This window comes from Lissotriton helveticus, chromosome 5_1 (assembly GCF_964261635.1).
Source record: "Lissotriton helveticus chromosome 5_1, aLisHel1.1, whole genome shotgun sequence".
Taxonomy (NCBI): domain Eukaryota; kingdom Metazoa; phylum Chordata; class Amphibia; order Caudata; family Salamandridae; genus Lissotriton; species Lissotriton helveticus.
Genome location: NC_136065.1, coordinates 1,079,169,531 through 1,080,322,963, shown reverse-complemented (window position 1 = coordinate 1,080,322,963; position 1,153,433 = coordinate 1,079,169,531). Strand labels below are relative to the sequence as shown.

Below are 1,153,433 nucleotides of genomic sequence, written 5' to 3'. Positions count from 1 at the left end.
GAAATGGTCCGAACAAGGAGGGGTCCAGACAGATCAAGGATGGTTGACGAAGGGAAAAGCCACATGGTTTCTCCCCGACTCTATGGTTCAAGTCATTATTAATACCGCACATAGTCCAGCACATTTAGGAGAAAAAGCCATGTTGGACAGTATCCAGAACATCTGGTTCAACAAGCATTTACGAGCAGCAGCCAAGCAGAAAGTGCGTACCTGCATGATCTGTTGTCAGTTCAATCCAGGTAAAGGTGTCCCGGTGGAACAAGGTGGATTCCATCCTCCTGACCACCCTTTTGAAGTCCTCCAGATGGATTATATTCAGATGGAGCGATGTCGAGGTTTCAAGTATGTCCTCGTAGTTGTATGCGCTTTGTCCAGGTGGACAGAAGCATATCCAGTTCCAGATTACACAGCTGCGACCACTGCCAGGCAGTTGGTTCGTGAGTTCTTTCCCCACTATGGATTACCTAGGGTTGTGTATTCAGATAACGGCCAGCCATTCTCATCCGAGCTCATGAAACAAGTATCCCTTTTGTTAGGGTACCAGTGGAAGTTCCATTGTGTACGCCATCCTGAAGCCGCCGGTCTTGTAGAGAGACATAACCAGACTCTGAAAATCCATATCGCTAAAGTTTGTGCCGAGAAAGGCGTAGATTGGATGGTAGCACTGCCAGTCGCCCTTTTTTATATGAGAATGGTCGCTCACTCCCGTTCAGGTCTGTCACCCTATGAGGTAGTGTTTGGTCGTCCCCCCAACATGTGGGGTACACCTAGACCCCGTATAATTACCGATGTTGACAGTAATATGCTGACAGATTACCTTGCCTCCTTGATGTCTGCACTACAATCTTGTCGTTCACAGGTTGCCGCTGCATTTCCAGACAACACCGACGTGAAACCGCACGAGGTCGTTCCGGGTGATTTTGTACTTATAAGGAATTTTGATCGTTCAAGTCCGCTGGAGCCCCGCTGGAAGGAGCCCCGCCTCGTTCTTCTCACCACCCGGACAGCAGTGAAGGTCGAGAACCGAAAAGGGTGGCTACACATGAGCCACGTAAAGAAGTTTCATGGACTCAAAGCAAAAACTTTTCTCAAGGACTGCCCCGTTCTCAAGGACTGTCCAGACACTGAATCTAAACTTCCCCTGTTAGAGAAAACTCCGCAGCAGGAGTATAAATCCAAGTTGAGGTCTAGTAAGTCAGCCAGTTTAATTGTCTAAGTCCCTCTCGGGTGAAACGGTTAGACAGGTTCCTGACATGTATGAGATAGACCCACACAGTGAGAGAGTTAGTCAAAACTCTAAAAGATGTATCATTACTCTGTTCTTTCTATTGTTTTTGAGTCTTATGGTTACATGCATAAGTTATGCGTTACATTTATGTTTTCCTATTTTACATGTACATATGTTTTCTAATGCTACAGTAGAGCACACATTTAGTGACCTGCCTCCTCACGAGTTATCCTATCGTCTTGCTATGCGTAATAATACTTTTATCCGAATGCTGCATTATTCACACCAGACCAGCAATGCCACTAATTGTTGGGTGTGTGGTCGACTCCCCCCTTTCCAGACACCGAAGGGAGTTCTGCCACTTTTTCCCTATCCGTTTTCACATAATGGTTCGTGTGGAGCATGGTCCACGTTAACGTCATCCTCAACTGATATGTCCCTTCTGAATCGAACATGTTTCCCAGACAAGGAAGGTCTTTCCCATAGAACAGGGTTAGATCTAGAAAAGGAAGTATATGATTTAGGTAATTATTCATCGAATTTCATGGTTCTGAATGTTCAGTCCGATACTACTCCAGATTTGCCTGCTATCTCAGTTCTACCAGTCAGAGGCGAATTATGTGTCAGAAAGAATGGTTCCGCACATGTAGGTCATAGTGATTGTACTACTATGGTCGAGTATAGTGACAGTGGGAAATCTATTTTTAAAGCCTCACGTCATTCTTATTTTGTGTGCGGTCAGACCGCATATGTTCGTCTGCCCCTAGATTGGGATGGAACATGTTATATTGCCTTCCTACTGCCACCAGTTTTTCTAGCCCCATCCGATTATCACAGAAACACACATCTAGTACACGTTAGACATAGAAGGGAGACTGAGTCCCCAATTGTCGATTAAACTGAAACTGCCCTAGAACAGTATCAAGATTTCAATAAAGGTTTCTTTTTCTTTATAGGTCCTGTCCAGAATAGTAAGTTAATACGTAGGCTAACCAGAACCCTTGAAGCAGTAGTGAATGAAACTACTCCCGCTCTAGGTAACTTAACCGAAGAGCAATCTGCTATTAGATTTGTCGTGCTCCAAAATCGTCTCGTTCTTGACGTCATACTGGCCGATAGAGGAGGAGCATGTAGAGTCATCGGATCTAGTTGCTGTATTTTCATTCCTAATAACGCGCTGTCTGTTTATTCAGCTATAACCAGACTTCATAAAATTGCCCATCAGTTACACCAGAATCCAGGCACCTGGACATGGTCCGGTTGGCTCTGGAGTATAATATCTGCCTGGGGATGGAAAGTATTGTCATTCCTAGGTATAGCAGTAATGATCATATTCAGTTGCTGCCTCTGTTTACAATGTGGCCCTGCGATTTGCGGCATGTGTGCTACCTCTTGTATTCCTAGTCCTAAGTCCCGTTCCAAGACAATTCGAGACGAGCAAATGATGCTATATGAACAGATAGATGGTATCATGAATATTGATGTTTCCTGATGGAAACGTAGGGCACAAGGAGGGAATGTGGAAAATTGAATTTTGCCTTGTTATATGTGCCTAAGTGTTCCCCATCCTATGTTATATGTGCATGATCGATATGCATATATCCCCCTATGATCGATTAAAGACGCAATTATAGTTGTGTCCAACTCTAGTATGTCAGTATCCAGTTCTCGTGAAAGCAACGAGTATTAGGCCTATGTTGCCACGTTTTACAGTGTGCACGTTAATTCACCGCATTGTCCCCGTTTCTAGGCCTCAAAAGGGCCCGGACATCAGATTCAAGCTCCAGTCTCCTGAACCCACTCCGAGGAGCGATGCAGCCCCCACCTGCATCCCTGACCCTTCACTTACTTCCTGCCACGCAGCGCGGTGCCCGGCCTGGCTCTGCCTGCCTGTCTGCCAAGAATATGTTATGCTTCCAGTTATCAGTCCAGCCTCTCGTCTTCGCATTCCTAAGTTACTGAACCGCATAAACAGTTTCAGCTATAGTCTAGTCTTTCTGTCTCCATGTCAGAGAAATACTGTATTAATATTCATAGAAGATTCATAGCACACGCAATACATGTAGAATATATGCATGCACCAGCCTTAGTGTCAAGTAGCCTTTGCCCTGATAACTTTTAGATTCTATCAACATGTACTCCAAACACGAGATACCAGATATGCTATAGGTACATGTCGTCCTGACACCGCAGACTTTAGTCTCCTCTTCTAGTGTAGAAGTCACAGCCCCCAGTTCTCCCTAGTAACACGTCATTGCCCGTTTGCGCGCACCACTAGGTTAAAGGTCCCAGCTGCTCAGGTAGCCCCCTCCATGTTTCCGCCCACTCATGACACTTCTATGACGTTTCACATCACATGTCTACGTGCACGCCCTGTGCACGCCTTCTTCTTCCACCCATGTGTTCTTATCTTACGCTTGTCACAAGTTACGCCTACTGTATGTAATGTAATGTAATGTTGTACTATATATATGCTGCACTGTCGATGAAATGGTGCAGCTGCCTTCCTTCCTTCCTACTTTATTTCAGGCTGTCCCGTTCCAGTCCCTTCCCTTTTGCCTGAATAAAGCCTGTTCAACTCGGACACATCGGATCCTGCCTCTTATTTATTGAGCTATCTGTTATTGTTAATATATTCAAAAATAGTACCGGTAATTAATTATTTATTTACCACAACATCAAGCGGCATTTTGCAATTTTTTGCACGCTTGCCAATAGGATGAAGGTAATGTCTTCAATAGAGTAAGAACATCTCAAAAGAACCAATGAAGATGCTTCTCGGCAATAGATTAGATTCCCCATGGTTAAGGAATTGTGCAATCATGAGACACAAATACTGATCTTTGGTAGGCTGCAGGCTCCAACCAAGGACCTTCAAACACTACAACTAGTACACACGGTAGAACAGGCTAGGATTAAAGTGTCCACCGTCAGAAGTAATTACTGGCCCTCACTGAGGGATATTTTTTTTCTAATGTTCACTTTAACTATACGATAAATGAGAAGTGCAGGAGTGACCAGTGCAGGTAAGGGGGGGGGGGTGTTGGGGAGAGATTTCGACGGACGACGACGAGGTGAAATTAATTAATTATTTAATTTTACCTCTTGGTCGTCTGTCGAAACTCCCCCTACCCGGCCCCACCACTCTTACCTGCATGGGCCGCTCCTAGAGAAGTGTCTGCAAGCAGGAGTTATGTGCTGGCCAGCCCTGTGCGCGTAGGCGGTGATGGAAGAGTGGAAGCCATTGGTTCTGAGCCTCCCACTGTGCACAAATGACTCCAAGGCTAATTGTTATAAACGCATCTAATGTCCTCCCCAGCTGGACGCAGCAACACCATAAACAACCAGTAATTCATGGTGGGCTGCTCGCGAACCATTTGCTGCAGAATTATTGAAGAGTATTTCACAACAGGACTTTGTTAGGGCAAAGCAGAATATTTGTTGTTGTAGTTTGGGTAGTTTTCAAATTGTTTTAACTGTAATACATGAAAATTGAACTTATTTTCAAGTACACAATACAGTTATCTTTTCAGATGAGGTGATTTTCTGACACCCAGATATGTGATTCTAGGTGTCAGATTCTCCTGCTCGGACCTGGCAGACGTTTGTGTACTCGACATTTCTGGCATGGAGTTCTTCCCCTTCCTCCTGTTCCACTGGTCTATCTTACGGTGGCGACTGCTGATCTTTGAAAGTGGTGGAGGTAATAACTTCAAGGACTCCACCCCATTTTCAGAACAAACTGCCACAAATTGCCACATTCATACTCACACAAATTTACTGTTTTCACCCTCACTTACTCTAACCCATATTCTTTCACGTACACATTCTGGCTCATACTCCCTGTTACTCACGCCCGAACATACTCATACTCACTGGTTCTCATGCTCACTTACAAACATACTTACACACACTCACTCTTTCCCGCTCACTGACTCTGGGCCCTGATGTAATTGCACCTGCGGCACCATTGATAGATACACTATTGACTCACTTCCACTCTCTCTCACAGTCTCCAATCACTCACTCGTTGTAACCCACTCACACTCCTACACTCACTCACTCATTCTCACTTTCACTTATTCTTACAATCTCTCAGATTCTCTCTCACTTTCACTCTCACTGATACTCGCAAACACATTCACACACATGCTTTCACTCAATCCTATTCACTTCCAATCACTCACAAACACACTCACGAATACGTACATACATGAACAGAGAAACATTTTTATACTTACCTTGTTTGCTTTTGTGGCAATTCGGAGGCTCTGTGGCAGCAATAGTGCTGGACATTGGAACCAGCAAGCCATGATTCCCAACGAAGAGCCAGACAGAGCAGAAAGGGCAGCTTTGAAAATGAGAAGACCCCCCTCAATCCCTATTCCACCTTCTTGATAGGGCTCGAAGCAAACACTATAGGAAGCTGGGGCAGTGCTGGGGCTCCTGCTGTTCTATGTGGCTTGTCATTGGCTTCAGGAATGCACTGATAAGCATTCTGAGAGCCGGTGTTTGTGGGCCGTAGTGGTGGTACTACACGCCTCAAACACATACAATTCAGACAACCACCTAAGTGTTGTCTTTCAACCCCTTGCATGCGTTGGGCGGCCCCATGCCATCCGACGTCACAGTGGGCATGTGTAGAGGACGGCCGGGGGGCATCCGAATCCCGCCCACTCATTATTTCCCCAGCACCGCAGCAGAATTTGCGCAGCCGACAAGAGGTTAAGAGCACTTTGTAGCTGGATTGTGCCTCAGCCTTCTCCTTCTTCTCATCCTGTCATCACAAGCCTGGAGATGAGGCCAAGAGAGTTGACCTGTGCAATGGCACTGTTCATAAAAACATGAAAGTTGTGTTTTCAAGATCACAGTTTAATTAAATGATGTGCAGTTTTGGGACTCACAGGAAGTGGGGGGGCTGTGCCCTGGAGGCCCCGACTATGAGCCAACACTGCTATCTTGCCTCTGGAATTATGCTGCAGGGGTGAATAAGGGGCATATGCACAAAACCTTTTTCACAGAATTGGCCCTTTGCCACCGCAGAAAAGCATTCTCTAATGTACATATATCAAATTGTGATTCGGTAACTTGTTTCCGAATCGAATTGCAATTTGGTTTAGTGATTCAGTATTTGGAATGGGGGTGTTTAGGGAGTCTCTCCCAAATACCCAATCACAGTGGTATGTATGAATGTTTTGCTACTGAATTACGGTCGCAAAACATTCTATGTTACTAACAACTCCAAGTAGGTGGTAAATATTCACAAATGGGAAGGGGTCCCCAAAGCATCCTTTCCCCAATGTGAATGTTGAAACAAATATTTTTTAAGATCAAGCTGACAAGTGGCTAATCTTGAAACTGAAACATTTCTTTTAATTCTTTTAAACACATCCTGTTCTCCTATAAGGAAAATGGGCTGCATTAAAAAAAACAAGCATTTACAATGCAATGGTTTCGCCTTTGGAAAAGTTTGAGCTATTGGCATTGTAAATGACAAAATTTGTATTTATGTGTTGGTTTTGAAAACAGATAAATAAATGGCATTGTCATTTACATTGCCATTAGCTTAATCTCTCGCAAATGTGAGACCTATTGTACCCTACGGACGAGCTCAGCAGACAGCAATTACTACCACACACACACACAGAGCCACACAAACACACCCAGAGCCAGCCACACACACACACCCAGAGCCAGCCACACACACACACACACACACACACAGAGACACACACACACACCCAGAGCCACACACACACCCAGAGCCACACACACACACCCAGAGCCACACACACCCAGACCCATTGGTGTATTTTCTGCACCACCTACCATGACCTTATGGGAAAGTAAAATACACCAATGGGGTGAAAGCAATTTTGACCGTACCATTTTAGAACCAGAGAACGCGCACAGTGGCACTGAACAACAGTGTCACAAAATGGACACAGTGATTAGATCAGCACCCATAGGAGCACGATAAAGGTGAAAAATCTGGGGTGACCGCACAAAAAAGGCAGACTCAACAGCAGATTTCCTACCATTGCCTGGCGGCCTGTTTACACTTATTGTACCCGAGTAGAAAAATCATCATAGCAATTGATTCACAGTGTTTCAGAGGAGTTTCCCCACACTGACGAACCCCTGCACATCCAGGGATATCAGAATATGTTGTGAAATCCTGCACAGGCCAGTCACCCCCCCCCCCCACTGCCTTCCAACCACATGGAAGTATATCCCATGAGGGAACAAACCGGAAATAAAAAACACGAAGGTAAATAAGCTTCCAGGCAGAGGGATTGGTGGTGGAATCTCTCACACACAGTGTGGCACTACTCCTGAGAACTGTTTCATCACATCAGGAGCACTGAGCAGGTTCAACATTGAAGCAGAGTGGGGACTCCTCTTAAAAAAAAAGCCAAATCATGCTTAAATAAGCAAATAAAAGCTGCACCATGTTTAAATAAACAAATAAAAGACAAACCATGCTTAAATAAGCAAATAAAAGCCAAACCATGCTTAAATAAGCATAAATCTATTGTTTGCGTGTTTTACTCAATTATTAGATGCTGAACACAGACAGGTTTGCTCCTGGGCGACCTGCAGGTAGCACAGGCCGCTCACATCTAATTATGCAGCAATGGATGGTACACAAAGGGGAAAATCCACCATCATATGGGGACCTATGTTATGGCACTTTTTTTTTACCTGCAAAACATTTTCCTTGCGTGGAAATCCCTTCACGTGGACCCTCTGAAAACACGGGTGGGTTCTGGCACTTTCCCACATTCATTAAAGAATTTACAACTACATGAAGTGGCAGCAATGAGTGTGACAAAGTCTTCGAGAGTTTGTAAACACACACACACACACCCAGCTATGGCTTTGTGAGGGTCCGCCACATTCTCAGAGGAGCAGCACACCCCTCGTAGTGCTCCCAGATGTGTGAGGCGCTGTGGATCTCAGGAGCCTGAGCACAGCTCTGGTGCATGGCGTGACTTCCAGCCCAGTGCATGGAGCATAAAAACACAAAAACCCACCAGCAATGAACAGAGTATAATGGAAAAAAAGTCCTGGTTCTCCGGGACAGAGCACTAAACCATGAAGTAAATAAATAAAGCGTGATCTCAACCTAACACTGTAGATAACAGTGAAACGTCGTTTGCTATTATCTGGCACTAACCACGAACGACCTTCACACAGTTATTACACCACATGGAGAAATAAGCCCATTTCGTTCTACAGTAAGATGTGGGGAAGTATACTACCCATAAAATGCCAGTAGTTCAGGAAATTGGAATGACAATTAGTAAAATATTAAAGGTCGGTGATCCGGTATTATGGGGGAAAATAAAATGGGTCCCAAGTTCGTATAGTGGTCTCAAAAAGTACCCACCAAGTGTTGTTCGACTTATTTTAAAGGGTCAACTAAAGGCCAGGAAAAAAAGCCTAAACAACGCTATATTTATGGTGAGACTTTATTGCGGTACGAAAGAAAACTTTTACCAATCAAGAGTGAATGATCGCTCCTACATTGCCGTAACTTAAGATGGAGAGCTGAGGTGAAGGAGTTAATAATTCAAGCTAAGCAATGCCTACTTATAATCACTTACACAATTTAGCCTTTAAAAATCAAATGACATGCCTGACTTGAATGATCGAATCCACTGTGTGTAGTAAACGTCACACGATAAACTACCATTGTGAGATGTTCAAATTGTATATTATAAACATGGCCACTGGAATTACGGGATTGTGCAGAGATTATGGCATAACTATATAAATCTGCCGCATTTGTCACATAATCATCTGCTGCATAAACTCTTTTTGTTAAAACCTGCAGTTTTGTTTCTAGGGCAAACGGTTCAAAAGTTACTAAAAAAACAGAAACAAGTTTTGCTGCAGGCTGGATGCTCTTTGCAAAACTAGACACATTTCAGTTGCTTACTGCTTGCTATGTGTGTGTGTTCAACTGGTTCTAATGAGGTGCAACCAGTGCCCAGACACTTACAAGTTTACAGTATGACAAAATGAGGTAATGCCATTAAAAAACGTGCCGCCTTATTTGCCTTTTCTTGCCGCATAGTTTACTCAAACCTGCATAATTCCAATGGTCCGATCATAAACAATGGTCTACCCTGCCCCACCTCTGACAGAACCGCCCCACCACTCCCCCTTCAAAAGCACGTTGCCGCTCACAAGTGGGGTGGCCTATGTATTTGGGCTGAGTTGTCACGGTCATGTTTCGCGTTGGACAGTGGTGTCCTATTCACACAGCCAAAAAAAAACAAAAAAAACACGACGGGAGTATACAGCTAAATAGTAAACAATGACATTGTAGGACGCTTCGCTGATGCACGATTATTAAAAACTTCCCCAAAGAATAGCAGTTTTAGAGTTCCCGACACCACTTTATGTAATTGCAACTCACTTCCACTAAATAAGAACTCGCGAACTAACTTTTGTCAGACAGAACAAAAACACCCCGAATCAGATAAGCTGCCACTGTGTGTGTGGGGGAGAGGGCGTGTGTTTAGGAGGCTACAGGTACACGTGTAACGCAACCGCCTCCCCCAGCGACAGTGGTATGCATGATAGCACAGCCTGAGGAGGCTGTGCAGGCCGCAGGTAAGGCGTGCTGTGGGGGCTGTGTAACTACAAGACCCCACAGCAACCTGCCTCCCTTTCACCAGTGACCCGGAAAACAATTTAATGTGCAGGATTAAATTCAATATTTCCAGTATGGTGTCCTGCAGTGTATTAATGTTCAGTATGTGTTTTCATACTCATTACAGTTGTTCCTTCTTTGACTACTAGATGGCTAGTCCACAACAAATAAATGTAACTTTTTGTCACCCCGAGCATGCTCCAAGAAACAACAAAACACGAAGAATGACACGTCGGCCGTTGTGTTGTGTATGAGGGAAAGAGTGCAGGGGCACGGTGGACTTGTCCGTCTCGAATTGTAGCCAGGATTCAGTGTATTGAGGGAAGAAGTGACTCTTGCATGGTAGTGCAGGTGTTGCTGTAGCTGATAACGGAAGGCAGAGGACAACAGTTAAAGGACTGTCAGAACTGACTCTGGAGCATCCCTGAGGGCCCTCCACTCAAACAGATGGGGCACGGCCATAATCTGCCGATCGTATCGCGAGAACACCGGCAGGGCTGACAGGCCTCCGAAGTGACTCTTGTTTGGTTCATTTTGATATCCACATATGAAAAGCAGAAGGAAGCCCTGAGGAAATAGGTCGAGTTTGCGAAACCAACGAACGCCGTGTCCGTTGTGCATTAGACAAAAACAGCCCTCAGCTGCCGGGCACACACTGCACGGAGCCGAGCTGTGCACTGCAGGAACACACCACTAAACACTCTCAAATATCGTCTGGAAACGACCACAGACAAAGAACAAGAAGCACGGGCACAGGGACAGCGGTGGGGGGGGGGCGGGAAGGCAAGAAAAACAAAGCACCCAACAAAGCACCCACCTGTACTTCTTCCGGCGGCCATGGTCGGCATGGAATGACGAAAACAAACACATTAAAAAACAAGTCAGGTCCCGGGCCGGCAGCCAATCACAGCGTGGCCCGGGGAATGACATCACGGGGGTGTCCCGGCCGGCAGATTCGGGGGCGTGTTTTTCGCGCTCTCCCCTTCCCATTGGCTGGAAGGTAAAATTCCAGCCAATGGGAAGAGGAGAGGGCGTGACTTAAAAAAAGACACAGAAACGCCCCCGAATCGCGTTTTCACGGGGAAAGCGTGATTGACAGCCAATCTCTTCCAATGGCTAGCCTCCATTTATGGAGCTAGCCAATGGAAGACAGAGGCGGAACCAAAGCCCCATATCTAGGACATAAGATTTTGCCCTGTGCGGAGCAACTGCTAAGCAGTTGCGAGGGCGAAACCTAAAAACACTGCTTTATAAAAAAGCTATCAAAGACATCATGGTCTGCTAACCCTAGCAGGCCGCGATCCCTGTAATGGCTGCAATTCCTAATGTGTCACAAACTGCAACCTACCTCATTCATATTTATGATGTAGATCAATTTGTGACCCACAAAGAATGCATATTTAAGAGGTGAACATTTTAGTACAGTAGGACTTGTGATTTGCTAATTGATTCAATAATTATCACAATGAGGAAATTGCAATCCATAAACTCTGTGCATTTGGCCCTAAATTATGTGGCAAGAAAAAAAACAATGAATGCAGCACATTTGTGATAGAATTACTTTATTATGTTGACATTTGTACATATGTTAATGCTGTCTGGTTAAATGTTTCACCTCATGAGTATCGGTTTAATACCCAAAATACAGAAATGAGCAACTGTAAAGTCACCAGTCAACCTTTCTGAAGGGTCTTCCACAGCACTGCAACAAGTGTTGCCGCATTTTCAGTAACTGTTGATGCATTTGAGCTGTAAACAATTTTTGTTAAAATCTGCAAATTCCACAACAGATGATGGATTGTGTGAAAAGTGTGGCAATTCTTTAATTATATGAAAAACCACTCAGCAGCAGAACTAAATAACTCCAGTGCCCTACTCATAGACATAGCTGTGCAGTTATAACCTCTGCACTGGTTTTTACACAACTTCAAACTTTTCTTGTCAACTACAATTCACTGATTGCAATAGTGTTGCTATGTATTCATTATTTTTCGAGCTTCCGATGGCAGCAACAACATGTGACTTCTCAGTTGAGAGTTGAAAACAACCTCCAATTGCAATATGTAAAAAAAAATTATTTAGCATTTTATATAACACTTAATTTCCTGTTTTATTCTGCCGGAAGAACTGTAAGTAGATGATGTCTCTAGCAACAAATGAAATGGTACTCAATTTATAAACCTCAGATAGCTGAAAGACTTGGGAGCGTTTCTACTTTTAAATAGCGGGGTGCTGCAAGCCATCTTGCAGCGCTGAGCTGTGTCATTAGGAAAGTGCAGGGATGCGTTGTATGTACAACAATACAACACATCCCAGTGCTTTTCTCTGCGCTGACACACAATTGGCTGCCTAGCACCAAATGCACCATGGTGCAAAAGTGCATGCGTTGCAGAGATGAGTGTTTTTGTGCAGGAAGGGACTCCTTCCTGCACAAAACAATCACTTATGGCATTTTCCTCAAGAAAGAGTAAAAAGCTCAGAGAAATAAAGGCTTGGGGCTAAGATACTCAACCTATTCAGAGTGTCACCTTTGTTAATAAAGGTTAAAGTTCAGGGAGGACACATGATGGACCAGATCAACCTCCCCTCTATGTTCTTTTGAACACTGGCCCTCTCTTGGCTCCTGCTAGGAGATGAAGTTTAGAATTCAGGATAAAGAAGTATGTATATTAAGGGAGCATCCAGCAGAGTTTGCAGCATTTCACGTTAAAACTGAATTTCACCTGCAGAGAATTTCTGCAATACAACTACTAACATAGAGCCCAAAATACCCTTTATTGACTTATTTGAGGTTGTTTATAAAGCACTACTAACCATATTGTGGTAACCTCAGATTGTTCGTTTAAGGATACATATATGAGCAGTCGGCTTCAAAATCATGCATTAGCAAGAACTCAGGAATGGAGAACCAGGTGAACTTCCAGCGGGATAGGAGACTGTCGGGAGAAGCCCAATGTTGAATATGTTCCAGACAAGAAGACAAAGGCTTGAAGAAGAGCGGAAGACCTGAAAGCCTTGACGAGGGAGGTGAAGCAGGTCCTAGCTTTCTGATTCAGCAAGGCTAGAGATCATCATGAGGAAGGTTCTCATGAGGAAGTGATTAATTAAAAATCACGATTAGAGGTCTTTCAGGGTCTTCTGAATTTGAGAAATTAATCTTCCAGTCTCAATTGTACTTGAAGGGAAGTTCACAAGAAGGGATATTGAAGATGGAAAGAATAACCCCTGTATCTCTAGTATCTAGAGGGAAAACCTGTCAAAGGTCCACTATTGTCAGACTTTAGACTTCAACCAGATGGTCAGGGACAAACAGTTTGCCAAGGAAGTTGGGAAACTGGCCACAAAGCAGCTTATTTACAAGGTATAGTATTTTGATGGGTACCCTTATTTCAGTTTGTAGCCAATAGAGGTATTTCTTTTAAAGAGATATGCTGGAGATACCAGAATACAGCTCAGTGGGCATTAGGGAGACTTTTCTCAAAATAGTGGCGCATCAGCAGGACCCTTTCGGCAGTCATATTTAAGGGAGTGCAGTTTTGGAGACGCACAGATTGCAGGAGCACTCCCATGATTTTGTCTCTAAGACAGAGGTAAACTAGTGAGAAAGAGGGTGGATTGCCCGGACCCAAGATTTCAAAATGTCAGTTTTAGTATTGCTTCTTTGCTTTTGAACATGGAGATTTGTAGACTCTTGTGTGGCAGGATGTGCGATCAGAGAGTAGTGTGGTTTTGTTCCAGCCTCTTTCCAGTGCTCTACCTTGATGCCTCAATTGGCAGGAGTGGCCTTGCTTCTGGAATTTCAGTAGTTCTTCTTTTGTGCTTAATAGTGTGGTCTCGAAATAGCAAAGGAGTCTAAAGCCTGAATGAAAGTCACAGAGGAGGTCGTTTTTATGTGAATACAGTTGGTCTTTTACCACTTCTTTATTATCTTTGCCTCTCAAGGAAATTCTAAGATGGGTTGATAGTTAGATTTCTTCAGATGTTAATTTAATAGTGGCGTTAAACTATGAACTTCTATTAAAGGAAACAGGTATATTATTCAAGAAATGGCATAAACTACCATTAAGTATTATAGGCCGAATTAATTTAGTAAAAATGAACATATTACCTAAGTATCTTTATCTTTTTCGCTCAATTCCTCTACGGATAAATAATTCTTATTTTAATAGATTGGACGGAATTATTAGCAGCTTCATCTGGGGGTATAAGAAAGCCCGCCGTGCTGTCTCACTCCTTAAACTTCCATTTATCCAAGGAGGACTAGGCCTACCGGATATAAAAGCTTACTATCTAGCTGCTTTCCTGACCCGTTTCCAAAGCCTAATAATTCCAGATAAAAGTATGTATTTCCATAAATTTGTGTTAGGGGAGGATGTAAAAATGTTCCTCTACAAAATAAACGACCCCAATTACTTTAAACTCGTTAAATTTAAGACTATACGCGATCTTGTTAACATTTGGCGTTCTATTTTGGTCAATTGCAAGACTTCTAACTTTCATCATAACACCCCACTGTGGTTTAACCCGGGTTTACCTGAAATATTCCATGATCTATGGGCCCTTAGGTGGTCAGAAGTGGGTATTAAAAGCTTGGGAGATCTGTTTGATCACAATGGATTTTGCTCTTTTGAACAGTTGAAAGCTGGTTATAACATATCGGAGGGAGCCCGTTTTAAATACTTTCAAATAAGAGACTATCTGGTACGGAAACTAGGACTATTGAAAATTCAGGATTCAGATTTGTGGGACTGTATTTATAAAGAAAATGATAAAGCATGGATTAGTTTAGGCTATAAAATCTTTATCAGCCATAGAAACGATGACTCTGTCAAACTTGCGGAAAAATGTACTAGGAAATTGGGAATCACTGTGGCTCCTAATCTAATTACTTCTTCACTAAACAGCCTCCACTGATCTATACACTCCTCCAATTTAAAACTACAACTATTTAAAACTATATGTCAATTATATTATACACCAGATAGGATTCTTAGATGGGCAAACAATAATAACTTTAACGAACGCACAAAATGCCCAAAGTGCAATATGAGCGCAGCGGACATAACTCACATGTTTTTCTCCTGCCCACAATTAGGCGAATATTGGAATGATGTGACTGAAGTTATGTCTACGAAATTAACTTGCTCTATTGATTTGACACCTGTAGACGTGCTTGTCGGTTATTCCGGGGGGGATAAAACTAACACTGACTTACTTAATATCGTACTCGCATGTGCGAGATTAATAATAGCAAGGGCTTGGATACAACACAACCCGCCGACAGTTATGGAATGGTGGAGCCTAGTTAAGGAAATTTATCATATGGAATCTGCTTTGGCTACAACACGGGGTACTCAGGCTAAGCTGAACGTGGAAAGGATTTGGGGATTGATAATGTCATGATATTTCCCTTTTTCTTTGTCTCTCTTTATGTCTTTTGTTATAGTTATGCCCTCTTCTTGAAGATACGTTTTACTTTGCGGAAAAATAGATTATGGTTGCTTTGCTTTCTCCTTTGATGGAATAAGTGAATTTATTATGTTGTTTCTGATTAAATTATTATGTACTTGTCCTATGAGATGCAAATAAAAATCTTTAAAAAAAAAAGTTAGATTTATTATTAGTGTCAGCAGTGGCTATTTTTAAGGTGATGTGGTGATTACATATTAGAGGCTTTAGGGATGACACCTCTGGCGAGAGAGGTATAGCTTAGGCTAGGAATGATCAGCGCCAGAGCCTCTTTATGACTTTGGCATTACTGGTGTCCAAAACAGAGAGGATGTTTTGAAGGAACCCAAGATATTACTCGTGTCATATTCAGAGGCAGGTGCATACTCACAGAAAATGCTTGAACAAGAAGGTGTGTGGTGGAGTGAGGAAAGGTTCAGTGTACTTAGGAGTGTTGCTGGCAATGTAAGCCCATACAGTGCAAATCTTATTAGTATAGAATGGCATAATATTGTCGAAGAGTACTGTTGAGTGAGTTGACATGCTGGGTGATGAGATGGCAGACACCATCTAGTAGATGTGGAACAGCATTTGGTTGTGTTTTACTACTCTCCTATGCAAGACAGGAATGTTCCTTCTTTGATCTTGCACAAGCAGATTTGTGGCTGATAGAGTGAGCATGACAGAATGTACATTCAGAAAGTAATGTGGTTTTGTTTGAGCATCCTTCCAGTGCTCCTACTTAATTATTCAATTGGCAGAAGCTGTCCATATACAATTTGTTGGACTTCATGTGGTCTTGTTTCATCAGGGAGATTGAAGCCAGTGTACCCAGTGTGAGTATCGAGATTTGCAGGATACGTTTGGAGGATTTCAGTGCGAATACCCAAGACTCTGCTATTGGAGAATTATGCAGTTCTGAGTGACAGAAGCTCAGAGAACATGCCCTCAATTGGGGGAAAATGTAGGTAGGGGTTAGAAAAAAACTAGAGGCATCTTCAGAGGTTCGATACCAGCCGTGCATGTATTGGTAATTCTTCAGATAAGGAACTACTTGCACATGTCCCTCCAGTACTGCCTAGGTAAAGAACATAGGAGCCAGTTAATACAAGGCGGAACATTCTCCAGCCTCAACTCCCACTACAATCCAGGACTTACCAGGTGTTCAGTAAGGAAGTGCCTGTAATAGGTGAAAAATACAGAAATGCCTTTGGCAAACCTAGAGAGCCTGATGCGTGGGAAGCGAATGAAATGTGGTGCGGCAGCTATGAAGTCAGCGGAATGTTACAGGAAGATACACCAGAAGAACATGCCATCCAGGTACATTTAATGTGTAACTGGTTCGGTTGGACAGTGGATGAAGGAGCGAATGTGCCAATCAAAGTATACAACTAAAGAGGGGAGAAAACAAGGAAGTGAGTGGGAAAACAACAACCGTGTGGACAAGGAGCAAACAGTGGGCAAGACTACGTGCCGGAGAGCTACACAACTAAGCATTTGTAAGTAAGCAATTGACTGCTGCTTCTGATAGTTTTTAAATTCCCCGGGAGGATCTGGCCTTCCCTCTGGGCTTCACTCCTGTTGGTCTCTTAGTGATCTTGACCTGAAAGGCCCGCTTCACATCTTTATGTCCAGCCACCACTGACCTCTCAATCCACCAATCTCACTTCCCCCTATTTATCTTTTGCGAAGTTTGTCTCCAGCTCTTGTGTCTCCTATTACCCTTGATTTTTATACCCGGTGTCTTTGTTAGTTTGATTTCAATGAGGTCTAGAATATTAGCATAAGTTTCAAGATGAGAGTCATGCATTTTAAGAAACCTTTGGGTGAAGGCCTCTTGTTAAAATTTGTTCATGTTTGTCCATGAGAAGAGTTCACCAATGTCATTAGAAATCTTTCACGCTCATTCAAGCTCACTATCAATGAAGAATTTGATTAGGTTGTTTTTAGTCCAGACAAGCTGATAGAGCCCTAAGAGCTGGAGGTCAAGTAACAATTATGTGGGTTAAGGCCAGGTATTCCATGATTGGAGTGAACTGTCTGAAGGATGATCAGAGTTGTCTAAAAGAAGTTCAGATAATCCGGATGATCAAATATGGCCACCTCTTAATCTCATGAGATTTCAGTCATGAGATGGAGTGCCTGCTTTACCTGCTAGAAGTCATCTAGCCTCAGAGTGCACCCTTGGCAAAGGAGATGGTCGCCCCGTGGGAAAGTAACAACATGATTTATGAGACCAGAGGAATCCGTAGCAGACTCTGTAGCATGCATCGGTCCGAGGATGCCAATGTGTTAAATGGACCTTCTTGGTAGAGCCAAACACACAACTCAACAAACTCCATGGTTCATGGGAGGAGGCAACTCTGAGTCCACTGATGATCTCTGAAGAAAGATGCCCCATTCCGTTCAGTGGGTCATATACTGAGGACTCACTGAGGTATGGAGAGTCTGGGTGAAAGGAAGACATTGCCATTTCAAGCTTACACTGTAAATCAGCCGTGCCACATAATTTCGCACAATTGCTGTTTTCAGTTGGTATTCTAATTTTATCTACATTTTTCTATCACCTCTTCTTTTTAGGTCTGGACTAAGACATCTTTTGCTGTATCTCCAGCATCATGTGTTCCAAACAATCATTATATGTATATAATAAAACAAACTATACAAACATTAGAAATTCTAAAGTTATGGTTATAGCTTAAATTTCTAATTTACGTTAATGTTATGTTATATGTTAATGTTATAAGGTATTTGTTGAGCATGCGGCTACTCCAAGGAGTCCACCTTCAATCTACTCACCACTCTATAACTCAATGTACTCTCAGAAATTGTCATTTCAGATGTCATAAGTGTTGTTATTAATGCTTTAATTTCATATGCTATATGCCATGCAATATGAAAGGGTCTATCAACTGCATGGAGAAGGGGGGTGAGTTATAGTTAATGTAGTGTGGCAAGTGAGTTGACAAAACTGTGTACAGAGGTGTGCAACTTGTAGTAAAGTGAAGGTGGTTCTATGCGAGGAGCCATCTTGCTCTTTGGATTACCAAATATTGTTAGTAATACTGGGAAATCCATCACCAGCTTAAAATACTTTCCATGCAGGTATACATGGAAGTGTTCAAATGCCCATACCACAGCTAAACCTTCTTTCTCAGGTTGTGAGTAAGCACATTCTGGTTGATACAAACTCCTACTTACATACGTCACAATATGCCTTCAAGCATTTGGGTGTCCACTGTGCTGCGCAAGGATAGGGTCAACTAGGCTTGTGTCAATAACAACCTTTGCATGAAGTTTCTGATTCAAAGAAGCCATTTCTAATGGGGTTATTACACCAGAGCCTGCTAAAATACAAGCACTGTGAAATGCTGATGCCACACAAGATGTTTCCATGGTGCATTTGTGTCGTGACATGGCCAGCTGCTATTCTAGATATATATGCGACTTTGTGAATGTAAGTGCTCCATTGAGAGAGTTATTTACAACAAGGGGTGGTGATGGACAGAGTCTCTGAATTAAGCAGAGTACTCTCACCCAGTCAAGAGATCAGGGCTAGATCCAACACCGTTTTTTAGCTCATTGCACCATCCCAGTTTCAGAACCTGGCTGTATGCAAATTAGTCTGTCCCTGGCCCAGTGCATCATGGGAACAGGGCAGACCAGACTACAAAAGCCAATTCTTACACTGGGAAGGAAACAAGCTTCCGGGGACCGGTGTCTGCCATTTCAGGCGTCTTCGGCCCGGCTTGCTTGAATCCTGATGGTGCAATGAGCAAGGGACTCACATCTGAGTATACCCTTCCACGCTTAGGGTGGACAAAATTATTTACAACAAGGGGTGGTGATGGACAGAGTCTCTGAATTAAGCAGAGTACTCTCACCCAGTCAAGAGATCAGGGCTAGATCCAACACCGTTTTTTAGCTCATTGCACCATCCCAGTTTCAGAACCTGGCTGTATGCAAATTAGTCTGTCCCTGGCCCAGTGCATCATGGGAACAGGGCAGACCAGACTACAAAAGCCAATTCTTACACTGGGAAGGAAACAAGCTTCCGGGGACCGGTTTCTGCCATTTCAGGCGTCTTCGGCCCGGCTTGCTTGAATCCTGATGGTGCAATGAGCAAGGGACTCACATCTGAGTATACCCTTCCACGCTTAGGGTGGACAAAATTATTTACAACAAGGGGTGGTGATGGACAGAGTCTCTGAATTAAGCAGAGTACTCTCACCCAGTCAAGAGATCAGGGCTAGATCCAACACCGTTTTTTAGCTCATTGCACCATCCCAGTTTCAGAACCTGGCTGTATGCAAATTAGTCTGTCCCTGGCCCAGTGCATCATGGGAACAGGGCAGACCAGACTACAAAAGCCAATTCTTACACTGGGAAGGAAACAAGCTTCCGGGGACCGGTTTCTGCTATTTCAGGCGTCTTCGGCCCGGCTTGCTTGAATCCTGATGGTGCAATGAGCAAGGGACTCACATCTGAGTATACCCTTCCACGCTTAGGGTGGACAAAATTATTTACAACAAGGGGTGGTGATGGACAGAGTCTCTGAATTAAGCAGAGTACTCTCACCCAGTCAAGAGATCAGGGCTAGATCCAACACCATTTTTTAGCTCATTGCACCATCCCAGTTTCAGAACCTGGCTGTATGCAAATTAGTCTGTCCCTGGCCCAGTGCATCATGGGAACAGGGCAGACCAGACTACAAAAGCCAATTCTTACACTGGGAAGGAAACAAGCTTCCGGGGACCGGTTTGTGCCATTTCAGGCGTCTTCGGCCCGGCTTGCTTGAATTCTGATGGTGCAATGCGCAAGGGACTCACATCTGAGTATACCCTTCCACGCTTAGGGTGGACAAAATTATTTACAACAAGGGGTGGTGATGGACAGTGTCTCTGAATTAAGCAGAGTACTCTCACCCAGTCAAGAGATCAGGGCTAGATCCAACACCGTTTTTTAGCTCATTGCACCATCCCAGTTTCAGAACCTGGCTGTATGCAAATTAGTCTGTCCCTGGCCCAGTGCATCATGGGAACAGGGCAGACCAGACTACAAAAGCCAATTCTTACACTGGGAAGGAAACAAGCTTCCGGGGACCGGTGTCTGCCATTTCAGGCGTCTTCCGCCCGGCTTGCTTGAATCCTGATGGTGCAATGAGCAAGGGATTCACATCTGAGTATACCCTTCCACGCTTAGGGTGGACAAAATTATTTACAACAAGGGGTGGTGATGGACAGAGTCTCTGAATTAAGCAGAGTACTCTCACCCAGTCAAGAGATCAGGGCTAGATCCAACACCGTTTTTTAGCTCATTGCACCATCCCAGTTTCAGAACCTGGCTGTATGCAAATTAGTCTGTCCCTGGCCCAGTGCATCATGGGAACAGGGCAGACCACACTACAAAAGCCAATTCTTACACTGGGAAGGAAACAAGCTTCCGGGGACCGGTGTCTGCCATTTCAGGCGTCTTCGGCCCGGCTTGCTTGAATCCTGATGGTGCAATGAGCAAGGGACTCACATCTGAGTATACCCTTCCACGCTTAGGGTGGACAAAATTATTTACAACAAGGGGTGGTGATGGACAGAGTCTCTGAATTAAGCAGAGTACTCTCACCCAGTCAAGAGATCAGAGCTAGATCCAACACCGTTTTTTAGCTCATTGCACCATCCCAGTTTCAGAACCTGGCTGTATGCAAATTAGTCTGTCCCTGGCCCAGTGCATCATGGGAACAGGGCAGACCAGACTACAAAAGCCAATTCTTACACTGGGAAGGAAACAAGCTTCCGGGGACCAGTTTCTGCCATTTCAGGCGTCTTCGGCCCGGCTTGCTTGAATCCTGATGGTGCAATGAGCAAGGGACTCACATCTGAGTATACCCTTCCACGCTTAGGGTGGACAAAATTATTTACAACAAGGGGTGGTGATGGACAGAGTCTCTGAATTAAGCAGAGTACTCTCACCCAGTCAAGAGATCAGGGCTAGATCCAACACCGTTTTTTAGCTCATTGCGCCATCCCAGTTTCAGAACCTGGCTGTATGCAAATTAGTCTGTCCCTGGCCCAGTGCATCATGGGAACAGGGCAGACCAGACTACAAAAGCCAATTCTTACACTGGGAAGGAAACAAGCTTCCGGGGACCGGTTTCTGCCATTTCAGGCGTCTTCGGCCCGGCTTGCTTGAATCCTGATGGTGCAATGAGCAAGGGACTCACATCTGAGTATACCCTTCCACGCTTAGGGTGGACAAAATTATTTACAACAAGGGGTGGTAATGGACAGAGTCTCTGAATTAAGCAGAGTACTCTCACCCAGTCAAGAGATCAGGGCTAGATCCAACACCGTTTTTTAGCTCATTGCACCATCCCAGTTTCAGAACCTGGCTGTATGCAAATTAGTCTGTCCCTGGCCCAGTGCATCATGGGAACAGGGCAGACCAGACTACAAAAGCCAATTCTTACACTGGGAAGGAAACAAGCTTCCGGGGACCGGTTTCTGCCATTTCAGGCGTCTTCGGCCCGGCTTGCTTGAATCCTGATGGTGCAATGAGCAAGGGACTCACATCTGAGTATACCCTTCCACGCTTAGGGTGGACAAAATTATTTACAACAAGGGGTGGTGATGGACAGAGTCTCTGAATTAAGCAGAGTACTCTCACCCAGTCAAGAGATCAGGGCTAGATCCAACACCGTTTTTTAGCTCATTGCACCATCCCAGTTTCAGAACCTGGCTGTATGCAAATTAGTCTGTCCCTGGCCCAGTGCATCATGGGAACAGGGCAGACCAGACTACAAAAGCCAATTCTTACACTGGGAAGGAAACAAGCTTACGGGGACCGGTTTCTGCCATTTCAGGCGTCTTCGGCCCGGCTTGCTTGAATCCTGATGGTGCAATGAGCAAGGGACTCACATCTGAGTATACCCTTCCACGCTTAGGGTGGACAAAATTATTTACAACAAGGGGTGGTGATGGACAGAGTCTCTGAATTAAGCAGAGTACTCTCACCCAGTCAAGAGATCGGGGCTAGATCCAACACCGTTTTTTAGCTCATTGCACCATCCCAGTTTTAGAACCTGGCTGTATGCAAATTAGTCTGTCCCTGGCCCAGTGCATCATGGGAACAGGGCAGACCAGACTACAAAAGCCAATTCTTACACTGGGAAGGAAACAAGCTTCCGGGGACCGGTTTCTGCCATTTCAGGCGTCTTCGGCCCGGCTTGCTTGAATCCTGATGGTGCAATGAGCAAGGGACTCACATCTGAGTATACCCTTCCACGCTTAGGGTGGACAAAATTATTTACAACAAGGGGTGGTGATGGACAGAGTTCATTGAGAGAGTTGGCAAAAAAGAATGTTTAATTTCAGTTGTCACATGAATGTGAAAATAGTTTTCAGAAAATCAAACAAGCCATTGAAGATGCTACAGAAATGGCTTATTTGAATCCGAAACTCCGACTAATTTCGTAGTCCCTCGGTTGCCAGTATTTTGCTTTTTGGCGGTATTGAATGATGCTGGTGGTTTCAAGAAAGAGGCATTGTTGTAGATCAATCTGGTTTTTAATGAGGTTGTACGTGGTGGTCTTCTGGCCACTGATTCTAGCTCAGTCTGAAACCCTGTGACATACTGGTCTCTGGATCATCCTTGATGATAACTAGAAATGGCATTTTTTTTCTTGGTTTCCTTCGGAACAACAACCTGCCACTATTCCGAACTCCTTACTGACTTTCACTCTTCAAAAACCTGTGGAGTTGTTCGGAGCCCCACTCAGAGGCCTTAGTGGCTTGCCTCTCCAGGTATGTATGGCTCCAAAGCACACCCCGGCAAGTTCTCCTTGGGCTGCTGTGTCCAGTGCTGCAGTATGAAGACACCCTTTAATTACTTCTAGTAAGCAGATAACTGTTTCTTGCATCTGTTTCCTCGCCCCCCTCCTCCCTCTCCTGGGGACTTGTTTCTTCTGTACTGGACTTTTGCAACTCTAACTATTGTAACCATGTGCCCTTTACCAAAGCACTCCTTCTCCCCTTGTTGGGGAGGGATCCAGCATCTATACCCTGGAATCTCAGAGACCCCTCTGAGAGAGTCCACAGCCTTAAGGGAGCCACACACAGCGGAGGTGTGGGAATGGCACCCCTTGCCAAAGCACTCCCTCTCCCCTTGTTGGAGAGGGATCCAGTATGTATGCCCCGTAGTTTCAGAGACCTCTCTAAGAGAGTTCACAGCGTAAAGGGAGCAATACACTGCAGAGGTGTGGGAATTACTCAATTTCCACTGGGATCACAACACACAGTTGGACCTTGGACCTTGGACGTTGGACCTTGTTTTTCCTCGTCTTCTGGTTGTGTTTCTTTCACCCTCCCCCACCTCTTTTGCTCTTTCATTCTTTGTCTACCTCCCCATATCCTATCCCCTCTCCCCCGAATCTCTCACCTTGCCTGCTTTTTCCCTTATGTATATGTTTTTAACGCATGTAACTATGCTCCAGCTATTTGTAACTATGCACTGATACTGTGTAACTTGTAACTAAGTAACTTGTAACTATGCTCTGAAACAATGCTCGTCCTCATGTAAAGCGCTCTGACACCTCCAGGTCTAGCCAGCGCTATATAAAACTTCTCAAATAAATAAATAGATACAATATATTATGGTTTGCTTCTGACGTCTCTATGTACTTGCTTAGACCTGGTTGATCTCTGCCTTACAGCATTTAGCTGTCGCTTTATACTTTTTGACACCAGGTTGATCTCTGCTTGGCAGCACTTGTAATTGCAGCGATATCACCCTGTACTATGTATAGCTCTAGGTTGAGTAGTAGTGCGGTACCTTTATGTATGGCCTGATCAACGGGTTATCGACCAGCGATGTGTAGATTCTCTGTAAATGCTTTACAGTAGCTGGAACGGCGCTTTGACTCTACAAGCATTGAACGTTGATTCCATACTTCGGTACACGTGTCATGCATGAGAAGTTTGCTTGGACAACAGCAACCTCTCTGAGGGAGCACTGTCAATCTTCAGGTTACTTATCCCCTATCTCGTCGGCATTTGTAGTGGCTTCCCAGCTGGGGTACACGTCAATGACTATGTCACAGACAGACATTAGTAATACGTGTTTTTATTTGCCAGCGTGTAACTCTGAATTTAACTTTCTAAAGGAAAAAGGGTTCAGTCATTTTTAACTCGCAAGAGACTACAATATCTACTTCAATAGACTGCTTTTACTCAGGCTATATTTGCCCAGTCAGAGGAAAAGCACTGAGTAATATCAACAGTTCAGCAAGATATTTATATTCACTGTCAACAAAGTGACAGAAAGGTTTTGTCAGTTTCAACAGTACACAAGCATGTGAAGTCTATCTTTAGCTGTTATGTAACATCAGGAGAAATCTTTTATAGAAAAGCTCATGTCTTTCTGCAAATGGATCATCTCTGTGGGAGGTCACACAGTCATAGTGTGCTATCTGTCAGATTTGATTCTCATCATATTTCTGGCGTCTCTGCATCACAGGTTTTTGGAAAGACTGAAAACGTTTAATTTTTCATGGCGTCCAGATTTCATCTTGCTTTCTAAAGTTATCAAAAAGATGTTTGTGGTGGCTGAGCATGAGGATGACTGGTACAGTAAAGTAATCTTTGGATCAACCTAAACATATAAGGTTAGGTAACTTACTTTTAGCATATGGGTAAAAAAATGCTCTTATTTCAGCAGTACATTACTTAAATCCCCCAACAAGTATAAAAGCAAAGAATCCAGCCAATGCTGTCATAAACTTCTGCTATTATTGTGCAGGCGGGAACATTTCAGGTGAACCCACTCTCAATACTGGTATTGTTACAAAATGATCTTTACTTCCAAAACAAAAACATACAGACCACACGCGACCTCTCGTCAAGAGGCCACTGCAGCTTGTACTGCCCATTGTCCCTGCCATGCTGCCAATGATAGTATCAACACAACTACTAACCATCACACTCTTACAAGTTTGACAAATCGGACTATTTCAGGCCCCCAAAGCTATAAGATTGGGCAGGAGGTAATGGTAACTTTAATATATATTGAATTAATAATTAACTGTTGTTGTGGTCACCTCTGAATTAGCCAGACAGCACCCTCTTGTGGCAGAACGTCACAAGTGCAGGTGCTGACAATTAAGTGCCGGTGCTGGGAACCAGAAACCACCGGCACAAATTAAGCATTGCAACATGACCTTTACAGGTATTAGTGGGCTATTACCACTTTCATACGCATTGCTTTCACTAACCCTAGGACACTACCAATTTTACTTTTGTTTCAAAAGTTCTTATGGTCTAGGAACTGCTGATCTAACGTTTGCATAATTCAATTATCTATCCAATGTGGACTTGGAGTAAAAGCATACTGTAAATATTGCTTAAAGTTATTCTTTTAATCATAATGAGAAACAGTCAATCAAGTATACTTTGACCAATGAACTACTCTCTTTAGCCATTTTAAATAAACTTCTGAGGCAGCCACACTTTCAGCGCTTTGATGATTTACATCTGAGGGCCAGCTGCACTAAGATACTGGTTGAAAAGAGTAGTCACAAATGTGTGACTCTTCTTTTTGCAACCAGTATCTGAATCATAGTAGGTCACAAACTGACCAGTCTGATGAATATTTTTTTTTTTGGTAACTTTTTATTACATAAAACACAAAAAGAAAAAGCACATCAACAAACAGTCAAGGCAATGTAGCAATAGTACATCCATTAGGCTCGTGCTCAAGGAGGATGGGAGACACAGGACAACAGGAGAGAAATTCTTCGAATGTAGATAAGGGGGGGGGGGGGTCAAAGGCAAAATTGCATATAAACAACACAATGTACCACCGCTAGAAGGAATACAGGTCAGGGCGATTGAGAAGGACTAGGAATTTCTGCGAGCGGGGGTGTACAGATATCTCCCCGGTATGAGTTCCACTGGTTCCAAATCTTTCCCCATTTCCTGGGCCTGCCTCTTGCTATATACACTGTCTTCTCTCTGAACATGCACCAGTCCACATTCTCTTTCCAAGCAGACACTGTAGGCGGCCTCGGGGACCCCCACAATTGTGCAATATCCCGTTTGGCAACCATATTAGCAAGAGTCACCCACCGAAGCTGCGACACGTCATAATCATTCGGACCCCATACATTCAACAAACATTGCCGGGCTTCTGGCATCATCACAACACCCGTTACTTCACTCATCACATCGTATATACCATGCCAAAAACGCACCACCTCAGGGCACTCCCATATTATATGGAGATAGGTGCCAAGGAGACCACAACCACGCCTACACAAGCCATCCGTGGAATAACCCATGTGGATCAGACGGGGGCCGGTGACATAGATTCTGTGGAGAATCTTAAGTTGGACCAAACGGAGTCGGGCCGGAATCGCAACCTCCCTGGCAGAGGAGATCGCGGATTGCCAGTCCTCATCATCTAGTTCAATACCATCAGCAATCCAGGTTTCACGAAGGCGATCCAGCAAACTCGATCGGTCATTAATCATCTTTTTATAAAACAATGAGATAGTATTATCCGGCACATGACCATCCAACATACGATCTTCGAGGGGGGAGGATTCCGGAACATCACTACCCACAGGAAACACTGAATTCAAGGCATGGCGTACTTGAACATAACGGAAAATTTCCCTGTCACTCAGCTTATATTCCGCTTGCAAATCCGAAAAGGTCTTCACCCCTCCTTTAACCCAGGGATCACTCACTTTACTAATACCAATCGTGTCCCATTTATCGAATCCCTTCGTCTTCCATAGACAGCCCAATTTAGCGGAAGCATAAAGCGGAGTAGCGCCTGTTAGTCTGTCGGTCCAGCCCATAGCCGCAGTCGCGCTATGCCATACCCGCACGGCTATAGCGGTAGGTCCCGAAAGTTGCGAACGGGAGGACCTCGAATAAAGCGCCCTATAATAGTCTCCACCCGGGAGCAGCAACCTATCCATTTCAAAGGCCGGATTCAGTGCCGGACCATACATCCCATGGTTGATGGCAGCAAGTTGGGAAGCCCAATAATACCTACGAATATCCGGAAGTGCTATGCCGCCATCATACCAGGGAAGTGTTAATTTTGGAAGAGCGATGCGCGAACGTCCGTCCCATATCAATTGCCTCTGCAACGATTCTACCTCCCGAAAATATTTCATCGGGATCACGTCAAAACTATTCTGAAGTGCATATAGAAATCGCGGTAAGGACATCATTTTAAAAAGGGCCGCTCGCCCCAAGGGAGACAACGGTAACCTACGCCAGCGCACTACATCCGAGCGCAACCTTTGGAGTGGGGGGAGTATATTACGTTCGTAGCGAACCTCAGGATCCAGCGAGATAAACACACCCAAGTATTTAAAACCAGACTGTGCCAACTGGATGAGGCAGCCCCGCGGTAAACGAGGGACATCTCCTGCGAGCACGTAGATATAGGATTTTGACCAGTTGATAACGAGGCCCGAGTTCCTCCCGAAGGAGTTAAGCACGTCAAACAACACGTTAAGCGATTTTTGGGGAGATGTGAGGTACAATAAAATATCATCTTCAAATTCCGGGGTCCAACGTATGCCCCTCAGTGAAGGTTCCCAACGTAGCCAGGCGGCGAGCGGTTCCAACGCAAGAGCAAAGAGAAGCGGGGATAACGGACAGCCCTGCCGCGTGCCCCTCCCGAGCGCAAAAGGCATGGAGACACGACCATTAACCACCACCTGTGCCAGTGGTGTTGCATACAGGAGTTTGACCCATCCAATAAAGCCATCGCCAAATCCAAACTTGGCGAGCGCGGCCCAAAGATACGACCATTCAATTGTGTCAAAGGCCATCGTGGCGTCCAGGGACGCCAAGATGGCCGGTTCACGCAACTTCGGGGCCCTCGCGAGAACACCATGTAAACGCCGTAAATTTAATGCCGTGTTACGATGAGGGATAAAACCCGACTGATCCGGATGGATCAGGTCACTGATCACCGTAATCAGACGATTAGCGAGTAGCTTGGCGAGAATCTTAGGCTCCGCATTTAAAAGCGAAATGGGTCTGTAAGACGAACAGCGATCCCGTGGCTTGCCCTCTTTGTGGATCACCACAATGGTCACAAGACGCTGATCCCTAGGGAGGGAGCCATTTTCTCGTGCAGCCAAAAACATATCACGGAGATAGGGAGCCAGGGAATGAGGGCGCAATTTATACAATTCTATAGGAAGACCATTGGGACCCAGAGCCTTGCCAGAATGAATGGAGTGAAGCGCGAGAGCCACCTCATCCACCGAGGGCGCGGCATCCAGGCAATCCCGATCTGAGTCTGATAAACACGGCAATGCTATGTCTTTAAGCAACAATTGAGAATCCTCTTCAGGCCTGTCGGACACCGAGGTATACACCTCTCGGAAATAATCAGCAAAGCATTCAACAATTTCAACAAGGTCCGTTACACGCACACCATCCAATTTCTCAATCACCGGAACCACACGACTCGCTCTCTCCTTTCTGTCTAGCCAGGCAATCAATTTTCCTGCTTTATCACCCACATCATACAATCGTCCCTGCTGTTCCCTACTCATCATCTTGGCCGCATCAGTAAGCATAGTTTTATATTCCAACTGTTTAAGGTGGAGAATATGCAATGTCTCTTGAGTCACATCTCGCTCCAATGCAGTCTCTAAGTCTGTAATTTCTGTCTCGAGATGAACAATTGCCTCATTCTTACATTTCTTGGCACACCCAATCAAAGACAATGCCTGTCCCCTGATAACAGTCTTGAAGGCTTCCCACAGCGAGACCGGTGAGGACACAGAACCCACGTTTTCAGCAAAATACAGATCAAATGATTTAATCAATTCAGTGCGGGTTTTGGGGTTAAGAAGATGCCAGGGGTTAATCGGGGCCATCCTTCCTTCAGCGCCTGTGGTAAAATTAAAATGAAACCAGATAGGGGAATGGTCTGATATACCCCGAGCCAGGTGTCTAATCTCCCCAATCGAAGGGGACAGGGCAGCCAGTATCAAAATATAGTCCAATCTGGAAAGACTACCATGTGCTCCCGAGTGGAAGGTAAATTGGTTCTGCACTGGATGCATTAGCCTCCAACAACCTACAAGCCCCAGTGTGTCCAGAAAGTCACCCAACTAGGATTGCGCAGCAGGAAGGTCTCTGGGCGGATAGCGATCCGCTCTGCCAGAGACGACGGAGTTAAGATCACCACCCAATATCAAAACACCCTCAGGGAGACCTAATACCATCCGCCCCAAGTCAGCAAATGTCGTGGATTGTAGGCCAGGAGGAAAATACACCGACACCAACGAGACCGTTTTCCCCTCCCACCGCCCAACAAGTGCAACATATCGACCCCTGGCATCAAGGACCACATCATCAACCTCGAAGGGGAGGGAAGTCCTAAGCAATATACCCACCCCTCTAAAACTAGATGTAAATCCAGAATGGGCAACAAGACGATAACTCCGTCTATTAAGAGCGTAGCAAGTATTCCCAATCAGGTGCGTCTCTTGTAGCAAAACAACATCAGGCGAGAGGCGCCGCAAAAGTTGCAAAACCACCCCTCTCTTTATCCGGTCACCCAACCCATTCACATTCCAGCACAGTACCTTCAACCCCCTACCCCCCATCCAGATCCACAAAGCACTCCCATCTCAAAACGAGCATCACACCAATGTCAAAAAAAGTGAAAGTTCTTTGCCTTGAAAAAGAAGAAACAAAAAAAAAAACAACACATTTCCCTCCCTCCCCCCCCATGTTCCCAACGAACGCAACTCCCCCCCCACCCTGCACCCCTGCACAGACTCAGAAGCCACCCCAATTTGCAGTGTTCCTGTCGCCCTAACAAATACAAACAAACAACTAATCTACACAAAGGAACCCCAGAGGAGGAAGGGTCTCGTCAACCCCGCGACCCCCCAGGATACAAAGGGAATGATCAAAGAAGTCAGTGAGCCGCAGCCGTTCACGGTGAAAAGTATTCCGGGCACAGACGCCATAGTCATTCTTGGTCCATTAGGCCCCCCTCAGCGCCACCAGTATGGTCCTGGCCAGCACGGCGAGCCGGTAAAGTGTCCAACCAATCACTCGCTTCCTCAGGCCGAACAAAGAAGAATGTTCGATTGTCATGTTCAACACGAAGTCGGGCCGGGAACAACATCGCATATTTTAACTCCATGTCTCTAAGCCGCCGTTTTACCCCTTGAAATCCCATTCGTTGCTTCTGGACCGATTGGGAGAAGTCCGGATAAAAGTTCACAGCAGCGTTCTCGAACTGCGTAGGACCGCTTGTCTGTGCCGCCTGCAAGATGGCGTCGCGATCTCTGAAATTGAAGATCCGTGCGATAATCGGACGGGGGGAAAACCGGGCTTCGCCTGTCCCCCCGGGTCCCTGTGTGCGCGTTCAACGGCAAAGAATTTGCTCAGGCCCTTGGGCGCAAGATGATTGAGGATAAGGTCCTCCACTCGAAGATCAGTGGAGAGCGAACTAGATTCTTGCGGGACCCCAATAATACGCACGTTGTTGCGCCTCGCACGGCCCTCAAAATCCTCCAAGCGACGAGCAAAGAAATCTTTGGCAGTTCTAAGGTTGCGCACTTCTGTTTGCAAGTCGGACACATCCGTTGTGAGGCTGGCTGCTTTTAGGTCAAGGGACTTCACCCTTTTGTTCGTCTTGGCCAAATCAGTTCGAATGAGGTTGATATCAATGGCCACCGTGTCCAGCTTCAAAGCCAGGGCTTCATACTGTTGGCTAATAGAGGACTTGATACCTGCAATGGCGCCCATCACGTCCTGTAGCGTTAAGTCCGCCGATACAGCAGGATCATCGACAGCCTCCTCCCGGGTCTTAGGTGTGCCACCGGGGGATCCTTTAGGAAGTGTGTAGCGGTCCATGACTTTCGTATGGGTTGAGCCTCCTCTGATGGGGGTCTTGACTTTCCGTTTTTCACCCTCGGGCTTTCCCGTCATGGCGAGCCGGGTGCCCCGAAGGGAGGCTTGGGATCTAGTCCAAATGGCTTCTTAGAATTCACCCACACTAATACCAGAGGCAGAGTTGAGTCGATTTGAGTCCACAGCCAAACTATCGCTATCTCCAAGCCCAATGAACTGGCATAGAAGTCAGCCCAATCAGCCGTCACCCCGCAGAGGGAAGACGGTGCGCAGGAGACACGAAACCGAAAGTGAAGTGAGGCTGTGAACTGATCCCTGCCAGCCGTTGTTGTTGAATTACGACCTGGGTAAAGCCACCACTCAAGGCCCAGGCGGTTCCATGGAGAAGGCCACAAACTGCAGGACGGTGTAGCTCGGGGACCCTGCGTCCGATTTCGACCCAGAAACCTGCTAGTACATCAGCCGAGCTGTGTCTTCAATGATTTTCCATCAAATCAAGATATTATCCAGGATTAATGCGGGAGGCGGCGAGGGTCTCCGGGAGCCCTGTGCTCACGCGGCCATCACGGATGCGCGCGAAGCTCCTCCTCCAGTCTGATGAATATTAAGTAGGTAGGTTGCAATTTGTGACCTAATATGATTGGCTACAATCTACGAGATGGTGACCTGCAAGGGTCAGGAGCAGCAGTAGCACATTTTATTTTTCAAGCAGCCCAATTTTCATAAATGAAACAGGGTTGCTTTGAAAAAAAAGTTTTCATTTTTAAAAAACTCTGGTGATAGTTGACAGTGCTGCTCTTGACCAATGCTTACTTTCCCTGTAGCTACTACCCTAATTCGCACACGAGAAAGGGTGCAGAGGAAACCCCTTATTTTCTGCGAATGAGTTGTGACCCCAATTTAGGAGTCTGTATCAATGATTTACAAATGGAAGTCCGGTCGCAAACCATTGATAACTGGGGATCTGAATAGCACTTTGAAAGGGATGCCCACAACATTCCCCTTCCAAATTTCAAGTTCTAAAAAGGGATTAGTACTTTCAAAATTGTTTTTTTCGTGATTGCAAACAATGCTATTTCGGGAATTGGAGTGTTTGCAACAGCTGAACACTTTTGAACATCTAGCCCTGAGTGCTTTTAGTTTCAGTAACATACCATTGAGGAAACATTGGCAGGAACTCCTTCAAGAAGTGGCCAGGTTACTGCAACTTTGAATCAAGGAGTGAAATCAGGGAGCATGGTAATGGGTAACGGAGCATTAATGGTGGGGGGGCGGCACAATCACAATGGAGCAATGGAGCAAAGGTGGCTAGATCTGAGCTGGGAGAGAGACCCATTGCATTTTATGTGCATTTTATGTGCCATGATCTGGACCTGTTTTACTGTCTGATACACTTTGAAATATTTGCCTTAATATCAGAGTTAACAGCTGGCAAACTACAGACTATCAGGGTCATTTTTCCACTATATCAATTAGTTCAAGACTAGGAATCACATATGTACAAAAAATACAGCAGTTTACTTAAGCAGTAGAGGATTTTAAAGAGAAGGTTGCAAGTTATCTCAACCATTTAACAATCCCTCAGAACATATGCAGTGCTATTGAATGTTTTGATGGAGGACCTACACAATCGATTTTGCTGACTGTGCCCCAGAAAAGAGTGTGATGCTGTGTGATTTATCCTCTCACACTGCTTCTCTGTCTGAAAAGCATTATGAGATGTAGGACCGTTGGGTCACATTTACAAAATGATGGCCCAACGCATCTCGGCAACAAAACTTGCTGCACTGTGTTGCTGAAGGGCAGTGGCTCATTTGTAAATAAATACGTGCCGGAGGAGGCAGCTTGCACCATCCTCCTGTCTCTTATTAGTGCTGCCTGAAACGGAACTAACTACTAACTATGAAACCCCATATTTTGGGGGGGGGGCATAATGGCCAGAGCTGCCGATTTTGGAGCTGGAGAACCAGGTTTGAGTCTCGGCGTCGGCTCAACATCCTGTGATTCTGAGCAAATCACCTAATCTCCCCGTGCCTACTAAAATGAGTGTGCCCTTAAGTGGTGCTATAAGCGCTGGTGTTGATGATTAAGTGCTGGCGTTGAGCACCGGATACCACCGGCTCGAATTAAGCAATGCTGAAGGGGGAGAAAGCAGTGCAGAGCCAATTTTAGTAAATTTGGCCTGCTGCTACTCTCTTCCCCTGTACTAGCACACAAATTGTCTCTGCCTAGTGCCACACACAAACCTTTACACCACACTGTAAAGGAGTGTGCCTTCTGGCTAGCATCGGTTTTGTACTGGCATAATTTTTTGATGCAAAGCCAGGTTTGACAATGTTTGTAGATTTGACTTTGCATCAACATCCATGGTAATAGCATTAGAACACCCAAGTGACACCCATGGAAATGTCCCTTGACAAAAAGTAACCAGAATTGCCATTGGCACAAATTTAACCCCTTGGTTGCTGATGTTCAGACAACCCCTTAGCTATTCTCCGCCACCATCACCATCTTCCCAGCATTCAGGAACTAGCAGACTTGTCCCCCAAAAAATTGTAACACTGTTTTGGGATTTATCTAAGTGGCAGCCCATTTTTCATATTTTTGTTGCGGTTCCTACCAACGCTAAGTTTGTGGTGAAAACTAGTGCGAAACCCATGAGTCTACCCACAAAGAATTTAGCAATGGACAATTTATAGAGATTTTTTTCAATGAAACTAATTCATTGAAATAAACAAAAAACATGAAAAGGACTAGGAAAAATAGAAATTATTGACAAGATTTTTATCTGTAATTTATTAGACCCGATTATTGGTTAACAAACGTAATATACATTTACATCTGTCTGACTTTTTTTTGTTTGCAAGAATATACAGTGTTTGTTGGTTGTCCAAAAACAGATGGTACCCAGAGCCCAAAACTGAGGTGCAGCTTATAATGATAATTCAGTTTGTATCAGCTATGCATTAATTGATAATTCAAATAGAATTAATGAAAAAATATATAAAGGAAGCCTAGGTATTCTGAAATGTGCCCTAGAAACTGAAGTTAAAATATTTATTTGTGAAATTTTTAATTTTGGGTTGCTCACACTATCATGCGGTTCAGAGGGCATTTTGCAAAATGTGCTCTTATTTGCATACTGGATTACATTTGGAAGCAAAAAGTGGAGAGAAATTCAGACGATTTTCTACCATTCTGTATTGCCACATTTCTCCCAATAAAACCAGTACTCCCCTTGTGTGGTTGAGCTTATCGGCTGTGATGGGAAGGGCCCCAAACTGCAACGTGAAGATATCAGGTTTTTGTCTTAAAATGGTGCCATTTTGGCTATAGTATTGGGGCCCAAGCCAGTAGCGGCCCGTCGAGGGAGTGCTGTGGGGCGGGGCGGCGGAGGATCAGGTGGGGGGTGGTAAACTCCGGCTCACGGCCGACCGAAGTAATGTAAAGAAAAAATTAATGAAACAAATTTCATTGCGCGCACTGAAACACCAAATGCGTTTCAGTGCTCGCAATGAAATTCGTTTTATTTATTTATTTACATTACTCCGGTCGGCCGTGAGCCAAAGTTTACGACCCCCCACCCTGCCCCTCCATGCCCTGCCCCGCCCCACCGCCCGTGGCACTCCCTCCACGGGCCGCTACTGGCCCAAGCCCAAGCTCAACTGCCTCCCAGAGAAACCTACTAAACCTAGACATTATGAACATTGGACACCCAGGTAAGTCCAGTGTGGTGTGACTTTTATGAATCTCACTACATTTTCTTACCTAGAATGCCCTTCAAATTCAAAACTTTGGCTAAAATCATTTTTTTCCTTCACATTTCTGTGAGCGAAAATTGCAGAATCTATTGGCATCCACAAAATTCCAACCATGCAGCATTGTCACACTTCCCCCGATAAAAGCTGTACCCCACTTGTATAGCTGGGTCTATCACCTGTGACACAACAGGACCAAAAACGCTACGGGAGACATCAAGATTTAACAATGAAAATTGAACTATTTTCTCAATGTGGGTAGCCGTGGTATCTGGTATTTGGCCCAGGCTCGGCAGCCATCTATACAAATACATTAAATCTAGAAATTTCTGGCAACTAGGCACCCAGGAGAGTCCAGAGTGGTATGTCTTTAGTGGATACTGCTATATGTTCTAACCTAGGATGCCCTGCAATCACCAAACATTATTAAAACAGGCATTGTCACCATTCCTGTGAGGGAGAGTTTCCAGAATCCGCTGTGATTGGCGCAATTCCTACCACCCAAAATTCCCTCATTTGTCCCGATAAAAACAGTATCCTATTTGTGTGGCTGGTCCTATCAACAAAGACTCAATAGACCCTAAAGCACAACATGCAGACCTCAAGTTTTCAACATGAAAAAAACCCAATTTGACAATATGAGTAGATGCAGTATTTAAGCTTGTGTGGGTCCCAGCGTGTTTTCTAATTAGGTATGCCCTGTAAACCTCACACTTAGTCTAAAAACACAAATTTTCTTCATGTTTCTATTATTGAAAGTTCCAAAATATGCAGGGCCTCACCACATTGTTATCACCAAGTTTTTCCACAATTCTCCCGATAAATACTGTACCCCATTTGTATAGCTGGGTTTATCGCCTGCAACACAAAAGGCCCGAAAACAAACTGTAGAGCCATCATAATTATCTCTTCAAAGTTGACCCATTCTGGCAATGTGGGTAGCTGTGGTATTTGGGCCCAGACTTTTCTGCACCCAGCAAAACCTACTAGACCCAGGAATTTCTGCAAACCTCAAAACTTTTTCCCACGTTTCTGTGAGAGAAAGTTCAGAAATCTGCGTGGATTCATAAAATTCCTATTACCCAACATTCACACAATTCACCTAAATTAAAATGTACTTCACTTTCGATGTTGGGCCAATTGCCCGCAACAGAAACAGATGAAAACTTGTGACCACATGAAATGAATGTACTATCACTGTAGTCTTAGCATGGTCCATCGGTTAGTTACTTATTTTCTAGGGTAATAGTCGCTTCCATCACCTCCTGACATTATTTTTTAAAACAAAAATACCCCCTCCCTGAGCCATACAACGGCATAGGCAACCCTATCCCCCGGGGCCTAAGAGATGCAGTGTCCCAAATACCCTATCTAACAGGACCCCATCCTGCAGGACACTGTCTTGTTTCCTGTCCAGGAGAGTGAGGGCAGGGAATATAAACCTAATTCTCTGTCTTGCACTCGCCCGGGATTAGCATTTCTTCCGCCCAGCGGGAGCAAAAACAAAACCTGCTCCTGCCAGGTGGGAGAAAACCAATGGAGCAGGTGTAGGAGCTGAACCACACTATTTTCCTGCACCCCGATATTTTGATCAAACCAAAATTTACAGCCACCAGCTGGCTCCTGCACCCTGTGATAAGAGTCACTACCCTCCTCGACATTTGGCCCAACAATATAGCAGAGTAATTAAAATAGTGACTGGGACCTCTTAATAACTGTGGGGCATATTATCAAGGGGGTGTATCTCCGCTTCTTTGGCTTTAAAAGCCAAGAAAGCGGAGATAAAATTATCTTCCTATTACCTAGCTGTCGCTAACACCAGTTAGCGACAGCTAGTAGGAGATAGCGACCATCTTGGGCCCCACTTTGCATGTCAGTGATATTTATCACTAATGACATGCAAAGTGGGCCTGCCAAGATGTTAGCGACTGGAAACAGTCGCTAACATCGCTATCTCCTATTACCAACTTATGGAGATATTCACGCTAAGCGCGAATATCTCCAAAAGCTAACACCTGCCCTGAGCAGTTCTTAGCCATGTTATCCAATGGGAGGTGGATAACATGGCTAAGAGCATTAGCTCGATAATGCATGAATATCGCTGACTTTTCAGCGATATTCATGCATTGCGGCCGATTTTTATCGCATTTGCGATGAACCTTGGTAATACCAAGGTTTATTTGCGATAAAAATCGCAGCAACTCAGTGGTCAATTTTTATCTCTAACCAAGCAATAGCGATAATTATCGCTATTGCTTGGTAATATGCCCCTGTGTTTTAGATTAATGAAAAGTTAATGGGGTTTTATTATTTAAAAAAAATCTAAATAGTCAATACAAAAAATTGCAATATTATGAAGGCTCAGATACAGAATACATAGTTAGAAATCAAAATAATTTTAAGTCCCAATAAGTAGCAAAAACCATAATTGGAACAGACAGAATCCCTAGAGGAAAAGAAAAGGCTTGCTCCCTCACCCCCCAAAATCAGGGGTTTTATACACATTTTATGAATAGGTAATAAGCAATAATTGCAATTCAGACTAATGACAACATTTTCAAACAAGGCTCATACACAAGTGTGCTAGAAAGGAAAATACCCAATTGCATCACAGTGCACTGTGCTCTGCGAAGACTGTGGGGAGAGAAGACACACAGGGGGACATTGATTGGTAGGGGTAATGAGCAGACACAAGATGAAGAGAACACTAATACAGCATCGATTTTGATGAAATGGTTTCTCTGCAGAAATGCGGCATGACTAAACTACATGTTTACGAAAGAAACAGGTTTTAGTGGGTAGGAAGTTGTGGCGCTCTAGCTATATTAGCGTATAATGAACCATAGGTACAATGTCTAGGGATGGTGCTGTCAGGGAGGGGAGACCCTTCAAACCCCTCAATCCGTGTGGAACAAGCCACACAAACACAAATTCACAAAAATCCTGCGCACTCAAATTATAACAACACACAATGTGTAAGTCAATGTTCTGTAGAAATCATCCAACGTTGTTGTAGAATTCCGGAGTATAAGTTCTCCCTTTTAATTGGTCATCTGATACAGGTTAAATACAGCCAGCCGACACGTGTTTCATTGTAGACAAACAGTATACTACAAGTCCTCAGGGCTTAATCGCTGTATCCAAAATTAGCAAGGCCCCATTCTGGTGATAATTCCAACCCGAAGGGTAACTGAAATTGTGGTGGGCAAAAATAGATAAAGAATATATGGAGGCCGGAATGCCTATTCAAATCAATTGGCGGGACGCCAGTAATGCATGAGTCCTGCGTTGAGTATTTGCAACGGACAATGTATATGCCTTAAATAAAGTCAAGCCAGGGCGAACATCGTGTAGTGCCGCCTCGTCTCGCAAAAAAACACGGATACGTGTTAGCAGTGGCTCATATTAAAGCCCCGCTCTCTGGTTCCGGTTTTTGATTTGAGACTCCAGAGGGGGAGAGCGGGCAATGAAACACGTGTCGGCTGGCTGTATTTAACCTATATCAGATGACCAATTAAAAGGGAGAACTTATTCTCCGGAATTCTACGACAACGTTGGACGATTTCTACAGAACATTGACTTACACATTGTGTGTTGTTATAATTTGAGTGCGCAGGACTTTTGTGAATGACTAAACTACATTAATAAAGACACTTCTATACCTCTAAATAAAATTGTTTCAAAAACAACATTAATAATTCATAGGTTCCCACTATATTTAGCATAACAATCATTAGTATTCATAAATAATTTGTCACCCAAATTTGCACATTTAAGAGAAGTTAACATCTGCTTCCTTCAGAGATGAGTGCTGGCCGGGGAGCTGGCAGGCTGCAAGGGCCATGGGCCATGGGCCACCGCAGCTCCCAACAATTTTATATTGTTGATGCCCTGGGTGGGACCGGGGCACCCTTTAAAAAATCTGAATGGTTTGCTCCCGCTCACTAGCGAGTTCGGTGCCTCTGGGGACTGGGGCCATGGCCATATGGATGTGTTCTTGGGTGCCATAGGTGGGACCAGAGCAACCACAAGAAATATGAAAACATTCAAAAACAAGCACAGGCAGGAATATGAAAAGGGTGGAACAACTGTACATCGTCATGGTGACCCTAGAAGGGGCAGAGGCACCACTAAGCATTTTTTTGTAAATGTTGTGGGGGGCTGCAGTGAGTGCAGCAGCCCACTAGGAGCATTTTTTTAAATGTTGCAGTAAGTCTCCTGGGTCATTAAATACATGACTCTAGGAGACATTACCATATGTTTTTAAAGCACTTCGAGCTGGAGCTTTACGCTTTTCAGCTGGAGTGTGGGGACCATTTGTGGTTAGTCTAATGGCTACATTTTGTGGCCTTGAGAGTGTAAAAAAACACAACACAGGTTTATGACTCTTTTGACTAAAAATACCTTATTGCAAATATTTTTTAGAGCAATTAATATTAATCATTGCTACATATGTACATGGAAGGACATTGACTTATAGTTATTGATACATTATTGTGGTGATTTCTTGACAAAGCCAACTGGTCTGCTTTATATAGATTGATGTGCTGAACCTTTGCTAAAGCAACAGGTCAGGATTTTATATTTTGTTCTTCTCACATTGCACTGCTTATACCCTAACATATTACATCACGCATGACATGTTCAAAAACTGCATTGATAACATCCCTAATGACATCAGAAACAGCATCGTTGATAACAAAACTGTGCATGGTGAGTGCATGAGTTAAACTCCGGGAGGTAGGATTGCTTTCTACGCGCTGCTGCCCTGCGGAGACTCCCGCTGATTCTTACAAATCGGCTTCACTCTGGCGGCGGCCCTACTTTGAGACATTCCATCGGGCGCTTGCCTGCCTCTAAGATGGCAGCCTCTGGCGACCGTCGGATGAAGATCAGTGCCTTACCTGTGATCGCCTGTGATCGCACCCTGCATTTCCAGTCTGCTACTTGGCCTAGACCATGGTCCGGGGATATCGACATTGCCAGATTACCTAGAAGCCCTACAGAGCAACCTTGATCTGCCTCCGGACCTGATCAGACCCTGACAACACCGATTCCGCGATAGTGATCGCGCCCTGGGGGTCCGTGGCCTCCACACACCACGTTGCCTGCGGCCACCAACGCCTGAAGGCTGAACCCAGCCCACACCAATGACTCTCGACGTGCTGCCTATGCACTCCGGCACGACCAGAAGGGCCACAGTCCATACTACCCCCCATCGGTCCTTACTTGCTGGTCGTCCTCCTATATGGCATTGCTGGCACCGACTAGCCACGATGCACTCCCCATGAGGCATTTCTAAATTTGAAGCCGCATATCCCTCGCAGAATTTACGCCTCGGGGTCTGACAGCCCTCACTTTGCCTTAATCCCCCCACTCAGTCACCTACAACTGGGAGTGCAGCAGCCTCATCATATATGGCAGAGATATGCTGGAGGGTCTTGACTGTTGGAACTGCTGCCTGCTTTACCATTAAAGGCTGAGTACAAACATCGCGTGGGTGTCTTATACGAGCAACTTTGTTTTGAATTTAAAGTGGCTTGCTCTGGCCATGGAGACACCTCACTGCTCCTGAGCGGGTCCTTGCGCTCTGGAATACGGAGTGCAGATAAGGAGCGAAGTTGCCGGTTCAGCGTGGCACGAATCAAGCGGTACATCAGCAATGTCCAGAACAGCAACCCCATGGATTTTTAAAAAATGGAGGGAGTAATGACAGCTGCACCACTATGGATATATTGTTTCTTACTACAAGAACCAGGATGCACTGTGCCCAGGTGGGCGGGACTATTTCAGAGACATCACGAGTGCGATTTAAAGCCTGCACAGCTGTCTTTCCACCAAAAGCCATTGCCAGTGAACAAGGGGACTATCCAGAAATGCGTATGGCATATATGGCAGAGATATGCTGGAGGGTCATGACTGTTGGAACTGCTGCCTGCTTTACCATTAAAGGCTGAGTACAAACATCGCGTGGGTGTCTTCACTATACGAGCAACTTTGTTTTGTATATATATATATATATATATATATATATATATATTGCCAAGCAAGAAAATAATTACGCCGCACTCTTCTCGGATCTGTTTTCAAGCGATTTATTCCAGCTCAAACAAAACTAATCAATGCAGATCTTGACAACATGAAAAACAGTAATAACAACAAAAAGGAAAATTTGTCCTGGGAAGAACGACAAGCATTAAAATCCCTAAAAGAAAACATCTCAATAGAAATAAAACCCGCCGACAAAGGCGGAAACATTGTGATTCTCAACAAGGTAGACTACATAGAGGAAGCTAACCGACAATTGAATGACGTGAACAATTATACCAAGCTGAAAGATAATCCGATGGCAGAAATGACAGCACTAATACATCATCAAATAAAACAATGGCAGGAAAAAGGACTACTCAACCAAGAGGAGAAGAACTTCCTTACAGTCCAAAATCCAATTACACCAACGATTTACTTTCTGCCGAAAGTTCACAAAACTCTGATCAAACCACCAGCTCGGCCGATCATATCCAGCTGTGGTTCTCTGTATGAAAACATTGCTTCATATGTAGACTACTTTTTAGCCCCTATTGTACCGACACTCAACTCCTTCAGTAAAGACACTGGAGATTTCCTCTGGAAACGGAATGGCAACCCACATACCTGCTAGCCACAATTGATGTGGTGTCGCTTTATACATCAATCGAACATCAACTTGGCCTACAAGCAGTCGCATATTTTCTCAAACAACGACCAATAGGGGAACTTAACCACACAACCATGCTCTTAGAAATGATAAAGACATGTTTAACAAACAATGTGTTCCTCTTTAACAACGGGGTCTACTCACAGAACCGCGGAACTGCCATGGGAGTTTCCTTCTCTCCAAGCTATGCTAATCTCACCATGGGTTGGTGGGAGAAACACATAGCTTGGAGAGAAGAAAACGATCCATATACCACGAATGTGGTCTTATGGTTAAGATTTATTGACAATCTTTTCCTACTTTGGAAGGGAACAAAACAAGAATTACTCCAATATATAGCGATTTTGAATAACAACGATGTGGGTTTACAGTTTACATTCAATATCCAGGAAAAAGAAATTGACTTTCTGGATACTAAAGTATACATCAAAGATAATAAAATACATACGACCCTGTTCCGGAAAAAGACCTCCACCAATAGCATCCTCCACGGAACTAGTTTCCACCCGGTGTCACTGAAGCAAAATGTACCGTACGGAGAATTCCTACGCATGAAACGCAATTGTTCTGAACCAATGGAAATGGAAAACAAATTTGCAGAAACCCGACAACGCTTCATACAGAGAGGATACAGCTCAAAAACCATCAAATTTGGAGAAGAAAGAGCTCGAAAAAAGACAAGGACAGAGACTTTAATTGACAAGAAAAAAGAAAAAGCAAAACAAACAGAGGAAGAACCACGTCTTATTTTGACCTACTCCAAAGAAAGTGTACAAATTAGAAAAATAGTGATGAAACACTGGAGTGTGCTGAAGAAGGATCTAGACATTGGCAATCTGATTGGTGATGCACCTCTAATCTCGTACAGAAAGGCACCATCTCTTGGAGATACCCTGGTAAACAGCCACTTCATTGACAAAAAAGAAGAATCTTGGCTGCAAAAAAGACAAAAAGGATTCACCAAATGCATGTCATGCAAAGCATGCAAAATCGGGAGAAACTTAAAATCTTTACTTGACCCGAAAGGACAACCTTTTGAAATCAAACATAAAATAACATGTGAATCCCATTATGTCATCTACTTGTTGGAATGTGACTGTGGCAAACGCTACATAGGGTCTCCCATTTGTGCTCTTAAAAAACGGATGTTGGAACACATCAGAGCGATACAAAACAAAGATCAAACCTATGCTATGGCGAAACATATAACTTCACACAAGAACAAAACTTGGAACAATGTAAAATACTCAGGGATTGCAATGGTGCCGGAAAACGAGAGGGGAGGTAATCGCTTACAAAAATTAAGACGCCTAGAGTCAAAGCTCATTATTAGATTTAAGACAAAGGTCCCAATCGGTCTGAACGGGGACGAGGAACTATATGTACATTTATGAAGAGACAATTAATTGTCCAACATCAGAAGTACGAACTGTAAATCTTATATTGCCTTCCACCTATGTTTCCATTCTAAAGGTCTTTGACGTTAAAGTTATTTGTCGATATATTCCATTATTTTGCCATGCAGATCGGTTAAAAAAGTACATCGAAAGAAACATATAAATTAATGTACTATGAAAGTCTTTACAAATAGGCAATTGGACAATTCTATCAATAAGCGAAATGATTATGAATTGTATATATGAAAAATGTTAAAAAATTTGAGAAGAAATCTCTTTGCTAGAACACTGTAGATTTGCCCGCAACTCTTATACAGTTTTGAACTGAATTCATGAATATTGTATTGTCAGAGATAAATTAGAATTGAAGGTCTATGTCGCCAAAGCTGCATAAAGATTGAATTAAGAATGTTAACATCGACTTCCCACATATACGTATAAGCCATATAACTGAGCATGTTTAATTAGCACTCAGCTAAGAAATTATAAGCACTGGAGATTTTACATCCCTGTTGCAGAATAATGAGAATAATAATAAAGGGCACTCAGCCCGTATAATGGCAAAGTCAAAACTAGGCTTCTAAAAACAAATGCCAGAAACACACAAAATTGGCTAAACGCATATAATGGGAATTCGATAATGGTTTTAATCAAGCCAAGAGGGAACTACCCCTCCCACAATGCCTCCTAATTGTCTGCGTGGTGATGAGGGTATAAATAACAGAAACTAAAAACGGACTTGTAACTACCGTGATCAGGAACATTTACTGTTCGAAACGCGTAGGTGAAGGAAGTTTTGTTTGAGCTGGAATAAATCGCTTGAAAACAGATCCGAGAAGAGTGTGGCGTAATTATTTTCTTGCTTGGCAATAAATCACGAGTCTAGTCCTTGACTCGTCGCCTGCACCAGCTGACTGGCCGCTCCTCCTGAACAAGGGACGTTTGCTGTACATATATATATATATATATATATATATATATATATATATCCTCAAAAAATCACGCGCAGCTCCGCAGCGTAACCCTGACCACACCAGCAGTACTTTAAAAATGTTTTATTAAAAAAGATTATAGGCATAACACGTTTCGAGTCTAATGACTCTTCCTCAAATGCCATCAGCTGCTTCAATGGGTTCGTTTGGCATTTAAAACAACGTAACTTTATAGACATTGAGAAGGGACCAAGTCCAATTACTTCCAATTTTAAAGGGACAGTTCAGTCTTTGTATTATTTCTTTTTGTCTCAATCGCCGTTTTCTCCTCTAAACTGCCAGGTTGAGTACCAACTCTTTAGTTAGGTTCCTATTGACCCCCCTCATTGGTTTTTAGTTCATGTTTCCTTGGCAGTAAAATAATATGGACTTCAACTTCCATTATACGGGACTACAAATCCCAGAATGCTTTTATGCTGCCCTCCGTTTTCTTTGCTGGATTCCCAATGTCGATCTTGGCAAAACCCTGCTTCATACTCTGTGTCTTGAGTGCAAATCATGCCCTTAGAAGGAAAGTTCCATATCTCAGTCACAGTGCATGGGCGCAGTCTCGCTACCATGGTGCAGCTTACTTCTTTTCCGCTGTTGAAAGTACGCCGTGCTTCGGACAATTCCTCCGCAAATCCTAGCTGCTGACAAAATCCATTCACTTCGCTGAGGCGGGCCTCACTAGGTGGCCCTTCCATCAAAACTCTGTTTCCATGACTTTCGCAGCCGGGGGACACTCTTTAGGTAAGCTCCATGCTTCCGTTACGAACTCCGACATGAGAGCGTCTCTCCCTCTCGGATTGGGGCCCGGTATGAAGTGTGTCAGGCACTTCTGTGAAATCCTCAAAAAATCACGCGCAGCTCCGCAGCGTAACCCAGACCACACCAGCAGTACTTTAAAAATGTTTTATTAAAAAAGATTATAGGCATAACGCGTTTCGAGTCTAATGACTCTTCCTCAAATGCCATCAGCTGCTTCAATGGGTTCGTTTAGCATTTAAAACAACGTAACTTTATAGACATTGAGAAGGGACCAAGTCTAATTACTTCCAATTTTAAAGGGACAGTTCAGTCTTTGTATTATTTCTTTTTGTCTCAATCGCCGTTTTCTCCTCCAAACTCCAGGTTGAGTACCAACTCTTTAGTTAGGTTCCTATTGACCCCCCTCATTGGTTTTTAGTTCATGTTTCCTTGGCAGTAAAATAATATGGACTTCAACTTCCATTATACGGGACTACAAATCCCAGAATGCTTTTATGCTGCCCTCCGTTTTCTTTGCTGGATTCCCAATGTCGATCTTGGCAAAACCCTGCTTCATACTCTGTGTCTTGAGTGCAAATCATGCCCTTAGAAGGAAAGGTCCATATCTCAGTCACAGTGCATGGGCGCAGTCTCGCTAACATGGTGCAGCTTACTTCTTTTCCGCTGTTGAAAGTACGCTGGGCTTCAGACAATTCCTCCGCAAATCCTAGCTGCTGACAAAATCCATTCACTTCGCTGAGGCGGGCCTCACCAGGTGGCCCTTCCATCAAAACTCTGTTTCCATATATATATCAAAAACGCACAATGTCCTGTGTTTGAGAGGAGCACCTTCCCAGTGGGTGCATGCGGCGAGACCATGACAGTGTCTCGCTGAAAATTCTCCCGCACAGAATAAGCAGCACTCCTTTTGACTTGACAAACATGATATTTATTTCAAATGCAAACTCCTACGCGTTTCGAACTCTGTTCTTGTTCATGGTAGTATAGACTGTAAGTCCTATCACAGTTTATAATATATACATTTTCATGCTGATTACCACAGTGGTGCATGATGGGTGATGTAGTTTTTAGCACTACATTTATACAAAGAAAGGAAACTTTATTGTTCATTTTAATTAGTGTTGTGATTAAATGTGTTTGTCGATGTATTTCCATCTGCCTGGTCCTGTTTACAACGCTCTAAGGACATCTTTACATGGATGAGCGTGTTTGTATAAAACTGAATGTTTTGTGTATTAAAGTTAAAACACAAACATTTAGATCGTCCACTTTTGGGCGATCATACACCTTGTAGTGGCGGACATAGTGTCCTGAGACATATATTGGGCTGAGTGCCCTAGTAAGAGCGTTGTAGGCATTTATCAGGCGGCAGGGTAAGGTGACCCACACAGATAAAATAAAATTAACAGAAGAGGGGCAATTATGTGATGGAAATACATAGACAAACACGTTTAATCACAACACTAATTAAAATGAACAATATATATATATATATATGTACATATATATATATATATATATATATATATCAAAACAAAACCCTTTCAGGCATAGAGTGACGCATAAATTATGCAAAAAAGAGAAGGAGAGAACTCTGGGTAGGTCTCAGTTTAGGTGGAAAGCAGCTCCTGTTAGAGCACTCTCAGAGCAGATCTAGAGTGTCGCTGGTGTTGAGAGTGCCCACAATCTTCATGATTCCCTATTGTAAGTGGCCTTGCCATTTTCTATCTGTGGACCCTTGTGTGCCCCCTCTAAAAATCACCTCTAGAGACGCTAGTGGAAGCAAGATATCATTTACAATGACCATACAGAGCAGTGGTAGCAAAGCACCAGGAAGTTTTAATGTTTTCTAAAACTTGACAGCCGAGTTTGAATATGATAGCACTTCATCACTACAGACTAATTTGCTTTTGGTAATCTGTGTCGACCACTTACTGCACTGTAAGAATGTCCTCTTATTTGTATTCCCTTCCTCTTGGGAGTAGCAGTTAATTGAAATGGATCTGCAAGCCCTCGAGCATGGAGCATTCTTTCACCCCATCATGGTAGGTCTGATGAGGTGGCGGCAACGGGTTTAGCTCTGGCTGTCAGCAAAGGAAATCCAAGTCAACCTTGCCAGGGTCTGTCAACTGGCAGCTAATTGCTTTTCAGACTACTCAAAGCCTGATGTTGTCTAAAACATGTGCACTTACTTCCAGGCTGAACATCTGCAGGGGCTTGGCATGTTTAACGCGAAATAAATCTGAGCATGTAGTGTGACATAGTAGGACGGCAAGTATTAGAACCAGGCCCAAAAAATTGCTTTTGAGACATCGAAAGAAACCCCCAAGCTCTCAAAGGAGTGTCGCTGCCAACAAGCCACCTTCTACTCCCCGGTGCGCAGATGGTAGATCTGTCATGAATTAGGTGTGATTTGAGAAGTCTCAAGAAACATGCTGAAAGCGGCCTTAAACATTGATGCAAGAGGCTTGGAAATTATGAGTAGTAACCGATCCAAATCGAACTGCAGCAAACTACTAAAATATATAATTACACTTCGCACCGTGGACTGCTGCATATTTTATCCCAACGATAGCATATCCGTTTTAAAAACACGCCTTATGTTTTGGAACCCATATTTAATAAAGGATATATATATATATTATATATATATATATATATATATATATATATATATATATATATATATATACATATATATATATATATATATATATATATCAAAGCTCCAAGGTTCCCACCTGTTGGAGACGCACTCTGACATCCACTGCAGCAACCTTCATGAGGTAAAACAGCGGCACATAACTGGGGCACACACTACAGGACCCACAAACCAGCGCAGACTCATTTGAGTCGCCCATTGGAGGGCTCATATTTTTAAGTGGGAGGTGTGGCCTCTATGCCAGGGTGGCTGTCGCGCCGCTGGGGAGTGCAAGTAGCGCGGGGCGCGTCCGGCGTGAGTCGACAGGCGTGCTGTGGGCTGGATCCGCTCGCCGATCCCGCTTTTACCTCATGAAGGTTGCTGCAGTGGATGTCAGAGTGCGTCTCCAACAGGTGGGAACCTTGGAGCTTTGATATATACATACATATATATATATGTATTTATATATATATATATATATATACATACATCAAAGCTCCAAGGTTCCCACCTGTTGGAGACGCACTCTGACATCCCCTGCAGCAACCTTCATGAGGTAAAACAGCGGCACATAACTGGGGCACACACTACAGGACCCACAAACCAGCGCAGACTCATATGAGTCGCCCATTGGAGGGCTCATATTTTTAAGTGGGCGGTGTGGCCTCTATGCCAGGGTGGCTGTCGTGCCGCTGGGGAGTGCAAGTAGCGCGGGGCGCGTCCGGCGTGAGTCGACAGGCGTGCTGTGGGCTGGATCCGCTCGCCGATCCCGCTTTTACCTCATGAAGGTTGCTGCAGTGGATGTCAGAGTGCGTCTCCAACAGGTGGGAACCTTGGAGCTTTGATATATAAATACATATATATATGTATATATATATATATATATATATATATCTATATATATACATACATCAAAGCTCCAAGGTTCCCACCTGTTGGAGACGCACTCTGACATCCCCTGCAGCAACCTTCATGAGGTAAAACAGCGGCACATAACTGGGGCACACACTACAGGACCCACAAACCAGCGCAGACTCATTTGAGTCGCCCATTGGAGGGCTCATATTTTTAAGTGGGCGGTGTGGCCTCTATGCCAGGGTGGCTGTCGCGCCGCTGGGGAGTGCAAGTAGCGCGGGGCGCGTCCGGCGTGAGTCGACAGGGGTGCTGTGGGCTGGATCCGCTCGCCAATCCGGCTTTTACCTCATGAAGGTTGCTGCAGTGGATGTCAGAGTGCGTCTCCAACAGGTGGGATCCTTGGAGCTTTGATATATACATACATATATATACATACATATATATATATATATGAGTCAGCAATGCGCCAAGCGCTTCAGGAGGGCTGCCCACGGCGCACCAAACCATCCAGCTTTCTTGTGCCCCAATCGATCTCACAGCCTCCCTCCAAACATTGAATCAGAAGTCCGACGCGTTTCGGGGCAGACACGCCCCTTCTTCATGGACGTGAAAAGATTGCACCAGACACTCACCACTTCGCTTCAAATGCATTTTATTTGAGGCGGGGCCGCCCTAAGTGGGCGTGGCTCATCACGCTGTGCTTCACAGGAAACCTGGTAGCTGTAGTCTTTAGTGGTGAGTGTAAAATTATCCCTTGGTAGGTTGTGCAAAATTGTCAATTAGTCATCTGGATTATTTTTCCTCATTTGTTCGAGGTGGGGGGTGGGCTCTGGGATGATATTTGTTCACTGATGCGTCGCGCTGTGTAAGCAAAGATAAGTATCTTCGCTCCAGTCCTCGTCATCTGTTTTGCTCCAGGCGACTGGCGAGGTGGAGCCCCTCCCACGGTCATGGCAGACCGGAGTTAATGTGAGTCAGCAATGCGCCAAGCGCTTCAGGAGGGCTGCCCACGGCGCACCAAACCATCCAGCTTTCTTGTGCCCCAATCGATCTCACAGCCTCCCTCCAAACATTGAATCAGAAGTCCGACGCGTTTCGGGGCAGACACGCCCCTTCTTCATGGACGTGAAAAGATTGCACCAGACACTCACCACTTCGCTTCAAATGCATTTTATTTGAGGCGGGGCCGCCCTAAGTGGGCGTGGCTCATCACGCTGTGCTTCACAGGAAACCTGGTAGCTGTAGTCTTTAGTGGTGAGTGTAAAATTATCCCTTGAGTAGGTTGTGCAAAATTGTCAATTAGTCATCTGGATTATTTTTCCTCATTTGTTCGAGGTGGGGGGTGGGCTCTGGGATGATATTTGTTCACTGATGCGTCGCGCTGTGTAAGCAAAGATAAGTATCTTCGCTCCAGTCCTCGTCATCTGTTTTGCTCCAGGCGACTGGCGAGGTGGAGCCCCTCCCACGGTCATGGCAGACCGGAGTTAATGTGAGTCAGCAATGCGCCAAGCGCTTCAGGAGGGCTGCCCACGGCGCACCAAACCATCCAGCTTTCTTGTGCCCCAATCGATCTCACAGCCTCCCTCCAAACATTGAATCAGAAGTCCGACGCGTTTCGGGGCAGACACGCCCCTTCTTCATGGACGTGAAAAGATTGCACCAGACACTCACCACTTCGCTTCAAATGCATTTTATTTGAGGCGGGGCCGCCCTAAGTGGGCGTGGCTCATCACGCTGTGCTTCACAGGAAACCTGGTAGCTGTAGTCTTTAGTGGTGAGTGTAAAATTATCACGTCCATGAAGAAGGGGCGTGTCTGCCCCGAAACGCGTCGGACTTCTGATTCAATGTTTGGAGGGAGGCTGTGAGATCGATTGGGGCACAAGAAAGCTGGATGGTTTGGTGCGCCGTGGGCAGCCCTCCTGAAGCGCTTGGCGCATTGCTGACTCATATATATATATATATATATATATATATATATATATATATATATATATTCACTGAAACAAACATAAGTTTAAGTTTAAAATATTTGTAGAGCGCAACATACACCGAACGGTTTCTTGGCGCTAAAATAGCAAACTGCCAGGGGAGCTGGAATCCACCACTGGGGCATAAACTGAAACAAGGGAAGAAATTTTAAGACAAAAAGGCCTGGGTAAACAAAAAAGTTTTCAGGGATTTGCGGAAAAGGGAATACTGGGTAAGGGGTCTAAGGTGGAAGGGAAGGGAGTTCCAAAACACAGGGGCAAGAGTAGAGAATTTGGAACCGCCCTGTTTTTTTTTCCTGAAACGTGGGGCTACTAATAGATGTTGAGCCGAGGAGCGGAGGTCTCTGCTGGGAACGTAAGTTTTGATGGCTGAGGATATGAAGATAGAGGCCAGACCAGACCTGGCCTGAAAAGCCATACAGCCTAATTTAAACAAGGCGCGTTCCCGAACAGGAAGCCAGTGAAGGGTCTTCAATAAAGGAGAGGTGTGGTGAAATCTAGGGAGACCGAATGCCAGGCGAGCCGCCTGGTTCTGAACCAGTTGGAGCTTGCGCATGCTGTACTGTGGGATGCCGTTGAACAGGGCATTCCCATAGTCCAGGCGGGATAGGACCAGTGCGGACATGATCAGTTTGAGTGCAGGAAAGGAGAAAAAACGAGAAATGGAACGAATAGTACGGAGAGTAAGGAAGCAGGAAGAAACCACCGAGCCTATCTGGGAGTGTATGGTGAGTTTATCGTTAAGCTTGATGCCTAAAGTCTTAACTGAGGAAACAGGGGTAGGGGGAGAACCAAAAGAGGGGGGCCAGAATAGAGAGTTCCAGGGACTGGAGCAACCACCCGTAAGCACAAGTTCCGTCTTATCAGGGTTGAGCTTCAGGTGGTTGAAGTTCATCCAGTCCCTGATAAAAGATAGAATAGATTGGAAGTTAGATATAGAATCAGGGGAAGAGGACAGATTAAAGATGAGCTGGAGGTCATCGGCATAGTTATATACCGTGACCTCCAGCTGCTGAAGAGCAAAGATAAGGGGAGAGATGTACAGATTAAATAATAAAGAGGACAGAGAAGAACCCTGAGGCACCCCGCACTGGACCTCACAGGGGGTGGCTGAAAACTCCACAAGACGCACCGCCTGGGTCCGGTCCCTCAGGAAGGATGAAAGCCAGATAAGGGCCGAGCCTCCGATGCCCACCACCCTGACACGGGAGAGTAAGATGGAATGATCCACCGTGTCAAAGGCGGCGGACAGATCAAGGAGGACCAGCGCCTGGGGTTGGCCAATATCCATGCCCTCCCTGAGGGTATCCAACACAGACACCACCACTGACTCAGTCGAGTGCCTTGGTCGAAACCCCGCCTGGCAAGGGGCCAACACCCCATTCTCCTCGACAAAGGAGCTGAGCACAGAGGTGACGTGACGCTCCAGCACCTTGCTTAAAATGGGTAGCAAGGAGATGGGGCGGTAGTTAGCCAAGGCAGAGGGATCAGCTCCTGTTTTTTTTAAAATGGGAACAATGGTGGCGGATTTCAGTGACGGGGTCACGACACCTTGGGCCAAGGAATTGTTAAGAAACCTAAGAGGGGGCAGGGTACAAACTGAATAGATCTGCTGTAAGATGTGTGCAGGGCAGATATCAGCTGGGGAGCCAGATTTAATTTTCGGGAGAAGAGAGAGGAAAATTTCCTCAGTAAAGGGAGGAAAAAAAGTGAGAAAAGCTTGGGCGGGGGGTGGCTGAGGATCAACAAAAAAGGGGGAAGGGAGGGGGATATTGACTTTAATAGTCGCAATTTTTTCCACAAAATAGGAATTCAAGGAATCGCAGAGTTTTTGAGAGGGGAGAGGCTTCAATGAGGACCTGTCGGAGAAGGCCAGGTCGTGAGTAATGGAGAAGATCTCCTTAGGTTGATTCTCTGCCGCTAGAATTTTGGCTGAGAAATAAGCTTTCTTGGTCTCTAGGATGCTTTTTTCATAAGTCCCTAGGAGAAGGACATAACAGGACTTGGAGATGGGACAGTAGTCCAGTCTCCATCTGCGTTCAGCCTGTCGAACCGTTAGTTTCTGCTCTTTTAATTCTTTGCTGAACCACCGGTTCGCGTCTTTAGGGCGCCTGATCGAGGTACGCCGAAGGGGGGCCAAACTGACGCTTCCATTCGTAAGCCAAGAGTCAATGGCCTTAGCTTGAGCAGCAGACGCCAAGCCCGACAAGGAAGGAGAAGAGGCCAGGAGTGAGGAGGTTAGGTCGGACAAGTTAGCCTTGCCCCAGTTGCGAGCCCACAAGTTTTTGGCGTGGACGGGCATCTTGGTCGGACAGAGGCGAAGAGAGAAAGAGATTAGGAAATGGTCTGACCAAGTGCAGGGGGAAACGGAAAGTGAGGAGAGAGGACAGTTGAGAGACCAGACTTGGTCTAAGATGTGACCGTGGATGTGAGTGGGAATATGAACTAGGGAAGAAAAATTAAGCGACAGTAAAATTTCAGAAAATTCCTTGGAAGAGGAGCATTCCTTGGGGTCGGAGGGCCAATAGTTAAAATCCCCAAGGACCAACACCGAAGCATAGTTAACAGCCAGAGTGCCAAGTAGATCTTGGAAGGCGGGGAGAAAAGACGGAGTGAATAGAGGTGGGCGATATGCCAGCACACAGGCTAGGTGAGGGGAGAAAGAAGTAGAGCGGACCACTAAGTAGTCAATTCCTCCCATAGAGGGTGAGGGGAGAGTCTGGAACTGAAAATCCGTACGGGCAATAAGGGCAACGCCTCCACCCATTTTCCCGGCTGGGCGGTCAGCGCGGATGGAATAGTATGTCGAAGGGAGGGCGGCCAGTAGAGACGGGAGAGAGGACTCACAAAACCACGTCTCAGTTAGGAATAAGAGATCGGGTTTATCCGTATCTAGGAGTATGAATAATTCCTGATGATGTCTGATGGCTGACCTGGTGTTTAATAAGATAATAGACAGTGGAGGAGAACGAATGTCAAGGGTGGGCATTGAATGGGGGGCTAACGGAGAAACAAGAGGAAGAGGGCAGCCCTGTGGGCAGGCTGAGCAAGGAGAATAACAGCCCAAATTGGTGATCCGGTGAATAATGCGGGGGTCGAGGGGCCAATGACCTTGTAAGAGAGTGAGATCAGCTGAGGAGTAGCGGGTGAGAAGGCCAGGGGAAATAGCCCCTAGCCCCTGCCGGCCGCGGACGGGCGCAGACGGGCCTAACTCAGGCGCAACTCCGGCACGCCTACGTCGCGCCCGCTGCGCTCGTCCACTGCGCTCCCGCATCTGGCCTGTTTAAATAGGGCGCAGCGTGGGGGGAGTGGCAAGGTGTAAATTGGGCTGAGCAGCCCAAGCCAAGATGGCGCCCGCGTCCGCGGGAGTCCGCCACACAACACTCGGCCCACGGCGATCCTCTGAGCCCCTAGAAGCAATCAAGGTTAGGCAACCTGTCAACTTTGATTCACAGTTGGGTTAAAAATAAACACAATAAATTGAAAAGGTAAAATGCGACTGCTCGCAATCAGCAGCACAATAAGTTTTAAAAAACGGAAACAGTGTCAGCAGCTCATCGGCAGGCACAGGTAAGACCCTCTGCCACCGGGTCGTTTGCTATCACCCGCCGAGAGCTGAAAATGCTTTTAAATAGGGCGCCGCGTGGGGGGAGTGGCAAGGTGTAAATTGGGCTGAGCAGCCCAAGCCAAGATGGCGCCCGCGTCCGCGGGAGTCCGCCACACAACACTCGGCCCACGGCGATCCTCTGAGCCCCTAGAAGCAATCAAGGTTAGGCAACCTTTCAACTTTGATTCACAGTTGGGTTAAAAATAAACACAATAAATTGAAAAGGTAAAAAAGTAAAACATAGGTTTCAGGCCTTATATAGTTAGGAATTAGCATTTAAAAAAACATTGAAATTGCTCCTATATAGTTAGTTGTACTAACTATATTTCGCGCACCCGCAATCCACTGCTGATGATGTCACATATTACATCATTCATGACATGGTCAGTGACATCACTGATGACATCTCAAATAACGTCACTGATGACATCATCCAGTGAATGTGGTTTGCTTCGTTATTTAAATATGCATTATATATATAGCAATTTGCATTGAAGCATGAGTGGATATATGAAAATAAATACTTGGGATGAGGATTTAGTAGCAATGTAATTGACTGTTTACTTTAACAATGTATAGTGTCTCACTAAATATAGTGGATATTGACTAAACTGTGTGAATATCTGTATCACTTTGTCAGTTGTTGTGTAAACTGGTTCTCCAGTTGGTTACTAGCTATGTGAAAGTCTATATTAGTTATTAATTAGTTAACTGAGTATTTGTATGGGAGAGTGAATGTGTGTATGGTTCGGTGGGGGGGGGGGGGTGACTGCCCAAAGATGTGTGAATAGTTGATTCAGTCGATATATGAAGTTAAAACTACATGTTCTAACCGTTGTTTGGGTAAGTGAATATCTTTATGGGTGTGGTGATGAGCAAATATATTTCTCAATGGTACATGTCCAACAAACTAGAAAAATAAAAGGCAGTGTATGTGTCAGTTGTATATAAAAAAGTATACATAAGACTCAATGATTGTGTAAGTGACTATATGGATAACTGTATACTTGTAATAATGATTTTATAATACACTAAGTATGACTTACTATCTAAATGAATAGATGAAGTGGTGTTTGTATAAGTGTGTAGCTAAGTAAGTATGTAAATATGATCCATTGTTTGCATAAGTGAGTAGGATAACTTCATATGTGAATAGGTTGTGTGCTGGTGTGTAATGTCGATATAGGTGTATAAGTATTTTTGATAGTGTTCTATTGTTCATTGACAGCAGGTATGAGTGAATCTACAGGTAAGTGATTAGATGTGTGTATACATCTAGGAATCACTGAGTGGGTTTTTAGATACTTGTATTGCTGTGTCAATGGATTCAAATATGATACTCTGTATTTTACAAAGAGTGATGAAAGATTTTACTAGTGTATGAAAAGGTGTATGTGATTGTCACGTGAATGATGTCATCAGTGATGTCATCAGTGATGTCATTTGAGATGTCATCAGTGATGTCACTGACCATGTCATGAATGATGTAATATGTGACATCATCAGGGTGCGCGAAATATAGTTAGTACAACTAACTATATAGGAGCAATTTCAATGGTTTTTTTAAAATGCTAATTCCTAACTATATAAGGCCTTAAACCTATGGTTTTTTCAGTGAATTTCAAAGGTTTTTTATATGCTAATTCCTAACTATATAAGCCCTGAAACCTATGGTTTTTTCAGTGAATTTGAAAGGTTTTTTAATGCTAATAACTAACTATATAAGGCCTGAAACCTATGTTTTTTTCAGTGAATTTGCAAGGTTTTTTAAATGCTAATTCTATTAGCGGATAATGTTTAAATATGTTAATTTCCTTGTGGGACCACCTGAGCAGCCTTAGGGGGTCAGGTTCTTTCTATCCTGCCCCCTTTTTGCATTCTACACGTTTGTTTTTCTGCTTCTTTTGTGCCTCGGTCTACCTAGCACAAGATGAATGCCAACACTTCCTGGTTAGAAGTGTTGACAGCCAATGAAAGGCATGCTGATTGGCTGCCACTGTCTGTCTACACTCCAAACCAGGAAGTGTTGGCAGCCCTTCATGTGCTTCGGTAGAACCACGGCACAAGAAAGCTGTGAAACAAAGGTGCAAAACACGCAAAGGGGGCAGGGTAGAAGCACCCTGACCCCCTCGGCCTGCTCAGGGGGTCCCACAAGGACCCCCCAGGCCCAATAATAAAAAAAAATTGTTTTTTCCCGTGGTACGCTCAGGGTACGCGTACCTGTAAGCGTACATGGCATCGCACCCAGCACGTACTCCGCGAAATTAAAAAAATATATATTCATTTTTTACCCTTCAGGTTCCTCCTAGACCCCCTGAGAAAACCTAGTGGGTCAGGGGGTCTCTACCCTGCCCACTTTTACAGTTTTCCCCTTTTGTTTTTCACCCCTTGTGTCTCGGTTCTACCGAGACACAAGATGGCTGACTCTCCGGACCGTTTGGAATGTTCACAGACACCCGAGAGCCAATCAGCTTTCCGCTCGCGCACTTCCGTGGCGCGCCGGGTGCGCTCCCCGGTACGCGTACAGGTAAGCACTCGAAGCACGCATATAGATATATAATTTTTTTTAAAGTTAATTTTCATAAAAACCACTGGAGTAATTTTCACCAAATATGGAAAAGGCACGTCTGCGTACCAGTCCCTACAACTTTGCTAAATTTGGTGTAATTCCATTCAGCGGTTCGGGCTGTAGCCGTGTCTGAACGTCCTATGGAAATTAACATGGGGAAAACAAGTTTTGGGACACCCCTTTTTTCTCGGCCCCCGCTTGACGAATCCCCCCGAAACTTTCAGGGAAGGAGCCAAACTGAGCTGGCCACAATTTTGGAAAATTTCACGCAATTTCCTCAATCAACGCCAAAGTTATTCCCAATAGAATGTAGTGGATTTCCTATGGAAACTAGGTCCTAACTATATATACCTACTGGCTATCGCCAGTAGGTAATATATATATATATGATATGAGCACGGATCTATATCGATTCTAATATAGACATCATATTTCAATATTATTTCTCTTAGAGAATAAGTAGAAGGGGTGATATTTTGTAGGAATAAGAGTGCATTAATTACCGAGTTTCTTATAGTTTACAATCACCAGTCTCTATAGCCTCTGCTTCAAGAGTGACACTCTCAGATAATTGATCGTGGGAACGAAATAGGATATAAAAGGATATAGGAGTAGCGGCTAGCTAATTGGCATGTAAGATGGGTTCATGATAGGTACTATATCTGACCTGTTTCGCTCTCCCTCCGTTTTCATTACTTTTTTACTCTCCCTAAAACTTTTTTTTGATCTACTGTTCACTTTTTATTGTCTGTCACTCATGAATTCTTTCCTCCCCAGTAATATTTGTACCTCCTGCGTGCATCTTAAGTTCTTTTGAACCCAGTATGAAATTGGGTACTACACCCATTAATTTCTTCAAATGAATGACATCGTATCAAATATCAGTTTGCTGCTCTACACCACAAACCTTGGAAATGTGCCTTACACACACAATGTTCCTTTTACTTTTATTTATTTATGTAATGGCACATTTGGGAACCCTGTGTGGCATTAAACACAGAGTCTCTCTTCCCTTGTTATTCTTTTGCTACCTATATTGCTTGCAAAATGTCCGTGGTGGTCATGTGACCAAGAGTCCGTGAGCTCGAAACGCGTCTGTTTTTGTGCCCAATAAAGAGAATTTAATCGTACCTGGCTGGTGTGGCTTGTCGTCCCTTCGTTGAGCGAGAGGATCGAGTGGATATATATATATATATATATATATATATATATATATAATAAAACACTCAGCCGTGTATTGAGGGCAGCGGCACGTTACTGAAACTGTACAAACCCCAATACAAGGAAAATGAATAGAGGCAAGCAGGCAAACACCGCAACGGTACAAACCGCGGGCAATACAGACAATCAGAATCGGAGGGTGGGGAGAGTGAATGAGGCGCGCTCCCTTTTCTGTGAAACGGAGGAGGAGGAGGTGGCGGCAAGACAAGGCAAAAGCGGGCCAGCCGAGGGAGGCAGCAAAACTTTAAAACAATTTCTATTCCAGTATGAAAAATTACATAAAAGAGAGATAAATCGCTGGTGGGAAGTCTCATCTCTCAATAACTACATTGAGGTGGGGAGTGTCCCGAGGGGTCTAAGAATCCTAATAACCCCCACCTACCAGAACCCGCATCCCAAACTACTTGAAGACTGGTCAGATTTGATGGCTGGGACATGCAAAATGTTGGGTCTACTATCACACTATGCTGCAAAAGAACTTGAAGATGTAATCAAAGAAATCGAGAAACTAAAAGAGGAACCGGACAAACGAGATCAAGTCAGCCCTAGCCCAGATGGGGGTTAGGCTGGACAAATATGAGGCAGAGATCAAACAGAAAAAGAAATGCAAGTTTCTGCGTGATAAACAGGATTATGCGAGTGGGCGTATCCTCACCTTTGGTAGACGCTATGATGGGGCAATCAAACAGTTTAAACAATTGGGTACAATGAGGAATCGTGAAGCAGCGACACCAGAATCCGGATCCGAAATATACTCTGACCTTGAGGAGACGGCAAGCGTGCAAGGAAGAGACCTCCTCACCTTCAAACCCCTAGAGGAATACCATTTTTTACAAGCAAAAATTACACTCAGGACAAGACCACCGGACCAGGGGAGGGAAAGAGGAAGGGAAAGAGGAAGCAACGCAAGAGGAAACCAACAAGGAGAGGAGGAAGAAAGCACAAAAGACACAATGCCTTATGGGAGAACAACGAGGCACACCAAACGGAGATGATGGGTGAGGAAAACCTTACTGTTGTTAACCTATCCTCACATGAACTAACTGAGGCGGAAAAAACTTTACTAGAACTTGGTCTCACGTTTTGTTCAACTGCTAATTTTGATTACAGCAAAACAAGAGTTGATATGTTTTTATATGTCCGCAAACTAAAACTTATGAAAATGTTTTTTAACAAAGAGAAATGGTCATCCGATAGGCCAGCCTTTGGCGGTAGTGGTAAGGACACAATCTCCACTCACATTTGCCTCAGGGACGTTGAAGCGCTAGCTTGCTTAGCGGAACTGGGAGGTGAAATAGATGAGTGGGAGAGTGAGAGGGACATCATAGAGCAGATGGGACTAGAAACCAGTGGTACTGTCCAAACCAAATTCAGACCCAGATCAACCTGCAACCATAACTTACCCCATGACAACCTGGCCACCTTTCATGAAATAGTCGTTAAAGACCTCATGAAGATCTGGAACCAAACTACTAACAAACATGCACGGTATCTCACAACGGAGCAAAAAATAGCTTTAGCAACACTAAACAGTGACCCCAACATCATTATTAAGCCTTCAGACAAAGGGGGGAATGTGGTACTATGGGATGTGAAACTCTACAAACAAGAAGCCATGAAACAACTCTCCCACTCAGGCAACTATATTAAATCCAACAGGAGCAAATATGATGAGGCAGCCACTTACTTTTATAGTAAGATTGACCAGTGGAAAAATAATGGGCTATTAAGTGATCATGAGTACAAATTCCTAACACACTAAACATCCGACGGTAGCATGTTTCTACATGCTACCCAGAATCCATAAGGATAGTACCAACCCCCTGGAAGGCCCATTGTTTCAGCAAATGGTAGTCTGTTGGAAAACACCTCTGTGTTCCTTGATTCTTTCCTCTTTCCATATGTCCTCAGCCTCCCTTCCTATTGTAGGGACAGTACTGACTTTATGAATAAGATTGAAGGTATCTCCTGGCATGAAGATCTGACACTAGTAACAATTGATGTGGTGTCCTTGTACACTTGTATAAAACATGAAGATGGGATCAATGCATGCAAACATTTCTTCAGAGATAGATCAGTCTTTATCTATGACCAAACTAACATGCTTATTGAAATGTTGACCCTGTGCCTGAATAACAATTTTTTCCTTTTTGATGACAAATGGTACAAGCAAGTTGTGGGGACTGCGATGGGAAGTTGCTTTGCACCAAGTTATGCATGCACGATGATGGGATGGTTGGAGGAACAGGTTGTTTGGAATGAACACAATGAACACCTGACACAACATGTGGTCTTTTGGACCCGTTACATAGATGACATTTTTATAATATGGGGTGGGAGTGACTCTGAACCAGATCAGTTCCTTACATACTTGAACACTAACCATGTCAACCTCCGTTTCACTTATAAGATTGACAAAGCTGAAATGGATTTTTTAGATGTACATGTGAAGGTTGAGGACAATAACATATCCACTTCCCTACATAGAAAAGCCACAGCAGGTAACAGCATCCTCCACGGGAATAGCCACCACCCACCCAAACTGAAATGGAGCATCCCATATGGGGAACTCATAAGGGCCAAACGCAATTGTAACACAGACAACAGTTATGAAAAAGAGAGAAAGATCATGACCCAGAGGTTTAGGAATCGTGGCTACCCTGATAAAGTTTTGAGTGCAGCAACCAAAAAAGTTGAAGCTAGGGACAGGGCATCCCTACTAGTTAAAAGACCTAGCTCGAAAGACAGTGGGAATGAGATTTGCCTTATCACTGAGTACAATGTTGAATCTAACAGAGTGCGGGAAACTCTGAAGAAGCATTGGCACATTGTCCAAAATGACCCAGTGATAGGAGCAGCAGTCAGCAAAACCCCCTTAGTCACATACAGAAAATCCAGATCCCTGAAAGACATGTTGGTCAACAGCTATATGGGTGGATCTAAACAACAAAGCTGGATACAACAACAGAAGGGTTTTTTCAAATGTGGCAGGTGCAAGGCATGCAGCACCAGTAAAAACAGGAAAACATAACCCCTTCCCACCGGCAAGCCAGGTGACATATCTAAATTCATCAATTGCAATTCAGACTATTGTGTATATGCCATTGTTTGTCCCTGTGGTAAAATGTATGTGGGCAGCACAATTTTTCCTGTAAAAAAGAGAATCTTAGAACATATCAGGGCAATCAGAAACTGTGACCTGAACTACTCCACTGCAAAACACTGGCTGAAACATCGTTACAAAAATGCTAACACTGTATCTTACTTTGGTGTTGACAGGGTGGCAGCAAGTCCCCGAGGGGGGGAACAGAGAAAAACAACTGCGAGTACTTGAGTCTAGGTACATCCTGCTGCTCGACACCAAAAACACCTTCGGCCTTAATGAGGACGAGGAACTCTCAGTCCACATTGGATGAGTACAACCTGGATTTTCTGGACTATTTCTTAGCCTTGCTAAAGAGATACTGAATTTCTCTGTATATACTATGTAGCGGGGAGGGCTCTCCACCGCAACAGAGTGTCAGCAGGTTGGAAAACTTTCACATTAAGCTTACTTCCCATCCCTCCCACCCCAGTTCTGCAGTTTGGGCAGTTTCCCAAAAAAGCTTCCCCTCTTCATCTCCCCTTCCCTACCTTAGTATAGGTTGCCTAATTCCGCCGGATGATGACACGCTGAATTTAGGCTAGCATGATAAACTTTCATGACCTGCATCCATTTGTAAATAATTTGCCTTTCCAACTCCCCCCCTTTTCACTTCCCCTTGTACAGAATCCCATTTTCACCCCCTACCACCACACACAATTGGCACTCGCCGTCAATTACCCTTCTGCCCCCTTTCACTAACACTGAGCACTGTCCGTTCTCATCGGGCACAAACAGATTGAACACCTCTCCATCTGTTTACACTCACGGTATCCCACGTCATTCCTTTCCCTTTCTCCCCCCTCTTGTACATAGCTAGCAACTAGCAGCTAGATTCATGAAAAATCGTCTTGCAAAGGGCCAGATTCTCAGAATCTGGCCCTTTGTGAGCGCAATTTTTGCATTTGGGATTCATCATCCCAAATGCAAAAATCGCTATTTGCGAAATCGCATATTTGCGAGGAATTGCATTTAAGGAATCTCTATTTGAGATTCCTTAAATGCAATTCATTAACCATTTTTAAATTGCGAAATCGCAATTTTTGGCTGCTATTTACCACGAAGTCTGACTTCGTGGTAAATAGCGAAAAAATAGAAAAAAGCACTTTAGTGCATTTTTCTCAGTTGCATGTTACACACACACATGTCCTTTGGACATGTGTGTGGCCAACACCTTTGTAAATTTGCATTTCAGGGGTGCTACAGGGTGTCCTCTGGACACCCCTGGCACCCTTGAAATCGCATCCTTATTTGCGATTAGCAAATTGCTAATCGCAAATAAGGAATAACTCCCCATTCATTCCTATGGGCCTGTAGGCCCATAGGAATGAATGGGAAGTTATTCTTTATTTGTGATTAGCAATTTGCTAATCGCAAATAAGGATGATGTAGGAATCGCAATATTTTGTGCCATTCCTACATGAATCCCGTTTTGCAAGTCCTTAATAGCAATTCCTTAATAATCGCTATTAAGGACTCGCAAAACGGGACTATGATGAATCTAGCTGTAGGTCCTCTCCACACCTTTAACCTGAATGAATATATAGCCAGTCGGTACGGCCACTTGTCCAGAATAGCTATAATTCTTAATGGTGTAAATCTGTCTGAGCCAGAACAGCAATGATGTTACAATTGCCTTTAATACGCAAATTAAGCTTTATGGTGATGTACATATGCAAAACAGATGTTTTATTTATGTTTAATGTATATTATTGCACCTTGTTAAACTCTGGTTTTTCTTTCCCCCTCTTTTAATTTTGTGGCAATGAGTCTGCCCTTTAATTTTGTGAACTGCGTAGTCTTTTTTCAATGGCGATAGTGGGAGACTGGTCCTACCTTTATGTCGTGTAAATACATTGTTTTAAATGGTGTCCACTGGTGGTGGAAAATTGGCTTGTGAGAAAGAGTTTTTCGCTCGAAACGCATCAGCCGAAATAAAGAAATCACCTGTTTGCAAACGGTAACGTGGAGTGCGAGTCCTGTTTTTCCAAGAAGTGAAAGATATCGGAAAAACCTTCGTTCATATATATATATACTAGCAGCCCCTCCCGACCTTTTCCGGGAGCAATCAGGCTTCCCCGCCCCCCGCCCGCCTGCCCCGACATTGTCCAGCAGCCCGGCCCCCGCCCGGCCCGTCCCCCGCCTGCCCCGACCCCCGCCTGCCCCTCCAACAGCCCGGCCCCTGCCCGGCCCGTCCTCCGCCTGCCCCGACCCCTGCCTGCCCCAACCCCCGCCTGCCCCGACATGGCTTACCTCAGCCGCCGCTCCTCCCCCGCGCTCCTCAGTTTACCGCTGCTCACTTCACCGCCGTTGGCCTGTCCGCTCCTCAGTTTACCGCTCACCTCACCGCCGCTGGCCTGTTCGCTCCTCAGTTTACCGCTCCTCGCCGCTGCTCGTCACCTCACCGCCGCTGGCCTGTCCGCTGCTCCTCACGTCACCGCTCCTCCCCCGCGCCATGTCCGCCACTCCTCGTCTGGCTCCTGGACGCCGCTCCTCCCCGCGCACCTGACGTTAGCACGCACGTCGCGGCCGGCGCTACCTCGGAGGGACTACTTTTTTTTTTACTGTAAATTTTGAAATAACGTTTTTTTATTTTTATTTATATAGCCTATAACCATCTACACACCCTGACGATTCCAACGGTGTATCGGGTGTGTGGATTGGCGCTGTGGTTCCCGAGTTTACCCGCCTCAAAGGTGCAAAGTTCTTCCTTTATAACAGTAGTATACATATATAAGAGTGTAATTGAAAAATACACACAATGTCTTTCTTTTGTTTTTATTATTTTGAAACATGACTACAATTCCCAGAATGCCTCCTAATTGGCCAAAATGGGATAGTACAAAAAATGACACTGTGGAAGGACTAACCGACCGTGAGCAAGGCCAGTTGTGGCTGAAACGCGTTGGTGGGGTGAAGCAGTAAATTAAATAAGGCTGAAAAGTACCCTGGCTGTGCCGCCTCTTTTGTATTGCAATATATATATATATATATATATATATATATATATATATATATATTACCTACTGGCAGTCGCCAGTAGGTATATATAGTTAGGATTTTTTTCCTATGGGATTTTTCAAAATTCTATGTTGAATAACTTTGGCGTTGATGGACGGAATTGACAGAAAATTTCCTGAAAATGGCACATTTACTCTCCGGTCCTTCCCTGAAAGTTTGGGGGGGATTCGTCAAGCGGGGGCCGAGATGAAAGGGGGGTCCCAAAACGTGTTTTCCCCATGTTAATTTCCATAGGGCGGTTGGACTCACTTTAAGCTCGAACGGCTGAATGGATTTCCACAAAACCTGGCAAAATTGTAGGGACTGGTAGCCCGATGTGCCTTTGCTATGTCTCAAGATATATGCTCCAGTGGTTTTTACGAAAATTAACTTTGAAAAATATATATTGGGCTACATTGGGCTATATATATGTTAGAGCCCAAATGTAGCCCAATGTAGCCCAATGTAGCCCAAAGATGGCCACCAGAGACACAAAAAAACAAATGTAGCCCAAATATCAGCCAGATGTAGCCCAACTATAGCCCAGTGACAGAATGTCCCTGAGTGTTCTAAAGAACAACTAGAGCGCTAACAGTCTTACTTAGGACAAAAGTATGGCACACCTGAAGTCATCTTGATTGGAATAAAGTGTTAACACTTAAAACATTTAATTTGCAAAGGAACAAAATGAGGGGTTTCATTTTGCCATAGAAATGTTATATATTACCTACTGGCGGTCGCCAGTAGGTATATATAGTTAGGATTTTTTTGAATAGGGATTTCTGAAAATTCTATGTTGAATAACTTTGGCGTTGATGGACGGAATTGGCTGAAATTTTCAGGAAAATGGCACATTTTGTTTCTGAGCGTCCGCTGAAAGTTTGGGGGGGGGGGGTTCGTCAAGCGGGGGCCGGGAAAAAAGGGGGGTCCCAAAACGTGTTTTTAACATTGAGTTTTCCATAGGGTGGTTGGACTCACTTTTAGCTCGAACGGCTGAATGGATTTCCACAAAACTTGGCAAAATTGTAGGGACTGGTAGCCCGATGTGCCTTTGCTATGTCTCAAGATATATGCTCCAGTGGTTTTTACGAAAATTAACTTTGAAAAATATATATTGGGCTACATTGGGATATATATATATTAGAGCCCAAATGTAGCCCAATGTAGCCCAATGTAGCCCAATGTAGCCCAAAGATGATCACCAGAGAAAAAAAAAACGAATTTAGCCCAAATATCAGCCAGATGTAGCCCAACTATAGCCCAGTGACAGAATGTCCCAGAGTTTAAAGAACAACTAGAGCGCTAACAGTCTTACTTATGACAAAAGTATGGCACACCTGAAGTCATCTTGATTGGAATAAAGTGTTAACACTTAAAACATTTAATTTGCAAAGGAACAAAATGAGGGGTTTCATTTTGCCATAGAAATGTTATATATATATATATATATATATATATATATATATATATATGAACAAAAAAATCCAGCTCCCACAGGAACTCCATGGAAGAATGGCACGGACTCGAGGTGTTTTAAGATTCAGCATTATTTTATTCTGCCAGGTCGCCCTCAATCCCAGAGGTCAGGAGAGACGCGTTTCGGCTTTCAAGAAGCCTTTGTCAATCTGGTTTGGCGCCAGAATACATGCAAAATAAATAGCCCTTCCCATAAGACCATTGAGTAAACATAGAAAGCATACTCTTGTGTATGCGAACAGCGTATGACCCAGAATGCTACCAAACATAGTTTTCTACAGCTAAAACCAGCCTGTTAAGTAAAATATAAACAGATTAAATGCATTGCATAATACAAATATAAGTTTAGCTGGAAATATCGTGTAGCTAACATTTTAGGGAACAAAATATACATGTGAATTATAAAAGCATCCATCACATTGGGAAACTGGATTTTAACATATGCACTGCCAAACTTCATCCTGTGTTGCCAATTTACAAAATTAAATAAAACGTACTTTTAAAATTAATGCTCCCAGTTGTCACTAATTATAGCGAACTTTGGAGACTGCCAAAATCCCGGTTTTAGCTCACCCGAGCTGATGACACATCCGCCACAGTGTGACCTTTTGAAAAATATATCACATTTCTTCCATGTTACTGATAACACCGTCATTATCTTCAAACATCCTGAGGCACCGGGAACGGAAAACTGGAAGTTTCACCGGGGGGCCAAGTACATGACTGAGAGTAATGTTGTAACACAAAGTCAAATTACAAGCGCGTGCTGTGAAACCCCTCGGGACTACCATACCCATAATGCCCCAAAATAGTCAATAGTGAAACAGGCAATTATCACCATGTCTCAAGATATATGCTCCAGTGGTTTTTACGAAAATTAACTTTGAAAAATTTATATTGGGCTACATTGGGCTATATATATGTTAGAGCCCAAATGTAGCCCAATGTAGCCCAATGTAGCCCAAAGATGGCCACCAGAGACAAAAAAAACAAATGTAGCCCACATATCAGCCAGATGTAGCCCAACTATAGCCCAGTGACAGAATGTCCCAGAGTCTAAAGAACAACTAGAGCGCTAACTGTCTTACTTATGACAAAAGTATGGCACACCTGAAGTCATCTTGATTGGAATAAAGTGTTAACACTTAAAACATTTAATTTGCAAAGGAACAAAATGAGAGGTTTCATTTTGCCATGGGAATGTTATATATATATATATATATATATATATATATATATATATATATATATATATATATATATATATATATATAAATATATAAATATATATATATTACCTACTGGCAGTCGCCAGTCTGTATATATAGTTAGGATTTTTTTAATAGGGATTTCTGAAAATTCTATGTTGAATAACTTTGGCGTTGATGGACGGAATTGGCTGAAATGTTCAGGAAAATGGCACATTTTGTTTCTGAGCGTCCGCTGAAAGTTTGGGGGGGTTTCGTCAAGCGGGGGCCGGGAAAAAAGGGGGGTCCCAAAACGTGTTTTTAACATTGAGTTTTCCATTGGACGGTTGGACTCACTTTTAGCTCGAACGGCTGAATGGATTTCCACAAAACTTGGCAAAATTGTAGGGACTGGTATCCCGATGTGCCTTTGCTATGTCTCAAGATATATGCTCCAGTGGTTTTTACGAAAATTAACTTTGAAAAATTTATATTGGGCTACATTGGGCTATATATATGTTAGAGCCCAAATGTAGCCCAATGTAGCCCAAAGATGGCCACCAGAGACAAAAAAAAACAAATGTAGCCCAAATATCAGCCAGATGTAGCCCAACTATAGCCCAGTGACAGAATGTCCCAGAGTCTAAAGAACAACTAGAGCGCTAACTGTCTTACTTAGGACAAAAGTATGGCACACCTGAAGTCATCTTGATTGGAATAAAGTGTTAACACTTAAAACATTTAATTTGCAAAGGAACAAAATGAGGGGTTTCATTTTGCCATGGAAATGTGATATATATATCTATATTCACTGAAAAAACCATAGGTTAGAGACCATATATAGTTAGCTGGACATTTTATTGACATAAAACCAATGAAATTCCATATATAGTTAGTTGCACTAACTATATATCGCGCACCCGCAATCCACTGCTGATGATGTCACATATTACACCATTCATGACATGGTCAGTGACATCACTGATGACATCACTGATGACATCTCAAATGACATCACTGATGACATCACTGATGACATCTCAAATGACATCACTGATGACATCATCTAGTGTCTGTGTGTTTTTGTAAAGTTTAAATATGTTTTACATATTGAAGAATGAGTGGATGTATGGAAGACTGAGTGTGTGTGTGGCTGGCTGGGAGGTGTGTGACTCTGTGCATATCAATGTGTACTTGTATCAGTGATTGTATAAGAGAGTAAGTATGTGTTAGTATATGTGTGAAAAGTATGGTGTTCTGTGTTTAACTGTATAGATGAGGAAATCGAAGTGTGATTGATTCTTCACAGGACTGACTAGGTGTATGAGTGCATATGATAGTGTTGTAATAATGAGTGACTGTATGTATGAGTGATTGTATGGGTGAATGAGTGAATGTGTGTGTAGACGTAGGAATCAGTGAGTGCGTATGTAGTAACTGGTATTGGTGTGTCATGATGTCATCAGTGATGTCATTTGAGATGTCATCAGTGATGTCATCAGTGATGTCATTTGAGATGTCATCAGTGATGTCATCAGTGATGTCACTGACCATGTCATGAATGATGTAATATGTGACATCATCAGCAGTGGATTGCGGGTGCGCGATATATAGTTAGTGCAACTAACTATATATGGAATTTCATTGGTTTTATGTCAATAAAATGTCCAGCTAACTATATATGGTCTCTAACCTATGGTTTTTTCAGTGAATTTTCAAGGTTTTGTAAATGCAAATTCCTAACTATATATGTTCTATAACCTATGGTTTTTTCAGTGAATTTCATTGGTTTTTTAAAAGCTAATATCTATAGCTGTAAAATATATTCTTTATTACGTGACGTATCACGTAGCCACGTGAGACGCCTCATGACGCGTCGCATAACCGTGACGTATCGGCTCTGCAGCGCAAACAAAACCCGTAACGTAAGCGTGCCGGAGCACGCTTACAGATATATATTTTTTTTTAACCTTAATTAGACAAAATCCACACGTGCACATATCTTGAGGCCTTGCAAAGGCACATCAAACAAACAGTCCCTACAATTTTGCCAAGTTTGCTGGAAATCTATTCCCTTAATTTTTTTTTTACTGTTTCTCTTGGTTTTCCCCTTGTTACGCTTACCGGGACGCTACCCGGTACGCGAACCGGACGCTCCAAAAACACAAGATGGCGGACTCCCGTTACGCTGCCGGTTAGCTGCCCGGTTCGCGTACCGGGAAGCGCCTCTACCGCGAGAAATCACGGGGGACTTTAATATCCCCCTCATCAATCCCAGGGGGTCAGGAGGGGTTTACCTTGCCCCCTTTCCTTCATTTCCCCCTTCTTTTTTCACCACATCTTGTCTCTCGAACCTACCGAGAGACAAGATGGCGGCCGCTCCGGACTGTTTACAATGTTGACAGCTACGCTGCCGGTTAGCTGCCCGGTTAGCTGCCCGGTGAGCTGCCCGGTGAGCTGCCCGGTTTGGGTACCGGGACGCGCCTCTACGGCGTAAAATCGCAAAAAAAAAAATTTTTTTTTATTTTTTGCCCCGCGGGGCACTTTAATATCCCCCTCATCAATCCTAGGGGGTCAGGAGTGGTCTACCTTGCCCCCTTTCCTTCATTTCCCCCTTCGTTTTTCACCACATCTTGTCTCTCGATCGTACCGAGAGACAAGATGGCGGCCGCTCCGGACTGTTTAGAATGTTGACAGACACCGGAGAGCCAATCAGCTTCGCTTCGCGAAGTTCCGTTACGCGTCAGGTACGCGGACCGGGGCGCTAACCGGAGCGCTGTCACAGATATATATATTTTTTTAAACGTTAATTTCTCAAAATCCACTGGAGCACATATATTGAGACATAGCAAAGGCACGTCGGGCAAACCATATCTACAATTTTGCCAAGTTTCATGTAAATCTATTCAGCCGTTCGAGCTAAAAGTGAGTCCAACCGCCCTATGGAAAAATGAATGGGAAAAACGCGTTTTGGGACCCCCCTTTTTTCTCGGCCCCCCCTTGGCGAAACCCCCCCAAATTTTTAGGGGCTGCTCAGAAACAAAATGTGCCATTTTCCTGAAACTTTCAGCCAATTCCGTCCACAAACGCCAAAGTTATTAGACATAGAATTTTCAGAAATCCCATAGAGAAAAAATCCTAACTATATATACCCACTGGCTATCGCCAGTAGGTAATATACATATATAAACATATATAATCTGCATATCTATATAAATATAAATGTATGCATACATATACATATATGCATACATATGCATGTTATTTACATGAAAGTTTTAAAAACACTAATAAAAGCAAAGCTAAAAAGCCACCTCATTACAAACAGAATGGCTTTAACTTAAACGAGGGCGAGATCTATTGCATTTTCAATGCTTGTTTACTTTGGTTCTATCAAGAAGGCATTCAGATGTGTCACACATTTTCCATAAATTCTGAATGTTAGCACTCTAGTTGCTCATTAGATCACTGTAGTAAAGCTAGTGCTCACCAGGGAAGTCTGCTGCTAATCATGGTTTGCAGCCATTTTCCCGCATTTTTTATCCCGCAGACTTTCAGTCCGCATACCATTATCCCGCAAGGTCATTGACCTCGCATACCATTATCCCGCATTTTTTCAAAACGCATGTGCATTTATCGCGCATGCCTTTACAAAGAATTACGTTTTAAAGGCATGTATGGTAAATGCATTTGCGTTGTGAAAACCACGATGACGAGAGAGGTAAGTGGGTTTGTGTTAATTTTTTCGTGGGTTAGTGATTGTGTAGTGTAGTGTAGTGTTGTGTAGTGTAGTGTTGTGTTAGTGTAGTGTAGAGTTGTGGTGGTTGTTTAGTGTAGGGTCATGCTGGGGGTAGTGTTTTAGGGTTTAGGGTTGTGTTGTAGTGTTTGCGTAGTGTAGGGTCATGCTGGGGGTAGTGTTTTAGGGTTTAGGGTAGTGTTGTAGTGTTTGCGTAGTGTAGGGTCATGCTGGGGGTAGTGTTTTAGGGTTGTGTTGTAGTGTTTGCGTAGTGTAGGGTCATGCTGGGGGTAGTGTTTTAGGGTTTAGGGTAGTGTTGTAGTGTTTGCGTAGTGTAGGGTCATGCTGGGCGTAGTGTTTTAGGGTTTAGGATAGTGTTGTAGTGTTTGCGTAGTGTAGGGTCATGCTGGGGGTAGTGTTTTAGGGTTTTGGGTAGTGTTGTAGTGTTTGCGTAGTGTAGGGTCATGCTGGGGGTAGTGTTTTAGGGTTTTGGGTAGTGTTGTAGTGTTTGTGTAGTGTAGGGTCATGCTGGGGTGTAGTATTTTAGGGTTTAGGGTAGTGTTGTAGTGTTTGCGTAGTGTAAGGTCATGCTGGGGGTAGTGTTTTAGGGTTTTGGGTAGTGTTGTAGTGTTTGCGTAGTGTAGGGTCATGCTGGGGGTAGTGTTTTAGGGTTTTGGGTAGTGTTGTAGTGTTTGCGTAGTGTAGGGTCATGCTGGGGTGTAGTGTTTTAGGGTTTTGGGTAGTGTTGTAGTGTTTGCGTAGTGTAGGGTCATGCTGGGGTGTAGTGTTTTAGGGTTTTGGGTAGTGTTGTAGTGTTTGCGTAGTGTAGGGTCATGCTGGGGGTAGTGTTTTAGGGTTTTGGGTAGTGTTGTAGTGTTTGCGTAGTGTAGGGTCATGCTGGGGTGTAGTATTTTAGGGTTTAGGGTAGTGTTGTAGTGTTTGCGTAGTGCAGGGTCATGCTGGGGTTAGTGTTTTAGGGTTTGGGGTAGTGTTGTAGTGTTTGCGTAGTGTAGGGTCATGCTGGGGGTAGTGTTTTAGGGTTTTGGGTAGTGTTGTAGTGTTTGCGTAGTGTAGGGTCATGCTGGGGTGTAGTGTTTTAGGGTTTTGGGTAGTGTTGTAGTGTTTGCGTAGTGTAGGGTCATGCTGGGGGTAGTGTTTTAGGGTTTTGGGTAGTGTTGTCGTGTTTGCGTAGTGTAGGGTCATGCTGGGGGTAGTGTTTTAGGGTTTTGGGTAGTGTTGTAGTGTTTGCGTAGTGTAGGGTCATGCTGGGGGTAGTGTTTTAGGGTTTAGGGTAGTGTTGTAGTGTTTGTGTAGTGTAGGGTCATGCTGGGGGTAGTGTTTTAGGGTTTAGGGTAGTGTTGTACTGTTTGTGTAGTGTAGGGTCATGCTGGGGGTAGTGTTTTAGGGTTTAGGGTAGTTTAGTTGTTTAGTGTATGCTAAAGGCATATTCGTTCTAAAAGTTTTCGTTATTTTAATTTGCGGCCTAATAGTACATGCGGGATTTTTTTTGCGGACTGATGGTATGCGGGATTTCGTCATATATTCGCTAATCATACTTTCTATGGCAAAATGAACCCCCTCATTTTGTTCCTTTTTAAATTAAATGTTTTAAGAGTTACCACTTTATTCCAATCAAGATGGCTTCAGGTGTGCCATACCTTTGTAATAAGTAGGACTGTTAGCACTCTAGTTGTTCTGTAGAACACTCTGGGACATTCTGTCATTGGGCTATAGTTGGGCTACATCTCGCTGATATTTGGGCTACATTTGTTTTTTTTTTGTCTCTGGTGGCCATCTTTGGGCTACATTGGGCTACATTGGGCTACATTGGGCTACATTTGGGCTCCAACATATATATAGCCCAATGTAGCCCAATATATATTTTTCAAAGTTAATTTTCGTAAAAACCACTGGAGCCTATATCTTGAGACATAGCAAAGGCACATCGGGCTACCAGTCCCTACAATTTTGCCAAGTTTGGTGTAAATCCATTCAGCCGTTCAGGCTAAAAGTGAGGCCAACCGCCCTATGGAAAATTGCATGGGAAAAACATGTTTTGGGACCCCCCTTTTTTCTCGGCCCCCCCTTGACGAAACCCCCCCAAATTTTCAGGGGCTGCTCAGAAACAAAATGTTCCATTTTCCTGAAAATTTCAGCCAATTCTGTCCTCAAACGCCAAAGTTATTCGACATAGAATTTTCAAAAATCCCATAGGAAAAACCCATAGGAAAAAAATCCTAACTATATATACCTACTGGCTATCGCCAGTAGGTAATATATATATATATATATATATGCCATAAAATCCTCCTTGTAGAACAAAGAGGTACACCAACACGGGCTGAGTTGCTGAATTTCCTTTATTCGTGAAATAAGCACGAAGGCAGAATGGCTTCCTATCCCAACGTTTCAGCTACTGCAAGCCTTGATCACGGGAGAAGTCTCTGGCTTTTTGAACTGCCCACGTGGTTCATTTAAATCACTTCAGGCCGTATTCTCATGCCGAGTGCGCAAGGGGAAAAAGACTACTGACTTTAAATGAAAGCGCTAAAATTTGCGTGTAATCTTTCATCGTACCTGTCACTTCCCCAGCGCAAAATGTTCAGTCTGCCAAAAAGCACAGTTCGTATTATCATATTTTTCACTGATTGTAGAAATGCAGCATCAGCTCCTCGCCTCAGGAATTTTGTCCATAAGCTCCCAACTTGCCACAGCCTGGAAACCGTTTTCTCAAGAGGCAAGCAGGTTCCGTTCTAACAAAATAGTTCCACACAAAATTGCCTCGCAACTGAAACGGAACCTTGAAGGGCGGTCAGTGTCACTGCTGCGGGGCTTACAGTGTAAAATGCCACAAAACCCTCCTTGTAGAACAAAGAGGTACACCAACACGGGCTGAGTTGCTGAATTTCCTTTATTCGTGAAATAAGCACGAAGGCAGAATGGCTTCCTATCCCAACGTTTCAGCTACTGCAAGCCTTGATCACGGGAGAAGTCTCTGGCTTTTTGAACTGCCCACGTGGTTCATTTAAATCACTTCAGGCCGTATTCTCATGCCGAGTGCGCAAGGGGAAAAAGACTACTGACTTTAAATGAAAGCGCTAAAATTTGCGTGTAATCGTTCATCGTACCTGTCACTTCCCCAGCGCAAAATGTTCAGTCTGCCAAAAAGCACAGTTCGTATTATCATATTTTTCACTGATTGTAGAAATGTAGCATCAGCTCCTCGCCTCAGGAATTTTGTCCATAAGCTCCCAACTTGCCACAGCCTGGAAACCGTTTTCTCAAGAGGCAAGCAGGTTCCGTTCTAACAAAATAGTTCCACACAAAATTGCCTCGCAACTGAAACGGAACCTTGAAGGGCGGTCAGTGTCACTGCTGCGGGGCTTACAGTGTAAAATGCCACAAAACCCTCCTTGTAGAACAAAGAGGTACACCAACACGGGCTGAGTTGCTGAATTTCCTTTATTCGTGAAATAAGCACGAAGGCAGAATGGCTTCCTATCCCAACGTTTCAGCTACTGCAAGCCTTGATCACGGGAGAAGTCTCTGGCTTTTTGAACTGCCCACGTGGTTCATTTAAATCACTTCAGGCCGTATTCTCATGCCGAGTGCGCAAGGGGAAAAAGACTACTGACTTTAAATGAAAGCGCTAAAATTTGCGTGTAATCTTTCATCGTACCTGTCACTTCCCCAGCGCAAAATGTTCAGTCTGCCAAAAAGCACAGTTCGTATTATCATATTTTTCACTGATTGTAGAAATGCAGCATCAGCTCCTCGCCTCAGGAATTTTGTCCATAAGCTCCCAACTTGCCACAGCCTGGAAACCGTTTTCTCAAGAGGCAAGCAGGTTCCGTTCTAACAAAATAGTTCCACACAAAATTGCCTCGCAACTGAATCGGAACCTTGAAGGGCGGTCAGTGTCACTGCTGCGGGGCTTACAGTGTAAAATGCCACAAAACCCTCCTTGTAGAACAAAGAGGTACACCAACACGGGCTGAGTTGCTGAATTTCCTTTATTCGTGAAATAAGCACGAAGGCAGAATGGCTTCCTATCCCAACGTTTCAGCTACTGCAAGCCTTGATCACGGGAGAAGTCTCTGGCTTTTTGAACTGCCCACGTGGTTCATTTAAATCACTTCAGGCCGTATTCTCATGCCGAGTGCGCAAGGGGAAAAAGACTACTGACTTTAAATGAAAGCGCTAAAATTTGCGTGTAATCTTTCATCGTACCTGTCACTTCCCCAGCGCAAAATGTTCAGTCTGCCAAAAAGCACCTCTTTGTTCTACAAGGAGGCAATTTTGTGTGGAACTATTTTGTTAGAACGGAACCTGCTTGCCTCTTGAGAAAACGGTTTCCAGGCTGTGGCAAGTTGGGAGCTTATGGACAAAATTCCTGAGGCGAGGAGCTGATGCTGCATTTCTACAATCAGTGAAAAATATGATAATACGAACTGTGCTTTTTGGCAGACTGAACATTTTGCGCTGGGGAAGTGACAGGTACGATGAAAGATTACACGCAAATGTTAGCGCTTTCATTTAAAGTCAGTAGTCTTTTTCCCCTTGCGCACTCGGCATGAGAATACGGCCTGAAGTGATTTAAATGAACCACGTGGGCAGTTCAAAAAGCCAGAGACTTCTCCCGTGATCAAGGCTTGCAGTAGCTGAAACGTTGGGATAGGAAGCCATTCTGCCTTCGTGCTTATTTCACGAATAAAGGAAATTCAGCAACTCAGCCCGTGTTGGTGTACCTCTTTGTTCTACAAGGAGGGTTTTGTGGCATTTTACACTGTAAGCCCCGCAGCAGTGACACTGACCGCCCTTCAAGGTTCCGTTTCAGTTGCGAGGCAATTTTGTTTGGAACTATTTTGTTAGAACGGAACCTGCTTGCCTCTTGAGAAAACGGTTTCCAGGCTGTGGCAAGTTGGGAGCTTATGGACAAAATTCCTGAGGCGAGGAGCTGATGCTGCATTTCTACAATCAGTGAAAAATATGATAATACGAACTGTGCTTTTTGGCAGACTGAACATTTTGCGCTGGGGAAGTGACAGGTACGATGAAAGATTACACGCAAATTTTAGCTATATATCGCGCACCCGCAATCCACTGCTGATGATGTCACATATTACACCATTCATGACATGGTCAGTGACATCACTGATGACATCACTGATGACATCTCAAATGACATCACTGATGACATCACTGATGACATCTCAAATGACATCACTGATGACATCATCTAGTGTCTGTGTGTTTTTGTAAAGTTTAAATATGTTTTACATATTGAAGAATGAGTGGATGTATGGAAGACTGAGTGTGTGTGTGGCTGGCTGGGAGGTGTGTGACTCTGTGCATATCAATGTGTACTTGTATCAGTGATTGTATAAGAGAGTAAGTATGTGTTAGTATATGTGTGAAAAGTATGGTGTTCTGTGTTTAACTGTATAGATGAGGAAATCGAAGTGTGATTGATTCTTCACAGGACTGACTAGGTGTATGAGTGCATATGATAGTGTTGTAATAATGAGTGACTGTATGTATGAGTGATTGTATGGGTGAATGAGTGAATGTGTGTGTAGACGTAGGAATCAGTGAGTGCGTATGTAGTAACTGGTATTGGTGTGTCATGATGTCATCAGTGATGTCATTTGAGATGTCATCAGTGATGTCATCAGTGATGTCATTTGAGATGTCATCAGTGATGTCATCAGTGATGTCACTGACCATGTCATGAATGATGTAATATGTGACATCATCAGCAGTGGATTGCGGGTGCGCGATATATAGTTAGTGCAACTAACTATATATGGAATTTCATTGGTTTTATGTCAATAAAATGTCCAGCTAACTATATATGGTCTCTAACCTATGGTTTTTTCAGTGAATTTTCAAGGTTTTGTAAATGCAAATTCCTAACTATATATGGTCTATAACCTATGGTTTTTTCAGTGAATTTCATTGGTTTTTTAAAAGCTAATATCTATAGCTGTAAAATATATTCTTTATTACGTGACGTATCACGTAGCCACGGGAGACGCCTCATGACGCGTCGCATAACCGTGACGTATCGGCTCTGCAGCGCAAACAAAACCCGTAACGTAAGCGTGCCGGAGCACGCTTACAGATATATATATTTTTTTAACCTTAATTAGACAAAATCCACACGTGCACATATCTTGAGGCCTTGCAAAGGCACATCAAACAAACAGTCCCTACAATTTTGCCAAGTTTGCTGGAAATCTATTCCCTTAATTTTTTTTTTACTGTTTCTCTTGGTTTTCCCCTTGTTACGCTTACCGGGACGCTACCCGGTACGCGAACCGGACGCTCCAAAAACACAAGATGGCGGACTCCCGTTACGCTGCCGGTTAGCTGCCCGGTTCGCGTACCGGGAAGCGCCTCTACCGCGAGAAATCACGGGGGACTTTAATATCCCCCTCATCAATCCTAGGGGGTCAGGAGGGGTTTACCTTGCCCCCTTTCCTTCATTTCCCCCTTCTTTTTTCACCACATCTTGTCTCTCGAACCTACCGAGAGACAAGATGGCGGCCGCTCCGGACTGTTTACAATGTTGACAGCTACGCTGCCGGTTAGCTGCCCGGTTAGCTGCCCGGTGAGCTGCCCGGTGAGCTGCCCGGTTTGGGTACCAGGACGCGCCTCTACGGCGTAAAATCGCAAAAAAAAAAAAAAATTTTTATTTTTTGCCCCGCGGGGCACTTTAATATCCCCCTCATCAATCCTAGGGGGTCAGGAGTGGTCTACCTTGCCCCCTTTCCTTCATTTCCCCCTTCGTTTTTCACCACATCTTGTCTCTCGATCGTACCGAGAGACAAGATGGCGGCCGCTCCGGACTGTTTAGAATGTTGACAGACACCGGAGAGCCAATCAGCTTCGCTTCGCGAAGTTCCGTTACGCGTCAGGTACGCGGACCGGGGCGCTAACCGGAGCGCTGTCACAGATATATATATTTTTTTTTAAACGTTAATTTCTCAAAATCCACTGGAGCACATATATTGAGACATAGCAAAGGCACGTCGGGCAAACCATATCTACAATTTTGCCAAGTTTCATGTAAATCTATTCAGCCGTTCGAGCTAAAAGTGAGTCCAACCGCCCTATGGAAAAATGAATGGGAAAAACGCGTTTTGGGACCCCCCTTTTTTCTCGGCCCCCCCTTGGCGAAACCCCCCCAAATTTTTAGGGGATGCTCAGAAACAAAATGTGCCATTTTCCTGAAACTTTCAGCCAATTCCGTCCACAAACGCCAAAGTTATTAGACATAGAATTTTCAGAAATCCCATAGAGAAAAAATCCTAACTATATATACCCACTGGCTATCGCCAGTAGGTAATATACATATATAAACATATATAATCTGCATATCTATATAAATATAAATGTATGCATACATATACATATATGCATACATATGCATGTTATTTACATGAAAGTTTTAAAAACACTAATAAAAGCAAAGCTAAAAAGCCACCTCATTACAAACAGAATGGCTTTAACTTAAACGAGGGCGAGATCTATTGCATTTTCAATGCTTGTTTACTTTGGTTCTATCAAGAAGGCATTCAGATGTGTCACACATTTTCCATAAATTCTGAATGTTAGCACTCTAGTTGCTCATTAGATCACTGTAGTAAAGCTAGTGCTCACCAGGGAAGTCTGCTGCTAATCATGGTTTGCAGCCATTTTCCCGCATTTTTTATCCCGCAGACTTTCAGTCCGCATACCATTATCCCGCAAGGTCATTGACCTCGCATACCATTATCCCGCATTTTTTCAAAACGCATGTGCATTTATCGCGCATGCCTTTACAAAGAATTACGTTTTAAAGGCATGTATGGTAAATGCATTTGCGTTGTGAAAACCACGATGACGAGAGAGGTAAGTGGGTTTGTGTTAATTTTTTCGTGGGTTAGTGATTGTGTAGTGTAGTGTAGTGTTGTGTAGTGTAGTGTTGTGTTAGTGTAGTGTAGAGTTGTGGTGGTTGTTTAGTGTAGGGTCATGCTGGGGGTAGTGTTTTAGGGTTTAGGGTTGTGTTGTAGTGTTTGCGTAGTGTAGGGTCATGCTGGGGGTAGTGTTTTAGGGTTTAGGGTAGTGTTGTAGTGTTTGCGTAGTGTAGGGTCATGCTGGGGGTAGTGTTTTAGGGTTTAGGGTTGTGTTGTAGTGTTTGCGTAGTGTAGGGTCATGCTGGGGGTAGTGTTTTAGGGTTTAGGGTAGTGTTGTAGTGTTTGCGTAGTGTAGGGTCATGCTGGGCGTAGTGTTTTAGGGTTTAGGATAGTGTTGTAGTGTTTGCGTAGTGTAGGGTCATGCTGGGGGTAGTGTTTTAGGGTTTTGGGTAGTGTTGTAGTATTTGCGTAGTGTAGGGTCATGCTGGGGTGTAGTATTTTAGGGTTTAGGGTAGTGTTGTAGTGTTTGCGTAGTGTAAGGTCATGCTGGGGGTAGTGTTTTAGGGTTTTGGGTAGTGTTGTAGTGTTTGCGTAGTGTAGGGTCATGCTGGGGGTAGTGTTTTAGGGTTTTGGGTAGTGTTGTAGTGTTTGCGTAGTGTAGGGTCATGCTGGGGTGTAGTGTTTTAGGGTTTTGGGTAGTGTTGTAGTGTTTGCGTAGTGTAGGGTCATGCTGGGGTGTAGTGTTTTAGGGTTTTGGGTAGTGTTGTAGTGTTTGCGTAGTGTAGGGTCATGCTGGGGGTAGTGTTTTAGGGTTTTGGGTAGTGTTGTAGTGTTTGCGTAGTGTAGGGTCATGCTGGGGTGTAGTATTTTAGGGTTTAGGGTAGTGTTGTAGTGTTTGCGTAGTGTAGGGTCATGCTGGGGTTAGTGTTTTAGGGTTTGGGGTAGTGTTGTAGTGTTTGCGTAGTGTAGGGTCATGCTGGGGGTAGTGTTTTAGGGTTTTGGGTAGTGTTGTAGTGTTTGCGTAGTGTAGGGTCATGCTGGGGTGTAGTGTTTTAGGGTTTTGGGTAGTGTTGTAGTGTTTGCGTAGTGTAGGGTCATGCTGGGGGTAGTGTTTTAGGGTTTTGGGTAGTGTTGTCGTGTTTGCGTAGTGTAGGGTCATGCTGGGGGTAGTGTTTTAGGGTTTTGGGTAGTGTTGTAGTGTTTGCGTAGTGTAGGGTCATGCTGGGGGTAGTGTTTTAGGGTTTAGGGTAGTGTTGTAGTGTTTGTGTAGTGTAGGGTCATGCTGGGGGTAGTGTTTTAGGGTTTAGGGTAGTGTTGTACTGTTTGTGTAGTGTAGGGTCATGCTGGGGGTAGTGTTTTAGGGTTTAGGGTAGTTTAGTTGTTTAGTGTATGCTAAAGGCATATTCGTTCTAAAAGTTTTCGTTATTTTAATTTGCGGCCTAATAGTACATGCGGGATTTTTTTTGCGGACTGATGGTATGCGGGATTTCGTCATATATTCGCTAATCATACTTTCTATGGCAAAATGAACCCCCTCATTTTGTTCCTTTTTAAATTAAATGTTTTAAGAGTTACCACTTTATTCCAATCAAGATGGCTTCAGGTGTGCCATACCTTTGTAATAAGTAGGACTGTTAGCACTCTAGTTGTTCTGTAGAACACTCTGGGACATTCTGTCATTGGGCTATAGTTGGGCTACATCTCGCTGATATTTGGGCTACATTTGTTTTTTTTTTGTCTCTGGTGGCCATCTTTGGGCTACATTGGGCTACATTGGGCTACATTGGGCTACATTTGGGCTCCAACATATATATAGCCCAATGTAGCCCAATATATATTTTTCAAAGTTAATTTTCGTAAAAACCACTGGAGCCTATATCTTGAGACATAGCAAAGGCACATCGGGCTACCAGTCCCTACAATTTTGCCAAGTTTGGTGTAAATCCATTCAGCCGTTCAGGCTAAAAGTGAGGCCAACCGCCCTATGGAAAATTGCATGGGAAAAACATGTTTTGGGACCCCCCTTTTTTCTCGGCCCCCCCTTGACGAAACCCACCCAAATTGTCAGGGGCTGCTCAGAAACAAAATGTTCCATTTTCCTGAAAATTTCAGCCAATTCTGTCCTCAAACGCCAAAGTTATTCGACATAGAATTTTCAAAAATCCCATAGGAAAAACCCATAGGAAAAAAATCCTAACTATATATACCTACTGGCTATCGCCAGTAGGTAATATATATATATATATATGCCACAAAACCCTCCTTGTAGAACAAAGAGGTACACCAACACGGGCTGAGTTGCTGAATTTCCTTTATTCGTGAAATAAGCACGAAGGCAGAATGGCTTCCTATCCCAACGTTTCAGCTACTGCAAGCCTTGATCACGGGAGAAGTCTCTGGCTTTTTGAACTGCCCACGTGGTTCATTTAAATCACTTCAGGCCGTATTCTCATGCCGAGTGCGCAAGGGGAAAAAGACTACTGACTTTAAATGAAAGCGCTAAAATTTGCGTGTAATCTTTCATCGTACCTGTCACTTCCCCAGCGCAAAATGTTCAGTCTGCCAAAAAGCACAGTTCGTATTATCATATTTTTCACTGATTGTAGAAATGCAGCATCAGCTCCTCGCCTCAGGAATTTTGTCCATAAGCTCCCAACTTGCCACAGCATGGAAACCGTTTTCTCAAGAGGCAAGCAGGTTCCGTTCTAACAAAATAGTTCCACACAAAATTGCCTCGCAACTGAAACGGAACCTTGAAGGGCGGTCAGTGTCACTGCTGCGGGGCTTACAGTGTAAAATGCCACAAAACCCTCCTTGTAGAACAAAGAGGTACACCAACACGGGCTGAGTTGCTGAATTTCCTTTATTCGTGAAATAAGCACGAAGGCAGAATGGCTTCCTATCCCAACGTTTCAGCTACTGCAAGCCTTGATCACGGGAGAAGTCTCTGGCTTTTTGAACTGCCCACGTGGTTCATTTAAATCACTTCAGGCCGTATTCTCATGCCGAGTGCGCAAGGGGAAAAAGACTACTGACTTTAAATGAAAGCGCTAAAATTTGCGTGTAATCTTTCATCGTACCTGTCACTTCCCCAGCGCAAAATGTTCAGTCTGCCAAAAAGCACAGTTCGTATTATCATATTTTTCACTGATTGTAGAAATGCAGCATCAGCTCCTCGCCTCAGGAATTTTGTCCATAAGCTCCCAACTTGCCACAGCCTGGAAACCGTTTTCTCAAGAGGCAAGCAGGTTCCGTTCTAACAAAATAGTTCCACACAAAATTGCCTCGCAACTGAAACGGAACCTTGAAGGGCGGTCAGTGTCACTGCTGCGGGGCTTACAGTGTAAAATGCCACAAAACCCTCCTTGTAGAACAAAGAGGTACACCAACACGGGCTGAGTTGCTGAATTTCCTTTATTCGTGAAATAAGCACGAAGGCAGAATGGCTTCCTATCCCAACGTTTCAGCTACTGCAAGCCTTGATCACGGGAGAAGTCTCTGGCTTTTTGAACTGCCCACGTGGTTCATTTAAATCACTTCAGGCCGTATTCTCATGCCGAGTGCGCAAGGGGAAAAAGACTACTGACTTTAAATGAAAGCGCTAAAATTTGCGTGTAATCTTTCATCGTACCTGTCACTTCCCCAGCGCAAAATGTTCAGTCTGCCAAAAAGCACAGTTTGTATTATCATATTTTTCACTGATTGTAGAAATGCAGCATCAGCTCCTCGCCTCAGGAATTTTGTCCATAAGCTCCCAACTTGCCACAGCCTGGAAACCGTTTTCTCAAGAGGCAAGCAGGTTCCATTCTAACAAAATAGTTCCACACAAAATTGCCTCGCAACTGAAACGGAACCTTGAAGGGCGGTCAGTGTCACTGCTGCGGGGCTTACAGTGTAAAATGCCACAAAACCCTCCTTGTAGAACAAAGAGGTACACCAACACGGGCTGAGTTGCTGAATTTCCTTTATTCGTGAAATAAGCACGAAGGCAGAATGGCTTCCTATTTCAACGTTTCAGCTACTGCAAGCCTTGATCACGGGAGAAGTCTCTGGCTTTTTGAACTGCCCACGTGGTTCATTTAAATCACTTCAGGCCGTATTCTCATGCCGAGTGCGCAAGGGGAAAAAGACTACTGACTTTAAATGAAAGCGCTAAAATTTGCGTGTAATCTTTCATCGTACCTGTCACTTCCCCAGCGCAAAATGTTCAGTCTGCCAAAAAGCACAGTTCGTATTATCATATTTTTCACTGATTGTAGAAATGCAGCATCAGCTCCTTGCCTCAGGAATTTTGTCCATAAGCTCCCAACTTGCCACAGCCTGGAAACCGTTTTCTCAAGAGGCAAGCAGGTTCCGTTCTAACAAAATAGTTCCACACAAAATTGCCTCGCAACTGAAACGGAACCTTGAAGGGCGGTCAGTGTCACTGCTGCGGGGCTTACAGTGTAAAATGCCACAAAACCCTCCTTGTAGAACAAAGAGGTACACCAACACGGGCTGAGTTGCTGAATTTCCTTTATTCGTGAAATAAGCACGAAGGCAGAATGGCTTCCTATCCCAACGTTTCAGCTACTGCAAGCCTTGATCACGGGAGAAGTCTCTGGCTTTTTGAACTGCCCACGTGGTTCATTTAAATCACTTCAGGCCGTATTCTCATGCCGAGTGCGCAAGGGGAAAAAGACTACTGACTTTAAATGAAAGCGCTAAAATTTGCGTGTAATCTTTCATCGTACCTGTCACTTCCCTAGCGCAAAATGTTCAGTCTGCCAAAAAGCACCTCTTTGTTCTACAAGGAGGCAATTTTGTGTGGAACTATTTTGTTAGAACGGAACCTGCTTGCCTCTTGAGAAAACGGTTTCCAGGCTGTGGCAAGTTGGGAGCTTATGGACAAAATTCCTGAGGCGAGGAGCTGATGCTGCATTTCTACAATCAGTGAAAAATATGATAATACGAACTGTGCTTTTTGGCAGACTGAACATTTTGCGCTGGGGAAGTGACAGGTACGATGAAAGATTACACGCAAATTTTAGCGCTTTCATTTAAAGTCAGTAGTCTTTTTCCCCTTGCGCACTCGGCATGAGAATACGGCCTGAAGTGATTTAAATGAACCACGTGGGCAGTTCAAAAAGCCAGAGACTTCTCCCGTGATCAAGGCTTGCAGTAGCTGAAACGTTGGGATAGGAAGCCATTCTGCCTTCGTGCTTATTTCACGAATAAAGGAAATTCAGCAACTCAGCCCGTGTTGGTGTACCTCTTTGTTCTACAAGGAGGGTTTTGTGGCATTTTACACTGTAAGCCCCGCAGCAGTGACACTGACCGCCCTTCAAGGTTCCGTTTCAGTTGCGAGGCAATTTTGTGTGGAACTATTTTGTTAGAACGGAACCTGCTTGCCTCTTGAGAAAACGGTTTCCAGGCTGTGGCAAGTTGGGAGCTTATGGACAAAATTCCTGAGGCGAGGAGCTGATGCTGCATTTCTACAATCAGTGAAAAATATGATAATACGAACTGTGCTTTTTGGCAGACTGAACATTTTGCGCTGGGGAAGTGACAGGTACGATGAAAGATTACACGCAAATTTTAGCGCTTTCATTTAAAGTCAGTAGTCTTTTTCCCCTTGCGCACTCGGCATGAGAATACGGCCTGAAGTGATTTAAATGAACCACGTGGGCAGTTCAAAAAGCCAGAGACTTCTCCCGTGATCAAGGCTTGCAGTAGCTGAAACGTTGGGATAGGAAGCCATTCTGCCTTCGTGCTTATTTCACGAATAAAGGAAATTCAGCAACTCAGCCCGTGTTGGTGTACCTCTTTGTTCTACAAGGAGGGTTTTGTGGCATTTTACACTGTAAGCCCCGCAGCAGTGACACTGACCGCCCTTCAAGGTTCCGTTTCAGTTGCGAGGCAATTTTGTGTGGAACTATTTTGTTAGAACGGAACCTGCTTGCCTCTTGAGAAAACGGTTTCCAGGCTGTGGCAAGTTGGGAGCTTATGGACAAAATTCCTGAGGCGAGGAGCTGATGCTGCATTTCTACAATCAGTGAAAAATATGATAATACGAACTGTGCTTTTTGGCAGACTGAACATTTTGCGCTGGGGAAGTGACAGGTACGATGAAAGATTACACGCAAATTTTAGCGCTTTCATTTAAAGTCAGTAGTCTTTTTCCCCTTGCGCACTCGGCATGAGAATACGGCCTGAAGTGATTTAAATGAACCACGTGGGCAGTTCAAAAAGCCAGAGACTTCTCCCGTGATCAAGGCTTGCAGTAGCTGAAACGTTGGGATAGGAAGCCATTCTGCCTTCGTGCTTATTTCACGAATAAAGGAAATTCAGCAACTCAGCCCGTGTTGGTTTACCTCTTTGTTCTACAAGGAGGGTTTTGTGGCATTTTACACTGTAAGCCCCGCAGCAGTGACACTGACCGCCCTTCAAGGTTCCGTTTCAGTTGCGAGGCAATTTTGTGTGGATATATATATATATATATATATATATATATATATATATATATATATATATATTACCTACTGGCGGTCGCCAGTCGGTATATATAGTTAGGATTTTTTTGAATAGGGATTTCTGAAAATTCTATGTTGAATAACTTTGCCGTTGATGGACGGAATTGGCTGAAATTTTCAGGAAAATGGCACATTCTGTTTCTGAGCATCCCCTGAAAGTTTGGGGGGGTTTCGTCAAGCGGGGGCCGAGAAAAAAAGGGGGGTCCCAAAACGTGTTTTTAACATTGAGTTTTCCATAGGGCGGTTGGACTAACTTTTAGCTCGAACGGCTGAATGGATTTCTATGAAACTTGGCAAAATTGTAGAGACTGTTTGCCCGATGTGCCTTTGCTAGGTCTCAAGATATGTGCTCCAGTGGATTTTGAAAAATTAACGTTCAAAAAAATATATATATCTGTGACAGCGTCCCGGTTAGCGCCCCGGTTCGCGTACCAGACGCGTAACGGAACTTCACGAGGAGAAGCGGATTGGCTCTCCGGTGACTCTCAACATTCTAAACAGTCCGGAGCGGCCGCCATCTTGTCTCTTGGTAGGATCGAGAGACAAGAGGTGGAAATAAACGAAGGGGGAAATGAATGAAAGGGGCAAGGTAGACCCCTCCTGACCCCCTAGGATTGATGTGGGGGCTATTAAAGGGCCCCGCGGGGCAAAAAAATAAAATAATTTTTTTTTCGATTTTTCGCGGTGGAAGCGCTACCCGGTACGCGAACCGGGTAGCTCACCAGTAGCGTAACGGGAGTCCGCCATCTTGTGTTTCGGACGAATTTAGTCACAAGATGGAGGATAAACAATGTTGGGAACGGGTATAAGGGGGCACGGGAGACATATCCTGACCCCCTAGGTTTTCCGAGGGTGGCTGAGGAGGCCCATATATGTATTTTTCGAATTTTCGCACGGTTAGCGCCCGGTCTGCGCACCGGGTAGCGTTCCGGAAAGCGTAACAAGGGGAAAACCAAGGGAAATAGTAAAATATTATTTTAGAGTGCTTTGAGGTAGGGTAGCTCTGAATAGAGCTGTTGTGTTGTGTGGGTGATGTAAGTACCAACATATAGGTACCAATGAAGAGTCTAAAATTCAATGTACACCGTTTCCTCTGTAGATATTTTGTATGTTCTAATATGGGTTATTTAAATGTAAATATGTGGAAAAGCACTTCATGCTTTAAAGCAATTGTATTTTTGAACTGATTGTTCTTTCCTCTTAGTCCTCCTCTTTGTTTTTTTTCCCCCACACTCTTCTTCAGCATGATAGTTGATAAATTCGTTCCCTCAAAAAATTTATATACATAAAAAAATTATATTAAATACATATAAAATATATTTTTCATTTAAAAGAAGAATACATTTTACAGCTTTTGATATTTGCTATTAAAAAACCATTGAAATTCACTGAAAAAACCATAGGTTATAGACCATATATAGTTAGGAATTAGCATTTACAAAACCTTGAAAATTCACTGAAAAAACCATAGGTTATAAACCATATATAGTTAGGAATTAGCATTTACAAAACCTTATTTTACTCACACAAAACCATTGAAATTCGCAAATATAGTTAGTTGCACTAACTATATATCGCGCACCCGCAATCCACTGCTGATCATGTCACATATTACATCATTCATGACATGGTCAGTGACATCACTGATGACATCACTGATGACATCTCAAATGACATCACTGATGACATCATCCAGTGACTGTGTGTTTCTGTAAAGTTAAAATATGTCTTACATATTGAAGAATGAGTGGATGTATAAGTGTCTGGATGAAGGATTTAGTAGGTGCATGACTGACTGTATGAGTGAGTGATTAAATGTGTCTCACTGAGTGCATGGGTTAGTGACTAAACTGTCTTAATTTGTGCATCATTATGTCTGTTGTTCTGTAAACTGCTGCATGTGTTGATCAGTAGCTATATGAGTAACTATATGGGTTATTGATTGGTTGCCCAAGTATTTGTATGGGAGACTGAGTGTGTGTGTGGGTGGCTGGGAGGTGTATGACTCTGTGCATAGATGTGTGAGCAGTTGATTCACTAGATGTATGGGTTCAAAAGTGCATGTGGAAACAGCTGTATGGGCGGTTGACTGTGTGCATAAGTGTACTGGTGAGTGAATGGATATCTCGGTGCTACATGTCAAAGTAAGTACATATGTAAAACACAGTACATTTGAGAGTTGACATATATAAATAACTGTGGATAAGAGCCAGTGAATGTGTGAGTGGCTGTATGGATCATTGTGAACTTGTATCAGGGATTGTATAAGAGAGTAAATATGTGTTAGTATATGTTTGAATAAGTAAGGTGAGTATAACTGGATAGTTGAGAAAATGGAGGTGTGATTGATTCTTTGCATGACTGACTAGGTGTGTGTGTAACTTCATGGATGAGTGACAGTCTGTGAGTCTCTGTTTACACTGAGTGTATCTAAGGTTATATTAGAGTCTGAAGAGGTACATCGTATTATCACATGAATGATGTCATCAGTGATGTAATCAGTAATGTCAAATGAGATGTCATCAGTGATGTCATCAGTGATGTCATTTGAGATGTCATCAGTGATGTAATATGTGACATGATCAGCAGTGGATTGCGGGTGCGCGATATATAGTTAGTGCAACTAACTATATATGCGAATTTCAATGGTTTTGTGTGAGCAAAATAAGGTTTTGTAAATGCTAATTCCTAACTATATATGGTGTATAACCTATGGTTTTTTCAGTGAATATATATATATATATATATATATATCCTGAACTCCGTTTCCTCACAAGCTCACGCAGCTTCCTCTGCCAGCAAGTAGACACCGGACACGGACCTCGAGGTACTTAACAGGTTTATTACGCAGAAAGAGTCACAGATGTTTCGGCTCAGCGGAGCCTTGATCACATGACAGCGATTACAATGCAAGGTACACCTTTTAAAGTGCTAGTGTGTGATTAACTGAAATCACCTGTGCAAATACGTGTATAGACATAAAAGACATACTAGGCAAGGCACCCAACAGTCTTGATACGATATTCTCAATAGATGTAAAATACAATTAAAGAAATAACATGTAAAATACATTGAATTACTGTTTTCAATGCTAATCAGAATCCGTAACTTCAATAAAATGTAAAATACATTTAAAGAATAACATGTAAAATGCAATAAATTATTGTTTTCAATGCTGATAAGAATCCAAAACCAGTTCATTTGACAATTATTGTAAAATACCATGAACAGTAAAAATGGACAAACAGTTTAAAAGAACCTTATTAATAAAAACATATGATTTGCCTACCACTTAACTATATATATCAGCGAAATTAACTGTGGACCTAAAAAAAGCAGAATAATATAAAGTGCTATGTGCCAACATTATAAAGTGCAAATTCGTGCTAAAGTGCATCATCCGAACAAATGTGCAAATCTAGCAATACTGTGCAAATATGCATACTTTACAATTCATAGGCCCATCTTGGATATATTTGAAAATTGGATTTTTAACTCCATCTGATGTAAAAAGTGGTAGGGAATTCAAAAATGTTCTCAACTGTATACTGTCTACAATATAGCCTTAAATATTGCCTTAAATATTGCATTGTCATATTATTTATAATGGATTCCTAAGTCACATTCCAATTCAAACCTTTTTGCATGTAATTGTAGCTTTCATCATTGTATGGGTGCCATTGTTGGTATGTCTGAAAATTTAGGTGTGAAAGAGTGAGTAAAAGTAAACCGGGTCTTGAAGACCCAAAAACCCTGCCCTAAATAAAAAACAAAACAATAAAGTATCCAATGTTAGGATCCCCGTAGTGTATTTCATCATATTGGTTCCTAACCTGGTTAAAGTAGTGCACAGTGATAAGAGTTTGTTGATCTAAATAAATAATTTTCCTATAGCAGCAAATCCTTCATTATTAGTTGGTGTGTGCTCGCAGCCCCCACGAGGTCTGTCACAACAATCACCCAGCCGGATGACCGCCCTGGACATTACCCACGTGGGGGAGAGCCCACCACCAAATTTTCTTATTCAGAGCAAGCAAGTGTGGAGATCCTCTGTCACATTAAGCCCAAAAGGCGCCTTTGTATTCAGCAGAAGAATATACTTTGTTTCAAGCTTCCTGAGCCTGGTTTCCCTGTCTCCACCCCGTCTATTGTTAATGACCGCATCGATAACCCAATATCTGAGACCCTTGTTGTTACTTTGATGCTGATCTCTAAAGTGGCGCGCCACTGGGTATGTGCTGTCCTCATTCGTTATTGCTCGCAAATGTTGTAATATGCGTTTATGGACAGCATTCCTCGTGCTGCCCACATATTGTAATCCACATGGGCAGCATAGGATATAAATGGCGTATTCTGTCTTACATGTTAAGACTTGGGTTATCACATGATTTTTTCCAGTGAATCCATCCTTGAATGTTTTCGTGTTTACACCATGTGTACATGCCTTACAAACCTTACAGTTATAGAAGCCTTTGTTTTTTTGCCACCACTCTGTTTTAGTAAAGGGATCAGGATTAGTTTTAACAATGTGATCCCTTAAAGAGGGGGCCCTGCTAAAGGTTAATGAAATTCGCTTAGGCAAACTACTGCCTATCACATTGTCTTTAAGCACTATAGGCCAGTGTTTGTTCACTATTCTTCTGATTTGATGATGTTGGTTAGTGAACCCCGTTATTAACCTAAAACCCTCAGGCTCTATCTTTTCAGGTATAGCTGTGCCTTGTACAATGTCTGGCTCCCTGTCTGCTTTCCTGATTAGGAGCTCCTCTCTACTTAGATTCATGGATTTCTGTATCGCTTGGTCAATCACTTTTCTGGAGTAGCCTCTCTCAAGGAATCTACTTCTGCTTTCGCTCTGCGCCTGCTCCAGATCTGTGGGGTTGCTGCATATGCGTCTTAAATGCAGCATCTCCCCATATGGGATACTGGAGATCAAATGTATAGGATGGGCACTCGCAGCATGAAGAATGCTGTTGCCAGCCGTCTTTTTTCTAAATACCTTAGATTCCAAACGACTCCCCTTGATGTAGAGTTCGGCATCAAGAAATGTGACTTTTTCTTGGCTCAGAGTCGCTGTGAATCTGAGGTTAAGGGGATTGTCATTGATTTCCTCCACAAATTTCTGGGCTTCTTCATAGCTTCCCCTCCATATGACGAACAAATCGTCTATGAAGCGGAACCAAGCCACTAGATTGTTCCTGATAATGTGTCGATACCCGTAGCCGAGGACCAGCTCCTCCCAAGCCCCCATGTGTAAACATGCGTAGCTTGGAGAAAAGCTGGCCCCCATTGCTACCCCCTGCTTCTGGCGGTACAATTGTTGATTAAACAAAAAAACATTGTTGGTAAGACAGAAACTTAACATATCTAGCTGCATCTTGGTATGTTTTTCATTGCCTGGTTCCCTTCTGGAGAGGTAGTATCGTATTGCCTCCAACCCATCGCTATGTGAGATGCTCGTGTAGAGTGCTGTTACATCCAGTGCTATCAGCCAATCACCTTCCTGAATTTGTACTTCTTTAATCTTAACCAGAAAGTCCCCTGTGTCACGTATATATGATCCCAATTGTTGAACATAACCTTGCAAAAAGTAGTCAATATAAATTGAGGTATGTTCCAAAAGGCCCCCCGTGCAGATATAATTGGCCTTCCAGGTGGATGGTTGGGGTCCTTATGTATTTTAGGTATAAAATACAAGATTGGGGTAACAGGGTGCTCAATCTTCAGATATTTAAATTCAGTGTCAGTGATGAGTTTGGCTGATTGCCATTTACAAAGTTTGCGATGATATTGATCTCTAATAGTCAATAATTCTCGATTATTGATTTTCTCATAGCATAGATGGTCATTCAGTTGGCTATATGCCTCTTTGTCATAATTAATTTTTGTCATGAGGACAACATTTCCCCCTTTGTCACTGTTTCTGATTACCAAATTCTTTTCATTATTCAACTTGTCAGTCAATGCCTTGTATTGTTGTATTTGGGCAGAATATCTGCGTTTTTTGCCTCCTATTTGGCTTTGCAACTTCTTTAACTCAGCTACAACATTTTCATGGAAAATATCAATATTGTCTCTTAGCAAGATGGGATAAAATGTAGATGGTGCTTTAAATTGGGTGGTAGTTGAAATTCTATTGCCACTCTCATCAATCCCCTTGCGGGTTTCGTTATTGCATGGGATTTCTCCATACCCTGCTCCTTCAGTTTCCCACAGTTCCCTCCAAATCCGAGTTCCTTGTGATGCTTCGGACTCCTCTATTTCAACTGTTGGATTCATATCAGGTATTGTTCCATCTTTATTTTTCATGGCATAAAACTTGCGTAACTTACGTTTTCTGACCGCTTTATATACATTGCATCGCGTATTGGCATAATCAAAATCACATGGGGATGCATAGGATAGGCCAAGTTTAAGAATATTCTCCTCTTTCTCTGTGAGTGACAACTCAGTTAAGTTCACCACAGTGCGGTTGGTGGTTCCATTTATTCCTGTTGGAGGGCATTGCTTCGCCCTATTCCACCTCCTCTCTTCTTCTGAGATCCTCTTTTTTGCCACCCGCGACCTCTGGCGGCGCCTGTAATTTGCCCTGTGTTTTCTTGATTGCCCCTTGCATGGGACCTTAGGGTGTTCCGTCTGTCCTGGCCTAAAAAAATCATTTCCTGGCCTGGTGTAAGCTTTGGTAGATTAGCCGCCTGTGCTAGCCTGCGGCGGTCTGCTTCAGAATCTGTGTCAGGATCAGAACTAATTGCGGCATTAGAAGAATCACTCTTTCTGTCGGTTCCCATTACTGTAGTGCTAGTATGGCTTTGGGGATTCCTTGCTTTGGGTTGTTGTTTGGGGCCACCCCTGCGCAAGGTTTCAAATTTGCGCGCAAAAGTAAAAATTTGGCCAAGCTCATAATCATTCCTGTCTCTTTGGAACTTGTATGATTTCCTTGCCACAATGTTTGCCTCCTCCTTCTTAAGTCGTTCCTGCATAATTTTGGAGAGTCTATTTTTTTCTTCATCTTCCCCCAAGCCATCAATTTCCTCTTGTAGATCCGCTATTTCTGTGAGGAGTTTGGCTCTATCTATGTCCGCGTATTTAATGAGCACCTGTACCTGGCGACGCGATGCCTCCAAATTGATCTCTGCCCACTCTTTCATCAGGTCGGGGTTTGGATTATCATAGGTGGGGGCTGTTAATATTCTTAAACCCCGTGGAATACGATTCACTTCGATGTAACGCTGCAGTGACTTTGATTCCCACCACTTAGCTTGCTCTTGAAATGACTTTTTTTCAAGTGTCTTAAATAGTTCTTTGATTTTAGTTGTGCTGCTGCCACTAGCTTCAGTGTTCTTCTTCCCATGTATGTTGGTTGGGATAGGGGTGTCATCGGAGAACGTTGTTGCAGCTAACGTCTCCCGTTCCCTTACGCTGTCACCCGACATCTTTCTGCAATGTTTAGATCTATACTGGTATCGTCTAGCAATCCGTATTAAATCGACGGCAGTCTAAACTATTTACCAGCTTAAACCTCTCTCCTTTCCCAGCCAATCAGTCTGTATGTAAGAGCTTACTTGATTTAGGCGCCTATATTCTTCGGATCCGCAAACCACAGTCACGGTTGCAACTCGAGCCCGAGTCGCTAGCAGCCGTAGGTGCCGATTAATCGTTCGCTCTATAATCCAATCAAATTCCGATAGCTGGGGGTCAGACGCCTTTCTCCTTCCGGAGCATGCACTTTCCTGAACGCCGTCCAGGGAAAAGATTCGTATAATGGCGCCGACCAATTATCAAGGAGGGTCCCGTGTGAAGCCAGGACGAATCCCACTGGCTATATTTCCTGAACTCCGTTTCCTCACAAGCACACGCAGCTTCCTCTGCCAGCAAGTAGACACCGGACACGGACCTCGAGGTACTTAACAGGTTTATTACGCAGAAAGAGTCACAGACGTTTCGGCTCAGCGGAGCCTTGATCACATGACAGCGATTACAATGCAAGGTACACCTTTTAAAGTGCTAGTGTGTGATTAACTGAAATCACCTGTGCAAATACGTGTATAGACATAAAAGACATACTAGGCAAGGCACTCAACAGTCTTGATACGATATTCTCAATAGATGTAAAATACAATTAAAGAAATAACATGTAAAATACATTGAATTACTGTTTTCAATGCTAATCAGAATCCGTAACTTCAATAAAATGTAAAATACATTTAAAGAATAACATGTAAAATGCAATAAATTATTGTTTTCAATGCTGATAAGAATCCAAAACCAGTTCATATATTTCTTCGAATCTTCACGTCCTCGTGTCCATCGACGGACGTCACGGCACCATAACAGTAAATTAATTTCGTTTTTGTTTATTTTAAATACACCATGTGCAAACAGTGCAAAATGGACTTACCTCTAATATAAGCCCAGTTTAAAAATATTTCTAATGTCTACAGGCCATGCTCTCCCAGGTACTTGCACCTTACATTGCTATCTGGAGATTGGATCCACACAACTTCTTCAATAAGTTCCTTATTAACACACCCCAGAAGGAACAAAATATTCTTCCGGCTCAGCCTATCTTTTGCTGAGCACTCTGACTGGCTCGTGGTGGTACCTTCTCTTTGTCAGAGCACTGTCACCTTGCACAGTACATCGCTCAACCAGGAAGCTAATTGGCACACAGCAGGCACAGTATTCACAGCAACTCCAGAGATTCAACTCCTTCCTTCACAGAGAATGGATACACACCCAAAGTTTCATCCCAGATCCCATACATCTCTTTTAACCCTGCCCAGACGGGCTAGCGCCCGCAAGCCCCCTAGCCATCAGCATACACTCAACCTTCACCAGTGGTAACACAAGTCCTTTTCTGGTGCAAAACGGCCGCAGTTTTTATTCACTTAATATGATCAAACAATGCATTTAAAATGTTTAACCCAGCATAAAACTTCATTCATGCTTAAATTGTATTTAGCTCCAATTCGGTCAGGTAAGTCCATAACATCACCCGGTTACAGCACCCTGACTGCCCCATTTCCGCAAGAGTCTAGCACATCCTGTGACCTCTAGGCTACACCTTGCTGCCAAGTATTGTGGGCAGCCCTTGTTCTAACTCGGGCTGCATGCACAGTGCTCGCCCTCTGCTGATCCCTTATTGACCAATAGCCTGCTCTACGTGTTGCCTGCTGTAAGGCATCCCAAGGGCACGTAGTAGAGCGGCTCCTCCATTAGCTATTACGCTCCCTATGCTGTCGATCTGTGCTGTCTATGCCACATTGCATGTGGTTTACTGACCTCCGACAGCTCCCCCACCTGCTCTACCCTTTCCGCTCTCCTAGTTAGAGTCTATAGATCACAATCCCCCCCCCCATTCTTCAGGAAGAACAGGCCACCCAAACTTCACACACATCCAACATTGTTACTCTAGTTTTGTTGTAGTCCTTTGCTAAGACAAGCATTTAGCGCGATAGCCTTACCCTCTTGTGGGAATCTAGCACCTATGTGGCCCCTAGGCTTCACCTTGACGCCAAGATTTGTTGGGGGCCTTTGTGCCTGGCCCGGGTTGCAAGTGTCCATCCGCCCTGTGCTGACCACCTTTATTGACCAATTGCCTGCTCCCCACGTCTGCTGCCATTAGGCATCCCAAGGACACGCACAGGAGCTGCTCCTCTTTACAGGCTATTGCGCTCATCCTAGCTGAGCTCCCACTATATTCAATAGAAACAGGTCTTTACCCACCCCAACATCACAAAATACCATAAAATGTTTGCTATGTTCGCCCTAAGTGGCCCTAAGTGGGCACGGGTATGCCTAGACCTGGGCCCTTGCTCAGTGTGCCACTGTATTCAAGCTAGCCTGGCTGATGAGGGGTGAAACCCCAAAACTGGTCCCAGGATGCTTGATTCTGGTCCTGAGAGGACCTGGTCTGGAAGGTCGGGCAGGACTGTTCCCATGAGGAACAGGCTCAAGACTGATTTGCATATGGCCAGGTTTGAACTGGGGTGGCATGGTGAGCAAAAGAACAACGGATGCAACCCAGATCTCTTGACTGGAGTGGTTGAAAAGTTTCAGCACTCTGTCCATCATCTTGTTGGGTTTTCTTTACCCACCCCAGTCAGGTGAACCCATCTGCCTCGTAATACCCCGGGGTTCTTGGATTAGTGAGCCACATGCCCTACACCTGAGAGGTGGGCCCTGTCTTCTGAGTCATAGCCCAGGCCCTGAGGTTGGGACCAGGTGGGTGCATGACAGCACCTAATTGCATTGTTAGACTCACAAGGTAAATGCTTTTCCAACTTTATATAACGAATTGAAAGATAAGTGCATCTGCCAAAATGAATACCCTTGTAGCAAAAGGAATTCCAAAAGGATCAAGGGTAACATATTACCTCCTTAGCTTTTACTGCAGTCAGCTGACCAGAGAAAGGACAACTTGTTATATGCTGCATTCTTTTGCCGCTGCTGCGAGCACTCAATAGTTATATTTTGACACAAGGGTAAATAAGGTTATCTCTAACTTTAGCCATATCAGAAAATGACTTAAAGGCAAAGGGCTGACACAAGGATGTCCGCTAGCACCATTACTATTTAAATTAAATGTGTCTGACTTAAGCCTGGTGCTTGACTTTACTTTCTCTTTCCCACTGAAGTTTCGGGGCCCAAAATCTAACTTCTTCCATACGAGGAAGACACAGTAATAATCAACAGTAAATTTGTTGGCTTAACAAGATTCTTGAATGCTTGAAACAATTACTGTTAGAAAAACAGTTTAAGAACTAATAAAGGTAAACTTAAGTTTGTTAGTTTTGATTGCAGGATAAATAAATAAGTTCCTGGAAGTTAGAGGGGACGACACTGCATGGCAGTAATAGACATCAGTCCTAGTGGTGTGGTTCGAAGAACACAACTTGCAGGTTTAAAGACCATGTCTCTGGTACTCAAGGAATCCTTTATGTGGTTTTGACAAGATGACAGTGCTGTATATGGGATCGATGAATCAAGTTGTCACCAGTATGTTAATGCCTCTATTTGCCTACCCACTGATGGCTTTTTGCTGAAAATTAACTAAATGGCTTGAAATAGCTCAATGCAGAACATATCGATTATCCAGATTATAAATCCACCTCCTTGATAGTGCAGACGCAAGTGACTAGAATTTACACGCTGTATTACAACGACTGTATTGGAAAACGTAAAGAACCTTGAAATGTTCTCATACTAATCATAAAAGGTTGAGGGAGGGAAACAGGGTGAGTATTTCGTGGATTATTTAATTGCACTTCCATCAGGAACTTTTGACTAAATTAATGGAATAAAAGTCATCTGCCTGGCATGAAATTCCTTCAATTTGATGATCTCCGAACGGCATTGCTCCGCCAAAGGGCGGTGAGTTTCGTATATCTGTATGTGGGAACGACCTGCACTAGTGCCCGTGAATCTCAGGTCATGGTTCATGCACGGTGGCACCGGAATCATGCTGCCAACAAGCTTCATCGCACTACAATGCTGTTAACATAGACTGGAGGGTGATCAGTTGACCCTTAGCAATGACCTGCCGATGTGAATCAATGCTTCGTGTTTGCAACCTGCCACCCTTTATAATACTACCAAGTAAATGACTCGCTCTTGGCAGGAGAGCCCAATAATCCTGGCTGCGTCACAGACCTGTCGTCCTGATGTGGCAGGACTCCCAGCCACATATCTGCTAAAGTTCTTGCCACCCTTTGTGGCCCAATACGCGATTAAATAGTGTCTATGTCCTGACATGTGACTGGCCTAATCCCCACAAGCCAGATGAAGGTACTACCCTTTGCCATGTGACGTGACACTTTGGCATGCTACTACCTGTGCTTCGTGCCATACATGTCAGCAGGAGCCTGAGCCTGCCTGAGCAGCAGCTAGTATTCTTGCAGTTCAGGCCATTCTAAATCCCCAACTAGACACTGTCTCTAAACGTAATACACTTGGCTGAGCAGTACCCAGATGGCATTACAATCCCAAGTGCCGGTCTGCGATGGGACTAAGTTTGCAGCGCTAACCACTCAAAACCATGTCCGACGTTTAGCCAAGAAAGCGAGCGTTGCGAGTTACACACATCCATGTATGCCAGCCAGAGGCGCAATTAGACCAGAATTTCTGGGGGGGGGGGGGGGACTAACACTCCCAGCCACGGAGTGGCTCCTAGCACAGGTCGCACACGGCGCATCAGTCTTTTTTTGGTGCCCCTCTCCCATTTCCTCCTTTTCCATAAATTCCCACACTACTACTCACCAACAATGCACCTCATCTCCCTGTAGCACCTTTCTGACAAACATTTCATTTTTTTATAATGCTACTCATAGTTTACTCACACTAAGTTCTGTGATCTGCATGGTACATTTTATTTGTAGCAGGCACATTAACCCTCTGTGCTGTGTGGGGGGCAGGAGTGCCCATGTGAGTGCACGGTGGGCGATGCAACAGTGTGAGAGTAGTGTAAGAAGAGTGACTGCCGGGTGAGTGAGGTGACCATATGAATTTGTGTGCAGATGTAGGCGCAGAGTGGGACGAATTAATGCATGGTTAGTGATGGGCTTGTTTGAGTGAGATTGCGGATTGAGCAGTGAGGGGGACATGTGAGTGAAGTGTTACATCAGCGCAGGGTGAGTAGTGTGCTTGTGTGACTTCAGGATGAGGTACAGGGTGAACAACGCAAGTGCAATGTGAGTGCAGAGTGATCACTGTGAGTGCAGAGTGAGCAAGTGAATGGTTTGAGTGCATGGTTAACAGTGTGAGTGCATTGTGATCGCTGTGAGTGCAGGGGGAGCATGAAAGTGAAGGGTGAGAATGAGGAGTGAGTTGTCTGAGTGCAGAGTGCATTCCCAGACACTTGAAGTACCTCAGCATGGTATTGACGGCGTCGTAGAATTTCAGATATAAGTTAAACTATTGCTGTTATGGCCTTAATCAGGGATCGAGGGTGGAGGAAATAAATAATGTGCTGATCCTGCAACAAACTTCCAGTCTTATGATTAGGGTTGCCACCTCATTAGTTTGATGTCCCATATGGTACAAAAATAAGCAGTCACCTAAAGCCATATTTTCAGCATTTATCTGTGTATACTTCGAACAGAAAATATAACTAAAATGCACTGTTAATTGTGTTCTAGGGCTTCCTGAATGATCCATGACAGATAATTAAAGGGAACATAGAGAGAAAAGTCACATTACAAATGAATACATACTTTTTTATTTATAACCCTATTTAGTGTCAAGACAAGGTCTTTGCAGGCTCTTTAAACAACAACACATGGCTAACATTTTTCTTTTGGCAACCCTACTTTATATTTCTTTTCATGAAATGCATTCCCACACTACGGCAGTAAATGTAAAATGCAAATGTAAGGAGTAGGCAGAGTGGGGGCCCAGAAGATAGTGGAACCAGAAAAAAAACTAGGCACCATAACCAGTTTACAAAGGTATGTAAATATGCAAATGGTCGGTGACTTCTCAAAAACTCGGGCGTGCCGGAGATGAGACACCAGACACTGCCCAGCTGAGCCCACAGCAGCTCAAGGTGCAGCAGCCCGGACTGAGACACACAACAGGAAGCAGGGGGGGTCGCTGCAGCCCTTTTAGCCCTATGAGCGTTGCGCGCCTGATGAAAGCTAACCCCCTCAAACAAATGGTTCTCGAATTTACATGACAGCACTTGTTACTGCCATACCGAAACACCCGGAAAAGTGGCAGGAGCCCCAGAAAAATCTGGTGAGAACCTAAATGCATTCGACTTGATTTGCTGACGGACCAGCGGCACAGATACTGTGGTTGACTTTTGGAGTACCAGCACACATTCCTCAACCTTCTCTCCTACAGCTATTGAGAAGCTGAATGAGTCCCCCATGGTCTGCCTGCCCTGACATGACAGATTTATGGAGCTCAAAGGAAGTCACATATATGGATTCTATGGTGGGGTCAGGGTAATCCAGACAATGGCATTTGCCACCAAGAAATGGAAAATGTAGTATACTTGATACCACGCTTCCTTGCTTCTAGCTAAGAACTTGCTGACCTTACCCTAAGAAACGTCATACGTAAACTTTGGCTGTAATGCATTATCAGCAATCAAGATGTGTCTCGAATCTTGGAGACAATTCCCGAGCCTAGTCCAAAAATGTTTGTGCTGTAACTCATACAACAAACATCATGTGACAATACTCTATACTAACCAAATGAGATCCTTACTTCCAGCGCGTATGGGCTTTTAAAACGTAACTTTGAACACAACGTGAACTTACACATGGTCAGCAACGGCTACCGCCCCCCTCCCTGTAGACCCACATCAACCCAGGACACACTGACATGAAACCTGATTGTCTTTGGAAGGCGGGGGATCGCGGGACCCCCCGGCCGTATTTATTAAGATATAAAATTATTAAACCAAAGGTACAGTTGTATGCAAAATATTCAGGGACACTCAATACAATCATATCAACAAGTATGATATGCTAACCTTAACAAGATTCTAATACAGCTTGTTTCCTAACCGAATCTAACATCCTCCTCTAAAATTTTGCATACTAAGATTACTGGCCATATGGCGAGGTCCTACCCGGTGTCAGGTCCTACAAGCTGCGCCTCACCACAAGATGTGTGTGTGCGCATGCGCAGCCGAGCCCGTTAATTACTCGGTCCACGCCGTGAACTCCATTTACCCACTGAAGGAGGGCCCTTACTCGCGCCATTCGCTGACGTCATGAGTACGCGCGGGGTGGCTACCAGCCATAAGGACAGCGTGACTCTCCTACCCGCGCCCCTTTGCAGCACCAGTTATACCTGCCCCTGAAGTTCTGGGAGGGGCCAGTGACCCCTCCCCCTGGGCGGACACCTCCAAAGGATGATGCCGCCCCCTCAGACCTTAAAATAGCTGCTCACCGGTCATGACCTTACCGCATGTCCATACCCTAATAAATACGACGACCTGTGGAAAAAAGATCTTAAGGACAACTACACTAACTAATTAAACACGACATGACGTACCATCGTCAGGCTACTAGGGAAAAAAAGGCCTAAACAAAATTGCAACCGACATTTTATGTTTCAACGCTGTTTCCTAAATGGGAAAGAAATAATTAATACACGTCAATACACACAATAAACAGGTATACAATAAACGCGATACACTAATGTAACCGTGGCGCGCACCCCCCGCGTCATCGCTGGACGCCGGGAGGTCACGCCCCCCACCACCGGAAGTCAAAGGGAAGCGGGGGGGTCGCCGTGCCGCTATGCGGGCATGGGGGCCGAGGGCCCCCCCTTTTCACATGGTCAGCAACGGCTACCGCCCCCCTCCCTGTAGACCCACATCAACCCAGGACACACTGACATGAAACCTGATTGTCTTTGGAAGGCGGGGGATCGCGGGACCCCCCGGCCGTATTTATTAAGATATAAAATTATTAAACCAAAGGTACAGTTGTATGCAAAATATTCAGGGACACTCGATACAATCATATCAACAAGTATGATATGCTAACCTTAACAAGATTCTAATACAGCTTGTTTTCTAACCGAATCTAACATCCTCCTCTGAAATTTTGCATACTAAGATTACTGGCCATATGGCGAGGTCCTACTGTGGAAAATTAGTACGGTTTGGTGAACATTATCTGCGCCATCTTGCCTTTTCCCTGATGCCACACTTTTTGTCGTGCGCGCCCGCCATTTTAGGTGCCTCGATCAGGACCATCCCTTTTTGCATGCCACTGGCCCCCGACATAGCCCTTCGCCCACACCAAGCCTGCACGCTGACCAACCCCCCCTGCTCGCACCTGCCTTAAATCATAAACCCCTCTTCAGCGCGGCTCTGCCTCAGAACCTCATCCTGTTCCCAGCGCGACACCTCCCTTCTTCCCTTTCCTGGTCCCCGGCCCTTTGATGCAAACCCCTTTTTCCCCATGTGCCCGTTTGTCTTCCTCGTTCCCAGGCCGACACCCAGCTCTGCCGATACTATTCCTTGCCCCTCCCCGTGCAATAGAAAGCTTCCCTCATCAAAGGACCCCCGAGTTGATCAAAGCCCCCACCCCATGAGATCCGATCGAACCCCGCATTCCATGAATTGGCGGAATATCCAGCTGCGCGATAGTCATCACCTGTTGTGACCAGGGTGGGGACTTTTACTGTAAATATGTGTGGGAACGGGCCCAAAGGGGGGATTCCGGGAATGTCTTTCCGTACATCAAAGCATTGCCATGAGTATGTAAACTGTAATAAAACCGCAAAAGGCTGAATATAAGGGGCCAGGCCTCAGAAATAAGTTAGAGCACCTCAGAACGATACCTGCTGTCTGTTTTGCTGTGTTCTCCTCCGGAGAAAATAAAACCTTGTTTCCTGCTTTCCAGTCTCCAGCGCCTGCCTCTTCATTGATTAATAATTCGTGGGTCACAGAGGCAATACCGCCGGGCAAATATCGATTGTCCCCGACCCCGGTTTTACAATTGGCGTCCCAAGCGTGGGGCCCATCAGCGACTCGTGGATCCAGTGGGAGAGGTCCCGACGACAGAGTGAACGACTGCAACGATCGGGAGAGCTCTTGCCCAATAGACCCTCGTCTGGCAGCCGATCATCCGAACTTCACTAGTTCCGAACAGACCTCTCTCGAGTGATCTACGGTCCTGACTGGGAACCATTAGGAGTGCCGTGAGAAATACGAGAAAAAGAGGACGAACGGGCGCTGGATTCGGAAGACAAGAAACTGTCCATACGGTCCGGGTAAGGTCGTGTAAACACGACGAATTGCGAAATAATTGCTTGATTGTTTAAAAAAATACTAGTATTACTCTTTGTTAACTTATTTGGAGATTCACTGTCTGCACGCGGAGAAACAGTAGGCTCTTTCCCTTTTGCAAACAGTGAAGGATAGGTAACGCAGCCGTCGTGCCTATTTTTCTCCCCCACTGACTCTATTATTTATTAACGGTTTTTTGGGAGATTCCCTCTCCCTCACTGATTAACTGGGTTCTTTGACCCCGAACTACTGTTTGCAGATTGTCTTCTGGAGATTCTCTGTCTACAAACCGGAAACAACAGATTCCTCTTTGCGGATAGTGAAAGGGTAGAGGACGCAGACTTTTGCGCCCTACTTACTCTCCCCATTGATTCTACTCTATCTTATTTATTATTGATTGTTCCTCGTTATTGGTTACTCTTTGTTATTTTGTTCATGAGGTATTCACTGCCTGCAAACAACGTAGAATAGAAATATTCTGTCTAGTCTTTGCGCACAGTGATAAGATAGGCAGTGCTGACTTTTTGTCCCTCGTTGCGAGCCGTCATGTCTGTCTTCTCCCCACTGATTGATAATTGGTTCAGCCCGGACCGTGTATTAGAGGTGGACCATATAGCTCCACTGGAAGGCACCCCTAATAAGGACATGTTCATAAACTATGGATTAGTTACCATAGCCTATAATAAATTGTGGCACAGGTATACCAAAGAAAGTCAAGACAAACAGTGGCCACTGGTAGGATCCTTTGACCTTGATAAAATAGAAACGTTGGAAATAGCCCTTCGCAATAATAAGACAACGCCTATTATGCTCGACAGTCTCGGTATGTGGCGCAGAGAGGCTATGCAACGACAGAGAAAAGACGAGGACAAATCAGGTAGAGAAATATATCGACAGGACAACCCCGGGGCACCACGACCCAAAAGTTATCCCCCGACACTACGCAAAAGACGGCCAGACTTAGGGCAAGACCAATGCGCTTTTTGTAGATATGTCGGACACTGGAAAGCCCAATGCCCGACTCTACTGAGCGTGAGTAGGGGCAGAGGGCCGACAGGAACGACAGGCCGGCAGAATGAGAAAAAGCGCGAGACAAAGAAGAATCTGACTCACATGGACAGACCAGATAGAACCACCACGTTTGATTATGCCCGATGGCACAGATTTCGCCAGAACGATTTCAGCGACATGTTCGAATTTTCCTAGGTCGGACAACGTTGAGACGGGAACCCAGCCTAGCTCTAAATTAACGGACGAAAAAGATAATTATGGCCAATAACTGTTTTTATGTTTGTCTCTGGATCTCGTGTGTCATGCTTTTACTGTCCCCCCGTCTGAGCTTGTGTGTACGTAATATATGAATCTGCGTCATCCCCCTGCACGTGCTTCCATGTTACATAAACTATGTTAATAGAAATTTTAGCATGAAACAACCTGGAAAGAAAGAAATGGGAAACGAAATCAGTAAGCCACTGATAAACACAAACTTTTATTTAACATAACAAGCAAAAACAATAACGCTAGAAAAACAAGAACGGTAAACGGTAGAACATGAAAGTCAACAGAACATTCGCCCCCCCCACATTCTGGAACCTTCCAAAGTAGGGCAGGGTTACGGCTACGCCCAACCGGCGGCAACCCATATAAGGCGGGCCCTGCTGCCAACACTTGGTCAGGAAATCTTAACGTATGGGGGAGCCGGAGGAGAGGCAGGGGCCAGCGGAGTCCAGCCGCAGCGGCCCTAGGTAGTTGCCGGTAGTCCCGCCACATGCCTCCTCGGCCCAGCCGCAACGGGCCTGGATAGTTTCAGGTAGTCCCGCCACATGTCCACCCGGTCCGGCCACCAATGGCCAGGGACCGGGGCCAACTGAGTCCGGCTGCAGCCGATAACCTAAGGAAGCCCGGTCCAGAGAAGAACGAGGCACCTCTTTCTTTTCCCCTCCGTAACAGCCGCAGCAGCTCTGGGCGGCGGGATGTCCTGCACGTACCTCCACAACAATTCGTCCAAGTTGGGCTGGGAGGGAGAGGCGACGCGGACGAGCCTCTCCCACCTCCACGGATAGGAGGTCTCCCAGCCCCCGGCCCAACACCGAGCAGCCCCAGCCAGGTGATGGTGCCCCAATACTTGCGCAGCACCGAACGTGCAATGGTGCCCATATTTTCGGAGCACCGAATATGCAATGACTGCACCGATACTTGCGCAGCACCGAATGTGCGCCACAAGTGGCCATACTTCCACAGCATCGAGCATGGGCCTTGTGGAGCACAGGGTGTGGAGAGACCATCGTGCATGCCCATGGAAGAGAGCGGCCTGGAGTGCACCAGGAGAAGGAGACGGCGCGAACGAGTCTCCCTCGCCCCCCCAGGTGGGGGCATCACAGCCGCACCCCAGCCGAATGTCCCGCTTCCACAACACGGAGTTCCACTCTCTATTTTTGTTCCCAGAAAGGTCTCTTCCACTCTTGCAGACTCGACGAGAGGGGACTGCTGCAGGGCCCCAAAATGGCGTCTGGGTCCGCTGGAAGGCGGGTCTCGGCCGCTAGAGTAACTTTGAACAGCAATATAACTCGGTCGCTCGCCCACCGGAGCACGAGCCCCCACCTCCGACAACATCTCCACAGCCTTGAAGATTCTACAAAGGTCCCCGGAGGAACCCTCGGCCACTGCAGGCCTCCGGTAAGGGACAACTGCCTTGATCGCCAACGAAATAAACATGACATTGCCACTCCTTCTGTTAGCATGAATTCTAGAACTGCCGAAAAGGACTCTGGTCCAACTGCCGGTTGTAGGAAACATTTTCCTTGATGCTACTTCCGGACTAACCCGGCCCCGCCCAAAATGGCGCCGGTATCGATAGGAACTTACGAACACCTCGTGGTGTTCCTTTTTTCCATACAACCTTAATGTTCTGAGACATATATGACCCTTTGTACACTTGACAAGGAGAAAGGGGAGCTCACTCGACGAACATGTAGAAAGGGATCGCGCTAAAAGTGTTGATTACAAATGTACAATGTATTATATTTTTTTATATATATAGCTGATGTATAACCTCGCTTATGACGCACGCACACGGTATGCATATAGGAAATCTGATTGCAACTAGTCTGACTATGCTTCTAAATTATGAAATACACGCCCCCGAACCCCCCGGCCAACTGATAGATGTTCTAGTTTGCTACAAATGAATTGATAAAACTTTCTAATGTTTTTATTGCTGCAAAATGACACCCCCCCACTGTACGCACTTTAGCCATTGCCGTGCCCGGCCAAATACGACTGCACCCTCATAAATCCACGTGCTATGATTTTGCAAAAATAAAGGTCTTCGAAATAATGAACGGGTATTGCATGCTTTATGTGAAATATGGGATGGGCGGGAGAGTTCTTTTCTGTGCACCCTACTCTGCTCTCTCTTTAAGGTTATTAGAAGATGGTTGCCCAGCCCTGGAGGACGGATCGGATCTACGACACGATACTCTGCCTTCAAGGTACGCGACTGACTCATGAACTCTCGCATGGAGGGAGACCTCGGCTTCCAAGGATGGGTAAAACGAACGGTATAAATGAGGGAATGTAAAAGAAGGGTAAAATAAAACGATGTAAGTGTTATAAAGTACGACGTTCAAAAGTATTAGGGAACAGAGCTGACCCGAGGACCGAAGAACCCTAGAATGTCACAGCGTTGAAGGAGATTTAAGGACCCCGATAGTTAGATACATCTATTAACTAGATACCTCGCACTAGGCACCTCTGGTTCCCTTTTTACGCTTCCCCGCACACGACCTATAAGGACACACTGCCCCCCCCCTACTCCAGAAACCATATCCCCGAGGACTCTACCCCGAGGAGGAAAAACGAGTATGAGGTAAGTAAAAGAACTCTCGAATCCATTTATTTGATATGCGCGAATGTTGTCCCCCTCCCTTCCCCTCTTTTCCCTCCCTCTGCAGGTTACATCAGAGATTACAGCCGAGGTGTGGCGAAGATCTGAAGCCTTGCCATGTCCGATACACGAAGCAGACTAGCGCTGCAAGGTGGCGCCTAAGCACGCCTACAAACTACTCACGTAGCAAACAAGCCCGTAAAATTAGTATGATCTGATGAAAGATGATCACCCTTAAACCAGGCTGCACGAATGAACCCATGTCGCGTATGATTCGAAACTATGAGAGAATGTGTGTGTGTGACTGAAGCGTTGACTCAACTGGTCGAAGGGCCAAGAATGCAAGAAAGTGCGACGCAATGGTACCTCCTTTTTTCCTTTTTCTCAAAGCATGTCCCCTCTACCCTGTCTAATGCTCGTCCGCCTCAAACTGCATGCTTTCAAGATTCTAACGCAGACCCGTAAATGTCCTTTGCTGTGTAATGCACTAAATAGCCTTTCTTAAATGCACTGCCACTCTCCCTGTCGCACGTGTACTATTTAGCCTGCCGTTGCACTCTCTCTCTCTCTCTCTCTCACTCTCTCTCTCTCTCTCTCTCTCTCTCTCTCTCTCTCTCTCTCTCTCTCTCTCTCCTTCACACTCCCACTCTTCCGAGCGATTAGCTCCGAAATTGGCAGACTGCCCCCCCCCTAGCACACCACCCAATTGGCTTCAAATACCGCCAGTATCTGCTCAAAACTTGTCTTTAATGCAATCACCCTAACGCTGTGTCACCACCTCTCCTTTCCGAAAAAAATTTTTTTTTGATGCAACCAAGAATTGGCCATAAGGGAAAGGACAGGTAAGACGACTGAGGTTCCCTAATCTGACCCGAAATGAGGGAACTACAGGTCAGCAGCTCCTATTATGAGATAAAATGCCTCAGATGACGCGACCTTCCCCGTCCCGAATTGTCGCGATACCCAAACCATAAAAGTAATCGAAACCCCCCCATCTTCCCAGGACGCACCCAGTATTGCGTTCAGTTGCCCCCCGATAAGGGTTTTTAACTATCCCCCACCCCCGATTGTAAAAGATGAGCCGACTTACAACTAACGCAGGCCAGCTGTGGTTCCTAGAAGCGATTTTTGATAAGCAAATTTCAGAGTTTGGGAAGTGTCACTGAACGCTCACCAACTGAACTGTGGCCTTTTGCCGATAATGCCGTTATAACCCAAAATAAGACGATGCCCTCCCCCACCACCGTTTTCTATGTCCCTAGTTGTTTTCCCATGAGACCCCTGTCTTTTCTAATTTTGTAATTAGGCCGTGAGAGGCTGCATAGGAACCAGAATGATGTTTTACAAAGTCAAAGATTAGACCGAAGCAAAGAGAACCATTACAATGAACATTGGCGAAAAGCGAAAATGTTTAGGTAAAAGGCAGGAGGCATTGATAATATGAAAGATGTTTAGCCTATGTTCGTCCCACAGCGAGATGCCTGTTAGTACCATGCTGATAGCTCACAACACCCTTTTTGTAAATATAGACCCCTAGAGAACGGTATAGCATTGTCAGGCTTGTATTACAAAGGTGGGTCCCCATCAGATGAACTGTCGTGATTATATTAAACAATCGTGAAGGAAAGTCATAGTAAATCCAGCAGGCGCACCATCGATCATTTATATGTCAGTTGTGAACCCTAACATAACGGACGTTTCTATTCTCATTTACCTGGGGCTGGGAGAGAAATAGACTTATGTGGTTACTTTCCTCTACCAATTCTCTAAAGACTGTCTTTTTCAAACTCCTTCAAGGGTACTGCTGCCGGAGGAAAGAAGGACCGGATGTGGGAGCACGTGGCCTGACTACGGACTATGGAACGTCTGCGACATGGGCCAAGGCGTGACCGCGACAGAACAGAGCTACAGGACGAGGCACTATCTCCAACAAGAGGAGAGGAAAGGGCTAACTTGATGCCCCTGCTCCATGTTCGAATGTGTGCCGAAAGGTCCCCGCTCTCTTGACTCGGTCATGAGCCCGCCTATCTGAAATCTCTCGTTCCCCTAGTTTGTTCCCGATCTGGCCTTGCTCCATCCCCCTTTTTCTCCGACCTACCCTATGGACTATTTGCACACTCTTCTTCCACCCGAACTTATTGACTATTGATCCCAAAGGACGCAGGGCGAAAAAGACCTTTTTTTGACCAGAAACGCGAGGAAAAGGTCGTGCCCTGCAACACGGAACTTAGAATAGAGCTGGACTCGTAGCTCCACCGCCGGTGCTCCACAGTGCCAACAGAAGACGGAAAATTGCTGAAACCTTACTAAACCTCGAACATTCCTTCACTATCATTTCTGCTACGTCTCGTTTCTCTCCCAGCCAACATTGTATTAATTATGTAACAATCCATCAGTTCACCTTATGAAATGTACTCACTGCTCGCACTTCGAATCATTTTTGTATTGCATTACTATGACTTTCCTGCTAAACAAGTTTATCAAAGTTTATCAATAGGTCCGCCTCCTAAAACTAGAGATCTTAAATGAAATGTTTACGACTCCTTCGCCTAGGGTTCCTACTGCTTCTTCTTATGCCCACCATAATAGAACTGAGTAGAAAATGAACCAGCAAGATGTCTTGAATATGTTAAAGGGAGGACTGTGGAAAATTAGTACGGTTTGGTGAACATTATCTGCGCCATCTTGCCTTTTCCCTGATGCCACACTTTTTGTCGTGCGCGCCCGCCATTTTAGGTGCCTCGATCAGGACCATCCCTTTTTGCATGCCACTGGCCCCCGACATAGCCCTTCGCCCACACCAAGCCTGCACGCTGACCAACCCCCCCTGCTCGCACCTGCCTTGAATCATAAACCCCTCTTCAGCGCGGCTCTGCCTCAGAACCTCATCCTGTTCCCAGCGCGACACCTCCCTTCTTCCCTTTCCTGGTCCCCGGCCCTTTGATGCAAACCCCTTTTTCCCCGTGTGCCCGTTTGTCTTCCTCGTTCCCAGGCCGACACCCAGCTCTGCCGATACTATTCCTTGCCCCTCCCCGTGCAATAGAAAGCTTCCCTCATCAAAGGACCCCCGAGTTGATCAAAGCCCCCACCCCATGAGATCCGATCGAACCCCGCATTCCATGAATTGGCGGAATATCCAGCTGCTCGATAGTCATCACCTGTTGTGACCAGGGTGGGGACTTTTACTGTAAATATGTGTGGGAACGGGCCCAAAGGGGGGATTCCGGGAATGTCTTTCCGTACATCAAAGCATTGCCATGAGTATGTAAACTGTAATAAAACCGCAAAAGGCTGAATATAAGGGGCCAGGCCTCAGAAATAAGTTAGAGCACCTCAGAACGATACCTGCTGTCTGTTTTGCTGTGTTCTCCTCCGGAGAAAATAAAACCTTGTTTCCTGCTTTCCAGTCTCCAGCGCCTGCCTCTTCATTGATTAATAATTCGTGGGTCACAGAGGCAATACCGCCGGGCAAATATCGATTGTCCCCGACCCCGGTTTTACAATGTCGGTGTCAGGTCCTACAAGCTACGCCTCACCACAAGATGTGTGTGTGCGCATGCGCAGCCGAGCCCGTTAATTACTCGGTCCACGCCGTGAACTCCATTTACCCACTGAAGGAGGGCCCTTACTCGCGCCATTCGCTGACGTCATGAGTACGCGCGGGGTGGCTACCAGCCATAAGGACAGCGTGACTCTCCTACCCGCGCCCCTTTGCAGCACCAGTTATACCTGCCCCTGAAGTTCTGGGAGGGGCCAGTGACCCCTCCCCCTGGGCGGACACCTCCAAAGGATGATGCTGCCCCCTCAGACCTTAAAATATCTGCTCACCGGTCATGACCTTACCGCCACAGGCCAGCATTGTTGACCGACGATCTGGCCTCCCCCTTCCTACTCCTAGAAAGGTCATGCTTGTGGCTTGGGCATAAGCCCCCCCCTCCCAAAGAGGGAAACAGAAACAACCCCTTTTGCTCCGCCCTTTGCCTATGTTCACCTGCAAGCAAAGTCTGTTTAGCACGCCTCACATAATAGCGGCCCCCAACCCAAGACACCAATTACTGCTGTTCCTTTTTCCGCTTGTGTTGGGCTGTTGAAGTTCCTTGCCGCCCTGCGACGAGTTTCTCCCCCGCGTGAATGGTTTGAGAAGCTAACGTCCGCGCCCTTCGGCTGTCCATCCGTTGCGGTTGTCGCGGCGTGGACACTCCCCAAATGCCCACCACGGACCCGGCCATACATAAATGGAAAAATGAAAGACACACACGACCATTAGTGTTATCTGGCTCCCTGCGATACCTGCAGCACACATGTCTATAGTACCTTGCCTTCACTTGCCCGTACACGTTGCACTCACAATACATGTTGCTCCTTAAGAGGTCACCCATCAGATAATATGTTTTCTTATCTTCAGTCTTTCTAAAAAACATATTCCCTGTGTGCTTTGTTCTGCAGGAATCTCTGTTCCAGACATTTGAGGGAACGTCCGTAGATCTATTGATATTATCTGATGGGTGACCTCTTAAGGAGCATCTTTTAGGCCGGAAAAAGGTCAGATTCACTGGAAAACGAGATTTCTTTATATTACAGTACATGTTGGGTAAAACATGACAAATTATCCTTATTATTGTTGTGTTTGCGCTTGTTTTAGATAATCTTGCTTTTGACTGAGATCCTTCTTGGTGTACAGAGTGGAAGCTATACTTACAGCTTATAAAAACTGAATAGATTTCTCTCCTTCGATAGGGGTGTTTCCCTGAGAAGGTGAGTTCCTTTGTCCTGTGTTTTTTTCTCTTTGCTTTCTCTCCCTATTTAAGATTTGGTGTAATGTTTTCCCCTTAAAACGATATTAGGGGTGAATATGTAGCCTTTCTAATTTGTTACTTACCAAAAGCTTAGGTTGGATTTGGATTAGGTTACTTTATAGTAACGGATTAATGTCCTGAGATGTAGGATTTTATCTTTTAGTGCAATCATCAAAATGTCTTGTCCTCTGTCTGATTGCTTTTCTGTATGGTGTTCTTTTGTTAGTTTTGTTCCCACTAGGCCTAGCATTATTCATGGTGGTATTGTCTTTACAATTCATGTTATGTCCATATGTAATAAGAAACTTAAATTATGGTCAAGTATATATATTGTTTTGTGGAAGTGTTGTGTTTTTTTTTCTTTGTGACAAATGTAATTTTGGTTTGTGCCATGTGATATTGTTTTGTGTCTAATCTTGATTTCTGTATTGTTTGGAGTATGCATTTGTATATATGTATATGTATGTATATTTATGTTTTCCCTCTGACTACTTATTTTCAGCCCTGGTGAAGTTCTCATTGAGAATGAAACACGTTGGCTGAACTGCATGTTATTTATGGAATATTTTCAATAAATAATTTTTGGGATTACTACAGAAGCAAATTCCTGGATGTTCTATTTCCCTGTGCACACCATCTAAGTATTGCTTTGGGATCTGGGACACAGTGACACCACAGGACGGTTGGTGTCTTGTATAGTTGCGCGGGACTGTTACATATAATGAAACGGGTTTAGAGGTGCAGGAGGAATAGTCTACCGTCTTTTGTGCTTTTTGTTGTGGATGGAATGCTTGAATTAATCTCAGCCACTGGTAATTACTCGGGCCGCATCCCAATCCATCATTGTTTTGCACACCATGCCACCTCAGTTTGGATTCAGCCATATGCAAATCAGTGTTGACCCTGCTCCCATAGGAGTAGACCAGCTCAAACTGCCAGGCCAGACCTGATAGTCTTAGGGGCTCCGGGCGCCGTTACAGGGCGTTTGTTAGAGAGAAGGTTCAGGAGCAAGCAGAAGGAGATTCAGTGGCAGAGTTAAGCTGAGCCTGAAATGTCAGCTATGCACACCTGTCGCGGTTACAAATAACTCCTTGGAGGGTGACAAAGACATTTTATGGAACAGTTGTTTATGGCCTAAAGAACCTTTCTAAAGGAGAGCAAATTTGAAGCGATAGTATTGGACAGAATGGACAGAACGGCTGAGCTGAGGCAGTGGGTCACCATACATCCTGAAAAGAGTCCACCAAGGCAACTGCTATGGATGTGGGGGACCTTCAATTTGAGACTTCAAAATTATACTCTATCAAGACTCTCAGACACCAAAGAAGCAGAAAACCTTTCAATCTTTCACAGGTTGTCCTTTTTTCATCATAGTCAACTGCAACATGCAGCGATATCACGCCAGAATCCTTCAAAGAAGCTGTAAAATACTATTCATTGAGGAAAATCCTAGAGAGGATACCTCAAGTCCAACCACACCGGATGCAGATTTGCATTACCTGCAACACGAAACATTAACCAAACCCTGATGAAAAATCATAGTAAGCCGTATAGCGGCTATATATTCATGGAACTATGAGACACAGTTCCTTCAAATTTGCCAACAGCAGGGGTGGATTTTATCTTTACAACGCACTCAAGAGATCTCTTTGAGGACCGGAAAGCAGATGGCTTCTTTCTTTCAAACAGCCCACTTGTGGTTAGGTAGGTTTCATTCACGTCTGTATATATTCTCAACATGTCAGGAACATTTCCTCAGATCAGCAATTGATATTGATTGGCAATGGTGATGACACAACTAGGGCTTCTGGGTAGTAGTTGACAATAATGATAGGACGGGACAGGAGCACAACAGTACTCTCAAGACCTGGGTTGCAATAGCTCTCTGAAATTGGCCTGATGGATGTGTTGCGGTCGAGTAATCTAAACCAGATAGAATACATTACTCAGAATGTATACTCAGAATAGGGCACAGGCAGCATTTTCACCACCTTAAATTAGGTGGGCTGAGGTCCTGACTTTTGCTCCTACTATAAAGCAGCTTAATTGTGGTACATGGACAACTATGGGAACTCCTAGGGATTGGGAAAAAGATAGAACTCAAGTGGTCATGGTGTTGGGAGTGACCTTGCGTGGTTGAGACAGCATTGACACTAAGAAAGTTTAAATAATTACCCACCTCCCTTCACTTCCTGTTTTGTGAATGCAGAATTCCGCCAAGGTAAGAGATGGAGACATTTTGACACTAGAAAATTAATGGGTGCAGAAAGATAAGTGATCTGTTCCATAAGGGATACATAAAATCGTTCAAGCAAATAAAACAGGACTTTCATATAGGGAAGAGTGAACAGTTTGCTACAAATAACTATGGACCACATGTATGATCGCCAGATTTTGCAATTTCCTAATTACGACTTTTTGCGATTAGCAATTATGAAATGGCAAAATAGTATGTACGGTCCCATGGGGGCCCAATGTAGCTACTCAGTAATGAGTCGCGTTGCAAAATAAGAAATTGCAATTGCAATTTGCAACCGCATTGTTAATAAATTGCCTTTCTGCTTCATGGGTCAGGAGAAGGACCGCAAACACAGAAAGTGCTGCCCAGAGTGGCAGCAGCACTCCAGCACCTCCTCATGGCACCAGCTCGCATACAGATCATGTTTCAAAGAAATGAGTGCTGGGTGAAAGTCAGGCATTGCTTTTTCGGTTCTTCCCTTTCAGTTGGCAGTGATGTAACCAACCAATATGTTCACTCAATGTATATATGCTTTTGTGTGACGGACGGGTTTTCTGTCAATGTTTGTTAACCCTGCCATTAAAGGGAGCTTAATTTTGAATGATCAATTGCTTGTTGTGGCTTTTTCTGACAACATTGTGTATGTGGATATGTCTTACCGGGCAAAGTAATGTCTGGCTATGTAGTGCCAGTACATACTCCCCTCTGCTGCTCTGCTTGCCTCGGTTGGCTGCTGGGCAGGTGGGCGAGGATCCTCATTCTTAGAGTCCAATCCGGTCACCTAAATAGGTAATCCTCTCCTGCATGCAATGTTATGGAGTACGGCACAAGTTGCCACAATCTTGCAAGCAGTCTCTGGCGCATACTGCAAGGCTCCCCACTCTTTTGCAGGCACCTACAGTGGGATTTGTGGAGCCCAAATGTCCGCTCAATCAACGACCTTGTGCGCCTATGTGCTGGGCTATACCACCTTTCATGTGTGTTGTTGGGAGACAGGTAGGGTGTGAGAATCCATGGCCTCAGAGCATACGCACTGTCACCTGACAAAGCAAATATATGTGTGCAACATTACTTTCCAGTACCTAGTAGGTAACCTTCATCAAATTCCCCTCTTTCCAATCATTGGTAAATCCCACTGTGCCCGAACATGTAGAAGTCATGGGTGGTTGCTGGATATATGCTGCAATATCTGTGATGATATTGTGTGCATTGCAGACAAATTGGGTGTTCAGGGAATGGGTGCTCTTCTTGTGGTTCCTGAATAGGTATTCTAGATGAGGTGGGGATATATGGGCAAATGGGTTCCGTCTATCGACCCTATGACCTGTGGGAATCTGTCTGTCCGGTAGAATTGCAATTTTGCTATTTGCATTTCAACATCATTTTTGGGCAAATAAATGTGTTGGTGTATGTAGATGAGCATGGTATCTAGGAAATTGCGAAAGAAACGTGAAAGTGCACTCTGCGACACCCTGCTGGCCACTGCAATCACATTTTGGTAACTGCCACTGGCTAGTAGGTGGATTGCATTGGTGCGCTGTGTATTTCTTTCAAGGTGTGGCTTTAAGGTTGCTATTAGCTCCAAGATAACATTGCTACTCAGCCTATATTGTTCATAGATCTCTTCCTCTGTTGTCTCAAACATGGTCAGCCTGACTTGGAATATCCGCTCCTGTCTCTGCCTCCTCTGCTGAGCAGCCAATATGCGCATCCTCCTCACTATCACATACAGAGAAGCCATTGTCGAAGCCCCCAATGCATTCTGGGGCTCCTTTATACTTTAAGCCCAGTTACCACCTGATTTGAATTGGTGGTAAATTGCATGTGTAAATGGGTAATTTCACGACTATTCACTATTTGCGACTCGCTTGTACATGCTGTTTGCGACTAACAATTATGAATTCCCTAATTGCGACTCGCAAATTCTGGTTGCAAAATATTCAGATTCGCAAATCGGTCCCATCGCTATTCTCGTTTTGCGAATCCTTGTCGTACCACGTGTATGGTCATTTTTGCATTCACAAAACGATTTGCGACCAATTTGCCAGTCGCAAATCATTCATACATCTGGCCCTATGTCACTGGGTTCTACATAGAGTCATCAGAGCTGGGACCATGAGGGATTTTGTTTTTGAGAAACTCCTACAAACAGCCAAAACAAACAAGCAACTGATCTCAAGACTATTTCAAATATAAAATACGGCAGAGACCATACCTAGTTAGGTTTTTCCAGAGCTCTTTGGTAAGGAAAATTCACTTATAAAAAATAGAAGTGCAAAGATGTGGAAATCCAGCGGATAGCGGAGGCAGGATTAGCCAGTGTGTGATGTGATGCTCACCAGTATCAGCCACAAAGTTGATCAGCTCAAGATGGGTTGTGAGAAGCTGCAAAGCTAATCAGTGCAATATGGGCCGTGAGGAGAGTAGCATGAGGGCATTGCAGAGCAATAAATTCCAATCAACACTGCTAGGCATATAATAATTAACCTGGAACGGGTAGAAACAGAAAATCAATGTATATGTTCCTTAATGAGTTACTTGGGGCCTCATTTATGAGCAGTGATTCAACACTTCTCAGCGCACCCTCCTCTCAATATGATGGATGCGTCATATTTACTGTATGACGCATCATGTCGCAAGGAATGACAGATACGTCAGTATTACTGACGTATCTGTCTGCGCAAAAGCGGCGGATTGCTCGAGTTGTGTGGAAAGCGTGACAACTCCAGTAATGTTCCTTTCACCTGGTGTGAAAGGGCCTGCATCAGAAGTGGTGCCGCGAAATTGTATAGATTGACGGCGCTACTCCTACTACCCGTTGCAGGGGAACGCCCACCCTGCATACATTATACCTGGCGCAAGTATAATGTAGTGCAGGAGTTTACAAAGTGACGCATCTGCCTAGATGCATCACTCCGTAAATATGGTGCAACATGGTGCTTTATTTACGCCGCCGCTGCGTCGCAATAAGTGAAGCAATGGCGGCACAAAAGGGACGCAGGGGCTCAAATAAAAGCTCCACAGTGTCAAGGAACTCTTTGTGAGGACATTAGCGCACAGGTGTAGTGCTCAGCATGGTAATTGCATTATTTTTTCAAGATCATTCTCCGATAACGTACATAGGTGAAGGTCGTACTCTGTGTCCCATTCCCTCTGCACAGGTATACTCCTTGACAAATTTCAGAGGATTGTGCAAAATGTGCACATTCACAAATTAGATATTCAATAACAAATCTCGTAAGGATGGTAAGTAATTGACCTTCACCTAGCAGCTCATAGTTTAGTTCTCCTTCTCACCTCCAAACCTTCTATTCCGACCTTTCACCCTGTATGATGTAGTTCACTATACATTGTTGACTTTTAGACTCTATGATCACCTGCTTTATGAGACCATACTTTCTCATCTACAGAGGGGTGACTACTGTCATAGCTGCGGCCTCCTCCTGATACTCTTTAGAAGCCTCTGATTTAAAGCAAATGTGGGAAAGGCTAACAGAAGGCCCGAAATCAAATGTCTGAAAGTGCATCCATACCTCCAAAAGGAAAGCCTCGCCCAAGAAAGCGAGAGCAAAAGAGAAGGAGCAACACGCTTTGTTGAACAATTATTTCTCAGACACAATCTGTAAAATATAACAACATAAACTCCTGGCCACTTAAGGTTCAATCAAAGACATAAATATCTATTGTTCTTGCAGGTTATCCTTGAAGAAATATAAACGATGTGCACTCAACTGCAGAGTTTTCATTCTGAGTTTCAGCATTGAATATTATGATTGTTAAACATATAAGATCTTAACTCCAGCTATTTGCTCTCAGGATTAGTTTTTAAAATGTTTAGTTTAGTTCCAACAATCTCCACATCAAATAGTAAATCACACACACGATATATGACTTTTATACGGGAAAAGATCCAACTTGAAACAGTCTCGTGCCATGGCACAGAGTTAACTTAAATTGGAATACTTTCCTCTGAATAGTCCATTGTGCTCTATGCCAGGTTTCTGGAAAAACCTGTACTTAAAATCTTTTAATTCATGATTTATGATTTAACAAGACTTGTTTTCTTTTATTTTCTCTCCACTGCTCACATTTCTCAAATTGATCAAAGATCAAGCACAGACAAATTACCTCAAAGAAAACCAGGAAGTGTATGAAGGCTCGCCAACTCTGACTCAAGAGAGCAGAGCTTCTTTTCTACACTGCTTCTCCGAACTAAAACGCTGTTGTAGTGTGCAGCGTACCTGTTTCTGCAGATCTATATTTTAGACCCTGCACGACACCGGTGACTACAAAAGCAAAGTGCAGAAGCTGGCTTCAAATGTAACTTACCCTTAAAACCACAAGCCTTGCTTACATTTCTTTGGCAACAGCCTCAAACTGCATTTGTGCCATTTGGATGATCTCCCGCAAAGAAGGCCTGTTCCAACGCAAATATATGAGGGTGCCTTATCTGTAATACCTAGGTGAGTGACGACTCTGACAGTACTCCTCTAAACGGCCGATCTATCGGCTTTAGGTTGCTGTTGATAGAATAATGAAATGAGTTGAAAGGCATGAACATCAGACTATACTTTCTAAGGCCTCCTCTCAGGGCCATATCCTTTCCAGTTAATCACATAATAAATGTGTCCTCGGATTTTCTTAGCATTCACAATACTCCTAATCAAATATTCTTCTTGATGGCCCTACATAACTGGCAGTGCTTCGACACAGCTGGGGCTAAGTTGTCTTGAGCAAGAAAACATGAAATACCAGATTAATTATTAAGATCTGTGGAATTTAAATCGTACAGAAACTGGATTCACCAATTGGTCAGTCATACATGGCCCTATAAAAGAAGGTTGTAGATTAAGAGGCCTTTTTATTTGAGATGTTGTTTCGATAGCCACACCAAATCCCCAATATTGTAGTTTTTCTGCTTTCCCATTTCCCCATGCGCTGTCTTGAAGATACATGTTGTATCTACTTTGTGGGCTGGAGCCCACTCATAGGCTTCCCATTTGCTGGCTCTATTGTCGCTTTCCTATTCTTTCTCCCCATTTGTTCACACCTTGCATAAGTCATACCTCTTCCTGTGTTTAGCCCTCCCATAGAGCAGGGACCAATTACTACTATCCACCCAGAGCTCCCAGTAAAGCATCTGGTTTTGGAACTACTTTATTAATTGATTTTGAGCACTTTACTCAAGCACTCGCTCCTGACGCTGTTTCTGTAAACAGCCTGGTAAATATTGTCCTTATCTCATCACATTTGCTGTTTTCCAAGGGCCTGTACTGTCTCCCAACCCCATCCAGCTTGTTCCTGCCCGCTCCATAGCCTCACACAAATGTAGTTCTTCGTTGTCCTTTATAGAACTGTTGCCATGTTTACTTGAGCTTTCTTAGACGCACACCAGTGATTCCCATCTTGTTGCTCACCACGTGGTTCGCTTGCTCTGCCGCCATGATTGTGATAACGGTTACAAAAAAATTGCTGTGCTTTCTGGGTGTGTCTCTAGAAAATATATATGTTTTAGAGAATAATTTCCTTTTCTGTGCATGATAAGCAGCCACCTTGGAATGGGTAAGGTCTGTTGTGCAGTTAAAAGGTTTGCACAATGCTTCTGGTGGTAAAAGTGTGCACATCAGCACAGGCAGGAAGAGAGCATCTTTTAAGCACCACTTGGTCGAAATCAGCCTCGTACATAATTTATCATGTGTGCAGAGGAGGTAGTGATGCTCTAATGGAACACGCTGCATTATGAATCATTGTGGTTTACAGTGCATGTTTGGACATAGAATATACTTCAGCTTTCTTAGACGCACACCAGCAATTACCATCTTGTTGCTCACCACCTGGGTCGCTTGCTGCTCACCACCTGGTTCGCTTGCGCTGCTCTACTCATTGTGATAACGGTTACAAAACAATCGTTGTGCCTTTTGGGTGTATCTCTAACAAATATATATATGACAGCATGTTTTAGAGAAGGATTTCCTTTCCTGTGCATGACTGGAGGCCATCTTGGAACGAGGAAGGTCCATTGTTTCTCTTTGTATTTTCTCTTTGTCCATGTCCTTTAAATGTAGGTAAAAAGTTCTCGCTGTAGCATGGCTCAAAATGTATTATGTGTTCAGCAGAGGTAGGTATGTTCTAATGGAACACGCTGCTTTACAAACCACTGTCATTTTACATTTGCCGTCCCTCAACCCCCTTCCTCTTCGCTTCATGATACGTCCCCCCGCCCCCTCGCTAATCGATGTTTGCCTCCTCCTTGTTCTTTCTGTATTGACTCTTTGACACTCTCCTCATCGTGTGTGTGCCTCTTCCTATTTTTCTATCTTATTGTATTTATTGATTTGGCCAAAAACATTCCAGGATCACTTGAGCTGAACGTGAAACGCTGCTTTGTTTTAGTTTGTATTAACAGGATGTGACTTTGACCGATGCACGTAGGGACATATAAACGTACGCCAATACAGTGATATTGCTCACCCAAGATCTTCTGATTCCAGCACAAGCACAGAAGCCTTCTCCTTGTTACTTGACACAATGGAACATGCAGCATTACAAACCACTATCATTTTAAATTAGGTTAATATTTTGTTTCTGTAACAATCGATTTGAAAAATGCACTTGTGTGAACCATTAAATATAATTGTTTAAAGCTGAAATTCTGCTCCTTTCAGTGTCTATTTCTCTTTTTAAGCTGCCATTGGTCAGGTCTGTCAAGGACTCTGGCAAAGACTGGTGCCAGGGAAGACAATGTAGGCAGAATATAAGGTAGTGAGCTGCCCAAGATAACACAGAGAGTCAGAGGAGAAAGGGAATCCAAAGGGGAAGCTCTGTACAAGGGAATAAGAGAGGGAAGGCTCAGAAAGGACAGGCACTTAAGAGGCAAGGTGGCATTCAGACTAACTAACACCAGGACACGGATGTACAAGATACATATATATATATCTGTGGATACTGCCTGCTGGAACCGCCGTTGAAAGTGAACCCCGTTTTCTGAAATTGCGACTAACGCAAGGTAGGACGGATGACTTACATCGTCTACCCAGACACGGGTTTCGAAAGCAGCGGCCGGCGGAAGGGGACACAGCGGACCAACAAGCTCCACAAACAACTTCTGGCAAAACCGTACCATCATATTGAACAGTGTGTTTCTTACCCAAAACAATGGAAGACTTAACCAGTGGAACATAGCCACGAACATTGAAGTTGCACATTTGACAAACGCAAAACACACTCCAAGATGGCAGCTAAAATCAGGTGAATTAGAAGGGGGAGGACTATGGAAAGAGTCCCTCTTCGCTTGTGCCAGAACAGGAGGAGCCAGGCTGACTTTTAAAAACTGTTGACAGCAAGAAGCTTTTTGAACTTTGCATTCAGCGTCTGAGGAAGTCGCAATGACGAAACGCGTCATGCTGGTTGCAATTAAAAGTTGTTCATACAATCCCCAGTGTGTCCAGAGTGTCTTTTGAAGTGGGACACCTTTGAGAGTTATATTTACACGTGCATTGCCGTTTGCACGAAGGATGCACCCGCCCCAAGCAGTTCAGCAGGCGAGCGGCGTTTGTGATGGAATCTGTGGATACTGCCTGCTGGAACCGCCGTTGAAAGTGAACCCCGTTTTCTGAAATTGCGACTAACGCAAGGTAGGACGGATGACTTACATCGTCTACCCAGACACGGGTTTCGAAAGCAGCGGCCGGCGGAAGGGGACACAGCGGACCAACAAGCTCCACAAACAACTTCTGGCAAAACCGTACCATCATATTGAACAGTGTGTTTCTTACCCAAAACAATGGAAGACTTAACCAGTGGAACATAGCCACGAACATTGAAGTTGCACATTTGACAAACGCAAAACACACTCCAAGATGGCAGCTAAAATCAGGTGAATTAGAAGGGGGAGGACTATGGAAAGAGTCCCTCTTCGCTTGTGCCAGAACAGGAGGAGCCAGGCTGACTTTTAAAAACTGTTGACAGCAAGAAGCTTTTTGAACTTTGCATTCAGCGTCTGAGGAAGTCGCAATGACGAAACGCGTCATGCTGGTTGCAATTAAAAGTTGTTCATACAATCCCCAGTGTGTCCAGAGTGTCTTTTGAAGTGGGACACCTTTGAGAGTTATATATATATATATATATATATATATATACATTCACTGAAAAAACCATAGGTTTGACACCAGTTATAGTTAGCTGGAAATTTTACTGACATAAAACCATTGAAATTCCCACGTTATAGTTAGTTGGACTCACTATAACTTGCGCGCCTGCAATGCACTGCTGATGACGTCACATATTACATCACTCATGACATGGTCAGTGACATCACTGATGACACCATCCAGTGAATGTGTGTCTTTCTGAAAAATAAATATGTTTTATATATGTATATGTAAAGGTCGATGGAAGAATAAATATTTAAATAAGTGTCTAAAAGGATGTTTTAAAAAAAAAAAATTATTGGTTAACTGGCTTATTAAGTGTATCTTAGTGAATACATATATTAGCGAGTAAGGTTTAAATATTTAGATATATGTATCAGTGTTTCACTTTGTGTATAAGTGGCTGCATGGGTTGGTGAGATGCTACATGTGTGTGTATATAGGTTATTAGATTTTTTTAGTATCAGTATGAGTGTCTGTATGGTTTGGTGGGGGTATTACTTAGCACATAGATGCATCAATGACTGACTCACTGTTTGTATGTGTTTTGAAGACAGCATATGTGCAGGACTGTATGGGTGGATGAGTGTGTATATGTGTGTGTTAGTGAGTGAATGACTGTCTCACTAGTGTCTTTATCAGTAACGACATATGTTTTAATCTAGTATATGTGAGTATTGATGTATATAAGTGAGTATATGTGAGAGTGAGAGATTGTAAGAGTTCCTGTTTAAATAAGTATGTGTTTCTATAAGTGATTGTTTAAGAGAGTAAGTATGTGTAAGTTTCCTTAGAAGTAAGGTGGTAGTGTGTGTATAGTTGTATATGCAAATAAATGGATGTTCAATAGTTTATTTGCATGTGTGAGTATGTGTGTGAGTAACTTTTGGATGACTGTCGGTGTGTAACAGGATGTATAGGTGTATTACTACATATGATGAGTGAGTATATGTATGAGTGACTATATAGAACTGTTGGTGAATGAGTGGATGTGTATATAGATGGTGGAATTACTGAATTGGTTGTTGTAACTGGTATGGGTATCTCCATTTTTTTGAAAATGTTAGTTTCTATTTTTGAATATGTGTTTCAAGGGTTACATTACACTGAAAGGAGGTCTGTCACAAGGATGGTGTCATCAGTGATGTCATGAGTGATGTCACTGACCATGTCATGAGTGATGTAATATGTGACGTCATCAGCAGTGCATTGCAGGCGCGCAAGTTATAGTGAGTCCAACTAACTATAACGTGGGAATTTCAATGGTTTTATGTCAGTAAAATTTCCAGCTAACTATAACTGGTGTCAAACCTCTGTTTTTTTCAGTGAATTTAATAGGTTTTTTAAATGCTGATTCCTAACTATAACTGGTGTGAAACCTATGGTTTTTTCAGTGAATTTCAAAGGTTTTTTAATAGAAAATTTCTATAGCTATGAAATGTAATATTTTTTATAATGAATCCTATATTGTATATTTATGTAATACTATTTTTTTTATGTATATTGTTCATGTTTTTTTTTGCCCTGGAGCGCTCCCGGTGCGCGTACCGGTGAGCGCACCGGTAAGCGCAGGCATGCGGCGCGCCCCGGTGCGCGTACCGGTGAGCGTCCGTTAGCGCTATTGCCGCGAACGAAAACATCATTGTGACGTATCGCGTAGCCGCGTCCGCGTGATACGCACGGCATAAGCACACCCGGAAGCACTCGAGCGCATACGATCGCGCTACGTAAGCGTCCCCGGGCGCGCCCCGGGGCGCGTAGCGTAAGCGCGTCGGGTCATGTGACCTGAAAATAACACTTTTCATTGGTTCAGGACAGTTTTGGTTTCCAAATGATAAAGCCAGTGTCATGTGACCTGAAAATAACACTTTTCATTGGTTCAGGACAGTTTTGTTTTCCAAAAGATGAAAGCCTCCACCTTTTTTCCTCATTCTCACTTTTTACTTTGACTGAGGAAGACCTGTTTGCAGACCTATGTGTACCTATTTGTACTGAGAAATGGCTACAGTAGCAGCAGCAGCAGAAGCATCTCAACCACCACCACCACCACCACCACCCCCACAAGGACCACCACAACACCACAGTGGTGGAGAAGAAGAAGAGGAGGAGGAGGAGGAGGAGGACTAGAGGCAGTACCTGCCTGAAGATACTACCACCTATAAGCCAAAGGAGCACATTGTCTGGGAGTTTTTTTTAAATCCCAAGGGGCCTCAAGAAAGTTAATGTGCCAAAGGTTACTTGTTTGATCTGTGGCACTGTATTTTCCAGGGGGAACCCTGCCAAAAAGTATTCTTTTGGCAACAACACCATGATACGCCACATGCAACGCCGGCACCCAAACAACTATGCTGCGGCAGAGGTCAGAGAACTGACCGGAAACCCTCCCCAATCTTCACCCAGCACCTCCCAAAGTCAGCAACCCACTCCATCGGGTCCAGAGACAAGTGAGATGGTCCCAAACATCCAAACCCAGTTTGGAGATTTCAAAATTGTTTGCAAATTTTGTGGAAGGACAATTTGCTATGGAGAGCAAAGTATTAAACTGATTAACCACTCCTCTTTTTACACCTCTCTGCAACGCAGCCCCCGTGCATGTTTGAAGAGGGGGAACTAATTCCCCTTGCATACTGGGGGCCCCTGGGGGCCAACTAGCCCACCAGGAGCCTCCAGTATGCGCCAGGGGGCTGCATTGCAGAGAGGTGTAATGAGGCCACACCCTTTTTTACACCTCTCTGCAACGCAGCCCCCGTGCATGTTTGAAGAGGGGGAACTAATTCCCCTTGCATACTAGGGGTCCCTGGGGGCCAACTAGCCCACCTGGAACCTCCAGTATGCGCCAGGGGGCTGCATTGCACAAAGGTATAATGAGGCTATGCCCCTTTTTACACCTCTCTGCAACGCAGGCCACTGGCGCGTTTGCAGAGGGGGACTAATTCCCCTTGCATACTGGGGGTCCCTGGGTCATATCTGCCCAAACACCGATATTCCGAACGATTGAAAATGACTTTTCTTGAGAAACATTCGGATTTGGATTATCAAGTCCTATACTTTGGAATTTTTGAAAGACTGACTTTGAGGATGCTATAAATTACTCAAGTCTGCCCGAATTGTGTGGGTAAAATTGATACCTAGTCACTTTGAATAAGAATGTACTTATGTCTCGTCTAACATTTGGAAGAAATATCTAGTTATATGACAACAGGATACCGACATAACTTGAAGGAAATAAGATCGCCCTGAAGAAGTTCTGTCGTACAGAACGAAACATTTCGGCTGGCTGTGGTACATAAACTTAAGGAAAATAAAAGCATTTGAATATACACTAAGATTCAGCGCTTCAATAAGGACTCTAAGTGATATGATTTGATTGGACTTATTGTGCAAGTGGTGCTGTGCCAAACTTTGGAATATTCTCCACTACTCTCTACTACTTACTCTCTCCTACTCCACTACTCTCAAATACTCACTCTCTACTACTCATTCTCTACTACTCTACTACTCTCTCTCTACTACTCACTCCCTACTACTCACTATCTACTACGCTCTACTACTCACTCTCTACTACTCTCTCTCTACTACTCACTCTCTACTACTCACTCTAATACTCACTCTACTACTCTCTACTACTCACTCTCTACTACTCTCTCTCTACTAGTCTCTACTACTCACTCACTACTACTCTCTACTATTCTCTCTCTCTGCTACTCACTCTCTAATACTCTCTACTACTCACTCTCTACTACTCACTCTCTACTACACTCTACTACTCACTCTTTACTACTCTCTACTACTCACCATCTACTGCTCTCTACTACTCACTCTACTACTTACTCTCTACTACTCTCTACTACTCACTCTCTACTACTCTCTACTACTCACTCTACTATTCACTCTACTACTCTCTACTACTCACTCTCTACTCTCTATTACTCACTCTCTACTCTCTACCTCTCTACCTCTCTCTACTTCTCTCTCTACTAGTCTCTACCTCTCTACCGCTACCTCTCTACCTCTACCTCTCTACCTCTACCTCTCTACCTCTCTCTACACACACACATATACACATATATATATGCATATATATTCATGTGCTTTTATATATATGTATGTGTATGTATATATATACATATATATACATACATATATAAACATATATAATCTGTATATCTATATAAATACAAATATAAATGCATGCATACATATACATATATGCATACAGATGCATGTTATTTACATGAAAGTTTAAAAAACACTAATAAAAGCAAAGCTAAAAAGCCACCTCATTACAAACAGAATGGCTTTAACTTAAACGAGGGCGAGATCTATTGCATTTTCAATGCTTGTTTACTTTGGTTCCATCAAGAAGGCATTCAGATGTGTCACACATTTGCCATAAATTCTGAATGTTAGCACTCTAGTTGCTCATTAGATCACTGTAGTAAAGCTACTGCTCACCAGGGAAGTCTGCTGCTGGTATTCAAAGTGCATGTTTCAGTCTGCATGTCAGAATTTTTTTTATGAAATTGAAGAGGATTTGAGAAGTCACTCAAAATGTGCCCTAATTTTTCTTTCTGCAGCACTAATCATACTTTCTATGGCAAAATATACCCCCTCGTTTTGTTCCTTTTTAAATTAAATGTTTTAAGAGTTACCACTTTATTCCCATCACGATGGCTTCAGGTGTGCTATACCTTTGTAATAAGTAGGACTGTTAGCGCTCTAGTTGTTCTGTAGAACACTCTAGGAGGCAGCAGTAGAACACAAAGGAATCAACTGACAGTCTCTGTCCTTCTTGGATGTACATGTTTTACTGAGAATGTCAGACTTCATTCTCACATGACTGAGAAAGATAATGTGAATTTACAGAAAATATGCTTTCAGTTTAGCTTATAGATCCCCTTCCAAACCAATGTGGGAAAATCATGAGATATTAGTTTTCTTTCAAACATGATTCATGATATCACAGCAGAAGGCTTTTTCACATGGTAAAATCACCTTAGAACACACCACAATTCCTAAAATGAGTATGGTACAATCAACAAATGATTTATAATGTAACTAAAGTCCTAAAACCCTCTATTAACTACAATGCTTTTTAATGAGGTGCTATCATGTATATTGGTCCCAAGATGGCTGCCAACACTTCTTGGATGAAGTGCTGACAGCCAATCAGATCAGATGTGTGGTTAGGCTCCGCCCAGATATATATATTTATTTGAACCTAAATTACTCAAAATCCACTGGAGCACATATCTTGAGACATAGCAAAGGCACATCGGGCTACCAGTCCCTACAATTTTGCCAAGTTTTGTGGAAATCCATTCAGCCGTTCGGGCTAAAAGTGAGTCCAACCGCCCTATGGAAATTAACATGGGGAAAACACGTTTTGGGACCCCCCTTTTATCTCGGCCCCCGCTTGACGAATCCCCCCAAACTTTCAGAGAAGGAGCGGAGCGCAGCGAGGCAAAGTTAAGGAAAATTACAGTCAGATTCCTCAACCGGCGCCAAAGTTATCCCCAATAGAATGTTGCAGATTTCCTATAGAAAACAATCCTAACTATACCACCTACTGGCGACCGCCAGTAGGTAATATATATATATATATATATATATATATATATATATATATATATCCACAGCGGTTCAAGTTCCCCAGACCTTCCAGCGCTCGTCGCGGGTGCGTTTCTCTACAGCGGAACCACGCCGTTACATATTCCACATTTCTCTCGTTTCCACTTAAGAACTTGGGCGCACACCTTCTTGATTCCCACAATCAATTTTATTCCAATCTTTTTAGCATGAAAGGAAGATGACCTACGTGTTTCGATGCTACAAGCATCTTGCTCACGATCAACTCTAAACATTTTTTTCAAAGTATTTAAAGCGTTCAAACATTAAAAAATCGGAGGAAGTTCGTGTTGCATCACTTCCTGTGTTTTAGGCGCATTGCATTGTGGATTTTGTAGTTTTTCTAAAAAAGTCAACAAGTTGGGTTGGTACCAATTCTTTTTCATTGGTGATGATTGTTTATTCACTTTAAGATCCCACTTTTTAGTATATGTATATCTTTAATTTTCAGTCTTTTGGTCACTGTTTCTGTTCCATCTCCTCCGGTGGGGTTATTTATCTCTTGCATTCTGCTAGTTCCTTCAGTGGGAACTAATTTATGTAGAGTCAAACCCCTGATGTTCTTCATGTTTTTTCCGTTTTTCATTTGTTTTCTTTTTTGCTTTTTGATATGTACATTAGTAATCGTCCTTCCCATACTTTCAATCAAGTTTCTTGTTTATGTCCTGAGTATGCAGTTTTTTAGAGATGGATGTATAACTCCTCCGATTGGTTAAGGCCGTGCGGACTCAAGGTTCTGAAATTAAGGATGTGACGTGATTCTTTCTGTCTTAAGATTTTCTCTCGGTCACCACCTCGGATGTTTTTCGGTATTGTCTCAACGCCAAAGAATTTTAATTTTAGCCAGTCTCCATTGTGTGTTTGCTCCATGTGTTTAGCAACAGCATTTGCTCTATCCTTGTGCGTTGTTGCTCTTGCATGCTCCAAAATCCGTTTTTTCAATTCGCCTTTCGTACTTCCGACATACATATATATATATATATATATATATATACCCGGGTCTAGGAGGTTGCTGCGGTTGGGGAGCTGAGGAGGCGGCGATGTATGGCGAGCACACTCAACTTGGGGGCCAAAGTCATCAGGCATAACATCCACCCCTCGCAACACTTACCCACACTCAAAGGCATTCTGGGACTTGTAGTAACCAGTCGACCGGTTACTAGCAGGAAGTGTATGCTGGGACTACTCACCTTGGGGGCGGACCTATGCATCATTTAACAGGATGGGGCAGGGCATTTATCCCCAGATGGACATCCTGTTTCATACCCCCGCGCTGAAGAAGGCGTGATGGACGCCGAAATGCATTCGCAATGGGTGTGTTGCTGCTGAATAAAGGTGCCTCCACTGTTCTCCCCTGCTGTGGCCTCTATTTCTTCATTCGCTTGGAGGAGTTCTATTCATTTATCAGCGCGAGTTCCAGAGTCGCGCTTTTGGAGGTCCCCGCAGCACAAAGTCGGCTTCAGCAACTACTGGTCTCTGCTTCGGTGGAATCGTGTTTAAATCCGTGGTAACGGAAGGACTGAAACCCACCTCTGTGCCTGGGAAAAGAAGAGGCGGTGTTGTTCTCATTGAGGGCACCCTGGGCTAGTTGGACTCCCGACCCGCCCCCGCCAAAGACTGACCCGGGTCTAGGAGGTTGCTGCGGTTGGGGAGCTGAGGAGGCGGCGATGTATGGCGAGCACACTCAACTTGGGGGCCAAAGTCATCAGGCATAACATCCACCCCTCGCAACACTTACCCACACTCAAAGGCATTCTGGGACTTGTAGTAACCAGACGACCGGTTACTAGCAGGAAGTGTATGCTGGGACTACTCACCTTGGGGGCGGACCTATGCATCATTTAACAGGATGGGGCAGGGCATTTATCCCCAGATGGACATCCTGTTTCATACCCCCGGCGCTGAAGGCGTGATGGACGCCGAAATGCATTCGCAATGGGTGTGTTGCTGCTGAATAAAGGTGCCTCCACTGTTCTCCCCTGCTGTGGCCTCTATTTCTTCATTCGCTTGGAGGAGTTCTATTCATATATATATATATATTCACTGAAAAAACCATAGGTTATAGACCATATATAGTTAGGAATTAGCATTTACAAAACCTTGAAAATTCACTGAAAAAACCATAGGTTATAGACCATATATAGTTAGGAATTAGCATTTAAAAAACCTTATTTTACTCACACAAAACCATTGAAATTCCATATATAGTTAGTTGTACTAACTATATATCGCGCACCCGCAATCCACTGCTGATGATGTCACATATTACATCATTCATGACATGGTCAGTGACATCACTGATGACATCACTGATGACATCTCAAATGACATCACTGATGACATCACTGATGACATCACTGATGATAACATCCAGTGACTGTATGTTTCTGTAAAGTTAAAATATGGATGTATAAGTGTCTGGATGATGTATTTAGTAGGTGCATGACTGACTGTATAAGTGAGTGATTAAATGTGTCTCACTGAGTGCATGGGTTAGTGACTAAACTGTTTTAAATTGTGCACCATTGTGTCTGTTGTTTTGTAATCTGATGCAATTGTTGATCATTAGCTATATGACTAACTATATGGGTTATTGATTAGTTGGCCAAGTATTTGTATGGGAGGTGTATGACTCTGTGCATAGATGTGTGAGCAGTTGATTCACTAGATGTATGGGTTCAAAAGTGCATGTGGAAACAGGTGTATGGGCGGTTTACTGTGTGCATGAGTGTATTGGTGAGTGAATGGATATCTCAGTGCTACATGTCAAAGTCAGTACATATGTAAAACACAGTACATGTGGTAGTTGACATATATAAATAACTGTGCATATGAGCCAGTGAATGTGTGAGTGGCTGTATGGATTATTGTGAACTTGTATCAGGGATTGTATAACAGAGTAAATATGTGTTATTATATGTTTCAATAAGTAAGGTGTGTTTAACTATATAGTTTTCGGAAATGGAGGTGTGATTGATTCTTTGCAAGACTGATTAGGTGTGTGAGTAACTCCATGGATGAGTGACAGTCTGTGAGTGTCTGTTTACACTGAGTGTATCTAAGGTTATATTAGAGTCTGAAGAGGTTCATCGTATCATCACATGAATGATGTCATGAGTAATGTCAAATGAGATGTCATCAGTGATGTCATCAGTGATGTCATTTGAGATGTCATCAGTGATGTCACTGACCATGTCATGAATGATGTAATATGTGACATCATCAGCAGTGGATTGCGGGTGCGCGATATATAGTTAGTACAACTAACTATATATGGAATTTCAATGGTTTTGTGTGAGTAAAATAAGGTTTTTTAAATGCTAATTCCTAACTATATATGGTCTATAACCTATGGTTTTTTCAGTGAATTTTCAAGGTTTTGTAAATGCTAATTCCTAACTATATATGGTCTATAACCTATGGTTTTTTCAGTGAATTTCATTGGTTTTTTAAAAGCTAATATCTGTAGCTGTAAAATGTATTCTTCTTTAAATCCAAACATATATTTTATATGTTTATTAATAATTTTTTTTTTAATACTTTTTTTTTGTAAGCTCCCGGGGCGCGGACAGGTGAACGCACGGGTAAGCGCAATCTTGCGGCGCGCCCTGGGGCGCGTACTAATACGCGTCCCGGAAGCGCTAATGCCGCGAATGAAAACAACATCGTGACGTATCGCGTAGCCGCCACGCCTTGCGTCATAAGACACGTATCGCGTAGCCGCGAGATGCGTCTTATGACGTCTTATGCGTAAGCGCACCCGGAAGCGCATACGATCGCGCAACGTAAGCGCCCCGATGCGCTTACGATACACGCCCGGGTCGCGCCTCGGGGCGCGTAGCGTAAGCGCGTCAAACCATGTGACTTTAAAATAACACTTTTCATTGGTTCAGAACTTTTTTTTTTTCAAATTGTGTGAAACCCACCCATTACTCTCACTATTGCTTTGTACTTGGATAGAGCAAGAGCTGTTCTGTCTACTCTATCTCCTACTTTTCTAATCTCCAGCAATGGCTGCAAGAGAGTCATCCAGCAGTGATTCAGATGGATTTTTAGATGAGGACCCTCCTCAGCAAAAGAAAAAAACCCATTTCATCTGGAAATTTAACGACATCCCTGAAGGACAGAAAAAAGTCAACGCTCCCAAAGTAACCTGCAAAATATGTGGGAGTAGTTTATCCAGAGGCAATCCTCTGAAAAAATATAGTTTTGGGAATGCTAATTTGATCAGGCATGTGAAAAGAAGACACCCTAACAACTTTGCCAGGGAGAGTGTCAGAGAGCTGGCACGGAATGTACCAAAAGATGGCGGCAGCACCTCCACTGGTGGAGCAACACCTTCGGGACCACCCCGTGGAAGAATGGTCCCTAACATTCAGCCGGTGTTTGCAGGCATCAAATTTTTGTGCACGGAGTGTGACGAACTGCTCTGCTATGGGGAGCAGAGTGTTGAACTCATTGCCCTAAAGAAACAGCAACACCGCTGCTCTGCCAGTCCCTAAATTTTCAAATTTTTTTGCTCCTGTTGAGCAGTTTTGGAATCCCTGTTTTTGTTTTTCCCTTGAAAAAAATCCAAAAAAAATATAAAATTGTTTTAAAAAGTCTAAAAAAAATATAAAACAACAAAAACAAAAAATATATATATAAAACAACAAAATCAAAAAAAAAGTTCTTTTCAGAACTACCTCCAATTTATAAAAAGAAGCTTTTTTTTTTTTTAAAAAGTCTGTCATTTTTAATCTCCATGGTACGCTCCCCCGTAAGCTCCCCGGTGCGCGTACCGGGCGCTCCCCCCCGCGAAAATCGATTTTTTTTTTAATTTATTTTTTCACCCGCGGGAGCCTTTTATGGCCCCCACATCAAAAAGGGGGGTGTACCCTGCCCCCTTTTGCTCATTTCCCCCATTTGATTCTTGCCACCTCTTGTGTCTCAATCCCACCGAGACACAAGATGGCGGCCGCTGCGGACTGTTTCGAATGTTTACAGACACCCGAGAACCAATCAGCTTGCCGTGCGCAAGTCGCGTGGCGCGCCTGAAGCGCTCCCCGGTACGCGTACCGGGGCGCGGCTCTAGATATATATCTTTTTTTAAACCTAATTTACTCAAAAGTCACAGGACCACATATCTTGAGACCTACAAAAGGCACATCGGGCTACCAGTCCCTACAATTTTGCCAAGTTTCGTGGAAATCCATTCAGCCGTTCGGGCTAAAAGTGAGGCCAACCGCCCATGGAAAACTCAATGTTAAAAACACGTTTTGGGACCCCCCTTTTTTCTCGGCCCCCCCTTGACGAAACCCCCCCAAATTTTCAGGGGCTGCTCAGAAACAAAATGTTCCATTTTCCTGAAAATTTCAGCCAATTCCGTCTACAAACGCCAAAGTTATTAGACATAGAATTTTCAAAAATCCCATAGAGAAAAAATCCTAACTATATATACCTACTGGCGACCGCCAGTAGGTAATATATATATATATATATATATATATATATATATATATATATATATATATATATTTATATATTAAGAAAAAGCAAATGTGGGGTAAAAGCACTCGAGAGCTCCACACAGTAGGACTGAAGTTCAGTAAGTTCTTCACCCACAATTACTGTTATAAATACTGACCACAAATATCCATATATTGGATGCACAGGCAGGGTCTGTAGAGCTGATACCTATGGTGATGTTGTAAAAGTAGCTAGGAGACAATACTCACAGTGGAAACAAAACACCACCTAGGTTGTCAGCTCAGTCCATGGATCCTGGCACTCAAACAGGAACATGCAAGGCGGTAACAGCAAGGGTGTAGAACTAAATACGCAACCATAATAGACGAGGAGCTAGCAAGGAGGAGTTCTTAGCAGGAAAGTAGGGGAAAAAAGGCACACTTGGCAGAAAGCAAAAAACACACATACAAGGAAACTAGAAGCAAGATTGCAGGAATAAGAAGACATCAAAATAGGAACTGGAATAAAGGTAATGGGAAGAAAAGCAGGGACATGGGAAAGAAATCAAGAAAATCAATCAATCAATCAATCAGGAATTGTAAGCACGCTACTCGCCCGTGAGGGTCTCAAAGCGCTGCAGGTAGTGCTAGTTCAGAAACAAGGCATAGCTAAAGCTCAGAAGTCAAGGTAGCACTGCCGGCGGTGCTAGTTCAGGAACAAGGAATTAGCTACGGCTAAGGAATTAAGGTAGCACCAGGAACAGAGAAGTAGCTAAAGATCAGAAACAGCAACAAGGAAAACTACAGCATGGGAACTCAGGAGAACAAGAACTCCAATTTGGTATAACTCTCTCATCCTCTTTCACAACAGACCCATTTGTTGGACATCTTGGAGATTAAAAGGTATTATGTGGGTCAATCATCTTTTTGACGGTATTTCGCCCCGTTCTTTCCCTCAATTTCAACTTTTGTTCTGCTGTCCTCACTCTTTCTTACATAAATTTACTATTCTCATGGAGATAATTCAAGATCATTATTACTCCCTTCCTTCTGTTGCTTCATTACCTCCTCAATCTCCTCTTCTTTTTATTCTTTCTACCCTTCCTAAAGCATCTTTAATTTATAAGTTCTTTTCCTCTCTCAACCCTGAACGTACTAAAACCAAAGTGGAACTTTCTTGGGAACATGATTTTGATTGTACTTGGTCTGTCACTCTTTGGGACAAACTTTGGTCTAGATCTTTGAAGATTTCTCACTCTGCTTCTCTCACTCAATCCTTATTTTTTCTATACCATAGACGTTATCGCTCTCCTCTCTCTCTATCTCATTTCTCTTCCTCTTCTAATTCTAAATGCTGAACCTGTGGTTCTTTAAATGCTGATCTCTTCCATCTATTTTTTTTCTTTCCTCATGTATCTTCCTTTTGGAATAAAATATGGTCTTATCTTTCTCGCATTTTCACACTCTTTCTTCCTTGTTCAAACATTCATCTCTTTCTGGGCAGTCTATCAGACTCTTTAGATCTTCCTCTACATTCACACGGACTTTGTGATCTAATGCTAGCACTCGCGTTCCAACACATTTCTTCCAACTGGAAATCCCTCTCAAACATTTCAATACAACACTGGTGGAACTCCTTATGTCATTTTCATAGACTTGATGTTGCCTCTGCTTCTTCTTGTAAACCACGACGTACTGTGGACCTTTATTGGTTACCTCTTACCACATATCTAGATCAATTAGCTCGTACATTATCCACCCATGCCACCTCTGAGAATTTCAAACCTCATTGAAGGACTTTTACTCTCTCCTTCTTGTTTACTTGTTGTTTCTTTGAAATTTTCCTATTTCATACCACCTTTTACATATGTATACTGTTTTTTGTTTTTTCTTTTTGATCGAATATTTCTTCTCATAGTTGGGATTGCCACTACTCTTTATAGTACTATTATTCTACTGTAGCATTCCTTTTCTTCCCCCCCCTTCCCTCCTCCTCCCTTATAACCTTAAAATCCCATAAAATGCTTTTATTTTTCTGTTATGACATTAGCAATGACATTGCTTCAGATTTTGTTCTTGCATTATTTACTTCTTGCTGATGTCTATTGTTGTTTACCATTTTATCCTCTTAATAAAGCTTTCAAACATAAAAAAAGAATTGCAAAAGCTCAGGAAACAAAGGTTGGTCTCACAGGAACACAGCTACAATGACCAACGCTGGATTGAAGGGAGCTGGGCTCTAAAGGAGCTCACAGTAATCACATGCATCAGGTGTGAGCAGGCTAGCAGCTGCCAGCCACGTGTGCTGAATCACTTCACCCATCCTTGGCCTGCAGGGGTGGAGACAAAGCAGTGAGCAGGGGAATATAGCTAATGGAGTTTCAAGCACAAGCACACTGGTTTCCACAAAACCTGGCATGGATTGGGAATGGATAGCAATTTCCAAATAACGTCCAAATGGCTTTAAATCAGTATATGCATGCAGGGGAGGGTCCAAAAGCTCATAAGAACACTACAGCATCCCACAATTCTGCCCTCTGGTGGTGGGCACGAAAGCGCAGGGAGCAAATCATGAGACCATTAGCGAGTCGCTGAAATTGTACATATTTAGCTACAGCAGACCCACTAAACCATTCTCCGCTGCTCTTTTATCAGATATGCGGGTTGGAGCTCCTTGGAGAAAGATTAATGGGTAAATCCAAACTCTAAGGGTTGGGGGTTTCCGGAGTGGGGAAGAACTGTATTTGGAGGCCTCCAGGTAATATGTTGCAATATATTGTAATTGAATTTATGTAGTAGTTGCTAAATCGAACATTTCACAGCAATTTGCCCAATATATGAAGTGAAAACAAGGAATGTAACATTGTATTCCAGGCTGCTATATAACATGGCTGAAAGACATTGACATTGACAAAGCCAGTAGCTCTTGCATTACCAAGTCAAACTGAATTTGCCAATGCTTTTCTATTTGCATGCTTTGCTTGTTTTTAATTGTAATTTCTCTGTCACAGCTTGCCAAACAGTATGCATTTCTTATAGAAAGTGTCATGCTGCTGGTTTCTGTATCTGTGGAGGTCCTAGGAATAATGATGACTGTCGACCATAGTTCAAGTAAAATGGAATATGACCTGTGGTTTCACTGGTAGAACTGTTATGCACAAATTCGGCCATCCGGAATTGGTATGTCTAGTGCTCTTGTTCTGACAGTTACAATCTCAGGTACTGGTCTAAGTCTTGGTTTGTACATTCAGTCTCCCCTTTTTTTCATAGTGATACTCTGTAGAGAACATAGTATCAGACTCTATTTTTGATGCAAACACTCATCAAAAGTGGAAAATAAATGGTGTCCTGCTAAGACTACTACCGCTGGAACTCCATGTTGTTTATTTATGTGTTGTAAGATTGTTTGAGCTAATTGAGGTGCTGTTGGTGATGCTTTAAGAGGTATGAAATGACAACACTTTGCTAGTGCCCACTTGTACTAGGATGGACATATAGCTGTAACTGTCTCATAAATCAACAACAAAGTGAATTGTTAACATGCGCCAATGGTGAGGCGGGATAGAAAGGGATGTCAAGATTTCCTGAGGTGCCTTCCTTTTAGTTTGTGCCCTGTCAAAAGTTTCACACATTTGAACATAAGTCACCACATGATGAACAGTAGTGCATCAGCATTATCTTTTCATTGAGTTAAGTGTGTTGATAATACCCAGATACGCAACTAAAGGGCCATCATGACAAAAGATTATAGCCTCTGACTGTAATGCTGGTGTTGGTAAATATCACAGTCCTTCTTGTTAAAGAATTCTTTTCACAATGACATTACATGGCTCTTCCTGAATCCATTTCAACAACTACATCTGTGCTGTATTTAGTGGAGTAGAGTATAAAATTAGGCTAACGATATTGCTTGCAACTATAATCGGCTGTTCAGAAATATTTTCATTTTCAAATTGATCTGTATGTATTTGAGATAAAGCATCAGCTTCAGAAATGTTTTTGCCGGGTCTGAATGTAATTACAAAATCAAGATCAGCGAAAAACAATGACCATCAAAGTTGACAGGATCTTAATGTTCATGCTGACTTTAAAAACTATAAGATGTTATGATCAGTGTAAATCGTTACTGCATGCTGGTTCCTCAATAAATAATGTCACCATTCTTGAAGTACTGATTTAACAGCTAATAGCTATCTGTCCATAGTGGAGAAATGTATGCAAGTAGAAGTAAGCTTCTTTGAATAGACTACTATTATTGTAGCTTTGCTCTCCTATAATTTTTTCCTCTTAGCTAACACCTCCCAAATCGGAAGCATTTGCTTCCACATAGAAAGGTTCACTTGGAACTGTATGCACGAGGATGGGTGCAGAAGACAAGGCATTTCTGAAAAATTGAAAAGCTTGTGCTGCTTCTTCAGACCAGTGTAACTTCACTCCTTTTTTTAGGGAATTTTGTGATTACAACTAGAATACACGAAAGCCCCCGAATAAACCTCTGTAATAATTTGCAAAACTCAAGTACCCTTGTTGTCTTTAACCGATGATGGTGTTAGCCATTCTGTCAAACCTTTATGTTTACCAAGATCCTTGAATATTTCAATTAGAGGCAAAATGTATCTTAAGAATTCTACTTAGGTGACATGAAAAATGCATTCCTTCCATTTCTCAAGTTTTGCAAAGAGTTTATGCTCTCTCAATTTGGTAGCTATAGCTATATGTCATGCACTCACCTGGTCCCAGCCGTGGAGATGACACTGGAGCTGATGCTGGACCTCCAATCCCTCCCAAGGACACTGCAGGTCATGGAACCAAAACATTAGATCCCACACTGTCACCATGAGGAAAGTATGGTTGGGATAAAATTAGAAAAGAGAGACTTGTGTTAATGAATCTGGTCAGTGGCTATGCAACATTGGTGTGACAGGACGTGTCACTTCTGAGATACTCTACGTTTGTGAGGTAGAAGTTACCATCAGTACACCAACAGGTCTCTTCTTTCAATGAACATGCATTAACTTCAGTGACGCAAACTTACAGGTTTCATCAGCAGTTCAGCATGAGAGCAGAATAATCAAAATCACAGATTGGAGTGTGGCACTTCTAGTAATAAACTTAAAATACAGATTGGAGTTATTGGCACTCCCAGGGATAAACAAGGAACATAGGTTGGAGTTACTTGCATTCCCAGGGATAAACTCGGACCAAAGGTCAGAGTTACTTACACTCCCAAGGATACACTCGGAACACAGGTTGGAGTCACTTGCACTCCCAAGGATACACTCGGAGCAAAGGTTGGAGTTACTTACACTCCCAATGATACACTCAGAGCAAAGGTTGGAGTTTCTTGCACTCCCAAGGATACACTCGAAACACAAGGTGGGTTACAAGGTTCATGCATATAGCAAGCACTTAGAAGTGCTTTCTCATGGCATTACTGTTCATCAGAGAAACACGAAACTCAAATCTTTAATCCTTGCATGATACAGTTCTAGTGCCAAATGTTGCAGGATGGGACCGGAGTATAAAGACACAAGAAGTTTGCCTCCTGCCTGCATTTTTACAGATTCGGACATCGTACCGAACATTTCGTTCTAAAAATAACAATCGGGGCTACACCACACGGCCCTGGGAGGACATTCCTTTTGTTTCTTGACAAACACAATTCAATCAATGACTTGAACATGTGATTTAAACTTTGGGCGTTCCTTGAAGCAGGATTCAATTAAAAATACGAATAAAAGACCACAAATAAGCCTTGAAGAAGTCTCGTGGAGACGAAACGCGCCGCGTCGGCTATGATTTTGTATTATGTTTTTAAATAATTGAATGAAACATCACCTATCAAAACAAAATAAAGGAAGAAGAAAAAAAAAATTCATAACAAAAGTCTCCAGCAAATTGATTTTTCTTTTGGGAGTTTATTCGTCGTGATTATGATTGATACTGTTTTATCATTTGAAAATTACGGATTTACTATATCAATTTTGACATTCTAAATATATGAGTATGTTGTGAGCTTTCTTGAATCTCACAAGAAGAGCTGGAGTAAATCACAGCGAGAACATGGAGGAAAAATCTATAGCCATTGAAGACAGGGATACTCGGTCCTGTTTACTACTATAGGAGGTTTAGTACACACCAACTTGATATCAAGTACTTAGCCTAGTTTTTCCACTTTACTGAAGTTTGAAGAAGATCTCGAGGCTCTGACTCAGGGAGTCGCGTGGTCCAGAGTAGCTGTGCAGGAGGGACCGAGAAGGAAGACGTTAAGGGAGCTGGTGCCACAGGAAATACAGGTTCAGATGCACTTGAAGGAGATTGGATTGCTTCTCGGGTCCGGCAGGATTCTTCAGGTGAGTGGGAAGGGTGAAGCTTGTTCCACAGGGAGCAAGGCCAAGCCACAATTCGGTACTGGGCAGAGTTTATATACCCTCCTGAAGGCTCAATGGGTGAAGCTAGATCATTTGTGGCACGTGGAGCACATGGCTGTTTGGAAGGTTCACGAACATTGGATGAAACACGTGTTAGTACAATCTCTCTGACCTTACAGAATGTGCAGGTGCAACTTGTTGATCGTAATCAAATACCAGGAAACAGATGTGTCATTTTCGCTTGAATGTGCATTATGGAAAAAGCACCAAGGCCTTAGTAACAGCAGAAGGAAGGCTTGCCATTGGCTCACTGGATTCTGGGGGAAGCTTGCAGGGATTCAAGCGCAATGGAATTACGGGTGTTGGGGAATAATCAGACATGAGTGTGCGGGGAGCATCAGTCAGGATGGTGCTAGGGGGACATCAGTTGTGAGGTTGCTGGGGGAACATCTGTCAGCAGGATGCTGGGGAAACATCAGTCATGAGGGTGTTGGGGCACCATCAGTCATGAGAGTGCTGGGGGAACATCGGTTATGATATCATAGTGTGCCATAATGTGCCATAGGAATAAAGCAACATAAACCCTGCACGCTAGACCACTAAGCAACGGCGCAGGGTGGGGTCATGACAGAGAGGGCGCAGAAGAGGATTGTTACACTGTGACATGTTGCATAAGGTCTTCAGTTGAGTCAGTGATGACCATTTATGTATAAATTCATGCAGTACATCATTAAAGAAGAATTGTAAATAATGTCCTGACATCCTATAGTACAGACAAAATTACTCAGTTTCCTCCTTTTTTATAATTCCTTAGTTATTGGACCATGGATTGTATCAATCGGCATGGTTTCAATACCAGTAGTTGCATTGCTTTTGCTATCCAACTTCTAGCTTTCACATTGAGAGTAAAATGGTCTAAATTCATGACAATGTTCAACTTTCTTTTCATTGATACAATGTTCTATTAATCCTGACAGGTCAGTTGGACGGTTATGATTTGTGATCATCATCTTTTATATCATCTCCTAGTCCTATGTAAAATAAAGTAGCACTTTTGTGTTCTGGCCAAGCCATTTCCTCTGTTTTTCTGTTAAACTGTGTTAAATATGCCAAAAGATACATATTCCCCTGAAGTAGACACTAACCCGATTGGGAAAGCAGATGCCTGCATGGCAGCACCTCCTGAAAAGTTGGGTCACGGGCTCTTCACTGAGCGATGTCTACGGCATACTCCAAACATAAATCCTTTCATAGCAGTCCCTCCGGGCATATGGGGTCACAGAGTCCTAACTACTCATGGGCTCTGGCCCAATTGGCACAGCGATAAGAGTGGTTTACTTTGCAGCGGACCCTCCTGGCATAATGAATTGTGATGCTTCACTGCACATGGGCTCCAGCCTGATCGGTTCAGTGCAATCCATAGTTCACTTCAGGAGTGCCCTCCCTTGGCATACAGGAGTCGTCAACTTTGTCCTGCAGCAGTGGTTTGTTAAACCTCACAAAAGGAGTCCTCTCAACAGGATACCTCACTTGACCTCACTCCCTCAATCGCTTCTCTCTTCCTCACAGGGCACACTGGTCTTGGCAGGGAGGCAGGCGTGGCTCCTCCTGGCTCCAGGGCAGATGGTCTTGCATTCCCTGGGTTATGTCTCCTCATCCAGCAGAGAGAGTAGCAGGACTTGGCCCCCAGTCCTAGAAAACAGGCCTGGTTATTTTCTAATAAGAGTCAAAGTAGGTGCAGAGTACACATTATGCACTCAATTGGCATATTTTCTGATACTCAAAATAACTGGACAGAGGTTTTTTTCCATTCTCTGAAGCTCTTTAATAAACACGGTGGCATGACAGCAAAATAGCATAGCAAATATCATGGCCTCAATATAGTCTGACTTAAATGTTATGGCCTAATTGTCATTTATAAAAATATCCCCCATTGGAGTTAATAATTGGGAATCTACACCCACTGAAATGATAATTTTATAAATGATATTTAGGCCACTATATTCATACCAGGTAACACTTTTGTTATTGATCTTCTGACAGACAAACACCACTGCTGCTGAAAGAGGCAATGGGGAGAAATTACATTGTAAACTCTGTCTTGAATAAAGAATAGAAGATACCATAGGCGTAGACTTCTGTGTACTTTCTATAATCTGAACAGAAGAATTTGTTCATTCTACTGTGTAGCAAAACAAGAGTCGAGCCTGAGCTGACTCATCGCACCATATAGCACTACATGCTACAAACTCTTATACAGCCGCGGTCCGTGCAGGAAACAGCGGCGGGCCCTGTAAAGGGGGACTCCGAGGGATGATGCAAAGGGAAAATTAAATAAATAATTAATTTTCCCTCAGAATCTCCCCTTACACAGCCCCACCGCTGTTACCTGCACGGACCGCGGCTGCCAATATAATATACCGGTGAACGAGGCCAGGTCACCCACGTGGACCCCGCTGCCGGAGGAATGCTGATATATGGAGTTCCAACATCAGGCCTGATGGAATGAAAATGGTGTGTGGGTGGCTTTACATGACTCTGCACAGATAGACTAATTTAACTATGCTGGTAGATAGCTAGTTATAACTTAGATAAGGATTAGACTAACTAATTAGGAATGTGTAATGATATATGATTGGGGTATACCTAACCATTTGATACATATTTTGCTGACCTACTTGTAATCTTAACAATCATTCTTAATCATGTCACATGAATAATAATGTATAACAATCATACAATATAAAATCTTAATAATTGCTTTTGAATGTACTGATTTCGTGGTATAGGCCAGAGCTTCTTAGTATCATCTGCAGCTAAGAGATGCCATGAGAGATTTTATCTGACTCTACCAATATGAGGATTGTTCTGAGGGGGGTGAGAGACACCTGCCACATCTCTCACAGTTTCTTTTGGAGCCTGGGAAATCGAATTGGTGTCACCCCAATGAATTCAAGGTAACATGACACCACAAGGTACCAATGCAGAATTGACCACAGTGTCTTCCCTGAACATGCGCTAAGAAGGCAGTGCTGTAAACATGCCAGAAATAAGGGGCATCTCACAATGGAACTGAAAGTGTCAAGCTTTGAGCACAGTATCAGAGTCTGATGACAATTCGCCCCCAACCCACCAGAACTTAGTCTGCAAATAAATATAAAAACTTTGTAGGCTGGATGAAATACTTGAGAGAAAGGTGGAATGAAATTAAGAGGGACAAATAGGATTCCAGAGTCTATCCACAGAGTGTTTTCTCTATTTGGTTTCTTGCTTCTGAGCAGCAATATCACAGACTGACATTTCAGACCTATAAGTCACTATACAAGAATTGCGTATAGATGTGTGTCTACTATTATTATCTTATTGTAACACGGGAACGTATGCCTTACAGGTTTCTAGGATGGTAGGCCACTGGGATCTGAGGCCATGGTCAGTGGGGTTTGGGATGTGACACCCCCAAATAAATGCTCTCTTAGTTTGAGAGTTGGGTATGAGGGCTTGAATCACGTTTGCTATGTCTGTTTTAGTTTTTCTTGTTGTCCTGCAGCCAGACTCTAAGCCTAACCCCCCCAAGGCTGCCAACCACCCCCCAGGCCGCCAAACCCACACTGCGCATAGGCTTCAGGGTTTTAGGTGTGCCTCCTTGGGCCCTGGGGACACCATTCCCCGGATCCAGACATGGGTGCTGTGGTGCCCACACCAGTAGTTGAGGGTGGTGGTGGAGCTCTAGAGGCCCGTGGCCCCAGCTGTCTACAACAAAGCTATGGCAGCCGGGATTGCGCACACCTGGAGGGAGCAGCTGTTTAAGCATGTTCCTGCGGAAGGAAGCAATATCTGTTTACCTGCCTGCAGGAGGGCGGGCAGGGACACAGAGGTCTGCTCCTACCTGGGGGAAGCATTTTGAAATCTCCTGCCGGCTGTGGGCTGACGTGCCTTCCCTGCCTGTGCTCCTGCAGGCAGGGGAGATATGTTTGTTCCCACCACGCTGGTGTGGGCAGGGTAACTAATGTGTCCAGGGGATGGGGCTCCCGAGGACACGTGCCAGGCCCAAAGGATCATGTCCCCGGGGCATATTAAGGCTCGGGAAAGAGGGCCACGTGCCCCCTTCCCTTTTTTACAGGTATCCGCCTGAAACAGCTGATGCATATGTGTGACAATGAATTTCAGTGCAGTAATGTGGAGTACCACACTGAAATGCGTTAGTCTAATACCTGTTGCTTGGTACGTTGCAGGACTGATGGGTTTATGTGCCTGCTGCAAAGATTGTGTACCATGCAGATCACAGAAGTGAGTGTGAGTGAACTAGGAGTAGCACTATAAGAAATGTAATGTACGTCAGAGAGAGGCTATGGAGAGATGAGGTGCACTGTTGGAGAGTGGTAGTGAGGGAATTCGTTGAGAACGAGGATATGAGGGATGAGAGCGCCACAAAAGACTTTTGTACTCGCCACCACCAACAGCTTTCGATCAGGCCTTGGCTGGGAGTCAACCCCCGGAATTCAGTTCTAGTTGTGCCCATGCTCCATGGGCACACCCAAGTATCTTCACAGTGGAGCTGTCCCCTGTTGTTCGCCACACTTGAGGAAGGAGGACAATCAACCTGTCTCCTACCATCCTTGGATGTTGCTCACCCGATGGGGCCTCTGCACCCCTCTCCATGTTCTTCTGTTGCCACAGGGCCAAGCCAGGTCACCGAGCCCCTGAGGCAAGAAAGACTCCTCTTACACAGCCGATGCCGCCTGTACTCACAGCACCCCTCCGCCAATTGCATCAGGGGTAGTTGTTGGGGGCGCCACCCAGTGACCTGGGCCTGCAGTATTTAGGCAGCAGGGCTATGAGGGCACAATCATCCTTGCCGGGCCCTCCCCTTTTCCCTCCCGCACCACATACACACCATCTTGACCGCCGTGAGGTTCAGTAAGTCAGATGGCCCTCTATCACAGCTGCAACTGTCAGCTCCAGCAGCCCCCCACCACCAAGCGCACTACCCACCCCTGCTGGCTGGAGACTGCCAGGCGTGTGTTTTCAGACAGCCATGGCTACACCCTTAGAGAGGGATTGGAGGCTAAGTCAGCAGGACTAGTAGAGTACAGCCATCTTGGTTCACAGCTAGCCAGCCACCCACCCTCCTTTTCTGTGTACTGTTAAGACCTTAGTGGCAATCAATATCATACATCATACATACTGTGTACAATGCTCTTTCACTCTGTAGCTTCAGTATCCTTTTCTAAAGCCATTTTGATGTGCATAACTGAAACTGGTAAACAGTAAATCATAAGAAACTCATAACTGTGTCAAGAACACATTTGTCCATCAGGCATCTTTGTTTCTTGGTCAGCCAGAGAAGCCAAAATGATCGGGAACAACAGGCATTCAGATTTGTCTTATCATAATTATGCTGCTTTAAAACGTTGGCCGGATCTTGTGACTGATAGTAAGCTGTAGCCAGAATGTGCAGATCATTTAATTCCACCAATAATTATTGTTTTCACTTGCCATGTATATACCACATAATTAGGGCTCCCGGTTTTATGGTATTTCATTTTTTAACATTTCCTTCTGTATTCATCCATATTTATTGAAAGACAACATGGAGAGTCTCTCACAAAAGCACCATTTTAAGGGTTTTCTGCCTTTAAAAATAAATACAGACAAGAAACACATTGTTTTCTGTCTGTATTTATTTGTAAAAATCTGTAAAAACGGAAAACTGGGAGCCTTACACATAATTCACCTTTGTTATAGAAACGTAGCATTTGTAGTAGCCAGATACGACTTCCAAACCATTTCTGAGATTTCCAATGCAAAGACAGGAGTCTGATTAAGGTATGGAGTTGCAAAGTCAGTGGATTCCGCTACCCTACATAAAGCTCTAATGTACATTTTGTCCCAACTTAAATTTGACAGCGATCTGCACCCACCACAAAATTTTACTTCAAAAGGTTGACTGTCCCCTTGCTCTTCCATGATGGAAGGGCAACACAAATGTCCCTTGCATGGTAAATATGCATGTACCCATCAGGGCCAAACTGGGAACCGAAACTGGCAAAAAGCTTGGCAACGCTGCAAAACCAGTCCCGGTAACAAAAAAGGCCCGCCAGGGGTCGAAAACCGTCCCCCACCCTGGCGGCCCATAGGGGAAACTCCAGGTGCCCGCTAAGGCCTTCACCCTGGTGGCCCACCGGGGAACGCCTGGTACACTCTATGGCCAGTCCGTACCTGGTACTCATCCCTAAGTGAGCCAAATGTGTGTAGCATCTAGTATTCTAGCTTTTTGTAGCCCACCTCACATATTAATTCAGCATGCGTGCTGAGGCCTCATCCTGTTCTTTGAGTCTGAGGTCCAGGGCTTGCTTCTGAACCCTGGAAGCTTGCCTTCTAGCTGACATGAATACTCTTAATGTCCTGGGTTGTCTACATCAAACATTAAGCTGCAGTGGCAGTGAACTGTTTTGGTAAACTAGCACTGAGCAAACCTTTTTCTTCTATTCAGGAGGAGTGTTGCTCTGGCCCTACTTGTGTAATGTTACCCCTGTAAAAGGCACCCAGACCCTTGCACTGACATCTCATGGCATGTTGAGTGCATGTGGTGTAAAGCACGCATGTCTGCAGGACTCCATGTTGAGATGAGTGTAAGATTGCTCAGCATGGTGAGATTTTGGAATGGCCCTAGTTTTACATGGCACTAGATGGATATTGTTGTACAGTCTCCCCAGACAGTGGAAGTTTATTGTTGGTATTCCTAGCTGGAGGTGGTAACCCTAGACACTGAAGTGTGGATAGATGGAGAACGGGCTCCCTTCAGAAATTCTATGATGACCTAATAACAGGGTATTGCTGATTAGTCCTTTCTGAGCACCTTCCTTTGGGTAAACAGGGGGAGGGGACCAGGGGGTGAGCAGATTCTGTTGTTAGAGGGAGGAAAGCTTCTAGGCAAGATCTACCCCTTTTGTCTCTCCCTGAGTCCTACTTCAGGAAGGCTGATGACAGCCAGGTCCAGGGGTTTGACACATAATCACTCAGGATGTGGGTACTCAGCATTGAGGCTGGGCTCACATCGGTCTCAAATGATATTCGTATGTCCTGAATGAGGGTCATTCGGCGGCTCTCATACCTCTTGATCTATTGCCTGCGTTCGACAGAGTTGCACACTGCATTTTGTTGAAAAAGCTTATTCCTATTGGCATTCAAGTCAATGTCCTGCAGTGGTGCGAACCAGGCCTGCAGAATAGAACACTGTACAGAGCCCCTCTTTTCATTCCAATTTTTAAATTCTTCATTGCGGGATCCCACAGGGTTCCCCACTTAGTCCCACTCTTCTCAATATTAACATTGCCCCATTGGCTAATTTGATTGGCTCTTTTTGTTTCCAGTTTTATGAGTATGCAGATGATACCAAATAATCAGAATAGAGGGCAATTGGAGCCACCTACTAGATCAATTTAATAACAGCCCTGTGTAAGTGGCTAGCTGGATGAACGCAAATTCTCTCCGACTAAATTTGGGGAAAAACTGAGATATTGGTGTTTGCCAATTCTTCTGGTTGGACCTAGTGGCCTCAATCACTAGAGGCCTGCCCTGACCAAGAAAACACCACTCACAACGTAGGCGTTGTATTTGATAATAATTACCTTGTGATTCTCACGTCAAAAAACGTACGACTACCTGTTTCTTAATCATGAAGAAACTTAAAAAGATTCTCCCTTTCATCCTGCAGCAGCCTAGACAACCTTTGATCCAAGCCTTGATTTTAAGCAGGCTGAACTATTGTAATGCACTGTATGTTGGTCTTCCAAGATATCTGATACAAAAATTCCATCTAATTCTGAATGCAGTGGCTAGACATATTTTTAGTCTGGGCCAATTCGATAACATTTCTATATATCTTAGGAAACTTCATGGGCTCTCACTGTTTATAAAAGGTGTGAATTTAAGGCCCTGTGCCTTTGTCAAAAAGCTATCTTTCAGACACATTGTGCTAACTACATTTCTTATTTGTTCAAAAACTATACTCCTAACCAATGTCTTTGCTCAGCCTCTCTCAGTCTGATAGTTGTGCCTAAGTTTTGGAAGGCAAGACTTGGAGGTTGTGCCTTCTCAGTGGTTACCACTCAGGCTTTGAATAAGCTTCCTATTTAGTTATGGATTGAGCCGAACCATCTAAAGTTTTGGAAACCTCTAAAAACATATTTTTTACATACTTTCTCTTTAGTGCCAGGGCACCTCCAGGTAATCCCATGCTTGATAAGCTAATAGAAAATACAAATTATCCTGCATAGGGCCAGCAAATTCTCTGCCTACTGTGTAATTCATCAACTTTTACCAAGAATGTGTCTGGGCTAGAGAAAGGACATGAAATATGTAAAGAAACCACCCAACCATTTTCTGGGCATGAGAGTGAGCTCAAAATCCCCTATCGGGAAATGTGTTTAAAAGTGGGACCCAACCTACCCACTTAGTTCCTGTGCCAGGTTCTTCAAGACCAAGGACAAGAGTGCTTCACAGAGTACTCAAAGAACCACTGAGATCCATGCCAGGTGTCAGCCAAACAGCCAGGCCCCGGAGTTGACGGGACATCACCTGAAGTTTGTGCATCTTGTTAGAATATTTGTGGGTCTGTCTGTGTCTGGGGAGCCTGTCTGACCTGCTGAGAAGTGGTAGCGGTGTGTCTGACCTTGCAGGAGCTGAAAGCAAGAGGAAGAAAAAATCCAGCAGTCAGCCTAGGAGAGGGGCATCCCAGAAGAACAGACTGTTTGCGGGAGAGTATCGGCACTTAATCTGACTCTGCCCCATGGTCTCTCAGCCTCCTTAAGTGTTACTATGATCAAGCAACATGAGCCAAACTAGCGTACTGCCCCCACCCACACCACTAAAAGGATGCCCACTCCAGTGACCACCATCAGAGGAGGACAACAGACTATTCCTTCTGTGCACTGAGACCAGAACCTGCTCCCCAAACCAGAGGATGGAGTAACAACCACTAGGAGTACGAGGACCTGCCTCGGAGTCGACTTCCCTAGAGTCACTGCCCCTACACCAGGCCCGGCACAAAGAGAAGGAGGCAGGGCAGCCTCGTCAAGTCACTGCACCCACTTACATGTCTACGCACCTTTAGTCTGCACACGTGTTCTCATATCTAACAAGGCCTCAACATCTCAGGTAAATCCTACAGATTTATGCAGAATCAAAACTTGAATAACAGCTTCAAAAGGAACTGTCTAGTAAAGGAAATACGGGCTGATCTATGCAGCTAAAAAACCAGGTACTGAGCCCCACCTGCACTTTAACTCAGTCCACCAATTTCTGTGTAGATAACGAACTCCTGAGGCATCCATAGTGCACAACCTTGTTATGATTAACATTTATTTTCTGAAGAGTTTGTAATTTCTTTAACAAACCCTTGAGCAGATCTAGATACAGGCTATTACAATAGTCAAATCTTGCTAACATAAGTGCAATGACTACTGTTTTTAGAAGATAGAAGGGTAAAAATGTTTACATTTTCTAAATCACTCTGATAGCATGGATGCTGGGTATGATGTCCACGAGCTGCTCTGCTAAAAGAGCCACAAATTGAATAAGGTGGCAGCTTTGAGACCGACCCCTGAGGGTTGGTTATTGTTTTATTTTATTTTATTTTGTATTTTATAGAGTGCGAACATGACTCGTGAGGGTATCAGAGCGCTTTACACTGTATACATTGTTGAACAAACAAAATGATTACGGTGCAGGGACAAACAGATCAACATGTATGGTTGCAATCATCGTCAGAGTCAGAAGCAGAAACAAGGTGCCAAGTGTTTTCGTCGTGGGCTGCTCGTGATATGTGAAGGCGGTAGTCTTAGATTAGTCCCGCTCAATGAGGTGGTTGTGGGCAGGCCTTACCCATGAGGAAGGTGTTGGTCTCATTTTTGAAGCGTTCTAGAAGAGGGATTTTCCTGATGTGGAAGAGAGTTCCAAATTCTTGGTGCTACTCCGGTGAACGCCCTGTTGTAGGTTCTTTTTTTTTTTTAACGGAGGCAGGTTGGAGCAGGAGGTTCCTGGCGGACCTGGAGTTCCTGCTTCCTCCGGATATCACTAATTTCTGTGCCAGATAAGCAGGAAAGTTTGTGTATAGAGACTTGTGTATAGTGCAAGCCAGTTTCAACTGGATTCTGGCCTCCAGGGGGAGCCAGTTCAGCGCTTTCATGTGTGGAGAGATGTGGTCAAACTTCCTGGTACCTGTGAATTTGTTAAAAATGTTTATGACTTTCTTTCTCTTGGAAAAAAAAACTGCTAAGAATCACTAAAATCTTGATTATTTACTGCTGTATTGCTTGTTTTGGGAAGAGTCTGTTTTTTATTATTTGAAAGAGAGTCTTGTTAGAATCACTTACTATTTATATTTGATTTGGGTAGTATCCAGACTTGGCCGCGAATAGAAGCATTTTGTAATTTGCTAGACAGAGTTGATATTTTTCTCCCTCTTCCTCTTTATATTCTCTACGCCATTTGCGCTCTTGTCTCCTACAACCCTGTTTGGCGGCCCGGAGTGTTTCATCAAACTAGGGTTGGGATACTTTTTTTTATTGTTAGCTCTAGATTTGGCAGGGGCAATGTCATTGAGGATAGAGCTGATGAAGTTGGAGTTGTCCTCTGCCACCTGATCTAAATCAGTCCCTAATTCAGGCAGTGAGTTTAAAAGTAAATGGATAAGTTCAGCTGCTTTTGTATGCACTGCTGGGGGAAGCCTTTCTTGTAGTCTTATCTGTCAATTCACCACATGGTGATCCGATCAGGTCAAGGGGAGAAAGTGGGAATATACAATGTTGTTTTTTTTAGTGAATATCCCGTCCAACAAGTGACCTGCCAGATGTGTGGGCCCATTTACTATCTGCGAGAGATGGTATCTAACAGTTGTTCTGTATCAGAGTCTGAGTTATTTTCTAGATGGAAGTTAAAGTCACCAATTACTGTAAAACCAGACTTCAACATAGGGGATCCCAGGAGCTGGCTGATCTTATCAACAAAAGTTGCTCTTGGCCCTGGAGGACAATAAGCAAGGATTCCATTGAATAATTAAGTATTATTTAGCTCAATGTTAAACAACACCGCTCTAGCCTCTCTGCAGAGGTAGAATTAAAAACAGCTGGCATGTGATCTCGATAGATTGCTGCCAGCCCTGACGTCGTTTCCTCCCTGGAGATCATAAAGCCCTACTTGTTCAGATTAAAGAGACTTCATTTACCTCTCTGGTCAGACTGTGAGTTACTGTTTCTAGTAAGGGTTTGAGGGCAAGTTAGGGCGTTCCCAGCACACAGACGAAAAGCAGGATTTCAACTGAGCTATATTACATGCATTGGTTAACACTAGTCCACCATGTCATCGATAGGACTTCAAGGTGCACCATTGAAATTGTAGCATGACTGTGAAGTGCTGGTGAAATATAGAGATAACTCTTTGCAGTTACAGCGCCCAAACAGATGCATTCAAGCTACAAAGGGAGAGTCGATGATTTTTTACACTTGGGGGTAATGTTCTTGTTTGGAGTCCCAAATTAAGAACCTCCTCAACTGTTGCAAAATCCATTTCCTAGTGCCCACTACTGTAGGGCTTTAGGTAGGCCGTGTCCCCCGGGTCTGAGACCTATTAGTTGTTAAAAATAGACATTGAAAAAGTTCCCTATTGGGCCTTATATGCATGTCCTTAACTTTACTGGTACAAAAATACTGATCAACGAATGTAACCTAAAACGTTATGGTCAGTGCTTTAAATGGGAAAAAATAAGTGCAGGTACTCATTAAAATGCGCTAGAGGTGTAGTGAGTGGGCGGGGCTAGGGGCGGGGCTAAGGGCAGGACATGATGATACTTACCGACTTCTATAATAGTTGCAGCACACACCAAAACACATGATAAATGTGGTTATATAAACAAAGCAGGTTAACTCATTACACAAAATGAAAGAGAAATGCAATAGTATGTTAACATTTCCTTTTTTTTGCAATAGTTGCACCTTCTTAATGCCATACTGTTAATTGCTGTTGTTTAGCACAATAATATATATTTTTGAGCAAGTTATTAGGAAGAAACTGAAAATACCCCCACTTCGAACCAAAGCTTTTATGGCACCAAGCAAATCATCATGACCCTCCCCAGAAGATATCTCTTGTCTCTTCCATCGATCTATCCATTCATCCTTTCATCCAACCATTTACCTGCTGATGTTCACCATTTGCCGTTTACATTCTGTTGTTTATTCAGTTTTTCATCCATCATTCAGTTGATTTTCACCATTCCGTCTGTCCACCCTTTATATCCAAACCTATCCATCCTTCCTTAAACCTATCCATTAATCTTTTCATTCATCCATCTCTTTATCCACCTTTTCACTCACCCATCAATCCTTTCGCTCATCTATCCATCAACTCTTTCACTCCTTAATACCATCCGCCCTTTCATTCCATCCATCCTTTCACTCAATCCCTCCTTTCACTCATCCATCATCTACCCTTTCATCCGTCTCTACCTTTCATTCATCCAGCCAATATTTAACTTATCCACCCATCATCGGCCCTTATATCCAATCATCCACCCTCTTTCACCCATCCATTCACTCATCCATCCATATATCTGCACATCCACCCTTGCTCACTCATTCACCCATCCACTCACTCACTCACCAACCCTCCCTACTACGTTATTTATGAACCTGTGTCGCCGAGCAGACATGTACACACAAAGTGGTACAAAAGGGGGTGGTGATGGACGGAGCATCTGAACCAATCAAACACTCACACCCAGTCTACAGATCTGGGTTTACTCCATCACCGTTCTTTAGCCCACTCAGCCACCCCAGTTCAGACATGGCCATATGCAAATCAGTCTGACAGCCGGAGTGAGCTAAAGAATGGTGATGGATTAAACCCAGATCAGTTGACTGGGGATGAGTGTTTGATTTGCTCAAACGCTCCGTCCATCATCTCCTTTTGTATCGCTATGTACACACAAAGGGCCACCCATTTTCTTTAAAATACCTCCTGAGAGTGTCTTGATTCTTTCTCTCTCACTTTTTTCTTACAAAAAACAGTCTTACAAATGCAGGCAAACAGACAAACATAAGCAGACACCCAAAAGATTTTGGTATGTTAAAAGCCATTTTATACTCTTCAGTATGGCTTTTTTAATTGCCACTGCCAGGATTCCTGTGTTTACGCAAATGCAGAGGATAGTGTGAATGTGTTGACAGCACAGGGCCAGAATGGACCCCACAGCTGCCAAGGTTTCAGATTGCTATGTGTGACATTTTCATATTTTCATTATAATTAAGAGTGACATTTCACGATGTGAGTGACACTTTCTCACTAGCAAAATTAGGGAATCATATAAATAAAATTACACATTTGAGTCGATCTGCTGTTTCAGATTGCGTATGTGTGACATTTTCATAGATTCAGTGGATTTACGAGAGTACGGCAACAACTAGATGTGTAACACTTAGAGGGGCACACTCTTGAGAGCATAACCATGGTATGAAGTCAATGGAAGTAGACAAATATCAGAAATCGCACTCATTTGAGCAACAAGGAAGTCAAACTCGGCAGCAGGTGCTTTTGAAGCTATTATTTAATTTCAATAAAAATCAGCCCCCTCCACCCTAACCTCAGCTTCAGGTGCGGCCAAACCACATACAACAAAGGGATCTCTGTGACAAAAACAGCAACTCACTGAGCTACCACATACAATACAGTACAATACATTATGCCTTTTTGAAGGCCCATTAACCATCTAAGCTACTTATTGGTCAGAGTGCAAACTGTCAGTGGAGAAAACACTTACTTCTCGACAGCGGCAACAATAATCCCATGAGTTTTCTCTGATTTAGCAAATCTAACTGTGCTGAGAAAATAAAGGGTGCTGCTTTGTAGTGTCACTGTCAAGCAGGGGTGTTAAACAAAATCAGCAAAACTGCCAGTTTAGACAAAACGTAGTGCATATTCAGTACACACAGACAACTCTAGTGTGCCCATTTGCAAGGACCTATGCCGTGCTGGAGCCCCTAATCATTTTTGTAACAAACAGTTTAAATGTCAGCAGCAGGAGAATATAAATTATCTCTTTACTGCTGTCTAAACGATCCACTGAGGAGCTGATGGCTGGCATATAAGAAGCAGACCGGCCAATGGAGGCCTTTGGCGTTAGGAAGGTAGGCACCTCAATGCAGAAAACAGATTAGCGCTTCAGGGGCCTCTTCGATCCCATTGTCTGGGCATTAACACTCACATCAAGAGAAAGGACGTGTGAGATTCCGCCACCCTTTTGTCTGATAACATTTATGTTCAAAGTGTTACCCTGCACTAACTTTTCACTTTTCACTTCCTGAAGTGCGGCGCTTTGAAAATCACACGCGCACACTAGCAGGTAAAATGAATCCTGACCCAGCTCTTTCAAGCACAGCATGACGGCGAGCACCGGACATTATCCAAAAGAGCTCTGCTGAATAGCTCAGCTGGAGCTCTGATGGGTGGGAGGGGGCTGCAGAAGCGGCGCCTCGGGCTGCCAGTGACATGTCCCACTCCGGCTCAACAGCACGGCCACGAGCCTACCTTTTTATGAGTACCGGTACTCTCCTTTTGAAGAAGAGAAGTGCCGGTACTCAAAGTGATAAATTTAGGAAGTGCCGGTACTCAGTAGCGGTGAGTACCGGCCCATTTAAAGCACTGGTTATGGTTATCCATGTCAGCAATTTAGTTCCTAAAGTGAGAAGGAAGTGGGACAGGGAACTGTCAAGGAAACACTCAAGCCCTGACCTCAGAGGGATTGTGTAGTTGCTTGTGAATGCTGTGCATTTACCTTTGTGTTGTTAGCAGTAGAAATAAAATACTTCTCTTTTTTCAGAAAAGTGCGTATTTGGCTGGACAATGATTTATTGCTGCTGCTGTGTGCATTTTGAGTTGTGAGCCTATGTTGACTCCCCTGTATCCACACTTCCCCCCAAGGGAGCCTTGGACGGCTCAGACCACGTAATCCATGAGAGTCAAGTGCTGAAGGAGCCCTTGGCACGATGACTCAGACTCCCTGGCAGGTCAGGCCCCAGACGTCAGGAGAAAAAGGCCTCAGTCCTCATGGTTGGGCCCAGTAACGCCTGCTTGGCCCTCTGAAAGGGATTCTGGCAGTAGGTATTAATTTAAAATATATGTTTTTGTTTGGGATGGAAGGTGCACTTGTAATTGGAATTAGTGAGATGCTTGTGTGTCATGTTGGTGACAATTCAAGGCTAGTGTTTAAGCACACACATGATGGAGACTACTTGTAGCCCAAGAGGTGAGTTCAAGCCCACCACCCATCCCGACATTAACATGACCAAAGAGGACCACATTTATGTTCCCCCACTCCCTGCTGTGGATGCAAGGACAACCCCACCTTAGGAGTACAGCTGAAGAAAGCTTGATTAGTGGCAGGGAACATGTAAGTTAGGATTGGTTCTTGCCTCCTTTGTCAGTGAGGGCATTTTATTCATATGAAGTCCTCCTTTATAGTTGCTGTGCTCATTGTCAATGGTCATGGGCTCCATTCAGGGTTTAAGTAATCTAGGACATACCCAATATGCTGGAGGGAGTTGCAAACACTAAGACGAGAGTAGAAAAATATCTCTGCTGCTGTTCACAATTTGGGTAATAAACACATACTGTGACTGGCCTCCTCCAATAACAGAAGTCAATGGGCTCCCCAAAACATTGTCTGGCATTTATTTGGCTCACACTTTATATATTACTGCATAGCCTTGTTTTGCCCCCCACACCCAAATTATTATATTACACCCTTGTCTTGCGATGGAAATATGTGAGAAAATACCCTGATGACAACTTCGAAAAGTTGTCATCGATGTGGGGTACATACACACACACACGCACACTTGCACGCAGGCGTGCATGCACACACATACAAAGCCACATACCACCTATTGTTGTTGGCGCTATCTTATCTGATAATCTAAGATAAAGCATCTACTCAGGATCGGAGATGATGTTAACCTCAAGTTGAATGAGGCAAAGTGTCCCTACAGATAGCAGATTACCAGTAAATAAATCAGCATAGTCAATATAAATATAGACGCAAAAAGAGACTTGAAGCCATCGTTAAGTTCAACATAATTATGGTTTATTAAATAATTAAAGTGAATTATAGAAGGCAAAAACAATTACATTGAGAATGCACAGCAACTCAATATGGGGAATTAGTATAAGGCCCAATGATCAATAAAATGCAGCAAAGACCAACAATAAGTCAAACATCAGAGTGGAATTTTTTTTGCACTTCTAATCAAGAGACAAAGCATGTACGCTCTCTAAATTAGTGCAAACTAATTTCAGGGTTACTCCAAAAACAGGTCTTAAGCACATAGTGAAAATCACAATGTCAGCGTTAGGCTATCATACATCATTTCACAAATTGACAAATCGAAATACAAAATGTAATACAGCATCATCTCGCACCATTCCAAAACCCACCCTTAAATGTAAATTAGAACAACCCATTTGACCTAAAGTCATCGGATGTGTCAATACAAATCTGGTTACACTCAAATCAATGACAGTCACATTTATAAATAAATGAAAGATCCTACAGAATATAGAGAGGAAATGCCTTGAAAGTAGCAAAATGCTTCCTCAGGAGTTCTTCAAGAACAGCACGTCAACAGAGAACATTATAAAAGTGCACATTGCGCCTCTTGTAATAAGATGAGGAATGAAAAGTCACGCTTGGCTGCTAAAGAAATCAATTCAGAGTCGAGGCCTAATTCGGGCCTAGTTGAATCAAGTACTGGAAAACACGGTTTTACAAGGTGCAGCAATTTTATTTTAGTGGAAACATATTTATACCAATACACACACAATAATAATAAGGGACCAATGTGTCACGTGATCCAGTAAGGGGATCACCCCTATAAGGGTAGCGCTGATTGGGTTTCCACAGTGCTTTGCTCATCAGGCGGGCAAGGTAGCATAGGTTAAGTACTGCTACCTGCCCTTCGATCGCCCGTAAGATAACCCACCATAATTTGCATACTGTTGTATGAAATAAACCTGCAGCGATAATTTCTCCAAACAAACAAGTTGTGTGGTGTATTTATTTATGCATGCCTTTTCTACTTTGGTGCGGTTGGGGGTCATCCTGCGCCGGTAAATGGAACTATGCTTCCACACTTACAATTTCCTTATTTTTAAAGAGCCAGTAGAACACCTGGTGGAGGTTGACTAGGTGCACTGTATCCTGAATGAGTTCCATGATGTGTGACTTAGAAATAAGAAAGTGACACATTACTAAGAACCAGGAGTATTATTCACACTAACATGCCATCAAAGTCACATATATATATATTGTATTAATCACACATCCGAATTTCTCACGATGACGAAAGAGGCCATGAGATTTGTCCTGCTTAAAAATGCTCATTAAATTAGCTATATTTGTTAGTAATAATCAGTTCTACTTCCATTTTTTATTTGCCTCAGGATTCTACGTGATGTCCAGTTGTCATGAGACAATAGTATTCAGATGTTAGTAGTATTAAAGAAAGAAAACATTCTATACACAGGTAATGGCATTAGCAGAACAGTGTTAAAAAAACAAAGAGCTCTGTCATACCATATCTATTTTGACATTAATACAGCCAGGGAGGCTAAGGCGTTAATTAAGATCCCTTCTCTTCCGGACTTGTAAACAAAGGCAAGGATTCCCAGAATTCCAGTAGAATGTACGCCAAGGGCCACCACAGCCAGAAATAGAATGGGTTCTTGCTTCAGCATGGAGTGATCAAAGATGGCCGCGGATATCACTCCCATTGTAATAACAGAGCATTGGAGTTAGACGGGGGCAGCTTCACATTCTTTTATGAAAGATTAATCCATTTTTAGAAAAGTTTAGATAAGGAGTGGAACAAAATGAACACTTGGCACATATCAAGGGAAAGTAAGTGACAGTTACAAGGACTTAATTTGCCTAAATTGCATGTCGGATAATTTGCAGTTTAATATAACAATTTGAGGAACTTCCTGTGTTTTGTTTGCTTTACCTGTATGCTGGCGTCGGAGGCACACAACTTCATATTTAATTGAGCAATAAAAGGTTTTGGTTCATTCATAGCGCACTATTGGAACGAGCGCCTTAATAGAGTCTGCACTAATGACGGTTGAACGTCATATCTAACCAGTGAGATTAAGGAACATCTACGTGTCGTTGTGTTCTTTAACGGACTTGAATGCAACTTTTCCAGTGAATCGAGATGAACAGGTAATCCGGAATTCAGTCATAGTATCCAGTCTGTCCCAATAAATCCGCATTCTGCTTTGTTTAAGCCATAAAAGCACAATAAATAGCACTGAGGTACGTTTGGAATCACAGACTAAAATGAGATAGATAATAGCATTTAAAAACAATCTCATAAATCAAATGCAGCTCTGGAAATTATTGCTACCAAACCATCTTCTAATTTTCAGCACTACACGTGTAAGACTGGTAACCATACTTCAGAGGCTTTCTCTAGGGGAGTTGATGAATAAGACACATTGCATATTTATAATTTATAATATTTAGATCTTTAATAAAGGGATCATAAATTGTTGCCATGGAAATGTATACTTTTTTTCAAAATAGCATAAGGTGCAAAGGACTTTTGTTTCGTGACATTATCACAAGGGAAAGCTGGGAGATTTTCAAACCAGATACCAGTTTTCGGAAAAGCAAATAAGTGTACCATATTCAACCTCAATCGTGTTATATAAAACATATATTATTTATTATGAACAAAAAGTAAGTATGGTTTAATGTCATCAGCAATAGCAGATATGCTTGCACTGAGGATTTTAAGCCATCTTTAACTTGTAGTTCTGTCAGTGAGAAATTTAACAATGTGTGCTTCCCTATCGTTTTAGTTGTACCATCAATGCTGTGTAAATATGTATAGAGGGGCCCTTCTGGTCGCCGATGGACTCTGTGTTAGGACGTAATTGTTTGGGTGTGTCTGGGTGTGTGTTAGACCTGGCCTCCTTGGCGTGGGCCTTCTTACATACAGGGCCCCATCCGTCACCCTGTGCGAGGCCACCACCGGTGTAACCCTGTCCTCTGTCCTCCCCAATCCCCCCGATCCCAGAAGAATAGTAGCCACCCCAGCACAGCACCCCCAATTCCCCCCAGTAGCAGGCAGCCTAGTGCCAAGGCCCAGCGATAGGAAACCGAGGTCCGCCAGCGCCCTTCCCCACAGGGCCCCAACCTCAGAGAAACGTAAACCCCCATCGCAACATGCCCAGCTGTGGGTAGCGAGCCTCTCCCCAGTAGAATGGGGCGGAGGAGTTTCGATCGCACCCCCTGCCAGGAATGGCCCCGCTCCCTGCCGGGCGGCTGAAAAGCCCCATCTCAAGAACTCGCTGAGCCCTGCTGACTGGATCGCGGCTCTCCTGACCCTAAGGGACGCTTCACTTTCCCCATTCTTGAGCCTGCTGACCTGGTCGCGGCTCCCTTACCCTGTGCGGACGCTTCGCTCACCCCGACTGGAGCCCTGCTGACTTAGTCGCGGCTCGAGCCTTGCACCGCTCCTGGAGAATACGCCCCGTACTTGGGAGTGCTCGAAGACCAGCCGCGCCCAAGAGTAAGCCTCGCACCTGGAAGGTACGCACCGTGTTTGGGAGCGCTCGAGGACTAGCCGCGCTGATGAGTACGCCTCGCACCTGGAGGGTACGCACCGTGCTTGGGAGCGCTTGAGGACCAGCCGAGCTGAAGAGTACGCCTCGCACCTGGAGGGTACGCACCGGGCTTGGGAGCGCTCGAGGACCAGCCATGCTCAAAGGTACACACCGCACCTGGGGCAGTACGCACCGTACTTGTGGGATGAGGGAGAGCCCGCCGCACTAGAAGTACGAACCGCACCGTGCGTCCGCCGTCCCTGTGGTGCACCCCAAACTAACGGTGCTCAAAAGTGTAAGCCGTGCCCAGAACTCGTTGTGAGTAAGACCTAAGGGGACAAATTGTGCTCGGAGGTACGAGCTGTCTGCGAGCGCACCTCGCCGGAATCCCTGTGTATCACGCGACTCGAGGATTGAGAGTCGTACGCCTGATACACCCACAGCGCAGCCCTTCAGTATCCCGCGGCTTGAGGATTGAGAGCCGTACGCTGGATACGCTGCAGCCAAGCCCCGTGCCAAGAGTGCTAACCCGCCACGGCTCCCCAGAGCCCGCCTGGACTAAAGACTATTCCCTCCGGGGTGGCTGTGAGTATCTCGACCATTCCCCCGAAGTCCCCGGATCGGCCCCCCTGTTTTATAGCTACCCCCGACCTTAGCGTATCATTGGTCCCTAACAGGATTGTGTATCGTAATATTGACCTGACGAGAATTGATTTATAAAGAACGTGTTCTGCAACTGATTAACTAGTGTGGTGTCAATTTTTAGTATGGCAGAGTCTCAAGGTACACGACCATAAATGCTTTATCCTCCCGCGGGGAGGGTCTGACTCCAGTGCTGTTGGACCGGGCCCTTCTGGCAGGTCCACCCCTGGAATTTGGCTTGTTATATGTGACCTGGGAATGGTGATTCCCACTCTGAGTGCGTGTACATGAGAGAAGCCTGCCCTCCCATAGGAATGCATGGGGAATGTGTGTGTCCCCGATAGATCCTGGTGCGTGGGGAGTACAGGCCCGAGTCTGGTATGTATGGATTTGTGTGATTGAATGCTTCAAGATGATGTATGCGGCTTGTGTGTGTCTAGAAGGGAAGTGCCACTTCTAGACATGGGTGTGTGTGTGCAGTGGGTGTGCTGACGCGTGATTGGCTGAAGCCAGCTGGGGGGAGCCTGGCTCCAGGAGTCTGTGTGGGTCTGCCCCAGTGGTGAATGGAGAGATTAGCATGCTGATGTGAGGGAGGAGCTGTGCCTGTATCCTGTATGGGGCTGGGCTTTTCCCCACAATGCTGGCTCCACCCCCCTGGGGTGCGTCTGATGACCGAGCCTGCCTGATGAATGAAAGGGGTGGTTGGGGAAAACAAGATACTCCCAGAACCAGCTGCGACTGGTTTCTCCCCCACCCAGCACCTTTAGACAAAGGATTTGCATGTATAAAAAGAGGCTGTGACCTCTTCTCAAGGGTTCTTGTTCCCACTTGAATCTGCCAGGAGCTGTTGCTGCTTGGGCCCAGGGTTGGCTTGCCTCCCTGGGCCCTGCCCTTCTCCTGGACTTCTGATGGCCTTTCCCCTCCTAGGAGCTGCTGTGCTCCTCCTGAGGTCCTGGACTCTCCCATGGACTTTGCTATCCTTCATCTAGCGCTTTGGAGCGCTTTCCTCCGACCCCTAGCGCTTGGGAGCGCTGTCTCTCCTCCCTGGCACAGTGGAAGCGCTGGTTCTTGCTTCCTAGCGCTTGGAGCGCGTCCCCCTTGTTACTGGCGCTGGGAGCGCCGCCTGCATCAAGCCGGTGCCCACCCGGCATTTGCCCTGTTCTACTGAAGGGCCTGAGCCTTAGCGAGAGCCTACCTCGCTTTATTGCCTGCCGTGATTTTATTCCTCAAGGGAGCCGACCCCTCGTCATTTTCCCCGAGCTCACCGCCGCCGCCCGGGACCCTCGTGACGTCATCCCCGGGCCGCGCTGGTATTGGTCGCCGGCCCGGGATTCCCCTGTCACGTGGTCCCCCAGGCCGCGCCGTGATTGGCTGCCGGCCCGAGGAGAGGAGAGAGGCCGGCCGATGGAGTGCGTCGAGGCAGGAGCCGCGGGAGCCTACTCCTCGCTCCTGCCCTACCCCGAGAAGCTGCCAACACCCCCCTGGGGCTCCCGAGAGTGAGGGAGAGTCCCGGAGAGCAACGAGAAGCCTGTGCAGCAGCGGAGACCGGCGCATCAAGTCCGGTGAGTGCTGCCATGCGAGAGAGAGAGGAGGGGCGTCGGGCACATTATCGGTGCTCGCCCCTCCCCCCGAGTGAGTCCCCCGTCGTGCCCTGAGGCCCGTGGGGCCCCCAGTGATGCCGGGTCCCCCGACGGGGACCCCGCCTGCCCTACCTTGCCTCCTGAGCCCCCGAGAGGCTCCGCCCTTGTCCTTTGAGCCCGAGAGGCTCCACCATGGCTCTTTGTTCTGCGAGCCCGGAGAGGCCCCACGTGCCCCTCATTTCCTCGAGCCCCGAGAGGCTCCACCTTGGGCCCTTGCCCTGCCGAGCCTGCTAGGCTCACGCCCGCATCTTTGTTCTTGAGCCCTAAAGGCTCCCTTCATGGCGCTCATTCCTCCTGAGCCTGCGAGGCTCCACCCCTGTCCCTGTGGTCCGAGCCTGTGAGGCTCCAACCTGTGCCCTCATCATTTCAGCTGCCCAGCACTTTGTGGGCAGCTGCTACGTTTAGGTGTGCTCTGGGCTACCTGCAGCCTGTCCTGACATTGAGACATTGGGGGGTCCTGGCCCCAACACGGCCAGTTGGCCTGATGGAAATTATTGGTGAATGTTTATGTGAACCCTGAGAGTAATCTCTGTTGCCCCTCTAAAAGTGATCTTGATGTGTTATGTGCCTTGCCATTCCTTCCCTCCTAAATATCCTAGGTCTCCTGTATGTGATACTGGTTAGAGTGAGTTCTATTGCTAGTCCTGTGAAACCCCGGGGCGTGACGTATTCTAATGCTAAGCTCCTGGTGATTATGTGTTCTAGTCCTAGTTCGAGGAAGCCCCCAGTTGTTATATGTTCTAATGCCAGTTCCATCATGTGCATATTCCTGGCAGTGGTCCCATGGCCCTGTCCTGTATATATTCCCTTGTAAATCCTGCCCGTGCCCCTGGCACCCTGTAAAGTATGTGTTCCTATGTGTCCTTTTTAATACAAAGACTATTTTCATATATACTTGGTGTGGAGTTCCTTTGTGGGGGGCCCGGCAGGTTGTTGCTGGGGGTGCGTGCGCGAATGCTTTACACATGACCTCCGAGATAGGCCTGGCTGCTCGCGCCACGTTACCTAGAGGGCGAGTAGGGGTTGTCTTGGTGGGTGACCCCCTGGCCCTGACGGGGGAGTGGTGGTCTCTGACTGACTCTGGCGCAAGCTCTGGTCGGCCGGGGGTGCCATTTCCTACATTGGCGGCTAGCGGTGGGATCCGGACTTGTGTTTGCGCAGTACCTCAGTGATAACCGGCCCCACTACAACACTCTGCTGTTTAGATGGTTGCAAAGAAAAGAAACTATTGGTGCACTTTGCTCAAAATGTCTGTTCTGGTGGAAAATGTAGTTCTGGTGCACGTTGCTAAAAATATCTGTTTTTGTGGAGAATGTGGTTCTGGTGCACTGTGAGTTAGGTGTCCCTAGCTCGGGAGGGTAGATCATCCCCCTAGTGCAATACGTTTTCTGGATTCACCAGAAGGGTGGGATCCAGTGGTGGCAGCGAAATTGTGTTCAATGTATGCGGTCCTTGTCCCTTCCCTAGAGTAATGGTACCTGTGCCACATGGGTCAGGTTGAGGAATCAGGGGCGGTGGAAACTGTCTTACCAGTCCAGGGGAGGGTGCGTGGATGAATGTTGAGGTGTGCTGAGTAATGGAGTGTAAGTTCTCTGAGAGGGGGCTTGCTGAATAATGGAGTGTAAGTTCTCTGGGATGGGGAGCTTGCTGAATCAACGATAATTGTGTCTTACCTACCCCACTGAATGTGTTTGATGCATCATGTTTTCCGTACACCGCTAAATGTGTTTTATGCATCAGGTGTTCCCCTTGTTGTTTGTATGTGTAGTTGTATCCCGGACAAGGAAGACCTGCTGGCGCTGCCGCGGCTTGCCTTGGGGAGAGCTGAACACTGAGACCTGCTGGCGCTGCCGCGGCTCATTTTTGTTGAACGTATGTGTAGTTGTATCCCGGACAAGGAAGACCTGCTGGCTCGGCCGCGGCTTGCCTTGGGGAGAGCTGAACACTGAGACCTGCTGGCGCTGCCGCGGCTCATTTTTGTTGAATGTATGTGTAGTTGTATCCCGGACAAGGAAGACCTGCTGGCGCTGCCGCGGCTTGCCTTGGGGAGAGCTGAACACTGAGACCTGCTGGCGCTGCCGCGGCTCATTTTTGTTGAATATATGTGAAGTTGTATCCCGGACAAGGAAGACCTGCTGGCGCTGCCGCGGCTTGCCTTGGGGAGAGCTGAACTGAGCCCTGCTGACGTGGTCGCGGCTCATCCTAGTACAAGAGGGAACTCCTGCCTGCGGAGGGAGGAGAGGAAGTGTTAGATTCCATTTTTTTCTTGTAAAAAGTCCTGGTGCGCCAGGCATCTGGCCGGTAGGGTACTGCCCGCGGTTGGGGAGCCAGTAGTCGGTGTTTCCGGATCTGGACGGCAGGGCGACTGTAGCCAGTGTCCTGGCCGGTTTGTCTTCTAGATGATCCGGTGAATTTAGTTCCCAGGTGGGAGACCAGTGGAGGGAGAGAGTTCTGAAACTGGTAGGAGAGCGTGTTCTGAGGGTGCTTCTCCTGGGAGAGCGCGGAACTTCAGAAGTAGAGGTAGGGTGGGGCATACTTGCCCGTGACCTCTGGCCAGCCTGAGGGTGCGGACCCTAGGTGGAAGAGAAAGTGGTAAAGTGATACTACACGAAGAAAGGGAGTGGAGAATGGCTGTCGTGGGCCAGGGGTTACCACCCCCCCACTCCGGGTTTGCATGGACCAGTGGTATCTGGGTGGCCTAGGGCCTGGTCCTAGCCGTGGTCCACTAAGGAGTACCAGTGGGATAGCCTAGTTGGGCCTATGTTTTTTATTTTTTTTTATTTTTTTTCTGTAATTTTTTATTTTTTTTATTTTGTAAAGTCTATGTGTATCAATAAGATCAACGTGGCGTAGAACTAGAGAGGGTCCCGGCAGTGCGGGCCCGCGTCCATGTTTTTTCGCCCAAAGCATGGAAGTCCATCAGTGTGGTGATTGGCCTACCCTGCGTTTGGGCTGGATGGGGCTGTGTTGGACCGGGCCCTTCTGGCAGGTCCACCCCTGGAATTTGGCTTGTTATATGTGACCTGGGAATGGTGATTCCCACTCTGAGTGCGTGTACATGAGAGAAGCCTGCCCTCCCATAGGAATGCATGGGGAATGTGTGTGTCCCCGATAGATCCTGGTGCGTGGGGAGTACAGGCCCGAGTCTGGTATGTATGGATTCGTGTGATTGAATGCTTCAAGATGATGTATGCGGCTTGTGTGTGTCTAGAAGGGAAGTGCCACTTCTAGACATGGGTGTGTGTGTGCAGTGGGTGTGCTGACGCGTGATTGGCTGAAGCCGGCTGGGGAGCCTGGCTCCAGGAGTCTGTGTGGGTCTGCCCCAGTGGTGAATGGAGAGATTAGCATGCTGATGTGAGGGAGGAGCTGTGCCTGTATCCTGTATGGGGCTGGGCTTTCCCCCACAATGCTGGCTCCACCCCCCTGGGGTGCGTCTGATGACCGAGCCTGCCTGATGAATGAAAGGGGTGGTTGGGGAAAACAAGATACTCCCAGAACCAGCTGCGACTGGTTTCTCCCCCACCCAGCACCTTTAGACAAAGGATTTGCATGTATAAAAAGAGGCTGTGACCTCTTCTCAAGGGTTCTTGTTCCCACTTGAATCTGCCAGGAGCTGTTGCTGCTTGGGCCCAGGGTTGGCTTGCCTCCCTGGGCCCTGCCCTTCTCCTGGACTTCTGATGGCCTTTCCCCTCCTAGGAGCTGCTGTGCTCCTCCTGAGGTCCTGGACTCTCCCATGGACTTTGCTATCCTTCATCTAGCGCTTTGGAGCGCTTTCCTCCGACCCCTAGCGCTTGGGAGCGCTGTCTCTCCTCCCTGGCACAGTGGAAGCGCTGGTTCTTGCTTCCTAGCGCTTGGAGCGCGTCCCCCTTGTTACTGGCGCTGGGAGCGCCGCCTGCATCAAGCCGGTGCCCACCCGGCATTTGCCCTGTTCTACTGAAGGGCCTGAGCCTTAGCGAGAGCCTACCTCGCTTTATTGCCTGCCGTGATTTTATTCCTCGAGGGAGCCGACCCCTCGTCATTTTCCCCGAGCTCACCGCCGCCGCCCGGGACCCTCGTGACGTCATCCCCGGGCCGCGCTGGTATTGGTCGCCGGCCCGGGATTCCCCTGTCACGTGGTCCCCCAGGCCGCGCCGTGAATGGCTGCCGGCCCGAGGAGAGGAGAGAGGCCGGCCGATGGAGTGCGTCGAGGCAGGAGCCGCGGGAGCCTACTCCGCGCTCCTGCCCTACCCCGAGAAGCTGCCAACACCCCCCTGGGGCTCCCGAGAGTGAGGGAGAGTCCCGGAGAGCAACGAGAAGCCTGTGCAGCAGCGGAGACCGGCGCATCAAGTCCGGTGAGTGCTGCCATGCGAGAGAGAGAGGAGGGGCGTCGGGCACATTATCGGTGCTCGCCCCTCCCCCCGAGTGAGTCCCCCGTCGTGCCCTGAGGCCCGTGGGGCCCCCAGTGATGCCGGGTCCCCCGACGGGGACCCCGCCTGCCCTACCTTGCCTCCTGAGCCCCCGAGAGGCTCCGCCCTTGTCCTTTGAGCCCGAGAGGCTCCACCATGGCTCTTTGTTCTGCGAGCCCGGAGAGGCCCCACGTGCCCCTCATTTCCTCGAGCCCCGAGAGGCTCCACCTTGGGCCCTTGCCCTGCCGAGCCTGCTAGGCTCACGCCCCGCATCTTTGTTCTTGAGCCCTAAAGGCTCCCTTCATGGCGCTCATTCCTCCTGAGCCTGCGAGGCTCCACCCCTGTCCCTGTGGTCCGAGCCTGTGAGGCTCCAACCTGTGCCCTCATCATTTCAGCTGCCCAGCACTTTGTGGGCAGCTGCTACGTTTAGGTGTGCTCTGGGCTACCTGCAGCCTGTCCTGACATTGAGACATTGGGGGGTCCTGGCCCCAGCACGGCCAGTTGGCCTGATGGAAATTATTGGTGAATGTTTATGTGAACCCTGAGAGTAATCTCTGTTGCCCCTCTAAAAGTGATCTTGATGTGTTATGTGCCTTGCCATTCCTTCCCTCCTAAATATCCTAGGTCTCCTGTATGTGATACTGGTTAGAGTGAGTTCTATTGCTAGTCCTGTGAAACCCCGGGGCGTGACGTATTCTAATGCTAAGCTCCTGGTGATTATGTGTTCTAGTCCTAGTTCGAGGAAGCCCCCAGTTGTTATATGTTCTAATGCCAGTTCCATCATGTGCATATTCCTGGCAGTGGTCCCATGGCCCTGTCCTGTATATATTCCCTTGTAAATCCTGCCCGTGCCCCTGGCACCCTGTAAAGTATGTGTTCCTATGTGTCCTTTTTAATACAAAGACTATTTTCATATATACTTGGTGTGGAGTTCCTTTGTGGGGGGCCCGGGAGGTTGTTGCTGGGGTGCGTGCGCAAATGCTTTACACATGACCTCCGAGATAGGCCTGGCTGCTCGCGCCACTTTACCTAGAGGGCGAGTAGGGGTTGTCTTGGTGGGTGACCCCCTGGCCCTGACGGGGGAGTGGTGGTCTCTGACTGACTCTGGCGCAAGCTCTGGTCGGCCGGGGGTGCCATTTCCTACAAGTGCTCGGTAACGCTCCTGGACGAGGTGGGTCCCGGGGTGGCCAGAAGTAACTACCTCTGTCCCCCTCGCGACCTTTCCCCCTCGAACAGTGTGGTTAAAAAAGTTCATGATGCAAGGCGTACAGCTAGTTAATGGTTGCACTCTGTAGAATAAATACGTGAACTACCGAGCTCTATGTGTGGCGTGGTCATTTGCATGCTACCGGGCTGGGGAGGATGCTACAACTGGTGATGACGGTGGGATCTGCAACCCGAAGAAATAAGAGTGCTCTCCATGAGAGTTTGCCGAGATCCAGCACACTGCTCTTGCATGTCACTCACATCTCTGCTGACAGTTGGAGCTTGTGGAGTAAAAGCGCCACTCCAGCCAGTGCAAGGCTTTCAAATAAGGCAGAGGCCCCATGGAAACTTCAGTCATGGTCGACCCAGAACCTACTGGTAACGCTGAAGAAGAGGTAATACACCACAACATACACAGAGCCAACATACATACAATATGATAGTGCTAAAGGCATCGACAACCAGGTACAGAGAGGCATAGAAGACCACGATAGCCAAGTCTAGAAAAGTGCTCCAAAAGCAGAATCATGCAGCCACCACGAAACGCTAAAGCAGTGAAAACCAGGTACAATGCTGAAGGTTGAGCAAGGAAGTGAGCCTATGCAAGATAAAATGCCATCACTCACCGATAAAGATCAACAAGCATTTGCAAGGCAATAGGTCTCGCATTAATTAAGTTTGAGCTATTGGCATTGCTAAATATTGCAACACCAATTGCAACAAAAGTCTATAAATTGTAGGCCAAAAAAAGTTGTATTTATTTTTATAGCAATGGTGGCATGCTGCGCTTTAGATGAATATGTTTAAAAGTAAAGTGCTATAGCTATTCTCTACGGGGATGTGCTAACGCACTGGCTGAAACGAGAATGAAATTGCAAACAGAGCAAGCTGGGGCTCTTGAACTGTGTTTTTAAATCCACATATATCACGATACCCCTGACAAAGGGAAATCTTTCCCGAAATGCATTGGGTGCATTTTAAATAAAGTCGTTATATGTGGAAAGACCTCCTGTCTGTGAAGTTCCTTTGAAATTGGTTAAGAATGGATAAAATAAATCGATAAATACATGAAAAATGCTGAAAAAGAATGGAGAAAAAGAGTGGAGAAAACGAAGAGTACACATACCAATTTGATTTATTGGATCTATTTAGTTACGGACCAGGCTGTGCTGCTTGACAGGGGATCAAAATGGGTCCCCGTGTGTTCGTGGTTAAAAGTAAAGTGCGCCATACTGCGGTTGCTAAAATAGTTAATTGTGGAGGCTTTAACAATTGATGTGTGGACTGATGGCTGGTGGTGTGTGTGCCTGTAGAAATTGTGCACTGATGGCTAATGGTGTGTGCACCTGGTGGAAGCGTGCACTGACAGCTGGTTATGCGTGTGCCTGGTGAAAGCGTGCACTGATGGCTGGTGGTGTGTGCCTGGGGAAAGCGTGCACTGACGGCTGGTGGTGTGTGTGTGCCTGGTGAAAGTGTGCACTGACGGCTGGTGGTGTGTGTGCCTGGTGAAAGTGTGCACTGACGGCTGGTGGTGTGAGTGTGCCTGGTGAAAGCCTGTACTGACGTTTGGTCGTGTGTGCCTGGTGGAAGCGTGCACTGATGGCTGGTGGTGTTTGTGCCCAGTGAAAGCGTGTGTGGTTGTGGTGTGTGGTTGAGTGTGTGGTTGTATGTTGGGTTGTATGTATGGTTGTGGTTGTGTGTGGTTGTATTTGTGTGTGTGGTTGTGTGTGTGGTTGTGTGTGGGGTTGTGTGTGTGTGTGGTTGTATGTGTGGTTGTGTGTGTGGTTGTGTGTGGGGTGTGTGTGGTTATGTGTGTGGTTATGTGTGTGGTTGTGTGTGGTAGTGTGTGTGTGTGGTTGTTTATGGGGTTGTGGTTGTATGTGTGGTTGTGTGTGTAGTTGTATGTGTGGTTGTATGTGTGGTTGTGTGTGTGGTTGTGTGTGTTTGGTTGTGTGTGTGGTTGTGTGTGCGTGTGGTTGCGTGTGTGTGGTTGTTTGTGTGGTTGTGTGTGTGGTTGTGTGTGTGGTTGTGTGTGTTGTGCTTGTGGTTGTGTGTGTGGTTGAGTGTGTGTGGTTGTGTGTGTTGTGTTTGTGTGCGTGGTTGCGTGGTTGTGTGTGTGTGTGGTTGTGTGTGCTTGTGTGTGTGCTTGTGGTTGTGTGTTTGTGGTTGTGTGATTGGGCGTGGTTGTGTGTATTTGTGGTTGTGGGTCTGGTTGGGGGGTTGGGAGTATGGTTGTGTGTGTGTGGCTGTGTGTGCTTGTGTGTGTGGTTGGGTGTGATTGTGTGTGGTTGTGGTTGGGTGTGTGTGGTTGTGTGTGTGGTTGAGGTTGGGTGGTTGTGTGTGTGTGTGTGTGTGGTTGTGTGTGGTTGTGCATGTGGTTGTGCGTGTGGTTGTGTGTGTGGATGTGTGTGTGGTTTTGCGTGTTGTGGTTGTGTGTGGTTGTATGTGGTTGCGTGTGTGGTTGTGGTTGTGTGATTGGGTGGTTGGGTGTGATTCTGTGTGTTTGTGTGTGGTTGTATGTGTGGTTGTGCATGTGGTTGTGTGGTTGTGTGTGTGGTTGTGGTTGTGTGTGTGTGGTTGTGTGTGTGACTGTGTGCATGTGGTATGTGTGGTTGTGTGTGTGGTTGTATCTGTGGTTGAATGTGTGGTTATGTGTGTGGTTGTGTGTGTGGTTGTGTGTGTGTAGTTGTATGTGTGGTTGTATGTGTAGTTGTGTGTGGTCGTGTGTGTGTGGTTGTGGTTGTGTATGTGTGTGATTGTGGTTGTGTGTGTGGTTGTGCGTGTGTGGTTGTGTGTGTGTGGTTGTCTGTGGTTGTGTGTGTGTTTGTGTAGTTGGGTGCGGTTGTGGTTGTGTGTGTGTGGTTGTGTGTGTGGTTGTTTGGGTGTGGTTGTTTGCGGTTGTGTGTGTGGCTGTGTGTGTGGCTGTGTGTGTGATTGTGTGATTGGGTGGTTGGGTGTGGTTCTGTGTGTGTGGTTGGGTGTGGTGGTTGTGTGTGTGGTTGTGCGTGTGGTTGTGTGTGTGTAGTTGTGTGTGGTTGTGTGTGTGGCTGTGTGTGGTTGTGTGTGTGGTTGTGGTTGTGTGTGCGTGTGGTTGTGGTTGTGTATGTGTGTGGTTGTGTGTGTGTGGTTGTGTGTGTGGTTGTAGTTGTGTGTGCGTGGTTGTATGTTGTGTGTGTGATTGTATGTGTGGTTGTGTGTGTGGTTGTGTCTGGTTGTGTGTATGGTTGTGCGCATGTGTGTGTGGTTGGGTGTGTGTGTGGTTGTATGTTTGGTTGTGTATGTGGTTGTGTGTGGTTGTGACTGTGTTTGTGTGTGCTTGTGTGTGTGTATGGTTGTGTGTGGTTGAGTGTGGTTGTGTGTGTGTGTGGTTGTGTGTTTGTGTGGTTGTGTGTGTATGTGGTTGTGTGTGTGGTTGTGAATGTGTGTGTGTGGTTGTGTATGTGTGTGGTTGTGTGTGTGCTTGTGGTTGTGTTTGGTTGGGTGCGGTTGTGTGTGTGGTTGCGTATGTGGTTGTGTGGTTGTATGTTTGTGTGGTTGGGTGTTGGTGTATGTATGTGTGTTTGGGTGTGGTTGTGTGAGTGTGGTTGTGTGTGTATGTGGTTGTGTGTGTGGTTTTGTATTTGGTTGGGTGTGTGTGTGGTTGTGAGTGTGTGGTTGTTTGTGTTTGGTTGTGTATGTTTGTGTGTGTGGTTGTTTGTGTGTGGTTGTGTGTGGTTGGGGTTGTGTGTGTGGTTGGGGTTGTGTGTGTGGTTGGGTGGTTGGGTGTGGTTGTGTGTGTGTGGTTGTGTGTGTGTGGTTGTATGTGTGGTTGTGTGTATGTGTGGTTGTGGGTCTGGTTGTGTGGTTGTGTGTATGGTTGTGTGTGTGTGAATGGTTGTGTGTGCTTCTATGTGTGGTTGTGTGTGTGGTTGTGTGTGGTTGTGTGTGTGGTTGTGTGTGGTTGTGTGTGTGGTTGTGTGTGTATGGGTGTGTGTGGTTGTGTGTGTGTGGTTGTGTGTGTGTGTGGTTGTGTGTGTGCTTCTGTGTATATGTGGTTGTGTGTGGTTGTGAATGTTTGTGTGTGTGTGGTTGTGGTTGTGTGTGTTTGGTTGGGTGTGGTTGTGTGTGTGTGTGGTTGTGTGTGTGTGGTTGTGTGTTGTGTATGTGGTTGTGTGTTGGTGTGTGTATGTGTGGTTGTGGGTGTGGTTGTGTGACTGTGGTTGTGTACGTATGTGGTTATGTGTGTGGTTGTGTGTGTGTGTGTGGTTGTGTGTGTGGTTGTGAGTGTGTGGTTGTTTGTGTTTGGTTGTGTATGTTTGTGTGTGTGGTTGTGTGTGTGGTTGTGTGTGTGTGGTTGTGGTTGGGGTTGTGTGTGTGGTTGGGGTTGTGTGTGTGGTTGGGTGCTTGGGTGTGGTTGTGTGTGTATGTGTGTGTACGGGTGTGGTTGTGTGTGTGTGTGTGTGGTTGTGTGTGTTGTTGTGGTTGTGTGTGGTTGTGTGTGTGGTTGTGTGTGGTTGTGTATGTGTGTGTGGTTGTGTGTGTGGTTGCGTGTATCTGGTTGTATGTGTGGTTGTGTGTGTGGTTGTGTGTGTGGTTGTGGTTGTGTGTGTGGTTGTGTGTGTGTGGTCGTGTGTGTGGTTGTGTTTGTGTGTGTGGATGTGTGTGTGTGTGGTCGTGTGTGTGGTTGTGGTTGTGTGTGTGGATGGGTGTGTGTGTGGGTGTGTGTGGTTGTGTGGGTGGATGTGTATGTGGGTGTGTGTGGTTGTGTGTGTGGTCATGGTTGTGTGTGGTTGCGTTAGACGGGGACCCTGAGGGTCGGCCGGATACTGAGGGAGAGATCCCCGAGGGGGACCGTCTCCGGTGATCGTACAGACAAGTTACCTCCCTCCCCACAAACAGGCACCACACCAAGTCGAGTTCAATGCTTTATATAAGGTTCTTAAGGCAAGGATATCAGCGATACAGGATATCTCGGACCCGGGGGTCCTCTCACTTCTAGTCTCTGTAGGGAAAGGGGGTAGCGGGACAGTCTTGGTACCGGATCGGTACAGGTAGTGGTAAGGGGCGAGCTCACAATCCTCGAGCTGGAGGGTCTGTGGATCGGGCCGCGGCAGCGCCAGCAGGCCAAGATGGTAGTCTCACAAGGCAGAGGGCCGCGGCAGCGCCAGCAGGCCAAGTCGATGGTTTCACGAGGCAGAGGGCCGCGGCAGCGCCAGCAGGCCAAGATGGTTTCACTAGGCAGAGGGCCGCGGCAGCGCCAGCAGGCCAAGACGATGGTTTCACGTGGCAGAGGGCCGCGGCAGCGCCAGCAGGCCAAGACGATGGTTTCACGTGGCAGAGGGCCGCGGCAGCGCCAGCAGGCCAAGATGGGTTCACGAGGCAGAGGGCCGCGGCAGCGCCAGCAGGCCAGTCACGGATGAGTTCTTCTCGGGTCTCTCGACTCCAGGATACAACTGCCTTCCTGGTCTGGCACTGCCCCAGTTATAGGTCTGGTCCCCTTTGATGTCCGGACCCTCGCGCCTGGGGGCCGGGAGGTCCGGGATGAGGGAGTCCAGACACCCAGCAGGGGGGTGGAGCCAGCGCCCAGGGCGGCCGGGGGTGATCGACACCTGGCGGAGGGGAGCCGTTGACGATTCCTTCTCCCATTGATTTGCCAAGTGGTCACTCTGCCTCCTGGGGGGGGTTGGTGCCCCGATGTCGGGGCCGGCCGGGCCCAGGGTTAGGGTCGAGTTGAGGCCACGCGGCCTCGTGCTGCAGTGCCCCAAGATGGCGGCCGGTTCGATGTCGTGGTGTGGATGGTGACCCGGGCCAGCTGGGTCCGGGGCTGGTGTCTTGTAGTGGAGGGATTGCAGGGTACTTCGGGTGGTCGTTTAGGGACTCTGGCTGGGGATGCAGGGAGAGCCAGGGTCCAGGTCCGACTGCGGGGAGGGGGGGCAGCCCGACCATGCGGCCTGTCCAACATGCGTCCCCCCCAGCTGAAGGCGGGGAGAGTCAGCCATCTTCCTGGGGACTCTCCTCGCTGAGGCGGAAAAAGCGTGACAGGCCGTCGGCGTTGGCGTGGTCCTGGCCTGGACGATGTTCCACCGTGAAGTCCATCCCCTGCAGGGAGATGGACCAGCGCAACAGCTTCGGGTTTTCCCCCCGCATTTGCATCAGCCATTGCAGGGGTCGGTGGTCTGTTTGCACCCGGAAGTGGGTGCCGAAGAGGTATGGCCGGAGCTTCTTGAGTGCCCAGACTACGGCGAAGGCCTCTCTCTCAATGGTGCTCCAGCGCTGTTCTCGGGGCAAGAGGCGTCTGCTGATGAAGACCACCGGATGGTCGACCCCTTCGGCGTTGAGTTGGGAGAGGACGGCCCCCACACCATGATCGGAGGCGTCCGTCTGCACAATGAATTCCCGGCTGTAGTCGGGAGCCTGGAGCACGGGGGCCGTGCACATGGCGGTCTTTAGTTTCTCGAAGGCCGATTGGCAGTCCAGGGTCCAGTTGACGGTTTTGGGGCCCTTTTTGGAGGTGAGCTCTGTGAGGGGCCCCACGATGCTGCCATAGTCCTTCACGAACCGCCGGTAGTATCCGGTGAGCCCCAGGAAGGCCCGGACCTCCGTTTGGGTCGTAGGGGGTTGCCAGGCCTGGATGGCAGCAATCTTGAGTTGGAGAGGAGCCACTAGCCCGCTTCCCACTTGGTGTCCCAGGTAGGTCACGGACCCTTGGCCAACCTGGCACTTGCTGGCCTTGATGGTGAGCCCGGCTTGCTGGAGGGCGTGTAGAACCTCCCGCAGGTGGCGGAGGTGGTCGGTCCACTGGTGGCTGTACACAGCAATGTCGTCCAGGTAGGCGGCGCTGAAGTCTTCCAGGCCCGCCAGTACCTGGTTTACCAGCCGTTGGAACGTGGCCGGGGCGTTTTTCATGCCGAAGGGCATGACTTTAAAGTGGTAGTGCCCGTCTGGGGTAGAGAAGGCGGATCGTTCTTGGGCCCGAGGGGTGAGGCCGATCTGCCAGTAGCCCGCTGTTAGGTCGAAGATGCTCAGGTAGCGGGCGGCCCCCATCCGGTCAATTAGCTCGTCGGCCCGGGGGATGGGATGAGCGTCGGTCCTGGTAACTGCATTCAGCCCCCGATAGTCCACGCAGAACCGGAGCTCAGGGGCAACGCCCGGGGCGGCCGCCTTGGGAACCAGGACGACTGGGCTTGCCCAGGGGCTGTCTGAGGGTTCGATCACTCCCAGGGTCAGCATTTTGGACACCTCGGTCTGGATGCAGGCTCGTACCCGGTCTGGTACGCGGTATGCCCGGTGTCGGATAGGAGGGCTGTCCCCGGTGTCCACATCGTGGAGGCACCAGGGGGTGACTCCGGGGGTGAGGGAGAACAGGGAGGCGAACCGCCTCAGGAGCGTTTGGCAGTCTTGGCGTTGCTCCGGGGACAGGGCCTCGGAGAGCTGGACCCCTTCCACTGAGCCATCCTGCTCGAAGGCCCTCAGTAAGTCCGGAAGGGGTTCGGAGTCTTCTTCTGTCCCATTATCGGTAGCCATCAGGAGGCTGAGCTCGGATCGCACAAAATGGGGTTTTAGCCTGTTGGCATGGAGGACCCGTAGGGGGTTCCGGGCAGTCTCCATGTCGATTAAATAGGTGACGGGCCCTTTGCGTTCGATTACCTTGAAGGGCCCGGACCATCGGTCTTGGAGTGCACAGGGTTCAACCGGGGACATCACCCAGACCTGTTGTCCCGGTTCGAACTCAATGGAGGACGCGTGCTGATCGTACCACCTCTTCATGTCCTCCTGACTGGCCTCGAGATTGGCTTTGGCGGTGTCTCGGAACTGCCGGGTCTGGTTGCGGAGAGCCAGGAGGTACCTGTAGATGTCCGGGGGAGTTTTCTGGGGAGGCTGCTCCCAACCTTCCTTGACTAGGCTGAGGGGGCCCCGGACGGGGTGCCCGTACAGGAGTTCAAATGGGCTGAAGCCGAGGGACTTCTGCGGGACCTCCCGATAGGCAAACAGGAGGCAGGGAAGTAGCACGTCCCACTGGCGTCGAAGGGGTTCTTCTAGGCCCATAATCATCCCCTTGAGGGTGCGGAAGAAACCTCTCGACCAGTCCGTTTCCTTGCGGGTGATAGGGGGTCGTGAATTTGTAGGTGACCCCGCATTGTTGCCAAAGAGACTTCATATATCTGGAGATAAAGTTCGTGCCCCTGTCACTGACGACCTCCCGGGGGAACCCCACCCGGGAGAAGATCCCCATCAGGGCCCGGCCCACCACGGGGGCCGTCACCGTCCGAAGAGGGATGGCCTCGGGATAGCGAGTGGCGTGGTCTACGAGGACCAGGATGAACCGGTGTCCTTGGGCTGTTCGAGGGTCGAGGGGCCCCACAATGTCTATTCCCACTCGTTCAAACGGGGTGGTGACGACAGGAAAGGGTTGCAATGGTGCTTTGATTTTTCGGCCACTTTTTCCGCTGGCCTGGCAGGTGGGGCAGGCCTTGCAGTGGTTGGTGACATCCTTTCGCATGTGGGGCCAGAAAAAATGGGTCACCAGGCGGTCGTAGGTTTTATCCTGCCCCAGGTGTCCGGCAAGGGGGACATCGTGGGCTAAGTTCAGGAGGAAGTCTCGGAAGCGAAGGGGCACCACCAGCACCCGACTGGCCCCTAGTTCCGCCACTTTCTGCTCGCTGTAGAGCAGGTCTTGGTCCCAGTAGATCCAGTGGGCCCCCGAGGTATCCCCGGTGCTTTGGGCCAGGGCTTGCTGCCGGAGTCCTTCGAGAGAGGGACAGGTTTTCTGTTCGGCCCGGAATTGTTCCTGTGTGGGGCCTCCCTCCTGCCGCCATTGTGCCAGGTCAGGGACGTCCCGAAGCTGGTCGGATCCTTCTTCGGTTTGGGTCAATGGACTGGCTCCTGGGGCGGCCTCCTCTGGGATGAGCGCGGGAGGAGGTTCTGGCCACTCGGGCTCTTCTGGGCTGGGGACCGCGCGGGCGGTCATGGACCGGGTCGTGACGCAGACCCATTCGGGGAGGCCAAGCATCCCCAGGTGCTCCCTCCGTTCGACAGCTGCCCATGGAGAGCTTTCAAGGTCGTTTCCTAGGAGGCAGTCCACGGGGGCATCATCGCGGACAGTTACTTTTAACATCCCTGTTACTCCTCCCCACTCGAAGGGGACGCAGGCCATGTGGCATAGGCTTTCGGAGTTGTCGGCTGATCGGACAGGGCAAAGAATGTTCGGCAAGATTTGGTCGGGAGTGACGAGGTGGCGTCGGACCGCCGTTACACTGGCCCCGGTGTCGCGGAGGGCTTCCGCCCGGCGGCCATTAATGTTGACCCATTGACCGTACTTCTGGGTGTTGGCGGGAAGGGGGGCCCGCGGAATCATGTCTCTCTCCCCTAAGCAGACCAGTGCCATGGCGGCGGGCGCCCATTCAGAGGGATCGGTCTCGTACTCTTCTTGGTCTTCCGGGATTAGTTCTTCCCCTAGGGCCGCCGCTGCAACTTGGCGGGGGGTAGTGTTCGGATTCTTTGGGCAGTTGGGATCACTGGCGTAGTGGCCGGGTCGCTGGCACCTGTGGCACGTAATGTTGGCCCGGAAACCGGCCCGGACGGCAGGGCTTCCTCGGCCAACCGGGGTCGAGGGGTTTCTGGGGGGTGACGAGGGGCCGGGGTCTCTCCCCCGACCCTGACTCCCTCCTCCCCCTCGGGGGCGATACGGTCTGGATAATTCGCTGGGTGCGTTCCGGCCAACTCGGGTGCTTTCCCACCGGTCGGCTTCGACGGCGAGTTGTCGAGGGTCGGTTAGCTTACTGTCCAGGAGGTGTTGCCGGAGCTCCACGAAGCAGTTGTTCGACAGGTGTTCCCATACGATAAGGTCAAAGAGTTGTTCGTAGGTGGTTACTTTGTTGCCCTTGATCCACCCCTCGAAGGCTCGGCTAAAAAAGTTCACGTACTCCACCCAAGTTGTACCCGGAATCCGTTTGCAGTCGCGGAACCGTTGGCGGTACATCTCAGGTGTGAGCCCGTATCGAGTGAGGAGGGCGGCCTTCATGTGGTCGTAGGAGGTCATCAGCTGGTCCGGGAGTTGCAGCAGGGCGTCCCGCCCTTCGTTGACAAACCTCCCCCATAATCCGGCTCCCCAATCGCTTCGGGGAATCCGGTGGGAGGTCATTGCCACCTCATAGGCTTTAAACCACTGCTGTATATCATCGTTCTTGTGGTATTCCCGGATGACATCTTTGGGGATGTGAACCTTGGGTTCGGTCGAGGCAGACGGGGTCGGTCGTTCGGGGAGCCCGAGGTCTTTATTCTGTTTCTGGATCTCCAGTGCTTTGAGATCGCGCTCATGTTCGTACTCTAGTTTCTTTTCCTCTAGCTCTCTCTGTCTTTGCTTGTCTTCTCGCTCTTCCTTGAGCCGTAAGTGTTCCAGGGTTATTTTTTGTTCGGCCAGCTTGAGTTCTCCATCCAAGCGAAGTCGGGCTAGTTCTAATTCGTGGAGTCTGGTTTTTTCTCTTTCTCGGATCTCTTCCAGGGAGAGACCCGCTCTTTCTTTAGTTGGTGCGGGGCTCGTTTCGGTCGTTTGTGTTCGGGGTACGGCCGTACCCGTTTCCGCCCAGGCTTCTAGGGCTCGTTTGAAGTCTTCCTTCGTACTCAGACCCGTGGTTGGGAGACCAAGTTCTATGCAATATTGCTTCAGTTCTCGGTGGTTGTAGTCTTCCAATTTTTCCATCTGGAATTTCTCCGTTGTTCCGCTCTCTGTTGTCATGGTGGTCGTGTGTCGTGGGTCGGGTGACTTTCTGTACGATTATGCGTAGGTTCGGATCCCACCGCTGCCACCAATGTTAGACGGGGACCCTGAGGGTCGGCCGGATACTGAGGGAGAGATCCCCGAGGGGGACCGTCTCCGGTGATCGTACAGACAAGTTACCTCCCTCCCCACAAACAGGCACCACACCAAGTCGAGTTCAATGCTTTATATAAGGTTCTTAAGGCAAGGATATCAGCGATACAGGATATCTCGGACCCGGGGGTCCTCTCACTTCTAGTCTCTGTAGGGAAAGGGGGTAGCGGGACAGTCTTGGTACCGGATCGGTACAGGTAGTGGTAAGGGGCGAGCTCACAATCCTCGAGCTGGAGGGTCTGTGGATCGGGCCGCGGCAGCGCCAGCAGGCCAAGATGGTAGTCTCACAAGGCAGAGGGCCGCGGCAGCGCCAGCAGGCCAAGTCGATGGTTTCACGAGGCAGAGGGCCGCGGCAGCGCCAGCAGGCCAAGATGGTTTCACTAGGCAGAGGGCCGCGGCAGCGCCAGCAGGCCAAGACGATGGTTTCACGTGGCAGAGGGCCGCGGCAGCGCCAGCAGGCCAAGACGATGGTTTCACGTGGCAGAGGGCCGCGGCAGCGCCAGCAGGCCAAGATGGGTTCACGAGGCAGAGGGCCGCGGCAGCGCCAGCAGGCCAGTCACGGATGAGTTCTTCTCGGGTCTCTCGACTCCAGGATACAACTGCCTTCCTGGTCTGGCACTGCCCCAGTTATAGGTCTGGTCCCCTTTGATGTCCGGACCCTCGCGCCTGGGGGCCGGGAGGTCCGGGATGAGGGAGTCCAGACACCCAGCAGGGGGGTGGAGCCAGCGCCTAGGGCGGCCGGGGGTGATCGACACCTGGCGGAGGGGAGCCGTTGACGATTCCTTCTCCCATTGATTTGCCAAGTGGTCACTCTGCCTCCTGGGGGGGGTTGGTGCCCCGATGTCGGGGCCGGCCGGGCCCAGGGTTAGGGTCGAGTTGAGGCCACGCGGCCTCGTGCTGCAGTGCCCCAAGATGGCGGCCGGTTCGATGTCGTGGTGTGGATGGTGACCCGGGCCAGCTGGGTCCGGGGCTGGTGTCTTGTAGTGGAGGGATTGCAGGGTACTTCGGGTGGTCGTTTAGGGACTCTGGCTGGGGATGCAGGGAGAGCCAGGGTCCAGGTCCGACTGCGGGGAGGGGGGGCAGCCCGACCATGCGGCCTGTCCAACAGGTTGTTTGTGTGTGGTTTTGTGTGTGGTTTTGTGTGTGGTTGTGTGTGTATGTGGTTGTGTGTGTGGTTGTGTATGTGGTTGTGTGTGTGGTTGTGTGTGTGTGGTTGTGTGTGAGGTTGTGTGTGTGGTTGTGTGTGTGGTTGTGTGTGGTTGTGTGTCATTGTGTGTTGTGGTTGTGGGTGTGGTTGTGTGTGTAGTTGTGTGTGGTTGTGTGTGCAGTTGTGGTTGTGTGTGTGTGTGGTTGTGTGTGAGTGTGTGTGGTTGTGTGTGTGTATTGTGTGTGTGGTTGTGTGAGTGGTTGTGTTTGTGGTTGTGTGTTTATGTGTGTGTGCTTGTGTGTGTGGTTGTGTGGTTGTGTGTGTGGTTATGTGTGTTGTGTGTGTGGTTGTGTGTGTGTGATTGTGTGTGTGGTTGTGTGTGCATGGTTGTGAGTGTGATTGTGGTTGTGTGTGTGGTTGTGTGTGGTTGTGATTGTGTGTGTATGTGGTTGTGTGGGTGTGGTTGTATGTGGGGTTATGTGTGTGGTTGTGTGGTTGTTGTGTGTGCATGTGGCTGGGGCTGTGTTTGTGTGGTTGTGTGTATGTGTGTGTGTGTGTTTTGTTGTGTGTGTGTGGTTGTATGTGTGGTTGTGTGTGTGTCTGGTTGTGGTGGTGTGTGTGTGTGTGCTTGTGTGTGTGGTTGTGTGTGTGGTTGTGTATGTGTGTGGTTGTATGTGTGGTGTGTGTGGTTGTGGTTGGGTGTGTGTGTGGTTGTGTGTGTGTGTGGTTGTGTGTGTGTTTGGGTGTGGTGGTTGTGTGTGTGGTTGTGCTTGTGGTTGTGTGTGTGGTTGTGGTTGTGTGTGTGGTTGTGGTTGTGTGTGGTCGTGTGCATGTGGTGTGTGTGGTTGTGTGTGTGGTGTTGTATGTGTGGTTGTATGTGTGGCTGTGTGTGGTTGTGTGTGTGGTTGTGTGTGTTGTTGTGATTGTGTGTGGTTGTATGTGGTTGTGTGTGTTTGTGTGTGTGGTTGTGTGTGTGTGTGGTTGTGTGTGTGGTTGTGTATGTTTGTGTGGTTGTGTGTGTGGTTGTGTGTGTGTGGTTGTGGTTGTGTGTGTGGTTGTGAGTGTGGTTGTGTGTGTGGTTGTGTGTGGTTGTGTTTGTGTGTGTGGTTGTGTGTGGATGGGTGTGTGTGGGTGTGTGTCGTTGTGTGGGTGTATGTGTATGTGGGTGTGTGTGGTTGTGTGTGTGGTCATGGTTGTGTGTGGTTGTGTGTGTGGTTGTGTGTGGTTTTGTGTGTGGTTGTGGTTGTGTGTGTGGTTGTGTGAGGTTGTGTGTGTGTGGTTGTGTATGTGGTTGTGTGTGGTTGTGTGTCATTGTGTGTTGTGTTTGTGGTTGTGTGTGTGGTGTGTGTGGTTGTGTGTGTAGTTGTGTGTGGTTGTGTGTGCAGTTGTGGTTGTGTGTGTGGTTGTGTGTGTGTGTGGTTGTGTGTGTGTTTATTGTGAGTGTGGTTGTGTGAGTGGTTGTGTGTGTGTGGTTGTGTGTTTATGTGTGTGTGCTTGTGTGTGTGGTTGTGTGTGTGGTTGTGTTTGTGTGTGTGTTTGTGTGTGTGGTTGTGTGTGTGGATTGGTGTGTGTGGGTGTGTGTGGGTGGATGTGGATGTGGGTGTGTGTGTGGTCATGGTTGTGTGTGGTTGTGTGTGTGGTTGTGTGTGTGTGTGGTTTTGTGTGTGCGGTTGTGGTTGTGTGTGTATGTGGTTGTGTATGTGGTTGTGTGTGTGGTTGTGGTTGTGTGCGGTTGTGTGTCATTGTGTGTTGTCTTTGTGTGTGTGGTGTGTGTGGTTGTGTGTGTGGTGTTGTGTGTGTGGTTGTGTGTGGTTGTGTGTGCAGTTGTGGTTGTCTGTGTGTGTGGTCGTGTGTGTGTGGTTGTGTGTGTATTGTGTGTGTGGTTGTGTGAGTGGTTGTGTGTGTGGTTGTGTGTGTGGTTGTGTGAGTGGTTGTGTTTGTGGTTGTGTGTTTATGTGTGTGTGCTTGTGTGTGTGGTTGTGTGGTTGTGTGTGTGGTTATGTGTGTTGTGTGTGTGGTTGTGTGTGTGTGATTGTGTGTGTGGTTGTGTGTGCATGGTTGTGAGTGTGATTGTGGTTGTGTGTGTGGTTGTGTGTGGTTGTGATTGTGTGTGTATGTGGTTGTGTGGGTGTGGTTGTATGTGGGGTTATGTGTGTGGTTGTGTGGTTGTTGTGTGTGCATGTGGCTGGGGCTGTGTTTGTGTGGTTGTGTGTATGTGTGTGTGTGTGTTTTGTTGTGTGTGTGTGGTTGTATGTGTGGTTGTGTGTGTGTCTGGTTGTGGTGGTGTGTGTGTGTGTGCTTGTGTGTGTGGTTGTGTGTGTGGTTGTGTGGTTGTGTGTGTGGTTGTGTGTGTGTGTGTGTGTGTGGTTGTGTGTGTGGTTGTGTGTGCGTGGTTGTGAGTGTGGTTGTGTGTGTGGCTGTGATTGTGTGTGTATGTGGTTGTGTGTGTGGTTGTATGTGGGGTTGTGTGTGTGGTTGTGTGGTTGTTGTGTGTGCGTGTGGCTGTGGCTGTTTGTGTGGCTGTGTGTATGTGTGTGGTTGTGTGTGTATGTGTGGTTGTATGTATGTGTGTGTGTGTTGTTGTCTGTGTGTGGTTGTGTGTTGGTGTCTGGTTGTGGTGGTGTGCTTGTGTGTGTGGTTGTGTGTGTGGTTGTGCATGTGTGGTTTTGTGTGTGTGGTTGTGTGTGTGCTTGGGTGTGGTTGTGTGTATGGTTGTAGTTGTGTGGTTGTGTGTGTGGTGTGTGGTTGTGTGTGTGGTTGTGTGTGGTTGTGTGTGTGGTTGTGTGTGGTTGTGTGTGTGGTTGTGTTTGTGTGTTTTGTGTGTGTGTGGTTGTCTGTGTGTTTGTGGTTGTGTGTGTGGTTGTGTATGTGTGGTTGTGTGTGTGGTTGTGTGTGTGTGGCTGTGTGTGTGTAGTTGTGTGTGTGTGGTTGTGGTTGTGTGTGTTGTGATTGTGGTTGTGAGTGTGGTCGTGTGGGTGTGGTTGTGGTTGTGTGTGTGTGGTTGTGTGTGTGTGGTTGTGTGTGGTTGTGTGGTTGTATGTGTGGCTGTATGTGTGGTTGTGTGTGTCTGGTTGTGGTTGTGTGTGTGTGGTTGTGTGTGTGGTTGTGTGTGTGTGTGTGTGTGTGGTTGTGTGTGTGTGGTTGTATGTGTGGTTGTGTGTGTGGTTGTGGTTGTGTGTGTGGTTGTGTGTGTGTGGTTGTGTGTGTGTGTGGTCGTGTGTGTGGGTGGGTGTGTGGTTGTGTGGGTGGGTGCATGTGTGGGTGTATGTGGTTGTGTGGGTGGTCATGGTTGTGTGTGGTTGGTTGTGTGTGTGTGTGTGGTTGTGTATGTGATTGTGTGTGGTTGTGTGTGTGTGTGTGTGGTTTTGTGTGTGGTTGTGTGTGTGTGTGGTTGTGTGTGTGGTTGTGTGTGAGGTTGTGTGTGTAGTTGTGTGTGTGGTTGTGTGTGTGGTTGTGGTTGTGTGTGGTTGTGGTTGTGTGTGCGGGTGTGTGTGGTGTGTATGGTTGTGTGTGTGTGTGGTTGTGTGTGTGGTTGTGTGTGTGTAGTTGGGTGTGGTTGTGTGTGTGGTTGTGGTTGTGGGTGTGTGTGTGTGTGTGTGGTTGTGTGTGTGGTTGTGTGTGTGTGGTTTTGTGTGTATGGTTGTGTGTGTGGTTGTGTGTGTGGTTGTGTGTTTGTGTGTGTGGTTGTGTGTCTGGTTGTAGTTGTGTGTTTGTGTGTGTGGTGTGTGGTGTGTGGTTGTGTGTGGTTGTGTGTGTGGTTGTATGTGGTTGTGTGTGGTTGTGTGTGTGGTTGTGGTTGTGTGTGTGGTTGTGTGTGTGTGTGGTTGTATGTGGGTGTGGTTGTGTGGTTGTGTGTTTGTTGTTGTGTGTGGGGTTGTGTGAGGGGTTGTGTGTGTGGTTTTGTGGTTGTTGTGTGTGTGTGTGTGGCTGTGGCTGTGTTTGTGTGGTTGTGAGTATGTGTGTGGTTGTGTGTGTGTGGTTGTATGTGTGGTTATATGTGTGGTTGTGCGTGTGGTTGTGTGTGTAGTTGTTGTGTGTGTGGTTATGGTTGTGTGTGTGACAGTAATTCTAAAAGCATCTCAAAATAAAGGAACACAAACATCGAGTTTGTGGAAAGAGAGAGCACATTGTAAGTCAAAAGGGCGCAGCAAAGCATTAACACAATAACATGTTCTTTGATGTTTGATGTTCTTTGAACGAGAACATCAAAGGGGCGCTGCTAAAGTGATCGCGGGCGAAAGTGACATTTGTGTGTGGATGGGTGTGTGTGGGTGTGTGTCGTTGTGTGGGTGTATGTGTATGTGGGTGTGTGTGGTTGTGTGTGTGGTCATGGTTGTGTGTGGTTGTGTGTGTGGTTGTGTGTGGTTTTGTGTGTGGTTGTGGTTGTGTGTGTGGTTGTGTGTGAGGTTGTGTGTGTGTGGTTGTGTGTGTGGTTGTGTGTGGTTGTGTGTCATTGTGTGTTGTGTTTGTGGTTGTGTGTGTGGTGTGTGTGGTTGTGTGTGTGTGGTTGTGTGTGTAGTTGTGTGTGGTTGTGTGTGCAGTTGTGGTTGTGTGTGTGGTTGTGTGTGTGTGTGGTTGTGTGTGTGTGTATTGTGTGTGTGTGGTTGTGTGAGTGGTTGTGTGTGTGTGGTTGTGTGTTTATGTGTTTGTGCTTGTGTGTGTGGTTGTGTGTGTGGTTGTGTTTGTGTGTGGGTTTGTGTGTGTGGTTGTGTGTGTGGATTGGTGTGTGTGGGTGTGTGTGGTTGTGTGGGTGGATGTGGATGTGGGTGTGTGTGTGGTCATGGTTGTGTGTGGTTGTGTGTGTGGTTGTGTGTGTGTGTGTGTGGTTTTGTGTGTGTGGTTGTGGTTGTGTGTGTATGTGGTTGTGTATGTGGTTGTGTGTGTGGTTGTGGTTGTGTGCGGTTGTGTGTCATTGTGTGTTGTCTTTGTGTGTGTGGTGTGTGTGGTTGTGTGTGTGGTGTTGTGTGTGTAGTTGTGTGTGGTTGTGTGTGCAGTTGTCGTTGTGTGTGTGTGTGGTTGTGTGTGTGTGGTTGTGTGTGTGTTGTGTGTGTGCTCGTGTGTGTGGTTGTGTGGTTGTGTGTGTGGTTGTGTGTGTGTGTGTGTGTGGTTGTGTGTGTGGTTGTGTGTGCATGGTTGTGAGTGTGAGTGTGGTTGTGGTTGTGTGTGTGGCTGTGATTGTGTGTGTATGTGGTTGTGTGTGTGGTTGTATGTGGGGTTGTGTGTGTGGTTGTGTGGTTGTTGTGTGTGCGTGTGGCTGTAGCTGTTTGTGTGGCTGTGTGTATGTGTGTGGTTGTGTGTGTATGTGTGGTTGTATGTATGTGTGTGTGTGTTGTTGTCTGTGTGTGGTTGTATGTGTGGTTGTGTGTTGGTGTCTGGTTGTGGTGGTGTGCTTGTGTGTGTGGTTGTGTGTGGGGTTGTATGTGGGGTTGTGTGTGTGGTTGTGTGGTTGTTGTGTGTGCGTGTGGCTGTGGCTGTTTGTGTGGCTGTGTGTATGTGTGTGGTTGTGTGTGTATGTGTGGTTGTATGTATGTGTGTGTGTGTTGTTGTCTATGTGTGGTTGTGTGTTGGTGTCTGGTTGTGGTGGTGTGCTTGTGTGTGTGGTTGTGTGTGTGGTTGTGCATGTGTGGTTTTGTGTGTGTGGTTGTGTGTGTGCTTGGGTGTGGTTGTGTGTATGGTTGTAGTTGTGTGGTTGTGTGTGTGGTGTGTGGTTGTGTGTGTGGTTGTGTGTGGTTGTGTGTGGTTGTGTGTGGTTGTGTGTGTGGTTGTGTTTGTGTGTTTTGTGTGTGTGTGGTTGTCTGTGTGTTTGTGGTTGTGTGTGTGGTTGTGTATGTGTGGTTGTGTGTGTGGTTGTGTGTGTGTGGCTGTGTGTGTGTAGTTGTGTGTGTGTGGTTGTGGTTGTGTGTGTTGTGTTTGTGGTTGTGAGTGTGGTTGTGTGGGTGTGGTTGTGGTTGTGTGTGTGTGGTTGTGTGTGGTTGTGTGTGGTTGTGTGGTTGTATGTGTGGCTGTATGTGTGGTTGTGTGTGTCTGGTTGTGGTTGTGTGTGTGTGGTTGTGTGTGTGGTTGTGTGTGTGTGTGTGTGGTTGTGTGTGTGTGGTTGTATGTGTGGTTGTGTGTGTGGTTGTGGTTGTGTGTGTGGTTGTGTGTGTGTGGTTGTGTGTGTGTGTGGTCGTGTGTGTGGGTGGGTGTGTGGTTGTGTGGGTGGGTGCATGTGTGGGTGTATGTGGTTGTGTGGGTGGTCATGGTTGTGTGTGGTTGGTTGTGTGTGTGTGTGTGGTTGTGTATGTGATTGTGTGTGGTTGTGTGTGTGTGTGTGTGGTTTTGTGTGTGGTTGTGTGTGGGTGGTCATGGTTGTGTGTGGTTGGTTGTGTGTGAGGTTGTGTGTGTAGTTGTGTGTGTGGTTGTGTGTGTGGTTGTGGTTGTGTGTGGTTGTGGTTGTGTGTGCGGGTGTGTGTGGTGTGTATGGTTGTGTGTGTGTGTGGTTGTGTGTGTGGTTGTGTGTGTAGTTGGGTGTGGTTGTGTGTGTGGTTGTGGTTGTGTGTGTGTGTGTGTGGTTGTGTGTGTGGTTGTGTGTGTGTGGTTGTGTGTGTATGGTTGTGTGTATGGTTGTGTGTGTGGTTGTGTGTGTGGTTGTGTGTTTGTGTGTGTGGTTGTGTGTCTGGTTGTAGTTGTGTGTTTGTGTGTGTGGTGTGTGGTTGTGTGTGGTTGTGTGTGGTTGTGTGTGTGGTTGTATGTGGTTGTGTGTGGTTGTGTGTGTGGTTGTGGTTGTGTGTGTGGTTGTGTGTGTGTGTGGTTGTATGTGGGTGTGGTTGTGTGGTTGTGTGTTTGTGGTTGTGTGTGGGGTTGTGTGAGGGGTTGTGTGTGTGGTCTTGTGGTTGTTGTGTGTGTGTGTGTGGCTGTGGCTGTGTTTGTGTGGTTGTGAGTATGTGTGTGGTTGTGTGTGTGTGGTTGTATGTGTGGTTATATGTGTGGTTGTGCGTGTGGTTGTGTGTGTAGTTGTTGTGTGTGTGGTTATGGTTGTGTGTGTGACAGTAATTCTAAAAGCATCTCAAAATAAAGGAACACAAACATCGAGTTTGTGGAAAGAGAGAGCACATTGTAAGTCAAAAGGGCGCAGCAAAGCATTAACACAATAACATGTTCTTTGATGTTTGATGTTCTTTGAACGAGAACATCAAAGGGGCGCTGCTAAAGTGATCGCGGGCGAAAGTGACATTTGTGTGTGGATGGGTGTGTGTGGGTCGTTGTGTGGGTGTATGTGTATGTGGGTGTGTGTGGTTGTGTGTGTGGTCATGGTTGTGTGTGGTTGTGTGTGTGGTTGTGTGTGGTTTTGTGTGTGGTTGTGGTTGTGTGTGTGAGGTTGTGTGTGTGTGGTTGTGTGTGTGGTTGTGTGTGGTTGTGTGTCATTGTGTGTTGTGTTTGTGGTTGTGTGTGTGGTGTGTGTGGTTGTGTGTGTGTGGTTGTGTGTGTAGTTGTGTGTGGTTGTGTGTGCAGTTGTGGTTGTGTGTGTGGTTGTGTGTGTGTGGTTGTGTGTGTGTGTATTGTGTGTGTGGTTGTGTGAGTGGTTGTGTGTGTGTGGTTGTGTGTTTATGTGTTTGTGCTTGTGTGTGTGGTTGTGTGTGTGGTTGTGTTTGTGTGTGGGTTTGTGTGTGTGGTTGTGTGTGTGGATTGGTGTGTGTGGGTGTGTGTGGTTGTGTGGGTGGATGTGGATGTGGGTGTGTGTGTGGTCATGGTTGTGTGTGGTTGTGTGTGTGGTTGTGTGTGTGTGTGGTTTTGTGTGTGTGGTTGTGGTTGTGTGTGTATGTGGTTGTGTATGTGGTTGTGTGTGTGGTTGTGGTTGTGTGCGGTTGTGTGTCATTGTGTGTTGTCTTTGTGTGTGTGGTGTGTGTGTAGTTGGGTGTGGTTGTGTGTGTGGTTGTGGTTGTGTGTGTGTGTGTGTGGTTGTGTGTGTGGTTGTGTGTGTGTGGTTGTGTGTGTATGGTTGTGTGTATGGTTGTGTGTGTGGTTGTGTGTGTGGTTGTGTGTTTGTGTGTGTGGTTGTGTGTCTGGTTGTAGTTGTGTGTTTGTGTGTGTGGTGTGTGGTTGTGTGTGGTTGTGTGTGGTTGTGTGTGTGGTTGTATGTGATTGTGTGTGGTTGTGTGTGTGGTTGTGGTTGTGTGTGTGGTTGTGTGTGTGTGTGGTTGTATGTGGGTGTGGTTGTGTGGTTGTGTGTTTGTGGTTGTGTGTGGGGTTGTGTGAGGGGTTGTGTGTGTGGTCTTGTGGTTGTTGTGTGTGTGTGTGTGGCTGTGGCTGTGTTTGTGTGGTTGTGAGTATGTGTGTGGTTGTGTGTGTGTGGTTGTATGTGTGGTTATATGTGTGGTTGTGCGTGTGGTTGTGTGTGTAGTTGTTGTGTGTGTGGTTATGGTTGTGTGTGTGACAGTAATTCTAAAAGCATCTCAAAATAAAGGAACACAAACATCGAGTTTGTGGAAAGAGAGAGCACATTGTAAGTCAAAAGGGCGCAGCAAAGCATTAACACAATAACATGTTCTTTGATGTTTGATGTTCTTTGAACGAGAACATCAAAGGGGCGCTGCTAAAGTGATCGCGGGCGAAAGTGACATTTGTGTGTGGATGGGTGTGTGTGGGTCGTTGTGTGGGTGTATGTGTATGTGGGTGTGTGTGGTTGTGTGTGTGGTCATGGTTGTGTGTGGTTGTGTGTGTGGTTGTGTGTGGTTTTGTGTGTGGTTTTGTGTGTGGTTGTGGTTGTGTGTGTGAGGTTGTGTGTGTGTGGTTGTGTGTGTGGTTGTGTGTGGTTGTGTGTCATTGTGTGTTGTGTTTGTGGTTGTGTGTGTGGTGTGTGTGGTTGTGTGTGTGTGGTTGTGTGTGTAGTTGTGTGTGGTTGTGTGTGCAGTTGTGGTTGTGTGTGTGGTTGTGTGTGTGTGGTTGTGTGTGGTTGTGTGTCATTGTGTGTTGTGTTTGTGGTTGTGTGTGTGGTGTGTGTGGTTGTGTGTGTGTGGTTGTGTGTGTAGTTGTGTGTGGTTGTGTGTGCAGTTGTGGTTGTGTGTGTGGTTGTGTGTGTGTGGTTGTGTGTGTGTGTATTGTGTGTGTGGTTGTGTGAGTGGTTGTGTGTGTGTGGTTGTGTGTTTATGTGTTTGTGCTTGTGTGTGTGGTTGTGTGTGTGGTTGTGTTTGTGTGTGGGTTTGTGTGTGTGGTTGTGTGTGTGGATTGGTGTGTGTGGGTGTGTGTGGTTGTGTGGGTGGATGTGGATGTGGGTGTGTGTGTGGTCATGGTTGTGTGTGGTTGTGTGTGTGGTTGTGTGTGTGTGTGTGTGTGGTTTTGTGTGTGTGGTTGTGGTTGTGTGTGTATGTGGTTGTGTATGTGGTTGTGTGTGTGGTTGTGGTTGTGTGCGGTTGTGTGTCATTGTGTGTTGTCTTTGTGTGTGTGGTGTGTGTGGTTGTGTGTGTGGTGTTGTGTGTGTAGTTGTGTGTGGTTGTGTGTGCAGTTGTCGTTGTGTGTGTGTGTGGTCGTGTGTGTGTGGTTGTGTGTGTATTGTGTGTGTAGTTGTTTGAGTGGTTGTGTGTGTGGTTGTGTGTTTATGTGTGTGCTTGTGTGTGTGGTTGTGTGGTTGTGTGTGTGGTTGTGTGTGTGTGTGTGTGTGGTTGTGTGTGTGGTTGTGTGTGCGTGGTTGTGAGTGTGAGTGTGGTTGTGGTTGTGTGTGTGGCTGTGATTGTGTGTGTATGTGGTTGTGTGTGTGGTTGTATGTGGGGTTGTGTGTGTGGTTGTGTGGTTGTTGTGTGTGCGTGTGGCTGTAGCTGTTTGTGTGGCTGTGTGTATGTGTGTGGTTGTGTGTGTATGTGTGGTTGTATGTATGTGTGTGTGTGTGTTGTTGTCTGTGTGTGGTTGTATGTGTGGTTGTGTGTTGGTGTCTGGTTGTGGTGGTGTGCTTGTGTGTGTGGTTGTGTGTGGGGTTGTGCATGTGTGGTTTTGTGTGTGTGGTTGTGTGTGTGCTTGGGTGTGGTTGTGTGTATGGTTGTAGTTGTGTGGTTGTGTGTGTGGTGTGTGGTTGTGTGTGTGGTTGTGTGTGGTTGTGTGTGTGGTTGTGTTTGTGTGTTTTGTGTGTGTGTGTGGTTGTCTGTGTGTTTGTGGTTGTGTGTGTGGTTGTGTATGTGTGGTTGTGTGTGTGGTTGTGTGTCTGGTTGTAGTTGTGTGGTTGTGTGTGTGGTGTGTGGTTGTGTGTGGTTGTTTGTGGTTGTGAGTGTGGTTGTGTGGGTGTGGTTGTGGTTGTGTGTGTGTGGTTGTGTGTGGTTGTGTGGTTGTATGTGTGGCTGTATGTGTGGTTGTGTGTGTCTGGTTGTGGTTGTGTGTGTGTGTGGTTGTGTGTGTGGTTGTGTGTGTGTGTGTGTGTGTGTGTGGTTGTGTGTGTGTGGTTGTATGTGTGGTTGTGTGTGTGGTTGTGGTTGTGTGTGTGGTTGTGTGTGTGTGGTTGTGTGTGTGTGTGGTCGTGTGTGTGGGCTGGTGTGTGGTTGTGTGGGTGGGTGCATGTGTGGGTGTATGTGGTTGTGTGGGTGGTCATGGTTGTGTGTGGTTGGTTGTGTGTGTGTGTGTGGTTGTGTATGTGATTGTGTGTGGTTGTGTGTGTGTGTGTGTGGTTTTGTGTGTGGTTGTGTGTGTGTGTGGTTGTGTGTGTGGTTGTGTGTGAGGTTGTGTGTGTGGTTGTGTGTGTGGTTGTGTGTGTGGTTGTGGTTGTGTGTGGTTGTGGTTGTGTGTGCGGGTGTGTGTGTGGTGTGTATGGTTGTGTGTGTGTGTGTGGTTGTGTGTGTGTAGTTGGGTGTGGTTGTGTGTGTGGTTGTGGTTGTGGTTGTGTGTGTGTGTGTGTGTGTGGTTGTGTGTGTGGTTGTGTGTGTGTGGTTGTGTGTGTTTGGTTGTGTGTATGGTATGGTTGTGTGTGTGGTTGTGTGTGTGGTTGTGTGTTTGTGTGTGTGGTTGTGTGTCTGGTTGTAGTTGTGTGGTTGTGTGTGTGGTGTGTGGTTGTGTGTGGTTGTGTGTGGTTGTGTGTGTGGTTGTATGTGGTTGTGTGTGGTTGTGTGTGTGGTTGTGGTTGTGTGTGTGGTTGTGTGTGTGTGTGGTTGTATGTGGGTGTGGTTGTGTGGTTGTGTGTTTGTGGTTGTGTGTGGGGTTGTGTGAGGGGTTGTGTGTGTGGTTTTGTGGTTGTTGTGTGTGTGTGTGTGGCTGTGGCTGTGTTTGTGTGGTTGTGAGTATGTGTGTGGTTGTGTGTGTGTGGTTGTATGTGTGGTTATATGTGTGGTTGTGCGTGTGGTTGTGTGTGTAGTTGTTGTGTGTGTGGTTATGGTTGTGTGTGTGACAGTAATTCTAAAAGCATCTCAAAATAAAGGAACACAAACATCGAGTTTGTGGAAAGAGAGAGCACATTGTAAGTCAAAAGGGCGCAGCAAAGCATTAAGACAATAACATGTTCTTTGATGTTTGATGTTCTTTGAACGAGAACATCAAAGGGGCGCTGCTAAAGTGATCGCGGGCGAAAGTGACATTTGTGTGTGGATGGGTGTGTGTGGGTGTGTGTCGTTGTGTGGGTGTATGTGTATGTGGGTGTGTGTGGTTGTGTGTGTGGTCATGGTTGTGTGTGGTTGTGTGTGTGGTTGTGTGTGGTTTTGTGTGTGGTTGTGGTTGTGTGTGTGGTTGTGTGTGAGGTTGTGTGTGTGTGGTTGTGTGTGTGGTTGTGTGTGGTTGTGTGTCATTGTGTGTTGTGTTTGTGGTTGTGTGTGTGGTGTGTGTGGTTGTGTGTGTGTGGTTGTGTGTGTAGTTGTGTGTGGTTGTGTGTGCAGTTGTGGTTGTGTGTGTGGTTGTGTGTGTGTGTGGTTGTGTGTGTGTGTATTGTGTGTGTGGTTGTGTGAGTGGTTGTGTGTGTGTGGTTGTGTGTTTATGTGTGTGTGCTTGTGTGTGTGGTTGTGTGTGTGGTTGTGTTTGTGTGTGGGTTTGTGTGTGTGGTTGTGTGGTTGTGTGTGTGGATTGGTGTGTGTGGGTGTGTGTGGTTGTGTGGGTGGATGTGGATGTGGGTGTGTGTGTGGTCATGGTTGTGTGTGGTTGTGTGTGTGGTTGTGTGTGTGTGTGTGTGGTTTTGTGTGTGTGTGGTTGTGGTTGTGTGTGTATGTGGTTGTGTATGTGGTTGTGTGTGTGGTTGTGGTTGTGTGCGGTTGTGTGTCATTGTGTGCTGTCTTTGTGTGTGTGGTGTGTGTGGTTGTGTGTGTGGTGTTGTGTGTGTAGTTGTGTGTGGTTGTGTGTGCAGTTGTCATTGTGTGTGTGTCTGGTCGTGTGTGTGTGGTTGTGTGTGTATTGTGTGTGTGGTTGTTTGAGTGGTTGTGTGTGTGGTTGTGTGTTTATGTGTGTGCTTGTGTGTGTGGTTGTGTGGTTGTGTGTGTGGTTGTGTGTGTGTGTGTGTGTGGTTGTGTGTGTGGTTGTGTGTGCGTAGTTGTGAGTGTGAGTGTGGTTGTGGTTGTGTGTGTGGCTGTGATTGTGTGTGTATGTGGTTGTGTGTGTGGTTGTATGTGGGGTTGTGTGTGTGGTTGTGTGGTTGTTGTGTGTGCGTGTGGCTGTAGCTGTTTGTGTGGCTGTGTGTATGTGTGTGGTTGTGTGTGTATGTGTGGTTGTATGTATGTGTGTGTGTGTGTTGTTGTCTGTGTGTGGTTGTATGTGTGGTTGTGTGTTGGTGTCTGGTTGTGGTGGTGTGCTTGTGTGTGTGGTTGTGTGTGGGGTTGTGCATGTGTGGTTTTGTGTGTGTGGTTGTGTGTGTGCTTGGGTGTGGTTGTGTGTATGGTTGTAGTTGTGTGGTTGTGTGTGTGGTGTGTGGTTGTGTGTGTGGTTGTGTGTGGTTGTGTGTGTGGTTGTGTTTGTGTGTTTTGTGTGTGTTTGTGGTTGTCTGTGTGTTTGTGGTTGTGTGTGTGGTTGTGTATGTGTGGTTGTGTGTGTGGTTGTGTGTCTGGTTGTAGTTGTGTGGTTGTGTGTGTGGTGTGTGGTTGTGTGTGGTTGTTTGTGGTTGTGAGTGTGGTTGTGTGGGTGTGGTTGTGGTTGTGTGTGTGTGGTTGTGTGGTTGTATGTGTGGCTGTATGTGTGGTTGTGTGTGTCTGGTTGTGGTTGTGTGTGTGTGGTTGTGTGTGTGGTTGTGTGTGTGTGTGTGTGTGTGGTTGTGTGTGTGTGGTTGTATGTGTGGTTGTGTGTGTGGTTGTGGTTGTGTGTGTGGTTGTGTGTGTGTGGTTGTGTGTGTGTGTGGTCGTGTGTGTGGGTGGGTGTGTGGTTGTGTGGGTGGGTGCATGTGTGGGTGTATGTGGTTGTGTGGGTGGTCATGGTTGTGTGTGGTTGGTTGTGTGTGTGTGTGTGGTTGTGTATGTGATTGTGTGTGGTTGTGTGTGTGTGTGTGTGGTTTTGTGTGTGGTTGTGTGTGTGTGTGGTTGTGTGTGTGGTTGTGTGTGAGGTTGTGTGTGTGGTTGTGTGTGTGGTTGTGTGTGTGGTTGTGGTTGTGTGTGGTTGTGGTTGTGTGTGCGGGTGTGTGTGTGGTGTGTATGGTTGTGTGTGTGTGTGTGGTTGTGTGTGTGGGTGTGTGTGTGTAGTTGGGTGTGGTTGTGTGTGTGGTTGTGGTTGTGGTTGTGTGTGTGTGTGTGTGGTTGTGTGTGTGGTTGTGTGTGTGTGGTTGTGTGTGTTTGGTTGTGTGTATGGTATGGTTGTGTGTGTGGTTGTGTGTGTGGTTGTGTGTTTGTGTGTGTGGTTGTGTGTCTGGTTGTAGTTGTGTGGTTGTGTGTGTGGTGTGTGGTTGTGTGTGGTTGTGTGTGGTTGTGTGTGTGGTTGTATGTGGTTGTGTGTGGTTGTGTGTGTGGTTGTGGTTGTGTGTGTGGTTGTGTGTGTGTGTGGTTGTATGTGGGTGTGGTTGTGTGGTTGTGTGTTTGTGGTTGTGTGTGGGGTTGTGTGAGGGGTTGTGTGTGTGGTTTTGTGGTTGTTGTGTGTGTGTGTGTGGCTGTGGCTGTGTTTGTGTGGTTGTGAGTATGTGTGTGGTTGTGTGTGTGTGGTTGTATGTGTGGTTATATGTGTGGTTGTGCGTGTGGTTGTGTGTGTAGTTGTTGTGTGTGTGGTTATGGTTGTGTGTGTGACAGTAATTCTAAAAGCATCTCAAAATAAAGGAACACAAACATCGAGTTTGTGGAAAGAGAGAGCACATTGTAAGTCAAAAGGGCGCAGCAAAGCATTAAGACAATAACATGTTCTTTGATGTTTGATGTTCTTTGAACGAGAACATCAAAGGGGCGCTGCTAAAGTGATCGCGGGCGAAAGTGACATTTGTGTGTGGATGGGTGTGTGTGGGTGTGTGTCGTTGTGTGGGTGTATGTGTATGTGGGTGTGTGTGGTTGTGTGTGTGGTCATGGTTGTGTGTGGTTGTGTGTGTGGTTGTGTGTGGTTTTGTGTGTGGTTGTGGTTGTGTGTGTGGTTGTGTGTGAGGTTGTGTGTGTGTGGTTGTGTGTGTGGTTGTGTGTGGTTGTGTGTCATTGTGTGTTGTGTTTGTGGTTGTGTGTGTGGTGTGTGTGGTTGTGTGTGTGTGGTTGTGTGTGTAGTTGTGTGTGGTTGTGTGTGCAGTTGTGGTTGTGTGTGTGGTTGTGTGTGTGTGTGGTTGTGTGTGTGTATTGTGTGTGTGGTTGTGTGAGTGGTTATGTGTGTGTGGTTGTGTGTTTATGTGTGTGTGCTTGTGTGTGTGGTTGTGTGTGTGGTTGTGTTTGTGTGTGGGTTTGTGTGTGTGGTTGTGTGGTTGTGTGTGTGGATTGGTGTGTGTGGGTGTGTGTGGTTGTGTGGGTGGATGTGGATGTGGGTGTGTGTGTGGTCATGGTTGTGTGTGGTTGTGTGTGTGGTTGTGTGTGTGTGTGTGTGGTTTTGTGTGTGTGTGGTTGTGGTTGTGTGTGTATGTGGTTGTGTATGTGGTTGTGTGTGTGGTTGTGGTTGTGTGCGGTTGTGTGTCATTGTGTGCTGTCTTTGTGTGTGTGGTGTGTGTGGTTGTGTGTGTGGTGTTGTGTGTGTAGTTGTGTGTGGTTGTGTGTGCAGTTGTCATTGTGTGTGTGTCTGGTCGTGTGTGTGTGGTTGTGTGTGTATTGTGTGTGTGGTTGTTTGAGTGGTTGTGTGTGTGGTTGTGTGTTTATGTGTGTGCGTGTGTGTGTGGTTGTGTGGTTGTGTGTGTGGTTGTGTGTGTGTGTGTGTGTGGTTGTGTGTGTGGTTGTGTGTGCGTAGTTGTGAGTGTGAGTGTGGTTGTGGTTGTGTGTGTGGCTGTGATTGTGTGTGTATGTGGTTGTGTGTGTGGTTGTATGTGGGGTTGTGTGTGTGGTTGTGTGGTTGTTGTGTGTGCGTGTGGCTGTAGCTGTTTGTGTGGCTGTGTGTATGTGTGTGGTTGTGTGTGTATGTGTGGTTGTATGTATGTGTGTGTGTGTGTTGTTGTCTGTGTGTGGTTGTATGTGTGGTTGTGTGTTGGTGTCTGGTTGTGGTGGTGTGCTTGTGTGTGTGGTTGTGTGTGGGGTTGTGCATGTGTGGTTTTGTGTGTGTGGTTGTGTGTGTGCTTGGGTGTGGTTGTGTGTATGGTTGTAGTTGTGTGGTTGTGTGTGTGGTGTGTCGTTGTGTGTGTGGTTGTGTGTGGTTGTGTGTGTGGTTGTGTTTGTGTGTTTTGTGTGTGTGTGTGGTTGTCTGTGTGTTTGTGGTTGTGTGTGTGGTTGTGTATGTGTGGTTGTGTGTGTGGTTGTGTGTCTGGTTGTAGTTGTGTGGTTGTGTGTGTGGTGTGTGGTTGTGTGTGGTTGTTTGTGGTTGTGAGTGTGGTTGTGTGGGTGTGGTTGTGGTTGTGTGTGTGTGGTTGTGTGTGGTTGTGTGGTTGTATGTGTGGCTGTATGTGTGGTTGTGTGTGTCTGGTTGTGGTTGTGTGTGTGTGGTTGTGTGTGTGGTTGTGTGTGTGTGTGTGGTTGTGTGTGTGTGTGGTTGTATGTGTGGTTGTGTGTGTGGTTGTGGTTGTGTGTGTGGTTGTGTATGTGTGGTTGTGTGTGTGTGTGGTCGTGTGTGTGGGTGGGTGTGTGGTTGTGTGGGTGGGTGCATGTGTGGATGTATGTGGTTGTGTGGGTGGTCATGGTTGTGTGTGGTTGGTTGTGTGTGTGTGTGTGGTTGTGTATGTGATTGTGTGTGGTTGTGTGTGTGTGTGGTTTTGTGTGTGGTTGTGTGTGTGTGTGGTTGTGTGTGAGGTTGTGTGTGTGGTTGTGTGTGTGGTTGTGTGTGTGGTTGTGGTTGTGTGTGGTTGTGGTTGTGTGTGCTGGTGTGTGTGTGGTGTGTATGGTTGTGTGTGTGTGTGGTTGTGTGTGTGGTTGTGTGTGTGTAGTTGGGTGTGGTTGTGTGTGTGGTTGTGGTTGTGTGTGTGTGTGTGTGGTTGTGTGTGTGGTTGTGTGTGTGTGGTTGTGTGTGTATGGTTGTGTGTATGGTTGTGTGTGTGGTTGTGTGTGTGGTTGTGTGTTTGTGTGTGTGGTTGTGTGTCTGGTTGTAGTTGTGTGGTTGTGTGTGTGGTGTGTGGTTGTGTGTGGTTGTGTGTGGTTGTGTGTGTGGTTGTATGTGGTTGTGTGTGGTTGTGTGTGTGGTTGTGGTTGTGTGTGTGGTTGTGTGTGTGTGTGGTTGTATGTGGGTGTGGTTGTGTGGTTGTGTGTTTGTGGTTGTGTGTGGGGTTGTGTGAGGGGTTGTGTGTGTGGTTTTGGGGTTGTGTGTGTGTGTGTGTGGCTGTGGCTGTGTTTGTGTGGTTGTGAGTATGTGTGTGGTTGTGTGTGTGTGGTTGTATGTGTGGTTATATGTGTGGTTGTGCGTGTGGTTGTGTGTGTAGTTGTTGTGTGTGTGGTTATGGTTGTGTGTGTGACAGTAATTCTAAAAGCATCTCAAAATAAAGGAACACAAACATCGAGTTTGTGGAAAGAGAGAGCACATTGTAAGTCAAAAGGGCGCAGCAAAGCATTAACACAATAACATGTTCTTTGATGTTTGATGTTCTTTGAACGAGAACATCAAAGGGGCGCTGCTAAAGTGATCGCGGGCGAAAGTGACATATGTTCTTTGATGTTTGATGTTCTTTGAACGAGAACATCAAAGGGGCGCTGCTAAAGTGATCGCGGTGGAAAGTGATTTCGGGTGTTTAATGAGTATGACGAGGTATGCCATTTGGGGCCTCTGCTCCTAAGTGCGCGCCCGTGCACATGCACTGTAGCTCTAGGCTGGCCAGGCTGGCCATGGTATCCTTTTTTGAGCCCTCACTAAATGTCTCGCCAGACCAGCGCATGCGCTGGGTCAGGCGAGACCTAGAAAGGGGCCACCATCATGGCGGGCGCATGACTGTTGCAAGCCGGTGGCTGGGGCACATTGATGGCATGAATACAGCAGGTCCAAGCGGGCAGTCAACAGCACCAGCACAATCCCTGCTCTCAACAGCAGGAAGTCCCACAGGTAGTTATGATGCCACCATGTTTTTGTAAACCCCTGCTTACATTTGATACCGCCCAAAAAAAAACTGAATGTTGGCGCTAGACGGACTGCCTGGATTAAGAAATTTGATGGTTTTATCAACACAGTAGAAGAAATAAATGGCAAAAAGATCATTAAATACTTAAAGAACATTGCAGGTGAAGGTGTGAAAAAGGAGATAAAGGAAATACCACAAGCTGATGAAATATCTTACTGTCAGATTAAAACGCCATTAGGAATCAAGTTCAATCCAATGCAGAACGTTGACTTTGAAAGATAAACCTTCAACCAAGCCAGACAGCAAGCTGGAGAAACAATGGATGAGTTTCCTGAAAGAGTTGATGCATTCATCAAACATTGCAAGCAGCAGTGGCTGCTACCAGACAGAAGTGGTGGGGTGGGGGAAGAGGAGAGAAATTAAATTTGAAAAAGGTCTTCCCCTTAACGGACCTCTGGACGCTGCCTCTCCTCCGTCCTCCGTCCTTGTTCTCTTCCTGTCCCGGCTGGCAGCAGGACGCACAAGGGCAGACAGGCTCTTCTGAGCCAATCACAGTGCTGCAATGCAGCGTTGTGATTGGTTTGAGCGCCGTGGATCAGCGCTAAGACTGCAACATTGTAATACAGCCTGGTAGGAACATGAAAAGTGAACATTAACTGTTTGGTCGACCCAAGAGGGACGGCCAAATGGTTCATGCGCACTTAGGGAGTGCACAGCACTCATCCCCTGCTCTGGCCAGCCCCGCCCCATTTTGCCACTGAGTGAAATTGCGATTAGCGGAGGAGCCGCCACTGAATGCAATATCAATTAATTCAATGATGAACCAGCCATTTGTCTCAGAGTTATCGATGTTGCCTTTCAGACTCGTTCAGACGAGGTATGCTGCGGGAGACACTCAGTCTGGAGAGATTGCTCATGGTTGTGAGAGCGAAGAACGTGCAGATGACAAGCTGCTGTTATAGAATATGGAGTAGCAATGAACATGAAAAATAAGCAGAAAAAGAAGTTGTGTTTTCAAAGTGGACTCTCCTTTATGCACGAAGGTAAATGCCCCGCCATTGGACAAACATGCAAGGGTTGTGGAAAAGAAAACCATTTTGTAACGGTTTGCAAAGAGAAAGCGACTATGTCACATTGAAAAGAGAAAATGGACACCAGAAAGTTCCAGAAATCCTCTTACCGGGCCCTCAAGACCAAGCGGCCACACCAATTTAGGCAAGGAAACTAAACGAAGTTGATCATCAAATTCCTCTACCCAAGGTTCTTTAACGTTATGTATGAGCGACAGTAAAGATGATGGCTGTTCAACAGTGGTGTTGACGGGTGTTCGTCCGTTTGGCTTTATGCAGAGAAGAGCCCTAGTCTAAGCGAGATCCCCGTTTGAAAAAAACACATTCCTTTGGAACTTCTCCCAAGATCACATTAAAGGTGAGTGGTTGTTCCATACCTTTTATCTGCGATAGTGGTACATCGATAAACATCTTTCCTTCAGAGAAGTACAATAAAGTGTCACAGGTGCCCTGTTCTCACACCTTCAAAAGCAAAGGTATACACGTGGGCTGTCTCCACCCCATTGCAAAAGCAAGGATCACATGCAGCAGTTTTGCGATACAAGGAGACGAAGGTGCAAGCACTGATTCATGTTCTGAAAGGTACTTCATCAACTGCTTGTTCTTAAAGGTACTTCATCAAGTGCATGGTTACTCAGTTTCAGTACTGCTGCAGACATGGCTCTCATTTTCGCCAACTACAAGATAAATGAACATGGAGACTTCGGAAGTCAGTTCCCATCATTGTTTCATGGACTAAGAAAGCGTAAGACCATGAAAGTGCAACTTCACATTAATGATAACATTCACCCTCTTCCTTAGTAGCATTGTCGAACTGCTTTTCACTTGCAGGAAGCTGCTGAGAAAGAACTGGAAACGCTGTTAAAACATGATATCATTGAACGCTATACAGGTCCGACACTATGGGTTTCACCCATAGTGATAGTGCCCAAATAGAACAATGGAGGTGTTATGCGCATCTGCGTTGATATGTTCCAAGCTAACAACGCAATCTAGATAGAACAGCATCCTGGTATGCACATTGCAGATCTGATTATATAACTGAATGGTGACAAAGTATTTTCTCTTCTTGATCCGAACAAGGGGTATCATCAACTCGAACTGGATTAAAACTGCAGGTATATTACCAACTTTTCAACCCATACTGGCTTGTTCAGATATAAAAGAGTACGTTTTGGGGTGTCGTCAGCTGCAGAAACCTATCAGAATGTTATTCACTGCATTTAACAGTCTGTCACGTATGCTTTTAATTATAGTAATGATATATTGGTATTTGGGGCAAATTACAAAGAACATGACAAACCCCTTACACAAGTATGTCGCTTGCTGGCTGATGCTGGTTTCACTTTGAATGCAGAAAAGAGTGAGTTTCACAAAAAACAACTCAAATTCTTTGTGCATATTTTTCTCGGAAAAGGGGAAGACACCAGATCCGGCTACAGTACAAGCCTTGTCGTCCACTACCCCACCACAAGATGTGACAATGTTGAAATCCTTACTTGGCATAGACAGTTACTGTTCCAGATATATCTGAGATTTTGCTACAGTCAGTGCCCAGTTTAAAGACAGACAACAAAGAACGCTGTGTTCCAGTGGTCACCCGAATATGATCGAAGCTTTAAGAAAATCAAACATGCAATTGAGAGCGCTACTGAAATGGCCTATTTTGATCCAAAACTTCACACTAACATTGTAGTAGATGCCAGCCCAGTGGTATTGGGTGCAATATTTACCCAGTACAGTTGGCACGACAATGCTCAAAGGCACATTGTGTCTTATGCAAGCCAGAGTCTGTAGCAGACCGAACAAGCTTATGCCCAACCTGAGAAAGAAAGTCTAGCTGTGGTGTGGACTAGTGAACACTTCCATGTTGTTGGACCTGGCCTCGTGGCGTGGTTCCCCCCAATCCTCAGCACCCTGCATGCACAGCCCTGCACCCCGAGAACCACTGGTCGGCCTGTCCCCGGTCCGCCCAGAGCCCTACCCCATACTCCCCGCATGCTCTGACCTGGTGCCGGGTGCCCCGTCCCTACATCCCTACCCGTGGCCACCGGTCACCATTATTGCCAAACAGGCCCACAGGCCGCCATTTTCCCTTCCCGCAGTCCCTGGCTCTGCAGCCCTTGGCCGACCCCGGCCCCAGAGAAGCTTAGGCGGCAGACACGCCATGACCCGGCTGGGGGGTAAAGGGCCCTCGAAGTACCCAGGATTAAAGAATTCCATAGCACCTCCGGCCTCCTCCCGAGGGACTGGTTTCTCTCGCACCTCTAGCCTGCCCCTGGGGGCTGGTTTCGATCACACCTCTGGCCTCCGGGAGAGTTGGCTCCAGACCTTGATGGGACCTTGATGGGAATCCCCGGACGCATCTCCTAAAACATCAAAGAGGCCAACTGACGGGAGACGCGGCAACCCGCCCCGGACCCCGAGGTCGCCTCCTGCGAGGGTCCGGACATCAAAGGACCACTGGACTTTATGAAGGCCCACCCCAGAACTAGCGGGCAGTTGTATCCTGGACAAGAAAGCCCTGCTGATCTGATCGCGGCTGACCTTGAGGAGAGACCGAACTTGGCACCCTACGAGCCCTGCTGACGCTGTCGCGGCTCACCCTCGAAAAGAAGGAACTAAGATCACGGAGCCCTGCTGACCTCGTCACGGCTCATCCTTGGAGCTCTAAAGGACTTCACTGAACATCCTGAGCCCTGCTGACGCTGTCGCCGCTCCCCACGAACTAACAGTACCTCTGTGCACTCCGGATCGAGCCCTGCTGACCCCGTTGCGGCGCGAGCAGTACTCTGGTCCGGCTGGACCATCGGCGCTACCAACACGACCTGACTCGACCCGAAGTGAGTAGAACAGTCAGTACCACCTCCAACTTCCGTATCCCCCCGGCCCGAGGATTGAGGGCTGTGCGCAGGGTACGTGACGTACTGGCCTACTACGGAGACTGTCCCGCTTCCCTATTCCTTCCAACCAAGACTTGATGATCCGTCGAGCATTGTAAATATTGATTCCTTTTAACTGTAATAAAGAACGTGCTTACTCAAGATCCACGGTGTGGTGTCCGTCCATAAATGTGGTGTGAGCTCAGTGTGTACGATCATAGAGTCCTCCCCGGCGGGGACCGCACGATAAGACTCTGCAGTATTTGTGGGAGTGGAGGATTCCGGGGTGGTCGGGAGAGTACATCCTGACCCCTGGGGTCGCCCCTTCTAACATTGGTGGCAGCGACGCGATGCGAACCTACGTCTAAGAGATCGTACCACTGACGCACTACCTGAACGAACACACAACAGCAACGAGAGAAATAAACAACCATGATCTCCACAGAGATGAGCGAGAGGACCACTTTCGATAAAGACCTTTTGGGAGATTACACCCACAAATAACTAAAACAGTTCTGCAAAGAACTCAGCATCGCTAGCACAGGTCTGAGCACCAAGGAAGACTTCCAGAAAGCCCTATCAGCCTGGGTAGAGTCCGGGGCCCCCCTTCCCCCACCAGAAGGAGACGGCGGAGAGAGGGAGCCACGGACCGAACCCAGCGCCCCGGGAGGTGAGAGAACCAACTCCCTGGCCCGAAGCCCCAGCACGGAGAGGGGTCCTTCATCAGAGGAGCTGACCGACCGAGAACAAAACCGAAGCCACGAACTAGAGCTAGCACGCCTCAAAATAGAAGGAGAGCTCAAGCTGGCCGATAAAAAATTGGCTGTCAAACAATTAAGGTTGCAAGGAGAGCTAGAGGAAAAGAAGCTCCAGAGGGAGCATGAAGGGAGGAAACTCCATATCGAGCACGAGCGCGGCCTGAAAGAAATAGAGCTGAAAGCCAGAACTGAAGAAACCCGACCCCCGGGAAACAGAGAAACGCTTCCCCCGGTGGAGGCCAAAGTACACATCCCCAAAGACGTCGTGAAAGAATACTACAAGGGAGATGACATCCAGCAATGGTTTAAAACACTTGACCTTGTCACTGACCACCAAGTTTTACTGACCATTTTTGGGAATATGAAAGCCAAGACGCTGCCTTGCATCGTGAGGTGGGGGTTAAAATTGCAAGAGTATGAATACACTATTGTGTATAGGCCAGGGAAAGATAAAAATCCCGCTGACTACTCTTGATGAGTGCCAATACAGTGTCACAGTACCCTGAGGGTTGTGACAAGCAAAGGACATATGGTTACCACTCAACATCCAGGAAAGCCCATAACAAGAGATCTGTCACACTTCAATGAAATGAAATGAAATGAAATGAAATGAAATGAAAAAGAAATTTCTAGAGCGCACTGCGGCCAAGCGGCTTCCTGGCGCTAAGGAACACAACAGAATCTGCCAAGGGGCCCAGGGGGATTAGCCAGGGAAAGCCTGAAGAAAAAGGAAAGTTTTGAGGGCTTTACAAAAGTGAGAAAAAATAGGGATAGAGCGAATGGAGAGAGGGAGATTGTTCCAGATCTGGGGGGCCCGAACCGAGAAGCGGGTGCCCCCGGTGCGGGATTTACGGAAGCGGGGGACGTGAAGAAGAGAGAGAGAGGAAGAACGGAGAGAGCGACTGGGGGCATGAGAAGAAATTAAAGAGTTAATGAAAAGCGGAGCAGAACGGGCATGCGCCCGAAAGGCCAAGCAGGCAAGTTTAAACTGGGACCTGAAATGAACGGGGAGCCAGTGAAGGGTTTTTAAAGCCGGAGTGATGTGGGAGGATTTGGGAAGGCGGAGGATGAGACGGGCCGCCTGGTTTTGGATGGCCTGGAGACGGCGAGTTTCGTAGGCGGGAATGCCTACGTACAAGCCGTTTCCATAATCCAGGCGGGATGTAATAAGGGCAGTGATAATGACTTTAAGAGCATCAACAGAAAAAAAACGGGAGATTTTGCGAATGAGGCGGAGGGAAAGGAAGCAGGAGGAGACAACGGAACTAATTTGGGCATGCATGGATAGATCATTACTGATCTTGATGCCCAAAGTCCGGACAGAGGGAACTGGGGAGGGGGGAGGGCCAAAGGAAAGGGGCCAGTGAGCTGGAGACCAAGGATTAGAAGGGCCACCGGTGAGAACGAGCTCTGTCTTGTCGGGATTGAGCTTCAAATGATTGAAGCTCATCCACTGGGAGATGAAGACAAGAGTAGAGCAAAACTTGGGGAGAGAGTCAGTTGGGGAAGAGAGATCGAAGACGAGCTGGAGGTCGTCTGCGTAGTTGTACACCGAGACCCCCAGCTCGAGAAGGGAAGAGATAAGGGGGCGGATATAAAGATTGAAGAGAAGGGGGGAGAGGGAAGAGCCTTGGGGTACCCCACAAGTGACCGGGAGGGGGGGAGCGGAAAAGTCAGAAAGGCGGTTCAAGCAGCTATCTCGATATTAATCGGCTCCAGATGTCAGAAGTGAGACCTGTGCACCTAAGAGTCCGGAGAGCTCACCTTCTTCGCCTACCCCTATGCCACCAGTGCCTGAGGCAGACCCTGCTCCTCCCCTTCTTCAACCTCACAGAATTGAATCTGGAAGACTGGTTCACGCAACTCAACGACTCATGGAGGGACTGTGATGTGTCTGTGTAATATTTTTATGTTTTATTTACCAGAGAGGCAGATGTTATGTCTTGTACATATGTATAGCGGGACCCTTCAGGTCCCTGATGGACTCGGTCGAATGATATAATCGTTTGGGTGTATCTAGGTGTGGTTAAGTTCATGACACAATGCGTACAGTTATTTAACAGTTGCACTCTGAAGAATAAAGACGTGCACTACATGGGCTCCCTGTATAGCATGGTCATTTGCATGCTACCGGGCTGGAGAGGATGCTACAAATGCGTTTAAGATCTGCAAATAATTCAGGGGCCCCCAACATATCAAGGGTTGGCTTAACATAAATGAGCCATGGAATAGCTTTCATTTTATCTGACGGCAGACAGTCCTTAATAATAGCTTTAGAAAAAGCAGTTTCTTTCTTGGCCCATATGGAAACCTACAGCAAAACTGGAGGGGAGGGTTAATAAAATCAGTATTACAGGACTGGCCCATTTCAGCATGGCAAATAGTATTCAAGATAGATTTAGGCACTTGCAAAAGGCGGCAGTTTCAGGGCTCTAGATTAATATATCCTCAATATTCAGACTCACATGACCCAACCGAGATACACTTGGCATGATATATCTGTAGAATGGTTTGCAATGGACTGTCCCCCATCTTTGCAGAATACGTGTGTACTGCCTCAACGGAATTTGTGAACTAATATGTTCTCAGCGTAGGCAGAAGTTTCCAATCTGCAGTTATAGAGAAGGAGACACCCAAATTGCTAAAACTGGTAACTCTCTCTAGCATAATGTTTCTTATGTATTGAGTTAGTCTTGGCTGCTTTCGGGCCACAGGTCATAACAAATTACAAAGTATGGTTAATATTTAAGTCTAGTTTGTTCGTGAAAAGAGCAGACCAGTCATAATATCATTCGCTCCTGTGCTCACTCATATCCTCACCCGCTATTTAAGACGTTTTGGATCATAACCAAAACGTCTATTTTTATCATGGTTTCCAGAGGGAATTTCATTTTTTGTATTGATTTAAGTTTTTACAGATTTTGTGCATTTAAATCAAAATGTGCACAAATAATAGTGTGCAAAGCAATTAATCTACACTTGAATTCACATATGCATGCTGACTTAGAGATATTACAATTGAAACAAATTTGCTACGACATGTAAAATGTGTTTTCCTGGCTTAAACTAACTAGGCCTCAGTTAGGCCTCAATGCCATCTTACATTATGTGTATTCTCCGTTTATATTTATACCTGACACTACGTGCAGCAAGAAGTGATTGTTTATTTCTGAATGACACTGTTCTCGAAGAGAGCATGCTAGAGCAAGCGTTTGTAACATTTTCCTAAGGCCTTCTGCTTTCTTGCGATATTACATCCATTCACAATGGGTTACTTTTGTTTATGTAGTGTTGTGACACCTCCAGTTGGCATTAGCTCAGAAGGGCCAAATCAATTTCATGTAGTGAACTACTGCTTAAATGATAGGATAATATGATGATTCATAACATTGTCACGTGATTTGTTGCAAATGTAATGCTTTGCTCTTACCATGCTGACTATGCAGTTTCAAAGGTTTCTAATGCAGAGGCGGCTCATCAGCTAAGGCGAGCGTCGCACCACTGCTTTTGAGCAATGAAACATGAAAAATAAATCGATAATAACAAAGGCTATTATCATTTTATTTTTCCTTGCTTAGTTCCTGCAGCTGTGCTGAGGGCAGGGCCGCCAATTCCCACACGTCAACAGAGTCTAAGGAAGGTGGAGGAGTGGTGGCACTGCTTCAAGTGCACATGACAGTTTAGCGGCAGTCTCAGGTCGGCCAAACCATCATGAGCACTTTGCTCTCGCCACCCAAGCTATGCTTTACAGTTCTGGTGGAGAAAAAGCAGAGCTTCGTAGGACCTTAGATAGCGCCTAACTATGGTGCTTACACCAATCATGTTGCTGCTCTCATTCTGGTTAGTACCAGCATGAGAGAAGCATCTAGATTGGCTTAGGGGACCCTGTGGCAGGCCGGAAGTCGAGGTTGAAGAGGAGCAGAGGACAGAAGATCACTGACGCTGCAGAATGCAGGTAATCATTATTTCTTCTAATTCTTTTCCCCTGTGCGTGCCAACCCGCGTTGCCCTCCCCCACTTACATGTCGCAGCATCCGCCACTGTTCTTACAGAGAAAATGGCTATAAAAATCCTCAAACTTGGCCTTTTACCTTCCACTAGGCAGGCTGCCCAATTCCTTACTGATTTTGAGGTACATTGGAGATATTGTCTATTTCTAATTTTGAATATTATTCTACATTGTTCCTATTCCTATGAGCCTTTATGGAAATTACTTTATGGATTTAGATGAGACTATTGCTGCATCTTCATTTGTATTGTAATTTTGAATTTTGTAATAAATCATCATGCATCCGCGGTCCAGGCAGGTAAGAGCGGTGAGGCGCTGGGGCCGGATGGAGAGTATTTCGAACGACGATGAGGGAAAATTAATTATTTAATTAATTTTCCCTTGTGGTGGTCTGTTGAATCCCCCCACAACCCGGCCACACCGCTCTTACCTGCACAGGCCACAGCTGTCTTCATGGTTTCCCTAAATTCCACTGTAGAACTCACTTTTTGAGTCAGTCTTTAGTTTATTTACTGTATATTTAAATGCTATTTTGAACCTTGCCTCTGGGACACCTTGCTACATGATTTGAGGTTAACTCCATCCCCGATCCACCCAACATATGGACGTGCTATTGAATGATAGCTTACCTAGGGGTACATCGCACCCACAACCTGAATGCCACCCCTTCCAAAACGATATGATGTTGTGATTGATCCTTGAGTGCCCGCTTAGAGACACTGTATCCCCTGATCTCTGTCAAGTCATCCGCTGTGCATTCTGGAATGTTGAGAGGAGATGACAGCTGATGACTGACCTGAACAGTCTCTAGAATGCCTTCCGTTACTGCCCCTCGTTTGGTCAGATCATAGAGCTGTTATGTTCTCTCTCTTCCTCTAAAACACGCAGATAACAAAATTGAAAAATAATAAGCCGAGATGGGTTTGGCCTTGGAACAAAATTGCCATTGATACTTTTGAAAGTTCTTTAGCTCAGAACCCACCCAATATTACAGAGGACTCTCATGGAATGTTAATGGACTTAGAACAGCTAATCGAAGGAGGGGGATCCTTGAATACCTTAAGGGAGTTGATAGTGAGATAATCATACTACAAGTGACGCACCTTCTAAGTTCAGAATGGGACCAAATAATGAAAAATCTAAGCTGGGTCGATGCCCATGTCTGCACTAACCAAGACTGCAACATTAAAGGCATAGCAATCATTTTTTTTAAATCCTCAAAGTTAAGATTGAACACACGGTAGTAGACAATAAAGGAAGATGACCCAACCCCCCTCCAAAAACTTTACACAGAACTCCTATCAACAACCTCCCCGATAATAATAGGGGGTGATTACAATATAATATTAGATCCTAAAATGGATAGATCCCCTCCAGGAAGACAAGCAAACCTACCAAAAATGAGGAAGTGATTAGGCAACTACAAAAAAGATCTGGACCTGTTGGATATGTGGAAAGAAAAGGACGACAAAAGACAGCCCTTTACCTTTCACAACAAAAAATTAGGACACAAATCCAGAATTGACTACTTCTTAATAAACAGGAGTCTACTAGGTAATGTTAGGAGCATAGTGCATGTGCCGGCTCATCTGTCCGACCACTCAGCAGTCCAACTAACATTGCAAATGACAAATAACAACACACAACCCAGATGGACTATCGATCGCACTATACTATTGGACCCACAGTTAATAGAAGAACTTAGGGTTGTGACAGTCAACTTCTTTGAGGACAACAAGGCTGGCACTTCGAAACAAACCACCTGGGATACATACAAGGCAGTAATCAGGGGGAAGCTGTTAAGTATGGGAGCTTATAGATCCAAAGTTATGAAGCAAGAAATAGGAGACTTGGAAAAAGGTATAAAACTACTTGATTTACAAATAGCAACAGAGAACACCTCGTGTACCAAAGAAGCATTAGAAAAGGAGAGGCAAGAACAAAAAGGGAAACTAATAGACCTTCTTGAGAGTAAAGTGAGGAGAAAATGGGAAGCCAGCAAACTATCGAACCATGAATATGGAGAAGGATGCGGTAAAATGCTGGCGTGGAAAATGAAGACGGACCAAACCAGAAACAAAATAACCAGCATCCAACAGCGTAACCAAACAGAACCAAGCTCTGAGGACACCGTAATAATGCAGGAGTTCACAAACTTCTTCTCAAACCTATACAACGAAGACATTAACCCTACTGAGGAACAGATTGAAAATGATCTAGACCTCCAGCCTCTCCCATCCTTATCGGAAGAGGAGAAAGAAGAACTGAATGAAGAAATTACAATTGAAGAAGTAGGAGACGTGATAAGAGGACTGAAAAGAGGAAAAGCAGCCGGCCCGGACGCCTTACCCAACGAGCTCTACATAAACCTGAGAGAGACCTTGGCTCCACCAATAACAGAGTTACTAAATAAAATCTACAAGGGTCAAGATAAAATCCCTGAATCCTGGAATGATGCAACTATTAGCATCCTTTTAAAACCGGGGAAAAACCCAATAAACTGTGAATCATACAGACCTATTTCATTGCTGAACTGCGACTACAAAATCTTTATGCAGATCATGGCAAAGAGGCTAGCAACAGTAATGACAAAACTGATTAACCCAGACCAAAAGGGCTTCGTGAAAGGAAGACAAATACAAGAGATAACCCACGAACTCTTTGCTGCAATAGATATAGCCACCTGTGAAAAAAAACCATTAACAATAATCACCTTTGATGCAGCCAAAGCATTTGACAGAGTCAATTGGACATTCTTAAACAAGGTCATCAGCAATTACAATCTAGGGGATAGCTTTAGTCGCATGGTGGAGGAAATTTATAAAAAAACGAGAGCTAAGATATTAATCAACGGGAACCTCACCGAAAACATTGAAATTCGAAGAGGAACAAGACAAGGGTGCCCATTGTCGCCGCTACTTTTCAACCTCTACATTGAGCCCTTAGCAAGCAGCCTCAGAAACCATAGCTCAATAACACCCTTTAAACACCACGAATGGTCCAAAAAGGTGGCTCTATACGCGGACGACATGATAGTATTTACAGACAATTTTCATAATTCTATTGCAGCAATAGAAGATACATTAACTAACTTTGGGAGAGTGTCAGGGTATCAGACTAATCAGGCAAAGACAGAGGCCATGAGCTGGAACACGCAATCCAACATCCCTTATTCTAAAGATAAAATAAAATACTTGGGGATCAATCTGGTTAAAGACCTGGAAAAAGTGCCTCAGATAAACCTCAACAGAATCGCTGGAGAAACTAGAAAACTTCTTAAAGTATGGAATGGGCTACCACTAAGCTTTCTGGGAAGATCCAACATAATAAAAATGTCCATCTTGCCTAAATTTACCTACCTTTTCAATACCATACCTTTGGAATTCAAGAGAGACGTATTGAAGAAAATTCAGGAGAAATAACGAGTTTCATCTGGTCATCCAAAGGAACGAGAATCGCATGGAGTAAAGTAAGGAGGAACAAAGAACAAGGGGGGATAGCCAGTCCTGATCTTATTGAATACTATAGGGCATTCCACCTTAAAAACATGAGACCTCTCTTGAAGAGCTGTCAATACTACCCCGAATTTTTACAAATTATGACAGGAAGAACAGATCACTTTCTATATAAATTCGGACACCCCAAATTCTTCAAAAAGATAAAACTGAAGATCCTAAACAGCGCAGTACAATTGTGGTATCAAATATGAAGCACGCTAAACATACCATACTACAGCGCCTTGGCCCCTATATGGGAATCTCCGGGTAACCTGGACTGCCTAAAAGATTGCATGGCCTCCCCGCTGAAAGCAGCAGGAATTAAAGAATGGGGCCAATTGATGATAGAAAACTCCATAATCACTTGGGATCAACTAAACATAATTTCCAACGCATCACTATCTAAATTCAAATACTACCAACTTACTAGCTGGGCCAAATCACTTACCGAGACAAAAAGAGGAAATGAAGAGCTAGAGAAAGAGTTGATGAACGATCCTCCCAAAATAAAAAAGAAATATCCAGGTGGTACTGGGCCCTCATAACAGCCGGGGAAGAAAACTTCCTGATCCCAGAAACAATCTGGAGGAAAGATCTACCAGAGCTGGACTTAAAAACACATATGGCGAAGATCTCTGGAAAAATGTTGGTCTACCATAAAACCGGCCACCTTAAAGAGAAACCACCTTTTCACTATACATAAGGCCTATTGGACCCCCAAAAGACTATCCAAGTTAAAGGGAGCCAATATAAAGACCTGCCCTAATTGTGGAATGGAGAAGGCAAACGACTTACACATGTTCCAGGAATGCCCCCTCCTCGACTCCTTCTGGCAGGAAGTCTGTAAGACGATAAGCATGGTATTGAAAAAACAACTGGACGTAAGTATAAACCTTATCATCTTTGGGATCGATACCACGAATGATCTGGGTAAGTTAACAAAAAAACAGGAAAACCTGCTGTTTGTACTGATATTATTGGCAAGGAGAGAGATATGCATAAACTGGGTTAAACCAGCACCACCATCACATGGGGACTGGCTGAACTCCATCGTAAAAATAAATAAACTTGATAGGAAAGGAAAACCCGGCAAAAAATATAGTTTTTGGGAAATTTGGGAAGACCACCACCAATCAGGCACTTAATGCACTATTCCGACCACGGAAAAACAAAATCCAATGATTAAGCGATGACAATAATTCAGACGGGAAACATTCCCGCCGAGTAGCCAGGAGGGCTAGCTCCCCCCCCCCCCCACGAGTAAACAAAATTATTGATTATGATAAAGGACCAAGGGGACCCCAAACTAAAACAACAGTCAAAGGGAAACTCCCCACCCAGGATGGCCACCATGGGGCAGTGAAGGTACAGATGTTGTAGCGACGGGCTCCCGTAAACTCCTTACACATAAAATCGCACAATGAGGATAAAAAAAAAAAAAATATTACAGAGGGCTCAAATGAGGCCGCTGCCGCCTTCGATACATGGCTTAAATGTTCAATTGACCAGGTGCTACCGATTAAATCTATGGCTAATCGTAGATTAAGACACATGGAACCCTGGGATTCCGAACGTCTTAGAATTTTAAAACAAAAATGTCGTTGCCTCAAAAGGAGGTGGAAATTCAGTTATGAAGTCAATGACAGAACGACTTATAAACAAGCTCTGTTAGATTATAAAAAATTGGTACAAGAGGAGAAAACTGTTTATTTTACTTTGTCGATAACCACTGCAAAAAACTCTAGCAAGGAACTTTTTTCCACCGTGAAAAAACTAGCCAAACGTCCGGAGGTAATAACCTCACCAATGAATTAGACTTTTTGTAACTCACTCGCTATGTTTTTTCAAGACAAAGTCAGTGCAGTCATCATCCCCTTTGGAGACCTTTATAAATCCTATTGAGGCAAGGGAAATGAAACCAGCTACCTCAGACACTGGTGACTCCCCAGTATTATCGATATTTCCTCCTTTGACTGTGGAAGAGGTCACTAGTCTTCTTTTATCAACTAAATCTGGCTCACCACTGGAACCATGCCCACCTACAATTTTACAATTATTACCAGAAGTCTTTGCGCCTCATTTAGCATCTATCTTTAATAAAATGTTTGTCTCTGGTGTCTTCCCTACTAACTGGAAATTAGCTTCAGTAGTTCTTTCCCTCTTGAAAAAGGCAAATCTCGATGAGGCAGATCCTGGAACTTACCGCCCTATCTCAAGACTCCCCTTACCTGCAAAGATGGTTAAAAAATCCATGAATGCTGTCCTAACGGACCGCATTGAGAAACATTCTTTTCTGGATACCACTCAGTTTGGTTTTAGAAAGCATCACAGCACTGAGTTGGCATTGATCACAGCGTCCGAATTGATCAGGAAGACAGTGGATGAGGGAGGTAGTGCAGCACTTGTGCTGCTTGACCTCTTGGACGCTTTTTGTACTGTGAATCATCAAAAGTTGCTGGAAGTTCTAGATGGGATTGGCGTTAAGGGAAAAGCTTTTGCCTTACTCAAGTCCTTCTTATCAGATCGGGAACAATGTGGCTCTATCAGATTTTAAGTCACACAATTTCACATTGCCCTGTGGAGTACCTCAGGGTTCTTCATTGAGCTCAACCCTTTTTAATATTGATGTTGCTCTATTGGCAAGGTTGATTCGTTCTCTGGGTTTCTCAGCTATTTCTTATGTCTATGATACTCAGATTGTGATTTCTATGACAGGCTCGCCATCTGATACGGCAGCACAGTTCCATGCATGTCTCTGCCAAGTCGGTGACTGGATGGCAGCTGTCTGAAATTAAACTCCGGTAAGACCGAAGTTCTTCCGTTTGGTAGCCATAAGAGTTTTTGGTCTCCTGCATTATGGCCTCCGTAGTTGAGCTCTCTACCAAACTCAGTGAATAAAGTAAAGAACTTAGGCGTCACGTTTAATTCCATGCTTTCATTTAAAGGTCATGTGAACCAGGTTACTTCGACATCCTTCTACACCTTAAAATTACTCAGAAGGATACTTCCTTTTATCCCGGTCAATTTACGGAAATTAGTGGTCTCTACTCTTGTTCTGTCTAAGACCGACTACTGCAATGGCCTTCTAATTAATCTTCGGAAGAGATGCATGACCAAGTTGCAGATTGTGCAGAACGCAGCAGCACGTTTGGTGCTGAATGTTCCTAAACACAAATCTGTCTCTACGTCGCTTAAAGAGCTACATTGGTTGCCGGATCGAATGTAAGGCCCTTTGCATAGCTTTTAAAGCTGTTCATAACATAGGACCTGCCTTTCTAAAACAAAATCTGCAGCCATATATTCCGACCCGTCATCTCCGCTCAGCCTATGCTCAAAACCTGGTAGCTCCCAGGTTCCAAAAAAATCTTCCTGAGGTGGAAGAAGTTTCCTGGTCGGCACTACCCGTCTCTGGAACTCACTTCCGTTAAGGCTAAAATAAGAGACACATCTGTTGGCTTTCAGAAGGGCATTAAAAACGTTGCTATTTAATCTCTGATGTGGTTTTTCTGTTTTCTACTTATTCGTCTGATGAGCTAGCGCCTTGACACCGCCTAGACACCCTTGGTAAATGTTTTCGCGCTTTATACATTTATTTTTCATTTCCTTTTTTCATTTCATTCATTTCATTTCACAGCCGCGGCGTGACTTCATCTTGGCTTGGCCTTCACATACGTGTGTTGATAGTTACCAATAAAGAAACTACAAACTTTGATGGTGTATGGAATCGTCTTTACACACAAACTTCTGTTTTTCAGTGAACATGTGTATAAGTAGAATATTGTGGCTCCTACTGAATGTCCCTCCCATCTTCTCATGAAGTCACAAAGGGCCATCTGTGACCTCAGCGAGCTCTAGTTCAGAAGCCGGATGTGGTTCTTCAGTGACTGGCTGGCCATCCCACATCAATTTCTACCCTCTGGTGCCCGTGCATTTCTCTCCTCTTGCCCTCCCGGAGGGTGTCGCCCTTCACTGTCTTGTGCTCAGTGCAGCATCATTTATGAATACTTCCTGAACCCGCCACCCATACCCAAGGGTTGGCATTGTACTGCACTGCCTAGCATCACACGGCTTCTTCCCCCCTCCAGCTGAGCTGTGAAGCCTCACCACGGAGGGAGCGGGCGAAGGCGAATCCCCTTCCCAGCGACACCAGATGGCGGTCATGAAGCTGGCGGCGCTGATGGAGAGGGTGCGCCTGGCGCTCGAGTGCGCCCAGGCAGGGGTGGTAGACCCCGAGGAGGTTTTCAGGGTGCGCATGCTCCAGCTGCTGCTGCTGCTGGGGCGCTACGAGGAGGCCCTGCTCCTGGACACCGCAGACACAGTCTACGACCTCCGGCGGGACGTCCGGAGGCGCCGGAAGCCCGCGGACAGGCAGCACCTGGCCCACCAGCTCTACCAGGCCATCGAGGCCATTGCCAAGGAGGAGGGCAAGCAGTGCTTGCCAGGAAGGCTCCAGTCAGAGAAACCAGGGGCGGGGCCGGATACCCCCGAGGCCATGGAGTGCTGACCAGGGCCGGACGGGCCGCGAGGGACACGGGGGCAGGCGGCTGTGGGGATCAGGTGAGACCGGGTGGCACTAGAGCCCTCCCTCGATACAGGATGAAGGATGCGTGACATCTCCGATTGAGACACGGAGTGCGCGTGGAATAGGATGCGTGCTGTTCACTGTGTATCCCACCGTTTTGTATTTGCTTTATCAGCAACTTTTAACGAGCTTTTAATGTAGTGTGCGCTATAATCGTTTTGTATTGGATTGCTATTTATGTAGCGCCTTCGATAACCTCTGTGGCAACTGAAGCACTTTCTGGGTTGTCAGAGTGCGTTATTTATAGAGTGCTTGATACCCCTGACCAGATTTGTATTGGGTCCTTTCTTGCTGCAATATACACATTTCTAACCCTTTGTGGGCCTGGATTAACAAGGATTTTTGCTACTCGTATGGATTTTCACACAAAAACTCTCCTGAATACGTTTGTAGTACCATTCCTAGGAATCCTCCCCGTTATGTGCAATACAATATATTTATTTAACTCACCCAAAAACAGCCATTTCGTACGTGCAGTTTGAGAACTTTGCATTTTCCTTTCTTCTAAGAAATATTTGTAAAAGTCAGATGTTTGTGTTTCCCAGAAAGCGTGTGACTGACTGCCTGTTAACATCTGCAGAATTATTCAATTTAAAATCATGTCTTTATTGCCCAGTAGAAGATGAGTTTTATAATTTATAGTTATAATCTTTGTTGCGCGTTTCCCTCGTGCCAGGGTCATTGTCGGATAACTGTAGGCCCTTATCTAGGGAGGGAGAGGAGGAGAGTGCATTTGATTCTCTGAAGTAAGGACAACGCTTTAGAAGGCGTCCTCAAACTGCTGAGTTCGTCTGTAGCAGGCCACTGTATACTTCCTCTCAGCCACAAAGGTACTTTTGACCCGACCCCAGCCTCACCATCACACGGTCTTTCACAGTGAAGTTCAAAGGTCACCATGGTGGCTACTGATTGCGTGTCTAGCAGGAGTTGGGTTAGCAGCAATTGGGAGCGTGCACGCATTGAAACACCTAACACCTTCAGCAACTTTTCTTTTTAGCCGTTAGTACCTTATACTTTTCTAATAGAGTTTATGGTTATGTAGGATGACCTAATGAATAAGCGAAATATACCACTTTTCCAATCTTCAGTTTTAGTTTTACAAATCATTGCCACAGTCGTTTGAGTTTTTTCTGGCATTCTGGTGGACGCATGTCTGTGCAATGGCTTTCAGAGCTCCCAGTGGCTGCATGTGCTTGAGATTTATACTGAGTGACAAACATTGGTAAAACCAACCTTTAAAGTACACACTTGACAAAACAAGGAATTACTTTGTGTTTGAGATGTCAGACGACCACGTGTGTTGGGAAGTAGCCAACCTGCTAGGTGGGAGGCAGCAGCAACGAATGAAAAGTGACCACACACAGTTTGAATGTGTGTATTGTAGAAGTGTGCTCCAGAAGGAAAGAGGGACATGTTGTTTTGAGGTTAGTGTATGCATGCTAAAAATGTTGCTGTAGACTCCATCTGTTGAGATTATTGTGCTATGTTTCATCGATGGTGTCTCAAACGTCTAGATTGAACTTGAGACCTCCGTTGGGCATAGTAATCGTCTATTCTGTGCACCATTTGTAATCTGTTTGGACAGAGTGTAATGTTTTTTATTAACTAGTAAAACGTTTAATATGGATCTGGGCTCCTCTTCAGCATCAGTCATCAGAGGACATGCAGGGAGATTGCAGTTGGATGAACTCTGGCTAGGGTGAGCTGATGCTTGCACAACCAATGGTCCTTCTCATCAGGACATGCCCAAGTCTGATGCTGACCCTCACAGAGGGATGGAATGTGTAGGCCTCATGGGTGTGAAGCGACATCTAGAGCAACCAACGTGGGTTATGGGGACCAGGCAGTTATCACAACAGAGTCTTAAATCACGTTTGGCTCACAGGCAGCATGGTGATCTTTGTAGTTAAAAATAGCACCTCACGCAAACTGCCTACAAAACCAGTTTCCTCACACCGTTTTGTTAGCTCTGCCCTCGAATCCCTGGTGACTGATGAGAGCTCGTATTCTTGCCAACATTCACCTCAGTTTCGGCTGGCTGGCCATATGGGTCTCCCATCATAGCACCACTCTAGGCTTTGGGCCGCAATCCTCATGCCAGTACAAAGGCCTAATTTGAGCCAGTGGTTGCCACTGGGGCCCACCGGTACTCCTGTTTGGGGACTGCACTTATTTTCCTCATCAGACATTTACAGAGGAAAACCATACTATTGATGAAGAAGGAAGTGAAGAAAGAGAAAAACCGTCACAAAGAGAGGAAGCAGGAACCTTCAAGAGTGAGAAAAGGAAATGGGAGTGTTTGGTACTGGATTAAAGGAGTAACGAATATGCAGCCATCGTATTTGGCACTGATATTTAATAGCACCGGCCTTGGGCTTCAGAGCAGACCTTTGGTTGCCAGAGTTCAATGTTTTATAAAGTTATCACTGACCAGTTCACCAGCACCTGGACCTAGGTTCTGTGAGCTACCAAGCTAGCTTCTCAGAACATTCACTGGAAGTAAAGGTGAACATATTTTCCTAGGTCACAGGAGCAGTGTACACCCTCAGACGGTGTCATTGGAAGGAGACCCACCAGTGACACAGGATCGGTGCAGCCCTTGCATTTATAGTAGGATCCAATCAGGTTCATGGTCATACTGCTCAAACTGTGATTTGGTTTCTTTTAAATGAACGTACCAATATGTTCACACAGACCTACAGTGTAGGCAGGCATCCAATCATTTTACCTTGGTTAGTGATTTAACCTGAGACAGCCCTTCAGCCAAACAGTAACTTACTGATAGGTGTTGGTCCTCTTCTCACTACTGATCAATGGGAGGGGAATTCAACCAATGTAATATGCTCAGGTATTGCCGTGGACGTGTGGTAGGTCACAGTCTGTGTAAAGATGATGCTTACTTTCAGACTATTGTCTGATTTGTCCCTGCTAGTCTAATAGGGTAAGCAAAATGGATATCTCCTTGTTCCGTTGAGAGATTTGTGAAACAAAACCAGACACATAAAAACCTGCTAGGGCATGGAGTTAAAGATGGGTGTTGGACAGGCCCCATGAAGGGTTCGCTCCCTCCCCGCATGACAGGGCCCTGGTACCGGCCTTCCAGGTACTACCCGCAGAAGCAACCCCCAACCCGTCCCCCATGGGACGTCTGCTCCTGGGAATCCCTGTGTCCCTGGCCTGGGCCACCGTCAGCACCCTTGCCCGGGCCAGCCGCCATCTTAGACACTGCGCCACGAGGCCGCGTGGCCTCAGCTCGACCCCAACCCCGGGCCTGGCCAGGCCCCGACATCCCGGCACCACCATCCACCCAGGAGGTGAACGGACCACTTGGTCGGTCAATGGGAGTAAGAAGTGTCGATGGCTCTCTCCCGCCAGGTGCCGATCACCCCAGCCTCCCCGGGCGCTGGCTCCACCCCCCTGCTGGGTGTCTGGACTCCCTCATCCCGGACCTCCCGACCTCCAAGAGCGAGGGTCCGGACATCAAAGAGTGCCAGACCTATAACTGAGGCAGCCCCAGAACAGGAAGGCAGTTGTATCCTGGAGTCGAGAGACACCGCGACGAACTCATCCTTGACGGACTGCTGGCGCTGCCGCAGCCCTGCCTTGTGAACTATTGTCCTGCCTGCTGGCGCTGCCGCGGCCTTCTGCAACCTTCATCCTCGTGGGACCTGCTGGCGCTGCCGCGGCCCGTTGTAACCTTCATCCTCGTGGGACCTGCTGGCGCTGCCGCGGCCCGTTGCAACCTTCACCCTCGTGGGACCTGCTGGCGCTGCCGCGGCCCGTTGTAACCTTCATCCTCGTTGGGACCTGCTGGCGCTGCCGCGGCCCGTTGCCACCTACGACCTCTTCGGGACCTGCTGGCGCTGCCGCGGTCTGACCCGTCCGAACACCGAGCTCGAGGATTGTGAGCTATCACCGTTCCACCGCCGTACCTACGGGTACCAAGACTGTCCCGCTACCCCCTTCCCTAATAGAGACTAGAATTGAGAGGATCATCGTGTCCTGATCTCATTGTATCGTGCTACCTTACTTCAAGAACTACCTATAAAAGGTGTTAATCTGATCTTCGTGTGGTGTCCATCTGTGGGGGGGAAGTTACTTGTCTGTACGATCGCTGGGGACGGCCCTCACCGGAGGCCTCTCCCCTTGTGCTCGGCCGACCCTCCAGGTCCCCGTCTAACATTGGTGGCCAGCGGCGCGATCCGAACCAACGCGTACCGTACAGATAGTAACTCACCCTACGACTAAACCACAATGACGACCAAAGAGAGCGGATCGGCAGAGAAGTTCCAGATGGAAAAGCTAGAGGAATACAGCCACCGAGAGCTAAAACAATTTTGCATGGACTTAGGCATTGCTACCACCGGGCTAAGCACAAAAGAAGACTTCAAAAACGCCCTAGAGGCCTGGACAGAGACGAATACCGCCACACCCCGGGACCTCGAAGCCCCGGAAGTCAACACCACCCTGACGGAAGAACGGAGAACAGGTCCCTCCCGAGAAGAGATCCAGGAGCGGGAAAAAAATAGACTACACGAGCTAGACTTGGCACGGCTCAAATTAGACGGAGAATTGAAGCTGGCGGAACAGAAAATAAACTTAGAACACTTACGGCTCAGAGAAGAGCGAGAGGAAAAACAGAGACAGAGGGATCTCGAAGAAAAAAGACTGGCATACGAACACGAGTGCAAACTAGCAGAGATAGAAATACGCAAACTGAACACAAACCTAGGGGTGCCCGAGCCACCGCGCTCCCCAGGTACTACCGAACAGAAGGTCCACATCCCCAAGGATGTGGTCCGAGAATACCACCGGAACGACGACATACAGCAGTGGTTCAAGGCCTACGAGATCGCCATGACGGCCCACCGGATCGCTCGAAGTGACTGGGGAGCTGGGCTATGGGGAAGATTCGTCAATGAGGGCCGTGATGCCCTGCTGCAGCTTCCGGACCATCAAATGACGTCCTATGACCACATGAAGGCCGCCCTCCTCAGCCGATATGGGCTTACGCCCGAAATGTACCGCCAGAAGGTTCCGCAACTGCACCCGGATCCCAGGTACAACTTGGTTGGAGTACGTAAACTACTTCAGCCGAGCCTTCGAGGGGTGGATCAAGGGTAACAACGTAACCACCTACGAACAACTCTTCAATCTCATTGTGTGGGAGCACCTCTCCAACAACTGTTTCGTCGAACTCAGGCAGCACCTCCTCGACAGTAAATTGACTGAACCACGGCAGCTCGCCACCGAGGCGGACCGGTGGGAGAGCACCCGAGTGGCCCGGAGTGGGCCGAATGAGCAGAACAGATCCAACCAAGGTCATCATCGTCCCCGAGGAGGAGGAGGAGGACCGGGCCGAGGCAGAGACGCTGTCCCGGTCACTCCCGCCAACACCACCCCGCCCCCAGCCGGCCGGGGAAACCCCCCGATGCGCCCGGGGTTCCGAGCCAACGTTACGTGTCACCGATGCCAGCGAGTCGGCCACTACGCCAGTGACCCGACCTGCCCGAAGAACCCGGCGCCCGGGCCCCGCCAGGTGGCGGCCGCCGTCCTAGGAGAAGAACAAGTCTCCGAAGACACTGAAGCATACGAGTCGGAGCAGTTCGAGTGGGAACCTGCCGCCATGACCCTGGCCTGCCTAGGGGGAAGAGACATGGTCCCGCGGACTCCCCTGCCAGCCAACACTCGGAAGTACAGCCAATGGGTGAGCATAAATGGGCGCAAGGCCGAAGCCCTGCGTGACACCGGGGCCAGTGTGACGGCCGTCCGCTGTCACCTGGTGACCCCAGAACAAATCCTGCCAAACGTTCTTTGCCCCGTCCGATCGGCAGACAATTCGGAGAGCCTGTGTCGGATGGCCTGCATCCCCTTCGAATGGGGAGGAGTGTCCGGCATGCTAAAAGTAACTGTCCGCGACGATGCCCCCGTGGACTGCCTCCTGGGGAACGATCTCGAGAGCTCCCCGTGGGCAGCTGTTGAAAGAAGAGAGCATCTGGGGATGTTGGGTCTCCCGGACTGGGCGTGCGTGACCACCCGGTCCATGGCCACCCGCACCATCCCTAGACCGGAAGAACCCGAATGGTCAGCACCTCCTCCCCCGATCGCTCCCGAAGAAGACTCCATCTATACCGACCACCCGGAACCAACCCCAGAGGGGTCCGCACAGCCCCCCGAACTTCCCGACCTGGCTCAGTGGCGTCAAGAAGGGGGGCCCACCCAAGAACAATTCCGGCAGGAGCAAAAGACCTGTCCCTCCCTCGAGGGACTGCGACAGCAAGCGCTCGCCCAGGGCCAAGGAGACACCACCGGGGCCCACTGGGTTTATTGGGACAATGATCTCTTGTACAGCGAGCAGAGAATCACAGAGCTGGGGGCCGGTCGAGTGCTGGTGGTGCCCCTCCACTTCAGAGACTTCCTGTTGAACTTGGCCCATGATGTCCCCCTGGCTGGGTACCTGGGGCAAGACAAAACCTACCACCGCCTGGTGACTCACTTTTTTTGGCCCAAAATGAGAAATGACGTCTCCAACCACTGCCGGTCCTGCCCGACCTGCCAGGCCAGCGGGAAGAGCGGCCGCAAACTCAAGGCACCCCTACAACCATTCCCCGTGGTGACCACCCCGTTCGAAAGGGTGGGAATAGACATTGTGGGGCCCCTGGACCCCCAAACAGCACAAGGGCATCGCTTCATCCTGGTCCTAGTGGACCACGCCACCCGCTATCCTGAAGCGGTCCCCCTTCGTACTATAACAGCCCCAGTAGTGGGTCGAGCCTTAATGGGGATCTTTTCTCGAGTGGGCTTCCCCCGGGAAGTCGTCAGCGACAGGGGTACGAACTTTATTTCAAAGTATATGAAATCCCTCTGGCAGCAGTGCGGGGTCACTTACCGATTCACAACCCCCTATCACCCCCAGGGAAACGGACTGGTCGAGCGGTTCAACCGCACTCTCAAGGGGATGATCATGGGGCTAGAAGAACCCCTACGCCGCCAGTGGGACGTGCTACTACCGTGCCTCCTCTTCGCCTACCGAGAAGTCCCCCAGAAGTCCCTCGGCTTCAGCCCCTTCGAACTCCTGTACGGACACCCCGTTCGCGGGCTTCTCAGCCTAGTGAAGGAGGAATGGGAAATGGCCCCCCTAAAAACCCCTCCAGACGTCTACAAGTACCTCCTGACCCTCCGCAATCAGACCCGGAAATTCCGGGAGATCGCCAAAGCCAATCTTGAGGCCAGTCAAGAGGACATGAAGAAGTGGTACGATCAACATGCCTCCTCCATCGAGTTTGAACCGGGTCAGCAGGTATGGGTGATGTCCCCCATCGAACCGTGTGCCTTGCAGGACAAATGGACAGGGCCCTTCAAGGTGATCGAGCGCAAGAGTCCCGTCACCTATCTCATCGACCTGGAGTCCCCCCGGAACCCCCTCCGGGTTCTCCACGCCAACAGACTCAAACCCCACTTCGTGCGCTCAGAACTCAGCCTGCTGATGGCTACCGACAGTGGCGCAGAAGGAGACTCCGAGCCCCTCCCTGACCTACTGAGGACCCGTGAAAGAGATGGTTCGGTGGACGGGGTCCGACTCTCCGAGGCCCTGACCCCAGAGCAGCGTCAAGATTGTCGGGCCCTCCTGCTGCCGTTCGCAAACCTGTTCTCCCTCGCACCCGGAGTCACCTCCTGGTGCCTGCACGACGTGGACACTGGGGACAGTCCTCCTGTCCGACACCGGGCGTACCGAGTACCGGATCGGGTACGTACATGCATCCAAGAAGAAGTCTCCAAGATGCTCGCCCTCGGGGTCATCGAACCTTCGGACAGTCCCTGGGCCAGCCCGGTCGTCCTGGTCCCCAAGGCCGCGGCCCCGGGCACCACACCTGAGCTCCGATTCTGCATCGACTATCGGGGTCTGAACGCGGTCACCCGAACCGACGCTCACCCTATCCCCCGAGCAGATGAACTAGTCGACCGCATGGGGGCAGCCCGCTACCTAAGCATCTTCGACCTGACAGCGGGCTACTGGCAGATCGGCCTCACCCCCAGGGCCCAAGAACGTTCCGCTTTCTCCACCCCGGATGGGCACTACCATTTCAGAGTGATGCCATTCGGCATGAAGAACGCTCCAGCCACTTTTCAAAGACTGGTGAACCAGGTATTGGCGGGCCTCGAAGAATTCAGCGCCGCCTACCTGGACGACATCGCGGTATACAGCCGCCACTGGACAGACCACCTCCATCACCTCCGAGAGGTCCTGCAGGCCCTCCAACAGGCCGGCCTCACCATAAAGGCCAGCAAGTGCCAAATCGGGCAGGGGTCCGTGACCTACCTCGGACACCAAGTGGGGAGCGGTCTGGTGGCCCCCCTCCAACTCAAGGTAGCTGCCATTCAGTCCTGGCAACCCCCCGAAACACAAACCGAGGTCCGAGCCTTCCTGGGGCTCACCGGATACTACCGGCGGTTCGTGAAGGACTATGGCAGCATTGTGGGGCCCCTCACGGAACTCACGTCTAAGAACCACCCAAAAAGAGTCAACTGGACTCCCGACTGTCAAGCGGCCTTCGAGAAGCTGAAGGCCGCCATGTGCACCGCTCCTGTGCTCCAGGCCCCCGACTACAGCCGCGAGTTCATCGTTCAGACCGATGCCTCAGACCATGGTATTGGGGCCGTCCTCTCCCAACTGAACCCCGAAGGAGTCGACCAACCAGTGGCCTTCATCAGCAGACGCCTACTGCCCCGAGAACAGCGCTGGAGCACCATTGAGCGAGAGGCCTTCGCAGTAGTATGGGCCCTCAAGAAGCTCCGGCCTTACCTCTTCGGAACCCACTTCCGGGTACAAACAGATCATCGGCCCCTGCAATGGCTCATGCAAATGCGGGGGGAGAACCCCAAACTATTGCGATGGTCCATCTCCCTGCAGGGGATGGACTTCACTGTAGAGCATCGCCCTGGTCAAGACCACGCCAACGCGGACGGCCTGTCCCGCTTTTTCCGCCTCGACGAGGAAAGTCCCCAAGAGGATGGGTGACTCTCCCCGCCTTCAGCTGGGGGGGACGCATGTTGGACAGGCCCCATGAAGGGTTCGCTCCCTCCCCGCATGACAGGGCCCTGGTACCGGCCTTCCAGGTACTACCCGCAGAAGCAACCCCCAACCCGTCCCCCATGGGACGTCTGCTCCTGGGAATCCCTGTGTCCCTGGCCTGGGCCACCGTCAGCACCCTTGCCCGGGCCAGCCGCCATCTTAGACACTGCGCCACGAGGCCGCGTGGCCTCAGCTCGACCCCAACCCCGGGCCTGGCCAGGCCCCGACATCCCGGCACCACCATCCACCCAGGAGGTGAACGGACCACTTGGTCGGTCAATGGGAGTAAGAAGTGTCGATGGCTCTCTCCCGCCAGGTGCCGATCACCCCAGCCTCCCCGGGCGCTGGCTCCACCCCCCTGCTGGGTGTCTGGACTCCCTCATCCCGGACCTCCCGACCTCCAAGAGCGAGGGTCCGGACATCAAAGAGTGCCAGACCTATAACTGAGGCAGCCCCAGAACAGGAAGGCAGTTGTATCCTGGAGTCGAGAGACACCGCGACGAACTCATCCTTGACGGACTGCTGGCGCTGCCGCAGCCCTGCCTTGTGAACTATTGTCCTGCCTGCTGGCGCTGCCGCGGCCTTCTGCAACCTTCATCCTCGTGGGACCTGCTGGCGCTGCCGCGGCCCGTTGTAACCTTCATCCTCGTGGGACCTGCTGGCGCTGCCGCGGCCCGTTGCAACCTTCATCCTCGTGGGACCTGCTGGCGCTGCCGCGGCCCGTTGTAACCTTCATCCTCGTTGGGACCTGCTGGCGCTGCCGCGGCCCGTTGCCACCTACGACCTCTTCGGGACCTGCTGGCGCTGCCGCGGTCTGACCCGTCCGAACACCGAGCTCGAGGATTGTGAGCTATCACCGTTCCACCGCCGTACCTACGGGTACCAAGACTGTCCCGCTACCCCCTTCCCTAATAGAGACTAGAATTGAGAGGATCATCATGTCCTGATCTCATTGTATCGTGCTACCTTACTTCAAGAACTGCCTATAAAAGGTGTTAATCTGATCTTCGTGTGGTGTCCATCTGTGGGGGGGAAGTTACTTGTCTGTACGATCGCTGGGGACGGCCCTCACCGGAGGCCTCTCCCCTTGTGCTCGGCCGACCCTCCAGGTCCCCGTCTAACAATGGGCAAGCAGAACATAGACATACAGGAAGCTAGTGCAGACTGCGACTTCTATACCTATGTTGTTAGATCATGCAATATGTCTTCTTGGGTCTCATATTTACTAAGAGGCCCACTGTCTAGGTTACCCAACCCCTCATGTACTCCTCATCCACACATATAGAACACTCTGATGGAAGAAAGGATATAAATAAATTATGGAACTAAAAAAAACAGGCTTGGCCCACTCATTCATGTTGATGCATCTAATGCAAATACTATCTTTTTCTTTCCCAGAGAGCATCTTTTTCTATTTGCAAGGTAAAAGCTGGAGTGAGGCTCTAAAAAAATGTTTTGACCCGGGCCACGCAATGCCCCAAATAGAAGGCGATTGATGATCAGGACTTTACAGTTAAGGGGTGAATGACCTGATGGTATCCATGTGGAGCACTGCACACCTGGACAGAATCTGCAGTGTTGTTTTTATCATTAGCAGGAGCCAACATTTGAAGGGGCACAACACTTATTATGGACAAACTGGTCACTGGCCCTTTCAGGTGATGATCCGCAAATATGCTTTCACTGGGTAGAGAATGCCACAAAGTATTTTAAGTCTTTAGCTCAGATTTCCTTCATGAGTTTACACACATGTTCTCCCTCGAAAGTCCTCTCAATGCATCAGATCAGTGACCCTGCTGAATTTGTTTATAACAGCATTATATTCCCTTAACTCCCGATTCATACTTTGCATTATTTAAAAAATCCAGCAGCAGACACCAGTCTCATTTCTTTGATAGCCAGTTTGGACAATGAAGTAAAGGCTATGATTTAGAGTTGGGTGTTAACGAAAATCCTCAGATTTTTAGAAAAAGTGGTAAATGTAGAGAAGTTTTTCCCACCATTCCATCCCTGTGGTGGAAGAGATTCCACCAGTGTACTCTACCCCAGATTTAGCATGGCCTCCAGAAATCAAAGGACTTTTGGACATCCCCCTAATGTAAATCCTTTTTTTGTAAACATATTTTATTGAGTTTTATTCCACAATCAAGACATGGATCATGAATATTTACACTCCCCCCCCCACTGTAAACATGCAGTTACACCTCCACATTGCCGTCCCATTAGTTAGAATTCCAATACAACAGTTCTTGGGATAACATGAATGTCCATCTAAACATTACCAACCCAACCCCATCATTGTCATGACCAACTATGTTCACATACTATAATAACAACTAAACTATCGAATACCCCCTCCCCTCCCCTTCCCATCGACCCCCTCCCCCCACCCCGTCACCGATGTGCGCTCAATTAAGACATATGTAGATGTGAGGTCTATGATAATAACAGAGCAGGATGCATTATATTGGGACTGCGACTACTCCTGCGCCCCCCCCCTTCTCCTTGTTCCCCTTCCTGACCGGTTACCCCTACTGTAAATCATGCCCTGATTTGGGTTATTCAAATTGTTATGGGCGCTTGAAGTCAGCACCTAAATTAGATACTCCCTGATACATCGATAAATAAATTGCCCACTTGCATACTGGCCTCCACAGCCATTTCATATCACTGTTCCGATTGGCTGTAAAAGGCAGAAAACACATAGCCTCACAGATGTACTTACTTACTTATGCCTACTACCCCTCATGGTTTATATGGTGAACACCCTAAATATCGAATCCAAAATATCGACTGCCCAGAATATCGAGAAAAAATATAGAATGGACAGAATATCGACTGACCAAAATACAGTTGGTCAGAATATCGAATTTAAGGTAAGGAATATCGATTTCTATAATATTGAATTTAAAATATAGTTTTCCATAATATCGGAAAAAAAATTAGTGTTATGTTTGCTAGTATATGTGTTAAATATATATAATATATTTGTAATGTATGTTTAATTTTTTAAAATAATGAATGTTTTGTTATTTAATTTTTACGTAATTTAATTCCGTAGCGGGTTGTGGGTTTATAGGGGAATAGGGTGGGAAGTAATTTAATTATCGTAAATTATATATGAGTTTTTAGGAGTTAATAATTATTTTTAATTTAATTTTGTGTTTTAGTTCTGTAGCGGGTTGTGGGTTTATAGGGGAATAGGGTGGGAAGTAATTTAATTGTAATTAAGTAAATATGTATGTTTTTGTATGTTTTGATAATTAATTAAATCTTAATTAATTATTAATTGGTAATTACGTTTTAATTAATTAATCAATTGATAAATATGTTAATTGTTTTAATTTATTATTTGGAGTGGGTTGTGGGTTATAGGGCAATAGGGTGAGAAGTAATTTAATTGTAACTAAGTAAATATGTATTTATATGTTTTGATAAATAATTATGTGTTAATTAATTATTAATTGGTAATCAATTTTTATTAATTGGTAATTTTTTTATCTTATTATATTTTTGGTATTGAAAAGTAATTCGTTAAAAAATTATTATTAGGCGATTAATTTTTAATAAATAAAATATATTGGTATTAATAATTAATTAATTGTTAAATATTTTTTAATTGGTAATTATTTTTTATTAATTTTAAATTGTATTGATAATTAATTTATTGTTATTTAAATATTAAATCATTACTTTCCCTACTGTTGCATTCTCTGGAGTGGGAATATTCATTTTTACCCCCCCCCGCTATCCAATGCTTTCCCTACTATTGCACTCTCTGGAGTGGGAATAGTACATTTTACCCCTACGCTATCCAATGCTTTCCCTATTGTTGCACTCTCTTGAGTTGGAATAGTAATTTTTACCCTCCCGCTATCCAATGCTTTCCCTACTGTTGCACTCACTGGAGTGGGAATAGTAATTTTTACCCCTATGCTATCCAACGCTTTCCCTACTGTTGCACTCTCTGGAGTGGGAATAGTAATTTTTACCCTCCCGCTATCCAACGCTTTCCCTACTGTTGCACTCACTGGAGTGGGAATAGTAATTTTTACCCTCCCGCTATCCAACGCTTTCCCTACTGTTGCACTCACTGGAGTGGGAATAGTAATTTTTACCCCTACGCTATCCAACGATTTCCCTAATGTTGTACTCACTCGAGTGGGAATAGTAATTTTGACCCCTACACTATCCAACGCTTTCCCTACTGTTGCACTCTCTGGAGTGGGAATAGTATTTTTTACCCTCCCGCTATCCAACGCTTTCCCTTCTGTTGCACTCTCTGAAGTGGGAATAGTAATTTTTACCTTCCTGCTATCCAACGTTTTCCCTATTGTTGCACTCTCTGGAGTGGGAATAGTAATTTTTATCCCTACGCTGTCCAATGCTTTCACTACTGTTGCACTCATTATTAATTTATTATTATTATTATTTTTTTTTGTCTTACTGACCTTCTTGTCTCAAAAATGTAAAGCGCTCTGATACCCCTGGGTCCAGCCAGCGCTATATAAAACCTCTAAAATAAAATAAATAAATAAATAAATAAATTAACATAAAAATTATTATTTTAATTATTTTAATTATTATATTTTATTTATTTATATATTTAAATAATATGTTTATTTATATAATTATGTCAATATATTTTTATTAATGTTCTAAATATGTTATCATTAAGATTAATAATTATTTTATCATATTATTAAGTAAATATATATTTTTTTTAAATGTACATTTCATTTATTATTTTTACATTTGAAACTTTTTACATTATTTTAATTATGTTTTATTTAATTATGTTCATTATTTAATTACATTTCTAGTAGTTTTATTACATTAGAAAAAATTCGATATTTTTGTTAAATATTTTAACATTCTATATTTTGGAATCAATATTTTAGTACTTACCTGTTTGTAGATAGGCATTCTATATTCTGTCCCTCGATATTTTGGCGTCGATATTTTGATAAGTCGATATTTTGTCCCTCGTTATTTCGATACTGAACCGGTTTATATGCATTCAGGACTCTCCGGCCACCTCTGTCTTGAGCTTTTCTTTCAATCTGACTCCAGGTGTAACCGATCTCCTTGCTGTCAGCCTCGCGGCCTTGGTGCTAGTTGTTTCTTGGCCTTCCTCTTTTCTTTTTCCCTCGAGGGTTCCAGGTCAGGGCTTGCCTGGAAATGTTTGATGCCGGCTTGCGGAGAGTGTGACCTCTGCAGCCCCAGGGTCTTTTCATAATTTCTTCATGAGCAGGGAGTTGCTGCCCTTGGTCGTTATTGCTGATGGTCTTTGGCCAGCGGATGTGGGGGATTTTCCTCAGGGGGTGTTGATAAAGAATTAGACTTTGTTGGTGGTGGTCACTGTTGTCATCCAAGTTTCTGCCCCATACAGTGGGACGGATTTTACGTTGGTGTTAAAACGCTTGATCTTGGTTTGCAGTGTAAGGTCCTTGGAGCACCTGATCTTCTTTAGCTGAATGAAGGCAGCCCTTGCTTTGATGTTTCTTGCCTTGATGTCAGTGTCTGCGCGGTCCTGCTGATCTGTGACAATGCCCAGGTAGGTGAAGGCTTCAACCTCTTCCAGTGCTTGAATGCAGCATCGATTGCAGTTGTGCTGCCCAGTTAGCCTACAGAATATTTGTTTTTCCTCTGTGAATTTTTCTATGTCAACTACATACATTTCTCTACCACCACTGCTGCTAGTACACCTCCCAGCTCTTGCAACCCTATTACTTGTCGGAAAGTTGGAAAACACTAATGGTACTTGCTAACCATCTTGGGAGCCAGCCTGTTGTCAACCAGAACTAAGGGGCCTATTAGGATGGCGCGGTGCCTGCCGCTTTGTGCATGTAAATGCTGGGGGGTACCATAGGTACCCCCCATGTGCACCCCCCACCCCCGACACCCTGGGGGCCCGCTACGGACCCCCAAACACCAAAGACCACATGCTTTTCCATGACGGAAAAGCCGCAGTGGAAAAGCATGTTGTGATGCACATCGTAATTTGGCGGACGGTGTCTTGCAGACACCGCCACCAAATAGCCCTCAACACCCCGCGGATCAGCGGCGGACGGGCCTGCCGTCCGCCGATGGTCCCACCGCAATCCCACCGCCATCCTAATCTGGCGGTGGGTGTTTTCTGTGGCCGCGGCGGTGAATCTGCATCCTCAAGGCCGGCGGTGGCCTCCGCCGGCCCGGAGGATGCGGATTCACCGCCATCCTAATCGGCCCCTAAGTCAGATCTACCATGTCCCACAATTCCAATGGGGAAGCAGTCAACTCCCAGCCTGCCTTAGGGGCTAGTTGTCAGAACTTGTCCAACTGCAATCGAGAGGGTACATCAGCAACAGCATTAATACAATCTGGCACATGCACCTTCATGCTTAGCTAGCATTTCACAAAGTGACGCAATAGATTGAGGTCACAAGGACAACTGGCTGTACCATTGTTTACTAGCTGCAAAACTGCTTGGTTGTCTGTGATTACCATAGGGTAGATTTGCAGCAATGTGATATTTCTTGTGATGCTCTTTCCCTTCCTATGCTCAGACCACTAAGTGGTGCCCAATACCACCCCACAATCTTTTGCTGCCTGCCTCATCAGTAAACAGCTTTAGCTGTCCAGTGTTACCCATTGCTCCCTACAGATCAAGGTACCATTGAAGGTTGATAGGAAAGCCATCCCCATTCTTGATCCCTGCTGTCAACTTGTCATGGTGATACTTTTTATTCATACATCCTGTGAGCTTCCCCAGCTGCTTCAGAAAGACCCTGCAATCTGGGATTACTTTCCCTGCAAAGATACGTTTTCCCAGGAGCTGCTGTTGCTCAATGGTGCTTTCGCCTTGGCTACCATGCTTTCTAATGCTTGTCTCAGATCGGTGACCTTGTCCTGAGGTAGCCGGGATGCACTTTGAGCAGAATCCAGTTTGATCTCTAAGAAGGTCAGTTTTGTTGTTGGACCCACTATCTTGTCCTGTGCTAGCGAAACCTCCAGCATATCTGCATGTTGCAAAAAGGATTCAAGCAGGGATTGGCCCGGTACTTCCGCAAGAAGTAAATTGTAGACATAATGCAGCCCCCCCCCCCTTTCAGGCCCATTCTAAGCACATACTAAAGGTCTCGAAGTTAGAGCATGAGATGGAGCAGCCCATGGCCGGGCATTTATCAAAAGAATACCCTTCTGAAATTGGAAGCCAAGGAGTTGAAAGCTGTCAGGATGGAAAGCGGAATCAACAATTGAAGGAGCATTTTAACAATTTAAGGTGCACTTAATTCCTCGCTGACCACATGAGCTGAATTCGAACCATGCGCTACAGGGGTTTGTGAGATCAGAGTCAGTGGCCCATGCCACTGAACTATAGCCCTTAAGCCCTGCTCCCTAGTCTTTTAGGGTGCTCCTGGTCGTCTCGCCATCAGCCCTCTTTGGCCAGTTTAAAAGGTGCAGGATGTAGCATATTAATGTTATGTGCAAGAGGACCCTTGTGGGTCTGGGAGGACTCTGAACAGGAAGTGTATAAAATGCGGTGATGCGTTAGGGTGTGGTTAATGGGAAGTATGATGTATTATGCAGTGTGTGATTGTATGTGGAGGAATAAAGTAATGTTTAACCGCAGTTCCAATGTGGCGTGATTCATCTGCATTCTTCAGGGCTGGGGAAGACGCTACAACAGGTGACAAGGATGGGATACGTGCCTGAAGAAAACAATATTGCAACGGTACAATAAACTGCTACTGCGTGCCATGCGTACCCGTAATCAATGCAAAGAACTCTGTGATTGGCGCATGTGGAGTCAAAGTCCTGCTCCAGCCCGTACACAGCCACAAAAGAGATCAAAGGCCCTGCAGAGGAGCACATTCAAAACGTTCACCAAAACCGCTGGTGAGGTGTTCGACAGAAACGCTGTGCTACACTCCAAATACAGAGCAAATAGTAAGACGATGCAAGAAATAACAGTAACATCAATAAGGTACGAGAAACAGAGAATTTACTCACCAACCAGGATGACTGAAGCATACTGCAACGCATGCATTTCTGTTGACTTCTGTGTGCAGAAGTTGTCAGACCCACCCTGAATGGCAGAAGCTATCTGAACAGCATGTGCTCTCAATGGTGGCAAAAAGGAGCGCAAAATACATTGCACCCGTGTTCCTGAAGCCACCACCACATTTTGACACTTCTAAGAAGCAGAACATTGGGGCAGGGTGGGCCGCGTGGATCAAACCATTTGATGACTTCATAAATGTGCTAGAAGAAGAAGATGACTAGAAGATCATCAAGTACTTCAAAGATCTTGCAGGTGATGGAGTGAGAGAAGTGCTAAAGAAAGTCTCACAGACTGAAGCCAAATCATACCAAAAGATAAAATAAGCATTGGAGGCCAAGTTCAATCCAATGCTGAATGTCAACTATAAAAGGTATAACTTCAACCAAGCACGACATCAAGTTGGTGAAACAATGGATGAGTTTGTTGTAAGACTTGATGAACTCATTAAACATTACAAGTTCTGCGACTTCACTGACGAAGAAGCCATGTGCTTCAGAGTCATTGATGGCTGCCTTTCAGATTCGTTCAGAAGGCGCATTCTGAGAGAAACACATAGTCTAGAGAAAATGCTCACGGGTGCGAGAGCAGAAGAAGAAGCAGACCAACCAGCTGCTGACATGGAAGCAGCAACAGCACACAATGAATCAGCGTTGACTGTGAAAAGCAAGCACAAGCATAAACAAGAAGCATATATATTGACGTCTTCAAAGAAAACAAAGTTATGCTTCCAATGTGGATTTTTGTTTCCCCACAAAGGTAAATGTCCAGCCATAATACAAGTCTACAAAGGTTGTGGGAAAGAAAACCATTTCATAACTATCTGCCGAACTAAGGAAAAATGAATTGTGTCTTGACAGCAAGGAAAATGGATGCAAGAATGTTCCAGATGCATTCTCGCCACACCCCTAAAACCAAAAAGCACATCAGCTACGGCAAGTAGAAAGCAGGCAAAATCAATTGTCATCAAGATCCTTGTGCAAAGGTGCTTTGGCGTAACTCTCAAGTACCAGATGATGGGTATGTGCTGATGATATCGACCACAGGATGATGTGCACATGTGGGGTTAGCTGCTTGTAAAGAAGATCACAGTTCAAAGAAAACTTACCAAATAAAGTGACCAACGTCATTTGGATACTGTCACAAAATCGTTTTGAATGTGAACAATCAGCAATAGCTTGCATCATAGACAGTGATGTGTCAATTAATATCATGCCAGTGGAAAAGTTTAACAGCCTACCCCATGTGCCTCTCCTCACTCCGTCAGGTATGAAGGTATATACCTGGGCCGCTTCTGAGCCATTGAAAGGCAAGAGTCATTCACAGTGACAATGCAGCACAAAAATACATTGGTGCAAGCCACCATTCATTTCCTAAAAGGGACTTCATCGAGTGCCTGTTTGCTCAGTTTTGCCACCGCTGCTGACATGGGGTTGATATCCCTCAACTGCGAGCTCTGTGCTCAGTCTGAAATCACAAGTCTATTCCAGTCATTGTTCCATGGCTTTTGAAAACTCAAGAAAATAAAAGCACAGCTCCTTATCAATGAAGACAGACATTCACCCTGTTGCTTAAAGGCACTCTAGAGTTGCTTTTCATTTAGAAAAGCTGTAGAGAAACAGTTGGAAGCACTCTTAAAACATGACATTGCTGAATGCTCCACATGCACCACATCATGGGTTTTGCTCATAGTAGTAGTACCAAAAAAGGATGGTAGCGGAGTCTTCCGTATTTGCGTTGATATGTACCAGGAAAACAAAGCCATTGAGAGGGAGGGACATCCTGGTCCTCACGTAGTGGACATATTCATGCAATTGAATGTAGCAAAATGTTTTACCGTTTTTTACCCGAATAAAGTAAACCATCAACTCAAATTGGTAGAGAACTGCAGGTACATTACTACCTTTTTGACTCAGGTTGGTTTTTTCAGATATAAAAGACTGTCTGGCAAATGCATCAAGGTAGGCTTTTGCGATTCTTTAATTGCGATTATTTAAGAATCGCAATTAAGGAATCGCAAAAGCCTATGCATGTAGGAATCGCTATAAAAATATTCTTTCCTAAACATTCCTTAATTGCGACTTACAAGTTGCGAGTCGCAATTAAGGAATGCCGTCCCATTTATTCCCATGGCCTACAGGCCCATAGGAATGAATTGGCGATTGCACGCGCAATTTCAGGGTTGCAAGGGTGTCAAAATGAAACCCTGTTGCACCCCTGAATTTGTGATGTGCACCCATGTTGCACACACACATGCCCCAGGGGCATGTGTGTGTGTAACCTAAAACTCAAAAAATGCATTTTAGTGCATTTTTCAACGTTTTTGCAAATTACAGACAAGTTTCATTTGTCTTTAATTTGCAGTCCCAAATAGCGAAATCGCTATTTGAAAGTGCTTCTAGCATTGTATTTAAGGAATCGCAAATTGCGATTCCTTAAATGCAATCGCAATTTAGGAATTTGCAAATAATTGCAAATTCTTAAATTGCGCATAGGAAACTCTTTCATGCATCTCCAAAGGCCAATCTGCGATCGCAAACAACAGATTTTTGCGAATCTCACCGTTTGCAATTGCAAAAACCTTTGATGCATGTTCCCCCTAGGCTTTGGAGTATCTTCTGCTGCTGAGATATTTCAGGATGCTATTCACCAAGTAATCCAACCTGTTACACGTGCTTTCAATTACAGTGCTGACATACTGTTTTTTAGGAAAACATAGAAAGATCACGATAAAGCCCTTACTCAGCCAGTTACTTGCTGATGCCACTCTGATTGCTGCAAAGTGTGAGTTTCACAAAACCAAGCTCAAGTATTTTAGGCACGTATTCTCTAATGGGAGAATGAATCCAGACCCAGACAAGGGGCAAGCACTGTCATCCACTTGCCCCCCGCCCCCTCAGGAAGTTACCATTCTGCGATCCTAAATAGGCTTGGGCAGTTATTGTTCAAGATACATTCGCAACTTTGCGTAGTGAGTGCCCCATTGAGAGACATGAAAAAACTAAATGTCCTGTGTTCAGTCATCCCCTGAATGCGACCACAATTTCAAAGAAATCTAAGATGTGATTGAGAATGCAACTGAAATGGCCTACTTCAACCCCAAGTTAAATACCGAGATAATGGTTGATGTGAACCCAGTAGGGCTAGGGACAATCCTTACTCAACACAATGGTCATCATAATGCTCAGAGACATGTTGTGGCCTATGCCAGTCTAAGCCTGTCCGAAATGGAATGTGCCTACTCTCAGCCCGAGAAGGAGAGTCTGGCTGTGGTGTGGGCCTGCGAACATTTTCATGTATTCCTCTATGAGAAACGATTCATTGTCAACACGGATCACCAGGCATTGCTCACAGTTTTTGGAAACCGAAGGCTAAGATGCCCCTTTGCATCGAGCGGTGGGTGTTAAGACTGCAAGAATTTCAGGGGCATTTCCGCACAAAGCCTTTTGCGTCCACTTACCTGCTGGCCCGGTGACTTTGTCTGCAGCGTCTGGGGGGCTAGCGCTGTGGGTCTCCCTACCGCCGCTTCCTTCCACCTCGTGGCCGGAGACTACAGCTCCCAGGCAGCTTAGCGGGCACTTCCGGATTCCCTCACCATCGCGCCCGGAGGCGCTACTTAAGAGGAGAGGCTTCCTCGGTGGAGCGGGGGGCATTTCCGCACGAAGCCTGGTGCGTCCACTTACCTGCTGGCCCGGTGACTTTGTCTGCAGCGTCTGGGGGGCTAACGCTGTGTGTCTCCCTACCGCCGCTTCCTTCCACCTCGCGGCCGGAGACTACAGCTCCCAGGCAGCTTAGCGGGCACTTCCGGATTCCCTCACCATCGCGCCCGGAGGCGCCACTTAAGAGGAGAGGCTCCCTCCGCGTCGCTGGACGCGCGCGGGATTAGCCGGGCTAAGCCCGGGCAAAGGGCGGGCCGTCTGTGGCCGTCCGCGGCAGGCCGAGGCAGGGCAGGACCACGGACTTTGGTTCTGGGACAAGCTCTGGTTCCCCCAAGGTAGCCCGCTTCAGCTTTGGTAATTGAGACTGTATTTGCATCTTCTCTGTTGCACTCTTGTTTTTTGCTCCCAGGACTGTGTTCCTTTGAATAGTATTTTAACTGTATAAGGGAATTGTACTTTGTTCCTTATTAAGGCTTTTCGGATTTTTAATAATTGTTGTGAGCATTTTGAGAGAGTTAATCATGTCTAAATGTAACAATGTAAACACCCGTCCCGCCCTAGCTACTCGACAATTATCTTGTTAAAGTAGTAGATAAAATCAACAAAGAACGTCGACTATCATTGGGTCGGGGGAGCCCTTCTGTACCATTACCCAGCCCACCCAAATCACCCATATCCTTGTCGACCTCTTCAGTCGATGCCAGTTGTAACCTGGAGTTCCCTGTACTTCCAACCACGGTTACCCCTATAGAATCAGAGCCTAATCTGGCCACGCTTGAGTCCCCTCATGATACAATAGTATCAGGCTCCCCGGCCCCAAGAGCCCAGAGGGTATTAAGATCTGGGAGGAGCATCAGTAGGATAAACATACCAAAACGGGGGGGGGGAAACATAATAAAAGAAGACCGGAGCCATTATCTAACAGTGCTGTAAGCGACCCTGCAGCTGTTATTAATAATCCCCAGGTTAAACTAGCTCCCGAACAGTTAGAGCTCTTGATTAGCATCATTGATGCAAAGTTTGATAAAATCATCAAACCTTTAATGGACAAACTTGACACCATTTCGGGGAAGGTAATGAGGAGTCTACATATAGGGTCTAATGTTAGCTTAGAAGCTAGTTCAAGGGTTAATGGTTCTATAACGGAGACACCAGAGATTTCCAAAGAGGGATCATGCCCAGTTACCGTAGCTGTATCCAACCCTGTGCCTACGGTGTGTTTAAACACCCCTATTGCCATAGTCCCAGTGGTGAAGCCAGGGCCAGTTAAAGAGAAGACTAGGCGACATGGTTATTCGCAGCCCGACTTACCCCCAGATTGTGCTCCATATGTGGCAGTTCTAACCAATGTTCCACCAGTCAGGGAGTCGGGGCCCTATGGCAATTTGGAAACACATGAATCCCTGAAGAATAAAACTGTGGGTTGGCTCAATCGAGAGTGTGGTTTCCCAGTAGCTTTGTCTGATCAGATTCTAACCACCACCAGAACTAATTGGATAGGGAAATCACATAAAAATATCAGTGGTGACTGTGTAATAGTTAATTTTAAAAATCCACATCTTGCCACCACCTCCTTGATCAGAGCTACCTCCCGCCCACCGAATGATCAGGGAATTTCACTCAGACCTCTGGGGTTTTTCTATAGACATTTTTTTGCTCAGCCTACAAACGACTCTGGGGGAGAAGAGGTAGTGCCTCTAGTATGTCCAGAGGTTATGAGCTGGTAACATCTAACCGTTACCAACCTCTGAGTAGTTTAGAATCCAACGATTGACTGAACTCTGACCAGGTCCCCTCCCTGCCTGAAGTAAAAATTGTACCCTGCGGAGGAGAGTCAGAAGGAAATAATCTAGGGCTCTCTGCCAATGTAAGTGAGCATTATGAAAGCTGCATGATATGCAGTGCAGTGGGTGATTCTGTAGGGTGTACTGAGGGTCTTTCTGTAGTAGATAGGTTAAGTGTAAACCACCCTAATTCTAAGGATACACTGGACAATCATTGTATCAGTCCAACTATCACTACCGCTGAAATTATGCAAACACCCACTGGGCCCCCGAGCTGTTTTATCGCCAGTTGGAATGTTGCGGGTTTAACGTCCAAAGAGGATTGCCTGGGGTGGACGGAATTTGTTGATCTTTTTGATATTATCTGCCTCCAGGAAACTTGGTGTAAAAATTTTACCGGTCACAACGGTTTTGTTTCCTACCAATTACCCGCTACGGCATCAACATCTGGTAGAGCTAAGGGAGGGCTTTTGGTTTTGATTTCTGTTAAAATCCCCATAATTGTAAAAAAATATGTTTTAGTGGGGGCTCACTCTCAAATTTTATGGTTGTCACAAGATGAGGGAAGAAACATTCTTTTAATCAATTTTTATAATAACATTTTTGATGGCACCAGGCATTTGGTGATTAATGCCTTAGAGAGTGCCCTGGTTGATATCATAGAGGGCTTGAATGTTATTTTTGAATTTATTTTGGCTGGGGATTTTAATATTGCAGTTTGTCCCCTCTCCCACCAAAGTACGTGTGGGGTCACCAATCGTTTTGGGGATGCCGATCTCCATTTCCCCCATAACATGTACGGGGAATCCTTGAACAACCTGTTAGCGGCACATGATATGGAAATATTGGTGAATGAGAAGAACGATTTAGGTGAGAGTATCCCCACTTTTTCAGGTAGGGGGGCAAATACTGTTATTGATTTTATATGTATGTCTTCTAATCTTAACCCCTGGAGTTTGGCCCCTAGGGTCGTGGACATCATGCTTAGCGACCACAACTGTATTACTATTGAGGCCATACTTTGGAAAGAAAAACCTGTACCTGATTCGGGTGTTATTGTTAATATTGAACCCCATAGACCTAACGGTACTAGGTTAAGATGGATAGGGGATAAAGCTGAAATGACGTCTGATTCAATCATAAATAGCTGCTTATTAGAAATCATTGCGATCCTTGAGCAAGCTAACTTCACTGTCAATCCTATTGGATATTTTATTAGAATTAATTCCACCATTGACAAAAAGTTCACTAAAATAGCTGGGCGTAAGTCCGACCAACGAAGGGGATGGTTCGACCACGCATGCACCATAGCGCTTGAAGAGCTTAAAGAGGCTCTGGCAGCCAAACCAAGAGATAGGAGCCAGATGTCCTAACTTAGAATAAACTATAAGATAATAGTAAAGCGAAGGAAGACGGAGTTACAGCTTGAGGCCTGGGATAAATTGACTCAGGCCGCAGAGTCAAAAAATTGTACACTATTTTGGGCTACCGTTAATTGCCCGTTTCTCAAAGATGAGAAGGTACCAGAACTAACATCTATGGTTAATATGGAAACATGGATTTCCCACTTCTCTAATATCTTTGATTCAGACAAAGCCCTGGGTAACCGCAAGGACGGTTGGCCCGTTGTCCCTTTGGACATTACCATTACTGAGGTTTTTGACAGTATTAGCGCTAGTAAAGGGGGAAAGGCACAGGGTCTGATGGGGTGCCCATCGACGTCTATAAGACAGTCCCCGAGATATGGGGTCCACTGCTAGTTAAAGTTTTTAACGCAGCGGTTTGTCATGGGATACCCCCAACCTGGGAAGAATCAATTATCATTCCCGTATTCAAGAAAGGCGACCGGGGGGATGTGAAAAACTACCGTCCAATTTCCTTGTTGGATTCCTTGGTGAAAATAATGAGCCGGGTACTTCTGGTTAGACTGGAAGAATGGGCAGAAACCAACGGGATCCTGGCTAACTGCCAGTTTGGGTTCATAAAAGGACGTGGGACAATTGAGCAATGCTTAAATCTCGAACTCTTGATCGGGAAATATACCCAGGCAAAGAAGGGCTCTATCTATCTCTGCTTCGCAGATTTGAGCAGCGCTTTCGATATGGTGGACCACGCAATTCTCTAGGCAAAATTGATTGAAATGGGGGCACCTGAGGGTATCGTCTTTTTCTTGGCCCGACTCTATGTTAAACTACGTACTAGCGTTCGATATGGCTCTAATGGAGAGTGTACCACCAAATTTAAGATCGGGAGGGGTATAAGGCAGGGGTGTGTTTTAGCCCCCTTGCTTTTTACACTTTTCATTAATGAAGTGGACTCGGTTCTACAGACAGTAGTGGCAGATGCCCCGAGAGTTAATGATTTTAATGTCCCGGTATTACTCTACGTGGAAGATGCCGTGCTGCTGTCTAGGACCCCGATAGGCCTTCAACGCTTGATGGACGGGTTTTCGCAGTTTATCAAGAGTAGAAAACTTGTGATTAACAAAACTAAAACCTCTGTTATGGAGTGTGGGCCAGGGCTGAGCAAGCCCCATTCTTATCATATAGAAGGTCAAAGGGTCCAAAAAGTCGACAATTTTTGCTACCTTGGCATTACCTTTTCTAAGAATTGCAGCTGGGCCAGTGAGCATAAGAATGTTAGGACTAAGATGATGAGGAGCGCCAACGGGGTGTTTACTTTTGCCACCAAATTAGGGGACAAACGGATAAAAGACATGCTTAAGATTTTTCAGTCTAGATGTCTCTCCGTTGCCCTCTATGGGACAGGGGTTTGAGGTCTGGGCCCGGCTGGGAGCCTCCAAGTGGAGGAAAATGTCTTTTTAAAAAGACTTTTGTGTCTGCCAAAATCTGCCTCTAACGATTTAGTCCATTGAGAACTCGGAATCCAATATTTAAATGATTTGATTCTCCTGAGACCTCTACTGTTGTGGCGTTCCATTTGGCTGAAAGAAGAGACATCTCTAACTAGAGCTATCATTAACGACTGTCTCACTGTTGATAACCATTTAAAGATCCCATGGATTAAATATATTATCAACAGCTTTCAGGAGTTCTATGGCCTTAATATAATTACTGATAGATATGGGGCTTCAGACTTACCTAAGTCTGAAATAAAGAACATCTTTTTGAATTGCAAATCAGAGAGGCAGACCTGTAACGAAGGCAAGTTATCCACCTGCGTGTTTTACAGCAGTATGAATGAAAAAGCGGGCTATCAACCATATTTGACCCATGTGACCAGAGTTTCACATCAGTTTGTTTTAACAAGGTTAAGGATGGGGATTGTACATAACCTGGTAGCTTTCCCTTCCCTGAATAAGCACCCTGCTGGTCCCTGTCCGTGTGACAATACCTCTGCACAAAGCACTATGCACTTTCTTCTGCTGTGTCAATTGTATGGGAATTTTCGTAAAACTTTTTTAAAACCTATTTTCGTCAAGTTTGGTGTCAGGACAGTTCATGATTCTATGAAATTGCTTTTTAACTTGCACCATCCTGATGTTTGTTTTTTTACTGCTACTTTCCTGCTCAAAGCAATTAGACTCAGGAAATGTATGAGTTTTTAAATATTTATTCTGTCCCCGCTCGTATATTATGTTTTCTTTTAAACATTGATTGTCTAATTGTAAATGTAATTGTATTGTAACTGTTATTTGATTTTTAATCGTCATTTGTGTGTTTTTATGGACATGTTTTTTTGCTCCGAATAAAGCCTTATGAAATGAAATGACTGCAAGAATATGCATGAGATTGTGCATAAACCTGGTGAGGATCAAAACCCAGCAGAGTACATTTCACAAGTGCTGCTACATGGTCACGGTTCAACACCTAAGACAGCTGAAGTGCATCTCAACTTTATCATGTGATCCAGCACACCAGCGACAACAATGCAGTTAAAGACATGACCATTAACAAAGAACTTATTATCACGCAATCATGGAGAAGAAGTACCCTGCCCCTTTCCGATGATCTTGAATTCCAGAAGTTCAAAAATATACAGGATGAGTTGACAGTCACCGACGAGGGTATAATACTGAGAGGCTCAAGAATCATTGTACCTAAAAGCCTGAGACAGGGGGTCATTGAGCAAGCCCCTGAAGGACACCATGGGATCGTAGCCACCAAAAGAGCCCTACGAGGTGAGGTTCCCTTGGCTAGATGAGCGACATGGGGTATCCCCAAAATCTTTAAATCTGATAATGGCCCACCCTTTTTACCGCAAAGACTTCAAAGAATTTCTTGTGCAACTCAATGCCAAACACCAAAAGAGTACACCTCTCTGGCCCAAGCCAATTGTGTAGTTGAATGATTTATGGGAACCCTCAAGATGGCCATGCACAGAGCATCCATGGAGGGTATCGATCTGAACCAAGCCATGTGCCAGGCCCCCCAGGCCTATCGTCGACTCCTCACTCCATAACTGATGAGAGACCAGCCACCTTGCTATTTGGCAGAGCCATCAGAATAAAAAAAGTCAATGGACCTCCGATCGATCAGTGAATGGTGACAAAGTTTGAGACACCAATGCAACTCAGAAAAGGAAAATGAAAACATATGCAGATCTGCGTTGCCAGCCCTAGGCAACAGTCTTTGACAAAGGAGACTGGGTACTTGTTAAACAGAGACGAAAATGGAAAACTGAATCTGATTTTTCTGCTGATCCTTTACAGGTTGTGGTGCACAAAGGACAGATGGTGATGGCACATCGTCCCGGACAATGCTTCACTCGCGATACATCACATTTCAAACACATACCATGACAAATGTTGAGTCACAAAACTACGCTTGAGGTGCCCTACCACCAGATCCGGCTCAAGCGCCTAAGCCTATGTGGCCCTTGCCTGACCAGTGTGGACCTCGATCATTTCGGCACACCCGAGCAGGCAGACAAGTGCATGCACCTTGCCGACTAATTGAGGAGATGTGATTTTAATGATATCTGCCACCTTTTTATTTACCAACAGGGGAGATACAGCATATTGATTTTATAAGCATTAGGACCTTTGTGATTCTGGTGGACTCTGAACAGGAAGTACGTAATATGCAGGGTGGTGTTAGGGTATAGTTAATGGAAAGTATGATGTAATGTGCACTGTGTGAGTGAATGCTGAGGAATAAAGTAATGCTTAACCGCAGCTCACGTGCGGCTTGATTCCTCTGGATGCTTCAGGGCTGGGAAAGACGTTACACAGTCCAATCGTGCCCTAACCTGGACAGCAGGATTCTCGCCAACAAACCACCCACCCCCTACCTGCTCTCCTGTCTACCTCCTGCCCACCAAGAGTTGTGGGATTGAAGTTTGGGAAGGGATACGAGGGGGCACCATCCTTTGCTCCCACCAATCTCCAGTGGGAGGCTCCAGGGCCTTCTGGCGTGTAATGCTCAGCTTCCGAAAGGCCGGCTGCACCAGCAAGGCCTGCGCTCCGTTCCAGCAAATAAATTCATAGCAGCCCTATGATGCTGCTTTCTGTTGGCATTGGAGAGAAAAAAGACTTGTTTGACTGAAAATGCCTACCAGCACTCCATGAGTTCCAGATGGGATATTTGGGGCTCTAATTGGGGCGAGTCGTTGAGCCTTATTAGGCCCTCCTGAGACAAATCGTATTGTGAGATGTTAAGGCCAGCACACAAAAACAACAAAGTACAACATAGAATCCGTGATTTTCACAAAGCCTGAGAAGAAAAATGCAAGAATATGAAAAAGAGCGATTTTGAAAGGGAAAATGTTCCCCTCTCAGCAGGAAGCCAGCTGTGTGAATGGCTCAGTTAATCAAGGCAGAACTGCCATTCTTTCAGCGTGTAGTTCAGCATGTGTGACCCCGTCCCATTACTAACAGCTGCCCAGCATCCATTGACAGAAACAAAGGGCGAGTCTGCGCTCTTTGTGAATGGGGGCTTTCGGGCTTGTCTGGAGCTCGGCTACATGCGGCACACACTCTCAAATCATTACCAGGCGACGAGCCCCTTGAAGTGCCCGGGCCTGCAGGCCAACGGATGCAAAATGGAGACGCCAGAGGGGCGAGGAAGTGCTCTAACGAGCAAGTTGTGGGCGAACAACCCAAAAGTCGCTTTGCGCTCTCTGCGTTTTAGGGTGTCCTGGTGAAAAGTTACAAATTTCTTCTGGCGCGAATTGAGCACAACTCTCTCAAATACTACGAATTAAAGCTATGTATGGTTTGCTAAGCTGTATGCGCGTGAGTATTCATAACTTTCTTGCTCCTTTTAAGTTATTTTCAAGATAAAAGATCGCCCATATCCATGCTTTCAAACTTGTGAGAAAAATGGCTTTAAAGTTAACATGCAGAAAACCATATATTCCTTTGCAGCACCACTGACGAGGAAGTATTGGCATACATGAGGAAATATATTGTCTATTTACGATTAGACACGCAGTTAGTAGCCATCAAGTTCTAGAGTAGTTTGAAGAACTGCTGCTCTCACCGAGTCGCACAAACGAGGACACTAATCAGGCAGAGAAAAGCTTACCAGGGCACTGTCATCAGCAGAGGCAGAGGTGCCCAGCTGCCCAAACAGTGCCTAATTTGTTAAAAACAAACGCAGGGACCCAAAGCTTTTGTTAAAAGTACGTCGCCAGTGCTGCCGAGCCCACCTACTGGTTCCACTTCATGCCTCTTTATTCCACACCCTTCTATTTATTGCAGGTTCCCTTTCATCACTGATTTCTCCTTTTTTCACATTTTCTGTCCTTCTCTTCGTCCTTGTTCATTTCTGTGACTTTTTCCCTTTTGCTCAAAATCCAATGGAGAAGAAAATACCTGGTCTCTGTCCCTTTCCAGTTATTGCTGCCTTGCTTCTTAATCCACTTGCTGTGGTATGTCACCAGAAGGCTTCTCGTAGCGTATGCAGCACAGGCCAAAAGGCAGTAACAAACAAGGCCCAGTCTCTCTGAGCCTTAAGCTAAAGGAGACATGCCCCTTCCCCACAGCAGTTATATTCTATTATTCCCAAAGCAAGATGGTGGCGGTGGTGTGCAAGACGATGCTGGCAATCCATGATTTCCAATTCCCCAGTATGAGTTCATAGCTGATGTTTCTGTCCTTGGTATATATTTTAGGAGTACTAGACTTCTCTTGATTATCTTTGCAATATAGCATCCTGCAGCACTGCCCTCCACTAGATATTACACTTTTGGGCTTATTTCTGTTCTTGTCTCATCTTTCCAGAATGCATCACTGGCTTGGTACATTAGGCAGCATCTGAGATTCCTGGGAGGGGCATGGAAGGTTGTCCCACCATCGAGGTATAGTCTAAATTGCCTTCCTTGATTCCTCAGTAATACATGATTTATCATCTCTATGTCCTGTTTGCCAAGAAAGGAGCGTGCCGGAGCATGGTCTGTCCACCTTGTATGGATCCTGCTTGATATTGGAACTTAGATCCTGTTAGGCCCTTGGCATGAGAAGCTCAAAACTGTTATCCAAGGGATTTACTTCTTCGAAGAACCTATCACAAGAACCTATCATTATCAGATGACAAGGATACTGGACCGGAATGGTCCCTGTACGTCTGATCCAGTCAGGGAACATTGAGTCACAAGAGGAATCACATGGCTGTGGAACCTCCACCAACCTATATGATTCTGGCATTTCGGCACTGTATTTTTCAATGGACTTGAGAACCTATGAGTCCATTAGAGATGCTTTTTGATTTTAATGAGGTATTTCATGGTACAGCTGGTAGTTACTGCTACCTAAATTTATTTTTTCTCCTATAAGTGTTCTGTCGCTCTTGTTGATGAAGAAACTACTGTCATTTTGCACCTGAATGTGTTTTACTCCCCCCTGGGATTTATGCTCCTAAAAGAGTTTTCACACTCCTGATAATGTTGCAGCAAGAATTATTTTGCACCTCAGGTCCTAAATTATTGGTCCTAAATGAGAAGCTACATTCCTGCTCACTTTTCACCATGAGCCATATTGCTCCTGTAAGCGATTTTGCACTTAAAATAATGTTTACAGCAATATTTAAATGTGCATATCAATGTGATTTATCAACTGAAGAATTTCTACACGAATATTGATAATGTTCCTGGGGTGATTTTGCACCTCAATGTACTGTCAACCAAATGTAAATACATACATATATATATATATCTATTATGAAATCTCACTACCACATTTTCTCTTTTTCTTGAGTAATGCACCATGGCTTCATATTGTGGCTCTCCCAGACTGATTCTAGTCGGTACATGTTTTGTGCTTATGTGATGTTATGCAGATTTGTAGAGAGCACTATCAACTAGGGAGGGATCCTGGCACTGAGCAGGTGTGAGTCTAGCCACACTTAAGGTCTAGTGTGACTACTCGAAAAGCCAGGCCCTCAACGTTTTGTGGAATTCAAGAAGTGAGGAGGAGGCTCTTATGTGTAGCAGCAGGTCGTTCCATGCTTTATGGGTGATGTAGGAGAAGGCTCGACTGCCAGTTCTGGTTGTCTATGTGCATGGGATTTGTACAAGTAGGAGTACAGATGAGCAAAGGTGTTTTGAAGATTCGTGAAAGCAGATGCAATTGTTGAGGTGTGCTGGGCCAGTGTTATGTAGTGCCTTGAAAGTGTGGGTGAGGAATTTGAATTGTGCTTGTTTGTGAATGGGAAGCCAGTGGAGCTCCTTCAAGTGTGGTGGGATGTGAATGCAGTGAATGCATTCACACGTGATGTGAATGCAGTGTGGAAGGTTGAGAGTGGCTCAGGCTACTGAGTTCTGAATAGTCCACAGCCTTCTGGAGTTTTTTGTTGTTTCTGGCATAGAGGGTGTTCCCATAGTCCTGCTTGCTTATGACCAGGGCATTCATGACGGATGCTGATTGGTAGCCATTTGAAATTCTTCCTCAGTATCTTCAGGGTATAGAAGCATGAGCAGTTGATAATGATCTAGAGGTTCTTAGCATGGGTCAGTCATAGTACTGTTGTCCACCATGGTGATATGCTGTTCTAGAAGATCATGATTTCAGCTTTAGACAGTTGTTCTTCATCCAGTGGGTGATTTTAGTCATGCAGGCATTGAACCGGGTCCAGGTACGGGGCTTTTTGTCCGTAAGGGAGAGAATGAGTTGTGTGTGATCCAAATATTGCCACCACTACAATAGAAAGCTTGGAGAATAATAATATGGCACAAAATAGGAGGCACAGAAAGAGCCATGTTGTACAGATATACTGCACAAACAGTCAGTGCACACTCATATGTTCCTGTGTTTGTATTAATTGGCACGTAAAAGCCAGAACTACTGGTGTTGCCAATGCTTGTTAGTTACTTGAAAACTCTTAAATTTGCCTTAAATCAGGGGAAAAACGCGGTATTGATTTTAATGGACCTTTCGACCGCATTTTATATGGTCTCCCATGACATCCTGGGGGACCGGCTTAAAACTTATGGCATTGCCCATTTGGCCCTAGCGTGCCTGAAATCCTTCCTTTCCAATCGTATACAAATAGTTACCCTCGGCCATTATCAACCAGCAGAGAAACCCATAACCTCTGGGGTCCCGCAGGGCTCTGCCTTAAGCCCAGTACCTTTTAACATCTACATGTCTCCTCTGATAAACCAGATATCATCTTTCAATATTGAAACCATCTCCTATGCAGATGATCTTCAGTTAATCTTAGTACTAGATAAAAACTCTACTATAGCAGAAGAAAGTCTCCAACACTGCCTCACAGCCGTATTCCACTGGTTGAAATCCAATCATCTGAAGTGTAACACCCAAAAAACCTAGATCATGCTGCTTGAAAAAACACACACCTTCTCGCCCAGGCTTTGGTGGTCTGAAGATATTCTCCCTCCTCTCAACACAGTAGACGTAGTGAGGAATCTGGGAGTACAATTTTACACCTGACTGTCCTTCTGTAAACAAGTGCTCTCGGTGGCCGGCACCTGTTTACACCTTATAAAGTCTCTCAAAATGTTTTTTTGACTTACTACCCTCTGTGGCGAGAAAGTCAGTAGCAGTGGCCGTGATTACATCCGGACTGGATTACTGTAACAGCTGATAGGCAGGGACCAATAAGTCTGTCCTGAAGAAATTGCAGATAGTCCTACATGCTGCTGCTCGCCTAGTTCTAAAACTGCCGCGAGGCTCCTCAGCAGCTTTTAAATCTTTACACTGGCTGCCCATTCATAAAGGAATCCTTTTCAAGATATTAATAATAACCTACAGAGGCTTTAGATCAGCAGGACCCAAGTATCTGAGGGCCAGAGTCAAACCATATGTGACGCAGCGCTCCCTAAGATCTTCATCAGACAACCTGCTTTCACCACCCCAGTTTCAACTACATCTCCAAAGGAGACAAATCTGTATCAGTACTTGGAAATAAAACCTGGAATTTTCTACCGATCCATCTCCGGTCCTCTCAAACTGAACCAATCTTCAGGAAATCCGTGAAAACCTGGATCTTCAAAGCCCCAGACGCCCTAGTTCTCTCACTCATCTGATCCCATAGAACTGCTGCTTTCTATGTCTCGGCCCATCATAGCTCCATGATGCTCCTCGGAGTGACTGTTGCGCTCTACAAAAACTATTATACATACATACATACATACATATGGTAACGCATGTCCCTGGATGTCCGCTGCGACCTAAGCTCAGTCATCTCACCTGCATAAACGACGATTCTTAATTGATGTGAGGAGAGTTTTGGACTTCATTTGTGTGGCGTTTCTGCTGGGGAGGTTAGTCGCTCGTTTATGAGGCACTTTCCGTGGTTTCTCCGTGCCGTTTTCGTGAGGTAGCGGTACAAAAGGGGGTGGTAATGGACGGAGCATCTGAACCAATCAAACACTCACACCCAGTCAAAAGATCTGGGTTTAATCCATCACCGTTCTTTAGCCCACTCTGCCACCCCAGTTCAGACATGGCTATATGCAAATCAGTCTGACCCTGTGCCTCATGGGAACAGTCCAGCCCGAACTGCCAAGCCATGCCTTCCCTGGACCGGAAACAAGCTTCCGAGGACCGGTTTCTGGCATTACAGCCGTCTTCAGCCCGGCTTGCTTGAATCCAGTGGCAAAGTGAGCAAGGGACTCGCGTCTGAGCATACCCTGCCACACTTATGGCGGCCAAAAGCGGTACAAAAGGGGGTGGTAATGGACAGAGCATCTGAACCAATCAAACACTCACACCCAGTCAAAAGATCTGGGTTTAATCCATCACCGTTCTTTAGCCCACTCTGCCACCCCAGTTCAGACATGGCTATATGCAAATCAGTCTGACCCTGTGCCTCATGGGAACAGTCCAGCCCGAACTGCCAAGCCATGCCTTCCCTGGACCGGAAACAATCTTCCGAGGACCGGTTTCTGGCATTACAGCCGTCTTCAGCCCGGCTTGCTTGAATCCAGTGGCAAAGTGAGCAAGGGACTCACGTCTGAGCATAGCCTGCCACACTTATGGCGGCCAAAAGCGGTACAAAAGGGGGTGGTCCATCGCCACCCCCTTTTGTACCGTTTTTGTGAGGTAGGACACATCCGCTCTCAGTAGCACCTCTAACAACAACATCACACAGAGACCCGCCCTGTGAGGGGGAGACCACTTTCTCAGCCCCACCTGCTCCTTTATTTCTTAGTGGAATTTCTCTCCCTAAACTGCTGGTTGCTGACTTTTTTTTAAGGGAATTTTACTCATTGCTGGATTTCTGGTTGTTTAAAACCTGAGAGCCCTTTTCTTCTGCATAATCTGTCTCATTGCTTTATTACCTCAAAAACAAAGCAACAAAAAAAACATAATACAGTGACTTATTTTTCTTCACCGGCATATTAATTTTGCACCTTGAGTCTTTCTTCACTGCTAAGTTCTTTATTTATTTTCTAAAATGGAAGCTAAGACATCTTCTAGTCACTCTAACAAACGGAAGCAAGTGCCTCTCCTCCACCTACAAAATCTAACGCAGTAGATTCAAGGAATTATCCTTCACTAAAATTTTAGAGGAGATACAAGCCATACATGTAAATACTTACCACAGGCCCTCATTCTTTTAGATCTGTCCGCCGCTTTTGACACGGTGGAGCATTCCACTCTTCTCACCCGTGTCAGGGCGGCGAGCATAGAGGGCCTTGCCCTCGCCTGGATCGAGTCCTTCCTGAGTGACAGGGCTCAGGCGGTCCATCTAGCTGGTTTCAGGGCCTCCCCTCGTAAGGTTGCTTGTGGGGTTCCCCAAGGTTCTTCACTTTCCCCTCTTTTGTTTAATTTATACATCTACCCCCTCATTTTTATGTTACAGCAGCTCGAGGTCACGGTGTTTAATTACGCCGATGACCTTCAGCTAATTTTTAACCTTTCTCACTCCCCTTCATCCTCCCAGAATGTCCAGTCTGTTATGTTGTTTATACAAGACTGGATGAACTGCAACCACCTCAAACTCAACCCGGACAAGACGGAGTTAGTCTTGACCGGAGGTGGTTGCAGCCCCTGGTCCCCTTCCCACTGGCCATCTTCACTCGGTGTCCCCCCGCTTCCTGTTTCTAAGGTTAAAACCCTTGGTATCTTTCTTAATTCCTCACTTTCTGTCCACTCACAGGTGAATTCGGTTGTCTCTTCTTGTTTTTTTTCTCTCAGAACTATTAGGAAGATCTCTCGTTTTTTCTCCCTTCCCGCCTTAAAGATCATAGTGATGGCCATGGTGCTCTCGCGCCTTGATTATGGTAACATCATCTATAACGGCGCTCCGGCCTATGCCATCCATCGGCTGCAGCTAGTGCAGAACCAGGCTGCCCGCCTGATTCACGGCCTGCCTAAATATCACCGTACCACCCCTTTATTGCAGGCATTGCACTGGCTGCCAGTGAGAGAGCGAGCCTTATTTAAGCTTGGTTGTCTTACCTTCCAGGCTAAAATGGGCACTGCCCCGGAGTTTATTTGCTCCGCTGTTAAACCCTATGTACCGGGCAGAGAGCTCCGCTCTACCCATCAAGCACTCCTCACCACTCACCGGTTTAGGAAGAAAAAGGCGGGTGGAACCAAATTTGCAGTCCTTGCCCCTATGTTTTGGAACTCCCTTCCCGCGGAGCTTCGCATGACATCCCTTTACACTGAGTTCCGTAAAGGCCTCAAAACCCTGCTCTTTTCTCGAGCTCACGTTCTTTAGATCCTTCTTGCTCCTGCTGCCTCTCGCAATCTAAAAGCGCCAAGAAACCGCGTGGTATATGTGCGCTATACAAATGTTTTTAAATTCAAATTCAAATTCAAATACTGAATCTATATGTACGGACATTATGCATATTCAAAGAGACATGTTTACCCTGTCAATAAAGGTCTCCGATAAGGAGATAAAATCAGAGATAATCATAAATTCATTACAACTTTGACACCATTAGTCCATCAAATATCCCCATGCAAAAAACTTGATTGGACCTAGAAACAGAAACCAACAATACAATTTGTGCATTTTTAATGTTCCTGAAAATATTGAAGGTCAAAACTGCTGTGTCTATCTAGAGTTTATGATACCAAAGTTTCTGAACATAAAATTCCCCAAAAAGTTTGAAATAGATAAGGCACATCGGATTCTTATATTATACAAAAAGGGAGGAGGAGGGCCTAAGGGGATGTTTAAAGACCTCTTGCTGCTACGACCCCTCAATAGACAATATAACAACAGAGAGTAGCAGTGGGTCAGTAATTATATACCTCTCTCATATGTATCTGGATCAGTCGTGGATAGATGCAAGGAGTAATAACTAAAGGAGAATATCTTTCCTGTGTGGAAAAATACCCATCAGTTGTCGATCCTGTGCACCCTGTTCATCATTTGGGTGCCTTCACACCAGGAATGTAAGTGTCAACCACTGTAGATGTTAGAAAATAAACAGTGGAGAGCATTAGATATTATGCCAGAATCAGGGTGTGGAAGGACAACAAAAGAGCAGTGCATGTGAAAAAGTGAAAAAGTGAACTGTAAATAATCAGGTAAAATTGGGAAGGAAAAGGATAAACAACTTTATTAGACACCTTGATTCTCCCAAGTCAATAAAAAGCGTGCGATAATAGTGGCTTCAACAAATGACCACTAATCCTTATGTACGGTCAACAATGTTTCTGCAGTCTAATACTGGACCCTGAATGGTATCCTGCTGCATTCTTCAGGACCATAATCGCGACTACTCAATAAAAAGGTGAAAAAAGGAAAAGGTATCACCTGGGTATTCAATAGTTCATCATTCTCCTCGCTATCATAAAGTCCACATGGTCACAAGGGAGCGATGGCATCCATTCAGAAAAACATACAAAGAGATAAGAACCAAAAAAGCACCAAGTCAATTTGGTTACACAATGTATTAATGACATGCACAAGTGACTAGTACAAACATCCTAGTCTAGTGTATTCCAAATTACACCCACACTTTTTTCATAAAAGTGGTTACTCTCACTTACCAATCTTGGAGGAGAGAAACACTCCACCCCACCTGGCCACAGCTCAGGTAAATGGAGCCCCGCACTGGTGGGCAAAAAGAAGAAAAGGGGAAGGGAAGAAGGGTTACTCGGACATGTCAGGTAACTGACTTCATCACACCGCCCAAGAAAACAACAAACAAACTTGTGTGAAGACTTTGCCTACCGGCACGACTGTTATTGGTGAAGTGCAGGCTTTGTTACACGATTATTAAAGTTATCACCTCAAAGCCTATACATCGCTAAAAAATTGAGGTCTCAAATCCTCTGTCACACCCCAAGCATCGAGTGGACACACTAGCCCTCTACATACCGCCACATGCCAGTGTCACAAAAAAGTCTAGACTTTTCGTTTGCAAACAAATGATGGGCTCGGGAAAGCTCCGCGCTAAAGTGTCGTGGCTTACCTTCCGGTCGGTACTCCAGACGTCCTTCTGAGCGTCTCGGGGAGGTGCCGACCGGAATTGAGAAACGCCTTAAGTAAGCTTCTTCCTCTCTCGAACAAACATGACACGACGTCATCAACGCATGCTCACTCGCGTGAACGCGTCATCGACGTGCGTCTGCCTAGGCATCATGGGAAATGTAGTTATACCCATCAGCGCTCGTAATTCGATGCCAAATATACACTTTTACGAACACTGTGCCTCTCCTGATTGCCAATTACAATTGGCCATGGCCTCATAATTACTTTAGGTCAAAAAATGAGTACAGAGCAGGCAAAGTATATGCAGATCGAGTCATGTGACATACACTAAATAGACATATCCTTTTAACAATTTTTATGTTATTTGCCCACAGCTGTCCCACCTCTAACTAGCAGTACCCATAACACGGAACAAGTATTGCTGTACACATTGTTCCCAAACAGAAACCACGATGTTATCAAATGTGGTTAACCGGATCAGCTTGGAAACAAAAACATTTTTTCTGTCCCCCGTGCTTTGTAATTACTTAATTGCTCCCATCTTTTATATCTTCTGAGCTGTTACATATCGGTTAGCTATACTACCCAGTTAGCGCTGTCTTTTATTAGGGAAATGCAAAAAAAGGGGGGGAGGGGGGGAAGGGGGGTGGGTTGGGGGGGGGGGGTATTACCCCCTGGCCATAATGAGATGTCTATCAAAGCGACATCCACGGGATATCCTCGTTCAATCCCGCCTTATCCAAGTTCAATTTATAGACCCATTTCTGCTCAAGCCTGAACAGAAATTGCTTTACATCTGATACATGGGTCGGAATCAGTGGCTGCTCAATCACAGTCCACTTCAAGTCAGTTGGGCAATGACCAACATCCAGAAAATGGTTCGTCATCTTTGTTGCCTGTCGCTGGCATCTAATAGAACTCTTATGTTCCGAGATGCGAACCTTTATTTTTCTGGTGGTCATCCCCACATACCTCAAATCGCAGGGACATGTAATAAGATATATCAAATTGGCACTGTTACAGTTCGTAAACCGTCGTTGTAACCATGGTCTGTCTGTGCCGATGTCTATGCTCGTTGTCTTAGAGGTTTGGGGACAGGCAGGACAATTCCCACAAGGATGATTGCCTTTGACCGCTGGCATATCCCATAAGGTGCCTACTGGTCGTGGTCCAGTCATTCTAGGTCTTGTATGGACCAATTGGTCCTTCAGATTCTGACCCCTTTTCCATGCAAAAAGAGGAGGAGGTAATCTATCGGTCCCTGTGTTCAGAATTGCCCAGTGTTTTCTCACAATTTGTTGGATCTTATTAGATTGTGTAGAAAAAGTGCTGACACAGGTCATCCGATCCTGTTTCTCTTTTGGCGGGCACATTTCCAACAGGCTCTCACGATGATTATTAGAGGCCCTCTTTTTTGATCTGCGAATCAAATTTTTCGGGTAATGTTTGGCCATCAAGTTTGACTCTAAGTGGCATGTGTCTCAAATGTAGTTTTGGCATGTGTCTCAAATGTAGTTTTAGTTGAGCAGTTTCGCTGAATCCTTAAAAACTGCCCAAACGGTAAATTATCCCATAGGGCTTTAGGGTGACAGCTTTGATAACTCAACAAAGAGTTCCTGGCCATTGGTTTTCGGTACAATTCCGTATGTAATCCAGCATCAGTGGGTGAAATGAGTAAATCCAAGAAAGCTAATTGCTGCTTACTACATTCCAACATGAAGCGTAAAAACAGGTTCCTACTATTCAACCAAAGATGAAAATCCTCGAGGTCAGTTATAGACCCTCGCCACACCACCAGAACGTCATCTATATAACGTTTCCACACCCGCAGATTACTGCGGTATGGGTTCTCCTCACTCAGGACATGTTCCTGTTCGAACCGGTGCACATACAGGTTAGCGAGACTAGGAGCAAAAACGCTGCCCATGCTAGTCCCGCTAACCTGCAGATAAAAGGTGTCTTCAAATTGAAAGAAATTTTCAGTCATGGCTATTGTAGCCAGAGTCATGATTAGGTTGACTGGTGTAATGGAATTGAGTTCCCTTGTAGCTAGTAACCTCTCTACCACTTCTAGCGTTTCTGTCTGTGGTATAGAGGTATAAAGGGATTCTACGTCGAACGAGACTAGCAAATCCAAATCTCTATCGTACTCAATCTCTGGTAGGATCCTGAGGACATCCTTCGTATCCTTCAAAAAAGTGGGCATCGGATTCCTTCTCATCATAAACCGCTTCACTCATAACCTAGGCAGATTATATTCAAAGTTCTGCATCATCACCTTCTTTTCCTCAGGAAAGCTCTTTTAAAATTGTATTTTCGGTCACTACTTCTCATGTTTTTTACACTATTATGTAAGTTAATATTGGTTTTCTTATGGCATAACCTAATTCCTGTCTATTCTTACAGCTATGGTACTGTTTTATGTATGTCTTTGCTGTTGATTCACTTTATTCAATTAATTATTTTGAACTAAAAAAATCTGCCACCAGTATCACAAGCATCCTTGCCTGCCTTGTGAAGCTATTTGACTCGCGCCCAGAATGCACACATGCTTCTTTAGTTTTCAAAGTCACATCATTATGCTAGTTATGAGTATCCCCTTTACTGTGCTAAGCGTTACTTTCATTGTATGGGTGACATGTTATGCTATATGCAGCTTGTTTCCATACAGTCTATTTTCCTGTGCTGCACTGTGAATGTTCACAAGGAGCATCTATTGACAATACACACACAGAGCTGGAATATTTCTGCTGGTGTCTCCCAATTCCAGTAAAGTCACATGCTGTCTTCGGAGTAAAAAAAGAACTGTCAGGGAGTTCGCCTCATTTTCTTCATTCTTCATCTCGTAGATCACTCCACCCACACACATTACACAGGTGCTTTTGCACAATTAGTGATTCGTGTTTTTCTGAGGTCATTATCATCCCTACACTTTATTGAAGTCCTGAATCACCAACTGAATACCACTGGCAAACACATGCCACTGAGCCTGCTTTGTGTTTGTGTCATTACAAGAACAGCTAATATTGGAAAAATGCATTTAAGAGGCTAATAATACAATTTAATTCAATGGAATATCTTCTTTTCAACAGAGACTACCACCAGGGCCAGCGAGGCCCTCGAAGGGGTGACACCTGCCATCTGGACGATAGAGGGAGGCATTTCAGAAATTTCCTGGTGGTCGCTGAAGTGTTGAAAATAATATGGCAAACAATATAAACATTGAAAATAAAATTGTTGCATAGGACTCATGAGCATCAAAGATGTGTGCCGGATTTCGTCATTGAACAAATGAATACATGATTGAACCAGTTATACAGCATAGAGCTGCCAGAAAGGCGTGTCGGCCCTAAAGGTTTGTACTGATATACAGTTTGTTGTATGGTGTTTCCTACGGTTTGCTACGTATTTCCAAATAATAAAAATTATGGCGGTAAGGTGGAATTTCGGCAGTTGCAAATTTAGGGAGTGGGGTCGATTTGTGGCCTTTCCTGGATGGTCATACCTGTACATTTTTGGTACAGGTTTGTTCACATGCATCTTATGTTTAGTTTTCCACTTGGAAACACTCACTTGTTTATTACTGACAAGGGCCGTAGCAAATACATTTTCATGGTGGTTCAGAACAGTGTGACACTAGATGGGGTGCGAGCAGAGTCGAGAGCGAGGCTCCATGCCGCTAGCACCCCACACAGCATCCCGCCAGCCTGCCCCTCCATGCCAGGTGACGTGAGTGCAGACATTGGCACTTGGCCGCCATCTTAATCCAGTCTACACTACAAGCAAGAGCCAGTCAGCGAAGGACGTCCCTTCACTGTCCTTCCCGTTGCCTCATATCCACCCTGATTATATGGCTTCTTTGTCTGGGAGACCAATGAAGTGCGCAGGACAAAGGGCCCGATTAAGTCTGAGAAGGGCCAGAGGGCCAGATACAATGTCCACTTCACCTCAGGACTGAACATTTAACATAAATGAGGCTAAGAACCTCATTACCCTCAAAAGTATTGCCACCAACACAGAGCAGAAAGCCAAGCAATGATGCACTGTCCAAGCCCACCTGTCAATACTACAAAAAATACACCACAAAAATAGCATGCTAGTCACACAGAAATGCATTATGTCCTGGTACCTGGAAATTTGTAAGTGCCGAATGCAACATTTCAGTTTGCTTATTCGCACACTTTTTTTTAAAAAGCTCAGAAAACCTTCTATTTTTCCCTTTGTTCGATGGTGCAATCCACTGTAATCCAACAACTGCTTGTTCATCAGACTATTAGGTAACTTGCCTACAAATTACTATCCTGTGTGCAATTTTAAATTCCAAAATTATCTTAACTTATTGTGCTCATTCTCCTAAACACATCGTGTACTCCTTAAACCCCAGGGCGTATTTGGGCATTCTAGCATCCACTGCTGCGTGTTGCTTCTCTGTCTCATCCCTTCTCTAATCTGCATTACTTTTTGTAAAATCGGCCCCTCCACTAATAGATTGCATGTCGGAATATTGTATACAAAAATATAGCCTAACCTAAAAATTGCCAAAAATATCGTTTACAAAAATGTCATCCCGTTGGGAGTAGATGTTTTATTATTAACTCCAATGGGTCATATTATTATAAGGGTATTTTGAACTAGATTTTTAAATCGAACGATATTCTGAATACAATATTCTGTTGTCATATCCACTGACCCTTACATTCATCACTTGATCTATCCACCTAGACTCCACATCAAACAGAGCTTTGAGTACACAGCCCCGACTTCAGGGAGCTGACGATGCCTTTCTGCTATAGAGTGCTCAGTTTGACTGCCACAAATGTTCATTCATTTGTGATTATTTCGAGGCGCATAGCCCCACAGTACACGTCACTGCTATTCCTGTGCCATGTATTGGCCTTAAAAACTCTGCTACGCCAGCAGACTTCCACACCAACTATGGCACCTTTACTCACATGTTACAAAGCAACCGCAAAAGTGATGGAGTTGACATTATGCTCCACAAAACACTTAAAAATATCTTTGCTTCTATAACAATTATGTGCTTATACTCTTTGAATTTCATTTCACCTCTGCCTTTGTGCAACCAGGCTCCATTCCTACTTTCTTTGAGGAACTGAATAATGCCACTGATTTATTTGAATGCACTACCACTCCAATATCTCTAGTTTCTGTGTAACTTAGTATACCCATCACACATACGCATCACGCACTCTTCGCTCTCAGCTAAGGACTTTGTATTCTACTTGGCATCCTACTTTTCCTTTAAGATCATCGCTATCAGGAACATCACCCCACTTTACTTACTGCCCAATACTTCCTACAAGCCCTCCGCACCCTCACTCCAGTGCCGTCTCAGGCCTCTCTAGTATTTTGCCGGTGTAGCGCATCACCATTCTCAAATCAGATTATCCATCATGCATAACAAATCACTCATTCAGCCAAACTATTAATTGAACCCTTATCTCTCTATTGTAAAGTACTTCTCTGCCTACCCTCCCTAGTGAATCACTTCCTCTTATCTGGAATTTGCTGAAACATCTAAAGCCTGCCGTTGTACTCCTCTTACTGTAAATAAACACTACTGTCCCTTCCTCTCTCTACAGCAATCATCCAGTATCCCAATGTTATTTCTTTTTCTAATGACTCATTAACATCTTTCTTTGACCAACTTTCTCTACACCTTCCACTCATGGTTCTATGTCCTTCATTCAACTGAAATAACACTCTCCCAAGTAGATTTCTGATACTCACCATGACTGCCTGTCCTTCACCCTCATCTTTGTTCTGTCCACATCATTCTACACTCTAGATCACCGCACATTTGTTTCTTACCTCCATACCATTGCAGTTGTTTTTCCAACGGTTCTATAATGGGTCTCTTTGTTTCCACTTGACACTCTTTTCCAGGGAATATGGCTCTCAGAGACTTTCTCTGAACTCTCTACTGGTTGGTGACCATCAGCAGTCAACCGTAGGTTCACTCCCATTCTCCCTCTACACTACCTTACTTGAGGACATCATCACCTCTTATGGCTGCTCCTATCATGTCTGTGCTGACAACAAACTGATCACCTAATTTCTCACCTTGTCTCCCTACCCCCGAACACACATCTCTATCTCCTTGCAATTCAGCATTAAGTAGCCTGGAGGTTCATAATAGTGAAACGGAGATCCTATACATTTTTACTTTTTTACACCAAATGCCTCCTCTAGTTCTGTTGAGTACCCCCTAATATTGTGACCATCCCCTAAGATACAAATATAAGAGTACTTTTCAACCCCCTCAATTTGTATGGAATAGTTAAACTAGTAACACACTGAATGCTGCAGATAACAAGTACTGATTAGAAGAGGAAAATGTATAGGCTTCCTATACCATACTGCGCAGGAACTCATTAATTCACTAGTACTTAGTAAATTGGATTATTGCAACAGCCTGCTTTAAATTCCTTTTCCTCACTAGACAAGGTTTTCAACTTTGCTGCCAGAAATGTATAATCTTGCCCAGACATACAACCTACATTAAAAAATGTCTTGAACCAGAGTGGCTCTCGTCTAAAAAAAAGATATTTCTGTAAGATGATTACTGTTGTATTCAACTTGATCCACGGCATTTTGGTCTGCTACACATGCACCTGGAATTCATGATCCACCAGTTAGAAGTTACTCCAATTTCAATCACTCCATCTTCTAGGTCCCCTAGCATTGAAATCCACTGCCACCTAAAAATGGAACCTGCCTTCATTGAACGAGTTTAAAAATATTTTAGAGGGGCGGACTAGCGGACCCACCTGCACTTTGTGGGGGCATGACCTGGGGACAGACCGTTACTATGTCTATTGTCGACTGGTTTATTTTAAGCATTTACTGTGTAAATACCACTGCATCTCTACTGCTACCTGATGTGTCTTTTGATGGAGCTGTTTTGTTTCAATAAAAAGTTTTTTTTTTAATATATATATTTTAGAGGGCCATCTCTTTCCATCAGGATAAAAGAAGAACTATGTCTAAACATTTGCCTCAAAATTCTAAATAGGTCTATTGTAAAACTCTAACATGCAACTGATCTAAAGGTTTTTTGTTTTGACCGTTACCTATCACAGAGCAGCATACTTGTACAATACCCCAATCACACTCTCTGGTTGGTGTTATTTGCCCTATCTACCAAGTGTGTTATTCACAATTAAGATAATTTCCTATCTTTCCGATAGCAATGTCATATCGCATTAGTCAAGTAAATAATTATAGTCACATAAACAAATAATTAATGATTGACACCACTGCTCCAAGGACCTGCTTGCATATGAATATGGTAAATAAGGAGAAGCATAGAAACAGAACAGGAAAAGAAAGGAAGAGAACAAGAAAAACAAAAGGCAATACATATGACAAATACAAGGGGCTGGAACAAACAAAAGAATGGCTTATAAATGATTGAAAAACAAATGAAGAGGAAAAATGAAAAAGAATAGGAAACGAAAATATACTCCACAGAGATATATTATCAACAAAAGCCTGTCTCTGAAGTGTTCAATCTGGAGCCTAGTGGTGGTTTTCAATCATCTGCGATTCGACTTGGTTTTACATAAGCACAAGAACATATTCTGTGCCACACAAACTACTGAACTACTTGGGGAGAGGAGTTGGCTTAACGGCTAGGGCGCTCGACCTCGGACCTGGGGTTCTGGGTTCGAGTCTCGGTAATGACGCCTAAAAAAAAAACCTCCTGTGATTCTGGGCAAATCACTTAATCTCCCCGTGCCTAAAAATGAATGCGTGTCCTCATGTAACGTAACTGGTGCTATGTAAAGCGCTCTGATACCTGATTCAGTTTGGGTCTAATTCGCACTATATAAAACTCTGCAAAAAAAAAAAACTGATGCCGATAGGACTGTTGATTACTTCGAATGGGGCTTCCTCAAGAAGGTCCTCTTAAAAACAGGATTAGAGTCTCGGTAACGATGCCTAAAAAAAACCTCCTGTGATCAATCACATTCAGCCACATGGTCCTGTTTTGCGAGTCCTTAATAGCGATTATTAAGGAATCGCTATTAAGGACTTGCAAAACGGGATTCATGTAGGAATTGCTAAATAAATAGCGATTCCTACACATTCCTTATTTGCGAGTAGCAAATTGCTAATCGCAAATTAGGATGCCATTTCAAGGGTGCCAGGGGTGTCCAAAGGACACCCTGTAGCACCCCTGAAATGTAATCTACATTGGTGTTGCGCACACACATGTCCAAAGGACATGTGTGTAACATGCAACTTAGAAAAATGCATTTAAATGCATTTTTCTAAGTTTTCGCTATTTACCACGAGGTTTGACCTCGCGGTAAATAGCGGCCCAAAATTGCGATTTCGCAATTTTAAAATGGTTCATGAATTGCATTTAAGGAATCTCAAATAGAGATTCCTTAAATGCAATTCCTCGCAAATGTGCGAATACTTTATTAGCGATTTTTGCATTTGGGATGATGAATCCCAAATGCAAAAATTGCACTCGCAAAGGGCCAGATTCTCAGAATCTGGCCCTTTGCGAGCGCAATTAAACTTGATGAATCTGGCAGTTAATCTCCCCGTGCCTAAAAATGAATGCGTGTCCTCATGTAACGTAACTGGTGCTATGTAAAGCGCTCTGATACCTGATTCAGTTCGGGTCTAGTTCGCGCTATATAAAACTCTGCAAAAAAAAAAAAAAACTGATGCCGATAGGACTGTTGATTACTTCGAATGGGGCTTCCTCAAGAAGGTCCTCTTAAAAACAGGATTTTTAAATCATTTTTTGCTAGTTATTTTTCACCCGAAGCCAAGGTTAAACAAACTGGAAGAAGTCTGAACTGCAGGACTGATGAAGGTATTAGACAAGAAAGTCTTACCCACAGAACCGTTGCCAAAACCCTTAGGGAGAGTAACAGCATTACAGTGACGTATTCAGCTCATCATGAAAACAAACTTGTCCTCCCTTCAGGAGTCCTAAGCATGGCCTTTCAACCAGATGTTTTTAGGTTTCGCCTATTATCATTCGCTTGCGAATGTAATAGGCGAAAATTCAAGTGCTCAATCGACTAGTGAAATCACTGCGGTTTCTTCACAGTGCATGTGAGTCACAGCGGGTCACGTGACCACACAAGCACGCGCATCTCCCTAATCCGCCTGCCGCCTGCCACACTTCTCCTCCCCTCGCTTGCATTCCCGCCCCCCCCCCCACCAGGCTCTCCCGCCCCCATCCGGCTTCCCTCCGGCCATTTGGCAGCATTGCGAGGCCAGCTGACATCTCCCTAATCCGCCTGCCGCCTGCCGCACTTCTCCCCTCGCTTGCATTCCCGCCCCCCCACCAGGCTCTGGACTTTCGCCTCTTGCCGCGTAATCCAATTGTATGCGTTTCCTGTATCTTTACTAATCTTTTCATCTACCCTCCTTCCATTCACTTTTAACATTTTCACTTTCCTTCTCCCGCCGACTTCGCCACCCTTTTGCTTTCACTCCCTCTTCGGTTCTCTCCTTTCACTTTCCTCCTGCACGTTTCCTCCCTCCCCCACTGAGGTCATGCTTTTGCACATCCCTTCTTGTCTCGTGCCAGGGGCAGGCCGTGTTGTTTCCTGTCCCTGGTCGTGCGTAAGCGGAGCTTTTGTAATTGTAAACCAGTCCTGTCCATAAAATGCGTGTCCTGACCGCGCTCTGGTGATAAGAGCGTGAGCTGGAGCAATCAAAAAAAGATGTGCGGCTCCTATTTCAAAACTCGGCAAACAAGCACTGGCGTTGCCAATAGGTTTCGCATTTGGAAAGTTGGAGCTATTGGTTTTGTAAATGACATTTTATATTTATATATTGTTATTGACAATGCCAATAACGATATATAAATATAAAATGTCATTTACAAAACCAATACCTCCAACTTTCCAAATGCGAAACCTATTGGCAACGCCAGTGCTTGTTTATCAGGCCTTGGGCTGCAATCCAGCCCACTTGGAAGGCGCTTGATGTTTCAGAGCCAGGAAAGGTGCTCCTGAGAGTGAAAAAGAACTTTCATTTCAGCTGTAAAGAACATACATCAAGTACTCAAACTAACCATTCAGAGGAACATGACTATCTGTATAAATACAACCAGCACATTGTTTTGGCAGCTATATACACATATCCATGCGCCCCTAAGTGCAATATACATATTCTCCGAATGGGAGGATGGCACATTTTAAAATGTATGCATTTCACTGTGCCACTTACTAAATGCCCTGTTGAGAGCCAGATGTAAAGTGGGACCAACTGTCCCTGATAGAAGATAGTGGCTCAACTTTTAAGTAGATGGAGAAGAGTGGAGACTAAGGAGCCGATTTAGAGTTTAAAGTCAGGACTGTTACCTTTCTGCCTGCGGTGCCCCCAGTCCTTGCCGATGGGCAGCTTACTTTGACTGCCTGATGGAGTTTGGAGTAAGGGCATCACTCCACCCTCCCTATTTAGGGCAGACAGTCTGGTGTAATTTGTTTTGGTCCAGCATCACCAGGGAAAACTTGACGGTGATGAGCATAAAAATAAAAATAATGACTTCCACACCAAGGGAAAAAAACTCCCTGGGCATGGGGGCATTGGTTATTTGTTTTTGTTTTTAAACCCCCACTTTAGGAGATCGTCAACGTTTAACCATTGATTTTATAAGCAGTTTAAATAATCTTCCATTACCCTGACTTAAACCGATGGAGAAACAAGCATTGAAAATGTAATAGGTCTTGCCTTTGATTAAGTTAAAGCCATTTGCTTTGCTAATGGTATTATTAAGCAAAGCAAATGGCTTTAACTTAATGAAAGGCGAGGCCTATTGCATTTTTAATGCTCGTTGCATGTTCCTTCCGCGCAGGCAATGCATATGTTCCGGCCACTGGGTGTTCATCACCATCTAAGGGCAGCAGTGGGTTGCAGGGAGATTGCTGAGTGGCCCTTATTAGTTTGGTGGGGGCTAAAGGGAGGGCAGGAAGGAAGCCTGCGTGGGGTGATTTTATGAAGGACATGAACGTCACATCTGCTAGGCCGAAGTAGTCGCCATTCGGAAAGGGTGCTGTCCCAAGCGGCTCATTAGATAGCACCGAAGCCGCGGCGGCCATGCCGTGAATAAATTATAAAAATGGCGTGAACTCCCGAAGCTTGCTTGAAGCGGGAGCATGGTGTCTGTGAAGTGGCACTGTGCTAATAAAGTGAAACAGGAAATTTGTGTGAAGAGCAATATGAAAGGAAGAATAAAGCACCCGCTCCGAACTGACAACAGCAGAAAAAAGCCACTGAATAAAAGTAAATAAATAAAATAACATGGGGAAGTAGCATGAAGGTTATTCAGTGTTTAACAATGGTGCGTGCGAGTAAGCCGCTGCACGTTTTTTTTGCTGAACACTGCGCACAGAGAGGAGAGTGAGTGTGGGAAGGCAATTAATGAAAATAAATATGTAAAATAACGTGGGCATGCAACATGAAGGGTATGGATGTGGAGGAGGGTGAACAATGGCGGGTGCGAATAACTGGCCGGACAGCTTTTTTTATGAACATGATCACACAGGGAGAAGAGCAGACCACGCTGAAACAGGAAAACGGAGAGCAGACCGCGCTGAAACATGAAAACCCGTGCAAAGAGTGCACAAACACCAAGGCAACAAGGACAACGGGAGAGGGCTGGAGCAAAGGCAGCACGGACAACAGATAGCCCTCGCGCTCGGAGCAGATGATAGATATTCATAAAGGGAACAAGAGCCGGAGCGGGCAAGCGAGAAATGGCGCGGTACCATTGAATGCCCCAAAAACAAGCTGTTGCCATAGCCAACCTGTAGGTGTTTTAAAAATGCGTACAAATCGTCAGAAGCACTATTACACATAGATGTTCTTAACTTCTATGCATACGTATCGGCACAAGCCTCAACCCGCAATAAACTTATAACTATAAATAATTATTATTACGTAAACGCCACAGAATAGTAATGCACAACACACAGCAGACACTTGTTTACATTGCGCTCTCTCCCAAAAAAAGTGTCTACACCGAGTAATAAAGAGGAGAGTGTGACGCCACCAGTAAAGCCTCCAGTCCAGGTGGGCGGGGCGAAAACTGAACAGGGTGGCAACCAGGTGGAACTAAAAACCCTCCGGTCCAATCAACAAACTCTGTTCGGCATAATGAATGATGACAAACATTCAATCGACAATCAAAACTACGGGCGGAGCAGAGACACAACTTCTGGAACCGTATTGATTCCAAGAAGCTTCTCGCATGGCAAGACAGTGCATGTGCGCTGCTAACGCTAGGCGAGACCTAAAAAATTACAAATCTGTCTTTGTGCATTGTTTTAAAACAGCAATCTGTCTACCTTCTAATCGATTAACATTTGGGTTTATAATTGTATTTTTGTATTGAATGTGTAGATATTGAAACTCTCTGACAACTATTTGAGACTTACTACCTAATTACTTAAGTCTTATATATTTGACCTTAAACATATCAATCATCGTATTCTTACTAGCTTTTCTTTCTGGTTTTCCTCTTTGGATAATCAAATGTATCTAGTCAACAAGCTTGCACTGTGTTGTTTATTTACAGTGTTAAAGGCCAGAATAATTAGAGTGCCCATTACTGTAGGCCTGACTGCATCAAGAGGAGGCTAATATGGTGCCTGCAACATGTTGGGGGTAATGCTGAAGCTCTGATGTCTAATGTGTTTAACGCAAAAATAGTCAGAACGCATTCAAAATAAACTAGGAAATGTCATAATTATCAGACCAGAGATTCGCCTCCGATCGGTTGGAGCAGGTAATGCTAAAATCCTTAGGTTTTGATGTTACATTCAGACACTATTTCTCAATACAAATGAATGGAATGGAGAACACATGGTACACAGAAACCTACAGCTAAGCACTAACGAGCAGGGACTAGGCTCTTTTCATGAGAAAAATTTGAGAACCCCTTGAGAAGATATTGCTCAGACAAAAAGCTAACACTAATGTTTTCTGAAATCCTTACTTCAATGTGCCAACGTCAGAACAAAGCTATAATCACTCGAACGGGTTATCTAAAATGTGCAGAGAACAACACAGATGACCAAAATGGAAACTTGTTTTAAATGCATGTAAGTGTGCAATAATTCTAAGGTTTCAGTGAACTTCAAGTAGGTACAAAATCAAAATTGCAATGGATTAGTAAAATATATCATCAAATGTTAAGGCACATATGTGGAATTGGAGCCTTATGATATATACATAATTATGAAAGCATTCTCAAGTCCCAAGGTGAAATCCCTACAACAAATCAGTAGCATTACATCAAATATTTTCAGTTTTAAATTCTTCATTATCATATTCCTCTTCATTCTCAAGAATATTAAACGGATACGCTGGGGCAATGCATGTTTTACTGCAAGCATGTTGGATGAGGCACATCCTCAATCAAATTGTATAATGTTATTATGACATTGACATGTTCATTCTGGCTTGTAAAGATGTTCCAGTTAGTGGTTTCTCCGTGCTCATGCAACAAACCAGTTTTCACAAAAGCCAAGATGAGTAAAATCAGGTTTATAGCAGCCAGTGAGATTGTTGTATTCTTTGAAGCCTTGGAAAGACTAAGGGGGAGGTGCAGGCATATTCAGACAGTCTATGCCCTTGATAGAATGGCTCAAGGCAAGATTTGTCTTTGCCTAGGGGCACACCGATCAAAAGTACACCCATCAGCGGCAAGTGCGTGCATATCCAATAGAAAGAAAGATTAATTGTTTTAAAACACTTCTCGATCAATAACAGGTAGGTTTTATTTTCATGTACAGAGCAGCGGCTCCACTCAAGGGCAGGAGCAATACAAAGAGGTTTGTGGATAACTCCCCAATCCGCAGCAAAGATGTATCCAACCAAGAGTCAAAGACTGAGGACAGGGGCAAAGATAAGAGGTCTGATCCACTGAGTGATCTAGAAATCAAGAGATGGCTGCTTATCTTGGGGGTGTGGGGGGATACAAATAAAGGATGATGGGTGCAACATTGCGTGGCTTTGATAGTCCAGATGAAGGGAGTGGCCACTGCATATCTGACCCAGTGGTAGGTGGTAGGGTAGTAACTGGAACAGCTCCAGTAGTGGGTCCCAGCCTCGGCTTGAGGCAAGTTCATAAGTAGACACTGGTGAGACGGCGCCTCAGGAATGTGTGGGACACTTTTTAAGAAATCAATGCACATCATCAAAGAAAGATATTTGATGGCCGTGTTGGTGATGAGCAGCACCAGGTGGGGCCATTGCAGCGAGGCAGCAGGGTGGAATTCCTCTGATGGACCTGAATGTAGATCCATTCCTTGGGCTGGAGTAAATGACAGACTTCTGCAGTGGCGTAACAGAGGCCCATGCAGCCCCTGTGGTGTGTGGGGGCCCAAGCATCAGGGGGCCCCCCTCAGCACAGTACCATGGCCTTACAGCTCCAGATTGAGGCCAGACGGGAGCCCCTCCATGTACCTTGCAGGGAGGCCCCTTAAGTAGTGTCAATAGAAGTAGGCTTTTGCTGCATGACTCATGACACCCCTAACAATGTCCAGCTCTATGATACAGCTGTGCAAGATGGTGAGAAGAAATGTCAGTGCAATCATGCCCGCTGAGCTGTTTTTCCACACTCCCTCGGGGTCCCTTGGTCATTTCTACTTGATCCAATACTGTTTCTCAGTCCCAGAAGCTTGCTTCTGCCACATAGACAAATCCTTTAGAGATGGTGCCGGAAAGAAATCAGTCTGTGCAACAAACATAGCAGCATCAGTGGTGTGCAACAAAGCTGCTTTTTCTGGCAGCTGGATCAGTAACATCATTCCCTCGAGACACTTTGTTATGTGGGTGTTGATGGGCACAACCTTTTGCGGCAACAATGAAGCGTTCAAAAGTTTTGTACATACAAGCCATTATTTATAGTGCTTCCAGTTGATATCAAAAATCCCCTATGCATCCAGAGAATCCTGAAATTATGGGTCACTCTAAGCATATCTCAAGCATAGTGACAGTCTTTTTCTCTGCCAGGATTTAGACTTGAGTGTGTGAAATGAATTCGGCAACCATTAGGCAGTCAGTGGCTTTCAACAATTTCAAACAGAGCGCATACAGCATAACTTGTAACCCGGACACCTTTGTGATTTATAAGACGTGAACCATCCGCAAAATATATTAAATCACAATTTGGTATTGGGTGTATTAGCTAACTCAATATGGGGCTTAGGTGCATGTGCAGTTATAACAAGATAATCATGAGGTTATTCCTTCACACAGTTAGGCTTCAAAGATGCTGGGTTTAAAGTGGGACGGAGGACACGGGTAATATGAGAAGCGGATATCAATATTTCATATCGAGACAATAGGGCACAGCAACAATCAGGGTGGTACTCAATACAATTTTGTCAGAGGGTTCCACAAGATGGGCAGTAGTAGCTACAGAGCTGAGACATGGATGGAGCCTATCTGTTACAGGGCCTGGAACCGAAGAATAGTATACTACAGACTTTTTATTGTCTACATGATCCTTTGCAATACCCCAAGGGCAAAACCTTTGCTTTCATGACAATTCCGAGTAAAGGGTTTAGCATATCAGGGAGCCCCAAAACGGGTGCAGAGGTCAGGATTTCTTTTGTTTGCACAAAAAACACTTTTGGCCTCTTTAGACCACTGCAAGTGTTCAGGGGGTCTTTTCTGACATAATATTGGTTTGGCCATAGTGGCATAGTCCAAGATCTATTGTCACCAATACTCAACTATGCTCAAGAAAGTTTGTACTTGCAAGATAGTCCCTGGACGGGGCAATTTATGAATGGCTTCAATTTGTTCATCGATAAGTAGCTCTCATCAGCTGAATCACACTTAGGAAAGGCAAAACTACAGTTGATCCTTTGCAGCCTTATGTCCCTTCTTAGTAAATTCAGTGATGAGATAGAGAGAGCAATCCTGCAGTGATCTAAAGTAACAAAAGCCAATAGAAAATCAAAAGAATATTGCACCAAAACAGAACTTTTGGAAACAACCAAAGTGTCCGAATCTTTCTTTAAAGCTTGGGACAAGATTGACAGGGATTCTGTAAATCCTTGAGAGAGTCTTCTCTATGAAAGTTGAGATTTGCTAACTGAGAATGAGAAGAGGAGCTGAGTCGCTTCATGTATAGGGATGCACAAGAAGGTAGAACAAAGTTCCATAACAATAAACTGTTGGGCATTTACAGGGACACTAGAAAGGATGTTAGTCAGGTTGGAGACCATATGAAGCTAATGATAACCACATCATTGATTGCACTGAGATCCAGGACAAATCTGTGCACAGTGGTCTTTTTCCGCCTTCTTTTTGGGAAGAATTGGGGTCGTATACCTGCTAACAATCTGTACCAAAACCCCTGACCTTTGAGTTCTGCAATGACAGGATGAACTTCAGCCTCAGGTTTACAGGGGTACTGAAGGATACCTTTCAGTTTCTTTTGTTTGTTGATCTTGATTTTTGCAGGCTTCATACAAGAAATGTATCCCACTTTGGTGGGCCCTGTGGAACACAACGTGGAATGCACCTGAAAAATAACTCATTTACGTCAGGCGTTAATTCAGTATTATTTAGACTAGGTTGATAATCTGTATTAGCACAAAGCAACACCAGCAATTTATTCTCATGATGCAAGGGTATGTTGAGGTAGACTCCACCATGTGCACAAAACACAGCGCAGTTAAATTTGCACAATGTGTCTTGACCCAACAGATTGACTGGTGAGGTAGGATCTAGTAAGAAAGGATTCTTATCAGTGATTGGGCCAAGGGTGAGGGAGAAGGTGCCAAAAATGTGGTAGTGTATTTGCAATACCAACTACGTATATGGACAAGCCTGAGAGAAGTAATTAAGAGGATTTAGAGGTATCCAAGCAGAGAGGCTTGCACCAGTATCAATAGGCAGGTAGTGTGTTTACTATTTATCTTACAATCAACATAGGGTCCTTTCTGATCTACAGAGATCATGGTATTCTGGGCACAGTTGGAACCTCTCAAGCTGTCCTAAAATTCAGGAAAAAAGTTCTTCATAATTTGGTTAAATTCGGTTAAGTTAGCAAGACCAAGTACATTTGAAACAGTGGTAGGGCAGCCTCTCTTCCAATGTTGCAATTTAACACATGCAAAACAAGATCTTCCTGCACCCAGGCTACTTTATGATGAGTCAGTTTCAGTTCAGTTTCAAGGTTATTCGGTTTGTAAGGCACAACCATATAAGCAATCATTAAAATACAATAGTATTGTTGTCATCCCACATTAAGTTCACAAATATTTCTAAACAACCTAAGTGGCTTTATATACAACATAGGTTAATAGCATTCATGCAAAAACGCAAATAAGTGCCATATGCTCTCTATATTCCATAATGTGCAAATGTCGCAGTACAGTACCTTGTATAGTTAATTTACATTTCATACAAATTTTCCAAAGTGACATGTGCTAATAATTGATACATTATATGCAAATTTCGCGATTAAGTGCCATATGCCAACAATATGCATTTCGTGCAAATTTTGCAAAAAGTGCCATGTGCTATGATACTAAATTCAGTAAAATAATGACATTATAACATATGATTACCGTATGAGTTATTAAGTGTAAGACACATAAACAAAGACTTTCACCAAAAGTTTATAAAGTGCTAACGTGCTATCTTAAATAGTTGAATCAAGGCAAGAAAATGCATAAACTCAGAGGACAATAGATTTCCTAGCAGCTATGCATTTTAAAATGTAGGATGCAACATTAAAATAAATATCTGGGCCTTCCAGAGAAAACATTAACTTCATAGCACTTTTAGTGGATCGAACATTATATTTTAAAAAGATAGGTTTCAAGTAAAACTTCCTTATAAAAGAATAAAATGTACAAAACATTACAAAATGACAGCAGCTTTGTCTGGATGTGTTATCACATGGACATACAGAATTAGTACTTTTTTTTCATAGTCGGAAAAGCCACAAGATGGTGAACAATTCCTAACCTAAGTCGTGTCAGTATGAAGCGATGGGAAGTTCTTGTCACTTCAGTTAAGTATGCCTGAAAGCCAATTCTAAGATTTAGTTAGTGGTAGAATACAAGGGTAGCTTGTTCCCCAATCAATCTCCCTCGAGTCTCCCTTTTATGAGCTAAGAAAGTTACTTTTAGCTCCTTTTTTGGTATTGAGGCTGCATACTCCACATAGATGTTACAATTAAACAAAAGACTATACCAATGATGGATGAAGCTTAGCCAGGGGATACGGGAACAATGGTCCAACTTTAGGCAATCTTTAATAATAGAGTGCGTAATAAGGGTTTCATTTTTGGACCAAATAGATCGCCATAATAGTAAGGGGCATAGGGCCGCTAAGTCTAAAATGTGGTTGATTCCCACTTCCTGGTGTATTAATTCAGTGGAAGCCGATGTTGGTACACTCAGCAAACGTTTAAGAAAAGTATTTTCATCATGCTGAAGTGTTTTTTCACAATGATGACCCCAAACTCCTGCCCCATATAGTGCAGAGGATACACACCTAGCATTATAAATGGCCACCATATCTTTTAGTCTTCGGTCACCCAATTTTATAGAAAATCTAAAAATACTGTTGGTATTCCTGCTCATTTTATAGCGCACATTTTCATGTTTGTGTGACCATTTCCCATTCCCTGCGAATGTTACACCCAAGTAGCAAAACATTTTGACCGATTAAACTTTAGTGTTATCTACATAAAAAGTCCTAGTTGTCTTGACTTTCTTCCCACATGTCATAACGAAGGTCTTCGATTGATTAATTAAAAGTTTGCTCTCATTATTAAACAATAAAAAATTATCGATAAGTCGCTGGAGGCCGATTGGGGTACGTGATAATAAAACAGCATCATCTGCATATAACAAAATGGGTACAACTTTTCCGTCTATCAATGGGGCATCCACAGGTATCTGTCTTAGTGTTGCGTCAACTTGGTTAATAAATAGTGAAAACAAAAGTGGGGCCAAAACGCAACCCTGGCGGATGCCTCTCCTTACATTAAAAAGACGGGTACATTCGCCAGCAGGCCCGTATCGCACTCTGCAAGATAACTTCTCATAAATTCTTGCTAAAAAGTAAACAATTTCCTTAGGGGCACCAGAGTCAAGTAATGTAGGCCACAAATTTGAGTGGTCCACGAGATCAAAAGCACTACTCAAATCTGCAAAGCATAAAAACATGTTGCCCTCTTTCACTGATGTGTACTTATTAATGAGGAGGTCAAGGTTGACGCACTGCTCCAGGATTCCTAGGCCCTTTCTAAACCCATATTGTGCTTGCGATAGGATATCGTTATCTGAAGCCCAGGTTTCCAACCTTTTTAACAGAATCCTGCTCATAACCTTAATAGACGAATCCAACAGTGATATTGGACGGTAGTTACATGCTTCTGATTTCAAACCTTTTTTAAAAAGAGGGATAATTAATGACTGGCCCCAGGACGACGGAAATTGACCTAGTGCTGCAGCATTAAAAATCCTAGCTAACATCGGGGCCCATAAATTCATTTCCCTTTTGTACACTTTGCCCCCCCTTACTATTCACTAGCCCTTCATACACTTCTTCTACATTAATTAGGAGGGGCAGTGTAGGCCATGTAGAATCATTAGTTAGTAATAAATCTAAAACCTCCCTATCTGGATTAAAAATATTTGTGAAATGTTCGATCCATGCATTACAGTTTACATACGAGGTTATTTTTGGTACGCAACCGTTCTTTAAAAGGGGGCTATTTATAGTCTCCCAAAACAATTTGCTGGTATTTGTGTCTCCTGCTAAGCTAAGTTTATTCCAAGCTTCCGCCTGTAGTTCTCTTTTTCGAGCCTTGATAGTTAATTTATAAGTATAACGTAAGTCTTGAATGTGTATTATATTTCGTGGTTTGGTGCCAAGGGCCTGTTTCAAACTGCGTATGGCTTGAGTACAATTATTGTCAAACCATCCAGCATGCACCTGTTTTGTTACACTATAGCTTTTAGTTAATAAACCTTCTATTGTTTTGTTTATCTTAGAAAAGCTAGAAATCAATGTGTTTGAATTAGCCTCATCGCTAAGACAGTGATCTATTTCTCTACTACATTTTATTACCACGTCCCTTTGTATCTTTTGGGGATCAACACCAGCCCATTTTATCTTCATGCCATTAGGTCTTGTAGGGGCAATATTGGAAATGCGAACACTATTATTGGGTTGTTTGTTTCCCCAACATAACAGTGATATAGGGATACTGTTAGGATCACTTACGGCCTGTTCTGTAATCCATAAGTTGGAATAATCACTGTTACAAGAAATCAGGATGTGGTCAATGTTGGTAGCGGCATTCCTACCAGTGAAGGTTGGGCATTTAATATTTCCCCTTCTCATGGTGCAGCTTAAGAGTTCAAGATCTAGTTCCGCAATTAGGGTGTTTAGAGCTGTGCCATATTTACAGTGGGGGAAATGTATGTGATCGGTGTTATCATCAACGTCAGAACCCTTCATAAATCCACATGTCTTGGTTTGTGCGAGCGGACATGCTTGGATATTGAAATCGCTGACCCAGAGGGTGATGGCTAGCTTACTTGACAGTGCCAATCCCTTTCGAGTTCTTTTCCCAATGCCTGCACACTAAACCCCCTACTGTTGTCAAAAATATTATTGTAGTAATTAACTAAAACCAAGTCTTTACCCCTATGAAAGTCAATCCGCATCACTGGGCTATGAGTATCCACTGTTGTGCAGCTTTTAATTTTGCATGCGGTTAGTTTATTGGATACAATAAGCTAGAGGCCACCCTTTGCTCTGCCTGCCACGGAGTTAACAGCATTTAACCAGTGCGAGGTATAACCTTCTACGAAAATCGATTCTCTGCACCAGGTTTCCTGCAGGCAGATGATATCATAGTCTGAGGTGATGAAATCCCTCCAGAATGGTATATCTAATTTCTTGCTGAGGCCTGCAATATTCCATGTTACAATGGTGTAACCTTCATTTGAGTTGACAATTACAGGCTTGCATAGGGGGGTAACTGAGCTCTCCTTATGGGAAATATCAAGCGTTTCCCCAGTTGTTATTATCGGGGTTTCAGTTGCCCCCCTTTGGAATTTACTATTTGTTTCACTAGTAATAGTAGTGGCTATTTCTATGTAGGGTTTCCTACAGTCTTGTGACGTTAGGGGGAAAGATGGCCAAACCTCTGGTTCTACCCCATCAGCATCCTTCTGCAAGATCCCTCATAGATTATATTTCTGAGCTGTACCATGGCCTAACATGAGTCAATCATTGTCCTCTAGGGAATTTAGTGCCTGAAATCTGTTATAAATTGGGACAGTGAAACAAGGTGGGGGTATTAACTGGCAATGACATTTTTGTTAGAGTTAAAATTAGATATGCAATTTAAACTGTCAGTTATTGGTCGCCATCAGGTGTCTGTAAAAATACCCTAGGGGCAAAAGGGTCGTATTGTGCTCCCATCGTGACGGGGAAGGGGCGCTTGCGAGAGTATTCCGTGCCCACCCCGGAGTTCTAAAGTTAATGATTATGCAGTCACCCTCAAAACTTTTCTTGAGGGGACCAATCCACCCCACCCTTTGAGTTAACAGTACCTGATTTGCCCCACCCATTGGAAAGCCACAGTTGTTAGACAGCCAATGTAGAGTTTTGTTCTTAAGTATTTCTTGGTTTTCCGTCTGGTCTTTCCGTAGTTTTGGCACATTCACAAGGACCGCTACATCGGCACCACATTCAGGCGGTAGGTTAATAAATGCTGGTATCTTATTTATAGTGAGGGGCATAGGGTCTAAATGGCCTGATTTAGTAGCTTCCATTGGGGTTAATTTATCCCTACGATTCAAGGCAGAGTTAAGCTCAGTGGTAGGCGTTATTCTATTTAACATAGAGTGTTCCTTAGGTATTATTCTGGGACCTAGATGTTCTATTGATGGCCTCTCTATATAAGTGTTACTCATTTTAGGTACTGATGGTGTGCTGCTACTATCCAGGGTAAATACCTCACTGTTTTTGTCACTGTTTGCGTCTGTCCTGGATCTACCTTGCTGAGTCCTCATGCTGTTATTTTCAAGATGACCACTTAGCTTATAGACTTCTCTAGCTAAATTATCAACCCTGTCATGGAGTGGCCTGAGCAACTCAGTTAATTTGTCAAATATAGCTTCTATATTTAGTGTACCATGGGCTGCATCTAGATATTGTTTAGATCTTGTGGTTACCATATTCCCCCGTGTAGAAGTTCTTTTATCTTTTTTTGCCTTTAAGTTTCCCTGACCTGTCGTTTTCTTTTTCTGTCCCTTAATGTTAGTTAGGGAGGCAGGTGAAGAGTGGAGGAAAGAGCCAGGATAGATAATCCAGGTGTATTAGAAATGCGGGAATGCTCCTCTTCGATGTTAATCACAACATCAGTTAAACCAGTTACTTCTGTAAGAGTGTCAACTAGCACAGAAGTGTTCGGTCTATCTTCGCTAGACAAAATAGGCACTTTGCTGACGCTGACCTGATCTCCTAGCACAAGGCTTGACCCCCTAGATAGGCGCCTCTCAGTACAATCGATTTCCTCAGTAAGGGCACTTATTTTCCATCAGTGGTTTTGTACGTCTCCATGCCATTATAGGGGATGAACAGCTCTCAATCCACAATATAAAAACTTGGCTAAAAAAAGAACCCTGAGTTGTATAGACCTGAAGCAGCAATAGTACAGTTCACAGTTAACAAGCCTTACCCCAGCAACACAACTTCAATGCTTTTCAGTGTCCGCTACCAGTCCGATTCAGTTTTTAGAGGGGTGGCCCAGCCCGGCGTCATACCCGGCCTAAGACGGTCCCCCCCCCCTTGTCCCGGGCTTCTCCCGGCCCTACCCGCGACGTGGGAGCCCTGTGCAGATTATATGCGCCTCCTGGTGCTGCCTCGATCGTGTGCAGTGCGTGCCTCCAGTGGGGATGCCGGGAATTGCAATCCCGTGATGATGGCCCTGGCGGTAAGGCTCCCTGACTCTTGGCAGTGGCGGCAAGTTGCGCTGATGGTGCCGCGAGCAAAAGCTATCCCCCAGGTGTGTCCAAGCAGGGCTCCCACTCCACCGGAGCCCTGTGCAGATTATATGCGCCTCCTGGCGCTCCCTGTGTCGTGTACAGTGCGCGCCGCAGCTGGGGCAGCCGGGAGTTGGAGTCCCAGGTGTGTCCAAGCAGGTCTTTATGATGAGTAAAAATTTCCACTAGACAAGACTCAGTCTCTCTCCAACAGGTCCATTAATCACCAGAGTTACCGTGATATTTTTGGCCAGGCAAATGGATATTACTCCGTATGCCAAAACATAAATCGTGCCCTAAGTCATAAGGTAATATCTTTGACCAGGATGAACCTTATTTGTGTATCAGACCTGCACTCCATTGCAGTCAGCCTCAAATTGCAGATAGGTCCAAATCTACTGCGACTATTGGCTATCATTGTTGTTTTGTGCCTTTTGGCGCTTTTTCTACTTACAATTTAAAATGTCATATCTCTGGGGCCCTTTATTGGATTTTTGTCATCTTTGTATCATTTTGTTTATTGAAATTTATTGTTCTATTTCAGTTTGGGATTTTTTAAATTTGAATTTTTACCTTATTACTGGTTTGGTCCTGCATAAATACATTGCCCTAAATGAATCCTGTCTGCTCTGTGTCGTAGCTGCTAGGGGTGTTGAGATCAGGTTACTATGGTGCCTTTGAGGGCTCACCCTGACAAAGGCTGTGATTCTTTCCTGATGTGGGTAGTTACCCCCTCTAAATAATAATCCAATGTTTTACAGAGAGCAACACAGAGCCTGAGGGGGAGGTAGAAGTACACTATGGAGGCAGATGGAAAAAAACATGCACTCTCATTGAGTGCTTAACCAAAAGGAAAAAAGTAGTGCCTGAAAACTAAGAACACATGTAATGAGGCACTGCTCCAGGGTAGGGACAAACACAAGAGGAGGAAGGAACGCATACACAAGCTAGCCAATAAAAAGCAAGTAAATGATAGTGACAATAAAGTCAACCAATTGTAAGCAAGAGGTGGGCTCTATACCCACTGTAAGCTGACAATAGATCTTTTTTGCAAATCTAGAGCTTGAGACCTAAAAAGGGCTATCCACAGTCATTATTATTTCTGGTTAGTATATGCACTGCAGACAGTGCATAAGAGCAAAACGAAGCAGTAAGTTACCTGCTATTGTGTGTGCCATGCACATGCCTCCCATAACCCTGGCATAGCCATGAAGACCCACCAGGAATTAATGGGGTCACAGAATGTACCCTGCATTGTGAGGTCTCTCAGGACCAGCCTACCAATCCAAAGTGCAGGGTTTACTTGAACAGGTAGCCACATGATTATGAGTCTGAAGGAGCATCCATGTTACACATTTTGATGGTGCATGGGGACCCCTCACAGTTGTGCTGGCTCCCTCTGACCATCCACGCCCACTTCCAAATATTACTTTTGGGATTGTAGTAACTGTGCTGTGCTTGCTGACTGGAATCTGGTTCCCCCTCTGATCTCTACCCCCCTTTGTTTTGGTATTGCCAGTGTAAGGTGTTCAAGCCTGCAAATAATAGTTTGTTTTTAATCTTTTGCTGTCTCTCTGCAAGGTGCCTGCTCTTTGAAAGCTTTCTAAAGTTGACTTCCTATTAAAAACACCTTGTGTTTAGATCCTAGGGGTTTCTTCAAGTTTAGGCCTATCTCACTACTTCAAGCACTCTCTAAGATGCTCAAAAAAATGGTCCATATGCAACTTTCTGAATTCTTGGAGCAGCGCAAAACTCTGCATCTCAGTCAATCTGGGTGTTGCCCTCAGCACAGTTCAGAGACAGTGTTACTAGAAGTATCAGATCATATTAAACTGTCTTTAAGTCAAAGGCAAGAATACCGCTTTGATTTTACTCGATCTTTCTCTGTATTCCATACTGTCCCATATGCCGTACTCCTGCCTCACTAGTATGGGGTTGGCAGCATATTGTGGGACTGAATTAAATTGTTCCTAGATTCAAGGGGGCTGTCAGCCTGGTTGGAACCTTCTCTTCCGCTCTCAAATCTCTCAAGCAGAGGGCGGCAAAGGGCGGCTCTTTTAGACCCACCTTATTCAATGTATATATGGCTCTTCTGGCCCCTTTGATGACATCTTTTCGGTGCAAATAAACTGTTGCTACTAACTTTTGAGAGCAATCTCACATCTGCAGAGAACTATTTTAAAGCCTGCATGCATGCTATTTCAGACTGGATGCACAGGAGTCCGCTTAAATGCAATTCAGCTAAAACAGAAATTCTTCTATTTGGGTACTTGGTGGGAGGTGGGCTGTGTAGCACGGTGCGGCCTAGGGCAGTACGGCCTCAAGCAGAGCTGAAATAACTACATGCCGCTCGTGTTACTGTGTGTGGCAGGAAGACCCCGAGTAGTCTTCCGGGGTTTATTTACCTCCTCGGAACGAGCCCGCCCCAAGGAGTGCATGCCAGTGCAACATTGTAGAGGTGAGCCTGGACGGCTCTCTACATACCTCCTTTACTTTAGTATCTCTCCATCACAGCCGGCATGCTCATGGGGACGTACACACAAAGTCCGTAAACTTCTGACTCGGCACAGGGTTCAGCCAGAGACCATACTTCTGGCTCCGGGAATTGGAACAAGTCTCTGTTTGAGCCGGAACGTCGGGTGATGATGCGTTGGTAACGTCTTGACTGGGTTTCTCAGGGACAGGGATCACCGCCCTGCTGCCCACTCTCTGCCGGTAGAGTAACTGGGAAATTTGGTGAGCCCACCTCTTCTTGGTCCTGGTCCCCACCGGGCTCATCGCACTCTGCAGCGTCTGCGGTATGCCCTAAAACTTTCTTGAAGCAAGCAACGTTCCGAGTAACCACCTGGTCGCCCTTTTGTGCTGATACCATTGTACCTTGAACTCGGACCATGGTCCACACCTCCGGCTCGTAGGTTGTCCGGAATTTCCACCCGGGCTATCTGTCTTTGACCACTATGCGGTCTCCCACGACCACGCCTTGGCTCCGCTGGGCACACTGGCCTTTTGATTTGTCTCTGCCCTTCTTGCTTGTATGGCCACATCGTCTCTATCTGGAGGTTTCCATTTTAGATCAGTCTGGATGCTGTCGCTCGGGGCCCTATTGAACATCAGATGCGATGGAGCACAGTGGGTTGTACTGTGTGGGGTTTGTCTGTAAGTGTCCAGAAACTGGTTCAGTGCTAAATCCGCATCTTCTCCTTGATCCACGGCAATCCGCAAGGCTTGGTTGAGGGTCCACATAAAACATTCTACTTCACCGTTCGCCTGTGGCCATATTGGTGTGGTCCTCCGATGCTGGATTGCCCTCTTCTCCAGGTACTCCTGAAATTCCTGACCTTGAAATGGGGGCCCATTGTCTGATCGGATCTCGTCCGGTAGGCCCATGAGTGCAAAGACCTTATCCAGGGCTCTTCTCACATGTGTGAACGCCGTTGATGTGACTCCTTCCACAATTTGGAATTTTGAGAAGGAATCCAACAGGGTGTTGCATCCATCCGGGAAGCTCCAAAAATCAATGCTACTCTTGGACCATGGAATCTCACTCAGCTCTTCGGTGAAGACGGGTGTCGGCACGGGATCATTGCCAGTGATTTACAGGAGTGGCATTGTCATACTTTGTCTTCCACCATGGTGTCCATTGCTGGGAACCATACTTTATTGGTTTTCACCATCCCTTGATGTCCAACATGTGCCAACATCACTATCCTCTCTTGCAGTGTTTTGGGGATGACAATGACTTGTCCTCGTAGCAGGACCCCATGTTCGCCTTCGCTCAGCTCACTGTGTACCCTCCGGAGTTGTTGTCGGGCATGACTTTCTTCAGTATTGAGCGACTGCGTCCCATCCAGAAAACGTGTCCAATCATTACCCATTAGGGCACTCTTGACCCTGATCAGTGTTTCATCGGTGGCCGTGGCCTGCCCGATCTCCTCCAGCGTCATTGCTTTGGGGCATGCCTTATAGGTGACCATCTTGACAAATGCTTTAGAGATTGCAACATCGGCGTGCTTGTGGTAGATGGCCGACGGCTCTGGGGGTCTGGAAAGATAGTTCGCAGGATTGTGTGCGCCTGGGCGGGAAACAGCCATTGCAACGCGGGCTTTACACCGCGCTACCATTACGAAGCAGCAATCACAACGCAAGTCATTACAATGACTTGTGCAGGATGGCGCTTTATACTAAGGAATAGCATGATTTACTATTCCAACACCTTCCCTACTGTTACGTGGGCTGGAGTTGGAATAGTAAATTATACTATTCCTAAATCCAGCGCCTCCAGCGCAAGTCGTTGTAACGACTTGCGTTGTGATTGCTGCGTCGTAATGGTAGCGTGGTGTAAAGCCCGCGTTGTAATGACATACATCTGCCTGGGCGGTAAATGACCTTGAAGTTGTACGCCTGCAACTGCACCTCCCACCTCTCTATCCGCAGGGGTGCCAGTCGTGACACCCCTGCAAACAATGGGACCATCGGCTTGTGATCCGTTACGAAATGGAACTCTTGTCCAAACGGGTACAAATGGAAATGTTGGAACACCCACTTGATTGCGAGAGCCTGCCGTTCTAGCTGGGCATACCTTGCTTCGGTGTCGGGTAAAGCCCGGCTGGCCTAGGCAACCAGCACCCAAATTACACCCTTGAGTTCTTGGAGAAGGACGGCCCCCAAACCGACAGGACTGGCATCCACGACCAGTTTTGTGTGTGGTCCTGGGTAAAAGTACACCATTACTGCTTTGTCCATCAGGGCTGCCTTGATGGTGTTGAAGGCCGTGTTGGCCGCTGTAGTCCACTCCCATGTTGATCGCTCCGAGTGAGGGCGCAAAGGGGCTCAGAGAGGAAGGTTCGGTATGAACCGGCCACAGCATGTGGCCATACCCAGAAAACTGCGGACCTCTGTGGGTGTCTTCAGTGTGCTGGCAGCCCGGATTGCCATTGCCTTCTTGGGGTCCACTCTCAGCCCGTTGCGGGTAAAGATGTATCCGAAAAGTCTATGGACTCCTGATAAAGGAACACTTTTCCTTGTGGAGGGTTAAACCACAGTCTTCTAGTCGCTGAAGGGTGGCTCGGAGGTGAGCATGGTGATCTCCCAAAGTGTTTGAGAACACGGGGATGTTGTCGCTCAGGTTAATTGCACCTTGCAGGCCGGATAGGGCTTCTCTGATGGCATTTTGGAAGACCTACACCAACGACGACACTCCAAAGCTCAGTCTCTTGTACCTCCAGAAGGCCCAAAGTGTGGGGAACGTGGTGATGTACCTACTCTCTGGCTCTAGCTCAAGCTGGTGGTATCCTGCGTTCAAGTCCAGCTTTGAAAACCACCGGGCACCATTCAGGTCCGCCACTATGTCATCCATAGTGGGTGTGAGGTGGCGCATCCTCTTGACCGCTTGGTTCGATAGTCTCATGTTCATGGATAGTCGAATGGCTCCTGGCTGTTTTGGTTTTGGGGCCATGACCAGCTGAGATACTCACGGGATGGGGCTGGACACTTTCTCTATGACGTTGAGATCTTCGAGTTTTTTCAGTTCCATCTCCACCTGTGGACGGAGATTGAACGGCACTCGGAGATGTCTCAGAGCGATTGGTATGACCATGGTGTCGATGTGGAGTTTGACTCGCTTCCCCTTCAGCTTGCCAAGACCTGTGAATATTTTGGGAAAGTCTCTCATGATGGCATCGGCATGAGAGTTGTGTATCTGATTGGCGAAGAAGACTAGGCCCAAATCCTCCGCCATGTGACAGCTGATGAGGGTATCCTTGTTTCCTTCCGTGATGTGGAAATGTGCTGTCGCCAAGTGATTCCCACTCTTGATGGTAGCTTCAATGACTCCTCTGAAGGGGAGCGGATGCGTCCTCCCATACGTGTATATCCTCGCTCTCTAGGGCCCGAGTGGGGGATGTGGAGACAAACACTTGTACTGGTTCAAGTCCATATTGTTCACGGACCCCCCTGTGTCGATCAGCGCCCTCATAGTGGATCCCTCTATTTCCACTGAGCACATCGGTGGAGGTCGCCTGTGCTTGTCTTGTCGGCTGACAAAATATATGACGAACATGTCCTCATCGTCCACCTTCAGGGTGAAACTGCGTCCTCGCTGCGAGCTATCCTCCTGGGTCTGTGGGTCGACGAGGGATAACTGCCGTAATTGCCGCGTTGCGCTCCTGGGTCTGGCATAGGCTTGCCTGGATCTGTCGCTCCTGCACACTTTGGCAAAGTGGTTGGGCTTACCGCATCGGGAGCAGGTCTTCCCTTTCGCTTTGCACACTCCTGACGGCAGGTGTTCCATGCCGCAATTGCTGCACGGACCCCTCGGTGGGGACCGTGGCGTGGGGCGGAAGGTGTTGGGGTGCCGCTGAATGGCCTTAACCTGCTCCTCTTTGATGGGTGTGAACCTGGGAGCGTGATATGCGGCAGAGCTTCTGTGCAGTGCAACCTCCAATTCTTCAGCCCGGGTGTTCGAGAGCTCGTGGGACCAGATCAGGATGAGTATCTTGTCTAGGGAGATACCTGGTTGTCGGAGGATCAGTTTCCGCAACAGCACCAAGCGCATCCCTGGATCACTTGACTGCGTATCTCCTCCCTCTGATCAGTGAAGGTGCATGTGCTTGCCAGTTTGCGTATCCGTGCGTGGAACCTATCCACCAATTCAGAGTCTGTCTGCTTCGCCTGCATGAATTTGAATCGCTCAAAATCGGGGTTGAGTTGGGGGTCAAAATGCCTGTTGAGCGCCTCTACCACCGCCTCGTAGTCTTTGTCGTCATCCCCTACGTCAGGCAACGTTTTGAAGAGGTCATAAATCTCTGCGCCGCCATAGTATATGAGCAGCGACCTTTTCACTGTTCCATCCGTTTCTCTTGTCCCTTTGAAATAGTGGTTCAGGCGCCCTATCCACGCCTACCAGCGCAGGGCAGCTGTGGTAGGGTCAGTGTTTTTTGTTGAAAGGAGGCAGTGGGGGGATGGCAGCGTGACTGTGTACCTGAGGTGGAGCATTGACCCCTCTCTGTGGTCCACCCGCATCCGCCTGGGGCCCGCCGCCTGCCTGGGGTGGCGCGCTCATTGTGCCAGACTCCGTGGGGGGGGGGTGCTATCCTTCTGGGGTTGAATGTGGTCCTCCCCACCTCAGTTCCAGAATATGTCCCTCAGTGGGTCTCTCAGACCGTACCAGCTGCGTAAGGGGAGGGTGAGCTTGACCAGTCCCCAGCACTTGGCAGTGGGGTGAGGCAGTTCACCCTGTTCTCTTTTTCCCTTTTTAGGTCTCGCCTGTCGATGCGCATGCGCATCGAGCAAGGCGAGAGTATTGCGAGTTATCCACTCTTTATCCACACTGCAAGGAATCGTGGCGATTCCTTGCAGTGCCCGTGACTTTTAAGGTCAATGCGCATGCGCATTAAGCTTATGCGCATGCGCATTGACCTTAAAAGTCACGGGCGCGTGCATGTCCGTCTTTGTTTACCCGCTCCGCCCCCTCCCCTTCCCGCCGTCTCGCATTTCCCCTGTCGCACTTCTCCTCCCCCCTCCCCTCTCTTCCCTCCGTCTTGTTTCCGGCGAGCTGCTCCCAGCCATGCCGCACCTGGGACCCCAGGCACCAATAAATCACTCCTCCCGGCCTCCTGCAGAATCCAGACGGCCTCCCTGATGTCCTTAAGCCCCGCCATGTGAAAGGAACTCCGAGCAGGGTGAGTGACGTCGTAAAATTATCCCGACGCCGAACATAAACTCCTCCGCTCCTCCCGCCTCCCGAGGGCACAGTAGTTTTCCCGCCCCGCCCGCCCTGCTAAATAAATTTAGCCGCCGCACGCCAGCTGCCCTAATTGACCCCTGCCCCCACCTGTGCGCTGCTCCCTCCGCGCAAAACAGCCTGGGGGAGACCGGCTTGTGCCCTGCTCCCCATGGGTCCCCCCTTTTTATTTCCATTGCAACCGTATTAGAACGTCACTCCTCCCGGCCTCCTGCAGAATCCAGACGGCCTCCCTGATGTCCTTAAGCCCCGCCATGTGAAAGGAACTCCGAGCAGGGTGAGTGACGTCGTAAAATTATCCCGACGCCGAACATAAACTCCTCCGCTCCTCCCGCCTCCCGAGGGCACAGTAGTTTTCCCGCCCCGCCCGCCCTGCTAAATAAATTTAGCCGCCGCACGCCAGCTGCCCTAATTGACCCCTGCCCCCACCTGTGCGCTGCTCCCTCCGCGCAAAACAGCCTGGGGGAGACCGGCTTGTGCCCTGCTCCCCATGGGTCCCCCCTTTTTATTTCCATTGCAACCGTATTAGAACGATGGAGTGTGGCCTTTAGTATTGGAGTTATGGTAAACATCAATGATGCCTATAAAGTTGAAAGGAACACTTTCTAATTTGTATCGTGACCGTCCCAAGCCTGTCTCTTTGCACCCCCGCATCTATGCACAAGCAGGGGCATTAGTTGCAATTGTGTGCACAGACTGAGGGACCTGCAACACAATATGAAATGTGAACAAAACACCCAGTGAGAAAATAAGAGTGTCAAAGTTAGATGGCCTGTGAGAATGTGAAACCCCCAAACCTAAACCATTACAACCATTTTGGTTGAGAGCTAACTAGTTCAACTAGCAAGGAAACACACACGTCTACACTGATGTCTACTCTGTGAGCACATTGTGCAGCTGTGGGCTTGTTGCTAATGATTATACTGATACAACTTGGGAGTTCCCAGAACAGATCTGCTTGCTCAAACTACCAACTATGCAGACCTTGGACGTCATTTAGGGGTGCTGTGGCTTACCTTTGCTGCTACCCTAGCACTGCCTTTGTGTCTCCTGGCATAAGAGGTGGCAAATTCAGTGCCAGAAACACAGGGTCAGCTGGTGCTCCACTCACTTGATTTTCTGTCAATTTTTTGTTACACTAATAGTGAATAAATAAAATATATTATTCACTAATAGTTAAATTAAATTAAAAGGCATTGTCATTTACAATGCCAATAGCCTTAGTGTTCTCACACGCCACTCATCCACGCAACGCCACTCATCCACGCAACGCCACTCATCCACGCAACGCCACTCATCCATTTGCAAAACGAAAAAAGTTAAACTCTTCTATTGCGAGACCTATTGCATTTTCAATGCTTGTTGTTTTTTTCCTTTTTGGTAGTGTGGCTCTTGCAGCAGCCCTTGCCCCAGTCACAGGGCTCAGCCAACACACGGGTGAGGCAGGGACAGCGAGGTCTTTCCCGGGCCGATGGATCCCTTTTTATGACCCACTCCAGCCACGCCGCAGTCTCAGCAGCAGACCGACTGTCTCAGCGCACTCCCACATGGCTTCAGGAAGCACATCTCCATGCAGTTCAGGGCGCAGGGAACGCACCAGGCATCGTGGTCGATTGGGGCGTGGCCGAGCAGCAACTCTTCTCATATGCGCCGGCTCCAGCACATGAGCGGCAGCGTTCTCACCACAGCAACAGCGGGGGTGCAGGTCAGAAGGCCCAGCATCAGGGCCGATGAAAGGCACACTCAGGGCCGTCGCGGTGGGCACCACAGCTCACCAGTCGGCCTAGGGCAGACGGCCACGCGCATCGCTGAAATAACTACACGCCACTCATGTAACTGTGTGTGGCAGGAAGACCCCGAGCGGTCTTCCGGTGTTTATTTATCTCCTCATGATGATCCTAGGCTGGCCTACATTTTTAATCCCCCCATCTCCATCTTTAGTGGCAAAGGATCTTGGAGTTAGATTTGACAAGAAACTCTCCTTTCAACCGCAGGTTTCGGCTGTTGTGGAAGCCTGTTTCGAGTTGCTTCCACCCTTAAGAAATTTCTGTTCCTGTCACCTCTTCTTTTTAGGAAGACAGTGATTCACGCTTTGATTACTTCCAGGTTTGACTATGCCAACGCCCTCTATTTAGGGTGTCGGAAGCCTTGCTTTGTCAAATCCAGGTAGTCCAGAATGGCCTCCACTCATCTCATTTTGTGGCTTCCGTGGCGTACCTCTATTATCTCCCATCTAAGATCTCTTCATTGGCTGCCTATTAAGAAGCAGATTCTTTTTATATATTTAGCATTGACCCAGCATGCACTTTTCCTTTCATATGCCCGGTATCTTGAGGACAGATTCTTGCCCTATTGTCCATCGAGAGCACTGTGCTTGGGGAAGGCCTCATTGGTGGTAGTGCCGTGGGTTAGGCGCATGAGGAAGGGAGGTCGCTCTTTTTCTTTCTTGGCGGCTAAGTTCTTCAAACAGCTTCTCCAAGAACTTTGGACCTTGAGCTCTGAATTTGTATTCTGCAGTCGACTGAAAACTTGGTGGTTCTCTTCTCATTATTCTGGTGCCTGGGTGCTTTTCTTTTCGATTGTACTTGCAGGTCTCACATCGGGATACTCCTAGGAATAGCTGTGTGCTCTATAGAACCCACACATTCATTCCTTCATTCATTCATCCAAACATTCCTTCCTTCATTCATTCCTTTCTTCCTTCATACATTCAAACATTCATTCCTTCCTTCATTCATTCCTTCCTTCATTCCTTCCTAACCTTCCTTCATTCCTTCCTTCATTCATTCCTTCCTTCCTTCATTCATTCAACCAGTTAAGGTATGCCCTCAGGGCTGTTTTCCCATGTGCCCGCTTCTGTAATAAGCAGTGGGGACAAGGATGTGCTTTATTTTTATGCCCTTTGATAATTATGCATTTCCCTCATTGTAGATTGTTGTAACTGAGGGCTCTCGTTTACCAAGGAGGTATGCTCCAGCATCCATTTTGGTTCAGTGACAGTATTTGGTGGCACTGACAAGCTGCCAGATTAAAGACGTTGTCTGGTAAGGCAACATCGACTGTCAGTGTGAGTGAACGTTTGAGTGACCCCGTTCCCTCAAAAAAATTGTTAAAAAGGAAATGCTTGGCTAAGAAGAACTAAAAGGATGACGAGAGGCTTATAAACACATGAGGACACCCTACAGCTACTGTAACCCTTATGCTGCCCGGTAGGTAATATTTCCTTGGAGGTTTCCAGCTCACGTGGTCATTAGCGTGTTTGTTATATTGGCTAATTGAGTAAGTTACTCTTATGAAAGTAGTTTGCAGCGAAGTCACCTAGTTACATCATAAAGCACAGTTACATCGTCATGGCCAGAGGTGAAATAATTACTGAACCTGACTCGTGCTGAGCTTTAAAGGTCAGAGGAAGAACACCTAATGTGCACAATTCCTCGCTGTACTCTACCTGCTCGCAGTATTCATGAAATTCACTCGACTGTCATTGGTACATCAGCAACCTGAAGTTAGGAAAATTTAAATAATTATAACGAAAAACATACTGTCTTTATTACTACAGGTGCCACAAGGTCAATTACAAGACTGAAAGATCTTTTTTATAGACTTGATAATGTTCCCTGTTTATACTTATGTATTGATAAAGCAATCAATATGGGTGCAATGGATACACCGTTGATTTGTAATGCAGTTTCTTACATTTATTGTATTTAATAAATATCTACATAACGTTTACAGTCAAGTGTACGGGGATTGGCTACTCTGTGCGCACGAGTGAGTGCAGGGAAACTTCACATCCATGCCAGTGGTGTAAAGAAACTTGAGGGGGCCCCCCTGCAAAGCACAGGAGGTGGCCCCCTCCCAACCTGGCGGCCCAGCCCACCACCTACCACTTTGACCTACCACCGAGAAATCTAGTATATTTTGGTTTGAAACCTCCAACATTTAAATGAAATGCCTCTATATTGTCTTTCTCTAAGTTCTAATGAGAAAATGGGAAATACTCTTAACATACAAGCTATGCCATTTGTAACAATACTGTCAAAAACAGATTATTTAACTGAGGCAGCATTCAGAACAATGCCAAGGAGCGAACCTATTGTCTCAGGAACTGCCTATGGCTGAAGAACAAAGAACAACTATGAAGGGTCTGAAATAGAATTGACATTAATGAACAATAACGTGAACCTTTGAAAGACAAACCCAAACCTGCAATTCCATAAAAACTCGACTGACAATATACAAGAGAAGTACACAAGATATAACTCAGTAGCCTGTGAAAGTCAAGAGAAATAGACTGGTGAATTATCTGCATGCCACACATTAGCGACTGTCAAGGGTTGTGCATGATAATAACGTGAACTGAAGGAGCAATTTCAATTTCTACCATCTTGTCTTTATTAGTAAGCATTGCAAAACAGGCAGGCAAACAAGGATAAGGAAGAAAACTGTTTGGATGCTTCAGAACATTGATGCAGATGTTTGAGGAGGTAATCACTCAAAAGTTGGATGAGGATGGTGAGAGCCAAGAATGCAGGAGTTGAAGGCAGATGCAAGATGGTATGAACTGAATAGACGGCTGCAAGGAGGCAGGAGCTAAAGGACAGAGCCAAGAAGACAGGGGATGGAGTGGTTTAAATTTATATTGTATTGTTATATTTATAGAGGGCCAACTACCCCTAGGTGGAGCACTGAAGCGCTTGCCTACATGAGTAACAAGCTACCATATGTGTAGGGTGTGGGATTGGAAGTGCATTGTATTTGTTTTGATGCTATGTTGGAAGTGTTCCCATTCCTGTTGGGCATGAGGACCACTGACTGGGCTGCATGCAGCGTATTGTGCAATAGGTGAACAACCTTTATAACGCAAATTTTAGCACGCAGTGCTATTACAACGCAGACTTTAAAACGAAAACCATTACAACGCATTACACTGGGGGGCGCTCTAGGATAGGGAATAGTTTTAATTTACTATCCAACACCTTCCCTAGTGTCCACGGGGATTGGTGTTGGAATAGTAAATTAAACTATTCACTATCCAGCACCCCCCAGTGTAATGCGTTGTCATGGAATGCGTTTTAAAACTTGCGTTGTTACAGCATGCGTGGTAAAAGCATGCGCTGTAACAACGTACATCCGTGCAATAGGATGCAGCGCTTAGCAATGGCTTAAGAGGTGAGAGATGTGCACACTATTTCATGGTATTTATTTTGTTCATAATCCCACCTTGGGTGTTACTGCACTGAGTCGGCAGTCATCCATTCTGGAAATATTGTGCCCACTGTTTAACCGCATGCGCGCTGCGGCGATTTTCGCGCTACGCGGCTTTTTTCAAAAAGCCGCGTTAGATGACGAGCTCAGCTCATCATCAGCGTGCGAGCGGCGCAACTGATGACGAGCTGAGCTCGTCATCAGCGCCGAAGGGGTTAAAAGTTAAAGGTCCTGAGTAGGCATAAATTAAAGAGGGTGCACAGTGAGTGATTCAACGTTGTGAGAGTATGGTAAGAGGAGTGACAGTAGGGTGAGTGAGGTGACCATATGTAAGTGCAGATTTGGACGAAAGAATGCATGGTTAGTGATGGGCTTATTTGAGTGAGATTGAAGATTGAGCAGTAAGGGGGACAGGTGAGTGAAGTGTGACATGAGTGTAGGGTGAGTAGTGTGCTCGTGTGACTGCAGGGTGAACAGCGCAAGTGCATTGCGAGTGCCGTGTGATGACTAAGTGCAGGGTGAGCAGGTGAATGGTGCAAGTGCATGGTTGTCAGTGTGAGTGCATTGTGATTGCTGTGAGTGCAGGGTGAGCGTAAAAGCGAAGGGCGAGAAAGAGGAGTGAGTGTCTGAATGCAGGCTGCATTCACGGACACTTGACGTAACTCAACATGTTATTTATGGCAGCGTAGGGTTTCAGGTATAAGTTAAACTAATGTTATTCTGGCATTTGACACCTATACACCCGGCTTCCCTGGGTTAGGTAACATGAGTACTCGGGTGCTCCCGTGGGTGTTGACATTAGAACCTTCTAAGTCTGAAAAGGTTTGTTCCTAGTCCACCGCTAAGTGTCCTTAAACTCTAATTTCTCAACTGTGACTTTCTCATAGCATTGTATGGGGCTCGCGCCTGTGTTCAGACACTGCACTCGTCCCCCATGGGTCTCCTTTGTCACTACCTTGGGTGGTTCCATGGGGTCCCAGCAATTCTACATGCTCTAGGCACTGTGTCTAGTTCTTATACCACTCATTTAGTATATGGTTCACCCCCCCCCCGGGGTCTGTTGTATATTGTGCTAATTTACTGTGTTTTATTGATTGCAACGTATGTGCTTTGACCTCTAATCTCATAAAGAGATTAGTGGGGAGTGTTTTAGAAATAAATACATATATTTTATATATATATATATACAGCTTGTGTGGATCTCGTTTCATTTGGTTACTCAAGAGATTATAGACTGGTAAAACAAGCTGCTTTGCATTCCTTCAGGACTTAGCCTGAAAGCTGCTCTCAACAGCTACCACTAGGATAGCTTTCAACAAAGGTTGTCTTTAATCTACCATCAATAAGGGTTGTTTGGACTGGTACAAGGTGCCCACTAGAACTAGTGGACAGCATATACCAGGCCAACTTCTCACATGAAGGAATAAACAGTGGGGGTCCTTTGAGAGGTTGTCATGGTGCCCTAAGGAATGTGAGTCCATGGCTAACCTTGTATGTGAAGGAAGAGACAGTGGGGGCCCATTGAGAGGGTGTCATGGTGCCCCAAAGGGTGAGAGTCCCTGGCTAACATTGTATGTGAAGGGCAGTGGGTGGGGGAGGCTTGGGAGGGTGTCATGGTCCCCCAAGGGATGTTAGTCCTTGACTGACCCTCTGACCTCACATGTGAAAGAAGAGACAGTTGAACCCCTTGAAAGGGTGTCATGGTGCCCCAAGGGATGTGCCTCCCTGGCTGACCTTGTATGTGAAGGAAGAGACAGTGGGGGCCTAGTGAGAGGTTGTCATGGTGCCCCAAGGGGTGAGTCATTGGTGGGGGTGGGGGAGTTCACATTCATTACTTGGTCTTTCTGCTGAGACTGCCAGGTGAAGTGCCAGTTGTGATTCTGTGGGAGACAGAAAACCGTGACCCTCATCATGGCTGTGAAGCCAAAGTAGTAAGTAGCCCTCGGCCCTGTCAAGCAACAAGACCACGGCCGCAAAACATTTGACTACCACCACAAAGTGACAAAGTGCTGTGTAAACACCAGAGGCAGGTGTAGCCTTTATTGTCCAATGCAAAGCGCCATCAGCCCTCACAGCCCCCACCCCCGACCAGAAAGCACCGGCACCCCAGGAGACACAGGTGTCTAAGTGACTAAGCGCTGCGAGGCCTCAGGGTAGTTACGCGCTATAAAGCGCTGCGAGGCCTCAGGGTAGTTACGCGTTATACAAATGCAATTTTTCATTTCATTTCATTTCATTTCATTTCACAGCACCTCTGCTGTGGCAGAGTGGGTCTTACAGATGTCCTGCCCCCCCCTTCCCTCCTCGACCCTGTGTGAGCACAGGCCCAAACCCTTCTGATCTTTGTGAGGCGCGGTCTGAAATGACTGACTCTGCCCCCAGCCTCCCTGATCTTTGACTCTGCCTACAACACCCCTGATCTTTGACTCAGCCCCAACTCTTCTGATCTTGGTGAGGCGCAGTTCGAAATGCCTGACTCTGCCCCCAACCTCCCTGATCTTTGACTCAGCCCCAACCCTTCTGATCTTGGTGAGGCGCGGTCTGAAATGACTGACTCTGGCCCAACTCCCCTGATCTTTGACTCTTCCTACAACACCCCTGATCTTTGACTCAGCCCCAACCCTTCTGATCTTGGTGAGGCGCGGTCTGAAATGACTGACTCTGCCCCCAACCCTTCTGATCTTTGACTCAGCCCCAACCCTTCTGATCTTGGTGAGGCGCGGTCTGAAATGATGGACTCTGCCCCCAACCCCCCTGATCTTTGACTCTGCCCCCAACCTCCCTGATCTTTGACTCAGACCCAACCCTTCTGATCTTTGACTCAGACCCAACCCTTCTGATCTTGGTGAGGCGCGGTCTGAAATGACTGACTCTACCCCCAACACCCGTGATCTTTGACTTCGCCTACAACACCCTTGATCTTTGACTCAGCCCCAACCCTTCTGATCTTGGTGAGGCGCGGTCTGAAATGACTGACTCTGCCCCCAACCTCCTTGATCTTTGACTCAGACCCAACCCTTCTGATCTTTGACTCAGACCCAACCCTTCTGATCTTGGTGAGGCGCGGTCTGAAATGACTGACTCTGCCCTCAACCTCCTTGATCTTTGACTCAGCCCCAACCCTTCTGATCTTTGACTCTGCCCCAACCCTTCTGATCTTTGACTCTGCCCCAACCCTTCTGATCTTTGACTCAGCCCCAACCCTTCTGATCTTGGTGAGGCGCGGTCTGAAATGACTGACTCTGCCCTCAACCTCCTTGATCTTTGACTCAGCCCCAACCCTTCTGATCTTTGACTCAGCCCCAACCCTTCTGATCTTTGACTCAGCCCCAACCCTTCTGATCTTTGACTCAGCCCCAACCCTTCTGATCTTTGACTCAGCCCCAACCCTTCTGATCTTTGACTCAGCCCCAACCCTTCTGATCTTGGTGAGGCGCGGTCTGAAATGACTGACTGTGCCCCCAACCTCCCTGATCTTTGACTCAGCCCCAACCCTTCTTATCTTGGTGAGGCGCAGTCTGAAATGATGGACTCTGCCCCCAACCCCCCTGATCTTTGACTCTGCACAGTTAGCGCCATGCTCGAGGTGCCCCCACACTGGAAAAACCTCCTGAGAGGCCTCTCCATTTCGGCAGTGCGTGTGTGGGCAAAATAAATTCTTCACAGAAATTGAAGTGCAGGAAGCACCTGCCAGTGAGAGGAGCGGGCACATCTAAAAAGAAGTGAGAGCTGTGCATAAAGCCAGACACACATCTGATCTGCAAGTTGTCCCCTACATGCTGGAGCACCCATCAGCAGACCAGCGTGCTCCTTCTGGTGCATGGCTGTTGCCTGCAGAGGTGGCTGCTGAACGCCACCTGTCTTCTCGTTACCCAAAGAAGCTGACCGGCAGTGAAAAAGGCGGCCCGAAGTAGCTGACCACCGTGGTGGCCCCAAAGAAGCTGACCGCTGAGGCGTAGTGTCAACGGACCTGCCGCCTGGGAGAAGACAGACTGGAGCCCCCCCTCCCATTAAGAGCAAGCAGCAGCAGAGGCTGTCGATGGAAGATGCTGACCAGTTAGGCTCAGCATCGAAGTGGACGCAGCACAGACTGTGACTCACCTGACCTGAGGGCTGGGGCTGGGCCATGCCTGCAGCTTCAGTTAGGTGCGAGCAGGACGACCAGGCAGCAGGTTAACTTTAGCCAGGCAGGGGCCGGGGGAGCTAATAAATTAATTTAAATTATGGCCACCGGTGACTGCTTTCGACAGTCCTGCGTAGGAGCGACTGCATGGCTGGGTCTTCTTCATAGGATGCCTCATGCGCACTTTTAATTGCGCGCTCTCAATGCGCATGGCAGGTGTCACACAAGTTTAAATCAGGGCATTGGTCACCAGCCCTGCCCCACCCCCACCCTGAAGAGCGCGCACACGCGTCGCAGAAGCAACTGCGCGCCACCTGCTCGCAACCACCCACCCACCATTTATTATAAAGAGCCTCAGACTGAGGCCCCGGCCAGGGCCGTGCACTATTTATTAAGAGCATCAGGGTCCCCGGCGGGGCAGGGGCTTCCTTGCGCACCATTTAATTTATTAACGCTGCCGTGCTCACTGTGCACAATTCCCATTATTCATGATTAAGTAAGTGAGGGGGCCCCTGGAGCGTGGGGGTCCCCCGCAACGCGGGGGCTGCGGGGGCCTGTGTGTCGCCCCTGATCCATGCCTAAAAACAGTTAAAAGAATAGGAGAGACAATGAGAGTTTTAGAAGAGAGAACTATGCATTTAAATAAGTTTTCACCAGGCCTCCTAATGTCAAGCAAGTATAAGAGAGTCTTAGGCCATTTCCTGTTTACATCACAATCATATATGCAATATGCGACTACAGTTAAATACTAAGGGCCAGATGTATCAAGAATTGCATTTGCGATTAATAAATAGTGAATTTTACCGATTTGCTATTTAAGAAAAGCAAAGTGCAATGTATGTAGGATTTGCTAAAAAAATTGCGAATCCTACATATTCCTTAATAGCGAATTGCAAATTGCGATTCGCTATTAACCTGATGCGTGCGGGCGGAATTCCGCTCGTACGCTGAGAATTTGTAAAGTGCATGTTACATGACGAGCTGGGCTCGTCATGAGCGTGCGAGGAGGCTACCTCATGACGAGCCCAGCTCGTCATCAGCGTCGAAGGGGTTAAGGAATACCTTCCCATTCATTACTATTGGCCTCTAGGCCCATGGGAATGAATGGGAAGACATTCGCATTTTGCGAGTACCAAATAAGTACTCGCAAATAGCGAATGCAATACCAAGGGTGATGGGGGGGGGCAAAAGGCCACCCTGTTGTACCACCTAAAAGGTAAGTGTGCACATGCGGTGCACATACATGCCCTAAGGGCATGTATGTATGACACATGGCACCTGAAAAAATGCTAAAAAGTTAAATTTTCAATGAAATCGCATAGTGCCACCAACTTGAGGTTGGTGGTAATTTTCGATTACTTAAAGGCAGGTCACAAATCTTTTTGGCTTCCTGCATTACATTTAAGGATTTGCAAATTGCACTTCCCTAAATGCATTCGCATAATATGGAATCGCAATGTTTGCGATTCCCTATTTTGCGAATGCCTTTTGGGATGATACATTCCAAAAGGCTCTTTCCCGATCGCAAACGAGTCGATTCTGAGAATCGGCCCATTTGCGAGCGGGAAAAATGCTTCATACATCTGGCCCTATGGATCTTACAAGCCCATTGCGCCGCTGGTGTGTCACTTTTATTGATGCACCGGCATGGCACTGGGCTTCCCCATATTTTGAAGGCCATGTAAAGTCACCCTGCGTGACTTTTCATGCCCTTGTAAATATGTTTCCCTTTCACACATAACTCTGCATGAAATGAGCATTCCATGGGTGTTGCTGTGGGTGTTCCCATGCAACAGCCATGGGTCGTGACACATTTCCAGATTTACAACATTTTGCAAACCTGGGAAAGGGTCAGAATCCTACGCCTCCCCAAGGGAGGCGTAAGAAGGTGCAACGAGGAGAAATACTTTTATTTCTCCTTGTTTTTTCCTCTTTTTATGCATCCTGCAGCACGGCTAGAAAGAGGAAAACGCCTTTAATGCTTATTTTGAGCAGGATGGTGTCACTTCCTGCACAAAAACATTCATGCCCTCAGCGCAGGCACCCTTGCAAAATTACGCAAGGGTGTCTGCGCTGGCTCACGGCTGCTGTTTGTGTGCCGGCGCAGGAGAGAAGGACAGGAATGCGCCGTATCTTGTAGATATGGCGCATTCCTGCCCTTTAATTTTGACACACAGCAGTGCTGAAGGAAGGCTTGCTGCGCTGCAGTGTGTCAAAATCTTGTAAATAAGGCCTTAAGTTGGCAGTAGTGTAACTTGCACTGTGTTCCTGAATACATGCAGTGCACGCTAGATGAAGAAGGCGGTCCTACAGTTATGAGAATATTTTGTTCATTCTTCTATCCTCTCACCTATTGTGATCTATTGCTTCCATAGCGAGCCTCTATTGTTTATTTCATTTTATTATACTCGTAATTACTTGCTATGACATCACAACAGTTGATGACAAAACAGGTTATCAACTGTTGTGACTTCGTAAAGTCCTTCCAGGCCAGGTGACAGGTCTCTCTGAGATCCTGTCAGTGCTGCTATGCTTGTCTGCTGTGACTGAAAGCAGGAAGCCCAGCTGCAGCAGTGGGAGGAAAGGCAGGGAAGGTAGTGGCTTTTGATTAAGGACATGAGGTAAGATATTTATGTTTCGGATTGTGACAGGGCATTTTATGTCTCCCATTATCCTCTGCCCCTGCGCAGTAGTTGAAGGCAGGGGCAGATGATTTGGGGGGCCACACATAACATAAAATTATAGCTGGGTAAAAAGTGAATTACGGGGATGTTTTTCACCTCTGGGTTCTGAGAGACATCATAGATAGCTTGAGCCTTGCTCTTGTTATCTATTTCACGTCACTCAGAACCCCTCTGTGAAAAACAACCCTGTAATTCACGGTCACCCATCTATAATTTTATATGTTGCTGGTGGGTTTAATGCCTCAGGGGCATATGCTGAATGCTGTTATCTAAAGTAAAAAAAAGTTCCAAATGGGTGGACTGGATTGGGGAGAATGGAATTGGGTGCCACCACCAGTGCCTCATTTGAACACTGTCCAAAGAGACTGCTTGCCCCAGGCAGCCAATCAGCTCTTCCGCAGAGCCTGTAGTCTTCAGAAAAAGTCCGCAACATGCAGGTGCACCTGTGATGTGGATCATGGCTCGTGCTACTTGGCAGACATCTTCCTCCTAACATACTTGGCAACTTAGACGTGGCAACCGTCCACTGGCATGGAGATGTTTCCATGAAGGGTAAACAAGGGTTAATACTCCTTGATTCTTTTCCCTTTGATCAACACCATGTAGTGTCTACACCCTTCGTCCATCTTGACAGGGAATTCTGGCTCGAGTACCCTGCTAAAATATGAAGCACCGTAGCATCTACTACATGGATAAATATCTCTAGCCACTGCTGACACTGGACAACTCAACTCCTAGAGCATCTGGACATGGCTGGGGAGGCAATGAGGGATGCAAGATGAAACCAAGCCACTGTAGGAGGAAAGAAAGCCATGGCAGGCTATGTTTCCAGGCACTCCTCGAAATGTTAAGAGGTGCAGCCCACATTTATTTAATATCAGTGTTCATCTGGGCCAGAAAATACAACCTGTCATCAAAAGAAAAGTGTCCCCCATTAGCGAATCAGATTGCTAAAAACAGAGTACACATTATGCAATTCAGGGCAGCTTTGAACCTGTAAAGACATGCTGTATAAGTGTTTTGCAAGGTATGGGAGTCTATGGATTTGAGCTTGTTGCGGGCAATGTTTATGGAAATATCAGAGAAATCAATAGTAAAAACTGGCCTACAGGACTGTAAAACAGGCCCACAAACCTCCAGAAAACCGGACATGCACTGACCCATCAAACCGACCCTTCTGGCACTTAGGAGCATAATTTTAGGGGGAGTATTTGGAGTGTGACACCCCTCAAATAAAAACATTCTTGGCTTGGTGGTTGGGTCAGAGGGCTCCGAGTTGGGTCTGCTATGTCTGTGCCGGTTTTTCTTGCCACCATGATTTCACTAAGACGTTTTAACTTGTTCTTTTTTTGGAGTAGGAACCTAAATATATTTAGGACCAGATTTACAAAGATTTTGTGTTGAGGTTGCGACACCAGTTTGACACATCCTGATGCAATGTCCTTTTTGATATATGCAAAGCCAAGAAAATCTTGATTTGACTGGCTCTGTCCATTGTGCTGCCTTGGGTAACTTTACATCGTGTAGGTATTCCATGGGTGGTGAATGGGTGTTCCCACACATTCACCCATAGATTTTGAAGCAAACCCATATTTACAAACCATTGTGTTCATGGGTTTGCTCTAAAATGGTCTGCCTGCCTGAGACTGGTGTAACAAGGAGAAATCTCTTTATTTCTCCTTAACCCCTTCAGTGCTGATGACAAAGCCAGCTCGTCATGGGCGTTACCTGCGCTACGCGGATGACGAGCTGGCTTTGTCATAAACAAGCCATTTTTTTTTTCAGCGCACAGCGGGAAAACGCGGTAGCGTGGTAGGGGTTAATAATTCCTTTTTGCTTTGATCTGCATTCTGCAGCAGACATGCAAAGAGGAAAGATTCTCCAAGGATAGTTTTTGTGCAGGAAGGGGTACACAAAACTTTTCTGACCATAACTCAGACACTCTTATTCTATGACACAAGGGTGCCAGCTTTGGCGCTAGGCAGCCTAAAGTGTGCAAGGACATGGAAAAAGTAGTCCTGCATCATTTCTTTGAAGATATGGCCCAGTTCTGCTTTTGTCAGGTGACAAAACGCTATGCAGCAACTTTGCTTGCTTTGCTGAGTTGTGCCAGTTCTTTGTAAATATGTCCCTTAGTGACCGGTTTACCAAAAAAGAAGCAAATCTGCACCCATAGATGAACTTGCCTTGAACGTATGCAAACGTACACATTTTTAGATTCCACAAACCTTGGCAGTAGTCAGCTTGGAACAGTAAACCAGTCTCAAGTTTCCAGGGACACTCCTAGCAATGAAACACACACAAGGGGAAGGGATGAATACTTTCAAGTAGTACAACCACAGGCAATCACTCAGGGTAGTACTCCAAACAATCATTTTTCGCCCTTTGTGCCACTCTAGACTCAAAGGGCCTAATTTAGGAATTACCAGACAGAGTAAAGGCAGACAGGTGGCAGAAGATTTTACTGCCTTATTTTTACCTGCCAAATTTAGAGGTTAGAGATGGCACCCTGCCTGGCAGACATCTCTACACATTGGCAGTAACTGCCATCATTGCAGTTTCTGTCAATGTAGAAAAAGTTTAACGGACGGCTCTGCCAAAAATGACAGCTGGTCACCAAACTTTTCCAAAGATTTTGTTTCTGAAAAATTTGAACAAATATTGACACCCAACACCAGTTATTCTTCCATGATGTGGGAGATAATTGTACTTTGTTTTACTGTCCCTCAATGCCAGGATATACCTGGTGGTGACGGACAGTAAATATAATCCATCTGACTGGCCACTCTAAATAGGGCCAATGGGTAGATGGCATACTTCTGATGGCAACTACTCCATTGGGCCTTAGAAAACAATTTACATTGACAAAATAAATGTTACTCCGTCGGCTTAAACCGTGTGGTCTGACTGACCCATTGCAACAGAATTCTTGTCCACCAACCTCTATATCCGCCCTAGAGGCACACTTAATACAAATCAGTACTGACCGTCCTCCTCATGGGAACCGTTAAGCCATAACATCAGTCTCCTCACACATTCACACAGATGCCCACTGCTTTTTAGTAGGGAATTTTGAGATTCCATCTCCCAAATCTCACTTACTAAACTACCCCCCTGCTGGCACTGCCGGCATGCCCTAGAATTGAACAAAAATGAGGATGACCCATAACCCACTGTGATTCAGAAAAGGGGGTGGTGATGAACAGAGTGTCTGAATTAAGCAGACCACTCTTACCCAGTCCAAAGATCAGGGCTTGATCCATCACCGTTATTTAGCTCACTGCCCCATCCCAGCTCAGAACCTGGCTGTGAGCATGGGTGTCAATCAAAGTAAAGGTAATCGGCCAACAAGGGAGTCATTTAAATAGGTGATTCCAGAATTTAAAGTAGATTATCTGTCCTAAAGATGACAGAACTAAACATAGGCATAAGTGTGTAATGAATTATCATATGGATTAGACCAAAGAAAATCAGTGAGCACAATAAGAGAGTTAACAATAATCTCTATATGCTAAACATATGATAAAGGGTGCAAAACAATCAAAACCCAGTATGCATTAACCATGGGCATCTGAATAAAATCAATATTACAAACCCTTACTCTTTCTCTGGTTGGTATCAGTCCATTATATAGGTTAGGTTATTTCTGGTGAAGATACAGAAATGTATATGAACAAACTGGACTCTGTGTTGATGCTTTGGTCTTGAATTTCAGCACTACCATGGATGGTCTCACTCCACATAATTCCAGTACACTCAATACCACGATTACTATCCACATAATTTCACTGCATACCGTGCCACATAATTCCACTAGACAAATTCACTCCACACCTCACAATTCCTCACCCCACAATTCCACAACTAACAATCCCAATCTAACCCACATAATGCCACTTGACACCACATACATTCACTCCACTTAATAAGACATTGGGGCAGATTACGAGTTTAGTGGTCCAAAGAACGGCCAAACCTGTGTTGGCGGTCCAACTGATGCCACACTGCGGGCCCGCCTGCAGTTGTTTCAGTGTGGTGGTCTGACCGCCACAAGACTGTTGCGACAGACAGGGATCCAGGATCCTGCGGCGGTCTCGCATCGGTCAAAGGCAACAATAGGCTGGTGGTGCCGCTGCGCCACTGCCGAGCATATTATGAGTTGCTTCAACACCATCCTTTTTCATGGCAGTGAGATTGACATGCAAAAGGTGGCGGTGAGGCAACTAAAGGGGCCCTAACAGGGAGGGCACACGCAGGAGGGGAAATGTTGTGCTCCCCTGTAAATATGCACCCTAAGTTCCTTTAAGGAAGGTGCAGTTGGTGCCCTGAGAGCAGCGGTCTGCCGGTTAGGCCCTTTTATGAGCATGACAGACCGCAGCTCTCACATTGCCGCAGGACCGCTCGCCAAACTAAGGAAAAAACTCCTGATGTGGTGTGTGGTTGCACCACGGGTTTGCACCATCCGCTGTGGGACCACCAAACTCATGATCATGTCCATTTTCTATTTACAAGGCAAATGGCTCTAAAGCTTGTAAAAGCAAAACCTATTGGCTTTGCCAATGCTTGCTCTTTGTACAGTGGTAATTGTGTAGCCCTAACTGTGGTGAACTATAAACATGATTACAAGTCCCAGAACGGAAAAACCTGACGACTTGAGCTTCTCAAGGCCGTACCTTGAAAACTTGAGAGCAATGGCAACAAGAGAAACCATTTGTAACATCAAATAGAATGTCCACCAACGACATGCGTTTATAAAAATGAAAATGTATTAATTCGTTCGCTCAGGAAGCGGAGCTGACCTAAGATAAACAGAAGCAGGAAAAGTTTTGTAGCTTTTGGGTGTGGGGGCGGGGCAGGTCGAGCTTGCTTTAATAGCGTACGTTAATGGTTAAATGTCTAATCGTTTTCCTAAAGGAATTTGGGGAGCTGAGATGATGTCCTGCCAGCCGGGCGCTGCTCCGGTGCCATGCGCGGCCGTCGCCCTCCCCCTGTCGGTCACCTGTGTAAACCCGGTGGGCGGCGCTCCTCTGAAGGTGGGCGGAGCGGGGAAGAGACTGGGGAAGAGCGGCTGTCAGTGGCACGGGAGCAGCGCGGTGAAGGGGTCTGAGGAGGGCGCCGCGGGCACTGCCAGGATTAAGTGCCCTGCAGCAGAGGGATGCTCACGGTAAGAGGCCTGCGGCGCTGCGTGCAGCCTCTCAGCGTGTGGTTTTGGGGTGCAGGGCACTCTCACTTTTCAGCAAAGCCTGCAGCTACTTCTTGGACTGCGTTTTTCTTGGCGAGTGAATTACACCAACTTTTCTAACAGGCGCCCATCTCCAAGCATGAAGTAGTAAAGCAACTACAGCGGGGTCGCGCTGTCCTGAGTGTAAATACTGGGGCCAACTTTATCTCATTAGTTGATATCCATAGTTTTCTTTTTTAAATCCCAGTTCCTGCTGTAAAAAAAAAGACTTTATTATTTCCATTGGCAAGCAGCCTAGCGTTTGTTTGCATGTATTTTTATTTTTGACAGAACGGTGCCTCTGCTCCATTGGGAAACCGCTGTCTGCGTCCAGCAGGTAAGTTTCTGGGAGTAGGGCGGCAGCGCCTGCTGCTGTGCGGTGGATGTAAAGCAAACAGTTCCCTCCCTGGCCCTCAGCGCGTCGGTGCCCTGGACTGGCAGCGGGAGCGCCGTGCAGGGCACCGGGTTTGCAGCGGTGGAGAACTCAGCCGTGGATTTCTGCAGGGCACAGGATGGGATTATTATTACTGGACTGCTGTGCACCGGAGACATGTCGTGTATTGGGCAGAAGCGGGCAAGGCTGCGTTTTCTAGCGGCGGGCAGCCACACAAAGTGGTACAGTGTCTGAGAGGAGAGCACTTGAAGATTTGTGGATCCGGAAATCTACGGGTTTCACTCGTCAAGTGCCTCCTCCAGTGGACGGTTTCCGATGCATGCTGGTATTTGTAGTTCTGCAATTGAGAGACTTGCCATTGAAGCAATGCATGAACCAGGAGTGGGCGAGCTGCTGGCACTCCAACAGTGGCAGAGCTCGCAGGCCGGTGTTTGGCTTTTGTGCCCTCCTAATGCCAGTTTTGTTGCATTCTGGTGCTTGTAGTTTTGCTGTTCCAATTGTAAATTCATAACTGTATAAACACCGCCGGAATGCACAGAAAGAAGAAAAAGACTGGCTGAGCAATGCTTGGCAGACAGGGGCCCATGTGAGCTCTGTGGTAATGCGTAGTTCAGGGGGGCACTCTGCGGGGCCCCTCATTCATCCTACGACCTGTGCATATCTGTGTAATATGGGTACATTGGGGCAAAGGGAGCATCCTTTTGCATTCCGCTGCTGCGATGGGGCAATTTGAGACCTCTCGGGATGTGATACTTTTCTCATTGGCTCACGTTTTCCCCCTTACGCTCTTTTTGCTTTACCCTGGCAGACAGACATTGCTTAGTGCTTGGTGATGGATTATCTTCCCGCTCCCAAAACCACTCGCCGTGTAACTGCGGAAGTATCTACTCTGTCAGGGCTTACTTCTGTGGGCATGGTCTGTGGTAACAGGTGAGCCAAGCAAAGGGTGTCTTATCAGGCATGACGTGTCAGCATGTGACACGTGTCAAGCAGGGGGCCTGTGAGGCAATCCCAGACACTTCCCTGCAGCCCTATTGACTTCCACATGCATGATGAGATATTAGGTTTGTGGCATCAAGATGGCATCTAACTCTAGAGGGGCTTTTCTCGCTGAACTCCCAGGCCTGCCCACACCTATCCCCTGTGGCATCCATAGTCTGGGAAAACACACAAGAGGATGGACGGAATGTTGCACATTGGCAAAACATTCACCCCAGTCACAGATCTGGGTTTAGTCCATCGTTATTTTGCTCACCAAGTCACCCCAGTTCAGATATGGCCATATGCAAATCATTCTTGACCCTGTGCCTCATGGGAACAGTCCAGCCCGAACTGCCAAGCCATGCCTTCCCTGGACCGGAATCAAGCACCCTAGGACCGGTTTCTGGCTATCAGCCGTCACCAGTCAGGATAGGGCTCAAACGCTCGCTAGGGGGGTGTTACCAGCCTGCAGTCAGGCAGCGAGGGAGCTCTCCTTCTGTGCTTCTACCCTAGATGTCTGACCAGAGGTGATCCAGGCTTGCAGCTCGCACCCGAAAAGAGATGCCACTACCCAGGACAAAGCGGGCCGACCCAGTGCCAGTCCCGCCCACAGTGGGTTTGGGGTACCATTGGCCCGTTCACACTTCTCTTTGCCCGGCTCCTTAGCGCAGTGTCCATGGTCAGGCCTGGTGTCATTCTGTCCAGCTGCGTGGGCTGGTGGAGCAGTCCGTCCCGAGGAATGACGTGCAAGAGGAGGGATACGTTTAGGGCCCACTACTCGCAATCCTGGGACCCTCCTCAGGCCTGTCTTGGTGGCCCTGCCCAGGCCGGGGCATTCAACAGGAGCGCAACTTGTAGGCCCCCGGGCACCTGCCTCCCTGGAGGTGACTGCACACTCTCGCAGCTGCCTCACACCTGACTCCCAGCAAGTTGGGGCCCACCACCAGCACACATTCACCCTCCTCATAGTGCCAGGCCTACCACTGGCCCTTCACTCACAGGGCGAGGCCCCTGCGTCTCCCTGCAGAGCGGAGCTAGGGTGCCATTCATGTGGCCTGCTCGCGACAATGGGAGGCATTTCTAAACACTATGCACAGGGTTGGTTTCCAAACTTTGGGGAACAAGCGAGGATTTAAGGGGTACATGTTACAAACAAGGTATGAAAGCAGTGGAGCGTGAGCTGAGCCGTCACTGCTGAGAGTGGAATGTACCGAGCAGGTCACTGGTTTAGAATCTACTGTCAGTGCACACTTGGGTCAAAGAAGGGGTCGCCATTTATCGTCATCTAGTGATGAGCAAACTCCTCCGTGAAGCTTTTGTTTTGTGCGTGTTTTCACAGTTGTATGTTTGACATCGTGTGCAGGTGATGCAACCTGCGTACATACATGGGACATCGACCCTGCCGGTAATGGAACGTGTGTTTTTGGCGGTGGGGACGTGTCACGCGATTTGTATTCATAAAGTGAAGTAAGTTTAGTACAGAAACTCCACCTGCGAGTCGCGCGTTATTTAATTACATTATACCATGGGCCTGAGGTGAAAATCCGCGCAGTTGTAACATTGTAATAAAATTCATATTGAAAGAAAAACAATTGGAAATAGAATGAAGCATTCAACAGCATTTCTGGCCATTTGCATGCCTATGGTAATATGCTCGTTTACGTGCCCCGAGTCAGCTTTGTATAAGATCGTTACACTTTCCCATGTGCATTGTAAGGGAAATGCACACGTGTCGCAGAAGTTTGAGAATCTGGAACACATTAGTAAAGCATAGTTGCGCCTAGCGATAAGTTCTGCATGACGTAGACACATGTGTTTGTGAAAGAATGAAAAGAATGCTTTAGTCGCGAACTTTGACTCTTATGCTAAAATTATGCCGTTGTGTTTGTTCCAGGCCTTTTGAATTGCATTCCAGTATGTTTCTCCATAGCCCACGCGTGTTTACCAATCTCGCTCCCTTGTATGAACTTCCTTTGTACTCCGTGCTTGTCCCACTGTTGTACGTCATGCTCGAAACACGTCTTCTCTGTTGTGCTCTTGTTGGGTTTTATGAGAGATTCACGTATTATTATCCTTTTAGTTCCAAACTCGTCTGAGTTAGGTTTTCAGCTGCACAGGCCCCGTCAGTGGCTTCATTTGGAGACTGGCGGGCTGTCCCTGGGTTTTTCCACTGCTGTTTCTTGTTATCGTGAATGAGTAAGGCTGCAAAACGTTGCAGCTGTCGAGGTCAAAAATTATGCACTACTTTGCAAGTTGAAAACATTCTGTATTTAAATGTTCTTTGCGTTCCATCAACGTCCTTGAAAAAGTCGGGCATGCAGTGAGAGCAAACAAGGGGACAATGCGGACAGACTGAGCGCTGCCATTGTTTTTAAATAAACACTGGTCGTGTGTACTTTAGCTGTGTTCTTTGCATCCGTATGCTTCCTCCAAGTTCAAAGTTAGCTGCCCCTCTTCACTGGCTGAATTGTAATTTATGATCCAGTGAGTGTGGCACTGGCACTAACTTCCCCTGAACCTATTTCGCACAGGTTCAAATAGTGGACATTGTTAAAGGTGCAAGGATTTTTAGCTGCGTTTTTTCCTGCCAAGTTTTTGTTGTCCCAAGCCGGCCAGCACACATGATGCCACCGTGTGTAACATCATCTGCTCACACGGTCTCCTGGCGAAGAGCCAACATCACTCAAGGAGAAGATGAGCTGGAACCCGTGCATGGAGAGGGTTCCAGCTCTTGCGGAGGCTCTGCGTAGCTGATGCCCACTAAGGTGTTTGCACCTTCCCTGGGGCCTGGGTGTTACTTTAGAATCTTTTCTTAGTGTTTTTGGGATTACGTCAGAAGGGACTGCTCCGGTGAGTGCAGGGCTCTAAGTCGCGCCCCTCCTCTTGGCACCGCCAGCTAGTAGGCTTTAAGTGGGATGAAAAAACGGGGGGGGGGGGGGCTCATAAAGGGGCGTGGCCATTGTAATTAAGGGCGTGGCTAAAAACACATAAGCTAAACATGTGTGTTTAGCCTAGTGTGCCGCCTGACTTGTATTTTGCTGCTTCTGTCATTGCATCCAGATATTATACAACAAGTATTATCATACTTACAACAAGCCAGGGCTATTGGCTTTGTTAAAGGTTGTTAGTTGCATAAGAAAAATAGGCAGCAACTATGACTTGCATATAATATTGAGAAAACTTCCACGCCCTGGTGACACCAGGACAATGTTGCTACTCCTGAGTTTAATAAAGAGAAGGGAAATCCAGAGAGAAAATGAGTCTCTTTAAAGGATTTCCCTTCCCCTACAACGCTTCCCCGGCATGACATCATGCCATAACTTCTCCACTAGTGAGAAGTGAGCAGTGTGAGCAGCGCACATCGATGTGGTGCAGTCACTGCAGTCCGGAAAAAAATGGGCCGCCTTTGCCAGGGCACAAAAAAACAGAGCCCGATAGAGACCCATTTTTGAGGCCCCTTTTAAAAAACTGCCGGTGCTCAGCAGGGGTGAGACCCAGCTCACTTACAGCCCTGGGCCCCTCCACGACTAGTAAGGCAGTGACTGACTCAATGCCCTGCCCGCTCCAAAGTCCCTCCTCCTCCCCAACCTTGGAAATATTAAAAAAGTTGGCAGATCTGGTTGACCTCAAACGAGATTCTGCGTTCTTAGTGCTGGTAGAAGAACCAATCTGTGGTGAGACGTGAAGAACGGGTAGTAGCCGTTGCTGCTTGTGCTTGACCGCTTGTTGCCCAGTGAGCCCCCCCACCGCCCAACCTTGTGTTCTTGGCAGCCTGTGGCCTGTCTCCTGAGCTCTGTCTGCAAGGCTCTGTTGCATTGGTTCCACTGCAGACAGCAGCAATATAGAGTCACCACAGATGGTCACAATAGGGCAACGCAGCCTCAAAAAACACTTTCTTGGAGCTGGATGCCCCAGGGCTAAGATGTTTTGTGCTGAGAAATCACAAACTGACTGACAGCAATGCCCGCATCACAGCTATGAAAGGAGGATAATGTGGCGGTTCAGTGGTACGGGATTCAAACGCAGCAGGGAAAGCTCAGCTTCCCACTCTAGCTGGACAGGAAGGCACTTTTTGGGGGGGCAGTTGGGATTTTGCATAGGGCTGATGGTTTTGGAAGAGGGGACGGAGAACTGCTGCTGTGTGTATTCACTCCCTTTGCATTAATTGGCCATGAAGATGTCCTTCTTTATTTTCATTTATTTCGTTTACATGTCGTACTTGCTGAGGGCACCCAGCTTTCTGATAGAGTAACAGTGGCCACAAGGCACCAGTTAGTTTGCTTTATAACACCTTACATCTACCTCGTAATTATATTTCTGGTTTAGTCCCTGTGCCAGATTGTATATGGCCTTCTGTGTGTGTGTGAGTGTGTGTGTTTTTTTGGTACTGTTTCTAATTTTAAATGCCCCACTTGTCTGCTTATGAACTAAAGATTTGTTGGTTGTTAAAGGTGCAGCTCTCACTAAAAATTGATACTGTAGATTGTTCTTACTTCAATCGCATAGTATCTGAGTTTCTAAATCCCGTACCACCACATTGAGTATTTTACGTCGGTTGGACTTCTTAACCTTGGAGAAGGGTTAATTTTGATTTCCAATTTGAGAGAAATACACGGTGAGCCCTTGGGACACCAATGGTAGATATTAGTACCTACTACGAATACTCCTGAGTAATGACTGTCTACTACAAGTCTCAAAGAAAATTCTATGAGTACTCCCTTTACCTAATCTCTACAGAAGGATTTGGGTGAGGAATCTCCACCTTGGGATATTTTAGAAAAGAATTGGGTGAAACGGTGATAATCGCAATTTAAAAAAAAAATAAAGTAGTTAAAAAGCAATAGGTTTTACAGGTTTTTTTAGGTGAGCCTGTGCAGCGCTTGTTCTGCTCTGTGAGGCATGCTGTGATGGAGTATGGACTTGAAGCCCCGCCCACTCTCCGCCCATATTTTTCCTTGGCTTGTGTCATTGTCCTTCGTAAATGCTGGCTTCTGATTTGTTAATAGGCTTGTTAGTCCCTCCTTAATACGGCCTTGCCTTTGTTTGTAACCACCCATAAAGACTTGCCCTTTTACTTCTGTTGTTACACAGTATGTCTTATTTAGTTTGTAAGCACTATTTTCTTTAGAGAGTTTCTCCTACTGCAGGCACAACATGATTTTCCGCAACATTCAACGCACCATACGCGCTTTCACTTTCCAAGCAGTGCGGGACAATGGTGGCTGCTTATTTGAAATGAAATAGGTCTCGCATTTACAAGAGTTGAGGTATTGGCATTGAAAATGACAATGCCTTTTATTAATGTGTTAATTATTAAAACAGATAAAAGGCATTGTCATTTACAATGCCAATAGCTTAAACTCTCCCAAATGCGAGACCTATTGCATTGCAAATGCTTGTTGAAGGTTGGTTGCACAGTGTTATAAACAAGCCTGACCCTCCTTTAGGATCTTTGAGAGCTTTGAAAGGATCACTCTAAAAAAACATTGAGAATAGTTGAGCTTGGAGGAGTTGGAGAAATCATTTGTTTTGATCACACCACAGAGCCAACAGTGTGTTTAGTCTGATAAATCCAAATAATCTGGGATTGCAACTGAACATGCATCCCCATTATTTTCTGAAAATGCACATCGCATCTTGTTTCACATCTCTGTTCCAGCAGCTTTTGTTTTCCATTCCTGCTCTTTTGAATCCGTGACTGACCATCCACTTGAAGGTGGTGGGATGGGGAACTGAAGAGTTACACAGATGTCCCAATCTCAGGCCTTAGACAGCTGAGGTAGCCATTGATCTTGTAGGCTAAGGCAGCAGAGCTGGAACTCAAGTTACAGTGATTTTACAAGTTCATACCACATCATACACTTGGGTCACAAACATCTTACAAGCCTAGGTCCCAGACAGTAGTCACCAGTGTCTCCATCTGAGTGATGAAACGACAACAGTAGAGGCAGAAGCCCTATATTAAGGAAATAACATAACGTCCAAAATTATATGTTCTTAAATGTTTGCGTGCTTACCCATGACTTTTATGTGTAATCTTCACAGCTATTCAAGTGTCCAGCAGCTTCCTGGACAATAATGATAACTGACCAGGACAAGCAGTGTGAATTTTCAGGTGGCAATAGGTGTAGGACATTATGCTTGTTTGGTGGTGTTTGACCATTTACTTTAGTTTACCTGTTCAGGTGTTTTTCTACAGTATTTGCCTGGCTTTTGGCATAAACGATCCAATACTTGTTTTTATTTATTTATTATTTATTTAAGAGTTTTATATAGCGCTAGCCAGACCCAAAGGTATCAGAGCGCTTTACAGCATTATCAAACATAAGATACATTAATATAGTCCTTACGTATCGTGTAATATATTTGCAACAAGCACAAAGTCACTTGTGAGATATGTTAAACCCGTTGTATGTGCAATTTCTCAAGATGTTTCGAGTGGTGTCGTCGTAGAAGGCACCATGTTTCTTGACAGGATTTGGTCAGGGATGTGGGGTATGATATCCTTGTAGCATTGAGTCGCTTGTAAGAGATGTTAACACAGTTGTGTGTACAGTGTCTCCGGTCGCTCCGAATGATCACGTTTTAGATAGCACCCTGTCTCCTGCCGGGGTTTGATCCGGGGTGTGGGGGATCACTGAGGTAGTCCTGGGGAGAGTATGGTAGAGGTCTTAAGGTCAAAGTGACAGTGTGCTGATGTAGGCAGGCTTCGGTGTTAGGCTTTTGCTAACCCTTCGGGAAAGATCTGCTGAGGAGGTCTTTGAGCTGCCTTTTGAATTTTAAGTAGGAGGGGTTAGTCCTGATGTGTACTGGGATGGAGTTCCAGATTTAGGGCGCACTTCCTGTGAAGGATCGAGATGCGTTTTTTTGTTTGCGAGTTTTAGGAGGGATAAGGAGTAGAGTGTTGCTGCTCCTTAGGTTTCTTGTCTGACCTGCCTTCTGGAGTTTGGAGGCCAGGTAGGCGGGTTTCCCTTTATGCTGCGCTTTGTGCGTGAGGCATGTGGTTCTGAGGTTGGCGCGCATTTCGACTGGGAGCCATTTTAGTTCTCTGAGTGCCGGCGAGATGTGTTCATATTTCTTTTCTCCTGTGACTATTCTGACCATTTTATTTGTGGGTATGAATAATCGAAGGGAGGTTCTTGTGTTTGTCCTATAATTTAACCCCTTTTTGTATAAAATAGGCATGTATGTAAAATGTAAGTCCTACGCCTATCCGTTTTCTAATGTGTTTTTTACATTTGCTGTGAGGTTAACTAAATTACACTCTTATGAAGACTGTAGCATCTAGCGCCTTGATTCGGTGGGGTAGATATGGATCCTATAGATCAGAGTAGACCTCTTACCTCGAAAAGACTATTGTTTGGTGTACTTTAAAGTATTTAGGGCCTTTCTCAAGCATGCTAAAGTAATGCACCAGATGCCAAGTCCTTGCAAGCCGAGGCTAAAATGTTTGTTGATTTAATGGAAACATAGTTGACATTTACCCATGATCCTGTGTCAGAACGCAGTCTGTGCTTTGGAGACCTTAAAAAAAGAAAAAAAGAACACTGAACTGTAGATTTTAGAAGCTGAAAAGGAGGCAACAAAAACATTTCGTGGAAAAACAATCCGTACAGCATGTTGTTTAAATTGCTGCTAATGAGCCAGTGAGAGTAGAGAAGAAAATAACATTCTTACCTTATATCGGCCAGTTTATTTTTATTTGTATGTATTGTTTCCAGATGTGAAACCATACTTCAGAATTCTCGCAACATTCAGAAATGAGAGACACTAAGAAATGAGGGAGTGTCCTTTGGATATGTGTGGAACTTAACTCCGCTTGTCACCTCTGACTCTTCTAAGCGCTGTAAACACTGCACAACCTCCCCCACGTCATGAAATTGTATAGGAAAGCTCATATGCCGTCTCCCGCACAAAAAGCTAACCTTGATTAAATTGCAGCTCGCTTCTGAAGATGACTGATGGGTATTCACAGTGTTATAGTGGCACCGATACCCTTATTGGTGTGTCTTAATGTATTGCAGGGCTCTCCAAAGTCGGTCCAGGAGGGACGGATCCATGCCAGATTTTAAGATAACTACATTTATCTAAACGGGGATATGCCAACAATCTGGCATGGATCCGACCCTCCAGGACCGACTTTGGAGAACCCTGATTTAATGTATGTATCAAGATGTGAAACCACACTTCAGAAGGTGCTCAAGGTATAGAGAATGAGAAACCATGGTGGTCATTTAGTTTCTGCTGAAGCTGACTTCAGCTTGCGCCCAATCACTCTTTACCAGTGCACAAAGCCACTCACAACTATCTTCATGTCATGAAATTGATTGCCCGCATATCCATCTTCTCTTTATGACTGTTCAGATATGCCCCCAAAAGAGATGATAATCATGATTGTGGGTGAGGGTGACTCATGGATATTCATAGTTTGATTGTGACATTAATGCACTTTAATAGAGTGAATGCCACTGTTTTTGGAGCTCATATATTTCTTTTTAGGTTTCGCCTGGCGTTCACTGCGCAGCAGTGTCGCGCAGGCGAATTTTTTTGTTTTCCAGTACTGTGGCTTTAACCTGCCTCTCTCTTCCATTGGCTAGCTCCATAAATGGAGGCTAGCCATTGGAAGAGAGATGTGTCAATAATTCTTGGAGCAGATTCGTGGGCGTTCCGGTGTTTTTTTAAGCTCCGCCCCTTTTTGTAAGCCATGCAGCGGTGGGCGGTTGTTTTTTTTTTTTTTGTTTGTTTTTTTACGGCATGTTTTGGTCATTTCCAACGTGTCTTTTGCAGGAGTGGGCTGAGCAATTTAAGTTGCCGGGATGTATTTCTCTATTTGCGAGCCGCGGCTGTTATCTTCGTGTCCTGTACCGTCGTGCGTGGCTGTTGTCTTTGTGTCCTGTACCGTCGTGCGTGGTGATCTCACGGGTTTTGGGTCCCGGCGCCAGCAGGGCATGTAATCATCTGCATCCGCTGGGATCCCGTTGTTGGTCTCCCAGCCAAGGCTGGCCAGCAGCTCGCGATTTTCATCTGCTGCTGGTTGTCGTGCTAACTCGTGGGAGAAGTGTAGCCGTCCCCCGACCTCGCGGCCCACGTGCGTGGGGATTCTGGTGGTGAAGTAGCTGCATCCTCCCAGACCCCTCACCTTCGTCGAATTGTGGAGTGGTATTGTAGTTACGGGTGGTGAATTTAGGGCTATTCACCCTCCCCCCCCCTCAAGCTCATTCCGTCTGTAGTGCTGGGAGGAGCAGTCCGTTTACGCAGCAAGGAGATACGATATGCAATTAGATGGCTGTCTGTCCCCCATCGCAGGGTGACCATGCTAGCCACAAATGCTCCTAGTGGATGGCGGAGAGCAGCTTGATTACTGTACCGGTCACCCAACATGGCAGCCATCTTGAGCGCCACCCTTCCCATTCCTCCCCTAGTAGCCAGAGGGGCTTTACGAGTGGCTGCGCTGAGTGAGCACATACCTGTTCTCGCCCTGTCAGCGGCACGCGCTTAAGGTGACCTTGGTATTAGGTTCTATCGGTAGATATGGGTAATTCTTCGCAGCCCTGAAGGGGCTTAACCCTGGCACTGTTAGGGCTTTTCCGGTCCTTGTACTTTGTGGATGCACAGAGAGTTACAACTAATCTGCTGTCTGTGTTAGGCGTACTGGGCCCGGTGCACCGGGATGACTCAGTCACGGTATGAGACGCTGTAGAGGGCAGTCACGAGGAGCGCCCTACTGCCCAATTCCTTCCCGATCCCTAAGACTTAGCATGGGGGAAATTACTCCTAGACAGGCTCATCAAGAGCTAGGGAGGCTTCAGGGACGGTGCGCAAGCGACTATCTCGGTGCGCCAGACATGCCGTGTCCATGGGTGCGCCTTTAGTGTGTTGTGCCATATCGCACTGTTTAGCCAGGGTGCAGTGCCAGTGATTTCTCGCGGTGAGTACGGAGCCCACGGGTACATTTCCTGTATCCTAAGCTGGCTCATTGATTTTACCGCGAGCATTGGGCAGCGCATTGGCACAGAATTGCATTATTTGAGTCGGCCTGCTTGTCAGTTACATGTTCACCTCGCAGCAGTTTGCTAACTGGTCATTATTCAATCGTGTGTACAGAAACGTTCTTGCGTACTTCCCACCCCCTTTAAGTGCCTCTTTTCAGCACTTTACTTCCATGCTGATGCCAGACGCTATTCGTGCACAGATGAATTGCATGTGCAACATGGCCATTCCAAGCCCCACCACAAGTTTTAAAAGGTGGAGACTTTTTCCCCACTTCCCTACCATCGCCCCTTTCCACGTTGAGAGAACGCCTTTGTGAATGCTTGTACTGTGTCATGGGGTTAAAGTGTGGGCATATCCAGACATGCTGTTTGCATTTTTTACTGTGCTCATAAAGAACGTCTGTCGAACGGTGTGTGGTGTGTAACTTTCCCCTCTCGCCATGCACTGAAAACGGGCACGTTTCGAGCCTGCCCTCCCCCCCTTGCAAGCGTTCACCCCTGCCCTCTCGGCATTCGAGCAGAGGAAATGGGTAAGGAGCTGCCATTTATTGCTAGTTTCATGTGCAGCAGGCATGTATTTCTGGACGAGGGACTGTGAGGAGGGCGTAAAACCAGTCTGGGAGATATTTTGGGAAATCCAGACAGGGAACAAGTTTAATCATACCTTACAGGGCACTGGAACCAAAAGACGAACGTTGAAATGTGTCATTTGTAGCGCTTTGCGCAGCGTTGTACCAGCCCCATCACTTGTAAGTGTCTAGGAGTGAACAGGGTGTTCAGCGAGAAAAAATGTGCGCTCGTATTTTTTAGGCGCTTTGACTCAGAAAGTGCCAGTAATTACTAAAGATGAAGCAATTTTTGGCCAGCTCTTGACAGCAGCCTGTAGCCAGCGATACGAAGAGCTGCTTATTCTGTGTCTGCTCCGTGTGTTACCCCCAGACTCCTTAGTGTGCGCTGCGAGTGACCTGCCTGTGTGGTTTACCCAGACTCCTGAGTGTGCACTGCGAGTGACCTGTGTCTGCCTGTGTGGTATCCCCAGACTCCTGCTGAGTGTGAGTTGAGTGACCTGTGTCTGCCTGTGCGGTATCCCCAGACTCCTGCTGAGTGACCTGTGTCTGCCTGTGTGGTATCCCCAGACTCCTGCTGAGTGACCTGCGTCTGCCTATGTGGTATCCCCAGACTCCTGCTGAGTGTGAGCTGGGTGACCTGCGTCTGCCGTGTGGTATCCCCAGACTCCTGCTGAGTGTGAGCTACTAATTACTCTAATACTCACTTTCTAATACTTTGTCACACTATACTAATCACTCTCTACTCTCTACAACTCTAATAACTCTATACTACTCACTCTACTACAATAATCACCACTACTCTCTACTACTGTACAACTCAGTCTCTAATAATCACTCTCTATTACTCTACCCTCAAATCACTATAATACTTGCTCTCTAATACCAACCCTAATACAACTCTTCACTACTCACAATTGTAACACATTAAGCTATTGTCATTAGAAATAACATGCCATTTACTCATCACATTTCTACAACAACATATACAGAAAAATGTGTCATTAACAATGACAAAAGCTCTAACTTTTACAAAGGCGAGACAGTTGCATTGTAAATGCTTGTTTACCATCCTCTCTAAATCGGTCTGAGTGAGCCCTCTGCAGCGTAAGGTATGATGATCTTTGTAAATCTAAATATGTTTGAGATGTTTTCGCACAGGAGTCTGCTTTTTGGGATGCTTATCGTTCTTTTCTGGGCCTTGCATAGTTATTTGTGTCTGTCTCTCTCTTTCGCTTGCCCTCTCTCTCTTCTTGTCGATGACTACTGGGACACAAGAAGGAATTCTGGTATCCTGGCAGTGGTAGTATTTTCAGCATAGCTTCTGCTTTTGTGTAACTTGTGTTCACAAATTGCCTGGATTTGTGTATCCCCTGAGTTAACAATTTTGCGATTTTGCATGTGAATGTACCCCTGCCAAATGGTCATGCTATTTCCTTTTCCCCTGACTTTTTTGTTTTTGCTGTTGCAGATGTCTGATTGGATTTCTTTATTAGATCTTATGTCAGCCTGGTGACCCTATGACTTTATGACAAAGTTTGCTTTAGCACTGGTGGCTCCCGGTGCGCTCTCACGCACCCCTCTCCCCCCCCCTGCCCTCCCAAAGGCACTCCTCCTATAATTTCTTCACTACGGTCCGGCTACAGTGTCCATCATCTCTCAATAGCAGTCTCTCAAATACATTTAATTTGTTTTAAAGCGCAAGTACAGGCTGGGTTTATCAGATATCCACATGAAATACAGATCTGTTCTTTGCAGCAGTCCTATTAACCCTCTGTGCTACTTTATGGCGAGTCAAACCTGCCACTAGACAAAACTCTGATCTCTCTTTCCATCAGGAACATTAATCAGAAGAGTTATCATGACATTTTATTGCTGCCTGAATGTTAGACGCACAAGGAACTCTACAGCAGGTGCTTTTAAATCCTAGTTGTTGCTAAACACAGCCCCCCCCCCCCACTGAGTTCAGCGCTTAATGCGGTAGTACCACCCTAAAGCCGGCCCTACTTTATGATGCAAGAGTCAAAATAGCTCCCACACCCGCTCCCGTTTTCTGAGTGAGTGAAGTTATAGGATAATAGAATAATGATACAACCCTGGCATGCTTACTCGTCGTCGCTGATTGCTTATCCAGCGGAGTTGTAGGGGCAACCATATATCCACCCTCAGCCCTAACTCTAGGTTCCAATCCTAAAGCTTTAGACAGACCAGGTAGAACTAATTTTTACAACTTGTACAGTGTAGCAAGGGGTGCCCGGTCTCACAAGAATAGATCTTGGCTTGCTGTGGTTCTGTATTTAATCTGGTCTCCTTTGAAAATAAATCAATTGCGTACTTCCTTGAAGTCTGGGAGTAGACATTTAGCTATTTTAATTTTAAGTAATTACTTTGTAATTGTGTATCTTGCAATTGAACATTTGCAGCTAACTTTACTTAATTATATTCCAGACAAGGTTTCTTTCAGCTGCCTATTTTACGATCCTGGATAATGTAATGATGCCTTAAGGACAAAGCCATTGGTTAGCAAGCCAGGCAAAGGCTAAAGCAACAAGGTGATGGATGGAATGTTCGAATAAATCTCAGCCTCTGGCAATCGAGCTGGGCCGCATCCCAGTCCATCGTTTTTTGCCTACCATGCCACCTGAGTTTGAACCCATCCATATACAAAACAGCCTCGACCCTGCTCCTCATGGGAACAGTCCAGCCCGAAATGCCGGGCCAAGTCCTTCCTGAACAGGAACACAAGCAGCCTAGGATTGGTTTTGCCCTTCAGCCAGGTATAGCTTGGTTCCTTTGGCACAGTGAGCCCGAGATCCACATCTAGGCATACCTTGCGCACTTAGGGTGGCAAATGCAAAAACAACAAGGTGATGGAAGGAATGCTTGAATTTTTCTCAGCCACTGGCAATCGCTCTGGGCCGCATCCCAATCCATCGTTTTTTGCCCACCATGCCACCTCAGTTTGGACCCATCCATGCATGTGCAAATCAGTCTTGACTCTGCTGTTCATGGGAACAGTCCAGCCCGAACTGCCAGGCTAGGTCCTCCCTGAACCGGTCGTCTTGCCACTGGATTCAGGCTAGCCTGGCTGATATGGGGTGATACCCCGAAACCGGTCCTAGGATGCTTGTTTCCGGTCCAGGGAGGTCCTGGCCTGTCAGTTCGGGCTGGACTGGCATGGTGAGCAAAAAGTGGATGGATTTAGGCCCATATCTCAAACTGGGGGTGAGTGTTTACCATTGTTTAGCACTTAGTCCATCAATTGTTCTTTTTGCATGGGTTAGCGAGCCAGCAGTTTGTTTACTTGCCATAGGTTTTGGTACTTACTACACTATTCCTTACATCTTATCACCACAAATCAATTCAAATCCATTGTAGAGTTGTGTAGATGGTGTAAATAGCATTCCCCAAATAATGGTCTACTTGAGATAAATATTTGTGGGGACCACTGTTGTTTATATTAATTCAGAGTGGGACTCTAAAAATTATAAAAAGAAACTGTTGATAAACATGAATAGTTGAATTCACTTCTGTGGTAGATATAATGGTAAATGAAAAAAGCAAGTATTCATGACCACCAAGCAAACATTGGGGCTGTGTAACGGTACAGAATCCTTGGCATTTAAGAAACGGGGCTTGCAGGTAATTCTAAAGAATTATTTTTAAACAGGTAGTACATTGTACACGCTGTCTGAACTGAAAAGAGTAACATGGAGAGGGAAAGTTAGGAAATCCCTAATTCTCACAAGTCTTGTCACCTTATAGTTGTCATTAGGCTCTTTAATATTCTTGCATCGAATTTGGTTTACCCTACCAGCTCAAGCCAGCAAGGAATTATTGCGTTACATTAGGTATTAAGAACTGTTAACACAGTTGGAATGCTTTAGTTAGATTATGGAAGAAGTAAACCTACGGCATTATTTTGTTGGGAAACCACAACTTTGTCAACTTTTTGGCCCTTGCCATGAACACTACTGCCAATTGCCTAGCCTATCCTTGCCATATATACTACTGCTAGTTAAATAGTGGCAGGCTCTCTTTAGCAGGCCACTGCGGCATGTACTACGCATTGCCCCTGCAAACGGTGCCAATGTCAAACCTCCAACCTTCGCACAGTTACACGTGTGACAGTGAATGCTATTCCTTGCTCTCAAAGCTCTAAAAGTGGTTTGGCTAGCAGGCATTAATCATTTTAATACATATTTTGTTAAGAATAAGCGTTTGTTGTGCTCATCTCCAACGTAGGCAGACCGCACCACCTTGTGGCCGACTGTAATAAGTGCTGGTGTTGACAATTAAGTGCCGGAGCAGAGCACCTGAAAACACCAGCACAAATTAAGCACTGGCAATACCTAAAATTGTCCCTGTATTCCCTATGGCCGAAATTACCATGTACAAACAAGCTAATCTATGTCACGCTGCCACACACCAAATGTCCAAAGCTGGGATCTTAAATGTTCATGCTGTGCCCCCTCATGGAACCCACGTTGTTGCGATCCCACAGGGGAGTGATTAGGAACTCCTTTTTTTGATTGAAACATTGTGAAATGGGTTCTGTGCTCCAGAGGTGGCTCTGCCTATTCCAGGTGGGTTTAAAACCCAGTAGTGAACCATAGTGGTGGCAGGGTTATTGCTCCTATCCACTGCGAGTACCATCTGTGCACCATTATTGACTCCCATTTGGATGATAATGTGGATTCAATAATTTCTATATGCACTTTTATCTGTGGAGATTGTACAATCAAAAGCCCTTCGGCTTATATCGCTGATAAGCTTGGCAGTGAATTGTACTATAAACTGTATTCTTGTATCTTAATGTGAAAAACTAGAAAATGAGTATGAGCTATGAAAAACGATTCAACAAATAATCTGCTAACAACACCCAATCAACCTCCAACGAACAATATATACGATTGAGCAATGGTGATCGGCACGAAAAAGTGGCAAGATTAATAAAGCACTTCGAGGCTCTACTAATGATAAAAAAAGTGCTGTACAAAAGGCAAAGCGTGGCACTAGAACACCGTAGCAAGAATATGGTCTGACACAAATAGTGTGCTATGCATGGTTTACAAATATTTCGCACCATAGAAGTTAATAATAGAAATTATGCGGCGAATGGTACAATATTTTTTAAGGCATGAACATTTTGTGCACAATATTATGACATAAAACGACTGATAATGAACTAACATAAAATGAACTCCATATTCCAGTCAGTATGTATACGTGCTAATAAGCATGTTTACTTTTTTGTTGGCTCCAGGAGGAACCAGAAACATTATATCTTCATTCTCCTGAGTTCCAGATTTCTGATCATGGAGGTTTAGAAGTCGGTGTGAGTGTAAATGAAAAGCACTGACCAAATCAACACAAATTCAGTTTCGACGACTTGTTTTCAGTGTAGAATAGCAGAGGCGCATTACAGAAGGCTGGTTTTCTACAACCTAAACCATCGGTTCAGAGCCAAAGCCACTTCTTGGCGCTCAAAATAGATTCTTACTCCCTTATTCATCTTAACTCGTTGTTTTAAGTATGCTGTTTCTAAACCAAAAATGCAATGTTTATAAAACAGAGTTTATGCACTTTAACAAGCAGCGAGGCTCTGTTTGGGGTAAGAGGACCTGATTGCAGTTCGCAGTACGTTTTTTGTATAGAAAATGTGAAAATTACGTGCTTTTTAGGTCTCGGCCTGCGTAGGCTGCGCTTGCGCAGTCTTGCCGGCGAGATCTTATGTCTTAGAGTAGGGAGCTTGAACCCGCCCCTCTTCTCCATTGGCTGGCTTCCTAAGCAGAGGCCAGCCATTGGAGGAGAGGGGCGTCTGTTCATTCCAGCCCTGTGTTTTTGGGATTGAGGGCGTGTTTTTCCAGGTTCTTTCTCTCCTCTTCCCATTGGCTGGAATTTTACATTCCAGCCAATGGGAAAAAGAGAGAAAGGAAAACACGCCCCCCCAGTCCGAAAATGTCGGGGCTTTTCGGAGAGCCATTTCTGCTGGACCGCCGCCGGAAGAAGTAGAGAAGCTGCCGAGTCCTCCGCCCCAGCCGGTGAGTGCTCGCTTTTCTTGCCTCTTCTTGCCTCTGTTCCCTCGTTGTGTTTGCTTTTCTGCCCCCTGTTCCCTCGTTGTATTTGCTTTTCTGCCCCCTGTTCCCTCGTTGTGTTTGCTTTTCTGCCCCCCCTGTTCCCTCGTTATGCTTGCTTTTCTGCTCCCCGTTCCCTCGTTGTGCTTGCTTTTCTGCCCCCCCTGTTCCCTCGTTGTGCTTGCTTTTCTGCCCCCGTTCCCTGGTTGTGCTTGCTTTTCTGCCCCCCTGTTCCCTCATTGTGCTTGCTTTTCTGCCCCCCTGTTCCCTCGTTGTGCTTGCTTTTCTGCCCCCGTTCCCTCGTTGTGTTTGCTTTTCTGCCCCCTGTTCCCTCATTGTGTTGGCTTTTCTGCCCCCTGTTCCCTCGTTGTGCTTGCTTTTCTGCCCCCCCTGTTCCCTCATTGGGCTTGCTTTTCTGCCCCCGTTCCCTCATTGTGCTTGCTTTTCTGCCCTCTTCCTTCGTTGTGCTTGCTTTTCTGCCCCCCTTCCCTCGTTGTGCTTGCTTTTCTGCCCCCCTGGATGTTTCCGAGGCGTCAGGCAATGGTATACTGGTCAGCCGTGTAGGAAACTTCACTGTCCGGATGTCCGCATTTACCTAAAAGCATTCACTGCCATTTCCCACTGACCGCATTAGAAAATGTTGGGCTGAATTATTGCGTGAGGATCCCCAGTCAATGCGCGCCTGTCTGTGCCGCTTGTAACGATGTCAAGTTGTATCGTCAGTGAGCCGACACCTACCCGCAGTGGTAGCTCAGACAGACAGAGCAGGGCCTCCGCGCTCACACCGCTCCCATCAGCGGCCTCGGATCCCCAAGCGCCGGCGCCAGGCTGCACACACCCGGGCAGTGGGGTCGTCTCAAACTCACTCGCCTCATCGGCGATATCCCGCAGCAGGGCTGCTTCACATTCCGCACCTCACAGCAGGTCTGAAATCTACTCCGAGTTCACCGCACCAGCCACGGCAATCCCCGCCGCATGAGCAGCGCCCGAAGCACAGCAACGATCCTCCTTATGCGGCCACATCATTCACAGGGTCCAGGCCACCATTTCCTGCAGGCAGCGTGAGCCAGCACCGGCAGGAGAGCGCATGTGTGTGTGGCTCTGTGTGTGGCTCTGTGTGTGTGGGGCTCTGTGTGTGTGGGGCTCTGTGTGTGTGGGGCTCTGTGTGTGTGTGGGGCTCTGTGTGTGTGGGGGGCTCTGTGTGTGTGGGTGTGTGGGGCTCTGTGTGTGTTTGTCTCTGTGTATGTGGCTGTGTGTGTGTGTGGCTCTGTGTGTGTGTGTCTCTGTGTGTGTGTGTGTGTCTCTGTGTGTGTTTGAGGCACTCTGTGTGTGTGGGGCACTATGTGTGTGTGGGGCTCTGTGTGTGTGGGGGGGCTCTGTGTGTGGGGGGCTCTCTGTGTGTGTGGGGGGCTCTCTGTGTGTGTGTGGGGCTATGTGTGTGTGGGGGGGGCTCTGTGTGTATGTCGGGCTCTGTGTGTGGCTCTGTGTGTGCGTGTGGCTCTGTGTGTGTGTGTGGGGGGGCTCTCTGTGTGTGTGGGGGGGGGCTCTGTGTATGTGTTTGTGTGGCTCTGTGTGTGGGGGGGGCTCTGTGTGTGTGGGGGGGGGCTCTGTGTGTGTAGGGGGCCCTGTGTGTGTGAGGGGGGCTCTGTGTGTTTGTGTGGGGCTCTGTGTGTGTGGGGGGGGCTCTGTGTGTGTGTGGGGGGCTCTGTGTGTGTGGGGGGCTCTGTGTGTGTGGGGGGCTCTGTGTGTGTGGGGGGCTGTGTGTGTGGGGGGCTCTGTGTGTGTGTGGGGCTCTGTGTGTGTGTGGGGCTCTGTGTGTGTGTGGGGCTCTGTGTGTGTGGGGGGCACTCTCTGTGTGTGTGGGGGGCACTCTGTGTGTGTGTGGGGGGGGGCTCTGTGTGTGTGTGGGGGCTCTCTGTGTGTGTGTGGGGCTCTGTGTATGCGGGGCTCTGTGTGTGTGTGGGGCTCTCTGTGTGTGGGGCTCTGTGTGTGTGTGTGGGGGGGGCTCTGCGTGTGTGGGGCTCTCTGCGTTTGTGTGTGGAGGGCTCTCTGCGTGTGTGTGTGGGGCTCTGTGTGTGTGTGTGGGGCTCTGTGTGTGTGGGGCTGTGTGTGTGTGTGGGGGGCTCTGTGTGTGTGTGTGTGGGGCTCTGTGTGTGGGGGGGGCTCTGTGTGTGGCTCTGTGTGTGTGTGGGGGGCTCTGTGTGTGTGTGTGTGGCTCTGTGTGTGTGTGTCTGTGTGTGCCAATGCAATAGGTCTCGCATTTGCGAGAGATTAAGCTATTGACATTGTAAATGACAATGCCATTTATTTATCTGTTTTCAAAACCAACACATAAATAAAAATGTTGTCATTTACAATGATAATAGCTCTAACTTTGGCAAAGGCGAGACCGTTGCATTGTAAATGCTTGTTGTTTAGAGCATGTGAAAATCACACACATATCACATTAACACTTTGATGAATAAAAGGGCATTTTAGGTCAACACAGGATGCGTTCTTGCCTTGGTAAAAGCAGCCTTGAACGAATTCACTGATCTAATCTAAGGGTGCAAAGTTGAGCGATGTGAAGATAAGACCATATTAAACACATGGCTGAGACACAATTCCAATCGTCACCTGTTTCTAGTTTGACATTACATTGTGGTCATTAAGAAATATTATGCAATGGGGTTGGCCCTCTGGGGTAGTTCTAGGCCGGGAGAGAAGAATGGGGACTCGATTTGAGGCTCGTGGCCTGCTGCCTCACTTGTCAATAACCATGCGGAAGTGATAATTCCCCTTGTTTCATATCGTAATTATGACGCAGTCCCTTGAACCCTCCTTGGGTGTGATTCACAATTATTTGTTGTAGGATACTGAATTTTTCAGAGCAAACATTACGTGAGCGATAACTGTGCTCTGTTGATTTAGCTGATTAGCCAGGTGCTTTCTTTCCTCGGTTTCCGGGTTAATCGTGTTTTATTCGTAACAGAATGGAAATAGGTATTTTACTGCTTTTCATGAGGAGCACTTTGTGGAGCAATGAAGCTTATCATACTGGGTGGGGTACCAGAGATACAATGGAAATGCTGATGCAAGGTGCATAGATAACGCATCATAAAAAAGAACAGGAACACGCTGCTCTTATGCTGTTTCTTTCTTTTTTTGTGTACATACATTTATTAACTATTTTACATTTCATGAGTGTTAGGCAGGAATACAAATAGAATGAATGAATGAATGAATGAATGAATTAAACAACTTATAAAGTGCACGAATACCCAGAGATTTCTTGGCGCTGTACCGATCAGAAGGAAGCAGACGAGAACTGAGTGGTATCCTTAAGAATCATTGATTAACTCTCCAGGTTTTGAGGCTCTTCCTAAAAAACAAGTGTGAAGGCGCCGTTTTCAGTTCAAGTGGCAAGCGGTTCCAATGGAGGGCTGTAATTCTGAAGAAACTTCTTCCCAAACCTCAGCAGACTAGCTGAACAAGAAAACAATGTTCTGCCCGGAATGTACCTCACGAGGTATGCTGGGGCCTTTTCATGGAGCGTTTTGTAGGCCAGACAAAGAGTCTTGAAGGTAACATGATGGCAAACCGGAAGCCAGTGCAGTGGTCTAATAAAGATCCTGACTGACTGATATTTGGGAATTTTTGGGAGAAATCGAACGGCTGCATTTTGAATGGTCTGCAGTTTCTTAAGTAAACCCTTCGGAAGGCTGACATAGAGATAGTTACAATAGTCCAGTTGCGATAGAAGACAACCACTGCTTTCAGTAGATCAGCAGGAAGGCATTTTTCGACTTTCTCTACAGTTCTAAGCCAGAAAAAGGAGAAAGTAATCAAGTTAACTTGTCCTTTATATTTTAGCTCACTATCCAGCAGAAATCCCAAGTTTTTAGGTCTCGTAGACCTAGCGCTGGAGCGCGCATGCACTCCTCCCTCTGCGAGGCTTATTTGTAATCGATAAGATTTCAGAAGGGGACATGAAGCCCCGCCTATCATTCCCATTGGCTGGCGTCATCTTTTATGCTAAACAATGGATTCCGATTGAAAATGAGGCTTTTTTGTTACCTCCCTGTCTCCTTTTGGTCCGGCCATCCCGACTGGATGTTTTACTTGTGGCGTTATACAGTCTCCTTCAATTACTCTGTGAGCACTCTTTTCCTCATTCGTGCAATTGTGACAGCTTGTTCTAAATAGCAGCGCTGAACCACTGGCCTGACTCGGTGTGCTCTGAAGGGTTAATAGAGCTGTTGTTATTTTGCAGGGCAGCTGCAGTGAAAAGAGCTCCCCCGGGGCAGCTACGTACCTTAGATGATATCGCCCGCTATAGGATGGTGGCTGCCCCAGCCTTTGCTCGTAAACACGGTTTACGTGCGCTGCAGGCACAAGGGGACACACAAGATAACATCGCAAGATTGTATTGTGTAGGGCATGTGTTTTCAATCGGCATGTTGGTGAAAGGGTAAACGCATACATATGTATTTTGGATGGGAAGAAAAGGGCAGGTTGGGGTATTCCTGAAGTAGCGGTGACTCCCAACTGCCTTGTTTTCTTCACTGTCAACTCGATTTAATTCCTGGATTCTTCGGTATTCCACAGGCCTTGTCATGTGTTTCGATTGGCTGTCTCTCCTGATAGGCATTCCCCGCCCGTATGAGTGAGTACTGAACAGCATGGCCGTGGAGGAGGGGGGAGTGTGTTGTGTTTCTCGTCTCTCTGATAGGCTAGTAGCTGGTTATTTGAGTTGGTCTGGGAGTCTCTTCGGGAGACAGAACCGTCTTCTGCTATACCCCTGAGCTCTGGGTATGGCTTGTGAAATCATGGCTCTGCAAAGGTACAAATAGAAATTAATTTAAATTTTTTATTTAAATCAATTACGTCTTTCGTAACATGGTTTTGCATTACTGTCTGACCGATTCTTTTTTTTCGTGCAGCTCGCAGCCCACAGTCCTATAATATTGTAACTGTACTCACGAAGATTTTAAAAGTCCTAATTGCAGGCATTCAAGTTATCATAGGTCAGTACTGGGAAGGAAATGTTACCGGCTCCCAAAGCAGAATTACTGAGTTATGCAATCTTACAAATGAAAATATTTACTTTATGTTTACATTAACACTTCAGTTCCTCTTTGTTAATAAAGTAGTTCCACCTATACCGAGCTTTAAATGCGTTTTGCACGTACCGCTGTTTTATATAACACATAGATTTTATACCGCTTCAGTGAAACCTCCCAATGTGACGTATAAGTCCGAGGTGTTCCTGTTCCCCCCTCCCCCACAATATAATATATGTTTTTATAATGCTTTAATGTTGTTTGACCTGTTCCACTGTATGCTTCCCTGATCAGAAACTGTGTACAGGCAGATTGTAACTTGAAACCAAAGTGCTATGGTTTTGGTATGCTGCACAGGAGAACATTAAATAACCTATATTTACATAAATAGAAGTACATGCATCAATGCATCTTCTCATAAGGCCAATACAAACAAGCATTTGCAATGCGATAGGTCTCGCATTTATGCAAGTTTAAGCTATTGGCATTATAAATGATAATGTCTTTTATTTATATTTTATAAACCAAAACATAAATAAAATGCATTGTCATTTACAATGCCAATAGCTCAAACTTGCGTAAATGCGAGATCTATTGCATTGCAAATGCTTGTTTTACTTTGGCGGTTGGCGTCAGTGCAGTGCCCAGGTCGGAAGGCCACCAGCTAGACGACCAAAAATCTGGATTATTGCCAAATTGAATAACCTCTGTTTAGCTTCAGACAGCTTTTGGCCATTCAACTACTCACTGCACTCATGCATTTGTTAAACGTGTTGCCAGAATAACTTTCATTTCTTGCCAATGAGACTATGATTTGTGTGCCATTGACGTAAGACGTCAGGACAGATCATAGGATGTAATCAAAGCAGCAAGCGGAGTAACTTAAAGATTAAACAGCGTGGGGGACAAAGAAGACCATTGAGGAACCACACAGGGCAAGCAGTAAGACCCTGAGTTAAATGTACCCAGTGACACCATTTATTGGCGTCATTAAATAAAAGATTTAAGCAGCACCAGTGCTGAATAACTTACCCCTAGATTCTGCAGAGGGTCATGAGTGACCGTATCAAAAGCTGCAGAGAGGTCCAGCAGGACTCAGGACTGCATTATCCCCACTGTCTAGAGATGATCTAATTTCCTCTGTAGCTGTGAGCAGAGCAGATTTCATGCTGTGATTTTCTCTAAACCTGAACTGTGTATCATCCAAAAGATGGTTAACCTACAAAAAGGAGGAGAGCTGGAGATTCATGCCCCGGTTGCTTACCGGTAATCTTCATTACTCCGAGTCCTGGTCTTCCTCGCCACAGTAAGGAAGGGAACCCACATGAGACACACCAGCCCCACACTCACCATTGACTTTCTATGGGGTCACGGGAGGCGACGGGTAGCGTTAACCACGCTGCTGAGACCGAAACCGGAAGGAGGACTGGCGGTCCCTAGCTTCGAACTCTACTATCTGGCGGCGCAGCTGCAGATCCTCACACAGAATGTCGCACGAGAATTTAGGGACCTGGACGGGGTACGAGGGAAGGGGATAGAGATGCATGTTCTCTCGTACATCGTCATGCAGCAGCGGCTTGAGGTGCGGGACCTGACCCTGGAGGAAAAGACCCTGAGGCTGTGCTGGAACAAAAGCCAGAGGAGGGCAGGAGTAGCGCACCCTTACGCCCCTGAAATCGAGTAGCGCACCCTTACGCCCCTGAAATCCCTCTGGGCATGCTGACAGCACTGCCACACGGGGAGACTGGTCCCCGCTCATGGAATGGGAAGAGATGGGGCTCCAGATGATTGGTGACCTCTATGCTGATGGCGAGTTGTTACCCTTTCGGGCGGTGCAAGACCGATTTGGCATCCCTGATGGGCATTTCCTCTTACACAGGGCGGTAATCACGGCGATACGGAAGCATTGGAGAAGTGGGCAATCTGAACCCGTAACTACGATGGCTTGCCAATATGTGGTGATGGCAGCAGGCACGGTTAAAGCAGTCACCTGCCTACATTCGCGAATGCTACATGAAGGTCTGGAACGGCTGACAGCCCTCAAGCAAAAATGAGAGACAAGTGTGGGGAAGCCCATCCCGGACACGGCGTGGGGTCATATTCTACGGAGGACATGGAAGGAGTGCAGAAATGCTGGATTTCAGCAAGTACACTTTTTTATAGTGCACAGAGCTTACCTTACACCGGGGAAGATCCGGGAATATTTTCAGGTGCAGGATGCGGCGTGTTCTCGATGCTTGTTGCCAGAAGTGGAACTATATCATATGTTATGGGACTGTCCGAAACTTGGGCCCTATTGGATTGAAGTGGGGGAGCTTCTACATGAAGTTACTGATCGGCAGATAGATTATGACATGGCGACCAGTCTGTTGCTCTGGTTTCCGCACCCGAAAAAACCCAAAATTACCAGTAAATTCATTGATTTAGGTCTCATACTAGCTCAGAGGGAGATAACCTGGCATTGGAAATAGAGAGAGGGGCAGTCTAGTAAGAGGTGGGCGAGCGAGCTACATAAATGGGCTCGTAGTGAAAGTGCTGTTAGACTTAGACAGGCAGCCCGCACAGCTAATGAGAAGTGCCTTGAGATGGCGCGATCATGGGAAGAACTAGTATGAATACTAAGTAATATTCAAGCACAGGAACAGGAAGAGGATTGAGGAGGAAGGGTTCTGAAAGCAGTTCCATGAGATACACGGATAGAAGAGTATAGATCCTACAGGTTCCTTTTTTCCCTTTAGTAGTCGCTTTCACAGTACCAAGCCCACGCCAGTAGCGGTTCGGAGGGAGGGTGTGGGTGGGATAGTTGGGGATCCTAATGTTGATGTAGTAGGGGACTGACTGTTGAGGGACGGGGGTGTTGATCTGTGTGTAATACGTTTGGTCAGTCATTTCCCCTATTACGGGGGTGGTACACAGTGCTTAGTTTTCATAAGTTGCTCAACTTGTCGGAGCTAGCTAGTTGGAGGTGGGCCGATAGCTTACATTAGCAGTGGCTACCAGTAACCCCCTTTCAAGCAATAAGACAGGTTATTTGTTGGGACTAGGGGAAGGGTTGGTTTCAAACTTAAAAAAGCAGATGCTAGATCATCCTGTTGAGCTGCTGTCTTTGTTTTATTGTTGAAGGTCCATGCTTAGCATTCTATAGATGTCGCCGCCCAGCCCCCGGGATGTGGGCTAAATGGCTGTGTGATGCTTACCCCATGGTGTTAGTAGGATATCAGTAAATGGCAGGACAACTGGAACAACTGATTGTATGTTTTCTAATTCTGCAATAAAAACACAGTTTAAAAAAAAAAAAATGAGACACACCAGCCCCCCCCCCCAGGCATGAAAACAGCGAAGATACGCTGAGTCCGCTAAAGCAGGGCCCGGTAGTACAAACAAAAGAGACCGGCACAGCAATTCCCAGTGTCCGCTAGAGCAGGACCGGGGAAAATGCCCTAAGCGCCAACCAAGGGGGGAGTGAAACAGGCAATACAAGCGTGAAAACCAACTCCCTCCCCATCAGAATGGGGCCCAAGAGTCTGCTAAAGCAGGACCGCCGCCCCCAACTCACCTGTAGAACAGGAACATGAACAGCACTCGGAGCAGTGCAGAAACAAAAAAACAGGTTGTGATGTGGATCTTGTATCCTTTCATGTGATTGGTGGTTGCCACTGGGGGCCATGTTGGAGGGATAGGGAGACTAGGGGCCAGATGTAGGTAAATCTCATTTACCGATTCTTAAATATCGAATTTTACCGATTCGGTATTCATGAATCGGTAAATGAGATGTAGATAAAAAATCGGCATTTTTTACCGATTCTGTAAAATTCGGAATCGGACTTTCGGAATTTACCGATTCTATATTTACCGAATCGGTACTTACCGAATCGGTATTTCCCATTCATTCCTATGGGCCAAAAGGGCCATAGGAATGAATGGGAAATACCGATTCGGTAAATACCGAATCGGTAAAATCCTAATCGGAAAGCAAGTAAAAGTGAAACTTAAGAAAACAGCCAATCAGGTGCTACCACCCTCCCCCTCCCTACCAGGAAGTGGCTACCCAGGCAGCTGCAACTAATTAGAAGGTTCTGGAGAGGCAGTCGGAGCTGAGCAGAGACACAGAGCAGCAGGGAGAGTTTTTTTGAAACTTTACAAACTGGAAATGGCAAGCAGCAGTGAAAGCCCGAAGGCAGACAGAAAGAGGAAAATAAAGTTCAGCAGCATGGAGCTGCAGGTACTTGTGGAGGAGGTAGTGAGAGTGCACATCAAACTTTTTGGCAGGCACTCCCTCACTGTTCCTGAGTCTGCCAAACGAAAAATCTGGCTGGCAATTGTTGAAAAGGTGAATGCTGTGGGAGTCACACCCAGGAATACTGAGGACCTCAAAAAAAGATTCTATGACCTCCGGAGCCTCACCAAGAAAAAAATGGCTGAAATCCACAAGCAGGCTGGCCTAACCAGTGGAGGCAGGAACCCAGCGACCCCCTGACTGACCTGGAGGAGTTGGTGGCCTCAACCATTGAGGCAGACAGCGTCTGTGGACTGGGAGATGTGGACAGTTCAGCCAGAGCTGCAACAAAAAAAGGTAAGACGCATGCGCTGCTTCACACCCCATACCAACCTGCTTCCCTTTACCCTTTGTGGACAAGCAAACCTCAGTCCAGTACTGCTATCACTACACAGGAGCAATGCATTATGGGAAATGTAGTCAGCAAATGTAAAACCATGTGTAACAGCGCAGTCATCAGCAAGTTAGTGAAAGTAATGCAGATAAATGAAAGTTAAATGTGTTAAGCATTTATTGTAGTGACTGTGACACAGTAGCACTCAGTTGATATACGCTTTTTCATACCTAGGGGCTAAATCAGGCAGTCGACACACTAACATAGAAGGGACTACACCAGCGAGGGAGGAGAGTGAGGAAGCAGGTCCAAGCCAAGTGCAAGCCTCGCAGGAGGAAGGTGACACGAATGGCATCTCCCATGAAGATGACAATGTTCATACCCCAGTGTTGCTGCACTCCCCACAGCTTTCCCAATCCCCTTCCTTGGTATTCTCACCAGAAACTTCACCAACACTGCTCCAGTCCACTCCTGCAACCCCACCAGCCAGGAGGCGTGTCGTGGCCCCACTACCAGTAATGGAGGCAGCAGAGGGTGAGGGTGAGGCTCAAGTCACCGTAGATGTGAGTTCAGCAGCACTGCAGTCCACAAATGAGACAGTCACAGCTCGCAGGAGACAACGCAGACCCAGCAGTGCAGGTGGACGTGGTGATGGCACTGTGTTCCGTGGGCTGGAGGGCAGCATGGTGCGCATTCAAAGGATGCAAGGCAAATCCATCCAAGCCTGCCAACGCCAATTCAGAGCCCTGAATGTGCAAATAGGAGACATGGGGAAAGGCATGAGAGACATTGTGGAGGCAAATAAAGAGGTTGCAAAAAAATCAACAGACATGGCAGCAGGGATGCAGCAGATGAGCAACTCAATTACGCAGCTATGCTCTAAACTTGACAGTCTGTCACACACAAGGCGCAGGGATGCCGGTGCCCACAATACGGCCATCAATCGCTTGGCCACTGCCACATCCCTGCTATGCAGGAGGGGCATACATATGCAGGAGGCTTTGACACAGAATACAGCTGAGGTCACCAGGGGCATGGCCAGAATGACAAGTGCACTAGAGGCAATGTTGATTTCACACACAGCACAGAATCCTGCCCTGGACGTGGCAGAGGCTGAAGACACTAGTAGCCGGAGCAGCCTATCAAGCACTATTGTGGAGACATGGAGGAGTACCAGGCGCCAAGCTGAGGCTGCAGGGCACGCTGAACAAAGCGAACAACATCCTAGTGGCTCAGGGAAGCGCGGGCGCAAGTGACATTACCGGTCATGGGTGAAGTTACCCGGGACATACAGTCCCCAAATGTATAATGTTTAGTTTGTTGCACTTAAGTGCTTGCACGTTGTGGCACCATTAAAATACGTTGGTCGCATACACAACCTGTCTGTGTCTCATTACTTACTCAGAAATAGTTGCGCGTAATCTCCTCACGTCTGTATCTGCCATCACTTGGTGTTGACACTCCAGCAGGTTGTGGTTCAGGCACAGCAATCTCGTCGTCATGATCATCAAAGTCTGACAACTCCACCTCAGTGCCCTTCTGCACAGCAAGGTTGTGCAACATAGCACAGGCAGCAATGATCTTACAGCAGGTGATGGGGGTATACTGCCGTGCACCTCCACTTTTGTGCAGGCACTGGAACCTGCTGTTCCAGATACCAAAGGTACGCTCTATCACATTCCTGGTGCTCTTGTGGGCCCTGTTATACCTCCTTTGGCTGGGTGTTGAGGGGTTGAGGTAGGGGGTGAGTATGAAGGAGCGGAGGGCATATGCACTGTCTCCTAAAAGGAAATGGGAATACATTACTCACATGCATACATGTACTTCTTACTGCAATAGGTGTTAAAGGGGACGCACACTGTGTCTTACCTAGGAGGTATCCTTCACCAAATTCCCCTGCTGTCAGCCGTGAATAGATTCCGCTGCTCTGGAATATAAAGGAGTCGTGGGTACTCCCAGGAAATTTTGCAACAAGGTCAGTGATGGCGCACTTGGCATTGCAGATCACCTGCACATTGATGGTGTGAGTGGACTTCCTATTTCTGTATATATACTCCGTGGCAGCAGGGGGGCAAATCGGAATGTGGGTGCCATCAATGCAGCCAATGATATGGGGAAAACGCGCCATCTGGTAAAAGTCATATTTTGTTTGGACCAGCTCTGCAGGGGTTGCAGGGAAAGATATATAATGGTCCATCCTCTGTAACATGGCGTCAAGGAACTTGTGGAAGAACCGTGACAGGCTGCTCTGGGTCACCCCACCTACCGCAGCAACCACACTCTGGTAGCTCCCGGACGCAAGCAGGTGTAGGCTGCACAGCACCTGCACGTGGGGTGGAATAGCGTGTGCCCTTGGGGTAGTGTGCTCCAACAGTGGTTGGAGGTCCCTGATGAGGTCCAAGATGATGTCTGGGGCCAACCTGTACCTCTGGAGTATCTCTGCCTCTGTGAGCATGAACAGGGTGATCCTCTGCCTGTAGACCTGCTCCTGTCTCTGCCATTCCCTCTCTCCTTCCTCCTGTAGCCGTAGCCGTCTTGCAATGACATAAAATGCCGCCATTGTGCAAGAAGAATTGCATTTTGGGTCCATTTTCATAGGTTGCACCTGGTTACCACCTGATTTCAATCCATGGTAAATGCCGACTCTTAAATACCGAATTTGAAGCAAATTCGGTATTTAAGAGCTTACCTACATCTCCATATTCAATTTTACCACTTCATAATTACCGATTCTGTATTTTACCGATTCGGTAAATTTACCGATTTTGTAAATATACCGATTCGGTAAATTTACCGATTCGCAAACCGTTGCGATTCGGTAAATTTACCGATTCGGTAAATTATCCGATTCGGAATGATTACCGATTCGGTAACTTTACCGATTCGGTAAATTTACCGTATCGGACGATTTTTGGTCTCCTACATTCCGAATGCTCAATACCGGTCGGTAACGGCCGAAAATACCGATTTTCGGCCATTACCGACCGGTATTGGGCTACCTACACCTGGCCCTAGTATGTTAACTTTTGCTTGGAGTTTCTGTGGGAGCTGGATGCTCATTAGTAATTACTGTGGCGAGGAAGACGGACGAGAAGGTAATAATTCTTCTGCTAATTTACCCGGAAAGGGAAGTCTTGCAATGGCTCGGTAGTTGTTGGGGTCTAGACAGTTAAGAGTGGATTTTCTTTAGCAGCGGAAGCACTGATGCTGCTTTCCAGGTGGTGGGGAAAAAGCAGTCTTGATCATGGTAGAAAAAGTGACAAAAAGGTGTTGTGCTATGACTTCAGTGACGATGTGAACAATCTTAGGGGGGCACGGGTCATCGGGGGATCCTGCTGTGATCTTTGGAATAAGTTAATCAATCTGTACCTCTGAGGGGGTACTAAAGTGTCTGAGATTAGCCAGCCTGGTGCTTGGGTTTGTAGAACTGTTTGACGAACAGCTATTAGTGAACTCGTTAAAAATATTCAAAACTTTTTCATATAAGGTATTGGCTAGGGAGTTGTAGAAATCTTGATTAATGATTGCCGCTTCAGCTCCCATCGGGATAGTCAGTTTTTTTATTGTTTGGAAAAGAGTTTTGGAGATGTTGTTGGCTGAATTTATTTGAGATGTAAAATATTAGGATTTAGTATCCAAGATTGATTGATTGTACCTGCTTAGACAGGATTTATACTTGTCTCTCTCCTCTCTGTTATAATTAGACCACCATTTGCGCTCTTGTCTTCGACATTCCTGTTTGATTGTTCTAAGGGAGTCAGTTACCCAGGGCTGAGATAACTTTCTATAGTTCGTATTCGAGCGTGCTGAGATAATCCAGTTATGGTACTCCACTGCCTTCTGATCTGTACTTGCCTCCTGGATGATAAGTCATCGAGAGAGTCGAGAGTCACGGTCAGGTGTATGGATTTTGTGCCAAGCCTGCTTCATCTGGTGAAGGTTCTGAGTCCTGAGGGAAGAGTAATTATGACATTTTAAATACCACATAACAGAAAAGTGATCTGTCCAGATTAAAGGCAAAGTATGAATGTAATTAATATTGGGGTTATAAGTGAAAATTCCATCCAGCAGATGGCCCGCAGTATGAGTGGGTCCATTCACTATCTGGGCTAAACCGAAGCCTGTATCTACAAGATGTTCTGTCAGTGTCTGACCGGTTTTCCAGATGGAAATTGAAATGGAAATTGAAATCCCCAAAAATCGCAAAATCAGATTTCAAAAGCAATATTTCCAATAGATGGCTGATTTTATCCACAAAAAGGGCTCTAGTCACTGGCAGGCGATATATAAGCAGGCCACTGAGGGATTGGATTTTTGAGACTTCGATGTTAAAAGTCACTGCCTCAGTGCCTTCAATGATGCCTGGAGTGAACACTGCTTGCAAATGTTCACTGTAGAATATTACAAGCCCGCCCCTTTTTAAAAGGTCTATCAAGACAGAATACAGAGTCACCAACAGGTGTAGCTGCAGTGATTTCAGGACCTGAGAGGTCATCTGCCCTTGTTTCTGTTACAAATAGCAGATCTAAATGCTGATTAGATATCAGATCCGAAACCTCAGCGTGGTACTTTACTACCGATCTCAAATTATTGAGTGCCCAAGACAATGCTGAGCCATCGGCTCGAGTGTCAGTGCTATTAACAGAGGTTTTGAAGGTAGTGCCCTCCCCAGGCGAGCACAACTTATGGAAGATTTTGTTGCAAGTGAAACAAACGATGGGTGCTGATTCTGACAGGTCTGAGAGACTCAATGGAGAACAGGTGGCTGATCCATTCACGGTATTAAGATTGAATAGAACTTCTCATGAATAATTCAGCTGTTGAGGAAAATCTGTGCCAAACCAACGAGGGGGATCGGCACTGGGCGCGGTCCAGGCGTGGATGGTCGCAGACGGGCTTGCCTTAGGCACGCCTTCGGTGCGCCCGCTGCGCATATCCGCTGCGCGTCGGTGCCATTGTCTGCTTATATCCAGAGAGGAAGTGGTGTGGCCGAGCAGCTATACCGCTGCCTTTCCAAGATGGCGTCTCTAAGTGGGAGGACGGAAGGGTGTAAAAACTATGAACCCTCCCTCCACTTAATCAGCATGTGAGTGCTACGGTGGACCGGGGAGGAGTGCCTACCAAAAATTAATGTGTCCTCATGTAAAGAAACTGGTGCTCATGTAAAGCGCTCTAATACCTGATGTCTTGGGTCTGGTTCGCGCCATATAAAACTATAAAAAATAAAATAAAAAAAAGAACAGCTGCCATCTACAGCATATCGCAATACCGGTAAGGGAAGAGTCCCCACACTATTGTTTAGTCCCCCTAATAGCCAAAGGAAAGCAAAATATTAAAGATTCATCAACAATTAATTGAAATGCATTTAAAATGGCGCGAAAAGGCTTGGATGTCCTTCTCACTTGTGTGCAGCTAATCTTTACAACTCGCTGTGCATATCGTAGGTGTAGACTGTTCGGCTCCACACTAACCTTGTGCTTCACAATATTATCTTAGTTAATCTAAACTGTAATAACATAATACCGTACTCAGACCGAATTTGGAAGAATATGTGTGTTAGTGTTGTGGGAATGGGGGGAGAGAAGGACAGGGTCAACTGCTCCGAGGGCTTTCGACCAGCCCCTGCGTGCCAGGTGGTGGACCTGTTGTGCCATGCGTGGTGGAAATCTGAGTCTCCAAGCGGGTGCCGTGTAGGGGTAGTGTGTTGGTTATATCTCACGGGGCACTGTTTCTTGGGAGCATTGGCATCCTCTGGACAGGTATCTAAGATTTATGAATGGTGCATATCCCCTAGGAGGGTCTTTTAGGCTGCACCACCGCCAAGAGAGCTTCTCGGCGGTCAAGATCGGTAGCTCCATGCTGACCCCCTATTGTATGTCGAGTGACTCACTCTCTGCTCTGGTCCATTTCTCTACGTCCTTCAGCCATTGTGTGGTGCCTGGAGGTTATCCCGACTTCCATGTCTTTGCTACGGCACATTTAGCCAGGACCAGTCTTAAGTTTATTCATTTGACAATGTGTTTGTGATTCTGTGAGCACAGCAGGACACTCAGTATGCAGGGATTGATGTCTGGAGTAAGTGGCCTGCCCGTAAGGAATAATACCGAATGTATGACGTTACAACGAATTCCGTTGCAACGCATGCCTTTACCACGCATGCGTTACAACGGAATTCGTTTACCACGCATAACCTTTCCCTCGACTACTTGCGTGGAGATGTCATACGTCGTTAGGAGGAAACTGATTTTTTTTCTGATTTCTCTTAAACGACGCTGATTATGTGCAGATCCCGATGGGACTTCTGGTGAGTTTTTTTATTTGGGGGGGAGACCCCCCCAAGCCCCCCCTTTTTTTACTTTTTACCTTTACCACATATGCCTTTACTACAAACCTCGTTGTAAAGGTATGCGTGGTAAAGGCTTTAGTGGTAACCACGCATGCGTTGTACTGCATGCGTGGTTAAAGATTTCGTGGAAACGGCTTCGTTGTAAAGGCCGTTTCCCGCCCGTAAGAGGTTGGAGCATGGTTGTGACGAGCCCAGTAGCGTGCAATTGCGTTGCATATCCACACCATATGTGTCAAGTTCTTGCAGAGCATTAGGCAGCATGCGCCAGGGAACATCCTGTGACACCCACTTCGTTGTTAGGTACATTTGATGTAAATAGTTTCACTGGGTCTATTTAAAGTGGGGGTGCCTTGCTATGCTTATAGTGTATCCTTGAATCTCATCCTATTCGCTGTTTGTGAGCTCAGTGTTTAAAGATTCTTCCCATTTCTGATTGAGTGAGCTTAGACTTTGGTGTAAGACAATAGAATTCGTCCCATATAGAACCGTTATTGCCTTCCCCTCGGTCCTGTTTGTGAGGCGGTGTGCAATGTTTGATCCATGGGCGGTTCAATCTCCCCTTCAACCCACATGTCTCTAATGGTGCATATCCCTTAATAGAGTCTTTCATCTCTTTTAGCCTGCACCGCCACCAAGGGAGCTTTCCAGGGGTCAAGCCCGGCAGCTTCATGGTGACACCCTATTGTTTGTCAAGTGACTCAATTTTGCTCTAGTCCCTTTCTCTATGTCCTTCAACCATTGTTTGGCGTCTGGAGGTTGTTGCGACTTCCATGCCTTTGCTATGGCACATTTTGCCGGGACCAGTCCTAAGTCTAAAAATGTGACAGTGTGTTTGAGTTTGGGACCCGGTAGGCAGGGCTTGATGTCTGGAGTAAGCGGCCTGTCCATGAGATGCTGGAGCATGGTCCTGACATGTGGCCAGTAGCGCGTGATCGCAATGCATGTCCACACTATATGTGTGAAGTTCTTACTATCAGAATGGTAGGCAGCGTGGTCAAGTGTTAAATGTGCCAGGAAACATCCTTGCCACCCGCTTCAGTGTTAGGTACATTTGATGTAAGTAATTGAATTGGATCTATTTGAAGCAGGGGTTCCTTGTTACGCTTTTAGTGTCTGCCCACGCGCGGTGATTGTGGTGCATGGTCAGTGCTTTGAAGCGTGGATTTAGCCAGAGTGGGCTGTTTGTATGGTTTGATTCATCCGCGATTCAATCTACCCTTTACCCCAAGGGTCTCAAATGGCACCAAAAAGGAGGTCGTTTGTCAGAAAAAGGCATGTTCCTCCCTCCCAAATGTCGACCAGGGTATCATAAGTGTGTAGGGTGTCATTGGAGAACAAGTCTTCCACTGTGAGCACTCCCTTATCTATCCATGTGCAGTGATTGTGGTACATGGTCAGTGCTTTGAATCGCGGGTGAGTCAGTGTGGGATTTCTGGAGTGTATGGTGCACATGGCTGTGTCTGTTGCATGCATCGTGATAGCATCATCTCACCATGTTCATCTTCCTCGTGGTCGTAGTGGGTCAGGGGGCAATGCTGCCACCTCTTCAGAGAGAGCTAAGTTCAATCATACATGCCAGTTCCCGCTGCACATCCCTGGACCCTGGCGCCAGCCAGCACATCGGCCAGCACATCGGCCATTGTAATTGGTTGGCTAAATAGTAGGCTTCATAGCCATAAAACCACATTGATCCATATGGACCAGCATGGGGAGATGCTGTTGAATGCATAGTGCCAATAGTTTCCCCATGATTTTACAGTCCGTATTTATCAGCGACAGTGGGCGGTACCACTGCATGTCAGTGGGGTCCCTGTTGCGCCTGGGCGGCACTATTCTTGCATATTGAGGGAGGGACCCAAAGTTGAACTTTTACGAGAACATGCTAAATTGTCTTAGGACTAGCTGCGTCTTGTATGCAGAGTATATAGTTCAGTCGGAAGCCCATTGGGCCAGATGCTTTCCCCTTAGGGAGTTGTTAAATCACTGTCACAAGTTCCTCCAGTGTCACTGGGTCCTCCATAGCCATCCTCTGGGTGCGGGTAGATGTATGTTCGCCAGGTATCGGTTTGCCTCTGACTCTGAATAATTCACAGAAGGAGCATATAGGGACTGTAGTATTACACAAAGGCATCCTTAATTTCAGCCTTGGTTTGTTTGAACCCCTTGTTGCATCTTGACCCATACAAATAAGGGGTTTAGCTTGTTTGGACTTGAGGCACCAGCCAAGTAAGCATTCTGCCCGAATACCCTCACCGTGCTGCTGTGATGTATTCTCAGTAATGTATTTTGTGAAATGGGATCAAGTTGGCATTATAGGTGCGTCTCACGGCTACCAGTCACTGGAGGTGCATCTGGTTCGTGGTGACTCAATGCCGTGCATCTTGAGATGCCTCTTCAAATGCGTTGAGCTCTTGTCGAAGCCCCTTTTTATTACCGTGAGTGGTATGTATGTCGTGGCCCCTTATCACTACCTTGTAGTGCTCAGTTGAGGAAATCGTGAATCTCGCCGCTTCAAGGACCCAGATTGTGGCACCAGGAAGTACGGTGGCGGGCACCCTTGGCCTGGGTGTGGGCCCACTTACAGCTGCAAACTCAAGGGCCGCCCAGTAGCTCCCACTCGCCGCAGCCCGCACTCAGTGCTGACCCACCATGGCAGTGGGACCTCCTTGGTGAGCAGATAGCTGTAGCAAGTCAGTGTGACTTGTGAAACTAAAATACAATGCATCATTTGTGCGCTCTTTGTAATTTCTAGTGGTCTGATAAAAGGTATTGAAATAATCACAGAATCTTTAGGGAGCAACACAGAATCCGACAAGATATCATTTAAAAGTATTTATTGAGTAGCCAAGGTTCACTAGATTTGAAATATAGGGCGAAACATGTAGATGCTGAGAGAAGAGTAGCCACTTACAGAAAGTAACGAATCCACCCACTTTTGCGCATGCGCTGGTTTTAGCAGGGCCAGGCTTGATTAACTTGCATCATGAACCTAGTCTGCAATTATTTACAATTGCTTCGTATTTACTTCTACTCTGGGAGTGTTTCCAAACTGTGACTTCAGGCAAGTTCCAGATACTAGAATTGCAAATTGTGTAGTTCAGAAGGAGAGGGAGAGAGAAGAAAACAAAAGGGGGGGGGGGGGGGTGTCAGCACGGACCTCATTTAGGGGCTCGCCAGGAGTCGCATTTGCGACCTCTGGCGTGTCTGCAGCAACCTCTGGCACTGTCTTTGCGACCCCTGGCCTTAAACTTAGTAAGGGCAGTGGCAGAAAAAGAAGCTAAACAAGGCTGTAGTGAACCTTGTTTACTTTCTGTCCCCCTCGGCTGTATATCGCATGCATGAGAAGGGATGAAAACTCTCAGCACCAGCCAGATATAGCAAAGTAACACACTTGCTGAAGAAATATTTATTTTGCATGTAGGGTGATCTCCTGTAAAAGGCATCTTTGCGCCTCCTACTTTTCCTGATCATGTGAAGGGGGCAAGAAATACAGGAACGAGAAAAGTTAGAGTGGAAAGAATCTGAGGGGGTGGGGAATAATGCAAGAAAGAGGGCACCACAGAGAGACAAGTGAGACACAAACAAAGAGGTGAGTATGTGAGAAAAAGGGAAAAAAGACATTAGAGAAGGGTAACAGGTGTGACACAGATATAGACATGTGAAAGAATGTGACACAGTTGAAAGGTATAGGTGGAGAGGTATAGGTGAGAGAAATATATGCATGAGACAAAAAGATGAGAGTTGGAGGGCAAGACAGATGAGAGGGGATGACAGTAGGAGAGAAGTGAAATAGATAGACATATGAGGAAGAGATAGCTAATGGATACAGAGTGGGGATAGAGGCAGGTGTGAGAAGTTATTTAGACATAGATGAGCAGTAAACAACTGAGAGGCTAACAGGGGTAGGTGAGACTTATTAGAGGGAAACCGCTCAGAGGTAGACAGCTGGGAGACAAATATGAGAGAGGGAGCTGAAACAAGGAGAGATGTGCGATCAGGGGTTTAACGTAGACCTCTACAGTCCATGCGGAGCAGGGGGACTCCAACCATTCAGGGACCTCTCAGCTCTTCAGGAGGCCCCATTTAGCCCAAGACCAATGAATAACTGTGAAATATGGGAGACTAACGGGCCCCTCTTCACACTCTACAAGGAGGCCCCATCATTTTGTCTTATGCCACTGCGTGGAGGGGTGGGAGACTGGTCAGAGATGCTGTTCTGATAGAAGGAGATGGAGAGGGTAGAGGGAAACAAGTGAGGCAGACCAGTGAGAGGGGTGATAGAGAAAATGATCAGCTACCACACAGAGAACAGGGGACAGGTGTGCGAGAGAGGCGAACTAAAGAAACGTGGTAAATAGGCAAGTGGGAGAGGTGGGGATATGGACAAATGAGAAAGTGGCAGCTAAAAGAAGGGAGACAGTTGCGAATGTGGCGATAAAGTGACAAAGCAAAATGGGAGACAGAGATGATCTAAAGGTAAGCGGGTGCGACAGAGAGTAATAAAGATGCAGGCTGATATCCAGTTGAACTGTATAAGATCACAAAATAGCCCCCTACCTAGTGAAAATGTTTCAGGAGAGTATGGAGGAGGGGAGGCTACTAGAGGACCAGAGACTGGCGAAAATCGTGGTAATACATAAAGCAGGGAAACTGCTGGAACTATGTACGTCTTATAGGCTGATCTCCCAACTAAACGCGAAGGTCAAAATCCCGGCCAAATTGCTGCCAACCCGATTGACGGAAGTGATTGCAAATTGATCCATCCCGATCAGTCAGGCTTTATGCCTGGTACAAATACTACAATTAATTTGTGATGCCTACATGGGGTACTGGGGCGGGTGAGCTGCGCCCAGGAGGATGCCGTGCTGATGTCGATGGATGCCCTAATGTCCTTTGATCTGATAGAATGGCCCTTCTTGTTCTCAGTCCTGTAAAAGCAGGGGCTCAGGCCCAAGTTCTTATCTTGGGTACACCTCTTATGGACCCCTTGGCACAAGTGTCTGTGAATAATAGAAAATCAACGATCTTCCAGTTGCAACGAAGCATGAGACAGATTTGCCCCCTTTCCCTGTTGATCTTTCTCTTGGTTTTGGAACCATTGACGCTATGGATACGGGGAGACCCACTGATCAGGGGGCTAAGGTGGACCGATGACTGGGATGATAGGATCTTCCTTTATGCTGAAGACATCCTTCCTTATGTGGCAAACCCTTATTCCACACTGCACAGAATACTAGAAATATTTGACCTATACTGGCAATTTTCGGGCTATACTAGAAATTGGGACAGCCAGGCTCCCTCCTCTAAGCCAGTCACAATGCTGCAATGCAGCGTTGGGTTTGGTCTGAGCGCTGTGGATCAGCGCTCAGCCAGGGAATGGGGGCCTGGACATGTTCTCCACGCAGGTTGTAATGCAGCCTGCATGGAGAACATGCAAAGTGCGCATGACTGTTTGATCGGCCCGAGAGGACTGGCCAAACAGTCAATGTGCACCTGGAGTGGGCAAACCACTCCTCTGTGCCCTGCTCCGAGAGCAGCCCAGGGCCGGACTGAGAACAGAAACCGGCCCTGGCAAACTTCTCAGCTGGCCCCCCCTGGGGTCAGGGGGAGTGCAGCTGAGCCGTTTGCGACGGCCGGTTTCAGACGATTTTGTTACGGGGGCCGACATTGCCGACCCCCGGTAACAAAAACGGCCCCCCCAGGGCCCAAAACCGGCCCCCACCCTAGCGGCCTACCGGGGAAACGCCCGGTGCCCGATATGGCCAGTCCGGCCCTGGAGCAGCACCACCCCGCAAAGCTGCACAGCAGGAACAATTTCAATGGTAATAACCTCGAGTTATTATCATTGTATTTGTTCTTTCATTCACTGCTTTGCAGCAGTGGGTCAACGCTCCTCCGCCTTACCGGAGGAGCTGTCATTGCTCAGCACCAACATTGAGAGACTGGAAGGCAGACATGGGTTGGTGTATGCAAGCATAAAGGGTGGCATATGAGGGCAGAGGGCGCCCACAGATATGGACATGGGTCTGGGGGAGTTGGAACGAACATAGGGGAATGCTTTGCGCACCGGTTACCAGCATAGACCCGCGGAGGAGGAGAAAATGCGAATGTTGGACAGTTCCTCCCAATGAGGAATGGTAGGACGGGATGAGTAGTCTGAACGGTAAGAGGGGTATGAATGACGTGATGTTTGTTAAGTTGTACCAAGCTATGCTATACGCGAAGTGTAATTGCCAAACTGTCATGTGTTTATTTACTGAATAAAAAGATTTGTTAAAAAAAAAAAAAAAAAGATACAGGTAGGTAGAAAAAGGCAGCTCGGGAAGAGGTGGTGAGGGGAAAAAAGGATATATAAAAAAGGTGATATTGCGACAGACAGGTGAGAAAGAGGCCAAGTAAGCGAGGTGGGAGACAAGTGAGAGAGAGATGTAAAAGAGACCGGTGAGAAAGCAAAGTGAGAGGGAAAGGCATGTGCAATTTAAGGAGATCAGTACGAAAGACTCAGTTGAGATCGAGGAGACTGGGTGAGAAAGAGACAGCAACAGGTGAGAAAGACAGATGAGACAGATAATACACAAATAAGAATGGTGAAAAACAGACGGTGGAAGGGAGAGTGACATTGGGCAAAGGTCATAAAAAATCACTTCTATCAAGGTCATTGTGGTAAAATGACATGAGATGTCACTTCCGCTGGCATTTTGGTGAATTGACATCCACGAGGGAGTGTTGTGTACCTTCTCATCAGAGCTTTGGCCCCATATAGCACTAGATCACCTTCGTGACATTACTGCATGCCCCTCCTGCGACTATTACTGCTGACCATGTATTCCAGGCACCTATGTGCTTTGACTTCACAGTGCGGTGTCTGTGCCTGAGTCGCCCATGACTACGTTGCGTCACACAAGCATCCGCTTGCCAGTAAAGCCCCCATACAGCCTGGTCCTTCCACCTCACTCTACTTGATATACAGTCTCTGGCACAAGTTCATTTGTGACAGTCAGTCTCTCCCCATGAGCTGCTGCTTCCTCCCTTCAGCAGCAAACTTGGCCCCAGTTGTCAAACCAGCCAACTGGCAGCCTGCAGCAGCAGACTTGGCCCCTTCAGAAGCAGACTTGGCCCCAGTTCTCAAACCAGCCAAGGGCAGCCTGCAGCATCCACCCTTTCTCAACGGTATACACCCGTTACAACGGATCTTTTACTCCGCAGACCCATTACAACGCGACCATTACTCCGCATACCATTACAACGCATTGCGCTGGGGGGCGCTCTAGGATAGGGGATAAGTATAATTTACTATCCAACACCTTCCCTAGGGTCCACGGGGACTGGAGTTAGAATAGTAAATTATACTTACCACTATCCAGCGCCCCAAGGCGCTATGCGTTGTAACGGTATGCGGAGTAAAAGTCGCGTTGTAATGGTCTGCGGAGTAAAAGTATGCGTTACAACGTCATACATCCTTTCTCAACATGGCCTTGCTTGTGTGGGTGGCACAGTATGGCGTGCACAGACGTGTAGGCCTCCCTGCGTGCTGTCCTGTCTGGTCTTGGTCTGCAGTGGAAGTATTTGTTTGGCTCAGGCTAGAAAGTTATCTGGAGCCACTGACCCCTCTGATGAGGGCCGCTTCATTCAGCAAAGTTTTAATCAGTCCGGGCAAGTGGAGGCTGTGGCCGATCTGGTCCATGGATGAATGACTGAATGCACTGCGGAGGGTGCAGCCTGAAGGCAGACTGTGGTGCACAAGACATTGTTTGTCTGCATCTTCATTCTGTCTGCTCCAGCCTGGTGATGAGATCTGTCTCTAAGCTGCAGCCTCCTGCTGCTGTGCCAGTGACAAGCCACAAAGTGCCAGCCTGTCCACATGCCACAGTTAAACGGGCTGCTTGCGGTGCCAGGACTAGAGGTGTGCGTAGGATGAAGAGTGCGGGGACCACCCTATCCTGTCCATTCCGCACATGGTCTGTGGGGAGGCCAGTGGCTTTGCCGGTTGGGGTAACGGCAGGGCCAGAGAGAGGAGTATTGAAAGCCACTGTCGCGATGACTGCATCGAATCAGTGAAACAGACATTTGATCTCCATAGACACAATTGTGTGTGTAATGCATCTTGCACTGCATTCTGCACTGTGCGGTCCCAGTAGCCCAAGTCTTCTCTTTTCCTTCCAGTTCAATGAAAAATAAAGACCCATCTCTGCATACCGCAAATACTGAATGCTAGCACTTTTGGATAAACGCCCATCCCTATATATAGATTGCTGAGCACCAGCAGTCTCCAGCACAAATGAAGCATAGCGTGTTTGGAATATTGACATAGAACCTCGAGAACTGATCTACAAAAACAGGTCCGGCGATAAGTTTTTGATCAATTTATGCTGCATGAATATTATTTACATATTAAAGTATAGGATTCTGAAACTCTGTGGATCTGACTCGTATAACATTTTGTACATGCATGTCCAGGATAGGTGCGTGGAAAAAAGCCACTTGCGAGGTAAATTCCCAATCCTAATTCTGTGAATCAGGATCGAAATTTTACCTCACAAGCGACGTCTTAGCTCAGAGTTAGAGACGGTAGAAGTGTACTCTTGCAAAAGACATTTGTGAATGGAAGAATTCTGCAGTATGCTGCCTTTACGTTCGCATTTCAGGAATGACAGTTGTGGGGTTAAAGGTGCATTTGCATCACAGATGTAGGGTTATAGGTGCATTGGTATCACTGATGTAGGGCTATAGGTGCTTTGGTATCGCAGATGTAGGGTTATATGTGCTTTGGTATCACATATGTAGGGTTATATGTGCTTTGGTATCAGTGATGTAGGGTTATATGTGCTTTGGGATCACATATGTAGGGTTATAGGTGCATTGGTATCACTGATGTAGGGTTATATGTGCTTTGGTATCAGTGATGTAGGGTTATATGTGCTTTGGTATCACAGATGTAGGGTTATAGGTGCTTTGGTATCATAGATGTAGGGTTATAGGTGCATTGGTATCACTGATGTAGGGTTATATGTGCATTGGTATCACTGATGTAGGGTTATATGTGCATTGGTATCACTGATGTAGGGTTATAGGTGCTTTGGTATCACTGATGTAGGGTTATATGTGCATTGGTATCACTGATGTAGGGTTATATGTGCATTGGTATCACTGATGTAGGGTTATATGTGCATTGGTATCACTGATGTAGGGTTATAGGTGCTTTGGTATCACTGATGTAGGGTTATATGTGCATTGGTATCACTGATGTAGGGTTATATGTGCATTGGTATCACTGATGTAGGGTTATATGTGCTTTGGAATCACATATGTAGGGTTATAGGTGCATTGGTATCACTGATGTAGGGTTATAGGTGCTTTGGTATCACATATGTAGGGTTATAGGTGCTTTGGTATCATAGATGTAGGGTTATATGTGCTTTGGTATCACATATGTAGGGTTATAGGTGCATTGGTATCGCAGATGTAGTGTTATATGTGCTTTGGGATCACATATGTAGGGTTATAGGTGCATTGGTATCACTGATGTAGGGTTATAGGTGCTTTGGTATCACAGATGTAGGGTTATATGTGCATTGGTATCACTGATGTAGGGTTATATGTGCTTTGGAATCACATATGTAGGGTTATAGGTGCATTGGTATCACTGATGTAGGGTTATAGGTGCTTTGGTATCACAGATGTAGGGTTATAGGTGCTTTGGTATCAGTGATGTAGGGTTATATGGGCTTTGGTATCATAGATGTAGGGTTATAGGTGCATTGGTATCACTGATGTAGGGTTATAGGTGCTTTGGTATCACAGATGTAGGGTTATAGGTGCTTTGGTATCATAGATGTAGGGTTATAGGTGCATTGGTATCACTGATGTAGGGTTATAGGTGCTTTGGTATCACAGATGTAGGGTTATATGTGCATTGGTATCACTGATGTAGGGTTATATGTGCATTGGTATCACTGATGTAGGGTTATATGTGCTTTGGAATCACATATGTAGGGTTATAGGTGCATTGGTATCACTGATGTAGGGTTATAGGTGCTTTGGTATCACATATGTAGGGTTATAGGTGCTTTGGTATCATAGATGTAGGGTTATATGTGCTTTGGTATCACATATGTAGGGTTATAGGTGCATTGGTATCACTGATGTAGGGTTATAGGTGCTTTGGTATCACAGATGTAGGGTTATATGTGCATTGGTATCACTGATGTAGGGTTATATGTGCTTTGGAATCACATATGTAGGGTTATAGGTGCATTGGTATCACTGATGTAGGGTTATAGGTGCTTTGGTATCACAGATGTAGGGTTATAGGTGCATTGGTATCACTGATGTAGGGTTATATGTGCTTTGGAATCACATATGTAGGATTATAGGTGCATTGGTATCACTGATGTAGGGTTATATGTGCTTTGGTATCACAGATGTAGGGTTATAGGTGCTTTTGGTATCGCAGATGTAGTGTTATCAGTGCTTTTGTATCACAGATGTAGGGTTATAGGTGCATTGGTATCACAGATGTAGGGTTATATGTGCTTTGGGATCACATATGTAGGGTTATAGGTGCATTGGTATCACTGATGTAGGGTTATATGTGGTTTGGTATCACATATGTAGGGTTATAGGTGCATTGGTACCACTGATGTAGGGTTATAGGTGCTTTGGTATCACAGATGTAGGATTATAGGTGCTTTGGTATCATAGATGTTGGGGTATATGTGCTTTGGTATCACATATGTAGGGTTATAGGTGCATTGGTATCACTGATGTAGGGTTATATGTGCTTTGGGATCACATATGTAGGGTTATAGGTGCATTGGTACCACTGAAGTAGGGTTATAGGTGCTTTGGTATCACAGATGTAGGATTATAGGTGCTTTGGTATCATAGATGTTGGGGTATATGTGCTTTGGTATCACATATGTAGGGTTATAGGTGCATTGGTATCACTGATGTAGGGTTATATGTGCTTTGGGATCATATATGTAGGGTTATAGGTGCATTGGTATCACTGATGCAGGGTTATATGTGCTTTGGTATCACATATGTAGGGTTATAGGTGCATTGGTATCACTGATGTAGGGTTATATGTGCTTTGGAATCACATATGTAGGGTTATAGGTGCATTGGTATCACTGATGTAGGGTTATAGGTGCTTTGGTATCACAGATGTAGGGCTATAGGTGCTTTGGTATCATGGATGTAGGGTTATATGTGCTTTGGTATCACATATGTAGGGTTATAGGTGCATTGGTATCACTGATGTAGGGTTATATGTGCTTTGGAATCACATATGTAGGGTTATAGGTGCATTGGTATCACTGATGTAGGGTTATATGTGCTTTGGTATCACAGATGTAGGGTTATAGGTGCTTTGGTATCAGTGATGTAGGGTTATATGGGCTTTGGTATCATAGATGTAGGTTATATGTGCTTTGGTATCACAGATGTAGGGTTACAGGTGCTTTGGTATCACAGATGTAGGGTTATATGTGCATTGGTATCACTGATGTAGGGTTATATGTGCTTTGGTATCACAGATGTAGGGTTATAGGTGCTTTGGTATCAGTGATGTAGGGTTATATGTGCTTTGGTATCACATATGTAGGGTTATATGTGCTTTGGTATCAGTGATGTAGGGTTATATGTGCTTTGGAATCACATATGTAGGGTTATAGGTGCATTGGTATCACTGATGTAGGGTTATATGTGCTTTGGTATCACAGATGTAGGGTTATAGGTGCATTGGTATCACTGATGTAGGGTTATATGTGCTTTGGAATCACATATGTAGGGTTATAGGTGCATTGGTATCACTGATGTAGGGTTATATGTGCTTTGGTATCACAGATGTAGGGTTATAGGTGCTTTTGGTATCGCAGATGTAGTGTTATCAGTGCTTTTGTATTACAGATGTAGGGTTATAGGCGCATTGGTATCACTGATGTAGGGTTATATGTGCTTTGGTATCACATATGTAGGGTTATAGGTGCATTGGTATCACTGATGTAGGGTTATATGTGCTTTGGAATCACAAATGTAGGGTTATAGGTGCATTGGTATCACTGATGGAGGGTTATATGTGCTTTGGTATCACAGATGTAGGGTTATAGGTGCTTTTGGTATCGCAGATGTAGTGTTATCAGTGCTTTTGTATTACAGATGTAGGGCTATAGGTGCATTGGTATCACTGATGTAGGGTTATATGTGCTTTGGGATCACATATGTAGGGTTATAGGTGCATTGGTATCACTGATGTAGGGTTATATTTGGTTTGGTATCACATATGTAGGGTTATAGGTGCATTGGTATCACTGATGTAGGGTTATAGGTGCTTTGGTATCACAGATGTAGGGTTATAGGTGCATTGGTATCACTGATGTAGGGTTATATGTGCTTTGGTATCACATATGTGGTTTTATAGGTGCATTGGTCCTAAATAGTTCCCTCTCTCAGGGAATTGTGACCCCGGCCCTTAAAGTGGCAACTATTGTGCCCATTCTGAAAAAACCAGGGGCCGACCCCGCTATTTCTTCTAACTACCGGCCCATCTCTTTGCTGCCATTCTTGGGCAAGGTGCTTGAGCGGCATGTTGCCTCGGTGCTTAGCACCCATGTTGAGGCCACGGGAGGCTTGGCGTCCTGCCAGGCTGGCTTCCGCCCCAAACACTCGACTGAGTCTGTGGTGGTGTCGGTCCTAAACACCCTCAGGGAGGGTCGGGACCAAAATAAACATCAAGCCCTGGTGCTCCTCGACCTCTCCGCCGCTTTCGATACGGTGGATCATTCCATCTTGCTTTCACGTATCGGAGCGGCGGGAATCGGGGGGTCAGCACTAGTGTGGCTCTCGTCCTTCCTGCGGGATCGCACACAGGCGGTCCGGCTGGGAGAGTTCATGGCAGACCCTTTGAAGACCACTTGTGGTGTTCCCCAAGGTTCCTCTCTTTCTCCTCTATTGTTCAATCTTTACATCTACCCTCTGATCTTTGCACTTCAACAGCTGGAGGTCGCTGTGTATAACTATGCGGATGACCTCCAGCTGGTCTTCGACCTGTCTTCTTCCCCTCACGCTATTTCCAATTTTCAGTCTATTATGATTTTTATCAGGGACTGGATGAGCCACAATCATCTGAAGCTCAATCCGGACAAAACCGAGTTGGTGCTTACTGGTGGCTCCTCCAGTCCCTGGAACTCTTCCTTTTGGCCCCTCACTCTTGGTACCCCTCCCCTTCCTTCTTCTACGGTAAAAACATTGGGTATAAAAATTAATCACCAGCTCACCCTTCACTCACAGGTTGCTGCTGTTGTCTCTTCTTGTTTTCTTATGCTCCGAACTATCCGTACTGTTTCCCGTTTCTTTTCCCCGTTGGCACTTAAACTCATTATGTCTGCCCTGGTCATCTCCCGGCTAGACTATGCCAATGCCCTTTACAACGGCATTCCGGCATACAGCCTCCGCAAACTCCAACTTGTGCAGAACCAAGCAGCCCGGCTGGTGTATGGCCTTCCCCGGTTCCATCATTCTACACCTCTTTTGAAGGAACTACACTGGCTGCCTGTCCGGCAACGCTCACTTTTTAAGATGGGGTGCATGGTCTTTCAGGCACGACAGGGAACGGCCCCGGTCTTCATTTCATCACTTCTAACCAACTACGTTCCCGTCAGACAACTTCGTTCGTCGGATCGGTCCCTACTTCAAGTCCCTCGTTTCACCAGGAAAAAATGGGGAGGCTCTAATTTCTCCTTCCTAGCTCCGGTATTCTGGAAATCCCTGCCGGACCACCTCCGAAGTTCTAAACAATATTCTGCCTTTCGTAAGGGCCTGAAAACCTTTCTGTTTGCTCAGGCCTTCCCACTCTAAATGGTCCATTTCTGTGTTATTGCAAGCCGTTAAGCGCCAAGAAACCGTAATGGTGTACGATGCGCTATATAAGCTTTTTAAATTCAAATTCAAATTCATTGGTATCACTGATGTAGGGTTATATGTGCTTTGGAATCACATATGTAGGGTTATAGGTGCATTGGTATCACTGATGTAGGATTATATGTGCTTTGGTATCAAAGATGTAGGGTTATAGGTGCTTTGGTATCAGTGATGTAGGGTTATATGGGCTTTGGTATCATAGATGTAGGGTTATATGTGCTTTGGTATCACAGATGTAGGGTTACAGGTGCTTTGGTATCACTGATGTAGGGTTATATGTGCTTTGGTATCACATATGTAGGGTTATAGGTGCATTGGTATCACTGATGTAGGGTTATATGTGCTTTGGAATCACATATGTAGGGTTATAGGTGCATTGGTATCACTGATGTAGGGTTATAGGTGCTTTGGTATCACAGATGTAGGGCTATAGGTGCTTTGGTATCATGGATGTAGGGTTATATGTGCTTTGGTATCACATATGTAGGGTTATAGGTGCATTGGTATCACTGATGTAGGGTTATATGTGCTTTGGAATCACATATGTAGGGTTATAGGTGCATTGGTATCACTGATGTAGGGTTATATGTGCTTTGGTATCACAGATGTAGGGTTATAGGTGCTTTGGTATCAGTGATGTAGGGTTATATGGGCTTTGGTATCATAGATGTAGGTTATATGTGCTTTGGTATCACAGATGTAGGGTTACAGGTGCTTTGGTATCACAGATGTAGGGTTATATGTGCATTGGTATCACTGATGTAGGGTTATATGTGCTTTGGTATCACAGATGTAGGGTTATAGGTGCTTTGGTATCAGTGATGTAGGGTTATATGTGCTTTGGTATCACATATGTAGGGTTATATGTGCTTTGGTATCAGTGATGTAGGGTTATATGTGCTTTGGAATCACATATGTAGGGTTATAGGTGCATTGGTATCACTGATGTAGGGTTATATGTGCTTTGGTATCACAGATGTAGGGTTATAGGTGCATTGGTATCACTGATGTAGGGTTATATGTGCTTTGGAATCACATATGTAGGGTTATAGGTGCATTGGTATCACTGATGTAGGGTTATATGTGCTTTGGTATCACAGATGTAGGGTTATAGGTGCTTTTGGTATCGCAGATGTAGTGTTATCAGTGCTTTTGTATTACAGATGTAGGGTTATAGGCGCATTGGTATCACTGATGTAGGGTTATATGTGCTTTGGTATCACATATGTAGGGTTATAGGTGCATTGGTATCACTGATGTAGGGTTATATGTGCTTTGGAATCACAAATGTAGGGTTATAGGTGCATTGGTATCACTGATGGAGGGTTATATGTGCTTTGGTATCACAGATGTAGGGTTATAGGTGCTTTTGGTATCGCAGATGTAGTGTTATCAGTGCTTTTGTATTACAGATGTAGGGCTATAGGTGCATTGGTATCACTGATGTAGGGTTATATGTGCTTTGGGATCACATATGTAGGGTTATAGGTGCATTGGTATCACTGATGTAGGGTTATATTTGGTTTGGTATCACATATGTAGGGTTATAGGTGCATTGGTATCACTGATGTAGGGTTATAGGTGCTTTGGTATCACAGATGTAGGGTTATAGGTGCATTGGTATCACTGATGTAGGGTTATATGTGCTTTGGTATCACATATGTGGTTTTATAGGTGCATTGGTCCTAAATAGTTCCCTCTCTCAGGGAATTGTGACCCCGGCCCTTAAAGTGGCAACTATTGTGCCCATTCTGAAAAAACCAGGGGCCGACCCCGCTATTTCTTCTAACTACCGGCCCATCTCTTTGCTGCCATTCTTGGGCAAGGTGCTTGAGCGGCATGTTGCCTCGGTGCTTAGCACCCATGTTGAGGCCACGGGAGGCTTGGCGTCCTGCCAGGCTGGCTTCCGCCCCAAACACTCGACTGAGTCTGTGGTGGTGTCGGTCCTAAACACCCTCAGGGAGGGTCGGGACCAAAATAAACATCAAGCCCTGGTGCTCCTCGACCTCTCCGCCGCTTTCGATACGGTGGATCATTCCATCTTGCTTTCACGTATCGGAGCGGCGGGAATCGGGGGGTCAGCACTAGTGTGGCTCTCGTCCTTCCTGCGGGATCGCACACAGGCGGTCCGGCTGGGAGAGTTCATGGCAGACCCTTTGAAGACCACTTGTGGTGTTCCCCAAGGTTCCTCTCTTTCTCCTCTATTGTTCAATCTTTACATCTACCCTCTGATCTTTGCACTTCAACAGCTGGAGGTCGCTGTGTATAACTATGCGGATGACCTCCAGCTGGTCTTCGACCTGTCTTCTTCCCCTCACGCTATTTCCAATTTTCAGTCTATTATGATTTTTATCAGGGACTGGATGAGCCACAATCATCTGAAGCTCAATCCGGACAAAACCGAGTTGGTGCTTACTGGTGGCTCCTCCAGTCCCTGGAACTCTTCCTTTTGGCCCCTCACTCTTGGTACCCCTCCCCTTCCTTCTTCTACGGTAAAAACATTGGGTATAAAAATTAATCACCAGCTCACCCTTCACTCACAGGTTGCTGCTGTTGTCTCTTCTTGTTTTCTTATGCTCCGAACTATCCGTACTGTTTCCCGTTTCTTTTCCCCGTTGGCACTTAAACTCATTATGTCTGCCCTGGTCATCTCCCGGCTAGACTATGCCAATGCCCTTTACAACGGCATTCCGGCATACAGCCTCCGCAAACTCCAACTTGTGCAGAACCAAGCAGCCCGGCTGGTGTATGGCCTTCCCCGGTTCCATCATTCTACACCTCTTTTGAAGGAACTACACTGGCTGCCTGTCCGGCAACGCTCACTTTTTAAGATGGGGTGCATGGTCTTTCAGGCACGACAGGGAACGGCCCCGGTCTTCATTTCATCACTTCTAACCAACTACGTTCCCGTCAGACAACTTCGTTCGTCGGATCGGTCCCTACTTCAAGTCCCTCGTTTCACCAGGAAAAAATGGGGAGGCTCTAATTTCTCCTTCCTAGCTCCGGTATTCTGGAAATCCCTGCCGGACCACCTCCGAAGTTCTAAACAATATTCTGCCTTTCGTAAGGGCCTGAAAACCTTTCTGTTTGCTCAGGCCTTCCCACTCTAAATGGTCCATTTCTGTGTTATTGCAAGCCGTTAAGCGCCAAGAAACCGTAATGGTGTACGATGCGCTATATAAGCTTTTTAAATTCAAATTCAAATTCATTGGTATCACTGATGTAGGGTTATATGTGCTTTGGAATCACATATGTAGGGTTATAGGTGCATTGGTATCACTGATGTAGGATTATATGTGCTTTGGTATCAAAGATGTAGGGTTATAGGTGCTTTGGTATCAGTGATGTAGGGTTATATGGGCTTTGGTATCATAGATGTAGGGTTATATGTGCTTTGGTATCACAGATGTAGGGTTACAGGTGCTTTGGTATCACTGATGTAGGGTTATATGTGCTTTGGTATCACAGATGTAGGGTTACAGGTGCTTTGGTATCACTGATGTAGGATTATATATGCTTTGGTATCACAGATGTAGGGTTATAGGTGCATTGGTATCACTGATGTAGGGTTATATGTGCTTTGGAATCACATATGTAGGGTTATAGGTGCATTGGTATCACTGATGGAGGGTTATATGTGCTTTGGTATCACAGATGTAGGGTTATAGGTGCTTTTGGTATCGCAGATGTAGTGTTATCAGTGGTTTTGTATTACAGATGTAGGGTTATAGGTGCATTGGTATCAGTGATGTAGGGTTATATGTGCTTTGGTATCACATATGTAGGGTTATAGGTGCATTGGTATCACTGATGTAGGGTTATATGTGCTTTGGAATCACAAATTTAGGGTTATAGGTGCATTGGTATCACTGATGGAGGGTTATATGTGCTTTGGTATCACAGATGTAGGGTTATAGGTGCTTTTGGTATCGCAGATGTAGTGTTATCAGTACTTTTGTATTACAGATGTAGGGCTATAGGTGCATTGGTATCACTGATGTAGGGTTATATGTGCTTTGGGATCACATATGTAGGGTTATAGGTGCATTGGTATCACTGATGTAGGGTTATATTTGGTTTGGTATCACATATGTAGGGTTATAGGTGCATTGGTATCACTGATGTAGGGTTATATGTGCTTTGGAATCACATATGTAGGGTTATAGGTGCATTGGTATCACTGATGTAGGGTTATAGGTGCTTTGGTATCACAGATGTAGGGTTATAGGTGCTTTGGTATCATAGATGTAGGGTTATATGTGCTTTGGTATCACATATGTAGGGTTATAGGTGCATTGGTATCACTGATGTAGGGTTATATGTGCATTGGTATCACTGATGTAGGGTTATATGTGCTTTGGTATCACATATGTGGGGTTATAGGTGCATTGGTATCACTGATGTAGGGTTATATGTGCTTTGGAATCACATATGTAGGGTTATAGGTGCATTGGTATCACTGATGTAGGGTTATATGTGCTTTGGTATCAAAGATGTAGGGTTATAGGTGCTTTGGTATCAGTGATGTAGGGTTATATGGGCTTTGGTATCATAGATGTAGGGTTATATGTGCTTTGGTATCACAGATGTAGGGTTATAGGTGCTTTGGTATCACTGATGTAGGGTTATATGTGCTTTGGTATCACAGATGTAGGGTTATAGGTGCTTTGGTATCAGTGATGTAGGGTTATATGTGCTTTGGTATCACATATGTAGGGTTATAGGTGCCTTGGTATCAGTGATGTAGGGTTATATGTGCTTTGGAATCACATATGTAGGGTTATATGTGCATTGGTATCACTGATGTAGGGTTATATGTGCTTTGGAATCACATATGTAGGGTTATAGGTGCATTGGTATCACTGATGTAGGGTTATATGTGCTTTGGTATCACAGATGTAGGGTCATAGGTGCATTGGTATCACTGATGTAGGGTTATATGTGCTTTGGAATCACATATGTAGGGTTATAGGTGCATTGGTATCACTGATGGAGGGTTATATGTGCTTTGGAATCACAAATGTAGGGTTATAGGTGCATTGGTGTCACTGATGGAGGGTTATATGTGCTTTGGTATCACAGATGTAGGGTTATAGGTGCTTTTGGTATCGCAGATGTAGTGTTATCAGTGCTTTTGTATTACAGATGTAGGGCTATAGGTGCATTGGTATCACTGATGTAGGGTTATATGTGCTTTGGGATCACATATGTAGGGTTATAGGTGCATTGGTATCATTGATGTAGGGTTATATGTGGTTTGGTATCACATATGTAGGGTTATAGGTGCATTGGTATCACTGATGTAGGGTTATATGTGCTTTGGTATCACATATGTAGGGTTATAGGTGCATTTGTATCACAGATGTAGGGTTATAGGTGCATTTGTATCACAGATGTAGGGTTATAGGTGCATTTGTATCACTGATGTAGGGTTATATGTGCTTTGGGATCACATATGTAGGGTTATAGGTGCATTGGTATCACTGATGTAGGGTTATATGTGCTTTGGTATCACAGATGTGGGGTTATAGGTGCTTTTGGTATCGCAGATGTAGTGTTATCAGTGCTTTTGTATTACAGATGTAGGGTTATAGGTGCATTGGTATCACTGATGTAGGGTTATATGTGCTTTGGGATCACATGTAGGGTTATAGGTGCATTGGTATCACTGATGTAGGGTTATATGTGCTTTGGGATCACATATGTAGGGTTATAGGTGCATTGGTATCACTGACGTAGGGTTATATGTGGTTTGGTATCACATATGTAGGGTTATAGGTGCATTGGTATCACTGATGTAGGGTTATATGTGCTTTGGGATCACATATGTAGGGTTATATGTGCATTGGTATCACTGATGTAGGGTTATATGTGCTTTGGTATCACAGATATAGGGTTATAGGTGCATTGGTATCACTGATGTAGGGTTATATGTGCTTTGGTATCACAGATGTAGGGTCATAGGTGCATTGGTATCACTGATGTAGGGTTATATGTGCTTTGGAATCACATATGTAGGGTTATAGGTGCATTGGTATCACTGATGGAGGGTTATATGTGCTTTGGTATCACAGATGTAGGGTTATAGGTGCTTTTGGTATCGCAGATGTAGTGTTATCAGTGCTTTTGTATTACAGATGTAGGGTTATAGGTGCTTTGGTATCACAGATGTAGGGTTATAGGTGCTTTGGTATCACTGATGTAGGGTTATATGTGCTTTGGTATCACATATGTAGGGTTATAGGTGCATTGGTATCACTGATGTAGGGTTATATGTGCTTTGGAATCACAAATGTAGGGTTATAGGTGCATTGGTATCACTGATGGAGGGTTATATGTGCTTTGGTATCACAGATGTAGGGTTATAGGTGCTTTTGGTATCGCAGATGTAGTGTTATCAGTGCTTTTGTATTACAGATGTAGGGCTATAGGTGCATTGGTATCACTGATGTAGGGTTATATGTGCTTTGGGATCACATATGTAGGGTTATAGGTGCATTGGTATCATTGATGTAGGGTTATATGTGGGTTGGTATCACATATGTAGGGTTATAGGTGCATTTGTATCACAGATGTAGGGTTATAGGTGCATTTGTATCACAGATGTAGGGTTATAGGTGCATTTGTATCACTGATGTAGGATTATATATGCTTTGGTATCACATATGTAGGGTTATAGGTGCATTGGTATCACTGATGTAGGGTTATATGTGCTTTGGTATCACATATGTAGGGTTATAGGTGCATTGGTATCACTGATGTAGGGTTATAGGTGCATTTGTATCACAGATGTAGGGTTATAGGTGCATTTGTATCACAGATGTAGGGTTATAGGTGCATTTGTATCACTGATGTAGGATTATATATGCTTTGGGATCACATATGTAGGGTTATAGGTGCATTGGTATCACTGATGTAGGGTTATATGTGCTTTGGTGTCACAGATGTGGGGTTATAGGTGCTTTTGGTATCGCAGATGTAGTGTTATCAGTGCTTTTGTATTACAGATGTAGGGTTATAGGTGCATTGGTATCACTGATGTAGGGTTATATGTGCTTTGGGATCACATATGTAGGGTTATAGGTGTATTGGTATCACTGACGTAGGGTTATATGTGGTTTGGTATCACATATGTAGGGTTATAGGTGCATTGGTATCACTGATGTAGGGTTATATGTGCTTTGGGATCACATATGTAGGGTTATATGTGCATTGGTATCACTGACGTAGGGTTATAGGTGCATTGGTATCACTGATGTAGGGTTATATGTGCTTTGGGATCACTGATGTAGGGTTATATGTGCTTTGGGATCACATATGTAGGGTTATATGTGCATTGGTATCACTGATGTAGGGTTATATGTGCTTTGGTATCACAGATATAGGGTTATAGGTGCTTTGGTATCAGTGATGTAGGGTTATATGAGCTTTGGTATCATAGATGTAGGGTTATAGGCGCATTGGTATCAGTGATGTAGGGTTATATGAGCTTTGGTATCATAGATGTAGGGTTATAGGTGCATTTGTATCACAGATGTAGGGTTATAGGTGCATTTGTATCACAGATGTAGGATTATAGGTTCTTTGGTATGATAAATGTAGGGTTACAGGTACATTTGTGGGGAACTGATATTTGTTTGTTTGCTCATCATGAGTGTATTGAAATTATGACAGATATGGCATGGTGAATCCTGCTTGTGGTGCACTTCTTCGCTGGAGTAGCACTCCCCTGCATGTCTCTTCGTAGTGAGGGGGAGGTGTGTTAATAATATGTGTTTTTTACATTTTTGTTTATAGCAACACAGATGCAGAAGAAGACAAAAAGGAAGCATTATAGTACACTAAGAGTACAGTATTGTTTGTACACCAGCGAAGTGTCAATATTATATTGATCCCTGTTTCGAGCATCGCTAGCTGAGATTTTCACCCTCTTGGGGAAACAAAACCTATGATGTTTACCGTCTTTCAGGGAAATACCGGTTGGAGGGAGGGGTAGAAGAGGTTATCATCCCGAAAAATATGGAGAACAATATGGGTGTGTTACAGGCCAGCAAGCAGGAACAGTAGATGGATGTCAAAATAATTTTGGTAGAAGTCCCTTTATGTTTCAGGAGAACAAGCCCTCCTGAATACTGAGTATATAAATTGTCTCCTGACAATAAAAAAATTAAAAAAAGTTCAGTCACCTTCCTGCTAGTGGTTGCCGTCCCTATAATCCTCTTTTGCCGCTCCTCAGTGCTGCTCAAGGAACTACAGTTCCCATGAGTACAGCATTCCAGACTTCCCTAGACTTTCCTACGGCCAATCCCAGCGCTTCTCCAGAAGGGCCATTACTTACTTGACTAGGTAGAGGCAGCAATGTGCCTTCAGACCTTAACAAACACTTCTAAACCACTACGAGTGTAGAAGTGAGTAGCGTTCCTGAGCCTTCGAACCTTACAAAAACAACTCAATAAACCTCTATCAGTGTAGAGATGAAAAGAGCTTGTAGCCTTCAGACCTTACAAACACAAGAAAAGAATAACCCACTATCAATGCAGCAGTGAAAAGAGCTCGGGGGCCTTCATTATCAAATCTGTCTAGTTGCAAAGCTCTTGATTAGGATGGCTGAGATATCCAAATGTAGGTTTTGTCAGACTAGGACGATGGCTAGAAAGGAACCCCTGCAATAATATGCTTAAAGTGACGGATAACTTTGTTTAATATATGGGATAACATACCCCCTACTGTATATTATAAGGATAGTGCAAGTCACTGAGGAGTTCTGTGACCACATAGCAGAATGAGACTGAAGGCAGAGTTCCTTTATAAGGTCATGAAATTCTGAGATGACTTGCAATATCTTTTTACCTTATGGCAGATGATATTTTATTTGGTATAAAACATGTCACACCATCACTCTTCTTAAAAACCTGTTGAGTTCTTAGTGTCATTCTTCTCCATATGAAAAGAGACAGTGCAGTTGCAGACATGACGAAGGAACGTGGAATCTGTAGTGCTCAATTAAACACACCACAAAACAGTTAGCAGCTTGATGCAAAAACATATTGGAGTCAGTTTTATGTAAATCGTATTAAAAGAGGGCTGAAGCTTATAATGAGTAGTATTATGCCAAGAGATTTTCTTTCCAGTAATGAAATGTGTGCAAAAACATAAACCATGATAAATCTCTCCTTTGTTCTGATCATTAAAAAAAATGTATATTTTATTGAAAACATTTCCTACATAACATATATTGTAGGAGCATCAAACAATGTTGAACACTTAGTATAAACCAATTTTACCCTTTCCCATCCCCTTGTACTCCTTTCTTCTGATCATTATTCATTTTTGAAAAAGAGATCATAACGAAAAGCTGTTTCTCTTTTTTCATTTTTTAAATTGTAGGTTTAGTAATTGTGTGGCAGATTTATCAGCAATCCTAGATGAATTTCGTTTTTTTTCTCTACTGATGAAGGATAATATCCAGAAACACATGTGTCTAGAGATTCACAGCACTAACCTGCACCAACTTTAGTGAACCACTTCATAAAAAATGCAAGTAAGCATTTAAAATGAACTGCAAGTACCATAATGCTAAGGGGTGAACTGTGCTGGGAGGTGAAGCAGTGTGCTCCCATCCCCCATCTGGTTGAAAAGGCTCCCTTGAGCCATTGAGCTGACGAGCTTTTGGAGATGCAACTGTGCGCCAGAGAGAGGTATTGAGACCTGAGAGGATTGAGGCAGCTTTCTCAGCAACCCTATATGAATTTCGTTTTTTTTCTCTACTGACGAAGGATAATATCCAGAAACCCATGTGTCTAGAGATTCACAGCCGTAACCTGCACCAACTTAGGTTTAATACTTCAGCAAAAAGTCAAGTAAGTGTTTAAAGTGACCTACATGTACCATAATGCTAAGGGGTGAACTGTGCTGGGAGGTGAAGCAGTGTGCTCCCATCCCCTTTTTTAGGTCTCGCACCTGGCGACGCAGCGTGAAGCGCTGTCGCCAGCGAGACTTATTGTCAGCGACTTGCCTCTCGTGTGGTACAGACCGGGGCACGCGCAGGCGATTGGGGTCTGTGGACGCACTTGCTTCTAAAGTGCGATTCAATTTCACTTTTGTTTTCCAATGCGCACGCGTGCTCAACTCGCTCAATACAAGAACGCCACAATGTACAAAACGCGCACGCCCGCTCAACTCGCTCAACACTAGAACGTCACAATGTACAAAACGGCTTTCACTCTGTGAAACCTGGCAAGCACTTTGAATTGCGTTAGCTGTGCAAGGGGAAGAAATGCGACAAGCAGTTTACGGTGTTTACCTTATACCGCACAACGTGAGGAGCGAGGGTGATGCACCATCCAGCATTTCACACAGCGCTTTCTCCTACTCTGCTTCACCCGTCAGCACGTGCCCGCCTCTTCCACACCTCAGAGGCTGCTCGCAGAATGCAAACCGTGCAGCTCCGAGGAAACGAGAGTCCTCCGACTGCCAGCCCACCCCCTCCCCCTTACACACTGGCACGCACTCCCCATCCATTCCCCCATTTATTCCTATGTCCTACCTCGGCACTGGGCACCGCGTGTGTGCGTGCGCTCCGCTCCTCCTGGCGTCCGGTTCCTTTCTGTGCGCGCGCTGCTGCTGTCCACGCAGTGGGGGCTGCCTCAGAGTGTGCGCGCCGCTGCTCTCTCGCTCAGTGTCTTGCGGTGGTGGCGGTGCGCGCTCAGAGGCACTAATAGCAGGCAGGCGCCCTTCTTCGCACCCCGACCTGCAGGAGGAAGGCAAAGAAGGAACCTCAGCAGGAGGCGCTACAGGAGCTTCTGCCCACAGCAGGGTCCCAAGCCCATGTAAAGCCAGTGAAAGAAGTCTGAGCTGCAGCACCTACAGGAGGGAACAGCACCGCCAGGTGAGCCTCTGGGCTAGACACATTGGAAGCCCCGCCGGAGTGCTGCTGTAGGGGTGCTGTGCTGGCAGCCTCCACAAAGTACATTTGTGTGACACTTGCCTGTGTTTTCTTTAGCTCCTGCTTTCATTACAATATTATTTTTTTTTATTTATTTAGTTGTATTGGTCTGCATAGGGTTCGAGTAACAGGCGATGAACTTCCCGTGAATTGCTCTTCCTGTGTACAGAGTTACAGTCTGGGTGTCTGTGTTGGCGCTCGGGGTGTGTGTTTGTGTGTCTGTGTTGCCGCTCGGTGTGTGTGTGTGTTGGGTGTGTGTGTGTGTGTTGGGTGTGTGTGTGTCTGTGTTGGGGGCGTGTGTGTGTGTGTGTTTAGGACTTCTGTTAGCAAATGTCTTTCTCTCCATAGTTCCCAGAGGAATGTGTCTGAAATTCTTTATCTCTTTGTAGCAAGGCCACTCTCTCTCCATGCCTCTTATGTTCAGCTTCCAATTTTTTCCGGTGTGTCTCAGTGGTGCAAGGTTCTTTTTGTTGGCAGGTTTTGTAAATTTCATTTGAATTGATGAAGCCGGTTTCATATATCAGTTCATCAATTGTCATCACAGTTCTATCATCTAGTCTGGATCTGCTTGACTGTTTGCTGCAGTTTACATTTCTACATTTACATGTTGGCCCGTACAATTCACAGTCCAGAGTGGAGAGAGGTATTTACAGTACTTTGCTTGTTTCACTGCAGAAGTTCGGTACAGGAAAACTGGGGTCTCTCTGGAATTCATCACACCCTTTAAATCACAATGCTGTCTTTAAAATCCAGTTACACAACATTTTTTGTCTTAGAATGTGTTTCCAACAAAGTACAAGCTGCATGTTGGCATGTTTATTTCCACACTACAGATCCCAGATTCAGTTTTCAAGTCAGTAACTGAAAGATCTCTACAGTCACAGGCAGCAAAACATAGAAGTGTCGAAAACGAGTGAGTGATGGGCTTTTTCCCAGCTGTGGACCCCCCAAGAAGAATCAAAGCCTCCCCCATTCCAACCCGAAGCGTGTTCTGCATGACCCGCAGCTTCCAGGCCTGGCCTTTTGTTAATATACTAATGCATTCTGGGTGTTGTAGTCTTGTTGTTGTGAGCTGCCTTCTCATGGCCACAAGACTCCACACTACAGTGGGCACCTCGGGTCTGTGTGCTCAAACACATCGGAAATGCTCGTCCTCCCAGCACAGTTGTCCCCTGAGCTCACGTGCCTTGCGCAGTACCCAGAGCTTTACAGGCTGCCACTTCCAAGGGGCCTGCGAGGAGGAATCCTCCTGAAACAAGCATTGCAATGCAATTGGTCTCGTATTTAAGCAAGTTTAAACTATTGGCATTGTAAATGACAATCCCTTTTATTTATGTTTTGGTTTGTACAACATAAATTAAAGGCATTGTTATTTACAATACCATTTACAATACCAATAGCTCCAAAACTCGCAGTTGCGAGACCTATTGCATTGCAAATGCTTGTTAACTTTTAAGCAGTTGTCATTTTGTCATTGCAGGTGACTAGAGACGTCACAACTAGACTGTAATAAGAAAATTAAAGACCGGTACGCGGGCTTGCAAGCTTCTATATTATAATGTATTAAAAGAAGCTTATTCCACTGAAAATATACACATACAGTGCAGAAATCAATTTAGATTCCACTTGCATATTAAAACAAGTAAAATGTGGATGCAAGACTTTTATTGTGGAAAACTATTGAGGCAGTTGTGGAATACAGCAGCAACATTCTCAGAGCTGAAAAAGACAATGAGGTAACTCTAAGCTATTGGATAAAGGGAAACCATAATGACATCAGCAAGTACATGAACCACAAGAGGAAAACGAAAGGAGCGAAATAAATCATAGGTATGAATTTGGAAGTGGAACCAAGTTCTTCTTTAGCGTTTTTACACGTGGCGATGAATGTGCCCAAGGCAGGGCCAATGAACATAGAACGAAGAAACAAAAGTTCAAGGGGGCAAGTGAAAGAAAAGGAATGCCTAGAAACGTCGAACACATGTAAGACAGCTGGGTCGGATAATCAACACTCTATACTTCCTAGGAACGTTGAGGAGATGTCATTGCAAAGCCGCTAATACATCTGTTTGGGTCATAGCTTGAGAGAGGCGAAGTGAAATGTTGATGTACAGAAGCAGTCTGGAGAATAAAGCGAGTGACTCTGCAAATACTGGTTAGAACACTTAATCCCGAAAAGCATACTGGGAGATCAGTAGAAGAATAATCAGTTGAACAGAACCAGGGGCATCAGCCAAATTCCTTCTTCAGGGACTGTTGAAAATGAAACACAACACGCAGGGGAGCCAAGCATTGTTTAATGCATATTAATGGCGGAGAGTCAGAAAATGGTCTGTTGGAGCAATGTGCGAAAACATGCACATTTTGTTCTAGTATATGTACATTATCGCCTAATAGAATTCAGTGTGAGAGGTCACGTGACAACAATTAATTCGTTGCAGCAGAAAGTTATCTAACGGAACTGTTCCTCTGAGGAAGGACTGAACATCCTGGAAGGGAAGACAGAATTCATATTCACAAATACTGACTATTTTTTCCACAAAACCCCATCTCCCTTGCCAGGTTTGGAAACGTGATTACACTTGCTAAAATGTGCAATGTACAACATAAAACGTCATTGCTCCTGGGCCTACTGTCGCCTAACTTCTTAGTTAACACATTATAGTGCAAGAACGAAACATTTGTCTTCTAACTTCAAAACAGTGTATACATGAATAGTGGTGTACTATATTTTCACGCATTTCTCTTTATGAATATCTTGAATATAATCATTCCTTTACTCGAATATATTGGGCGTAATATGGCGTAGTAACATATGTTTTTCATAGTTTATTATGGGTGTTGTGGACTAGTAAAACAAAAAACAGAAGGGGTGTAAAAACTAGCGTTGGTGTTGCTATTGTTGCATAAGTCACGATTTGGTAAAGTACTACCATTGGGTGGGTAATTAGAAACACACACTTTAGACTGGAAGAAGGTTTCAAGTTAAATACGGAACCGGTTGGTCTCTGGACCCAAAGTAATTTAACATAGTTCTAAATTATATAGTGCGGGTGACCAAAAGATTAGCTATGCAATGTAATAAAAGCTCAGTTTTCATGAACCTAGTTAATGCGATAAAAATGCAAAACATATCTGGAAAAATGGGTAGACGCTATGGTATAAGAAGTAACTTGGATACAGTAAAACACAAACAATTGAAGAAGGGTCTGAGGGAAATTTAAAGGCCTGCCCACTTCGTATCCCCCTAACTGTAATCCTAACAACAAAAAGAACCGGGGGTCTATAACGGAGTTTCAAGTACTCCGAGCTGCTGCAAAACTCCTACATAAGTGAGTTAGGCGCTAATAGAGCTACATAAGTCTCTATATCAGAATGTGTGCCAGGACAAACCTGTCGAAGGACCTACTGAGATTGTTGGTAAGACCCGTACAGAGATGTGTTGGATTCCCATCAAATAGGTATGTAGATCAAGTGTTCTCATTTGGTCATCCAAAAATGGGGTGGTATGTCTCTTGATCAATGAGACCCATCCATCGCCCTTACTCAATTGGGTCGCACCATCAATCGCTAAGGTACCCATGAACAAATGATAAAGATGGGATCGAGTGCAGTGCAAAAATCAAAAGATGTGTGAGTTAAAAACAAGAGCTAAAAGGATCAATAGGCGAAAAACTCTAATGTAATTTGTCCTTTCCCTCAAACAAACAAGAACAATGCAGAGGAAGCAGTCTAAACATATAACTGCATTTACAAGGCCAACATGTTTCAGCCGGTAGGGACAAGATCCCATGGCTTTCTTCAGGGCCAGAGTTCTAAGCATTAGCTACTGCATACATAAAGTGAACGTAACGACAATCTGTAAAGGATATACATAAATAGTCCAAAATCGTGTTCCTCTGTACCAAACGATGTCTCTTACATCTGAATAGTACAGGGAGTGTACCTCACCTCTCCTGGAACCCAGCTCAGGAAAAAGAAGGCCCCGCTCTGTCCGGCGTTGTCTCATCGCAGGACCCGAGCTTGGTGGAAGGCCGTTTGGTACAGAGGAACACGATTTTGGACTATTTATGTATATCCTTTACAGATTGTCGTTACGTTCACTTTATGTATGCAGTAGCTAATGCTTAGAACTCTGGCCCTGAAGAAAGCCATGGGATGTTGTCCCTACCGGCTGAAACATGTTGGCCTTGTAAATGCAGTTATATGTTTAGACTGCTTCCTCTGCATTGTTCTTGTTTGTTTGAGGGAAAGGACAAATTACATTAGAGTTTTTCGCCTATTGATCCTTTTACCCCTTGTTTTTAACTCACACATCTTTTGATTTTTGCACTGCACTCGACCCCATCTTTATCATTTGTTCATGGGTACCTTAGCGATTGATGGTGCGACCTAATTGAGTAAGGGCGATGGATGGGTCCCATTGATCAAGAGACATACCACCCCATTTTTGGATGACCAAATGAGAACACTTGATCTACATACCTATTTGATGGGAATCCAACACATCTCTGTACAGGTCTTACCAACAATCTCAGTAGGTCCTTCGACAGGTTTGTCCTGGCACACATTCTGATATAGAGACTTATGTAGCTCTATTAGCGCCTAACTCACTTATGTAGGAGTTTTGCAGCAGCTCGGAGTACTTGAAGCTCCGTTATAGACCCCCGGTTCTTTTTGTTGTTAAGTTTTTCTTTTTGTTGTTAGTAACTTGGATACATACATAGAGGCAAATGCAATTTAAAGTAAAATATTTAGAGCGGGTCGCAGCTGACTGATTTTGATCCATTTTGAGAAGTGACATGTCTATTAGTGGGGCTCTTGGTCATTGTGGGAAGCATGCTTTGTTAACACAGGCAACAGACTATCGTCTTGCATCTTCAATTTTATTTTATAAGTGAGCAGTAAAGGTTGCTGTTGAATGAAAGATTCGTTTATGATTTATTGGGTGGATTAATATTTTCGAGGTTTCCAGATGGAAAATGTGCAGGCTGTTAAATTACTTTTTACAAGGTGACACTGAGTTAATGGATGAAAATGTCGGCCTCTTTCATTCCTCGGCTTTCTGTGGCCAGCACAGCTAAATTTAGAAATTAAATGGCCTAGTCAGGTCATAAAATAAGTGCTTGCTTCTTTTGTATCATGAAGGGGGCCCTGCCACCTTTCACTCCATGTACAGACCTCATGCTTTCCTTCATGTGTTAAACATTTACCTGCCAAGTACTCTCTTGTTAGGTGGGATGCATAAGCTATACACATTATGCATTCTGGGACTTGCAGTTTAACTTTTCTTACTCTATGTATGTGCATTGTAAAGTAATGATGGATTTGGCCAGCTTTTAGGCTTGCAATGTAAGGCGATTTATAGTGGTCCTCCCTAAACCTGGATAAGATCCCTTAGATGTACGGTCGTACCGCCCACTGTCCTCCCTGAACCTTGGCGAGGTTGTGAGAAAGGTGCTCGCAAACAGGCTGCTCCTGTTGATCGGTACATTGGTTCATGACAATCAATCAGATCTATACCAGGATTATACATGACACACATCTGAAGGCATATGATAGGGTTGTGCTAGCTCTCGACATCAAGAAAGCCTTTCATACACTAAGTTGAGAATTCTTACTGGCAATGCTACAAATTATGGGATTTGGGGTGGGGTTTATGGGGTGGAGTTGTATCTTGTACTCAAAGCTGATGGCAAGAGTGCAAACAGGTTAATTGATATCGAACAGCTTCGCAATTCTGAGAGGCACTATGCAAGGATGCCCACTGTCACCATTGCTCTCTGCTATCTCCATAAAGCCACTTGCATGTCGACTGCGGGTGCAAGACTCGGGATTCAGGAACTCAATGTCCATCATATAATATCCCTCTACATGGTTGATGCACTAGTCTACCTGTGCGATGTTGGGGGTTTAGTGCCAGACCTGATGTGCTTACTAGACGACTTCAGGGCTCTGTCAGACCTCAGAGGGAATTGGCTCAAGCCTTGCTTGTTCCTTTTCACTGTGACCCCGGAACCCCTCACTGATGCTTCCCCTGAACACCGATTCAAATGATGGTATGATACGTTTAAATATCTATGGGTCCAAATATACCACATTCATTGGGCTCTCAAAGCAGGCAATGTGGATAGATCAGTACGTTCGGCACGTGAATCCTTCCCCTTCTGGTGCTCGCTACCCCTGTCTCTTCTGGGGCGGGTGGCATTAGCCAAGATGCTAGTGCTCCCTAGACTACGATAAGTTTTTGCTGCACTGCTCATAGTGCTCCCTAAATGTTTTTTTCCCAGTGTGAGAAGTTGGCCTGGCATATGTTGTCCACTAGTTCTAGTGAGCACCTTGCACCAGTCCAAACAACCCTTATTGATGATAGCTTTAAGACTACCTTTATTGAAAGCTATCCTAGTGGTAGCTATGGAGAGCTGCCTTCAAGCTAAGTCGTGAAGGGGTGTAAAGCAGCTTGGTTTACCAGATTATAACCTCTTGAATGACCAAATGAAAGGAGAACCACACAAGGTATATATAGAATATATGTATTTATTACTAAACACTCTCTATTAACCTCTTTATGAGACTAGAGAACAAGATACACAATATCAATACTTTAGAACTTCAGCAAATAGCACAATATACAATGGGCCCCAGGGGGAGACCAAACCATATATTAAGAACGTTGTATAGGAACCACAATTTGACTAGACACAGTGCCTTGAGCACCTAGAATTGCTGGGACCCCAAGGAACCACCCAAGGTAGTGACACAGGGGACCCACGGGGGACGTGTGCAGTGTGAGAACACAGCCGCAAACTCCATTAGATTCTATTGGGAAAGTCGCGGTTGGAATTTTAAAGTTTAAGGACACTTAGGAGAGGACTTTGAGAAAACCCCTTTAGACTTAAGGGGTTCTAGGGCCAACACCCACTGGAGCACTAGAGTACTCGAGTTACCTCACCCAGGGAAGCCGGGTACATAGGTGTCAAATGGTGTTGGGTCGTTTTGTCGGTTTCAATGGCGACCTGCTGCAAAGTGCTCCTGCCGGGAAGAAGGAAAGTGTCCGGAGAGATCCAAGCCTGGATCTAGGATGTGAAGAACCTGAAAGCAGAGGGGACAGAGTCTTGGTCACTTGCCAGTGACCAGGGGCACGATAAACGAATGCCCACCGATGTCGGGTGCTTCAGGTGCGAAGAGGTGAAGCTTGCCTCTGCAGACACGAGGACCACGTCGACGATGACCAGGAGCTGGATTTGAGATGTCCCACAAAGGATGTCAAGTCCTGCGGTGCCGGTACTCAGATTAAACCCAACAAGCCTTGACAACAGCAACCCACGCAGGAAGAAAAAAGATGCTTCGGTGAGGACCAGCAAGGTCTGGGCGACTCCCCAAGTGGTGGAGAGTCAGGGCACATCTGGAGCAACCAGGGAAGTCCATTGAAAGTGACAGTTGCTTTCACAGGGACCCACCAGTTGACGGACCAGGGATCGCAAATGGACTTCGAGAGGAATCACACAATATCAGCCCACGGGACACTCGGCGAGTGTGGGCCAGTAATCTTCAGTGGAAACACTGCTCGGGGCTTGCACTACAAGTAGCCCAATGCACAGCCTCAAGGATCACCAAGAAGCATATGCACTTGCAAATGTGCACGGTGTCCAGGGGTTCCGGTTCCACGGTCCCCACAAGGGCTACGGGTCTCAGCTTTGCTGGGAGCTCGGGTCGGCCTCTGGGAAGTCTGGGAACCCATCTCCTGTGTTGCAAATTCTTCAGAGTCTGGCGGGAGCTTCGCAGATGCAAACTGGTCAGATGCATCTTAGGTGCCTGCCAAGCAGGGGAGTAACTCCTTTACTCCAATGGGGATTCTTCAGTCATCTAGCTCCTTGTAGATCGTCGAAGTTCCGGGATTATGTATCAGAGTTTCATCCAGGTAAATCTAAAGTCCTGTAGTCAGGGGTTCCTACTTTATACCCAAGGAAGGGGTGGGACAAAGTCTGGGGACCCATCTATGGGAGGGTCAGGATAGAGGGGTGGTTACACCCATAACCTTTGTCCAGTTTCGCACCAGAGCAGGGGCTGGTAGCCCCTGCAACCGGTTTAAGCTGGACTATGCACAGGGACACCAAATGTGCCCCCAGTGCAGACTTCAAAGCACTTTTGGAGTGCACCCACCCAGCCCTAATACGCTAAAGCCTGTCTGGTAGGTGGTTACACCTCCCTGTGACTGGAAACCTATTGTCAAGCCTCCCCTGCCGGAGTTTCGTCCAGCAGCAGGAGGCCAGACTCGTGTCTGTGGCTGCAGCATCCATTTTGTGATGCCAGGGTTCTGTTAAGCTGGTACCGGGTGTACCAGTGTGGCCATGTTTCTCCCTCTAGCAGGGTGGAATCATACCTCCGTCGCCAGAACTGGCGGGGAGGTATGATTCCACGGTGTTTGACACCAAACACAACATGTTTCCTTGCAGCCATTCAATGCACTTAAGAGTATATGGTCTGGCTGCATCACAGAACAACCCCGGAGAATCGATTCTGAAGGCTGCAGATGGGCCCTGCTAATGCATGGGCACCCTCTCACACAAAACCCAGCACCCTGCCTTCAGAATTAATAAGGCCTGCCATAGGGGTGACTGATAGGTTTATATGTGTAGTGATATAAGGTAGATATAGAGAACCTATATCTAAGTAAGGGGTGCATACACCACCTTACACAGGCTTCTGTAGCAGACCTGTTGTGTCATTTCGGAAGGCTGCCCAGGGGTGGCATAATACATGCTGCATCTCCTGGTAGGCCTCTGGGGTACCTATGCCCTGGGTACATAGTGCACCATATACTAGGGACTCATAAGGGTACCTCCGTATCCAATCTGGAGTATACCTAAAGTACATGGAATCAATTTAAAAGAGAAAGCAGATAGGCTGGGGCTCTGAATAGCAGGATCCCAGCCAAACAAAGTCAGAAACCATCAAAACACCAGGAAAAAAGTGGGGGCAACCATGCAGTCAGATTCCACCTTCCTACACCCAGGACGTCAATGGCCTCCATATCTCTTTGATATGGAGACCGGGACGCAGACATGTGGCTCTAGCCATAGCACAGCACCCACTTCTCGCGGGGGGTATGAGTGCACCTAATTTTGGATTGTATTATGCAGTGGTACAACTGCAGTGGGTGCTGCGCTGGTTGGATGTGAATTCAGGTGCTGAGTGAGCAGCTGTCCGCTCTAGGCTTGGCGAAACAAGTGTCTGCACTTGGCTCACAGACTGTACTTGCCCACCTCAGCAGGGATTAAGCCTGATGATGACTGTGAGGACGTGCTGGCATTGGTTTGTGCATGGACAAGTCCCCATTATCCCCTACTCACCTTGGATCAGTTGCCGGGCATGCAGAGGCTGGCCTACAAACACGACCTGACACTGAAACACGGCAGGGACTGACAACTTGGTGGATCACTTACAAGAAGACTCCCTCATGTCCTTTACAGACATAATGGATACATACACCATGGCCACAGGGCACTTTCTAACTTATCATGCTATTCAGCACTTGGTGAGAACTACATGGGGAGCTGGAGAGGTGAAACTACCTCAGTTGCCGACTTGGTGGAATGAATTATTTTCCCAACCATTGACGGTTAAGGCTTAGACGTGAGTTCTTCAACACACCAAAGAGGTGTCTCAGAAACCTAGATTCAGATTTACGCAGTTTAATTACACACACCAGGCATACCTCTCCCCTCAACGTATCAGACGCATATACCCTGCATCCACACCTAATGCCCGAGATGCAAGCTTACAGAAGCCGGGTTCTATCACATGGTTTTGGAATGTCCCTAAGTACAGCTGAAGTGGGTGGAAATCACAACCACCACAGCGGAATTAGCAGATCACGCATTGACACCCACCCCTGAATCCTGCCACCTCGGCCTTCATCCCAAAGCCAAAGGGGACAAACCCCTACACCGATTTATTGACCTGGAATTTGTTCTCTTCAAACGGCAGATTGCAATGCAGTGGAAAGCACCCTTGGCCCCAGACACTACTAAATGGCTGGCTACGTTACTAGAATGGGCACGTGCGGAGTTGAGTGTGTTGCGTTCCCTGGGTGCCAAGGGAATAGCAAAGGTGGGGGGTGAGAATTGGAGCACTTGCATTGGGACCATCAAAGCCAAAAACGATACACGCCCACCATGAAGGGAATACCCTTCGACTACAAGACTACCACTGCCACAGGGCAACATAAGGTTCCCACTGGCCTCCCACACAGCTGCAGCTCAATGTGCGAGGGACTCTGGAAGTATATACCAGACCTCGCACCTCATGGTCGTTGACAACTGCTCCTGCACTCCGTATGTTTATGCTTGTTTCACCCTGAGCCCCCTCACACTGCCCATTGACAACTCCATCACCCCCTGCCTCCCTACAAGAACCACTGTAATGGAGATATAATGGGAAATGCTCCTATATAACTGTAAGTACTTTGAATGTGGTTATTGCCATGACTGTGAAAAGTATTTTTTTGTATATGTGATGCACGCTACCTAAATGGTGTCATGTGAAATAACAAAAAATGATTTAAAAAATAAAGATGATGTATTAAAAGCCGATGACCTGCTGAAGAGGTGACACTGGACCTTGGGTTTCTTCATACCGATGCTACCTTTTGCATTTTGAATACCAGCCACCTCTTATGTATTACATCACAATGAAGCCACTGCTTATAAGGAATCTACCGGGAAAGCACCTAAAGGGAGATCTTAGGCTCCTTGTGTTTTTCTACAATAAACTGTCTATCTTTTGTGAAACTAGCATCTTTTGGTGCATGGGCCACAAGGTGATGGAAGAAAATGCTTACACCAACTTCTCTTAAGACGGGTACTTCCTATGGGGAGCAGTGCATTCCATCATTATTTATTTTTATTTTATTTATAAAGTTTTATATAGCGCGAACATGATCCCGAAGGATATCAGAGCGCTTTACAATTTGAGGGAGAGGAAGGTAAAAGTTGCAGTACAATCTTCAAAGGGATAACAGCCCAAACAAATCAAATATGCACATCGAACATGAAGGTTACAATCGATAACAAGGGTAAGATAATGATTGGAACATAGCGAACTGGGAGGGGAGCAAGTGAATAGTAGAGCAGAATAATATCAAACGCAGGCCTTAGGGTGAAGGTCCAAAGCATTAGAGCAGACAATCTACAAACTTTTAAGGTAGGAACTTGTTCATGAGGAATCTTTTGGCTTCCAATGTGAAGGTAGTCTTGGAGGAGATTCTGCATATTTCCGGTGAGAGAGAGTTCAGATCTTCGACGCAGAGCCGGAGAAGTCTCGGTGACACGTTCTCCTTTTGCGAAAGATCTGTGGTTTCAGGATGAGAGAGTTAGCACTCCGAGAAGGTCTACCCCCTCTGGATAATTCCAGCTTTCGCGGTAGTAACTGGGGGGTTTGAAATAGAGGGCTTTGTAAGACAGACAGGCAATCTTTAGCTGAATTCTTGCTTCATAGGGCAGCCAAATTAGGGATTTTAAGACTGGGGATATGTGCTCTTTTCTTATGGTACCTGTACCCAATCTAGCCGCTGCATTCAGTGAGGCCCTTAGTGGGGCCAAGGTATATTTGGGGACGCCACAGAGTGTAGCACTGCCATAGTCTAGCCTCGGTAGAACAAGCGCTTGGACCACTTGCTTGAAGTCAGCTTGTGGGAGGAAAGGTTTGAGATTCCGGAGTATCATCATTAGGTGATTAGCTCCCTTACACACACTGCTGATATAATTTTTCATGTTCAGATGCTTGTCTAGGGTGATTCCGAAAGATTTGGCTGAGTCAACAATGAGGGGGAAGCAGTTGAAGGCAGTGAGGTGGTTCATCCAAAGGTCAAACTTGGGGATGTGATTTGGGGAGAAAAGAGCAGGAATTCTGTTTAGGAGGTGTTGATCAGGAGGTGGTTCTCAGTTAACCAGTTTTGCGTATTTATTAGGGTAGAGTTGAGTGAAATGAGGTTATTCGGAGAGGAGATTTTCAGATAGAGTTGCGTATCATCTGCATACTTATGAAAGAGAATATCAGTGGAATTTAGTTCACTAGCTAAAGGTTCCAAGAACAGATTGAAGAGTATGAAGGCTAGTGCGGACCCTTGGGGACCCCCATGGATACTGGTGAAGGTTGGTAGAGAGTAGTTCGCCTTAACTCTTTGGGATCTGTGGTGGAGGAACGACGAGAACCATTGCAGCACCGAGCTTCTTACAAAACAGCTACGGCTAGGTTATTCTGGAGAGAATCAATTTATACATGGTTCTCTTCAGATCCACCGATAGGGTGACGAGGGCTGGATTTTTGCTAGGCCATACCAAACTCCCAATTCTTTTGCTTTTCAGGATGGGTTTTGGATCCCTGCCCTCTTGCAGGATCCATTTCTGGCTAAGTCTGGACAGACTCTCTCCATTGTTTTCCTGGATGCAAGGCTTTAGAGAAGAAATTTATGGCAAATCAGTCTTATAGGTCACCTGTGATATTACAGAAGGTGGCCGATCATATTCAAGTTTGTCTTGGGTATTCCTCTTAAGGAGTACTCTAGCCCAGCTGTTACCAAATGTGCCTCTGCATGAAAACTTGCAGATGTATTTTCAACGATCACTTTCTGGTTGTCCTATTAATACTACAGACACTTGCCAAACATTACCTCTCTCCTTCGTTCAAGTGGTTACCTCGTGCACTTACCTATAAATAATCATTGTCTGCCCTTGGACTTCTTTAAATCTCCAGAATCTCCTCCACATGTATTATTATCCCGATAGGCCATCACTGAACAAAGAGCAATTTAGTTCTGTTGGCAGTATATACCATTTGTAGAGCTATACATATTTCGATTTTGGCTGGGCTTTCGCTGAACCAATCTCTAACCTCCAATCCCAAGTAGGCCTCCCCATACCAGTTCCATCTCAGTGGCCTCTGTCCAGTATCACTTTACCTGTCTCCATTGCCTCTGCCAAGAGGCTGTGATTGAGTGGCACCAAAGCTGAGTGCCTTCAGCAGGCCCCATCTAAGACATTGACCACCAGTGCTACTTTGTCCACAGCTCTCCTACCACCTTCTTATTTGAAAATAATGTCCATTGCTGTGGCAGTCTAAAGCCACAAAGATCCCCAAGTCATTCAAAGCAGTCATTCAAGCCCTTACTTTATCGTGACTGGATTACTTTAATTCACTGGTTCTGGGCTTGCACAGTTCCTAACTATATGCTTTGCCACTCATGCAGAATAGAGAGCTCAGACTGGGAGCTAGCCAAAGGGGCTGGTAGGTAGGAGACCACACTGGTAGTATCTCAACACCACTGATTTTCCTGGTACAACCAGAGATAATCTCAAAATGTCACACACAAGGTTCCTCACACTGAAAATACTTATTTAGAAGAAAATCAGTGCTCCCTGGACAAAAGCAAACTTCGTAAAGAGAACAGCGATGTGGCTGGCTGTTCCAAACTCTAGGCTCTGAGTGGTGTTTGAAAGTACCTTCTGGTTGCCCCTACGCTCGACCCTAACCTCTGGAGATCACTCCTTCTGTATCACACACACACACACAACTGTGTTTCTTCCTGCCTATAGATTGCTAAAACAGCAATGCAAACGGCCCTAGTCATCTTGTCCAGTTCCTTTAACCATCCACTCTATCTGCTACCCACAGTCACATGGCTCAATCCCTCCCATTCTATATTTGCACGCATACAGTACCCCACAGTTCCTTTACTGCAGACTCCCAGTGATATTTAGTATCTAGCAATAAGAAAATTGAGAAGCAGTGCTGGGCCACCCTCCTTACCTTCTCGTTTCATTCTTTTTTTTTTAAAACATCTTTTTATTAGGTTGGAATCTTCCATCAGATCAAGTTAATTACATTTTCAAGACAATCATGAACATATTGTTTGAGACCCATTTGCCGACTTCATCAGATCTGTAGCCCCGCTAGTTAACATCAGAGTCTGTGTCTAGCGCCACTCTCCACCCACCGGATTCAGTGCTCCGTATTGATGGAGAAGTACATATATGCCCCCTGTGAGCATTCCAACTGCCCCACATTCGATCCCTCTTCCGTGGGCATCCCCTGTTTACGAACACCATTTTTCAGCCAGCATGCACCAGTCCATGTCTTGTTTCCATTCCTCGACCGTTGGTGCCCCTTGTACACCCCATCCAAGGGCATGGTTTCGCTTGACAATTACCATCCCCAAAGTCGTCCATGATAGGGGTCATAGCCGTTGCTTTCCGTATATTGAGGAGGCATAGTTTTGGTTGGTGTAACAATTCCTTTCCATGTACCTGTCGTATTTGTAACATTACTCCCTGCCAATATTTCTGGATTATCGAACCTTCCCATAATATGTGATAGTATGTGCCGACTTGGATACCGAATCTGTTACATAGTGCAGTTTCTTTCTTGCCCATTTTTGCCAGTGTTTCGCAGGAGTAATACATTCTTTGAAGTACCTTGAACTGTATCAATCTAAGTCAAGATGTTATAGCTACTTCTCGCGGCGAGGACAGTGCTTGTTGCCATTCGTCTTCCTTAATGTTTCCTAAGTCAGTCTGCCAATGTGCGTAGTCGCTTGAGTGTATTGAGCAGGTTATTAATTATCCTCTCGTTTCATTCTTGCTGTTTTCAGAATGTCAAGCTCTACCACAAGAAAGTCTTTGTGTCCCACACCTTAATATAAGGAGCTGGAACAGCACTTTCTTTGCTGTACTTTTTCTCTGTCTTTTATTTTCAGGCACAATTCATTCCTATTTGTAAAATCCTTAACTGGTAACCATCTTCAGCTTTACCCATGATAGTTTCACCATATACGATGCATGTACCAAATTGCTGAGGTGTTTCTTTTTTTAAGTTTTAGAAAGACTTTATTGATCATCATTATAGTAAATATAAAATAATAAACATTCTGTAAGGAACAACAGAATTATGCGTTAACTGAGAAGATAGAGTAAAATAAAACATCATATCTAGAATAATTCATGTAAACCTATGTGTCATTCAAAACAGTAATTAAAGGAATTGATACAAAAATGTATGTATGATCAATAAGGTATTTAGAAAAAGAAAGTTTAAAACAAAGAAAAGAGAAGAGAGCGAAAAAGGACTGACTAGTGGGGAATTAAAAGTTAGAAATTTAAAAAAGTAAATGAGAAGTGAAGCAAATGTAATAATAATCATGGAGCATTATAGAAAACAACAATTGTTTAGAATCATCATGGTAGTCTATAGATAATTGTGGGAATTAATTATAAATTGTACATAACAGAATTAATAAAGATTTTCAAGGGAGTTTAGGCACCTTTTCAATCAAAGGTTGATGTAAAGCATACGAAATAGCAGTAGCATTTAGATGAATTGTAACAGGAGACCTTAGAGCTTCCCTTTTCATAGCAAGTGAGAGAGGTGCAATATAAGCCCTATCAATTCTATCTTCATAACATATTCTCCCCCACCAATCTTAAAACTAAATGTTTTTTTTTATTTTTCCAGTTTTTGGTCATTTATTGTATTGCAACTGCTGACATAAGGTCAGTAATTTTAACATTCTATCACTCCAGTGTTCTAATATGTTATGTTATGTTATGTTATAACAATTTGTTATGCGCGCAGCGACCCCAGCGAAGGAGCATCCCGGCGCAGAGACAACGGAGCAACATAACATAACAGGGAGACAGTACCACGGAGAGGAGGCTAAAACAAGAAAGTCTTGATGGCTCTACGGAAGGACAACAGGTCCTCGAGCAGCCGAATTTCGACTGGAAGGGTGTTCCAGACTAACGCTGCTTTCACCCTGAAAGAGCGACCTCCCATCCTGCTGAGCCTAAACCTAGGAACAACAGCAAGGGCCTGACCTTGAGACCGGAGGTTGCGGGTGGGGACATAGAAGGAGATAGATTTGGCCAGAATCTCAGGACCTATGCCTCTTAGAATTTTAAAGGTCAAACACAGGACCTTGAACAGAATACGCTTCCTGACCGGGAGCCAGTGCAGGGAGCGGAGGACATTGGTCACTGGGCAGAACCGAGGTAGGCCAACAATGGCTCTCGCCGCGGCGTTTTGCACCCGCTGCAGGCGGGTTAACTCAGCCTGGTTAGCCCCAACCAGCAAAGAGCTAGCGTAGTCCAGACGAGAGATGATAGTTGCCTGGACTACAAGCTGTCTGGTAGGGGCATCGAAGAACCTAAGCACTGGCCTTAAGCCTCTTAAGAGTCCAAAGCAGCAGGCTGCGATTTTTTTCGTGTGCCCTATGAATGTAAGACCGGCGTCTAACCAGACCCCTAGATTCTTCACCTCCGACACCGGGGTCGGAGTGGGGCCCAGCTCCGAAGGCCACCACTGATCGCCCCAAAGCTCCACTCCCTTCCCGACAACCATGACCTCTGTTTTTGTGGCATTGAGCTGGAGGCAGTTGCCTGTCAGCCAGCTAGCCACCGCCTTCAGTCCGGACTGGAACCTGGGGGCGTCCTGTTCCGCGTCCCCGCTGAGAGTAACCGCCAGCTGTGTGTCGTCGGCATATGAGACCAAAGTTAGGCCCCACTGCCTTGCGACATCAGCCAGCGGTCTCACGTAGAGGTTAAACAACGTGGGACTCAGCGAGGAACCCTGCGGAACCCCCAAGGCCAGCGGCTGGAACCTGGACTTGAAGGGAGGGATGGCAACACAGAAGGAGCGGTTGTCTAGGAAGGAGCGGAACCACTGCAGCGCCTGGCCACCGATACCAATCTCCTCGAGCCGCTGGAGGAGGATGCTGTGTGATACAGTATCGAAGGCGGCGCTGAGATCTAACAAAATCAGCGCCGCCGTCTGACCAGCATCCAACCTCGCACGGAGATGTTCCACCATCACCAGTAAGGCAGTCTCCGTGCTGTGGCCAGCACGGAAGCCATTCTGTGTGGTGTCGAGGACGTTGGATCGGGCTAGGTGTTCAGACAGGGCCAGGTTGACATGGGCCTCTGTCAACTTAGCTGGCCAGGGTAGCAGCGAGATGGGACGGTAGTTTTCCGGTTTAGACGGGTCAAGAGTAGATTTTTTAATGATCGGAGACACCACCGCCTGCTTCCAGCTAGTGGGGACTACCCCCGTCTCAAGGGAGAGATTGACCAGGGAACGTATAACCGTACGTCCCAGAAAAGTCTGGTCACGGAAGAGGGCCGGCCTCACTGGATCAGATGGGGACCCAGTTTTAACTTGCGCGGCAAGTTTGTCAAACCCTTCCTGAGTGAGGGGGGGGAATGAAAGCAGGGTAGTCTGGGGTAGTGTCTCCTTAGGGCTACCCAGCACATTACCCGTACTCGGGAATGTTCGATATATAGTCTGGACTTTTCCCACGAAATAAGAGGCGAGGGATTCACAGTGTGTGACAGAGCTCTCAGCCATAACAGTTGACCGCTTAGACATAAGATCTTTAACCGCCCTAAAGATGGCCCTCGACGGGTTCGTGCTGTTCCGGAATTCCTCAGCGTAAAAAGCCGCTCGGGCACGACAGATAGCCCGGTGGTAGAGCTTGACGGACATGGCATATGCAGCTTTTAGCTCAGCCCCATATGTCTTCCGCCAAGCCCTCTCCGCCCGTCTACAGGCTCCCTTCAGGGCGCGCAAAGCGTCATTATACCAGGGGCTCGACACACGAGGATTGATCTTCGTCGTTACAACTGGTATCAAGATGTCCAAAGCCCTAGTGAGCCAGGAGCAGAAGAGAGCGTACCCTTCTTCTACGTTGTTTAAAGGGCCCAAAGGTGCCAAAGACAAAAGATGGTAAAAGTCTTCCAGCTTAAGTTTGCCCCAGGGTCTCCTGGGTACCCGTTTGGCTGGAGCAGTAGAAGTCGTGGCTGACATAGGGCAATAAATAGATACCAGAGAATGGTCAGACCACTCTACAGGAGCAATCGACGTGACTATGGCCTCTGTCAGATTAGTAAAGACAGGGTCGAGAATATGTCCCCTGGAATGAGTAGGCTGGGAGATCAACTGAGATAATTGGAAGGCCTCTAAGTCCGTAAGAATACTACGTGCTGTCAGACAGGATGGGTCGTCAAAATGCAGATTTAAATCGCCCAGAATGGAGAAATTGGCGCAGTCAGTGACCAAAGTGGCGACAGTGTCCGGGAAAGCATTCCTGAACGCCACGTCACTGCCCGGCGGACGATACACCACCATCCCAGAGAGTGTAAATTCTGGGCTGACAGAGACATTAAAGGAGGCGCTTTCACAGCCCGCAGTCTTAAGGACAGTCCATACACAGGCAAAGCTAGATCTCACTATCAAGGCTATACCCCCCCCTCTGGATGGCCTATTCGCAACATACATCGAATAACCAGGAGGGCATACAAGATTTGGGATGGCAGTGTCGGCTGCCTGAAGCCATGTTTCGGTTAAGGCGAAAATATCCGGGGCTTCATTCTCAATCAGATCGTACACATTCTGCTGATGTTTCAGAAGCGACCTGACATTGAGATGCAAAATCCGCAATGATGATGGCAAGCCTCAACTGCGCAGAGCGGCAGAAGGACTACGCCGGAAGAGAGGCAGCGGGGGACCGAGCACCAAACCATTGCAAGGGCAACAGTAAGGACCACATAGGGGTAAAACAGGCTGTAGAGTGCAGTGACAACTCACCTTGCCGATGGAATACAGCCGTTCCCTCGAGTAAGTTATCATGGCGGTGGTGGAGGGCAAAGGTGAGCCAGAGCCCGCCACGTCCAGCGCGTCCTTAGCGCGGACGGGCGCAGACGGGCAGGACTCTGGCACGACTCCGGCCACGCGAGGACACGCCCGCTGCGCGATCCCGCTGCGCTGGGGGAGGAGCTTTAAATACGCGATCCCCGGCTGGCGCATGCGCAGTGAAGCGCTGTCCGATGTGATGGCCCACTCACCCCAAAGCAAGATGTCCGCCACCCCGGGAACCAACCCGCCAAGCGGCGGTGCGGGACACAGATTAAGGTGCAGGTAAGGGGTAGGAAGAGCGAGGGTCTAAGCGACCTAAAAGCATAAAAAACACAAATTTAAGCAGTTAAAAAGCAGAACAGCAAGCGCCGTCACGCTCCTGTCTGCATGCGCTCCGTGTCAGGGGAGAGAGAACGGGGACTCGCGTTAAATACGCGATCCCCGGCTGGCGCATGCGCAGTGAAGCGCTGTCCGATGTGATGGCCCACTCACCCCAAAGCAAGATGTCCGCCACCCCGGGAACCAACCCGCCAAGCGGCGGTGCGGGACACAGATTAAGGTGCAGGTAAGGGGTAGGAAGAGCGAGGGTCTAAGCGACCTAAAAGCATCAAAAACACAAATTTAAGCAGTTAAAAAGCAGAACAGCAAGCGCCGTCACGCTCCTGTCTGCATGCGCTCCGTGTCAGGGGAGAGAGAACGGGGACTCGCGTTAAATACGCGATCCCCGGCTGGCGCATGCGCAGTGAAGCGCTGTCCGATGTGATGGCCCACTCACCCCAAAGCAAGATGTCCGCCACCCCGGGAACCAACCCGCCAAGCGGCGGTGCGGGACACAGATTAAGGTGCAGGTAAGGGGTAGGAAGAGCGAGGGTCTAAGCGACCTAAAAGCATCAAAAACACAAATTTAAGCAGTTAAAAAGCAGAACAGCAAGCGCCGTCACGCTCCTGTCTGCATGCGCTCCGTGTAATAAGCTGTATGGGAACAGAATGGCCAGGGGAAAAAAAGTACATTTGATTGAAAAACAGACGTTTATTTGTTCCCAAACCTTAATCTATAACTGGTTAGTATAATGGCAACTATTAAGTGCTTGTAGCCTGCATTACATTCGTCACGTAACCAGCATGTGGTAGGTATGTTGGGACTTATCTTATACAAAATTTGTGGAGTTATAAGAAGTTTATAATATACCAAAAACAAGGATTGGTTAGTGTTTGCTGCTCTTGAAATTTTTTGGATCTTTAGCCAAATTTTATTCCACAAATTAACAGACTAGTTAACATTGAGATGTTTTTCTCACTTCAGCTTCACATAGGATTTTTGCCTGTCAGTATAAGAAGAGAAAATCATTTTATATAGTGTGGAGCTCACGGTCTTGAAACAAGAGTATCGAAAAGGTCATAATCCTTTCTTGTGATTACATTAGTCATAGGAATTTTAGCATATATATAGCAGATACAATTTGTGCTTGAGTGTTACATTTGTATTTAAATGAATTTGGAAACTGAAATGTATGCTGTGCATTAGAGAACAATTGTACTGTATTGTTCTGAAATAATTAATGAACTTATATTAACCCTTTCTCGCTCCGTGGTTGCAAATAAATTGTTCTATTTTTAATTTTAATAAGTTTATTGTGCCAGATAGATGAATTTAAGAAACTATCTCTATCCTTGAGACATGGAAGCATTGGGTACATTAATCTGTATGTGCTTTTAAGGATTGGTTGCAACATAAATGAGGGTAATTGGGAAAGAGATATATATCTTCTTTAAATGAAAAAGGAGAAATTAAAAAAAAATTCTACCTGTTTCCATAGAGGACAATCATCAATGTTATCTAAAAACCAATAAGTGGATTGTTTTAAACAATACGTATTGTGATAAGTTTGAAATTCGGGAAAGTTAACGCCACCATACTGCTTATCCTTTTTTAACTTGTTAGGACATATGTGGTTTCCCTTCATTCCACAAAAAGATGTGGGTAAGGAATACATGTTCTTGAAAAAGTAAGCTGGTATATTTGTAGGAATTGTAGATAGAGCAAATAAAACAACAGGAGCCAACATCATATTAACAGAATCAAAACGTCCCCACCAAGAAAGAAATAATGGGTTTCATTTCCATCTCATTATTAATAAGCATAGCTTATTAATAGTTTCTTGTATATTCATTTTGACAATACCTTTCATAGAATTAGAGAACCAGAGCCCCAAATATTTAATTTGATTTGGGCTCCAACAAAAAACAGACGATATGAAATCATGTTTTAAATAAAATGTCCTGAGAGGAAGTATCTCACATTTTCGATATTGAATGGGCCAGGGTGTTTCTAGAGGCAGGTAGAAATTAAGGTTCTCAGTCCATCTCTTTTTAACCATGGATGAACCAGCAGAAAGTGTGCTTCACTTCCACATACTCCACAGACCAAATTATGGACCCTGGGTGCGAAATTCACTGGCAAGTGAATGTCAAGCAGACTCTCTGAAGATCCTATTATTCCAAGAGACCGTAGTAGCAAAGAATTAAGCTATGTCCAATTAATCAAAGCCTACCAGTAAGTTACCCCAGATCAACTAGCCCATGACTTCTTTGCTAGCCACAAGTGCAATTTTTAAGCCCCCTAGACTAATTTGTGACTCACTCTGAACACACGTAGTCCTTATTTCTCTTTTTCAAGTAGATATTTTCCTTGTGCATCCTCTGTCAGGATTACCAATGTATCGAAATTTCGGCAAGGTGAGGAGGCTGGAAAAGCATATATCCGTGTATACCATATGAGTAGTTTACATTTGGGCGATCCCTATGTATTCGTGAGAACAGAGGGCTAGCCCAGGCGTAAAATTAGCCAGGCTGGATCCATGTTTGCTGTAAGGGCGAACCTGTGCAAACTGCCTACAGTAAAGTAAACTCACAAAGCAAACGTGTGCATTATCGCCAGGCGCTTGGCGACACCACCCCTCAACACATTCTGATAACAGGTGACATCTTCTTTAGGTCGAGGCACAGAGGGCTGCTCGTTGGTCACAGGGCTAACCATCAGCAGTCCTGTTTAGCCTGGTCCCACCTATGTGTTGGAAAATATAAAGAAGGTGTTTGTCCAATGGAAAATAGTTAAAGGGTGTTAGTTAAATGCCTATGCTCAATATGTGTATTTAATGTGTATAAACGAGGGGACGTGCATTGTAGTGTGATATAGCAATAGTTGAAACCATGTATTTAAAGTGCAGATGACTCATGGACCTTGAGCAGAGGCAGTAGGCAGACATTATTGATGAACATGAAAGCAGCAGGATTTACAAAAACACCAAAAGCAACTATTGGGTTTCCAAGAAATAGTGTAGAATTTATCGTAGAATAACTGCAGTTGAGTGTTCGAAATGTATGCCAATCTGTACTGAATACCATCTTTGCCAAGGGATTTGCGTATACGAATTTTTACGAATTTTTAAGGTAAACACTCCTCTCTGAATGCTTGCTGTGCAAAATTGTATGTTGGGTAATACTCTAGTAGTGTAACAAATTGGAGTCTTCATCGGGTCCTCACTTCCTGCACAAATGGCTGACACGTGAAATGCTATAGGAGTGGGTTTTATATGCACAGAAGCTACCCCATGATGTATATTATAAAGATGCAAATTATGGAGGAGGTTAGTGTCCTATAAACTATGTGATCACAAGTTGTATTCTTTATATAGACTATTTTCTCAAAGATGACCTGCATATGTTCCATGTGGTATTAATTTATTCTACTTATCACCAAAAATGTAAACTGCTGTTTTCTTTTTTTTTTTAATTCAGTACGTGCCTAGCATTTTAGGAAAAATGTTGTTAATTTAGTGAAAAGTGTTGCTAGGTGTAAGTATTGCAGCCCTGTATCACCTCGGGTTGCAGCCCCTCCCAGGAGCATAATTTCTGTCAATCGGTATTCACTAACCCTATTAGATAGTTGGAAAAATAACAGTATTCATTCCATGTGTGAGTGTTTATTTTCAGTGAAAACCGGTGGGTTTCTATTATTGTTGTTAACGATAGTGTTAATCAGTGTAGTAAAAAAAATGCCTGGAAAAACATTCGGTGTGTTAGTTGAAGTACGGAATTATGCTGACAGATCTGCCATAGAAAAAAAACACAGGAGTATGACCCATAAACCAAGAGATCAGGGTAAGTATACAGGTGCACCTTTCACTGTTTTGACTTTGTCACTTGCGTCGCCACTTATATGTGTCACGAGCACATTTGTGCACCAAGTCCAAATTGGGCTGCCTAAGCATTCTATGCCTACAGTGCTGTTACAACTGTATCGTTTTTATCTTTGTTATCTTTGCTAAATATATGATGCCATGAGCACTGTTGAAAAAATTGTCGGGAGTCTCCCTTCTTCCTTCCTCGTAATGTATTTTACTCCCTGATTGAACTAACTCCCCTAATGATACCAATTGCGATATTGTTAGTTTTTGTTGGACTGATCAGCCAGGCAGCCATTCCGTGCCCCAGAGCACAGCTCCTTGTATTACACATAAAAATGCTCGTGACCCCACGAATGTCACCTGCAGGCATGCCCAGCAGTCAAAGGCCGCAACTTGTGCTGACTCTGCCTCAAACGCACAAGGCTAAGGATGTGTGCTGTGTTAATTCACCCGGCCCCAGTCTGATGACCATGGCCGTCAGTCATGCCCATTGCCCACTGGGCCACCCCTCAGTCCGCAGGGTACAACACCCTATGCCCTTGGAGGTCTCCAGGCACTGTCCTCAGATCTGGAGCACTCTGCCCACTATTCCTGCCTCACATCCGGCAGGCTCTGCCATGGTTCTAGCAGAGACCACCCTTTTCATAGACCATGCTTGGCATGGCATTTAGGCACCCTCTGATCAGAAGGTATACCCTTTTACCTGGCCCTGTGCACTTTCCAGCAGCCTCCAGAGTGTATCCCTCTTGACCATACCCTCTCCCGAGTAGTCTTCCTTCCTCATAGTGCTTGCTGGTTTCAGGGCATAGTATTTAGCTATGACTTGTACCCTCAGCGCATGGAGTTCAACCAGTGGGTTTTGTACTCTTGCTTTCCAAGCACTGGAATTTCATTGAATGTGTGGGTACAGAGCTGAGTGCCAGTGAGGAAACCAACCGTGCTGGCAACTTGATCCTGAGGCTCTTGTAGAAGCCACTTGGGGAGTTTGTGAGGATGTTTGTGTTGGGAAAAAATTGAGAATCTATTTCCAGCTTGACCAGGCACTGCTGCTCGTATCGGAGTGGTGGGAACAAATAGCTGAAAAGTGCTGATCTGTTTCATTCTTTTACGAACGGGTATGCAGGATATAGGTTATAATTTTGCATACTTGAGACTTGGTAAATCGAATTATTTGCATTGCTTTTACACATCTCAATTTACTTGTGATGAAGATAACGAGAATTTCAAGTTGTCGCATGTTGAGCTTCAGTACCTTATTTGACCCCAACCTTTTCCTTGCTTTTTTTTTATATACTAGTCCGTGCTTGTCGTATAACTAGGTACAGCACTATAAATATTTAAAACAAGGCAGGGCTGGAGCAGCCACTCTTGAGTGACACCTCCACTGGCTTTTCAGACTGCATCACTTCGGTGACTGATCGCCTCAAGCTTCCAAAGACGCCATAGAAATGCAAGAACCCAAATGTAAGGTTATGTTGCTCAAAATGATAGAATTGGTTGAAAGTGCCACATGCAATAAGTGCTTCTTTTATTTAGACATTGAGCAGCGTGTAGAAGGGTGGTAGAACTAAAGTTCAATCTGCAGCATATGTATTTATAGTGTCACTTATTTTTTTATTGTCTGGCTTGACAGGGAAGCTGTCGCCAGACAATTATGTTATCATCACTAGAAAGGGGCTTAGGCGTTGCCTACGTTGTGAGCCTGGAGTACATCTTTTGATTGGGCAGAAGTTGTGTGCTTCCATAAAAATGTACTTTCCCTCCACAGAGCTGCGATCATTTTGCCTATTTATCCAGCTGGCTGAGCATCAACTTTGAGGGGCACTCACATGACATTGTAATGCTGTAAAAGTGTCTTAGGTAACTAAATAATTTATAGTGTTTGTCTTTCTCTGGCAGCAAGCACAGATGGCAGGAAGGCAGTCCCTAACCCCCATGGAATTTTAGTTCTGTCTTGAAAATGCAACTGCCACTAGGTCTTTTAACTTACACCTATATTTTTCTACAGTTCTTTGCCTTCAGACAAATTCATGTCCATTCCTGTGCTATTTACTTGGAGCGCTTCACATTACCATACAATGTTCCTTTGAAACTAGACCTACTGCAATTGCTGCTCTGTGTCTGCCGCTGACATACACCTCTGGTGGCCAGAGTAAGGGCCGTTGGAGGTTTTTTCTATTTGATAGATCACCCTATTTCGAGTAGGCAAATAAATGTACCAAGTTTTTACTTTCGCCTGCCGCCATCCAAAACATGAAGTTAAGTGAAACTAAAAACATTTCAGTGATCCCCATACCCCTAGTCATGGGCAAAAACTCCCATGGCAAAGGGGCGGTCATTGTCTTTTTAATTTCCCAAAAGAAAATCTTGCTTTGAGTTTTCTTTTTGAAAATAAAAAATATATTGAAAGTGTGCAGTAATGCTCCACCATGTTGACGGAGCCGCATTTTCAATCCATTGACAGGAACCGCAGTGATAGCAGTTCCTGATAATGTTAGACATGTCCACTGAGGAAGTGGCCATCTCTACATTTGGAGTGCGTTTACTCCATCAGGGTGACAGAGTAAAATACTCTGTTGTCCTGACGAAGTCACCACACTCTAAATCAGTTCCAAATAATAATTAACCTCCTTTTTAGGTCTCGCCTGTGTTGCAGCGCATGCGCTGCTTCGCCTTGGCGAGAACTATTGTCGTTGCTTTTGTGTCCGGCTTCTCTGGAAGCGGGCTGGTGTCCTCCTTTTCGACATTAGGCCCCGCCCACCCTGACTGCATATTTTGCTAGCCTTGCTCGGGCTTTTCATTAAGCATTCTCAGCGTTTGTTGGTGTCAGTCCTGTTCATTAGGCCCCTCCCAACTTGCTCACGCTTTTCAGGAAGCATTTTTGGCGTTCGTTATCTACATTTTATGCTTCATTTTAGTGATAACCATCCCTGTTCTGTACTTGCATTCTATATTATTACACCGTTAGTCTGCCTTATGTTATCCTGCAGAAACCCTTCCTTTGTCGGAAAAGGCATAACACCGGCTTCTCTGGAAGCGGGGTTGGTGTCCGCCCTGTCGGCATTAGGCCCCGCCCACCCTGACTGCATATTTTGCTATAAAAATGATCAACTAGAGAGTAAGGGTATGGACAGTCACTCCTGTACCCCTGTCATATCTTATTAAGCAACTGAAGAGTGACTTAGTGAAAAATGAAAAAAATATATATATATTTACGTTATTCTTTCCCCCTAAAAAGGCAAAGAAGAGTTAGTGAAACTCCCAAGAAGGGCAACCCTTGCCCATGGGCATACCCAAAAGGGAAAAAATCTTTCTCTTTTTAAAAAGGACCCTCACTCACCACTAGTTGGTGACATGCTTCATCATAGGGTCCCCGCTGGGGTGACCGAATATCTCCCCAGCGTGCTACAACGCCTGTGTTACAGCGGAGCAGGTAGGTGGTGTGTTCCACAGTGCTACAACTAATATGTGAGTCAAACTGTGAGTGATGTTAAAAAATACATGGTTGTAACCTATACATTTTTTTAAATAAAAGCCAACCAGTATTAGGTTAAAAACAGTGCAAGGCGGACAATCCAAGGTTCTAAGTTATGAGAAATCATCCAAGACCATGGTGAAGTTTGTAGAACAAGAGCAGGAAGACCAAGGGGAAGACAACTACGAAGAAGATGACACTGTGCTATGCATCTACGACCAGATACTCTGCGTCGACAATAAGAGATCAACCAAACCAGTGCTGGATATGACAATAGGAGGAGTACCAATCAGCATAGTAGCGGACACAGACTCTCCATACACAATAGTCCAGAGGGCGGTATGGAACGAGACATTTAAGCCGTCACTAGGCCCGGAACTGGAGCGTCTAGACATTCGTCCGGTCACGTACAACGGAGACCGCATACCCATGGCAGGGTTCAGGCCATTGAAGTTCGAATTCAGGGGGCGCACAGCCATCTGCAAACTGTACGTCTCGGAGAAGGGACCCTCAGTCTTGGGTTGGTTGGACCAAGGGGACCTGGGTATCAAACTAGACCCGGGGGGAAAGGTCCAGATACTGCTCACCGAACCAGACAGTTGGCCGGACTTAGACCAGTGGAAGAAGGAGTACCCCAAGGTGTTCGGAGGCAAGGTGGGGAGACTAGAGAAGTTTACGCACAAGATAGTACTCAAGGAAGGAGCGGTACCGGTATCGCACAAAGTGAGGAACATACCCCTGGCCGTAAGAGAGGCAGTCCAGGAAGAGCTACAAGAACTAGAGAACAAAGGCATAATCAAACCCATCACGTGTGCAGAATGGTTGGCACCACTGGTGGTGGTAATGAAACCCAGTGGTAAGGTCAGGCTGTGTGTTGACCTCCGCGAGCTCAACAAGAGCATCGTAGTGGAAAAGTTTCCTTTACCCTGCATCAAGGAGATGCTAGCAAAGACCCGGGGGATAAAGTGGTATTCCACGATAGACTTGACTTCTGCCTATCACCAGATCGCATTACATCCTGAGAGTGAGAGACTGACGTCCTTCATCACCCCCTTTGGGTGCGACCAGTTCAGCCCCATGCCGTTCGGACTGGCATCGGCTGCGGCGGTGTTCCAAAAATTGATGCACCAACTTTTCAAGAACATGGATGGCATCCAATATTTTCAGGATGACATCCTGGTGATGGGGCGAGACAGACTAGACCACGATGCCAAACTGACCAAGGTGCTGAGTGTACTGGAGGAAAAGGGCCTGACGGCGGAATTGAAAAAATGCCGCCTGGGCATGGAGTCAGTAACCTACCTGGGGCACGAGATAGGAGTACAAGGAATCAAACCAAAAACGGAAAATGTGAGAGCAATTTGTGACGCACTGCCCCCCGCCAACAGAGAGGACGTCAGATCCTTCTTAGGCATGGCGGAGTACTATAGTAAGTTCGTCCAACATTTTGCAACAAAGACCCACCACATGCGGCAACTGACAAGGGAGAAGATGCCGTTCAGCTGGACGGAAGAAACACAACAGGAGTTTGAGAGTGTAAAGAGAGACGTGGTGAACGCAGTGCCCCTACAAGGGTACGACCCCCAGGGCCTAACGGTACTCACGACAGACGCCAGCGACAAGGGTCTGGGTGCAGTGTTAATGCAGGACAGAGGCCAAGGAGTGGTGGATACGTTGAGCTTTGCATCACGCACACTGAGTGACACAGAAAAGAAATTCAGCGTCATAGAAAAGGAGATGCTGGCGGTAGTGTGGGCAATGGCAAGATTCCGATAATTTCTATTGGGCACACGCTTCCAGTTGAAAACGGATCACAAACCATTAGTAAAGGTACTAACCTCAAGTGGACATGCCAGCGCCACGCCCAGGATAGCCAAGATGACGTTGAAGCTGCTGGAGTACAGATATGATGTGGAGTATATCCCGGTCAGTCGGAACAAAGTAGCCGACTATCTGAGTAGAGCAGCAGCAATGGAGACGGAAGCAGAAGACGGAGAAGTCGGAGAAGAAATGGTGGCATTGATGGAGGACCAGGAAAGAGTCAACAGTAACCAAGAATGGCACGAAGCCTATAAAGAGGACGAAGGCTTACAGGAGGTGAAGGAATGCATAGTGAAGGGATGGCCAGAGAAAAGACATATGGATGAAAATCTAAGGAAGTATTACGAAATCAGGGAAGAACTATCAGTTGGCGACAAGGGAATGTTCGTATACAGAGGAGACAAGGTCACCCCCCGGCAGGAATTGTCCCGAGGTTACTAGCGATACTCCATGAGGGACATCTGGGGATTGGAAAGATGAAATTACGGACCAAGCAAGGGTACTGGGGGCCGGGCGTGGATGCCCAAGCTGAACGGTACGTCAGGGAGTGTACACAATTCCAAGAAGCGGACAAAACACTTAAGCCCTTGAGGCCAGCACTAGGGAAATTCGAGTCACCAAGGCACCCGTGGGAAGAACTGTCCATTGATGTCCTAGGCCCGATTTTGGATGGACAGGGGACCCAGAAGTACGTATGTGTTCTCATAGACAGGTACTCTAAGTGGCCAGAAATGAAGGTGGCAGAAGTGATGGACACGGAGACAGTGGTAAGGTTCCTGAGCGACACATTTGTAAGGGAAGGTATTCCCAAAACCATACTAAGCGACAATGGGCCTCAGTTCACGTCAGAGAAGTGGACCAACTTCATGAAGAGAAATGGAATCCTATCCAAACACACGTCTATTTACCACCCGGCTGGGAATGGCCTAGTAGAACGTTTCAATAGAGTGGTGATGGGGTCGGTGCAGGCGGCCATCATGAGTGAGAAAGATTGGGAGAAGGAAATATGGAAAATGATATGGGCCTACCGAATTACACCCACGGGGACAGGATATAGCCCCTTCCAGATATTGAGGGGTCGAGACCCATTCACGAGAGACAACAGAGTGTGGAAGGAAAAAACAGTGACCAGCCAATGGTCCCCTGCTGTAGTTCATGCCAATCTGGAGAGAGCGCAAGCAGTATATGCCAAACACTACAACGCACGAAGGAACGTGAGAGACACGGGACTGGAGAAAGGCGAATGGGTGAGAGTCAAGCTGGCGACGTTACAAAGGAAAGGGGACAGCAAGTACAGCAAACCACTCCAAGTCAAGGAGATATACGATAGAGCGGCCTTATTGAGTGACGGAAACGTATGGTCCCAAGATAGGATGGCGAGGTGCAACAGAATAGTGAGATGGGACGCCGATGAGCATGATCAGGAAGGAACAGTGGAGTGTGAACAGGAAATGGAACTTTCCAGGTCGGAGGTGGACACAGATGCAGGAGGTTTGAGTGAGGAGCAAGGCAGCAGTGTCAACCACCGAGTGGAAGTGGAGAGGAGCACAAGGCGATTAACGGGGAGCCCAGCGGACCCCAACCAAGGCGAAAGTAGTGGAGCTACCCAGGAGAGAGAGGACACTGCGACCCCGGTAAGACGCACCCGAGGGGGGAGAGCAGTGGTGAGACCGTCCAGGTTCCAGGACTATGACATGGGTTATGGACAATAGTTCAAGTTTTGTTATATGTGAAAAAAGGGGAGATATGTAGAGTTGGCGCTCTGGCTGGCGCGAGCTGCGTGATGACGCGGCACGCCCGCGGCCATGATGGGACGCGCGCGCAGCCCAGGGGAAAAGAGCGCGAGTGTCAGGGCCGGCAAGACTTGCGGTTCGGCGCTCTCTGATGCCGATATTAGAATAAAGTCACCTAAAGTTACCAACGGCTCATGTCATTATTAAGGGAGTAAAATACATCTTTACATGGTTTCCCGCTGTGAATTTATTTTGTACCTCACAGTCCACCAAGACATCCTCTCCTGATGGTAAAATTCACTTGTTTCCTTCCTCTTTGGCTAGTCTTAACCAAAGAGGGCAGCCAGCCAGCCACAGGCTCTTAGTGCCCTCTACTGCCTGCACATGGAGGCTTTATTAACTACCTAAGTACCCGAAAGGCTTTTAGCTCGAGGTCCTAAGCCGTAAGGGAGAGGCATCCTCATGCATCGGACTAAAAATGCAGAGCACTAGAAATAGGCCTCTTCCACATTCCCAAACCGTCCCAGTTCTCAATGACTGCAGTGGCTTAAAGTACAAGGTGTGTGTCTGAGGGGTAATGTTCCCGGGTTCCCCCTAGGAAATTTTCATGGGTGTGGTAGAGGAGTGGGTGGTGATGCAGTAGCGGCTGGCATGTAAGGAGAGTGCTGGGGCGTGCGGGGGAAAAAAAATAAGTTATTAACAAAAAATGCACACCTTGGATCCTGTTGCGATGTCCTCATCGCTCGGGTCCAGGTAGGCAAGAAAGCTCCAACGCGGTGGGACCAGGAAGCTGCAGTAACCAATCCTGGCGCTGCTTTCATGCAGCATGAAAGCAGCGCCAGGATTGGAGGGAGTGGCCTCTATCGCCACTCCCGAAGGCACTGGAGCCCTAGGCGGTCTCTAACCCAGCTGTGGTTAGAGAGGTATAAACTGCTCATGTTTGGCTGGCCATCGCAAGACGGCCGGCCAAAAAGACATGTGCAGTTTGAACCCTAAGTGCCCTGCCAATCACTGCTTTCTGCTGCTGTCTGACTGGCAGCAGCGGAAACCAGAAAGCCCAACCCCCCCCATCCTGACGTTTGGAAAACCATATTGGTAATAAATTAAGTTTATTACCATTTTATTTTTCCATATCTGGGGGCAATTTGGTAAATGGGGTGACACTCCTCCGCCTTAACGGAGGAGCTGCCCCTGTGGTTTTAAAGGTGGGGTCTTCTTGTGCCCAGTTATATGAGCAGCACTGTGGCACAAGGAACCCTTTGCATCAATGCCAAATCATGTATCACCCCTAAGTGCACTGAAAAGAAGGCTTGGAATGCCCCGCTCCCACTGCGCACCCTCTGTTAAAAGCAGCAGCATTATGGCACCTGGCACACTCCCATATAAACCTTTTGAAGTGGAACTGGCATGATGATTGACTAATACAACGCTGGCAGAATTGAACAAGCATTTGCAATGCAATCAGTCTTGCATTAGTTACATTTTGAGGTATTGGCGTTGCAAATAGCACTGTTTCTTTATGTATGAGTTTACAATTAACCAGTGGCGGGGACCCTTAGAAAAATTAAGCAAAGCAAATACATTGCAGAATAAGTTAACTGCGGCATTTTATTGGTTCTTAAGGGGGAAAGGGGAGGAGAGAGTGGAAGAAAAAGAGAGGAAGCGTGAAGGGGGTGGGTAGGGAGACAGAGAAGGCGCAGATAGACGAGAAAGAGAGATACCAAAGAGTGCTAAAAACTGTAGGCCGGCATATAAAAGTTAAGTATGCTACAGCGTTTTTTAAAAACATCATGGATGAGGCATAACCTGTGAGCATTAAGGTACAGGCAGATGGGCTAATGATTCAGTCCTGTGATGTTGAAATGCCCACTGACAGCACATGGTTGTAGATGGGGTTCTGGTACAGTGGGGGAGTTAGGGGAAGATTACTTTTTTACTACGGTAGGCGGTAGAGCACGGCCGTGGCAAAGACTTAGGCCAGGAACGACCTGGGCGGCCGAGTAGCAGCACTCACTGAGAACGGCATTAGCCCCTGTGAACACTTAAATGCTGTGTTTCTTTAGTCACAACCTGGACAAGTAAATGCCTGCCTGTTTTAGTCCTACATCGGCCCAGAAAATGGTGCTAAGTGAACACAGTGTATACTGCGTTACAACATAGAGGTGGCTAAATGAGGGGCAAAGCACGTGCGAGTGTGGCAGTACGGTTGGTTAAGGCCACATTTTGGCTTCTTTGGCCTAGGGACTGCCAATAGTAGAATTGCAACTTTAAGGGGGGGGGGGCTATCCAGGAGGCTTTGAGAAAAGTAGGATGCCTAGGCAACAATAAGCAAACTCGGCAAGCACATGCGCTGCCTATGCGCAGTTGCAATACGAGTAGACTCGGGGTAACCCAATAAACCCTTGTAGGCTTGGGCAAGGTAAATGTTTAAGGTAAAGAGAGAGCTACAAGGGATTTTATTTGTTCACTGAGTACACTTAATTTTGTTTATGTCAGTCATGCGGTCATCAATTAATTAGACTCTTTTGTATCCATAGGATGACTAGTACATTCAAAATGTAGTTCAAAACGTACATTCAATGAATCATAAAGCGAAGAGAATGGAAAAGAGCACACAGCAAATCAGTTATATCATGAAAAATTATATTTGAAAGAATCAAAAGGTCTGAATCATGGGGATAAACTTGAATTAATCATACAATAAAAAGTCATGAATAGCTGTACATATACATTGACACATCAATTCACAACATGTCATCAACTCCAATCATGGTTAAAGAAGACCCAATTCAGAAATGTAAAAAGGTTTCTTTCAATGCACAAATGCTGTGGAGATGATGTATTTGTCGATGTTTCGGTCTTCCTTGTTCACATCTATGAGACCATCATCAGGACTAGTATTTTTCACAAAGAAAGCCCCCTATGTAAAAACAATTATATACAATTACTGAATGTATCCATAGGTGGAATAACATCAGTAAGCTATTTACAAAAATAATAACAGACATAACAGATACTGTGTGCTACACATCCTATTGATGTGGTATAAAAAAAAAAAAAAGAAAAAAAAAAGAAATAGAGCAAAAATGCTCACACTTCTTACTTTATTAAACAATGTACTCCTCTTTTAAATGCCCAAAAGTGACATGTTGATCCTTAGGCTATACAGTGTTGTACTCCTTAGTTCTTTATCACTAAAGTAGACTGGTGAAAGCCAAAACTCACTTTTAAAGACTGAGCGCAGATGCGACTGGTCTTCAATTTTGAATATTTGTTCGTCAACAGGATCTAGAAGGATGTATAGCAATTTAATATACATCCTACAGTGGTTACTGGATAAATCAGATACAAAATGTAATCTAACTCGACATACCCGTAATGGCAATGATGTTCAATCAGTGTTGCGGCAGTTAATGAACCTTTTCAGGATTTTATAGTTGGCAGGCTGAAGTCGTGGTATCTAAAATAGAAGGATATATTGCAACTATCTATTTTATATTGTTCTTTGAACACATATCGTTGCAACAAATTTAACGTTAAAGCCAATTGTTATATGGGAGCCGAGTACACAATAGCGCCATTTAAACGGTGTACTCAGGTCACAGTAGTCCTTACCAAAAACGCGTAATCCTCAATGTTTTGAGAGGACTATAGTCAGCTATACTTCAGATTGGTACCCTGCATACACTCTCAGAAAAAGGACTATCATATGACAGTTACCTCGAAAATTCAAAGCGCAGTGTTAAAATATGGCTTCACGCCAATACAGGTAACATTTCCCGGTGTAGATTAATCTAGTCACATGGTCATTACAGGTTTGCTGCAGTAATTCTTTCAAGAGATCATGCCTCGAATTAGGCCTCTAGATTTACGCCCTTACCGAGCACAAAGTTGTTATGACATATTAGAAGTCATAAAATATAAGATGCTTATAATGCAGCATCCATTATTAGTATTTTTCCTAATATGACGATAATCTTGACAGGCAGGCAGCCACAGTTAGCGTAGATAAAGCTCACAAAAATCCTAAAACTATGCTCTCATTTAGTCTAAGATATCTGCACAAGAAACTTTTAGCGTTATTTGCAGTACTTACATATCACACGGAATACGATATCGACAATGCAATCCTTCAGCGTCTCGAGTTGACAAGCAATGAGACTGCTTTGAAATGTGTTGCTTTTTATATGTTATGACCCGGAAGTAGAACTAGGGTTGTTGACAAAGTTTGGTAACTGGAGCCACGCAAATGGGTCGGCCATTTTGTAGTGGTTAATAATAGTAACAAACGGGTCGGCCATTTTGTAGTGGTTAATAATAGTAACTAACGCGATCGATTTGTTCTAACCTGATGTTCATCAACGGTTATAAATAAACATTTACATGCGAGTCATCATACAATTTAATAATCTTGATCTTAATACAATGAATCAGAAACATTAGTCAAATGATATCAAATTGATATTTTTCTCATTATGACTAAGTTTATGTATATTTAAACCATCAAAGGATCGCTTTCAATTTTATTTATACTCTTTTCAGAAATATTACAATTACTTCAAGGAAGTATAAAGCTCAATACATATATCATCAAGTTTTACATGTAAACATGTTCATCATTACAGCACCCTGAACAAGAATTTTTACAAATCATACCATTATTATCTTTGTTCACATTCAATAAATAACAGTTCATCGTTACAATAGCCTGAACAGTACTTTCACAGATCATAGTCGTATTTATACTACAATAGCCTAATTGTGGCATATCGTGTGTCATAGCAAAGCCCTCCAAAGGGGTTTAGTCATTTACCCGTAACCCCAGTATTTGTTTCATAATGATTCAGTCCTGTGATGTTGAAATGCCCACTGACAGCACATGGTTGTAGATGGGGTTCTGGTACAGTGGGGGAGTTAGGGGAAGATTACTTTTTTACTACGGTAGACGGTAGAGCGCGGCCGTGGCAAAGACTTAGGCCAGGAACGACCTGGGTGGCCGAGTAGCAGCGCTCACTGAGAACGGCATTAGCCCCTGTGAACACTTAAATGCTGTGTTTCTTTAGTCACAACCTGGACAAGTAAATGCCTGCCTGTTTTAGTCCTGCACCGGCCCAGAAAATGGTGCTAAGTGAACACAGTTTATACTGCGTTACAAAATAGAGGTGGCTAAATGAGGGGCAAAGCACGTGCGAGTGTGGCTGGTTGGTTAAGGCCACATTTTGGCTTCTTTGGCCTAGGGACTGCAAATAGTAGAATTGCAACTTTAAGGGGGCGGGGGCTATCCAGGAGGCTTTGAGAAAAGTAGGATGCCTAGGCAACAATAAGCAAACTCGGCAAGCACATGCGCTGCCTATGCGCAGTTGCGGAATATTGGATGGAGGACTAGGTGAACTGAATCAACCAAGTCATTTATGTGCCATTTGCAGGCTTGAGCCAAGACTCGAGAATGGATGAATAGATAAATGAGTTAACACATGGATAGATTGAAAAATGAATCGACTGATTAAATGAATCAATAAATGAGTGCACCTGTGGATGAAAGAATGCAGGGATGGATAGCTGATGAATGGAATCAACGGATGAAGATGAATAAAATCAATAAAGGAATGCTAGGCTACCATGAATGTATGAACACGTGGTTTGATAAATGCATTTAACAAATGAGCGTGTTGCCTCATGAAAGGTGAGGCTATCACAAATCAATGATCGCAGAAATGAGTGCAATAATGAATGAATAATTAATTAATGGATTAATTGAATCCGTTACTATTCTTGCCTAATGAAAGCTGAGGCTAGTAGAATTGAATGAATCAATCAATCAATTAATGAACTGTTGTCTCACGGGAGCTGCATCCACGTAGATGAAGCTATGTAATTTTTGGTCCTGTTGGCGAGTTTGGTCATAACTTGATTGTAAAGCTGGCTTGATAAATCAAATGATTGCTGCTGGCACCTGCAGCCACCTAAATGTCATGGCTCCGGCTTCCGGCAATACCAACTGTGTGCTTCAGCCTTCTAAGGTCGACAAATCCAATACCATTAAATTTGGTTACAGTAGCTCATATAAACAGAGAAGGGGCATTCTAAATAAGGCTCCCTGTTTTCTGTTTTTACAGATTTTTACAGTTTTTTTTTATTTTTTTATTTTTTATTTTTTTTTTATTAACCCTTTATTTGTTGCGGTCAATAGAGATTTTTACAGTTAAATACAGACAGAAACCCATTTATTTTCTTGTCTGTATTCATTTTTAAATGTGGATAAAAACAGAAATTGTGTGCATTTTTGAGTGATTCTAAATACACTTTGCCATGACTGCCAGGCCAATAACTGTGTAGATTGATAGGTAAGGAGGTTATAAAAGAAAGGAATTTTAGTAAAAAGGCTTTAAGCAGTAGTAGCTATTCACAAGGCTGATACTGAAATGTGCATATTTGCATATAAGTGTATTGATTTATCTTCTGCGGGTGTTCATATCACTGAAACCTGGCTGGCACTCAAGTATGACTGCATATTTATTGGTTAAATAAATGTGGAAATATACCAGTTTCAGCTTTACGTTTTTCACAAAACCCATAATAAATATGGATAAATACAGATAAAGTTGACAAAAAATAAATATGGATAAATACAAACGTTAATGACAAAAAAAAGAAATACCATGAAACCGGGAGCCCTAGTTATAAAGTGCTATTAAACGTCTAATTATTATAACTACAGTGAATGATCTGCAGTATTTTAAGCAGGGGCGTAGCGCAGGAGAGGTACCAACCTTCCAGGGAGCCCTAACCCTTCAAGAGATGTCCATAAGAAATAGAGTTCGTGAAAGGAGGAGCAAAGGCACGCATGAGTGTGGCAGCGGAGGTTGGGGGGGATTTCGTGTGAGGCCTGCATTTCGGCAACTTTGGCCAAGGGACTGCCAAGAGTGTAATTCAATTACAACTTTAAGGGGGTAATGGAGCTTCCCAGGAGGCTTTGAGATAAGGAGGATGCCTGGGCAATAAAAAGCAAACTTGGCAAGTGCATGCGCTGCCTAGGCGCACTTAATTACTGATTTCTCAGCTGTTATTTACATGAGGAAACACAAAAAGTGCATAAAGGTTACGTGGTACATGGTGTGCTCCTTTGCATGCATGCGGTGCCCAAAAGGCTCCTGCATGGAGCCACTTTTATCTGAAGCTGTGTAAGGCGAGAGGCTGCCAGTAATTGTAGCAGAAGGGGGAGGTAGGTGTGCGACTGAGATGGGCCAAGCTTGCTGAAGACTTTTTGGGTTTTCTGAATAAGAGCAGCGCGCTGAAGTCAGGCGGTGCGTGCTGGCAAATCCCGTTCTCTCCAGCACGCCTCCCATGCCCAGGTAATCAAAAGCAAACTTGCACTTAATTACTAATTACCCAGTAGGAAAGCTGGTATTGTGAAAACCAGGTGGCAGCAGTTGTAGGAAGGCAGGGACCGAGATGCCGGGCCATGCGTTTGAAAAGCAGAAGGGAGGAGGAGTTGGCTGCAGCCGGGGAGAGGGAAGAAGCGCGGGCGCGCTTAGCTTAAAGAAGCACAAAGGAAAAAATATTTCCCCAAAACTAATAAATAACATTAGGAGTTACAGCACTTGTAACGGGGACAGTCCTCATGGGAGGTTACAAACCTAGAAATTAAGTAATTACTGAGTTTACTAACCAATCAAATGTAGACATTATGAAGGACATTAAAGGGAGCCAATTAGAAAGGTGGGCAGAGCTTAACGCCTATACACTGAATACTACATGTCTCGAAGAGACAGCGCAAGCGCTACCTAGGTGAGACCTAAAAAGGGAACCCCTTGGCTTAATGGAGCAGGACCATAATATTATTAGCAGCACCCTGCAATACCCGAGTGAGCACGGAGGTATACATCACAAGCAGAAGTCAGTTCTGATGGTGCATACTTTACTGAGGCAATTATTCTAACTGGTCAGTCCTGGCAAAAAAACTGTTAGGAACATTTTAAGTCATTGGCAATAATTATGTGATTTCTCCTGGGTCAGGTTTTAGGATAAATATTTTTGGTGTCCCTACTTGCAGACAGCGGACCTCCTTTGGTGGAATATATATATATATATATATATATATATATATATATATATATATATATATATATATATATATATATATATATATATATATATATATATATATATATATATATATATATATATATATATATATATATATATATATTTTTGTACCAGCATCTTTTGAATGTAATGTTCTTAAATTCAACATTGTACCCAAAGATTTGTTTGAGGGAGTATCAATCCATCTAACTCCTTTTGAGAGGGTTGGGCTTAGTTGCTGGGCTTGCCTGCTCAGTAGTACAGTATTGAGCTGGTACTAACCTGTTTTGTCAGGGCTGCTAGTGTCAGCCAGGGGATGGTATTCTCCTAGAATATTAAAAAAGATTAAAACTCTGGCAACAGCGTTTCTATTGTCATCTATCATCCTCTATTAATGACCAGAAATGTTCTGAAGGACTGGAGAAGACAGTGCTTAACTTGAGCCGGTGGTTTCCAGTGCTCAGCTCCAGCACTTAATCATCAACATTGGCGCTTTTCATGAGCACCAGTTAAGGACACATTCGTTGCGGGGAGATTAAGTGATTTGACCAGAATCACAGGATGTTGAGCAGACACCGAGACTCGAGCCTGGTTTCCCCGCTCCAAAGTTGGCAGCTCTGGCCAATACACCACATCCTCTCCCCACTTTCGTGGTTAGTAGTTGGATCTGTTTTAGGCGGCACTAACAGAAGAAATGGGCTGGTGCGAACTGACTCATGACGAGAGCGCTGCATTTATGTTTTTTACAAATTAATCACTGGGAGAAGAGCAGACAGCCGCGGTCCGTGCAGGTAACCGCAGTGGGGCCATGTAAGGGGTATTTCTAGGGACGATGCAAAGGGGAAATTCATATTTATTTAATTTGACCTCTGCATCGTGCCTCAAAATCCCCCCCTTACACGGTACCACCTCCCCACCAGGGTTACCTACACGGACTGCAGCTGAGAGCAGATGAAGCCCGCCTTAATAAAAGTGCGAACAGTGCAGAGACTGGCAGCTGATTTAAGCTGTATGTAAATAAATGGAATCAGGACAAGAAGTCCTTTCACAAAAAGAATACACAAGGGCCTTGAAACCAAGGGATTGTGAATAATAATTTAATTGGGTATTGGGTAAGTAGTGAATTGTATTATTGTGAAGTGATGACCAAGATTTGAGTGGATTCTAGCCAAGTGGATTCTAGCCACGTGCTAAATGCAGTTACAAGAGCACGTTGAAAAGCTTTGGGGCGGAAGCCTGTGTGCTAATCTTTGTCAGTAAAGGGGCATTGGGAAGGGTCTAAAAGTTAAAACATTGCTGTTTTTGATACAATACAGAGTTTTGTCCTAGAGTTGCTGTTACAAAACATGTTACTGTGTGGTGACTTACCAGAGAAGTTGGAGGAGTGGTGCTGAAGATGCCAACTGTATTTCTGGGTTGGTGGATAGTAACTAATGTATGTAAGAGTTTGCTGGTTGATTTTGCACATGTGAATGTAGTTCTTCTTTGTGAGAACGGGGTGGGAGGGTGAGGTTGGTTACAGTAGATGTATGCTAGAATCACTCCTAAGAACCCCAGTCAGAGAGAACTGCTGTGTCAAAGTTTCAAAGTTGGAAAGAATGATGCGAAATTACCACGGGTGAATGATAACCCACCCATCTTCAAATGAGACCTTCTGGATTCTACGAGTGGCTTGGCCTGTAGATAAGTACAGGGTGGATTGGGGAAATGTAGGTTTTGTTATAATTTTCAGCATACAGTTTGCTTTAACTTACCTATACAGACCTATACAACCTCCCATCTGGCTAATATCATTGGTCCTGCTAACATATGTATCTTTTTGGCTGCAGGCTGAAGACTCCTCTTTGACAATATCTGATCTGCCATTATGGCCTCAGTCAGCACCTCTATTGGAAGGATTGCACAGTCAGTGGCTAGCCACTTATCTTAGGTGTCAGTGAGATGTTACATTTGTTTCCTGACTGGACCAATAGAGCATAACATCTGCCCCTGGGGCCCCTAGAAGGTGTCCACTCTCAGGGTTCGTGTCTCACAGTCCCAGCGTCTTCTCTGGAACTCTTATATGCGCGCTTATTTTGACTGATGTCTCTTCCGTATGCCCCTAGTCCATCCCCCACAAAAGCAGGATCTCCATCTCTCTCCCCTTTGATTCTCGCCTCCCTCTTATAAATATTTACGTTGATGGGCTGTGATCTGCGGGGTTCACACCTCTATTTGAAGAGCAAACCATCCTTCAGTACACCCGCGTCACACTGGGTATGAAACTGCAGAGGATGCAGAGTGCTAGAAGTGATTTTGGGCCAGATGTATCAAAGGGTTTTGCCCATTATGTGTCTATGGGGAAATTTTCAATAGTATTATCCTCTTCTAGTTTATTGTGTACAAAACCTTTCTTGTTGGGTTTTCGGCTTGTCCTCACAGGGTAGACATGGCCAATTAATTAAAAATGATAAATAGAAGGCTTTTCTAGCCTTCATGGTGCCCGAAGGCCGTGGCTCGCATTCATTTGTAGTAATTGTGCGTTAGGCTGGCTCTGGGCAAAGAAAAAAGCCTTCCTGGCCAATTAAAACGATGGGCTGGACATGCGTTCGTGTCTGTGGCAGTTCTTCCATGTCAAGGGCTTGAATGGGACGAAGTGGGCTACCTGCCGAGCGAAGGAGAAAAGAGCCCTGAAAGGAGCTGGAGCTCAGTAGTGCAGCTAAGCAGATCCTGCATCTACTATTCGAGGAGCTGCTATTTCGGATTTGAGGATCTGGATCTGATCCTCAAATCCTGATTCTTGAATACAGAATTTGATCCTAGAGTTAGGACCTTTGAATATATATATTTTTTCATACTAAGAAGGGCTGTCCATAGGGTCTGGTAGTGCATGCCTTAAAATTGGCTAATGTTTATATGTGAAGCTTTTGACTACTTAGTATGAAAAAATAACATACAAACATTACAGAAGTGAGCACAAGGGTGTACACCATTTTAACAATGCTTACAACAATACTGTGATTTGAACCATATGTGAGTCACCCATTCATTATACAACAATGAAGGCGCCAGAATTATCACTGAACATTTGGAAATAAATATCTGCACTTTATACGCCTCCAATTTGTGTAGAAATTATCTGTAGATCTACATGACAACTCTTTAACGACAGCATGTACACAGATGTTCACAGGTGAATAATGTATTGTGAGGAGAATCTTTAGTTTTCCTCATATTTTTAGTAACAGGCCTTTGAATAAAGGCACAAGCTATTTGAAACATACAAATGTAACTCACTCTAGTTGTAGTCCGTATCTAACTTGTTATAATGAACTAATGCTTACACTTAAATGTTCACTGGTTGCTAAAGTGTTCATCATATAACTTTTACCATACTGAATGAGACTTGTCTCCAGTGCTTCACTGATTCTTTTTGTGGGACAGTAACTTGGATGTTGTCATTCGTGATGTCATTTGTGATGTCATCAATTATGTCTTAATACATGTCATGAGTGATGTCATGAGTGATTAAATATGTGATGTCATAAGCAGTACATGCTTATAGTTGGGTCAGTAAAGTATAACTGATGAATTTCAGTGTTTCCTTTTTCCATTTGAAACATTGTGCAATTTGGTATTGTATATGAGAAATCATGCTTGACATTAAAAGTGATTGGTTTGGTGGACTTTAGGCAGGGTCACTGGAATTATGTGGGTCAGGGGAAGACCAAATTATGCATCAGGAGAGGGCCAAATTATGTGGCAAGGAACAATAAATTATTCAGCATAATGTGGTAAATTTTGTGGCATTATTACCATATTATTGTGTCATTTTTACACTTGTTTACACTGTTTAGGCAAAGGTTTCACCTCATTAGTTCCAGTTTGGCACCTAAGTGCCACAATAAGCAACAGAAAGATGAGTCAATCTTTTATGAAGGGTCTTCTACTGTGCAGCAACACGTGTTGCTGCTTTTATTGTAACTTTTGATCCATTTGAGGTGGAAAAATCTTTTTGTTAAAATCTGCTGTTTATCCATAAGAATATGGATTATGTGGCAACTGCGGCAAATCCATAATTATGCATAAATCGTTGCAGCTGCAAAATCAAATAATCCCAGTGGCCCTGACGTTAGGTTTACAACAAGTGCATTTGCTGTCTTTTTAGGCCGCAGCCTACCAGACAAATACGAGAAGCAAGGCTGGCAGTAACTGCGCCTCTTTTACTGTCAGCCTCACTTCCGTAAGCAAGGACTATAAGTACAAAGTGCGTGTTTATGCACGGCTTGCATGTTTTCAAAACACATACATAAAGGGCATTGCATTTACAATGCCAATAGCTCAAACTCTCGCAAATGTGAGACCTATTGCATTGCAAATGCTTGTTGTATAAGTAGCAACTCTGGCCATCAAATTGTCAAATCTGTAGGTGGAAATAATGTACTCTCCCACATGTCAAATTCATTAATTGCAGTGTCCCCCCCCCCCCCCTTCCCCACCCCCCTTTCGCGCCCCTCCCCGTGCCAAATACTTGCAGAAGGGAATGGCTTCGCTTTACGACCACTTGCACTGCTTCGACGGTGCTCGCTTTGCACAACAAATTCGAGGAACAGAGAGCTTTGATCTCACTGCAGGCCTGTCCTTGAACCCAGGCAGTGCACTGCAATGCCCTACACGGGAATGTGTATTTATTACTAACTGCATTGTAATTTCTTTGCTAATAGCACAACTTTTCCTGATCGGAAATGTCATATTACTATTTTATGTAGTCGATTCATTGAAAGCAAAAGACGAACACAAATAGTTTACTCGGAGACCGGCACCACTAACATTCTGCAATGACCCGGTAATACTCCAGCTTCTGAAAAGGTCAGACGGAAACCTGTAACGCAGCAGATCCTTATCAACACATTTACATAGATGCATAGGTTGAATACAAGGATTACATTCACTTTATGGTTAGTTTTTAGCACGGATATTTTTGTGGAATGGACCACTATTCTAGAAGTAGCCAAGTGCTTTAGAAAGAGCAGATTACTAGACAGGATTACTAATACACCTGGATTGAGGGCCCTCTCTGGCAGTGCAAGGCCCTTACAAAAGGCATGCACAATCCCATTACAACAGTTTGAGGGATGGGAGACAATGGCTGATGCAGTTGTCGTGAAACACAGGACCTCAGTTTTCAGCACTATTCAGTTACCTACAAAATTAAATTGATTCATCTCAGCACGAGACTACCCCCTTTGCAGCATTTGTTCATTTCTCTCATAGGAATCCTGTTCAAGGGGATTGAAATACAGAGATCTGGGGCCGTATTACATAAAGTTTCCTGGGGGCGCAAACATGGACAGCGCGGCGGATACATATTACGGCCCCTCGTGCACATATAAACTATGATCCTCTAAAGAATTATTTGCTGAATTTATTAAAATATTTATGTGATTTAGCCAGTACTTAGAGAGGTGTGAGGGTGCCTTACAATCAGAAAGCAGGGTGAGGGCGTTTGCAACACTATTGGCAAGAAAATATAGTTGTAAAATGCTCATCTTTGGGCAGAAAAGAGAGTAATCTACAACATCCAAAATACGGTGGTATTAACAGTCAGCATGGTGTTCTACTAATATGAGGCATTATTCATGGTCTGTCAACAACACTGTAAACAACAGTAGGTCAGAGCTAAGGAATTGTATAAAGAGATGAGTTTTTAATTGTTCATTTGAAGGTTTATATCAGTAGGTAATAGACTCGGGAATTGTTTAAAGAGATGAGTTTTAAGTCGATTTTGAAGGCTAAGAGCAGAGTTAATTTTCTAAGGCTAGGACTTGCTAGCTCCAGGCAGACATAGCAGCCCCAACAAATATATTTGCTGGCAGTAGCTGATTTGAACCTGGTAACTTTAAGTCTTTGCTTCTCCCAGTTGCAGATCCTCCTCAGATGGTCAGGAGTTCAGCCAGTGAGGGGGGAGTGTTTTTGTGTATAGGCTTATGTGTAATGGAGCGCAACATGATCTTGGCTGGTATGGGTAGCTAGTGAAGGTGTCTGAGGATGGGTGTGATGTCATTGTTTTTTTTTTTAACTTGTGAACTAGTCTTGAGGCTTGATGGAGGATGGCTTTCAGAAGGCATATGTGAGATAGGGAAGGCCCTGCCAAAATGGCCTTTCCAAAGTCCAGTTGTGAGACTATGAGAGCATGCACCAATATTTTCAGAAGTTCATCTAGGATTAGGTGCCAGATTTTCTTTATGCGACCATAACAGGTTTTGTGATCTTATGGAAGAAAGTGAGAGCTGTAATGCTTGTGAACATCCAGAGATATGGCAGTAGAAGCTAGTGAGGGCATAAGCCTTACAGACTGAGTGAATTCAGGAGTGATGCCCTCCCCTCATTTTTGGTGATGTTGAGCATAACAAACATTTGTTTTTTTCTACGTAGCAGAAAAGCGTCTTTCACTCATGCTTGGACATGGAGACAGTTTCTTACAATAGCAATGTCTTGTATCAACCCAGTTAGTTTCATACAGAAATATCTGGTTTCATACAGATGTTGAAGAGAGGAGGGTCTAGAATTGAACCATGAGGAACCCAACATGATGATGTGGCTGGATCAGAAGTGTGATCCTAATTCTTATAAGGAACAGGAGGTTCGTCAAGAAGGATGAGAACAAGTAAGGGGCTCAATCATTGAGCTCCATGTGATGTTCAAGAACTGTATTAGTCTGCCATGATCAAGCCTGTCAAATGCAGCAGACAGATCAATGGATACAATAATTCATACCGTTAACCTGAGGATGCAGTGTACATTGTTCTGTACTTTTAGAGGAGCGGATGCCAGCCTTAATACCAGATTTATGACTAGATAGTTGCCCTTACCTGACAGTGTGAGATTTTATTTAGTGAGCTGCAATGCTTTCAGTGGCTTTCCCAAGACACTGGGTGGCCGGGGGGGGGGGGGGTGCCTTTCACTGATGATGGAAAAGTTCTTCGGGTGAGGGATGCATTTACTAGCTTACCCCCGGACTCCCAGAAAATGGGAAGGATATATTGATTCTGGCCAAGAGGGAAACTCTGAAGTAACCTGTAGGCCTCAGCATTTTATGTTGAGTTTGCTAGATCATCAGAAGATACTGTTGGGAACATTTCTCATCATTTTTTAGACTTTTTGTTTGAGGCATATACTTCCCTTTCAATTTGTCTTTTATTTCGCAGATTTTTTTCATTAAATTGGAGTTGTGAAGGTCTTTTGATTATCTGGGTATTTTTACATGCAAAGTGTTGAGATCTTTTTGATGTGTGTTAGAAGAGATCAGGATACATTTGGTGAGGACACCAGGATACATATGGAGAAGAGATTATTTGATCTTGTATGAACTTGGACTGTGTATTTTTTTCCGAGCCTCTTTGGCTAAGTAAGTTCTTCAGGTAGAGTTTATTTTTCATCATTCCTTATCAGTTTTCCTCTGTGTTTTTCTTTCAGTGGAAATTGGCTCTACATCCTGGTCTGAGATGGCTTGTTAATGAAAGAAGCAAAGGAAAATAATCAAGTTCAATTGAGATGAGGTGCTCATTTTCCTGAGTCACTCTGTCAACATCTTTTGAGGTATCAAGTTGGTCTAGAATTGGGACAATGTTTTCAGAGTAAGGCGAGTGTGATGTTTTTTCAATCTTGTTAGTCTTTTCCGCGTGGGAGTTTATTTGCGATAAGTTCAGCAGTGCTAAACATTTGTGGCATGGAGTAGCATAGAGTGTAGTGTCGCAGCATTGTGGAATGCTGTGACATAGATTATAGTGGTGCAGAGCAGAGTAGAGTGGAGTACAGTGGCGTAGAGTACAGTGGCGTGGAGTGCGTTGAGTGGCGTGGCGTGGAGTGGCGTGGCGTGGAGTGGCGTGGCGCAGAGTGGAGTAGCGTGGAGTGCAGTGGCACGGAGTGGAGTGGCGCAGAGTGGAACATTAGTGCAGAGTTGAGTGCACTTGTGGAGAGTGCAGTGGTGTAGAGTGCAGTAGTGCAGAGTAGAGTGCCATAGTGTTCAGTGGAAGAGTGGAGTGTTGTAGACTAGAGTGTCATAGAGTGCAGTGGCATGGTGTCACAGTGGTGCAGAGAAGAATAGAGTGGAATAGAGTGCAATTGTGTAGAGTGCAGTGCATAGAGTATAGTGTTGCAGAGTATAGTAGCATAAAAGGCAGTGTTGCAAAGTAGATTACAGTAGAGTTCAGGTGAGTAGAGTGGTATAGAGTGGATCGTGTCAGAGTAGAGTGAAGTGGGATAGAGTGGAGTGGGGCAGAGTGGAGTGGTGCAGGGTAGAGTGCAGCAGTGCAAAGTAGATTAGAGTGGTGTAGAGAGGATTGGCATAGGTGCAGTGGTGTAGAGTGGAGTGGTACAGAGTAGAGTGCATTTGTGTAAAGTGCATTGGCATAGAGAGCAGGCTGTAGAGTGGTGCAGAGTGGAGTGCCTAGACTATAGTGGTGTAGAGTGCACTGGCCAAGCGTGGTATAGACTAAATTGGCATCATGGCTGGACTGGCCAGGGGGGCAAGCGGGCAAACCCCCTGGAGGCTGGACCGCTGGAGGCCGGTTTCGGTCCCCCGGAGGCTACTTTCAGTATCCGGAAGTGGTGGTGCAGTTACGTGACCATGCAGCAATTTGCAAGGTTACCCATTCGATTTTTTGGAGCTAGTTTTAGAGTGAATGCGCACGTCTGTACTTTGGCACCAATAGCAGGTACCTTGGCGCCTACTTACTTTAACAGAGCGAGCACAGGGGACATCAGACAAGAGGTTGGAGATGTGCATGCATGGCAGTTAAAACTGCCCAAGTAGTGCCCTCCCAGAGCATGCTGTTAATGTTAAAGTGCTTGGCTACAGAGACAGGCACTTAAGGTAGGCTGCATGTGTACCTACTCCTCATGATTCTTGCAATGGCCGCACTCGTGGCTCTTTGAACGGGGCCATCAGTATGTGTGAGTACTTTTCTTGACCGAAGCAACAGGTATTATATTGGATTACGGTGCAGTTCCCTTTATTTTTTTTAGAGGATCCTTTCTCTTCTCTACGCCTTTTAAGGCGCAGACAGCTTTGTTTACATCACCAGTGTGTGCAACAGTAAATGGGAAACATTTTGCTTGGATTGGGAGAGACAGGCTGTAGACGAGAAATTCTTGCATGTGTTGCAAAAGTTGTCTTTAGCTGGTGCTCCTTCTGCTGAGCCAAGATTTGATACTGCACGAGTCTCTTCATTCTGGAACCTGTAGCCATGTTAATCCGTTAAAACACCCATACTTCAAGTCCCAGAATGCAAAGTGAAAATCTGTACTGAAGCAACTTGTTATGCAAGTCTCTGGAAAACATTGTAGCCATACGCAATGTGTGTACCTGACAATGTGTTGGTTATTCTGGAGGGAGCAATTGTCGATAATAAATGTCCTGCTTGGATTAGGAGTAGCAGGAATTCGAGAAGTGCTGTGAGGGGAGGACTAACGTGGTGTAAATTAGCGCTGAAGAGTCTAGTGGCGTAAAGTGGAGTATACATGGTATTTGTAGCGCAGAGCTATTACAGACAACACATTTTCAATTGAGATGACCATTCTCTTTGCACAGACGCACAGTTTTACTGATAAAAATATACAGCGCACAAACGAGAATGCGTGGAAATGGCATGATCTAGTGTATTGATTTGTTTTGATCTCATTAAAATATATATACTTTTTGTAAGTCTATTTATTGAAACAACGCTCATCTTACAGGGCGGACAAAGAGAAATGTAGTTGTACATATAATATGAAGTGACACCGACATATATATCGTGTGAGCAGTCATCATTGGTGTCAATGGCACTGTCAAGGCCTGTAAATGTAGGATGAATAAATAGAATAATATGCATGACATAGTAAAGTTACTCAGTCTCGGCTCTCTTCTCTAAGCAGGACACTGTCCCAGCTACCCTAAAAGTCTCTCCAGACCCCCCATATCTTGTCACATTTCCTGGGGCAACCACAACTCCGATATATCACCTACTCTGCCCTTTGACACCAGTTAAGGTCTGACTTCCAGTCTATAACACTTGGGGAAGTTGATGCGCCCCATTTCCTTGCAATATTGTGTTTTGTGACCCGATCGCCATGGCTAGCCACATCTTCTGGCATCAAGGCCAGCTTTCTCCCCCCCCCCCTCCCCCACCACCACCATCACTAGTAACCATTTAGTATCGAGAGCCCCCTGTATAGGCGTGACCTGGGACATCACCCCACCACCCACCACCCGGCGCCAGAACCCCTGAATCACTGGACAGTCCCATAGGGTATGAAAAATGGTCCCATCCTGAGCACAGACTCTAGTATATAGTGGCATATCAGCCTTTCCAATTTTATGCAGGAGGGTCCGTGAATAATACGTCCTATGCAGGATCTTAAGTTGGACCAACCTAAACCTGGTTCGAATAGCTATTTTGCGTGGTCCCTGAAGATTATCCATCCAGTCATCGTTATCAATGTCACCCAAATCATCAGTCCAGGCGTGTCGTAGGGCACCCAATAGATCTGGGGAGTTGTTGACTAACTTCCGGTATATAGTGGTGATTCAATTTTCGAGTATAGGTTCGGAGGAGCAAAGAGTCTTCTGAAGGCGAAGCTTCTGGCAAGTCTTGCCTTCGAGGTCATTCACCCACAGCGCATGTCCCAGTTGGAGGTATTGATAATGCTAAGTCTCTGCCATTTCCTATTTCAGACGGAGGACCTCGAACCTTATCAGAGACCGATCTCTCCACATGTTGCCCAGATGTTCTATGCCTTTTGTCGCCCACCTCGAAAAGCCCATCAGGGTGCCCGCCTCGCATAGCGGATCACTATTCCATAAAGGAGTCTGGGCGGTGAGCCTGTTCTTCCAACCCAGGCAACCAAGGGTCTCCTTCCAGATTCAGACCACAGTCCCCATGTGTGATGGCAATCTCTTTTCCAATCTTTTACAATAGAGGATCGCCTAATGCCCCCCATTCCCCATCACTTTTTTGTCAACCCGATAGGCCGGTTCTTGTCTATCAGGGAAAACCCACTGATTTACCAGCAGTAATTAGGATGTCCAATATTATTTCTTAACATCCAGGGTAGTGAGCCCTCATATATCCCTCTTTGTGGTTTGCCTAGCACGATGTGCGACGCACTGCCGTTCCATAAGAGCAGACGGAGTTCTATTTTACTGCAGAACTCCACTGGTATCGAGTAGGGTGTATTTTGTAGTAATAATAATAATAATACAGCATTTTATAAAGCGCGAACAGCTACCTCACAAGGAGGTGTCCCGGCGCTAAGAAGAACACAGTTGACCAGGAGAGGTGAAGTGAGGGAGCATTAGCGTGGTAGGGTAAAGAGCCAAGTCTTTAGCAACCGCTTGAAGCAAGGTTCAGAGGGGGCTTGCTGAATTGCTGGGGGCAGTGAGTTCCATAACGTTGCAACATTTGCCGAGAAGGTTCGACCCCCCAAACAAGCCCTTTTTGCTCGAGGGACGACCAGTTGAACACGGCAATTGGAGCGAAGCGCCCGGGCCTGGAATTATCTAGGGAGCCGGGTTTTCAAATACTTAGGACATGTGCCAAACAGAGACCTAAAGGCCAGCGTAAGTGCCTTAAATTTGATTCTGCTGGCCACTGGTAGCCAGTGCAGTGATCGAAGATACGGAGAGACTGAGTGCTTAAAAGGAATCCGCAACAACAGTCTCGCAGCCGCATTTTGGACCAACTGAAGTTTTTGAGTCAGGTATTTCGGTAAGCCTAGGTAGAGTCCGTTGGCGTAATCCAGCCTAGATGTTACTGTGGCATGGAATACTATTTTTCGACAGCTCTCAGGGAGAAGTCTCAGAATCTTACGGAGATTCCTCAGCTTACTCAAGCAACTACCGGCTACTTGTTGAATATGCGAGGTAAAAGACAGACTGTCATCCCAACGCACTCCAAGATTTTTTGCCGAGAGACTAGGTGAGGGGGCTTGGCCCATCTCCGCAGGCCACCATAGCTCTGAGGGGGGCCTTTACCAAAAAAGATCACTTCTGTTTTCTTTGCGTTTAGTTTTAGTTTGTTCGCATTCATCCAACAAGCCACATCTTGGAGACAGCCCTTGAAGCTCGAGAAGGACTCCTGTGACACCTCTGAATACGGAAATACCAACTGGGTGTCGTCGGCATAAGAGATTGCCTTGACCCCCCCAATTGGCAATCAACGTAAAGAGAGGCGCGAGGTATATATTGAACAAGAGGGGGCTAAGTGCCGACCCTTACGGGACGCCACATCTAAGGACTTTAGGTGTTGAAGAAACAGTCCCTAGTGCCACCCTCTGTGTTCTCTGGGTCAGATACAGGTGTATCCAACCCAGTGCTTTGTCACGGATACCTATCTCAGCCAAACGCATCAGGAGTCTAGCGTGATCAACCGTGTCGAAGGCGCCCGACAGATCCAGGAGAACCAGCATCGCTGAGCTCCCTGCATCCATCGACCACCTTACTGACTCTGCCACCTCAATTAGTGCTGTCTCCATGCTAAAACCGGGACGAAAGCCTGATTGCGTCTCGTGTAATGTCTTGTTTTCTTCAATGAATTTACTCAGCTGGCGTTGTATAATTTTCTCAAACATTTTTCCCGGAGCAGCTAGCAGCGAAATTGGGCGCAGATTGCTGAGGTCTTCTGGATCCCCATTAGGTTTTTTCTTAAGCGGGAGAAGGGTCGCATGTTTCCATATGTTCGGGAATACCGCCGAGATGATGGACGAATTCCAGATTTGTTGTACTGTGGGGGCCACAAAATCAGCTATGGTACCCCATAGTTTAGATGGACATGGGTCATCCGGCGAACCGGATTTACAGCGGATAAGTTCTTGCCTCACCGCACTCAGAGGTATCACCTGGAATGGAGCTAGGGTTTCACCCATCACATCTTTAATAGCTAGGTCCGATTTCACCGTTTTTGTTTCTGGCCCAAAGGATTCGTAGACTTGTTTGATTTTTTGGTCGAAGAACTCAGATGTTTTCGCATAAGGTGAATGATGGGGGGACCTCGCCCTCTCAATGCATTTAGGTTTAAAAAAGGTCTGTACCACCTTAAAAATCTGTTTACTTGACTGCTCTGCCTGCTGGATAGAGTCTGCATAAAACTGTTTTTTTGTTTTCCTAATGGCTTTCTGTAGTTTTCTGGATGCTTCCTTATATTTGGCTTTTTCTGCGAGCCCGTAATTTACCCTCCATAGTCTCTCCAGCTTCTTACAGGCTGCTTTCTCCATTCTCAGGTCCTGAGAGGACCATGGAGCGGAGGGAGAGTCTCGTTTAGATAATGCTCGTGAGGCTGGTGCGATGGAAGAAACCATATTCCCGACCCAATCATTGAGCATCTGAGCGTCTATATTAGCATTTGAGGTGAGGGATGGGATATTCTGCGCCAGAACAGGGCCCATAATGTCGGGGACTAGTTTTTTCCATTGTCTCTTCAAAAAAGAGCATTTACTTAAGGCCAGACTATCACATGCCATATTTAGTTTAAATGGGATCGGTGAATGGTCTGACCAGGTCAACGGTAGTGGTGCCTCTGGCTTCACATCTTTAATATTGGAGAAAATGAGATCTAGCGTGTGACCCGCTCTATGCGTGGGGCCGTCGTTAATCAGCCTCAGCTTGGCCGTATTTAGTGTGGATCTCAGCAGCTCTGCAAGAGCGCAGTCAGTTTTGTCCATATGAATGTTAAAGTCCCCGACCACGATGAATTGAGGGTGGAGGAGGGAGCTCTGGACAATCGTATCAAGCAACGTGCATAAATTTGGATCCTCACCGCCAGGCGGGCGGTAAATCACTAACCCTGCTAAAGATAGCTGGGGGCTCACTTGAAAACAAAAGTGTAGGCCCTCGATTCCCTGAATCATGGTAGGGGCCGAGGAGGTTAGTACTAGCTGTTCTTTAAAAATAACAGCCACACCTCCGCTTCTTTTGGGGCCTGACCGGTTAGAAAGACATATTTTAAATCCCAGGGGAACTGCTAGCGCAATGGCATTCATATTATCCTCCTTAATCCACGTTTCTGTTAAAAACAGAACGTCCCATTTGTGCTCTTCTAGTAATAGCCAGATATCCCTTTTTCCCTACGTCTCCTGAGTTTCTTCCAGGAAATTCTTGGGAGACGATTGTTCCAAATAAAGATACTAATATCAGATTGAAGTTTTTTAATAAGGGAAGTATCAAAATATAGCGGGATAGTATTAAACAAAAATGAAATTTTGGGCAAAATGGACATTTTGACAAGGTTAACTCTACCCAGTAAAGAAAGTGGCAAATGGGCCCATGATTGAAGCAGCTTACGGCATTCCTTTGCCACTTTTGAGAAGTTTATAGAAGCGATCTGATCTAAATCGGTTACAATATCCAGTCCCAAATACCTCAGTCCTTTACCCGGCCGAATGCTACAGCATAAAGAGCTCTGATCGATATTCCAAATCAGCATTTCGGCCTTTAGTGTATTAATTTCATACCCAGACACCTCCCCGAATTCTTAAGCCAACTTAAATATTTCGGGAAGGGCCGACGATGGGTCAGAGGTGTAAATGAGAATATCATCGGCATAGAGGGCCACCTTTCTCTCCCACCCCCTGTGTGCGAACATCTTGATGTCACAGTTATCCCTCAAAGTCTGGGCGAAAGGTTCAGCATACAAGTCAAACAGGAGTGGAGAGAGCGGGCAACCCTGCCGCGTTCCCCTGGTGATGGTAAAAGAATCCGATAATGCACCATTAACCAAGACAGAGGCACTAGGATTCTGGTAGAGAAGGCGAATGGCCTGTCGAAACTTCTCGCCCACGCCGAACTTGGCCAAGGCCTCCGACAGGTATAGCCAATTGACCCTGTCGAAGGCCTTAGCGGCATCCAACGTGAGCACCGCCAGTGGGAGAGAATGTAATACTGCAAGATCTATTGCTCCAACTAGATCAAAAGTTAACTCATAGAGCTGCCTTCCCTTGACAAACCCTTTCTGATCACTATGTAAGATGGAAGGAGCGACCAGTGCCAATCTCTTAGCCAAGATTGAAGAGAATATCTTATAGTCCCCATTTAATATCGATATAGGTCGATATGAGGCACAAGCAGATGACGACTTCCCAGGTTTTAAAATTACAGTTATGGAAGCGTTATCCCATGAGAGTGGAGGTCGCATACCATTCAGTAAGATCTCATTAAACAAAGTTTCTAGAAAGGGGACAAACTCCTGTTTCAAAACTTTATATAGTTCAGCCGGGAGACCATCCGGCCCTGATGCCTTCCCCTTCCTATATACTAATCAAATGGAAGGGGGAGAAGGAATTGTCTGATCCCTCAGTTTCCTTACGTTAATGCAAAAAATCAAAAGGGGAAGGATCACTTGTCCTGCATGAACCAGGGTATGCAGGAGAACGTACAACGGTGTCTCCAAATAAAAAACCCTCATGCACGTGTTGGGTAGTGTGGTAAGCGGTATATCTTGGTTCTCCGCTCTTCAAACACGTGTGTGCATAATCATAGGGTTAGTCTCGGTATGCAGCCTCCACCAGGAGGATCTTACCCTTGGTAAAAACAGTAGTGACCCAGTGATGTGGACAATGTGCAAAAAAGTTAAAAACCCCCGGATAACCAGAATAGGAATTTTATTAGGTCTGGGTTCGAGTGGATCCCTTGAGGGAATGCTTAAGTGACGTGCGCTCTGTTGAAAAAATTAAGTTTTCAGGACGCACTGGCATTCAAAAGAATTAAAATGGCCGACATGTTTCAGCCCCCTGTGCCGGGATTCGGACTTAAGGGCTTTCTTCAGGACCAGTAGTGATAGGTGAAAGTGATACTGGTTTACTAAATTTTAGCAAGCAAGTGTTTAGAAAAGGGAAATTATCAACCTGTTTCTTTTCTTCAAGGTCGCGATGTACCTATATATCAAACATAATAGAGACATACACAATGGGAAAAAGGGTAAGGGAGACACATAGAGTAGTGAACTCACTACTTGACAAAACAAATTGAAGCAACTATAAAGATGGCAATACTTCGTAACCCCCAGTAAATGGCAGTGTCAACTCTCTCTTTATCCAACAAGCATGTGTCATGCAAAAAGAAAAAATTCAAATATCTGGTTTTATGGTGCTGTGTCATACAGTCATGCAGGGCGTGAATAAGGAGCTCAGATGTCTCCGTTCACTCAGATAACTGTATTGGTGGGTCAGAGACATGATTATCGGCATTAAGTTGCAATGTGATGATATAACATGCAGTAACGTTATTCATTCATGTGCATTATCTACAGGTCTATTTCGTTCGTAATTTAAAATGACCCAATTTTATCGTGCTATTTTTAGAACCTAAACATCCATGCCAGCATTCTCTATGCGCCAAAGATCGTACCTGAAGTGTACATCAGTTACACCTCCTTCGGGTGTGACAAGGGCTTCGAGGGGGCTAGGTAGAGAGGAACATTAGGATACTAACGGGGTGGGGTGTATGGTACTTGCGATTTTGTAGCTGGAGTCTGTAGTGGACGGATACCTCACGCTCCGCTCCTCGCGCCTCGCGTTGCGCTGCAGCTGCCTCTTGTGACCCGGAAGTGGCGGGACTCCGCTTCCGGGTTGTTTATGAAAATCTCAGTTCAAGGCAATAGAGAAAAGACTAATTGTCTCTTGCTGTTAGATGTATCGCAAAGTAAAAATACGCGATTGTGAATCAAAAAGTAGGTTATTATAAAAAAGAAGTGATTCTGAGACTTCACCTCGAAAATTAAGTTTGTTTCAAAATAAAGTTTGTTTAAAAATAAAAATTAAGATAAGACTGGGGATTGTTCTAGAATTCACACGAGGTGTTTCATTGCCCCATCTATCTCTCTCTGTGTGTAGATGGGGGCTGGGTGGGTATGGTTGCATTGGCTAGCTTACGCTTTTTATCTCAGCACACTAAGCCAAGGAATATTATCATTCAGGCCTCTTATGTCTGTCCCCAATCGATGTACCCAGCGTTGTTCCTTTTCAAAAAGGATTCTACACACAGAGAGAGATAGATGGGGCAATCTAAATGACTCACTACCTCTTCTTCTACAAGTTTAGCGCAAAGATGTTCCTTAATTTACAGAATAGTAATTAAGGTAGCCACGTGAATACCGAGTTGTACATTCTTCGTGACCACTTCCATCTCATTGTAATGACAACGAAGAAATTACATATTCCCTGAAGGTTCCATCCTTGACTGCAATTTGCCTCCGTTAGACGCAGCCCAGCACATCAATCCAAGAGCTGCTATAACTGAGACAATTATTTATGCAGTAGTGAGCAATCCGGTCTTTCATATATATTATTTTTTTGTATATATTTTGTGTGCACTCGAACTTGAAACACCTCGTGTGAATTCTAGAACAATCCCCAGTCTTATCTTAATTTTTATTTTTAAACAAACTTTATTTTGAAACAAACTTAATTTTCGAGGTGAAGTCTCAGAATCACTTCTTTTTTATAATAACCTACTTTTTGATTCACAATCGCGTATTTTTACTTTGCGATACATCTAACAGCAAGAGACAATTAGTCTTTTCTCTATTGCCTTGAACTGAGATTTTCATAAACAACCCGGAAGCGGAGTCCCGCCACTTCCGGGTCACAAGAGGCAGCTGCAGCGCAACGCGAGGCGCGAGGAGCGGAGCGTGAGGTATCCGTCCACTACAGACTCCAGCTACAAAATCGCAAGTACCATACACCCCACCCCGTTAATATCCTAATGTTCCTCTCTACCTAGCCCCCTCGAAGCCCTTGTCACACCCGAAGGAGGTGTAACTGATGTACACTTCAGGTACGATCTTTGGCGCATAGAGAATGCTGGCATGGATGTTTAGGTTCTAAAAATAGCACGATAAAATTGGGTCATTTTAAATTACGAACGAAATAGACCTGTAGATAATGCACATGAATGAATAACGTTACTGCATGTTATATCATCACATTGCAACTTAATGCCGATAATCATGTCTCTGACCCACCAATACAGTTATCTGAGTGAAAGGAGACATCTGTGCTCCTTATTCACGCCCTGCATGACTGTATGACACAGCACCATAAAACCAGATATTTGAATTTTTTCTTTTTGCATGACACATGCTTGTTGGATAAAGAGAGAGTTGACACTGCCATTTACTGGGGGTTACGAAGTATTGCCATCTTTATAGTTGCTTCAATTTGTTTTGTCAAGTAGTGAGTTCACTACTCTATGTGTCTCCCTTACCCTTTTTCCCATTGTGTATGTCTCTATTATGTTTGATATATAGGTACATCGCGACCTTGAAGAAAAGAAACAGGTTGATAATTTCCCTTTTCTAAACACTTGCTTGCTAAAATTTAGTAAACCAGTATCACTTTCACCTATCACTACTGGTCCTGAAGAAAGCCCTTAAGTCCGAATCCCGGCACAGGGGGCTGAAACATGTCGGCCATTTTAATTCTTTTGAATGCCAGTGCGTCCTGAAAACTTAATTTTTTCAACAGAGCGCACGTCACTTAAGCATTCCCTCAAGGGATCCACCCGAACCCAGACCTAATAAAATTCCTATTCTGGTTATCCGGGGGTTTTTAACTTTTTTGCACATTGTCCACATCACTGGGTCACTACTGTTTTTACCAAGGGTAAGATCCTCCTGGTGGAGGCTGCATACCGAGACTAACCCTATGATTATGCACACACGTGTTTGAAGAGCGGAGAACCAAGATATACCGCTTACCACACTACCCAACACGTGCATGAGGGTTTTTAGGTCTCGCCTGTCAATGCGCATTGAGCAGAGCGAGACTATAGGGCTTTAAACAAAGTTTACCTAACTGCGGCGATTTGGTGCTGTGCCCGTGGCTTTTAGGTCAATGCGCTTGCGCATTGACCTAAAATGCGCGTGCACATCACCAAATCGCCGTCTGTTCCCTCAGCCGCATTCCTCCCACACCTTTTGAAGTGAAGCTTAGCTTCACTTCAAAGGCCCCGGCTGCTTCACACCCACATGCCGCTCTACCCGCTCCGCCCCCTCCCCTGCCCGCCGTGTCGCATTTCTCCTCCCCCCTCCCCTTCTCTGCCTTCTCTCCGTCTTGTTTTTTTTTTTACCCGCTCCGCCCCCTCCCCTGCCCGCCGTGTCGCATTTCTCCTCCCCCCTCCCCACAGCAATGCCCTCCGCCGTCTCTCGTGTTTCTTTTGACTCGTTTTCGTTAGGGTTGGTGCTGTCTTTTCCTGCTGCTTCACACCACCTTTTGCAACAATACTTGTGTCTTGATTTGGGATTTTATCTTTTTACACCGAGTTGCAATAGGTTCGTGGTGAATTCACATGTTATATTGTTCAGCAAAGTGGATTATTATTATTCCAATCTGTAAAGTTGCAAAACAACCCCCAGTAAGAAACGTGAAACTGTAACTCGGGTCAAGAACTGCATCTCCGTCATTACCGCATGCGTTCATGCTTCACCGTGTCACTGATTAAGGTAAATCAGCAGTTAGCTGTATCTTTGAATTTGGAGCAAAATGTCATTGGCAAACCTCTATTTTTTTTATTAGACTGCATCATCTAAAGAGCTCCTATGCAGAGCGAATAATCATGTTATGCCGCCTCTCCCGATACTAATTTACTGGAAGTTTCTACTAGACAGCTTTGACTATCTATCCCAGCTGATACAATGTCAATCAGAAAACTGAGCGAGTCACGGATTTTAATCATAACTATTTTTATAACCCTTTTAACAAGACACGGTTTTATGGGCAACTCAACATTTCATATAAAAAAATAGGAGATTAAATTCCTGCTGCTTCACACCCTCATCGTCTACACACACACCTACAAGCATTCCTCCAAGTTGTCTCTCTCTTCAATCATGTGTGTTGTATCCTGCACGAGCGCCGCGTCAGCTGTGACCCCGCTCTGTGCATGTGGACGCTGTGAATGTCCCTGCGTGTGCGCTCCACTCGTGTCTTTCTATGCAGGCTGCCTCCTGCTGTGTGCATGCGTCTGCTGTACTCGCAGACTGTATGGGTGCCTATTTGTGACTATGCCCGCAGGCGTGCGCCATGTTTTGTATACTCTAAGTGTGTGTTCTCTAAAGGAATGCATTTACTGTTGTAGGCACAGTTTGTGTGTACATTCACTTCGTCATCTGCTATGTAGGTATACCTTATGCACGCTGTGTGCGTGAGCCTTCTGCGATTGCCGTACGTGCAGCCTCCTGTGTGTGTTTGCGCCGTCTGCTCTGTCTGTCTCACCCTCAACCCCTCACCCTCACTCACCCTCAACCCCTCACCCTCACCCTCACTCACCCTCAACCCCTCACCCTCACTCACCCTCAACCCCTCACCCTCACTCACCCTCACCCTCCCTCAACCCCTCACCCTCACTCACCCTCACCCTCAACCCCTCACCCTCACTCACCCTCACTCACACTCACCCTCACTCACCCTCAACCCCTCACCCTCAACCCCTCACCCTCACTCACCCTCACTCACCCTCAACCCCTCACCCTCACTCACCCTCACTCACCCTCACTCACCCTCACCCTCACTCACCCTCAACCCCTCACCCTCACTCACCCTCACCCTCACTCACCCTCAACCCCTCACCCTCACTCACCCTCACTCACCCTCACCCTCACTCACCCTCAACCCCTCACCCTCACTCACCCTCACCCTCACTCACCCTCACTCACCCTCACTCACTTTCAACCCCTCACCCTCACTCACCCTCAACCCCTCACCCTCACTCACCCTCAACCCCTCACCCTCACTCACCCTCACCCTCACTCACCCTCAACCCTCACCCTCACTCACCCTCACCCTCACTCACCCTCACTCACCCTCACTCACCCTCACCCTCACTCACCCTCACCCACCCTCACTCACCCTCACTCACCCTCACCCTCACTCACCCTCACCCTCACTCACCCTCACCCTCACTCACCCTCACTCACCCTCACCCTCACTCACCCTCACTCACCCTCACCCTCACTCACCCTCACCCTCACTCACCCTCACTCACCCTCACTCACCCTCACTCACCCTCACTCACCCTCACCCACCCTCACTCACCCTCACTCACCCTCACTCACCCTCAACCCCTCACCCTCACCCTCACTCACCCTCACTCACCCTCACCCTCACTCACCCTCACCCTCACTCACCCTCACTCACCCTCACCCTCACTCACCCTCACCCTCACTCACCCTCACTCACCCTCAACCCCTCACCCTCACTCACCCTCAACCCCTCACCCTCAACCCCTCACCCTCACCCACACTCACCCTCAACCCCTCACCCTCAACCCCTCACTCACCCTCACTCACCCTCACTCTCACTCACCCTCAACCCCTCACCCTCACTCACCCTCACCCTCACTCACCCTCACCCTCACTCACCCTCAACCCCTCACCCTCACTCACCCTCACCCTCACTCACCCTCAACCCCTCACCCTCACCCTCACTCACCCTCACCCTCACCCTCACCCTCACCCTCACTCACCCTCACTCACCCTCACCCTCACTCTCAACCCCTCACCCTCAAACCCTCACCCTCACTCACCCTCAACCCCTCACCCCCTCACCCTCACTCACCCTCACCCTCACTCACCCTCAACCCCTCACCCTCACTCACCCTCAACCCCTCACCCTCACTCACCCTCACTCACCCTCACCCTCACCCTCACTCACCCTCACCCTCACCCTCACTCACCCTCACTCACCCTCACCCACCCTCACCCTCACTCACCCTCACCCTCACTCACCCTCACCCTCACTCACCCTCACCCTCACTCACCCTCACCCTCACTCACCCTCACTCACCCTCACTCACCCTCACTCACCCTCACTCACCCTCACTCACCCTCACCCACCCTCACCCACCCTCACTCACCCTCACCCACCCTCACTCACCCTCACCCTCACTCACCCTCACTCACCCTCAACCCCTCACCCTCACCCTCACTCACCCTCACTCACCCTCACCCTCACTCACCCTCAACCCCTCACCCTCACCCTCACTCACCCTCAACCCCTCACCCTCACTCACCCTCAACCCCCACTCACCCTCAACCCCCACTCACCCTCAACCCCTCACTCACCCTCAACCCCTCACTCACCCTCACTCTCACTCACCCTCACTCACCCTCAACCCCTCACCCTCACTCACCCTCACCCTCACTCACCCTCAACCCCTCACCCTCACTCACCCTCACCCTCACTCACCCTCAACCCCTCACCCTCACTCACCCTCACCCTCAACCCCTCACCCTCACTCACCCTCAACCCCTCACCCTCACTCACCCTCAACCCCTCACCCTCACCCTCACTCACCCTCACCCTCACTCACCCTCAACCCCTCACCCTCAACCCCTCACCCTCACTCACCCTCACCCTCACTCACCCTCAACCCCTCACCCTCACTCACCCTCACAACACATATTGTGTTACAATAGGTGTCACATTTGCGAAAGATAAAACTATTGCCATTGTAAATAACAAAGCTATTAATTTCGCTATTTTCAAAACAAGCACATAAATAAAAAAGGTGTCCTTTACAATACCAATAGCTCAAACTTTCCTAATACGAGACCTATTGCATTGCTGTGCTTCTCTCCCCTGCTGCACTCTCCTGCTCTCTAGAGATGTGGCCTAACGACCAGAGCTGCCATCTAAGTGACGTAAATACAAAACATGTTGCATTCCAAATGCTATAGGTGTCACATTCGCGAAAGTTATAACTATTGGCATTGTAAATGACAAAGCCATCAATTTAGCAATTTTAAAAACCAACAAATAAATAAAATATGTCATTTACAAGACCAATAACTACAACTTTTCTAATGCGAGACCTATTGCATTTCCAATGCTTGTTTATTTGGAGACACCGTTGTACGTTCTCCTGCATACCCTGGTTCATGCAGGACAAGTGATCCTTCCCCTTTTGATTTTTTGCCTTCCCCTTCCTAGCAGACCGAATGGCTTCCCTCACTTCATCCTCAGTGATTCTACTTTCCAACATAGCACTTTGATCTTCTGAGAGACTCGGGAGGGTTATTTTACTAAGCCAGTTCTTGATGTTACCTAATTCAGGCCTCTTGTCCTCTAAATAAATGGATTGGTAAAAGTCCCTAAAGGCTGACCTAATATCGACGTCTAACGAAAGAGGGAGCCCATTAACCTTGATCAGGTCTATGTTATTACGGACTTGATCCGTTTTTGTTTTCCACGCCAGTAACTTCCCAGCTCCCTCCCCATATTCAAAATGTGCAATTTTACTGGCGTCCCACCTTTCTTGTACTCGTTGATTGAGTATCGAAGCTAGTTGAGCCTTTAAAGTAAGTAGCCTGCCCCGCAAGGGAGTTTGATCAACCTCCACAGAGGCAGAGGCAGAGCTAGCATCGATGTCTAACTGAGTCCTAACTATATTTGCCTCTACTGAAGCCACAGCCTCCCTGTACACCCGCCTCCTATAGGACATTTTACCAGTTATAAGGCCTCTCAAGAATGCCTTCAAAGAGTCCCATACTACTGCCATGCCAGATGAACCTATGTTTGTTTCTAGAAAAAAGGCCACCTCAGTCTTTAGAAAGGTAACATCTTCAGGGTGAGATAAGAGGGTACGGTCAAATGACCAGGACCTAATCGGAGTAAAGGAAGTGATCGTGAGATCCAACAAGACTGCAGAATGATCTGATAAATGCTGCGGGAGATATTGGATGTCATTAACAGCATCTACCAATCTCTGAATAATTAATATAAAATCGATCCTGGACTGATGATGATATCTATAATTTCTAAAGGAGATACCCTGCTGTTGCCCTGCTCTTAACCTCCAAATGTCCACATAGCCATATTGCTTCATAGCATCCAACAGATAAGACCTTGAATTAGATGGTATCCGGGATCTGTTATTATGTGATTTGTCTAGGAGTGGGTCTAAGACAATATTAAAATCACCAGCAAATATCACTGGCTCAGGAAACGACAAGAGATGCGAGAATATACCTTCCAAGGATGATGGGTCATCTTGATTGGGTCCGTAGTACCCTACAATAGTCAGTTGAGCACCCAATATTGACAAAGAGGCAATAACCCATCTTCCTGATGGATCCACCATCGAATCCAAAACTCTAACCCTAAATTGCTTCTTAAACAGGAGAGAAACTCCTCTAGAGGTCAGAGACTGCGATGTTGATATTGCAAAATCGATCCATTTATTCGCCTTCAGCAAAACATCAATCTCAGCTTGGATCAAATGGGTCTCTTGTAATATAATAACATGTGCATCTAAATCTCGAAGATACTGTAACAGCGTTCTGGCCCTAGACTTAGTACGAAGGCCATTAACATTCCAAGACAGTATCTTTAATCTAGTCATAGCCCTTATCCCAAATCCCACACCATCCTAATTTGATACCGGAGGCGACACAATACTGCCCATATGATGAAGAGAGTGTCATTTCGATATGCAAGCACCAGAAGCTAACCATAGTTGCTAAAGTTCGGCAAATGAGGAATTTTACATATATTTTTTCCCCCACCCTAAACCCGTGGAGCCCCCCCCCAGAACCCCCCCTCCCACCCATGGAGAACCCTTGGTGTATCTAACCGGATCAAATCCAGTTGATGGCACCCCTACCTCAGGGAGGTCTTGCTGCCCCCGATCTTCAGGCTTATGCCTGGGCTTTTCAGCTATCTCACGCCAGGGTGTTATTAAAAAAACCAGCAGATTATGGAGTAGGGTCCCTTTATCTAATGTTGCTGAAGGCAGAAGGTGTGGCTCAGTCCGGATTTCTTTTTAAATTTGGGGATCCCAAGTTCTTTAAAAAAGTAAAACTAAAAATTTTGCGAGGTATGGCTAGAACTTGGGCCCAGATAGCTAAGGCAATCAAAATAGGCTATTATGGCAGTAGAACACCTCTTTGGGACCTCCCAGTTGGCCCTTCCTGGCAAGATGGCGCCCTTGCAATACCAATAAGAGAGGCAGGCTTGGAGGTTGGGGGCGAATTATTCCATGAAGGCAATCTGCTCCCCTGGGACAGTTTAAGCAATAGAATTGGCTCGAATTTCTCCAGGCTTAAATACTTGCAAATTTCCAGCTGGTCTCGTGCATATTCTGCTCAGAATCAGCGGAGAAATAAACCCTCTTTGGGAGCATATAGTTATCTTGTAACACTATTAGTTGATAAACCTTCAATCAAAAAGGAGATCTCAGTCTGGTACAACTTAATTCTGGAAGAAATAGACGGTGAATTCATACTGCCGGATACACTTTGGTCCCCGTTTCTGCTCAACGTTAACTTGCAAGACCTCTGGAGCACGTCATGTAGAATGATGTGGGACATTGTGAAACCTGCATGGCTGCGTAGGAACCATCTATTTACCATTCATCGAGCTTACTATTCACCACTTAGGTTGTCAAAATTTTCATCTGAAAGTACAGTGGCTTGTGCGAGATGTGGGCAATTATCCGCTTCGGACACTCATATGTTTTTCGACTGCCCTCATCTGTCTCTTTCTTGGAATGATATAAGCAGCTGTCTTTCTGCATCGGTTGGTTCCAATATTGCCCTGAGTCTTGTATCAGTAATTTTTGGTCTTGTGGAAGGAGTTCCCCCTTCTGAGAGGAAGCTTATTTTTTACTCTATTTTGCTTGCTAGGAGGGAGATATGCAAGAAATGGAAAGACCCTTCTCCCCCTACTATCACTGACTGGTATAATGCCACCTTGCAGGTCTCTAAATTGGACTTGGCCAGAGCATGTAACCCAGAGAAAACATCCTTCTGGCGTTTGTTGAGATGGGATCATTGAGCATCTGTTTTTTTTTTTTTGGGGGGTTTTTTCCCCCCAGGTCCAATGATTAAGCCACTAAGCCCAGAAATATGGCAAAGCTGTATATAAATGCTTACACCAACATTCTGGCTGTACTACGGCTACCTCTGTATGGCTCTTATCCCGGTGATCGTTGTGGTTGAGGCTTAGTTGCTGAGGGACTAGGTTCAGGTTCCACTATTGTCCCCTCTAGTTGATAGAACTGTGGCAGCACAAAGCTTTTTAAACTCAACAGATTGCTTGTTTAGAATTTGGGTGGCAAAAGTAATAGCCAGATATCGTCTGTATGTTTAACTAGGGATCTACAGTTCAGCAGGCCTGCTCTGAGACCTTTGTTAGTTAATGGCTTGGGTTTGGAGCGCTTCTCCGTATCTCTAGAACCCAGAGATACCCCACAGGCCTCACAAATCTGAGGGGATGCGAGAGTCTGAGGATCTAACTCCTGGGTGAAGCACTCGGATATGGAGTTGAGCGCCCATAGGTCATCTCTTGACCACACAATCCTTCCTCTACGTGCCCACTTACCGGCAGCATGCCAGGCCAAGGCCGCGGTCTGGTCGCAGACGGGCTTGCCTTAGGCGCGCCTTCGGCGCGCAAACGGCGCGCCCGCTGCGCTCGTCCGCTGCGCCTCCGATGGAAGCACATATTAAATAAGAGGTGGGGACAGGGGCGTGGCCTGACTGGTGGTGGGCATGGCCTGTGTGTCCCAGGGGGGTGGCGGCAACACCAGGAAGTATCCCGCGGCAGCGTTCCAGCAGCTGCGCGGGGGTGCCGAGGGGAGAGAGGTAGGTTTGTAGTACAATCACAAAATTACACTCAAATCGAATAAAAGCTGTTTTAAAATCACAGTATTACAGTTTTTAAAAAAAAGATCGAGGAGCGACTCTCCCGGCTTCCGCCTCAGGAGGTCAGAGTATTCAGACTCGCGCTTTTCCTTGGCGCTCTTTTAAGTGCTTGAAAAAAGGGGCGTGGCCTGACTGGTGGTAGTATGTATAGAAAGTGTAGGAGGGTCATCATTTTATAGAGCACGACCCAGCCCATTAGAGACAAAATGAAGGTATCCCAATGCATCACGTTATTGTGGAGTTGTTCCAGTTGGGGGAACAAGTTACTCTGAATTAACGTGTATGGACCACTGGTGATTTGGATCCAGATGGTACTGGAAGCCCTAGGTTACCACCGGCACCATGCCTTCAGGAGGGAGCTGCGGCAACAGCCCCAAAAATGGAAAAATTATGTATTTGGACCAGTTAATAAGGTAACCGGACTAACTACAGAACAAATCAAAGATAATCAATATCCTGGCCACCGTAATGGTCTTGCAACATACCGTTGGTCATTGTTGGCATATAGGGAGATGTGTTCTTCCCAGCCGCTGGTGGCTCTGATTCCCCCATGCCAGTGTGTCCTATCGAATCCACGCTGCAAGCGGCTCAAGCACCAGGGCAAAGATCATGCGCGAGACAAGGCACCCGTGTCGGGTTCCCTTCCGCAACTCAATATTGCAGGACGTCGTTCCATTGATCCGTACCCTGGCCATAGGGCCTGGTAGAGAAGTTTCACCCATCCACAGAATTTCGGTCCAAAGCCTGGCCAACGCAGCGAAAAGGTAAGTCCATTTGATACTGTTAAACACTATTTTGGCGTCCAGTGCCATCAACAGTGCCTGATCTACGTCCGGCAAGCCAGTCATGTGAAGAATGCCTTAGGGTCTCCTCAAATTAAGGCAAGTACTCAGGTGTGGCATAAAGCCTGATATACAATGGTAGTAATGACTTTACTTAAGCACGTCGCCAGAGTCTTAGCCAACACATTGGCCTCCACATTAGGAAAGATATGGGCCTGTAGGAACTTCTGTCGGTCGGGGTTTTCCATTTTTGTGTAAGACCACAATCATGGCCATACGTTGGTCATCTGGAAGTCGGCCATGGGTCAATGCCATCTGAAACATATCCAACATCGGCTTTGCTACTTTGTCTGCCAGCCCCTTGAACAGTTCAATGGGCAGGCCATTAGGCCCAACAGCCTTGCCAGACTGTAGGCCCCGAATAGTTGTTGCCAATTCGTCCTCCGTCAGGTCTGCCTGCAAGGCCTCCACTGCGTCAGTCACAAGTGTGGACAGGGAGATATCTTGTAATAGCTCCTCACAGTCGTTTCATATCCTAGTACTCAAGGAAGTGTAGAGTTACTCAAAGTTTGTTGCAAAAGTATTGGCTATCCCCTCGCCTGTAGTCTGTAGAACTCCCTCCCCATCAAAGTGTCTTTCTTCTTACCTTCGTATTAAAATATTTGTTTCCATCACACTTCAAAATTACCAAAACGTGCATTATTTCTGCTTTCCTAATTCTGATATATTCTGAAATATCTGCACAGTTTATTTACAGACCTGTAAATGCTTTGTGCTAGAAAAGAGCCTTTCTTTCACAGCAAGAGTATCACATAAATCCTCTAACTTTGAAGTCTGAGAAAGAAAAGTAAATACCAAGCTCCCTCAGAAGGCAGAACTTGACCTCTGTCTTTGAAAGCATAGCACATGTGACAAAATAAAAATAAGATTTAAAAGATTGTTTGCAGAAAGGGTGCACACAGAAGGATACAGTAAATAAGCAATGCTCCACACCAGCGACAAACTAAAGCTGGACAGCCTAAAAAAATAAAGCCAGCAAATAGAAAGTAAGCAAATGTGAATTACAAACCACAAAGCCAGTGGTAAGCAATGGGCAGAATGCATTCCCAGGGAAGCTTCAGAATGTACCCAGATGTCTTTAGCTAACCAGACAGCAGTGCCTGTCTTGTAGGTTTTGAACTAAAAAGCACATTGTCGGAATGAGGAAAAAAAATGTGTTTCACTGTTTTCTTGGCTTTTGCAAAGAAACCTTAAAAATAATAAAAGCTACTGCACAGACACTGAATCATTTCCTTTCTGTCTATGAGTTTCAATCACTATTTTTTAGCTGCTATGAGCCTGGAGACTAAGCAGAGCATTGATATAATCAGCCTAAATTATCAAACATGATCCTGCAAAAATCCACTGCATACATTTCCCCATAATGTGGCTGGTAAACAAACATGAAAGCTTACTCTTGACATTTACACTTGCCATGTAGAGTGGTTATGTAGAATATTGAACCATGAAGAGTGATCATTTTAAGTAATTGATAATCACAGAATGTAGACCGTGAAACAAGAGGACTTGGTTACCCTTTTCCAGTCTGTCCTGCAGTAGCATAAAATGCCTGTAAAATAGAGTATATTAAAATTTAAAGTAGATTAAAAAACCTGTAAAATAGAGACTCACAACTTTTGGTGAAGTACTACTGCATAAGGGTCACTGACAATGGTTCACACATGCTTTGGATGTTATTATATTTCTACTTCAGGTTCTTCTTTTCTGATTTCTGTTGGAAATAGTTTCATAATATCTACAAATATGTATTCTTTGTAACAAACTGAATCTTACGATTTCTGTAAAATGTTTGAGTTGGAGAGTTGACGTCTTCGTTTATTGAGCCTAAGCACCGCCCATCAGCTGCTGCAGACACACACCTTCACCAAAAATCTATGGATAATTCAAATGCAAATTCTTTGTCATGCAGAGAGTTCTCTCCAGTAATAAAAAATATTTGGCTTGAGCTTTTAGATTTTCTGAATATGATATTTTGGAGAATCTTTGCAGATTTTAGAATCCATATTTCCTGATAAATATACTGTTTAAAAAATACAAAATAAAGCATTATTTACAAAAAATCCCAAACCATTTGTGCAAACATATACTGCTGAATTTACTGGCAGAGGAACAAACTACTATTGCTTACTTAAGCACTTCCTTAGGAATCTTTGCTGACTTACCAGGCTACTATTTCACTCCGGTTAATGTGTTATCACATATTTTTGTTTTTTTAGATCTCTTTTTTAGATCTCTTCTACAGACAGCTTTCATGGAAACCTATGGCTTCTAATGTAACTGAGTGGGTTTTGGGTCGACCCCTCACTCATTAGTGAATAGCATTGTTGTCTATCTCATTTGTGTGCTCTCTGTTTGATGGCTTTCCTACTATTTCTTGTGTTGTCTTTCCGAGAGCATTTCGGTCTCACAGTGTTCTGATAGGATGAGTACTTTAAGCACTCAGAATGCCTCTATTTCCTTGCTCTTTCTCCCAGTTTCTCCTGTCTCTCTCCACGTGCTTCCTTCATTTCATCCCTATGTGCTTCCCAATTTTCCTACCGCACTCTCATCCAGCTTCTTGTTTTGGTCATCAATGTTATCTATTTTTAAGAGGACCCAGCAGCAGCAAAGAGCTGCTGGGCCGCTAGTATCTATTTTAATTTACCATTCAAGCAAAGCTGTGTGCCATGTTATTATGGATAATTTAAATTGGCGCCTGTACCATACATAATACATGCGTGCACTTTGTCAGCCATCTTGGAATGGATTGTGTTGAATTCAAAATGTATTTCAGGGTTGCCAGCCATGCATGCACATGCATCTTGATGCATGACCACATGTGCAATTGGCAAAGCAAATAGCTTGGCCTAGACATATTGGCGTTAACAGTGCTTGTTTCCGTTCATCATATCAATGAGTATTCAATGATAATGTTTTCACTGAGCAATTAAGCAAATTAGGTAGGCCTCCTTTTCTCTTTGGATGTGTGTTTTTCTAGGTTCTTGGCATATTGTTCGTCTTCCTTTATTCTTATGTCTTATTTCATGTATCAGTCTGGAGTCAACACACTTGCAGTTTCTTCCTGGTTGTGTTTGTCCATATGCCCAGCTATTTGCACGGAAGGTTATATAATCAAATATTGATGATGAGGTCTAAGCAAATATTACAGAGAAAAGGAAGTAAATGAAAACATTTTCTGCTGCAAGAAATGTACTCTTCTGAATTATATAGGGAATAAACGCATCTGTTTAAGCCATAGCACTGTACAAAAGGTATGTCTGTGCAGTGAAAACCTTTAAAAGGGCTTCCGATAAATAATCTCATACTGGGTCTCCAAACCCAAACAGAGGCTAGGAAATAGAGGAACATTCTAGAATGTTTTTTGTTGGTCATTGCTAGCGATGCAGAAATTGGCAAAGAGACCAGTTTTCTTCTGTACAAGCCATGGCCTCTTTAGGCATTCATCACCCACATTACGATTGAGCTCCATTGTATGCTCAGCCCTTTAAGACTCAGCGGCTCAGCTGGAACACGTCTCTGGTGCTGCTTAATCCTGCATCATGGAGCATCTGGAAGCCCATCAACCTTTGTGTTTGAGGAACGGTGGAGGCCATTTGCTGCTGATTAACTGTGCACTCTCTGCCTCTATAACACTCCCTTGTGACACAGGGCTGTGTTCCACACATGGCTCCCATTAATAGCTTGTAAGTTATTTTATGACTGTACTGGACTAAAATACTAAACCAGATTTGTTTATGTTTCCATTAACTTGTGGGTGTGGGTCCTTGCCATTTATTGCATCTCAAAATGAGGTTATTTTCTTGTTTAATCTTCAGGAGAGAGCATGTTAACTCTTTTGAGCTTGGTGGGTCACTTGCTTTGAATTTCAAGACTGGTTTTCTTTTTGGCATATCTGCTAGATTCCAGGTTTTCAGAACTTTATTCGAGGACACCAATTACTTTGCACTTGGGGGAAATTATTGTAGTACAGAAGTCACCGATATTTCCAATCAATATACTGCCGCACACTACTTTAGCAAATCAAATGAACTATGTATAGTCTTGGTACTTAAGTCCAGCACATAATTTATAAACATAAATAAATGCCAGTGCAGAATATATATTTCAGGAGACTGTTGTAGTTGGCGTAACGCACTCACAGCTTTGGCAGCGGAGTGGAGTGTAAGTGCCCACCTCTCAATCACACTTCAGTTTAGTGTTTTTTATATTTCTGGTTTAGCCGACAATTGTGCAATACTTTATGAAATTAATTATGGAGATTAACTTTTCAATTTGCTTTTCAAATGGACTATGCACCTCAGGTCAGAGGGTTCGTAGATTTTTGCCACCTTTTATTTTCTGCTAAAATTGTAAATTGCATCTAACCCTCCAGCTTGTTCATGAAATATAGGCGGAAACATATTGCTCTGGCGTCTGCAGCCTTCCCGCCTCTCGCGGTTACGCACAGCTGTTGAGCTTCTCGCCGTCCTGTGCGTCCCCACGTCCCGCTGCTTCAGGAGGCTGGACGTCACAAACCTCGCGGTAACATCTGTTCTGTGTCAGCTGCACCGACGGACGCCCTTGAGTGGACGTGCACTGAAAAAATACTGCGGTTATGTAACGTCGGAGCTGTGCAGTGCACCTCAGCCTGGTTGGCTGCACACTTGAGCTCGCGAGCTTTGCTGGCTCGCCTCCGTGCAGCTCTGCAGGCGGCAGCCCGCGCGCTCCCACTGCAGAAGCAGCGCCGAGAGCATTGTTTACTTGGCTTGGCCTCGCCTGCTATTCCAGTTCTCGTTGCTCTGCCCCCTCTGGCTTTCTTTCCCACAACTACAGTTCCATGCAGGGCCGGACTGGAAACAATATCAACCACGGCACAGATGCATAGCTGCCAGCCCAAAAGTAAACATTTCTTATGTCTGACATTTCCCTGGTTTCAATATATGAAAGAGTGACTTTGCGGCCAACCGAATGACGCTTTCCTGAAAGTAAAACCAAGCAAATGATTTCCGTTAACTAGATAAATATCAGACGGTGCCCCCTTTTGAGGAAGATGCAGCTCTCAAAAGCCTTGAAACGGTTACTAAGCACCTGCAGTGGGAGGTTAGTATGGTAACCTACTTGTTGTGCCAAGCCATGCCAACTGACTTCCACTCGGACCCTGTCAGCTGCGCTGACTGCCTGCTCTCTTCAGATGCGGCTGGTAGAAGAGGCAGTCCAGGGCTCTGGTGTAGTGTGAAGCTCGGTAGAAGTCAGTGAGCATCTGTAAACTTAAGCCACATGCCTGACTCTGGCTCAGCTCGACGCCCTCTTGGATCTTTGAGCCCAAAACGAGCCGAGCTTTCCTGTCCGCCACCCTCGCTGTAGCACCATGCCTCAAGAACTGAAGACCAAGCAACCTGTGATGGAAAAGGGGAGAGAGCGAGAGATACCATCTAGTGGCTGACTTGCACATGTAAATCAGGAAGCAGTCTCAGCTTCCCCACTTCTCCAAACTATGTGATCCTTGGTGAATATTTGTTTTCGCAGAGTCTCCGTATGAAAGTACCTTCAAATATGCAAGTTCAGGATGTGCGCTTAGTACAAAAACCTTTCTTGCGTTCGATCTAATCGACTTTAACTTTGCTTCATGTATAAGGCCACATTTATGGTGCAGATGACAACAGACTTGACTTTCAGCTTATCATGTCGTCCTAGCGGGGGCATGAATGTTTCTAAGTACATTTTTAAAATCTATTTCTTCTAGGAAATGGTTCAGTGATGTAATCTGACTTTCTAAGGTGAAATGCTTCTTCGTGGTAAAGAAACACACTTTTGTGAATTTTGAAGAGACTAATATGTTTACATGATGTTTGTTGTATGATTGACATGGCAAACATATTTTCAGGGCTGTTCTAGCCGAGCCACACCCAATAGCTTGGCTCTAGCTCTGCTGTCCCTGTTAATGTGATGGCTCGCACACATCAAGGTACAAATAGTGATTGCCCAACCACACGCTCATCAGACTCTTCCAGCCAGTGTCACCATGCACCGCTGTTCTCTTGAGAGCAGCCAACAAGTCTGAGCCAGGGACTTGTTCATCGGTCATGCTGGCTGGGGCTGCGTGCCAGTTCTGATAGTAAGGGTAGAAGGCCAGTGATTGGCCTCATGTGGACCAGTGGACCTCTGTGGGATGTTGAAGCGTGTGGCTTTAACCCCTGCTGCTGGACCCGGGACCCTGACTTGACAGAGACAAGTGACCTAACTGGACCGTTCTTCTCATATCCAAAATCTGGGGGTGGGGGAGAGGTAGGGGGTATTTCCCGTAGCTACTAGTGGCCGCCAGAATGAGGCAATTTTGGAGAAAGAAAATACTCCTACACTCTACTGCAGCCAGACACAGGATGCCGTGCTGCGCCACTCTGTCTGGAATTCGGTTCCTTAAGTGGTTCAACAGAGCTGTTGAAAGGGACCCAGAGGCCTGAAGCTTGTTAACTGGTAGTAGATTGAAGTGATGGTGCTCATTGCTGCAGGGATGCGCCCTTTAGTAACCAGCAGCCACAGCTGGGCCCAGTAGAATTCTGACACATCTCCCCTACCCAGACCCTCAACATCATGTGTTTCTTGTATGGGGGCCGGAGAACCAGTGCCAGCTTTAGCGTTAGTGGCGCTCGGTGTGGCAGTATTTGTTGACTCTTCCCCAATGACCACCTCCACCACGGATTCTCTCACTACCACCCTTTAACAGTGCCCCTCAGGTCTCCATAACCACACTTTCGCTCAGATTCAATTCATTTGTTTTATAGTGCCACTCATACCAGTGTAGGGTGCCAGAGCACTTTATATCACACACACATTGCACAGAGACAATCAATCATATGTGTGTAAATTAACGTATAGGAAATGTTACAGAAGACTACAAGGTGTAGGAGTCGCATGTCATCTATGCTGTAGGCAGTATAGTTTGAGTGCTTGGTCTGGAGAAGCACAAACTCAGAATTTAAAACATAACACCATGGTTGGGGGTTCTCTTTAATAATACAAATTGATTTCTACCCAAGTGAACTCTTCTTCCAACATGGATAATGACAGACTGGGGAAAAAGTAATAAGCTCTAATCTTATACCTTGCAGTTTGCATGCAGCTCTTTGACTTATCATTGCTCACTGTTCTTTATTTGGATTTTAACCTATAAACTGCATGTAACAACAGAATGTCTCTGACAAAAGCAGAAACCCACTGACCTATTTACATTATATGTACTTAGTGATCTGCATGGTACACGTTCTTTGTAGCAGGCCTATTAACCCTCTGGCATATTAACCCTCTTTGCTACCTTACGATGAGTTGAAACTTCCGCTAGGCAAAACTTCGATCTCTCTATAGAAGAACATTAATCACTGGCGTTATCTTGACATTTTTATTGTTGCTTGAAAATTGCTGAAGACCAGGAATGTGGCAGGAGGAGCTTTAAAACCATAATATGGCTGCAAAAAGGGCGCCCCCACTGGAAGTTAGCACATGGTGTGGTGGCACCAGTCGCACCGCCCTAGAGCCGGCCCTGTTGAGGAGTTCTGGGTGACAAAGGAACGGGGCCGCTCGGGCGTCTCCGGTGTCACAGCAGGTGGGTTGGTGGCCTTGTGAAGTTACCGCCGGGACTGCCGATTGACTCCTGCTGGTGGATTAGGTGTGGATCACATGGATCACCTCGCATAGCAGTGCTCGGCAGACTTGGCCCACCTCACTGCCTGTCACACTCCGCTGTTCTCGGTCATGGGCATGTCTGTGGGCATTCGGAAGATGTTGGATCAAGTGTCAGAGCATCCACTTGTCACCAGAGATACTTAAAACAGCGAATAACCTGTATTGTTCTCAGCAGCGAGCTTGAAGGAATGGCTATCTGTAAAGTGTACATTGTTATCAATTTATTTATTTTAATATGCCCATAATCGACCCAAAGAAACAGGTACAGGATCAGTAGCATTTCTAAAATCTATGTTAGAAATGTCGACTGCATCTATAGTTTTGCCCGAAAGATGTAATAAAAATATTTCAGATGTCTTCAATGTAGATCAACTAGCAACATATCAATAAAGCATGGAGCTAGCTTTCCATTAACGACACCTCTGTTCACCACTGCCATTTTGTCTTACCATTCCTACCTGACCACTCTCTCCAAGCACTTGCTGCAAGACGACATTTGCAAGAACATTAGCTTATATTCATTCGATTATTCTATTGTTTCCTGCACAGCAGCACATTGATTAAGAACAGAAGCCAATTCACGGAGCGCTTCGGGCTGCCATCCAGTGCAGATGCTTGTTAGTTGTTCCTATTCTTTAGGGTAACAGTCCCTGTAGAAATGTAGCTTCTTGAGCATTTTCAATGTGTTTGCCAGGCACACCATGTGGTGCATCCCTAGTATTTTCCCTTGGCAAAACCTCCGGTAGATCCTCCTCCTCCTTTTCTTTCACCGCTTCTGAGTTGTCATTAGTAATTTGGGGTAACCTGAGGAAGGAGGTGGTACGGAATGGGGCAGAAGCCCTCCTCCCTCAAGTCAATCATTTCTCAGTTTCTCATAAGGGTCTTTCATTTCAGACCCCTGACCTGAGAATCTTCTGTACTTTTCATAGCTTCTTCATTACAATTTAGGAATAGTGTCCTTTGTTATAGGCTAGATATGTTTTTTAGTCCTTGCAATCATTTATTTTGGTTTTTCTAAGTGTTCATGATCAAAGGTACATTTTTCTAGCAAACACTTTTTATCCACACTGCTACTACACTGGAACCAGTCATTAGTGAACATGCACGTGGTTGGTGGTACATCACATGAGCAGGAGTCTCTTGCTGGGGCTCTTTTACCTTTAGATATTTCTGCCACCGTTCCCTTGCTGCACATTCACTAGCAATTGGGTACAAGCTTAGGGGTCTACTTACCCTGGACCACAGCTTATCCCATGGAGGGAGTGGGGTACAAGGGTAAAAATGGTTAGTGTAAGTCTAACAGCTCTTTCTATCTTTTCACATGGAGGGGGCATCTGTATACTGACCACCTTTTGTTTGGAAATCTATGGCCCTTGCCCTTTGGGGCTCACAGAGGTTCCACGGTCAATAGATTAGTACACTTCTTTCCTTTTCACATTCATCTCTTAGGATCTGTGCTAGGGGTTCTAGGCACGCCTTTGCCCTTGCTTTCCTCACCCTTCTAGAGCCCCTTGCTCTATAGCCTGGGCTGCATGCAAACTAAATACTCCTGATATCCTGGGACTCCCTGTACCTATCCAAACAAGACTATCCAGTCTTCCCCTACCCTGATGACAATTTCAGAATCTGAATTATTAAAATGTATACTGTAAATAAGCACAATCAGACTTGATATTTAGTAAATGTAGAAGGGCTCTAGAGCTGTTTAATCTGCTCGGGCTGAGTAGTCCTCCACCCTAGTTTCCCTGCAGAATGCTCGGTCTTGTCCCTGCTCCGCTTCCCACCTCCAGTCAAGCATAGGCACTTGCTGGCACCAACACATCAGGATTTGTAGAGAAAAATCTGCACATACACCATTGAAATACTTAAAATGTTTATTAACAAAACAAAAATATATGCCAGAGACTCAGTCAGACAGAGGGTCCACCTGAACCATAAAGATGAGCAAGCTCCAGAAGCAAACACAAGTAGATAGAGTTTTGCAACCTGGTTTTCAATGCAGTTTATATGAACTTGTTAAACAAAGAGAACATTGCAGGTGTACAAGTCTGAGGTCATAAGAAAGTAGGAGATGTTCTATGAACATTTCAAGAACATACCATGTTGGCTGTAAGCTATTGAATACATTTCTCATCTAGGGATCCAAGATTGTGAAAGCGAGGCTCCTAACTTGTAGCTGGGCGCAGCCATTGAGACACAGCATGATCAAGAAAACATGGCCACACCCCCAGTGTTTAATTTGTGGCAGTGTTTGCTGGGCAGCTGGCACTCTCTTAAAACCTAGGTGAATGTTGTACCTGTGTCTGATTCTTCACCTTAAAAGTTTGGATCAGAAAATGCTGTGTATTTAATTGTGATTTAAGGATGTCCACTGCTGTGTTTGTGTGGTGCGAGATTGCCTACTGGAATGCCATCTGTAAATAGCATCTGTGTAAGCCACATTTTGTCTGCAGTGCGAACTCGTGCTTAATTTGTGGCACTAAAGGACTTCATAATGGCACTTCTGTTTTGGCTATCCTCCATGGAGTGCAAGTGGATGTAGGGGCCACATTTACTATAGTGTGTGTTTAAACAGGCCACCTATTGCATGAGGCTTTGAGGAAGATATTGAAACACGGTTGATCCACTGCAACTGTTGGATTTCAATCTAGCTACCTTTTGAGAGTCCTGCGATATATGCTTTAAAGACTTTAGAACAAACCCTTGTCTCTGCATACGCCAACAACAACTGTGTGTTTCTTTGTTCAAAAGAGTTGCTGTGCAGCTGATTCAAACACCAGATGTCCAATGATATACCCTTAACTTAGTTATTCTTCTCTGAGATGCGCTCTTTCGCTTTAACACTGTCTGACTATAGACTAGCCTAAGTTGATGGGTAGCAGTAGCATCCACCTCCATTTGCCAACACCATATTTTTGTTCTGAAAACAAACTATTTACAAACCCATATTTAATATACCATGATTTTATAAAACCCCATCAGTTGAGTTAATGCTCGATAGAAGCAGATAAAGCTTGTTGGGATAGGTCTCTATCAGCTTTGAGCGCCTAGATTTTACAATATTTGACCAGTCCTCTTTTCAAGTGTTCAAGCTCTCAGGCTGATTACAAACATTCAGAAATAGCAATCTTCAGCTGAGGCCACAGACTTCTGTTTAATCTAGGCTAAGGCTTGGGCCTGGCTGCTGAGGTGCATCTTATTGTTCCCCGTAGTCACTCCACTGTAACTTTGGCTGTGTGATTTTACTAATTATCATTGTTAAAAGTGAATCTCCATCCCAGTTACGCTATCTATCGAAGGGCAGTAGGTTTGCCTCAGGGGCTTTTCTCTACTTTGCTCTATTGATATTGCACCCTACCCAACATATGCCCCAGTCACTTCCAGTGAGGAGCATGTTAATGAGGTGATGTTGCCACCATTATGCTTCACAGTGCGATTGACTTTCTTTGGGCTATAGGATATAATGTGTTGAATAATGCTAAATATAACAATTTTAATGTAAGTAAAAAGTTCAGTTTTAGTTACATCAGAATACACCTCTTTTTAGCAGAATTTGCAGCTTCTTTTTGCACACTCCACTTGGTATTCCAGGTGACTTGCCTTGAGTAATTACTTCCTTGTATTCGGGCCACATTTGCAGAGTACGTAGGGTACTTTTGTCACATTCTCTTTGTGTACTCTTTAGCTAGCCTTGGACATTGTACCCCGACTCAACATTAATTACAATTACCCTCGTGTAGCCTTTCTAATCCCACTTGTCATGCTCATCCAGCTATCTTGCAGGAATGCCTGAACGAGGTGCGGTTTTCTTGGTGCCGTGCTTTATGAGTGGTTAGTGGTTCTTTATTCAACTTGATCTTGAACGATTGGACGCTGCAAGGCCTTTGAAATGTGTTTATGCTTGTCTTCCAATCTGTGCGTTTCCACACCACTGTCCTAGAATTTGCTTGAAGGCTCTTGGCTTTTCATGGTTAAGTCTTTGCTTTAGAGTTCACTACCCAGAAAAAATTAACCTACAGGAACTTCTCATTTTTTACATTTTTAATTTTACTTCGGAAAAGTTTTTTTGTTATTTCAGTAATTTTTTTTGTTGAAATTATATATACACGGTGCATTACATCTACATGGGTAGCCATTAGACGAGAGGCAGAAGAGACGCCCCGGGAGGGGGGAGGCACAGAAGTAACAATATCACATAATATAGCATTGGCATTTGGCATTTCTGACTGGCTGCGCAGCTTGGCCTTGCGTCCTGTTCGTGTCTTCTTGTGGGTTACATCTCGGCTTTCTGCCCCGTCCTTCCCGCCCTTCCCGCATTTGCGGTCGGCTTTTGTGTCCCTTCGTGTGGCCTGTGAAATTGTCCCTTTCGCGGCCATTGAAAAGAGAAAGAGAAGGAGCAAAAGGTGGGAGGTATAGGGAGAGTTTAGTTTGGTTGTGGTACTAGAGGGCATGCGTAACTGTTCTGGGACCGGATTATGACTCCTGCAGGAGCGTTGCTTGCTGTGTTGTCTACTGCGGTTTGTGCAAGGACAGGTAGTTGTCCAGAGAGAGTCACATTTCGCACTTTGTGTGTGTCTATGGTGTGTAGTTGGCCGTTATCAATCAATCAATCAATCAATCAGTGACACTTATAGAGCGCGCTACCTACCCGAAGGGTCTCAAGGCGCTGGGGGGCGGGGGGGGTGCCGCTACTGCTCGAACAGCCAGGTCTTCAGCTTCTTCCTGAAGGAGAGGTGGTCTTGGGTCAGGCGCAGGTCGGTCGGGAGGGAGTTCCAGGTCTTGGCGGCCAGGTAGGAGAAGGACCTTCCTCCTGAAGTCGCTCTTCGGATGCGGGGGGTGGCGGCGAGGGCGTGGTTGGCTGATCGGAGGTGGCGTTTGGGAGCGTAGAAGTTGACGCGGCTGTTGAGGTAGCTCGGGCCTTGGTCGTGTAGGGCTTTGTGTGCGTGGGTGAGGAGGCGGAACGTGATTCTTTTGTTGACGGGGAGCCAGTGAAGGTCTCTCAGATGTCCGGAGATGTGGCTGGTTCGTGGGAGGTCGAGGATGAGTCTGGCTGAGGCGTTCTGGATCCGCTGGAGTCTCTTCTGGAGCTTGGCGGTGGTCCCGGCGTAGAGGGCGTTGCCGTAGTCCAGCCGGCTGGTGACGAGGGCCTGGGTGACGGTCTTCCTGGTCTCGGTGGGGATCCACCAGAAGATCTTCCGTAGCATGCGCAGGATGTTGAAGCACGCCGAGGAGACGTTGTTGACTTGCCTGGTCATGGAGAGGGAGGAGTCCAGGATGAAGCCCAGGTTGCGTGCGTGGTCCGTCGGTTTGGGTGCGGTGCCCAGGGCGGGGGGCCACCAGGAGTCGTCCCAGGCGGAGGGCGAGGAGCCCAGGATGAGGACCTCCGTCTTGTCCGAGTTCAGTTTCAGGCGGCTGGTCGTCATCCACTCGGCTACCTCTTTCATCCCTTCGTGCAGGTTGGCTCTGGCGGCGGCGGGGTTGTTGGTCAGGGAGAGGATCAGCTGGGTGTCGTCGGCGTAGGAGATAATGTCTGCGCCCCTTAGGAAGGGGACCCAGTTGAACCAGGTTTTGAAAGAGGCCTTCCCCGTGTCCTTCCAGTTGTTCAGTACTGTCGTGACTGCCGCTGTTAGTAGGAGGTCAGTCAGGTCTCTGTCCTCTCTGGATTTGATTGTGGGGGTCATGAAGCCTGTGGCTAAGCTGTGAAATTCAAGCTGGAGTGGTGTGCCTGTTATGTCGTTTATAAGTTCGCCTATCTTGCGCCAGAATTATTTAACCTTGGAGCAGTGAAAGATCAGGTGTGCTAGGTCGCCTTTCTGTTTGTTGCAGTTCCAGTATGTGTCATTTTCGCGGATTCCTATGGAGGCTAGGCGGGCGGGGGTCCAGTACGCTTTGTGTATCAGCCAGAATTTGGTTTGGTCTAGTGTGGTCGTTACTTTCTTTCTCGAGGTGGATGTCCAGAGCTCGGACTTTTCTTTCTCACTGAGTTACCTGCCCATTAGTGATTCCCAGTAGGCCATGGGCTTGTTGTTAAGTTTGGTGGATCTTGGGCACAGGTCTTTGTAGATGTATGCTACCTGGTGTCCCGTTCTATTTAGGTTGGTGGCGTATTGCAGGATTGAAGGTGTTTGCTTGTTGAGGTTTGCCTTGCTAATCGCTACTTTGATCTTAAGAAAGTTGTATAGCTCAATGCTGTCTAGTTTGTGTTCGTTCTTGAGTGAGTCAAAGGTGGTGTGTGTGCCTTAGGTGTGTAGTTGACTAGCTGTGGAGATGCCGTGCCTGTACCAGGAGTGCATGTCTAGTGTTCTATCCCTGTATTTGATCTTGGGGTTGTGCCATATGGACTCCCACTGAGTGTTCATCACGCTTGTGTCCAACATCTTGTCTATCTTGAGGAGGGCCGTCTTGGTGTTCCTCAGTATGGGGTTGTGCGTGACTGAGGGGTGTTTGGTTGCCGTGAGGAGGGCTATGGGCTCCATTCCTTCTAGTAGTCTCCTCTCTAGTGTGAGCCATGTTGGGGTGTAGTCTTGTTTGGGGGTGAGCCAGTACAGCCCTTGTTTCGCTATGCATGCAGTTTGGAAGGTTTTGAAATGTGTTATATTAAGGCCCCCCAGGTCCTTGGCTAGTCTGAGTTTTTGCAGGCTAATTCGTTTTTTTTTTTTATCCTTCCATAAGAAGTTGTTGATTAGTTTATCCAGTTTTTTGTGGAAATCCACTGTGTTAGTCAGCGGGAGCATGTTGAGCATGTAGTTCACTATCGGCGTGAGCATCATTTTGACTGTCTCTACTCTCCCCCACCATGTGGTGAATGTGGGTGACCATCCTTCCACTCTCTCTTTCAGTTTGCGTAGTATCGCCTGTTCATTCTGGTGTGGTGTGGACTTGAGATCTCTCTCGAAGAGCAGGCCCAGGTATTTTATGGATTTTTTCTGCCATGTTAGCCCTGATTCACCCACTACAGTCTTCGTGGTGTGTACGTTCAGTGGTTTGCATTCTGATTTTTCTCTGTTTAGTTTGTATCCTGATACGTGCGGATACTGTTCTATGGTGTCCATGAGGGCCTTTATTGACTTCTCTGGGTTCTCCGTTGTGATAAGGATGTCGTCAGCGTAGGCTGCTAGCTTCACCGCCTCTCCACCTATAGGAATTCCTGTTATGTCTTTGTTCATTCTTATCATATTGAGCAGTGGTTCTATCGCCAGTAGGAAGAGGGCCGGTGATAGCGGGCATCCCTGTATAGTGCCTCGTTCTAAGGTGAGTAGTTCTGATGTCCCTCCATTTACTACCACGCGTGCCTTGGGCTCGTTGTAGAGTGCAAGTACCATCTTCCTGTAGTTAGGTCCCAGGCCAAATTTCTGCATGCACTGGTCCAGGAATGGCCAGGACACTCTGTCAAATGCCTTCTCTGCATCTGCGGCGTTGTCGCTTTTGGAGGCATGATTGATTATGTGGCAGAGCAGTCTAGTGTTGTCGTGGGACATTCTGTTTTTGAGGTAGCCTACCTGTGAGCAGTGTATGAGTGTGGGTAGGTGTGCATTGAGTCTAGTCGCTAGGATTTTCGCATATATTTTGCAGTCCACGTTTATGAGGGAGATTGGTCTGTAGTTCTTGGGGTGTTGCGTGTCTTTCCCTTCTTTGGGTATTACTATGATGTTAGCTTCTGCCATTGTTGGTGTCATGCGGCCTTGTTGGACGCAGCTTGAGAACACGTCCATCATCATGGGCTTAAGTATGGGTAGGAATTGCTTGTAGAATCTCGCTGTGAAGCCGTCTGGGCCTGGTGCTTTGTTATCTTTAAAGCTGCCTACCGCCCTTTCTATTTCGTCGCCTGTAATGTCTGATTCCAGTGTATCTCGCTGGGCGTCAGTGAGTGCTGGCGTTGTGATATGTTCAAGGAGTGCCTTCCCTCCGTCGCTGCCTAAGGTGGTGTCTTTTTTGTAGAGCTGCTCATAGAAGTCTTTAAAGACATTCAGTATCTCCTTGTTTGCTGTCTGGGACTTGTTTTTGTTATCTGTGACTGCTGCTATCGAGTGTTGTTTCTGCTTGCTTTTGAGGTAGGAAGCTAGTGCCTCCCCTGCTTTTTTGGCAGTGCATGGATTTATGGCTTTGAACTTGTTAATCCAAGTTCCTGCCCTTTCACTAAGAATTCTGTTTAGCTCGTACTTTTTTTTCGTTAGTGTTGTGAGGGTGTTTCTATCTCTTAGGTTGGCTATGTGTCCTGCCTCCAGATTTCTGATTTCCTTTTCCAGGTCGTCAATCTTTTTATTCCTCTCTCTGTTAAGTCGGCCTTTGATGCAGAGTATTTTGCCCCTGATCGTGGCTTTTAGGGCATCCCATAGGGGGTTTCTGTCCATATCAGGGGTGTCGTTAAGTACAAGGTATTCTTTTATAGCAGCCTCTATTTCTGCCTTGGCTGTTGTGTTCCTGAGCAGGTCATCGTCAAACCTCCACCTGCGTGCTGGTCTTTCATTGTGTTTGCCCGTCAACGTCAGGCTGATGTGTGAGTGGTCAGAGATGGTTCTTGGGCCTATCTCTGTTTGGTCAATCAGGTGAGTGTGTGAGTTTGATATTAGAATGTAGTCGATTCTGCTGTAGGAATTGTGTGGATTTGAGTAGAAGGTGTACTCTCTGCCATCTGAAGTCTCCAGGGGTCTTTGAGTCTGAGTTTCGTGCATAGATTCCCCAGAATGTTCCCTCTTTGTGATTGTTGGCTCGGTCTGTGTGGATGTCTATCTATGGCTGGGTCTAGGACCTGGTTCATGTCGCCCGCTACTATTAGGAGTTCTTCTAGTGGTAAGGTGTTCAATTGTTCCCCAACCCTGTCCCAGAAGGGCCTATCTTCTGTGTTGCGACTGTAGATGTTGGCTACATGTATTGATTTTCCCCCTCTTGCTAGACTGGCCATTAGGACTCTGCCCTCTACGTCGGCCTGTGAGTTTTTCAGCACTAGCTTTGATTTCTTGCTGATTACTGTAATAACCCCGTTCTTTTTATTTTGTGCGGGTGAGCCTATGACTTCGCTTATCCAGCTTGCCTTGAGGCGGCCTATGTCCTCCGCTTCTAGTTTTGTCTCTTGTAGGACGTATATGTCGCTTTTGAGTTTTGACAGGTATTCGAGCACTTTCCTTCTCTTCACTGGGTGGTTGAGACCCTTCACGTTCAGGGACACTACTTTGATATCAGCGGAAAGGTGGCTGTGTTGGTTGAGTGTCATTTTATGTGTTGTGTATCTCGCGGTACGACTGGCTTACTCTTGTAAGTGTCATTGCTTCATGTAGGATTTTATGCAGACAGGAAATACAGGAAAGAAAGTACAGATTAAGGATTCTACATAAAGAGTGACACTGACAAGCTGTGTGAAAAACAACAGTGTATCTCATGTTAAATATTTGTGGAGAGGAGGTGTGAGTGTTTTTGTGTGACGTTAGGTTGGCTAATGTTAGCGTGGTAAGAAGATGAGATTGATTTATATTAAAATTATTTATATTAAAATTATTATAAAATAATCAAAATTGCTACAGTTGAACGAGTGGTGGAGGGCCGTTAACTTTCGTGTGAATTAGAAGACAGTTGTTATGCCTACACAAATTTAGGATTTATATTACAAAGAGAGAGGATATCTGTCGAACCAAGATATCTACGTTTGTATTTATAAGTAATTCTTTATAATTTTCCAGAATATTCTTTTTAATTGGACGATGTGGGGTTAGTTGTGTAGACAATTCCAGGCAGCTATGCCATGAAAGGTGAATCATTTTAATGGTTGTACACTTTCTATAAACCCTGTAGATGATACATCTACCTAACTCAGTTGCTTATTCCCACTTTCTCTAAACTGTATCCTCTGGTGGCCAGATAACGCAGCCACGTGACGCCTGGCGGTGTTACGGTGTGAATGTCTAATAACTGTTACCTACCAGGGTGTTGCAATTTCACACTTGCTACACTACAACCATCCGAAAGGCTTAGGAATTTGCAAGCGGTCTTGCCGGTGCAGGTCAGAATGACGGGCGCAGCCATCTACAGATGTTGCTTTGTACAGTTCATTTTTGTGAAGGACTCGGGCTGTCTGCTGATTGTTGTACACTTGCCTCTTTCTAGGTGAATTTAGTTGTGACCTTCGGTCCCAGGCGGCCCCATGATTAGGAGGTAAAATGGGCTGATCTCATTAAAATCACCTGTCTTACACCAGGGGTCACCGGTTTAGATGGACATTGAATTAAAATATTTTCTTTCTTTTTGTGAAAGTGCCACCCATCAAATTTAGTCCCATGGCATCGGTTAGTAGTAATAAGAATTCACAGATTCTTTTTGTTTAAAAACAGCCCGTATTCTGGACTGTAAAAGGAGTGATAAGTGGACTTATTTTCTAACTCATGGTTTGTAGCAACACTGTATCTTGTGGTCATAGCAGCGCAGAATATTAGTTTAAGCAGTGGAAGCACAGCAGGATTTTTTTGCAACTGAGGTTTTCTAACTTTATTTTGTCGAAGAAAATAAAAGTATGATTGGATCGTTTAGTGATGAGTTTATTCTACTGCTTCCGATCGTTTACCTTCTGTGCCTTAGCAAAATAAGTTTAATTTTATACAGTTAAACAGTTGTTGAACTGCTTTTAATTTTCAGTTGCACATTGATGGTTCTTTGTGTGGAGTGTCTCTTACAAATCCTCTGATAAAATATCAGAGAATAATGTCACCCAATATCAATACAAGCACAAAGGTAATCCGGCAAGGATCTAAAATCGGCTTCATTTAAGATTTCCAGCGAATAATAATAAAGCGCAGTAACTCTGAAGTAGAAGTTTGGAAGAAAAGTTACCTAAACCAAATCAGATTACTTGATTACAGTCTCTTCTTGGTGTTTTTTTTCGTGCGCTGGGGAGAAGCTGATCACAGACATCACATACAATTTTTTACCATTTGCTGCTTTCTTGTTTTGGGGTCCTCGGTATTGACTGGGTCGAACTAGTTTATAGGGCAGGCAGTGCCTGATGGGTTGGTCTGACAGGTCAGTGAGTGGGCCTGTTTTATGGTCTGCTGGTCCTTGTTTTACTGTTGGTTTTCCTCATTTTAAATATTGGTTTAGCAAACTCAAATACACGCTGGCTTCCTTCCCTTGCAAAACAATTATACAGCATCTCTTAACAAGTTCAAAACTGCCTCAGTTTGCAAACATGGCCTACTTTTTTTGTAGCTTTCTAATCAACAAATGGGAGCCAGTTTTATTTTGGTGCCAGGGCCTATACTTTGTTGCAGTTCGACTTGGGCATGAAGAGACTAGCTCACTAAAGAGAGAACTGAGTGTTAGTCCCAGCACTCCATATCCTTTTCTCTCAATCACAAAACCATACATTATCCAGATGTTCCAAATTAGTTTGTGTTTTTTAGGTCTGGCTTGATAGCACAACTGTCTTCCTGATCTATGGATGTCAACACCTTAAGAGACATATAAAGCGTGGGATTTGGCTATGCCCAGAGCATTTTTTGACTCTAACCTCATGTTACTGGATATCAGATGTATCATTTTGTCTTCTATGGAGTGCTGGCAACGCAAAATTGCAATGCACGAGGGGCCGCTTTACATCTCAAAAATACACTCAATCATCTCTTACATGCTATTTATGCAGAAAACAATCCTCTTTTTATTATATTTTTCCTGCTGAATGCTTTAAAAAAAAGTTGTGGTAATAAGTTATATTCAAGTTACACAGAAGTATATACACATACATTGGCACATACGAGTCAGCTGCTTAAAACAAAACCATCATTGGCAAAAAAAAAATCCATTAGGTCTGAATTCAGGGTGGTAATATATGGAAACAGAGGCATGCACATTAAAACAAGACCTATTGGCTTTACTAGTACTTGCTGATTTTGCTGCTCAGTTAGCCAAACAGGCATAGTGCCTGTGGTGCCATGGACGCAAGGCTGAAGCACACTCGGTACTGCTGAAATATTTAGTTAGTTGAACATGGCTTATCCTAAATACACTTCTGAGGTTCCATGCATGGTGGAGCTATTCCCCTACAGGTGTGGACGTCTCTCTCTTCTTCATGGGTCTGTCTAATCACTGAGCATTTCCTGTCTTGTCCTTAGTCCCTTCAGAAAGTAGTGTTGACCAGTCTCCGGTCTCTCAGGGAGTGGGACATTCATGTTGACTAGACATTACCCAAACTGGGAGATGGGCTAAGATCATGATTCCTTTGTGTATTTATGTATTCATACTCATAAATAATTACTGGCAGGAAGCATGATCGAAACAGGGTACCCAGAGATGAAAGTCTTTTAACACAGGGTAAATTCTTATTGAGTCACTATTCTAGTTCCACTGATTCGCCTATATCAGTTGATCCCCATTTTTCGGTCAAGCCTTGGCAGCCCACGCGCTGCTCTTCAAGACATGCTGTATTCAGGTATGGACTTGAAACTCCGCCCACTCTCCCCATATTTTTCATTGGCTTGTGTCATTGTCCTTTGTAAATGTTGGCTTCTGATTTATTTAAAGGCTTATTAGTCCCTCGTTAGTACCTGCCTGTCTTCTGTTGTTACCTCCCATTAGGACTGGCCTTTTACATGTGTCCTAACTCAGGTGCACAGAAGTTTGGAGAACTATTTTATATTTTATATCTTGATATCGACAGGACTTGCGGGACGCCAGCAATGGCGGCCGCTTGTATGTATTAGCAGCGTGCCATGCTCTATTTCAGTGAGGGTGTCCCCCTGCACTCGCGCAACGCCGGCAATGGCGAGCGTTTCTATGTATAACCAGCATGCCATGCGTGCTTTCACTGTGGCTGCCCCCCCAGCACTTGCGGAACGCAGACAATGGCAGACGCTTCTATGTATGACCAGCGCGCCATGCGCACTTTTACTGTGGCAGTGCAATGGGTCTCAGATTTGCAAGAGTTTGAGCTATTGGCATTGTAAATGACAATGCCTTTTATCTATATGTTGGTTTTTAAAACATAAATAAAAAGTATTGTCATTTACAGTGCCAAAAGCTTAAACTCTCACAAATGCGAGACCTATTGCATTGCAAATGCTTGTTTTTCTTTAATGTTATCTGTTGGAGACACCAAGATTATCCCCAATGGGATGTCTGTGTCACATTCCTGGTAGTTTTGTTGGTCCCTGAGAAGATGGGCAAGATTATTCCAAAGGTTAGCATGTTAGGCCCTGTTAGACCTGCCAGCCCTTTGGGTGGTCCCTCCTAATTATTTATCTATTTTCTCCCCTTTTCTTTTTTTTTTGTTGCCTCTTGAGTTTTTCCTGTGTGTCCACTACATATTTTTTCTGGTGTTGACCCAAGGTCTCTGGGCACCTCATTATCGCCTCCTAATAATGAGGCGCAGGTGCTCCTTTAAAATGGATGGAGGTTCTCTCCCACAAAATGGTGGCCTGCCAACTGCCCAGATTACCTCATAGCCTAAGGCCATAGGGTTGTCATGAGGAGTTCCAGAACCTTCTGGTCCACTCTAGACACTCTAGGCCCAGGCTATATAAGGCGGAATGTTGTGCGGCCATTTTAGAAGAGAGCTGAGGAGAGTGGATTTGTCCAGAAAAGAAGTGAGCTGGAGTCCAGGCTGTGGCGTGAGGAGGTGGGCGCGCTGTGGAGGGTTTGACAGCCTCCTGGGGCTGCTCTTTCTACTAGCTGATACCCTCCCTCAACTGTGGATCTGACCCGGCGGAACTTGTCATTCATGACAAAACCAGAATACCAGAGGAGTGTGTCTAACCACTGAAGGGACCACTAGACGTGAACTATAGTGGAACTGTCAGGTGAGGGCGGCTAGGTCTGCCTCCGTTTGGGGAACTAAGAGCCTTTTTCCAGTTAGATCCCTATCGGTGGAAATGGAAGGCTGGCATGAACAAATCTCCTGCTGCGGGTGTTAAAACCATCTGAGACTGCCCTCTCCCGCGACTGTCCACTTACCGTGGCTTAGCTGCTTTGCCGAAAGTGCCCCGCAACTGTGTGGCTTGAAGCGGCAGGACTGAGGAGGCTCGGGAGTTGAGAAGGCGCGGCGCTGAGGTATCGAAATCGGCAGCGCCTTCCAGAGTGAGCCGTGTGAGAGTGACAGGAGGCGGAGTGTGACGGGCCCACGGGAAGCTTGGTCCCGTATTTGGAGGTGCCTGGTTTCAGTGGGGTACAAAAGGGGGTAGTGATGGACGGAGCATCTGAATCAATCAAACACTCACACCCAGTCAAAAGATCTGGGTTTAATCCATCACCGTTCTTTAGCCCACTCTGCCACCCCAGTTCAGACATGGCTATATGCAAATCAGTCTGACCCTGTGCCTCAGGGGAACAGTCCAGCCCGAACTGCCAAGCCATGTCTTCCCTGTACCGGAAACAAGCTTCCGAGGACCGGTTTCTGGCATTCCAGCCGTCTTCAGCCCGGCTTGCTTGAATCCAGTGGCAAAGTGAGCAAGGGACTCTCGTCTGAGCATACCCTGCCACACTTATGGCGGCCAAAAGCGGTACAAAAGGGGGTGGTGATGGACGGAGCATCTGAATCAATCAAACACTCACACCCAGTCAAAAGATCTGGGTTTAATCCATCACCGTTCTTTAGCCCACTCTGCCACCCCAGTTCAGACATGGCTATATGCAAATCAGTCTGACCCTGTGCCTCAGGGGAACAGTCCAGCCCGAACTGCCAAGCCATGTCTTCCCTGTACCGGAAACAAGCTTCCGAGGACCGGTTTCTGGCATTCCAGCCGTCTTCAGCCCGGCTTGCTTGAATCCAGTGGCAAAGTGAGCAAGGGACTCACGCCTGAGCATACCCTGCCACACTTATGGTGGCCAAAAGCGGTACAAAAGGGGGTGGTGATGGACGGAGCATCTGAATCAATCAAACACTCACACCCAGTCAAAAGATCTGGGTTTAATCCATCACCGTTCTTTAGCCCACTCTGCCACCCCAGTTCAGACATGGCTATATGCAAATCAGTCTGACCCTGTGCCTCAGGGGAACAGTCCAGCCCGAACTGCCAAGCCATGTCTTCCCTGTACCGGAAACAGGCTTCCGAGGACCGGTTTCTGGCATTCCAGCCGTCTTCAGCCCGGCTTGCTTGAATCCAGTGGCAAAGTGAGCAAGGGACTCACGCCTGAGCATAACCTGCCACACTTATGGCGGCCAAAAGCGGTACAAAAGGGGGTGGTAATGGACAGAGCATCTGAACCAATCAAACACTCACACCCAGTCAAAAGATCTGGGTTTAATCCATCACCGTTCTTTAGCCCACTCTGCCACCCCAGTTCAGACATGGCTATATGCAAATCAGTCTGACCCTGTGCCTCAGGGGAACAGTCCAGCCCGAACTGCCAAGCCATGTCTTCCCTGTACCGGAAACATCTTCCGAGGACCGGTTTCTGGCATTCCAGCCGTCTTCATCCCGGCTTGCTTGAATCCAGTGGCAAAGTGAGCAAGGGACTCACGTCTGAGCATACCCTGCCACACTTATGGTGGCCAAAAGCGGTACAAAAGGGGGTGGTGATGGACGGAGCATCTGAATCAATCAAACACTCACACACCCAGTCAAAAGATCTGGGTTTAATCCATCACCATTCTTTAGCCCACTCTGCCACCCCAGTTCAGACATGGCTATATGCAAATCAGTCTGACCCTCTGCCTCAGGGGAACAGTCCAGCCCGAACTACCAAGCCATGTCTTCCCTGTACCGGAAACAAGCTTCCGAGGACCGGTTTCTGGCATTCCAGCCGTCTTCAGCCCGGCTTACTTGAATCCAGTGGCAAAGTGAGCAAGGGACTCACGTCTGAGCATACCCTGCCACACTTATGGCGGCCAAAAGCGGTACAAAAGGGGGTGGTGATGGACTGTGCATCTGAATCAATCAAACACTCACACCCAGTCAAAAGATCTGGGTTTAATCCATCACCGTTCTTTAGCCCACTCTGCCACCCCAGTTCAGACATGGCTATATGCAAATCAGTCATGGCTTGGCAGTTCGGGATGGACTGTTCCCATGAGGCACAGGGTCAGACTGATTTGCATACGGCCATGTCTGAACTGGGGTGGCTGAGTGGGCTAAAGAATGGTGATGGATTAAACCCAGATCAGTTGACTGGGGGTGAGTGTTTGATTTGCTCTAACGCTCCGTCCATCATCCCCTTTTGTATCGCTTTATTCGCCCTAAGTGTGGCAGGGTATGCTCAGACGTGAGTCCCTTGCTCACTTGGCCACTGGATTCAAGATAGCCTGGCTGATGAGGATTTTGAATCCGAAACCGGTCCCAGGATGCTTGTTTCCGGTCCAGGGAAGACATGGCTTGGCAGTTCGGGCTGGACTGTTCCCATGAGGCACAGGGTCAGACTGATTTGCATATGGCCATGTCTGAACTGGGGTGGCTGAGTGGGCTAAAGAATGGTGATGGATTAAACCCAGATCAGTTGACCGGGGGTGAGTGTTTGATTTGCTCTAACGCCCCGTCCATCATCCCCTTTTGTATCGCTTTGTTCGCCCTAAGTGTGGCAGGGTATGCTCAGACGGGAGTCCCTTGCTCACTTGGCCACTTGATTCAAGATAGCCTGGCTGATGAGGATTATGAATCCGAAACCGGTCCCAGGATGCTTGTTTCCGGTCCAGGGAAGACATGGCTTGGCAGTTCAGGCTGGACTGTTCCCATGAGGCACAGGGTCAGACTGATTTGCATATGGCCATGTCTGAACTGGGGTGGCTGAGTGGGCTAAAGAATGGTGATGGATTAAACCCAGATCAGTTGACTGGGTGTGAGTGTTTGATTTGCTCTAACGCTCCGTCCATCATCCCCTTTTGTATCGCTTTGTTCGCCCCAAGTGTGGCAGGGTATGCTCAGACGTGAGTCCCTTGCTCACTTGGCCACTGGATTCAAGATAGCCTGGCTGATGAGGATTATGAATCCGAAACCGGTCCCAGGATGCTTGTTTCCGGTCCAGAGAAGACATGGTTTGGCAGTTCGGGCTGGACTGTTCCCATGAGGCACAGGGTCAGACTGATTTGCATATGGCCATGTCTGAACTGGGGTGGCTGAGTGGGCTAAAGAATGGTGATGGATTAAGCCCAGATCAGTTGACTGGGGGTGAGTGTTTGATTTGCTCTACCGCTCCGTCCATCATCCCCTTTTGTATCGCTTGGTTTCAGTGGGGGCCGTCGTAGAGCTTGTACTTGGAGGTCTGTCTCGTGCGGAGGGAAGGGCAAAGAGAGACTGACCCGGTGCTGGACAGCGGAGCCCCGGAAGAGGGAAGGCGGGAGCAGGGGAGGTCAGCAGGGGAGGAGTTCGGCCTGCGGAAGGCGTGAGGTGAGGGAACCACGCAGGAGCGGAGGCGCTCGATCAACAGGGAGACTTGCCTGTAATTTGGAGCTGCCTTCCGTATACCGGGCCTGTTCTAATTTTAATATTTCCCAGAGTAAATATCTTGGCCCCACAGTCCTCTGTCACCTACGGGACCGCTTATTGAAAGAACGAAACGCTCGAGTTACAGAGCATCTTGCCGGTGGTGTTGAACCAGCTTTCCCCATACTAATCCACAATTTCTCCCGAGTGACAGTTTTGGCCCCTTAATCTCCTATCATCAGCTGGATCGCCTCCTTGAGAAGTAAGCAAGGCGGTGGGTGGGGAAGAGGAAGACGCAGAAACCTCTCAGGGAAGTCTTCCTTCTCTCATATTGGGCCAGTGAACTAAGGAGGAATTGTGGAATCGCCCTAAACTGTATCAGACTTAGTAAATGTACCAACTGAGAGCATACCTGTTCATGAGAGGGGAATTGAACCACAACTAGAGAAATGCTAAAGCTGTAACACTAGTGCTATTGAGTAAATAAGACAAAGGTGGTCTTAAAGGGGAAACTGAAATTAAGATGAAATGTTGCCATGAATAATTAATTCTATTTGAGTCTTTTCTTGATGTAGGTCAACGGTTATCACCTAATGATCGTGGCTATGGTGTCATACTAATGGCTGGTCACAATTCCATTCACCAGTCATAGTTAATTAAGCCAATATTTGAAAGTAATGCTGTTTAGAACTATTGTACTGAATGTATACTAGAGCTAAGGAGGGTTCACTAGTACTACAGGAGTTGTGCTATGTTGTATAATCATAGAGTCAAGTACACTATTTGGAAAATGATGAAACATGAATGTGAATGCAACTAGAAACCGACCTTAAGCCAATATAAAGCTTTTCTAATTTTTCCTCTAAATCAAGGTGTGGTGTCATTTTTGAGTGGAAGTACGCTGTGCTACTGATTAGAGTGTGATGCAAGTGTAACTATTTGCCTTGGAATTAGGTCTTACCGCTTGAGTCAGGCTACCCTAGGTGGACCGGTAATCCCGGGTCCAACAGGCCCTAACTGTGCTTCCTTAGTTTCTTCCAGCTCTACTTTGGATGGTGGATTAAGGCAGAATGGCTTCATTGTATGTTGTGCTCACATGGTAGTGGGGTTCTAGTGTTTGCAGGTGGGTGGGCTGCTCACTGTCCCATGTGTTTCAACATTTATGTTAAACCTTTGATCTTGTTATTGAGATCTTAAGGGTGTTCGGCTATGACCTGTGTCTTGACCAGAATGCATCAGCCTTACTGTTTAAGCTGGGAGATTGCCTTGCGGTAATGTAGCAGAGTGACAGCGATGCTACAGTTGAAATATTGAATGAGGATAACAGCAAATTACTGTTCAGCCATAACAGCGACCATTGCTGGTAAGATGCTATCTAGGCCATATTGCTAGCACTGCACCCTTGCTAGTAGCCATGGTGGAGTCACTGGAGTGAGCATCGACAAGGATCTTTCATTCAAGGCATTTTATGTACTGTCCACTCATAACAACAAGAGAGGAAGGGAACAAAGTTGGCGCTCCGATCCCCCACGAGGCAAAACCATTAAAATTATATTTTTGACACAATTGGTAAATTTTTAAATCACTTCAACATCCACATTTCACAAAAATCCAGCTCCGCAGTAACCTGGCCTTGCAGCACACTAGGGTGGCATTCGACCACTCCTGGTGGGGCCCAATGATGAAACATGTCATCAACCAGGTTGGTGAGTGAGGGCCTTCTGAATAACCCCAAGAGGTTTCCCTCATAGTCAAGTGGGATTCTGAGTGGTATTACATGCTTGCTTTTTCCTCTGGATTTTTCTGACGCTCCTCTGTTGTTGTCTTTGATTTTATGTACTGTGCCATTTGTGCATGTATATGTTTTGGCCCTGCTAAGTAAAGACCTTCCTGTAATACCCAAGTCACGTCACCCCAGATTCATCTCTCCGTGTACACAGTTGTGAAATGAAGAATATAATGGATGTGACTCCAGAAAATCCTTGCAATTAGGAAAGCTGAAGGACTGAAGCCATATGATCATGTCTGACTCCAGGAAGGAGCTTGACTGGTTTCCTTTAAAAAAGAAAATCCAGTTCAAGACACTACCTTTGTGGTTGGGTCTACGTTTTTTCTTTAGGATTATGATAGCGTTTGCAGTTTCTTAACTCGCTGGAGTGTGGGTGCCCTCTCCAAATACATAAAATGAGCTTTACTTACAAAAGACTTTGCGGAAAGGAGCACTGAATTTTTAAATACATTGTTTGTTTCAATAGAAAAAACTGCCGGGCCTTGAGAGACAGGGGCAGCGTACTCCTGCTTCCAGAGATTTAACCACATTTTGGCTGCCCTGTTTTGCACACTTTTTGCCTTTTTGGAACGCACCTAGACCGTATTGCCACAGTCTGTGCATGGAGAGTCCGTACACTTTACACAGGTTGTTTGATTTGTTGTGTGAAGCTAAGGAAGGTCTTTCCAAGGATGTCTAGTTGGTGGTTGGTTTTGGATTGAAGGGGAGATTAGCACTGAAGAGTATTGTAAAGTGATATTTGCCCTTTCAAGATATATCGAGGCTCTCTGAGCATGTGGGACCCTTACTGCAAATCATCTGGCTTGCCCCAAAGTAAGTGAGATTTTAATCCATTTATGCCAAAGTAAACTGGCCTTCATCCAAACCAATTAGAGTGTGAGCCAGACGCGTTGGTCTCCCTCTCCCGCCGGACAGAAGATCTGTGCATCATATGTGAGCAATTGGAATCCAAGGCCTTGATGATTAATGATTGGTTATAAGTACCACAAGACTACTTTAAACTACAGAGGAGGCAATGGATTTTTTGCAAATGGTTCTCAGAGTGCCAGGTGTTCCTTTCTTGGTTTAAATGTGTGTGTGTGATCTTTGATCAACTTGACAGCCTGGCAGGTGATTCCAAGCCATTGCCTCAAGCGGATGATGTGAATTTGATGAACTACAATGTCACATGCATAAGAAAAGATTACGTATGTTTATTGGTTCTCCAGGGTCATGCCTGTATAAGTGGCTGTTTTAGAGGGATTGTGTTCCTGCAGCTGGTCCGAACCCATGGTGATGATTCTGAAGAATGCCGTTGGCCTCCTCAAATACTTGGAGTCAGATGAGTTTGTGTCCAAAAATGCTAATATGGAATTGGGGTGAGGGGGGGCAGAGATTTGCCCGCAGCCAGTTACATCCTCTGGGCCAGCCGTTAGTTCCTCGATCAACATGGTCAAAATAGAATGTTTTAATTGCCAGGGAATATTACCTCAATTTTGTGTTTTGAGGGCCAGGTGGTGGTGGTTTGGTAGATTTCCTGTTCCACATTGCCACTCCTAAGTCAGGAAGCAAATTAGAATCGTTGTCATTCTACTAAAACCCAATACCAGTAAGTAGCTGATGTTTTGCCACTGGGGGCCTGGTTAAGAACACCAAACCTCACGCGTCACTGTCGGTGACGTGCTTCGTTTTGCCTCTAATATTGTTCTATCACAATTGCAAGTTGAATCCTGTAAGTCTTCCTGGCTTATCACAGGGGATAAAGAAACTCGGAAGCATGTTCTCCAACGAAATACTGCAGTGCAACCTTTTCAGATTAGTTTGAACTGTTTCCTCTTGTCTAGAATTCTCACTCTGTGTGGTACTTCTGTGTTGTACAGGTAACATAGAAAGTTATTTTCTCATTGCTTTTAGTCTAATTACAGAGACCATTGTAGGCATTTTCTTTTTCTAAGCTGAACAAATAATTGACACACGCAAGGCCAGAATCTGTAGCCACTTCTCCTTCATTCCAAAACTGGTAGATTTTCATTCAAGCAAAAAGCTGTGCTCCCTTCCTTCATTCCATGCCTGCTCTAGGATGCAGAGAGGACTTTGCGTTCTAAAGACATGAGGTGGTCTTTTAGATTTTTCATGGGGCAAGGCTAAGCGTACGGGTGCCGGTGACAGGCTCTTCTATGGTGGCCCCTCGCTGGAGAAACAGGCATCTGAGACTATGATTGCTTTTGTGGCATCTTATACTTTAGAATGCTACAAACCTTCATGTCTCCTTCATAAGAGTATTTATGCGCACATGGTGAGAGCCACAGAGGTAGCTATCGCTTTCCAACATCTTGTCCTCTAGGATGTTGTCTACAAGACAGCAACATGGACTACTGCGCACATACATTCTGCATTTACCTCACTGATCAATGCCTACTTTGACTTGAGCATTCTTAAGAATGTGTTTTGTGAGCTACTACTGTTAAGATTACCTTCCTCCCCTTTTTAAATGTCCTGTTCTCCTATGAGTCTTGGCCAAAATGGACTGGATGTACTTGTAACATCGTACTGTCGATAGTCTTCTAAAGGTGATACTAAACAAGTGTCCCCCCTTTGTGAACGGCACCTGATAGTGGTAGTACCTGGAGGTGAACACGGGCCCATCCCATTTAAATTTGTTCTAGTCAAGGCATGTTTCAGTACTTGCCTTGTGGCCAGGGAATCCCATTAGCCTGGAAGAACGGGGTCTAAAGGACTATTGGTAAAAAAAAGTCACTAAGGTAAATAACCGTTACCTATTTTGACATATAATCATATTTGCAGTTGTGAGCCAGCAGTTCTGCTCTTTGTTGATGCTTTATTACAACATGGCTGTTAAATCCTGATAATGAAATCATCTTTTTATGAAGTAAATGGGTCTCAAGGACAAAAACGGGGAATACAAAAAAATCAGGAACATGCTTCTGGTCAGCGACAAACAGTGTTTTTTTATAAATTTTAAATAACAAATTTCATTCAATTTCCATGGTACAGCCCGGGCCATGGCCCTGCATATGCATTTCGGAGACAAAATGACTCAAAAGTACCAGAGCATTTATACATTCGTAACTTCTGCAGAACCTGCTAGTAAAACAACAAAACAGAAAGTGTTTTAATAAGCATTTTGCAAATATCAGCATTTCCCATCATGAGTGCACGTGAGGCCGCAAGTACTTCACAACAAATGTAGGCCGAAGAGAAAACCAACATCTTTAATCAAATCACAGATTATGAGCTCATCGTCAAAACTCCTGTTTCAAATCTGAAGAGAAAATGCTTACGCACACCACTTTAAATTTAACTTGCTTAGTTTATGGGGCTCACTTTTCATAACAATGGGAAAAAAATCAAACTTCTCTGTTTGTGCCAACAAACAGAACCTTAATTCTCCACCTGAGCTAAGTAAACTGGAGCAATCTCTTAAATGGGTAAATTACACCTTTCTCCAACATATTATTTAAAGCATACCATTACCTAACATCTTCAGTCCTCCATTTAGTTGTTGAATATTCCCTCGGGTAGTCATTCGTAAACCTGTGTATTCCACTACTCATTCACACCTCCTCGTCTTATCTCTACACACCTCCGCGTACATGAATATATCTAGTACTTTTTCAATGTTGATAGCAGGGCTTCTGTCACTTGCTCTTTTTGTCTGGACCATTACTTCCTTTTCATCTAATTCAGGATGGTGATTTAAGGTCATCTCTTTGATTTTCTGCCTAAACGCTATAGATCATAGTCCTTGGTCTGTGTGCGGCATCCTTCCAGTTTGCACCCTAAAGATTATTTGTGAACATTACCAGTAGATGGTTTTGGATGCAGACCAATTCCAGCAAAATTCTAGAAGTTGTGGCAGCTCATGACAGTTGTTGGATGAAGAGATTGGGTAATGTGGAATTTACTTCAACTTAAAAATTGGCTGATCTGTGGTTCTTCTCCCTGCATAACCCTTTTGACCCGTGGGTGGTTTTATGCTCTCAGGAGTTTTTGGTCAACCAGTTAAAATCCAAACTGTCTCCAAATTGTAGACTTCAGTTGTGAAACCTTCTTAAAGCCCTGGCCATGAAAACTCTTTTCACCACTAGTGAAGGTTGTATCTCCCCCTTTGATCATAGTTTGTTGGTTTAGCATGAGTTCCTTAAAATTGATTGTTTTGCCATGCAAACCCAGGCTAAGTGATCTGATGCATGCTCCTGCCGGTGTCCAAGTGAGGGAGAAGCAGCACTTATTGTCCACTCTGTGCTTTCAGACCAAAGACTTTCTCTTTGATGAATTTGTTATTCTGAGCTTGTGTCATTATTTTCTTGCAGACTTTGATGTCCGGCCTCACTTCTTTTTCAGTTACTTCTCAGTCAGTAATCCATAACCAATAACTCCTTGAAATGTGTCTCAAAGATTTCTCTTGTACTCCCCAAGCGCTTCAATGTAAAGCTGATCCTTCGCTACCTCTGATCATTTCTATTTCAGGGGATCGGTTGCTCAAGATCAAGAAGAATGTGTGTTCCTATTTACATGCTAAATTTCAAAAAGGCCTAACTGAGCTCGAAGTTTATAGTAGATTTGTTAAATAAAACTCTTTGAAATTTAGTAGGTACAATCATAGTTTTTAGGTTGAAGTCTACCAGACAACGCAGCTGTCTGGTTGCAAAGACATATTGGAGAAATGCTGAAAGCTTACCTAGCAGCATTGCTTATCATTGTCTTGTGTTTTGTCATTCACATTTGCCTGCTTTCTGTTCACTTTGTTTTAGCCTATCCAGCATGTCTTTGTCCCTCCTGTGTAATATAGCCTGTTTACCTCCTCTCTGATTGGCGCCTTCCTTCCTTTCGTGATTGCTCAGTTTTCAGGAACTTTTTTTCTGTTGATGAAGCACTCCATGAGTGTGTGTGTTTTCAGATGCTCCTGTATTCTCCCCCCCCCACACACACACACTCTACGGGTTTCTTTCAAGCATTGTGTGTTTCTGTTGACCCCCTTAAAAGCCTTGAATGTAAGATCGGATCTTATCATGCCCACAAGGCTCACATGGTTGCATATATTGCCCCATAGGGTGCCTGCTTCAGAACTTTGCATCATGACCATCTGAAGAGAGTCTTAGGAGCCACTCGCATACAGGGTTTTATACAGTAAGCTTTTAAGCTGCTCAGCAGGAATTTGCTTTTATATTACTTTTATTAGGGTGCCTTATACATGTGTAAATGTTCCACTGATCACCAGTGCTGACTACACTTTGTCTGGCAGATTTGCCAGTGAACACAAGGTAAGGTTTCAAGGTACTTCCCCTTCCCCGTGCTGAGTGTTGCACATTGCAATGGAGCAGAGCCTGGGACTCCCAGGCTCCTTCATTTAATTCGACACATTGCTTGGACAGGGCAGTGAATGTTGGGTATTTTCAAAAGATACTTGGTTTCAGACTGCTTTACCTCGGTCTGTAAACACAGGCTGCTAGTGTGCTGCACTGAGCCATGAAACTACGGATCTAAAAGTGCATGAAACATCATATCCGACCTCACGACCGCTGTTTGTGAATTTTTGTGGCCAGTTTAATGGGTGGGTCTGGGTGAAATGTGGCGGTGGCCTGTGTACTGCTGAGAGTGGCTAAGGCCCTGCCTGAAGTGGATAGGATGCTTTATTTTAGTGGCAGGACACAAAGTAGCTCTTGTGGTTGGCTGAGGGAGAGGTAGGTTTCTTACAGTGTCAGAAGAACTTGGGCATAGTTGTCAAGTTCTCAATGTCTGTGTGCTTGTGTGACATCAATATTTCTACTGTGATTGTGTCACATTTCAGAGCCTTATTTATGGCACCTTAAGTATGAACAAAACGTGTTTCTTCACAGTACCCTGTCATGGGCTCTTATGTTGGCCTAATGTCTAGCCCTGGTTAGGTCGAACCAACCAGACAGTGCAAGACACATTGTAAGCTTACCAAGAACATAGAGGGGGGTTATTGTCTGGCCATTGCTTACTCTTGGTGGGTTCTACTGTCACTCTCATTTGCCTACTTTTTATACAATGACTTGCCTTGTCCATCTTGTGTCTGTCCCTCCCCTGGAGCATTACCAATTTGCTTGTCTTTTCACGTCTTACTGTTAAGGATCTACTTTTTCGGTCTCGTCTGCGAAAAGCACGCAAAAGCGTGCTCTCGCTGCGAGCACTATATTCGTCGGCTCAGCCGACAACGAGTGGAGACAAGAGATGGCCATGCGCAGCATTTTGCAATGGGATTAGGTCGCGTGCGTGAGCTGCTGCCGTAGACAGCATGGCAGAAAGAATCGGATCACGACACGCGCCTCGTGAACAGTTCACGTGACTGACTTAGGAATGCTTTATGTTTCGGTTTTAGTCAGCGTGCGTGGGAAGGGCAGCGGGGAGCAGGGGGAGTCTGCCGAGGGGCACGCGGCGCCGATAAACAGGCAGGCTTCGTCCCGGATACCAGCACGTCCCCACGAGGTAGCGACCACCCTGTTGACGTGCACTGAGGAGTCGGAGCCCACCCTGCCAACGCGCACTGGTGAGACAGTTCGCACCCTGCCAGCTCGTATCCAGTAAGCAGTGCCCCACCAGTTGGCGCACACCAGGAACACCATGCACTGTCTGCCCGTGCACAGTAGGTGCGCCGCTCTTCACTCCCGAACTTCAGAATCCGTATTTCTCCATTTCTCAGTTTCTCGGCAGCGACCCTCTGCCTTTAGGTCTCCAGCCTCGTAGTTCAAGGACAGTCTCCTGTTCTCGCACCCCAGGGCTGGTCTGCCTCTGCGCGCATTATGAGCCTGGTGTTGCTATGTTCCACGGCTTCAGTGCCTTCCTCATATCTGTACGCTCCTCGTTCGCAGATCTTTAATTATCCCAGGTCTGTTTTCAGTTCCCCTCCCGTGGCGGGCCGTCCCGTCTTGGGTTGTCCCCAGGTGCTCAATCTCTCTCTCTCCTTCCCTCTGTGTGTTCCAATCTACTCCCTGTGCCTGTGTGACACCTCTCAGCCTCTCTTGTGTGCATTCTTCTGTGCCTCCGGCTGTCTGACCTCTGTGCCTCCCTATGCACTCCTCCTGGACTCTCCTGTATCCTCCTGTGTGCACCTATGCACCCCCGTCTAAGTCCCTCTGTCTGCCCCAATCTGCCCCATCCCTCGTGTTGCACCGCTCAGCCTTTCTTGTGTGCGTTCCTCGCTGCCTCCGCATTGTGACCTCTGTGCCTCCCTATGCCCTCCTGTGTCCTCCTGTGTGCTCCTGTACACCCCCTGTCTCCGTCCCTCTGTGAGCACCAATCTGCCCCCTCCCTCGTGTTGACCCTCTCAGCCTCTCTCATGTGCAGTTGTCTCTGCCTCCCGCTGTGCGCAACTCTGTGCCTCCCTATGCCCTCCAGTGTGCACCGGTACACCCCGTGCCCTTACCTCAATGTGCAAAAATTCCCCCTCCTTTTGCACCTCTCAACCTCTCTTGTGTGCGTTCCTCTCTGCCTCCTTAGTGTTTCCTCTGTGCCTCCCTATGCCTTCCTGTGTCATCCTGTGTGCACCTGTACACCCCACTGTCTCCGTCCCTCTGTGTGCACTAATCTGCCCCATACCTCGTGTTGACCCTCTCAGCCTCTCTTGTGTGCGTTCCTCTCTGCCTCCTCAGTGTTTCCTCAGTGCCTCCCTATGCCCTCCTGTGTGCTCCTGTACACCCCACTGTCTCCGTCCCTCTGTGTGCACTAATCTGCCTCATCCCTCGTGTTGACCCTCTTAGGATCTCTCGTGTGCACTTTTCTCTGCCGCCAGCTGTCCGCACCTCTGTGCCTCCCTATGCCCTCCTGTGTGCTCCTGTACACCCCTGTCTCCGCCCCTCTGTGTGCACCAATCTGCCCCTCCTGTTGCACCTCTGAGCCTCGCTTGCCTGCTCTCCGTCTCCCGCGGTGTGCACCTATGTGCCTCCAGTGGCTTCCTGTTTACACCTGTACACCCCTCTGTGTTATTCCTTCTCTGTGCACCAATCTGTCCCCACCTCCGGTTTGTACCTCACAGCCTCTCTTGTATGCATACCTCTATGCCACCGTCTGTCAGGGCCGGACTGGCTACTGGGAAGTTGTGTGTGCTGCCGTGCTGGGGGCTAATCTCGTTAATGGGGACCTGCGTGTGCAAAACGAAATTGGTTTTGCTTTTTTAATTTCAAATCGCATGCAGGTCCCTATCAACGAAATAAGCCCCCACCAAAGAGAAATTAGCCCCTAACTCGGCATCACACACAACTGCCCGGTAGCCAGTCTGGCCCTGCCGTCTGTGTGCCCTCTGTGCATCCCGGGGGGCTCCAGTGTGCACCTGTATTTCCCTCTCTCTTTCCCTCTGTGTGCATCAATCTGTCTCCCACCCTCGCGTTGCACCTCTTGCCCTCTCTTGTGTACACTCCTCTTGGCCTCCCGCTCTGTACACCTATGCGTCTTCCTATGACCACCCGTACAGCCCTGTGCCTTTACTTCTATGTGCAAGAATCTGGCCCTCCTGTTGCACCTCTCAGCCTCGCTTGATTGCACTTGTATCTGCTCTCACTCTGTGCGCATCTCTGTGCCTCCCTATGACCTCCAGTGTCCACCCTTACACCCCCGTGTCCTCACCTCTATGTGCAAGAATCTGCCCCTCCTGCTGCACCTCTTAGCCTGGCTTGTGTGCACTCCTCTCTGCGTCCCGCTCTGTGCACCTCTGCGCCTTCCTATGCATTCCTCTGTGCACCTGTACACCCCCTGTCTCCTTTGTGTTGTGCGCATCCATGTGCCTCCCCATCCCTGCTTGCACCTCTCAGCTTCTCTTGTGTTCATCCCTCTGCCTCCCCGTGCCCCGCGTTTATGCGTACCTCTGCACCTCCATTGTTTCATGTGTGCACGTCCCATCTTCCTTGTGTGTGCACACCTCTATCCCTTCTCTCTTTGTGCATGCTTCTGTCATAAGAACGGACGTGGTACAGGTAGGCTGTTTTTTTTATTTATTTATTAGTTTTCACTTTTATATAGCGCAAACTTTACCCGCAGGTATCGGAGCGCTTTAAATCAGCATGCTTATAACAAGCCAGACTAGCACTATATTACTGCCAACTTAGCTTAGCATAAGCAACAGCTAACCATTCACAAACAATGTTTATATACCAATTGCAAATTAAAAAAAAATAATGCAAAGCATTGGCATTTACAATGCCAGTAACTCAAACTTTAATGCTGCGAGACCTATTGCATTGCAAATGCTTGTTTTGTCTTAAGCTCTCCACATGAGTGCATGTGTTTTCTAGCTATCTCTCTAGTGTGCTTCTCTCTTTATTGCTCGTCTTTGTGTGCTTCTTCCTTGTGAATCTTTCTCATCTGTGTGCTTCTCCTCCTGCTGCTCCACATTGCTTTCTCTCTCTCTCGTTTCATTTTCTTCATCACACTCCATAGTGCTCTCTCTCTATCATACATTTACCCTTTTCCAAATGCCCTCCATGTTCCTTCCCTCTCCTGTGCTCACATCTTGCTTCCCTCAGCCCCTGTTTTGCTTCCACACCCCTACGGTCCCCGTGTCTTGCTTCTGCCGCCCTGTGTTCCTTCAGTTGTACAACGTTAGCACACATAGAAACATACACCTATTCATTTTTAGGGCTCGGCTGAACGCGCGGAAGCGCATCTCCGCCGAGAACTTATTGTGGCCGTGTCTCCTTTCCAGGAGACATTCCTGGCCGCGCGCATCGCCTTGGAGGCGATTTGAAACGATCACGCGCACGCGAACGCGCTCGCTGCATTCTTTCAGACACACACACAAGCGCCCATGCACGCACGCACATACAGGCCCCCCACGCTGCATTCTCTCACACACACACAAGCGCCCATGCACGCCCGCACGCACATACAGGCCCCCCCCCCACACACACACACTGTGAAAAGTATGCCAGGAATGCAGTGATGTGGGTAGAAACGACGCGAGTTCACGCCACAAAAAGCTTTCAGCGGTGCCACAATCAGAGTGTGCAGAAAGCGCCAGAAAAAAAAACAAGCTGCTTGCGGGATATGGACCCCGCCATTCTATTCACTCGGCTTATTTACAAGCCCAGGGTTAATGCAACAAGATCCCTCACCCACCCAGGATCCTTTTGACAGGCGATTTCAACATTAATCAACACACCGGACGAGAATGAGATCTTAAGCACCCAAAATTCAGTGGGATATACCAAGTCAATGACAAACAAATAAGTGCCTGAAAAACAAGGCGAATATTTAGTCAATGAGTTTGAGCATCTAGGTGGATAGCAGAACGACAGATGGTAGGCCACTGTGCCAGACCTATCGTCCATATTCCCAATCCACTCACTCCCACAACACGGTCATTTCGCTTAATTTGGAGGTTTTTGTCGCTAAAGGCATACAAAATACGACTGGAAACAGATCGATCACTTCCCTCAACTGACGAAACTACACAGAGGAGGTTATAAAACATCCGTTTTGGGTCTATGAACGTGGGCACTGTGTATACCGTTAATCATAGAAAGGTCAAATACTCGGACTGAACAATAACTCGGAGCTAAAAGAGCTGAGGAAATCTTGCAAGAATCTAAACGTATCCACTCAGACCCAGTTCATCACTGAGAGGAATACTGCAACAAGCTAGTTGAACAGCATAGCAAAAGGGAAGAAAGCCGTAAAAATATGCATCATAATGGCAAATACCAAAGCATAAAGCAACTAACTCCGGCCTGCAGACAGGCTTAACAAACTGAACCAAGCACGAGTCTGAAGGAAACACCCCCTCTCAGCCAAACATTTGGATCAGTATAGGGCAGCAAAAACAGAGTACAAGAAGCTGAGATGGGACGCAAGGAAGCTGCAATTTACCTCCTAGAGGGCCATGTTATTGTACGATAGTAAACATAACAATGCAACAATTTTTTGAAACCAGATATGATTGGAGACCAACCTGCGGCACAAATAATTATAATATCCCAGAACATACTCGGGTCTCCTATTTAAGACATGTATTTGCCAATAAGCAACCAACCATTACTGATACTCTTCAAAATTGGTACAGCACCTTGACCGTTCCACATCAGAAACCTAATCTAACGGCTTCTGCAGCAGGACCAAACACACTGTCCACTCCAGAAAGCATGGGGGAGACGCAGACCAAGTCACAACTCTAAAAACAGAACTCTCAACAATCATCACAGATCAAGTAGGGGAGCTTAGGCACTCAGCCCATAGGGTATACCGCAGGCAATTTACAAACAAAATCTGCAGTTTTTGGGGGATAAATACACCAACCTATTCAATCGCGCCCTTATTTCAGGTCCAGTCCCAGACAATTGGCGTGGTTCCATCTAAAACCCAATTTTTAAAGGTTATGACCGGTCTAAACGGGAAAACTATTGCCAAATAGCGATACTGGATGCTGAGGCAAAGTATTTCGCATCAGCTCTCTTAATCGGACTAACTACTTGGGGCCCGCACAACAAACATAAATCCCCATAAATCAGACCAGGTTCATGAAAAGCATCGGGACAACAAGGAAAATCTTGGCACTGACAGGCTGAAACAAAAAAGAATTTGCACTTCATCTACGCTTGGTAGATTTCAAGTTGGCTTTTGATGGTGTCGATCACGACAAACTTTGGTCGAAATATGTCAAACAGGGCATTCCCCAGCCTCTCCCAAGTGGGATACTACTATTGTATGCCAATACCTGCTTCCGAATAAAAATAGGTAATGGCACCCAGGTCTTCAAAAAAATAAGGACATATCATGGCCTCAAAATGGCCTGTGTCCTTGTACTTTCTCTCTCCAACCCATTCTTAGCAGACCTAACAGTCACCTGATCAGATAAAAGGTGACCCAACTCTGTTTGGTACACTGTCGACTAAGCCATTTACTGTAATATAGACAAACCAAGTTGGTGTGCTGTATCTAATAGACGCCCTTTCTAAATAAACCCTGGAGAATATGCTGGAAATCAACAGGAAGAAGACCAAAGTCACGACAATCTCAGCCATTAACAATCACATGAAAAGTTGGTTCCTTCATGGCCAGCCACTTGAGCATGAATAAGTCTACACATACGTAGGGGTTCTGGTCGAAAAAAGATAATTTCTTTCATCAAAGCACAACCTACTCAGAAAGAGTAATGCCCTCACAGCTGTAATTTGCACCTTAAACATAAATGGTCCTACCTTAATCAATAATGCGGACGGTCATTGCATCAAAACTTGTGCCAACGCTCACCCATGGAAGCAAGGAGCTGCATGGTTGTGATATAGCCCTGCTCTAAGGTTTGTTAATTAAAACATACAGCACTTTTGAAGCTCCCATGGATGACATCACTGGCTCAGATTCGTTTAGAATTTGGTCTTCATAAGCAATCCGTCGCCAGACAGTGTGCCTTCATCAGGTGGTATGACAGGCTACGGTGCTCAGAAGAAAACTCCATCAACAAAATGTTGTCAGTCATTGTGAAATTCCTCAGGAGGCACGCTTCAATCCTATTTGCAAAGATACATCAGCAACATGGAAATTCAATCTTTATTGGATCTGTTTCTACTTTATAAGGATTTCAAAAAAAGATGCTAAATACATCAATAAGGACAAAAAGGATTTGTCTAAATGACCACATGCATGAATGCTGCTTAACACCTGCAAACATCTGCCACCAGGCTCGCAGTGTTATGGTAATCTCACACATGTCCCACCGCCCAACATATGGTAGAACTTTTCTGAATACATCAGCCAAGGTCACAATCGCATCTCCCTTGATTAGCCTGCCTCTCGGCCAGACGCTGCCTCCCTAAGGTTGGAACAGCCATATTCCATTGCATCACCTCTACATGTGTCCTCTTTTACTGCAGAGACAGACAGACCATAGGCGTGTGCCACCTCACTGACCATGCCATTTATTTATGATTTAAAGAAATGTAATGAGCAATGCCAATAACTCTACCTTTAATGATGCCGAGACCATTGCATTGTAAATGCTTGTTATATATATGTATACAGCTCTGTGTGCACCGTGCTCAGTGAGGGTTTGACCACTAGGGCTGGCTGCTGCCAATTCCACACTGCACAGGGCCTTCGGTCGTGTCATCAATGACTTAATTTGAGATGTCATTAGTGAATCATAAATTATGTTCTGAGTTATGTAATATGTGATGTCATAAGTAGTGCTTGGCAAGGCAGGAGGCGCATTATACTTAGCTCTGCTGCAAACTATTATTGGTGAATGTATGTGTTTTTTAAAAATTCAAAACGTTAATGTTGTCACTGACAAATTCTCCTAACTATAAAGTTACTATAACCTTTGTTTTTTTCAGTGAAATCCTAAGGTTTTTTTGAAAAACAAAAACAGATCTTTTTATGACACTTAACTATAACATTACTTAAACCTTTGGTATTTTCAGTGATTTAAAAAAAAAATTAACGTAAAGTAATATTGTACTACCGTACGTAAAGCCAACCCTTGCTGCGCACAGCCGAGCCATATGTTTTTAAATTAAACCCATTAGGTCCTAGGTACCTACCCCAGGGACTTATATTTTTTAAAGGGAAGGAGGGCCAAGTTGCAAGTGGCCCTTCTCTCCGAGACTTGCTAGACCCTGCGTACAGCATCCCCTAGGACCGTTTTTATGAAAGGAGAGAGGCGCTGTATGGCTCCTTCCCTGAGTCTTATTGGACCCTGTGAACCCCATACCTTAGGGCAATTAGTAAAATTAAAGGGGAGGGTGGCCATGCCCCATCCCCAAGCCTTGTTAGGCCCTGGGGACCCCATCTCCCAGGGCCCTTTTTTTAAATTATAGGGGAAGGGAGCTATATGGCTCCTTCCACGAGTCTTGTTAGGCCCTGGGCACCACATTTCCACCGACCACTCCTTTAAATAAAGGGGAGGGGGGCTGCATTTGCTCAAAACTTCTGAACGGAATTACACCTAAACATAAAAAGCACTCTTTCTTATCATTCATTTAGTTTTCTGCCAAATTTGGTGTAAATCCGTACAGCAGTTTTGGCTGCAGCTGTGTTTAAAGTTCATATGGGATAATGAATGGGGAAAATGCGTTTTGGCATCTCTTTTTTTTCTCGTCTGTGCTTGATGGATCACCCCAAAACTTTCCATGTGCAGGGGGCATGGATGGCAGCCTAGAGAGGCTCGAGGGTCACGGAACTGACCCCGCTAATCCGCACATTTATCCGGCGGCATTCTCGCTCTGCAACGAGGGCCTAGGTAGACGTGGACCCTGATTGCCCAGCGATATAAATTTGGAGCAATGCGATCACTCCCTGGGGCTTTGACGGCAAGGAAACAAGCAGCGGCCTAACCCGGTGTGGCAGACAGGGGACTCAAGTGGAAGCACAGTCGACCGCGGCGGAACGGCGTCACAGGCAGGCTGCGGCGTAGGTGACGGCCGCCTGGCTGCGATCAATACAGGCACAGCGCAAGCCCTTCATTGAATCACTACAACCGGCAACGTCCAGGGAAGCGCTCAAATGCAAAGACCCAGTAAGCAATGACACCCGTCAAGTGCACATCGCTTCGCAGTCAGTACGTGGTTGGCGCCATTCTTAATACCGGATGCGGGCAGGTGGGTGTACGAATTCAAGGGCCCGCCCCGCTTGGCACAATGATACCTGCGGCACTAGACTGGCGGCGCAGCGGGTGCACTGACAAGCCACTACTGTGCAAACCTACCACAGGGAAGGAAATCGGTGATTTAAATACAGTGGAAGGCGGCGAACGAGTGCCCTGACTGACCACATATGGGAGGGGAGGTGAGCACTCCCGAGTAACAGTGATCTAGTATTTCAGGGCTGCACTAACGGAAAATTAAGGTGCCAACTGCACAAGAACACTCTTAATCCTGGGATGATTGTGAGGGCGCCGGGAGTGTGGAGCAGGGGTGGGAAAGCCGACAGGCCGCGACGGTTTGAATAGCCCCCTGGCTAGCGGCGGTAACTACCCCCGATCCCAGTATGGGCGCGCACTCACTCTGATCGCCAAGATGAGCAGCAGGAATGTAAAAGACTTGAATCAAACAAAGCTAAATAAATATGCATACTTAAAATCACAGACTGACTCGGCAGACAAAGATGCGCAGTCTGCACCAAGCGTGAATAGTGCTGAGGCACAAGAGGTAACACTGCAAGACATTATGACCGCATTGACCAAGGTGGACACACGCATTGGGGCTCTTTCGGTGGGAGTCTCTCTGATGCGAGCTGATTTTAACAAAATGTCCACCAGAATAACAGAGGTAGAAGGAAACAAGGCAACTCTAATGACTGATACGACCACACTGAAAAAGCAAGTGAACCAACTCATAGCAGACAACAAACTGCTGGCTGCAAAGCTGGAAGACCAAGAAGGGCGATCAAGGAGGAATAACATCCGCCTTATTGGTGTGCCGGAACGCACGGGTGGCCCAGCCCTTGATCTGTTAGTTGAAGATCTCATCACCAATCACCTCCAACCGCGAGGCCTGTCCAACTATTTCTCTGTCGAAAGGGCGCACTGAGTCCCCGGGGGAAGACCAAAGCTGGGAGCGCCTCCACGCCCTATTTTGGCCCATATATTCAACTTTAGAGACAGGGACGCGATATTGCAAGCTGCACACACTGAGTCTCGACAACGCTACAATCACCATTTGCCAAGTTTACACAGCGGCAGTCTTGAAGCAATGCCGTGGGTTTCTTGAAGTGAAAAAGACCCTTTGTGATCGTGGGATCAAGTACTCCATGCTGTTTCCGGCAAAGTTGAGGGTGGAAGCTGAAGGAAAAACATGTTTTTTTCTGTCACCGGAAGATGTACAAGAATGGCTGGAGTGGTGGCGTAAGGCCACGCGACCGGGAAGATCGGGAGGAAACGATGCACAACGCGGAGAACATATGGTGGGAGAAGGACTGGAGTAGGTGACAGAAATGGACTGCGTCTTGTATTACAGGAGAACAGAGATAAAATGTTTAGGAGAGAGGTTAACAACTGGACTCCGGTGACCTCTCAAAACCCAGGGACATCATGGTTTCCTCTGGCTCGAACTGAGACTATACCCTTGAACGGACCATAAAATGAAGAGGGGCTTTGGTAGCCAAGTACAGAGATATGTACAATCCGTTGTAGAGACTTGTACCCTGTAGAACTATGATCTACTTAATCTGCCAATGAGGAAGGAGAAACCGCACTTAATGAAGATGCTTGGGGGGTTCTAATGGACAGCAGACGCTAACTCTCAACCCCAAGTTATGGTAATAGGGACGGGCACTAAGCACTCTGCACAGTTGGGGTGGCGGCAGTTTTAATACCGTTAAGCAGGAAGGCAGGGAGGTGGGAGGAGGGGATGGGATTGTTTAAAAGGTTTTGTTTTTTATTGACTATAGTTTCTGTAAGGGCACTCATAAATGACTTGTTATCCGGTATTGATCGCCGGACACATTGTAGGCACGATTCCGTCACAGCACATATCTACTGTATTAGCAATGGTAATGCAGGATCCACAAGAACCTAGTTCGCTGACGTTCCCCATGTCCCAGATAGCTCCCCTGTCGTTGGTTACATGGAATGTGCATGGTCTAGGGGACAAGATTAAGAGAGGTTTGGTTTTACAATGTTTGAAACGATGCGCACTGACAGTGGCCTTGCTGCAAGAGACGCATTTGACGGGTTCCACCTGCAAGGCACTGGATCAGTGGGGGTGCAAAATGATTATACACTCTAAGTTCTCATCCGGGTCAAGGGGGGTAGGTATAATAGTCAGAAAACAGTCACCACTGATAATTAATTCGACGTGGCCTCCCAGCACTTAGTGGCTTTCTGCTCGCTCCTCTGGAGGGGGAATTATTAATTGGGGAGGGCTTCAATGCCACGGGACCCTGGATCGATACCTCACAAAGATACACACGACTGGCATCACTCGTTTAGGGGGCTTTTTAGATACACTTGGGCTCACATATGTATGGAGATACCGCCACCCCACAGCACGACAGTTCACTTTTCAATCCGGAGTACATAATAGCCTCACTAGGATAGACTATTTCTTTGCGTCAGCAGACGGCTTAAGAAATGTGGTAGATATTGAGATCCGACCCAGGGGAATTCCAGATCACTCCCCAGTGCTACTAACCTATATGTACCAACACAAGGTAACCCATATACCCTGGTAACTTGCATGTTCCCACGATCTTAAAAGACATCACCACTACGACACAACACTATTTTCAAGAAAACGTTTCCTCGGTCCAATCCCCGGCCATCCTTTGGGAGGGCTACAAAACTGTAATCCGCAGCCAGGCCATTGCATCTATTACAGGTCATAAACGCAAAAAACAGCAGGAGATAAACACTATAGTAGCAGAATTACATTACGCCGATGACCAATACACACGAAACCCGACTCCAGAAACGGCCCAGTCCTTGCTTCTTAGGCAGCAAGAACACAGGGAATATTTAAAAGAAGCGACTAGGTCACAACTGAAGGCTGCACAGCATAAGATATATGAAACCAGGGATAAGGCCGGGAAACTCCTGGCTTGGCTCGACAAAAGAGAGCAGGCAAAGAAGTGGATAGCTCAAATCTGAACACAAGATGGGCTGCTAGTAGCTGACCCACAGAAAATAGTGCACACACTACCTAAATACTTTCAGCAGGTTTATACGTCACTGTCAACCATGACAACGTTGCAGCTGGAATAATTACCCCACATTTGTTGCATATGTACCATGAAAGTTTGAAGGCGGGAGAACTTCCGCGAGATCAGGGAATGGCCACCATATTAACGATCCCGAAACCCGGAAAGCCTCCTTGGGAATGCACCTCATATCGCCCTATATCGTTAATTAATGCTGAGGCTAAAATCCTTTCTAAACTCCTTGCGATGAGACTAACCCCGCACCTTTCAACCCTAATACACCTGGATCAGTCAGGATTCATGCCGGGCAGAAACACAGCTCTTAACCTGAGACGTCTACATGGTGTGATGGCCGTGTACCATATATCCAAGAACCAGCTGTTATCCTTTCATTAGACGCCCGAATGGCATTTGAAATGCTGGAGTGGCCCTTTCTTTTCGCGGTACTTACACACTTAGGCTTCGGCCTTAAATTCTGTGCATGGATACACTTATTATAGTCAAAACCACTGACACATGTTAAGGCCAACAGTCACATATCGAGAGACTTTCCGCTGACACGCGGAACGCGCCAGGGATGCTCATTGTCCCCGTTACTGTTCGCCCTTGTGCTGGAATCACTGGCGGCGTGGATTAAATGGGAACCGATGACCCGAGGGCTCAGGTGGGTGGCGGGGTGGGAAGACCACATTTCATTGTATGTGGATGACGTCTTGCTATACATGACCTCCCTTAAGCAATCCATTTTGGTGCTCCTAAATATTTGCGAATGCTTTGGTCGGGCATCTGGCTACACCATAAACTGGTCCAAATCGATCATATTTGTACTTCGTGGCCCACCGCCACAACTCCCTAGAGATTGTCAACTGCAGATCACTGAGGGAGCCTTTAAATACTTGGGTATCTATGTGACATCTAGACCGGAAGAATTTCTGAAAAGGAATCTGCTGCCCTCCCTGGAGCGTTTAAAAAGGGATGCGACACACTGGCACACTTTACTGCTGACACTGCTGGGAAAGGCAGCGCTTTTTAAAATGACGGCGTTCCCCCGATTCCTATATGCCGTGGAAAACACGCTGTTTCCAGTACCCCCAAATTAATTCAAGGCAATGGTGGCAGAGGTCTCAAGTTTGCTATGGGGGAACAAACCGACACGTATCGCACAGGACAAATTAGTCAGGGAATGGTACGATGGCGGAATAGCTCTCTCGAACATACAATTGTACTATTGGGCAGCATAGTTGGAAATAATCAATCGATACACGCCCCACGGACAGACCCAGCATTCCAAGCAGACAGACACTGATTGCGAGAAGAAGGAGTTATGTCAGCACTCTACAATAAAAAATGATCCAACTAATTAATTGGGCCAACAGCACACACAGTCAGCATATGGAACACGGCACACACCAAGTTGGGCTGGTAAGGAGTTATAACCCAACTTACTCTACTTTGGCATACGCAGCGGCTTGGGCGACTCAGAAATAGTAAGGGGTTTAGTCAGTGGGACGCAATGAGCATTTCCATGGTGGGTGACTTATGGAGTTGGTGGGGGATGGTCACATTTGAACACCTAAAAGAGCAGTACGAGCTGGCACCCTCTGAAATATTCCAATACATACAGTCCAGGCATGCACTACAAGCAGTTTTAGCATCCGGCACCGAGGTCCCAGAGGCTACCCCCCTAGAGGATAGGCTATTAACTGACCATATGCGTGAAAAGGCTATTTCCCTCACCTATCGAAAGCTAGTTAACAACTTACCTGATCCAACTGTGGCACTTAGGGAAAAATGGGCCCAGGACCTGGGGGAACTCGATGATACAGACTGGCAGGAGGCACTGGCGTCCCCACGTGAAATAGGAATACCTTCGAAATTAAGATTAGTGCAACTCAAGATACTACATCACACATACTACACCAGACTAACCCTCTGCAAAATAGGGACAACCACGCACCTGTTCTGCTCGAGGGGCTGTGGGGAGGAGAGTACATTCTATCACACCATATGGCAATGTCCAAAGATTGTAGCATACTGGGTAAAGATAATGAAAACTATAACACAAATAGAGGAAGTCTCACTGTTGCCAGAACCCAAGAGGTGTTTATTGAACATATGGGAACTAAATGACCTTAATCACCCTGCGCAGGATTGGGCTGCGCTGGGGTTAATGCTTGCAAAACGTAATATTGCCCAAGAATGGGGTTCAGGAGAGTCGCTGACACTCACAGCTTGGTGCAGAGACATGGATGCAGCTATGGTGGCGGAGAAAGTGACGTACGTCAATCGAGGATGTCCCCGAAAATGGGGGAGAATATGGGGGGTATGGAATTAGTTTCGGGGCTACATCTGTGAACCACCCAGGCAACAGCCTGATGAGATCTCTGATTAGGAAGAAGGAGGGGGGGAACGGGCTTTGTGAGTGGTCGGACGAGATGTCTTATATACCTCAGATAACAATGATGTACATAATGTCAATGGAATGTTTGGCATTCATTGACCGGCGATAAGTCTATGTGTTATGATTATATTTTGTCCTGAACTTAATAAAAAGAGTTTAAAAAAAAACAAAAAACTTTCCATGTGCAAATTAGTCAAACCGTAGCTTTTATTTTTGTAGAGTTTTGTCGAGATTTGTCAAACAGCACCACAGTTATTACACAAAAAAATGCATTTCCTATGGAAACATTATCCTAACAATAACTACCCGGTGGCGACTGCCACTGAGTAAGACACACATATATACATATATTGATCTAATATATGGCATATATACATATATTCAGTGAAAAAAACAAATATTAGAGGGACATTACAGTTATGAAACAACATTTTAAATAACTTAAAAATTCAATAAAAAAAACAAAGGTTACAGGGATGTTATAGTTAGGTTTAGATTTTAAACACACAAAACCATAGAAATTCAGCAGTTATGGTTATTATCTCAAGTAACTAAAACTCGTGCCCTAAGGTAATTATAACTTGCGCCCCGGCATTTACAGTTTTCTCAATAATTTCACTGCAAATGTTGCAGTATTATCAATGATCTCATAGAAGATATCATGAGCAATGCAATACCTAATTTGCAGTGCATGGCGAGAGCGCAAATGATAGTTACCTTAGGGCAAAGGTCTTCAAACTGTGGGGCACGTCCCCCCCGGGGGGCCGTGGAAGTGTTCTCAGGGGGGTGCGAATAGGTCTGCAATTACATGTAAATGAAGATAGCTTGGAAGTGCAAAAGGCGCCTTTCGAGGTTGTCTTTATTTACATATTTACATGCAGAGAATAAAGGCCATAAAAACGGTCCAGGAAAGTAATTCCGAGTGACATGGAGCAGGGTCAGTGAGTGTGAATTCACGGTCCAAGACAGGCGCGCAACACCCTCCCCATACGCCACCCCCCCCTCCCAACCTCACATTCTGTGGCCTGGGCTGTTAAGGCTGAGGCTACTGGCTTGACCTTCAGTTAAATGTAAATGTACATGTATTTATATAGCGCAAATCACCGACACGGTATCTAAGCGCTTGCTTAGGGAACCCGTCCTGGTATTCCCCTGTGAGATACCCCGGCAGGGTGTCCACAAGGTGAAAGCCAGGCATCCCGCCACAAGGGGCCGTAGTGGAGATTAAGCAAGCTATTGCCCAGAGTCGCAGAGTGTGACCCCGTGAGTCGAGTAGGCACCGGAACGAGAATTATCGAGTGTGTGGAATTTTTGAGCCCGAGACCCGCCGAGGCGGGGAATCGAACCCTGGTCCACGGCTGATCTCAGCTTCCGGGTCTGCCGCCCCTAACCACTGAGCCACGCTTCTCCAGTTACATCCAAAGTGTTCCCTACATTGATGATTTAGAGCCCAGACAAGCCACTAGGTGATTTTATTACTTTCAAAAATCACTCCTGCCTTCCTGTCTCAGATTATATACATGATTGTTTCAATGCCATACCAAAAAACAATGCCCTATCATATTTAATGTGGCGTGGTGGAAATCGGCAGGGGTCAAAAATGCCATTATCACACCCATCAACAAGTAGATAGCAGGAGTATCCAGCAACACTTCCACTTCAATATGCAAGATACAATAAATACCCATCACATGGCCGTTAAAAGTCTGTGCTATGCCAAAAGAAATTTGCTTTCCACAGAAAAGTCCAATCATTTAGACCAATGTATTGAATTATAACGTACATCTTTATAGAGTTTCATTTATTTTTTGGTGCTGTTAAGGCAGTGATATTGGGCAGCACTATTACAAGCAAAATGCACAAAAGAAAGATTATGTTTTGACATCAAATACAAAAATAAACCTTCCATATATAAGCCTGCTTACTGCTCAATACATACAGCTGGGTGTATGTAGGTAGGTATATATGCCATTTGTGCCATCTACATATATCTATGAGCAACCTGAAAAGATTTAGATTCTAGCAGGGCTGTCCAACCTTTCACAGATGATAAAGTGGATATCACTGAGTTAAGGTTAGAACATGTTATTCAAGCCCTTGGGCTAAGTTGCGCGGTATAAGTCTCCCCTCATTCACTAATTGATTCATTCAAAGTGATGAAAATATTGGAGCATGGCTGGTTCCTATCACAGATGGGACAGCGAGCAAAGAAATGATGGACTGGAATGCAGCCGCAAGCTGTTACCAGTGGTAGAGATAATTCAAGCTTTTCACCCATTCCTTTTGCGCTTTCTTCAGCGCCATGCTGTAACAGCCTAGACTTGGGTCCTGTGCTCACTCTATCATAGGACTCAATCACCCGATTGACCAGGGCAAATGGGCCAAAACAGGTTTAGGGCTGTTTGTGCTCTTGTTCTGAGGGCTCTGGCTCTCAGTCTCACCAGGACTATTCCTATTAAAGCAGGGCCAAGGCTAATTTGCTTGTTTCTGTCCGGAGTGATCCTTATGGCATAACTCTGCACCTCTCACCAGCCTTCAGACTATTCTGGTGTCAGCGGGGGCCCTTGGTTCCTCTTTCTGCTGCCCATGCTGTACCTGTACTGTCTTTGAGGTAAGCATCTATTGCTATTGCCAATGAAGTATAGGCTTTGTGTGTGAGAAAAACATGCATAAATGGTACTTATACTCTGGCTTTTTAGTGTGTCTTTTGGAAGGTGCATCGCTGCGACTGCCTTTGAAGTAAAGTTTCATGTTTGGAAGGTGGAGTGGGGTAATGTACCACATAATATTGTGGCTGTACTACTAACTTTGAATTTAGACCCAACTGCTGGCAGGGAGCATGGTGGGCCATCTGACAACATGCTTCCACTTAAGTTGGCCTGTCCAAAATTCGACCTTTGTGAGACGTCTGTTCTATGCAAATATCACTTGCAGCTCACCTGGGAGAAACCTTCTAGGATTTTTTTGTCAAGGGTCCACTAGGCATACCTGACTGTATTTTGTCATAACCTGCCGTTTTCTTATCCTCCTCCCCTGTGGTAACCTGTCTTTTTTCCTCAATTTTCTTGCTGTAAACTTGCCTTTTTCTCCCTCCCTGTCCCCCCTGCCAGTTCTGTGCCCGACTTGCCTTCTGTTCCCCCCCGCCGTCCATCACCCATTCGGTTCCCGCTCTTCCCGCCGCTGCATCCCTGCAGCCCCGCCACCCCAATCACTCATTCGCCATCCCACTCCTGCCTCCCAGCTGCTCCTCCCTCCCAACTCCCCTTACATGGAGGTCGTGCAGCCATGAAAGGAGCGACCTCTGACCCTGCTCGCAGGCAGGCGCTCCCCACGCTGCTGTACTGCCTCGATTTGAACTGTTTTTTTCTTTTACTGCACTGCCTTGTCTGCTTGACTGTATTTTGTCATAACCTGCTGTTTTCTTATTCTCCTCCCCTGTGGTAACCTGTCTTTTTTTCCTCCATTTTCTTGCTGTAAACTTGCCTTTTTCTCCCTCCCTGTTCCCCCCTGCCAGTTCTGTGCCCGACTTGCCTTCTGTTCCGCCCCGTCGTCCATCACCCGTTCGCTTCCTGCTCTTCCCGCCGCTGCGTCCTTGCGGCCCCACCCCCCCACTCACTCATTCGCCACCCCTCTCCTGACTCCCAGTTGCTCCTCCCTCCCAACTCCCCTTATATGGACGCTGCGCAGCAGGCGCGCCTAAGGCCAGCCCGTCTGTGCCCGTCCGCGCCTGGACCGCCAGAACCCCTGGCCCCCGCGAACACCACAACACCGACTCTGCTACGATGCCAGCACCCTCCACACACAACACCGGACGGTGACGCACCTGCTTCCTGGCCACCCCGAAGTGCACCCAAGGACCCTTCTCCTGCCAGAACTGCAGCTTCACCAGCATTCGACCCGCCAACCCACCTACCAACGAACCCAACCACCTCAGATGCATCCTCCTCAACACCCGCTCCGCCTGCAAACACGCCGTTGAACTCTGGGACCTACTCGACTCAACCTCCCCAGATGTCGCATTCCTGATGGAGACCTGGCTGAACCTCGCCTCGGCACCCGACATCGTCATAGCCATCCCAGACGGCTACAAGATCACCCGCAGGGACCGCGCCAACGGAGTAGGTTGAGGAATTGCCATCGTCCACAGGAACATCCTCAGAGTCTCGACCAACACCGACGACACCCTCAGCACCGCCGAACACCTACACTTCCAGATCCACATCGACCCCAACACCACCCTCCGAGGAACCCTCATCTACAGACCCCCGGACCCTGACCACAGTTCAGCGATTCTATCGCCGAATTCGTCAGCACACATGTCCTCACCTCAACAGACTACATACTTCTCGGGGACCTGAACTTCCACCTCAAGAACAACAATGACCGCAACTCCACCACCCTGATCGCCAACCTCGCCAACCTCGGACTCAGACAACTCGTCACTACACCCACCCACTCCGCCGGCCACACGCTTGACCCCACCTTCTCCGCAAGCCCCCACGTCTCTTTCAACTACACCACCGAACTCCACTGGACCGACCATCGCTCCCTCCACTTTACCTTCAAGAAGCCCACCATGCACCACCGCACCTAACAGATGCCTCACCGCTGCTGGAGCAAAGTCACTGAAGGCAAGCTTACCACCACCCTCGCCCAGAGCCCTGCCCCTGACCCTTCTGACCCAGACACCGCCGCTCGCGACCTCAGAGAGTGGATTGATGACTGTGCCAACACCCTCTCCCCGGTCAAGAAATCCTCCAACAGCCACACTAGCAGGAAAGCCAGCTGGTTCACTGAAGATCTCCAGGCCTCCAAGCAAACCTGCCGAAAACTGAAGAAGAACTGGCTCCGTGAATGAACACCGGACAGCTACGCAGCACACAAGAACGCCACCGCAGACACCATCACCTCATCAGATCCGCCAAAAGAGCCTCCTTCAAAAACCGCCTAGACAACAACGCACACAACAGCAAAGAGCTCATCAACATTGTGAAGGAACTCTCCAACCCCAGCTCCAACACCAACATCGTCCCACCTTCACAAGACCTGTGCGACTCGCTGGCCTCCTTCTTCCCCCGCAAGATCGCTGACATCCATGACAGCTTAAACGTCACGTTGCCCGACAACCACTGAGACCTCCGCCACCACGACCACCACTCGCACCAACCACCTGCTCTCCTGGACCAACATCACTGACGACAACACCATCAAGATCATGAACACCATCCACTCCGGTTCTCCGTCAGACCCATGTCCACACCACATCTTCAACAAAGCCAGCATAGCCATTGCACCCCATCTCCGGAGAGTCATCAACATCTCCCACAAGGCAACAACCTTCCCGGAGAGCTGGAAGCACGCCAAGATCAACGCCTTACTAAAGAAATCCAAGGCGGACCCCAAGGTACCTCAAGAACTTCTGGCCCTTCTCCCTGCTCCCGGCGAAGGTCATCGAGAAGACCGTCAACACACAACTGACCCGCTACCTCGAGAAGAACGGCATACTGGACCCTTCCCAGTCTGTGTTTTGCAGCAATCACAGCACCGAAACTGTCCTCATCGCCGCCACCGATGTCATCAGGACCCTGCTAGACAACGGAGAAACAGCGGCCCTCATCCTTCTGGACCTGTCAGCTGCCTTCGACACGGTCTGCCACTGCACACTTCGAACACGCCTCCATGACGCCGGGATCCAAGGGAAGGCCCTGGACTGGACCACCTCCTTCCTCTCCGGCAGAACACCCTTTCTGCTCCGTAGCCACTGTGATCATCTGCGGCGTACCCCAGGGCTCATCCCTCAGCCCAACGCTGTTCAACATTTACATGGCACCACTCACCCACGTCGCCCGACTGCACGACCTCAACATCATCTCCTATGCCGACGACACCCAGCTGATCTTCTCCCTCACCAAAGACCCCCACACAGCCAAAACCAACCTCCACGAAGGAATGAAGGCCGTTGCCATCGCCGAATGGATGAGCAACAGCCGACTGAAACTGAACTAGGACAAGATGGAGGTCCTCATCCTCAGATCCACCCCTTCGGCCTGGGACAACTCCTGGTGGCCGACTGCACTGGGAATAGCTCCAACACCTACCAACCACACACACAACCTAAGGGTCATCCATGACTCCACCCTCTCCATGGCTAAGCAGGTCAACATCGTCTCTTCCTCCTGCTTTAACACCCTCCGCTTGCTCCGCAGGATCTACAAGTGGATCCCCACCGAAACGAGAAGAACAGTCACCCAGGCCCTCGTCAGCAGCAGGCTGGACTACGGAAACGCACTCTATGCAGGAGCCTCGGCCAACCTCCTGAGATGGCTGCAACCTATCCAGAACGCCTCTGCACGCCTGATCCTCAACATCCCTCGATACAGCCACATCACACCCCACCAGAGAGGCCTTCACTGGCTCCCGTTAACAAGAGGATAACCTTTAAGCTCCTCACCCACTCACACAAGGCACTCCACAACACCGGACCAGCGTACCTCAACAGACGACTCAGCTTCTACACCCCCACCCGCCAGCTCCGCTCCGCCGACCTCGCCCTCGCCACAGTCCCCCGCATCCGAAGAGCGAACTCTGGCGGCAGATCATTCTCTCACATCGCCGCCAAGACCTGGAACACTCTCCCCACCAGACCTGGCTTTTCGAGCAGTAGCAGCATTCCCCAACCCCCAGCTCCTTGAAACTCTCACAGGTTGGTAGTGCGCTTTACAAATTACATGATTGAAAGTGGTGGAGGTCTGAGGGAGAATATGATAAGAGCAAAATAATTTTGCAATGGGGAAGTGAGGTGGAGAAAAGTAAGATGGGAGATGAGTACAAGGGACTGTGGGGGAGAAAGGAAAAGTGAAGAAGTTGCTAAGGATGTTGATAGTGATAGGATGAGAAGAGTCATAGGTGGATCTAAAGAAAGAAAGCAGAATAGGCCTATGAATAAGTTGGGATTTAAGAGGGAGAGGGAGAGGGAGAGGGGGAGGGAGAGAGAGAGAGAGAGAGAGAGAGAGAGAGAGAGAGAGAGAGAGAGAGAGAGAGAAATAATAAATAAATAAATAAAAATAAAAAAATAACACTGGGTTGAAATTCAACAGACTTCAGGCTGTAGAATTTCCTGTTCTTGCACTGTTACAATTTTTAGAAATGAATACTATTTAAAACTCCCCTTCTACTAATGTACATATATGCAACGCATGCTTGGGTGTTGGTCCTGTACTGTCATGGACTTCAAACAATTAAAGTACCAAAATGAACCTGATATTTCATGCCCTTTTACCATGAATGGCAATACAGGGTTGATCATCTGACGCACCTTAGGCCTCTCAGACCTCCTTTTGATTGCTCAGTGCAGGACTTTCAGAGCCATGTTATTGTTTCGTTAACCTTTGGGTAAAACCATGCACACACCTCAAAGACAAAATAAATGCAAGTTAAACTAATCAAGGGGAAAAATGCTATTTTTCCTTAGGCAACCTCAGTTGGCTATTGTGAACACTGCAGATGGCTTTATGTGTGACCAGACAGAGAGTCACAGAATTGATTGCTACAATGAGGAATGGTGACTTGTTTATAGTGCTATGAGGTCCCAGTCTGTGACAGAAAGCACTGTGAATGCCATCATTTTAAAATTGTATTACACTGTATAAAACAGGTTGCTTCATAATACTGTGTATAGAAAAACAAGTGCTTTAAAAACACATTTCAGTGATAAGTCTTCAAACTATATTTCAAATGTAAATCTATTTTTATTTGTCCATTACAAAATGTGCACTCCTTTTAATGGATCAGAAAAGGGGGTGGTGATGAACAGAGTGTCTGAATTAAGCAGACCACTCTTACCCAGTCCAAAGATCAGGGCTTGATCCATCACCGTTATTTAGCTCACTGCCCCATCCCAGCTCAGAACCTGGCTATATGCAAATTAGTCTGTCCCTGGCCCAGTGCATCATGGGAACAGGGCAGACCAACCTACCAAGCCAATTCTTCACCAGAAAGGAGACAAGCTTCCGGGGACCGGTTTCTGCCATTTCAGGCGTCGTCGGCCCGGCTTGCTTGAATCCTGATGGAGCAGTGAGCAAGGGACTCATGTCTGAGTATACCCTTCCACGCTTATGGTGGACAAAATGATTCAGAAAAGGGGGTGGTGATGAACAGAGTGTCTGAATTAAGCAGACCACTCTTACCCAGTCCAAAGATCAGGGCTTGATCCATCACCGTTATTTAGCTCACTGCCCCATCCCAGCTCAGAACCTGGCTATATGCAAATTAGTCTGTCCCTGGCCCAGTGCATCATGGGAACAGGGCAGACCAAACTACCAAGCCAATTCTTCACCAGAAAGGAGACAAGCTTCCGGGGACCGGTTTCTGCCATTTCAGGCGTCGTCGGCCCGGCTTGCTTGAATCCTGATGGAGCAGTGAGCAAGGGACTCATGTCTGAGTATACCCTTCCACGCTTATGGTGGACAAAATGATTCAGAAAAGGGGGTGGTGATGAACAGAGTGTCTGAATTAAGCAGACCACTCTTACCCAGTCCAAAGATCAGGACTTGATCAATCACCGTTATTTAGCTCACTGCCCCATCCCAGCTCAGAACCTGGCTATATGCAAATGAGTCTGTCCCTGGCCCAGTGCATCATGGGAACAGGGCAGACCAAACTACCAAGCCAATTCTTCACCAGAAAGGAGACAAGCTTCCGGGGACCGGTTTCTGCCATTTCAGGCGTCGTCGGCCCGGCTTGCTTGAATCCTGATGGAGCAGTGAGCAAGGGACTCATGTCTGAGTATACCCTTCCACGCTTATGGTGGACAAGATGATTTAGAAAAGGGGGTGGTGATGAACAGAGTGTCTGAATTAAGCAGACCACTCTTACCCAGTCCAAAGATCAGGGCTTGATCCATCACCGTTATTTAGCTCACTGCCCCATCCCAGCTCAGAACCTGGCTATATGCAAATTAGTCTGTCCCTGGCCCAGTGCATCATGGGAACAGGGCAGACCAAACTACCAAGCCAATTCTTCACCAGAAAGGAGACAAGCTTCCGGGGACCGGTTTCTGCCATTTCAGGCGTCGTCGGCCCGGCTTGCTTGAATCCTGATGGAGCAGTGAGCAAGGGACTCATGTCTGAGTATACCCTTCCACGGTTATGGTGGACAAAATGATTCAGAAAAGGGGGTGGTGATGAACAGAGTGTCTGAATTAAGCAGACCACTCTTACCCAGTCCAAAGATCAGGGTTTGATCCATCACCGTTATTTAGCTCACTGCCCCATCCCAGCTCAGAACCTGGCTATATGCAAATTAGTCTGTCCCTGGCCCAGTGCATCATGGGAACAGGGCAGACCAAACTACCAAGCCAATTCTTCACCAGAAAGGAGACAAGCTTCCGGGGACCGGTTTCTGCCATTTCAGGCGTCGTCGGCCCGGCTTGCTTGAATCCTGATGGAGCAGTGAGCAAGGGACTCATGTCTGAGTATACCCTTCCACGCTTATGGTGGACAAAATGATTCAGAAAAGGGGGTGGTGATGAACAGAGTGTCTGAATTAAGCAGACCACTCTTACCCAGTCCAAAGATCAGGGCTTGATCCATCACCGTTATTTAGCTCACTGCCCCATCCCAGCTCAGAACCTGGCTATATGCAAATTAGTCTGTCCCTGGCCCAGTGCATCATGGGAACAGGGCAGACCAAACTACCAAGCCAATTCTTCACCAGAAAGGAGACAAGCTTCCGGGGACCGGTTTCTGCCATTTCAGGCGTCGTCGGCCCGGCTTGCTTGAATCCTGATGGAGCAGTGAGCAAGGGACTCATGTCTGAGTATACCCTTCCACGGTTATGGTGGACAAAATGATTCAGAAAAGGGGGTGGTGATGAACAGAGTGTCTGAATTAAGCAGACCACTCTTACCCAGTCCAAAGATCAGGGTTTGATCCATCACCATTATTTAGCTCACTGCCCCATCCCAGCTCAGAACCTGGCTATATGCAAATTAGTCTGTCCCTGGCCCAGTGCATCATGGGAACAGGGCAGACCAAACTACCAAGCCAATTCTTCACCAGAAAGGAGACAAGCTTCCGGGGACCGGTTTCTGCCATTTCAGGCGTCGTCGGCCCGGCTTGCTTGAATCCTGATGGAGCAGTGAGCAAGGGACTCATGTCTGAGTATACCCTTCCACGCTTATGGTGGACAAAATGATTCAGAAAAGGGGGTGGTGATGAACAGAGTGTCTGAATTAAGCAGACCACTCTTACCCAGTCCAAAGATCAGGGCTTGATCCATCACCGTTATTTAGCTCACTGCCCCATCCCAGCTCAGAACCTGGCTATATGCAAATTAGTCTGTCCCTGGCCCAGTGCATCATGGAACAGGGCAGACCAAACTACCAAGCCAATTCTTCACCAGAAAGGAGACAAGCTTCCGGGGACCGGTTTCTGCCATTTCAGGCATCGTCGGCCCGGCTTGCTTGAATCCTGATGGAGCAGTGAGCAAGGGACTCATGTCTGAGTATACCCTTCCACGCTTATGGTGGACAAAATGATTCAGAAAAGGGGGTGGTGATGAACAGAGTGTCTGAATTAAGCAGACCACTCTTACCCAGTCCAAAGATCAGGGCTTGATCCATCACCGTTATTTAGCTCACTGCCCCATCCCAGCTCAGAACCTGGCTATATGCAAATTAGTCTGTCCCTGGCCCAGTGCATCATGGGAACAGGGCAGACCAAACTACCAAGCCAATTCTTCACCAGAAAGGAGACAAGCTTCCGGGGACCGGTTTCTGCCATTTCAGGCGTCGTCGGCCCGGCTTGCTTGAATCCTGATGGAGCAGTGAGCAAGGGACTCATGTCTGAGTATACCCTTCCACGCTTATGGTGGACAAGATGATTTAGAAAAGGGGGTGGTGATGAACAGAGTGTCTGAATTAAGCAGACCACTCTTACCCAGTCCAAAGATCAGGGCTTGATCCATCACCGTTATTTAGCTCACTGCCCCATCCCAGCTCAGAACCTGGCTATATGCAAATTAGTCTGTCCCTGGCCCAGTGCATCATGGGAACAGGGCAGACCAAACTACCAAGCCAATTCTTCACCAGAAAGGAGACAAGCTTCCGGGGACCGGTTTCTGCCATTTCAGGCGTCGTCGGCCCGGCTTGCTTGAATCCTGATGGAGCAGTGAGCAAGGGACTCATGTCTGAGTATACCCTTCCACGCTTATGGTGGACAAAATGATTCAGAAAAGGGGGTGGTGATGAACAGAGTGTCTGAATTAAGCAGACCACTCTTACCCAGTCCAAAGATCAGGGTTTGATCCATCACCGTTATTTAGCTCACTGCCCCTTCCCAGCTCAGAACCTGGCTATATGCAAATTAGTCTGTCCCTGGTCCAGTGCATCATGGGAACAGGGCAGACCAAACTACCAAGCCAATTCTTCACCAGAAAGGAGACAAGCTTCCGGGGACCGGTTTCTGCCATTTCAGGCGTCGTCGGCCCGGCTTGCTTGAATCCTGATGGAGCAGTGAGCAAGGGACTCATGTCTGAGTATACCCTTCCACGCTTATGGTGGACAAAATGATTCAGAAAAGGGGGTGGTGATGAACAGAGTGTCTGAATTAAGCAGACCACTCTTACCCAGTCCAAAGATCAGGGCTTGATCCATCACCGTTATTTAGCTCACTGCCCCATCCCAGCTCAGAACCTGGCTATATGCAAACTAGTCTGTCCCTGGCCCAGTGCATCATGGGAACAGGGCAGACCAAACTACCAAGCCAATTCTTCACCAGAAAGGAGACAAGCTTCCGGGGACCGGTTTCTGCCATTTCAGGCGTCGTCGGCCCGGCTTGCTTGAATCCTGATGGAGCAGTGAGCAAGGGACTCATGTCTGAGTATACCCTTCCACGCTTATGGTGGACAAAATGATTCAGAAAAGGGGGTGGTGATGAACAGAGTGTCTGAATTAAGCAGACCACTCTTACCCAGTCCAAAGATCAGGGCTTGATCCATCACCGTTATTTAGCTCACTGCCCCATCCCAGCTCAGAACCTGGCTATATGCAAATTAGTCTGTCCCTGGCCCAGTGCATCATGGGAAGAGGGCAGACCAAACTACCAAGCCAATTCTTCACCAGAAAGGAGACAAGCTTCCGGGGACCGGTTTCTGCCATTTCAGGCGTCGTCGGCCCGGCTTGCTTGAATCCTGATGGAGCAGTGAGCAAGGGACTCATGTCTGAGTATACCCTTCCACGCTTATGGTGGACAAGATGATTTAGAAAAGGGGGTGGTGATGAACAGAGTGTCTGAATTAAGCAGACCACTCTTACCCAGTCCAAAGATCAGGGCTTGATCCATCACCGTTATTTAGCTCACTGCCCCATCCCAGCTCAGAACCTGGCTATATGCAAATTAGTCTGTCCCTGGCCCAGTGCATCATGGGAACAGGGCAGACCAAACTACCAAGCCAATTCTTCACCAGAAAGGAGACAAGCTTCCGGGGACCGGTTTCTGCCATTTCAGGCGTCGTCGGCCCGGCTTGCTTGAATCCTGATGGAGCAGTGAGCAAGGGACTCATGTCTGAGTATACCCTTCCACGCTTATGGTGGACAAAACGATTCAGAAAAGGGGGTGGTGATGAACAGAGTGTCTGAATTAAGCAGACCACTCTTACCCAGTCCAAAGATCAGGGCTTGATCCATCACCGTTATTTAGCTCACTGCCCCATCCCAGCTCAGAACCTGGCTATATGCAAACTAGTCTGTCCCTGGCCCAGTGCATCATGGGAACAGGGCAGACCAAACTACCAAGCCAATTCTTCACCAGAAAGGAGACAAGCTTCCGGGGACCGGTTTCTGCCATTTCAGACGTCGTCGGCCCGGCTTGCTTGAATCCTGATGGAGCAGTGAGCAAGGGACTCATGTCTGAGTATACCCTTCCACGCTTATGGTGGACAAAATGATTCAGAAAAGGGGGTGGTGATGAACAGAGTGTCTGAATTAAGCAGACCACTCTTACCCAGTCCAAAGATCAGGGCTTGATCCATCACCGTTATTTAGCTCACTGCCCCATCCCAGCTCAGAACCTGGCTATATGCAAATTAGTCTGTCCCTGGCCCAGTGCATCATGGGAAGAGGGCAGACCAAACTACCAAGCCAATTCTTCACCAGAAAGGAGACAAGCTTCCGGGGACCGGTTTCTGCCATTTCAGGCGTCGTCGGCCCGGCTTGCTTGAATCCTGATGGAGCAGTGAGCAAGGGACTCATGTCTGAGTATACCCTTCCACGCTTATGGTGGACAAGATGATTTAGAAAAGGGGGTGGTGATGAACAGAGTGTCTGAATTAAGCAGACCACTCTTACCCAGTCCAAAGATCAGGGCTTGATCCATCACCGTTATTTAGCTCACTGCCCCATCCCAGCTCAGAACCTGGCTATATGCAAATTAGTCTGTCCCTGGCCCAGTGCATCATGGGAACAGGGCAGACCAAACTACCAAGCCAATTCTTCACCAGAAAGGAGACAAGCTTCCGGGGACCGGTTTCTGCCATTTCAGGCGTCGTCGGCCCGGCTTGCTTGAATCCTGATGGAGCAGTGAGCAAGGGACTCATGTCTGAGTATACCCTTCCACGCTTATGGTGGACAAAATGATTCAGAAAAGGGGGTGGTGATGAACAGAGTGTCTGAATTAAGCAGACCACTCTTACCCAGTCCAAAGATCAGGGCTTGATCCATCACCGTTATTTAGCTCACTGCCCCATCCCAGCTCAGAACCTGGCTATATGCAAATTAGTCTGTCCCTGGCCCAGTGCATCATGGGAACAGGGCAGACCAAACTACCAAGCCAATTCTTCACCAGAAAGGAGACAAGCTTCCGGGGACCGGTTTCTGCCATTTCAGGCGTCGTCGGCCCGGCTTGCTTGAATCCTGATGGAGCAGTGAGCAAGGGACTCATGTCTGAGTATACCCTTCCACGCTTATGGTGGACAAAATGATTCAGAAAAGGGGGTGGTGATGAACAGAGTGTCTGAATTAAGCAGACCACTCTTACCCAGTCCAAAGATCAGGACTTGATCCATCACCGTTATTTAGCTCACTGCCCCATCCCAGCTCAGAACCTGGCTATATGCAAATGAGTCTGTCCCTGGCCCAGTGCATCATGGGAACAGGGCAGACCAAACTACCAAGCCAATTCTTCACCAGAAAGGAGACAAGCTTCCGGGGACCGGTTTCTGCCATTTCAGGCGTCGTCGGCCCGGCTTGCTTGAATCCTGATGGAGCAGTGAGCAAGGGACTCATGTCTGAGTATACCCTTCCACGCTTATGGTGGACAAGATGATTTAGAAAAGGGGGTGGTGATGAACAGAGTGTCTGAATTAAGCAGACCACTCTTACCCAGTCCAAAGATCAGGGCTTGATCCATCACCGTTATTTAGCTCACTGCCCCATCCCAGCTCAGAACCTGGCTATATGCAAATTAGTCTGTCCCTGGCCCAGTGCATCATGGGAACAGGGCAGACCAAACTACCAAGCCAATTCTTCACCAGAAAGGAGACAAGCTTCCGGGGACCGGTTTCTGCCATTTCAGGCGTCGTCGGCCCGGCTTGCTTGAATCCTGATGGAGCAGTGAGCAAGGGACTCATGTCTGAGTATACCCTTCCACGGTTATGGTGGACAAAATGATTCAGAAAAGGGGGTGGTGATGAACAGAGTGTCTGAATTAAGCAGACCACTCTTACCCAGTCCAAAGATCAGGGTTTGATCCATCACCGTTATTTAGCTCACTGCCCCATCCCAGCTCAGAACCTGGCTATATGCAAATTAGTCTGTCCCTGGCCCAGTGCATCATGGGAACAGGGCAGACCAAACTACCAAGCCAATTTTTCACCAGAAAGGAGACAAGCTTCCGGGGACCGGTTTCTGCCATTTCAGGCGTCGTCGGCCCGGCTTGCTTGAATCCTGATGGAGCAGTGAGCAAGGGACTCATGTCTGAGTATACCCTTCCACGCTTATGGTGGACAAAATGATTCAGAAAAGGGGGTGGTGATGAACAGAGTGTCTGAATTAAGCAGACCACTCTTACCCAGTCCAAAGATCAGGGCTTGATCCATCACCGTTATTTAGCTCACTGCCCCATCCCAGCTCAGAACCTGGCTATATGCAAATTAGTCTGTCCCTGGCCCAGTGCATCATGGAACAGGGCAGACCAAACTACCAAGCCAATTCTTCACCAGAAAGGAGACAAGCTTCCGGGGACCGGTTTCTGCCATTTCAGGCGTCGTCGGCCCGGCTTGCTTGAATCCTGATGGAGCAGTGAGCAAGGGACTCATGTCTGAGTATACCCTTCCACGCTTATGGTGGACAAAATGATTCAGAAAAGGGGGTGGTGATGAACAGAGTGTCTGAATTAAGCAGACCACTCTTACCCAGTCCAAAGATCAGGGCTTGATCCATCACCGTTATTTAGCTCACTGCCCCATCCCAGCTCAGAACCTGGCTATATGCAAATTAGTCTGTCCCTGGCCCAGTGCATCATGGGAACAGGGCAGACCAAACTACCAAGCCAATTCTTCACCAGAAAGGAGACAAGCTTCCGGGGACCGGTTTCTGCCATTTCAGGCGTCGTCGGCCCGGCTTGCTTGAATCCTGATGGAGCAGTGAGCAAGGGACTCATGTCTGAGTATACCCTTCCACGCTTATGGTGGACAAAATGATTCAGAAAAGGGGGTGGTGATGAACAGAGTGTCTGAATTAAGCAGACCACTCTTACCCAGTCCAAAGATCAGGGCTTGATCCATCACCGTTATTTAGCTCACTGCCCCATCCCAGCTCAGAACCTGGCTATATGCAAATTAGTCTGTCCCTGGCCCAGTGCATCATGGGAACAGGGCAGACCAAACTACCAAGCCAATTCTTCACCAGAAAGGAGACCAGCTTCCGGGGACCGGTTTCTGCCATTTCAGGCGTCGTCGGCCCGGCTTGCTTGAATCCTGATGGAGCAGTGAGCAAGGGACTCATGTCTGAGTATACCCTTCCACGCTTATGGTGGACAAGATGATTTAGAAAAGGGGGTGGTGATGAACAGAGTGTCTGAATTAAGCAGACCACTCTTACCCAGTCCAAAGATCAGGGCTTGATCCATCACCGTTATTTAGCTCACTGCCCCATCCCAGCTCAGAACCTGGCTATATGCAAATGAGTCTGTCCCTGGCCCAGTGCATCATGGGAACAGGGCAGACCAAACTACCAAGCCAATTCTTCACCAGAAAGGAGACAAGCTTCCGGGGACCGGTTTCTGCCATTTCAGGCGTCGTCGGCCCGGCTTGCTTGAATCCTGATGGAGCAGTGAGCAAGGGACTCATGTCTGAGTATACCCTTCCACGCTTATGGTGGACAAAATGATTCAGAAAAGGGGGTGGTGATGAACAGAGTGTCTGAATTAAGCAGACCACTCTTACCCAGTCCAAAGATCAGGGTTTGATCCATCACCGTTATTTAGCTCACTGCCCCATCCCAGCTCAGAACCTGGCTATATGCAAATTAGTCTGTCCCTGGTCCAGTGCATCATGGGAACAGGGCAGACCAAACTACCAAGCCAATTCTTCACCAGAAAGGAGACAAGCTTCCGGGGACCGGTTTCTGCCATTTCAGGCGTCGTCGGCCCGGCTTGCTTGAATCCTGATGGAGCAGTGAGCAAGGGACTCATGTCTGAGTATACCCTTCCACGCTTATGGTGGACAAAATGATTCAGAAAAGGGGGTGGTGATGAACAGAGTGTCTGAATTAAGCAGACCACTCTTACCCAGTCCAAAGATCAGGGCTTGATCCATCACCGTTATTTAGCTCACTGCCCCATCCCAGCTCAGAACCTGGCTATATGCAAATTAGTCTGTCCCTGGCCCAGTGCATCATGGGAACAGGGCAGACCAAACTACCAAGCCAATTCTTCACCAGAAAGGAGACAAGCTTCCGGGGACCGGTTTCTGCCATTTCAGGCGTCGTCGGCCCGGCTTGCTTGAATCCTGATGGAGCAGTGAGCAAGGGACTCATGTCTGAGTATACCCTTCCACGCTTATGGTGGACAAGATGATTTAGAAAAGGGGGTGGTGATGAACAGAGTGTCTGAATTAAGCAGACCACTCTTACCCAGTCCAAAGATCAGGGCTTGATCCATCACCGTTATTTAGCTCACTGCCCCATCCCAGCTCAGAACCTGGCTATATGCAAATTAGTCTGTCCCTGGCCCAGTGCATCATGGGAACAGGGCAGACCAAACTACCAAGCCAATTCTTCACCAGAAAGGAGACAAGCTTCCGGGGACCGGTTTCTGCCATTTCAGGCGTCGTCGGCCCGGCTTGCTTGAATCCTGATGGAGCAGTGAGCAAGGGACTCATGTCTGAGTATACCCTTCCACGCTTATGGTGGACAAAATGATTCAGAAAAGGGGGTGGTGATGAACAGAGTGTCTGAATTAAGCAGACCACTCTTACCCAGTCCAAAGATCAGGGCTTGATCCATCACCGTTATTTAGCTCACTGCCCCATCCCAGCTCAGAACCTGGCTATATGCAAATTAGTCTGTCCCAAGCCAATTCTTCACCAGAAAGGAGACAAGCTTCCGGGGACCGGTTTCTGCCATTTCAGGCGTCGTCGGCCCGGCTTGCTTGAATCCTGATGGAGCAGTGAGCATGGTGAGCTCATTGCACCATCAGGATTCAAGCAAGCCGGGCCGACGACGGCTGAAATGCCAGAAACCGGTCCCCGGAAGCTTGTTTCCTTCCCAGTATAAGAATTGGCTTGGTAGTTTGGTTTGCCCTGTTCCCATCATGCACTGGGACAGGAACAGACTAATTTGCATGTAGCCAGGTTCTGAGCTGGGATGGTGCAGTGAGCTAAAAAACGGTGATGGATCAAGCCCTGATCTTTGGACTGGGTAAGAGTGGTCTGCTTAATTCAGACACTCTGTTCATCACCACCCCCTTTTCTGAATCATTTTGTCCACCATAAGCGTGGAAGGGTATACTCAGATGTGAGTCCCTTGCTCATTGCACCATCAGGATTCAAGCAAGCCGGGCCGACGACGGCTGAAATGCCAGAAACCGGTCCCCGGAAGCTTGTTTCCTTCCCAGTATAAGAATTGGCTTGGTAGTTTGGTTTGCCCTGTTCCCATCATGCACTGGGACAGGAACAGACTAATTTGCATGTAGCCAGGTTCTGAGCTGGGATGGTGCAGTGAGCTAAAAAACGGTGATGGATCAAGCCCTGATCTTTGGACTGGGTAAGAGTGGTCTGCTTAATTCAGACACTCTGTTCATCACCACCCCCTTTTCTGAATCATTTTGTCCACCATAAGCGTGGAAGGGTATACTCAGATGTGAGTCCCTTGCTCATTGCACCATCAGGATTCAAGCAAGCGGGCCGACGACGGCTGAAATGCCAGAAACCGGTCCCCGGAAGCTTGTTTCCTTCCCAGTATAAGAATTGGCTTGGTAGTTTGGTTTGCCCTGTTCCCATCATGCACTGGGACAGGAACAGACTAATTTGCATGTAGCCAGGTTCTGAGCTGGGATGGTGCAGTAAGCTAAAAAACGGTGATGGATCAAGCCCTGATCTTTGGACTGGGTAAGAGTGGTCTGCTTAATTCAGACACTCTGTTCATCACCACCCCCTTTTCTGAATCATTTTGTCCACCATAAGCGTGGAAGGGTATACTCAGATGTGAGTCCCTTGCTCATTGCACCATCAGGATTCAAGCAAGCCGGGCCGACGACGGCTGAAATGCCAGAAACCGGTCCCCGGAAGCTTGTTTCCTTCCCAGTATAAGAATTGGCTTGGTAGTTTGGTTTGCCCTGTTCCCATCATGCACTGGGACAGGAACAGACTAATTTGCATGTAGCCAGGTTCTGAGCTGGGATGGTGCAGTGAGCTAAAAAACGGTGATGGATCAAGCCCTGATCTTTGGACTGGGTAAGAGTGGTCTGCTTAATTCAGACACTCTGTTCATCACCACCCCCTTTTCTGAATCATTTTGTCCACCATAAGCGAGGAAGGGTATACTCAGATGTGAGTCCCTTGCTCATTGCACCATCAGGATTCAAGCAAGCCGGGCCGACGACGGCTGAAATGCCAGAAACCGGTCCCCGGAAGCTTGTTTCCTTCCCAGTATAAGAATTGGCTTGGTAGTTTGGTTTGCCCTGTTCCCATCATGCACTGGGACAGGAACAGACTAATTTGCATGTAGCCAGGTTCTGAGCTGGGATGGTGCAGTGAGCTAAAAAACGGTGATGGATCAAGCCCTGATCTTTGGACTGGGTAAGAGTGGTCTGCTTAATTCAGACACTCTGTTCATCACCACCCCCTTTTCTGAATCACTCCTTTTAATGGACACACATATTACCTCTCAAAAAGAATAAATGTTTCTCGCCATGTTGCTGATTGACTCCTTTAATAAAAAGCTAGAGTGACTCCAATGCAGCCTTTATATTTGGTGATTAACCATTGCACACATTTCCATTTCTTTCAAGTCCCAGGCACCTTGGTGAGAAGGCATGCTTCTTCTTTAGTTCTCTACTATCTGTTTCACAGCACAGGACCTCCTCTCCCACCCACTGTGAAGGAACCCAGTTATGGCAGTCGTACTATTAAAAACACATGGGTGCATTTGCTTACTAGCATTAAGGCTCAAGTCACTATTGTTGTGCACAGAACAGGGCCCAAGCAACAGGGGAGGTGGGAGAAGTAAATATGCTTTTTTGTTGCTGTTGCTGTTTGGGCATCTGGCCTAGAAGTAATGGCCCTGTTGAGTGGGCACAGTGGACAGCCTGAAGCTGTAAGTATTATTGGTGCAGCGGTTGCATTAGAGAGCCAGGGCATGCTTGCTGTGCCAGTGCTTCTTTGAAGCCCTGGAGCAGAGAACCTAAAGGAGAGGAAACATTAGTGCAGAGGAGACACCTTGATTTGGACATCAGAAAGATGAGAGGGATGCACAGAGACGGGAGGAAGAGGGATGGGAGCCTATGTTGTTAACAAACGTCTGTACCTATCATTAGTGAAACAGGTGCAGTGAAACTTTTGCCCAGGGGTCCACTGCATCACGTTTGAATGTTTTACAATAAAAAGGGTGCATGGGGGCTCGTTTTCCTTGCTAGCATTAGGACAGATGGTGCCCGTGGAGCAAAAAAGGTGGGTAGCATGCAGTAGCTCATTTACTTTCAGAAAGAGACCGGGCTTGTCTAGAGATTGAAGTGACAGTCAGACATGGTGGGGAAGGAGTGAAAGAATAGGAGATTGCGTGCTTCTCAGGGCTACAGCCCTCATTAGTGTGGCATATGGCGTGCATTGAGTCCCACAGCACCCCAATTATGGGCAGTAGTGTTTTGGGTAAATTTTATTCTGGTTTGATGCTGTTGCATTTTAATAAGTCCCACATTTAGTGTGGATTACGAGCTACAGAAAAGCAATCCTGAAATGAACACATGATCCCCGCCCCCTATGTTCACCCCTCCCCTCTTCGCTGTATAGTTTTGGAGGGGGGCCCAACTTCAAAACATTTTGCTTAGGGGGACTCAGAGCAAAAAAGTTTGAAGACCTCTGCCTTAGGGCATGCGTTATAGTCACTTGGTTGCCGCAACTTTTCTCTCAGGTTGCGGGCAGCTAATCACGCCATTGCTGTTGGCGCAAGGATCTGCGGGTCTACCTTGATAGATCTGCATCTCTAGATATGCATAAAAACATATTTAAATATCTCAAACTTCTGAATAGATTTACACCAAATTATAAAAAAACATACTTTTTGGCCCAAGATCTAGCTTTCTGCCAAATTTGGTGTCATGCCGTTCAGCGGTTTGGCCTGTAGTTGTGTGTAAAATCTTAAGGGGAAATTGCATGGCTAAAACACTTTATGCCCCCCCACCCCATCTTTCTTATCACCTGTTTGAAGAATCATTCCAAAACGTTCCAAACAATAGCTGAACTGAGAGGCAAACTAGTTTTGAACAATTTGTGAAGATTCGTCAAATGGCTCCAAAGTTATTAGCAAAACCAAAAACACTTTTCGTTTGGAAACTAGGTCCTATCTATAACTACCTACTGGCTCTTGCCAGTAGGTAATTCATACTTTGTTTTGTAACTCCTAATCTCCTCTAATCCTAAATGCACCCTTACCTCCCTTTTACTTTACTCACCTCTAAACTCTAAACTCTAAAATCACATATATCTCCCTTTAGCTCTACCCACCCTGAAGCCTAAAATTACACTTACCTCCACCTTCCCCCTAAACCCTAAATTAAGCCTTGCATCCCTTTACCTACACCCACCCCATAACCTTAAAATGACCGTGAACTCAATTTACCTCTACCTACCTCTAAACCCTAAAATTTGCCTTACCTCTCTTTACCTCTACCTACCCCTAAATCTTACACTTACCCTGACTTCCCTTACGTCTACCCACCCTAGACACTAAAATTACTCTTATCTCCCTTTACCTCTCCTCAGCCCATAACCTCAAAATCACCCTTACCTCTCTTAACCCCTACCCGCACCTTTACACCTTTTTAGGTCTCGCACCTATCGATGCGCGCAAGCGCATCGAGCGGAGCGAGAATTCAAGTCTGCAAACTGCTCGTGAAACCACCAGCTTTTTTGCTGGCGTTTTCACGAAGTTCACGTGAACCACGTGATCAACACGAACGCGCATCAGCCTCCCTCCCTCCTAATTGCATCTTGCCGCAGAGCACATCAAAGGGCTTCGCCCAGCGTGCGCTCTGCGGCTTCTCGGCTTCTCCTCCCCTAATTATTCTCTCGCCTTTTACACGGAGGCGCAGCAGACATCCAGGCGGATCCGCCTCGTCCTCCCCTCTCTCCCGGCACCCCGCCTTCCATGGATTTCTCCTCCCCCTCCCCAGCCAGCTTCCTCCTCATGGCTTCTTCTGCATTACCTGACTTTAATAGGACGGACTCCGACCGGTTAAATGAGATCAAAGGCCACTTGGAAATTGCCTTACTAGAAAAACATTTTTTACGTAAGTACAGCATATATTCTAAGATTATTTCTCTTGTATTATCAGTGCGTGCACTCTTTGTTCATACTGTGTTTAGGCCCCATTACATGCTACATTATTAGGAAGGGACGGGGCTGGAGGACGTTTCACATTTCTCTACGATGATGCATGTTTTTCTTACCTAAGCAGCTTCCATTCCCGGTCGAAATATTAGATGATGCTTTGTGACTTGGCACGCATCATGTGCCCCGGGTCTTCTTGATTTGATGCGTGCTCGTCTCTGATGGAAGAGTGCCTTCTTAGGCGGTACTCGTCATTATGCCTATGATTTCCCACCCCAACCCCCCACGGTTTCTTTTTAAGGTCTGAAAGGCTGTGCGCCAGTGATGCAGCAACTTCTACAGCTTGCTTTGCACCTGGTGCACCCCACGCCCTGTTCAAGAATGTGTGAGTGGCGTTGAATGGACAATTCACTCTATTCAATGCCACTCACACACGCAACGCCACTCACACACGCAACACCACTCACACACGAGACGCCATTCACACACGCAACGCCACTCACACACGCAACGCCACTCACACACGCAACGCAACTCATCCACGCAACCCCACTCATCCACGCAACCCCACTCATCGACGCAACGCCACTCACACACGCAACCCCACTCACACACGCAACCCCACTCACACACGCAATGCCTCTCACACACGCAACGCCACTCACACACGCAACGCCACTCACACACGCAACGCCACTCACACACGCAACTCCACTCACACACGCAATGCCACTCACACACGCAACGCCACTCACACACGCAATGCCACTCACACACGCAACTCATCCACGCAACCCCACTCATCGACGCAACCCCACTCACACATGCAACGCCACTCACACACGCAACGCCACTCACACACGCAACGCCACTCACACACGCAACGCCACTCACACACGCAACGCCACTCACACACGCAACACAACTCATCCACGCAACCCCACTCATCGACGCAACGCCACTCACACACGCAATGCCACTCACACACGCAACGCCACTCACACATGCAACGCCACTCACACATGCAATGCCACTCACACATGCAACGCCACTCACACATGCAACACCACTCACACATGCAACGCCACTCACACACGCAACGCCACTCACACACGCAATGCCACTCACACACGCAACGCCACTCACACACGCCACTCACACACGCAATGCCACTTACACATGCAACGCCACTCACACACGCAACGCCACTCACACACGCAACGCCACTCACACACGCAATGCCACTCACACACGCAATGCCACTCACACACGCAATGCCACTCACACATGCAACGCCACTCACACACGCAACGCCACTCACACACGCAACGCAACTCATCCACGCAACCCCACTCAGACGCAACCCCACTCATCGACGCAACCCCACTCATCGACGCAACGCCACTCACACATGCAACGCCACTCACACACGCAACGCCACTCACACACGCAACGCCACTCACACACACAACGCCACTCACACACACAACACCACTCACACACGCATCGCCACTCACACACGCATCACCACTCACACACGCAACGCCACTCACACACGCAACGCCACTCACACACGCAACGCCACTCACACACGCAACGCCACTCACACACGCAACGCCACTCACACACGCAACGCCACTCATCTACGCAACCCCACTCATCGACGCAACCCCACTCATCGACGCAACCCCACTCATCGACGCAACCCCACTCATCGACGCAACCCCACTCATCGACGCAACCCCACTCATCGACGCAACGCCACTCATCGACGCAACGCCACTCACACACGCAATGCCACTCACACACGCAATGCCACTCACACACGCAACGCCACTCACACACGCAACGCCACTCACACACGCAACGCCACTCACACACGCAACGCCACTCACACACGCAACGCCACTCACACACGCAACGCCACTCACACACGCAACACCACTCACACACGCAACGCCACTCAAACACGCAACACCACTCACACACGCAACGCCGCTCACACACGCAACGCTGCTCACACATGCAACGCCGCTCACACACGCCGCTCACACACGCCGCTCACACACGCAGCTCACACACACGGAGCTCACACACGCAGCTCTGCTCACACACGCAACGCCGCTCACACACGCAACGCCGCTCACACACGCAACGCCGCTCACACACGCAACGCCGCTCACACACGCAACGCCGCTCACACACGCAACGCCACTCACACACGCAACGCCACTCACACACGCAACGCCACTCACACACGCAACGCCACTCACACACGCAACGGCACTCACACACGCAACGCCACTCACACAAGCAACGCCACTCACACACGCAACGCCACTCACACACGCAACGCCACTCACACATGCAACGCCACTCACACATGCAACGCCACTCACACATGCAATGCCACTCACACATGCAACGCCACTCACACACGCAACGCCACTCACACACGCAACGCCACTCACACATGCAATGCCACTCACACATGCAATGCCACTCACACACGCAACGCCACTCACACACGCAATGCCACTCACACACGCAACGCCACTCACACACGCAACGCCACTCACACACGCAACGCCACTCACACACGCAACGCCACTCACACATGCAACGCCACTCACACATGCAACGCCACTCACACATGCAACGCCACTCACACATGCAATGCCACTCACACACGCAATGCCACTCACACACGCAATGCCACTCACACACGCAACGCCACTCACACACGCAACGCCACTCACACACGCAACGCCACTCACAAACGCAACGCCACTCACACACGCAACGCCACTCACACACGCAACGCCACTCACACACGCAACGCCACTCACACACGCAACGCCACTCACACACGCAACGCAACTCATCCACGCAACCCCACTCATCGACGCAACCCCACTCATCGACGCAACCCCACTCATCGACGCAACCCAACTCACACACGCAACGCCACTCACACACGCATCGCCACTCACACACGCATCGCCACTCACACACGCAACGCCACTCACACACGCAACGCCACTCACACACGCAACGCCACTCACACACGCAACGCATCCACGCAACCCCACTCATCGACGCAACCCCACTCATCGACGCAACCCCACTCATCGACGCAACCCCACTCACCGACGCAACGCCACTCATCGACGCAACCCCACTCACCGACGCAACGCCACTCACCGACGCAACGCCACTCACACACGCAACGCCACTCACACACGCAACGCCACTCACACACGCAACGCCACTCACACACGCAACGCCACTCACACACGCAACGCAACTCACACACGCAACGCCACTCACACAACCCCACTCACACACGCAACGCCGCTCACACACGCAACGCCACTCACACAACCCCGCTCACACACGCAACGCCGCTCACACACGCAATGCCGCTCACACACGCAACACCGCTCACACACGCAACGCCGCTCACACACGCAACGCCGCTCACACATGCAACGCCGCTCACACACGCAACGCCGCTCACACACGCAACGCCGCTCACACACGCAACGCCGCTCACACACGCAACGCCACTCACACACGCAACGCCGCTCACACACGCAACGCCGCTCACACACGCAACGCCACTCACACACGCAACGCCACTCACACACGCAACGCCACTCACACACGCAACCCCACTCACCCACGCAACCCCACTCACCCACGCAACCCCACTCACCGACGCAACCCCACTCATCGACGCAACCCCACTCATCGACGCAACCCCACTCATCGACGCAACGCCACTCATCGACGCAACGCCACTCACACACGCAACACCACTCACACACGCAACGCCACTCACACACGCAACGCCACTCACACACGCAACGCCACTCACACACGCAACATCACTCGCACACGCAACGCCACTCACACACGCAACGCCACTCACACACGCAACACCACTCACACACGCAACCCCACTCACACACGCAACCCCACTCACACACGCAACGCCACTCACACACGCAACGCCACTCACACACGCAACGCCACTCACACACGCAACGCCACTCACACACGCAACGCCACTCACGCAACCCCACACACGCAACCCCACTCACACACGCAACCCCACTCACACACGCAACGCCACTCACACACGCAACGCCACTCACACACGCAACACCACTCACACACGCAACGCCACTCACACAAGCAACGCCACTCACACACGCCACTCATCCACGCAACCCCACTCATCCACGCAACCCCACTCATCCACACAACGCCACTCATCCACGCAACGCCACTCATCCACGCAACGCCACTCACACACGCAACGCCACTCACACACGCAACGCCACTCACACACGCAACGCCACTCACACACGCAACGCCACTCACACACGCAACGCCACTCACACACGCAACGCCACTCACACACGCAACGCCACTCACACACGCAACGCCACTCACACACACAACGCCACTCATCATATTGTGCTGCAAAACTAAATACTTAGAAGGTCCCACAAGCGAGACCTATTGGCAATGCCAATGCTTGTTTCTAAATGACTTAAAAAATCATATATTTGAAAAACGTACTTACCTGGGTGGTAAAATACTGCATGGTACAGGTTAAAACCTAAAAATAGTACTTACCAGCATGGTCCTTAGCTGCGTGGTATAGGCACTGCATTGTAAGGGCTATTTCCTTTCACTGCACGCTTACAAATAAAAACACTTCCCCCTAAAATGTTTAAATTTGCCAACAACTTGATTCAGTAAATAAAAAGAAAAAAACACCAACTTAATTTAGTAGGTGTGTGGTTGCACCTACAAAATGAACCAGAATGCTCCATCCTAGGGGAAACATCCAGTACAACACCGTCATTACAACGCACTACCTTTACAAGGCAACTGTTACAATGCAACTGCCTTTATATTGCATACCATTACAATGCATGCCATTTCAACGCATGCCATTACAATGCATTATAAGGTAAGTAATGGAGATATTTTTGTTTTAGGTTGGGTATGGGTTTTGGGGTACATTGGAATAGTAATTTTTACCCCTACACCATCCAACACTTTCCCTACTGTTGCACTCACTGGAGTGAGAATAGTAATTTTTACCCCTACACTATTCAACACTTACCCTACTGCAATAGCGGTCGGCAGTTGGTGTTTCTGTAGGGCGGTGACGTGGGCAGGGGGAGGGGCGGGGTGGTGGGTAGTAATGTATGGATTACGGAGTTTTACAGGTAAGTAAACATTTTAAAAAATAAAACGAATTTCGTTGCGTGCACTGCATCACCAAATGTGTAGTTGCCATGCAAAAACTGTGTTGTAAAAGCATGCATTGTAATTGTTTGCATTGTAACGTCATATATTCCCATCCTAAGCTTTTTTCCTCCTTCTTTAGTCAAGGTGCACAGCACCGGGGATGCTGTACAGCAATTGCTAATATCCGTAGGCAAAGTCAATAGGTCCCCAAATGCGAAACCCTTTGGCTTTGCGAATGCTTGTTATTATAGTGTTTGGGTTAGAAATGCTACGTAGAAGTTGTAGGCAGGGCAATGAAATATTAAACAAAATTATCAAGTGTAACTTTACATGAATCAATTCATTTATACATTACTGATGACATTTTTAGTAGTATTTGAAAGGGTGTGTTAAATAAGATTGTCATCTAAATTTAGAAATTGTAATGCAACCCTTGAGGATCCATCCAAACTTCAGTACCCCACAGCTTTCTGATGACATCACAGTATGTAACATCAATGTCCTGATAAGTTACTGAGATAAACTATTTTTCTCATAAATGAATTACGTGGTCTTTGGACCGTAAATGATTCCTGAGCAAATCATTTCTTTTATCCAAAAATATTCTCGATTTTAAAATGGCAGCAAAATAACCTCGTCCTAGAAGAAAGAATCGGTCAGTGTGGTGATTCGGGTGATTTTTGCAGAATTTATTTCCGATTTTGAATTTACTGGGTAAAATAAGCTGCCTGCAAGCCTTGTCCATGAATGTCTGTGATGATGTCAACAGTGATAAATCATTTGAGGTCACATGACACCAAGCAATTTATCATTCAGTGAGAAATATTGAAATTCATGCCCTGGACAATGATTCCATTGCTAAACTATATTTGAAACATGGTAAACACACATATTTTATGGCGATCTAGCCAGAGTATCAACTTGCATCTCTGCCTTTTAGTTGGGAAAGCAGAGTGAAGTCCCGCCACAGCTCTAGCTGCTAGGCATAAAGCGCAGTGGCGGCCGGCATGACTCGCGGCTGGCGAGGCGGGTGGGGGGGGGGTGAGGATGGGCACGGAGTTGCACAGTGAAAAAGCAAAAAAACATTTTTTTTTAATTATACACCTACCTTGCCGCTGGGTCCGCGTCTCTGCTCCTTGCTCCTGCTCTCCTCTGGGACTCGAGGAACAGAAAGCCAAGAAGAACCGCCAGGGTCCCCTAACAAATCACAGTGCTGCAATGCAGTGTTGTGATTGGGTTGGTACATCCCGGTTCGACGCTCAACCAGGGAATGGGGGCCTGGACTTGTTCTCCACGCAGGCTGTAATGCCACCTGCATGGGGAACAGGGAAAGTGCGCATGACTGGTTTGGGCGGCCCGAGAAGGCCAAACAAACCGTCATTGCGCACTTAGGCCTCCCCTGCCTCGCGAGCAGAGCAGAGCAGCTCCGTCCACCCGCCTGCCCGCAACCAAAACATAAAATGATAATAACGCAAAGTTATAATCATTTTATATTCTCTTCATTTCACACTGCTCAAAAGCAGTGGGGCGATGCTCCTCCACTGCCACTGATAAAGCGGAGCTCTGCTAGTTTGGCATGGTGTATTTTCCCTGGTATAACAATGAGGAAGAGCACGCTTCGGGGACTTAGGTATGCAGCAGGAGAGAAGCTGTAGCAGCCATTACAGAGCAACTGTATCTAATAATCTAGATGCACACAGATGTGAAAATGCTCGTTTTCACGGAGGCAGCCATCTTTTAGGTCCCGCCTACTAGACGGCGCATGCGCGGTCTGTTGCGAGGCAGTTGGATCAGGCTGGTCTGTCATAGAACCAATTATCCAACCGCATGCTGTGTGAAAGGAGTTGTTTTATATTAAATGTCACACGCTCACGTCATGCTTCTAACGCAGGAAAAGTGCTTTGGAACAACATGTCCTTCGGCCAGCGATGGCCGTTTTCAACAAGCAGATTTCGATCAAAGAGGTGTAGGCCAGAGCACATATAATTTAGTGGTCAGATAACCGAGAGTCTGCCTCCATAGGAGGGCCTCCTGGTGATTATAATGCTGGCATGATACAGAGTCCCACCAAGATACCCATTCTGTTTCTATGAGAGAGGAGCCGCTATCAAGAGAGACAAACCTGTCTCATGTCAAATATTGGAGAGATTGTCTGTGGGTAAAGTAACTCTAAACTTCTTCCAAAACCTAGCCTTGTGAGTGCTGAAAGTGTGTTCTCACGCCGTCTGCGTACCCTAATGCATTGTACTTTGTGTGCCAGGCAAGTCTGTGCCTGGCCTGTCTGCTTCGCCCATTGACTGTGTAAGCAAACAGAGGCTAGCGGAAGCAAAGTGATCAGCACTGCTCTGAAATTGTATATTTAGTGGGCAATTATGGAAACGCAGCTGCTGAGTACGAGCAAGTGGTTGGGGCAGTCTAGCAAGACATGCTTTTCTTGCTTGACATTACATTATAATTTTCTAATTTCAAAACTTGTATTCCATGTTGAAGATAATTAATGTTTATTCAGAGGGCAAGTTGTGATGCTTGGGTCTTGCCTCCAGACAGTTGTTAGCTGTTTGTTATCAAAAGACCTCTTGTAGACCAGCCTGTTGGTACCATTGGTTGACTTACTTGTCTCTTTTATTTGCTAGCTTTTTATTTGATGGCTTTCGTACCTCTTGTGTTTGTCCCTGTCCTGGAACATAGCTTCTTTACCATTCTTTTTTCAGTTTAAGTAAGCACTTCCACACATGCTTTAGCTTTTTGATTTGTATCGCCACAAGTAGCGTCCACGCTTTGAGAACGGTAAATAAAAAATAAATGGCAGCCTCCTCATTCTGTGTGCACGCTTATGTATTGTGGAGCATGCACACCTACTCATCATCAAGCTGGACCGCCAAGGTATCATGACTCATACATGTACATGCACACGTACATGTTATCACACTATTTTTTCATTCTTTTTTGTTTTGACAATGCTGCACAGCTTCAGCAAAAGCATTTATTTGTTTCGATGCTATGAAGTATTAGCAAAAAGCATTGGCAAAGTCAATGATAAAACCTCCTGGCTTTTGCTAATGGTTGTGTGCATGTGTGTGCATTTTATGTTATATGTCGAGTTAGGACCCTGCAAACCACAGGCCTAGCAGTGGACTCGAGACACCACTTCCTGTGAGTGAGGACTAACAGGAAGTGAGAGGATGAAAACACACTTTGCAGTGTAGGACAGCAAAGGATGAAGGAGAAAGGTTCACCCATCCTTACAAAAATAAGTACAAGCTAGCGTTTTACAATTAACCAATGAGGCTAGCTAGATGTAATTAATATCAGTCGAAGAGGGGTGGCACATTATTTTTGGGAGTGGACAGAGTTTGGACACGTAGGGTGAAGACGTTGGAGGCGACACTTGGTTAGCGGGATACATTTAGACATAAAGGTTCACTGGAGACCCAATGCCCACATGGCCACATCCTTGTATTTACAGAATGAAAGCCAGCCTGGAGCATTGAGTGCACCGAGGAGGAGGTTGTCCTGTTTTGGAAGAAGTCCAGTGGGCTCGGGGGCACTTAAAGAACAGTCCGATTTGGGATACTTCTAGAAAATTGAAAAGGGTGTTCGGCTTCTGCACGAATCTCTCCCATAGCGTGGGCGGGGCAATTTTTACTGGAGTGACTTTTATGAATCTCTGTCCCTCTGAACAAATGCCTCAATTTTAGTACATAAAGAGCTTGGTTGCCTTTTCGTTATTTCAGCATATATCTTGCTGCAACACACTAGGAAAATGGCTCACAGTGAACGAAATGCCCACTGCATTGCTGCAGATGTGCGATTGCATAACATTATCACAGACTGCAGACGGAATACCTCATAGGAATTAAAGCGTGAGGCCTTCATGACTCAGCAAGCTGGGCTATATGAACTGCATGTGCAGAGCTATTCAAACAAGTATTCTTCAAAGCTAGTTTGCATTCTGTGCTTGCTCTCATGCTTGTTTGAGCATGGAGTAGTTTTACGCTGTGCTCTACTTATAAAATTGATCTCCTAGTCCAGGTTGTGTTATGATAACACTAACTCTATCCATCTACTCGGGCTGTTCTCACAGGGGGAGACAGTCTGTTTTCATTAACTGCCTAATGGGAACCACTTGTCCATCACCAGAGTAAATCAGTGTTCTAGAATGGGCAGCACACTAAAATCTAGGACGTGGTAGGCTGCGTTGTGTGTTTGAGGTGGCATCAGATAGATCTTGGTGCTGGCTCCATGTGTGCTTTTGCAGTTCTAGAACATAATATCCATCCGAAGCCTGAGAAATACAACCGAGTCACTAACAGAACAGGAAATTACACTTGGCAACTGGGATAATCTTAGTTCCCTGGGGTCACACCACATAGTCCTTCAGCTGACATGAATCAACAGGAACAAGTGCTGTTTAACTTGATCCATCCCCTTGAGCTCTTGAGCGGGGGAAGTTATGCCAAGTATCGGGGCATGCAGAACAGATCTGTGGTCGAGGCTTACCCCGGTCATGAGCCTGCCGTGATTGTCCTGTCTCATCTGGATGCGAATCTTCCCCCAACTCGTCCACAGCGAAGTCAAGTAGACTCTCCAGCTTTGCATAAGTAGGTCAGCAGGAACATTATGAAAGCTGACACATTTCTAGTGATGTCGACTTAACCTAATTGATGGTCACCATGATCTTGATTACAGTGGTAACATTCATTGGTCGAGGTTCAAATGGTATTGTAAACTTGCCAATCAGTTGATGGTACTAAACAGTCATCATATCTCCCTGACTGATGGTTGAATTTTTGACGCTGCATTAGAGGCTCAGAGGCCATTTTTTCTCTCTTAGGCGACTTTCACAAGATAATGCACAGAGAAGCAGGGAATCATCAAGGATGGGAATAGTAATAGTTTCAGTTTGTATCAGGGGGGGCCTTCAGTCGAGGATTGGGCAATGTACTACCAGCAGGAACTGTCCGAGTCCCATCTCAAAGTTTGTCTCCTGGTCTCTTGTGGTTCATACAATTTTGAGTGTTCAAATGAATTTCTTTACAGGGGGCCCCCCTGATGGAGTGATTCCCTATGGAGGATACCAAGGGATTGATTGATTGATTTCATGAGGGATGCCATGAGTGCCTGTGACCTCGGTAGCTTAGGGATCACTGCCTAGAGCAACAGTTTCATTTATCCACCAGTGTCCGTGCCCAAAATCTTTCAGTGGTGCATCAAATGTCCAGACTGAACGTTTCCCTCTGAGTAATACTGAGATCCTCTTACTGCAAGAGCTCTGGTATCTTGGCCTTCCCTAAGGGCGGGTGCATCAATCAGCAAGCAGCCTGTTACTTCTTTAGGCCTTCCACCCTGGGGAACATCCAGAGGTGGACCTTTTTTTAAAACTAGCACCTTATATCCCAGATGTGCTAGCGTAATTACTCTTAGGATGAGTGTGTGGGTATCTCTATCCACAAAGTCATCAGGAATTGTCCCTCCCTAGATATGTCTTGCTTCTGTCTGACATTCACAAGCACTTGCTGCATCTGTGCTGTCTCTGGGGTTTGGTGACAGTGCACTCCCAGCTAACCCTTCCACTTGCTATGAGCCTTGATATTGGCTTGTGGACATGAGTTCTCCGTGGTGATGTTACAACGGTATCCATCAGGAGCACTTGAGGGAAGGTAGTCTCTTCTCTGGCCCTTTCATGCTTTTTCTTAAGTTTGGCTTCCAGCATTCAAAGGGAATGCAAGAACAAGGAAGTCAAAAGAGTTAGTTTACAGGAACTTCCCAGCTAGGCATATTGTCTCTGCACAATATTTCTACAGTTCAAACTGTGCAATCATCTAAGCCAGTGGTCTCGTGTAGATATTTAAAAAATATGTGAAACTGAGACTATCCCTGTGGGAGCAATCATGAGATCGGGTCCACTGATGGAAACGAGGAGCCAATTCAGATTCTCTTGCTTTGATTAGCATGACAAAACAGCATCAAGAAGGCTGTCCTTGTGAACCAGGACCAATTTTCCAGGCACTGCATTATTGTTTTACGGCCTCCTGTATTCATGATATAATTAAATGCTGTGGAACGATGGAACAGGATTTGGATTTCTGGCTGTCCCTCATCGAGTGAGTAGAGCAAGTCTTTCCTGATGTTGGGTATTTTGTGTTCAGTGTTCCACCCCAATATGAAACCTGTTTGTCTGGTGTGTCGCATATTGCTGGTCGGCAAATTCCTGTAGTGTGTGGGTTACCCCACCCTCTATCATTTTATAAATAAATTAGCAAATGATACACTCCTGACAGGGACAGGGACAGCGAGTGAAGGTCGCTGCAACAAGTGAAAACCTCTCTCGACCCCCAACCAAAGATACACAAGTATAATGCGTGGGAAGATGCACTTACCGCCAGACGCTGTCGATAGCAACAATATGTTTAAATGTTTTGTTTGGTTAAAACAAGAAAAAATAAAAAGTAGTATAATAATGGGAAGATATCAACTATAGATGAAACACTCCTGCGGTAGCATAGAAGTAGCTACTAGTAAGGCAAATGAGGTGAAGCCCACCCGCTGGGTCTGTCTGAAAGGTTGCTTCTGAAAGGAGGGCTGTGTTAACACAGGAGATTTGCTGGTGTAAGATGCCTTCACTTTGCCGCCCTGTGTTATAGGAACTGCACCAAGGGGCTCCTTGGGTAGGTGATCCCAAAACTACAGATGTTCCTGAAATAATGTATGTACATTGATTCTGATCTATTTACTTCAAAAAATATATATATATATATAAAAAAAAAGAAAATTGCAAACGAGTCAATAGTTCTCTTCTTCCAGTAGATTGGCCTGTGGTTGCCTTAGTAAGGGACATGTTATTACCTGTTTTATGGCGTTTGGGGCTAGTCCTTGTTGGAGTGTGGTATTTTTACTGCAAGTCAAGCAAGTCTCAAATCGCATGTTCTAGGCTCTCAGGGTTTCTTGTGTTGCTCACTTTTTCAAAACTCACTACAGGGAAGGCCTGTAACAAAATATGTGTTTTGAAATGTTTGATTGGGTAGTAAGTTGAAGTCTCCAAATTTTCTTTAATGTGAGAATAGACCTTAAAATCTTATTTTACAATGTCATCAGATTTTCACTGCATTTCCCAGCATCACAGAGACATTCATTAATGCCTTCAGCTGGAAAACGTCCAGTACATTGCCCTTTTTGTTGCTAGGCCTGGTCAATTAGGGTTACGTGATCCTTCATTGCCTTCTTGGTTGCTGTGTGGTATTTCCTCATTGGCTTTCGAGACCTCTTTGTCAACTGTATCTTGAATTTTTTTACATTTTACATTTTGTGACTTTTTCTTCTTGGTTGTTCAGCTCCACTTGCTCAGGACCGTAGCTGTTGTTTTTGTTTTCTTAACATTTAGAGTGCCACTGTGTCAATGGTACCGAAAATTATGGAATGAAACCAATCAAGGAGAACACATGTATTGGTGGTGTTTCAAAAATGCTGAAAAGATTGTGAAAACTTTGTGGAATCTGAATAAGCCTTACTTCTGAGTCCGAGCTGGTTTGCAGTGACCATGCAGGAAGATTTACATCTAGAGTGATTGATTAAGATCTGTGAATAGTTTATGCAAAAAGTGATCAATTGAGAATTTGGGTGTAATTACTTTGCCAGATGAGTTGCTGTTGAATGAGAAAACCAGATTCAGCAATATGACTTGCTGAATCGTTATTGGAGGATATTAATGATATATGGCAAATCTAGATTTTTAAGAATCGCCGTAGCCTGTTTGTTCCTTGGGATTTCTTTTTTTTTTTATATCAAAATATATTTTATTCTGGACCTCTTTCAGATCTGATTTAAATTACAGTTGTCAGAGCAATACAATGCAAAGGGAAACTGTAAAAAGAAATGTGCCTAGAAGGCCTAAAAATGGACACAGGATAAAATCACTGGTGAAACCAAAATACATCAAAGTGTAATTAAACATGGTCCAGGACAATACAGAACAGAACAACTAGAACAGTCTTTAGACAATTATGAAAAATGAACATTAAAAGTCCTTTCAACAAGTACAAAAACTGGCATGGGCTGATTTGCAATTTACAGCATGTTATTAAACTAAAAAAAACTGAATAGGGATGCAGACATGTAATCCAGTGCTATGAATGCTCACAGAATTAGACCCAAAGGATTTGAAACATCAAAATCAAGACAACTTGAATCAATCGGTCAAGCGCAGTTGGTATAACATTTACTTTACAAGAGTCCCTGACTGTATTTGTGTGTTAAGCCCATGACCACTTACTATATTGTGACTCTAACTGGTATTTAGGGGAAATTACTGACTTGCTCAAATAATCCTAAATCAATAAAATGCTTGCCAATCACCTATAGCCAGATCCAGAAGTCTTACCAGGATCATAACTTTGCTTTATTTTGTAAAAACCTTTGGAAATAAACCATTAACATTAATACCCAAGGCAAACGTTTAATCATGTTACAACTACACTGCATGTTTGTTAACCAAAACAAACAAATTAGAATTTCCAATTTGGGAATTCAATTTGCAAAAATCAAACACCATTTTGATGTCAGACCATTTTTGATGTGCTGCAGGTTATTAAAACAAGAAAGTTCAGGTCAAAAGTTCCTTGGGATTTCTACCTGGAAACCACAGGGGCAGAATTCTACTCAATAAAGCTCGAGTCAACAAGAGGAGCACCTATATCAGAATGGAGCCAGGGAACTGCCACCTATAACTTAGCACACTTTTCCATCTTGATCAGTACATCAGACTCGACTATTGCAATTGTCGATATTTGGGGCTTCCCAAATATCTAACCAAGAAACTGCAAGCGGTTCAACATGCATCAGTCAGATTGACTCAAAAACTCCCCCGTACCAGCTCTACCACTGATTCTATGGCACCTTCACAGGCTTCCTGTTGAAAAACAGATTTTATTTAAATCCGTAACTATTGTTTATAAGGCAGTTCACCACAAGGCTTCAGTCAGATCGCTTTGCACCTTATGCCTCCACTTAGAGAGTTAAGATCCACCAAAAATGGATTGCTAAGGATTCCCAAGTTCAGGTTACACGCCAGAGGGGTAGATCTATCTCAGTTCTGGTGAAGAGAGCTTGGAATTATCTCCCACTTATGGTCAAAGCTCCAACCTTCAGGGTTTTCGAAAGCATCTGAAAACTTGACTTTTCTCCGAGTGTTTATTGTGTCTCTTCCTTTTCTCTTATTTTCTTTCAGTGGTGGGTAGACAAGTATTGTCTGCTCTTAGATGGTGGCACCGAGATACCCCTTGGGTTGATTGTTTGCGCTTTTATGAATGCCCTTCATTCATTCACAGGCATTTCAAATGAGTGCTTTGCTCCAGAGTGTGATCAGTTATCAGCTTGGGTTGTTGGTCTCTGCAGTGAAGCTATGGGAGCAAAAAGGCTGTTTAGGCAGCCCTCTGTTTGAAGGCAAGTGTTGAGGTTCTGATTGGTAAGACTTTTTGCAAGTGGTGTGGCATAGCATAGCCTTGAAACCTCTTGGTACGTATTCAGTTGATCTTGGAGTGTGGATTGGTGGCATAGATGGTGGTCCTTAATTTACTTGTGTCTGTTTCCCTGAGTTGACTGGAGAGCTATGAATGGCGTGCCCTGCTCATGGAAGAGATATGTAGAACTAAAAGAAATTCAGATTCTAGCTAGATTAGTTTGAGCTATGCCCTCATCCTTTTTGCTTTATGGATACACAGGTTCATAAATGTGCGTTAACACAGGCTAAATATTTGATGTCTGCTTGAGTCATTAATGTGCTCCTCTGGTAAAAGCTTAATGTGCACAAATTCATGCTTGTGGAGGTTTCTCACTGGTGATTAGTCTTAGATATTAGAAGTTTATGCCACACCAGTGGGAACCGAACACAACTGAAGAAGCTCTATAACCAGTTATCTGAACTTGCATCTTGGTCCACTTTTGTATTTCTAGTTTTGGGTCATCACGTACCCATTCAGCCATTAAAAATAGAGCGCATTATGTTCAGATGTACCAGTAGATTGAAGCTAAGGAGATAAAGACAGTCATAGAAAAGAAAAATGATGAAAAATGTCTGAAGAGGGATTAATAGAAGAGAGAGCAGAAGGGATAAGAGTGAAAGATTTCCATCCAACCACCTCGCCTTGGGGGAAGATACTTTTTAATGTACACAAGTTTCCATGGAACTCCATGGAACTCCATTTACTCTCGACTGCACATCTCATATTGATGTTAATCCATTGAAAGAATTAGCGTCTAAGAAGATGTAACCGATTCATTTACTCAGTTCCACTCATATTTTGAAGTTGTAAATAAAAATTCGACTTGTTCCACGTGTTTTCTCCATTAACTTTAAGGTGTCGTGCCACTTTTATTGGAATCTCTTATGGAATCCTAGCACACTAATGTATAACAACCAACTTTCACATTGCAATAGCCTGTCCCTAATGACACAATACAGTTTTAGTTACTAGAGCGATTAGTAAATCCGGGAGGAGGATGTCCACTTTGCCTTATGATTGCTGTGGTGGGCATGCTAGCACTCGCAGACCTACCCTCTCTGATTTTATATTGACTTGGAAATCGAAGATGTCAACCAGCTCTATCACAGTCTCATTCTAGAAAGATCTTGTTTTTTCTGCATTCAAACATCATATACATGAATGCTCCACTCGAATCATCACAATGTCATCTCGTGAACATTCCATCATTGTCTTACGGAGTAGTGATACAGCATGCCTGTTAATTATTCTGTAAAGTTAAGATGTTGTGTGTTTTCTATTTATAAGGAGGCATAGTGACTTGATTATACAAGATGTCATGTGTTCTAATTGTATTTTTGATTAGGCACGTTAAGTTTCAGGACCTTAGAACTCAATGTTGGGAAGGCCTGATTTGTCCTGGATGTAGGTGAAGGATAAAGGATGTTTGTTCTCAAACAGATTTTTACAGCCAAGAGACCGTCTTTCATCCACATTATCCAATTTAGAGTAATGCTGCCAATTTGGTTTTATTATAGTTCCATCCCATTGTTCTAAATCTTATTTTGGCGTGAATAGCTCTCATTAGCGCATCAGCCGTGTCTGGTAGGATTTTCAATAGAATGCACTTTTCCCGTTTTCCTCGCTTCTCAGACTGTTCAAAGGAATTCTACTTATCTCCTCTAACTAAAAATAAGGATGGCAAATTCTTTATTCCTACAATGGGATGAAAGCATTCTGTTCTAGCACATACAAAGATACATTTAATCATTTCTTCAGTAGCTGAGGAAGCAAAACTATAAACAATTTCTAACTTTGGGCCTAGACTGCAGGCAACTTTAACACATACAATTACATTAATATGAATATAATGTCTTTCTGCACCTGTGTATACAAAAATAATAGTGTCTTCTAATATATGAAAATTCTAGGTAAAATACACATTACATTTCTTGTTTAACGTGTAAAATAAATGCCGTTAATAAACCTAATACATTGTGATACTGAAAATATATGCGAGTGCGTGTAAACCATGAGTATAATACACCTCTATTGTTTAGAGTGCTGTTTGCGCTCTATCATATTTAAAATGAGCCGTTTTGCACCTAACTGGATGGGCAGATTCTCCAAAATAAATTGTTTTCCTCTCTGCCTCCGTCTTTCCCTCTTTCATCTTTCCTTTCTTTTGCCACTTCATGCATAACATTTCACTGGCTGTATTATTGTGATCAATAAATGGGCAGATGGATTCCAAAACACTTGACTATGCAGTATCCCATTTGTATGATGAGGATGAAGTGGTTGTATGAGAGATCTTCCCACATAAAAGCCACATAAATGTTATTGTTCAAAATGTGTTCATGTGTATGCTCTTCCATTACTAGACACTTCAGCAATTACCATCAAAATAACCTTCTCATTTAATAACATCGTAGTTCCCCTACTATTAAGTTTGTAGGCAGCAGAGGGAAATATTTCCTATTGAAACACAAAATAATTTTCCTAAAATCACAGCCTTTTACCATGTGTGTTTTTTGTATCAAAAACCAATTCTGAACAATGTGGCAATTACTTTCAAACACATTGACAGTGTTGGAAGGTTCCACATATTAAACAAACTAAACGGGTATTAAATGCTGACTATCTAATGGAAAAATAGAGAAAAACTATCAAGTCCTTCCCCTTGTCCGTCAGCAGGCAAGAGTTGTCAAAAACGCGAAAGAACCCTGATATCAAAAAGCCTAAGTGGAAATAAAGGAGGCTCTAATGTGATGTTGCTGATGTGTTTTCATTTTTTCTTTTAGTAAAAAGGGGATGAGGATGAGCATTACTAGAGATTGCCAGTGGTTAAACAAATTGCATCACCTTTCGTGTGTTTGATGTAACTCCCTTAGTGGTCAAGGGCATGCCCAGACGTGGGTCCCTTGCTCACTGTGCCATTGGAACTAAGCTGCACCCGACAGATAAGCCCCAGTCACGGTGAAACCTGTCTTGGGTTGGTTGTGTTTTGGTTCAGAGAGGAACTTGGCTTGGCAGTTTGAGCTGGGCATGGTTGATTGATTTACATATGGCTGGGCCTAATCTGAGGTGGCATGGTGAGCAAAAGAACATTGGGTTGGAATGCTACTCTGAGCGATTGCCAGTGGCTAGACAAATTGGAAGCATTCCTGCCATCACCTTTTGTATGTTTGATGTCTATTAGCAAACAATCTCAGAATACAATGAGTGAAAGAATGCCAAAAAAACACACCCACTTACATTTGTAGTAGAAAGGATATATTTCTACTGATATTCTTTACACAGCACAATGTGTAGGATTTTTCAACAAAAAATACAAGGACAGGTGTAGGAAAGTGATTTTTTTTTACATAAGTTCCCCCGTGTTTTGACAGACCACCTGGCATATTTTAACTGTGGATGGTGGGACACTTCACCCTAAAACATGATGTGTATTTGTCAACCCCAAATGGCCTGTTTGACATTTAGGCTTACCTAACTTACCTTTTACCCTTCAGTTACAATAGATATTTGATCCAGTTTGTTTTCTATGGTGTTTTTTTAAAACATCTTTTTAAGAAAAAAGTAAATAATAACAACAAGCAATACAGAATAGAAGCATTGTATACTGCTTACATTAAATGGGGAATTTCCAACTGTAAAGCTTGTCCATACAGATGTCCTCGCCGTTTCTATGGGTGTTTTTGACACTTTCTTTATAAAATCATAGCAACTGATTCTCTGAATGCATTTTGGAATGTTGGCCTTGTTTTTATCAGTACATTTTTCTTCTTTTTAATAAATTCCTGGGGGAACTTTGATTGATGTTTTAACTTGAAAGTTGTTTAGATGCTAATAAAATTCTTCACTTAATAGGTTTCCTCACAGAAATCCATGACCCTCAGATGCTAAATTAAGATTGTGGGATGCTGCAGTGCCCAGAGTTAACATCTTGTTTCTTCAAACCAGCCAAAGCTATTTGTATGCAATTTAAATAGATAAATTCGCTTTCTAGCTTAAGGAATGCCAAACCGCTTGTTCTTAGTAAATCTCAGGACACTTCTAGTTAGTTACATGTAGTTTTATTGTAGACACAGCTGAGCGCACACCTCACCAGCTGACCAGACCATCAACTGACAAGAGTGGAACACTCTAGTACAAGTTAGAACACTCACAGGTATTCTGAGTGGCTGAGAAGGTGAGAACACAAAGGAAGGGCTAATGACCACTGTCAGCCATGTTACAAGAAGAACAAATATACAACGCAGCTCAGATTAACATCCTTATATGCCGGGAATGCCCCTGCAACTGTGGCTTTGTCAGCCTTGTCAATGATGTAAAACATCTGAATGTTGTCTTACGATTTAGTGCTGTCAAGCTGCGGATTATGAAGGCTCCTTTCAGCCCAACATCCTAGTTCGGGACTGAAGGAGGTGTGGGCGACCCCTTCCTGTAATCCAAATGCTGTGGATGACAGATAGGGTCTGGCAGAAAGTGCCCACAAAAAATTATCCACAGAGAGGAAAAAGCTATCTATATGACAACACAGCTGGAGGAGTTGAAGGAGAATAGGAGCAGAATAATCGGAAAAAAAGAACTGGCGCTGAGGACTGGAGCAGAGGACTGGAGCAGAATTCAAGGGAAAGTCATCCTGATGCTCTCAGTGCCTCACTGCCTCCTGTCAGCAGGGGCATGCCATATCTGGAGCACTGGGTGAGGCACAGGTTGCATCTCCTCCAGGGAAGGGGAGTTTGCACAGCAGACCACACTAGTGGCCTAGTCGCTGTCTGGTGAGTCTCTTGAGGCAGTGGTTGCCGCCTTGGCAGCTGCTGCGTTGCTTGCTCGATTCTCCTGTGCCCGCACTGGAAATGTTTATCTGTGGCGGACGGGAAGTTCGGACCGAGTGGTGCGGCATGACAAGTGCGCATCTGATTGAAGTTCTTGTGCTATGGTGGTAATGGAGGACCTGTTGGTGCTTTCTTTCATGGACTTTCTTGCTGCTTGCACACAGCCAAATTCCTATTCTCCTTTTTCGTCTCTTATAATCAGGTAATGGTATGCACACCAACATTTGGGTGGGTGATTACAACATTCCAAAAAGATACGGCCGGCAGCAAAACTTTTTCGGGAAATGCACCAAGTCTTGGGAATGATCAGTCTGAATCCATTCCTACTCTAGTGTAGAAATGGCATAACTGCCGTTCTATTCTGGTTCCACCTTCCATTTGATTCCTAAATTTACAACAGTGTTGTATTCAATCATTTGCAGACAACCCTCTACATATCTTACCCTGGTCATTACAAATGTTCATATACATAAATTTGTTGGACCCCCAATTTATCAACTTCAGTGCTTGAATTTTCTTTATATTATATTCATATTTATAATATTGTGTTTCCCTCCCTCGGAGGGTTAATCGCTCATGTATCCATGGTTTTCATGCTTTTGTACCAGAGAAATTACCGTAAGAAAACTAAGGTTTGTGCTACAATAAAGTTTTGAAAAAGTACTTGAATTTAAGCATGTTTATTGTTTTTTTCAGATTTTTGTATGTGCGAGCTGACGGTGTTGGCTGTACTTGCCACGATGTAGTAAGTTCAAAATCATTTTAATAAGCCTTCAAAAACCTACATTTATATGTCAAAGTTCTTTTAATTTGGCACCTTTTGGTAGTTGTGTGGATTGAAAAATGCTTATGTACACCTAAATGATATTATGATATCTAATTATCAGTGGAATCTGCATTATAATGTATATAATTGTCTGTATCGTATTTAATGAATTCCGCAAAGCTTTGCCAGGGTAGTGATGCATTATTGAAAAAACACCATGGAGTTATTATGTTGATCTTGTCTAAATACCGTTTCTGTATTTTATTTTGCCTAAATTGCATTTTGCCTTGTTTTTAATCGATCTTGATGTGTCCCCACACTTGCACTATAATTGGGCCCCCCACCGCGTTTTGAGCGGATTTGTTCTCTTCCTACCTTCGTGTTTGGCGCCTGGTCGCCATCTTGGGGGTGGCTAGTGTGGAGTGTGCCACTTGTTTGAGCGCTCTAGCGCTTCTTAGGAGCACAGGTGAGCCACTACTTAAGGCGAGCACTTCATTAGCTCGACCTTGGAAAGGTAATAGCACGCACGCGCGCTATGCTGCTGTAATTCTTGTGCACAGCGCTGCTCATTTTTAAAAATACCGTTTCTGTATTTTATTTAGCCTAAATTGCATTCTGCCTTGTTGTTAATCGATCTTGATGTGTCCCCACACTTGCACTATAATTGGGCCCCCCACCGCGTTTTGAGCGGATTTGTTCTCTTCCTACCTTCGTGTTTGGCGCCTGGTCGCCATCTTGGGGGTGGCTAGTGTGGAGTGTGCCACTTGTTTGAGCGCTCTAGCGCTTCTTAGGAGCACAGGTGAGCCACTACTTAAGGCGAGCATTTCATTAGCTCGACCTTGGAAAGGTAATAGCACGCATGCGCGCTATGCTGCTGTAATTCTTGTGCACAGCGCTGCTCATTTTTAAAAATACCGTTTCTGTATTTTATTTTGCCTAAATTGCATTTTGCCTTGTTTTTAATCGATCTTGATGTGTCCCCACACTTGCACTATAATTGGGCACCCCACCGCGTTTTGAGCGGATTTGTTCTCTTCCTACCTTCGTGTTTGGCGCCTGGTCGCCATCTTGGGGGTGGCTAGTGTGGAGTGTGCCACTTGTTTGAGCGCTCTAGCGCTTCTTAGGAGCACAGGTGAGCCACTACTTAATGCTCGCTCTACTCGCGCAGCGGTGACGCGCAGCGGTAACGCCTGACTCGCGCCGGAGTCAAGCCAGAGTCCTGCCCGTCTGCGCCCGTCCTCGCTAAGGACGCGCGGACCGCGGCAGGACCCTGTGTTTTGTTATCATGAGTATTCAGTACTCTAGTCAGGCCCTCCTCCGGATCAGACATTGTCTGCCCCCTTGCCCACAATCAGCTCAGCATCCCTTGTGTGGTCCCCACACCTGCCCATGTGGTCGGTGGGAATTATCAGCGCTGCTGCTAGCCCCCAGCCAGGTACTACTACATCGGAAGAAGACACCTTCTCCTCCCAGTACCTTCAAAATCCTGCACCATAATGTCAGGTCCCTGCCGAAGCACCATCGAGACATATACGAGCTGATCTCATCAGAAGGCCCAGATGCCTTCTTTATGACGGAGACCTGGCTAGGTGATGAGGACGTGGCTATTATCAACTTGGCCCTTCCTCCGGGCTATGCAATCCACACCCTAAATCGCAAGGCAAGAGGAGGTGGCATAGCTGTGGCTTTTAAAAACTGCCATACCTGTGCCTGGAAGCCCATGGACTTGATCGGGGCTGAATGCGCCCATTTTTCCATCAGCGTCGGGCAAACACAAACAATATCAGGCCTTCTGATATACCGCCCCCCAGGAAGTGACTGTGCCTTTAGGAAAGCTCTTCCAGAGCTGGTCAGCTCTTTGTCTCTGTCCTCCTCCAATATAACCATCATCGGCGACCTTAATATACATTTTGATGCCACGGAGTTACCAGCGGTTAGTAGTTTGCTGGACGATCTCGAAGCAGTGCAGTTATCTCAACTGGTCCGTCTTCCGACCCATGAGGGTGGCCATATCCTTGACCCGGTGTTCACTAACCTCCAATTGGTCGAGGTCTCTCCTCCTAGACCCATGGGTTGGAGTGATCACCATCTTATCGAGCTTTGTGTTACTATGGTAACACGCTTTACAGGGAAGTCTGATAAAACATCTTTCAGGCGCCCCTGGAAAAAGCTCAAACTAGAGGACCTCCACCGTCTTTTGGCCACCACTCCTCTGGTTCTTAAAGATGACGTTGCAACTGGTTACAACATCTTCTGCGCCTGGATTGTTCAAGCGCTTGATGCACTCATTCCGGCCAAATGGAGCAGAAATCGCTCTTCTCAACCTAACCCCTGGTACTCGGAGGCACTTAGGCGGATTAAAGCCACCTGCCGTCAAGCCGAAAGAGCGTGGAGGAAAAACTATGACAGAGATCTAAAGGCACATTACCTGGCTAGGGTTAAGACGTATCATAGGGCTGTCTGCCGGGCCCGGGCTGACTACTATGCTGGAGAGTTCCAGGCTAGCTCCAATCCGTCCAAACTGGTCTTCAAGGTCTTGAAGGAGCTCACAGCGAACAGACTTCCTACTACGGAGATTTGCTCCCTTGCTCACTGTGAGTTGTTAGCTAGCTTCTTTGTGGAGAAGGTAAACACCATCTATCGCTCTTTTCCTAAAGCTGATTCTGACAGTACGACCGTTACATTGCGTACATCACAGTGCTTGGCTACGCTTCCCATACCATCGGAACTGGAGTTTAATCTCCTAGCGGCCAAGGTTAAGTCTGGTTCGCCGGATGACCCTTTGAGACCGGCCCAGTTTCTGGACTCGGCGTCTATTTGCCTCCCACCGATCCGACAACTGGTGGATCAATCCCTCACCACCGGATCAGTGCCACCTAGTTGGAAGGCGGCCTGTGTAATGCCCATCATAAAGAAGCCGGGACTGGATCCAGTGAAGCCGGAGAGTTATCGACCTATCTCCCTTCTTCCATGGGTGACAAAGATCACAGAGGCCCATGTGAATAACATCTTAACGAAACACCTGACCTCTGCACACCTACTGGATCCCACACAGAATGGTTTTAGATCTGGCCATAGTACAGAGACGGCACTCCTATATATGGTTGAACATCTCCGCTCTGTACTAGATGCAGGTCAAACGGCGGCACTGGTCTTATTAGACCTCAGTGCCGCCTTCGACACTGTATCCCATACCATTCTTGTCCGCAGGCTTGGTGAGGCTGGCATATCTGGCAAGGCGCTGGATTGGTTCCAATCGTTTCTTTCGGAACGATCCTTTCAGGTAGTAGTGCCACCGTTCAGATCAAAACCTCACGCCATTACTCAAGGAGTTCCGCAAGGTTCGGCGCTGAGCCCCACTCTTTTCAACTTATACGTCCAACCTTTGGCGGCGGTTGCGAAGAGTTGGGGTCTCACAATGGTATCTTACGCCGATGATACCCAGCTGGCAGTGGTTCTCAATGGGGACTCTGACCAATCGGCATCAAACTTTGCGGATGGTTTGAGGGCTGTTGCTGGCTGGCTTACCACCAACTGTTTACAGCTCAACGCCCTCAAAACCGAGGTGATGGTGTTAGGGAAACATCCAGATCTGTGGGGCGCGAGCTGGTGGCCTAACGAGTTGGGACCCCCCCCTAAACCGGTCGCCGAACTTAAAAATCTTGGCGTGTGGCTGGACTCCAAACTCACCTTCTCGTGTCATACTAAGAAGGTGGCATCTACATGCTTCGGCATCTTGCGTGGTTTGAGGCCTATCCTCAAATTTTTTGATGCCCCCACTCGCCAGTTGGTGATTCAAGCCAGCATTGCATCAAGGCTCGACTACGCAAGTTCACTGTTTTTGGGTGCCAATCAGGCGGAGGTCCTGCGACTCCAACGGGTGCAGAACGCGGCTGCCAGGGCTCTGGTAGGCCTGCCACGGTTCTGTTCAGCCCGCAGTACAATTTGTAAATTACATTGGCTGCCAGTAATCAGGCGCATAGAGTTTAAGACTCTGTGTTTCGCGTTCAAAATCCTCAAAACCGACAGCCCTACCATTCTCCAGCATCTTTTGACCTTGTATACGCCATCTCGTAGCCTTCGCTCTGCGGGTCAAAATTTAGCACTTGTTCCGCGTTTTAAAAAAAGTAGACTAGGTGGTCGTTCTTTTACTGTGTTGGCCGCCAGGCTATGGAATGCGCTTCCTGCGCACATTCGAGCCTTAGAAGATCTTTTAGTTTTCAGGAAGGCTGTTAAAACGTATCTCTTTCCCCTGTCTTATTAATATTCTTTGACCTTTTTTACTCTGTTAGTTGTGTTGCCTTTTCAGCTATAGCGCCGGGACGCCCCTTCGCTGGGGCAGCTGTGCGCTCAAAAAACTAAGTAACATAACATAACATAACTATGAATGGATTATGGTTTAAAAAATGAGCAGATCAGTTTCACTTTGCATTTCTAATGTTATTGTTTAGATTTATTCAGATGTAGGTTTTCTCAGCTGACATTAAGCGTTAGCAAGTGTTGAACCTCATAAACAGCTGACCAGACAGTAAATGTGACGTTGCCTACAGGCTCATAAAAATGTGGTGTTCGATCTATTTCACTCACACAATCTCTTAATCTTCAAAAGTGTATCCTCCTATCTGCACCTAAAACATGTAGTTGTATTTGAAAGCAAATTGACCCCATAAAAACCTTTTATTGCAGTGATGCAAATTGTAATCGTCAGAAGAAGCAATTGTCAACAGAGGACATTGATTTGAGATATTACGTTCAGCATATTTTTTAGGGCTATTTGGTCAAAGTACCAGACATATAATTATATACAAATGCAAGCCCTTCTGTCACTGCCGTGCTAACGTTTTTGAAAGGAGTCTTATCCCTTAGAATTTTCTTTGGGAACTTGAGTATTGTGACCATTCAGTCTGGAAGAAAGTCGGAGTGACATGGACTGTGAGGAGTAGTTTCAAAGATAATATACTAAAAGGAGACTTGTATTTCAACATCTGGCCCACATAAATAAGTGTTCCAAGTATCTAATGGTTTACTGGAATCTGCGTTCAGTGCAGTGAGGAAGAGAATTCCTTAAGGTCGTTGTTTTATCAGAACCTCAAGTGACCCCTAGATATCAATCCAGAAAGACCTCTTGGAATACCCTCTGTTGCCAAGACTATCTTCTGCCTCTTTTGGAGGAGGGAGGGAGTGAATGCATTGATTTCAAAACACACTTGCTTGGTATAGTATTGATTAGTTGTGTCTACCATATTAACTCCTTTCCACTCTGTAAATCTGTTTTCCAAGAGAAAGTGAGTCATTTATAGCTTGACTCTACAGCCAAGTTGCTTCACACCCTTCTGATACACAGTCAGATATCAAAAGGGCTGGGAAATATGTTTGCATCCACAACCAATATCTGCTGTGTATTCTGGACCATAGATATGGCTCCATACTTTCAATTCCAAACCACTTAAACATTGAAAAATAAATTGCATGTTGAGCCTGAGGATCTGAAGAGAATCATTAATCCATTGAATTGGAAGAAATGGACGGAACAGGCATCCCAGAGGGCCAAATGACATTTAACTTTAAGATTTTACTTAAATCTGCTTCTTTCACCCACACTGTGCATACAAACTGGCGTAGCTTGGTCAGTGAGACTGGGTAGGGTGTAAGCATCAGCTTTCCCAACAATCACGCTAGCATATCTTGTTAAAATACACCCTGAGAAGTGAAACATGAGTGGGAGTCAAGAGGCAGCAGAAAGAGAGAGGAGCGCAAATTGTCAGGGATAATTAAAGCACAATAGTTTTCAAACTAACCAAGTTTTAAGGCAAAGACGAGAGAGAGAGAGAGAGAGAGAAAGAGAGAGAGAGAGAGAGAGAGAGAGAGAGAGAGAGACACCTCACCATACCCAAGTGAAAGCACCTGTACCCAACTATTTACTACAGAATACATTTTTAGAGGGGTGTAACACCCCAAATACCCTCCAAGCTATGCCCCTGTATGCAAATGTATAAAGATTATCAATCATATGTAATTGGGATTACCACCCTCTGCTCCCAGTAAGTGCATATCCAGTTGGCTCTGCTAATCTTTATGTTGAATATACCTCAGCCTACAGATGCTCAATGTTACCCTTCTGCCTTATCATATTAGCCATTTTATTTCTTCCAGTGACTTTATTGCATTTAAATCTTGTAGACTCTGAGTATCCTCCAGATTGGATTTCTTCCATGATCCTCAGTACCAAAATCTGGTCGCAAATGCTATTGCATATTTTGTTGATATGAATCTGCTTATATTATCATAGGACTCTACAGTCTAGCGAGTCGGAAGGCAGAAAATGTTGACACACTGAAAGATAATGAAGATGGATATTTGATGAATGCAAGAAAAATCTAAAAGAATCAAAATAAGATAAACGGAGGAATTAGGGGGTAGTTCTATATATATATATATATATATATCTTTAGTACAAGTGGCATAAAAATTGAGTCACCACGCTCCTTCATACGGTTCTTAAAACTACCCTAATTTCATATAAGACAACCCTGATTGGATGCGGAGTATGTGCGCGTCTCATGATACAGAAACATGATTGCAATATGTTAATTATCTATACATCTAACATGAACAAATTTTTTCAGCCCCAAATCTGCTTTAAACTCCTTGGAAAGGTCTTTTGCAATCAGACAGCTTATGTTTTTTGGTAGGGGTGACCTAAAAAGTGATTGGAGGACTTGTAGCCAAGAAGGTGGGGGTGGGGCTTTGAGGCTATCATTGCTCAAAAGACTTTTTGTGGACAATACTAAAATCCTAGAGCTTAGAGCTCGCCCATTGCTTCCATTGGTTGGCTTTACTGCTACTCCTATTTCCTTGCTTCTTAGTCAATAGCTTTCCTTCCTCTTCTTGTATTCATCCATCTCGGGAGCACAACCTCTTATCTATTCTTTTGATTGGTTGATTTGTATTCTTCACTGCTCTCACACAAGAAATTTCATTTTTCTTTGCCTTCCAGCTCCTCATGAGTGTGTATGTTTTCTATCTCCCTCCCGTGTGTGCTACGCCTCCCTCAAATAGATGCCCTCGCGCTGCTCCCCCTCCACTTCCTTTCTCTCTTGTGTGCTGCTTTCCCATTGGATGCCAGCCCCACCACACATTCTTTATGTTGCTTCCTTCTCTCCTACTCCAGTTTTTGTCTTTTTATTTCTAATCGCCCACCACTGCCTAAAGTTTGCTTGATGCTCCCCCTACGCAATCATCTTTGTTCTCCTCACCTGTTCCTTCATTGTTCCTCCGTCCTTTGAGGTCCTTAACATTATTTTGGTGTTATTTTTGGAAGGCCTGGCAGTTCCCCTTTGCTGCCTGGCCTCTATTCTTTAAAAAAAAAATAGTAATATTTACTGCTCCAAGCAGAGTCTGCCATTTTGGATTAGTAAATAAATTAAATCGGCACCACATCATTCATAGGTGTACACATGCATCATCACACATGGCAATGCCTACTGAATGACGCCGAGACATGATGTTTCGATATTTCATCGCATCTATTTTTCTCTTTTTTTGCCAATGATGCAGAGCATCAGCAAACATATTTTGTTTTCTTTATCAATACTGCAGCCCATCAGCAAAACCACTGGCAGCACCAATAAATAGGTCACAAAGGCAAGACGTTTTAGCTTTATCCATATTTGTTCTTTCTCTCTCATATGGTGAAAATAATTTAAAGGCTGCCAGGGCCGAGTCCTGGAAGATTAACTTATAATGGTGCATGCTCAATTTGATGTAGTAAGGCACTGCCATAACAGTACTGTTTGGGCCCTCGGATGTGGGATTTGAAAGGGAGCTAACGATTTCTCCTTCCAAAGGTGTGAGAGGCCCAAATCCGGCCAGTTGTGGCGCGGGTATGAAAAGTCTGTTTGCCTTATTGATTCTGTTTTCCTGCTCCGTGCATTTCCTGAGAGTTACCTCCACGCAGAACAAATCAATTTGGTCTGTAATGAGGCTCTCGAAGTGAGAAAAGTCCCAACACGAAAGCTTTTCTCCTGATCCAAATGGAAACCTTCAGACCCGAATTGAGGCATTTGTCTGCCTCGCAGACAATGCGCAGAAACCCAGTTTCCAGTCAGTGTCACAGCAGCCAGGCTGGAATGTAAACGAAACTCTGAGCCAGCCCTCGTGAAACAAACATCTTATGTGCTTTAGAGATTTAATAGTTGTTGACATGTCGTGTTCTCTGCCCAAAAGCCGCCTGTTCGGATCATGGGTGTGCCAGTTGTTAGAAGGCTCACGCGCGCTTCCCGCCCAGAAGTCTGTGCGCTCACAGCAGAGGGTTCTTGGGTATTTTTAGAAGCCCGCTCTGCCGCTGGGCTGCTCGCCGGCCATCGAGCCGGCCTGTCTCTTTGCCTCATGATCAGCTCCGGCGAAGAGGAGTCCTGGTGGCGGGAGGAGGGCGGGAGCGACGACACGAGACCGCAGGAGTCACTTGAATAGCTGTGGAGAGAGGAGGCCGCCAGAAACTGAGACTGGCCCACTCGCCTCTGCACAGCCTCTCTGTAGGGTGACTAACCACTGCCAGTGAGGGATGAAAGGGCGCGATTCTTCTCTTGTTTTCTTTCTAGAATCATTATCTAAAATATATGTATCCTGTCTCAAAGTAAGCAGGGTTTTCTCAGTAGCAGAGGAGTTAGTTGGAGCGTGTATTTGAATGATGGGAGTATGTTGTATATCCCACGCCACTAAATGTGCATTAGGCGTGTGTGGAAAGCCAGCTCCAGGCATGGGTCGTTTTGCTAAGCCACTTGTCCTGTCCTATGCTTAAAAGATTACACAGACCGACTTGTCAGACATTCCCAAAAGATCCCAGTTGGCAGCAGAATCAATTTGCTGCCCAACCAAAGCGGCTGTGGGATGTTTCCGTGCAAACACTGTTGGTTGTGTTCAGTGGAGCAACACCAGCCAGAAGGGCTACCACCGTCCATGAGCAACTGCACTGCAAGAGGCTTCCACACTCACTGCAGGAAGCATAAACACCTGAGCCCTAATCTCAACCTACAAGTCTCCAGGATGCAGATACCGCATAAAACCTATGGCTGATGACAGCTGGGCGTATTAGGTGTCTTGGAAAGGCCAGTCCCTCTCTGTAAAGAGGAAAGCTTGTATTCGCTTTACATAAAGCATGTAGAGTGGTGTGCAAGAGGGTATCTCCCTAGAGCCTATGAACACGTCTAATGTGAAAGTCCTCCATCCCCACGTGTTTCACAGTCGCCTCGGCATCATACACCTTGTTTGGCAGTGACCCCAGAACAAAGCACTGTTCCATTTCCAGCTGGGAAGTAAATGCCCTAGATAACTGATGCAATTATGGCACGTCTTCTCCACCATCTATCGGCTTTCTGCCTTAAAAGAGCAATTATGAGGGTTTTGTTGGTGATTGTGAGGCATGAGCTGGTGTTGGTTGGTTAAAGTGACATTTCTGCAGGTGCCTACCAGTTATGCTCTTTCCTGTACTGGCTGACAAGCCAGCCTGTTCGCTAATGAACACAAAGCATTTGAATTGTCAAAGCAAACAAAAGCCCGTGGGCCAGATGAGGTAGCCACTGCATTGATTTAACAGAATTGTGAACCGTGGGTGGTTCCTCTTGCCCCCCGTTTCATCTGTTTTCCAACATTTGGATAAGCTTCGTGAGCTGTCAAAATATTGAGTTTAGCTGTAATTTGTTAACAGGTCTAATCCCTAAAGCATGGAAAGGAAGTGTCATTACTCTGATCCTTAAGGAAGGATTCCAGAACCAAGGGCGTTTCTTTGTACGTGAAATTCGGGCAATGTGAGTCCAAGATTCCCCAACGATTGCCATGGTGAACCAACTAAAAAAGAATGGTTTAACGAATGGGGGCGTCGATAGTGTGTTGCCCCCCCCGTTTACAGACTAAACTCTGAATGAGATGGCTTGAACAACAGAATGTCGGTAGCAGCCATCTGTGTATAACCTGCAGGTCGCAGGCTCCCATGGCAGAAAGATAGTTTGATGGTTAATGTACCTTTGGCAACACATTTGAAGTAGTCCCTATTGCCGAACATGGTGAAATGACTTCCTGATGAGTTTGAAGCAGTTGGTTAGAAGATCTTGGTCCAAAGCCACATCTTTGTTTCACTTTAAGATGAAGGTAGTCACCCAAAACCAGCAAGCATTTGGGCCTTGTATTGCAGAATCCATCACACCGTCATGAAATTAAGTTAACAAGGCACCTAACATAGGTTTGTTCTGGGTCAATGCCACTTCTCTGTCAGAACGCAGCACTCTGATGACGCGGCAGCTGGTGAACAATGTGAGAGCTCATGGGGTGACACTCCCGTGTTCAGAACTGTGCTTTTTGAGCTGGTGTTTACCAGTAGAGTGGGGCTTGCTGTTGTGAGTCACATATGTTTGGTTTCCTAAGTGATAGGTAAAGTGACTTGCATTGATCTCACTCAAAAAGCGAACTCTTCAACGATGCACTAGGGACACTGGTGGTACACCTGGAATTGTACATGGCCTTCTGCCTACGTATACTAGTCCCACTGGCGTAATGAAACTTGAGGGGGCCCCCTGCAAGGTACGTGGAGGGGCCCCCTCCGGACTCAATCAGGAGCACTCCAGCCAGAGTATTGTGCTGAAGAGGCCCCCTGGAGCTTGGGGGCCCCCACGCCCCGAAGGGGCTGCGGGGGCCTGTGTTACACCACTGCCTAGTCCCCATCACGCTAGTGTGGTAAGTCCTCCAAAAACTAGGCAGGCTCAGTTCAAATGAGTTGAAAGCACAGGTGCATGTGGTGCAAGGGAGCAATGAATGATACTGGATATCAGTTCCCACACAGGGATGGTCTGTGGTAATCCACTTAACTGGCCTCCTCAGATGTTCACCCTACACTTCTCAAGTAGACGTTGAAAGCATTCAACAGATGGGTCAACACTGAGTAGGCCGCTTGATAGTTTCAAAGAGTCTGCCTTTACCCCCATTTTAAGGTGAAAACATCTAGTTATTGGGTTGGGTTTGCATGGTATTTTATTGATAGATGAAAGAGAAAACACCAAAGACTGCTGAACCCATCTCCCTATGACCAATTGATAATCACTAATTGCCCACAAGTCCCTGGTCAAATCTACCTTCAGGTGTCCGGCACACGAATTACATTACTCACAGGGTTGTTATGAGTTATTTTCTGGTCCCGATCCAAATACTTGAGTGCTTCATGGCTGTTTGAGTCAGGATTGTAGTGGACAAGATACCATTGACTCAGGGAAGCAACATATGCAATCTTTATCGAAGAACAGGCTTCGTTTGTGCGAGGTAGGATATTGGATGTGGGAACGTGTTCTCCGGTAAGCCTGTATGGAATGGTGAGAGAGGAGATTTACATATTCTCCGATATTATACTATACTATTATACAAATATGTGAGGCGTGACCCGTGTATGGCTGATGAGTACAATTGGTACCGCAATTTAATGGACAGGGTGTTGTGGTGGGAGATGCCACTGATGACGAAGTGAAGATTGTAGTGAAGGAAGCTTCATTTTGAGAGATTAGAGTGGTTCTGAACAGGTTTTTGAGTGGGCGCAAAAGGAGACTAGATGAGTGTGTTGAATTTTGCTGGTTCCGCCCTATTTTTCAAAGAGTTGCTCCCTTCTTTGGCTTCTGTTTTTCTTCTTCAATCATGGTTAACAAAGGGTGAGTGTGTGTGTGGTGACCTCGGAGAGGTTTTCCAACATTTGGATAAGCTTTGTGAGCTGTCAAAATATTGAGTCCTGTGTGCATAGCTGGATTGCTGAGAAAGTCATTGGCAGGAACTTTTCAGAGCAACAAGACTTGCCTGTCATGCTCCTGGTTAGGCGTTCTACTGTGTAATTGAAATGGGCTTCTTTCAGCCGATTGCCATGTCTGTTCACCATCTTAGGTTATTAGTTTTACATGGTGGCGTGGGGATAGTCTAAGAAATGTTTGAAAAATGACGTGTCTGAAATCCATTCCTAGGCAGTCTGGGCCAGTAGTATTTGTCAGAGATTGACACATTGTTACATCCTCACATATAAGTTCAGGGTGAAAGGATCAGACCGCATATAGAGGAGGTAATCTTTGCTATTTGAAAATGGGCAGTACACAGGCAGGAAGTATGTACCCAGCCCACAACAGCATACCAGACAGCTTAGGCCCAGCTGTAAACTGATCTAACTTGGCGCTCTTTCTATGACACCAAAGTGACATAGCCAACATTCCATGCTGCATGACCACCTCACGGTGAGCAGTGAAACATAGGCACATGAAGATCACAGTGCACGTAACACACTCTTCACACACAGCAAAAATCAAGAAAACAATGAAATTAAGATGGATACTGAAGGGAGTAGAATCATGCACCAGGCGCAAAGAAAAAGAAACAATATAAAGTGAAAAGGGGACACTAACAAGCATTGCGAGAGTGTAAATGCGACAATCTAACATTCGACCAATGGCGAAAGCGGTATGAGGACAGATAACGTATGCAGATGTTTTATGGTTTTTGGGGGAGTTTTGCATAATGCGAACTCGAACTGAAGGTTTTGGAGCGCTTTACATGAGCACCAGTTACGTTACAGATTGGCACATTCATTTTGTTAGGCACGGGGAGATTAGGTGATTTGCCCAGAATCACAGGATGTTGAGCATCCCTGCCGAAACTTGAACCTGGTTCCCGTTAGACCACACCCTCTCCCCAAAAAAGAAGTTGAGTTAAACTGCGTATCTCAAGGGAAAGTAATAAACCCAACAAAAGTACGCTGGGTAAAATCCATCCATATGGAAGCTTTGCAGGCAAACACCTAAAAGTAAGCTTGAAATCCACTCGGGAAGAATGCGAGAGAAGCAAAACTTTAGAGCAGCAGCGCACCTTTTCCACCCTACCAGCAAGGGCGGGCACAGGCAGCCATGTAGTCCCAGAGGTGCCAGTGAGCAACACCTTTAACCCTGAGTAAAAACAATTAAAGCCATTGATGCTGTATTTCTGCTGTTTCTATGAGCTGCAGCTACTAGGTGTTACTGACTGTTACCCAATTTAATGGTACTGAGCACACATCCGCCACCTGTTTTGTGAAAGGAAATGTAGAGTAATACTTTCTGTTCTACTATTTGGGGCAGAAACCTCCAACCATTTCTTTAATGAGAGCTTCTTATCGACAATAAAAATCATGCTCAGCTAGTAATAATATTATTGTTGTAATAGTGACCGCTCCATTCAAGATTACTAGCCATGATCACCTCAGTGCATTAGGCTGGGTAGCCAACTGTGATGTAATACAAAAGGCTTTGTCAGTTTGGAATGCCTTTACATAGGTAATACATAACAGTAATAGCGTGAATGGCCCTGGCACCAAGGTATACTATTACTAAACTTTTAATATATTTTGGGAATCAAAACATTTTTCTCCAAACATCAGCTTATGAGTTCTCAACATACTCATTTTCGTTTTGAATGCACAGTTTTCAATTTTGTTATGCATATACTAATTTAGCTAACTAAAAGCTTCAAATTTAGTAGGATAGATTAGACACAGGAGAGCTACTTACAGTTAGCTGGAGAGTTACCTGTTGGTCACAAGCTACTTGTTGGAGAAGTCTGCTCTGGGGCAAGACAAACATTAAGACTACTTCCTTTATTCTGTCAGGCAGGGAAAATATTTAGAACAAAACCACAGCCAAATCAGTGGTGGCTGGCTTGTTCCAAGAATGGTGGGCACAACATTTTTTTTACTTACCTTTCAAACTTGCCATGAGACATCGTCCTCCCCTTGGTGTCTTCTCTCCTCCTGTAAGCACTGGACCAGGGAACTGCACTACCCAATCCTGGTGCTGCTCTTACAGCATGAAAGCAGCACCAGGATTGGATAGAGCAGCCTCTCTCAGCACCCCTAAGAGCACTGGAGGCCTCTGCTTTCTTTAACCCAGCTATCTAAGACAGGTAGGTTAGAGAACTTTAAAATGCGCATGTCTTGCTGGCCATCCCAAGACAGCCGGCCAAAGAAAGTGCTCAGATTATAATTCCCATTGCATGCAGGCCCAGTGGCTGCTGCCGAAGCTCTGCAGAGACAGATGACATGCAGCAGACAGAACTCTGCCGTGAAGGATGATCTCGGAAACTTCGCTCAGTCCTAGCATATCTGTGAGTCAGACTCTCAGTATGGAGCCAGTTACCACCACGGAATAGGAAAGGAAATGTTCCTCGTGTTTCCTGTGACCCAACATTGAGCGTGCCCCTCACCCGAAAAGCAGTGCAAAAGATAACACACAAATGTTGACTCTTTTGTGGAGAGACGCTGTGCATCGGGTCACTCACGTGTTACATGCAGGCATGCAATTTGCTAATGAGCTTCCGCACACATTTCAAATCCAAAAGACAAGGGCCTGAGCCTGTCACCACTTTGCAAGGACACTGGGCTCCACCTAACGGCAGAGGCCTTAGTGGGCGGGGTCTTAGAGGCACAAAGTGACCATAATTTTTTTAATTTGACAAAAACAATTGCCCTACTTAATCTTAAAAGGCAACAATCCCGGACAGTTAATTCCGAAATTTGAGTTGCCTCAGCTGAAGTGGAAGGGAAGAGAAGCCTGTTCTGTGAAGCCTAGGGGGGGGTCAGACGTCTGAACAAGAAACAAGCCTTCTTGCCAGGGTGTCTGCTGCCTGAAACAAATGTGAATTCGGGCAATTGGGTAATTTGCCAATGTAAAGGCTACTTGGTTTGGTCCTGGCTTTAATTGGTGGAGTCACTTGAAGAGTAATACTTTTGAAAGGTTTTGTAAGGTGACCTGATCAGCTGTGGAGTGCGTGCTTTTAATTTGCAGTTATAAAGAATGTTTGCACTAGCTACACTGGCATATTCCTCAGATCTATATTTTGAAAGCATTTTCTTTTTATCTTAAACCCTAAATCTTGTTGTGCACTTTGAGGCAGCCAATCTTATACTGTGTGTAAAGCAAGTTTAACACAATGACTTACATAGTCACAGTGATTCCTTTCACAGGCTGGGGCCTTAAAACACCAAAAGCGCGCAGGTGACCTTTACCCACTGCATATAAACGAATTCAATTCTGTGGCTCCCTGGTTACACACACACACACACACATATCTGCAGTGATCACATTCACCAATAGAGGTTTCACAGTTTAAAATACTGCATCTCTTTTTAGTTTAACATGCATTTATTTTTCATTTATGGTGTATGTTATTTTACATTTTTATATGCAGTTACTTGAAGGGGAAAGACCAACAAAATAGTTATAGAATATTATATTTTTCGCCACACCGTTTATCCCGCCTCCTCGGTCACTGATCCCGCCCCCTTCGGACTCTGATCACAGTTCTCATACTTTTTTTAATACACTTCGACCACTGCCTAACAGTCACCCTTCAGTCAGTGAGAGTGACGTCTGCAGGGACCTGAATGCTCCGACCAGTGTCCAGAATTGGGAAAATATTGGGACGGAGGGTGTTCCACCCCAAACACCTCCCTTGAAGCTACACGCTTGGCGAAGAGCCCTCTCCTGTCCTATTGACTAATTGCCCTTCCAGGTTGGCTGAATAAGGCCTTTACAAAGATTTGGGTGGCAGAAGTTTGGAACAACGTCATGGACAGATGTTTTCTTGCTGAAGGACGGGCAGATTTTAGGAAGAGTCGCTGTACTCCAAATCAGTGTCTAGTACTGAGCTGTCTAGTAGCGAGCAGTGGCTTTTGGTGCTCATAAGACAGGTAGGGAAAGAGACCTCTTGTTGTACTTGACTACTTCAGTTTAGCTTTTTATTGTGTTGTTAAAACGGCTCTAAAGAGGACAAAAAGAAGGTGCGAGATTGGGAACTTTATGGTAGGTAAAGCAATAATGAAGCTGATGCTTTACTCAGAAAAAATGACAAAGAAAAGTCTTGCATAGGGCTGAGTCCTGGCTCCCTCATTTTTGGATTGTAGTTGATAGATCTTTCCAAGAACCATACACATATTGAGTAATTCCCATCGCTAATGACAGGACACCAGTTAGATTACTTCTGTCTGCAGCTAATTAAGGTCCAGCCATCAGCTCAGGATTCTCTCCAGTGGTGTTTGCCAATCAAGAAACAAGAGTAAGATATTAGCTAACTTAACCATTGTCCTGGTCATATTCACAGACAAAAGAGACAATAAATTAAAGAGTATGTGAAGATTTGATGAAGGTGGGTTGGGTGCAGTAAATTCCCATTGTGCATCAATTTGAGCACCAAAGAATGAAAGAAAAAATGAAAGGCCAAAGTCCTGACCTTGCATAATTTAAGAGCCCCACTTTATTTTCCAGGAGTATGTATTTTAAACTGAATACATTTGTGGATGATATTAGGAAATCCTAATGTATCTGACTTTCCACTCCATTCCCTGCAGTTTGGTGTGCCTTGATGTTTAAGTCGTTGCGTGTCTGTGTGTCTGTCTTCCGATTCATGTTATCCTGGCCTACACGGCGAAGTATCTCACCAAAGCACCTGTGATGGTTGACCTGTGAGCAGGACTGGAAAGCAGCACCAGAAATCCAACAGATGACTCAAGTTGGAGAGTCGAGTTGAGCTGAGGGCTGGGTCGGACTGGCCTCTAGGGGCAATAAGGCAGTGCCCCAGGAGATCTGCTCTGACAGAAAAGTGTGTGAGATGTTTCTTGGCTGTCTGTGGACTTGATTTCAGGTCTGCTGGTCTGGTTTTTGCTCTTGATTTCCCTGATAATAAAACAAACATTGCCTGAAGGATGCTCCAATCCACGCAGTCTTTGATATTGCCCAACACTCATGCAGCGTGACTTTTTACAAGCTCAAAACTGCCTCAATTTGCACATCAGAGGTAAGCAGAGGTTTTCAAGTTATGAAAAAAGCACAGGTGCACCATATATCAAAATTGTACTACATTAGTGATAACATGATGAAGCACAAATGGTGAAGTCCAGAAGTCTTGTTTTGTTTGATTCTTTATTTAGAGGTTTTCAAGTTCTTCTAAACCATAGTGCTGTTGTGCTGGGTGCGCTGCTGTCTCGTACTCCAATGTAATTGACTTTTGCATTCGTTTAAACAGGGACAGGGTGCAGAGTTGTCCTTAATTGCCTTGATTTAGTTTAATACTCTGCTGTGGATAATCATTTCCTTTCCATGATTATAGTAATGATATTAGTAGATTGAGGTTCTGGAGAGGGTAATAAAAGTTTTAGCAGACATATTTGCACGCGCTGGATCTTATAGCCAGTTAAAAACATTGGCCTAATTCAGTTAATCTATTTCTATTTTGTTGCCTTTGAGTCCAGCTTAACTTGGGTATCAAAACCCTGAAGATGTGTGGAGTCAGGTACAGTACAAACCAGTAAACAAAACAATGACTGATGGTGAATAAGGGGTTGCCATTAATTTCTCATGTGTCCCCAAAAGCCTTCGATATTGTGAATCAGGCCAACCTGTTTTCCTGAACGGGTAAATGAATGTACATTCATGGTGGGAAATTTGAGAAAAGTATTTCTGCTGTAGAGATTAACTTAAATGAAGCACAATTTGTAGTCAACGTGATTCCTTTTATGTTCAGCATGACGGTGGGTTGTTCAATGCTTCAATGGAGCCACTCTTCCATAAAAAGTACACCCAAAGTCTAATATTAGGATAAAAATCACACAAAAACGAGCACATTTATCGCATTTGAAAAGACCCAAACTTCGGCCAATGAGGTGAATGTGCGGAGCACTCTACTTCCCCAAATGCCACCATCACTCAGTTTTCTATATCACGTCATGTGTGAGGGAGTCCCCTAAAAGATATCTGCTCTTTGCTTTAGGAACCTTACAAATTCATTGTATTTGACCTTGGTGCGGTGCCCATGGCCCTGCCCTGGACAGGGGCTGATATGGAGCTGAAGTGGTGTGGAGGACGCTTAGATGTCCCGTGGGGCGCTGTGAGCCGGCAGTTTCTTCACTGGACTCTGCACAGGAGGAACATGCTTGGTGTTGCCTCCTGCGGAGCTGGGATACCCTGAAGTCACCGGACGAGAGAGAACAGGTTCTGTGTGGACTGCTGCAGGAGCTCTGCTAGGGGGATGGCAACGAGGGGCTCCTTCCAAGTGGTGAGGCGCATGCTGCGTATGAAAATGGGCCCCCTCTATCCTCCGGTGACCCATAGTGAGGGGTTCGGCGATGGGACATATCGCTCGATGAGAGGGCTCATGTCTGCTTTTTCTGGGTGACACTAGGCCCTGGTTGATGCACTACGACCCTCTGTTTCTGGAACAAAGAAAGGAGCTGGACCCCCCTGCCCACGGCCTGAGCCTAACTGTGGGAATGCGATGCAGGCTGGTGAGTAACACTGGGGACTGGCTGAATTGAGCAACCTCTTAGCCTGACCCACAGCTGTGACTTGCCAGAAGGTTTACTTGTGGCTTGAAAATGGGCAAAGACAGAGTGCTGAGGGGCGCCCAGCAAACAAGAATGTACCAATACACGACCTTTGGAATGCGGGGTGCCCCGGCGGCAGAATATAGGGGATGGACTCTAGGACCCGCAGGACTCCATGGGCTCTCAGATATTGGTGGCGATTGAGGCATCAGTGCTAATGTGAAGGCTAAGATCGACTCAGTCTCACTGGATTTGAACTTGATGTGTGTTGACTTACGAAAAGTAGCTGAACAGTCCCTGGCAACTAAACAGCAAGTGAATAAGCTGCAGGAGGAGTTTGTGACCCTCAGAGCAATGGTTGCCAGCCTCAAAGAAACAAACACAGAAGCTAGAAACTTGATTTGTGGATGCAGAGGGGCGCTTTCAGCAATGCAACCTGCGCTTCATGGGGTTCCCCGAGGGCACAGAGAAAACGGATCTGAGCACTTCCTTGAGGAGTGGGTAAGGGTGTCGCCAGCAGTGGCCCGCTTATCTCCCATCTTTCTGAATGAGTGTGCCCACTCGGCACTGTCACCTCCCCCTCCGCTGGGAGGGCCACCTAAAACAGTGATTGCTAAAATTCTCAACTACACAGATGCTATCCCACAGGAGGTCTGGCAGTTGGAGGATCTTGCCTTTTGAGGATCGCACTATCCGAATCTGGAGCCTGTTATGACTGCAAACTCTGGAGAGAGTGGATCATACGTAGTGGAATATACACTGGAGCTGGCTGTGACATAATCCTAGGCGTGGTATAGAAATTAATGCCTATCCTGCAGGGACAGCAGAACACTGGGCCCAATTTATTGCTAGGACTGTAAGTACCACACTGTCACGGTTGCAGATGGTGATGTGGATGTCTACTAGATAACTTTTGAACCCTCCTGAGGCACAGCCGGGAGTAGCAAGGAAAACTGAGCATAACTTCTGTTTTAAAAACTGTAAAACTGTAAAATTTCACTTTGTTTTTAAAATCACTCACCTTCACTGGCACACAACTACAGTGTGCAGGCACCTTTCCTGCTGAAAAACGAGCACTGGTAAGGGCAAAATCGCAGTTTTCCCACCAACTTCATTCCCCACTCCCTGACTGGGACACGCCCACTTTGAGGCCACGCCCCCCATCAAAGTTATAATAGACGCGCTGACTACTAGTGCTTTAGATAACTTTTGAACCCTCCTGAGGCACAGCCAGGAGTAGCAAGGAAAACTGAGCATAACTTCTGTTTTAAAAACTGTAAAACTGTTAAATTTCACTTTGTTTTTAAAATCACTCACCTTCACTGGCACACAACTACAGTGTGCAGGCACCCTTTCCTTCTGAAAAACGAGCCCTGGTAAGGGCAAAATCGCCGTTTTCCCGCCAACTTCATTCCCCTCTCCCTGACTGGGACACGCCCACTTCGAGGCCACGCCCCCCCCCTTCAAAGTTATAATAGACGCGCTGACTACTAGTGCTTTAGATAACTTTTGAACCCTCCTGAGGCACAGCCGGGAGTAGCAAGGAAAACTGAGCATAACTTCTGTTTTAAAAACTGTAAAACTGTAAAATTTCACTTTGTTTTTAAAATCACTCACCTTCACTGGCACACAACTACAGTGGGCGGGCACCCTTTCCTGCTGAAAAACGAGCACTGGTAAGGGCAAAATCGCCGTTTTCCCGCCAACTTCATTCCCCTCTCCCTGATTGGGACACGCCCACTTCGAGGCCACGCCTCTTGCATTGTTCCCTCCCAACAAATATGTGCATGTTCCGGAAGCGCAGCGGACGAGCTCAGCGGACGCGACGATTGCGCGCCGAAGGCGTGCATAAGGCAAGCTCGTCTGTGCTCGTCCGTGCCGAAACCGGGCCAAGGGCCAGAACCCCTGATCAATCCCCGTGACTGGCTCCCCACATCTACCCCAAATCCACATTGATGGCATTACGCACGCCTAACACCGACTGCGCTCATTACAATCCACACCTATGGTCAGATACCACAAAATTTACATGTCCTCACTGCAACGTTAAGTTACAGATAACCAATGAAAAAATCAAAACGCATGCTGTCACTGCATCTATGTCTACCGACATCACCGCTGCACTAATTAATGCACGATCCCTTGTCAAGCACCGGCAAGAAATACACAATCTTATTATCAATAACAACCTTGATTGTCTCTTTCTCACGGAGACATGGACGGATGGAGCATCCAATCCTGACATGGCAGTTGCGACCCCCCCAGCCTATAACGCCTATCCCCTAGATAGAATGGGGCAGCGCGGAGGAGGACTAGCCATCATCGCCCGCGACCACATAACGGTCAGAATATCTCACATCCACTCCACCTCCTGCGAAGCCCTTCTTTTCGATCTTAAACTCACCCCATCGTTTCATTTTAAAGGCATCCTCCTATACCGACCACCAGGCTCTCGCACCAACTTTCTAGCAAATCTGGGTGCAATACTAGAAGCTCCATCGCTGGAAGACTCATTTACATTATTGGGCGACTTGAACTTCCATCTTGAGAATACATCTGACAAAGACACCTGCTCCTTGATATCAGACATGCACACCATGAGTCTTCGGCAACTGGTAACCACCCCCACCCATATAGCCGGTCACACGTTAGATGGCATCTTTACTAATATGCAAGGCGTGAATATAATAGATACCTTACCAATGCCATGGACCGACCACTTCGCCATTTTAATAAAAATATCAGTCACATTAAATAGACTCAGACCCCACTCTGTACTGAAACCACAAACCATCAAAGTTTGGAAGGACATCGATCACGCTGAGCTAACGACCTCACTTGAAAAAACCCGTCCTGATTCAACATTTGATCCAAACTTGGCCACCCGACAATTTCAGGAGTGGATAGGTACCGCCACCCACTCCTTAGCCCCAACTAAAAAACTCTCTAGAAATAGAGCAGCACCATCAGCCCCATGGTTTACAGAGGAGCTCCGTATTAAGAGGCAATTCTGTAGAAACAGGGAGAGACACTGGCGCAGATCCTACAGCGCTGAAAGCAAGACCAGTTATAAGGAAGCACTCGGACAATACAAAGCCCTTATTGTCCAGACAAAAAAATCCTATTTCACTGAACAAATCAATTCTGCTAAAAACTCAAGTAAAAAACTTTTTGAGATAACTAAGGTCTTAACGGGAAGCGCACCGGACCTGAATCCTCCACAATCCCAAGTCTTTTGTGATTCTCTGGCTGATTTCTTTTTCACAAAGGTGAATGATATATATCAAGCATTCTCCACAAAAACAGTAATCAGCTCCCCCACATCTAACAACGGGATCAATAATATCGAACTATCTCAGTTCTCAGACCTTGGAAAAACACAAATCAAGGAAATAACGGCCACAATTAAATCAGGCTCAGCATTAGATCCCTGTCCTCTAAAAGTCATTAGTCCGATCATGGACTATCTCTCCCCTGACATTGTATCAATCTGCAACACAATGTTCAGAACTGGGATATACCCAGACTCCCTTAAAAACACCTTGGTCAAACCCTTACTTAAGAAAGCTAATCAGGACAAGGACCAACCAAAAAACTACCGCCCCATAGCCAGTCTTCCCTTTTTAGCCAAGGTAGTGGAAAAGACTATGAACTTACAACTCTCGGAGTTCATAGAAAAACATCAACTACTGGACAACCCTCAATTTGGTTTCCGCAAGTTCCATGGAACCGAAACTGCCTTAATAAAAGCTACAGAGGACATAAGAGTGATACGGGACCAAGGAGGTACAGCAATACTCGTATTGCTCGATCTGTCGGCAGCCTTAGACACGGTCGACCACAAGATCTTGGTCGACTGTGCCGAAAACCTGGGCATCCGTCACATGGCTAGAAATCTGCTTTCCTCCTTCCTGGCCGGTAGATCACAGGTGGTCACACTGGGGCCCTTCCAATCGCACAAGCTGTCACTACCGTGTGGGGTTCCTCAAGGCTCATCCCTCAGTCCGACACTATTCAATATCTACGTGTCGGACCTGGCCTCTGTCATCAAGGCCTATGGGATGAGCCTTACCTCATACGCGGATGACACTCAGCTTGTGTTGGCCATCAACGGGAATGGAGACAAGGTAGCCGAAAACTTCCAAGAGGGCATGCGGGCGATCGGTGAGTGGATGGCCTCTAACTGCCTGAAGTTAAATGCTGAAAAAACGGAGGTCGTCATATTTGGACATCTCTCCCCCGGATGGTCAAACACCTGGTGGCCCCCTACGCACGGAACACCACCTACACCAGCCATCACCGTCAGAAATCTGGGGGTGATTTTTGACGATAAATTAAATTTCATGGCCCACTCAAATAAAATAGCAGCAACAGCCCATCGAAAACTCAGGCTGATCAAGAAAATCATGCCGTTTCTACCAACCTCAGCAGGTAAGACGCTGGTAAGCGCCCTCGTGTTGTCATCTCTTGACTACTGTAACGGCTTATTCATCAACGCCCAAGCAAGAGTGACCAACAAAATGCAGACCATCCAGAATGCTGCAGCCCGTCTCCTGTCTGGAATCCCAAAGTCCTCACCAATCTCTGAGACTATAAGGGACCTGCATTGGCTCAAGATTCGAAACAGGATCAAGTTTAAAGCGCTGTGCATACTCTATAAAGCATTGCACAACTGTGGCCCACATTTCCTGAAATCCCAACTCAGATACCAGTCCTCCATAAGATCGCTCCGATCTAACAACCTTAAAATCCTACAAATACCACAAACAAAAACAGTTAACTGGGGCGATAGACGCTTCCTTGTGGCAGCTCCCAGATTATGGAATTCCCTGCCAGCTTCCATCAAAGACAGCCCATCCCTGATGCATTTCCGCAGAAAGATAAAGACCTGGCTGTTTGATCAAGAATAGTTACCGGCCTAACCTCGGGAATACATTCAAAGTTTCTAGCGCCGAGACGCCTACGGGCAATTGTACGCACTGTATAAATCTCAAAAATAAATAAATAAATAAATACTAATGGAACCGTATATGTTATGTGCCTAAATGCGATTAAAAGCTATCTTGTGATGATCCTTAGTGTGCGGAGCGGCATGCTACGAGAGGACGATTGACAGAACTCCCGTTCCATCCCCTTTCTTTTTTATTGTGTGTGAGTCAGGAAGACGCTTAAGTATGGTGTGTGTTGGGGCTGTGCGGTGTGTGGTGGCCCCCATCTGGGGAGAGTAGGGAGACTGCAGTGGAAGGTCGATCGGGGTCAGAATGTGCCGAGTTCCAATCACCTGGTGGTTGGACCGGAGGCATAGCTCGCCCCCATGATACACTTTAGGTTACTGAGGGGAAGAAGGGCTATTAGCTCCTTCTGCATGCTGCGAGTGTCGCACACACAGTTCGTATCATAAGTTAGAGGAGGGGGTATTAGAGTGGTATGACTGGATTATGACAGTTCTCTTTCGTAAGTGTTTTCAGGGGGGGTGGAGAAAGTTCTATTTGTATGCAGCAAAATAGTGGCCAATGCCTGCACAGTGGATGTATGGGGGATGCACAGTTGGCTTGGATGCACGGGCGGAGGGGGTATTGGTCTGGGATAGCAGGGGGCGGGGACTTGAGTTAAAATAACATGTCAGGACACATACGTGTGGTCACTTAGAATATTTTTGTTAAGTGATACAGTGTGAATTCATACTTGCGAAGATTGGCTATACAAATGGCGATGCTTCAAGAAACGCATCTACTGGAGGGAAAAGTGCAGAAACTACAGAAGAAATGGAGGGACAGGTTTACTTCTATATAGGGACAGACATAGACTAAATTCCCAATAGCTTCCCTTGTCTCTTAGCCCCGGATCTTATCAGTTGTAGCGCCAAGAAACCGCAGGTGTATGTGCGCTTTATAAGTAATTTTAAACTCAAACTCAAACTCAAACTCATAGAGGGGAGGTATGTTTTGGTGTATTGTACATTGGATGGGGTGGAAATGTGTCTTCTCAATGTGTAGGTGCCTAATGTTGATGATTAGGAATTTTTTGGTACTCTGGAGGGGCAGTTGCTTCCATATGTGGGGATGCCAAACATCTGGGCGGGAGACTTCAACTCTATACTAGATTGGCAGATGGATAGACACCCTCCTAAACTGAGAACCAAGCCCAACATGACATCCAAACTCCAGGAGACCATGGAACGGGTGAACTGTATGGACATATGGCGTGAGCGTCACCTGAGTGTCAGGGAGTTTTCCTGCCAATGGAGCATACAGTAGACCTGATAGATTATGGTAGCAGAGGACATCACGATTAATGTACAGGATGCACGATAACCTGATACGGTTCCTCTCAGACCATGCGTCACTGAAGATGGAATATGGGCTAGGAAGGCAGCGATCCAGGATACCTCTGTGGCAACTGCATCCTGAAGCACTGCAGGACCCCATTTACAGAGGGGAGATCTGAGATGTGCTGGTAGGGTATTTTGAGACCAACTGGAGCTCAACTGCGTTTACAGGTATGGAGTGGGATGCTCTGAAGGTGGTGATGTGGGGTGAGAGCCTCCCAATGGTTTGTAGCACTAGGCATCGACTGGAACAGAACTTGCTAGAGGGAGAAAGAGTTGACCCTACTGCAACGGAATACATGTGTCTTGTAGGATGGGAATGGGAAACTGATTGCTGTTCAGCTCAGAGTAGTAGATATGTGGGATAGGCTGGACAGCCATACAAGGTGGGAGTACGCACAACAACTTCACAGGAAAAGGGACAAGTCAGGACGGTTGTTGGCCTGGCTGCTCAAAAGGGTGAGGCCCCCTCCGCTGATTTTGTCCTTACTTCGACTAGACGGTACCGCTGTAGCGGTCCAGTCTAGGTTACATGCTTTACTGCGAGACCACCCGGCATGGGGGGGTGGGGAGAGAATACCGGGGAACAGAATTCCATTTGTGGAATACCTAGATCCACATTTACAGAACTGAAGAGCCTCCTTGTGTCCTTGGTATAGGCAAGCAAGAGAAGCTGGGTTTAACTGGACATCCTGAAGCTGGATCCTGACAAAGGCGTGTTGGCCCTTCCTGATCTGCAGCTTTATTATAAGGCTGGGTTACTACAATATGATGCACTATGGTGTGCAGGGGGAAATAATGCGGGAAAAAAGATGCTGGGAACACTTTTGGAAGAGGACGACTTTCCAAAACACCTGATGAGTGGCACTCAGGTGCCAATAGACTGCCCATTCATAGTTCAGCAGGTGGCAGAGGTCTGGGAAGTAGCTGCGAAATGCGTAATGGGGGGGACCCCTGCATGCTACACTGCTCCTCTCCGGTGGCTGCAGCCCTTTCAGTGCATACTGTCATTGATGAACATCACCCAATAGATGGAGGTTGGCTGCCACACAGTGGGGCATCTCTACCTCAATAACACCTTCATTACTATGGATGAAGCAGGGCTTCTGTTCCAGGTAGAACCAAGACATTGTTTGCAATATGCCAAACTCTCTCGCACTGTCTGGGAGATCTGGACTACCTTTTCCGGAGGAGCCGTATGAGATGCAAATCCTAACTATATTATTAGACCCGGGATCTAGCAGAGCCCTCAATCAAAAATCAACTCCCATAGCAAGGCATCAAAATAGGATTCAGAGCACTCAGTACAAACAATGTCATGAAACTCTGGTGTCTCAGTCACCCTGCCAATGAGGAAGGCTCCTCTGTTGACTAAAAAAACACTGTTGCTGTCCATGTTGTCACATTCACTGTCGAAATTTTTCCTGATCTGTTGATAATGGCTCCTTTGATGATGCACACATTGATGCTGAAGATCCTGTTGACAGTGACCTCGTCAGCGACAATGAAGTTGACAATAAAAACCTTGTGCATTAAAACAACAATGAATCCAGCATATATCATTCAGACAATTCCCTTGGTCCCCTGAATGAACATACCTCAGCGTATCTATATCCTGCTGTCACTGGAGATGTTGCTTTTGCATTCATGGCTATAGACATCAGTGCCAAACTTGTCCATGCGCTTACCGGTGCAAATCCTGGACTCCAAATAGGAGGCTGACATCAATGACAAAGACCAGGCCTGGGACATTGCTCATAATCCAACGCAGTAGGATGTCCAGCATATATTGGATTATGAGGGTGAACAACATGGAGAAGCAGAGTATTACCACCATCAGACTGGAGTATATAAACCTCAGGACTACAATTGGAGTGTCTTTTTTTTCTTTTAAAATGGTCCCTCAACTACAGCCTCAACAGTCATTAAAAGTGTAACTAACACTGCAGACCGCTCAACCTCTGCAGACACGGCCTCCACCCCCTCCTTAACACCCTATACCAGTTCTCTCTAAACTCAAGAGCATGGGGGACGATGATGATAATAATGAGGAGAAAGAGTAGAAAGAAGACGTACTTGGGTATGAAAAAGACTGGGAGATTCCTATCTAGGATCAAAACGAGTATTATCGAGAACGATGGGTACAGAGACCACGTGCAACCCCATGAGGTTGAAGGAACACAGCCTGAGTCCTCTTCAGATGGCATTCTTTGGTTCCCTGCCCTTTTGGAGAGGGCCGCCAAAAATATTGGCCTACCATTGGTGACTAAGAGCAGCAATGGTTCCTTTATGATTTCAAGGAGCAACCTGAGAAGTCGGGTAAGGTTTGTTCCAATCTTAGATTACATATGGACAGAGTGGTTAACACTCATGAAGACACTGGCTACAGTTCATGCTGTAATACCTTGACTGGATACAAAATATACAGCACCAAATTGGCCAACCAAAATAGGTCTCTGCGAAAGCTGGTCAAAAACCCCATCACCTGTACCTCTGTCCCAGAACAGAGACAGCGAGCGGATTAACCGCATTCACCATAGAGTAAGCTCAGTGACGGCAAACTCCAGCAAGGCGGATAATGCTTTGGCCATCCACAGGCACTATAACCTCCAGGTATTGAAAACATCTCACTTCTGTTAGCCCTCGCTCTAGGAGACGAGACAGTGAGTCAAGGTCAGTATTCAAAGAAGGGGTGATAATCGATCATGCCATGGATGTATAGAATGCTGGACTTTTGCCAACTCAAAGGAGCCTTTGTCCCCCGAAGCCCAGGATGGCCGGAGTTCATCTCGTTCCACCTAGAGGCACATGCCAAGATTCTCATTATACCTTTTTCTATGGTGACACATTATTTGGGAAGCATATTGTTCATGGGTCTTACGCATATTAAAGAAACCACCCCTGTTCATTTGAAGTCCCTTAAACTGGCAGCGAGCCAAACCTATGGCAGGGCCTCTTGTTAACAAATAAACACACATTCATTCTAGCAAAGTTGCAAGACGATTGGACATGTTGGAAACCCCACCCTGACCGTTCCACTTTCTGTGCGAACAATGTGCCATTGAAGGAAAGTACTAGCAGTAGCCAGAACAGGCACCAATGCGGAATAACCCAAGTGTGGGCCGGCATGAGCCAGAGAGAAAGTGTGCGAGTTACGTGCATGATCACCTTAGGAGCTGAGGAGAACCACGGCTAGATCCAGGGCTGAGATCAACTTATGAGCCTTACTGTGCTGTTATCTTTGTGTGTGTATAAATGTTTGTACATTTATTTGTGTGTCTGCATGTGTTTTTGGCATTATTTGTATCCCCGTTAATCATGGTTGCTACCTGGAATCTGTGCCTGGTGTGAAGGACCAGCAAATGTGTATGTGACTCCCCATCATACGTGGTTCATCTCTGGCACAAAGCGTGTCTGTTCTTGGCATAGCAAAACCAAAGGGGATGATGGACGGAGTGTTGATTGCAAGCACTCACCCCCCGTCAACTGATCTGGGTTTAATCCATCATCATTCTTTAGCTCACTCCGCCAAACCAGTTCAGACATGGCCATATGCAAATCAGTCTGACCCTGTGCCTCATGGGAACAGTCCAGCCCGAACTGCCAAGCCATGTCTTCACTGGACCTCAAACAAGCATCCTGGGACCTGGGCATCTGGGCTGATGTAGGAGGCCACTCATCTTTGGAAGTTGTGCCCTCAAGGCCATTGTGGCATCTTCTTACAGATTAACCACTCCAGTGGTACTGGGATCACACAACCTTCAGGAACCTGTGACAGAATTGCCAGATAGCACACTGACATTCTGAAGGATAACGTATTCTTGCAGCTCATGACTGCAGCTGGTTCGCTCTCTTAATGCAATAGGCTATATATGGATGTTACCTATGCCACGAACATTGGGGGTGGAGCTCTCCTTGAAGGTCCCTCCATCTGCAGGCCCAGGTTCTCTGCTTCCTTTTCTGAGCAGGCGGGCTTCGAGGCTCATGACCCCCAGCTTCTTCAAAAAGTTGCAGATCTCAGGAAGACTGGCTGTCATGCAGATACCAACCCTGGTCACACAGCAGTCTTTCAACTTCGTCAGAATATTCCTCTTCCTTTGTCAAGATTAATTTATAACTGAAACAAATTGGAATGGCTTGGCTCCGACTGTATCAACCCTCTATCTTGTGCTGTCCTAAACCAGCGATGTTCTAGAATGGACCCCCAGTACTCAGAGGGGTCTCTAACCAGTCAATCGTGAGCTACCAGTAGCTCGTCAATATCCTGTGAGGTTGTATGATGTTACAATGTGATCTTTTAGATCGCGGTACATCCCAACGCATCTTTTACAAAGCAAGTCGTTACCACGACTTGCGCTGTAGGGTGCTGGACTTAGGAATAGTAAGATTTACTATTCCAACTCCAGCCTACGTACAGTAGGGAAGGTGTTGGAATAGTAAATCTACTATTCCTTAGTCTAGAGCGCCCTCCAGCGCAAGTCGTGGCAACGACTTGGGTTGTAAAAGACGCGTGGTAATGGCAGCGCGGTGTTTTGACCGCGTTGTCATGGACGTTCCCCCCCCCTGTGAGCACCTTGAGGCACCAACATCTATTTTAGTGCCATTTGGTGACCTGCAAAGTAAACGAGGCCTGTCTTTATTAGTGTCCGTTTCAGCCCTCTTTCACTGCCTGCCCGCCTTCACCCAAACCAGCTGCTCACAAAGGCTAAAATGAATTTGGCTGGGCAGGTCGGAGCAGGTGACGTGAGTGCCAGAAGCCCGGCATGACCAGTATTAGAGTGCCCACCGGGTTCTGCGCTGTATCCCTTCAGCTGCCATGCACAACACATCAGTCCTGCTTGTCCAGTGCAGCCAGAGTGGCAGCCATGACACCGGAGCCTTATTATAAAGCCCAGGCATTCGGTTAGCTTTGTTGTAGCTGCAAACCACCGTGTTCAGCAACTGGGGTTGAAGAGCACCAAGCCCGGGACTTGCATAATGTTCCTGACTCAAGTTCATGGCCAAATGTGAGCAGTACTGTTTATTTAAAAAAAAAATCCCTATCAGATGCTACTTTAATTACAGCTTGCATCTTCTGGCTGGTTGTGTTCAGCACTTTCAAGGCAAGGCTGCACTAAGCTTACTCTCTAGCCCTCCAAGGCATCTGCTGCTGCCCTCTGACTGACACGCTTCATACATGCTGCCATTGACAGCCACCCTAAACACCCTGGTCTTGACTTGATCACGCCTTGCAAGGGTTTCAAAACCAGAGCACCAGGAGGTTTTGATGGTTTTGTTTGACTCTTACAAAATGTTGGTGTGACCCTTGCTTTTTATGTTACCTGTAGCATGTTCCAATTCAAACAGTGGCAAATTGGCATCTAGACTCCCTAACACAAACCATTAGTGTCACACTAAGATCTATCAAATGAAATGCGTTCTAAAACAGAGACCAGAGATCTTAAAACTTAGTGAATATTGGGACAAAGAGCTCTCAGAATACATGTAGTTAAAATGTAGGACTGCATAGCTAATGATTTGGATGCCTCAATGAACAGACCGCCTCCAGGCACTTGAATGACAGAAGTTATTATTATTATTATTATTATTATTAAAGGCTTTTATATCGCGCTCTATTACTAAAAAAATAGTATCCTGGCGCGTTGAAGGCGGAGCAGACTAGGGGGGCGTAACTAACTAGGAATACAGAAGGTAGAAAGGTTTAAACTATAATATTAAAAAGATGGGTTTTAAGACCCTTCTTAAAAGAACCAAGAGTCGGGGCGGTTTTTAAATGAAGAGGTAAAGTATTCCAGGATTTCGCTGCTCTCACTGAGATTGATTGCCCGCCAAGTCTACAATATTTAAATTTGGGGACAGTCATTTGGCACAAATTGGCCGAGCGCAGAGGGCGATTGGGAATGTACAGGCCGAACCTTTTTCTCAGGTAGACAGGACCAGTGTGGTGGATGGCTCGATACGCCAGCACTAGGATTTTAAACAGAATCCTGTGGGCAACAGGGAGCCAGTGCAAAGCACGAAGAAGAGGTCGAGCACTGGAACGCTTTGGGACATTAAACAGAAGTCTGGCGGCGGCGTTCTGAATAACCTGAAGGCGGTGAATCAAGAAAGCCGGTAGGCCAGAAAACAGTCCATTAGCATAGTCTAATCGGGAAAGTACTAATGCCCGAATGACAGTCTCTTTAGCTTCTTTCGGTAATAGAGGGAAAAACCTGCGCAAAGTTTTTAAAGTAAAAAAACAGACTCCAGTGACTTTATTTATATGGTCCTCAAACTTAAGGTTCTTACCGAACCAAACCCCCAAATTTTTCACTGGGCCCGAAGCAACTTTTGGAGGGGGTAGGTCGGTAGGCCAAAGACAATCACTAAAATCCTCAGGAAAAGAGCCATATAGTAGGATCTCGGATTTGCTTTCATTACATTTTAATTGGGCATTAGCTAACCATTGGAAGACAGAAGATAGGCATAATTGGGCCGCCGACGTATCTAAATTATCTTTGGGCCAAGTAAACAAAAGTTGCGTATCGTCGGCGTACGCCATAATTTTTGCCCCTAACTGTTCAGCCAGGTAGATCAGAGGGGTAAGATAAATATTGAAAAGCAATGGGCTTAACATGGACCCCTGAGGAACACCAGTAGAAAGCAATTTAGGAGTAGAAGCAAAAGGAGGCAACCAAACTTGTTGCGTGCGGTTTTTTAAAAATGAGGTCAGCCAGTCAAATGCGGAGCCAGTAATACCTATATCGGCTAGTCTGGAGAGTAGAAGGGAGTGAGGCACCGTATCGAAGGCGGCAGAGAGGTCCAATAAAATCAGAGCCGCTCTGCCACCCCCGTCAAGGCACTCCCGAATAGCCTCCGATATTTCGACTAGAGCCGTCTCAGTACTGTAGGCGGCCCTGAAGCCCGACTGAGCTGGGTGTAGGGCCTCCGTGGATTCCACGAATTTCTCCAGTTGACCAAAAACAATCTTTTCGCATACTTTTGCAAGCGCTGGCAGCAAAGATATTGGTCGGAAATTGGACGGGGTGGCCGGATCAAGTCCATTTTTTTTTTAATAGTGGGAGTAGTTTTGCTTGTTTCCAACAGTCAGGGACGGTAGCTGAGTGGAGCGAGAGGTTAACAATCTGGGTTACCTCATTTCCCACCGATTCCGCTACACCCGCAAGTACTCTGGCCGGGCATGGGTCAGAGGGAGATCCGGATTTTAAGGCAGCAACAATGGCAGTAATATCCGAATCTAGTTGAGGGGTAAAGTCGGCCAGTTGGGCGATGCGACTGGGCATTAAAGGAAGCGGAATTGTTAAGAGAGAAGAAGGGCCATTACAAACGTTTTGCAGGTCCACCTGAATTTTGGCAATTTTTTCAACGAAGAACTCAGATAGTTCTTCGCACCATTCTTCTGAAGCGGACAGCAAAGGTTTTGATGCACAGGGGGAAACAAAGCTATTGACAATTGCAAATATTTCCTTGCTATTGTTGTTAGCTTTGCTGATGCGCCCTGCATAGTAGCTACTTTTGGCAGATCTGATGGCTGCATAATACTTTTTTTGTGCAGTCCGCAGATTCTTTTTTGCCTCGGGCAGGTAATCTAGTCTCCATAACCTTTCCAGCTTTTTGCAGCCTGATTTGAGGTCTCGGAGAGCAGGACAAAACCAAGGTTTAGAGGGGGTTATGGTTAGAAATTTAACACACCCCTATTTCTAACATATAACACTTTGATAAGACGATCTCCTTTCTTTCGCCAGTGGTATGCTGTTTCCTCTTGTAGGGATCGGCCTTCAACCTCTGGTATGCTTTAACGACCCGTATACTGCTTTGATTAATCTATGCTGCCATTTTGTGCCTTTTCTGGCTGACTTGCAAATGTGATTATAGGGAGTCGGTCACCTTGCTTTAAAATACTCCAAGAAACTCTTGCGTTTAATTTTAGTGTTCTTTCTCAATTAGTCTTTCCTCTGCAAGCTCCTATTCTTCTCGCTCCACAAGGTTAGCTCCTGTCACGTTTAGTGGAAGGGAAAGCTCGAGATAGTTGACCTTGAAAAATACATAAGGATGAGCCTCGTCCTGCTCATAAATCATAGTCAGCCCTGTACTGGCGAGAAGTCCTGGGTGATATCGCACAGATGGGGCACACAAGTCTCCCTCCGAGGAGAGCAGTTGTCACATCGATGCCTTCACCCTGCTTTCTGCTTCTCTTGTGGTAATGACAGGCTGCCTGCAGGCCACGCGCCTTCTTCCCTTCCTTCCTAAGTGTTGTTTACATGGCCGGCGCAGTGCCCTGAAAGACTTTATGAAACAGAGCTAATTTAGGGTTTAAGTGAGTGACAGGACAACTTCCCGTCGCATCGCCTGCAAAAATGCATGGAAATGAGCAGCAGCCGCAGAAGGTACATTTTGGTATCCCAAACCATCTTCACTTCTTGTAGTTTCGGGGCCCACTGTTTAATATACATATTTCGCCTTTCAAGCTTCTTTTAATATGCAGCACGGAGGCCAGAATTCACACCTGTACATCGACTATGAGATCTGGCTGCCCCAATCTAATCCATTCTGTTTTTTTAAGTTTGAGTTTATTGAAAACCAGAGGAGAAAGAACAAATCAATAGTAACATAATAAAAAATCAATTGATAATAAAATGTGTATGAAGGGTAAAAAGAAGTACTGGTAACAATAAACAAATGATGAATAAAGGAAGGGTAAGGAGGGAAGAGGGTGGAGGGAAGGAAGGGGGGAATACATCACTATATTATAAAAGTTAACGAAGAAAATATGACCCAATCCATTCTTGAAAGGGGGGAGGGGTGGGGTGTGGTGGTAGCATCTTGAAGTAACGCTGCTGCCCCCAATAGATAATGAAACTGCCTTTTGTGTCTTTTCACTGTGCAATCTGTCTGTATGAGATCAGAAACGCACCATTTAACGTACTTCTTGAAAACTCATGTAAAAGTTTAAAAAATGCAATATAAATTGAAATGAAATAATGTAATCTCTTATGTTACGACTTTTGGTGTGTTAGGATGGCATTTTATGGGCCAATTAATGTTATTTTATTATTTATTAGACTTTTGAACACCAAACATTTACTTGTGCATTGCTGCGTGTCTGAAATAATTATCTTTTTAATGCTTAATTTAATTAGCGACCACAGTAAGTCTAACAGCCACAACTTTAAATGTAAGCAGTGTAGTGTTTAGTGCTGCATAACAAGTTATGGGTGTTATAGTTTTCCATGTAATTTACATTTTATCTCACATTCATAATTAATTGACTGTGAAAGGGTTGTTTTGGAGATACTGTAATAATATTAACTTATTGCAATGTGCATTCATTGGTCCAAATTTTCATGGGGTGGGCCTTAGCTACCGGATACATTTAGAGGTATTAATGGACTTTTGTTTGTGCAAGCAACGGTATTCGAGGTCATTTCCATGATTTGTAGTTAATTAATAAAGCATTCTTCACACTGGTTTGATTAACTATGGTGCATACTAAGATAATCAAGCCGACACTGCTAATGGCTGTATTGAGTACTGCATAAGTTCTGTTTTCCAGATGCTACCCAGATATGTTTTAGTTCTTCGACCTGATTTAGCTATAAATCCAAATTTAATTCAGTGAGAATATTTTTCACCATTTTTTAAGCCTATCTATGGTCCAGATAGTTTCTAGGTGCGATATGTGATGCTGGTAGTTGTGAGCTATTTCCTTTTTTTTGTTTTGTGTGGCGGGACCGATGTTAAAATAAGCACTGGCAAAACCCTTTTGTCTGGCTTAAAAATTAAATCGCCTAAGTGCTTCCATCCGAACAGTCGCTCAACTGTCCATGCATGCAGCCACTCAGCCATGCGCTCAAGCGAATGTTGATCAACCTTTTGCCTTTGTTCGATACACTTATATACATACTAACAGTCAATAAAGAGTTGGTTGCATTTTAATTGTCCATCCTATAGCCTTGTTGCTAGGGTGAGAGTACTGTCGGTATTGCGATTCTGTGACCGGTGTGAGTACATGTGGTGGTGTGACACCGCTACACCTTGAAGAGTGGGAGAGTGCTGTCAGTTGGACAAAACCACTCGTCTATGCGGGTTGTGAGTACTGTCAGTTTTGTGAGATTGCTAATTTGTCAGGGAAGTCAGTGCCGTCAAATGTAACAGCAAATTTGTGGGTGGGCGAGGGTGCTGTTGGTAGGGTGACCTTTCAGGAGTGTGAAAGTGCTTGAAGTGGTGTGTTACTGCCAGTATATGAGGGATGTGGCCATACTGTCAGTTGTAAATGCTAGTCCAGGAGGCCTGTCTATCATATGTGACTGCTAGTCTGTGATGGGTGTGAGTGTGCTGTTGGTGGTGTGAAATGGCCACTGTGTAAGGGATGTGACAGTGGTTCCAGTGTTGTACTGCTGCCAGTTTATAAGGGGTCCGAGAGCAATGTCCGTGCTGAGGGACTGCTACTCTGTCAGGGGTGTTGGAGTACTACTAGTAGTGACTGCTAGTCGATGAGGGTTGATATGGTGCTGTTTGTATTGTGTCTGTGGGAGTGTGCTGTTAGTAGTGTGTGATTGCTAGTTTGAGGGGGAGTGAGTGCTGGTTTAGTGTCAGAGCGGTGCTCTGTGATGCGTGGGAATCTTGTCTTTAGTGACAACCACCATTGTAGCTTGGGGTACATAAGAATCTCCCTTGTGTAAATGTAATCATGACTAAGCAGGCATTTCAAGCTCAGTCTTTAGGTTCATTTTCACATGACTGTGTTTAACATTGCACATCATCATTGATTTGAGCTATCATTATTTGTATTCGTTTTTCTTCACAGCGTTCATTTTGGATTTCATTTCTAAAAATGGTAGCAATTTAGTATTTTTTTCTGTTGTCCAAAGTCTGGATGTTTCTTTTAATGAGATCCACTTAATGTTGAGAATTCCTGTTTTCTATATAAAGTGTTCACATCGCCAGGGGTACCGTTATTCCATCAGTATAAAGCAGGTACGTGAATCTCTTTTCCTTATAGGGAAATCCATTTTTGTACGCCTTTAAAAAAAATCTTAGACGTTACACTATAAGTAGCAGTTGTAATCCTTATATTCTTTCATTTCCTTTCTGCTGGGGCTTGTTTTGAGTTCCTGGATCCACTAAGTTTCTTTTCTTGGTAGTTGATTATGTCTGCCCCGCCTTTAATCAGTATGGGGACAAGATCAATAAATTGCACTGTTAGTTGGGATACAATGTCTGTGTTCTTTAAAATATTTTGCAACAAGAAAAGTAGAGTCCTCTAATCTTATATTAGATTTGGGTTTATTTGTGAGTAATGTAACTGGTTTCGTTGTTTCTCCTATAAAGTTTGCCCCAGCAATCAGCGTCTCAATAAGAATGCAATAAAAATGACTTAAAAAGTGAAACAAAATATATCACAATTGTTAGTGTTTCTCCAATGAATATTATAAGATTTGCAGAGCCTGGGTGGGCTCCACAGAATGTATCAGTGATTATGAAACTGGTATATTGTTGTGAGTTTTCATAACCCCTACTCAAAGGTAAAAGAAAATGTTTTAAAAAAAAGTTAAGAATGGATCAGCTTTACTTGGAAAAACCCTTTTTCTTTCATGAACAACCTCTGAAGTGTTTGACTAATATTTTACAAATTAGATATACACTTAGTCTATTTACATTTGGTTGTATGCTCTAAAATTGTCATTTGTAAAGGGGATAAAATGTTAATCTGTAAAAGCACATTTGGGTATGTCTACAAAACCCCCTTGGTAATTGGGGCTGTCCACTGATTTCCATCCTGTCAGACAGATTTACACTATATATGCGTGAAACCAGAAAAATTAGCAAATTGGTGCCTTTCTGTTCAATATTTTTGGATATATTTGTAATTTTTAGGAAATTGTTATATTAATTTTAGAAGTATTAATTTTGCTGTTAGTTATCTCCAGATGGGCATCGGACTTGAGTTCAGATCTTAGGAAACCCTATTATGCTATTCAGAGTCCAGAGTACTGTCCTTGTTCATTCTACATTCACATGGTCCAAGAGTGTCTGAGAGTTTTGTCTCTGCTGTTCATGTGGAATTTATTGTGTTTGCAAGAGTCTTGAAAATGCTGTCATGCAAAAATATTTATCTTTGGCCCTTGTGTAGTAACCCCAGGGGGAATGAGACCATGTTTCGCAAGGGTAAATAATGTCCAAATTCCACTAAAAAATTGTGTATTTGGCCTGGTAATGATATCAGATTTTGTATTCTGTGCCTGCGATCATCCAGGAAGCAGCTAGTGATCATGATCAGATGTCACTCACGGACTTGACGGAAAAGGAAATGGCCGACCAGTGTATGTACCTCAACGTCTGACAAGGGGCAACCCTGATGAATGTGACATATCAATTATGCCCCAAATGCTCAATATTTGCCTTAAGTTGAAGTCTTAGTTTAGGTTGGATTTCTATTTAATTGTTGCTTTCCTATGAGGTCAAGTCCTGGAAAGAAAAGGGTAAAGACAAATCCAACACATACCTTTACAAATTATTTCATGGATCAAGAATAGCCAGGCTACCCCAGGGGAATTCTTTGGGGGAGGTGGAAACCTGGCGTTGACTTTATCTACGTTCTAGGTTTCCCAAAGCTAAATAGATTATAATAATCAACACCAGCTACATCACTTACATGGCCATCAGACATAACGTCCCTACATACCAGACGAAGAAATAAAGAACCTCTGATGTGCAGCACCAGCACATGTGCCAGGGCATTGCCAGGCTGTAGATCAAAAGGTGAAAGAAGGAAAAAAAACAGAAGGGCCTCTCCACCTTGCTTCAAGGATCTGGAACAATATCTTCACTGACATCCTATTGGCTCCTGCCCTACTGAAAATTCTTCTATTCAAGGTTTGAGTGCTCAATCACTCTAGAATTACCTGTCGAACGCCTCTTGTAAACAGCTGCATCATTCCCTGGGCCCGCCCTTGTGCAGTGCTCTCTTACTTACCTGCTTGGTTGGCGCTAGATAAACACCAGTGCATACATAGGCGCATGCAATATGTCCACTTCTACCTGGTTACATTAGAGCTCTGTACAATATTTCTGCATTGTACTAGAGCAGGCCTCTCCAAGCTACTGGTACCTCTAACTGGCTATGGGTTTTGTGTGTTATCCATGTAGAGGCATTTCACACGGACAAAGCCTTTTTTATTTATTTACTTTACTGCTGGCAACTTTGCCTAATGCACTTAGGTAATTACTGCTTATATCTTGCATATGGTTTCACTAAAGCAATCTTGTCTGCTGTGGCCACTATTAAAGCCCAGGCAATATTAGCAGTGCGGATTGATTTTCATTCAGCATAAGTGGGTCTTATTACAGAAACGGTTGGAGGCCCGTGCCCTAGAGAAATGTTTTATTGCACCAAGAGCATGAAATACAAATCAAATAATAAACGCAGAAGTATAACATTCGTTGCTTGTGTGCAGCCCACGCAGGTCATTTGATAGCGGCTTGCCGTTGGGTCCTTTCAGGCAGGGACCGTCGCAGCACAGGAAGTGAGTGAGCTGCAAAAGAGATTAATTCAGCAAATGAACACTGCCCCAGCCCGGGGATGATCTCTCCTCAGTAAAGGATGGGGTGGGCAGGTCAGGCCGTAATTACTATATCTGCGTTCTCGGGCGCCCTCAGATTTCACAAGGCCGCGGCTCGTCCGAACTTCACGCCTCACACTGTTAATCACATTGCTCGCACCCTGACGTAGCCTCAACGGACGCAGGCTGTAATTACGCGGTGGACGAAGCTCCAGTGACGTGAGCACGCTTTCCTTTTCCAGTGAGGAGCGTAGGTTCCTTCCATTTGTGCACCAGGTGCAGTGGCACCGGGGCCCACAGGCAGGAGGGCCCCACTGAAATATGATTATTGCCGGGTTTTAACATTCAAACAGTAGCAGAGAGACCCGTTTCCTTCCTTGCACTAGGGCACACGACACACTGGCTAAGCTTCTGTTTCCAGCACGGCACGCCTCAGCTTAGACATTATTGCAATTCCAGATTTGACACGGAATTTTGTAGCTGAATATCACACCACTCTTTAAGGATACTTCTGCTCGTACATTAACTCTGATGTAATGTAGAGATAACTTTTGCAGAAATCGTACAATTCGTAATTCTTTTTAACTCCTGCAGGTAAGTAATACACCATACCATTTATTCAAATAAATAAATGTTCATATGCTGCCTCGCTGTTTAGGTCTCGGTCATTGAAACTGGTACAATAGTTCGTTTTGATGTGTCTGTTAATGTGACGTTTTAGGGACCGGGTGCGCAAATCAGTTGTCTAGTTATTCGTCTTGTTTACCCCTCACGCAGACCTCCTCCTCTACCCTGGGCATTAGAAGGACTGAACCACTCGTCCACCCCGACTACGCAGCCTCCTCCTTTCCCGGATGCCCGGTCCGTGAACTCTTGAGCTGGAAGGAAGAGCCAGCCCTCTGACCGCTTCTCTGCACTAGAGATTCAGCATCTCGCAGAAGTCCCCAACGTTTGCCTCATCTGCAGCCTTGCCACTGTTTCCCCTCAGCATCACACAACGCACCTCTAATAGTGCCCACACTCCCAGCGCTTACTCCACTTTGCGCACCATAACACTTACATACCAAGGAAACTCATGAGACAGATTTGTGGGAAAGCAGTGGTGCAGGTTTATTTTGCACAACAAGTAGCAATAAGGTGGGTCATCTTACGGGCGATCCAATGCGACAGCCCCTCGCTGACCCGCATGCCTAATGAGCCATTCTTGCACGGCGAGTCGATGCTCTGACGGTGCAGTCCATTATCACTTTCTTTCGTTCACTCCCGCCCCCCCTGTTAGGGCGGAGCGATGAGGCACACCCCCGGTCGGTTCAGGCCCCCCGAAGGACTAACGGGGCGCCGACGCTGTTTCCTGGAACCCCCTCGGCTCCAGGTTCTTGGCTCAGGCACCCCTACTGTGCCAGGCAGAGGTATTGACTGTATCCTTCTGCCGCAGAGGTACCCCTACTGTCCATCTGCTTCCAGATCGCCCTGTGACTCCGCCTGCAACACAAAACAGACCGTTAACAGTTCAAAACATGCCTGCCGCTCTGCCGCTGGGTCTGGGCCAGGGAGGGAACAGCGCAGAGCAGCCAGGAACGCGACGGCAGGAAAGACCGAGCCTCGCTGCCGCGCTAACTTTAAACCCCTTAGGGCCGCCCCTCCCACCTGGTGACCCGCGCCCATTGGACGCGCCTGAAAGGGGGGGGCGGCCAGGAGCTGACGAGCACCGTTTTGCTCGCGCGGAATGTGGGACTAAGATGCTGTCTCGCTTAGCTCCCCTTCGCGTCGCGCGGCCAGCGGCATAGTGCCCACACTCCCAGCGCTTACTCCACTTTGCGCACCATAACACTTACATACCAAGGAAACTCATGAGACAGATTTGTGGGAAAGCAGTGGTGCAGGTTTATTTTGCACAACAAGTAGCAATAAGGTGGGTCATCTTACGGGCGATCCAATGCGACAGCCCCTCGCTGACCCGCATGCCTAATGAGCCATTCTTGCATGGCGAGTCGATGCTCTGACGGTGCAGTCCATTATCACTTTCTTTCGTTCACTCCCGCCCCCCCTGTCAGGGGGGAGCGATGAGGCACACCCCCGGTCGGTTCAGGCCCCCCGACCGCCCGAAGGACTAACGGGGCGCCAACGCTGTTTCCTGGAACCCCCTCGGCTCCAGGTTCTTGGCTCAGGCACCCCTACTGTGCCAGGCAGAGGTATTGACTGTATCCTTCTGCCGCAGAGGTACCCCTACTGTCCATCTGCTTCCAGATCGCCCTGTACTCCGCCACAGCTCTGGAGGAGGCCCCCGTCGATGACAGAGCCCCCCCACCCACTTAGCTACTTCGCCTCGCTGTTACGTACCACTTGTATATCCAGGAGGGATATGTTCACCCCCAGTCCAGACAAGCATTCCACCTATCCCCATTGCGTATTTGGGTGGCTCTTAGCTCGAGCTCCCTTCGCCTGCCCAACTTCATAGGGGCACTGTCAACTCCAGGGTTCAAAGATTTATGATCACCCCAGTTCGAAATTTAACACTCAGGAATACGCTTTCTTGTTCTTCACAGACATTGTCCCTGTACGGCATGCCGCCTCCAATTGAACTTGGTTTCTCTTGTAACCTGCCCCTTGTCACTTCCCCCTTCTGTAATGCACAGTAGGCTACCTCATGTATTTTGTTTACCTAGTGGCGTTATTTACCCCCGCACGTCACATACGGGATCTATTACAGAGGCATCATTCACCTTGAACCCATCCTTCCCGTCGTGACCCCTTGATTTAAGCCTTACCACTAATCCTCCTGGAGAAGTGGATCATCGTGCGCGCCCAAGATACCCAAAATACCAACCGTACTGTACTCATTGGAGTATGACACAAAACAGGATTAGGCTGTCACATTGGCCAAACCTGGGGTACTAAAAAGACCTAATCCTCAAACTATAACCCCACCATGTTTGTCTGTAATTTCACCATGTTTCAATTCGACTTGTCCGACCTCTTTTAATTTAGTATTTCAGCCCCAAACCTACCATATTTATAGGGACATGCTTGCAGTTGGCAATTCCTTTCATGCCAATGTTTCAGCATATAGCTAATAGGGGCATCAACTGCTGGGTCTTGCTGTAGGTACTTTTAATGTCGACATTTGTGTTGAAGGCATTATGTGCGTGAAATTACAACCAGATACCAGCAATGGTCTTCGACAAAATATCTCGTATCTATTCTGTAAATAAACACAATCACAACAGCAGATTGTTGAAGGACAACAGCAGGATAAGGTGCTTGTATCAGTTCAATAAGTGCTATTTTGTATTCCCCTAGGTCTTAAATACAACTCTGCAGTAGAATTGCGTACTGCTCCCTTCCTCCACTCTCTTAGGTACTTACAATCAGGCACTCTCTGCTCTAAAAAGTGATGTTCTGAAAGCAACCTGGAAAGAAATGTTCTGCCTGTTAGGTCACCCCCAATTGTCTCTGTGGTACACTGGTGCGGGGGAGGGTTCTGGAAGCTCCAGACACCCAACATCTTCCTTTCTTGTGTTTTTCTTAGTCAGCAACAAGCCAGCTAGGCGCCTGCTGTTGCTATCTTCATTACCATGATGCCATAAGTTTTACTCTCCGCAAGGCCATTCAGCCCTTCACATTCTGAGAACTCCTTTGAGTCCCTTTTACTTTTAACATTTGTCGTGATTGAGATGTGCTTCAATTGTTTAAGCAACTAAGGTATAATTTCCCCACTTTCATGCAAAATTAGTTTATTCGGGTGTTCAATCAAAATTGAAAGTGATCAGAGTCAGCAGACAAGCCAGCTACGCGCCTGCTGTTGCTATCTTTATTACCTTGATGCCTAAGTTTTACTCTCCGCAAAGCCACTCAGCCCTTCATCATTCTGAGAACTCCTTTGAGTCCCTTTTACTTAGCAATGGTCAGTACCCTTGTTATGTCCAACACACAAAACGGCATAACGGTTATATAGTGATGTATAAAACATCGTTGGGAAGAAGTAACATCGTGCCTTGCTGGCAGATGCCAGGCAAAATATATGCTCAACGCCACCTATACCTTTGCAATAATCAGCAGCACCTGTTTGTTAATTAATAACGTGTTTGGCCTCCAGGCGTGCGGCGCGAACGCAGAAGCCAGCCCTCTGATAAATATTCAGGCTTGTGGGTGATACGACTGTGTCAAGCCACGCCAGAGTTAATAAAGCCTGGGCACGAGGGATGCCCCGATGCGGGACGGAGTGAAGTCAGAGCGACTGTTAGAATGCCGACAAACCACCCCTTTAATTGTCTTGCTCTGGTCCCCCGCGGAACGGTCTAATTGTTTATTAATTAGAGGCTGCCAACACCGGTGAATTTCCTTTGTGGATCAAATGGAGCAGTCAAAACTCTTGCCCCCACTACCTGAGCCCCTTCGTAGCGTGCCAAAACTCTTGCCCCCACTACCTGAGCCCCTTCGTATCGTGCCATTGGAATTCATTACCATCCCATCTAACAGGCGATGCCCTTTGTTACTCAGGCTCTCTAACCGTGCCCTGGCCACCCTAGGGGGCAAATTCATTTGCTGATATTGCATGCTGGTACCAAGTTTGCCCTCCCCGAGCCCCGCGCAAATAACCTCTCGTATATCGAGCAGTCTTCTACAATGTTCAGTAGCGCAGTCTTAAAAAGTGCATTAGAGCTGTCTCACTAAATTCTCATTCATGCTAGTATTGCCTGACTCTGACTTAATTCCAACAGACATATACTGTTGAGGCAACTGGGCCGTAGATGTAAGTATTGTGGATTATTAAACGAGTTGTCAAAAACTTATGGACAGAAATTTGGGTTGATCTTAACTGAATGCGCCCGGAGGATCCCCACAAGTATTGGGAATGTGCGTGATGCAAACAGGGCCCACAAGCTGCGTACCCATGCGGACTAAATACTTGGGCTAAGTCCTTGTAAATTTAGACTGCTTCTTAATATTCGGTTGGATGTCTCTGGCCTGCAAGCTGCCGACACCCTGATGATGTATAGCCTTCCCCTTGCCATGACCATGGCGAGCTAATGCGGACGCCGCAGAAAGAAATGTGGCATAATGATGCTAGCTGCAAGACAGCAACACGTATGACTAACCCCAGATGAAATACCAAGTGGTTGCATAAAGCACAACCAACCAACACAGCGCAATCCTGCTCCTGCGCAAAAAACAAAGCGGGACACTCATGTAGCAACGCTGCACGGTGAACTAACGTGTATCCCATCCCTAGAGGATCCTATTAGAATACGGAAGGCAAACGAGTAGACAGCGACACGTATGACTAACCCCAGGTGAAATACCAAGTGGCTGCATAAAGCACAACCAACGAACCTGTGTTTTCGGTGGCGCGAGGTCTCACCTTAACTTGCCCTTGCCACATGTAATCACAAGACGCCGCGACCCATTGTCTTTCGGAAAAAATTGAGCTACATAAAAAGAACATAGCCATTTTCATCGCCTTGCTCCGAGTGGGCTTTTTCAATGTTCGCCGCAACTTTTCACTAATTATTTCTCTGGAAGCAAAACAGGTACAGATCTGTTTTTCTGTCACTCGATATTTCAACTACCACTTTGAAAAACACGATTTTTTTATTTTTTTTTTACTCAAAGGAAGAAATAATTTAGTTGTCGTCGCTCTTGGATGCACCGTGTAGGTTCATCAATTGCAATAGGAAAAATTATATATTTTTAGCCACCAAAAATTGGCATACAACATTAACGGATGCGCTAGGCGTTTATTGACATATCACTGCAGGAAAGCCTTTGCTAGTAGCGTATGAATACATTGAGGCTGGTTCCTAAGGGATGTATATAGACTTAACCCTGGTTCACCTGTAACAAGTGAAAGTGGAAATTAGTGTAATTCACATCAGCCTCCCAAACAAACCCGGAAACAAGAGTAAGTGCTAGGATCTTACAATAAAAACGTGTTTAACAGCTTAATTCTGCTGCTTCCAAGCTCTTTAAATGACAGATGCTGCTACTACGAAATCTAATTGCACTGCGCTTACCAACACCAGAAGGATATGCAGCCCAACACGTCCCAGCTTCCCTGTGAATATACCCGTGTCAGATCGGAAACATACCTATGCCAACTCAAATGTAGGCCTCTTTGAACAATGTTCCAAAATACTCCCGCCGTAAAATGCACTAAGGCGGCACCCCAAGCTGATTGCTCGGTGGGGGGGATTGTAACGAGGGACTGATACCTGCGATCAATTAAGCGCCAACCTAGTCCCACACCAACGCTGCACCTCCCGGCACTAACCACGCACCTGTAACACCCGACGAACCCTGAATGGATCGCACACCGGAAATTCGCCATTTACCACCAAGACAAGGCTCGAACTCACTACGTCAATTCTGGAGACCGATGCCCAATCTCCTCCGCCACTGCGTTAACGCCTGAGCAACCTCCAACAATTTCACGCAAGTGGCCCGAAAACGCTATACACTTCTCTCCCATAGGGACACGGACCACGCAGCTACACTTCCCCGGTGCATCACCGCAGACTCTCACCAGTGTCGATGTATCCAACGAAACCCCACAGCTCCCGCAGACAGTCCCACGAGCAGAGCACCATGGGCGGCGACTGACGGCCCTGACCTGTCTGTGGCGGGCAGTCTCTGATGCAGACGGGCATCTTTATTTATTCAAGGTCGGTGCCCTGGCTGCAGCCTCTATTCTAGCCTGGCCAGGGACTCACTAAGGGGGGCCAGTCGGTGAGCCAGGTGGCAGGATGTTTTTATTTCAAAATCCTGCCAGGTGGGGCCCCCCGGAAATTGCTGCTGCAGCCTGGCAGCCCCCACCCACGTTGATTGGAATTAAATCCATTAAGGGCACCTCGTGTTCTCCTGACCTCCTCGGCCCAGTGTCTCAAGGGCACCTCGTGTTCTCCTGGCCTCCTCGACCCTGTGTCTCATGGAGGGGTGCCAGCGGGTTGTGCCCAGTCACGGCGAGGGAAGGCACTAAGCCTGATTGACTTTAAAGACACACTGACACCCTGGCACTCAACTTAGACAGCGGTGCCAGGCCATGCGCCCTCACCCTGGTACTGCAGGGAGGTGCAAGGTCTACCACTGTTTCAACCCGCCCTTTCCAGAGCGGCGACTGACTACAGCTCCCTCATCACAGCACTACCTGAGCAGCTGTCTGGAATGGGTCAGTGATCAGATGGAAATTTCCTTTTTTTTTTTTTTTAGTGATAGTTGTATATAGACTCACCATAGGGAAGTGGGGGGGTCACACGCCTGCTGCTAGGGTACTGTGTTAGAAAAATTGCCTGCTGCAAACAACGTGCATCAGCATCACAGAACCGTATTCTATGCGGATAGCTCAGTGTGTTACTGCTTTGTCACAGGCATCATTCTGTTACTTGAGATTCAGCCGCACTTGGCACCTGGGTGTGGGCGTTTCTGTGCTTATAATTAACTTATGGGTTTAAAAGCACTCGCTGCAGGTTGACTTGTGTGTCCAGCAGTTTTTAGGAAGAGATTGTAGCTTCCGCACCATACAATAGTGCAGAGAGTTAATATGCCCTGTGCAAAGATCAGTTGCATTGCAGCTGTTACAAGGTCTTCCCGGGGTGTTCTCATTGCTCGAATGAGTTTAATACCTGATCTTTATCTATTCAGAGGAATTTATTGGTTTTATTTGCTAAAAGTGTCACTCGAAGTTCCACACACATGGTCCTTGAAAGTTACTCACGAGTACCTGAAAACCATGAAAATGTCACGCATAAGGATCTGAACCTTTGGCAGCCATGCGTGATAGAACACCATACCCACCGGACCCTTAAAATTCGGGGGTTATTGTTTTCCTTTTGTGAAATAAGGGAACCACGAGTTTCAGTTGTCGCTCTTGTGTGTATCATATTTTCTAACGCCCAAATGTCTGCTGCCCATTGATCGCAAGGAGGCAGTTTGTGGCAGGAAGGGCAGTTGCTGTTCTCAGGCCGACGTCATGAACTGCTACGTCCCTAGTAATAAAGTTCCTGTGTTAACAATCAACCGCTTCCACAGAGCTCGCCTGAAGGGACCGCGAATCCGATGCCCGGAGGGTTAATCAACATCTACCGGGGGTCAGACACCTACCGCGTCAGCCACCCACCGATTGCGAAATTCGCTGAAAACAAGTAACCACACAGCCTCAGAGCACAACCAGGTCTTTGCTTCACAGATTAAACAAAGTATCGCTCTTCCCCGAAAATATATGGGTCGAATCTCTTACACCAAAGGAGTTACAGGAATGTATTTTTAAAATGTAATAGTGTGCTTTTGCCTCAGACTTGGAACTGGAGCACCTCATGCTGCATTAATGAATCGTAGTATACACACGTGTTAATGGTTGTGGGTTTGCTCTTCTTTTGGGTTATTTTTATTTTCACATTTGAAACGTTGGGCAAGTCTGTATGTTGTACACGGGCTCGCATTTATGCAGTTTCCGTTTACGCGGAACTTTACCACATTCCCTCGTCACACGTGATAATTAACTTTTAGCAATTCCCTTTCCGATGGTGATGCTGTTCACAGCCTAACTGCACGGCGAGGCGCTTAGTATTGTTTGGCGAGGATATGGTTGGCTGCTTGAATTTAAAGACTGACCAGTCGGCCTGAGACCCGGGGGGGGGGGGAGCAAGCGAAGCTCGCACAGACTTCACACCACAGATCAGCTTGGCGGGCCCTAGCCGCCTTTCCATTAACACATGGCTTGCGCTTCCAATTTAATGGCGGCTGCACGCCCTCGTTGTATTTACCTCAACAAAGTTTCTTATATTTGTTGTTAAAGCACCCACTTTAAAATGACCAACTCCGTAGGCTGTGGCTGCGTGCAGTGTGTGGCGTCATTCCTAGCGCCCTCTGCCCTCTGCCTACGTTAAAGTGCAACATTTCTTATTTCATTATTTACGTGCAGCTTGTCGTGCCAGCTTTACCATCGCCGCACTCCGTCACCTTTCTTTCCTGCCCGGCGAGGGGAGTTCTTGCCCTTCAAACGCTGTTCTCCACTTCGGTTGCTATACCCTGGTGCCGGGTGTGGTGGATACTAATCCTACATACAAATTGACCTGGCCCACAAGGCCTTCCGCGTCACGCTCAAAACAGGCCTCTGAGCAGCCAGGAACGCGACGGCAGGAAAGACCGAGCCTCGCTGCCGCGCTAACTTTAAACCCCTTAGGGCCGCCCCTCCCACCTGGTGACCCGCGCCCATTGGACGCGCCTGAAAGGGGGGGGTGGCCAGGAGCTGACGAGCACCATTTTGCTCGCGCGGAATGTGGGACTAAGATGCTGTCTCGCTTAGCTCCCCTTCGCGTCGCGCGGCCAGCGGCAGAAGGGCAGCGAGCCTACTCATTAATTCCAGTTTGAAGGAAGGATTTCGGGTGGACATCATTTCAGTCACACCTTCTGTTTCTCACACTCCTCAGCATAGAGGCCGAACCTCCATTCTAAACCTTGATGCATTGTTATTAAAAAAATTACAACTCTTCTTTTCCTCTGTTAAGACATAGCTGCCAAGTATCAGACTGCTTATGTGTGACATTACCATCGTTTACGTGCCGTTATGTGTGACATTCCAAGCTTTATGTGTGACACCGTGTGAAAACTAATTGCCTTTAAAACCATTAAAAAAAATCCCTGTAAAAATAAATAACAGAAATGTCCTCACTTGTTGCTGTATGAAGCTTTAGAAGTAAGTCATTATTAATTAAATTTACTGTGCAGACACACACAGCCAGCAGACCGTTACTACGAGTGTGCGTCGCTTGCGGCACGGTCTGCACACACAGCACTGAGACTATCTGTGACAGAGTTAATAAGATCATGTCTGATACACCTCTGATATATTTTGATGCTTTTGGAATGTTTTATCTGCAGGCTACTTATATAGTGTGTCACCCATACACTCAACTTAGCATATATTACTTTGTTAAAGAACACAACACCGTTTATAACTAGAAACACCGAGCCAGATAGGTTTGCCGGAGCGAAAACACTTGTTACATTTAAGATTGCAAACATTTCATCTCCTACAGACATTGCCAGTGAGTTACCATGAAACCATGTGGCTTATTGAGTCTGAAAACATGAAGATACATACATTTTACATTTCATTGTTTGGTTAAGTACAATATGATCAATTTTGTCGTTAATACAACACTTTAGTTCATTTTCGAAGAACTATCCAGAACACCAGATCCCCTCCCAGCAACTGCTCACTTAACCCTGAGAGTGCTAGATATGTGGGCTCTGGCTGCTGCAAACCGTTTTTCAGATCCCTGCTCTTTGACCCTCGCGAAGCTCCCCCTTCTGAGATCCCAGCCTTGCCATGGGTTTGCCACATGCCTCTGCAGAGAAGGAAACAGCAGTAGGCTCAATCAGAGGGGCAGGTGTTGCACAAAGTGCAAGCTTGAGACTTCTTGTGTGTTTCTGCAGTCCACCTCCATGATGTGTGTCCTTGCACCTTCCATGCACAGTGAACTGTTTAGTTTCGCAGGGTTTGCTCATCTCCGACAGGTTGACTCACGAATTCGGTAATGCTACTGTCATGATACCAAATCAATCAATCAATCAATCAGCGAATTTGTATAGCGCGCTACTCTCCCGCTAGGGTCTCAAGGCGCTGGGGGGAGGGGGAGGGGGAGGTGCTACTGCTCGTACAGCCAGGTCTTGAGTTGTTTCCTGAAGGAGAGATGGTCCTGGGTCCGCCATAGGTGGGTGGGGAGGGAGTTCCATGTCTTGGCCGCCAGGTAGGAGAAGGATGCTTTCTGCACAGCCCCTCTGCCTCGGAGCAGGCTGCCCCAGCCGTCTTTGAGCACTCGGATGCCGCACTGCTGTAAATGCAGCTCCAACGGTTGCAATCACATTACCTGTTCTCCCTTCAGCCGCACAGGTGGTCAAGCCAAAAAATGTGTGACTAATGCATTTTAATGTGGTGATGCGGACCACCACTTTAAAATGCATTAGTCTAACGCCTGATGCATGGTCCTCAGCAGGGCTGTTAAGAAGCGGCATTTCCCAATTTAACTGTGTTGAAAATAGTCGCTAACTTCAGGGGCAGGAACTGTCTTTGATGCCCCCATTGCAGTGCCCATTTTCAGGGAACAACCTTTGGAACATAAAAAAAAAAGCCTGCCAGAATCACTCGTAACCTGGCGGGTGCCACGACAACAGGGTGGGCGGTACGGTGGCGGGCGGACATGACGCTGAACCGCCAAACTTGTAATCAGGCCCTAAATGTTTATTTCAAAAGTGTGGCCCGCCAAACTTCAGCATCATCAATAGCTAGCCGCGCAGCGTGCAAAACGCTTAATCTTTACTCCTAGCGGATGTGAGACTTTCTTTTATTTTGCGTGTCTCAAACAAGTACATTTTGTAAATATTACATGTTTTACACGCCGTGCTTCATAGACATCAATGGTGGCCACGGGACTTTGTTTTCTGTTGCGCCTCTCGCCCAACTCTTTTATTTCAATTAAGAAACAGTGTGGCGTGCCGCACGCTTCATCATTAATAAAGGCAGCCGCTCACCTTCCTTTTATATTATACAGCTCACCCAACTATATTTTTATCAATATTAAAAGTGTTTATCAGCAGCAAGTGCACTAAGCCAGTTAAGGGAGCAGTACCACTAGGTGTACCTGTGGTGTTGTAAAGGGACCTCTATTAGCCACATAAGGTACTGCACCCTTAATGCAATTATAAACAGAAAGATTGTAGCTGAGCATATGTTTCCATTTGCTTGTATTAGAAATAACATTTTTGTTAGCTTGTGTCAAAAATGCACCATTGTTGTTTATTTAGCTTTATTTCACACAAAAAACGAAATAAAAAATGATTGCATTTTTTAAACGCAGGATAACAAAAATCTCACTTCCAATACAAACAATAAAACAAGCATTTACAATGCAATGGTTTCACCTTTGGAAAAGTTAGAGCTATTGGCATTGTAAATGACTTTATGTGTTGGTTTTGAAAACAGATAAATAATGGCATTGTCATTTACATTGCCATTAGCTTAATCTCTGCAGTCACTCTGCAGTCCCTAGCACTCCATAGCACTCCCTAGTCACTCTGCACTCCCTAGCACTCCCTAGTCACTCTGCGCTCCCTAGCACTCCCTAGTCACTCTGCACTCCCTAGCACTCCCTAGTCACTCTGCACTCCCTAGTCACTCTGCACTCCCTAGTCACTCTGCAATCCCTAGTCACTCTGCACTCCCTAGTCACTCTGCACTCCCTAGCACTCTGCAGTCCCTAGCACTCCCTAGTCACTCTGCACTCCCTAGCACTCCCTAGTCACTCTGCACTCCCTAGTCACTCTACACTCCCTAGTCACTCTGCACTCCCTCGCACTCCCTAGCACTCTGCACTCCCTTGCACTCTGCACTCCCTTGCACTCTGCACTCCCTTGCACTCCCTAGCAGTCCCTAGTCACTCTGCACTCCCTAGTCACTCTGCACTCCCTAGCACTCCCTAGCATTCTGCAGTCACTCTGCACTCCCTAGCACTCCCTAGCAGTCACTCTGCAGTCACTCTGCAGTCCCTAGCACTCCCTAGCACTCTGCAGTCACTCTGCAGTCCCTAGCACTCCCTAGCACTCTGCAGTCACTCTGCACTCCCTAGCACTCCCTAGCACTCCCTAGTCACTCTCCACTCCCTAGCACTCCCTAGTCACTCTCCACTCCCTAGCACTCCCTAGTCACTCTCCACTCCCTAGCACTCCCTAGTCACTCTGCACTCCCTAGTCACTCTGCACTCCCTAGAACTCCCTTGTACTCCCTTGCACTCCCTTGCACTCTGCACTCCCTTGCACTCTGCACTCCCTAGCAATTTAGCCGCCCACACCACACCCCCTCACACTCACCCCAGACCCTGAGAGGCTAATGTCAAGAGAAAATAATCTCCCATCAAACACCCTAGTTTCAACCACTTAGAAAAATATTCCTCGATATTTATTCTAATAGCAGTATTTTATATAGTAGTTACACCCTTCTGGGCCCCATCACACGAGCGAGAACATTACTACTCGCGCCAGGCACTGGGGTTAACAGGCAGTGGCATGGCAAGGGCTCTATTGGCCCTAATACAAGCAAGGAAACAGCCACCCCTGCTTCCAAGCCCTTGGATCTGTAGCTAAAAGCAACCGACAATTGAGATGAAAGCCCCTCATTGCTCTGTGACCCGGTGCCACTGCACGTGTTGCTCTATGAATAGCAACCCCCTCTGTTAACATAGGAAACATTAAGTAGACATGCAGGTCACATGTGCATCACTCCCCTCAGTCACCCTAGGAAATTAGGGGTTAATAGCTTGAACCTTCTGATAAAAACCACACCTAGCATTAGGCCCCGGATCCCCCAGCATGCTCCACACCCGCCTCCCCACCAATCAATCACTTGGAGAAAATGGTGGGTGTAAAAAGGCCATGTTTAATCACAAATTCATAAACATGACATAAAGCTTATTAAACATTTATCAAATTATGAGCAACATTTTCCTTTATTATTAACTCATCTTCTCAATTTTATTATACATTTTAACTTGCATTTGCTCATAACTTCTGGATTCCCCCAGCACCAAGGGGCCTTCAGGTTCGCATCCCCCAGGTAGAGATGCCCGCGCCAGGTGCAACCCACCTGCGCCCCTGAGCGATGGGCCCCAGCCCTCGGGTCCTTGTTCGCCATTTCCAGGGCCCCACCTCTCGTCCACCAGGCTGCCTAGGAGGCTCGTACCTGACGCCCTCGCCTCCCCAGCCGGTGGTCTCCATCCCCCTGCGGAGAGCTTACCCTCTCTCCCCTCAGTGCTGGCCTAGGGAGTGCGCAAGGCGGACTCCACTCCATTTTGTCAGTCTATCAGTGGTCAAATGTCTCTTTTCCGCAACACACACCTCCAAATCACTGCCTTAAGGGACGGGTGGGCGGGAGATAAAACACGATTTAACAAGGGGACGGGGAGTGGGCGAGCAGGTCCGGTGCTGGCGGGGAAAGAGGCCGAGTTGTTCGTGCCCTAGACCTAAATAGGTCATGGCCTTTGTCCCCACGCCCCCACCGGACGTGCGTCACCCCTCCCTGAACCGGAAGCACTTCCCAGGCTGGCTGCCCATAGGGCAGCCAGCCAGATCCTTGGGCCAATGGCGCGGCGTGGTGTGGGCCGGGGGGCCGGGCCCTAAAGGCGGGCTCGTCTAGCCTCGCCCTTTGTAGAATCCATCTAGGCCTGCGCCAGACACTGAGGGTTAATACCAGGAGCCTTACGTCAAGAGAGCAGCCATATTTGACATCAGTCCATCACCCCGCATCCCCACCTCCGCGCCCCCCAGCTCCTATGAGTTTATGGTTCTTTCCACCGGGTGGTCCTGGAGCAACAGGCTGGGCAGGCCTAGGATAGGTCAGGCACTGGCTGTCTTGGTTTCCAGCAGTTTCTAACATAACGTACCGAATTCCCTGCTTTTCATATAGATATGTCATTTAGTCTCTGCCAACAGGGCACGTAAAGAGGCACCACGATCTCCCTCATGGGCACAACACGGTACCACAGACTTAGCATTGGAGAAACGTACCCATCTCAGCAGGGTATCCCTCTGCTCGCGCAAATTTACACACGAAAGTCACTCTGTAAGAGATTACCGTAATCACCTTTACGGTAAGCTAGATAACGACTCTCAACACAACAGCCTATTCTTCTTGGGCAACGAGCAACCACCGACCCCTGTTAAACCAGATACATGGCAAAGTCCTTCAGCTTACCTGTCTATTAGTAGAGAGGTCTCGGTCAGAAAGGGACGCCTTCTATTTTTCTATGAACTAATACTTTTCAAATAAAACGACATCAGACACCCCTGACTTAAGTCACAGAATTCCCAGATGGCACCCAAACACCAGCAGTGCTACATCACATTTTGCCCTGACACATCAAGAGCAGACAACGAACTACAACAAGCACCTACGGGCACACGGACAGCGGGAGGGGGGGCGGGAACGGACAGCGGGAGGGGGGCGGGAACGGGTACACGAACAGCGGGAGGGGGGGCAGGAACAGGCACACGGACAGCGGGAGGGGGGGCGGGAACGGAGAGGGTTAATAGCTTGAACCTTCTGATAACAAGCATTTACAATGCAATATTTTCACCTTTGGAAAAGTTAGAGCTATTGGCATTGTAAATGACAAAATTTGTATTTATGTGTTGGTTTTGAAAACAGATAAATAAATGGCATTGTCATTTACATTGCCATTAGCTTAATCTCTCGCAAATGTGAGACCTATTGTACCCTATGGACGGACAAGCTCAGCAGACAGCAATTACTACCACACACACCCACCCAGAGCCACACACACCCACCCAGAGCCACACGCACCCACCCAGGGCTACACACACACTCAGAAAAGTGCTATGATATGACCAGCGCTGACCATGCACTAGCACTTTTTCTAAACAACTTTTAATCATGCTGCACAGCATCTATGCTGGTCAACAACATTGCTAACAGACATTGGCAAAGTCAATAGCTCTTGCATGGACGAGACCAACTGGCTTTGCCAATGCTTGTTTTGCTGTTTTCTTAGCATTGTGCAGTGGTTAACCAGCAGCTTGAAAATCAAATCACCAGCTGAGAGCGAAATCCATGTCAGGGCCAGGGTAGGGCTGCGGACATCACGAGTTTTGCCTCAGTCTGAGAGCTCCTTCAGACTGTGGGGAAGCCTGTGACTCTCTCCCTTCACACATATTAGGTTTGCTTTAAGATGCAATTGGTGGGGTTGGCAGAGGGACCCCTGGGGTCAGGCTTGCAGTGCATACATCTAAGAAAGTTGATCTGCTTTCACCTACACAGGGCTGTGTGCCGCAGACTGGCTGACCTCTGAGTGAACAGACCGTCCATCCCTGGCAGCCTCTAAAACAAAGGTGTCTGACCCCAATGAATGTCTCAGACTCCTCGTGGGCTTGGAGCCCGGTTTGCACACGTTCTCTGAGAAGTGACTAGAGACCACTGCGGCCTCCTGCCTCACCTCCTGAGATAACGCATACGACCCGTGGGATACCACAACAAGCTAGTGCTTTTCTTTGCAATTTTATGTAGCGCGAACTCGACCCGAGGGTATAAAGCCCTTTACATGAGCACCAGGTCACATTCGTTTTTCAGGTAAAGGGAGATTAAGTGATTTGCTCAGAATCACAGGATGTTTGAGCATCCCTGCTCACACTCGAACCCGGTTCCCTAACGTCAAAGTCGGTCGCTCTGGCCATTACGCCACACCTTCTCTTCGACCCATGTACCTGACGCCCGCGTGACAGCCCGTGTCCCAGCTCTTCTGGCACTCCATGGAATACACGTGCATCGTTTCTGTCCATCCATTTCTCTCCGGCCCCCGTCTCCATGTCTGGCTCTCTCGGTTTGCGTTTCCAACCCTAAGCCAGTTATTATAATGCGAGCTGAGCTAATCCGCTCAGCCATCAGCAGAGGGTAACCCCCATCACAAGAACGTGTGATATTAAATCCCGTGTTGGGCACAATAAGCAAGACGGAGTTGTCAGCTTCCCCTCAAGACGAAGGGCATCATCACGGGTGTGGAGGGAGGAGTCCCTCCGACACCTCTCTGGGGGAAAAACATTACACAAAGCAGGCGGAATCTAGCACAATCTTGAAACCTCCCAGACATCACTCATGGAGTGGGGGCTAAACCCAGACCAGCCATCACATCAATAGGGTGCGCTGTGACTGCAGGAGAGGGGCTCAAATGCAAGGCCTGAGTCGCAGCCCCTCCGTGTGCAGAGTCGGGCACCACCCGCTGCCAGTATTGTCAGACCACACCTCAACGCCGAGAGGGGCTTGGCGCCCTTTCACACCCCGAGAGATAGCATCATTAAACATGGAGGCCATGACAAAAGGAGCTTACACAGAACTACCCGCAGCCCCCACCCACCACAACCATTCCCAATACAAAAGAAGAAAGGGAAGGCACAATGCAACCGAGCAGACAATGTTTCGGGGTTTTATATAATAATAAGGTTTTGGGTTTCTCAAGCGTCAGTAATACATGGAAAACTGTGGCATTAGCAGGGCGGGTTTCTTCAGAACACACGAAGCACAGGCAGTAGTGGTGCGGGTTTTCCTCACACAAAGCGCCACAGCCCGGCAAAAGCAGCACAACTTTCCACATGAATAAACAGGTACGGGTACGTCAAGGGCAGCAGTACAGAAAGACACACAAATATACACACAGGATAGTTGTTCACGACCAGGGGGGAATTCCCGCATAAACCACACATTAGGCGACACAGAGAAGGTTTCCCTCAGGTGCGTGACTGACATCTGCACAACACAAATTGGGCGCTGGCAGCAGCAATGCCAGCTTCCTTGCCACAGAAGTGGACAGTCCAGTTTACAGGCATTGTAACAACTGTAAACTCTGCATCGAGTCACAACCAGTCCACGAGGGAGGCCTCGACAGTTTGTCCACGCTAGGCCCGAGAGGTGAGAATCTCGGGCGGCCATCTTGGTGTAAAAAAAGGGTCAGGGACAACCAATAAACAAAGATCCTTAAGTATTGCCCGGCGGTGTCGCCTCTTTAACCCACAAAATATTAATCAATGAAGAGGCAGGCGCTGGAGACTGGAAGGCAGGAAACAAGGGTTTATTCTCTCCGGAGGAGAACACATCAGTTCGGACAGCAAGTATCGTCAAGAGGTGCTCTAACCGCATCTCTGAGGCCTGGCCTCTTATACACAGGTTTATGATCTTTATTGCAGGTGACACATTCTTGCAATGCTTTGAAGTATGAAAGGACATCCTCGGAATCTCCCCTTCAGGCCCATTCCCACACACATTTACAGTTGAAGTCCCCACCCCGGTCACAACAGGTGATGATTATCGCGCAGCTGGACATTCCGCCGATTCACGGGATGTGTGGGGTTGATCGGATCTCATAGGGAGGGGGCTTTGATCAATTCGAGGGTCCTTTAATGGGGGAAGCTTCCTACTGTACGGGGGGGGGGCAATAAACAGTATCCGCCGGGCCAGGTGGCGGCCTGGGAACGAGGAAGACAAACGGGCACACAGGAAAAAGGGGGGTTTGTATCAAAGGACCTGGGACCATGAAAGGAATGAAGGGAGGTGTCGCGCTGGGAACAGGATGGGATTCCGAGGCAGAGCTGCGCTGAAGAGGGGTTTACGACCCAAGGCATGTGAGAGCGGGGGGGTTGTCAGCGTGCGGGGGGGATGCCTGCGAGGTTGAGAGCTGTGCTGGGGGTTAGTGGCGTGCAGAGGGTGGTTCTGATCGAGGCACCTAAAATGGCGGGTGCGCACGACAAAAAGTGTGGCATCAGGGGAAAAGGCAAGATGGCGCAGATAATGTTTACCAAACCGTACTAATTTTCCACAGTCCTCCCTTTAACATTCCCAAGACATCTTGCTGGCCTTTTTCCTATCCATGTCTACTGTGGCGGTCATAAGTAAAGAAGTAGGAACCCAGGTGAAGGAGCTGTAAACATTACATTTAAAATCTTTCATCCTAGGAGGCGGGCCTATCGTTAAGCTCGTTGCAGGAAAGTCATAGTAATGCAATATCGGACAAAAAACGATTCTGTAGTGAGAGCGTTGGGTACATTTCATAGATGCTTATAGTCATTCGGAATATGAACTGATAGGTTATTACATATGTAAGTTCATTTCGTATTCGGTTGGAGCATAATCAATACAATGGTGGCTGGGAGAGAAATGAGACGTAGTAAAAACGATAATCAGGGGTGTCACTGTTCGAAAGGGAAGTCTTATTGTCGTGGACCATCATTAGTGAGTTCTCAGCATTCTTTGTCGTCTTCTGTTGGCACTGTTGAGCACCGGCGGTGGAGCTATGTGTCCAGCTCTATTCTAGGTCCTGCGTTGCAGGGCATGACCTTTTCCTCGCTTTCCTGGTCAAAAAGGTCCTTTTTCGCCCTGTGTCCTAACTATTCTTTCATGGGTACCTTAGACAGGGCACCCAAGTTTCATTTTAGTTTGCAGCAAAACCCTATTCTATCTGACCGCAGTTTTTCTTTTTCGAGTCGATTGTCAAAGAGTTCAGGTGGAAGAAGGGGGTGTGTGAGTAGTCCTTAGGGTAGGTCGGAGGAAAAGGGGATGGAGCAGGGCCAGATCGGGAACAGACCAGGGGGACGGAAAACTTCAGGTAGGCGGGCCCATGACCGAGTTCAGAGGGCGGGGACTTTTCGGCACATGTTGATCATCGAGCAGGGGCATTTGGTCAGCCCTTTCCTTTCATTTTGTCGGAAACAGTGCCTCGTCCTGCGACTCCTTACTGTTGCGGTCTCGCCTTGGCCAATGTCGCAGATGTTCCACGATCTGCAGTCAGGCCGCGTGCTCCCACATCCGGTCTCTCTCTCCTCCGACAGTGGTACCCTTAAATGAGTTTGAAAAGACAGTCTTTAGAGAATTGGCAGAGGAAGGTAATCACATAAGTCTATTTCTCTCCCAACTCCAAGCAACTGGGAAACATCCGTTACATTGGGGTTTACAACCAACATATAAATAATTGATGATGGGTTTGCTGGATTTCCTATAACTTTCCTTCGTAACTATTTCTTTGGTGTTTGTTGGTATTACATTCATTGTCGTGGTACGAGATCTGATACCTATTCATTGCATTTGTTTATTACAGTCACGTCAGTTCTTCTGGCAGAGACCCACTTTCCTAGTACGAGCCTTACGAAGCTATACCGTTCTTCAGGGCTTTGTATTTTTACGAAAAAGTGCAACGTGCTATCACCATGGTCTGATAGGTATCTTTCTGAGGAATGAACATAGGCTAAACAATTTTCCATTATATCAATGCATCCTATCTTTCAGCTAAACATTTTACTTTCAACAGGGTTTACTGCAACAATTTCTTCATTTCGGTCTAATCTTAACTTCGCAAACATCATTCTAATTTCTACATAGTCTCTTACAACCTGACTACTTCATTAAAAACCGGGGGGCTTGCGATAACTATTCAACTCATCCTTGGGGTGACCGGGGTCTTATGGAAAACAACTAGGAACATAGTAAACTGGGGTGAGGGACTATCGTCTTGCTTTGTGTCATGAGGGCGTTATCTAGCAGAAGGCCACAGTTCAGTTGGTAAGCGTTCAGTGACATTTCTCGAATTCTAAACTCTGTAGCTTGCTCATCAGCAAATCATTTCTAGGGACAACGGCTGGCCTGTGTCAGTTGTAAGTCGACCCATCTCTTACAACCGGGGGTGAGGGATATATTTTTAAACTCTCGTCCGGGGCAGCTGATACAAAACTGGGGGCGTTCTGGGAAGATGGGGATGCTTCGATCACTTTTACTGTTTGGGTATTGAGACAATTCGGGACGGGGAAGGTCGCGTTACCTGAGGCATTTTTTTTTTTTTATCATAGAAGCCACTGACATGTAGTTCCCTTATTACGGGTCAGATTAGGGAACCTCAGTCGTCTTACCTGTCCTTTCCTTTTTGGCCAATTCTAGGTTTCATCAATATTTAGCAGAAAGGAGAGGTAGTAACATGGCATCAAGGTGATTTTATTTAAGACAAATTTGTGCAAATACTTGCGGTATTTGGAGCCAATTGGGTGGTGCACCAGGGGTGGTGGTTTGCCAATTAGGTGCCAGTCGTTAGGAAGAGTGAGAGTGTGGAGGAGAGAGAGAGAGGGAGAGAGAGAGAGAGAGAGAGAGAGAGAGAGAGAGAGAGAGAGAGAGAGAGAGAGAGAGAGAGAGAGAGAGAGAGAGAGAGAGAGAGAGGTGTGCAACAATAGGCTAAATAGTACACGTGCGACATGGGGAGTGGCCGTGTATTAAGATAGGCTATTCAGCGCATTACACAACATTGAGACATTATGGGTCTGTGTTAGAATTTCGAAAGCATGCAGTTTGGGACGGACGAGCATTAGGCCGGGTACAAAGGGACATGCATTGAGTAAAAGGCACCATTGTGTCGCACTTCTCGCACTCTCGGTCCTTTGACTAGTTAAGTCAATGCTTCAGTCGCATAAAAAAAACATTTTCTCATAGTTTCAGACATACGTGACATGTGCTCATTCACGCAACACGGATTAGGGGTGATCGTGTTTCATCATATCATACAACTTATTGGCTCTTTCGTTACAAGAGTAGTTTGTGGGTGTCCTTAGGTGCCACCTTGCAGCGTTAGTCCGCTTCATGTATCAGACATGGCGAGGCTTCAGATCTTCACCATACCTCAGTCGTGATTCCAATGTAACCTGTAGAGGGAGGAAAAGAGGGGAAGGGAGGGGGGACAACATTCGAGCATATCAAACGCACGGGCACGAAAGTCCTTTACTTACCACATACTCGTCTTATCTCCTCGGGATATAATCCCTGGGGTCTTGGTTTCTGAAGTCAGGGGGGCGGGCAGTGTGGCAAGGATGGCGAGCGATAGGTTGTTCACGAGGGAGACGGTCCGAGTGTGGCATTATATGCCGTGTGTAGGGAAACGTTAAAAATCAGAGGCGCTTAGTGCGAGGTATCTAGTTTGTAGATGTATCTAGCTATCGGGGTCCTTAAATCTTTTCCAACGCTGTGATGTCCTAAGGCATATCAGCTCTTCGGCCAACCCTGTTCCCTAGTACCTTTGAGTACCATACCTTTATAACATTCTATCATTTACACCGCTTCACTTTACCCGTCCTCAGAAGTCGAGGTCCTTCTCCATGCGTTAGTTCCTGAGCCAGTCGCATATTTGGAGGCAGAGTATCGTGCCTTAGATTCGATCCTCAATCCGGGGCTGAGCAACCATCTTCTAATAACCTTAGAAAGAGAACAAAGCAGAGCGCACAGAAAAACTCTCCCGCTGATCCCACATTTTACAAAAGCATGCAATACCTGTTCATAGTTTGGAAAACCTTTATTTGCACAATCGTTCAGCATGTAGATGTGAGAGTGCAATCGTATTTGGCCGGACACGGCGATGGCTGAAGCGCGTACAGTAGGGGGGGGGCTATTTTGCAGCATTAAAAAAACATTTTAAAAGGGTTTATTTAGTCATTTGCAAGAAACTAAAAACGTCTATCAATAGTTGAGGGATCAAGGGGCATTCATTTCATAATTGGAAGCACAGTCAGACTAGTTGCAATCAAATTTCCTAGATGCATACCGTGGGCGTGTGTCATAAGCGAGGTTATGTATCAGTTACAATAATATCATAATAAATCGTACATTGAAACCAACATTTTAACGGGATCCTTTTACATGTCCGCCAAGTGAACCCTCCCTCTTTTTCGTCAAGTGTACAAAGGATCATATACATATCTCAGAACATCAAGTCTTATTAGCTAAAAACACCACGAGGTGTTCGTAAGTTCCTATTGACACCAGCGCCATTTTGGGCGAGGCCGGGTTAGTCCGGAAGTAGCATCAGGGACAAAATGTTTCCCACAACCGGCGGTTGGACCAGAGTCCCTTTCGGCAGTTCAAAAAGACTTGTGCTAACAGAAGGGGTGGCTATGTCGTGCTTATTTCGTTAGCGATCAAGGCAGTTGTTCCTCACCGGAAGCCTGCAGGGGCCGAGGGCTCCGGGGACTTTTGTAGAATCTTCAAGGCTGTGGGGATGCTGTCGGAGGTGGGGGCTCGTGCCCCGGTGGGCAAGCGTCCGAGTTACATTGCTGGTCAAAGTTACTCTAGCGGCCTAGACCCGCCTTCCAGGGGGCCCAGACGCCATTTTGAGACCCCGCAGCAGCCGCCCTTCGTCGTGTCTGCAAGAGTGGAAGAGACTTCTTGGGGCGAAAAAATGGAACACCGTGCCGTAGGAGCAGGACATCCGGCTCGGGCGCTAGGGTGCAGCTGTGGCGCCCCCACCGGGGGGGGCGAGGGAGACTCGTTCGTGCCGCCTCCCTCCCTCAGTGCACCCCACGCTGCCCCTTTTCACGGGTATACATGGTGGCCACCCCACATCCCGTGCTCCGCAAGTACACTTGAGGGCCATCGTATGTCTTGTGCTGCGCAAGTATGGTTGCTGGCCATTCTATGTCCTGTGCTGCGGAAGTATGGTCGCTGGCCATCCTATGTCCTGTGCTGCGGAAGTATGGTCGCTGGCCATCCTACGTCCTGTGCTGCGGAAGTATGGTCGCTGGCCCGGCTGGAGGATTTCGGCGCCGGGCCGGGGCTGGGAAACCTCCTACCCGGGGAGGTGGGAGAGGCTCGTTCGCGTCGCCTCTCCTTCCCAGCCCACCCTGTACCAATTCTTCAGCGGAGGTATTTGTGATGGCCGGACCAGGAGATACGAGGGAGGGGGTCATCTGCATCCGCCCCCTCCCTACTCGTGGCCCGGGGGACGCCGCCCCAGGAAGAAGAGGATGGGAAGGCCATTACAAGCCGGGCCCGTGGTGCCTCCTGGACATCCCACTGGCGATCTTTTCGATCGATGGCTGTCAGTAGGCCCCGCCCCACACGTGCTTTGTGTTTCACCTTCCGGATGGGCGTGACCGGTGACCTGCTGCATTTCGGGAACTTCCGGAGTGGGGGTAGGTATTTTGTTTGGACAGGCATGTCTGGGTAATGGGGGGGTTGTCTATGCAGGCCTGTAATTGCCTTTTTTTTTTTTACAGAGTGGGGGGGCAACAGAGAGTAATCAGTCCCATTGCACTCGGAGTTTGAGTTCATTAATGGAATGTATACTAATCTGTCCGAGACTACTCTGTGTATTGTTTCTGTATGTTATCCGAAAGGGTGGCTTTTGTGTTCGGGAACAGTAGCGGTAGTACGGGGTTCGTCACCGGGTAACTTAGAGCTAGACTGGGTTTCCCGTCTTAGCGTTGTTCGATCTATGAGGACTCAAACATGCCGCTGAAATCGGTCTGGCGAAATCTGTGCCATCGGGCGTAATCAAACGCGGTGGTTCTATCCGGCCTGTCTGTGCCAGTCTGATTCATCTTTGTCTCACGCCTTTTCCCTTTCTGCCGGCCTGTTATTTCTGTCGGCCCTCTGCTCTTACCCGTGTTCAGTAGAGTCGGGCATTGGGCTTTCCAGTGCCCGGAATATTTACAAAAAGCACATTGGTTTTGCCCTAAGTCTGGTCGTCCTGCGCGTAGTGTCGGGGGATTACTTTCGGGTCGTTGTGTCTTGGGGTTGTCCTGTCGGTATATCCCTTTACACCGTTCCCTTCCTGCGTTTACTCCTTGGAACCGTGTTGCCGCTATCCCTTCCTTTTGCCTTCCAGATGCTTGGAAGGTTGTCTGTCGCGTTTCTTTACCTATTCTGACTTCGTCTCTTTTCTTTCGTTGCATTGCTTCTTTGCGCCACATACCGAGACTGTCGAGCATAATAGGCGTTGTCTTACTACTACAAAGGGCTATTTCTAACGTTTCTATTTTATCAAGATCGAAGGATCCTATCAGTGGCCACTGTTTCTCTTGATTTTCTTTGGTATACTTGTGCCACAGCTTACTATAGGCTATGGTAACTAATCCATACTTTGTGAACATGTCTTTATTAGGGGTGCCTTCCAGCGGAGCTAGATGGTCCACCTCTAATAAACGGTCCGGGTTGAACCAATTACCAATCAGTGAGGAGAAGATAGGCATGACGGATTACAATGGGGCCAAAAGTCAGCCCTACCTACCTTATCACTGCGTGCAAAGACTAGACAGAATATTTCTATTCTACGTTGTTTGCAGGCAGCGAATACCTCATGAACCAATATCGAACAGTCAATGTTCGGTCAATCAAACAATCAGTGGGGAGAATAAGTAGGCCCGCAAAGGTCTGCGTCCTCTACCCTTTCACTATCTGCAAAGAGGAACCTGTTCTTTCCTGTTTGCAGACAGAGAATCTCCAGAAAACAATCCGCGAACAGTAGTTCGGGGTCAAACAATTAATCAGTGTGGGAGAGGGAAATCTCCCGAGAACAATCCACGAACCGTAGTTCGGGTTCAAACAATCAATCAGTGGGGGAGAAAGATAGGCATGACGGCTGCGTTACCTATCCTTCACTGCTTGCAAAGAGAGAGAGCCTGTCGTTTCTCCGTTTGCAGACAGCGAATCTCCAAACAAATCAACAAAGAGCAATACTAGTATTTTCCAAACAATCAAACAATCATTTCGCAATTCGTTGTGTTTACACGACCTTACCCGGACCGTATGGGCAGTTTCTTGTCTTCCGAATCCAGCGCCCGATCGTCCTCTTTTCCTCGTATTCCTCGCGGCACTCCTGATGGTTCCCAGTCAGGACCGTAGATCACTCGAGAGAGGTCTGTTCGGAACCAGTGAAGTTCGGATGATCGGCTGCCAGACGAGGGTCTATTGGGCAGGAGCTCTCCCGATCGTTGCAGTCGTTCACTCTGTCGTCAGGACCTCTCCCACTGGATCCACGTGTCGCTGATGGGCCCCACGTTTGGGACGCCAATTGTAAAAAAAGGGTCAGGGACAACCAATAAACAAAGATCCTTAAGTATTGCCCGGCGGTGTCGCCTCTTTAACCCACAAAATATTAATCAATGAAGAGGCAGGCGCTGGAGACTGGAAGGCAGAAAACAAGGGTTTATTCTCTCCGGAGGAGAACACATCAGTTCGGACAGCAAGTATCGTCACGAGGTGCTCTAACCGCATCTCTGAGGCCTGGCCTCTTATACACAGGTTTATGATCTTTATTGCAGGTGACACATTCTTGCAATGCTTTGAAGTATGAAAGGACATCCTCGGAATCTCCCCTTCAGGCCCATTCCCACACACATTTACAGTTGAAGTCCCCACCCCGGTCACAACAGGTGATGATTATCGCGCAGCTGGACATTCCGCCGATTCACGGGATGTGTGGGGTTGATCGGATCTCATAGGGAGGGGGCTTTGATCAATTCGAGGGTCCTTTAATGGGGGAAGCTTCCTACTGTACGGGGGGGGGGCAATAAACAGTATCCGCCGGGCCAGGTGGCAGCCTGGGAACGAGGAAGACAAACGGGCACACAGGAAAAAGGGGGGTTTGTATCAAAGGACCTGGGACCATGAAAGGAATGAAGGGAGGTGTCGCGCTGGGAACAGGATGGGATTCCAAGGCAGAGCTGCGCTGCAGAGGGGTTTACGACCCAAGGCATGTGAGAGCGGGGGGGTTGTCAGCGTGCGGGGGGATGCCTGCGAGGTTGAGAGCTGTGCTGGGGGTTAGTGGCGTGCAGAGGGTGGTTCTGATCGAGGCACCTAAAATGGCGGGTGCGCACGACAAAAAGTGTGGCATCAGGGGAAAAGGCAAGATGGCGCAGATAATGTTTACCAAACCGTACTAATTTTCCACATTGGTCTCGGAACGAGTCCTTAGCACCCTGGCCAGTAAGTAACACACGCAGCCACACCTGCGGCAGGGATAGTACTCTCAATAACGGTCGTTGGCATGATTAAACGAAGTGCTGCCAACGCATCGGTGTACAGAGCACCGCTTCTATACATTCACATACAGGACGTGCACTGACACACGATATAAGCACATCGCAGACTCCAGTCGGGCACACGCTTCTGAAAGCGCTTGGGGCATCCAATGGTGGGAACCAGCTCTACAAATCCACGTACTGCGTTGAACGCAAGTTTCCTCTTCTTGCTTCCAGAACAGCGCTTTGCTCACGGCAGGCGGCTCTGCAGCCAGCCATTACTGGCCATACTTTAACGAGTTTCACTCCTTGCCTACACTTGGGGCTCTCACTAGTCTCCTGGGGTATTTTTGTCTTTCAAATGGCAGTACTTTCTGTAGTGCCGCGAGCCTTAAATTCGGGGAACGTTTCTCAATATGCACCAGCAGGCAGCATCTGCATGCGTGGTTAGAGGCGCTTTGTTGACCGTTTACTAAACTGTAGATGCATCTTTTTATTTTGGGGGTCACGACTCACGTAAAATGGCCTTTCTTCTGACCAGGATCGCTGATTACACTGCAATCGGCTTAATATTGCAGTGAAATTTCACCACAGTCTTTAGGCGGCTGGTGCTCAAAAAGGGTATATCAGTTGTGTAAAAAAAAAATACACATTGCCTTTTTCGGGGTTCCTTGGCCCGTGCTATTTGTCTGGGACGAGAAAGACTGCCCTCAAGATACGTTCTTAACTCACCGGTTTGTTTGGTTGTGGGGGAGAGGTAGGCGGCTGTGCTTGATCCGGAGCTGCTGCTGCTTTGGACGCCATTTCGTCAGACTTTGTACAGCGCTGAGGCTATCGCGTGCGGACTACGCCATGAAGGCTACCGCCCGGCCGCCATCTTCAGTGAACTGACCAAAAGAAATGTAAAAAAAAAAAAAAAAAAACAACGCCCACCGCCGCATGACGATCGCAAGGGGGCGGGATGAGTAAAAATCGCGGGAACGCCCACGAATCTACTCCGGCAATGACGGACAGATCGCTCTTCCAATGGCTAGCCTCCATTTATGGAGCTAGCCAATGGAAGAGAAGGCGCGACGAAGTGCACATACAGTGAAACATAAGATTTCGCCTGCGCGAAAGGCTGCTTGCGCAGCTTTCGACAGGCGAAACCTAAAAACCACACCTAGCATGAATCCATCTAGGCCTGCGCCAGACACTGAGGGTTAATACCAGGAGCCTTACGTCAAGAGAGCAGCCATATTTGACATCAGTCCATCACCCCGCATCCCCACCTCCGCGCCCCCGGCTCCTATGAGTTTATGTTTCTTTCCACCGGGTGGTCCTGGAGCAACAGGCTGGGCAGGCCTAGGATAGGTCGGGCACTGGCTGCCTTGGTCTTCCAGCAGTTTCTAACATAACGCACCGAATTCCCTGCTTTTCATATAGATATATCATTTAGTCTCTGCCAACAGGGCACGTAAAGAGGCACCACGATCCCCCTCATGGGCACAACACGGTACCACAGACTTAGCGTTGGAGAAACGTAGCTATCTCAGCAGGGTATCCCTCTGCTCGCGCAAATTTACACACGAAAGCCACTCTGTAAGAGATTACCGTAATCACCTTTACGGTAAGCTAAATAATGACTCTCAACACAACAGCCTATTCTTCTTGGGCAACGAGCAACCACGACCCCTGTTAAACCAGATACATAGCAAAGTCCTTCAGCTTACCTGTCTATTAGTAGAGAGGTCTCGATCAGAAAGGGACGCCTTCTATTTTTCAATGAACTAATACTTTTCAAATAAAACGACATCAGACAACCCTGACTTAAGTCACAGAATTCCCAGATGGCACCCAAACACCAGCAGCGCTACATCGCATTTTGCCCTGACACATCAAGAGCAGACAACGAACTACAACAAGCACCTACGGGCACACGGACAGCGGGAGGGGGGGCGGGAACGGACAGCGGGAGGGGGGCGGGAACGGGCACACGAACAGTGGGAGGTGGGGCAGGAACGGGTACACGGACAGCGGGAGGGGGGGTGGGAAAGAGAGCGGGACATCACGCAACCCACCCCTGAAAACGACACTTCCAAAATGGCGAAACCAAAGCTTTAAAAAAAATTAAAAAAACACCGGCCACCGCCGCATGACGATCGCAAAGAAGCGGGATGAGTAAAAATCGCAGGAACGCCCACGAATCTGCTCTGACAATGACGGACAGATCACTCTTATAATGGCTAGCCTCCATTTATGGAGCTAGCCAATGGAAGAGAAGGCGGGACCAAAGTAGTACTGTTCTAACATTAGATTTCGCCTGCGCGCACGCTGCTACGCAGCGGATCGCGAGGCGAAACCTAAAAAATCTTACTCTTTACAATTGCATTAAGGGTGCAGTACCTTATGTGGCTTATAGAGGTCCCTTTACAACTCCACAGGGACACCTAGTAACAGCCTGTGGTACTACATCATATCCTTGCTTTTCGGAATTTCTTTCATTACTTATGCTCTGCTTTGAGATTTTTGGACAAAAAAAGAAATCTAACAATTTTTTTCATTTACAACGCCAATAGCTCAGTCGCTAATGCGAGACCTATTGCATTGCAAATGCTTGTTCAAATGGCTGCCAGTTTGGAGTTCTTATGTGATTTTAGGTGGGCGGAGTATGAGATGGCCAACACCATTGGTGACAGCTTGTGTTTTGGGCAGCTTGCTGCACTGCTGCTTTCCAGCAGAATACATTCACACACGTGTTTCCTCTCCTCATCCTTGACAGTATATGTTCTTCAATGTGCAGAGCTTCACAGTACTACCCCTCTGCCTCCTAATGCTTGCCAGAGACCGCAGCTTCTCCTGGTCTTTTGTCATCAGTTGTTCATACACCGCTACATGTGTGCCCCCTACTATTATATTAATTCCAGGTTTGTAAAGCGCAACTTATCACCCCTAAGGGTATCTAGACGATGGGGGCCAGTGGGAAGATTAAGTGAACTTCTGCTCAGAGTTACATGACGCTGAACAAGGCTGCCGCTGTGGATCAAACAGTGAGCCCTGCCCTCCGGAGTCAACCGATCTGGCCACTGCGCCACACTTCTCCCACTATGTATGCTGCACTGTCAGTGCCCTCTTTCTCTCCCGGGCATGCAATTACAGGGGCCTTTTTAGGTCGAGCCTGGGCAGAATATGCACTGCTCTACGAGCCAGGCTGTATTGGAGTATGGCATAGAAGCCCAGCCCACTCTCCACCTACATTTGTTGTAGGCTTTTGTCATTGTCCTTCGTAAATGCTTGGTTCTGGTTCATTAATAGGCTTGTTAGTCGCTCCTTAGTACCGCCTTGTCTTCATTTGTAACCTCCCATGAGGACTGGCCCTTTTACTTCGGGTGTTACACAGTGAGTCTTTTTTAGTCTGTAAGCACTATCGGGCATATGCATCAACGAAAATACCTCCCGGTAAAACAGCGAATCGGAAAAACAGGCCGATACCGAACGCTAAACCATAAATTGCAATGCATCAAACAAAAAATCGGAAAAAAATAAAGAACCGCTAAATTCCCCCTCGCTAAATTACCGATTCGTTAAACAGACATTCGGAAATACCGAAACCCCAAAGCATACTTCGGAAATACCGATTAGGCAATAACGATTCGAAATGGTATGCATGAACAGTCGCTAATACCGGAAATCCCCAAAATCGCTATTTAGCATGAGCAAAATAAGGGGAAACACAATCAGGAGGTAAAGTTAACAGAAGGACAGAAAAAAAATAATATACACCATCAGCAGGTGCTGACAATCAGTAACCCTTCATAAATGCCCTGGGAAACCCCACATGTACACCAAAATGGCTGCCCTCTACGTGCTTGCTAGGAGGTGGAGGATCAACGCCCAGGCCCAGCGCAGGAGGATGATACAGGACAGGATCTTCAGGGTGCGCATCACTTTGCTGGGGCAGACCGAGGAACAGGTGTACGCCAAGTACAGACTGAACCGTGCCATGATAATGGACCTAATAGCAGACCTGACACCATTACTGCAGCACGAGACCCGTCGGACCAACGCCATACCTGCCCATGTGCAGGTGCTATGCTGCCTGCACCTGCTTGCATCTGGAAGCTTCCAGGGGGTAATAGCTGAGACAGGAGGCGTGTCGCAAAGTTCCTTATCACGCTTTTTCCACCGGTTCCTAGAGGCCATGCTGACATTTATCAATCGCCACATCACCTTCCCCAGAACCCCCCAGCAGCTTACCCGCACCAAACGGGATTTCTACCAGGTGGCACAATTCCCCCATGTCATCGGGTGTGTTGACTGCACGCATGTCCCCATCTGTCCTCCATCAGCCACCGAATACATTTACCGCAACCGGAAATCGTATCATTCAATAAATGTTCAGGTGGTGTGCAATGCCAAGTTGATCATAACGGACCTTGTAGCCCAATTCCCCGGGAGCACACACGACGCCTACATTTTCCGTCACTGTGGACTCCACAGGCGCCTGATCAACGGTGAATTCGGAGAGGGACACCTACTAGGTACATATAGCTGCATCATCGTACTCCCCATCCACTCCTTCCCCACATGTATAATTTCATTAATGCTGATTACCATTCTCTCCCCATCCTGCAGGTGACAGCGCATACGCATTGCGTGAATATCTCCTCACGCCCTATCTCAACCCAGCTACCCCGCATGAGCAGCGCTACAACCGGGCACACATCAGCACTAGGAATGTGGTTGAGCGAACATTCGGCATCCTGTAGAGCCGCTTCCGAATACTGCACAAGACTGGAGGTGCCTTGCAGTACGACCCAGTGACCTGCTGCCAGATAATTGCTGTGTGTGCCATCCTGCACAACATCGCCACGCGCAGGGGGATACACATAGAGGTGGAGGGAGAGGAAGAACTGCGTGCCCAGCAACCCCCCCCCCCCACAACACCAACAGGCACATGTGCCCAACACAGCTGAAGGGCAAAGGAGACGGGCATACATCACACGGAATCATTTCTGAGACAGGTAAGAGAGTGACTTGACAACAGGAACAGATTTGCAAGGGTTTAATGGGCATGGACACCTGACTGGTGCAGAAAAACGTAACACAAACAAGCTGCTGCTGCAGTGAAATAAAAACTATCAATGTCCCTTCTCAGAACAGGTGACGCGTGCGGCACTTTGGTCTGGCCATGGTTACCTCACCAAGGACAGTGTGACTTTGCCACATGTTCACTTCCGTTTGCCGCGTACCCCCAGTCTCTTGTCCTGTGACTCCTCGGGTTCTACACGATGGGAGTCAGTGGCAGTTGCACTGCGGCCACTGCGCCTCCTCACGCTGGTGTCCGGCAGGGAGACGCTGCTGACACTGGAGGCTGCCTCACTCCCCTCTTCCGCCCCCAGACTGCTGACACTGGCTGACCCTGGCTGCAGTTGCTCCACTGCAGTGGTCACCCTCTCAAGGGCCTTTGCCACATCCCCACAAAAATGACCTAGATCAACTTGCAGGGACACGGACCTGCGTGACAGCACAGCCGTGCTGTTGCACAGCTTATTGATGGCCTTGTTTGTGGTATTCACTGCCAGCATGATCTGCCTGTGACGCCGGCGCTCACTCTGTTGGCCTGCGACTATGGCACGTGTCAGTTCTTGCAGGCACAGCTTGATGTCTTTGTTGCCGGCAGATACGGCAGTGGTGTGCTCACGCACTGCGTCAGTCATGTTGCCAAGTTTGTTGCAAAGTTTTGTCATGGTGAGTTTCATGGCACCCATGTGTCTCCCCTGCAGGCGCTGGACACGCAGCATCCGGGTCTCCACAACTCCGTACCCTCCGGACAGATCGACCGGTCTTGCAGCAGCCCGACCCGGGGACACAACCCTCTGCCTGATGCGCTGTCGGCCTGCAGTGTGGCTGGTTGGAGTGACGACAGCCTGGCGTGGAACATTTGGGTGTGATGGACATTGATCTGACTCCATCACGGACAGGGCGGCAACATCTGCTCTGTGGCTCTGCGGAGTGGGCCGCACTGGTGGTGGTGGTGTCTTGGTCCGCGAGGATGGTGGTGGTGGTGGTGGTGTCTTGGACTGCGAGGATGGTGGTGGTGGTGGTGGTGGTTGCTTGGACCGCGAGGATGGTGGTGGTGGTGGTGCTGCCTTGGACCGCGAGGACGGTGGAGGTGTTGTCCGCCGTGGTGGTGAAGGGGAGGACATGACTTCTGCTCCCTGTGAGCACTCCGCATCTGACAACACTGGCGTCTCCGAGATGACAAGGCGGCCACTGTCGTCTGAATCGATGGGGGATGCATCTGTGTGTGAAACAGTGCATAGTTATTACCATGGTATGGTATGTGACAATAGCTGTGGCATCTCACAATAAATTACTTTTGGTGACTGACATTTGACCCTTGGCAGCTGTATTCATCTCTGGGCTCAGGCATGCACCCATTCATGTATTGACTACAGCTCCCATGGTGCAACACAGTGGTGAGGGTGTGTGTGTAGGGCAACGCTAAATGTGCACTGGGTCTGGCATGGGGGATTGGGCAGGGACTTAGTACACGCTGCATCGTTACGCTGGCATGCCTCTTACCTTGTCCTCCTTCCGCAGCACCTGAGGTGTCCAGACTTGTGACCCCCACAACAGCTTCCCGTTCTATGGTGGCCTCCACTAGATCCTCCAGGTCAGTGTTAGGCGTCATATTGGATGGGCCCCCTCCTGTACAAGCAGCATCCCTGACCCTCTGCGCAATCTTCTCCTTGGCCCTCTTACGCAGGTCGTACCAGCGTTTTTTTAGGTCGTCGATGCTGCGGTGGGTGACTCCGCAGGCATTCACCTTGTCCTTGATGCGCAGCCACATCTTCCTTTTTTCTGCCTCTGGCACCTTCAGCGACAACTTTCCGAAGAGTCGGTCATGGTTGCTGCTCACACTCTCTTTTAGGATTTCCAGCTTCTTATCTGAAAACTTCCGTTTTCGCTTTCGGGGTGTGTCCTTTCCATGCTGGGGGGCCTCCTTCTCCATCTTGTCCTGCTACCTTTTTCCTGATTGCTTCTGGTTCAGTGTGGGACCTCAGCTCCTGAGCTCTGCCTCCTCCTCTGTGCAACTCCGAACACTGAATGCAGCGTGGGTGTCCTACTTCCTGGTTGTGATGTCATCGGCCTGCTTCCAAAGCGTCGCGTATTATTCCCGTTTTCGTTATTACCGAATCCGCAAATACCGGATCCGGTAATACCGACTCGGTATTTCCGATTTCGGTTTTTGTTACTCTCGCTGGCGTATAATCGTTATTTAATAGCGATTATTACCGACTCGGTAATTTTTACCGATTACTTTGATGCATCGCGGTTTGCATGTTCATAATAGCGAGTCGTTATTTTTCGGTATTACCGACAGGTATTAACGAACGTTGCTGCATATGCCCGTATTTTCTTTAAATAGTTTTTCCTACTGCAGGCACAACATGTTTCCCTGCAGCATTCAGTGTGCCATGAGCGCTTTCACTTTCCAAGCAGCCTGGGACACTGGCTGCCGCTTCTTTGAATAGGTCTCGCATTTACAAGAGGTTAAGCTATTAGCGTTGTACATGACCGTGCCTTTTATTTATGTGTTAATTATCAAACAGATAAATAAAAGGTATTGCCTTTTACAATGCCAATAGCTTAAACTCTCGCAAATGTGTGACTTTTTGTATTGCAAATATTTGTTTTCTTACTTCTTTGGATCACAGTGCAATAGGACATTTTTATAGTGGTAGTGTACAGTGGTTTACTCACAGCTCTCACGTGGCATACTTTGAGTCTTGTTTTGTGGATCCTTTATCACCTGTTTTTGTGTTGCTTGCAAACTCGACCCGAAGGTATTGGAGCGCTTTACCTGAGCACCGTTTTTACATTACACATTCAGGCACGGGGAGATTAAGTGATTTGCCCAAATTCACAGGATGTGGACGCGACCCCGAGGCTCGAACCCTGGTTTCCAGCACCAAAGTCGTCAGTCTAGCCGACGGACCACATCCTCTCGTCCTGGTTACTGTTCCACCCCTTCTTCTCACTTGATCATGAAGCCTTTTCTGCTCCTAGTTGTGGTGTCCTGTTACCATCTGGTTTTCTGACCAACTTGGTCCTCACCCATACCTTTAATTTTCTTTGTCACCAATACAGTTTGCACATGTTCTTTTGTACAGCGTTCTGAAATTGTTTGCTTTCAATGGATCTCCGACTCATACTAATACAAACTATGTTAATAGTGTTTTTAAACTGTTGCACCATACGCTTTTCTACTCGTTATTACATATGCTTTGGAGAGTGCACTGAAACCTAGATTAATGCAGTCCGTGCTATAGAAAACAACTAATTAATACAATTCTAGGACGTCATACAAAAATGACTTCTATTTAAAAAAACAAATATGCTTTTTTTTTTTTTTTTTAAATACGACTCCTAATTCTTCCTCCACTTGAAACACTTTGTAGTGTATTTAATGCATCTGGAATTTGTTTACATTGATCGGATTTTTAGTTTAATTTTTCCCACCTTTGGACCCAAAAATAAACATTTTGGGCTTTGCTAGGTAGAGCTATATGTTACCCCTGTATTAACATAAGACTGACAACCCAATCGGCAATCCACCATCCAACCATGGGCGGTTTATGGATGGGCTCTTCAACCGTCTTGAGAAATCTCTGAACTCTCGAGCCTCCTTTTCGGGTAGAACAGATCCAAGTTTGGATAACTTCCTTTGTGGAATTCAGTTTCACTTTGCTACTAAAAACGGATAGTGTCAAAATGGCTTCCCTGTCTGCAGTTATTAGTGGTTTATGTGCTGTATGTTTCATCCTAGTAAAATATTTTTTGGTTTGAAGTGTATGTTGGTTAAACCTTTCATGGAGAAATTGTCTTGTATACATAGTTTTAGGAACTTTGGTTCAGCATCCTTCTGCCATTGGCTCCATTTGCTCTGCAGCCTTCAGCCATTAGTGTGAGACATTGTCCGTCATCTCGAATCAGCCCATTGAAAAAGTTTAGTGTCGCTCTTGTTCTCTTGGATCTTTGAATATATCCTCCTTCCACTGAAATATATGAGGCACTTTTTTACATCTGGAGGCAGACCGTTAATGGCCGGGTAACACTGGGGAGGAATTTTGTATGTAACGTGAAGCATATGTTATGTTATGTTATGTTATGTTAAGGGGAGCTTATAAAGCGCTCTGTCACCATGGGTTTCCTGGCGCTGGTCTGACACTGAGAAAAGGAGAGAAAGTTAACCAGATTGTGGGAAAAGCCAAGTTTTTAAAGATTTACGAAATTGGATGAGTGAGTTAGAAAATTTGAGTGAGGAAGGAAGAGAATTCCAGAATATGGGGGCGAGGAGAGCAAATCTCCGGCCACGAATTCTGCAGAGTTTAGAAGAAGGAACGACCAGAAGGCGAAGGGTAGAGGATCTGAGATTACGTGAGGGGCAATAAGGACAGATGAGGGATTTCAAGAAGGCGGGACAGGTACCGGTAAGAGATTTAAAAGTGAGGCAGCCGATCTTGAAGGCTGCCCTCGAAGAGATAGGAAGCCAATGGAGTTTGGTAAGGAGAGGTTTGGCGGATTGCCATTTCGGAATCCCGCAGGCCAGTCTCGCCGCTTGGTTCTGGACGATCTGAAGTCTAGAAAGAAGGGCCTTAGGCAGACCATGGTAGAGTGAGTTCGAGAAATCCAAGCGGGAGAGGACAAGGGCCATGATGACTAGAATCAGGGCTTCGGGCGTCAGGAGGTAAGCCACCTTTCTAATCCTGCGCAGTTGGTACATGCAGGAAGAGACCACAGACCCTATTTGGGGTTTAAGAGATAGCTCGGAGTCAATGATGACCCCGAGACTCTTTACTGAGGCCACAGGGGTGGGAGGAGGGCCGAGGTCTCCTGGCCAAAAGTGCGGGCCCCAGTGAGTAGAGCTCTTACCGGGGAGAAGGAGCTCCGTCTTCCCGGGGTTTAATTTAAGCTGGTTCTGGCTCATCCACTGAAGAATGTGGATCATATCCAGTAAATAGCATAGGAATAGACAGGAACGTGTGTGGAAGCAAAAAGCTGTAGAAACATATTGATGTAGTTTAAAAGTTAAGGTGACAATTGCACTGTTAAGCCAGACCTAAAAATCCATGTAGGTTAATGACTGCCCTCTTCCCATCTGTGCTGCTCTGGGGGGGGGGGAGGATCTAGTTATCTAAGACACTTGATAAGGATTCCAGTGTCATGTGTGTGTCCCTGAAAGTTCAAGATTAGATAACTGGATAAAAAAATTTGATCACAGCTGTGTGGAGAGCAGGCACCTTTTGTCTGGAAGGAAGCACACTGCTTCTGCCATATCAAAACGTGTACTCGGGCTTCCAATATGTGGGCGGAGCCAAAGCCCCTCTCTAGTGATGATCACATGTTTTGCGATAGCTGCGCTGTCAAGCCAGACCATAACAATGGATGCTACAGAAAATAAAACACCCTTTCTTTCTATAGGAAACCGTTTTTCCAACTATTTTTGTTTCTGTGCTTTGGTACAGAATGTTTGATGTTTGTATGTCGTGTCCACACGCCATACAAAGGTCCAACAGATTTGGGTTGCCAATGCTTGTTTCTTTTTTAAATCGACTCCAGTTGAGCTAAGCCTGTGTAGAATAGTGTCAACAAGGTGTCTATTTATTAGGAAGTTACTGACTAGTTTCTTTCTTTTTGCAGTTCAGCACTACAGCAGTCTGCACGTGTTTCCTGTTCTTTGTATTTATTTATTTATTTATTTATTTTGAAAGTTTTATATAGCGCGAACAAGATCTTTGCAGATATCAGAGCGCTTTACAGACGAAAGGAACAACGTGTGAGTAAATAGTATTGGGGTGGGGAAGGTACATGTGGGAGCATGGTCAGCCAGATACATCAATAATGATACAAGTACAAATAATTGGTAGCGTAAACACTCAGGCAGGTCATCAACACGAGTCATACAAAAATGCAAAAAAGATCAGTAAAACTGAATGGTACAACGTCTGTAAATATCATTCCCAGTAATAATTCAAGTGTATTTAGCCATGAGGATAGCTTTTACTTCTTTCTTAAAAAGTCTGGTAGAGGAGATGAGCCTGATTTCAGGGGGGAGTGAGTTCCAGATCCTGGGTGCCATTCCAGAGAAGGAGCGCTTATACGTTTTTTCCTTGCGGAATCTATGGGGCTTTAGCAGGAGATTGTTTGTGCCTCTAGTGATTCTAGAGCCTCCGGAAATCGACAGCTTTTGGGCGAGGTATCCGGGTGAGCTCAGGTGGACAGCCTTGTGCGTGATGCAGGCGATTTTCAGATGAATTCTGGCTTCAAAAGGTAGCCAGTTCAGGGCTCTCAGGTCAGGGGAAATGTGTGAGTGTTTTCTTGATCCGGTGATGAGTCTCGCTGCAGCGTTTAGAGAAGCTCTTATGGGTGCCGTGGTAGTTAGGGGGAGACCGCAGAGGGCGATGCTGCCGTAATCTATTCGAGGGATGACTAGAGCTTGTACCGCAGTTTGGAAATCTTTGGCTGGAAGGAAGGGTTTGACTTTCCTTAAGGTATTGATCTGGTAGTTCGCCCCTTTAGTTGCTTTGTTGATGTGTTCCTGCATGTTGAGGTTGGTGTCAAGTGTTATGCCTAGAGATTTTGCTGAGTCAACAATGGTGGGATGAACATTGAGTGCGGTTAAGTGTTTAAGCCAGATTTGAGTGGTAGTGTTCTTCGCGGGAGGTGAGATCAAGAGGAACTCTGTTTTAAGAGCATTGAGCTTGAGATGATCAGCGGCCAACCATGATTGGGTGCTTCTGATCGTTGAATTCAAGAGCATAATGTCTTTGGGTGATTGTACTTTGAGATAAAGTTGGGTGTCATCGGCATACATGTGGAATTGAACATTGGATGCTTGTAGCAAGGTGGTGAGAGGTTCCATAACTAGGTTAAACAAAGTTGGGGATAGGGAGGATCCTTGTGGGACGCCTAGCGATACCGGTATTGGAGAAGACATCAAGTTGTTACTCTTGAATTTCTGCGTTCTGCTGTGTAGAAAGGACGTGAACCACTTGAGCACAGTTCCAGATATACCCATTCTTGTGTTCAATAGATCGAGTAGGTTCTCATGCTTGACGGTGTCGAATGCAGAGGAGAGATCCAGAAGGATAAGGAGGCAGGTATCGTTTTGATCTAGGATTTGGAGGGCGTCGTCAATTATGTGTATCATAGCAGTTTCTGTACTGGGGTGCGCTCTGAAGCCTGATTGATGAGTGTTGAGTAGATCAAACTGATTAATGTATATTTAGGCATAGGCCACAAGGATACCTAGGAATATAAATAAAATGTGTTTATGTACACAAACTGTTATACTCATCTCTTACCTCACAAAACTGAGTCAGTAACACAGGTACCCGCATCCCCCGCAGTGCGTGGGGACCCCTAGCTGCAGAGGGCCCCCTCAGCACAGTACTCGGGTCTGAGCGCTCCGGATAAAATCCGGAGCGGGGCCCCTCTGTGTAAATTGCAGGGGGGCTCCTTAAACTTCCGTTACGCCACAGAGTCAGACTCTGGTCTGCGATATAAACTTTTAGAAATTCATGGTGCTTCATCAGTTGTCTTATGACTATGGTCTCCCAAATAACACCTTCTAGACTCTTCCCTCTTCTATCCCTCCATTATCCTGTTCAATCCAACTGATAGACTGACATGTCCGCCGCTCAATTGACACATATTTCCTTATACTAGCCCACCGCCAATTCTTTTTGGGTTCCGGAGTAGCATGCTACTTGCCGAATAGTGCTTTGACGTCTCCACACTGGTAGTAAGCGCTATATAAATTACAATTACTCTGTACTAAAGAAACGTGCTGCGGCTCCATAGTGACTAATGGCATATTGTGCAATTTAGAAATGCTGATTGACGACAACAGAACATGTTTTCAAAACATTTTCACATGTGGGAAGAGTTTGTTTATATAGTCATTTTACAGTGTCATAGTGTCATTTTTGGAACCTGCGAACATGTTGCATTGTTCTGGGCGTGGCTTAAAAAACATCAAAGGTGTTGCAAGTTTCAGTAAGCCTGAGCCACTCTGATTATACATGATTACCCCATTGTGCATCTATCCATGAAACCGCTTTTGTGTAAGTCACAGAAAACGTACAAGAGAAAATCAGATTTTTCGTGTGTGTGTGCGTACCCCCCCCCCCCCCCCCCCCCGATTACAAGTTAAGCAGAGCAGAATTTCCTGTTGGAATTCTGCTCCTGATTACACAACCAATATTACCAGGTGTGGAAGATTTTCTGGCTAGCAGTTCCTGCTGCAAACATCACATGAGCTTTTGAGTGCAGAAGCAACCAAGTCTCGTGGTTTTGTAAGGAGAGGAAGATGTGGATAGAAAAACCTTCAATTTATCCTCCCCCCTTCTTCTGCAGCCCACATTTGCCTCCACTTACCTCCCAACCCACCCACAGGCCCATGCCTACATTCAGGCGTGCAACTAGAGCCAAATTGGGGGGGGGGCTGAAAGATATTTATTGGGGGGGCTAATTCTTCCAACCATAGACAGAGTGGCTGTAAAAAGGGGTGAACACACAACAAAAGCCTCCTTTACAATTAAATGGCCTTTTAAAGACCTGTGAAGTGCTCGGTGCGGCTGTGTGTGTGCCCGGGAAGCAGGGCCGGACTGAGAACCAAAACCGGCCCTGGCAAAGTGCTCAGCCGGCCCCCCTGGGGGTGCGACCGAGCTCTTTGCCGGGGACGGTTTTCGGCCAATTTTGTTACAGGGCCGATTTTGCAGCTATGCTGCAAGAACGGCCCTGTAACAAAAACAGCCCCCTGGGCCCAAAACCGGCCCCCACCCTTGCGGCGCACCGGGGGATTGCCCGGTGCCCGCAACGGCCAGTCCGGGCCTGCCGGGAAGCTGTCTCATCCTGGGCTGACACACACAACAGGGGGGGCTGAAGCCCCGTGAGCCCAATGGGTGTTGCGCACCTGCCTACATTTACCACCTGCTCAGAGCAAGGCATTAACTGCATGCAGTAAAAGCGTGCACTGGAGAGTTCTTTTTTGTTTTACAACTGGAAAACCCTTCACACACGATAATTCCCTATTCCATGGGATTTTACTGGTAATTGCACAGTGCTAGTCTGAAATTACCACAAGGTAATAATAAAATCCCATGAAATATTACCTATTCTAATGCTGTACAACTTAGAATCATGGCCTGAGTTTACAACTCCTGTTCTGCCCCTGTGACCGCTCTGCGATCACTGTGTGTATTTGCGCGGGTTAACTTGACACGGTGATATGACTGGACAAATGGTGCTTGTGAACACTGTGGCAGAGCCTCAAATATTAGAATGTAATTATTACCTTCAATACTGCCCTCAAATCATAAGGATGCTTAGCTCATGTGTCTGGAGAGGGCCAGCCTCACTTCCTATGCTTAACGGGTGCACTGTGCTGCTGTTGCCTTTGAAATTACCACCTCGGCCATATGGAAACTTTCCTTCTAGAAATAACCATCTAATTTATTTGCTACTCACAAGTCGGACAGTTTTGCTAATTCAACAAGTGTTATTATGTGTCTGCAAGTCCACCATGTCCGCTGCGGGTCACTGGATGAGATGGCAGGGTGGTGTTTGACTCCAGCCTCTGTAACTTGTTATTCTCAAAGTCTGTGTTCAGGAACTGAGTACCTACACAGCACATGTAGGTCAATGTGTATCCCTGGGAGTCCTTGAACACGACCTTGACTTTATCTCCAGACATTGGCTGAGCTCTCACTGTGTTTAAGGCAGCCTTGGGCGTCTCCTGACCTTTCCTCTCCTGTAGATTTGTTCTTGGTTTTCTTCTTTCTTGACTTAGCCCAATAAGTAAAGGTCAGGTTGAGGCTAGAGTTCCCACAAAGCCGCACAGCCAGAGTCCCCAGATAGCTTCTCTATTCCTAAAACACTGTGGCTCATCCCCGCTTGTATGGGTAAACTAGAGGTCCTCACCGCGAGGGATCTGAATGCTGGTTGGGCCTCTACCAGTAGTTTCCCAGTCCAGCAGGAATCAATCACAAGTGATCCAGAATTACTTGATCCCTTGTGATCGGTATCCCGAGTGCAATAATGACACCTGTTACTGGGAACAAATCTTCTAGGTGCTTCCTAGAGGATTTGGTGCTTTGTAAAAAGCACACAATTATGGGTTCATATGTGTGGAAACATAAGGGCCGCGGTGGGTAAATGATTTGCCCTGAACCACAGGCTGTTGAGCTGACACTGGGACTCAAACCTAGTTCCAAGGAAAAGCCTCAAGACCTGGCTCTTCGACTGACCCGGAGCTGCACCCCCCACCCCCCAGCGCCTTGAGACCCTCACGGGTGAGTAGCGCGCTTTATAATTCCCTGATTGATTGACAGAAGGCCGACAGTTCTGGCTGTTAGGACACATCTCCCCGCTGTGCTGACTAAAAACTTTTATAAGCAAGAGAAGAAAGCAGACGCGCCACTTGCCAAGTGCGGCCCACAGGACATGAAACGACAACCTTCATGTTCAATGGACGAGGGGACACGCTGGTGATAGGCGGGAATTTTCCAGAGCCTTTAGATTGAAGGCGCGTAATATTCAATCGATCAATCAATCAGGATTTATAAAGCGCTGCGAGTCACCCGCGAGGGTATCCAGGCGTATTCAGGAGACCCTTGTATTCCTTGTTATTCACTGTGGCTGTTTAACATTATTTCTCAGCCTCTAGGCCTTTAGCTGTGTTCATGGTGGTTAACCAGCACGTGCAGGGTCTTCATGTGTTAACTAGATGAAGATGTGCTTGCTTCCTCTGCTGCTGCTTGTGTAATTGGTTCCCTTCATCAGATCCTCCTGCGGTTTGGCCTGCTGAGGGTCACAGGCAGCATTTGTGCTAACTTCAAGTAGGACTTGATGAGCTGCATTCAGTGCAGGTGTTTGCACCACAGGGGTAGTTTGCTGGCTTTAATAGCCGCAGGGCCAAGCACAATACAACCTGATTTATTTCAGGAATAACACAATTCTGTGATCAGAGCAAAACCATTTGATAAATAAGTCACCAGGAAGTAATGCAGTAGGGATTATTTTAAACATTTGTTACAGGTTTCTATGGACCCAGGGGGCACAGAAACCACTTGCGACTTTTTGTTGAGCTTTTTAAAAACCTACAGCAAAATGATCAAATCAATGTTTATTTGTTCTGTGAAACATAAAAATATTTATATGTAAAGGCCCAATGTTCATATAATGTTTAGTTGATACCAAGACACATTAGGAGCCTGATTCACAAAATGTGATGCATATCTGAGCTTTACATAAAGGCCTTAATAATCCTCCCCAAGATGTACTTTCGGTGAAACAACTTTAGTAGATCCCCAGGCATCTGCCTGTCAACCTTATCCCTACGACTGGCGATTGTCAAGTGAGTAGAAACCCGCAAGAGCTGCATTTAGGCAAATGTGGAGTTTCGTGTTTTGTATTTCCTTTCTTTTTTCATTATGAAAAACACTATTTGAAGTGACAAAAGTCCATTCTTTCTCATGTTTTGAAAATGTGGGATTGTTATTACAACTGTTTGGCAAGCAATGTGGGTGGGAAAATGCATTGGAAATATTTGTGAATGCAGGCAAGGTCGTGACTTCTATTGATCATAATCACATTTATTCTATTTTCTTTGTATTTTTGTAAAGCAGTACTGTAGAAGTAGGTGTCAGAGCACTGTACAGAGTTATCAAAGAGATGCATACAATCTATGATGACAACCATAACACAGCAACATCTCAAACTCTGGGGAGTGATGGAGAACATTGGAAATGCCAGCTGCTAAAGTCTTCCCATTAAAACAGACATTTCCTTGCCCCAAACAACACTTACGATTGCAGAAAATCCATATCTTTAGCAGATTTTTTGAGGCCGGGAGTGCCTTCGGTAGATGCAGTTTTCGGTAGTAGCTGCTACGTTTTCCACACATAGGTTAAGGTTTCCGTACCCAAAATCCCTGTTAACTTGCCCCTCTCCAAAAGCTCTCCTAACCTTTCTATTAGACGTGTAACCATTGGATAGTAGGACCTGCATCCCTCTCACCACACAACTGTCCATTAACCATTTCTCGCTCTTTAAACATGTTTGACAGGGTTACCTTCACTGGCACCTCTCTCAAAGACCTAACCTACAGAATGGCCCTTGCAAACGTATCAGGCAGTCTGTGAGCCTAACCAGGACAGGGTGGGCGGGCATTTCATATGTGGCCACTTGTGTTGCCCAATCAATTGTGTTTTAGCCCAATCCAGGCTGCTGTTTTCCTGGGTGTGTCCTTTGATCCCTCACCCGCTTTGCAGAGAATTAACAGTGCAATATACCATGACTAGGATGTGTAAGGGAACCCCAGAACAATAAGATGACCAAGGCTCAAGTCTTTTTAAATATTGCGCCAAGCCAATACTTGTGGCCATTGGAATGGCTTGATTCTGCGGTTTCAGATTTTTCCATTTAATTAAGGATTTGCCACACTTACTACATGATGCACCACCTGCTGCATAATTTGCTGATTTTAAACAAAAAAAGTTCCAACAACAAATGGATCAAAAGTTACAAAAAAAATATATATATATATATAATTTGCACAATTGTTTACATAATGCAATATTTTGCACATAGTATTCATGCTGCTTTCATACAATGTTTTTTTATCTATTTGTACTGTATTCACCAGGTAGTCATATTTAACAGTCATATTGCATTTATGCAGATATATATTGATTTACTGAATTTATTCAACAATATGTTAAATGACTAATGTGGAACCGATTTGTAATAATTTCTAATTACAAGTGACCTTTCCAATGTCCATTCGGGGAACCATGTTTACTCTATAGTATGTTGTCTATTTTCACTAATCACATGGTGTATTCCACAACATATAAGAAAAAGGCTTTTAGATTTGCATTTCACTGTGATCAAGGGCATCCGCTCGAAACGCGTCAGTCCGCTGCGTGCTTTGAAAATTGGTGCAATAAAATAAACATCTTGCCTTATTTTGGGATTCGCTGGTCTTTGTTCGCCACTGGTTGGAGGTTCGAGATCGTTACTTGGATTTATATATATATATATATATATATATATATATATATATATATATATATATATATATATAGCCACTTGTGCAGAGGTGCAGTGGCAAACTCATATGAAAGGTTAATTAGCCACCTTTCAGTCGCTGATTGTTTTATTCAGATGTTAAAATGTTATAATGAATTGAAACATATATACAGACGGCAATAGTAAAATAATACTGCCACAGAACGTCCTGCATTGTGCTGCATAATTTGCTACGCCTCGCCACATAATTTATAGTCAACCTTGATGCATAATTTGATCCTCTAATACCGCATAATCGGTCTTCTACTGCAGGATAATTCTAGTGGCCCTGCCAGTACTCAAACCGGGATGTTCTAGCACTTTATGGAATTAGGGGTCTCCTAGCAAAGCTGCAAGTGCCATGAGCTGAAAGGTCTCCTGTGGTACCTACTGTGGCAGATCTGCAGGACATAGACAAAGGGTTGTTGTGAGGCCTGGACTCACCCTCCTAATTGGCATCCAAAATACCAAGCTACCTGCAGAGGGGTCTGAGAGTTGCGGATTTAAAAGAGCCAGATACTAAATGACAAAAATAAAAAGTCCAAATCCGTATTGGTCACAACTATGAAAACACCATAAGCCTTTTACAACAAGAAAGGAGCGCTGACAACCACTAAAGAAAAGATTAAAAGAGACTAGGTTGATTGACTTTGTTTTAATATTTGTGTTCCGTTATGCAGCGCATCATTTGTACGCACAATATCTGGCTTTCACATGGGCTTTTTGTCCTCGTTCTAACACCTATGTACTGTGTGGGTCATCAGCAGGCCAAGTTTGGTGCCCTGCTCCAATTCCAATGTACTGTATGTGTGGTCAGCGGGCCAGGTCCCGTTAGCAGAGGGGTGTGGGCTAGTTGACGGTAAACCAAGGGAGTGGCACTGGGGTCTTCCACGACAACCATGCTGGGTATATGTGATTTTTCATACGATTAGACATAAGAAGGCTGGGTTCTTGTGCACCTTGATAGCACTTGTGTGTCTGGTGGGCTTGGGGACCAGTGTGCCTTTGAAGATAATGAGGATTGAACAGCGTTAATGTGGGAGGTGTGATGGTGATTTCATTTTTTTCCAATTGCATTTTATTGAGCAAACTCACAGTTACAGTCAGTACTGTCCGCCAACTAATAACTCACACCTCTATGTGGAATCCAACCCCCTGAACCCTAAGAAACTTAACTATATCATCATAGTGTACATCATCATAGGGAGAAAGGTAAACTTGAATTGCTCCTGGATCCCAAACAGGACTCAAAATATAGGAAAAGAACAAGCAGAGATACAAATATGGTAGGCACACAGAACCACATCTCATAGGGAAACCAGCTCCCCAAGCAGGGCCGGACTGGCCATAGCGGGCACCGGGCAATCCCCCGGTGCACCGCACGGGTGGGGGCCGTTTTTGTTACAGGGCCGTTTTTGCATCATAGCTACAAATTCGGCCCTGTACCAAAATCGGCCGAAAACCGGCCCCGGCAAAGAGCTCGGCGGCACCTCCAACCCCCCCCAAATGGGGAGGGGGGGGGGGGCGGCCGAGCACCTTGCCAGGGCCGGTTGTGGTTCCCAGTCAGGCTCTGTCCCCAAGTACATTCAGTTTTACATGGGGTGACATCTATGTAATTAGGAGTGTGGCCTAAATCAAGTACAACTAAAATTATGTGCTTCACAAATTGTTAAAGTCTGCTTGCTGCCTGAGATGCTGTGGTCCAAGGACACCAAGCACAGTCCAGCACATGAACGGAGTCTGAAAGAAAATACTGCCAGGGGTCAAATGATAAATATTCAGATTCACATTTTGCTCCTTCCTTTTGAGACTTAGCCAAAGTCCTGCTTCAGAGAGTGGGAAGAGAACCCATACAATCAAAAAACAATTACATCGATTTCAATTACTCATCTCTCTTTCAGACCCGAAGTTGCTGATCTGATAGAGTACTTTCTGTCAGCTCAGTAAATTAAAGGGCTAAATTTAGAGACCAAAAGGAACCTGTTCCAGTCACCCTTTTTAGATCTCGCCTCGGCAGCACTTGCACTGCCTCATCAAGACATGCTGTATTCAGGATATGGGCTTTAAGCTTTGCCTATGTTGCACCCATGTATTTTATTGGCTCCTTTGAGTGTCTTTTGGAAATGCTTTTTTTTCATTGGTTTATTTGTTTATTAGTCCCTCCTTAGAACCCTCTTCATTCCTGTTGTAACCTCCCATAAGGACAGCCCCTCTTACATGTGTTCTTACTTTGTATGTTTCATTTACTGTTAGTGAGCACTTCTTTGTGAATCATTTTGTGGTCGTACCTGGCATAGCAGGCACACACCTACGCACTTTTCCAAAACTTTGATCCTATAATTAAATTTGTGCTTTTTTTTTCATTTCTTCATTTCACATCCTTAGTCTGCTCTTGTCATGTTTTTTATTTGTTTAATTTCACTTCCTTGGTGTGCAATGCTAGCACAAAGCTTGTGTTCCTGTTATCTTTAACAATGGTGACCGCGTGCTTTTCTTTTGGGCTGCACGGCTCACCCGCACTTTTATTGAAACCCTGTAAGTGGTGGAGCTCGCGTTTCTGTTGCGAGCCAACGTTCTATTTTTTTTTATTTTCATGCCGTGCTTAATCTTTAACAATGGCAGCTGTGTGCCTTTTTTGTGCTGTGCACCTCAACCACATGTTTTTAAAAGCCTGCAACTGGTGCAGCTCTCGTTCCAGTTGGAAGGCAATGTTCTTTTTTTATTTTTTATTCTATGCCACATTTAATGTTTTACAGTGGCAGCCGCACGCCTTTATTTTGTGCTGCCCGGCTCGCACACAGGTTTTTAAAACAATGGAAACAGCGATGAGGGATGCAGGAGGTCCCTCAATTGGCTGCCAGTGACCGAGTTGCTCTCTTCGCACTCGGGCTGCTCCCTTCGCACGGCCACTGGGCTCCTGTAACTGCTTGTGCAGTTGGCTGCCTCCCGGGGCTGTCCTCTCCCAGTCCTAACACAAACAGTGTAAGAGGTGCAGGGAGCAGCCCCTTAAAGGCACAGGGGGAGCTCAATCAGCAGCAACTGCACCTATTAACATGTAGGCTGCTGAGCTCTCCCAACTGGAAATGCCTTTCCTGCCAGGAATGTGGCTTCTGATCTGTCTCCTCACACCAAAGGCTCCAGACAGAGGCAACGGTAATGCAGACTTCCCTTCCCTGTATTATGTGGGGATGTCTGGTGGTGGTATGGTCAGTGGTGCCTTACAGTACGCTCTGGGTGAGTAAAATGCCCCCATATCACAATACTACGTACACAGCAGACCCCTGCTTTCAAACAACATGCATTTGACCAGACTTGCTATTTTTTATATGTCTTTGTTTAAATAATAATGTTTTTTACATTTTCTTTTTTACAAACAATATCAGAACAGTAACATAAGTAATAAAGCAAAAACCACAAGTCAAGGAAAAGGGTGCAGTACCACAGGCTGTTTCTAGGTGTCCTTGTGGCGTTGTAAAGGGACCTCTATTAGCCACATAAGGTACTGCACCCTTAGTTCAATTATAAAAATAACCAAATTGCAGCTGAGCATATGTTTCAATTTCTTTTTATTGGAAGTGAGATTTTGTTAGCTTGCATTTAAAAAATACAATACAATAAAGGAGCATTTTTAAAACACTAACAACATTTTCACTTCCAGTTAAAACAAATAAAAATGTATGCTCAGCTCCAGTAGTTCGCTTTATAATTGCATTAAGGGCGCAGTACCTTATGTGGCTAATGGAGGTCCCTTTACTACTCCACAGGGACACCTAGTAACAGCGTATGGAACTGCATCCTTTCCTTGCTTTGTGGATTTTCTTTAATTACTTATGCTAATGCTGGGATATTTTTGAACAAACAAAAAAAAAGAAAAAGCGTTATCATTTTCCAGTAGCTAAAACTTTCACTACTGCAAGACCTATTGCATTGCAAATGCTTGTTAATTACTGCTGGTACTTCGATATGGTAGGACCCACCGGACCTGTACCCAGATATGGTCACTGTGAGGCACCAGCATCTTGATTGACTTGAGGTGGACTCTGGGTGGGTATAAGTGTATTTTCTTCTCTGAATTAATCCCCAGTTTCAAAAGGTAACTCACTATCACTGTGCAAGCCAGCTCTCTCTTTGGGGATGCTTGCACCGTCAGGTTCTGGCTGGGGTGTTTTCTGCCCAGGTGGGGCTGGGGGGGAGGAGTAGTGGTTTCTCAGTGTGGATTGGCTGGTTGTGGGTGACTGAATTTGAGGGAATGGACTGTGTAGTAGGAAGGGAGGTGCAATGGGCGCCGGGCGCCCCAGGTGTCATCACTGAGGAAGGTGACAAAATGGCAAAAATATGTGTTTTAAACACATCGTTTTGCCATTTTGTCAAGCCGGGGGTGAAAAGTGTCATCACTGAGGGGTGTGTGACAAAATAGCAAAAATATGTGTTTTAAACACACAGTTTTGCCATTTTGTCAAGCCGGGGGTGAAAAGTGTCATCACAATGGATGCTTGAGAGAAGGTCCATGATTTGAGGTAAGAGTATTTGCGCCTCCCAGCCCATGTACCTGCCTCTGTGCCTACCTGTCACAGGCTCAATGTTTCTTGGCCACCATGTCTGAGCCTGTATGATGTCCCAGCGACTTTGCCCACGTGTCTTGGAGGGCGTGCATTCACATCTATCCGGCCTAGTGCTTGTGTCCGTGGTGGAAAGGGGGCTCAGTGAGTTAAGTACTTGCTTTGGCATCTAAGTTCTTTTCTATCAATCTCCTTCATTGGACTCCAGTTCGCTTAAATTCCCTGACTCTAAAGGAGGATGACCTATGTTGGAGTTGTGGTTTATCGGCTGGTAATTTTCCACATATGTTTTTTGAGTGTTCTCTTCTGCAATCCTTTTGGGATTTGATACATAAGCATCTTATGTTAATATTTGATGTTCAGTTCCAGCTCTCCTTTCCCATGATTATGCTGGGTCCATTGGCCTCTCCAATCCCGTTGCCTTTAGATTCCTTAGATTTACAACTAATGGATCTTCTATTAACTGTTGCTGTCAAAGTGATTCTTATGGAATTGAAGTCTTTTTCCTCAGTCTCATACCATACATGGTGGGCATGGGTTTCCTTTTTGAGAAGCGCACACACTTCGGTTGATGAGGCCCATCTCTCTCCTTCGATCTCTAGTGGTGTTTGGAGAGCTTTGGATGCGTATATGGATTTAGCATCGAAAGGTTTGGTTGCTCAATATCCCTTTGTGTTACCTGATTGAGTGAGTTTTGTGTGTTTGTGTGTGGTGCCCCACAGGAGTTCGTTTCTCTCTCTTTTCTTCCCTCTCTCTTCTTTCCCCGCTTTCTTCTTCTTTTCCTTTATCTTCTCTTTCTCCTTTTTTCCTTTCTTTTGCTATTTATCTTCTTTCTATTGCATAGTGATACTGTTGATGTTTTTTTTTTAATGATTCCGGTCACTAATTCTTTGTATTCTACAATACTTATATGCAATTTATCCAATGAATTATTTGTAACTTGGTCATCATTGATATATTATTCTTTATCGATACTCATCACCTGTATCACTTTTTATTATGTTTTACTATTTATTTACTGCCTCAAATTCTAATAACATTTTTTGAACTAAAGTACTTGCTTTGGCATCTCTAGTGACCAACCTGGCCAGACCATCTCCTCATCCCGTCCGCCTGAAGTGTGTTACTTGAGTTCCACTAACTGGGGCAATAATTACACCTGTCATTTAAGGCTCTATTTAAACCAGTCATTTAGCAACCCATGGTCCTTCGTGAGTGAGAGGAACCGGTTATGTTTCCGCGCTCGTGGAAACTGCATTTGTGCTTCTTCCTTTACTAGAGTGGGAGAGCGCTGTTTATGGTTAACCGTAACCGTAATTCTGTGCATATGCTGCCAATGATGAGGCCTGCTGCCCCGCGTGACCCCTCTGCGCATGCGCACAGACTGTTTGTGGTAAAGAGGATCTGCTTTCATTCCGTTTTAGGAGGATTCCGGGCCTTCAGCACAAAGGAGAAACACATGGTGCAGGCAGGCGCGCGGGGAAAGGGCCTGTGCGCCGCGAGAGCGGTCTGTGGGAGATAAACGTCCTTAGCTTTTCTAGCAGAAACATCTGCTCCAGAGGCCATGTGGGAGGAAATGAGATCCGGTGGGCTTTGTTTGATTTGCAACGGGCTCTCCGTATCCCGTCAGCCTCTCTCGAAGCAGGCTGGCTCGTAATCAGCGCCCTCTGAGGTTGTCTGGAGAATGAGTATATTTGGAACATTGTTTTAGTCTGAGGGTGAGAGTGAGACGCTTGTAGATCCGGGGTGTGTGAGGGCAAGAACAACAGAGGAAGAAGCCGAGAAAGAAAAGGCCTGCACAGGACCCCAAAATAGCACAGGCCAGCCTGTCAAAAAGACATATACATAGGGGGTTAACATTCAAGCAAAGCTAGAGGGACAAACAAGGCTCAGACAAGTATTTAGAAACAAAATAAAGTCTAGAGGCCGTGGCTCAAATGAAGGCACAGCGAATGGCAGCCTGTGGGCCGCAAGCATGGATCGAAGTGAAGTTCCTCGTTTTATCCCGGGTCGGCCGTCCTCTTATTTTGTAGCAGTGTTGTGGTTTGCTCGAAAGTGGCAATATGGGCCTGTGAGCTAGCTGCTCAATCTGTTAAGGCGATCAAAGGTGTTTCTAATGTGCGGGGAAGCTTCAGCAGGCTTCTGGCTCGTCCACTTCGTTATAAAAAGCAAACTCAAATCTGTGGACAAGGTGAAGCATGGAGGGGAGCTAAAAGGTCAAATGGATGGGGTTTATAAGCAGCACCCCCCTTAGTTCTCCAGGAGGTTTGACGACAGAAGTATGTGACAGAAATGGATGACGACCTATTCATCAGACAGCACCTGATGCAAACAAGAATCTGTCTCTTGCAGGGCTGTAGCTTGAGGTGGGTGTTACATCCCCTAATATAGATCTTTTCTTGTAATTAGTTGGATACACGGGCTATGGTATGGTATTGTGCAGGCATGGTGAGGAGTCTGTCGTATTTCACTAAATGCATACACACTCCCCCTCTCTCTGTTTGAAAAGACTTCAAAAGTGTTGGTTATTTTACCAAATATTGTGTTTTCTTCCCCCTAGTACCCCACCCATCAGTATTCTTCTCCATTTCCACTTCCCCTAAAACCCCTCTCATGAGCCCTTCTTGTTTCTAATGTTTTTAACATTCCATGCCATGCCAGACTGATTGGTGGAAAATCTGAAGCGCACCCCTACCCTCCTCCCCAATCTTAGTGGCCAAGCTGCACCCCTGGTCTCTTGATACCATTCTCGGCCACAAGACGCCTGGAGCAGGACAGAGGGAGACATTCAGGGGCACTGCCTATTGTTGTGGGATCCCAATCTGACGAGATTGCTCTGTGAAGAGTAGACTTCAGCCATTAAAACCTGAAGATGGGAGGATGTCCAGGAATCCAAGCAGCTTAGCATTGCTACTTTAAGGTTCCTGGACACCTTTCTTGAAAAGAGCAAAAACTGACTTTTTTCAGGTCCCCTGTTTGCATATGACCTAGACTTATTGCTATAAAATACACTCAGCTTCTTTAAGTGCGGTTGGATCACTTAATGGAAACTAATGCTTAACTGAATATCACCCACTAGTTAAAATACCAACATAGTCTGCCGGCTGCAATAGCAGTGTGCTGCCGCTCGCTAGTGTAGTGTACCGAGAGCAGCTTGGAAGCCTGGATAGCCACTGGTGCAATACACAGCCTGAACGAGGTGCTTTGAACCAATAACTTCTTACAGTCCCCTTGATTGGAGTAGGGGGCGATACCTTTGTTGCAGTGGATACAGCACCTCTGATGGGCGCCCTTGGAAATACCAGATTCAGAGAGAGTGAGCAGGTCACACAAGAGCGACAAGGTAAGCACAGAGTGGAATCACAGTTTTGAGGACGGACTGAAAGGAGGAAAGAAACGAAGATCATCCATCTCAAACAGTCAGTGATACACATGAACCTCTGGAGCAAATTGTTTTGGAGTCCATAGCTCCTGAACCCCACTGATATCCAGTGGTGTTATAGGTGGTGGGTAGGCCCAAACCAGGTTGTTTGATCACATACAGTAGCTGCACAGCAGAGACCCCTAAACACTATTGTAGGATTATTTAAGGGCTGGTTTGGTAAAGACCACAAATCTGGTCTAACACTTATTATCCCAGAAACCCCAGCGAAGTTCTTTCAATACAGACCTTTCCCCAAAGGTGAAATTCAATGAGAGAAAAGATCGGGTCCTGTTCTCAAGGTTCTATGCCTGGGTTTAGCCACTCTATTTTGAAGATGTTTTCAAAAATAGAATCCAGAACTGCTCCAAAATTAGATACATTGATTGAACTGCCCTCAATCTAGATTCAGGAGTGGACATGCAACATCACGGAACATCCCAACAACAAAAAAAACTCTAGGGTTGACTAAAGGAATAACAGAAATGTTTTCTGGTGTCTAACTTAAAGTTAACAGAATCCTTTGAATAGACAACCAAATTGGAGAATATTCAGAGAGGAATATGTGTGCATATTTTGGATTTCCACTGTGCTGTGGAGGGTTTAGTCTTGCATAGTAAATTCTGTAGATGAGGTATTTTAATCTCTTGGAGCTATATCACATTTCCAGTCGGCATACAAAATCATTGACAATTTTGGATTGTCCTAATTTATCTTGACCGTATCAGACAGAAGGACACACTTTTGGTTTGCTTATCTGTATCCGCTACACAACCGATATTATGGTCAAACCCAGCTCATGGTCAGGTCACTCATTTTACGCTCTATTTGTTAAAACACAATTACAACACCTTGTTTTAATGCTGGATCCAGAGAAAGGTCTCCTAAAGCAGTTTATAAAAATCCTTCACTAAACATCAGATCCCCCTTGTATTGGATGACCCCCCCTCCAAATGGCCCCCTTGAATCGCTTCTTTTCTATCATAGTCCAAATGCACAGTATGTGCCACCAAGGCAGCTTTACTCAACCTTGCCTTCCTTTAAAAGAGAGGGCCGAAAACTGAGCAACAGAGAAAAATAAAATTATCGTACAGGCAGAGAACCTTTTAAAACCTATTTGAGAATCTACCGCAAGTCAGTACAGTGGGCTAAGAAAAAAGATATGTATCATTTAACTAACCAGCCTCAAACCACATAAAGAAATTGTTTAAAATCTTGAGGGAAGCCACTGAACCAGCAACCCAGAAGGATGCCGTAATTTGCTCCTAGCCACTCTCTAAAAATCTGTTTATGTCCTTCGAGGGCAATATCCTGAAGATCCAGGCTGATATCCATGAGAATCCAACTCAAATCATGTCATTCCAGTGGAAGCAAAGATCATTGGCGTCTGCCTTACCTCATAGGCTTTTTCTTTGTGCCCTTCACCTTGGCTAGACTCTTCCTATTGCAGCAGCACCAATTGTAATTTGAATATGGTCCGTGTCTGGAGTGGCATTGTGGGCAACACTTGATGAACTACAATGCTGCCTAGAGAAAACAAAGGTGCTGAGATTAGGTCAAGCATCTCACCTATCAATTTTTTGTTTTTCTAGACTAGACACTGTAACCGTACAATGATCGGGCATCAACAAATGAGATTTCAAACTCCTAACATTTCAAAATTTGCGACCAAAATTATGCCTGAACCTGACAAATTTCACTTTGGTGAAGTCCTCTAAGAATGTCACAGGCTGCCAGTAGCACAAACAATACAGTTCAGAGTCCTGTACTCAGTTTTCAAAACGAATTGGCCTAGCTTGTGGACCTGACAACTTTATGTACCTCATCAAAAGTTGAGATCCAGCAGATCAAACTTGCTCATGCAACTGAGATTCAGTTAGAGAACTCAAGCAGATAATCCGAGTGATAGCATGGGTGGACAGTTGCACATCTCTGACATTCTACACACACAGATTTTAGGAACCAACCAACCCCAACAACTTTCAGAATAAATTTGTAGGGCAGCCTCCTCACTGAGGCCTACTCCGTCCACCATACATTTGAAACAAAGCCCTCCTTTTAAGGACAGGCCTCTCTTGCCGTCTAAAGGTCCTTGCAGGTCCAGCTCTAAGGAGACATGGATACCCAGGAATTCAGCTAGCAATTCACTGGGAGGAGATTTATAAGGTGGGCTAAATTTGTATCAACTCACTAGCACTGCAAGGTGACTTATGAGCTCAAGTTATCACTGAATACATTTTATATGCCTTTCTGTTTCTTATGAATGCTTTGCAACTAGCTCTGTTTGATTGTATAAAAAAACTGCTGCCCTCCATTTAGATAAAACAGCTAGAAACATGCTGGGCTCCTGTGTATGCAGTGAGGAATTTGGGAGGAGCCTTTGCCTGATGCCTTGCCTATGAAAGTCAGGTCAACAATTTTCCACGATTGTCCACTTTCAGCTGTACATTTTTTTCAAAATTAAGAATCCTGCTGAGTAGTTCCCATTGTCAAATCTCGAGTCCGGCAATTTATCATGAAATTAATTGTATTTGGCAATGCATCGCGGTCCATTGGAAGCAATGATGTCAAACGTTCAGGCAGTTATGCAATAGATCAAATCCATCATAAAACTGCAAACATGTAAGTATGTTACAAAGCTATAAAAGAGCTGAAGGGAACAACAAGTTACAACACTGTTCATCATGATGTGGAAAAGTGGTTCATGTGTTTAAAGTGTAGAATCGTAAGAGGCATCTAAATTTATGCTCGGGCCATAAACTTGGACTTTTAATGACAAGATGGAATACTGGCATGCTAAAGTATTAAATATTTTGGGGAGTATTTGTGAATTGAACGATTCAAATCTCAAACCACTTAAAAATAATGTTGAGCTAGTTGGCTATCCCGCCTCTGTCCGCCAAGTCAGTTGTTTGTTGGACTGTTAACTAATTATATGTTTCACCTGTTTGTACATGCCACTATGGGCCATATGGATCAAGGCCAAATGGGTTCGCAAACGCCGAAATTCGCAGAATTTCATCGTTTGCGAACTCATTTTCGCAAAATGGTATGTATGGAAGAATTTGGGTGCAAAATAAGGAATCGCTAAATTTGCCATTCCTTATTTTGCGATTGCATTAAAGGAATTGCAAATTTTGCGAATCCTTAAATGCAATGTATTAAGCAAAAAAAAATTCCAAAATGCCCTTGAGGAATCACAAATTACCACCAACTTCTAGTTGGTGGTAAGTTGCGATTTCCTTGAAAAATGCACATTTCAGCATTTTTCAAAGTGCCATGTGACGCACATACATGCTCTTAGGGCACCCATGCTTATTTCAGGGGTGCAACAGGGTGTCCTTCGGACACCCCGGCACCCTTGAAATCATTCTCAATTTGCGATTAGCGAATCGTAAGATGAGAAAAAATTCCCATTCCTTCCTATGGGCCTCCTGGCCCATTGAAATGAATAGGAAAGTATTCCTTAATTGCGAATTTGCAATTTGCGAATGTTAGACCTGACATCCTTGGCATGGTTTTCCCCCATCTTTTTGCCTCTGACTCATGTATTTTTTGATGCTGTGCTGGATTTCGTTTTTGCTGGTTTAGATGCTTTGGACCCTCTGCCACTGCTGATCAGTGTCAGAGGGTAAGTGCTCCCTCTGTAAATTGTCATATTGATTGAGTATACCTAATTGGCATGTTTGTATCACCACGAAGTCCCTAGTAGAGGGCACTGTGTGTGCCAGGGCTGGTGATGACAAATGCTACTAGTGGGCCTGCAGCGCAGATTGCGCCACCCACATGAGTAGCTTTTAAAAGGTGACTCAGGCCCACCAGCGCAGGGCCTGTGTGCAGTCAGTGACTGCCATGTCAGCCTGGCCAGTGTCCCCACTGGCTAGGCTTAACCCTCCCCTGTCTGTGCACCTCAGCCACCCCTATGGAAGGCTCCAGGTAGCCCCCTGGGTAGGGTGCAGTGAATGGATAGGGTAGAGCGTGTACTAGTGCAGGTAACATGCTCTGGTAGAGAGCAGCAGCCACTTTGTGTGCTCACTGCTGTAGGGCTGTAGGGCTCCCTAGGGTAGCCTGGGGAGGCTGGTCCCATTGGATCCCAGCCTATCTCCCTATAGGAACAAGATGGAACATCCATGAAAGATATCCCTGAACTCAGAATTAAATGACACATCTTTTGGTGAAGGTTGTTTTTGGATCCTGGGGTTGAGAATAGCATTTTTAGAAGTGGCTGTTCTTTTGTATAAACCTTTCTGTGTGCCTGGGCCTGTGTGTGGAATGCCTGCGTGACAGGAGCTGCAGGGCCCCGGAGGGGTTGGAGTCAGCCCAGGGGTGAAAGGCGACATCTGTTGCCCGGGGAAGGGGAGAGAGAAGAGCCTGATAGTGCTGGGCTGTGCCTGCCTGACCACCGTGCTGGCTAACTCCCCTGCCGATCCACTGTCACCTCTGGCCCTGAAGGGGTATAAGGGAAGGACCCCTTACTACAGAAGATTAGATTCTGAAACTCTACAATCAAGACGGACCCTCTGCTGGAAGGAGGACGGCGAGAGACCTAAAGGAAGATTGCCTTGCTGTGTGCTCTAAGGGCTGACCTGTTCTGCTGTATCACTGGAAGCTGAGGAGGAGAAAGGGACTTTGCTGTGGGCTGTGTCCCTGCCTGCTTGAAACTGCTGAGACTTTGCTGTGTGCTGTGCCTACAGCTTGAATCTCCAAGGGCCTGAGAAGAGCTGGCTCCCTGTCTGCAACCCAGGAACATAAAGGTTGCCCAAGGCTACAAGAATCTGCTGTGCCCCCCCCCTGAAGCTGCTGTGTGGCTAGGAGATCGTGCAACCGTGTGGTTTGCCTGTTTAGCGCATTGGCTGCTCTCTACTGCTTGAGAGCGCCGCGCTGACCCAGCCTGCTGCAGGGCCAAAATCGACGTGCTCATCGACACGTGTGTGGGGCAGACCGGAGACCTGTGAGCCTCTGCAGCGCAAGGGGCGCTGAAAAACAATTGCTGGCCGTATCACCGCCGCTGCCCGGGGCCAGAGAACCTCCGAGGGAAGCGCCATCCTGATCGGCGCTGAACCGGCGAAGAACGAAGCCGCCGTGCTCCCATTGGTGGAGGGAGCCGAGCCCCCTCACCAACGCCGCGACGGGATTGGCCCGTGCGGCGCAGCGTCATCAGCCGTGCTGGGCCGTGATTGGCCTAGGGAGCGGAGCGTCATAGTTGCCTGTCCCGGGAGCCGCACTGCCATTGGCTGACTCCCGGGTGCTGTGGAGGCTCGCCTGAGGAGCCGCGAGGGGATTGGCTGCCGTCGCTGAGGCAGCTGAAGAAGCCGAGGAATGAGCGCGATCACCGCCGGGCCCGGGAAGAAGTGACCTGACCTCGCCGAGGGATCTCCGCATGTGCTCCAGCCCCTGGCCTGCCGTCTCTGCTCCCCGCTGCTCTTTGAAGGATCCAGAGCGGGCGGAGAGCGTCCGGAGACCGGCCGGGCGGGAGCCACACTGAGCCTTCCCCCGCGAGGTGCCCCTGGGGGACCCGCGTCACCGCGAGCACGGGGAAAGAAGTCCCCCCTCCCTCAGGATACCGGGTGAGACGCGCTAGGAGCGCTTGTGGTCCCTGAAGCCAGGGGACCATTGGGGCATAATTTAATAACGCTGGCATTGTTTCTTTGCTCATTTGGAGAGCATTGTCAACCCAATAACTTTGGCATATCTTCTAAACGTTGGCATTGTTTGGACTGCTCGTTTTTAGAGCGTAGCCATTATAAATCGGTGGCATTAGGTTTAATACTGATTTGAAGAGACTTGAGACATTTGTTTTTATGTGACAACTTCCTGAAACTACGTACCACCATTAAGATTAAGTGCCTCATTTTAATAATGAAGTGATTATCGTGCAACTGCTTGATTTACCTTGCTGAAACTAGATAAAGTTATATATTTTTATAAAAATATACTTACCTGTGTGGTCTCAGTTTGTGGTGGATTGGGGATTATTGTTGTGTTAAGTGCCAATGTTATCCACATTGTCTCCGAGTTTAGCCTAGACTGCTCGCGCCATGCTACCTAGAGGGTGAGCAGGGGTTATCTCAGAGGGTTATTCCGTTGCCCTGACCGGAGCTAGGGGTCCCTACTTGGGCCAAGGTACTTACCTTTGCCAACCAGAGACTCCCGGTTCTAACATTGGTGGCAGCGGTGGGATTTTGAACTAATAATTGCACTTGACCGGCAGTAATTTCTTGTACATCACTAGTCTAGTTTAGCAGAACAGGTTGCGCAAGACTTTTTCTTTTTGGTGAAACCTTTTTAGTTGAAAAAGGGTAGGAAGCATCATGTCTCGGAAAGCGCCAAGCGTGAATGGAGACGTGGAGGTGGAATTTGAAATCCAGAAGTTGTTAACCTATAACAAGGAGCAACTGAGAAAAGTCTGCAAACAGCTTGAATGCCCAGTGAGGGGCGGCGCAAATAAGGAAGAGCTACGGACAGCTCTGAGGGCCTGGTGGGAGGCCAAACATGGTGTCCCAGAAGCTCCTATTGAAGAGGGTGGCGCACAGGAGATTGGGTTTTGGCCCAGTGAATTGCCAGTGGCGAAGCCAGCGTCTAGGGCCGGCAGCACCCACTCCAGTAGGAATATTTCTCCAGAGGAAGTGGAGGAGAATCAGAGAACTAGGGCCCATGAGATTGAGCTTTTGAAACTCAGAGCGGACGCCGATGAGAAGAAACTGCGCCTGGAAATTGAGAGAGAGGCACAGGAGAGGAGGCATGCTCTCGCTTTGGAGGAAAAGAAGCTCCAATTGGCTCATGAGAGGAGCATGAAGGAATTGGATTTCAAATATAAAGAGAGGGGGTCCAGTTCTAATGGTGGCAGCGCACAACCAGTACAGGCGGGTAAGGTATACATACCAAAGGATCTGGTACAGAATTATCAGAGGGGTGAGGATATTTATGCGTGGTTCAGAGCGTATGAACTTGCCTTAAAGATGAATGAGGTGCCTGAGAAGAATTGGGGAGCAGGATTGTGGAAGCATTTTGAGGCCTCTGGGAGGGATGTTTTGGCACCCTTAGAAGCAAAGGATGCTTTGTCCTACTCCGCCATGAAGGAGGCTTTGTGCCTCAGGTATGGGCTCACTGCTGAACAGTACCGCCAGAAGTTTAGGAACTTCAAGAAGCTTGATTCAAGTACTTGGGTGGAGTGTGTGAGTATGTACACGCGTGCACTGGAAGGTTGGATGAAGGGCAGCAAAGTTACTGATTATGTGGGGTTGTGTCACTTGATTAGTAGGGAGCACTTAAGTAGTTTGTGTGTCCCAGAGCTGCGCCAGCATCTTTTGGATAGTAAGTTAACTGATCCCAGTGAGCTTGCTAAAGAGGCGGACCGGTGGACTAGCACCAGGGTCCACAAGGGGGTGGTGAGTACCCCAGCCAAGGGTGGACAGGGTCCCCAGCAGAAGAGTGGGGGGGACACGGGTAATCAAAAGGAGTCTTCTAAAGGGCCCCAAACTGGTTCCCAGGAGAAGGTGTCTCAACCCCCCAAGTCTAAGAAGTCCTGGCCCCGTAAGGGCAAGCAGGACAACAGGCCCCCGCCTACCTGCTTTACATGTGGGGCGGTGGGGCACATTGCCCCCAAATGTCCAAAGAAACCTCCAGCACCCTCTGGTGCTCCAGCACCGGCATTGGCCAGTGTAGCTTTGGGAGGGGATTTGATCTCTAGTGGGGAGGAAGGGTTAGCAGTGATGACCCTTGTCTCTTTAGGAGACCGAGAGATGGCCCAGGAAACCTTGCTGCCCCAAAACACTAAGAAATACGGGCAGAAGGTGACCATCAATGGACAGGTGGTGGAGGCTCTGAGAGACACAGGGGCCAGCGTGACATCTGTTAGGTGTCAGTGGGTGTCTGAAGAGCAAATTGTTCCCCAGGTACTCCGGCCTGTGGTGGCAGCTGACAGTTCAGTGCGCTACTGCAGGCTGGCGAAAGTTCCATTTGAATGGGGAGGAGTCTCCGGTATTTTGGAGATTGTAGTAAGTGATGCCTTGCCTGTAGATTGTCTATTAGGTAATGACCTGGAGAGCTCCCCATGGAAAGAGGTGGAGCACCGGACTCACTTGGAGATGTTGGGTTTGCCTGCGTGGATCTGTGTGTCCACCCGTGCAATGACAGTAAGGGAGGGCGGTCTAACAGAGCTGGAGCCTGGAACAATGGCCCAGGGACCTGCCAAGAGAGGAAGGGGTAGAGGGCGCGGGAAACCGGCCCCCACTGTTCCCACGGTCCAGGAGGAGGCAGACCCGGAAGGGGATGCCCTGGAACCTACAGGGGAGCAAGTGGCCGAACTAGGGGAATTGCCTGAGCTGTCCCAGTGGCAGCAAGAGGGTGGTCCCTCCAGGGAGGAATTCTGCCAGGCTCAGAAGGAGTGCCCTTCTCTCATTGGTGTGCGGCAGCAGGCTGCTGACCAGGCCGCAGGCCTGGGGTCCAAGGAGCATTTGATCTATTGGGAGGATGACTTACTTTATAGTGAGCCTAAGTTCGCTGAGCCCGGCGCAGCCCGTGTGCTGGTGGTACCGGAGCGCTTCAGGAGCTTCCTACTGGGTCTGGCTCATGACGTGCCTCTCGCAGGACATCTGGGGCAAGACAAGACCTATCACAGGCTTGTCACCCATTTCTACTGGCCCCAGATGAAGACGCACGTCTCTGCCTTTTGTAAGTCTTGTCAGACTTGTCAGGCCAGTGGCAAGAGTGGAGGGAAGCGCGTGGCACCCCTCCAACCCTTTCCCGTGGTGAGCACCCCTTTTGAGCGGGTGGGCATTGACATCGTGGGGCCCCTGGATCCCAAGACAGCCCTAGGCAACAGGTTTATCCTGGTCTTGGTGGACCATGCCACTCGGTACCCGGAAGCCCTTCCGCTCAGGACAGTCACCGCCCCAGTGGTGGGCCGTGCCCTGATGGGGATCTTTTCCCGGGTGGGATTTCCGAAGGAGGTCGTTTCGGACCGCGGGACAAACTTCATTTCTAAATATATGAAGTCCCTGTGGAGTGAGTGTGGGGTGACTTACAAGTTCACCACTCCTTACCACCCTCAAGGAAATGGTTTGGTTGAGAGATTCAACCGCACATTGAAGGGCATGATCATGGGCCTGGAGGAGCCCATGAGGCGGAAATGGGATGTCTTGTTGCCATGCCTGTTGTTTGCCTACAGGGAGGTGCCTCAGAAATCATTAGGGTTCAGTCCCTTTGAGTTGCTGTATGGCCACCCTGTCAGAGGGCCTCTGGCTCTGGTGAAGGAGGGGTGGGAGAAATCCCGTGGGAAAACCCCTCAGGATGTGTTCAGCTATGTGCTGGCCATTCGCAACCAGACCAAGCGCTTCAGGAAGCTCGCTCAAGAGAACCTGGAGGCTAGCCAGGAGGAAATGAAGAGGTGGTATGACCAGAACACTTCTCTAGTGGAGTTCCAACCTGGACAGAAAGTGTGGGTGATGGCGCCGGTGGAGCCTTGTGCGCTCCGTGACAAGTGGTCTGGGCCATATGAGGTGGTGGAGCGCAAGAGCGAGGTTACCTATTTGGTTAACCTGAAGACTCCCAGGCAGCCCCTGAGAGTGCTACATGTGAACCGCCTCAAACCCCACTTTGAAAGAACTGAAGTGACTATGCTCATGGCTACAGATGTTGGAGGGGAGGAGGATAGTGATCCTCTCCCTGACCTCCTGGCAGTCAAGGAGCAAGATGGGTCAGTGGATGGTGTGGTCCTCTCCCCCACCCTGACCCCAGAACAGCAGGAGGACTGTCGCCAAGTCTTGGGTCAGTTCGCCCCACTGTTCTCCCTGACCCCAGGTGTCACCAAATGGTGCGTCCACGACGTGGACACTGGAGACAGCATGCCTGTGAAACAGAAGTTTTACAGGGTGGCTGACAAGGTCAGAGCTAGCATCAAGGAAGAAGTTTCCAAGATGTTGGCGCTTGGGGTTATTGAGCCCTCCAGCAGCCCCTGGGCTAGCCCAGTGGTCTTAGTGCCTAAGAAAGCTGCTACCCCCGGTGGCCCCCCAGAACTTCGGTTCTGCGTGGACTACCGTGGGCTCAATGCGGTCACGAAGACTGACGCGCACCCCATCCCCAGAGCTGATGAGCTGGTGGATCGGTTGGGAGCTGCCCAATACCTGAGTACTTTTGATTTGACTTCAGGGTACTGGCAGATTGCCTTAACTGACGGGGCAAAGGAGAGGTCAGCATTTTCAACGCCAGAAGGACACTTCCAGTTTCGTGTCATGCCCTTTGGGTTGAAAAATGCCCCCGCCACATTTCAGAGATTGGTCAACCAGGTACTGGCAGGGCTGGAGCAATTCAGCGCAGCCTACCTGGATGACATTGCGGTGTTCAGCTCCACTTGGGAGGAACACCTGCAACACCTCACTGAAGTGTTGAAGGCTCTGCAGAAGGCAGGCCTCACTATCAAGGCCAGTAAATGCCAGATAGGGCAGGGATCTGTGGTGTACTTGGGACACCAGGTGGGGAGCGGCAAGGTGGCGCCCCTACAGGCAAAAATTGATACCATTCTGGCTTGGGAACCCCCCAAGACCCAGACGGAGGTGAGAGCCTTTCTAGGTCTCACCGGGTATTACAGACGGTTTGTCAAAGGCTATGGCACCATTGTGGCCCCTTTGACAGAGCTGACATCTAGGAATCAGCCCAGGAAAGTGAATTGGACTGAGGCCTGTCAAACTGCTTTTGACACCCTCAAAACTGCCATGTGCACAGCACCGGTGCTTAAGGCACCTGACTTTTCAAGTGAGTTCATCGTGCAAACTGACGCTTCAGAGCAAGGCGTGGGAGCAGTGCTCTCACAGATCAATGATGAGGGAGGAGACCAACCTGTGGCTTTCATTAGCCGGAGGCTAATCCCCAGGGAACAAAAATGGAGTGCCATTGAAAGAGAAGCTTTCGCTGTGGTCTGGGCTCTGAAGAAGCTGAGGCCCTACCTGTTTGGGACTCACTTCCGCGTTCAGACCGACCACAGGCCCCTCAGATGGTTAATGCAGATGAGGGGTGAGAATCCAAAATTGTTGAGGTGGTCCATTTCCCTACAGGGGATGGACTTTACGGTGGAGCACCGCCCTGGTACAGAACACGCCAACGCTGACGTCTGTCCATATTCTTCCGCCTTAGTGATGAGGACTCCCAAGAGGTTGGGTAGTTCTCCCCACTTTCAGCTGGAGGGGACACGTGTTAGACCTGACATCCTTGGCATGGTTTTCCCCCATCTTTTTGCCTCTGACTCATGTATTTTTTGATGCTGTGCTGGATTTCGTTTTTGCTGGTTTAGATGCTTTGGACCCTCTGCCACTGCTGATCAGTGTCAGAGGGTAAGTGCTCCCTCTGTAAATTGTCATATTGATTGAGTATACCTAATTGGCATGTTTGTATCACCACGAAGTCCCTAGTAGAGGGCACTGTGTGTGCCAGGGCTGGTGATGACAAATGCTACTAGTGGGCCTGCAGCGCAGATTGCGCCACCCACATGAGTAGCTTTTAAAAGGTGACTCAGGCCCGCCAGCGCAGGGCCTGTGTGCAGTCAGTGACTGCCATGTCAGCCTGGCCAGTGTCCCCACTGGCTAGGCTTAACCCTCCCCTGTCTGTGCACCTCAGCCACCCCTATGGAAGGCTCCAGGTAGCCCCCTGGGTAGGGTGCAGTGAATGGATAGGGTAGAGCGTGTACTAGTGCAGGTAACATGCTCTGGTAGAGAGCAGCAGCCACTTTGTGTGCTCACTGCTGTAGGGCTGTAGGGCTCCCTAGGGTAGCCTGGGGAGGCTGGTCCCATTGGATCCCAGCCTATCTCCCTATAGGAACAAGATGGAACATCCATGAAAGATATCCCTGAACTCAGAATTAAATGACACATCTTTTGGTGAAGGTTGTTTTTGGATCCTGGGGTTGAGAATAGCATTTTTAGAAGTGGCTGTTCTTTTGTATAAACCTTTCTGTGTGCCTGGGCCTGTGTGTGGAATGCCTGCGTGACAGGAGCTGCAGGGCCCCGGAGGGGGTTGGAGTCAGCCCAGGGGTGAAAGGCGACATCTGTTGCCCGGGGAAGGGGAGAGAGAAGAGCCTGATAGTGCTGGGCTGTGCCTGCCTGACCACCGTGCTGGCTAACTCCCCTGCCGATCCACTGTCACCTCTGGCCCTGAAGCTGTCAGGAAGAAGAACACCAGAAATATTCCAGAGCCAAGGATCCCCTTGCACAAAGGACTTCAAAGGCGTTCAGGGGTATAAGGGAAGGACCCCTTACTACAGAAGATTAGATTCTGAAACTCTACAATCAAGACGGACCCTCTGCTGGAAGGAGGACGGCGAGAGACCTAAAGGAAGATTGCCTTGCTGTGTGCTCTAAGGGCTGACCTGTTCTGCTGTATCACTGGAAGCTGAGGAGGAGAAAGGGACTTTGCTGTGGGCTGTGTCCCTGCCTGCTTGAAACTGCTGAGACTTTGCTGTGTGCTGTGCCTACAGCTTGAATCTCCAAGGGCCTGAGAAGAGCTGGCTCCCTGTCTGCAACCCAGGAACATAAAGGTTGCCCAAGGCTACAAGAATCTGCTGTGCCCCCCCCCTGAAGCTGCTGTGTGGCTAGGAGATCGTGCAACCGTGTGGTTTGCCTGTTTAGCGCATTGGCTGCTCTCTACTGCTTGAGAGCGCCGCGCTGACCCAGCCTGCTGCAGGGCCAAAATCGACGTGCTCATCGACACGTGTGTGGGGCAGACCGGAGACCTGTGAGCCTCTGCAGCGCAAGGGGCGCTGAAAAACAATTGCTGGCCGTATCACCGCCGCTGCCCGGGGCCAGAGAACCTCCGAGGGAAGCGCCATCCTGATCGGCGCTGAACCGGCGAAGAACGAAGCCGCCGTGCTCCCATTGGTGGAGGGAGCCGAGCCCCCTCACCAACGCCGCGACGGGATTGGCCCGTGCGGCGCAGCGTCATCAGCCGTGCTGGGCCGTGATTGGCCTAGGGAGCGGAGCGTCATCGTTGCCTGTCCCGGGAGCCGCACTGCCATTGGCTGACTCCCGGGTGCTGTGGAGGCTCGCCTGAGGAGCCGCGAGGGGATTGGCTGCCGTCGCTGAGGCAGCTGAAGAAGCCGAGGAATGAGCGCGATCACCGCCGGGCCCGGGAAGAAGTGACCTGACCTCGCCGAGGGATCTCGCATGTGCTCCAGCCCCTGGCCTGCCGTCTCTGCTCCCCGCTGCTCTTTGAAGGATCCAGAGCGGGCGGAGAGCGTCCGGAGACTGGCCGGGCGGGAGCCACACTGAGCCTTCCCCCGCGAGGTGCCCCTGGGGGACCCGCGTCACCGCGAGCACGGGGAAAGAAGTCCCCCCTCCCTCAGGATACCGGGTGAGACGCGCTAGGAGCGCTTGTGGTCCCTGAAGCCAGGGGACCATTGGGGCATAATTTAATAACGCTGGCATTGTTTCTTTGCTCATTTGGAGAGCATTGTCAACCCAATAACTTTGGCATATCTTCTAAACGTTGGCATTGTTTGGACTGCTCGTTTTTAGAGCGTAGCCATTATAAATCGGTGGCATTAGGTTTAATACTGATTTGAAGAGACTTGAGACATTTGTTTTTATGTGACAACTTCCTGAAACTACGTACCACCATTAAGATTAAGTGCCTCATTTTAATAATGAAGTGATTATCGTGCAACTGCTTGATTTACCTTGCTGAAACTAGATAAAGTTATATATTTTTATAAAAATATACTTACCTGTGTGGTCTCAGTTTGTGGTGGATTGGGGATTATTGTTGTGTTAAGTGCCAATGTTATCCACATTGTCTCCGAGTTTAGCCTAGACTGCTCGCGCCATGCTACCTAGAGGGTGAGCAGGGGTTATCTCAGAGGGTTATTCCGTTGCCCTGACCGGAGCTAGGGGTCCCTACTTGGGCCAAGGTACTTACCTTTGCCAACCAGAGACTCCCGGTTCTAACAGCGAATATGCAATTAAGGAATATCAAGAAAACGCTAGAAAATTGCGTTTTTCTTGATACATACCATTTTGCTATTCTGAAATAGCGATTTCTTAAAAATCGCTATTACAGAATCGCAAATTGGTTTCTTGATACATATGGCCCTATATGTTGTAGCACTTGGTTTATGCCTTCAATTGGCATTTTGTGCACTGTAAGTTAAAGAAAAAAACACTCAGAGCATATTCTAGCATTGTAGTAAGATTACTTCTCTTACCAGACGATGTCACAATAGAATTGGATTTACATGAGGTACTGCATTTTGGCCATTGGAGTCAGTGACGTACTGTTTTACATTAGTGTCATTTGAAAAGCTATGCTTCATTAAGTGAAGGAGAAAACTGTCCGGGTCCCCCCCCCCCTTTTTAAAAAAAATATTTTTATTAACTTGCTCATATCATCAGACATTACAGAACATTGTTCAAATAGCATGTGATAGAATGAAATGTCACAATATAATATAAGGCTGGCATTAAACACAAGCAGGGCATTCAATTTGAAAACCCAGGTCCCAACACCCCCCCCCCCATCTCCCTGTATTTCCGCCAAGGCCCCCAGATCTTTTTTCCATTTCTTAGTGCATCCTCTACTCTTATAGATGGTCTCCTCAGCTCTCTGGCATCAATCTAGATCTCGCAAATACTGATCCCATTGCGGAGGAGCCTGTGCCCTCCAAGCACTGGCTATATTTCTTTTCGCAACACCTGCTGCCAGTGCCAGCCAGATCTCATTATGTCTGTCCGGGTTCCCTTTTAAGTACAAGCATTTAAGATATTATTGAGGTGCCAAAATATAAATGTAAAAGGAGTCTTTGTAGAATCTTTAAGGGGTGATGTTTGGTCAATTAATGGGTGGTAGCCATATGATGAATCTTTGCTGATTTTTGAGGTCTGCCTAAAAGTATAGGACTGTTGGATTGACAAATCTTGTGCAGGCTTGGATAATGAAAGCTAACGGAATAACAAGCTGATGATCAGGGGTATCTTAAGGCTTTTGGGGGCCTGGCACTAAACTTATTTTGGGGACCTCTGTTCGGAACAGCTTTGAATTTACAGGCCAGTTTCAGCTATTTCATGCCCACTTTGGCCAGTTCACGGACTTAGCACAGGCTTACTCGTCCTAAATTTTAATGTGTTGACTTCTAATATTCAGGGATAGTGATGTGTGTTTTCAATGCTGTAACACAGGAGCAGCTCACTAATATTACTGCAATTATCTCTGTGACACACTCCCATTTCTATTCTATGAGTTCCTGTTTTTTGATCTAAAAGAGACTTTTTAAGGAGGGTGCGTGAAATATAAATGCAGTATTTCTCTGCAAAAATATCTGTAATAGACTCTCACGCATCACCTACATTAAAAATAAATGAAAGGAAAATGGTATTTGAAACAATCTGTTTAAGAATTATTCAAGGTCATCAAGGCAAAACTCTCTATAGACCAGAGCTGGCTGTATCGGAGGGCTCCCTGAAAGGCTGGGGCCCTGGGCCAAAGCCCACTTTGCCCATGCCGAAAACATCTCTGTTGATGATTCATGACCAGTAATGGAGGTAGGTAAACTTCCAGTTAGCCTTCTAAGAGAAAAGGGACAACCATGTTTTGTTCTTTGCGTGTGTTTGTGGAGGTGCATTGGATAGGTTATGTGAAATAAAAGTTTACAAAATGCCGAGATGACAACTTGCCGGTTCCTCTGATCTGTACATGTTGCACTCACAAGGCACTTTACTAGTATGGAACCAGACGTCCTAATCTTAAAGGAAACCCATATAATACAAGACAAGATGATCAGAGTGCAATTGACATGTGCAAAACAGTGTCGTTTTATTACAGCACAAGTTCAAAGCTCTGGGTCATTCAGAGTTTTAGTGGCAACAATGGCAGACTGATTGTATGACAGAAGGAACATCAAAAGCAGTGCTTCACAAAAGCTAATTTTTATGGCCCTGACAGTGGTCCTGAAAAGCTGCTTTAAGTTTATGGAGACTCTTGGATACTTTGTAGGATCTTATATTATTGTTTAAGATTTTAATCTGAAATTGAATTCTTTTAATGACAGATCCTCTGGCAAACACGACAATTGTTTAGTCAAACAACGGATATCTTGTTAGGGACTTTTATGTATGTATTAAATGATGTAACCAACATCTACACCAAATGAGGGGCAAGTTTCCTACAGGTTGATATAAATGCTACTTTCATATCAACTGCTTTTTAATAAGTAAGAACGTGATGAAGAGTAATGATTAATAGATTAACCACTGATCTCTCTCCGACAATGCAGTAATAGGATTTTGTTTTTCAGGGCGCCATCTGCCACAAAGCACAGAAGCGATAGACCTTTGATGAAAGTTCAGGTTTCACTGCCTTTTTTCCAGGAACTGGTGAGTAACAATTACATAATTTATTGAAATCAATATAAATTCCATGAGCTGTTGAATATTCTGGGATACCACCAAAGCCTCTGTATGTGGTAAAATCAAAAGCACAGTGAATGAAGCAAAGAGAGAATGCAGATTAGTTTTGAGTGATTTACAAAATGCTGGGAATATTATTTATCGTTGTAACAAATAGCCATGAAAACAAGACATATTGACCAGGTTTCATATTAAATAACAACAACTTACAGAGATGTGCTGAGAGCAAGACAATAAAAAGATGTCAGAAAATGATAGTCAATCAATCGGGGATTTATAAAGCTGTAGTAGCTTGCTGCTTCTTGGTGATTTCTTCAATCGAACCGTCAGATCTTAAGTCCTTTCCTGAATTCCTTGAGAGATGCGGCAGACATGAGGTGCTGTAAAAAGTCGTTCCAAGCCCTGGCCACGAGGCATGAGAAGGAGCACCCTCCACTGTTGTTTTGGTGGATCCAGAGGGTGTAGTGAGGAAGAGAGAGGGGTTTCGTAGTTGTCTAGTCAGTTGGTGGAAAGTCATGCATTTGTTGATATATGCTGGTCCTTCATTGTGCAGGGCTTTTCATGCATGGATGAACATCTTGAACTGGCATCTCTTCTGGATCCAGAGTCAATGTAGCTTCTCGCGGTGTGATGTGGACCCATGTGGGGAGGTCAAGGATGTGCCTTGCTGTTGAGTTTTGCATTATCTGTAGTCTCTTCAGGATGTGTGTGGTGATTCCTATGTAGAGTGTGTTCCCGTAGTCCAGCCTGCACCATAAATAAGTAATTCAGAATGAACCCCAGCTGGGATCGATGATGGCAGTATACATAAACTGATATTAATCCTTCGATTGGACACAAATCGATTGTGTGTACTTTGTTTGAATTGCATCACTTCAAGACTGTCCCGTTTTGTTCACCATTATAGTCCTGAGGAAGACCCGCTGTGATGTAAAGTTAGTAATACATACTCATAGGGTAAATACCTTGACATCATTGTTTAATGGCCTGCTTCAGTTATCCTAAAATAGAAAATGAAGATAAAGGATATTTTAAACCTTGAAGTTTGGACATAAGACACTAAATGTTTTTCATTGTTTCATGTATGGTGTATTCATACACTACGATTTTTACATTCTCACCATGTATGTATCTTTTGATTTATTGTATGTGATATGTGTTATGGGCAGCTTATTGAAAACACAAAAAAGTAGAGAAAATTGCTTTATTAGATGTAATGTTTGTTATATGACAATGAATATACCAAACTAGTAATTGTCTTGTGTGGGATTTTTCTGATTGCCTTTTTTTGACGTATTCTTGCAAAATAAGTTAGCACACTGGTGATTGCATTTGGTGTCAGGGGATGAAATTTAGAAGGCTTTAATAAATAGGAGACTCCCCTTTTGTAAAGGGATCATTTTGTGCCCCTTCTGTCCTGATGTTGATTATTCAGCATCTTTCACAATTCTTGTACATGAATTGTGACACCCGACAGAACTCTCTGTAGCTTATAAATCATAAACCCAGGTTCTGAGGGATACAGGGCAACTCCATTATATTTAATGGGAGTATATTCCCATCAATAAGGATCATCTGTTCCCTTCATGGATATGACAGCTTCATTCGACCTAGTGCACAGATATAGTCTCTGGGAGGTACTGATGCAAATGGGAATACCCCATGATCTCCTCCATTTTCTTGTCAGATTATGCAAAGACACGTATGCTTAGGTCAGGTGGAATGATCAAGGTACTTATCTCCTAGGATTCCAATTAAACAAGGAGTGAGGCATGGGTGTGTTTTGACCCCCTCTCAGTTCTCTATGTTTATGAACAGCATGGTGGAAGCACTGAATAAGTGTCAGCATAGCGCCCCTAAGAAAGCTAGCACCTGTATTCCTGTTTTGCTTTTTACTGACAACATTTTTATGCTCTCTTGTACTCCAGTGGATCTGCAGGAGTTGCTAAAACCATTTTGTGGGGTTTAGCAGTCTTAGTGGCCTAGAGATCAATGCAGGCAAATCCAAGTTTATGACCTATAACCCCCATCAAATATTTATGAACAAATGACTGTGGATGGATCATGCATTGACCAGATTAGCAGCTTTGATTATCTGGGAGATAGGCTCACGGACAAGTTCTCTTGGGACCTACAGTTGTCAAAAAGTTATTCCACACTATCCCATAGATCAGCGACCATTGTCAGGATATACAAAGCATCAACCAACCGGGCTGTGTCTTCAGCTCCTCAGGTGTATAGAGCTGTGGCCATGGGAGGTGCACTTTATGGGCAGAAATATGGGGCTCTGGGACATTTCGAAACTAAACATCATGGAAAACAAATTTGTAAGATCAATTTTGAATCTACTAGAGAGCACACTACTTATACCTTTAAGATGGGATCTGAATCTCAAAAGGATTTAAAAAAAAAAAATTATTTAGCATTTTGTTAAAGACAATGCAAAGCACTGAGTTCAAATAAAGGACAACTCGGTTTAAATCATGTGGTATTTCAATATCAGTTACCATCTAGACACAGCAGTTAAAAGAGTGTGCGACGTAATATGAATACAATACTTTAAAGGCCCATTTCGAGTGTTATTACAATTTGCGCAACTATAAAAAAACATTCACTCCCTCCACCCGTCCACTGTGTATCAAAACAGGGATGGATTAAGAAACCATAGGCGGTGAGTGTTGTATACAGTGAGTTATTAATACAGCGTGAGTGTCAATTTAGCCCACTCCAGACGGGAAGATACCCTGCTCCTGTTGTGTGGGAGGGTCATGCTGTTGTGCTGCAAGGAAGGCCTTAAAGGGGCCCCAGATGTCCCTAGGCCTGGAGGAGGGAGGGATTCTTTCGGCATACTGATCACTTCTCGTAGAGCAGGAAGCTAAGCTTTTGATCCAGCTTTGCTTGGTGGGAGCTCGCCTACCGCCCCAGTGAATCTCTACTTCCCTTTTGGCCAAATGCAAAGCGATACCAGCAAATCGATGTACTTTAAGAGGGAGCTGGACGACGTATCCATCTGCACCTGTATAATCTTGCTGAATGTATAGTGAACGTCCACCCAGAAAGTGTGTATACGTGGGCATGTCCAGGCTAAATGACTGAAGTCTGCCTGAGGTGAATGGCATCGCTGGCAGTGGTGTGATCTATTGTGGTCTATCCTGTGAGCTCTAGCTGGAGTGACGTATATTCTGCGCAGAAACTTGAAATGGATCAGTTTGTGTCTGCTATTCAGGGATACTGTTTTTGTCACCGTGCAGCAGGCTGTCCATTGTTCGTCAGATATTGGGTTGCACAAGTCTGCTTCCCAAGTGCTGCGCACCCTGCTATCATCCAGTGTGATTAAGTCAGCACATGCTCTGTAGAGTTGTGATATCAGATGGACCCTCCTGCTACTACCTGTCTCCATTGTGAGTGGCGGGAAGGATGGAGGCTCCAGCGGGTAGCCTGGGAACTGGGCTTGAAGCGCTGACCGTAGTCTAGCCAGAACAAACCTGTCCATGAATGTTGCGTCAGGGAATGAGGACGCGTCGTCTGAATCAAATACATGACCTGCATCAGACTGATTTGCATATAGCCATGTCTGAACTGGGGTGGCAGAGTGGGCTAAAGAACGGTGATGGATTAAACCCAGATCTTTTGACTGGGTGTGAGTGTTTGATTGGTTCAGATGCTCCGTCCATTACCACCCCCTTTTGTACTGCAGGGAAAAAGTCACCCATTTTAACTATATTGAATTTTGTGCAAGTCTTCTGCACCAAGTTTTTGCCCATTATGGACAGCCATTTGTCGTTAGGTAGTGGTAGGTCGGAAGAGTATATCGTCTGGGTGTCTGTAATACGGCCCAGTTTAGCCCAGGCCCAACTGGTTGCGGAGACTGGTTGAATGTCCTTGGGATCCCGCGGAATACCAAGGGGCAGAACTGCCGCAAGGGTGTCCGGTAGGACAAAGTCTGACTCCGGCCTCAGGAAAGTGATCCTGGGGTCCGGGTGATACCATTGTGCCGCCAGGTAGTTCAGTTGTAGATCCGTAACCCGGTATCCTCCTCTAACATATGGGAGTGTCATGACCTGCCATCTCACTCTGGGTGTCTTGTTGCCCCAGACCAGTCTGATCAACTGAGTGCGAAGAGTGTTAAAAAATGTATTGGTAAGTGGTATCGGGATATTATTAAATAAATACCAGAACTTCGGGAGCACTATCATCTTAATGAGGGCTACTCGCCCCGCCATGGAGAGGGGAAGCTTTAGCCAGTGGTCTATTTGTGTCTCAAGTTTGGAGATCGCCACGCCATAGTTGCGGCGGATAATTTGGTCTGTATCAAGATGAATATGCAGCCCCAGTTATTTCACCAAGTCCGAGCACCATTCCAGTGGAAATTCCAGTTCCCATTGGGTCGTGCTTTGTGTGAGAGGAAAAATTACGGATGTATGCCAACTTATCCCCAGTCCGGAGAAGGTACCAAAACTGAGAATTTCTCTTATAAGTGGTTCTAAGTTTGTCTGGGGGCCACAAATATAAAGGATCGTATCATCCACATATAGCGAAACCAATAGTGGGCCTGTACTGAACTGTAGGCATCTATGTAGGTGTTTCTCTTGGAAGTGTCTTATCAGAGGGTCCATCGCCAATATAAACAACAAGAGGGACAACGGGCATCCCTGTCTAGTACCACGGGACAGGGGGAAGGGCGCTGACAGAGTGCCATTAAGCCGGATCCCAGCAGTTGGTTGGCTATATAACAGGGCTGTAGTGGCAATGAAGTCATGCAGCATACCCATTCTTTGCATAACAGACAGAAAAAAGGGCCATTCGAGGGGTTCAAAGGCTTTCTCGGTGTCTAGTAGGATAGCAGCTGCTGGAGTGTCTGGATTTATTCTGTGCAGGGTATTAATCAAGGTGCGGAGGTTGAATGCCGCCGATCGATGTGGGATAAATCCCGACTGAGCCGGAGAGACAATGGATTCCACAAGGAGGGAGAGGCGGCATGATAGTGCCTTAGCAAGTATTTTATAATCCAGGTTTAGGAGGGACAAGGGGCAGTAGGAGCCACACAGTAAGGGGTCTTTCCTGGGTTTGGGGAGTAGGATGATAACCGCTTCGCGGAAAGTGGGTGGGAGGACCTGTTTCTCCAGTTCTTCAGCATACATATCCAGGAGGCGAGGGTTCAGCAGATCCCTGTAGGCTTTGTAAAATTCCCCTGTAAACCCACCCAGTACAGGAGCAGTAGAAGAGTTCAGGGAGGTAATGGCTTCATCTATGCTTTCTGCCGTTATGGGTATCGCTAGAACGTCCTGCATGAACTTTTCGAGGTATACCAGAGCCACTTCCGACAGGTAGGCCTCCTGGTCAGTGTGATCATGTCACAACTTAGTGGAATAAAGCGTTTTGAAATAAGAGAGACATTTCTTTTGTATTTCCAAAGGGTCTGCGATATGCTGTCCTGTTAATGAGTGCAGTTCTGTGATGTAAGCTTTCGTGTAGGGGGGACTTCTCATTTGCGATAGTATCCTACCAGGACGGTCCCCTGCCCCATACACCTTGGCATTGTGGTATTTCTCCATAGAATCCTGTATGGCACTGGCCCCCAAACCTTGCAGGGACTTTGTTCCCTATATGCCCTCACGCGTGCCCTCCGCTCGGCGGACCTATCTCTTGCCCGCACAATCAAGATCCGGAGGAGTAGAGCCGGTGGCCGCTCCTTCAGGTATCTAGCCCCGAAGCTCTGGAACTCGATTCCCCTAAGGGCACGGGCCACCACTAACCACATGCTTTTTCGAAAACAGATTAAAACCTGGTTGTTCTCTTCCACTTAACATACTCTCACTGGTGGTGTTGTTTTGCCTTCTGGCATGTCTGCAAGCGCTGGGACGCCCCGTTGCTGGGGTAGCCATGCGCTATATAAATGGGATTAACATAACATGGCATAACATATAGGATTTCCCTATCAGCAATCTCCCTGTATTCCAGGAGCAGAGCCGCCCTCCTGTCACTATGATGCGACCCAGTTGACACCATTTGTGCAGCGTCCAGGGCTCCAATCTCCCTCTCCACCCAAGTAAGAGTACCGCGGATATCGTGTAGTACTCCGGAGCATTTTTTCATACAAACTCCCCTAATGTAAGCTTTGAATTCCTCCCATAGCATTGCCTCCGTGTCCACCAACCCAGTGTTGAGTGTAAAATAATCCTCAATCGCTTCTTGGAGTTCATGTCTAAATACCTCGTCATCTAGGGCTCAGCTGGGGAACCTCCACTGTCTCTCAAAACCCTTGGGACGCGGGATCCTCAGGGACAGCAATACCGGGGAGTGATCAGAATATGTTCTGGGCAATGTTTGAAGCTTATTGAACCAACGGGAGATATCTAATGAAGCTAACCATTAGTCAAGTCTGGTCCACGTATTATGAATACTAGTGTAATGGGTGTAGGTAGTATGGCCCGTATTTTGAGCGCGGCCTATATCCAGGAAAGAGAAGTGTTCACATAAGGAGTTTAAAGCTTTACGCGCTCTAGGCTTGGGGTCAGGAGATGAGGAAGTACTATCGGAGGGTGGGTGTAGTGCAATGTCGAAGTCGCCTTCCAATAAAAGAGGCACAGGGCCTAGCTGTAGCAATCTGGAGAGTAATGTATAATAAAAATCTGGGGAGTCGTTGTTGGGACCATATACACATGCCAGTGCCATCTTTCGGTTCAGCAGAGTGCCCACTACTATTACATATCTGCCTTCTTCATTATAGGTTACAGAGTGACACCTAAAGGGAAGCAGCTTATGCATAAGGATGGCCGTAACCCTGGCATAGTTGCTGTAGTTTGCAAAAAATCTGTCCGGGCCCCAAGATGATGCGAACCGGGCCTGATCGCTGGTAGGAAGGTGTGTCTCCTGAAGGGAGGCCACATCGACCCCGTGTCTAAGTAGATAATGGACAACCTGACGTTTTTTCCTTTAAAGACCCTGACATTCCACATAGCCAGCGTGATACTGGAAGGGCCAGCATTGTAACCTAACTGTGCCATCTTAGGAAGAGATTTTGAGGAGTAGAGAGTAACCAAGAGTCATACCTGTCCATCGTGGTCGCAAACAAATGAAACATAGCTGCAGTGCAGAACAATAGGAACAAAACCCCTCCGCCTCCCCCACCCAGCCTTCCTGCCCATCCCGAGATGCAATACCAACTCTACCAAAACATGCAATAGTGGTACAGTCAATCGTCACCAATACAATCTCTAAGTGTACACCAAAGTGGGGGGCGATCGCTCACCAAACGGTCCAGCAACCTTAACAAAATTATAAGCAATATCAAATGAGCGGCATAGTAGAAGAAATCAAGTGACCATCAGTCAGCCATGCCCACAATTCGAGAATAAGTCAACACTGGCAGCTGAGCCACCGTGCGGCGGTGAGGCGGTGTCCGTGTCTGTAGGGCGCTTTTGATTGAGTTTGTAATTGCGGCAAAATTCCTGTTCATCCGTGGGATTATCAAAGATGCGGGCACGTCCGTTTATCTCCACTCGTAGCCTGGCAGGGTATAGCATACCATATTTCAACCCTAGGTTCCTGAGTGCCGTTTTCACTCCCAGATCTTTCCTCCTTGCGTCTTGAACCAGAGCAGTGAAACCCGGGTATAAAGATAGTCTGGAGCCCTGCCAAGAGAGTTCACCCTGTTGATGTGCCAGTCTCAGTGCTGTATCCCTGTCTCTGAAGTTCATTATTCGCGCAATAATAGGCCTGGGCGGGCATCCCGGGTTGGGACGGGGGCCCAGCGACCTATGGGCGCGTTCCACCACAAAGCCTGGCGTGAAGGCCTCTTTCCCAAACAGGTCGGTTAGTACGTCTCTACCAAGTTTTCCATGCGCCCCGAGGCTGTGGACTCCGGAACACCCATAAGGCGGATGTTATTACGACGGCTACGCACCTCCAAATCCTCGTTCTTCGTCGCTACCTCCTTTAGGATCCGTTCCATACGGTCTAGCCTTTTCACTGATTGCGCCATTCCATCCTCCAGGTCGGACGTGCGGGATTCAACAACATCAAGAAGTCGATCATGCACCTGGATCTTTGCGCCCAAGTCCGCCATATGTTTGTCCAAGGAGTCAAAGCGGACATCTAGCACCTTGAACCCTGCCCTCATTTCCAACAACAGCGGATTCAAATGATTAGCGTTGTCTGTCGAGGTGGACGGAGATTGCCCGCATTCTGCCATGTCGCTAGGCTGGTCAGGGGTAGGATCCACAATTTTCTCAAAGGGAAGTACGCGTTGCTTAGGGTTTTTGCTGCCCATGCTCCAACCGCCCTGGAAGGCGAGCAGGAGGAGGTGAGAGTATGGCCAGTAAAAGAAGCTGCCGATGGGGCGCTACAGGGGGAGCACTCTGCTGGACAAGTGGCGCACAGGGCCCCCCAGTCGTTGTTTCAGGCACGTGGTTGTCACAGCGAGGCCTAGGATTTTGTCAAATGTGCCTCTGGCAGAGCATGCTATACATCCCACAATCCATGCAAAAAAGGGCAGGGGCGCCCGCTAAGTGATATCGTAGATGGGCTCAGGTGGTGCGCAATGTGGTCAAATATGTGCATATGGTCGAGCGGGCCTCGCGTAGAAGAAGGTGCCCGTGATGTGTCTAGTCCATCAGTACTGGAAGAAGGCAAGTCGCAGTGAGTGAGTTGCTGATCCCAGGTGAGTCTGTGCGGGAGGGAGGCGGCAGCGCCACACGCACCCAGGCGCCGGAGCTCCAAGCCATCTCTGCCCTCCGGAGTTCTGCAGAAATGCCACGAAAAGGGCCAGAGTCCAGAGTGCAATGAGCTTCAAGGCTGCCTCCACGCAGCACTTGGCATCGCGCTTCCCGGGGCCCAAAGTGTGCACCCCGCGGGAGGCCAAATGGGCCCCCTGTGCCGCGGGACGCCTGCTGTGCCATTAGAGGAGCTCCGGACACACTGCGGCGCACACCGTACCTACCAAGCCTCCCTCAATGTGCTCCTGGGTTGTCTCTTCACTCCACCGCAGGCTCAGCTCTCTCTGGAATCTACACCGCCGCCATTTTGTTCAATCGCTCGAGCAGGGAGCGGGACGCAATGTGGTCAAATATGTGTATATGGTCGAGCATGCCTCGCGTAGAAGAAGGTGCCTGCGATGTGTCTAGTCCATCAGTACTGGCAGAAGGCAACTCGCCTTCTGAGTTGCTGATCCCAGGTGAGGCTGTGCGGGAGGGGAGGGGTCCGGCACCACACACACACAGGTGCCGGAGCTCCAAGCCATATTTGCCCTTGGGAGTTCTGCAGAAATGCCACCAAAAGGGCCAGAGCCCAGTGCAATGAACTTCAAGGCTGCCTCCGCACAGCACTCGCGGTTCCCGGGGCGCAAAGTGTGCACCGCGCGGGAGGCCAAACGGACCCCCGCGGGACGCCTGTTGTGCCGTTAGAGGAGCTCCGGATGCGCTGCGCCGCACACCGCACCTACCACGCCTCCCTCGATGTGAACCTGGGTTGCCTCTTCACTCTGCCGCGGGTTCCGCGCTCTCTCTGGAATCTGCGCTGCCGCCACTTTGTTCAATCACTCCGGCAGGGAGTGGAACGGGCCGCGATCATTTCTCTGCTGTCGGGAAACAGTACATGCCGCCGTTGTCACCTTTGTTGGCTCGGGATGTTCAACCCGCTGTTACTGTGTTTTGAGCCGCATTTGGAGCCGGGAAGTGGTCGTTCGGGTGCTGTGGCCGGGAGAGCTTCAGCTCCGAGGGGCCATTCCAATCACGGCGAAGCCTCGCCCCCGAATCTCAAAAGGATTGACCACATCGCCCGCCTTAAAACTGAATTTGGACAACCCGTGACTTGGCCGTCTATTAAACTGCATTGCAAGAATTAGTCCTGCAAGATAAGCGTTGTAATATCCACCGTCCTAAAGCAGTGAAAACTCTGTGCAGCGAGCTAAAGCTTGATGGTGTGTTGGAAGATCCCCGTAAGATGAGGATTAACTCAGCCAAATGGATTAAAGGAATTTACTGGGAGTAAGTCCTTCAGAACTTATGGTGTAATGTGAGGCTTGATGGTCTGGCGGATACATTTTTAAGTCATAAATGTACCCCCCCATTTTCGAATTATTTCTTGACAGAACCACCCCCTCTGTGGCAAAGATGTTGTACATTCGTTTGAGTTGATACGTTACCACTTAGGGCTTTTTCCCGTGAAGTGGGGCATGGAAGGGGAAGCTGCGGGGGACTGCCCTTTAAGGCCCAACATGTCAGAATCCGAGGTACACTTTTTTGGTCTCGCACCTGCGATGATCGCGAAGCGATGTCGCTGCGAGCCCTATTGTCGGCGGGTCTGCTTACAACGAGCTAAGGGAGACAAGAGATGGGCACGCGTAACCTGCCGTAATCGGACCAGGTCGCGCGCGCGTTCACCATCTCCTGTCTCCCTTAGCTCGTACAGTACACAGAGACACACGCCCGCGCACGCACACACTCAGACACTCGCGCACACATCCCCTCTCCCCCACCAGTCATCGGGCTCTTTTTACACACGCACGCATACATACACACGCATACACACACACGCGCATACACGCATACACACACACGCGCACACACAGACACACACACACAGACACACTCGCACACACACGCGCGCATACATCCCCCCTCACACCCCACTCACCGGGTTCTTTTCGCGTGTCCCTCTCTCCCTCGGCAGCCAGCGGGTCATTCTCGGCAACAGGCCGGGCTCTCCACAAGCACGGGAGCCCCGCTAGCTGACACGCAAATCTTCCGGCTGGCTTCCGGGGCACAGGAGCGCAGGGTAGGCTCCCGTCTGCTTCCTGTATTTCTGCTGCCCCGTCCCAACACAGGTTGCCTGGCTTCCTGTTCAAGCCGGGATGCGGCGGTGAGTTTTTTTCAATACTTAACTTGTTTAAAATGTTGGCTTTCTCTTACTTAGTAACCCTACCGATCTACATTCTTCTCCCTTTCCGCAGTTCCTTAAGCCCCTCGCATGCGCCCTCCTTACTGTATAACGTGTTTTTTGGACAATCTGAAGATGATCATTCCCAGGTGATGGGCGCTGCATAGGGTTGAGCGCAAAAGATAGAAATCCGGCCATTTGTTAAATGTATTTATTTTGTATGGCTTATCTGGGAGAAAGCAGGGCTGTTATGGGAGGGGGTAAGCACAGAGAGGGGAGGTTGCCCTCTCTGCAGTTGCTAAGGCTCTTTCTCCTTCAACTTGATGTTATGGATTTTTTTTATAAGTAAGACAGCTGTTTTCTTACATGAGATAACTTGTATGTGGTTATTAGTCGCTATGTTTTAGCTATCCCCGAGGTACATGTTTTTTTTTTACTTTTAAAACGGGTGCTACTTATTTTACCTGCCCTAAACTGGATGTATTTGGGGGGAGGGTGGTCGGTGTTAGGGTCACTGATCTGATATTGAAGTCTATTGGATGATGGGGGTTTGGTCTCTTCAGATGCCTAGTGTGATTTAGTGGGGACGTTAAAGGCAAGATTCTTATGTGGCTAGGAGGGGGAGGGGGTCGTGTATATCTTTCAGCTTTCAGATTAGTTGTTGTGGCTGGTAGCGGCCACTTAAAGCAATAATTCCTCATCCTCCCTTGTAATCAAAATAATACATGCATGTGTGCATACTTAGAGGGGCTCTGAGTCAGTAATTGTCGTCCATTGATCCTTTTAACTGTCAATCTCACCACATCATACAATATGGGGCAATGAGTCACCGTACTTGAGCAAATCGTCTCTTATTCTCTGATAGCATTTTGTCTCCTCACGTCATCTGCCTCAAGTGTGCTTCACTGCCAGTGCTGCAGGGACAATATCGTTTTCTTCAATTTTTAAATATTTTTGGGGTATTTAAATGATCTCTTCGGGTTACAATAAGTACCTTTTTTATCTGTGCCAATAAGTATCATATTTTACTCTGCAAATTAAAACTAGAAATGGGTTATCTTTTCCAAGTACCGTGTCACAGCATCACTCAGCACCACCACAGCATCACTCAGCACCACCACAGCATCACTCAGGGGCACCCCAACATCACGATGCGCTACATCATCACTGAACGCCACAGCATCACTTGTCGCCACCACATCACTCAGCGCCACCACTGCATCAATCTGTGCAATCATTCAACAACAACTGGTTCAAATATGTTCTCTCAATGTTTCAAGCTTTATTACAAATGTCATAAAGATGTTAATATTTCACTTCTGTTCTTGGATTTTCGCCACAATAAAATACACTGAACATAATCTACACAAAAGTTATTTACAAACGTTTAAGCTATTACCATTATAAATTACAATAACTTTTATTTAAGTATCAATTATTTTAAAAAAAGCCATTGTTATTTGTAATATCAATACATCTAAGTCACGTAAATACAAGACATATTGCATTACAAATGCTATAGATGTCACATTTGCAAAAGTTAAAATGACAAAGCTATTAATTTAGCTATTTTCAAAACCAACACATAAATACAAAATTTGTCAATTACAATACCAATAGCTCATACTTTCCTAATGCGAGACCTATTGCATTGCAAAAGCTTGTTATTAATTTGCCGCCAGTGTAAAATCCTTGAGATCTACGTGAATCTTCCCTTTATGTCGTAAATTTGGTGTCAAGCAGTGTATGATGGCTTTGCGCCTATTAAAATTTAAAAGGATGTACGTTGTTACAACGCATGTTGTAACAACGCATGCCTTTACCACGCAAGTCTTACAACGCAAGTCGTTAGAACGACTTGCGTTGGAGGGTGTGGATTTAGGAATCTTATAATTTTATATTCCAGCAGCAGTCCCCGTAACAGTAGGGAAGGTGTTGGAATATAAAATTGCAAGATTCCTTATACTACAGCGCCATCCAGCGCAAGTCGTAGTAACGACTTGCGTGTAATAGCTGCGGGGTAAAGGCACTGCGGTGTAAAAACCGCGTCGTAAACGATGTTCCCCAAATTTAACACATCAGAACCCTTTGTATTTGCTCTTTCAAGATTCTTAAAATGGGCCTGCTCTGTTAGAGTGGCTGCGTTGTAGAGACTGGGCCTTGGTCATATAACTCATATAATTCATATAATTCATCCTCGAGGTACTGAACTTTTATCTGGGAAAGTGTGCAATTGGAAATTATAATGGCCTGTTCTGGCAGTCCAGCTGTGATCCAGGCTGGGCCTGAGATCTCACAGTTAGTTGCATAATTTACTTTAGATCCAATGTGTTTCTTTTTTTTAATGTGGGGAAGTGTGCAATTGAAATGATAATTGATCACGGAAAATGTTCTGATCATTTTACCAATATCTGGCTGAATTTGTAATGTTCTAGCCTTATTTACTCTAGAGTGTTCATGCCCGTTACTTTTAACCCCTCCCATGCTCCTGACGAGCTCAGCTCGTCATGAGCCACGGTGGCCGTGTGCTCATGACGAGCTGAGCTCGTCATAACGGCCGCAACGCTCGCACGCGGGGCTAATTCCCCTGCTGTGCTGAGCATTCCAAAGAAACAGGTATGGCCGTGACGAGCTGAGCTCGTCATGTGCACAGCGCCACCATGCTGCATGACGAGCTGAGCTCGTCACGAGCACTGGGGCGCTGTGCGCGTCGCCCCCAGCACAGCGGGGGAATTACCCCCGCGGCCAAAGGTTTAATGGGAGTGTGCATAACATTTTCCACTTATGTATCTTTTCTGCTTATTCTTAGACCTTGGCTTGGGGTTCTATTTGCCAGAAATTGTACAATGAAATGCCTTGAATGTATGCATGCTGCTATCATCCTTTCTCTGCGCTTTCTAAAAATCCTTGCCCATTGACATTTGTTTTTATATTTATTTCTATATTTTATAACCTGTGTTTTATGGGCTGTTTTACAAGCTTGTTTTTATTTATGCTCTACTGCACTTTTTAAGGTTGTTTGTGGCCGAAATAATGTAATTCCATGACGAGGACCTGGAACTATATCTTATCTGTCATATGTAGCCAGTGCAGGGTTTTCATCAAGGGGAGCTGTAAATGTGGGATTTCATGATCCCAGCAGTTGCAGATACCCGCCTTCCTGAACCCCACAGTTCTGATCTCTGCTGCCCTTCCGTGTGCAGTCCTGGTTTCTTCACACCAGGTGCCCACGCTTGTATTGTGTGCATTATCATGTATGTCTGACGTGCTTTAAGTGGTATGATGGAGTTGGGGAGGAGGTTGCTTCTAAAGAGCGTGGCCAAATAAGCACTAGATTTTTTTTTAATAAAAGGTGTGGTCTATACACTTATATAGGTTGTGTATCGCACATGAACGAGAATTGTGTGCTAACTACAGCACAACTTCTAACCAGTGTTTTGCCTCCTTTATATATGTTTTGTGGGAGTGCATCCGAACATTCCACACAACACTTGCAAAAAAGCCAGGCATATTAGCTTTGTCAATGCTTATTAGGGCTGATTTGTATTCAATGTTAGATAAATGAACAACAGAATAGATATCGTAGAGAATAATTAGATCTGAAAAGGTTTCCTTTCTGAAATTATAAGATTCTCAAAAATTCTCAAAGTACAAGATTGTGAATGAAAATGTACAAAGGTCTGTGGAAGAGCTAGACCCCTTCTTAGTGTCTCAATCACAGCCGCAGTCTTTCTTCTGCAATATCTTACTATAGCCTTAGCGGGCTATAATAGCCATCAAAGAACTGTGCCAGTGTTAAAGGCCTTAGCTGAGGGCGAGGACCTTTAGCAAGGGTGCAGGCCTTTAATGGCCGGTATAACCTTGCTACGGCGGGCTATAAGGCTATTTAGAACATTCCACCACTAGTGAGCATAATGTTCTAACAAAGAAAGGCCTCAATGAGCCGGAGGGGGTTGAAATCCCCTCGGGCTCCGTGAGGCTTTGTTCACAGCAACAGCTGTGAATAACCAACAATGGAATGTTGAAGCTCCAGGCTTCTACCAGCCATTAGAAGCCCGTAGCACTCCATTGTCTTCACTGGAGCTCCTAACATTCCAATGTTCAAATCTGCATTAGTCACTGGTGCCCTTTTTCTCCCCTCATCTCTCCTTGTATATGCCTCACTGTTGAGACTGATACGTTCCTTGCATGGCGACGGATGTGCACCCCTGCCCTGAGTGCCACAGCTGACATAAATATCTGCATCCCTGGTGCAGATCTTTGGCCATGCGTGAACATGGATCATGCGTGTGCACCATGATCTAAGCCTGTCTAAAAGATTGTGCTGTTGCTGGACCAGGAGGGGTGCTCAAAGTGCTGCCTTCACAGTAGTGAAGGGATACTGTAGTTACCAGGAGTTAAGTAGCACATGGTGGCATCCTACCATGTTTTGGTAATAATGATCAGTTGTGAACAGGAATTTTTATCTGTGTCACTGGAGTTGAGCCTACTGACCCACTCCTATAAAATTTCGCTGTTGTGTGCTCAAGTCACCCTTGGGTTACATAATGTTAGTATGTAGCACTGTGCAATGCACATGTGTGTGATGAGTGTGCTGTGATGTGTGCGCGCTGTGAGTGGTACAATACGTAGGGGCCTCTGGAACCATACCAGGGTTTCGGAAAGACATGTGGAGAAGACACCAGACTGATTTGTGGATTGCTACATTCCTGAGAGCTGTGTGGGGCCCTCACAGCAGAAAGGGACAGTCAGGTTCTCCTATGACCTTCAAAATGTCTGTTTGATTGGTTACTGGTCAGTAGTACCTGGGCATGGCATAACTCAAGAAAGAAATAGGGCTGAAAAGGAAATCAATAAGAGTAGGGCTGTGGCCTTTGTAAACATTTGTTAGGCATAAATTAGTGAGGCTAATATTCAGGTGTGATACATAAGTAACTTCTGATGCCTGTGTTGTTGGGCTATCTTGCTGTGATGGACTGCTTCCTGGGCAAAGGACAGGACAGGGGAGTGGACACTTGAAAGGAGGCACCCGTCCCAGGCAACACGAATTTCAAAACATGAGAGACTAAATCACATCTGTGTCTAAATGTTTTTATAAGAAGGGTAGTTTGAGCTTCCCAAATAGTCGGCTGTCATATGGTCAGTTGTGGCTGTACCTTCATGTGGAGAAACGTAGCAAGACTTCTGCCTTGTGTGACCAGGACAGGGGATTAAGGGTTGATAGTCTCCTGTCTGGGTGAGGGGATATCACCCAGGGAAATCTTGACCACCTTCCCGGAAGAGTGGATGGCCAGTTCCTGCAAGGAGGAGAATACATACATGGAGGGAGCGCAGTCCAGTGGGGGATCTTGATGAGTGGATCTCCGGAGTGAGATGTAAGATATTTGCGGTTACACTGAGAAAAGTTGGTGACCCTGTATAACCGAGGAGCCGCTCTGAAGATATTGCTGTTATTGTACCCATCAGGCTGTCCAGCCATGTGCCGAGGAAAGTTGGCAACACCTTATGCCAGAGCGGGCCGCCACAAAGATATCACTGGTGTTGCACCAATCGGGTTGTTCACCCATGTGCTGAATAAAAGTTGGCAACTTTGTGTGCAAGAGGGGACTACCGTGAAGAACAAGGGCTGCTGCCCTTGTGCATCATATGCCACAAGGGAGGACTGTCACTGTTTACAGCGAGTCACCACGAACAGCAGCGGATGCTGACCTGTGTGCCTGGTGACACAACTGAAGCATCGAAAGCTGAGTGACGGCCGGCAACCTGCCACTGGGATCATAGGAACCGTATCATCCAAGGAGAACCAGAGAAGACAGTAACCTTGCCTACAGCAATAAGACTACTGCTGATCTCTGGCAGCTGCTTATGTCCACCATGCACAGGAGTGCTGAATGCTCCCAGGGTCTTCTGTATCGCAACTGGAGCAGGTAACACTGATCGTCAGGCTGGAAAGCATAGGGGGAAATTAATTCGCCTTGGGCCACTGTCCTGATAATACTAGAGTGCTGGCCTTAGGAGAGCTCTTTATATTGTTTGTTTGTTTTGTATTTCACTTTGCATTCATATATAAATACTATGTTTAGTCATGAAAGAGAGTATCTGTCTAGACATTCATTAGGGTTTCAGAATGTATTTTAGGTCTCAAGCCTGTATTTACCTTGCACCCACTTTCTCCCAGGAAGCCTCGAACTGCTCGACCTGCGCTACCACTGAGATTCAAGTGCTGAAGGGGTAGTACTTGGCCCAATTGCACAGGACCTATAGTAGGTGGGGCTCTGGACGTCAGGAGTAAAACACCTCAACCACTACGGTTGGGCCGGTAGCTCTTGCTTGCCCTGTGGCCGTCTGAACGGGGTTCTGACAATCACACTTTATCACACTCACAATGTATCTCCTTTCTGCATCTTTTTAGACTCTCCTTCTGCAAGTATTTCCTTTAGTCTTGTCCACATCATCATCATCCCCTCTCACAAACACACAAAATACCCTTTCCTTGTGTAAACACTGCCTTTTTTCCCTTTGGCACTGGCAGCCTATCGACAGCTGTGTCCCGCCTTGATCCACTTTTCCGCAGAATAGTAATTACAGTCGTCACATAATGTGACCATTTCTCTATGTGTCATCTTAGAGGCCAAGTATCGGATGATAACATGCTCTAAACACCTTTATGACCCAGTGACAGACAATATGAGAATCTTGCACTTCCTTTGTTTAACCTGAACTTCAGAGCTCTCAGTCATGCCCAGTCACGAACACCCATGCCCACCTTGAACTTACCCAGATGCAGTGGTGACTCCGTTCACAGTATGCACTATAAACAAAATTATATGTTGCGTGATAAAATATGAAAACTCAACACGGTGGAAAACTGAAATACTCTTGGGGTATATGGCTATACATACCATGCAATGTGGAGTAAAGTGTGTGAAATGCAAGCGGGAACTGCACTGAATTTTAGGATTTACTTAAGGGTTGTTAAGCTTATTGTTGAGAAATAGATCAGAATTATTGCATGTAAATTTCAATGTGTTCATAGGGGGCCTAAACTGGTATGGCATGGTGAGTAAACAAATGATGGATTTAACCCAGATCTCTTGACTGGGGGTGAATGTTTTGATTTGTTCTGCATTCCATCCATCAATTGTGTGTCTTTTTCATAGAAGGCCTGTCAGGGCCCTGTTTTAATTTCATTTTTAGGTCGAGCCTAGAGCCAGCGAGCATGCGCTGCTCTGCGAGACTTGTGGTGGTGGAGTAGCGTATAGAAACCCCAACCACTCTCCGCCCATATTTGCCATTTGCTTGTGTCATTGTATGTCCTAAATGCTTCTGATTTGTCACTAGGCTTGTTAGTCCCTCCTTAGTACCGCCTCCTCTTCATTTGTCACTTCCCATGACCACTTGCCCCTTTACTTCGGTTGTTACACGGTACGTCTTCTTTAGTCGTACAGCACTATTTTCTTTAATGATGTTGTCCTACTGCAGGCATGCCTTCTCCCCCGTTGTCCGTGCCTTACTTTCCCCTCCCCTCCCTGCCCTCCCTCCCGTTGTCCATGCCTTCTCCTCTGCCCCCCTGCCCGCCCTCCTTTTGTCTGGGCTTTCTCCTCCCCCCCCCCGCCCTCCTATTGTCCGTGCCTTCGTCGTCCATATTTCATCCGCTACCACTGACTCAGTCTCTCTTATGCAGTGTCATTTTAAGGATTTTTGGGGCACCCAGAAAGAGTCATTTTAACTGTTTTTGTATGACCCCACATTTCAAAATGCCTGTTCGGCATCAGGCAGGCTTCAATTAGCAGAAAGTGGGTGATAAAATCCAAAAGAATTGCCCAGGAGCCCGAAAATACTTAAGAGGACACTGTAGCTGAATGAGGAACAACCAAGCAGCTGGTAAAATGGAAATCATCATAGAAAAGGCAGGTGCTGTCAGCAGGGAGCAATTCTAGACCCACCTACCTGTGACAGCATTGTGAGCGCAGGAGGCCTGGTCAGATAGGCCCTTTTTCACGCCCTCTGGGTTTATGTGACTGTGAACATTCCAGGCAGGGAAGGGCGCACGTTTTTGCATTTGATGATTCTCTTTAAATACTGGTAATCAGAAACTGCTTACATGGTCACAGCTGCACTTACTTGCATGACTGACTAACAGTCTTTTACTTATCTTGCAAGATTTTTTCAATACATACCTAGGCACAATGCTACATTGCTCTAAATTGTCTGCTCTGACTTCAACAACAGCTTTACATAAGTGTCGGGCCAAGGAGACGTAACACCCAGTAGGGATAGAAGGGGCAGAACCGTACAGGGAACAAATAATGTCTATTTTTCCAACTTGAGTAACAGAGGCCAAGCCTTAGAATTAGCAGCTTCTGTCCAAGCTAGGTACATACTCTCCTGGACTCCACAGAATTGATTTAAAACATTATCTGTTTGGAAAATGTGCATTTCATTGAAATTTATATTTGTTGAATAAAAAGATGATAGAATTTTCTTTACGAGATTGGTACATCCGTTTGCCCCCTCTTCTCCTTTGTCTAGGTCAGGGATTTGACAACAAAGCTGTCAAACAAAGATATTGTTTCCAATATACCTAGAGTGGCCTTTCACTTTATGGATGACACAACTTGTCAGTCAAGAATAGGCTCAACTTTCTAAAAATAGGAGCGGCGCTTACTAGAGCAAATCTTAACAAGGAGGTCCCATCAATTCTGCAGTACTTGGCGAACCTAAACAAAATTGGCCACCAAACCTCGCACCTATACAAACTCCTAAGCCCGGTATCGACAAGACTACAAGTCAAGACACTAGAATACTGGGAAGCCCAACACACCAGGCGCTTCAGTGACAAACAAAAGATTTGCTTATGGACCTCAACAGCCACAAATAAAGTCACCCCAACCCTAGCGCAAACGTAATACTGGCTCCTCCACAAAACGTACTGGACCCCAGCGCGCCTGGCTGCCGTAGGGCTCCGAGAGAATGACCTATGCTGGAACTGCCACAAACAAAAAGGAGACCTAGCACACCTCATCCTTTACTGCTCCAAGGTCAAGTCATTCTGGGGTAAATTCAGAGAATTCATAAATAGCATAATGGGTTACTCACTGCAGCCAGACTTCCTAGGGGTAGTCGCCGCCTTCATGACACCGGAAATTCAAACTAAAGACGATAGCGAACTGATAGCTCTCCTGCTCACAGCGGCTGTTAAAACTATCCTAAACAACTGGAAAGACACAGGGCATCCTTCAAAAGCTGGTTTAATTGGATCACCTTCCTCAGAGGGGCACACAACATAACATCAAAACAATCACCCAACCCCACCACAAAGGGCAAGATGTGGCACTCCATAGACCACTACCTGAGCTCGCACAAACCTCCATAGACAGGCAATAGGGCAAGATTACCCCACAACCAGCCTCCCTACAGAGCAAACTCTGGGAGTAAGCAGCTAAAAACAACGCTATCCATCCTGTCCTCTACTCCTTCTCTCTTTCCCCACTTTCTTTCTCCCCCTCGAGGGCAATATACAAGTCCACCAATGACAGAATACGCCAAGTCTCTGACTGTCCATCGAATGTTCATGTGACCAATCATGCCAGCGAGACGTCTGCTGTAACATCACCGGCGCACACCAACACTAGTATTGCCTTCACTTTATCTGTACTGTATTTACAAATTCATCTAATAAAATCTTTTGAAATAAAAAAAAAAAAAAAAAGAATAGGCTCAGCTTGGAGAAGTTAATTTCTCTCTCTCACCAAATGCCATTACCAGTTTGGAAATATTCTTTCCAATTGGGTTTTTGGATATCAGTGCAGGATAGGACTATTTACCTTTCCCTCTCTCGATGCCTCATTTCAGTGTGTATTTGCTGATCAAACAAACGTTTGCAATGCAATAGGTCTCACATTAGTTAAATGTCCAGCTATTGCTTTGCAAATATAAAAGAAATGCGGCGTCCGCCTGCCTTTGTTTTTCTGTTTATTGACTTTTGTGCAATAGCGGCACGCCGCTCTTTAGCTTTAGATGTTTAAAGCCAAAGAGCTGCATGCCGCCATTGCTACAAAAGTCAGTAAATAGAAAAATAAAGTTGTGCCGCTGCCTTTTTTTCCTGTTATTTACTATTGGAACAATGGCGGGCACGCCAGGCTTTAGCTTTAGATGTTTAAAGCTAAAGTGTGGCGTGCCGCCATTACTACAAAAGTCAATACATTTTTAAAAAGTTGTGCAGCCAACTTTTTTTTCTTCTGTTTATTTACTATTGTAACAATTGCGGCATGCCGCTCTTTAACTCTAGATGTTTAAAGTTAAAGCGCATTGCACCACCATTGCTATAAATGGAAAATAAATGCAGCGTCCCTGCCTTTGTTTTTTTATTTACTGACTTTGAAGCAATGGCTGCACACCTCGCTTTAGCCTCAGATGTTTAAAGCTTAAGCGCGACGTGCCCCCATTGCCACAAAAGTCAATGCAGAGTCGCGCAGGGGGGCGGGGCAGGCAGCAGGAAGGACAGCAGCACTGATGGGAGGGAGGGGATGCGAATGAGGAGGCAACGGATGGCCAGAGGTGGCTAACCAAAAAAAACAATTGGTTATGTCATCTGGGAGGGAACCAAGCACAAAAAAGCGGGACAGATGAAGAATATTGACCAACCAGAGTAGAGGAATTTAGAAAAGCAGGCCAACTAACCAACTAGAAGCGCTTGGTGTGTTGATTGCCCATATCCTGAATACAGCATATCTCGAAGAGACAGCACAAGCGCTGCCAAAGTGAAACCTAAAATGGCACATTAAGTTAAATATTAATGAATGGGTTAGGCCCACCCAAAAATGGCTGCATTCACAGTGCGTCCTGCCTAGAGTGCTGGCTCAGATGTAGCTGGGATATTCCTTTCTCCGCTACATGGGGGGTCTCTTTCGGGGGCATCTTGTAGAATAGAAGTAACTCCAATAGTCAGTTATGATGATGTTCTAGTACAGCGTACCAAAGGTTAGCGTCCCTTTTATTGTTGCCAAGACTATGGTCTAGGTGCTTTGCAGTTTCTCCCATGTCCGTGTTTTTTATCGTAATGAATTTCATTGAGCTTCATTCCTAAGTGACAAATTCGGATTTGCTGCTCAACACATGCAAACCAGCAAAGTTATTCGCTTTTAAAATTAACTTAGCTCAGAAGCAGAAGCTTTTTTTAGGCCAAGCCTAGCACAGCGCGCCTGCGCTACACTAGGAAAATTACCTCTTGGAATCACTCCGGCCTTTCCACACGCTTGTGCGCGTGTTTTTTTTTTTTTTGCTCACATGCTATTGGCCTTTGTGTGCGTCTTTCTAAAAAAGACAGCACACAATTGGGCAAAGGCAGGTGCATGTCCCACCTTTGAATCCACCCACGGCCTACGAGAACGAGCATCAGCGCCATCTGTTTCCAATTATCGTGCCCGCCTCTCGCGTTCGCCTTAATTGGAAACAGATGGCACTAACGCTGGCTTTTTTTCCCTTTGAGACGCCACTCGCCGAGCAGCAGCTCGCGAGCGCGAACGCACCCCTCGTGGGATGCTGCAGCTGCATTCGCAGTCGCGCTTGTTTTCTTTATGCGTTTCTCACCATTCACGCGTCTTCTGGGGCGTTTTAATTAACCTGGCCTGAACAACGCAATTCCCCCGATATTTACACATTCCTTCTTCCCACAGACTCCACAACTCCCTGGCTCGGGTACTTTCTCAATCCACGAGACAGCAGGCATGTCTAGTACCGCCGTTTTCCTGCCTCCCCGTCACAGTTTCTGTTGTGGACTGTGCTATGCGTCACTCTAATCCGGACACCGTGCTCCCCTGCCCCTCCCTGATATCCTCTTCACGCACCACTCGTGGGACGCTGCAGCCATTTTCCTGCCTCCCCGTCACAGTTTCTGTCGTGGACTGTGCTATGCGTCCCTCTAATCCAGACACCGTGCCCCCCTGCTCCTCCCTGCTTTCCTCTTAGACAGAAGAGCTGTCTGGGCCACCTTCTCCCGTACCATCTGCTAGCCTGGTGCTCGGGCCATGGACATGCCAGGTTACCTCTGAGCTCCTGAGACATCTGGGCAGTTCTGCTTGGGGCCACGTTGCTGCTTTGCATGGCCCTTTATGTGTTGCTTCTCTGGAAATGGCCAGTCTGTTGTCCCGCTGCACCACTGTCGAGGGTGGGTGGGACCTGCCAGAACTACCCAACATTGCAAACTGGGGCTATCGCCCTAAAATAAAATGTAAGTGTGGGGTACATGAACAACTCCACCCATTTGGACACTGCGTCAGCGTCAGCATACATGCAACTAGCGATAGCAGATAAAAACATGTCACACAAACACATACATGCTACCTACGTGGTCTCCTGTTAATCTTACTAAAGCAATCACAAGCATCCTCCGTGACACAGATACCACACAGCATGAAGTAATCCGTAAGAAGCACGCACTGAGAGCGCCGCATCAGCTCCAACTCCGTGCCCAAATGCAGCACTAGAGAGAAATATTCACAGCGCTCCCTGAATTACATGTTCCAAGTAGACACTGCGAAGGCATAGATAGCCGACCCACACACCTGACACAAACTGACAAGAAATTGATGCAACTTTGGGCATGAAGTGGGCATGGACGTAAAATCGGTTCCACTGCCAAGGGCCTGCCACCTCTCAGGGTGTTGCCCCTCTACCAAAGGCCGTTCTGTTTTCTTACAGTGCCTAAGATATAAGTTATGGTCGAGAGGTGGGGTTATGCAAGGTTTAGGTCCAGTCCAGGATGAGTGAAGGGGGCTCGCGGTGCAGTGGAAACCACATAAACTAGGGTGTGTTGATGCGGGGCTTGCACCCTCCAGACATTATAAACATCGGGTATGGGCAAAGTGTGCCCACTGACGCCACTGCAGCCAAAATCAAGGTGCATTCTGGTACTTGATGTTCTGCCTTTTCTGTTACGAATGTGGCACTACAAGCACAAATATCGGGGTGTATGTGGCAAAGCAATGTGTGTGAAAAAGTAATTTAAACAATGCATGACACAAAGGTACACTCAAGAGCTTTGATCAAGTACATTCACACATCAGAATGGACATTTTAAACGGGAAAGTACAGGGCAAATAGTGCACTAAGGGTGTAGGCAGGTGGACACATGGCAAGAGGTCTTTACCCCCGAGAGAAAGTTGTCCATTACACAGGAAGGCATCTAAAGAGAGTTGCCCAGAGTAGGTCACACATGAAGTAAAGTTCCCCAATACACGTTATGGAATATGAATCAGAGATTCTGAGATTCTGAGAAAGTAAGATTACACAAGAAGACAGTTGCCTCTGAAAACAAGCATTTGCATAGCCAATGAATCTCGCTTTTGGGACCATAAAAGTATTTAGTTATGCAGCACAATATGCTTGGTGCAACAACATTAACTGTTGCATGGTTAAACACTTATAAGGTCCCAAAGGCGAGACCTATTGGCTATGCCAGTGCTTGCTTTCTTTTGCTGCTTCCATGCCTCCAGCAAGGGGTGCGAGTACCACTGCTGCCTATGGATGGTTTTTTACATTACTTTTCTAAACGTGTGGTACAAAGCTCTGTAATATTAAACACACTGGCAATTTCGTTACAGTATTTGTATATGTGACTATAACTTTTTTGAACATGAACCTATAGTGTTATTAGACCAGTAAAGTTTGACATTTATGACTCTCAAAAGCTGCAGAGCATTGATTCTGGAGACTGCAAAGCTATATTCATTTGGCTTCAGTAGAGGGCAGGAATTTAATGGCTAGAACATCCATCTTAGTTTAAGCATTAGAGTATTGTAAGAACAGAACGACAACATGCAGCTTTTACTGGTGCACAAATGCTTAGCATGAGTGCCATTATAAGCATCTGCACTGAAGCACTATTTGAGTGTTAATGCCTGAGCTCTTCTCTTTGATGTTTTAAGCCTCCACCTATGTGAGAGTATCACTGCTCCGGGTGAATGGATTTGTACTATTATATTCGCAAACATGCAGTACGCTGTAATATAAGCATCTTCCCAAAGTCCTTACTTATATTTTGAGACGTTACAATATTTGTAGATTCGACCCCAAAGTCCTTACTTATATTTTGAGAAGTTACAATATTTGTAGATTCGACCATTAAGATTAGAAACATGAATTTACAGTTTTCTATTACCTATATAGTTAGATTCGCAGGTTATTGATGAGTCTCCAGCCTACTGAATGGCTCCAGACCGTGCCAAACTGTGTGTCTGTGAGCTCATTTATGCTTACAGGTCAATAATGTTGGATGGTAGGGTCTATCCTCAGTACAGAGCTTGCTCATTTACCATCCAGAGTCAGGAAAACAGGCAGCTGGTGGCCCACATCACTCCAGTGAACCTATCAAAAGGGAACTTGCAATAGGAATACAACATTGCCTGTCAGAGACACAGGTATGTAAGTGGACTCCCTTCTCCCCTTTTCTAAAGAGAGCACAGTCGCCTTTATTTGAAATTGTTCTAGTGCACATTTCATGCAAAAAATATTACTGTAAGCATCAAAAGCAGTGAAGCGATTATGAAGGAACAGAGCTTAAATAATATGAAAGAGGACAGTATATTACATTACATGAATTCCCTGCTTCCTGATTGCTGGCTAATAATCATTAGCACTGAAAGGTTTTCCATTGTGAGGGGTGCATTACATTAGTTGAATCCCTGGAGCCCACAAGGTCAAGTTCTGTTTGAGAATCTAGTGTGTCTTTTTCCAGCAACTATTTTGGAGAAACAACACCTCCTTTGGAGGTCGAACATGTTTCATGCTCCCTGAGAGAGATAATGACGCTCTTCTAGTGATTCTCACAGCCATCATGAGAAACTGTCTGCATGATTCATGATGTACCGTGATAGAAAAGACATGAGAGTTCTACCATATTAGCCATATAATCTCACTATGCTTTCAATACAATGCAACACATTGTATGAATATATATCAACTGAAGGCACCCTTCCCAAACACAGACAATACAAATTGTCATACAATAATAAACATACATGCAGAAAAGTAATCAGCAGTTGCAAATAAGAAAGTACATAAGAGGACCAAATGTTGGGCACCTGATCAGATAATACCAAACATGTGACACCCCAGGAATGATAGTCTGCTTTCTTATGAATATGTGAATAGAACCAACACAAGACACTTCACAAATAGGTCTGGTTCTGGTGTGCTGCTGCATGATGACATTGGCGCGTTCAAATGCGGTGTCCTTGTTTTGGTATGTTAAACTGAGGACTATTGCCTTTGACATTGCTTGCTTTCAGTTTCTTCTATTCACCCTCAGCAGCCCTTCTCTTATCCCTGCTTAGCTCAATTCTCTGCTGTCTCGCTTTCTCTGCTAAAAAGGAGAATGCCTCGTCCCCTTTTTGAATTTGATACCCCTTGTTTCACCCTGTACTATCACCATTTGATGCCTGACAAGTTTCTCTTTGGCTCTAATCTGAACCCAATGATTCAAGTTAGTCCTTGTGTGCCCTTAAAAAAACAAGGCAGTAGAGGCATGTTTTCTAATTCCAGCCTTCCCTGCATGCCCACACCTTGTGTACTATTGAGAACTTTGAATTGTATCACTATAAGTTTCGGTTTGAGGTGTTTTGTAAGGTGCACATTTCTCTTTTGTTGGCTATCTGCTTTTATTGGTCCAAAAAGTATATTATGCTTCACATCTTGGAGGCTGCCAACCAAATCAACAAGATTTTCAAACTAAGTCATTCAGAATAAATTACACTCTTAACCTATCAGAAAACACCATTAAAAATCTCAAAGGAAAATTCTCAACTTAAATAAAGAATCTCTTATCACAAACCTCTACTTCTGCCACAACAAAGGCATCATATTGAATGACCTTATCTTCTCTACCAACCGACACATGCAGTGGAGGAAAGTTCTGTCTTCTTTACTCAATATCACTACCATCAAGCTAATTCCACAGGGTCAGAAACTCACCACGCGCATCCTCTCCTTTGTACAGTGCAGAAGCCACCATCTCTATCTATAACAAGAGCACCGTGCTCATTCAATCTCCAGACTGAAACTTGGAACGTTGCGCCAATCTCTTCTCCTACATCAAGAATAAATTAGACTTGGCCATTTGCATCAACATCATCTTCCTTATCCCCTATATCCCTCTTCAACACTCTCTCCCTTGGCAAACTCCAACGAATCCATGGATATAACTACAGTTCATCATACCTCTTCCTTAATATATAAGGCTGGTAATGCCTTAGGACAAAAACACTCAACCACCACTCCTTCCCATACCACCTTGGAACCCTTCATCAACTCTCCCATCACCCAGAATAGTACATGCTCCACTTCTTATTAACCAGACACCACTAATACTCTGACTGTAGCCACTACTTACGACTGCACCCCTAATCAGTTGCACTTGTCTAGCTCTCCAGGTGTAAGTGCTTCCATCAGTCAGGAGCCCTTTAGGAGAAACAACACTCATTCTACCCATGAGACAATAAAGTCAGAACTACTGCTGATTAGAGCTGACATTCTTAAACTAGTGCAAATCACCTCCAACCTGGAGCATACTTGGTCCTTACATTCACCTCACCGCCAGAACCACATCACCCCTATGCCCAACTGCCACTATGACCCCTGCCCTTCCAATACCTGGGTCCCACACCCCAGATGGAGACACAAACTGAATCTGGACCACTACTCCTGACCCAATAGACTAGTCAGACAGCTATCAAACAATGATATCCTTTCTCTCCTTGCCACCTATAACCGTGCCCTGATTGTCCAGACCATTATCACTCACCTTCTTAGGGTCTCCCACTCTAGCTCTAGGTTCATTAATAACACAAACCTCAAACAAGTTCCCATCTCACACATTTCTACTAGTACTACCAAAACCTCCCTCAAATGCTCATTACTAAACTGTCATTCAGCTGTGAAACTCGTGGCTGACGTAACTGAACTTATACTTAGCCTTGACCTTGACATACTTCTACTCGCTGAAACTTGGCAGTACGAATCCTCATCCCCTATTCTTGAAATACTAATCCACCCAGTCATTACATCATTAAACTAGACCATTCAGGTCACCCTGGAGGTGGTCTAGCCTGTATACACAGGTCCATGATATCCATGAAACAAACACGTTCTCTATCACTACCCTCCTGCGAATACCTTAGGATTAACTTCAAAACCAATGAGAACTCTGCGTGCTCTCACCACACATTGTACCACCCACCTGACAATAACCTCACATTCATGGAACAGACCATGAAGTTCATCTCCTCCAACTATGAAGAGTGTAACAATCAGACTTTCCTTGACGACATTCATTGGAACGATTCCAGTGACGCTTTGGTGAACAGTTTTAAATCCTTCCTCCAGAACCACAACCTTATTGAAGTCTGCAACAGCCCTACCCATAATAAAGATGCCATTTTAGATTTAATCATCACAAATGAAAACACCATTCATATCTAATCCATCCTACCCTTTGACTGGACGGGCCACCATTGCATCACCTTCTTCATATCTGAAAGAGCAGTTAACTCTAGGGCCAACCTAGGAAAGCAAAACACTGGTCAGAGACACTCACTCACTCACATTATCTGCTATCAGTAAACACAGCCTGCTCCGTACCTCTAATGTGCATGACATTCATAACCTCACTCATCACTACACTAACTCCATGTCAACAATTATAGATTTCATTGCCCCCACACAACTAAAGAGAGCCCCATCCAAAAGATCAAACCCTTGGTTCAACTGCATCCTCAAGAAGGAATGCTGATACCTCAGAATAGCCTGGAGGCCGACACCGTCTCTGTTGATTCTCAAATGTCTACGACAAAAACAGAGTGCCTACAATAGACACATTAGAAATTGCAAAGCTGCTTTCTTTCGCAACCAACTTAACACAGCATCCAATCGCCCCAAAAAACTGTTCAAAATTATTTTTAAAAAAACGATCTGGAAAAGCAAAGCCCCGCCCTCAGACAGCAAATTCCTACCTAATTACGAAATGTTTGCTTCCTTCTTTGCTGATAAAACTATGCTAATCATATCAGAGATACAGAACTCCTTAGAACTCCTACCGTGTGTAACCCTCCCTCACCCATTGCCTCATGTCCAGGAAGGTTGCGCGACTATCTCTCCCCACAAACCAAAAAGCAACAATGCCTGGTCCAATTTTAAAACCTTTGAGGAAAACAACATCCAAAACCTTCTAACCGTGCTGAAATACTCCAACCACCTCAATGATCCCTCCTTTCAAACTTCTCAATCAGTACACTCAATGCCTCACTTACCCAAGTCTCCTTACCTGACTTAAAAAAAAACAACTCCGATCATGCTGACCCTAACAACTACCACCCCATCTCCAAAATCCCTACTATGGCCAAACTCTCTAACATCCCTACTTTGGGCAAACTATTAGAAAAATGTGTGCACTTACAGCTTTACAGTTGCATCGAGCAATTCCAACTACTCACCAATGTCAATCTGGTTTCAGACCAGGCCATTGCACTGAAACTAACTTAGTCCACATTGATGAAGACACTCTTCGCTCACTTGATCAGAATGAATCCTGCTTAGAGGTGCTACTTGACCTGTCAGCAGCGTTCAACACAGTCAGCCATGAAACCCTTCTGAACCTATTAGAATTCAGGATGGGCCTTTCTGGTTCCGTGTTAAAGTGGTTCACGTCATTCCTACACAACAGATCTCAATAGGTGCTAATCAACCACCCTCTTTCAGACCAGCCACCAAATACTCTAGGCGTCCCTCAGTGCTCCACTCTCCCGACACTGTTTAACCTGTACATGGAACCCCCGACCAAAATCTTCAAACTCTCTCATCTTCTACCACATGTATGCAGATGACACTCAACTCTACATGAAAACTGCTTCTCACAATGACATCAGCACTCTCAATAACACCTCGACTAAAACTCAACATTGGCTGACTCATGACCACCTAAAGCTTAACACCCTCAAAACTTATTCCATCTGAACGCACCACCCAAGATTGTACCTAGCATTAAAGACTGACTCCCACATCTTACTGCCTTGAACTGTACTCCACACATCATTGACTCAGCCAAATCCCTAGGTATAATCTTGGACAATACTCTCTCCATGCAACATCACATCAGTTCCACCACTAGAGGAGCTGACCACCAACTTCATGCATTAAGGAAACTAAATCCTTTCATTCCTACGGTAGATCTTAAAACAGGGGTTCAAGCACTTTTTCCGTCTCAACTAGACTATGGCAATGCCACCCTAGTGGGCCTATGGAAAAGCAGACTTGCACCGCTGAAGGCTACCTTGAATTTGGCTGCAAGTCTCATCAATGGTGTAAAAAAAAAAGAGATCATATTACCAATGAAATGGCTCCCTATGAAGCTTGGATCCATCTTAAAATTGCCTGTACGACTCTCAAAGCGCTGCACCACAACACACCTATTCTGCCTAAGGGTATCGTGCTTAACTACACAATATCTTGTAGTACCTAATCTATGGAATTAGAAGACCGACTCAAATCTGCTCTCTATTGGGGACTAGTCCTAATTTATGGTTACTATTCCAATTTGTTTCTTTTAGTTGGCAATATCAAAACCAGCAAGTTTAAGATTTTACACAGTTCATTTAGAGACTGCAAGGTCCACATTCACTCATAGTTTAAAGACAGTGTGACAGCTTTGAAAAGGGGCGTCAGTGTGTTTGAAGGGGTTTTCCTTGGATCCATATATTAATATGTTTTAATGCTGTTGTTTGCATAAGACCCAGCCCCTTGAATGGGCGGGACTGTTAGCAATTTTATTTGGCTCTAAAATATGTGTACACTCCCCACTGAATGATAAGTATATAAAAGTTAATATTCGCTCATTTCAAATCTCCAACTTCAAGGCTCCCGTTTTGCAAAATGCATGATAACTTTTTCAAAGGGATTTTTATTGGGGGCTACCATCTCATCTGCGGCCACCTTGATAGATAGTTAGTATTTTTTAGGACCTTCTTAATTTAGCAATATCTAGAATTTTAATCTGGATAATCTTAATTTTGAAATATGCTTAGCTGCCAACATTTCACACTCCTATCACACTCACATTGGCAAACATACCGGACAGTCCTACACCATTCCTAACATACGCTCACAAGTTCTTAGGATAATGCCTCCTTGTTTTATGGCATACATTTTCATTATAATTTTCGGGTGACCTGGTTTTGCCATCGCCGTTTAGAATACATTACTTCAGACTTGACCTTGTAATTATCAATTAATTCACTGGGTTTCACTTTCTACACAGAGTAAGATCAATTTAGAAGATAAGGGCCATTTGATCTCACCTCCATATGATTTTAATCGCAAAGGCCTGCAGATTTGGGCACTACTGTGCAGGGTCCAAAATATGGGATATTCTGCACGGTCTGCCAAGGGCCTGTTGCTGTTTTCGTCATTAATTATGTGATTGATAAAAACTTAAATTATGCAGGTATACACATTTCTCCATCAAGGACAACCTGGAAAATATGAGTTGCTCTACACAGATCAGACATGTTGTTATAGCTTAGTGACATGTTCCGTCGCATGGTGTTTTCCTAAAATAGACCATAGGCAGGACAGGGCTTTCGAGAGTGTCTATTTTTATGTTGAATTGCACAACAACATTTTTATCTAGGGTTTTCATGTAGCCAAGCCACCTACACTAAGTGCACTAACCAAGTGATTCTAGAAGATGGCTTCAAGGCCCTAGAAATGCTCTTGGCTATCCTGTACGATGCATGGCTGTCACGGATATCTATGCCACCAGTGGCATCCGACACAGGTAAGAGTGGTGCAGCGGGGTTCGGAGTCGACAGACAACGGGGTAGGCAAAATTACATTAAAAAGTAAATAAAACCACTTGCCTTGCACGATGGGTAAGTGGTTTTATTTATTGTTTCATTTAATTGTACCTACCCCGTCGTCTGTAGAGTTTGCCCCACCCCGCCCCAACGCTCTTACCTGTGCAGGCCGCCACTGTATGCCACTCCGTGACTTAAGTCTCATTTTCTAAAGCAACAGAGCAGCTGGCATGCACTTGTGCGGTGCAGAGCAAATGAATGCAGCATCCTATGGATTCCTTCTTCAAGCCTTGACCCACTTCATGGACCAGATCACTCTCACGTGGGTTCACTCAAGCAGCTGCTGACCTTCCCGAAGGGTCCTTCCTGCACTTCCCCCACTGCAGATGAAAGAAGGATATACCTTGCAAGTGCACTGCCACATCTGTAATATAGACTCCCTTTGCTCTCTGGAGAAGGTAAATAAAATCCAGAGGATGCAGAACAAAGTGGCAAAATTCTGCCTTAAGTGGAGTCCAACCCAGGCCACCCAACTGTGCATGGTACACCTCCTTTGGCTTCCAAAAGAAAAAAAATAGATGAAACGCAAGGCACTCTGTGCCCTCTGTACGTTTTCCATTGGAAATGGATGTGAATAAATCAGAAAATGCCTTTTCCCAACACTCACGCAGCATATTGCCTGGAGTAAACTTGGGTCCTGCAGCTCAAAAGTGGCCATTCCAAACAAAGGACGAGAAACCGAGACATAGTATAGAGATCAGGACAGACACATTGGATGTCTAAGGACCCCGTCTGAGACCACTGCCAAACTTACTGCCTTTGAAAATAACTCTGATAGCCAACCTCTGCTTGAAGCTTTCTGAGCAGGCCCTGTCCAATCTTCCCCAGTACAGAACAAACACTGCCACCAGCCCTGTGGCGCTCAACAGGAAACTGATCCTTTGCCAGCTAGTTCTTGGGAGGGGCATTTCGAAGTGGTAACTGCTTCAATAACATTTAAATATATATGTGGGGCTTGCTTTGGCAAAACGTTCATTATACTTACACTGCTGGACACTGCCCATGGCACATAAAGTGGCCAGGGATAGTAAGTGAAGCTACATTCATGTTTTAGTCACCCCAGAACTATGTGAAATCAATAGCAGAGTTTAAAAGTCTTCAGAAAGCATGGAAAACAATTGGATTGCCACCATTGGCTGGCCTAGCGTTTAAATCTTTAGCAAGAAGGTAAAACGTCACTCTGTCAGAATTGTAGATGTTTCCCAGTATGTCCTGGGGAGTCACGGGTCACATTATTGAAGCCCAGTTTCAGGGCTTACAGCATAATGGGCACCAACTCAAAGGAAAGAAGGGTAAGATAAGACGCCCAGGAAAGCAGGCATCTGTTTTCACTTTTATACAGTGTTTTTTTGCCATGGAAGTGCTCGGGGTCTCTTCCTAAAGTGCACGCACTCCTTTAGTTAATCCTGCGAGTAGAACCATGCAAGCTGTGATCTTCCTTTTGGGGACTAAAGTACTTCCTGCTGCTGCCTCCACTCTCTTGGGGAACTTGATCAATGACTCTCCTGTGTTCTGGACCACAGCATCATGTTAGCAGCCACCTTAGCGCGTGCAATCATTCCAGGGTCCAGGGCAGCAGTAGTGCTGTTCTTGGTTACATCTGTTTTGTGATTTCCCTCTGTGTGTGAAATCTGGTGGCTTCAACCCCATTTGTACAAGTGTCATTGGTTCAGCTTGAGCGTCTTTACTGAACTTGAGCACACATGAGTCTTTTGTGCAAACCTGTAATGCTTCTTACTCGTGAAGCCCCTTCCTGCAGTTTGACATGGCACGAGCCACGGTTTGGGTAGTGGATTAAATGTGGATGAAAATATTTATTTATTTAGATACATTCCTATTTAGAGATTTCGCGCAGTAAATAAGAATCTAGTCCTTTTTAATTGGAAATGTGTGGGGTGAAATTGTATCAGCAGGACCATCCATACTCTGTCACAGCATTCATTTTTCTGGTTTGTCTTGTCAGTAGTTTGAAGACTGTGAAACTATTTAGGCAACAGAGCTCACGTTGTTGATTCTAGAAATATCTTTGTTTATGCTCGCCTTCTTTGTCTGGCATTGCATTTGAGCATATTAAGAATGCTTCAGATTATCTGTTTCGGGATAGAAGCTTCTATTTCGTATGTATTTTTTTAAGCGTTTTACCCGAACTAATTTCTGTGAAGGTGCACGAATTTAAACCAAAAAATGCCTCCACTGAGTTTTCCATCTGCAATTAGCAAAATGAACGATTCCAAGAAAATGACCACTAGATGGCGGTGGTTTCCTTTGAAATCTGTGGTTTGATACTAAAACAAGAGAACAAGTTTCCGCCTCGTAGAAACAGCCTAGTCACTGTGCCTATCCCGACTACAGGACATGGGGCCAACAAAAATATAGACTGCCTTCAGAGGAGAGAGCGAACATTTGGTCAGAGTGCCCATTGTATACAGTACTTTTAATTAAAGTGCCCTGTACTAGTATCAAGTTAGATAACCTATGCAGACGATTTTCTGCTTAAGTTAAAAATCAGTTTCCAAATGCCATCTGAATTGTTCTCCAAATTTTAAGTCCTAAAATGCCGAATGACACCCTCGACTTCAAACTATTTAATGAGTATATTTGCCTAGTCTCTTTCATTTCTTTGCACGAAATGGCTCAAGTGATCCTTTTCATTTCTGCACCATGAGTCACTAACCTGCCTTGTGCTCCTTCCAAATTAGGGTGACCTGAGTTTGAAAAGCAAAAACCGGGACAGACCAAACCTAGAAGTAGGACTAAAAATGTGTAAAAAAAGGTTAAAGTAATGTTCTAGTTAGGTGAATTCCTCAGTGGCAACATTAATGCTTGAAGATAAACAAAAAGGAAATTCAGCAGATATAGTTAACAGCAGTAACTATAACTTGTGCACCTGGCATGCACTGCTTATGACCTCACATATTCCATCACCCGTGACATGTTCTATGACATCATTGATGACATCGCTTATGACATCCAGTGAGTGTGTTAGTTTGTTTTATAGGTTACATAGTGGTGGGTAAGTACCATATTACTTGTGTACTTAATTTTGTACAGCCTGCATCCAGCTAATAGATGTGTTTACAAAACACATCTGCTCCTAATGCACCATAGATGTGTAGAAGTACAAAACACGTTATAAATCTTCGTATTCAAGAGTAACTCTGTGTGCAGGTGACAGTTGACTTGTGTTCATTATTTTCCACACAAGTTTTTTGGTTCAGCAGAAAAAGGTTTTAACAGGAGTAAGATTCTATATGGTAGATACTAACTTTTGTAAGCAGCCTGGAATTATGAGACAGAATCGTGTCAGCATGACAATTTCTACATAACATAGAAGACTCTGTGCACCAGTTACTAACCTATGTACATGCGCTTGTTTTGATTGAGAAGATGGGCTTGTAACGTTTTCACCACAGTATAAAGGGTGCAAGTAGTAGGATGTTTAGCACCTTCAGATCCTGGTTATTTTGACCAAATTATGTCTTTTTTACAACTGTTGCATAGAGTGTACACTGTTCTTCTTACTAGATACTTTTTAATACTCTGTGGTGTGTTTCTCACATAAACTCTCATCATAGAGAAAGCACTGTTTATAGGACCAGGTTCTCTGCTAATATCAACTTCATTTCTCAATGTAGGTTTGGTGAGTCTCAGGTGTTTGATACAGGTAAAAGCTCTAGTAGGTCACTTGTTTTGGAATTGACATTCACTATTTTTAGGAACCTGTCTTTCTGTGAAGAGTTGTATACAGATTGATGACCATACTCAATGAGGGTTTCCCACATATCTGCGGTTGATTGTTAATGTAAACTATGCTACCTGTAAAGTGTAAGCTGTAAGGTCAATGTTGCATTTAATGCTTGTTTTCAACACCTAAGGAGGTTGTATCTGTGATGGCAGTTATGATGCCTGATATTCTCCTGAGCTATTGTGTACTTACTGTCAGGCCTCTAATGCCATAATAATTGTTCAAGCAATGCAATATGTGGAAAAGTGAAGTTTGGATGATGTTATCAGTGATGGCATCAATTATGTCAATTGAGATGTCATCAGTGGTTATAAATGATGTCATAGAACATGTCATCAGTGATCTCATATGTGAGGTAATAAGCGGTGCATGGCAGGGGCGCAAGTTAAGGTTAGTGCTTTTAACTATAACTGCTGAATTTCTGTCTTTTTTGTACTTCAAAATTTTAATGTTGCCACCGAGAAATTCCCCTTGTTTTTTTCCTTGAATTTCTAAGTTGTTTTTTTAAAACAAAAACAAAACTTTTTATTACACCTGACTATAACATTATTGTAAAATTTGTTTTTGACAGTGTTTTTTGTGAATAACTGAATAATATATCCTGTGTGCTGACATTTACATTGAAAGGGAACGGATTTTGTATAGAAATATGACAGCAATGGGGGCACAGTTTGCAAAATGTTTCCTAAAAAATTAAGTATGAGTATAATATGGAGTAATACAACAATATTTGTATTCAGATTGTCTATCTTCTCAGTTGTTGTAACTCTCATATTGAGACATCTTCTCACTAAGTTTATTAATATTATAATACCATACTTTTCATAGCCATTGTATCTGTTTTTACATTAAAGTCGTAATTACAGGTGTGCGTAGTAGTGAGTGGGGAGGGACTGGCCTCTCCTTAGAGACCTCCCTTTCAGATGATGGGTGTGCATAGTACGGTGTGTGGATGGACTGGTCTCTCCTTTGAGACTGAAGAACCGGGTTTTAGAACCCAGCGGCGCCAGGGGCACGCCCAAAGTCTTCGGATTCACCTGTCTTGGTATACAGAGACACGGAATACTTCTGGGTGGCGTCAGAGATCAAATTTATTAGCTGCAGCTAGTAACAGTAATCCCAGCAATACAACACGGTGTACAACTCAGGAGACTGCTCAATTTTCATAGAGCAAGACATCACTTTTTATCCACATTTTACTCATTATAAATGCACACCCACTGCGACAAATACTGACAAATGAAATACATTTTCCCACACATGATCACATTGCAAAAAGCTCGATTTGCATTGTACCAACCCACAAGTTAATTATTAGGAATGTCCCAAATTCGATTTCCACAAGCCGGACAAACCCATAATTGAAAGCACTACCCATGTAATGAAAAGTTGTAAGAAAAGGAACAGTTCAGATGCTGAATAGGATAAGATATGTGCAAGGAAACTAAAGTTAACGATCTCCTGAACATTGATTGGCAATCTCAAACAACGATCAGCCAGAGAAATTGGCCTCGCAAAAGGGTCAGTTTCAGGGGACGGGGTCAGCGTCCTGCAGTTCACTCACAAGTCAGAAAAGGCCTAGTTAATGCGTACATGAACAACGAAGCCCATGCAACTTTGTTCGTTCGGTTACCTCCACGGCCTATGTGAGGGCAACACAAAATGGCGTTACGAACAACTAAAAAAAATGGAGTCTGGTCCCGAGAATCACGGAACCTCAGACCCTCCTTATGCCATTACGTAGGCAATAACCTAAACTCATGTCAATCTGAATCCAGGTCTATGTCTATTCTCATCAGGTCATCAAGGTGTTGCTGTAGCATCATCTTATTATCCTTCGCTTCTCTCGGGATAGGTCTTCTCACACACATCGTAGCACAAAGACTACAAATGGCGGGACAACACGAGAAAAGGATAGCTAAAGCCATACCAAGGAACATCAAAATCTTCCATCCCCATCTGGACAACAGTCCCCAAAACCATCCCATCAATGACCAGTTCCCTTAGTCTACATGTATAGACTCAGCGGACTTATGTAACTTCAAGATGGCTTGGTACACTGTCGGGGCATTATCTGGTATGAAAACACAGCAACTAGACCCGATCAATTTACATACCCCACTGCAAGTATAATATCTAAAACTATACGGTTTTGTAACATCATAAGACGATCCGCCTGAAGCTCGGCGGTAATATTGCTAAGGGCACCAGCAGTTTCATTTATAGTGGCCTCAACCACTCTCGTAAGCTGACGAATAATCCTACTATTAGCCATAGGACCCCAAAAGGGCACGAAACCCTTAAAGAAGTCTCCAACTTCTTGTGAGACAGTATCTCTCGCATCGATAACACCTCTACCATATCTTGTCTTATGGTAATTGAAAGCAGCAGTGTATGTAGGGGGAAGCAAGAATGCCACATAACATGTACCTGAAAAATCAGGAGGCAACCATGTATATGCTCTGTCGTGACAAACAAAATACGTGCCTTTAGCTGGCACAAACGGCGGAGATTTCTGGGATGTATAGACATAGGTGTGAACACACACACTCTTACCAAGCTGAGCTCTCGGATTCTGACCATTACCTTGCAGACAAAAAGGACCTCGGTGGGGTACAATCCAACTAGGGGGAGACCTTTTTCGTCTCTCCTTCTATGTCAGGCTAATACTATATCCAGTCTTGTTCCAACCAATATATGCTCGTACCTCATCCTTAGGGATAGCATTATACGCATCAATATCTCTGATCATATCTACTATTCCCTGTATCAAGGCATTATTACTTGCATTATCTTTGACGGAACGTACAGGAGATGCTTCATTCGCATAAATAAACATTGCTTGGAGTGCCCACACTGACCCATTGGCGAAAAAGGCAAAACTAAATATGCGGCATAAGACCACATACTCAGTAATTCGTGGTATTTACTACTAACTGATGCTGATGAAACATTTGTATAAATGATTTGTTAACAAATTCTGATCTTCGTGTCTGCTCATGTTCAGGCAGCGTGTGAAATTCATGTGGAGAAACAGTAGAAAAAGAAAGAGTAGGTTGGGACGTAGATGCAAGCGTCTGTTGTGTAACATAGACAATCCAACCCACACAAGCCAATATAATATTCAAAAGCATTAGAAAACACAATATCAAAAAACATTTGCTACGGACCATTGTACACATTTTCATTTTAAAATCAATTCTCTTAACACCAGATTCAAAAGATTCCATCCTCTAACGTGCTGCTCACGGCTATTACCTTCTTCACTTAAGTGTGCGTCAAGATCGTACTAACGATCAGGAACCACAGACCTTTCGTCAATTCGCGGCTCACCCCTTAAGACTGTACCGCGACCCTGCAGCGGAGTCCGGATGGTGACTCGAAAAAGAAAAAGAAAAATAGTCTCTTTATCTGAAAAGGTGTAACTCACAACAAGAAAAATTAAAGTTTTTATTTGTCCATTTATTTGTCCTTTCTCGGTCTCAGGTTATAACGCTCTTTGCCAGGCACAGTTTGCTCTTGAAAAAGTGTTTCCGGATCCGTTGTATCCAACCTTAGATGCAATGGCACAGCAGCTTGCAAAATTTCATCGTCCGCGCGTTCTGACTGAGCCCATACCAAATGTGCGTCACTAAAAGGTACGAATCTAGGAATTCTCTCACATTCAGAATCAGCTATACCTTCCCTCACCCACTTGTCATACGGTAAGGGCAACGGAACCTTTTTACAATGGGTACCATGTACCCAATTCTTTTTACCAGCTACCCTAACTGCAGTCCTAGTTGCTAACAAGACTAAACGCGGTCCAGTCCACCTTGGATCCAAATTCTTGGTTCGTTGAAAATTCTTGGTGAGAACATAGTCACCAGGTTGAATCGTGTGGCCTGGATCCGCAGTCGCTGTCGGTAAACTGTCATAGACCTGTTGGTGGAGAACACGTAATTTAGCAGTCAAGTCATGTAAGTAATCCACCAACATAGGGTACTCAATATCGCTGTACTTTTTAGGCCTTGGCACACCCCAAACATTGGCCGGACGACCAAAAACAATTTCATATGGGCTAAGTCCCACACGAGAATGTACTGTCGTCCTTGTTGACAAAAGGGCCAATGGCAAGGCATCTGGCCATGTAAGACCAGAGCTCGCTTGTATTTTAGCCAACTTCAATTTCAGAGTGCCATTATAGCACTCGACAAGTCCAGCGGACTGGGGGTGATTCGCAGCATGGAATTTCTGATTGATACCCAAACCCGCACACACTTTCTTCATGATCTGACCCACGAATTCACTTCCATTGTCACTCCATACAATTCTCGGCAAACCATACCTAGGGAAGTACTCTTTGAGCAAAACCTTGGCTGTAGACAAGGCAGTATTATCCTTTAGGGGGTAGGCCTCTATCCATCTGGAAAAGGCACAAACAACCACAAGGACATACTTCAAGTTGTTACATCTCTCCATGTGAATGTAATCTAGCTGTATCACTTCAAACGGATACATTGGAGGAACAAAATGACCAGCTGGAGTTGGAGTTCCCTTTCCAGGATTATACATCAGACAAATCATACAATGCTTCACCACATTCTCAGCACATTTAGGAATTCCATCATTCTGCTATACTGGAGCCAACAACTTGCATATACCTTTCAAACTAATGTGAGCCATTCCATGAGCCATAGTAACCACTGGGAGCACATACGCATCAGGCAACAACCATCGCTGGTGCTCCGACAACTCAACCCAACAACCTGTCGGATCCAACATACCCGTAGTTTCTCTCCACACACTCACTTCCTTTTCCGTAGCTTCAGCCTGAATCAACTTCACACTTTCTATTGTGTCTTCACATATTCCTCCAGCCATAACCCAGTTAGCAGGGCCCGCAACATACATTCGACTCATCATATCTTTCGCCGTTTCTTTCGCAACTTCATCCGCAAACGCATTTCCTCGGCCCACATCATCCACAACCTTCTTATGCGCGCTACACTTCACAATTGCAATCTGCTTTGGGAGAGTAAGTGATTCAAGAAGTTCATTCACTAATTGCCCATGCTGAATTTTCGTACCATGGGAAGTAAGGAATCCTCTCTCTCTCCACAAGCGGCCAAAGCTATGCGCAACACCAAACGCATACTGGCTATCAGTATAAACATTCACTCGCTTTCCTTCTGACAACACACACGCTCTAGTCAATGCTATTAACTCTGCTGCTTGCGCTGAATTCTGTGCTATACGTGCTGTTTCAACAACTGTATGTAAAGTTCTGACAGCATATGCTGCAGTCGTCTCTCCATTCGGAAGCTTAAAACACGAACCATCTACCCATAGAGTACCATCAGCATTCGGAAGAGGAGTATCTTTCAAATCAACTCTAGCCTTCGTTTCCCCCTCTGTCCGGAGAAAACAATCATGCTGTTCCTGAACATCTGTCTCTACAGAAATCGGCAACAACGTAGCTGGATTCAGCGCATTGCACCTTTTGATGTGCACATGGCTAGCCAAAAGCGTCAACTCATAACCTGACAAACGTGCACTAGTAAGGTGCTGTGTCTTAGTCCTATTCAATAAGGTATCCACTGCATGTGGAACCATCACAATCAACGTATTATCCAATACCAAACCAGCAGACTGTCGGATAGAAACAGCCGCTGCCGCTGTAGCTCTCAAACAACTCGGCAACGCCCTAGCTACCGGATCTAACATAGCTGAAAAATACGCACATGGACGCTGCTTGTCTCCAAATTGTTGCGTCAACACTGACAATGCACAACCTTCTCTCTCGTGTACATACAATGTAAAAGGTTTACTGTAGTCCGGGGTACCCAACACCGGAGCAGAAAACAATGCATCACGTAATTCAGAAAAACTTTTCTGACATTCGTCAGACCAAGGGAGAGGATGCGGAGTATCTTTAAGAGTCAGTGCTAACAGAGGTTTTGCTAACAAAGAAAAATTAGGGATCCACAGTCTACAATACGAAGTGATACCTAAAAAAGCACGCACTTCTCTCTGTGTGGATGGCACACTCATTTGGGTAATCGCTTGAATTCGTTCTGGGGTCAATTGTCTTCCCTCCTTCGACAAGAGATGACCTAAGTAGGTTTCTTCTTGGCGGCAATACTGTAACTTTGAAGGTGACACTTTATGATGAAGGTCAGACAAAGAAAGAGTAGCCTCTTTACAAATCTCTTCGTCATCAGCAGCAACCAGCAGATCATCAACATACTGGATAAGAGTAGCACCAGAAGGCAATACAAAATTATCAAGCTGAGTTTTCAACGCCTGACTATAGATGGAGGGACTTTCACAATAACCTTGAGGAGCACGTTTAAACCGGAAGCTTCGACCTCCTAAAGAGAAGCCAAAAATATCTCTACTTTCCTCAGGATTCGGAATACTAAAGAAAGCGTTCTTCAAATCGATAACTGAAAACCAAGCAGCTGAAGCAGGGATCAGAGTCAACAAAGCAGTGATGTTCGGGACAACAGGAAACTGTGGCACAACAATTTTATTAACCTCTCGAAGATCGATCACAAACCGGTACACAGGTGGCTGAGAAGCATCAGTACGCTTAAGGACAGGCAGAACAGGACTGTTACACACATTACCTCTCGTTTCTTCAACTACACCCTTCTCAAAATCATAGATAATCGCTAAAAGAGCTCTCTCGCCATCACTAGATATTCTATATTGCGGAATATGAGGTAGCCTAGCATTTGACTTAAGGGTAACAACATAGGGTGGAATCTGCAAAAGACCAACATCATTGGGACCTGTAGCCCAAAGCGTATCAGGAAGAGAACGCAATTTCAGTGGAAGACAATCTTTAGACAAATACACTTTCTTACCCACTGTAAGATGTACTCCCGAAGGAGAACAATGTAATGTCTCATACAATCTTTTCAGCAAGTCCAAACCCAACAGATTCTCACCACAACCAGTCGTTAGAATAAGGGGAGCTTCCAATTCACAAGGACCAATAGAAAGGGGCAAAGGACTAAAAACCGGATTACGAACTGAGGCGCCAGTAAATCCTACTGAAACATTTGTCAAGCCAGAAAAAGGTGCGCCAGGAAGTTTAGAGTGCATAATAGAACTCTTCGTCGCACCAGTATCCGAAAGAAAAGGTTCTGCCACACCTGATGTAATCACTTCAACATAAGGTCCACTCTGGTCTACTGGAACTGATACTACTCCCTCACTTTGCCCATGGCTGTCCTAACTATCATTGTAACCAGCACTCTCACTCTCGACACAATAGTCATCAGCGTAGTACTGGGCACTCTGAACAGTCGGAACATTCTGTCCATCAAAATAATTCGCAGAATTCTGAGGGGGAAAGGAACGCTCATTCTGGGGAAACACACCACGTCCCCTACCCCTAGGGCTTGTTGGAAACCACCACAACCTCTTTGACCAGATACACCATTCGCACGCTGTAGCAAAATCGGACAACTATTCTTGAAATGACCTTCCTCTCTGCAGTAAGCACACTGATTAGGTCCTGGCAGAAATCGCGGAGCGAAAAACTCGGGCTTCTGTAAAAATCTCTGAAACTGTGGGGGTTGCTGAAACTGAGGCTGGTTCGGACGAGGCGGATAAGCTTGCTGTAAAAGAACTTTCGTCTTTAGGTATCTAGTTTTCTTCTCTACTTTATCCTTCTCATCTTTATCCCTATTCTCATAATATTGTGCAGTAGCCAATATCTGGGCCGACGAAGAAACAGCCCATGAACTCTCAGAGTCTTTTAACTTATTAGAAAGTTCGGGAAGCAAATTAAAGACAAATTTGTCCACGAACAACCTTTGACCACCTTCAGTGCTCATGTCCTGACAACTATGATCGATAAACGTTTCCTCAAACCTAGTAAAGAAATCAGACACAATCTCGTCTTTCTTTTGTTTGCATGCTGCTAACTTATCCCAATTCACTCGTAAAGGAGGCATCATAGTTTTCATTAAATTAATAATCCTACCAGGTAATTCTGCAACTAAGGGTTCAGGTTTAGCACCTCCTACCTGTCGACCATCTGCAGCAGTAATATTAGCCAACGTATCTCCTAACTCTGGCGCATGATCCTCTTGACGGATCTTCGCCCACAAGGGTTGAGGAACTACATTACCCATCAACATATCTATGTCAGTTAAATTCATAATACACGCATCAACTGTCTGAGACAACTCCTTGTAATAACCAGCAGGATTTTTACGGGGGTCAGGTAAGGTCTGCTTAAGAGCCAAGACCTCTGCTCTCTTCCAAGGAATATGTATCCATACTCGCTGAAAATGAGCCGGTGCGGCCACAATACCATGAACGGCATCTGACACAACTGCCTCTCTCCATACAGGAGGAACCTCTCTCATAGGATACTGCTTCACTTTCCTCCTAATAGGGGAATCAGGTTCGTACAATGTCTGAGGCGGAAGCCTAGATCTGAAAGCAAGTATCATCTCTACGGCGTCTGCAACATCAGACTCCACTATCGTCCCTTTAGCAAATTCTGACTGGACATCAAGCACTTCCTGCGGAATCGGACCCAACTCATTATTTTCCCATTCCTGACGAAGAAGAGTACACATTACGTCAAAAACATACCTTTGCTTAGGCGGATCCCACTGAAAGTAAACATCCATAACCGCTTGCAAATCATACCTAGAAGCATTTAAAACCCATCTACGAGCCAATAGATCCAACACTGTCCGCTCTTCCGAACTAGGAAGCTGACTACGACTCTGCTTACATTCCGAAACAGGGGTCATATTCAGTGACCCAAAGAGTGGAGACAAAAGATTAGCAACAGTCTCAGTCATTCGTTTTCGAGAAGAAGGAGAAGAAGTAGACATAAAGACAGGAGAATGAATGTTTTGAGGCAAAAGAGGTGTAGGGACAAAAGTAGCAGGAGTCGGAGATACAGGAATGGAAGGCAAAGGAGTTTGAGGCAAGGCTGGTGACAAAGCTGGCGACCCTGGAGGGGGCTGCACCATAGGAGGGAGAACCATCTGTGAAGCAACGGGTGGCTGAACAACAGCAGGGGGCTGTACAACAAAGGGTGCAACAATAGGGGGTAATGGAGGTGCAGTAGCACCCTGCACATAAGGGGGTGGCAATCTCAGTAAATGAGACATCAAAGGATCTTTTTCAGGGTCTTCAGTCACTTTTGGAAGAGAAGGCGACAAGGCCGGATAACATTTATCGATGGCCATGCAACGTTGTCTATCTGAGACTTCACTCGCACGCTCTTCTCCGTCTTCCTTAAACTGCCTAGCAGCTTGTAGTACTGACATATTCTTATCTTTCCTATCTCTCTTTGCTTGCTTAATTTCTCGCTGTTTGGCTTCCTTACGCCAAAGGCGGAAAGAGTCAAACATCGCCGGCCGGGCTTTCTTCTTAAATAGCGCAACTTCCAGATTATCTAAAATATTTAATTCGAAACTACCATGTTGGGGCCATCGTAAAACACCATCTTTCTTTGTATAGCGGACCCATACTTCGTTATAAGTGATAGGACCCACTCTGTGTTTTGAATAGAGCTCATAAGTCGGAGTTCCAACCGGAGGTATCGGACACGAATCCTCCAATCGGGAATCCCTATTGCAACCACAACTAAACCATTTCCTAATTTTGCTAAGACCAGGCATCTTATAGCTCACTAATCTAGCTTCAAACTTCAAGGGGTTATCAACTATCGACACACTCGTAAATATACGACCCCCTCGGCTTCGATTATTGCAACAACTGAATCAAAACCAAGAAACAAAACAAAGTCGTGGGAGCGACCCACTTATACTTAACCAAAATATCTGTCACGCCACCAGAAGACCGTCTATCGTCTCACTCTACAAAGCATCAATCGAGGGTCCAAGACAGGGCGACAGTCAGGGCAGCAGTCCTTTGTAGCCGTCGGAAAGCGGGAAGCCTCGCAGAAAAAACCTTCGGTCCACGTCGACATGCAGGGGTCAATGAAGTGGCGGCCTTCCTCCAGAATTTCCTCACGTGGCTCCTCACGATCCTCGGGCTTGGACCGGTACCGCTGAAGTCGCCCCACGTGGGCGCCAACTGAAGAACCGGATTTTAGAACCCAGCGGCGCCAGGGGCACGCCCAAAGTCTTCGGATTCACCTGTCTTGGTATACAGAGACACGGAATACTTCTGGGTGGCGTCAGAGATCAAATTTATTAGCTGCAGCTAGTAACAGTAATCCCAGCAATACAACACGGTGTACAACTCAGGAGACTGCTCAATTTTCATAGAGCAAGACATCACTTTTTATCCACATTTTACTCATTATAAATGCACACCCACTGCGACAAATACTGACGAATGAAATAAATTTTCCCACACATGATCACATTGCAAAAAGCTCGATTTACATTGTACCAAACCACAAGTTAATTATTAGGAATGTCCCAAATTCGATTTCCACAAGCCGGACAAACCCATAATTGAAAGCACTACCCATGTAATGAAAAGTCGTAAGAAAAGGAACAGTTCAGATGCTGAATAGGATAAGATATGTGCAAGGAAACTAAAGTTAACGATCTCCTGAACATTGATTGGCAATCTCAGACAACGATCAGCCAGAGAAATTGGCCTCGCAAAAGGGTCAGTTTCAGGTGACGGGGTCAGCATCCTGCAGTTCACTCACAAGTCAGAAAAGGCCTAGTTAATGCGTACATGAACAACGAAGCCCATGCAACTTTGTTCGTTCGGTTACCTTCACGGCCTACGTGAGGGCAACACAAAATGGCATCACGAACAACTCAAACAAAATGGAGTCTGGTCCCGAGAATCACGGAACCTCAAGACCTCTCTCTCAAATTATGCCTGTGCATAGTAGGGTGTGTGGATGAACTAACCTCTCCTTTGAGTCCTCTCTCTAAATGACAGGTGTGCAGAGGGACCTGCCTCTCCGCTGATACTCCTCTATTGTATGTGTAGTGGGGTGTGGGAAGAGTCTTAACTCTCAGAGCCCATCACAAGCAGATGGGCATAAATAGTAGACTCTGATAAACAACATCTCCATTAAAAATCCATTCTGCAGTAATAAGTCTACATACAAGAGTGTATTCAGAGATCACCTACTCTTTCCTATTTTTCAAGATCCTGCGAGAGTCTTGTGAGTTCATACCATCAAAAAAAAAGATTTAACCTTCTACTCATCACAAATTCACAATACTTCTCTTACGCGCTTTATCTCAATAACAAGTGGCACAATATGCATTCCTACTAGTAGACTGTATTAAGAAATCGCCTATTCCTTTTTACTATTCACAATCCCACAAGAGTCCCGCAAGGTAATACTTAAAAATAAATGTATATTGTTTTTTTTTTATCACAGTCGTTATCCCTTAGAGACCTCCTCTTTAAATGTAAAGAGATAGCATGCCTTTGCGGCCCCTTATATAGATGTGTTTACTTCATTTCCCCAACACATGCAATTTTTCACTGTAAATAGTAATAGCGGACATTTTATTTCTAAAATTTCAACAGCCAGCCAATCAGAGTGCTTGCAGGACTCGCTGGAGCCTCTCGCTCCCATGTGAGCATGAAGGCTCAGAGGAAATTGAACTCTACCAATCACAGGACTCCATTTTTGATTTCATGCTCTTTTATTACACATGCAAGACTCTTGCAAGCCCAGCTGCCAAAACATACAATTGTTTTTTAACCTTCATTTTTCAAAAGCTACTGAATGGATTTACACCATAAAGCACAATGTGTGGACCAATATCTAGCTTCCTGTCAAATTGGTGTAATTCCATTCAGCAGTGTTTATTCAAGCCCGTCTTAAAGAAGTCTTTGGAAAATGCATGGGGGTTTTGCGGTTTGGGACCCCTGTTTTCATCAGCCCCTGCTTAATAGCTCACCCCAAAACGTTGCATGCACAAACTAGTCAAATAGTAGCACCTTTTTGTAATGTTTTGTGGATATTCACTAAATGGGGGGAAACTTATGGGCAATGCAAAAAACACTTTTCGATCTTAACTATAACTATATTCACTGAAAAAACCATAGGTTTCACACCAGTTATAGTTAGGAATTAGCATTTAAAAAACCTATTAAATTCACTGAAAAAACCATAGGTTTCACACCAGTTATAGTTAGCTGGAAATTTTACTCGCATAAAACCATTGAAATTCCCACGTTATAGTTAGTTGGACTCACTATAACTTGCGCGCCTGCAATGCACTGCTGATGACATCACATATTACATCACTCATGACATGGTCAGTGACATCACTCATGACATCACTGATGACACCATCCAGTGAATGTGTGTGTTTCTGAAAAATAAATATTAGTGAGTAATGTTTAAATATTTAAATATATGTATTATTGTTTCACTTTCTGTATAAGTGGCTGCATGGGTTGATAAGTAGGTACATGTGTATGTATATGGGTTATTAGATGTTTTTCTTAGTATCAGTATGAGTGTTTGTATGGTTTGGTGGGGGTATTACTTAGCACATAGATGCATGAATGACTGACTCTCTCTTTGTATGTGTTTTGAAGACAGCATATGTGCAGGACTGTATGGGTGGATGAGTGTATATATGTGTGTGTTAGTGACTGAATGACTGTCTCACTAGTGTCTTTATCAGTAACTACATATGTTTTAATCTAATATATGTGAATATTGATGTATATAAGTGAATATATGTGAGAGTAAGGGATTTTAAGAGTTCCTGTTTAAATTAGTATGTGCTTCTATAAGTGATTGTTTGAGAGAGTAAGTACGTGTTAGTTTCCTTAGAAGTAAAGTGGTAGTGTGTGTATAGCTGTATATGCAAATAAATGGATGTTCAATAGTTTATTTGCATGTGTGAGTATGTGTCAGAGTATCTTTTAGATGACTGTCGGTGTGTATCAGGATGTATAGGTGTATCACTACATATGATGAGTGAGTATATGTATGAGTGACTATATAGAACTGTTGGTGAATAAGTGGATGTGTATATAGATGGTGGAATAATTGAATTGGTTGTTGTTACTGGTATGGGTATCTCCATCTTTTTGAGAATTTTAGTTTCTATTATTGAATATGTGCTTCAAGGGTTACATTACAGTGAAAGGAGGTCTGTCACAAGGATGGTGTCATCAGTGATGTCATGAGTGATGTCACTGACCATGTCATGAGTGATGTAATATGTGATGTCATTGGCAGTGCGTTGCAGGCGCGCAAGTTATAGTAAGTCCAACTAACTATAACGTGGGAATTTCAATGGTTTTATGCGAGTAAAATTTCCAGCTAACTATAACTGGTGTGAAACCTATGGTTTTTTCAGTGAATTTAATAGGTTTTTTAAATGCTAATTCCTAACTATAACTGGTGTGAAACCTATGGTTTTTTCAGTGAATTTCAATGGTTTTTTAATAGCAAATCTCTATAGGTATAAAAAGTAAAAAATCTTATAACAAATTTTATATTGTATAATTATGGTTTTTTTTGTTTTGGTTTTTGCCCTGGGGCGCTCCCGGGGCGCGTACCGGTGAACGCACGGGTAAGCGCAATGTTACGGCGCGCCCTGTGGCGTGTACCGGGGAGCGTCCCATTAGCGCTATTCTCGCGAACGAAAACAACATCGTGACGTTTCGCGTAACCACGTGATGCGTCATATGACGCACTGCGTAAGCGCACCCGGAAGCACGCGAGCGCATACGATCGTGCAACGTCCTGACGCGCTTACGCTACGCACCCCCGGGCGTGCCCCGGAGCGCGACTACGGGCGCACCCCGGGGCGCGTAGCGTAAGCGCGTCGGGTCATGTGATCTGAAAATAACACTTTTCATTGGTGCAGATCAGTTTTGGTTTCCAAATGATGAAAGCCCGGATCATGTGACTTGAAAATAACACTTTTCATTGGTCAAGAACAGTTCTGTTTTCCAAATGATGAAAGACTCCACCTTTTTTCCTTATTCTGACTTTGTCCTTTGACTGAGGAAGACCTGTTTCAACAACAAAGAGAATTATTTTGTACTTTAAAATGGCTACAGTAGCAGCAGCAGCTGGAGCATCTGCACCACCACCACCACCACCAAGAGGACCACCACAACAGTACATTGGTGGTCAAGAAGAGGAGGAGGAGGAAGAGGAAGAGGAGGAGAGGAGAAGATGGCTGGCTGAAGACAATACCCCATACCAGCCAAGGCCACACATTGTATGGGAGTTTTTTTCAATCCCAGAGGGCAAGAAAAAAGTCAATGCGGCCAAGGTAACTTGCCTAATCTGTGGCTCAGAACTCTCAAGGGGCAACCCAAACAAAAAATATTTCTTTGGTAATAATACCATGATTAGACATATGACCCGCAAGCATCCAAACAACTATTCTCGTGCAGAGATGAGGGAACTGGCCAGAAACCTCCCCCAGTCTTCAAGGACCACCTCCAAAAGAAAGCAACCCACTCCATCGGGACCAGAAACAACGGAGACGATGCCTTGCATTCAACAACGATTTGAAGATTTTAGAGTAACATGTATTTACTGTGGTAAGCTCATCTCCTATGGTGAAAAGAGCATAAAGCTCATCGTCTTTGCTGGTGACAACCACAATTGCCCCAAAAAACCCTAATTTTTTCCGTTTTTTGCTCCAGTTGAGCCATTTTCAATTCCCTTTTTTTTGTTTCTCCCCATAAAAAATACAAAAAAAATATAAAACTGTTCAGAAAAGCCAAAAAAAGTACAAAATGTTCAAAAAAACATTTAAAAAAATATAAAACAACAAAAAGAAGAAAAAAAACCCAGTTCTTTTTAGAACTAACTTTAATTTATAAAAATAAACCTATATTTTTAAAGAATCTCTGTCAATTTTTTTTCCTCAGGGTACGCGCACCAGGGCGCGCACCCCAAAAAAAGAAAAAAAAATGAATGAAGGAGTTAGCATGAGGGAAGAACACAAAGAGACTAATGTTAAGAGAAAGAGAGCTAGAGGGAGAAACACAGAGGGATTGTTTATTACATAGTAAAAAACAGAGAAGGTGTAATAGGGTGAAAGTGAGAAAAGTAAAATGAATAAGGGAGCAAAAGAAGGGAAGAGAGAGGAAGAAGACTAAAGTAGAAATAGTGGGAGAATGTGAGTGGGTGTTGAAAGAAAAAGAAAGGACATTAAAAAATGGGGAATGAAGGGTAGTGACGGAACCGGGATAAATGAACAACGGTGAGGGAGGGTGAGAAAAGAGCAGTGAGTGTAAGAAAAGAGGGGTGAAAGAGGGTGAAAAAATGAATTAGGATAAGACATGGGGAGTGACAAAGAGAAAGAACAGAGAGAGTAAAGGAAACAATGCCTGAATGGGTGTGAGTGAAACAGCAAAGAAAGGTAAGTAATGCAGTGTGTGTGACTTATAGGGAGTCAGTGAGTGTAGGTCGGGGTGTGGGTGTGTAAGGTGTGTCTGTGGGTGTGGGTGTGTGGGGTGTTTCGGTGTGGGTGGAGGTGAGGGTGTGTGAGATATGTGTGGGGGGTGTGTGGGGGTGGGGGTTATATGTGTGGGATGTATGTGTGTGTATGGAATGTGTGTGTGTGTGTGTGAGGAGTGTGCGTGGGGGTGTGTGTGTGTATGAGGTGTGTGTGTGGTGTGTGTGTGGGGTGTATGTCAGAGGTGTGTGTATGTGTTGGGAGGGGGATGAGGTGAATGTGTAGGAGTAAGGTAAATACTTAAGAAAAACAGAATGAGTGAAGAAGCAAAGGAAGGGAACAGAGGGTAAGTGAAGTAAAGAATAGGGACTGAAAGAAGTTGAATATGAGAGGGGAAATAGGGAAATTGGAGTAAGCATGGAGAATAAGAATAAGTGAGGGAAGCAGAGTAAAGAAACAGGAGTGAGGTTGGTTGAGAAAATATTAGTGAGCTTAAAGCAAAGGGTGATGACAAACTACATTTTTTTAGTCACACTTACCATATAATAAATGTAACTTTATTACATTTTTTTACTACACTTTGTATCTGTGAAAGAGAGAAGAAAAAATAAGTTATAATTAGTAAAATATGTATTTTAAATTAAAAGATACAAATGAAGAGGTTAAAAAGCATAACAGTGTATTTAGAAATAAAGTAAGAGTGAAGGACATAGAAAGGGAAATAAAGTAAGGTAGAAGGACAAAAAGAGAGAAAAAGAAATAGAAGGAGAGCAAATTAGTAAGAGTAAGGCATATAGATTCACTGACAGAGAGGAAGAGAAGAACAGAGAAATGAACTGTAGGTAAGAAAGATACTAAAACAATGTGAGTTAGCAAAACTAAGGGCCTGATTACAATTGCGGTTTTCCCGCATCCTCCGGGCCGGCGGAAGCCACCGCCGGCCCGGAGGATGCGGGAAAACCGCTGCGGACTGAAAAAGACCCCCCGCCAGATTAGGATGGCTGGGGGATCGTTTTTCAGTCCGCAGTTTTTCCGCCGCGGACGCCTTCCGTCCGCGGCGGAAAAGCTTCAACATGGCTGGCGGTGTCTATCAGACACCGCCAGCCATATTAGGATTCCTGCAGAAAGATGCCTTTACACGGCGGCATTTCCGCCGTGTAAAGGCATACGGATTTGTGTTTGGGGGCCCGTTGCGGCCCCCAGGGGTGAAGGGGGGTGGGGGGTGCACATGGGGGGTACCTATGGTAACCCCCTGCATTTGCCTGCACAAAGCGGCAGGCACCGCGAGGTGCCTGCCGCTTTGTGCATGCAAATGCACAACACACATTTTTATCATTGCGGCGGGTGCTGCTTCAAGCAGCACCCGCCGCAATGATAAAGATACAGGATGTGACCGCCAGGGTGGCGGTCACATCCTAATTAGCACAGAGGTACCGCCGCTGCCCCTGCGGACGGTCCCTCCTCCTCTATGGTGGTGGACGGACTCAGGTCCGTCCGCCATCATAATCGGCCTCTAAATCAGGAAACAGTAGTAAGTAAAAAGATAATGACAGAGACGGAAAAGAGTCTAATTAAGGATGCATTTAGAAGAATGAGGAATAGAAGATAACTGAGTAAGTGAAGAACAGTCATAGATTGAAAGGATGAAGGGAGAGAGGATAATATACAATGATTGTGGGAAATGGAGTGAGGAAGTTAGTAGACAGACACACTAAGAGAAAAACTTAGTGAGGTGGAGTACAATGAGTAAGCAAAGGAAATGAGTAAGGGAGCAAAAAAAGGAAACAGAGGAGAAGACGACTAAAACACTGGTACTGAGAGAAAATAATTTGGTGATGAAAGTAAAGAGAAGGACATTGAAAGAAAGGAAATGAGGGATAGTAATGGAACCAGACTAAAAGAAATGGGATGAAGAACGATGAGAGAGGAGCAGTGAAGTTGTTATAAAAGAAATGATAGAAGGTAGATAAACACAAGTGAAGATAACACAAGGAGAGTGAGGCACTGAGGACATAGAGGTAGTGAACGAACAATAGAGAGAAGAGGTCAAAAGAAAAGAGCAAACAAAGATAAGCGAGGGAGAGTGGGTGATTTATAGTGATAGAGTGCGACAATACTGCTGAGTGAGTAAAGAGGAATTGCTAAAAGAGCAAAGGAGGAAAATACGGAAAAGGGAAGTAAAGCAGAGAGACTGAAAGCGGAAAAGTTATGCAAGGGAGAGAGGGGATGCAGACAGTTGAAATGAGAATGAGGGGTTGTGAAAGAAGGAACAGGGGTTACAAAAAGTGAGAGACAGACATTATAAGTGAGTAAAAAGAGATGAAAGAGGATAGAAAAAGGAAAGTGAGTGTCAGACAATGGGAATACAATTTAATTTACACAATCCAAAGTATAGAATAACTTGTACAACATGTTACATAGTTTATTTTTGCTGTTGTCAGAATATATTGAATTTCACTTAAAACAGTGAGTTCAAATTACTCATCATATGACAGCGGGAAAAAAAAACACAATCTAAAAGATTGTGTTTAAAAAAAATCTTAGATACTGACAAATGACAAATGTACACTAATCTTTGATTAACTTACTTTTCCTTTAGGCCAAATAGTATATCATGAAAGTTCTTTTATCGTTGGAAAGTACTCTGCTGTTCACTAAAAAATCCATTTCATCAACTTTCTAGAAGAAAAGCTCCAAGAACATCTGAAATATTTTCATTATTTTCAAATACTCCTTTTTTCAGTCATGACTTTTTACTCATTCCTTCACCATTCCTTAAGGCCAAATAGTGTCAGATGTATCAGTATATTTTCAAATTACTTAAAACAAACTCTAAAATTACCGTTTTTCCGACGTTCTGAAAGAAAGACTCAAACAACATTTTCACAATATTAAAATTTTCGTAATTCTATCTCTGACTCACTCATGTTCATCATTTCCTATAATACTGATATCACTTACTATGAGATCCACTTACAGTACCTATATGACAACTCAATTTTTTATATTATTTTGATCACTTTTACTCAAAATATAAACAGCAAACTAACCTTTATTAACTGCTCCGGTCTTCATGGGCCAATTACCTTTCCTTAATTTTTGGTTGTAAAAACACTAGATATGAATTTTTTAAGTCAAAAGGCAAACGTTGTTTTAAAGTCAAATGAGTGTCATTACAAAGGGTCCAACCTTTACAACTTTTTAAATAGCATGTCTAATGCCCTGATGTTGTTGAAGGACCGTCATGATAAATAATAGCTACAGTTGCAAACGTTCTTCCTGAAATTGATAATTGGGAAGCCACAACATTTTTAATAGAAGTTGTCATTTTCGTTCCATCAGGTCTACATCGTTGGAACATTAAAATGACAAAGTGACCATAACTTTGTAGAAATAATGTGGACAGCATTGCAGACTTACATTGGGTACACACCATATTGTGATCAGCTGCTTTAACGAGATTATTAAAAGGCACTGATTTGCAGTCTGGTAAACTCAAATATATAAATCTTTCAGTGTCTATTCTAGTACTACTTGATAAAGTACAGTTATCACAGTCATGCTGCCATTGATAAGAAAGGTTAAAAAGATTTTTTATATCTACTCCTTCATCTTCCAATACATCAAACATATACATTAAAAATTCCTGACAATCCTGCTGAATTATCTGTGAAATTTGATTTTGACCAGAACATATGTCTAGAAGATTTCTAATTTCTGAAACACTTTCTATTTTTGCTCTATCACTGCTACATTTCTCAAACACAGAATTCAATAAACAGCAGAATGTTTGATCCCGATTTTCAACAATCTGTTCTTGTAAATTTTGAAGAAAAAAACAACATTAACTACTACATTAGCATAGCAGTTGACACCAGAACTGTTTTCAAACTGAAATCCAACAACATCTTCAACAGAATCCTTTTTCTTTCTGCTTACAATTACAGTTTCATCTACCTTTTGTCTTTTTGCTAGTACCTCACTGCAATTATTCTCATTTCTTCTTTTTCGGCCTACCACACGTTTTTCAAACAGAGGATATTGAGGCAAATGTGGAGCATACTCTCTTCTTAACCTATTGTATTCTTTAACACAATCTAGATCAGCACAAATCTTTGTTTCATCACACTCAATCAAGTACAATCCTGATAAAGTTCTGACTCGTGATAATGCCTCATATGCCATACCCTCTTTAAACACAGAACTTCCAATGTTCACCAAAGCACTATCTACACTTAAACCTTGAGATTTATGAATTGTCACTGCATATGCCAAACAAACAGGAAACTGTTTTCGGCGAACATATAAGTCTTTCACAAGCAAAAATCTAGCTGAACAACGACAAATTTGTTCTATTTCGTCAATGCCATCAAATTTAATTTTTAAAATTTCAATTCCATCTCTATTTTTGTAATTCACAAAACCAACAACATGACCCATTGCTCCATTTACCAGACCTCTTTCAACATTTAAATTCCTTCTCAAAATGATACGACACATTCAGAGTCTTTTCAAAACCAGCAGTTTTAGATATAGTCTTCTCTAATGAATCCAATTTTGATTTCAAATTTTCGGACAAAATAGTTGTTGCTCCCATATGCTCTATTTTATCTATAGCTTCCAGTTTCACTATCTCTTCATTTTCTAACTTTAACAGTTTGTTGTTGAACATGGAACATTCTTCCAGAGTAGGCATCAAACATATGCCAGATTTTTTATCGTTAATTTTCTTAAAAATATTCTCTGGAAGAATGTTTTCATTTGGGTACAAATTTGAAATTAATCGTCCATGTAAAGCTTCTTTCCCATACTGACTTATTTTTCCGATTCTTACATCTTGTAGAATATTTTTATAATCTTCATCCTTTGCCTGACGCATATTTTGGAGTAGTTCTGCATATTTGAAATTTAACCATATATTAACGTTTCCAATGCTTCCTAGGCACTTCCTGGTATCTTCATGCGTGACTATTTTAAACACTGGTTGACCTTTCACTGGAGTCAACTGCAGTAGATCTCCAAAAACAATAATGTGTTTTCCTCCAAATAAGACATCATAGTCTGTTCTAAGAATTTCTCTCATTCTCAAATGCACAAAAGCAAGCATTAGATTTGAGACCATGCTTACTTCATCAATGATAAGAAGTTTCATTTTCTTCAGGACTCTGGAAACTTCAGAACACGCATCTCCAGATAGCTTGTGGTATTGCAATTTGTTATCATGCTCCACTGGCAGCATCAGTAAACGATGTAAAGTAATCCCTTTAATATTATGTGCTGCCAGCCCAGTTGGAGCGGTAACAACACAAGACAGCGGTGATTCAGTCCTTTTCTGCAGATAAGTTGCAATTGCTTTAATCAGAAAACTTTTTCCAGTTCCCGCTTCTCCACTCAAGTACAGTCGGACAGGCTTAAATGATGTACATGAGCACTCTTTCTTCTCATGACTCAATCCATGTTCAACCTGTTCTGTGACTTCGTCATATATCTGTTTCTGCTCAAGGTTTAATTGTTTCACCAAATCTTCTAAATTAATAACATCCTCTTGAGCTTGCTCCATAGCTCTTTCCACCTCATCCATGGCAGTGGCAGCTTCATTTTGGATAATTGGTCCTCCTAGTGGATCCTGACTCAATGAAGCAGAACTCTGACTGTCTTGAGAACTGTCTCTCACAATCTCTGCAGCAATTGTTGCTTCTTGCTCTATTTCTTCATTCAACATTTGCAGATAATTTGGAAAAACAGGACATTCTATGGTATCCTTCGTTGCATTAAAAGAGTCTTCATAACAGAGAAAATCTCCAAGTAGTTCCTCTTCTGTACGCCATGGTTTAAAGAGTTGCAAAAGAGCCAAATAGTAAAATTGCCTTTTGTCTGGATTTTCACAACTCAATTTTCGATGATTAATCAAATGACCTTTTCTCTGTTTCACTAGACATCCTTCACATCCAATGACAGCATATATTCCATTATTGATATCTTCTCTGATGTTCCTCTTATAAATATAGCTTTGAAGAACTTCATAGAGACAAGCGTTCTCAAGGTGAGGACTTCTATTTGTATAGTATGTATCCAACATGTTTGTCTTCAAAATATCTGTACTTTCTGGTTCTTTCTCCGCCAAATACTCTATCTTGTGTACAGATTTCAAAACTCGGTTTCGTGTTGCAGCAAGACCTAGACTTATCCAAATGATGGTTCTAGATTTGGCATAGAGACTTGCTGATGACAATCGATCAGAACATTCATATGCTCCAATTTCTCGATGCGACAACATCTTCAGACTGTAACTGTATAATTTCTTGCTTAGACTCTTTTCATGTGAAATGTCCTCCCACATTTCCTTCAGTTCTGTCTTTTCTTTTTTTGTGATGTAAGACATCACATATCGAGCCACAGCAATAGAGTTGTCAGCAACGAATTGAATATCCATGTTAGCGTTCCACATGGACAAAATCACTGGGTTGTAGTCGTTGATGTACTTGGACTCTTCGTTTCTTTTTAAATTGTATGTATTTTTGGGTGATTTCCTTTTCACAGTATGTCGTAGAGAAGACATCAAATTATTGACTCTTCCTTTAGAAATCACTGGTCGTGGAAAGCCGAAACGACATTTTGTGTAGAACTTGTCCTTGTTTCTGAATTTTCGACGACAGTACTTTCCACAACGATGGGATTGAAAGCGTAAAACTTGTTGCCTTAAACTGTTTTCTTCGATAGTTTTCGGAACAGCACATGTTGAATACTCTTCAATGAAGCTCATCACTGTCTCATCCGAATCTGTTCCAAATTTGGGTGCATCTTTAATCCACAACAACATATGTATATGAGGAGCACCTCTCGCTTGATACTCCTTTCTCCAAAAGAAATCCAAAACCTCTCCAAGGGGAGGATTTTTTTTGTTGGTAATAAAAGACATCATAGCTTCAAATCTATGATTAAAATATCTGCATACATTCACTGGATCCAAAGAACACAGTTCTCCAGGTGTTTTGAATTCTATATTTTGTATATTTGCATTTGCCTCTCGTAGAAATTGAAGTAAGTCGTCCCATGCATACTCGGCACAGCTAAGAGTGAGGAACCATGTAGGAGTTCCTAAGTTTCTTAGCATACATTTCAATTCCCCATGACGACGGTACCAATACTCGTTTGTACCACGCTGACATGCCATGAGATTGATTAAATGAGATTCCAAAATATTATCTTGCAGATTCACTTTCTCCATAAAGTCCCTCGCCGAAACATTTTGCAGATGTGCTCCACTTTTCAGTATATGGTTTACTGCATAAGAAAGCCCAGACAAGTCACTTTCATACAGTAGATAAAACAAATAAGGAATGCATTGACGAAACCTTGGATCTTCAGCATATAATCTTACAGTTCGATATTCAGATGCAGGAATTTGAAGTGATCGATTGTCATATCGTCCACCTCGACCTGTTGGAAATAAATGTGGAAAACAACGAGCTTCCAAACTTTCTTCCCATACACTAATGGGACTTCCTTTTGCTGCTTTCATTTGAAACAAGTCAATTGCATTCCCCATCACTTCTTTGGAATGCAAAGGATGAACAGTATAATGTTCATATATTTCTTCACTTCTAGACACATCAACTTTTTCAATTTGGCCGGCTGAACAATCACTGTCTTCTTCTGCAGCTGTTTCCTCTGCTTCAACACATACAAGTTTGTAGTACTCATTGTTTTTGACCAAATACAACGTTGCCTTTTTGACTTTCTTAACATCCACTAAATCTTGCCAGATTTTCTTACTCTTTGTCGGAACCCCATTAACTAGAATAACCAGAGGTTCCTCTTCCACTTTCTCTACACTAATGGTATCAATATTTTTCTTGAAATCTAGAGGCAAATAAACAACTCTTCCCTTTAATCCTCTCTGTAAATCTGAAGGAGGCAATTTCCCTTTCTTAGGCTCCATGCGAGCAATAGCCTGAAAAGGATGGACACATTGAATCAAAATAGACTCATATGTATTTAAATCCATCAATTCAGGAGGAATGTCTACCAACTCCAGATTATTATGAACAGCTCTAGCAGGCATTCTGTTTTGATTTATTTTATCATAACAATATTTACAAATACGCTGATCAGAACTCAAATCAAAACAATTCTCCACCCACAAATAAGTTGCAAAATCCTTCCACTCATAATTATTTATCTTTTCACTTTTTACGTATAAATCAACTAATCTAGTTTGATGCTTATAATGAGTTCGTCGACAACACACACAAGTAAAATTCAGCCTTTCACTTGATTTCACCTTAAACCTGGTAATTTCCTGGTCAAACTTTTCTGTACTTGAAATCTGTACATTGTCTTCCTCATTACCTTGACTTTCTGTCTCAATTTCTACACTGTCCTCTTTTTCACCAAAATAACAAATCTCAATTTCTTCACAAATCTACTTCACATCTAATTCAGTTCCATGCAAAAGAGCACTGTTTAATTGTTTAAGCTTAAGTGCTGGACTTTTTGCATAATACAACATTCTCACTAATTTCCTCATTTTGGTATGATGCACTGCTAACATCCTAAAATGATGAAAAACACTCTGACAGACTTTTCTAGAAAGACAAGCCAGTGAATGCCCTTGCAAACCTGTGTTTTCTCTCACTCTGCAAGGATCTAAGTTTTGCAACAACTTCATTTTCTGCTTTAGACTTTTCTTACTATATGTACGTAAGAAATTACAAAACAAATCAATTGATTCCTGTCGCACACTACAAATACTACTACACTTCCAAGTGTACACTGGACTCTTAGTACGTCTCCCTAAAACTTCATCAGTTAACACCTCTTCTGGTTCTCTAGGCACAAGTTTCTCTTTTTCAATCGGACAACCGTCTTTCACCTCATATGCTCGACCACTGGTGTCAACTGCATGCACTAAATCAGTGGTTCCCAAACTTTTTAGACCTGTGGCTCCCTTGACCTAATTGGCAGTGGGCCGTGGCTCCCCACCATTTTTTTTACCGGTGGGGGGATGTTAGCCCGACCTCGGGAGTACTTCCAGTTGTCTTCTTGAAATTAATTGGAATGCGATGAATGTATTATAATCATATTTGTAACAAAATAAAAATCTAACAGTTGTTCAATTAGAACTCGTTAAGTGAGAAACGATACAATCACCTGTTGACTTTATTTATTTTTCAAATTGTTGTTGAATATGTACTTTCTTAAATTGGAAACAGGGTAGAGCCAGTCTCATGGCAGGAAGAATGGACGGGCAAGAGGCAGTTGTGTAGCATGCTGGTATGAATAAGGTAGTCAGTTGCACAAGGTGGAGGTGGTAGACCGAGTTACATCCCAGGTCAGTGGTGGTCAGGTTAAGATATGCATGGCATGCCAGTTGGACTGAGACCGATTGTACAACAAGCAAGAAGGACTTGGCCAAAATCAGTTGGAAGGCGAAAAAGGGGGACCAAGCTAATTCTGTTTGCAGGGCAGACAAGTAGGTCTGGGATACAGCCAGGCACAAAGCAAGTTCATGTAGTGAGCCTGTCACATGCCAAGTCTGCTGGATGGTGGGAGAAAAAGTCACTTTGCACACCCTCCAGTCCATCTTAACCGAGCAAGCCACATGGCAAGACAGCAGGGCAGCAGAAGAACAAGTGGCATGAGAAGCTAGTACAGTAGTAGTAGATGAAGGTCTGGGCTTCTGCCAGTTGCTTCCGGGAGTAGAACCAGCCTAATTGTGCATTATATACTGCAATACAAGAGCCCTAATTAAAAATATTAATTACACTCCACATCCACATCTCTGGATTGCTCTGTATTCATGTGCATTGGGCACTGATATATCCCTGTCTTTTTAATAAGAGAGGCTTGTGTCCTTCAATTCTGGGTCACAGGCTTCTCCGGTACATACAAGACACAATGCGTGCAAGTTAACAGTGAGGAAACAATCCTTTGACCCTCATAGTGGGCAGAATGACCACAAATTTCAGCGCTACAATATCTCATCCGAGGTTGAAGCTAGTCAAGTGTAAGAAATAGGGACGGGTAGCACCAGACCCAGAAAAAGTTTTGAAACATGGAAAAACGTATGGAAGGTTAGACTGGAGTCAGGAGTAGGGCCGTGAAATGAATCCTGGCTGCAATGTGGCCTATTTCCACAGCCACGAGTTTGCCCACTGGAGTTTCAGATTTATGAAATCAGGCCGGTGTAGGAAGGAAGGAACCTGATGGAAGACCTCCCATTACTGAAAATGCTTTTCTCCATGACTACGGAAGTGCCTTCCCAGTGTGTGCTTGTGGTTGGAGTGTTTACCATTTATTGCAGTACTATCCTTCTACCTGTGTTTGGTACTTTTTTGCTACATGCACACGCCACTTTTCTCTTGTAACACACTGTTTGCTACCTCTCACATTTTGTTTGCTTTTGATACTTGCACAAGTGCCACCATTGCCTACGTAACGTTGGTTCTTGTGCCTGAGTGTCTAGCATTTATTGCAGTATATTACCTCTAATTGTACTTGGTTTTCTCTTGTAACCTGCACACTTGTCACTTTTTCCTCCTGTAATGTACCGTTTGCTCCTCATGTATTTTGTTTGCTCACAATTGTCACTTTTACCTCATGTAACGCAACGTTTGCTTTTGTAATTTGTTCACTTGTAATTTCGTCCTCATGTATCACTACTGATCCTATTGTGAAGCGCTCTGACACCTTCGGGTAAAGTCTGCACTATATAAAAACGCATAAATAAATAAGTTCACATAAAGTGCTGGAACAGCAGCCAGCATATAATTATACAAGGGCTGTGTGAAGTAGCAATATTTGAAATCTTTAAAGGTTATCTTGTGCTGCGAGAAGCCTGCCCTACATGTTCTTTAAGATGCTGTCCTGTTTTCCGATGAGACTGTGGGCCACTGCACAGACATGTATTTAACACTTGTCCCGTTCAAACTCGACTTGACAAAATAAATAAGTTAATCATGAGCGAGCAGTGAATCTGCCCTCTGACCTATGTAATTTGAGAAGAGGGTCCCACAAGGCATGGCAGAACACGGCGGGCAGAAATAATGTTCAATAGTCTGCTGAGCATTACGGGGTATGCAGAGATTACATCTGTGAATGAATGCACGTATGTATGCACCTATGCACGTATGGCAGCACTGCGCTCTTACTGTGCCAAACCATGTTCCTGCATTATGCAGGTGGCATTTCTTACTCCCCGTTGTGTTGCGCTGCTCACTGCATTCAGGCCCTGGTAGAGCATCTTGTTCAGCACACGGCCAGATGCTATTTTCCCACATCCTGCGCGGCGCCCCTGGCAACTCATAACGGCGCACCAGGGCGCCGCGGCGCACAGTTTGGGAACCTAGGCACTAAATCATTCTCCTGGAAGTAACTCTCCTCATTAAAAAATGGCTCACAACTTGAACTGTGCATCCATTCTCCTGGAAAAAACTTTACAAAAATGAGTCCGATTAATTACTCTTTTCCATCTACTGTTTGATTTGAAAACATCAATTGTCTTGTTAATTGTCCTAATTCTATTGATTATTAAAATAAATAATTTTTTCTTAACTTCAAAAGCCTGATCAACAATCTTCTCTACACTTTTCTTTTTCTTATAAAAAGCAGCTCTCTGTTTACCTTTCCTAATGTTTTTTAACAAATTTAAAACCACCCTATTGCGAAACATTCGTTTAAGAATGTCTCTAAACTGATTCTGCCTTCTATTCCTATACATATTATTCTCTCCTGCTCCAGCTGTAAGATTTTTTTAGGGTCTCTCCTTCCTTTTCAAATTTACTCTCTCATTCTCTTTTTCTACATGCTGTCCAACATTTTTTTTTTATCTACATATGTTCCGTAAGAAAGACTTAGTTGTCTTACCAGGAGCTTTGTTCCTGTTTTTTGAAGTATTTGTTGTGGAAGAGTGCTGTAATTCCGTTGCTGTTTTTGTTTTTTTGCGGTTATCATGTTTTCTTCTCCTTTGCCTTGAGGGCATCTTTCCTTACTCTTGAAATCTTGATTTCAATCTGTGTTAAAGAAAAAAATAGCACATTATAGACCACTATTACCAAACAACAAAGCAATGACAAAAAGCAAACGGTCTATTCAGGGTTACAGATCAGGTGAGGATTCTCCAGGGGTGCAGAAGAGGTGAGGCCTGTATTGAAGAGTGTAGTGGAAAAGAGCTCTGTCCACAGGTACAAAGAAGATGAGACCTGTGTCTAAGAGTGCAGTAGGGTATAGGCTTCATGAAGTCTAGTCCACTGCACTCTTACACACAGGCTTCACCACCTATGCTTCCCAGGAAAGGCCTCTCTCCCACTACAGTCTTGAACATAGGCCTCACCTCCTCTGTCCCTCTGGACATGCCTCACCTCATCTGCACAATCTACTTCCTAATCTGAAGTAACACAGGTGACATTATTGTGAAAGGATGAAATATATGTATTTAATCATGCAGACACTATCTATTCCTTCTCAAAAATCTAAAACTCATTCATTTACACGAAAATCGTTTTTTAAATAACATTTTAGACACACACTGCAGGTCCTATGTATAAGCATTCAGTGTCCATGAGTACAGTGGAGAGGACTGACCTCCTCTCACCCTTGGACAAGCCTTACCTCATCTGTGTCCTCTGGACAGGCCTCAATGTTTTGAGTATAATTGATGGTAACTGGGTGCAGATGAGGTGACGCATGTCCAAGGGTGTAAATAAGCTGAGGCCTGTCTAAGGATACAGATTAGTTAAAGTCTATTCAGGGTTGCAGATGAGGCGAGAATTGTCTAGGGGTGCAGAAGAGGTGAGGCCTGTATTGAAGAGTGTAGTGGAAGAGAGGTCTGTCCACGGGTACAAAGAAGGTGAAACCTGTGTCTAGGAGTGCAGTGGAGGACAGGCTTCATAAAGCCTAGTCCACTGCACTCTTAGACACAGGCCTCACCACCTACGCTCTCCAGAAAAGGCCTCTCTCCCACTACAGTCTTCAACACAGGCCTCACCTCCTCTGTCCCTCTGGACATTCCTCACCTCATCTGCACAATCTACTTCCTAATCTCAGGTAACACAGGTCACATTATTGTGGAAGGATGACATATATGTATTTAATCATGCAGACACTATTTATTCCTTCTCAAAAATCTAAAACTCATTCATTTGCACCAAAATCGTTTTTTAAATAACATTTTAGACACACACTGCAGGTCCTATGTACAAGCATTCAGTGTCCATGAGTACAGTGGAGAGGACTGACCTCCTCTGACCCTTGGACAAGCCTTACCTCATCTGTGTCCTCTGGACAGGCCTCAATGTATTGAGTATAAATGATGGTAACTGGGTGCAGATGAGGTGACGCATGTCCAAGGGTGTAAATAAGCTGAGGCCTGTCTAAGGATACAGATTAGTTGAATTCTATTCAGGGTTGCAGATAAGGTGAGGATTGTCTAGGGGTGCAGGAGAGGTGAGGTCTGTATTGAAGAGTGTAGTGGAAGAGAGGTCTGTCCCCAGGTACAAAGAAGGTGAGACCTGTGTTTAAGAGTGCAGTGGGGGATAGGCTTCATAAAGTCTAGTCCACTGCACTCTTAAACACAGGCCTCACCACCTATACTCCCGAGGAAAGGCCTCTCTCCCACTACAGTCTTGAACACAGACCTCACCTCCTCTGTCCCTCTGGACATGCCTCACCCCAACTGCACAATCTACTTCCTAATCTGAGGTAACACAGGTGACATTATTGTGAAAGGTTGAAATATATTTATTTAATCATGCAGACACTATTTATTCCTTCTCAAAAATCTAAAAGTCATTCATTTTCCCCAAAATCGTTTTTGACATCACATTTAAGAAACACAGCACAGCACCTATGCACAAGCATTCCATGTCACTACTAAAACTTCACAATTTTACAAAATACATTTCCTCTATGCAACGAAACTCAATGTGCTTCCTACACTGAGTTAACACAGGTAACATCATTCTGAAAAGGTCAAATTTATTTCTTTCAGCATGCAAACACTATTTATTCCATCTCAAAAATGTAAAAGCCATTCATTTTCCCCAACATCGTTTTTGACTTCACATTTAAGAAACACAGCACAGGTCCTATGTACAAGCATTCCATGTCATTACTGAAACCTCACTATTTTACAAAATACAATTCCTCTATGCAAACAAACTCAATGTGCTTCCTACACTGAGTTAACACAGGTAACATCATTGTAAAGAGTCAAATTGACGCCTGTGTCTAAGAGTGCAGTCGGGGATAGGCTTCATGAAGCCTTGTCCACTGCACTCTTAGACACAAACCTCACCACCTATGCTCCCCAGGAAAGCCCTCTCTCCCACTACAGTCTTGAACAAAGGCCTCACCTCCTCTGAACCTCTGGACATGCCTCACCTCATCTGCACAATCTACTTCCTAATCTGAGGTTGATAGAGCGCGCGAGGCCACCCGACCAATAATTTTCGCCGTTTTCCGGCTTCAGGGCCCATATACTTTCAAATCACCATATACATCGATCAGGTGACTTCACGAGCTCTACCAATTTGTGTGTGTGTTCCCTACTATTAATTTCCAGTGCACCCGACTTACCATCCACCGATGCGGGTACCTAATGACCACAATGAATCAGGGAGCTAGCTGTAAAGAAAAGGCAGCAAAATACAAACCCAACCAATAACATTCAAATACTGTTTAAATGACCACGGACAACTGGAAGTTTTAAAATGTTTATCTAAAGTTCGTTTTCTTCATGCATCAAGTATACAAGAATGAGACAATCAATGACCAAGATAATGTAAATTATGTAGCTATATAAAAATAATGATAGGGTAATCATTGAAATACTGAGATAAAATGCAAGAGAAAATACTATGCAATTCAGTAATATCTAAGCATGGGCAGACTATGTATGGGTAACTATAGGAGGGCCTATAATGAGTAACACGCTTCACTTAAAGTAAAGGGGCCTTTGAACAGTCTAGGTAATGAAGTTCTAGACCATATCAGAAAATTACAAACTGCAATGCAAAATATAATCTCTAACAAGTGAGAAGACATAGGAACAAACTTATGAAAATATGTAATTGACTTTCAATAGTTGCGGAAAGGCATGGAAAATATAACATATGCAATGATGAACTTTATTAAAGCAGAAGTTAGAAATTCAGAAGGTGCAAGATTTTAAGAATTTCAGAGCAATATTTACCTAGAATGGTGTGGAAACCAAACCCTGGCCACGGGTCAGTTAAGGACAGGAAACCCTCAAGGAAGGATACCCCTCAAAGGACAGCAGGTGCAGAATGGACACCCAGGACAGGACAGGATACCCTCGGAATAGGAATCAGGACAGGACCCTCAGGACAGGACAGCAAACCCTCAAGACAGGACCGCTCAGGACAGGACCGGAACCCACAGTTCGGAAGCAACGCCTGCGCTCCACCCGCTCTGCAGCTATCGATCAAGACCCCGATTGGGTCAGCGAACTCCCAGTTAAGTGCTTCGCCAGCACTTTAAGGTTCAGTAGAACCTTAAACTATGGTCAAATTCGGACAGAGTGCTCCGCAGCTCTCTGTATCTTCAGTCACCTATTGAGTGCGTTGGGTCAGTGACAGGTCAGCTAAACCAGACAAGTCGGACGGCTCCCTAGGTAAACCCAGGGTAGATATACAGTTTGGGGACAGTGTACCACCCCCCAATGTTGCAAAGTGTCAGAATCCCTCAATTTCGATTGGTCCTAAGGTAGGATTTGGGTAGCACACCAATCACAACATAGTAATTTAAGCCTACATTTGCATAGTAGGGTACCGCCTAACTAGATTGGGGTTCCCATGAGAAATTGTGCAGAAATACAATGGCAATTTTAACAATGTTGCACTGCGAGAACATGTGATTGGTTCAGCCGAGTTTTCAGGTCGTTTCTCAGGAGCATCTTGCTCATCACTGCCAACTGGCTGTGTTCCATCAGTCAAGGTCTGCTGTGCCTCGGCAAGTCGCGCAGGCGCAGAAGGGACCTCCAAGATGGTTCTCGGTACAAACAGAACCCCATTCCCCGCGGTACATGAAAAGTAAGCGAAAACAAATTAATACATAATAATGTCATTATGAAAACATATCACAGGGTTTGTACTTTTAACTCATCATCAAGAAATAAACTTATGCGTTTTAAATGTTAGCTACATTGATACGGGTACAAGAGCAGTGGCACGAGCAGTACCACATGATAAGCACAGCTATGAATTACGCATGCGCATAAATTTCCCTCCACTTCTGCAGACGCGTCAGGACACGTGAGTGTGGCTGACGCATGCGCAGTAACTAAATACAAGCGGCGGCCATTTTATAAACACGGATTAAAATAGTTAGGAATACACATAGGCAAGCGTCATAAACTTTACTCAAACTTAATATAAATGTTAGTAAGACGTACATTGATTACCTTGTTATACATAAACGAGGTTCTTGACTTCGGCAAGCCGCAAAATATGCGAAGCTTTGCTTCATCAATCCCCTCTTTGATGATATTTACTATCATCACAAAAATGGAACCAGATGCCAACTTTCTTTCACACTTTATATAACTCTATCTCTTCCAGCAATCTTTCTAACTTTTCTCTCTCAGTTTTAGTAGGGTGAGAAGTCTTCACCTTTTTGTATATCTGATCATTCACTTCCTCCAACTCAATCTCATCCACACTCCGTTTCAACCCTCTTGCATTTACCTCGTGCTTCTTGGTGCGCTTGCGGCATTTACAACAGATAAAAATGAGAAATATAATAAGACCTATAATACCTATTGGCATCAGTATCTTGAACAACAAGCTTTTACCTACACTAGCAAGCCAATGACCTACATTTGAGAGACCATCTACCAGTCTCTTCCAGGCACTATCAACCTCGAGTGGTTTGAGTTCCTTTGTCAAATTAGTAATGTTTTTCACATATCTTTTGATCTGTACACTTTTATCCGGAATATAAGTGCAACAATGTTGCGCCTTCAACATCCGGCAGACTCCGCCCTCTTTCGCTAATAAGGTGTCAAGAGCAAGTCGATTCTGTAAAACCATTGATCTGATCGCAACCATTTCGGTATTGACCAGCAGAAATCCATGAGCTGTTTCAGTAGACAGCACATCTACTATAGTAGACAATTTGCAAATTCTGTGAGTGTTCAGAACCACTCCCACTCCAGGTATCAGTGCACTGAAAATACTACCCATAATTTCACCTATACTTTCTCTTTTACTACACACTAAGCCATTAGTATCTTCATTGCTTCCAGCTTTTCCATTCACATGGTATATTTTCGGGAAAACAATGCCAAAATAGCAGCTTCCATACCAGTGATCCGGCAATTTGAAATAAGCCTTGTCCCCACAAATATAATAAATTCCAGGAAACACAGGCTCTGACCCATTTTTGAAACCCCAACCTCCAATTACCTTGTAATTATGTTCGCATTCACTGGAACCAATGAAAACATTATTATAATAGCTAGTCTTCTCGCGGTGAAGACATAGCTTGCCTTTCTTTTCAAAATCCAGCAACAGAGCAGGTCCCGCCCCACCATTTGAGGTGCCTTCCATGTTCTCTGCCCACTTTGGCTTTTTCTGACTTTCGTCATTAGCCTTCTTTTGTATTTTAATTCTTCTTTTCTCTGCCATGTTCAGGAACATCTTTTCCTGTTCACGCAAAGAACAAGTCAAGTTATCTCTGTGTGCATCAGCTATGTCAATGTTACCTATAGTCAAGAAGTAGTCTCCCATATATCTTATGGTGTCGCTTTTGGTATGTACAGGATTCAAGTTCCCACGTATAGGAAGTTCAGAAAAGATTACGTCATTATTAGAGTAATAGTACTGTAACGGTCCTCTTTTGTAAAATAAACTAGCTAAAATGCTACAGGAGATTCCATATGTCAATGGCAAGTGATGGTATGTCACGCCTTCAGCCACAGAAGTAGGTAGCTTCATGCAGACATAGCAATCTTCAATTTCCATAGTCTCTACATAGTGTATTAACAAGTTTGCAAAAACATTTAAGTGTGTCCTGTTCTTAATTCCATGATAATGTAGTCCTCCCTCATCTGATGCTTCTAAGTCTCGTTTTGTTTGTCTCAGTGCTCTCTCATGTCTTGCTACACTCTGTGTTGTCAACTCCTCACCGTCTGTATTTACAATTTCAGTAGGGACAATGTTAGTATCTTTACTTACAGTGAAGGGTATAAAGATTGTTAGTCCTATCCAAATTACTATCAGTACTACTATACTACATATACACACCTTGCAGCACGTCTTGAAACGACTGCAACTAGGTCTACCATTCACAGTTGAATCAGACATTTCGGCTCAGAAGAAGTTTCTTGACCCCTCTTTGTGTCTTTACACAGCTAGCTTACTTTGTGCAAATTCACGGTGGTTCGTCTTCTTCTTCAGCAGAGTACTCAGGGACGGGCTCTCCGTCGCTTACGTCAGTTATATCAAGATCTTCAAGTTCTTCCAAAACGAGTGTCCATTCAGGAGACTTGTATTTCTTGTTTTGTCTTTTTAATCGTTCACTCCTTCTTTTGGAAGAGTTTTCTTCTTGCTCTGCTATCCGTGCACTTCTCCTTGCTTCTGCACGTTTCTCTTCCACCGTCTTTATCCTTAGCCTTAGTCTCTTTATGAACCTAGGCTCAAGGTTGTTTCTTTTCTTTAGTCTCTTAGTTGGTACTTGGACTTCACTTTCTTCTCTTATCCTCTTATTCTCTTTAGCTTGTGACAATTCTGCTTCACTTTCTTCTTCTTCTTCCCTTATCTCGCTAGTTCCAGGGCTATCATCAATTTCTTCTGCCTGGTTACTAATCTGGCCTAGTTCAGGAATATTTTGTTTTTGGCTTTCGATTGTCTCTGTTTCTGTTTCTGTTTCTGTTTCTGTTTCCTGAACCCGTTCTTCTAACCCTATCTGATCCTGTTCAAGCACTTCGATCTCTTGATTTTCTTCTGCTCGAACTATCACTCTATGTCTAAGCTGTCCCTTATCCTCATCAGGAGTTAGTGGAGGTGTATCGAACACCTGTTCTGTCCCTGTCTGACCTTCTCCTTCCTCAGTTTTGATGTGAATCTCAGGCGGCTGAGGTTCTTCGCCTGTGCCTTGCTTTTCCTGACTAGTCCACTCTCTACCTTCACTAAGTCGCTCTCTTGTTCTGATAGGATCTTCAGTCAGATCAATCATCGGTATCCATTCTTCTGGCCATATGCTTGGCAGCTCGTCATCAGCTACTCCTGGCTCAGCTTCCTGGACCTCTTCAGCAGGCTGGATTCTTGGCAGTTCGTAGTCAACTACTCCTGGGCCAACGTCTGCTGTTCCTGCAGCCTGACTGGTGCTGGGCTGCTCGTTGTCAGCTACTTCTGGTCTGTCTCCTGCAGAGTCCTCTGCTGGTTGCCCTTCTTCTGCAAATTCTTTGTCTGGTAATACCTTCTGGGTGTGGCCAGCGTGGATCCACTGGGGAACACCTGCGACCTTCACTGCAGTGGTTGTTACCAGGATTACTTGGCGTTTCTTTCCCCACCTTGGTGCCAGACAGTTTGATCGAGTGTGCTTCTTTATTTTGACCCAGTCTCCTGGAACCAAGCTGTGGAGAGGAGTCGTTGGATTGAGGATGCCGTCGTCTCCAATCTGGCGAGAGATAGAACGCACTTGGTCACCCAATCTTCTGCAGTATTCAAGCACCAAATCATCAGTAATACTCAACAGTTTGCTTCCTGGCACCCATGCTTGTCTCATCACTCTTCCCATAATGATTTCATGGGGACTTAGGCCTGTCTTGCGGTCTGGAACACTTCTCAGTCCCATCAGGACCAGGGGCAGGGCCTTCACCCAGGTCATGCCAGTTGCATCTGTCAGCTTTGCTAGTCTGTTTTTGATAGTTCCATTTACTTGTTCCACTATTCCAGAAGCCTCTGGGTGGTATGCACAATGAAGTTTTTGCCTTATTCCAAAGGCCTTACAGAGTTCAGCCAGTATTTCATTCTGGAAATGTCCACCCTTATCTGATTCAATAATGAATGGCACCCCGAATCTAGGTATCAGTTCTTTTAGTAAACACTTCGCTACTGTCAGTGCGTCACTTTGGGGAGTAGGGTAAGCTTCTACCCATTTTGAAAATACGCAAACAATGACAAGGACATATCGCTTCCCTTCACAACGGGGCATGGTGATGAAATCAATCTGTATCCTTACAAAGGGACCCCCTGATCTCCCAATTTTGCTCAGTTCAACCATTGTCCTCTTGCCTGGGTTCATCTGTTGACATGACAGGCACCTCTGGCAGAGGGACTCTGCTACTTTCCTGAACTTCTTACTATACCAAGTCTGTTGAAATACCAGAATCATGGCATCCCTACCAATGTGTGATCCTTCATGTATTAATCTTGCCATTGTGCCAAGCAAGTGTCGGGGTAATACAGGCATACCAGTTGGGCCCAAGATGACACCATCCACACGTCTCGGTCTACACCCATCCTCCTTCCATTTCTCTCTTTCTTGCCAAGGAGCCGACTCCTGCCACTCTCTCACTTCATCCCAAGTAGGCACTTCCTCAAACACCTGAAGTTGGCAGCTGGTTCCTGGCCCCCCTCGTTTTGGATTTACGATATACCGATCTCTGGCGCACCATTGGGCCACTCGGTCAGCATAATCGTTTCCCAGTGATACTTTGTCCATGCTCTTCTTATGAGCACCGCATTTTACCACTGCCAGTTCCTTGGGTAACTGGATGGCCTCTAAAAGGTCATGCACCACCTTTGCATTCCGAATGGGAGTACCTGAGGAAGTCAGAAATTCCCTCTGTAGCCACAATTGGCCAAAGTCATGCACAACTCCATAACAGTACTGACTGTCAGTATACACTGTTATGCGTATGTTTTTCCCAATTTTGCAAGCTTTTATCATAGCAATCAATTCGGCTACTTGTGCAGACTTGATGTTATATAGGTAACCTGCTTCTTCGATTTTTGTTAAAGAGACTACTGCATAAGCAGCACTCAGGCCTCCTAGTTCATGTCTTAGACAGGAACCATCTACAAACAGCTCTTTATCATGCTCAGGCAATGGCGTTTCTTTTATGTCTGGGCGTGGTTTTGTGCTGAACTCTGTCAGATCAATGCAATCATGTTCATCATCATCCCCACCTTCCATTTCCAGGGAGTCGGGGAGTAAAGTGGCAGGGTTCAGAATACCGCACCTAACAATGCTTACATTTGCTGCACCCACAAGAATCCTCTCGTATTTAGTCAGCCGACTAGGGGTGAGATACTGTGTTTTAGTTCTGGTCAATAGAATTACCACTCCATGTGAAACATACACAGTCACAGGATGTCCCATGACTATGGACTCACTTTGTTCCAAACTTGCACAGGTAGCAGCTACTGCTTTCAGACAGCCTGGCAACCCAGCAGCTACTGGGTCCAAGGTGGCAGAGAAATAGGCCACAGGCCTTCTGGTCGTGCCATGTTCTTGAGTCAGGACTGACAATGCGCAATTATCGCGAGTGTCACAGAATAGGGCAAACTCTTTGGAATAATCTGGCATTCGCAGCGCAGGGGCTGTACACAGACAGTTTTTCAGTCTTGCGAAGGCCATTAGGCTTTCATCGTCCCATTCTACAATGTCTGGCATTCCTCTCGTGGTCATTTTTATCAAAGGCCTGGCTAAGACTGCAAATCCCAGAATCCACTGCCTGCAGTATCCTAGTACTCCCAGGAACATTCTGACGTCTTTTTGAGTACGGGGCAACTGCATCTTTTGAATTATTCTCACTCTTTCTGATGTGACTTTTCTGACACCCTTTTCTATCTGGTGTCCTAGATATTTCACTGATTTTGCACAGAACTGTAGTTTGTCAGGGGCCACTTTATGCCCTTTCTCACACAGATGATTTAGGAGGGCAATGGTGTCAACTACACAGTCCCTATGACTTTTAGACGCCAGTAGAAGGTCGTCTATGTACTGCACTAAGACAGAGTTCCCAGGTAAGGTCAAAGTCTCTAGACATTTCTTCAAGATCTGATTAAAGATAGAGGGGCTCTCTGTATACCCCTGAGGGACCCTGTTCCAGCAATACACGTGACCTTCGAAGGCAAATGAGAAAAGAAATTTGCTGTCGGGGTGCAGGGGTATCGAAAAGAATGCATGACATAAATCAATCACAGTGAACCACTCAGCATCCCAGGGAATCTGGTACAATATCACTGCTGGGTTCGGGACAATAGGGCAGCAAGGAACTACAATTTTGTTTACCTTTCTCAGGTCTTGCACTACCCTATACTTGCCACTAGGCTTCTTGATGCCCATAATCGGTGAGTTGCATGGGCTGCTCATCACTTCCTGTATGATGTCTCCTTCTAATAATTTTTGTATTTCCAGAGTGACACCTGCTTTCACTTCAGCATTCATTCGGTAGGGCTTAGTGTTAGGATATACTGCATTGTCCTTGATGGCTATCTGTATGGGGTCCACATCTTTCATTAATCCCACATCTTTTCCAGTGAAATCCCACACCTCTGGCTTTACCGCTTCCTGGAGTTCTTGGGGCAAATCCTGCAGGGTCAATCTTTTAATTTCTGAGTCAGGTCTAAGTAACAATAATTTATAAATGCCATCTTCATCCGGGGTCTGTATTTCAACACCTTTTGGTGTGCAAAAGATGGTACAGTTCATTTTGCACAGCAAATCACGACCTAGTAGATTCACTGGACTGGTGTCACAGACAACAAACCTATGCATTTGTTTAAAATTTCCAATTGAAATCTCCATTGGTTCGGTAACAGGAGTACTAATCAATTGATTAGATACACCCACTACTTGGATATTTTCTCCCGAGAGGGGTAGGTTTGGAACGTCCACTGTTCTTACAGTAGAACGGGTAGCGCCAGTGTCCAACAGAAAGGTGACATCATTTCCGTCAACTTTTCCTTCAATGTATGGTCCAGACTGGTCTACCGGCAAGGAAGCGCCAAGTACGCACTCCTCGTCCTCCCCTCTCAGGCCCCGTCAGTCCTGATCATTACAAAGGAAGGTATCATTTAGCAGATACTGCGAAGTTGCTGTATTTCTGTTCTCACCGCTTTCCCAAACTTCTATCTCCTCACCCTCTGCTTGCCTTCCCCTGTATACCTGCTTGGGTGCTCGAGGCACCTGAACTGTTTTTACCTGGGGTTGAGTCTTTCTTGGTCTTTCTTTCTGCGTCTGTGGAGTTAAATCAGGAGTTTTTGCATTATCATCTATTAATTGAGGACACTCGTTTCGCCAGTGTCCAATTTCGCCGCACTGATGGCAGGGAAATTTCTTCATAGCCTCTTCCCTGCTAAATTTTGGCCGGGGCTTTCCTCCACCCCCTCCCCCAGGACTTTTGTTCTCAGCATTTTTAACCATGTTACTCAATTGTTTTTCCTGCTGTTCTGCGAGCTTCACCTGAGCCCACATCACTTTTTCCTTAAGGGCCTTTTTCTTTTCTGCCATCTCGTCCTCGCAGTACTTAGCGTACCGCAGGACCTCATCCATTTTCTTTGTATGCCAGCAGATTTTATTATCTTTTATCCACTGACAAATTTCAGGTCTTAAACCATTTACAAACCTGTAAATAAAATGCGTCATGTCCTTCAAATCGATGTTATCAATACCACTGTATGTTTTAAATACCTGCAATAACCTCTCATAGAAGGAGTGCACTGTCTCGTCCCTTTCCTGTGTTGTTCTATCTATTTTTGTCCAATCAGTTTCCTTTGCGGGCACCTTTTCTTTCAAATGCTGAATCACCTGCTCATATTTTCGCATGACATCCTTTGATGGCTCCCCTGTTTCCTTATTTCTTGGGTACTCCTCACTGGGCCAGTCTATGGCTATCTTACACTGGGTCCATAAATCCACCGGAACCACAATGTCGAAAAACCCATCCAGGTCTTTCCACAGACATTTCTGTACCTTCACGAACCTCTCCACCTGCCTGTACCAGTCTACTGGTTTCTCTCGTAATTTTGGAAAATCGTTCGTAAAGGACACAATATCCTGTCTAGACCAGGGGACATGCACATATTTCCCTCCAGGTACTTCGCGCATGGGGCATAACTGTTCAGGTTTCTCCACCTCCCTTAAAGCAAATTCAGGAGTCACTTGTCGGGAGCGAGCCTCTTCCCTCTTTTTCGCCCACCTGCTTCTCCATCTTTCCACATCTCCCCATTTCTGTAGTACTCCCAATAATTCTTTAATCTGCAGCTTTTTTCCTGCCACATTCAAGTGCTCTATATCTTTGTCTGAGAAGTCTGCTCTGTACGGTTTCTGTAAGGGCTTGGATTTTGAGATATCTACCCCCATACTAACTGCTGTTTCGGTCAGTTTTTCGTGGAGCACTCTGGTGTTCCTTGTAAAGCTTTTACATATAAACGACAATTCTTCTTCAGAGTAGGTATTCAATCGATCCAACCCCACATTTCCTGCCATTAATTCTTCTATTTCTACCCTCAGCTTGTAGAGGTCTAAAGGTTTCGTTTGCGGAGTCTGTTTCTCTAATTCACGACTCCAACTCTCAATTTCATCTGGAGTTACCAGAGAGACATTCCTAGTGCCTGTTGCGGATTCTAATTTAATCTCTTTCGCATTAAAAGGGTTATGCCTCTGCTGCATTCCCTTTCCGGTCGGTTTGTTTGGCAAGTCCAAGAACGCAACTTCAGACTCGCACTCACTGGACTGATCATCTATGATTATCGGTTCCTGTCTCGGGGGTGCCATGACTGGGGTCATAACTGGAGTAATCGGATTTCCCTGACCATTTCCGTATAACGGGACCACTGGTCCAATAGTTACTGGAATAGTCAATGCCTCAGGGCTGGTATTTAACTGGGAGATTTTCTGAATTATTTCTGTCCTTTGTCTAGCTAGAGCCTCTTGCTCCTTTTCCACTAGTATCCTTCTTAAAGTCGTGTCATGTAATATCTGTGGGGTCAAAGGAGGAGTAAAACTCGGGGCAGTAGGATGCGTTTCACTTGGTCCCCCACCATAATTTGGTTTCGGAAATAAAGTTCCAGTGTTAAAGGACCTGCGCTCTTCCCCATATGGAGGTTGAATAAAAGGCAGTCCTGAATTCGATGGTTTCTCTTCGCTTTCATACAAGGGTCTGGGAAACAAAACTTTCGTACGTGAATATTTTTCTTCCTGGCTTGCGGGCACTTTGGGATATATATCCCTTGTTTCTGCAGGTTCGGGTTTCTCAGAATAGGGCAATACTTGACCACCTCCTCCCAGTCCTAGGAATCTGTCTTCTTCCTTGAGGAAGTGGCGTCGGGGAGCATCTCCTACACTGGAAGGTCGGGTTCCCTCGTTATAAGGTGGCGGACTTCTGGTACAGATGTCATCTATCAGTTCATCATCTGACTCCCCCGGGGCCCCCCAATGCTTACACTTTTCGGTACTCTTCTCACCCGCTGTAGGGTTATGACATGCCGGCATCATGGGAAACAAACCCTCAACAATCATGCTCTGCCTCCACTGTTTCATCCTTTTATCCCTGGACTCCTGTTTCAGCCTGGGGTACCACTTGGTCAAACCCTTGTCCATTCGGGGTCTTTCTCTTTCAAAAGCCTCAATTTCCCATTCCTCTAATGCCTCATACTGCGTTAGTCTCGGTCTGGGATGCAATTCGTTCATCCGAGTCCTTAAATTAAATAGGATCCTACCATTGAAAGTCCCATCTAATGGAAATGCCAATACTCCATCATCTTTTGTGTACTTCAACCAATTCTCCAACCATACACAGGTATTGTACCCTCGGTCAAACATCATAAATGAGGCAGGAGTATTAGGTGGTGGGACAAGAACACCTTCCCTAGATTTAATTGGTTTGTCCGTTTTAAAATAATTTTTCACCTTACTTACAAGGGACAATTTTCTCTTTGTTCCGTACATAATATCGTATCTATTAGTTTTCCACTGATCCCTTTCAAACCCTAGGTGCCTTGGATCAGGTCGAGTTCCTGTAGTCTGCGAGTGCCACATACGACTTCTACGCTAAACTTTGTTTACAAACTACCTCCAATCAGAACGCGCTGCAGAAATCCGTGCGACCAATGGGTGCGCGACTCTGAATAATCTCCGCCAATGGGTGCGCGGCCCCTTCGGGAGACAGTTCCCACGCTCTGGCTCTCACCCCTCCTTTACAATACCAGCTCCGCTACCCGCCCGCTGCTTCTACCAATCCCAGCGCGGCACAGAGTGACGTCAGAGGCGCTTCGCGACTGACTCCCTCCCTTCACAAGGTAACGGAAACTTTCTTTCTTTTAAAGTGCTCAGTGCTTGGTTATTTTACAACAAATACACATTCGCCACAGTGCTCAAGTGTCTAGACAGAGAAAGAATTATTTTACTGCAAGTAAACTACTTCCATTTACTTTTCACTCGCTGCGAGTAGATCTCTTCCGCCTACCCTTCACTTTAGCATCGGTGAACCTGTTATTCCCCTAAACTCATCCACTTCTTTCCGGGATATATTCCGAGTTTAAGGTTTCCCAGCGGACCCCTTTGCTTTCACGCTAGCTCCGAGGAACCTGCTACTCTTCCGATGTGACCCTTACTAGGTTACGCCACTATGGGAATTTTGCCAATGAGCCCCGTTACTGTCATTTATTCACACATGTATTCAGAAACCCCTAGTTAGTGCTTCCCGGTTATCCTAACCTGCACCTAACTTTCCTCGAGCCTGTGACCTCAGGACAATGGATTCTATTCACCACTTGCCCTTTCAATTCCCCGGGGAGGTCGGACAACACGAAACAATACGGTTTACAAATGCATGGATTAGTACATATAACAATATAAGAACAAGAATAATAACAATACAAAAATTCATGAGTTTCAGCAGCGTATTCACAAGAGAATGATCAGGTCTCTTAGAACAGCCGCAGTTCTAGCAGCATCAATATACTAGCAGCTTCCGACTCAACTAGTCCAACTAATCCCTGCCTTACTCTCAACTAGTCCCTAACCATCCTCTGGCTACCAGTAAAACTGATAGAGCGCGCGAGGCCACCCGACCAATAATTTTCGCCGTTTTCCGGCTTCAGGGCCCATATACTTTCAAATCACCATATACATCGATCAGGTGACTTCACGAGCTCTACCAATTTGTGTGTGTGTTCCCTACTATTAATTTCCAGTGCACCCGACTTACCATCCACCGATGCGGGTACCTAATGACCACAATGAATCAGGGAGCTAGCTGTAAAGAAAAGGCAGCAAAATACAAACCCAACCAATAACATTCAAATACTGTTTAAATGACCACGGACAACTGGAAGTTTTAAAATGTTTATCTAAAGTTCGTTTTCTTCATGCATCAAGTATACAAGAATGAGACAATCAATGACCAAGATAATGTAAATTATGTAGCTATATAAAAATAATGATAGGGTAATCATTGAAATACTGAGATAAAATGCAAGAGAAAAATACTATGCAATTCAGTAATATCTAAGCATGGGCAGACTATGTATGGGTAACTATAGGAGGGCCTATAATGAGTAACACGCTTCACTTAAAGTAAAGGGGCCTTTGAACAGTCTAGGTAATGAAGTTCTAGACCATATCAGAAAATTACAAACTGCAATGCAAAATATAATCTCTAACAAGTGAGAAGACATAGGAACAAACTTATGAAAATATGTAATTGACTTTCAATAGTTGCGGAAAGGCATGGAAAATATAACATATGCAATGATGAACTTTATTAAAGCAGAAGTTAGAAATTCAGAAGGTGCAAGATTTTAAGAATTTCAGAGCAATATTTACCTAGAATGGTGTGGAAACCAAACCCTGGCCACGGGTCAGTTAAGGACAGGAAACCCTCAAGGAAGGATACCCCTCAAAGGACAGCAGGTGCAGAATGGACACCCAGGACAGGACAGGATACCCTCGGAATAGGAATCAGGACAGGACCCTCAGGACAGGACAGCAAACCCTCAAGACAGGACCGCTCAGGACAGGACCGGAACCCACAGTTCGGAAGCAACGCCTGCGCTCCACCCGCTCTGCAGCTATCGATCAAGACCCCGATTGGGTCAGCGAACTCCCAGTTAAGTGCTTCGCCAGCACTTTAAGGTTCAGTAGAACCTTAAACTATGGTCAAATTCGGACAGAGTGCTCCGCAGCTCTCTGTATCTTCAGTCACCTATTGAGTGCGTTGGGTCAGTGACAGGTCAGCTAAACCAGACAAGTCGGACGGCTCCCTAGGTAAACCCAGGGTAGATATACAGTTTGGGGACAGTGTACCACCCCCCAATGTTGCAAAGTGTCAGAATCCCTCAATTTCGATTGGTCCTAAGGTAGGATTTGGGTAGCACACCAATCACAACATAGTAATTTAAGCCTACATTTGCATAGTAGGGTACCACCTAACTAGATTGGGGTTCCCATGAGAAATTGTGCAGAAATACAATGGCAATTTTAACAATGTTGCACTGCGAGAACATGTGATTGGTTCAGCCGAGTTTTCAGGTCGTTTCTCAGGAGCATCTTGCTCATCACTGCCAACTGGCTGTGTTCCATCAGTCAAGGTCTGCTGTGCCTCGGCAAGTCGCGCAGGCGCAGAAGGGACCTCCAAGATGGTTCTCGGTACAAACAGAACCCCATTCCCCGCGGTACATGAAAAGTAAGCGAAAACAAATTAATACATAATAATGTCATTATGAAAACATATCACAGGGTTTGTACTTTTAACTCATCATCAAGAAATAAACTTATGCGTTTTAAATGTTAGCTACATTGATACGGGTACAAGAGCAGTGGCACGAGCAGTACCACATGATAAGCACAGCTATGAATTACGCATGCGCATAAATTTCCCTCCACTTCTGCAGACGCGTCAGGACACGTGAGTGTGGCTGACGCATGCGCAGTAACTAAATACAAGCGGCGGCCATTTTATAAACACGGATTAAAATAGTTAGGAATACACATAGGCAAGCGTCATAAACTTTACTCAAACTTAATATAAATGTTAGTAAGAAGGTTCTTGACTTCGGCAAGCCGCAAAATATGCGAAGCTTTGCTTCATCAAGGTAACAGGTGACATCATTGTGAAAGGGGCAAATGTATTTCTTTAAGCATGCAGACACTCTTTATTCCTTCTCAAAAATGTAAAAGCCATTCATTTTCCCCAAAATCGTTTTTCACATCACATTTAAGAAACACGGCACAGGTCCTATGTACAAGCATTCCATGTCACTACTGAAACTTCACAATTTTACAAAATACAATTCCTCTATGCAAAGAAACTCAATGTGCTTCCTACACTGAGTTAACACACGTAACATCATTGTGAAAAGGTCAAATTTATTTCTTTAAGCATGCAGACACTATTTATTCCTACTCAAAAATGTAAAAGCCATTCATTTTCCCCAAAATCGTTTTTGACATCACATTTAAGAAACACAGCACAGGTCCTATGTACAAGCATTCAATTTCACTACTGAAATTCAACCATTATCAAACAAAATGACACAAACCAACAGCAAAGAAACTCAATGTGCTTCCTACTCTGAGTTAACACAGGTAACATCATTGTGAAAGGGTCCAATTTTTTTCGTTAAGCATGCAGACACTCTTTATTGCTTCTCAAAAATGTAAAAGCCATTCATTTTCCTCAAAATCGTTTTTGACATCACATTTAAGAAACACAGTACAGGTCCTATGTACAAGCATTCCATGTCACTACTGAAACTTCACAATTTTACAAAATACAATTCCTCTATGCAAAGAAACTCAATGTGCTTCCTACACTGAGTTAACACAGTTAACATCATTGTGAAAGGGTCAAATTTATTTCTTTAAGCATGCCCACATTATTTATTCCTTCTAAAAAATGTAAAAGCCATTCATTTTCCCCAACATCGTTTTTGACTTCACATTTAAGAAACACAGCACAGGTCCTATGTACAAGCATTCCATGTCATTACTGAAACCTCACTATTTTACAAAATACAATTCCTCTATGCAAACAAACTCAATGTGCTTCCTACACTGAGTTAACACAGGTAACATCATTGTAAAGAGTCAAATTGACGCCTGTGTCTAAGAGTGCAGTCGGGGATAGGCTTCATGAAGCCTTGTCCACTGCACTCTTAGACACAAACCTCACCACCTACACTCCCCAGGAAAGCCCTCTCTCCCACTACAGTCTTGAACAAAGGCCTCACCTCCTCTGTACCTCTGGACATGCCTCACCTCATCTGCACAATCTACTTCCTAATCTGAGGTAACACAGGTGACATCATTGTGAAAGGGGCAAATGTATTTCTTTAAGCATGCAGACACTCTTTATTCCTTCTCAAAAATGTAAAAGCCATTCATTTTCCCCAAAATCGTTTTTGACATCACATTTAAGAAACACAGCACAGGTCCTATGTACAAGAATTCCATGTCACTACTGAAACTTCACAATTTTACAAAATACAATTCCTCTATGCAGTAAAAACTTTTTACCAAGCATTATCAAAAAGCATGACACAAAGCAACATTAAAAAAACACAATTTGCTTCCAAATCTTCTCCATAGAGTATACAAGTCTCTATGTATATTAAATGAATCATTACTCACCTTTACAAATGCTTTAGGAGATTGAGAACAGGGTCAGACACACACACACCAATATTTCTTTAGCAGAGCAAAAGGTATGTACTCCAGGCACTGCAACCATGAATGGCACAGAGAACCTCTAATTCTACACACATATTGCACATGGTAACCAATCAAAACTCTTCCCTCTCTATTTTCAAACCAACACCCTTCCCCCCCTAAGCCTTTTCTACCTGTTACCATAGCAACTCCCTCCTCACTGAGCTCTCAGGATTAAAAGTTTATTCTACAATGTTGTAAATGAACTAAGCAAGGATGTTTGACCTCTCAATACACCAGCTTATCCGCTGCAATCTTTCTTTAAATGACTTTTTCTTAACCATTCAAATTGCTTCTTTCACAGAACAGAACCATGCACCCTAACTTCCACTTTTCATCTATCTGAATCCACCAATCATTGCTTGTGATTCAAGAGCACTGAAACTCCACAGTTTTTTTTTTGCAAACTCCTACTCTTCCAACTGCCATTTCATTCCTACACTTCATCTGACTGCACCAGAACCTCCTCTCACCATGTACTCTGTCTGGATTATTGGACATAGCTACATTCACTGGGCTCAAAGGTATGCAGCTATCAGAAATTTTCACAACCTTGATTTACCAAATGTGCACATAAAATGGATTGGCCAAAGAGGATTGAGATGTCATCAATTGATACCATTGGTGAAAACCTTTCACCATCTGCCACACCCTGACCTTATAATTTTGCACTGTGGTGGAAATGACCTAGGCACTTTGACTGGGGTAGGTCTGGAAATGGTTTTAAAGGACACCTTTGGGCAATTGATGAAACTTTTTCCACAAACTGCCTTGGTATATTCCAATATATGTCAAAGACAGAAATGGAAGTGGTCCAACCAATTTTGTCCACAGATTGAGAAAGCAAGGAAACATGTGAATAAATCTGCTTCTGCTTACATGAGAGACTATGGAATGAGTTCAATATACAACAACAACTTGCGTTACAACATGCAAGATATCTACAGAGGAGATGGTGTGCACTTCTCAGATGAGGGGAATAGAATATTCCTCCTGAATTTGAGATTGTGCATTGGAACCTACTTGTAGGTACCTAAATCAGCCCCAGAACCCAAAAGCTCTTTTCAGGGCTACCCTACATCTGATCACTCACAATGATTATTTTACTCTAACTTTTTTCACTGTTTTTCACCAAAGTACGCTCCCCGGTACGCTCCCTGGTGCGCGTACCGGGCGCTCCCCCCACGAAAAATTAAATGTTTTTTTTTTGTTTTGGCCTATATGGGCCTCCTAAGCCCCCCTCAGAAAACCTAGGGGGTCAGGGAGTGTCTACCGTGCCCCTTTTTACCCATTCCCAACGTTGTTTGTCCTCCATCTTGTGTCTCAATTCTTCCGAAACACAAGATGGAGGACTCCCGTAGCGCTGCCGGTACGCGTACCGGGGCGCGCACCGGGAAGCGCTCCCAAAAAATTTAAAAAGTTCATTTACATAAAAACCACTGGAGACACTTTCACCAAATATGGAATAGGCCCTACTACATACCAATCCCTACCATTTTCAAATTTGGTGGAATTCCATTGAGCCATTTGAGCTGTAGCATTGTCTAAATATCCTGAGGTAAATTACATGACAAAAACACATCTGAAGTGTTAGAATTTACAACCAATTAAAATGATACTTTCATTTTCTACTTTTTTTCCTGACATTTGATTGGTTATGTACATGAATATAAATGAAAAATGAGAGGGAAACACGGCCATTTTGACTACAACTACCTGAGGTACATCTTGAAAGGATTTTCTCATTTTTTCTTCTTCACCTCTCTGTAAAGTAAGTTGATAATTTGTAAGGGGCACTTTAAGTTAATTTGTAAAAACGTTTTCTGATAGTTATTTACTGTTCCTCTGCTATAGTTATAGATAGGCTCCTCTGTTATATTTATGGATTGACTTAGGCTTCTCTGCTATAATTATGAATTTACTTACGCTTCTTCACAGGCACTTTTTTATATTTCTACTTCCTGCCTGTTACCATACACTGCCCAAAGTTAACTTCACTGTTAAAAAATCAGAACTACCTGTCTGAACTTAAACCCAACAGTGTCCTAACTCTACTGATATAGTTATTTTTTATGCAATTTACAGCAAAAAAATGGAAGGGGAGCAAGAAAACATCAATCTTTCCTTCGAGATTACATATGAGGAGATTCTTAATGAAGATTTTGTTGAAGAAGATTTTATAGATCAGTCTTTGGATCAACAATTTATTGAATGTTTACAAGATATAGAAACATGCATTTTTGAGGAGATTCCAGATGATCTAATGCTGGAAGTTTTATTGAACTATGAAAATTCTAACCAATAAATTTTTATTTAATAATTAAACATTGTTTGAGACATTATTCATTTTTATATCTAATTCATGAAGTACTACCAAAATGATTATGTTTATATTATAGTATAAAGTGAAACTTACAGTATACTGTGCAATTTTAAAACATCATAAGGGAGCAGGGTAGACTACCCATGATCCCCTAGGTCTTCTCAGGGAGTACTTAAAGGATTTATATTTATATTATAGTATAAAGTGAAACTTACAGTATACTGTGCAATTTTAAAACATCATAAGGGAGCAGGGTAGACTACCCATGATCCCCTAGGTCTTCTCAGGGAGTACTTAAAGGATCTGTTTCTGCTTTCCTGACAGACTATGGTATGGATTCCATATACCACAATAACTTCTGTAACAACATGCAAGATATCTATAGAAAAAAAGGTGTACATTGAATTTAAGACTCTGCATTGGTACCTACATGTTGGTACTTAAATCACCCACACAACACAACAACTCTTTTCAGAGCTACCCTACCTCTAAGCACTTTAAATTATTATTTTACTGTTTCACTGAGTTTTCCCCATGTGTGGGGGGGAGGTGTGTGTGGGGGATGGTGGGGTGTGTCTGTGAGGTGTGTGTGTGTGTGTGTCTGGGGGGGGTGAGGTGTATAGGTGTGTGTAGGTGTGTGGGGTATGTGGGTGTGGTTGGGTGGGGGTGTGGGTGTGTAAGGTGTGTGTGTGGGTGTGGGTGTGTGGGGTGTTTGAGTGTAGGTGGAGGTGTGGGTGTGTGAGGTGTGTGTGGGAGGTGTGTGGGTGTGGGGGGTATGTGTGTAGGATGTGTGTATATGTGTGGGATGTGTGGGTGTGTCTGTGAGGTGTGTGTGTGTGGGGGGGAGGGAGGTGTGTGTGTGGGATGTGTGGGGTGTGTATGTGAGGTCTCTGTGTGTGCGTGTGTGTGTGTGTGTGTGTTGGGGGGTGAGGTGTGTGTGTGGGTGTGTGGGGTGTGTGGGTGTGGATGTGTAAGGTGTCGGTGTGGGGGTGTGGGGTGTTTGGGTGTAGGTGGAGGTGTGCATGGGTGAGGTATGTGTGGGGAGTGTGTGGCTGTGGGGGTGTTGGGTTGTGTGCGTGTGGGTGTGTATGGGACATACTTGTAGGTACCTATAACAGCCACAGAACCCAAAAGCTCTTTTTAGAGCTACTCTACCTCTGATCACTCAAAATGATTATTTTACACTAATTTTTTTCACAATTTTTCCCCAAAGTACGCTCCCCGGTACGCTCCCCGGTGCGCGTACCGGGCGCTCCCCCCGCGAAAATAAAAAAAAAACCTTTTATGGCCCCCACATCAAACCTAGGAGGTTAGGGGGGGTCTACCCTGCCCCCTTTTGGTTATTTCGCCCTTTGTTTTTGCCACCTCTTGTGTCTCGATCCTACCGAGACACAAGATGGCGGCCGCTCCGGACTGTTTGGAATGTTTACAGACACACGAGAGCCAATCAGCTTTCCGTGTGGAAGTCGCGTGGCGCGCCCGGAGCGCTCCCCAGTGCGCGTACCGGGGCGCGGCTATAGATATATATTTTTTTTAAACCTAAATTACTCAAAATCCTCTGGAGCACATATCTTGAGACATAGCAAAGGCACATCGGGCTACCAGTCCCTACAATTTTGCCAAGTTTGGTGAAAATCCATTCAGCCGTTCGAGCTAAAAGTGAGTCCGACCGCCCTATGGAAATTAACATGGGGGAAACACGTTTTGGGACCCCCCTTTTATCTCGGCCCCCACTTGATGGATCCCCCCCCAAACTTTCAGGGAAGGACCGGAGCGCCGCGAGGCAAAGTTGAGGAAAATTTCAGGCAGATTCCTCAACCGGCGCCAAAGTTATTCCCAATAGAATGTTGCGATTTCCCTATGGAAAACAATCCTAACTATAACTACCTACTGGCGACCGCCAGTAGGTAATATATGTATGTAGGACTAAAAGGGTGTGTGTGTATATATTTATATATTACTAAAAGTAAGTGTACATGTATGTATATATCTATTAAAGACTTTGCTGTTTAAATGGCAAAAGACTTTGTCATTTTCTATCTTGATGTGGATAGCACTGTGCTAATCCTATGCTTAAAAACTTTGATAGAAAAACAGACATTTGAGGTGAGCAGATCTAGAGTGTCGCTGGTGTTGAGAGTGCTCTAAAAGTAAGCATGGGCGTAAAATCCGTTCCGCTCGCGGATTTTGCGGATTTTTGGTAAATTCGCAATCTGCGAACTCTCGCGAACTTGCCGAAAATTCGTAAAATCCGTGCGAAGCGGATTTTTTGCTTGGTCGCACTTGCCAACTAGAATACTATACAATTTCGCGGGAGTAAATACTTGCGAACACGTAGATGCGGCGGGCAGCGACAATCTTGCAATTGCGAGATTGCAAAATTTGCAATTTCGCACAAGAAATCCACCAGCAGGCAGCATAAACCTTGAAAATTATGATTTTTATCAGAATAACTCCTCAGGTTGACATTTGCCTGCACTTTTTCTTTGCAAGGAGTCCATTTTGGAGGGTGGGGGTGGGAGGAAGGAAGTGCCCCACAGTCTCCAACTTCCTGTTCCTGTCCACCAGGCTCCTCCCAGTGCTTTCTTCATGTGCTGGTCACTTTGATTTGGATCTTGACCTGGTAGGATTACTTTTGTGGATGCAGCTGGATATTTGGATTTTTGCAAAACTGAAAGCACTCAGCAGGTGCAAAAGTTCAATCTTATCATTAGTAACCATTCCCTGTAGTGCTTTCTGAGGGGCCCCTTCAGAGTTCATTTGCCTACTTGCAACTATTCTATGACCCTGCTCTGACCCTCACAGCAGGCTCAGAGAATAGCTACAAGTATACAACAAAGGTCCTGTTAAAAAATTACACTGCAACAGAAAGCAATTACAGACAAAACTGAAAGCACTCAGCAGGTGCAAAAGTTCAATCTTATCATTAGTAACCATTCCCTGTAGTGCTTCCTGAGGGGCCCCTTCAGAGTTCAGCAAATTACAGATAAGGAAGCAGGTGCCAGCCGGACAGGAAGTTTAAATTCAGTGACACATTAATCAACCTCAAATTAATTCATGTCAGTTGAAGCAGGGCAGGTGTGCTTGCTTTTTTTCACCCCCATAATCTACAGTGATAAACCAACCAGAGGGTGGCAGTGATGTACCAGAGGGTGGCATGGGTGTACCAGAGGGTGGCAGTGGTGAAACAGAGGGTGCTGTGAACCTGTGATGATGAACCAGATGTAGAAACAACATAGTCGTGGCCGTTGCGAGCCGACAAGTAAGTTCGCAATTGCGAACTGGTACAGAACTCTCGCGAACTGGCAGAAATCCTTGCGAACACACAAAAAAAATTTCGCGAGAGTTCGCGGATTTGCGGATTGCGAATCCGTAAATACGCAAGTTCGCGGATTGCCAATTCGTAAAATACGCCCAGGCTTATCTAAAAGGAGCTGCTTTCCACCTAAACTGAGACCTACCCAGAGTTCTCTCCTTCTTTTTTGCATAATTTATGCGTCACTCTATGCCTGAAAGGGTTTTGTTTTGATATATATTTTTTATATATATATATATATATATATATATGTGTGTGTGTGTAGCTATAGATATATAGCACAGAAATTAATAAAATATATTTGTCTACTTTTAGTCCTACTTCTATATGTGACATGTTATTTTTATATATGACACGCACACAGAGTGTGTACCACTGATTTTAAAACACTTGCCCTTAATTCTCCTCTGCCCTCTCCAAATACCGTGGTCTTAAGGTCAGCTGTGCTATTTAAATGAGGCTGATGCAGCACAGCGTCCTGGTTAATTAACTCTATTGCACACTACAGAAGCCCAGGTGGAAGTGAGACAATATGCAATGATTCCAATACTCACTCCACTTTCTTCTGAAAACCGGGACATGTATTTAAAATTGTTAAGAGTGCCAGACCTTTCAAAACCCGGACTGTCCTGAGAAATGTAGGCCTCCTGGTGGGTAATGTGCTTGATTGGCATAATATTGTAAAAATGATATAGCGTGGTTCCCCCTTCTGTGGTCACAACGTGTTCAGATTGGCATCAGAGACTTGGGCACTCTTATCGGAGTGAAGGTTTGAAGCAGAGTGATGGCTGTAGAGTGATATATATATGGGAAGTGTTGGGTGAGATGTGTGATGTTAGAAGTGATGTTCTCTAAACATGAAGTGTGGCGTCCCTGTCCTTCAGCATAAACTGTTGAGGACTACTGTGAGAATAGTGCAATACCTATACATTTGTAATGTTCATTATAGCATGTTCTTTATAAACGTCACAAAGCTAGGCTGTTAGGGCTCTCCAGAATTCAAGGTGGTTGTTAATAACATAATCTTGCCAGAAGTTTGAACTTGGAAGGAGATGCTCCTGGTATGAGATTGGTTGAGAGGCTACAGATGGGAGTCGAACCAGCCTAGACCAAGGTGGTCTGGATTGATGGTCGGTACAAACATTTGCTGTAGGATGTGGGTCTGGGCCTGTGGGGCACATTGCTTAGTAGGAGATAAATCTAGCCACGGGAAGCCAGTGTAGAGTCTGAAGGGGGAGGGACATGCATGACTTGATATTGAGGTTGAGAAGCTGTCTCTTAGCCACATACGGGATTGAGTGCAGCTTATCATTCTATTAATCAGTTGCTCTGAGGTAAATGCCGTTGGTGTTATCCTAACAAGAAGAACTAGGCTAATGTGTCTTGAACCTTTTTGGTGGAATCTTGTGTCGTGGATTTGATGTAGGCATCTAATCTTATAAGTTCACCCTTCGTACTTTGTTTCACTTGAGGTATCGGGTAGAGAGCTGTGAATATACGGTTCCATCTTAATTCGTCCCTTGAAGTGATGAGGACTAGGAGGTGGCTCAAGCTTTCTTGGTCATATAGTGGGCGTGTGATGGGTAGCGCATTTCCAACTTCTAGCGTCACAGTTTGATGGTTGAAGTTAATTGAAAAACATATGGAAACTGTAATCCTGACTGTAGTGGGGGTGGGATGAAAGGCATGGCTAAAAAGAACAACATACTATATTTTGTTGGTCTTTTACCTTCTGGTAACAGCATATAAAATAGCACAACCTGTAGTGTAGCTCCTATTTTCCCAATAGGCTCTGCGCATTGGAATAGTACCTACAGCAGTAAAGGCCTAGGCCAGACGTTAACTAGGTCTACTACTGTCGATACTAGACTTAATTTTTGGGTTTGCCAGCTAAGCTCAGAGTTCGCTAGAAACTTTCTCGAATGTTCAAGGAAGGATTAACTTCCCTGATTAGACAAGAAGGGATTTAGTTTCTGACAACCATAGAACATGACAACTTTGCTCTCCCCTAATCAAGAGTCAATCTCAAGAGTCGTGTGAGCACAAGGCAATTATTTTACTCAGTCAGTACGTGCATTCTTAGTCTCATCAGAATGTAGAGAAAAAGGAAGAGACGGGCGTGTTCAATAAAAAGGTGTTATTTATTGATCAGTCTCTTTTCTCGTACAAGAGAAATGGATCGATATTATTGCAATACTTATTGTTAAGTAAAGTGCATACATTAAAAGCAATAGTATAAAATAATACTGTAAAAACATTGATATGGTTTCTGAGCCATATGATGTTTAAAATGATTAAAATATATTTACATACACATATACATTTGACTAAACGTACTCAACTGGTGTTTCTAAATACGCCTACCCCGTGTACCTGACCTAAGTCTAATGCGTGGGCGGGAATAGAAAGTTACAGTTTAAGTTAAGTTTGTTTTTTGCCAAGTGAATAACTAAGGAATTCTCTGTGAGGGGTTATTCAGTTCTGTACCTGGAAGTTTAGGATGAATGAGGAATGGTATCTCTTTCTCTGCTCTCGATATTCCAGGCTGCCTGCGAGGGCTGCCCAGAAGCGCCGGTGCTGGGTCTCTCGGCTTGAGATAGCAGCGCGTCTCTCAGCGCGTCAGGAAGGCGGGGCTGCTGCCAGCGGGGTCTGCTTCTGCTCTCGGCTTCGGCAAGTATGGCTGCTCCGTCTTGTCACCACGCGTGTGTTTGCATAGGGCAAGGTCGGCAATATTTATACCTTAAAGGTGCCGAGATTGACGTAAGGATGGACATAGATACGTCAATAAAGATGTCATACGACTTGCTCGTTAGCACATTCTTTACTAAAGTTCTCTGTGAAATCAAAACAATGGCCGCACGGATTTTCCAGGTTGTCATAGGTTTGATTTGTTATGAGAACGTCGTATGCCTTATCAGGGGCTGGAGGAATGTCGCTTGTCTAATTAGATCTCAAGCGTTATGACCTAATCAGATAACACGTTCCTGTGCCGGAGTGTGACTGCGTCAGATAACGGTATCTGCATCATGGGGGTTTTCTTGCCTCATGGGCTGACTGTTAGTTAACTTGATAGTTAGTTTAACCAGAATAGGGTCAGGAATAGGGGGACTGATTCAGAACCTATAGAAATACACGACACCCACTCCACGCTAACTATGGTCATATCTACTAATCTATGCATAGTATAACATAGTACAACATACTATAGAGTATAGTGTATACCTTACCACCCCAAAATACATAAATGCATTTCGAAATTTTCAAATATACTGAAAAATTGCAGTCATATATATTGTATGCACTTAAGCTATGAATTAAATGCAAAAATAAACACGCATTTTTATGCATTATTGCTTATCGGTATATGAGAAATACACATGAAATGGCTCTTAATATGGTTATACAGAAAGGAAGTCCGAGACCATTTCATCACATAATAAAATATTTGTGAACCTACCAGCGGGCAGCTAAAGTCTATAAAGTATCTAAAAATAGAAATGTTTAGTTCTCTAGGAATAGTTTCTTACTTTAAGCAGAAGATCAGTGTCCCGGGAAAAAATATGTAGAAAAATATTTTAAGGGGCATGCTGAAAAAATTGCTGTCCGTGAACTGGAGTGAAATTGTTCATGTGACTTTATTTTTAAAGTTGAAGGCCGAATTCAGGGAACGCCGTGTGCGAGTTTACTCAAAAGTCTCTATTTCTGTTCTGGAGAGAACATCATATCATTCAGGCTTTCGAAAAAACTGTCAACAGCTTCATGGGAAAGTTCCACTAAGTCGGAAATAGGGGTAACCATGCATTCGTGCGCATGATTGTCTCCATTGACATTCTGATTCGCATTGCTGACAGAAGGTCGTACCTGTTCGATGCTGCTTTCATCTTGAACTTCACTACTCTTCAATCGCAGTGGTGAAGATTCCAGGAATGCCGTCATCAGGATTGGCAGCCTTTGAGGGCAGCACAAAGCGTGAACCTTGGTAGGAACCAACAGTGTATCTGCATCCACCGGCGCATCCGATTGTAGCGTCAGACAGGTGTCTAACACGCATTCTTCTCCGCATAGCAGACACCTTAGTACAGGTAAAACACACCTTTGCCACATTGGTCGAAATGATAGAAACCAAGTCATGTTTAGGTCTCTAAGCCGGGAGAGTCCCAGGATTTTTGATATCCGGTCCCGGTATCCAATGGCTAGGATCGTATCTTCCATTGTCGCGAGAGTTTGATCTGTGACATGGGTTGCCATAACGAAAAATAAGGACTAGGAATAGGATTCCTGCAATTAGTCCCAGGATCAGGGGAAGTCCGCCAAAAATCGAAAGGACGAAATCTGGAAAAATACCCAGTATGGCTTTGAATGGTGTTAATGCCATCGAAAATACTGTCTTAAATACCCCTGAGATCCCATTGGTATCAGAAATATTTAAGATTTCGCTCAGGATTTCCGCGAAATGTACGGGGGAATTAGTCGATAATAATGTATGTATCTCTGCAGTCGTCCTTGCGACTTGTAGATCATACGTTTCTTTTGATGACGTGAGCCTTGTAGGCGTCTGAAGAAGCACTGTTTTCATTCTGCTTAAAGTGTCTATTCGAATAGAAGTAATTTTCAAACTGGGCCATGCCCTTGCCTCCCTGTCTGGAAAGGAGCTGGGGAATAAAGAACGTCCACAGCACTTGACCTTCGCCGTTGTAGTTACTAGATAAGGAGTCCCGGGCATAAGACTGCAACATCTGTGGTCTACAATAAGAATGTAACTCCCATTATAGAGTCTTTGAAAGAATGGTTCTATTTCAGTTGCAGGTGCGCCTTGCTGGTGACATGAAAGGTTATATGAATTCCCTTCACAGGCTCCATGCAAACTAATTCCGTTACACAGAAGCGTGCCGCTTAGTGACATAGCACAATTGTTGCCACTAAGAAACACTTTCTGTCCTTTATTACTGACACATGCATGTGAATAGGGCAGGTTCCAAGTTGTTTTAAGGTACCCCTTTCCCAATTTCTCGTACATGCCAGCCTGTATATATTTTTGGCAGTATTGAAACCTGAAGGTTGAGATTGGAATATTTATGATTCCGTGGATTATCCATTCACTGACAGGTCGTTCTGACATTGTCATTGGTAATCTTTCTAGTTTTTCAATGCTCAAGATTGTATAATCAGCACCCTTTTGCACCATACCGATTTGTCTATCAGTAAGGTTAAAGATTTGGAATAGTGACGTTGTGTTGATTAAACGCCAAGGCACATAGCCTGAACGCAGATTTTGTAACGTCCAGCCAAGCTGTACAATGGAACGCAATTGTGACTGACCATGTTGTAATAACAGTAAGTCTTGCGATAATATATCGATTGCTGAAGACACAATGCTGTCCAATGAAAAAATTCTGGAGGACAGAGTCATTAACCCATTGTCCACTACAGAAAGTGATTTTTCCAAATTAATACGGTCAATTTCCTGTATTCTTTCTGCTGTCTCAATTTGAGTAAGCTTCCAGGCCTCATTGTATGCTGCATATACAGAGGCTGCTATGAAACGCTTTTGACGCTGTTTGCGTGGTCCCATTATGAAATCACGCAAGTCAGCACCATCAGTAAGTAAAGTTAGGTGTTGCTTAATTTCAGGCAGTGTGGAAGTCTGTAGCCATTGAAGGCATAATTTGCCCACACTGTAGGTTGTTATTATCCCTGGGTGATGTCTTTGGGGATATCTAGGGTCTGGCCTGGTCATTTTAAAACCCTGTGTTTTATTCAGGAATCTATCTTGACAGTTATTTGTATCTGTGGGCCAGATCAACCATTGTTTCCAATCAGGATGTGTTCTGTTTTGGTTTAATATATGGTTTACGTCTATCTCTTCATCTGTATCAGAGCTATTGCTAAACATTGTTGGCTTCGGAATAGACGGTTTAATTAAATCTTTGATTTTGGCTAAGCCAAGACAGGTGGTTTGTTGAACAGTGTCATTTAAAAATATAATTTGTTCTGGGATCATGCAGGCTCTAAACAAAGCTTCTAAACCCTGTACTTGCCATTCTTTTGTACCCCAAACACTTTTTAAATCAACATTTTTGTCCCAATAATCAAATCCAAATGTATTCATTTTTTCAAAGAATGAATCTGAATATATCAATTTTGTGTTGGTTATCATGGTTTTCATCCCTGTCTTGTTTGACAATTTAAAATAAAATGTTTCAGCATTACTTATGTTAAAACCTGAAAAATATGAATATTTGTCATACACGGTTCTAGAGCTCCCTTTTGGAGGTGTAGCGCAATGTTCCCATTGATTATAATTTAAAACATTTCTAGGTTGTGCAGATTTATGCAAAAAATGGTTACCATAATGGTTATAGCAATACATACTATCATAATTTGTAGAACCTTGCAAATAATCATGTTTTGTAAATTTAGCAGACATTACTAAGTCAGACATCATGTTGTTAATACTCTCGAAGTCCCAATCATCAGCAAATGAGTTTGGTTTTGCAAAGTCACTCAAAGAGATCTTGATTTGGTGTGGATATTTCAGGATCTCGACCGGACCATAAATTTCATAGTCAGTGTTGTCCCAGGCTACCCCACCAGGTATGGGATTGGCTGTGAAGTTGGCTGAAGAAAGTTCTGAAGAAAGTTCTCTTTTCTCGACGTGTGAAGATGTGTGTGGTTTGAGGACCAAGTTGATGTTCTGACTTGCTGTGTCCATTTTAGCATATTTTCCCTCAATGAAGCGTCCCAAAGTAAATACCATGATGAGCCAAAGTATGAGGATAAATGCACCAAAACCCACCCAAAATTCAATCCATGGAGAAACCAGATATGTTTCTTTCAGATGTTTCAAAAGTTCCTTAGCTTTGTCTTTAAAGGATTTTGATGATGGCTGTGTCTTTGATTCACTGAAGCCGTCAGAGGAATCATCGAAGTTGATGAAGTACCCGGATGCAGTTCTGTCAATTGTTCCAATTGCTTCAGGATTTTTGTTCCTTGCATTTTCACTTGGTACTTCAGTATAGATTGGTGTGTCTCTGCTAAATGTCTTTATTTGGGTTTTCAGAGGTCTTAGTTCTATTGCATTGTTGCATAGTCCTTCTTGTTCTTCTGCAGGCGTTTCGAATGTGATGAGCCTTTTTGATAGGACCTCTGTGCTGGTAGCAAACCTTGGTGTTCTGCTACTTATTGGGAGTCCACTTGGCCTACTGTTTGTTATCGGCCACATGTTGTGGTTTTACCAGGTCGATGGATACAACTCGGTTCTCCTTTTTTCCAGCAAGTGGCGGTAGTACAACTGATCTTGTCCCGTTGACAGACAAGACAGGAACTGCTTTTCTGTAAGAAGGCCCAAATTCCTTCTTTACCGCGATCTTCTCCCTGACTAGATCCCCGACTTTTGGAATCCAGACAGGTCTTGCTGGGACAGGTGGTGATTCTTCAGTGGTTGTTGGCTGTTGTTTCAACTGTATGTTGCTCAGGTCTTTTCTTGTTTTGTTTAAGTCCTGCAAAATAGCCAAACAGTCTTTGACATCAAAGCTTTTTTCTATTACCACTGAAGTCTGACTATCAAGGTCAGAGATCAACATCCTAGTTCCGAATAATAATTCGTACGGACTGAATCCCTTCAGAGAATTTCTTGGCAAGTTATTTAGACTACGTTGGACACTTATTAGATGTTTGACCCACCCAGCTCCCGAACCTAATATCCTTTCCATTATAGATTGCTTTCTGCCTTGGTTTTTTCTTTACACCATCCCGTACCCTCAGGAAGGAAGTGAGAAGATTCCCGCTGGGCTGTGCTCATTTGGCCATGTTTCCCCCCCAGGCTGGATTGCCTGAGTGAAAACAATGGTCGAACGTAGCATGCTCTTAGCGTATATGCCATTTAGACTCGCAAATCTTGTATAATAGTCCGGACGTCAGCCGAGTGGTGGTGATCTACATTATAAGTGGAAACTAGCCTGTATATGTTAATCGCAAGCCATTCTTTTTGCTGGTAATATTATCTGCCTTGATACGACGAGGTATTAAACTGCTTCTCTCCCCACTGCGATCTCTGTTGCAGTTTAGGCAGTTTTTTACAAACATGGTGTAGTGCAGGCTCATGCCTGGCCACCAGTACCGTGATTGTAATTCTTCCAGAGAATCTTTTAATTTAAGGTGTCTGTGACCCTCGCCCATGTGTGCGTCTGCGATTAACAAGTTTCTCCTGTCCATGTTTGGAATCACTCTATCCCCCACTCCAGGGATTCGAGCAAAAGGGACGGAGTTTGCATCGATTATGTATGTATAATTGAGTGGATAGTTGATCGGTAGTGCTGAGCAGTCGCCGTTTGATGACGTTTTCACCGCCAGCATTGTTTCACCGTCAATGTATTTTAATGTACGCTTTTTTCGATCTACGGGAGCCGGTTTAGTGGCTGCCGCTGCGGCTGCTTCAGCCAATGAATTCCCCACAACGTGAACGCCATCACGTTGATGACTCAGTGAGTGAGTCACGTGAGTCTTTGGTAGTTCTTTTTTCAAAAGAGCTACTTGTTCCCAGAGCAGTTTCTGCTTTATTGGTGCATCTGTGTCATCTTTGTAACCGTTCTGAATCCATGTCTGCAAATCCTTGTTATATGCTTTGACGCAGTAATATGAATCTGACACTATAAGTGTCGGGAATTCGCGATCCGCATTATCTAGCGCCATTTTCAAAGCTATTATTTCAGTTTGTAGTTCTGAATTAGTTTCTACTGAGTGTGATTTTGTTAATAGAGGTCTTAGTTTACCTCCGCGCCACACTTCTTTTGTAATCTCACATGTGGGGTTGTATGCATGTTCTCCCCAAACGGAGGGTTGAGCATGTCCGTCTGTATAGATTACACAGGCGTAATGTCGTAGAGGAAGAATGTCGATTGGCAGAGGATACGTCTTTTCATATTTTAGATTTTTTAATTCTTCTAGTTCTTAAAAAATTGTCAACCAGGCTATACTTGATAATTCATATCCTTCGTATAGAATTTTTAGATGGGCAATTCTGGATTTTTTGAAGTTGAATTTGTAACCCTCTGCAGCGAACCCAAGTATTATGGTGTTCACTCTTTTCAAGTGAGTCTCCAAGTTATCATCTGTTAGGTAAATGTCATCAACATAAGATAATGCTTCATCATCATATAGTTGTAGTAATTCTGTTACTCTCGCTGAGAATACCCCCGGGCTGTTCTTGTACCCCTGGGCTAACCGACAGAATTGTTTTTGAGTGCCATTTACTGAGAATGCAGTTAAATATCTGCTCTCCGGTGCTATGTTTTGACAAAAGAATCCATTGGAAATGTCCAAGGTAGTTTTGTATTTTTTGCGCACTATGTTATTCATTAGTGCAGCACTGTGTGAGTTTTGTACTGCAAAGGTTTTGCAACATGTGTTAAGGTGTCGGTAATCCAAAACTAGACGGTACGAATTGTCTGGTTTGGAGACCGGAAACAAAGGATTGTTCATTTGTGAGGTGCAAGTTTCAATCACCCCCTGGTATTCTAGCTGATCTAGTATTTCATTTACTTGTTTTTTAGCTTCTTGCTTAATTGGGTACTGCCTTTGTGCAGTTGGTTGTGATTTTAACTGGATTTTGTGAGGAGGAGAATCCTCATCCCATCCTACATGATTTTTATATAAAGCAGGTGCTAAGGCCACTGCCCACTTTCTAGCAAGTGTATATTTTTTATGAATCGGTATTTGATTCGAGAAGGCAGGCATAATTACTTCTTCGCCATGAGGGCACTCCCTGACAAACTCTGGTGGCCAGTCTTTTTCAGCTAGAAGGATGTCATAGCCTTTGGAGAGGTTATCCCAAAATAGTCCCCTTATTTTCCTAGTCTTATCTCCCTCTATACGTAATGTTATCTCGTATATCTTGTGGGGCTTGCTAACTCTGGTGTCTGCAGTTTCCACTTGAAGGTATTCATTCGTGTCCACTGTCTCCAGATGATTCATAAGGACTTTGCGAGCTATGCTCACCTCTGCTGCGCTGTCTAGCATTGTCTGAGCCCACTCTCCGTTTTTCAGTTGTGTCCTCAGTATTCTCGGCATTGTTAACTACCTTGATACTGGCTACCTTCTTTTTTGGAAATTGTAATTTCTTTTTTAGCTGAGCATGTTCCTTGTCTTTGGACTTGGCGTGCTCTTCTGATCGTCCTCTTCTTTCCGATTTCTGCGAGGAATTCTGAAAAGATTGAGAGGGACGTGTATCAATGTCTTGATATCTATCAGGTTTTTTAATATTATCCCTATTTCTAAGATTATATCTATTCCCAGAGGGGTCACTCTGTGGTGACCTCTGTCTTTGGTTTGGAGATTTCTCTCTTCGCCTCGCAGACCTTCCTCTGGACTGGAATTTCTTTTCTTTAGGATTGGATTGTTTATTTCCATCCCAGTTCTTTTTTGGTGAATTATTATTATTAAAAAATATTTTTTCTGGATTTGTAGTCAGTTGCGGTTTTACTGGTATTCCACCTAGACTATCTCTGCCTAGTTCTTCATAGGATTTTTCTATGATTCTGGCAATTTCAGCTGGTTGGTCTGCTATATCTGTCTCTTTTAACCTCTGGCGGATCGCCACGTTTGCTGCTTCACCTTTTATGTTGGCTAATAATATAGCCGAGACCTGCTTGAAGTCTTTTAGTAATTTCATACCAAGAGTTAAAGCAGGTTCTGGACCGTATTCATCTTGAATTTGTTTAAGCACATCTGGTATTACCGAAATGGATGGAACACCGTGCGTTTTTGTGTAGATGGAAGCAAAGACTGTACCCCAAGTGTCACAGTCCTCAATGTGTGGTGCGATTCCCATTGGGAGACATATAGTCAGAATCCTGTGTTTTTCCAGCGGGGTGGTGTCAGGAAACACCGCCTCTATTTGGGTGATTTTCTGTGCCAACCAGAATGGTATTTGTTCCCGTTTAGCTGGAACTTTACCTAGGCAGGATTGGATGTTCTGTGGTGTAATTTTATTTGTGTTCCCCTGGTGAGGGGTCAGCTGTGGAAGTTTAATCGCTGGCTGAATTGTTGAAGTCCGCATTACATACTGAACTAATTGTCTATGAATTTTTAGTAGTTGTTTTAGCTGTATTAACAGCTCTGCTGCAGGCATTCTTTCGATGTCTGGATGTGGTGTGTATCCGGCTAAGACCGGCCACGTTGCTCCTGGTCTTCCTAAAGGACCGAGCCTTGTAATGTGATTATTATGTTTTAGGGCGCCATCAAATAAGAGCAAATGCTCTTGGAATTTGAGTGGTACTTCCACCTCCTCGAAAGGAGTGTACTCATTAGGAGGTTCCTCTATTTTGTAATAGTGGAAGTACTTTGTTACAGCATTTGCTGCTGGAAAATGTATCCATGAATAGTATACCTCTGTCTGCCGATATTCGTGTGCCTCAATTACGAATATGACTGTGCCACCTCTAGGTGTCAGTCCATTTTCTATAAGTTTTAAGGTTATAGATCTCCTTTTGATGACTGGAATGAGTATTATATCCGCGTCTGCTGCTTGCATGGTAGCATCAGCATCTGCGAGTTCAGTTGCTAATCTAACTGCCTCTCTTTCATCATCACTCTCTGCCATTTTACCGACAGGAAGCTTATGTCTTTTGTTTGCAGATCAGGTTTCTTATGGAACAAAGATTAGATGCACAATATTTTGGAACTGTTTATCCTTCAACGTTGACTATACCAAGAACCATACATAGGAGTTCCCTCCTGCGAGGTTTTGGAGGATATAACCTTTCACCCACTCCAGACGTCTTTGGAGTATAATGGGAAAAGGGGTCTGAGTGAGAAAGCACGACTGAGTTACTCTAAATGTCTTACGTTAGTTTTATCGCCCTTTCCAAACACGTTGGGCGCCATGTAGTGTAGCTCCTATTTTCCCAATAGGCTCTGCGCATTGGAATAGTACCTACAGCAGTAAAGGCCTAGGCCAGACGTTAACTAGGTCTACTACTGTCGATACTAGACTTAATTTTTGGGTTTGCCAGCTAAGCTCAGAGTTCGCTAGAAACTTTCTCGAATGTTCAAGGAAGGATTAACTTCCCTGATTAGACAAGAAGGGATTTAGTTTCTGACAACCATAGAACATGACAACTTTGCTCTCCCCTAATCAAGAGTCAATCTCAAGAGTCGTGTGAGCACAAGGCAATTATTTTACTCAGTCAGTACGTGCATTCTTAGTCTCATCAGAATGTAGAGAAAAAGGAAGAGACGGGCGTGTTCAATAAAAAGGTGTTATTTATTGATCAGTCTCTTTTCTCGTACAAGAGAAATGGATCGATATTATTGCAATACTTATAGTTAAGTAAAGTGCATACATTAAAAGCAATAGTATAAAATAATACTGTAAAAACATTGATATGGTTTCTGAGCCATATGATGTTTAAAATGATTAAAATATATTTACATACACATATACATTTGACTAAACGTACTCAACTGGTGTTTCTAAATACGCCTACCCCGTGTACCTGACCTAAGTCTAATGCGTGGGCGGGAATAGAAAGTTACAGTTTAAGTTAAGTTTGTTTTTTGCCAAGTGAATAACTAAGGAATTCTCTGTGAGGGGTTATTCAGTTCTGTACCTGGAAGTTTAGGATGAATGAGGAATGGTATCTCTTTCTCTGCTCTCGATATTCCAGGCTGCCTGCGAGGGCTGCCCAGAAGCGCCGGTGCTGGGTCTCTCGGCTCGAGATAGCAGCGCGTCTCTCAGCGCGTCAGGAAGGCGGGGCTGCTGCTAGCGGGGTCTGCTTCTGCTCTCGGCTTCGGCAAGTATGGCTGCTCCGTCTTGTCACCACGCGTGTGTTTGCATAGGGCAAGGTCGGCAATATTTATACCTTAAAGGTGCCGAGATTGACGTAAGGATGGACATAGATACGTCAATAAAGATGTCATACGACTTGCTCGTTAGCACATTCTTTACTAAAGTTCTCTGTGAAATCAAAACAATGGCCGCACGGATTTTCCAGGTTGTCATAGGTTTGATTTGTTATGAGAACGTCGTATGCCTTATCAGGGGCTGGAGGAATGTCGCTTGTCTAATTAGATCTCAAGCGTTATGACCTAATCAGATAACACGTTCCTGTGCCGGAGTGTGACTGCGTCAGATAACGGTATCTGCATCATGGGGGTTTTCTTGCCTCATGGGCTGACTGTTAGTTAACTTGATAGTTAGTTTAACCAGAATAGGGTCAGGAATAGGGGGACTGATTCAGAACCTATAGAAATACACGACAAACCTAACATGAAAAATAAATGCAAGGTAAACTATTCAACGAGAGATGCACTATGTTACATTATGAAATCTCTATTGCTTAATGCAATTACTGCAGATCTCTGTGTGTGACCAGAGAACCACAGAATTGAATCCTGGTTGGTGAAGTGGGAAAGAATGGTTTGTGTATTTTTAGTGCTACAAGCTCCCGTCTCCCCTCATGTAAGCACTGTGAATATGTAAATCATTATTTGAAACTTGAATTTCACACACAGTGTTGGATAGGCTTCCACAGAATGCTCAAAATATTTATATTTAAGATAAAGTGCTTCCAAAATATACCCCTTAGTAATATGCTGACTGTACTTTTAGAAATCTCCATTAAAAGCATTCACTCTACAGCTCAGCTAATTACACAATTACAATATCCCTCACAAGAATACATCCTTGTCCCCTATTACTACTTACAGTGAAAAATTGCATGTGTTAGGGAAATGAAGTAAACAAATCTATATAAGGGGCCGCAAAGGCATGCTATCTCTTTACATTTAAAGACGAGGTCTCTAAGGGATAACGACTGTGATAAAAAAAAAACAATATACATTTATTTTTAAGTATTACCTTGCGGGACTCTTGTGGGATTGTGAATAGTAAAAAGGAATAGGCGATTTCTCAATAAAGTCTACTAGTAGGAATGCATATTGTGCCACTTGTTATTGAGATAAAGCGTGTAAGAGAAATATTGTGATGAGTAGAAGGTTACATCTTTTTTTTTTGATGGTATGAACTCACAAGACTCTCGCAGGATCTTGAAAAATAGGAAAGAGTAGGTGATCTCTGAATACACTCTTGTATGTAGACTTATTACTGCAGAACGGATTTTTACTGGAGATGTTGTTTATCAGAGTCTACTATTTATGCCCATCTGCTTGTGAAGAGTTCTGAGAGTTAAGACTCTTCCCACACCCCACTACACATACAATAGAGGAGTCTCAATGGAGAGGCAGGTCCCTCCGCACACCTGTCATTTAGAGAGAGGACTCAAAGGAGAGGTTAGTTCATCCTCACACCCTACTATGCACAGGCATCATTTGAGAGAGAGGTCTCAAAGGAGAGACCAGTCCATCCACACACCGTACTATGCACACCCATCATCTGAAAGGGAGGTCTCTAAGGAGAGGCCAGTCCCTCCCCACTCACTACTACGCACACCTGTAAAACATTTTGCAAACTGTGCCCCCATTCCTGTCATATTTCTATACAAAAGCCATTCCCTTTCAATGTAAATGTCAGCACACAGGATATATTATTCAGTTATTCACAAAAAACACTGTCATAAACACATTTTACAATAATGTTATAGTCAGGTGTAATGAAAAGTTTTGTTTTTGTTTTAAAAAAAAAAACAACTTAGAAATTCACGGAAAAAACAAGGAGAATTTCTCGGTGGCAACATTAACATTTTGAAGTACAAAAAAGACAGAAATTCAGCAGTTATAGTTAAAAGCACTAACCTTAACTTGCGCTCCTGCCATGCACCGCTTATTACCTAACATATGAGATCCCTCATGACATGTTCTATGACATCATTTATAACCACTGATGACATCTCAATTGACATCATTGATGCCATCACTGATAACATCATCCAAACTTCACTTTTCCACATATTGCTTGAAAAATTACTATGGCATTAGAGACCTGACAGTAAGTACACAATAGCTCAGGAGAATATCAGGCATCATTACTGCCATCACAGATACAACTCCCTTAGGTGTTGAAAACAAGCATTAAATGCAACATTGACCTCACAGCTTATACTTCACAGGTAGCATAGTTTACATTAACAATCAACCGCAGATATGTGGGAAACCCTCATTGAGTATGGTCATCAATCTGTATACAACTCTTCACAGAAAGACAGGTTCCTACAAATAGTGAATCTCAATTCCAAAACAAGTAGAGCTTTTACCTGTATCAAACACCTGAGACTCACCTAACCTACATTGAGAAATGAAGTTGATATTAGCAGAGAACTGGATTCTATAAACAGTGCTTTCTCCATGATGAGAGTTTACGTGAGAAACACACCACAGAGTATTAAAAAGTATCTACTAAGAACAGTGTACACTCTATGCAACAGTTGTCAAAACAGACCTCATTTGCTAAAAATAACCACGATCTGAAGGTGCTAAACATCCTACTACTTGTACTCTTTATACTGTGGTGGAAATATTACAGGTAGCACATCTTCTCAAGCAAAACAAGCACATGTATATAGGTTAGTCTGATCCTCTGAAGTACATTTCATTGGCATAGTCCATTCAGCAGAGTAGTAGACTGTTGGAGCTTGTAACTTTTGATCAAACCCTAAGTAAATAAAGATTAGACGTAGGCGGCTCATCAAGAAAAAACATTCTTTCATTAATTGGTTGACTTGAAGCACCAGGGAGAGGTCAGAATCCATTATGCCGCCTGAATTCGTCATGTGGTGTGATAGTTTAGGATGTGGGCCAAGCTCTTTTGGCCCACATTCTCAAATGCCATTAAGTGTTCTTTCAAATTTAAAATTTACATTCCACAGTTGTTGTTGGAATCAAGATATTATCTTGTAATAAAGAACTGCTTTGATCCTTAGAGGGAGGCGATGAGGTCTGGTGGTTCATTTGCATATTTTATAGTGATGTATTTTTTAATGTAGACTATTGTGTAACTTTAATCCTAATTATAGTGTTGCCATGACTGAAACATTGTTGATTTACACTTCAGGAATATCCATTAATATATAACGTTCCACTGGGACTGTTTAACTCTCCCACTGTTTCAATATTGCATCCTGCGCTTTTACTTATCTATGATGTCCTTATGCCTGTATGCCATTTAGGGATTGTTTCATATGTTGCCTTGCAATTTATTTTTTGCTGGAATATGTTATTTAGACTTGTGTATGATAAATGTGTTGTATTTAAATTGCTGTTGCTGCAGTGCAAGTTACCCACCCTTTACATGTTGCAAATACATCACAGATATTAATCAGATTCATAACACGGACATGCAGATAGCACATGTTTCTTGTGTGGATTAATGATTACTGTAAGTTTTACACTTGACATCATTATTAAAGATTATATTCACCGTATGATTAGAGTATAGTCATATTGAGTGTTTTACTATAACTGATTGCTATATTAATTGAAGACCTAATGAAATAAACCGTCCTTACTTAGTAGATAGTGTACTTACTGTATTGATAAAATTCAACATAATGTGTGCTTGAAAGACATTTATTCATTAGCAAATTAACTAGAAACCATCCTCATACATGTAGAATGTCATTTCACTTACAATAACAAAACGTTTATGTAATGTGTGCATTAATACTCCATATGTTTAATTTCAATGTAGTTCCTAGCCATATTTACCCATGATTATTTTAAAGATTTATCATATTTTACATGTAATGTGAATCTAATGCACTACTTATATTCATTTGTGTCTAAATGTACACACTTATATTAAATGTGCACCATTGAGTTAATGCTTTAATTTGTCGTGACTAGGCCTGGGTTTCACCATGCTATACAATACAGTTTTTTCTGCTAACATGACTTTTCTTGCAGGTATTCACATGCGTTGTTAGTTGTAGAATAGATACATTACTGTACTAGTGATAGAGGAGAGAGCCAAAGAAGAAGACCTTGACGAAAGAACATGAGAAACCAGAGCGTAAACTGAAAGGCCTATTCAGCAATGTTGAGATCTGACCTGTGCGTGAGGAATAGATGTCGTTCCCATGTTTGGTGTGGGATATGTAGAAATTATTGCCGTCTGCAACATGAGAAATGGATGAGAACAAAGGCCCCTCGATGATACTTACATAGGGGATTTTACCCAGAAGACTCTTGCGTATTATAATTTAGTAATCACACCGTTGGAGATACATATCCCTTTTGACATCCCTTCAGAGATTTTACACTGAAAGCTTAGAATACTCCAAGAGGTTTACACCTCTATGACTGCTTTGATTATTTCCTGAGCGTGGCTTAGGCTGGCACTTATTCTCTGACCTGTAGAAGAATCTTGACTGGGCTTCTGAAATGCTGACACCTTCCCTGCTTATATTTTCCTTGCCTTGTTTAATTTCCTTTATGGACGGCCCTTAAGGCCAGGTCTGATGGCTTAGTGGACTAATGTGTCTACTGTAGAGGCCTGTTTTTGACCTCATGGTCACTGGTTAAAGTCTCAGTGGGTCCACTCAGACTTTTATCCTTCTGAGGTCGATAAAATTAGTTCCATTGAATTGGGTAACAATAAACATCTGTTATTCAGCACCTAGATACCCTTCTGGGTGAACATGCGCTTTACAAATACATGTTATGCACATTCCGGATTTTGAGACTCTAGATTCTTAGAACCATCCTTTTAGCTGGAACTCTACAGTAGGTGATTTAGATTTATCCATGCGTAGACAAGGACCAGATATTGCTTTTTATCTTTTGTATTATTGTTACTGAATTGGTTGTTTGCCTTATATTAGTCAGCCTTATTTTTTTTTATTTTTGTAGATTGAGACTATTTTGTACATTTTTAGCATGGTGCTAAGAGCTGTGTATCTTAACTTGATTTTGAAGTTGTAATAAACTTTGTTAACCCTAGCTACCGATTCCTGGTCCTAATTGTGTAGCCAAATGGGTTACACTGTTAATTGATTTTGACTGATATCACTTAACTCCCATCACCTCGTAGTCGTAGAAAAAAGCCCAGTCGGAGGACAACTGGTAAGCAAGAGGGCCCAGGAACTGCTGTATCACTAGATGTGTAATATTGAATGAATTGCCCCACTTTCTATAGTCTGCTTTCGTACGGCTGCTTTGAATACAATTTTTCCTTCGATCTAAGTTTTTTCTGTACATTTCTTCTTTTCAATATTGCTTTCTTTATTCAACTGCTTCTCATTCGACTTCCGAATCGTCTTCAAAATAGAATTCCTCAGTCATCAAGCAATACACCACCAACAACTTACATGCATGGCAGGAAAACTTGCGTATGCTGAGAAGCACGGTCCACAAGAACTATATCTGCCCTTAACTTGTCATAGCCTATCATCCCCAATTGCTAGTTCAAGTGAAAGTTAGAACACCTATATTTCCTTCTATTCCACTCACTAACTCAAATCTGATGTCTTCAAGGCGCTTCAGTATGGTTAAAAGTAATAGTAATTCCCTTCAAATACCCTCACCTATCATACTGTACATCCTTAACACATCAGTCTACTGTGTTCCCGCGTGTCAAACCAAACTTTACTCTCACCTTTACATTACATTACATTACATCACCTTGAAATGTAAATTGGCTTCTCTTTTTTCGCAAATAAACAATCCAACACCTATGTTTTCTGTGCAAAAAAACACACTTTCATACAAATGTTTATTCCTCCGACATTGCAGTCCACTCTGGCGGTCTTAAGTAGCAAAGTTAAGCAGGTTGCTTATTTACCATATATGTCCATATTCAAGCTAATTTATTTTATTTATTTTTATTTATTTTAAAGGTTTTATATAGTGCTGGCTAGACCCGGAGGTATCAGAGCGCTTTACATGAGCATCATATCGTAGTTACAGGTTACATCGTTACAAAGGTTACACAGTTATTAAAGCATGGCAACATAGTTACTTGTAAGGTCAAGATAAACAATAAGCACAAATACGAAAGGGGAAAAGCAAGCAAGGGGAAGGATTCAGGGGAGGGGGAGGGAGCTGGGGAAGTAGATAGGTAATGAAGGCGGGAAAGAGGAGGGAAGGGTGAAGGACAACGCAAGGAAAGAGGAGGGGAAGGGCGATGGACAACAAACTGGTAGACGAGCCAAAGCTACGTCCAAAGTCCAGTAAGCTGTGATCCCAGGGGAAGTGGTATCACTTCCCTATCTCTGTTGCGGGAGGCTCCCTTTACGCAGTGGACTCTCTCAAAGCCTAGTCGGAGGACAACTGGTAAGCAAGAGGGCCCAGGAACTGCTGTATCACTAGATGTGTAATATTGAATATATTGCCCCACTTTCTATAGTCTGCTTTCGTACGGCTGCTTTGAATACAATTTTTCCTTCGATCTAAGTTTTTTCTGTACATTTCTTCTTTTCAATATTGCTTTCTTTATTCAACTGCTTCTCATTCGACTTCCGAATCGTCTTCAAAATAGAATTCCTCAGTCATCAAGCAATACACCACCAACAACTTACATGCATGGCAGGAAAACTTGCGTATGATGAGAAGCACGGTCCACAAGAAATATATCTGCCCTTAACTTGTCATCCCTATCATCCCCAATTGCTAGTTCAAGTGAAAGTTAGAACACCTATATTTCCTTCCATTCCACTCACTAACTCAAATCTGATGTCTTCAAGGCGCTTCAGTATGGTTAAAAGTAATAGTAATTCCCTTCAAATACCCTCACCTATCATATTGTACATCCTTAACACATCAGTCTACTGTGTCCCCGCGTGTCAAACCAAACTTTACTCTCACCTTGAAATGTAAATTGGCTTCTCATTTTTTGCAAATAAACAATCCAACACCTATGTTTTCTGTGCAAAAAAACACACTTTCATACAAATGTATATTCCTCCGACATTGCAGTCCACTCCGACATTGCAGTCCACTCTGGTGGGCTTAAGTAGCAAAGTTAAGCAGGTTGCTTATTTACCATATATGTCCATGTTCAAGCTAATTTATTTTATTTATTTTTATTCATTTTAAAGGTTTTATATAGCGCTGGCTAGACCCGGAGGTATCAGAGCGCTTTACATGAGCATCATATCGTAGTTACAGGTTACATCGTTACAAAGGTTACACGGTTATTAAAGCATGGCAACATAGTTACTTGTAAGGTCAAGATAAACAATAAGCACAGATACGAAAGGGGAAAAGCAAGCAAGGGGAAGGATTCAGGGGAGGGGGAAGGAGCTGGGGAAGTAGATAGGTAATGAAGGCGGGAAAGATGAGGGGAGGGTGAAGGACAACGCAAGGAAAGAGGAGGGGAAGGGCGATGGACCACAAACTGGTAGACAAACCAAAGCTACGTCCAAAGTCCAGTAAGCTGTGATCCCAGGGGAAGTGGTATCACTTCCCTATCTCTGTTGCGGGAGGCTCCCTTTACGCAGTGGACTCTCTCAGAAGGGTCTCTGAGACTCCAAGGCCTACATACTGGATCCTTCCCCAAAAAGGGGAGAGGGAGTGCTTTGGCAAGTGGTGCCATACCATACCTCAGCTGTAAGTGGCTCCCTTGGCGAGGTGGACTCTCTCAGCGGGTACGCTGAGACTCCAGAGTATAAATATTGGATCTTTCCCCAACAAGGGGAGAAGGAGTGCTTTGTCAAAGGGCACAAAGGACGGGGGGCTAGGCAAACTAGCAGACAAGGTGAGAGATTCAGGGGAGAGAGGATAGGAGCCAGGAGCTAGGGAGGTAGACAAAGGGAGAAAGAGTACTAAATGGGAACACATTTAATTAATGAGTTATTATATAGCGCTGGCTAGACCCGATGGAATCAGAGCGCTTTACATGAGGGACAATAAAGTTGCAAATTACATCAGTTAAAAGTTACATACGTTTCAACAAAAGCATTTAAAGAACATAGGGGAACAAGGTGAATGGAGCAGGAAGGGTTAGGGGATAGGGTAAAGGGGTAGGAGGAAGACAGGACGTAGAGACGAGGGGAACGTAGTTACAAAAGATACCAGAAAAAACTTTTTAGGAGCATAGAAGAAAAGGAAAATGGGGTGAGGAATGGAAAGGGGGTGAGGGCAAAAGGGGTAGTGTATAGATACAGCGAGAGACAAAGGGAAAGTTTGTCCAAGGTCCGGCTGGGTTGGTGACGGCCGAGGGGGAATCCTCAGTCCATCTCCTCTCCAGCTATTAGGTAGGTCCACCGGGCATCGGTCAAATGGCTAGGTCTCAACAGAAAAACAATTAAAGGGGAAGAGGGTGAGAAGAAGGGAGCGTAGAGGGGGAAGGGGGTGGGGTGAAAGGGTAGGAGGGGGAAACGACAGAGAGACAAAGGAAAGTCTGCCCAAGTTGTTAAGCACAAGGGAGCCACATAAGGGTTTCTGAGGTTCTGTATTTGTTTGCTAGTTTTTGTGTTTGTGTGTGCGCTGTAAAATATTTTGTGTGACATAACATGTAGCCAGGCTTGTTTACTGTAGTCTCGGTATATTCGTAAAAAAGCCCGACCTTGCAGTGGGGCTTGGACTGTGTCACTGACTGCATGACCCTTGATTAGTTCCTGGGCCAAATGGTGTGAACTGGGTCTGGCCTTCCCTGTTGTCAACCCCAAGGACTCAACCCAGACAAACGTGCAAGCCCCAGAATATCTGGTGGTCCTCGTACAGGGACCAGTCTGAAACAAGTTGAGTTTGTGTCAGCCCCACCGTCCTGCTTCTCTTGGTAGCAACAGAACCAAATGCGGTATCCAGCTACAGTTGGTGCGCAGCAGGGGCTCGTCATCCAGGGACTCGCGGGACATCTAGTGACCCTCAAGACTATCTTGCTGGTGCGGTGGGTCTCAATAGAGCAGACTTTTCTGCTTGTGGCCTGTGCTTTTACTTGGGTTTACAACTTGAAATGTTGATCTGGTGGATGTGATAAGCTCACCCACCCCCTTAGATCTGTGCCCAAGACTCTTTGGTACGTCCAAGTGGTTCCTGTGGCTCAAACCTTACATGATCATGTGGCACCCTTAATCATTTTCTGTGCCCTAGCCCTTTACAATGCACCAGAAGTGCTCCAGATCCCAGGCTCTTGTAGGAAACCATGGATACCCATACCTAAGAGAGGCTCTCTCTAGATACTTCTATATACGGAGGTGTACTTAGATTGTACACTCTGAGAAAGACCAGAACTAACCCTTGTTGTTCTTCGTAGCACCCATTCACTCCAGAATGCTGCTGCGAGTGCTATTACATATCTTAGTAAAAGAGGGTTCGTTGGCTCCCATTGTCAAAGGGCTTATAATTTAAGATCGTCTATATCCCCCATCAACCCCATAACCAGCTGGCCTTGGGCTCTTGGTCATCCTGGAATCCACATTTTGGAACGAGTTTCCATTAGACATGGGGCTCCCTGAAACCTGGGTGTATCGCCCAGCGGATTTGTAAAATAAGCACCTCGAGCCCCAGTTTGGTAGTGTACGCTCAACAAATGCAGTCAGCCCTTCCATCAATGTCCTGTGAAGCAGGCCCAGGGGTATGTTGCTTCTCTCTTTTATAGCCTCATTCAGGGTCGGGTGAATGAAGCAAAGGTTTTATATTTGCATGGACCTTGGTTTTGATTTGAACCAGGAAGATACATGCAGATTTTTCTGTAAGCACTTGGCACACAGCTGAGATTTTGTCAGCACTATTATCACACCTTGTTTGAAGTAAAACGCCGTTGAGTGAAAAGCACATACAAAAGATGAACAGAACTGCACGTTGCAACTTGTAACTTAGTAATGGCAATTTTTTCTAAACGTGGTGCAAAAAGACCTAGAGAGACACTAGAGAATTGGCAGGCTAAAATACGTAAATATATTAAAAGAACATAAACATTCTGTTTTATCATCCCAAACATACAGTGTATTCGCCCACACTGATTAATCCTCTGAAAGAAAGACCTGGTGAGACACAAAGGATAACAAGTGAGACGAGGCAGATTTCAGACGTCTGGCCTGCCACAATGTTGCGGTGTCACCCATGTAAGCGGCCCAGCGAGGCTCACATTTTGATAGCACTTGATGTCTAAATCATCATAGTGGGTCGAAGGAAGGCCTGCTGGGCTTTCATTCTGATTATGCAAATATCCAGAGAATCCAAGCATCCACGAGCCTTAGGGGCACTGAGTCATCGGCCGCCATTTTCCTTCAGGACTTAAAACCAGACGCGCCGCAAACAGCACATGCGCCCAATGAAGATGGAAGGAGGGCGAGAACTGGGGCTGATTTAATGAGATTCTGAGATTTCAGTACACCACTGAACAAGGAGCAGGGAGTTGTTTTGCATTGTCTTGTCTATATAGATATATGTAAAGTCTGGCTTAGAGACCGTTTTAACTGTTTCAAGTAATCAAAACAGTTCACAAATAAAACATATATATATAAATATAGAGGTTCTTAAGGTCTGCTGACTACATTTATTAGTGTCTGTTCAGCTCACATTCAAACTTTGCTTCTGTCTAGGTGCTTGACTGGAAGTCTGTGTTGATTCAGTGTGGCCTGTGTGGGAAAAGAAATAGCGTCATAGTTAGGGTTTTGAGCAGTGCTCCCAATCCTATACATTGGTGCTGCCCTTAGGCCGGCAAATGTTTGTGGGTTTGTATTCATACATACTTTTCACCTGTGCATCATTGTTTCATAACTGGGTGGGTTTCTGCGTCTGATGATTATCTTTTTTTGTACACGGTATCCCAAAAGTGTTGTGTTGAGTAAGGTATGCCCACATGGGTGGCCTCGGTGTCTGATCGTCGGCTCAAGGCATACAGAGAAAAGTCTAATACTATTGCAAGCAGCGGAAGACCATTGTCCATGATGAACTGTCCAATGGGAATAGGTTGACTACTACAGGGCAGGCTACCATGCTTCGCATTCCAAAAGGCTCCCAAAATTTAAATGTCCTTCAGTTCTGAGCGATCAGTACAGTAGCAATCATACTGCCTTAAGTAGGAACCATTTAACATTTATAGAGGGGTCTGAATTTTTCCTCTTCAATCCTGGGGATGTGCAGTGGTGGACTGTAAAGATCAATTCAACTGCACTGACAATGTGCAGCATCACCTCAGTGAAATGTGCGGTTGTAGAGTAAGTGCTGCAGGGTGGTGGGCGAACATTGCAGGCAGAGTGGGTGTGCGTAGTGAGGGAAAGCTGCCCAGTGCCACCACTAATGACTGCATTTGGGAGTGAAAGTTTAGAATATGTTATGTTGTGGGACTTGAGAGTCTGGCATTGATCCTGTCTGTTGTGAAGTGGTAGGTGTCTGACCTTTCCATTGATGCAGGCCATGTTGTTACATTTTGTTTTGGTCAGAGAGCCATTTGGTCGCACTGTCAGTCAAGCACTGGTCTCCAGGATCGGACAAGGGCACAAAGTAGATCCGGGAACCAAAATAAAATTGGCCCCCATTAGTGAATTATGCAGCTAAAAAGTGGCCATGGTTTCAAATTTGCATAGTTTTGAACGTATAAATACACATTAAAATATACACTTGTATTTTGCAGGGTAGGCAAAACTGCATGGATTCTATCTCGCTGCAAGCAATGTGTGTCTTAATGTCCTGGAAATTAACATTCAAAACAGGCCCTGTAGACCATAAAACAGGTACACAAACAGGCACAAAAAGAAACCACACACTGACCTATCAGTGAGTGTCGCCCTTTGGGCACTGCCTGATTGCCCTATAGGCCAGTATGACCCTGCTGGTCCTTTGATAAAAGATATGAGTGGTTAAATCTGTACTTGAAGAGCCAGTCCCTATTTCTGATGATGTTTTCCCCTAGATAGAGGTGAGTTACCCGCCCATGATTTATATAGAAGTGCCCGTGGAAGAAACATGAGCATGTGGCTGTTCAACTGATTTGGACTGTAATATCCAATCAGACGTAGTGATGTCCGTGGTGAGATGAGGCACGGCTCTAGCCAGAAAGAGAGTGATTGGGTATTCAGTTATGGCTGGAGGCGGCTCATTGTCTACTCTAGGTCTGAGCATTGGTTACATAGGAGCAGGATATAGGCGGCTGCACACTGAGGAGCGGCCTTGGAATCCCATTCTGGCTGAACATAGTAGCTTTAGAGCCATAGTTTTGTTTTATTCTGATCCTTAGTAAATACATTATTTGCTTGATGCTGCAGGAATGAGATGTCCAGCCTTTGATTCAGAAGGATGTGTGACTTAGAGGTTGCAATCCAGTCATAAGATCCAGTAGTAGAATATGTGTAGTCTTGAGCTGGTACTGATGGATGAGTGGGCATGCTGGCTCGGTTTCTCACTGGCCAGAGGAAGCGGAAGTTGAAGAGGTTCAATGAGAGGCCTGATATTCAAGTCTGTTCTGCAATGTTGAGCATCGTGATTGTGTTTTGTGCATGCCACCAGTGCCATCTTAATGCATGGGATACTGGGCAGTTACCTGGGGGCCTCACGAGCATATGGGCCCTATGCAGACCAGAATTTAACACTAATTTTTCGTTAACATTTTTATTCCTGTGAGTGGTTGTGTGGGTAGGGCTCAGTGAACTGCTTTGCCCAGGGGCCTATAATACTTTTAGGATGGCCCTGCAGATGCCACGCAAAGCTATACTTTTCCACAGAGACATCATCTGCAGTTTCGATCTATGTACTTTATCTGCTTATCACACATATATCATGTTTTGGGTAAACCACTGACATTACATCCTTTTACAGTCATTTGCAATACAACACTCCTGTAATGTATCTGCTAACAGTGGCTATCTACCACACACTTTCTCTTCTCAGTACATTCTACACGAAGTCCTTTGGACGCAATACACAACTCCAACCCTCCTAAGGCACCTGTTTACCTTCATTACCGGTGGTCCTAACTCCCAGGGGAGCCATGCTTGCAGATACTGTATGGTGATGTCTTTTGATGCTGTGATTGAATTTTAAATTGCAAGCCATATTCTGTTTTCTTGTGCCCTCTCACCTGGCCATCCACTGTGTAATATGTTGTATATTCTTTTCCCGACCCGAAGTATTCAACTGGGCCCACAAAGGAGAGCATTCTCTTTAGAGTACCCAAGACAAATAGTCCTGATATTGTGTAGCTGTTTAAATTCTATGTATCTCATGCATATTCATGTATGAATATCCAGAAACCTAACCTGGTTGTGGCTCTTAGGAACCCGAATAGTACGTTGTTACTCTAAACTGACTATCAATACAGTTTTTTTGCGCACCCTTGTTTAGTTTAAACAAATTAAGCGAATGCTTTCAGCCTGGGTAATCCTGATGAAGGTTAGAAAAAAGGTGCTTTCCCCCCCACCAAACCCTTGCTACAAATAGGTTCAGGCACTTGTTGTTGATATTGTATTTCACTTCCAATAGTAGGTTTGGCTTATCTGAAAATATTGTTCCTTCCTGGCTTGGGGTGCTGTTTTGGTAAACCTGTCTGAACATATTCGTTGGCCAGCAATCTCCATCCCTCGAGCTCGCGAATAACAATTTCCTAATGGACCTAGTCTTTTAGCCTTTGGAAGTTATTACGAAGCATAGGGCAACACAAATTGGTCTATACTCGTTTCTGCATATTTTTGTCACAGGTGGAGAGAGCGTCAAGAATAGATACCTGAGTGCTTATGTTGTTTCCAATGTGTGATTTATGATATTGGATGTGTGTAACGTCAGGAGGCAAGGTGACACCAGCAATATTTAATTATGGGAAGTAGGAGTTGTAAAATGTGATCCTAATGGGTGTGTGTAATGGTCAAAGGATGGTGTGAAAGTGGCTGCAGTTCTCCAAGTGTTGGCTTGGAACACCACACATGGTGCACATATGTGCACAGGAGTAAATGTTTTTCATAAATACTATGAGCAGTCTTGGGCCTCCGTGTGGTTGTATGTGTGTCTTGGCCTTCTTTCTCTTCAATATTATTGCTCCTTCTACTCAGGTCTAGCTCTGCTTCTTCTCACCAGATTACATCATCAGCATGCTTGTGAAGTCTAAGTTCATGCTATCAGATGAGATCACCCAGATGCTTAAGGTAAAGAGTAAAATTGACAAGCGACTATAAAGGACCCTATGCCTCTCCGCAGGGCACTGGCAACTTCTATAAGAACATGGGCCATCCAGTTTCACTGTATCAGAGAGGACTGAAGGAATCCATTCAGTTTTCTAATTGAGGAAATGTATCCCCCTTCCACTGTTTCACCAGTAAAGACCAGGAAGAAGAGTGGCAGTGGTTATTGAAATACCATTCAACATAAATTATCTGGCAGTCGAGTAGGAGAGTGGGGATTGTGAAACCTGGCACACTGGCAATTATCCAGTGTAATTCGCGGAATCAAAATATGACGCCAGGTAGCCTTTGCATATTTCATCTTGTGTCCAGCTGAAAATGTTACTGAATTTGAGTTTATGAGAACATTCTGAGTTGCAGTGAGTCAAAGTTGACTACCCATACTGATAGACCAAAAACTAGGTTAGAACGATGATAGGCCTGTGTTGAAAGAAAGAGGAATGTTAAGATCCAGAGGAGCAAAGCGTAATGGGAGGTTATGCTACAGAATGAAAGAATACAATCCCTTCCAAGATGTATTAAAGTTCACTTTCCAGAGCCCGCATCTAGCAGTTGTTGTCCAGTTCCAAGGGCCTCACGTCGAATATTGTATTTCATTCTGGAGGCCTCATCCGAGGCACTGTGTCTAGATTTGGAGACTACCAGTGGCATAAACATCCAGTTCTGAGACCCATCTTCGGCATGTTGTCCTGTCCAAAAGCCACTCTGAAGTGTTCCCAGTTCTGGAGGCATCTCCTCTGACATAAGAGGTTGCTGTTTTCTACTAAGAAACATGTAGATGCGTAGTCAACCTTTGCACTGGAACAGCGTACAGCCATAGGCCTATGCAAATGTACTCTCAAGCAGCTGGAGTATTGTCTCCTCATTCTTCAATTCTATACCTGATCATCTTTCAGTTGATTGCCGTAAGAGGATATTGGTAATTTTTCACATAAAACGAAAGTGTAAGTGTGGTTAGCTGGTGGATCCAACAACTGAGGGTCCTCAGAAGTCCATCTGAGTAGCAAATAGAAAATTAGTTCCACAAGGAAACAGGTGCCTTAAAAATACCCTTGAACTTGGAATTTCCCCAGCCTTTGTGAATGGAGTGTGGTTGTCTATGCAATGCTTTGTCTGGTAAGAGAGCACTTTAAGGTGCTGCTCCTATCTTATATGCAAAAGAAACAATTGATGGACGGAATGCTGGACAAGGCAAACATGCACCCCCAGTCACAAGGATCTGGGTTTAATCCATCTTTCTTTTGCTCACCACACCACCAGGCCCGGACTGGCCATAGCGGGCACCGGGCAATCCCCCGGTGCGCCGCAAGGGTGGGGGCCGGTTTTGTGCCCCAGGGGGCCGCTTTTGTTACAGGGCCGTTTTTGCAGCATAGCTGCAAAATCGGCCCTGTAACAAAATCGGCCGAAAACCGGCCCTAGCAAAGCGCTCGGCGGCACCTCGAACCCCCCCGAGTGGGGAGGGGGGGCCGGCCGAGCACTTTGCCAGGGCTGGTTTGGTTCCCAGTCCGGCCCTGCACACCACCCCCGTTTGGGCCCACCCATATGCAAATCAGTCTTGACCCTGTTCCTTGTGGGACCAGTCCAGCCTGAACTACCAACCCAGGTCCTCCCTAGACTGGAAACAAGCATCCTGGGATCAGTTTCAGGGCATCACCCTTCATCAGCCAGGCTAGCTCGAATCCAGTGGTGTAGTGAGCACAGGACCCACATCTGGGCATACCCTTCTCACTTAGGGTGACATATGCAAAAGAAACAATTGATGGACGGAACGCTGGACAATGCAAACTTTCACCCCCAGTCACAAGGATCTGGGTTTAATCCATCATTCTTTTGCTCACCACACCACCCCAGTTTGGACCCAGCCATATGCAAATCAGTCTTGACCCTGTTCCTTGTGGGACCAGTCCAGCCTGAACTGCCAACCCAGGTCCTCCCTAGACTGGAAACAAGCATCCTTGGACCGGTTTCAGGGCATCACCCTTCATCAGCCAGGTTTCAAGTTTCAGCGCTCCTTTCATCATCCACTTGTGATTGCTTTGTTCGCCCTAAATTCGCAGGGTATGCCCAGACGTGGGTCCCTTGCTGATTTTGCCACTGGATTCCAGCTAGCCAGGCTGATGAGGGGTGTTACCCCGAAACGGGGCCAGGATACCTGCTTTCGGTTCAGGGAAGACCTGGCTTGGGAGTTCGGGGTGGACTGTTCTCATGAGGCACAGGGTGAAGACTGATTTGCATATAGTTGGGTCTGAACTGAGGTGGCGAAGTGAGCTAAAGAACGATGATGGATTCAACCCAGATCTGTGAGTGGGGATAAGTTACTGAAAAGTTTCAGCACTCCGTCCATCATCTCCTTGTGATTGCTTTGTTTGCCCTAAATTGGCAGGGTATGCCCAGACGTGGGTCCCTTGCTCACTTTGCCACTGGATTCAAGCTAGCCTGGTGATTGCCCGGAATTGGTCCCAGGATGCTTGTTTCTGGTTCAGGGAAGACCTGGCTTGGCAGTTCGGGCTGGACTGTTCCCATGAGGCACAAGGTCAAGACTGATTTTCATATAGCTGGGTCTGAACTGAGGTGGCGAAGTGAGCTAAAGAACGATGATGGATTCAACTCCGGTCTGTGACTGGGGGTGAGTGTCTGAAAAGTTTCAGCGCTCCGTCTATCATCTCCTTGTGATAGCTTTTTTCGCATTAAGTTGGCAGTGTATGCCCAGACATGGGTCCCTTGCTCACTTTCCCACTGGATTCAAGCTAGCCTGGCTGATGAAGGGTGTTACCCCAAAACCATTCCCCTAATGCTTGTTTCCGGTTTGGGGAAGACCTGGCTTGGCAGGTCGGGTGGACTGTTCCCATGAGGCTCAGGGTCAAGACTGATTTGCATATAGCTGGGCCTGAACTGAGGTGGCGAAGTTAGCTAAAGAACGATGATGGATTCAAACCAGATCTGTGACTAGGGGTGAGTGTTTGAAAAGTTCCAGCGCTCCGTCCATCATCTCCTTGTGATTCCTAAACTTATGTGAGCAGGAGAGACGAAAAACACGGAAAACTGACCAGTAACAAGGGAGAAAGAAATGTGGCAATTCATACTGAATTCCTTTTAAAGCCACGTTCTTACGTTGAAGCGCCGTGGAGTATTTTAATGTTTTATAGAGTCCTGGATGATTATTTTTAACTGCAAGTAAGAGTAAACGCCGGAGACTGCATGTTTCAAATATGTTTTTTGGGCTGTTTTTCGATTCATTTAGCGGAGGTTTCATCCCTGGTGGAGGTTGAATATTAAGGTACAATTTATTGCTCAGAAAGAAAAATAATTATGTGTAGAAAAAATGAGTGGCATATAATAGTCACACAGGTTTGCTTTTTGCATTTTACTTGCAGTACTGCTGCTTTAATATCGCCGGTTAACAAATTCGTTTCTTTTTAATTTCCGATCATTAATCTGTTTCAGGTTACTTCTAATCTGGTTTTCTGTTAATAAAGCTGTCAGAAGAGGCCATTATCGAGGGGAAGGAACCGGAAATTAACACCGTAAGTACTGATATTGTTTTTCATTGGCATCTGGCTCGCCGGAGAAATTCGGACCGCCTCCTTAATGCTCGCATTGTAAGATCTTTTACAGATTGTTGCAAACCGTCAGTAAATCTCGGTTTCCAGAGTTCAACAAACGAGGGACCGGTGCCACCAAACTGCACATGTGGGAGAAATATGTTCCTTGTCCACCTAGGTTATTCATTTTTTCCTGCGAATTTTTTGCTAAAACGATTTTTTATTTGGAGTGCCTCAGCATTTTGGCTTCGGAGGAGAGTGAGGGCATTGCAACTAGTAAATAGCAATACCACCAAGTGCAGAATTATTTATTTAATAGGTTTGTAAATCGCGCCATGCATCTGGTGGCCTCCTCCAGGTGCTTTGAGTGGGACAACATGGAGATTGCAGTCACAATAGTAGCACTTGTTGATAAGACAAGAAGCTGTAGTGTTCCACTACCATGGCTGCTCTGCAGCCTCCCACTGTCCAATCATAAAGTCTTACAAAGGATCAAGAACCTGCCTTGAAATGATCACTTGAGATCTGGGGACAGATGTATCAACATCCAGATTTGCGAATCTCAAATAGCGATTTTTTAGAAATTGCTATTTGAGATTTGCAAATTGGTATGTATGTAGAAATTCAAATTTTTTTGAGAATTCTTAAAATTCCTTAATCATTTCCCATTCATTTCTATGGGCCAGAAGGCCCATAGGAATGAATGTGAAGTTATTCTCAATTTGCGATTCGCAATTTGAGAATCGCAAATTGAGAAAAATTTCAAGGGGGCAAGGGTGTCATAAGGACACCCTGATGCACCCCTGAAATTCACATGTGTGCGCATATGGCGCACATACATGCACTAAGGGCATGTATGTGTGCCACATGGCACCTTCACAAATGCAAAAAAGTGCTTTTGTTAAAGAAATTGCAAATTACCACCAACTTGAAGTTGGTGGTAATTTGCGATTTCTTAATGAGAAGTCGCACAACTTGGGTGCTTAACCCCTTCGACGCTCATGACGAGCTGGGCTCGTCATGAGGTAGCCTCCTCGCACGCTCATGACGAGCCCAGCTCGTCACGTAAAGTGCGAATCCGCAAAACCCAGCGTACGGGCGGAAATCATGCCGCACGCATGCGGTTAATACATTGCATTTAAGGAATCGAAAAATTTGCGATTCCTTAAATGCAATCGCATAATAAGGAATCGCACATTTGCGATTCCTTATTTTGCACTCAAATTTGCTACATACATACCATTTAGCGAAAATGAGTTCGCAAACGCGAAATTCTGCGAATTTCGGCGCTCACGAACCCATTTGAGCTTCATACATATGACCCCTGGGGGCTTCTGCCCCGACTATGGTGCCATGGAATGTCTCGAAGGGTGAACCGCTGAGATGAAATCCAAGTCAAAGACCTCCTTTCTAAACTTTAGAAAGTCATTCCCCCCCCCCCCCGCCCCCCATTCCAAGTTACATGTCTCCGAATGAGGGATAACATGGCAAATACCCTATTTTTTTTGTTACTTCTAGTCAGAACTGCGAAACCAGGAATTGCACAGTACTTTTCCTCAAAAAGCTGACGCAGGTTTTAACAGGCAAAATGTATGAATGAAAAAATGCAGTATTACAGTACATGTCATTTTTACTCGGGTGTAAACTCACATTTTCTTCCACCGCTGGGTTACCTCTGGCTTTGGATGTGTATGCATTAAACAACAGTACAAAATGAAAATGTGCAGTGAGTCAGTAATGGAACTTTTGGGTTGAGTGGGTGATGTGTAGACAAAACATCACGTACTTTTTGAGAGAAACACATGGAGGTTTCGCAACCCCACATTGAGACCTAACAATGGACAATTTTGCCTTTGGGCTCTTTTGATACATAGATTCATTCTTTACATGAGCCTGGAAGAAACTACTATCAGTACTTTTGTATTACTATCAAATGGGTCGCTCTAGTGCATCTGTGGCCAGAAAATGGCTGAAAATAACAACACAGCATTCGGAGTGTGCACATCAAATCTCCATCAGTGTATGATTGTGTATGATGCCCAACATGGACAGCCATTGTCTGCTTGACACTCATTCACATTCATCAACCAGTTGCAGGTCTAGCCAATCAGGACACTCGTGCAAGGTGTGGCGCAACCCTGACGTGCCGCCCTTTCATGTCACTCACACAACAAATTTTAAGACACGCAAGTTTGCATAATACAGCTTGGATGACACCTGTAACAATACCTAACAATCTCTGAATGCATAAAAGTATGATGAATATTCCTGGATATACCACACTGTAGATTAAATGGCCTGTAATTGTTTTCAATGTTTAGTCGATAGAGGAACAGAAACAGGAACAGATTGAGTGATCTTTCCTTGAACACGCTGACTTGTGGGTGGCTTTGACTTAGATGTGGATATTGTGTAACAACCTAGGATTACCTTTTGTCTTGTTTTAGGCCTATATAGTTTAGGTTTCAATAAAAGAAATTAAAAATCCATTCTCAGACATCCATTATGAGGCCCCCTCGACAGGCATCCCTGGACGTGAGCTATCCTGGTTGATATGGGTAGCCTGCCACAATGAACAAAAGTTGTGCGGATTACATTCAGGAGGAAAGTTATACGTTTTGGAGACTTCAAGATCCTCATTTTCCGCTACCTAGCCGAGCTACTCAAGAGAGAGGGTGGGAGCTCTGGAAAGCTATTAGAAATATGTGGCTTTGAAAAATTAGACTTTGCACTGATTTCTACACGAATTCGGGGTGGTAAGCAGGCACTTGATCCACACCTTTACTTAACAAATGACTTTCTTTAGGCTTTCTGCTGATTGAGACGGCGTCAGCGGAATGGTGGTGAAGGCCTGCTGGGGTTTCTGATGTTATAGCTCTTGGTTGCTTATTTTCGACCTACTTGATGATTGTCTGAGCTTAAGGTTTGTGAGAGAATTTTGGGCCTGATGTAGATGTTGGCGGTCCTGGGGCCACATACCAGTGGATGGCGGTGCCACTACTGCCATCGCGTCGGGCCTCCCGCCTGATCCTATTGGTGGTGGGACTGCCACAAGACTGCCACCACCGCCAGGATCTAGGATCCCGCAGCGGTGAGGGAAGCAAGTAGGAATCATGGCGATGTCAATGCCGGCACCGCTGAGCAGATTCCCGCCTGCCTTTACTCCAAGCTTTTCATGGCGAGGACTCCGCCATAAAATGATTGGTGGAAAGGTATAGGGGCCCACAGGGTCCCCCCCAAAAGTTCACTGTTGTGTGTGCAATGTGTGTGCATTCCACACCATGCACGGACGTGCTGGAGGTACTGTCACGGCGGCGAGATGCTTTTTAGGCTCTCCTATGAGCCAAACGTTCCCACCACTGTAACACCGCCGCTGCCGCACTGCCTGCGCTGTATCACAGTTGTAAGGTTTTCGCTTCCCTTTTATTTCCTTTGGTCATTGTCCATTCAAAGGTGGGCAGCACAGGGTTACTGAAATTTACACGAGTTAGCTTTTATTGAAATGTAGAATTTTGATGTAAGAGAAATTGAGTGTATTGTGTTTGTTATTCCAAAGACATTGGATGATGGGTTACGTTTTGTTCGACAAAGCAAATTTAATGCAAACCTTAAACAATCCCTTGGCTGACTTTGCATCTCATTCACGCTCCGTGAATGGATTAAAATACAATGGCATTCACACTGTCAATCAACACTGCCTAATCCAGCCCTCTAGATGCACACTCTTCCTGTGCGCGTGTCTGGAACATCCGGGGCAGAAGAGCATGGCAAAGGCCCTGAAGGGATATATGAAAATGTTCTGAAGGTCTTTGTGGCTAATTGCAGATAACACAGGATGCACCTGTTCACTGCCAAGCACAGAAAGAACAATCCCACTTGTTGAGGGATGAGAGTTTGCGTGACGGGGGCTGCACGAGATTCGAGGGAGGCAGGAGTAGGAAGGGCCTCGCGGCGCCATTGTTCAGGCGCCATCTGTCAGCAGGACTGAAGAGGACGTGCTGCCTCGGGTCTGCCAGCCGTGATGAACCCCAAAGATCATGCGAAGAGGAGAGACAACATCCTACTGTTTGTATATTAACAATGCAGGGGCATAGCTATCAGTAGGGTAGCAGATCGAGGGTCCAAGGGTTTGTCGAGGAAGGGGGGGTGGAGGGGGGGCAACTGCATCCCGGTTATATCCATATTTGCTACCAAACCCAGGGCCGGTTTAGGGCAGTGCGACTGGTGCAGCTGCACTGGGCGCTGACCTGTGGAGCGGGGCACTGCCCACAAGCTGGGCGCTGTGTTTATCAATATCTTATTATTGGAGAGATGAGGGGCACTTTTGCCCGGTGGTAGTGAGACAATCCGGGGAGGTGGTCATGGGGTGTGGGGTGGGCACAAAAGTGATTGTCGCACCGGGTGCCACCAGCACTAAAGCCGGCCCTGACCAAACCACAATAACGGACTTGAATGTAGGTCTCCCCCTTCCACTACCAACCACTGGTGAGGTATGGGTGAATGGCCTGATTCCCTGACTTCACCCCAGGCTGCGGGGGCAATATTTTAAACACCTTCCCATCACCCGCACATTACAAGGGCCTTCACCCCCACCCACGCAGACAATAGGAGAGGACCATTGCAGCATGCAGTTATCCCGCCCTCTTGATATCGTAAGGATATTTCAGCCTTCCACTTAGATCCACTGAGACCACTAGATGTACTCGGAAACCTTGCTCAGAGTATAGCTGTCTCGCCTTCCCGCCTTATGCCAGGCACAAAATGGTCTGCACTGGCTTGTACTCTCCTGCAGAGAGTAATACTTTGAGAAAGAAACATCCGGGGGCTGCTATCAACTTATATGTTGGAAAAAGCAATTCTCTGTTGACAAGAGTTGCAAGGCGGGGCCTTTCTTCCTACAGATATTAATTAAGAAAATAATTATAACTAGCTGCTTTTTTGCAGATCTTTTTGGAGACAGTAGGAATACAACCTTGCTCCATATGTATCAATTTCAGGGATACTTGTGTGCTGAAAGTGATGCTGAACCCTTAAAACTAGTTGATGCCCATAAAGATATGTGTTGCGTGTGAGTGGAATTGCAGCAGTTTTTATTTTTACATGCAATAATGGCATAAATTCCACCAGTGATGACATCACTCGTAATATAATTAATTACATCACTATTGGCCTCTCTAATGATAACATTGATACACTAAACCATGGATCTTTTCCACGTCTATTTACTGAGAGCGGAATGTAGTATTGTTTTCATAGCCCATGTCTGGAAGCAGTTGGGCACGGCTGATGTGTGTGATCTAAGGTCTTTCGGGATAGGGAACCTTGGCCCAGGCCAAGGGCACAGGATCGAAGAGGAGCATGTCCAAAAACCACATCCCTCACTTTGTGCATAGTGTGCATGCCTAAAGATCATGCCATGCACGCTTTCTGTACATGGCTCTTTGAATAGAGTGTGGCCTTCAGGCACAGTCTGCTCCGAGAGTTCCCGTTCCAGGACGAGCAAGCGGAACTTGTGATTACCCCAAGAGAACTCTGAGCACAGCAGAGCTTGGGCCACGCCCTATGCCAAGACCTTGCTGGTCAAGGCCAAATGCTATGTCCTACAGTCTCTGAAGGCAGGTGGACTTTGCATGGCGCTTGGCTGAGAGTTGGGATTTGTGTCCAGCGCCTGCTGGTCATGGCCCAGGGTCTGTGCCTGTTCGCTCTGTGGACAGGGGGACTGGCTGCAAGACATGGTAGAAGGGCACACTTTGAACAGAGTCCTCTCTAAGGATAGGGACTGTGTGTGAGAGGTGGATAAAAATTGGCACTGTTTATCTACATCCCACTGGTCATGGCCTTCAGTTGAGTTCTTCGCTCTGGGAGCAGTGAATGACTAAAAAGTTCTGTCCTGCAGTCAGAGCTCTGTGTATGGGATTAATGCATGTAGGCTCTCCAGGAAAGCCAACGACTGCTCTCAAGGGCACTGATCAAGGCTAAATGTAGTGTCCAGTGGGCTAAGTGGCAATGAGTCGCAGGCGAGCAGGAATATGCCACTTACATTGAAGTCATGGAGGAACATAAGAGGGATATCATACCCTCCTGAACTAGGCAGAGCGATTACACAAAATTCTCTTTTTCTCTTTCTCTCTCACTGATTACATCATAGTTGACAACTCTGGTGACATAGCAGATCAATTGACCAATGACGTCATCAAAAGCATCGCTTAAGCTACCAAAAATATGGTGTTTTCCACAACTGTTTACTAACAGTCAACACCCAGCAGTTTCAATATGTATTATATTTCTGGGTACAGATGTCTGTTGAAGGTGTTACTGGAGTCTTCCAACAACAGTTAATGATGCGCATTACTGATGCGTGAAAGTGCATCAAACTTTAGCATTGTACATGTCATTAGAAATGACGTCCCAGGTGCCATTTGAATAACAGCTACCCAGCTGAAACCACAAACAATTGTTGTTTTCAGCTTCTGTTTGCTAACGGTGGACAACGTATGTATCTATCGTAAGGACGCCTGTGGGTATAGAAGGGTGCCGAACACTTACAAAGACACTGAATGTCACCTTAAATATGTGTTCTTGATGAGAAAAACTGCAGAAGTCTTTTTTTCGTTGTAAATTATCTGATTAGCTTTCTTGAATTGGAGTTTGTTGGAGGTTTTGTTCAGAATTTTTTTGTGTAAATGGAATGTGCCTGTGCCCTGCCATCACCGCTGGATGATCTGGACACCAGATATGGATTTTGGGCACAGTGTGTGCCCTTGCCCGCTCACACCAGAGCCAGCTGGGGTTTGGCCATGCCCAGCCTGCTCTGGACTGAGGTCGAAGCCAAAGTCCCTGTGCCCAGTCCCCGTACCACAGACCCCAAAGGACAGGGTGTGCTCCTATGCCATTCGGATCCTCTCCACATCCCGGAGGGCGCGGCCTTCAGCCTAACTCTGGATGTTGTTCATGGCCCCTTGGAGGCTGCTGTGCATGGCTGAAAGCCTTACGATAAACCCGGAGGGGACTGGATGAAGAGCTTGGTTGCGATTGTGACTAAGACTAATTATAGGATTTAGACGTATGATAGAGAAGCAGGGAGAGCCTGGTGGTCCCAGGGGCGCTGCACCTGTGAAAAGTGTTGATATTGAGGTTTAGTGGTTTGCAAATTGCCTTGTAAAAAATTAGAAGCAAGAATAAGCTGTTGTCTTATCCTGACAAACAATGACCTCAGGATGGGCAGTCAGCCTACGATGACCATGGTATCTATTGTAACCCCCAGATCGAAGGCACAACCAGGGCAGCCAACCCCTTGTATCCACCGTGGATGGAAAGCGATCTTAAACATCCGGGAGAGTGGTCTCCGCACCATGACCCTAGCAAACCCCGACCAGACTAAGTCCAATATTTTCCATATGTCAAGGTGGTCTTGCAATGGATTGTTGACCGTCTTCCTTATGATTTAGAGTAAAACGGGGCTTCATGTTGGGTACCCTCGCCCGCAGCTGCCCAGGTCTCTGTTGGTGCTCTTGGCAGTAGTGTCACAGTGTAGGGTCCCAGGAGATCAGAGCCGGCAGGGTGGGTCTGGAAAGGGGAACCAATGACGAAAATATGGAATAAAAACTGAATACCTCAGCTGCTAGTCACACATCAGCATCTTCACCCGGACTGAGTGGTCATATTGAGAAAGAACTGAACGCAAGGCTGTGGTACCCAGAGCTTCCAGTGGGGATGCTACCCTTCATCCTGCATGATGTAGTTCACAAGGATTGATATACTTTTGATATCGTTTCTGAATTATATTTTTAATACACTAAACCCATTGTGGCACATGATCTCTTAGATGAAACCGCTGCAGGGCTGTAATCGGACATCGCTGGAGACCTTTCAGCATGGCGATCTGAAACCGGATTTGAGGAGTGGTTGATTCTCTTTCAGGCGCTATGTCCGGGCTGAAATGAAGCAGGTAACAGGATCCCGCCGCGCTGCCAATGAAATTAGTCAAACCTCTGTTTGCAGGAGTTTGAAGCCTTGTTTCAGTGTGTGGTGCCCACAAAGGGCCATTTCACGATGCTTTTGTGTCCATAGTGTGCTTAATTTAGGGAACTTCACACCTGGGTCGGTTATAAATCACACTTTCACCTACAGGAATACATTTGTGTCGCTGCCAAGAGTCGTCAACAAACTCTGGCTTCGCTGTTGAACTGACAAGCCAGGACCGGAGAAAGAAAACGTGTCCTTGGACAACATGGGGCTTGTTGATAACTATGCTCACATTTTACCTGGTGCTTTTATACACAGCGACGGCTCCTTCACAATGGCGGAGGAGCGTCACCCCACTGCCTGGCTCAGAACCAGCAAATGAAAAATAAAACAATATCACGTTTTACTTTTCATTTGCTGGCTCTGAACCAGCTTGCGTAGGGAGGGGTGGGGAATGGGGAGGAGAAGTGCACTCCCTCAGGGTGCATATGCGTTTGGCTGGCTGTCTCAGGCCAACTAAAACACACATATGCACTTAGGTTTCTCCAACCCAGCTGCATTGAACAGCCAGGTAAGGGTTTCTTTAAAAGAAAAATATTATTATCCCCCCACGCTCCCCCTCCTGCACTCCCCCATGTCCCCTCCACCCACCCCAGCACCTCTTTATTGTGGTGTTCGCCGCTGATGACACTGCATACCCCGAGGGAGACAGTTCGTCCTTGCAGTCCTAAACCACCAATTTGCTCTTAAAGCAGTGTAGGGATATCTATCTCCCTTTCCTTGTTTCGCTTAGCTGTTGGTTGCTTGGCATCCTCTGAAGCCTCATCTGCGCCTTAACACAAAGTAAAACTGAGCTGTTTCCCTCATTGCTGTGTGTCCTGGTGGGTGGTCATTTGGTGGGTCAAGCACCACTCCTCTGTCCTGGTAGCTCCTTGAGCACAGCCCATCTTCTGTGCGAGCTGCCCTGGTTATCGGTGACCTTTGAGACTCAAATGGAAGTGCCGAAGGGTCAAGGCAGGGTTTGTGCCTCCAGCATCTCAGAGAATGGATTTAAACCTCAGTGTGTTTACAAATATTTCCTTGGGTCTTGGTATACTTCATTGTAACGTGCATCACGTGGCATCTCGCCGAAGGAGACAAAGCGCGCGTTATCTCGCCCAAGATGAAGCTTTAGTTTTTAAGAAAAGTTAAATTCGTGGCCATTAGTTCTGCTTTCTTCGCTTATGTTTACTTTGAATGCGCACACTGTAGAACTAGACGACATAAGATGAAATACATTATGGTTGTAGATGATACATTGCACCCGGCTGGAACATTATTCGCATAGAGAGTGGCCGAGCTAATCATGCATAATAAACACAGCAGAATATAATGGATAGATGGTGGGGGTAAGGACTATCCACTGGGTTAGAACAGGTTTGTCTTGTGTCCAGACCTGAACTGCTTCAGAGACTGGGCTTGGCAGGTTGTTCCAAAGGCAGGGGTCTTCGCATGACTAACATATTCCATCTGTATGTTCTCCGGCTTCTACCTCTGCAGCTTCTCTATTTAGGCGGAGCCTACCAGATCGTGCAAGCTGTCTGGCTGCAAAAGACCTATTGTGGGCTTACTAAGAACTTTCAGGGGCTACCAGCTCACTGATTGCTTACCAGTGGTTGGCTTTGTAATTTACTCTCATATACTTGCTTCTTATGCAGAGGCTTCACTTGTCTCAGCTTGTCCATCTTGTCCTTGCCCCTCTGCTGGAGCATCGCCTTTTTACCATCTCTGACTGGCTGGCTTCTATCCATCTACTTCTCACTTTTAGAGAACTGCTTTTTTCTTTTTGCCTTAGGACTCCACAAAAGTGCATTTGTTTTTCAGCTCTCCCCCTAGTGTGCTTCTATGGCCTCCAAATGGTCACCTACTGATCCATGTTGCTGTCTCCCTTGCATTGCAAGCACTCGTGTGCTCCTCGACTGATCCTCTATTGCCCCGTCCACTCTCTCTCTCTTTTTCTTTTAAGATCATCATATTTTATATTTATTGATTTCATTTTTTTTTTGAGGGAGGAGGACCAGGCAACATACTGCTGCCAGCCTCTCTACCTTAAAAAAATGCTTTTGATCTACATTTTCACTTTTTTTTTTTACAAACCTATCCCAGATAAGTAAATAAAAAAAAATAACATCCTTATCTTTTGGTAGGCAGGCATGCCTTATGCCAAGCACCTGCAACATGACGCTGCCACGTCATCACATCTTTTTTTAATTATTTCTTTTGGCAATGCTGCACAGCATCTGGCTAATGCTGTCCTGCATTGCTTAAAGGTATTGGCAAAGTCATTAGGTATAGGTACCAAAGAGGAGACTACTGGATTTACCAATGCTTTTTAGAAGTTTGAAGTGGGGCAGTAACACAACTGGTCTGTGTATTGCTGTGGCTTTTAAGGAGGAAGCAACAGAGGATAAATAAGTGAAGAGAGGCATTACCATAGCATTCCATTGCTACTTCCTGCGCTGTTATTGATCAGCATTGTTGCAAGCATGGCCGAGTGATACCCTCGATGCAGGTAGATTTGTTGTTGATGCTCAGGCATCCATTCCTTCTCCAGACAGACAGCAGCAGGTAGCATGCAGCTCTAATCCAGGAGGTACCAGGAGTCCACACAGGTACAGTTTGCTAGATGGTAACTGCATCCTATACCGTGTTTGTTTATGACAGTTGAACCTGGAGTGTTGAAATATTTGGCAGCAGCCAATGAGTTTGATAGCACCTTTGCAGGTTTTTCCTTCCTGCAGTGGACACTTGTGCATTTAACCCCTTCGCTGCGGGGGTTAATCCCACGCTGTGCTGGGGGGGAGGGGGGCGCGAACAACGCCCGCATGCTCATGACGAGCTGAGCTTGTCATGAGGCACGGCGCTCCTGTGCTCATGACGAGCTCAGCTCGTCACAGGTGCATTACCTGCCGTGAAACGCTCAGCACAGCAGGGGAATTATCCCCGCATGCGAGCGTTCCACAGCTCATGATGAGCTGAGCTCGTCATGAGCACCGGAGCGCCGTGGCTCATGATGAGCTCAGCTCGTCATGAGCCTCGAAGAGGTTAAAGACACAGTCTATATAGTCTGTTGTGGAGTGTCGGACCCCAATTGGAGAGCAAGGGGGAGCTTGGGCAGAGAGTGGTTACTTGGCCCCAGCCCTAAATGTGCTGGTTGAAGTTGTTTGTCGCTGGGGTCCCTCCTACTACAGCTCTGCAAACTGTGCAATGTAAACCCTTGTTATCTTTGATTCTCTGGGTAGTGAGGGTGAGCAGTCAAAGGTTTCTCAGGCAGGTAGTGTAGGGTAGAAGAGCTCAGAGTTCAACATGCAACCACCAGACACAGTAACCAGTTGTCCAGCTCAGTGCTTTCTTTTGGTTTAAAGAAAGTAGCTTAATCACAGAGAAAACATGATACAGTGCCACTGGAGTTCTCAGTTACAGGGTTGTAATCCTGTTTGCGATGATATTAAGTATGAAACAACACCCCCTTGATACTGTGCCCCGGATATCCTAGTTTCCTAGTGCCCTGAACCACTAATGTGTAACACAGGACGAAGCATGGATTAGGTACAAGTGCATTTCACTCAAATGCACCTCAAAGTTTAGAGTTCAGTTCATTTTGAAGAATTCATGCTCACAAGGTAAATGTTTGAAGTTCATATGGCTGAATTCTTCTCCTTTCTCAGTCTCTTGTTTCACTCTCAGTTTAGGTCCCACAATTACCTGCACTACCGAACATACAGGAGGTGGAGAATGCGTGCAGGTAGTGGTCCTGCTCCCACATCAGTGGCTCTTGTTCTGCTGGGAGCTGAGACATCCTCCTCATTCAGACATTAACTGCCGCTGCACCATCCTGTTGGGGACGTTGCTAATAACATTCAGTGCCTGGCAATTTCAAAGTCTTGGCGCAGGTCACAGGCAGAACCTCTTGGGGAGACTGGGTGGGGGTTTTGGGGAGGTATGGGTGGGGTTCCACTCCAAGGTTGCTCCTGGCTTTGCTCCCTTGTAGTTGTTTGCTTCTGCTGGTTGTTTCTCATGGCAGGAGCATGCTGGTCTTTTTCTCCTGCACAGTCTAACCTCTTGCAGAGCCAGGCATGCCCTTTCCTGCTCTCAGGAGGCAGGCCGGGTTATAGACCCTAGAAAGACCCCAATCTCCTCCAGAGGACCTCATCCCTAGCCACACAGCAGTCCTTCAAGTACTTTGCACAGCACTCATCCTTAATCATGAACAACTTGGAATTGTTAAAAAGCGTGTGAGGTTGGATTCCAGTTTTGTTCACATTTTCTAGACCGGTGATGTCGATCCACTGACTATGGTTTGAGAACTGGCTTGGGTTTGTTCTCTTTCAAGTGAAATTTCCTGCTGTTTCTTGGACACAGCCTTTGTTCAAGGCAATGGTTCTCACAACTGGTAGCAATAATGTTGGCTCAAAGCAGTAGTATTTAAAGCAAGGGCTCAATGAAGTATGCACCTGGTTATCATCAGCCTTTCTGAAGCAGTAAACTGGATGGACAAACGTTTACTCCCTTCCTAGAAGCGACCCCACCTTCAGCAACAGAAACCGCAGTCACATCCCTCACTGCTACCATCTGTCAAATGGCTGGGCTTAGGAAGAACTAGTTAGCAGACCTCTGCTAACAAGGACCTACTCGAATTTCGAAGAGTAGCATTGTGTCAATCCTCCCTCACGTACGTATTGGGTTTCCAACTTCCAGCCGTCTGTGGAAGAAGCATTCCCTCTCCATCTTGTGCCATGCTAAAACAGGGGTCATCCAAAATGGTTCCAACTTGTCCCACAACTCAGACTCTTGCCACAGACAGAGTCCCATACTTGTGGTCACACTCATTCTACATATGCACGCTCAACACACACACCCAGAATGTCAGTGCAAGAGTGTGGGATTCACATAACAGAGGAACTTTAGACACTTTCATTTACACAGAAAATATGTATGGTCACACCAATGATTCACAAAAACTCGACACCACTGCTTTGTGACTTACCACAGGAATGGGCAGTAGTCCTGTCCCGAAAAAGGGGATGCTTTAAGCACCCTTCCAGGTTGAAGAACGGGTTTGGGACCTCACATTACCATGGACAGGCCTCGGCATACACACTAAGATTCACCTGGCACCAGGGCCAAACAAAAAGTCAGGATACCAGTTTCACATGAAGTCATGCCCTCGGGGCAGTGGTAAATGCCAGTGTACGTACCATGCAGGAGACCTTCCTGTCCCAATATCAGGTATTTGTTTTTGTTCACTTATATGTTTGTCGTTCTCCTAGCAAACTATTTGTGCTTTCGTATGTCCTTGTGCCTGGGTGGGCATCCATCCATTAATTCTGTATGGATGGAAAAATATCTGTATTCCCCCAAGATAACAAGGGAGGAAGGGGAAAGGAGGGACGCGAGTTATATTTATTTCTAATAGCAGTGGCGGTTCCTGCGCTATGGCGGAGGAGCGTCCCCCCCACCAGCGGCCTCAAAATGTGAAAAATAAAACGATAATAAAATGTATTTATTATTGTTTTATTTTTCCTCTCCTTCCACATCTTCTGGGCGGGGCCTTCACGCTGGGGGGAAGTCACATGAGGAGTGGTGGCACTGCACTAAGTGTGCATGACGGTTTGGCTGACAATTTCAAGACGGTCAAACCGTCATACGCACTGACAGCTCCCCAACTCGAGCTGCATTGCCCAGTGGAGAGAATAGTAGGCGTAGGCTCCCAGTCACCTTTGGAGCGGAAAGCAACCCGCTCAATCTAATCCCAGCACTTCTCTAATGCATGAGAGAAGTGCTGGGATTGGCTGCAGGGGAGTCTGGGAGCCTCAGCAGAAAGGAGACGAGCGGTGATCGGCAATGAGAAGGTAAGTTCTTTTTTTTTTGTCACCCGTCCTTCCCCCCTCTCACCCCTCCCCCGCCCCACCACTCTGTTGTCTGTCTGCTAGAACCCACTCTGTTACCATATGTCCAATAGTTTTCTACAAAGGGCAGATAAAAAAAGTAGCAAGACAGACCTCCACTCACTCAAGTGAATATAAATGGGGTCTGTTTTTCAAAGGACGGTTGTACTTTACACAAGCATTCCTCTAGGCCCATGGGGTAAGCAAAAACTTTATTAGCAAAAATGAAAACCACTGCCACCATCCAGTAACCTTACTGTACAAACATTGAAGTGGAATTTCCATTTTAGTACAATGTAAGGACCATTTAAGCATCCGCCCCCCCATCTCAACATCGGCTGATGGTGTTGCTGAGATTGGGGTTCCATAGATTGGGGCCTAAATTTACGGAAATATTAGGAGACCTTTCCAGGAAATCAGTAAAACTTCAGGATGGGTTGTAGCCATATCTGTCGAATTTCCATACTACAGGTAGGTCCAGGGAGTCAACTGAGTATCTTTTGCCCAGGAAGAAAAGAAGGACTCTTGAAAGATAGCCCGGTAGATCTTTGGGGTTTCAGCAGGACCGGTACTGCAGGTACGTGCCAGGTATCCTAGGTAATTCGAGAGAACCTGTAGGTGCAATGGGGCAGGTGCTGGGTGGGCCTAAGTGTGGTGTAGATTTTAGGAGGGACAGTTTTTTTTAATATATTAGTTCATTTTGCATGATAGATTAAGTGCAAATCTCTACCATTAAAGCAGTCTTACGCACTACACGTGCCATTGATTACGCACTTTTGCACAATTATCTTTTTTCCAGCTGATCGTACGTTGTGGTGATACACATGAAGTGATGCTGTACTCCTGAAGTGACTAACTGTAGACCTAGAAAGTGTTGCAAATAATGTAGTAAAACTGATTCAATAAAAAAAGACACAGTAAATTTATGAGAAACTGTCGTTCTTTTAGCAGAACACAGCTGATCTCGAGAAGCAAGGTAAATAGTGTTGCTACCTAAAAAGTAAGCGCATGTTTTTGGATAGTTTGAAATGGGAAAAAGTATAGTTCTTAAATCTTTGTCATTTTGTTGTTCTCGACAGTTTGTGATGACTCCCACAGTGTGTTGTTGGTGGAGAAGTGTGGCTCAATGGTTAGAGCGGCAGACCCTGATGCAGAGGTCTAGCCCGGGACCAGGGTTCAATTCCCAACCTCGGCGGGTCTTGGGCTCAAAAATTCCACGGACCTGATAATTCTCGCCTCGGTGCCTATTCCAATCATGGAGTCCCACTCTGCAACTCAGGGCAATAGCTTGCTTAATCTCCACAACGGCCCCCACAACGCTAAGGATGCCTGGCCTCCACCTTGGGGGTGCCCAGGAGTGGACACCTCACAGGGAAAGCCAGGATGGGTTCCACAGCGGTATTCGTACAAGCGCCTTGAGACCCTTGTGGGTGAGTAGTGCGCTATACAAGTATCAATTTTTTTTTTTTGTGGGTTCTGATGTGTCTCTGTTGTGTAGTAAGACATCTGCATTGCAGCCTGATGAAAACCCATTCATATTGCGGCTGGTCACTCGGGTGGGTGGCAAGGGCAGCGCGTTTCAGACCTCTCCCTGAAAAAAGTGACACCACTTTGGAAGCTGAAAAGCAATAGAGGTTAAATACGAAAAATACCATTGACCTTTCCCTCGGCTCCACCCGCCTGATCCGCCTCCTCCCCCATAAGTGATGCGGTATATTGTGAGGGAAAAAGGCTTTCTAAGCTCCGCTTTTCAACAGGGACGTGTGTTGTTGGGGGTCCTGAGCATTGGCTTTGCCTGACACCAGCCCACGCTGCTGGAGAAAACAGTCCCCCTTTTCTTTAAACCGTTCCCTCTGCAACATTCAGCTCATAAAGGGTTTATTGATGCGAATGGAAATTACAAGCAAAAGCTTTGATTCGCAATATTTGCAGTTTACCGCCTCATGTAGTGTACGTGGCATCTTAAGGTTAAAGGTATCTTTTTCTCACTCTCTCCCTCCCATTTTCAATGAGTTGCTTTCCTCCTTTCCCGTCTCTGCAATCCGGACAATTTCCCTCCTCTGGAGGTATTAACTCTTTTCCTATTCGTCCCTTTGTTTCTCTCTGCCTTGAAGCTGGTCCGTTTTTCCATCTCATATAAGAGACCGAGCTATTCTCTTCTCCTTGTTCCAGATTCCTGATCCTTAGTATCAAATGAGCCCTTTTATTTTCCACGCAAAAAACAAGGGTTCCATGCCATATGCTTGTTTGATTTATTGCTCATGTATTAATTTCTGATAGTTTAATAGGGTCTTTCAGTCAGCCCCCCTTGCCCATTGGTCTGTTGAGCTGTTATTCACGCTTTGCACCCACCCACCACAGCAAACAGCACAGGGCATTGGGTGGGCCCTCTAAAGTCGCTAGCCCTCCTAACTGACTTACAACATTTTGCCTGTGCAAAATGTGCACATTTTCCACAAACGTAGCAGCGTTCAGTGCCAGACACTGGTGGGCCATTGTCACCTTTTTAAAAAAGAAACATTTCCCCCCCTTTTTTTTACACTTTAATTATTTTTCTTCCATAAGAGCCCAGCATCTTACAAGCACAACTACCAGGCACCTGATGCAGCTAGCAGTGCACTGCATACTACATTGGCACTGCAAGCTATGCCCTTCTTTAAATGGGTTTTAAAACCATTCCAAGTGCACAAACTGTGTGCTCGTGGGTGAGTGGCCTCAGATATGTGCATGCGCCCCACTACTTTGCCAAGTTCCTTAGTACTTTGCAGACATACCGCTGCACTTCTGTCGGGTCCATCTTGTAACATTTGTAATGTAGTAGTCAGTACTCTGTAGAAGTACGCTTTCGATATTTAGTTATTTGTGCTCAGATGCAGCCTCTGAATTTGCAAATCATTACTCTTGACCGGCTTGACTGAGAGGCTGTTCTCTACATATCTGCAAATATAGCATCCCTCTCACCCTTACTAAAGTGTTGTCTGCCTTCCATCTACCAGTAAACAGTTAATAATAAATGACTGGGTGACTTGAACGTATTCCTTGGCTCTGATTGACTCCTGTCCAGCCCCCTCAGGTGTTCATGAGGCTAATGTTAGTCTAGAAGTGCTCAGTCTACCTTTAGACTCCCTTCCATACCTCTGTGCTGCTGCGGAAAGTTCTTACTGTAATATTACGCATGGTTGGGAACCCTTTGTATTGTTGCATGTCTCTCTGCTGTCTGATACTTGGAGATTGGTTGCAAGAGTGCGAGTCCACTTGACCAGCCCTGTACTTTAAGGAAATACTCAGGAGATCTAGATTTACATAGAGTATGCCACAGCTAGGTTGCAACTACCTGCAGCCCTACTGTAGGGCCAGTGTAGTATTTAGATGTATGAGGGAGCATGCTAATGTCTGTCCATAGGGTTCATCTGCTCTCGAACATTGGTACGCCCTACCCCTTTCTAGATTCCACTTCTTCTTTTTTGGTTTTCAGGGAGCTTGCACAGAAATTCGGAGTGGGTCAGATAGGAGCATTTTTTTAGCATGTGGTGTTTTGTGGTGGATGGATTGATCTCTGTGTGTGGGATGAAGACACCCTCTTGCTTTCATTTCTGGAGCGGTCTTTCTCATGGGGAATCTGGATTTCTCTTAGCATGACCTTGACAAAAGATCTGTTAATTGCAAGTCCCTGCACAGTGACTTGTCAAATCTACCCCATAGTGTTTTTAAGTTTATCAAACCCATTCTGAACATTTGAAAACCTGGACATACCTGAATCTTGAATACTGTATTCAAATCTCTTTATCTTGATCGAGGTTCTGTGTTTGGAATCCATCACTGCATAGAAGAAACAGACAGCCACATGCTGGATCTTGCTTGTTCATGTGCATTTTTGAAGGACATCTCTCTCATCTTATTGCAGACTCCGAGAAGAATAATGTGCAACTTGTCCTGCGCATGGTAATTAAAGTGCTTTGTCCTAAGGCAGCCATCTTACATCTTCCTACTTTCGTATCCGTGAGAACCAGATGACTGAGAAAACACATTACCCCATGGTTCCTGTCACTTTTTACGTTAAAGCCTTCTAGACAGCTCATGTGCTGTCTGTCACGAGACCTTTTGTCAGCTTACAGTTGGCTTAGAGCCCACCCATTGTTTATCATTGGTTGGCTTTATTGTTACTCTCATTTGGTTGCTTTTTATTGGTTATCTTGTGTGGGGGTCAGTACCTCTTTTTTTTGTAGTTTGTCCTACCACTGAAGCACGGCCCAAGTACTTGTGAGAAGTGTGGCTCACCGATTAGAGCGGCAGACCCTGAGGCAGAGGCCTGGCCCGGGACCAGGGTTCAATTCCCGACGCGGCAGGGTCTTGGGCTCAGTGTCCACGGACTCGATAATTCTCGACTGGGTACCTAATCTAATCATGGGTCCCACTCTGCAACTCTGGGCAATAGCTTGCTTAGTCTCCACAACGGCCCCGAAAGCGCTAGGATATCTGGCCTCACCTTGGAGGTGCTCAGTAAGGGGCATTTCACAGGGAAAGCCAGGAAGGGTTCCACAGCGGTATACAGCGCCAAGATACCTTCTAGGTGATAGTGCGCTTTACAAGTATACACACATTTACATTTACATTCCTTCTACTGCTCACTTTTGAAACACTACTTTTTTATTTGTGGTCAAGCACCTCACACGACTACAAATGCTTTCCGGCCGCCTCCCTCGTGGATTTTTATTCTCCTCTTCATGCATTTCTCTCTCACCCTTGTATATCTGTCTCCCACCCACACTCATGGTTGCTCTTTCTTGTCCATGTGCTTTTGTACAGAAGTCTAACTTCCTGAGTTGGTGCAGTGTTGTCCCAGGGTTATCACCAAGTTAGAATTTGTGGTTGTACCCTCACTCCAGTATTGGGGCCGTAACTGCCATGCAGTCTGTTACTGCACCTCTTAAGTGGTCTGACTATATCTCTCACCTTCCATGACTCTCACAGAACTCATTCACCTCCTCTCATGCATGCATGTTGTCCAGCCTCACACACAGCTTGTCCGTCCCCTGCGTGCAGTTCATCCTTTCTCTCGCCCTGCCTCTCAATCACTCCCCTTTACAGTCTCCTTCGGCTCCATCTCTAATTGGAGAGCAGTGAACCAGACTAAGGAGTGAACAGCACTTGACTGATTTCCAGTCATAAATTCTTCCCCGCCGCCATGTCTCCTGTTGCCTGGCCTTTGTTGGGAGAGATTTACAGAGCAAGTAATGGCTTCTTCTCCCCGCGCCTCCATTTGCCGAGCGCCACGTGCACGACAGCAACGCCCTCCATTACATCTGTCTGCCCTTCTCTTCCCTCATGCAAGTTAATGAAAGACCAGCTTGGATGATTTGTAACATGTTTATCCTGGCTCTTGTGCGATTAATTCCTTTCTGCTCCAGCTGAGTCCCCTTGTGCACCCATCCCATGCTTCCCAAAGGGTTGAGAGTAAATCAATATGGCGGGTGGAGCTGGTATCAGACTTGATCCAACTCCACGGCATCCCTTCTCAAGGACAATGCATGCAACATCTGAGGCCTTTTGCCTGTCGCTGCAGGGCTTTTAGACTCTTGTTTGTTATGCAAAACTCTGCAGCGCATATGTGCCTACATTGAGATAGAGAGAGTTGGTTTCATAAGCACTAGTCGCACACTGCAACGATTCGACAAAGGTTTTGGAAAGGGTGAGAAAATAGGAGCTAAATGAGAGAAATTGAAGATATCTTACCCCACATTGGCTCAGTTTGTACAGCTTTTCTGCAGTCTTTTCAATGGCATAGCAGTGAAGTTGGTGACATGGTATGTCTTGGCATAGGAAAATGAAATGTTTACCTTGGAAGGAAGTGAACTAAGAAGATAGGCCTAAAATCTCAAACATTGTACTCATGACTGATTTGTGAAAATATCGTGAATTGTCTTACTAATGGGTGTGTGCTTTGAAAATATGGCGAGATGGTGGGAGAGGGGCTGTGGAGCTTTGTATACTGTCTATCCATGCACTAAGCTTTGCATGTTAAATGTTAAATGTTGTATACTTGTAAAGCGCACAGCTGCCCCAGCTAAGTGGCGTCCCGGCGCTGTATACCGCTGGGGAACCCGTCCTGACTTTCCCTGTGGGATGGTCCCTACTGGGAATCCCCAAGGTGGAGCCAGGCATCCTCGGCGTTGATGGGGCCGTTGTGGAGATTAGGCAAGCTAATGCCCAGAGTTGCCGAGTGGGACCCCAGGTTAGAGTAGGCACCGAGGCGAGAATTGTCGAGTTCGCTGACCCTGGTCCACGACCCTGCCGCGTCTGGAATTGAACCCTGGTCCCGGGCCAACTTCTGCTCCCGGGTCTGCCGCCTCTAACCAGTGAGCCACACCACTCCACATGGTGACATTAGTGCCCCAAAACTTTACCTTGGACCGATAATCATTCACATTACAGAAAAAGACGATGGATGAGGGTTCCTTCTCACAGATATGTTTAATGGACTTAAGTAAGGTCCACAGTGGACTTGGCTTAGAAATACAAAGGCACCTTTTCATAAGATGCTTGAAAAATGTTTTAATGAATTAACCATGTATTTCATCTTAGCATTGATTTTTAAAGTGAAGCTTGTTATCCATTGCCTTTATTGTTAGTGTTTGCTTTTGTTTGCTTTCCAGCGAATATTAGTGTAATTCTTTTTTTTTTCAACAATGACATTTGTTTGAACATTTTAGTTTTTTTTCCCTCTGGATCTTGATGTAAGCTTTTAATGTTCCACTAATGTTCAGGGTAATGCCTGTCTGGCTTGAATATTATTGGTATTATTTTTTATTTTTTCCTATGACATTTGAACAGCTTAGTGGTATTTCTTGTGCTTTATTCTTTTCATTGATACCTAAACCAGTTTGCTTTATCAGGTGACCCAGCATTTCCTTGTCACTAGGCCAAACACAGCCAAGATTGTACCCATTAAAGCCTATTTACTTCTGGGCAATAGATTAATGGTAATACTCCAGCAGGTCAGTTTCTCACAACTAATGACTTTCATCAAATTTTCCACCTTTTTCTGAGTGATTTGTTTTTTTGTATTTCCTCTTTTTGATTCTGGAATTGGTTAGACTCTTTAATCTTGCATCTGTGCTTCTCTTCCACACTACGACGGTTTAAGGTATTGGAGTTTTTCATTTATTTCTTTTACCCACCTCTTTTTAGGTCTTCTTTGATAGTGCCACTGTCTGCAAGACATATAGGGCCATATGTGCGAACACATTTTCCCATAGACACAGAATGGGTTAAACCCATTGATACATCTGACCCTTAGTTATCAATTCTGACCAATGGATGTTTTTTACTTAAATGCTTTGCTTTCATTTTTTGTTTATTTATGCACTCTTATATAGCGTGGACATTACCCAAAGGAGTTAGAGTGATGTACAATTAAAACATAACATAAGAATTATAAGTTACAGGGATGTGGCCAGCAAGATGGCTGACTAGCAGCTCTAGGTGCCGGCTCCGCCGGCCTTCAACAGAATCCGACACTCAATCCTTTTAAAAAGCCACATTCCCGCCAAGAAACTGTGTCCCATGAAAGTACTTCATGTCGGGCAAAAGGTCCAAATGGTGTAGCGGGTTTACGGCCGACCCGTCAGCCGGACGGAGTGAGAGTAGGGTCTGCTGCGGGCCCTCTGGGGCGAAAGCGCGGAAGCCAGGAGACGACGTGCCGCATCCCACCTCTTCGTGGAGGGTGCCGCTGAGCGCTGTGCTTGAGTGATGGCCTGCCGATGAGGCCGTGAAACGGTGGGGAGAACCTTTGAGCAAACCAAACTGTGGTGTAGGGCCCAGACGACAGCGGGAGCGATGGCCACCCCTAGGGCCGAGGAAGGCAGAGGGAGAAGCGCAGAGGCGCGGTGTCCCCCATGGTGAGGAGCACCCTTGAAGGGACCAAAGCCGTGTGCAGCCAGCCCGGTAGTGCAGAGCCTAGATGAGGATAAAAGAAGAGGCTCCTATCCACGACACCCCCTTTGGGGGGTGGTCGTGGACTGCAGTGACCCTGAGGGGGTCAGGAAAGTGAGGGGTCCCTCTTCCCCTCGTTCTCCTGTGATTCGTTTCCAAGGCATCCCACAAAGCCAGGGAGAGCAGGCCTGAAGATGCCAATGCAGTAAGGGAGGTGTATAGAGGCCAAGCAAGTCGGGCCAAGCGAGTTAGGGAGTGCCTCTGGGACGAAGGGAAAGAGATAGAGGCGAGTTCCTCCTGAGACTGCAGTGACTGACCCTAGAGTACTGAATCCACCCACATCTGCAGGGGGGTGTCCCCTTGGTGCACTGGAGGGCAGTGGGCCCAGCAATTTCTCTCTTCTCCCCCCGCCAAGCAAGCTCCAAGTGGGGGGGAGGTGGACTTGGAGATGCAGCACCCAGCCACAAAGAGATGGGCCATAGTGACGACTAAACATACGGTTGGCGCAAATGGACATCACAGACAGCCAGAGATCCACGAAAGGAGTCCCCAAGAATTACGGCCTCTAGCTGCTATTCATCCAGCTATTAGATGGGAAATTAAGACAGAACAACACAGAGGCTTGTGTTGGGAATGCCGAAAACATAACCTAACGTAAGGTTCAAGGAGGAGAGAGAAGGAACAGAAAGCCTACACTGGATCGCCGATCCAACTTAGGTCCGCTCTACCTCTGGACCACACAGTCCTATATACCAGGGCCAGGAATCAAAGACATGGCAAAAGATAAAGGACCCAAGCCGCAGCGGCAAGGCAAACTAGATAAATACGCCAAGCCTGTTGAAACAGCGGCAGACCTTAATGGACCACAAACTCTCACCCCAGGCAACGCAGCGCCCCTACAGGCCTTAAATGCCTATGGAGGAGCCCTGGAAGTGAGGATAGGCAAGGTGAGGTCGGAGGTAACACTATTCCGACAAGACCTACGACAGGAGTCCGAAAGAGTAACGTTAACGGAAGGCAGAAGTTCAGAAGTGGAAGACACGAGCACCACACTGTGAAAAAAGCCCTCAACATGTGTGCAACCCTGATAGAGGTGGCCTGGAGAGTAGATGACACGAAAAACTGGGCGAGGAGAAACAATTTGAGCTTTGTTGGATTTCCGTAGGGGGTGGAAGGCCTATGCACATGGGTGTTCCTGAAGAACTGTATTCATGCCACATTCCCAACAGCCCATTTCTCAACCTGTTTCGTAATCAAGAGGGCACATAAAGCCCATAACGCTAAGCCACAGGTGGGAGCCCGGCCACATCCACTTATAGCCCGTTTCCTAAACTATCAAGACAGAGACTTAATTCTGCTGGAAGCGAGGAAAACAAAGGAACTCTGACACGCACAGGCAAGATAATAAACACCTAATATGTACATGGGTGGGAAGAAGGGGAACTGTGAGAACACTGCTGTGTTAGAGCGATAACCCTCACTCACCCAAGAGTGACATGCTTCATCATAAGGTCCCCTCCTCACACTGGGACTGCAAGGTACCCAGTGTTGGCTACAACTCTCTCTCGGGAGAGGAGCTGGGATTATTCAGGGCACAATACATGCTACCTCCTGTGTGGAGAGAGAGGAGCAGAGGGAAAAAGTGAATAAAACTATCACCTGGTGGGCAAAAAATCTTTATTTTGGTGCCTCCAGTGGATAGGATTAAAAAGAAGCTTAGTGAAATAGAGATTATGGATATTACCTTATTATGTGGTCAACATGTTTCTACCATATGAGACTCAAAAGGTTCTTGGCATTCTTCAGGACCAAAATGTATATGTATAACAAAGCTTCGTTAGATGAGGTGTACTGAGACTCTGAAGCTCTGAAACGCTTTGAAGGGACTGATGATGGTAGAGTGGTTCCTTGCACACATGTGATGCGTCTAGTGTGCTCCATCAGGCATTGGTGCCACAAGATCAGCCACTAACCTTGTTGTATGGCTTTTCTTACTTAATCTTCTAAATCAGAGTGACATATTCATCAGTTAGAGGACAGAGATTTTACAACAGCAGTAAACATAGACCTTGAGTTTAAACAGTGAATAGTCTGGGAGGAATAGCTTTGAGTTGAAGAGATAATCATGTGCTCGAGGGAATTCACATTAGCAGAGTTTAAACAAGGCTGATATCCATTTTGTGCCTTTGTCAAAGAGTCTGTGTTCCAGCTGTAGATGACATGAGGAGACAGGAACTAAGAGAGGTCAGGGAATGATAACTCAGTGTAAGAAGCTGTCTCAATAGTTATACAGTTGAGTCAATTATCTTGGTCTGCTTTTTACATCTTGATTATTGAGTTCTTCCTTTGGGGTTAGAAAGATGGAAGTGTCAGAGGAACAGTGTCAGTTCCCAGGGTTGGAAAAGGTTGACAGTGGACTTTAGTCTAGTTTTGGGGCTGATAATTGTTGAGGGTTATCAGGTATATATGAGGTGGAGCGGGAGTACCTTTTGTAATCATCAGGGGTCAGTAAGAGAGAATGGGAGAGAGTATCTGTGGAGTTCATCAGGGATCCGTAAGGTGTCAATTCAGGACTTGGGGTAGAGGATCAACTTGAACACTGTGGGTGTTAGATGGAGGGTTCTCTATGTCAGGTGAAGGTGTGAGCTTGGCACGAGGAGCAATGTAGTGCATCAGGAAAGTGAGTCTGGGAGCAGAGCTGCGATCATGAGCTCTTTCCAGAGATTTTGCCCTGGAGAGGAGAGGCCATACTTCTGTGTTTATGCCTCAGGGTCGACAGGCAGTTGAAATGGAGCAGGTACTCAGTCTCTTAGTCAGGTTATCCCTTGTGGAGTAGAAATGCAGAACAAAATGTTCAATCAATGAGATTATGCGGTCTTGAAAAACTGGACTCGAGACATCCCAACAGTCCTATGTTGGACGAGATTAGCTTGCCCGGAACCCCTACGCCAGTGGTGCAGAGGACTCATCTGCTCTCCTGTCCTCCATGTGTTGCAGGTGGGAGGCAGTCTGACTGGCAGGTTGGGGCAAGGGGTGGTTGTCATGCAGAGACAATGCACACATGATCAGGCTGGTGGAATCCACTGCCCTTTTAAGGCAGAGCTGTGACCCTGAGGGCAGGAGAAGGGTGCACAAGGCAGGGACGCCTTCACGCTCCATATTGTAAGCACTGGTTCCAGGGCCCAAGATGTTCAGCTGGAGGCGATCCATGCAGGTCGGAAGGGAATGCGGACATCCCCTCGCTTGATCTTGTTGGGCAGCAGCCTCCAGGCAGATGGATTGGAAGGAGGGTCCCACGACCATGCCTCAGGCATCTGCTGGAGTCTTGGTGAACTCCGGCCCAGTCCAGGGCTCAATGGTAGGGAAGGGGAACAGCCTTTACAACGCGGGCATTACCACGCGCTGCCATTACTACGCTGCTTTTACTACGCAAATCGTTTCAACGACTTGCGCTGGAGGGCGCTGTTGGACAAGGAATAGTTTAATTTTCTATTCCAACACCTTCCCTACTGTAACGTGGGCTGGAGTTGGAATAGAAAATTAAACTATTCCACTATCCAGCGCAAGTCGTTGTAACGACTTGCGTTGTAAAAACAGCGTTGTAATGGCACACGTGGTAATAGCCCGCGTTGTACTGACATACAACCGTAGGGAATGACCCCCCTACCTCCGGAACTCGTTCCAGAGCCTTGGTCGTCGCTGCTGCAATTCAGTATTGCATGTCACTCCTTTTCCCCCTTGCTAAAGTAGTTCAGTAAGACAATTTAGGGAGTGAGCTTTGGCGGCCTAAATTCTTTCCCCCTGCAAACAAACCCCTTACACAATCGAATTTAATGTTATAGACACGTTTTCCAAAGGATGTTTTGAACCAATCAGTGGCATGAAATGGATACTGGAATAGCAGGCACCCCTCCCTGTATTTGCTCTTGCCACTGAGCCACAGGAGAGTGAGAGGCTGCAGCAGGCTGTCGTGCACGATGTTTTACACACAGTGGCTCCTCTGAATCATTTTGAAACGAAATAGACAATGTATTGTTGTATTACTGGACTTCTGCATTAGATGTTAAAAAAAAGACTAGCTTCTGTACTCCCATGATAGGCTATTTATAGCTTTTCTTTGAGAAAAAAATGGAATGCTTTTAAACTGAACCAAGGCCATTAAGCATTAATTTACGCACTCTGTTGCCTATAGAGGGGATGTGCCTGGCAGGCAAACTTCCAAGGCATAAATTGCTCATTGAATTGTCTTCTGCTTCGCCAAACATTACAATGAGTTTCGCTTCGAGGAAGCATCCATCTGACCTAATGGAGCTTCATTCACTTTCCAGCAGCATGTGCATGCAGTTGTAGTTCACAAGCCTGAGCTACAGCATTCTTTGTAAGCACTTAATGTAGTGAGTGCCTGCAAGGCACTTAGAATGAGCACTTCTCAAAAGCAGCTATGCCTGATCCATACTGCTGTGACTGCTGTCATACTGCTAGTTTCATTGTCTTGCATGTATGGAAACCAAGAGGAGTGCTGCCTCTGAATGTAACAGATATAACACATAGAATCTTTTTGCATGATAACCCCCCAAATTTCGGAAAGGTGCTGCTGGTATTGTGACTCTGGGGTGCACTGAGCCCTACTGACCAGTCCCCAGTACATGACGTCTGACCCCTCAAAGAGAATGTGCAATTGGATAATCACTGATTGGCATATTTAACTTACCTAGAAGCCCCTAGTATTTGATACAAAGTGTACCCAGGGCTAGTAATGTAAATGTCACCAGTGGATTGGAGCCTTTATCGTGCCACCACTGCTGTGACAAAGTGAAAACATGGCTCTAGGTCTTCCCTGCACTCTAGTGGGCAGCTTCTGAACTGCCAACTCGGCATGGCAAAATAACCCTTTTGCCATTCCCAAATCTTCCTTTTTAATATTTACAAGTCACCCCTAAGGCAGGGCTTAGTAGCCCGTAAGTCAAGGTGCCAGATATTAAAAGGAAGGAGATGACAAATATAAACTTTACATGTCATGACAGTGAAAACTCAAAATTTTAATTTTCACTCTAGTAAGGCCGGTAGTCCTCAGTGGCTAACATGGGGTTTCACTAGCCCATGCGCAAAGTACTAACTTCTATTTAGGACTACTGAATATAGTACTTCAAGGTATCAAATTGTTACATTAAACCTGACTTATTGCTGAATTCGACTTTAAAGTAACTTTTAATGCAAAGGTGAATTTAGAAAGTCACCTCTTTCTTGTCCCAAAGTTCTAGTAGCCGTCTCTGTTTAACTACAACATTTGTCACATGAGACAGCCTGCTGCCCTTCTATCAAGAGGTGTGAAGTGCTCTCAGAAATGGAGAACAGAAGGACAATTGGTGGGAGGAAGTGTGACCTCTTCCATCTCTAGAGAGCTGTAGCCACAGATGGCCCTGCTTTAAAGGGTCTACCACCTCAGATAGATGAATGTGAATCACACTGCAGCCTGCCCTTCCAGGTAGCCAGACTGGGGGGAAACACATTGCAGAACCAGTTTTCCGGGAGGGGTGGCTATTTATACTTGACACAGGATTGCTCACGGCTCTGTCCACAAGAAGAAGGGTGTCAACATCTTGGATTTAGGCAGAGAGATGCACTGTGGGAATAATGTAAAAGTGGGTATGTGTGCCTGTGGGAATTGAAACCCCATTGGCTAGTGAGTTCTCCCCACCCACAAACTCAAAATTGTCATAACAGTGGCTTCCTCGGAATCCAGCCTCAGAACACTGCTGGACTCAAAACAAATAGAAGAAGGACTGCTCCTGCTGAACATGTAGACCTCAGAAAGAAAGGCTGCCCCAAGAAAGACCGCATATGTGGCACCCACTGAGCCAAAACAGGACTTCAGATAGAGAAGGGCTGCTCCTGCTGTTAAATCTTTGGAGAGAGACCCCAAGGGCTCCCATCTCATCCCTCTTCCCTGCTTCTCGACCATCATCCCTACTTCTCTACCATCATCACTTCTTCTCATCCCTACTTATCATCCATCATCTCTACTTTTCATCCCCCTACTTCCCATCATTATCCCTACTTCTCATCCATCATATCTAATTCTCATCCATCATCACTACTTCTCTTCCATCATCCCTACTTCCCATCCATCATCCTTGATTCGCATCCCTACTTCTCATCCATCATCCCTACTTTTCATCCCTGCTTCTCATCCATCACCCCTTCCTCTCATTCCTCATCTCTCAGTCATACCAACACACTTTTAATGTAGTGAAACACTCCTTCACACTGATTGGTTGGCAACAGCCAATCAGAGTTAAGAGCGAAGGTTGTATGCTATTGGTCTAAGCACTGACAAACACAGCCTTCTCATTGCACATGTTAGCTGAGGACAGAGGAGAGAAATTATAACTGGTATTTGCCTCCAGTGAATCTAAGGTTGTACAGCATTTCATTTGATTTAAGTAAGTGCTTTTCTGTTTACACAGGCATCCAGTGGTGGCCGCTGCCTATGTAAAGTGGTAAGGCGGAGGTGGGGGGGGCTGCGTAGTAAAATAAAAATATAAAACAATGTACCTGCTGCTCTGCTTCCACTGACCCTGCTGGCTGCCTCGTTGCTCCTCAGAAGTGGATGTGCCTCAAAGCACAGGCTCCCGACCCAATCCCGATGCTGCTCCCATGCGAGAGCAGCGCCAGAATTGGTCTGAGCGGCTTCGTTTGCCACTCAGACAGTGCCTGGGAGCCTGTGCTGTTTCTCCAACCCGGTTGTATAACACAATTGGGTTGGAGAAACATAAGTGTGCATGTCTGTTTGGCCGGCCAAAAATAAAATGATACATTTTTCAAAATAAGACAAATAATGTTCAGTAGTCAAATACCATCACATAAACATAAAGTACTGATGATAGATAAAAATATAAGCAGAACAAGAACAGAAGAGTAACAAATGAAAATGTTTCCAAGTACAGTGTGTACATACATAAATGATCAGTCCTCTCAACAACATATAAATGTATGCAACAAAACAAAGGAGCTTATGTAAACAGTAAATTACCTATTTACCCCTGTCTCCAAGTGTTGATTCATGCCCAAGCCAGGACCCTTGTCTTTCCCAAACCATCAGAGCTTTCTTCAGAGGCCTGTATAAATAGACAAACACTTAAATAAAAAGAAATGCTGTACAGCCTTGGATTCAATGGAAGCAAACTGCACAGTGTGCAATGAAAATGTGTTTTTCAGTAGCTAGACCAATAGAATGCAGCACTTCTTCTTAACTATGATTGGCTATTGCCAACCAATCAGTGTGAAGGTATGTGTCACAACATTGAAAGTGTATTGGTAAGACCGAGCAATGGGGGATAAGAAGTAGGGAAGATGGATGAGTAGCAATGATGGATGAGAAATAGGGATGAGAAGAAGGGATGAGGATGTCCTGAGTGAACTCTTTCTCAGGAACCTGTCAACTTAAAGCCAAAACTAACAGTTCCTGAGCCTAGAGTCCAAGGCTTGCAGAATGCCACTAATTGCCGTTTTGTGGGTAGCATCGAACCGGCTCCAAGAACCGAAGCTTTCTACAGACCTGTTGCCTTCGCCGATCCCATGACTGTCGAACCCAAAGCCAGTCTCAAGTTGCGGTGTACAATGCTGACTTCACTGCGACTAGAAAAAGAAACAGAAACGTTTCTAAGTACGAAGGTAAAGCTTTCCTGGAACCATCCCAATACCTGCAATCGACCTTGACTCCCATTGTCGTCAGCATGAAACTTTGACTTTGCCCGAGACCCCTGAGTTTGAGGCTCATAGACTACCGCTAATAGTGAAAAGCAGTAATTTACAAACTTTTTAATACTTTTCCAAACTTTTTGGAACAAAAAGCAATGATTTATGAAAACCTTGCAAAAAATGACCGAATAAAGTTATATATAATGATAACTCTGGTTCCCTTCACCTGATTCTTGTCGTTTTCATGTCTAGTTGAAGATAACACTATATTCTATTTTTAGGGCTCGGACTCCTCCCCAGTGAAACTGGGAGGAGTTTCGAGAACTAATGTTAAAGGAGAAAAAAAAGAAGTATCTCCTAGGGCCTTGGTGAGAGGAATTCCACACATTCCTTAGGGTTTTCTGTCATCTGGCCAGTGATTCGTCTTCCTTGTGTTTTCGTTTTAATAGGCTTGAAGTGATAGGGTAAATGTAGTTTTGTTCCGCCATTTTGGGCATATTTCGTGCGTGCTCGCGCAAAGAAGTACATAAATTATAATTAGGAGCTGTCAGGGTGCCTCCGTTAGTGAATCCAGATGGCCGGGCGCGTTCACAATTCTGCAGCGCTCAGCGCGCAGCTTCCTTGTTTTGTTAGGCACGGTGAGATTAAGTGATTTGTCCAGAATCACGGATGTTGAGCGTCGTTGCCGAGACACGAACCCCGTTCTTGTTTTGAATGGGACGAGCAATTAGAGGGTGGAATATTATTGTGATCTTAACGAGGCTCGTTAGAGCTAAGGAGCTGCAGGGGGGTGCCGTGTGTACGGGGGTAGATAAATGGGCACCACTGGAATATACACGCCGGGATAAAAGCCCCCTGGCTGAGGCAGTTTACACATGACTTGCACGTACTTTCACTTCATTCTGCCCATCTGAGCATTAATAGTGTCGGGGAAGAAAGGAGAGATGAGATCATTTGGAAGCTGCCTCCCGGAGCCGGCGACCCCGGGGTCTGCGTGCGCGCGGCGGACCCCGGGGTGGCAGAGGGCACCGCTCTGCCCCTGCTGGGAGCTCGCAGGCGCCCCTGCACTCAGCGCAGGACACCCCTCCCCGCTGTTTGGTTTAACCCGTTGGTGTCCCGCGCCGCCCATGCCCTTTTTGGCCACCAGTGGGGCTGACAGTGTTGATCTTAGCGTGATGTCTCTTTCCAGCTCTGTCAGCTGGCAGTGCCGTGTGTCTGTGCGCGCTACGCCGACGCCTCTCCCAGCGCTCAGCCCTCACTCCAGCTCAGCTCAGAGTTACACTTTTAGTTTGTTTTAGCCGCTGCTGCTGGAGTTGTTTTCGTTGCATACGTGCAGCCAGCTCCAGCGTCTCGGCGTTTAAGGACCGGCGGCTTAGAATCGGGCTGAGACGACTCTAGCGGAGGCAGAGACTTCATAGCACGCAAATAGTTACATGTGGATGAAGTGTGGCTAGCAGACACGTGCACACCTTCTTTATAAACACCCCAGATCTTTCCATCACACACAGTACCCATACCGCACACATTCAGAATCAGGGACGCATGCACCCCTCCCCCCCACACACACACACACATACACAGGGAGACCCACACATGCGCACACAAACAGAAACATACAAAAACACAGCCACACACTGGCCCACACAGGTGTCCACAAATACGCAAACATCGACACTGTAACAACTCAGGCAAACACATCCACCCCCACGCACACAGATGCCCACACATGCCGAAACTCACAGACGCAGAAATGTAGGCACACACAAACACGCTGACAGACACACAAGCCCTTAACACAAGGGGGCCGATAAACATAAGCACACGGAGCCAAACAAACATGCATCCACACGCAAACCCGACAACCACCCACACAAACGGTCAGACACACACAAACACGTGCCCTACACAGTCTGACTGCCCGCTTGACTTCGCTGCCATGCAACTCTTTTTGCCAGGAGGTATGCCGCTTGTAAGCAGACTTAATCAGCCGCTCGGGCCGGCAGCCCTTTGTCGGTTTTCTGTGGCTGTGGGGGTGTGATGTGCAGAGATTTGCACGGGTCAGGAGCGCCTTTCCAGCCGCACCGTGTATATTTAGAGGGGACTTTTCCTGGTGTTAAAAAGTGTACACTCTGAATGGACCCACACACAGTAGCAAACAATGGCGGCATTGTGGGTGCATGTACAACGGGAGGAGTTTCGAGATCCTGTCAGGGTGCACATTGTGTGAGTGTGCAGAATGAGTGTGCAGGGTAAACAGTGTGTGACTATGCAGGGTGACATTGGGAGTGTGCGGGTGAGCAGTGTGTGAATGTTACGGGGCAGTGTGTGAGTGTGCAGAAAACACCACACACACATACACCACACACACATAACGCACACACAAACAACACACCTCAGTCTCTCAACACCACACACTTGTCACCACTCAACACAACACACTCACCACCACACTCACTCCCCAGGCTCACCCCCACAGACTCACCACCACACACTCACCAGCACACAGAAAACAACACACACAACAACACAACCCCAGCCGTCAATTAATGCTTTCACCATGCACAAACACCAACAACCATCATCCATCTGTGCACGCCTTTACCAAGCACACACCCACCAGCCGTCAGTGCACCCTTCCACCAGGCACACACACCTCCAGCCGGCAGTGCACTTTTCCACCAAGCAATCGCAGTATGGTACACTTTACTTTTAAACATATTCATATAAAGCACAGCATGCCACCATTGGTAAAATTACAATTCAACAAACATACTTCCACTACACACCACATGCAGACACTCCATAACACATGGCAAAAAGACATTGGCATTTACAATGCCATTAGCTCAAACTCAAATAAATCCGAGCCCGATTGCATTTCTAATGCTTGTTATAAATTGGAGTTGGGTTTTTGTGTCTTGTTTCTTACTTATTGACTGTTTTGGTACTGCTATATGCTTTACACTTGTCTTCCTGTGAGAGAAGCCTGACTGCTCTGTGGTACAGCTACCCAGCATATAGCTAAGGTTTCATTAAAGAAACTTAGATGGGCCTGATACAGATTAGTGACATTATTGCTTGGTTGGGTCTCACAACCACCCCAACCAATAATCCACTTTTCCCACAATGTATTACTTATTTGTTGGTATTTTTATTGTTTTGTTTTTACAGACATGATGCAGACAATCCACGGGGTGTGCACTGTGACTAGTTAAATAGACATACAAAAAATTATTTCATGCTACTGTGCCAACAGCTTTTTTTAAATGTTTGGGTTTTATCATTGTTCTGAACATGGGGTATTTTGGTCTTTGAACATCCACAGCCTCCTCCCCCAACCGCGCCTCTTTTTTTTGTTACTTAAATATTTTTTGGGGGATGGACTGTGACTTGGTAGATTTAAGGATTCTTATTGGAGTCTAGTGGGGCAAAAGAGTCTATATTGTGTAACACATGTAGGTTTAAACCTTAAGCACCACTAGCCACTCCATTTATCTGGCACTGCCTTGATGCCAATGAAGCCCTTTTCACCAGCCTCACTCTGAAGGACAATGGTCTCCTGGGAGGTCTGAAACATACAGTAACCCAAGTTTATGCTTCCTCCTTTCTTTGTCAATCTGTCGCCAGGTCCCTCACCTGGATATCTCTTGCTCTCCAGTGACATCAAGAGAAGTGGCATTTTAGGCTCCTGTCGCTCAGCAGGGCATGCTTCTTTCATGGAAGCTGGGCAGTCCATCTTAGTGGCACCCTAGACACATGACTGCGGTGTCTAATCAAAAGTCTGTTCTAAAACTTGCAAATATAGATTTATTTGTGAGTTACAAGTGGTGGAGTTATTTGTAGACCTTTTGCCAATGAAGGGGGGGCGTGCTGCCTCACACATTATTAAAAAACAACAACATGTACAATTAGAAAAAAAGAGACATTGCCCATGGCACATCTCTCCTGCTGTTTGTTTCCAGTGGATTTCACCCCAGAATTGAGGGACACATATAAGGTGCAGGCATGCAGATGGTCACAGGGAGAGGCACTTTAAGACATGGAAAATGTGATCTGGTGTTTCCCCTTTGTAAGTGGGAGTCTTCAAGCCCCATAATGTAGAGTGCTGTTGTCTAAAAGCCATGACCAGTATAGGTGCCCCTAGCGCCATGGGGTAGGTTTCAGCTGTTTCGGCAGATTGCAAATCTTTTTATACCAATGACCCCACCTTCTATATAAATATGAGCTGCAAATATTGTACTGTCTCCAAATTTAAAGCGCTTTGTGTTTAGGAACTGTCCTTGCTCAGAGGCTCCAGGTTAAGTGCGGGGTACAGCCAAGGACTAGGATAAGCGGTCTAGTGTGAAGTTACGCACTGCTGAAATGGCTCTCGTAGTCTAAGCGGGAGGAAGCTGCACTGAAATCTGCACCCGTGGAGGTGGGCTAAGTGCATTTTTGCAGGTTGAATGCCATGCTGCCACCCAGGGCAAAAGTCCTAAAAAAAGAAGTGGGGGGATGCTGACGTCACGACAGGAAGTGACGTCACGAAAGGTGGCTTGCACCATCAGACTTATTGTCTCCCATCGCTCACCCCTTAAATGCGATTGCATCAGAGGAGCCAGCGCGTGAGCAGCGTTCTGAATGAGCTCCGATCTCGCCCCAGAGAGGCCAAAGAGTGAATGTGTGGCTCCATTTGCTCCAGTTATGAGCTCCTGGTAAAATAAGTGGGGGGACGCCGTCCACCTGCGTGGTACCCCCACTCAAGCCCTGCTGCCACCAAAGTGACAAGTCTGGTGCCTCGTGTATTCTCTGCAGACCCAACCCCAAGTGAACGAATATGAACGTAATATGCACCGCTCTCATTTAATGTTCTGTGGCCTTGGGACAGTGGGGTCGGGTAGGCAGCCATATTTGTTTATTCAGTCTGTTATTGTCTGTGTCAGAGCCTGCGCTCGCCCCGAGAGCGCTGGGAGGCTGGGGGTTGCCTTGAGGTGGTGACAGTGAATCAGACGGGTCATGAACATGAATCGATACCTCCCCTGGGATGCTGCTGTTTCATACCGGGTTTCCCTTCTGCTCCGGGGCAGGCGTCCGAGGACCCATCTGCCCGCGAGGTGGTGAGATCATTGTTTTGATTTCTGAAGAGCTGTGCGTCACGGGCTCAGGTCACGTGAAACATTGTGTATGGTGTGACCTCGCACATCCTTTTGACCAAGAGCTGCTAAACATGCATGCTTTTGCTGTTGCATTGGTAGCGTGTCCCTAATGCAGAAAAATATTCACATGCCCCCATGCACCTCGCTTTTTAATCACTCTTGCAACCGGTGTGTGTTTCACTCCTCACCCTCTAAATCAGACACTCCTGTTCACTTTCAGTATTGCTTTCACCCGCTCACCCCTTGCTGCTCTTCATTGTTCTTGCCCACACACTGTCACCTTCTTACTTAACCTTCGCCACAGACCTTTAGGCAACGTGGCGCCTCACAGTAGATTTTGTCAAGGCTTAGGGTGTGTTTGTACACGTATATTGGAAGCTCTGTGAGGGTGAAGGCAGTGTGACACTGTCATTTAATGTTCTACTCTGGTTTTCGCTCACTTGGAGCTGAATTAACTACCGTGTAGTAGTGTTTGTTTCTGGCCAATCCTTGTTTTTTAAGTCTCACCTATAGGTAACTTTTAGCTGTTTGTTGTTAAAGCCCTTTTGTGGGCAATACACATATGTGAACTGCATTTTGTTTCGGGCATTGCTGCCAGGGGGCTGGTTTTCTTGTCAGTCTCATGTGATTGCTTCTTATGGTTCTTATTCGATGGCTTGTGTAGGAAAGTAGGATCTGCTTCTTATGGTTACCCCCACTTTTTGCTAAATGTAATACTGTTTTGACTAGTCTGACTGGGATCCTGCTAATCAGAACCCCAGTCTATCTGCTTTCTCCCTAAACTGTTGAGTTATGTACTTTGGTACACTCCAGATTGGATACTGGGGTACCCTTGTCAGCCCTTAGCATATGGTACCCATGTACCCAGGGCATAGGTACCACAGAGGCCTCCCATTGGCTGAACCATGTATTATGCCACCCACGAGAGGCCATGCAAAATGGAACCTACAGGCCTGCCATTGCAGCCTGTGTAAGTTGTTGCATGCACCACTTACTAAAGATATAGGTTTACTATATCTAAGGGTCACTGCACTTAAAACCTATCAGTCACCCCAATAGCAGGCCTTAACAATCCTGAAGGCAGGGCGCTTGGTTCTAAGTGAGAGGGTGCCACTGCATGAGCAGGTCACCCCTGCAGCCTACGGAGTCCATTCTCCTGGGTTGGCAGTGCATCAGCCATTTACGACATATAGAGTGGTATTATGCGACTGCGGGATGACAAACTCTAAAACGGCTGAAAGTAACCCTATTGTGTTTGGTGTAAACATTTTTGAATCATACCCCCACACTGGTAACCGGTGTGGTAGGTATGATTCCATCCCACAGAAGCAAGCTTTGTTGGGTCCCTGGTGTTCCCAGTACCAGTCCCGGGCAGCACAAAAAGGTTGCTGCCGACCAGAGACACATATGTGCCCTCCTGCTGCTCAGCCAAGTTCGAGCAGGGGAAGGCAGAACAATAGGCACCCTGTCACAGAGCAATGTGACCACCTCCCAGACAGGATTTAGTGCATTAGAGCTCAGTGGATGCACTGGCCAGCGACCGAAAGTCTGCATGAGGGGCACATGTGGGGTCCCTGGGCATAGTCCAGTTCAAACCAGTCCTGGGTGCCGTTGGCTCCTGCTCTGGTGCAAAACTGGACAAAGGACATGGGAGTAACCATCCCACTGTCCAGACCCTCACCTGGGAGGGCCGCATGAATCTGTCCAACCCCCTCCTATGGGTACAAAAGGGCTTACCTGGCTGTAGTACCCTAGATTCGACTTGGACAAGATTCTGAACCAAAAACCACTGAACTTCGACCGTCTGGACACTCTGGACTTTGATGGACTTTATTTGGGTCCGACTTCATCTCCCTCTCAGTCTGAAGCATCGTCTGTGCCCGTGCACCATACAGGATCAGTGTAGTACCTGTTGAGCATCAAGGAGAAGCGAAGATATCTCCCTCGGAGTGAAGGAATCACTCCCCTGCATTCGCAGGCACCACAACACTGATGTCCGGTCTGCTGACCCTTAGCATCTAGTGACTCTGGAGGATTCAGCAACACAAGAGGAGGGTTTCTACATCCCTTGAGGTCCGAGGTGCCCTCTCACCAAGTTTGAGGTCAGAATCCCTTGTGGGGGCTGCAATACCTGAACCCCTTTGCCCCGTGTACATTTGCAAGTGCATATGCGTGTTGCCGTTTCCCCGAACAAGTGCACTGGGCTGCAAGTAGCCACAACCTCTGGCATAATTTCCTACAAAAAACTCAGGACTCCTCACATGAGTGCTCCGTGGGCTGCTGCTTTATGAAATCGCTCGAGGTCCTCTCGCGACTCCTGCGCCTCTGGCCTGTGGGTCCACTTGAGGCTCAATTTTGCTTTTCTTCGGCTCCCCTGGTTGCTCCAGGCCTGCCCTGACTCTCCTTGCTTTGGTGAGTATCCTGGACCTTGCTGGTCCGTCCGTAACCATCCTTGACCTTCGGTGTGGGTTGCCGTTACCAAGGCTTGTTGGTGCTCCCGCCGGACGCTGACCCTCAGCACTCAACATCCTTTGTGGAACAGCTCGTATCTGGCTCCTTGTTGTCCTCAACGTCTCCTGGTCCCTGTGGATGCAGAGTCAAGAACTCCCTCAACACACCTGAAGCATTCGACATCGTGGCAATTCGTCTACCGAGCCCCTGGTAACTCCTGAGTGACCCAGACTCTGTCCCATCTGCTTTCAGTACTGTTCAATAAGAATCCACCTTTGGATTCCAACAGACACTTTTCCTCCTTCCAACAGTGGCCCTTCTTCCAAGTCCTCCATTGGGTTCGTCTGCGGTTTCCGATGCCACGTTTTCATGGGATAGGTAACTCGGGTACCTCGGTATCCACGGGTGGGGTGGCTCTCCAACCTCCTGTCTTCCATGGGGTTTCTTCGAAGTCCACTGGGAAGGGTCCTTAAACTCTAAAGCTTCATCCGCGACTTCCTCATAGAATTGTACGGAGCACGCAGTCATGTTCCCACACTGCACCCGTCCTCCGTGGGGTCCCTACTTACTTGCCTTGGGTGTTCCTCGGGGTCCCAGCGATTCTACAACCTCTAGACACTGTCTTTTTTTTTTTGTAACTCTTTTTATTGTAATGAAAAATATAGAAAAACAAACAAGGCAATAAAACAATAATACAATAATCGGGCGTGCGCTCAAGGAGGACGGGAGGTGCACAGCAATACGATACAGGAGTTGTTTTACACAGATGATGGGGCCGGAGGCAGGGAACACAAAGTGAAGAGCAAAAACGCTACAAAACGCCAGGAATGTCGGGTCAGGGGGACTGGGGAGGATCTGATATCTCCGTGAGGGGGGGCGTACATCTGTCTCCCCGGTACGAGTTCCATTGGCTCCAAATTTTCCCCCATTTTCTGGGTCTGCCTCGTGCCACATACACAGTCTTCTCCCTAAACATGCACCAGTCCATGTTCTCCTTCCAGGCCGTAACCGTGGGGGGCCTCTGGGAACCCCAGAGCTGTGCAATGTCTCTCTTTGCAATCATATTACCAAGGGTCGCCCATCGTATCTGTGACACATCATAGTCATTCGGCTCCCATACATTCAACAAACAACGTCGAGCCTCCGGCAACATCGCAACACCCGTCACCTCATTCATCACCTCATGTATCCGATTCCAGAAAAGCACCATCTCAGGACATTCCCAAATTATATGGAGAAAGGTACCAAGTAGACCACAGCCGCGCTTACATAAACCATCCGTCGAATAACCCATACGAATCAAGCAGGGGCCGGTAACATAGATCCGATGTAAGATCTTAAGCTGGACCAGGCGGAGACGGGCCGGGATCGCGACCTCCTTGGGTGAGGATATCGCTGATTGCCAGTCCTCGTCATCTAATTCTATACCATCTGCAATCCAGATCGCCCTGAGGTGCTCGAGCAAGCTCGAGCGATCATTGATCATTTTCTTGTAGATCAGAGAAATGGTGCTATCCGGCACATGACCATCTAATATACGATCTTCGAGGGGGGAAGATTCCGAAATGTTGCTACCCACGGGAAAGACCGAGCTCAGCGCGTGGTGGACCTGGGCATAGCGGAAGAATTCCCTATCACTTAGTTTGTATTCCGTCTGCAGTTCTGCGAAAGTCTTTATCTGCCCCGTAACCCAGAGATCACCCACTTTACTGATACCAATCATATCCCATTTCCCGAAGCCTTTCGTTCTCCACAGGCAACCCAGTCTCGCAGATGCATAAAGCGGAGTCGCACGGGTCAGTGATCTCTCCAGCCCATGGCCGCAGTCGCACAATGCCACACTCGTACTGCTATCTTAGTGGGTCCCGAAAGCTGTGAGCGAGAAGATCCAGAATAGAGCGCCCTATTATAATCGCCCCCCCGGTAGTAGCCATCTATCCATTTCAAACGCTGGATTCAATGCCGGGCCATACATCCCATGGTTAATTGCTGCAAGCTGGGAAGCCCAATAATATCGCCTGATATCCGAAAGTGCGATACCGCCGTCATACCAGGGAAGTGTTAACTTTGGAAGAGCGATACGCGAACGCCCGTCCCATATCAATTGCCTCTGTAAGGTTTCCACCTCTCGAAAGTACCTCGCCGGAATGACATCAAATGTATTCTGGAGTGCGTATAAAAACCGCGGAAAGGACATCATTTTAAAAAGAGCTGCTCGCCCTAAAGGAGATAACGGCAATTTACGCCAACCCACCACGTCTGATCGTAAACGTTGAAGCAGAGGAAGTAGATTACGTTCGTAGCGAACCGCAGGGTCCAATGTTATAAAGACTCCCAGATATTTAAAACCCGTCTGTGTCACCTGGACAGGACATCCACGCGGCAGGAGGGGGATGCCACCGGCGAGCACGTATATGTGAGATTTAGTCCAGTTGATGACGAGGCCGGAGTTTCTTCCGAACGAGTTAAGCACATCAAATAATACATTCAATGATTTTTGAGGCGACGTGAGGTACAACAAAATATCGTCCGCATAGAGCGATATGCGGTCCTCAAAGTCCGGGGTCCAGTGTATGCCTCTCATCGAGGGCTCCCACCGTATCCAGGCAGCAAGAGGTTCCAAGGCAATGGCAAAGAGAAGTGGAGACAGAGGGCAACCCTGCCGCGTACCTCTCCCAAGAACAAAGGACCCAGAGACCCGGCCGTTTACCACAACCTGTGCCAATGGTGTCTCATACAGAAGTTTTACCCAACTAATGAATCCAGAGCCAAAACCAAATTTTGTGAGAGCAGCCCAGAGATATGGCCATTTGATTGTATCAAAGGCCATCGTGGCATCCAAGGACGCCAAGATGGCCGGTTCACGCAGCGACGTCGCCCTCGCGAGAACACCATGCAAGCGCCGCAAATTCAATGCTGTGTTGCGATTTGGAATGAAACCAGACTGATCCGGATGGATTAAGTCACTGACTACCTTTATCAGGCGGTTGGCGAGCAGTTTAGCTAGAATCTTAGGTTCAGCATTAAGGAGCGAGATAGGCCTGTAGGACGCACAGCGGTCTCGTGGCTTCCCCTCCTTATGGATCACCACAATGGTCGCAAGACGATGATCACGAGGAAGGGAGCCAGTTTCTCGCGATGCTAAAAACATATCACGGAGATACGGAGCTAGCGTGTCAGGGTGCAACTTATAAAGTTCGATGGGAAGACCATTAGGGCCCATAGCTTTCCCGGAGCGAATAGAGCGTATAGCGTGAGCCACCTCGTCAACCGTGGGTGCCGCATCCAACAAGTCCCTGTCTGACTCCGACAAACGAGGCAATGCAATATCCTGTAGCAACAAATGAGAGTTTTCCTCGGGCCTGTTAGATACTGGGGAATACACGTCCCGGAAATATTCAGCAAAGCATTCAACGATGTCAACAGGGTCAGTCGTTCGCATGCCATCAGGTCTCTCAATCACTGGAATCACACGACCTGCCCTCTCCTTTCTATCTAGCCAAGCAATCAGTTTCCCAGCCTTATCGCCCACATCATACAGTCGTCCCTGCTGCTCTCTACCCATCGTCTTAGCTGCATCGGTAACTAAAGTCCTATACTCAAGTTGCTTGAGACTGAGAAAATGGAGCTCATCTCGGGTAACATTCCGCTCCAAAGCACTTTCCAACTCAGCAATTTCAGTCTCAAGGCGGACTACTGCCTCATTCCTGCTTTTCTTAGCGCACCCAATTAACAACAGCGCCTGTCCCCGAATGACCGTCTTAAATGCTTCCCACAGTGAGACAGGAGAGGACACAGACCCCACATTCTCAGCAAAGTACAGATCCAAAGACTTAATCAGTTCAGTACGGGTTTTGGGGTTATGGAGGTACCATGGATTAATCGGAGCCACCCTTCCCTCAGCACCCACATTCATATTAATCTGAAACCACAGAGGGGAGTGGTCCGATATGCCTCTAGCCAGATGTCTGATCTCCCCAATTGATGAGGACTGGGCAGCCGGTATCAGAACATAGTCCAATCTAGAAAGACTACCATGTGCACCAGAGTGGAAAGTGTACTGTGACTGTCCTGGATGCATCAATCTCCAACAGTCCACGAGTCCCAGTGCTTCTAAAAAACCACCCAACCAAGACTGTGCTCTCGTAAGGTCCCTGGGGGGGTAACGATCCTCCCTCCCGGAGACAACTGAATTGAAATCACCGCCCAGTATCAGGATGCCATTCGGGAGCCCCAAAACTACTCGTCCCAAATCCGCAAAAGTAGTGGTCTGTAAGCCAGGTGGGACGTACACCGAGAACAATGAAATAGTTTTGCCCTCCCATCTACCAGTTTGTGCAACATAACGGCCCCTAGTATCCCGAACTATGTCATCGATTTCCAGGGGAAGAGAGTTCCTGGCCAAGATACCCACCCCTCTAGAATTAGTAGTGAACCCAGAATGTGCAGCGAGACGATATCTCTGCCTGTTCAGAGCGTAGCAAGCATTTCCAATCAAATGAGTCTCTTGTAGTAACACTACATCAAGGGAGAGGCGTCGCAACATTTGCAAGACTACCCCCCTCTTTATCCAGTCTCCCAACCCATTTACATTCCAGCATAATAGCCTCAGCCCCCTACCCCCATCCAGACCTTCGATGATCTCCCACCTCATGACAAACACAACACCCAAGTCCAAAGTTGAAACAGTCTGTTGCCTTGAAAAAGAAAGAAAATGGAACACTCCCAACATTCTACCCCCCCGCCCCCAACAATACCCCAGTACAACTCCCCCACCCTGCACCCCTGCGTAGACTCAAGAGCCACCCCAACTTGCAGTGTGCCTGTCGCCTTATCAAAAACTAATCTACACAAAGAAACCCATAGGAGGAAAGGGTCCCTTTCTCCCCCGCCACCTCCGGGTGTGTACCCCAAAGCATACAATCACAAAAGTCAGCAAGCCACAGTTGTCTATTGTACTCATTGTCCGGAACTCGGGTTCCATCGCTCATTCTTGTTCCAACAGGCCCCCTTCAGCCCCACCTGAATGTTCCGTATGATCGCGCCGGGTAGACAACGTATCCAGCCAGTCACTCGCCCCCTCGGGGCGATCAAAAAAGAGTGTCCGGTCTTCATACTCCACACGCAAACGGGCCGGGAAAAGCATTGCATACTTCAAGTCCATATCTCTAAATCGCCTCTTCACCCCCTGAAATCCCATCCTTTGCTTCCGGACGGATTGGGAAAAGTCCGGGTAGAAGTTCACCGTGGTGTTTTCAAACTGCGTAGGGCCGCCCATCCGCGAAGCCTGCAAAATGGCGTCTCTGTCCCTGAAATGAAAAATTCTGGCGATGATCGCCGCGGGGGGAACCCGGCTTCGCCTTACCTCCCGGCACTCTATGTGCACGTTCCACCGCAAAGAATTTACACAGTCCCTTGGGGGTAAGGTGATTGAGGATGAGGTCTTCGACAAGGAGATCAGTGGTTAGTGTTCCAGAGTTTTCAGGGACCCCAATAATATGCACGTTATTACGTCTTGCACAGCCCTCAAAATCCTCCAGTCGACGAGCAAAGAAATCGTTGGCGGATCTCAAATTGCGAACTTCTGTCTGCAAGTTGGGCATATCCATCGTGAGGCTGGAGGTCTTCAGGTCTAGAGATTTGACCTTCTCATTGGTCTTCGCCAAATCTGTTCTCATGAGATTAACGTCGATGGCCACTGTGTCAATTTTCAGAGCCAGGGCCTCGTACTGCTGGCCGATGGATGTCTTAATGCTAGCAATGGCGCCCATGACGTCTTGCAGTGTTAAATCCGCCGACACAGTAGGATCATCAGTTGCATCCTCCCGGACTCTGGGTGTGCCACCAGGGGACCCTCTGGGATGAGTGTAACGATCCATAACATTTGTTTGAGTTGCACCCCCCCCCCCGGAAGGTGGTTTTGACTTTCCGTTTCTCACCCTCGGGCTTGCCTGTCATGGTGGGCTGCGTGCCCCCGAGAGGCGCCTGAAATCTAGTCCAAATGGCTCCTCAGAATTCACCCACGGGATCACCAATGGCTGATTCAAGCCAGTATATGTCCGCAGCCACGCACTCGATGTTCCTAGGCCTATGTGAAAGTCACAGGATCCAGTGCGCCCAGCGTCGGTCCGGGTGAGAGACAACGCCAGTGAGCAAAAACGAAACTGAAAGCCAACTCCGGGCTATGGCCTGGACCCCTTTAGCCGGTGTTGTTGAATTACTGCCTGGGCACAGCAGCAACTCAAGGCCCGGGTGTCTCCATGAGGTGGGCTGCAAAAGTGCAGGAGGTCGTAGCTTAGGAACCCGGAGTCCAAATCAATTTCTGAAAGCAGCTATTATATCAGCTGGGCAGCGTCATCAATAACCCATCTTCGTATTCAGGATATAATTCAGGATAGATGCGTGAGGCGGTGAGGGTCTCGGGAGCCCTGTGCTAACGTGGCCATCTTGGATGCGCGCGAAGCTCCTCTCTAGACACTGTCTTGACTCGAGTTGTGATTCTTATAACACTATTTTAGCATATGATTTGATCTCCCTCTGTGTATTTGTGCTATTTACTTTCATTTCTGTTCCACAGTATTGTGTGCTTTGTGATTACCTCTGTGTAGGAGATATTGTGTCATACTAGATAGTGTTATATTAATAAATACATATATTTATAACTACTGTGTGGTTCTTGTGAGAAGTTGGCCTGGCATATGCTGCCCACTATTCTAGTGGGCACCTTGCACCAGTCCAAACGACCCCTTATTGATGGTAGGTTAAAGACAACCTTATAGAAAGCTATCCTAGTGGTAGCTGTGGCGAGCAGCCTTCAGGCTAAGTCTTGAAGTAATGTAATGCTAAGATATAAGGAGTTAGGTCCCGGGACGTGGGGGGGGCTGGACCTTAATAGAACAGTAAAATACAATTTTGCTCCCCTCACACTTTTTTTGATTGCGTTAATTTGCAAATACAATAATCAGGACTATTTCTGATTATGTGGGTTTATTTAGTTTCACCCTTTACTTATGAATTCCAAATACAAAAAGGTTCATCATTACATGTATAAGAAAAACACGATACATATAGACATTTAGACAAATTTGTAAAACGATAAATGACAAAAAGAATTGTCCAATTTAAATTATGAAACAATACATTGCACATTAATTAGACATTACAACATTTTGTTCAAAAATACTTAATATCATGAACAAATTATTAATGAAAGAAATTATTTTCTCATGGACAAGTTGAAGGACAAAGAGTCTGAAAAAAGGCTAATACGATACAAATCAATAAATCTGCATAGCAATTAGTCCGGTTTGGTTTTTTGAGCCTTCTTATAAGCCGACGCGTTTCGATCCCGTTAATTCATTAAGCGGGGTCTCATCAGGGCCTTGTCACTTCTAATGGCTGTGTGTTGTGTGCAAGGAGGGAAAAGAGAGAACAACGTCTTAGTTGTGTTGTTCATGCCCATTTCGCTTCACCTACACTCTGCCTTTCGCCAAAACATACCTGTAGCTTTGCTTTTAGGCCGGGTTCCACAGCCTTCTGGCTGTCTGACTGTCTTTTGGGGAATCTGTGGAAATAGTTGTGTCTATTTTAGAGTGATTGCAGAATAGGGGGGTGCTCAACCCTTGCAAGTGTGATATCTCTCTGAATCATACCTGTTATTGGCACCGCGTTTGTGAAGACTTTTCTTCATGCGCTCCTTTTGGATTTTGGGTCGTCTGTTTCTGTGCTTTGAGGCTCCCTATTTATAGAAATGCAGGGTTTATTTCAGATTGCACGTTTAAGCGTGCTGGTTTTTGCCGTGTGTGGAGAGATTTCATAAAATGCACTCTACCTTTAAGGGAGAGCGTCCCTCGTTGAGCGCGAATCTGCTCGCAGATAGATCGTCCGTTTTTCTTCAATCTATTGAACAAAACGGGAGGGATTTTAGTCCTTCTGTGTGCCCTCGTAGTTTGCGCAGTGTGTAAACCCGTTTGGCCCGCTCTTTGCCTACCTTTAGTCAAAAATCATGGAGCGCGCTATTCGGGGGTTCTGTCAGTCTCCGGAGCTCGGCTCTGCTACTGCTTCCGCGTTCTTGACAGGAATCATTAGTATCTACCACTCGACTGCCGGCGTCATTGGGAACAGTCAGCTGATCGCGCTTGGGCTTGTGGGACTTGCAGTTTAGAATGTGTCAGCATTCCAAGGTGGGGACTCCTCATCACCTGACTCACACGGAGCATTATGCGTGCATCTGGATTTAAGGGAATTAAAGCCTAGACACTTCTGACAGTGTGTTTAGTCCACTTTGGCTGCTATTAAATTTTAAAATTAGATATGCCTCTTTCATTAGAAGCACAGTTTCAGTGTCAGGGGGACATTTCGTCTGGTTAATGCTGTATAATACAGTCCATTTGAAATCCGTTTCTCGATGGTTTTTCTCTGTAAAATGCTGCACCATGGGCGCATTCGCTACCTTGTTTTTTAGTCTTGATCTGTGCTGCGTGATGCGAGTATTTACTTGTTGGGTAGTTTTCCCGATATAGATTTTGTCGCACGGACAAACAATGGCATACACAACATTTCTTGTCCGGCAATTGGAAAATCCCACATTTTTCCATTTGGTGTTTTTGTGGATGAATTCAACTCCTTCCATTGTGGTGTCGCAAGACACGCAGTTGCCACACTTATGGTGTCCCAGTATAGGTTTGAGGCCCCATTGAGAGAGCAAATCACTTTTTGTTTTCGGGATTCGCACATCAGCACGTACTAATTGTTGACCAATGCTTTGGTTCTTTTTATATGCGAATATTGGCCTCGGGAAGGGGCATTCCAGTTCCTCTAGGAGATGCCAATTTTTTAAGATCATTTGCCTGACTTTATGGGTATCGGGACCATAGGTGGTCACACAGACCATCGTGTCAAGCTACGGTTTTTGCTTGTCCTGTACTAGCAAGCACTCACGGGGAGTATACCTAGCCCGTTTGAGCGAATGCTTTAATAATTTTCTGGGATAACCTCTGTTGGTCATTTCGCCACAGAATGTCTTCGCATGTTGCTCATATTCGGCAATTTCTGAGCAGTTTCTCCTTATCCTGAGCAACTGCCCGTAGGGGAGGTTCGCTCTGAGGTTTCTTGGGTGGTCGCTGCTATGGTGTAGGATTGTGTTTTTGTCAGTTTTTTTCTTGAAGAGGGACATTTTAAGGTGACCCTCATCATTGATGATTTCTACATCGAGAAACGTCATTTTACTGGTACTTTGGTCGATAGAGAATTTTATATCCTGGTGTCTGTTGTTAAGCCATTGGTGGAATGCCATCAACTCAGTGTGGCTCCCCTGCCACAGGAGCCACACGTCGTCGATGTATCGCAGCCACTGTTTGATGTGTGATTTAAATGGATTATTATTGTCCACAAATTTACGCTCATATTCTGCCATGTATAGCACTGCCATCTCCGGCGCATAGGGACATCCCATGGCCGTACCCTTGATTTGGATAAAGAACTGATCATTGAATCTGAAGTAGTTTTTCTTCAATGTCAGTTCAGCCAGTTGTAGAATGAAGGATGTTGGGACCCTGTGGGGTCTCTCTCTGGTGTCTAAGTACATTTCCATGACTTCTAGCGCCTCGTCTTGTGGTATTTGCGTGTATAATGACGTGACGTCCATGGTCACCATGATTTCATTTTTGTTATCAAATTCTGTTCCCTCAACTTTGACTAAGAAGTCAGTAGTATCCCTGAGGTACGATTTTACATGGCCCACAAACGGCTTCAAGAAGAAATCTACATATTTGGAGATAGGTTCAAGGCATGAATCACACCCGGAGACGATCGGTCGGCCGGGTGGATCCTTGAGTCTCTTATGGATCTTGGGCAAAAAGTACAAGATCGGTGTCCGTGGACATTTCTTTACAAGAAAGTCAGCCTCCTTGGGTCCCACGAACCCGCTGTCGATCCCTGTTTGTACTAGTTCTTTTATGGATCCTTGTATTTGTTTAGTTGGATCTTCACAAACGCGGTGCCAATAACAGGTATGATTCAGAGAGATATCACACTTGCAAGGGTTGAGCACCCCCCTATTCTGCAATCACTCTAAAATAGACACAACTATTTCCACAGATTCCCCAAAAGACAGTCAGACAGCCAGAAGGCTGTGGAACCCGGCCTAAAAGCAAAGCTACAGGTATGTTTTGGCGAAAGGCAGAGTGTAGGTGAAGCGAAATGGGCATGAACAACACAACTAAGACGTTGTTCTCTCTTTTCCCTCCTTGCACACAACACACAGCCATTAGAAGTGACAAGGCCCTGATGAGACCCCGCTTAATGAATTAACGGGATCGAAACGCGTTGGCTTATAAGAAGGCTCAAAAAACCAAACCGGACTAATTGCTATGCAGATTTATTGATTTGTATCGTATTAGCCTTTTTTCAGACTCTTTGTCCTTCAACTTGTCCATGAGAAAATAATTTCTTTCATTAATAATTTGTTCATGATATTAAGTATTTTTGAACAAAATGTTGTAATGTCTAATTAATGTGCAATGTATTGTTTCATAATTTAAATTGGACAATTCTTTTTGTCATTTATCGTTTTACAAATTTGTCTAAATGTCTATATGTATCGTGTTTTTCTTATACATGTAATGATGAACCTTTTTGTATTTGGAATTCATAAGTAAAGGGTGAAACTAAATAAACCCACATAATCAGAAATAGTCCTGATTATTGTATTTGCAAATTAACGCAATCAAAAAAAGTGTGAGGGGAGCAAAATTGTATTTTACTGTTCTATTAAGGTCCAGCCCCCCCCACGTCCCGGGACCTAACTCCTTATATCTTAGCATTTAAGGGCGGGTTTTCACCCGCGAGAGTCTATAGGGCACTTGATTAAAGCGTGCTTTGGACTAAAACACATTAGCTGTAGAGAGGGACCACCCGTCCTTCTCAATACGATGTCTGAGAAAGACACGTTATCCTTTTCAGAGACCCACATTAAAAACTTAATAGCTTCCTCCCCATTCGGAAATGTCACTCTAAGTACCTCTGCCCAGCAACAAAACGAATCAGACAAACTCACTAGATTGAGCAAAAAACATATTAGAACCGAACTCCATGGACACTTTCTCCTGCAGCACCTGAGGGGTGGCACCATCCCTTGGGGACTCCAGGTGAAAAATGTCCCAGTAATCTTTACGGAGGACGCAGAATATAAATTAGGCTTTAGCAAGATAAACACCAAATGTAGCCGGGACCTAATGGTTCACACCATTGAGACCGCACAAAGACTGTGCCGACAGGAACTTGACGAAATTGAGAAACTAACCAAAAGTATTGCAGAAAGTGAGGTGATCCCCGACGCAAAGAACCTAATAGAGAAAATAGAGAAGGAAATCCTGCAGTTCAAAGACATCACTATCAATAATAAAACTGCCCAATACGACCGAGATTCAAAGTCATTTACCCTAGAAAAAGCATACCCATTCTTGAGGGACGACTACTACTCACAAGCGGACTCACGCGGAGCACTATACAATTACCAGGGTCGCTCTCGTAACAGATTTAAAACATTCTCAGAGACATCTTCATCAGACTCTTCAGGCTCGGATTCCAGAGGCAACAACAAAAAACAAGTTGCTTTTTTAGAAAAGGGCCAGCAGCCCAAACAAAGGCAAAAAATACCGTGGGAAATGCGGACACGCAAACAATCGTACAAGTCATAGGACCTCCCTCTTCTGTCGTTAATTTGTCCCAAAAAATACTAACACAGGACGAAGAATCCGTGTTGAATCTAGGGCTCAAGTTTGTTCCCAGAAAACACACAGATTTTGCAAAAATAAAAATGGAGATCATTGCTTTTTGTCGCAAGATCCGACTAAAAGCATTCTTTGCCAACCAACCCCCAAGTATTGAAATGGAAACAACGGGACTCCGGAACAAATCCACCTTTTGCCCGAACCACAATATACCAAAACAGATTCATGCATTTGAACAAGTTTTGTTATCCTCCCTAAATAAACTTGAGAAGAACCAAAGGTATGTCCCCAGGAATATAAGTAAAGGACAACAAGTGGCCTTGAGGGCTCTCAGGGAAGATCCAACTGTGGTTATTAAACCAGCCGATAAGGGCGGGGCAGTAGTGATTTGGCCCCGCGATGAATATTTGAAAGAGGGTGCCACACAAGTAAACAATCAGGTGTGGTATAGACTACTCCATGAAGATCCAACTAAACAAATACAAGGATCCATAAAAGAACTAGTACAAACAGGGATCGACAGCGGGTTCGTGGGACCCAAGGAGGCTGACTTTCTTGTAAAGAAATGTCCACGGACACCGATCTTGTACTTTTTGCCCAAGATCCATAAGAGACTCAAGGATCCACCCGGCCGACCGATCGTCTCCGGGTGTGATTCATGCCTTGAACCTATCTCCAAATATGTAGATTTCTTCTTGAAGCCGTTTGTGGGCCATGTAAAATCGTACCTCAGGGATACTACTGACTTCTTAGTCAAAGTTGAGGGAACAGAATTTGATAACAAAAATGAAATCATGGTGACCATGGACGTCACGTCATTATACACGCAAATACCACAAGACGAGGCGCTAGAAGTCATGGAAATGTACTTAGACACCAGAGAGAGACCCCACAGGGTCCCAACATCCTTCATTCTACAACTGGCTGAACTGACATTGAAGAAAAACTACTTCAGATTCAATGATCAGTTCTTTATCCAAATCAAGGGTACGGCCATGGGATGTCCCTATGCGCCGGAGATGGCAGTGCTATACATGGCAGAATATGAGCGTAAATTTGTGGACAATAATAATCCATTTAAATCACACATCAAACAGTGGCTGCGATACATCGACGACGTGTGGCTCCTGTGGCAGGGGAGCCACACTGAGTTGATGGCATTCCACCAATGGCTTAACAACAGACACCAGGATATAAAATTCTCTATCGACCAAAGTACCAGTAAAATGACGTTTCTCGATGTAGAAATCATCAATGATGAGGGTCACCTTAAAATGTCCCTCTTCAAGAAAAAAACTGACAAAAACACAATCCTACACCATAGCAGCGACCACCCAAGAAACCTCAGAGCGAACCTCCCCTACGGGCAGTTGCTCAGGATAAGGAGAAACTGCTCAGAAATTGCCGAATATGAGCAACATGCGAAGACATTCTGTGGCGAAATGACCAACAGAGGTTATCCCAGAAAATTATTAAAGCATTCGCTCAAACGGGCTAGGTATACTCCCCGTGAGTGCTTGCTAGTACAGGACAAGCAAAAACCGGAGCTTGACACGATGGTCTGTGTGACCACCTATGGTCCCGATACCCATAAAGTCAGGCAAATGATCTTAAAAAATTGGCATCTCCTAGAGGAACTGGAATGCCCCTTCGCGAGGCCAATATTCGCATATAAAAAGAACCAAAGCATTGGTCAACAATTAGTACGTGCTGATGTGCGAATCCCGAAAACAAAAAGTGATTTGCTCTCTCAATGGGGCCTCAAACCTATACTGGGACACCATAAGTGTGGCAACTGCGTGTCTTGCGACACCACAATGGAAGGAGTTGAATTCATCCACAAAAACACCAAATGGAAAAATGTGGGATTTTCCAATTGCCGGACAAGAAATGTTGTGTATGCCATTGTTTGTCCGTGCGACAAAATCTATATCGGGAAAACTACCCAACAAGTAAATACTCGCATCACGCAGCACAGATCAAGACTAAAAAACAAGGTAGCGAATGCGCCCATGGTGCAGCATTTTACAGAGAAAAACCATCGAGAAACGGATTTCAAATGGACTGTATTATACAGCATTAACCAGACGAAATGTCCCCCTGACACTGAAACTGTGCTTCTAATGAAAGAGGCATATCTAATTTTAAAATTTAATAGCAGCCAAAGTGGACTAAACACACTGTCAGAAGTGTCTAGGCTTTAATTCCCTTAAATCCAGATGCACGCATAATGCTCCGTGTGAGTCAGGTGATGAGGAGTCCCCACCTTGGAATGCTGACACATTCTAAACTGCAAGTCCCACAAGCCCAAGCGCGATCAGCTGACTGTTCCCAATGACGCCGGCAGTCGAGTGGTAGATACTAATGATTCCTGTCAAGAACGCGGAAGCAGTAGCAGAGCCGAGCTCCGGAGACTGACAGAACCCCCCAATAGCGCGCTCCATGATTTTTGACTAAAGGTAGGCAAAGAGCGGGCCAAACGGGTTTACACACTGCGCAAACTACGAGGGCACACAGAAGGACTAAAATCCCTCCCGTTTTGTTCAATAGATTGAAGAAAAACGGACGATCTATCTGCGAGCAGATTCACGCTCACCGAGGGACGCTCTCCCTTAAAGGTAGAGTGCATTTTATGAAATCTCTCCACACACGGCAAAAACCAGCACGCTTAAACGTGCAATCTGAAATAAACCCTGCATTTCTATAAATAGGGAGCCTCAAAGCACAGAAACAGACGACCCAAAATCCAAAAGGAGCGCATGAAGAAAAGTCTTCACAAACGCGGTGCCAATAACAGGTATGATTCAGAGAGATATCACACTTGCAAGGGTTGAGCACCCCCCTATTCTGCAATCACTCTAAAATAGACACAACTATTTCCACAGATTCCCCAAAAGACAGTCAGACAGCCAGAAGGCTGTGGAACCCGGCCTAAAAGCAAAGCTACAGGTATGTTTTGGCGAAAGGCAGAGTGTAGGTGAAGCGAAATGGGCATGAACAACACAACTAAGACGTTGTTCTCTCTTTTCCCTCCTTGCACACAACACACAGCCATTAGAAGTGACAAGGCCCTGATGAGACCCCGCTTAATGAATTAACGGGATCGAAACGCGTCGGCTTATAAGAAGGCTCAAAAAACCAAACCGGACTAATTGCTATGCAGATTTATTGATTTGTATCGTATTAGCCTTTTTTCAGACTCTTTGTCCTTCAACTTGTCCATGAGAAAATAATTTCTTTCATTAATAATTTGTTCATGATATTAAGTATTTTTGAACAAAATGTTGTAATGTCTAATTAATGTGCAATGTATTGTTTCATAATTTAAATTGGACAATTCTTTTTGTCATTTATCGTTTTACAAATTTGTCTAAATGTCTATATGTATCGTGTTTTTCTTATACATGTAATGATGAACCTTTTTGTATTTGGAATTCATAAGTAAAGGGTGAAACTAAATAAACCCACATAATCAGAAATAGTCCTGATTATTGTATTTGCAAATTAACGCAATCAAAAAAAGTGTGAGGGGAGCAAAATTGTATTTTACTGTTGAAGTAATGTAAAGCAGCATGTTTTACCATTCTATAATCTCATGTAATGACCAAATGAAAGGAGAACCACAGCAGGTACATATATAAAATATATGTATATTCTAAACACATCACCCTAGTCTCTTTATGAGGCTAGTAGCAAAAGTACACAAGTAAACGTATTTAGCACACAGTAAATTACCACAATATATGATTAGCCCTAGGGGCGTCACAAACCATATTCTAAGAAAGTGGTATAAGAACCACGACTGACATAGATACAAGGCCTAGAGCCTGTAGATCCGCTGGGGCCACCAGGAACCACCCAAGGTAGTGACACAGGGGACCCACGGGGGACGCGTGCAGTGTCTAAACACAGCCGCGAATCACCATTAACTTCTATGGGGAAAGTCGCGGTTGGAAAATTACAAGTTAAGGGCACTTAGGAGTGGACTAAGACAAAACCCCTTTAGAACTAGGCAGTTCTAGAGTCAATACCCATGAGAGCTCCGGAGTACTCGAGTTACCTCTCCCAAGGAAGCCGGATGCATAGGTGTCTTTTGGTGTCAGGTTTCGTCGTCGTTTTCAAAGGCGAGCTGCAGAAAAGTGCTTCAGGCGACCAAGTGGAAATTGTCTGGATGGATCCAAGGGTGGATCGAAGATCTGAAGAACTTGAAAGCAGAGGGGACAGAGTCTGGGTCACTAGCCAGTGACCAGGAAGGCAAGGAGAAGATGCCAACCAATGTCGGGTGATTTCAGGTGAAGAAGGTGAAGCTTGACTCTTCAGCCACGAGGACCAGGGGGCGTCACCGACAACCAGGAGCTAGATTCGAGCAGTCCCACAAAGAATGTCGAGTGCTGATGTGTCGGTATCCGAATTGGACCCAACAAGCCTTGGCAACAGCAACCCACGCAGAAAGCAAAGATTGGCTTCGGTGCAGTCCAGCAAGGTCTGAGGCACTCACCCTTTGGAGGGGAGTCAGAGCACATCTGGAGCAACCAGGAAAGCCCAAGAAACAGAAGAGTTACCTTCGTGGGGACCCACCAGTTGACGACCAGAGATCGCATAGGAGCCTTGGGCGGAAATGATAGAAGCGGGCCCACGGAACACTCATGGAGTGTAGACCCACGTTTTTCAGTGCAGATGGTGCTCTGGGCTTGGACTACAGGTAGCCTAATGCACAACCTCGGGAAAGCTCTGGAAGTTGATGCACTTGCAAATGTGCACGGTGTCCAGGGGTTCTGGTTCCATTTCTCTCGTGATGGCTGCGGGTCTCAGCTTTGCTGTGATCTCGTGTCCGCCTCGGAGATGTCTGGAAGTCTGGGTCCTGTGTTGTAAATCCTTCGGGATCCGGCGGGAGCCTCGGAAATGCAGACCGGCAAGATGCTTCTTTGGTGCCTGTTTGAACAGGGGAGTCACTCCTTGACTCCAGGGGAGATTCTTCCATCTTCTAGTCGAGATAGAATGTTAAAGGTCCAGGATATATGTTGCAGAGTTTTAACCAGGGAAATCTAAAGTCCTAAGGACTGGGTTCCTATACTTATACTAAGTTTAAGGGTTGGACTAACTTTAGGGTCCCACCTACGGGAGGACCCAGGGTGGTGGTGGTTACACCCCTTTCCCTTTGTCCAGTTTTGCACCAGAGCAGGGGTTGAGTGCCCCTGCAACTGGTTTGAACTGGGGTATGCACAGAGACACCAAGTTTGCCCCCAGCACTGTCTGAAAAGCATTCTCTAAATGCACCCACCCAGCCCCAATACACTAAAGTGTGTCTGGGGAGGTGGTTACACCTCCCTGTGACAGGAAACCTATTGTCCAAGCGTCCCCTGCCGGAGTTTCATCCAGCAGCAGGAGGTCAGACCCGTGTCTGTGGCTGTGGCATCCATTTTTTGATGACAGGGCTTTTTTAACCCATTACCGTTCAAGTAAGTGTGTACATGCCTTCTCCCTCTAGAAGGGTGGAATTCTACCCCCGCCGCCAGGACTGCTGGGGGGTAGGATTCCAAAGTGTTTGACACCAAATAGCCATTCCAAAGTTAACATTAACCGCAAGGTTATAATGCACTTAAGAGTATATGGTCTGGCTGCATCACAGAACAGCTACAGAGAAGTGATTCAGAAAGCTGCAGAGGGTCCTGCTCATGCATGGGCACCCTCTCACACAAAACCAAGCACTCTGCCTTCAGGATTGTTAAGGCCTGCCATACGAGTGACTTATAGGTTTATATGTGTCAGTGATATAAGGTAGATATAGGTAGCCTATATCTTAGTAAGGGGTGCAAGCACCACCTTACCCAGGCTGCAGTAGCAGACCTGTGGTGCCATTTTGGCAGGCTTCCCAGGGGTGGCATAATACATGCTTCAGCCCCTGGTAGGCCTCTGGGGTACCTATGCCCTTAGTACCTAAGGTACCATATACTAGGGACTCACAAGGGTAATCCAGTAACCAATCTGGAGTGTACCTAATGTACATGTCATCAATTTAAAAAGGAAGCAAATAGGCTGGGCCCTAATTAGCAGGGATCCCAGCCAAACTAAGTCAAAAACCATCAAAACACCAGGGAAAAAGTGGGGGCAACCATGCAGTAAGATTCCACCTTCCTACAGTTCTCCTTTAATATAACCAATACTATAAGGTTGCATTCTGGTGAAACAAGCTGCGTTATATTCCTTCAAGACTAAGCATGAAGACTGCTCCCCACAGCTACAACTTGGATAGCTTTCTACGGTTATCTTTGACCTCTTAAATCACCATAAGGATTGTTTGAACTGGTACAGGGTGCCCACTTTAACTAGTGGACAGCCTATACCAAACCAACTTCTCACAGTTTCCCTTCCTCTTCTTGTGTTTGTCCATACCCTGGAACATAGCTTCTTATCATCCATTTGATTGTGTGACTTGTAGTCTTCCATTGCTTACTTTCCGGGAACTTATATTTCTTTTTCTTTCAGCATGTCATGGGAGTACACGTGTTTCCCCGGTCTTTCCCTTGTATGCTACCCCCTCCGCCCCAGAAACCTGCCCTCTGGGTCCTCTCTATGTTGCTACGTTCTCGCTCACACCAGTTTGTTCATTGTTTCCACCGTCTGGCCTCAAGCCTCACTGTTGTTCCCCCACCTCCGGACGCTCCCCCCAACTCCTCTCCATATTCACTTCTGCTCCCCAGCCCTTCCCATAATTGTCTCTTTAACCCCTTAAGTGCTGCCGTCGGCCAACGGTCGTCACGGGCACTACCTCCCCAGTGCTGCGTGCGACCGCTGGACGTCCAGTTCAGCACCGGATAATGGACAGCGCAGCACTGGGGAGGTTTGTTTACTAGCTCCCAAGTGGTTAAGAAAAACATACTTAAAAAAAAACATTTGGTTGGAGGGCCCTGCAGTTTCCTATCTGGGTCCGTCCTTTTACTAAATGTGCTTTCGACCATATTTAAATTACTTTTATTTACCACTATAAAATTGGCATAAGCCATCTTGGAGGGGTAAATTAAAAGTAAGTAAGTGCACTCAAGGATGGTGGTGCATGCATGATGGTGGTGGAAGAGGTGTGGCGCAGCGGCCAGGGCGACTGACGCTGGACGCTGGGGATCACGGTTCAATCCCCGGCTCCAGCGGCAGGGGTCTGCCCAGCACCATGTGACTCTGGGCAATAGCTCGCTTAATCTTCACGACGGCCCGCAGCGCCTTGACGCCTTCGGGTAATTGTTCGCGCTTTACAAATACTGGACATTTACATTTTACATGCATGAGAATATGTCATCATGCTGGACATCTGTAGCATCCGAACGCATAGTGCATACATAATTTAAAAAAATGTTTGCTGGTGTTGCACTACATCAATAAAAAACATTTCCTATTGCTGATGATGAATAGCATTGGCAAAAACTGTTGTCAAAGTCAATAGGTCTGCATTGGCAAACAAAAGTCGAGGGATGGCTATGCTTCACATAGTATTCATTCTTTATTTTTTTTTAGAAATGTTTTTATTTTGTATACAGTTTTGGAAAACACAGTATCGTGCATAACTTTGTATTAACAACGAAGAGCATCGTAAAGCAATAGAACATTGAATCAAATCAGCAGTGGTACAATTACAAGTTGTGACGGGCATAGCTACCGCTAGACAGCATCCCATATTTGATAGAAACACGTTATGCACTTGGATGAAAAAATTCCAAATCCTGTTTCATTCCCTATTCTACAGTTGGCGGCCGGGGCTCATCAGTCTCTCCACCCATCTCCAGCCGATAGTATCTCAGCCAGGGGCCCCAAATCTTAGAGAACTTCTTTGGACATCCTCTCGCCCTATATGTTACATTCTCTGCACCCATGTATAGGTCCATGCCTGCTCTCCATTCGGTCACTGTGGGGTGGGGGGGGGTTCGGGCTCCGGAGCATAGTTTTCATTCTTGTTATTCCTTGCACACCCTGATCTGTCCAGCTTCAGTTATTAACTATACCCCTGTTTTGGCTAGGAACTCGCCTATTGGTGTCCCATGTATGTAAGTATGTGGTATGTCTATGGTGCAAACCTAGCCAAAAGGCAGCAGAGCACTGAATATGGTCAAAGATATGCACAAACGTATGGAATGAGAGGAGAGAGAACTGATTTGTGCACTGTTAATGCATTGGGATGTAGTGTTCTTTGAAGAGGGGTATCTTCAACTCTTTCCTAAATAGAAGTAGCGATGGAGCGTCCTGATGGATATGGGGGATCCTGGGTGCGTTGATGGGAAAGGCCTGCTGCCTTCTTACTTTTGTACACTTCTAGACCCTGATTATGTGTATAGGTGCTATTTATTGCACTTGATAAATAATGATATCACGGGGTACACTATTTATCGGCTGTAATAAATAGTTCCTAATAGTTTTTGGAGAATAACTGCTGAAATGTAATGAAGGTTGAGCTATTTAACGCATCCAATAGTTATCGGATGTATTTAATTCCTTCCAAGTCTTAATTCCAACCCATACATCGACAGGCATTTACTCATGAGTCGGAATACACCGACCAACTCATAATTAGGCCAAAAGTATGCAGTCTTATGGTGTCCTGGCTGCGGCTGTGTTGAGAATCAACAGAGATGGCAAGCTTTTCTGAAAGATAGGCAGGCATGATGACTTTGTAAAGGATGCAGCTGGTTTTGAAGATGGTGCATGCCACAGGGAGTGCAATGGCGTTCCATCAGAGTAAGGATGATCCGATCATACTTTCTTCGGCTCTGGATGAGTTATGATGAGACGTGTAGGATGCTGCCCTTAAGTGGTGCCAGTGTGGGGTCTGAGGTGCCATGGCACACGTTATCACCATCCAGATACTAAAGTTGCTTTCTGGATTAGACCATTTCACTTTCTGTAGAAGAGACAGCTGGTACCAGGCCATCTTTTGTTGGGGGGAATTTCTTTTTAGGGTGAGATTGGTATTGAGTGTGAATCCTAGTGACTTAGCGTTCAGTGAAAGTTGGAGTACGAAGACATCAACGTCCATGCCATTAAGCCAGTTTTGTACTGTTTATTCTTCTTTAATTCTTTTTTTAATTTTGTTTTATTGCATTTTATAAACAAAAAAAAGGAGAAAAAATAAATAAATACAGGAATTACAATCATACAGTATACTAAAAGACACATCATATAACATCAGTTTGGGTCACTAAAATCAATGTAAACATAGCGTCAACAATATCGGTTTAGAGCATGTCATCATCGAGTGGCAGGGAAGTTAGGGAGCATGCAACTCCACAATCGTAGAAACAGTACATCAGCAGTAGGTTAATCAGGCGAGGAAAGTTCCATGTCTAAAGCTACTAATGGATTGGTTGTTATAACAGGAGCATACCCTACGAAAATAAATGCTTCCGCTATACCAGATATAATAATACAGGGAGTTCACTCAGTCTCTGCTAAGTCCTCAGGGGTATCGTCTGTAGCCTGATGAGCAATCTGATATTGAGCGAACATTTCCCAAAAACTCTTCTGGCGGTTGCGGGGAGGGAGCAATTCGTTATACACATCAGATTGGGTGTTACAATAAACCATATCATGTTCCCACTCCAGCACTGCGGGCACAGGGCCCCTCATCCAGGGCATCGCTAGCCGACGCTTGGCAAGGAGGAGACCCATTGCCACCATTTTGCGGGCAGCCTTCTATTCTTCTTTAATTCTTCTTGGCTGGGTGGAGCTGTGGATGAGGTAAAGGCAGTGTTTAAGCCATTGAATGTGTGAACCAAGGGAGACTATCAGGTAGAGTTACTTATCATCAACATATTGGTGATTTTGATGCTATGATCTCTGAGTATAGCACCAACAGTGCCATGTAGAGGTTGAAGGTGATAGGGGACTGTATAGAACCTCGGGGGATAAAATCCGATAGTCTGCATATTGTATTCAACCGTTAAATACAGAGTTAGAGCTGAAGTAAAGGCATTTCCACCTGATCAAGATTAGTATTTCTAATCAGTTTGAATTTTGCTTGTTTTTTTCCAAAATCTCAGCTGAAGGGGAATAATATCCGACTGCTTACTGTTTGTCATTATGTGCGAGAGAATGAACCTGCAAGAAGCAATGCCATCGCAAGCATGGTTTGCAAACTCGGCTAAGAGACGAGCACAAAAGTAGCAACATGGATGATGATAAAAATGTTTTATTTAAAAATAAAAATAAAACATTTTCTAAAATATGCAAATTTGCGGAATGGTTGATTTACCTAATTGGGCATCAAGGACATGAGCACTATTTGTAAGCTTTTTTTTTTTACCTCTACGACAACTAATTACAATAAAAATAAAGATATTCATATTTTTCTATTAGTTAGTACTTACTACGGCATTCTTATTTATTTCTAGCACTAAAGAACTGACATATTTATTGCTGACTCTCCAGGTAAGGGAAAAAACAAACTGGGGTTGATGAGATTGTGGTGAATAATGAACTGGAGTTGTGTTTAAGTAATATACGGTCATTATGCCCGTGGCTGGAACTGAATTGCTTTGTTGCAAATTTCGAAATTAGACCAGGCACACTGGATAAGTACTGCGCTGCATCTGTTCAAATTAAGACCCTGTGATTGATAATTGATCATAGTCCCTTATTGGTATCTTAAGTCATAGAAGCCATTGGAGCAAGTCTAGTTTAACTACTCTGCCAAAACTATTTCTATACTCACCTGCTCTCAGGAGTTATTTGCGGTGGTCACCCTGATACTCCCATATTATGCTAGTGGGGCTATTTACCACTTGATGTAAAGTTATTGCAGAACGTAGTAGCATGCCTGCCTATGGCCCTGTGTCGCAGTGGCTGTTTCCACAGCACTAAGGCTATCGTTATCATTGTAGCAGTATTTGTTGTGGGGATCCTGGCGGACCAGAATCTCTCATTCTAGCTGGTATTGCAGCACCAAATTCTGGTGATTACAAGAAAAAGCTGCATGGTCCCTATAGAACTGGGTTCTTTTCCATACATCTCTTCTTGATTCTGGGGAGAAAACTGACATGTTTTGCTTGCTCAAAGTAGGTGGAAAGTGTCAGCGGTAAGACTGATGTTAATCTGGTGGACAGGTGCAGTGGAAGTGCAGGATGTCAGGGCAAGCTTCAGTCTGTCTAGGAAAGTGCTGTCTGTGCCCATATGCTGCTGCAGGGATCAGGCGGGAGCCGAGGTCTTCTGCTGCCCGAGGCGCCTGCAGAACGTGAAAGAGTCTGTTGTCTGGGAACCAGGAATGATCGAGTCCGAGGTTTGTAGACCCAACCATTCTGGGCTTGGAGACTCTCAGAACTGTGAGTATCAGAATTCCACACAGAGTTATCACTCCGAGTGAAATTCCACCACTTGTAATGAGGACCTAAGTGTGGTGCATGACTTGTTAAAGATGAATGTATCCATTTTAAAACTTTCTTTAATGTCCATCAGGCATCCTACGTAAGAGGCACTTCAGTTTTACCTTGAAGCTTGTTTATTGTGCTCTAAATACATTTCTGAGGTCTTTTGGTGCACTGCTCCTTCTTAATGTACCAAATCTGTTAAGAATCCATATGGAAAACATATGCTTCCATGAGGGATATTCCCTCATGCAAATGAAGGAACTTAGTTGCCCTGTCACCTTATTACAGGTACATACATGCACACGAGCAATGGTGCCCTTGGGATGACACTCAATGTTGCTCCATTTAGGGGTGGTGCACAATTAGTGTGCCACAAAACTTGGTTGTTGGGCAGGGACATGGAGGCCCCAGTGTCCTCCACTCTCCAAATATTTGCAGTAGGGGATTGTAAATACATGTTGGTTCTCCAATGCCCCCCTTTCAAAGACAGGCTAAAACTTCCTGTCTAACTACAGGGCATCATGAAGCAGAGCTCGGATCTCTACACAATGCACTTTTTAGGTAATCAAGTGAACGGTGTAGGTCCCCACCATCTCTTCCCAATGAGGGTATGCACCGGCGCAAATCAAGACCATGCACCCGGTGCTGCAATCTGGCTCTTTATTTTTCCGAGGATGAATAACACCCTCTATACTACTCCTTAAGCCAGGGCAAAGTCGCCCAGAATTGAACAAGCAAATATCTGCAAGTTTCCAGTGAAAATATGTGAAAATGTGCAGGTGAGCTGGAGCTCTGTAATCCTGCTACACATTTATCAGGATTCAATAGCTCCCCTCAAACATTTGTCATGTTTAAGCCTCCAATATGGCAGTGTTACTTTTTAAATGTTCTTTCCATGTTTTGCAATGCAGCGAAGCCCATAGAGGGCCATAGAGTTTTGTTTTATGGAGCACACATTCTACGCAGAATTCCTGAACTTCTGAATTACATGCTACCTTGGCTCGGCTCCGCAACTCTGCCCTCGGTTTGCTGTGTTCATGGTATTGCAGAAATGGTAGACTGCCAACCATGAACAAGGTAGAATGACTGCAGTGCCACGTGGACATCTTATGATTCAAGGCTAATCACTAGTAAGCTACAATTAATTAAAATAAATAAAACAGGCACACTGCCCTGTAGATTATTGCTCTCCCAGCATGACCCAAAGCGGTACTGCAACCTCTTACACTGCCAGACTTTGCTTGCCCTTCATCATAGGGCACAAAAAGTACAAATGCCTACTGCCATGCCCCCTCATGAACTTGGCCACCGATCGTGGGGTATATTTGTGAAGTTGGCTGAACTTCCAGAAATCTCAAATTTTACTGATTCAAAATTCAGACGAAATAATTTGGGATGCTCTAATCGGTAACTTGAAGACTTGGCAAGAGAACTTTAATGGTGAATATACACTATGTGCTTGTTACAATATTCCGTGCTGATCGGTTGGGAAATTGGTAGTTTGTCAAGAATTGAGTGAGCATTGATCATTCCTTTACTGTGCATTGCAGTGTGTCTGATCTTAGGGGACAGAGTTGATCAGCAGAATTTCTGACTTGATGTCTGTTTTAATAATTTCGTTGCCTAGTTGTAAATTCACAGTCCAGCCCAACAGAGAAGCTGATTGTTCTGACTGCAGCCATTTTGGAAGCTGCATGGGGCATAATGATGTTGTGCCTCGCTTGCGCCCTCCTTCCACGCCCCTACCTCCTGCCCCTTCACCACAAGCTTGAGATTGAAGGGTGGATGATATGTAAGCGCACTCCGTTGAGGAGCTTGGATGAAAACTCACCTGTCCACAGCATCTTCACCCAAGCTGGAGTGATTGTGTGTGCTGTGCATGGCTTTGACGTCTCAAGAGTTGAAGGCCGCTCTGAGTGGCGGGAACACCACGGGCGAGGTTAGCAGGGTGGGATAAACGGATTAGCTAGAACGCTTTCCAATAAAAATGTTTCCCCTGATTTATCAAAACTATCCGAGTGTGAAAACCCTTCCAGTTTCCGAGGTGGACTTTGGGGGAAGGGAGGCAGCAGTTCTCAGACGCAGAGCTTAACTCTTTTATGTGAAGCAAAAATGACGGATTAAAGGCCGCATCAGTCCAATCCAGCTGTGGTCTGCCTAGAAAGAGGCCCCGTGTCCCGCCTCCCTTTTCTGTCCTCGTGCGGCCGCTGAAAGGAGTAAGAAATGGAGTAATTACATGACCCCAGGAAAACTAGGCTTTCTAAGCTGATTCGCGCTTTGTGTGTAGGAATCCGTCGGTGCACGCAGGGCAGCTATGCTGGGAGATTCCCGGGGCCGCCATTAAAGGAGGCCGCTCAGACCGGGGGGTTCTCTAAAGTGACTGCCTTCATAATCACGGCTCAGCCCCTTGCCTGCGGGCTGCACTGAAGAGCATTTTCATTTCTGTGTTTGCGTTTCCCCCGAGTTATGAATGGCTTTATGAATGGCACTTCCCGCATCTCTTTTTTATGAAAGGTTTGTGGAAGTAGTAAACGGGATTCTGTGTTGTAGGTTGACGTGTCTGACAATAATCACAACCCGCAGAGGTAAAAATGTTGTCATGTGCTCGCAGGCAAAAATTAGCGGACCTTACCGTTCGAGGCATTGACGCATTTTCATTGCAGCATTGTAAATCTGAGTTATGCAATCATGTCGTAACGACTTATGGAAAATAAAAACAACTTGCCACATAGCATACCACATACCTCACGTTTTAGGAGAAGAAGTCCACTCTGGAGAGGCTGAGAACTAAAAATCGCGTTCCCTTTGTTGTCCCGTGTCCGTACGTTTTATCCTTATGCTGTATAAAGCTGACCCAATTGAGTGAAAATTTACCCAGATGAATAAAATGTTAAAATACATCGACTAACGTTAGTGTCATGAACTGGTGGATTTGTTGGATGGGTAGAACTGTCATAAGTGTGCCAGGATGTGGCTATCTTGCATAACTCCTTCGCTTCTAGCCAGTATTTCCTTTATTGTTTGATTACTTTGTGCAGTATTTGAAAGTCCATAGGACTCTGGCAGATCACCGCTGGGAGACCCAGCCCTGACTGAAACTGAACTCCTGAATCCGTGCCCTGGCGGCCACCTTCAGGCCCTGTTCTGTGTACTCCAGGTGCACAGGGCGTGCACGAGGCAGTCACGAAAAAAAAAGTCTCTAGGGAATATATTTGAGGCAGTGGCTTGACATTAAAACATCACATTATATCACCCAGAATCCTCTCTGATCTATGTTGACTACACCAAGGAAATTAAGAGGGAGATTTTGAAAAAACCCTAGCTCAGCTGTAATTTACTCAATCTATTTGGAGAGTGATTGGAACCAGCAAAAAGTAAATTTGGCCTTATTTCGGACTCAAGCACATTATATGCAGCAAAGGAAAGAAAAAGCTCGCCCAACGTGGGTTGTAGTACATTGGGTAGATAGTGTATGTAATTCGGCAGGAGTGGCAGCATTCTGAGAATAACCACAGTCCAAATGTAGACCAGGGGGTGAGATTTTTTAAACATAAAAAACAAAGTCCAACCGGGAATCCGTGCTTATCATTGGCCCAAGATTAGTCAAATAGTGACTAGTTCTATTTTATTATACTCACTGTACAAAATAAGTGTATCAGATTTTATCCACGGGGACTATATATGCAACAAAGAAAGTTTATATGCAGCAAAACACAAGACATGGTTAATCACTAGCAAGTTGTACAGGAACATTGTGTTTGTTAGTGTAAGTGTGGCGTGGTGCAAGTGAAGCAAACAAAACCATGAAAACCTGATGAAAATGATCTGATTTAACATGGCCGTAGAAGAGATGGAGATATATGAACACATTTGTACATTGGAGCATGTAGGTTAGTTTGAGAGAGAGTTTTTTAAAAGGAAAATCCAGTGCTCTTTGCGCTGCAGTGTTTTCCTGTATACATTTCAAGCAATTCTTTTTCACTATGTCTTATGTTTTGCTTCGTGTATTGTTATAAAGTTTCTTTGTTGCACATATGGTCTGCGTGGATAATATCTGATATACGTTTTTTGCTCATTAATTGTAATATGATAGAACTGGTCACTATCTTCCTATCCTTGAACATATTATAAGCAATAATCCCTGGTTGGACTTTGGTTTCTAGGTTCATCCTTTGAATAACTGGCAGGAATTAATGCAATCCAGGGAGATAACATTCTCATGTGAAAAAACAAGAAGATACTCACTCTCGTTTACACAAATGCATGCAATTCTTACACCACTCAGGCCCAAAAAATATGGGTTGAAATTCCTTGAGAGAGAATATAAAATCTACAACTGTTCATGAGCGCAATGTTTAATCTATTCCTATACAGATTATGCAAAGATATTATATGGTTTCATCTATGCACAAACATCAGTTTCTGAATAGCAGTATACTCAAAGAAGCAAAACATTTACATTTGGTGTGGGACTGTACATTTATACATGGACTTTGGTTGGACATTATATAATGCTGGTCCTCCTTTACCGGTTGCGCAGGGTTACATATGTGGAGTAAAATCTGTGCTTGGGTCACGGCCATATAAGTAGTCTGAAAAAGCTCTAGGAACTTTAATAACATCAGAGTGTTGCTTTCCCAGAGTTACTTAGGAACACTATGGTTCAGATCTAGGTTTTTATTACCATGGTGGGAATGTCCACCATGGTAATAAAAAGGCACCTTCCCCTGCCCGAAGTGCCCTACTGTGTATGTATCTGGTATCCTGACGTCTATCTTGTCTTTTGCGTCGCACTAACCTGAGCGTGAGTGCTCAGGCCGAGGCCTGTACCTGACAATGCTGCGTCCTGGACGTCTTCTGTAACCAGGAGGGGCCCACCAAGCATGCCCCTATAATAGACTGAGGACTCCTGTGTCTGAGCTGGGTTTAGCACACAGGGGTGGTGCTGCATATCGTGTTTTGAGATAGATACTGCGACCAGACCTTTTTGTTTGTGTCACAGTGAGGTTCGACTACATGTGCCTTGTGTTTAAAGTTCTGGTCTTATGTTAATGCCCATAACCTTGCGCGGACATGCTGTTTGTATGTTGCTGTGTGTGCTTGCAGCAGGAGTGTGTGAGGGAGTCTGGGTACTGAAACCAGTGGGATCCATTTTAGATGCCTCTGGTTTAGCATGGCACAAGATGGTGGATGACAACAGCTTCCATAGACAGTGGAAATGCGCCCCCTGCATTCTTGTGGTTGGAGAGTAGAGACCCTTACAGTGCAGTGAGGAGGATGGAGACAGGGATGCTTTTTCAAAATGCCATGAAGATTTCTTAGTAAGGAGTTGCTGATTAGTTGTTACTGAGCACTGCCATTTGGTTGACTGTAGAGTGAGGGGTAGGATTGCAGTATATATTGTCCAAAGTGAGGAAGGTTGTAGGTCAGGCCTGTCCTTTTGTCTATCACTGATTACAGCTTCAGAGAGACTGATGACAGTCGGGTGCAGAAATCTCACACTTTATTGTGCCCATCTTTTGGGTACTTCAGTTTGGAGACAGCCCTAGCGTTATCTTCTGTGAGAAGCAGCACTCTACACAAAAGACAGTGCATGGAGAGCAGCCTCAGATGGACACTTGAAAAGAGAACCACCTCATACCAGTTTTGAAGTTTGCGACAGCAGAGCCACACCACATCTAGAAAATGTGTTTTAAATTGGGATCCAACCCGCTCCACTTTATTCCAGGTCCAAGTCCTTTATGACAAAAATAGAGAGTGCTCTGCAGAGTGCTCAAAGGATTGCTCTGTGAACAGGTCTGATGTCTGCCTGACAGATAGTCTCTCAGGGGTGAGGGGAATCAATAAAAGTTTGAATTACCTGCAGGGCAAGCTGAGCGCCTGTTTAGTGCCTTAACCCTGCCTGCTGAGAGAGGGATAGAGTCTGCCTGGCTCTGCACAAGGAGAGGCTGTTCCTGAGGAGATTCCAAGCATCTCCCTGGAAAAGAACACCCAGAGAAAGTTGCCAGCCTGAGAGCAAAACAAGGAGTGACCCGTGTTGAGGGGGTCGCCTAGTCTCCCAGAAGGTTCACAGCATTCACTGCAAAAAGCCTATGGGACATCCCAGTCGGAGCTGCAACTGCCTGGGTGATTATGTGTGCCAGGTTGGGGTGGAAGCTGCTGTGGTGGTTGTTTCGATCCGGTTGGGGCTGCAACTTCCTTTATGGACGTATGAGCCCAGGGAGGGCTGCCCCTGCCCTGGTGATCATATTTGCCTGTTTGGGGCCTGTGCATGGTTTGGCGTCGGTCAGCTGTCTTTGTGTGCTGGATCCATCGCACCAGCCGATTGGAGTTGCAGCAATCAGGCCTGTTCTTAAAATCACCAGGGCTGCTCATTGATGCTGGACTGAACCCCGGTATTCTCATGAAAAGACAGATGGGCCTCGGCTTTGGCGGACTGCCTCCAACTACCTTAGGCTTCTGCCTGCGTGGAGCGTGGAAGACTGGTCGAGCGTTCGGGACTTTGGGACTAAATTCCTACTTATTACATCACAATAGGTAAGAATATATATGACATAGAGGAACTGATTGTGTATTTGACTTGTGGAACAACAGAATCTACCACAATATTCATTGATGCTTCTTCCATAATGATTGGGGTAGGAGGGATGGCAAAGCATATCAAAGGTCACCTGGGTGGCAGACATAATGAAGGGGAGTTGGTTGGTGTTGCACCTCACGGTGAGAATCACGACCATCATCACTGCTGTGTATTATGGATTGAATTTAATACTGTAAGTTTAATAAGTACATTCTTTTTCTTAAAAGGCAAGCAACAGACTGGAGATTGAAGGATTTATGCCTATTGGCTGATTGTTGAGTTTCAAACTTGTGCTCATACACTATCTGCCTTGGAAGTCTATCACTGCTCACCTTTGCTACCATGAGAGTCAAGGGCAGAAGGGGTTGTACTGGCTTAGTTTGCAGAACCATAGTAGGAACAACTCCAGGAAACAAGCGGTAAACAACCTCAAACAACTCTGTTCAGGCCCAGTAGCTCTTGTCTGCCATGTTGCCCCTGAGCATGGTCTGACAGTCTCCATTGTACTATATAAGAAATTCAGACCGATGCCGTGCTCATTGGTCAAAGGATGAACAGCAGTAGAAAATCCTGTTTGTAAGGAAGCTTTTAGACAACAACAGATGATAAAGCTTTTATGTTCAGACAAGATGGCAAGGATGCTGGGTCTAACCAACTAACAAATATCACTAAACTCAAAGCAAGAGGCAGAACAAGCATTTGCAATGCAATGGTCTCGGCATCATTAAAGGTAGAGCTATTGGCATTGCTCATGACATTTCTTTTTTTTTCTTTAAATCATAAATAAATGGCATTGTCATTTACATTGCCAATACACAGCACTCTGCACTCAACAGCACACACCACTCTGCACCTGCACTCACTACTCTGCACTCACTACTCTGCACTCACTACTCTGCACGCACTACTCTGCACGCACTACTCTGCATTCTGCACACTCACTCTGCACGCACTACTCTGCATTCTGCACACTCACTCTGCACGCACTACTCTGCATTCTGCACACTCACTCTGCACACACTACTCTGCATTCTGCACACTCACTCTGCACGCACTACTCTGCATTCTGCACACTCACTCTGCACGCACTACTCTGCATTCTGCACGCACTACTCTGCATTCTGCACGCACTACTCTGCATTCTGCACTCACTACTCTGCATTCTGCACTCACTACTCTGCACTCACTACTCTGCACTCACTACTCTGCACTCACTACTCTGCACTCACTACTCTGCACTCACTACTCTGCACTCACTACTCACTACTCTGCACTCACTACTCTGCACTCACTACTCACTACTCTGCACTCACTACTCTGCACTCACCACTCTGCACTCTCACCACTCTGCACTCTCACCACTCTGCACTCTCACCACTCTGCACTCTCACCACTCTGCACTCTCACCACTCTGCACTCTCACCACTCTGCACTCTCACCACTCTGCACTCTCACCACTCTGCACTCTCACCACTCTGCCCACTCACCACTCTGCACTCACCACTCTGCACTCACCACTCTGCACTCACCACTCTGCACTCACCACTCTGCACTCACCACTCTGCACTCACTACTCTGCACTCACTACTCTGCACTCACTACTCTGCACTCACTACTCTGCACTTACTACTCACTACTCTGCACTCACTACTCACTACTCTGCACTCACTACTCACTACTCTGCACTCACTACTCACTACTCTGCATTCTGCACACTCACTCTGCACTCACTACTCTGCACTCACTACTCTGCACTCACTACTCTGCACTCACTACTCTGCACTCACTACTCTGCACTCACTACTCTGCACTCTGCACTCACTACTCTGCACTCACTACTCACTACTCTGCACTCACTACTCACTACTCTGCACTCACTACTCACTACTCTGCACTCACTACTCACTACTCTGCATTCTGCACACTCACTCTGCACTCACTACTCTGCACTCACTACTCTGCACTCACTACTCTGCACTCACTACTCACTACTCTGCACTCACTACTCTGCACTCACTACTCACTACTCTGCACTCACTACTCTGCACTCACTACTCTGCACTTACTACTCTGCACGCACTACTCTGCACGCACTACTCTGCACGCACTACTCTGCATCTAGCCGAGACCTAAAAACTCCACACATATTGCTTAACAAGATCCCTGCACTCCAGGCTTAACCCATTATTGATGGTACCTCCACTCAGTAAGGCTCCAACTCGGGGGAACTCCTTTCTGTCTAAGAAGCTAAAGTGTGGAATTCAATTCACTGCTCGAATAAGAAGATTGACAACCACCCCCAATTTCGAAAAGCACTTCGGACTTGCTTCTCCCCACCTCTGATAACACAAGCTACTGACCCGATACTCAAACAAACGGCAAGCGTAAATGCATGGCTGCATCTCCTCTCACACACACCGCAACCTTCCACATGTATGCGCCATGAGATAAGCCGAACCCTATTTGGAGCATGATTTCGAAACTCATGCACCTCAACCAATCTCTCCCACATAGGACTGTACCTAGGGTAGAACCAGATGTAAATGTATGTATAGGCATTTATATAGCGCACTACTTACCCGTAGGGTCCCAAGGCGCTTCGACCGCTGCGAAACCCTTCCTGGCTTCCCTGAGAGATGGTCCCTTATTGGGTATCTCCAGGGTGAGACCAGGCATCCCCGGCGGTCTGGTGGGGCCGTTAGTGAAGATGAGGCAAGCTAATGCCCAGAGTTGCCGAGTGTGATCGCTGATCAGAGTGGGCACCGAGGCGAGAGAATTATCGAGTCCGCTGACCCTGGTCCAGAAACCTGCCGCGCCGGGAATCGAACCCTGGTCCCGGGCCGTCCGAGCAGTGTACTTTGATATTCAATACACTGACTGACTCCGCTAGCCCCTCATATGTCAGGAGCCTGGTCCATAACTTTACCGATCTCACTGCACTAAATCCTTACTTAATGACGTTATTCATCCTCCAGTCCAGGCGATGAGCATTGTTCTGTAAATGAGCAGGTTCTCTGTTACATCTCAGATGTCCAATTTACATAATTCTAAAATCAGTCAGCCACCTCCTGTCAGCAGCAACAAGTACAACCACCACACACAGCGCTTCTGCACATTCTAAAGCATTTGGCGACCTTCAAATAGTGTATTTAAAGAAAATGATAAGTTCCTCTTTGGAGACTCACGGAGCTGCAGATAAAATTATTTGAGAATCCTGTTGCTGGCAATGCACCGTAAAACCCCAGTTCGCAACTATGTGTCAGGAAAAAAAACTTGAGAGACCTTACCTAATAAATATTTCACCACCAACCACGAACAAATGCAATGCAAAGCCTAGTTTTACACAGTTGCACTGGTTCAAAGTGATATGAAATGCCAGCACCTTTCGTAAACATCCTCTCTCTGGGAGAATAAACCCCAAACCACCTCCATAAATTGTCTTTAACATCTATGCATTGTTAACCGCGGCTACTTGCCGGCCCAGGCTATTGCGCTTGAATGGTCCATTAGCCACTAATATACTCAGCACACTGCCTACGCACCTGTGCCTGGGGCACTGGGCAGGCGGGGGCACTGTACCCGGAAAAAGAACCCCCACCCCTATCAACTGCTACAGGACTTTTGGGGAGAGGGGAGCCGGACAGAAGGACAGCGACGCGCACCGTACCTGGGGTATGGCCGGCGGTGGTCTCAGGAGGCAGCCGCTAGCCGCTTCGAAATCCTCCGCGGTCCCCCTCACCCAAAGTCGCCCTTCAAATGTAAGGAGGCGGAGGACCCGTGCAGGACAGCACCTACTTCCGGTTTGGCCGGCAATGCTTCCGGGTCGCCGCAGGCAGCGCGGCGGCCCGCCCTGCACGGGGAAGGGAGGCAGCTTTCGAGGAGGACAGCACCTGGCCGCGAGCGCGTTCTCGTGCGCGTGGCCTTAACAAATCGGCGCGCGCGGCCAGTGCTGTCCTCCTGGGAAGCTGAGCCGTTAACAATAAGGTCTCTGGCGAGAGCGAGCTTCGCTCGCTTCTAGCCGAGACCTAAAAACCTAGGCTGTTGGGGCAACATGTGAAATGTTGTAGTTCTATTGCTTCTCCTATTTGACCCCTCTCTTGTGGAACATATACACTCAATGGCCCATCCATAGAGTTTCAAATGTCTTAGATTCTTAAGAGAGATTTTACTGTACAAACAACAAAAGGTCTGTCATCCAGTTGATGTGCATCAATCTGTGAGTTGCAGGCGGAGGTCAGAGAATGCTCTGAAAGTTTTAGGGAGCTAGTTGAGTTACAGCCTTCCACAGGTTGTAAGAGGGATGTACAGGATCCGTTCGACTGATCACCTCACTCCAGGTAATTAAATTCACTGTTTCTGGCTTTTTACTTTCATTTGACAAATTATACAGTCTTGTTTTGCTCTCTTTGAACTAATTAGATGAACACTCCTTGAAACAGTGATTTGTATGGGAAATGTTCAGGACTGGAGATTGTCCATAATGACCTGAAGTGAATTGGTCACTCTAAGAGCAAGAAGGAAGGAGACCCCTCCTCCCCATGGATCCAGTGGGGGATGCAGTCCCACAGAGCAGTGGGTCTAGACCCTTTTTTATAAGACAGAGGCAGTCTTGCCACAGTTTTAGCCGCCAGTGTGGTGGCATGGAAACGATCGGAGGCTATAAGAGCAGGTGAAGAATTGTCCAAGGCAGAGCCGCAGATGTTGACCTAAGGCCCAGATGCAAGATGGGTACTGTAGCATGGGACGGAGAGAGACCTGGGCAGGAGCAGAGGTGATCGGGGAAGCAGCAGCAAGACTATGGGCTGCAAAACGTGACAAGACCATAAGAGGTGGATTTCTCACTAGGGATCATGACACCAAAGCAGCAACTGGGCAAGTTGAGTCTAGTCAGACTGAGCTGGCCATGGTAAGAACCTGCTCATTAGCACAAACCGATTCACACATGACCTTCCGATCATCAGCTGACCTCTGGCCCGGCGCTGAGACGGGGGCATTACAGAAGATACCCATGAAGAAGATGATTGTAGATTACTGCAACAAACTCGAACACCGTGCATCACACTTACCAAGGATGCACAACAACTACTACACTTACAACACATTCTTATTTAACATAATCACATTTTAGCATTATAGTGCATTATATAACCTGTGCATACATATACAGAGAAATATTTTACAATCCAAACTTCTTCTGAACACATCGCATCTCCAAACCCTTTAATGTCGTCACTCGCCCTAAAAAACTACCCTTTCTTAAATGGGGAAGGATGACCTTTATTACTTTATTATTATTACCCCTATACACTACCCACCCCTGTACTTTACAACCTCTTAGTACTCCTATACACTACCCGCCCTTCAGCCCTACACCTCTGACTAACCTTGTACACTTCCCATCGTAAAAACTCCTTACTACCCATATACACTCTCATCCCTCAACCCTAAAAATCCCTTAATGCCCCTAAACAGAACCCATCCCTGAACCCTGAGAAATACTGACTACCCCATACACTAACTGCCCCTGCACCTTGAAATAAACCTTTAATACCCCTATACACCACCCATCCATAAAACTCCCTTACAACACCACCCTCCAACCTTAAGCCTTTTGTGAATGTAATACATTAAACGTAACTCTTTGTAGTGGTAAATGCATTACTTGGTTATAGTGGATGCAAAGAAGTGTTATTTATTGTATTTTTGTGCCTGAAACCCATAGTTGTATAAAATAGTAGTAACAGTGGGGGAGCTAGGCAACGGGAATACAATGTCATGCAAGGAGGCAACAAAACACATACAAGGGATGGAGAAGCACCAGTGGATGGTGCTGAAGACAACACATCCTGTTTTAGATTAGCGGGGTATATATTTGCATGAAAATCATTATGCCATGCTTCAGTGCAGTGCATGGCTTAAGTACTGTGCAGGAAGAGGGCATGGTTCACAGAAAGAGATGGTAGAGCAGTTGCAACCCACTGGTTGGTCGTGAGCAAAAAGTCCAAGCAATAAATAAAGATACCTCTAAATTCTGCATTTATCTTGTCACATCTGCTGCGCTTCAAAGACAGAGGTCAAATGTCAGGCTATGTGTTCTGACAAATTGCTGATTATTTTTATAGGTCGAAGTCTGCCAGACAGTGTGCTGTCTGGTTTGCTAACGACATCTCGGGGACATTCAGAAATGTTCCCTGGGAATGCATTCTGCCGTTGCCCTTTGAATTTGCTGGCTCTATTTCTTATAGGCTGTTCAGCTCCAGTCGTCCCTTCCCCAGTACAAACCACACTTACTGTATTCTTGTGCAAGAGCTCGATTTCTGTAAACAGGCCTTTAAATCTTGTTCTTATCTTGTCACATTTGCTGTGCATTCAAAAGCAGAGGTCAAATTTCAGGCTCTGTCTTCTAAGGAGCTTGGTGTTTTCTTTATCTGGCTTCAAAGTGAGAGGATTTATCTGACAATAATGCTGGCTACTGGGGATGTGCTTCAAAATGGCTGTACAATGTTGTTTTATTTTCTAGCACACTATAAACTTTAAATTTCTGTAAATGTACTGTGCAGGTATTTCAGAATAAATCAGATTTAAAAAGCACAAATGAATTTTTTTTTGGTAATTCTGAAGTGCGGTGGAAACAAATAATTTATTTCGGTCAAAGCAAATAAATGCACTAGGTGATAAAATTTCCACACATTATCGTTTGTGCTCTGTATACTTTTAGCAGTATTCTGTGTGTATTGGTAATTTCAATTGAAGATGTGTTGTGTGTGTAATGACAGTACGCTACCACATCATTCATAGGTCACTTTATCCCACTCCATTCTACTTTGCACTATACCTCACCACTGCAGTCTACTCTGCACAACTACACACTATACCACCCTACATCACTGCACTCTACTCTGCGCCACTCCACTCTACATCATTTCACTTCCCTTTATGCCTCTGTACTTTACACCACTCTACTCTTTTCCACTGCACTTTCCCCCTACACTACTCTACTATGCATCACTGCACTCTTAGTCGCTGTACTACACTCTGCGCCACTCCACTCTATGCCACTCTACTCTGCAACACTGCACTCTATGCCACTTCGACTCTACACAAATGCACTCTACTCTGTACCACTCAATTGTACACCAGTGCACTATATGACAATCCACTCTTTGCCACTCTAATCTACTTTGCACTCTACACCACTTTAATCTATGCCACTGTAGTCTACCATGCACCTCGCTACTCTACTCTGAAACAATCTACTCTGCGCCACTGCACTAATCGCCACTCCGCTGAGGGCCACTCCACTCTACTCTGTGCCATTGCACTCTATTCTGCACCACTTCATTCTGCATAAATACACTTTAAACAACTTTACTCAACACCAATGCACTCCATACAATCTACTCTGCACCACTGCATTCACCGCCATTGCACTCTGCACAACTGCACTCTACGCCACTTTATTCTACTCTGCACCCCTGTCCTCTATGCCACTGCACTCCATGCCACTCTATTCTACTCGGCTCCACTGTAATCTATGCCACGGCAAGCCACTCTACGGCACACTACTCTACACCACTGCACTCTACAACACTCTACTCTGCAACACTGCACTCTCTGCCACTGAACTCTGCGCCACTTTACTCTGCATCACTCTACTCTATGCCACTCTATGCTGATGCAGTCTACACCACTACACTCTGCACCACTACACTCTACCCTACACCATTCTGCTCTTTTTCTACCATTCCATTCTATGACAGTGCACTTTATGCTAATGCACTCAACACTACTTCACTCAAAACCAATGCACTCCATGCCACTCTGTTCTGCAACACTGCACTCTCCACCAGTGAACTCTATGCCATTCTGCACCTCTCTACTCTGCACCACTGCATTGTATGCCACTGCACTCTACTCTGCACCAATCTACTCAATGCCACTCCACTGCACTCTACGCCAATGTATGCTAAACCAATGTACGCTATGCCAATGCACTCTATGCTACTACACTGTACACCACTCTAATCTAGTGTGTTCCACTGCACTCTGACACTGCACTCTACTCCATACCACTCTACTCTACACAGTGCACTCTACCCCCCTCTACTATGCACCACTGCATTATTTGCCATTGCACTCTACACCACTCCAGTTTAGGCCACTTAACTCAACTCTGCACCACTCCACTCTATGCCACTACACTCTATGCCACTCTACTCTGCAACACCAGACTATGCCACTGCACTGTACGCCACTCCTCTATGCCACTGCACTCTACCCTGCACCACTCTAATCTACCCTGCATCACCCAACTCTACCCTGCACCACTTCACTCAACGCAACACCACTCCACTCTATGCCAATTCACTCTACTCTGAAACAATCTACTCTACACCCCTGCACTCTACCCCGTGTCACTCGACTCTATGCTGCTGCACTCTTCATGACTCTACTCTGCACAACTCTACTCCACTTCACTCTACGCAAGTACTCTATGCCACTGCCCTCTACCCTGCACCATTCCACTTTACTCTGCAGTACTCCACTCTAAACCACGTCACTGTACTCTGAAACAATCTACTCTATGCCACTGCACTCTAACCTCCACCGCTCCACTCTACCCAGCACCACTCCACTCTACGCCACTCCACCCGACTCAGAATCAATCTACGCTATGCCACTGCTCTCTGTTACTCGACTCCATTCTGCGCCACTCAACTCTACACCAATGCACTCTAGGTCATTGCACTATACACTGCGCCATTCTACTCTACTGTGCACCACTGTATGCCACTCTGCTCTAAACCACTGCACTGTGCACCAATGTAATCAACACCACTTTACTCAAAACCAATGCACTCTACTCCACTGCACTCTACACCAATTACTCTGCACCACTGCACTCTATGCCATTATACTCTACTCTGCAACATGCTACACCACTGTACGCTATGCCACTGCAAGTGCCGCCACTTAACACCATTGTGCTCTATGTCAATGCACTCTAGGCCACTCTATACTCTGCACCACCGTACTCTAGGCCACTGCTCTCTGCAGCACTCTATGCAACTGTAATGTACACCACTGTGTTCTACGACACTACTCTGTAAGACTGCTCTCTCTGTGACTGAATTCTCTGCCACTCGACTCTGCACCACTGCACTCTACACCATTGCATGCTCCGCCACTCTACACCATTGCGCTCTAGGTCACTGCAGTGTACTCAATTCTATTCTACTCTGCACTACTGCTCTCTTCGCCACTCTACTTTACTCTATTATGCCCCACTGCACTCCATGCCACTGAACTCTACACAACTCTACTGAACACCACTGCACTCTACCTCTCTATGTTACGTTGTTAGGTTGGCTTATAGGGTGCACGTATCTTCCTGGCAGGGGTCTCTAAGCGCTGCAGCAGTTCCAAAGGTTTGAGAGGCCTAGAGTGGAAAAGTGTCAAATGGCTACTCTACTCTATTCTACACCTTTGCACTCTACCCTGCACCAGTTCACTCTACGCCACTGCAATTTACTCTGCACCACTCTCCTCTACATCACTGCACTCTACGCCAATGCGCTCTAAGCTACTTTAATCAAAACCAGTGCACTCTGTGTCACTACACTCTACACTAATCTACTCTGTACCACTGTACTTTATGTCACTCTAGGCCACACTACTCCACACTACAACACTCCATTCTATGACACTTCACTCTGCGATGCTCCAGTCTATGATGCTGTACTCCATTAAACTATACTTCACTCTATGCTACTCTATGCATCTAGCTCTACGCCACTCCATGCCACTTTCCACCACTGTATTGTACAACACACTACTCCACTAAACTCTATGCCACTCTACTCCACTCCACCCTATGCAAGTTTACTCTATAACACTCTGCCACTCCACTCTACTCCACTCTATGGCAATCTACTCTGCTCTATACAACTCCACTCTACAACACTCAACTCCACTCTATGCAACACCCTCTACGCTACGCCAGTCTGCTCCACACCACTCCATGACATTCTGCCACTCTACTTGACAACACTCTGATCCACTCTACGGCACTCAACTGTACTCCACTCAAATCTACTCCAGTTTATGCCCTGCCACACCAATACTGTACTCCCTCTAAGACAGACTACAACTCTCTACACCACTCCACTTCACTCCACACTACTCAACTCTATGCCACCTCATAACACTTCACTCTACTCCATTCCATGCTACTTTACCCTGCTAATGTGTAGCCATACAGAACAGCAGCCACGCCAGTGTACAACATGGCTAAAATATATTAGCAAAGCCAAGAGCTTTTGCATAGGCAAGAACTATTGGTTTTGCCAATGCTTGTTTAACATGGAACTGGTGTTTGCAAACTACTCTCGCTTTGCAGTCAGAGAAAGAAAAGAAAAGTGAATTATGTGACTATTTTGCTGGGGCACACAAGTGTGTGAGGAAAGGCTGTATGAAGTAATTTTTTAGTAACACAGCATATTGTAAATACCTGTAAATAAACTGTACGCATCCAGCAGTTAGGAAAGCAAATATAAAGCATTTTTGTAATTTTGAAGTGTGATGTAAACAAAGATTTTAATCGGATCAGAACAAATCAAGAAACTTTCCTCGGTGATGCACAGATAATAAATACTCTGTAAAACTCGATTTACACATGTTATAATTTGTGTGCAATATAATTATTTTAGTTAGACCGTATGTTTGTGGAAACTTTGTGCCCATTTCAATGTAAAATGTGCTGTCTGGAAATGACCCTGCGGTATCACATGATGCTTTAGTTACCTTTAAAAAACGCCCGCCTCATGTCCACTAATGCTAGATTGGTTGCAAAAGTTTCAGGTTTATTCATTCATGGAGCTCGTGCTCATCATATATCACTGCAATAGGTCACAAATGTCTAGTGCTTGAACCACTAGAAGCCACATCAAAAACAAACATTGGCAAAGCCGAAAGGTCTGTCTTTGGCTGCCAACTTTTGGCTTTGCCAATGTTTGTGAAGGTTCTTTGTAAAAGGGCATAAGGGAGCTACTTTTGAAGTGTAAGTGCACTTTGTGCAAGAGCAGCATGCCATCACTTACAGAGAGGTAAAGTCAGTGACTGTTGTAGTTTGACTCTGTGCCCAAGCTGTATGCTGTGGTGGGCGGAAAACAAATTTGAGTGACACACTGATAAACAAATGGATGAAGACAGCTGCCTGACAATCTAAAGATCTTGTCTAATGTCAGACCTACAAAGACAGGGATTCCTGCTGTCTTCTCTCAGAAGTGAAACAGCTAAGGTTCTGAGTAATTCAATACCAAGTATGTTTCTTGTGTAAATAACTTAAATGTGAAAAAATGACCTAGGCTGTTAAATAGGTGATAGATTTTCCAAACTTGTAATAGAATTTGTTCCAAGTAGTAATATGAGAATGTTTTTAAAAGCGTGTGCCATGTCACATTTTTGTCCACACATAAGACAGTGCAGTATGTCTCATACTTCCCCACATAAAAACTGACACATAGACATGATTCCCATATAAAAGCACACTAGGGAGCCATATTCTTTTTAGGTCAAAACCTACCAGACAGCACAACTGTCTGGTTGCGAAATAATTTTTGGAGACATGCTGAAAGCTGACCTAGGAATGCTTCCTCCCATTGCTTACCATTCACTTTGCCTTTTGTCATTCACATTTCCTTTCTTGCATCAGTCGTTGGCTGGCTTTATTTACGCTTGTCCTTCCTGCGAAGCATGGGCTCATTATCATAACTTGTATTGGCTGCTCTCATTCTGCCAAGGGTGCTTGCTATTCGGGAACTATTTTTGTCCTTTTATTCGCCTGTCGAAAGCTGCGCAAGCAGCGTTTCGCGCAGGCGAAAACTTTTGTTTAGAGTATGTGAGTGTAGTCCCGCCCCTCTGTTCCATTGGCTAGCTCCATAAATGGAGGCTAGCCATTAGAACAGAGATCTGTCCGTCAATGCCAGAGCAGATTCGGGGGCGTTCCGGCGATTTTTAGGCATTCAGCCTCTTTGGTAACGTCATTGCGGTGGTGGGCGGTTCCTATTTTTTTTTGGGGGGGGAAGGTTTGTTTTGGTCATTGCAGGCCGACCGCCTCCGGAAGAAGTCCAGGTGAGTGCTTTTTCTTGCCGTTTGCCGTTTCCGCCCCCCCTCCCGCTGTCCGTGCTTTTCCCGTCCCCCCTCCCGCTGTCCGTGCCTTTCCCGCCCCCCCTTCCACTGTCCGTGCCTTTCCCGCCCCCCCTCCCGCTGTCCGTGCCTTTCCCGCCCCCTCCCGCTGTCCGTGCCTTTCCCGTCCCCCCTCCCGCTGTCCGTGCCTTTCCCACCCCCTCCCGCTGTCCTTGCCTTTCCCGCCCCCCCTCCTGCTGTCCGTGCCTTTCCCGCCCCCCCTCCCGCTGTCCGTGCCAATCCCGCCCCCCCTCCCGCTGTCCGTGCCTTTCCCGCCCCCCCTCCCGCTGTCCGTGCTTTTCCTTGTTTTGTTGCTGATCTTAATTAAGCTAGTTTACCTGGTCATTTTTATGTATCTTGCTAGTCATTTATGAGTTTGTTTCTATATGCCACTGGTATGAAACACAACTTGTTGCTTTCTGTTGTGTGTTTATTTCCCCCGATGCTCAAATATGTCGGTGTTGGAGAGCCTCTTTGATTAACCTAATGGTGGTGTCTCTGGTTTCACGGACAGTCGTCTACTTGGCCACAACCCTTTTTTTTTCTCAGTGCAAGAGACGCGCATGTTGATGAAATTACCTGTGATAGAGAGGGATATGGTGGATTCAGGGATGTATCTACCCCTCTCAATCACACCACTTCCCCCACGGACGTGGTTCATGTGGCTAGTCATGTAGGCAACAGTGTCATTGAAAGTGTATAATTTCGATTTGTGCAAAGTGCCAATTTAAAGATCCATTTGTAACCTTCACCGCTGCCCTCCCGCTGTCCGTGCCTTTCCCGCCCCCCTCCCGCTGTCCGTGCCTTTCCCGCCCCCCCTCCCGCTGTCCGTGCCTTTCCCGCCCCCCTCCCGCTGTGCGTGCCTTTCCCGCCCCCCCCTCCCGCTGTCCGTGCCTTTCCCGCCCCCCCTCCCGCTGTCCGTGCCTTTCCTTGTTTTGTTGCTGATCTTAATTAAGCTAGTTTCCCTGATCATTTTTTTTGTATCTTGCTAGTCATTTATGAGTTTGTTTCTATATGCCACTGGTATGAAACACAACTTGTTGCTTTCTGTTGTGTGTTTATTTCCCCGATGCTCAAATATGTCGGTGTTGGAGAGCCTCTCTGATTAACCTAATGGTGGTGTCTCTGGTTTCACGGACAGCCGTCTACTTGGCCACAACCCTTTTTTTTTCTCAGTGCAAGAGACGCGCATGTTGATGAAATCACCTGTGATCGAGAGGGATATGGTGGATCCAGGGATGTATCTACCCCTCTCAATCACACCACTTCCCCCACGGACGTGGTTCATGTGGCTAGTCATGTAGGCAACAGTGTCATTGAAAGTGTATAATTTCGATTTGTGCAAAGTGCCAATTTAAAGATCCATTTGTAACCTTCACCGCTGAGTTCTGCAACATCTTTCCACACTCCGCGACATAACAAAGCTAAGCTGGCCTTTTGGCTTTGAGACTGCATAGCTTAATGTAGGAAAGGTCTATATTTAAAATAAACACTTTTTTCATGTGCTTATCTTAGCGTAGACCTAAATATATTATTTGTATTTTGTTTTGTTATATGTATATATATATATATTTTTTAAACCGTAGGACGTTTCTAAGCTAACTTTCTCTGGCTTAGCTTCAGTGATCTGCTGCCTTTGGTTCTGGGTAAGCTTCGTACTCAGCACATTTAAATCTTTATGTGCCAACTTACTCTCTAATATCTGCAATACAAGTGCATCTTCAGTTTTGCAGTTGTGGGTAGAAACAGTTCATTGATCACCATGTCCTAGCGATTTAGTAATGACGGGTTGCACATGGCATCCACCCATGCACATGTGCATACTCATGTGCACACGCGCACACACACACCTACAAACACACACACCATCACTCAGGGAGCTCCTAATTGAATGTGAGCTTTGCATGTCAGCAATACACACGTGCACACACACACACACACACACACACACCTACAAAACACACACCAACACTCAGGGAGCTCCTAATTGTCAGCAAGCTCTTTAATGACTGCAACTTAAGGCAGGGTTTTTGGTCCTTTGACAAGGTTAGTTATTATTAATCATTTTTACTGTTTGAGAGAGATTAAGCTATTGGCATTGTAAATGGCAATGCCATGTATTTATCTGTTTTCAAAACCAACATATAAATAAAAAAAATGTCATTTACAATGCCAATAGCTCTAACTTTTACAAAGGCGAAACCGTTGCATTGTAAATGCTTGTTGAGTGCATGTTTCCAAGTTTCTATGCTGTATGCCTCTCTCCCCCCACCTCGTGCACTGTGCACCTTCACACTCTAAAATATTGCTGTCTTGCCATTCGTAATGCTTCCTATTGCTCGTGTGCTTCTGTACCCCCACCTGCATTGCTCCGTCTCATTCGTGTGACTCTGCCTGCACTCGCCATTGCTTGAATCCCTGCCCCTACCATGTCCAAGGGACAAAATCAAGGCCTGAGTACTCAACACGAACATACGGAATCTTCTGTCTAACTGAATGATTCCTACACCTGATTGGAAGGCTTGTGGCTGCCATTTTTTCGCTGTCCTCATGCATCCCTGTTGCTTTCCCCCGCCCGCCCGCCCTCATCCTTGTTCCTTTTCCCTCGCCCTCCCTCGCCCTCCCTCATTCGTGTTCCTTTTTCAACCGCCCGCCCTCCCTCATCCGTGTTCCTTTTCCCCCGCCCACCCTCCCTCATCCGTGTTCCTTTCCCCGCCCGCCCTCCCTCATTCGTGGTCCTTTTTCCTGCCCGCCCTCCCTCATTCGTGGTCCTTTTCCCTGCCCGCCCTCCCTCATCCGTGTTCCTTTTCCCCGCCCGCCCTCCCTCATCCGTGTTCCTTTTCCCCGCCCGCCCTCCCTCATCCGTGTTCCTTTTCCCCGCCCTCCCTCCCTCATCTGTGTTCCTTTTCCCCGCCCGCCCTCCCTCATCCGTGTTCCTTTTCCCCACCCGCCCTCCCTCATCCGTGTTCCTTTTCCCCGCCCGCCCTCCCTCATCCGTGTTCCTTTTCCCCACCCGCCCTCCCTCATCCGTGTTCCTTTTCCCTGCCCGCCCTCCCTCATCCGTGTTCCTTTTCCCTGCCCGCCCTCCCTCATCCGTGTTCCTTTTCCCCACCCGCCCTCCCTCATCCGTGTTCCTTTTCCCCACCCGCCCTCCCTCATCCGTGTTCCTTTTCCCCACCCGCCCTCCCTCATCCGTGTTCCTTTTCCCTGCCCGCCCTCCCTCATCCGTGTTCCTTTTCCCTGCCCTCCCTCCCTGATCTGTGTTCCTTTCCCCGCCCACCCTCCCTCCCTCATCTCTGTTGCTTTCCCCACCCACCCTCCCTTATCTGTGTTGCTTTCCCCACCCACCCTCCCTCATCTGTGTTGCTTTCCCCACCCACCCTCCCTCATCTGTGTTGCTTTCCCCACCCACCCTCCCTTATCTGTGTTGCTTTCCCCACCCACCCTCCCTCATCTGTGTTGCTTTCCCCACCCGCCCTCTCTCCCTCATCTGTGTTGCTTTCCCCACCCGCCCTCTCTCCCTCATCTGTGTTGCTTTCCCCGACCGCCCTCCCTTCCACATCTGTGTTGCTTTCCCCACCCGCTCTCCTTTCCTCCCTCATATGTGTTGCTTTCCCCACCCACCCTCCCTCATCCACGTTCCTTTCTTCACCCGCCCTCCCTCGGCCGTGTTTCTTTTCTGTGCCCGCCATCCCTCATCTTTGTTGCTTTCCCCCGCCCGCCCTCCCTTGTCTGTTTTGTTTACCCCGCCCACCCTCATCTGTGTTGCTTTCCCTGCCCACCCACCCACCCTCCCTCATCTGTGTTGCTTTCCCCGCCCACCCACCCACCCTCCCTCATCTGTGTTGCTTTCCCCACTCGCCCTCCCTCCCTCATCTGTGTTGCTTTCCCCTCTTGCCTTCCCTGGTCGGTGCTGCTTTCCCCTTCTCTCCCTCCCTCGTCTGTGTTGCTTGCCCCCACCCGCCCTCCCTCATCCCTGGTGCTTACACTCACCCGCCCTCCCTCATCCCTGTTGCTTACCCCCATGCGCCCTCCCTCATCCGTGTTGCTTGCCCCACCTGCCCTCCCTCATCTGTGTTGCTTGCCCCAACCCGCCCAAACTTCTCCGTATTGCTTGCCCCCATCTGCCCTCGTCAGTGTTTCTTGCCCCGTCCACCCTCCCTCGTCAGTGTTGCTTGCCCCTGCCCACCCTCCCTCATCTGTGTTGCTTGCCCCACCCTCCCTCGTCCATGTTGCTTTCCCCCGCCCTTCCTCATCCGAGTTGCTTGCCCCGCCCACCCTCCCTCTTCTGTGTTGCTTGCCCCCGCCCACCCTCCCTCATCCGTGTTGCTTGCCCCCGCCCACCCTCCCTCATCCGTGTTGCTTGCCCCAGCTCACCCTCCCTCGTCTGTGTTGCTTGCCCCAGCCCACCCTCCCTCCTCCGTGTTGCTTGCCCCTGTCCACCCTCCCTCATCCTTGTTGCTCGCTCTCACCTGCCCTTCCTCCCTTGTCATAGTGATTTTTATCCCACACCCTCTGTTTTCCATGTTCCCCCTCAACATGCCCCTCCCTCTTTGTTGCTTTCCGCCCTCCCTCTTGCTGGCAATAAAAGTAAAAAAACACTATGGCTCTGCCAGCCCTGGCTGTGTCATAGCTCCTATTTTTTTTTTGTTTCAGCCATGCTGCTGTACTGCTTGGCTAAAAACATTGACAAAGCCAATACCTTGTATAAGCAAGGCCTATTTAATTTGCCAATGCTTGTCATATATTGTACATATACATTTTCTTCTTCCTCTTCCAAATACGTGTATAAATTCAGCCCACAAGAGAAGATAACACCAACGGTTTGTTTTATATAGTTGTAAGAGAGTGTGCTCCTTAATTGCTCCACTGTGGGCTCTCAGAACACGTGACTGGTAAAATGCCTTACAAAAAGCCCCTCATCTACCAGACACAATTTCAAGGCTAAGGCACAAATCTGCACGTGGAAAAATCAGTTTGGCTCCTTGAATTTTAGAACTATGACATTTAACAATGTTCGAAAATTGCTAGTGAAGATGGAAGGCCATTTAAGCATAGGTTTTAGTCCTTTTAATAGAAATATTTTTCTTTGACATATTCAAAATGAAAATAACCTTTACAGCCTGGTGTAACTACTATTTGATTAATTGATTTGACATATGTAGTTCTTTTACCTATCAATTAGCAGGTAATATCATTTTACTGTCCAATTTAGTCGCAGAGCAGACTTATTTTTGGTCTGAAGAAATTTCCCATTTGCACATTTTCCATATTCTTTGTGGGATGCTTAATAATTTCTTCTCAAAAACTTGGAATGTATCCTTTAAATTTGGTACCCATTCATAGATGTGATATTGAACATACCAGGTAGTGTTCTTGAGTCCTTTGATTGATTTAGTGAGTTTCATGTTCCATCAGTTGTGAATGTTTGTTCCTACCAAAGATGATTTCAGATTTCCCCATCAGTCAGTTTCGTTCCCATTGATCTTTCATTACTGAGAATTACAAATGTAACATCCTTTTGAAGCTAAGAGGGTTTCACAGTAAAGCGTGCCTTATGCCAAAAACAAATCACAATAACAGAGTTTTGTCTTTGATTCAACTATATTAGAAAACAAGCATTGGCAAAGCCAATAGGTCTGCCTTTTTGACATATTGGTTTTGTCAATGCTTTTTCCCGATGCTGTGCAACATCAGTAAACGTGTTTTTACTAATGCTGTGGGGCATCTGCAAAAATAAAGATAGATGGCAATGTGAACACACAAGTATGTGCCATGAAACTGTTAGCAGTTGCATCATTCTGTATATGTATTCATGCATGATGACGTAGGTGTCCGAATTCAGAATGAGGCAGGCATCATTTCATTAATTATTTTTATTTACTGTTCCAAGATAGCAGACACCTGCTGGAGTGGTAAATATAAAGAATGATTTTTTTACTGACACTAAATTTTGAAAAAAGATTGACCCCGCAGCTCTGAGTAGATGCCGGGACCCAGAAAAAACGTTTTTTAAGATGAAATGAAAAAAATAACTGCTTTCGGGCAAGACTGGTGGTGGAGAGCACAAAGGGGAAAAATCAATGCGGGAGAGGGGTAACAATGGAGAAGCTTTAAGTGGGATGGGAGAAAGGAAATAAAAAAACTGCAAAAGGGGAAATAATGGGTAAGCTGGAATTGAGGGTGAGAAGCAAGCGATATTTAGCTGGGATGGGTATTTTAGTGGACAAGTATCATATGACGTAAAGAACAAGAAAACACGTGGACGTACATGACCTGCTTGAATCAAAAGAAAAAAGTAGTTCTCTGAATGTGAACAGTGGAAGGATAAAAGTCACCCAATCAAAATGATGGTAAAGAAGCTATGCTACAAGGAAAGGACAAACACTAAAAGAGGAAGGAAAGCTTTTGAGAAGAAGCAAGCAAATGAGTGAACAGAAAGCTCCCCAATGGCAAGCAGTGGACTGGCTCTCAGCCCACTGCAAGTTTTTGGTATATAATTGTAAAAAAATTGTATAAAAGTTTTTGGTACATAATTTGGTCGATAATTGTTTTTTTGAGAACAGACAGAAGGCTCGGTAGGAGCGATCTAAAAAGTATTAATTGCAATACTATTTATTTTTTTGAAAGGTTTTATATAGCGCTGGCTATACAACTTCAAAATGGAGGTTAGGAGGTCGCCATAAGTTTGATTGACAGAGGAAAGAATTCTGGTATGGGGAATAAAGACTGGAGTAACTGCAGTTTTAGGGATGATGGAGCTCGATTTCCCCAGACGTCACTAGACTGTCATTGAGAAGGAGGTAAGCAAAACAAAGCGATTGTGGTCACTGGAAGTAAGTATCATACTCGATAAGTGGAGGTGCTGCCAGGAGGAAGAGAAGACTTTAGGTTGGGCTCAGATGTCCTTGTCTGTCTACATGATTTACAGATATCGTACATACATGCAGGCATTGATGATGTGCCATTGTTTTACGAAGTCTATAAGGAGAAATCCTACAGGTGCAGAGAGCCCCTCCTGTTCTGGGCTCAGAGAAAAAGGTTTCTCTGGAAACACTCCTGGAATGTCAGAGGGATTGGATTTATGTCTTAAGACCAGTTGCTGTACTGCCCATTGCAGCATAGAAGAAAGGTGCCTTACATTTCTATATAAGGGTGTTTGAACTTGGTCGACTCAAACCTTTACAGATCTTTTATTAACGTTGTGAGCCTTGTAAATTGAAAAGCTGGTAATGTTTTGTAAGAGGTGCAGCCCTAGAAGTCGTTTTCAGTAGCAACAACCCTATCCCACTGCTCCGAGGTGTCGACAAGGGCAGTGGCCGGAGTGGTGCCACTCAGCAGCCTCCCCCTTACTGCCCTTCACCGGGGCACATCTCCTGCCACATTAGCCCTCCCCACCAATGTCCCTGTGGACAGGCCTCACCCACCTTCTGAAAACAGTCCCAGTTCTCCACTCTCCTCACTCTCTGTGCGCCACCCGGGATCTCCAGCTTTTACCATCCACCCACCTATCAACATTGGGCTCCAACCTCCCTAGCCTGCGCCATTCACTGCCCTGTCCAGTGACACACCTTGGCGTCAACAACAAGTTTTTACATTTGTGGGTGCAAATTGACCGGGAAAACTTGCATCAGTCAAAGTACGAGAACCTTGCATGACTAGAGCCATCAAAATACGTCAGAATACAGCAGGGGGATGCAAGTGAGTTGTGGGACATATTTTATTTACCTTACAGCCTAAAGACACTGAAATGTGCCACATTACGGAAACCCATGGCCCTTTATAGGGAATACTTCATGAAATATTTTTCCAGTATATTATATGTGAGTGGTGTTTTATATTTCAGAAAAGTAAATGTGCTTGTTACTCAATTGATTTAAATAAATACACAAATGCAGTTTGTACTCCTTGAACTGTTTTAAACCAAACTTCGGTGAGTTTTCTGACGGCCTGTTCCCATAAATATTTAATGTTTTTTCTGTTGAATATATGCCAGTGTAGGCAAATTATTTGGTATGTAATGTTTTTACCTTTTTGTCAGCAAGATTGACAAATTCAGATGCTTTTGATTCAGGATGAAAAAACTGTACGATTACATGAGTTTTCCAGGAAAAAATGTGTAGTTCTTGACTAGTGTATATTATTATCATGTACCCTGTATGTTTCTATGGATTGTTTTCTAAGGTTGATGCGCGTCAATGCTGCGCTTGATTCAAGGTGGCTCTAAGCTATGATTGCTGGTGTTTGAACGTCTGTATCAATAACTGAAAAAAATCCCATTGGAATTAATTTTCATGTTAATGTTTTAACCTTTGACCTTTTTTTCATATTCTCGCTATAATGTTATCTTGTTTCACTTCCATCTCTTTCAACTCATTCATTTATGTTGTAGCTTTGTAAAGTGCTGCGCGTGGCCTTATTGTGGATCCCAATTCAATGATAGGATCTGCCTTTGCACCCTGTTGAACATGTTCAGAACCACATTCCTGATAAAAGTGTTAGCAGGGCGTGTTTGTGGATGTGGTGCATCCCTGAAGGCAGACAAGATGCTTGTGAACTGGCAGTGCCCTGTTGCTAAGGGATAATTCGCTTTTATCTGATGGTGTCCTTTGTTTTGCTTACTTCCAGTGTCATGTGGCCAGTCTTCCTCACTCAACCATTCAAGAACGTCATGATGTTCGGGAGTCCATGGTGTAGTGTGGCGTAGTTTCACTTGTTAATCTACTTCCCTCCATATTTAACTTCAAAAAGAATCGAGCTTCGCTAAGGTCAGTTATTTTTATTTTATTGTATTCCCCTTTGGGGGTGGGGGTGTATGTGTGTATGTATGTGAGTGTACTAGCACCCACAAACAGTATATTCTTTACAACGGCATATTTCTTCTTTTGCTGTTCTGCTATGTTTTGAGATCCTCCACTACCTTTCATTGATTGAGAAATATATTGGTAATGCATTGCTAGAGACTTAACACAGTGCTATCCAGGGTCAGACTGAAAACCAAATCCAGCCCTGACAAAAATGCTAAAATCAGCCCTCACTGGAGGATACCGGGACTAGAATGGACTTTTGGGGGATTGTTGGGTCATGACAGCTTACTCGGCTCTGAAACCAGTCAAGTTTCTTATGGCCATTCTACAAAATGCCTTAGTGGTGAATGATCAGTTTGGCCCATGTTTTTGCGTGTAGTCAGTCCTTCTGACCTTCGCAGTCACCTTGAATATGTCCCGGCAGTTCAGAGCGATAGATGATGTGCTGTGATTGTGGCATAGATAAACATGTAAATCTGGTTCAAATCGGTGCATGAAATATTTGACTGTGAGTTTTTGTTTAGTGCTGAGGTTCTCCGCGGAGTAAAGGCCCCCATCAGGCGTGCATGGAACCTGCCACTTGTCTCTTGTCAGCCTACATGCTTGATGTAAGGTCTACACATATAAAACTAGAGTGGCCTGTGGTTGGAAATATCTACTGATTGCTTGTTTGCCAACGTAAAAAAATATTGTTTTCTCTTATGTTGGGGAGAATTTCAATCAAGCAGAGCCTGACAATGGCAGAAGCATTGTCTTAAGATGGATCGGTTCATTAACGTCAATAGACACCTTTGCAATCCTTTACGCTGATTGAAGTCTCCATGGTCCCAACATGACCGTCCTGTCCTGAGGGACTGAGTACAAGTTGTTGTGGTAGCAATTGAACTGTGACCTGCTGAAGAACCGAGGATAAGACCCATAGCAACATGTTGGACTAGGTTAAGTGAGCTGTGTCCAGGATGTGTGTATGCCGGAGAGATGCTTTCAAGCAACAAACTACTTGCATGGTGCAAATGGTGCCAGTCAGTAACCTTAGAGAGTAGTGTGAAGTTGATGTTGACAGGGATCTGAGAGTGTGGCTACACATCCTCCAGCCGTAACAAGGGTTTCCTTTGTCACAGTTTATTTATTTTGCTTGGCTGATGATGTCCTTTTGGTCAATATGTTTAGCTGTCTGAACACAGGGAGACCCCTGGCTAGGATAGGCCCACTACCTCACAAAGAGTGTTGTAATCGAACTGTGTAGCTGCATCCAGAAACCGTAGGGATTCTTTCTAGCAACAGAGACCAAAGTTCCATTCGAGGCATGGAGACCCCCAGCTTCAGCTCACAATCTCCATTAACAGGTAGAACTTCAGTTTTGGAAGGTGACCTGAGGAAATATTTCATTCTCTCTCCCCCACTCCAAGAGGCTCATAACTCAGATGACAATGGTGCAAAGAATTCCGCGACTTCATCTCGGATACCATCCGAAACCATAATGTTTCATTATCAACGGGGCAAGTTTCTATGGGAAACACCTGTTCAACCCTCCTAGAGACCCATCTTTGATGTCTTGAATATACCTTCCCCCTTCATCTGTAATGCTCATCACCATTTTCTAGTTTCCCAAGGATCACCGTCTATCTATCCGGTACCTGATTAACAGAAGTACTCAGTTAATAACACCCAGAATCTTTTTAGGTCTCGGCTAGAAATGCGCTGAAAGTGCGTTCTCGCCAGAGAACTATAGTCGGCGTCTCAGCAGTTTGAAGACGACGAAGTGAGACAAGACCTGGCCCCGCGCAGCGTTTTTCCATAGGATAACGTTGTGCGCGCGGCCCTGTCTTGTCTCCACAGCATTGCATGGCAGTCCGGATCGCGTCGCGCGCCTCTCTGGAATGCAGGGGGAGTCTGCATACCAGCGCGCGGCGCTGATAAACAGGCAGTCCATCTGAGTGTCGAATGGCCCCCCTCTTGCGCGGCACCCGCTTCCTGTCTGACGTCACTGCACGCGCACAGATACCACTCTCTGCGCTCCTCAAGCGCAGCTGGAACCGGACAACTTGTTCTTTTTGGCTCGCTGGGTCCCTCTCTCGCTGAAGGCCTCGTAATGGAATTCATTTTTCATATGGTTTTGTCTGTGTTTAATCCTTAAAACACAAGCAATCATTGGCAGTGGCGCAAGGCTAATAGCTTGTTTTTAAACTTGTTGAAAGATGCGGAAGATGCGTTCCTTCTGTCACCCTCACCTCTCCCCCAAAAACACACAAGGTGCTCTCTGGGGACCCGATCTCCCATGTCAGTGCTTTAGTGGATGGAAAAGGTGGTGGTGTATCCAAAAGGGGTATTTAGGTGTAACTAGGTGTACCAATGCTTGTTAGCACAGATTTTTGTTCTATGTCACATGAAGGAGTAACTCACTTTCTTCCTGTCACATCACTTCATGCCGTTTCATTTACTGGGAGTGCGGAGCACTGGCAGGACCCGCCCAACTTAAAGCCATGCCATGCTCTGCTTCTTCCTACTTATTTTCGGTTACCGGGCCCCTGGGTTGGTTCCAGCAACAGCAGGAGACAGGTGTGGGTGTGCCCTACGGCTCTCACTCAGAGAATGCAGCGGTGGGTACACTCTTTGCACCAACTGGGGGCATCTGGAAGGCTGAGGACTGCTACAGCTTCACGAAGCTAGCCACGTGGTCTCTAAGCTCTGAAGTGAGGCGGGTGTAAACTCGGGACCCCCCTCCTGCACCTGCTATCACCCCATACTCTCTCACCCTGGAGTTATGGTATCCTGGCATCTCTTGAGTGACTCTCCCATGCCAGTTTACACGTGCTTGTGTTGTTAGCGGAGGGCTCGCTGTACTGCACCGTGTCTCCTAGCAGAGCCAGCCTGGGCTTGGGGCATAATTAGTCGTGTGCTCTGCGCCAAACCCCAAAAGGGGTATCTGTGCCAGTTTACAGTTGTCGCCTCTAGGGGGTATGATAGAAGTTCATTAGTGGGAAGGCGCACCTGCTCCCTGGACTTGCCCACACCGCCATCTCGTGATGACTTCTTCGCCCACTTTAGAATGAAGTACCCCAGGGCAAGAGTGGCACGTATGACCTTTTAAAGTGCCCCATGAAGCACGCAGTGCATACGAAGAGTGGGAGCTGGTTCACTGCCCTGTTGAAATGACCGTTGGCACTGCCAACTTTGTACCATGGCACACAAATGCAAGGGTATCTCCACACAGATTCGAGTGAGAACTGGGTAGGAAAGGTGGCCAGCAGGACTTCATTTCCTGATATACAAGCCCATTGGCACTGCCAGGATCCCCCGGCACAAGAATCACAGACGTGCCAGCTGATTAGTTATTACTTTGAAGTGTCAGAAAGGCTGTAGGGAGGGGCTCCTTCCGTAATGCCCCTTGCCCATCACTAGACGCCTCTGCCAGCTAGAGACGTGCCCCCCTTCATGGAGCTGGCGCCTGGGCTGCCGTGGTGACCCCGGGCCCACCCTCATGGTTCCCGAAGACTGTGGTCGCAGGCTTGTTCCAGCCACGGAGCTGGTGGGCACTTGTGCACGTCCTCCTCGGCGGGCTTGGCATCCGCTGGGCACTGGTAGACGTCTCTGCTTATTCTAAGCTGGCACCGCTACATTCTCAAGTGCCGCGAAGCAGCTCCCGGCTGCACGTGGCACTATACCGAAGGAATGATATAAACGGGCGCAGTAAGGAGAGGGCTGAAATGGTGATCTGGTGGGGCCAGAGATGCCCCGTGACATTGTGTCTGTGCGTGTGGCAGTGCCGAGGGCACCCTTTCCAGGAGGTGGGTATCAGCGGAGAGGGCAAAGGCATCTGCGCCAGGGTTACAGGGAGCTCCGGAGAAGGGAACCTGAGCTCCCCACTGACGTCCTCCGTTTTTACGACTTTTCTTACTTTTCGGCCTCGCTGTTTCTTTTTAGGCGCTCCGAGACCCCCGTGTGCCATGTAACGCTATGTACAATTAAATGTAGTTATTAACCTGTTGCTAATGCCTGCCTGTGCCTCATTCAGTCCCTCCACCTTTTCTCTGACTGCCTCCTTCTCACGACATGCAGCGAAGCCCCCACAGTGCCCACCTCTCATGTGTCTCTCCCCTGTGCGCAGCACGCGCCTCACTGTGCGCTATAACAATACTTTCCCCCAAAGGTATCCTCTCGTTCTCTCCTTCAGATTCATAATTCCTCTTCTCGCTAATTATCCTCCCTCCCCGCCTCCACCTTTATTCCCTGTTCCCTTCTCCACCTGCACTGCTTTTATCCCCCCCACCCCTCTAACGTTTTCTAGCAAATTAAAAAAAAATTAATGCAAAGCATTGTCATTTACAATGCCAGTAAATCAAACTTTAATGCTGCGAGACCTATTGCATTACAAATGCTTGTTATTTTTATTTTTTATATTTCTTCCTTCACCACTTACAAGTTGTAACATGCTATTAAGACTGAAATACTGAGATTATTGTTCTTAATTTCCGCATCAGGCATACCCTGTGTGGTCTTGAAAGATAGTAATTAAATGTAATGTAGCCTACTTAAAGTATTATCCCTATGAGAATGTTAGGTTGTTTTCTAAAACCATTTTTTCCATACCTTCGAAACGAGCCAGATTTCCCAGGCACAAATTAGCCATTCCAGGTCAGCGTGGTAAAGTGAGTTTATAAAGTTGTGCCTAGGGGCAGCGCACACAACTATATGTTGTTGTGTGACTGATGAGAGAGAGGTACACTGTTTAAGGAGCTGCCACTCAAACACATATCTATTGGGGCGCGTCATGGTCTTTATTCTAACCATAAAATAACTTGTTCAAAAGCAATGTTCATTTATTCACAACTTAGCACTATTCGTTTTATCGACTTTGGAAGATTGAAGGCTGAATTGACCCCTGGGATTTAAACCTATGACTATAAGGCCAAACACTGATGCCTACAGTGGATGCAATATTCCAGAAATTAAGATCTCTGTCTTGGTGTCATTTAATTTGACATAGTTGTTATACTGCCAAAGGACAGTAACTCGTTCAGAATGTTTTATGGAATTTTACAGATTACAGTAACAATAAGACAGACACAAAATAACAGTCACTTTATAGTTCTTCAAAGAAGACATGGTTATGTGACACTGTAGTGATGGGGTGGAAGAGAGGATGCAGGGATGTGGAAAGGGTGAGGGAAGTGGGTATGACTTCTTGCATGTAGGGAGGTGGGTGTTGGCCCTTTCCTGTTCCTGCAGGTGAAGAGATGGGGTCACTTCTTGCAGGAAGAGAAGACGTATCGGTGTTTCCAGTGGAAGAGATGATCTAGTTTCTTTGGAGGGTGAAAAAAGCTTCCCCCTAAGATGACTTCATCATGCGTGTAGAGGACCTGAAGCCTGTTCCAAAAGGGTCTCTCCCTAAGGAGGGGCCGGGGAGCATCTCCTAGATTTCTTACAGTCCTGGGATGTGCACATTTAGTGATGCTTCCTGCGTGACTGTAAAGGTAGAAATTAGGTTTAAGCTGAGACTTACTGATGCCTTTTTTCCTGCATCCAGGAAGAAGGATGCCCGAATCTGTCTCAATCCACTGGCACAGATTGAGCCCTGCACCTTGGTAGACTGGGGCAGCACAGAATAATCCAAAGGTGAAAAACAGAAAGCATAAAGCTGTTGTGATTTCCCCTACAGGCTCCCCTTGTTGAGTTTTCTGATCTGTCTCGCGCGCACCAACAGTATCTGGGTTAGTCACTGTTTTCTCTCATTACAGTCTGGTCCCACCCCTGTAATGTGAACAGTCATTCTATCTAAATCTATTTAATCAATCACCGTTCCTTTAACCAAGTCATGCAGGTGCTCTTAGATCAAGTTGGTCAAGGTCCATCAGTGTTGTAAAAGCTTTTAATTCTCTCTCTACTCTGTGTGCACACTTCTCTGCCCCCTCCACACTTTTCTTTTTGAACCCGTCCCGCAGGAGAGTCGTCAGTCTACAGCACTTACACAAACTTCTAATCCAGCTCATCCTGACTCTTTCGCTCTCATACACACACTCTTCCTCTGACACTTGTGCACAGTGATCCACCAATCCATTCACATAGGATGTATGACGTTACAACGCATACTTTTACCACGCATACCTTTACAACGCAGTATTTACAACGAATACCGTTACAACGCATAGCGCTTAGAGGTGCTGGTAAGTGGTAAGTATAATTTTCTATTCCAACTCCAGTCCCCGTGGACACTAGGGAATGTGTTGGATAGAAAATTAAACTTATTACTTACCCTAGAGCGCCCCCCAGCGCAATGCGTTGTAATGGTATGCGTGGTAATACCTGCGTTGTAATGGTAGTACGTTGCATACCATTCACATACTCCTCCTCCTCCTCTGCACATACCCTTCTTGCTACTCATTGCGTTTATGAAGTCTGTCTCCCTCCTTTGCACACACTAGTCCTCCCTTCGGTGTACAAACTTCTTCTCTCAACCTGTTTATGTATATACCTATTCTACACACATGCTCACATGATCAATGCAGTTTGTCATCCATCGTTCCAATAATAGACTCGCTTTCCAATGCACATACACACTCTTTCTTCAACCTGCACACTCAATCCCTCACACCTATGCAAATACTCAGCCAGCCGATGCTCACACTGATCTGTCTCCTGTGCCCAAACACGCACTTACATAACCCTTATTTAGCCCGACCACAGTTATTCTTCCAGTGCACATACTTATCTTCTGTCACAAGCATTTGCTTAATAATGCATACTTTATCTATTTCCCCAAATCATGAACACTCCTGCTGAAGGCTACCCAGCTTCTGTTGCAAATTATTGTCGAAACGTTGAACACAAACCATCCAAGCCATTAAAATGGTAATATTTCAGTGAATACATCTACTCTTCCAGCATCTGCCTGTGCACGCAATACTGCAACTGGTGTGCATAGTCCTCATCCAGAACATTAAAAAAAGAATTCCACAATATCCCTTGAATCCCTGGAAACCCTACTATTCCAGCCTTTGCTCGCTTTTACTCAACAGCCCACTCACTAACGCATCGTCTAACTTATACATGCGTTTGTCTTTGTTCCTGTTACATAAAATCCATATTTACTAGCTCGCTGCAGGAAAGATTACATGTATCCCTAAACCACCCTAAGACCTTCCTCTCCAGATGGTACCACTATCTTCTGCCTCTCTTTGCCTGACCCAAGAGTCCACCTATGTCTAGGTTTTTTATGATATGAAATATCTTTCACATGCCCTGCCAATCACAGTCGCTTTCCACCTGCTCCAGGACTATGCAGTGGAGCACTATGTAATGTTTAATCCCAGAGTCCCATTAATGGTGCCAACACAAGCATGGGCACACCAGCAAGTGCACTATAATACCATTCTGGAATAAATGTTTGATGAAGACGTGTGTTTAATCACAAGTACTTCACTGATAAGGCTGAACAAAAATGATTTTGTAATAAACAACTATTTAACTAAGATTGTGAATAAAATCCCTTGTAGGCATTCCTTAACTTACTGATGAAGATCAGAGCACACTGTCTTGGTTTGTCACTCTATAGCTCTCAACCTTTAGGCCGCAGGTCATAGAATCTGGCCCAAAATTGTGGTTTTGACAACAAGCCACTAGGTGTGGTGTGTATCAGTGGCACTTGTGACACGTTATCAGATATCTTTCAGTTACATAGCATCTTCTTTGGTTCTACATAACAAGGTCATTACTTCACTTCTGGTAGATGTAGTGCACAGATAAGTGGCGTGATCATGCTTCAACAGCAATTAAGATGCATGAGAGAAAAGAGCGGCATGGCAGAGTGATCACTCCTGGCAAGTTGTTCAGGCTCTTCCAGTCTATGATGTATACTCGTGGTGACTCTCATTATGAAGCTGCACATTTTTTCCTGATGGTCTACATCAGCAACAAGTCAGCGTGGACTGTGAGAAATTCATGATAAGGTAGACAAAGCTGAAATCTGACAAAAAGATATTCATTTTATAACGCCTTTATCCAGTGAGCTACAAAGAAAAAACACCCATGTAATGAATGAATAGTGAATAAGTGTAAAAAAAATGTCAATGGCATTTGTTCATTCCCAATGACTAATGGACAAGAGAAACAACTTTTAAAGTTTCTAAAGTCATTAAGTTAGGAACAGACCTCACGGCAAAATGACGCATTCCAAAACATGGGAGCCACAAGTTCAAACCAAGATGGTGGTGCACAGAGTTCTATGCGGGTTGCTGAGCATGATCTCCATGCTTGTCCAAGAGGCTGATGCGAGTGCGTAGCTGACACAGGACAGCAGGTCTGCAAAGCTGAGGAGACCTATACTGCAGAGTCGAGGTTGTTTGTAGGCTAGTCAAAAACATTGACAATATGCTTGCATCACACATGGAAACAGTGTTTAAGGGTCTATCTATCAAGGAAGAGCATGTTAATAGTCTGCGTAAGCACACACGGATAGCTAATGGTAACTACTAAGGAATATACATGGTAATAGAAACCGAAGGCGAATCACAAGTGTTGATCTAATCCGAGTTCAGTGTCTGTAAGTAGGAGACAGAGGGCCATGATATTTGCACCTTAGTAAAGAGAATGCGGTGGCTGCAAAGGAAATCCTTAAAGCTTCATATTGATGATACGCCTCAGATGATGGCGTTGCTACGCAGAATCATATCATACTACACCATAGCAAACGCGGAGACAGAAATAGAATAAAAAACTAGACATCTACAGACATCATATGAAAAGTTACGTGAGCCACCCTTCTTGGACAGTCTTTACAAATAAATCATGTCCTACCTGTGGAGATAGTCATATGTGTACACTAGGGACTACCAAACAAGGACATCAAAGGAAAACAGGTTTACTCTGAATCTTGAAGACATCTTAGCAGTCTTTCATGGTGTACACTGTTTTTTAGACATTGGATCTAAATGCCGGTCATTTCCAGACCCGTTTGAACCATTAATACTGTGAAAAAGAAGTCTTTTCCAAGCACCTGGGGATGAGGCAATACAAGCTTTCTCCATGAAAGGGGTGTTTCAGAACACCATGGAGAAGGTCACAGGCTGAGAAGATTGATAGTTATGAGTAATGATTTACTCATTTTTTGTGACAATGGGGTCGAACGTCTCAATGAGTATGAGATGTTCTGAATACTCTCCAGGAAATTGGACTGACGCCATCCAGAGAAAAGTGTTCATTTATGAGGCAGATATTTGATTTCTTTCGAGACACATTTTCTGATCAGGGTGTTTTGCCAGCATCTAAGGGAATGGGGTGGCATCACAAGCTGCAGAGCCATAGAGTATGAGTAAAATTAGAGACTTCCAATAGGTGGTTAATTAATGTGGGGGCATTATCCCAAATCTGATGATCCTCTCTGAGTTACCATGGGAGTTGCTTGTCAGTGACACATAGTAAGACCTTGGGAGGTCTTCCAAAAGATGGAGGATGCACTGTTGTCAAATATTAATGTCAAACTGACAGGTTTTAAGGATTTCTTTATGGAACACAAACCAGTAGTAGGCGTTCTAGGCTCTCTGACAACAAAGACTATGTCAACGTGCTAACCCAAGACAGAAAGCCAAATGGACTGCAACTGCCCCTGTCCACTGAGCAAATACTGTTACATTCTAGTTGCATCATAAAACTTGTGGTATCATACAGTTTATTTATATTGCCTACTATTTATATTGCCTACCTCGAGCTTCAGAGATGGCTCACACCTGCAATAAAACAATAAAAACAGTAAACCCGATTTTCAGGCAGATAAGCCCACTGAGTGAAAGCTTGGAAGCACCTTCCTGCAGTCTCGACTGAAGGAAGGTGATTTCAGCTCTGTGTGGCCCTTCTGTCTCAAGCCTCTGGTACAAAGTTCCTCTTTATCTCATTACACTCTCTTCTTAGTTTATATCTTGTATCAGAACATTGTTGATTGTTGTCAGAGTAAACAATTAGCTGAAAGGCCCAAGCACTCTTTTTACTTCCTTACATTCTGTGAAACGTTGTCTGTTGTTTAAAAACTATTAAGCAAAAGTGAAGTTATCAGCTTCAATGATACCTTCAATATTTAAAAAACAAATGCTGGAAAACAGAATTTGATCCGTACAGAAAAACATGAATATATTTAAGAAGACATAATTATCATGTTGCAGTGGGTAATGATGTGAATAATTGTGCATTTATATTTGACACTTATACCTAAATAAACAACATTTATAATTCAGGAATGGGATAACCTCGATGAGAAAATTATAGGCTAATTATAACAGCATGCTAATGCAAAATGGAAGATGAAGTTGGTGATGGTTATCAGCCCATTTGGGCTGGGAATTGCATTTATTCAGGGCAATCAACAAGCAATGAGCAATTGTATATACCAGTCGAATCTTCACCTACACAGAGTTGACGAGCTTGCTTTCATCTGTACATAAAGAAGCACTTTTTGAAAATCCCCTGGTTTACCTGCTCTGCTGTCCATACCAGCAAGGATCTTGAAACGACTGTTGCAAAGGACCCAGTTATACATTCAGATCGATGCATAAGTAGATAAGTTGACAATCTACTTATCCAGGGATCTCAGTCCAACCAAGGCAAAAGAATGCATAGAGCATCATGTTTTTCTCATAATGGATGCAACCTAGCCCAGTGACGTACGACTGACAGAAATTGTGGACACCACAAAGGTGGATGAGTTGCTGTAAGCAGCCATTCTAGCACACAATAAAAAAGTTGGAGGACCATTCTAGGGATGCACCATACCGCTAAAGGCCTGAAAGATCATATTAGCATTGATGAATGTAAGGTCCGAGCTTACAGTAGTTGATGGATTTTTTCATGAGGGACACTAGGATCCTGCCTATATTCTTAATACTTCAGCTAGATCTTGTAGCCCATAAAGGCCATCAAAATATTGTCACAACCAGTGCACACATCGGGGAGAAATTATGGTTCTAGAAACCGTCTGTAGTTGGGGAAACCGTGACTCGGTATTTCCTGTGTCAGACTGCGACGATCTCCGCTCATTCTGGTCCCATGCAATCTTCAGAATGGAGCCATGAAGCCCCTGCAACACCAGAGTGGACATTTGCACAACAAAGCAACCAATATCCTGAAGTGGAGTTTGGGTACAGCACGGCTCCAGTGTCAATAATTACAAAATAGGACAGACAGCATAAGGATCACCTACAGAAAAAAAAATCTACCACACATTACTCCTTGCGGGTATCACCCACAGGTGAGGTGCAATGATTACTGAGACTGTTGAACAAAGTCATATGTGTTAAGTAAAAGCAATAACTCAGTATCAAAACTGACATACTTAGATTTCTGAGTGTGTAATTTTCCTCACTCATGCACTAGATGCACACCAACAGAGTTCCTGAATGTCTTAGCTCTACGAAGGCCCAAGGAAGTAAGTTGTACCTCTACCCATGGACAATTATAGCTCTCCGCACAGTCATAGGCACAGTATATAATGTTATGCTCTGTGTATTTGTATAACACACATTCTGCCATTGGAATAGCCTCATATTGATACCAGCAGTATGGTAGCTTTCAACTTGGTTCCATCCCTCAAGGATAGCGGATTGAGTCAGCTTGTGCAGATGTGTTAGCTGCATTGTATTTTGGTGCTCTTCTTACATAAGTGTTTCCGCTTCTTCGTTGAGCTGTGGGTGTAAGATTTTAGTATTTAATGGTAATGACACAAGAACTTTTCTATTTGCTTCTGAAAATAGAAAGCATTCATACCCAAGCCCATTGTCTGACGCAAAGGAGGCGTGTGTGCAAAACGTTGGTGTTTAGCAAGTGCTGTTGGGTACCATAATAGACAACTATTTGGCCCATCTGTAGCTTGTTGAATGTAGGTTGGGAATATTGTCAATGTTGTTCTGTTGGATATTAGGGTTGTTGTATCTTGTGGTAACTGATCTTATGAGCACAGTGATAGACAACCCTTCCCCTCATTATGAGGGCCTCTGCAATCTCATTTTGGCCAGGGTTTCGGCGTAAAATTATTTTACTTAACTTTCATGGCTAAGATCAAGTTATAATGATATGTAAGAATATTCATTTAGGTGTGATACCAACACTTTCCTGTGAGTTAGGGCACAATGGTAATATTCCAGGCAATACATTTTACCTAACCAACCACAGAGTATGAGAGTTTACTGTATGCAGTATCGTGCAACAGGATAGTTCATTGCATTTACAAAATATTTAGCTAATGAATTGTCGTGTATAAAAGGCATTTTATTTTTTAGGGCTAAATATCTCACTGAATATCACTCATAACAGTTTTGAAGGAGATGGCCCTTGGGAACTTCTAATACAGTAACTTCTGGTCGGCTGAATTGTAAGTAGCAAAGATTGTAGATTGTTCTTGTCCATTCCAACCATATACACTTTAGAGCTTCTGTGATCAGTAGGTATTGCTGTTATTAGTGGGATTCACCCAAATGTGGTTTAGGAGACTTTAGAGACTTACTCAAGTCCCATGAAATATATTTAAGTGGTTCACCCTGGTGAGGAGTAAAAGAATATACAATTACTCAGGTCCCAGCCAGATATTTACATGGTCTACCCAGTTACCAGTAGCAGTAAAGGAATACTGAAAATGACTCTATTTCTAGAGATGTTTGCAATGATTTTCCAGATAGGCAGTACCACGGATAATGAGAGTTGCTCAATTCCTGCTCATTTGCGAACATCATCTTTATGAGGCGAACGAGGAACAAATAGAGTTAACCCATTTTCAAGGAGCTATTTTTAAGGACCACCTAAATGAGGAGTAGAAGAAATTAAGCGAGTTATGCCGTTGCCAGAGAGATCTAAATGAGGTCCTTATCGGTGATTTGTACTAGGATCCAGGAGTGTTATTTCCCTGGGAGATGTTTGGACAGTCCACCTAGAACTGGTGTAAAGAAATGCAGAGAGATGCTCCGTTCCCAAGGAAGTATTATGTGGCCAACCAAGAGGTGATTTAATAAGGAATACAGCGAGAGGCTCAATTCTAACAGAATCTTTCAATCAATCAACATGATCTGCAAGCACAGCTAATAATCTGTGAGGTTATGCAGGCGCTGAAGATCTTGCTGCATAGGCTCAGCCGAAGAGCCATGTCTTGAGTCCTTTCCTGAATTCCAGTAGTGAGTGTGAGGTACATAGGTGAAGAGGGAGCTCGTTACAAGACTTGGCCGCCAGGTAGGAGAAGGAATTACCTCTGCTGTGGCTTTGACATATGCAAGTGGTTTGGGTGAGGTGAAGGGAGGCAAAGTTGTCTGGAAGGTATGTGGAAATTTGGATGGGGGTTGATGTATGCTGGTGCTTTGTTGCAGTGGCATAGTTAGCCCACCTGGCACCTGTGGTGGTCTCTGCGTTTCCAGCCCCATGGCAGCTGCAGTGAAGAGCGTGGGGGGGTCATAGCTGATGAGTTTTTTTTCTCCGCTTGCCCCCGTGGCAAAAGCATTGAGGAGTGGGTGGGGGCTTGCTGTTGCCGCCAGAGACGTCAGGTGATAGTGGATGGAGGCTGCAGCCCCCGAAATTTGTGCCGCCCAGGGCGGACCGCACCCTCCCCCCTCCCTTCTCCCCCGTGCCCTCCCCAGCTACGCCACTGCTTTGTTGTGCAGGGCTTTGTATGTGTAGATCAATATCTTGAAATGGCATCTCTTCTAAATGGGGATCCAGGGGAGTTTCCTGAGGTGGGGGTAAAGTTGGTCCCCTTGAGAAGGTTGAGGATGAGTCTGGCCGCAGAGCTCTGTATAGTCTGTGGTCTCTTCAGGAGGTGCAAGTTGATTCATGTGTAGAGTGCGTTGCTGTAGTCCAGCTGGCTGGTGATAAGGGCCTGAGTTACAATTAGTCTGGTGTTGACCGGGAGCCATTTGAAGATCTTGCAGAGAGTTAAGAAGCAGGCAGGGGACACAATGCTGATCTGATTTCTCATGGTAAGTTTGCTGTCCAGGAAGATGCCGAGATTGTTAGTATACTATGTTAGCATGGTTGAGGGTCCTATTTCAAAAGGCCACCAGGAGTCGTTCTGCCAGAAGGACTCATTCCCGAAGATCAGTACTTAATTTTTTTCTGTGTTAAGTTTCAGGCAGTTTTCTGTCATCCAATGTGCGATGCTCATCATACACCTGTGGAAGTTGGCCTTCTTGGTGGAAGGGTCTTATGATAGCGAGAGGGTGAGCTGGGTTCATTGGCATAGAACATGATGTTTAGTCCGTGGGTTTCCAACGATGTCAACCAGGGGGGTCATATAGGTATTGAACAGGGTATTTGCTGATAGATAAGTCTGGAGGGATGCCACAGATGATGCTTTTGTGTTCGGAAGTATAGGGAGCCAGGTAGATTCTCTGGGTTCTTCCTGTGTGGAAGGATGTGATCCATCTGAGTGTGTCTCCTTGGGCTCCAATGTGGAGTCTCTTCATACAGGTATGGTAGGATATGGTGTCGCATGCAGCTGAGAGGTCGAGGAGGATCAGGGCTTCTTTTTCTCCTTGATCAAGGAAGGCTCTGATGTCATCTATGGTAGCGATGAGGGCGATTTTGGTGCTGTTGTTGGTGTGGAATCATGACTGAGAGATGTCCAGAAGGTAGTTGTTCTCAGGTGTTCCGTGAGGTGGCAATTGATGGCTTTTTCGAGTTCCTTGTTGGGAAAGGGAATAGAGAGATGGGTCTGAAGTTTTTGATTTTGCTGGGGGTGACAAAGGGTTTCTTGAGGAGGGGTTTGATTTCAGCATGTTTCCATTCATATGGGGAAGATGGGGTAGTGATGGATGCGTTGAAGATGGAGGTGAGTTTGTTGCAGATCGTCTTGCTCTCAAGGTTGAAGATGTGGTGGGGGCAGGGGTCTATCGGTGCTCCTGAGTGGACGGAGTTTATGATCGTGGTGTTTTGATTTGTGAGCTGGTCCCAGGTGGTTAGCAGGTGGTCATGGTCTACCTCTGTGGGAATGATGAGGCGGAGGATGTCCGTGGTGGTAAGTAGGGGTTTGAAGTTGTTGTTTTGTGTTGGAGATCTTGTCGTGAAAGTAATCAGTAATCTGCCAGGGTGTCGTAGAGTTCTTGGGAGGGCGTGATGATGTTTTCAGAGGCTGAGGGGTTGGAGAACTCTCTGACGATGTTCACTAACTCTGTGCTGCGGTTTGCACTGGCCTCAATTTGGTTAGCTAGGGCGCTCATTTTCGTCTGTTTCAGGAGTCGGTTGTACTGGTTGAGCGAGGTTTTGTAGGATGTTCAGTCTGTTGTATCCATGCCGGTGTGCCATATTCTTTCAAGTTGCTTTTAGTTGTGTTTTGTAGTACTTAGTTATGTGGTGTACCAGGGTCGAATTGGGATCACAATTCGGCCCGGGCACTGACAAAAAAAGTGGCCCACATTCAAGAGGCGTGGCCCATATTTAAGGGGCGTGGCCCACATTCAAGGGGCGTGCCCTTTCATGAAACACCATTTGCACAGACAAGGAATGAAAGTGGGAGGATACTGTTCTTGCACAGGACACACGGCCAAGGTGACAATGGCCTACATGCTGAGCAACTAAAAAAAATAGCAAGGCCCCTTTCTGTCACAAAATTATTCCAGCCCTCCACCAGCACAGGAGCACCTGAAAAGCAGCAAAGCCCCTGCTATTACTAACCTACTGAGCCCTCCCCAGACCTTCAGCTCAGGAGCACATGAACAGAGGTAAGGCCTCTGCAATTAGTAAATTAATCAGCCCTCCAGACCTCGGGAAAATGTCCTGGTAGGGGAGCACAAAACACAGCTTTCTGGGTCATCCAAGGTAGCCAGGTAGCCAGGGGGAGGCTGAGGTGAAGCTGGAGCATGGGAAGTGCCTTCCCAGTGTGTTCTGGCAGTTTGAGTGTTTACCATTTACTGTAGTATTACCCTTGTACCTGTGTATGGTACCCTTTTGTAACTTGGACACGTCACTTTTCTCTGGTATCACACTGTATGCTACCTCTCACTTTTGTTTGCTTTAGATACTTGCACAAGTGCCATCATTGCCTACGTAACGTTTGTTCTTGTGCTGGAGTGTCTGCCATTTATTGCAGTATTATACCTCTACTTGTAATTTGTACGCTTTTGTAACCTGCACACATATCACTTTTTCCTCCTGTAATGTACCAATTGCTACCTCTTGTATTTTGGTTGCTCACTATTGTCACTTTTGATTCATGTAACTTAACGTTTACTTTTGTAATTTGTCCACTTGTAATTTTTCTCCTCATGTATTATTGCTGTTCCTAGTGTGAAGCGCTCTGACACCTTCGGGTAAAGTCCGCGCTATATAAAATCGCATAAATAAATAAAATAAAAAACTCAAAACATCACCTGGCCCCCACAGCAAGACCCGTTCTTCCTCGCCCACTATGCCCTGAATGTGAAGGGCTGTGGGCGAGGTGTTAAGACTAACACCGTTTCTGGGATGCATGGGCCCCAGGGGGGCCGAGGTGAAAATGGCTCAAACGCCTGAGAAACACCTGGCCCCCAGGGAGGCAGATTCTTGCAAACAATCACCCCTCCCCAGCCCAGCCTCAGCTTGATTGCTTGGCAGAGCAGGGGTGAAGGAGAGGCCACAGCTGATGATCGCTGTCCGGCCGCACAGCGAGGCTGCTTTCAATTTCTCTGTCTCTGTCTCCGTGCACTCTGTGGGCCATTTTTCTTCCTCCCCTTTCCTAGTCCACTCTTTGTGGACTGGGACTGGGGAGAAAAAAACGGCCCACAGAGGGCACTGAGGCACCGGCCCTTCGGCCCATGCCCGAATGCCCGCCTTGCCAATCCGCCCCTGTGGTGTACCAGCTAGCATGTTTGTAGGGTCAGGTAGGTTTTGTGGGCTTGATGGAGGTGACTCGGTTGGCGTAATCTGTGATCCAGGCAGAAAGTTCTTGACAGCCTCCTCTAGGTTAGCTGAGGTGTTCGGTTGGGAGGAGTTGACGGTGTTGGTCCGTTTACTCTCTTATACCTTGTTCCAACTTCAGTGGGAGTTGCTGGGAGGTCTGGTGGTGATGCTGAGGGGGCTTGTGATGGTGAAGTGGACAATGGTGTGGCCTATCCAAGTGAGTTCTGTGATGTGGCTGTATTGTCGCTGGCCATGAAAATGTGGTCGATAGTGCTCCTGTGTTGTGCGTGAGTCGGGGACTAGTTGAGTGAGTCAGAGGGTGTTCATGCTTTTGAGGAGAATGTCGGTTTTGGTGTTTTCACGGTCGGCGAGGTAGAAATTGAAGTCTCTGTGGTATATGTAGTGCTTGGAGTTGATGGCAAGCAGTCTGGGTGAGAAAGATGACATTGGTGTGAGGGAGAAGATGATGTCCCAGATCTCAGTGGCGAGTTTACAGAAAGATTGTGTGTTGAGCGAGAGGCAGTAGAGAAGTTAAGGGGTGGTGGTGGTCTGTGTGGTGGTCTTTGCCACATGTGCATGTGCTCCAGTGTTGCAAGCGAAGAATCTTTGTGACAGAAGGTTGGGTGTGCCCTAGCTTCTAAATGTACTCATGCCTGCAAGAAATAGGTGGGAAGAAAACAACCACGCTGAATCTTGTTAGATAATCAGGGAGCTTTAAAGCATAACTTGAATATTTTCTTGGTAAAGCTATAGTACGTTTTGCTAATGTTCTGGGAGTTTTAAATAAACCATTCTCTCTCATACAGCTCAGTAAATACCACCCAAATAAAGACTACACAAGGTATCTGAGAGCAGATGGAGGAGTACAACCTACAAGGTAGTTACATCAATACAAATACATTTTTAATAATCTGGATTTCTTGATAACAAATATGGTGTGCGGTTAAAAAATGGAAACTGGATCAAATATTTTACCAGCCCCCACATGAGGATAGAGCAGATACAGGGATGCTTTCCGGAGGCCTGGATGCTGATTGTTCTTCTGGCACTTTTGCACTTGAGTGAGGTGACCATTTGAAAGGGAATGAGATCTGACCAATGCAGATCCAGGCCTGAAAATACGAGTCGCAATGACTGAGTTGCTATAGGTTGTCACCCTTTATCTGTGACTATCCTTAATCAGAGGATGTTGCCTCAAATATACCCTCTAAAGAGTACTATTATGAAGCAGGTCAGAGTCATCTCATTAATCCCATCCAGTCGCCAGACGCTCAGGGTTTCCTCATAGCTGAGCAGCTGGCACAATGAAGTAATTTATATTCTGTACCCAGAAACTTAAAGAGATCCTAATTGACAACTTTTGGAAGAAAATGTATTTTGAAACCCTAATAGCCTTAAAAATATGGTTCTCGAGCACTCTCAAGCCTTAGAAATTGCATGGTTGTTAAACTCTGTACATACTGTTTGTCACTCCCATACTTGTGCACTCAGAGCATACATTTCAACCCAGTGAGTTTGCCCCTTGTTAAAGTTCTGCCCCTTGCCGCTAGCAGCTTTGCCAACAGATTTTTTCTCTGACTTCTGGCTCAATAGTTAGTGTTTTGACAACAGACCACCTGACTTTTACTTGACCAGTGATTCTGCCATCTGCAGTATCCTGCCATAGTCCACTCTGGGTGGACTCATGGACCTCAATAGTTCCTGCTTTTTGGAAGCATCACCAAAGCCCACTCCTAAATCTGCCATCTCGGCCATCCATGTGACAAACCAATCACCTCGCTTTTTTCCGTGGTAGAAGGCACTCTGAAAGATCACATGTATCTAAGTAAGTGCCGTAGGTGTCCAAGGAGAAGTCCAGCCTTGGCTCTGGCTCACAGCATAGGAGAGCGCAGCCTAAGCCTGTGTACTGGGGCATTTGGAGCTGATCCGGCTGTTGGACAGGTCAATCACAGCACACTTCTCCCCTTCCAAGGTATGGCTGGAGTGCGTCATTTCTCTTCAGTAGCAGCATGTCGAGCTCTCCATCTGAGGTGAAGGCAGAGAAGAAAGACTGAGAAGTGCTAGGCACTTGCAGAGAGCATGATTGGCTCCCTCATGTTGTGCTGTGTTGAAAGGGGCCTCGACAATAGTTCTGGCACGTTCCAGCAGTCCATTAAAAGAGGCAGAAAAGAGACCACGATGCAGGAGGTGTGTTAATTTAACAATATATGCAGACCTTATTTTGATGCATGCTTCATCTTCCTCCTAAAGTCCGCCTGCTATTTATTAGGCATTCCTCTGTGCCAAATATTCAAATTCGTTTATAATGGTTCACAGGTTTTTGACCTAACAAGTAACTATGTTGCCATGCTCTAATAACTGTGTAACCTTTGTAACGATGTAACCTGTAACTATGATCTGATGCTCATGTAAAGCGCTCTGATACCTCCGGGTCTAGCCAGCGCTATATAAAACCTTTAAAATAAAATAAAATAAATAAAGTTTTGCAGAGTTTTGCACAGTTCATTTGTTATTGATTTTTAATGGACTTTTACTTTATGAACCCTCTTCGATTTCTAAACTTTTTTTAGTTGTCTATAACACGGGCGGCTATGAGTGTAGCATCGCTTCTGTTCGCACCAAAGGACAGAATTGTTTGTGCTGTACAAGCCGACGATAAACATCTGGAATTACCCCAAAGATTTCTATTTTCAGTCTCTTTACCCTTTGTGTCTCCTTTTTTGCCCACTGGCAGTGCCACGTTCGCAGCGTGCCTTGCTGTTCCTCGCCCTGACCCTCGCAGTCTCCCTTCCTGTGCATCTGCCTGATTTATTAAGGGAAGTGTCACTGAAAGTTGGAAAACATTAGCCAGCCGGGCAGGTGGAAAGTTGGATTCCTGTGAAAGGAAGAAGGAGTCATTCATGGGTGTTTGCATTTCAGTTGGCAGTGACTGGACGAGCCAGCACCAGGCACAGCATTCGTTTCTTCCCTGTGTACAGTCGTCACTATGTAGTAACCATAGTTTTGGAAGTAAAGTTGTACCTTTCATGCGTAAACTCATGATGCCCTTATAGAGGTTCATGATTACTTGTCCTTGGCACATGCTTCTGGATTTTGTGGCTGAGTTCATATTTTCCAAGTTTTTTCCTTCATGCTAGATGTCATTGCCCTAATGTAAGCCCTCTTCTTGCTTGGAAAAGAGGCAGGAGGCGGGGCTTTAAGCAGCAGTGGCGCCCTTTGTATAAAATGTCATCGTTCAGTGGCTGGGGCGCCTGTACTTGCAGGATATATTGGTATTCCTTGGTGCCTTGGCTCTGCTGTAGCCGGCCCGCCAGTCTCGCATGCCACTTTTTTATTCCAAAAAGTCAAAATATTCCACTTTAATTTAAAAATAATTTATATAAACATAATTTATCTAGGGCTGAACTCGGCTATGGGTGTGCTGTAAACACTGCTACATGCATGCATACAGGCCATCCTCCGCCAAATTTTTGTGATCTTGACGCTGTAGTGTTTTGGTAGCTTAAATGCTGTGTGCTGCTTGTGGGGATCCCAATAGCTGGACGTTGAAGGGTCCGCGGTGGAAGTCGTATACCTTGTGAACTTCGAATATATGACGTTACAACGAATTCCGTTGCAACGCATGCCTTTACCACGCATGCGTTACAACGGAATTCGTTTACCACGCATTACATTTACCACAATTACTAGCGTGGTGACGTCATACGTCGTTAAGAGAAAACGGAAGTTTATTTTCCGTTTTCTCTTAAACGACGCTGATACCCGACGTGACTTCAGGTGAGTTTATTTTTTGGGCGGGAGACCCCCCCCTAAGCCCCCCTTTTTTTACTTTTTACCTTTACCACATATACCTTTACTACAAACCTCGTAGTAAAGGTATGCGTGGTAAAGGCTTTCGTGTTAACCACGCATGCGTTTTACTGCATGCGTGGTTAACGATTTCGTTGTAAAGGCTTCGTTGTAATGGCTGTTTCCCGTGAACTTCCACCTCGCCACAGTCAGTGTGATCATTGTGACTTGTTCTTTGGGTCTTTTCTAATCTCGTTATTTATATTTTATTCAAATAAACAAAGAGCATTTGTCACTATATTCGTTAAAACGTTAGTCAAAAATCTACAATATCACGTCTGTTCTTATAAAAACAAAAACTTAAAACATCCCCTGGTTCGTACACATATTACTCTCAACAGATTTGAACCACGCTTTTTCAACACCTTGACTTGAGCTTTGTTTAAGTGTGCATATCTTGTCTCTAGTGTCACTTTCAGGATTTTGAGGCCCCCTGTACGGAACAAATTTGAATTTCATTACCCATTTCATGCGCGAATGATGCCTAACGATACTAAATTATGTTAAACTTTAACAGGTTAACACCAAAACAGTTGGAATATGTCTTGGCCAGTACCCCAAAAATCCTTAAGATGACAAAGGATAGAAAGACAGAGGCAGTGGTGGTGGTAGGTAGAGAGGCAGAGAAGTTATTATTATTATTATTATTATTATTATTATTATTATTATTATTATTATTATTATTATTATTATTACTATTATTATTATTATTATAGTTTAGCTAGAGAAATAGAATAGACAGATCAAATAGATAGAAAGTTCACTTTCCTTGCCTTGGAAGGTCGCGCCCTGGCAATTGACAGCTTTGCAGAGGCCTTAAAATGTCTCTGCGATGTCGCCTTAATATTCAGGCAGTTATCGTCTGGTTGTGACTTTCCAAACAAAAAAAGCTGTGCTTAAAAAAAAAAAAATTAAGTGGCAAGGCTCAATGTTTTTCTTAGTTGAGGGCCCCTCTTGGTGGGCCTGCCACCCACTACAAAGCTGCAATGCTAGAAATCCTCAGGTATGGAGAATGGGCTACCTTCTGCCCGTGTAGCTAGTAGACCCTCCTGCACCACTGCCAGCAGTGTAAGGAACCTTGCAGTGATCGTGGACTCTGTTCGCTTACTAACACTAAACAGAACCCTCTATTTGCCCTTTGGGGATCACACAATGCAAGGCCCCTTTCCTTGGGTTCTCACAACGGTCCCAGCTACCATTGCTTTAATTCTGTCTTGGCTAGACTAGGCCAGCTGAGTATACCCGGGCTCCAGTTTTCTTCCTTAGTAGGCTACACTGGCTCCAGAATCCTGTGGATGGTTATCCACTGCATCTCTGTACTAGAGTGTTATAACTCTACCACTTCAAGACTGGACTGGCTCCCCAGTACCAAATCTTTAACGCCCTCTGCATTGCACAGCAAGCAATTCATGGCACAGCAAGTCAATCTTTTTTGTAATGTAATCCTAGGAGAAACCTTCAATAAAGAGTAGTGACTCTTCTGACTAGTCTGAGGTAAAGAAAGTGTTGCATGGCCAGGGCCTTCTTTTCTTTACAGACTGCCAAACTCTGGAACTTCCCCCGGCAACCAGAATAAGGAGGCTTTAAAATCACCTGGAATTCCCGAGTACAATTAAGACAAGGTGTTACACCTTCCTGCATCAACTACACCTCAACATCAGAAGTGATCTATCAGCTTGCCATAAAAGCAGCCTCAATGACACTAGTAGTAATTTAAATCACGTACTTGATACATGGTAAGGGTCCATAATACGAAAATGTCAACTCGGGAACACATATTGGAAGTGCCAACAAAGTGGTACCCTATCAATCCGACGCTCCGTAGTCTCCCATAAATGCCTTCACATAGCGCCAAGTCTGCAGTGATGAAACTTAAGCACACCTGAGGCCCTCTTGTTTGCACATAGGCCACACAATACACATTCACTCCACCAACAATGCTTAGAAGCCTGTCTTGAGGCAAAACGTCAGGGAGCTTTGGGCCACACCAGCGGTAGACACACTTTATGTACATGTGCAATGCAATACAATGGTTTCAGTCTATCGTGCTGTTTCCAGTGGAACCTTTACAGCCTCCTACTTTAGGGACTTTAAGGTTTGACTGGTGGACTGGGGAGAGCTTCAAACCCCAATGGATGGGTTATAGGTTTCGGAAATTTCAGCTATGTTGTAACCCGTGCATCCAAGCATATGGCTTAATTTGGAAGACTGTATATTTTGTGTTAGCGGTGACCACTCAGCAGTGTTTGTATCCTGATGTTACTCTGCTGCTAAGATATCAGAGTAGAGGCCTAAGATACGTAACTACGTTCCAGCTCTTTACTTTCTGTTCCACTAGTAAGTGCCACCCGTGGGCCCTTGCCTGTCACCATCTAGGGTTTTATTTCAAATTTCTTGGGTTCTCTGTAGCCTTTTTTCCTGCTCCGGTTCGAGTACTAATGCTGGTGCTTCTTTAGCTAATCTGCCTCCCTGCCAGTACAACATAGCAGATTTTTCCAAATGTGTTTCTTGCTGCTATATCTTTCATCTATTCGTCAACTCAACCCGGAAGTCTTCGAAACACCATATACATTAAGAAACCAGCAAAAAGGATAAATTAGTGTGCAATAAATGTCATTACTTTACATACACTATTAGAATTACAAATCGCTGCTTTCAAGCATGTCACAAGTGTGCGACCACAATCAGAGCCCTACTTGCACCATAGTCCTATCTTTAACTGATCTCAAGCAGAGATCTGTGTTTTGATTTGGCGTGAGGCAGGAGAACTGTTTCAGAGATGCCTAGCAACCACTGATAAAGTTATTTTACGGTGAAAGAATTACTATCATGGTAGAGGTGTTTACACCTTAAAACTTTTTTTTTATGATAGCCCTTGAGCTGTTGAGGATGTAGCCAAAGCTGGTAACAATAGGTTCGCTCAGAGCTATGAAATGTAATACCCCATTTCAAGTTTCCAGGCACAAACCTCCTCTGTCACTCGGCGTCATGACCCCGCACAAGTTACTTGACCCGCCTCCATTTTGTTTCGCAGCTTGTCAGATCCCGTTGCTGGCAGGCACAGCTGAGCGCGCGCCTATTGATATTCAGTGGAAGTGAGTCAAAGGCCATGAGCTCTACTACAAATGCGCTTCATGGCAGCAAAAAATAAGTATTCAGACAGCCTAGTGTGTTTTGAGCGACCATTGTTGCATTTCCAGTTTTTTTTCTGCGTAAAGGTCGAGGCATACATATATTTTGTCATACCAGAATGGCAAAACGTATGTCCATTCCTCGTTATGGATGAAGACATTATAAAGTAACGTGAACAGGGGCGTTGCTTGGTCAGTTAGATTGAGAGGGTGTGAGCTGCAAGTTTTCCGACAATCAGGATGGCACCTAGTGTTAAAATACATTATATGACAACACATTGTTTTGTGAAATAACCAACATTGTTTATGTCTTTCCAAACTGAAAGAGGAACATAATGTGTGTCCCTTTGTTTGTATGTGTAAAAATTCCTGGTGAAATTCCACAAACACCTCTACCATAGTCGACTGAAAGCAACAGTACCCAACTAGTACTTTTAATGGGCAGGTAATTTCAGGTACTGAATGTCTGCTGTCTTAAAATCTACAGGGAGAATATCTGCATTTTTCAGCATTGGCTCACACCTTTATTAGGAGAGTACTAGCACGTCTCAGCAGCAGAGAGGTACTCGGAGATAGCAAGTTTAGATATATATTTCCATTTCAACCACCAATGCTACTGGTAAGGAGAGCACAAACCAAACTAATGAACGAACAATTGATCAACCTTGCACCCTCCTGGCCCTGGAGCCAACATGGTCTGTGGTTATTGAGCAGACATCGGGAAGGATAAAGCATCTGCAGATTACACTGTTACCTCTTTTTTTTGTAACCTGCTTTATTTATTGTTTTATTTGTTTGGTGTTTTATAACGCGAAGTCGGCTTAAGGGCATTGAAGCGCTTTACATGAGCAGTGGTTACTTTAGTGCTGCCGACTTTGGAACTGGGGAACCAATGGTCGAGTCTCGGCGTCACTCAACATCCTGTGATTCTGGGCAAATCACTTTATCTCCCCCTGCCTACCAAAAATGAATGTGTCCTTGTGTAATGTAACTGCTGCTCATGTAAAGGGCTCCAAAACCCTTTGGGTCGAGTTTGCGCCATATAAGAAAAACTGCAAAAACAAAAAAAAGGTCAAATAAATTTTTTAGGCACGAGAAATTAAGTAATCTGCCCAAAATAACAGGATGTTGAGCCTAAACTGGGACTCGAACCAGGTTCCCCTGTTCCAAAGTCAGCAGCTATAACTGTAACGCCTGTATTCAGGTTTACAATGACATCTTAAATATGAATTTCATTGATTGTAATGAGGAATGTCTGAAATGACTTCATACCTTTCTGTTAAAGTCTTAGCCGCCAAGGATCACACATCGAGTCCTGGCCCACCACACTTAGGGGCCGATTAGGATGGCGGACGGACTTGCGTCCGTCCGCCACCCCTGAGTTGGAGGGACCGTCCGCATGGGCAGCGGCGGTCCCTCCATAGCAATTAGGATGTGACCGCCACCCTGGCGGTCACATCCTGTATGTTTTACATTGCGGCGGATGCTGCTTGAAGCAGCATCCGCCGCAATGCAAAAAACGAAAGGTGTGCATTTGCATGCACAAAGCGGCAGGCACCGCGCGGTGCCTGCCGCTTCGTGCACGCAAGGGCAGGGGGGTACCATAGGTACCCCCCATGTGCACCCCCCACGCAACCTTCACCCAGGGGGCCCGCAACGGGCCCCCAAAGTGACTGTCCGTATGCTTTTCCACGGCGGAAAAGCCGCCGCGGAAAAGCATGACTCACCCTGCATCCTAATATGGCTGGCGGTGTCTGGTCGCCTTCCGACCGCGGCGGAAAAGCGGCGGACGGATTGGGAGACCCACCAGCCATCCTGATTTGGCGGTGGGTCTTTCAGGCCTCCTCGGCGGATTTCCCGCATACTCCGGGCCGGCGGTGGCTTCCGCCGGCCCGGAGTATGCGGGAAATCCGCCATCCTAATGACCCCCTAACTCTGAACTGGCCTTGGTGATTCCCCTGGTAGTTATATGAGCCTGCTCACTTGCCTTCCGTCTTGGTCCGCCCTCCAGTATGTGGTCCTCCAGTCTCCAGCTTTCAACTGACCCTCATTTGAAGGACTACTTTAATTTCGCCACGTGTTTTTATTCAACACTCACTGTCCAAAATCCTATTAATTTAAAAGTGTAAACCTATGAAGGGGTGCGGGGGTCAGCATTTGAATGCAAAGGCTCCTCTGAAGTTTGTCAGAATTTGTCTGAGCTCGGCACTCCTGTCAACGCTACTTTGCATATAATAATGTTAATATTTATCTTAAGTCAATGTGTGCTACCCCCCCCCATCTTAAAAAAATGGTTTGCAGCCTTTCTACCCACTGCAGTAAAGGCTGCAAATATGTACCAATTTCTTTGGTTACCAATCTCTGATGAATAGTACTGTAAGAAAAATACTCATGTGTGTATCTGTTTTTTCATCTTTTTCCTGTAAATCTGAGTTATATTCACGTAGTTTAAAGAACTTGGTACCTATTTCTTTAGTCCAAATCTTAAATAATTCTGAAAGTTATCGAAAAAGTTCGCAACTTTTCTGGTTCAAAATAGCACTGCATCTTTTGGAACCTGGCTATTTTAATATTTGTTTATACATATTGCAGCCTGGTTATATTGAAAATAACTAGTGTTCATGATACCCAGCTCATTAATATTCATTTTATCAGCCACGCCACAAAGAGAAGAAAGATGGAGCTGATACTGCTGGGTTTGGAACCTAATACAAGTACAACGAACCAGTCTTTTTGTAGTCGCATCCATGATAACCTGGTAAACTATCTTAGAGTGCAGGGTGCAGCTATTTCTGCACTGGCATGCCTGCTTGCACATACAAAGACATAGTTGGCTTCTTATTTATTACAGCAGCAGATAACATTTCAATCAGAAACACACTGGCTCTACAGTAGGACAGTTTTTCAACCAGTACATAGTAAGCAGACTCAGTGGATGACATACTCCAACAGTGAAATATGAGATACACTTAGGGTGGATGGTGCTGTGCACTCTTTCCCATTCATTGTCTTTGAGTAACAAGAAGTGTTTTAAAGGGTGTTTTACACTACTATCATGAGGGCTTGGCCCGAAGTGTCCGTGGTAGTTTGTTGCTGTGGAAGGCTCCTACGAGATAGACGGGTGGATCCCGGAAGCTGATCAGGGTGACCTTGGTGAAGGATGCTGAGTAGAAGATCTTAGGCTGCAGTTAGGGTGCGGATGGTTAACATTTCAAAGAGGTAGTTAGGGGATCTCCCATCAATGGCTTTCAAGATTAGTGTTTTTGGTGGAAAGTGAACCAGCAAGTGGAAGAAGCTGCAATGTTTTGCAGGCAGAACATAAGTTACAGCATATTCGTACAGAACAGTATATAAAGTCTTAACATGAAAAGATTTTAAAGTGAGAGTGATTTTGGAAACTAGGGCACGCTGCCAATGCATACTGTGCTGTTTATTGGCAACTTTCAAACATATCGTGGAGTGGTGTGGCTCACTGGTTAGAGGCGGCAGACCCGGAAGCAGAGAACGGCCCGGGATCAGGGTTCAATTCCCGACGCGGCAGGGTCGTGGACCAGGGTCAGCGGACTCAATAATTCTCGCCTCGGTGCCTACTCTAACCAGAGATCACACTCGGCAACTCTGGGCATTAGCTTGCCTCATCTCTACAACGGCCCCCACATTCGCCGGGGATGCCTGGTTTCACCTTGGAGATGCCCAGTTTGGGACCATCTCACAGGGATAGCCAGGACGGGTTCCCCAGCGGTCTACAGCGCCAGGACGCCTCAGGGCAGCAGTGCGCTTTACAAGACCACATACATTACATACATTACATTACATGGTGTGGTTAAAGAGAATTAAAAAAGAGAAAGCTGCTTGAATTGGCAATGCTTTTCAACATCTACCTAAAGTCATTACTGGCACTTATCAGTCAATTTTTCCTCTCCTGCTATAACTATTCAGAGGACACACAAATACTCCTTCAACTGGAATGGCTCAAAGACATGGGAAACTCACCAATTTTCCGCAGTCTCAGAGCCGTGGATAAATGGAAGACGTGGAGTCATCTCAAATTGAATGCTTCCAAAACAGAAATACTTACATGTGGAGATTGAAAAAATGATGACCCACTCGCCTGATGATCTGGGATCACCGCCTAAAGTATCGAAAGAAGTTAGAAACCTCGGAGTGACCATGGGCTCCAAGCTATCATAGAATGCCCAAGTGGACAAGCTAGCAAGATCAAGTTTTATTACTTTATAAACTGTGCGACAAATCTTCTCCCATCTGGCATTTCCACATAAGGTCCAGGCTACAATCTCTCTTGTTCTGTCCAAACTTGATTACGCCAATAGCCTCTACCACGGATCACCTTTAACCACCATGAAAAGACTACAATGGATTCGGAACTCGGCTGCCAGACTACTCTTGCATATAAAGCCACAAGCCAACATCTCCCCTGCCTTGAAAGCCCTTCATTGTTTACTGGTTGCCAGAGATCCACATTCAAGCTGCTTTTTATCACCCACAAATTGATACATGGAACAGAACCACTCTTCATCAGGAATAAATTCACCAAACACATTCAACAAAGGAACTTCCACTCTAGAGTGGCAACCCTCTTCAAAATCCCAACGTACAAGAAAAAACACATGAGTGCCACATCCTTCACTGTTCAAGCGGCCATACTATGAAACTCCTTACCCCCCCAACATAAGTTCCACACATAACCACCCTATCTTCAGAAAACTACAGAAGAATTGGCTATTGCCCAACATAATACACCACACACAAGCATAAATATACAGCATATCCCTCTGTATATGAGAATTTATTTGGACTATAGATATGTACCTAAATATGTGTATTGCTTTGTATAAACGTGTATAGTAATTATGTTTTTAAAAATATAGATTTTTCTTAGTTCTGCTTAACAAATGTACTTATTACTTATAGTTACATTAGTCTGTTTTTAACATGTATATAAGTGATTGCATAAATAAGTAAATCCTTTATCATAACTATTTATCTACAGTTGCTTCACTATTGAATTACAAAAATAAAAACAAATTTAAAGTACAACACTTGAAAGCCAGAGTTTTATTAAATGCATCTTTAATCTGCATATATTACCTCCCGAATGCATATATTACCTCCCTTATGCATATATATACACCTTCCATTTACTTAAGTATCTATGAACGTATTACTTTTCATCTAATTTAACTTATCTAATGCACTACCCTATACGGCTCTCAATATATCCTCTATCTTAACTCTTCTAATGCGCTACCCCCTATTTCTCACCCTATACCTCTATCAATATATCCTCTACCTCCAATCTCTCATTCATCCCAAACCCCATATCACTACTATGATCCCCACAATAACCCTTTCTAGACTCTTCCCTCGTCTACTCCTCCTTGCATCATCTTGTACCTCTTTTTCTATTCAGATCTCCCAAACAAGCCTTTCTGAACCCTTCCCTCTGACTCTTTCCCCTCCACCTCCCCTTTACTCATCCCAAACCCCCTCCTACTGCTATGGACTCCCTAAAAAAAAGGGTGTCTAGACGCTGCCCTCTTCTATCCCTCCTTTCCCCTTCTATCCCTCCACTACTTCCCGTTCAATCTAAATAGCAGACTAACATGTCCACCACTGAAATTAATTGCATATTTCCTTACACTCAATCCCTTTAATCCAGTTTGGGTTCTGAAGTAGCGTACTACTCACTGAAAAGTGCTTAAACACCTCATCAGGGGTAGAAAGCGCTGTATAAATGCAAACATTTTCCCTATCCCTCTACTATTTTCTATTCTCAATCCAAATAACTGACTAACATATCCACTGCTCAAATTACTTTCATATTTCACTATACTAATTCACCACTAATCCTTTACGGGTTCTAAGAGTAGCGTGCTCCACAACAAAAAAGCACTTTGACGCCTCGTCAGGGGTAGTAAGCGCTTTATAAATGCAATTTCAATAGAATTAGAGCCCATAGCCGTATCGGCATGCAACAGTGGCATAGCTAGGGGGGTTGGTGGGGGTGCGGTTTGCTCTGGGCAGCACAAGTTTTTGAGGCAGTGGCCTTGCCCTACTCTTACCCAGGGCCGGACTGGGAACCGAAACCGGCCCTGGCAAAGTGCTCGGCCGGCCCCCCCTCCCCCCGGGGGTTGGGGGGTGCGACCGTCCTCTTTGCTAGGGCCGGTTTTTGGCCAATTTTGTTACAGTGCCGTTTTTGCAGCTATGCTGTTGCTGCAAAAACGACCCTGTAACAAAACCGGCCCCCTGGGGTCCAAAACCGGCCCCCACCCTCGCGGCCGACCGGGGGATTGCCCGGTGCCTGCAACGGCCAGTCCGGGCCTGCTCTTACCTACCACCGCGGGGCGCTAACCGTCAGGAGGCTAGCTACGCCACTGACATGCAAATAAACCCTGGAACGATTTTCTCAACATTGCAGTTACAGACTAATAATAAATGAAGTTGATAGGCAGTGGGATAGACTTTGTCAATATTGCAGTTGGTCGCCTGGAGCAACACAAATTTTATGCAAAGATGAAAAATTACACAAAATGAATATGTTTTATTAACAAAATACATGCATTTAAAACAGCTTCCAAGCATTTGAAACTGAATAGTTGGGTTTTCTTCGAGTACCTGGGCCGGAAATAGATTTTCTTCACTATTCAAACAAATTGCCTGCACAGCTATTGATATTAGAGAGGAATGTTCACTTCATCGTAATAATGCTCCCACTTCCTCCTGGCACCGCTGCCCCTCCCTCTTCATGGCACTACTGCTCCTCCTTCATGGCACTACTGCTCCTCCTTCATGGCACTACGGCTTCTCCTTCATGGCACTACGGCTTCTCCTTCAGGGCGCTACTGCTCCTCCGTTTTCATGGCACTGCTTCTCCCCTTTCTTCCAAGTGCTGCTGCCCTCTTCTTCCTCACATCTCACTACACCCCTCTTCATTCGGCCCCAATCTACCCCACCCAACCTACCCCACTCCAGTCAACCCCATACAATCTACCCCACACCAGTCTACCCCATCTATCCCACTCCAATTTACCTCACTAAATCTACACCACTTCAATCCACACCAATCTACACAACTCCAATTTATTCCAATCTACCCCACTCAAATCTATCTAAAACAACCCCACTCCAAGCTACTCCAGTCTATCCCACTCCAATCTACCCCTTTAAACCTACCCCACTACAATTTACCCCAATCTACCCCACTACAATATACCCCACTACAATCTATCCCACTGCAATCTACACCAATATTCATCACTCAAATTTACTCCAATCTACCCCACTCCAATCTTCCTCAACCTACTCAACTCCAATCTACCCCAACCTATCCCACTCCAATCTACCCCACTACAATCTTCCCCTTTTGCCCGATTCCAATATACCCTAGTCTGCCCCACTACAGTCGACCCATCCAGTCTAACCCACTACAGTCTAGCCCCATCTACCCCACTCAAACCCACCACAAACTACCCTACTCCAATCCACCCCAATCTGCCCTTCTTCAGTCTGCCCCTCTCCACCCCTCTCCAATCTACTCCACTCCAACCTATCCCACCCATCCTACCCCACCCCACCCCCAAATAATCACACCCCAATCAACCCACATTTGCCCCAATAAACCCCACCCCAATCTACCCCTCCCCAATCTTTCCACACCAATCTACTCCACTGCCATGTACCCCAATCTACCACACCCCATCTACCACACCCAATCTAATCCACCACAATCTACCACACTTCAATCTGTCCCATCACAATCTACCCCTCTCCACTCTACCAATCAACCCATCCCAATCTACCCAATTTACCGCACCCCAATCTACCCCAGCCCAATCTACCCCACTGCAATTTACCTCAATCTACCCCACTCCAGTCTATCCCACTACAATTTAACCCAACTGACCCCACTCCAATATACTCCAATCTACCCCACTCCAGCTACTCCAATCTGTACTACTCCAATCTACCTCACCATATCTCACTTCATTCTACCCCACTTCAAAGTACCCCACTTCTATCTACCCCACTTCAATCTACCCCACCTCAATCTAGTCGACCTCACTCCAGTCTACCCACCCACCTACCCTACCCCATTCCAATCTACCCCACGAAAATCAACCCCACTCCAATCTTCCCCACTCCAGTTTACCCCAACTACCCCACTCCAATATACTCCAATCTGCCCCACTCCAGCTACTCCAATCTGCACTACTCCAATCTACTCCACCATATCCCACTCCATTCTACCCCACTGCTGAGTACCCCACTTCTATCTACCCCAACCCAATCTAGCCCACCAACTTGTTCCAATGTACCCCACTCCAATCTACCCACCTCAGTCTACCCACCCCAGTATATCCTGCTCCATTTGCCCAACCTGCTCCAATGTACTCCCAATCTACCCCAATTAGCCCAATCTCTACCACCCCAATCTTCATGAATCTTTTCCACCCCAATCTACCTCAACCTACACCACCACTATCTTCCCCAACCTACCCACCACCTTCTATCCCAGTCTGACCCAACCCACCCCACTCATTTTTAGCCATGTTGAACAGCAACAACACTGGTGTACAACATGGCTAAAATATATTGCAAAACCCAATAGCTCTCGCATAGGCGAGACCTATTGGCTTTGCCAATGCTTGTTTTCTCATTGTTGTTTCACTTTTGAGTACTTTCTGGAAAGCAATTAGAGTGCAACAATAAAGGCTCCAGGGAATTTATCTTCTTGTGGCTCCCACAGGAGAAAGTAAAACTCGCCTCCCACCATGCACAGTGTTGTCATCTATGATGTCATTTCAGATGTCATCATTGATGTCATCAATGATGTCATAGAACACTTCAAAGAGTGATGTAATATGTGAGGTCATAAGCAGTGCATGGCGAGGGCGTGAGTTATTATTACTTGAGTTAACTAAAACTGGTGAATTTTAGTGGGTTTTTTAACATTTTAAATGTTGCGATTTTAATTAACATTTTCACCTAACTATAATGTCACTTTAACCTTTGGTTTTTCCAATGACTTTCTAAGGGTTTTTGTCCTAATGCAAAGTAAGATATTATGACCATACCTAATTATAACGTTACTTCAACCTTTTTTCAGTGAATTTCTACATTTTGTATTTACCATAAAATAAGATTTTATTGTTATATGTGGCCACACCACAAGGGTTTGCATAGGGCTTGGCATGCAGCTCTGACCATTATAGTCCCCTCCTGTGACCTTCCCTATGAAGGCTAGGGGGTCAGGGTATCCATACCTTGCCCCATTATACCTTAATATTTTTAATTTTCAGGACAAGTGGCCCGAGTCCCTGTAATGGATATTTCTGTTTGTCTTGTGGTCTGCCAATCAGAGCAAGTGTCCTCGCTGGTCTTGCGGGAGCCTCTCACTCCTGCGACAGTGAGATTGCAGCAGGAAAAAAGACCCTTGTGGCCAATCAAATTGCTCCATTATTTGAAGTTATGTTCCTCTGGGAATCTCGTGAGAGTCTCATGTATCCAACCATCCTGTAATCAATAATTTCTTAACCTTAATTTCTCAAAAACTGATGAATGGATTTACAACTAATCACAAAACAAATGCTTTCTGGGTTAAGATCTAGCTTTCTGCCAAATTTGGTATAGTTCTGTTCAGCTGGTTTAGCTGTAGTACTGTCTAAAGTTCCCTGTGGAAATTGCATGGGGAAATTAAATTTTTGGACCCCCATTTTTCTTAATCCCTGCTTGAACATCCAAAAAGTCTCCAGGAATGAGTTCATGATGAATGAATTTTCTTTTTGGAAAGTTTTGTGAAGAGTCTTCAAACGTCACCACACTTATTAGCTAAACAACTTGCTGCCTGTCAATCAAATTGCTTGGCCATGCCCAGATATCTATACATTTTAACCTTAATTTTTCAAAAACTACTAGACGGATTTACACCAGTTAGAAAAGGCACACTTTCTGAGTAAAGATGTGGCTTTCTGCCAAATTTGCTGTAATTCTCTGGCATTTTTCATGTGGCAAATTGCATGGGGAAATTACTTTTAAGAACCTTCTCCCCTTTTTCAGCCCTATCTTGTCAGATCACCCTGAAACTTTCAAAGAAAGAGCTGATGTGGATGAGACTTATTTTTGCAAACAGCGCTAAAATTATTAGCAAACACAAAAAACATTGTCTTAACTATAACTACCCAGTGGCTACTGCCACTGGGATTGTGTGTGTGTGTGTATGTATATGTATATATATATATATATATATGTGTGTGCGTGTATATATATATATATATATATATATATGTGTGTGTGTGTATATATACGTGTGTGGTGTGTGTGTGTGTGTATATATAATATATATATAATATATATTATATATATATTACCTACTGGCGGTCGCCAGTAGGTATATATAGTTAGGATTTTTTCTCTATGGGTTTTTTGAAAATTCTATGTCTAATAACTTTGGCGTTTGTGGACGGAATTGGCTGAAATTTTCAGGAAAATGGCACATTTTGTTTCTGAGCAGCCCTTGAAAATTTGGGGGGGGTTCGTCCAGTGGGGGCCGAGAAAAAAGGGGGGTCCCAAAACGTGTTTTTAACATTGAGTTTTCCATAGGGCGGTTGGCCTCACTTTTAGCCCGAACGGCTGAATGGATTTGCACGAAACTTGGCAAAATTGTAGGGACTGGTAGCCCGATGTGCCTTTTGTAGGTCTCAATATATGTGCTCCAGTGGATTTTGAGAAATTAACGTTTAAAAAAAGATATATATCTGTAACAGCGGACCGGGCAGCGCACTGGTTCGCGGACTTTTCGCGCAACGGAGCTTTGTGAAGCGAAGCTGATTGGTTCTCCGGCGTCTGTCAACATTCCAAACAGTCCGTAGCGGCCGCCATCTTGTCTCTCGGTAGGATCGAGAGACAAGAGGAGGTCAAAACAAAGGGGGAAATAACTATAAGGGGGCATAGTAGATCCTCGCTGACCCCCTAGGTTTGATGTGGAGGTTTTAAAAGGGCCCCGCGGGGCAAAAAAAAATAATAATAATAATAATTGAACGGCTGAATGGATTTGCACGAAACTTGGCAAAATATTAGGGACTGGTAGCCCGATGTGCCTTTGCTAGGTCTCAATATATGTGCTCCAGTGGATTTTGAGAAATTAACGTTCAAAAAAAGATATATATCTGTAACAGCGCTCCGCTTCGCGTAACGGAGGTTTGCGAAGCTGATTGGTCATTCTGTCACTGGGCTATAGTTGGGCTACATCTGGCTGATATTTGGGCTACATTTGTTTTTTTGTGTGTCTGGCGGCCATCTTTGGGCTACATTGGGCTACATTGGGCTTCATTGGGCTACATTCGGCTAATTAGCAAATAGCTCATCGCAAACTAGGAATGGTAAAGAATCGCTATTTATTCCTTAAAGTTCGCTATTTAGGAAATGCAAATAACTTTGATGATACATATGGCGGTTCATCTCTAACAAGATAAGAAGCATAGGGATACATTTATGATGACTGGCGCATCACCAGGGATGTGTTAGTCATTCTGTGCCGCTGTTCCGTCACCTATGGTGTGCTGCATTTACAATGCGGCGCATCATGGGGCAAAAACAGCACAGATGCGTGATGTATCTGTGCCGTAAAGGTGGCGCATTGCTGGAGTTGTATCGCAAGTGTGATGAAGCTCCAGCAAGGGTCGGGGGTGCCCCTGTCGCAGGGTTTCTGTTCTCACACAGAACTGTGGACAGAGGATTGGAACCTCGGCGAATGCATTGCTGGAGTTGTATCGCAAGTGTGATGAAGCTCCAGCAAGGGTCGGGGGGTGCCCCTGTCGCAGGGTTTCTGTTCTCACACAGAACTGTGGACAGAGGATTGGAACCTCGGCGAATTAGGGTGTCCCAAAACTCACGTTAGTAATCAAAAACTATTTAGCAAGCTAGGTACAGTGTCACATTGGATATAACAAACTCTCAATGTTTAGACAATCCAGAATATGAACTTATAGTACCTCAGGATACGTGGAACTCATGAACAGTCGGTCGTTATAGATTTCTTAGAAACCAGAACATGGAGTTAAGAAGAACAGATGTGTATTTGAAATGTTTATTTACTAATGCCGTCTTCTCAGGCGTAGTACCTTAGATAATAAAAGTACACATATTATCAGTAGCAAAATTACCAGCATAGTTACTAGTACATAAAAAGTGAATGGTGATAGTATGTTAACATGCTGTAAATGAATAAGAGTTAGCAACACTTATAAGCAGCCGCGGGCCGTGGAGGGAGTTACGGTGAGGCAGGGAGGCGGGGAGGGGGAGAAGCAGGGTGGAGAATACAAGTACACATATTATCAGTAGCAAAATTACCAGCATAGTTACTAGTACATAAAAAGCGAATGGTGACAGTATGTTAACATGCTGTAAATGAATAAGAGTTAGCAACACTTATAAGCAGCCGCGGGCCGTGGAGGGAGTTACGGTGGGGCAGGGAGGCGGGGAGGGGGAGGGGCAAGGTAGAGAGGGCTCCACCCTGCTTCTCCCCCTCCCCGCCTCCCTGCCCCATCGTAACTCCCTCCACGGCCCGCTGCTGCTTATATCTCACCCTCCCTAATACACATATTATATTATTTGCTAAGAAGGTCTCTTTGTGTTGGTTTAGGGCGTGCCCATACTTTAGTGTCTTAGATTTGAAGGAATCACATCAGCATACACCAGCTCTCTCTTCATGTGAACCGCATCAACTGTTGTGTATGTGTGTTCGGCAAAGCAATATAAAACCCGCCTCATGCCCAGAATTGGCAGAAGTTGCACTTATGTTATGAGTATGAAGTCGTGGAGATCAGACCTCATAACAATTCTGTATCGTGTTGTTCTTGAAACTTTAGCACTCGCTGTACAGATATAGTTTAACAAGTAAAGCAGATAGTAGACCAATAACATATTATTCTCATGTAAACCACGATGAACTACTAGGTGGAAAGCTAAAGCAACAACTAAGTGTCGTGTGCAGAAGTTGCAAAAAAGGAAAAATGGCGTTTAAACCGGTAATGAGCCCATGCTAACTTAACACGGTGTAAAGATATCCAGGACCTAGATGACACCTCCTCATGATCCGGAAACGAACTGAATAAGATAATAGAAGTGCCATCTCATGAGAGCAGATTGCAAGTTTATATGTGGACGGTCCGCAAGGTAAAGCATTAAAAACTAGGAAAATTTAATGCTAAAGAAAAATAAAACAGCCAAGTACTTTATCGAGTCTTAAGCCAATAGGCAAGGTAAATAATAAAAACTTGACAAATAAGTCAATGAATTGTCAATGAAATGCTAGTACTCAGCATATCAAACATGAAAAAGGTCTATGACATAACTGTGTATGCAAAATAAGCTGCAACAGCCTCCAATAGGAAGTCACCGTCTTCATCCGAAAACAGTTCAGCCATCCAATTTAAAAGCGGAAAAGAACATACGTGCTCTCCCAGCACCGGATCCTCTATCACCATCAGAGGACAGCTCGGTGGGTTTTCAAGAAAGCTCTGTTCCAAGAAAGACTGTGCTGCCGCCAGTAAATTCCAGGGACCAAGTAGTCCATGCATCAATGCCACAGCCATAATCCTTTCGCCAGGACAAACCAACTCGTGAGTAATGATAGGAGTCATCAGCTGATTAAAGTCGACGTCAGGAGAAACCGGTCCGCAGAGACACAAATCAATGGCCCAATCGAAATCACAGGTCAGGCAGTGAAATACAGGCTGGACACAGGTGAAGTAGGAGAACCGAAAAGATAATCCATATGCCGTGCTTAATATCGCCAACGGCATTGTGCCATAATATTCTAGCATGCGATTGCGGAACAGTGTCAGCAGCTGCAGGGTCGGAGGTTGCATAGGAGGGACATCCATATTTAAAAATGTAAAAAAGCACAAGAGCGTCCGCTGGTAATGCAAGTAAAAATGCCAATCCACGAACCAGAGTGCAGAAAATACAATGAAAGGAAGCAGGGATGACTCCAAAGATTTTCTCAAATGAAGTCACGAGACCACTGGTAACAACTTTAAAAAAGTGTGCCAGGGATTTTGTGGAGGATGCGTTAAAGATAGTCGGAAACATGTTGCTGAAATTGAAAGGCAAACCTGTGTACGGGTGTTCGCTATGTGAAGTACGAAAGTTTCACGGGCCGAACTCAAGGCCACCTCTCTCTGAGACAAAAGAGCTCTTATTCTTGCCATGCCGTTGAAACGTGTCCCAAGGTTGGTATTTGTGGCCAGATTGAAAACTCCCTATGTTCATGTGTGGGAGGAAATAGAACATTTCTGCAGCAAATAACCCGTTCACTTACTGTTACGATAAAAGGAATACTTTTAATTAACTCAGAACAATCTTCATTATTGAGCATCAAATAACTACCATTTTCCAACAACTTGAACGTGGGGATGATAGCAGGAACTGGCGTGCCTTGCAACACGCAAGCCATATTTGGTCGGTGTTTGTTGCATGAATCGTGTAACTGTATGTGCCTACACATTAGTGAATGATCTGGCGTCTCAGTGCATTCCTCTCCATTCAGATAAACTTCTTGATCATCTTTGAAACATCTGTATGTGTATGGAAGCGACCAGACCTCATGAAGAAAAGCACTACCTAAAGGTTCATAACGACCTATTGGTATATATTTCATACAATTTGAAAACTTATATAAAGCAAAAGGCAGCGTTATTAAACCGTGGATAAGGCATGTTGCCAAAAAACCCGCAATCCTCTGCTGATGATGTCACTGAGCATGTCATGAATGATGTAATATGTGACATCATCAGCAGTGGATTACGGGTAATGGTATCTCTAGTTTACTCCCCTATAGCTGTCTTTCTTTTAACATAAGTGTGTGTTTCCTTCCCTTATACTTACTGTTTTTGGTTCGCTTCCAGTTCGCGTACCAGCGAGCGAACTAGGAAGCGAACTAAGAGAAATAGAGGTTGGCACAGTTCCAAATATTGTACCAATTTTTTAATAACGGGGAGGTAGTTCTGAAAAGAACTTTTTTTTTTATTTTTCTGAACATTTTTTTACTGTTTTTGAATTTTTCGGAACAGTTTTATATTTTTTTGGGTTTTTCTTGGAGGGGGCAATGAAAACGATTCATTGTAAAGGGCTCAACAGGAGCAACAAAACAAAAAAAAGAAGTATTTATTATTTTGGGCGTTTCGGACAAACTTGCATATGATAGTCAATAGCTCTGTTGATCAGAGTGATGCTTTTTTCTCCGTAGGAAATGAATCCATCGCAAAATGCGCAGGTGTGTTTTACATCACCAAATCTCATTTGTATATTTGGCACCATCTCCCTGCCCTCTGGTCCCGTTACTTCCGGTACAACAGATCTTCTGGCCATAATAGGGAGATTATCTAGGTCGTTCCGAAACTGTGCAGCACTGTAGTTGTTAGGATGCCACCTAGTCATATGGCGATGCATTGTGTAGTTTCCGAAACTGTATTTTTTGTCGGTCCCTCTGGACAGTCTATCTTGACATATAAGGCAAGTTACGTATCTTGCATTTACTTTTTTCTGACCTTTGGGACTTTTAAAAAATTGCCAAATGAAGTTTTCTTTCCGGTGAGACGTCCTGGGCTGCTCAGGCAAAAACTGCCTCTCTTCGTGCTCGTCCTCCTGTTCCTCTTCTTCTTCTTCTTGTTGAATTACAACTTGAGCAGGTGGTCCACTCTTCCTTGGATGTGGTGGAGGTGGTGGGGAAGCACCAGCTGAAGCTACTAAAGAAGCCATTGCTCAGTGATCACAAAGGGTCTTTCTCTCACAATGATGAAAGTCAGAGTGAGGAAAGAAGGAGGGATTTTCATCATTTGGGAAAAACAAGAGTTCTCAACCAATCAAAAGTGTTCATTTTAGATTATATGACCTAGTCTTACATCATTAGGAAACCAAAAGTGAAATGAACCAATGAAAAGTGTTATTACCAAGTCACATGACTTGCTGTGTTTACGTTAAGCGCTTTGCAGGGCCTCCCGGTTTGCTTCCAGAAACCTGCGCTTTGCGACTCGCTTCGCGTACCAGTTCGCTAACGTAGCACGTCATATGACGTATCACGCGACAACGTGAAACGTCATGCGGACGGGAGGCGTCACGATGTTGTTTTCTAACGCGGCACTTGCGGTAAAGAAACGTTTACCGGCTCGCGGTCTATTTCGCGGCATCAAGGTCAGCTAACGGGAAGCTTCCCGATTCGCGAAGCGGGAACGAAGAAAAAAAAATATTTAAAAAAAAAATTATTCATAAACATATAAAATATATTTTTGGATTTAAAGAAGAATACATTTTACAGCTACAGATATTAGCTGTTAAAAAACCAATGAAATTCACAGAAAAAACCATAGGTTATAGACCATATATAGTTAGGAATTAGCATTTACAAAACCTTGAAAATTCACTGAAAAAACCATAGGTTATAGACCATATATAGTTAGGAATTAGCATTTAGAAAACCTTATTTTACTCACACAAAACCATTGAAATTCCATATATAGTTAGTTGCACTAACTATATATCGCGCACCCGCAATCCACTGCTGATGATGTCACATATTACATCATTCATGACATGGTCAGTGACATCACTGATGACATCACTGATGACATCTCAAATGACATCACTGATGACAACATCCAGTGACTGTATGTTTCTGTAAAGTTAAAATATGTCTTAGATATTGAAGAATGAGTGGATGTATAAGTGTCTGGATGAAGGATTTAGTAGGTGCGTGACTGACTGTATGAGTGAGTGATTAAATGTGTCTCACTGAATGCATGGGTTAGTGACTAAACTGTCTTAATTTGTGCATCATTATGTCTGTTGTGATGTAAACTGCTGCATGTGTTGATCATTAGCTATACGAGAGGCTATATGTGTTATTAATTGGTTGCCCAAGTATTTCTATGGGAGATTGAGTTTGTGTGGGGGTGGCTGGGAGGTGTGTGACTCTGTGCATAGATGTGTGAGCAGTTGATTCACTAGGTGTATGAGTTCAAGAGTGCATGTGGAAAAAGCTACATGGGCGGTTGACTGTGTGCATGAGTGTATTGATGAGTGAATGGATATCTCAATGCTACATGTCATAGTAAGTACATATGTAAAACACAGTACATGTGAGAGTTGGCATATATAAATAACTGTGCATGAGAGCCACTGAATGTGTGAGTGGCTGTATGGATCATTGTGAACTTGTATCAGGGATTGTATAAGAGAGTAAATATGTGTTAGTATATGTTTGAATAAGTAAGGTGTGTATAACTGTATAGTTGAGGAAATGGAGGTGAGATTGTTTCTTTGCATGACTGACTAGGTGTGTGAGTAACTCCATGGATGAGTGACAGTGTGTGAGTGTCTGTATACACTGAGTGTATCTAAGGTTATATTAGAGTCTGAAGAGGTTTATCGTAGTAGCACAAGAATGATGTCAAATGAGATGTCATCAGTGATGTCATCAGTGATGTCATTTGAGATGTCATCAGTGATGTCATCAGTGATGTCACTGACCATGTCATGAATGATGTAATATGTGACATCATCAGCAGTGGATTGCGGGTGCGCGATATATAGTTAGTGCAACTAACTATATATGGAATTTCAATGGTTTTGTGTGAGTAAAATAAGGTTTTCTAAATGCTAATTCCTAACTATATATGGTCTATAACCTATGGTTTTTTCAGTGAATATATATATACATACATATACATTGGTCAAGCCATTAACTTATCTATCTTGACATCACCACACAAGGTAGTTCCCTTCAGTCTAGTACCTACTATGTCAGTGTGTGCTTCTTGAAACCGTATTCTTTTATTGGTTTTAGCCAGTTTTTTATTTACTATTGGCCAAGAGCCTGACAGCTCTTCAAGTAATACATTTACAAAATCCATGACAAAAAAGCATTGACAAAGCTAAAACACTGGCAGCCATTACCAAACCTATAGGCCTTGCTAAGGCTGGTTATATAACTCCTCACGAAGAAAGCTGGAAAGATCTTGTCGGTCAAAGTTTGCTTCCTACCTGACCACCCTATGTTGTTAGTGACACTGTCCCATAATTGACTTTGGTGCATCAGTTCTCCATGGTGAAGAAAAGTCAGGGAAGTGATTGCTAAAGTATGTTTTTTATTAGTAAACTGCGATTACTTAAAATCATTACAGTATAGGATGCAACGAACTTCAATAAAATACAATAAAATAAAATGCCCCCCCCCACTTCTCGGCCAAAACCAAGTAAAACCGTTGGTGCAACTATATAGTCACAAGTCTAACTGTGTTCACTACTATTGTCCGTTATTAAAAGAATAAAGGTTTTGAATTCACCATGAGACCACGCTTACTAGAGTCTGATAGACGCATAAAAGTTCGAAATCATCAGTCACACTACGAACTTCGTCAGACCCTTAGTCGACTCGGGTTAAATACCTCAGTCCGATGGTTCCATTTACTTTTCAGCGTCTCCCCAAATTAACTGTAGGCTGACAGCTTTGGGGCGACGAGGAGAGCGCTAAGCCCACTGTCGGGGCCCATCGGAATAGTAGCCTTTAGTTGAGAATCGAGTGCCATTTTAACTTGATGGATGAACTTGCCTATCCTGGCTAATAAGCAAGTCGTGGATTCTGAGAAACACCGGTCCGAGGCCTCTCTGCATGTTCTATTGCTCAGAGTCCGTAATGCCGGACGCAACAATCGCTGTCGGTCGCTAGCCAACTTTATGCAGTAACATAGCAGATGTAGCCAGGATTCTCTGCGATAGTTGCAAAGTCGGTGGGCAATGGCTCCGTCCGTGCGTGCCCAAATGGGATTAAAGTCCGCAATCCTAAGGGCCAAAAGGCGCATAAACAGACTTTTCTGTCTTACCTTGGTTGTTAATGCAGGTATGGTTGGGGTTTACCGGGGATATAGGACTTGTCCAGGGCCAGCGTTAATGGATGTTGCCGGAGCGAGGAAAGGTCAAGCTCAAAGGAAATAGACTGGACTTGGCGCTTAACGGCTTGGGCCCAAGCGGAATATGGAATTTCGTGGAGATTGCTAAAGTAATTCTGATGAAGAACCATATAGACTCAACAGCAATGCTAGAGCTAGAAAATGCAAATGCAGGGATGCAATAAAAACATTCTGCACAAGATGCACCAAGAGTTATTGCTTTAGGAGCAGCTTCATGGCAAACTGTAAGTCAGGATAAGTGCCAGGTTAGAAATCTGGTAGGGAGTATTTCCATGCTGAATAGCATATCCAGGGAAAAGGACTTACTCTAGTCCTCCATAGAGGTTAGAGGAACTGGACACTGCTTATGTTGAACGTTTGTTACTCCAGGTGTTCTGCCTTTCAAGGGGGTTGGGGGTTTCTTAAATTCCAGGAATTGGTACTTCTCCCTGGGAAGACTGAAAATGTATTTGTGCGTTGTTGCTTGTTAGGCGCAAAAGTTCAGCTTTTATCTGCTGTGTCCGTACATAGTATAGAATTTTTTTAATCAGGAGAAACAGTCCCGAATTCCCCATTTCAGCTTTCTCAATGGCCTGCCAGTCAACATAAGATCATCCACCAGACATTCTCTATCACCGTAAGGAAAAATCCCTTTCCATCAGACCTGCAGTGGTTTGTTACTGTCACCCTCGGTTATGTGGTGTGAAATAAACCTTACCTTGGGGACAAGCTGCAGGTCCTATATATTGTTATGATTAATATTGCTCCACATACTTCATCTGTAATGATTTCACATCTCTGTAAATATCACTTCCACAGCCTCCTGCAGTTATTCAATCCATGTTGACATAACTGCTTATGAGAAACGTGGACAATTAGATGGGTGGTTGCGATACCTCACCTAGCAATAATGCTGCTAATCCGTATCAGGTCCAGTGAGGTTTCTTTAAATCAAACCTTAGCTCAGTCTTGGGTTGCTGTGGTACAAAGCAGGCAGGCTTCATTCAAAGGAGAACAAGTGTAAAGCATTTCCTAGTACCAAAATAGTAAATAAATGAAAAACGCAACACAATAAAAATCCCACTTCAAATTATAAAAATAGAATATATTTATAAAATTAGAATATATTTTTAAAAATAGAATATATTTTTATCTTTTATTAGACACCAAAATGACAAAAAGCAGATAAGGTGAATTGGAGGTATGAGCTGTTCATAAATCACTGCTATTCACTCCAAAAAGTTTGCAAACAATTTTTAAAGTTTGTAAATCACTGCTTTTCACTCTTAGCATAGTGGCTGAGCCTTGAGCGAGGGCCAAAGTCAAAGTTTCAGTCCGACCGCATCGGAAGTCTGGGTTTATCTGTGAGCGCCGGATTGGTCCTGATGAATATTTTACCCTGTCACCTAGAAACTTTCCTGGTTCTTTTTCCTGTCGACTGAGAGGCCGGCAAGGTTCTCTACAGCTGGAGTTCAGTTTTGGGTTCAATGTCCAGTTCAAGTAGCAGTAGTCTATAAGCCTTAGACTCTGAGCTGAGAAACTGTTATCTTTGGTTCACAAGTTGCAGTCCTGTGGTGAGGACGAGTCCACTCCAGAACTGGGCATGGATCCATGACCTGATAGGGACCTCTTGGGGGCTAGAAATCAGAGTCCAAGGCCAGGGTGAACTGGCAGTTGGCCTCTTTGAGGTGCAGGCTTCATTATCTTTTGTGTCCCTGAAAAGTAACAGGAGGCTTTGCAACTAGCCCTTTCAAGTCCACTCACTGGTCTTTGGAATGAAAGGATCTGTAGTTGGTGTCTCTCCCCACAGGTTCAACAGCCGGAACAACCCTTCTCGTGCTGAAGTCCTCGCTTGGCTTAGTAGGGGCATCCTTCCAAGGTACAGCCTTTGTTTCTGAGGTCCACATGTTCAGCAGGTGGAGTCTTTCTATTTTTTCTGAGTTCAGCGGTGTTCTGAGGCTGGGAGTCGGAGATGCAACTATTATGCCAATTTTGAGTTTGAGGGTGGGGAGGACTCACAAGCCAACGGGGCTGCTAATCTCACTGGTTGAAACCACCGGTTTTTACATTATTTCCTGTGGTCATGGCGCAAAATAATCCCGCAGTGCATCTCTCTGCCCAATTCCAAGATGTTGGCACCCTTCTTCCCTGGGACAGAGCCATGGGAACACCCTTGAGTTTTGCTTCTTGGTGCATAGCCGAAATGGCAGGTGCTGGAGGACAGAGTTGGAAGACGTACGCTTAGGACGATGACAAAAAAGGTCTCGTGCCCTTGTGGACTTGGCTTGAAAACACCGCTCTTGCAGCCTGCTCAGTGTTCTCCTGGTGCCCTTTAACAAAATGCTACTGGACGTACCTGCAAGGCTTAAGTCACAGAACCGAATTTGCAAATTGCTTCAGGGGCCAGTAGTAGACTTTCAAAATGCAGTGACTGTGCAGTCCCAGAATGCAGCGTTGGACATGCATTTTGCAAAGCAAGACCCAAGAATGTCCTGGTGCACAGATGAGGCAAGCAGGCACTGTATCCCTCATCCCCACCCCCACCCCCACCCCAAGCTACTCCACTATGTTGATTTTCCTGATAGGATTTTATATTCCAAGTGAACCCAGAGTCCTAAAACTCTTGCACCCCAAAAAGTAGTTATGGGGTTCTCTTTTTGTACAGGCTCTACCATCGGCGGCAGCAGGCAAATATGTGGTAGCGCTATCCTTAATTCCTTTGCTGCAGTATACCGCAGCTGGCAATCTCAGGACCCTGACTAGCAAATCTGGTCGCCTCGCTGTTCGCAGGACCCCTTCCTTCCTGCCCTTGGTTACCTGTGCCATGGAGGGACTAGTTTCCAGTGTGTTCCCTTCAGGATCCTAGCTCCTACTCCACACCTCCCAGGATGCAACTGAGGGGATTTATCAATTAAATATTTGTATTTTGATTTCACTTCATTAATCGATATTGAAGTTCCTGTCAATGTGGCGAAATGTTCATGCACCCTGTAATGCACAGCTGCGTTTTCAGGAGCACCTGAACTGTCCCTTTCAGTGCACTCTTGACTGGTAGCCTTTCTCGTGCCCGATTCGTTTGCTGGCTCCCTCCAGCAGGACACGGCGGGAACCTGTCGCACACTAGAGAACAGGCCTTAATCAAACGTGTCCTCCAACCTGCTCCTCTCTCACCAAAAACTGTGCGAAGCAAATACATTTTCTCCTTTAAAAAATGAGCTTTTGAGTCGCCGTGTATCCTGAGAAGCCAGTTTTTAGGGCTCGGACTCCTCCCCACTGTAAGTGGGGGAGGAGTTTCGAGATCCTAATGTTATAAGAAAAAAAAGAAGAAGTATCCTTAGGGCCTTGGTGAGAGGAATTCCACACATTCCTTAGCGTTTTCTGTCATCTGGCCAGTGATTCGTCTTCCTTGTGTTTTCGTTTTAATAGGCTTGAAGTGATAGGGTAAATGTAGTTTTGTTCCGCCATTTTGGGCATATTTCGTGCGTGCTTGCGCAAAGAAGTACATAAATTATAATTAGGAGCTGTCAGGGTGCCTCCGTTAGTGAATCCAGATGGCCGGGCGCGTTCACAATTCTGCAGCGCTCAGCGCGCAGCTTCCTTGTTCTTGTTTATTATTTGAGAAGAAGGATCGACTTCCCTTGTAGTGGATCGGGAAAGACAGGGAAAGAGATTTATAACAATACATGGGTGCACTGAATTAGAAACGACAGCTCCTGGCCCTCTCCTCCCTTGCGCCCACCGCAAAGATGTCTCAGCTGCGCTGAATTAAAAGTGCATGAGGTTTTGAACATTTTTTTTCTACGCGCTCAGTTTCTTTTGACAACCTTCCCTGACTGCATCAAGGGAATGCTTTGTAGCCGGGGGGTGACAACTGCTACCAGCGCCAGTTCACGGCCGATGCATAGAACTGCAGTAAAATGTCACATCTGACATTTGAATCACTGCCCCAGAGCCTTTGTACAGTCAGAGCTGCCGTGTGGTATTTCTAGCTGTTGCATTCATATAGATTCTGCCCCGCCTCTCTCCTCTTCCGCTAACATTTCTGAGCTGATTCCAGGTAGACACAAAAACACTTATCACGTCAAACAAATCTACTCCCTAAACCACGTCATGCGCACTTTATTTACATTAAATGCACATCCGCAAGGTGTTTAATGATGTATTTGTGACGCTGACGTTTATTCTTCGTCAAATCAGGTTGTGGTTTGCTTAAAGAGACCGTGTTGGTTAAGGATAAGTGACTCGCATTCTGTAGTTTGTTATCAACTGGCAACTACATCTTTTCTGAATGGATTAGCCAAAGTGTTTTTTCTAACAAATACTTCCGACTTAATTTGTTTTGTCACTTTGTATAAAAACCCTGTTTGTAAAATCTTTAGAGAAAAGAAAATCACCGCAAAAAAAGGGTGGCAGACAGTTTTCAGCCCAACAGATGGCTAACTTCTAGAAGCAACTACGTGATAATAAAAATAAATGGAAGTTAACTAACATTAGCGCATGGAAAGACGGCAACCGACTTGTAAAGCAACCTTTCAGGAGTAAAAGACTTGATTCGCGTTCCTAGTTTCCTTGTAAATAAACAGGAACTACGTTGTGGCCCCATTTTAAGGCAGGCAGGTCGGTGTTCAGCCATTCCCAGGAAATGATGAGGCAGATGGGCCGCGCCCGGCAATGGTTGTTCTCACATTCAGTAACTAGAAATGCTTGTGAGGAGTGTCACTATCAACAATGGTCCCCAGCTGCAACTCATTGTAAAGGGCCACATCCACTAATAAGGTTCATCACGATGCGTATCTATGGCAACAGACAATAGTAAATAGTACTGGGGTGCCCTCTGGTTTACCGATAGAGCTGCAACTGTTCCTTTTCATCTACCAATAATCTGATAAAATCACGTGATTGGGTTCTTTTCAGGTTACTTCTTGTTTACCGTTTTTCCCACCATTGAAAACGCAAAAAATTGCATCATTTAAGGTTTCTAAGAATTGCTTACGTTTTAACGTAGTATATTCCAGTGATGCTGTCTTCCTTATGCTCTTTATACACTGTGAACCTTCGTTCTTAGGCTCTATCAGAAACCGTCAATTTCACAACATCACCTTAATACAAAGTTACAAAAATGTAAAAAAAAATACATTGTATAATATTTCTAAAAATGGATGCCAAGTCTGTGCATGTAACATGTTATATTTTCATAATGCAGTTTTGAGGTGATATTGATATTTTTAAAAGGCAGTGTTCAATCTTGGGTCAATCAGAAACCCTCAATAGCTTGATAAGCCCATATAACACACAGTTTAGCTGGCTGTTAACACGTACTGTAACTATCATGGCTGTACACAACAGACAATGTTTCATAAAACAGAAAGTCTTCACAGATATAATCTATTTCACCCAAATGTGCCACAGTTCCAAAAGAAAGGCCTTAGTGACAACGAAGTGCAGAGTGCAGTTTGAGAGTGGAGAGTGCAGATTGAGAGTGCAGTTTGAGAGTGCAGTTTGAGAGTGCAGTTTGAGAGTGCAGATTGAGAGTGCAGTTTGAGAGTGCAGTTTGAGAGTGCAGTATGAGACTTGAGAGTGCAGATTGAGAGTGCAGATTGATAGTGCAGATTGAGAGTGCAGAATCAGAGTGCAGAGTGCAGATTGAGAGTGCAGTTTGAGAGTGCAGAGTGCAGTTTGAGAGTGGAGAGTGCAGATTGAGAGTGCAGATTGAGAGTGCAGTTTGAGAGTGCAGTTTGAGAGTGCAGTTTGAGAGTGCAGTTTGAGAGTGTAGTTTGAGAGTGCAGTATGAGAGTTGAGAGTGCAGTTTGAGAGTGCAGTTTGAGAGTGCAGTATGAGACTCGAGAGTGCAGATTGAGAGTGCAGATTGATAGTGCAGATTGAGAGTGCAGAATCAGATTGCAGAGTGCAGATTGCAGTTTGAGAGTGCAGTTTGAGAGTGCAGAGTGCAGATTGAGAGTGGAGAGTGCAGTTTGAGAGTGCAGTTTGAGAGTGCAGATTGAGAGTGCAGTTTGAGAGTGCAGATTGAGAGTGCAGAGTGGCAGTGAGTGCAGACTGAGTGCAGAGTGACAGTGAGTGCAGACTGAGTGCAGAGTGACAGTGAGTGCAGACTGAGTGCAGAGTGACAGTGAGTGCAGAGTGACAGTGAGTGCAGAGTGACAGTGAGTGCAGAGTGAGTGCAGAGTGAGTGCAGAGTGAGTGCAGAGTGACAGTGAGTGCAGAGTGACAGCGAGTGCAGAGTGACAGCGAGTGCAGAGTGACAGCGAGTGCAGAGTGACAGTGAGTGCAGAGTGACAGTGAGTGCAGAGTGACAGTGAGTGCAGAGTGACAGCAGAGTGACAGTGAGTGCAGAGTGACAGTGAGTGCAGAGTGACAGTGAGTGCAGAGTGACTGTAGAGTGAGTGCAGAGTGAGTGCAGAGTGACAGTGAGTGACAGTGAGTGCAGAGTGACAGTGAGTGCAGAGTGACAGCAGAGTGACAGTGAGTGCAGAGTGACAGTGAGTGCAGAGTGACAGCAGAGTGACAGTGAGTGCAGAGTGACAGTGAGTGCAGAGTGACAGCAGAGTGCAGAGTGACAGCAGAGTGCAGAGTGACAGCAGAGTGCAGAGTGACAGCAGAGTGCAGAGTGACAGTGAGTGCAGAGTGACAGTGAGGGCAGAGTGACAGTGAGGGCAGAGTGACAGTGAGGGCAGAGTGACAGTGAGGGCAGAGTGACTGTAGAGTGACAGTGAGTGCAGAGTGGACAGTGAGTGCAGAGTTACAGTGAGTGCAGAGTGACAGTGAGTGCAGAGTGACAGCAGAGTGACAGTGAGTGCAGAGTGACAGTGAGTGCAGAGTGACAGTGAGTGCAGAGTGACAGCAGAGTGACAGTGAGTGCAGAGTGACAGTGAGTGCAGAGTGACAGCAGAGTGACAGTGAGTGCAGAGTGACAGTGAGTGCAGAGTGACAGTGAGTGCAGAGTGACAGTGAGTGCAGAGTGACAGTGAGTGCAGAGTGACAGTGAGTGCAGAGTGACAGTGAGGGCAGAGTGACAGTGAGGGCAGAGTGACAGTGAGGGCAGAGTGACTGTAGAGTGAGTGCAGAGTGAGCGCAGAGTGACAGTGAGTGCAGAGTGAGTGCAGAGTGACAGTGAGTGCAGAGTGACAGTGAGTGCAGAGTGACAGTGAGTGCAGAGTGACAGTGAGTGCATAGTGACAGTGAGTGCAGAGTGACTGTAGAGTGCAGAGTGACTGTAGAGTGCAGAGTGACTGTAGAGTGCAGAGTGACAGTTAGTGCAGAGTGACAGTGAGTGCAGAGTGACAGTGAGTGCAGAGTGACTGTAGAGTGAGTGCAGAGTGAGTGCAGAGTGACAGTGAGTGCAGAGTGACAGTGAGTGCAGAGTGACAATGAGTGCAGAGTGACAGTGATTGCAGAGTGACGGCAGAGTGACAGTGAGTGCAGAGTGACAGTGAGGGCAGAGTGACTGTAGAGTGAGTGCAGAGTGAGTGCAGAGTGACAGTGAGTGCAGAGTGAGTGCAGAGTGACAGTGAGTGCAGAGTGACAGTGAGTGCAGAGTGACAGTGAGTGCAGAGTGACAATGAGTGCAGAGTGACAGTGATTGCAGAGTGACAGCAGAGTGACAGTGAGTGCAGAGTGACAGTGAGTGCAGAGTGACAGTGAGTGCAGAGTGACAGTGAGTGCAGAGTGACAGTGAGTGCAGAGTGACAGTGAGTGCAGAGTGACAGTGAGTGCAGAGTGACAGTGAGTGCAGAGTGACTGCAGAGACAGTGTGTCAGGGTGCACATTGTGTGAGTGTGCAGAATGAGTGTGCAGGGTAAACAGTGTGTGACTATGCAGGGTGACATTGGGGATGTGCGGGTGAGCAGTGTGTGAATGTGTAGGGGCAGTGTGTGAGTGTGCAGAAAACACCACACACACATACACCACACACACATAACGCACACACAAACCACACACCTCAGTCTCTCAACACCACACACTTGTCACCACTCAACACAACACACTCACCACCACACTCACTCCCCAGGCTCACCCCCACAGACTCACCACCACAGACTCACCACCACACACTCACCAGCACACAGAAAACAACACACACAACAACACACCCCCAGCCGTCAATGAATGCTTTCACCATGCACAAACACCAACAACCATCATCCATCTGTGCACGCTTTTACCAAGCACACACCCACCAGCCGTCAGTGCACCCTTCCACCAGGCACACACACCTCCAGCCGGCAGTGCACTTTTCCACCAAGCAATCGCAGTATGGTACACTTTACTTTTAAACATATTCATATAAAGCACAGCATGCCACCATTGGTAAAATTACAATTCAACCAAGATACTTCCACTACACACCACATGCACACACTCCATAACACATGGCAAAAAGACATTGGCATTTACAATGCCATTAGCTCAAACTCAAATAAATCCGAGCCCGATTGCATTTCTAATGCTTGTTATCTTTCCTTTGTCTCTGCTGCCACGGCAAACATGTCACGCGCTGTACTCCTAGGAGGTCGCCTTTGCTTTCGTTTTCCACCCCAGGGCAAGAAGCTAGTTTAATGCATCCTGGCTTCTCCAAGGGCACGGCATCACGCTTTTCTACAAGTGCCATGTAAAAACAAGCATTGGTATGGCCAATAGGTCTCGCTTTTGGGACCTTCTAAGTATTTAGTTATGCATTGGTGCAACCACATCAACTTTTGCATGGCTAAACACTTATAAGGTCCCAAAGGCGAGACCTATTGCTTATGCCAATGCTTGGTGTGGTTGTGTGTGTGTGTGTGTGTGTGGTTGTGTGTGTGGTTGTGTGTGTGTGGTTGTGTGTGTGTGTGCTTGTGTGTGTGGTTGTGGGTGTGGGTGTGTGTGTGGGTGTGGTTGTGGTTGTGTGCGGTTGTGGGTGCGGTTGTGGGTATGTGTGGTTGTGTGTGGTTGTGTGTGGTTGTGTGTGTGGTTGTGTGTGTGGTTGTGTGTGTGGTTGTGTGTGTGTGGTTGTGCGTGTGTGTGTGGTTGTTTGTGTGTGTGGTTGTGCGTGCGTGGTTGTGGTTGTGTGTGTAGTTGTGTGCGTGGTTGTGTGCGTCGTTGTGTGTGTGGTTGTGTGCATGGTTGTGTGTGGTTGGGTGTGGGTGTGTGTTTGTTGTGTTTGTGGTTGTGTGTATGGCTGTGTGTGTGTGGTTTTGTGAGTAGTTGTGGGTGTCTGTGTGGTTGTGTGTGGTTGTGTGTGTGTGTGGTTGTGTTTGTGTGTGGTGGTGTGGTTGTGGTTGTGTGTGTGTGTGGTTGTGTGTGTGGTTGTGTGTGTGTGTGGTTGTGTGTGTGTGTTTGGTTGTGTGTGTGGTTGTATGTATGGTTGTGTGTGTGTGTGTGGTTGTGGGTATGGTTAGTTGTGTGTGTGGTTGTGTGTGTGTGTGGTTGTGTGGTTCTGTGTGTTGGGTTGTGTGTGTGGTTGTGTGTGGTTGTGTGTGGGTCGAGTCGAGGCGTGAGGGCAGAGGCGCGAGACCAATCTTGTGTTTTCCTGTAACATGGGCATTTTCGGAGACCAGACCGGCGCTTTGGGAAGGTGGGACTGCGAGTCCCAGTGGTCAGTGCGGCGACCAACCAGCCGCACCTGGAGACCTGGAGACTCTTCCCGCCCCGCCTACAGATCCCTTTTCACGACTCGCGGCCCCCGCTCTGCGGGGGCCGCTCGCAGTCGAGTCGAGGCGTGAGGGCAGAGGCGCGAGACCAATCTTGTGTTTTCCTGTAACCTGGGCATTTTCGGAGACCTGACCGGCGCTTTGGGAAGGCGGGACTGCGAGTCCCAGTGGTCAGTGCGGCGACCAACCAGCCGCACCTGGAGACCTGGAGACTCTTCCCGCCCCGCCTACAGAGCCCGTTTCACGACTCGCGGCCCCCGCTCCGCGGGAGCCGCTCGCAGTCGAGTCGAGGCGTGAGGGCAGAGGCGCAAGACCAATCTTGTGTTTTCCTGTAACCTGGGCATTTTCGGTGACCTGACCGGCGCTTTGGGAAGGCGGGACTGCGAGTCCCAGTTGTCAGTGCGGCGACCAACCAGCCGCACCTGGAGACCTGGAGACTCTTCCCGCCCCGCCTACAGAGCCCTTTTCACGACTCGCGGCCCCCGCTCCACGGGAGCCGCTCGCAGTCGAGTCGAGGCGTGAGGGCAGAGGCGCGAGACCAATCTTGTGTTTTCCAGTAACCTGGGCATTTTCGGAGACCTGATCGGCGCTTTGGGAAGGCGGGACTGCGAGTCCCAGTGGTCAGTGCGGCGACCAACCAGCCGCACCTGGAGACCTGGAGACTCTTCCCGCCACGCCTACTCCTTTATAGTTCTTCCCTACACCGCGCACGCGGGACGCGCGCGGGCGGACGCCGGGAGAAGCCCGGGCAAAGGGCGGGCCGTTTCAGGCCGTTCAAGGACGGAAGAGGCCGGGCCGGGCCACCTCCCTAACGCTTCATTTCTACTGTCATCCCAGTTTGACTGTTTGTTGTCCTGACGCTGGTTGCTAGGTAATGGCCAATAAAGAATCAAGAAGCAAGGCTGCCCATGTGGTATCAGGTACCTTGGACAAATTCCTTTATAAGACAAAATCTGTGGTTAACAATGGTCTAACTCTGCTAGATAAGCAAATTGAAGAGGGTGCAGAATACTCCTCTTTGGCATCCCCGGCTTCACCAACCAATACTAGCACACCTTTACTACTTGATGCCACTCATCTGTCATTAATGGATAGTATTGACCAGACCATAGAGTCTGTCCTCCAACAACTAAGGACACCATCGACTTTGCACAGGGACAGAGACTCCTCTTGCACTCTTGCTGTTTCAGATCTCTCTCCTGCCGTTGAGTTGGTACAGGTTGAGGCTCTGGCGGAGGGCCCAACAGTGATAGAACATATGGGTTATAGGGGGGACCTTGTATCGAAAAGGAAAAGATCGAGGAAGCCCAAAGGCGCTAAAAGGGCCAAAGTTGATTCTATAATGCCCACTCAGGTAGATATTGTAGTTAACACGGGCGCGTCTGGTATACCACCTATGACAAATGATATGGAAACATCGAGCACTCTACCTGTCTCCCCCATACCTGTGTACACCGGGCCATTTATCTTTGGTGGGACCTCCCCTAATACCGCAGAGCTCCTTATTAGTTCACTCACTGACATCCTTAAAAGCCTTTTGAATCCCCTTACCATCAAACTGGATTCTATAGAGTCCAGACTAATGGCTATAGAAAGATTGAGTGTTAATAATGGCGCTAAGTCAGGGACAGGAGTTAGCACACAGGGGGTACACGGGGCCAGTGTTGGGATTACCCATTCTATTGCTGCACCCATCTTGGCTCCGATTCCCTCAATAGCCCTTCTTAGGGAAAACACAAATACTAACAATACCGTAGTACCTGCACTTCAATCTGCACCGGTACCACCACCTAGGTCATTGCCCCCGGTACCAGTCCCCAGAAGGTCGAAGCAACTTGCTCCTGCCATTTTACCCAGCCAGGAGAGACCAAACAACGAGATAGCTAATGGTTCTAGCCAGTTGGTTAGCCCTAACACCAGGCGCAAGGCAGTAAATCTTCCCCCAGAGGCGGCAGCCTATACTGTGATTCTGATGGGGGTGCCAGAGCTTACTGGTGGTGCGAGGGAATCCCATGATTCTTTACGCAATAAGGCAATCAGTTGGTTAAATATCCATAGGCCATTACCATCTAACTTAAGAGGAGAAGTTCTTATGGTTAGAAGGGTTACATGGGTTGGGCTTACTGTTAAGAAATGTGTGGGGGACTGTATAATTGTCAGTTTTCAGAGTCCGCAGGTTGCTACCTATATTTGTAACTGGCTTGGTAGTTTAGGTAATACCTCTATCGAATTGGTCCCACTCTCACATTTTTATCTAAATGCACGTAATTTAACTTTGAGGAGGGACGATGGTTGGACACGTGTGGGCTTTGCAGTGGATGGGACACGATACAGGCCCAAATATAACGCCTGCCCTGCCTATGTTAACTATACGCATCCAAACAGATTCTCTTGTCTCGATTATGTCGATTGACCACAAAAGGGTGTGCTCCTACAAGTTAATCAAAATACTGAAAGCGAATGTGTAGGTCAGGGGGTGGCGAGAGGTGACATCGAGATTCCTACTCGAGAACTGGAACCCACCTTAAAGAGTAGTCCAATCCTCACTAGTTCTGAGGGCCAAGCAGTTACTTTACTCCAGAGCCCTCCGGGTAGCAACTTAACATCCATGGTCGTGTGTCCTCCTGTATTAACATCAGCTGCCCCATCTGCCCCAGAAACATCACTGCAAAGGCCCGTAGTCCCACCCACGGATACGGTACTAGAAGTAACTGAGGGGCCGGGTTTAAAAGCCCCTACTGAAAAACTCAAGGTTCTCTCCTGGAATGTGGCGGGCATTGCAAATAAGATACATACAGCAGACTGGGATCTCCTAGTAGGTAGCAGTGACGTCTGTCTCTTCCAGGAGACGTGGGCTAGGGAACCCCTGAGTAGAACGGGTTATGCAGTCTTTGAAATCTCGGCAAGGTGGAGTGGCAAGGGGAGGCCTTCGGGTGGTTTGGCGGTCTGGGTAGCTAGTCATATTGGATGTAATGCGGAAAACGTACCTACGTTCTCGCAAGACATTCAGTGTGTACTGCTTATGTGGCCCGGTGCTACAAACCTGGCAATTGTTAATGTATACTCCCGCCCTGTCAGTGTGGCCATGGAATCTTCCACTCTTGAAGACCTATCATCTTTTCTGGGCCAACTGCCAAGTGATTGCAAGATAGTGATGGGCGGAGACTTTAACTGCCACTTTGAACCCCTGGAGGGCTTAAAGGAGGGTGCCCTTACTGCAGAGGATGACTTTTGGGGTGTTCCACCCTGCCTATCCCCCCACCCTAAATCCTGGTCCCCACTTGCAGTGCAAATTATGTCCCTCACCTTAAACTTTGCGATAAGGGCTTGCAATGGGCGAACCCCGTCAGACAGCCCCTCACTATGTACCTTCAATAGGAAGGACCAAGAGTCGATGCTGGATTATATCTTCATAGATATTGGTTTGTGGTCCAAGGTCAAGGACTTCAGGGTGGTAACTAGAACCGATAGTGACCACAACGCGCTCTTATTAGAGATGCAACATCCCGCACCTGTTGGTGGATCACCAGCCTCTAACCCTAGTGATGACCCAATGCACCTGGTTCTTACTTCCAACAGACGCAGAGTAAAATGGGGGGAACTGATAAACGCTGAAGGAAACCTAACTAAAATCTATGAAATAGCACTCCCCAAGTTTGAAGAGGTGGACGAATTAATTGAACAACCCAGAGTCCCAGATTATAATGAGAAACTGGGTCAGATCCATGCTAACCTAGTGGGAGAACTTGCTGAGGTTTTCTACCCAGTGGCAGCACCACGTAGTAAAAAAACCCGAATTCCATCCTGGTATAACTCTTCCTGTAAGAAGATTAAGTCAGAATTAATTGCCACAATTAAAGAAGGCTCAAACAAGGTCAGGGTCGCTGAACTAAGGAGGGAATATAAGGCGGCCATGGCATTGGCAAGGTCGGAGTGGGATTGGAACCGATGGCAGGACCTCTCCACAGCATTAGAGGCGAAGGACTCTAGAAAATTTTGGTCCCTGGTAAACACTGGCACAGGAGAACCCAAAGCGGCAGTGGAGCCCAACATTGCTTCTTCTGTTTGGGAGGCCCACTTTGGTAAATTGTACCAAGACACTACTCCATCCGACAACGACATGGCCCCTGAGGCCATATCTATCCCTGTGGCTGGTTTGGAATTTACACTCAGTGAGGTGGTCAGTGCAATAGAGAGATTGGCGATGGGGAAGGCCCCGGGTCTCGATAGACTACCTGGAGATCTTTTCAGACATTATTCCGAGATCTGGGGTCCGTACCTCCTTATTCTTTTCAACGCCATCTTAGGAGGTATGGAGATCCCCTGTACTTGGCTGGGGGCGGAGATAGTCCCTATTTTTAAGAAGGGTTCTCCTCTTCTCCCAGCCAACTACAGGCCGATCAGCCTTATAGATGTCTCCCAAAAACTATTTTCTCGCCTGCTCCTGGACCACCTCTTAGATTGGATGGAGGCCAATGAAATACTGAGTCCTCTCCAGGCTGGTTTCAGGAAAAACACGTCCACCATGGACCAGATTTTCCGCCTCGTCCTGCTGTATTGGAAAACGGTGAGGATCGAGGGGGGGAGGCTGTACATGGTGTTCGTGGACCTGAGGTCAGCCTTTGACTTGGTCCCACGCAAGAAACTCTGGGAGGTTCTGAAGAAACTGGGTGTTCTGGACCAGCTACTGCATGCTATAATTAGGCTGCATGATAGCAATTATGCGCAGGTTAGGTGCGGGAGGGATGGCGCGTTATCATCTAGGTTCCCTGTTCTCAGAGGGGTAAGGCAGGGTTGTGTCTTGGCGCCAACCCTGTTCTGCCTCTTTGTTAACAGTGTCATATCCCACCTTGACAATGTTAGGGACAATGACGCCCCCTGTTTGGCAGGCAGGAGGGTGCCGGCTATTATGTTTGCCGATGACACTCTCTTGCTCTCCAAATCCCCGATGGGGATCCAGCGAATTCTGGATGGATTTGGCCTTTTCTGTAGACAACATGGTCTAGAGATCAATACAGAAAAGACCAAATTCATGATTTTTAATCCATTCCCTAAAACTAGACCTAACTCCACATTGGGGATAGCTAGCCTCGAAAGGGTAACAACTTTCCAGTATCTGAGGGTAACACTACATGAAAATTTATCCTGGGACCCCCAGATAGTGAGATCTCGGCTAAAGCTGTCCCAATTGTCTGGCGCAATTTTGAAGGTTGCAAACACCTCCACCTTCAAACCCGTCAGCCCGGCTGTAGAACTGTACAAAACCCAAGCAAAGGCGGCCTCAACCTATGGGAGTGAACTTTGAGGGTACAAAGCAGGGAAAGAACTTGCCAGAGTGGAGAATAATTTCCTTAGACGCCTTTTGGCCCTCCCCCGAGGCACACCGCTGTTGCCCCTAAGACTAGATATGGGTCTTCCCTCTATTGCTGAGGATCTTGAGTCAAAGCCATTAAGGTTCTGGCATAGGCTCTGGTCTACTAGTGAACTTGTGCACTATAGGCAAGACCTCATTCATGTTTTGAATCAGAATCATTGCGATAGAATCCCTTGGCTGGCCTTTGTGAAGAAAGAATTGTATTGTTTGAAACTATCTGAGTTGTGGAATGATCCTGCACAAGGTTGCCAAAGGGTTTCTCGAAAAAAACTGGTGCAAATTTACAAGGAGGAAAGACTAGCACTTTTGGTCTCTGCGTCGAATAATGGCACCCTAACCGATCGTTTTCTGGAATCCAAAAATTCTTACAAATTTGAAGGTTTTATGGATATTATTTTTCCCATATTGTCACGAAAAGTTTTTATACAATGGAGGTTAGGTACATTGCCGATTAAAACTTTTACTTGTAAATGGCTAAAGGGGGATGACAAAATCTGTCCAGGCTGTAATATCCAAGATGAAGATGATATCCATCTCTTGTTTTTCTGCCCAGCATACAATAGACCCAGAATATACTGGTTGGTGCCGTTATGCAGGAACTTGGGATTCAGGAGTCATCTGTATGCGTACAGAATACTGAAAACTAGTACCCTGCCCCATATAGTTTTTGCAGTTGCTAAATTTTTAACGGCCATGTGGCAGATAAGGAAGAAACTATTGTAAGTACAGACAATGTCATGAACTGTTTTTTAACCCTCACTTGTGCCCGGATCAAAATGGGAAGTAATTGTATGTAATGTGTTTTTATAATATTAATGTTTTAAATGTGATATGTTTTGTATCTTTTATGGTCTAAATGACCGAAATAAAGAATTTTTGGATTGGATTGGATTGGTTGTGTGTGTGTGGTTGTGGGTGTGGTTGTGGGTGTGGTTGTGTGTGGTTGTGGTTGTGTGTGTGTGGTTGTGTGTGTTGGGTTGTGTGTGTGGTTGTGGTTGTGTGTGTTGGTTTGTGTGTGTGGTCGCGGTTGTGTGGTTGGGAGTGGTTGTATGTGTGGTTGTGGTTGTGTGTGTGTGGTTGTATGTGGGGTGTGTGGTTGTGCGTGTGGTTGGTTGTGGGTGTGGGTGTGATTTTGTGTGTATGTGAGTGTGTGCATGTGGTTGTGTGTGTGTGGTTGTGTTTGTGTGTGGTTGTATGTGTGGTTGTGTGGTTGTGGTTGTGTGTGGTTGTGTGTGTGTGTGTGGTTGTGGTTGTGTGTGTGACAGTAATACTAAAAGCATCTCAAAATAAAGGAATACAAACATCAAGTTTGGGGAAAGAGAAAGCATGTTGTAAGTCAAACGGGTGCAGCAAAGCATTGACACAACAGCACAACAAGATCACTTAGCGAAGACTGAGTGCTGATAATGAATACACAGAGCCCATCAACTTAAGAGTTTGATTGCAGCCAATGTGCACTCCACCCTGCCCCCTCCTTGTGAGTTGCACCCATATTTCATGAGTTACAACTGCTGCACCCACCATAGCGCTTTGTGATCTAAAGCGCTACAGAGGTGTAATCCACTAACCAGTCGCCAACATGCTGTGCTTTTAAAGAGAATGTGCCAAAAATGTCCAGCTTCCTCATCATGTCCTCATGAAAGCGCCAACGAAAGGACTCCCTGAATGGTGCAACGGACATGAAGCAGCCACTGCAAATGTTTCACTGTAACATTTCCTTAATGTTCCATAAAGTCACAAAACAGTAATACTAAAAGCATCTCAAAATAAACTATGTTGAGATGTTTCATAAATCACAGCTTTAATGTTGCTGAAAACCCTGCATTAACACATAAGGTTCCAAATGGAACTTCTGCCCTTAATTAAAAGTCAGCCTTGGCTCAAGCTTAAACATAGTTTGCAAACAAATACAGGAAGCTGACAAAGACAAGGAGGGAGTGCAAATAATGAAAGTGAAATGGCTACAAGTTAGCGCGCCCCATAGAAAGGCAGGAAGCTGACAAGGAGGGAGTGATAGAAGGGAAGGGGTAAGGTAGGGCCTTCACACACGCAATGAAAGAAGCCAAATGGCAGATGTGCACGTTGGCTGCTGTGCACGTCACATGTGCGCTTGTGCGCGTGGTAGCAAGCTGGTGGCCGGCAAAGTAGCACTTTTCTAAGCAGCAACTAAATGTCTCGCCAGAGCACCACATGCGCTGGCTCAGGCGCGACCTACAAATAAAGCAAATTAGCAATGGTTTTGAACTTGGAGCTATCTTATGCCTACAATTGTTAATGTTTTCACTTGGCATTTCTCATGTCTGCCCACCTGTTAAAACCACCAGTGAGTAAACTTGCAGGGTTAGAAGTCATATATAGGAGGACTGTTGTAAATATGATTGTACTAGGTTTGTCTTGGGGTGTCTATCTTCTATGTTTTTAGTAGTTAGAATATTGTGTTGATTCTGTTCTAACTGTGACCTGGCTAATACTCTAACTGTGGTCAGTTGGAGCCGAGCTAGATGGTGAGAGGCTCGTTTGTTCTCGTACTCGTCGTCCACCTGTATATCTTGATGATTATATTTGCTAATCTATTTGTTTATTAATTCTCTTTTGTTTTGTAATTCAAGGGAGCGAGATGTGTTGTAAATATGATTGTACTTTGTTTGTCTTGGGGTGTCTGTCTTCTATGTTTTTAGTAGTTAGAATATTGTGTTGATTCTGTTCTAACTGTGACCTGGCTAATATTCTAACTGTGGTCAGTTGGAGCCGAGCTAGATGGTGAGAGGCTCGTTTGTGCCTGTGCTGCAATAAACTCTTCAATCCTCACATGAAGTTTGTACTTGATTCCTGACTTCGAGTGTACTACAAGGACACTCAGCATTCGTGAATACTCGGACTTTCCCCTAACCTAATATTACCAAATCTCAGCCATCTTATCTATCTCACCAACCACTCACCTGAAAACACATACCCCTTCTAATGATCACACCTATCTTTGTGTTAATATAGTCTATCACAAAGTAACTGGAGAAAATGCATACAATTTTTTCTTGGGTGACTAATTGCATCAACCACTGGATTAAACACTGACCTTGGGTTCCAGAGTAGTATGCTACTCATCGTAAAGTGCTTCCACACCTCCTCAGGGGTAGTAAGTGCTATATAAATACAATTACAATTGTCTTTCTGGGCCACGCTTTGAGGAGGGGAGTTCAGATTCAACAGTTACTGCCCTCCTACCATCTACATGTGATGCCTTCCACCCCCCCCAACCCCCCTCCCCCTACCCGGCATTCTCAAAAAGCTGGATAGTCACTAGGGAGGACTCTTGGTGATACAGGTGCTCTGTTCTCATACCACCAGTTGGAAACCCTCTGGTTACAGAGTCAGAACTTGGGATGGGGTCTTGGAGCAGTACCCCTTCTTTCCCATTCTGAGGTTTAATGGCCCTAAAAGTGCAATGCATTTTCCCATGCTAGGAGTCCATGGTTTCCCGTCTTCCACTGAAGAAAGATGGAGTAAAAGAGGCAGAGTGTGTTTTTTGAGACAGCAGAGTCAACCCCACCGCTTTTATCAATTGTCCGCAACCCTCAGCGGCAAAACTGAGCACTGAGTTGCTGTTATTCGGCCTTCTCTAGTGCAGAGAACCCTTATCCAGGAGCTTAAACTCAATATTTATATGGCACAGATTCATGATATGACCCATTAACTTCAGTACCATTCGTCTTCGGAAACAGAAGACCTTTCACATTCTCACCTACCTGGTTCTAAGCCCCATAGATGGCCCCACCGTTTGTCTTGTTTTCTAGAAATTTGCCTCACTGTCAGCCTTATTTTTGGGGAATTTGTCCTCACGGTTTACCTTATTTGTGGAATGTGGCAAGCTAATATCTGGATGAGTACTCAAACTTAGACTTCAGATTGAATCCTCATCATTTTGGCATGCATGTTCAAAAATAGAAATATGGCACTTAGTTCCGGTCTACCTACAAATAGATCATAATTTATCTGTACTAAAATTGTCACCAAAATGATCAACCTTAACTATCCTTCCCATGATGGCACTGCACTCAGTTTCAGGAAGCTTATGAGCATCTCGTATCACCATCTTCTGTGTTTCACACATTGTGTGTGCAGCTCTTCAGGTCCATGTAGTCCACCTCCATCTGGGGATTTCTTATATCCTGACCTAGCCTATGTGGTTGCCAGTGGCAATGGTGCCTTCTTGTTTGCTTCATGCCTTCCTGGTCTGAGGAGACACTTGCCGCTGCTTGTGAAGGCACTCAAAGCACTGTAGCAGAATTATTTTTGGTCATACAGAGCTGGTAGTTCTATGTTCTGAAGTCCTAAAAGGCAGCAAAGAGGGCAGTTTACTTGCTGTGATTGAGTCTGAAACCAAACTGAGTGGTGTTGAGGATTTGGTGGTCGTTGAGGTATTTGGTGAGGCATCTGTTGGTGATTTTCTCTGAGACCTTGACCGGGAATGTTAGCAAGGAAACCGGTCTGTAGTTGGCGAACCTTGATGGGTCCCAGGAGAGTTTCTTGAGCAGTGAAAGGTCATTTGCCTGTTTGCAAGCATCTGGGAAGGTCGCTGAAGAGGTAAACATATTCATAATGGGTCTGAGCACAGCACTGATGCATTGCAGTCCTCTGGAGTAGGCATGGTGGGGTTACGGGTACAATGGGGCCCCTGAGTGGATGGACTTCATGGTGCCAGCGGTTTCTTTTGGGGTGATGATGGACCATGTGTTTGGCATTGGGTTTTTGGATAGGAAGCAGTCCTTCCTGAACCTTGCTCTTCTCTCTCCCTACTCCCCCACCTTGTAACCCACTGCTTGTTTACTTGGGAAATTTGGGATTCATACCCCCTGAATCTCACTGACTAAGCAACGCCCCTGCGCTTCTCCTGTGTGGCATTTAGCTCCTGTGTGGTGCTGGTGTATTATTCTCTGAATGGCCCGTTTTTCCTCTGGAAACATCGAGTGTCCATGATCTTTGGATGCATCAACATCAGAGCAGGGCAAAGCATTCTCTGGTCTGTGACTGGCTTTGACATGATTGTTCCACCTCAAATTATTGGGTCTTTCTCTGGTGGGGAAAGTTGTCCTGATTCAAACAGATGTAGATTTTTACCACTCTGTCCACTTGCAGCTGTCTCCATTCTTTTGTATGCACACCACTACACACTAAAGAGCTTGGACTTTTTGTTGTTCCTTTAACCTTTTGCTACAATGACTCACCATTGCAACACAAAGAGAACTTCAGAGTGCCAATTCTGCCTGGCATTGATATGTTTCATGTCACTATGCCAAGCCCGATCCTGCAGGCTGCCCCCACATCTGTAAAGATCCTTTTTGGGTCTCGCTGGCAATGCATCCGCAAGGATGCATGTGTCCAGCTGGAGACGTATAGCGATCAGTCTGGGGGGAAGGAGGACAAGAGGGTGTACGAGCTTTTCTTCCTGGATTCGTGTGCGCGAACGTCGCGTCCCGCGCCGTACACATGCGTGCGCAGACAGACACTCGCTCACACACACACCCCCTCCCCCACAGTCACACACACGCACTCCAAGACACATACACACACATGCACGCACACACACACACATACACAGCCCGCCCCCCCCCCACGCGCGCGTGCACACACATGCTTCCCCCCCCCCGCAGCTCAGCAACCCACTCACCGGCTTCCTTCGTGCGGCGGCTCTCCTCAGCTGCAGGGCCCCCCCCCGCAGCTCAGCAACCCACTCACCGGCTTCCTTCGTGCCGCGGCTCTCCTCAGCTGCAGGGCCCGGCAGCAGGACTCTTCTTCCCTCCTTCGACACCGGGGCGCAGGGTAGGCTCCTGCCTGCTCCGGTACTCCAAACAATCGCGGCTCTTCCGTGGGAGGCGGGGTAGGCTCCCGCCCTCCTACTTCCTGTTTCCGGTTGTCGCGCCGGCCTGCCTGACTTCCTGGTCGCAGGCCGGCAGAGTAACGAGGATGTTTGATTTGCGGTATTTATTTATTTATTTATTTATGCATTTTGATATAGCGCGGACTTTACCCGAAGGCGGTATTTATTTATTTATGTATTTATGCATTTTTATATAGCGCGGACTTTACCCGAAGGCGGTATTTATTTATTTATGTATTTATGCATTTTTATATAGCGCGGACTTTACCCGAAGGCGTCAGAGCGCTTCACATTAAGAACAGAAATGAAACATAATGAGAAACATTACAAAAGAACAGGTTGCAAAAACATACGTTACTTACATAAGGTAATAGTGACAATTGTGAGCAAATAAAATACATGAGGTAGTAAAAACTATGAGCAACCAAAAATACATGAGGTAGTAAAGGTAATAGTGACAATCGTGAGCAAACAAAATACTTGAGTAAAAATTGTGAGCAACCAAAATACATGAGGTAGTCAAAAGTGCACAAGAGGAAATGAAAGTGACAAGTGTGCAGTTATAAGAGAAAACAGAGTATAATTAGAGGTATAGTCCTGCAATAAGTGCTAGACACTCAGGCTCAGGAACAAGCGTTACATGGGCAAGGTGGCACTTGTGCAAGTATCAAAGGCAAAGACATGTGAGAGGTAGCAGCCGTGTGTTGCAAGGGCAGAGTGGTGTGTGCATGTTACAAAAGGGCACCGAACACCAGTACATGGAAAATACTGCAAAAAGGCAGACCCTCCAATCACAGGCATACACTGGGAAGGCACTTCCATGGTCATGGAAAGTAGAAATTATCAGTAGTGGGAAGTCTTCCTCACAAATAGCAAGAGGACGTGAATTACTTTTGGAGGTGTCTCTGGAGGAGGAGAACTTTGAGGTCCCTTTTGAAGGCCTGGGAGGAGGCGGTGGTCCGGAGCTTTTTTTTGTCCTCTGGCGGTTTGTAAATACAAAACATATTGCATTACAAATGCTATAGGTATCACATTTGCGAAAGTTATAACTATTGGCATTGTAAATGACGAAGCTATTAATTTAGATATTTTAAAAAAAAGAAACATAAATAAAAACTTTGCCATTTACAATACCAATAGCTCAAACTTTCCTAATGCTAGACCTATTGCATTGCAAATGCTTGTTTGTACTCTTTGCTTATTGGAGGACAGGAGATTGTATAGGTTTGCTTTGGTAAATGATTCGTTGCATGGCGATCCCAAGCTGAGACACACTTGGAACTCTGATTGGCATCCAAACACAGATACACAAACACACAACGTTCAAGGTACTCTGTATATATTAGCAAAACACACAAGTTGATGGACGGAATGTTGCACAATGGCAAAAAATTCACCCCCAGTCACAGATCTGGGTTTAATCCATTGTTGTTTTGCTCACCAAGCCACCCCAGTTCAGACATGGCCATATGCAAATCAGTCTTGACCCTGTGCCTCCTGTGAAAAGCAGTGAGTCTCCTAAGACCCACAATGCTGCCCAGTGCAGGGTCACCTTTAATTCACTTTGGATTCACTATCAAAATAATGAGGCAGGCGCTGGTAACTGGAAGGCAAGAAAAAGGTTTATTACTCTCAAGTGGAGACCACGTCAATTGCAGACACCGGGATGTCTCAGGGAGGTGTTCTGCTGGCAACTCCTTTGGCTCTTCCTTTTATACGGGTTTGACACAATGCATTTGTTTCATCAACATGGTTACACAAGCCCAACATTCATTCTCCTCCTGCCCAGGTCAAAACAGACAATGTTATCTCGCAGCTGGACCTTTCTTCAGGGTCTAAAACAAGTGAGACCGGCCGGATTTAAGAGTCCGTTCTGTTGATTAAAACAGGTCTCATTGTTGGTAAAACAAGTCTCGCTGTTTGTAGGGCAATAAATCATGTCTGCAAGGGTCATTTTAGTGTCTAGGACCGGTTTGAGTAACTAGGTGCGGTGAGGGGAAGATTGTCCAAAGGCTTGCCTGTAAACAGAGATGAAAGGAAAAACTAGTTTGGGGCAGCAAGTGGCACTAAGGTTTGTCGTGACAATAGGGTTTATAGCCCCCAGCACACATATCAGGTTTGGTCAGAGAGTCAGAAGGATGCTAGCAAGGACAGTGTGAAACAAAGGTGACCAACAGAGTACAAAATGGCTGTGATGTGTAAAATGACTGCAGCTTACGTGCACATAGAAATTCCCACTAAGCAAGATGGCGCAGGCAATGTTCACAACCGTCATTTTACCTTTAACAATATGCTGTGGTGAACATAAATGAACGCCGCTTATGTACACCTAAAGTTTATCAATTTTAACAGTCCCTGCTTTTTAACATAAGCTAGGTCATTTTTGTTCAGGTTCATCTGTTGTGGTGGTGTACAAGTTAACATTATTATACATGAAGCAGAGGGTGGGTAACCAACAATGATAATCGTTTGAAGGGGAATGAGGGTGGTAGAGGAGAGGATGGTATCATTATCGAGTCCATTTTTCTTTGTCAATATTTATCGCCATAAGTTTCTTTACTTCCTGCCCATAGCTAAACATGTAGTTGAGCTGTTCAATGTAGTCTTTGGTAGCATACAGGTTGTACAGGCAGATGCACAGACAGCAGTAGAAGAAGATCGCTATAAGTACAAACAGTATTGTCAATAACCTATGCAGTGAATGTAACAAACTGGGAGACAGTGCATACAAAAGAGTATTTGTTGTACCACACGTTTAAACTTGGTGATGAGCATAATTCCTAGATGATGCAGTAAATTCATTCTCACACAAAAACGAGTTTATCATACTAATTGTTTTGTAGGATACGGACCACTAAGTGCATTATTGAGAACTGGACTGTGTGAGGAGCCAAACTAATAAGTATATTCATGAGGGTAACTGGCATTGTATAATCCTAGTGATACACATTTTACTCTTTCTTCCATATGGTATGATATTCCTATGCTATTATTAATACAATAAAGTGCCTGCAATACACATTGAAAGCATCCCCCGGCGCTCCACTCTAGGATAGTGATTATTCTATTATTCAAAAAAGGAGTTCGTGCAATGTCTTATTTGAATCAAATCTTATTATATTTTCATAAGTGTTGAATTTCAAAGCATTTCTTATTCAATGATACAGTTCATTGGTAGGCATCAAAGTAGAAATAACACATTCGGTGTCCAATGCATTTCGGGCTGTGCGCCCTTCATCCGGGACAATAACTCACTTTGGGAGCGATGCCCATTTCAAACTGCTTGGACTCCGTGCATGTGAACGTTGATCCATATGCTCAGGGGGCCGTCCATTTCCGTCAACCAGAGACCCATCTGTTGGACGCTTCCCAGCCCAGGAGTACGCCTTTTCTTGCATCCCGCCTCAGCTCTTTCCAGTGAGGCGGGAGCTGAGGCGGGATGCAAGAAAAGGCGTACTCCTGGGCTGGGAAGCGTCCAACGGATGGGTCTCTGGTTGACGGAAATGGACGGCCCCCTGAGCATATGGATCAACGTTCACATGCACGGAGTCCAAGCAGTTTGAAATGGGCATCGCTCCCAAAGTGAGTTATTGTCCCGGATGAAGGGCGCACAGCCCGAAATGCATTGGACACCGAATGTGTTATTTCTACTTTGATGCCTACCAATGAACTGTATCATTGAATAAGAAATGCTTTGAAATTCAACACTTATGAAAATATAATATGATTTGATTCAAATAAGACATTGCACGAACTCCTTTTTTGAATAATAGAATAATCACTATCCTAGAGTGGAGCGCCGGGGGATGCTTTCAATGTGTATTGCAGGCACTTTCTTGTAGAATTACTTTGGACGTCTTTGACAGGAGACGCCTCCCAGGCTGCAAACCTCAATAACTGACCAACAATTGTTTAATTGTTTCTTCAAACTTTACTTGTTGTGCGACCTTCCACCTTTTCTACATTATTAATACAATGACACTATGGATGCAATTGATGTAGAATTTCAAAGGGAATCCTTTTTCTTGTCCATTTGGGGCATAATGAATACAAGGTGATTGGGAGAGAAATTTAACCTAATATAATTGATGGTCAGGGAATGATCTTTCCAGTGTCCTTTACAGTGAGCCATCACTGGTAGGCTCCCATTGTTCATCTAGCGTTGGCGCTGTTGAGCACCGGCGGTGGAGCTATGCGTCCAGCGGTCGTTCTTTCTTCTGGGATCACAGTCCCTTTGCCCTGTTCACTAACTAATCTATCGCTGGTACCTTAGACGGGGTACCCGCACCTTATTCTTGATCCGTGAAGTCCATCCCTACTACTTCCTTTTACATTTTATGGTTGTTACAAGAAATCTAAAATTATTAATTATATAGCCTGTCAAATTTAAACTGACTTCTCCAGCAAAAACCTGTTGTTACAAACAAATTCCTGCAGGGCTATATTTTCTTCAGGATCTGCTAACCACAATAAAAAGTGTGATGCGCTATTCTCATGGGCATATAGGTACCCTTCCTAGTATTGTGCACCATAAAGTACACAGGCCGAGCACTGTCCCATCCTGTCAATGTTCCTTACTTTTAACTAACATCTTGACCTCAGTATCCTCTCAGCAGGTCTTACTACAACATTCCTTTCAGTTTAGTTCAAATCATTTTCTGTAAACATTATTCTTATTTTTACATCATCTTTTACAACCTAGCTAATTCACTAGTTAATGAAGGACTTGCAATGTCCCTACAACTTATATGCAATGTTTGTGGTTACATGAACGATGATGGTGGTGCCACTAGGGCATTCAAACGAAAGCCACCGACATATAGCCCCCTTTTAAGGGTCAGATTAGGGGACATCAGTCTACCCGTCCTCTCCTTTTCAGCCAATTGAAATTCCATAATTTTACAGAAAGGAGGGGTAGTAACATGGCATAATATGGTATTTTGTTCCTGTCAATTTGTTCAAACACTGTTGTGTTAAAGCCAATTAGACGTCCCAGCATGGTCATTCCTGGACAGGGTAGGTAGGCTCAGAGAGAGAGAGAGAGAGAGAGAGAGAGAGCACGACAACAAGCTATCCAGTGCACTTACCACGTAGAATAGTACAGGACAATTCGCATAATAAGCACATAAGCCAAAGGAAAACATAAAACGCACAGACTTTGTATACACACAATACAGAATAGGACGCAACCATACATGTACCAAGCACAGAAACCGAAGAAAAAGGCAGTGTTAGTTGCACAAAGGGACTTTTTCATGCACGTTGCGCAGCTCATAGTTCATTTAATTTACCCAGGGGGCAGGCTCCTTCCTTTCCCCCTTTTTGACAGTAGATGACCAAAGCAGGTGACCTTCTTTTGAAAATACTTACTCTTTTTAATGGCTGGACACAAGCACAGTCGTACTAATACTCACAGTGGTGTCCCCCAACATCTAGCAACGATAGTCCGAGTTGAGGTATAGGTGTAAAGTAGGGATGCCAGTCAGATGTGCAATGGTACAGCTCTTATGTTTCTATGTGGATGGAAGAAGAAGGGGGAAATCTGAAAGATGACAAGGTCTCTAACTTCTGGGTGGAGGGAGATAGGGTAAACCCCAACCCAGGGGACCCTTCACTTCTCCATTTGGTCAGTACATAAATCAAATTCCTCATTCTCACGAGTGTGCGTTACTTCGATCTAAATAGGATAGAAAGTGTTCCTAGGAAAACATTCACCCCCAGATATGTGACTGGGGGTGAATGTTTTGCCATTGTGCAACATTCCGTCCATCATCATGTGTGTTTTGCTGTTCACCCTATGTGTGAAGGGTATGCCCAGACGTGGGTCCCATGCTCACTAAGCCACTGGAGCCAAGCTATCCTGGCTGATGAAGGCTGATAGCCAGAAACCGGTCCTAGGATGCTTGATTCCGGTCCAGGGAAGACATGGCTTGGCAGTTCGGTCTGGACTGTTCCCATGAGGCATAGAGTCAAGACTGATTTGCATATAACCATGTCTGAACTGGGGTGGCTTGGTGAGGAAAAGTACGATGGATTAAACCCAGACCTGTGACTGGCGGTGAATGTTTTGTCATTGTGCAATATTCCGTCCATCTTGTGTGTTTTGCTGTTCACCCTATGTGGGAAGGGTATGCCCAGACGTGGGTCCCGTGCTCACTAAGCCACTGGAGTCAAGCTATCCTGGCTGATGAAGGCTGATAGCCAGAAACCGGTCCTAGGAAGCTTGATTCCGGTCCAGGGAAGACATGGCTTGGCAGTGCAGTCTGGACTGTTCCCATGAGGCACAGGGTCAAGACTGATTTGCATATGGCCATGTCTGAACTGGGGTGGCTTGGTGGGCAAAAGAACGATGGATTAAACCCAGATCTGTGACTGGGGGTGAATGTTTTGCCATTGTGCAAAATTCCGTCCATCATCTTGTGTGTTTTGCTGTTCACCCTATGTGGGAAGGGTATGCCCAGACGTGGGTCCCGTGCTCACTAAGACACTGGAGTCAAGCTATCCTGGCTGATGAAGGCTGATAGCCAGAAACCGGTCCTATATGCTTGATTCCGGTCTAGGGAAGACATGGCTTGTCAGTTCGGTCTGGACTGTTCCCATGAGGCACAGGGTCAAGATTGATTTGCATATGGCCATGTCTGAACTGGGGTGGCTCGGTGAGCAAAAGAACGATGGATTAAACCCAGATCTGTGACTGGGGGTGAATGTTTTGCCATTGTGCAACATTCCGTCCATCATCTTGTGTGTTTTACTCTGTATATATTTACACTGAGATATAACAAAAGAAGGTTACATGGGGAAGAGGGGTGTTGAGAGGTCAATAACAGTTGTTAAATGCATTAAACATTAAGAGATTGGTCCACCAGGAGAGTTACTAGTCTAGTGCATTTCAGTATTGGGTCAAATTGGAAAATTGCTATTCTTTTGAGAATTTGGATTAGATCCAGAGGTGGAGTTTGTATTTCTTGGGGCAATTAGAGGGCCCAGTTTTGTGTCTGTATTAGTAGGGATTTAAGAAGTCACCTCTTAGGCAGCTGGGACATTTGCCACCTCCAAAGCAGGACATGCCTCCCTTTGCATCATGGGTCATTGTTGCGTCTGGTTGGCATCATCCTCAATATATAATTCCATCATTGAAGAAGTAAGTATAAAATTGTGGTACTGTGTGAATTTCCAGAAAATCTCGTTGGTAAGGGCCAAGTTTATGTAACTAAGGGACAGATGTACGACTGATTTTATGCGGTCGCAAAGGGGATTTCAGCCCCTTTGCGACCGCAAAATAGGTCAGGCCAACGTACTAACCTTTATTTGCGAGTCGCTAATCAATTAGTGACTCACAAAATAGGGTTAGCAACTCACTATTAGGAAGGGGTGTGCCAAGGGCATCCCTCCTAATAGCGACTCAAAAACAAATGTATGAATGTTTTGCAACCACAATTGCAGTTGCAAAACACTTGCAGTCTACCACCCTTCTCAGAAGGGTGGTAAACCACTCGCAAACGAGAAGGGGTCCCCAGGGGACAACTTCAATGGATGCGCAAATATTTGGTGGTCTGCTGACCCCAGCAGGCCATCATCCCTGGCAGTGCTAGCCATTTACAATTGGGTCGCAAATTGCGACAGCCTCATTAATATTCATTAGGCATTCAATTTGCTACCCCATTGGGAATCGCAAACAGTGCCTCAGACACTGTTGTACATTGATTTTGCGACTTGCAAATTGTGACTCACAATTTGTCGAAATTTTCGACTCGCAAATTCCAATGGTCGTACATCTGGCCCTAAGTCTTGATTAAATGTAACATTGACAGCCAACATGACAGAAAGAAGGGGTTTGTGGTAGTGTGTCATGTACTTCTTCTGTGAATAAATCTCCAATGGGAAAGTACAGAGGATGCAGACATCTGAGACTGTGAGACAATAATAAGTAGTAAGACGTGGGAGAAGGATGTTGAAGTAGAAGAAAGAGAAGGAGCAGAAAGTGATCACAATTGAGCATATCACAGAAATGTAGAAGGAGAAAGCAAATACAGGAGATGGGGAAATGGTGAGATTGGCAAGAAGTAGAGTGAGTGTTGCTAGCTGCGATTGGCGAATAAACCACACCAGAGGAGGGGGCAGAGAGCATGTCTTCTCTTCCACCTGACCCCTCCTGACCTTCCCATAAACCTCATTCTGACAGCCTCTGAGCAGCCCTTCTTTGTTGGATGACTCTGTTGTGCCTCCTCCTAGTTGCCCAGTGACTGTCTCGCAGATGCAACAGTAAAGTTGTTCTGTTTTTCTGTAGTGCCTTTGGCTGGCGGGGCATGCGGTACAAATGCTGTTAATGAGGCCCCGTCAGGTCTACAAACAAGATGCACAGCCACTTGTATAAATGAGGCCAAAATTTCAACCCGTTTTTCACTTTTTTAATCTTTTCTTTTTATATGAAGGTTCTCTTTATTTTAATCCAAACTTGTTTTTCATGTTACATCCACGTTTCATCATCTTATTTCAAAAGGGCCTATTCGAGCTTTTTCTCAGCAACAAAAGAGGGTTCATGATTCTTTATGTCACAGCCACTTTAAAGTCTACCCAATGCATTTCGGGATCATTCCCTTCCTCAGGGGTAACTAAAATACAAGATGTTAAAGAGATCCCATTAGCAAGATCTATACATATCAAACATAATAAAAACATTTTTTACTAATGCACCAATTGCTACATGCCAATTTTAACCTGCAAGATGGTACGGTTTTACTTTATCTCAATATGAAGCATTTTTTTAATTGACCATCAGTTTTAAAAGCAGTTGAGGTTATGTAGCACAAGACTATCTTTGTTGAAAGGATGTAGATGCGGACTATGAACTTAGAAGCATAGGAAAGTGTTATCGTTTTGCAGTTTTGCATGCAGGTTTGAATTGGCATGTAGCAAATGGTGCATTAGTAGACAACAATTTAATTAAGTTTAATATTTATAGATCTTGCTGATGGATTCTCGTTAACATATTGTACTTCAGTTACCCCTGAGGAAGGGGATGACCCCAAAATGCATTGGGTAGACTTTAAAGCACCTGTGACATAAGGAATCATGAACCCTTTTGTGCTGCTGAGCAAAATCCTGAATAGGCACTTTTGAAATAAGATGATGAAACGTGGATGTAACATAAAACACAAGTTTGGATTAAAATAAAGAGAACCTTCGTATAAAAAGAAAAGATTAAAATAGTGAAACATTGGTTGAAATTTTGGGCTCATTTTACAAGTGGCTGTGCATCTTGTTTGGAGACCTAACGAGGCCTCATTTTCTTCGCATTTAGCAAACGTGCCCGGATGGAGCGCACACCAAGGTTGCATGCCTTGTACACCGTTGAGCAGTAATCAAATATTGGATTCATATATATGAGTGCATTCTACTATTTACAGTGTGAAAATGCTGATGCCACACACATACTCATCCAGTTGTTTGGAGACTTCTGGTGTTTAGTTGGAACAGAAGCACAAACACATCATTCCCCAGAGAAAGTTAAACAATGGGGTCTGTGAAATGAGGGATACAAAAGCCACCTGGTCAAAGCGCACTAATGGAAACCAAAATGGCGAACCAAATATTTGCTATGGACCTTGGGTTGTCTGAGAAAGAAGAATAGAATCAAAGGCTGCACGGGTACAGACAGGGATAACCCCTAATTGCAGTGGAGTGGGGAAAGACATAAACAAGTCAGGACCAAACTGGACTAATTGCGCAGAGAACAGGCAGAGCTGGGTTCCATCAAAAAGTTACGTCACATTGCAAGAGTAGGGATTATGGATGCAGGGACTATAGACGTCTCGCTTGTGTGTGTTTTCTCACTGAAGAGGCGGAGCAGGAAGAGTGGGACAGGAAACTATACTCAACCAACATTCCATCTACTTCTTTCGACCACCAGTAGCTTTTTTAGTGGAACACAAAAGCCTCTGTGAACACCTACGGAGCAGGGTGGGGTAACCAGAGAGTGATCTGCATGTGGCAGGGGATATGAACAGCGGGGCAAGGCAATAGCCTGCAGAATCCTGAGGAAGAATTAGCCCTGATTAAAAGAAATATGTCTTGCAGGATATTCATTCTTTTGGAGGATATTGGCAGTGGAGAAGTGTGGCTCAATGGTTAGAGCAGGCAGACCTCGATGCAGAGCTCTGGCCAGGGACCAGGGTTCGAATCCCACCTCGGCGGGTCTCGGGATCATTAATTCCCCTGACCGGATATTCTCTCGCCTCAGTGCCTATTCTGATCATAGGTCCTGCGCTGCAACTCTGGGCAATAGCTTGCTTAGTCTCCACAACGGCCCCCACAACGCGAGGGATGCCTGGTCTGCACCATGGGGGTGCCCAGGAGTGGACACTTCACAGGGAAAGCCAGGAAGGGTTCCCTTGCGGTATTCGTACAAGTGCCGGGAAACCCACTGCGGGTAGCTGTGCGCTATACAAGTACAAAAACATTTACATTTACATTGGCATGCAGTGACAACATTTACACGCACCAAACCAACTTGCCAGTCAAGTCATCAGGGTGGAGTTTGTTAAGGTTGTTTTGGTAGATTGCATAATGACTGTGTTCTGATAAAATCAGATAAAAAAAAATACATGTTCGCTGCAGGCAAAGGCCATCACTTGGCTGGACGTTATTCGAAACAGAACAGTCCAACTCCCTTCTACTAATACCATGAATTCAATGGAATAAAAGATAGGCACCTTGACAACACTCATGTGACACAGTTGCAATGTGTTACTTGGCAAGACATTAAACACTTCCAGAATGCCTTAACATCGACACCACATCAAAGAAGCATGGAACAGACCTGTGAACACATATCCTAGCACACAAAGCATCCACCACAACAGAACAACACACTGCATGCATCAACACACTCTCACACACCACCAAAAGTTGGATCAGTGCTGAACAGAAACAGAGGGCAACTGAGAAACAACCGTACACACTGTCAGTCAACCAATTACAAATGTTCTGACACACCACTCTCTTGCAACCAACACAGCCTCGAAGGTCAAGCATATACAATCATTGTTAGATCTGGGGATCTCTAGTTGGCAGAGGTAGGTACCAATGTCCAAATAGAGACCCTTGCTTCTAGTCAGGGTAAGGGGGATACACTCTTGGATAACCCCTGCTCACCCTCTTGGTATCTTGGCATGAGCAGCCAGTCTTATCAAAGGCAATGTGTAAAGTATTTGTACCAACACTCACAATAACACAGTGAAAACACCACAAATGGACTCCATACCAGTTCAGGAAAATAAAGTATTTTTATCTAGACTACACAAGACCAAAATGACAAAAACGACAAAAATCCAACATACACTGTTCCAAAATAAGACTTTAGAAAGAGTTCAAGGGTTTGCACCAAAATAATCCACAGTTGCGTAACTTTCAGCCCAAAGTACCTGTAGATGCGGCAAAAGTTCCAAGCGGCAGCTGCAGCGTCAGAAAACAAGCAATACGTCACACCTGAGACCTTGGGGAAGCGATGCGACAACCCCGCTGCACGCAGCGGGCGGGTTGCTTCGAATCCAGTCTGTATGGGGAGGCGATGCGATACCTTGTATGGATTCCGGTTCTAAGGTTCTCCGGTGTAAGCGTCTCACACAGGTTCGATGCGACGATCTCCGGGCAGCGACGATCTTCGGTGCAGCAGCGATGCGTGGCGCAGCGTTGATCCTCTTCTGTCGTGGCCCCTTGATGCGTTTGTGCTGGACTCTGCAACAATGTTCACAGCGACAGGATGCGTTCCACAGGCAAGCGGTGCGTCGGGTCTCGCAGCAACGACAGGCTCTGCGACGATGTTCGCAGCGACAGGAATCTTCCTGCACTGGGGTAATGCGCGCCGCAAGCGAGCGACACGTCGGGTCTTGCAGCGGCAACAGGCACTTTCGCGGCGACGGGAATCTTCTTGCACTGTCGACAATGCGCTCTGCAAGCGAACGATGCGTGCAAAATTGCAGATCTTATTTTCTTCTTCTTTTCCAGCTCCCCAAACAGCAGGAAACAACCTCCAGAGGCCCCACAACTGGATCAAGCACTGGGGAAGGGGGATTAGCAGTTGGTAAGAATGATTGATCCATTTTAGAGACTTTATTTGTGAAGAAGGTGGCAATTTCTTCACATCGCTCATTGGTGGCTTTGATTTCTTGAGAGGGAGAGCAATTAGTTTGGCTTTTAACAATGTTAAATAGTTCTCTTGGTCTATTTTTTGATAGATCTAGTTGGCTGCGGAAAAAAGATGCCTTTTCATCGAAGATGTGTTTTTTGTAAGACCGTCAAGCAGATCTAAGATGTGTTTGGTTCAGGGATGAGGGGTTTTGTCTCCAAGACCTTTCTGATTGTCTGAGTTGGCGCCGTTCATCATTCAGCTCCACGTTAAACCATGGTTTTGATTTTGTTCTCCTCAGTTGTTTGAGTTTGAGAGGAGCTACTTAGATCTAAGACCTCTGCCATTCTAGAGTAGAAGTGAGATGTGAGGTCATCAGCCGACCATGATGATGGATGGAGGAAAGAATCTTGGCTTCCAGTTCAGCTAGAGGTATTTCTTTGATGTTTCTGGTTAAGATTTTGGGTTTGACAACACGGGTAGGTTGGAGGTTTGCAGGTGTGTCAATCTTGAACCGAATGAGGTGGTGGACGGACCAGTCAATGGGAGAAATCTCTCTCAAGGAGATCAGATCGTTGTTTGTTATGATCGCATCTAGAGTTGCACCTTTTATGAGGGTTGGTTTGTTGCAGAGTTGCTTGAGGTTATATATTTCCAGAAGGTTTGAAAGGTTCAAGACAGTGGCGTCTTCAGGGTCGTTCCAGTGTATATTGAGGTCACCCAAGAACACGTCTTTGGTGTCTGTCAAGGAGAATCTTGTAATGAGGTCTGTTAGTTCTTCTGGGAAGAGGGTACGGTCTCCTGGAGGATGGTAGATAGTGTGGAATTTGATTGGTGAGGTGCCCTTTGTAGTGAGTTTGACACCTAGATATTCAAACGAACGGTATACTGCAGGTTTGAGTTTGGTAATCTGTATTCCATCTCTGTGCATGATGGCTAGACCCCCCCCCAGTTTTGATCGGCCTGTCTTGTCTGATGAGGTTGTACCCTGGAGGGGTGAGAATGTCAAGAATGGGTTTGGAGTGGGCATTGAGCCAGGATTCAGTGAGGAAGGCAATGTCAATTTCTTCTGCGAGAAGAGCTTCAGCAATGTCCATAGCGTGTTCTACTGCTGATCTGCAGTTTAGGAGCATGCAAGATAGAGGACGGGGTGCCACTATGATAGGGGGAGTTAGGTGGATAGGGGTGTACTGAGCAGGGGGTCTAGGCGAGAGGACAGTATTCGCTATTCTGTTTGTGCCGATAATAACAGGGATGTGGACAGGGGCTGACTTCTGGTCCAGCGCTAGGTGCGGGTCGAAGAATTCAACAGGTTTCGGTACTGAAAAAGGTTGGCTATCCCTGTTGGGATTGAGGGCCTGGCTTGATGATGGGCTGGAGGGACGAGGGGTGCGCTGTGGGGCTACGTGAAATGAATTGAGTGAAGTAGGAGCACAACATTTCGGGGGGAGGGAGCACGGTGGCTTGGCCCAGTTGAGAAGGTCTTGTAGGTGAAGGAACTCAGCAGCAAGGTAGTCAATTTTCTGCTCCATTCTTTCCAATTGCTGTGCTATAGAGCTGAGGGAGTTTAAGAATTTAGGCAGGGGTCGAGGGTGAATGGGGTCAATTGAGGGAGGTTGAGCAGGGGTGAGTGGATTAAAGCGGTCCATGGGATTAAGAGAGAAGTGATGTTGTAGGTGGGGAGTCTGTATAGTAATGATCCTATTCAAGGAGTTCGGATTCAGAGAGGAGGGACTGGCGTTCACGTGAGGAGGGGGGGAATTTCTGGTACGGACGACATGGTTCTGGGAATTGTCAGCGAGATTGGCAGGTGGAGGCAGGTTGTAAATGTGGGAGTGCGACATCGGAGGGGGAGAAAGCAGTGGTAGGAGAGGGGAGAGAGTCTACACGATTGGAAAAGACGTTTGATAGGGGGAAGTAAGGGTCGGGGGAATAAGGACAGTGTAGGTGATGGGGGAAGATTTTGGGGGGGGGTTTCCTATTATCCGGGGTAGAAAGAGGAGAGTCAGTGAGGTCCTTCGGATTAGGAGAGGGGAGAGGTTGGACACAGGGTGTCGGATTAGTAATGTTCCCAATCGAGGCGTTCAGAGGAGGAGAAGAAGGGCTAGAGTCCGCGTGAGGAGGAGAAATTAAAGGCAGGCTGTCGGAGTTCCGGGGCATGTCCGAGAGGATAGAGGCGGGTTGTGTATGGGGGGGTGACAGTGGGGGGAAGGTGCAGTTGTAGGAGGGAGGATAGAGACCACTGGATTGGAAATGACGTTAGACCAGGGGGAGGGAAGGGTCGTGGTAACAGGTTCTGTGTAGGCGGTAGTGGAAGGTTGTGGGGGAGGGGGCGTATTCTATGGGGTAGTCTACTTATATTTTGTTGATATCAACAGTCTGTCATACTAGGCCGGTGCCACCAACGTGAGCATGGCAGCCCTGGCATGCTCTTCTGCACACAAGCAAACCAGCGAAGCTGCTCTGCACCGAGCGCCAAAGCTGTCCAGTGATGCATCTTAGACAGCCCTGACTGCGGACACGTGCATTGCCGGACAGCTTACACTGCCAAGAGGCCTCTCCAGGGGCAGACAGACACTACGTAAATATAAGGGACAAGACAAAACCCACTGGCCACAAGCTCGGATATTCTCTCTCACACTTTCAACCTTGCATGGTCTATGAAGTGGGGGATTAGTACAAATAAGTGTGCTAAAAAAGGGTTTGCTCTGCGTATAGGGGGAGGGGGGGCTTATGGCATTTATTGGTGCTAGAAAACTCAAAAATTGATAGACCAGCATGTGTGCCCCCTTTCCTGAACATATTTGGAACTACCTCCTAGGTGCGTGTAACTACATTTTTAACACTAATATTTTCAACGTAAAGGAAATGGTAATGTTTCCTCTGGAAAGGACTGAATTAAACATGTTTTCCAGATTCGGCGCCCACAGGAGCTCTAGAGCCCGAGTGAGCCGGGGATGCTGTGCGCACTGCAGCTTTAAGAACGGTCCCGTCTGCTCCTGCTCCCCCGGGGCCTCTGGGGGGCGATGTTTCGGCCGCGCGCGCGTGTGTAAATGTGTGGGGGCGTGGAGTGCTGGCAGAGGGAGGGCGCTGGGCTGTCCGAGGCAGCGAGGACGGGAAGAAGTCGATTCAAACTTCCATCACTTCAGGACCAACTTGGGGCAGCAGCGGCGCCCGCGCGCCGCAGCCGAGGAGCCCGGGGAGAGCGCGAGAGCGGCGGGGGCGAGACCAGGACTGACCCGCGGGAGGCGCTTCTGTTCGGGGCAGCTCCAAGCGCCATGGAGGAGGACGGCAGCGACGGTGAGTGAGGCAGGGTGGCCGTGTGAGTGAGGGGGGAGCCTGGAGAATGAATGAGGGCAGTGTGAGGTGCTCTGTACCCTGCCCGGATCTCTGCCCCCCCCCCCCCCTCCCCTCTGGTGATTCAGTTGGACTCTGCCACATGCTGGCTGCGGGAGGCGCTCAGGGAAAGCCCCGGCGGAGGGACACGCATCACCCTCGGGTTATTTGTCCGGGTAAAAGAGCTTCGTGAACGGAGGGGGCTCTCTATGCTGCCGGGCGCAGGAGGATGCTCCATTTAATAAGGCGTCGAAGAAAATCCGAGTTCAGTCTGTTCCTCAGAACTCCGTGTTTGGAGTTAAGATTATCAAAAGGGACATTGAGTAGCCGGCGGTGACTCTATTTTCACCAGGTGAAGAGGCCAGGAATCAGACCAGGACACTTTTCCCTCGGTTTGGCTTGTGTTTTCTCTCCACGAGCTGCCCAGGGCTGTGTATAGTGGGCGATCACTTAACCTCCCTCCCTCGCCCCCTCCTCTCCACCGGTGCATCCACTGGCTGAAGGGGAGGTAATTAATTGAACCTCGACTTAATAAAACTCTCGAGCTCGTTAATAAGGGGGCTGTGCTGTAGGAAATGGGCTGAGCATGTGCCCTCCGATTCTTTCCAGACTCCTTCACAGTGGAAACATTTAAGAGCAGCGCAGACACCCCAGATTGCATAGCAGAGGAGGCCCTGTCCTAAAGAGCAGGACACTGGCACCGTGCTCCAGTGACGCATGGGGCAGAGAGCACTGCACCGAGGGCTGGCAGAGAGCACTGCACCGAGTGCTGGCAGAGAGCACTGCACCGAGAGCTGGCATACTTGGGAGCCTCCATGCAAGCCAGTGGCTGGCCAGGTGTTCACGCGCAGTATCCCACTAATGCGTCCTATTAGTGCTGCTGGAAACCTCATGCTTTGATGATGTCATTTACTCCCGTTTTGTTGAGTGAAAGGTGTAATTTAAGGGCTGTGTAATTACCCTAAGTGGTGGTTAGTCCAACGTGCTGAAACGGCACTTTGACCTCATAAGCGCAACTGCACTGCAAACCATGTTGTTTGTTTGTGCTCATTTTGTTTGTTGTGATGGCTCCCCCGATGGATTAGCCCATACACAAACCATTGCCGGCCTTCCTGTTGGACAGCTGCAAATGGTTTCTAGAGGACCTAAACCAGTTTGAATATGCATTGAACCCCTCTGCAGCAAATTCCAGCCGCACACTGGACAGGTCACCGGGGACCTCTCTGGCTTGGCATTCTTATGATCTCCCTGGAAGTTGCGTTGCAGCCTTCCGCCTGACGTGCCCCGCAGAAGGGGTGCGAGAGATGCCGTTTGTAAGCCCGAGCTGCTGCGGAGATGTCTCTTCTCCACGTCGGTGCGTGCCTGCTGCGCTGCTTTCAGTGCCCCGGTCCCCAGAGGGGCGAGGGCACATTACACGCTCCGATGGCGAGGCTGTGAGGAGGGCAGGCCTCACCTGGCACCGAGTGCGCATGGCTGCGCTGATGTGCCTCACAAATGCCCTGGAGCCCCTGACTGAGCTCTTATCCCCGACCCCTCGCTGCCTCTCCCGCCCCCACTCTTGGACGGAGCCGCGGAGATTGTGTTACCGGCTCTGGCTTCAGAGGGATGGAAAGCCGCTCCAGCGCTGCTTGCAGATAGATGCGCTCGCGCGCTTGTATTTGCACAGTTGTACTTCATTTTCAGTGCGTACGCTCATGAATCTTGCTTAAAACATTCTTCAGCATTTGGGTGTCATTTCGGTGCCGTTTCTGGTGAAGAGCAGCTCTTGTTAGAGGCATTGTTTACGGATCATGAAAGTAGTTTGTGACCCGGTGCTGAAAGTAGTAGTAGCTCCTGCATGTGAAGAGGCCACAGGTCTTATTTTTGCTCGATGTGAAGAAGAGGCAGTCTTAGTTAACTTGTGAAGATAGAGCCCCTCTCATTGAAGCTGTGTGGCCTGCCTGTTTGGTTCACTATTAAGCAACTATTGTTTTTATGTGGCGCCTGCTGCTTTAGACGCGTCTTTGTAACGCTGCGAATGACAGACGCCAGGCATACTCCTCCTGCGATGTATACACTTCTTTAGAAGGAGGCAGAGGGTGTTGTTGTTGGCCAGTGGTCTCAACAGTGCAGACACACCTCAAACATGTCTGGGTTGGGGGTGGCTAAGAGGAGGAGCTTCCGTCTCTGAAAGGTCTGAATGATTGACTTAGTTGGTGAAAACTTTCCAGAGTGAGTCGTCAGTCTCCGGGAGCTAGACCCAGTCAGCTGTATCCACATTTATTTCGAGAAAATAAGACTATTTGGACGTCATTGTTGAACTGCACTCATTGGAGTATTTCTCCCTCTGCCGTCCCCAGAAATCACGTTGACTCTTCAGACTCCTTCACTCTCACAGTGGGGCAGAAATGTCATCACCGCCGAGCCCCAGCTTTTCATCCATGTTTTGGAGACTGTCTCCAGAGCGTCCCAAAACAGTATTGTCAGCACTAACTTCCGCAGTTACTGAGGTATCTCTGTTGCTCATGTACTCCCCATTAACGTTATACGCCCCTGATCCAATTCCCTGGCACTCATTTCTTTTACGGCACACTAGCGAATGGCTGGGCTTGCCTTTCTGGGGTCCGAGCCACCTTGCAGGCTGGACTCCCGGCTCTGCATCAGGCGTTCACCGCACATAGGTCATGTACCAATGTGGCACCGTGTTCCATCTTGGACTTAACCTTCCAGACGTTTAGAACCCATCCACCCCCATGATTTTTTTTCACTGTTCTTCACTTTTTTGACAACTTGACCCTCGACGGCGGAAATGTTCCCTCTGCGCGAGATGTTCCTTCTGTGTGCCCTTTGTACTGTTTGGATGGGGGAGGGATGGGAATCTGACGGAGTCGCGCCCAGAGAACACGCGGCCTGTCTGGCTGTGTATGGCGTTGTTTACACAGGCTGGGCTGGCCGTGTGACTGGCAGGGCGAGCTGTCTGCCTGCTCGGGGGGCAGGCATTTCTGGAGGGCCTCCCCGCCTAGCAGGCTCACAGTGGTGTCACCGGCCCTGCTGGACGAGGCAAGGGCTGGGCCCCGGGGCCCTTTTCCATGTGCTGTGTCTGTACCTGCATGTTCACCCCTCCTAGAACGTCTGGTCCGGCTGCTATGCGTTCTTACGAAAGTAAAACTACTTTGAACAGACACTGGCTGCTTTGTCTGACACTGATACTGCGGTCCTGACAGAGTAAACCATAGCGCCCAAGTCCCGCCTCCCCTTGCCAACAATGATATGGTACCAACCCTGTAAATAACAGTGTGCCAACTTAAGTGCAGCCTTCATTTTTGGCATTATACGTAAACATAAATTATACTAAACATGTTGTCATATTCCAGCTCAGCAAGGAGTTCTCAAGGTACTTCATTTGAAAGGGTGTGAATAGTTATTTCCTCTACCAGTAAGACCCTGTTATGTTATGCAGATTTGTAGAGCGCACTATCACTCTGAAGGGTACCCTGGTGCTGAACAGGTGTGTGTCTAGAGAAGACTAGGGCCTTGTAGGATTACTCAAAAAGCCATGTCTTCAGCTTCTTGCAGATTTCAAGATGTGGACAGGAGGCTTTTGTGTAGCGGCAGGTCATTCCACACTTTAGGAGTAATGTAGGAGATGGCTCTACCACCAGATCGGGTTTTCCTTTTGTGTGGGATTTGTGCAAGTAGTAGCTGGGGGACAGAAGTTGTCTGGTGGGTTTTTGAAAGCAGATGCGACTGTTGAGGTGTGCTGGGCCAGTGTTATGTAGTGCCTTGAATGTGTGGGTGAGTTTGAATTGTGCTAGTGGGTCTCATTCGAGAGTGGTGTGATGTGAATGGGGCATGGAAGGTTGAGAGTGATTCTGGCCGCTGAGTTCTGAATGGTTGCAGCCTTCTGGTGAGTTTATTTGTTGATCCCATCATAGAAAGTGTTCCTTTAGTCCTGCTTGCTTATGGAAGGTGGCCGTAGAATGCGTGATGGTTATCTGGATGTTGATGGTAGCCATTTGAAAATCTTCCTCAGGATCTCCAGGGTATGGAAGCATGAGGCTGTGACAGCATTGACTTGGGTGGTCATGTCCAGTTTGCTGTCAGTGATGATCCAGGGGTTCTTGGTGAGGGTGTTGGTCCTAGCTCTGTTCGCCTCCTGGTGGAGTACTACGGTGATGTTCTCTTCCTGAAGATCACAATTTCAGCCAGCTGGTCTTCATCCAGTGAGCGATTTCAGTCATGCAGTCATTGAACTTGATCCGGGTTCTGAACGTCTTGTCTGTGAAGGATAGAATAAGTTGCATGTCATCGATGTGTGCAAGGAAGTTGTGACAGTGGATGATGCTGGTTAGAGGGATCATGTATGCGTGGAAGAAGGTAGGGCATAGGATTCTTGTAGGACACCGCAAATGAGGCTGTGGGCTTTTGATGTGTACAGTGCCAGGCTGACTAGGGTCCTTGCAGTCAGGAAGGAGCAGATCCATTGTAGTGTGTCTCCTTGGATTCTAATGTTGTATAGGCGTTGGAGGAGGATGGTGTGGGAGACTGTGTCTAATGCTGTGGAGAGGTCAAGGAAGATGAGAGCTGTTGTCTCCTCTGTCAAGAGTCATGCGGATGCCATCTGAGATGGCAGTGGTAGGGTCTGAAATTCTGAACAGTTTCCATGCAGTGGTAGGGTCTGAAACCAGACTGAGTGGTGTCAAGGAGTTGGTGGTCATCTAGTTATTTGGTGAGGTGTCTGTTAATGATTTTTATCTAAGTCCTTGGAAGGTAGCAGGGACGTCAGTCTGTAGTTGGGTAATGTTGAAGGGTCTGCAGAGGGTTTCTTCAGAAACAAGAGTACAGTTGCGTGTTTCCAAGCTTCTGGGAAGGTCTCAGAAAAGGTGGAGGCTTTCGGAATGGGTGTGAGCATGCCACCGTTGGGTTGCAGTTTTCTGAAATAGGTGTGGTAGGGCCCTATGGAGGCTTCTGAGTGGATAGACTTCATGGTGGCAGCGGTTTCTTCTGGGATGATAAAAGGCCATGTGGTTAGCATTGGTTCTGTGGATAAGATCGGGAGATTTTTGGCGAGGTCTGTTGGGTTCGGTTATGGGCTAAAGTTGCTGTAAATAGCAGCCATTTTGTTGCTGAATAATTCAGAGCGATTGTTTCTTCAAACCTAACTGCACTGTAAACTACAAGAGCTAAATATATGTTCTTCACAACTGCTGGCCTGCCAAGTACTGAAGCACTGTGATTAAGTCATGCAAAAGCCTAAAGATGTGTATGTAATGCTACATCCTGCCACTTAGAAGTGATACATTAACATCTAGAACTCATCTACCACAGCATATACTATCTGCAGGTCAGGAGTTACACTTATATAAGGATAAAGGAAGTGTCTTTATCATCCACCCTGCTCGGGCAGCTGTTCACATTTGTGCAGTACAGGAGCTTCAATACTGGCTAGTGCTCCGTGCCAAGGTACAAGCATTTACACATGCCCAGAAGAAGGCCAGTTGGATTCACAATCTAGCTGAAACACTGACATTTTATTTTAAAACTTTCAAAGTGTGTATTTGCAACTACTTTTCCTAGCATGGTACATCTAATTATCAATGTATTGGGGTCACTCCTGTGCCTTTCACATAACGCTATGCAAACAGGCATAGGTTTGGATTCTCCACTTTGATGTCGTTATTATCCGTGACTGCTTTTTTAAAAACATACAATGTGTCTTTAATAAGTTTTGATGAATATGAATGCAGTTTCTATTCTTCATGTTATAGCCTGCTCATTTGTATATCTTTCAGACACATTGAGACCTCTCAAGAGCTTCATGCCTGAGCCATAACAAATCCCATAGCTGGTTAGCACAGACTCTCAACAATTTCATGTCCAGTGTGGCGATCCGGCGCTTAAAATCCCCCCTCAAACTTTGAAAAACAAATCCTCCTGGATTCTCTTCTCAACCTTTTTTATGCACCTGGATTTTAGTGCGAATATTTTCATAAGCTTTTCCAAAAGCAGGGCCAAAATATTAGCCTACAATTACTTCATTTAAGAAAAAATGAAGTGACTTTAGATATCTCTTCTGCTTTCACATTAACTGCGTGTTTTATGCCTGGCAATAATCAGTGATTTTACTAGGAATAAAAAAAAAAAAGTGTCTCTTGTGCATGGAAGCTGTGGCGTAAGCAGAGGGTGCCACCGCCTTTGCCTCGAGAAGAGTGCACTGATGTGCATGTGGTCTGATGCAGTGCCCCTGCCAGTATTTGGGCATACTGCTTGCTCCGCCCCCAGCAGTTAAGTATGCAGCTGACCCTGCCGCAGTAGGGCCAGCTCGCACTCCCATCAAGGCAGTGCCACTGGGGTACCAGGCATTCTGACTCCAGGCCTGCAAGAAGTAGGTCAGCAGCGGCACAGGCGAGGTGTTTGGACAACTGCCACAAGCCTCTCTTCTTCTCTGCTGGGAACATAAAAAAAATTGTAATTAGTGACAACGCATTTGTGATAAAACAGAAGGGGTACTCATTTCTAACGGCCGTCAAAACTGATGGACGGCAGCTCTGACGTGATTTAATTTGATTGACAGCAAGTGAATTTGTATATGTACAAAATCTTTTGCATTCAAGGATTGTTTCAACAAACCCAGAATGAATGGAGATTAAGTGGTACTCAGACCAGGTCGCAGCACGTGTGCCGCCTTTGACACGCCCCAGCGTTGGTCAGTCGTGCTCACAGAGAAGACTGGAGGGGCCAGTGTTGGATAGCTCAAATTAGGGTGCACTTGAGGTGGATACACGTGTTGTATACAAAAGGGCACTTAGAGGGTTGCAAAAGGCTCAAGGTTCAGAAAAGAAAGCTAGACCGTCCCTCCTATCCAACATTTTCTGAAAAAGCAAACCGAGAGAGTCTCATGACAGTTCCGATCTCAAAGGGCCATGTTTTGCAGCTCAACCTCATGTTACGCTCAGTCCACTGCACAGCAACTCATGCACAAAGAAAAAGTAAGCTTCCTAGACCCATCTGCCGAGGAAAAAACCCAAAACACTATTAACGACAACATGCCCCTGCTCCAATCATATCCGAGCTCAGCAAAACTAAACAGACAGAAGGCAAAATCAGGCTCCGAGTTCTGGGAACTACTCTACACCCTTAGGTATGGATAGAAGAGAACGTTTATTAAAATTACTCCTTTTGTGCTATCTGAACCTCCTGTGCTCTTGATGGATGTCCCATGCCTGGAGCAATGGATGGGAGTGGATGTTCTTCTCCCCAGTCCCGCCAACTTTATGGTTCATTGGTAGTCTATAAACATCCGAAGTTCATAATCAAATGGAGAGTAACTGGCATCCTTCCAAAGTCAGCACAAGGGTCTGAGACTGGCCAGGAGATGACTGAGTTTTGAAACCTATCTTAAGCTTTTTCGCTGTATTGTAGTGGCCAAAATTCATTTCAGGAATCCTCTTTTCCAGATATGTTCCCATTTCAGCATCTCCAGTGATTCCCTTTCCTCTGAGTGCACCAAGGTGGGGTCTTAAATGTAGCCTTGCTTAAGAAAGCAATTTTCCACACTGGGATACCATGACACTAATGGGCTCTGAAAAAGCATCTGCACCAAATTTGCACTTACCAGTAGTACTCTTTTGTTGTCTCTCGAGAAAAAGTTTGACTTTGTTTACATAAATCTAAAAGTTGCTTATCATGCCGTTTTTAAAATCCTTCACAAGTTAGGCCCAGGCAATTCTCAGGGTCTTGGTGTCTTCTTGCGGCAACTGTGTGCTTAGTTTCAACACTTGACTGTGAAAACAGGAACACATTATGAGGATTTCTTGACTCAACCATCTCAAAATGTTCCCGATATTATCTGGACGAATATATGACGTTATAACGCAAACAATTACAACGCATGCCTTTGCAACGCGGTTTTTACATCGCAACTACCAGAACAACGCAAGGTTTTACAATGCATTTTTAGAAACTACCAATACAACGCACACCATTACAACGCAAACCATTACAACGCATAATACTTTTGGGGCAACAGTGGGGTAAGTGTTGGAAAGTGTAGGGGTAAAAATTACTATTCCCACTCCAGTGAGTGCAACAGTAGGGTAAGTGTTGGATAGTGTAGGGGTAAAAATACTATCCCCATGTTCCACAAAACCCATACCCACCCTAAAACTAAAAAATCCCTATTACTTACCCTATAATGCGTTGTAATGGCATGCGTTGTAATGGCATGCGTTGAAATGGCATGCGTTGAAATGGCATGCGTTGTAATGACATGCGTTGTAATGGCATATGATGTAAAGGCAGTTGTGTTGTAACAGCTGCGTTGTAAAGGTAGTGCGTTGTAAAGGTAGTGCGTTGTAATGACTGCGTTGTAATGGTTGTTTCCCTGTCTGGCCATCTCAGCAATATTTACGTGCATGTTGTCCCAATGACACTTCGAACCTGTCAGTTCTAGTTGGTGACACCATGTTTGCAGTAGTAGATACCATATTTGGGAGAGGATTTAAGAACCCCAAATATTTAGACAACCAAAAAGGACACATTTATTTTTTATTTTCTTCTGATGGCTTGGGGTTCACTGTTAGGTGTTTTCTGTGGAAGTGCAGGACATCCATGTAATCAAAGCACTGTGACAATGAATTGTGGGATGCTCAAAGCATACATTCAAAACATTAATGCCAATTGCGATAAAGCTCAAACCTAGTAGTGGTAAAATGCAGAATTTGTTGGTACAAACCAGATGCTTAACCATGTTCTGCAAAGTGTCTAATGATCTCAAAGACGATGATCCTCTGAAAGATATCGCGATGTCCTAAGTGGTATTTCAGGTAATCTATGAGTCAGAAAGATGTTGTAACACCCAGAAATTGCGGCCTACCTACGTAGGAGTAGTCTCTGAAGAACCACCAAATGTTTTCATGAAGGCGAAAGGCTCTTTAAATGTAGTACGCTGAGCATCAATGGGCTGGAATGCTACTAAAGTTTTGCAGCCAATTTAAGTACTCTCCATCTCGAGCAATACATGATTTTTGTTTGCTTTCCTCTATACTAAAGTGACCAGGTTTAAATGGCTCCTCATAAGTGCAAAAGAGTTCAAAACACATTAAAATTAGACTTGCGGGGTGTTACAAGTGCATATGGACTTCTTACGCTCCTCCTGTAGCCCTTCCATGCAGGGGCGTCCAGCGTATGTTCAAGAGGTTTGTAGTCCCTCACCTCCAATCCAGGACAACTCTAGGTCTGTTACAGACCTCCTTCAGGGGAGCCACAGTGCTAAAGGGGTGCTAGGCCTCCACCATAGTAAATGGAGTCTTTTGCCCTGTTGTCCCGTGTCTGTCATACTATGGCTCTGCAAATTGGGCCAAGTGTAACCCAGTCAGCACTAAACTCTGTGATCGCGATGGCGAGCAGTCATAGGCTTCTCTGGAAGGTTGTATGGAAATATTTAAATTCAGTACTCAACAATCGCTTAATAGAGCAATAACTGATTGTCCAACTCAATGGCACAATTTAGTGACTGGGGTGCTGGGGCTACTGCACCTCAATCTGCTCTCTATTTCTTTCCCCCAATATCCCCTTCCTCCTTTAAATTAGGCAGTTCTCCCCTCTGGCGAGGTTTCCGTGCAGGTGGTGGTTGGAGGTTCTCCAGCCAGTCATTTCAGGTAACCTGTAGTCGCAGTAGTCCAATGGGGAATATCTGGTTACTGCTCTCTCATGCCTGCTTCTGGGTGCTGGTTGTGGTGTAAAGATGCAAGTGGTCAGCACCAGTTTCTGGGTCACAGTGAGATGGGGTGAGCTGCAGACACACACTTGGTCACTACAGCAAGGGATGAGATATAGCCACACTTCTTGGTCACAGTGGCATGGCCAGTTGCTATTCTGCAGTGCCCGACCAGAACCGCCACTTGGAGAGTCTGATTCCTGCTACCAACAGCAGGGCTTCCCTGCTTCTGGCTCTTCCCAGAGAGCCACACCGCATACAGGGTTGGCAGGCTCCTCCTCTCACTTGGCAGGCAGGTTGCCTTATAGGTACCTCAGGTCAAATGAGCACCTTCTTCCAGCAGTGCAAGACTTTAGGTAATGCACCCTTACCTCTGGGAACTTGACTGTCCTCTGGGTACTCTGCAATGCACTCCCTTCCTTGGTCATATAAAATATGGAACTGGAACAACCTGCAGATCAGTCTCTCCAGATTTCATACGCTAAACGAGACAGAAGATGTAGATCCACTGTCTGCACTTTCATTTTGGTCTAGAGTAGTTGTTATTTCAAATGTATTTTCCAGGCTGCTGTCCAGACACTACATTTGTGTAGAGTGATGCTCCTCACTGAAGGGAAGTCTCCAGTTTGGAGCACCCACAACAGAGACCCATACAGTTGTGAGAGTTCTGCAACTGGTTTTCTTCATTCACACTAGAGTAATACGAGGAGATACAAAAGGCTGACCTCACCTAAAGAGGTCCCTTTCACCTTGAACAACAGAAATTACAGTTCCACCCTTCGCCCCACCATTTGCCAAATGGCAGTACTCCAGGAAGACTAACCAGCAGTCCCTCTCAGCAAAAGGCCTAATCAAATTACTAAAGTAGCTGGTCTCCTTCATTCCCACTCCAGTGTCTTTGTCTCTTCCCTCAAGGTTCAGGAATGTCGGCAATACACTTCCACTGTCTGAGAAAAAAACCTCCCCTCCACCCTGTCTTTAAGGCCCGCCCAGGGGCATCCATATTGAATTCCACAGCCTCCGTTACTCTGGCTCACTCATACACACACTGCATCCACAAACACACAAAATATACACTGCAGTTTTTTTTTTATACTACGCCAACTGGACCAGAAGGTTTTGGAGCACTTTACTTGAGCACCAATTACATTACACAAGGACTCATTAATTTTGTTTTAGGCCCTGGGAGATTAATTACTTTGCTGAGAATGACAGGATGTTCAGACGATGCTGAGACTCCAACCTGGTTCCCCAGTTCCAAAGTCGGCAACCCTGGCAGTTGTGCTACATCTTCTCCCCGCATAGAAGGGAAACTTTACAGTAGTGGGGTCAGTACGCCTCCACTTTGATGAAAAGGCCTAGTCACAACAATGAATTCATAAAACACGGCATGCTGTTACTAGTGCTCTATGTACTTAACCTATGACAGAGACAGTTGTCCATTTTCAGTGCAATGAGGGCACACTTGGTGCACCCCTCCGGGTGACCGGACAGGTGCAGGACTTCACTCAATGGACATTCCTGGGCTCCTGTGCACACACTATATCAGTGTGAGGATAGAGCCAAAACGAATCTCCAGGATACCAGATATTCACAGTCGAGGGGACATTCCCGTCCCAACACTCTGCATTAAGCTCTTTGATCTTAGATACATTATGATGGAGTGCTGAGAGCCGAGGAAGATGAACTTTCCATACAAATTATGTTGTTTGCAATACTGGCTGCCAGACTCTGCTGTCCAGTTTTTTTTTGCTCCATGTTCTATTTATGATTGCCTCTTTAATAGTTTTCCTATCACCTCCCATGGACACTGCAGCCTAGATGCACAGGTGATTGGCAGTAGAGTTTTTCTCTAATGTTAAACGGACAGCTACAACACAAGTAGAGTTTCTTTAAAGCATATAATAGGTGAAATTATGTCTCCTAGCCTTTGATTATTTTGGTCAAATGCAGTGCATCAAGGAGCTGATCCAGTCCACAGAGAATCTGTTGCAACAACACCTTCCCATATTTCTATGATTTAAGGAGCGCTATAAAGTTATGCATTTGCCGCTAGCAATCCTTGGCTTCGGGGAGGCTGCTGGAAAATTGCTAGCCTATCAACATCCCTGACTCAGCTGTAAAGTTTGAGGCCACTCTAGTAGCACCTTAAATCCTAGCTTCATGTGTTCACACTACACACGCTGTTGGGGCATCCTTTCTACCTTGGTCCACAGTCCCTGTACTCATGACAACAGAAAAAATTTGCCTCCTCATAGTGGTATCAAGAAGCACTACTTCTCTCTCTTGGAATCCAATCCACACATTGACCTGGAATCCCTCTTTCCAAAGGAAAGAGATTATTTTATAATGAAATATGTAGCTTTTTTGTCCTGATAAACACGGAGGGAGCTGTGGACAAAAAAAGTTGATTCAATCTGTTTTAAGAGCACACTGAGCCTGTAAATGTTAGGGTGTCAGACCATCAGGTGGATGATTGAGCTTTTGTGTGTATGTGTGTGTCAGTGTCGAATGCATAGTTTTACGTTCCTTGGTAAAATGACATTGGGGAGAGAGTTCGCTACGGCATTTTTTATTTATTTGAGTTTTATATAGCGCTGGCTAGACCCGGAGGTATCGGAGCACTTTACATAAGGTTCCACAAAGTTACAAAATTACATAAGTTACACTAGTTACTAGAAAAACATTTGACAAACGTAGAAGATGAGATAAGTGGGGGGAAAAAAGGGAAAAGGTGTAGGGTAAAAGGGTAGGAGGGAAATAGGATGGAGATATGAAGGAGAGTCTGCTCAGAGTCCGGCTGGGTAGGTGACGGCCGAGGGGGAAGTCCACGGCCCATCTCCTCTGTACCTATCGGGTAGCTCCACCGGTCATCGGTCAAATGGCTAGGTCTCAACAGGAAGACATTTAGAGAGCATAGTGGACAAGATAAATGGAGCATGGGGGGGAAGGGGTTAGGGTAAAGGAGTAGGAGGGAGAATGCAACGGAGAGACGAAGGAAAGTCTGACCAAAGTCCGGCTGGGTAGGTGACTGCATGCCTTTATCTGGTGGAACAGCTGTTCGGTTTCTCAGGTATTGCACGTTATTGATGTGGTATGCTTTAGGATATTTTGTTGTCATATTAGTAATGCTATATGTATCGCAGTACATACCATTTTCATAAAGTATAATATCTTAAAATTAGTGTAGGAGCTTAGCCGGAATGTAAACATTATGTCAGACTGCAATTCGCCTGGAAGGAATGGCATGCTGTTACTGAATCGGAAGTTAGTTGCGTAATGTAACTCTAGAACTAAATTGTGGCAATTTCTGGGACTGGTGGTGAGCACAATGTTCTGTATTTGTCACCTGTTACTGATTTGTCCCTGGTGTTTAGCGAGCTATCCCTTTTAGTGGTGGCTTTCTACTTGAGATTCTTCAAGGGCTTTTTCATCACCCAGGCAGTCCTGTACATCTATCACACTTAGCAGGCCCACTCGCTGCCTCCATTGAAATATCGCAAGTAAAAAGACGTTTGATAAATGTAGAAAGTAGCAGCAAAGGGGACTTTAAAGTACTGAATCCATCAAAATGTGTTCAGCACTGGGATGGACAGACCCAATCTAGGCATGGAAATTCAGTGGGACCTCGGAGCCTGTTTCTCCCTGTGTATAAAAGACAAGATCGACATCAGCTCCAAGGGACAAGCTATCACCACTCCCCATTGAAGAGCTCTGACACCACACCGCGGTCTAGGAAGCACTGGGCGAAGAACGCCACCTAGTTCATCTCCCCATGGAATGTGTCTAGCCCGAGGACTAACTCCCTGTTGAAGTGTGTTACACACACAGTGAGTTTACACTCAAATTGAGACCATGGAGAGGTTGGTCAATTCATGTACAGACCCTCCACCGTATTGAAGGCGGCTTAGGTAGAGTGAGGCAAATTATTGGAGGCTTTATTGAAGTTGGATTGGCTATGGTTGTGAGGGTAGATCACCATTGCATTAGTTACCCTGACAAGAAGTACATTGGCTGAAAAACTGCGCTCCTAAAGGCTTTACAAGGAGTCCTGTTGAAGAGCCCCACTTAAGTGCAACATCCCCCACCTCACCACACCCATGCTTTAGTAAATGGCACTGAGCAAAGTGGAGTTATGAGATAAACAGTGAATTGTAGATATATCTAGGGAGGTGTTAGTTAGGCTTTCAGACAAGGCCATAGGAAGTATAGTTAGTAAGTATTTATATTGATAGAACAAAAAAATGATCTACCGAGAGGTACATGAGCAGGGCGAGGGTAGAACATTGTCACAGTAAAGATGGAGCTCAAAGACCATTGGGGAAATGACTAACAGGGGCAACAAAGGGTGCAACAAGAGAGGGAGAAAGAGTGATATGGGGTGATTCTGGGCAAATCGCTTAATCTCCCATGCCTACCAAAAATGAATGTGTCCTTGTGTAATCGTGTAACTGGTGCTCATGTAAAGCGTTTCAATAGCTTCAGGTCAAGTTCGCGCTATATAAAACTGCACACAAAAAAAGGATTGGGAGGAGAATGAGATGGCGAAAATAAGGAAATGACGGAGAGTGGAGAGTGGCTTATGGGTAATTGGTCAAGAGGTGGATGGGGGAGGGTTACAAATGAGCAATGGGGCAAAATCTAGAAGAATTGGGCTGAATGTCAAGAAGGTAAATGGTGCACATAGACTGTGGAGGAGAATCAGGGTGTTGTAAGGGGGGGTTGGAAGGGCTGGCTTTACGTCACAAAGAAGCAGAGAGCAAGTAATGGAGGGGGGAGAGTATGAAAGGGGACCCGAGGCCACGGGTGGAGGGAGCGGTATGTAATGTGTTGTCTTTACTTTGGCCAGCAGAAACGAGAGTGCTGCGGGAGGATGGATCGAGTGACAGGGCAGAGATGTAAGCAGCACCGGGATGAGATTTGCCCGCGGGGGTGTGACATGTTGTTATAAGAAGGGGGAGGGCAAGTGCTGTAATTCAAGAGGAAGTGAAGAGAGTTGTTCCAAATTACGTTCGATCAAAGGAGCATCGTCTGGTGGGCGGGGGTGGGGAGGGCAGTGCAGAGGGTGTGCCTTCATTGGGTGCAGCATATGTTGCATGCAGGTGCAAGCGGAGGAGTTAAACTGCATAAGGATAAAGTACATAAACGGGCTGGATGCGGGTCTCACGCGAACGGGGGGAAAACAAAACAGGGAAATGATTATGCAGTGTGAACAAGCAGACGGTGCGGTGGTTTTAATAACCTTTGTTATTCCTCGAGTGAAATGTGGCTGCACTAAAGTTCTGCACTCTCTGTAGTGCACACGTTTGTTTGTTCAGTGCAGATGTACACCACAGCAGGTTTCTAGCATAAGGGTTTCCGGAGTGCTAGTGCTGTCTGTCACTGTTTTATTGTTTCATTGTCTATGAACCAGTCAGAGGCCTTGTGTGTGGGAGTCACGGAACACAACACACCCAGCTGGGGAAATGACAACAGGGAGCGAGGGGGCCCTGCTCAGGCGTGAACTGGACTGGCCTTCAGAGAAGGGCTGAGTCCAGGTTGGAGGTCCGTGCCCCCCTTTACCCTCGAGGCATCGATAATAACTCATCCAAACACAGAACTTGGATTAGGGTTCGGATAACCCTGGCTGTATTTTATTAAAAAAGAATAAATCGTGCTTAAAAATTCATAACACCATTTTTATACGCAGAAAACCCAAACTTATTCAATAACATTTCCAATACACAATATTTACACATCTTTTATGGCTAACCTGAACAGGAGTCTAATTCATAGCCATACCTAACCTAAAACTGTAATATGTACACTTTGTTTTCTGCGTAGCCCGTATGAGTCTACGTGCAAGGCCATGATTGTTCCCAACTACTTGCCAGGTCCCCCTTTAATAGTGTGACCTTGCGCAGGAGTTCCCTTTGCCCATCAGATTCCTTCCCGCGGGCACCCCAACCCCATTCCAAACTATCTCCCAGGGATTGATGTTATGCCACGATGGCACCCATGCGCCTTCATAGGGTTGGCCCAAGGGGCCTGCCGGAAGCAGAACTCCTACCCCTCACCCTTCAGCATACCGGCCATAAGCGCCCCTGGAGTGTGAGGAGAGACCACTGTTCCCCCTCCCTCACCCCCCGGCGTCCCCCTTAAACAATGGGATGCCTTCTAAGAGATGTAAAATTTGACCTAGCAATCATGACCTCACCGCAGACCAAGGATACTCAGACATAAAATATGACAAGCAAAAATTGACATCACCCTGTAAAATAAAACATAACGATATAGCATTTATCAATATATGAAAACAACATTACAAACTTCAACCTGTAAAGCAAAACCGTTAAACACACGCCTGAAAATAACTACTTCCTAAAACCTCGCTGCCTCAGGGGATGGTGATTGGGGAAAAGAAAATGGAGGCTTATAGGAGTCCTCCGGCGTGTGATGGCGACGTCCTGTCTCTGTGCCGGGGCAGCGAGGAAAGGACTTTGCCACCGCTCTGCTGCTCTTTTAAAGAGCTTTTCTCCTAAGAACTGGAAATAACGGGTCCCGGCAGGATCTGGGACCCATTTAGCCTACGTTGCCCTGGAAGCGCTTTAACTGCTTCCGGGGCATGGCCAGCTTGTCCAATGACTGTGAGCAATAGGCGGGCGCCAAGCGCGTCAACAAGCGCTGGCCCCGCCCCTGCTGAGGAAGCATCTCGGGGACCGGCACAACTGCCATATTGGCAGCGTGACCGAGTTTCCGGTGGTGCCTTAGAGAAATATTCTGCCAATATTGCCTCCAGATGCATGCCCTTACCCCCATCAGGGACACTTTACTACCCGTACGTCCTGCAGGTGTAAACTAGGATGAAATGTGTGAATCTATGTGGAAATAACGATTCCCACTGTTTCCTGATTTTCAGAAGATAACTCATAATGGCCTTGTATGTTTTAGGTTTGGCTTGAGCGTACAGCTGTCTGAATGTCCTGTTATGAATTCCCTAGCCTTGGAACATGTATTCACATGGAACTCATTTAAAGAAAAGATTTGTAATGACACAGAATTTTGTGTGTGGCTGTTGGCTCTATTTCAAATAAGCTCCTTGTCTTGATTTAACCAATACAAACATCATTTCAAAAAGAGACGAAAACCCAGTATCTTGTAATATACTTTGATTCAGCCAAACTGATTTTTATTTTACGTAGAAAACGGTTCAGCAATCTAAGGCATTCGTCAAACATGTGAGTGCTAAAAGATTTTGCTTAAAGGGAAAAGAAAAAATAATAAGCCTTACAATATACATTTGATGCACGAAAAAGAAAATAAGCATGCGACCTTGGAACGATGATGTGAAAGAACATGAAAGGCAGAACAGATGGAGAGGAACAGGAAAAACATGATGAAGGACAAAAGTAATTCAGGAGAGAATGGGGAGGGGTTATTAGTTGATGAATATCAAGTGCTTCATGTGTTTGGATGGGAAATAGATGGTTATATCTTTCTATCAAAGAAACACTTTCCTGTACCTTTGGTAATTCCACTTAATGATTTATATGTCCATACCTACCATTGAAGGCCAGTCACATAAACATGTGTTTTGTTTTGATGTCAAGTTGTATTACTTGATGCAGGATTTATTATTCAGCACATTTCCCATTACTATGGAAATTCCAGTGGAGCTTGTCTAAATGTATGTGTCTCGTCCCTGTTATCCCACTATTCCATACCCCAAATGCCCTATTCCTTTCCATCTTGTTTCGAACTGGTACTCCTCAGATGACTACAGACTAAATTCGGGTTTAAGCCCAGAAGCATGGGGGCAGCAGAGCTGATGATAGGGCTGCAGCATTGCTGGACGCTGCTGCAGTGAGGCTGCTATGGCCGGCTTCAGTGTCCCGGTAGCACCACGAGATAAGATGGTTGGATTCTGATTTACACAAAAATAAGGGAAAGATCCCAACGTTCATAGCACAACTTGGGCGTAGTCCCATACATTACAAGGATGTGCTTTCACAAGTTTAATGTCCATAATTTTTACATTATGTTTGTTTTGATGCAACATTTTCCTTTCCTTGTGTAGTTGAGGTCAGCATTTGGAGTAGCAAGCACGCTTCTAGATATATGTAAGTCCTGGCTGCATATTGGTGTCTCAAATTCTTAATACCGGAGACATTGTTCTCCGACTGGCTCAGGGTGGAGAACCGGATTAAGTTCAAAGCCCTGAGCTACATGTTTAAAATCAAGGCAGGTACTACCTCCAAGCACTTGTTCGTCCCCATTTTTCCCTCCCGCCACCTACGATCTAGAAACATGAGCAATTTACTCGTACCCAGAGTTACACTCTCCAGAATGGGAGGTAGATCCTTTTCTTACCTTGGCCCTTCTCTCTGGAATGCTTTGCCTACTAACATTCGTAAAGAAACTGACTACTTTCACTTTCGCCGAACTCTTAGGACCTGGCTTTTTGATCAATAATTCCAACGGACTGCCCGAGATTGTTGCTCCATGTCCACTATGGCGCCGGGAAACCCTTTTTGGGTAGCTGAGCGCCTTACAAATCCAATAAATAAATAAATTGTTACTACATAGTAATTCTGGGCAGAAGATGGTCCTTCGTCTTTATTAAAGGTATTCTGTGATGGGAATATTGGGCAAGAATTAATGTTTTTCTTTTCTACAACTTAAGAAGATTTTCAAAAGCATCACTGTGGAAAAATATTTAACCCTGCCCCGCCCCTCCCCCAAACTTTGTGACAGATTACACCTTTCAGAGAAAAAAAAACCACGATATTTCCCTAAACAAAATATATATCTTTCAAACCGGACATCAAATTCCAGCTCCAGTTTGTTCGATTATTATGTATTGAAAATACTTTTCTTTTTAAGTACTTTTTATTGAATTTGTGTCACAGTAGAAAGATCAATTGTTAGCATTAACATACACGAACTATGCAGCTATATGGAACCACGAGTATATATGTATCATTGTAAAAAAGCGGAGCAGCCATCTCCCATTTCAAGTGTCATGTTCCGGCATCTCAAGTCCAACATCTCCAAGTTTCCGGGGCAACCCCTGTTCTTATACATTACATTTTCAGCTGCCATACATTGATCCATGTTCCTACACTATTCTCATGTGTGGGGCATATCATATTCCCCCATTCTCATATGATATCACACTTGGAGATCATAAGTCCCAGAGAGCAAAGTAAAGCGTATGCCTGGGAACCTTGACTTTTTTCGGTACGCTAGGATTATAAATTGTCATGTCAATGGTATATTGGCGTCATTGAGCTTTCTACACTCACAACTTCAGACCAACATTCCCAGATTGGCCTACATTCCTAGATCTTGTGTAGGAATATTCCCGCTTCCTCCCCACACCTCAGACATCTGTCATTCATAGGGTAAAGTCCCTTTTATTTGATGTCAGGAAAGAGGCATTGTGTAGGAGGTGCAAAAGGCGTCGGGCTGTGTGTCAGACCAGCTAACACATTTCTAGTTGTAAATATCCTAAAAAAAAGATATGCTGTTTTCTTTGAGGTGTAGGCAGATCTATTTTTACCTCTTGTTTAAATGGCCAAAAAGTTAATTAATGAGAAAATTACCTTTTAACTCCTACAATATCCTATATAGTCTCATCACTTCGAATAGACCGGTCCCTGCAAAAAATGGATCCTTGCACTAAATTTTAGAGGAGGTAAATGGAGAAATCCCTCAGCCTCATGGAGTTAGACTCCCTATTGTCCATAGGCACTGTCAAATGGTTATCAAGTAAAACATACTGCACAGAAAACTTTGTCTCGCGAGTAAAATAACTCAGCATATCATGCTGTGCAAGTGACCTCAACCTCTCAGCCCGCAGGATACTGACATACTTGTGTGGAGGGCAGTCGTGTGTACCTTGGGCCCCATGCCTCAAATATGCCTCTGTTGTACACAAGAGAGCCCCCGTCCCAATGCCTGCACATCAGAACAGCCAATATACTGCTCCAGGTGATCCCCAAAATCCTTCCGTTCTAAGAAACCCAACCTTCTCATCAAGGGTTACTGCCAAACACCCACACACAGCCTGAAGCCCTTCTGCTGGGAGGCACCCTGTGGAAAGTTCTTTCTTTGAAAAAAGGTGTAGGATTGGAGTTGGATCTCAGAATGTGGTATCAGCGGCAGTGCACATAGCGTTTTCTTGCTCTTTCTTTCTCTTCTTGTACACCGCACTGGCTTTCCCTCCCTCTCTTCTGCCGAAGGGATAATGTTTGCATCTTTCCTATGTTTCAAAAGCACTTCTCCCATAGTTTGTACTGTATTCCGGGGTTTGCGCATTCTGTCTCCTTCTACCTCAGTCCCACCTCCCCCTTCCCTTCCAGCTGCTGTCCTTTTATTAGCATTAAGGCTTGGCTGGGAAAGCCTCAGTTCAGTTGAATATCATGAATTATTCATGTGACTGTGGTCTCCTTTTCAAGCAGAATGATTGTGATTGAGTTCATATCCTCTATAAGTGGTTTACTCTGTGCATCAAGTAATAAAATGTAGTATTCAAATTGAGATGCGTATTAACTGGTTTTCACATATCAAGCTATGTGCCGCATTAATTACGAAGCGCAAGGATAACATGTTGAAAAACTATCACTAAAAAACACATTGAAGATACTGCTTGAATTATGAAACTCTAAAAGGAATGCATGTATTACTGAATTAAGTTGTCATGGTCAAAAAGCATCTCAGCCTGCACTTTAATATCGTTGTAGCATGTGGTACACAGTGATAGAATCCAAAATGAACAAGAAAACATACAAAACCTTTTGGTTTGGCAGAGTAAGCGCTTGGTTCAGGAACAAGGCGGAAATAGTGGAGGAGGACTAAACACTACATATATTGTCTGCTGCGTTTTGAAATGACAACATTACACTGAAGCAAATCGAGGAATAATTAAAACAACCATAGGCAAAGTCAATTAGCAAAGTCTTACATTTTCACTTATTAACCAGACTTACTGACTTTGACAGCTCTGCTGGGCGCGCTGAGTTTGTTTTTCAGCTCAGTGGCCGGAGAATGAGAGTTGCCAAGCGTGTTGAAAGTTCAGCTGTCCTGAGGCTGTATGTGGTTGCTGAGGACACCAACGATGGTTCCTCTGATGCTACTTTTTAATGGTAACCAGGCTTTGGCACGCCGGGGGATTCCTTTGTTTTGCCATAAAGTGAATCTGAGTTCTGCAGTGAAAAACTTATAACGGACAGTGATTGCTTTTAGAATATAACGCAATGCATGTATGAGGCAGAGAATGTGAGTGAAGTGGGAGGAAATAGTAACACTTTCAGATGTTAAATAAACCTAAACCAAACAAGCCAGTGGCTTTGAAGGGGGCTGACTCGAGAGGCCACTCTCTCTGTATTGAACACCAGAGACTGAAAAAGACAGAGCATGGGAAGGAAGACGGTACAGGGCCTCCCCTCAGAAAGAAAAGGGTGTACTATATCCAGGCCCTTCACCTCTCAAAAAACATAAAAATCCAAACAATGTCATGTTTTCTGCATGTGTATTTTTCAAAACACTGATGTGCTGCTTACATCAGAGGTGACATGGTGAGGTAGAATGATAACCAACCAGAGTCAAAAGCGAATGGTAATATTTTAACCAACCGCCCATCCTCTCCACTCTCTCTGCACCTTAAGGTCTTCTTTGACCCGTCCTGTTGTGCTTCTCTCTCATCTGCTAGCAGCTTCAGATTCTTTGGGACCAGGGAGAGTGGGGGCCATAACTGGGATTAAATGCCAACCTCCCATCTCGTTCTCTTATTAAATATTTGAAAACGCCATTAATAAAATCATACACAGAAAAAATCGTATGATACATATGAAATTTCCTAAATAACGATAAGAATAGTCTTGTAATAAAAAAGAGCTAGTGCATGCTAATTTCATTATAAAATAGTGTGAGTCTACGTTCATAGTCTTATCTCAGCCACTTTCCTTCATCTCCAGTCTCATGTTGTGTGCCTAATTCAGCTGAAATGGAAGTGACACACACACAAATCATTTGAAATGCCACGCTTGTATTAATCAGATGCCAGGGCATCATATGAATGCACTAAGCCATCTTCCTGCATGTGTGAGTGCTAGTGGCAGCAATGTAAACTGAAGTGGAGACATGTTGAACATGCACCGTGGAGCAACTATGTAATCGTAAGGCAGCAGGGGTAAAGCAGCAAAACACTAAGAGTTTGTGGCATACAGGAGAGCCGAAAACTATACTTTTAGTTGTATTTATTTCATCCTGTGAGATAGGTCAGTGAGTGTAGTGCTCACTGTCCTGATCTATGGGCAGCCTCTAGGACGGATTGACGAGTCATGGCTGGGCCGACTGCGCCTTAATATTTTCAATGTTAATAAATTGAGTCCTTTGTAGGTTATTTAGTAGGAGGGCCCTTTACTTACAGCGCTTTGAAAAAGGCAGGACTGTGCTAGCAGGCACTCCCTGAAAGTCTCTATCAAAGCCAATATGGGTGCTTTACCAATTGAAAAATTGCATACCGACAGTTTCTGCATGTCTCTCAATTCTCGGGTCAAATTGCTGGATGAAGGCTGTAAGCGGGATATGTGGTGCACTTTGCAGGAGGTCTATATCTTTATTTTTGTCTTACAATGGAGATGTTTGTCCTTTTCTTGGAGGAGTCAGAGGGTGAGCTTAGGTTTAGTAGAGAGTTAGTAACAGTTGAATAAGTGCATGCTGATGTCAATGTCACATAAATGGTCTTGGTCGTGCTTTTTGCTTCACCTGCCCTATTACTCTGTGTGAAGAATAGCCATCTTGGATACTTTCGTCGGATTACACACTATAGAGGACTGATATATATAGCTAGTAACAAAAAATTATATTCTCAGATATGGGAGAGAAGAAACCACCACAGGAATATCCTCTGCAGTATAGTTTGGTGGAGGCATGGCGGCCGGTGGGTTGTCTTTTAGAACATTCTCCATAATCCAGAATATTTTTTATTTCCACCTCAGTCTAAATCCTGCCTTGTGAGGTGGAAGAGCTTTGGCTCACACGTCTTCACTATGTGCACGAAGAGAAGCCTGGATTCACTCTGAGGCTCGATTTATCTTCAATGTGGATTGAATCCATGTCACTTTAGCGCAGGAGTCCATGACTGGTAGTCATGGTGAAACACATGGTGCATTAAATTTAAACAGATTCTCCACACATGAGAGCAAACAAAGGGATTCTTTCAGACAAGAGAACCCTATAATCTCCTTTTGCAGTATGCTAGGGATAGAAACACCAGGAGACAATACAGTAAATTATTTACATCACTACAACACTTACATAACAAATATAACTGTGTTGTGGGACACTCCACTAGAAAAGTTTCCACTGAAAGTGATCGCCATTTGTTATGAAGTGTGTTTTTCTCAATAGCAATGAGCCTCTTATCTACTGGCAGAGACTAAGAGAGTTTCTAAAAAAGTAATAGAACACCAAGTAATTAACATGATGGAATGACAGACACATTTTGTACATTGTGCTCCTTGGGAGCATCCCATTTAGTTCGTCATGGTTTGGGGTGTTGGACAGGGGTTCTTTACCGAAGGTGGGACCCATCGCTGTGAGAGAGTCCCAGAAAGTACTGGTAGAATGTGAGATTCAGATCTCTGATTTGGAGAGCAGGGATGGGTAGGGTGAGCAGCAGTGCAAGTTAAACATTGGCTTAGCCCTTAAAGGAGTAGTGTTGTAAACGTTTCACATCATTACAATTAATCTATCCTACATTTCCTGTCCTTACTTTTGTTTGCCACGGATTTTGACTCACTGGTGTTCCTCACTCCGACATTTGATTTTAAAGAGTCACCCGTTACCTCAAATGTGCGCCTGCTCTTCCCAAGGGCTGTTGTTCTTCGTCCTTGGCGTGTAGAGTTAAAAAAAAGTCTGCCTTCCGGCCTTTTCCTTCTCATATTTTTCCCTTCTTCCCCAGTCTGTCTATGTGCTGGCTCCTGTTGTGGCCCTGTCTCCCTTTCCTAGTTTGTTTTGGCCAGGCATGTGTGGGTGTCTTTTTTTAGGGCCTTTTAGAAGATGCAACAAGTCAAGATGATGTGTACATGGAGGAGTGGCCTGTGGAGCTCCATCAGCAGTGGGCTAATGTAGTTGAAGTTCCTCAAGCCCTTCATGAGATTAGCCATAACATGTAGAATACCTTTCAAGGGAGCCAAACTGGTAATCGGGAGGCTGTTGAGCAGAACATTGCAAGCATCTACTTGGGAGAGGGCCAAGGCTTGCACAGTTTCTCTGAAGTATGTTTGGGAAGGAGGGGTTTCGCTTTTTCTGGAGGGAGTTAGTACCCTCGTATCTTGTTTTTCTTGACAATGTGCTTTTTGAAGGAGGCAAGGGCCCTGATTGGATATTGGAAGAAGAAAAGAAAATCCATCAGATAACAAAAAATTTTGAAAATTAATTAAAAACAAGATGTAAAACTCCAGCAACAAAACTGGCAATTGACATGCCAAAAATACGTAAAAAGTAACAGTAAATATTAAAAAGTATTCAGTATTGTGCCTAGATCAAAGTGTATGGTTGTGTTTGAGAAAAATGTTTCTTTGTATGTATGGATGTAGACTGAAGTCTCGAACCACAAAGGAAAGCCGTGTGCAAAATAAAACTGATAAGTGAGTGACCACATTGGTATAGCTCTCGTGTTTACCATCACAAAATGTCTTCATTTACCAGCACTGACAAATCAAAGCGAGCATTTGGGTGCGCCTCTAGAAAGATTGGCTACAAGCTGCCTTTAAAGGGTCTGACATATTCAGCTTGCTTTCTTTCTTTCTGTGGCCACAGTGAAAACCTCCCAACCACCCATCTTTAAGTGAAAGGAATGATAATTCTGTATTTCAGTCAAGCCAGCAGAATAATAGGGCTATCATTTGTCCAGTGGAGGCCGGCATGGTTCGGGCAGGGTGGGGGAGAGGGGGGGATCGCTGGGGGGGGGAACAAAAATATATTTATTAACAAAAAAAACCACTTATCTTGTCGCGTCGGGTTCCGCGTCTTCTCTCCTCTGCAGACAGCACAGGAAGAGTACAGCCAGGATCCCCTGGCCAATCACAACGCTGCAATACAGCGTGATTTTTTTTGAGCGTCCTGGTTCGACGCTCAACTAGGGAGTTGGGGCCTGGGGTTGTTCTCTACGGAGACTGTAATGCAGCCTGCATGGAGAACGGGGAAAGTGTGCATGACTGGTTTGGGCGGCTCGAGAGTGCCGACCAAACAGTCATTGCGCACTTTAGAGTGGGCACACCACTCCTCCCTGCCCTGCTCCGAGAGCAGAGTAGCCCTCCCCCCAAAGAGGCAGGAAACATACAATGATAATTCTGTTATTATCATTTTATGTTTCTTCTTCCTCGCACTGCTTAAAAGCAGTGGGGCGAGCCACCCCTGCTTTTGTCCAGTACAAAATACCCAAAGAAAGGAAGATAGAGGCTCAAACTTAATATTCTCGGACTAGAAATGGTCCTGTGAAGAACATCACGACGACCCCTTTTACCCCACAAAGGACAGTTGGTATCCTGATAACGGGGGGTTGCTTTTATTCACCCCATGTTTCAGGGGTGCATAAACTCATGAAGGTCCCGGATCCTAACTGTTAAAATGCTGAGCACCTGATCTCCGTGTACTGTTTAAAGTAGGGTTATTTCTGGTGGTACTTTCGTGCTGTTATTCAGGACCTGTGTCACCTATTCAAGTTTAACACAGCACTGGACACCTGGATCACCCATGCATCAACCCACCCTGGGTGTGAGTAAGTTTAATAAACTTACTTCATTTTCTTTCCAACTTAAGAAAAATATTAGAGCACCTGGCGTGCTTTGGGAATGGATGCTTGTTAACATTGCTTATGTGCGGAGAGCAGTGAAGGAGGCCTGGTGTGTAGTGTTGCGTACCACGGAGGAGTTGTTTGCCAGCAGCATGTCGTTGGACTGTGTGGCTGACGAGAAGTGGTTGCCTTTGTTTTATTATTTTATGTTGAGTGTAACATTAATTTCACTATTTTGTCCTTCTAACCTCCTCTTTAAATGTGCGCTGCCAGTAAAGCTTCTCGGGGAGAGAACTCCTCAGCTCTGGATAAAAATAGCACTCCTGAGAAGGAGGGCTTGGAGGGGCTGTGTTGTGTTCCCTTTGGAAAATGTCATGAGAATGAGGGTGATTTCTGCTCTTTACATGCCTTCGAGCTACTGCCGTTCTAAATCATTAAAACCGTTAAACCGCTGCTTAAAAACACTGAGTTGGTTTAATGGGACTGAAACACGGAGATAACGCTGTAAATAAAACATTAATCTGCCTACTGCTTGCCCTGTGGTGTGGACCGTATTGACGATGAAGGAGCAGGCCAGGTTGGCACAGGTTGGCGTCCATTTTGCCTCAAGTCCTTACCGGTTGGTTTTTCCAGACAGTGCCCGCATTGCCTGTGGTGTGGTTCGCCCAGCCGAGCAGACAGAAAATAAATATATAGGAAGCGAGTAAGCGCTCGTATTGCAGGGGCTTTGTGTCCGGGTGTAGACGTCAGCCGCGCCGGCGTCTGCAGGCTGACGCAGCTTCGGTCAGAGTAGTGTAACCCTCAGAACCGGGCTCCTGTTCCCATGAGGGGGGTGCGTCATCCCTGTCTGGAGAGCGGGGCCTGCCGAGGGAACACCGCTCTGGGGAATCCACTTTCTTACAATTTTGCTGCCTCAGCCCTCACGTGCGAGTTGCAGCTGTTATTCTTGTAGTGTAGGGAGCAGGTTTGGTTCTTCAGTTTTGTTGGTGATTGGTATCTGCCCATAGCCCCCATGCAATATGTGGCACCTGTGGCATCATCCGTGTTTTCCATTCACAGCCATGTAATTCCACTTTCACTTGAGGTTAAAACTCCCAGCATTAAACATGCTGTTTGTTAATAGACCTTGATTGCCTGAAGGTGTCCAAGAACTAAGGCCACCATAACAACCATGCTATTGGTTATTGGCCCTAATATACTATTATAGTGCATGGTAGTATTATCCTTTCCCTGCTTCTCCTTCTCACGTGTCACTTTCTTCCTGGATTGCTGCAGGGCCAGTACATGCTGACATAGGTTTAGCCTTGCTGCCATACCGTGCCTTCTTTGGTTTATTTCATATTGTCTTTAACGGAAATAAAGCCTATCTTATTAATTAAGGCTGAGAGGCGCTTAGGCAAAGTGTTGTAGAGCATGGTTGTCAGTCACCAGATAAAATTAATACTGAGCTGGTCGACATAAACCCTTCTGTTATATGGGCCAGCAATGATGTGTGCGTCGTCTGCAGTGTTGTGACATTCACATGTACACAAGAATGAGGCCTGCATCAGCAGCAGTCTGATATGTGCATCAGCAAACATAATATATGGACTAGTATAATGTGATAAATAACATAGAGCACACAATGAACAAAGAGGCATGGCAAACTCCTAAAGGTACACAAGGAGCGAGGCCTGCTTATTGGTACTGGCCATTGTGCTCTCAGTTTCTTCCTTTCCATTTATGAATTTCAAATAACCAAGGTTAATAAAAAAAAGTTTCCAACACCAGACAGGACTGGGACATTTTGTTGCTATTTGTGTTAACATCTCTTGCATAGCTTTAGTGGATTGTGTGAACGTTGCTTTTATGTTAATTTCACATTATTTTAAACCGTTCCAGCCGATTTTTAAGGCTTTTGAAGGATGCATAAAGGTTCCGATCGAGTATGTAAAAAATGAGTATAAAAAAACTAATGCTTATTCACTTCCTAAAGTCTGGCAATTCCAGAGAGGATGGGCTCTGTTTTGGCTGTAGGTCAGGGTTTGGTCTCCTCCCTTTACAGCTGTCGTTGGGTCTGGCCTACATACAGCTGTGACTGTCTTGACAGCCTTTTCCCCCAAAATTCAAAACGCATAAATACATGCTGGGGCATTCAGTAAGCCCACTCTTGCCATGGTCATTTCAAGACACATTGACATTTTGTTTCCACCAACCATAGCCTGCTGCTTGGGGTAGAATCAGCCCATTTCGGCCATTGACTTTCAATGTCGGTGACTGCATTTTGCTCTTGCTTATCTGCCTAAAAAGTAGTCCCTTTCAGGATCAGGCCTTTCAAGCCAATCTCTGCTTTCCTGTCATGTATATGTAATATACTTTTTACAAGGTGGCATTTTTTTTATTTTTTTGTTTTTGTTTTTTACAAAATATGTGCACCGCATTAGAGAGTCATGTATTTTACTTTTTAGCCCTTTGACAGTTTTAATGTATCTTGCATAGCTTTGTAATTGAAAAATAAATTTAAAAAAAGGCTGGGTAGGGCTTGTTTATCCTGTTCATGAGTTGCATTATATCCCGACGTACAGGTTTCCAGTGATTTTGTGAGCAATAACTATAGCCTTGTGCAAGATTTGTCTAGTTATTTTTTGGTTCTGACAAAGCCCCTAAAATAAAAGTTTATGAAGTCTCCTTATAATGGTGCCAGTTTACTTCTGGAGTTGTGTGATAACCCCAATCAGATAGGTTTCTAGTTTGCATTTCGAGCCTATGAGAATTCTGGAGTCCTTCGGTCTTTTTAGGTCTGGCCTAGAGGCTGTTTCATGCGTGATTTCCTCATGTTTTTCAAAAACAAAATATTAAAAACCGATAATAAAATACATATGAATTAATTTAGGGGCTTTTAGTGCAGTTCTCTTCATGCATTGGTCTGTTCACGTGTCATTCACATTTTGTTTCTATCCAATACAGCATAGGGCATGGAACAGTGGGACTGCCAACTTCACCCCAATGTCTCGCATATATTGTGAGAGAAAATATTTGTCCTGATGACATATGCACAGTCACCTGGAAACCTGATGCCCCTGGGCTATGGTTTAGTTTTATATTTTTGCATTTTTAGCATATTGTAAATGTTTGCCCAATATAAAAATGAAAAGTGCACACTTACATGGCAAGACCAACTGGCTTTGGCAGTGCTTTTTTGAAGCTAGTAGGTCTCTTTTGTGAAACTAGTTTCTAGTTCTATTTTAAATCTGTAATAATTCCCCTGTTTCTTGGTTTTCCTTTAACCTATTTTAAAGCACTTCGCCTTTCCATTTGATAACGATTTCTATTTTGGAGCAGACAACAAATCATGCAATTCTTTGGTTACAGACTTTCGTTGAACTTAACTCACAATGGGCCATATTGTTTTTTTTTCTTCCTTTGGACGAAATTAATCTTGCCTGTGGTGTCTCACGGACATCTTTCATGTCTCCTGCCCTCTTTTTCTTGTTTGCCCCATATTTCATTATCTTCAACAGTAGCCAAATTGTAACACAGGCAGGTCTGAATGAGATTCATGTTTTCTTATAATCCTACTTTGACCATTTCCGTTCAAAATATTTATACTAAATACAAACCTGGATGAATTTTAATTAGCTGAAGCTTAATATTTCAAAAACTAAACTCTACACTATCCATCTAAGCAATTTGGTCTTGGTATCCTATTCCTTCCAAAGTGACACACAGGGGCGTCTACTCTAAATCTGAGGAAAATCTGAAGCTCGCTTTCGAGCCATTGCAAGTGGCTATTTCAGTAGGTTACAAAATTAAACTTCTTGCTGCTTATTGGCCCTAAACACTGTGTTGTTTTTTTGGTTGACAGTAAATTTACACTTAAACTACTGCAACATCCTTTCTGGTGACTTACAGGGAACCCGTACTTTAGGACTATAGAAGATAGCAAATGGGGCTCTGGGTAATTGTGGGCCAAAAAAAGAGCGAACACATAGCACCGGCTCCTTGATCCAGCTCTGGCTTCCAGTGGCTCAGTATTTTTTGTTTGCTTTAAAATTGTCCACTTAACACATTTCCATCGTAGCTTTACTTGATGTGACACACAATACCGTAGCCTCCTCAGTAAAGACAAAAGTTTATTTCCAGTACCCCACTACAGACTCATTTCAAAAAGAGAGAAACTCATGTAGGATCCCTAAACACGGGACTCTTTAAAAGAGGGATATGTCACAATAGTGTGTACTCACAATGATTAACTTTTCATTTACCTATGTTTGATGACTGAACATCCCTCAAAGCGTTATGGGGTGTGATTCCCTAAACTAGTATCACCCACCTTTAGAATGCATTCTTAAAGCACATCTGCTATAAAGTTTAATTCTGTATTTTATACATTTGTATTTGAGGCTTCTGGAGTACATTGCATCAGTGCTTCATTGATGGAAATCAGTTTTTATGAGGGTCAGATCAAAATAAAAACTAAAAGGGGTCTTACGGTAGTAACTTTAGTTAGAATTTAAGGCCCTCGAATTCTAGTTGGTTTTCCACTGAAGTTCTGTTCACTCCCCTGAAAGAATGGGTTATTTCTGGATCACCAAAGCTTCCCTGTAGAAGCACACACTATGTCCAGAATCTGAGGCTGTCATGGATGAATCAATAAAGAGATGGCGTGTGGCATGTACAATATTTAGGGGAAGAGCAGTAAGCTTGCTTTGTGGACTAAAGTCTGGCAGGAGGAGCTAGAAGGAACGGCATATTCGCTGACAGAAATTTGGTGCCCTGCAGTCAGTTCAATTTCCTGATCTTTTTAGGTTCAGGTTTGCAGCGAGCTCTTGATGAGCTTGAAACAGGTGCTTCCTTTTGCTGCCCTTTCTCTCAACACACAGCCTTCATGCCATATTGCAAAATTTCCTTTCACTTCGACCACCCCGCTCTGGCTTGCTCTACTTTTCCATTTTCCACCCATTTTTATTCTGCTTCATAGCATGCCTGCGAACTATGGAAAAATCAAATGTTATTGTGAAAAAAGTGTGGCTGTGGTGTGATCGTTCTTTTTACAAGTTAAATAAACCTGGCTCACTTTCTAGTGAATGTTCATTTTGTTGTCAATTGCAGGTAGTTTTAGTTACTGTTTAAACTCCTTAATACATATATAGAAGTGGGTATAAATGATATAGTTTTAGGATCAAGATATCATTTCTGACGTTCACTTTGATATTTTTTTATTGAGATTGTCTTATGTTATACTGCTCCATCCAAAAGGGTGTTACAGTGCATTAGGAAGAACAGGTTAAGCTGAAACCCACCTCATCACAAATGTTGGAGAATAGGAAGAGGAGGGTAGAAAAGATGTGCAAAAGGAGCAAGCGTAGCAGAGGAGGCAGGGAAGAGAGGACAGATGAACAACACAGACTGCAAGCGCAGAGAGCAGTTAATTGTTCAGACAGTACAGTCATCCGTACTTTTATGGCCGTAAAAGGCCCACGAAAGTTTTTGTGACTGACAGTTAACTGTTACATTGATCAACTATGTAACATATTCGCCTCCTCAGAAGTAGTTAAATAGTAAGATGTTGCTGTCTGTATCGAAATACTTCAGGGATGGTTATTTTTGTATCTCGATGCAAAGAGAGCTAGCCAGCTTTGTGTGCTTGTGTTCACCATTGTTGATTTCTTTACCCATTCCTTGCGGCCTGTGAGTGTGGGTGGAGGGCACTTTAGGAAGAAGCCAGAAAGGGTTGGTGGCCCAAATGAAATCTTTAAAGAAAGCAATGCAACCATGCCTCACAGTCCATAGGTTAGGATAATGATTGTGTGAACGGAGTCCGAGAGGAGGCTTTGCCCCGATTTCTTGGTGACAAACATAACTGTAAATGTTCTGCAAGTGTGGTAGTGCATAGTGGGAAAAATACTTTGATTATAGAGTGTGCTAGTTTTAAGTATTATCCTCCATGATAGCAGGACTCCAGAATTTATAAAGACTGTGGACTAGCATTGGTGATGTCAAAAGGTCTGGCATACGAATGAAAGTTACTTCTGTCTATTTGATGGATTTAGGCACTCAGTAAGTTATAGTACACTTTGTCACTCATCTTTGCACTCGTGCATCCATTCATCCAACCACTGACTCATTCTTGCTTTCACCATCTGACTCAACCACAAAACACACACAAACTCAACAACATATGTAGAATAAATTAAAGGAATGCAACTACAAAAAAGAATACATGCTGCTGTCTAAAGACATCAGGTATACCATCGTAAAATTACAAAGGTGTTCAAAATTACAGTAGTCAAAGCAGTATGAACTCCCTTCTAATAAGCCTCATAAGGATTGCCCTATTGCAAAGCTTCTATCCTCATGGTTGTTTGGGGGGGTCACCAAAACAAAAACCCTTGCATAAAAAGGTTATGTCCAAGAATCAGTGTAACAAAATACCTGCCTACAGGCTTAAGCACAGTGTAATGACAATCCGCTCTTAAAAGCCAATTGCTTTTAATACATGCTTTTCACGATAATTAAGTTAGGCCTACTTGCTTGGTCATAAATGTGCATTTTAATCAAATCACATCTAAGGAATCTGACATTACTTTTCCCAGTGAATTTACAAGGATTATACCCTTTACCATTGACTTGAAATCCTAACCAACACTGGCTTATTCAAATGCAGATACGCTGGCAACCATCATACATACAGTTATAAATGTACAAATATGTACATAATTATGCTTGTCAAAACAATATAGGACCCCTCTCAACAGGGCCTAATCAGATTAATCACAGAGAAAATATTGTGCCTGCCAAGGTTTGCCAGAGTGGATGACCACGACCAAAACACTTGCTTACTACCGTAATCTGTGAGATTACATGTAATCAAATACTTATCTACAACCTATAACATAATGTGATTGCTATCCACTAGTAGAAGCCTATTGGCTTTAACAAATGTTCACAATAAATAAATCAGGCCTACTGCCTTGCTCCTAACGTTTCATAATAGAAAAACTAGACCTATGACATCTATAATAACTTTTCCCTGGGCACCAATCAGGCCTTTAGGTGTTATCATTGGCTTGTCACCATAACCAACTCGGGCCTACTGTACTAAGTGTAAACTTTTCTAAAAGGAACCATCAGGCATAGTCATGAAATTACAACTGTATACCGAGTTACAGTTGGAAAGCAAAATACAATATTCTCTAAAAGAACCTAATAAAGATTATTGTAGTGCATACCTTCTAACCCAACTGTTTGCTCGGGGGGGGGGGGGGGGTCACCAACAAAAAACCCTTGCCTACTGCAGTAATATGTGAGATTCAATGTAACAAAATACCTGCCTACAGGCTTTAGCACACTGTAATAACATTTCATGCTTAAAAGCCTATTGCCTTTAACATGTTTTTCACAAGAAGTAGATCAGTACTACTGGCTTTGTCGCCACGTTTCATATAAACAGATGAAACCTATGGAATTTAGCATGACTTTTCCCCAATGAAAAGATATGGGCTTATAGCTTTTACCATGGGCTTTACACCTTAACCAACAGAAGCCTATTTAAGTGCACATAAACTGACAGCCATCATGCATACATTTATAAAATTACAAATATGTGGAAAAATATAGTTTACAAAACAAAATGCATTCCCTCTCAACAGGGTCTAACAAGAATCATCACAAATAAAACACCCAGGGTTTGTCAGCGTGGGCAGCCAACACCAAACCTCTTGCTTGCTACGGCAATCTGTGAGAATACCAGTCTATATCCTGTAAAACAATGTGATAACTCACAAATACGATTTGATTTTCACATTAAACAAGCTGGGTCTACTGATTTTGTTGTAACTTTCATAATAAGTAGATTTGCCCCACGAAATCGGACATAACATTTTCCAATGCACCAATCAGGCTTAGAACTGGTCACCAAATCCAGCTCAGCCCTACTATTTTGGGCATGAGCATCCTAACAAAGCAACCACAAGGCACAGTCTTAAATTTACAAAGGTATACACAATTACAATTGGCTAGGCAAAGTACTATCTCCCATAGGAGGGCCTAACAAGTATTGCCATAGAACAAATCTTCTTCATTGTTTGTCATAAGGGGTAACCAACACCAAAACCGTTGCCTACTGCAGTAATCTCTGATATTCTGTGTAACTAAATCCTTTCTATTCTGGACTATCCACCATTAAATGGATTGGCATGAACTTGTTCTTTTCCCAATGCATGTGTCCGGCCTACTGCTTTTATTGTACAATTACTTAATAAACAGACCAGACCGACAGGCATGATAATTGTTTTGCCACCGTAACAAATGGAATCATGTTCTTGAGTATAAGCTTTGCTAAAATCCCCCCAAAAATGCAATACAAACACTCCTTTCAATTGACGTATACAACTATGGCCCAATCAAATCACGTACCAACATGTTTGTGGAGTGTAAGCCAATTTCTCACAAGTACTCTCTCTGAAAGCTCTTTTTGTTTTGACCACCTAAGGTACAGCAACAGCTGTGCTGGCAAGCCAGACAAGATGCATTGAGATAGAAATTGCTTAATAATTATCAATCGACTTTAATGTTACCTGGATGTGGAATGTAAAAAAATACTATTTTTTTAATTAAGTGCTGTTGGGTTTGAGTGTGTTTGCATGTGTGTCAACTGTGTTAATGTGTAGCAGATCCTGATTCCTTGAGTTGAATATAGATGGCAATTGTGTTTGAAATTATTATTGATTCTGCGCCCTCTTGGCCCCGTCCGCCAGGTGGAAGTGGTCGGAAGAACTGCATGACAGCTGTTGTATGGATATATATCTCTCCATACAACAGCTGTCCTGCAGTTCTTCCAGCCGCTTCCACCTGGCGGGCTTGGTGCCAGGGCCAAGAAGGCGCAGGCCCTAATAATAATTTCAGCCAGGAGAGTATTTCAACAATAGTTTTATTTCGGCTGAAATAAGATCATTGTTGAAATATACTCCTAGAGTGCGGGCTCTTACATGTGCTGCTGCATGAGTGCGTTAGGGAAAAAAATATTTTGTGTATATATATATTCACTGAAAAAACCATAGGTTATAGACCATATATAGTTAGGAATTAGCATTTACAAAACCTTATTTTACTCACACAAAACCATTGAAATTCCATATATAGTTAGTTGCACTAACTATATATCGCGCACCCGCAATCCACTGCTGATGATGTCACATATTACATCATTCATGACATGGTCAGTGACATCACTGATGACATCACTGATGACATCTCAAATGACATCACTGATGACATCTCACTTGACATCAATGATCACATCACTGATGATATCATTCATGTGATAATACAATGCATCTCCTCACACTCTAATATAACCTCTATTACACCCAGTGTTAAATAGAGAGTATAATTTTTGAAACCATTGACACACCAATACTAGTTACTACATACGCACTCACTGATTCCTATGTCTACACACACATTCACTCATACAATCATTCATACATACAATCACTCATCTTTACAACACTATCATATGCACTCATACACCTATACAGACACTCACACTCTGCCACTCATCCATGGAGTTACTCACACACCTAGTCAGTCCTGAAAAGAATCAATCACACTTCCATTTTCTCATCTATACAGTTAAACACAGAACACCTTACATTTTTGAAACATATACTAACACATACTTACTCTCTTATAGAATCACTGATACAAGTACACATTGATCTGCACAGTCACACACCTCCCAGCCAGCCATACACACACTCAGTCTCCCATACAAATACTTGTGCAACCAATCAATAACCCATATAGCTACTTATATAGCTACTGCTCAACACATGCAGCAGCTTGCACAACAACAGACATACTGATGCACATTTTCAGACAGTTTAGTCACTAACCCGTGCATTCAGTAAGACGCATTTAATCACTCACTCATACAGTCAATCACGCACCTACTAAAACCTTCATTCAGACACTTATACATCCACTCATTCTTCAATATGTAAAACATATTTAAACTTTACAGAAACACATAATCACTGGATGTTGTCATCAGTGATGTCATCAGTGATGTCACTGACCATGTCATGAATGATGTAATATGTGACATCATCAGCAGTGGATTGCGGGTGCGCGATATATAGTTAGTGCAACTAACTATATATGGAATTTCAATGGTTTTGTGTGAGTAAAATAAGGTTTTGTAAATGCTAATTCCTAACTATATATGGTCTATAACCTATGGTTTTTTCAGTGAATTTTCAAGGTTTTGTAAATGCTAATTCCTAACTATATATGGTCTATAACCTATGGTTTTTTCAGTGAATTTCATTGGTTTTTTAACAGCTAATATCTGTAGCTGTAAAATGTATTCTTCTTTAAATCCAAAAATATATTTTATATGTTTATGAATAATTTTTTTTTTTAATATTTTTTTTTCTTCGTTCCCGCTTCGCGAATCGGGAAGCTTCCCGTTAGCTGACCTTGATGCCGCGAAATAGACCGCGAGCCGGTAAACGTTTCTTTACCGCAACTGCCGCGTTACAAAACAACATCGTGACGCCTCCCGTCCGCATGACGTTTCACGTTGTCGCGTGATACGTCATATGACGTGCTACGTTAGCGAACTGGTACGCGAACCGAGTCGCAAAGCGCAGGTTTCTGGAAGCAAACCGGGAGGCCCTGCAAAGCGCTTAACGTAAACACAGCAGGTCATGTGACTTGGTAATAACACTTTTCATTGGTTCATTTCACTTTTGGTTTCCTAATGATGTAAGACTAGGTCATATAATCTAAAATGAACACTTTTCATTGGTTGAGAACTCTTGTTTTTCCCAAATGATGAAAATCCCTCCTTCTTTCCTCACTCTGACTTTCATCATTGTGAGAGAAAGACCCTTTGTGATCACTGAGCAATGGCTTCTTTAGTAGCTTCAGCTGGTGCTTCCCCACCACCTCCACCACATCCAAGGAAGAGTGGACCACCTACTCAAGTTATAATTCAACAAGAAGAGGAAGAAGAGGAACAGGACGACGAGCACGAAGAGAGGCAGTTTTTGCCTGAGGAGCCCAGGACGTCTCACCGGAAAGAAAACTTCATTTGGCAATTTTTTAAAATTCCCAAAGGTGAGAAAAAAGTAAATGCAAGATACGTAACTTGCCTTATATGTCAAGATAGACTGTCCAGAGGAACCGAGAAAAAATACAGTTTCGGAAACTACACAATGCATCGCCATATGACTAGGTGGCATCCTAACAACTACAGTGCTGCACAGTTTCGGAACGACCTAGATAATCTCCCTATTATGGCCAGAAGATCTGTTGTACCGGAAGTAACGGGACCAGAGGGCAGGGAGATGGTGCCAAATATACAAATGAGATTTGGTGAAGTAAAACACACCTGCGTATTTTGCGATGGATTCATTTGCTACGGAGAAAGAAGCATCACTCTGATCAACAGAGCTATTGACTATCATATGCAAGTTTGTACGAAACGCCCAAAATAATAAATACTTTTTTTTTGTTTTGTTGCTCCTGTTGAGCCCTTTACAATGAATCGTTTTCATTGCCCCCTCCAAGAAAAACCCAAAAAAATATAAAACTGTTCAGAAAAATTCAAAAAAAGTAAAAAAATGTTCCGAAAAATAATAAAAAAAATTTAAAACAATAAAAAAAAAAGTTCTTTTCAGAACTACCTCCCGGTTATTAAAAAATTGGTACAATATTTGGAACTGTGCCAACCTCTATTTCTCTTAGTTCGCTTCCCAGTTCGCTCGCCGGTACGCGAACCGGAAGCGAACCAAAAACAGTAAGTATAAGGGAAGGAAACAGACACTTATGTTAAAAGAAAGACAGCTATAGGGGAGTAAACTAGAGATACTATTACCCGTAATCCACTGCTGATGATGTCACATATTACATCATTCATGACATGCTCAGTGACATCATCAGCAGAGGATTGCGGGTTTTTTGGCAACGTGCCTTATCCACGGTTTAATAACGCTGCCTTTTGCTTTATATAAGTTTTCAAATTGTATGAAATATATACCAATAGGTCGTTATGAACCTTTAGGTAGTGCTTTTCTTCATGAGGTCTGGTCGCTTCCATACACATACAGATGTTTCAAAGATGATCAAGAAGTTTATCTGAATGGAGAGGAATGCACTGAGACGCCAGATCATTCACTAATGTGTAGGCACATACAGTTACACGGTTCATGCAACAAACACCGACCAAATATGGCTTGCGTGTTGCAAGGCACGCCAGTTCCTGCTATCATCCCCACGTTCAAGTTGTTGGAAAATGGTAGTTATTTGATGCTCAATAATGAAGATTGATCTGGGTTAATTAAAAGTATTCCTTTTATCGTAACAGTAAGTGAACGGGTTATTTGCTGCAGAAATGTTCTATTTCCTCCCACACATGAACATAGGGAGTTTTCAATCTCGCCACAAATACCAACCTTGGGAGCAGATTTCAACGGCATGGCAAGAATAAGAGCTCTTTTGTCTCAGAGAGAGGTGGCCTTGAGTTCGGCCCGTGAAACTTTCGTGCTTCACATAGCGAACACCCGTACAGAGGTGCAGACCCTTTTCAATTCAGATTTGCCTTTCCATTTCAGCAAGATGGTTCGGACTATCTCTAACGCATCCTCCACAAAGGCCCTGGCGCACTTTTTTAAAGTTGTTACCAGTGGTCTCGTGACTTCATTTGAGAAAATCTTTCGAGTCATCCCTACTTTCTTTCATTGTATTTTTTCCACTCTGCTTCGTGGATTGCCATTTTTACTTGCATTACCAGCGGACGCTCTTGTGCTTTTTTACATTTTTAAATATGGATGTCCCTCCTATGCAACCTCCCGCCCTGCAGCTGCTGACACTGTTCCGCAATCGCATGCTAGAATATTATGGCACAATGCCGTTGGCGATATTAAGCACGGCATATGGATTATCTTTTCGATTCTCCTACTTCACCTGTGTCCAGCCTGTATTTCACTGCCTGACCTGTGATTTCGATTGGGCCATTGATTTGTGTCTCTGCGGACCGGTTTCTCCTGACGTCGACTTTAATCAGCTGATGACTCCTATCATTACTCACGAGTTGGTTTGTCCTGGCGAAAGGATTATGGCTGAGGCATTGATGCATGGACTAATTGGTCCCTGGAATTTACTGGCGGCAACACAGTCTTTCTTGGAACAGAGCTTTCTTGAAAACCCACCGAGCTGTCCTCTGATGGTGATAGAGGATCCGGTGCTGGGAGAGCACGTATGTTCTTTTCCGCTTTTAAATTGGATGGCTGAACTGTTTTCGGATGAAGACGGTGACTTCCTATTGGAGGCTGTTGCAGCTTATTTTGCATACACAGTTATGTCATAGACCTTTTTCATGTTTGATATGCTGAGTACTAGCATTTCATTGACAATTCATTGACTTATTTGTCAAGTTTTTATTATTTACCTTGCCTATTGGCTTAAGACTCGATAAAGTACTTGGCTGTTTTATTTTTCTTTAGCATTAAATTTTCCTAGTTTTTAATGCTTTACCTTGCGGACCGTCCACATATAAACTTGCAATCTGCTCTCATGAGATGGCACTTCTATTATCTTATTCAGTTCGTTTCCGGATCATGGGGAGGTGTCATCTACGTCCTGGATATCTTTACACCGTGTTAAGTTAGCATGGGCTCATTACCGGTTTAAACGCCATTTTTCCTTTTTTGCAACTTCTGCACACGACACTTAGTTGTTGCTTTAGCTTTCAACCTAGTAGTTCATCGTGGTTTACATGAGAATAATATGTTATTGCTCTACTATCTGCTTTGCTTGTTAAACTATATCTGTACAGCGAGTGCTAAAGTTTCAAGAACAACACGATACAGAATTGTTATGAGGTCTGATCTCGACGACTTCATACTCATAACATAAGTGCAACTTCTGCCAATTCTGGGCATGAGGCGGGTTTTATATTGCTTTGCCGAACACACATACACAACACTTGATGCGGTTCACATGAAGAGAGAGCTGGTGTATGCTGATGTGATTCCTTCAAATCTAAGACACTAAAGTATGGGCACGCCCTAAACCAACACAAAGAGACCTTCTTAGCAAATAATATAATATGTGTATTAGGGAGGGTGAGATATAAGCAGCCGGCGGGGAGGGGGAGAAGCAGGGTGGAGCCCTCTCCACCCTGCCCCTCCCCCTCCCCGCCTCCCTGCCCCACCGTAACTCCCTCCACGGCCCGTGGCTGCTTATAAGTGTTGCTAACTCTTATTCATTTAACATACTGTCACCATTCGCTTTTTATGTACTAGTAACTATGCTGGTAATTTTGCTACTGATAATATGTGTACTTGTATTATCTAAGATACTACGCCTGAGAAGACGGCATTAGTAAATAAACATTTCAAATACACATGTGTTCTTCTTAACTCCATGTTCTGGTTTCTAAGAAATATATAACGACCGACTGTTCATGAGTTCCACGTATCCTGAGGTACTATAAGTTCATATTCTGGATTGTCTAAACATTGAGAGTTTGTTATATCCAATGTGACACTGTACCTAGCTTGCTAAGGGGTTTTTGATTACTAAGGCGAGTTTTGGGACACCCTAATTCGCCGAGGTTCCAATCCTCTGTCCACAGTTCTGTGTGAGAACAGAAACCCTGCGACAGGGGCACCCCCGACCCTTGCTGGAGCTTCATCACACTTGCGATACAACTCCAGCAATGCGCCACCTTTACGGCACAGATACATCACGCATCTGTGCTGTTTTTGCCCCATGATGCGCCGCATTGTAAATGCAGCACACCATAGGTGACGGAACAGCGGCACAGAATGACTAACACATCCCTGGTGATGCGCCAGTCATCATAAATCTATCCCTATGCTTCTTATCTTGTTAGAGATGAACCGCCATATGTATCATCAAAGTTTTTTGCATTTCCTAAATAGCGAACTTTAAGGAATAAATAGCGATTCTTTACCATTCCTAGTTTGCGATGAGCTATTTGCTAATTACAAATTACCCATTCATTTCCTTCATTTCCATAGGACGGTTGGACTCACTTTTAGCTCGAACGGCTGAATGGATTTGCACGAAACTTGGCAAAATTGTAGGGACTGGTAGCCCGATGTGCCTTTGCTATGTCTCAAGATATATGCTCTAGTGGTTTTTACGAAAATTAACTTTGAAAAATATATATTGGGCTACATTGGCCTATATATATGTTGGAACCCAAATGTAGCCCAATGTAGCCCAATGTAGCCCAATGAAGCCCAATGAAGCCCAATGTAGCCCAATGTAGCCCAAAGATGGCCGCCAGAGACGAAAAAAAACAAATGTAGCCCAAATATCAGCCAGATGTAGCCCAACTATAGCCCAGTGACAGAATGACCAATCAGCGTCGCAAGCCTCCGTTACGCGAAGCGGAGCGCTGTTACAGATATATATCTTTTTTTGAACGTTAATTTCTCAAAATCCACTGGAGCACATATATTGAGACCTAGCAAAGGCACATCGGGCTACCAGTCCCTAATATTTTACCAAGTTTCGTGCAAATCCATTCAGCCGTTCGATTATTATTATTTTTTTTTTTTTTGCCCCGCGGGGCCCTTTTAAAACCTCCACATCAAACCTAGGGGGTCAGCGAGGATCTACTATTCCCCCTTATGGTCATTTGCCCCTTCGCTTTCGCCTCCTCTTGTCTCTCGATCCTACCGAGAGACAAGATGGCGGCCGCTACGGACTGTTTGGTTCTCCGGCGTCTGTCAACATTCCAATCAGCTTCGCTTCACAAAGCTCCGTTGCGCGAAAAGTACGCGTCCTGGAGCGCTGCCCGGTCCGCTGTTACAGATATATATCTTTTTTTAAACGTTAATTTCTCAAAATCCACTGTAGCACATATATTGAGACCTACAAAAGGCACATCGGGCTACCAGTCCCTACAATTTTGCCAAGTTTCATGCAAATCCATTCAGCCGTTCGGGCTAAAAGTGAGGCCAACCGCCCTATGGAAAACTCAATGTTAAAAACACGTTTTGGGACCCCCCTTTTTTCTCGGCCCCCCCTTGACGAACCCCCCCAAATTTTCAAGGGCTGCTCAGAAACAAAATGTGCCATTTTCCTGAAAATTTCAGCCAATTCCGTCCACAAACGCCAAAGTTATTAGACATAGAATTTTCAAAAATCCCATAGAGAAAAAATCCTAACTATATATACCTACTGGCGACCGCCAGTAGGTAATATATATATATATATATATCCCTTACAAATGATTACACAGTCCTGCATGTCATCATCTTTTTTGCCATGATCATGGAATATTGAGCAACTAACTCCCTGCAAGAATGAGACTAGCCGTTGCACACTAATTTGTCTTCAAAGCACAAGTGAATGTGTGTTGAATTAGCTTTTGTTTTTATATAGTAAATGAAGACCCTTTAGGAACATTTATATGCTGGCTGCGGTGGAAGTCTGGCTTCAGAGAAGTCCTGTGCGGTGCGGATGTTAGCTGCTCTCTGGAATTCGTCTGTGCTCCGTGATTCGCAAAACTGAGAGTTTTCAAACTTCTCTTACCCCTAGGACATTACCTCCAAATGATTCCAGCGATGTACAAACAAACTAGCCAAGACAGTCATTAACTTGGTTTTGAGATGTCAGAACTATGTGGTATAATTCAGGGGAACATACACACTCCCCTTTTGTATATCCCAATTACCTTCAGCCGTTTTCACAGAACTTTACGTCTGATAAAGCAGATGATTTAATAAGAAGCCTTGTTTTTCCACAATATGCCTAGGAATTTGTGTCGAATTAAACGAAGGAAAGGCCATATGTGTGGCATGGAATATTAATCGTCTGGTATTTAGAAAATCTGCATCTTTAATGCGCTTTATAACATATGCTGTGTTTCATGGAGGTATAGTAACCAAAATAGCATCAATAACACATGTTAGAATGAGTGTATATAACACCAAGAATATCGCTGAAGGAGCTAGCCTTACAAAGTGGTAGAGTTTAATTCTAGGACATTAAAGGACATTTAGGCTTTACCATTGGGCTACATTGATGCAACACCAATGCAAAACTCTTTGCTTGACCTATAGTTAGAAGCATATGTATGGCTACAGTTGCTTCTGACAATGACATATTTTGTAGCATTATTTAGATCTTTATTTAGGTTATTAATTGTGTATTTTTAGAACAAAAACAGCTAGACATAAGTGTCTTGTTTGTTTGGATATGTGAGTTGTATATTGCTAACATTCCTCCTTCAGAGCACTGTAGGGAAACCTGGTATGTGAAAGGTCAGGTGGTATCCAGACGATCAAAGAGGAAAGTGAGCATTGTAGATCCAGATGTATACACCGGGAAAGTGTTCTTTCTCACAGTTGGCCCTTGAAACACTCCTAGTGACACCAGAGGGCCAAGAAGAGGCAGGATGTAAAGGGAAGAAAGAAACCGTGGACAAGAGACACCATCAGACGAGGTTCATCTTTAGTTTGAGGGTCCTCTGAGTGAATGACATGTTCTGGATAATTAGAATCAGCCTTTAGTGGTGACAGTGGTCATCGGGGGACTATTTTAGGCTGGAGTTCGCCATGGTTATTTACATAACCCACCCTGTCCCGCTCGATCCCTGCCCAGCAGTTATCAACGTCTGTACAGTAGGGGTGGCTGGTAACATTTAAAAATTGAGGGGCGTGCCCTAATGCCGAAAAACTTGGAGATGTTTGCCATCCAACTGGTGTGTCTCCTCTCCCTGGATCATGAGGGTGACGTTGACAAGAAGGGAAGGAAGTGGTTGACTTTCTGCCAACGTGAACCCAACGAATCCTGGAGCTGTTGTCCTGCTGTTTTCAGCATGATAGAAGCACCAGGGTTGATTGTAGCAGGCTAACCTAGCGCCTCATATTGAGGCTAGGGGCCTGTGCCTGCAATGCCCTGGCTGTTTCACACTGCTAGGTTTGCTGCGGTCTGAAGTGTGCATGTCAGGCTGGCCGGTGCAAGACAGACGGCCAATCTACAGGAGTCAACCTCACACTTGCACTATGACAGCGCGGGCCAGCGACACAAATTTAATAACATGGTTGTAACCATTTTATTAATCTGCATTTACCTGCTTCGCTCACATCGGGAGGTGCGACACTCCCGCCCTTTAGGAGGAACCGCCACTGCTGTACCAACCACCTTCATGTGGGCTGTGAAGCAATCAGAAGACACATTAGCTCCCTGATAGAGCTGGCTGTTATGTACAGTCTGGGCTGGGCTGATGGGATCTGGGACTGCCAGCAGCAGGCATGAATGAGTGAGTCAGTGAGTGATGAAATGAGTGGTGTGTTGTGGGATTAGGATTCAGTCTTTTCATCAATAGCTTATGTACAGCGTAGTACAAGGTGATTGTTTTAAAGGGCAGGAATAAATTGAAATGTGCTCAAAAATGTTGAAGCCCTGTCTCCTGATGGGTTGTTGGTAAGTAGTCTTGGGACTTCAATACTGTGTGAAACAGTGATCTCTTTTATGGATCATTAATTGCACACTGTAAATATAGGGCCACTGAAATGCAAAATTCTGTTGCAGCGTCTGGGGAAGAGATATGTGGTGTAATTTTCTCTCACACACAAATACCTTTAAACTCCGATACAAACGAATTTGTAGCCTTCCCAGGTCTATTACAAAGTGCGCACAGTTATACAATCTGCTATAGTGCCATGAAAGTGGTAATTACCGCTGTACAAATGTGAATAACATAGCATAACCACAACTCCATTAAGAGCGCTTATGTGGTAGGACTCTATCGTCAAAATAAAATTGGGGCCTGTAGTCTACATTATCCTATGAAGAAATCTGTCCAGCCAAAAGCCTTGATTCATCGCTCTGAATGGAGTTACAGGTAGCGGTGCATGCTGGGCTTCGCATGGATGATCAGTCAAAAAGAGGTGCAGCCATGGACTTCATGTCTCAAATACCATGATCTCAACCAGGGGCGTAACCAAGGCCTCCAGGATTGCCCATGCTGGAGGGGGCCCCCTCAGCCCCTACTGATGTGAGTGTGAGGGGGGCCTTCAGCATATCTTGCAGGGGGGAGCTCCTCACGTTTTGTTACACCACTGATCTCAACAATAGGACAGGAAACGTGAATGAAGTATTCTTTCAGGCAGTACTCTCGCTGGATGTTCGATAGTGTCAGACAACTATCTCTTTGTTGTTGTAAATCACAGAAAACTTCCTTTGCGTGTCCATTCAACAAAATAATATCAAAGCATTTTAATGTCCGAGTGAGAAGATAAAGAGGAAAAATGTACCATGGTGTGCATACGCATTCCTATACTCCTCCTGTGGCATGAAGATGAACAGAGGGCCACCAGGGGCTGTTTTTGTACAATGTTATGCTTTGTGCTATGTTTTTGACCTCACCATACCATTAAGACAGTTATTAAGAATCCCCTCTCTCTCCATGACTCTCAAATCTGTTGACTGTATAAGACTGGGAAGGTCTGAAAAAGGCTAAATAAGCTTGTGGAACCTCTTTGAGAGAGGAATTTGTTTGCCTTCATTGTCTACATTTAAAAAGTGGCACAACATTTAACTTACTTCTACATTACCTTGAGCATGTTACCTTGAAGTGTTGAAGTACAATAATATTTCAGGCGTCTTATTCAAAACCAGGCTTCTCCAATGATTTGCTAGAGAGCTACTGGTAGCTCTCCAACAACTATGCACAAGTAGCTCCTCTGTGTCCATCACAGCCTACTAAATTGGAACTTTCTTCCTGGTTGGAATGAATATATGCATGCCACAATTGTCTAGTTAAGACAAAAATGTGTGTATTTTCAGACGTTTTAAGCCAACATAACTGACTCCCTTACTGTGTTTCACCTCTGGAGGAATCTGCAATTGCTACTGCTTAACCAGATCAATACGGAAAAACATTTACATGTCTACACCTTCCGTGACTCAGTCCTCTCCCATATCCTTCCCTCGTGACAAATTAATCCTCGTAACCTTGTGTGTCTTCCTTTCTCAACTGTATCGCTACCACTGCCCGCCTCATTATGTTCTGAAAGGTCTTGACCCACCGCTCCTTCCACTAAGCCAGGACTGGATAGCCATATTGATCTTAGCAAGTTGGACTACTGCAAGAGCCTCCTCGTCAACCTCTCGCTCTACTCTTTGCTCCCCCTTGGTAAAACCTTAAACTTTGCCAGCTGCATATTCTTTATCCCCGCCTGTGCTACCATAAGCTCTTCTTTTGTATAATTATTTGATGGCCAGGCACTCTTTTGTCTTGTTTAGATTACTTCCTGCTAGTTAGAATGTCCAATCACAGCACAGATTTACCACACCCAATCCAGCAGCACTGCCTCAATATTGAACCTCAAGTAGTGGTCTTTACCTACTGTGATTTTGCTCTTTTAGGGCTAACATGCAGCACTACAATGTCCTTCTCGGCGCTTACATGTAAATCAAGTAGAAGTAATCAAAGCACATACATGCAGACCAACCGCGCAGGTTAGATTCAACATCCGGCATACAAGTTAAAGTGCACACGGGAAGAGGCTGCTTTATGAGTGGAGAACCAGGCAGGTGGAAACTGCACTTCAATGTTCGACATAACACCTTCCTTGGGAATAACACTCAGCATCCAACTTAACACATTAGAAGCAGCACTGAGCACACATGGGGCATAGTCCGGTTATTCCATATAGTTGTCTATCAGTGAGTTCACATCTGCCAACCATAGCAAAAAATAATCATACATTTTAACTGACTACATTACTCAGAACAGTGGATTAACTTTGTGTAGTTGGAACTCACGGAGCTTAGAGTAGCCCTCCACAAACAATATACCTACAATACAACACACGCTAAACCAACACTCCACTCACAGCTAGTCTGATTTTAATGGATGGTGTAAATAAGAATACGCGACTCAACAGATTCCCCTGGAACAGCTGTCCTTAATCTATATAGTACCCGGGTTCTAATTGGGTCTAAGGCTTAGTCTTGTTTATCCATCTGGAAAATAACAAGATGCCATGCTGTCGACTACCTCAGACAAGTAGATCTAGTTTTGCTTAGACACATGGCACTCCTCCCAGCTGGTATTTACTTAACATGGTGAAGAAGCTTCTGGGAAAAGACAAACACACTGACACGCCACTAACCCAAACAAAGCCATACCGACACATACCAGACAGACCACCCCACACAGAACCAAGACAAAATGCAAGCATGCAGAATATTAAATCGCATCTGCAATACTGATAATCCAAGTCAGTCCGAAAACACTCCGGTCTGATGCAGTCCTCGAGTCTGGGGCACGAATGACAATGCAGCGTCACACAAAAGGCTCTAAAATAACATAACTATGACTGCCCACTTAGTATGCTAATACTGGAAGCCCTCCCACCTTTATAGTCCTAAATAACAGATTTTGTGATCAAATATCGCAGGCTCCCTGCAGTTACACGTCCCTGGCGCTGACCTCGTTATCTCTTCAAAACTCCCTCAAAGGTCTCCTGTGCCTCAAGGTTCGCATGACATTTATTTCAATAACATTCCTCACCAAGCACCCCATCAGGCATACTCCCTCGCTGTTGAATGACACTCTCGAGAGCTATACGGACCATTTCACTTTAACTCTGTAAATATGTAAATTGTATATGTGCACTATTCATTACTTTAACGTTTGTAAATATGTAATCTGTAGTGAAGAAGTAGTTTGTAAATTCGTAACTCTCACCATGAGTAAACGTAATAGCTATACGTATTGTCAGATATTACCATTTTACACTGAATTTCTCATGTACCATTCTTCGCTTTATTGTAAAGCGCTCTGACACCTCTGAGTAATATCCGCGCAGTTAAAGAATTTATAAATAAATAAATGCACAGTGGTGTGATGTATAAACTCTAACCCTCCTCTGTCCACTCTCTGCCCCCTCCTTCTCCATTCACATCTATGGTTTATACATCTGCGCCCCCCCCCCCCCCCCCGTACCTTCCTGTATACACTGAATGTGGCGCTTCTTGTCTGTGCGCGCTCGGCCGCCCAGGCCCGCGCACTGTCCGCGTGGCGCCCGAGGCCTCCATTTTATTGTGGAGGACTAATGAGGCCTGGTTTCATTGAGATGCCAAGGGGTTTGCCTACCCGGATGGAGTCCCTGTTTGAACAGGCGGGCTCTGTCTGTGCTTCCCGGCATCCCAGGAACAGACAGGGTCGAGCTTCAAGTGCCAGAGAGAACAGAGGCAAGATTGATGTGAAAAGGAGACGGGGACACAGGCCAGTACAACATGGTGGCTGTAAGAGCAAGGCCCTTCAGGAATTTAGGGGCAATTAAGAGGGTAAAAAAAGCAGTGTTGACAATGGACTTTTTACCCAACGGTGTCTCACTTTTTTACCCTTCTAGTTCTTAGAGTGTTTTATGGACTCAACAACTTGGAGGAATTTGATTAAATGTGTCCGGGTTCTGTGGAGAGGCGTGACGTTTGTCTAGAAATGTCCAGATTATGGTCTTTGTTGCGCTGTGGCAGTCTGTCTTCGATGACTCTTTTATTGGGATACATTGTAACAAACTTGGAGCAGGAAAGAACCGCCACCCAAGTTGGTCTGGAAATTTTCAGTCAGTCACAAGGAGTGTGGCGTAGTAAAACACGCTAGAAACAGTGGTTGAACGCATTAAACATTCAGATTTGGGGGTGGGGTGAGACTGCAGTAGCATAATTACACTAATTTCATTGTGGGTCGGGTTGGCAAGTGAGACGAATAATTTGGTGCGGTATAGAGTTTAAAAGAAATGTTACAATTACGCGCTTTTGCAGCTGCTGCTCTCTGTCCAATCACAACTGTTGTTTTGGAGTAGGGATATGGGCACTGGTCAGCACGGCCATGATAGTTGTGAATTCTCTCACTTTTTGATGGTCGAACCAGGGCTTTAAGTAGGCCGGGTCTGAGCACCGGCAGTTATTTTTAGGGGGCCTCGAAACGGGTCTCTATCAGCAGTGCTTAATTTGTGCCAGTGCTTTCTGGTGCTCAGCACCGGTACTTAATTGCCAGCACCAGGGCTTATGACTGTGTACCAAATGGTAGTGGTGTATGCCAATTTAGGTACGAGCACAACAACTTCTGTTTATTATTTCCATTTCTAATTATTTGCCTCCAAAGCCATTCTAATTGCTTTGGGGGCCTGCAATAGTATGAATGGTCACACTTTTAAGCGTGTGATGATTAGTAATTTGTTGGTGCTGCCATTGGCAGTGCTGCCAGGGGCAACGGATGGTGCAAGCTCTAGTGTCCTCCTGTTGAGAGCCCCGGCACTATGTTTTTGACAAATTAAGAACTGTCTATCGGGCTCTATTTTCGGCCCTCGCAGAGGTAGTCCGTTATCTTTTTTTTTTTTTCTTGGACTGCAGTGAGTAGGTCTGGAAGGTTTACAGCTGTGTTGGAAGATAGGAAGTGATGGAACGTGAATAATGTGGTGAAGTTGAGAAAAACTGGAGAGTGCGTCTGGACTCGAGCTTAGTACGGAAAGAATCTTCTGATTATGTACAATATGCTGATTTAGAACAGCAGGCACCTTTGGCTGGTAAGCAGGTCTGAATGACAGAATGAGTAGAACTGCGAAGGAGTGCACATCAAAGGAAGATACCATCAAGGTTGAGCGATTACACGTGAGGGTATGTTTGTGGTCCTTTTTTGTTTCCAATGGGCACCAAGTAATAGGTAGCTTTAGTTGCATTATTTTCGCGCTTAAAATGAATATATTTGCATTCATGGTTTTATTTCCTACGGGTATCATTCAGTATATAGTCTCATTTTGTATTGTTGTTCTTAAAGACTGATGTGTTGCATTTTATGTCACCATTCTAGAATAGAGAATCCGAATGTATGAACGAAAATGTTCCACTCATCAGCAGTTGAAGTTGGGAGCTTGCTCGGGCTGCTGGCAGAGGCGCAACTAGCGCCACATTTTGGGGGGCTAATTCTTCAGCGATAGTCAGAGTGGAGATGCAGGGGCTCTAAGAAGAGGTGAAAAGCAACCGAGCCTATATGGGGTTGGGGGGGATTGTAAAGCCATTTACGCCCAATGGGTCTTGTGCGCCTGGCTGCTGGTGTGTTTATTACTTTTATGAGCAAGTTCATTTTTACAGCATCACTTGGAATACATTTAACAAGTGACGGTTCACACAGGAGCCAATTTCCTGTGCTAGAATTAGTGCCCACTTCGCCCTTACTTGAACCTCTGCCTGACATTCAATCAATCCAGCCATAACCCAGCCCAGAGCCACTCACCTGCTATCAACCAAAGAAAAGATGGCAGTAGCGTCGATCAGATTTTTTTGCTTAACGGCAACCAACAAGTGCATGGCAATTAGCAATGCTTGTGGGGTATCAGAAGAAATTAGTAACATATATTATTATTTAACCGATATGCGTGCACCTGGCAGGGCTATGAATGACCACGCTCTGAACCACCCCTGATCTCACGAACAAGTCCATCCTATTCGCGATTGCTAGGTTGACGCCTCTTATTTATGTGTTTATAATGCGCGTACTTTACCCAGAGGTGTCAGTGCTTTAAAATAGAGTGAAGTAAATTACATAAGGAGTTCGGAGTAACATGGTAGTAGATGACACTACTCTGGGCTTTAAGTGGGCCAGGTCTGTCTGAGTTTGAGCACGGCAGTTATTTTCAGGGGGCCTCAAAACTGGTCTCTCTCGGGCTCTATTTTCGGGCCTCGCAGAGGTAGTCCGTTATCTTTTTTTTTTTTCTTGGACTGCAGTGAGAGCATGCACATCAATGTGTGCATGCTCATTTTGCTCACTACAGAGTAGTGGAGGTCAAGGCATGATGTCATGCCAGGTGAGCCGCATTTTAGGAGGACTCTGTGGCCTGTTTTGACGGGGGTGGTGGCTTCGTTAAAACTCACCACTGTGAAGCCGCGTTGCCTTCTGGGAGCAGTGCTTCTAGTACACTCATCCTCACGTGAAGCCACCCTATAAGGTAGGTAGGTGTCTGCCTGGGCATTTCCCGGGATGACAACACTGGTCTTAGGGTACTGGGGAGGGTGTATTGCGTTATCCATACATAGGCTTGCTGTAATAAGGAGGGGAAAGAGCGAGCCTGAGCAGGGCCGGACTGGGAACCAAAACCGGCCCTGGCAAAGTGCTCGGTTACTGCTACCGCTATGCTGCAAAACTGGCCCTGTAACAAAAACCGCCCCCAGGGGCCCCAAACCAGACCCCCACCCGTGTGGCGCACCGGGGGATTGCCCGGTGCCTGCTATGGCCAGTCTGAGCGGTAAATTCCAAATCTGATGACACTGAGGAGTCCTAGAGCTGACTGCTTGTCGGAGCAGGGGGTACTGCCACACTAGTTATCTTTATTTAGACCACGCCCCTACTTAGGCCACACCCCTTTGAGGTTTGCCCTGCCCCTTTTAGAGCACACCCAGTTTTTTTCCCCAATTAAAGCCCTGGGTCGAACTAAACACGAAAGCGTACGGAGTGGTGAAACACAGCAATGTTGTTAAAACTATTGGAACGATCACCAAAATGGCGTCTTGAGTTAAATAATTATATAAAAACAATACATGCAAATTTTACTTTCATTTATTTTAAATAGATTTCCTAGGCTAAAGTGGACAAAAGGCGTTTAGTGTCTGGTGCCCTTCTGTCACTGAGCTCCCTTTCCTACAGACCAGTGTTACCTCATGCCACGAAATAGGACTAGGGCATTATACAAAGCTCAGAGCGAACGTCTGAGAGCCCAGGAACCATATGCAGCCTTGGCCGAGAAGCAAGGCGTGCACACTCAACACGCACACAGACATCCTCTGGTTTTAGTTCTTTTTGCTTTTTTGCCCGCTTGAGGGTGTCAGGCCCTTTCATGCATGGAATACACAGATGTAGCCAAGGCTGCTTTCCACGCAGTTACTTTATTGTTCAGAGGTTTTGTTCTGCCTTTGCTGCTCTCCCATTGACTGCGAGGCTACTGGGTACCCCAAATTCTCTGCTTTAAGGAAGGAGGGTTCTGCCAGTCCCATGCTTCGGGTGTTGCCGCCTACAGGATATACCTGGACTGACTCCATCATAGCTGTCCACTTGCACTTAAGGTTTACCTGTAGTTTGGTTTCTGGTAGGATTTCTTCAGGATGTGCCCTCCTTGGATGATTCAAGAATTTGCCATTTAGAAGTAAGAGGTGCATAGAGCACTTGCAGCACACGATCCAGTCCAGTTGATTTGTTCTTTCCAGACAGGTGTACTTTAGCCTGGAATGTTTTATTGTCCGATGGTGAATCCCCCCAGTGATCACTGTATCATGGTGGTTCCAATGAGCTTAACTTGCCCTGCGAACTGCCCACGAAGGCGCAAACCCTTCAGAGCCTTTGCTGATATTCTGACATAGCCTAGCAGCAGTCTTAACACAACACATTCAGTTTGAGGTATTTTTAATCCAAAATCCATTTATCAATCTGATAACATTTCAAAGTGGTGGTGTCTCTTCTGGGATCCTAAAGCGATACAAAAGGGGATGATGGACGGAGTGTTTGAACAAATCAAACACTCGCCCCCAGTCAACTGATCTGGGTTTAATCCATCACCATTCTTTAGTTCACTCAGCCACCCCAGTTCAGACATGGCTATATGCAAATCAGTCTGACCCTGTGCCTCATGGGAACAGTCCAGCCCGAACTGCCAAGCCATGTCTTCCCTGGACCGGAAACAAGCATCCTGGGACCAGTTTCGGATTCATAATCCTCATCAGCCAGGCTATCTTGAATCCAGTGGCCAAGTGAACAAGGGACTCGCGTCTGAGCATACCCTGATTATGAATCCGAAACCGGTCCCAGGATGCTTGTTTCCGGTCCAGGGAAGACATGGCTTGGCAGTTCGGGCTGGACTGTTCCCATGAGGCACAGGGTCAGACTGATTTGCATATAGCAATGTCTGAACTGGGGTGGCTGAGTGAACTAAAGAATGGTGATGGATTAAACCCAGATCAGTTGACTGGGGGTGAGTGTTTGATTTGCTCAAACGCTCCGTCCATCATCCCCTTTTGTTTCACTTTGTTTGCCCTAAATTGGCAGGGTATGCTCAGACGTGAGTCCCTTGCTCACTTGGCCACTGGATTCAAGATAGCCTGGCTGATGAGGATTATGAATCCGTCACCGGTCCCAGGATGCTTGTTTCCGGTCCAGGGAAGACATGGCTTGGCAGTTCGGGCTGGACTGTTCCCATGAGGCACAGGGTCAGACTGATTTGCATATAGCCATGTCTGAACTGGGGTGGCTGAGTGGGCTAAAGAATGGTGATGGATTAAACCCAGATCAGTTGACTGGGGGTGAGTGTTTCATTTGCTCAAACGCTCGGTCCAACATCCCCTTTTGTTTGGCTTTGTTTGCCCTAAGTTGGCAGGGTATGCTCAGACGTGAGTCCCTTGCTCACTTGGCCACTGGATTCAAGATAGCCTGGCTGATGAGGATTATGAATCCGAAACCGGTCCCAGGATGCTTGTTTCCGGTCCAGGGAAGACATGGCTTGGCAGTTAGGGCTGGACTGTTCCCATGAGGCACAGGGTCAGACTGATTTGCATATAGCCATGTCTGAACTGTGGTGGCTGAGTGGGCTAAAGAATGGTGATGGATTAAACCCAGATCAGTTGACTGGGGGTGAGTGTTTGATTTGCTCAAACGCTCCGTCCATCACCCCCTTTTGTTTTACTCTGGGATCCTCCCACAATACTCCCTGACACTTGACTACATTCTGTCAAATACCAAGGCTCCTGGTACCAAGCTTTGTATGTGTGTTTCTTTTGGGACACTGTGACTTTGGCCATGTCACACTTGGAGCTGTTTCCCAAAAGGACCTTTTCATGAAAGGTATTCCCTGGAAAAGTGGTAAAAGGCCTGTGTCTCCATCTTCACTTCGGCTGTGTCTCCTTTCTCACTTCTTCAGCACAAAGTCCTTGGATTCCCAGGGCGAGATGTTCCATTGAAATGCTGCTCTACCTTTCCATCAAGCCATGGCAGGTATGGGAGTGTTAGTCTGCAGTGTATGGAGAACAACTTAATTTTTTAGATTCTATGCAACTCCTATTGTAGCCTAATGTCACTGGTCTCTGCTCTACCTGGAACCACGTGGACAACGGTAGCATGGTAGCCGGTCTTCCTGTATGTAGACACACGCCAGACTGCTTATCATTGGAGAAACAGAAATTCACCGCGGACCCCCTCCTGGTGGAGAAGTCCTTCTCTTACCCACAGTAGACAGGACCTCCCCGCAGTGTGAAGTTACGTCTCGGAAGCTTTGGTCACTCTTGTCTCACCAAGCGTCACAACGAGCAGGACCCTGCTAGTCTCAGGAATAAAAGTATGTCCTTCTGTAAATGCTTGTGTGTGTGTGTGTGGTGCTTTGTCAAATTGCACTTTTATAATAAATACATCTGGTTGATGAAGAAAACAGAGGTACATGTGTTTATAAGAGAGAGAAAGAAAGAAAGGACTGACTGTACCAAGACTAGTCACCGCAGACATTAACAGAGTTGTCCCCTTGGAAGGGCCAGACGAAGTTAGGACAATAACCAAAGTCAGTAACGCTACAGCCTTTCACTTTGGACTCGTGGGGGCAACTGGCAGACAAGGTGGCCCGACTGAGCGACTGCTGTCTCGTCTCAACAGCACACTATCAGAGGGGGGGATGTGAGCAGCTCGGTGGGCCGCTGTGCATGGAAGGGTTAACTAATAAATACTGATCCCATCTCACTGGGGGAAGACGTGATGAATAACCGACTGCTTGCAAGCCGGGCCTGCGAGACACACAATGGGACGAGCTGTGGGGTGGAGACGCCCGCGTGTAAACACCGGAGGAGGGCGCGCCTCCACGGGCCGCAAGAGCTGGCACAACAGAGCGCGCCCTCGCTCTGAGTGGAAGGTGGCACGGAGTGTGCCAGGGAGAGCCGTGGGGACGGCTGCGGGCGGGGCGACTCCCCTCCATGTGACGGCGGCGGAGCACTGGCACAGGTGAGCTTTTTGTGACCTTCCTAACAGATAAAATGCACATGGAATACCGCGCAGGTCACCCCGAACCCTCTCTGGCAGAGCACGGCGTGTGCCAGGAATCCACACAAATGCAGCACTGGAAAAAGTCACGTGGACTATTCAAGATGTATATTTGTGCGACTTATTCGGATTCGGAGATTTGGGGCCGTCTATATTACTTGCAATTCAGTCAATTGCTTTGGAATTGACATATGCCGGTTATGTCTTTTTATAAACGGTTCTTGGGTAGGTCGACGAACGTCGAGTTGCACTGTAGTCCTGTCGAGCAGTTATGGTTTTCAGCGATATATATATATATATATATATATATATATATATATATATATATATATATATATACGCGAGATGGGTGGGACTGGATGCAACAGCGGCGCGAGCCATTGGCGCCACAACCTAGCAGCAGCTCGCCCTTGAAGCAGATACTCGTTGAGCATCACAGCTCAAAATACTAGATGCTTTCACCCAAAAAGTTTAAAGAATGTCTGAGAAACTGCAGACCCCCATTAGGTGGGCGTACAAAGAAGTCCTGTCTGGAATATCTCTATGTAGCTGTAAAAAGCAGACAAACGCGAGGATTTCCTCCTCCCGGAAGGTCGCTCTTCGCTCCTCATCAATTCTCCGCCAGATATTCCGCAGGTATGATGATGCGCCTCGCTTCCCGACCCCGACGGGCTGTCTCTGGTAGTTTTCTTTCTTCCTGTCACCTGAACACATCTCGGCCCTGGAGCACGCCAGCAGAGAGCGAGGGGCGGGGCTTGCAGATGAAAGGCCGCGCAGTGAAGTCTCTGCCAGATTTGGAGTTGGTTGGGAGTTCGGCCTCCCAGGGTTAACTTGCCTCTCCTCTCCCCAAGCACGAGATAACAGCGTTCGCCAAGCTTCCTGTTTTCTTAGTGGCTATAGCAAGGACAGGACTTCTCAAAGCACGGCCCTGGGACAGGCTGTCGCCTGCAGTCCATCATCCTGACCACGGGGTACTTGCTGCATGCAGAGCCTGTCTCCGTGCAGCCGGGCCTGGATACACAGGAGCTCTCCCAGCTGAGACGTTTAAGGGCATGGGCAAAGTGGGCTCTGGCCCGGGGACCCAGCCTTCCAGGGACCCCCTGATAGAGCCATCTCTCTTCTGCAGAGGCTGCCCCTGATGACCTTGAGTAATTCTTCAACAGATTATTTTAAATGCAGTTTCTCGTTCATTTATTTTTGATGCGAGAGGAATGAAAGTCTATTATAGACATTTTGCAGAGAAATATTGTTTTTTATGTTTCATGCAACAGCCATAAATAGTTTCTTTTAGATCAAAACAGGTCTTCGAATATATAAAATTGGAGGCTGTCGCAGATAATGTTTTAAGTATTATTAGTGAGCTGCTTCTGTTACAATAGTGGAAACACTCATCACTTTCCATAACTATTAGATGTATCAACTTTAGAATTTGGAGGACTGTGCCTGTGCACTGTCAGTGACCTGGCCAAAGAGGGCATGAAGGAACTGAAACCTGGTCATAAATTCAAAACTTTTTCTGAACAGGGGCCCCCAAAATACAATCTTCCTGAGCCCCCAAAATCCTTAAGATATCCCTGCTGCCTGGTGGCTGATCTGCAGCTAGGGCAGCGGAAGCAGTCTGTGTCTCTGCAAATGTAACTATGCTTCTACCAGCCACGTTACTCTGTGTACTTCAGATCCTGGCCTAATTACAATACAAAAGCACAATTTGGTATTGTCGGATCGATAGGTAAATATTTCTCAGGTTCAAATGAAGGTTAAGCTGCAGTCCTTACATAACTAATTAAATTACACTGAAAAACTGAATCGAAACACACACACCTAGATTGAGATTAAAAACATCCATGGAAGGAGTAAGAGCACCACTCCATAAACACTACATCTCAAACGAGTTGCTCCATGTATGGTGACAATCTGTGCAGCCCCGGCAGTGTAATAATAAGTGTGACAGCACATCCCATAAAAAGCTCCCAGTTTTAATACATATAGCCTGGCTACACAATGCACAACTTTGTTTATGGTGGGCACATACCGCGATCCAATCCTTAATATCCCACCTAGTCCTGTAGTGCAGGCGTAATAATGTTGATTGTCAACCTTTCGCCCTCTGTGTTTATGTTGCATTGAGATATCCTGTTGGATAAACCATCAGGCAGATGTAGCTGTCCCTTTTCTGTAACATCGCTGGCTTTATTTAGTCTCCAGCTTTTCCTCTGCATTTCAACAACTGTTGTTCCATTGTGTGCATGCATAGACCCTTGAATTAGCGCTCAGTCTTTTGTTATGGGCGCAGTGCTGGTCAGTACTAATTAAGGCGTGTCCTACGCTATGTGTCCAAACAGATTGTGTGTATTTAAACATGTCTAATTATCAGTAATCCTCCCAAGTACTTTTTTAAAGTGGCATTGCGCTTTTTTTATCTCCATTCTGCGTGTGGGGTGTCATTGTAGTACATTCAGCTCCCTTTCTGTGAAAGGTAGTGTCACTGGTTGGTCCCTGAGCCTCTGCCCTCCATCATAAGATAAGCTCTAGTTCCTCTGGTTCCACAGAAGCATGTGGGGTGCAGTCCACATGTTTATGAATCCCAGCCTCAGAGGGCATATTGGTAGAACCATCTCCAGGATCCAAGAAACTGTTTTAGTGATCCTTATTTTTTTTGTGCTGTCATTAGTTATTAGCGCTATGGGATACCTTTGTCACCTGCCAGTAGGCGTGCCTTTCTTCAAATGTGTGTGCAGATCTGCACATGAAGATGTTTCTGCTCATTTTGTCAACGGTGGATCGCATGGCAGCCACTGGCCGTGCCTTTAAAGTGGTTTGATACTAGACTAGTGGTGGCGTTGATCATTATGTGGCATATTGGCTTGGTGACAGTGAGTTTTATTTGTTATGGGAGCAGAATCAGAACATTGAAGGCTTAGTTGTGTGTTGCATCTTGCTTTGGGTACCTGTTTCTTCATGCTTCCCTATTTTTCCTCCAAAAACAGGTGATGGACAGAATGCAGAACAATTGAATTTTTTTTAATTGAAATTGAAATTTTAGGTACGTACAATTCTTGTATTTCATCAACCTGGTATTCAACCAACTTAGATCCCTCTTACAGTTAGACTAGGCTTTCATTAATCATATATTCCCACTGTATTATCGAATCAGAGGATGCAGTCACCAGATAGTACAGTAAAATCAGATCTAGATGAAATAGAGCTCCAATGAACTTTTAACCAGAATATTCCCCTTGTTCTCCCCCAGCCTCTTTAATTCACAAAGTCATAAACGAGGGCAGAAGACTGTCACATTTGTTATACTCCAGAGGTGTCAACCTTCAACCAAAAAAAAAAAAAAAATTGAAGAAAAAAAAAAAAACATATGAATGTCATACATTCACCCCAGTACAGAGATCTGGGCTTAAATCTATCGTTTTTTTGCTCACCATGCCATTCCAATTTGAACCCAGCCATATGCAAATCAGTCTTGACCCTGTGCCCCACGGGAACAGTCCAGCCCAAACTGCCAAGCCAGGTCCTCCCTGGACTGGAAACAAGCATCCAAGGACCGGTTTCGGGCTTTCAGCCCTCCTCAGCCTGGATAGCTTGATTCCAGTGGAATGGAGAGCATGGGACTCACGTCTGAGCATACCCGTCCCACTTGGGGTGACAAATGCAAAAACAACAGGTCATGGACAGAATGCAGAACAATGTCATACATTCACCCCAGTACAGCGATCTGGGCCTAAATCTATTGTTTGTTTGCTCACCATGCCATTCCAGTATGAACCCAGCCATATGCAAATCAGTCTTGACCCCGTGCCCCACGGGAACAGTCCAGCCCGAACTGCCAAGCCAGGTCCTCCCTGGACTGGAAACCAGCATCCAAGGACCGGTTTCCCTGTTTTTCCTGGCACAGCCCTCCACCCGCTTCGCCACGTCACGTGATGAACTTTGTGTAACACTTGGACCTCCTCCACAAAGAATGCCCTCACAGACCTATTTAACTGATACTTCTAGGACACCCTGCTTAGTCACCAGGTGCAGGGTTAAGAGTGTCTTCCTGTGGCATCTTCCCTGATGGGCTTGTTAGGGCCAGGTATGACCAGAATCCTTGCTGCTTCCACCTTTTATCACCCTGCCCTATTCCTCCACCATTTGTGCTCTACAGGAACCTGATTCTTCCATAGGATTACCAATTCACACCGTCTACCTCAGTTTCATGGTAACCCAACTCCAGCTTGCTCTGTGACCTTCACTGAAGGATTCAGTTCATAGTGATAGCTCAGCACAATGGTCTTATACCCTAGACATCCTGGAGTCTAGACCTCGTCTCTATTGGTGGACTCCTTACACTTCTTTTGTGGTAGTTTGACAGCTCTTCCATAAGGTGGATTCTCCCAAGTTCTGGGTGGACTTCACAATCTAATCCTTTGGTGATTTAATAGCACCTTCAGTGGTTTGAATTCTCTGTCAGTCATGGGTGGATTTGTACACCACTCGTGATTATTGAACAGCACCTCCCAATAGGGGGATCCTTCATGGCTCCTGGGTGGGCTCCAATCACTTCTGTTAAGGTGGTTTAATGGCACCTCCAATGGACGAGTTCACTGCCACTCCTGTGTGGACTTCATATACTAGGCATGTGGCCATTTAAGAATGCTCAGTGGGGATTCTGAGGGTGAGTGGGCTCAAACCCCAACAGAACCTCTATTCACCAGGATGACTGTGTTCGTCCTGCATCAGCAAGGGACTGAGGAGGATATGGTATTAAGTACCCATGCATCAGGGTTTTTGTGAGGCAGGGGGCTGTGTACCATAGACTAAGCTTTGCTTCCAACCAAGACACCCTGTAAGGCTTCAACCTGCCTGGTTTGTGTATGCTGCCTATGAGCATATCCTCATACTTCTTTTCCTTTCACAACATCAACATCGAAAACTACAATACAGTACTGTTATTTTCTCTGTCCATGCAGCAAGTTCCTCCATCAGTTCACCCACTAGCTGTAGCATCATCCAAAGTCTGCTTAGCATGTTTACTAGGCTTCTGGTCAAAGGTTTTAGAATAGATCTGATCCGCTGCACTCTTTTCTTACCCATTCAACCTGTCTCTAATCTCCCTCCAGTAAGTTTCCAAAGTAACCTTTCTGTGGATCCTGTAACTTTTTGTAAAATACATGGAGAAATATACTGCACTTGTTACTTGAAACCTGCCCTCTTAAAATGCTGATTGGACACTATGTGCATAGTAAGGTTCTCCCTGTGTGGACCGGGAGAGAGGTCTGGCAGATCCAGCTTATGTGGAGCATTCGTGGAAAAAAATCCTTATAATGAGGAAGATACCAATGTCAGCCACAGGAAAAGACCCTCTGCTGATCGTATACATTAGAGGACAGTGTCAGAGCACAGGGGGCACGCTGTGAAAGATGGGGCAGGTGGAATCCTCCACAGAGAACACGTATTGCTGTAAGATGGCTCTAGTCACGTGCTGAATTTTAGTAAATGCAATGACATAGTTGACAGTTTGCGGAATGCTTTTAAAGAATATTTTCCAAGGTTGTATTGTGGCATTTTAAATCCTTTATATGATGGTACTGAAGATGACATATGTTTATATAGGTATCATATGATACCCTGTGTTACAGTGTGTTCTTGTACTTCAATAAATGTGCTCCTGTTACCATTGCCACCACTCCATTGGTGATCCTTCAATCACCTACCTTGTTGAAGGCATGTGCCTTCATCGTGGTAGGTTCTTCTTCCCTGAACTGTACTCATGGACAGCTAGCATGCACAGCTCAGAGGCTGATGAGTATAATGATTTGCTTTATAAATTCCATCAAATAAGCAGTCGCAGTATATAGCTTCCTTGATGCTTAGCTTTTGTAGAGCAGAATACGATGTGACTTGCTACCATCATTGTTGCTGCTGTTCTCTCTCTCTCTCTCTCTCTCTCTCTCTCTCTCTCTCTCTATGTATATGTATATTACCTACTGGCGGTCGCCAGTAGGTATATATAGTTAGGATTTTTTCTCTATGGGATTTTTGAAAATTCTATGTCTAATAACTTTGGCGTTTGTGGACGGAATTGGCTGAAATTTTCAGGAAAATGGCACATTTTGTTTCTGAGCAGCCCTTGAAAATTTGGGGGGGGTTCGTCAAGGGGGGGCCGAGAAAAAAGGGGGGTCCCAAAACGTGTTTTTAACATTGAGTTTTCCATAGGGCGGTTGGCCTCACTTTTAGCCCGAACGGCTGAATGGATTTGCACGAAACTTGGCAAAATTGTAGGGACTGGTAGCCCGATGTGCCTTTTGTAGGTCTCAATATATGTGCTCCAGTGGATTTTGAGAAATTAACGTTTAAAAAAAGATATATATCTGTAACAGCGGACCTGGCAGCGTCCCAGGACGCGTACTTTTCGCGCAACGGAGCTTTGTGAAGCGAAGCTGATTGGTTCTCCGGCGTCTGTCAACATTCCAAAAAGTCCGTAGCGGCCGCCATCTTGTCTCTCGGTAGGATCGAGAGACAAGAGGAGGTCAAAACAAAGGGGGAAATAACTATAAGGGGGCATAGTAGATCCTCGCTGACCCCCTAGGTTTGATGTGGAGGTTTTAAAAGGGCCCCGCGGGGCAAAAAAAAATAATAATAATAATAATCGAACGGCTGAATGGATTTGCACGAAACTTGGCAAAATATTAGGGACTGGTAGCCCGATGTGCCTTTGCTAGGTCTCAATATATGTGCTCCAGAGGATTTTGAGAAATTAACGTTCAAAAAAAGATATATATCTGTAACAGCGCTCCGCTTCGCGTAACGGAGGTTTGCGAAGCTGATTGGTCATTCTGTCACTGGGCTATAGTTGGGCTACATCTGGCTGATATTTGGGCTACATTTGTTTTTTTGTGTGTCTGGCGGCCATCTTTGGGCTACATTGGGCTACATTGGGCTTCATTGGGCTACATTGGGCTACATTTGGGCTCCAACATATATATATAGGCCAATGTAGCCCAATATATATTTTTCAAAGTTAATTTTCGTAAAAACCACTGGAGCATATATCTTGAGACATAGCAAAGGCACATCGGGCTACCAGTCCCTACAATTTTGCCAAGTTTCGTGGAAATCCATTCAGCCGTTCGAGCTAAAAGTGAGTCCAACCGCCCTATGGAAATGAAGGAAATGAATGGGTAATTTGTAATTAGCAAATAGCTAATCGCAAACTAGGAATGGTAAAGAATCGCTATTTATTCCTTAAAGTTCGCTATTTAGGAAATGCAAAAAACTTTGATGATACATATGGCGGTTCATCTCTAACAAGATAAGAAGCATAGGGATACATTTATGATGACTGGCGCATCACCAGGGATGTGTTAGTCATTCTGTGCCGCTGTTCCGTCACCTATGGTGTGCTGCATTTACAATGCGGCGCATCATGGGGCAAAAACAGCACAGATGCGTGATGTATCTGTGCCGTAAAGGTGGCGCATTGCTGGAGTTGTATCGCAAGTGTGATGAAGCTCCAGCAAGGGTCGGGGGTGCCCCTGTCGCAGGGTTTCTGTTCTCACACAGAACTGTGGACAGAGGATTGGAACCTCGGCGAATTAGGGTGTCCCAAAACTCACGTTAGTAATCAAAAACTCCTTAGCAAGCTAGGTACAGTGTCACATTGGATATAACAAACTCTCAATGTTTAGACAATCCAGAATATGAACTTATAGTACCTCAGGATACGTGGAACTCATGAACAGTCGGTCGTTATATATTTCTTAGAAACCAGAACATGGAGTTAAGAAGAACACATGTGTATTTGAAATGTTTATTTACTAATGCCGTCTTCTCAGGCGTATTATCTTAGATAATACAAGTACACATATTATCAGTAGCAAAATTACCAGCATAGTTACTAGTACATAAAAAGCGAATGGTGATAGTATGTTAACATGCTGTAAATGAATAAGAGTTAGCAACACTTATAAGCAGCCGCGGGCCGTGGAGGGAGTTACGGTGAGGCAGGGAGGCGGGGAGGGGGAGAAGCAGGGTGGAGAATACAAGTACACATATTATCAGTAGCAAAATTACCAGCATAGTTACTAGTACATAAAAAGCGAATGGTGACAGTATGTTAACATGCTGTAAATGAATAAGAGTTAGCAACACTTATAAGCAGCCGCGGGCCGTGGAGGGAGTTACGGTGGGGCAGGGAGGCGGGGAGGGGGAGGGGCAAGGTAGAGAGGGCTCCACCCTGCTTCTCCCCCTCCCCGCCTCCCTGCCTCACCGTAACTCCCTCCACGGCCCGCGGCTGCTTATATCTCACCCTCCCTAATACACATATTATATTATTTGCTAAGAAGGTCTCTTTGTGTTGGTTTAGGGCGTGCCCATACTTTAGTGTCTTAGATTTGAAGGAATCACATCAGCATACACCAGCTCTCTCTTCATGTGAACCGCATCAACTGTTGTGTATGTGTGTTCGGCAAAGCAATATAAAACCCGCCTCATGCCCAGAATTGGCAGAAGTTGCACTTATGTTATGAGTATGAAGTCGTGGAGATCAGACCTCATAACAATTCTGTATCGTGTTGTTCTTGAAACTTTAGCACTCGCTGTACAGATATAGTTTAACAAGCAAAGCAGATAGTAGAGCAATAACATATTATTCTCATGTAAACCACGATGAACTACTAGGTGGAAAGCTAAAGCAACAAAGTGTCGTGTGCAGAAGTTGCAAAAAAGGAAAAATGGCGTTTAAACCGGTAATGAGCCCATGCTAACTTAACACGGTGTAAAGATATCCAGGACCTAGATGACACCTCCCCATGATCCGGAAACGAACTGAATAAGATAATAGAAGTGCCATCTCATGAGAGCAGATTGCAAGTTTATATGTGGACGGTCCGCAAGGTAAAGCATTAAAAACTAGGAAAATTTAATGCTAAAGAAAAATAAAACAGCCAAGTACTTTATCGAGTCTTAAGCCAATAGGCAAGGTAAATAATAAAAACTTGACAAATAAGTCAATGAATTGTCAATGAAATGCTAGTACTCAGCATATCAAACATGAAAAAGGTCTATGACATAACTGTGTATGCAAAATAAGCTGCAACAGCCTCCAATAGGAAGTCACCGTCTTCATCCGAAAACAGTTCAGCCATCCAATTTAAAAGCGGAAAAGAACATACGTGCTCTCCCAGCACCGGATCCTCTATCACCATCAGAGGACAGCTCGGTGGGTTTTCAAGAAAGCTCTGTTCCAAGAAAGACTGTGCTGCCGCCAGTAAATTCCAGGGACCAAGTAGTCCATGCATCAATGCCACAGCCATAATCCTTTCGCCAGGACAAACCAACTCGTGAGTAATGATAGGAGTCATCAGCTGATTAAAGTCGACGTCAGGAGAAACCGGTCCGCAGAGACACAAATCAATGGCCCAATCGAAATCACAGGTCAGGCAGTGAAATACAGGCTGGACACAGGTGAAGTAGGAGAATCGAAAAGATAATCCATATGCCGTGCTTAATATCGCCAACGGCATTGTGCCATAATATTCTAGCATGCGATTGCGGAACAGTGTCAGCAGCTGCAGGGTGGGAGGTTGCATAGGAGGGACATCCATATTTAAAAATGTAAAAAAGCACAAGAGCGTCCGCTGGTAATGCAAGTAAAAATGCCAATCCACGAACCAGAGTGGAGAAAATAGAATGAAAGGAAGCAGGGATGACTCCAAAGATTTTCTCAAATGAAGTCACGAGACCACTGGTAACAACTTTAAAAAAGTGCGCCAGGGCCTTTGTGGAGGATGCGTTAAAGATAGTCGGAACCATCTTGCTGAAATTGAAAGGCAAATCTGAATTGAAAAGGGTTGCACCTCTGTACGGGTGTTCGCTATGTGAAGCACGAAAGTTTCACGGGCCGAACTCAAGGCCACCTCTCTCTGAGACAAAAGAGCTCTTATTCTTGCCATGCCGTTGAAATCTGTCCCAAGGTTGGTATTTGTGGCCAGATTGAAAACTCCCTATGTTCATGTGTGGGAGGAAATAGAACATTTCTGCAGCAAATAACCCGTTCACTTACTGTTACGATAAAAGGAATACTTTTAATTAACTCAGAACAATCTTCATTATTGAGCATCAAATAACTACCATTTGCCAACAACTTGAACGTGGGGATGATAGCAGGAACTGGCGTGCCTTGCAACACGCAAGCCATATTTGGTCGGTGTTTGTTGCATGAACCGTGTAACTGTATGTGCCTACACATTAGTGAATGATCTGGCGTCTCAGTGCATTCCTCTCCATTCAGATAAACTTCTTGATCATCTTTGAAACATCTGTATGTGTATGGAAGCGACCAGACCTCATGAAGAAAAGCACTACCTAAAGGTTCATAACGACCTATTGGTATATATTTCATACAATTTGAAAACTTATATAAAGCAAAAGGCAGCGTTATTAAACCGTGGATAAGGCACGTTGCCAAAAAACCCGCAATCCTCTGCTGATGATGTCACTGAGCATGTCATGAATGATGTAATATGTGACATCATCAGCAGTGGATTACGGGTAATAGTATCTCTAGTTTACTCCCCTATAGCTGTCTTTCTTTTAACATAAGTGTCTGTTTCCTTCCCTTATACTTACTGTTTTTGGTTCGCTTCCGGTTCGCGTACCGGCGAGCGAACTGGGAAGCGAACTAAGAGAAATAGAGGTTGGCACAGTTCCAAATATTGTACCAATTTTTTAATAACGGGGAGGTAGTTCTGAAAAGAACTTTTTTTTTTATTGTTTTTGTTGTTTTATATTTTTTTTATTATTTTTCGGAACATTTTTTTACTTTTTTTGAATTTTTCTGAACAGTTTTATATTTTTTTGGGTTTTTCTTGGAGGGGGCAATGAAAACGATTCATTGTAAAGGGCTCAACAGGAGCAACAAACCAAAAAAAGAAGTATTTATTATTTTGGGCGTTTCGTACAAACTTGCATATGATAGTCAATAGCTCTGTTGATCAGAGTGATGCTTCTTTCTCCGTAGGAAATGAATCCATCGCAAAATACGCAGATGTGTTTTACTTCACCAAATTTCATTTGTATATTTGGCACCATCTCCCTGCCCTCTGGTCCCGTTACTTCCGGTACAACAGATCTTCTGGCCATAATAGGGAGATTATCTAGGTCGTTCCGAAACTGTGCAGCACTGTAGTTGTTAGGATGCCACCTAGTCATATGGCGATGCATTGTGTAGTTTCCGAAACTGTATTTTTTCTCGGTTCCTCTGGACAGTCTATCTTGACATATAAGGCAAGTTACGTATCTTGCATTTACTTTTTTCTGACCTTTGGGAATTTAAAAAAATTGCCAAATGAAGTTTTCTTTCCGGTGAGACGTCCTGGGCTGCTCAGGCAAAAACTGCCTCTCTTCGTGCTCGTCGTCCTGTTCCTCTTCTTCCTCTTCTTGTTGAATTATAACTTGAGCAGGTGGTCCACTCTTCCTTGGATGTGGTGGAGGTGGTGGGGAAGCACCAGCTGAAGCTACTAAAGAAGCCATTGCTCAGTGATCACAAAGGGTCTTTCTCTCACAATGATGAAAGTCAGAGTGAGGAAAGAAGGAGGGATTTTCATCATTTGGGAAAAACAAGAGTTCTCAACCAATCAAAAGTGTTCATTTTAGATTATATGACCTAGTCTTACATCATTAGGAAACCAAAAGTGAAATGAACCAATGAAAAGTGTTATTACCAAGTCACATGACTTGCTGTGTTTACGTTAAGCGCTTTGCAGGGCCTCCCGGTTTGCTTCCAGAAACCTGCGCTTTGCGACTCGCTTCGCGTACCAGTTCGCTAACGTAGCACGTCATATGACGTATCACGCGAGAACGTGAAACGTCATGCGGACGGGAGGCGTCACGATGTTGTTTTCTAACGCGGCACTTGCGGTAAAGAAACGTTTACCGGCTCGCGGTCTATTTCGCGGCATCAAGGTCAGCTAACGGGAAGCTTCCCGATTCGCGAAGCGGGAACGAAGAAAAAAAAATATTAAAAAAAAAAATTATTCATAAACATATAAAATATATTTTTGGATTTAAAGAAGAATACATTTTACAGCTACAGATATTAGCTGTTAAAAAACCAATGAAATTCACAGAAAAAAACCATAGGTTATAGACCATATATAGTTAGGAATTAGCATTTACAAAACCTTGAAAATTCACTGAAAAAACCATAGGTTATAGACCATATATAGTTAGGAATTAGCATTTAGAAAACCTTATTTTACTCACACAAAACCATTGAAATTCCATATATAGTTAGTTGCACTAACTATATATCGCGCACCCGCAATCCACTGCTGATGATGTCACATATTACATCATTCATGACATGGTCAGTGACATCACTGATGACATCACTGATGACATCTCAAATGACATCACTGATGACATCATCTAGTGTCTGTGTGTTTTTGTAAAGTTTAAATACGTTTTACATATTGAAGAATGAGTGGATGTATGGAAGACTGAGTGTGTGTGTGGCTGGCTGGGAGGTGTGTGACTCTGTGCATATCAATGTGTACTTGTATCAGTGATTGTATAAGAGAGTAAGTATGTGTTAGTATATGTGTGAAAAGTATGGTGTTCTGTGTTTAACTATAGATGAGGAAATCGAAGTGTGATTGATTCTTCACAGGACTGACTAGGTGTATGAGTGCATATGATAGTGTTCTAATAATAACTGACTGTATGTATGAGTAATTGTATGGGTGAATGAGTGAATGTGTGTGTAGACGTACGAATCAGTGAGTGCGTATGTAGTAACTGGTATTGGTGTGTCATGATGTCATCAGTGATGTCATTTGAGATATCAGTGATGTCATTTCAGATGTCATTAGTGATGTCATCAGTGATGTCACTGAAGTATGGTGTTCTGTGTTTAACTGTATAGATGAAGAAATGGAAGTGTGATTGATTCTTTACAGGACTGACTTGGTGTGTGAGTAACTCCATGGATGAGTGGCAGTGTGTGACTGTCTGCATAGGTGTATGAGTGCATATGATAGTGTTGTAATAATGAGTGACTGTATGTATGAGTGATTGTATGGGTGAATGAGTGAATGTGTGTGTAGACGTAGGAATCAGTGAGTGCGTATGTAGTAACTGGTATTGGTGTGTCATGATGTCATCAGTGATGTCATTTGAGATGTCATCAGTGATGTCATCAGTGATGTCATTTGAGATGTCATCAGTGATGTCATCAGTGATGTCACTGACCATGTCATGAATGATGTAATATGTGACATCATCAGCAGTGGATTGCGGGTGCGCGATATATAGTTAGTGCAACTAACTATATATGGAATTTCAATGGTTTTGTGTGAGTAAAATAAGGTTTTCTAAATGCTAATTCCTAACTATATATGGTCTATAACCTATGGTTTTTTCAGTGAATATATATATATATATATATATATATATATATATATATATATATATATATATATATATATCTTTGCTCATATCCTTATTTGCACCAGCGCTGTAGACACCCTACATGTACGAGCTCCAGTGCCCCCATGTAGAAGTGCCAAACTTCATCCTCAGCCAGATATCTTTGTAAACTCAACGTTCCGATCCCCAATTTTTTCGGGTTGAATCTTATTTTTTTTAATTCTCTCTTGCACAAATCCTTATTTCTTCTCTATCCCCTCCAATGTCAATGTTCATCCTCCAGTTTATGCTTTTCCTGACTTACTTTCTGAATGCCTCCCTGGTTTTTGGATCTTTGACAATTTTCCTTTGTTGTGCTTTTCCCATGGATGTCATTTACATTGGGGGGTCACCAGGGGTCGTAGTTGCGACCCCTAGCTTGCCTCTCCTACCTCTGCACTGCCTTTGCAACCCTAGCCTCAGAGGTGGCAAAATCAGTGTCAAGAACACAGGAGTTTCTCGCATTATCAGTCAGTCTCTAACCTAGTTTTCTGCTCCTTTTTATTACATTATTAGTGAATAATAGTTTATATTAGTGTAATAAAAAGTGGAGCAAAAATGCTGGTCGTAGCAATCAAGGTAATTTTTGCCATAAGGGGCACCCAAAGGACAGTTTAAAAACTTAATTGGGTGAACTTGTGGGACTGTCCGATTCCAGTTGCTTGGCATACCATGAAAGGACTTGAATATTTAGTGAGTGGATTTTTAGAGCCTATGTCTTTTTAGCAAATGTAAGTGTAAATCTTGCATTAAAATGCACTAGTAAAGTGTATTGTTTTAAAACATTTCTCTATTTCTCAGGGAAGAGAAACCCTCACTCTTTGTTCTCCCGAAGATTATATAATATTAATTATGCAATGATGTAACTTCAGCAATATTAATGATTGTGATGTCATCAGAATTAAGGTTATGTGTCATCACTTCTTGGGACAATGCAGGGTCAAAGGTTGTATGATACCTCTTCCAGTGACATCATTAAGCTCAAAGGGTATATATGATGTCACTTCCGCTTCCCCTGGCCATTTGGTGAATCAACGTCTGTGGCCTTTCCATAATGCGCTTTTCTAATATATATTGCTACAGTGCTTCCTTTAACCTGTGAAATGTTTTTATCATTTCTGTACCCCGTTAGCATTTTTCTCCTTGAATTTGTTTGCCAGAATACAGATTAGGTCTCCTTGGTGCTCCCTTTACGTTTGTGTCCCACCACCTGCATAATCATGTATTTGCCACATATCCCACACAATCCACCATGTACTATACAATTTTCAGATTTAAAAATAAAATTGCCTGTAGAGGGAATGGAAAAATAATTAGTAAAACACCGAAAATGATTGCAGCACAACTCCCAGTCTTTATACAGTAGTGACCTGGTTTCTTCTTAACTTCTGACTGCAGTTTCAGACATTGAGGTGAACATTTTCTCCAGATGGTGTTAGTATATCAAGTGATGCACAGGAGAAGGGCTTTGTTTTTAGCAGTAATGTTTCTTTTTTCTGGTTGTTTACGTTACTGTCTGTTTATATCAGTATTTCTGAGTGTAAGTAACTTTGAAAGGTCACACAAAGTTTATCTAAGAAACACTCAAGCTTTGCATCTCTTTTTAAGGCCCGAAGTTTTGAATCTTGAAGGGCGTTCTCACACAGCACCCACATAACGTGTGCATAATGATTCGTGCCGATGGCAGGCATGTTTTTTGCTGCGACAATATGCAGCGGGCGAGAACTCGTGAGTAAACCATAAACTGAAATCCAGAAGAGTGCCTTAAAAACATTTGCACTCAAAACAAGAGGAAGAGATTGTGTTACAAACCCGTTCAAGAATGCTTGTTTTCGGCTGACTACAACTTTGTAAATGTTTTATCCACATAATTTTGTTCTGAGCGATAAAAATTTGATAGAATTGTATCCTAGCGCTTTCAGGGAAGAAGAAAATCATGAACTGTTGCCATATAATATTTTGAAAACAGTCGGCTGAATGTTTACAGTTTTCTTTCCTAAAGCTCTATATTTGCTGTCTTGATGGTTTCCCAGCATGTGCCACATAATAATTTCTTTGCCATATAATATAGTCTGGGGCGCACATAGTTTGATCTTCCATTGCCACTCAATTCCAGCGGCTAAAATAATACTAAAAACAGCATCATCACAGACTTGTTAGTTCAAAACACATCAAGCTTAGCTTAGCCTGAGACTTTAGTTTGTGCAGTAAAATAGTCACTGCTGTTTTTATTAGGTCGAGCAGACGGAGTGTCTGCTCGACTACTATTGTTGCCCATTAATGGGAATGTGGACACCGATGTGGACGAGCGTTTCCTTCGCGGTTTTCACCGCGGGAGCGCGCGTCTCACCCGCGCATGCGCAGAGTAACTCACCAATTTTTTTTAAATTTTTTTTTTTATTTCCCAGCCCCGAACCGAATCAGGTATCAGAGCGCTTCACATATAGGCAGCCCCCACCCCCCACCCCTCTGCATGCGCACACACAGGCGAGCGCATGCACACGCAGGCACACGGCAGACACTCGCTCACACACACCCCCCTCCCCCACAGTCACACACACGCACTCCAGACACATACACACACACACACACATACACAGCCCGCCCCCCCCCACTCGCGCGCGCGCACACATGCTCCCCCCCCCCCCCCCGCCCCCCGCTCAGCAACCCACTCACCGGCTTGATTCCTGCAGCGGCTCTCCTCATCTGCAGGGCAGCAGGACTCTTCTTCCCTCCTTCGGCACCCGCAGGGTAGGCTCCTGCCAGCTCCGGTGCTTGAAACGCGGCTCCGGCTCCTGCCAGCTCCGGTGCTTGAAACGCGGCTCCCATCGCGGCTCTTCCGTTGGAGGCGGGGTAGGCTCCCGCCCTCCTACTTCCTGTTTCCTGTTGTCGCGCCGGCCTGCCTGACTTCTGGTCGCAGGCCGGCACAGTGACGGCGGTGATTTGCGGTACTAATTAATTTCGTTATTTTTTTATTTGTAGCGTGGTCCGCTTTCACTTTAGCGGCCGCGTTTTTTTATTTATTTAATTTATTTGCAGCACGGACCGCTCACTTTAGAGGCCGCGCTTGGTTATTTATTTAATTTGCTGTTTTCTTCTACGTGAGGGGCACAGGCGTGGCTAGAGCCGGGCACATCACGCGAAGCTTGATCACGCCCTGCCCTTCAGAACAAGGAATGCTGTACAATAACCAGGTTGTAATTTGGGTCTGTTTGGTATTCGACAGATAAATCAATAGGCAATAACGTGGCAGAGATTAGACACTTGCAGGCTGAGGGCATCAACAATTAATCTGGGTAGCTCTACATGTGTGCTCTTGGACGGAATCAGCCCCGCGGATTCCAATTGCTCACATTACAAACAGGAGGGGCCTGACTTCAAAGAGATATTGGGTTCACCCTATTAAGACCCCATTAGCATAAGAACGAAGCAGTTTCATGTGAAGAGAATTTAAAACCGAAGCACCCATAGTGTTTACAAATACCCCGTTTACAGTTACATTATGTAACGAGTTACAAGCTGTGATACTTAACGAGTAACCTCAGCTCCTGCTTTGGGACTGTGGACAAAGGTGTTCGGTGTCTTGGGTGAGGCTTGGAGGGCTTTTATCCACCCGTTGTGGTTAAAAGTAGGAGCCCTCGGTGTGCTGGACTCTACTAACAGAGGGGAACTTGTATGTAAAGTCTTACGGGAATACACAGTCCGCGCAGTCACTTGAGCTCGCAGACCCCACACTGCTTGTGGAAGGAGCCGGGGAGTGCACCCACAATCCACAGCTCTCAGATCTGCTTGGACCATGTGTTAGCAGCTCATCCGCTCCAAGGTCTGCTGTGCACTCTGGGACTTGTGGTCCGGATTCTGTAAGGGACACAATAGGACTACAACCCCCAGAATTCAAAGAAAACAAGCATTTGCAATGCAATAGGTCTCGCATTTACGCGTGTGTAAGCTAGTGGCATTGTAAATGACACTGCCTTTTATTTATGTTTTAAAAATGAAAACAAAAATAAAAGGCATTGTCATTTGCAATGTTAATAGCTCAAACTTGTTTATTCTGCTATTGAAGACAGCTTAGTTTGTAGTTTTCCTTTAACGCGTACATCTGTACACGTCTTTCTGCTGATGCTCGCATTGACATGAGCAGGCCTTCTTCACTTTCTACATCCATTACACATTCTCCCCTTTAGTTGAAATTTTAACTATTTCCTCACCTTTCTTTTTGCTTGGAGTCACTAATGTGTATACATTCTCCTCAAATGTGTTTTGGAAATCTTTATAGTGCACGCTGTGTACCTGTTTTAAAAGTGCGCTGGGTAGCTGGGGTTATAGTAACGCGAGTGATGCTCACACTCAGGTGCAGTTTCCAGTAAAACGGCGGACCTGCAGCAACTCTGAAGATCGCACTGTAGCAGCCCACAGGTGAAGTCCCACATCGCCACTGTGGTTAGGACATCCCTGATCTCTATTTTGTTTTCTAGAAAGATGCCTCCCCTGTTAATAGCAGGCAAATATTGCTAATTATTTTACCCAGTTGCTATCACAATAGACATTAACAGCAGGAAACCACATCCAGCGTTATAAAAACAAAACGTAACTACTGCAAAAAAAAATAGCCAATGCCATTTACAATACTAAAAGCTCAAACTTTTCCTAATGCGAGACCTATTGCATTGCAAATGCTTGTTACTAATGTCAACATTACTACCTGTAGTTTTGGTCTTGAGGGAGGTCGTTTGCTATTAGCTGTCCAAGCGTTTGCCACATCAGCAGTTCGTCCATTGAATTTATTCAGACACCTAACATCTCTCACCAACGCATATATCCATTATCCTGGGGATGTGACTACAAACCTGCCCCACCCACATAATAGTTTAACCCCTTGGGCACGGCCGCGATTCTGCGCTTGTGCGACAGTTTTATTGAGTGGGCGGGTTCAAGACGGCCCCCAGCCGTAATCAGCACACGCCCACCGTTATGCATGACGGCCTGGGGCCGTCATCAGCATGAAAGGGGTTAAGATTCCTTGAAAACTCACAACCACCAGCAAGCACCGGACAGCAGAAGTAAACAAGCGGGAATATCCTCCAACATATGCATTTGTGCACGTAATGCTATTCATATATCCAAAGGCGGATCTGGGCAGCCACTGTCCATTAAAATCCATCACTAAACGATACAAAGGTTAGTTGTACCTTGCTGCACACTGTCCAATAAAACTCACCAGTCAACATACAGAATCATTATTAAATAACATATGAACTAATCACTTTGACTCAGTTTAATGAAAATCACAAGGCACCCACATTCAGAAAGGTCTTTGGCAGTATACAGAGGGTGGGGTGAGCTATACATTGTGCCAGTCTGTTCCTCTTGCACTGTTTTTCCCCTTCATACACATTCGAATCCTGTGTGGAAATAAATGGGAGAGATGGTGAAATATGTGTGTGTTTGTAGGGAAGGCGGGGAGAAGGTGGAGGGATTTATTATTTAAAAACAAGAACTAAAACTAAACTATAGTGCCTGTGGCACTATTTCTTTAATATACAGGGGAGTAAAATATAAGTCAACCACAATGGTAACCTTTATGAGATTATTTTGTATTCATTTGTCAAAGTATATGATTAGCTTTCATGATGGGTATGTGAAGATTAAGACGCATCCCTCGCCTCCGTCAGTGATCAGCCAAATTGTTGCACTCTATCGCTGTTAGTCCAATTTGCAAGGATTGCTTGGGTACATATTAGGAGATACCAGGGTAATTGCAGATTCTCACAAGTCGAGGAACATCTTACATATTCTATGTGCAAATCTAAATCATAAAGATTTGTTTTTCACTTGTGGATTGTGAGCGAGCGGCTCATAGGTGACTCCATCTTGGGTGCTGCATCGAATGTCAATCAGAACGACTTGAATAAAACGTCCTGTGGGTGATGCTTTAGTAGCTATAATTGAATGTCATGAATAGAGGTCTTTACTGTTCTATCCTTCTGAAGCTGGAGCACAACCAGCATCCTCATCTCCATCGAGCAAGCTCCGGTACGAATCACGTGCTTTTCACTTCTTTCACCTTCCTCTGTAAGACCACTTTCAGTTGAGCCCATGCCAGTGGTTTAGACCAAATTATATAAACAAAGCCTCCTTTAGGAGTATGTAAGTGACTACCTGCTTGTGTGCTCCACCAAAGGTTCAAACTGATTAAGAATTGCAACCTGACTGGGTATCGTAGGACCTGGAAGGATGCAGAGTCTGAATTCTGCCGCCTCTTCAGCTAGACACGCCTGTGTGTGTGACATGGAGTCCCCAATGCTCCACGCACATGCACAATGTGTGCTATTTATGCAGTGCTATACAGGGACGGCTAGCACAGTGTTGCCTGCTCTTGAGCTTAGGAGCCCTGTTGGATTCCCACCCCCCCTCCACCACCACAATGAGAGTATGCTTATACGAAACATAGATCGTATTTATTTGCAAAATACAATATTATAAAACCAAACATCTCTTGCCCACCAAACAAAATAGCAGTTTTTTAAACTACATGTACACTTTTTTGATTGCTTCAAACTAAAGCTAACACAATTCAGGTTGGCAAAGTCCACCCACTCGATCCCAGGCCGCAGAGGCCTCTAACATAGACCCGGCTCATAGGTGCCATCCGGATCAGCCAGGTTGATAAATGCGGGTCAGGTATCCCACCACTGGCTTTCTGGACATGCTGGCCAAATTATCTCCTGTCCTTTTCCCGGCGGCAGAGACCCACTCATAGCCCTCTTCGCCACCTCTGCCACGGTCTTCAAAATGAAGGTCACTTTACCCCTAAATCAGCCAGAGAATCCCACACAGCTTGTGCCGAACACTTGTGCCTCCTCTCCGCTTGCAATTCCTATGGACATGACCTGCAGAAGAGAAAAGAACACAAAAGACAACAAACTGTTGCAAGTCATTAGATCTTTCCTTTGGGGCCTATTGACTTCGCAAAAAAAAAAAGTGCAATGACGCGACCACATTGTATGGTAGGCATGGGCATGCATCTGCTCTTACAATGTGATGCAGGTGCCAACTTTTTTTTATTGATCGCGATGGATTGGCAAATATATATATTTTTTTAAAGTATAAGGTGAAGGGGCCAGCATCAATTTGCTGCCTGGTCTTTCCGCCAATACCCAAACATTTAAAAAAGAGAATAGTCTTGGGGGTGATGGAGGAGCGGGTTGAGGGAAGGAATGGGATTGGGTGTGGGAAAGGGAAAGCAGCACATGAGGGATAGTAACATGGGGTGAGGGTAAGAAGGACACAAGCGAGAAACCAAGATGGAGTGCATGGGAGGCAGAGAGTTTGGTGGGGGAATGGAGTACTTGAGGGAGACAACAGGCAGTGCTGGGGGCAAGTGTTTTGAGTGTAGGGAGAGACGGGTGAGAGCTGGAAAAGACATGCACACTCAAAGAGTGCTAAACCAAAAAGAAAAAAATAGTACCCCAAAAGTGGGCCGTGAATGATAGAAGCAAGCGAATCAAAGACATAGATGGTAAAGAGGTTATGCTCCAGGAGCGGGACAAACACAAGATGGACAAGAAAAAGCTTTAAATAAGAAGCAGGCAAATGAACGATAGTAATGTCACCCAATTCTAAGTAACGGGCAGGATGTAAACCCCTTTAAGTTCTTGGAAAGCTTACAATGGGTCTTCTGCAGCCGGTTAGCTTGCTCAGTCTGGTCGGCTCGAACTATAAAGGAAACCGGGGCTTTTGCGCTGAGTTGACAGTGACTGTTGCTGGTTAGGGCTTCAGGTCCAGGACTCCTCACAGGAATAAAGGGATGAACAAACTTCAGCCATTATGTTTAAAGTTTACCTTCTATTGCGACCATGTCCAGATCCAACGCCTCTTAAAGACCTTTCAGGTGCTTCCCTCCTCGAGGACGGGACTGGAGGATGCACCATACCATCACTGGACCCTCTGCTGGAATGGCCAAAGCTTCGGGAGAATGGGGAAGCGAGGACCCCGGACTAAACTTGCTTCTCCATTCCGAATTGGATGTGCTCGCCCATTCTGATTTGTCAGTATAAACACCTCTAAGGGGCTTACACCATTGAACAATTCATAAATGACGAGCAAGGCCCTGCTAGCTGGCCGTGCAAAGACGCCCTATAACAGGCCTGCATAAAGGGCAGACGGTTAGGCTTCATATAGAGCTGTATCATATAACATGTTTGCTTTACCCCCAACATGTCATGGGTAGAAGGTGCGCTGCTGCAACTAGGGCAGCCATAGTATGACTATGAAAACCACAATCTTGCTAGGTCTACAGCACGTGATGCTCCTTTGACCTAGAGGTTGAGAAGGTCATTGTGCACAGTAGGCCTCACTGACCCCGGCCATAATCACTCCCTTCAAGAAGCGCAGTTCGCCCTGACAGGCAGTAAAACTCTTCCATCACAGGGGCATCACGGTGACGAGGGGCACTGGAGCAAGAAAACAAACGTGTCTGGAAACCAATCACCTTCAGTGAAGGGGAGAATTCTAGCACCGATGGGGTGTGCGCCTCCGCTTCCTGGAGGAGGTCGATTGATTGAACATTAGCAGCTGTATGAAGCCATATGGTGCACCAGGCCTGCCCTCCCACGCTCCTCTGGAAATGTCCCTGCCAGATGGCAGTGCTGTGTGCCATACAGGTGGAGTGACCATGGCGTTAGCGCGGCGTTTAAAATGGACGCAGGGACTCGACACAACGTGTGCACTCGCGTTTCAGAGTCCCACACATTTCTGAATTAGGGCACGATTTGATAACAAACTGGTTCAATTTGATAGGAGAAAAAAGAGTTTGTTGAATAATCAAAAGGAAGGGGAGATACCCAAGACGAATACATTGTTCATTTTGTCACCCTCATGTCTGTACTGACATCCAGTGTCAGCAATCGTGCCACTCTGTTTTTTATGGGCCTTTGTCTTTGTGTAAATGAAATACAGAACTAAGGTCGCCAAGAAGACAAGAATAGGGATTTAATTAAAAACAAGACAGGCGATGAATTACCCTCTGCGTTGACAGTCTGGCCAATTAGATTGCAAAAGGCCATTTCCATTATCTTAATAACAACCGGGGGATAGGGTGGGCTGTATTCTTTCAGTGGTTTGTATCACATTTTCATCAGTACTGAGAGATAAAACCCCACCCCCACACGTCTTGTTTAGCTAGACCTGGACCCACAGCCACTGAGTAACCGAGCAAGAGCTCCTTCGAAGAGCAAATAAATGACCAAGGAAAATGCTAAACGAAGAACGTCCAATCAGCATTGCTTCAGCCAAGGCCCATGTTTTAGCAATACTTGAACGTTTCATTGCAGACCTCATAAGGGCATTTTCTGAGCTAAAGTCAGTTCCTGCTCTTCGCTGACAGAACTTGGCAAACAAAAGCCTTTCCAAGACAGATCCACTTATGAGCTCGACAATAGGATTTGGGAGTGTAGGACGAATAATAAACATGCACATGAGAAGAAAGCATTCAAGCCAGGCATAAAAACCAACCACATCTGATTTAAATCAATGAGAGGCATCAACAACAAATGGTTCTGTCTGTATTCTGATGATACATTGCTGTAGGAAGACGTCGATTTTAGTATGAATTCATTGAGAACTGGAAAGGTGCTTAGTTAGGAACCTTTCTCGAGGGGGCGGTTACTTATTGTTGTGGGAGAAGCAGTGCAATGTTGGAGGACTGAGGATATGCTCAGATTTCAGGAGACCTCAGGATATGTTGCATGGGGCGCCTTCGTAGCTCATGCGCTCTTGACAATCAAGACTGTGAAATTGGGTAAGACATCTGCCATTTACAGCGCTTGGAACTATGGTATTATGCCCTTTAGAAAAAATCTTTATTTATATTTATAGTGCACTTGTGGTCCTGCGATAGTATGACCTGGTGATGCCACACTGGGCTAAAATTTGGATGGTAATAATGAGCCCCCCAAAACTGTAAGAGGAAGATGGTCTACTTCCGTCGGTACCCCATTATGCAGAAGCTTCGTCCGTTAAGTGTTTTCTTACAGCAAAGTTGTCCACTGTGTGAGTGCTAAACAGTTACCAAGGCCTATGGAGCGCTCTTTTCTTTTAAGATTTAGAAACTTGTGTTCTGTTACAATATAGTAACAGTGACCATTATATAGAGTGCATTACAAACGGAATCACCGCTACTTGCTTTAACAGTCCGTGCCCAACTCTGTTGTACTGATTTGCTCAGTCCTAGGTAGATGAAAGGCGTAGTTATTGTGCTGAATCTCAAACCTCTGAGTTTAGTTCTTCAGGTTGGTGATAAACTAAGCTGTCTGACCTATGTTTACGAGTCCTTTAACTAGTTTCCTCAAAACCCTTCTGAAGTAGATGGAGTGATTTCTGTCTTCGAAATGTCTCCAGTTACTGTTGTGTGTTTTACTTGGTCTCTGATTTGTGTAGTGCATGTTTTAGTTTGGACATTAGTGGGAATTCATTCCCTTGGCTTCCGCTAATCTTTGAATCCTTTTAAAGTAATACCTGACGTGCCACCTGTGTACGTACACCCATCTCTTCTTTTCACCGGTGTGTTTGGTGGTGGCCCCCCGGGCATGTTTTTTTTGCTGAGCTTCTCCACCGTAATTACAAGCACTTCCTGGTTCGGTTCCTTCGTACTTGCAGGATTGGAGCTTATGTGGTACTTCGCAGCAGCTCCCTCTGTTCACTGCACTGTATTTCCATTTTTAAAATCCACTCTCTGTTAAGAATTTTCATACATAACCCTATACAAGGTTTGCACACTTATAATACCATGTCAAACAAGACTCCAGATATTTTTTACGTATTGAAAAGTCAAGAAAACAGAAATAATGCAAACTATTGTAAGAAAAAAATTATACCCTCCCCATCCTGTGTGAATCCAATATTGGAAAAGTACAAAAGTGCAGTTGGACAAGAAGTAGAGTTAGTCACAGAGGGAGGAGTAAAGTGAGAAGAATGCTGCAAACAATAGTAGGTTAAAAACCAAATATCCATGGGTCTGTTTGTATACAATAAAGCAAAAGTATAACCGTCATATAAAGAACTGAAACAGTGAAAATAAACCTAAACAAGCATTTACAATGCAACGGTTTCGCCTTTGGAAAGGTTTGAGCTATTGGCATTGTAAATGACAAAATTTGAATTTATGTGTTGGTTTTGAAAACAGATAAATAAATGGCATTGTCATTTACATTGCCAATAGCTCTAACTTTTCCAAAGGCGAAACCGTTGCATTGTAAAGGGAGAGTTTGTTTGTTTGTTTGCAGAGTTTTATATAGCGCGAACTAGAACCGAACCGAATCCGTTATCAGAGCGCTTTACATAGCACCAGTTACATGAGGACACTTTCATTTTTTTTTTTTTTTTTTTTTAGGCACGGGGAGATTAAGTGATTTGCCCTGAATCACAGGGGGTTTTTGGCATCGTTATCGAGACTCGAACCCAGATCCCCAGGTCCGAGGTCGAGCGCCTTAGCCGTTAGGCCAACACCTCTCCCCCAAGTGTGCAGTCACCTCCTGTTCCCCGAGACTCACTCTTCCGTGGCAGTTGACAAATACAAAACACTACAGGAAGCCTCTGCAGCGCTTCAAGCGCTATGCAGCAGATGTTTTATTTCCACACACAGGGTGTCCTTGACGCGGTATTTACCACTATTGACGGGTAAAAGGTGGCGTCCATTTCATTCTGCGGGAACACGGCCACTGTTAGGTAAACACGGCAGACTATGACACGACGTTCGTATGTTCTATATGCACGGATCTGTAAACTAGCCCGCAGTTAACCTCCTCCGCTGCACATGCGTGTAATGTCTCGGGGCTCCCACTGACCCCAGTCCCTGCTGGCGCCGGGACTGCCCCGGCCCCTCACTCGCCCCAGCCATCCGAGCAGAGGCCCCCCTTGCGGACTGGCTTCTGATCTCTGTTGTTGCGGCTAGATTCATGCCCTGCGCCCCGCATCCCGGGAGAAGGGACGGGCACTTTCAGATCGCCTGCCCCTGGAAACCCCCGGGCATAAGATGCGCCCCCTGTCTTTTCTGGCCCACCGGGCGGAAGTGGCTGTAAGAAGCGGCGGTGGGAGCATCGGTAAATAGCAATCTATGCGTAGTAATGAGAGGCGTCGGTAAGAACCAGTTGTAATAAGCCACGTAAGGACAGGCCGTAAGCAGCGGCTCGAGGGGGCACCGATAGGATTGGTTAGTAAGGTGCAGTGCACAGAACCAGCAAAAACAAGTAACCGCGGCAGAAGTGGCGTTAAAGAGCACAGTAAATAGAAGCGGTAAAAAGTGGCGGTGAGCAGCGGCAGCAAGAAGTGGAGCAGTGAGCACTGTAAGGCGCTGTACTAAGAAGCGGAGCAGTGAAAGGCGCTGTACTAAGAAGCGGCGGTAATGAGCCGTGTATGGAGCTGTACTAAGGAGTGGCGGTAATGAGCAGTGTAAGGAGCTGTACTAAGAAGCGGCGGTAATGAGCCGTATAAGGAGCTGTACTAAGGAGCGGCGGTAATGAGCAGTGTAAGGAGCTGTACTAAGAAGCGGTGGCAGGCAGCAGTGTAAGGCGCTGTACTAAGAAGCGGAGCAGTGTAAGGCGCTGTGCGGAGCAGTGTAAGGCGCTGTACTGAGCAGTGTAAGGCGCTGTACTAAGAAGCGGTGGTAATGCGCCGAGTAAGGAGCTGTACTTAGTGACGGCGAGGAGCAGCAAAAAGCGGTGGCAGTGAGCAGTGTACGGAGCTGTACTGGGTGAGGAGCAGCATCAAGAAGCGGCTGTAATGAGCAGTGTACAGAGTTGTACTATGTGAAGGTGAGGAGCTGCAGCAAGAAGCGGTGGCAGGGAGCTGTGTACGGAGCTGTACTAAGTGAGGGAAGGAGCAGCAGCAAGAAGCGGCGGTAATGAGCAGTGTACGGAGCTGTAAGGGGTAGGACGCATCCTATGGAATAGGCTCAGAAGTGTCGGCGGGCGCGGAGCAGCGCCCGGGGGACATTTCTATTGCGCAATCATTTTCATAGTAATAATGCCTTGCACGCAGCCTTGAAAACAACGACCACAACGGAAGGAAACTCTGTCCAAGCCGGCACTGCGTCTCTGGCTTCACCTTTCTGCCAGCAGGACTTGCACAAGTTAAATACACAGCGTATGTGTTTCAAGGGAGAGAGGGAGGGCGAGGACAGGGGAATGAATGGACGGGGGTGGAATGGGAGTGCGTGTAGGGATTCGGGGGGCGTGTTTTTCGTGCTCTCCCCTTCCCATTGGCTGGAAGGTAAAATTCCAGCCAATGGGAAGAGGAGAGGGCGGTACTTAAAAAAAGACACGGAAACGCCCCCGAATCGCGTTTTCACGGGGAGAAAGTGATTGACGCTGATGTCTTCCAATTGCTAGCCTCCATTTATGGAGCTAGCCAATGAAAGACAGAGGCGGGACTAAGCCCCACACTGTAGAGACATAAGATTTCTCCTGGGCGGAGCTAGGAGCTCCGGCCCCAGGCGAAACCTAAAAACGGATCTACTTATAGCAGTGCACTCTTTCTTGCTGTAATCAACTTTTAATGTGGTTTTGTATGGATGTGATCCTTAATTACTTATGCTGTTGAATTCGATTGAATTCACATATTTGTGGCTAGAATTATGTTTTGGGTGTAAGATTCTCGCCTTCCTGCTACACTCTATGGTGTTTCACTTCAATCTATAGAGCTGTATTTATTTAATGTTCTCTTTTTTTAATTTTATTTTTACTTAAGGAACATGGAAATAATGTTCTTGTAAATGCCACACACTGAATCCTTCTGCATGCTGTAACGAGAGCATAGAGGTGCTTGTGCCGAACCTTACTGGCCTTGCTAAACGTTACTACAGAAGCTGCAGTGCCCCAGAAAGCAGCCACACACTTCACGTCGCTCTTTAGAGGTACACTTATTATCGCACACCTCCTCACCATAACATTCTTCATTGTGTGTCTCCTCAGAACAGATGCTTTGAAGTGAAATAGGTTTCCATTCCAGTCATTCGTCCTATTGATTGCAACTAGACCCGAATGATGAATGCTTTGTGAAGTAAATATATTACGACAGCTCTTGTAGCGGGAAACCAGATAGCAGGTCGTTATAGAAATCAACTTTATAGTAACTGTACAGCTTTAATACTCGAATCATATGGAACACTAAGGTTTCCAGTCTCCGTACCGGAGACAAACTGGCTGCCACCGTAGGGTGTGGCTGGCACACGTGCCTAGAGAAAGAGGTTGCCGGTCTCACCACTTCAGCTGCAGTAGCAGAAAATCCAGCCATTTCCACATAGCTCATTACTTGTGTCTGGTGAACCACCATATGGCGAGATATAATTCCACAGCGTGGTTAACCCCGCAGTGCACGCTTAGTAAATGGCCTTTCTTGTGCACTCACTTGTGTGCAGGTGTATCCTACTCTGCTTGGTATGAAATTGCTGATCATGGTAGGGTTGTGAGTCAGTGGCCGCCTTATAGAATTGCATCATGCAGTGTAGATTGTTTTTTCTTTCATCTCTTGGGTGTGCCGCTTCTCAGGCTGTTCCTTACGATTTTCCCACAGACGCTGAAGCCTTCTGTTCCAGAAGTCCTCTCAGATATGGCATTCTGAGGGATACTTCGCAGGAGACACAGCGAGTGCTGCGCTTGAACTGGTAAAAGCTTTGGTCAGGAAGAGCGTTTGAATAACCAGGAGAGAGCTAGAAAAAAGGAGTTCGTTTGTGGGCCTATAGAGAACAATGATCATCTTTTGTTACTTTGTCTGTTTCTCTGAGTGGTCCTTTGCTATTTTGTGAGTAGTTTCCTTCATTTATTCAGCCTTCTAGGGCCGCCATCTTAGAACAGTGATTGTGTGTGGGTTAGGAGGAACAGTGAGTAATGCAGCCTGTAGAGATTTTGAGGCGATGATTGCACCATTCTGATTGCGCTTGCGCCTTATTTAATGCCAAGTTTAAACCTCACAGACCCCCGCAGTGCTTTCGGAGAGCTTCTGCTGCACTTTCAGGTATCTTTCATCTCGTACATGTGCCGTAAACAACTTGACCCTATTACATGAAGTCATGGTCTTTGCCACCTAGTGGCTGTAGTACCTAACATAGGGCTGCAAGAGCCAACCATTATTGCAGGACTTTTGGTGATGGGAGAGAGTTTGTGGGGATGGGGTGGTGCTTACTGGCCGTGCCATTCATGTTATTTGCAGGGGTGGGCAGAGCCAGGTCTGCATGGATGCATACTACATTCAAACTCAGTCCTGCCCCCTCTGTTTACCAGCTTCAAATATCCATTGGCATTACAAGGACTGTGTTCACAGTACAAACACCACACAAACCAGCATTCCTCTGGTCTACATTGGTAAGAGTATATAAAGGGTACGCGTGTCCCCTGAGACTCGTCAAGTGGGAGGAGACCGATTCTTCAATGCCCCCTTTATTGCTCATAGGGCGCATATTGTCTCAGCTGGCTACTGGAACTTCCGGGGGACAGTCTGTGTTTCTAGATATTTGAATAATGCATTCCTGCCATTGGTATGTATGGCCTTAACGCTGTCGGAGGCATTGCTACTCTCCTACTCAAGGTTGCTTCTTTTATTGATCGTGCAAGAATGACAGGCAGAGCACACCCAAGACTTTCCCTGAAAAAGTTTGGTCCACCTTGATTTTATCAATAGCCTCCATTCTCAGCAGCTGGAGTGCTGACCGGTTTGATTAAAAGTCCATTCAAGATCCAGGCCATTATTTTAAATTCGAACAAGGTCACTGGTGTCAAAGGTCATTGCATCTAGCATCTGCTCTATCAAGAAGTAACACCGGGTTCTCCAACCAATTGGAAGCAAGCCTCCCATCGATTTCAGATTCTCTCTATATATCAGATGATTTGCATCATGACCTCTATCTCCGACCACAGCTTCATGCAAGGTGCACAAGAAGCTCACGCTCTTCTCGTTCGCGATTATGCTGATGGTTCATAATCCAGTGCATACATTTAATATACGTTTAATATACAGACATTTGTCAATGGGAGGCCGCATTTCAGATAGAGATTTCCTTCTTTAGTGCTGTGGTGGCATTGCTGTTCTTATTTATCACTTTGTACCTGATAATCAAGTATTTCTTTCGTTTTTGGTACCCGTATATTTTTTAAGGAAGGATTTCATGGCTCATATCAAAGTTGACTATATTTGCTCACTTTTGCAGTAAATTGATATCCGTGTAACAACAGTTAATTGTTCCCGTCTCCGAGACCGTAGCGCGATAATTTACCCCACATTCTAAAAGATGCTCAAGTTGAAGCAACTTGGGGATGTGTTTTGCCAGTGAAAATAAAGAACGGACTGGTGGCGTTGCAGTTCCTGGAAACATTTACACATGCACATGTTCCACATGAGTGCTTCCTTTCAGTGAAGTCTAATCAGACTGTCTTTGGAACAAAGGGAAGAAAGGACTGCGGCCCCCTCCCTTATCCATGCCCGAGGGAGAGGGTGCAGGCAGGGGCGGACGTGGATGGGAGCGAGAGTGGGAAGGAAACCGCAAACTTTCCCAGGCAGGATTACATTTTTTTAGTGAAACACAAAACGACTCTGTCGCTGTTAAATAAATGCTTCTGTGAAGAGATTCACACATGAACTAATATCATTAATATTTCTCCAGCCACATTTGCAGGAACTGCTAATTTATCTTCCTGCATCTCTTTGACAGGGACCAAAGGCAAGATCTTACTACTTCAGTCTGCTCACCCATATTCCAGACATTGTATGTGTGTATATGTGTATATAGGTATATGTGTGTGTATATGTGTGTGTGTGTGTGTGTGTGTGTGTGTATGTATGTATGTATATGTGTATATATATATATATCTCCAAACACAAGGTTGCCCAATTTGAATGAAGCCTTCATTCAAATTGGGTAACCTTCTGTTTGGATATATATATATATATATATATATATATACACACAAAAGCACTCCTAGTCCCGTCCAATAATGGCGGAACCGTGTAGGTCCAGACCTCAGAAGCCTCACGTCCAGCAGTGAAATACAGCCCCAAAAATACCAGGAATCCAGAAATGGATAGCAGGGAAGATGGTTTATTCAATAAAGGATGACGCGTTTCGCTCCACAGGGGAGCTTGTTCACATATATATATGGATAACCGCTTAAAGAAAAATATATTTGAAAGTTTGCCGTGGCAGTTATTTTTTTAAATTTTATAAAGTTTTATAAAGCGCGAACCAGATCCCGAGGGATATCCGAGCGCTTTACAAAAGGATGAAAGGGAGAGTAGTACTCCAGTAAAGAATGCCAAACAGTTGTAGTCACAAAAATCGCATGCAAATGATACACCGCGAGAAGAGGGGGAGAATACAGAGCCAGTAACGATATCGTAAAAGAATACCAAACAGTTACAGTCACAATTATCACAGACAGGTGGTACACAGCAAGTAATGAAATAAGCAGGTCAATAACGGGCTGCTACAGGGGGCAAGCTTTACATCCGAGTTGAAAATGAATGTGACCCAGTAGCTCTTTAAAGCAACTGTACTAATAAACACACATTCACACATTTATTACTGCAGTGAAAGGGCAAAATTCAGTTGTATTACAACAGTAGAACAAAAGTGACTTGGGGGAAAAAAATACTTTTTACTGTCTCATAGATGGCATGTAACAATTTTACATTGGGAAGCAGCTCTTCACTTAGTGACCCTCAACATTTTGAACAGATAGATGCAGCAGCAAGGCAAGAATTGCACAATGCATGTTGTGTACACGATTAACACCTTTTCAAAGAAGGTCTACCGTGGGTGCCTGTCTAGAGCACAGTGACCTAGGATGAGGCTGGGCTGCCTCCGAAACCAGGAGCTAGACACCGGCTAATTCTCAATACATGGAAAGACAAAGAGCCAACACAAACAGAAGGTGTCGGAAGAACCATAGTAGGGGTGCGCATTTGCCGACTTTAATTTCACCTAAGTGAGAATGAAATATTCCACTCCTGCCTTAAACAAATGTACTAAAACTATTAGCAAAATTATCTTGTGACTGTTGCATGCATCAGTATGTCCTTGTACCATGAGGTATGTGGCTGCACTATCTTCCCGGTGAAGAAGAGAGGTTTAGAGCACCTTATAGTGAGTCATAACTGTAACAGAACATATCCAGTTTCTCATTATTTCAGGGCAGTACATTTTTTTTCCCTATGTTGCAGAAGTGTCACCAGCAAAATTTGCAGTCAGTATCAGACACTGGGCTTGCATCTCACAAAGATTATAAAAGTGCCTCCTCATCAAACACTAGATTACATTTAAATCCAAGGGTATATTGTCCTGAGCACAGCATGTTAATAATTTCCATCTTACTAGCAAGCTAATTAGTCTCAGTAAAAAAAGTCTTACAAAGCAAATTACAAGCTTGCTATCCGCAGTCGCCATGCACCACAAAAACCACTTTGGTGAAAGATCCTTTTAGGTCTCTGCCAGTCATCTAAAGGACTCACTCAAACCACCCATCAGACATACTGACTACCTGGTAAGTCAAAACACATCAAGAGCTACCTCTTCAATTATTTGTCAGCTCCACTCAACTAGAGGCCACAGCACCAAACCACCAATAGCTCACTGGCTGCAGCTCCAGAACCACAGTGTTGAACTTTATCGTTATGGTTCTAGCGACTGAAAATTGCCTGCTGGTGAGATATGTCCTTCGGTATTTTTGTGTTGTTCTGTACAATGGCATCTCTGAGCGGTAAATGACAACTCTGGGTGGTAATAGAGCCCATAAAAAGTACAGTTCATATCCTCATTGACTCTTTGGTCTTCTGGTTTATACATTTTATTTTCAGCGATCTACTGCCAGTCATTTAAAACGATGGAATATTTAATTAACCCTGTGTAGATGTTCATTTAGGAGTGCCCACTTTTTTGCTTCTGTTTATCTTTCAGAAATCAACTTTTCTTTTTTATATCCAGCTTTAAATAGAAATACAAACAGTGCATCTAGTGAATTTTTGGGTCTCATAGTTATGAGGAGGTGGTTTTTTAACCTTAAAGTGGCGATCTAAAAATAATTCTGCTATTTGAAGAAACTGGTTGATCAAATCATGGAGTCATATACAGTACCAATTAACATTTCCTAAAGGTGACTATCCGTTTATTCCATTGACTTTATCATGTGGGTCCTGTTAGCAAAGCTGCAGCCCCTGGGAAATCTCTTCCGATCTATAATGCTAAATGTGCTCTCATTGGTACACTAGACGTACATTCAAGAGGGTATTCCCCTTTACATGTGAGGTGTCCCCAAGCATTGACAAAATCACCCTCAACAGTGTGCTTCCATTACAGAAGCATGCACACGTACGTTTACAGGTACCAAAGAGTCGCAGAGAACGTCCGCCACCACTAAAGTGACAAAAATGTATCATATCTCCCAGAAGGCAAATGGGGATGGGTGTATGGAAGGCCCCATGGAGGAGATGAGCTCATATGCACTTCATGTATTTTTGGCCTGGGTTGTGCTAACAAAATGAGGGCATTTACACCCTTCACCCTGATCCTTGTCTGGGTGCTGACAGTGAAGAATCACGGACTGGCAAAATAATCATTTGCCTATGACTTGTGAGGTGGGCATTCCCCTCCATGTGTACTCGCAATGTTTGTTTGCACCTGCTCTGGGCACCAAACCTTTTTTAGGTTCAGCTTGAAAGCACAGCTTTCTCATGACCTTATGTGATCAACCAAAAAGAGCGGTTCAAGTGCTTCTAAGAGAGGACGTTATGCTCCACCCACAGGCTGGTTCCCCGGAGAACAGAATTTTGTAGGGCTGAAGTGTTGTGCATCCACTGAAATCAATGCTTCTGTTGCACTTTTTGGCTTGTGTAAAAGCTTAAACTCAATATTCCAGGACTCAGTTGAACATGATAGCAAGTCCGTGTTCATGGCTATGAAAAGCATGTTAACATTACTCAGTATGAAATCCTGCAGAGAGGATTTTTGTTACTTGGAATCTCACAGGTTACTGTTGTAGGCAAATGTTTGGTCTTAGTCACCCTCTCTGACATACTCTGGAGGCTTTCACTGTGATGAAATTTTATTAGGCACTATTGAGATGGCTTGTTTATTGTTTTGCGAACTATATTTTTCTACATAATTGAAATGTTATAATTTTATGCATGTTGGTTGCCAGTTTGTGTACTTCTGTGGGCCTGTGTTGAATGTGGTGTCAAACCACTGGAAAAGGCTGTAGGCCTTATCAGTTCATTGGGTGAAGATAGTCCAGATTCTATTGCTTTGATTTTTTTATTATGAAATGTTATGAAAAAACCAGAAGGCCTGGCTTACATATTGTGAAACACGTGTGTTAAAGGTAATAGTCTTTTAAGGACGGATTATTATTACATTGTGCTAAAGCCTGTAAGCAGGTACTGTGTTATATGGAATCTCACAGATTACGATAGAAGGCAAGGGTTTTGGTGTCAGTGACCCATCCAAACAAACCATGGGATTAGAAGATGTACAAAGCAGTAATCCTTATTAGAATTTTTTAGGAGGGGTTTTTAATTCCTATGTCTATTTGTAAAGCGCTGGGGAAGGAGGAACCAAATAGGTTCACGGCTGGGAAGAGGCCTTTGACTACAAGGTTCTCCTGTCTTCCTACCCTCATGAAGTTCTAAAAAGGACGCTACTAAAGAAATACGAACATAGCGACCAAATGGGTCGATATGTATGGCATGTATGATGAATGGAAATTTCACAATTTAATGCACACAAATAGGATACTAATGGGGTCCTTGTGAGCTCCTGATGAAAGCCAACCAGTCTGGAGAAGCATTGATGTGATGGCTGAAACATGTTGACCCGGGGATATAGAGGATACTCATTTCCTTAGTGAATCCTCACCTGTCTTTAAGTCCATCAGGTTGCCCGTTGAAAAGAAAATTAACCCTCAGGACACCGGAAATTATTTACAATCTAGGAATTCACCCAATAACCAAAGAGCTCCCTTGGCAACCAAGAGTGAACACGTCCAGATACACTAGTTATCTGGACGAGGACTCTAGGATGAAGCATGACACTTGGAATTGCAGGGGGTGAGAGTCCTTTAAATACCATAGGGTGACCACCTTTGTCTGATGTGGAGAGAGAGGCTAAGCACCGTAAGGGTTTCCTCCTGTTGTTTTTGTATGGTTAGATGTTTGGAAGGTGAGCGAACCCTGCATCATTTCTCACTCCCTCCTTCTTGGAACATAGTATTTGTAAAGCGCTCTATCACCCATGAGGGAATCCTGGGACTGCACAGATGTGTGTGTGTCTAGCTCTGCCTAGGGTTGGTTGGTTAATTGAAAAGCTCAGCCCTAACCTCTGCATTGCATACATGATCATTCTGGCCAATGTCATCCATGCACACAACTTCAACATCCTCTCCTACATCGACGCCACACAATTCATACTCTCACTTTTGGACAAGACCCATAATGTTGTATCAGAGGATGAATGTAAGACTTAGTCAGTGGATGGCTCAATGGATGAGTGAGTCTAAAAGCTGAGTGACAGAGTGCATATATGGTGACTTATTTAGTGCCTAAACCATCAGTGACTTAAAAGTAATTTTCATTCATAAGGCAGACTGATTAGCATTTCCAGTGCTTATTCATGTAAAGGAGTGCAGTACCCTGATATGTGCACAGGCAAGACTGTGTGCATGGGTGCATAATCATCTCTTTTGATACCACATACCTATCTCAAGCTAGTAAAACATTAAACAAGATGACCGGTAAATAACACCAGCCCAAAAATGGTTGTAACTCCGAAGTAAATGTATTGGAATCTGAAACCGACATGTCACAAAAGCACAAATCTGTTCATTGACTGCCCAGGCTGAAAACTAAAACAGCTTGTTCATTGTGATTACTAGGATATGGATGGAGGAATATATGATTATACCACGATTTCAATTACCACGCATGGCTTTACCACGCGAATTTTACATCGCAAGTGGCTTTACCACGCTGGTATTTACAACGTAGGATTTTACTACGCCTAGAAACGTCTTACCTGCACGTCTTTCTCTACGAGCCCTTACTTCCATCCTCCATTGAAACAAGCGTCAAAACACGTATACCAAAATAAAAAAAGGACTGTTTTTTTGACGTACACGGCACGTCTTTGGGGGAGGCTCTTTCCTTTTTCTTTTAAAATTATGTTCGTTTTTTTTTTTAAAGTAAACTGCTTGTTATTTTTTTGGGGGGAGACCCCCCCCAGCCCCCCTCTGCCCCCCGCTTGTTATTTTTGGGGGGGGAGACCCCCCCCAGCCCCCCTCTGCCCCCCAAGCCCACGCAGAACGACTCGAAGGAATACCACATCTCCCCCCCAGCCCGTGGTAAAGACGTCGTGGAAGGCACCCTGCGTGGAAGGCACCCTGCGTGGTAAGTGTCACGTGGTAAATGTTAGTAGTGGTAATGCCTTCGTGGTAAATGATGTTTCCCGGATGGAGGAGGCCTGGGCAGCCGGATATAGCTGGGCACTTGGTAATGCTTTGAAGTATATCTTGACAAATTGTCTAGCCTATTTGTGTTTGATGAATGCGGCCGATCCCTGTTGTTGCTATTCATAGCCGTGTGTACAATAGCTGCGGTAGGAGTGGCTAGGTGCATTCTCTCTCTCTGTGCTAGACATCTGACTGCAGCTGTCCATGCCTGTATTAGAAGATCTCAACAACATCGGCAATGTGAGCACACCGCTTAAGAGGAGCAATAATATTAATAATCGTGACCTTTAGGATAATTGGCCGCACGCACCAACACTGGTTCAATTAGAAGCAGTACTTAATTTCGAAAAAATAAGGGCCAGGGTAGGATGCAACTGCAGTTTGCACCATATACTGACCTGCAAGTGATGCAAATGTTACTACCAATGATGTAGGCACACTGTTAGTATTGTGTTTAGTGTATTAATTTGCCATGCTGATGTGCTCTGCCGAAAATAAGCAGACCGCACCACCATGTAGTGGTCAGTCAGAAGAAGGGTTCAGGTGTTGCGGCATGGACGCTAGACGGCCCAGGGGTTTTATGTGCCAGTTTATGTTCTCCATGCTATAAACCCAGCCTTAACATGAAGCAAACTTTTTTTATCACATGCTGTTATGTTTAGAGATTTTCTTTGTGTGCAATGTGAGAAAAGCTGTGTTTTCCAGTATGATTGTCACCAGGTGCCCCAAGCTGAGTTGCGGTGACCATTATGCAGGACAAAAATCTATAAAGGTTATCGGTGGTGACATCGCCCAATTTCGTCATACACCACGGTGGTGTATGACGAAATTTGGGGGGATTGAATTGACCGCATGCCTGGTTTGACATTAGCTGACCAAAATAACTGATGAGGAAGCCCAGGCATTGGGACGGGAAATAACCTCAAAAGAAATAAAAACGGCGATCAAGTCTCTCAGAGAAGAAAGCGCCGGGGCCGGACGGTTACACTGCCACCTTCTATAAAACGTTCATCACACAGCTGCTACCGCCCATGAAAAAAGTGTTCAACCACTGTGAGGATCTTGGAGCGGTCTCACCAACAATGTCAGAGGCAAATATAATAGTAATCCCCAAGGAAGACAAAGACACTCAGCTACCTCAAAACTACAGGCCAATCTCACTAATCAATGTAGACTGTAAGGTGTACGCCAAAATTCTAGCAACACGACTCAACAAGGTACTCCAAAGCCTGATTGGCAACTCCCAAGCTGGTTTTCTAAAGAACCGTATGTCATGCGACAATACCAGACTCTTGTGTCACATACTAGAAAGAGCATCCAAACACGAAGAACCGGCGGTGGCTATCACACTAGACGCAGAGAAAGTGTTCAACAGGGTTTCCTGGAACTTCTTATAACAATGCATGCGGTCTTACAATTTAAGAGAAACATATACACGAAAGGTAATGGCACTGTACGAGAACTCCAGAGCCCAGATAGTAGTCAACGGGACTGTCTCTGAATCCTTCATTCTTCAACGGGGGACAAGACAGGGGTGTCCACTATCCCCGTCACTGTTTCTCCTGGCTCTAGAGCCTCTGATCAAAGATAGCGGGGCCAATAAGGACATGAGGGGAATTACCATCAACAATACCACAGCCAAACTAACCGCATATGCCGACAACATCCTCATAGTCACAGAGAAGCCCAGACCCACCATCATAGTCCTCATGGACACCAAAGGAAAGTACTAAAGCCACTCCGGTTACAAACTTAACAAGGACAAATCGGAATGTAAACCACTTAACATCCACACCACTAGGGATATACTGGGAAACTGGATTGGCCTGGCAAACTGGGTACATCAAGTACGTAGGAATACATTTTGGCAAAGACCTCAAAAGCACACTCGACCACAACGAAAATGTATTAATAGATAAGATAAAGAAACTGCTGGAGGCCTGGTCACCCAAATTCATGACATGGTGGGGAAGGGTTGATACAATAAAGATGATGATCACCCCAATGGTTAATTACCTGTCGAGTATGCTCCCTCTTACATTAACTGTCGAGTTCCACCGCAAAATTGACAAGATGGTAAATAATTTCCTATGGCGAGACAAAAAAACGAGGATTAGCCTCAAAAAGCTAAGACTAACCAAGAAACTGGGGAGACTAAATTTGGTGGATTTTAAAACTCTCCAAACTGCCTGTTTGGCGAAACAGGGGGCATACTGGGTCCTACCCACCCAGGAGTGCACACCGGTCTGACTCACCATTGAGAGAGCCATACTGGGCAACCTGGACCCAATAGCTCTCCTCACAGCCAACAAACATGCACAGGCAACAAATCCAATAGTCAAAAACACAAGGAATGTCTTGCTTAAATTAGACTAGAAAATGTAGCACAGCGTTAAAAACTCAATGTGGGAATTACTGTGGGCTAACACCAAGATAAAATACAGGGGGAAACCTCTCGTCATAGATACATGGAAAAGGAGTGGTATCACATACCCGGCTCAACTGGAGGAAGGTGGAAAGCCCGCCTCCTTCAACATGCTAATAGCATAGCACAAGCTACCGGACATAGAGCTGTACAACTTACTCAAAATCAAAATAGCCCTGACCAAAGCGAGACTCGCAAAACCTAAGCCCTCTATCATCCAATACATGGCAAACCTCAACAAAATAGGCCACCAGGTATCTCACCTCTACAAGCTACTACGCCCCAGTGACACCAAACTCAACAACAAAACAATCACGTACTGGGAGAAACAACTTGGGTCAACAATAAGCAAGAGACATCTACACCTGCTCTGGGCCTCTCCCACGCAAAACAAAATCTCCCCGGTCCTAACACAAACAAAATTCTGGTTACTATATAAAATATACTGGACCCCGGCTCGCCTAGCGACTCTGGCCCTGGGAGAAAATGACAAATGCTGGAACTGTGACCAACACAAGGGGGACCTGGCGCACCTTATTTACCACTGTTCCAAAGAAAAAAAATTCTGGGGAAAAATATTCACCTTTATAAATAAAACATTAGGATGCACATTAAAAGCAGATTTCGCCACACTCACCACAGCATTTATGCTAACTGAGTTAGACTCGCAACAGGATAGAGACCTACTAGATCTCCTACGAACAGCAGCAGTCAAAATAGTCCTGACCAAATGGAAGGACACCTCCAAGGCAACCTTCAAGGGCTGGCTCAACTGCGTGACATACCTCAGGGGTGCGGACAACACTGACCTGCGTAACTCACCATGGAGACAACCTAACAGGGGGATGTGGGCGTCCCTTGACAAACTTCTAGACCCCTTTGAGCCACCGTGAATACTACGAGCAACAAGCATTGGCATAGCCAATAGGTCTCGCCTTTGGGACCTTATAAGTGTTTATCCATGCAACAGTTGATGTTGTTGCACCAAGGATATTGTGCTGCATAACTACATACTTATAAGGTCCCAAAAACGAGACCTATTGGCTATGCCAATGCTTGTTTTTATAGTAAAACTCAAACACTTTGCATAAACATTTCTGAATCTACCCCGACCCGACCAAAATTTTAAATACCGCATTTGTACGAGTCACTCATTCCTGCTAGATATTCATTCAACTATCTTTTGGTGTTATTACTTAGGTTTCCACGCAAACAGTCTCAACACCAATTCGAATTCTTTCCTTTAGCAAAACCGATCAAAAGTTGTGGAGAAAAAAATAAGAAACCTCGACATTGCTATTCTTTTTCATAATACCCTTAAATAAATACATTTAAAAACGTGGCCTGTTCCAACCGTGGACGACGAAATATTTTTCACTTTTTGTTTTATATAGCGTAGAGTCGACCCGAATGTATCACCGCGCTTTACATGGGCACCAGCTGCTTTGTAGACGGGCACATTCAATTTTTTAGGCACGGGAAGGAGAGATTGAGTGATTTTCCCAGAAACACGGGAGAGTTGAACCTCTCGCCAGTCTTGAACCTGGTTCTGCTTCAGCTGTGCTACAACCTATCCAGCAAACATTCGGACACAGCGAGCAAATACGTAACAAAAGGTACTTTAAAAAGTGAAAAATAAATACATGTGTTCTAAAACGCCCGTTTCCTTTCTTTAAAAAAACATATGCACAGCAGAAGCACTAGCTGATATGTTTTCAAATCATCCCTTACAAAACACAACTCCTTTTCCGGCTCGTGCCAAAACAAAATTTAAATAAAGAAGTGCTACAAGCATTTTTGTTACCATATATATGATCAAGAAATCATTATGAACAACTGAACATCCATATTAAAAAAAGTATTCACAATGGGCTCTCAAGAGCGGCGTTGAATTAGAGCTCATGGCAGCAAAGCAGCTTCCCAGCGCTTTTCGCAACGATTGAGCCTTTCTCAAGGTAACAATCGCAATAGAAAGTACATGCCCAGCAAGGTATAGAAGACATAGAAAACATAGTTCTTCTCGTGTCCATCCGTTTTAAGTATAAATCCAAAAATAAAACAAACACTCGAAACACAAGTCTCGTGAGTATTTACCGCATGCAGAGAGGCGTCGCATGCGTTATTTACCCGCACTGAATTTGAAAGTTTTGCCTCAGAAGAATTTTTCGTCTACACATTTCCGAAGATTTGATAGAGAACCCAGTACCAGCTTAGATTGGTTCTTAAGTGCCTGAACACATATTTGCCGTAAAGAACATTCTACTTAAACGCTCTATATAGCTATATATTTATTAATAGAACAGAATGAGCCTTTCTCCTGAACGATTAATACTCACCAAAGGGGTTTTCGCATGTGTTTGAATACCGAAATCAAAGGGTGTTGGCAGGTAGTACGTCAAGAACTCAAAAAGCCCCCTCCACGTGCCTGAGCTTTGCCATAGATTAATTAGGAGCATAGGTGGTTGGCTTTACAAACAGTGCAAGAAAGTAGGGGGAACCTGTCGGATCCCGGTTCCAACACCTATTTCCCCAGAGAAACATGCCGAGTTTGTCCTTATGTAATTTTCTGACACCAGGACATATTCATAAGCAAAAATGCTGGATTGCTCCAATACAAACAATCATGCGGAGCTTTAGGAGCAAGAAGTTAACAGCCAATTGGACAGCTACGCTCCATGACCAATGGGAAGCTTTGACGCATCACCGCATCGGGTAGTAAGTTTCACTTCTGCAACGGGGAGACGTTCGTTATTCATGGAGCCAGAATTACAAAACGATGGTTTCAAATTAGACAAAGCAGCTCCGCATCACATGAATAATTCTGAAGGTAAGCTTGGGCAATCCTGGCTCCCCTGTAGCTGTAGAAATAATTGCACGTTCCGGTTTTTAGTGCTTCCTTTACAGTGTTATGAGTGCTTACGCTTCTACCGGTGAGTTTGGGGGGGGGGGATGTGTGTGCATGCGTGCGTCTGTGTGTGTGTGTGTGTGTGTGTGTTGTGTGTGCCTGCGTGTGTGCCTGCGTGTGCCTGCCTGCGTGTGCATGTGTTGTGAACAGCTGGCCGGGATCGAAGCGCGTGACCTGATCCGATTCCGGCCGGCTGCGTGCGCGTGACAGTCTGTTGTCTCCTCTGCCTAGTCCTTGAAAGGGAAAAGGACTGAAATGATTACAAAAGATCGCTTTGCGACAGCAGGGGCTTTCGCCCCTGCAATCGCAGGCGCGACCTAAAAAGCAGTGTGAGGCTCGTGGGCTCTCGCTGTTTCAAGACAACAACGAGAATGTAGCCAACTTCTGTATGCAACCTCTACTCTTCTCCACCTTAACTCCTTTCCTTTCTTTCCCCTTTTCTTCACACCCCTCTCAACCTACAGAGACAGTGGATAGGTGGGCAGCCTAGCATATACATGGTGACAATGTTCTGCCAGCTACACAGCCAACCTGGGAGGCCACCCTGCAACTACAAGCGGTGATGACTATATGTTATATGTTGTATGTTGTAAAAACAATAAAAATTATTTTGAGGAAAAAAAAAAGAAAATCACTTCCAGGTTGAATATGGAGGCATCCTAAATCATTCCCAAGTGCACTCACCCCATGCACTTTACCTTGATGTCAGCCCGCCACCAGCCTTTAAATTCATACATGCCAACAGACTGGCAAACAGATTTTCCATTTTTTTTAAAGCCCAAAATGGCTTTAAGTGTCTCCCACCTAAAATCTTCTTCTTTTTAATGTAAATTAAGGGGGGAGCTCAATGTTGCCCATTTCCCCCTAAAAAATAATCTTCCGCTTATCCAGTTCAAAACGTTGACATGTACATAAATTATATGTAAATGTGCCAAGGCACAGAATTTCCTGCGCAGTCTAAAGATCAAACTTGCAAACTTAATTCCACGGGTTTTCCAAACATATTCTTTTTAGATTGCACAAGGATTCCAGCAGCCGTTGTAACATTCACATGGTGTGATCAGGTTGCTGGCCAGGTGTACCTAATTTAGGCAGAATAAATCCAGATATTTCAGGGTCCACTGACTATGTAAAAGAGTGAAATTTAGATCCAGCTTTATTTTATGATGATGTCATGAATTCTGTCATGGATCTAACATACTTGGATATACATTAGCCAGCCACCCCTGCTCTTGGCCTTGTTTCCAACCTACAATGTTATTTAATAATAATAATAATAATAATAATAATAATAATAATAATAATAAAAATAAAGCAAGTATGTTTGTTTGTAAATAAAGCCAAAAATGCAGCAGTAGTGTTTTTATTTTTTTAAGATGATCCATTCAGTGAATGGTCTCTAACCTCAAGCAGCCATCATCAACAGAGAAACGTATCCAATGTCTATTGCTGGAGATTGTTGGGGTGCAAGACTAGGTATAGAGAATTGTTTTTTCTTTAGCCTGGATCCCCCCCTTAACTTCTTTAAGTTCAACCTCAGATCTCCACACATACATAGTTAAAACAGACATGGGTACACAAATGCCCTTAAAATCTATCATGCCAACATTATCCTCACTTCCTCGGATGAAACACATCACCCAAGCTATGATTGTATCTATTTATCAGAACCTTTCTCTGGTCTAAATGAAGGGGAAAAAGTTTTTTTTATTTTGGTGTAAACAGAAATTCTTTGGTGTTGTCGATACCTAATCTATAGAATCAACTCAAGATCAATTGGATGGTAGAGATGTAAGCAAAGTTTTGATACCTCACAGCATCCTAGAATAAAATAAAATGTGATTTTTGTTGCAAACGCTACAAACTCTCTATTAATTGTTTGTTCTATAAAATATACCATAACATTCCCAGAATCTGTTGTAAAATGTGATCAGTTTACGCGAAGTTATTTATGTGAATTTTTACATGCACTGACTTCTAGAACCTTACTTTGCTGCACTGTGGAGCACACAGTTGGGGTGATGAGAAGCATTGAGGGCTGTTCTAGGTGCAGTGACTTTTTGTCCTGCTCCTCCTCTGCGTCGTTCTCTCATTCTAATCCCATGGTGTGGAAGCAATTGGTTTTGTAGAGGAATACTGTGCCGCGCCAGCTAGTGGCTTCCTAAATGTCTACCTGGTCTTGTCTTGATCTAGAACAGACCCAGCATGCATTGCGGCTTGGAGCAAGGACTGGAGAACATACCTGAAGAAGGGTGTTCAAGTGAGTGGTGCTGTAGGCCTGTGAGCTGCAGGCGTCCTTGTGTGTCAGAGGTGCCCTTTGTATACCTCTAAGGTCGCCTCACCAGATACTAAGTGCTGCTGTTTGTGCGTCTCGTGGCTCGGTGGTGACACTGGGCTCCCGCCACTTTGCATTGCGTCATGAGTAAGCAGGATTTACCGCTGTGTGGAGCACTGTTACCTGCGGTCTGCCTTCCCTGGGATGGTGGGATGAGGTCCAAAAGTCAGCACGTTTGTTTCCTCCATGATTACACCCTAGCAAGCTCCGAGTTGAACCTTTGACACACCAGGAGGGACCCAGGGTGCAGCCGAATGCGTTTAAGAGCCCGGGACACATCTGGCAACCATTACTCTGCACCGGAGCTGTGATTCCGCTGCCTGGTTTAATCCACGGCGCAGGGCCCTTCTCCCGCCTCCGAGGATGGAGCCTTCGAGGTGTCGGGTAGGAGAGCAGTAAAAAAACATTGTTAACTGAAGACAGCGCAGAGCGCGCAAACACCCTGACTGTACTGCAGACACCGGCTCGGAGGGGAAGAAACGCACTGTCTGCTGAAGGTCACACTGTGCGATACTGGGAGGAACATGCGCCGCTGCCCGCTCCCCGGGCTGCACAGTGATGCCTCCTGACAGCTGGGAAGTGTTAGTTTGGTCTTCGCAGGTAGACAGCGATTCATGCGTGTGATGCGCGCCTCTACTCAACGCTTGGAGAGGCAAGGGCGTCTGATACTCCGGGGCTGAAGGCTCAGCCTATGGCCTTTAAAAGAATCTACAGGGGCTGCCCTCGGTGCTCAGAGCACTTTTTAAATGTAAGAGAAGAATATCATCCTTTCTCAAGGACTAGGGGATGGTGAGAACCTGGTTCTTCTGTTCTCCTCTCCTTAAAATTACCGGCTCCCTCTTGCCAGCGTCCAGGAAGTTTGTGTTTCTCTCCTTCACTAGTGTCGTATTTATTTATTTATACTCTGTGCTTTGCGGGCAGATGGATATTGTGATCGATTCTTATTCTCTTCGTTTCTTGCATACAGTCGAGAACTTTGAATAATTTTGATTCAGAAGACCAGTTTCTGATGGCACTTTGCGTTTATGCAGAATGTGACAGGTGCGGTTACTCCTGGAAACCTCAAAGTACCAATAGGTTTCTCAGGTTCTTTCTGCACTCCACTGGCTTCTGGTCAAAAACGGGTGGAGTTCAAATCTTTATGTATTGCCTTTAAGGCTCTTCACAATGACAGCCCTGAATCCCTTAGGCAGTACTTTCAGTGGTATGCCCCAAAAAGATCTTTCCGCTCCTCTTCCTCCGCCATCCTTGTAATACTAAAGGCCAGAAGAGCAACTTGGGGTGGCAGAAGTTTCACAGCTGGTACAGCTAGGCTATAGAATTCCATGCCGCTGGCGTTAAAGAAATAATCTATCCTGCTTGCTTTACGTAAAGCCTTAAAAACCTGGCTTTTTAACAAATCGGCTCTGCTAATCTGATCTCTTGTTCTGCTGTTGAGGTTTTTTCCTCCTTCCTCTATTTTTGCTGTTCCTTCCGAATCTCCGTGCCTAGACACGTTTGGGTATTAGAACGCTCTATAAATCTAAATTTCATTTCAATTTACAGCATCAAAATGTGGGACATTTAGCCAATGCTCTACGTTGGTATTTCCACTTTACCCACCTTTAGCACTCAGCAGATATAGCCTTTACATATTTGTCCTGATTATTTTATGATTCATAGTGGATTACTATAGTTTTCTACAGGTACACTAGGAAACCCCTATTTGAACAACGATTAAGTTCTACAACTGAAATTTTATGTGAATCTCCTATAGGATTCTTGTTAGGAGTTCCTACAGGAAACTGGCTACATTCTGAACTCGCAAGCAGTATGATACAAAGCCAAAAAGGTGCAGGCCCTGACAAAATAATATTGACTGCAAGTCTAAGAGCAGTGGATGGAGTACATCTGTTGTCAGGAAAACTGGGAACCAAAAACAGAAATAAGTCTGGGCATAAAGAACACAGCAGGCCACTGGGATCTCTCATGAACTGCCATCTGTAGGTGGTTTGAAATTATCCACTACCATGAGTATCGCGGTGGAGTTGCCACAGGCAATAATTAATTTGTCGAGTGTAATTTTAGTGCATTTAGCTTGCCACTATTATTGCATGATGCATGTATCCTCACGCTTTTTATGTCCTGCTTGAAAAATTGCTGCACCACTAAATAAAGACATACAATTGGAGAAAAAAATACACTGGGAAGTAGGCCATGTATATTTCCTTGAATGTTTTACAGACTCTGACCCTAATTGTGCACTCAGTGGTATTTGGTTTAAAGTAAAAACAGCTTATAGGGCACCCTGTTCTGTCTGCCATCTGAATGAATGAATGAATACAGTCTTATAACGTGCAACTTAACCCCGAAGGGCATCAAGGCGCCCAGAGGATGGTATAGTTTGTGGTATGAGCCGATGCCAGACCACAGATAAGCCTTTGCAAAGAGCCAGGTTTTTAAAGATTTCCGGAAGAGCGTGGCAGATGGTTGCCCTTTTAATTCCGGAGGAAGAGTGTTCCACAGTATCGGGGCGAGAAAGGAAAAAGCCCTCCCTCCCCACCTAGCTCTGAAAACCCGGGGGACAGACAAAAGATTTTTGTTGAGTAGCGAAGGGCTCTGCTAGGGGAATAGGGAACTAGCAGAGATCTTATGCCTTCAGAGCTTGCTCCATACAGGGCCCCATGGACAAGGCAGAGGATCTTAAAAGAGATCCTAGCCTGTATGGGTAGGCAGTGCAAGCTCTTCCTGGCTAATGTGGCAGAAGAAAGTCTAGGGCCATCCAAAACAAATCTGGCCGCCGCGTTCTGTACAATCTGCAGGCGCTGGATGAGCTTTTTGTTTATGCCGGAGTAGAGCGCGTTACAATAATCTAGTCTCGAAGAGACAAGGGCCACTACGATCTGCTTTCGAGCTTCTAGAGAAAGATAATGTGCTATCCTTCTCAGAATCCTGATTACACCACAGCAAGTGGAAACCGTCCTATTGACCTGATGGTCCAGAGAAAGCGTGGTGTCTATCATCACGCCCAAATTCCGGGCGGATTGAGAGGGCAACGGGCACACTCCAAGGGATGGAGGCCACCAGTCGCTAGACCAAATCTCATGATTTCCTCCGAAGATCAAGACCTCTGTTTTCTCTCCATTCAATTTTAGTGAATTCAGAATCATCCACTGTGAAACTGCCTCCATGCAGTTCCTAAAATTAAGGGCGGAGGAACTCACTGAGTGGGAGAAGGAAACCATGATTTGGGTGTCGTCAGCGTATGACAACACCTCCAGCCCAAACGATCTTACTAACCTGGCAAGTGGGGCCACATAGATGTTAAAAAGTGTGGGGCTCAGAGCCGATCCTTGGGGGACCCCACACTGCACAGGTTTGGCGGGGGACAGAAACTCTCCCAGCTTGACCCTCTGTTCTCTCTGATTGAGAAAGGAGGTCAGGAGGCCGAGCGCTGGGCCCTCCACCCCCATCTCCCTAAGGCGTGTTACCAGGACTGAGGGAGACAGGGTATCGAAGGCAGCTGTCAGGTCGAGCAGGACCAGAAGGGAGGTCTGGCCCCTGTCGACCTTCGAGCGGATGTTATTTGTGACCACCGTAAGGGCAGACTCAGTACTATGAGCCCTACGGAAGCCATGTTGAGAAGGATCCAACAGACTAGAGGCATCTAAGTAGGCAGACAGATGTTGGTTACGATGAACCTCAAGCATTTTTGCTGGGGCAGGCAGCAAGGATATCGGACGGAAGTTCTTCAATATCTCAGGGTCCAGGGTGGGCTTTTTCAACAAAGGTTTAACCACCACCATTTTCCAGGAGGAAAGTCTGCTTCTTGCACCTTTTCCAGACCCACCTGTGCTGTGGCCATCTGCGATTGCTACAGTGCCATTGCTTTACGTATAGGTAAATTCACAGGTCTTGGTATAGAAGTAGACAGCTGTGGCTATCGGTCCTGACAAGGCTGTTCATGGCAGCATCAGGTTCAAACTGGGCATATCCAAGGCAAGCCATCTGACTAGCACAGTTTTACTAGCTGATGGCTTAAAATAGGAATTTTCGAAATCATTCAACTGTGTGAGGGTTATTCTCCTCTTAACTCCAAACTTTGCTACCAACATCATGGGAATGCATTTCCCCAACGTTCCAGCTTCTGGAGCAGAATTTGCACCGTAATCATAAGGTATAAACATCTACTGGACAGACTCATCGCTGGAGGCCATCTAATACATCATGGTCCGAAGTCGACCTGAACAGCAAATACTTTGATAAAGGCCTCCAAATGTCCTTAGGCCGGGCTGTCACAGGCTGCATCTCTGCATATATTTCCAATTGCTTGGTACAATATATAAAGTCCATAGAATATGCTTTTGAGGGCCTGGACCCAACCCTGTCCCACTGTTTAGCAGGCTGCCTCTTGGTCCGCAATAGCGCAAATGCTATACATTTCCTGTGAGCTTTGGGTACGGATTTTACCCACCCCAAGCCCGCTATTTTGGGTTCTATTATAAGTAAGAGAGATGCCAATCATTTCCGCGAGTGTGTCTCCTTCTTCCTGCCAGTCACGGTATATTTTAGGACATGCCCAGGCGTAGTGTAAAACCCCCGACTCCAGAGCCCTGCGTTTTTGACAGTCCGAGCAGTCCAAAGACCTAATTTCCACAAGCTCAGAGGAGTATGATTTAGCCTATGGAGATAGGAAAAGTGGAGTAAACATAGTTTACTTTTGGGTGACAGAAAACCGGTTTGCGAGCAGCAGTACTCCTAATCCTTCTCAAATGCTGGAGTCTGTAATTTTGTGTTCAATCTGTGTCTTGCATTGGACATGCAGAGTGGGGCTTCCTTTTGTAGAGAGCTATAAAGGGACATTGTTTAATGTCCAGGAGCCATTGTAGATGTTGACAGCATCAATGATTTAAAAAGGGAGGCTTCTGAAGAAAAGTAGGACGAAGCGCTTTACTGGTTACCTGGAGTCGGTAGTATATAAAATATATCCAATACTGTGTGAGGGACTTTACCTCTCATCTGACTTAAGTCTATAAAATCCCCATCCTTATAGAGAACCGCCCCATTGCGCAAGACCAGGATTATAGAGGAACATTTCAGACATAAATTTGATCTTCAGCTCCACGCTTTCAGGAACATTTCTCTCCATTGTTCATGGCATAGGCAATACCCTGAAAGTCTGTCACTTAATCACCTTAACTTTTTCCTAGGATTTGAATGATATAAACTCCCTCTTTTATTCTGCAGAAGAGCACACTCATTATGGCAGCTATGCACGCCTACGGGAGGTTACTACTACAGCTAGCTCTTACGCTTAGACTTACTAACCTAAGCTATGGATGGGGATACCATGCCCCGATTGATCGTTTGTTCCCTAGAATAAAAACAGCAAGGCTAGAAATCTCTATTTTTCCTTCTGCCCAGATGTCCCAAAGGAGAGGAAGCTAGAGATGGCCTCTGCTCTTGGGGACATTCCAATCCCCTTTTGGTCTTTTCACCAGTGCCCCTTTTCGGTTGCTGTTTCAAGCTCAACATGCAGTTCTGGCCTTTCTCCAATGTCCTAGGTCTCTGGCATTGCGATAAGACGAATAGCCGGAGACGCTGTCAATGGTGCCTAGCATATCTCAATGCTAGGCAGTAGCCATATGCGAAAACGACTCTGGTACTTGGTGCACATGCATCAGTGTGCTATGTTCACATCACCATTGGCTGATATTAGTATGGTGTAAGAAGCCTGTGCCATTCCAATTTCTGAAAAGATTGAACTCAAAATGTTTAGCATCTTCAGAAGCACATTCACCTTATGACTTTAACTACCAGTTCCCAAATTATACTTATCCCTTCTCTTCGTTTGGTTCCCTTTAAACCCCAGATCCAAATCTGAGTGGAACCTGAAGATACACACCTTGTATTCTTTCAGGGCCTCAACACCAAATAGGAGTTCATCTGTAGCAGCATGAACGTTATCAGACAGTATCATGAATTTAAAATCTGTTCTGGGAATGTAGCATGCGAATCTGTGCTGAGAAAGGTCTCTCCCACGGTATGATGTGGTTATAGTTTTTTGCATTTTTCCTGGAGTTGGGGCCTATGTGTGAACTTTTAGTGCATGTGTATGAAGCTGTCTGTGCTTGTGACATCAGTTTGGCAGGTAAGATCCTGAGTATTCAGTGTGAATCTGCTCTTTACCAGAATTCTTGGAGGTAAGAGTTGCTAAGGAAGCAGTAGGACATGCAAGGCTGTTTAGCCCAGTCGGGTATCAGGTAACACTCACAGGCAGTGGTGGGCGGTAATTTAAGCTGGGAGAGGGCGGGTGGGCAGACCACAAACTCTCACATACACACTCCCACCAATTTATTCGCACGTGCACACACAGTCCAATTCACAACACTCACTCACAAATTCATACATTTACACACTCATCAAACATTCGAATACATAAAACTTACCTGCGCTGCAGTTCGGAAGGAAACCATTGGAGGCCCCATGATGGTTAGGACTGCTGCCTCCTCTCCAAGGAAGACCTTGGGTCAGCCAATGAGAAGAGGCAAGCAGTCCTTCACCTGTCACAGAGTGGGATGGGGCCAGTGAGATTGCGGACCCCACCCAGCTCTGTGATGAGGTCACTGACTGACACTTGGCCCCTTGGCACGTCGGGGCTTAAAACTGCAGCACCCACGTCATTCAATCAGTGATGCTACCTCCTACTCATGAGGGCTAGGCCTCGAGGCACTTTTGCCAAGCTCAGGAGGTCAGTCCCACAGGGCAGTCAAATCCTCCGCCTCAAAAAATTCAGCTCAGGCAGACGGGCGCCTGTGCATTTAGTGCTTTTCTAGCTCCTGGCTGCCTGACCTTAACAAGAAGAGTGTCTGCCAGACTGACCTTTGCTCAGCCTGACAGATCCTCTTCTTGTTGGGGGTGGGCTGTGGCCCTTCTGCCTGTACTGATGGGCCGCGGCTGCTCATAGACGTTGAAAATCTCAAGTTTACAGGTGAGTTTTTCTCATGACACTCAAAAGTGAGGTCTCATGCTCCCATATTCATGTGCCAAACTGAACCACCCATTCTATTTCAGTGAAGAACCAGGTTGAGAGGCAGACTCTGTTATTAAATAATGACAGCTGAACTAAAAAATGTTGAGGTATAAATGTTTAGAAGTAATATCCTTGGTTGAGCATACTATTAAGGTTGAAAAAACATGTTACATCTTCTTGTTCCAGTTAAGCCTCTATTGAAGAAATACTTCTGCATTAGGAACTGGTTTAGTTCCTTGCTTGGAACTTCCTTAAGGCTTCAATTTTTAAATAAAATAATTACTGTATTTTGAAACCAATCATAATTTAAGCTGCAGAATAATAATATACTCCAACCCCAATATATGTATAAAAAAAACAAATTGTAACATTAATTATTACGTGTTTTTATAGGGAGGTACATATAAAATATTTATTTTCATGTACATTTCAAATGTGTTATTAAATTTCATGTGCGGAGTTGGCAGATATCAAAAGATAAGCTCTTTTTTATTTAGTTACGTATATACTTTGTTTCCCAAAATAATCTGCCGCTGTTCCAAATTTTAAATACATATTTTAAACATATAGTTAAACACACATTCCTTGCATTTTAAGCAATTATTTTTGTTTAGGTTAGATAAACCAAGACTTGGGGTCTTCTTCTCTAGCTCCCATCCCAAGGTGTGGTCTCCGAGAATGCATGTGGGTAATTCTTGTTCACAAGTTACAGTTTTAGTGCCTAGGGTGTAGCATTACATATAAGCCATATTATTCCTTCACTATCCATTAAGGGATGTGTGTTTTCACCATAGTCCCTGCATTGACAACTCATAGCTTCAAATACTTCCTTTTTACCAGATGATGAATTCCATCATAAAGAAGGTGCCACAAGAGTTAGCTGTTTCCCTTAAAAGTAGTTCACCAATATTCCTAATATACAAATATGAAAGCTTATATTCTCTTATAGCGAGTCCTTACACACCTTATTTTATGGGGAATTGGTGAAACAAACTAGTATGTTTACCAAGAGGATTTAGTAGGCTGCTTCGAGGCATCCAGAGGTCTATGTGGCTAAGCTAGGTCTGTCTACAGAGAATTAGAATAGTGTAAGAATTACTTGAATATGGAATTGGACGACATGCCATATGGACTTTAAGAACATATTTCAAATATACATGGTAATGCGTATTTACTCTGTACATTTGCTAAAAAAACACAAAATCTATTAAAACAGTTGTTAATTTTATACATATATTGGTATTGGAGTACATTTTTGTTGTACTGTTTGAATTATGATTGATTACTGTATATTGTAATTATTATATTTATAAATTGAAGCCCTGAGGAGCATGGTTCTTCAACCTCAAAAATAGGATATGCACATAGTGTGAGATGCATACTGGTGCTTTCTCCTAATTTTTGGTTTTCTACGTATGACAATTAGGGTCGTTGGGTGGCCAGACACTGGAAGGTTATGCACCTGAAATGTGATGATATGGATTCATACAAATGCAATGTAAATTCACCTCTGCCACCTTTTGTTCTTGGTCCTAATTACAGAGGAACTATCAGGATTGCGTTGCACATAACTGGAAAAGCAGAGTCACAATGTTGACACACTGCTTACGAGTATGACAGAATTAATGAGGGAGCAAATGGCGTAGATATTAGCCCAAAGGGTTAGTGAACGCTTGCTTGTTTCCTTCCCAGTATAAGAATTGGCTTGGTAGTTTGGTTTGCCCTGTTCCCATCATGCACTGGGACAGGAACAGACTAATTTGCATATAGCCAAGTTCTGAGCTGGGATGGTGCAGTGAGCTAAAAAACGGTGATGGATCAAGCCCTGATCTTTGGACTGGGTAAGAGTGGTCTGCTTAATTCAGGCACTCTGTTCATCACCACCCCCTTTTCTGAATCATTTTGTCCACCATAAGCGTGGAAGGGTATACTCAGATGTGAGTCCCTTGCTCATTGCACCATCAGGATTCAAGCAAGCCGGGCCGACGATGCCTGAAATGGCAGAAACCGGTCCCCGGAAGCTTGTTTCCTTCCCAGTATAAGAATTGGCTTGGTAGTTTGGTTTGCCCTGTTCCCATCATGCACTGGGACAGGAACAGACTAATTTGCATATAGCCAAGTTCTGAGCTGGGATGGTGCAGTGAGCTAAAAAACGGTGATGGATCAAGCCCTGATCTTTGGACTGGGTAAGAGTGGTCTGCTTAATTCAGGCACTCTGTTCATCACCACCCCCTTTTCTGAATCATTTTGTCCACCATAAGCGTGGAAGGGTATACTCAGATGTGAGTCCCTTGCTCATTGCACCATCAGGATTCAAGCAAGCCGGGCCGACGATGCCTGAAATGGCAGAAACCGGTCCCCGGAAGCTTGTTTCCTTCCCAGTATAAGAATTGGCTTGGTAGTTTGGTTTGCCCTGTTCCCATCATGCACTGGGACAGGAACAGACTAATTTGCATATAGCCAAGTTCTGAGCTGGGATGGTGCAGTGAGCTAAAAAACGGTGATGGATCAAGCCCTGATCTTTGGACTGGGTAAGAGTGGTCTGCTTAATTCAGGCACTCTGTTCATCACCACCCCCTTTTCTGAATCATTTTGTCCACCATAAGCGTGGAAGGGTATACTCAGATGTGAGTCCCTTGCTCATTGCACCATCAGGATTCAAGCAAGCCGGGCCGACGACGCCTGAAATGGCAGAAACCGGTCCCCGGAAGCTTGTTTCCTTCCCAGTATAAGAATTGGCTTGGTAGTTTAGTTTGCCCTGTTCCCATCATGCACTGGGACAGGAACAGACAAATTTGCATATAGCCAAGTTCTGAGCTGGGATGGTGCAGTGAGCTAAAAAGCGGTGATGGATCAAGCCCTGATCTTTGGACTGGGTAAGAGTGGTCTGCTTAATTCAGGCACTCTGTTCATCACCACCCCCTTTTCTGAATCATTTTGTCCACCATAAGCATGGAAGGGTATACTCAGATGTGAGTCCCTTGCTCATTGCACCATCAGGATTCAAGCAAGCCGGGCCGACAACGCCTGAAATGGCAGAAACCGGTCCCCGGAAGCTTGTTTCCTTCCCAGTATAAGAATTGGCTTGGTAGTTTGGTTTGCCCTGTTCCCATCATGCACTGGGACATGAACAGACTAATTTGCATATAGCCAAGTTCTGAGCTGGGATGGTGCAGTGAGCTAAAAAACGGTGATGGATCAAGCCCTGATCTTTGGACTGGGTAAGAGTGGTCTGCCTAATTCAGGCACTCTGTTCATCACCACCCCCTTTTCTGAATCCGAATTAATGAGGGAGCAAATGGCGTAGATATTAGCCCAAAGGGTTAGTGAACGCTTGCTTAGGTTTCAAGGGTGAGACCATGTCTAGTCTCATTTCACTGATGTTAAAGGTTAAACCTACTTTCAGGATGTGAAGAAGAATCTTAATTTGAAGGTCAGTCTAGAAGGGGCATTGTACAGTACCCTGTAGGGTACCCTTTATTCACGTAATGCATGCTGGTTTAGGCACACTTACTGGTGGGAACAGTAAATGTGGCATTTTAGGAAGCTTCTATCTCTCCTGGGATTTAAGATTTCTCGGTCCTCCCTCCATCCCCTTCCTTTCACCTCCCTCCTTACTTTTCCTTCAAAGGAGGTGTAACATAAATCTTTTAGTGGTTTGGACTCATTTCATTTACTAACCAGTCAAATAATCCTCCTACCTCAGAGATGTGCAGTGTGAGGAAGAATTGTAAGCAGCAAGTCTCAACATCTACTATAAATCCACCAAACCAGACAAACTAAATCTCTGTGCCAAGGTTTTGGAACTGCATCCCAGAAAACCTGAGATTTAACCCCGACCAGCTGCTGATCTGGAAAGAGCTAAGATTCACCTCTTCTGTCTGTACTTCAAAGATTAATTCTGTTGACCTCCTTTAAGTCTTTACTTTACCTTCACTCTTTCCCATATAAACTGTAATTCTTGCGTTTCCACATATGCAATTTTCCTCTACGATGTCAGTTCCTTTGTCCTAATTCTACCCTGAGGTCAATTTTCTTATTCTCATGAATGAGAGAGCTAGAACCCCTATTCTGTTCACTCTGACAGTGTTGTGTGACAGGAGGTGTGTAGCGCTGCATAAATATATAGTGCTTCTAGCACTACGTGCTGCAGAGAGATGCTGCATGTCTACCAGGGGATATCTTTACCTGAAACTGCATGTGTAAGAATAGTAACCCCAGTCCCTTTTGGATCCAGAATAAAAGGCAGCATAACTAGGAACTGAGCCTTCTTTGGGTCTCATGGAGCAGGAACTGGAGGGACCAGAGCTCATGAAAGACTTTATAATTTTTGTATTTGCCAGAGCGAAGGACCTGTTTCCAGGGTTGGACTTTCGACGAGATTACATTGACGTTTTTGAGGATGTAATGGCCGCTGTAATTTCCAGTTGTTTCACATTCAGACAAGGAGCATAGACTTTCTTTCTTTAGCACTGTCTGGACTTGAAACTCCAAAGTGGTGTTTGATGTAAAGAGAGTCGTCTTCATCCCAGAGGGATGATGGTATACACTTCAGAGGCCGCCCTTGCCTTCTGAAGTGTTTAAAGGAGTTGTCTGTTTTTTTAACGGAGTCAGTGTAGAAGGAAAAAAAAGCTTGCTCCAAAAGTGCATCCCTCGCTCAAAGATGGATAAAAAAAAATTATATATATATACCTTTTGAATTCTCAGCTATTGAAGCCATTAGGCATTCAGTAACTTCTAATAAAAGCAGACTGGGAAATAGCTGCATGTCTGCTCTGTAATTGGGAGTTATGGGACCCAAGTATTGCTCTTCAAAGAGTGCCGAGTGTCTGTAAAATGTACGTGACACTATTTGGTAAAAAATCATAGGCTGCCCCCTCCAATGACCAACATATTTTCTCACAATAATTCTATCTACTGGGCAGCTCTTAACATATTTAGCAGTTAAACCATTGCAGTTGCTTTTAGTTATTCCTTTTAAAAATGCTAGCAAACACCTTTTTTTCCAGGCTGGTTTTCATCAAAGAGTAAAAGTGCTCACAGTGTGACTTAGAGGGTTATTTAGATCTCTTCTTCCCTCCGCCTCCCATGGATTGACAAAGACAAGGCATGAGTAACGTAAATATCACTGAAAGCCTATTTTAGAGTGTCTCACTGACATACTGTAGCTTTCATCAAGACACAGCACTGCTTCATCATGATCTTTTCCAAAGGTCTTCAGAGGCACTATAGATGTTCCTCTTGATGGCCAGAGGCTGAGCTGTCCTCCACCACCCTCACCCCCCCCACCACCACCCGATATCAACCTCCGGTGATCCACCTCCGGTGATCCCTTCCCACAGTTCTGAAGGAATCTAGTGTGGTCAAGGTGAGGCGTCATCTGGTGGTTCTGCTGCTGGAGCCTGGCTCTCAGAGATCCAGAGAGGTCCAGTATACGTCTACCTTTGAAGTGGGGGTGGCGAGTTGGTGTGTTTTTTAATGAAGTGTTAACTGTTGTGCAGAATCTATATGGCAATGGTAGTTGCAACTGTTTGACACATTTTGCTTATAAAACTAGATATCATTGGTGGGTATTTTGCTGATAACCTTCAATATCCCTGCATCTGTCGTTTCATCCTGTTGCATAATTCTGTCCAAATTAGGGTTCCACCTGGTGACTGGCTTTGTGTGGACAGCAGAAATTAAATGTAATGGACATTATCTATATTCCCCCCCAGGACAGGATAGGGATGATATGGCGAAGACCAGAATACGGTGAGGCAGGAATGTTGGGTTTTTGGGTCGCCGCAGGAGTGTGTCTGTCTGTCAGGATGCTCTCTCACCTCAAGGAGTAAGCAGTGTGACACTGACATAGGCAAGGCCTTTAGCATGTTTGAGCTGGGCCTAGGCCCCGGACACAGTCCTTTGGAGGGGTACAGGAGCTGCCTGCAGCTGGCTTCCTCTGGTGTGGTTCCAAAGAAAAGTCCATTTAAACGCTGTGTTGAAGGCTCCTGGTGCTGCATTTTGGCTGCTTTTCTTCTAATGGCTCGCCTTTCGCTTGGCCCCTTCCATGACCCACCCATTTTTTCAACACAATTAAAGAGGTCGAATAGGAGAAGACACCAAATTTGAGGTCCCTGGGGCGCGGTCTGATCAAAGGCTAGCTCTGGACACTTTATACCCAGGAGAAATGAATATTACCAGCAAATAAAGTAGACAATACTTCACTGTTTTCCGATTTGTCTGGGCGCCCTCCAGCCTGCCACGCTCGCGCGCTGCAGCCGACTGTTTCTGTTGCATTGCGCATGCTCCAAATCACCCATAATTATTTGTATTAATCACAGTTGCTGCTTTCATGCTGTGCCGCCACGGGAAGTTGCTCTCGGTAACAGGTGCTTTCTATCACCGTTGCCGCAATTTAATGAGGGAACATTTTTTTGCACCAAGCTGTCACTGGCAAAAGGGGGGTTGATTTGTGGGAGGCAGGTTGCGGTTCCTTGGGCTTTCCATAATGTGCTTGAGTCACGCGAGCTTAGCTGGGAGGACTGCTGGCAACAGCGTTTCTATTGAAAAAATAAAAGAAACGACCAGACGATAGAAATGTAAATAACTGGAGGTAGATAAAAAGAAGCCAGAGAATCTTTGATGTAAAGAAAGTGCAGGGACTCGGGCTCGGAATGTTTTTTCATTAATTCTGTGGAGAAGGAAAGGAAAAGCCAGGAGGAAATTCGATCTGAGCTACACTGCTCTAACTAAAAAGTTGTTTACAGCATAAGAACTCCATTCAAAATATATTTCACTTTTGGTTGGTGTGGTCCGTTATTCCAAACTCCTAAGGGACATTAAAAAAAATTGGTTTTGGTGAGAGGATGTTTACATTTTAAACTACTCTGATTAGATTATGTGTACATTAGGGGCGGGATCCAGAAAACAGTTTAAAACAGCACTGAAGAAAATCTAGCTTTGATGGCTACTAAAAAGACCAAGAACTGCGGAAAAAAAGCCCAGTGGTATCTTGACCCACGCATTCTGTATGTACTGCTCTTTCAGATTGAATTCTGCTTTTGATGTAGTGCTAACTCGGCCTTTTAGCCGCTTTAGGGTCCATCTGTTGAAGCGTTGTTAGGTGCATTATGGCGCTATCAGGCATTCACTTTATTACATCGAGGCTTTTCGCCGTCTCCTACTTCAAATTTTCTCCACCTGAATACAGTTTGAAAACAAGCATTGGCAAGGCCATTATGTCTGGCTTGCATTGTGTGTCCTAAATGCATCATTAAAAAAAAGTATACTGCAGTGAAAAAAATATTTGTAAAAACATTTGCTTTCTTATACAGTACCTCTATTTAAAAAAAGAATTGAATGCAACATAATTGAGAGTATTTTTAAGATTCAAAATATTCCCTCATGCTTTTGAATGTTAATTTGCCAAAGAAGAAGAATGATACATGAAACAACCAATAGCACGAGGGAGGGAGAATACTCATTATTGGAGCCAAAGCCCATTCTTATCATATTTTAAGGAATTGGTAAGGATACTTTTGCAGACAGCTGCCAGACCCAAAAAGTTGCTATCGTTTACATTTAAAAAGAGTTGGTAAAGTTTGTTTTTACTTTTTTTTTTTTTTTAAAGGAAAGTAAAGATCACATCTGGGGATAGGTTTCACTGTGTATGCAGTGAACATAGGAGCAAAACAAGAAGAGGGGCGTAGTCCAGCATTTCCTTTTACCTGTTTTACCATCTGGGATTGTTCTTGCACCGCTCCTGCCATTTCAAGCCTTTGTATTGCACCACTGGTCAATTGCATTCAGCATCCCCTTCTTATGGGACAAGGTTTGGATGTTGGGAGACCATTGCTGATGTCACATCTCGAGTATTTTTGTTTCCCCCAGATGTATTCTGGCTCTTTCTGGATCCTATCGATGTTAAAACGCTCAGAAACATGAGATACAACTTGCACTGTTCATCTGCTTCCCATTTTGGACTGCATTGGCTTATCAATGCTAAGAAACCAGGAAGGGGTTGACGGAAGCTGTCCAAAGTGCCTTGATTCCCCATGATGTGGTGTTGGGGCCTACCACACAAATGTTGCATATTGTACCATATGAATGCACAGACTACTGCAGCAAATTACCTGCAGGACGGAGAATTGTGCATGGTGGCCAACTCTAATCGTAGAGGGAGCAGGGTGTAACATCTTTTCCTCTGTGACTAAGCAGCAGCGACACTTAAGGGATTCCAAGTGGGTTCCCAATTTCGATGCTGTGCTGAAATGCCTAGCACTGCGGACTGAACCAAGGGCAAATCTATCTTCATGCCAAACGGACCTGTATGAGAAGAAAATCTATGACCAACTTGTTAAAAAGTGTCTGACACCCAGAACTGTGCATCAGAAGGTGGAGATTTTTTTGGGGCGTGTTGCCTTGAATTATCTCTATGATGAATACACGTGTAGGTCACAGAATCAAATCACCCCTTCCGTTTGGATTCAGCCAACCTCGTCCCAGAATGCTTTGTGATTCAACGTGCCGACACGCTGGTAGGTAAATCTGTCCATGTGGTTTAGTAATTTCCTCATACATAGAATTAAATATGTGAACTCGAAAATGAATGGAAGACATAGGGAGTGAAAAGAAAGTAGACCGAAAATGCGTTTGCCTCTGCCAAAAACAGAAGAGATTCCTGCTGTCCAGCACCATCAAAACAAGCATCAGTGGTGAGGAGAAACTGGAGTATAGAAGAAGACCACCGAGCCAAACCACTTCCAGCTGCAGTCTGAGTACAGTAACAGTTGCCTGTTGTTCCAGCCACCTCAGAAGGGGAGCACACATCTCTGTTGCACGTTGAAAGAAAAGTGGGTCCAAAAGAAACAAGAACCAGGCGATCCCCACCCCTACCATCGCGATGATGCTGCAGCGTCCAGCTGCTGGGGGGCTTTCGTCCTCGGGCAGCGACTCTGGTCATGGTGACGCCAATGATGGACCAGATTGAACTGTTCCTACTACATGATGTTTAATGCTTGTACCTTATTGTTGCCTTCTTGCGGTCTGCGTCGCCTTCCTGCAGCCCTGTGTCCAGCTCTGCATTGTTCATGTGCTAATGTGTGCTATTTTGGACTAAATATATGGCTAAAAGAATGCATCGCTTCACCGAGGTTGTTTTCCTGTGGTTTCCTGGCACCCACTGCGTCCAGAGACACCATCTTAATCAGTCAATAATTTTACTGGAAGATCGATCAAGTCATGAAAGTAAAAATAATATAAAATCTATTTAGGCGGCAGAGGGTTCGCACGAGCCGTCCCAGGGCCAGACACGTCATGCAGGGTGTTGCTCCATTTCAGCGCACTTTGCCAAGAAAGCAAAGCAGACAGCAAGCCCTCGGGCCCGAGAGGGTTCCTATATTTAGCACACGTTAACTTTCGCCTTCTGCCGAGCAGTAAACAAACAGCAGTCGGCCCTGCAGTGCGAGAGACGGGAGCCGGGCCCACTCTCGAGCAGAGGAGGGAGGCCGCCATTACTCTTCTGCGCGAGAGAGACCCCACACAGCCAGGCTGCAGGAATTCATGGATTCCACTGACAAAGGCACCCCCATGCCCCCTCCCCGCACGCGGCCAGCGCACAACTGAACGTTTCCGCACCTAGCAACGCCCACCAGGACAACAAATGAGCTCATTTCGGTGCCCCTAGCCAAGGGCATGGCGAAATATGTCCAAGGCATCAAGCACAGGACCAGTGGTTCAATGTAGGCCTCCCACCGCCCAGAGAGAAGGCAGGCTCGAGCATCGTCAAACTTGGAAAAAAACTGCGAAAATAAAGTCCAGTTGTAGCTTATTGGTGGAAGGCCTTGTGAAGTAGTCCCTTTCGCGGAGAAGACTGAGTGCAAGAAAGCCCTGCTGTGCATCTTTACTCTAGCTGGTAATTCACTCCAGAAAGAGCCTTCACAGACCACATTCATAAAGTGAATTCCATCCCAAAAATAAAACAATTGAGGTGAAGTTTCCCAGGCCATTTCTAAGCAATGTTTCAGGCAGAGTTCGTGCCTAATACTACTGTGCGTCGTGCGAATCCCATCTTTCAGGATCTGACCGGTACTGACCAGCTACAAATTAGTGTGGGTGCAGGAGCCTGGGAGGCGAGAGAACTATGTGAGCACAGAAACCTATACTGATTGAATAATTTGCATAAGTACACAGACTACAAAGAAATGTGTCTTTTTAGTTTGAATGCTGCCTTAAGTGTTTAAAAGAGTAGCTAAGTGTGGGTTTAGCTGGGAAACCAGAATGTGGCTAAAATCTAAACGAAGTGGAAGATGGTTTTATAGTCAAACCTCATTATTAAATGTGTGGCACAAATCTATAAAATAAATTGGGGCTGTGTTGACCGTGCTGCAAGGTTACCAGAAACTGTTTACAACCCACAAACCTCTGTATTCGGGCCCCTAGGTTATTCAGGTTTTGTTCATAGTCAGTGAGAGCAATCTGAAAGATCCAAAGTTTCTAATTTCAGTATCTCACCCCCCAGTTATATTGCTAATCACCCAGGGTTCCGCAGTCTGCTTCAGACAGTGCACGCACATCCACAGCAACATTTTAACCAGTCTTCGTCTCTGGTGCCTGCCAGTTGAATCCATCACTGAAGGGATGGACGTGCACTAAAGTCAGAAGAAGGCAGCCCTGAGCTTGAAGGAATGTGCTCCAGTCAGGATACTGAAAAGTCCCCCCACCCTCCCACACACACACACACACTCTACATTATCTGCTGAAGAAATGGCCCAACCCAAAATACACTATACTTTATTGGCATGGAAAGCCAGAGTGCTGTTACTAAAGTTAATGCACTGACAGGTAACTGGAGCATAATCCTATAGTGGTCTGTGCATATACTAGAATTCCTGAGTTCTACTCTACAGCCAGGGTACATTCTTAGGTGGGCGAGCATAGTCTGGCCAAAATTTCCTTCCTGTAATCCAACCACAGTACTGGGTTCAGATGGCACTCTACTGCCTTCTCATTTTGACGCCATCATTTAAGGTGTTACCCCTCTTCCCACACCAACTTCGTCTCCATTTCCCTCTCCTGGTGATTGACATGAACAATGCATTAATTGCAGCTACCAGCTTTATTGTCAAAGATAAACCCGGATCACCTCAAGCAGGTCTGCTCACTTTAAGATCAAAATGCATAATCCTGCGGGGACATGACAACACCCAGTTCCCAGAGTTAAAGATCCTTCCCACCTGATCCAGATTCACACGCTTCCTGTATAGAGTAGGCTGATCATTGCAAATGGACATGTTCGAAGTTACTTGACTTAGTAGTGCAAACACCTACCACTGCTGGGGTCAGCCAACCCTCCCTGCCCTCAAATCACTCTCTTGTTCTGTCTTTTTCAGTGGGCCCTTCTGAGTCTCCTGTGGTATTTGAGCATATCACTCTCGGACTGCTGCTCAGTCCATGGAGAACCATGCAGCTATCTTTGCCTGCACATAGGCTCATTTGGGATGTTTGTTCCCATTGTCTCTATACATTTCATTTGTCATTATTGGCATTTCTGTATATTTGCTGATGTTGATGTTCAGCCTGCATTAGCTATACCTTTATCCAAGTTTAGCCGTGTGGCTAGTAATGCAGGAATGGGCACCTCACCAACTGAATGACATGTGACGATAACCATCTGTTTGTGGCATTCTAGACAAGTTAAATGCTTTACCTCTCCCAGAATGTAAGCTTTTAACCGCATGGAGAAATAAGAGAATCACCAACCAAATTGTAAAGCTTACAACGAGGCCAATCTTGAGTTAAAAGCATGAATAACAAGGACGTTGAGCAAAGAAAATGTGATAGTCTGAGGAAGATGTGGTGCTGCTGTTTTATGACTGATGCTCAGCCCTTTGCCAGTCTCGTGAGCAGGGCCGGTGTTTTCCCACGTTCTGCTGCTGGTTGAGAACCAAGCCGGAGAAAGGTTCTGGGCAGGAGGCCATGTGTGGGCCTTAGCGTAACCAGAGCTGGTCAATTATCCCCTTTAATTTAAGTAATGTAGACCTGTCTGTGCGTGCTTTGAACTGTGTGGAATGTGAGGGGAGGGCTGGTGCTATCTGCAGTGCCACTCTGTTCCAGAAAGGCATTTCTCAAAGGCTATGGTTCATATAGCAGCAAGTCAAGGGCAGAGTGTGAACCAACAGCCTCCCACCCAGACTCAAGCATGGAAGATTTTTAGGTCTGGCCTGGAGATGGTTTTCAGCTGTCTGTTGTCAAAAGACCTCTTGTGTATCATTTTTTTTTTTTTTGTCAAACAATTTTTATTGCAGATCAATACACATACAAAAAGGTATCAACTTCACCATTAGAGGGCACAGCAGTAATGATTTCTGAGCAGTAGGTAAAATGTGGGAAACACAGCCATTCAGCCCTCATCCCGGAGGCAGGGCGGCGCTAATGCTCGAAATAGGGTAACACGGAAAATACTGCCAACATACCCATCAACGGCTAGTGTGCTATGGCGCCTGCTTTTGTTTTTCGCCCGACGTGGGTGAAGTAGTCCCGATGTACTAGTATAGTGAGATATAGAACGGGAATGTCTCCAGTGTCAACCTATAGCTCCCAATCCCCCCCCCACCCCCTGTAGTGTCAGCGCCTGTGTGTGGTGCAACTGTAAGCACTCCTGGACTAGGAATCCGGATCATTCGTGTCAAGCTGCGTGTGTGGTATCCCTGGAAGTGTCGAGGGAGCGTCTATCATAGCTGGGGCCGATCGGCAACCCCCTCCTCTCCCTCCTCCTCCTCCGATGTGTAATCTTTGAGAGCCTGTACCAGTATTTCCCATGCCATTGCCGCCTCCCGTGCTTTATCATCTGAGTTACGGCGGGCCAATTGATAACGGATTGTGCTCTCCGCAGTGGCCCATTTTATGAATTCGTGTAGCCACCTCCTGTGTGTCGGTCCCACCCTCGACTTCCAACCTTTAGTCAATTCTCTCTTGGCAAGGAGTAAGCCCATGTCTATGAATTTACTGGAAGACCTCTTGTGTATCATAGTTGAAACTTACAATGGGCTTAGAGCCATCCAGATACTTACCATTGCTTGGGTTTTTCTTGTCATTCTAAGTTGTTAGATTCTTATTTGATGGCTTTTCTTTACCTTCTTGTAATTGTCCCCCCACCGCCACACTTGTATCCGTCCACTGTTCACATTCAGAAAACTGATTTTCTTTCAGCACTTAGTGCAAGTGCATGTGTTTTCTTTCCATCTAGCTTGTGTGCTGTGCTGCTTCACCACAAAAAATCAACCCACCCACACACTGTATTGCTTCTATGTCCCCCCTCCCATCTCATCTGTTGCTTCACCTGCCCCCTGTTCCCCTCACACTCCACTGCTCTCATTGTTTCTCCCCCTTCCTGGACTGTCCCATTTGAGTTTTGTTTTTTCTTTAATTTGTTTTTCCTTTGCTTATTAATTTTCCCCACGGTGCTTTATTGTGCGCTCCTGATTCCCCCATTCACTTAGACAGCCCCTCCACTGCTTGCCTCCCCATCTATTTTTTTTAATGGAAGGACTGACGGCTGCAATACGCTGCTGGTCTGGTCTGCCCCTATGAACAAAATATTTGCTCAGCTCACTTTTATGTATTTATTTACTGCGCTTCCGTGCAATTTCTATGTTTTTACTTTCCATTAGAAGATGGGCATCCACCATATTTGAGCAGTGAATAAAAGTGAGATCCAAAATGAACAGCAGACCATGACTCACATATGTGCCTGCGTAATGACCAATGCATATATATGCACCATCACACAATTTTGTTCTAATTCTGTTTGCCATCAGCCATAACTTTTTTTTTTGTCGATGCTTAACTGCTTCGGCGAAAAAAAATGGCTAAGCCAATAAGTCTTCAGAGGCCAGATCTATTCGCTTTGCAAATGCTGGTTTGTAAGTAGAGTACACCTCGGTGACATGCTACAAACCAAATCACTCTTGCAGAAACTTGTTAACATGGAAGTACTGACCTCCATGATATTTCTCTGGTTTTAGAGGTGCAGCAGACACGCCAATTTTGTAACATTTTATTTGCTGTGTGAGAGGACGTGGGACCTTAGGGAGTGAGGGACCTGGAGATGGGTGTGCTGTCATTCAGGCGTCACAGCCTGGTGTGGCTTAGTGGGACACTAATGGGGCGGAGCTTCAAGATGGGGCAGGGCTAAGCAGCACAGCTGGATGGATGGGGCCTGGAGAGGGGGAGCCACTTCTCAACACAAACAGGGCTTCTGAACCCGCACTCCTGTGTGCCCCAGGAGGCTGCAAAATCTGTAATGGTTTTCATGATTCAGAGCCACCACATCGGGGCTTTAAGTGGCCTGGGTCACACCAGTGCTGAGCACAGGCAGTTTTTAGGTCTCGTGACCTACAATGCGCGCAAAGGCATTGAGGGACCGCGAATTCAAGTGCTCGAAATCCTCATGAAACCACTAGCTTTTTCCTGCGGTTTTCATGAAGTTCACGTGGCCACAGGCACGCACTTTTGGGCCATAAACTTGCATTTCTCCTCCCCCTCCCCAGCCAGCTTCCCCCAGGCCGTAGCAGCACTCCTCCCACACTTTTGAAGTGAAGCTTAGCTTCACTTCAAAGGCCCCTGCTGCTTCACACCGTGTCGCATTTCTCCTCCCCCCTCCCCTTCTCTGCCTTCCCTCCGTCTTGTTTACCTACCCACCAACCCACTCTCTGAACAGACAGTTCAGTCTAACTTGTCTCTGCCTCTCTCTAACTCGGCCCCCTCCTCTGCCCGCCGTGTCGCATTTCTCCTCCCCCCTCCCTTTCTCTGCCTTCCCTCCGTCTTGTTTATTTTAAACATTTCTGCCTTTGCCCGTTGCAGTTTGTTCTCATTTGCACGACTCCAGTGTTTGCCTTCCTCTCGTCGCAATTTGTTTTGAACAGTAATTGCCGATGAAGTGCCTCAAATAGAGTTTGCTTTTCTCTTGTTTTTTTTTTTTAATCGCGTCTTTCCGCATCTCAGCTTGCTGCCATGACTTTGCAATCTCAATTATTTAGAAAACTTGCTGCCTGCTCCGAATTAACGCTGACTCCGGGTCAATCCGGCACCACCTGCACCCATCACCCTCGGCCCTCCCCGCATCCTCCATTGCAATACACCCCTTCACCCCTCCCAGACAGTGCCTGACCCCCCTCGCCATGTTTCCCGAACGACCGCAGAAACTGTAACCAACCCAACCGGCCTCAGAACGATGAAAGGCATGAAGACTATCCAACTCATGCATACGTCCCTTCCTGCAAGCCCCCCAGTACTCCCCCCTGTTGCTCCCGTGCACCGCTGCTTCCCAACCACGTCCAGGTCCTCCCCTCCCCTTGCCCGCAAGGGTCCCCTATGGCTACGGCCTGCCCCCTCCTCCCCCCCCCCCCCCATCTGCCCTGCAACCGGACCCTTCACTACCTCCACCCCAGCTCTCCAACTTACAGCCCCTGCTTCCCCCGGGCGGTCTTCCGCCTCCGCCCCCCGGGCTAATCAGTCACCTCTATCCGGACAACGAACCTCCATCGGCCAAAGCAGCAGATATGCGGCTCTCCCAGTGCTCCCCCTAACTTGCACGTGTCTAAAATGCCATCTCGTTGGCAGACTTTAAATAGTCTGTTTTAAGATACTGGTTAATCATGTAGGCAGTAAACTGACATTTAAGTTCCTGTTTATTCACAAACGTGACGACCAATTACTCCCAAAGCTTGCTTTATATTATACCACCGGCTTGGTCACACTGTGATTCTGGGTATGTTGATCAGTTTCCTCATTGATTATTTATTAAGATTGGGTTTCCACCTGAATGGGCTACCTCCTTGTCTCCAATATTAACTACTGTGTGGCAAACGTTCCCTTCTGTGTCTTCTACTGCACTAACCCTGTGTGTCTTCTGCTGCCCTTGCCCTTCGTGTCTTCTGCTACCCTTTCCCCGTGTGTCTACTGCTTCCCTGTGTGTCTTCTGCTGCCCTTGCCCTGTGTGCTTTCTGCTGCCCTTGCCCTGTGTGTCTTCTGCTGCCCTTGCCCTGTGTGTCTTCTGCTGCCCTTACCCTCTTTGTCTTCGGCTGCCCTTGCCCACTGTATCTTGTGCTGCTCTCACCCTGTGTGTGTCTTGTGCTGCGCTCACCCTGTGTGTGTCTTGTGCTGCGCTCACCCTGTGTGTGTCTTGTGCTGCGCTCACCCTGTGTGTGTCTTGTGCTGCTCCCACCCTGTGTGTGTCTTGTGCTGCTCCCACCCTGTGTTTGTCTTGTGCTGCTCCCACCCTGTGTGTGTCTTGTGCTGCTCCCACCCTGTGTGTGTCTTGTGCTGCTCCCACCCTGTGTGTGTCTTGTGCTGCTCCCACCCTGTGTGTGTCTTGTGCTGCTCTCACCCTGTGTGTGTCATGTGCTGTCCTCACCCCATGTGTGTCTTGTTCTGTCCTCACCCCATGTGGTGTCCTGTGCTGCTCTCACCCTGTGTCCTGTGCTGCTCTCGCCCTGCATGTGTGTCTTGTGTTGCTCTTGCGGCCCCCTCCACCCCTGTGTTCTCACCCCTCTCCTTGCCATGTATTTTCATCACCCCTTTCTGTCCCGTGCTTAGGAGCCGCAATCTCTGGGCATAGGAGCTATGGCAATACCGCATAATTATTGTATTTGTTATCTTGAAGTAGTTTGTGTCTTGTGGGTGCTTTTCGACAGGAGCTTGTAGAACGTAGCCCTCTGTTCCCTACTGCCACATACGTAACTTTGAACTGAAGAGGTCTTAAACGAAGCGCTGTTCACTGCAAACACTTCAGGAATATTCTTCAGCGCTATACATGCAGATACGTGAACTGGCGTTGCCAATAGGTCTCGCAGTAGGAAAGTTGGAGCTATTGGTTTTGTAAATGACAAAGCCCTTTATGTTTTGAAAATGAAAACAAAAAAAAAGGCATTGTTATTTGCAATTGTAATAGCTCCAACTTTCCTACTGCGAGACCTATTGGCAACGCCAGTGCTTGTTTAAAGGGGGCCTCGAAACGGGTATTTATCGGGCTGTGTCTTGTGCCCTGGCTGTTCGTTTTTTTCGTGACTGCAGTAACAGCAGGCACATCGATGTGCGCGTGCTCACTTCTCACTAGTGGGAAGTAGAGAAGTTGGGGTACAACGTCATGCCAGAAGAGCGTTGTAGGGGAAGGGAAATCCTTTAACCCCTTTATTGCGTACAACGGCCGCCGCGAGCACTACCTTCGTAGTGCTGCGCACGTCCGGTGGCCGATGCGACACCACCCACTCACGGAAACGTCCGCACTGCGGCAGATTCTACACCGCGCAGAAAGGGTTAAAGAGTGTCATTCTCTCTCTGGATTTCCCTTCTCTTTTTGAAACTCAGGAGCAGCAACATTGTTGTGGTGTCACAAGGGCTTTAACACCTTCGCTGCGGCGGCTATTCCGCCGCAGCGCTAAGGGGGCGGCGGGGGGCGCGCGTCGCGCCCATGCTGGTGACAGAACCGCTCCGTCACCAGCCTCAGTTGAGCTGTGCTCATGACGGAGCGGTTTCGTCATGGCCCCGCCCGCTCAATAGAACGCGCCGCGCAGGCGCAAAATCAGCGCCGTCGGGCCGGCCATGACGGAACCGCTCCGTCATCAGCACAGCGCTACCGCAGCTGATGACGGAGCGGTTCCGTCATCAGCACGGAAGTGGTTAAGTGGAAGCTTTTTCAATATTATATACAAGTCATAGTTGCTGCTTATTTATCTAATGCAAGCAACAACCATTGACCAAGCCAATAGTCCTGGCTTTATTGTAGGTATGATACTTGTTGTATCATACATCTGGATGCAATGACAGAAACGGCAATGCACAAGTCGGGCAGCATACTATGTTCCGCACAGATTTTTAGTTGTGTTTTTATGCTACGCCCCTACATTGGCCATGCCCATTTGAGAGACTCCACCGCCCCCCTACCCCCCGTTTTTTATGCCACTTAAAGCCCTGCACCACATACAGCTGGAAACCTAGTCTGTGAAAGGGTGTCCAGCTCACCTGTTCCTCATTATGTGATATCGGCTGTTTATACGGTATCCCCGCGTGACACACACATGCACCGTGTGAGTTTTGGCACGTTCGGTGCAGCATCTAAATACTGTAGTCCATCTAACTCCACTTTTGAACATCTTTCGATTTTCCTTCCCTCTATGGCTACATCCATGCATTTTACTATGTATTTAATTTATAATACAAAAATGCAAAAGTAAAAAAAAATATATAACCTTCCGTAAGAGGTACAGACCTTTCATAGGGATTTGTCAGCGCCATAGTAAAACAATTGTAGGTGTTGGAGGTCAGCAGCGTCGGGGTGCACTCGAAGGCACTTCACAAAGTAAACACGGCCAGACAAAGGCCACAGCTGGTCTGCGCCTGCTGGGGAGGTGGCACGAGAGAGGAGGCTGCTTGTTATCTTAACTTCCCAGCAGCGGGACCACCCTTTCCCTTATCTGTCAGCACATTTCTCGCCCTTCAGAGCAGCCCCGCCATCTGTCTCCTGCCACCCTCCGTCCCACCCGCACGGATGCGCCCTCTCTCTCGGCTGCTTCCTTGTGTAAGGGCCAGATTTCCGCGTCGTTACTCGAGTGGTACAATATTCGCTCATGGGGCGCTTTTATATGTGGCAAGAGTTTCATGCGCCCTGCAGACGAAAGATTCGAGTGTCTGAGCTCCACAAACCCCGCTTGTTTCTGTTTTATAACACCCACCCCTCATGTATCAACGTGTTTGAACTAATCCATGCGTGCCATGGATGTCGAATTGTCAATTCACCAAGATGGCAGAGGTAGGGAGAGTGACCCATTTGACACCGAATGACATGAGAGGGCAGAGCCCTTGTCACGCCCTTCCCCCCGAAAAGACTCGTATTTGCGCCCAAGGGAATGAGGGGAGAGGAAGGAATACCAACTACAGTCCTGTTTACTTCTTCCCAGTGCTCCTTATTCAGACCTGAAAATCAGTGATACCAGAGGACAAGGCAGAGGTGGCAATTGCTACCCCCGCCTATGAGCGACGCCCTTGCAATGTGCCATTGATAATCCGAAAGCCAGATTATTGTCTTTAATTAGCACGTATGCAGCACACAGTCTCAATTAATATGGCATCGCAGCGCCTTTAGTTTGTCACATGTGTTTTACTTTACAAACTTATAGCTGCAACCCGGAGTCTGATTCCGTTTTTGTGTGATCAGCATGATGAGAATGTCCTTTGCATTGTAGGTATAAAAATGCATTTACATAGGTACAGAATAAAGTTCCTCTCTTCATTTATGCAGAGAAGTGGGGCTCAGCACGCCACACCTGATGCGAAGATCACATGTGTCTGGGACACCTTGTATAGAGATCATCACACGGGCGTGCAGCCCACGGAATTCCCGCAGGCAACTCGAGTGTCACTCATCGCGAGTGATGGTCACTCGTTTTATAAAGTTTTTGATTTAAAGCAAACATGTTTTGAGCAATGAAGTGTTATACCCTCTTCTCTGCTGCCTCTCCCTCAATTCTTGACTTTAAAAACCATTATCAATGTAAGTGCGACCAGGTCATACCAAACCAGTTTGCATAGAGAGACCACTTCCAAACTCTAAGTAGAGCACCTAAGTTCAGTGTCTCATCTAGATGGGAGGGAGAGACATGAAAGGGAAAGCACAGTACGGAAAAGTAATGTGAAGCTTGTACTTTATGCATACTTATATAATGCAAAAAGCTACAGAGTGCATAAATGACAAACATAGAGGTACATGAAAGGGCAGATCTAAAGGAGGAGCGAGCAGAAAATATAACAGAACTCAAGCATTGGCAAAGTCAAATCGTGTAGCATGGATCGGCTGCCAGCTTTTTGGCTTGCCAATGCTTGTTTTGTATCATAATTACTTTTTAATTTTATTGTTGCCATACCCCCACCAATATATACATTTTGATTAAAAGCAAAAATATTTTTGTAGTGTCAAGAAGCACACATTAGTATAGTAGTCTCTGCCAGGCAGGCAACTGCTTTGTGTTAGAACGTGCTTCTTGTGAAAGGCCAGAATGCCACCACTCCCCGTGAAGCTAACCAGTGGCTGAAGTGGGCTGACCAGCTGCCCCATGCTGTATGCTCTGGGGCATAGATACTCACAAACATTTTCTGAGGGGCCGCAAAGTACGTTCTGTGGTGAGGCTGAGGGCCGCATTGAAGCTATCAGGATGGGAGTCGGGCTTTGTGGGTGGTTAAATGTTGCAGGATACTTTTAGATTAGTTTCCTTTACTTCACTTAGCTTTTAAATAAAACCTTCCCCATTTATTTAACATCTTTCTGAATGTTAGTGCTCTTTGAAGTAAACAGCAGCCCAGTGCTGTTGTTAACCTGGGGGCCGCATGTAAAAGTCAGGAGGGACGCACTTTGAGTATCACTGCTCTCGGGGATGGAAGGAAAGTGTGAATGTATATAGAGGGCAGACTGACATTCTCTATAAATAAATGTTTAGGTAGTTGTAGTAAAATCAAAAGGTCTTGGCTAACACTACACTTAAAGAGAGGATACACAAGGGGTCAGAGGGTCAAGTACACTTGTAGATTGGAGAGCACATTAAAAAGGAGAGAAGTGCAACTAATGGTTGAATGCATCAAAGATAGAGAAATGAAATAATGGACGGAGACATTTACATAAAGTTTTGAAGACAAAAACATCTGCCTTACCCGTGGCATTTGCACCAGGAATATGGCAGTTTTTAGTGCTGTAAGTAACTGCTGTCACAGTTCAACGAAGGCAACATTATTTATTTTTGTCATGACGGAACGTTCAAATGCTGAGTTGGTTCCTCTCAGAATTTGGCCTTCCGTTCACAAACTGATCTCATCAGTTGACTGGCCTAGCATGTATTGTCTGCTAAAGGTATCTGTTATTCATGTGGAGCAAGGTTACTATGCATTGCAATAGGAAAGGAGGGTACAAGTAATTTTCTTAAAAAAATAGTGTGTAAAATAAAAAATCCTACCTGTAGTAATATCAAGGAGTGCTGTAAGCGCTCCTTGATACTTACTATTCCCTCATGTCCAGTGGCGCTTTTCTTTATTTATAATATTTATACTAGACTGTGTACTTGGTGAGGAATCTTGTTTTGCGTGTGTGTGTGTTTATATATGTATATGTATATATTCCCTTTCATTCCAAGTCCTATTCACCATCAAAATACAGTCGCACCAAGTGTGTCGTATATCACAGACATGGATCAGGCACAGGGGGATTGTGAAACATATTTTTATTGCATCACGATAATAAGCACCAAGAACCTACACGTTTCAGTAAATGCCTTTAACTGGGCCAGCCCGTTTCCCATCACCCCCGTGTTTATATACCATTCCTCTTCTATTGTGTTGCCAAATAGTTTCAACAACTAGACCGTCACCTCTACATTATCTCTGTCTACGTGTCCGCACCACGACAGTAACAACCTCTCAATCCAATAATACAGAATCTGCATTGTCGTTATTTGGAACCAGCAATGATTGCATATCTCCCTCATTACTCATAACAATTTTTACCTCACATTGCTGCTCGTGAAGTGCTTTGCGCTATGGCCCCTCACAGGCTAGGTCCCAAGTTCATTAATGCCTAAGCTGTTGCCCTCAATTGTCGTCCACCTTTTATATTGGCTGCATTTCAGTTTGTGTTCATATAGCAGTTCATAACATTGAATTTGTATGCAGTGTCATAGTGCAAGATACATTCTTGATCACAGTAGTACATACGTAAATACATTTCAATATGGCTGATGTTAATGGCAGCATTACAGTCCACTTACCGATTCATCTATTTTCCTAACAAGGAGCAGCCATTAAACTATGTAAAGTGCCATAGTGCGAGATAAGTTCTAATCACATTGATTACAGCGGATCCTGCATAGTCCGATTTTCAAAACATTATAAAGTGTCCTCGTACAATGTATACCCAACCACGTATTAATCCATCTATTTTCATAATGACACGAAGCAGCATTTAAATTATGTAAAGTGTCAGAGCGCGAGATGTATTTTAGTCACATTGATTACAGTGCTTTATGCATAGTCCTTTGTAAAGTGTCCTAGTTCAATGTAATCCCAGCAACATTTTCTGCAGCTTCTCGTGTCTGTGAGTTATGTGAAGGCACATAGAGCTATGTATGTTCGACTATTCATGTGGGCCCTTCTCTTCAGTATTCGTATGTGATCTACTTGCCCCCATTACTCAGAAATCACTGTTCAATCTGTTTTGTTCCCGTTTGTTGGTCTATTATCAAAGTTGAAATTAGTAGCTCTGGAGGTATATAGAGTATCATAGTGCAAAACACAGACTAAATGGCCACAATTGATCCACAAGCTATAGCATTATAAAGCGTCGTAGTGCAGTGTAATTCCAACCATTTTTGCTGCAGAATTCTCCTGCCTCTAGATTATATAGTGGCACATATGGTTGTGTGGGATGGACTTGGTTCTGGGTACATTGACCATCTTTGTATATATGGGTGACATTAACTCTGTCATGTCATGGGCTGTTGTGTTTTTCTACATGAGATCTATATTGTGCATGTAGTCACTGCGTACAAGTCCAACAAAAGTCAATTCCTTCTCTGTAGATGGACGACATTATTTTATAAACCTGCTTTCTAACGTGTCATGGTGCGCTAAAAAATTCGGTTCAAGGTAGTGGAGATTCATCCATTGCCACCAGTGCCCCATATTCAAATATATTTCACATGTTTATCAACTTGCAGTAAACAAGGTGGCAGTTCCAATGTATAAGAGTGTTGAACCCTCCAAGCCATGTCGCTCATTAACATATTGATTGAGTGAGTGTTGGGCACCATTGATGTTAATATGCACATCCCTGATCAGTGTCACATGACCAACGGATTGCTTGTCCCCCGTGAAGCTCATTCATGGCTTGCTCTGCACCATCAGCCCCTTGCTGTGTTCAGGGAGTCAATAAGTCGCAGTTATATATCTAGGTGGAGTTCTGCATCTAAATTGTGACCCCATGGTTTCTCAGAGCCCAACAAAACGATCATCCTCGATACACATCTCCACTGATCTAATTCACAGTCTCCATTCTGTGGATGTGCAGTGATATGTTTGATTTGATAGTTTTGGAGGATGCTTGGATTTTCACTGTGAACCTTCCAACATGCTTTGCGATTGGGTAATTTCTATCTCGATTACTGATAGCTCGCATTTGTTGTATGATACAGACTCTTACTCTATTGATGGTACTCCCTATGTATTTCATTCGACAGCCACATTCTAATACACAGGCCACGAACTCTATTGCATGTGATTGTTTCATTGATCTCCCATGGTCTGCTTTCAAATGTCTCGTACTCCCCTTTGTTTTGTTGACTCCACGCAAGCACACTTTGCACACTTCCAGAAGCCCAGGTTTTTGTTTGACAGCCAGTTGCCGTTTTCTTCACTGATGCACATACTCGTAGTAATTATGTCACCTAGTGACCTGGATTTTCGATATGTTATTTGTGGGTGTTGGTCAATTTTGCCTTTTATATGTTAATCATTTCGGAGAATATGCCAGTTTCATTCCAGTATAGATTTATTGTACTGATACTCATTAGTGTACTTCATGAATATGGGAATCATTCTGATCAGTTTTCCCAATTGGATGAAATTAGTTTGATCACTCCGTTCCCTGTCTTGAAGTATCTCCTCTCTTTTCTTTGAACGCTCTCCCTGGTATACCTTATCCAAGATTTTCTTAAGGTATCCCAGGTTCCAGGAATCTCCCGCTCGCCATTTCCGCTTCCCGTCGGAGGAGCAGATTCTGTGAGCTCAGATGCTCCGCTTTAGCGCCTTAGGGTGCCCACTGTTTCCATGTAAAATAGAATTACACGCCATCTTCTTGTTGTAGATACAAGAGTTCAGCTTGTCATCATTGACATATAGACGAACATCCAGAAATTCTATACTAGTTTTGCTCCATGTGGCGGTCAGCTGTATGTTGAATATGTTGTTGTTCAACGTTAGGAAGTATTCTGATAGGAGTTATTCCTCGCCATTCATTTTATGAACAGATCATCGATAAAGCGCACCCACAGTACAACATATATATTTATTAATTACATGGGATTCTGTAATTCCTGTATAAACGGCACTTTCAAATTTATATAATCAGCAACTCGTAACACACCCAGTCGCCAATTATAAAGAAAACGTTTAAAAACTCGGTATATGTTATTACGGTGAAGTTCTGACTTCACAATGTCTGCTGCCAAGGCCAGCAGCCGAGGTGAAAGGCGGGTCAGGTCACAGAGCATAATTGAAGCAGCTGTGTAAAATGTTGCTCTTCTTTCTTCTGCTCTATTTTTCTAGTTTACAATGACAAGCAGGGAGAACATGTTTATTTTTGCAAGCCTTACATAGTTGGAGAAAAGCTGGAATGATTCTGAATGTTTCTACACATTCCAAGCTACTGCAGATGTTTTATTTTATAAACTGATTTCTATGGAACTGTTTATAATATCTGCTTGCAACAAATATCTAACAGGTTTTTTGATGTGTTTAATTTTGCACTAGAGGTTTTATTTCTATTCGTCATGTTTGCAAACATGCTTGCCATTTTATATAAAAGAGTTATGCACCAAGGTTTTAAATGGTTTGTGGGAAAGATGATGGTGTGACGATGTGTTATATGGGATAATGTATCCAGGTGTACATGATAAGGATATTGCAAGTCACCTCGGGGTTCCATAACCTTGTAAAGTAACTCAGCCTTCAGCCTCGTTCCTCTATATGGTTATGGAACTCCTAAGTGACTTACAATATCTTTGTAATGTACGGTATGGGGTACTTTATTATATATGTAAAAAATTCAAACCTATCAAACTGCTGTGTTTAAAGTTTCCTGTAAATTGACAAATATGACGTTACAATGCATGCAATTACAACGCATGCTTTTACAATGCAGTCTTTACATCACAACTACCATTACATTGCATGGTTTCACAACTCATGCCATTACAACGCATTTTTAAAAAGTACCATTACAACTCATTTCATTACAACGCATACCTTTACATTGCATAATACTTTTAGGGCAACAGTAGAGTAAGTGTTGAATAGTGTAGGGGTAAAAAGGACTATTCCCACTCCAGTGAGTGCGACAGTAGGGAAAGTGTTGGATAGTGTAGGGGTAAAAATTACTATTCCCATGTACCCTAAAACCCATACCCACTCTATTACTAAAAAAATCATCATTACTTACCTTATAATTTGTTGTAATGGAATACATTGTAATCTCATGCGTTGTAGTGGCATGCATTGTAATGGCATGCGATGTAAAGGCAGTTGCGTTGTAACAGTTGCGTTGCAAAGGTAGATTGTTGTAATGACTGCGTTGTAATGGATGTTTCGCAAATTGACACCTATGAAGATGCATATGTTTAGTAAAATGCATAAAGAAAACTGTGAGGTTTTGTAAGTACCATGTATCACCATTCCTCTTCCTTTCATTCCAGGGCTCATTTGCAGATCGGGGAAAAGCGTACACCGACGCCATGGCTATTGTCCAGCCATTTCCATTGACCATCGACCAGAAGTCTGAAGCCAGTGGTACGCAGCTTCTTTCGGCCACAGGTTCACCCACCACCCTGACCATTATGGGAAGTGTCAGCAGCCTCATCTCAGGAAGATCATACCATGACAAGCAGTGCAAGGCGAGTGAATTCAGCAGCAAGTGCCGAAAGTCTGCCCACGTGACCAACTTTTTCAAGCAGCAGGAAGGGCTTCTAAAAAATGGCTACAGCTCCCAGGATCCTCTGCTTCATGGTTTACCAACTAAAAAGCCCTGTGCGACTGGGGTGGCGGGCAATGGGGGCTACACGTACTTAAATGATGATTTTAAAGGGGACTGGAATGAAGATGTGTGCGCCAGCAGCCCGGGCAGCGACACAGAAGACATTCGGGAAGAGCGGTCACTGAGCGGTCACTTAAGGGGACCGCCACCCAAGCTGATACCGGTGTCAGGGAAGCTGGAGAAGGTGAGACACTGTTTGAGTCTCTATTTGATTATTAAGAAGAGCACAGGAGCAGTTAAGTGGTGCAATTTCACTGTTTGCGAAAAGTCAATGTTTCAGTAATTTTCTGAAGAATAGTTAATGGTTGAAGTGGGGTTTGAGACTTCTCAAGAAAAAAATTTCAGGCTGTGGCCTTGATTGCAACTTCATTGACAAATTTACAAAGGTTTCTAGAATTTTCACTTGAAATCCACTACACCTTGCTTCAGTACCCAATTGTGACAGAATATCCAGGACACTGCCGTCAGAGAAGCGGGGTGGGCCAAAAATGATCTCACACCTTGGCCTACTGCACTGGCTGCCTGAGAGCTGTAGAATACCATTCACACCGACACACACTCCACATTCTGAACTGCTGTCTTAACATCCAGTTAGCAGTGCATGTATATTCGACCTATAAAAACATAGAAGCATTCAGTAAGCTCTACAAATCAACCATGAAAGTTTTTCAGTGTAACTCTTATAGTTTTCAGTGACTACTACAGCTCTGGTTACTGTAAACCGCAACAAGCTGAAACATAACCGAAAGCACTCTCATTTATGCAAATTCTCTATAATGTTACTCAGAACGGAAGGTCCTTCCCCTCTGATGTCATTTGAAACAAAATCCCCGAATGCATTATTGCTGGTTAAAATGTTTGCCAAACCAAAGTTCGCAAGTAATGGTTTCGCTTGCGTTAGTTAGTCTTAGTTCAGCTTTAATAATCAGGGGAGACAATTTTATTTTGTTTATTTTCAATTATTTGCCTTTGAAGTTATGATTGTTGTGCCTTTCAACTGCAGGGGATTTAGAATAATTTTCCCTTTCTGCATTTTTCAAGGTACCAGAGCGTGGTCCACGGTGTGTGCACAGGGCATTTGAGCAGCAAACTCTATCTCTTGCTTAAGAAACTCAGGTTTTCGCCTTGCTCGTTCTTAGGCCAAAAGATGCCAGCACAGGTTAAAATTGTGCCTGTTCCTACATTGATGCCTTTCCATTCACAAAGTGTTGAAACACTGCCATCTAGTGGGAAGCACTTCAACGTGTTCTAAATAAAACAGTAGTGAACTGCAGTATTTACTTTTTTTCGTTAACATGTTGTTTTGCAACGTGAATCTCTTCTAGATTCACATGCTGTTATTATTCTGCCATCTTGTGTGCTGGGTCCAGAAACTAGTATTGTGTAACCTAAAACCTTATCTGTTTTTGTACGTCGGCCATAGGAGACATGACAGACTTGGAACAGTCGTACATGTATCTGACACTTCAGGCCCCACTGTTCTCCTTGGCCCTTTGAGTTCTTTAAGTTTCTTGTTCACAGGTAGTCTAACCTTTGATTTTTTGTCACTCGAATGGGTTTTGTCACGTGTTAGGAAAGGAGCTATTTCATGCCTTGGAGAAGAGACAGGGCTCCTGCAGCGACGAAGGATGAATCAAAATTGAAAGCACACAAACCCGCGCTCTCTAAGATTCCCCTCTGAAGCAGGTCAAGGCGTGAATCGTGGTCAAAGTTGATTCCATAATAAGGAAATGGGTGATTCCACTCTACCACACACGAGAGAGAGGTCCAGTGAAGGAGACACTTGTGAGATAATTGCTGACAGAGGAGCTAGACTGGCTTGCTGTCCCTTTTTGTTTCCCCAGTACATTTTGACTCCGGGGGTTTAGGTGGGAATCTTGAGACTCCTATTCTCCTGACCGGTCTTGAGGAACTAGTTGCAAACAAGGTTCTGTTGATAAAGTTTCAGATGTTATCTGCAGCCAGACATTCACACACTCAGATTGTTCCTTGGGGTAATGATTGTCTTAAGGTGAGCAGGATCTCCATCCTGTGCTTCCCAGCAGAAAATGTGAGACACTGCCAATTTCTGTAGTCTCCAGCTTACCAGATGCTCTCTGAAAAAACAGACTTTGGCAAAATCAATATTTCTCACCTTTGAAAACTTTTAGGAGCGTTTTTTGCGATGCTGTACAGCATCCCCGATGCTGGCCTGCATGACTAAAGAGGAGAAAAAAAGTCTGTGTTGCAGACAGCTGGGTCATTTTATATGCACGCACCTACAAAATGACACAGTTGCTTTTTTTAGGTCTCGCGTAGGCAGCGCTTGTGCTGTCTCTTCAATACCTGCTGTATTCAGGGTATGAGCACGAAGCTTTGCCCACTTGCCACCCATCTTTTTAATTGGCTCCTGTCACTGTCCTTTGTAAATGGTGGCGTTTCATTCGTCAATAGGTTTAGTAGTCCCTCCTTAGTACTGTCTTTTCTCTTCTTGTAACCTCCCATGAGGACTTCCCCTGTTACATTTGTTGTTACCCGGTATGTTTTAATTACAGCCTTGGAGCACTATTTTCTTAAATCGCTTTCTTCGGCAACACTTTTTTTTTATTTAACCAGCACAGCACGCCTGAGCTGGAATAATGGCGGCTGCGGCTTTCTTTTGTTAGTTGCTATTACCGAACTCAACCGCATGCCTTTTTTTCCTGTTCTTTACTTTTCTTACCATCGCAGCACACCCCGCTATAGCTTTAAACATCTTAAGCTAAAGCGTAGGTGCCGTGATTTCTTCAAAAGTAAAGAAATTGAAAACAAATGCGTCGCCGTGATAAAGATAAAGCGCGGGTGACGCCATTGTGTGAATGTTGATACAGACTTGAGAGCAATGACCAAAGAAAGTTCTCCTACTCAAGGGGCAAGGCTCAAGTCTTCTCTGCTTAGACAGGTGGAAATCTAGGATCATTTTCCTCAGGAGAAGTGAAAATATTTTTAGTTTCTTACATGGAGTCATAAATATGTGAAAATAGAAGTTTTACCTTAGCGTAGGTCAGTAACAGATTGCTCCTAAAGGCTAGGATTGTGTGGATGACACGAGGTGAAGCTGCTAAACCTGCAGAGGTATTTCTGCCAGGTATTCCAAAACCTCCATGTGACTTCATCGAGGAATCACTTGTGTCTATACCAGAGGTGCAGGAGAGTGTACATTCAGTGGGGCATGGTTTGCTCTGTTTATCAATATCATGCTCTTTAGGACTCACGATTAATCACAATTTCAGGCTACTCAACTTAAAGTTCAACAGCCCCACGCCCCCAATGATTGAAAGTGCACAGGCAGATCCTCACCACTTCCACATTTAGTGCGTAATTCACATGCTCCTGCATCTGGTGGCCAGTGAGCTGGGGTCAGCGGATGTTGTAGACTGCAGTTCTACTACAGGGTTTCAGAGAATCAAATAATGAAATAAACCCTGTATCCGAAGCAGGTAATGATGTTTACTCTGTTTGGCCGAGAGTAGTAACAACACGGTATGGGGTTAATTCAGCTATATCACCCATCACGTTAGATAGTAGGTCTCAGTCAATAGCTTGAGGCAGTCCGTGCATGTATTATATTCCATCCAATTAATTGTATTTGATATATTTTATTATCTTATTGCAAATCCTGTTCCTGAGATTGGCTTCGAACAATGGTAAAGCACAATGTATTTTTAAGTTTAATCTTTTTACCATAAATTCGCCATTTGGATTTGGACTACTTTGAAATATAGACCACATTTTTCTGCATTGTTGTGGTCTGTGACCATAGTTTCCAGTATGTTAAAGTATTTTGTGGACTAAAGTGTGTTTTATTAGCTAGGAGAATCATGTAGGTAAATACAATGTGGTTGTATATGAAGAGCACTCCGATTTCCTTCGCCTCTTTCATGCCTTTGCGCCCAGCATTATTGCGTTCACATCCCCTTCCGGCACTCCACTTCTGTTCATCATCAAGAGTTGTTTTGGACTTTCTATAGAAGTAGACTACTTGAATTACTAATTGATGTTCCCAGTGTGCCATTTTTAACGATTGTTCTAGCAGGTGGACGCGGGCGCTCCTCGTGAGTTTTAGTCTTTGTGCCTAGCCGTGTCTCCAAAACACTTTGCATCCAAATCCAGTTTCCCATTCCCTTCTTTGAGTACTCCTTTATGTTTGTTTTAACCATGTGTGTGAATTAAGAGCATTACAGGCACAAGATTTTCCCATTGGCAGCGTGATTGATATTAGAGTAGCAGCATCTCTCCCATTGGGTTTAAATTTGCCTGTAAATTGAAGCTGTGGAGATGCTCATGATTAAAAGGGCCATCTTGTTCTCCATGTCATTCTGTCCTTTTACTGTAGCCTAGGAAGCCATCTGTTATTTTTCAGCAAGCGACAAATTTACATGTACATGTTTTGTGATGGATCTGTGCCATTTCCTTCATGTGGAAATGAATCCATGACAAGCTTCCATGATGCAACAATATCTAAGCGTGCCTCCTACAAGCGAAGATGCCCCGACTGGGTAAGGGAATGTTGGTCAGTGTTGGGGCAGCTCTATGCCGGGCTGAGAAGAGTTCATATAACTCACCTATAAACTGGAGAGGCGGTATGTCAAGCGGCATGTTATTGGTCGAGATATTCTTAAATAATTTTTGTTACAAGGGTCTCCAACTATCAGCATATAGTGTAAGCCAGAGTAGACCAAGAGAAAAACATTTACTAACCCCAGACCTAACCATGAAAAACTATGATGTAATTATTAATTTGTTGATGAATTAGTAATGATTAATTGCCTGCACATTTTTTCATTTAGGTCCAGCATCAGATTTGTAAAAGTTTCTCTTTAGCTTAGAAATGTAGCTTCAGAAATGTAGCTCAGCTGGTCTTCACTTAAAAATGGGGTGTTCAGTAAAAACTTATTTGGTAGATAAGCAATTCAGAGTATAGTCTTGTGGTAAAACTTTCTGATTTATTCTGTGGTAGCATTGTTATAAAATAAAAACATTTATCTTTACTACTATGACTGGTAAATAGTGTGTACAAAACGTGTTAAAGTAATTAATTATTTCATGCTTGTGTGTAGGCGTGTGCACATCTCTTTGACATTTTTATGTCTATAGTGTCTGTTGTTATGAGATATTAGCATTGTGTTAGTCTCATCAATTGGGTTCTAAAAGCTGAAGGGATTCTCCATGCTGGTCCCTTCCCACACACTGTGCTTGTATCTTCTGCCCGCACAAGAGCAGCTCTGAGGCTTTGAGCTCATATTTAGGGAAAGTTTGCCCGCGAGTAGCCCTGGGAGCTAACAGCATTTTAAAACTTTGCGTTTTCACAATAGTCAACTGCTGCTACCTCTGCTGACAAAGTTTGAACGTATGTTTTACCAGGCCCGGGACGTGGCAGGCTTGGTAATCTATGTAGATGGCACAATGAAGATTGCTGTTCTTTTGTTATTTTCACAGGTGAAAACCCCCGTGACCATAGGCTGAACTCAAATCTACAAAGTAGAAACATCTGTGCCTCAACCGTTGTCAGGGTGTTGTGTTTTTTTCAGGTTTCTCTTATACCAATTGCTAATCAGTTTAAGACAGACTAGTCTTTCTGTCTATTCCAGTACTTGCATTTGATCTTGAGAGTTGAGCTACTGTCAAGAGATGGGAACTGAAACCTCTGAGAACACCTAGTCTTTGCAGCTCCAAGGTAGGGAGGATGTCAATGCTTTTTTCTATCAAAAAGGGTCATCCGCAGGACCAGTGAGAGGCAAAGTCGATTCAGAAATTACGCAATAAATAATTTACCAAAGCCTCTCACTTGTTTTTTTTTCTTTCAATATTCGATTTATTCAGTAATCATTATTGTAATTAAAACTGTGAAAAAAAGTGCAAAAAAAAAAGTGCAAATCAGGAAATCAGGAGTATACTCACGGCACATAAATTGTCTAAAGAAACGATAAAAAAGGCAGATTACAAAGGTGTACTTAAATAGACTAGTCATTTCGAATGTGTAACTAATTGCCCTGCTCAAGTAAACATGTGCTAACAGAGCCCATACAATTGTACATGTCGAGCATGTTTGATACTAAGCTAAAGCAAGCCAAAAGTGCAAATGTTCCAAGTTAGTTAAGGTGAGCCTGCCAAGCAAATAGAGCTCCACATATCAATAATCGAATGAGCCTAGAAGTGTAAAACAAAATTATTTTTACATTAACTGTCAGCAAAAGAGCAAATCTGCAAAGTGATCAAGAAATGAAAATCAAAATGAAGTGACCTAGCAAAATGAGGTCCGAATGAACTCAAGTAAAAAGGAGGTTACTGACAATAAACTCAAATCCATTTATACTGTTTTGAACAATACATGGTATTACAGAACAAGGTGTGACATTTTTAATGCCGAACAAACATTCTGCTAGCAGCGGATTTAGGAAGCAATATGGTTAAAGAAAAATATTTCTCTTGCTTTCTGTCCGGACACTTGTACTCTATATTATTGCACAAGCATTCATTCTTTATGTAATCCTTTCACCAGAATTTGAATATGAACTTTAAAATACATTGCATCAATTATTTTTTTTTGCCCAACGTTCTTTCTGCAGTTATCATGCAAAAAGGAAGCTTCACGTAATAAACAATGAAAACATTTACTTCTGCCAAAACACTTTACAGGTTTTGCCCTTAAAGTGTCCTCGTGTTACCTAACTAAAAGATAAAACAGAACAGCAAAAACCAGGAAATTACATTTTTTATTTGTAGTATTTTTCTATTTTACAGAGACTAATGTCGTGCACATATAAAAGGGCTACAGTTTAGCAACACTAACACGTCTGATATAGTTGAATTGGTTAATTTGATCTCTGTGACACCCAATAGTTGCCACTCTACTTTAAAAAGAGGGTTACATAGAAGTTAGCGGAGACTGGATTACTATAAAGGAAAAAACTGTTGTTTGGAACAAAAAACATTATGCATTGCTCATGAATGATGAGTATCAAAGGAAGAATGTCGGCTCAAGAGAACCTAATACCTCAGTCCTACACTGCTGGAGTACAGGAGCAGCTGGAGCAAGGACCGGTGAGTTTGAGAAAACTCCCCACATGTATAGGACCTTAAACAAGAGAGACCATGTCAGAATTTTTTTTTAAGTAAGTTAATCAGTCAGTCAGTCAAGAATTCTTTATTTCGATTAATAATCGTAAAAAGATTAAGTAAGTTAATCATTTATTTGCTTGATTAATAAAAATCATTGTAAAAACATTTAAAAACAAGAGTGGACCTACAATAATCCTTATTAAAATCTTTAAAAGAAGTATTGCCTAAAAGTACAAATAAGTAAAAGAAGAACTATACAAGACCACAGTATCTCAATAACCTTGTTAATACCCTTTTAAACTTTGCACGGCTAATATTCCACATGGCTGACGAGATTAATTTGTCTCCCCAATTCGTAAATTAACAGTGCAGTCTCAAAAATGTCATTAACAACTCACTCCAAAGCCTCTCTAAGGATATTCCTTTTAAACAGACAATGGGCAAGAGTATGAGCTAACTTTAAATGAAGAAGACCATACAATAGACAAATTGGTTAAAATTCAAGTGCTACAGTGCCCAACAGCCACCTAAACATAAGTCTGGTACATTGGCAACAGCCTTACACAAACCATACATTTAAATCATTCATTGACTGAGGCGTGCTGATCTTATGTTTAAGGTGGCATGGGGAAACAGAAACTATACAGTACATGCAGTGATATAAAATGCTGTGATACCTGGCCACTCTCTGGCTCAGGCCAGTGACAGTTTATAAAGTTCATCAAAACTGAACCTTTAGTTAATTCTATCAAACAAAGCTATTAAAAGATCTTATACAGATGTTCAGGTCTTTCACATTGATGGTTTTTTTTGTCCTCTTAACAGTTCATCTTCTCATTCAACTTTCACTTCTGTTGTCGCTTGCGATACCTTCTTCTCTACATTTTGTAGGTATTTCACCATCAATCAGTTCAGATGAGGATCGCTTGGGTTAAAGCTAGCTACAGCTGCCTCTCTTCAGGTTCTCGTATATCATTCATTGAATTTACTACGAAGGAGTGTTCCGCGATCCTCTAAAGTGGCATTGCACAAATACAGAAACATGGACCATATCGTCCAGATAATCTGCAATTACTGTGGCCCTCTATCCTTTTCCGTGGTGGAGCATGCATCAGCGCTGGCAGGACTCCCATCTATATTTAAAAAATTGTTCCTTAATTGAATTGTTGCATGGTTCTCCCAAAAAGCTCTGGGGTTCAAGCTTCTTATAATTATTAGGAGTTAGTCATCCATCCCTGCGCCTGGTGAGGGCGATTTTATCTTCCAAAAGTAACAGTGCTTTTGTGCTAGAGTTTGTTATTTTTCTAAACTCTGACCTCCGTGATAAATCCCATGTTGATGATCCTCCCAGAGAAATTAAGGCTGATTTCAAAAAGACTCTGCCTTGTATTTCTAGCCAAAGACGGTGATTTAATGAATCGGCACTTGCTAGTTTACAATTGTGGCAGCAGTTCACAGAAGCTGCCTGCTGTGACAGGGTCTGCCTTCTTAATCCAAATTCCAGTCTAATCTGGGCAGGAAACGTATATGTTGGTAATTTTAAGATGCTCCTATAGATCTTTGTTATTGTTTCGTCCATGTCTGGAATTGGATCCAGTAAGCGGATAATCCATGCAGACCTCGCAGTGTCTACAGGTCTCATGGCGCACCATGGCTGTTTCAAAGCCTCCTGCAACAGCTTTTGTTAAGAGTTTGCTTCTAACTCTGTTTCCGATTTGGTTTGAACTTGAATCTTTTGTGCGTCTGAATCACAAAATGGTCGAAACTACCCCAATTCCAAATAGAATCTCCTGTATAACCATTAGTATTCATTAATTGAATCTGCCTCATAGTACACAGCTAATCAGCTTAAGCACAATCATTCACCAGGAACTAATTTCAAAGATTTCTCTCTTTTGCAAATATATGACTTTTTGCAATGACTTACTCACAATCAATATGTTCAAATATATTTGCACATTGTAATGTTTACTTAGTCCTTTAACTAGAGAAAAGTAGCTCCAAGAATAAATAATTAATCCTCACTTCAGCCGAAGTGGGTGATGTTTATTTGCAACTACAAAATTCTTAATAAAAGCACACACTCACATAACACAACATATATTGATACTGTTTACGCAGTTATGAAAGAAATAGAGGAAAGTGACTTATGTGACCCCAGTAACGTGACCATAATCAACATGTGATTAAACACAAGGTGACTATATTAAAACACAGGCTATTTAAATTTAAAGGATGTCCTCTAGAGATTCTGATTAAATTTTTTAGGTCCAGAACTAGAATGTGCTCTAGTGTTCTCAGGGCTATCCTTTATTGGTTGCCAACAACGTATCGACCCCACTATGGATATCGGAGTCTTTTGAGGATAAGGAATTCTGGGGACTAGGGGCACTTAAGCACCTGACAAAAGCGCCAATTCACTGGTCTTTTAACCCCTTCCACGCTCATGACGAGCTGGGCTCGTCATGCAGTAGCCTCCTGCTACGCTGATGACGAGCCCAGCTCGTCATGAATAATGGGGTTCATGGAGTTCCAGCACAGGAGAAAAATCCCCATAGCATTCAAGGTGTTAAACCAACAATGATCCTTACCCTTAATTCATTGGGTTCGGGTGAATAATAGCCTCCAGGAGTACTGAATGCCTTCAAGATCGATAGTTGGATTTTCCGGCAATAAATGCAAAATCAATCGCAGGAATCGCTTCTGTTATGAGCCGATCCCAGCCTGCATCCGCATGGATGTAACTTTGAGTGCAGGACCCAACATGCCAATATGTGTAAGGCTCACCACGAATCCGGAAGCCTGCCCTCCAATTTCAGTTCAGATTTATGGAACGGTTGGGTCTCGGGAGTCAATGCTCTCATAGTACACAGCAGCCAATGTAATACATTTACGTAATGTGTTTAAGATAGCAGCCCTGAAAATTATCATCACTTTACCGTAACTGACATTTGCTATCTGCCGTGTACCTGGTCATTTTGCAGTATAAGGTAAAAATGAATACATATATATTTCATAGATTCGGAACAGTCTGCTTACACGTGCTGCCTCTGAATCTCCAATTATTGGAGTTGTCCAAGATGTAAATAAGGTATTCAAATATATTATGAGTATTTCTATAGAACAGAGTTTAGACATAAGCAATATCCATGGTCCTAAGTCAGAAAAAGTGGAAAAGATTGAAAGAATACATTTGTCTTCTGCAATTTTCCACATATCAGGTGCTTGTATACACTAATAACAGACAGTTGTTGAAATTAGTTTTTAATTTTCTGGCGATCTTGCGTACTATCGTTACACCCTAGAGGCTAATACTGTAATGCATCAAGCACCATTTTACTTCACTGCATATCCAAACAATGTGATAACATCTCTTTTGCTATTGTTTAGAGACAAACATCTACAGCACCTGCTAATTTATCCAATCTGACATTGACAAGTGACCTCACTGAAAATGAGGTGTTACTTCAAAGGAGCCAAAGGAGCCACTTGCCCTCCACATAACGACCTCTGTCCATCAGGTCTGACAAGATCCTGGTTTCCGGAAGACAGGCTGTGAAATATCCTTTTGGGAAACCAAGGAGAGCAAGTTCACTCAGAGTGAAACACTCAGCATCAATGTCTGTTTTTGATGCTGGTCAACAAAGACTGTAAAAAGAGAATATGACAGATTGAGTCATCTTGAAAGTAAAAGCCCAAAAACAAATTTAAAGCTCTTGCTTCAGACACACACCTGGACGGCCAGCAAGCACCCAATACTTCACCCAGTAGTGCAACATGATCACCAGACGGGTATAGAAATACATTTTTTGAAATATATACTAAGGAGCAGTATTTAAAAGCATGGTCTGAACTCCATTCTGTGTTTTTGAGGGACGCGCAACTTCTTATCATGGAGTAAACCTGTTTGGAGAGAGAGTAGTACTACCTGGTACGGGAATAAAGCATACTGGGGAAGGAACACTTGAACATTGGTGCATCCAGCAGTCAAATGAAATGAAGACACTGCTGGCATTGTGTGCCTCTGTCCTACTAGTTGTTTTGCTACTATGGAAGGTTTGCCCTGGAGCTAGCATTACATCATATGCACTCATTTTACTGAACGTGTTTACTGTCAGATTGAGTGTGGTGATGGCAGTGAAGATTAGCAAGGCAGGTTTTTTTCAACCGGATCCTGCCAGGAAGAGTCACCTTCTGGCCTCTGTCCCTTCTTTTTGAGTCTCGTCTGAGACAACGCGCATGTGGTGTCACTTGTGACAATGTATTGTTTCTAAAAAAATAATAACAAAAACTCTAAAAATTGGCTTTTAGCTTGGCCATTACTTAACATTGTTTGACTTCATTGTTACTCTTATTTTCTCCCTTATCGTTGATGAGAGCTTGTCTGTAAATGCCAACTTCACTTAATCTCTGTGGTATCATTTTCTTTCCTGGAGCATGGACCAAGTACTGATTGATTTCTGGATTAGTGTTCTCTTTTGCGCTTGGACTGTGGAATTTTTTGTGTGTGTATTTGTAGCTTGCTTTTTAGCTGCTCTTATGTCCCTTTGTTTTTGCTTTTCACCTTTGGCCCACCACTCTCCTTGCTCGTTGTTTGCTTTCAATTTATTTCATAACTTCTTTCCATTAGGAGGTTTTTTTCGTCAGTCTTTTCCAAGATGCATACCAACAACTCAGTTTATTTAATTTTGAATCACGTTACATATTACATCATTCCCAAAGGATGCGTTTGTTTGTCTTGTCCTCGTTTTGGTTACATTCCATTTCATGCTGTTTTCCTTCCAAATTTGATAATACCTACACAAGTTACATGTTTTTAAATTGTACAAATTGGTGATATTGGCGCATGCTTAAACACATGTGCATGCCTGCTATTAGCAGTACCTAGGTTGTATGGCACTGTATCATGCCGTACCGTACACATACCATTATATATATATATATATACATATATACATTAACAGGCAATGCCATACCACTCGATGTGATATTATAAAATAACAGACCATAAGATACCATATTATACAATAACAATCCATACTGTAACATATTGTACTGTACAACCACAGGCCATGTAACACCATACAATAAAATGACAGTCTGTAAAATATACCATATTATACAATACCAGGCCATACCATAACCTACCATACCATAACAGCTCACACTATACCATGTTATGAAATGGCCGGTCATACCACTCCATACCATGCCATACCATAATATAAAATGAAAGGCCATACCATATCCTACTATCCAATTAAGCCATCCTCAAGTCTTTTACCTCTGCCTATCCCTGAACCATCGAGTCACCCTCACCTATCTTTGCTCTCCCGGAACCATTAAGCCACCCTCACCTCCCTTTAGTTCTACCCACCCCATAACCCTCAAGTCACCCTCTCTTCTCTTTATCTCTGCCCACTGTGAATCGTTAAGTCACCCTCACCTCCATTTACCTCTAGCCATGTGTTTGACTTGGCCCTTTCTGCAGGGTCATCCCAATACTTTTTGCATTCACCCTCCTGTCTTCTGAAACTGTTTTTGTTGGGTTTTAGGACTCTGAGCTCCTTACCACTGCTAGCTAGTACTAATGTGCTTGTACTCTCCTCTTTAAACATGGTATAGTTGGCTTATACCTGATTGGCATATTTCCTTTACTTGTAAGCCCTAGTTAAGTGATACTGCATGTGCCCAGGGCGTGTAAATTACATGCTACTAGAGGGCTTTAGCACTGATTGTGCCACCCATTTAAGGTGCCTTAAATCATGTCGCAGGCCTGCTATTACATTGACTGTGTGCAGTACTAAACGCCCATGTCAACCTGGCAATATCAACCTTTTGCCATGCACATACCTTCCTTTTTTAATACATACAAGTCACCCCTAGCGTGGATCCTGAACACCCCCTAGGGTAGGGTGCAGTGTATTTATAAAGTTGGACATGTACTTTTTAGTTTTACGGGTCCTGGTAGTGAAAAACTCTTAAATTTGTTTTTCCCTATTGCAAGGCCTACCTCTCCTATAGGATAATATTGAAATTACCTTCTTACATTTAATGAGCGGTAGCTTCCAATTGGGAGCAGGTAGACAGGTTGAGTTTGCGGTCTAAAGAATTTTAATTAAAAGCCCTCTTTAACCCCTTCGACGCTCATGACGAGCTCAGCTCGTCATGAGGTACACCTCTCGTACACTCATGACGAGCTGAGCTCGTCATGAACCGCGGGTTTTTGCGAACTTCAGCGCAGCGCGGAAATCTGCACCGCACGCATGCGGTTAATGGTAAAATTGGGTTTTTAGTCCAAATTCTCAAAATGCACCTTCTAGAAAGTAGCCATTTTTTTCTCCTAACCATTTGGTGCTTGTAAGTCTGTATGTGTCACATACTAGGTGTAGCTGGTAGTTTGTTTGTGTATTGTTTCTAGACAGTGCGGCACAGGGAAGCTAGATGTTGGAGGATGGGCCACTCTGAGTTAATGGGGGGGTCGTGCTGACACCTACCACACTTGTACATCACAAAGGCTCTGATTGAGCACCCTTACAAAGGTCTTGTCACTAGTCTATTATGGCCCCAGACAAGCTGGGGTCAGGGCAGGGAGGAAGGGGATGCCTGACACCTCAGGAGGTAGAAAACCTCAAGAAGCTTCCTCCACTGCAAAGTGGGAACCAGGTATAAATACTGAACCTCAGACCTTCAACTATTGAGTACACTACTGCACCTGTGGACTCTGCCAGGAAGTTTTGACCTGCTGGACTTCGCTAGGAAACGGCATGTACAATGTGTTCTACAAACTTTTGGGATAGTAGTGTTCCCGAAGGAAACGTCCGCACTATTCTTTAGAGTATACGTCTATGTATGTAAATAGTACACGAAAAAGTATCAAACAACATTCAAAGCAATCAGTATGTCTTGGGTGCTAAAGAAATTCAAGGCACCTACTACCCAAAGGTGCTATAGGCAGACACAAGGAGTATAAGCCACTTTTACATTGGAAGGAAATTCTAATTACAGCACTCCAAATCAAAGTATAAACATCAGTTATGGGCTCTTGTATGTAGCCCTCAACACACGATATTATGTGGCTGTTATTATGCAATTCAACTATAAAGCTAGAACAGGGATCACAATATATGAGAGATGAGGTCCACACTCGTCAAGATAAATTCAATTGGAGTCCAAATTGTTCTCTTCAGTGTATTCTTTATTCAATTTTCATAAAATAAGTTCTCCCAGCACGTAAATTGCCAACACGTGTTTCGTCTCACACTGAGACTTCATCAAGGCATAAATAGTATGAAGGGTTGTCCTATATAGTACAACAGAGTTGAATAGCGTACTGCAGTCACTAAGAAGTGGAACACCATCCAATTTTGACAGTTGGGTGTAACGCTGCAGTGCGCGACAACAGTATGCTCGGTGGGTAACGTTGGGAAACTGCACGATCAATCCCTTATTCGATGATGTGACATCCAGTGCTGTAATTAGAATTTCCTTCCAAGGCATGTACAATGTGGATGGAACCACATGGTCCATTACTTAGCAAGCATTACCATGCTTGCCTTTACCACACATATTCCTTTACCATGCATGCTTTTACAACGATTTTCATTGTAAAGGCGGTGATGGCATATGCATGGTAAATTCAGTCAGCTCTCTAGATTCAGAGCGAATGGGCGGGGGGTGGGAGGTGTTGGAGACTTCAAGGAATTCCTCCAATGAATTCCTGAGAATGGAAAGAACAAAGGATTGGGACACAGCTAGGTGAGTAGGGCTGGTTCTTAGGGACTCAAGGTGGGGGGGTCAGTGTAACTTAAGTCTGGGGGCCAGTTTTAGCACTCAGGGCGGGGAGTTTTTAGGGCTGGGTGTCATGTTTTAAGGCTCAGGGCAGGGGGTTGTGGTCATTTTTGCGGATGGAGGCCGGTTTTAGGGCTGAAGGCGGGGGCTGGGCTGTTTTAGGGCTGGGATCGGGGTCGTTTTTAGGGCTGAGGGCCAGTTTCAGGGCAGGGTGTTTTTAGGACTGTGGGCTGTGTTTTTAGGGCTCAGAGCGGGGGGCTGCGGTGTAATCTTAACCACGCATATGCCTTTACCAATCATGCCTTTACAATGAAATTCATTGTAAAGGCATGCATGGGAAGGCATGCGTAGTAAAGACTCGGTCGTGCTAAAGATTCCATTGTTAAGGCATGCGATATAATCGCCTGCTTGGTTACGTCATACAACCGACTTGGCTGGCTTGGCCATGGTGCTCAGTGGTAAGGTGAAGCCCCAGGAGACCAGTGGTAAAATGCTCTGATTGTCACAATCTGAGTCCAATAACTTGTGTCTGTTCTGGCACTCCAGAAAAAGTTCTCCCAGTGACTCGTTCAATTAAATTCAAAAACGTTATAGTGTGGTATATTAAACCCATTACAAAGTACCAGTCATAAAATCAGAATAAGAATAAGTGAGAATAAGTCGCATGCTGCAATTTGTTTTTACACAAATTGACGTGCTAGTTACGCAATCATGAACTACTACATTTAATGAAGTATAATTTTATACAACAGATTGTACAATTTATGATTAGCAAGTCAGTAATAATGAAAATGCTTATTGATCACGTTCTAAAACAGTTGAAGAATTACAAAAACAATCACACCCCAGTTCGACGCACATATGGTATGGGCTGCACAGTATAATAATAGCTATGCCCGTTCTATAGGCCTGTTATTTGCACAACACCGAGGAAGTCGATCAGCCTTGCTAAGACATCGGGTTTATACCTATTCAAGCAAAAGTTAACTGCCACGTCACACGTTCAGTTACCAATTGCGAGAAACGTGGGCTTGAGGCAGCATCACCTCTCCTCATCCAAAAAGTTCAGGTGAATAGAATGTGAGACGAAGATTCGAGGGGGTTTGACAAAGCCTTTCAACTTTGGCCTTCACCTCCCTAAGGACTTCTGGCTGCCAGTCAAATGCGGAATGTAGTTTGCAAAACCGGCTATGTGTATATTTTCGTGACTCACCCATTACTAAACCAGTTGTTGACAGGATTACTCATAGGAGCTTCTGAGATCAAAGGCAACAAAATGAACACAGGATTCACTTCTAGAGAAATAGGGAAAACAAAGTAAAACGTGTTATTTCAAAATAAAAGTGAAGCCCACAAGGCTGACTTAAATTTGAGACTAAAAAAATGCATGCTAATATTTTGGGTAGTGATGACTACGAAATTCGTTTTTTGCTTGAAATTTTTATTTAAAATCACAAAGCTAGTTTCATTTATTTGATAAGTTAAGCAAGTCATGTCTACTGTCTATGGTGTGGGAATGCATTCAACTCCACTTCCTCCTCCCAAAATACAGCTAAGCTATCAATACAAAAAGAGCTTACATATCACTTGCTTAACCCTTTGATGCGTTTGCACTTTGAGAAGAGGGATATGTCAAATCACAACGAATTCTGCGTGTTTTCAGCGCTGAATTTGTTGATAACAAAATGAAGGACGTCAAACCTTTTGTTTGTAGCCTGCTGTTGATTCCACCTCATGGCTTTCTTACTTCCGCCACCTCACACTTATTGTCTCATTATCTCACTCTCACAAGTTGTTTTAACCCCTTCTTTCTCCCTGCAGAGGTTGACAAGTGCACCAGTTGCTCTTGTGCAGATGGACTGACTTCTCATTACTGGGGAATGATCGATGGTAGATGGTGCACTGCAAACTGTTTATCTTCAGAGTTACTTTATGGTCTTTGCGTCGAACCACCTTATCTTCAGGGTTTTACATCCATTTATTGTGTCAAAAATTTATTCGGAGAAAAGCTGGTGTGCCATAGAGTCGGAATGTCAAAGATGGCGGCACTGATGGCGAAAAACAGCATTCGAACTTTGATATTAAAAGAGGATACCAAAGCAGCGAGGTGGTCTGGAGCATTTTTTGAGCTTAGGCCTCCAACATCTTAATTAACATTTGTTAGACTACCTGTTGGTGGTGGTTCAACAGTGAGCAGACAAAGAGGCCACTTAGATAGTCACAACTCGAACAGATGCTCTAAAATACAAAACAGTCATTTCACCATGGTTCAGGTTGCCGAAGAAATTTGATCGCTTCGTGTGTGAAGGGGGTCAGACGTCTAGCAAATAACATTCTTATCAAAACCTCTCCTTATCATAAGACCTGTAAATCACAGGTATAATTATTAAGCAGTACAATTGTATTCAGTTTTACACCCTAAAAGACTGGAAGACTGAATTGGCCTTCTCAAGATTCAAACTTGTGGCCCTGCAAATCAGCAAAGATGTCAGTAAAGAGCATTTAACTCAGTGAGCAAGGTGAGAGCGTGTAACTCAGTGAGTGAGCAAGGTGAGACCTAGTCTGTGATGGGGCATGCCTCTGTACTTCTAGCTCAAAAAGCCATAACCTTGGTTTGCTTCAGCGCCCCACAGGTTGCATCACTCATCCAGGCTGAGCTGCATTAGCAGACTAAGTTTAAGTGTGTGCTGATGTCACATATTCCTGGAGTTGTGTGCAAAATTATAATTCCACTGCCGTAGTTTTGCAAACGTTTCAAACTTTGCAACTTTACAAGTTGCAACGTTTACAATCTGATTAATTTTGCAAAACCTCTTCCTCTGTGGAAGAATTTTTTTGTTGTTGCTGCAAAATGTGGCCCAAATGCTGAGCCCGATATTGAGTGACTTTCCACTTGCCTTGATTAGGTCTAAATCTTTGTAAAGTTGTCAAAGCACCTACTTAGAGATAAACATGTTCTAACTTTTGGTTTTGTATGAATGTGGTCTTTGCCGTGCAAACCAAAATTATTTTTGATAAAATAATTGCTTTGCTTTGAATCGTTGATGTCTACAAACGTGAAAAGAGGAGAACAATGTTTTTCTTTTTTTAATAGTCTGTGGACTACAGTAACTTTTTGTTATCTTCTTGGGTTTGTAATGCCAATAGAGCAGTATGTCTAACCCACGAAAGAAGAGACTGTGATCAGGGTAATCCTAAAAATACAGTAAACTTTGAGCAAGATTTCTAATACTCGTAAATGGTTCAAAGTAGGTGTCTTAATTCTGTATGATCGAATGAGGCACTGTCTGTGTGTGGTGTGAATCATGTTCAGAATTGTTTGTTCTCTGGTATTTCACCATTGTTGGTCAGAACAGATGTTGGCGTCAGCTATGTCTTAAGCTCGTGCAACCCATATTTATATTTTTCGGAATGAGATGGTCTTAAGTGTCCTTCCTAGCTTAAGGGATTCAGACCAAGTATTTCAATCTTCTTTGTACTTTAGTTCCCAGAGTATTTCTCAAATAAATGCTTTGATCATGATCAGTAACTGGTTTACCACTCTTTTTGCTAGCAATTTTCAATGATTCTTTAAGTTTTGTGTGCATACATGTCCTTATAAGCAACTCCCTTTAAATAGAAAAAATGCCATACATCACAGGCAGAATACGGTAAAGCACCTGAACAGGCTGTGCAAGCATGACTTCATTGGAAATAGCAGAGAGTTGCTCAATTTTGTTGTCACTTGTGTCTTCCATGATTGGCTGTTTTGCATCATGAATGTGTGTATGCGCTTACAATAACCGTCACGACTCTTGTGGCTTGGATCTCTTCCATTAGTGCTCATAGCAACTCAGTTCACTGAAAATTATCATGAGGCTTAATTGGTACGAGCACTTCCAGAGCCTTCTGTAGAAGATGTGATACCCTTCTCTTATGGGGTGGATTTGCGCTCCAGAAGGTTGACATTTTTGTCAATATAGGGGGGCGAAGCCCTCAGACGTCATTGTAGAATCTGCTCACTTTTTTGTATTTTAAGGGAATTAGGTTTGGCTCTGAAGCAAATGATTTAGCATGGCCATGTGTAGGTTGGGCCAGGAAAAGAAAAATGTTGGTGAGATCAAAGGATGATTCAATAATAAATTATTCATGTTATTACTTATTGTGAGCATGCTTAATAAATTTGTGAGTAATTTCTGTGATACTGTAGAGCACAGTAGGTTCTAACCGTTCGGCATTTCTAGGTACTTCCTGAAATCCAAACATATTTTTGGAATTAACGCACAAGCTTCTTTGTAAAAACACATCAAGCTATAGGCCTAATCTACTAACCAATTATCTTGCTACCGATCCGGACTTGAAGTGACTAGCATGTGACATTCCCTTTCACTTTCATTAAACAAGCATTGGCAAAGCCAATAGGACTCGTCTAGACATTGGCTTTGCAGTGTTTTGTATCTTAGCCATGCTGTAGAGCAGCGTGGTTGCTTTGCAGTGTGACTGAAACTAATTTTAATAAATGCTATAAAGCAGCCTGGGCTAATTTGCTTTATTTTGTTAGTGTATTAGTTCTGGTTGGACTACGATGCATCCGTCATAGTCACTTTTTCATTATTTTTAGCCATGCCCCACAGTAGCTACTCTGCTATACGGCATGGCTACAAATAATTGGCAGTGTCTGCAATGCACATGCTATACAGCATGAACAAAATGTAATGGCGGAAGGCGAGGAACCATATGTGGCCAAAAGAGGTCCAATGCAACTTCTTTTGGCCGCATATAGTACTGCACCCTGCAAAGTTGAACTTTTTGGCATTATAAATGCCAGTGTTTTTTACCTAGCCATGTTGCAGGGTGCAGTACCATATGTGGCCAAAAGACATCCCATGGGACCTCTTTTGGTCACATAGGGTACGGCACCCTGCAGAAGATATGGTAAATCCACCCTACCCATAATGCATTGCAAGACAGACAGCACCACGAGTACATTCAAATAGCTAGGTCCATATATACAATCAGTAGCTTTGAAATTTGACAAAAGAATGATTATATTGATTCCAGATTAGGTTGTACTCTGTGTGGGGCTGATGAAGGGAAATTTATAGACGGTTTCATATAAATGTGAGATGTGCTAGTGGGTAAAGTAACCACTGCCAGCCTTGCTTAGGACCAAGCATGTGTCCTGACTGAAGCCCTTAATGAAAATTGTGCTCTGAGGCTGCAATTAAAACCTAGGGAGAACAAAACACGTGTAACGGGGTGTCCTCAAGGGAGGTTACAAGAAGAGACAAGGCGGTACTAATGAGGGACTACTAAGCCTATTGACCAATGTAAAGCCACCATTTACAAAGGACAGGGACATGAGCCAATTAAAAAGATGGGCGAAAAGTGGGTAAAGCTTTATGCCCATATCCTGAAAACAGCATGTCTCGAAGAGATCACGTAATTGCTGCCTTCGCGAGACCTAAATATAAACGTAGGGCCTCAATAAATGCACAATCAGCAGAAAGACAGTCAAGCCAAAGGAATCAGTACATGGTCTATTGTAAAGCGCTCTGACATCCTTCGGGATCAAGTTTGCGCTATATAAAACTTAAAAAATAAATAAAAAATACTCAAGCTGAAAGAAGAGGAAATTACGCCAGCATGCACTGGCCAATTAGAAGGCAGCAGGCGCTGTGCATGTGAAACCTAAAAAGAGACCAGGTGTAATGACAGAAAGGGGCAAGATACAGGGCATGAGCCTGGATGCTTGTGGTCATTCCCAGTTCACACTTGTCTAGTTAGACGGAGCAATAAGCCTTTGATTGTAGGGGCCTTGGGTGGATCAGTAAGTTGGGAGGAAGCAGAAGAGGTAAGAATGGAGCAAATGGCAGGAAGGAATGTTTTAGGAGATGGCGAGAGGGTACTAGCAGAAGATTTGTAGTTTCGTAGAGTTGGAAATTATTGTATGGAGAGCAGCTCTAAACAGCAGGCAGCCTACGCACTAAATCCAGTCTTTCTTTTTTATTCCTCCGTGATAAAATCTGGTAAAAAGTAAACAGGATCTGTGGTTACACGTCTGTCCAAATTTAGACCAATGTTTTAGGGTAAAAGTAGTCTGGTGTGTTGTTTTAATAATTGACAAAGAGGGAGTTCGCCTCAGTGCCTTAAAAACGTATTATCTGGAGGTTCTGATATCTGTAGATGGGGGTTGTTGGCTGATTCTTCTGGAGAGGTATTTGTGGAGGAGAGCTCCCACAGCACATAATACCCGAACGAGAGAAGGCATGCCATCTGTCATTTTAAATATTTAGAGGGGCCTGGCAAGTCAAAGGCTTTAAGGTGCTGGAGACAGAGTGTGATCGAGAGCGAAGGAAAAGTGTAGCAAGGAGAAATGACAGCAAGGGGTAGGCTTAAAATACTTGTTTACCGTCATACCAACATCGAAATACCTCCCGAGTATCGTTTCTTCCTAACAGTAATCAAACAACTCAATCAGTAATTCAAAGTGAAAAAAATCACAAAGTTGCTAAATGTTATCTTATTTACTATAATAACATATACTCTAGCCCTGCTGCCTCTAGCTGCTCAGCCAGAGTGTGAGTTGGTCTTAGAATGTTGGTGTGCCTGTGATACGTGGAATGCCTGGGTGTCTGAGTGGGATGAATGTGGCAGTTAGAGATGGGCTGAGCAGCTAGGCAGGCTGCTCCTGGTGGGGCTGGTACCACACTAGGCTGGCTGGAGTCAAGACAGATGTAACTTGATCTGAAGACTGAATAAAGAAGACCTAAATATACATCCTGGCTCTTGGTGTCTTTCTACATAGGACACAACACTAAACATCTTGAGTATTCTATAAAGTGAGTCTATTTATTTCAAGCTTAAATATTATTTAGTGAGAACTATTTTTTCAGAGAAAAGATAACTCAACTATTTCAGATGTATAAAATAGGAAGGGAGAAAAAAGTCGGCACGCATTGAAGCAGTGTGAGTGGTTGGTTTTTAAACCAATTTTACATTTTCATCTAGGCATATCTTCAACGAAATTATTCAAAAATGTAGAGAATATCAGTCGATCAGCTTGGTAACAATGCAGCAGAATATTTTGGTGCTGTTTGGGCTGTTTTTTGTATCATGTTGAATACCAGGGGTAGGGGACAAAAGAAATCCTTAGGAGCAGTACTATCTACAAAAGTTCATATTGTGCCTCTGTCGGGTCATCAGTGGTGACCTGGACCTCCATGAAGAGACTTTAGGGCCTCCTTAGGATAGGTTGATGTCTCATCTTTAAAAAAAAAAATACATTCTATCAGTTCATCTGCCAAAGGGTCATTTGTTGGCAGCAGGTATTGTGTGGAGTCATTTCCCTCTTGTGTCTAAGCCTAGTTAGTGTGAGTCGTCCTCACAAAGTGTTCAGTTCCTTGTTGCCCATCGTTGTCTGACTGAAACTCGTCAGTACAGGACACTGCTCTGCAGTGGTAGGTTCCTCCGGCTGGTCAGCGTCCTGGTATCTGAGACATTATCCGCCTGCATCTGAGCCTGGTCAGTACAGGACATCCGCACGTCCTGCACTGAGTTGGCTCAGATGCAGTTGGATAATATGTCCGTAAGCACGACACATATCCGGTCATCACATTATGTTTGTGTTGACTAGGCTCCGATGCGGGGGGGTAACGACTGTTACCACAACGCCGGCCGATTGAAGGACCTAACCACTACAGGGCAGTATCCCACACTTAAGCGTGTCTGTTGGGCAACAATCAAGCACACTGTTTCCACGCCTTAAGGTTTTCTCCCTTCTATCTAATGTGTGTGGCACAGTTGAGATGTTATATTTTCTCTTGGAAAAAATGTTTTTATCGGTTAGCTTTTGAGCGTGAACTAAATAGACAACTTTTATAGAATGATCGAAAACTAAAGCAACGTTGTGATTATTTCCTTTGGAACTACTGGTTGATTGGTTGGCTCTATGGTTAATGTTGTAAAAGATATTAGGCAGGTATTTCCTTTTAGTATTATGTTCCTAGGGTCCACCCTTGCCTAGTTCTATTCCAACTGAGGTGGACAGGGACCCAAGGCTATAAAAGCTGGCGCTGCTGCTCGTAGGATTAGTGTGCTTAGGCTTAGTTGTCTGGATATGACGATGAAACAGGCTGGGCAGCGCTCTGCTGCAGGGGTAGAGCTGTGTGAAGGTTTCCAACGACGAAGAAGACCGGGAAGTGTTGAATCAAAATTAGGCTAATTTGTCAGGATTGACATAGATAATAGGTGTGGCCTTTGTAAGCGTTCAGTGTCTTTTTGCGAGCATGTGCAATATGCAAAAATATCAACTATAGTAAAAGGAAATTGTAACTCAGCAGAACACAAGCCATTTCACTAAAGTGTACTCCTTTTCAGGCAGCTGTGCACATGTGAACAGGCAAAGTACTGCCAGTCACAATGCAAACAGCCAGTTAGTGAAGTGGAATGGCGCCTTGGCTTATGCTGAATGCTGGGGTTGGAGTAAAAAAATGAATGACGGTTGAACATACGAATGGAGGAAGAAGGCAGACATAAAACATGTGGATGTATGTAAACATGTATGTGTTTCTGTTATGATTTTTTTTAGAAAACATGAGACTGTTAAAGACTCCCAAAGCTGTCGTTAGGCCAGAACTCCATATCCGCCTGATATACCCGAAGGAATGGCTCAACGCTGCAACAAACTTGCAGACTATTTTTATAACAAAATCCAAACGATCTATGGGTCATTTGCATCAACCGATGGTTATACCACCCTGCAGCCAGAGGATTCTAGTCCTAGGAGCAAGGAAAAGTCTTTAGAAGCTTTTCCCTAAATGGACTGTGAAACACTCCATGCTACCTCTGCACTCGTCAAGAGCGGGTTGCCCAGAGACTCCACCCCACCTAAGATTCTGAAACAGGAGGTTGAATCATTTGGACCAATCATCTTGGATGTAATCAACTCCTTTATTTCGGCTGGTGTGGTCACTCCCTTATGGAAAAAAAACCATGGTGAAATCCCTTCTGAAAAAACCTGGCTTGGACCCAGACTGCCTTGGCAACTATTGACCCATTTTGCTTCTCCTAGGGATCCGCAAAATTGCAGAGAAGCATGTTAATTCGGTGCTTTCCACATACCTGGAATCCCACAACCTCCTTCATTCCTCTGAAACAGGCTTTCGACCCCGCGCCAAGGAATGGAAACAGTGCTCCTGGCTGTCGTTGAAAATTCCAGAAGGATCCTCGACGCAGGAGGCTCCTTGGCTGTGATTCTTCTTGACCTCAGCGCGGCCTTTGACATGGTCAACCACCATATTCTGGTCCACCGACTCAGAAGTTTGGGGGTGTCCGGAGTCGCCCTTATGTGGCTGCAATCTTTCCTGGAAGAAAGATCCTCCCAGGTATTCCAGGATGAGGCTATTTTGAAATCCTTGCCTCTCCACTGTGGGGTTCCTCAGGGGTCGTCCCTGAGCCCCACTCTTTTTAATGCTTACATGGCGCCTCTTGCAGACATAGTTGTTCCCTTTGGGGTGCATATTGTGACCTATGCTGATGATACCCAACTGGTTGTTGTGCTGAACCACTCAGACAGGATCTCTAGCCGCCTTTGTCTTTGCCTTGAAGATGTAGCCAAATGGATGAAACTTTCACATCTAAAACTGAACGGCAATAAGACCGAGCATATGCTCCTTGGCAATCCCCTTCTTTTCAAGGTGGACACTATGTGGCCAGCCTGCACGGGCCCCGCACCTGTCCCTAAACCAGAGATAAAGAGCATGGGCGTTTGGCTTCATTTAGACCTCAGCTTTAAAACCCAAGCCAGGAAGGTTTTGGCTTCCTGCTTTGGCATTATCAGGATGCTCCGTAAAGTGCTCCATCTGCTCCCCTTCCAGGCGGGAAAACTCATAGTCCAGGCGCTTATTTGTTCCCTCCTGGATTACGGTAATGCCCTCTACATTGATGCACCGAGTTCGGTCCTTGCTAAACTTCAAACAGTGCTGAACTGCTCCGCAAGGATTCTTGTGGGGATTCCAAGCTGGCAGTCGGCAAAATCTGCCTTGACAGCCCTCCACTGGCTTCCGGTCTGGGAGAGAGTCCAATTCAAGGCCTTGTATATTACCCACAAGATTATAGAAGGGAAAGGACCATCAATTATTTCCTCTCTGGTCCAGCCATATTGAGAAAACGGGCGGCTGCGCTCAGACAAGCAATTTTTAGACGCTCTCCCCAGAATTAAGAGGGCCAGAACCGGTGGCCGGCTATTCTCGTATAATGCTGCCAAACTTTGGAATTCCTTCCCTCTTCAGCTACGTAAGGAACCTAATCATATGGCCTTCCGTAAGCTGTTGAAAACATGGCTCTTTCCCAAGTGATTCTTGACGCTTCCGTTTCACCGCTTAGCGCTGTGATGACTCCGGGTAGCTATGCGCGCTATAAGTGATGCTTCATTCATTCATTCAACTAAAAAGCAGAGTGCGCTTCATGTCATGGTGTAGGTAAATAGTTTGCACTCTGATAGTGTTTTAGTATTGGAATACAAGGGTTCATCAAGACAGGTCAATTTTGTTTCAGTAGCAGAATTACACTACCAGCACGAATCCGCATTAGAAGATCTGTGGGCGTCTTTCTGGACCAAAATGGCAGTCTCTAGCTGGGCCTTACCATTGACATCACAGCATTGGAGCTACATAAAGGGCAATGAGTAGAAATTACTGAAAGTAAATAGCTATCTTAGTAGCCTGTTTTACTGCTTGTTCATACTACTGCTTTCTTCATTACTGAGACCAGTGATTGATAGGCACTGCCTCTGGTGACCCGTGCTGACCTTCTTTTTGAAAAATTGCATCAGCCCTTACTCAATGCCTGATCCTGGCTGTCAGTCACCCTGCATGGTTGATGGTTCCTCGTCTCTGGGCACGATGAAAGAGCAGTGCTTAAGCACATACTTCTGAAGAAAGAATGCCCCATATGTTAGAAGGCGCCACTCCTGCGGAACACAAATGGCTGTGCTGTTGGGCAGATAAGACTCTTGAGGTAGTAGGTGTGCAAAGCCATATTTAAATATTTCAGCTCACATATATATATATAGTTAAAGTTTATGGTGCAAAGAGTTATGGATTTGACATTTGAAGAATAATTTTCTTTGGTAAATTTAGCCAGTGCAATGCCGATACACGGCGATATTTTTACATTTCCTGGCAGTGGCTGCTAGTTCATATAAATAATACGTAATATGCAGATAGAAATTCAATGCAATTACTTAATGAAGAAAGGTTATTCAAATGACTGCGTTTGTAAATATGTAAATATGGCTGCCACGTTTTACCAGCGTTTCGCACAAAATGCATAAACACTGAAACTATGTCCGCCCTCAATTTCTACGAGGGCGTTTACTAAAGTGAGCCGTAAGCAGCATGTTGCTGACACTGAGGAAAGACTATTGTCGGAAACGCGTCTGTCATCTTTACCGTAGACTTGGAATAAACTTTGTTGCCATACCTGGAGTGCTTCAGTTCTTCTTTCTCGAATGGTGAAGGGGCCTACGAGCTTCAATATATATATATATATATATATATATATATATATATATATATATATATATATATATATCTCTTCGCTCTCTGCCCCAAAATGCGTGGCACTCTTGTGGGCGGGTGCGGTCCGAGCGCGTCGGAGCCTCGTGCTTTATAAATTAAAGCTCAATCCTTCCCCGGTCCCGGGTTTGGAAATAAGGACTGCACACACGGGAATCTTGGATTTCCAACTGCAACTTTACTTGCACAGACGCGTTTCGGAAGCTGCGCTTCCGTCCTCAATGTAGTTACATCGCACCGCGCTTGTAGGCGCCATTTTATTTCCCAAAACACACAGGTCAAAGTGTGGGACATAGAAAGAGGACTGATGCATGAGCGCCATGTTGTTAGTACAAAAAATCATAAGTACTAAAAACGCTATACAATCAATTTTTCACAAAATAGCAGATCTGTAATAGAAACATGCATATTAAGAAAAACAATGAGAAACCTCATTCTCAATTCGCGCCGTGGATCGGCAAATGTCCTCACATGTTATTGCATTTGGACAGGAGACAAAAAAATCTTGCCGTGGATCGGCCTGTGGCAACCATTTCGTTTGCCCTATTTGTAAAGTCCCAGTGCCCAATGCTAAATACTATCCCCCTCAATGTGTCCTGTGTTAATCATTGGAATAATACAAATGATAAAATCTTTTCAATGTCACTAACAAACTTTTGCAAAATCCTCAAATATACATACTGAAAGCATTATGCCCATTTCATGGAAGGCGATCATCAATTACTCATATAAGTTTATACATCATCTACGGTAAAAAGAAAACCTAGAAGATAACAGAGTACAAATTTGTATAAGTCACAGTTTCATACTAATTAACTGCCTAAGTGTACGGCCAACTCCTCCCCACAATTTAATCCTTCAGGAGTTTTCGTCTGACAATCTATGATGTGTCGAGATTCCAGTCTGCGCAATTTCTGCAACTTATCGCCTCCCCTGATGTTATCAGAAATTGCGTCCACGCAATAATACTGTAGAAGATTCCTGTCGCTATTGTGTTTAATGGAAAAATGTCTTGCGACTGGATATGAGAAGTCCCTATTAGATATGGCCCTCATATATTCCAGAATGCGCAATTTAACGGAATTGATGGTGCTCCCTATGTACTTGAGCCCGCATGGGCATTTCAGGCAGTAAACCGCAAATGGCGTGCTACATGTTAGAAACTGATTAATCTTCTTTTGTCTGCACCCTATGATGTCATATGTATAGACCCTTTTACTATTGGCACATGCCTTGCACCGTCCGCAAGGAAAAAAGCCTTTTGCATCTTTGAGCTTTCCTGTCTTAGTTGGAATTGGTGACAAATGGCTCTGTACCAGAATGTCTCTCAAAGAGCGAGCTCCTTTGAAAGTGATAAGAGGATTTTCTGGTATGTCGTTCCCTATTATATTATCATTCTTCAGGATATGCCAATGCCTCTTCAGAATGATTCTGAGTTGTTGGCAGTCCTGAGAATAGGGAGTGACCATCCTGAATTTCTCTTTGTCATTCATGGGTTTATATTTTTTAGAAAACAGGGTGCTCCTCAAAGGTATCCTAACCCTGTCAAGGGTATTTTGCAGCAAAGTCCTATTATACCCCCTGACTTCAAATCTCTCAATACTCTCTTTGGCCGCCAACTCAAAATCCTCGTTAGTTGAACAGTTGCGTTTTAACCGCAAAAGCTCACCATAAGGTATTGATTTGATGAGTTTACGGGGATGATTACTAGACGCATGAAGCGTACTGTTTCCCGCTGTCGGCTTTCTGTATAAGGAAGTTTTGATCTTATTGTCTATCACTTCTACCTTCAGATCTAAATATACTGCAGCACTAGTGCTAACCTGGCCAGTGAAAATCAGGTTATGACTGTTATCATTCAGCACTGCAATGTATTGTTGAGCTGTCTCAATTGAGCCGTTCCATACTATGCACAAATCGTCTATATAACGATACCATGCGACGATGTTATTGGACCATTGTGCATTCTCTGGTGCCCACGCCTCCTGCTCCTCCCACCAGCCCACGAATAAATTCTCGTAGCTGGGGGCGAAGCAGGAACCCATGGCCGTGCCCGAGAGCTGTCTAAATAAAGCATCCTGAAACAAAAAAATATTGTTATGTAAACAAAATGCAACTAGCTCCATTAGCATGTCATTATGTAGGGCATATTTCAAAGGTCTTTTTCCTAGAAAATAATCAATCGCCCTCAGTCCTTGTGCATGTTCGATGCTCGTATAGAGACTTGTGATATCAAGTGTCAATATACAATAGCTTGAGTGCCAATCAATGGATTCAATTTTCTCAATAAAATCAGCAGTGTCGCGGATGTATGATTTCAGACCCAACACCATTTCAAAAAGAAAATGATCCAAAAATTTGGAGAGATTCTCAGTAAGACTGCCCATGGATGAAATAATGGGGCGTCCTGGTGGCTTGTCCATCCTCTTATGTACTTTGGGTAAGTAATAAAAGGTGGGGGTGACTGGATGTATTGTCTTAAGAAAAAGATATTCGTCAATCTCCAGCATGTGTTTATCACGCCATTTCTTGAGTAGTTCATGTAACTCATCGATACTGGATTGGTATCGTTGTTTGGTGGTTGGTTCGTAGCAGGTCTTGTCTTGCAATTGGCGCATGGCTTCCTGTATGTAATCCTCCCGAGACAGTATTACAACATTTCCACCCTTTATCTGAGGGTTTACAGATGATAGAGGTGTCCGCAGCCAATACTTTCAATGCTGCGAGTTGTTTCTCAGTTAAATTATTGTCTCTCCCACATGTTTTCGTATTTTTTATTTTTTATTTATCACCAGTTCCGAAAAAGTGTCAATCATATCATATCTCAAAGATTGAGGGTAGTGGATGTGGAACAAGAGGCTCCGAACAGTGGTCTGAAATTAAAATCTAAATTTGTACCACCAACACAAACTGATATGATTGACACTTTTTCGGAACTGGTGATCAAGGATTTAAGAAAAATGCGCATAAAAAATACGAAAACATGTGGGAGAGACAATAATTTAACTGAGAAACAACTCGCAGCATTGAAAGTATTGGCTGCGGACACCTCTATCATCTGTAAACCCTCAGATAAGGGTGGAAATGTTGTAATACTGTCTCGGGAGGATTACATACAGAAAGCCATGTGCCAATTGCAAGACAAGACCTGCTACGAACCAACCACCAAACAACGATACCAATCCAGTATCGATGAGTTACATGAACTACTCAAGACATGGCGTGATAAACACATGCTGGAGATTGACGAATATCTTTTTCTTAAGACAATACATCCAGTCACCCCCACCTTTTATTACTTACCCAAAGTACATAAGAGGATGGACAAGCCACCAGGACGCCCCATTATTTCATCCATGGGCAGTCTTACTGAGAATCTCTCCAAATTTTTGGATCATTTTCTTTTTGAAATGGTGTTGGGGCTGAAATCATACATCCGCGACACTGCTGATTTTATTGAGAAAATTGAATCCATTGATTGGCACTCAAGCTATTGTATATTGACACTTGATATCACAAGTCTCTATACGAGCATCGAACATGCACAAGGACTGAGGGCGATTGATTATTTTCTAGGAAAAAGACCTTTGAAATATGCCCTACATAATGACATGCTAATGGAGCTAGTTGCATTTTGTTTACATAACAATATTTTTTTGTTTCAGGATGCTTTATTTAGACAGCTCTCGGCACGGCCATGGGTTCCTGCTTCGCCCCCAGCTACGCGAATTTATTCGTGGGCTGGTGGGAGGAGCAGGAGGCGTGGGCACCAGAGAATGCACAATGGTCCAATAACATCGTCGCATGGTATCGTTATATAGACGATTTGTGCATAGTATGGAACGGCTCAATTGAGACAGCTCAACAATACATTGCAGTGCTGAATGATAAGTCATAACCTGATTTTCACTGGCCAGGTTAGCACTAGTGCTGCAGTATATTTAGATCTGAAGGTAGAAGTGATAGACAATAAGATCAAAACTTCCTTATACAGAAAGCCGACAGCGGGAAACAGTACGCTTCATGCGTCTAGTAATCATCCCCGTAAACTCATCAAATCAATACCTTATGGTGAGCTTTTGCGGTTAAAACGCAACTGTTCAACTAACGAGGATTTTGAGTTGGCGGCCAAAGAGAGTATTGAGAGATTTGAAGTCAGGGGGTATAATAGGACTTTGCTGCAAAATACCCTTGACAGGGTTAGGATACCTTTGAGGAGCACCCTGTTTTCTAAAAAATATAAACCCATGAATGACAAAGAGAAATTCAGGATGGTCACTCCCTATTCTCAGGACTGCCAACAACTCAGAATCATTCTGAAGAGGCATTGGCATATCCTGAAGAATGATAATATAATAGGGAACGACATACCAGAAAATCCTCTTATCACTTTCAAACGAGCTCGCTCTTTGAGAGACATTCTGGTACAGAGCCATTTGTCACCAATTCCAACTAAGACAGGAAAGCTTAAAGATGCAAAAGGCTTTTTTCCTTGCGGACGGTGCAAGGCATGTGCCAATAGTAAAAGGGTCTATACATATGACATCATAGGGTGCAGACAAAAGAAGATTAATCAGTTTCTAACATGTAGCACGCCATTTGCGGTTTACTGCCTGAAATGCCCATGCGGGCTCAAGTACATAGGGAGCACCATCAATCCCGTTAAATTGCGCATTCTGGAACATATGAGGGCCATATCTAATAGGGACTTCTCATATCCAGTCGCAAGACATTTTTCCATTAAACACAATAGCGACAGGAATCTTCTACAGTATTATTGCGTGGACGCAATTTCTGATAACATCAGGGGAGGCGATAAGTTGCAGAAATTGCGCAGACTGGAATCTCGACACATCATAGATTGTCAGACGAAAACTCCTGAAGGATTAAATTGTGGGGAGGAGTTGGCCGTACACTTAGGCAGTTAATTAGTATGAAACTGTGACTCATACAAATTTGTACTCTGTTATCTTCTAGGTTTTCTTTTTACCGTAGATGATGTATAAACTTATATGAGTAATTGATGATCGCCTTCCATGAAATGGGCATAATGCTTTCAGTATGTATATTTGAGGATTTTGCAAAAGTTTGTTAGTGACATTGAAAAGATTTTATCATTTGTATTATTCCAATGATTAACACAGGACACATTGAGGGGGATAGTATTTAGCATTGGGCACTGGGACTTTACAAATAGGGCAACCGAAATGGTTGCCACAGGCCGATCCACGGCAAGATTTTTTTGTCTCCTGTCCAAATGCAATAACATGTGAGGACATTTGCCGATCCACGGCGCGAATTGAGAATGAGGTTTCTCATTGTTTTTCTTAATATGCATGTTTCTATTACAGATCTGCTATTTTGTGAAAAATTGATTGTATAGCGTTTTTAGTACTTATGATTTTTTGTACTAACAACATGGTGCTCATGCATCAGTCCTCTTTCTATGTCCCACACTTTGACCTGTGTGTTTTGGGAAATAAAATGGCGCCTACAAGCGCGGTGCGATGTAACTACATTGAGGAAGGAAGCGCAGCTTCCGAAACGCGTCTGTGCAAGTAAAGTTGCTGTTGGAAATCCAAGATTCCCGTGTGTGCAGTCCTTATTTCCAAACCCGGGACCGGGGAAGGATTGAGCTTTTATATATATATATATATATATATATATATATATATATATATATATATATATATATATATATATATATATATATATATATATATATTCACTGAAAAAACCATAGGTTATAGACCATGTATGGTTAGGAATTAGCATTTAAAAAACCTTATTTTGCTCACACAAAACCATTGAAATTCCATATATAGTTAGTTGTGCTAACTATATATCGCGCACCCGCAATCCACTGCTGATGATGTCACATATTACATCATTCATGACATGGTCAGTGACATCACTGATGACATCACTGATGACATCTCAAATGACATCACTGATGACATCACTGATGACATCTCAAATGACATCACTGATGACATCATGACACACCAATACCAGTTACTACATACGCACTCACTGATTCCTACGTCTACACACACATTCACTTATTCACCCATACAATCACTCATACATACAGTCACTCATTATTACAACACTATCATATGCACTCATACACCTATGAAGACACTCACACACTGCCACTCATCCATGGAGTTACTCACACACCTAGTCAGTCCTGTAAAGAATCAATCACACTTCCATTTCCTCATCTATACAGTTAAACACAGAACACCATACTTCAGTGACATCACTGAATTTCAAAACGCATGTGCATTTATCGCGCATGCCTTTACAAAGAATTACGTTTTAAAGGCATGTATGGTAAATGCATTTGCGTTGTGAAAACCATGATGACGAGAGAGGTAAGTGGGTTTGTGTTAATTTTTTCGTGGGTTAGTGATTGTGTAGTGTAGTGTTGTGTAGTGTAGTGTTGTGTTAGTGTAGTGTAGAGTTGTGGTGGTTGTTTAGTGTAGGGTCATGCTGGGGGTAGTGTTTTAGGGTTTAGGGTTGTGTTGTAGTGTTTGCGTAGTGTAGGGTCATGCTGGGTGTAGTGTTTTAGGGTTTAGGGTAGTGTTGTAGTGTTTGCGTAGTGTAGGGTCATGCTGGGGGTAGTGTTTTAGGGTTTTGGGTAGTGTTGTAGTGTTTGCGTAGTGTAGGGTCATGCTGGGGGTAGTGTTTTAGGGTTTTGGGTAGTGTTGTAGTGTTTGCGTAGTGTAGGTCATGCTGGGGGTAGTGTTTTAGGGTTTTGGGTAGTGTTGTAGTGTTTGCGTAGTGTAGGTCATGCTGGGGGTAGTGTTTTAGGGTTTAGGGTAGTGTTGTAGTGTTTGCGTAGTGTAGGGTCATGCTGGGGGTAGTGTTTTAGGGTTTAGGGTAGTGTTGTAGTGTTTGCGTAGTGTAGGGTCATGCTGGGGGTAGTGTTTTAGGGTTTAGGGTAGTGTTGTAGTGTTTGCGTAGTGTAGGGTCATGCTGGGGTGTAGTGTTTTAGGGTTTTGGGTAGTGTTGTAGTGTTTGCGTAGTGTAGGGTCATGCTGGGGGTAGTGTTTTAGGGTTTAGGGTAGAGTTGTAGTGTTTGCGTAGTGTAGGGTCATGCTGGGGTGTAGTGTTTTAGGGTTTTGGGTAGTGTTGTAGTGTTTGCGTAGTGTAGGGTCATGCTGGGGGTAGTGTTTTAGGGTTTAGGGTAGTGTTGTAGTGTTTGCGTAGTGTAGGGTCATGCTGGGCGTAGTGTTTTAGGGTTTAGGATAGTGTTGTAGTGTTTGCGTAGTGTAGGGTCATGCTGGGGGGTAGTGTTTTCGGGTTTTGGGTAGTGTTGCAGTGTTTGCGTAGTGTAGGGTCATGCTGGGGTGTAGTATTTTAGGGTTTAGGGTAGTGTTGTAGTGTTTGCGTAGTGTAGGGTCATGCTGGGGGTAGTGTTTTAGGGTTTTGGGTAGTGTTGTAGTGTTTGCGTAGTGTAGGGTCATGCTGGGGGTAGTGTTTTAGGGTTTTGGGTAGTGTTGTAGTGTTTGCGTAGTGTAGGGTCATGCTGGGGTGTAGTGTTTTAGGGTTTTGGGTAGTGTTGTAGTGTTTGCGTAGTGTAGAGTCATGCTGGGGTGTAGTGTTTTAGGGTTTTGGGTAGTGTTGTAGTGTTTGCGTAGTGTAGGGTCATGCTGGGGGTAGTGTTTTAGGGTTTTGGGTAGTGTTGTAGTGTTTGCGTAGTGTAGGGTCATGCTGGGGGATAGTGTTTTAGGGTTTTGGGTAGTGTTGTAGTGTTTGCGTAGTGTAGGGTCATGCTGGGGGTAGTGTTTTAGGGTTTAGGGTAGTGTTGTAGTGTTTGCGTAGTGTAGGTCATGCTGGGGGTAGTGTTTTAGGGTTTAGGGTAGTGTTGTAGTGTTTGCGTAGTGTAGGGTCATGCTGGGGGTAGTGTTTTAGGGTTTAGGGTAGTGTTGTAGTGTTTGCGTAGTGTAGGGTCATGCTGGGGGTAGTGTTTTAGGGTTTAGGGTAGTGTTGTAGTGTTTGCGTAGTGTAGGGTCATGCTGGGGTGTAGTGTTTTAGGGTTTTGGGTAGTGTTGTAGTGTTTGCGTAGTGTAGGGTCATGCTGGGGGTAGTGTTTTAGGGTTTAGGGTAGAGTTGTAGTGTTTGCGTAGTGTAGGGTCATGCTGGGGTGTAGTGTTTTAGGGTTTTGGGTAGTGTTGTAGTGTTTGTGTAGTGTAGGGTCATGCTGGGGGTAGTGTTTTAGGGTTTAGGGTAGTGTTGTAGTGTTTGCGTAGTGTAGGGTCATGCTGGGGGTAGTGTTTTAGGGTTTAGGGTTGTGTTGTAGTGTTTGCGTAGTGTAGGGTCATGCTGGGGTGTAGTGTTTTAGGGTTTTGGGTAGTGTTGTAGTGTTTGCGTAGTGTAGGGTCATGCTGGGGGTAGTGTTTTAGGGTTTAGGGTAGTGTTGTAGTGTTTGTGTAGTGTAGGGTCATGCTGGGGGTAGTGTTTTAGGGTTTAGGGTAGTGTTGTACTGTTTGTGTAGTGTAGGGTCATGCTGGGGGTAGTGTTTTAGGGTTTAGGGTAGTTTAGTTGTTTAGTGTATGCTAAAGGCATATTCGTTCTAAAAGTTTTCGTTATTTTAATTTGCGGCCTAATAGTACATGCGGGATTTTTTTTGCGGACTGATGGTATGCGGGATTTCGTCATATATTCGCTAATCATACTTTCTATGGCAAAATGAACCCCCTCATTTTGTTCCTTTTTAAATTAAATGTTTTAAGAGTTACCACTTTATTCCAATCAAGATGGCTTCAGGTGTGCCATACCTTTGTAATAAGTAGGACTGTTAGCACTCTAGTTGTTCTTTAGAACACTCTGGAACATTCTGTGATTGGGCTATAGTTGGGCTACATCTGGCTGATATTTGGGCTACATTTGTTTTTTTTGTCTCTGGTGGCCATCTTTGGGCTACATTGGGCAACATTGGGCTACATTGGGCTACATTTGGGCTCCAACATATATATAGCACAATGTAGCCCAATATATATTTTTCAAAGTTAATTTTCGTAAAAACCACTGGAGCCTATATCTTGAGACATAGCAAAGGCACATCGGGCTACCAGTCCCTACAATTTTGCCAAGTTTGGTGTAAATCCATTCAGCCGTTCAGGCTAAAAGTGAGGCCAACCGCCCTATGGAAAATTGCATGGGAAAAACACGTTTTGGGACCCCCCTTTTTTCTCGGCCCCCCTTGACGAAACCCCCCCAAATTTTCAGGGGCTGCTCAGAAACAAAATGTTCCATTTTCCTGAAAATTTCAGCCAATTCTGTCCCCAAACGCCAAAGTTATTCGACATAGAATTTTCAAAAATCCCATAGGAAAAAAATCCTAACTATATATACCTACTGGCTATCGCCAGTAGGTAATATATATATATATATATATATATATATTCTTTACCACACCAAACTTTCCCATTCAAAGAAGGCGCTGACTCCGTGAATCTAAGTTCAAACCGTTTATTCCATATTCAGTTGCTGCTCAGACGCGTTTCGGCGGCTTGCTCCCGCCTTGCTCACTAACATCTGTGTTACTGAAATTATTACCTATTATACATGTTAAGAAAGTCATGTGATACACATATCTGCCATGTGACTGGCTAATACTATTTTAAACAAGGACCCACCCTGTGAATTACCATAACCAATAAATGACTTGCACATTTCATTATTGCATATTAGTCTTTTTTCACTGGTTGTATTTACCCATTGTAAAAACAACTACTAAATTGTACCAAATTAAAAAACACCTTCCCATTGCCACACATTTTTTTCTCAAAATAAACAGTTTTAACCAAATAAACACATTTACTATTGCCCCTTACATGATGTTATTTATCACGTTATACCTCATGGTTAGAGTCTGTTTTTTAGCTGTGTTTTTGCGTTTCAGCACACTCATCCCTTGTATCTCTGCATGGGCCTACCCTATCCACCCATGTTAACCTGAGCCCAAAATGCGACATGTGTCGCACTGTAATTGGATGCGCACACTCGCGCTTCTGACACAAAGGTTTCCCTAGTTTAGGAAACCGGTGATTAGTCTGTTCACTACATTGCCGCTGAAACTTTCCATGACACGTAACCTCGAGGTGAGTGTTTGATCTGTGTCAACGTGTCAGCCGGTGTGATCGCTCGGACATACGGCCTGTATTCTCTCCCTGTTCATTGTTTTTTGGCCGTCTTAGCGAATCGCTCACTGTATAGTGGTACAGACTTGCAAGTGCTTATAGCGATTTTACATAGCGGTGTTTCCTTGGGACCCATTTGTGACCGTACGGAATACCTGCCCTGCGCGGGAGGGGGGAGGATATTTGTGGGATTGGATCTGAGTTATGCTTGACAGAAAAGGGGGGGGGGACACAGAAACTGGAAATGTATAGTGGCGGGAGGTTGGTGGGTGTGGTACCAAAACTGTGTATCCTTACTAGTACTGTTAACATGTATAATCTAAAACATGAGTGTTTTTATTGCTTGGAGCAACAGATGGTTGTGAGTGGTACTGGGGGAAGAGAAGGAAAAATCACAGATCGATTAGTTTGTTAAATATGGACACTTAAAGCCTCATCCGTGTTCAAACCCGAAGGGATTTTTGAGTTTAGGAGAATAATATACCTAGACTCAAGGCGGCGTAAAGCCAATTTGCGATTTCCGCCTCTGGCATTCTTGGGTATGCTGTCAATGACAAAATACGTCAGACCTGTTGCATTACCACCATGGTGCTCATGAATGTGTCTGGCTACAGGGTAAGCTGGATCTTGATTTGTAATTGCACGCAAGTGCTGCAAAATTCTTACATGAGCAGGGTGAATGGTTGATACCACATACCTTTTCCCACACTCACAGGTGAGTACGTACACTGCATATTCGGTTTTGCATGTGTAGGCTTCCCTAATTTTGTAAGGGAAGCTTCTAAAAGGTACTTCCACATTCGTTGTGTTTTTACCATGGTTACAGGCTTTGCACTTACTGCATTTTCTGAATCCTTTCTGTGCTTGGAACCAGTCCCTTGGTTTTTTGGATTTTACTGCTGGGGCATTGCAGACTAATTCATTACGCATTGACTTGGCCTTTCTGAATGAAAGTAAGGGTGTTTTGCCCACCATATGACCTATTGTGGGGTCATGACGGATAAGTGGCCAGTGTCTAGTTAAGATTTTACGGAGATTAGCATGATACCGGTTGAATCCAGTTATCAACCTAGGCGGTTGCCTCTCTGGTTTGTCATGCACTTTCTCAGTTACCTTCGGGAACAACAATTCATTTCGGGTCTTTCTGTTACATTTGGTTTCTGCACTCTTGCATGTTTTGGATGTGTATCCTCTTTGCATTAGTCTCGAAAACAGGTTCTGTTTGGCTTCCTCTAGTCCCTCCTTTGTGCTACAGTTTCGTGTCATTCTCAGACATTCTGCATAGGGGATTGATTGTTTTAGTGGAGTTGGGTGAAAACTATGGGCGTGCAAGATTGCATTACCTGCTGTTGGCTTACGGTAGGTACGGGTTTGAATTTGATTATTTTCCACATACAGTTCTAGGTCTAAAAATTGGATGTTTTCTCTGCTAATGCTGCATGTGAACTTCAAATTCAAAGCATTTTCATTTAAGCTTTCAGCAAATTCCATCGCACTCTCCTCACTACCCTCCCACAAAATGAAAACGTCATCAATAAATCTTTTGTATAAGATCACATTGTTGGTCATAGTTTCGGGGTGTAGTGCCCATAGTACCTGCTCCTCCCACCAGCCCATATGTAGGTTCGCATAGCTGGGAGAGAAGCAAGTACCCATGGCCGATCCTTGAACCTGTTTATAGTGCAGTCTGTCAAAAATGAATGTATTGTTCGTGAGGCACCATTCAGTCATTTCAAGTAACATTCTTGTATGTTCAAACAAATGTATAGGTCTTTTGCCCAGATAGTACTTGATGGCATTGAGGCCGTCGCTGTGTCTAATGCTGGTGTAGAGGGATTGCACATCCATAGTCATGAACAGGTACTGTTCTTTCCACTTAACATCATATACTTTTTGAAGGAAGTCCCCTGTGTCCCTTATGTACGCAGGAAGTTTTTTAACCTCCGGTTGCAGAAAGTGATCCACAAAGATACTGGTATTCTCAAACAGACTCCCAATCGCTGATATTATTGGTCTTCCTGGAGGTGTTTTGTCGTCTTTGTGTATCTTGGGAATGAGGTACAGTTGCGCTGTCACAGGGTAATCATTTTTAAGAAACTCAAACTCTTTTTTATTCAACAAACCTTTCCCACGCCACTTGTACAATTCATGATGGTATTTTTCTTGTATACCTATCATAGTTGTTGGGGTTATTCTTGAGTAGCATTCGCGGTCTTGAAGTTGATTTTGAGCTTCTTTGTTGTACATTTCCAAAGGCCATAGGACCACGTTGCCCCCTTTATCGGACCACCTTACCACAATGTCTGATCTTGCTTTAATTTTTGTGAGTACTTCATTGTATTTCCGTGTGTGGTCTTGATTTTGGAGATTACGCTGTTTTGTGCTCAATATTGATAAGTCTTTCAGATCTTTGGTTACACACTCTGAAAACAGATCTAGTCCATCTTTAGGCATTACTGGCATAAAGGTTGACTTTGGTTTAAAGTCTGTATCAATTTTTTGATAAATGTTGATGTCTGATCTCATGGCTGCCCCACTTGGTGTGACTGCATCATTCGTGTCCTCATTTAGGTCTTCCAGGTCTATCATGACTTGTAGAGTTTCCATATGTGCCACACTCAGCATTCGATCTGTGTTAGTCATTTCCGGTATCTCAGGACTTTTTTGATTAGAATTGATGAAATATTTTTGTAATTTCAGTTTGCGGATGTATAAGAACAGGTCAATGCGTGTTTGCGCATAATCAAAGTTCGTGTTTCTGCAGAACGTTAGGCCTAGCGATAAAATGTCCATGTCTTCTGGTGATAATATCATGTCTGATAGATTTATGACTGTGTTGCTGTTGGTCTTATCTATCATCGACGTCTGTTGCGTCTGTATGTTTGCTTGCTTGGTTTTTGTACTTGATTTCCCCCATCTCCTGTTTTTTCTCCTCCTGCTTTTTGTTGGCGTTTTTCGTTCGGTCGATATATTCCAGAATGGCTCCGATTTCGCAAGACCCCTGGCGGTTCTGTCTTCGGTGCGGTACTCCTCAGCCGAGCCCAGCCTTCATTTATTCCGCACACCCCTTCACGAGGAAGGATTAAGTACGCACTCACAAGGTTATAGTTTTCCCCAAATTCTTCGTTTTATTTTCACGATTTCCAGCATTTCAGCCCAAAGAACCGACGCGTTTCGCTGCACACACGCATTAACCGTGAGCAAGCTGCGTGTGTGCAGCGAAACGCGTCGGTTCTTTGGGCTGAAATGCTGGAAATCGTGAAAATAAAACGAAGAATTTGGGAAAACTATAACCTTGTGAGTGCGTACTTAATCCTTCCTCGTGAAGGGGTGTGCGGAATATATAGCAGTAAATAGACTGGCCAATTGAGGGCGTAATTATAGCATTAAAGGGGCTGTAACCGGACGCACGCATTCAATTCTGAGAAGCCTCTGAAGAAGAAAGAGTGGACTTTCGAAACGCGTCAGGCGGAGGAATTGACTGTCATATGTAAGCGGAGAACAGAAGTCCCTCCATACCCGGATTAAAGGCTTACCACCTTATGTTTGTGGTCGTGTGCTGACTCACCGAGTGGGAACTGGTAGTTTGGAGCATAGAATATTGGGCGGCTGCCCAGCCGCCGAGTCGCGCACTGCCCCAGAACAGGAGGGACACACAGCCAGGAATATTCCATGCTGAAATGTGGGCCACAGACAAGGGATTGAGGAGAGACACTGCTCGCCGCGGCCCATCCGCGGGCTAGAAAGGAAGACAGGAATTAGTGCTACCATCGAGGGATGCAAATGCCGGGACCACAGTTCCCATAATGCAGCAGTAAATAGACTGGCCAATTGAGGGCGTAATTATAGCATTAAAGGGGCTGTAACCGGACGCACGCATTCAATTCTGAGAAGCCTCTGAAGAAGAAAGAGTGGACTTTCGAAACGCGTCAGGCGGAGGAATTGACTGTCATATGTAAGCGGAGAACAGAAATCCCTCCATACCCGGATTAAAGGCTTACCACCTTATGTTTGTGGTCGTGTGCTGACTCACCGAGTGGGAACTGGTAGTTTGGAGCATAGAATATATATATACTATACTTGTTGTTCGAAACGCGTTATTCCTTGACTTTTGTGCCAGCCGAATAAAAGTACTTTCGGACGAACTACGGGCTTGCCTGGATTCTTTACTTGGATTCTACAACTTTGTGTATATATATATATATATATATATATATATATATATATATATATATATATATATATATATATATATATATATATATATATATATAGATACATGCATGCGCACATACACGCTCTCATTTCATGACTGCATTTTTCAGGTGCCCCCCCCCCCCCCCAAGTTTTATCTGTGGCTCATTGTGTGCCCCTCCTGAAAATTGCGTCTACAGACGCCACAGGGGTGGGTAAGCAGACACTGAATGCAATTCTCAAATTCTGTGATCACAATAATTCAGGACACTGATTGTTCAAAGGCATAATGTGGCAAAGGGCCAGGGGCGCAACCACAGGCCTCTGCGGGGGAGGAGGGGAGGCAACAGTTCAGAGTCCCCAAAACTTCAGGGGCCCCTAGTCAGCCCAAGGCCAATGACTATCTGAGAGATATGGGAGACTTAGAGGCCCCTCATCGCTTTCTGCAGGAGGCTAATCCTTTTGCGTTACACCACTGGGTCGGCCATGTTCTTTGCAATGCTTAAGCAGCCAAATCTGTGGGGTCAGAAAGATCTTTCTGGATCAGAATGTATGGAGATCTTGTAGAAAGAGAAAACATAAATACAATGCAATAATGAAAGAAGTGTACCACATTCACAGGGTTACAGGGCAGGAAATAAACTATAATGGGGTGTTTCTCTTCTTGCTTTTGTGACCCTCTTTGTCTGGCATAGCTCCTTGTGGGGGGGAGTGGGGTTTGAATGAGGATATTGTGCAAACATCAGGTCCTTGCCAGTGCCACACATTACCACCACCCTGAGGGTGTGCACGATGCACCTCGCTCCCACAAAGATCACTGCATTTTTAGGCCTGCCCTTGGGTTTCTTGGCCCTCGCAGGAGTGTTATACATTATTTTAGGGCACTGCTCCATTACTTTCAAGACACCCCCTTTGGCTCACTGTTTGAGGCTGGTGTGGATGACTCGGTGGCCTCACACAGAAAATGTTGGCCATACGGCGGTGGGTGAGGAAGTGTTGTTGCTCAGCCCTTTCGACTCAGACTTTGACATTCTCCCTGAGCTCTGAACTGGAAAAAGATTGTTAGAGGAAGGCATTGCCGCAAAAATTAACTTGTATGATACATATCTGATATCCAGTACTTGCATTGTTCGGTACCTTTTGAAAATGGAATATACCTGAACAGTTTCCCCTTTACTCCATTCCCATTTATCCCAAAATGTTAACATTTGTCATGCTAAATTGAATTACTGTGAATGGAGGATTATGCGGCAAGGGCGTCTGGAGGGTACTGTGACGTGATGCCACTGCTGTTATTGAAGCCATACTGCTCTGACCACATAGGTATGATAATAGTAGCGCTGTTATATCATGGACAATATGGCATATCAGTAGAGGGAGGCCGGCAGCAGCCAAGGTGGTCTGTCAGTGCAGCTAAACTCCCTCCTGCCCCAGCCAGAAATCCTTTAATCTGCTGAGATACCTCGGCGCTTACCTCACGGAGCAGAGCGCGTTCTAAGGAGGCGTTCATACCTTTCTGTGGGGAAGAGGGCGGGCGCTGCGAGGAATGCGGCACTTGTCAGACCTTTTATCATGAGAAAAGTATCCAACCCGGCATTCCGAGGCGTCGCTTTCTCCCGCGCTGACGCACTTCAGCTCCGTGCGCCAAGAAGTCCCCTGTTCAGCGCTCGTCGGCAGCTCCTCGGCAAACTGTTACTACCAGGCAGGCTGGCGATGTTCCCTCGTGTCTACATTGGACACTGGAACTAGTGTAAATAATTAGAAATATATATATTCCTCTGCAAAGTTGAGGTAAGTTTTTTTGGGTAGTTTTTCTCCAGTTGTCGATTTAGTGTGCACTGTGGGGACAGGGGTCAGGTATTGCCATCACGCTTGTCAGGCTGGAGGGATTATCCAGCAGCAGTGATTAGTTTCTGTTTGCTGGGTGCGTTCGGGGGCTCTGGAGTTCATGTCCATGCACGCTGAGGTAAACCTCTCCTTTCACCTCGCAGACGTAGGTGCCCTGTTTAAAAAAGCTTTTTCATTAAGGAATAATGTGCATTTGCAGGTGTTAAGGCAATACAAGCTGTCTTGATGCTTCAATCATTAAGCCCTGCAGCTATGAAACTACCCAGAGCATTCGGGGCAGAGTGAAGTTAAGTTAAAAAAAAAAAAACTAGAACTTTCCATCGAAATGAGACCCCATGTGAACTTTCAACTTTGATGCTCTTTGCAGCATGAGCATCCCTCGGTTTAAACTGGCAGTAGAAGTTTGTGTATTGTCGTTTTGGAGCATTGCACCGAGTCGATTTATGGTCACTGGGTAATTGTTTCTTCTGTCTTGCAGAACATCGAGAAGACCTTGATCAGGCCTACAGCTTTCAAGCCAGTGGTTCCCAAGAACAGAAAAACGTCAATGCAGTACATGGTGCCACGTCCTACCGGGGCGGTCCTGACGGAGAGCCAAGGAAGCCTCAACCTGCTCTTAGGAGGGAATTCCTTGGGCGGCCCTGAAAAACACACCTCCTTCAGCTGCAGAGCCAGCATTCACTCAGGCAACTTGTCGGACTCCGGGCGGAACTCCTTGTCTAGCCTGCCCACCTACAGTACTAGCTGCAGCCACCACCAGGAGCCGACCAGCGCCTCCACTGGGCATGCGGGATTGGACGGCCATAGTACCATGAACGGGGTCCCAGAGAGAGGGGCGAGAGGATTGCAAGGCCCCTCAAACTCGGACAGTGGGCGCTCTTCATCCAGCAAGAGCACAGGGTCGTTGAATGGGAGGGGGAATCCATCATCGGACAGTGGGTCTTGCGACCGGTCTCCTGTGAACAGTGACGAGGTTCTTATTCATGAGCTGGAGGAGAAGCTTCGTGAGCGAGAGATGGAACTACAGCAGCTACGGGACAACCTTGATGAAAACGAGGCCGCAATATGCCAGGTAAGAGACTGAAATTTCCCATCCACATTAAAGATGCCGGCCCTCAGTGAGCAGGAAGCCTGAATGTGCCAATGGCCCAGATATGATAATGGCCTAAACGTGACATCTGGTTGAGGCACATCGAAGACTCCAGGTGACAAGAAGGTATTGTAAGAAACTATTGCATTCAGCCTGGTAGTGTGGGTAACTTGGTGTTCGAGGCATGTGGGCTGCTGAATTCATATGGTTTTGAGTATGTCCTGTATGTGGGCCTGCCCTGAATTTGAGAGTAGCCAGAGGTTGGAGTTCACCAAAGGGAGCAGGCACCCCTTGTGTGCCTGAGAGCTGAGTGTTTGTGCAGTCTGTTTGCCTACATCCAGAATGTGCAGGTAAGCATCCACAACCTGTGAAAAAAGACGGCCAAAGGATTCATTGCCAATTGTGCAGAGATTTGCCTTTTCCGCTTTCTCAGCAGAAAGCTGAGTAGGCAAATCTATGCACGCTCCACAGGCGGAGCAGAGTTCTCTGCCCGGGCTTACGAGCAACGTGAGTGCCTAGGTAGGCTGAGCACACGACTAGTTTGAATGTGTAGACACTCTATCAGGTGCATGTGAGTGACCTATGTAAAGGGCACAGGCATTGGATTTATAAATGTGGGTCTCGCTCTGAAATTACTGTTCTATATTATGTTAATAAATTTAGAAGCAAAGTGCAGAAATAGGGTTTAGATTTATTAATATGATTTTATGTATATTTAGTGTAGGCTTCTTGAGCTTTGAAAGATTGATGGTTGGTTGGTGAAGATGTACTTCCAGTATAATAGCATTTGGGAAAAATATCTTCTGATAACATTTCCAAAATTCCTGATGCTCCTAGTGTGTGTCCCCCTTCACTAAGCAGATTTTAGAAATGTCACATTCAGTTGTGTGCCGAGTTACCTCGGGGGATCTTCATCTTTAATTTCTCTGGATTTTGACTAATCTGAGCTATTGGGGCAAAATAAAGCATAGAATTACTCTTCTAGACACACTTCATTCTCTTTAATTGTAATAGTAAAAACCCTTGCAATGTTTTGCTCTTAGAAAGAAAATGCACAGAAGGTAAAATGCTTGCATGTAAATGAATATGAATACACAATTAATGTGTGGCAATATCTTAGCTTTTATCTCCATCCAAAAAATGACATAAAGACAAGTTACTGCTTCCCACCAAAATCAGGAAATGCTTTCTAGTGATCTGTTGGACAGTGCGCCATAGTAAAGTCCATAAAACCAAATAGAAAGCAAACCGTTGAACTATCCTAGGCTAATGCCCTAGCACTTAAATTGATCACTGCAATTGCTAATTTAAGACAGTCTCTGCCACAGGTTTGGGCTGACTAGTGTCGTAAATAGGTGAAGGGCTGGATCAGTGAGATTTTACATGCTCAGATTGTAGTAGATGGTTGCTTGTCAAGACTTAAAAGCATGTGCTGCTTTTAGCTGAAAATGTAGCTGCATTTGTTGACAAATAGAAAATAAACATCAAAACATAACAGCACAATAACATACACAAGGCAGTGTAACAACACCATTACAACATGATCGGGCACAACACAACACAAAACAGAATGTAACACGACTCATATTGCACGACTACAGCACCAAAAAACAGCACCACCACAACAAAATACTAGACAACAAATATGCACAAACATTCTTCTCAGCCATTGCCACCTCCAGAAACCTGCTTTCAAAGTAATGTGGTGAAAGGTGTTTGTGCTAAGCACTGCCTTAACTTACTACCAAAGACCGCGCACATGCTTAAAAAATAACATTTCATTCTGGGACTATGGGAAGGCTAGTGAGAGCCAATGTGTTGCTCCCGAAATAGACCTATTTAAAACGATAATATAAAAATGATTGTACATTTATTAAGAGACCAGAAAAGCAATTTCGTTTTTGCCAATTTGTTCAGGCCTGTTGTATGTAATGAAAACACCCAACGTGCACTAGGCAGTGAACTCAAAATGCAATCTTGAATCCCCCAAAAAAAGGCAGTTCTGTGTTTTGAACATTCAACACCTATTTTGTGACCGACAAAGCCCTTGTGAGGAACTCTAAAGAATTTAGAATACTCGTTTTTTGTGTACATCACAGATGAAGCTGACATTTTTCTATGCTTTTTAGGTCTCCGCCTGCGAAAGACTGTGCACATGCGCAGTCGAGCTGGCGAGACCTAATGGGATAGAGAACATCACTAGCGAGGTTAAGCCCTGCCCCTCTTCTCCATTGGCTGGCCTCCTAAACGGTGGCCAGCCATTGGAGAAGAGGTCCTAGTGACATTCTTCTTTCTATCTAAGCCCTGTCCTTTTCAGACTGGCGGGCGTGTTTCCCTATTGAAGTAAAAGGTTTCTTATCTTCTTTTTGGGTCCAGATGGCCCCATAAAGAAGATAAGGAACCTTTTACCCCAGCAGGAAGTCGGGGCGCCCAGTCTGTAAAGGACTGGGCTAAAAGATTAAAGGCAGCGCTTTCCCTCTCTCTGCCCTCCTCTTCCCCCTCCCCCTCCCCCCTCCCTTCTTCTCGCCTGCCCCCCCCTCCCTCGCCACAGTGATTATGAGCCAGAGGCTGAAAGATCTTGTGGTAGAACAGGCGTCATTAGGCGACCTTAGGAAACAGACATACCCCGCTAAAGGACGCAGAACACAGACATACATCTAAGGGAGAATTAATAAGTGGGTTATTAAACGTTAGATCCCTCCCAAAACATGCCATCGAAATACAGCTTCTGATTGAATCCAATAACTTGGATATTTTGTTTCTGACCGAAACATGGACGGTGGCTGGACTAGAGTTAGAGCTGGGGCCGGCGTGTCCGGTAGGATACAAGATTATTCATAAACCCAGGATCGTGGGACGAGGGGGAGGAACAGGAATCATTTTCAGGGACGACTTAAATATTGTAACGCTGGATATTGATATGATTACATGTGTTGAAATTCTAGGGATTTCGATTAGACATGACTCAGGCCATTGCCTTACGGGCCTAATCTGCTATAGGACACCGGGGCACATCAACGCAACGCAACAGCAGGAACTGATTACTGTCATCAATAACCTGTCAATCTCGCATAGCAGACTGATGGTATTGGGGGACTTTAACTTGTGGACCAACGGCCAACTTGACACGGCCTTTCATAATATCACACAATCCTGTACCAATTTAGGATTAAAACAGTGGATAACTACTCCCCACACATAAGGAAGGAAACATGCTGGATTTAATATTTGCTGCAGAGGATCTTATTACCATGGGAACAATACTACCTGTAGGGTGGTCGGACCATCATCTTCTACTATTTAACATCCACACCCTGGTCAACTCAGGACCAGCAATCACACAGACCAGGACCTTCATTAGCCGCGACTGGAAGGGTCTGCTAAGAAGGAAAGCGAAAGGGAAGTCTGACCTCCTTCAAGTGGGGGACTCGTTCAATTTAGGAAACAATATTACCACGAACTATCACCTACTATGCAACGAGATAACTAGGAAACTGGATTATATTGCACCTTTGAAGGTGACCAGAAAAAGAGGTAACACCTCCGCGCCCTGGTACTCGGATACACTGAAAAAGCTGAAAAACGCCTGTAAAAAGGCGGAGAGGCATTGGAGGAAACATTACTCAGAGCAGGAGAGACTGCTCTGGTGGCAGACAATTGCGCAATACAAAAAAGAGATCACCATAGCCAAAGCAAACTATTATGCAGACCTAATTTTAAATAGTTCCAACAAATCACACAATATCTTTAGGATAGTTAAAGAACTGTCCCATCCTGAGTGTGCTAATAGCCAAATTAAGCCCTCACAGAAACTGTGACGGTCTCGCGACCTTTTTTCAGGACAAAATTACTAAGATCATTAAGGGCATGAAGGATGCACCCCCCCCCCCCCCTCTAGTGCAGTATAACAACAACACCGAGAATGGGGGGGAAGAACGAGGGAAATATAAGACACCCCACACCAAAGGCTATCTTGGAGAATTTCAAAACTCCAACAGAACAAGAATTCGAACAAACAGCCCTCAACATAACATCGGGATCTCCTTTGGACCCTCTACCTCACAAAATAGTGAAGGAGTTCAGGGACAAACTCTTTCCAGTACTTCGACAACTGGGTAATCAATCTTTTAACACAGGTACTGTACCAAAAGACTGGAAATTGGCAGTTGTCACCCCCCTATTGAAGAAATCAAACTTGGACCCCAATTGCCACAAAAACTACCGACCTATATCGCTCCTGCCATATCCAATCAAGATCATGGAGCGGCTGGTCAGCAGATCATTGTCCCTCTTCCTGGAAACTAACCACATCCTTGAAGAGGAGCAATTCGGTTTCAGACCAGCTCATGGAACCGAGTCAGCTCTACTGACGGTTATGGACGACCTGCGAATGAGGGTGGACAGGGGAGAATCAGCAATCTTAATTTTGCTGGACATGTCCGCCGCATTCGATACGGTGAGCCATGATATTCTGCTGACAAGGCTGAAGAGCATTGGAGTTGGGGGAGCTGCGCTCGACTGGTTCCATTCCTATTTGAAGGACAGGTGGCAGGCAGTAGCACTACCTCCATACCAGTCGGAGTTCGCTATAGTTCCACATGGGGTCCCACAGGGGTCTGCAATCAGTCCGATACTCTTTAATGTGTACATGCAGCCCCTGATGGGCATCATCAAGGCTCACAGCATTAGCGTGATCAACTATGCGGATGACACGCAGCTGAAGATCTCCCTTGATGGTGCCCATGCAGATTCACTCGAGACCTTCCACACTTGTATGGTGGAAATGGCATCCTGGCTAAATAAGAACTCACTACAGTTCAATAGTGAAAAAAACGAAATAATGCATTGCAAAGTAGGTAGAATCACTAGAAGCCTGCCTGCTGACTTTTGGCTTCTGGAGTCAGGGGAGCCACTATCCCCAGTGAAATCAGTGAGTAACCTAGGAGTCTGCTTCAAGGAAAATTTGAGTTTAGAGACCAATGTCAACAAGCAGGTGAGCAGTTGCTTCGCCTTAATGCGAGGACTTCGAAAGCTACTCCCCCTTCTACCAGTACAGGTTAGGGCCACCATAGTGAGGAGCACCATTCTCAACCGCCTGGATTACTGTAATGCTCTGCTACTGGAATCACCTGCTTACCTGATTTCCAGACTTCAGAGCATCCAGGCGGCAGCAGCCAAAATGGCACGTTCCCGAGGACGAAGATCCTCCACTACTCTTGCACTGGCGGAATTACACTGGCTGCCTGTACACCAGAGAATCCTTTTCAAATCCCTATGCACCGTCTTCAAGGCAGTGCATGGGATGGGCCCCCTACCACTACAAAACAAATTCAAGTGGTATGAACCCCCTCGGACTCTTCGATCCTCTTCCACCAACCTCATCAGTATATCCAGGATTAGGAAAGCCACTTAGGGTGGCAGAGCCTTCAGTATAGCGGCAGCCCGTCTGGAATAGATTGCCTATTGCCATCAGGAAAACAGAAGAACTGATGGCCTTCAGAAAAAAAGTAAAAACATGGCTTTTCCCAAAAATTTAACTGCCCAGAAAACAAAGGACCACCCTCCACTCAGGATGCACAGCGTTCCAACTATATTCATGCAGCGCCAGGATGCCCGTAGGGTTGCAGAGCGCTTTATAAATACTATAAATAAATAAATAAAATCATATCGGGAGGAAGTTTGCACGTCTTTTTCCTGGTCTGAACGTGGCCACTGCGGCTTCCCTTGGATGTAAACACAGCAGATATTCCAGCGTCTGTTGGCTCCGCACTCTCCCAGCTCCTGCTCCAAAGCGGGCCTGTTCCAGACCCCAGGTTATGGAAGGGCTGGGGCACCAATGCCGTTTGATGGCCGAGGAGTTAATACCAAAACAATGTTCCTGCTAGCATCGAGTGCTAGCGGCAAAACATATAACACGGTGAACCCTGTTCAAGATGTCGGCATATATATATATATATATATATATATATATATATATATATATATATATATATATATATATATGAGCAAGAGTCACATGCGAATTAAGATGACCCATACCGTTCTTTTTTTTAATCCCTTTATAATTTAGTTTTGTAATCTGTTTATTGATTTACATTTTACGTGCACTGAACGAATTAGTCCTAAACTACTCGGGAATCGGCTGTGCGTGTACTGACAGACTAGGGTGCCAGGGTCACCTGCCTCTTCTCTCCACCGCCTCAGGCCCGGGCCTTTCCGCTGCTCCAGGGCTATTCCTGCAAGGGAGTTTATTTTTGTTTTTTGCATCCCATTAGACGTGCTATTGCCCTTGGTTCACATTTCTGCTTGTTTTTGGCATTCCACCACGAGCACACAGCGCGCGGCACGGGTCCCGGCTGTACACGTGCATGCATGTGCCACTCTCCGAGCCGCACTCCCATGGCGCCCAGACAGACGTGTGCTTGCATCCCAGGCGGCCTGACACGCGAGGGGCTTCCTTTGCATTTATGGGGCGGGATGCGCACATGGATGCGTGTTTGCCTTGCGGCCACACCCATCTAGATTCTAGAATCAAGCACACTGCGAGTATTCCCTGACCCAGTTAAATAGGGCAATATACGAAAACAAAGCTATTTATCTGGTTCATAATGAAAGTCCGAGTTTGTAATTCATTTGTGGGAGCGTCCATCGTTTTAGGGGGGATTTTGAAGCGATTTCTTGCATCATTTATACAGAAGTAAAATCCATTATGGCAGATGCGGAACAGAAAGATCTTTACGTGGTAATCTGTAAATATCAGTCCACCTTAAGGACTGATTGGCAGAACACCATCCCGGCTCGGTTCCGAAGTATTTTAACTGACCGAAAGGATGGCAAGAGACATAATTACCTGAAAATAAATACCAGCAAACCAAAGCTTACTGCTTATGATGAAAAAAAAAATTCCGGTTGGAAGTTAAATGACAGTTGAGGTCGTGAGATGTTACCAAAAGGTAGGCTGGTCTCCTGACTGGGCAATAAAGCCGCAATGTGCGCCGGCGGAGGGCAGCGTGAAACTAGCAATGCCTCCCATGGAGCACGACCGCTGCATTGAAGTAGTACCAGGAATTCGAACAAATAATGTTGGGTCGAGGATGTGGCCTAAAGGCTACAGCGGTCGACCTCGCAGCTGTGGAGCCAAGTTCCAGTCTCGGCAGGGACGCGCAACATCTTGTGATTCTGGGCAAATCGATAATCTGCCAGTGCCTAACACAAAAAAAAAATGTGTCCCTCTGTAACGCAACTGGTGCTCGTGTAAAGCGCCCTGACTGATAGCTTCGGGTCTAGTTTGCGCTATATAAACCCCCCCAAACAATAAAAATGAAAACCGTCCTGTTTTAAACAACTTCACAATGAAAGAGGGATTTGCACTGCTGGGTCCAGTGAAATGCTAGCGTTTTGGGGACAGATCTCCACCCACTTACTGCCTTCTCACTATCGTGTCTCTCTTTACATCCCTCCCCTTCCCCTGAGCGCTCTTAGGCGCCCTCTGAGTAGCACAGAGCGTTACACAAATAAACAACAAAACTCAATACCGTCCACAGCTCGACCCTGTGTTTGTCCTAAAGGAGATGGCCCTTGAAAAAAAAGCATATTCGTCTGTCGCTTGGTCATGTTTTGTTTTATTGCAGGCCATTCCTGAGGGATGTTTGAAAGATTTACTGCGCTAAGAAAAAAGATGCTCTGTGTGTGTGTGGCTCTTGGGGTGTGTGTGTGTGTGTGTGGCTCTTGGGGTGTGTGTGTGGCTCTTGGGGTGTGTGTGTGTGGCTCTTGGTGTGTGTGTGTGTGTGTGGCTCTTGGTGTGCGTGTGTGTGTGTGGCTCTTGGTGTGCGTGTGTGTGTGTGGCTCTTGGTGTGCGTTTGTGTGTGTGGCTCTTGGTGTGTGTTTGTGTGTGGCTCTTGGTGTGTGTTTGTGTGTGGCTCTTGGTGTGTGTTTGTGTGTGGCTCTTGGTGTGTGTTTGTGTGTGGCTCTTGGTGTGTGTGTGGCTCTTGGTGTGTGTTTGTGTGGCTCTTGGTGTGTGTTTGTGTGGCTCTTGGTGTGTGTTTGTGTGGCTCTTGGTGTGTGTTTGTGTGGCTCTTGGTGTGTGTTTGTGTGGCTCTTGGTGTGTGTTTGTGTGGCTCTTGGTGTGTGTTTGTGTGGCTCTTGGTGTGTGTTTGTGTGGCTCTTGGTGTGTGTTTGTGTGGCTCTTGGTGTGTGTTTGTGTGGCGCTTGGTGTGTGTGTGTGTGGCTCTTGGTGTGTGTGTGTGTGGCTCTTGGTGTGTGTGTGTGTGGCTCTTGGTGTGTGTGTGTGTGTGGCTCTTGGTGTGTGTGTGTGTGTGGCTCTTGGTGTGTGTGTGTGTGGCTCTTGGTGTGTGTGTGTGGCTCTTGGTGTGTTTGTGTGGCTCTGTGTGTGTGGCTCTGTGTGTGTGTGTGTGTGTGTGTGTGTGTGTGCAAATGCAATAGGTCTCGCATTTGCGACAGATTAAGCTATTGGCATTGTAAATGACAATGCCATTTATTTCTCGGTTTTCAAAACCAACACATAAATAAAAATGTTGTCATTTACAATGCAAATAGCTCTAACTTTTGCAAAGGCGAGACCGTTGCATTGTAAATGCTTGTTAGATGTGAGTTCCTTGCCGAATGAGGGAAACCTGCCACATTTCCCTTCACACTGCCTGGGCCTTGGCTTAATAGAACTTATTGTCGTACACTTAAAAAGTGAATAAAAAATAAACTTTGTGTTCCTATTAAAAACCTTTATAAATGATGGTAAAAAGACAAGCTGTTCCGAGGGGAAACAGCTGTAATGTTTCTAGATTAACACGTCGTATTGCAAACTCTGGAATGTATTTTATTTATTTGATAAACTTATTTATTTGTTCTGTATAACGGCGGTTTAGGTACAGATTACCCTTCTAAGTACTAGTAAGTTTTCAAGCCATCGTCCACCTTGTAGATCCCTTCCTGGTGAGTTGGACCCCCTTGTGTAACCTGGGAAATGACATCAGTGCCTTTTAATAGCTTATTCTCTTCACGAGAATGTGCGAGGGTGACTTACGGCGGAGGCATTGCTTGCATTGTTACATAAACAACTTTATTAGGATCCCTATCATTCAGCCTGTGGTACTGTCTTTCCCTGTGGAGGGAAGTGATGGAGCACTGTTCTGTGCACCTTATACGAGAAACCATTACAATCTAGCACTACATTCTGCCTCTCCCATGACTGTATCTGCCTGTGACACAGCAACCACTCTGCCTGCTCTTCATTCCTGGGTGTTTCATTTTCAGGTGTTCCTATATTGCCTTAAATTGGCTATGAGAGGGTATTTACCAATATCACAGTCTCTGCCAATGCAGACCTCTATAGCGGTGGTGCGCAATTGTCCTATGGTGACCGCTTCCGACCCTGTGCTTGTCTGTCTCTGCCTCCATCAGGTGGAGTCCATACTCTCCAGAGTCTGCCTCTCTGTGAACACATCTTAGTACTTTTGTGATAACCCAATGCGTTCCCTGGAAATGGATCTATTGAGACTATAGGCAAGGTATTTTATTCCCTCAAAAATGGGCTCCAGCCATCCAAGAATAATCTTAACATTTTCGCACTTGCTGCTCGAGCCGTAGCTTCAGAGAACTCACAGTGCCTTGGCATCCTTTGTCCAGACTCAGTGTAACACAGGACCTTGCAGCCCCACTGCCTTGGTTTTGAAACCAGGAATTCAATGTACAATTTACCTCATTACTTGATCAACGAGGCAGGGCTCCTTTTTAGGTCTCGCACCTGCGATACAGGGCGAAAGCCCTGTCGTAGCGAGACCTATTGCTGTCGGCTCTGCTTACAAGGAGCCAAGAGGGAGACAAGAGATGGGCACGCGCAGCATGCCGGAATCGGATCGGGTCGCGCGCGTGAACACACGCTCCGGTTCCGGCATGCTGTTTTTTCTCTCTCTCTCTCTCTCACTCACTCACTCACTCACTCACTCACTCACTCACTCACTCTCTTCCTCCCCCCCACTCACCGGGCTCTTTCCACGTGTCCCTCTCCCACCGCAGCGGGTCAGTCTCGGCAGCAGGCTCCAATTCAGACTCTGAGCTCGGCGTGTCTTCTCTGGCGATCCCCAGCTTGCGCCGGGACAGCCGATGTGCACGCTCACGGCGACGGCGTCTCGTGCGCTCCCACCATGCTTTGTTTCGCGCGCTGAGACAATGCCCCTGCTGCACTCCCGACGACTCCGTGGGCTGAATATTTTACAGTACCTGGAGGGAAGGGGGCTGCACTGGGTGCCTCGAGCGGTCCTGACTAATGTTCCTCTCACAGCCAAGCACACTGGAAACACAAGAGTTTCAGAGGTGTCAGCGATGGGCCATTGCTTTTTTTTTCAGTACATGAGCAATTCATGTGGCAGTGAGGTCCTGAGGTAACCTCCCTCCTGCCCCTCCACTGGAGGAAGGGGCCGCTACAAATAAGGAGGGTAGGTGCTGCTAATCGCACACTACAGCCTCCTCCCTCTTACTACAGCCCTCCGCCCCACCACCACTCAGATATTCAAAGCAGTATTGATCTGTGCCCGGGCACTCCGAGCCGGAGTGCTTCTGGGCTGCGTCTGACGCTCCTGCGCTGTGGAGGAGCTGCGCCCGCTGCCCAAGTTTCCAGAGTGGCAGGAAGGAGTGAGGGCGGAGGCTGAACTATTTGAACGTCAGGAGCCACCTGCGTGGACGGCCGACCGAAGTTTGGGGAGCAAAGGGAGGTGAAGAGAAAGAAGATGTGAGCAGACTCGGCACAGCCTTCTTGTGCATGGCAGGACCCTATATCCATGAAGCTTCCTGCCTCGCCCTGGAGAAGAGGTCTGCAGGGATGCCGTTCCCTGGGGCAGCTCTGGTGACTGTTTCCTCTTGAGGAGGGTGGGGCACTGCACTTCTCACTGGGGCTTCCCGGGGACCACTATCAATGTTTGACCAGAATATGAGCGATGGGGTGTCCGAGGAGGAAAGTAGTCCGCTGTGCGGATCAGAGGCGAGGGACTGTGCTCAGAGCAAGGGCCCCCCACCACCACCAGGGCTTAACTGGAGTGCGGTCACCGCGGGCTGAAGGAGCTGCCAGGAAGCTCCATGGAGGGAGGAGGAGTAGGAGGGCAGCACCTGGACATGGGCGAGAGCCCGACTGAGGGGGATTCCAACTATTGCAGCAGGATCCTGGTTAGAGGTAAGATGCACATGTGCTACCACATCCTCCCTCAGGAGTAAATACACCCTCCTCTAGAAAGCTTCCCTACGGAACCCTCAAATCCTGACAGCTCGCACAGGCCTTTGTGCATGCAGGAGTCCGGACAGCTAGCACAGGCGTGTGTGGGGGCAGGGGCCCTGACAGCTAGCACGGGCGTGTGTGGGGGCAGGGGCCCTGGCAGCTCGCACAGGCGTTTTTGGGGGCAGGGGCCCCGACAGTTCGCACGGGCATTTGTGGAAGCTGGAGTCCTGACAGCACTGTCCCCGCACCCGTGAGTCAGCATCAGAAGCTGAGGTCTGCAGAGACCTGCAGACTGCCGAAGAGTCAGGCAGCCCTTTCATGACAGACTGTTGGAGATGGAACATGTGGCCTGGCTTGCCTGGGACGCCTGCAGCCTAGTGCAGCCTAGGGGTCCGATCGGGGGGTGGGGGGGGGGAGGGGAGGGGTCCTGGGTGCTGTCTCTCTGCAGGCAGCGGATAAGTGGCTGCATTTCTGTGCCATTTTAGCAGGGCTCAGTAGCCCCACAGCCTCATTCCAGGTCAGAAACCAGCATTTGCAATGCAGTAGGTCTTGCATTTACGCGAGTTTGAGCTATTGGCATTGTAAGTGACAATGCCTTTTATTTATGTTTAGGTTTTTAAAACATAAATAAAAGGCATTGTCATTTACAATGCTAATGCTTAAACTCTCGTAAATGCGAGACCTATTGCATTGCAAATGCTTGTTTTGTATGTATGTATATGGTATTTTTACAGTGCGAACTTCGCCAAAGGTCCTGAGGATGTTGTCCTAGTATTTGTAATTCTTGTTCTGACCTGGATTTGAAAGTTGGGAATCACTGCAGATTCATCCTTCTTGGCGTCAATTGGATGTACCTTGAATCTGCTGTGTGCCTGTCCTCGCAATCTCTCAAAAAGGAACAATAGCTTCAACCTTTCTGAAGTTGAACACGTTTATGGTGTTAATGGCTGAGCTTCCATCAGTTAGAAACCGGAGCGCTCATTCAATGCCATGATGATATTTGGTGTCAACGAGGAGGGTACCGAATTTTCCCCAACCGAGTCGCTGTAAGGTAACAATACATCTATAAAGGTGGGCATTGAGCAGGACTTTAGAATATGCAAGCAGAGACTTAAACAGACTGAACCACACCCCACAGGACTGAGAGACAGACAAGAAGCCCATAGAATTCCCAGGACACCACCTGATAAATATCCTTGTCTTCAAAGAAGTCGCAGAGTTTCATCTCTGCATCTTTCATAGGGAATGATCTTGTCTCACTTGGACATGCTTTCCTTCTCAGTTTTGTCCACGGTCACAGGTTTCTGTAGGTATTCCTATGTCATGCCAGATCTTTCTCCCGTGACTTGTTAAAGTCTCATTTAAAGTTTGTCCACCCTGAGGATAGGCCTTCTTATGCAAGTTGTGTCACACCTTTAGATGCCATTGTGGTGTTTCTAACCGGTTATCCGCCAGTCAGTACGTTTTTCACCAAAACTACTTAATGTATGGCAGATACAGTATTCTTGACTTGTGGTGCTTAGGTTTTATGGGGCATGTATTCTCTCTTGCATTGTTTACAAGTGCAATTCTTGCCTCTGGCTCTGTGCCTTGTTGGTCTCCCATGAAATGGCAGACTGGAGTATCAGTTGGATTTTCTTAGACCACTCAGATGGGATTGTTCCCAAACAGTAGAGGTTGGAGGTAACATGTGTCTTGTCAGCAATTACTAGCACATATGTAAATCCTGGTTCCTGGGGTTGTCTCCCCATGTCGCCTCATGTAAATCTTATACACTGTACCCCTATATCATAGTGTTCATGTGGTGCCACCTCCAGCTGTTCGTGAAACTGGTAGATTTGTCCTGGTTCATGGTGATCTCTCCCTGGGGCACCGTCCAAATCACTGATAGTTATCAAGGCCAATGATCTACCCTCACACTTTAGTGTCTTGCTTGGCTAACTCTCAAAGGTCAAAGGGCCAGGTCCCATCTGTCATTTGCTCCCACGAGTGTCAACTAGGGGCACCATGCTGGGCCCAGTCTCCTCTGGCTATTGCCCCAAGAACTCCAGGAATCTGACCGTGGCCCCCACCCTGCCTCGACTTCGCCAAACACCCTCCTGTTCCAGCCGCCCACCTACAGAGAGCCGGGCACTGCGCCAGCTCTTCAGGCAGCGTTGGCCTTGCTCTGTTTTAGGCACTTCTGCCTCCATGTGAGCCCATCGGTACTGCCAGATATCCCTTGGCACTCCAGCAAGCTTGCTTTCTCGCCGGAACAGAGACCCTGCACCAGAAAAGACGCAGCCTTCCATTGCTTCCTGGAAGCTCTTATTTGGCTGCCATCTTCGCTTTTCCCCACGATCTCTTTTCATTTTATTAGCTGCCTGTACTGTTTGCTCTGCGCTTTGTTTTCCTTTACTCTGCAAGTGACTTTCATTAGTTAATAGCACTTTTTAACTAGTAGGTTTCTCTTCACAAAACGCAGCAATAATGAAACTCTTCCTCCTAGTCTCTGTACGTCTTGCAAACTATCTTTGGATCACCACAAGCGGTGAGGTACCGGGGAATCCCCGTCCAGCCTCTTTCACCAAGGCACCCTTCCTCATGGCGCAGATGACTGGGCCACGCCTATTTTTTTTGTTTTTTTTTAAATTGCCTGTAAGTGCGTATAGCCATGGACTTTCAAGTCCATCCTGCTCTGCCTTAGTCTACTTATCCCTGCCTTCTAAGGCACCCAGCCCCGATGTCCATGTGTAGTAAGAGGTTGGGTGCATCTTTGTGTGGCATCTTCCCAATTTGACCTGCAGGGGCCTGGTGATAGTCAGCATTCCTGCTAATTTCCCTCCCCTTACGGACTCCCAACCAACCTCACCCTCTTGCACAGCGGCCTGGGTGCATTCCGCCAACAAAATCACAGATTACTCCCTCTTTCTTCAGTTTGCACCCAAATTGAACACAGCCTTTCTTAAGTTTCCACCCAAATGGGCCGTGCCGACCGCGCTAGTGATGGCTGAATGTGTACTGCCCGTTCCTATGGGTTGCACTCTGCCACTCCTGAGTTTGCCTGAGTGTCCATCACATAGCATTTTAAATGTGCCTATCTGAACCTTCCAGGATTGTGCTTTTGCTGTTCTTGGATGGACTTTACATAAACTACTTTACAATTATCCTGGGGATGAGGCCACGGTTACCCCTATAGTATATCACTAATTAACCCCATTGATTCCCCTTAGTATTTGCTCCTAAATGATACAACCCGCAGTAAAGGTGGTTAAGTATCCACAGGAATGGATGGCTGTGCCCATTCTCACACTCCACAGCACTTCATGCTTAAGCATCATGGGGCAGATTTACAAGCCCCTTGCGCCTCATTTACGCCGCCGTTGCGTCACTTTTGGGACGCAGCGGCGGCGCAAATCCTGCTCCATGGTGCGGGGGTACTGCCTAAAGCAGGCGTAAGGATTGACGCAGCATTAACTAGATAGGGCCCCCAGAGCATTGCTGGAGCTCCGTCGCGCTTGCGACGCAACTCCAGCAATGCGTCACTTTTATGGCACAGATGCGTCACGCATCTGTGCCGTTTTTGCACCATGGTGCGCCACATTGTAAATGCGGCGCATCCATGATGACGGAGCTGTGGCGCACAATAACTGGCGCATCCCTACTGATTTGCAGGAATGCGCCAGTTATTGTAAATATGCCCCCATGTTTCAAGCATGTCTTGAAACGTCACACACTTCATCCAACACTTCCTGTGCAAGCCAAACCACAACCAGCACCTCTTTCAACCCAAAAGATGCTACTTGGAGCAGAACATCCTCTTTCGGGTTACAGAGTGCTACATACATACTACAGTAGAATACAATACAACACAACACAGCCATGGACGGAGGTCTCGTGGCTACTCTTCTGATGGCCATTGTGAGTTCTTGGGATAATTACTTCCTCTCACTAACACCATCGAAGTCAGCTGTTATGTTGGACTGTTTCAGGTTTGATGTTTTATATGGGTGCATTAAACTGCTTTCGTTGTTTCTTTTATACAAAGGCCTCTGTTAAGGATGCAGCCCCAAAGAGAAATTGACCACCCAGTCATAACCAGTTGGGCTGACAAAACGTGCCACACTAGCTCCACAAACATGGTTGGACTGTTTCCCTTTGCTGTTCTCTTTGCTTTTCAGTGCAACCATTTATTGCCATTTCCCAGTCCACCAGGGGAACATATATGGTTAGTGTTGGATGGTAGCACAGAACTACAATAGGTTCTTTGAAAAAAATGACAATTGTTTACGGTTATTTTGTGCAACAGGTATGTCACTTCACTAAGAAAGGTTGGTCATTAAACTGGCTGAAGCAGAGCACACTCTTGACTAAAGAAATGTATTCACCAGGTCGTTGAAGCTTATATATGTTTGGACTCCTAATTTAAAGATAGCTTGAGAAAGTAAAAAGCAGATGCTTAACGTTGCGGTGGCTGTACTACCTCTGGTCAAAGATAGTCTTAATAACTTCAGCATGTCTAAATGTTTAGACTTCTCTAAAAGCATGTTGTTCTGCACATCAGTCTATTTCTTTCAGATGCAAAAAAGAAATGCAATTGGAAAAGATCAAACCAAAAGCAGACATCAAAAGTGTCCCCTATCATGATGACCAGTAGTGTAGATGTGGAGCTCTGTAGAAGTATGGTCACTTCTACATTCTGCAGATCATTCTACAAGCAAAAACTCTTTGCCAAGTTGCTGCTGAACCGCCTGCTGGAGTGGACAAGGGATCACAATATCCTGAGCCCCTTCCAAGCAGGTTTCAGGGAGAAGGTTTCAACCATAGACCAGGTCTTTCGATTTGTCCTCATTTATTGGAAAACGGTGCAGTTGGAGGGTGGCAGCCTCTGTACTGTATTCGTGGACCTGAGGGCGGCGTTTGACCTGGTCCCCCGGAATAAGTTGTGGGAGGTGTTAGCAGGATTGGGCGTCCCCGGGGGTTTGTTGAAAATGATAGTGCACCTTCATAGCGCAAATTTTGCTCAGGTGAGATGTGGCAGGATGGGGGTACTGTCTGAGAGGTTCCCCGTTGACCGGGGGGTAAGACAGGGTTGTGTGCTTGCACCGACCCTGTTTTGCCTCTATGTCAACGGGGTAATCGCTCGGCTGCATGGGGTCACCAACTCTGACGCTCCCAAATTGGCTGCGGAAAGGGTGCCGGCTATTATGTATGCCGATGACACCCTGCTGCTATCAAAGTCCGCAATGGGAATTCAACGTATCCTTGACGGCTTTGCGGACTTTTGTGAGGGCCATGGGTTAGAAATTAATACACTGAAAACTAAGTTCATGGTCTTCAATCCTCCACCGAAATTAGGGCAAAACATGCTTGAGAGGGTGAAATCTTTTGAATACCTGGGCGTCATGCTGAATGACAAACTATCCTGGAAGACGCATCAGGAAAAAGCTCTCCTTAAATTGACCCAATACTCGGGGGGTATCATGAACCTTCTGGCGAACAACAAATCCTCAGTCAGGCCCATTGGTCCACCGATGCAGATTTACAAAACACAGGCAAGGGGGGCTGCCATGTATGGATCTGAACTTTGGGGTCATGTAGGTACATCAGACCTCCAAGCAGAGGAGAATAAATTCATCCGAAGGCTAGTAGGACTCCCCCCTAGCACACCCTTAGTCCCCCTTAGGTTGGACCTAGGGTTGCGCCCGCTAGATGAAGAATTGGCATTTCGCCCGCTGGCCTTCTGGCGTAGACTGTGGGCAACCCCAGAACTGGCCAGCTACAGACAGGGACTACAGGAGGTGCTTGCCATACCGGGAGCCGGAAAAATCAAATGGCTCAAACACACCAAATTAGAACTGGAGGGTTTGGGACTTTCTAAGATGTGGTCTGATCCTTTGGCTACCTGTCAACTTATCCCCAAAAAGGAATTAGCCAAGGCATACCACGATAGGAAATCACTGGCACTTTTTAACCAATTAAAACCTGGTTCACTGACAGAATCCTTTATTTCTTTCAAAGACATTTATTACTTTGAACCAACTCTTGATAAAGTGCATCCTCCTTTGCTCAGGAAATTATACCTACAGTGGAGACATGGGTCGCTCCCTATTCGTTCACTAACAAGTAAATGGAGCAAAGATGCAACCAGTACGTGTCCAGCATGCAGAACCTCCAACGAATCTGAACTTCACATTTTCTTTTTCTGCCCCACTTACCGAGAGATTCGCAAACAATGGATAGTCCCTCTATGTAAAAATCTGGGATTTGTGAAGTGCCTGATTGCTCTGAGAGTCCTGAAAACCAATGTGACTGATTATATTGTGTTCGCGGTGGCAAAATACCTGGGAGCCATCTGGAGTGTTAGAAGGAAATGTCTTAGGGACGGCAATTGACCCCATTGTATCAAAGACACTGCGGTGTAATACGGGACTATGTTAGCGTCTGATTTTAGATTATACATTTCTTAATATTACAACTGTTTTAAAAATGTATGTTTCAAATGGCTTTTATGGTAAAAATTTTACCGAAATAAAGATTCTTGAATGAGCATGTGTAGTAGAGTATTTCACCTCCTTTTCTTTGCTTCTTCTTGACAGGTATATGAAGAGAAACAGAAACGCTGCGAGCAGGAAATGGAGGAACTACGACAAAGCTATGCCATCAAGATGAAGCAGGCTTCTCAGAAGGCGCAGCGGCTGCAGCAGGTGCTGCAGCTGCAGATCTTCCAGCTGCAGCAGGAGAAGAAGAAGCTGCAGGAGGACTTCTCCCAGCTGCTGCAGGAGCGGGAGCTGCTGGAGAAGAGGTGCGCCTCCTTCGAGAGGGAGCAGACGGAGCTGGGGCCACGGCTCGAGGAGACCAAGTGGGAGGTAGGTAGTAAGCGGTTCTTGACACACTCTCGCATCAACCAATCAATCAGGCGTTTGTTAAGCGCGACTACTCGCCCGTAAGGGTCTCAAGGCGTTGGGAAGGGGAAGGGCCAAACCAGGCAGACATTGATCAGAAGACTAAAAGGGTAGGACAGTCAAGGACAGTGTGCTTGCATGTCTTCCACGAGTTTTAGGACTGGATAATAAGATTCTTCTGGCTGCATCAATTAGTTCTAGAAATACCAAAAGTTATTTCGAATGACCTAAAACCAGTTTACTCCACTATTGCAGTGCAATTTGTAAGATTTAGAGGAGGATTTTTGGTCTGTATTGCTGATGTGCTGCATGTCAGAGTGCTGGAAGGATGTTGGCTACACTGTAATTATTTTTCTCTGAAATGACCTCGTGCATAGCCCTCAACCGTAAGAATCTAGACTTGCAGAGCTGGAGCATTCGGCATCATGAGCACAGTTTCATTTTCTGCAGTAGCGTATCTGGCAATTATCGACAAGACTTGCTTTTTGAAATTCACATAGTAGGTGGTTTGAATTACTGGTACTGAAAGTAAAAAACATTTAATCTAAGTTCGCACCAGTCTCTACCTAGCTCTGCTTAAGGCGCTCAGTGGTTAATTCCAATGGCGAAATCCTGTGTCTAGGAGTGAACTCATACGAATGGTTGGTAGGTTGTCGCGTTCATTGTATCCTTCTTTCTAGCGTAATTTCTCTCCGTATAACTGTCAACTTTGTGAAGCATTTAACAACCTGATTTCATATGTGTTGAAGCTGAAACCAGGTTATCCCGACCGAGAATGTTATGAAAATATTTTGCCATTTTATACGTCTTTGATTACCCTTTATGGTTGCATGTTTCTTCAAAATTGCACTAAATATACGGCTAAATAGAAGGTAAGCCAAACTACATACATCGTCTGACCATTTAGAAAAGCATCCTTCAGGCCTCACACAGCTTTATCATGATGTAGAAGGTCCTCGTGAAGCCACATACCTGCTGCTATAAAATACTCTCCAACATCTTGCAGGCAGTGTCGCTCATATTTACCAAATATAGGTTGTTATGCTAATGCCGGACCTGCAGCTCCCTTTTCAGTGTGGATGATTCCTTGGGTCCCACCAAGGATGTTTCTTCTCTACCTGCAGGGCGGGGATACCTCTGCATTCTCCCACCCCTGTCATTGCATTGCATTGCATAGACTGCATGGGAGATGCCCCATTGCCCCACTTACAGCCTTCTATGTTGAGTATCAGATTCATATGGTCCCCTGCCAATAAAGTATGGCATCCGATGTCTGGCTACTACTACAAGTGGCTCAAACACTCTCTAAAAGATTCACTTGATAGAATGCAAACCAAGATAAAGAAACATGTTCTGGGGAACAGCTCCATATGTCTCTCATACTGAATGCAACCCGATGCGCGCAGCCAGGTTCCCCATCACTTATGAAGGGCTCCTGCCCTTGCCTTCTGCTACAGGGAACTGAGAGCTTTTATTGTGGAACCAGGGCAGCAAGGCTTGTGACTGTCACGACTGGGATGGGAGAGCGAAGGCTTGCTGCCCCGCCCCCTTGCATCTCTCTTGCTCTCCTTTATCTTGCTTTGATGTGACAGGCAAGATGTCAAACTCTTCTATCCAATTGCACCCCCTTGCATTTCTCTTGCTCTCACTTATCCTGCTGTGATGTGACAAGATGTCAAACTGTTCTATCCAATTGGATATTTCGTAAAGCAAAATGTGCACCCAATAATGAAATCTCCTAGCACTATAGATGCTGAACTGGGTAGAAAAAGTTTACTGGGCTAGGTGACACATTGCCATCAAAGAGCCACGCTTTAAGCACGTTTCTTAACCTTCTTGGGGTTTCCATATTGTTGAGAGAACAAGACAGTCTGTTCCACAGCTATGGACCCATTACAAGATTCAACCAGAACAGGCCTGTCTGAATCTAGGAGCACCCATCAGTTTATTTGGAAGGATCCCAACGTGGAAGGAGTTTGGCACTTAAGGTACAATTAGGCAAGACATTTTGTATTCTTAGTAATAGATTCTGTGCATAATGCAAATGATTATAAAATATGTTTTAAATCTACCTCCCTCAGCAGTGCAGTCAAAGGTACTAGTGTGAGAAAACCACAATGTGAGGGGATAAGGATCCTTCAGGCTGGACTGGCAGCAACTGTCCTTGTAATTTCTACCTCCACCTTCTGCCTTTGTCCAAGCAGAAAGAATGGCAACACCGGTGCTAGCTTGGGAGCACTATGCTTTGCTGCAGATCACTCGATGGAAGGGTCAGGTTCCTTGTTATTAGCTTTTTTACCTACTGCTACATCTTGTGATATGATGGTGGGGGGAGTAGGGAGATGGAGTTTCATAATCCTGTTTCCTCTTGCTGTAGGGCTGTTAGTTCATCCTCAGGGGAGCAGACTTGATTCCTTCACAGGTAACCCCACTGCACGGCAGCCTCTCTGTTCAGGATGTGCGCATTTGATGACACCAAGTGAACATTTGTCAGTTGTGAACTTTAGGCCACACACTCTCTGTGCCGGTGCTCAAATTGTTTTGAAAAGGGAGGAAAAAAGGAACCCACTGAAGGGGACCGGTGTGAAATGAACTGTTTAAGTTGACCAGTCTTGGGACTCCGAGTTAAAAGGATTTGCTCCCACCTGCACACTGCTTTTGGGCACAACACAGTCTGCCATCCTGGATGACCTGCTGGGCTGTGGACACACTGGGGTTTCTCCTTAGAACCATGAAGTAGGAGAGAGGGACCAAAGAGAGCATTATAATGCACCTGTACATGCACACACCATATGGGCCAACAGCCTGAGACTAGTGTTTCGTTGATGAATGGAGTGGGTCCCTTTTCAGAGATGTTTGGGGCTCATTACTGCTGATATACTTTGCATAAATCAACAAAAGAAGAGAGGTTATGTGAGCTTCATAAGCCACAGAAAAGGAGCAAAGCCACTCAGGAGTCGCACATCCACTCTGGGTGGTTTAGAAGGCCCTCACACACCGACCTGGTTGGTGTCATGCTTCATCGGGCCCCACCAAAGAGGCCGAGTGCCTCTTCGGTGTGCTACGACGCCAGGAGACTGCGGAGCTGGTTGTGTGTGTAGGGCGTGCGGTGAGGTATATATTAAAAGTGCCAAAAGGGTATCTAAAAAATTATTTTAATATGTGATCCCTAAGACACGAACAAAGGTGAAGAAAAGAACTATGTGTCTGAATGTTATGCCAAGGTAATGGTATGGTTAATTCAGAGTTCTTTAAATTAGTCAGTCAACATGTTTCTGCCTTACAGTGGTTTAGATTTACCTAGGCATTCGTCAGGACTCAATAAACCCGGCGGTATGGACTCTCTAATCGTCCACCCTAACCTGGGGACGTGAAAGTGAAAAATCAAAAAAGGGGGTGAAAAGTGCATAAAAATGTGGAAGAGCGTTTAGCTCATTCCAAAAATTCCCCAAAGTCAGGAGAGTATCTGCACCTGTAAATGAAACGATACAGACAAACACATAGACATACACACATTTAATTAATCAAATGTATTGGTCATAGCATTTATCCAAAGTGCTCCATAATGGTGGCTTAGATAGTGTTGAAAAATTAGACACTAAAATTAACACCGTCCATATAAACCAGCTGGGATATTACTACTAGTTCTGGGTAGGTGAAGTGAAGAATCTCGTGCCTATAGCAATTGGTGAGGCTAGAAGGGGTTAAAAACATATTAAAACACTCCAAATGGAGGGATCAATGGACCAAAGGTCTGTGACCCCACCGTAATCCTTGAGGGTATGTTGAATATCTCACTTTATAGAATGGCGCTATTTGCACCATGGGTCTCGGGAGGGGGGTTGGAGCGTACCTGGCACATCCTAGAAACAAAAGCGAAGGTTGTAACTATTTGCGATCAGGTTTTACTTAGCTCGCTCTTGTAGATGTTGGTACTGCAAGAGAGGTCAGTACTCACGCCCTCAACGCTCTCAGCCCACGTCTGCCACCTAGCATATCCTCAAAACCGGACCCCGACGATAGGGAGCGGGGCCGGTAACTGAGAGATAAATGATTTTGCCGGGCGACGCTCTTCCTAGATGGGCGTGTCCGGTTTCAGATAGAGGCTTGGTGCGCGTCGGTCCATGTAGGTTGGGCGTGTTAAGCCTGAAGACGAGGCTTGGTTGTTGTGATGACGCGCCTCCATTGAAACTGCCTGTAACCAAGGGAGCGCGTCGGTCCTTAGAGACGAGCACAGACGAGCCCCAAGGAGAGGCTTAGTTTAAAAGTTGCTCGCGCTGCCTTCGTTGGTTTATAGTCCACCGCTGAAAAGGGCGTCCCTAATAAACAAAAGCGCGTGGGCATAACCGGAGTGAAACCACCAATGTTAAGGCTCATATGTGATTAGGCACGAATGAAATTAACGATGCGCGCACCAGTCATTAGGGTTATCAGGCAATCCAAGAACCCGTGTGGTTATGATTATGAAGCACTCACCACACGACGAACACTCAGAGGTGAGGCAAAACACTGTGGGTCAATAATATTGTTCACATGTGAGGTCGATTTAGAAGGATAGTACAGCAGGCGCTTACCACGGGAGGAAAACTCAGAGGTGAAGCAAATTACTGTGGGTAAATAATATTATTCACATGTGCTTGCATTATTTAAAAACCCCAATATAGTATAATAATGGGCAGTATCTATGCGTGATGGGCATATTATCCCAGGACAGTATTCCATGGGATGTCATCGTTCAGGCCCGTTACGTTCGTGCCAAGGCGGTACACCCAGCGCTGCTCCTTCTCAAAAAGTCTTCTGGTGATGTTAGTTGTACCTGTGACTGATTCAATGACTGTCCACCTCATGTCATTAGTAGTGTGGTTGCAGTCCAGAAAATGGCGACTCAGTTTCGTTGTCAATTTCTTGCACCTGATGTTGCTTCGGTGCTCACAGATACGTTGTTTCACCTTGCGTGTGGTCATGCCAACATATCGTAAGGTGCAAGGGCATGTGATTAAGTAGACAACGTTCTTTGAATTGCAATTTGTGTGCGTCATCTGGGTCCAGATTTTTCCTTGCTCCAACGTGAGGGATTTTGAAGCCTCCGTCAGGTGACACACACTGCAGTCTGAACATGGGTAATGACCAGTTACCTTAGGTAAGCCCCAGGCAGCCAATACAGTTGGATTTTCTAGTGGTGGCTTTTCTTTGGGCCGGGTATGGACTAGGGCATCCTTCAAACTGCGGCCCTTTTTGAATGAAAAAAGGGGCTTTTCCCAATCTTCCTTGGATGATCTTATTATATTCCAATGTTTGTTTATTGTCTTTTTCATATAGTTTGAAAGGCTATTAAAGGTAGTGACGCAAGTGAGAGGAACAGTTGTCTGGGTCTTGATTTTTTCTTCCAGTAATGCCTCTCTCGGTTGGTTTCTTGCTCTCTTAAAACCTTTGTTAAGGATTGGTGTTGGGTAGCCTCTCTCTTTCAGTTTTTTGGTCAGATCGGAGGATTGTTCTTTGAAATCTGTGATGGTACTACAATTCCTTCTCAATCTGAGATACTGCCCATAAGGCAGATTTTCCTTGAGGGGGCGCGGGTGAAAGCTACTGAACTTCAGAAGATTGTTCTTGGCTGTTGGTTTTTGGTGATTCTTTGTACTCAGACAGGTACCAGAAATCGTGATTACCACGTCTAAAAAGATGATGTCTGATTTACTGGTAGTATGGGTGAACCTGAGGTTATTGTCAAGAGTGTTGATCCATTCAAGGAACAATTCAAGGTCACTATCAGTCCCAGACCACAGGAGTAGGACGTCGTCAATGTAACGCTTCCATAACAAAATTGAACGGGAAAAGGCGGTGGATGATGGCAAAATATATTTGGCTTCAAAATCAGCCACATAGAGCCCAGCCACGCTCGGGGCAAAAACACTGCCCATAGAGGTCCCAGAGCATTGCAGGAACAACTTATTTTTGAAGGAAAAGAAATTTTCTTTTAATGCTATTGTTGCACAGTCGATGATAAATGATTTCGGTGTCTGATATTCCCAGTCAATCGTGTCTAGTGACTCTGCCAGGACCTTGATGGTATCGTCCTGGGGGATGCTCGTGTATAGACTCTCGACATCCAGAGTCACTAAGGTGACTGAGTTTTCAATAAAGGTGATGTCTGCTAAGAGTCGTAGTAGACTCTTGGTATCTTGTAGGTAAGTTGGTGTTGCCTGTACCAATGGTTTCAGAAATTGGTCACAGAATCGTGATAGAGGCTCTAAAAGGGAGCCTATCCCAGATACTATGGGGCGTCCAGGGGGTGGTAACTTGTTCTTATGCATCTTGGGCAATGTGTAGAAGTACGGTATGACGTTACTACTACTATTGAGGAAATCCGCCTCGTTTTTAGACAAATAACCATTGTCTTCCGCTTGTCTCACTAGCGTCGTGATTTTTTTGGTTAGATCAGCAGTTGGGTCTTGATTCAGAGGGGTGTAATTTCTAGAGTCTTGCAGTAGTATCTCACAGGTTTGCTCGTAGTCTGTGGTATTTTGGATAACAATTCCACCACCTTTGTCAGCAGGCTTTATTGTTATTGAGGTGTCGTTCTGTACTTTGCATACCACTATTTTCAATCGATGCTTCCTCTGTTGAATGAAGCCTACTATGAATGTGTCTCATTGGGTTGGCCCAGCTTGAGAAACAGACATCAGACCTGTGCATCTGCATTCAGGCTGAGACCGCGTTTTCCTGCTCCAGATGTGGTTTGCTTAGTAGTGTCAGTCGTTTCATATTCCGTTGGAAAATGCAGGTAGCTGTGTTGCATGGCAGACGTGCTGAAAGCCCCATGCGGTTGGGATACTAGTGTTTAGGTCGTGATTCAGCTGTTTACAAAGTGATGGGCAAGATATATTGTTTCTTTTCGAATGGAGCTACTTCGACTCCTCCTTGCACTGCAGGAGGAATCACTCAGAGTGCTCTAGACAAACATGGTGGATGCTTTCCTCAATCCACAGATTCCAGCCTGAACTACCACCGGTGATACATTTTTTATACCTGCTGACGCCTCTGTGAGAGCAGGGGTATTGTATAGGTTTGCTAGAAATTTGAAGAACGGACACCGGGGACCATATTATGGCTACTGCACTTTGTCCCAATCTGCACCGGAGGTGTCCTGGGCGCAGGCTAGGACAGTGCCCCACTTCACAACAAACGTACTGTTCCCAGTGCACGTACAAATTGGCGCCTTCACTGGTAACGGTGCATTATTGAGAGATGGACCAGCTGTTTGGAGCCACCGGTCCACCTTTCACTGTGCAACCTGCAGCATGGTCTGCTTTGAAGGGGAGGGAGACCCCCCTACATGCAGATTCAGATGCACCGAGTGACTTCTACGTAGCACAATGTCACTGTGCCTTCTGACAGGCTCCTTCCCTTAGGGCCCTCATCTGTAATCTGGTTTGGGCACAAAAGCAAAGGACTCCCTCATTTGCATGGAGCCTTGCCTCCATACAAGTTTGGGAAGGCCCCCTTGAGATTGCGCAGAGCACATGTAGTGCCTGCATGATTTGTCTTACAGAAGGGACCATGCAGACTTCGGCGGCCCATTGTCATAACTACATCCCTGGGGATGCCGAAAATAGGCCTACATTCCCGTTGTACCACCAGGGTGCTTAGTGTAATCAACGCCCTAGCCGCGAGATGCACCCCCTTTACTGACCCAGCAAACATGGCAGTCCAGTTACCCTATCCACTGATCTGGTAAAAGCCTTCTGTGAAGCTCTCAAACGCAGTGTCATCACACAATCCTTTCTTACTTGCCTCTCAAACATTTTAGAGTCCATTGCACACATTTAGCTCTGCTTTTCTCAATTCTCATTGTTTTTGTACTGCTCAGTTAAAATACCACATCAACAGTCCTCTCTATTTCATTTCAAATGTCTATCACACTTGTGGTTTCGAACTTTTCTGCGTGACGAATTATTGCATGTATGCTTTTATGGTTGTTTGTCAACCGAACAAAGCTTGATAACCTGAAAACTGAACTGATACCTACTATGTCCTTCGCCCCTTTAGCTGGTTGCCTGTTTTATGTAAATAGTTTCCAAATCTATTTTTTTTTTGTTTATCTAACGAACCTCTTACGAGTTTTCATCCTTTTCATTCCTTTTAGTACTCGTCCTTTATCCTTACATGGACTCTCTTTAGCACACCGAAAAATGAATTGTTTCTTGAAACAATAGACATTGTCTTATTCAGCTGTACCAATTTGGGAGAGATTACAGTCAATTACATGTTTGAGTACACTGTTATTAAATAAGCTACGTGTTGGTTATACACTGACGTCTGGAAAAAGTTCTCAGGATGTTTAACTATTTAAACAGCTTTGTGTTTCCCATATGTTTCCCTCTTTTTCAAAATCTCATTAAGCTCTGCCATCCAAACCCTATTTCAGTTTCCCTGTCTTTGATACCTACTATGGGAAGCACGTGCGATCCAAGCCCGTTCTTTTCACTGCGGCTGAGGGCGCTCATTGCAGCCTGACTGGTGCCCATGTTGAAGGGCTATTACCTGCACTCAGCCCTTCCAGCGCCGGGAAACCCTTTTTGGGTAGCTGACGCGCTCTCTAAGCTCAATAAATAAATAAATAAGGGAAGCAGCCCGTGAGCCCTGCATTGCTTTTCCACTGGGGGTGGGGTGTTAGCTGTCGCTGCATTGTGACCGCCGGGAACTATGTGTCCCACAATACCATGCAGGATTACCAACTGACATAACTGTGCACCTATGTAAACCGCGCAGGAGTCCCGCTGCACGGGATACGCCCGGGCCAAGGGCGGGCCCGTCTGCAGCCGTCCGCAGCTGTCCAAGGGTGGTCTGAGCCAGGTCTCTAACATTTACTGTGTCAATTCCATCAGCTATGTAAGTGAGCATTCCCATTTTCCCACATTATTATGGGCAAGCGTAAGTGAATGGCCGTCTCATTCAGCCCAACAGAACGACAAGTATTGACACCATTCTCAAGAGAGCGATTGGGGTTGCAAGACCCAAAATTGCACTGATCGACCCTAGAATGTCTTTGTGGCAGGAGACTATCTCGGGTGATACAGTCGGTGATAGTGGACGCTGCATCTCTGACCCACACAGGCTAATTTCAAATGCATCTAGCACAGTTGTTGATGGTTCAGTTATTATGGAGAGATCGTTAGCCACATATACGGCCCCAGCAAGGATAATAAATACCCACAGCTGCTCCATTTTCCCCATTCGTCCCTGTACCAATAGCCCCAATTAAACTGCTGAGCCTGTAGTTAAACGGGAAAAGTCCAGGCAACGGAGTACCTCGCATGAACCCACTGCCTACTCAAGTGTCTCCTGGGGTGGGGGCAGATATACTGTACCCAGGTGTTAACCATGACCACTATATGCGTAATTTCCTCTCTGAAATATTAGAGAGTCACTTGGCCCCATAAAAGAGCACCTGGCAGCGATTGAAACCCAATTAAGCAACATTCTTATACCTTACACTGCTTCAAATTGCCTACCTGCATTTACTGTGGAACAAAATAATATTGCCCCCCTACGTAACTCTGTGAAGGGGGCAATAGGCCAACCTAACTTGGGCAATCTTCCAATCTGGATCATGCCACAACCCTGTTTGGTGGCCGAGCTGTGGCCTTCCCAACTGTGTCCTGAGATAAAGGGGGTGACGATGGCAGTTTTTTTTTCGACTTATACCCTTTGTGCACCAGTGAAGAAGGGCACTGCAGTAGCCGCTGAAGGGAAGGACAGGGTTGAAGATAGAACACTTAGTGCAAATGTTTTAAATCTACCACCAAAATCCTGTCTGCGTGTTTTATGATAGCTGGGGTGCCTCCCTTGATGAGTGGCCAGTCCGAGACATGCTAACAGGCCTGTAACAAGGTTGTTCATTGGTTAGGGGCAAATAGAAATGTTAACATTGCAGAGGGTCGCACTATCTTAATGTTCAGGTGGATTAGCTGGCGCGGCCTGCCCTACAAGACATTAGTGGAGATCATATGGCCGTTAACCTGAAGCTCCCATCCACTGTGAGGAGACTGCGGAGTACCAATATGGCGAGACTATCTAGAAGTTCTAATATTGTTACATTACCTTTGGGCTATTTTATAAGCTCCCTAACTTAACAAAATTATTTGTTCCTCCTGCTCCTCGGCCTCGACCCTTTCAAGGCTTGATTTGCTCCAATAGATTTGCTGTGTTAGCTGTCTGTAAAGAGGTCGACTGTACCTTAAGTGAATTTACTTTGACATGTCACTGCACGTTTACCCCATCACAAATCCTCTAACCCGGAATCAGCTTTGTGTTAATGACTCCACAACAGCTGCAGTGTGAGAGCCCGAGAGCACACATAGCATGGATGAGGAGGATCCCTTGAACTATCCACGCCTAATGGGCCCCATGACAGTTACCGGGCGACCCTTAAGCATAGCAAGCTGAAACACTGCAGGTCTACAAAGTAAGCTACTACTGCCTGATTAACAGTTGTTTATAAACTTCATTGATATCCTGCTGATGTAAGAGACCTAGGAAGTGAACCCTGCGGCCTTTGAAGGTTTTCATTGTTTCAGTCTACCAGCCGTCCGATCACGTGCAGGGCGTGCTTCAGGAGTATTATCCACTTGGATTCACCTGCAGTAAGGACGCCATGCAGAGGCTCTAAATACAGCGGGGGACGTCTTTCTAGTGTGGTCTTATTTAAGGTTCCTTGGTAAATTTCTACAACAATGACTTTGCCAAATGTTTATAGTTGTTATCTCGGATGGTGGGTTGGTTGGGGACAAGAGAGGCAAGGAGTTAGAGGGCTATATTGTTACTTCCGGCTTGATTACTACTATGGAAATAGCGGGGAACAATATATCTGATGTACTGACCTTTAGAGGAAGGAATCGTTTTTCAGTGATTGATTATATTTGTTTCCCGCAACCTCGTCCTCCCCCCCCCCCCTTCTGTCCCACTGTGCAGTTATTGATACTAATTACAGGGATCACAACCCTACGTCACAAATTTTTCCACATCTACTGACAATCTTAGATTGTGTTGGAAAACTATTGATCCCTCTCTATTTTTAGAGAAAAAAAATAACCACAAACTCTTTTAGTTATGAATTGTTTGGCTAAGGCTGATAAACAAGGGAATATAGTTGCCTTTTTTGTGGTTCTTTGTGCCAAGATCAGATAAACCCTTTGGAAACCTAGTAGATCAGTGCTCCAGATTCCCAGATGGTTCAATCACGAATGCACTATTTTAAACCGCGCATTGCGCAGAGCCCTGGCTGAGAAACCCAGAGACCCAGTTGTGGTAGGTACCAAGCAGAAGGAATATAAAACAGCAACAGTACGCAGGTGAAGCGAAATTATTACCTAGCAATGAGAAGTTCTTGCGCATACAGCAGGTACTAAAAATAGTAAATCCTTTCGGTTGGCTGTTTCTAGTATGCGCTGTATTGATCATAAAATAACTCACACTAGTTGTCACATAAATAGCGAGGCCTGGGAAATGAATTTTTCTCAAATTTACAATGCTCCTAACCATAATTTCCTAATATCTGGTATTAAGGATCGGTCACCATTTACTAAGATTACTTTACAAGAAGTTACTTTGGCCATTAGGCAAAGTGCGGGGATAAAGCCCCAGGACCTGACGATGTCCCAATAGACTTAATCAAAGGCAATGTGAATCTATGGGCCCTCTTGCTGACCCAACGTTTCTAATAGTCTGTCTAATTCTACCATCCCTGGCTCCTGGGCAAGCTCTGTAATAGTGCCAATTTTTTTTAAAAGAAGACCGTTCGAAACCTCACTGTTTTTGGCCAATCTCACTGATCGATATCCACGTAAAAATCTTGGGAAGGGTCCTTTACAATAGGATAGATGAATGGACCACTGACAGTAACATTCTACATGCCTGCCAGTACAGTTTCCGCACTGGTATTGGTACCATAGAACAATGTTGAAATTTAAATCAAGTTATAGGAAAATACACAGTGGCAAAACGGTCCCCACTTTACCTAGCGTTCATAGATTTGTCCATGGCATTAGACTGTGTCAACATATCAAAACTGTGCCAACTATTAACAGAGTTTGGGTTAGAAGAGGCCCTTGTTAATCTGTTGATTTCTTTACATGCAAACATAAAAGCTAGGGTTAGGTTTAGGAATAATGGTGTCTGGATGGATGAAAATAGCTTTGGGTGTGGAGTACGACAAGGCACCGTGCTCACCTCATTGCTTTTCATCTTACCACCATAGTTCTCAGTTAAGAGCTCGCAGGATATCCCTAGAATTAAGGGCGTTCCTCTTCCCGCATTAGTCTATGTGGATGATGCGGTTTTAATGGCTCATATGCCGAATGCACTAAGCCAGCTGGTTGAGTTTTTTGTGCAGTTTATTGACAAGATTTATTGACCAATTTTTCCCAATCACTTATTATGACTCGTGGCCTTTATGCATTCTAAAATGTTTACTATTATATATAGTCTGCTCAAATTCCCTACTTAGTAGTAATACATTTTCTTACCTGTGTTTGACTTTTAGCACAGCAGGTTCTTGTGTCCCACATATCTCCCAAATTAGGGCTAAGTTAGAAAGATCAACTGGTTATCTATTAAGCCATCCATCCATCCTACGAGTGGTAGTGTGCTGGCCCCAATGTTAGAAATATACGCTACGCAATGCGCTCTAACAGATTCTTATGTGGTGGGAATTTGGGGCATAGCAGATTGCCTGGCCTTATCAAAGGGAAGAAAATCGATTTTGTAGAAAAACTTTAATCACTCTCATACTAACTTCCCATTACATTTGTCATAGAGAGCCGGGCCTTACTTATCGGAGTGATTTTATACGTATTAGACCCCCATTGCTATGGCTATCAATCTGGCAGACAGAGGAAGCTATATTAACGATGGACATACTTATGGACCATTTAGGCTGCAATAAGGGTTTATCAATCCCATGGCTAGCAAACGTAAAAGATCATTGGATGGCAATGGTATTGGTCCAGTATTCTTAGATAGCACCCTATGTGTTGATGCTGATCATAAGCAGGTGTTCGCACTACTTTCAACCCAATTGCAAGAAGAAAGGCTAAAGGTCTAATCCCTGAAACCCACTGTTGAAGCCTTTTTGAATCTTGGCACTGTGGCCACCACCACTAGTTTTATCTGTGGCAGAATAAAGACCATTAGAAGCGCTCCTTGTTATTTCGTTTTAGGACTGATACCACTAAATTCCTACTCTGCTTTCCTCACGGGTGCCACCACAATCTCGAAGAGAGCATATGCCCCTGTAAGGGGTCTTTCAAACAATCTGTTGCACGTTTTATTATTTTGTAATTTTTATAAACTGTTTAGAAAGACTTTTTAAATCCCTATTATGAAATCAAGAAATCTACGGCACTGTGTCCCAGCTAATTATTACCTTTAACAACTGCCAGATGAAGAGAGACAGTTCTATGTGGGCTCATTTCTCCGAACAGCTGTCCGTTCACTTGGCACTATGCCTTATTAAAATTAATCCATTGTATTCATGTTTTATCCAAGTTATATACTCTATGGTCTTTTTGATCTTTGTAACTGGTGGGTTATTTAATCTTGCACTTTTCCTGTTTTAATATATTTTACCGACCCTGTTGTGTTTTTCAGTAGTACAGCAAATGAGCTCTGTTTTATTATTGTGTTCTGCATGTATGCTTTTATGGTGAATGACATGAAAACTGAACTGATATGCTCTGATATGTCCTGCACACCTACGCTGGTTGCTTGTTTGATGTAAATAGTTTCCAAATCAGTTTAAAAAAAGTTTTTTTATATTGTGTTTGAGCATCAAACCTGGCATGTCATTTCTCAGCATGATTTTCTACCTGCACTGCCTCGTTCAAGGGCTTGTCATTTTCTTTTTCATGACTCTGCTTCGGTCTGCTGGAGGCTTGTTTTTCTAATACATTTCATATTCTTAGTATGTTTTTGGTCAGTTCGTTGTGCATGATTGGATGTCTTTTTTTTGCCAATCTCCTCTTGATTCTATAGTTGTCTTCCCTATTCTTGTGTTTGTCCCCCCCAGTAGCATTTCAATCTCTGAGTTCTGATTGTTTGAGCTGTTTTCTTCCACTTCTGAATTGTGGGCCCTCGTTTTCGCTTCCTTTCTGCACTCCATCAGAGGGCATGTTTTTAACTAATACTCCTACATTCCTGTACCCTGTGCTCTAATCCTCCCTGTGCTTATCTGTTTCTCCCTGCTCCTTGTACTGCTACCCATTAAAACCATTTTTTAAGAGCGCCCAGCATCTGCTAAGTGCTGCAGGGCTGCTCACTGACGTTTTTTTGTTCTATGCAAACGTGCTTTGCTTAATGTTAATTTACCATTGTAAAATGTCAGTCGGCCATGTTGGAATGGTAAATTAAAAATGAAAAAATAGACAGCCAGGTGGACATTTTAGCGTTGGCTAAAGCCAATGCAAACTAGCATTGGTAACACCAGTAGCTCGACCTTTTATTGCCGTAACCTATTGGCTTTGCCAATGCTGATCTTGCATGTCTCCAAATCAAGACTACCACGGCGGTTTTTGTTTGAATAAGTTTACTTTCCAGTTTAAAGCAAGTTTTAAGCTTACCAATTATTCTGTTGTTGCTTTATCAGGATTTGTAAATTGGATCAACTGCTGCCTTTTGCCACAATTTGTAAAAAAACAAATATTTCCATGAACATTTTACTGACTTCTGAATGTGTCCTTTGAAGTTATCTATCTCTTTTGGTCCAGGCGTGTCATTTCTTGAGAATGTGTAGTGCACCTGTGTTCTAACAGCATACAAAGGCTGAGCAGTAAAGCAACTTAATTTAACAGTGTGATGTACTGCACTCTGCTGAAAATCCATAAAAGCAGTTTATGGTTCAAGCTCTGAATGTAAGACTGTATCAATATCCTGCTAGTTGCTGTGCAGACTCGGGCTCCTCTCTTCTCAGCACGTGGTAGGGCGTGGATGATGCAAATATTGCCTGAAGCTTTAGCCTGCTGGTGTAGATCAAGTATTGTCCATCCAAGCAGGCTTTGTGCAATGTGTACAATTTCTATTGTAGGTATAATTTTACGTGTGTTTAATATACATGTGCTATTTTGCAGGTCTGCCAGAAGTCTGGGGAGATATCACTGCTTAAGCAACAGATGAAAGAGTCTCACGCTGAGCTGGCCCTGAAAAGCAACGAGATTCTCCTCCTGCGATCCCAACTCCGAGATGCCAGGTCCGAGCTGCAGGCCAGCGAGGAACAGATCCAGGAGCTGCAGGACACCACCCACACCAAAACCTTGGAACTAGAGGTGTGTGAGAATGAACTCCAGCGTAAGAAGAATGAAGCTGAACTGCTGAGGGAGAAAGCAGGAAAGCTGGACCAGGAAGTAGTAAGCCTCCGCGAGGCTGCAATAGTAGGCACTCGTCATGGGCTGAGCCTTTACCATGAGCAAGAGGAGGCTATGTTGATGTATGAGAGCGACGAGGCCAAGGCGCAGCGCCAGAGTGTGGACATGCTTCAGAGTTTAATGCAGCAGGTGGAGAGGTATAGGGGGGAACTGATGTATGAACGGCGGCGGAGTGAGGAGCAGCTGGAGAACTTTGAGGACGAGCGCCGCACGTGGTATGAGGAGAAGGAGAAAGTTATCCGGTACCAGAAGCAGCTCCAGCACAACTACATCCAGATGTACCGGCGGAACAGGGAGCTGGAAAGGGACATTAGGCAGCTCACTTTGGAGCTGGAGGCAAGGGAACTCGATGAATTTGACCTTCATGGGTCAGAGATACAATTTGAGGAGATTGCAGCCACTGAAATCTGAAGACAGTACCTTCAGCATCACCACGTCTGCCTTTCTACAGACCTCTGTGGCCAAATGGCCACTGTACAGCACCTGCCAAACAATAATCTACAAGCATATCCAGGGTTGCCTCCCAGTTAATCACGTGGACGTTTATGCAATTACACACATCATGTATATATAAAGCGATCTATGTAAATAGCATATATGCTTTGTAGAACCTGTTTGAGCTTGATATTTTTAGTTTTACAGGTATTTGACCTAATCCCAGAGTGTGCAACCAAATAGCAATTAGGGAGCCAAGCCCAAGATTTAAGAGGGCATATAGGACCAAAGCTTGAAACATGACATGGTGTGCGTGTGCGATGGTGGAAATGCTTACCCATCTTCTGCCTAATATAGAGATGGGATTAGCATTATATACTATTAAAAAAAGTTTCACTCTTCTATTCTGGACTTGTGGTTTCGAGACCAGGTATTAGGGACAAGTAGAAACTGCTATTTAAAGCTGTTTAAAAAACAGGAATCACCCTTTTAAAGTCTATTCATTTTTAGTTTTGAGTTGGTTTCTGGGAACTGTTCCTTGAGTGCTTTTTAAAAGCCTACTGAGACGTTATCTTTTGTGAATGCCATTTCTTTGTTTTTGAATGTAGGGGTGACAATGCCTCATCAAGGTAAACAATATGTGGGCTACAGCGCTGTGTACGTGGGCCCAGATATAAATATCTTTAACTTGGGCAACCTACTTCCAGCCAGCTCTTGTCTGTATTGCATGTGACCGGCTGCTACTCTTCTGAGGAATCACCTATAATTAATGGAAAAGGATTTTCCATTTTGTTTGACAGAATGGACTTTTTCCCAACTGCCTAAGACGTAGTTGGTAAACGTGTTGTGACGGAGTTGTGACATCGGGTCGCTATTTCTGGAAATACCAGTGAGTCTTGGAGGTCCATAAACTTTAAAGTAGCCCTTCCATGGTCAAATTCCTCCATTAAAGAACACGTGCTCTGGAGGTACAGTATGAGGTTTTTGGCACTCTGCCCTAGAAGGCCACATGTGCAAGTGCAAAACGTCTCGTCTTCTAGTGGTTGAGGCGATCTTATAAGTTTGGTCCAGCTGGGACCAAAGCATTTTGTGTGACCACAGTTTCCATCATTTCAAAGTGAGGTCGAGACACTCCAATTTAAATTATTCATTGGAATTGCAGCTCTTTCATTGTGTCAGTTGCTGGAAAGATGAACGTCTTATCATTTTGGTTCTAGAAAGCACAAAAAGCATGCAAGGAATAGTTGCAGTACAACTTTTAATAAAACTGTAAGTTAGTGAGCCCATTCTCGGGTAAGACGTTCAATATCAGAAATGCATCCACTCTTCTTTAAATACCTAGCACTGAGGGGCAGGGTTAACCCCAGTCCTAACCTTCTGGGCCTTCATTATTATTGGAAATTCCATTCTTGGAAATCCAGAAGTTCAAATTGATTTGAGCTTTTAACTAATATTGCTACCTCCTCTTTCAGAAACTCCTACTTAATCTCGAACTATAAGCTATAGATCTGTTAACCTCTAATGGTCCTCTTCTCTGAAAACATGAAGTTAGGCCCCATTTTCCTAAGCCTGCCTCTTTTCCCTTGTATAGTTACATTTTTCGTGAAGTCAGTTCTGTGTGCCTGTGTCTTTTGGTAGTCCACAGTGGCTAGCCACCTGAGTGCTGATGGTAACTTTCCATGGCTACAGAAGAAGCACTGTCAGCTATACATTAGGGTGTGGTCAATAGATTTCCCATTCAAAAATTGAGGGGATTTACATTATACTTGATTTTTCACAACGCAGATGGATTCCTTTCCTGCTAACATGTCATGTTGCATAATGGCTTGTGCTCTTTTCAACCGAATAGTTTTTCTGTTTGGAGAATTTCTGGCAATCATGTACAGATCAAGGTCTTTACTGCCTTCTGTAGTCCTGGCCATAGATTGCACAGCTCACTCAATTAGGTTAGTTGCGCATCCTATTAAAACTTGCTCTTTATCTCTTATCGGGACTAGGTTTCCTCCTGGGCGAATTTGATAGATTGTTAGTGGTTGAAAAAGATAGCAATGGGGAGGACATTTGTTCCTCAGTTATGTACCAGTGGTTGAGATATACTATGTAAACCTAATTTACGGGTCAATGATGTATTCTGTAAAGAGAAGTTGACTTCTGCCTTGGCTTGGCTATGGAAGCCTCTGCTCATTAGCCTTTCTCTAAATCTCTCTCCTTTGCATTGTCCAAAATCTTTATTGTGAAATTCAACCTATGTCTCTGGCAGTCCCGTAAGTACTTCCATAGTAGGGATGATAAAAGGACCAGCATTAACAAAGAAGTGCAGAACCACTGCTGTGTGCTTGGCTCACCTAATTCATTAGTGATTATGATTGGGTGCCCCTCATTTGGTCTTAAGAGATGGTCAATTTCACATCACCTTAAGGAAAAATGCAGTAACAACCCATGTCTCTCATTTAGGGCTATTCCCGCTGTCAATTGATAATAGCATGCTACCTTCAGAAATAGTCATAGATATTCAGGAAATATGGCACATTTTCAGACCTAAGAGTTCATCTGCTTGGTAGACCCAGAATGCCCATACCTGATAGCATCTTGAACCATTTGGCTGGTCCATTTCTGAATGGAATCAGATATGCCATCAGACATCCATGCACCTGCTAATAAATGTAGTGCTCACTGCAGACCTGTATTTGTGGGTATGAACCTCTGAAGGAGCTTTATCTTCCAGGTCTCCACCTCTCTGACCTCAATAACAGCAGAGTTTGTACTATTAGGCCCAACAGACATTGGTATGTGCAGCCTCCTTTGAGTGGGAAGGAAAACGTGGCAAATAAGTGCGGAACTTCTGAGATGTCACCCCAGATCTTACCTGGCAAGCTGCAGCGTGCCCAGCCTTCTTCAGGAGCCCTTCCTCTTGTCTCCGATAGAACTAAAGATCATACACCTCCCCCCTTCAGATGTTGATCTTAAACTTTGGGTTTGAGATGAGCAAACATTTCATGATTTGAATATATCTGTATGCTACCGGGAGCTATTTCAGGACCTATGAACGACTTCAATAGGCTTTTGAAAAGGACACAATGGGGTACATTTACAAACATTGTCCGCTGGGTTAGCGTCAAACCAGCACAAATGTTTTTTGCCCTAATTTACTTTACAGAGCAAAACTTGTTTTGCACTGAGAAGTACCCTAAAAGTAAAGCAAAGCAGCACAAAGCACTGGTTTGCATTACTCCGCACCAAGGGGGCATTACATGGGCGTTCCCATGCAGCCACCCATGCCTTTGATGCAAAACCCTATCCACAAACAATAGTAGACCGTGTTTAGCGGCAAAAGTTAATACCATTTCAAAGGAGGCATTAAAAGGAGAAATATTTTTATTTCTCCTTTCTTTTCCGACTGTGAAGCACATATACAAAGTAGGAAAAGTGTTTAAACTTGTCTAGGAATAGTATTTTATACAGGAAAGGTATCCTTCCTGTACAAAATCTATGGTTGACTTGGGAAGCATCCTAGCGCTATGGTGCTACGGTGTGTGCCTGGTGCACAGCAGCCAAAATCAGCGCTAGGGAGAGGGGAGGAGAGAGTCACATCGACGTAGATAGGGCACTCTCCTGCTCACTCCATGTCATGCTATGCAGCGCAGCACTTTTGGTTGCTGCCCTGCATTGGGTGACCGTTTTGGAAATCTGCCCGTATGACTACCGTTTTGTCATGTTCCCTGATGCAAAAAAAAAAAGAACTGCTTGGTTGTCCCATGGGCATTCATATCTCATTAACAATTTGATTAGTATACTTGTTAATGTTATGGCTTAATTGCTGATCAATGTAGGCTTTCAAGTGGATACCTGTGAAAACGTTCTTAACCAGTGAAGCTTGCAGACTCGATCCACGATTGTCGGGTGTAGACACTGTGAGCAACTTTTTGAAGGACTTTAGCATATAATTGCTTCTGTGTGGGATTTACATATGCTTTTTTCTGAGTATTGTTTTTCTTATGCTAGATGGCTGCTGGCAAGGCACCTATTGAGCAAGAAGAGCCTGTCAACAACACAATGCTTTTGCTTTGGACGATGCAGTCTTGCTCATAGACCACTGCTACTGAATACTCTATGCTGCTTGAGAGCAGCATGTGTGCCCTCTGGGTGTTCTTTTTAAACAGCTTTAATTGTCAGGTTTTTGACTGCCAGATGGGAGTGCGTCTACATGGTGATGAAAGAAGAAAGCCTGTTGGGTAGGCCCATGGTAGGTTATTCAAACTCTTTGTTATTCCTTTAATCTACCCGGCTAAACATCCATTTTTTTAATTCCTTAATTCAAACCTGTTGATCAATCATTAACAGTTGTGCCAACTTTACCGATACTACGCTCAAATGTTGTGTTCTTCCAGCAAAAACAGGATGGCTGTGTGAAGAGGCAATTGCCAAAGCAGAGCTCTGGAAGTACATTGACAGTCTTGCTGGTACCATACATACACACTATATCGTTTTTGTGTTGTGAGATTTGCTCCAGCATTGTGACAATTGCACAATTGCAGTAAATGAAGTACACAGTCCAGCGGTCTTGCGTGGGTGTTGAAAATGTGTAAATACTGTACCATAAGAAGTATTTTTTTCTTAAAGAAAAAGTTATCAAAGAATAGTCTAATTTTTGTAACCAAAATAATGTCTAGCACCTTTCTTATTTTGCTAATGTCTTCTCTCACCAGTGTTTTCGTACCATTAGCCATTTGACTTAACTAACAGCAATCTAAACTCGCTTTTCAGGATTACAAATTGATAGCCTCACTAATGACTCTCAGGGAGTTTTCTTATGGAAGAGCGAGAGGATGAATTATTGAGGTGGCCACATTCAGTTTGGTCTCGCCCACTTAGAAAATGTTCTATGTAAGTGCTTGATATTGGTGTATTACTATATTTCTCCTGTAGTTTATGAATAAAAGAAATAAACAGAAGCCAATACATTTATTTGCTACATTTTTCAGTGATCTTGGACACATTCTAATGAACATTTGAAACATAAACATTATTCTTCTCACTGAGTCCTTCAACAAGAGACATTCTGCATCCAGAGTGGGATGATTTGTTCCGTCCACATTTTCCTGTTTAGATTTCTCAGTGCTAAAAATGGAAGATTTCTATTATTAAGAACATTGAAGTCATACCCACTATAATCCTTAAAGAGAATGGATTGCATTTCTAATGACTGATGATGGTACGAGGTGCATACAGCATCCTTCAGATAACTGCAGAATCACAAAGTATTAGGGCTTCTGTTTAGGAAGAACATGCGCCCTTATGAGCCAACAAAATGGAACTGGAAATTGGCAGCGATTTAAAAAACAAAACAAAAAAAAAACGCTGTCTACATTTAAGATTTGCTTTTTGGCCTTAACAAGCATTCCCCCTGCAGGTATGTGTGTTGTCGGAGTTAGTTTCTTGTGCCATGGTGGTAGGATAAAAACAAACACTGGGAAAAATATAGTGGTGGAGATCCCATGCATTTCTTTTGTTTGTGCCAAAGTAATTTTTCTAAAAAATCTGCAGTATTTAGCAAGCACCAGAAGTGAGGGCCTAGCTGATATTATGACATGTAATATTGGGACTCCCTGCAGAAATAATGTTTTTGTGGACTCTAGTTGACCTTTGATGCACAGAACCTTCAAATTCCAGTGATTGCTTTGTAAAAGTTGATGCACTGGCTGTTGTTTCCATGAGGACAGAGCGATTACCTGAATAAGATAATAACTATAAACGAAAGGCATCTGATTTTTGCCTTATATATGTTTGGTACAGATCTCCTTCTTATTAGTAGTAAGGGGAAACATATTGTGTCTGTTCCCTGCATTATTAGATTATGCAAATATTGACAGAATGGCACTGTCGTAGGCACATGCCATTCACCTAGATTAGTGGACATGTGATGGTCAGTATTCTTCTACTGAGAGTCTGTGCCCATATAACCTGATGAAATCTATTTCTTTGTGATATTAATGATCGAAACATAGTATTACAGAAGGGACAGGTTATTTCCGAATGAGACATTTGTGTGTTTTGTAGTAATTTAAAGGACAACAGTTCATGCTGCTAATGGCAACCTGTTTGTCCATTTCTCCTCAGTGAACTAGAGTAACAGATTCAGAATTATTGTAGTGATGTGTTCATAACTTTATAATGGAGATTGAATTGATTATGTACTACAGCTTCAAATACCATTTTAATGGGCTAGTACTAATGTCCACAAGACTGGTTGTCAAGTCTTCGACCCTCAAAAAATATAGTATTTGCAATAGCGTTTACAAGAATGTACTGTTGAAAGGGACCTGCACAAGTGTTGAAGGTAATTCTGAATTCAGTTACTACCTTGTGCAACAAAATGCAGATGAATTTTGTTAATGTTATAATCAAGAATTGAGGAACACCATTTTGCTCCTGACCATCGAATCACAAGATGATTTTTGAAAATTAAACGTTTCTCTCAATTATTTTTGTAAACACTGCCTCAACATTGTGTACATTGTTGCCCCATTTAGAAATATATACTCAAATCGTCTTTCTGTTCAAATAGGGGTATGCCGTAGGCAATCAAGGGGCCAAGACAGTCTCTATGCCTTGTCCTTTTTTTCTTAAGTGCACTTGTCATGTACAATATTTATGCGTTTTTCAATATTCCACCCTTTTCTGGTATTCATTTTGTTATTGGCTATTAAAAATGTACCTTAGTACAGATGCAGTGCAGAAGGGGAAGTTGCAACAAGCATGATATAGAAGGAAATGTGTCTAAAATGTTTTTTTGTTTCTCTGTTCAGGACTTGCTTTGTCGATATGCACTGTTGCCTTTCTCCACTTAAGTTGCTTTTCAGTATTCACTTTATTTGTACCTTATTTTTAACTACAATATGTGCATTGAATAGCAAACAAATGTTATGTTTGTGCATTGAGTAGCAAACAAATGTTATATTGCACCATTAAAAGTGTTGCATACATTGCAATCCCTTCAAACAACTGTGCTACCAAAAATATGTAATACAAAAAATAAAGCCAACTATTCCTTTGCTCAGGCTAATCTAGGTTGGATTTTCATCTGGGTCTGTTATTTGTTAACAATATTTGTTTATGCCAAAGGGAACATAAACATTAGACATTTAACAATTCACACCTCTTATTGTAGCCATATGTCAAGTTGAACTCCAGCACTTATTTACCTCTTGATGAGGAAGATCATATTTAGGCGTCCTTTGGCAATTACAACAGATTGACACCATCTTCCCTTTTAACATAAAATGGCACTTGCTGCGATTAATGACGAGCATTTTATATTCTAGAGGCCCTTTATAGTTCATTCTCCTTCAGTCATTGGATTCTTTGATTCAGGACCCTTCAACCACTGACATGAGACATTGTCATCACAGCTCAGCCTGCAGTAGTACTAAAGTGTCACCTTCTTGTGTGTATCCTTCCACCTCATTTGGAATGCTTGATGGCCTATTTTGCTTTTAAAGAGTACACTCTGTCATCACAAACGTCATTCTTTCTTATCCCCGAGTTAATCCACAGATACATAACTTACTGAAAGGCTAAATAAATAAATTTTACTTACCCTATTGAATCAGGAATCAAAGCAGCAACTAGTGCACATTCATCAAAGCTTTAACAGTGTTTGGGCAATATATCCATTGTATGCATTTCCAGCTTTAGCTGCACCTCCGTGTTCTACACCCTAACCCCCTTCATGGATAATCCTTGACTGCTCATCATTCTCTCTGAAAGTCAAAGCTTAAATAGGATTTGGTTGACATTCAGTGGGATTGCACGTATATGTGGTTCCTGGACAGGCAATACTTGTAACAAGGATCACCCAGGTACTCCTGAGTTCTCGAAGGCACAGAGAACCTGCATGACACCTTTGAACATCCAAATCCTTTCTTTTCTGATATGGAAAAGCTCCATGACGTTTTGAGTTACCCACTATCCCATGAATGCCAAAATGGTATCTCTGAGGCTTTAAAGCTCTTGGGTATCCAGCATGCTCATCTAAAATATAACGTGATTATGTCAGCTAGTAGACCATTCTTGTGTTTTAGCCCATCGCCTTGTACTGCTTTTCCTATAAGAGGTAGGCAAGGGTTTATTTACCATCGGGTTATTTGATGTGTTTCTCTTCCCTAAGAGATACATTCTGTAGTTTGGTCCAGGGACTCTCATTCCAGTATCTGGCATCTGATTTCAGCCGGTATCAGCAGTACTGGAGCAACACTCACGTTTCTGAATATTTAAAGTTTGATTAAACCAATACTCCACATTTCCCTATATTTCTTACTTTAACACATTTTCTAAATGTGGTGATATGGACCATAAATTGAAATATATATAATAATTCTGTAGTTACCCATGGAAAAATTAGTATTATTTGATTTTCGAGGGATAGTGGCAAAGAGAAAAATGTTGACCTTAATATTCGAAATTCTCAAAACCCTCACGATTGCCTATTCAGGTGCTTTGACTTGATTGTGTTAGAGAGGGTCAGGTAGATCTTCTGTTGCTGTATTGAAGGATGTGTGGATTGGCTGAAGGTCTGCGTGCTCCCTTTCTGAGTGACTGAATAATTTCCTGATGCAACAACGTGTGATTGGCTGGAGTGCTCATCAGTTCCCATTTACGTTTTATGTTGTGACAGGAGAGTGAAGGCGGGACTCCAAAGCCAACCTGAAGAGGATTATTTTGGGATCCTATGAGCATGTATTTACTAGGCGGGGTAAGGCTCTAAGGAGAAATTATTTGTTTTGAAGTCCAGTGTGTTTGTCCTTAATTGTTCCTGTCCTGGCTGGTTTGCTGCTCATCTTTGTTGGCATTTCTGATTTTTAAATCTGATTTTTACAGTCTAAGATCAAAGAGCCTTTTACAGTAAAGGAGTTGTCCTGGCTTTAGAGATTTGTGCATGTTACCCCTGTTAGCCACAAGTAAAGTTCCTGTGCTTCCCTTTTAAACAATTTACATATTTAATGTGCCTTTAAGTACCTTATATATGGTACAAAGTGTACACGTCACTCCTATGTAGCTCAAAAGGCAGAGTGCATGGTATTTGAAAATAGTAGCACATGGAGTAATTTAATTTTAACATGTCCTTAAAATGACTAGCGCCGAAAAGCTGTTTTTCACTGTGTGAGGCCTAGCTGTTCCTATATCTTGGGAATGGGAAAATCTAGAACAATAAACAACCATTTGTAATAGATATTAAAGAATCAATTCAGTGGTAAAATCGGATATTTAATAAATATTCACAAAAAGTTACTTTTAGAAAGTTACCTTTTCCCTGCGTAAAGTTCCTGGAGGCAAAATTGCATTGGAGCTCTAGCTTCTTCAAGCCAGTTATTTGCCTTATGTGAATGCAGGGCTCGACAAATCCACTCAACGGTTCGCATTTGCGAGGTACATTTTATGAGGTCGAGCTATTTTTAGGGCCTACTCGCTCTTTCTGGCGAGTAGGAAAACAAACTAACTTTTGTCCTCCGTCTTTGAATACGGAGCTAATGTGACAAGATAACAAGATTTAAAGGCCTTTTTATTGCTCACAAAGCAAATGAGCAATAAAGATGCCTTTAAATCTTGTTAGCTTGTCACATTTGCTCCGCTTTCAGAAACGGAGGTCAAGTAGGTTACTGTTTAGGTCGAGGAGTTTTTTTTTAAAGTACTAGACCTGCCAGACTAGTACCATTTTTCAGATTTCTCGAGCCCTGGAATGGATTTAAACAGCCTCCCAAGAGCAAAACAATTGGCTGACCTGAATGGGCAGAGTTGACTCTCCTGAACTCCTCAGGTTATGCAGCACAAGGTAGTAGGCATCATTTTGATACTACAGTGTGATATCTTGCTTGAGTATCAAATCTTGCTTGACAGGATTGTTGGCTTCACATATAACACTTGGGACATGCTGCAAAGAGACGAGAACAAGAGGTCAAGACAATTCATGTGGATCCACTTCGTAGTTGCTGAAGAACTCTGCTTTTATCGTACCATACTTTGGTCTCTGGGTTTTCATATAACCCTTGGAGCATATTTGAAAGGGGAGAGAATAGGATCCCAAGACAATTCTTGTGGATTCTCTGTCTGGTTGGTGAAGGACTCTGCTTTTGTCCTACCAACCTTTCATCCCAGGAGTTTCCTGTAGATTTTAGTGTTAGATGTACAAGGACACTAGGATTATTATAGTACTCTCCCCCACACACCCCTAGCCCTCAGATCCCAAGTTCAGTGGGGTCAACGACTTTAACCATCTTGGAAATGCCCAAAAGGGGTAAGGTTGGCCATATGAACTTTTACCCAATTGGTTAGGGAGTGTTCAGGAGTCATACTCACCCCCTAGCTAGTACTAGGCATACATGTGGCACCTCCAAGGACCCACTTTAGAATACTTACTGGACCTGTTGAAGATCATAAGAAGACTGGACCTGAGAGGAGCACTGAAGGACTGGACCTGCTCTCTCTTGTACACAGGACAAAGAAGTAGACTGCAAGCTTCAAAAGGCTGACCTCCTTTTAAAGCTACAGGGATCCAACTAGGTATGAGAGGCATTTTTCTGGATGTACTCCACTGACCAGTGGTGATTGGAACCTGCTGTTGGCCTCTGGCTGACACCCTGTGAGATTGTTAGTGCCTCCCCATACATCCTGGGGTCTATAGAGGCGTAATTCTGTGGTGGAATGGGACTTGAAAGGACTAAGTCGCAAGATAAAATATTTGATCAGCACAAACCGGTTTGGTGTATCCGACCCACGCTCCATCACAGTCCGCTTCAAATTGCACCTAGGTCACGATCTACTGCAACCAGTGACTAACAGTGGTGTTTTGTGCTTTTTTAGGCTATTTCTACTTAAACCTTTAAATATTCATATCTCCGGTTCTCCTTTACTCTATTTTACTAATTTGGTTTGAGGTTTTTATTGTTTTAGATTTAGACATTATTTCTGTTTTTGTACTGCATAAATACTTTACACATTGCCCTAAGCCTGCCTGCTCCTTTCTATAGCTACCAGGCGGTTGACCTTAGGTTAATTGGGTGACTTTCAGGGTTCACCTTGACAAGCATTGTAATTATTTCTTGATAGGCAGCCACCCACCCCAAATAATAATCCAATTTCTTACATCTAGCATGGATCCTTTCCTCAATGGTGGAGAACGATGTCTATCTTTCACAGAGAAGAGCTAACATTGTTCTTTGCTCCTATGCTCCTACTCAAGGTGCTGTTGCTACGAGTAGTCTCTCCTGACCGAGTTATTATATGAAGAGCATGCAAGTTGCCTAACTGGCTCAACCTTTAATAAATCTGTTGGGAGTCATGTATGGGTTACTGCACAATTAAGAGCACCTCTTCTATCTAACATAGAGACATTGTATGGTTTTTCCCCTTCAGATGGCAGGATTCATTTCTCCTCTCCTGGTGTACATGTAATTTAGGTGAGGGTAACACGTTTAGTAAACACATAACTGTAACTGATACTGGAGGAATAATGTTATTGCATTGGGTTATTCAGGTCTGTACAGTCTCACAGTGATGCTGAATGAATTGAAGATCCATGATTCTACATCCTGGATTGTCTGTACATTTGTATGACATAGGTATGCATGAGTTCTGTTGTGCAGAAGATGCTGGAGTCAGTCAGGGTGCGATCCTGTGAGGCCATATATGATATAATGTTGATCGGGATGAAAACACTTGGGAGTAGAAGCTTTAAGTGAGTAGAATGGAAGAGGAATAACTTAAGAAAAATCTGCCCAAGCAAGAAGCTGGGGGGGCCAGGGGCAGAGGAATCACATTACGCCCTGGGTAACCTTCACACAGTTAGTCCTTGTAACTAAGTTTCATGGAGCCTCTCTTGCATTACATTCGAGTGAGGCTCCGTGTTCCTGAAAGCCCCATGGGTGTTCAGCGAGCGGATCACCCATCTTCATTAAAAAGAGCAGGAGATTAGGAGGACACCAAGATGCACATATTTCGATGAACCATCCAGGATTCACAACGGCATCGAGTCAACAGAATAATCCCCACGTTTGCTTGGTGAAAAGACAGCAAGTGCCAGGTTCAATTGATCGTATTGGTAGATGAGGTGTAAATTAAGGTGTCCAGGTGTTACTAACTAAGATTGTTTAAGACCGCGAATAAATGGATTTCAAGGTACTAATGTAGCTTGCTGTTGTGCCTCAAACCTAGAAAACTGAGGATTGCACTACAGTCTATAGTTGAACCTCGGACCTAATCAGGTTTAACATAATATGGCAGTAGAGGCATCTGTATAGTTAAGTTCCGTGGCCTGAATAGTTTAAGTTGCTTAGTTCAAGTTAAATAAGCAAATACATCGGTGTAGACTGCTGTTTATTTACCAGAAATGTGTTTGTGTTCCTTTGATGTCTTTTCCCAACTGGTGAATAGTAGGAGGGGGCTAGGGACTTTATTTGGAGTTTGACAGATGGGAAACTTTGTCAAAACAGGAGGTATCCCATTTACCATATTACAGTGCCATCATGCATTTAAAATAAGTTGTAGGGGATATCCGTCACTTTGGTGATTGAGTAGCCCATCTGCCAAAACTCTAACACCCTTAGGGGTCGATTTACAAATGTTTTGCGCGGGTTAGCGTCATAAGAGTGACTCTAACCAGCACAAAGTGTTTTTCCCTAATTTACTTCCAAAGTAACGCAAAGCAGCAAAACACACTGCTTTGCGCTACTTAGCCCCTATCTACAAATGATTGTAGACAGGGTTTAGCTCCAAAAGATAACGCCACTACAAAGGAGGCTTTAACAAGAGAAATGTTTTGATTCCTTCTTTCTTTTCCGACTTTGCATGCGTGCTGCACTGTGCAGCTCGCATACAAAGTGGTCAAAGTGTTAAGACCTATCTACGCATAGTATTTTGTACTGGAAGGGTGCCTTTACTGCAAAAAAACTATGCTAGACTTGGCACTAAAGTGTGTGCCTGGTAGCTGAAATCAGCACCAGCGCTAGGGAAAGGCGAAGAGAGAGACATATCTCTGTATATATGGTGCTCTCCTGCTCCCTCCCGGTCATGCAACACAGCGCAGCCTCTTTGGGTGCTGTGCTGTGTGCCTTTTTTGAAAATTGGACCCTTAGTGTTCACAATGGTTTTAAATATTGTTAGGTTCAGAAAATAAAGGCACATATTAAGTGAACATGAAAGGGCAAATTTGTAAAGAATTCATGCTACGTTTCATGAAAAGAAGATAACAGAACACCACCATATCTACTAAGCTATGGCACAGTTTTTAGGTCTCTGCCTGCGATGGCTGCGCAGACATGCGCAGTCGAGCTGGTGAGATTTAATGACTTCGAGTATGTTTCACTAGCGAGGTTAAGCCCCGCCCCTCTATTCCATTGGCTGGCGTCACCGTTCATGCTAAAAGGTGGCCAGCCATTGGAAAAGAGGGCCCAGTGACCTACTTCTTTCTCTTTTAACCCCGTCCTTTTCAGACTGGGTTCCTTGACTTACTGCAGTGGTAAAAGCTTTCTTGTCTTCTTTATGGGGCCATCTGTTTCGCCCCATAAAGAAGATAAGAAAGCTTTTACCACAGCAGCAAGTCATGCCAAGCCCGGCCAAGCAGGACAGCTCTAAAAGAGAAATGCCTTTTATTTTAGTATAATTGCGGCACCCGCACTTTACTTTTAAAATGTTACAAGTAAAGCCCGGGTGCCGCGATTATACCAAAATGAAAGAAAAAAACATATATTTCTTTCATTTTGGTATAATCGCGGCACCCCCGCTTTACTTGTAACATTTTAAAAGTAAAGCGCGGGTGCCGCGATTATACCAAAATGAAAGAAATAGATGTTTTTTCTATTTCTTTAACCCCTTCCATGCTCATGACGAGCTCAGCTCGTCATGCAGTACACTGCTTGTGTGCTCATGACGAGCTGAGCTCGTCATGAACAATGGGATTCATAGATCATCAGCATGGAGGATGAATCTCTGTAGCATTGATGGTGTTAAATACACATACGTCCAATGAATAACTTGATTAAATATTATTTTTAAAAAATCCAAATTCCGCAAATATTTGCTTTGGGTTTAAGCCCTTCTTTTCACCTTATGTCAGAAGCGATTTTCCCCTCTTTTCTCAGGACGAGCCTGAAAGCGCAGCCTGCACTCCGACTGGTACAGCCTACATGTGTGGATTCTTCCTCATGAATAATGCATATGGGGGTGGAAGTGGGAGAAAGCGTTTGTCTTTAACCCTTGTTATGAATGATAAATTAAATGCTGTTTGACATCATTTGTCATTCCATCTTAAGTAAAGCACTTCTGCCCGATTTAAAAAGAACTTTTTCTGACTTAGGACTGCCACGCATGCCAACACTTGGAAAGAAAAAAGTGGGTGATTTTGACAAATATAAATAAAAGCGGTGAATTTATTTTGTCCAACGACCTGCGTTCAAATGGGTTCAATTTTTGGTGGGAGAAAGCTAAATTAAAGATATTTTTGGCTTTAATAGTGAAGTTTCTTCCATCTGAACTAGGTCTCTTTGCTTGTACATCTTTAAATGGGCTTGTTACAGTGTCACTTCGAACTTAAGAAAAACTGACAAGTCTCCAAATTAAAAGTACCTAATTTAGATAAGCCAATTTAAAACTGTAATGTTTCAGTTGAAGGAGTGCCTTGGTTGGATAGGCCGACACCATCTTTGTTTGGCGTGACGTAGGTTGTTCATGGGCTTCCTGAGGCGGAGGACAAAGTTAGCCGCGCCGTAAGTTTCATTGGAGCTCATGTCGCTTTAGGACGAGAGATGCGTTCAGAGGGGTAGAGCGAGTCAGAGGGCAGTTTGGGTGAGCAAGATGCTGCCATACCTTCGCGTTGTGTTCCTCCTTCAAAGGCTTCCCGTAAGTATTACTTAATCTGGGGACGCCGTACCCTTCACGTGCGTTACCCCCAAGTATTACACCTTTCTCAGCTCTTTTCAATTTTCACCCTAGTCCCGTATGTTTGATTGCAGCCTTCATTTCAATGCACTTTCCAAAGCTACCGTGTTTCTTTCTCATGTCTAAATATCTCATCATCAGATGAGATATTTGGGGTCTCTGACTTGTATAGGGTGACCAACCGTCCGTAAATTTCACGGACGGTCCGTAATTTCGGCCGTCTGTTCGTTGTCCGTGAAGGATTCTTTAACGGACGCCGTTTGTCCGTAATTTTAACCGGACACCGGTCGCACCACTCTAAAACCGACACAGCTTCCACCCACCTCCCTTCTTGACTCTGATGCTGCACCAAAGCTCAGATACCCAACAGCATTGGAGAGGCACAGCGGGGTGGCAACCCTCACACCTCCAGCCCTTGATGAGCTGTTAAGAGGTGCTTGAAGGTGACAGAGGGAGGGGCTGCAACTTCAGGAGCAGGGGCATCTATTCAGATGCAAACTGATCTGAATGCATCATGTCTCTGCAATTTGTGTGAGACATTCCCTTTCTGCCCAGGGGCCCAAACACCCTACAACCGGCCTGGATTACACCAAGGCAGCACGTGGTTCTCTTCACAGCACTTAATTACTGTCACTAAATTGTAAACAAACCTCGGTTCTTCAAACATGCAGTCTATAATGTAATAAAATAAAGAAATGGCACAATCGCACCCATAATGATTAACGAAGTATGGAGGACAATCAGTTAAATCAGTTCTCTTGGAGTATCTCCTTTAAGTACTGTACATCACAGTGGGGGATGGCACAACTAACATTTTGGGAAGAGAGACTGTCTTCTCGGTGTCTTGTCCAGGAGGGGGTGAGGAGCCCTACCCCACCCTGGAAGAGACCAAGATGATACAGAATACTGCGTACCCACCCTGGTGGATCCTGTTCCCCCTCCTGCCCCCCTCCCGCCTGGGATGGCTCCTGTCCCCCCCCCTGTGGTGATCCTGTCTCCGCCCTGGGTGGCTTCTGTCCCAGTCCTGGAATGGCTCCTGCAGCGAGGGTGAAGTTCTTGATGGGCCTCTTCTCAAAAAGGCTGAGCTCAAAATTAATATGAAAAAGTGGGCGACTGAGTAAGTGAAGGGATGGATGGATGGATGGCTGGATGAATTAGTGAAAGAGTGAATGGATGAATGAAAGATTGAATAGATGGATAATGAGAGAGGATGGATGGGTTGATAAGAGTGGAAGGATGGAAGAGAGAAAAGGTAAATAGCTGGATGTATGGGTGGAAGAGTAGCTGGATGGGTAAAAGAGTGGATGGATGAGTGAAAGGATGGATGAGTGAAAAGGTGGGTGGGTGGATGGATGAGTGAAATGATGGATGGATGGATGGATGGATGGATTGATGAATTGATAAGTACAAGGGTGAATGGATGGACGGATGAGTGAAAGGGTGGATGGATGAGTAAGTGAAAGGGAGGGTAGATGGACAAAAGGATGAACAGATGAGTGAAGGAATGAAAGGATAAATGAATGAGAGAAAGGATGGATGAGTGATAGGGTCAATGGATGGATTCATGAGTAGATGGATGGGTGGGTGGATGGAAGGAAGGATTGCTAAGTTAAAGGGTCAATGGAGAGAGAAAGGGAGGATGATGGATGGCTGAAAGGGTTGATGGGTGGAAGGATGAGTGACTGGGTGGATGGATGAGTAAGAGAAAGGATGGCTGGATGGGTGAAAGGGTAAATGGCTGGATGGATGAGTGAATGGATGGATGGGTAGAAGAGTGGATGGATGAGTGTACAGATGGATATGTTGAAAGGGTGGATGGAGGGATAAAGGATGGATGAGTGAAAGGATGGATGAGTGGATGGATGAGTGAAATGATAGATAGAAGGATACATGATGGTTAGGTTTGCAAATGGTTGAATATGTTTGGATATGGCTGGGCTTACTTATATACTATTGCGCGACCTCTGATGTGTCTGTAAAACGTATCCAATTGTCCTGAAGTTTTGTCCTGAATTTTGACCTCCTGTCCTGAATTTGTGTCCTGAATTTTGACCCTTTGTCCTGAATTTTTACACTCCTCGTCCTTAATTTGCAACAATGCCAGTTGGTCACCCTAGACTTGTAGTCCTCACTTTCTAACGATAGAATGCAATGACAAACCCTGACTGAATAGGAAACTTGCAGCTGTATCTTTGAACAAAGGTGCTCACCTTTGATTCAGACAGGCATTCACACATCTCTGCGCCGGAGGTATTTTTAAGAGCGCTCCCCGTTCGCTCGAGGGCACTTCCATTGCAGTAAGGTAGGACTGTTGGTGAGATAGCTCCTTTGGATAATACGCCAGCTTGAGAGATCTGTGTGCACCCAACAGGTTTAGGCACGGCATCCGGACAAGCCTGTCATGCCTCCGAGGTAGACAACATGAATCTTGCCCTAACAGTGTTCCCCTGTCAGTTTCAGTTCATAATGACTACATTTAAAACGGAGAGATGACGGAAGAGAGACGTGGCAGGGAGGTAAGTTTATTTTTATTTACCCCCCGCCATCCGCCCACCTCCCCCGAACCGTGCCAGCTGCCACTGGTTAAACCCCTCAGTACCTGCTATACGTGGATCAGTTTTCTCCTATGTTGGAGAGCAGAGCCCTTCTCCCTCTGGGCACGTCTGAACACTTTCAGCGTCCTTTCCAACTTCTTCCTGTCCATATTCTGATAAAAGCTATGCCTCTTTATTCTAAAACGGTTGCCAATCGCTTGGGCAATCAATTTAATTCAGGATCATCTTGGGTTGAGGTCCCTTCATTAAGTTATATTTTCCTGAGTTAAGGAGATGAGCAGGGTGCCTTCTGATAACTTGAAAGTGTAATTTTTGTGCAGGTGTGTGCACACAAAGTATTACTAGCTCACTTAATGGCTATGTTGTAATGCTGTGATTGTGTGGAAGTGCAGTGAGTTACACAAAATGACGGGCCTCACTGCAAAATGTGGTCATCCGTAAACACTGTGGGTTGTATGTTTTCTAAAGCCCTATGCCCCACTTGATTTCGACCCTCTCTCGCTCCTGGTTGATCCAGTTTGGTATTTTGTAGCCACAGAGACAAACAGCCAGATTCATGAAGCAGAAATCGGCTCGCAAAGGGCCAGATTCTGCGAATCTGGCCCTTTGCGAGCGCTTTTCTTGCATTTGGGAATCATCATCCCAAATGCAAAAATCGCAGATTTTCAAATCGCTAAATTGCGAGGAATTGCATTTAAGCAATCTCTATTTGAGATTCCTTAAATGCAATCCATGAACCATTTCAGAATTGCGAATTTGCAATTTTTGGCCGCTATTTACCGCGAAGTCTGACTTCGCGGTAAATAGCGAAAACTTAGAAAAATGCACTTTAGTGTATTTTTCTATGTTGGATGTTACACACACACACATGTCCTTTGGACATCTGTGTGCGCAACACCAGTGTAAATCACCATTTATGGGGTGCTACAGGGTGTCCTTTGGACACCGTGGCACCCTTGAAATCGCTTCCTTATTTGCGATTCGCTAATTGCGAATCGCAAATAAGGATTGACTTTCAGAATGAATTGGGAGTCAATCCTTATTTGCGATTCGCAATTAGCGAATTGCAAATAAGGAAGATGTAGAAATCGCTATTAATTTTGCGATTTCTACATGCATCCCGTTTTGCGAGTCTTTAATAGCGATTCCTTAATAATCGCTATTAAGGACTCGCAAAAGAGGAGCATGATGAATCTGGGGGTTAGTTCTTTTAAAACCTACATAAGAAGTAAGCCCTACTACTAAATGAAAGAAATAGAAAAAACATCTATTTCTTTCATTTTAGTATACTCGCGGCATGCACGCATTACTTTTAAAATGTTACAAGTAAAGCGCGGGTGCTGCGATTATACTAAAATGAGAGAAATAGATGTTTTTACTATTTCTTTCATTTAAGAAAAATCGCGGCACCCGCGCTTTACTTGTAACATTTTAAAAGTAACGCGTGCATGCCGCGATTATACTAAAATGAAAGAAATAGAATTTTTTTTTCTATTTCTTTCATTTTAGTATAATCGGGGCAATCGCCCAATGTTATAAGTAAAGCGCTTGTGCCACGGCTGCTGTTGTGTGTGTGCCTGTGTCTGCCCCCCTCCCATGGTTCAGACTCTGCTCTGTGTGCGATGGAAACATGGGGGTGGGGGAGGCAGAGAGCACAAGCCGAGAACTTCAGAGCATGCAGCAGCGCAGACGGCCATGTCGCGTTGTGGGCTCTAGGCCCACATGCTGCAAAAGGACAGACACTGTGGGGATGGTTACCTTTCTGGCCGCGAGCACGTGCACCCGGGCCTCTTTATTAGCCGGCTCACGTCACTCGTGATGCCGGTGGTGGATGGGCGTGGGGTGCAGTGTGTCCACTCCCATAGGGGGAATGGCTACTAGACCAGTGCCTGTCGAGACACTAGAACGTGTCTCGCAGGACACTAAATTCCTTTCCAACTTTATTAAAGAACAAACAAAATGTTGGTCCACCCTGTGGGGACAAAACAATTAACTGAAACACCACAGGGTCCATCAGTCTTCTGAGATAGATGGCAGGAAGACGCCAGACGTAGGCTGATGACTGTGCCTGCAGCTGGACCTTCTCGGTTGGCTCTCGTAGTTTAACCTGACCGGTTCAGGACATGACCGCTGGCTTGAAGACGTCCACTGCATAGCGACAGTTCACTTGTGATGACATGTCTTGCACGACTTCCCTTTTGTTGACGTCGGTGACGGTCTGTGGTGAATCCAAACAGTTCTTTCACTGGGATGCGTCATGAGCATGGACTTGAGTTCATGGTGACAGTTCTTGGAGGTGTTGCCTGATCACTTGTCTCCGTGGACCCTTTTGGCTGTAACACCTGAGCCGTCGGTAGGGCAAAGTATTGTTTCACTCTCCAGTCTGGAGAGGCCCATTGCCGGGGTTGCTGCGGGGCTGCAGGAGGGCAATGCTGGGGTCACTTGTGTGCCGACTGGGGCAGCTGCAGGACCACCTAGGAGCCGTTGCTTGGTCGCACGCACAACCCTCTAGAGTGGAGGTGTCTTGGCCGATGCTTGCTCTCGCTGCTGTGGTTCAGGGGTGTGCCTGGTTCACAAGTAGACTCTGGTCTCTTCTCTTGGCTGGTGTGGCAACAGCGTGTGACTCCAGTCCATCGATACTCTGGGAGTGGTGTTTGACGCATGTGGTGATGGCTGGCGTGATGGCGGTTGCCAGCCATGTGGTGACTCAGGATGACAGGTGGTGGTGACGTGCTGGGAGAGTTGGATGTCAGGAGGGACTTGGTAGCCCTGTGCCTCCGCCTTGTTGAGGTTGAGCTTCAGTGACCACGTGACACGTAGTGTGCGGATCCTCTCTTGCCTGGCTTGGGATCACTGACGACTCTGTCTTGAGGCGGTGTGAGGAAAGACACTTGATACCAAACTTCACCCATGGCATCTGCAGTCAGGAGCAGGGATGCCATTTGACTTAGACTGCTGACACTCTGGGGTGGACGATCGTCTGGCGACGCGTTGGAATGATACATGATTTGCGTTTGCTGTGGCTTGTGTTCGGCTCTCCCTTGAGGCTGTATCCAGGGACGCCGGTTGACGTTCACCTGGGGAAACTTTGGGATGATACTCGGTCTGCGCTCGCTGCGGCTTACTCATGGTTCTCCCTTGAGGCTGTATCCGGGGACGCCAATTGATGCTCACCTGGAGACGCATTGGAATGAGACCCAATTTGCGCTTGCTGCGGCTTACTCTTGTTTCTCCCTTGAGCCTGTGTCCAGGGACGCCGATTGACGCTCACCTGGGAAAGTGGTGGGATGAGACTCGGTTCTCACTTGCTGCCGCTTTCGTGTGGTTATCCTTAGTGCTGTCGCCAGGGCCGTCGGTCCGCCTTGGTGTCTGTCTGGTGTCTTTGGTGCATGTCCCACGCACCTCGGACTGTACATGCTTCGTCTTTTCTTGGGCGCCCTCTTCTGGCACCTGGCGTGCCTGCTCTTCCTCCTTGCGGTGGAGGCCATTCACCGCCAGGGGCATGTGTCGCACTCTTCTCACCAGTGATGGCGTTGGGCAGCCCCTGGTGGTGCGCGCTCTGCACCAGTCTTTCTTGTGCCTTTGGCGGGGATGGCTACCTTGAGACGTTACTGTCTTGTGGATCCTCTATAATGGCTGGTGGTAGTTGTCGTTGCTGCTTGTGTTTGGCTTTGCATTTCTAGGCCCCCCTGCGGGGTATGAACAAAAGTTACTTACCTGTAAACTGTGGTTCTCCAGTATTGGTGTCTTTCATAGATTCACATGCTTGAATATTCCCCGTCGTCGAAGTGGGAGTCCCAAGGTACATAAATAGCAGTAAAATATGCATGTATACATGAGAAATATATATATATAAAATATACATACATATAATGTAATAGAAAGTAAATTTGAAAAAAGTACCATAGAACAGAATAGGCCCATAGAAAGCCCAAGGGAGAATTCACTTTAGTAACATAGTAGAGTCATTATGTGTTGGTCCACATTCCAGCCAATCAGGCTGTAGCCTCCTCTAGAACCTTCTCCTCAGAAGCCCCAGTCCTCAGATTTTCTACCGCACGTCGTGTGAAGGGAGTCTCCCTGAGCTCTGCTCAGTTTTTCACCAGTTCTAGCTGTTTTCTCTTCAGAAATGTCATCTACAAAGAAAACCTTGTTTAAGGCTTGTCCATCCTGTGGTAAATTACGTCTTTTTCAGCTGAGGGACTGCCACGGTAATGAAGCGGCCCGAGTCGGACTCACTAACAGAAAGAAGCCCCGGCAGCAGTGTATGCTCACACACGAGGGGCCTGGGTGTGACAGAGAGCAAAGAGCCTGGTGCTGCCTGTAGTCGCATCAGGAAGACGACACCTGGCTCGTGAAGAAAAATCCGGATGACTCGAGCAGGCCCCCGTAATGGGTAAAGAGTTGCCACCATATACACCACTGCAGGTGCACACACCCACTGAACAGCCCACTGCGCAGCTCATTCACGAGGGGAAGAGAAAGTGGAATGCACTGAGCACTGCTCAAGATATCCCAGTAACAGACTGGTCAAGAGAGTGCCACATGGACTGCCTGTCAGTTTGAGAGGGAGAGACCAAAAACACCAAGGCAAGGACAGGCAGTGCCGCTGTGAAAGTCGCTATGCCCCGACTCTCAGCACCTTGAGAAAGAGAAAATGCAGCGCCAGTTAATGTGCTACTGAGAGTGACAAGATGCCCAAAGCTGCCCCAGCTCAAAAAAAAAAGCATCAACCTACCATGAGCAGCACGGCCTTAGGAGGCAGCAAGCCCCCTAAAGCACAAAAGAAGTGGGTGCAGAGTGCACAACTACCAGTGGCAGACAGATGCTACAGCAAGCAAGTATTTGGCACCCCCCCCCCCAGTGGTGAACGGACCTCACCAGCTCTACATTTTTGAACTCTGTTGGTGTAAGAAAAGAGCACTTTTGCCACCTCTGCAAAGCATGGGGAGAGACGGACTTCTCCAGTATTAGGGGTGTCTTTCATAGATTCACATGCTTGAATATTCCCCGTCGTCGAAGTGGGAGTCCCACGGTACATAAATAGCAGTAAAATATGCATGTATACATGAGAAATATATATATATAAAATATACATACATATAATGTAATAGAAAGTAAATTTGAAAAAAGTACCATAGAACAGAATAGGCCCATAGAAAGCCCAAGGGAGAATTCACTTTAGTAACATATTAGAGTCATTATGTGTTGGTCCACATTCCAGCCAATCAGGCTGTAGCCTCCTCTAGAACCTTCTCCTCAGAAGCCCCAGTCCTCAGATTTTCGTAGCACAAGTAAGTATAAATGCCTGAGGAGAAGAGAGCCTCTGAGGGGAGGACGGGAGGGTCGCATGATAATCTATGAAAGACACCAATACTGGAGAACCACAGTTTACAGGTAAGTAACTTTTGTTCTTCTCCAGTATTAGGGGTGTCTTTCATAGATTCACATGCTTGAATAAGAGTAGAAAGCAGTAAAACCATACATTAGTCATAAAGGCAATATACGATTAAAATCATGGCAAAAACAATACTTAATAAGCCATAAATAACAAAACATGAAAAAACCTTTATGACTGGAGGCGGGAAGCAACAGAGGCTCACCTTTATCGGAAAAGATTCCGCAGCACCGCTTGACCTACTGCCGCATCCGCGGCATCTGTTGATTGCAGGCAGTAGTGCTTCGTGAAAGTATGGCTGCTCGACCAAGTAGCAGCTCTGCAGATGTGTCTCAGAGGTACCCCCGCAAAGAGGGCAGCAGAAGTCGACACAGCTCTCGTGGAATGAGCTCGAGCCGGAGCAGGAAGGGGCTTGCCGGCCCGTTGATGACAGTAGGATATGGCAGACGATATCCATCTGGTGATAGTCTGTTTGGTTACAGATTGACCTTTGCACACTGGGCTATATGCTACAAAGAGTTGATTTGTCTTTCTAAATGTTGCTGTGCGTTGAATGTAAAACTTGAGGCAACGTTTCACATCTAGAGTGTGCAATGAGCGTTCCGCTGCAGATTGTGGTGCAGGAAAGAAAGTCTTAAGAATAATTGGTTAATTGAGATGGAAGTCACTGGGAACCTTAGGAATAAAACTGGGATTTGTTCTCAAAGTAACAGCCTCGTTGGAGAACTGTAAAAACGGTGGTTGTATAGTGAAAGCCTGGATGTCGCTGACGCGTCTGGATGAAGTCAGAGCAATCAAAAGAGCCACTTTCCAGGTGAGGAATTTGAGACAGGGAAGAATGGATGGGTTCGAAAGGAGGCAAAAGTAGTTGAGACAAAACCAGATTCAGACGCCAAGTAGGTGGAGGCCGACGGATTGGTGGGAACATCCGAAAGAGGCCCTTGAAGAATTGTTTAATTATTCTGGAGGAGTACAAAGATGTTACGCCATCATGGCGAAAACGAGAAATTGCAGCCAGAAACACCTTTAGAGTGGAGTGTGATAGTCCTGATCTTGCTAATGACAGAAAGAAAGGCAAGATTTGCGCAGGCTGAGCACGCATGGGATCCAGAGTTTTAGTGGAACACCAAGCACAGAAACGCCTCCACTTCAGCTGATAAGTTTTGATGGTAGACGGAGCGCGAGCACCAGCTAGCACCATCCTACAATCCTTGTCGATATTCATGTGTGCAAATTCATTGTACTCAGGTTCCAAGCATGAAGTTGGAGGTATGCTGGATCCGGATGGCATATCTGACCTTGCTGCATCGTGAGAAGATGTGGCAGAGGATGCAATTGTATCGGATGTGTCAGAGAGAACAGAAGAAGATCCGAAAACCAAGGACGTCTCGGCCATTTGGGTGCGATCAAGATTATTCGACACTGTTGGAACCTCATCCTGTGCAACAGACGAGGAATGAGCGGAAGTGGAGGGAATGCATAGATGAAGTCGTTCGACCAGTCTATTGAAAAGGCATTCCCGCTCGACTCCTTGTGTGGATGCCGGCTCGCAAATCGTGGACACTTCCTGTTGAGAGCAGTTGCAAAGAGATCCAACTGTGGTCGGCCCCACTGTCGGAAGACGAAATCCAACGTTGGTCGATAGATTTCCCATTCGTGGTTGTCCGACAGGGCTCTGCTGAGCGAGTCCGCCAGAACATTGGCCACACCTGGTACATGGACAGCTGTGAGATGTATTTGTCGCTGGATAGCCCAATCCCATATTTCCTGTGCCAGTTGGGACAGCACGAGGGACCTTGTGCCGCCCTGTTTGTTGATGTAGTGCATGCTGGTGGTGTTGTCCGTTCTCACCAGCAATGTTTGTCCCTGCACTAATCTCTGAAAGGACTTCAGGGCCAAGAAAATCGCCAGTAGCTCCAAGCGATTTATGTGCCAAGTGCGCTGAGACGCCGTCCATTTCCCCTTCACGGACATCCCGTCGAGATGCGCCCCCCAACCTTCTAGGGAAGCGTCTGTCGTCAGCGTAAGTGTTGATGTTTCGTCTTTGAATGAACGACCTGTCGCTATGTTTGGAGGATGAGCCCACCACTCCAAAGCACGTTGAATGCGGGGCGTTAGGTGGATCTTGTCTTCGAACGACCCCGAGATCTGCCTCCACTGCTTGTCTAGTTCCTCCTGTAGAACTCTCATGTGCAGTCTGCAGTTGGGAATTAACTGAATGCACGAAGAAGCCATGCCAAGGAATGATTTGTACATCCGGACAGAAACGTACTGTCTTGACTGTAGGAACTGTACTTTCTTTAGCATTCGAACTTGTCTCTCCTGAGAAACGAAGACTTGTCCCAGCCGAGAATCGAGCGAGGCTCCTAGAAAGTCTCGCTGTTGAGATGGTTGAAAATGGGACTTTTGGTAATTGATGGACAATCCCAATGTTTCGAATAGGGAAATGCATACTTGAGTGTGTTGTTCCATTAACTGAAAAGTCTTGGCCTTTATTAGGCAGTCGTCCAGATACGGATAGAACTGGATGCCCTGTAGACGCAGGTAGGCAGCAACCGGGGCGAGAAATTTGGTGAAAACCCTCGGTGCTGATCGAAGGCCGAATGGAAGGACTTTGAATTGATAATGAAATTGGCCGACTGTAAAACTGAGATATTTCCTGTGACTGGGGTGAATAGGCACATGGAAATATGCATCTTGAAGGTCTATTGTTGAAAAGAACTCTCCTGGAATGAGGAAATTCAAGATTTGAAGCAGGGTTAGCATCTGAAACGTCTTTGATGCGATGAACTTGTTCAGAGCCCTCAAGTCTAAGATGGGACGCCACTCTCCTGATTTTTTATTTACGAGAAAGAAACGGGAATAAAATCCCCTGCCGTGTTGACCTCGCGGTACCACTTCTATGGCTCCTTTCTGGATCAGTAGCTTCACCTGAGCCATCAGTTCTTTGAAATGGGGAGAAGGTGGACCGGAGGGTGGATGAGTGGGAGGGAATTTCGTGAATTCCAGAGTATGTCCTTTTGAAACAACGTCCAAGATCCATCGGTCGGTGGTTATGTTGGACCAATTGAAGAAGAACTTGGAGATCTGACCTCCAAGATGTACAGTCGCCAGAGGGTAAAATTTTGGATTGTCACTGTTTTTTGTTGGTGTTTGCACCACCTCTGTAATTGGACTTACGCTGGTATGGTCTGGAGGTGAATGAACGACCCTGGGACTGATAGGAGCCCCTCTGTCTGTTATCATTGTAGTGGTATGATCGATATTGGCCTGTTCCACGAAAAGTAGAGGTTCCTCCTCCTCTACCGCGTGCTCCACGAAATGGCTTTTTCCGATATTGTAGCGTTGTTAAGGACTTTGCTGTGTCCGTGTCCTTCTTTATCAGTTCCAGAGCATCATCCACATGTTTACCGAATAAAGATTCGCCGTCGTAAGGTAAATCCAAAACCCTGGATTGAACCTCCGGACGGAAGGTGGTCGATTTTAGCCAGCCTTGACGGCGCAAGACTGCTGCACCCGCTAGTTGCCGGAAACCAGTGGAGGATATATCGACGGAACAGTCGATTATTTCTGCCGAAATTTTTTCTCCTTCGAGAATGATGGCCTGCGCTTCATCCCTGATGGAATCGGCCATCTGAGGGATCAGACCAGCAATCTCAGACCACATTTGTCGGTCGTAGCGACCTAGGATAGCCAAGGCGTTGGATGCTCTCACAGTTGTTGCTGCCATAGTGGTACATTTTTTACCAATTGAGTCTAATTTACGGCCATCCTGATCAGGCGGAGATGTCAGAGGGATGGCCGGGTTTCGAGACCTTTTTTGCGCAGCCTGAGTGATCACAGAATCCGCTTTAGGTTGGGAAACTAAACAGGCCGGAGAAGAAGAAGGCGCTTTATATTTTTTGTCCAATCTGGGCAGAACAGCTGGTATGGAATTTGGACGTTCCATTAACTTTAGACCTTCATCCCATATGTGGTCTATGATAGGAATGGTATGCCTTTGCTTCTGAGGTAAGTCCTTAAAATCGTATAGAAAACAATCAGTTTGTTGTGCCTCGATTGTTAAGTGGAACCTTTTCGCAGCACGAACCATAAGGTTATGAAAACTTGCGATATCTACTGGTGGAGAAGCTCTTGGCGATGCCGGTGGAGTAGAAGGCGTCTGTGCCCTATAATTGTCCCAATCATGCATGTCATCATCGGTGTCGTTATCCCCAGTGTCATGGGGAGTTTGATTCCCATGATCAGAACAAACACCCGATGGAGACGTAGGTGCAACCGGCGTCGGAGCTTGAGGTCGAGGTGCTGGAGACGAAGGTCGGGGTGCTGGAGACTGAGGTCGAGGCGTCGGAGACTTAGGCCGAGGCACTGGAGACTGCCGGGGCGCTTGAGGTGCTGGAGAAGTAGGCAATGATGGAGGAAACCTACGATTGTAGTCGTCCAGCATATGTTGCAGGTTTTGTACCAAAGACAAAGGAATTTGTGTAACCTGTTCGCAAGTAGTTGGTTCTGCCACATCCAGTGGAAAAAGTTCATTCCCATCTTCGACGTTATGATGCTCATCCTCATCAGTGTATTCCTGACATTTAATGTGTAATTCAGAAGGACTGGATGCTGGCTCATAAATTTGATCTATTTCAGAGTAATTTCCTGATTCTTCTTCTCCAGACTGGAACAATTTGTCCGGAGGCTGAGATCCACTCCGTATCGGACTTAACTGAATGAGTGGAACAGACTTGAGAGACGAAGCCGAAACCACTCTAAAGGTGGTAGCAGTCTGTAAGGGTTGGTGCGGCGTCAACGAGCCCGTCGACGAGATCTTCACAGCCTTAGCACCACTCCGTTGATCCTGTGCCGTTGCCGTAGAAACAGGCGTATGAATTGGCAGCTTACTCTTGGTCGACGTTGATTTTTTGGTTGTCGACGGCGTCGTCGACAAGGTTGCAGTTTTCGCCGTCGACCAAGATGTTTTCGACGACGAGATAGAAGCCGTTGACGGCCCGGTCGTCGACGGAGTGGCTATCGTCGACGACGATGCTGCTGTCGACGGTGCAGGCGTCGACGAAGCAATCGTCGACGAGGATGATCCCGTCGACGGAGTAGTCGACGACGACGATGACTTGTTCTTCGTCGACGGAGGACCCATCGACGGAATGCGCGTCGACGAGGACTTCTTCGTCGACAGTGTGATCGACGAGATCATAATAATAGACGAGATGGGCCTCACCTCTTGACTGCTCGTCGACGAGATGGTCGTCGTCGTTGTGGAGCTGGATGACAGGGAACATGTGGTCGTCGACGTAGAAACAACCATGACTGATTTAGTAGTTGCTGAGGACGTCGACGGACGCGTCGACGAGCCCGTCGACGAGCCAGTGCCCGTTTTTGAAGAGGAGGGCATAGTTTTGGGTTTACATGCCAGAGAGCCAGGTCCCGTAGGCGCGCCCTGAAGCAAATCCTGTGAGGAGACATCCTTAGAAGAACCCAACATCCTACTCTTCTTCAGAAAAGGAGAGGGTACTGCGGTCTCAGACCCACGCTTCTGAGAGGATTTTGAAAATCCAGACGACATACTCTCCGCATCAGAAACCACATTTTCTGAAGTTTTTAACCTCTGCAACCACAGAAGGAGACGGGCCTCTCTATCCCTCAATGTCTTAGGGGGAAAAGTGCGACAGAACTTGCAAGTAGAGGCATTATGATCCGGGTAAAGACAGTAAATGCACTTACTGTGTGGGTCCTCATGAAAAAGACGTAATTTACCACAGGATGGACAAGTCTTAAACAAGGTTTTCTTTGTAGATGACATTTCTGAAGAGAAAACAGCTAGAACTGGTGAAAAACTGAGCAGAGCTCAGGGAGACTCCCTTCACACGACGTGCGGTAGAAAATCTGAGGACTGGGGCTTCTGAGGAGAAGGTTCTAGAGGAGGCTACAGCCTGATTGGCTGGAATGTGGACCAACACATAATGACTCTACTATGTTACTAAAGTGAATTCTCCCTTGGGCTTTCTATGGGCCTATTCTGTTCTATGGTACTTTTTTCAAATTTACTTTCTATTACATTATATGTATGTATATTTTATATATATATATTTCTCATGTATACATGCATATTTTACTGCTATTTATGTACCGTGGGACTCCCACTTCGACGACGGGGAATATTCAAGCATGTGAATCTATGAAAGACACCCCTAATACTGGAGAAGTCTGTCTCTCCCCATGCTTTGCAGAGGTGGCAAAAGTGCTCTTTTCTTACACCAACAGAGTTCAAAAATGTAGAGCTGGTGAGGTCCGTTCACCACTGGGGGGGGGGGTGCCAAATACTTGCTTGCTGTAGCATCTGTCTGCCACTGGTAGTTGTGCACTCTGCACCCACTTCTTTTGTGCTTTAGGGGGCTTGCTGCCTCCTAAGGCCGTGCTGCTCATGGTAGGTTGATGCTTTTTTTTTTTTGAGCTGGGGCAGCTTTGGGCATCTTGTCACTCTCAGTAGCACATTAACTGGCGCTGCATTTTCTCTTTCTCAAGGTGCTGAGAGTCGGGGCATAGCGACTTTCACAGCGGCACTGCCTGTCCTTGCCTTGGTGTTTTTGGTCTCTCCCTCTCAAACTGACAGGCAGTCCATGTGGCACTCTCTTGACCAGTCTGTTACTGGGATATCTTGAGCAGTGCTCAGTGCATTCCACTTTCTCTTCCCCTCGTGAATGAGCTGCGCAGTGGGCTGTTCAGTGGGTGTGTGCACCTGCAGTGGTGTATATGGTGGCAACTCTTTACCCATTACGGGGGCCTGCTCGAGTCATCCGGATTTTTCTTCACGAGCCAGGTGTCGTCTTCCTGATGCGACTACAGGCAGCACCAGGCTCTTTGCTCTCTGTCACACCCAGGCCCCTCGTGTGTGAGCATACACTGCTGCCGGGGCTTCTTTCTGTTAGTGAGTCCGACTCGGGCCGCTTCATTACCGTGGCAGTCCCTCAGCTGGGTGCAGTGTACAATGTGGCAGCTAGGTGGCGCTGTGTTCAAAGGTGTTCTACAGCTGGCGCAGCTTTACCGTACCGCTCGTCTCGATGCTGGCATTGGGCGGCTATGGCAGTGAGTGCAGGTACACTAACTGTGGAGAGTGTGTTGCAGCCTTTCGTTGGCTTTATGCTCAGCAGGCTGGTCTAGGCTGTGGTGTCTCTTGTGGGGGTAGATGCCGGTAGAGCACGGCCTGTATTTCTTTCTTTAACAGGGTGCGGTGTCTGCCGGCGGCCACTGGGTGGCGCCCTGCGTATCCATCGTGGACCCCAGCAGCTTTCCTGATGCTGCGGGCCTCGTCGCTTCCTCTCGTGGTTGTACAGGCCGCAAACAGCACTCCACGGCAGGGGAGCAGCCTTGGGCTGACTCTTGCCCCTCTCACTTACAGATGTCCTGCCGTCAGGCCGCTGGTGCGCCTCTCGTCGATCTGCCATACCGCTTCTCCCGGACCACGCCGGTAGGTGACTTTGAGGCACTTATGCGACTAATCCCTCGCCCCGGCACAGTCACTCACTCTGGCGTGTTCGCTTCCAGGGAGGAAGTTGCGGGGCGCTGCTGGCTCTCTTCAGGGCACTTGTATCGCTGCGTGTGGGCACTGTGGCATCTTCACAGCTGCTGCGGGTATGGCACTCCTCTCCTCATCGGAAGCTGCGCTTGCAGGTGGGGGCAACTCATGGGCGAAACACCAGTCCAGGGGCATCTGCAGTTATGCGTCTTGCGTTATGGGGAGAGGTCCGTAACGCTTTGCTGTCGGCGCTGACCCCTCCTTACGGTTTCGCACTGCAATCCGGTCATTCCGCTACTCACTAGGCTGATCAACAGTGGGGCCTCGGACCACAGGAGCTGAGCAGCCTCTTCCTTCTCCCCTCGGGGCCGCTGAGTACGGAGGGCAGGACAGGCATCGCCTGCGGACTGCTTCGGAAGCACACTCTCAGTGATCAGGGTTGCCTGGGGCTATATTATCCCCTTCCACGAGGCACAGCAGAGAGGCAACCAGCATGCATGCGGGGTCAGACCCCTCGTCGCCAATGTCGCGTTGTGGGCTCTAGGCCCACATGCTGCAAAAGGACAGACACTGTGGGGATGGTTACTTTTCTGGCCACAAGCACGTGCACCCGGGCCTCTTTATTAGCCGGCTCCCGTCACTCGTGACGCCGGTGGTGGATGGGTGTGGGGTGCAGTGTGTCCACTCCCACAGGGGGAGTGGCTACTAGACCAGTGCCTGTCGAGACACTAGAACGTGTCTCGCAGGACACTACAGACCAAACTCTTTGCCTTGGTGTGCTTTCAATCTGAGCTGCTCAGTCTTTTATCTAAAGGAAATGGGATAATTGGCCATCCTTCCAAAGCAATCTAGTGGAAGAGGTAATTCTGTCTGGACTGCTGCAGGCCTGTGGGAGGGACGAGTCACATTTTGGCTTATTGCCCTGACCATATTTGTCCAAACATGACCCCGTAGAACCAAGGACTCTGCCCTGCAGCCCGAGGTGTTCCAAGTGTGATTTCTCTTCTGTTGCCACGAGCTTCTTACGAAAAGTGATGTGGCAATGAAGTTAACACGGGATGTTTTTATCCGTCTTGGAAATTCGAGTTGGCCATTTACAAATGGTTTGCTTTGGACTCAGTTCCCGGAGTGTGAGGTTTCGAACAGACTGTTACATTGCATCTTACCATTGTGTGGTGTAAATGGCTGGTTTGTGCTTCAGATTTAATTTTAATTTAAGCAGCAGAGCCGCCGTCGCATCTTTGCAGCTGATTATAAATCTCTTTCAAATAGTCAATTTCAGGCAAATGCGCCGACCACTTAGAACCCCCCTGTGGCTGGTCCGCTGGAGCGCAGTCTGGGAAGCAATGTTCATAATGGTGTGGAAAAGGAGAACGGACTCACGGGGTGGGGCTAATCCCTCGTCTATAGCTTTAGTGTAACCTTCATTTTGTTTGAATTTACCAAATACAAGAGTGTCACCGAAAGATGATTTAAACGTAGTCACAGACTAGTCAGTGTGTGTCACTGACACCAGGCTGTGTAGTGTGTCCCCAGGACTTTACCGGACAATTCACTTTAACCACCCCGTGCAGACCGAGTCCTTGCTACACTCACTTTAACCACCCTAGCAGCCTCTTTCTGTGTAACCACCCCAGGGCAGCCTCACTCTGTGTAACCACACCAGGCAGCCTCACTGCCCTAGTCACTGTAACCACCCCAGGGCAGCCTCGCTGTCTCACTCACTATAACCACCCCAGGGCAGCCTCGCTGTCTCACTCACTGTAACCTCACCAGGGCAGCCTCACTGTCTCACTCACTATAACCACCCCAGGGCAGCCTCGCTGTCTCACTCACTGTAACCTCTCCAGGGCAGCCTCACTGTCTCACTCACTGTAACCTCCCCAGGGCAGCCTCACTGTCTCACTCGGTGTAACACCCTAGGTAGCCTCACTGTCTCACTCTGTGTTGTAATGACCCCAGGCAGCCTATCTGTCTCACCCTGTGTAACCACCCCAAGCAGCCTCACTGCCTCACCATGTGTAACCACCCCAAGCAGCCTCACTGCCCCACTCACTTTAACACCTCAGGGCAGACTCACTCTGTCCACCGCAGGACGCCCTCACTCAGTGTATCACATTCCCGGCTTCTGAGGCGAGACGCTCATAAATAAGTGGGTGTTGTTCCCCCGGACTGTAAACAAGCCCCGCCCTGTCAGAGGGAGCTCAGTGGGCGTGAAATCGCTTAACCTGGCAGGGAAGTCTCACCCCGTGAGCCGCATTCTCTCCGGATGGTTGCTCGGCAGAAGGGATTAGCGAAGACGATCGATATTGGGCTGGCCCAGGACAATAATACATCAGTAATTTAGCGTTTTATCCAAATTAAGCTGTCCTAGTCGGCCACCAGGACGGCTCAGTGTGTTAAATGCTCGCCGTTGACACTTACCGTCATCTTTAAGCTAGGAGTTCAAGTTCCTTAAAGACTGTCCCAGCCTTGTTTCCGTCTGTGGTCGATAATTTGAGTGCCACTTCTTGGGCAAAAGTAACCCTTATTGTAAGAAGTGTAGTGCGAGGACTGTATGAAAACACCGTACCGTTGTTGTAATTTTAAGCAGAAGAAACAATCGCCTTTCCCTTTGTGCGGAACATGCCTTTTTGTGCTTTTTTTTAAAACCCCTCGAATGACAGGGCAGCGGGTACATGGAGTTAAAACTAAACAAGTATCCCTTCGGTGAAGCAGTTGTGTTACCGCTGTGTCCAGTGACCACGGGACCACACCAAATTAAAACTCTTCCAAGGGCCTCACATGGCGTTTTGTTTTGCGCACAAATGTAAAATATTTTAAAACACACCAAACTGGAATTAAGTGGGGTGAGGGAAGTGTATGTAAGTCAGTCTGTGAGAATCCACAGTGAATGAAATAATGAACTGGTGGTCCCATTTATTACATTCATTACCCGCAGCCAGTGTCACTTTATTTTCAATGAGGTTTGCAATCTGTGCCTGTCTCCAGAGCCCGAGAGTAGAGACTGTGAGGCCTGCGCTTCGTTCCGGTCCAAAAAGACCATCAGAGACCGTCGAGCTCAAAGTGTCATGGCGCAATCATCTTCATCGACACCACACCTCATCATAGACGAGGCTCCGATCGAAGTAGAGTCCGAAGAACAGCACCAGGACGAGAGTTTCCGAAGCAGAGGATTCAGCTTCCGGAGCCGAGGACCGATCAGAAGATGACTGTCTTCTTCCAGCTGGTCAACAGGTCGTGAGTACGAGCGTCAACCCTGTACCGGGACAGGCTTCTGTTCCACCTCCACGTCCAGGTGCACACTGAACAAAACCTTGCGACGCCCCACCTTCTTGCTCAGCAACGAAGAATCCAAAAAAGCCTCCAGGCGACTCGGGATCAAGTAAGTCTGTCGGTCCCGACAACCAAAAGGTCCTCAAACCAGAATTAACCCCGGCACCGAAGCAGCCATTGGCGCCGAAAACGGTTGAGCCGAAAACAAGCTTGGCCCCGAAGACGTTCCCAAGTCTGCCGAACCGAAGACCACTCCGGTTCCGAAAAAAGTCGACCCGAAGGCTACTTCAGCATCAAAACATACTTCGGCTCCAAAGATCGATCAGTCTAAACGTACTTCGGGAGCAAAGATTTCAGATCCAAAGAGCGCAGATCTGACAAAGACCAAGTCTTCGGAACCGAAACAAAAATCCGCTCGCACAGACAATAGACATTGTAAAACCTAAGAATTTCGGTCCCAAACAAGATAAATCGGCACCGAAAAAGATTTTTTAACCAGAAGAGCTTTTCCAACCAGACCCAAAGCAAAATACTCTTCGTATTAACCCAAAGACTGGACATGTTATTACATTACCTGAAAAGAGGAAAATGGACTATCCTAAACCACCTCCAGTTCCTCTCAAAAAGCATGCTCAAACTTCCCCCATAAGAATTCCTTCACCATTAATAGAAATACCAGCAGATATTTCTCCAGTACACTCACCATCCAGCAAACATAGCATTATACCACAGGATGATGATGATGACAATTATTCACAGGAGGTAGAAAGTGAGCATCATGTAGACAACACAGATGACCCAGATAATATTCCTGAGCCATCAGATGATCCTTGGGGAGATTATAATGCGCCAGATGCACCAGACTTGCCACAAGATGACGTATACCCTTCTAGACTATCTTCCCCAGATGATACTATTGGGTTTACACAGCTCATTCATAGAGCAGCCACATTTCATGGGGTAGACTTACACACAGATCCAGTGGAAGAGGATTTCCTCATGGATACACTACTATCGTCACATAAAACCACGACCAAATTACCAATACTTAGTGGAGTGGTCAGACATGCACCAGAGGTATTCAAAGACCCCGTCAGAGCAATTAACCCCAGACTGGAAAATAAATATAAAGCGGCTCCAACTGACCCAGCATACATTAAAGGTCAGCTGCCATTAGACTCATTGGTAGTATCAAATGCGAGAAAGAGAGCTAACTCGCAGACAACAGGGGATGCTCCACCTCCTGATAAAGAAATTAAGCTTTTAGATGCTTCAGGGAAACGCACTTTCTCACAAGCAGCCAATGTCTGGAGGATTGCTAACACCCAAGCCTTGTTAGCGAGATATGATCGAGCTCATTATGATGAGTTAGAGTCACTCATGCAACATTTACCAGAGCAATATAAAACCAGAGCTTCTGATCTAATACAAGAAGGCAAGGTTATTGCAAATACCTCAATCCGCTGTGCATTAGACACTGCAGACACAGCCTCCAGAACAATAAATACGGGAGTACTGTTGCGTAGACATGCATGGCTACGCATCTCTGGGTTTAAACCAGAAGTACAGGCCAGTATTTTAAATCAACCCTTCGACCAGCAACATCTCTTTGGCCCAACAGTTGATAGCGCACTAGAGAAGATGAAAAAAGATACAGATACGGCAAAATCCATGGGAGCTTTACAAATGCAGACCCGTAGAGAGTCCTTTAGTCGCTCCTCATATAGAGGTGTCTCCACGGGTTTTCAAACTGACAACACCTCCTCTTCTTATAAAGCGCCCACCCAAACCTCACTCAGCAGAGGGTATTACAGGGAGGATATACAGGTAACAACAATAAGGGCAGAAGCAACAACAACCACAATGCCCCTACTCCCAAACAGTGACTTGCCTTCCATGCCACTCCTGTCGGGGGGAGATTACAACAGTTCCTACCTGTCTGGAACTCCATCACCACAGACAGGTGGGTAAGACAAATAATTCAGTCAGGTTATTGCCTGGAGCTCACTTCCACTCCTCCAACAATACCACCCAGAGAATGTCCCATGTCACAGGAACATCTCATACTTCTAAGACAAGAGGTGGCATCTCTATTACAAAAGAATGCAATAGAACCTGTCCCAAAACACCATAAAAACACAGGCGTTTACTCCCTATACTTTCTCATTGCCAAAAAGGACGGGTCACTCAGACCTATGCTAGATCTAAGACCCCTGAATCTGTACATACAATCCAACCATTTCCATATGGTCACATTACAACAAGTTATACCGTTGTTGAAACAAGGCAACTTCCTTGCCACATTAGTTCTCAAGGACGCTTACTTTCACATTCCTATCCATCAGTCTCACAGCAAGTACCTTCGATTTGTGCTAGAAGGTCAACACTACCAATTCAAAGTACTCCCTTTCGGAGTGACTACAGCACCTTGAGTGTTTACAAAGTATCTAGCAGTAGTAGTAGCACCCTTGAGAAGGGACAACATTCATGTCTTCCCATACCTAGATGACTGGTTAATAAAATCCAATCATACCACCAATGTGTACAGCACACGCATCAGACTATATGTCTGTTGCACAAGCTGGGGTTCACAGTAAATCAGAAAAGTCACACCTCCAACCATCCCTGTCTCAACAGTATCTAGGTGCCACAATAGATATCTCCAAAGCCATTGCAAACCCCAATTTCCACAAGGATACAAAGTATGCAAGCTCTTATACAAAAATTCCAGCCACAACACTCACTACCAGCTCGAGTGTTCATGCAATTAATAGGAATGATGGCATCTTGCATTTTCATAGTACCATACGCAAGACTACAAATGCGCCCCATACAAAAGTGTTTGGCAAGTCAGTGGAATCAGGCTCAACAACAAATAACAGGTCTGGTGGTGGTAGACGACCGGACATATCGCTCTCTGCAATGGTGGAACACCAAAAACCTTTCCAATGGCCGGCTGTTCATAGAGCCTGTTCCGCAGGTGGTGCTAACCACAGACGCATCTCTCACAGGATGGGGAGCGCATTTAGAGAAACACACAGTACAAGGTACATGGACACCTCAACAAAAGTTACTCCACATAAATCATCTGGAGTTGCTGGCGATTTTTCTAGCCCTAAAATCATTTCAACATTACCTATCAACAAAGGCTGTACTGGTCCGTACAGACAATATGACTGCCATGTATTACATTCAAAAACAAGGAGGAACACACTCCGTACAGGTATCCCGGCTGGCGCAGAGGATATAGAGGTGGGCCATTCCTCAAAATATATTTCTGTTAGCAGAACATCTACCAGGAGTTCACAATAAAGTTGCAGATCTGTTAAGTCGTCAAAGACAACAGATACACGAGTGGGAACTTCATCCGCAAGTTCTTCAACCATTCTTTCACTAGTGGGGACAGCCAGATATAGATCTGTTTGCCACACACCGCAACTCCAAATGCACAAGCTTCGCCGCCAGATACCCACACCCATTGTTCAAAGGCAATGCAGTATGGATGAGCTGGTCAAACAAATTTGCATACGCTTTTCCACCTCTCCCACTAATTCCATTAGTGGTACGCAAGCTACAGCAACATTCCCTCACATTGATTCTCATAGCACCAACGTGGGCAAGACAACCGTGGTACACCACACTACTAGAGCAATCAGTAGTACCACATCAAAAACCTAAACCTCTCCACATCTACTAACACAGAACCATGGAGAGATCATGCATCCAGACCCAATGCAGCTCAATCTAGCGATTTGGCTTCTGAGGTCTTAGAATTCAGATACCTCAATCTTCCGCCTGATTGCATGAATGTCATAAAAGAAGCAAGGCGCCCCACCACTAGAGCATGCTATGCAGCCAAGTGGAAAAGGTTTGTTGTGTATTGCACAAATAACATTAACCCATTAGATGTTTCTATACAAAACATCATATGCTACCTACTCTATCTACAAAGATGTAATTTAGCGTACTCATCAATCAGGTTACATCTTGCTGCTATAGCAGCTTATCTTCAAAACAGACATTTGTCATTGTTTACAGTACCTGCCATCAAAGCGTTTACGGAAGGATTAAAAATAATAATTCCTCCCAGAATACCACCCTCTCCGGTAGGGAATTTAAATATTGTTCTCACTAGACTTATGGGTCCTCCATTTGAACCATTACATAAGTGTGAGTTACAGTTCCTTACATGGAAAGTTTCATTTCTAGTTGCAATTACCTCACTTAGAAGAGTAAGTGAGATTCAGGCATTAACAATTCAAGAACCATTTATACAACTACAGCCACAAGTCATTTCACCATTCCACCTCAACTAATCTATTGAGTTGCCAGTATTCTTTTCCCAACCACAGACAGTTGCAGAAAGAGCTCTACACACATTAGATGTAAAAAGAGCACTCCTCTACTACATTGTTAGGACAAAACCGTTTCGTAAAACAAAACAACTGTTTGTGTCATTTTCTCCTCCACACAAAGGCAATCCTATCTCAAAATCAGGCATTGCAAGGTGGATTGTTAAGTGTATTCAAATCTGTTACCAGAAAGCAAAACGCACTCTACCCATTCCCCCTAGGGCTCATTCCACCTGTAAATTAGGGGCATCTATGGCATTCCTAGGAAATATACCATTAGATGATATATGTAAAGCAGATGCATGGTTTACACCGCACACATTTACAAAACACTACTGTGTAGATGTACAGGCAAAACAACAAGCTACTGTGGGCCAGGCTGTACTAAAAACATTATTTCAAACTACTGCAACAGATACGGGTGGTTGCCACTAAGGGAGAAAACTGCTGTGCAATCGATGCAATAGTGTGTGGTCTGCAACCCATATGCCTCGAACGGAAAATGCTACTTACCAGTATGCATATGTTCTTGGCGTGTAGGGCTACAGAACCATACATGCCCACCCGGCTACCTATATCTGTTCCAGTAATATCTTAATTAGATACACAATACATGGACATCCTTATCTATACTCCTTCAACTCCATCATTTGCCCAATGGCGAAAACAATCTGAAGATGGAGTCGATGCCCATGCGCACTACGATCTACAGGAGGAGTCATCCAACAGACAAAGACTCTTCCAGGACAAAAACAAAGTGTAATCATCCGGGCCCACCACCAGTTGTGATCTATGCAATAGTGTGTGGTTCTGCAGCCCTACATGCCTAGAACAGATGCATACTGGTAAGTAGCATTTTCCTTATTATTCTCCTCGTCCTCATCATTGCACTAAATAAATGCGAACATAATATTAATAATGTTACCATACTCATCATAAAACGTTTTGTCCGTATTCTTAACCTAAACCTGACTGCCGCTGTACTACTGCTTGCCCCAGTGTCAGAAGGCAGTAGTTGCATTGACATTATTATTAAATATGTGTTTCTATTGGCTGCAGTGTCAGTAAAGATTTATTAATAGCGCTATCGTCATTTGATAGAATCACATTCTTTTTTCATCGCAACATTTATGGGGTGTGTATGTTTAAACTCCAGATACCCTTGCACCTTAATTGAATAATTTGTACCCAGAAAATGCCCACAAGAGGGCTTTGCTTCCTCCCTTTTTGGAGATGTGAGTATATATAATATTAAACATAGCTAGTCCCGAATTGTCAAATTGTTGGCTGTGAATCTCCACGTTTTATACTTTTATAATAACTATTGGAGTGCTGCTCCCGGCACCTCGAAGAACTTTACGTTTCATTTCTTTAAATATAGGTGCGCTTAAACCTGCGTACATTTCACGCGAGATAACTCTACCGCGTTTTTCATTTCTTGTAAAATTGCGTTTCGAAAGCGCGCCTAGTTCCCCACCCCTCAAAGAGAGACATTTAGAAAATAAACAATAAACTGTAAGCAGTTCATTAATTAAAATAAAAACGGCAACAGCTAGGTACGAAAATGGCGCCCAGAATACCCTGTGCTTTGAAGGACATCTCTGCCGGGTCTATTATTTAAACATTACAGCGGCCGCCTTACTGGACTCCAGAAGTTGGCAAATGAAACTCGCACGACGATATCAATTGCAGGCTTCCGTACTTAGTATGGTAATGCCATGCTGTGCACTGTACATGGCCCATCCTCAGAACATTTGTGGACACTGCTAAATTGGTCAATAACTACCAAATGTGACAATGTATTATTTTTAGCAGACAAAAATATTGTCCCTCATTATGGGCCCTCGGAAAATATGGGGAAAATGAATAAAATGAGCAGGCTCCCTCTTTATTAATATACATGTTACTGAAGCTGTTCTTATGTGCTGCAATATGGAGAAAAGCTAGGATACGTTATTGTTTTCAACTATTCCACACATAGTAAAAGTTTAAAGGCGTCTAATCTTGTACCACACCAGATTCACTTGAAACAAGCATTGAAAATGCAACAGGTCTCAGTGTGTGTGGCTCTGTGTTTGTGTGTGTGTGTGGTCTGTGTTTGTGTGGCTCGCTCTGTGTGTGTCCCTGTGTGTGGGGGGCTCTGTGGGGCTGTGTGTGTGTGTGACTCTGTGTGTGTGACTGTGTGTGTGTGGCTCTCTCTTTATGTGTGTGTGTGTGTGTGGCTCTGTGTGTTTGTGTGGCTCTGTGTGTGGCGCTGTGTGTGTGGCTCTGTGTGTGTGTGTGGGTGGCTCTGTGTGTGTGTGTGGCTCTGTGTGTGTGGCTCTGTGTGTGTGGGGGTGTCTGTATTTGTGTGTGTGGGGGTCTGTGTGTGTGGGGGTCTGTGTGTGTGGGGGATCTGTGTGTGTGTGGCTCAGTTTGCGTGGGCAATTATTTTCTTAGCCGTAGTATGCAAATGTGAATCGGGTGCAAAATCTCAGTTTTTGCATTACCCGCTTTCTGCCTGCAGCGGACTAGAAAATTAATGAATTGTACGCTGCATTTTTGCAGTGATCCATTGACTGCCACAAAATTACTGCCCAGGCATGCCAACTTGCAGATACATTTCACAATGGGAGGAGGGGGTTTGGGGGGAGGATATTATAGGAGATGTGTCTATAAAGGGACAAAATCATAAGCCAATTGCGTTTACGAGGCATGCGGGCACAAGGTCATGAAGAGGGGTCGGGGCTTTGGGCTGAGATCTGACCCCTAACATCCCTCCCCCAAAACAAAAGCTTCTGAAGCTACCACTAATGCCCTGGGGAGTATGTAAAAAACAAAAATACCCATGAAACGCAGCCGCGCCCACCCTCCAGATATGAGCTGGAAACCCACACCTGCAGTGTGAGACAGCATTGTGTGTAAGAAAGACAGCAGTGTGTGAGAAACAGCAGTGTGTGTGTGAGACAGCAGTGTGAGAGAGCAGTGTGAGAGACAGAATATGTGTGTTCTAGGGAGAGACAGCAGTGTGAGAGACAGCAGTGTGAGAGACATTTTATTTATGTTTTGGTTTTTGAAACATAAATAAAACTCATTGTTATTTGCAATGTTAATAGTTCAATCTCGCGTAAATATGCGACCTATTGCATTGCAAATCCAATAGGTCTCGCATTTGCGAGAGATTAAGCTATTGGCATTGTAAATGACAATGCCATTTATTTATCTGTTTTCAAAACCAACACATGAATAAAGATGTTGTCATTTACAATGCCAATAGCTCTAACTTTTGCAAAGACGAGACCGTTGTATTGTAAATGCTTGTTCTTTCTCCCTGTGCTGGCGTACTTGAATTTGCCTTGTGCCAACAGACACACTTCCTCTCCCTTGATGCAAAGTACAGTAAAACATGTGTTATGCTGGAAAGCAAATTCTAAAATCAACCATTTGCACCTGTTTGACATAGCCCCAGCCGATAGCTGAGACAGTGTATCCCATCTTCAGTTTTACCTGCGGTGCCAGGGATTAGTAGTATAAATGGGATGGACAGTGTCTGCCAGCATAGGACAGCACTAGTTTAACTCTTAGAAGTCAGTAACCACACACAGGCAGAGAAGAAAAGGAAAAGAGTTCACTGCATACAGGTAGCAACTGAGGTGATGGCTGGCCCTATCGATTGTCTGTTGAAATGTCAACAGGAATGTTTAAACGAAAATATTTATCTATTGTCTGTGAGTACACTTAAGGCATGTACTTGCATATTGTTTAAATCTGTCATTGTTGCCTCAAAGTTAATTTTGATGAACTTGTCTGATTTAACATTGATTTGAAAAAAAAGTGAGATACCAGCAGCAACTTAAAATGTGTGTTCTGATTGAGACTTCAAGCTGAAGATACATAACGTGTATTTGTAAAGCGCACGTTCACCCAGAGGTCTCTTGGCACTGAATAACAGATGTTCATTGTTACCCAACTCAATGGCACTCATTTTATCCACCACAGATGGATGAAAGGCTGAGTGGACCCGCCGGGATTTGAACCTGTGACCATGAGGTCGAACACAGGCCCCTGCAATGGATACCTCACCATTTCAATATTCCCCAGGCATCAGGCTGGATCCGGAAACCTTTTCATTGTATCTCTCCACGCTGGAAGGTGGCACCGTGCAGCTCTGCACTGATGAAAGCTCAGCTCTGGAAATGATATGTGGGGCCTTTAAAGGAGCCACTCTCATGTGCTGTCAGTTCCTTTTTTCTGTGCCTCTAGATGCAGGTGCGAAGTTTACTCAATGACTACTTTTTGTTGGTTAGATCTTCATATTTTTCACAGTGTGCAAGTGCTGTCTCCCCCCCAACCCCCCACCCCATAAAACCGGTTT

General features: G+C 45.3%; 1 protein-coding gene across 3 annotated transcripts; it reads left to right on the top strand.

The window, feature by feature from the left end:
* The first annotated feature begins 296,998 nt into the window (after window positions 1-296,998).
* On the top strand, window positions 296,999-1,118,115 carry LZTS2 (leucine zipper tumor suppressor 2). Of its 3 annotated transcripts, XM_078643642.1 has the most exons (10): window positions 296,999-297,110; window positions 401,481-401,650; window positions 510,616-510,664; window positions 617,635-617,713; window positions 735,404-735,483; window positions 823,084-823,223; window positions 1,033,037-1,033,558; window positions 1,076,478-1,077,071; window positions 1,094,892-1,095,161; window positions 1,110,320-1,118,115. In XM_078643642.1, the coding sequence occupies exons 7-10, from the start codon at window positions 1,033,076-1,033,078 to the stop codon at window positions 1,111,022-1,111,024; spliced, it is 2,052 nt and encodes a 683-aa protein (XP_078499768.1). In that variant the 5' UTR covers window positions 296,999-297,110; window positions 401,481-401,650; window positions 510,616-510,664; window positions 617,635-617,713; window positions 735,404-735,483; window positions 823,084-823,223; window positions 1,033,037-1,033,075; the 3' UTR covers window positions 1,111,025-1,118,115. The 3 variants fall into 3 exon arrangements, with proteins under 3 accessions (XP_078499768.1, XP_078499769.1, XP_078499770.1); XM_078643643.1 differs by lacking the exon at window positions 401,481-401,650 and having other exon boundaries at window positions 297,024-297,110; XM_078643644.1 differs by lacking the exons at window positions 296,999-297,110; window positions 401,481-401,650; window positions 510,616-510,664; ... (1 more) ...; window positions 735,404-735,483; window positions 823,084-823,223 and adding an exon at window positions 902,145-902,363.
* Window positions 1,118,116-1,153,433: the final 35,318 nt, after the last annotated feature.

Excerpts from the sequence above, each read along its gene's own strand:
- LZTS2 (XM_078643642.1), top strand. The coding sequence starts at position 1,033,076 with ATGGCTATTGTCCAGCCATTTCCATTGACCATCGACCAGAAGTCTGAA. Across the intron at positions 1,033,559-1,076,477 it reads TGTCAGGGAAGCTGGAGAAG|AACATCGAGAAGACCTTGAT; the intron begins GTGAGACACTGT and ends TCTGTCTTGCAG. Across the intron at positions 1,077,072-1,094,891 it reads ACGAGGCCGCAATATGCCAG|GTATATGAAGAGAAACAGAA; the intron begins GTAAGAGACTGA and ends TCTTCTTGACAG.